Source organism: Hemitrygon akajei, chromosome 27, assembly GCF_048418815.1.
Source record: "Hemitrygon akajei chromosome 27, sHemAka1.3, whole genome shotgun sequence".
Classification (NCBI taxonomy): domain Eukaryota; kingdom Metazoa; phylum Chordata; class Chondrichthyes; order Myliobatiformes; family Dasyatidae; genus Hemitrygon; species Hemitrygon akajei.
In genome coordinates, this window is record NC_133150.1 from 13,836,336 (window position 1) to 14,989,768 (window position 1,153,433).

At 41.9% G+C, this 1,153,433-nt stretch overlaps 3 protein-coding genes across 9 annotated transcripts; 2 read left to right on the forward strand and 1 right to left on the reverse strand.

Moving 5' to 3' along the window:
* Positions 1–219,982: 219,982 nt before the first annotated feature.
* Positions 219,983–899,328, reverse strand: LOC140717136 (neuron navigator 1-like). Of its 7 annotated transcripts, none has more exons than XM_073030393.1 (35): positions 899,312–899,328; positions 844,691–844,791; positions 697,586–697,694; positions 680,333–680,472; positions 648,986–649,955; positions 621,701–621,807; positions 542,174–542,276; positions 530,971–531,357; positions 404,352–404,490; positions 403,451–403,486; positions 382,923–383,217; positions 359,808–360,510; positions 346,814–347,248; positions 336,834–336,875; positions 330,920–331,044; positions 325,128–325,313; positions 315,984–316,036; positions 313,338–313,361; positions 312,940–313,017; positions 309,017–309,100; positions 307,380–307,491; positions 305,728–305,849; positions 289,101–289,279; positions 287,721–287,874; positions 284,850–285,018; positions 282,004–282,101; positions 278,002–278,097; positions 270,362–270,530; positions 264,421–264,656; positions 257,567–257,721; positions 251,457–251,528; positions 249,698–249,894; positions 247,647–247,765; positions 238,454–238,651; positions 219,983–232,145 (listed from the first exon to the last, which is right to left on the reverse strand). In XM_073030393.1, exons 3-35 carry the CDS (start codon positions 697,594–697,596, stop codon positions 232,050–232,052), a joined length of 6,090 nt encoding a protein of 2,029 aa, XP_072886494.1. In that variant the 5' UTR covers positions 697,597–697,694; positions 844,691–844,791; positions 899,312–899,328; the 3' UTR covers positions 219,983–232,049. The 7 variants fall into 7 exon arrangements, with proteins under 7 accessions (XP_072886494.1, XP_072886493.1, XP_072886495.1 ...); XM_073030392.1 differs by lacking the exon at positions 899,312–899,328 and adding an exon at positions 864,495–864,833; XM_073030394.1 differs by lacking the exons at positions 844,691–844,791; positions 899,312–899,328 and adding an exon at positions 864,495–864,833.
* Positions 899,329–922,260: 22,932 nt separating this feature from the next.
* Positions 922,261–947,708, forward strand: LOC140717135 (cysteine and glycine-rich protein 1-like). Its single transcript, XM_073030391.1, has 6 exons — positions 922,261–922,372; positions 934,964–935,076; positions 941,522–941,690; positions 943,923–944,052; positions 944,790–944,883; positions 946,501–947,708. Exons 2-6 carry the CDS (start codon positions 934,965–934,967, stop codon positions 946,575–946,577), a joined length of 582 nt encoding a protein of 193 aa, XP_072886492.1. The 5' UTR covers positions 922,261–922,372; position 934,964; the 3' UTR covers positions 946,578–947,708.
* A 164,142-nt stretch (positions 947,709–1,111,850) lies between these two features.
* LOC140717137 (pleckstrin homology-like domain family A member 2) lies at positions 1,111,851–1,118,861 on the forward strand. Its single transcript, XM_073030399.1, has 2 exons — positions 1,111,851–1,112,420; positions 1,118,426–1,118,861. Exon 1 carries the CDS (start codon positions 1,112,019–1,112,021, stop codon positions 1,112,403–1,112,405), a length of 387 nt encoding a protein of 128 aa, XP_072886500.1. The 5' UTR covers positions 1,111,851–1,112,018; the 3' UTR covers positions 1,112,406–1,112,420; positions 1,118,426–1,118,861.
* The last annotated feature ends 34,572 nt before the right edge of the window (positions 1,118,862–1,153,433 follow it).

The window sequence follows — 1,153,433 nt, forward strand, 5'->3', positions numbered from 1 at the left end:
AACAGTGGTGGAGGCGGATACGATAGGGTCTTTTAAGAGGCTTTTAGATAGGTACATGGAGCTTAGAAAAATAGAGGGCTATGGGTAAGCCTAGTAATTTCTAAGGTAGGGACGTGTTCGGCACAACTTTGTGGGCCGAAGGGCCTGTATTGTGCTGTGGGTTTTCTATGTTTCTATGAATCAATCCAGACTAATAAGAAATATACTTGAAATGACAATTGTTCACAATGTAATCAACAGGTCGAGAGAGTGGAGCTGTCCCAGTGTAAGAGCTTTTCCTCTTTAAAAGCTCTCGCTCACAGGTTTATGTCATTGTCGGATATGATGGTCAACAACTATAATTAACAGCATTTTTCTGTGCAGCTGACAGAAAACTTGAAACTCCTGTATAATTATTTGTGAGCATGGATGTCCTGAACTCCCTTGCAGCTAATTGTCAGTCTCATTACAGCACTTCCCCAGCATTGGTCTCCTAGTGGAGTGACACTTCCCAACAGCCTTGGACTCCTAGTAGAGTCCAGTGGAGTGACACTTCCCAACAGCACCACAGGCAATTTGTATGCTTAACCTGGCATCAGGTTCAACAAGTACAAGATCAACAAATTATTTCAGTGGAGAGGAACGGCTCTCAGGGAGAGAGATCTGTTTCATCTATGTCTGTTAATTTAAATAAACAATACATTTTGTTTTTCTTTCATATTTTAACAGTTTAAAATTCCTGAAATAACATGGGTAACTGTTTTAATATATTTTGAATGACTGCATGTATTTCTGATCATTATGAAAATTCAGGGGTTTTCATTCTTTGAACTGACCTGAGCAACTCTACCTCGACAACGAAACACTACAGACAACTTCATTATCTCGGAATTGTCTTCAATTTTTTTGTGCAAACGTCCTCTGTTTGCACCATCATTTTATTCTTCCCTGTATGGCATAATTCTAAGTAATAACTGTATAAATTATGTATAATTAATACTCTGTGTGCTATCTGTACCTATGTGCCTGTAATGCTGCTGCAAATAAGATTATTTTCCATTATCCTGTATTTCACGGTACTTATGCACATGACAATAAAATTAACTTGACATGAGGGTTTGGACAATTTTTTTGATTAGGGTTCGGGATTTTTCTGGCATTGATATTAAGATGACCCTGAACCATAGCATATTTTGCAGTCAGGACGTTATCACTGAAAAGTACTTTATGTGATGTTACTCCAAAAGGACAGACATTGATCGGGCCACAGATTAACCCACTGAGTTACTGGACACAAAACACCTAAGTATGCAGCACACACTAAATGCTGGAGGAACTCAGCAGGCCAGGTAACATCTATCGAAAAAATACAGTCAACGTTTCGGGCCAAGAGCCTTTGGCAGGACTGGAGAAAATCAAGCTGAGGAGTAGATTTAAAAGGTGGGGGGGGGGGGTGGAGAAACACAAGGTGATAGGTGAAGCTGGGAGGGGGAGGAATAAAGTAAAGAGCTGGGAAGTTGGTGGAAGAGACTCAGGGCTGGAGAAGGGGGAGTCTCATAGGAGAGGACAGGAGAACATGGAAGAAAGAAAAGGAAGGGAAGAGCACCAGAGGGAGGCGATGGGCAGACAAGGAGATAAAAGAGGGAAAGGGGGATGGGGAATGGTGATGGGGGGCAGTATGTGGTCTAATTTTGAAAATATCTGCATTATTTTGTGTTGGAGATAATTCCAGTCATATCAATTGTGAAAGTGAACGGGCACATCTGGGTGTGATCCTCGTTAACACGTCTGGCCTTTAACAGCAACAACACCTTGTGAAAAACAGACAAACGCTACGGGAATGGCAAAAATGGTGTGCCACAAGGAGTGGAAAGGAACTAAACAACAACAATGCATCAGAGGGGGACAGGTGTGATGCACCATCAATAACTCGCTCTGAGACGTGAAGGTGAGATATCGGCTTTTATTGACTGGAAGAAAGAACAAGCAGTAGTTGACCACCATACTACATCCTGGAGACTGAGGGCCGGGCTCAGGCCTCAATCGCCTTTATACCGGGGTCTGTGGGAGGAGCCACAGGAGCAGTCAGCAGGGGGCGTGTCCAGACAGGTATATGTAGTTCACCACATTCACCCCCCCCCCTTTGTTTTAAAAGAGAGTCCCCATGGGGTGAAGTTTCTTACAAGTATGTTTACAGGTTAAGTCTATCAGGTGGTCGAATCTGTCGCTGCGATCTACGTAGCACCGGCTGTGATTGCACGGGTGCCGGTGTTGATTGCACCGGAGACGGTGGTTGTGCTGGTTCCGGCCTAACTGGAGGTGTCAGCCCACTAGGCGTCAGTGATCCCTCATGCGTGTGCAAGGCGCCTGGTATATGCGCGTGCGAGACGCCCGGTATAGGAGTGTCATGAGGAATCTGTGTAGGGCTCGGTGTGCGCGGTGTCACCTCGGGTACAGGGTTCATAGTTACCGTGGAGTGTTCGGGGTAGTGGTCTGCTGCTCCTGCGGGCGCCAGGTCGCGGACGGAGACCGTGTCCTCCCGCCCATCAGGTAAGACCACGTAGGCATACTGGGGGTTCGCATGTAGAAGGTGAACCCTCTCGACCAGCGGGGAGTATTTATTGCTCCTCACATGTTTCCGGGGCAGCACTGGCCCTGGGGATGTCAGCCAAGCTGGTAGGGTGGTCCCAGTGACAGACTTCCTGGGAAAAGAGAATAGGCGCTCGTGAGGGGTGGCATTGGTGGACGTATATAACAGGGAGCTGATAGAGTGGAGTGCCTCAGGGAGGACCTCCTGCCATCAAGAGACCGGCAACCCTTTTGACTTAAGGGCTAAAAGTGTGGCCTTCCACACTGTGGCATTCTCCCTCTCCACCTGTCCATTTCCCCGGGGATTATAACTCGTGGTCCGACTAGTAGCAATGCCCCTAGCCAGCAGGTACTGGCGCAGCTCGTCACTCATAAAAGAGGACCCTCTGTCACTGTGGATATAGCAGGGATATATCGAACAGAGTGAAGAGCTGGCACAGGGCTTTTATGACGGATGTGGCAGTGGTGTTGGGGCAGGGGATGGCAAAGGGGAACCGGAACCGCGAGTACTCGTTGATAATGTTGAGAAAGTAGACATTGCGGTCGGTGGAGGGAAGGGGGCCCTTAAAGTCAACTCTCAGTCGCTCAAAGGGGCGGGTGGCCTTGATAAGTTGCGCCTTTTTAGGACAGTAGAAGTGCGGTTTGCACTCAGCGCAGACTTGGCAGTCCCTGGTCATCGTCCTGATGTCCTCAAGGGAGTACGGCAGGTTCCAGGCTTTCACGAAATGGTAAAATCGGGTGACCCCCGGGTGGCAGAGATGTGCATGGAGGGCATATAGCTGGTCGAGCTGTGCGCTGGCACACGCTCCCCGGGATAGGGCATCAGGGGGCTCATTGGGCCTTCCAGGCCGGTACAGGATATCATAGTTGTAGGTGGAGAGTTCTATTCTCCACCGCAAAATTTTATCATTTTTGATTTTGCCCCGCTGTTGGTTGCTGAACATGAACGCAACTGAGCGCTGGTCGGTCAGCAAGGTGAACCTTTTGCCGGCGAGATAGTGCCTCCAGTGCCTAATAGCTTCCACTATGGCCTGGGCTTCTTTCTCCACCGCGGAGTGCCGAATTTCAGAGCCTTGAAGGGTACGAGAAAAGAATGCTACTGGCCTGCCTTCCTGATTGAGGGTAGCGGCAAGCGCGAAATCGGAGGCGTCACTCTCTACTTGGAAGGGAATGGTCTCATCCACCACATGCATCGTTGCTTTGGCAATGTCCCCTTTAATGCAGCTGAAGGCCGCGCAGGCCTCGGCAGAGAGGGGAAATGCGGTGGACTTGACCAGGGGGCGGGCCTTGTCTGAGTAATGAGAGACCCATTGGGCGTAATAGGAAAAAAAACCCAGGCACCGTCTGGGAGTGGTGGGAAGAGAGAGTTCTAACAGGGGGCACATACGGTCGGGATCAGGGCCAATGACCCCGTTTTCCACGACATACCCAAGGATAGCGAGTCGGGTGGTTCCGAACACACACTTGTCCCTTTTATAAGTAAGGTTCAGGGCTTTGGCCACTTGGAAAAATCATTGGAGGTTGGCGTTGTGTCCGGCCAGTCGTGACCACAGATGGTGATGTTATCCGGATAGGGAAATGTGGCCTTCAGTTGGCACTGGTCCACCATCTGGTCCATTTCCCTCTGGAAAACCGAGACACCATTTGTGACACCGAATGGGACGCGCAGGAAGTGATGGAGCCTGCCGCCCGCCTCGAAGGCGGTGTAGGGGCAGTCCTCTGGGTGGATGGGGAGCTGGTGATAAGCGGATTTCAGATCTATGGTCGAGTACACCTTGTACTGAGCTATCTGGTTGACCATATCCGCGATGCGGGGTAGGGGGTACGCGTCAAGCTGCATGAACCTATTGATGGTTTGACTATAGTCCACAACCATCCTATTTTTCTGCCCGGTCCGAACAACAACCACCTGGGCCCTCCAAGGGCTTGTGCTTGGCTCAATGATCCCCTCCCTGAGCAGCCGCTGCACCTCTGACTGAATGAAGGCCCTGTCCCCCGCGCTGTACCTCCTGCTTTTAGTTGCCACAGGTTTACAGTCGGGGGTCAGGTTGGCGAACAGCGATGGGGGAGGGATCTTGAGGGTGGAGAGGCTGCAAGTGGTGTCAGTAGCGCAGCTGTCAGCATGGTGCTGGGTCGGTGTGTGTGTGTGGTCAGTAGCGGGGTATATGGCGAAGTCCGACAAAACTGAGGATTCCTGACAGTGAGTGGTGGGAGGGGCCCGTCATATGCCATAGTCACACTTTCGAGGTGGCTCTGGAAGTCCGGCCCCAATAGCACAGGTGCGCACAGTCGAGGCATGACCAGTAGCGCAAAGTTCCGATATTCTGTGCCCTGCACCACCAATGTCGCTACACAACCCACCCGGATGTCTGTGGAATACGACCCAGAAGCCAAGGTGATCCTGTGACTTACCGGCCGTGTCACGAGTCCACAGCGTTGCACTGTGTCCGGGTCAATAAAACTCAGTGCTGCCCGTGTCAAACAGGCAGCTAGTCCTGTGCCCCTCCACCAGGATGTCCATCATTGACCTTGCGAGCTGGTGTGGGGCGCTTTGGTCGAGGGTTACGGTGGCCAGAGTTGAACCGCCGTCTTGGTGCCCGGTAAGCACTGGTGGGTAGGGGGCGGGGTATGTTGGCACCGACAAAGATGGCCGCCCCCATCCGGGCATGCAAGATGGCGACCCCCATGCCTCACATGCAGCGCCGTCTGACCCCGCTCGTGCTTTAGACTTACAGACCTTGGCGAAATGGCCCTTCTTCCCGCAGCTGGAGCAGGTCGCTTCTCGGGCCGGGCAGTGTTTTCGGGGGTGCTTTTCGAGTCTGCAGAAGTAACACTGCATGGACTTGCAACTGGCAGCAGCTGTGGTCGGGTTCAGGGAGTTCGTGGATTCGCGACTGGCAGCGGCGTTGGCGAATTCGCTCACGGGAACCGGCGGCGGGGTCTGAGGTGTCCACAGAACCGGCGGGGGATCGCGCGGCTGGACAGCATCAGCGTTGTGCAGAGCAGCCTCCAGCGTGTTGGCCGTCTCGATCGTCGAGCGTAAGGTAAGATCAGCATTTTCCAGCAGCCGCTGGAACATACACTGACTTGATTCCTGTAACAAAGGCGTCTCGTACTAGCAGTTCCGCATGCTGTTCCGCCGTGGGAGTTTTGCAGTCGCAAGTTCGCACGAGTGTCTGTAGGGCTCGGAGAAACTCAACGCTCGACTCTGCAGGCTGCTGTCGTCGCGTAGCTAAACGATGTCTTGCATAGAAGGTGTTCACCAGCCGCAGGTACTGTCTTTTGAGGGCGTCCAGTGCCCCTTCGTAGGTTGGCAGGCCTCTGATAAGTGAGTAAACTTTCGGGGTGACCCTCGAGAGGAGAATTCAGTGCATAACAGCGGGTTCAGTTGCACTAACCTCCTCCAAGTATGACTGGAAGCATGCAAGCCAGAGTTCAAAGGCAAGAGCTGCTTCAGGGTCTTGGGGGTCCAAATCCAATCTTTCCGGACGTAAAACGGTTTCCATGTTTTAAAACTTCCAGTCAATAAAATTGATGCACCATCAATAACTCTCTGAGACGTGAAGGCGAGATATCGGCTTTTATTGACTGGAAGAAAGAACAAGCAGTAGTTGACCACCATACTACACCCTGGAGAATGAGGGCCGGGCTCAGGCCTCAATCGCCTTTATACCGGGGTCTGTGGGAGGAGCCACAGGAGCAGTCATCAGGGGGCGTGTCCAGACAGGTATATGTAGTTCACCACAAGGTGACACCTCAGTCACTGGAATTTGCTATTTGCTTAAGGTGGGTTTACTGGCACCTTAAAACCAGTCACGGAAGGAAAACTCTGATCTCAAACCTTCCACTATCATTCATTGAGTTCAATATTGACTGTGTTGTTTAACATGGCGGCAACCGCCAACTGCAACATCCTGCAGACAGCTCATGAAAGTTCTTCTTCTGCTGAACTGTGATCAACTGCAGCCTGTGCTTTGCACTTTGATGATGGACTTCTGTGCTGACAGAGCGACCTGATGCTTTCGCCGTCTCCTGTGGTGTTGGGCGAGGTTCGGAACAGAGTGTGCAGAACAGGCTCCTAAAGGCGGGACACAAACCTCCGGTCGACTCCAGTACCCTTTCCCAATTAAGTCGCCAAAACGGACACGGACAAGAGCAGAAGGGGAGCAGGTGCACGGCGTTGTCCGCCGGCGTTTGACTGGTTCTCCTCGCGCAGCTGCCAGAAGAAGGAGCAGGAGCCTTGGGCACCATGCCACGAGGTTCAATCGCACTCGTGGCTGTGGGACTCCTTTATGGGGGAGCTCTGCCGTTTGATGTTTAATGTCTTCAGCACTGAATGCACTTTGTGGCTGTGGACTCATTTTCAGCAGTTCATGTTCCATGTGTTTCTGGTTACTCCTCTTTTGCTATTTGCATGATTTGATTGTGGTGTTTCGGCACAGAATTGTCTGTGTGACTGAACCCTACGGTCATTGATACAGCAATAAACTGAATTGACTCAGTAGTTATCACCCCCGGACTGCTTTGGGGACTCTGCAGTTTGACGTTTAATAGTCTGTGTGTTTTATCTGCTCACTTTTTGCTGGTTCAATGGGTCAGTTTAATATCAGAATGTATACAATATACAACCTGAAATCCTTAATAATTTGTTCTTTTTTTCATGCATTTGATATTCTTAAGCAGGTTTCTTGGTGTTTCTTTGTTTCACGGTTATCTGTGGGAGCATGAATGAATCTCGGGTGGGGTACTGTATGCACACTTTGATAGTACATGTACTTTGAAACTGACTACTCCTGTGACACCAGTAGTGTCAAACTGTATCAGCCTCTGCCGTTCCGTTGGATTCATCACCGGCATGCAGAGGGGGAGCCTGCTACATGGGTACAGCCTGCTACACGGGTACAGCCTGCTCTCCATATCGTACTGCCCTGGCTTGTGTACCAAGTGGACAGCTGGAACACAACACCCATGGTTGACCCCGACAAACAGAGAGCCTCAAATCTCTCTAGCTCGGAAAACTGCTTACATGTATAGTTCATGCAGGATAATTCTTTTCAAAATATCATTCTTTACGATAACTCAACTTCCAGTTGCAGCCAATTTGTGTGTATTAAGCTTTAGTTCATTCTCAATAATCTGCTGAAAAGATTACAGGAGTCAGAATTTTATATAACCTGCTTAGCCTGAATTATTCAATCCAGTTTTCTGCTCAGCCAATGTAGATGCTGGATGGTTAAATTCGAGAGACATCCATGCCACAATTCCACTTCATTTTTGAGTGCAGTATCAGGCCCTTCTCCAAAATCCAGGAATGCAGGACACCAGTCAAACGCACGGCTTTATCCCAGAATGCATTGAGCCTTTGTGCTTTCTGACAACGTCACTAAACTCTAGACAAAGTACACTGCAGATGCTGTGGTCAAATCAAGACGTACAAAAACGTCCTGACGAAGGGTCTCGACCCGAAACGTTGACTGTTTCTTTCAATGGATACTGCCTGACCTGCTGAGTCACTAAACTCTGTTGTTTATCTCAAGCTATCAGTAGGGCCAAGTAAGTTTTCTCCTGCAGTAAACTACTCATTTCAAATGGTTTCAGAATATCAACGATATCCAAAAGCTATTAAAATGCCTCGCCCTTACAACAGAAGGCAAAAATCTGTTCCCCTCTCTTTATGTCTTCTGTCAAGGCAGACAGGGGTTTTCTGGGAACAAGCGAATCTCATGCTTTTTGCCACTGAAGACTCACCACCCATCTCCAGGATATGGAGATATAGCAGAACTGGCCCTCTGCATCTGGCCCAAGTGACTCCAGGCAACAGGCTAAGTCTAGGATTATCCAATCTGTTTCTCAGCAATCTTATTATTGGTGCCATTACTTAAACTCAACTATTTGTATACAATGAATTTGATAAAATCATCTAATAGATTATCATTAACCTTCAGAAATAAATGCAGAGTTGCCATATCAAGGCTCAAATTTTATCTAAAGTTTGAAAACATTTCATGGTCAATTGCAAAGCCTTCACTTCCTTAATGTTCTAATTTTAATATTCCAAACACCTCAAGTGCAAGATACTTTGCTATTTCAAACCTTGGAGAATGCAGAAACAGTACAATTTACAACTGGCTGATTGGTACCAAAGCTCTAACTTTGAGCTTCTGGAGGTCAGTCTAATTTGCAGAGGTTCAGAGAGCTCTCAGCTCAGATTGGGTTTGACAGTGAAAGCTTGTCAGAGAATGAGAGGGTAGGAAATTGATTACCGGCAGTCATTAAGTACTCTGAAAAGTTAAGCAGTCTTGGCCTCTCAGTAGGTAAGTGACCAAATTGAGGGCAACAATTGCATTAACCTTTAAAAAGTCTGGAAATGTTTCAAAGGGCGATTTCATCCTTCAAAGAGCTTTTTGGGGTAAAAGTAATAGACAAAATTCATTATCTGGCAAAATAAATGTAAGTTTAGAAAATAAGTTCTGTAAACAGAAGGGAGCTTCAGAGCACAGAAAAAAAATCATACCACAGCTTTTAAAAATCACTGCTTATGCATCATCTGGCATATGATAAACAAGTTTATGCATACTTCACACAGGATCTAAAGGCCTTTGAAATTAAACCATGTCCCGCCAGTTGCTGAGAGTTCAAAGAAACAAGGGTTTAGAAAAGCTGGAGATATTTCTTTTGGGTCAGTGATTGTTAATAGATGACATAACATAGAAGTTTTCAAAATGTTTGAGAAGTGTTGATAAAACAGTTCATGAAAAAATATCACTCCTGTGAAGGAGTTAATCATCAAAAATGACAGATTCAACATCAATAACAAGGATTCTTGAGTTTCAGGAAATATCTGTCTGAAAAATAATGTAGATGTAGTTTTCATTAATCATCTTAAAAAGTTTAGTAGATGCCATTTGTTTTTGAAACATGCATGGTTTTAGACAAAAACGGGAAAGCAGAATTAACAGTTTAGACAACTGCAACATGCCAAATGATTTCCTTCTGTACAATGAGTTTGTGTGAATCCACAGCAATTCCTAGTATGGGAAGTGTGTTTGCCACTCCAGTGCGAACTCTGTTTGCTAGATGCTGCATGAACCGCCTGCAATTAGATTTCATTAACACAATCCATTTTTCTCCTGATTTCTCCCTCTTTGCTGTCAGCACCATTTCTGCCTCAAGTATCTAGGTTGCTGTGCCACCTCAAAATAAAACGAGACTGATAAATTATCAGGTACACTGATGCATCGTCTGCTTCTTTCATGGCTCAGGACCAAGCCATCTGGATAGGTGTCTTCATGATGTTCAAGTTCAAGGAAATTTTCATTCAAGTGGGTACATATATACCACCAAGCAAAACAATGTTCCTCACATCACAGTACATATAACTCACACAAGGCACGAAGGTAATATTACCACAAGTAAATTTACAAATAATAAAGCTGTGTCGCATCCTAAAAGTCCTTGCCCTAATACTATGGTACCTCCTACCTGATGTTAGGGTGTTAAAGAGATGATTAGACAGATGGGAGGGCCCACTGACTAAGGACCCTGCATATGCAGTGCTCCTGATAAATATCTTGCATGTTTGGAAGAGAGACAATGAGTGGTCAGATCCTCTCAGTGGTCCCCACAATCCTTTTTAGGATCTTGCAGTCAGATGCCTTGAAATTCCCTTATTAGATGCTGATACAGCCGGTCACAACTCTCTTAATGTTGCTTCTGTAAAAACTGGTTAGAATGGAGGGGGGAGTGTAGTGGAGGGGGTGGGAGCCTCACCTGCCTCAATCTCCTGAGGAAGTGGAGATGCTGCTGTACTTTCTTGGCTAAAGAGGTGCTGTTGAGGGACCAGGTAAGTTCATCCTTTATGTGCACTCCCAGAAGATTGGTGCTCCTTAACTCTCTCCGTTTATGCAGTGTGGAGTGATCAACCTCCACCTTCCTAAAGTCTACAAACATCTTTTAGTGTTGTCCACATTGAGACACACGCTGTTGTGATGAGGCCAACCACTGTCATCAGTGAACACGACGATTCGGTTTGAGCTGGATCTGGCAGCACAGTCATGTGTCAGCAGCGTGAATAGCAGTGGCCAAGCTCCCAGCCCTGGGGGTCAGTCGTGCTCGGCGTGATGGAGCTAGAAATGTCACTGCCAAAACAGGCTTATTATGGTTTTTCCGTCAAGAAGTCCAAGATCCATTTGCACATAGAGGTGTTGAGATCCAACGAGGACAATTTACCCACCAGTATCTGCGGGATGACCGTATTCAACGCTGAGCTGACGTCGATGAATTGCATCCTGGCTGTGTCTTCAGGGGACAGTTGCATGTGTAACACTCACCCAACAGGCTGGTATATGTCTAGGGGAAAAGGAGATCCAGCCACACACCAACCCCACCTCCCGTACATGCAGGTGCTGTGAGAATCAAGTTTATGCCTCGCGCCCGCACACAGTATCAAATTCACACCAGATACCGTTATGAAATACACTTTAAAGAGTTTACTAAAACTAAAAGAGTACTAGGCAATACAATATATATCAAAGGAAAGAAAAAAAAGGCGCCAACTTATCAAAGTTCAGTCAGTTTAGTGCACATCGTTGGAGCTCAACCCTCGAACCATTCGACCCCTCGTCGCTTGCCTCCGACCTCCACGTCTTCGCACCTGGGACCACCCCCGGTGGTCAACCAAGCAGTGCAGCGCACGTCCACCTTCCTCGGCGTCTTCCTCTCGACTCTCCTCAAAAGACCGCGAAACCCCCCCCCCCAAGTTCCCAGCCTCACAAGACAAAATAACATTCCCCATTGGTTAACAAATGAATACAATCCCCATATCAGCAAGTCTAAAGCTAAACAACTGCGAGAGACACTTATCAGACAAAGAAGCATCCCTACTCTTAACAAACCAAAGAAGCCATTTTGAGTATCATACACAGGACATTGTACATTCTCCCCCCACCAGCAAATGTCATGCCCTCATGGCATTACTAGAGTTCCCCAAAGCTTCTTGCAACACACAAAACCCAACCCAGGTGCAGAAAGCAGCGACATAACTACCCAGAGCAGTAGAAATCACACTCGGTTCTCCTGGCACCACATATGTCAACCACTCCGGGAGGCGCCTACTTCTCTGAGATCTCCGTACCCGTTCTGCCCCACTGGGTTCCCTCTTCACCTGCGAACCCACTGTCTCGGACACCCCAGGTCTTCCTGACAGACCCTCACCCCCTTCCTCACGGGGGTCCTCCCTCACCTGAGATCTCTCCGGCTCACGCTCGGGCTCCACCCTCTCTCCCACCAATGTTGGCTGCCTCTCCATCTGACCCCCAAGACCTTTCCTCCTCTCACCCAACTCAGTATGGGAAGGGCCAGGAGCCTTCTCTTCTGGTACTGGAGCGCCAGCGAATGGGAACAGGGGCCACTCATCTGAGTCGTCATCTTCCGGGTTAGGGACCCGTCCCCGCTCTTCAGCAGCGGGCTCTTCCCTTTCTCCGCGCCCTCGCAGAGTCCTTGTACTAGGCGCAACCTCCCACTCTGGCTCTTTATCCACCTGCACCGCTTGACCCAGGGGCAGCAGGTGATTCCGATGGAGCACCTTGATAGGCCCTTTCCCATCCTCAGGTTTCACCCAGTAAACTGGCAGGTTCGGCATCTGGCTCTCTATTACATAGGGGCTGGCCGCCCATCGATCTGCCAACTTGTGCTTACCAGGGAGTCCCAAATTCCGTAAAAGGACCCAGTCGCCCGGCAATAATTGGACAAACTTCACCTTTCGGTCATATCTCCTCTTATTCCTCTGATTTTGTTTGGTAGCCGCCGCCTCAGCCAACTCGTACGCCCGCTGTAGCTCCCTCTTCATGTCGGACACCTACTTTAGATAGGGCTTCCCGGGTAATTCACCCACTTCCACCCCAAAACACAAGTCAATGGGCAACCTCGCTTCCCGCCCAAACATCAGATAATAGGGCGAGTACCCTGTAGCATCATTGCGAGTACAATTGTAACAGTGAATCAATTGTCCAATATGATGACTCCACTTACTTTTCTGCCCAATCTCCAGCGTCCCGAGCATATCCAACAGGGTCCTGTTGAACCTCTCTGGCTGAGGATCTCCCTGTGGGTGATAAGGGGTAGTCCTGGATTTCTCAACCCCAAGCATAGTCAGTAATTCATGGATAAGGAGGCTCTCAAAGTCCCGCCCCTGATCACTATGGATTCGCCTGGGAAGTCCGTAATGAACAAAATACTTCTCGCATAACACCTTCGCCACTGTCGTCGCCTTCTGATCCTTAGTGGGAAATGCCTGAGCATAGCGAGTGTAATGATTGGTGATGACTAAGACATTCGCGGTGTTGCTGGTGTCAGGTTCAATCAACAGGAAATCCATACATACCAGGTCCAGAGGTCCCGCACTCTGCAAGTGCGACAGTGGAGCCGCCAACGCGGGCAGGGTCTTCCTCCGGATGCAACGACTGCAGCCCCTACAGTATTCTTCGACTTCCCCCCTCATCCGGGGCCAGTAGAACCGGTCTTTGAGTAATCCATGGGTCCTTTCCACCCCCAAGTGTCCAGAATCATCATGTAAGGCCTGGAGTACAGTCTGCCGATACTCCTCCGGCAGGACCAGTTGCCAACGGCGGGGTTGGTCCGGAGGCACCGTTACCTGGTACAAGACTTGGTTCTTTAATTTTAACCGAGACCACTCCTTCAATAACAGAGGCACGAATGGGTGCTTCGCCTTCTCAGCCAACGCCCCATCCCCCCTCTCGACCGCTCTCCACACAGTGCCAATGCCGGGGTCATTTTGCTGAGCAGCTGCCACTTCCCCCGGACTCAGTTCCGGCAACTGTTTAGTCCGCAGTGCGGTCAGGCCACAGTAAGCCAGGGGTATGGCGTCGTCAAAAACCCCCAAATGGTCCACGGCTCGTTCCAGCCTCCCTCTTCCCTCGGCCTTCACGGTGATAGCAAACTGACACATCGCCTTCACTCCAGGGGCAGGGACACTCTCCCACTCCTCGTCCTTCTCCTGTTCCCCCGGCTCCCGACGTGACAAAGCATCCGCATCGACATTTGTGCTTCCGGGGCGGTACCTCAGGCTGAAATCATATACCGACAAGGCCGCCAGCCACCGATGTCCTGTGGCATCCAGCTTCACCGAAGTCAAAATATAAGTGAGAGGATTGTTATCCGTTCTCACCTCAAACTTGGCTCCGTACAGGTAATCGCCCAGCTTGTCCACCACCACCCACTTCAGCGCCAGGAACTCCAACTTGTGAGTGGGATAGTTTCTCTCAGATGGCGACAAGCTTCAGCTGACAAAGGCTACCAGTCTCAATGCTTTGCCATGCTCCTGGTACAGAACAGCCCCGAGACCCTCTCGACTGGCATCCGTGTGCAGCACATATGGCTTCTGGGGATCGGCAAAAGCCAACACCGGGGCCTGGGTCAGTGCCCTTTTCAAAGATCGGAACGCCTCTTCACATCGATCATCCCATCTCGAGCCAAAAGGTTCCGCCGGGTTCCAGTATCCTCCAGTGTCTTGCCTCCGGTCCCCCTTCCTTTTCTTTCCCACCGGGGGATAGCCACACAACAGCTGAGTCAACGGGTGACACACTTTGGCGTATCCTTTCACGAATCGGCGGTAATACCCACAGAACCCCAAAAATGAGCGCAGAGTGCCCACTTTCTGGGGTCTCAGCCAGGTGGTCACAGCCTCTATCTTGGTTGGATCAGTAGTCACTCCCTCTTGCGAAATGATATGGCCAACGTAGCTAACCGACGACTTGCAGAACTGGCATTTGTCCAGGGAAAGCTTCAACCCTTCTTCATTAAGCCAGCCCAACACCTTCAACAGCCTCTCCTCATGTTCCTCCAAAGTCGATCCAAACACTATCAAATCGTCCAGGTACACCAGCACCTCCAACAGATTCATATCCTCCACAGTTCTCTCCATGAGCCTCTGGAAGGTGGCTGGGGCCCCCGATATGCCTTGGGGCATTCGTTCGAACTGAAAGAACCTCAGCGGGCAGATAAAGGCTGTCTTCTCTTTATCGCCCGCACTCATCGGGATCTGGTAATCCCCACTTCTTAAGTCCTGCACACTGAACCATTTCGCTCCGCTCAGGTAGGCCAATGCATCCTCGACCCTCGGGACAGTATATTGATCAGGGACAGTTCACCGATTCAAAGTCCTGTAGTCAACACACATGCGCACCCTCCCATTCTTCTTCCGTGCCACCACTATTGGGGACGCATAAGGACTTCGAGACTCAGCTATGATTCTGGCCTCCTTCAACTTGCACAAGTGCTGCCGCACGTCCTCAACATCTGCCGGAGCCAGCCGCCGGGATCTCTCTCGGAACGGGGTGTCCTCCGTCACCCGGATGGTGTGGCGAGTGCTTTTGGAGCAGCCAACATCAAACTCGCCCTGAGAAAAAACAGCTTCCATCTTCAGCATCTTCTCCACTAGCCTGTGTTTCCACTCCGGCGACACAGGGGAATCCCCGAAGTTAAAGGCTTCAGCGGTCAGCTCTCTTCGATGCTCCAATCCCTCCCCGTTAGGGGTCCTCACTGGTGCGCTAGACATTACCGTCACCGGGAATAGATGTGCCAGCGGCATTCCCCTTTTAAAAGTGATTTCTCTTGCCGTGGTGTTCCTGACACTTATAGCTATACGCCTCGCATGTACCACCCCTGGTCTCTGCACTTCGGGCCTCACCAGCGCCCCCGCCGGAAACCGTGTCTCCCCTTCAAGATCGTCCGGGGCGTCTACTAACAGGGCTTCGTCCATCGGCACTCCTGGGAATCTGGGGGTCCCCATCACAAATGCTACCTCCCCTGGTCGGATCGCCTTGGGCCTCACCTGTGTACACCACACCGTCCCTCGTTTACACTCCGGGTCCAGCCCTTGGGAGGCAACCCCTTCTTTGAACACCGCTCAAAACACAGGATGCACCGAGAGGGTCTCCAGAAAGTCTTCCCCCCCCTTTCTCCTTACAAGCTCCCAGGAGCCGTCGCACCACAGGAGAGTTAGTCCCCACCAGGAGGGCAGCACCACCGGTTTCCACCGGGTCAGGACACACCAACACCAACGTCTCAATAGCTTCAGACACTCCCACATCGCCCTCCGAGAACTCCAATCTCACCGATAGGTACCTATCATACAGGTAGTCACCCTTGCTCACACCCCAAATCTGCAGGGCGACAAATGGGGTTACGGGCAAGTGCTTTAGATATTTGTTGTAGAACAACTGGTACAATAAGGTCACCTGCGATCCCGTATCCAGAACGGCTTTTGCGTAAACTCCCTCTATCCGTAGAGACACACTGGCATGGGGTCCTACCAGCCCATCTGGAATAGAGGCGTGGGCACCCGGTGGTCCCCTGGCTGATCTCTGGGAATGTGTTCCTCCAGAGGCTCCAGTCCGTTCCCTCACTGAGCCTCTCCTAAGTTTCCCGACACCTCCCCCTTCTTAGTCGCAGGGGGGCTTGTCCTCCACGGAACTCCTGGTCTCTCACAATCCCACCTAAAGTGTCCCTCCTCTCCACAGCTATAGCACACCCTCGGCCGCCCACAGTCCCGCCTGAAATGCCCCTCTTTCCCACAGTTAAAGCACACGCTGCCTGCCGCCCCTCCTCTCCCAGGACGGCTCCCGCTCCCAACCCACTGCACTGGTCGCACCTGAGAGTGGGTTCCTCCCCTGTCCTTCCCCTCCAGAGGGGGGTCCCTACTCCCCTGGGGGTTGTCAGTCCTCCACCCAGCCACCACTTCCTGTATCGCTGAGGATCGCTCCCGTAGGCCCGCGCCCCTTTTCCGCCCCAACGCTCTCTCTTCCTCCTGCACCTCTCTAATCAGTGGCCCGAATGATGGAGGAGGGCCTTTCCTATAAGTCTGCTGGATAGTCCACGCCACCTTGTCCTCCTCCAGAGAGCCACTGAATATCTGACTCATCCTCACGCTAGCCACGTCAGGCGCCTTCACTACCCCCCGGCGCCGCAACCCCGTAAGCATTCCCTCCATCCGAAATATGTACTCGGAGAGCTTTTCCCCTCTGCATTGTTCCAGGCGTTGGAACTAAAAGTAGCCAGGGTTCCCCTGACAACCCAAATGCTCCCTCCAAAACTTCTATGCGTTCCTCCACTGAGGCCTCAGTGTTCAACTCCCGGACTGTTTTGGCTGCCGAACCCCTCAAACTTCCCACCAATCGCTGCCTCTTCTCCTCCTCCGAGCCTGGCCACTCCTCTAACATCAAAGACGTATGCTCAATCCAGGTCTCATAGTCCACCTCTCCGTCTGGAGTAGGCTTGGCTCCAGAGAACACCCCCAGCTTCAGCCGTGGCCTCTCGGCCACTCCCACCAGGGAATTAAGTGCGGCTGCCAGCTCCAAGGCTTCCCCCCTACCTGGGGAGCGGGGCCTAGTCACGACGACTCCCTCCTTCCTCCTCCCTTTGCTAGTGCCTGCCACCTCTCTGGGGTTTTCCTCTAGCTCTAGCTCCTCCTCCGGTGTCTCCTCAGCCTCATCCTCGGAGAGGGTGTGGAGCACCACGGCCCCGCCTCCCCAGGAACACTGACCGTCGCCGGCAGTTCCAACGTCATGACGTCAGCACTCGTACGAACCAACACCCAGCTAGACTCCACCTCTTTACCACACCGTCTAGCTACCAATTCTACCTGCCCAATACCTTTTACCAAACTTAAGCCCCGCACTAATGCGTCTCCCGAAACTCGAAAATCCACTCCGCTCACTACACAGGCATACTGCACCGGTACATTTTCCAATTCACTCCAGCTAACAATCTTATCTCTGTCCATCTCCGCTCTGCTGCCTGCGCGATTCCACAGCCCATGACAATCCAATCCCGGATGAGCCCCCACAAATGTATCACTTAACCAACAGGCTGGTATATGTCTAGGGGAAAAGGAGATCCAGCCTAACACCAACTCCACCTCCCGTACACACAGGTGCTGTGAGAATCAAGTTTATGCCTCGCACCCGCACACAGTATAAAATTCACACCAGATACCGTTATGAAATGCACTTTAAAGAGTTTACTAAAACTAAAAGAGTACTAGGCAATACAATATATATGAAAGGAAAGAAAAAAAACAAAAGGCGCCAACTTATCAAAGTTCAGTCAGTTTAGTGCACATTGTTGGAGCTCAACCCTCGAACCATTCGACCCCTCGTCGCTTGCCTCCGACCTCCACGTCTTCGCACCTGGGACCACCCCTGGTGGTCAACCAAGCAGTGCAGCGCACGTCCACCTTCCTCAGCGTCTTCCTCTCGACTCTCCTCAAAAGGCCGCGAAACCCCCCCCCCCAAGTTCCCAGCCTCACAAGACAAAATAACATTCCCCATTGGTTAACAAATGAATACAATCCCCAGATCAGCAAGTTTAAAGCTAAACAACTACGAGAGAAACATTTATCAGACAAAGAAGAATTCCTACTCTTAACAAACCAAAGAAGCCATTTTGAGTAACATACACAGGACATTGTACACATGCTTTTTGCTGGCAACGTTAGCCCTGCTTTTTATACTTTGCTGCCTTGTTTGAACCACTGCATTTCAAATTATGCACACAGTTACTGCAATAAGAAAATTGCAATCAGATAGCAGAACCTTTGGACCAACAGCTATAATAATCCCATGTATTTATATTCTCCACACATTCACATTGACTCCTGTAACCTCCAATTAATCCACAAAGCAGCAAGTACTTGGGATGTGGAAGGAAACTCACACAGCCACAGGGAGATCATGCAAACTCCTCTCTGACAGTGCTGAAGATCAGGATTGAACCTTGGTCACTGCACCGTGAGGCGAGAGTGCTACTGGCTGCACTACTGAACCTTGGTCACTGCACCGTGAGGCAAGAGTGCTACTGGCTACACCACTGAACCTTGGTCACTACACCGTGAGGCGAGAGCGCTACTGGCTGCACTACTGAACCTTGGTCACTACACCGTGAGGCGAGAGTGCTACTGGCTGCACTACTGAACCTTGGCCACTACACCGTGAGGCGAGAGTGCTACTGGCTACACCACTGAACCTTGGTCACTGCACCGTGAGGCGAGAGTGCTACTGGCTGCACTACTGAACCTTGGTCACTACACCGTGAGGCAAGAGTGCTACTGGCTGCACTACTGAACCTTGGTCACTGCACTGAGGCAAGAGTGCTACTGGCTGCACTACTGAACCTTGGCCACTGCACCGTGAGGCGAGAGTGCTACTGGCTGCACCACTGAACCTTGGTCACTGCACCATGAGGCGAGAGTGCTACTGGCTGCACTACTGAACCTTGGCCACTGCACCGTGAGGCGAGAGTGCTACTGGCTGCACCACTGAACCTTGGTCACTGCACCGTGAGGCAAGGGTGCTACTGGCTGCACCACTGAACCTTGGCCACTGCACCGTGAGGCGAGAGTGCTACTGGCTGCACCACTGAACCTTGGTCACTGCACCGTGAGGCGAGAGTGCTACTGGCTGCACCACTGAACCTTGGTCACTGCACCGTGAGGCGAGAGTGCTACTGGCTGCACCACTGAACCTTGGCCACTGCACCGTGAGGCGAGAGTGCTACTGGCTGCACCACTTAACCTTGGTCACTGCACCGTGAGGCGAGAGTGCTACTGGCTGCACTACTGAACCTTGGTCACTGCACCGTGAGGCGAGAGTGCTACTGGCTGCACTACTGAACCTTGGTCACTGCACCATGAGGCGAGAGTGCTACTGGCTGCACCACTGAACCTTGGTCACTGCACCGTGAGGCGAGAGTGCTACTGGCTGCACTACTGAACCTTGGTCACTGCACCGTGAGGCGAGAGTGCTACTGGCTGCAATACTGAACCTTGGTCACTGCACCGTGAGGCAAGGTTGCTACTGGCTGCACTACTGAACCTTGGTCACTGCACCATGAGGCGAGAGTGCTACTGGCTGCACTACTGAACCTTGGTCACTACACCGTGAGGCGAGAGTGCTACTGGCTGCACTACTGAACCTTGGTCACTGCACCGTGAGGCAAGAGTGCTACTGGCTACACCACTGAACCTTGGTCACTACACCGTGAGGCGAGAGTGCTAATGGCTGCACTACTGAACCTTGGTCACTACACCATGAGGCAAGAGTGCTACTGGCTGCACTACTGAACCTTGGCCACTGCACCGTGAGTCGAGAGTGCTACTGGCTGCACCACTGATCCTTGGTCACTGCACCATGAGGCGAGAGTGCTACTGGCTGCACTACTGAACCTTGGTCACTACACCGTGAGGCAAGAGTGCTACTGGCTGCACTACTGAACCTTGGCCACTGCACCGTGAGGCGAGAGTGCTACTGGCTGCACTACTGAACCTTGGTCACTGTACTGAGGCAAGAGTGCTACTGGCTGCACCACTGAACCTTGGTCACTGCACCGTGAGGCGAGAGTGCTACTGGCTGCACTACTGAACCTTGGTCACTGCACCGTGAGGCGAGAGTGCTACTGGCTGCACTACTGAACCTTGGTCACTGCACCGTGAGGCCAGAGTGCTACTGGCTGCACTACTGAACCTTGGTCACCTCACTGTGAGGCCAGAGTGCTACTGGCTGCACTACTGAACCTTGGTCACTACACCGTGAGGCGAGAGCGCTACTGGCTGCACTACTGAACCTTGGTCACTGCACCGTGAGGCGAGAGTGCTACTGGCTGCACTACTGAACCTTGGTCACTACACCGTGAGGCGAGAGTGCTACTGGCTGCACTACTGAACGTTGGTCACTGCACCGTGAGGCGAGAGTGCTACTGGCTGCACTACTGAACCTTGGTCACTGCACCGTGAGGCGAGAGTGCTACTGGCTGCACTACTGAACCTTGGTCACTACACCGTGAGGCAAGAGTGCTACTGGCTGCACTACTGAACCTTGGTCACTGCACCATGAGGCGAGAGTGCTACTGGCTGCACCACTGAACCTTGGTCACTGCACCGTGAGGCGAGAGTGCTACTGGCTGCACTACTGAACCTTGGTCACTGCACCATGAGGCGAGAGTGCTACTGGCTACACTACTGAACCTTGGTCACTGCACTGAGGCAAGAGTGCTACTGGCTGCACTACTGAGCCTTGGTCACTGCACCGTGAGGCGAGAGTGCTACTGGCTGCACTACTGAACCTTGGTCACTGCACCGTGAGGCGAGAGTGCTACTGACTGCACTACTGAACCTTGGTCACTGCACCGTGAGGCAAGGTTGCTACTGGCTGCACTACTGAACCTTGGTCACTACACCGTGAGGCTAGAGCGCTACTGGCTGCACTACTGAACCTTGGCCACTGCACCGTGAGGCAAGGTTGCTACTGGCTGCACTACTGAACCTTGGTCACTACACCGTGAGGCGAGAGCGCTACTGGCTGCACTACTGAACCTTGGTCACTACACCGTGAGGCGAGAGCGCTACTGGCTGCACTACTGAACCTTGGTCACTGCACCGTGAGGCAAGGGTGCTACTGGCTGCACTACTGAACCTTGGTCACTGCACCGTGAGGCAAGGTTGCTACTGGCTGCACTACTGAACCTTGGTCACTGCACCGTGAGGCAAGGGTGCTACTGGCTGCACTACTGAACCTTGGTCACTGCACCGTGAGGCAAGGTTGCTACTGTCTGCACTACTGAACCTTGGTCACTACACCGTGAGGCGAGAGCGCTACTGGCTGCACTACTGAACCTTGGTCACTGCACCGTGAGGCAAGAGTGCTACTGGCTACACCACTGAACCTTGGTCACTACACCGTGAGGCGAGAGTGCTACTGGCTGCACTACTGAACCTTGGTCACTACACCGTGAGCCAAGAGTGCTACTGGCTGCACTACTGAACCTTGGCCACTGCACCGTGAGGCGAGAGTGCTACTGGCTGCACTACTGAACCTTGGTCACTGCACTGAGGCAAGAGTGCTACTGGCTGCACCACTGAACCTTGGTCACTGCACCGTGAGGCAAGAGTGCTACTGGCTGCACTACTGAACCTTGGTCACTGCACCGTGAGGCGAGAGTGCTACTGGCTGCACTACTGAACCTTGGTCACTGCACCGTGAGGCCAGAGTGCTACTGGCTGCACTACTGAACCTTGGTCACTGCACTGTGAGGCCAGAGTGCTACTGGCTGCACTACTGAACCTTGGTCACTACACCGTGAGGCGAGAGCGCTACTGGCTGCACTACTGAACCTTGGTCACTGCACCGTGAGGCGAGAGTGCTACTGGCTGCACTACTGAACCTTGGTCACTGCACCGTGAGGCGAGAGTGCTACTGGCTGCACTACTGAACCTTGGTCACTGCACCGTGAGGCGAGAGTGCTACTGGCTGCACTACTGAACCTTGGTCACTGCACCGTGAGGCGAGAGTGCTACTGGCTGCACTACTGAACCTTGGTCACTACACCGTGAGGCAAGAGTGCTACTGGCTGCACTACTGAACCTTGGTCACTGCACCATGAGGCGAGAGTGCTACTGGCTGCACCACTGAACCTTGGTCACTGCACCGTGAGGCGAGAGTGCTACTGGCTGCACTACTGAACCTTGGTCACTGCACCATGAGGCGAGAGTGCTACTGGCTACACTACTGAACCTTGGTCACTGCACTGAGGCAAGAGTGCTACTGGCTGCACTACTGAGCCTTGGTCACTGCACCGTGAGGCGAGAGTGCTACTGGCTGCACTACTGAACCTTGGTCACTGCACCGTGAGGCGAGAGTGCTACTGACTGCACTACTGAACCTTGGTCACTGCACCGTGAGGCAAGGTTGCTACTGGCTGCACTACTGAATCTTGGTCACTACACCGTGAGGCTAGAGCGCTACTGGCTGCACTACTGAACCGTGGCCACTGCACCGTGAGGCAAGGTTGCTACTGGCTGCACTACTGAACCTTGGTCACTACACCGTGAGGCGAGAGCGCTACTGGCTGCACTACTGAACCTTGGTCACTACACCGTGAGGCGAGAGCGCTACTGGCTGCACTACTGAACCTTGGTCACTGCACCGTGAGGCAAGGGTGCTACTGGCTGCACTACTGAACCTTGGTCACTGCACCGTGAGGCAAGGTTGCTACTGGCTGCACTACTGAACCTTGGTCACTGCACCGTGAAGCAAGGGTGCTACTGGCTGCACTACTGAACCTTGGTCACTGCACCGTGAGGCAAGGTTGCTACTGTCTGCACTACTGAACCTTGGTCACTACACCGTGAGGCGAGAGCGCTACTGGCTGCACTACTGAACCTTGGTCACTGCACCGTGAGGCAAGAGTGCTACTGGCTACACCACTGAACCTTGGTCACTACACCGTGAGGCGAGAGTGCTACTGGCTGCACTACTGAACCTTGGTCACTACACCGTGAGGCAAGAGTGCTACTGGCTGCACTACCGAACCTTGGTCACTACACCGTGAGGCGAGAGTGCTACTGGCTGCACCACTGAACCTTGGTCACTGCACCATGAGGCGAGAGTGCTACTGGCTGCACTACTGAACCTTGGCCACTACACCGTGAGGCGAGAGTGCTACTGGCTGCACTACTGAACCTTGGCCACTGCACCATGAGGCGAGAGTGCTACTGGCTGCACTACTGAACCTTGGCCAATACACCGTGAGGCAAGAGTGCTACTGGCTGCACTACTGAACCTTGGCCACTGCACCGTGAGGCGAGAGCGCTACTGGCTGCACTACTGAACCTTGGTCACTGCACCGTGAGGCGAGAGCGCTACTGGCTGCACTACTGAACCTTGGTCACTGCACTGAGGCAAGAGTGCTACTGGCTGCACTACTGAACCTTGGTCACTGCACCGTGAGGCGAGAGTGCTACTGGCTGCACTACTGAACCTTGGCCACTACACCGTGAGGCAAGAGTGCTACTGGCTGCACTACTGAACCTTGGCCACTGCACCGTGAGGCGAGAGTGCTACTGGCTGAACTACTGAACCTTGGTCACTACACCATGAGGCGAGAGTGCTACTGGCTGCACTACTGAACCTTGGTCACTGCACTGAGGCAAGAGTGCTACTGGCTGCACTACTGAACCTTGGTCACTGCACCGTGAGGCGAGAGTGCTACTGGCTGCACTACTGAACCTTGGTCACTGCACTGAGGCAAGAGTGCTACTGGCTGCACTACTGAACCTTGGTCACTGCACCGTGAGGCGAGAGTGCTACTGGCTGCGCCACTGAACCTTGTTCACTGCACCGTGAGGCGAGAGTGCTACTGGCTGCACTACTGAACCTTGGTCACTGCACTGAGGCAAGAGTGCTACTGGCTGCACTACTGAACCTTGGTCACTGCACCGTGAGGCGAGAGTGCTACTGGCTGCGCCACTGAACCTTGTTCACTGCACCGTGAGGCGAGAGTGCTACTGGCTGCACCACTGAACCTTGGTCACTGCACTGAGGCAAGAGTGCTACTGGCTGCACCACTGAACCTTGGTCACTGCACCGTGAGGCGAGAGTGCTACTGGCTGCACTACTGAACCTTGGTCACTACACCGTGAGGCGAGAGTGCTACTGGCTGCACTACTGAACCTTGGTCACTGCACCGTGAGGCGAGAGTGCTACTGGCTGCACTACTGAACCTTGGTCACTGCACCGTGAGGCAAGGGTGCTACTGGCTGCACTACTGAACCTTGGTCACTGCACCGTGAGGCGAGAGTGCTACTGGCTGCACTACTGAACCTTGGTCACTGCACCGTGAGGCAAGGGTGCTACTGGCTGCACTACTGAACCTTGGTCACTGCACCGTGAGGCGAGAGTGCTACTGGCTGCACTACTGAACCTTGGCCACTGCACCGTGAGGCGAGAGTGCTACTGGCTGCACTACTGAACCTTGGTCACTACACCGTGAGGCAAGGTTGCTACTGGCTGCACCACTGAACCTTGGTCACTGCACCGTGAGGCGAGAGTGCTACTGGCTGCACTACTGAACCTTGGTCACTGCACCGTGAGGCAAGGTTGCTACTGGCTGCACCACTGAACCTTGGTCACTGCACTGAGGCAAGAGTGATACTGGCTGCACTACTGAACCTTGGTCACTGCACCGTGAGGCAAGGTTGCTACTGGCTGCACTACTGAACCTTGGTCACTGCACCGTGAGGCGAGAGTGCTACTGGCTGCACCACTGAACCTTGGCCACTGCACCATGAGGCGAAAGTGCTACTGGCTGCACTACTGAACCTTGGTCACTGCACCGTGAGGCGAGAGTGCTACTGGCTGCACTAATGAACCTTGGTCACTGCACCGTGAGGCAAGGTTGCTACTGGCTGCACTACTGAACCTTGGTCACTACACCGTGAGGCGAGAGAGCTACTGGCTGCACTACTGAACCTTGGTCACTGCACCGTGAGGCAAGGGTGCTACTGGCTGCACTACTGAACCTTGGTCACTGCACCGTGAGGCAAGAGTGCTACTGGCTGCACCACTGAACCTTTGCCACTGCACCATGAGGCGAGAGTGCTACTGGCTGCACTACTGAACCTTGGTCACTGCACCGTGAGGCAAGGTTGCTACTGGCTGCACTACTGAACCTTGGTCACTACACCGTGAGGCAAGAGTGCTACTGTCTCCACTAGTGAACCTTGGTCACTACACCGTGAGGCAAGAGTGCTACTGGCTGCACTACTGAACCTTGGTCACTACACCGTGAGGCGAGAGTGCTACTGGCTGCACTACTGAACCTTGGTCACTGCACCGTGAGGCAAGAGTGCTACTGGCTGCACTACTGAACCTTGGTCACTGCACCGTGAGGCGAGAGTGCTACTGGTTGCACTACTGAACCTTGGTCACTGCACCGTGAGGCAAGAGTGCTACTGGCTGCACTACTGAACCTTGGTCACTGCACCGTGAGGCGAGAGTGCTACTGGCTGCACTACTGAACCTTGGTCACTACACCGTGAGGCAAGGTTGCTACTGGCTGCACCACTGAACCTTGGTCACTGCACCGTGAGGCGAGAGCGCTACTGGCTGCACTACTGAACCTTGGTCACTGCACCATGAGGCAAGAGTGCTACTGGCTGCAACACTGAACCTTGGTCACTGCACCGTGAGGCAAGAGTGCTACTGGCTGCACTACTGAACCTTGGTCACTGCACCGTGAGGCGAGAGCGCTACTGGCTGCACTACTGAACCTTGGTCACTGCACCATGAGGCAAGAGTGCTACTGGCTGCACCACTGAACCTTGGTCACTGCACCGTGAGGCAAGAGTGCTACTGGCTGCACCACTGAACCTTGGTCACTGCACCGTGAGGCAAGGGTGCTATTGGCTGCACTACTGAACCTTGGTCACTGCACTGAGGCAAGAGTGCTACTGGCTGCACCACTGAACCTTGGTCACTGCACCGTGAGGCGAGACTGCTACTGGCTGCACTACTGAACCTTGGTCACTACACCGTGAGGCAAGGTTGCTACTGGCTGCACTACCGAACCTTGGTCACTGCACCATGAGGCGAGAGTGCTACTGGCTGCACCACTGAACCTTGGTCACTGCACGGTGGGGCAAGAGTGCTACTGGCTGCACCACTGAACCTTGTTCACTGCACCGTGAGGCGAGAGTGCTACTGGCTGCACCACTGAACCTTGGTCACTGCACCGTGAGGCAAGGGTGCTACTGGCTGCACTACTGAACCTTGGTCACTGCACCTTGAGGCAAGAGTGCTAGTGGCTGCACTACTGAACCTTGGTCACTGCACCGTGAGGCGAGAGTGCTACTGGCTGCACTACTGAACCTTGGTCACTGCACCGTGAGGCGAGAGTGCTACTGGCTGCACTACTGAATCTTGGTCACTGCACTGAGGCAAGAGTGCTACTGGCTGCACCACTGAACCTTGGTCACTGCACTGAGGCAAGAGTGCTACTGGCTGCACCACTGAACCTTGGTCACTACACCGTGAGGCGAGAGTGCTACTGGCTGCACCACTGAACCTTGGTCACTGCACCGTGAGGCGAGAGTGCTACTGGCTGCACCACTGAACCTTGGTCACTGCACCGTGAAGCAAGAGTGCTACTGGCTGCACTACTGAACCTTGGTCACTGCACTGAGGCAAGAGTGCTACTGGCTGCACTACTGAACCTTGGTCACTGCACTGAGGCAAGAGTGCTACTGGCTGCACCACTGAACCTTGGCCACTGCACCGTGAGGCAAGAGTGCTACTGGCTACACTACTGAACCTTGGTCACTGCACAGAGGCAAGAGTGCTACTGGCTGCACTACTGAACCTTGGACACTGCACCGTGAGGCGAGAGTGCTACTGGCTGCACTACTGAACCTTGGTCACTACACCGTGAGGCAAGAGTGCTACTGGCTACACTACTGAACCTTGGTCACTGCACCGTGAGGCGAGAGTGCTACTGGCTACACTACTGAACCTTGGTCACTGCACCGTGAGGCAAGAGTGCTACTGGCTACACTACTGAACCTTGGTCACTGCACTGAGGCAAGAGTGCTACTGGCTGCACTACTGAACCTTGGTCACTGCACTGAGGCGAGAGTGCTACTGGCTGCACTACTGAACCTTGGTCACTGCACCGTGAGGCGAGAGTGCTACTGGCTGCACTACTGAACCTTGGTCACTACACCGTGAGGCGAGAGCGCTACAGGTTGCACTACTGAACCTTGGTCACTGCACCGTGAGGCGAGAGTGCTACTGGCTGCACTACTGAACCTTGGTCACTGCACCGTGAGGCAAGGTTGCTACTGGCTGCACTACTGAACCTTGGCCACTGCACCGTGAGGCAAGAGTGCTACTGGCTGCACTACTGAACCTTGGTCACTGCACCGTGAGGCAAGGGTGCTACTGGCTGCACTACTGAACCTTGGTCACTGCACTGAGGCAAGAGTGCTACTGGCTGCACTACTGAACCTTGGCCACTGCACCGTGAGGCAAGGGTGCTACTGGCTGCACTACTGAACCTTGGCCACTGCACCGTGAGGCGAGAGTGCTACTGGCTGCACTACTGAACCTTGGTCACTACACCGTGAGCAAAGAGTGCTACTGGCTGCACCACTGAACCTTGGTCACTGCACCGTGAGGCGAGAGTGCTACTGGCTGCACTACTGAACCTTGGTCACTGCACTGAGGCAAGAGTGCTCCTGGCTGCACCACTGAACCTTGGTCACTGCACCGTGAGGCAAGGATGCTACTGGCTGCACTACTGAACCTTGGTCACTGCACTGAGGCAAGAGTGCTACTGGCTGCACTACTGAACCTTGGTCACTGCACCGTGAGGCAAGGTTGCTTCTGGCTGCACTACTGAACCTTGGTGAGTACACCGTGAGGCGAGAGCGCTGCTGGCTGCACCACTGAACCTTGGTCACTGCACCGTGAGGCAAATGTGCTACTGGCTGCACCACTGAACCTTGGTCACTGCACTGTGAGGCAAGAGTGCTACTGGCTGCACTACTGAACCTTGGTCACTACACCGTGAGGCAAGAGTGCTACTGGCTGCACCACTGAACCTTGGTCACTGCACCGTGAGGCGAGAGTGCTACTGGCTGCACCACTGAACCTTGGTCACTACACCGTGAGGCAAGAGTGCTACTGGCTACACCACTGAACCTTGGTCACTACACCGTGAGGCGAGAGTGCTACTGGCTGCACTACTGAACCTTGGTCACTACACCGTGAGGCAAGAGTGCTACTGGCTGCACTACTGAACCTTGGCCACTGCACCGTGAGGCAAGAGTGCTACTGGCTGCACTACTGAACCTTGGTTACTACACCGTGAGGCAAGAGTGCTACAGGCTGCACTACTGAACCTTGGCCACTGCACCGTGAGGCAAGGGTGCTACTGGCTGCACCACTGAACCTTGGTCACTGCACCGTGAGGCAAGAGTGCTACTGGCTGCACTACTGAACCTTGGTCACTACACCGTGAGGCAAGAGTGCTACTGGCTGCACTACTGAACCTTGGTCACTGCACTGTGAGGCGAGAGTGCTACTGGCTGCACTACTGAACCTTGGTCACTACACCGTGAGGCAAGAGTGCTACTGGCTGCACTACTGAACCTTGGCCACTGCACCGTGAGGCGAGAGTGCTACTGGCTGCACTACTGAACCTTGGTCACTGCACTGAGGCAAGAGTGCTACTGGCTGCACCACTGAACCTTGGTCACTGCACCGTGAGGCGAGAGTGCTACTGGCTGCACCACTGAACCTTGGTCACTGCACCGTGAGGCAATAGTGCTACTGGCTGCACCACTGAACCTTGGTCACTGCACTGAGGCAAGAGTGCTACTGGCTGCACCACTGAACCTTGGTCACTGCACCGTGAGGCGAGAGTGCTACTGGCTGCACTACTGAACCTTGGTCACTACACCGTGAGGCGAGAGTGCTACTGGCTGCACCACTGAACCTTGGTCACTGCACCGTGAGGCGAGAGTGCTACTGGCTGCACTACTGAACCTTGGTCACTGCACCGTGAGGCGAGAGTGCTACTGGCTGCACTACTGAACCTTGGTCACTGCACCGTGAGGCGAGAGCGCTACTGGCTGCACTACTGAACCTTAGTCACTGCACCGTGAGGCGAGAGTGCTACTGGCTGCACTACTGAACCTTGGTCACTGCACCGTGAGGCGAGAGTGCTACTGGCTGCACTACTGAACCTTGGTCACTGCACCGTGAGGCGAGGGTGCTACTGGCTGCACTACTGAACCTTAGTCACTGCACCGTGAGGCGAGAGTGCTACTGGCTGCACTACTGAACCTTGGTCACTGCACCGTGAGGCGAGAGTGCTACTGGCTGCACTACTGAACCTTGGTCACTGCACCATGAGGCGAGAGTGCTACTGGCTGCACTACTGAACCTTGGTCACTGCACCGTGAGGCAAGAATGCTACTGGCTGCACTACTGAACCTTGGTCACTGCACCGTGAGGCGAGAGTGCTACTGGCTGCACCACTGAACCTTGGTCACTGCACCGTGAGGCAAGAGTGCTACTGGCTGCACCACTGAACCTTGGTCACTGCACCGTGAGGCAAGGGTGCTACTGGCTGCACCACTGAACCTTGGTCACTGCACCGTGAGGCAAGGGTGCTACTGGCTGCACCACTGAACCTTGGTCACTGCACCGTGAGGCAAGAGTGCTACTGGCTGCACCACTGAACCTTGTTCACTGCACCATGAGGCAAGAGTGCTACTGGCTGCACCACTGAATCTTGGTCACTGCACTGAGGCAAGAGTGCTACTGGCTGCACCACTGAACCTTGGTCACTGCAACGTGAGGCAAGAGTGCTACTGCCTGCACCACTGAACCTTGGTCACTGCACCGTGAGGCAAGAGTGCTACTGGCTGCACCACTGAAACTTGGTCACTGCACTGAGGCAAGAGTGCTACTGGCTGCACCACTGAATCTTGGTCACTGCACCGTGAGGCGAGAGCGCTACTGGCTGCACTACTGAACCTTGGTCACTGCACCGTGAGGCAAGAGTGCTACTGGCTGCACCACTGAATCTTGGTCACTGCACCGTGAGGCGAGAGTGCTACTGGCTGCACTACTGAACCTTGGTCACTGCACCGTGAGGCGAGAGCGCTACTGGCTGCACCACTGAACCTTGGTCACTGCACCGTGAGGCAAGAGTGCTACTGGCTGCACCACTGAATCTTGGTCACTGCACCGTGAGGCGAGAGCGCTACTGGCTGCACTACTGAACCTTGGTCACTGCACCGTGAGGCGAGAGTGCTACTGGCTGCACCACTGAATCTTGGTCACTGCACTGTGAGGCGAGAGTGCTACTGGCTGCACTACTGAACCTTGGTCACTGCACTGAGGCAAGAGTGCTACTGGCTGCACTACTGAACCTTGGCCACTGCACCGTGAGGCGAGAGTGCTACTGGCTGCACTACTGAACCTTGGTCACTGCACTGAGGCAAGAGTGCTACTGGCTGCACCACTGAACCTTGGTCACTGCACCGTGAGGCGAGAGTGCTACTGGCTGCACTACTTAACCTTGGTCACTGCACCGTGAGGCAATAGTGCTACTGGCTGCACCACTGAACCTTGGTCACTGCACTGAGGCAAGAGTGCTACTGGCTGCACCACTGAACCTTGGTCACTGCACCGTGAGGCGAGAGTGCTACTGGCTGCACTACTGAACCTTGGTCACTACACCGTGAGGCGAGAGTGCTACTGGCTGCACCACTGAACCTTGGTCACTGCACCGTGAGGCGAGAGTGCTACTGGCTGCACTACTGAACCTTGGTCACTGCACCGTGAGGCGAGAGTGCTACTGGCTGCACTACTGAACCTTGGTCACTGCACCGTGAGGCGAGAGCGCTACTGGCTGCACTACTGAACCTTAGTCACTGCACCGTGAGGCGAGAGTGCTACTGGCTGCACTACTGAACCTTGGTCACTGCACCGTGAGGCGAGAGTGCTACTGGCTGCACTACTGAACCTTGGTCACTGCACCGTGAGGCGAGAGTGCTACTGGCTGCACTACTGAACCTTAGTCACTGCACCGTGAGGCGAGAGTGCTACTGGCTGCACTACTGAACCTTGGTCACTGCACCGTGAGGCGAGAGTGCTACTGGCTGCACTACTGAACCTTGGTCACTGCACCATGAGGCGAGAGTGCTACTGGCTGCACTACTGAACCTTGGTCACTGCACCGTGAGGCAAGAGTGCTACTGGCTGCACTACTGAACCTTGGTCACTGCACCGTGAGGCAAGAGTGCTACTGGCTGCACTACTGAACCTTGGTCACTGCACCGTGAGGCAAGAGTGCTACTGGCTGCACTACTGAACCTTGGTCACTGCACCGTGAGGCAAGAGTGCTACTGGCTGCACCACTGAACCTTGGTCACTGCACCGTGAGGCAAGGGTGCTACTGGCTGCACCACTGAACCTTGGTCACTGCACCGTGAGGCAAGAGTGCTACTGGCTGCACCACTGAACCTTATTCACTGCACCATGAGGCAAGAGTGCTACTGGCTGCACCACTGAATCTTGGTCACTGCACTGAGGCAAGAGTGCTACTGGCTGCACCACTGAACCTTGGTCACTGCAACGTGAGGCAAGAGTGCTACTGGCTGCACCACTGAACCTTGGTCACTGCACCGTGAGGCAAGAGTGCTACTGGCTGCACCACTGAAACTTGGTCACTGCACTGAGGCAAGAGTGCTACTGGCTGCACCACTGAACCTTGGTCACTGCACCGTGAGGCAAGAGTGCTACTGGCTGCACCACTGAACCTTGGTCACTGCACCGTGAGGCAAGAGTGCTACTGGCTGCACCACTGAACCTTGGTCACTGCACCGTGAGGCAAGAGTGCTACTGGCTGCACCACTGAATCTTGGTCACTGCACCGTGAGGCGAGAGCGCTACTGGCTGCACTACTGAACCTTGGTCACTGCACCGTGAGGCAAGAGTGCTACTGGCTGCACCACTGAATCTTGGTCACTGCACCGTGAGGCGAGAGCGCTACTGGCTGCACTACTGAACCTTGGTCACTGCACCGTGAGGCGAGAGCGCTACTGGCTGCACCACTGAACCTTGGTCACTGCACCGTGAGGCAAGAGTGCTACTGGCTGCACCACTGAATCTTGGTCACTGCACCGTGAGGCGAGAGCGCTACTGGCTGCACTACTGAACCTTGGTCACTGCACCGTGAGGCGAGAGTGCTACTGGCTGCACCACTGAATCTTTGTCACTGCACTGTGAGGCGAGAGTGCTACTGGCTGCACTACTGAACCTTGGTCACTGCACTGAGGCAAGAGTGCTACTGGCTGCACTACTGAACCTTGGCCACTGCACCGTGAGGCGAGAGTGCTACTGGCTGCACTACTGAACCTTGGTCACTGCACCATGAGGCGAGAGTGCTACTGGCTGCACTACTGAATCTTGGTCACTGCACCGTGAGGCAAGAGTGCTACTGGCTGCACCACTGAATCTTGGTCACTGCACTGTGAGGCGAGAGCGCTACTGGCTGCACCACTGAACCTTGGTCACTACACCGTGAGGCGAGAGTGCGACTGGCTGCACTACTGAACCTTGGTCACTGCACTGAGGCAAGAGTGCTACTGGCTGCACTACTGAACCTTGGCCACTGCACCGTGAGGCGAGAGTGCTACTGGCTGCACTACTGAACCTTGGTCACTGCACCGTGAGGCGAGAGTGCTACTGGCTGCACCACTGAATCTTGGTCACTGCACTGTGAGGCGAGAGTGCTACTGGCTGCACTACTGAACCTTGGTCACTGCACTGAGGCAAGAGTGCTACTGGCTGCACTACTGAACCTTGGCCACTGCACCGTGAGGCGAGAGTGCTACTGGCTGCACTACTGAACCTTGGTCACTGCACTGAGGCAAGAGTGCTACTGGCTGCACCACTGAACCTTGGTCACTGCACCGTGAGGCGAGAGTGCTACTGGCTGCACTACTTAACCTTGGTCACTGCACCGTGAGGCAATAGTGCTACTGGCTGCACCACTGAACCTTGGTCACTGCACTGAGGCAAGAGTGCTACTGGCTGCACCACTGAACCTTGGTCACTGCACCGTGAGGCAATAGTGCTACTGGCTGCACCACTGAACCTTGGTCACTGCACTGAGGCAAGAGTGCTACTGGCTGCACTACTTAACCTTGGTCACTGCACCGTGAGGCAATAGTGCTACTGGCTGCACCACTGAACCTTGGTCACTGCACTGAGGCAAGAGTGCTACTGGCTGCACTACTGAACCTTGGTCACTGCACCGTGAGGCGAGAGTGCTACTGGCTGCACTACTGAACCTTGGTCACTACACCGTGAGGCGAGAGTGCTACTGGCTGCACCACTGAACCTTGGTCACTGCACCGTGAGGCGAGAGTGCTACTGGCTGCACTACTGAACCTTGGTCACTGCACCGTGAGGCGAGAGTGCTACTGGCTGCACTACTGAACCTTGGTCACTGCACCGTGAGGCGAGAGCGCTACTGGCTGCACTACTGAACCTTAGTCACTGCACCGTGAGGCGAGAGTGCTACTGGCTGCACTACTGAACCTTGGTCACTGCACCGTGAGGCGAGAGTGCGACTGGCTGCACTACTGAACCTTAGTCACTGCACCGTGAGGCGAGAGTGCTACTGGCTGCACTACTGAACCTTGGTCACTGCACCATGAGGCGAGAGTGCTACTGGCTGCACTACTGAACCTTGGTCACTGCACCGTGAGGCGAGAGTGATAGTGGCTGCACTACTGAACCTTGGTCACTGCACCGTGAGGCGAGAGCGCTACTGGCTGCACTACTGAACCTTAGTCACTGCACCGTGAGGCGAGAGTGCTACTGGCTGCACTACTGAACCTTGGTCACTGCACCGTGAGGCGAGAGTGCTACTGGCTGCACTACTGAACCTTGGTCACTGCACCGTGAGGCGAGAGTGCTACTGGCTGCACTACTGAACCTTAGTCACTGCACCGTGAGGCGAGAGTGCTACTGGCTGCACTACTGAACCTTGGTCACTGCACCGTGAGGCGAGAGTGCTACTGGCTGCACTACTGAACCTTGGTCACTGCACCATGAGGCGAGAGTGCTACTGGCTGCACTACTGAACCTTGGTCACTGCACCGTGAGGCAAGAGTGCTACTGGCTGCACTACTGAACCTTGGTCACTGCACCGTGAGGCAAGAGTGCTACTGGCTGCACCACTGAACCTTGGTCACTGCACCGTGAGGCAAGAGTGCTACTGGCTGCACCACTGAACCTTGGTCACTGCACCGTGAGGCAAGGGTGCTACTGGCTGCACCACTGAACCTTGGTCACTGCACCGTGAGGCAAGGGTGCTACTGGCTGCACCACTGAACCTTGGTCACTGCACCGTGAGGCAAGAGTGCTACTGGCTGCACCACTGAACCTTGTTCACTGCACCATGAGGCAAGAGTGCTACTGGCTGCACCACTGAATCTTGGTCACTGCACTGAGGCAAGAGTGCTACTGGCTGCACCACTGAACCTTGGTCACTGCAACGTGAGGCAAGAGTGCTACTGGCTGCACCACTGAACCTTGGTCACTGCACCGTGAGGCAAGAGTGCTACTGGCTGCACCACTGAAACTTGGTCACTGCACTGAGGCAAGAGTGCTACTGGCTGCACCACTGAACCTTGGTCACTGCACCGTGAGGCAAGAGTGCTACTGGCTGCACCACTGAACCTTGGTCACTGCACCGTGAGGCAAGAGTGCTACTGGCTGCACCACTGAACCTTGGTCACTGCACCGTGAGGCAAGAGTGCTACTGGCTGCACCACTGAATCTTGGTCACTGCACCGTGAGGCGAGAGCGCTACTGGCTGCACTACTGAACCTTGGTCACTGCACCGTGAGGCAAGAGTGCTACTGGCTGCACCACTGAATCTTGGTCACTGCACCGTGAGGCGAGAGCGCTACTGGCTGCACTACTGAACCTTGGTCACTGCACCGTGAGGCGAGAGCGCTACTGGCTGCACCACTGAACCTTGGTCACTGCACCGTGAGGCAAGAGTGCTACTGGCTGCACCACTGAATCTTGGTCACTGCACCGTGAGGCGAGAGCGCTACTGGCTGCACTACTGAACCTTGGTCACTGCACCGTGAGGCGAGAGTGCTACTGGCTGCACCACTGAATCTTGGTCACTGCACTGTGAGGCGAGAGTGCTACTGGCTGCACTACTGAATCTTGGTCACTGCACTGAGGCAAGAGTGCTACTGGCTGCACTACTGAACCTTGGCCACTGCACCGTGAGGCGAGAGTGCTACTGGCTGCACTACTGAACCTTGGTCACTGCACTGAGGCAAGAGTGCTACTGGCTGCACTACTGAACCTTGGCCACTGCACCGTGAGGCGAGAGTGCTACTGGCTGCACTACTGAACCTTGGTCACTACACCGTGAGGCGAGAGTGCTACTGGCTGCACCACTGAACCTTGGTCACTGCACCGTGAGGCGAGAGTGCTACTGGCTGCACTACTGAACCTTGGTCACTGCACTGAGGCAAGAGTGCTACTGGCTGCACTACTGAACCTTGGCCACTGCACCGTGAGGCGAGAGTGCTACTGGCTGCACTACTGAACCTTGGTCACTGCACCGTGAGGCGAGAGTGCTACTGGCTGCACCACTGAACCTTGGTCACTGCACCGTGAGGCGAGAGTGCTACTGGCTGCACTACTGAACCTTGGTCACTGCACCGTGAGGCGAGAGTGCTACTGGCTGCACTACTGAACCTTGGTCACTGCACCGTGAGGCGAGAGCGCTACTGGCTGCACTACTGAACCTTAGTCACTGCACCGTGAGGCGAGAGTGCTACTGGCTGCACTACTGAACCTTGGTCACTGCACCGTGAGGCGAGAGTGCTACTGGCTGCACTACTGAACCTTGGTCACTGCACCGTGAGGCGAGAGTGCGACTGGCTGCACTACTGAACCTTAGTCACTGCACCGTGAGGCGAGAGTGCTACTGGCTGCACTACTGAACCTTGGTCACTGCACCGTGAGGCGAGAGTGCTACTGGCTGCACTACTGAACCTTGGTCACTGCACCATGAGGCGAGAGTGCTACTGGCTGCACTACTGAACCTTGGTCACTGCACCGTGAGGCAAGAGTGCTACTGGCTGCACTACTGAACCTTGGTCACTGCACCGTGAGGCAAGAGTGCTACTGGCTGCACCACTGAACCTTGGTCACTGCACCGTGAGGCAAGAGTGCTACTGGCTGCACCACTGAACCTTGGTCACTGCACCGTGAGGCAAGGGTGCTACTGGCTGCACCACTGAACCTTGGTCACTGCACCGTGAGGCAAGGGTGCTACTGGCTGCACCACTGAACCTTGGTCACTGCACCGTGAGGCAAGAGTGCTACTGGCTGCACCACTGAACCTTGTTCACTGCACCATGAGGCAAGAGTGCTACTGGCTGCACCACTGAATCTTGGTCACTGCACTGAGGCAAGAGTGCTACTGGCTGCACCACTGAACCTTGGTCACTGCACCGTGAGGCAAGAGTGCTACTGGCTGCACCACTGAACCTTGGTCACTGCACCGTGAGGCAAGAGTGCTACTGGCTGCACCACTGAATCTTGGTCACTGCACTGAGGCAAGAGTGCTACTGGCTGCACCACTGAACCTTGGTCACTGCACCGTGAGGCAAGAGTGCTACTGGCTGCACCACTGAACCTTGGTCACTGCACCGTGAGGCAAGAGTGCTACTGGCTGCACCACTGCACCTTGGTCACTGCACCGTGAGGCAAGAGTGCTACTGGCTGCACCACTGAATCTTGGTCACTGCACCGTGAGGCGAGAGCGCTACTGGCTGCACTACTGAACCTTGGTCACTGCACCGTGAGGCAAGAGTGCTACTGGCTGCACCACTGAATCTTGGTCACTGCACCGTGAGGCGAGAGCGCTACTGGCTGCACTACTGAACCTTGGTCACTGCACCGTGAGGCGAGAGCGCTACTGGCTGCACCACTGAACCTTGGTCACTGCACCGTGAGGCAAGAGTGGTACTGGCTGCACCACTGAATCTTGGTCACTGCACCGTGAGGCGACAGCGCTACTGGCTGCACTACTGAACCTTGGTCACTGCACCGTGAGGCGAGAGTGCTACTGGCTGCACCACTGAATCTTGGTCACTGCACTGTGAGGCGAGAGTGCTACTGGCTGCACTACTGAACCTTGGTCACTGCACTGAGGCAAGAGTGCTACTGGCTGCACCACTGAACCTTGGTCACTGCACTGAGGCAAGAGTGCTACTGGCTGCACTACTGAACCTTGGTCACTGCACCGTGAGGCGAGAGTGCTACTGGCTGCACCACTGAACCTTGGTCACTACACCGTGAGGCGAGAGTGCTACTGGCTGCACCACTGAACCTTGGTCACTGCACCGTGAGGCGAGAGTGCTACTGGCTGCACCACTGAACCTTGGTCACTGCACCGTGAGGCAAGAGTGCTACTGGCTGTACCACTGAACCTTGGTCACTGCACCATGAGGCGAGAGTGCTACTGGCTGCACCACTGAACCTTGGTCACTGCACCGTGAGGCGAGAGTGCTACTGGCTGCACTACTGAACCTTGGTCACTGCACCGTGAGGCAAGAGTGCTACTGGCTGCACCAACTGAACCTTTGTCACTGCACTGAGGCAAGAGTGCTACTGGCTGCACCAACTGAACCTTGGTCACTGCACTGAGGCGAGAGTGCTACTGGCTGCACTACTGAACCTTGGTCACTGCACCGTGAGGCAAGGGTGCTACTGGCTGCACTACTGATCCTTGGTCACTGCAACGTGAGGCAAGAGTGCTACTGGCTGCACCACTGAACCTTTGCCACTGCACCGTGAGGCGAGAGTGCTACTGGCTGCACTACTGAACCTTGGTCACTGCACCGTGAGGCAAGGGTGCTACTGGCTGCACTACTGAACCTTGGTCACTGCACCGTGAGGCAAGGGTGCTACTGGCTGCACTACTGAACCTTGGTCACTGCACCGTGAGGCGAGAGTGCTACTGGCTGCACTACTGAACCTTGGTCACTACACCGTGAGGCGAGAGCGCTACTGGCTGCACTACTGAACCTTGGTCACTGCACCGTGAGGCAAGAGTGCTACTGGCTACACCACTGAACCTTGGTCGCTACACCGTGAGGCGAGAGTGCTACTGGCTACACTACTGAACCTTGGTCACTGCACCGTGAGGCAAGGTTGCTACTGGCTGCACTACTGAACCTTGGTCACTACACCGTGAGGCAAGAGTGCTACTGGCTGCACTACTGAACCTTGGTCACTACACCGTGAGGCAAGAGTGCTACTGGCTGCACCACTGAACCTTGGTCACTGCACTGAGGCAAGAGTGCTACTGGCTGCACTACTGAACCTTGGTCACTGCACCGTGAGGCGAGAGTGCTACTGGCTGCACCACTGAACCTTGGTCACTGCACCGTGAGGCAAGGTTGCTACTGGCTGCACTACTGAACCTTGGTCACTGCACCATGAGGCGAGAGTGCTACTGGCTGCACTACTGAACCTTGGTCACTGCACCATGAGGCAAGGGTGCTACTGGCTGCACTACTGAACCTTGGTCACTGCACCGTGAGGCGAGAGTGCTACTGGCTGCACCACTGAACCTTGGTCACTGCACCGTGAGGCGAGAGTGCTACTGGCTACACTACTGAACCTTGGTCACTGCACCGTGAGGCGAGAGCGCTACTGGCTGCACTACTGAACCTTGGTCACTGCACTGAGGCAAGAGTGCTACTGGCTGCACTACTGAACCTTGGTCACTGCACCGTGAGGCGAGAGTGCTACTGGCTGCACTACTGAACCTTGGTCTCTGCACCGTGAGGCGAGAGTGCTACTGGCTGCACTACTGAACCTTGGTCACTGCACCGTGAGGCGAGAGTGCTACTGGCTGCACCACTGAACCTTGGTCACTGCACCGTGAGGCGAGAGTGCTACTGGCTGCACTACTGAACCTTGGTCACTACACCGTGAGGCAAGAGTGCTACTGGCTGCACTACTGAACCTTGGTCACTGCACCGTGAGGCGAGAGCGCTACTGGCTGCACTACTGAACCTTGGTCACTGCACTGAGGCAAGAGTGCTACTGGCTGCACTACTGAACCTTGGTCACTGCACCGTGAGGCTTGAGTGCTACTGGCTGCACTACTGAACCTTGGTCACTGCACCGTGAGGCGAGAGTGCTACTGGCTGCACTACTGAACCTTGGTCACTGCACCGTGATGCGAGAGTGCTACTGGCTGCACTACTGAACCTTGGTCACTGCACCGTGAGGCGAGAGTGCTACTGGCTGCACTACTGAACCTTGGTCACTGCACCGTGAGGCGAGAGTGCTACTGGCTGCACCACTGATCCTTGGTCACTGCACCGTGAGGCAAGAGTGCTACTGGCTGCACCACTGAACCTTGGTCACTGCACCGTGAGGCGAGAGTGCTACTGGCTGCACTACTGAACCTTGGTCACTACACCGTGAGGCAAGAGTGCTACTGGCTGCACTACCGAACCTTGGTCACTGCACCATGAGGCGAGAGTGCTACTGGCTGCACCACTGAACCTTGGTCACTGCACCGTGGGGCAAGAGTGCTACTGGCTGCACCACTGAACCTTGTTCACTGCACCGTGAGGCGAGAGTGCTACTGGCTGCACCACTGAACCTTGGTCACTGCACCGTGAGGCAAGGGTGCTACTGGCTGCACTACTGAACCTTGGTCACTGCACAGTGAGGCAAGAGTGCTACTGGCTGCACCACTGAACCTTGGTCACTACACCGTGAGGCGAGAGTGCTACTGGCTGCACCACTGAACCTTGGTCACTGCACCGTGAGGCAAGAGTGCTACTGGCTGCACCAACTGAACCTTTGTCACTGCACTGAGGCAAGAGTGCTACTGGCTGCACCAACTGAACCTTGGTCACTGCACCGTGAGGCAAGGGTGCTACTGGCTGCACTACTGATCCTTGGTCACTGCAACGTGAGGCAAGAGTGCTACTGGCTGCACCACTGAACCTTTGCCACTGCACCGTGAGGCGAGAGTGCTACTGGCTGCACTACTGAACCTTGGTCACTGCACCGTGAGGCAAGGGTGCTACTGGCTGCACTACTGAACCTTGGTCACTGCACCGTGAGGCAAGGGTGCTACTGGCTGCACTACTGAACCTTGGTCACTGCACCGTGAGGCGAGAGTGCTACTGGCTGCACTACTGAACCTTGGTCACTACACCGTGAGGCGAGAGCGCTACTGGCTGCACTACTGAACCTTGGTCACTGCACCGTGAGGCAAGAGTGCTACTGGCTACACCACTGAACCTTGGTCGCTACACCGTGAGGCGAGAGTGCTACTGGCTACACTACTGAACCTTGGTCACTGCACCGTGAGGCAAGGTTGCTACTGGCTGCACTACTGAACCTTGGTCACTACACCGTGAGGCAAGAGTGCTACTGGCTGCACTACTGAACCTTGGTCACTACACCGTGAGGCAAGAGTGCTACTGGCTGCACTACTGAACCTTGGTCACTACACCGTGAGGCGAGAGTGCTACTGGCTGCACTTCTGAACCTTGGTCACTGCACCGTGAGGCGAGAGTGCTACTGGCTGCACTACTGAACCTTGGTCACTACACCGTGAGGCAAGAGTGCTACTGGCTGCACTACTGAACCTTGGTCACTGCACTGAGGCAAGAGTGCTACTGGCTGCACTACTGAACCTTGGTCACTGCACCGTGAGGCGAGAGTGCTACTGGCTGCACCACTGAACCTTGGTCACTGCACCGTGAGGCAAGGTTGCTACTGGCTGCACTACTGAACCTTGGTCACTGCACCATGAGGCGAGAGTGCTACTGGCTGCACTACTGAACCTTGGTCACTGCACCATGAGGCAAGGGTGCTACTGGCTGCACTACTGAACCTTGGTCACTGCACCGTGAGGCGAGAGTGCTACTGGCTGCACCACTGAACCTTGGTCACTGCACCGTGAGGCGAGAGTGCTACTGGCTACACTACTGAACCTTGGTCACTGCACCGTGAGGCGAGAGCGCTACTGGCTGCACTACTGAACCTTGGTCACTGCACTGAGGCAAGAGTGCTACTGGCTGCACTACTGAACCTTGGTCACTGCACCGTGAGGCGAGAGTGCTACTGGCTGCACTACTGAACCTTGGTCTCTGCACCGTGAGGCGAGAGTGCTACTGGCTGCACTACTGAACCTTGGTCACTGCACCGTGAGGCGAGAGTGCTACTGGCTGCACCACTGAACCTTGGTCACTGCACCGTGAGGCGAGAGTGCTACTGGCTGCACTACTGAACCTTGGTCACTACACCGTGAGGCAAGAGTGCTACTGGCTGCACTACTGAACCTTGGTCACTGCACCGTGAGGCGAGAGCGCTACTGGCTGCACTACTGAACCTTGGTCACTGCACTGAGGCAAGAGTGCTACTGGCTGCACTACTGAACCTTGGTCACTGCACCGTGAGGCGAGAGTGCTACTGGCTGCACTACTGAACCTTGGTCACTGCACCGTGAGGCGAGAGTGCTACTGGCTGCACTACTGAACCTTGGTCACTGCACCGTGAGGCGAGAGTGCTACTGGCTGCACTACTGAACCTTGGTCACTGCACCGTGAGGCGAGAGTGCTACTGGCTGCACCACTGATCCTTGGTCACTGCACCGTGAGGCAAGAGTGCTACTGGCTGCACCACTGAACCTTGGTCACTGCACCGTGAGGCGAGAGTGCTACTGGCTGCACTACTGAACCTTGGTCACTACACCGTGAGGCAAGAGTGCTACTGGCTGCACTACCGAACCTTGGTCACTGCACCGTGAGGCGAGAGTGCTACTGGCTGCACCACTGAACCTTGGTCACTGCACCGTGGGGCAAGAGTGCTACTGGCTGCACCACTGAACCTTGTTCACTGCACCGTGAGGCGAGAGTGCTACTGGCTGCACCACTGAACCTTGGTCACTGCACCGTGAGGCAAGGGTGCTACTGGCTGCACTACTGAACCTTGGTCACTGCACCGTGAGGCAAGAGTGCTACTGGCTGCACTACTGAACCTTGGTCACTGCACAGTGAGGCAAGAGTGCTACTGGCTGCACCACTGAACCTTGGTCACTACACCGTGAGGCGAGAGTGCTACTGGCTGCACCACTGAACCTTGGTCACTGCACCGTGAGGCAAGGGTGCTACTGGCTGCACTACTGAACCTTGGTCACTGCACCGTGAGGCAAGGTTGCTACTGGCTGCACTACTGAACCTTGGTCACTGCACCGTGAGGCAAGGTTGCTACTGGCTGCACTACTGAACCTTGGTCACTGCACCGTGAGGCAAGGGTGCTACTGGCTGCACTACTGAACCTTGGTCACTGCACCGTGAGGCAAGGTTGCTACTGGCTGCACTACTGAACCTTGGTCACTACACCGTGAGGCGAGAGTGCTACTGGCTGCACTACTGAACCTTGGTCACTGCACCGTGAGGCAAGGGTGCTACTGGCTGCACTACTGAACCTTGGTCACTACACCGTGAGGCAAGAGTGCTACTGGCTACACTACTGAACCTTGGTCACTGCACTGAGGCAAGAGTGCTACTGGCTGCACCACTGAACCTTGGTCACTACACCGTGAGGCGAGAGTGCTACTGGCTGCACTACTGAACCTTGGTCACTGCACTGAGGCAAGAGTGCTACTGGCTGCACCACTGAACCTTGGTCACTACACCGTGAGGCGAGAGTGCTACTGGCTGCACTACTGAACCTTGGTCACTGCACCGTGAGGCAAGGTTGCTCCTGGCTGCACTACTGAACCTTGGTCACTACACCGTGAGGCGAGAGCGCTACTGGTTGCACTACTGAACCTTGGTCACTGCACCGTGAGGCAAGGTTGCTACTGGCTGCCCTACTGAACCTTGGTCACTGCACCGTTAGGCGAGAGTGCTACTGGCTGCACTACTGAACCTTGGCCACTGCACCGTGAGGCAAGAGTGCTACTGGCTGCACTACTGAACCTTGGTCACTGCACCGTGAGGCAAGGTTGCTACTGGCTGCCCTACTGAACCTTGGTCACTGCACCGTGAGGCAAGAGTGCTACTGGCTGCACTACTGAACCTTGGTCACTGCACCGTGAGGCAAGAGTGCTACTGGCTGCACTACTGAACCTTGGTCACTACACCGTGAGGCGAGAGCGCTACTGGTTGCACTACTGAACCTTGGTCACTGCACCGTGAGGCAAGGTTGCTACTGGCTGCACTACTGAACCTTGGTCACTACACCGTGAGGCGAGAGCGCTACTGGTTGCACTACTGAACCTTGGTCACTGCACCGTGAGGCAAGGTTGCTACTGGCTGCCCTACTGAACCTTGGCCACTGCACCGTGAGGCAAGAGTGCTACTGGCTGCACTACTGAACCTTGGTCACTGCACCGTGAGGCGGGAGTGCTACTGGCTGCACTACTGAACCTTGGTCACTGCACCGTGAGGCAAGGTTGCTCCTGGCTGCACTACTGAACCTTGGTCACTACACCGTGAGGCGAGAGCGCTACTGGTTGCACTACTGAACCTTGGTCACTGCACCGTGAGGCAAGGTTGCTACTGGCTGCCCTACTGAACCTTGGCCACTGCACCGTGAGGCAAGAGTGCTACTGGCTGCACTACTGAACCTTGGTCACTGCACCGTGAGGCGAGAGTGCTACTGGCTGCACTACTGAACCTTGGTCACTGCACCGTGAGGCAAGGGTGCTACTGGCTGCACTACTGAACCTTGGTCACTGCACTGAGGCAAGAGTGCTACTGGCTGCACTACTGTACCTTGGCCACTGCACCGTGAGGCAAGGGTGCTACTGGCTGCACTACTGAACCTTGGCCACTGCACCGTGAGGCAAGAGTGCTACTGGCTGCACTACTGAACCTTGGTCACTGCACCGTGAGGCAAGGGTGCTACTGGCTGCACTACTGAACCTTGGCCACTGCACCGTGAGGCAAGAGTGCTACTGGCTGCACTACTGAACCTTGGTCACTGCACCGTGAGGCAAGGGTGCTACTGGCTGCACTACTGAACCTTGGTCACTGCACTGAGGCAAGAGTGCTACTGGCTGCACTACTGAACCTTGGCCACTGCACCGTGAGGCAAGAGTGCTACTGGCTGCACTACTGAACCTTGGTCACTGCACCGTGAGGCAAGGGTGCTACTGGCTGCACTACTGAACCTTGGTCACTGCACTGAGGCAAGAGTGCTACTGGCTGCACTACTGAACCTTGGTCACTGCACCGTGAGGCAAGGTTGCTTCTGGCTGCACTACTGAACCTTGGTCACTACACCGTGAGGCGAGAGCGCTACTGGCTGCACCACTGAACCTTGGTCACTGCACCGTGAGGCAAATGTGCTACTGGCTGCACCACTGAACCTTGGTCACTGCACTGAGGCAAGAGTGCTACTGGCTGCACTACTGAACCTTGGTCACTACACCGTGAGGCGAGAGTGCTACTGGCTGCACTACTGAACCTTGGTCACTACACCATGAGGCGAGAGTGCTACTGGCTGCACTACTGAACCTTGGTCACTGCACCGTGAGGCAAGAGTGCTACTGGCTGCACTACCGAACCTTGGTCACTGCACCGTGAGGCAAGGATGCTACTGGCTGCACCACTGAACCTTGGTCACTACACCGTGAGGCAAGAGTGCTACTGGCTGCACCACTGAACCTTGGTCACTACACCGTGAGGCGAGAGTGCTACTGGCTGCACCACTGAACCTTGGTCACTGCACCGTGAGGCAAGACTGCTACTGGCTACACCACTGAACCTTGGTCACTACACCGTGAGGCGAGAGTGCTACTGGCTGCACTACTGAACCTTGGTCACTGCACCGTGAGGCGAGAGTGCTACTGGCTACACCACTGAACCTTGGTCACTGCACCGTGAGGCAAGGGTGCTACTGGCTGCACTACTGAACCTTGGTCACTACACCGTGAGGCAAGAGTGCTACTGGTTGCACTACTGAACCTTGGCCACTGCACCGTGAGGCAAGAGTGCTACTGGCTGCACTACTGAACCTTGGCCACTGCACCGTGAGGCAAGAGTGCTACTGGCTGCACTACTGAACCTTGGTCACTGCACCGTGAGGCGAGAGTGCTACTGGCTGCACTACTGAACCTTGGTCACTGCACCGTCAGGCGAGAGTGCTACTGGCTGCACCACTGAACCTTGGTCACTACACCGTGAGGCGAGAGTGCTACTTGCTGCACTACTGAACCTTGGTCACTACACCGTGAGGCAAGAGTGCTACTGGCTGCACTACTGAACCTTGGCCACTGCACCGTGAGGCGAGAGTGCTACTGGCTGCACTACTTAACCTTGGTCACTGCACTGAGGCAAGAGTGCTACTGGCTGCACCACTGAACCTTGGTCACTACACCGTGAGGCGAGAGTGCTACTGGCTGCACTACTGAACCTTGGTCACTGCACCGTGAGGCGAGAGTGCTACTGGCTGCACCACTGAACCTTGGTCACTGCACCGTGAGGCAAGAGTGCTACTGGCTGCACCACTGAACCTTGGTCACTGCACCGTGAGGCGAGAGTGCTACTGGCTGCACTACTGAACCTTGGTCACTGCACCGTGAGGCGAGAGTGCTACTGGCTGCACTACTGAACCTTGGTCACTGCACCGTGAGGCGAGAGTGCTACTGGCTGCACCACTGAACCTTGGTCACTACACCGTGAGGTGAGAGTGCTACTGGCTGCACTACTGAACCTTGGTCACTGCACCGTGAGGCGAGAGTGCTACTGGCTGCACTACTGAACCTTGGTAACTGCACCGTGAGGCGAGAGTGCTACTGGCTGCACTACTGAACCTTGGTCACTACACCGTGAGGCAAGGTTGCTACTGGCTGCACTACTGAACCTTGGTCACTGCACCGTGAGGCGAGAGTGCTACTGGCTGCACCACTGAACCTTGGTCACTGCACCGTGAGGCGAGAGTGCTACTGGCTACACCACTGAACCTTGGTCACTGCACCGTGAGGCAAGGGTGCTACTGGCTGCACTACTGAACCTTGGTCACTACACCGTGAGGCAAGAGTGCTACTGGCTGCACTACTGAACCTTGGCCACTGCACCGTGAGGCAAGAGTGCTACTGGCTGCACTACTGAACCTTGGCCACTGCACCGTGAGGCAAGAGTGCTACTGGCTGCACTACTGAACCTTGGTCACTGCACCGTGAGGCGAGAGTGCTACTGGCTGCACTACTGAACCTTGGTCACTGCACCGTGAGGCGAGAGTGCTACTGGCTGCACCACTGAACCTTGGTCACTACACCGTGAGGCGAGAGTGCTACTGGCTGCACTACTGAACCTTGGTCACTACACCGTGAGGCAAGAGTGCTACTGGCTGCACTACTGAACCTTGGCCACTGCACCGTGAGGCGAGAGTGCTACTGGCTGCACTACTTAACCTTGGTCACTGCACTGAGGCAAGAGTGCTACTGGCTGCACCACTGAACCTTGGTCACTGCACCGTGAGGCGAGAGTGCTACTGGCTGCACTACTGAACCTTGGTCACTGCACCGTGAGGCGAGAGTGCTACTGGCTGCACCACTGAACCTTGGTCACTGCACCGTGAGGCGAGAGCGCTACTGGCTGCACTACTGAACCTTGGTCACTGCACCGTGAGGCAAGAGTGCTACTGGCTGCACCACTGAACCTTGGTCACTGCACCGTGAGGCGAGAGTGCTACTGGCTGCACCACTGAACCTTGGTCACTGCACCGTGAGGCAAGAGTGCTACTGGCTGCACCACTGAACCTTGGTCACTGCACCGTGAGGCGAGAGTGCTACTGGCTGCACTACTGAACCTTGGTCACTGCACCGTGAGGCGAGAGTGCTACTGGCTGCACTACTGAACCTTGGTCACTGCACCGTGAGGCGAGAGTGCTACTGGCTGCACCACTGAACCTTGGTCACTGCACCGTGAGGCGAGAGTGCTACTGGCTGCACCACTGAACCTTGGTCACTACACCGTGAGGTGAGAGTGCTACTGGCTGCACTACTGAACCTTGGTCACTGCACCGTGAGGCGAGAGTGCTACTGGCTGCACCACTGAACCTTGGTCACTGCACCGTGAGGCGAGAGTGCTACTGGCTGCACTACTGAACCTTGGTCACTGCACCGTGAGGCAAGAGTGCTACTGGCTGCACTACTGAACCTTGGTCACTACACCGTGAGGCAAGGTTGCTACTGGCTGCACTACTGAACCTTGGTCACTGCACCGTGAGGCGAGAGTGCTACTGGCTGCACTACTGAACCTTGGTCACTGCACCGTGAGGCGAGAGTGCTACTGGCTGCACTACTGAACCTTGGTCACTACACCGTGAGGCAAGGTTGCTACTGGCTGCACTACTGAACCTTGGTCACTGCACCATGAGGCGAGAGTGCTACTGGCTGCACCACTGAACCTTGGTCACTGCACTGAGGCAAGAGTGCTACTGGCTGCACCACTGAACCTTGGTCACTGCACCGTGAGGCGAGAGTGCTACTGGCTGCACTACTGAACCTTGGTCACTGCACCATGAGGCGAGAGTGCTACTGGCTGCACCACTGAATCTTGGTCACTGCACCGTGAGGCGAGAGTGCTACTGGCTGCACTACTGAACCTTGGTCACTACACCGTCAGGCAAGGTTGCTACTGGCTGCACCACTGAACCTTGGTCACTGCACCGTGAGGCGAGAGTGCTACTGGCTGCACCACTGAACCTTGGTCACTGCACCGTGAGGCGAGAGTGCTACTTGCTGCACCACTGAACCTTGGTCACTACACCGTGAGGCGAGAGTGCTACTGGCTGCACTACTGAACCTTGGTCACTACACCGTGAGGCAAGAGTGCTACTGGCTGCACCACTGAACCTTGGTCACTGCACCGTGAGGCGAGAGTGCTACTGGCTGCACTACTGAACCTTGGTCACTGCACCGTGAGGCAAGAGTGGTACTGGCTGCACTACTGAACCTTGGTCACTGCACCGTGAGGCGAGAGTGCTACTGGCTGCACCACTGAACCTTGGTCACTGCACTGTGAGGCAAGAGTGCTACTGGCTGCACCACTGAACCTTGGTCACTGCACCGTGAGGCAAGGGTGCTACTGGCTGCACCACTGAACCTTGGTCACTGCACCGTGAGGGAAGAGTGCTACTGGCTGCACTACTGAACCTTGGTCACTGCACCGTGAGGCGAGACTGCTACTGGCTGCACCACTGAACCTTGGTCACTACACCGTGAGGCGAGAGTGCTACTGGCTGCACCACTGAACCTTGGTCACTACACCGTGAGGCGAGAGTGCTACTGGCTGCACCACTGAACCTTGGTCACTACACCGTGAGGCGAGAGTGCTACTGGCTGCACCACTGAAGCTTGGTCACTACACCGTGAGGCGAGAGTGCTACTGGCTGCACTACTGAACCTTGGTCACTGCACCGTGAGGCGAGAGTGCTACTGGCTGCACCACTGAACCTTGGTCACTGCACCGTGAGGTGAGAGTGCTACTGGCTGCACCACTGAACCTTGGTCACTGCACCGTGAGGTGAGAGTGCTACTGGCTGCACCACTGAACCTTGGTCACTGCACCGTGAGGCAAGGGTGCTACTGGCTGCACTACTGAACCTTGGCCACTGCACCGTGAGGCGAGAGTGCTACTGGCTGCACTACTGAACCTTGGTCACTGCACCGTGAGGCGAGAGTGCTACTGGCTGCACTACTGAACCTTGGTCACTACACCGTGAGGCAAGAGTGCTACTGGCTGCACCACTGAACCTTGGTCACTGCACCGTGAGGCAAGAGTGCTACTGGCTGCACCACTGAACCTTGGTCACTGCACCGTGAGGCGAGAGTGCTACTGGCTGCACCACTGAACCTTGGTCACTGCTCCGTGAGGCAAGAGTGCTACTGGCTGCACCACCGAACCTTGGTCACTGCACCGTGAGGCAAGAGTGCTACTGGCTGCACCACTGAACCTTGGTCACTGCACCGTGAGGTGAGAGTGCTACTGGCTGCACTACTGAACCTTGGTCACTGCACTGAGGCAAGGGTGCTACTGGCTGCACCACTGAACCTTGGTCACTGCATCGTGAGGCGAGAGTGCTACTGGCTGCACCACTGAACCTTGGCCACTGCACCGTGAGGCGAGAGTGCTACTGGCTGCACCACTGAACCTTGGTCACTGCACTGAGGCAAGGGTGCTACTGGCTGCACTACTGAACCTTGGTCACTGCACTGAGGCAAGAGTGCTACTGGCTGCACCACTGAACCTTGGTCACTGCACCGTGAGGTGAGAGTGCTACTGGCTGCACCACTGAACCTTGGTCACTGCACCATGAGGCGAGAGTGCTACTGGCTGCACCACTGAACCTTGGTCACTGCACCATGAGGCGAGAGTGCTACTGGCTACACCACTGAACCTTGGTCACTGCACTGAGGCAAGGGTGCTACTGGCTGCACTACTGAACCTTGGTCACTGCACTGAGGCAAGAGTGCTACTGGCTGCACTACTGAACCTTGGTCACTGCACCGTGAGGCAAGGTTGCTACTGGCTGCACCACTGAACCTTGGCCACTGCACCGTGAGGCAAGAGTGCTACTGGCTGCACCACTGAACCTTGGCCACTGCACCGTGAGGCGAGAGTGCTACTGGCTGCACCACTGAACCTTGGCCACTGCACCGTGAGGCAAGAGTGCTACTGGCTGCACTACTGAACCTTGGTCACTGCACTGAGGCAAGAGTGCTACTGGCTGCACTACTGAACCTTGGCCACTGCACCGTGAGGCGAGAGTGCTACTGGCTGCACCACTGAACCTTGGTCACTGCACCGTGAGGCAAGGGTGCTACTGGCTGCACTACTGAACCTTGGTCACTGCACTGAGGCAAGAGTGCTACTGGCTGCACTACTGAACCTTGGCCACTGCACCGTGAGGCAAGAGTGCTACTGGCTGCACTACTGAACCTTGGTCACTGCACCGTGAGGCAAGGGTGCTACTGGCTGCACTACTGAACCTTGGTCACTGCACTGAGGCAAGATTGCTACTGGCTGCACTACTGAACCTTGGTCACTGCACCGTGAGGCAAGGTTGCTTCTGGCTGCACTACTGAACCTTGGTCACTACACCGTGAGGCGAGAGCGCTACTGGCTGCACCACTGAACCTTGGTCACTGCACCGTGAGGCAAATGTGCTACTGGCTGCACCACTGAACCTTGGTCACTGCACTGAGGCAAGAGCGCTACTGGCTGCACTACTGAACCTTGGTCACTACACCGTGAGGCGAGAGTGCTACTGGCTGCACTACTGAACCTTGGTCACTACACCATGAGGCGAGAGTGCTACTGGCTGCAGTACTGAACCTTGGTCACTGCACTGTGAGGCGAGAGCGCTACTGGCTGCACTACCGAACCTTGGTCACTGCACCGTGAGGCAAGGATGCTACTGGCTGCACCACTGAACCTTGGTCACTACACCGTGAGGCAAGAGTGCTACTGGCTGCACTACTGAACCTTGGTCACTGCACCGTGAGGCGAGAGTGCTACTGGCTGCACCACTGAACCTTGGTCACTACACCGTGAGGCAAGAGTGCTACTGGCTGCACCACTGAACCTTGGTCACTACACCGTGAGGCGAGAGTGCTACTGGCTGCACTACTGAACCTTGGTCACTGCACCGTGAGGCGAGAGTGCTACTGGCTGCACCACTGAACCTTGGTCACTGCACCGTGAGGCAAGAGTGCTACTGGCTACACCACTGAACCTTGGTCACTACACCGTGAGGCAAGAGTGCTACTGGCTGCACTACTGAACCTTGGTCACTGCACCGTGAGGCGAGAGTGCTACTGGCTGCACTACTGAACCTTGGTCACTGCACCTTGAGGCGAGAGTGCTACTGGCTACACCACTGAACCTTGGTCACTGCACCGTGAGGCAAGGGTGCTACTGGCTGCACTACTGAACCTTGGCCACTGCACCGTGAGGCAAGAGTGCTACTGGCTGCACTACTGAACCTTGGTCACTGCACCGTGAGGCAAGAGTGCTACTGGCTGCACTACCGAACCTTGGTCACTGCACCGTGAGGCAAGAGTGCTACTGGCTGCACTACTGAACCTTGGTCACTACACCGTGAGGCGAGAGTGCTACTGGCTGCACTACTGAACCTTGGTCACTACACCATGAGGCGAGAGTGCTACTGGCTGCACTACTGAACCTTGGTCACTGCACTGTGAGGCAAGAGTGCTACTGGCTGCACCACTGAACCTTGGTCACTACACCGTGAGGCGAGAGTGCTACTGGCTGCACTACTGAACCTTGGTCACTACACCATGAGGCGAGAGTGCTACTGGCTGCACTACTGAACCTTGGTCACTACACCATGAGGCGAGAGTGCTACTGGCTGCACTACTGAACCTTGGTCACTGCACTGTGAGGCAAGAGCGCTACTGGCTGCACTACCGAACCTTGGTCACTGCACCGTGAGGCAAGGGTGCTACTGGCTGCACTACTGAACCTTGGTCACTACACCGTGAGGCGAGAGTGCTACTGGCTGCACTACTGAACCTTGGTCACTGCACCGTGAGGCGAGAGTGCTACTGGCTGCACCACTGAACCTTGGTCACTACACCGTGAGGCAAGAGTGCTACTGGCTGCACCACTGAACCTTGGTCACTACACCGTGAGGCGAGAGTGCTACTGGCTGCACTACTGAACCTTGGTCACTGCACCGTGAGGCGAGAGTGCTACTGGCTGCACCACTGAACCTTGGTCACTGCACCATGAGGCGAGAGTGCTACTGGCTACACCACTGAACCTTGGTCACTACACCGTGAGGCAAGAGTGCTACTGGCTACACCACTGAACCTTGGTCACTACACCGTGAGGCGAGAGTGCTACTGGCTGCACTACTGAACCTTGGTCACTGCACCGTGAGGCGAGAGTGCTACTGGCTACACCACTGAACCTTGGTCACTGCACCGTGAGGCAAGGGTGCTACTGGCTGCACTACTGAACCTTGGTCACTACACCGTGAGGCAAGAGTGCTACTGGCTGCACTACTGAACCTTGGCCACTGCACCGTGAGGCAAGAGTGCTACTGGCTGCACTACTGAACCTTGGCCACTGCACCTTGAGGCGAGAGTGCTACTGGCTACACCACTGAACCTTGGTCACTGCACCATGAGGCAAGAGTGCTACTGGCTGCACTACTGAACCTTGGTCACTGCACCGTGAGGCGAGAGTGCTACTGGCTGCACTACTAAACCTTGGTCACTGCACCGTGAGGCGAGAGTGCTACTGGCTGCACCACTGAACCTTGGTCACTACACCGTGAGGCGAGAGTGCTACTGGCTGCACTACTGAACCTTGGTCACTACACCGTGAGGCAAGAGTGCTACTGGCTGCACTACTGAACCTTGGCCACTGCACCGTGAGGCGAGAGTGCTACTGGCTGCACTACTGAACCTTGGCCACTGCACCGTGAGGCGAGAGTGCTACTGGCTGCACTACTGAACCTTGGCCACTGCACCGTGAGGCGAGAGTGCTACTGGCTGCACTACTTAACCTTGGTCACTGCACTGAGGCAAGAGTGCTACTGGCTGCACCACTGAACCTTGGTCACTGCACCGTGAGGCGAGAGTGCTACTGGCTGCACTACTGAACCTTGGTCACTGCACCGTGAGGCAAGAGTGCTACTGGCTGCACCACTGAACCTTGGTCACTGCACTGAGGCAAGAGTGCTACTGGCTGCACCACTGAACCTTGGTCACTGCACCGTGAGGCGAGAGTGCTACTGGCTGCACTACTGAACCTTGGTCACTGCACCGTGAGGCGAGAGTGCTACTGGCTGCACCACTGAACCTTGGTCACTGCACCGTGAGGCAAGAGTGCTACTGGCTGCACCACTGAACCTTGGTCACTGCACCGTGAGGCGAGAGTGCTACTGGCTGCACTACTGAACCTTGGTCACTGCACCGTGAGGCGAGAGTGCTACTGGCTGCACTACTGAACCTTGGTCACTGCACCGTGAGGCGAGAGTGCTACTGGCTGCACCACTGAACCTTGGTCACTGCACCGTGAGGCGAGAATGCTACTGGCTGCACCACTGAACCTTGGTCACTACACCGTGAGGTGAGAGTGCTACTGGCTGCACTACTGAACCTTGGTCACTGCACCGTGAGGCGAGAGTGCTACTGGCTGCACTACTGAACCTTGGTCACTGCACCGTGAGGCGAGAGTGCTACTGGCTGCACTACTGAACCTTGGTCACTACACCGTGAGGCAAGGTTGCTACTGGCTGCACTACTGAACCTTGGTCACTGGACCGTGAGGCGAGAGTGCTACTGGCTGCACTACTGAACCTTGGTCACTGCACCGTGAGGCGAGAGTGCTACTGGCTGCACTACTGAACCTTGGTCACTACACCGTGAGGCAAGGTTGCTACTGGCTGCACTACTGAACCTTGGTCACTGCACCATGAGGCGAGAGTGCTACTGGCTGCACCACTGAACCTTGGTCACTGCACTGAGGCAAGAGTGCTACTGGCTGCACCACTGAACCTTGGTCACTGCACCGTGAGGCGAGAGTGCTACTGGCTGCACTACTGAACCTTGGTCACTGCACCATGAGGCGAGAGTGCTACTGGCTACACCACTGAACCTTGGTCACTACACCGTGAGGCGAGAGTGCTACTGGCTGCACCACTGAATCTTGGTCACTGCACCGTGAGGCGAGAGTGCTACTGGCTGCACTACTGAACCTTGGTCACTACACCGTGAGGCAAGGGTGCTACTGGCTGCACTACTGAACCTTGGTCACTGCACTGAGGCAAGAGTGCTACTGGCTGCACTACTGAACCTTGGTCACTGCACCGTGAGGCAAGGTTGCTACTGGCTGCACCACTGAACCTTGGTCACTGCACCGTGAGGCGAGAGTGCTACTGGCTGCACCACTGAACCTTGGTCACTGCACCGTGAGGCGAGAGTGCTACTTGCTGCACCACTGAACCTTGGTCACTACACCGTGAGGCGAGAGTGCTACTGGCTGCACTACTGAACCTTGGTCACTACACCGTGAGGCAAGGTTGCTACTGGCTGCACCACTGAACCTTGGTCACTGCACTGTGAGGCAAGAGTGCTACTGGCTGCACCACTGAACCTTGGTCACTGCACCGTGAGGCAAGGGTGCTACTGGCTGCACCACTGAACCTTGGTCACTGCACCGTGAGGGAAGAGTGCTACTGGCTGCACTACTGAACCTTGGTCACTACACCGTGAGGCAAGAGTGCTACTGGCTGCACCACTGAACCTTGGTCACTACACCGTGAGGCGAGAGTGCTACTGGCTGCACCACTGAACCTTGGTCACTACACCGTGAGGCGAGAGTGCTACTGGCTGCACCACTGAACCTTGGTCACTGCACCGTGAGGCGAGAGTGCTACTGGCTGCACCACTGAACCTTGGTCACTGCACCGTGAGGCAAGAGTGCTACTGGCTGCACCACTGAACCTTGGTCACTGCACCGTGAGGTGAGAGTGCTACTGGCTGCACCACTGAACCTTGGTCACTGCACCGTGAGGTGAGAGTGCTACTGGCTGCACCACTGAACCTTGGTCACTGCACCGTGAGGCAAGGTTGCTACTGGCTGCACTACTGAACCTTGGCCACTGCACCGTGAGGCGAGAGTGCTACTGGCTGCACTACTGAACCTTGGTCACTGCACCGTGAGGCGAGAGTGCTACTGGCTGCACTACTGAACCTTGGTCACTACACCGTGAGGCAAGAGTGCTACTGGCTGCACCACTGAACCTTGGTCACTGCACCGTGAGGCAAGAGTGCTACTGGCTGCACCACTGAACCTTGGTCACTGCACCGTGAGGCGAGAGTGCTACTGGCTGCACCACTGAACCTTGGTCACTGCACCGTGAGGCAAGAGTGCTACTGGCTGCACCACTGAACCTTGGTCACTGCACCGTGAGGCAAGAGTGCTACTGGCTGCACCACTGAACCTTGGTCACTGCACCGTGAGGTGAGAGTGCTACTGGCTGCACTACTGAACCTTGGTCACTGCACTGAGGCAAGGGTGCTACTGGCTGCACCACTGAACCTTGGCCACTGCACAGTGAGGCGAGAGTGCTACTGGCTGCACCACTGAACCTTGGTCACTGCACTGAGGCAAGGGTGCTACTGGCTGCACTACTGAACCTTGGTCACTGCACTGAGGCAAGAGTGCTACTGGCTGCACCACTGAACCTTGGTCACTGCACCGTGAGGTGAGAGTGCTACTGGCTGCACTACTGAACCTTGGTCACTGCACTGAGGCAAGGGTGCTACTGGCTGCACCACTGAACCTTGGTCACTGCACCGTGAGGCGAGAGTGCTACTGGCTGCACTACTGAACATTGGTCACTGCACCGTGAGGCGAGAGTGCTACTGGCTGCACTACTGAACCTTGGTCACTGCACCGTGAGGCAAGGTTGCTACTGGCTGCACTACCGAACCTTGGTCACTGCACCGTGAGGCAAGAGTGCTACTGGCTGCACCACTGAACCTTGGCCACTGCACCGTGAGGCGAGAGTGCTACTGGCTGCACCACTGAACCTTGGTCACTGCACTGAGGCAAGGGTGCTACTGGCTGCACTACTGAACCTTGGTCACTGCACTGAGGCAAGAGTGCTACTGGCTGCACCACTGAACCTTGGTCACTGCACCGTGAGGTGAGAGTGCTACTGGCTGCACCACTGAACCTTGGTCACTGCACCATGAGGCGAGAGTGCTACTGGCTGCACCACTGAACCTTGGTCACTGCACTGAGGCAAGAGTGCTACTGTCTGCACCACTGAACCTTGGTCACTGCACCATGAGGCGAGAGTGCTACTGGCTACACCACTGAACCTTGGTCACTGCACTGAGGCAAGGGTGCTACTGGCTGCACTACTGAACCTTGGTCACTGCACTGAGGCAAGAGTGCTACTGGCTGCACTACTGAACCTTGGTCACTGCACCGTGAGGCAAGAGTGCTACTGGCTGCACCACTGAACCTTGGCCACTGCACCGTGAGGCGAGAGTGCTACTGGCTGCACCACTGAACCTTGGTCACTGCACCGTGAGGCAAGAGTGCTACTGGCTGCACTACTGAACCTTGGTCACTACACCGTGAGGCAAGAGTGCTACTGGCTGCACTACTGAACCTTGGTCACTGCACTGAGGCAAGAGTGCTACTGGCTGCACTACTGAACCTTGGCCACTGAACCGTGAGGCGAGAGTGCTACTGGCTGCACCACTGAACCTTGGTCACTGCACCGTGAGGCAAGGGTGCTACTGGCTGCACTACTGAACCTTGGTCACTGCACTGAGGCAAGAGTGCTACTGGCTGCACTACTGAACCTTGGCCACTGCACCGTGAGGCAAGAGTGCTACTGGCTGCACTACTGAACCTTGGTCACTGCACCGTGAGGCAAGGGTGCTACTGGCTGCACTACTGAACCTTGGTCACTGCACTGAGGCAAGAGTGCTACTGGCTGCACTACTGAACCTTGGTCACTGCACCGTGAGGCAAGGTTGCTTCTGGCTGCACTACTGAACCTTGGTCACTACACCGTGAGGCGAGAGCGCTACTGGCTGCACCACTGAACCTTGGTCACTGCACCGTGAGGCAAATGTGCTACTGGCTGCACCACTGAACCTTGGTCACTGCACTGAGGCAAGAGTGCTACTGGCTGCACTACTGAACCTTGGTCACTACACCGTGAGGCGAGAGTGCTACTGGCTGCACTACTGAACCTTGGTCACTACACCATGAGGCGAGAGTGCTACTGGCTGCACTACTGAACCTTGGTCACTACACCGTGAGGCGAGAGCGCTACTGGCTGCACTACCGAACCTTGGTCACTGCACCGTGAGGCAAGGTTGCTACTGGCTGCACTACTGAACCTTGGTCACTACACCGTGAGGCAAGAGTGCTACTGGCTGCACCACTGAACCTTGGTCACTACACCGTGAGGCGAGAGTGCTACTGGCTGCACCACTGAACCTTGGTCACTGCACCGTGAGGCGAGAGTGCTACTGGCTGCACCACTGAACCTTGGTCACTGCACCGTGAGGCAAGAGTGCTACTGGATACACCACTGAACCTTGGTCACTACACCGTGAGGCAAGAGTGCTACTGGCTACACCACTGAACCTTGGTCACTACACCGTGAGGCGAGAGTGCTACTGGCTGCACTACTGAACCTTGGTCACTGCACCGTGAGGCGAGAGTGCTACTGGCTACACCACTGAACCTTGGTCACTGCACCGTGAGGCAAGGGTGCTACTGGCTGCACTACTGAACCTTGGTCACTACACCGTGAGGCAAGAGTGCTACTGGCTGCACTACTGAACCTTGGCCACTGCACCGTGAGGCAAGAGTGCTACTGGCTGCACTACTGAACCTTGGCCACTGCACCGTGAGGCAAGAGTGCTACTGGCTGCACTACTGAACCTTGGTCACTGCACCGTGAGGCGAGAGTGCTACTGGCTGCACTACTGAACCTTGGTCACTGCACCGTGAGGCGAGAGTGCTACTGGCTGCACCACTGAACCTTGGTCACTACACCGTGAGGCGAGAGTGCTACTGGCTGCACTACTGAACCTTGGTCACTACACCGTGAGGCAAGAGTGCTACTGGCTGCACTACTGAACCTTGGCCACTGCACCGTGAGGCGAGAGTGCTACTGGCTGCACTACTTAACCTTGGTCACTGCACCGTGAGGCAAGGGTGCTACTGGCTGCACCACTGAACCTTGGTCACTGCACCGTGAGGCAAGAGTGCAACTGGCTGCACCACTGAACCTTGGTCACTGCACTGAGGCAAGGTTTCTACTGGCTGCACTACTGAACCTTGGTCACTGCACCGTGAGGCGAGAGTGCTACTGGCTGCACTACTGAACCTTGGTCACTGCACTGAGGCAAGAGTGCTACTGGCTGCACCACTGAACCTTGGTCACTGCACCATGAGGCGAGAGTGCTACTGGCTGCACCACTGAACCTTGGTCACTGCACTGAGGCAAGAGTGCTACTGGCTGCACTACTGAACCTTGGCCACTGCACCGTGAGGCAAGAGTGCTACTGGCTGCACTACTGAACCTTGGTCACTGCACCGTGAGGCAAGGGTGCTACTGGCTGCACTACTGAACCTTGGTCACTACACCGTGAGGCGAGAGTTCTACTGGCTGCACTACTGAACCTTGGTCACTACACCATGAGGCGAGAGTGCTACTGGCTGCACTACTGAACCTTGGTCACTACAACGTGAGGCGAGAGCGCTACTGGCAGCACTACCGAACCTTGGTCACTGCACCGTGAGGCAAGGTTGCTACTGGCTGCACCACTGAACCTTGGTCACTGCACTGAGGCAAGAGTGCTACTGGCTGCACTACTGAACCTTGGTCACTACACCGTGAGGCGAGAGTGCTACTGGCTGCACTACTGAACCTTGGTCACTACACCATGAGGCGAGAGTGCTACTGGCTGCACTACTGAACCTTGGTCACTACACCGTGAGGCGAGAGCGCTACTGGCTGCACTACCGAACCTTGGTCACTGCACCGTGAGGCAAGGTTGCTACTGGCTGCACTACTGAACCTTGGTCACTACACCGTGAGGCAAGAGTGCTACTGGCTGCACCACTGAACCTTGGTCACTACACCGTGAGGCGAGAGTGCTACTGGCTGCACCACTGAACCTTGGTCACTGCACCGTGAGGCGAGAGTGCTACTGGCTGCACCACTGAACCTTGGTCACTGCACCGTGAGGCAAGAGTGCTACTGGATACACCACTGAACCTTGGTCACTACACCGTGAGGCAAGAGTGCTACTGGCTACACCACTGAACCTTGGTCACTACACCGTGAGGCGAGAGTGCTACTGGCTGCACTACTGAACCTTGGTCACTGCACCGTGAGGCGAGAGTGCTACTGGCTACACCACTGAACCTTGGTCACTGCACCGTGAGGCAAGGGTGCTACTGGCTGCACTACTGAACCTTGGTCACTACACCGTGAGGCAAGAGTGCTACTGGCTGCACTACTGAACCTTGGCCACTGCACCGTGAGGCAAGAGTGCTACTGGCTGCACTACTGAACCTTGGCCACTGCACCGTGAGGCAAGAGTGCTACTGGCTGCACTACTGAACCTTGGTCACTGCACCGTGAGGCGAGAGTGCTACTGGCTGCACTACTGAACCTTGGTCACTGCACCGTGAGGCGAGAGTGCTACTGGCTGCACCACTGAACCTTGGTCACTACACCGTGAGGCGAGAGTGCTACTGGCTGCACTACTGAACCTTGGTCACTACACCGTGAGGCAAGAGTGCTACTGGCTGCACTACTGAACCTTGGCCACTGCACCGTGAGGCGAGAGTGCTACTGGCTGCACTACTTAACCTTGGTCACTGCACCGTGAGGCAAGGGTGCTACTGGCTGCACCACTGAACCTTGGTCACTGCACCGTGAGGCAAGAGTGCTACTGGCTGCACCACTGAACCTTGGTCACTGCACTGAGGCAAGGTTTCTACTGGCTGCACTACTGAACCTTGGTCACTGCACCGTGAGGCGAGAGTGCTACTGGCTGCACTACTGAACCTTGGTCACTGCACTGAGGCAAGAGTGCTACTGGCTGCACCACTGAACCTTGGTCACTGCACCATGAGGCGAGAGTGCTACTGGCTGCACCACTGAACCTTGGTCACTGCACTGAGGCAAGAGTGCTACTGGCTGCACCACTGAACCTTGGTCACTGCACCGTGAGGCGAGAGTGCTACTGGCTGCACTACTGAACCTTGGTCACTGCACCGTGAGGCGAGAGTGCTACTGGCTGCACCACTGAACCTTGGTCACTGCACCGTGAGGCAAGAGTGCTACTGGCTGCACCACTGAACCTTGGTCACTGCACCGTGAGGCGAGAGTGCAACTGGCTGCACTACTGAACCTTGGTCACTGCACCGTGAGGCGAGAGTGCTACTGGCTGCACTACTGAACCTTGGTCACTACACCGTGAGGCAAGGTTGCTACTGGCTGCACTACTGAACCTTGGTCACTGCACCGTGAGGCGAGAGTGCTACTGGCTGCACTACTGAACCTTGGTCACTACACCGTGAGGCAAGGTTGCTACTGGCTGCACTACTGAACCTTGGTCACTGCACCGTGAGGCGAGAGTGCAACTGGCTGCACTACTGAACCTTGGTCACTGCACCGTGAGGCGAGAGTGCTACTGGCTGCACTACTGAACCTTGGTCACTACACCGTGAGGCAAGGTTGCTACTGGCTGCACTACTGAACCTTGGTCACTGCACCGTGAGGCGAGAGTGCTACTGGCTGCAACACTGAACCTTGGTCACTGCACCGTGAGGCGAGAATGCTACTGGCTGCACTACTGAACCTTGGTCACTGCACCGTGAGGCAAGAGTGCTACTGGCTACACTACTGAACCTTGGTCACTGCACCGTGAGGCGAGAGTGCAACTGGCTGCACTACTGAACCTTGGTCACTGCACCGTGAGGCGAGAGTGCTACTGGCTGCACCACTGAACCTTGGTCACTACACCGTGAGGCAAGGTTGCTACTGGCTGCACTACTGAACCTTGGTCACTGCACCATGAGGCGAGAGTGCTACTGGCTGCACCACTGAATCTTGGTCACTGCACTGAGGCAAGAGTGCTACTGGCTGCACTACTGAACCTTGGTCACTGCACCGTGAGGCGAGAGTGCTACTGGCTGCACTACTGAACCTTGGTCACTGCACCATGAGGCGAGAGTGCTACTGGCTACACCACTGAACCTTGGTCACTACACCGTGAGGTGAGAGTGCTACTGGCTGCACCACTGAATCTTGGTCACTGCACCGTGAGGCGAGAGTGCTACTGGCTGCACTACTGAACCTTGGTCACTACACCGTGAGGCAAGGGTGCTACTGGCTGCACTACTGAACCTTGGTCACTGCACTGAGGCAAGAGTGCTACTGGCTGCACTACTGAACCTTGGTCACTGCACCGTGAGGCAAGGTTGCTACTGGCTGCACCACTGAAACTTGGTCACTGCACCGTGAGGCGAGATTGCTACTGGCTGCACCACTGAACCTTGGTCACTGCACCGTGAGGCGAGAGTGCTACTTGCTGCACCACTGAACCTTGGTCACTACACCGTGAGGCGAGAGTGCTACTGGCTGCACTACTGAACCTTGGTCACTACACCGTGAGGCAAGGTTGCTACTGGCTGCACCACTGAACCTTGGTCACTGCACTGTGAGGCAAGAGTGCTACTGGCTGCACCACTGAACCTTGGTCACTGCACCGTGAGGCAAGGGTGCTACTGGCTGCACCACTGAACCTTGGTCACTGCACCGTGAGGGAAGAGTGCTACTGGCTGCACTACTGAACCTTGGTCACTACACCGTGAGGCGAGAGTGCTACTGGCTGCACCACTGAACCTTGGTCACTACACCGTGAGGCGAGAGTGCTACTGGCTGCACCACTGAACCTTGGTCACTACACCGTGAGGCGAGAGTGCTACTGGCTGCACTACTGAACCTTGGTCACTGCACCGTGAGGTGAGAGTGCTACTGGCTGCACCACTGAACCTTGGTCACTGCACCATGAGGCGAGAGTGCTACTGGCTGCACCACTGAACCTTGGTCACTGCACTGAGGCAAGAGTGCTACTGTCTGCACCACTGAACCTTGGTCACTGCACCATGAGGCGAGAGTGCTACTGGCTACACCACTGAACCTTGGTCACTGCACTGAGGCAAGGGTGCTACTGGCTGCACTACTGAACCTTGGTCACTGCACTGAGGCAAGAGTGCTACTGGCTGCACTACTGAACCTTGGTCACTGCACCGTGAGGCAAGGTTGCTACTGGCTGCACCACTGAACCTTGGCCACTGCACCGTGAGGCAAGAGTGCTACTGGCTGCACCACTGAACCTTGGCCACTGCACCGTGAGGCGAGAGTGCTACTGGCTGCACCACTGAACCTTGGCCACTGCACCGTGAGGCAAGAGTGCTACTGGCTGCACTACTGAACCTTGGTCACTGCACTGAGGCAAGAGTGCTACTGGCTGCACTACTGAACCTTGGCCACTGAACCGTGAGGCGAGAGTGCTACTGGCTGCACCACTGAACCTTGGTCACTGCACCGTGAGGCAAGGGTGCTACTGGCTGCACTACTGAACCTTGGTCACTGCACTGAGGCAAGAGTGCTACTGGCTGCACTACTGAACCTTGGCCACTGCACCGTGAGGCAAGAGTGCTACTGGCTGCACTACTGAACCTTGGTCACTGCACCGTGAGGCAAGGGTGCTACTGGCTGCACTACTGAACCTTGGTCACTGCACTGAGGCAAGAGTGCTACTGGCTGCACTACTGAACCTTGGTCACTGCACCGTGAGGCAAGGTTGCTTCTGGCTGCACTACTGAACCTTGGTCACTACACCGTGAGGCGAGAGCGCTACTGGCTGCACCACTGAACCTTGGTCACTGCACCGTGAGGCAAATGTGCTACTGGCTGCACCACTGAACCTTGGTCACTGCACTGAGGCAAGAGTGCTACTGGCTGCACTACTGAACCTTGGTCACTACACCGTGAGGCGAGAGTGCTACTGGCTGCACTACTGAACCTTGGTCACTACACCATGAGGCGAGAGTGCTACTGGCTGCACTACTGAACCTTGGTCACTACAACGTGAGGCGAGAGCGCTACTGGCAGCACTACCGAACCTTGGTCACTGCACCGTGAGGCAAGGTTGCTACTGGCTGCACCACTGAACCTTGGTCACTGCACTGAGGCAAGAGTGCTACTGGCTGCACTACTGAACCTTGGTCACTACACCGTGAGGCGAGAGTGCTACTGGCTGCACTACTGAACCTTGGTCACTACACCATGAGGCAAGGTTGCTACTGGCTGCACTACTGAACCTTGGTCACTACACCGTGAGGCAAGAGTGCTACTGGCTGCACCACTGAACCTTGGTCACTACACCGTGAGGCGAGAGTGCTACTGGCTGCACCACTGAACCTTGGTCACTGCACCGTGAGGCGAGAGTGCTACTGGCTGCACCACTGAACCTTGGTCACTGCACCGTGAGGCGAGAGTGCTACTGGATACACCACTGAACCTTGGTCACTACACCGTGAGGCAAGAGTGCTACTGGCTACACCACTGAACCTTGGTCACTACACCGTGAGGCGAGAGTGCTACTGGCTGCACTACTGAACCTTGGTCACTGCACCGTGAGGCGAGAGTGCTACTGGCTACACCACTGAACCTTGGTCACTGCACCGTGAGGCAAGGGTGCTACTGGCTGCACTACTGAACCTTGGTCACTACACCGTGAGGCAAGAGTGCTACTGGCTGCACTACTGAACCTTGGCCACTGCACCGTGAGGCAAGAGTGCTACTGGCTGCACTACTGAACCTTGGCCACTGCACCGTGAGGCAAGAGTGCTACTGGCTGCACTACTGAACCTTGGTCACTGCACCGTGAGGCGAGAGTGCTACTGGCTGCACTACTGAACCTTGGTCACTGCACCGTGAGGCGAGAGTGCTACTGGCTGCACCACTGAACCTTGGTCACTACACCGTGAGGCGAGAGTGCTACTGGCTGCACTACTGAACCTTGGTCACTACACCGTGAGGCAAGAGTGCTACTGGCTGCACTACTGAACCTTGGCCACTGCACCGTGAGGCGAGAGTGCTACTGGCTGCACTACTTAACCTTGGTCACTGCACCGTGAGGCAAGGGTGCTACTGGCTGCACCACTGAACCTTGGTCACTGCACCGTGAGGCAAGAGTGCTACTGGCTGCACCACTGAACCTTGGTCACTGCACTGAGGCAAGGTTTCTACTGGCTGCACTACTGAACCTTGGTCACTGCACCGTGAGGCGAGAGTGCTACTGGCTGCACTACTGAACCTTGGTCACTGCACTGAGGCAAGAGTGCTACTGGCTGCACCACTGAACCTTGGTCACTGCACCATGAGGTGAGAGTGCTACTGGCTGCACCACTGAACCTTGGTCACTGCACTGAGGCAAGAGTGCTACTGGCTGCACTACTGAACCTTGGCCACTGCACCGTGAGGCAAGAGTGCTACTGGCTGCACTACTGAACCTTGGTCACTGCACCGTGAGGCAAGGGTGCTACTGGCTGCACTACTGAACCTTGGTCACTACACCGTGAGGCGAGAGTTCTACTGGCTGCACTACTGAACCTTGGTCACTACACCATGAGGCGAGAGTGCTACTGGCTGCACTACTGAACCTTGGTCACTACAACGTGAGGCGAGAGCGCTACTGGCAGCACTACCGAACCTTGGTCACTGCACCGTGAGGCAAGGTTGCTACTGGCTGCACCACTGAACCTTGGTCACTGCACTGAGGCAAGAGTGCTACTGGCTGCACTACTGAACCTTGGTCACTACACCGTGAGGCGAGAGTGCTACTGGCTGCACTACTGAACCTTGGTCACTACACCATGAGGCGAGAGTGCTACTGGCTGCACTACTGAACCTTGGTCACTACACCGTGAGGCGAGAGCGCTACTGGCTGCACTACCGAACCTTGGTCACTGCACCGTGAGGCAAGGTTGCTACTGGCTGCACTACTGAACCTTGGTCACTACACCGTGAGGCAAGAGTGCTACTGGCTGCACCACTGAACCTTGGTCACTACACCGTGAGGCGAGAGTGCTACTGGCTGCACCACTGAACCTTGGTCACTGCACCGTGAGGCGAGAGTGCTACTGGCTGCACCACTGAACCTTGGTCACTGCACCGTGAGGCAAGAGTGCTACTGAATACACCACTGAACCTTGGTCACTACACCGTGAGGCAAGAGTGCTACTGGCTACTCCACTGAACCTTGGTCACTACACCGTGAGGCGAGAGTGCTACTGGCTGCACTACTGAACCTTGGTCACTGCACCGTGAGGCGAGAGTGCTACTGGCTACACCACTGAACCTTGGTCACTGCACCGTGAGGCAAGGGTGCTACTGGCTGCACTACTGAACCTTGGTCACTACACCGTGAGGCAAGAGTGCTACTGGCTGCACTACTGAACCTTGGCCACTGCACCGTGAGGCAAGAGTGCTACTGGCTGCACTACTGAACCTTGGCCACTGCACCGTGAGGCAAGAGTGCTACTGGCTGCACTACTGAACCTTGGTCACTGCACCGTGAGGCGAGAGTGCTACTGGCTGCACTACTGAACCTTGGTCACTGCACCGTGAGGCGAGAGTGCTACTGGCTGCACCACTGAACCTTGGTCACTACACCGTGAGGCGAGAGTGCTACTGGCTGCACTACTGAACCTTGGTCACTACACCGTGAGGCAAGAGTGCTACTGGCTGCACTACTGAACCTTGGCCACTGCACCGTGAGGCGAGAGTGCTACTGGCTGCACTACTTAACCTTGGTCACTGCACCGTGAGGCAAGGGTGCTACTGGCTGCACCACTGAACCTTGGTCACTGCACCGTGAGGCAAGAGTGCTACTGGCTGCACCACTGAACCTTGGTCACTGCACTGAGGCAAGGTTTCTACTGGCTGCACTACTGAACCTTGGTCACTGCACCGTGAGGCGAGAGTGCTACTGGCTGCACTACTGAACCTTGGTCACTGCACTGAGGCAAGAGTGCTACTGGCTGCACCACTGAACCTTGGTCACTGCACCATGAGGCGAGAGTGCTACTGGCTGCACCACTGAACCTTGGTCACTGCACTGAGGCAAGAGTGCTACTGGCTGCACCACTGAACCTTGGTCACTGCACCGTGAGGCGAGAGTGCTATTGGCTGCACTACTGAACCTTGGTCACTGCACCGTGAGGCGAGAGTGCTACTGGCTGCACCACTGAACCTTGGTCACTGCACCGTGAGGCAAGAGTGCTACTGGCTGCACCACTGAACCTTGGTCACTGCACCGTGAGGCGAGAGTGCAACTGGCTGCACTACTGAACCTTGGTCACTGCACCGTGAGGCGAGAGTGCTACTGGCTGCACTACTGAACCTTGGTCACTACACCGTGAGGCAAGGTTGCTACTGGCTGCACTACTGAACCTTGGTCACTGCACCGTGAGGCGAGAGTGCTACTGGCTGCACTACTGAACCTTGGTCACTACACCGTGAGGCAAGGTTGCTACTGGCTGCACTACTGAACCTTGGTCACTGCACCGTGAGGCGAGAGTGCAACTGGCTGCACTACTGAACCTTGGTCACTGCACCGTGAGGCGAGAGTGCTACTGGCTGCACTACTGAACCTTGGTCACTACACCGTGAGGCAAGGTTGCTACTGGTTGCACTACTGAACCTTGGTCACTGCACCGTGAGGCGAGAGTGCTACTGGCTGCAACACTGAACCTTGGTCACTGCACCGTGAGGCGAGAATGCTACTGGCTGCACTACTGAACCTTGGTCACTACACCGTGAGGCAAGGTTGCTACTGGCTGCACTACTGAACCTTGGTCACTGCACCATGAGGCGAGAGTGCTACTGGCTGCACCACTGAATCTTGGTCACTGCACTGAGGCAAGAGTGCTACTGGCTGCACCACTGAACCTTGGTCACTGCACCGTGAGGCGAGAGTGCTACTGGCTGCACTACTGAACCTTGGTCACTGCACCATGAGGCGAGAGTGCTACTGGCTACACCACTGAACCTTGGTCACTACACCGTGAGGTGAGAGTGCTACTGGCTGCACCACTGAATCTTGGTCACTGCACCGTGAGGCGAGAGTGCTACTGGCTGCACTACTGAACCTTGGTCACTACACCGTGAGGCAAGGGTGCTACTGGCTGCACTACTGAACCTTGGTCACTGCACTGAGGCAAGAGTGCTACTGGCTGCACTACTGAACCTTGGTCACTGCACCGTGAGGCAAGGTTGCTACTCGCTGCACCACTGAAACTTGGTCACTGCACCGTGAGGCGAGATTGCTACTGGCTGCACCACTGAACCTTGGTCACTGCACCGTGAGGCGAGAGTGCTACTTGCTGCACCACTGAACCTTGGTCACTACACCGTGAGGCGAGAGTGCTACTGGCTGCACTACTGAACCTTGGTCACTACACCGTGAGGCAAGGTTGCTACTGGCTGCACCACTGAACCTTGGTCACTGCACTGTGAGGCAAGAGTGCTACTGGCTGCACCACTGAACCTTGGTCACTGCACCGTGAGGCAAGGGTGCTACTGGCTGCACCACTGAACCTTGGTCACTGCACCGTGAGGGAAGAGTGCTACTGGCTGCACTACTGAACCTTGGTCACTACACCGTGAGGCGAGAGTGCTACTGGCTGCACCACTGAACCTTGGTCACTACACCGTGAGGCGAGAGTGCTACTGGCTGCACCACTGAACCTTGGTCACTACACCGTGAGGCGAGAGTGCTACTGGCTGCACCACTGAACCTTGGTCACTACACCGTGAGGCGAGAGTGCTACTGGCTGCACCACTGAACCTTGGTCACTACACCGTGAGGCAAGAGTGCTACTGGCTGCACCACTGAACCTTGGTCACTACACCGTGAGGCGAGAGTGCTACTGGCTGCACCACTGAACCTTGGTCACTGCACCGTGAGGCGAGAGTGCTACTGGCTGCACCACTGAAGCTTGGTCACTACACCGTGAGGCGAGAGTGCTACTGGCTGCACCACTGAACCTTGGTCACTGCACCGTGAGGCGAGAGTGCTACTGGCTGCACCACTGAACCTTGGTCACTGCACCGTGAGGCAAGAGTGCTACTGGCTGCACCACTGAACCTTGGTCACTGCACCGTGAGGTGAGAGTGCTACTGGCTGCACCACTGAACCTTGGTCACTGCACCGTGAGGCGAGAGTGCTACTGGCTGCACTACTGAACCTTGGTCACTGCACCGTGAGGCAAGGGTGCTACTGGCTGCACTACTGAACCTTGGTCACTGCACCGTGAGGCGAGAGTGCTACTGGCTGCACCACTGAACCTTGGTCACTGCACCGTGAGGCAAGGGTGCTACTGGCTGCACTACTGAACCTTGGCCACTGCACCGTGAGGCGAGAGTGCTACTGGCTGCACTACTGAACCTTGGTCACTGCACCGTGAGGCGAGAGTGCTACTGGCTGCACTACTGAACCTTGGTCACTACACCGTGAGGCAAGAGTGCTACTGGCTGCACCACTGAACCTTGGTCACTGCACCGTGAGGCAAGAGTGCTACTGGCTGCACCACTGAACCTTGGTCACTGCACCGTGAGGCGAGAGTGCTACTGGCTGCACCACTGAACCTTGGTCACCGCACCGTGAGGCAAGAGTGCTACTGGCTGCACCACTGAACCTTGGTCACTGCACCGTGAGGCAAGAGTGCTACTGGCTGCACCACTGAACCTTGGTCACTGCACCGTGAGGTGAGAGTGCTACTGGCTGCACTACTGAACCTTGGTCACTGCACTGAGGCAAGAGTGCTACTGGCTGCACTACTGAACCTTGGTCACTGCACTGAGGCAAGGGTGCTACTGGCTGCACCACTTAACCTTGGTCACTGCACTGAGGCAAGAGTGCTACTGGCTGCACCACTGAACCTTGGTCACTGCACCGTGAGGTGAGAGTGCTACTGGCTGCACCACTGAACCTTGGTCACTGCACCATGAGGCGAGAGTGCTACTGGCTGCACCACTGAACCTTGGTCACTGCACTGAGGCAAGAGTGCTACTGGCTGCACCACTGAACCTTGGTCACTGCACCATGAGGCGAGAGTGCTACTGGCTACACCACTGAACCTTGGTCACTGCACTGAGGCAAGGGTGCTACTGGCTGCACTACTGAACCTTGGTCACTGCACTGAGGCAAGAGTGCTACTGGCTGCACTACTGAACCTTGGTCTCTGCACCGTGAGGCAAGGTTGCTACTGGCTGCACCACTGAACCTTGGCCACTGCACCGTGAGGCAAGAGTGCTACTGGCTGCACCACTGAACCTTGGCCACTGCACCGTGAGGCGAGAGTGCTACTGGCTGCACCACTGAACCTTGGCCACTGCACCGTGAGGCAAGAGTGCTACTGGCTGCACTACTGAACCTTGGTCACTGCACTGAGGCAAGAGTGCTACTGGCTGCACTACTGAACCTTGGCCACTGCACCGTGAGGCGAGAGTGCTACTGGCTGCACCACTGAACCTTGGTCACTGCACCGTGAGGCAAGGGTGCTACTGGCTGCACTACTGAACCTTGGTCACTGCACTGAGGCAAGAGTGCTACTGGCTGCACTACTGAACCTTGGCCACTGCACCGTGAGGCAAGAGTGCTACTGGCTGCACTACCGAACCTTGGTCACTGAACCGTGAGGCAAGAGTGCTACTGGCTGCACTACTGAACCTTGGTCACTGCACTGAGGCTAGAGTGCTACTGGCTGCACTACTGAACCTTGGCCACTGCACCGTGAGGCGAGAGTGCTACTGGCTGCACTACTGAACCTTGGTCACTGCACTGAGGCAAGAGTGCTACTGGCTGCACTTCCGAACCTTGGTCACTGCACCGTGAGGCAAGAGTGCTACTGGCTGCACTACTGAACCTTGGTCACTGCACTGAGGCAAGAGTGGTACTGGCTGCACTACTGAACCTTGGTCACTGCACTGAGGCGAGAGTGCTACTGGCTGCACTACTGAACCTTGGTCACTACACCGTGAGGCGAGAGTGCTACTGGCTGCACTACTGAACCTTGGCCACTGCACCGTGAGGCAAGAGTGCTACTGGCTGCACTACTGAACCTTGGTCACTGCACCGTGAGGCAAGAGTGCTACTGTCTGCACCACTGAACCTTGGTCACTGCACCGTGAGGCGAGAGTGCTACTGGCTGCACTACTGAACCTTGGTCACTGCACCGTGAGGCAAGAGTGCTACTGGCTGCACTACTGAACCTTGGTCACTGCACCGTGAGGCAAGAGTGCTACTGGCTGCACTACTGAACCTTGGTCACTGCACCGTGAGGCGAGAGTGCTACTGGCTGCACCACTGAACCTTGGTCACTGCACTGTGAGGCAAGGGTGCTACTGGCTGCACTACTGAACTTCCCCCCTACACCAGAAAATTATTGTGGATACTGCGGATTGTATCATCATCTGGAGTCATTGCAAGGAAAGACCAGGTTCCCTTGGCTGAGAAGCACAGACTTCAATAATGTTCTGTAGGACAGAGGACTCTTCACCCACAGGGAGATGGAGGTTCGATACTCACTACTGGAAAGGATGACCAGTGCTTTAAATAATCATCACATTTAGAAGCATGGTTGCCTCATTTGATACAATCTGCATGACAACAAACCAAAACCTGGAAATGGTATTAAATTACCTCACAAGATACCTCATAACACCATCAACTCTACCTAGCAGAGGACAATTTCAAGAAGGAAGCATCCATCACGGACCCTCATCACCTAGGACACCTAGGAACCTCAGCGATTCAGAAACAGCTTCTTCCTCTCCACCTTCAGATTTCTTAATGGTCTATAAGGTTATATAACCACATTTTCCTTTTTGTTACACTATTTATTGTAATTTATGGTATTTTTCATGTCTTTGGACTGCCACAAAACAAATTTAACATCATAAAACAGTGACAACAAACCTGTCTCTGATTCACTTTTTTCGAGCGATGGGCCAAGTGGAATATTCCTGTATTGTAAATTTACATGATCCTGTCACAAGTCAGAGGCTGTGGGAACACAATGAAATCATCCTCCAGCAAAGAGCCAATTTTTTATTGTTGCGTCTCATCAAAACACCATAATACTTTCTAGCCTCATAATAAAATAGCTTTGGAATGTCCATCGTATGAAAACCAATTCTGTGCAGCCCATAAATTGCTCATGAACGGGTCCAATTGGGGCAGTAATTTTAGGAAAGGCAACACTACGCGATTCATTTACAAAACAATCTTACATCATTTGATTTTCTTCTACCTATTGTTCACTTCAGATTACATCACAATTAATTTGTTAGCTCTAATCTAGCAACTGGAAGTGTAACAGATCTTATGAGCCCCTGATTCAAAGCACTCACTCCTAAAACTATCATTAGATCACAACTGCAAGTGAACCGAAATTCTGCTAATACACTAATATTAAAACCAAATTACTTTCCAGCTGTCACTACCTGACTTAAAGAAGCTGAAACATCTCATTATCCATTGCTATCAGTTCCATTTTCTGTTTAAGTTCCTGTGCACAGTGGAGAACTTAATTTTTCAAGATCGGAATTTTAACAGCACAATTACAGCTTCAGGAAGCACTAAAATCAGTTTAAAAAGAGGAAATAAAATGCAGCTCCACTTTAATGATTACATTTAGTAGATTCAGGATGTATGATATAAAAACAATTTAGCACGGAACATCAATAAAAGATTATCTGCTGGTTTTACTTCTGCAGGATTTTACATTTCAATCCGCCTTTACGTTAATGCTCCTCATTCTGCAACATAATTCCTATTAACATAGATCGTCACTAATGTAAACACAAGTTCAATTTCTGGAACATTGGCTTATTTTATTAAAACTATAAGACCAGGAGTTATTGGTACAGAATGCATTCACAGCAACCAAAAATGCTGCACAGATGAAATGATACTAACTTAAAGAAAAGCTGATCTGTGTACATTGCTGCGTGCTCCACTCTCTGTTTACTGCAGGGATTGCTGCCTCCACATTTCACTTGTCGTTCGTCCCTCCCCATGAGCCTCCCTCCTGCAACATATCCCTGGAAGTGACAGAAATACTACACCTGCCCATTCACCTCTATTCAGGCCCCAAGCAGCCCTTCCCGGCGAGGCAACACTTCACCTGCACATCTGCTGGGGTTGGCTATTGTATCCGGTGCTCCCAATGTGGTCTCCTCTACTTCAGTGAGGGCCGACATAAATCGGGGGACGGCTTGGTCGAGCACCTCCGCTCCGTTCGTCAAAAGTGGATTTTCCAGGTGGCCATCCGTTTTGATTCCTCTCCCCATTCCAACATGTCAGTCCGTGGCCAACTCTTTTGCCACTCAGGGTGGAGGAGCAACACCTCATATTCTGTTTAGGTAGCCTCCAAACTGATGGCATGAACATCGATTTGTCCTTCAGGTGTTTTTTTTTTCTTCCCTTTCCCTCTTCTTCTATTCTCTACTCTGGCTTCTTATCCCTTCTCAATCACCTTCCATTTTGTGCCCCTCCTTTGATCCACTCACCTTTCCTACAGATTCCTTCTTCTCCAGCCCTTTATCTTTCCCAGCCATTGGTTTCACCTATCCCCGTCTTGCTAGTTCTCCTTCCCCTACCCCACCTTTTTTATTCTGGAATCTTCCCCCTTCCTTTCCAGTCCTGAGGAATGGCCTCATTGACTATTTATTCATTTTTATTGACGCTGCCTAACTGGCTGCATTCCTCCAGCATTTTGTGTGTGTTGCTCTGGATTTCCAGCATCTGTAGAATCTCTTTGATTATAATTTGCTGTGTGCCTTAATGGCTGTCAGAAAATGTGTTTCATTTTTCAGCAGGATTTTCATCTCACTGGCGTTGTATTTCTGATGATAAACTGTTCCAAACGACATCAATGCTGTTGCAACCAGCATAGTGTACTTTCAGTGAAATTTAAAAACTCATCGGTAAGAAAAATAACTGGTTTATCACAAAACAATACTTAAACTTCACTCTGTTCTCACTGACATTTGTGACCTCCTATGATTTATAGACAATATAGACAATAGACAGTAGGTGCAGGAGTAGGCCATTTGGCTCTTCTTGCCAGCTCCGCCATTCACTGTGATCATGGCTGATCATACACAATCAGTACCCCGTTCCTGCCCTCTCCCCATATCCCTTGACCCCGATATCTATAAGAGCTCTATCTAACTCTCTCTTGAATGCATCCAGAGACTTGACCTCTACTGCCTTATGGGGCAGAGCATTCCACATATCCACCACTCTCTGGATGAAAAAGTTTTTCCGCATCTCTGTACTAAATGGCCTACCACTTATTCTTAAACTGTGGCCTCTAGTTCTGGACTCACCCATCAGTGGGAACATGCTTCCTGCCCAGTCGCTCCAATCTTTCAACATCTGACAGTCCCGCCATTCTGGGAATTAACCTTGTGAACCTACGCTGCACTCCCTCAATAGCAAGAATGTCCTTCCTCAAATTTGGAGACCAGAACTGCACACAATACTCCAGGTGGGGTCTCACCAGGGCCCTGTATGGCTGCAGAAGGACCTCTTTACTCCTATACTCAATTCCTCTTGTTATAAAAGCAGCATGCCATTAGCTTTCTTCACTGCCTGCTGTACCTGCATGCTTGCTTTCATTGACTGATGTACAAGAACACCTAGATCTCGTTGTACTTCCACTTTTCCTAACTTGACTCCATTTAGATAGTAATCTGCCTTCCTGTTCTTACCACCAAAGTGGATAACCTCACATTTATCTACATTAAACTGCATCTGCCATACATTTGCCCACTCACCCAACCTGTCCAAGTCACCCTGCATTCTCATAACATCCTCCTGACATTTCACACTGCCACCCAGCTTTGTGTCATCAGCAAATTTGCTAATGTTACTTTTAATCCCTTCATCTAAATCATTAATGTACATTGTAAACAGCTGCGGTCCCAGCACCGAACCTTGCAGTACCCCACTGATCACAGCCTGCCATTCCGAAAAGGACCTGTTAATCGCTACTGTTTGTTTCCTGTCAGCCAGCCAATTTTCAATCCATGTCAGTACTCTTCCCCCAATACCATGTGCCCTAATTTTGCCCACTAATCTCCTATGTGGGACTTTATCAAAAGCTTTCTGAAAGTCCCAGTACACTACATCCACTGGCTCTCCCTTGCCCATTTTCATAGCTACATCCTCAAAAAATTCCAGAACATTAGTCAAGCATGATTTTCCCTTCATAAATCCATGCTGACTCAGACTGATCCTTCTACTGCTATCCAAATGTGTCGTAATTTCCTCTTTTATAATTGACTCCAGCATCTTTCCCACCACTGACGTCAGGCTATAATTCCCTGTTTTCTCTCTCCCTCCTTTCTTGAAAAGTGGGACAACATTAGCCACCCTCCAATCAGCAGGAACTGCTCCTGAATCTATAGAACATTGGAAAATGATTATCAATGCATCCACGATTTCTAGAGCCACCTCTTTAAGTACCCTGGGATGCAGACCATCAGGTCCTGGGGACTTATCAGCCTTCAGACTCAACAGTCCATCCAACACCGTTTCTTGCCTAATATAAATTTCCTTCAGTTCATCCTTTACCCTAGTTCCTTTAACCACTATTACATCTGGGAGATTGTTTGTGTCTTCCCTAGTGAAGACAGATCCAAAGTACCTGTTCAACTCGTCTGCCATTTCCTTGTTCCCCATAATAAATTCACCCGTTTCTGTCTTCAATGGCCCAATTTTGGTCTTAACTATTTTTTTGCTATTCACATACCTAAAGAAGCTTTTACTATCCTCCTTAATATTCTTGGCTAGTTTACCTTCGTACCTCATTTTTTCTTGGCGTATTGCCTTTTTTGTTATTTTCTGTTGCTCTTTAAAAGTTTCCCAGTCCTCCGGTTTCCTGCTCATCTTTGCTATGTTATACTTCTCTTTTATTTTTATACTGCCCTTTACTTCCCTCGTCAGCCACGGCCACCCCTTACTCCCCTTAGGATCTTTCTTCCTCTTTGGAATGAACCGATCCTGCACCTTCTGCATTATTCCCAGAAATACCTGCCATTGTTGTTCCACTGTCTTCCCTGCTAGGGTACCCTTCTCCTTCTCAAATTGTAGGTTAAAACATATCATATTATGGTCACTACCTCTTAATGGTTCCTTTACCTCGAGGTCCCTGATCAAATCCGGTTCATTGAACAACACTAAATCTAGAATTGCCTTCTCCCTGGTAGGCTCCAGTACAAGCTGTTCTAAGAATCCATCTCGGAAGCACTCCACAAACTCCCTTTCTTGGGGTCCAGTACCATTCTGATTCTCCCAGTCTACCAGCATGTTGAAATCCCCCATGACAACTGTATCATTACCTTTGCGACATGCCAATTTTAACTCTTCATTCAACTTACCCCCTACATCCAGACTGCTGTTTGGGGGCCTGTAGATAACTCCCAGTAGGGTCTTTCTACCCTTAGAATTTCTCAGTTCTATCCATACTGCCTCTACATCCCCTGATTCTATGTCCCCCTCACAAGGGACTGAATATCATTCCTGACCAACAGAGCCACCCCACCCCCTCTGCCAGTCAGTCTGTCCTCTCAATAAGATGTATATCCTTGAATATTCATTTCCTAGGCCCTGTCTGCTTGAAGCCATGTCTCAGTTATTCCCACAACATCGTACTTGCCAATTTCCAACTCAGCCTCAAACTCATCTACTTTATTCCTTATACTTCGTGCATTCACATGTAATACTTTTAATTCATTACTCCCCTCTCTTTTCATATCAATTCCTATTTCACTTGGCCATACTGTATGATCTCTTCTTGAGCTTTCTACTCCATTGATTCTGTTGTCCTTTTTAACTTTTCTTATTTTCACTTTCCCTTTAACTCCATCCTTATATTTCCAGTTCATCCCCTCCCCCCCACTACTTAGTTTATACACATCCGTGTTGCAGTGGCAAACCTGTCTGCCAGAATGCTGGTCTCCCGCCTATTAAGGTGCAACCCGTCCCTTTTGTACAATTCATCCCTACCCCAAAACAGATCCCAGTGGTCCAAGAATATAAATCCTTGCTTCCTGCACCAGTTCCTCAGCCAAACATTCAGATCCATTATCTCCCTGTTCCTGCCCTCTCCAGCATGAGGAACTGGAAGCAAACCAGAGATAACCACCCTGGAAGTCCTGCTTTTCAGCCTTCTTCCGAGTTCTCTGAAGTCCCGCTGCAGAATGTCCTTCCTCTTCTTCCCGATGTCATTTGTGCCGACATGCACTACCACTTCCGGCTGTTCACCTTCACCCTTGAGGATTCCCTGCAATCTGTCTGTGATGTCCTGGATCCTAGCACCAAGGAGGCAACATACCATCCTTAAACCTCGCCTGTTGCCGCAGAAACCTCTTTCCATACCTCTCACTATGGAGTCCCCTACTACCACGGCTCTTCCTGATGTCTGACTCCTCGGCTCTGCTTCTGCACCAATTTTCGACTCGCAGACCTGTCTGCCTCTCAGACTGGCAGTATCTTCTGTCCTGACAGTTTCCAAGAGGGTGAACCTGTTTACGAGAGGTACATTCCCCGGGGTCTCCTGTATTTCAAGCATCCTTTCCTTCCTCATCGTCGCCCCCTTTCTCTCTTCCGGTATCCTCGGTGTAACAACCTCACCGTAGGTCCCGTCCAGAAAACCCTCATTTTCACCGATAAACCTGAGGTCATCCAGTTCTTTCTTCAGTGCTGCAACATGCTCCTTCAGAAGCTGAATCTGGACACACTTTCCACAGCTGTAGCAGCCGGGGGCACCATCAGTGTCCCTGACCTCCCACATCATGCACGTAGCACACTGAATCAGCTTAGCGGTCATGTCTTCACCCTCTGCAATTGTGCCTGGCGTAGTCTCCTCACCAAAGACTCTCGAGCCAAAGACTAGAACTTTTCACACCAGGCATTTCCCTCGACCAGGCCTCTTCCCGACAGCCTTGACAGCTTTGCTCATACAGGGCAGGAGTTTTTTATGCACCCCACATTCCTCCTCTTTTCTGTAATCACATCATAATATAGGAGCAGAATTTGGCCTTTTGCCCCATTGAGCCTACTCTGCAATTACATCATGGCTGATCCAATTTTCCTCTCAGCCCCAATCTCCTGACTTCTCTCCATATCCCTTCATGCCCTGACCAATCAAAAATCTATCAACCTCTGCCTTAAAGACTTGACCTGCACAGATTTGCCTCTCTCTGGATAAAAAAAAAACAATCCTGCTCAGCTCCATTCTAAAAAGATGCCCCATATTTTGAAGCTGTGTCCACTGCTCTTTGACTCTCCCACCGTAGGAAACATCCTCTCCACATCCACTCTATCCAGGACTTTCATCATTCGATACTTTTCAATGAGGTCACCCCTCATTCTTCTGAATTCTAATGAATTCAGGCCCAGAACCTTCAATCAAGCCATTCTCAAGAGGTTTTGAGAACCTCCTTTGAACTCTCTCCAGTTTCAGCACATCCTTTCGAAGATAAGGGGCCAAAACCTGCTCACAATACTCCAAGTGAGGCCTCACCAGTGCTTTCCAAAGTTTCGAAAGGTAAATTGCAGGTAGTTTGGGAAAATCAGCTTGGTGCTAGATCTCAAGAGAGGGAATTGTTTGAATGCATACGAGATGGCTTTAAAGAGCAGCTCATTGTTTAGCCCACTATGGGATCAGCTTTCCTGGATTGAGTGTTGTGTAATGACCCAGAATTGATTATAGAGCTTAAGGTAAAGGAACCCTTAAGATAGAATTCACCCTGCAATTTAAGAAGGAGAAGTTAAAGTCAGATGTATCAGTATTACCGAGGAATGAAGGGGGAGTTGGCCAAAATCAATCAGAAAATAAACACCGGTAGAGATGACAGCAGAGCAGCAATGGCTGAAATTTCTGGGAGTGATTTGAAAGGTGCAGGATATTTACATCCCAATAAAGTAGAAGTATTCGAAAGGTAAGATGACACAACCCTGGCTGACAAGAAAAGCCAAAGAGAGGGCATACAATGGAGCAAAAATTAGTGGGAAATTAGAGGATTAAGAAATTTTTAAAAACCAACAGAGGGCAACTAAAACAGTCATAAAGAAGGAAAATATGGAATAAGAAGGTAAGCTGGACAATAATATTAAAGAGAAGACCAGAAGTTTCTTCAGATACATAGACTGTAAAAGAGAGACGACAATAGATATCGAATTGCTGGAAAATTATGCTGGAGAGATAGTAATGGCGGACAAGGAAATGGCAGATGAAATGAAAAAGTACTTTCCTCCAGTCTTCACAGTGGAAGACTCTACAAATATGCCAGAAATTTGGCAATATGTCAGGGAGCAGAAAGGTGTGAAGTTGCCATTACTAGAGAGAAGGTTTTTGAGATGCTGTAAGTTCTGAATGTAGATAAGTCATCTGTATGAGTTGTTATACACCAGGGGGTTCTGAAAGAGGCGACTGAAGGGATTGTGGAGGGATTAGTAGTGATCTTTCAAGAATCAATTGATTCCGGCATGGTTCTGGAAGAATGGAGAATTACACTCCACTCTTCAAGAAGGGAGAGAGGCAGAAGAAAGGAAGTCGTAGGCCTGCAAGTCTGACATCAGTGGTTGGGAAGATGTTGGATACAATTGTTAAGGATGTGGCTTTGGAGTACTTGAAGACACATGGTAAAATAGGCTATAGTTAGCTTGGTTTCCTTAAGGGAAAATCTCACCTGACAAATCTGTTGGTTTTCTTTAAAGAAATAACAAGCAAGATAGATAAAGGAGAATTGTGTACATGGATTTTCAGAATGTCATTACAGGAGTGATACTAACATGGAGAAAGCATTGGCTGATAGGCAGGAGGCAAAGTCTAGTAATAATGGGAGTCTATTCTGGTTAGCTGCCCGTGAATAGTAGTGTTCCATAGTGGTCTGTGTCCGGACCACTTCTTTTTATGTTCTATGTCAATGAGTTGGATGACAGAATTGATGGCTTTGTAGCCAAGTTTGAGGATGATATGAAGATAGGTGGAGGGGCTGATAGTTTTGAGGAAGTAGAGAGGCTACAGAAGGACTTAGACAGATTAGGAGAATGAGCAAAGAAATGGCAGATGGAATACAGTGTTGGGAAGTGTATGGTTATGCACTTTGTTAGAAGAAATAAAAGTGTAGACTATTTTCTAAGTGGAGAGAAAATTCAAAAATCTGAGGTGCAAAGGTACTCGTGCAGGATAAATGGTTAAATGCAGGCTGAATCTATGGTGAGGAAGCCAAATACAATATTAACATTCATTTCAAGAGCACTAGAATATAAAAGCAAGGATGTAATGTTGAGACTTTATAAAGCACTGGAGAGGCCTCACTTGGAACATTGAGTAGTTTTGAGCCCCTTATCAAAGACAAAATGTGCTGACTTTGGATGGGGTTCAAAGGTGGTTCACGAAAATGATTCTGGGATTGAAAGGCTTGTCATATGAGGAGTGTTTGATGGTTCTGGGACTCTGCTCACTGGAATTCAGAAGCATAAGCCATGTACCACATGGCTTCCAGATACATTTTCAAGCTTCTTGATTTGAACCCTCTGAGGACCTCAGGTAGTCACATTCAATTGACTGCTTCTCCCATTGCTTCTCCCACTACATTCTATGCACCACGCTTTCCAGCATGAGGAGGTACCTGATGTCCCTATCCCAGTCACCTCCACAACTGTGGGATACTCTCTCTGCCACCCGTCATGGACCTGTCTGCTACTCTAACCGCTTCTGGATTACGCTTTCAGTCACTGATTCGTTGACTTTCTCACATCCCGGAAGGATTGGAAGGTCTCCTGACTACAGACCACAGAACCTGCTGTCCCCAATGCTGGTAGATCCAGACATCTCCGGACTGTAAACCTTGCTGCTGACCTCAGCGACTTGAACGATCCAGAACAGATTCAAAATCCGGACTCTACCGCTATCAGTGCAGGTTCCAACGACCTCGAACATCTCCAAAGTGCCAAAAGAGCAACTTCCAGCTCTGACTCCAGCCTTGACCTGCAGCCTGGGTCTTCATACACTGCTGCTGGAACCCCTGTCTACCTCTCCCCCACCACTATTCTGCGACCCTATCTCTCTGAAATCCCACCACCAGCTCTTGGATCCTTGGATATTCCATATTCCTCTCATCCCACCATCTCACAAACACCCCAAACCTCCTTTCTCCTCAGATACGACAAGCTCTCTTCCCCCTCTCTGATCCCAGCTCATATCCATGGCAACATGAGTGAATCTGCAGATGCTGGAAATAAATAAAAACACAAAATGCCGGCAGAACTCAGCAGGCCAGACAGCATCTATGGGAGGAGGTAGTGACAACATTTTGGGCCCAAACCTTTCATCAGGACTACTGGTCCTTACTCTTAATAATTTCTCCTCTGGCTCCTCCCACTTCCTTCAAACCAAAGGTCTAGCCATGGCCACTCGCATGGGTCCCAGCTATGCCTGCCTTTTTGTCGGCTACGTGGAACAGTCAAATTTACCAGGTCAATTTCCGACACCTCCCTCTCCTTCCTCGATCTCACTGTCTCTCTCTGGAAACAGCTTTTCTATTGATGTCTATTATAAGCTCATGGGCTCTCACAGCTACCTGGACTATACCTCCTCCCAACCTGTTACTCGCAGAAGTGCCATCCCCTTCTCTCAATTCCTTTGTCTCCACTACAACTGTTCTCAGGATGAGGCTTTTCATTCCAGAGCAACGGAGATGTCCTCCTTTTTCAAAGAAAGGGGTTTCCCTTCCTCCACCATCTACGCTGACCTCAAATGCATCTCTTCCATTTCACGCACATCTGTTCTTACCCCATCCTGCTGCGATCCTACCAGAGGTCAGTTCCTCTTGTCCTCACCTACACCCCACCAGCCTCTGCGTCCAGCACACAATTCTCTAGAACTTCTGCCATCTCCAATGGGATCCCACCACCAAGCACATCTTTCCCTTCCATCCCCTCCCCCACACTTTCTGCTCTCTGGAGGGATCGCTCCTTACACAACTCCCTTGTCCTTCCATCTCTCCCCACTAATCTCCCTCCTGGCACTTATCCTTGTAAGTGGAACAAGTGCTACACCTACCCCTACACCTCTTCCCTCACTACCATTCAGAGCCCCAAACAGTCCTTCCAGGTGAGGTGACATTTAACCTGAGAGTCTGTTGGGATCATATGCTGTGTCCGGTGCTCCTGGTGTGGCCTCCTGTATACTGGTAAGATCCAACATAGATTGGGACATCACTTCGCCAAGCACTCCATCCACCGTAAGATGTGGGATCTCCCAGTGGCCACCCATTTTCACTTCCCATTCCACTTCCCATTCCCATTCCGATATATCAGTCCATGGTCCCCTTTCCCTTCACAATGAGGCCTCTCTCAGGCTGGAGGAACAACACCTTATATCCATCTGGGTAGCCTCCAACCTGCTCGTATGAACACTGATTTCTCGAACTTCTGGAAATGACCTCCTCCCCACCACAACCATTCCCCTTCCCATTTTCCCTCTCTCTCCTTGCCAGCACATTGCCTCCCCTTTTCATTCTTTCATGGCCTGTTGTCCCCTTCTATCAGACTCTCTCTTTTCCAGCCCTGTATCTCTTTCAACAATCAAGTTCCCACTTCTTTACTTCACCCCTCCCCCCCAGTTTCACCTATCACCTCGTGTTCCTCTCTCCCTTACCCCAACCCCAACCCACCTTTTAAATCTACTGCTCATCTTTTTTTTTCTCCAGTCCTGCCGAAGGGTCTTGGCCTGAAAGGCCGACTATACTTTTTCCATAGATGCTGCCTGGCCTGCTGAGTTCCTGCAGCATTGTGTGTGTGTGTTGCTTGAATAAGGGATGCCCTCATTGAAACCTATCAAATGCTGAAAAGCCTTGATAGGGTGAATGTGGAGAGGATGTTTGCTAAGGTGGTGGATTTTAAGACCAGAGGACACAGCTGCAAAGCAGAGGGATGTCCTTTTAGAATGGAGATGAGGAAGAATTTCTTTAGCCAGAGAGTAATGAATCTGTGGAATTCATTGCCACAGGCAGCAGTGGAAGCCAAGTTATCAGTTACATGCAAGGCAGAGGTTAACAGATACTAGATTAGTTAGGGCATGAAAGGAAATGGGGAGAAGGCATGAAAGGATTAGGACAGAGAGGGAAAATGGATCTGCCATGATGAAATGGCAGAGCAGACTCAATGTGTGGAAGGGTTTAATTCTGCTCCTATATCTTGTGATTTTATGGTCTAACCAAGGGTCTAGCATTGCAAGTTTTAAAGTGTAGGGCACAGAGACCTGAGACAAGGCTAAGGTCAGCAAATTTTCAGGCACCATCAAGGTTTATGGGGATCATGAACAGAATAAATGTAAATATAAGTGTACCTGTAAGAAATGAGTGCATGTGGTATCATTTTGAAATACTTATGCCCAACATTATCAATTACCAAATACTGCCAATTACTTGGAAGTTGATGTGCTCAATAAAGGATGCTCCATTGATTGCATTCTTTCTTTATGGATACCGCATGTTGAACAAAAGATCTTCCTGTGAAGCAGTTTATCAAAAGTTAGAAGAAAGCTCAAGAAAAATCATACAATGCAGATACCTGGACTATGCTAAAGCAACATGGGAGTGAATGACAATGGGACATCTGCAGAGAACAAAGAGTATAGCTTCAGAGAAATGAAGGAATCTGCACCCCCCCCCCCCCCCCCACGATACTGAATACATGGATTCATTATTACCTCTTCAGTTACCAAGGACTGGGCCTTTTTGATCTCATCATGTTTGGCAGGTAAAGGAAGTGTTGTTTCATGACGCAAGATACTAGGACAGAATATATCAGTTACAGAACATCTGCTGTAGTTCAGAAACAGACCTACAGAGAGTTACTTTGAAGCCACAACTGCTGAACAGGATATGAATCAGGCATGTATGAAGCTTACCTCAACAAGTCCTCCACTGGAATACTGATATCACAGAGTCATACATCAAGGAAACACATTATATTTGCATCAATAATCAAGCATTCTTTTTTTTGTTAAAATTCTCTTATCTTCCCATCAACACACCCAACCCATAGTCGCCTGCCTTTGGCCTACAGTAAGCGATGTCTATCAATATCTTTAGCTTGTACAAAGAAAGTTGGAGCAGTTGGGGGGAAACACTCAACACCCAAGGTCAGGATCCAGAGTTCTGAGAAAGCAGCATTAGCCAGTGCACCACTATCGAAATGCTACTTCAGAAATATCATGTGCAGTTTCTGCCAAAGTGCTCAGTGAATATTGAGATCAAGAAATTAAACTACATGATTCACTGTAAGTTCTTGTCTATGTAAATAGTAAGTGGTTTGTGTGGAAGGGGAACAGTGTAGTACATAAAATACATTTGCGAGCTGAGTGCATCATGTAAAAGCAACCAATTCATTGATGCATCGTCATTGAGGGCTACTTCCTTCAATAAAGGATGTTCTGTTGACTATTCTCCCTTGTTATTTACTTATGCAGGCAGCAACTCAAACAGCCCAAAGGACATGACAGGGCACGAAGATGGATGAGGGCAAAGATCGGATCAGTCATGATTTTATTGGAAGGTGGAGCAGGCTGCTCCACTTGGTCATTTACACCTGCTCCCATTTGCACTCTTACATTTACTTAACCCATTTGTCCACTGACTTTCTGGTTTGTAATCAAAATGCTCAGTGATTTCATTTTTTACCCTTAAGCAACTTATGTTTTGACAGAATGAGGAATCTGTCCAATTCTCCTCAAATCTCCTGCACTTACTGTGTCAGGTAACAGCCTAATCTATAAATTATCCACATTGACCTCAAAAAGTCATCTGGTTAATACGAGTAAAATGCTCAGAGTGTGTGACTCATCCCAGCAATAGTTGTCTGGCAAATCTAAGCACATTAATTAAAAATATATATATTCAACTAATCTTTTGAAAGCTTAATTCTCAAAATGTTCAAGTTGGTGTAACTAATAGTGACAAATAACCTATTTCGTCAATCATGTGTGGCATTCTAATAACCCCACTGTGTCAAGACAGTAAGAACTTCTATAGAATCTGAGGGATTACAGTACAGAGGCCATTCACCTATCATGTCTGTGCTAGCCCTCTACAAGAATAACTCGATAGCTCCACACATTGATCTTACAAATTCTTCTTGCCGTATCATTATTCTCTTGTTAATGCAACGATAGAACCTTATCCTTAGCACATCTTCAGGTAGTGCAATCCAGTTTCCAGACACACACTGCTCTTCATACTGTTCCCTTTATTGAAATGTGACCTCTAGTTCTCTACCCTCCACTAAAGAGAACCGTTTGTCACAATCCACTTTGTTCAGACCTCTCATCATTTGTTATACTTCTACTGAATTTCCTTTCATCTTCTCTTATCTACAGGAAGCACTCCCAGTTATTATAATCTATTCTTAAAATTATAGATTCTCATTCCATTCTTTCAAATGCCTTCATCTCTTTTTTATAATGTGACAACCAGAACCATACACAGTACTCTAGTTCATATTAGACCAGGGCTTAATATAATTATGCATAAATTCTTTGTGCTTATTCTCTTTGCATCTCCGAATAACACCCAAAACTGTAGCCCTGGCAGATGAATAAGGTGATGAATCTCATCAAACTGCTTATATTCTGCTGAAGAATGTTTCAGATCTTCTCCCCGCTTCAGGATATGCAATATTTGACAGCATCCGCAACTTCAAAGATTGTGGATTGACTCATGTGGGTCTGAAATATCACAGATTACTGAGGGCCAGGGAAGGAGGCACTGGAGCTGGTGTGGGAGAGAGCTGGAGGACTGTCCCCTCCCATTATTGCTGCTCTCCAGTGTTCGCTCATTGGAAGATGAGATGGATTGTGTTTGTCTGCAACGGTACTAGCGTGTGATGACGACTGCTGCACCATTGATCTACAGACCATGATGTTCTGGGACTTGGGCTATAGATTTTTTCTGACTGCATGTTTTCCTTCTAACCATACATTATGTGTTATATGTGCTTGTGCTGTTGGGACTGCGTTTTACACCTTGGCCCTAGAAGAACACTTTTGTTCAGCTATATCCATGTGTCTGGTTGAATGACAATTAAACTTGAACTTGAAGTCATTGCTCACCTTCCCCCCAATCTAAAAAACGGTCCGCTGTGACCCAGTTGTTGTCTGTTACTTAATTTCACACCCATGCTGTTAATGTCCCTTTTACACCAACAGCTTGCAATGCAATACAATATGCAATACCCAATGTTAATTATGTGTTTGGTTATAGCCTTCTTGCAAATTACTTTAAAATGACTAACTGATTTCAGATATTATCTGGAAGATTATATTCAAAAGAGCATAATTTGTGAATCATTATACAGAATTGTTTTCTAGTGGATTCAATTGGCCACTTATGAATCTGTCATTAAATTAGAAGATGCTTGTTAACATTTCCTTGAATTTGCAAATTTTTACTATTATTTAAATACAAATAAACAAACTACAAATGATTAAATCAAATGCAACGTAAGTGAAAGTCATTCGAAATCTTTTTGTTTATATCACGTCCCTGAAGAAGGGCAATCACTGTGGCTGTTGATAGAAAATCGGGGTGTACTTCAGAAACAACACTTCATGTAGGAATCATCACAGCTGCAGATTTGTTTTCTCTCTGCCTTTAGCAGTTAGTTACATAGGCACACAGTGGTGTTAGGGATCTTGAGTGAAAACAAAGATAAATCATTTGCTTGAAACCTCCAGCTGAAAATGCACAGTCATCCTCCTCCAACTAGACATTAAATGATCCACCCACGTTCATGATTAGACAAACTAAAACTGAAGAGCTTTGATCACATTCTTTAGTTGTGGAATCAATGAGATCTGTGTGTGCTTGTCTTCTGTGGCTCTGCACCAATTTTATTATGTGCCGTAGCCTTAACAAGTCGGTGAGAATGAAAAAGAGGCCTTCTATGCTTGCCCAGATGCAACACTGTTGAACATCCTCAAGAAGGATAAAAGAGTTCTCTTGGGGGACTTCAATGTCAGCTGTCAGCGTCAGTAAGGACTTTAACATTACATCTAAAAACTGGGAGGACATTGCACACAATAGATTCAGCTGGCAGAAATCTGTTCAAGAGGGAGCTGTGCTACATGAGAACGACCTCCACTGTGCCACACAGAACATGTGGCAGCTGTGAAAGGAGAGACTGAAAAGCCAAGGGCTGAACCACTAACCACAGGCACCACTTACTCTTGTCCACTCTGCACCAGAATATGTAGGTCGGCCTCTGATCAGGCTATTACTGCAAGGTTGGCACTGCGTGTGTAGACATGCCATCTCTTTGTATGATATTCCACACTTCTCTCTAATCCAACACTTGATCTCTCTGAGAACAAGAAAGAATAACAACTCAGTATTTCTCTCTGCTGATACTACCAGTAAATCTGAGTGTTTCCAGCATTTTCCATTTCTCTTTCATATTCACATTGCCACTGCTTTTCACTTTGCAATTAATGAAGAGACTAATGGAAGAATGTCATATCATGAGGTTTTACACAGTAACTAGATTGGTAATGGTTTAAAACACCTCATAAAAAGAAGTTGTTCTAAGAGTGGACTACCGCCTATGTTTTTGGTATTCTAAATTACATTACAAGAATTTAATACAAACATACAAAATATTTTCTTCAAGCAAATGCATATTTAATACAACAATTCTAAAAGACAATTTAAATGCATAAACCATGGCCTTTATCCATCAAAATACATTCAATATGAGCAAATTTCAGCTCGATTATGATCAGTGGTATTAACAAATGTAAGAAAAACTATTTATAATGCCACTAAAGAAGAAATGGGATTAAAATGATGGCATTTGTACAGCCAAGTGCTAGTGCTTTGCTTTTATCGATTGATTCTGATCCCCAAATAGATGAAACCATTTTTGTGCATCACTCACGATAAAGAGGATTGAGCACACAGAGCAAAACATCCTCCCATATAAAATATTACTCTACTTTTCAATTTCTATTTCCAACGTACTAAAGATTGTTCTGTAAATAGAATAAAAAAACCAGGATTGATAGGCGTCCATGTCTAGTGCCTGTCTGAAATCCAATCTCTGCAAAGCAAAACAATAATTTGTACAAGTGACATCTATTGACAAACTTAATATCTCCATCTACGCTAATAATCAATATACAGTTTGGTTAAAATCTGTGGGAAAAGTTGGTAGATAAAATAAGAATACTGCACTGTCTTCTCCAGTGATGTTTAAGTATTTGATGTTCCAAAGTGCCAAAGTGCCAAAGCACTTTGGACTCATACTGGCAGACTCAAAGACAATAACTCTGGCACACTTTAATTACCATTAAAAACCATGGTCCAGTTTGGAAAGACCTAGGTTTATCTAGAGAATATTAATTTTAAAAGAAAAACTTTGCAGACAGCCTGGTTGACATCAACCTGAGGTTGATGTATAGAATTATGGATAACAGAGCTCATTTATAAACAGTTCATGAGCAATTTTAAGTAACTTGTTTTCTTTCTACTACAGTAACTGGGTTTAAATGCAACATCTTAAATCCTGATAATTGCAGAATTTTCCAAGCGATTCATGTGTAGCTCCACAATTTTGCTTAAAATGTCCTAAATGCAGAGGTATTTGAACAGACCAAAGCCATTACAAGTCACTTTCCCTGGTTGGAAGAACATGATATGGCTTCATTTCAGTGGATCCCCACAGGAGGGACCAGATGAACACACCAGGAATCGCGATTGTCAGAAACTTGGCAGCAAGAGACTTCAAATAAGTTTTGCTTGAAATAAATCTTCTTCCCTAAATTGGATTTTTCCCCTCTCTCCCCAGTGGCAAAAAGTGCACTTTTAAAGTTAAATTTCTTGGAAATAGTCTGGTGCTGTAATAACAATATGCACAACAGGAAGAACTCAGCTATGAACTCCAGGCTCTGCCAAGTCCGTTGACTCTAATAAGGGCAGCAAAGTTCTAATGCTTCCTTGCATTAGTTTACTTCAGGTCAAGGTGACGCCAGCCAATGATTCCTCTCGTGACAACTTCCAGATAGTCAATCAGTTCAACTTTTCTACATCTTCTACTTGTTCTTTTTATCTTTTTATCTTAATTTTGTTTTTGAAACTGTTGGAGTTTGTGACTTACAGTCTGTAGTTTGATCAAATGAGCTAGCACCCTGCTGTCCCTGAGAAAACTCCAGGAGAGTAACAGGAGTATGAGCTACCATGAGAAGACCAGAGATGAGAAGAGGAGCCATGATTGAGTATGTTTCTAGCTGATCAAAGCATCGAGGAAGATTGAAACATCAAGGCCAATGTTCTCAAGAGTGACCAGTTCTCAGAGAGGGCGCTCAAGGGGCAGCTGGTTCGAGGCGCTGCCCTCAGAGGGGACACTGGTTCGAGTCGTTGTTCTTGGATGGGCCGCTCAAGCTCAAAGAGCAAATTCCATGGTATCCACAATCTCCTTCTTTGGCTTTGTTACATCTAATGGCAACCTACAAACTGACCCCAATACTCCCACAGTAGCCTGGGGTACATCTCATCCGGTCCCAGAGACTTATCCAACTTGATGCTTTCCAAAAGCTCCAGCTCATCCTCTTTCTGAATGTCTCAAGCTTTTCAATCCACTGTAAGTCATCCCTACAATCACCAAGATCCTTTTCCGTAGTGAAAGCAAAGTATTCATTAAGTACCTCAGCCATCTCCCCTGGTTCCATACACACTTTCCCACTGTCACACTTGATTGGTCCTATTTTCTCATGTCTTATCCTTTTGCTCTTCACATACTTGTAGAATGCCTTGGGGTTTCCTTAATCCTGTCTGCCAAGGCCCTCTTATGGCCCCTTCTGGTTTCTTTCTTAAGCTCCTTCCTGCTAGCCTTATAATGTTCATTACTTAGTTTTTTGAACTTTTTGTAAGCTTTTCTTTTCTTCTTGACTAGATTTTCAACAGCCTTTGTACACCATGGTTCCTGTACCCTACCATCCTTTCCCTGTCTCATTGGAATGTACCTATGCAGAATGCCACACAAATATCCCCTGAACATTTGCCACATTTCTTCTGTACATTTCCCTGACAACATCTGTTCCCAATTTATGCTTCCAAGTTCCTGTCTGATAGCTTCATATTTCCCCTTACTCCAATTAAATGTTTCTCTAACTTGCCTGTTCCTATCCCTCTCCAATGCTATGGTAAAGCAGATAGAATTGTGATCACCATCTCCAAAATTCTCTCCCACTGAGAGATCTGACACCTGACCAGGTTCATTTCCCAATACCAAATCGAGTACAGCCTCTCCTCTTGTAGGTTTATCTACATATTGTGTCAAGAAACCTTCCTGAACACACCTAACAAACTCCACCCCATCTAAACCCTTCGCACTAGGACAATGCCAATCAATATTTGGGAAATTAATATCTCCTACCATGACAATGCTGTTATTTTTATACCTTTCCAGAATCTGTCTCCCTATCTGCTCCTCTATGTCCCTGTTACTACTGGGTGGTCTATAAAAAACACCCAGTAGAGTTATTGACCTCTTCCTGTTTCCAGCTTCCACCCATAGAGATTCAGTAGACAATCCCTCTATGATTTCCTCCTTTTCTGCAGCTGTGACACTATCTCTGATCAACAGTGCCACGCCCCCACCTCTTTTGCCTCCCTCCCTGTCCTTTCTGAAACATCTATTGCCTGGCACTTGAAGTAACCATTCCTGCCCTTGAACCATCCATGTCTCTGTAATGGCCACAACATCATAGCTCCAAGTACTGATCCATGCTCTAAGCTCAACCGCCTTGTTCATAATACTCCTCGCATTAAAATAGACACATCTCAAACCATCGGTCTGAGCGCATCCCTTCTCTATCAACTGCCTATCCTCCCTCTCATACTGTCTCTAAGCTTTCTCTATTTGTGAGCCAGCAGCCTCTTCCTCCGATTCTTCAGTTTGGTTCCCACCCCCCAACAATAGTTTAAACTCTCCCCAGTGGCCTTAGCAAACCTCCCTGCCAGGATAGTGGTCCCTCTGAGATTCAAGAACAATCTATCCTTTTTGTATAGGTCACGCCTGCCCCAAAAAGGGTCCCAATGATCCAGAAATCTGAATCCCTGCCCCTTGCTCCAATCCCTCAGCCACGCATTTATCCTGCACTTCATTCTATTCCTATTCTCACTGTCGCGTGGCACAGGCAGTAATCCCGAGGTTACTACCTTTGCAGTCCTGCTTCTCAACTTCCTTCCTAACTCCCTGTAGTCTGTTTTCAGGATCTCCTCCATTTTCCTACCTATGTCGTTGGTATCAATATGTACCACGACCTCTGGCTGTTCACCTTTCCATTTCAGAATATCATGGGCGTGATCAGAAACATCCCAGATCCTGGCACCTGGGAGGCAAACTACCATCCGAGTTTCTTTCCTGCGTCCACAGAATGGCCTGTCTGACCCCCTGACTATAGTGTCCCCTATCACTCCTGCCTTCTTCCTTCCCCTACCCTTCTGAGCCACAGGGCTAGAATCTGTGCCAGAGGTGCAGCTACTTTTGCTTCCCTGATGTAGGCCGGTCCCCCCAACAGTACTCAAAAAGGAGTACTTATTGTTAAGGGGTACAGCCACAGGGGTACTCTCTAGTATCTGCCTCTTGCCCTTCCCTCTCCTGACTGTTACCCACTTATCTGTCTCCCAAGGCCCCTGTGTGACAACTTGCCTATAGCTCCTCTCTATCACTTCCTCGCTTCCCCTGACCATCGAGCTGCATTTCCAGTTCCCTAACTCGGTCTCTAAGGAGCTGCAATTCGACTCATCTGGTGCAGATGTGGCCTTCCGAGAGGCTGGGAGTCTCCTGGACTTCCCACATCCGACACCAAGTACAGAACACCGGCCTCTCAGACATACTTGCTGTTTCTATTCTTCACAGATAACCTACTGGCCTTGACCCGTTATCACTGAAGCCCTGTTGAACCAAAGCCCTCCTACTCTGTCTGCCTCTACTCCATCGCCCACTCCTACGATGTCCGCTCTGTAAACTTTGCGTCAGTCTAACTCGCTGATGTCCAAGCACTTGCACAGTTGTCCCTCAACAGTTGGCTAATTCAGGACAACAAGACCAGGTGGGAAGGCAGGGATGGGCACTTCTCCCTGGTCAGTGGGCCTGGCTCTCAATTAGAGATCTCCCCATCCAGATTGAATCTAGAAATCTGGCCCCTCATTACAATGGTCCATTTGAAATCCTGCAATGTACCAACACATTTATCTATCGTCTCCAACTCCCGAACACCGTGTGGAATCATCTCACATTCCACATACACCCCCTCAAGCCCTTGAGTGCCAGCCCCTTGGCTCCAGTCCCCATATCCTCATCCACCTCCCTGAATTGTTGAGGAACAATCCACCTACACAGTGAGCTGACATTTGGACACTGCCATTGTTGAAGGTAAGAGGAAGTACCTGGTGGATGGGCAGGGACAAGGCCCAGCAGAAAGAAGCTGGATTTCTTCACATTACATTCTGGACCCTCCCTTGATGGAGAACTTTTACCAGCACCATTCTGATTGCCTGGGCCATTAGGAGCTGGACATAGGAGGCAGGGTCCTGTCATTGTCTCGGCTGAACAGCAGCAGGCATCCAAGCCTCAGTGCTCCAATTCCCCAGATTATGGTTAGCTGTCATTGTTCCTTTAAGACTCAAGACTGCCAGTTATTACCTGCCACGTTCCTTCATGGGAACCCTGTACTCATGCAGAGCACTCAGTGCTCAATCATAAGAGTTCTATTTCTAGTACACTCAGACCCCACTTCAAGCTGAGGATGCAGTCCTTGGAGGTGGAACACTATGTAAATCAGTGCTCTGGAGGGTCATAATAATGTTACATAAATGGACAGGTGTGTCTGATAAAAAAAACACAAAGCCGAGATATATGATGTATTATTTTATATATACACAGTTATTCGTGGAGTAACAAACCCGCAAATAAGCCTAACCTGTACATCAGTGGAGCAGCAACACATGGCAGCAGCAGTGGAGGGAAGCGAGTGGTGGTTACTTCTTAGAGGAGGGACCAGACTGTGGCTCTTCCTCTAACCTTGACTTCTTCTTCAAGTAGGTGTCAAGGTTTGACTGCCTTTTTTCAAGTTTCCTTTCATGAAGCAGTTCTCGGCAGCAGGAAATCATATCGAGGATACTTCTCTTTGGCTTGTTGCTTCAGTCCCCGTCAGGGTCATTATCGATGAGCTGGTCCATCACTTGTGTGATCATGGTGATGCTCGTGCTGAGGAATTTTGTGGTGTGGTTTCTTGCTCATGTTTCTTCTTCTCCGTCTATGTCCTCAGATTCATCCAGGATACATTGCTCTGAAGCTCTTTGTTATTAAGGCTCCCCGAGCTGCTTCACCAGAAATGTGTATGCTATGGAAGTTACGACGCTGTTTAAATCTACCAAACCAACCTCTGCGGCTGTGAATGTTACCGACCTTCTTCTTCATCTTCTTCTTCTTGAATATGATTGAAGATGCTTCTTGCCTTTTCCACTATTATCAGCTGGCTTAGGGACATGTTTCATTCTGTTTGGTCATCCACCCATATATTTAGTCTGTTTTCCATTTTTTCAAATGTCTCCTTGAACGAGACAGCTGTGTTGATGATAACTTTGATGTCATTGTTGCAGGAGCTTTTATCATGTCTGCGTTTTTTAATAATTGTTCCGATCATCAACATAGCCAATTTCAAAGAGGCGCCAGCATCAATCTCACGCTCATCAGCTTCCAAATGCTGTTTCATTTGCCGTTTTACATCCATGCTAATGCTTTTCCTAGACTTCTTAGATGTACTACCCTCACTGGAAATTGAAATCCATTTTCCAGACGTTATGGGTGAAAAAAATTGAATAAATTGGTAAGGGAGCAAGAACGTTTCACACGCAGGGGAGGCAGAGCGTGAACTGATACGATTGGCTGTGAGTGGCTCAGAGCGTAAGTAAAGCACTCTCATTGGTTGATTGAATGTTTACTGTAATGGTGGCTGCTCTTCAGAAGTTTTGTGTTGTTTAGAATGAATTTTTGTCATTTTTTAAAAATTTCAATAATGAATTGAATAACCATGTTGTAACGAATCAGTACTATGCAGGGTCTGACTGGACTACTGTTTGTGATTTCGCCTTTGGATTTCATTCATGTTGTCCTGTTTATTTCAAGTCTGACTCTGAGTTAATACTAGACCTTACTCTGCACCTGGGTTCACCACCATCCATAGCTCTCTCATTACAATAATGCTTCTTATCTTTGGGACGTATCGATCTTGCGCCTCCTGATTTGTCCCCAGAAATTCCAGCCAGTGCTGTTCTGCCGCTATTGCTGATGGTGTCCCCTTCCAATCAGCTTTGGCCAGCTCCTCTCTCATGCCTCTATAATTTCCTTCACTCCACTCTAACACTGAAACACCTGACTTTATCTTCTCCCTCTCAAACTGCAGGGTGAATTCTATCTTATTATGATCACTGCCTCCTAAGGGGTCTTTTACCTTAAGCTCCCTAATCACATTAGATGTATTATACACAATACCCACTCCAAAATTGCCTTTCCTCAACCAGAAGCTGCTCTAAAAATCCATCTCATGGGCATGCTACAGATTTTCTCTCTTGGGATCCAGCACCTGATTTTCTCAATCTACCTGCATATTGAAATCCCTCATGACTATTGTAACATCGTCCTTTGTCTCTACCTCCTATTGTAACTTACATTCAACATCCTAGCCACTGTTCAGAGGCCTGTATATAACTCCCATCAGGGTCCTTTTAACCTTACAGTTTCTTCATTCTACCCACTACCTACCTCCCTGTTGTTTTGAAACAAATCTAACACCTTCAGTCCTGTATTCATTACCCCTTTCGATTTTGCCATGTTACACTTCAACTCATCCCACTGACTGCAATTTTGCCCTATCGTCTGCATATCCTTCCTCACAGTTTCACTACACAATGCACTGTCTTGTATACCAATTGCCCCATCTTCACCCCTCTCACTCCCATTCCCAACCCCCCCCTCCCCAAATTAGTTTAATCCTTCCCCAGCAGCTCAAGCAAACCTGCCTGCAAGGATATTGGTCCTCTTCAGGCTCAGGTGTAACCTGCCCTTTTTGTACAGGTCATATCTTCCCCAAAAGAGATTGTAGTGATTCAGATATCCGAAACCCTGTCCCTTGCACCAGTTCCTCAGCAATGCATTCATTTGTACTATCATCCTATTCCTAGCACGTGGTATCAGGAGTAATCCAGAGATTACTATTTAGAGGTCCTGTTCTTCAGTCTCTTCCAAAACTCCATATACTCAATGCGAGGGACCTCTTCCAACTTGCTACCGATGTCATTGGTACCCAAGTGCATCACAACATCTAGCTCTTCCCCTTCCCATTTGAGAATATTCTGCAGCCGCTCCGAGCCATCCTGGATCTTAGCACTTCGAGTCTCCTCCAATGTCACTATCACTCTTTACTCTCCCCTGCTGAGCCTCAGAGCCAGCCACAGTGCCACTGGCCTGGCTGCTGCTGTTGTGCCTGGTAGGTTATTCCCCCCCCCCAACAGTATCAAAAGGGGACATACTTGTTGTGGAGGGCAATGTCCACAAGGGAACCTTGCACCAACTGCTTACTCCCCTTACTTCTTCTGGTGGTCAACCATTGACCAACTATCTGAAGTCTTCACTCTGGGTATGACCACCTCAGTAAAAGTCTCACTCCTGAGGCTTTCAGCCTTTCGGATGTTCCCGAGTACATCCAGTTCCTGCCCCAGTCCTTTGATCTCATCAATCAGGAGCTGCAGTTGGATGCAGATGTAGTCATCAGGGAGACCATCAGGTACCCAGAAACCCCACATCTCACAGGAGGAGCATTCTACTGCCTTAAGTACCACCCTGCTTGCGCGTGTTACACCTCTAGCTTCTCAAGCTTAAGTTCTAGCCAGTGCCCATTCTCGCCTAAGCTAGTTGATCCAAAGTCTGAGCACTTAATGCTGGCCCTCTCCCACAATGGCTGCACTGCTTACACCTCACTTCTTTTTATTGGCTCCTGCTGAGTGCATAAGAGTTTCTTACGATTGCAGCCCACTGAAAAGTTATGAAGGGCCCCAAGCCCTTTTTAAATCTTGCATTGCCTTACCGTGATTGACTTCTCATGATGATTGCAGCCCGCCGAAAGGTTCTGAAAGGCTGCCAGCTTGTTTTAAACCTCATGCTACCTTACCATCAAATGATTTCTTGCGATGATTCCAGCCCACTGAAGTGCTCCAAAAGGCCCCAAGCTCTTTTAAAACTTTGCACTGCCTCACTAACAAATGACCTCGCGATGATTGCAGCCCAAAAATTTTTTCCAAAAGACCCCAAAATTCCAAAATTATTTAACTCCATAGCCCAGTTACTGATCACTGAAGCATAGCACTGATTCCTTCTTGGCAACAAGGAAAAAAGATTCATTTACGCTTCATGAAGGGTCTCAATTCATTATGAAGAGTCTCAACCCAAAATGTTGACTGCTTATTTCTTTCCATAGATGCTATCTGATCTGCTGAGTTCTTCCAGCATTTTGTATGTGTTTCTAGATTTCCATTTTCTGCAGAATCCCATGTGTTCATTATTTACTCTTATTTTTGGTTTCTCACCTTTAATCATTATCAGTAAGTTTTCTCCTTCAGCATGAACTGTTTGGTTCCACAATAACTTTGAATTTTTTTAGAATTTGAATTTTATTTCTTATATCCATCTCCATTGCTCCTGTAATCTATGATCAACTCCTTTGTTTTTCGACACTGAGGGAGAGGTTGCTTTCTTGGCACCATTGGGTCAGGGCGTTGATTTCTCCTCCGTAGGTTATCTTATCATTGTTGGAAATGAAGTCTATCAATGTCGTGTCATCTACAAATTTAATCAGCAGATTGGAGCTGTACATACCAACACAGAAATGGATGTATGGGGAGTAGAGGAGGGGACTCAGGACACAGCCCTGAGGGGCTCCTGTGGTGAGAGTTAGAGGGACAGAGGTGAGGGTCCTTACCACCTGCCAGCGATCCAACAGAAAAGTCCAAGATCCAGCTGCACAAGGTGGGATGCAGGCCAAGGTCTCTGAGCTTCTTGTCAAACCTAGGGGAATTATGGTGTTGATTGCTGAACTGTAGTCCCAGAACAGCATTCTCACATAAGCATCCCTCCCTCTTCTCCAGATGAGTGAGGACGGTGTGTAGTGCTGAGGCTATGGCATGTTCTGTTGATCGGCTGTGTCGGTAGGTGAATTGTAGGGGGTCCAGTGTGGGTGGTAGCAAGCTGCAGATGTAGTCCTTGACCAGCCTCTCAAAGCATTTGATTATGACTGAGGTGAGTGTGATAGGAAGCCAATCTTTACACATGATACCTTGGTTTTCTTTGGCACAGGGACAATGGTGGATGTTTTGAAGCAAGTGGGCACTACACACTGGGAGAGGGAGGGATTAAAAATGTCTGTGGACAGACCAGCCAGCAGTGCTGTGTGCACTTTGAGTACTTGCCCTAGGAAGTCATCCAGCCCCACAGCCTTGCACCTGTTGGTGCATTGGAATGACCTATTTACCTCAGCCTCAGAGACGACCAAGGTGCAGGCTGCATCAACGGCTCTCCTCGGGGGTTCAGTGTTAACGACTTTGAAATGATTTAGCTCGTCTGGGACAGAGGCGGCAATATTGGGGGCATCTCGCTGTTTCCTTTTGAAGTCTGAGATGGTGTGCAGACCTTGCCATACGCTGTGTATGTCACTGGTGCAGATTAGTCTCTGGATTTTGATGTGTTATCTTAACAAATCTCTTCTGGAAATCTCATTATAATCGAAACGTATTTTCATAGCAGTTGTTAAATTTCCAGCAATTGTTAATTTGCTGGAGCTCAAAGCTTCCAGTATCACAATAACTTATTACATTATATGATGAGAAAAAAAGTCCAGTATTTGCAAAGTATTTGACTTCATAGCATGTGCAAATCTTTTCAGAATCTGAGTAAAGAGAATGAATGGTTGAATTGCACTGACTGAATCTACAGACCACAACACCCACATTCAAAAGTCATGCACGAACTCTTAATCCAACAAATGACAGATGATATTTGCCAGGTTATTTATTTTTGACAGTGGTAATTGTGGGAATAATCTTGGACAACAAAAGACAACCTTTTTAAATTATGCCTAGAATTTGAAGTAATGTCTAAAACCAGGTCATTATTTGTTACATCTAGTGATAAAGCACAATCCTATCTTATACAAAAAAAAATGAAGCTAGATAAAAATGTTCAAAACAGCATTTTTGTGACATGCTATCAGGACACATCCAGTTGTCATGGTGTGTTAAGGCAGGAGGAGCAACACCTCATTCTGTCTGGGCAGCCTCCAACCTGATGACATGAACATTGATTTCTCTAACTTCCAGTAATTGATCCAGTCTCCCACTTCTTTCTCTTTCCAATCCCCATTCTAGTTCCCGTCTCACCTCTTCTCTTCTCACCTGCCTATCACCTCCCTCTGACGCCCCTCCTCCTTTCTCCCATGGTGTACTGTCCTTTCCTGTCAGATTCCTCCTTCTTCTTCAGCCCTTTCCTTCTTTCAGCAATCACCTCTAAGCTTCCTTCTTCATTCCTCCCCTCTTCTACCCACCCTCTCCTTCACCTGGCTTCACCTATCACCTGCCAGACTGTACACCTTCCCCTTCCCCAACTTCTCGTTCTGGGTTCCTCTCTCTCACTTTCCAGTGCGGATGAAGGAGTTGGCCAGCAGCACCAACCGTTTATTCCTGTCCATATATGCTGACTGCCCTGTTGAGCTCCCCCTCCCCCAGCATTTTGTGTGAAGTAGGAGACACTTCTAAAATCATCAGACCTTAAAGGCACAGAGCCCAGCACAAACAGCAACAAACACTAAGGCAAGGAAAAGAACAAGATTCCAATGTGTTGGTGAAAGACCGTTGTGTATCATGCAAAGAAACACAGAAAGCTTGTGGTCAAGACAGATGAGGAGGAGCACCAGACCTACCAACGTTAATCAAGAAGAGTCATGCAGGAGGTGATGAGAGTTTTACTCTGCAATTAAAGCAACCTTGCATGCTAATCCCATTCTGTCACCCCACATTCCCATTGACTCCCCCAGATTCTAATGCTCAGCTGCACACCAGGAGCAATTTACAGCAGCTAAACTGTCAACCTGTACATCTTTGGGCTGAACAAGGCCATGGGGGTGGGGGCATCTGTGGTAACTGGTGACCTTGGAAAGAAACCTATGCCGGTAAAAGGAGAACATGAAAACTCTACATAGAGAACGCAGGTCACCAGAACTGCATTAGCTGCATCGCAATGCTATCCCTATATTCAGATTTTCTGCTTCACAGTAGAACAAAACATTTTTAAAGCTCTCCAAGGTTTTATCATGTTAAAGCTCTTCTTTTTATAATTTTTGAAAGCTTGGATATTTTTAACACTATCTAAAAGGAGGGGACAATGACATAACCAATAATGAAAATTAGGATGCATATTCAGACACAGAGAACATAATCCATGTTATTACTCCATTAAACAAATACATTTCAGGAGGCAAAACTAATAGATTTAATTAGTACATGTCAAAGAAACAATTATCCATTATCTCTCACTTTCTGTTTTACCTCATTATCCAAATCACAAAAGTGAAATTATATAACTTTTATCACAAAAAAAAGTAGATGATAGTAAATGCCATCTTACACATCGCTAACAAGAGCAAATTGGGCAAACTATATATAAAGTGGCCTTTATAATCATCCATTTTCTTCCTGCAAATAAAAGTTAACATTATCCCACAGACACCTCTGGGAACAGCTTCCCTTCCAGTTCTCATTAGCCGCTACCTTGAAACATGCTCTGATAACAACTCTCTCTCACCTCTCAAGGTCCTGTTAATGGTCAACTACTCAATCTATTCCACATTAATTATCTCTCGCCTTCAAATTGGATAGGTCTCTAACACAAGCTGGCACAAAGATGCTAATTAATTTACACCTCTCTGTGCCAGAATGAATGCAGATCTTGTACTTCAGGCAGGGTCCAGAATACATTCAATGTTTTGGTACTGTTAATAACACCCAACCAATGCCTTTGAGAAAACCAAAAGCAAGGCTGCACGTTTGATAAGCTCATTTCATCAACAAGTATAATGATTTAATTGTAAGATATGCCATTTTTAAATGCCCCTGGTATTTTATAATTCAATTTGAATCAAAGTTGCAAAATTTATGATAAATAAAAATTAAAATCAAGAGATTTTTGGGAGAGAAACAGGGCTACCTTCTCCCAGCCCTCAAATGCTCACTTCTCCCCTCCCACTCCAACATCAAACTCACTCACTTCTTCCACAATCCACCAAGGTGGGCAGCCATCAGCAACGGAAAGGCCTTTATACAGCACGTTGCCTGATGCAACGATAATTAATCTGGCAGTGACAGTGACACAGGGGCATTTTCATGGTGGCTGATCACTGCCATGGACATGAATGCAGAAATAACATGGACCACCGGCTGTGTTTCTAATTCACCACTTTAGCCAGTTTGAGCCATTGATTTTATAAAGCGTCATGCTAAGATCCAATCCCACCCCCCCCCCCCCCCCCAGCAGTGATCACAGGCAATTCTCTGAAAAAGGAGATCTCCCTCCATTCTCCTTTATATGCAACTTAAAGATAGTTCAATTGTCACTTAGTTCATTGCTGTTAGTCTGGAACAACTGTGAGCAAATTGGCAGTTTTGATTGCAGCCGAGTGGCACAGCAAATAGTGATGTACCCTCAAGCTCCAGGAACCTGGTTTCAATAGTGATCACTGTGGGGGGATAGTATGTTCTCCCTGTGGCTGTGTGGGTTTCCTGTGGGTATTCCTGTCCCCTCCCTCATCCCACGACTTGCTAATTGATAGATTAATTGCTTCCTGAAGGATACCCCTGTTGTAGGATAAAAGTGGGGTATAGGAAGACAATTTGGATAATGTCGGTGAAATCTGTGGAATTCTTTACCGCAGACAGCTGTGGAGGCCAAGTCTTTGTGCATATTTAAAGCAGAGGTTGATAGATTCTTGATTGGTCAGGGCACGAAGGGATATGGGAAAAAGGCAAAAGACTGGCTGAGAGGAAAGATGGATCAGCCATGATGGGCCAAATGGCCTAATTACACTCTTGTTTCTCCTGTGAAGAGCTGATTTCAAACCAGTGAGCTAAATACCCTCCTTCCATATGGTAAGAATTTGCCTATAAAGAAGTCTTGATGACATAAAATTGAATATTAAACAAGTTATTTTGGTTATGTGCACTCACTGGCCACTTTATTGGACACCTCCTATACCTAATAAAGTGGCCACTGAGTGTATATTTGTGACCTTCTGTTACTGTAGTCCATTGGCTTCGAGGTTTGACGTGTTGTGCATTCAGAGATGCCATTCAGCACAGCACGGTGGAAATGCAAGGTTATTAGAGTTACTGCCACCTTCCTGTCAGCTGGAACCAGTCTGGTCATTCTCCTCTGACCTCTCTCATTAACAATGCATTTTCACCCACACCAGATGTTTTTTTTTTTGTTTTTTGCACTATTCTCTGCAAACTCTAGAGACTGTTGTCTGTGAAAATCCCAAGGAGATAAGCAGTTTCTGAGATACTCCAGCCACCCTGTTAGGCACCACAGTTAGAGTCTCTTAGATCACATTTCTTGCTCATTCTGAACTATTGAATGTTTTGACCATGTCTGCATGCTTTTATGCATTGAGTTGCTGACAGGTGACTGGCTGATAAAATATTTGCATTAACAAGCAGGTGAACAGGTGTACCTAATCAAATGGCCACTGTGTATATAAGTTTGAATTGAAAGATTCTGTGCTATCCTAACGTTACCCATTGAATAAATTGGTTCATCAATGGAAATACTAATAATCAATTCTAATGTTACCACATACCTTGATCAGATCAGTTTACCTTCAATGATACAATATTTGAGGATATGGAGATGAAATTGGAATATACAGTACTCTTTATTTGTATATGACAAAGTAGAAGGAAACCATTTGGCCCACAAAGCCCAATGCCACCTCACAGCTATCTCAGCAGTCCTCCTGAAACTCATTCTCCCTCACATGTCCATCAACTCCCCTTTACTTCTCTTTTCCATTCATCCACAGTGAAGAGTAAATTACTTACCAATGGATCTACCAGCACATCTGGGGATGTGCAAAAAAGCCAGGGGAAACCTGGTGGAAGCCTACCTAGTCTTAGGAAGAACATGCAAATCTCACCTGTGCTACAATGAAGGTCAGGGCCCTGGAGTTGTAAGGTAATAGAACTAACTGGTGTGGCCCCATTTCTTGATTGCTAATGAAATCAAATCAGTCAATAAAATTATAATAATGACCTTTTCTGTTAAATACTTTATTTCAAAGTTCAAAGTAAATTTTATTATCATAGAACATATGTATCAACATATACAACCTTGAGCTTCATGTTCTTGTGGGCATACTCAACAAATCTATAGAATAATAATTATAACAAAATCAATGAAAGGCCATCCAACTTAAACACTCAGAGTGCAGAAGCCAACAAACTGTGCAAATGCAAAAAGAAGAATTAATAAATTGAAAGTGAATCCATTTGTTGTGGGAACACCTAAATGATAGGGCAAGTGAAGTTGAGAGAAGTTATCCCCTTTGGTTCAAAAGCCTTATGGCTGAGGGGTAGTACCTGTTCCTGAACCTGGTGGTGTGAGTCCTGAGGCTCCTGAATTTTCTTCCTGATGGCAGTAGTGAGATGAGAGCATGTTCTGGGTAGAGGGTGTCCCTTATGATGAATGTTGCTTTCCTGCCATAGTGTTTCATATAAATATGCTCAATGGTTGGGAGGGTTTTACCTATGATGGACAGGGTCATATCTACTACTTCCTGTAGGATTTTCCATTCAAGGGCATTGATATTTCCATACCAGGCTGTGATGCAGCTGGTCATTACACTCTTCACTACACATCCATAGAAGTTAGTCAAAGATTCAGCTGTCATGCTGAATCTCCGCCGACTCCTAAGGAAGTAGAGGTGCTGCCATGCTTTCTTTGTAATTGCACTTACCTGCTGGGCCCAGGAAAGGTCCACCAAAATAATAATACTGTACCTAGAATTTTAAAGTTGCGAATTCTGCCCACCTCTGATCCTCCAATGAAGACTGGCTCATGGACCTCTGGTTTCCTTCTCCTGAAGTCAATAATTAGTCTTGCTGACATTGTGGAGGTTATTGTTATGACACCACTCAACCAGACTTTCAATCTCCCTCCTGCAGAATATGGTGATTTATCACCACCTTTGATTCAGCCTACAAGAGTAGTGTCATCAGCAAACCCGAATTTGGCATTCGAGCTGTGTTAGCTCCAGTCATAAGTGGAAAGTGAACTAATTGAAAATAGAAAATCTACGGATAGAAAATGCTATTATATAAACATTCTAAATCTTCCTGATTATTTGCTATCTTAGAAGTAAAGCATGACTTTTACCAGCTCATCACAGTAAAAGTGACAACAAGCTGATGCAAAATAAAGAATATTGTTGAATTAATCAGGCAGCTACTTCCTCAACATTAGAGAAAAACAAGACACAATTGTAGGTTTCAATGGTTTGTGAATAAAGACTAACAGAAAATGTTTAATTTTGATTAAAATTAATTTATCAAATGCTTTGAATTCTAAAGCATTCAGCAGTTCCTCTTTTTTGAAAAGATTTTTTTTGCTATGATGGGCAGACTAATTATTCTTCTATCTTTACATAGACACTTGATTCATCTCCCAGGAGAATACAAAAGCTACAGTGATGTTTTCTGATTTCTTGCAGTTCAACACTTGATCGCTACTTGTCACCTCCCCCACAACCCTGCAACCGAAATCAAAGTAGCTCTTTAGGCAATAGGTTCTGAGGAAAAGCTTTCTGTCAACTTCCTTACTTCAAAGAACTGGCACTTACTTACAAATGTTACTTAAAAGAAATCAGGAAGGATTTCCCAAAGAATAAATTATCCAGTTCAGCCATAAATCCAAAACTTGCTGGGGTAGAATCTTGTAGTAGAGATATGAATTAGTGCATAAGATAGACTGTAGTATTAGAATTGGGCCATTTGGTCCATTGAGTGCTGATTTGAAATCTCCCCTCCTTCTTCTTCTAAACTCCAGAGAATGCAGGTGCAGAGCCATTAAGCACTGCTCACACGTTAACCCTTTAATTCCTAGTAGCTGTAGCTTGCATTTTGAAATTTAATTCTATGGATATCACATGGAGACCAAATGATCCGAATTAGAACATAAATGCCCATGTGCAAACCATTGTGTGGTTGGTGCAAATGGTTGAGGGGAATTTCCAGCAATGATTGTTTACAGATGCTTTTAACTACATCCCATCTCCATAGTAGCATCTCCACAAGGATCTGCTACAATTTCTCAGCGTAACTATCAATAAACATAGAGATTCCCAGGGAGAAGTGTAGGTCCTGAATGTACAGACCATTCTCCACTAATGAATTTCCAACTGCACTCCCTACGGGATTCTCCATGACGGAGAAGGAATTTACTTACATTCCCCAGAACTGATTCTGAGGAAGCTGCTCTTGGTGTTTTTGCCAGATTGTTACATTTGTTTTAATTATGTATGTTCGCTTAATATTTTAATTAGTTAAAAGTCTTTGGAAATACCAAAGATGTTTCTTACGTATTTTAAAAAGTTTTATATATTTTTATGATTTTCTTATTTCATTTCTGATGGTATTCAAATGTTTGTGAATATCGAAGATGCAGAAGTAGACAAAAAAAGCAGATTTTATGGTTGGTAGCAGAAGGGCAGTTTTTTTTTATTGAGCAAAACTTTGACCACTTACGTTTTCATGCTGTGCAGTTCCAAGCCCTGCTTCCCCATAGAATCTTTCCACATGGCTCCTTGAATTGGTAGGTCAGAGAATATAACTTGGGCAAATGGGAATCAAGGTGACAAGAGTGGACGACAGAATCCATTCGGAAAAATCCAGAACATTGTGTATTTAAGAACGTGAGTTAAAAAAAACACTACTTTAAAAAGTTTTTATTTAGAGATACAGCATGGTAACAAGCCCTTCAGGCCCAAGGAGACTACCCTCTCCACTGCACCCCTGTAATTCTTCCACCCAAACTCCTAATAGGCAGCAGTAGGACTTGCACCCAGGTCTCTGGGACTGTAATACTTTTACGCTAATCACTACACAATCCTCCTCTCCCACTTCTGCTAATTCCAATTATCTATTTATTTCATTCCCATCTGTCCCTAGCCAGATTCAACTGAAGGATATTAATATCTTTTGCCTTTTAGAGTCCAGACAGAGTAAAGTTGCTGGTCTAGTCATCCAGGGGATCAGAATCTACCCAAAGCACCTGGGGAATTTAATTTCATGTTTTTAAATAAATCCAGAATAAAAATTTGGTATTGGTAATGGTGATTATAATACCACCGGATCTCTTTAAGACAAATTGTGTATACTATTTCCCATTAACTAAAGAAATTCTCCATTCTTACCCAATCAGACCAGAGGCTCCCTAATATTTTTGGGTTACCTCCTCCTTGGCTCCAAGACCACATGCCCAACACCCTACTTCCCCTTTCTGGCCATTACATTAAAACTATAAAGAATTTTGATTTACAGCGCATGGTGAATGAAAATAGGAACTGTAAATTCAAAGCAGTGACAAATAATTGCAAAATTTAAACATCTGTGTAAAGCTATAAATAAAATTATTTCTTTACTTAATTAGAGTAATAGCAAGTTCTATCAGCAATTTTCGAACATGCATTATTTGTCCGACTATTCGTTCTTTCATTGCTTTTTCGCCATTCAATGAGATGGACAGGCTTGATAGAGTGATATCAGCTTCTCGACATCAGGCTGAATGTCACTAAGGAGCCTCAGATCCCCACCCTCAGTAATTTGCAATCTGTTTCATTTCTTTGAAAGAAGTTGGGTGACTGCCCTGAAAATGCATTCCACTAAGTAGGATGTTGGAAAGGCAATGTAAGAACATCTTGACACTTTTCCAGAGTGCAGGATTACGTTCAGAGTTTTCTTTCTGTCTTGATATGAGTTTTGGAACCTCAGCTTCAGCCCATAGTCATTTAGTAGCAAGATCAGTTCTTCCTGTTAATTCCTCATTATAAATGTTCACAAATGGATTTAGTACCCAATCTGGAAGTTGGATCAAGAGAAGATCTTGAAATCTCTCTGACATGTTTTTATGCAGCTCACTCAGGTGGGCTCAGTATTCTTGAAGATCATCATCTGGTATTCTTTCATTTCCAATTTAGGGGTGCTCAGAAAATGGAAAAGGTCACCACAGCCAATGTTGTACTTCAATTGGATTAACTCGGACAGAAATGTGGAGACGATTGATTTGACTTTGATAAGACTCACATCATTTCCTAGCAATTGAAAACTGATTTAATTAATCTTTGCAAATGATTCTGACAAATAAGCAATGTCATGCCTAATACTCTTGAGTTGATTACTGACTGAAGGATTCGACTCTTCAGAGAACTTTTTCATAGTTTTAAAGGTGCATAAAAGCATCTCAGGCAGTTTCTTTTTGACAGCCTTCTGACTTCTGTTTGCAACAGCAAGCATTCAAACTTTTTATCATTCTCAATACAAAGCTCTGGAAATAGTTCAGAAATGAGTTAATGGGACTTGATCTTCTTTACTGTTGTGATAACAGTATTTAATTATTTGTGAGTCAATCATTTAGGGTTTTTTTGTAACAAGATATTTTCTGTGGATTGCACAGTGATTGGTAAATATGTTGGTACAGTTTCTTTCATGAAATTAATAAACTATGTTTTTTTGTGAGCAGTTTGTCTTCAGACTGACTCTGCGGCAAAGCACTTCACTATCTCCAGGAACAGCCTAGAAGACGTGTGCCCTCGGGACTAGAAGGTTGGAAGTCAGGGAGTCCCATGGTTGACCTGGTTCCTCGCCAGTTTGCCCAACTGATGCATTATGGCAGTCTGAAATATCAAGACTGGAACGACGAGACAACAGGCAGTGTGTTTGCCAATCACGGACTGCCATAGGGAGGTAGGTCCTTCTACTCAAGTGATCCCTCTCTCTCTCTCCTCTCCCTCTCTCTTCTTTTTGATGTGGAGAGACAGCCTGATGGTCCTTGAGTTGGGAATCTTGGAGAAGCGTATCATTGGAACAGCGAGTCGCTGGTCTCCGCTCTTGCTGTCGCAGAAGTGACCTGTCTCCCTCAATGGAGAGGGAGTCGGTCTAAGATATTGACGTGCTGGTATGTGGACTGTAGTTTTGATAGACTCTAAATCAAGGTCTCATTAGGGGGGAGGGAGTTCAACTGTTGCTTGCACGATGGCAGGGAGGTGTGGAGTGGTTGATGTTTCTGCTGGTGCAAGTGGGGGCCAATGATTTTGCTGCTGCTTGTGCAAAGGGAGTGGGGGGGTGTCTTTGGGGGCTTTGATATTTCCATAATTCATTCTATGGGGCTCTTGATTCTTGGATGTCCGTGAAGAGCAAGAATTTCAGGTTGCATACAGTACACATTCTCTAATTTTAAAACAAACCTTTGAACCCCGAGGTAGTGTGCTGTCATTGATACGGTGTCTTCTGTTGCAAAAGCAAAACTGTTGGTGAGCGTAATGTTCTTTCCTTTGAAAAACTGCTCAATAACCTGAAATATTTACTCCTGCTTTGTATCTATTTCTAGTCTCCTGTTAAATATGAACTCTTATACCATGCTTTCATCTTTAATGAAGTGAACATAACCAGGGTGCAAAGATTTGTTGCCTGGCAAGTTAGCTCAACCAAATGCAGAGCAAATTCTCTTGCACAATGAGTCTTTGGCATTTTCAAGACATTTCATCTATTCGTCTTTGAAAAGAGTTGCTTTATTTAATTGGTTTTGTGACGTTTGCTGAACTGTACTTAGAACCTCCCTTACTGCTGACAAAATCATTTCTTCTCTAATTGTAGCAATGAACAATGAAATGTTATATGAAGCATGAAAACTATACTGTCTACGTTTCTTTTTCATTTGGTCTGCTTATGGATTAACGAGAACTGCCAATCACCTATTGTTTAAGTCCAACCTCAAGCGCTGTGATCGATAAAGGGGTAAGTTATGATATCATAATAGCTCAGGCAAAACCTGATTCTTTGCATGAAGGTGCATAATGTGGGGCAACAGTATTTCAGTTGGGCTGTGGGCTAGAGAGATGTGGACAAGACCATATGAAAAGGCAGATTCTAAACTTTGCTCCATTGAACATCACTCCCTAATTCACAGTGACTGCATCACTGTGTGATTAGAGTGTGGGAATCATACTAGCTAACACTGTACAACAGTAGTGAACAGCAATAATGTGCAGGCCAGGCCTGGAAATAACACAATTTCTTTAGTCCCGATTTCTCATGATATGACTGTGAAGAAGTGTCACATTGCTTTTCAACAACTCTAATGCCCTTCCAGCAAAGTGTAAGAGTAGAGTGGGTTAGCAAGTGATGAGGTGATTAATGGTCATTGTAATCAATATGAGGCACTGAGGATCAAATGACTATAATGAATAATTCATTTCTTAAATTCAGCTTGTAATCCCTCAGCTCCCCCCTCTTGCTACTGAGAAACAGCACCACCACCCCCTTTAGCTTTATTGCCCCCTTAGTAACTCCCTCAAGGGGCAATATTGCCCACTTTGGGAATCACTCAGTTGGATATGACTCCTGGCTCCAGATTGACTGGCAAGTGCCATTAAAATGGCTTTGCAAACCACACACTTCAAAGCACATTTAGTGATCAATAATGAATGTTTCCCTTGCCCATTATATTTCATGTCCCAAGAATTAATTTTAAAATGCACTGCATTCTAACTACTTAATGGGAATGAGTTTATGTCTGAGTTTTATGTTGGATTTATGGACCCCCACTTTGGAACCGAAAATGGAATTACCTCCCCTACGTCTACATTACCAAACCCCTTTATATACTTGGGTCAAAATAGAGCAGTGGGCAACCTCTCTGGGGTAACCTCTGAACATAGGTTAATTGACCGGTCATCTCATTTTTACCTGTAGGACCCAATTGCCGACAAATTGTTATTTTACTTAGAATAATAGCTATTTTTCAAAGAATTAACTATTTCGTTGAACGTAAAGCACTTTCTTCATTTAGCCCCCAATGTAAAGATGTTAAAATTAACATCTTTAACTTAAAGATGTTAAACACCCCAATGATAAAGTTATTTTAGTTGCATAGCTCAACAGACAGTATGAGGAGTTAAGATCACTTCCCTTTCTACCATCCAGGGACCCATATTGTCCATCTAAATCAGGAGTTTCTATCCTGTGGTCAACAGATCCCTTGATGGTATTGGCTCATGGCATAAAAAAGATTGGGAACCCTTGATCAAAATGAAGCTTCATTTCTTCCAATACTGCATTCAGTGGTCATAATGTGGTCTCCTCTACACTGGAAAAGCAAACAGAGATTTGGAGGCACCTGCGTTCAGTCCAAAAAAGTGACACATTTTTCATAAAAATAGTTTTTCATAACAATTTTTAAATGATCACGTCCCAAAGTATTTACCCTGCTCATTCTGTGCATGCACCTGTGGCTTCACTGTGCCCTGTGAGGGGGGTTTGACACATCACTTTCATCTATTTGTAACTGACAGGTGTTGCATTTACAGTGACACAGTGGGCATTGCTGCTGCCTCACATTTCCAGTGTCCTGGTGTCATGTCTAGTCCGCCCTTAGTGATGTCTGTGTGGAGTTTGCATGCTCTTTTGCAATTGCCTGACATTCCTTCAGGTTCTTCAGTTCTCTCTCACATCCTGGTTGGAAGGTCAGTTACCAGCCATAAAGCATAAAGCAACAGAATCAGAGGGATTTGAAAGGCTTGTGAAGATATATTCTCTCTCTCCCTCCCCCTCTCTCTCCCTCTCTCTCTCTCTCTCTCTCTCTCTCTCTCTCTCTCTCTCTCCTCTCTCCTCTCTCCTCTCTCCTCTCTCCTCTCTCCTCTCTCTCCTCTCTCCTCTCTTCAATTCCCTTTGATAAACACAGGAAAGTCTGCAGATGCTGGAAATCCAAAGCAACACACCCAAGATGCTGAATAACTCAGCAAGTCAGCCAGCATCTATGGAAATTAATAACAGTCGATGTTTTGGGCCAAGACCCTTCTTCAGGATGCCCACCACATGCCCATAAACTCTGATGCCTATCACATGTCCATCAGCTTCCTCTCTCAGGGAAATCAGTGGAGGATCAGACTGTCTGACACCCTATACAATCTGGCATAGTCTCAATGGGCCAAATGGCCTCATTCACTGTCACGAGCCAGGTGAGAAAGCATGGGGACTTGTGGAGGTTTGGGATGGTTCATGCGAATAGCAAAGCAGGGAGCTGCTTGGGGCTCAATGAGTTAAAGAATTTGCAGCAGCACGTAAGGGGGGGAAGTGAGCAATGTTCTGCAAAGCCTTTGTAACTGTGTGGAATGTCATTCAGGGAGCTGGCATGTGCCTTGCAGATGGTGTGTTGCAACTGCGACAGATGCCATATATCAACCACTACAAACGGGATGATTCAGAGGCAAAGATATGTAGGGTGACAATGACCTTCATGTCTACAGACAAAGCAGTCCAAGTACAGTAGTCTGCCTGGATCTCTGCCTGTAAAAGGTGGCTGGCTGATCACTGTCATCACTGTCTTGGAAGATCTCGGCCTCTCCACAAACTTTTCCGCATAAAGATGCGGTGGCTGTAGTGCTCCTGAATGACTCTATCACTTCAGCCCTCCTCCTTTCCTTTTGGCCTGCTCTCTGAGTCCTTTCCTCAAGCTCTTGGCTATTGCAGAGCTACAGTGGGACATTCTTAATGCATCCATTTTTAGACCATCAGACCATAAAACCATTAGACAAAGGAGCAGAAGGTGGCCATTTGGCCCATCAAGTCTGCTCCGCCATTTCATCATGAGCTGATCCAATCTCCCCTTTAGTCCCATTCCCCCGCCTTCTCACCATAACCTTTGATGCCCTGGCTACTCAGATACCTATCAATCTCTGCCTTAAATACAGCCAATGACCCAGCCTCCACTGCCGCCCGTGGCAACAAATTCCACAGATACACCACCCTCTGGCTAAATTTTTTTTTTCGCATCTCCGTTCTGAATGGGCGCCTTGCAATCCTCAATCACGTCCTCTCATACTAGACTTCCCCACCATGGGAAGCAACTTTGCCACATCCACTCTGTCCATGCCTTTCAACATTCAAAATGTTTTCTAGGGAATTAAAAGACAAAGTTTCATCTTAGCAGAAGAAAAGCTCCATAATGTGGCTGTAAAGGGCAGTCTGGCCAAACCCAATAATTTTGCCCCAAATCACTCTTCAACAAACCCTCAGGTAGTTAATTGTCCAGTGAAATAAAGTAATCACAGGGTTTTATTTTGCCACAGTGTGCATTAATTGTATCTATGTAGATTAATTTGCTAAACCCATGGTACATAACTTCACCTTTGCAAATACAGTATATTTCATATGTACGTACATGATGCTCAGAGAAGTTTTGACTGAAAATTTCAATAGGAAATCTACAATTCACAATCAATTTTATTCAGTGAGCACATGGCACATAGCACATCTAAAACATGCATTGTGTGATCGAAATTTCAAGTCACGTTGCTTTTTCAGCCAGGTCTGTTGGAAAAGCCATTGCCATTGTTGACTCTCTCCCTGCAAAGCAGTAGAAAGCTTGTCATTAACAACTCTAAAAGAACCCAGTATGAGCACTTGCACACAAAATCAAAGAATGTTATTGTATGTACAGAATGTTTAAGCCCAAAGCCTGTTTAAGACCATAATGCTTGCCAGTAAACATGACAGGCAGGGGATAGAAAGATGGGATAATTTAATTTGGCATCATTGTCAGCATGGACATCTGGGCCAAATGGCCTGTCCTGTGCTGTGCATTTATTTTGTTTCTATAAAATAGTCATGTTATCAAACAATTTTAACATTACAGCACATTAAAAGTATTAGGGCAAATGAGTGAAAAGTTGATCAAAGTGGTGGGTTGTAAGGAGTACTTTGCAGCAGGAAAGAATGAAGGTGACACACACTACTCAGATGTAATAGAGCACTGAATTTGCAAATGGTGGGATCAAAGCTATATTATCCGGGAAGAGTAATGACGGCAGCTTTGAAAGAGAAGGAGACAGCATCCAGGGAGAGATCTTTCAAAGCTAAACACTTGGGACAGATAATCAGATATGAAAGGAGTTAATTGGCAATTACATTGTGAACTTGAGAGACCTAACAAGTCATTGTAATTTTGAAACTTTGCAAGACTAAAATTGAAGAAGAGTTTAGTGTGTAGGTGGGTCAAACTCCTTAAAAAGCCAGACATTATCTTTGAAAAGGTAAGTAGGATAGCCACTGAGGCGGAACGCATGAAAAAATTCATTCGGCTCATTTTGCACACTGCAAAAGCACAGGGATGGTACGGGCAATTGCATCCTCTCTCATAGACTCCTGGTCAATGAGGAACGAAGAGTGACTTGAGCAGTAAAGCCATGTGGACCTGAAGAGCAGGACCCCTGTGAGACAGATTTCAAAAGGTGGGAGTCTTGTTATTTGATGCCAGGGAAATTACCCAACCTGGATTTTTTTCCATTCAAAGCACTCCATTGTTATAATCAGAATACAACAAAACATCTTACACAAGTTTGCAAAATTCGGCTGTATAGAGGAAATATTTAGAGCTGTAGTCAGTATCTGTCTTGCATGAAGGGTGATATGCAGTAATGTAGAGCAAACCAAGACAGGTCCTTAAGTAGAAGTAAACAAAGACAAGGTAGAGTGCACACTAAACAATATTTATATAATGCATGACAACCAAGGAATACACTGCAGGGAGATGAAAACAAACTTTCAGATGAATGATTGGAGTGTTGTAGAAGATATCGATTTTGCTGCAGATTGCTCAGTCATAATCCATTTGGCATTTAACCATCTCAGCCAGTCTGGGCTGAATATCTCCGAGACCTGGAGACCTAATGAAAAACAGGACATAGCAGGATTAGAAATATTGAGCATCAGAGTCTGAATAAAGTACCTGTCTTAAGCTATATAGTGTCACTGACTAAATCAAAATAAATAAGCCACTGGAAGAACTCAGTGGGTTGAGCAGCATGTGGTGAATGTTTCTGGTCAAGAACCTGCATCAGGATGGAGAGTGTAGAGCAGGGGCTCCAAGTCTGGGGTCCATGGACCTCTTGGTTAATAGTAGGGGGCAATGGCATAAAAAAGGCTGAGAACCCATGGTGGAGAGGGAAGATAACCAGTATGTAGAGAGGTAGTGGTGAAGCAAAGATTGGTAGGCAAGCAGTGAAATGAGATGGGAGGGGGAAATTTGGGCAAATGGAGCCAGGTGGGGGAGGGTGGGGGTGACTCAACATAATTGGAGTTAGGCAAGTTGCAGTAAGAATGCTCATCACTATGGTAACAGTGTGGGGGTGCAGAACATAAGCAAAACTCATCTGAGAGATGGTAGCTTAGCAGAAGAACAAGCCCAAGATGTCAGACTGGCCATATCCTCCATTCCAAGAGAGATAAATAAAAGGAAGGAGGAAGAAAGGAGATTTAAAAAGAAACAAGCTGAGCTAATATTGTAGATGGATGGCTAATACAGACCAGGAAGTCAAGTTACCAAAAGTTGTGGAATTCAATACCTCAAGAAGGCTCTATCAAAAGGAGAATAAGATTCTGTTCCTAAAGTTTGTATTGAACCTCACTGTGACAGTGCAGATGGTGACAGACTAACATGTCAGACTGGGAATGGGACTGGGAATTAAAGTGGAAGTAATGGGAAGCTCAGGGTTAACCAGTAGACCAAGCACAAGTTTTCCACAAAGCAATCACATTTTCCTCCGTCGCTATTGTGTTTGGTCCGATGATGAGACTTCTGTACAGGTGCCTCAGAAAAGTCTTTCTTCTTTTTGAAACATTGTTACTGAGCCCTCAATCATATCTCATCCATTTCCCACACCTCTGGATCTCACTTCTTTTTCCTCCAAGACAGATCAAGGCTAGATTTCTCCTGGTCCTACCTCACCAGTCTCTGAACTCAACAGGTCACTCCGTGTAGTTTCTGCCACCTTGAAAGAGATCCCACATTCTTTTGTTTAGGTTCTTCTGCCGATGTTCTCACCCTCTAATTGCTCTCATTCACTTATCCCCATGGTCTCTCCAGCTTTACTCTGTCAGACACATCCCCCACCATCACTCTCTTCAGCTTTTGTTTCACTTTGGGTGAAGGATCTCCGATCTGAGACATTGACTTTGTTTTCTTTCTCAAAGATGCAGCCCGACCAGCTGGGTATTGTGCTTTCGTTGACCTTCGGTGTACTCTGCAGAGTACATGAAATGCAGAGACATGTTCAATGATGGCAACAATGCACACGCTATACTTCAGGTCAATTCGGAGTTGATATGTTTCTTTGATGCTCCTGGTGCAATGCTTCATGCTAGAATGCACATTCTAATCCACATTTGGGGACATTGCACAAGCTGCTGGTTCACCGAGTGCTAGAATCAGAAAGGACCCCAAAGAATCTGTCTGCAGACTAGCAGGCCACTCAGGAGATGGAAGTGGGTTGAAGGCTCACAAGGTGACTGTGAAGGCAATGTTAATCCATCCTAAATCAAATTTGGGAACCTGACTAGGAAGGTAATGAATGTAAGGCATCCTCCTTAACTCAGGCTGTTTTCCTCTCTATACAGTTGCTGCCTGGTATGCTGTGATAAACCTCAAGCTCTAAGTTTTTCCAGCTTACCTCTGGTTGTCTCTCTGCCTCCTCACTTGTTTGGTCCATACTGAAATGGCATTTTTAATATAAGAAGTTTCATATGGCAGTTGGCTTCATCTGTTTAAAGCAAAATAAAACAAACTTTAAAGGGAGTCATAGAAGCTTCATCTGCAAAGGAAATTATGGAAGTTGTCCCTGGGGTGGCAGTTTTGCCTGATGAATGAGATTGAGGCGATGTGAGCAACACACACCAAATGCTGGAGGAGCTCAGCAGGCCAGGCAGCATCTGTGGAAAAGAGTACAGTCGACGTCTCGGCCCGAAATGTGTTGCTTGGATTTCCAGTATCTGCAGATTTTCTCGTGCTTGAGGTTAAGGAGATGGCCTTCCTTCTCCAGTGTTAGAAGGATGAGAGGCCAACTCACTGAAACTTTTAGAATTCTTACAGTGCCCAACAAGCCAGAAGCAGGGAGGATGTTTCCCAGGCTAAGGAGGTGGAGGGAGGTCCAAGTCTCAGGATAAGCAGATATTTCTTTCAGTTGAGTGTGGCAAATCTTTGAAATTCTATCCTCTTTGTGGACATTGGAGGCTCAGTCATTAAGTTCTTACACAAAGGAAAATAACATATTCCTGGATACTAAGGGAATTTTAGGAAATGGGGAGAATTCATGAACCTGCTGAGAAAGATCTGCCATGATTTTGATGAATCTCAGAGCAGGGTTGATGAAACGTATGACCTACTCCCTGCCCTAACTCTTTTTACTAATACTTTTATATGAATTTGTCTGGACAGCCTCTCATCACATATTCTCACCCTTCAGCTGTGATGTTATCGTCCTTAACCTTTTGGTGAATAAACAACACTTCGTAGTACAGTTTCTTCCAAACATCTCCTGTCTTAATATTCTATGACAATATAATCAATAAATTGTAATAAATAATAAATTATAATGGGTGAGCCAAATTAATGCAAATGACTTGAACTATTCTGGAGCAGCTACTTTAACAAAGTCAGAGCTCAATATTGCTGCGTGTCTTGAGAACTTCTCTCAATTAAAACACATCAAAAGATGTCAAGAAAGCAATTACCCTAATAGTTTTTTCAAGAAGAAAAGAAGCCAAGAACTAGACATCTCCAGCATAGTAACAAGTTTACTGCTGGTATATACGTAAGTGTATTATGTATTATTCCAGAATTATATTATATTGGATTAGTTTAGAATGGTGTTATGTCTCAAACGACAGCTTTAAGAAGAGCTTGAAAAACCCATTAAACTATGACATTATTATTTTTAACTGAGGGGTATTAGAAACACACAATGATATAATCAAGAAACAAGGTAAATATAGAATAGATCGCTCAATCCACCCAACACTTTATTAAGGAAGTTTGTTCTATGTAACAATATACGTTGTGAGTTGTGTGTGACTATATCTACTGTATTTTGCACCTCGGTCCCAGAGGAATGCTGTTTTGTTTAGCTGTATACAAGTGCTTGTTTGGATGACAATTGAACTTGAACTTGGTCTAGAACTTCTATGGCCAGAATTTCCTCATTCTGATAAGGAAGTACCTCTGGTTTTGAATCTAGTTTTGCAGGGGAAATTCAGACAAAAATTAACCAGAACCAAAAACCGGCATTAAAGAAATGGGAATCAGTATTAACAATTAAAAATAAGGTATAACGTGATAGAGAAACATCTCACTAGTTTGATTCTCTCATTTTTATTGCCATCATGAATATCTGAGCTACCTTTAATGAATGTATAATTTAACCCCACTAAACAAAACAGGTTCAAAAATGGATTTATGGGACATTTTATGATGTAACTAGTACAATACAACAGAAAGTATTCAATGGCGTAGAAAAAACTGTGGAGATCTCAGAAAAGAGCATCATGTTAAAGCCATTATAATACTCTAAAAGTAGTGACCTTGAGATCAAGCATAGCATAGACTTGGGCCCCATAACCATCTTTCCATAAACATTATAAATGCAGGGAACTCAATTTCTTTGATCTTTGTAAGTTTTGAGTAGTTTCTATAGCTGTGACTTGAAAACTTTGAACATTAACCAGTACATTTATACAAATAATTTATGTAGATGAGTGAGCAAGTCAGCTTTTCCATGTAAGACAGCTCACACATTTGGAATAATGTATTTTGGGCCCCAAATATAAAGAAAGATGTACCGGGCCTGGAAAGGATCCAGAGGAGGTTCACAAGAATGATCTCAAAAATTAAAGGCTTAATGTATGAAGAACATTTCATGGCTCTGGGCCTGCACTTATTGGAGTTTAGATAGGTGAGGGCATTGAAACCTATCAAATAATGTAATGTCTGTATGGAGTGGATGTGCAGAGGATACTACCATCATTGAGAAAGTCTAGGATCAGAGAGCACAGCTTCAGAATAAAATAAATTTCTCTATAGAACTGAAATGAGGAGGAATGTATTCAGAAATGACCCTTCAGAACTGAGATGAGGTAGTGAGTCTGTCAAATTTGTTGCCACAGAGGGTGTAGAGGCTAAGTGTTTGTGTGTATTTAAAGCAAATATTAATAGGTTCTTGATTGGAAAGAGGATTAACTGCAATTATGAAGGAAGTACAGTGACACCTCTACTTCCTTAGAATTTTGTGAAGATTTGGCATGACATCTAAAACTTTGACAAGCCTATGGATGTGTAGTGGAGAGAATATTGACTGGCTACATCACAGCCTGGGATGGAAACACTGATACCCTTGAATGGAAAATCATACAAAAATTAGTGGATACAGCCCAGTCCATCACTGGTAAAGCCTTCTGCACTATTGAGCACATCTACACAAAATGTTGTTGCAGAAACGCAGCATCCATCTTCAGGGATCCCACCACCCAGGAAATGTTCCCTTTTCACGGCTGAGATCCAGAAGGTGGCCTAGGAGCCTTAGGACTCACACCACCAGATTCAGGAACAAATGTTATCCCTCAGCCATAAGGGGATAACTTTACTCTCCCCATCATTGAAATGTTCCCACAACTTATGTGTCTGTTCATCTTATTTTCTCATATTTATTGTTTTTATTATTATTATTATTATTATTATTTCTTGTTTCTGTATTTGAAGTTTGTTGTTTTTTTTCACATTGGATGAATGCCCAAGCTGGTGTGGTCTTTCATTGATTCTATTATGGTTATTATTTTATTATGGATTTATTGAGTATGCATCCTAGAAAATGAACCTCAGGGTTGTATATAGTGGCACATACTGTATGTATATTGATAATAAATTTACTTTGAACTTTGAGGATACTTCTAGATAGATAATTAAGAGGAACAATGGAATTCTGGAAATCCTAGCAGCAAAGACATTATTGAGTCATCACAAGTCTAACTTTTGGATGACTGTATTGAACACAAATTAATTCATGCATTTGAGAATGGCAAGAATAGATCGATTCACAGGGATAAGAAAAGTGGACTAATCACAACTCCATTTCCAAAGTTCGGGCAGGGGGAGCTCACCGACCTTGGATGGCAACCCGCCTAGGAGGAGGAAAACTCTGATTTCAAACCTCCGCTGCCTTGCGGCCATACCCACCCATGGAAAAGACTGGGAGTAAACCTTGAGGAAGAAATCTGGAGCCGGGGTCCCTAAGGAAGTTTGATGTTGTTTACAACCTCACTCTGGCAACCTCTGCAATGACACTGGTGCCAGGCTGTATTGGCGCTTGCCCTTCCCTTGGACTACATCAGTGACGAGGAGAGGGGGATCCCAGTGCATGGGCAACAGCTAATTCTTCAAATCTTCCCACCCAGGCTTGCGCCCTGGAGAGGACACAGTCCAGCAGAGGCACAAACCCGTGATCCCCTGGGATCGACGGCTGCCTACTATAATTCCAGAGTTAATATTTGAGCTCAATAACCATTCATCTTCCCTTTGTGGGGAGAGGCTATTGACCCTCTTTATCTTGACCTGCTGTGTTAGTTCAGCATTTTCTGCTTTTGTTTCTGATTTCCAACATCCACATTTTTTGCCTTTGTATGAACATTTTTGGAACTGCACTAATCCAAAATGGTGGAGAACAGGCCTGCATCTTCCTGATCTGAGTCATCTAAATTGTGATGGGTCTTTCGTGAATCAGGGGAGTCACCTACACCAGAATGCTATTCTCCTACCCACCATGTGATGCATATGGTCAGATTGCATCACTCAGCATGACACATCCCGCTTTTACTCTCATTTGCATTCCCTCTTTTTAGTTAATCTATTTTCTCTTTCAGCGTTTCACATCTCTTCTGTTTTGTTCTTTCTTTCCACTGTCCTTTTCCCCTATCATCTTGTTTGACACTCTATTAGGTAAATTGTACCTTGTGTGCCGATGAACAGTAGGTTCTCAAGATGCTGGATAAGAATTTCGAGAGAATAAAATGAAATTAATGTAGGCTTGGTGTAAATTAGTGCTTGATTGACAATGTGGATTAATAAGGTCAAATAGCTTATTTCCAATCTATATAACTATGTCTTTCATTCTACAAGGCCTGTTACATCCTTCAACAATTGTCAGTTCAAACCCAGGGTCATTAGCATAAACATTAGCTCTATTTCTTTCTCTCTCTCTACTGATTTTCTGGCATATTTCCTTTCATCAAAAGATTGAAATGGTGATCTTTCTCGACAATTGCACAATATTGAACTCCACCTTCAACTCCTCAGCCAATGAAGTCCCTGCCTTCATCCCATGAGATCCAGTCAATGTTCAGGCATGGATTGATTAGAGGCAAATGGCAGGCGATGACTACCTCTAATAAGAGAGAGTCTAGTCAACCTGACAATCACTGATTATTCATCACCAGTGTCTGGGGAGATCACTATTGATCAGCAGTGCAGCTGGATCCACCACATTAATGTTTGTGCCTGTAAAAATAGGTCAGAGAGTTGGAAACCTGCTGTGACTGACCCACCTCCTTGAACCACCGTCTACAAAGTACGAACAGTGATACTGTCCAATTGCTTGGATGAGTGCAGTTCCAACAATTCACATGAAGCTTGAGATTGTCCACAGCAAAGCAACCCTCTTCATTCACACTTCATCAACCATCCTAAACATTAGTTCTCTCTTTTGCAGAGTAATTATAGTATTATTGCATTGATAAAGTGTATGTATTTACTCTCCCAATCTTCCACAACCTCCTGAACCTATGATCTTCTCCACAAAGAAGGACAAAGGCAGAAGAAATCATGGAACGCCACTACTACTAGTTGCCCTCTCATACACCTGTCTCACTTGCAAATATATCTCTAGTTCTTTGTCATAATTGAGTCTAAACATTGGAGCTCCCTACCCAACATCACTGTGGGGGTAGGTTTAGAGTAGTTCAAAGAGGCAGAATGCAATGAAGACTTTACAGTAAATCCCACAACATATAGCTGTTGTGTCTTAATTCTTAATTATTTTACTTGAATTATAAATAACTTGAGTATTTGTCTTTGCTGGAATATAATTTCTGAAAGAGTCAGGATTACCATTTTCTATAGGAGGAATAAGAAAATGTTAGACAGCCGAGCTCATGATTAGTGCACCTATTGTGGAGTTTATACTGTAGATGCTCCCATGGCATGCTAGTCTAATTTATTACGAACATAAAGCCATAGCGGAATCTGTCATCTTAAAGAAACTGCCTCTCAGCAGGATATAAAGAAAAGAGATTGCTCTGAACTGTGCAGTATTAAATACATCAATGTAACCAACAAAAAAAAGTCATTAAAATTTAGCATCCACATTAATCAGAATCCTGAGATTATGCTGAAATTCCATTCATCTAACATACAATGAAGATTAACTTTGTAATTATCAAAATAGTCTGCCGCTACTTGTTTTTTTTTCAAGTTTTAAAGCCCATGTTTATAAGCTTCAGAAAATATTTAATTTGGGATGCATTTACAATTCAGTGGCTATTTTATTAATTTCAATAAAACATAATGGAAAACCAGACTTTCAAACTATTGCTTGAATTATTTGATACATTTACAGATTGTAATTGAAGTTTAAGTGGAGTGGGCATTGTTGGAGTGTACAGTGTTAGAGTGGTCAGGCTTTAGCTCAGCAGGTTTGGACAAGAACTGGTGCAGGCTAGAACATAAGTTTGAGAAGTTTGAGACATAATAAGTGTAGGCAGGATGGTAGACAGACAATAAAAAGTTTCTCCTGAGAGAAGTGGGATTTCAGGACATCTATCGATCTCCCTGCTGACTATATCTGTAGAAAGTACACCCAACTTCAATTCTTGACTGACAGGGTCAATGAACTGGAGCTGGAGTTGTATCCACTCTGGACTACCCGATATGTTGAAAACTTCATAGGTAAGATTTTTACCGAGGTGATCAGATCCAGAGTGCAAGCTTCATATAGTAGATGGGTGACCACCAAGAGAAGTAATGGGAGTAAGCAGTCAGTGCAGGGTTCCCTGTGGTCATTCTGCTCACTAACAAGTACAGTATATCCTTTTAAATACTGTTGGTGGAGGCAATCTGTCAGGGCAGAGCAGCAGCAGCCAGGCCAGTGGCTCTGTGGCCAGCTCTAAGGCTCAGCAGGGAAGGGTAGTTAGGCAGAGCTGCAGTCACTGGAGAGTCAATAGTTAGGAGGAAGGACAGCAAATCCTGTGGCTGTAAAATAGAAGCCAGGATAGTGTGTTACCTCCCAGGTGCTAGGCTCCAGGATGTCTCGGAGTAGGTGCAGAAGCTTTTCAAGAGGGTAAGCAAGCAGCCAGAGGTTGTGGTGCACATTGGCACCAAATGGCATAGGTAGAGAGGGGGAAGAGATCCTGTACAGTGACAACTGGGAGTTCGAGAAGAGCCCAAAGAGAAGAACCTCCAAGGTAGTGATCTCTAGATTACTCCCAGTACCTCAGTACTATGATTGCACATTGCACATTTAGATGGCGACATAATGTAAAGATTTTTACTCCTCATGTATGTGAGAATGTAAGAAATGTGAGAATGTGAGTATGTGAGAAGGATGTAAGAAATAAAGACAGACAGGCAGACAGACATACTTTATTGATCCTGAGGGAAATTGGGTTTCGTTACAGTCGCACCAACCAAGAATAGTGTAGAAGTCAATTCAATTCACTACCAGACAGGGCAGTCATAGGATGATAGTACAGATGAATGAGAGGCTGAGGAATTGGTGCAAGGGGGCAGAGTTTCAGATTTCTGGATTATTTAGTTCTCTTCTGGGGTAGGTATGACTTGTATAAAAAGAACGGGTTACACCTGAACCCAAGGGAGACCAATATCTTTATGGGCAGATTTGCTAGAGCTGTTGGAGAGGGTTTAAACTAAATTGTCAGGGTGATGGAAACCTGATTGGTGGGGCTGAGGATGGGGTAGTTGGTATACAAGTCGATGCAGTGTAAAAGAAGCTGTGAGGAAGGACAGGCAGACGATAGAGCGAAATAGCAGCCAAACAGTGTTCTATCTGAATGCATGCAGTATACGGAACATGGTAGATGATCCTGTAACGCAGTTAGACTGGCGGGTATGACATTGTGGCCATCACTGAGTCACGGCTAAAAGAAAACCATAGTTGGGAGCTTAGTGTCGATTGTATCAGGACAGGCAGGTTGGCAGAGGGGGTGGTGTGGCTCTATTGGTAAAAATGTAATCAAATCCTTAGAAAGAGGTGACATCAGACCAGAAGATGCAGAATCCTTGTGGGTAATATTAAGAAACTACAAGGGCACAAAGGCCCTGGCGGCCGCGATACACGGGCCTTTGAGCAGGAGCCGGGATGTGGAATGTGAATTTCAATGGGTAATAGAAAACGCAAGTCAGAAGGATAATGTTACCATAGTCATGGGGGATTTCACTATGCAGGTAGACTAGGAAAGTCAGGTAGATGCTTAATCCCAGGAGAGGGAATTAGAAAAATGCCTACAGTATGGCTTTTTAGAGCATCTTTTGATTGAATCCACTAGTGGAAAGGCAATTCTGGATTAGGTGTTGTATAATGAACCAAGTTTGATTAGGTAGCTTAAGGTAAAGTAACCCTTAGCAGATAGTGATCATAATATGACAGAATTTGCCATGCAGTCTGAGAGGAAGAAGATAAAGTCAGATTTATCAGTATTACAGTGGAGTGAAGGGAATTACAGAGGCATGAGAGAGGAGCTGGCCAAAGATGATTGGAAGGGGACTCCAACGGGGATGATGGCAGAACACAAACGGCTGGGGTTTCTGGTGGCAATTCGGAAGGTGCATAAGAGATACATCACAAAGATGAAGAAGTATACTAATTGGAGGATGGGGCAACCATGGCTGACAAGGGAAGTCAAAGACAGCATAAAAGCAAAAGCAAGGACATATAATGTTGCAAAAAAATAGCGGAAAGTTAGAGAATTGGGAAGCTTTTAAAAGCCAACAGAAAGCATCTATAAAGCCATAAGGAGAGAAAAGATGAAAATACGAAGGTAAACTAGCCAATAATGTAAAAGAAGATGCCAAAATTCTTTTCAGATATATAAAGAGTAACAAAGAGGGGAAAATGAACTGGAGAGTCAGTAATGGAGGACAAAGAAACAGCGGATGAACTTAATATGTATTTTGTGTCAGTCTTCACTATAGAAGATGTTAGCAGCATGCCAGAAATTCGAGAGCGTCAGGGGCGGAAATGACTGTTGTTGCTATTACTGAGGAGAAAGTGCTAGCAGAGCTGAGAAGTCTGAAAGTAGATAAGTCATCTGGACCAGATGGACTACACATCAAGGTTCTGAAAAGGTAGCTGAAGTGGAGGCATTGCTAATGATCTTTCTAGAATCATTAGATTCTGGAATTGTTCTGGAGGATTGGACAATTGCAAATGTCACTCCCTCTTAAAGAGGGAGGGAGAATGAAGTAAAGAAATGTAATGCTCTGGTTAATATTCCTACTGCTATGCTGTGAGGTAGTTTATATTAGCAGTTTTCAATAAAAGCAGTGTGCCATGCTGAAAAGTGTGTTTTTGTTTCAGCTAAGGTAAGGACACACGTTGTCCAACTGAGGAATGTGAGTCAGCCAATCAGGATTGTGGGAAAGAGTTTTCCAAAGGACTGTAGTCTGGTTCGGGGGCTTTTGACAGGAGCTACAGAGCGAGACAGAAGGAAGATGCCACAGAATGCTGTTGCATGAAGGTCTTTGTGCAGATGAATGGCTCCAAGGAGAAAGGGCCAATACGCCTGAGAGATAACCAGTTTGTTCGAGTTGGACTCTGAGGGAAGTTCGGAGTGTGCTTTCATGCAGACTATAGGTCCAGCACGTGAGTAAAAGATGACCCCAGTATGAGCTCCAATGGTCTTGTGCACAGTGGACTGGTTTAACTTTAATACGCCTTTTATTTTCTTTGTCCTATTAATTGTTTGATAAAGCTGAAATGTGTCAGTATACTTTACAATTTTATGCAGTATACAATCTGCTTTTTCTGGCTGACTGACAATTCTGTATGGGCAGCATTTACACAGCATTCACTCATATCGAAGTTATTTAATCAGAACATCATGATGTTCCTGGAGGAACACAACAGGCCAGGCAGCATCTATGGAAAAAAGTACAGTCGATGTTTCATCCCCAAAGGTTGACTGTACTTTTTTCCATAGATACTGCCTGGCTTGCTGAGATCCTCCAGCATTTTGTGTGTGTTGCTTGGATTTCCAGCATCTGCAGATTTTCTCTTGTTTGTGATCAAGATGTTCCTATTTGGTTGAACCCCATATCATACAGACCCTAAACAGATATTGTTTTGAAACAATCTTTTGAAAGGAGGCCCTCTCACCGCTGAGTCCCATGGCTGTTAGCGGAGCTAGCTGAAGTGCCAAGTTTGTACAGGATCTCAGTGAAAGGGTTACAGAAATTATAATCGTAGGCTAATTTCTAAACTGGAAGTCATTGTGCAGGATACCCTAAAGAGTAGCTTGCAAGTTGATCTGGTGGTAAAGAAGGCAGGTACAATGTTAGCACTCATTTTGAGAGTACTTGAATATAAGAGCAAGGATGTAATGCTGTGACTTTATATGGTATTGATCAGATCAGAGTACTGTGAGCAGTTTTGAGTCTCTTATCTCAGAAAAAGATGTTCTGCCATTGGAAAGTGTCCAAAGGAGGTTCACTAGAATGATTCCAGGAATAAACGGGTTAACTTATGAGGAGCCTTTGATGGCTCTGGGCCTGGAGTTTAGAAGAATGAGATGGAATCGCATTGAAGCATATTGAATATTGATGGGTCTCGATAAGAGTAGATGTGGAGAAGATGCTCCCTACAGTGAGTAAGTCTAGGACCAGAGAGCACAGGCCTGGAATAGAGGGACGTCTATTTAGGAAAAAGATGAGAAGAAATTTCTTTAGTCATAGGGAGGTGAATCTCTAAAATTCATTGCTGTGAAGATCAAGTCATTGAGTATACTTAAAGCAGAGACTTGATTATTCAGGCCATCAGAAATTATGGGGAGAAGATAGGAGAATGGGGTTGAGAGGGATAATGAATCAGCCATGATGGAATGTTGGAGCAGACTTAATGGGCTGAGCGGCCTATTTCTGCTCCTATGATTTAGGGTCTTGTAACCTACTTTTCATTAAGCACATAGTTTCTAGAAACTGGGCGTTTGGTGCCCTCTTCTGAATTAAATATGTAAATGCAGTTTAGATATCAGACAAACTATTGCAACCTACACCAAACTTGTGAGTGTGATTTATTGGGCTAACTTTAGGATGAAGCAGTGAAAACCAAAACCCCAATTTATTTTTGTTTATTTATGGGTTGTGAAAACCAGTAAAATTCTTCATTGTCCATGGTTAGTTGTCATAAAGTCCTATTTCCCAGTCCATACCCGAACACTCCTCGGTGATGCCAAACATTCCTTAAATGCTGTGAGAGTACCTACCTTCACCACCCTCCGCAGCATTATGATCCAGTTTGCAACCACCCTCCAGTTGAATAAAATCTTCCTCAAATCCCCTCTATACCTCTTACTCCTCACCTTAAATCTGTTCTCTTTGATCTCGGGCACCTCTGTCATGGGGAAGGTTTATTACAATCTACCACATCTAAATCTCTTATTTTGTTATCAATTTATCAGGTACATCCTCTGCTCCAAGGAAAATAAACAGATATTGCAGTCTTCCTTTAGAACTGAAGCATTCAAAACTCAGGCATCGATGGAGTGCATCTCAACTGCACATCTCCTGTGCCGTTATGTCCTTACTATATTGTGGCAACTAGAGCCATACACAATATTTCAGCTGTAGCCTAGCCATCGTTTTCTGAAGTTGTACCAATTCCTCCCTGCGCTCATATTCTAAGCCCCGGCTAATGAAGACAAACATTCTGCATGCTTTCTTCACCACCCCATCTACCTGTGCTGCTAACTTGTGCACTAATGTTGCATTGTTTCCTCACTTCTCTTTAAAATCTACCATCCATGGAATATGTCATGAAGTCAAAGAGTCAGGGAGCAACACAACATGGATACCGACCCTTTGGCCAACAAATCCATGCAGACCATATTGTCTATCCAGCTAATCCAAATTTCCTGTGTTTTGGCCCAAATCCCTTCTGGTCTCTTTCCTCCATGTACCTATCCAGGTGCTTCTTGACTGGTACTATTGTAGCTGCCCCTGGCAGCTCATTCCATCTACTCACCAGACTCTGCATGAAAAAGCTACACCTCCGTTCCATTTGAAATCCACCCACTTTACCTAAGTCCATGATAATTATCAACACTTCTCTAAGATCATCCTCATTCTCCCAAATTCCATTGAATAAAGACCTAGCCTGGTCAACCCCTCCCTATAGCTCAGGACCTCTGGGTCCAAGCAAGATCGTCAGAAATCTTCTCTGCACTCTTTATAGCAGGTTGACCAAAACTGTACACAGTACTCCAATTGCAGCCTCGTCAATGACTTCTACAACTGCAACATAATGTCCATCCTAGTATTCAGTCAGTACTCTGACTGATGAAGGCCAGCATGCTAAACAGCATTTTTGACAAATGTTGTCCACCTGTGACACCACTTTCAACGAACTATGTACTTGTACTCCTACAGGAGGTCCCTCCGCTCCATTACACACCTTATGCCAACCTTTCACACCCTGTGTTGGTTTGATTTTCCAAAGGTCTGACCTCACACATAACTGTATTGAAATCCATTTGCCACTCCTCAGCCCATTTCCCTAAACGATCAACATTCCCCTGTAATCTATGATTATCTTCTTCACTATCAGCAACACGTCCTAATCTCCTGTCATCTGCAGACTTGCTGATCGTATCTTGTGCAGTGACATCCAAAACAGTTATAGAAATAATAAATAACAGGTGACTCAAAACTGCTTTCTGCACCATACTACTGGTCAAGTGCTATCTTTATTTGACCCTCTTCTCTCTTTTCAGGCATAAATTTCACCTGCCATTGTCCTGACCACTTACCAGAAGTTCAGTGCTATTCTGTGGTCTAAGATTACCCACTGTCAATTTTGTGTCATCTGTCTTTATCAAGGTAGTGATGAACTTCTTGAAAGTCTGTGGTTTAGATGCTAGAAGTAAATTTGGGGAGGGAATTCCACCATTGTTCCATGATAATGAGGAAATATAGATATACTTCCAAGTCAAAATGACTTTAGATGCTCATGCACTTCTCCCTTTGTCTATCTAAATGGAAGAGATCTCACGCTTGGAAGGTGCTTTAGGAGTAACCTTTCTGTGTAACTTAGACCATAAGACAGAGGAGAAAAATTAGGCTATTCAGCCTATTGAGTCTGCTCTGCCATTCCATCATGGGTGATCGCAGATCCCTCTCAGCCCTATACACCTGCTTTCTCACTTTATCCTTTGATGCCCCAATCAGTTAGGAAATGATCAACTTCCACCTTAAATACACATACGGGCTTGGCCTCCACCGCAGTCTGTGACAGAGCATTCCACAGACTTGCTACTCTCTGGATAAAAAACTTGCATGCCTTGTGCATATACAGCGACAGAAGACAATACAATGTCTAAAGTGGAAGTATGGGTAAAGTGCCAATCAAGTAGGCAGCTTATCTTTTGTGATTTTTGAATGCTTTGGGGATGGTGCCCAGAGGATTAAGTCTTCAGTGTTTTTATAATGAGTGTTGCTATGCTTACATCAATAAAAAAAAGTGATGGAAATATATAGGAAATTATATATTTCTCTCACGTGGAGAGAAATGCAAACATCAAATTAATGGAGTCATAGGAACATGGAAACAAACCCTTTGGCCTAACTCACCCATGCTGACTGTGTTGCCCAATAAGCGAGTCCCATATGCCTATGCTTGGACCATAGCCCTTTAAACCTCTCCTCTCCATGTACCTATCTAGATGGTTTTCAGTTTGCCACTAATGTACCTGCCTCAACCAATATGCTGTATCTGGCAGTTCATATCAAATACAGAACATCCTTAGTGTGAAGAAATTGTCCCAGATGTCCCTTTCAAATCTCTTACCTCTGATGTTAAAACTATGCCCTTATGCTTTTTGTAACTCCTCTCTGGGGCAAAAAAGACTGTGCTTACACCCTGTTCATGACCTTATAGAACTCTATCAGGTTATCCCTCAATATCTTATGTTTCAGGAAGTAAAGTCCTTGTCTACAAAACTCCTACTTATAACTTAGGAGAGTCCAGGTAGATCTTTTCTGTACTTTTTAGTTTAATAAGAACTTCCTTATAACTAAGTGACTAAAACGGTAAACAATACTCCAAGTGAAGCCTAGATCAACATTTTATATAACTGCAACATGGTTTTCCAATTGCTATATTCAATGTCCCAATTGATGAAGGAAAACATGTCTGATGCCTTCTGCACCATACGATATCGCTGGGATGCCACTTTCAACAAACTATGACTAACAGTCCTAGATACCACTGTTCCATAACTCTACCATTCACTGCACAACTCCTACCCTGGTTTAATCACCCAACATGCAAAACTTCTCATTTATCTAGATTGATAGACATTTACCAATTTTTAGCCTACCTGTCCAGCTGATCAAGATAAAGTTTTCATGACATACAGACCTGACATGACTTGACACAGCAATGACCACCTGAGCACCAAACTTTGGGTTAATTCAAGCCTGAATAGCATAGCATTTGGAAGAAGGGCACCACACAACCCAGTTTCTAGTTTTCCATCTGGCACCTTCCTGTCCTCAGCAGCTAATTGCACAAGATCACAACCTCCTGGGCACGACTGTGGCCCCAGCAAATGGTTGCACCTGATAAAACAAAAGGAGCAATTCTGCAGTCATCCCAGTCATCAATTTCAGCAAGTGGCTTGAAGAGGGCAAATAAGCTTTTAGTCTAATCAGTAATGGATCTTTCCCCAGTTGAATAGATTTGCAGATGAGCACGACATTGACATCTGACTTTCGTGCGTCAATTAAATTTCGAATAATTGTAATGACATTGCAATCATTCTGGAGAGATCCATATTCCTGACACCTGCCAATCATTTTACCGTAATGATTATGCAAAGAAACACAAGAGCCTTTATCCAGGATTGGTATTTGAGCTGACAATCTTAACTACCATGCTAATTTGTTCCATTTAATCAGTTCCCCCACATTGCATAATTTCCAGAAATAAATAGTATTTACAGAAAAATATTGTGTTTCTCTTTGTATGACAGTGCCCTGCAAGTTTTGTCAAGTAGTTATAAATGAAATGTGAAATCTGGAAGAGATCAATCCAGTGACAAGAGCATAAAGTGTATCTTGCCTATTTAGTAAATAAGTCAATATAGTTTATATTTGCCTATGTTAGATACTCTGGATTTTATGCTGGTGTCCTCGGTAAAATAATTCACATCAATCATTTCCAATTGATTCTGAAATTTCCATAAAACACCCATTAAAATCTGGCTAATATTTACATGTCAGGAAGATCTTAGCCTGCAGGATTTTGATGGCCACGGTACCAGGGTGGACACAATACTTCACCAAAAGCAAAGATTAACTGTCTGCAGTGATTCAGAATACTCAATTCAGTTAGCAAAGGCACAATTGACTAAACGTCTTCCTTTCCTCCTCTACGATTTAATTAAATTCAAGTGTCCTATTTAATTGGCAATCTTTAAATGGAGTTGTTAGAAATAAAGTTTTCATGCATTTTCTTTCAGTGCATCTTGGGAATGATAAACTCAATTTTTGCTAATGTGAGCCATGGCCAACAGAAATCATTGTGAACTGTGAGCTCTCAACTATCCCTTCCCTGTCACAGCCTGCTTTTCTTAAAGTATGGTTCTAATAATGTAAGGCAACACTCCTTGATTTGTGTATGGCATCTGAAGAATTTATAATGCATCCTAGTGATGTACCTGCCAAAATTGTATTTCATCCCTTCACATTCTAGACACAAATCTGATCACCAGCCTCGTAGGGTTGTACAATAAATGTGGATGCCGAGGTGTTTGATCTTTAGCAAAATTTATCTGAGGGAGAGAATTTAAAAATATGCAAGTTACAAAATTGTACAAAGATGGTAAAGCAAATTACTTCAGCATAAATCAGCATAGCAGAATAAGACAGTTGGGTACTCAGTGTGATAGGAGAAACAAATCTTGTACATATATCACTAAAAGCCCTGACATAAAAGATGATTCAGACTCAATGGTTGATCATCTTCTAGATTCCTCTGGCATATTTTCTTGATTTATGCCTTGCTACAGCAATATGTACTACAATGCTATTAAGCAAACTACAAATAAATCATCAATTGACAAGGAAAATAACAGAGACTAAAACCTTGAGTGCTCAATTGCATCATGGGATTGCATTTGGGCTTGGTTAGCAAGTGAGACGAAATGCTGTGCTAATGTGGAGTACATTCAGTTAAAACATGTCTGAAAATATGGATATATGTACCTCTATTATCTACTCAGAGGTTGTTTCACCACAGCAATTCCTATAGTTTAATTATTACGGGATCTCTATAGTGTCCAAGATGGTTGGTGCACACAGTGAAGAGTACTTTCTTGGTAAAGGAAATTCTGTAAGTCCTGAGCACAAGCTCCAGAAGGGCGTTTAAGTTGATCAACAGCAGATTCAAGTTTTTAATCTGCTTCAGCAACCAACAACAATTAACTGAACAGGAATAATCAAATCATTGCTTTGAATTACTGACATTACTTGACATCATGAGCTAATTTGACCATTTGCATTCTGATCAAATACATTGTGGCTGAAGAGGACGTTTGAGAAAGGACAGTCGGTATTCATTACTAATACCTCCTCAGCACCCTAATCAATGTTTATTCTGGGGATGAAGCCAAGAAATGCAACAAATGCTGCTGTAGATAAAAATAACAAGAAGGAAAGGGATTGGAAGAGGTTTGCCATGATTTGGTGCATGCTTCAGATAGTAAGGTAGCTCTTTCACCTTTCCCAGTCCCTCTGGCAGCTATGGAGGCTTTCTAGGGGACAAGGGTACATATCCCTTGCTGATATGTTGTCTGTCTTGCATGAGGAAGTAGCATAAACTAAATCCCTCCCAGATAACAGCACGCTGGCTCCTCATGGGGACTGATGTCATGGAGTCGTGGGCACCATGGTGGTAATGCTGTTTGCCTGGCCATCTCGTGGTTGCAAAGACACAGGTCCAGTTCTGAGCTTGGAGGCTGCACAAGTGGGATGTGCATGTTCTCCTCGTTACAGTGTGGTTTTCTGCTGGGTATTTTTATTTCCTTCCACGCTCCCCAAAGTCACGCTGCTGAATAAATTTAATACCGTAACCGTTGTGTATTTAATATTTCAGTAACATATGGGTAATATTGTAAATATATTGTTTGATTAAGCGTTCTTTGTTGTTTATGGGTATAAAGTACATGAATGGCATAAGTCATGACACCACCACGTCATAAGTGTGCTCCTCGCTAAAGCAAATATGAAGTACACACTTTTATCCCTGGCTCTCCAGTGTTTATCTTTCGATCAGTTTTGGAGTTATGAAACAAAACAGTGGCGGCAAATAAGTTTTAAAATAAATCCGACATGACTACCTACCTGCTGAAGCGCAGCGAGACGTTGGAATTTTTTTTAAGAAGTGCACGCAATATTTTTTCTTCGGAAATGAAGAGAGACACTCAAGTTAAAAAAAGGCTGAAAACTGACAAAATACTTCGATTCATAAACTGTGAGTACTGGGTGAAAATAATCATAATTTTTTTTTAAAAAGCAGAAATGGCTACATTGGAAAGGCATATGCATTCGATTGCATAAGAGATAACTGGATATTGTATACTTAGTGAATTGAGAAGTATTTCAAAGGATATGAAATAGCCAATGAGAAATAGGTGCCAATATTATTGAGTGCTATAGGTGGAAAGGCATACAGGTCACCTAGAAACTTGATTGCTCCAATCAAACCAGCCGACAGGAGCTTTGCTGATATCTGAAAGTAATGCAGGAACACTTAGAACTGAAACAATTGTTGAGGTTTCATAAACTGAATCAAAATGGGGGTGGGTCCATTTCAGTGTACAGGGCTGAACTGAGGTGATTTTCTGAGCAATTGTTTGGTTTGTGGAATTTTAAAGGAGATTAATTTGCCGGTTGAGTTGGTGGTGAGAAGGCAATTGCAATATTAGCATTTATTTCCAGAGGATGAGAATATAAAAGCAAGGAAATAATGCTGAGGATGTATAAAGTGCTGGTGAGGTCTCACTTAGAGAATTGTGAGCAGCTTTGGGTCCCTTATCTTAGAAAGAATGTGCTGACACTGGAGAGGGTTCAAAGAATATTCACAAAAATGATTCCAGGATTTACTGGCTTGACATATAAAAAGCATTTGATGGCTCTGGGCCTGTATTCACTAGAATTCAGAAGAATGAGGGGTGATCTAATTGAAACTATCGAACGCAGAAAGGTCTCGATAGAGTGATGTGGAGAGGATGTTTCCTATGGTAGGACAAAAGGCCTCTGAGGAGGGATGACCTTTTAGAACGGAGATGAGGTGGAATTTATTTATCTAAAGAATTGTGAATCTGCAGAATTTGTTGTCACGGGAATCTGTGGAGGCCAAGTCTTTACATACGTTTAAGACAGGGGATGATAGATTCTGGATTGGTCAGGGCATGAAGAGATATGGGGAGAAGGCTGGAGAATGGGGCCAAGAGGGAAAATACACCAGCCACGATGAAATGTTGGAGCAGACTCGATGGGCCAAATGGCTTAATTCTGATCTTATACCTTAATAGTCTTATGGGCTAAAGAAAACATTCAAAAATGTCTCCTAACTGAAGCATGAGTCAAAGGATATCTTGGCAAAACCTTCTGTCAGAAAGCACTTCAGCAAAGTGGGTTTAGCTGAGGCCTACCTATATATGGAGATGAAAGAAGAATCCAAAGGGTTTCTCACCATAAGCACTCACAAAGGGCTTTTCTTTTACTGTAATAGACATGTCTGGAGTACTCTTACAGAAAGCTGTGGACCAGGTGCTGCAAGGCTGTCCAGGTCCTCGATGTTGCCTGGATGACATCATTGTTACCACTAATAATGACAAGAAACATCTCCAAAATCTTAAGACAGTGTTAAAAATTGTAGAAGATTATGAGCTTGGAGCATGACACAAGTGTGAATTCTTTAAATCAAGCATCACTTACTGTGGTCGCACCATCGATGCATAAGGATTGCACAAGTGTGCTGAGAAAATTCTGGCAATGGTTTTGTCCCAAGGCAAAAGGATGTGTCACAGTTGTGGTCCTTTTTAGTGTTTGTCAGTTATTATAACAGGTCCCTGATAAAACCTGGCTACTGTACTCATTACGGCAGTTAGGGAAGAAATGGCAATGGACAGTGCAGTGTAAGCTGACTTTCTAAAAGGTAAAGGAAATGGTGATATCAGACTGTGCTCACATGTTATGATCCACGTAATCGAGTGAAGCTTGCCTGTGATGCCTTGCCTTATGGTACAGGTGAGTGATGGAAGTGAATACCCCATAGCATTTGCATCAAGTTCTCTTACTGCTACAGACAGAAATTACGCACAGAGTGACAGAGGGACCTTGAGTTTGGTTTGGGGTGTAAAATGGTTCAACTAGTGCTTACATGGGTGAGAGTTTACCCTCATTACTGATCATCAACCACTAGTGTCCATTTTCAATCCACAGAAGGGAGGGCCACTGACACCAGCAGCACGAATGCAGAGATGAGCTCCATTTCTTGGAGGACGCAAGTGCAAGATCGCACTCAAGAGGACAACTAATCAGGAAATACTGATGGATTGTCTTGTTTACCCTTGGAAAAGGAGATACCCAAAAAAAATTTACAATAGAGGACGTCAAAATTCTCCCTATTATGGCAGAGATAATCAAAAGGAAAACCAGAAAATACCCCACACTCTCAGGTCTATGTGGCAACTGAAAATGGCTAGAATGTGTCACAGAAATCCCAGTTCCCCCATTTTTACCAGCGCTGGGATGAACTTGCCCTTGAAGTCAGTTGCCTTATGTGAGGATGTGGGGATGCTTGTCCCATCCAGTTGAGAGCTAAAGTGTTGGAGGAGCTACAAGCTAGTTATCTAGGAGTGGGCAAAATGAAGGTGTTAGCTCGAAGCTTTGTCTAGTGGCCTGGGATGGATTAGCAGATTGAGCAGCTGTTCGGGATGCCATCACGTCCAGAAGATGCCAAGAGCAGTGCCTCTCCATCCCTGGATGGCCTGCGTTGCTCTGGCAGAGGATTCAATTTTGGATTTTGCCGGACCATGCATGGGCACAAATTTCTTGGTAGTAGTGGATGCACCTACAAAGTGGCCAGAAGTGTTCCCCATTACCCTCCATCCACTAGAGCCTCACATACTTTTGATGTGCTGAGAAGTCTCTTTTCAAGGACTAGTGTTCCACAAAGTGTAGTCACTGATAATGGACCACAGTCTGTTGTGGAAATTTCAATAATTCCTGAATAATACATACCACCCAGCTACAAATGGCTTGGTGGAACTCTTTGTCCCGTGTTCAAAGAATGTACTACAGGTTTCCCCCTCTATCTGAAGGTAGAGCGTTCCTATGACATCTTTTGTAAGCCGAAATGTCATAAAGTGAAGAAGCAATTTCCATTAATTTATATGGGAAAAATTTTTGAGCATTCCCAGACCCAAAAGATAACTCACCAAATCATACCAAATAACAAATAAAACCTAAAATAACACTAACATGTAGTAAAAGCAGGAATGATATGATAAATATACAGCCTATATAAAGTAGAAATAATGTATGTACAGTGTAGTTTCACTTATCAAAATCAGGAAGACAGCGAGCCAAAATTGATTTGGAGATAAAAATAGGCACGTACACACATGCGCACACAACTGCCCGCACAAGGCTTCATGGTCATGGTAGTCTTTCTTGGGGTAAACACATGTATAAAGCAGGTATCTTTTTTTTGTAAAAGTGAAAATCCTCTTTGGTTAGCGAAAATGGGTACTAATGTAGGTCTTTCTGATGCACCATCAATAACTCTCGGATACGTGAGGCGAGATATAGGCTTTTATTGGCTGGAAGAAAGAGCAAGCAGCAATTGACCACCACACTACATCCTGGAGACTGTGGCCGGGGCTGTGTCTCCAATCGCCTTTATACCGGGGTCCATGGGAGGAGCCATGGACCCTCTTGGGGGCCACCTGTATAAGCAATATCAGAAGAACACATTACACTGTCATGGAATTAGAAACGGCCCAATTTCCTCCTTGTATATCACAATGCAGCACACTCCACAACCAATAACTCATCAGCTACACTGTTCCTGGGTTGTCCCTTGAGATCACGCTTGGATATTCTCAAAACTAATCCCAGAAGGAGTATGCACGACAAGCAGCTGACAAAAATTGAGGGCTCTTCAAACAAGAAGGTTCGATGTTTCACTCCTGGGCAAGCAGTCCTGGTGAGGGATTACAGAGGTGATCAAATGTAGGTATTTGGAAAGAACTGGACCCCTCTCCTGCACAGTGGAAATTGCGTCTGATGTTATCTGGAGACGACGCATTGATTAGTTGAAGACAGCAGTCAATTGTTGGAGAAGAAAAGAGTCCAGAGCTGTCAGAACCACTTCCTGCAGTCCCAGAGTCAACTCCTACAACCACCATGCAGCACCAAGAAGGCCCCAGGACCTGATACTGTTTCATAGCCACGAGTGTCACCTGCCAAGCAGAGTGACACCACTCTGGCCTCGGTTAAGAAAGATGTTAAAGTTTAAAGTGCATTTATCATCAAAGAGTGTATACGTTATACAACCTTGAGATTCATCTCCTTACGGGCAGCCACAAAGCAAAGACAACCAATGGAACCCAGAGAAAAAGAACACCGTCAAACACCCAACGTGCAGAGAGAACAAAAACAAACCGTGCAAACAAGGAAAGGAAGAAAACAGCCTGCAGAACAGAAGGGAGTCCATAGACATGAAGCACGAAGCAGCTGGAGGAGGCCGCAGCCTCAGCATCATCTCAATGCAGAGCCGAGTGAACGAAGCAGAGCAGTGAGCAGGGATGGCCGGGTCCGCCCTGCCTTATCCCACAAGAGTGAGAAATCCTCCACAGTGTTTAAATCTGTAGGCCTGAATGGGACAATTTAAAATGTACTGTTCCGTGATGTCCATATAATAGCTGTATTATATAGTATACGGTATACATGCAGGAATGGAACAACAGCATAATTCATTGGAACAAAATGAAGAAGTAGTTTGGACCACCAGGTGGTGAAATCCAATAGACTGCTATAGGTTTGGTCAGAATTGCGAACATGAGGTAATTTTAGTTTGCAGGCCAAACTCGTAACATGTTGAGGGTTCAAGAGTTAAGCTACCAATTAAATGGAGAAGTAACTGTTGGATGTGTGACCTGTTTTGAGAGTGAAGCAAGTGAAATTCATGCTTCAAAATCATGGCCAAGAGCCTACAGGTCTATATAAACAATTACTATTATACAGATATATGTTATGTACCCCTAGGGTTCATTTTTTCTGTGGTCTGTCACTTTAAAACGCCGAAAGAACTGAGACTGACTTTTGCTCTTTTGGATTTCTACTGACTACAGTGTGTTTGGATTTATGCAAGGACACTGCCTGCTTCTGAGTTGCTGTGGTGAAGAGAGGTGGAGTTATTTGATGGACAATTGATGTTACGGTTACTTTGCAGCTTGTTTTAAATATACGAGGACACACAGAAAGACACAGTTAGAGTCAAGATGGATTCGGCCAACGAAAGACACCAGTGAGTCGGTCACTGGTTTAAACTTTCAGTAACCCAAAAGGGGTGAGCCAAGATCGATCCAGAGTATTGATAAATGACTCTCACAAGTTTCTGCTACTAGAACAAGTTTGCAGGAAGAGAAGAGAGGAGAGGAAGGTTTGGAACAGAAGAAACCTAGTGACAAAGAGATCACTGTTAGGACTCTCTCTCTAAATAGCCCGTAAGGGCGAGTTTGTTTCCATTCGGCTATGGAAGTGTGATTGCCACTTAGTTAATCCACAGGCATGGGTTCTCTGGTGAGGGGAAACCTTTGCGAATACCACGTGTGTATTTACCCTTTGTCTGGATGTGGTAATTCACTGAAGAAAGGCACCCCTGTGGCAAATCACTGTTGGAGTTATTTTGTATGTTGTGGAACAGGATAAGTGGCTATCACGTTGTGTGTGATTGGGGTAACCTTGTGGAATCTAGCAGTGTGTCGACCCTCGCCTGGGTGGTGGTTCCCAGGAAGATGGTCCCCTTTTAGTGATAAGCTACTGTTGATGATAATCCATACGTGGACTTTTGTTTGACTATCCTGTGGCCACCACTTTGGGATGTCCCGTAGCTGAATTCGGATGTGGTACCACTTGTGTTGAAAGGATATTTGTTGAAGATCACTGTCGGTGATCCTTCGTGTGTGGAGTGGAACAACTTCAGAGATAAAACCTACTGCTATTGTTATTTTGTATTGCTGTCATGGAATCTGTGGAATATCAACGTAATTACTTTCTCACAACATACGCCTTTGGATTACAAATCTCTCTCTCACCAACAACAGCAACCTCATGCATTGAACTGAACTTTTTCACATACCATCATAAGACTGTATCATTTACCACCTAAGCTTGAATAAGTTTGGGAAACATAAACTCACACCTATATATGCCTAACACTCTTAATCCTTGGTTTATCTGGTTTTAAGTTTACTATTATTGGTAGATACTAACAAAATAGTGTTTGTTAACAGAAGACTCAGACTCCAGGTGTGTTCCATTTCTGCTGGTCCTTTTATCCCGTTACAGGGTACGTAACATATAAGAGTAATTAACTTGCAATTGAAAGGAAATTAATGAGCATCAGTCTCATTTTCAGGTTGGGGTGGGGAAGAACTGAAGGTTGATAAATTGGTGTGAAGGTGCTTTCATGATTGAAACATCAGACTTCCTGAGCTAGACCCTGCTCAGGCCCACCTATTTAAGAAGGTCTTATTACTTGTGAAGCCCTGCTTTAGCCTGGGCAGTTCCCTGGCCTTGCATCCATCATGGAAAATCAGTGAAGTACCATCCAGCTATAGGCCACTGCAGATATCTGGACCGATAGTTGAGTATATGGAGGGCCAAGGGCAACCACAGATTTTTGCATTTGTATGACAAGTCCCTAATTTTTTCCAACAATTATGTATAAGAATTGCATTAGCCAATGCACTTAATTTCTATACCAGAAAATTATACTTTCATTCATCCACTAAAGTTAAAAACATACCTTGAAATTATAACCATATAACCATATAACAATCACAGCACGGAAAACAGGCCATTTCGGCCCTCCTAGTCCGTGCCGAACTCTTAATCTCACCTAGTCCCACTTACCCGCACTCAGCCCATAACCCTCCACTCCTTTCCTGTCCATATACCTATCCAATTTTACCTTAAATGACACAACTGAACTGGCCTCTACTACTTCTACAGGAAGCTCATTCCACACAGCTATCACTCTCTGAGTAAAGAAATACCCCCTCGTGTTTCCCTTAAACTTTTGCCCCCTAACTCTCAAATCATGTCCTCTCGTTTGAATCTCCCCTACTCTCAATGGAAACAGCCTATTCACGTCAACTCTATCTATCCCTCTCAACATTTTAAATACCTCGATCAAATCCCCCCTCAACCTTCTACGCTCTAATGAATAGAGACCTAACTTGTTCAACCTTTCTCTGTAACTTAAGTGCTGAAACCCAGGTAACATCCTAGTAAATCGTCTCTGCACTCTCTCTAATTTATTGATATCTTTCCTATAATTCGGTGACCAGAACTGTACACAATATTCCAAATTTGGCCTTACCAATGCCTTGTACAATTTTAACATTACATCCCAACTTCTGTACTCAATGCTCTGATTTATAAAGGCCAGCGTTCCAAAAGCCTTCTTCACCACCCTATCTACATGAGACTCCACCTTCAGGGAACTATGCACTGTTATTCCTAGATCTCTCTGTTCCACTGCATTCCTCAATGCCCTACCATTTACCCTGTATGTTCTATTTGGATTATTCCTGCCAAAATGTAGAACCTCACACTTCTCAGCATTAAACTCCATCTGCCAACGTTCAGCCCATTCTTCTAACTGGCATAAATCTCCCTGCAAGCTTTGAAAACCCACCTCATTATCCACAACCCCTCCTACCTTATATCACCCTTGAAAACAGCTACATTCACTATGTGACTGGTGTGCAATTGTAGAAAAATTTCAGATTAAGCAACTCTCTCTAACAATGCCTTGGCACAAAAAAAACATTTTCCTAGGCATTCCAGTTAATTATCTCAAGCTATGTAAAATATGTGTAAAATACAATATTGTGCTATAGTAAATAAGGAGAAGCAATTTATTTTTATCTCTTTCCCGATTCTGATGAAAGGTCCTCAACTTGAATTTTAGCTGTTTCACTTTCTATAGAGGTTGCCTCACCTCCTGAGTGTGCCCGCATTTTCTGTCTTCATTATATTTTTTTCTATTGAAGTGCAACCTTTAAATTATTTTTTTTGTTTGATGTCATGATTATAGGTGAATTGAACATTCCAGGACGAATGCTCAGCATTTTTGCTGCAGTGCTGGGGTTTAATATATAAGTAAGAGCCATTCAAAGAGATGGTGGCTGGATTGTCAGTGGTGTCCGCACAGCGTAAGGTCACTTACATAGAACAGAATCAGCCTCACAGTGCACTGAAGACATGAAATGGGGTAACATGTTTAATAATAGCAATAATGTACATAACATACTTCAGGCTAATTGAGGTCTGTCAGATCAGTCTGAAAAACTCTCCCCAATACTTAACACATCTACAAGAAGTGCTGCCACAAGAAAGCAGCATCCATCATCAAGGAATTCCCACCATCCTGACCATGCTCTCTACTCACTGCTACCATCAGGAACGAGGCACAGGAGCCTTAGGTCTCAAACCACCAGATTCGGGAATAGTTATTCTCCTTAGACCATCAAGGTCCTGAGCCACCATGAATTAACTTTACTCTCCTCAATTGTGAACTGATTCTACAACATATGGACACACTTCCAAGGACTCTGCAATTCTTATTCTCAGTAATATTTACATATTTATATTTTTGTGCAGTTTGTCTTCTTTTACACATGGGTTGTGTAAAAATGATTAATTTTCATTGTTTCTATTGTATTTCTTTGTTTTCCACTGAATGCCTCTAATGTGTAGACCTCTGTTAGTCTCGATAGACCATGGATTTGCACCTTGGAAAGTTTCCAGGGCAAGCCTGGAAAGGTCAGCAGTTGTCCAAGCTGCAAGTCTCCCCTCTCCACGCCTCCAAGGGCATTAGGACCCATACAGCTTGGCACCGGAGTCGTCGCAGAGCAATGTGTGGTTAAGTGCCTTGCTCAAGGACACAAACAGCCTCAGCCAAGGCTCGAACTAGCGACCTTCAGATAACTAGATGAACTCCTTAACCACTTGGCCATGTGCCAACACATGCTTCTAATAAAATGAATTTCAAGGTTGATGTATGCGTACTTTGATAATGAAGTTGCTTTGAACTCTGAAGTTAACACCTTTTCTCTTTCCACAGATGCCACCTGACCAGCTGAGTGTTTTTGACATTTTCTGTTTCCATAATAAATTCTCCTAATAAGGTGAGGCCTAAACAGCAGTGATAGGTTTTTCTATGTTTGATGTCAAAAATCATTGCTTCAGACAATTCAAAAAATCAGACCTATGAAAAACAGTGAAAGTTTGAGAGATCAGTGCCAGGTGAGGTTAATGAGGAAAGCTGGATAAATGGAGTTGGCTTTAGCCGTGACTTAATGAATCAATGAACAGTGCCTGTATTGCCCTTAAATTAAATGCAATGCTTTGTGAAAAAAATGAGAAGTAATCAGTCCAGGCAAATATAAATGTAATACAGACTAATCATAAAACAACAAGGTGGTGGGCTGCTGTGTGTGAGTGATAAACTAATGGACCTGATTGTTTTCTCCACTTTGAGATTTTTATTTGACTCATCAGATCTCATGTGCACTATTATCTCCAAGTGTATGATTGGCTTGAAACTAGAACTGATTGGGGACAGAGGACTCCGAATTTTTTCTTGTTCAACTTTTCCAGCCCGTTCATTATACAAGCTGCTTACAATTTCCAGACACATTGGATTAAATGCTTTTATAATAACTTGAACTTGGAAGAAGTATGTTTGAGTACATGTTTAAGCTTTCTGGTGGGAGGAGGTGATGTTTCAAGTTCAAGTTCAATTGTCATTTAACCATTCATATTTATATTGCTAAACAAAACAGCGACCTCTGGGGACAAGGGAAAACATAGTCACACACAACACATAGCACATAGAGTTATAATAGCACATTCAATCGCAAAAATAAGATTAGCACAAGTCCCTGGGTGGCATGGCCTGAAGACTGCTGAAGCACTGGATGTTGTTGTAGAGCCACGCTCCTGCAAGAACAAGTCTGCAACAGCTCTTGTCTCGTGCTGGTTCAGCAGACAAAGTTTGTCTCACTCTGGATCAGCCGCAAGCAATCCGTCTTGTCTTCCACAGAGCTAACACTGGAGAGCAGCACCAACCAGGCTTTTGGCGTCGATCATGAATAACCTTATCCTCCAAGTACAATGGTCTCACCAAACTGGAAGCATCATTACTGGGTCCCCAGCCACCTTTAGAGTTGAGATCACTAAAGATAATGGTCCCCTCTTTCCCGAATCTCCTTCTTACATCCCACTTCCTTGCAATCACATAATCCTTTCTGAATTACAAGCTCCTTTCCCGCCCACACTCAACAAAACTCTACCTTTTACCATTTTTTTTGTTTCAGACAACTAAAGCGGTCATTCAGCCAGCTGGTGGTGCTGGAGAAACAAAGAGAGGATGAAGATGAAGGATTCATCTTAATTAGCACTTCCAATAGCCAGCCCATCCACTGAAGCTAGATGCAGTATAATTCAGAGGTTAGCTTAGAGCCTGTAGTTACAATATTTAAAAGACATTTAGACAGCTACCTGGATAGGAAAGGTTCAGAGGGATATGGGATAAATGGAGGCAAATGGAACCAGCTCAGGTAGGCATCTAGGTCCGCATGGATAAGTTGGGCAGAGCTACCTGTTTCTATGCAGAATACAGTAAATCCATGACTCTACGATTCAAGGGTACAGATCTGTACTGGGTGGAATATTGGGCATAAGAGGGCTGGAGGTGGGGCGCGAGGAAAGGGTAGTGTAAGTTGAACAACTTGAACAAGGTCTCAAGTTCTCCTGCAGGGGGCTTGGTTAAGAGCTTAGAGAAATAGGCTGTGGCAGGATTCAGCAGAGCAGGGCCAGTCAGCGTGTGGATTCCAGTAACTGGACATGAGCATCAGGAATCTAATTAAGAAGTGCATTTTGCTCCAGGTGGGAGAATCACAGCTTACTCAGGTTAAGAGTTATTTTGATCAGATTTATTGCAGAAGCTTTTCACCTGTTGCATTGCTATATACACAGAGGGAAAGGATGCACATCAGATTTATGAGTTTGAGAATTTTAGTGTCATGACTCCTCTGGGATACTGGGCACTGATCTGTGCGTCACACTACGTACGATCATACCTGAGATGGACACTGACAGGGTGGAGTTCCTGGTGGCTCAGGGAGACAAACATTTCACCTTCAATCACAGGCCAGTCTTTAATCCTCATAAAGGTCCAATATCCCTCTAACAAAATAAAATCACATATGGTCTCCCCACCCAGAATAAAAATCTGTAGTTGTTTCTTTGTACATAACAGTGGATGATAGACTGAGTAATAACTCACAACAATCAACCCAAACAAACGCTTATGCTTAAAATTCACAATCACCATGATCTTTTCAGCCTTTGCTACTGGAGTCCCTGCCCTGTTCTGAGAATACCATCGTGGTCTGCTTTACCTTATCTCCAGGATGCTCTCAGTGACAATAATCTTGCTCCCTGAAGTTCAGACGAGTGAGTTTTGGTGAGCCTCTCTGTCCTTGCTCCTCCGCTCTCTCCCAGCAGCCCGTTCTGCTCGGACTTCCTCCTGCACATTCTCCCAGTGTATTCCAGAGGGGATCTGTGCCAATGTCCGGGGAACAGCCTTTTCATACAGATAAGCAGCTGGAATGTTCTCTCTGTGAACTTTATCAAGTTTCATGAACTTTAGGAAGCAACAAAAAATGAGTAAACAAAAGTCAATTCTTAATTACCAGAGGGCATAGTTTTAAGGTGAAAAGGGAATGATTAAAGGAGACACGCAAGGAGAAATTTGTTTATACACAGAGTCACGGTGCCGACAAGGGTGGTGGAAACAGATACAATAGCAGCAATTCAGAGGCATTTAGACACACATGAGCATGAAGAAAATGAAGGATATAATCTACTTCGCTTGATAAATGCTGCTTTACTTTTAAATAGTTTCCATTTATTTTGGCATGATTCTCAATGTGGAAGCTGTGGGATTAAGTTCAAAGTTCAAAGTAAAGTTATCAAAGTACATATACATCACCACATACATTCCTGAGACTCATTTTCCTGCGGGCAAACTCAGAAAATCTGTAGAATAGTAACTATAACAGGATCAAAGAAAGATCAATCAGAGTGCAGAAGACAACAAGCTGAGCAAATGCGAATATAAATAAATAGCAATAAATCATGAGAACATGAGATAGAGTCCTTAAAGTGAGATCATTGGTTGGTGGAACAACTCAATGGATGGGCAAATGAATGTAGTTATCTCCTTTTGTCCAAGAGTCTGATGATTAAGGGGTAGTAACTGTTCTTGTACCCGGTAGAGCGAGTCCTAAGCTCTTGTACCTTTTACCTAACGGCAGCAGCAAGAAGAGAGCATGGCCTGGGTGGTGGTAATCTCTGATGGATGCTGCTTTCCTACAACAGCATTTCATGTAGATATGCTCAATGCTTGGGAGATCTTTACCTGTGGTGTATTGGGCTGAATCTACTACCTTTGTAGGATTTTCCATACAAAGTCATTGGTGTTTCCATAATAGGCCATGATTCAGCCAGTCAATATACACTCCACTACACATCTAAAGAAGTTCGTCAAAGTTTTAGATATCATACTAAATCCTATGGAAGTAGAAGCACTGAAGTGCTTTCTTCACAATTCCACTTACATGATGAGTCCAGGACAGATCCTCTAAAATAGTGACACCCAGGAATTTAAAGTTGCTTACTTTCTCCATCTCTGATCCTCTGATGAGGACTGACTCGTGGACCTCTGGTTTCCCTCTTCTGAAGTCTACAGTCAGTTCCTTGGTCTTGCTGACATTGAGTGGGAGATTGTTGTTACGATACCACTCAGGAACTGTTCCTGTCTTGGACCGTTCTATCTTCTATGCCCACCACATTCCCCTCCTAATTATCTTGCTATCAACCTCTGAGTCTTCAGGAAGACCACAATATTCAATCAGCTTGACAGTTTCTACAGAAACAAAGTAGATGGCATGCTTTTCACTTGAGTATTGAACATAGAATATACAGTAGGACAGTACAAGAAGTTGATGACTTTTGGATTGGGTACCTGTTTGAACATGTGTAGCCTATTGAAGAGGAGTCTTTAAACTAGTTCAACCAAGAGCTTCCTCATCGATATGCCAACCAGCGTGGTTTGCACCATTGTGTATACACCATGTTGGAATGATGTAGCTAAACATTCTTTGCACTAAGATGCTATTCTTGAGGAATATAATAACTCCACAGGCTCATCTTTACCCCAGTGAGGTGGCATAGGGATGAAGGCAGCCACAATATCAAAACAAAGGTTCTACTGATTAATGTCAGAACCCTCACTAATGTTATGATAAATCACATCATTTGCAGAGTTCCTGAGCTACCGATCAGCTGAAATTGTAAAGTATTACTACAGAATGTTCACTTAAGAAAGGAGAAGAAATGGATTAATTTATGTAATCTGTGGAAATAAAGGTTGTCTGTTTCAATCCAAAGCGGAGGAGATCTCAGTAACGCACACAAAATGCTGGAGGAACTCAGAAGGCCAGGTAGCATCTATGGAAAAGAGTACAGTCGACGTTTCGGGCTGAGACCCTTCAGCAGGACTGAAGAAAAAAGACGAGGAATCAGACTAATCGTGGGGGAGGGGGAGAAACAAAAGGTGATAGGTCAAACCTGTAAGGGGGGGGGGCAAAGCAGATTTTCTCGTGTTTGTGTAGATTTCATCTGGGTTGGCATACAGACTCCTATGTTGAATTTAATATGCAAGCTCATCAAAGTTTAAGTTAATCTTCATAGTAAATGTGCTAATGCATTAAAGACTTTCAGGGTCATCACAATGTATTTCAAGTTTCTGCCTAGAACACTGACCAAACAGAGCATGGGACTCACATTCCTCCAGGTCAGATAAATGCAGACCAGTTTCAAAAGGCGATTTCTGATTGAACTGAAATGTGGTGCTTCTGTCCATACTATATAGTGTGTTCTGAATGAGATGGGTGTACCCATAATATAGAGTTAAGTGGGGAACATCATATATACACTTACAATAATCTGGAATCCAACAATGTTTTCAATAAATCCAGACTACAAGCATGACTCCCATCCTTATAGCTGCAGGTTCTGCTTTAGCTGCTCCCTCCCTCCACGCACCACTCTTTGAATTCTTCTCTTGTTCCAGTAACTACCCTCTGTTCCATGATGTATTCTACATCCCCTTGTTTTTACCTTATCCTAAACATTCCACTCGCACTCCCATTCTCTTACGGTCTTTGTGCCCGCTCAAATTTCACCTTCATTTATTTCTTTCAGATCTGACAAAATGCCAAAAATCTGCAAGATTAGAAAAAAAGACAGAGAATGCAGGAAGCACCCAATTGTTCAGGCAGCAATTGCGAAATGGGAGAAAGGGTTAATGTTTCATCTTGAAGACCCTTCATCAGAACTGGGAAGGGGGGGATCTGATCAATACCAACAAAGATGTTCAACCTGAAATAATTACAGTATTTCTCCATCCACAGGTGCTGCCCGACTTGCTGAGCAATATCAACGGTTTCTGCTAACATTTCACATTTCCAGCAATTGTTTTCCATCGAGACCTGAAACGTAATTTATCTCTCTCTTGATAAATACCGCTTTACCCAGAGATAGTTTTCAGCATTTTCTGCTTTAACTATTGACAGGATTCAACAAATCTGTTGTCGCTTTCAGGAGAAAAGTTTTCCACATATCATTTTCTAACCAGGGAATATTAGCTTATGTTCATTCAAGGGATGTGGGCTTCACAGGCTGAGCCAGCGCTTACCTGTCCCTCCTTACTTGCCCTGTCGACAGTGAAAAATATATTTCCCAGTCAGGATGACGTTTAGATTGGAGGGAACTTCCACATTGTGGTGTTCCCATGTAGCTCTTGTCCTTCTAGCTGGTAGAGGTTATGGATTTAGAATGTGCTGTTCAAGAAGTCTTGGTGAGTCGCTGTAGTGTGTCCTATAGATGGTACAGACTGTTGCTGCTGTGCTTCAGTAGTGGAGTAAGTGATTCGTTGTGGAATGGCTGCGTGTCGTGTGGGCTGCTTTCCCCGTATGTGTCAAGGTCCTTGAGTGTAGAAGCTGTACTCGTCCAGGAAGATGGAGTCAATTCCATTGGATTCATGACCTGTGGGTGATGGAAGAGCTTTGAGGAATAGGGATGTGAGTAGCTTTGTATGTCTCCCCTCTCACTGTGAAATGGAGACACCCCTTTTTCCCTTATTAGGGAGAGAGAGAGAGCCTGTGGTATGTTGAACACCAGGTGAATGAGTAGTCTTTGGGGAACTGCAAGTCTGTGTCTTTATCGATGCTTTGCTGCACGATTGAGTGCTCGGCGGGGGGGGGGTGCAAATGCTTTTTTGCTGGTGGGGAGGGGGTGGGTCATTGCTTTGCTGCTGCTTATGTGTGGAAGGAGGAATTGTGGGGGGTGCTTTGGGGTTCTAACATTTATCTGTCATTCATTCTTTGGGGCACTCCTCTGTTTTTGTGGATGTTTGCAAAGAAAAAGGATTTCAGGATGTGCATTTCTCTGGCATTAAATGTACCTATTGAGTTGTATGCTACACAACTCCTAGCCTCTGACTTCTCTTGTTGCCATATAGTTTATATGGCTGCAACTCAGTTTCTGGTCAATGGTAACCACCAGGATATTGAGGGTGGAAATTGAGTGATGGTAGTGGCATTGAATGTCAGGGACTGTTGGACTTTCTCTTCTTCACTGCAGATGAAGGATGGTCACTGATGAAGCGGTTGATAATAGGCCTAAGACATAACCCTGAGGAACTCCTGCAGATCTGCACTGAGATGATTAATCTCCAAACACCACAACCATCTTCCTTTGTCCCTGGTACAATTCTAGCCAGTAGATGGTTTTTACCAATTCTCACTGATTCTAGTTTAAGCAGGGCTCCTCAACCAAGTGTTGCCTTGTTGTTAGGGGCAGTAACTATCACCTCACCTTTAGCATTTGTTTGTTTGGTCCGTGTCTTTAACAAGGCTCTAATGAGGTCAGGGGCTGAGTGACTTTCGTGACTGAACTTCTGTGAGTAGATTGTTGCTAAGAACTATAGGCTGTCTCTTCTGTCTCTTTGCTGATGGTCCAGAATAGACTAATGATAATTGGTCCGGAGGATGTGGTCTGCTTCTTGTGGCCAAGACGTAACTGGATCAGGGTCTACATTGCTGGGTAGATGTAGGTGTTGCAGATATACTGGAGCAGCTAATTAATCAATTAACAGCAAAAAGTGTATGCTTGTTCTCTAGTTCATTCTCTGTCATTCATGTTCCCCATGAGATTCTTCTTCAAAGGACACCTTCAGTTCTACAATCTAGGTTAGGTAGCACAGCACAACATTCACATAATCAGGCAGGATTTGAAAGCACTAAGCTTTATTCAGATAGAGACAGACTGAGACACAAGAGACAGGGTGATATGATGGTGCAGGGGGCAACACAGTAGCTTAGTGATTAGCGCTACACTTTACAGCACCAGTTGTAAGAATGGGGTTTGATTCCTGCTGCTGCCCAGAAGGAGTCTGTACGTTCTCCCTGTGACCATGTGTGTTTCCTCTGGGTGCTCTGGTTTCCTCCCACATTCCAAAGATGTACGGTTAGGGTTAGTGAATTGTAGGTATGCTACATTGGTCCCAGAACCGTGGTCCAGCACAATCCTCATTGACTTCCTTTGAGGCAAAGTGGTACATTTCACTGTATATTTTGATGCACTATGTACTGTATGTGACAAATAAAGCAAATCTCACTCTTCACACTGATCCTGATTACATCAACACTGCAGCCAATCTTTGCAAAATTTTACTCATACTTGAAAGTACTAACAATAAATATTGGTAATGACTGTATATATATTACTACGAAAACAGCAAAAAGCTAAATAAAATACGACAGGTCAAGCAGAGTCCAGGGAATATGTTAATGCATCATGATTACAAATCATTAGTGTAAGAAATTCTAGAGGCAGTAGGGAATGGGACAAAGAAAGAATGGAAGGGAAAGCCCATGGCAAGATGAAAATATGGAGATGATACTAAAACAGAACATAATAAAAAGCAAGTGGTAGTGGGGCAACTAAAGCAACAAAAGATGGTCTTGGGCAGCTATGAATATGAAAGCTTTGCAACAAAATGTGGGAGAACAAGAAATCAATTTTCCTTTCTGCAATTGTGCTTCCCATTGAGGAGAGTTGCCAGTAGGTACAATGAAATCATAGCAGTGAAAGTAAGTCAGTGCTTCATCTGGAAGTAATATTTATTGACTCATAGTTATGAAATTGTAGAGCACCGAAGCTGGCCCTTCAACCCATCACCCCAATACTGACCTTTTCAAATATCTACACTAATCCTATTTGATCAGATTAGGCCCCTTCCTTCTAAGCCTTGTCTATTTAAGTATCATTCAAAATGCTTCTTAATTATATGAACTGTAACCGATTCTACTGCTACTCCAGCAGTGAGACCAGAAATCAGCCACCTTTTGTGTGAAAACCCTTTTAGATCCCCTTTAAAATTCCTTCCTTTCACCTTAAAACTATCTCCTCTTGTTTTTGATACTTATATCTTGTGAAAAAGATACTGACTACTTATCCTTTCTATCCTGCTTTTATATAGCTGTCTGGTTATCCCTCAGCATTCTACCCTCAGTGGAAAACATAACCAGCCTTTCCAATCTCTCCCCATAACTGAAGTCCTCCAGTCTATGCAACATGAATTTATCTACATTCTATCCCATGCAACCTCATTGTTGCTAGAGTATGCACACTACTTTAAGCTCGGTCTAACCAGTACTTTATAAAAGCTACAATCTAATGTCCCAAATCTTACATTCTATGCTGCAAACTATGAAAGTAAGCGTGGTGTATGCCTTCTTTATCAATCATTTGTTTGGGAATGAGACATTAAGAAGACAGCAGGTATATGAGAAGCAGTAGGAACTTCTCATCTGTTGTATTCATAAATATTTTAACATACTGTACACATGCTGAGCTCTTGAAATTGAACATTATTGACCATCATGGAACTGAGCTTCAGAAGAGATCTCCAACATACTTCTGTTAAGTTCTACAATTGCATTTAATTTTTCAGTTGGAACGTTAGCCTAAGAAATTCCTGTGGAAAAGGAGAAGATGGTAGGAGTGATTAGGCAACAGACACAGAATCTGTCTGGCTAATATTTTTTTCTATATCACATTTTCAATCAACCTTGTAATTTATTTCGGGATAAATTATTTAATTATTTATAACTCACGAAATGACGGTAATTTTTAGCCCATCAAAATACATAAATCCAAGTGAGATATATGGAATCTAAGGCAAGGTTACCCCCCACCTACCAAACACCAAAAACATCGACTTCTAAGAATAAAAGTGCTTTCTTGCCACAGAACTGCATGACCTAGCAAGTGTTGAAAATTATGCTCACATAATCATAGTCACACACCAAACTGATCATTAGAATTAATCACTTGATTTTGGCTGAATTGCTTTTCTAAAGTGGTCACTTCATATGAAATGAAAATCTGTGATGGTTAATTCTAGTGACTAACTAGAATAGATTCCCAATTCTTTTTTTCCATGGATAAAACAAAGAGAGCAAGGCATTAAATTGCATCTGAATAACTTTGATTCAGTACAATGTTCAGTATTTTTCATGATTTGTGCCTGATGACAATGCAATGGGCACCTCTAATTTATGACATTGCTTCAAAGGCCATGAAGTGAAATTGGATTCAACTGGCAGAGTATAAAGTGCTTCTGTCATGAAAACAATAAATGATTGTTCTATGTGCCAGTTCACATGAATGATATAACTTTACGCTTTGCTTATAATTTCATTTTGAAATTACTTCGTCTGAAATTGGAAGCCAAAGGAGCAAAATAATGTTGCAAAAATTGGCCTAAACAACAACTGCTGTCAGAGCAGTGCTGCACAATGGAAAAGATTTGAACCATGTATCATCAATATTTAATAAAAGATATCATTGAGCATTAATGTACAAACAGCTCTCGCTAACCTATTGCCTTGGCTGATCATTTTTATAGCACCGAAGTAACATTAAGCTTCACTTGCATGTGTATTTATTTGACTTTCAGGTTTATAAATCTTTTATCCTTTCCTTGAACTGCAGCAGTTAAATTAATATGAATGGCTGCTCCAGAGGATGAGAATTTGCAAAAGGATTGGGAGCTCATTCTCTGCTGAAAAATACCAAGATGACAGGCGTCTTCCCCCTGCCGTCCAATCATACTCATAACATCGCTTATACTCACATAGTGATGATGGTGTTGGACCAGGAATCCAAAGGTTTGCTCTAAATGTGAGTTCAAATGCCACTGTGCCAGTTTATGTATTGGAATGACTATGGAATAAATTGCTTGATTCAGTGACAGAAATGCTATTATATGGTCATTGAAGTGCAGATGGAAATTTTGATCCATTGAATACTTCCCTGTCATATTTTTTTTAATCCTTATCGGTACACTAATTGCCATTATATAAGAAAATACTTATTTTAGTCAGTCTGTACTGATTGCAATTCCAAACAGCAAAGCGATTGACAGATGCCATTGAAGTTGTCTGACAAAGTTCTACAAAAAATATCATGGTCTAATATCATAAGCAAGAGAGATTCTGCAGATGCTGGAAATCCAAGCAAAACACACACAAAATGCTGGAGGAACTCAGCAGGCCAGGCTATAAATGCTGCCTGGCCTGTTGAGCTCCTCCAGCTTTTTGTGTGTGTTTCATGGTCTAAAATATTGGTTTACCCACTAAAACATTCCAAGTTTTCCCCTACCTTGAGCTCTGGATGAACAAAGATGACCTAGGAGATCTGTAATCTGCTGAGGGCTAGACCTGGCTGGTACATTTTTAATCTCTCCCTCTGCAGTTCCCTCCTGCTTCAAAACACCTACCATTGTCCCTGTACCAAAGAAAACCAAGGTAGCATGCCTGAACGATTGGCGTCCTGTTACACTCACCTCAATCATAAGCAAATGCTTTGAGAGGCTGGACTCAAAGCTACCATCCCCTACAATTCACGTACCGACACAATCGATCAACAGACAATGACATAGCCATGGCAGTACACACCATCCTCACTCACCTGGAGAAGAGGGGTGCATACATTAGAATGCTGTTCTTGGACTACAGTTCAGCATTCAATCCCCCAGGCTTGACAAGATGCTCGGAGACCTCAGCCTGCACCCCACCTTGTGCACCTGTGTCCTGGACTTACTGTCAGATTACCAGCAGGTGGTAAGTAGGGGCACCCTCACCTATGCCCCTTTGACCCTCAACACAGGAGCCCCCCAGGGCTGTGTCCTGAATCCCTTCCTCTACTCCCTATACACCCACGACTGTGTTGCCACGCATAGCCCAGCGCATCTGTGGATGTGAACTTCCCTCTATTTACAAGAGCAGGTGTGTAAAAAGGCCCCGGAGAATCATCTGTGATTCCAGCCACGCCAACCACAAACTGTTTCACCTGCTACCGCCTGGCAATTGGCACCACAGTATTAAGGCCAGGAGCAACAGGCTCTGGGACAGCTTCTTTCACCAGGCCATTGGACTTATCAATTGAGCTGACTGCATATCTGACCATACATTGTATATGACTGTACGTGCATGTATACTAAACAATTATATATACAATCTTAATGTTTGGGCAACATCCTCCCACATTTCCCTAACTTATTGCTTGTACATAGCAACAGACACACAATATAAGGATTTTCACTCCCTTGGGGGTACAGCACAGGCCTGTACTGTGCTGTATTGTTCTTTAAATAAAATATTTATTATGATAATTACTGTTATTATTTATTAGTTAGGACTGGTGAATCAGAGTCATCCCAGGTCCAACTCCAGTAGGCCATTGTGAACACAGAGTCAGTTTTAAACTGGAATGACAGATGGATGTGAGGTAGCTGTGCAGGGCTTACACAGTATAACTTCCTACATGCGACATCACTCCTGGAGGAGCTCGTGCTTTGTTAGGGAGAACTATGACACACCCACACGAGCACCCACATCTCCCAATGACCCTGTAATTTCAGGCTATCATCTGGGCATCCTTCAAAAGGGTGAATCTATGAAAGGTGCCTGGTTCAGATGGAATAGCTGGCTGAGCACCTACGACCTTTGTAGGCCAACTGGCTGGAGTACTTACAGACGTACTCTAACTCTGAGGTCCTCTCCTGCTTCAGAAAAGCACCTATTGTACCAATGTCCAAGAAGAGAAGCGTATCCAGCTTAAATGACTATCTACGATATCACAACCATAACTACTTCAGAGGTTGGTTGCTGTGCAAACCAACTCTTACCTCAGAGATGACCTCTTTTCGCTCCAACAGCAGATGTGATTTCTCTGGCTCATCACTCTGGACCGCCTGGACAACAGGAGCTTGTGCGTTAGGCTGCTGCTCATCGACTACGTTTGACATGCAACACAAACATCCCATCTAAACTCGCTGCCAAGTTTCAAAACCTGGACCTCTCTGCCTCCCAGTTTCCTCGTCAGCGAACTTCAATCGGTGAGGATTGGTAGTAAGTTTGCAGGCAAGACTACTGTTTGTTGGACAAATCACAGGTGGCCCAGTAGTGAGCTAGGACACCGGGCCCCCTGCTCAACGTCAACAAAGCTGAAGAAATGGCTTCAGGAAAGGGAAGTAGGGTGAGAGGCTGAGAGAGTCAGAAATTTAAATTCACGTCACAGATGACCTGTTCCGGATTCAGAATGTTGATGCAACTACAAGGAAAGCTCTCCAGCCTCTTTACTTCCTGAGGAATTTAAAGAGGATCGACTTGTCACCGAACACTCTAACGAACTTGCACAAATGCACTGTTGAAAGTATACCGTCTGGTTGGATCATGGTCAGATACGACAGTCTGAATGCACAGCAATGTGAGAGATTGGTGAACTCCACCCAATACATAAAGATCACATCCCTACCTATCATCAGTCATATCAACAGGAGGTGATATATATCATTAAAGATTCCCACTATCTTGGCTAAGCGACCATTGGGCAGGAAGTGCAGAATTCTGAAGTCCCCCACCACCAACTTCAGGAACAGCTACTTCCCTTCAGCTCTTTGGTTTTTGAACCAACCAGAAAAATCTTAATCATAAGAGTTTAGCAATACCTGGACAACCATTTTGATCACTTTGCATTAAAAAGGACCAGTTTATTTTATTGGTTTTAACTCTTGTTTTAAATGTTTGTATAATTTATGTTTAATTTATGTTTTTCTGAGTTTTTTTTACTGTGTATGCTGCATATATTTTACTGCATACCTGCGATGTTGCTGCGTTTTTCATCGCACATGAGGATTTACGTATTTGTCAATATGATAATAAACTCAACTTTGAATCTCAGCTAAAACATCAACAATCACACACAAAGCTACAGGTCAGGGGCTGTGGGATGTGGTGGAGTGGGGCATTTACTTTCATAACTTTGCCTGAAGTTCGAGATTTCCTTACACAATAGCATAGTCCAGGCGTCCTGCACAACAGTGGACATCTGTGATCCACATCCCCATGATTGGCATGTTTGAGCCCACATCACAAAAAAAATAAAGTCTTTATACTTAATTTATTAAATCTGAATGTATTTAAATATATCCTGGGGTCTTTAACTGCCTTTTTAAACTCACTCCTTAAAATCTTAAGAAATAATTCTGTGTTTAATTTTTATTCATTTTTGAGCATTTATGAATGTCAGCATACTTCCCTGGTCACATATACCTCTCAGCGGAAATTTGGTTCAATAAAGATAACCATGGCATGTTACCCAGTAGTGATCAAGACATCAGGTTTAGAAAAAACCAACAGATCTGTGAACAGTTCATCACAATCACCTAGGGACAAAATTCAGAGATATCCACATACTAGTCAATTAGCTGTCTGATGAAGTCTTTGCCACAGATTCATACCTTTTAGAAATATTGCAGATCAATAATAATGCCACCCTGGTGCTGCTACCCACAATCCACAAGCTCAAGGCTTGGCCTTTCAACCTCTCCAATGTCACACGCAAGCCGAATATACAACCATAAGACATAGGGGCAGAATTAGACCAATTGGCCCATCAAATCTCTCGCATTTGATCATGACTGATTCATTTTCCATCTCAATCCCTATTCCGACTTCTTCCTTAACCTTTGTTGGCTTTACTAGTCAAGAGCCTATCAACTTCCACTTTAAATATACCCAATGGCCTGGCCTCCACAACTATCTGTGACAATGAATTCCTCAGATTCTCCACCCTCTGGTTGAAGAAACATCTCCTCATCTCTGTTCTAAAGGGAACTCCCTCTATTCTGAGGCTGTGTCCTCTGGTTCAAGACCTGTCTACTATTTGAAGCATCCTCTGTACATCCACTCTACCGAGGCCTTTCAATATTTGTTAGGCTCCCATGAGATAGAACTTAGAACGGAACAGCTCAGGACTAGGCCCTTCAGCCCACAATGTTCTGCTGAACCAATTAAATTAGTACTCAAATAACTAACTAAACTAATCTCTTCTGCTTACACAATACAGGGGCAGCACAGTAGTGTAGTGGTTAGCCGTAACACTTTACAGTACCAGTGGCCAAGGTTCAACTCCCGCTGCTGACTATAAGGAGCTTGTATGGTCTCACCGTGACCACAGACCAAAGACATACCAGTTGGTAGGTTAATTGGGTTAAATCGAGGGCTGCTGGGCGGCACAGTCTGAAGGGCCAGAAGGGCCTAATCTGTGTTGTACCCTAATAAAAAACAATGAATAATGTCTGTACCCTTTCATTGTCCTCACATAGTCTACACGGATTTTAGTAAAGTGATTGACAAGGTCCCTCATGGGAGACTCATCTAGAAGATTAAGATGCTTGGGATTCATAGTGAGTTGGCTGATTATATTCAGAATTGGCTTGCCTTTAGAAGATAAAGGGTAGTGGTTGAAGGAACTGGAGGTCTATGATTAGTGGGGTTCCACAGGAATCTGTACTATTTATAATATATGTAAATGACCTGGATGATAATGCAGATTGGTGGGTTAATAAGTCTGCAGATGATATGAAGACCGGTGGTGTTGTGGATAGGTTAGAAGACTGACAAAGGATACAGTGTGTTTGATATCCACTATTTCAGATATGGGAGGAGAAATGGCAGATAGAGATGCACCTTGATAGGTTAAATATGAAGAGGGAGTACACTGTTAAGGACAAGACCCAGGTTGACAGGATGGTTAAGAAAGCTTATGACATGCTTTCCTTTATTAATTGAGGCATTGAGTTCAAAAGTCAGGGAGCTATTTTGCAGCTTTATAAAACTCTAGCTTGGTGGCACCTGGAGTAGTGCATCAGTTCTGGTCTCCCCATTATAGGGAGGATGTCAAGTCTTTGGTGAAGGTGCAGAAGAGGTTTACCAGGACATTGCCTTTAATTAAAGGGCATGTGCTATAATGAGAGGTTGGACAAACTTGGGTTGGTCTCTATGTAGTGGTGGAAATTGAGCGGAGATCTGATAGAGCTTTATAACATTATGAGAGGTATAGATAGAGTCACCAGACAGTATCTTTTTCCCAGGGGTAAATATGGCTAATACCTGAGGGCAGCATTTAAGGATGAGGGGGAGTAATTTTAAAGGAGACTTGAGGGGCAAGATTTTTTCCACAGGAATAGTGGATGTCTGGGGTGGTGGTAGAGGCAAAATCATAAGGAACTTTTAAGAGACATTTAGATGGGAACATGAATGTGAGGACAATGAAAGGGTACAGACATTATTCATTGTTTTTTATTAGGGTACAACACAGATTAGGCCCTTCTGACCATTCAGACTGTGCCGCCCAGCAGCCCTCGATTTAACCCAATTAACCTACCAACCGATTTGTCCACCCTGATTTGCCTCAAGACAGCAAACCCCCTCCTCTGTAATTTGTACAGAGTACAAATTAGTCCTCTGTATAGGGTCCATGGCCTTACCTATAGCTATCTTAAAACTTAAGGAGCAGTTGTCACTGCTTCCTAACTTCTCACCCACTGAAAGGTCAGTCATCTGGCCAGGCCTTTCACCAGTTCCAGTACAGCCCCTCCTCTTCTTGGACTATTTACACATTGAGTTAAGAAACCCTCCTGGTTGCATCTAACAAATTCTGCCCCATCTAAACCTCTTGCACTAAGAAGGTCACAGTTTACATTAGGGAAGCTGAAACCTCCCTTGACAAAAAACCAATTGTTTTAACACCTTTTCTAATCTGCCTGCTTATCTGTTCCTCAATGTCCCAGTAGCTACTAGGAGATCTGTTGTACAATCCCATCAGAGTGCATGGACCCTTCCTATTTTTGAGCTTTTCCCATATCGACTCAGAGAATGAGCCCTCCATTATGGCTTTCTGAGTGCGGCTGTGACGTTATCCCTGAACAGTAGTGTCTTCCCCATCCGCTCTATCTTTTCCGAAACATCGAAACCCTGGGATATTAATCACTCATACCTATCCCTCTCTCAGCAAAGTCTCTGTAATGGCCACTATGTCATAGTTCCATAAAACACAGAAAATCTACAGCACATTTCAGGCCCTTCGGCCCACAATGTTGTGCTGGCCATGTAACCTACTCCAGAAGCTGCCTAGAATTTCCTTACCCATAGCCCTCTATTTTCCTAAGCTCCGTGTACCTATCTAAGAGCCTCTTAAAAGACCCTATTTTATCCGCCTCCACTACCTTCGCTGGCAGTGTATTCCACGCACCCTGATAATTTCACCTCTGACACCCCCCCCCCCTTGTACCTACTTCCAAGCTCCTTAAAATCATGCCCTCTCATGTTAACCATTTCAGCCCTGGGAAAAAGCTTCTGGCTATCCACATGATTAATGCCTCTCATCATCTTATACACCTTTCTCAGGTCACCTCCCATACTCTGTCACTCCAAGGAGAAAAGGCCAAGTTCACTCAACCTATTCTCATAAGGCATGCTCTCCAATCCAGGCAACATCCTTGTAAATATCCTGTGCACTCTCTCTATAGTATCAACATCCTTCCTGTAATGAGGTGACCAGAACTGTACACAGTACCCCAGGCGGGGTCTGACCAGGGTTTTATATAGCTGTAACATTACCTCATGGCTCTTGAACTCAATCCCACAGTTAATGAAGCCCAAAGCACCATACACCTTCTTAACCACACAGTCAACCTGAGCAGCAGCTTTGAGTGTCCTATGGACACAGACCCCAAGATCTCACTGATCCATGCTCTAAGTTCATCACCTTTACCCATAATACTCATAGAATTAAAGTACATGCAATTCAAACTATCTGTCTGCCCCATCATATCTATCACTTTGCTCCTGTCTATTTTTACCCCTCCTGACATCTGCCTTCCTCTCCATCCCTCCCCTCTCTGGCCTGCTTCTCTGGTTCCCATTCCCTTGTCCAACTCGTTTAAACCCTCCTGAATAGCATAAACAAATCTCCTGGCCTGAATATTGATTACCCTCCAGTGTAAACCGACCCTCACTTATAAATCACTTCTGCCCCAGAAAGGGTCCAATGATCCAAGAATCTGAACCCCTACTCCCTCTTCCATTTATCTATCTGTACTATAATCCTATTCCTGCCCTGACCAACACAAAGCACTAGGAGTAATCCAGAGATACTACCTCGGAGGTCCTGATTCCGAACTCCCTATACTCACTGCACAGGACTCCCTCTCCCTTTTCTATCTATGTCATTGGTGTCTGATCACCCTCCCTCCTGAGAATCTTCTGCAGCTACTCTGAGACATCCTAGACACTAGCACCTAGGAGGCAACACACCATCCTGGTGCCTCTTTCACCGTCACAGAACCTCCTGTCCATCCCCCTGACTATTGAGTCTCCCATCACAATCGCTCTGCCTGAGCCTTGGAGCCGGCCACAGTGGCCCTGACCTACCTGGCTCTGCGGCTGGGCCTGGATAGGTCATTGTTACCAACGGTAACGTTTTAGAAACGAACCAGATTACACCTGGAGTCTGGTTTTGATGTTGAAACCACTATCTTTATTAGTAACTACTTATAATGTGGTAACTTAAACCAAGATAAACAGAAGTTAACAGTGTTATGTGTATATATGTGTAAATATAACTCTCAAACTATATTGAGCTTGAGGGGGGGGGATGGGGGAACAAGGCTTAGAGTTTTGAGATGGTAAAGTAGGAAAGTCCAGTAATCCATGAAATAAATGATGGGAGAGAGATATTTGTAATCCAGGTTGTAACAGAGAGAAAAGGTAAGTACGGAGTATTCCACAGGTTCCACGCTGGAAACGAGTTAACAGTCACCGTAGATCTTGTCCGTCATATCGTTAGAAATCCTCATACAAATTATCACCAAAAGTGACCTGGCACAGGGATATCATCTTCTAGTGGTTACCACACCACATACCCAGGCAAGGGCTACACAACTGGTCCCACAAGATATCCTGAAATCCACTCCTATGGATTATACGGAGTGACAGACACCCATACTGGAGCAAACTTGCCCCAGCAGTTCGTAGTTCCAAGTCTTGCGAAGACTGCGAGAGTAGCTGTTCGTTCTCTCTCTCTCTCTCTCTCTCTCTCTCTCTCGCTCTCTCTCAATCCGCACAGACTGCAAGAGCCTGTGACTAATGTCATTGTCCCACCTCACTTAGGCGCTCTTAAAGCAACAGTCCACAGTAAACAAAACCTGCGGGTTTGTAACTGTTACCCCTCCCAGCTGTATCCAAAGGGGTATACTTGTTGCCACAGGGGAACACGTGCTTACCCCTTCTCCTAGTGGTCACTTCTCTATTACCTGAAGCCTGCGCTCTGGGTGTGATCACCACTCATTCTTCTAAACTCTAGTATGTTCAGGCCCAGAACTATAAAACTTTTTTAATGTCAAAATAAACTTTATCCATAATAAAAAAAAATTTCCAAGAGAAATCCATGCAATGCCTTTGCTTTTCATTCTTACACTCACAGACAATTCATTAAGTGGTGTTCTTAAAATGAATAGCCTGTTGCCACTCATATGACCCCCTGGAGTAATACACTACTACTACAACAAAAACAATTTTTATTTATTTATTTATTAAATTTTAGAAATTACAAGGAATAAATGTGATAATAAAATAGTAAGAAAAATAATGTTGACCCTTCCCCCTCCCCTTAACCCTCCCCCCCCCTTAACCCTTATCTAAAGAAAGGAAAAAAAAGAAAGAAGAGAGATTGCCTGGATATCGGAGGACCCCCACATGCTCCATGGAGTTCAAAATAATTTTGATATTTATTTTTACTTTCCCCAATTACTATGATTTTATCTTCAAAGGACCTGTGTATTTAATCCTATCTTTTGTAAGTATGGGAGCCAAATTTTCAAAAATATATCATATTCATTTCTTAGATTATACGTAATTTTTTCAAATGGAATACAACTATGTATTTCATTATTCCAATGATCCATAGTTAAATATAAATCAGATTTCCAACTAACTGCGATAACTTTTTTGGCTACTGCCAATGCAATTTTTATAAATTTTTTCTGATACTTGTTCAATTTAAGTTTCGGTATTGTACCTTCAATGTCTCCTAATAAAAATAATAATGGACTATGTGGGAGTTGTACTCCAATAATCTGTTCCAATAAAAATCTTAAATTTATCCAAAATGGTTGAATTTTAAAACAGGACCAGGTAGAAAGTAAAAAAGTACCAATTTCTTGACTACATCGAAAACATTGGTTAGACATATTTAAATTAAATCTATTTATTTTCTGTGGTGTTATATATAATTGATGTAAAAAATTATATTGTATTAATCTAAGTCGAACATTTATTGTATTTCTCATACTATCAAAACATAATCTTGACCAATTTTTCCCATCAATTTTAACATTCAGATCAGATTCCCATTTTTGTCTTGATTTATGAATTCCTAACTTAATTGTTTGCTTTTGAATCAAATTATACATACAAGATATAATTTTTTTAATTTTTCCTTTCTGAATTAATATTTCTACTTCACTAGGTTTTGGCATCAACATTGTTTGTCCCAGCTTTTCTTGTAAATAGGCTTTTAATTGAAAATAACAGAAAAGAGTATTATTTGATATTTTATATTTATTTTTTAATTGATTAAACGACATCAATATACCTCCTTCAAAACAATCACCTATATATTTAATCCCCTTTTGGAACCAATTATGTAAAAGTTTATTATCCATTGTAAAAGGAATAAGCCTATTTTGAATTAAAGTTCTTTTTGCTAATAAAGATTTCTTTATCTCATCATCCATATTTACCTTATTCCATAAATCAATCAAGTGTCTTAATATAGGAGATTCTTTTTTTTCCCGTATCCATTTGGATTCCCATTTATATATAAAATCCTCTGGTATATTTTCTCCTATCTTATCTAATTCTATTTTAATCCATGCCGATTTTTCTTCATCAAAAAAAGACACAATAAATCTAAGTTGATTTGCTTTATAATAATTCTTAAAATTTGGAAGTTGTAACCCCCCCTAAATCAAATTTACATGTCAATTTTTCCAATGATATTCTTGACATCTTACCTTTCCAAAGAAATTTCCTTACATATTTATTCAGTTCTTGAAAAAACTTCTGAGGTAATTGTATTGGTAAAGTTTGAAATAAATATTGCAATCTAGGAAATATATTCATTTTTACAGCATTAACTCTACCTATTAATGTTATTGGTAACATCATCCATTTATCAAGATCCTCTTTTATTTTTTTTAATAATGGCAAATAGTTTTGTTTATATAAATTTTTAACATAGTTATCAACTCTAATACCTAAATATTTTATCCCATTCATTGACCATCGAAATTGAGTTGCTAATCGACATTGATTATAATTTCCTTTGGTGAGGGGCAAAATTTCATTTTTATCCCAGTTTACTTTATAACCTGATACTTTCCCATATTCTTCCAATCTAAAGGATAATCTTTGCAAGGATTGCAATGGGTTTGTTAAATAAATCAAAACATCATCAGCAAATAAATTAATCTTATATTCTTCTTGATTAACTCTAAAGCCCCCAATATCTGAATCTGTTCTAATTAGTTCTGCTTCTACTACTACAATTGAGAACTTCCTCACCCACCCTGGCCCCTCCTGTCCAATAGCAGAAACCCAGACTGAGATCCCTTGCAGTGACTGCCCCAGGCCTCAGTCAGTCTCTCAGCATAGACAGAAACCTGAAACGTGTCAGCCAGCAGCGAGCTTGCAGACCAACACATTTCCGGATACCCTAGGGTGTGTTTCACCCCTAGATCCATCAAGCACTCCTCGCACCCTTTCATTCCTGGGATCATTCTCTAAACTTCCTCTGGACCCTCGTCAACGCCAAGATGTACTTTCTTACATATGGGACCTATTACTGCTCACAGCATTCCAATTACGGTCTAAGTTACATGCCCAACTTTATTTTTTTTTACAAAATCTGACAGAAATACGCAGCTTTTGTTTCTTAGCATGTGAGACTAGCCCTGAAACAGTCTGAGGCCAAAGCAGAAACGAGGTGGTAATCTGATAAAGCCGAACAACAAAAAGCTATTGCGTGCTAAACATCAGACGCAGTTGTGGCTGGCCCATAGTCAACGGAACGGTCCCCTCACACGCAGAGGTGAATGGCGATGGACAATTAAACAGCTGCTGAGAGAAACCGCCATGAGTATTCTGGTTCTAAATGAATACACAACCCAGGAAAGAGGTGGAAGTGATCACAACCCCTTCAAACAGATCAGTGGATAATACAACCCTGCCTCCTCCTGAGCCCTCCATCACCAAAGACACCTCACCAGACAACTTGATTCAGATGAGCTCCAAAAGATGCTAAAAACTCTGTAGCTGGACAACAGTCCACTGGTGATGACTGCCTACAAACTAGATTTACCTGAAAGTGAGCAGTACGATTATTTATAAACCTGCATCTATCCTAACATTCGCCCTGGATGATGTTCATAACCAAAAGCAGTATTGCAGTCTTTTTGCAATCACTAGCAAAGCTTTAGAAAATGTTGTCAGTTATGCAAAGGAATGGCCGATCCATTTCAAACACAGTGAGATTCAGTTCCTGCAGGACAACTTAGTTCCAGATTTTGTTGTAAAGCAGTCGAAAATGGAGGCAGTAATGAAGACTAGGCTTCAATTTCATACTAATGACTGCTGCATTCAATTCTGTGCGCGTTTCCTCGGGAAATGAAGCGGTGTGATCATACCCAGGAAGGTCAGGACACTGTTCAGGCTCAGGTTGATCAGTGGCAGACCCCAAGCGCAAAGCAACGCCCATCAGTAACAGAGTGAAGTGTAATCACCACGCTGTGTTGTCAGCCACATTATCAGCTCATCGCAATCAGCACCCAGGCATCCCGTACGGGACCATGCACGTCAAACATAGCTCCGTTCAAACACAGCTCCGACATAGCTGTGTGTCAAAGATTGGCCATTTCGTGGTGATTGTTTCCCTAAACCTTCCAAGCATCTACAAGGTACCAATCAAGTGTCTGGCTGAATTTATTCAAGAGCAATCCTTACTGCAGCTTATAAAGAAACTGCAATGAATTACAACAGTAAAACCCAGGTATGGATCCGTGCCAAAGCTGAACCTCCGTAAAGACCAACATGCAGGACATAAGCCAGACTTTTTAGCTAAATGTTTCATAAACACTTCACCGTGTGGATGTTAGCAAGCACAGGAAGACAGCTCATTCCCACCTTGTCATGGGCTGCACACCTTGGCATTTTGACCATACTGTGTAAATAGATATGTTGTCTTAAGTACTGTGGGAGATCAAAAAATGAAAGGAACGGAGCTTATTGGAAAAAAAAAACACAATATTGAAAACTAAAAATTTAAAGTGAATAAATACAAAAGAAAAAAATCAGTTTATAAGGCCACCTTTACTTTCTGTTCATCTTACACATCATCTTCACATACTGTATACCAGTTTCTTCTCTTATCTCTCTACAATATTAGGAAGACATGTTCCTTGACTTAAAAAAAATTTTTTTTTTGCCTTTTAATTCATTTATTGTTGCTGTGGAATGGTTTTAAAAAGAAACAATAATAGAGGAGGAATGACCAGAGCCCCACCTATGTCTGGAGAATGTAGCGATACTAATGATAGCAGCACACACTCAGCTGCTGCCAGTCAGAGGGCTACTCTGGAAAACGGACTGAATCATGGTCTGGACTGTCTATATAGGTCGCACTGAAAGTGCACAAAAGAAATGAATTAGAAGCCAGTCACCAACAAGAACAATTCCATGGAAGTAAGTGAGTTTCCCGACATGGGAGATGTGTTCACAACGGGGGGAGATTGACAAGAAGCCAACGCAGTATTGTAGAGCTAGACAACATGGATACACGTCCAACAGCTGCCAAGTCTGTGCCAACTATCTAGCACTCCTCTCCATCAAGTTCACGTTCAGTTTATTGTCATTCAACCGTACACATGCATACCGTCAAATAAAACAACATTCCTTGGGACCAAGATGCACAACACAGTACACACCAAATTCCTCAGCATGTTGTTATGTGCCTTCAAATGTCAGAAGCCCACGATCAGAATAGAATCATGACCTAAAGACTTCCCATAATAAATGTCTGTGATCCTGAGAATTTTACACCAAAGGTGCTATCAGATAATAAATGCAAAACCTTTTTCTTGGATGATAAGAAGGAAAATGTTCCAAGGCCTTGGCCAGGAGTGAAGAATATCATCCGATACACTACCTGGAACCATGCTTTGCTGAACGCCATCCTGTAAGCGGAAGGGATCAGCTCTCAGAGAGTAGTAAATAGAGTGGCGGTGTGACACAGGACACCTTCACCAGGCCAGCCACGAAATGACAACAGAGAAGAGATCACAATGTGCCATTTGGCCGCGAGGTGATTGAATAATTAAATCTCCTGCTGTCTAACTGTACCTCGGTTTACTCGGACCATAAACAGAGAAGTAATAACAGTGTCATTTTATGTGTCACCGTCCATGAATATTAATTCGTAAACAAACTGAAAGATGATTTACAAGGCATTGAGCTGGAAGAATCTTTTGTTGTGGTTTTAACTGACTGGACTAGCCATGCTGTTGGCATTCAAGCTCCTATTGATGTAAGTAGCTGCAGGCAGCATAATGAAATGCCACCAGAGTTGTATCCTTTTCACAAGCAGTTCATCTGTTCAATGTCACACGGCTCTAGTTATTTATTATCTAATCAAGCAGAGACAAGCAGTTATGTGAACCAAATTCCAGGCTTGTTACTTTAATATCATGACTTTAAAAGGTTTGAGATCACAAATTAATTTAGTTCTTTTTGAATGGTCCCTGCATTCCTCCCGGTGCCTCTCCTGCGTGCCAGTATAATTGACGCCCCGGTACGTTTAAAGTGAAATGTTTAGCACTGGGACTCACAACAACTCTACAAAGTCCTGCTCACGGGATATTTCAGTTTCTTTCAAATAAAACCAGTCAACATATTCCAATACTTTTGCTGCAAACCTCGTGAATAATCAAGCATTCTTCTCTGTGATTGATTGCGCTATGAACAGGAGCTGCTGTTCTCCAAAGCTCATCTGATTTATTTTGCAGCTCAAGATGACCTGTTTAATTTCACCTCCCCATTTGGAAAGGAATATAAACAGATGTCCCATTACCCAAGAGCAGATTTTGAAAATGCCTTACAAAACTGCAACAGAATATGCATTTCCAAGAGTTTATTTCTTTACATCGTAAGTTAAATTACTTTCAGAGGACTTGACCATTTTGTTTTTAAATGGCATTACCATCGAATTATTTTATCTCCTGGTTCTGAGGCATCTTGAAATTATTTTACAGACACAAAGTGCACTACAAACTTACACTTTGCTTGTTATTTCAAGAACATGAAGGGGGTAGCAATTTTTTTTTTGACCAAAGTCACCTCCACATTTATAATATATTATAGATGAAGTTTGACCTGTTAAGTATAAGCCAGTTTTGACTCGCTAAGTATATGGCCCAATTTCCAACATATGGACTTCCTTTGTCAACACTGAGCATCCTTAGGAGGCAAAGGAAAACGAGGAATCCTTCATTGTCTCACAATAGACACCAGTGCCGAAACTATCAGAATTTAGGAGTTTGGCTCCCTCTAGTGCATGTGTGCAAAATTACACCTATTCTACCGGCAGGAAAACACTGGCTTTTAAGTAAAACATAATTTGAAATGAAAAGAACATAAAAATAATTTATTGATGAGAAATTGTTAATTATAATGTTATTGATACTGAAGAAACAGAAACAGGAGGCGATTATTAAGTTCTGTTTGCTTGTTCCACCATTCATTGAGATCATAACTGCCCTTTCACCTCACCCCCAGTTTGTTGCATTAAACCCATTGCGTCCTTAACAACTAGAACACTATTGATCTCTGTCTTAAATATGCTGCGTGACTGAGCTTCCACATATCCACTGGGTCAGAAGTTCCACAGACCCACCAGCTTTTGGGTAAAAAAAATTCTTCTCCTCTGACCTGTGATCGTGAATCTGGCTCTGAACACATTTACTCCGGGAAGTATCAACTCTATATCAGATGCGGGAAATCTAAAATTAAAACAGAAAATACTGGGGACACTCAGTAGGTCAGACAGCATTTGTGGAAAGAAAGAAAACAGGGCTAATGTTCCTATATGTATATATAAATAAGTTGTCTTAAGAATTGTGGGAGTGTAGAAAAAGAAAGGAAGGGAATTTGCTCCATAAAGAAAATAGGAAGCAAGAAAAGTCAAAGTGAATAAATATAAAAAGGTAAATATATTTGAAAGGCTGTCTTTACCCCAGACATCCCACCTCTCCCAGAAGTTCCAGGAGTCTCCCACATATTGATAGCTGCTCCCCGATGCCTGCAAATTATATACAATATCCTGGAAATCATTGAGCATAACCTGCCATTCCAGTGTGTAAGCACACAGGCAAGCTATTCAGGAGAATGTTTCCTGATTCAAAAATAGCAAAAAAAACTATGCCAGCTCAAATCTGCCAAGTAAGCCTCATCACAGTACAAGGAAAGTTAGCGAAAGAAATAGAAAAGCTATTTGCTATTAGCATTTAGCTATTAGCATTGAGACTGACAACAAGATATTTCACAAGGAAAAAAATATATGTGTATGTGTGTGTGTGTGTGTGTGTAAATAGTTTCAATATGTGATCAAATAAAATGTTGTGTTCTTTCATAATCAAATGCCCTGTGTACATACACCTTTGGAGGTCGACTGGGGTGGAGGGGGGAAGGGGTTGCTGGGGGTAGGGGTGATGGTGCTACCTCCCTGAAGTGAGTTTTTGCAGAGCGGGATGTCTGTTACCCTCAGCTGATTTTATACAATCTTCTTACATCGCTATTGCTTTCTTTGATTCTGTTGAAAGTCTCTCTACAATATTAACAAAAATGTTCCTTGGCATTTGCCTTGACTTTTAATCTCCATTTCTACTGAGGAGTGGTTTTTGAAAGAAAATATAATGGAGATTAAAGGAGGAATCGATGGAGCCTCATCTACCAGCTGGGAAATGCAACATTACTAATGATATCAACACACCCTCAACTGCTGCCAATCAGAATGGTATTTTGGAAAATGGATTGACTCCCCATTCCTCGTCTAGAGCTTGCTCTGAAGGCTGATGTTTCAGGTGCAAAATTCCACATCACGTAATGAAAAGCTATAATAATTGAGTATGTTTCAATAAAATCACCTGTAATTCGTTTAAACTCAACAGAGCTCAGGTCTGAATTGTTCTCATGTGACCATCTCTTATTCTTGGAATTAATCTGCTGAACCTTTGCTGTGCTCCATCTGTCGGAATTATTTCCTCCCTTAAGCATAGAGACCAGTCCTGTTCCAGACCCAATCCCCCTTAGGCCTCTAATTGGAGCAGAGGAAATTTACCAGGATGCTGCCAGGTCTAGAAGGTGTGTCTTACAAAGACAGGTTGAGCGAGCTAGGGATTTACTAGTTGGAGTGAGGGAGGATGAGAGGTGACTTTGTAAAGATGTACCTTTATGAGGCATAGTTGGAGTGTATAGCCAGAGACTGTTTTCCAGGGGCGACAATGGGTAATATAAGGGGGCATAATTTTAAGGTGATTGGGGGAAGTATAGGGGACGTATCACAGGTAAGTGCGTGGAGTGCTCTGCCAGGGGTGATGGTAGAGGCAGATACATCAGGGGCATTTGGGAAACTCTTTGACATGTATGAAGAAGAAAGAAAAATGGGAGGTTATGTAAGAGGGAAGGGACATCAAGCAGTAGTAAATCAAGGCAGCCACACCTGCTGTGTTGTCTAGAAGACATTTCGCCACTCATGCACGAGGCTTCTTCAGTTCTGATCCATGGTGGGTAGTTTTCTGACTTACCTGCTCTGTGAGTTGTTTAAAGGTATAGCAATCACATGAGGGTCGTTAGAGGTAACGAGAGGCTTTAAACTAATGTGGAAGGGGGATGGGAACAAGTGCAGAGAGACAGAGGGGTTTAAAATGAGGGTAGAAGCAAAAGGTAGTAAGGTGAAAAGTAAAAGTGGCAGGCAGGCAAATCCAGGGCAAAAAGGAAAAAGAGCCACTTTTCAACGTAATTGTGTAAGGGCTAAGAGTGTTGAAAAAGCAAGCCTGAAGGCTTTGTGTGTCAATGCGAGGAGCAATCGTAACAAGGTGGATGAATTGAATGTGCAGATAGTTACTAATGAATATGATATAGTTGGGATCACAGAGACATGGCTCCAGGGTGACCAAGGATGGGAGCTCAACATCCAGGGATGTTCAATATTCAGGAGGGATAGACAGGAAAGAAAAGGAGGTGGGGTAGCATTGCTGGTTAGAGAGGAGATTAACGCAATAGAAAGGAAGGACATTAGCCTGGACAATGTGGAATCGATATGGGTAGAGCTGCATAACACTAAGGGGCAGAAAACGCTGGTGGGAGTTGTGTACAGGCCACCTAACAGTAGTAGTGAGGCTGGGGATGGCATTAAACAGGAAATTAGAAATGCGTGCAATAAAGGAACAGTAGTTATAATGGGTGACTTCAATCTACATATAGATTGGGTGAACCAAATTGGTAAGGGTGCTGAGGAAGAGGATTTCTTGGAATGTATGCGGGATGGTTTTCTGAACCAACATGTCGAGGAACCAACTAGAGAGCAGGCCATTCTAGATTGGGTATTGAGCAATGAAGAAGGGTTAGTTAGCAATCTTGTCGTGCGAGGCCCCTTGGGTAAGAGTGACCATAATATAGTGGAATTCTTCATTAAGATGGAGAGTGACATAGTTAATTCAGAAACAAAGGTTCTGAACTTAAAGAAGGGTAACTTTGCAGGTATGAGACGTGAATTAGCTAAGATAGACTGGCAAATGATACAAAGGGTTGACGGTGGATATGCAATGGCAAGCATTTAAAGATCGCATGGATGAACTACAACAATTGTTCATCCCAGTTTGGCAAAAGAATAAACCAGGGAAGGTAGTGCACCCGTGGCTGACAAGGAAAATTAGGGATAGTATCAAGTCCAAAGAAGAAACATATAAATTAGCAAAAAAAAGCAGCACACCTGAGGACTGGGAGAAATTCAGAGACCAGCAGAGGAGGACAAAGGGCTTAAATAGGAAAGGGGAAAAAGATTATGAGAGAAAGCTGGCAGGGAACATAAAAACTGACTGCAAAAGCCTTTATAGATAAGTGAAAATAAAAAGATTGGTCAAGACAAATGTAGGTCCTTTACAGTCAGATACAGGTGAATTTATCATAGGGAACAAAGACATGGCAGACCAATTGAATAACTACTTTGGTTCTGTCTTCACTAAGGAGGACATAAATAATCTTCCGGAAATAATAAGCGACCGAGGGTCTAGTGAGATGGAGGAACTGAGGGAAATACATGTTAGTAGGGAAGTGGCGTTAGGTAAATTGAAGGGATTAAAGGCAGATAAATCCCCAGGGCCAGATGGTCTGCATCCCAGAGTGCTTAAGGAAGTAGCCCAAGAAATAGTGGATGCATTAGTGACAATTTTTCAAAACTCCTTAGATTCTGGATTAGTTCCTGAGGATTGGAGGGTGGCTAATGTTAACCCCACTTTTTAAAAAAGGAGGGAGAGAGAAACCGGGGTATTATAGACCGGTTAGTCTGATATTGGTGGTGGGGAAAATGCTAGAGTCGGTTATCAAAGATGTGATAACAGCACGTTTGGAAAGAGGTGAAATCATCGGACATAGTCAGCATGGATTTGTGAAAGGAAAATCATGTCTGACGAATCTTATAGAATTTTTTGAAGATGTAACTAGTTGAGTGGATAGGGGAGAGCCAGTGGATGTGGTATATTTAGATTTTCAAAAGGCTTTTGACAAGGTCCCACACAGGAGATTAGTGTGCAAACTTAAAGCACACGGTATTGGGGGTATGGTATTGATGTGGATAGAGAATTGGTTGGCAGACAGGAAGCAAAGAGTGGGACCTTTTCAGAATGGCAGGCAGTGACTAGTGGGGTACCGCAAGGCTCAGTGCTGGGACCCCAGTTGTTTACAATATATATTAATGATTTAGACGAGGGAATTAAATGCAGCATCTCCAAGTTTGTGGATGACACGAAGCTGGGCGGCGGTGTTAGCTGTGAGGAGGATGCTAAGAGGATGCAGGGTGACTTGGATAGGTTAGGTGAGTGGGCAAATTCATGGCAGATGCAATTTAATGTGGATAAATGTGAGGTTATCCACTTTGGTTGCAAGAACAGGAAAACAGATTATTATCTGAACAGTGGCCGATTAGGAAAAGGGGAGGTGCAACGGGACCTGGGTGTCATTGTACACCAGTTATTGAAGGTGGGCATACAGGTACAGCAGGCGGTGAAAAAGGCAAATGGTATGTTGGCATTCATAGCAAAAGGATTTGAGTACAGGAGCAGGGAGGTTCTATTGCAGTTGTACAAGGCCTTGGTGAGACCGCACCTAGAATATTGTGTGCAGTTTTAGTCCCCTAATCTGAGGAAAGACATTCTTGCCATAGAGGGAGTACAAAGAAGGTTCACCAGATTGATTCCTGGGATGGCAGGACTTTCATATGAAGAAAGACTGGATCGACTAGGCTTATACTCACTGGAATTTAGAAGATTGAGGGGGGATCTTATTGAAACGTATAAAATTCTAAAAGGTTTGGACAGGCTAGATGCAGGAAGATTGTTTCTGATGTTGGGGAAGTCCAGAATGAGGGGTCACAGTTTAAGGATAAAGGGGAAGCCTTTTAGGACCGAGATGAGGAAAAACTTCTTCACACAGAGAGTGGTGAATCTGTGGAATTCTCTGCCACAGGGAACAGTTGAGGCCGGTTCATTGGCTATATTTAAGAGGAAGTTAGATATGGCCCTTGTGGCTAAAGGGATCGGGGGGTATGGAGAGAAAGCAGGTACAGGGTTCTGAGTTGGATGATCAGCCATGATCATACTAAATAGATAGATAGATAGATAGATAGATAGATAGATAGATAGATAGATAGATACTTTATTCATCCCCATGGGGAAATTCAACTTTTTTTCCAATGTCCCATACACGTGTTGTAGCAAAACTAATAACATACAATACTTAACTCAGTAAAAAATATGATATGCATCTAAATCACTATCTCAAAAAGCATTAATAATAGCTTTTAAAAAGTTCTTAAGTCCTGGCGGTTGAATTGTAAAGCCTAATGGCATTGGGGAGTATTGACCTCTTCATCCTGTCTGAGGAGCATTGCATCGATAGTAACCTGTCGCTGAAACTGCTTCTCTGTCTCTGGATGGTGCTATGTAGAGGATGTTCAGAGTTATCCATAATTGACCGTAGCCTACTCAGCGCCCTTCGCTCAGCTACCGATGTTAAACTCTCCAGTACTTTGCCCACGACAGAGCCCGCCTTCCTTACCAGCTTATTAAGACGTGAGGCATCCCTCTTCTTAATGCTTCCTGGCGGTGCAGGCTCGAAGAGCCGAAGGACCAAGTCCTGCACCTATTTTCTATGTTTCTATGAGAGAGTCATTAGTCTTTTCCATACATGAATGGAGGTGTCAACTGTTGTGGAGAGGCTGGGGTAGAGACATTTGGACTGTATTGTAAGTAATTGATCAGTGGTGTCGTACCTCAACCCTCTGTTCAGGGATGGGTTTTCCAGTTTGATGAAGATAGCTTCTTTAACCCCTCTTTCAAGCCACCTGTTCTCCCTGTCCAAAATGTGCAAATTGTTGTGATCAAAGGAGTGTCCCTTGTCCCTTAGGTGTAGATATACAGCCGAGGCTTGACTTGAAATGTTAGCCCTTCTATGTTGGGCCAACCGTTTGTGAAGTGGTTGTTTTGTCTCACCAGTATACAGACCTGTGCAGTATATGCACTGGATAGCCTATACAATATTGGTCTGCTTATGTTTGGGTGTAGAGATCCTTAGGGTGGGCGAGTTTGTGTCAGAGTATGTTTGGAAAACACAGGGATTTGGTGTTTGTTGAAAACCCATCTGAGTTTCACTGAAACTCCAGCTACATATGGGATGACTATGCTTTCCCATCTGCTTTGCTCCTTACCCCTGTCTGCTGGTCTGATGTCCCTGCTGTCTTGATGAAGATCCTGTCAGGGTATCCGCAAGCTTTCAAGACTTCTCTCAAATACTTGTGCCCTTATCTTTAGCTGTAATGTTGGTGGGCACATTCTCAGTGCGGTGATGTAATGTTCTGATAACTCCCAACTTATGTTCTAACGGGTGATGAGAGTCAAACTGTAGATACTGATCTGGTGGGCTGGTTTCTTGTAAACTTTGATATCTAGGTGTCCATCTTCTTTGACAAGTACTGCACAGTCTAAAAAGGCCAGAGATATACAATGAATTGGATGACAGAGAACCTTCATAGGGAAGGGATAGATTGATCTCAGAGTAAGTTTAAAGGTCAGTACAACATTGTGGGTCAATGGGCCTATATTCTGCTGTAATGTTCTATGTTTAACAGGTCTCGTATTCAAATCCTCTTGCAAACAAGTCTAAGATATCGTTTACCGTCTTAATTACCTGTTGATTGTGCCTGTTAACATCCAGTCATCTGCTCATGGGGAAGACAAGGAATTCTCTGCACATCATCTCTCGATTTCTCACAATTGAAAATTACCCCACCGACTTCAATCATTTGTCACGGTCCCGATTGTTAATCTCCTAATTGCCCCTATTCTCGTTTGATTATGCTTTGATTCCAATCATTAATTTCCCATTTACTGCTAATTCCCTTAATGACAGCACACCTGGTCTCCATCAAGAACTGCAGTATAAGAACTCTGGGGTCACAACCACTGGTTGCCAATTTGTTGGTCTATTCCCATGTGATAACTTCATTTCCTGACCACTTAGAACCGTTAGTTCTGATGAAGGGTCTGAAACGTCGTCACTACCTCCTCCCATAGATGCTGTCTGGCCTGCTGAGTCCTGCCAGCATTTTGTGTTTTTAGTTCTAAGTTCAGCTCCAGTTTCAAGATATTCCATGAAAACCTCGTCTCCATGTTGAGATTCCTCCTGTTTGCTGTTCAACGTTCACATCTGCGCCCACATCCCCAACTCAGTCTCTGTGCCTGTGTCCTGCACTTGTGTTCTCCTCATTCGCTCTGTGCAACGGAACAAACTGGCCATAATGAACCCAGCGGACACAAATCCTCTGCAACAAGCCCTCGCCAGCCAGGGCTCCCGACTGGGCCTGCACGATCAGCTGCTCCGGGATGTCACAGAGAACCTCCGTTCCCTGTCAGTGAACAGAAAAAAGGTCAATGAACAGGTCGAGCCAGTATCTACTCATCTTACCCCGTTGACTCCGGGAACTCTGTCTGACCAACCCAGACAGCCTGTTGTGGCGACGCCCGATGTGTCGACAACACAACCGCTAAGAGAGCAGCACATACCTGAACCAGAACCCTACGCTGGGGATCCGGGGAAGTGCCGGGCTTTTCTGCTGCAATGCTCCTTGGTGTTTGATCATCCACGAACGCTTATCAAAGATAGCTTACATCATGGGGTTGTTGCGAGGAACTGCCTTAACATAGGCCACCGCGATTTGGGATAATCAGCCAGAGACCTGCTCTTCATTCCCCACCTTTATCTCAGAAATGAGGAAGATTTTTGACCATCCCATCCACAGTAAAGATGCCGCTAAGCCTCCATCAGGGCCCATGCAGTGCTGCCGAATACTTTGTGCAGTTCCAGACGCTAGCGGCGGACTCGGGGTGGAATGATGAGGCACTCCAAGGCGTGTGTGACATGATAAAGGATGAGTTGGTGGCTAGGGATGACACTAACAGCCTGGATTCATTGATCTCCCCAGCCACCAGGCTGGACAACCGACTCCGAGAACATCAGAGAGAGAGGACTGGTCGTCCTACAGCTTTGGTCACCCCACGGCACGCTTTACCATCTACCCCCAGCCCGAACCTCTCTCCTCCTCCCGTTCCTAGAATAGCTTCCGGTCAGGCCATTTCCACCACCTGGCAGAGGAACCAATGCAGCTGTGACGGAGCCGTCTTCCTCCCACAGAGCGACTCCGGAGATTCAGAGCCGGGGATTGTCTCTATTGCGGTCAGTCTGGCCACTTTCGTGCTACCTGTTCCCTTCGGCCAAAAGGGAGGGCTCACCAGTAGAAGGGGGATCCTGGTGAGTCAGACAACATTCCCTTCTGTCCCCCAAACCTGGATGCAGATCCAAGCTGCTTTAAGTTACAACCAACAGTCCCTGTCCTTGTCTGCCTTGGTGGACTCCGGTGCTGAGGGAAATCTGTTGGATGAAGACATAGCGTCCCAGGCCGGAATTCCTCAGGGTCCGTTGAGTACCCCTCTGGAAGCCCAGGCACTGGACGGAAGACCTCTGGCCCCAGTCACTCACTGCACTCCACCACTGTCTTAGATCCTCTCTGGGAACCATTGGGAACAGGTACAATTTAACCTAATTTCCTCTCCTCAAGCTCCTATAGTTCTTGGGTCCCCCTGGTTAAGCCGTCATAATCCTTACATTGACTGGTCCACCAGGAAGATGGCCAACTGGAGTCCGTTTTGTCACTCCGCTTGTCTACAGTCGGCCCTTTCCCCTGTAAGAACCACCACAACCTCATCTGCCGTTGAACCCCCCAGCTTGTCCAGGGTTCCAGCGGAGTACCGCAACCTGGGACAAGTGTTTAGTAAGCACCCGGCCCTTTCCGTCTCCACTCCAACCATATGATTGTGCTATTGACCTTCTCCCCAGAGCTCCTCTACCCACCAGTCGGCTGTATAACCTGTCCCGGCCAGAGAGGGAAGCAATGGAGGGTTACATCAGTGAATCTCTCACAGGGGATATTATCCGACCCTCATCCTCCCTGGTGGGCACAGGGTTCTTCTTTGTGGGGAAGAAGGATGGTTCACTACATTCCTGCATCGACTACCAAGGTCTAAATCATATAACCATAAAGAACAAGTATCCACTGCCCCTCATAAACTCCGCTTCTGAACCACTTCATGGAGCCACCATCTTCTCCAAGTTGGACCTACAAAGCGCCTACCATCTGGTCAGAATAAGGGAGGGAGACGAGTGGAAAATGGCATTCAATACCCCTCTAGGCCTCTTCAAATACCTGGTCATGCCATTCGGCCTCACCGGTGCCCCCACCGTCTTCCAAGCCCTGATTACCGATGTCCTAAGAGACTTTATTAACCATTTTGTGTTTGTTTATCTGGCTGACATCCTAATGTTCTCCAGCAGTTTCCAGGAATACTCCCATCACGTCCGTCAGGTTCTACAGAGGCTTTGGGAGAACAAATTATTCATTAAAGCTGAGAAGTGTGAGTTCCCTGTCTCCTCAGTCAGCTTCGTAGGGGACATCATGGAGAGCGGGCGAGTGAGAGCAGATTCTGGAAAGATCCGGGCGGTGGGGGAGTGGCCAAAACCCACCACACTCAAGCAGCTCCAATGACTTCTGGGGTTCGCAAACTTCTATCACCAGTTCATCAAGGATTATAGTCGGGTGGCGGTGCCCCTTAGCCAACTCACCTCACCTACGACCCCTTTTCATTGGGACTCCGAAGCTGACTCAGCCTTCTCAGAGCTGAAGAGGCGTTTCACATCCACTCCCATCCTGGTCCAACCTGACCCCTCTTGTCAATTCGTTGTGGGGGTCGACATCCCCGACTCTGGGATGGGAGCGGTCCTCTCCCAGCGTTCAGGTCCTGATCAGAAACTTCATCCCTGTGCCTTCTTTTCTCGTCGGCTGTCCCCCACCGAACGAAATTATGACGTAGGGAACTGGGAGATATTGGCGGTCACAATTGCTTTGGAGGAGTGGAGGAACTGGCTGGTGGGAGCGGAACATCTGTTTATCATCTGGACCGAACACAAGAACCTCGTATACATCCAAACCGCCAAACGCCCGAATTCCCGCCAGTCCCGTTGGGCATTATTTTTTGGCCGGTTCAGGTTCACACGCACCTATCAACCGGGGTCCAAGTACAGGAAGCCCGATGCTCTCTCCCATCAATACATTTCCGAGGAGGGCCTTCCCAACCCCGAGCCCATCCTTCTGCCATCCTGTGTGGTGGCTGCCCTCACCTGGGAGATCAAGACCATAGTCAAAGAGGCCCAATGGACTCAACCTGACCCAGGCATCGGACCCTCCAATCGCCTTTCTGTGCCCAATTCCATTCGATCTCAGGTTCTCCAGTGGGGCACACGTCTCCTCTCATCTGCCATCCTGGGATCGATTGGATGCTGTCCCTTCTGAAGAGGCACTTCTGGTGGCCCTCCATGGACGCTGACACCCGTTCCTTTGTCTCTGCCTGTTCTGTTTGTGCCCATGGAAAAGCCTCCCACCAACCACCTGCTGGGTTGCTTTGTCCCCTACCTGTCCCTAGCCACACTTGGTCTCACATTGTGCTGGATTTCAATACTGGACTACCCCCTTCACATGGGAACACTGCCGTACTCACCGCGGCGGACGGCTTCTCCAAAGCTGTGCACTTCGTAGCCCTTCCCAAACGCCCTACAGCTCAGGAAACAGCCGACATCCTCATCTATCATGTCTTCTGCCTTCACGGGATTCCTTCAGACATTATCCCTGACTGGGGTCCCCAATTCGTCTCCCAAGTCTGGGGATCTTTTTGTCAAGCCCTTGGTGCCTCAGTAATTCTGTCACCCGGGTTTCATCAGCAGACAAACGGGCAACACAGCGAGCTAACCAGGATCTGGAAGCAGTACTGTGCTGCATAATGGCCAACAACTCGTCTGCCTGGAGCAACCACTCGCTTGGGTAGAGTACGCCCACAACTCCCTGGTTACCACCACCACCAGAAGGTCTCCCTTTGAATGCTCCCTTGGTTACCAACTCCCTCTGTTCTCCGCTCATGAAGATGACATTGCTGTGCCTTCTGTTCAGGCTCATCTCCACCGGTGCTGCAAGATCTGGAAAGACACACACGCGGCCCTGCTCCGCTCAACCGATGCAACCGGAGGATTGCCAATCACCATCAGATTCCTGCACCTGATTATTGACCTGGGCAGAAGGTTTGGTTCTTTTCTAAAGACATCCCCCTCAATAATGAGCCCAAGAAACTCGCCCCTCGCTTCCTGGGACCTTTCGAGATTAAGAGTATTATCAACCCCATAGCGGTCTGACTCAAACTGCCTAGATCTATGCACATCCATCCTATACTCCATGTTTTCCGATTGAAACCGGTATCTGTCAGCCCTTTGTGCCCTCCAGCCAAACCCCCTCCTCCTGCCCAGATCATTGACGACCACCCAGCATACACCGTTCAGCGATTATTGGATGTGCACCGCCGAGGCAGGGGCCTCCAGTACCTGGTCGATCGGGAAGGATACGGTCCAGAGGAACGTTCCTGGATTCCCTGCTCCTTCATCTTGGACCATGATTTCCATCGGGACTGTCCCGATAAGGCTGGTGGATCGCCTGGAGGTTCCCATTGGGGGGGGGGGGGGTTCTATCACGGTCCCGATTGTTAATCCCTTATCTTGCCCCTAATCTCCTTTGATTATGCCTTGAATCCAATCGTTTATTTCCCATTTACTGATAATTCGCTTGATGACAGCACAGTTGGTCTCCATCAGGAACTGCAGTATAAGAACCCCAGGGTCACAACCACTGGTTACCAGTTCGTTGGCCAATTCCCACATGATAACTTCATTTCCTGACCGCTTAGAAACGTTAGTTCTAAGTTCAGCTCCAGTTTCAAGATATTCCATGAAAACCCCATCTCCGTGTCAAGATTCCTCCTGTTTGCTGTTCAACGTTCATGTCTGCGCAGGCATCCCCAACTCTCTCTGTAAAAAAAACCTGCCTCTAACATCCTCCTACACTTTCCTCTCAACCCCTTAAATTTATGCCTCCTTGTATTAGCTGTTTCTGTCCTGGCTGTCCACTCGATCTGTGCCTCTTATCATCTTAGGCCTTTTCACACAAAAAATTATTTCAGACATCTATCATTTCATTATTTGCCTGAATGTTTAGATATTTGCAAAATAACTCAGCTTGCAACTTTGCCTCATCCATCTCACTGTATCTTTAATCTTTTTCAAAATAAATATTCTGATCACCAATTCCAGCGCTCTGCGCAGAATGCAAGGTATGATTGGGCTGTGACTGGTATGTTTACCAAGGTTAGGTGTACTCATTGAAGTACAGGGATCAGGTAATAGGAAAGCTTTAAATGCATCCCCAGCGACTCACAACTTGAACAGATTTTAATGCAGCATTTGTTAAAACAGGCTCAAGAAAAATAAATCACACCATTTCAAGGATATTGCTGGCAAATTAATTTCAGTGAAAAAGCATTGAATAACTCCTTTAAGTAATTGGTTTGAAAGCCTTCATTTGTATGCATCATGAGGTATTCTGCTCATGCGAATGTAAACCTAATTTAGAATACATTGCTTGAGTGTTTGCATATTGAAGGATTTTGTGATGCATATAACACATTTAGAGTCAGTCAGAACGTAAGAAGGGAAGCAGCAAAAATTTCTAGGGCAGGTATATAGTTTATGAACATTGCAGCTCTTCCTCTTGAGATTGTGCTTATTAAGGTGCGTTTAGAAAAGAGGCATGTTTGACAGGTTAAATGAAAAATAATAGGACAGAAAGCAAATACCAGTCCAAAAACATAGACTCACATGCCAATCTTCTCTGGAACTATGAAATTTACCGCAATAGTTATGCTTAGGTGCAGAAACAGTTGTTGTATAGGTGCTGTCAGTCATTGAAGGGAGTCGAGTGATGTCTGTTGGGAATTTAGAGTCGATAAGCAGAACAACACTAAATTTGGAGAAGAGATGTTCCACAGCACACAGAGCAGAAATGATGCACTCCAAGAAAGAGCTGACTGACTTACTTTCTGTAAAGGGCAAAGAAGGAAACAAAGAAAATGGCAGGTAGCCATGAAGTCTTCTCTCTGGATTTCCACAGTGAGGGGTTTGCTGCATAAGCTAAAAGGTTGCTCTCAGAATGAAGTAATCAGTGAGTTAGTTTTAGCGCAAGGCAGAATATGCTCATGTCATGGACCAAGACTGGGTTGAAATGGAAAGTTATTTAGACACCCAGTTAGTATGTGGTTCCCAGGTGTCAAGGATGTCTCGGAACAGGTTCACAGCATCCTAAAGGATGAAGGTGAAAAGCTGGAAGTTGTGGTACATATTGGTGCCAACAGCATAGGTAGGAAAATGGATGAGGTACTAAGGAGAGAATAAAGGGAGCTAGGTAAAAATCTGAGGAGCAGAAACCCAAGGGCAATGATCTCTGCTTACCACCTGTGCCATGCACCAGTGATTGTACGAATAGGAAGATCTGACAGATGAATGTGTGGCTGACAAATTAGTGCAGGGGGCAGAGTTTCAGAGTTCTGGATCACTGGGATCTCTTTGGGAAAGGTATGACCTGCACAAAGAGGATGGGTTACACCTGAACTCAAGGGGGACCAATATCTTTGTTTAACAGGATTGCTAGAGCTGTTACAGAGAGTTTAAATGAATTTGGCAGGGGCAGTGGAACCATAGTGATAGGGCTGAGGATGGGGCAGTTGGTATACAAGTAGATGCTGTGTGTGGTGAGACTTTGAGAAAGGACAGGACAAAATTGAAGTCAGTGGGATAGGTTGAATACTGCTGTGTCTTTAAACTAAATAGCAGAGGGTGAAGGTGTCATATTTGAATGCACGCAGTATAGGGAATAAGATAGGTGATCATGCAGCACAGTTAGAGATTGGATGGTGTGACATTGTGGGCATCACTGAGTCATGGCTGAAAGAAAATCATAGGTGGGAGCTTAACTATCCAAGGATACACATTGTATTGAAAGGACAGGCAGATTGACAAAGGGTGGTTCTGGTGGTAAATATGAACTCAAATCCTTTGGAATCGGAAGATGTAAAATCCTTGTGAGTAGAAGGTAAAAAGATCCTGATGTGAGTGATATACAGGCCAGTGAACAGTAGCCAGAATATGGGGTATAAATTATGATGGGAGATAGAAAAGGCATGTAAAAAGAGCATGGTTATGATGGTCATGGGAAATATTCATATGCAGGTAGATTGGGAAAATTAGGTTTGTGCTGGATCCCAAGAGAAGGAATTTTAGAGCAGCTTGTCATTGCGCTAACCAGGAAAAAGGCAGTTCTAGATTGGGTGTTGTATAATGAATCAGATTTATTAGAACTTAAGGTAAAGAACCGTTAATACACAGGGATAGTAATATGATAGAATTCTCTTTGCGGTTTGAGAGGGGAAGCTAAAATTAGATGTATCAGTATTAGAGTGGAGTGAAGAGAATTACAGAGGCACGAGAATGGAACTGGTCAGAGTTGATTGGAAGGGGACACTAGCAGGGGTGATGGCAGAGCAGCAATGGCTGGAGATTTTGGCGGCAATTCGGATGGCACAGCATAGGTACGTCCCAAAGAAGTAAAAGGCATTCTGAAGAGAAGGTGAGGCAACTGTGGCTGACAAAGGAAGTCAAAGACAGCATAAAAGCAAAAGAGATGGCATGTAATATAGTAAACCTTCGTGAGATGTTAGAGGATTGAGAAGCTTTTAAAAACCAACAGAAGGCAACTAAAAAAGCAATAAGGAGAGAAAAGATAAATATGATGGTGAGCTATCCAATAATATAAAAAAAGGATATAAATTTTTATCAGATGTATAAGGAACAAAAGTGAGGCAAGGGTGGATATTGGACTGCTGGAAAATGATGCTAAAGAGGTAGTAATGCAGGACAGAGGAATGGCAGACACTCTCAATAAGTATTTTGCATCATTCTACTCTGTGGAAGAACCAGCAGTATGCCAGAAATTCAGCAGTGTAGTTGTTATTATTAAGGAGAAGGTGTTTAGGCAGCTGAAAGGTCTGAAGGTAATTAAGTCATCTGGATCAGAAGGATTCCACCCCAGGATTCTGAAAGTGGCACCTGAACAGATTGAGGAGCCATTAATAGTGATATTTCAAGAGTCAGCAGATTCTGGGGTAGTTCCAGAGGATTTCTTTGGAGTTCCCTAGAGTTTCTTAACTCTACCTAAAAGGACAATAGTTCAATAGGTTAGGACTTTATTCCCTAGAGCAAAGGAGAATGAAGGGTGATTTGACAGAGGTATACAAAATTATGACAGGTTTAGATAGGCTAAATGCAAGCAGGCTTTTTCCACTGAGGCTGGCTAAGACTAGAACAAGAGGTCATGGGATAAGGGTGAGAAGTGAAATGCTTAAGGGGAACATGACAGGGAACTTCTTCACTCTGGTGAGAGTGTGGAATGAGCTGCTTGTGCAGGTGGTGGATAAGGGTTTGATTTCAACACAGGAGAAATTTGGATGGGAGGGATGTGGAGGATTATAGTCTGGGAACAGGTCGACGAAACTAGGCAGATTAATGTTTTGGCTTGGACTAGATGGGCTGAAGGGCATGTTTTTGTGCTGTGATGTTCTATGACTTTATGACTGAAAAATTGCTTTAAGGGAGGGAGGCAAAAAAACAGGAAAATATGGGCCAGTTAGTCTGATTTCAGTGGTTAGTTAGATGTTGGCATCCATTACTGGGATGAGTTTTCAGGGTACCTGGAAGCACCTGATAAAATAGGCCAAGATCAGCATGGTTTCCTTCAGGGGAAATCTTGTCTGACAAATCTATTGGAATTCTTTGAGGAAATAACAAAGATAGACAGAGGAGGGTTAGTGGAAGTTCTTACGTTGGCTCTTCAGATGGCCTTTAACAAGTTGCCACACATGAAGCTGATAAACAAGATAAGAGCCCATGCTATTACAGGAATAATACTAGCATGGAAAAAGGTTGACTGACTGGCAGGAGGCAAAAAGTAGCAACGTAAGGGACCTTGAAGGCGGAGCTGAGTGACAATGGCATTAAACAGCGGCTCTTTTGCTTGCATCTTCAGAAACAGCTTTATTTCTACCTTGCTATCTCTTTCTTTTTCCTTTCAAGGTTCCTTTGAAGACCCCAACCTGGAGTTCGGTTCTTTGCGGGAATGGGACCCGCTCTCAGGGCCTCACGAGAAGCAGCTTTTCGATATGCCAAAGACGCTGCCTAGAAGACTAGTGTGCCTTCAGGGTGCCGGATTTTCGTGGCACTGGAGACGGGCTGATCCAAGGAAGGATGGTGCCGCCGACAGATGCGTCACAGGAGAATAAGGAAGACCGGAAGCAGCAGGCTTGCTGTTGGCCATGTGAGCAAAGGCACAGAGCTCAGAGAAAGCAACACAACAGACTTTTAACACCATAAATCAGCGAGTTGTTTTGTTATGTCTCCCCTCTCGCTGTGAAACGGGGGCACCTCCTTTTTCCTTATTAGGGAGAGAGAATTACCGGGTGAACGAGTAGTCTTTGAGGTACTGCAAGTCTGTGTCTTTATTGATGCTCTGCTGTACACTTGAGTGGTCGGTGATGGACGCCCGATGCTTTTTTGCTGGTGGGGGGGGATCGTTGCCTTTCTGCTGCTTATGCATGGAGGGGAGAGCTGGGGGGGGGGCTTTGGGGTTCTAACATTTATTCCTCATTCATTCCTTGAAGCTCTCCTCTGTTTTTGTGGACGTTTGAGAAGAAAAGGTCTAGATGGGTTAGAGTTTGTAAAATGTGTTCAGGAAAGTTTTCTGAATCAATATATAGAGGTACCGACTAGAGAGGATGCAATATTAGATCTCCTGTTAGGAAACGAGTTAGGACAGGTGACGGAAGTCTGTGTAGGGGAACACTTTGGTTCCAGTGATCATTACACCATTAGTTTCAACTTGATCATGGATAAAGATAGACCTGGTCCTTGGGTTGAGGTTCTAAACTGGAAAAAGGCCAAATTTGAAGAAATGAGAAAGGATCTAAAAAGCATGGATTGGGACAGGTAGTTCTCAAGGATGTCATTGGTAAGTGGGAGGCCTTCAAAGGAGAGATTTTGAGAATGCAGAGTTTGTATGTTCCTGTCAGGATTAAAGGCAAAGTGAATCTGTCATGGTTCAGATCGGTTCCCCTTTAAACTTAGTTAGGTTGCGATCCAGACCATTGACTTCTTGTTCCCTTCTAATTCCGTTTCACATGTCCCTTGAGCTTGGCAATCAAGGTAATCTACCCTCGACCCGAACCAGCAGCTTATAAGCCCCTGGCTTTAGCCGTTCGGGGCGAAAGTGTTAAGAAGCCTTCGCAAGTTGCCGTCGCTACGATAAGCCAGAGTGATCCAGCCCACATCAAAGTACCAGCAATTCGCCCTCCTGCGCCAGAGTGTAGTCCAGGCTCCTCAGCGAAGGGAAAAGGAAGCAGAGCCTATTGAACAGAGGCAGTCCCCAAGTAATGAATGGCTTCCAATGCCGTTGCTTGCGCGAAGAGGTTGTGCCCCAGATTCTGCTGCAAGGAGTGACTCGAGATCACCAGGAAACATAAGCTATTCACCAGCGTTCTTCACTAAACTGGAAAATACTTCCCCAATGGTGAAGTCAAAGAAACAGGAGATATTTCGTAAGCTGAATTCCTCTGGCGGCGGGGAGTCTAACATTGCTAATGCTCAACCTGGGACTGAGATATTTAACCTTCCTGTGGTTACCACATCAGGTGTGGTTTCATACAAGACAGGCAGAGTCCTGACTCAATGTTTATGCCCCTTGTCCGTGTCTACCCCTCGAAGAGTCCCGGCTTGGGTCTGAGTTGAAGGGGGAGTTCTGGCTCGATGTCATGCCCCTTGTCCGTGTCTACCCCTCGAAGAGTCCCGTCTCGGTGTCTGAGTGGAAGGCGGAGTCCTGACTCAATGTTTATGCCCCTTGTCCGTGTCTACCCCTCGAAGAGTCCCGGCTTGGGTCTGAGTTGAAGGGGGAGTTCTGGCTCGATGTCATGCCCAGTGTCCGTGTCTACCCCTCGAAGAGTCCCGGCTCGGTGCCTGATATGAAGGAGGAGTCCTGCTTCAAGATTCCTTGTCCTGTGTTTTGGTGTCCATGTTTCTGGCTGCAGCGATCCATGGTGTCCTAGTGTCTGGTGGCGGTGAATCAAGGTCCTAGTCTCTTAGTCCAAGGGCCGCGACGATCCATGTTCCCACTGTCCAAGTCCAAGGTCCACGGCTGTCCATGTTCCCCCTGTCCAAGTCATGGCCGCGGTGATCCCAGTTCCCTGTTTCCAAGTCCCAGGTCCGCAGCAATCCAAGTCCCTAGTCCCCTAGTTCGAGGTTCGTGTTCCTCTTTATCATCCTTGATTTCCCGATTTTCTGTGTAGTGAGTAATAAACGCTATTTTATTGAACCTAAGAAAGACGTGTTTGTGTCCTGCTTGTGGGTCCTCTCTCCCAACACCTTTGTCCCCACCTCGTGACAGAATAAGAGTAAGGAACCTTGGTTCTCTAGGGATATTGGAACTCTGATAAAGAAGAAGAGAGAGATGTATGACATGTATAGGAAACAGGGAGCAAATAAGGTACTTGAGGAGTATAAAAAGTACAAAAAAATACTTAAGAAAGAAATCAGGAGGGCTAAAAGAAGACATGAGGTAGCTTTGTCAGTCAAGGCGAAGGATAATCCAAAGAGCTTCTACAGGTATATTAAGAGCAAAAGGATAGTAAGGGATAAAATTGGTCCTCTTGAAGATCAGAGTGGTTGGTTATGTATGGCACTAAAAGAAATGGGGGAGATCTTAAATAGTATTTTTGTGTCTAAGGAAACTGGCATGGAGTCAATGGAAATAAGGCAAACAAGTAGTGAGATCATGGAACCTATACAAATTGAAGAGGAGGAGGTGCTTGCTATCTTGAGGCAAATCAGAGTAAATAAATCCCCAGGACCTGACAGGGTATTCCCTCGGACCTTGAAGAAGACTAGTGTTGAAATTGCAGGGGCCCTGGCAGATATATTTAAAATGTCGGTATCTACGAGTGAGGTGCCAGAGGATTGGAGGATAGCTCATGTTGTTCCATTGTTTAAAAAAGGCTCTAAAAGTAATCCAGGAAGTTTGATGTCGGTAGTAGGTAAATTATTGGAAGGAGTACTAAGAGATAGGATCTACAAGTATTTGGATAGACAGGGACTTATTAGGGAGAATCAACACGGCTTTGTGCGTGGTAGGTCATGTTTAACCAATCTATTAGAGATTTTTGAGGAGGTTACCAGGAAAGTGGATGAAGGGAAGGCAGTGGATGTTGTCTACATGGACTTCAGTAAGGCCTTTGACAAGGTCCCGCATGGGAGGTTAGTTAGGAAGATTCAGTCGCTAGGTATACATGGTGAGGTAGTAAATTGGATTAGACATTGGCTCAATGGGAGAAGCCAGAGAGTGATAGTGGAGGAATGCTTCTCTGAGTGGAGGCCTGTGACTAGTGGTGTGTCACAGGGATCAGTGCTGGGTCCATTGTTATTTGTCAACTATATCAATGATCTGGATGATAATGTGGTAAATTGGATCAGCAAATTTGCTGATGATACAAAGATTGGAGGTGTAGTGGACAGTGAGGAAGGTTTTCAAAGCTTGCAGTGGGATTTGGACCAGCTGGAAAAATGGGCTGAAAAGTGGCAGATAAAGTTTAATACAGACAAGTATGAGGTATTGCACTTTGGAAGGAAAAATCAAGGTAGAACATACAAGGCAAATGGTAGGGCACTGAGGAATGCAATAGAACAGAGGGATCTGGGAATACAGATACAAAATTCCCTGAAAGTGGCATCACAGGTAGATAAGGTAGTAAAGAGAGCTTTTGGTACATTGGCCTTTGTAAATCAAAGTACTGAGTATAAGAGTTGGAATGTTGTGGTGAGGTTCTATAAGGCATTGGTGAGGCCAAATTTAGAGTATTGTGTGCAGTTTTGGTCACCGAATTACAGGAAGGAAGGTTTACAAGACATTGCTGGGACTTGAGAAACTGAGTTACCAGAGAAAGGTTGAATAGGTTAGGACTTTATTCCCTGGAGCGTAGAAGAATGAGGGGAGACTTGATAGAGGTATATAAAATTATGACGGGTATAGATAGAGTGAATGCAAGCAGGCTTTTTTCACTGAGGCCAGGGGAGAAAAAAACCAGAGGTCATGGGTTAAAGGTGAAGGGGGAAAAGTTTAAAGAGAACATTAGGGGGGCTTCTTCACACAGAGAGTGGTGGGAGGGTGGAATGAGCTGCCAGATGAAGTGGTAAATGCGGGCTCACTTTTAACATTTAAGAAAAACTTGGGCAGGTACATGGATGAGAGGTGTATGGAGGGATATGGGCCAGCTGCAGGTCAGTGGGACTAGGCAGAAAAATGGTTCAGCACAGCCAAGAAGGGCCAAAAGGCCTGTTTCTGTGCTGTAATGTTCTATGGTTCTATAAAGAATTTCAGGATTTATGTATATCGTATACATTTCTCTGACATTAAATATAGCTATTGACCGATTTACTTGATGGCTGCTGGTGACTAGTGGTTTTCCAAAGGAGTCCATGTTGAGTCTGTTTCTTTTCATGTTATATGTCAGTGATTTGGATGATGGAATTAATGGTTTTGTAGCAAAATTTGCAGATGATACAAAGTCAGGTGGAGGAGCAGATAGTTTTGAGGAACAAAGAGCCAGCAGAAGGACTTAGACTGGTGAAAGTGGCAGCTGGAATGCAGTGTATGGAAGTGTATAGTCATGAACTTTGGTAGAAGGAATAAATGTGTAGACTGATTTCTAAACAGGGAGAAAATTCAAAAATCAGAGGCGCAAAGGAAGTAGATATGGAGTGGATGTTTCCTGTAGTGAGGTGTCTAGGATCAAAGGGATAAAGATGAGGAGGAATTTCTTTAGACAAAGTGTGATGAATCTGTGGAATTCATTGCCACAGACTGCTGTGGAGGCCAAGTCATTGGGTATATTTAAAGCAGAGTTTGATAGCTTCTTGATTAGTAAGTTCAGGAGAATGGGGTTGAGCAAGATAAAAAAATCAGCCATGATGAAATGGCAGTGCAGATTTGATGGGCCAGTGGCCTAATTCTGCTCCAATGTTCTATAGTCTTATGGTCTATTCATAGATTCATGGAGGCTAACAAGCTCAGCCTATCCAATCCCTCCTTATTATGAAATGTCCTTTAATCCAGGCAATATCCAGGTGAATCTTCTCTGTACTTGCTCACGAACAACTACATACCTTCTATTGTGGTGACACCATTCCAAGTGTGGCCTAAACAATGTTTAATAAAACTACACATACAAAACGCAGGAGGAACTCAGCATCTATGGAAAAGAATAAGCAGTCAATGTTTTGGGAGGAGTTTATCACTTTTTTATAGTCACTGATGTTAGAAGGCAAACATCCCATATACCTTCCTCATCATCAGCAAGTGATGCTTCTCGTCGCTGTCACAAGACTCCGTTGCATACTTTTAATGTGGAATGCTGCAAGTCCGCTTCACTGATTTATTGGCAGACAGCAGGGGTGGATGGTGGAGAAGCTGTGTGGCCTTGGTTGAAGGAAGGATTAGCCCCCAAGCTGCGGCGTTGCCGATTTACTGCCACCCAGGAGAGAGCCATTAGAGTCGACGTGCTCCACCGGAAGCGGTGTGCATGGCGTCCAGCCTGGGGTCCGTGCTGTGCCACAGTGCTCACTTGCCTCGAGACAGGTCATATTGTGTTCGACTGCGGCCTGTTGCAACATTCATGGACTCAGGGCCTTCGACTATATCTATTCGTGTGACTGTATTTTACTGATGTCACTGAACAACAACAATTCTGATCCTGAATATTTTTGAGTGCATCTTATGGATTTTGGGGTGCCGATCATGAAAATCATCGTGAAATTTCCATATCACACACCAGTTTTTTTGAAATCACCCACATTTTTTATTTCAATTCTCTAATTAAAGTCAATTGAAATGTTGCCCACAATGTAAGCTGAAAGTTTTCTATCATGTCCAGGTATGCCTGGGCATGCTTAGGCAATGCGGATGCTGCTTGGCAGGACAGGTTTTAGAAAGGCTGTAAATTTCCATGAAGGATTTTGATATTTGAGACAGATGTTTCCCAGAATAACTGAGGCCAAGACTAAGGAAGGTATTTTTGCTGGTTTGCAAATCCAACAGGTCATCAATGACAGACAAATCTGTTTGGACCGGAGAAAATCACATGGAAGGCATTCAAGGATGTTGTTGAAAATTTTCTTGGCTCTATAGAGCACCAACCTCCATGCAGCTGATTGACAACACGAAGCGCAACATGACACTAAAGATTCATTCCTGCATTCCCGTTCAGACTTCTTCCCTGCAAATATTGGCATCGTCAGTGATGAGCACGGTGAAAGGTTTCACCAGGACATTGCGGTCATGGAGAAACAGTACCAGGACAACTGGAATCTCTCAATGCTGGCTGATTATTGTTGGGCACTTAAGTGAGAAGCCACAGACACTGAGTACAAATGAAAATCATCTACAAAACATTTTAGCTTAGTTCAACTATTGCAATGCATCAGCGCCATTATGCATTAAATACATTGTGTTCAATAGAAGTTCATTTCTTTTTTCTCCAAATTCCTATGTGAAATAAGTAGTTTTAAATTAATTATAATTGTGTTCAGCTTCAAGTGGTCTATGATAAACAAAGGAAGCAACACTTTCTATCTTACATGTGCTTGTTATCCGATATGTGCTATATGTACTTCATGCTGCGTTTGCATTTTAGATTGATGCCTCATTTGGCTGTATTCATGGGTTTTCATTTATGGTTGAATGACAAATAAACTTGAACTTCAACTTGAACTTTCTACCCGTATTACCAGATTCAGTGAACTATGGACTTGATCTCCAATGTTGTCCCTCTGTTCATTTGCATTTCCTAGCAATCTGCATTTACTCTACACATTATACCATTATTGACTTCCCAAAATGCAAAACCTCAAACTTGCCTGAATTAAATTGCATCAGTGAACAAAGTGCCCAATTTTCGATCTCTTCTATCCCTACGATACACCAGTGGTCTCAGGCTTTCAATTAGAAAAGCACCCTTCCACACTAACTTCTGCCTCCTAGTATCAAACCAGTTTTGAAACTAATTACCTTAACCTTCTGGACCAGCTTGCGATGGGAACCTGTCTTACTAAGGTTCACATAGGCAATGTCTACCACATTAATTTCATCATTCTTCTTGGCTACCTCCTCAAACAACTTAATCAAGTTAGTAATACAGATTTCCCCTGCACAAAGCATGGTGATAGGTGGGTTATTTTCCCCTTTTGGCTATCACCTCCTTGTATCTAATGCCATCTACTATTTCTCCGACTGGCCATGGTTGGGCAGCCATTTTGTTTAATTTTTCTGCCAGGTAGGACTGAACAAACGTTGCAGTTCATCGTGCTTTGGCTTCCACCCACAGCCCAAAATGTGTGTGGCACGATAGAATGACTGACCAGTGCAAGTTGTCTCTAGTGTGTAGAAGGTAGTTGGGGGTAATGTGGGGAAAATAAAATAAAGTGCAAAGTAAATAGCTGTGTGGTGAGCACAGTCTGGATGGGCTAAATTGCCTGTTTACATTCTGCAGCTCTATACGACAATGAATATGAAGGCACCTCTCCAGGTACCTCATACAGGAATACTGCAAATAAATCCCCTTATAATCACACCAAGCTTCTAAACCAGAGCCTCTGTACCTCCCTCAGCACCTCAAACCTCAACGAGGAGTATTCATAACAAGGTGAATGAATTGAATGTGCAGATAGTTATTAATGAATATGATATAGTTGGGATCACAGAGACATGGCTCCAGGGTGACCAAGGATGGGAGCTCAACATCCAGGGATATTCAATATTCAGGAGGGATAGACAGGAAAGAAAAGGAGGTGGGGTAGCATTGCTGGTTAGAGAGGAGATTAACGCAACAGAAAGGAAGGACATTAGCCTGGAGGATGTGGAATCGATATGGGTAGAGCTGCATAACACTAAGGGGCAGAAAATGCTGGTGGGAGTTGTGTACAGGCCACCTAACAGTAGTAGTGAGGTTGGGGATGGCATTAAACAGGAAATTAGAAATGCGTGCAAAAAAGGAACAGTAGTTATAATGGGTGACTTCAATCTACATATAGATTGGGTGAACCAAATTGGTAAGGGTGCTGAGGAAGAGGGTTTCGGAATGTATGCAGGATGGTTTTCTGAACCAACATGTCGAGGAACCAACTAGAGAGCAGGCCATTCTAGATTGGGTATTGAGCAATGAGGAAGGGTTAGTTAGTAATCTTGTCGTGTGAGGCCCCTTGGGTAAGAGTGACCATAATATGGTGGAATTTTTCATTAAGATGGAGAGTGACATAGTTAATTCAGAAACAAAGGTTCTGAACTTAAAGAAGAGTAACTTTGAAGGTATGAGACGTGAATTAGCTAAGATAGACTGGCAAATGATACTTAAAGGGTTGACGGTGGATATGCAATGGCAAGCATTTAAAGATCGCTTGGATGAACTACAACAATTGTTCATCCCAGTTTGGCAAAAGAATAAACCAGGGAAGGTAGTGCACCCATGGCTGACAAGGGAAATTAGGGACAGTATCAAGTCCAAAGAAGAAACATATAAATTAGCAAAAAAAAGCAGCACACCTGAGGACTGGGAGAAATTCAGAGACCATCAGATGAAGACAAAGGGCTTAATTAGGAAAAGGAAAAAAGATTATGAGAGAAAGCTGGCAGGGAACATAAAAACTGACTGTAAAAGCTTTTATAGATATGTGAAAAGAAAAAGATTGGTCAAGACAAATGTAGGTCCCTTACAGTCAGAAACAGGTGAATTGATCATAGGGAACAAAGACATGGCAGACCAATTGAATAACTACTTTGGTTCTGTCTTCACTAAGGAGGACATAAATAATCTTCCGGAAATAGTAAGGGACCGAGGGTCTAGTGAGATGGAGGAACTGAGGGAAATACATGTTAGTAGGGAAGTGGTGTTAGGTAAATTGAAGGGATTAAAGGCAGATAAATCCCCAGGGCCAGATGGTCTGCATCCCAGAGTGCTTAAGGAAGTAGCCCAAGAAATAGTGGATGCATTAGTGATAATTTTTCAAAACTCCTTAGATTCTGGATTAATTCCTGAGGATTGGAGGATGGCTAATGTAACCCCACTTTTTAAAAAAGGAGGGAGAGAAAAACCGGGGAATTATAGACCGGTTAGTCTGACATCGTTAGGTGGGGAAAATGCTAGAGTCGGTTATCAAAGATGTGATAACAGCACATTTGGAAAGAGGTGAAATCATCGGACAAAGTCAGCATGGATTTGTGAAAGGAAAATCATGTCTGATGATTCTTATAGAATTTTTTGAGGATGTAACTAGTTGAGTGGATAGGGGAGAGCCAGTGGATGAGGTATATTTAGATTTTCAAAAGGCTTTTGACAAGGTCCCACACAGGAGATTAGTGTGCAAACTTAAAGCACACGGTATTGGGGGTATGGTATTGATGTGGATAGAGAATTGGTTGGCAGACAGGAAGCAAAGAGTGGGAGTAAACGGGACCTTTTCAGAAAGACAGGCAGTGACTAGTGGGGTACCAAAAGGCTCAGTGCTGGAACCCCAGTTGTTTACAATATATATTAATGATTTAGACGAGGGAATTAAATGCAGCATCTCCAAGTTTGCGGACGACACGAAGCTGGGCGGCGGTGTTAGCTGTGAGGAGGATGCTAAGAGGATGCAGGGTGACTTGGATAGGTTAGGTGAGTGGGCAAATTCATGGCAGATGCAATTTAATGTGGATAAATGTGAGGTTATCCACTTTGGTTGCAAGAACAGGAAAACAGCTTATTATCTGAACGGTGGCCGATTAGGAAAAGGGGAGGTGCAACGAGACCTGGGTGTCATTGTATACCAGTCATTGAAGTTGGGCATGCAGGTACAGCAGGCGGTGAAAAAGGCAAATGGTATGTTGGCATTCATAGCAAAAGGATTTGAGTACAGGAGCAGGGAGGTTCTATTGCAGTTGTACAAGGCCTTGGTGAGACCGCATCTAGAGTATTGTGTGCAGTTTTGGTCCCCTAATCTGAGGAAAGACATTCTTGCCATAGAGGGAGTACAAAGAAGGTTCACCAGATTGATTCCTGGGATGGCAGGACTTTCATATGAAGAAAGACTGGATCGACTAGGCTTATACTCACTGGAATTTAGAAGATTGAGGGGGGATCTTATTGAAATGTATAAAATTCTAAAGGGATTGGACAGGCTAGATGCAGGAAGATTGTTTCCGATGTTGGGGAAGTCCAGAACAAGGGGTCACAGTTTAAGGATAAAGGGGAAGCCTTTTAGGACCGAGATGAGGAAAAACTTCTTCACATAAAGAGTGGTGAATCTGTGGAATTCTCTGCCACAGGAAACAGTTGAGGCTGGTTCATTGGCTATATTTAAGAGGAAGTTAGATATGGCCCTTGTGGCTCAAGGGATCAGGGGGTATGGAGAGAAAGCAGGTACAGGGTTCTGAGTTGGATGATCAGCCATGATCATACTGAATGGCGGTGCAGGTTCAAAGGGCCAAATGGCCTACTCCTGCACCTATTTTCTATGTTTCTATGTTTAACTCCCTCATGAGATCAAGAGATCTCTGTCTTGCTGACAGTCAACACAGGCTCAACTCAAGTATGCGTGCTTAGCCCACTGCCCTACCCTTTCTACACTGATGACTGAGTGGCTAGGCATAGCTCAAAGACCATTTATAAATTTGCAGGTGACACCACTGCTGTTGATAATACCCCAGATGGCCATGAGGCGACACACAGGGGTGAACTAGATCAGCTGCTTCAGCGCTGTCTCAACAGCAACTTCACACTCAGTGTGAGCAAGACCAAGGAATGGATTGTGCACTTCAGAAAGGGGAAGTTAGGAGGATGCACACCCATTCTCATCAAGGGGTCAGCAGTGGAAAACCTGAGCAGCTTTGAGCTCTTGGTCATCAACATCTCAGAGTATCTATCATGGGCCCAACACAAAGACCTCATGCCAGCAACTTTACTTCATTAGGAGTTTAAGGAGATTTGGCATGTCACCAAAATGTCATGCAGGTTTCTATAAATGCGTGTTGGAAAGCATTCCGACTGGTTGCCTCAGACCGGGAATGAAGGCTCAAATGCACAGCATCACAAGAGGCTGAAGATCCTCCCCGCCGTTGAGGTTGTCTTCAAGAGCCAGTGCTCAAGAAGGTGATAACCATCATTAAGGACTCTCACCATCTGTGACATTCCCATCAGGAAGTATTGGAGCCTGAAGGCATACACACAATGATTCAGGAACAGCTTCCTCCTCTCAATCATCAGATTTCTGAATGGTCCATGAATCCATGAACAATAACTCACTATTCCATTGTTTTCACTATTTATTTTACATGAGCTTTAATTGTCACATGTACATTGAAACACACAGTGAAGTACAGTATGTTGTTTGCATCAGCAACCAATATAATCCGATGATTTGTTGGAGGTTACCACGCTTCTGGCGTTAACATAGCACGCCCACAACTTACTAGCCCTAACCATATGTCCTTGCAATGTGGGAAGAAACTGGAGCACTCAGGGAAACACACACAGTGAAGGGGAGAATGTACAAACTCATTACAGGAATTGAACCCTGACCCTACACTGGCATTGTAAAGTGTTGCACTAACCACAACACTACTATGCCACCCTGGCATTTCATAATTTATAGTAACTTTATACCTTCATAGTGTACTGGTTCTGCAAAATAACAAATATCATGTCCAATAAGATAGTGATAATAAACCTGATTGTGATTCTGAATGTCCATTTGAGGATGGCCTGCTCTCTCATTGGTTCTTTAAAATATTGGCAAGTATTGGTCCAGAAACTATTTTGCCACAAGTACTAGGAAATTTATCCACGGCATTGTTGGAAATGTGGTTTGCCAATCCATGCATTGATTTAACATTCTTTGTCGCATCTGCATTATTTTGCAGAATTTTGTTTATCTGTCACCCTTGATTTCACTGCATTCTTTTGCATAATTTCCCCTTTCTATCTCTGGTTTCCTCTTCTTCCTTTGTGTGTTTCTGTCCTACAGCCATTCATGACAAAACTCACAAACATGTCAAATTAATTGATTATTGTCAACCCAGTCTGAAATGTCTCTTTAACTGTGCCTCTTCCTGCTGCTCATCGTATCTCTCCTACTACCCCTCTGAACTGATCACCACGTAGCTGGTGGAAATGATTGATTTCCTATGGTGGTGAAGCTGTACGAAGTACAGTGGACCATTACAACTTTGAACATATTGTCAGAATTTCACAACGCTTTTTCATGGTGTTCCAGATAGTTGAACCTTTGTTTTCACTTTGCCAGCAGTCTACTCCATTTCAAAGATTCAAACATTCATATATGATAAATCTGTCAAAAATGAATGGACAACATGAATTTAAAAAAATGCCAATTTGGTACAAAAATAGTGATCAAAGGGAGCATGCTCTGCTAGAGCCAGACTGTGTGGTGACACCCTTGGGTGCATTTGCTGTTAATGTAAATGGTGTATTTCACTGTATGCTTTGATGTATATATGATAAATAAATTTGAATACATTTGTATTTTAAAATGAAATTCAAAATTCAAAAGAAACTGCATTTTTTACGATAGCGCTACCGAAGATGTGCAACAACTTACTTGTGGTTCAAAAGCAAAGGAATTCAATGAAGAACATTATTAATAACACTTTTCTGAAAGTAAATTGAGGTAAACAATCACCGCAAACAATGAAAAAGCGAGCAGAATTCAAGCCCTACACATCTCCTTTAAATTTTAAGACCCGTTCTAGACATTGAGGACTATGCCCTCTAGTATTTGGTATTTCCATCCTGGGAAAAGACTAATTAATACTGCTGCCCTTCTGAAATTCATCTGTTCTCTAGTCTTCTGGGACCTCACCTGTAACCTCTATAATCTACTCCCTTGACTCTTTCAGTATCCTGAAATTGATCCTATCTGGCCCAAGGAACTTATGCAGATTCATGTTTTCAAGACACCCAACACATCCTTCTTAATATTAACATGCCCTACAGAACCTACATCACAATGCCCTTCTCCTTGGTAAGTACTCATATTTAGGTTCTCACCAATTTCCCCTGGCTCTACTCATGAGTTCATTCATTTGTCTGTGAATGGATATACCCTTTCTCTAGCTAACCCCTTGCTCCTAATGTACATGTAAAATTTCCAAGGATTTCCCTTTAATCTGATTTATCAAGCACATTTTCCAGGCCCTTTTAGTCCAAAATTTCTTGTTTCCTGATTCATTTATATCCCACAAGGACTTTGATTTCAGTTTCCTAAAAATTATGAATGTCTCTGTTTTTGTTTTGACAAAATTTACAACTTCTCTTGCCGTACAATATTCCCAAACCTTGCCATCATTATCTGTCATTCTCACTGGAACATACTGGTGCTGAACATTAACCACCCAGCCTTCAGCTGTAGATTTACCTCCAAACAGATGCTCCCAATCCCCATTTCCTGCCACGTGGTATTGTAATTAGACTTCCTCTACTTTAGCACTTCGTCTGAGGACCGGTTTTATCCATAACTATCTTAACATTTATGGAATTAGGTTCACTCTTCCCATAATACTCTCCCATTTAACTTTGATAATCTGGCCAGGTTCTTTGCTCAGTGCAAGGTCTATGATGGTCCATTCCATGGTATCTAGACATGGTTTCTTGAAACCTTCCTAGGTGCCCCTGGGAGCTTTATGACAGGCAAACAGACACCTGCACTGGGAAGTTAAGGAGTACACAAGCCTGATGGCATTGCACATTACTAAACTAGCCTTTCACACTCAGTAATGTTCCTTTCAAAGGTTCAGAACAGGGGAATGAGGTTGAGGATCATTAAGTTAGATCATGAAGGGGAACAGGCAAGAGATGCAATGTTGTGAGTGGAAGTGATAGACAACCCGTAGAGGTTTCAGAGAGAGTGCTCACTGGCAGAAGTCACAGTGGCTAAAAATTCACGGTTAGGAGGTGGCGGCAAGCTTAGTGATCAAGAATTAGAACTGATGGTTCAGGTATAGGGGTCTGGTTTAATTTAAGATGACAGTTGTGAGTATCCATTGGTTGGCAGGGTTTGGAGTGTGGATCAGTTTTTATCAGAAGACAGCTTTGACAAGAGCTTGTGGAAGGGAACTGAAGCAGCAGTGGGGGTAGGAGCAAAGTTCAAAGTAAATTGATTATCAAAGTATAGATATGTTACCATGTACTACCTTGAGGTTCATTTACAGGAAAAATGAATTAAAATAGAATGTATGGAAATCTACAAAAACAAAAAGTGGCAAACAACCAATGTGCAAAAGAAGACAAACTGCAAATGAAAAATAATACCAAGAACACAAGTTGTGAAGAGTCCTTGAAAGTGAGTCTCTAGCTTATAGCACCAGCTCAGAGTAGTGTTGACTGAAGTTATCCACAACGGTTCAGGAACTTGATGGTTGTAGGGTAATAATTGGTCCTGATTTTGGTAGTGTGGGACCTAAGGTCGATGGTAAAAGAGCATGACCTATATGAAGAAGGGCTTTGATAATGGATGCTGTATTCTTGTTGTAGTGTTCCAAGTAAATGTATTCAAATGTGGGGAGCTGTCATTGGGAAATCAATTTCTCACCTTAAGGAGTGCCTGCAAGTCCAGGTTTCTGGACACCAGATTGGATCTTGTTCAAACATCCTAAGCAGGGTATTACAGAAGGGTAGATCTTAGATGGTGCAGGTATTGTGAAGGTCTATTGTGCAGGTAGTTCTGGACACACATTGAAGATTGAACACCATATAATGTTCAGATTGCCACTACACAGGTCCGGATTTCTCCACTTATTAAATGCCTGGAGAATCTGGAACTAAAATCATAGATAGTACATCATATTATCCCCAATTTTCCTTTATGCTTCACTTATTATGTAAACAGATGGGACCAAGAAATGAACTTCCCAGCCAGATCTCCTGGAATCCTCAGGTGGGTTCTCCAAAGTGATCACTCCTGCCGATGATATTTTAAAGGCTACAGGTTGGTAAGAAGAAGCAATGAACATAAGACTTGATTAAAACTATAATTCAGGCATGATGAAAAAGCACAGATTTTTGTCTGCTGACGTGTTTTCCAGTTTCAGGATTTCTCACTTTGTTTGGAATTAAGACCAAAGCTCAAATCTAAAATGATCTGCTAAATCTCCCGTCTGTTCAGGAGCTTTCACTGCGGTATGTTGAACAAAATCCCAATCACTCAGCTATGAACTGTACTTTTGTTTCAGGAATAAAATGAAACTAAGAAGAGAAAAATATTAATCAAGATTGGTATGTGAGTCTGTTTTAACTACTGCTAGGGCGCTATCTTATTGAAATGAAGGCCAAATGTCTTCAACTGACAGGTTTATAAACAAGAAAAACAACATGCACTTTAATATTCTAGAATATCCCAAGGCACTTTAGAGGAATAATATCAATGTTTGAATCGATGGGAATTAGAATTACAATATGAATGACAATTGTTTTTAAATGGTTTATTGTTGTGTGAAGTCCCATCAAAATTGTCCCTCTGCTATATTTGCCATTCAGTATTTATTTTTACAAGAGCTGCAAATCTAAATTATTTGAAGATTCATCAAGCAATTTTTTCTAAGAATAAAACTTTTCCACTTTCATGGTTCTGCAGTCTTCTGGATAAAACCATATTTTCTTTTTTGCATACAGAAGGAAATTAATCATTCCAGGGTTTATTAAAAGTTTTAAATGTGGTTTTTTTGCCACAACACCCTCTTGTATCAATAATGTTCTTCCTTTATCCAGTCTGTTAGATGTTACAGCTTTCCATCTTGGCATTTGCATATATTTTATTCTGCTCCACCAAAGCAAATACAGTAAATGGATGAATCTATATTTGCACATTGAATGGAGCCGTGGCCTTCAATCTCAATCATGCAAGGTCAGTTCTATTTCAAACAACATCCTGGGATTATCTACAATAGAATTTTTATGTGTTTGGCCATTTTTTGCAAAATACTCGTTGGCGTATAATATACCACAATTTATCTCACCTCACCAGGCATTGGAGTATTTCCAGGCTTGGTTGCAAATTCTACTACCACAGCACATTACTCATGTCCAAATACGTCAGGTGCACCATCCTCGAGCATGTTCATAGTGCAATCATGTTACTTCACTCTGTATCAGCCTTGGCGGCTGGATCTCACTGAGAGGAGATGGCCCCAGCACCTACATCAGAATCATCCGCCTCTACCATGAAAGCTCTGGAGGGGTTTGGATGGTGGAGAACTGGAGAGGTGGTGAAGCGTCTCTTGAGCTCCTCAAAAGTGTGCTCCATGACATCAGGCCAGGTTATCCATGAGGGAGGCAATTTGGTGAGGGAGGTGAGAGGAGAGGAAATTTAACCATAGTTCCTGATGAAGTGGTGGTAGAAGTTGGAGAAGCCCGAGAAATTCGATAGTTGTTTGAGGGAGTGCAGTCAGGGCCATTCAATGACAGTGCACACTATCTCTGGGTTTATGGTTATGCATTGGGGTGAAAGGATGTAACCCAGGAAGGAAATGATTGGGGTGTGGATCTCGTATTTTTCCAACTCGCAGTACAGTTGGTTTTCAAGGAGACACTGAAGAACTGATCAGACATGACAAATGCATTCTTGGGGGTCTTTGGAGAAGATGAGGATGTCATCGAGCTAAACGAATGCTCAGAGGATCTCGTTGATCACTTTCAAGAACTCCTCATCTTCATCTCACATTCTCGATATTTATTGCTTATTTATCATTACTAATTTTTTCTCTTTTGTATTTGCACGTTTTGTTGTCAATTTCACATTAGGTGCCTGTCCATCCTGTTGGATGCAGACTTTCATCGATTCTATTATCGTTCTGGGATTTACTGAGTATGCCCACAAGAAAATGAACCTCAGGGTTGTACTTGGAGAGATATTTGTACTTTAATAATAGATTTACTTCGGACCTTGAACTTTGAAGACTTGGAAAATGGGTAGACTGTTGGAAAGTCCGAAGGGTATCATCAAGTATTCATATTGGCCGGTGGGTGTTATGAATGCTGTCTTCTACTGAACCCCTGGTAGATGTGGATCAGGTTGTGCACACTCCATAGATCCAGTTTGGTGAAAATGATTGCCCTGTGGAGTGTTTCAAATGCACTACCTATCAAGAGCAGAGGGTAGAGGTTCCTTATGGTGCTTTTGTTGAGTCCATGTGAAGACCCCATTTTCCTTCATTGAACCATCCCCATTTTCCAGGATGGTTCAATGAAGCTGTGTTGTAGTGTTTCGGTGATGTAATTCATGGCTTGATTTTCAAGAGGGGAGAAGAGGATTAAATGACCTTGGGGAGGGGTGGTGCCAGGAAGTTGATTGTGCAGTTGTGTGTTCTGTGAGGTGGCAGGGTCCTGGTCTCCCTTTTACTGAAAGCACTGGCTAAGTCATGGCATTCCTGTGGGAGTTTCCTCCGTTTCCACACATTTATGGTGTGAGGTCAGCTGAGGGTGCAGGCAGGTGAGTGTGACCCCAACTGGGCAGCAAACCAAATCACCAGGCAAAATGAGGGTTATTAGTGCCAAGCCAAGGCGAACCCAAGTGGAGAAGCATGAGACTTGCTGTGCTCTCCAATACTTGCACAGACTGTGTGCACACTCTGACCATCCCAGATCCCAAGGGATGTCCATCAATGGCAGTGATACAGAAAGGGTGAGAGTTAGGCTCGACAGGAAGTCCAAGCAATAGACACCGAGTCCAGTCCAGAAAGTTACCTGCTGCGCCAGAATCCACCAGGGCCTCCTGTGTGCCTAGAGTCATCAGTGTGGAGGACAGAGCGAGTGAGTCAGTCTATAGTGCCGGAACAAGAGGCCGGGGGGGAGGCTTACCAGATAAAAAGTCCTCATGGTGTCATTTTCCCAGATAGAGTGGGCATTTGATGGGTGGGTGATTAGCACAAGTTATTCCTCCACTGATGCTCACGTTCTTTGGGAGGGGTGTGGTTAAGGAAGCTCTCCCTAACTGTTAGAGCTCTGGAGGCATTGCTGATAAGAGTCCTGTGGCCTGAAATGGTCCTGGGAATTGAACTGGGGCTCTGGCTGATGATCTAGAAAGGTCATTCCATAAGGCACTTGTCAACTCGGAGGGCCAGAGTGATGGAGCTTTCGAGGTCGGTGGGCATTCCCCAGGTAATCCGTTCACTTTTCAAGTGCTCTAAGAGGTTGTGATGGTGATGGTCCTGAAGGGCTTCTGAATTCCTCCTGCACTCCATCGCAAGATTCCTGAATTTCACGATGCAATTCAGCCATCGAGCGTGAGCCTTGCTGCAGGTGAAGTATCTGATCCACTGCCCCCTATCCATTTCCTGGGTGGTTAAAAACCCCAGCGTATTTCAGTGGTGAATTCCTCATAATTATTGCAAATGGTGGTTTTTGTTGCCCCAGTGAATGGCGGCCCAGGCCAGAGTTCACCCGGTCATGAGAGAGATGTCAGAAGCAAGACTGGCTCAGAGATGGCTGGAGCTCGAAGTGTAAGGTGCACTAGGACAAGAAGTTGGGGACCTGTTGAAGTACTCAGGAACTGGAATCCTGGGCCTGACTGGCACGGTGTTGCTGCATCAAGTTGGTTGAGAATGGTGAGCAGATGGTCAGTGGTTTCCTGCCGCTTCGAGAATGTGTGCTCCTGTCGATGGACAACCGCCTTTAAATGAGTATACTCAGCAGGTCAATCATTGGTTCACTCTTCCTGTCAGTAAATGTAGAGGTGGCTTGACCTAAACCAAGAGCAGTGGAGATGATTCAGCAGTGAGCGATAACTTTAGAGACAAATTGCCAAGAAATGAACCACGAGGAGCCACAAATCAAGAAAGGACAGATACTTAACAAGACAAGGCAACAAGGTAGATGAAGGCTAGGAGCAACTGGATGAGGCTGGGTTTTTTAGTGATTGAACAGAGAACTGCGGCTGCAAACTGGGTTTTTATAGGCTGCAGGTGATGAGTTGGAAATGAGTGGCAGGTGATTTCATGATAAAAGTATATCTGAAAACGTTTGAAATGGTCAAGGGTTTGTAGAATGTTTGAGAGATACAGAATACAAACAGGCCATTTGTCACTCTGAGTCCATGCTGATCATTAACCACCGATTTACACTCATCCTATGTAAAACCCTTTTTTATTCTCCTACTTTGTCATCAAATCTCCTTTGTATCTATTACATCAATGCATTTACAGTTTATAGTGGCCATTTAGTCTGGTCAACTGCCCATGTCTCCCTTTGATTCTGTCATAGTTGGCCCTCCTACAAAATCCTACCTTGGCACCTCACTGTGGCACAGGAGTGACACTGGTCGAACATCAGCGAAGTGCGGCAGAGATTCATTCTCTGGCAGGTCTAACCTAGCCGTGAGGGTGATGTTCCATCGGTACACTACTAGATCAGATCCAGTAGTAGGATCGTGGCTGGCTAAGTCAAGGAGGTATGCATGCCTTTGCTACTTTGTAGGTTATGCCTCTTCAGGCAAAGGCTGCACCCAACGGGGACGCCGGCAGCAGGGCGTCTGATGGTGTCTGTGGCAGATGAGTCCAAAAGGGTCAATGGTACAGCCACCTTGGTGGCACGCGGAGGAACCAGAGTGCTGGTCAACAGATGGCATCACCAGACTAGTTAGTTGTCACTCTGGGGCAGCTTCCTTATCCGCTAAGTCTGTTACACTCCTGTGTACCACTTAGCATCAGATTTGGAAGCCCAGAGAAACTGTATGGTGGGGGCACGACACCGTCAGCCTTATTACTGTGCAAGGCCTGTTGGAGTAGAGTTTCTGGATGGTTGTGGCCCATAAACGTGACTGCAGAGACTAAACTCTCAGTACAGTCAACATCGAAATCGATGGACAGCCGAAGAAGAAGAAGAAGTTGGCCTTTCACTTCCATTACCAATGCCTGAGCTCTAGTGGGCCAAAGCTCACTCCCCAGGGGAGGCTGCTGGAGGTTCCAACCCACGAGAGGCTGCTTCTCAGCGGATGAAGTTCCCACAGAAAAACTGAGTTCAAACAGTTGCTCTCACCGATGCTGATGGAGGATGTTTTTGAAATTCTGGGACATATGTGATTATCGATGTGGACACCAGCTTATATTGGTCTCCTTCAGTTTTTCTGTGTTTTCATCCTTGTTGCCAATTGGCAGGAGGGCGATATGTTACTTTTTTGGGTGAGGGTGGGGGTTGGGTGTTGATGTTATTGTCACGGTTTTTTGCATGCGAGGAGCTTGGGGGTTAGGGGTTTGCTGTTTTAACTGCCTTGGGGTGGGCGATCTGTTAGTTTTGCACAAGGGTGGGGGGGGCTGTCTGGGGTTTGCGAGTTCTGTTTCTTTTTCTTTTTCATGTGGGAAGGGGTCCTCAATGCATTCCATGTTTTTTCTGTATTTTATGGCTGTCTGGAGAAGACAGATCTCAGAATTTCATCCTGCGTACAGACTTCGATAATAAAATGAACCTTTGGTTTACATCATGGTCACAGTGTTTGCATCCCTTCAGGAAGGTAAGCTCTCTGACCCTGATGTAATCCGATTATCACAGCCATCTGAGGGATGGGAAAGCCAAACATCGTTGCCGATTCATGGCCTGTTCTGCAGATTGATCAGTCCAGCAGGCTGCAAAAGGTTCATGTGCCTGCAGGGGAAGCATGGAATGGGAGTATTAGTATAAGGCTTCAAGAGCGTTGGTCTAGTGCATAATAAAATTAATCATGCTTTAAAGTTCCTCCTAACTAAAATAAAATACCAACTCTTTGTTCCTACATAAAGACTCTTTAGATTTTTAAAATGTTTATGCAATGTGCTTTGCAGCGTTTGCTTCTGGAAGCATTACAACAAAGATTAAGGATAGGTTTGTCTGCAAATTGATTTAAAAGACCAAAAATGGACTGGGATAGAAGATTTTGTATGTATACTTCTATGCCACGTTTTGCCAAAAAAATGAGTAAAATGTTACCATTATTTTCTGGGTTTCAAAACACATACCATTCGATAGAGCTTAAAGAATCAAGTTACTGCTTCAAAGCAAATGGCAGATATTCCTTCTCACAAAAACATTACACGCAGGTTTGAAGTCTCAATAATCGAAAACAAAATAATGGGTAACTCCAAAGGGTAGAGTTTATATAGGATGGGAAAAATGATCACAGCTTAATTTCCTTTTCACAGCAGTGCAGGGAAAGATGATTGCCTTTTGATCATATTTTCTCAAGTTAGAAATCTCAAGGAGAGTCAAAGTAAAAAGCAAATGGTTGAAATTTCTGATTCAGAACATCTGTAGTATCAAGTACATGTGGTAATATTTGATTAAAAGCTGCAGCCTATGCTACAAGGGTATCACAATTACATCCAACAAACCTCAGTGCATATTGCCTGAATCACATACTGTTAATAAAAACCCTTTTTTTTAAAGTTTGAGTGGATTAACTACACTGCTTCACAGGGATGTGAGTTGAACTTCCTGAAGGTGACTGATGCTATTTTTGTTTCATTTAATAAATCCACTTTCATTCAAATGGAAGCTTGTCTACGAGATAAATTGAAGCTCAACAGCCTTACAACATTTTTTTGGCATGCAACTGCGAACTGGGTCTGCAACGTTGGAATTGACCTTCCTATTACTGTGTAATCATTACTGGGAGGTCATTGTACGCCTCTTAGAAAATAAATAATTATGGAGCACTTAGAACTATTATGATTTTCCAAATCATTGGACAAGCAGAAAGATCTCTTTATAGATGCCAGGATAAATCTGCGGATTCCATAGAGCCACTGTTTATTTTTTGTAACAGGCTGCACAGAAAGTGCACGTTCAGCACAGTCGTGCCCTTGGCCTTCAATAAATAGTATGTTCAGAATGGATTTTTTCACTGAACAAATTTCAGGATTCACAAGGCTCGGCACAATAGTGGCCTGACTGCCCTCAATGGAAGGGGAGGGGGATATTTTTCCCCTAATCAACAGGATCTGTTTACAGTTCAGCTGCATTCAGAAGGTTCTTGCTGTTCGTTTCTCCCACACAAGCCTGGGTTTTCTGCTTGGATGGAGCTCTGAGCAGATGCGTGCACTTTGCATCTGCCCAGTGAGAAGCGGGGCAACCTCATTTTAATACTGACCATGCGCTCCTCTCATTATCGATTGTGCATTTGGCACTGGGCTGTGTGCAGGCTGCTACATTGCCGATGTGCTGTTCTGCTTGGGAAGAATCATTGCTTCGTGCTGTGTCAACTACACTTTCAAATTTCCAAAAACTTCTTCAGCTGAACCTTACAACTTTTCATTCTGCTAAAAATATTTCAGCTGAGATTCAAGTACAAAAATTAATGGCGCGTAACCTTAATAGTTCATCCTCTCCAAAATACTTCAGTTAAACACACAAACAAATTCATTCACTAAATACAGGCATTGCAGGTGAAGATTATATATATTGTCATCTTTAAATGGCCTATGAAGTAATTGGTTTCCTTTCACAGGACACTTCTGATGGAGTAATCATGTATCTAGTTTCCTGCATTAGCCATGCCAGTGAAAGATGGCAAATTACATTCACTGAAGGACATTTGGTGGTTTCAGCATCGTTTTATGAGCTTTTAGTTAATATCCAGCTGTGTTAAATTACTTCAGCTTAAGTTCTCCAGCTGCCATGTTAGGATTTGAACTCTTGTCTGTGGAAAAATAGATTAGAATTCTTTTCCAGAGCAAGACAACATATCTTAAATTTAAAACATAATTTGACTGCTATAAAATCAAACTGGTTGCATATCCTACTTGTTTAAATGATCCAAGCTATTCATTTCAAACTTACCTCGGCCGCAAGGGAAATATTACACCAGCTCTACAGACAACTGAAGGCTAACAAAAAAGTTCCAGTGTGTCTTAGAAAGTGAATAGCAGTGTGAACGAATGCTTCATGTCAAGCCATCCATGACTCATATACCCAAAGGCTCTCCAAGAACAGATAAAAGCTTATCCTGCAGAGAAAGGCAGCTTCTGTCTACTGGAATAAGAATTTCAAACTCTCTCTTAGTAAAGACTCTGCCTTCACACAGGTATCTTTGACTTTATTCCACAGCAAAACAATAGCTTGCCCAGTCTCACTGTTATCCAGGTCCAACAAGAGATTGAAAAAGCCACATACCAACGAAAAAACAAGGTGCAGAGAGCATTCCTACCATTATCCTAAAACTTGGAGGAGAAAAATATTTGATACAATACAATGCCCATCGGAAGAGGAGGACATTCCTGGGGACATCAGAATTGGCACAACCATGACCAAATGAAAGCAAGGAGACAAGTCTAACTGCAATCATTCCTGTTGTCCGCCACAGGCCAAGACATTGCAAAGAACCTTCTTAGCTATGTCCTCCCCGTGACCAAAAAAAAGACACCTCCCTAATCACAGTATGAGTACTGTCCATCAGGAGGGACTCTACATAAAACCTTCACTGCCATGTAGCTCCAAGAAAAATATTGGAAGTAGTTTCAATTGCTGTATGTGTTCTTTATCCATTTTTACAAAAGGTTGACTATTAACCAGGATACAATATAAAGAATTATCTTCAAATGTAGCTGTCTTCACAAATTGGGCTTCAATCTACTGTACATCTTCTCCAAGAAGACCTGCAAACAGTAATATTAACCACAAAGGCATCCACAGACCCATTCTCACTGCATAGTGGGATCAAGTAAAGCAATGACATTATTCCAATACTCTACTCTTCTCAGTCTATTCCACCACACTGTTGTAGCCCGAATCAAGAAGATTCTTACTGGGGTAGAACTAATCTACAAGAGGAATAGAAAACTCTTCAATCGACACCTTCCCTACCCCAAAAACAAGGCCCCTCCAACTTCAGTTACTATGTGTGTGCATATATTTTTATATAATTATATACACACACACACACTTACACACAATATATATGACACCTGGAAGAGCCACCAGTTTTGAGTTCAAAGAATTAATTGTGCTCATTCACTGAAGCATGCTAGAGAATGGCCCCACACCAAGCGTTAACCAAAGGTCCTCTGTCAGTCTGGCCAGACAGCAGAGCACCATCCACGCAACAGAAGTCCATAGTGCATGCCAGGAAAAGCAGATCATAATGAAATACTGGAAAACTTGGAAACAAATTCATATCACCAGACGGATCATCCAGTAAAGGTTAAGCGTTGATAACAAAATTTACCACCAGTGCACCCAAGGCTATTTGAAGAAGAAAGAGTTCATAGCTCAAGCCCAGCATTAACATCACACTCTGTGATTCTTCATCTCCTACGCACTTTGGAAACCCAAGGGACAACCAGTGGACATCTCAAAGCATTAGAATGTTATCACCAACGTTGCCTCTGCGAAGTCTTCTAATTCTATTGACAGGATAAGTTAACCAATATCACCATGCTCTCCCAGAACAACATCTCCAACAAGACGTAATGACACTCAGCTATTTCCTTTTGGGGGGCTACATTGTCCGTGTGCCTAACATTCAATTCTTGAGACAGGAATTCTGTTTTAAAAATTGAATAACACGGTCTCACTTCTCCATCTAGCCATTTATCTGATTCAGTAGATTTTTTTTTTGTGTTTTCTCTTCTTCCCTTCATCTTCTCCTGAGGGTTTTGAACAGGGTTGAGAATCACCTGCTTCAATTCTGTTGTTTGAGCATTACCTGATAAAGCCAATATTGTATCTACAAGTCCTGCCACTGGTGGGACAGGAGGTAGCTCAGGGGCCAGGCAGGGGATGTGCTCCTTTCCCTTTTTCAGAACACTTCCACATACTTCTAAAACAAGGGTTGAGGATTTGGACCGATCTGATTTTCTTGTGGTGTTTTACTGTGTGGGCAACCTGTCAGTTTTTGTGTGTGTGAGAGGGGTGGGGGTCTTGGTGCTATTGTCGCTGTTATTTTCTGCAAGCCAGGGTGTTGGGGATTTGATGTTATTGTGGCTGTCTTTTCTCTGTGGGGGAGGGGGATAGGGTTTCAAATCTATTGTCGCTGCTTTTTTTCTGGAGGGTAGGGGTGGGGATTTGATATTATTGTCGCTTTTTTTCTCTGTGGGGGGGTAGTTTTGGGGTTTGAGAGTTTTGTTCCTTTTCTTTCAAGGAACCCATGTTTTTTTCTGTATTTCATGGCTTTCTGGAGAAGACGGATATCAGAGCTGTATTGTACATGCACTCTTTGACAATAAAATGAGCCTCTGAACCCTTGAAAGGTTCTTAATGTTCTCTTGGCTGCTCCTTCTCAATTTCTGCATTTTGATCACCCTCAGGATAGAAATTTTCATGAGCCAATGTGGATGTTATATCTTTTCTAAGGGGACTCTGGGAATATGTTCAAATCATTTCCTCTGATCTCTTCCTTGATGCCATTCCTACAAAATTGGATGGCAACACACCAGAATGTGCAGGGCCTATTTAGTTGATTGGTTATGCCCTTTGACAATGCAGCTTCTGTCGATGCAACTCCTGTGTGGTTGGATACATCAGAAACTGATGTACCCTGGTAAACTGTCTTACCCTGGTACATACATACATCTCAATTTGGTCCTCTGGATGCAGTGTATCTGAGTCGCCTCGCTCTCCACCATAGAGTTATGCTAACCCATTCACAAAGTACTCACACAGTTGACTCCTCAAGGTATTCTGTGTCCTTCTTTTCACATCAAACAGAACATCGAAAATTCCAGCGCAGGAACAGAAGATGTTCCATGATGTTGTGTCAGATTAATTAAACAAGTAATTAAGTGCCTGACTAATTTAGTCCCTTCAGCGTCCACAAGTGCATATCACTCCACTTGCTGCATGTTCATGTTGCCTAGTTTCTGTTGTCCCCAGTATCCATTCTTGCTGGTGTTTAACTCCTACAGTGCTCAGTTTGCCATTGACATCACCAGTGATCTAGGAGAGTCTGACTCAAAGTCTGATTTTGTGTCCATGAGTCGATCCCTCTTTGTTTGTGTGATCGCTACATCCTCATGTAGGTGATGGTGATGTACTTGCGGTTTCTTGGTATAACTGCATGCAGTGTTAGGAATGTAAGGGACCAGTAACAGACATGGAGAGCTCAAACATTCAAATGGATGTCTCTGTTTACTTCACTGCCTCTATCTGCTCTGTTCATGTGCACGTACATTATACAATTGTCACACTTTCACAAGGACCACTCGGGTTACTACGTTAGCATTGAAAATCTTCCTCTTTGTACCGACATATGAGTGTACTCATCAGGATCAGGAAAGGAACACTTGGCCCCTGGAGCCTGCTCTCCAAGTAATATGATCATAATTGATCTGATGTTAATTCCCCATTCTGACAGCTCCCAGTGACCCTTCAATCTTGCTGATCGAGATTCTATCTCTGCTTCAAGATTCTACTTCCACCACTTTCGTGGAAAAGGTTTCCAAAGATTCACAACATTCTGAAAGGAAACAAAAATCTCTTATTTCTGTCTTAAGTAGGCCAACCTCTGGTTACACATATCCCCACCAACTCTGGGATCTACAAGTTCTGCCACTGGTGGGACAGGAGGTAGCTAAGGAGCCAGGCAGGGGATGGCTCATACAACTGGTGATGTGCTCCTTTCCCCTTTTCAATACACTTCCACATACTTCTAAAGCAAGGGTTGAGGATTTGGACCGATCTGATTTTCTTGTGATTACAACTCTGCATCTGCCCTGCCAAGGTCTCTCAAGACCTTATAAAAATATTGGTATCAACCCACCTGCCCCGTTAAATTAGGAATCACAGGCACAGATGCATCAATGTGCCATAGAGACTCTGGATCTTACATGGGCCAGGAAAGTACGAATTTCCTTTCTTGGACTTACACCTGCAAATGTTGCCTTTCATACACACTCCCAACACCCCTCCCCCAGAAACAGCTAGAAAAAATCTTTTCCAAAGGCACATACAGAAATAAATGTAGCTCTTGACTGCTTTACCGAACTTCCACTCAAACAAGAGCAAGAATTTGCTCTCGCAGTCACAGAGAATTAGCAACTAGCTATTTTTAATAAGCAAAATCTCCTTCCTTACATTTCATTACGTCTATCAGATCCAAATTATTGCTAAATCCCACTGGCAGTAATCACACTGCAAAGCAAAAGAATGATATGGGTTTGATGTGAAAGAATGAAAAAAAATCCATCTGGTTGCTAAGCAACAAACGGTATGACCAATGGAAAATTGCTGCAAATCTGGATGAGCAGTTTAAGGTTTTGCAGTCTGAAAAAACATTCACAATATATTTTAGTTCCGATTCCTATTCCCGTTATGGCATACCGGTCCATGGTCTCCTGTTATGGCATGATGAGGCCACTATTAGGGCAGAGGGACAACACCTTATATTCTGTCTGGATAGCCTCCAACCTGATGGCATAAATATTGACTTCTCCTTCCAGTAAAAAATAATTTCCCTCCCTTTTCCCTCTTCTTCCATTACTCTCCCTGGACTCTTAACTTCTTCTCACCTGCCTATCATCTCCTCCCGGGATGTTCTTCCTCCTTTCCTTCCTCCTATGGTCCACTCTCTTCTCCTATCAGATTCCTTGCTCTCCAGTCCTTGACATTTCCCACCTGCCTGGCTTCACCTATCACTTTCCAGCTTTCCTCCTTCTCCTCTGCCCTTCATTTTGTTCTGGCATCTTCCCCCTTCCTTTCCAGTCCTGGAGAAGAGTCTCAGACCAAAACGTTGATTGTTTATTCATTTCCATGGATGCTGCCTGACCTGCTGAGTTACTCCAGCATGTTGTGTGTGTTGCTTTGGATTTCCAGCATCTGCAGATTCTCTCGGTCAGTGAAGTATTATTTAAATACTCTAAATAACAAGACTACAGCTCTAAACATTCAGCAACCCTTCAAGCTAAACTTGGTTGCAGATACTTGTCTAAGCTGAATGCCCAAAGTGGCAGGACAATAGAGACACTAAACGTACACACAGCAGCAATTACCTGATTAAACAGTGCACATGATCCTTCACTGCAGCACAGTACACCCCGTACTGTTTTACCGTTTCCACTGCCCCTATCGCCTACCTAGTCCACGGCGACCTGAGAGGGAAAGAGAGCACCTGGTTACAGCGCATTAAATTTAACCCTACCAGCACCATGATGTCAGCAGCTAAACTGAAGCTAGTGGGAGAGGCTGCAATGCTTCTTAAATGGCCCATTCCCAACCTCCATAGGGGAGTGTGGCTTTTGATGAGCCTGTAAGTTAAGACACTTACTGGAACTGGGATGCATAATTACATACAAGAATTCCTACTGGTGAAGGCAAAAGCAATAGAGGCATGTAGATCTGACACCTGAAACAATTTTCTTGTGCATACAATTAAGGAATTTTTGAAGCCACCAAATATATTGATCTCTGAAGAAAACCGGATGATAATGAATTCAGAAAAAAACATTGAACTGAGTCTCATATTTCCTTACAACATTGAAGAAGTTTATTTGGCAAAATGAGTATATCCTTTCGGAGCTTTTCCATTAGTGCCATTCTCCTGAAGTCTGATTTCTCTCATGTTCATCAACACCATTTTGACCCTTTGACCACCCGCCAACATTAGAGGCAATTCACGGCAGGAGGTAACCTACCAGCATATTGTGAGGATGCAGGCGCAACTGCAGCACAAATGGGAATGTCCATGGAGCCACAGAATGTATGTGCAAACTACGAGAACCCCAGCCAATGGAGCGGCGCTAATTACTGCAGTAGGGGGATACCTAATTCAGCAAGCCCGACACTATCCACCAACTCCAACTATCGTCCTTACCTGGACTAGATGTTGGAGGCAGAGTTAAGTGGCTCTTCCACTTCAGTAGCGGACAACAAAGAATACCTAGGTGTCAGGTGCCAGAGTGCTGAGGCCCCACCCTTGGAATGCCCTCATCACCCTTGACAGGAAGCAAGACTCATGGTGAAACCTTGACTATGATTAGAGCTATGGAAATCAAAACAAGTCATCTGTATCATCTCAGGTACCACCATTCAAATAAATGGAAGCATTGGTCTACGCCAGAGTGGATAATGCATTATTGTAGAGATGTAGCGGTGTGGAATCTCAACATGATAGGGCACTGGAATTGGACTCCATGGGGATATCGAGTGGCAGAGCTAAGAGACTGATGTGCCAGCATTTTTAGCTCAACTCATCCAGGGCCAACGTGATATATATCCAGGACATGGTCAATGTTGGGCCTCACCCACTGTAAGCTAAGGGCATGGAATTTCCTCAGATTTAAAGTCCTGGGCAAGAAATACAAGATGGACATGAAGAAATGCTTTTTTTCATTCAGATCAATGTTATAGTCTGGAATTGGTTTCCTATAATTTGCTTATTAGGAAGTAGAATCTATCAGTTAGTACTGAAGAGAAATGGATAGACATGAGAGAGAATTATTTACAGGACTGTGGGCAAGGACAGATGGGATTGCTGTTCTTAGACATGATGGAGCAAATGGTTTCCTTATTTGCCATAGGAATTCTGTGCTTCAGTACAGACTCAAAATTCATAGAAAAATGCACACTTTGAATTTCTGTGTGATTTGCCTGCCGGAAAATTGGAGAAACTTCAGAAAAATGAAATCAACAGCAAAAAGAAACTACTAAAGCAACTTTTCTGGGGTTCCACTACCCACCAGACAAAATCACCACAAAACATTAGGATAAATGCATGGACAAATGGAGGGTTGCCTCAAATTAAAATAATTTATACTTTCAAAAGCAGCACATCCATTGCTGCCCCTTCAATCTCAGGAAAACCTACTTCATTGTCACAAACGCCGTGTTAGCTACTGGGAGCTAGATGTTGATAGGAACTTGTTTTTGGTGGGATAGTTGGGTTTAGGAGGGAGGTAGTAGATTGACAGTGGCTCTCGTATACTCTAATTTACTGATTTACATTGCATGCCCACAAGAAAATTAATCTCAAGGTAGTATAAGGTAGCATATACAAATCCTTCAAGATGGCACAAGCAAACAATGTGACCAATGGCGACATCCTGCAGATGGTTTACAAATCTGCTTCTTTCACTTCTTTTTCTTCCTTAAAATATGATTCTACCAATAAGCTGCAAACAATTAGAAACTGTGATTTACATTTTAATGGTGTGTTTTTTGGGCCAATTAAGTGATCTGGTGCTTTGCTCTCTCCAGGGCAGTTCTGTGTGGTTTGGCGTGGAGTGTGCAGCCTGGAGGCCTGGAGAACAGGCCATGATTGACTCCATTGCTTCTTTCTGATGGAGGCGTTAAGCAAGGCTGAAGTCGATGAGGATGAGAGCAGAGGACGGGTGAGTGTTCAGCACTGTCTGCGTGTGCTTGACCGGTCTTCCTCTTCCTCTCGCTAGCTGCTGTCAGAGGAAAGTGCAGGAGTCTTGGAATCCACATTGTAAGGATTAATCGCTGAGGCTGTGGACTCATTTGGAGGACTTTGAGGCCCATGTTGCATGTGTTTCTGGATTCTGGTCACTCCTCTTTTGCTGTTTTTGAGCAGCTTGATCAGGGTGGTCGATATGAACTGATGCGCTTCGGTGAACAATGGTCCTGTGGCCTACGTCAGCTAGTGGTGCAGCGCTGAACTGGACTAAGCTGACTACTCCTGGGTTTGATGTTTGATTTTCTATGTGTTGTCCACTCGCTTTTTAACATTTGCGCTATTTGTTCTTTTTTCACCTGTTGGATGTTCGAAGTTTTCTTGAATGGGTTCCATGGTGTTTCTTTGTTTTGTCGCTGCCTGCTGGAGGATGAAGCTCGAGTTGTATTCTGTATACATACTTGGATAATCAATGAACTTCAAATCTTTTAATATGTACGTTGATAATAATTTGAGTTTGAATTTTGGTCTATGAGCTTCCACTGTGTTCATTTGTCAGCAGTGTAGTGCTGCTGACCTAAAGGAGAAAGACCTTCAATTGCAAATGAAAGAAAACTAATGTAATGTTCTAGGCAGCACTGTAGGCATCTGTTGAAATCACAGTACCTGTATCACAGGCACTGCTTGAATGCGAGATATTGTTCCACGGAATTCATCCTCATTTCATTCCTTTCATGCTGGGGAACTGGGACAGCATTCCAGATCTTTTTCTCAAACAAATTTACCCTTGAGGTCAAGCTTGAAGAGTATGTATCTGAATCCCAAGAAGATCATATTATCACATGGGGGAGTATTGAAAAACAAAGCAAGAACATGCTCAACAATATGAAGGAAAGGTCACATTTAAATGCTCTTTATGAAGACTGACATTTTGGCCTGATATTAACTAAAAGTCATATCCAATTTATGCAACTGAAATCTGGAAACAATTGCTGACATTTTTCTCCAGCTTTTGAACCAGGATAGAATATTAGGTTGAACAAGTTAGGTCTTTATTCTTTGGAGCATAGAAGGTTGAGGGGGGACTTGATAGAGGTATTTAAAATTATGAAGGGGATAGATAAAGTTGACGTGGATAGGCTTTTTCCATCGAGAGTAGGGGAGATTCAAACAAGAGGACATGAGTTGAGAGTTAAGGGGCAAAAGTTTAGGGGTAACACAAGGGGGAACTTCTTTACTCAGAGAGTGGTAGCTGCGTGGAATGAGCTTCCAGCAGAAGTGGTAGAGGCAGGTTCAGTATTGTCATTTAAAAAGAAATTGGATAGGTATATGGACAGGAAAGGAATGGAGGGTTACGGGCTGAGTGCAGGTCGGTGGGACTAGGTGAGGGTAAGCGTTCGGCATGGACTAGAAGGGCCGAGATGGCCTGTTTCCGTGCTGTAATTGTTATATGGTTATTAGCATTTTACCTTCACATCTGAAGCAGTGAATGTGCTGAAGACTCCTGCAAAGTGATCTCAATTCCAACATTGAAAGACAATCTGACAATACAACTTTGAAGATTTTGAATCTTCACAGAATCAGAATGTTGAAAGACTATTTCCCACTTTAATTCAGCCTTATCATACAGTACTGGGATCTGCAAATGATCTTTCTCCCCATGGAAAACAAAATAGAGGTTACTTTTGTTACAGTGAATGTCTGACAGGATATAAGTGGCAGAAGGATTGTGTCACACTCCTAAATTCAGAGCGGACACTAATTCAATGACCTCACCAGGTCAGGAGAAGTGACTATACTTGAAAACTTACTGATCTTCACCCTCAACCCTTCACTTTACAGGAAGGTCGAGAACAGTGGAACTTTGGCGTTTCAGGGAAGAGCAGAATTGCTGAAAAACAATAGAAAACATGCAAAATCTAGTGTAGGTTTATGTCACAGGATAATGATTTGTTCTTTCACAAGTATTTTGGTAACTTTGCCATTCAAATGAAATTAAGTACCGAGCATGTGCAGTATTTCCATTCGCAAAGTAAATTCAGTGCCGGAAGTCTTTGGTACTATACTCTTGTTTTGCCTTCAGTGCTAAGCCTCAAGTAATCCATGGGCACATCTACAGTATAATCTAAAAAACATGTTAAAGATGGTTCTTAATACACTTTCAATATATGTTCAACAAACATTCCACTTTGGCCAAGAGTGCTATGAAATGAGATATATTCACTCAAGTTAAATGTAGGGGCCAGCTATTTGAAATTCAATTTTGGATTAGTGGGAGAAAGCAGAGAGTGATGGTAGATGGTTGTGTCTCAGATTAGAGGCCTGTGACTGGTGATGTGCTACAGGGATCAGTGCAGGGTTCTCTGTTCTTTCATCTTTTTTAATCTATATTAATCTTTTAGATGATAATGTGGTAAACTAGATCAGCAAATTTATCGATGACACCAGGATTGGGGACATAAAGGACAGTGAGGAAGGCTATCAAAGCTTACAAAATAATCTAGACTCGCTGGGAAAATGGGTTGTAAAATGGAAGATGGAACTTAATGTGAGGTGTGTTACACTTTGAGAGGACAAACCAGGGCAAGACATACAGTGAATGGTAGGGCACTATGGTGGAAAAAAGGTACCTGGAATATAGATTCATAAATCTTTGAAAGTGGCATCACAGGTAGATAAGGTCATTAAGAGAGCTATTGGAACATTGACCTTTGTAAATCAGGGCACTCAGTACCGGTGTTGTGATGTTACACTGAAATTATTTAAGATATGGTGAGACTGAATTTAGAGCATTGTGTGCAGTTCCTGATCACCTACCTGCAGGAAAGTTATTCACATGTTTGAAAGAGTGCAGAGACAATTTACACTGATGTTTCCAGGATTTGAAGACCTGAGTTACAGGAAAGGTTGAATAGGGTAAGAATTTATTCCCTGGAGTGCAGGAGATTGAGGGGAGATCTTACAGGGGCACGTATACAAAATTATGAGGGGTATAGATAGGGTGAAAGCATGCAGGCTATTTTCCCTCACGTTGGGTGAGATTAGAACTAGAAGTCATAGGTTTGGAGCAATGGTTCCCAACCATTTTGGGGTTACCCTCTCCTTGGCTCCCAGACCACATCCCCAATGCCCCCTCTCCCTTTTCAGCAATAACATAAAAACTATAAAGAATTTTGATTTACAATACACTGTGAAATAAAATAGGAACTGCAAATTCAAAGCAGTGACAAATTATTTTAAATATCATTCAAATCTATTTAAAGTTACAAATGTAATTATTTCTTTATTTAATTGCAGTAAAAACAATTTTTATCAATTTTGGAGCATTCATTATTAGTCTAACTATTCACTGTTTCAGTGTTTTTTCACCTTCCAAAGAAATGGATGGCCTTGGAGTACTGATATCAGTTTCTCAGTATCAGGCTGAACGTTACTCAGAAGGAGTCTCAGATCCCCACGGTCAGTAATTTGCAGTCTGTTCCTTTGCTTTGAAAGAAGTTGAGTGACTGCACTGAAACTGTGATCCACTAAATAAGATGTTGGAAAAGCAATAAAGAACATTTTGACTTCTTTTCCACAGTGCAGGATTACATTCAGAGATTTCTTTCTATCTTGATATGAGTTTTTTAACCTCGGCTTCACCTCAAAGTCATTTTGTAGCGAGATCAGTTCTACCTCCATCCTTCCTGTTAATTCCTCATTACAAGTGTTCAGGAAAGGATTTACTACCCAATCTGGAATCTGGATCAAAAGAAAATCCCGAAATCTCTCTGACATGTTTTTATGCAGCTCACCCAGGTGGACACAATCTACTTGAAGATCATCATCTGGTATTCTTTCATTTCCAACTCAGGGAGGCTTAGAAATTGGAAAAGGTCATGAAGGCCAAGGTTACACTTAAATAGGGTTAACTTTAACAGAAATGTGGAGGCGACCGATTTGACTTTGATAAGATTCACACAATTTCTTTGCAATTGAAGATTGATTTCATGAAACTTTGCAAATAATTCTGACAAATAAGCAATGTCATGTCTAATATTCTTAAGTTGATTACTCAACTCAACTCCCATCCAGTTTAAGATGGCGCTGGTGAAGCCTGGTGACTACTTACAGGCGGCAAACAAAGTGATGAATACAACTATGAGAACATTTACAGGTGCTGGAAATCCAAAGCAACACACACAGAATGTGTGAAGGAACCCGGCAGGCCAAGCAGCATCTATGGAAAAGAGTAAAGAGTCGACATTTCAGGCTGACGTCCTTCATCAGGACTGGAAAGAAAGAGAAGTCAGCGTAAGGTGATGGAGGGAGGGGAAAAAGAAGTCAAAGCTATTTGGTGATAGGTGAAGCCGGGAGAGGGAAAGGGGTGAAGTAAAGAGCTGGAAAGGTGATTGATGAGAGATAAAGTGCTAGAGAAGGGGAAATCTGATAGGAGAGGGTAGAAATCCATGGAAGGAGAAGGGGAGGAGCACCAGAGGGAAGCAATGGGCAGATAAGGAGATAAGGTGAGAGAAGGAAACAGGAATGAGGAATAGTGAAGGAAAGGAGGGGAGGTGATTACCGGAAGGTCGAGAAACCCGTGTTCATGTCAGCTGCTTGGAGGCTACCCAGACAGAATATAAGGTGCTGCTCCACCAATCTGAGTGTGACCTCATCATGGCAGTAGAGGAGACCATGGACTGATATGTCAGAATGGGGTAACACAAGCTCTTGAAATGGTTAAGAATCGAGAGCTTGGGACTTAATTTTATTTACTGGTGTGATAAGAATATTTAATGATTTGTGCAACAAGGTTTTCAGCAACAAGATGTCTGTGAATTACACAGTGAATACATCCAGGATTTTTGGTCAGTGGCTTGTGCATTCCATAAAGGCAAATTTGAATAACCCAAATGGACATATGGTGCTGGCTGGGGGTATGAGTTCATGGAGGGTGCTTGCCTCAAACAGCTTTCTGTGTCTACTGATGTAACTGATATCTAATAAAATTATATCTCCGGTAAATCTGCTTTGCATCCCCATTCTAAGTCAATTGATTTGACTTTCCACTGTACCTTTGAAGTTTCTGCTTTACTTTCATACGTACTGATGTCTGCAGACTATCTTGTTGCCTGATATGAAGCTCGATGCTCAAGGATATTTCAGAATATTTGCTTAGAGATTTTCTTCATGTGCTTCTGGTATCTAAAACCTTTGCAAGGACAAACCATGCTATTTTAAGAAGTATTGCTTGGCTCTCTTGATATACCCTGAGGCTTCATGGAACTAAGCCTTATTTAGTTAGTCTGTTCATGAATTTCCAGTGCTGCAGACTGTTTAATTATGTTTAGTTCTTAGATAACTTTGAATATTTTACTTGGGCATTCTGATATCAACCAATAATTTTCAAGTAACAATTAAAAATATTCCAGAAGCCTTCTACTTTATGCTGAGATTTCTAATCTGTGGTGTAGCAGGACAGAGATAAAAATTACTTTCAAGGCTAAAAGGAATAAAGATTTCCGCCTGTGGTCAATGAGCCTTGTTAGAAAGTCGTTTAGCACTAAAATTTATGACTGCTGTTTAGGAAAGAATGTTACAATGAAAAATGTTTTGGGACATGAATAGAAATGCTTCTCTCTTTTATCTACAGGGCCCTGTTAAATAACTATAGCCTGCACAAAAATGGGGAGTTTTTCAAGGTTATATTTAAGGGCTCTGCAAGCAGATTCCTTGAAGTGGCCAATGGGAAAACTCAGCCTTACTCGCTGTGTTGAGAAGCAACAGATTCAGTTCAGAACTCTCAACATTAACATTATATACCAGCAGGAACTCTGCAATATAGGAGATCTTTAAAGTGCCATATGTTGGATTTGCAATCTGCTGCACCTTTTTGAAGAGCTTTCCAATGTTAATATGCTGTTTTGAGTCGTTTCATTCAAGCTGTAGCAAGAGGGAAAAGAAAGCAAATGCAACAGTCATCTTTGTCATTCACAAACTATTACTCTTTCTGCTGATCTTATAGTTGAATTCTGACTATTCCTGTAATAACAGTTTTCAATACAAATGCAGGGGGAATGACATTAGTGGCTCACTCTTAAATGAACAAGCACTCTCAGATAATAATATGGTAAAGAGAAGGAGGCATGCTCTTGACAAAAGGGCACAAGGCAGGTACCCAGACCTGGGGTCTAAAAGCAGCAGCAGGAACTGACATGAAATGTGACTTACCAAAGCTGGGAATAGAGGAGAAATTTCACAATGTTGTTCTTTAATCAAGGGGAGTGTTCTAACTCATCTGACTCTCCACTTCACCTTTGAAATAAGCACACCCACATGCTACTGGGACCCCAGTACAATTTCAACGCAGCACTGCTTCTGAACAGCTCGCGTAGCTCTAAGTGCATAGCTGCAAAAACCGAACGAGAACAGTCAGGTATTGACAACTCTTTCACCTGAACATTCTCCTTTGGCAGGATAAGGTCACCCGATGTTTCCTCCAGGTATTAGGGATAGCCAAACCAGAAGTGATTTTGGAGTTTGGATGCCAAGGGCAAAGATGTGCAATTTCTTAGCCGGCCATTTCCCATTTCACTTCCATTCTTAGCAATGATTTGCGAGATGCAGTGTATGTTTACTGACCACACCACTTAGAAGCACCATGCAGCTATCATTTTTTTTTGCTTTACCTTTCATCTTTATTTTTGTGAAGTCCCAGAGGAAATTTTCCACCCAGCCCTAAACAGAAAGAGAAGGAGCACCCTATAGATGAGAAGGGTACCACATCAGTGCCCCTGACACCACCACACAACTCAGCTACTGACACCGTGAAGATTGATGGTGCTAGGTTACACGGAGAGACATCTGGCACTAGCAGGCAGCAACCATGCCAAAGAGTCAGCAGAACCACTGTGCCAGTATCCTGCAGAGGGAAGTTTCACATCAGCTCTGCTTCAGAGGAGTTGGATGAGGACCAAGATGGTGGGGTGGGGGAACAGAGTCAGGAAGAATACTGCCAGTATATGCCGGAGGACTAGACAGCAGTCTTCCCATGTCCTCAGCTCTCCACCCCAGAGAGTTAGATCTCCTGAACATTAGAGGCTGATAGTTTATTGGGGATGTGGAGAGATACAAGTTAGGCAGAACAAGCAGGAAAGCAGAGTTGAAACAATAGTTAAGCCAGCCGTGACCTTATTAACAAGGCTCTTTGGCTGTGCTCTGCTCCAGTTTCTTTTGGCTGCGACAGTCCAATTCAACAATCAAAACTGGCAACCATTGATGGAGAGCAGCCATCTCTCATATTACACTGGGAGCGCTGTGTGGATATAATAGGGCCAGCAAACCTGGTTGGAAAATTGCCATTACAGTGGCTGAAAGATGAATAATTAATATGACTGATTTTAATATACACTTACTTAATTAGATCTTTTTCACATTCATTCTAGTTTAAGCACTTCAAGAAAAAGTGGAAATGGAATGACTTGAGATTTTGGAAAGGTGATACACTTCAGAGGACAATGCATCATGTCTAAACATGACGTTCTATTGAATGCAAGAGTAGGGAGATTGTTTAGTGTCTGGATGGTCCTGGCAGTCCTCTGGTGATGAGAAAAGCAATGCCTGCATTAAGTGTTCCTAGTTTATGTGTACTACTGGATTAGATAGAAACTATAGGGTGTTGAGAAAGGAAGTGTTGAGAGTATTACTGAATTTCCTACTATCAACATCCCAGCATTCTCAGGATCAATTGAATCATCCCAACAAAACTCTGCAGCCGCTTGCAGGTCTAAGTCTGGGTTTTCACCATCTTATCCTCCCAAAGGTATGCAATCATCTTCAAGGCTAAATCAGGTGATACAACATGCATCAACTGCTTGTGCAACTGCAGTTCCAACAACATTTAAGAAGTTCAACACTGTCCACTCCCAAGTAGTTGACTTCACTGGCATTAATCTGCATTAACCTTCACTGCCTTCCTCATAACGTGTACCAGCTGTAAAATGTATGCATACTTATCTGAATCACTCTCATAGCACCTGCCGAATACACGATTTTGTATCTTTGCTTCATTCTTTAGTTGTTATCAGGTCTGTTGAAGTTAGGTCTATTGGGGTTAGTGTAATTGTACTTCAGCAAAAAAAGAGCCTAGTTACTGTGCCTGCTTCTAGAATTCATTCATTACTTCAGTAGAATAATTCCAAAGCAAATTACCATGCACTGACACCACATAGCACAGTGTTTTAACCAGAAGTGAATTCCTACACAATGATATCCACAAAACTTATTCTTTCTGAATTCAATGGAAGTAAAAATATTTTGCGTGAATATTGAGTGTTAGCTTAGTTAATTGCTGGCAGCATTGTTGAATTCCCTGCCTTGAAACACTTCAGCATTTTCAAGACTTTTATCATTGTTATTAGTAATGTCTTCATAAGACATTAACTATCAAGTGTTTTTGTACTATTGCTAACTGCATTAATACTTAGATGCTAAATATGCAGATCAGCAAAAAGCATTTACACATGCAGTAATGTATCATTACACTGTGTGCCCCTATTGATCTCCACACTGACCACACATTAGCTTCTGCTATATAAACAAGACAATCTGTACTCATGACCCATTAGACATTAACAAAAATAACTGACAAATATGTAGCATCACTTTAATGGACAGAAAGTTAGACAGATGATAATTCTGTTGCCGTAGAAACATGCTTCAGGTTGGTATTGAGCCAAGAGCACAGGCAACTGATCGGTTACTCTGGCAATAAAGAATAGAATCCATTAGTTTCTTTGAAAGACTACAGACACTTTAAATGATTGCTGTCGCTGACATTGCGTATTTACATTGTATACATTATAATGTACAAAATATAAAGCGAGTTTACAAAGAACTGCTTTGCAAAACTTGTTCATAAAAAGTAACTGAGAACAGAGCACCTAGGCAAACATAATAACATGCTAACATGGGGGTCTATGACTTCACAGTTTAGTAAACATTTTAATGTTAATGCTTTTAAATCCTAACAATCCAACTTTATGGCATATAAACAAGACTATTCAGCAATCTGTATTGGCTGTTTTCATTAGTAAGGGTATAAAAAGACATATGTACAAGAATCAATGCATGATCTTGAACAGATGCAATTGAGAAACATATTTAATTCCTACTTATGGTTTCAAATGTTTAAAATTTAGTGACCACTTCTAAATTTGGTATTTGTTCCACAAGGCCTGGTTCAACCATTATACAACTTCCATGTCAGAAAGAAGACTATTCTTTAATCACTTTAATAGATAAAATGACAACACTTATGAATTTTTAAATGGGATGTGAAATTGCAATTGTCTAACATAAATACGTTTATTGATTATTTTTAGTCAATTTTAAATATTTTAAGTTTTTAATAATTTTAAGGCTGAGGAAATACAGCAGAACTTGCATAGAAACTGAATACTCTTTCTGCTAATGCTTCAATGTCCAATGAAATTGGCTGGTTTAAGCTTATTTATTTACGTGGGTCTTTAATTTTCCTGGCCAATACTTCCAATCAACAAATGGATATATAACCATGTGATAACATTCTGACTTTAAATCATCCCATCAAAATTGCCATTCCATCTATCAATACATTGAAACCAAAGGGCAATGCCTCTACTGATTAATTCACTGTTTTTGATGTTTGGTAAAAAGATTTAAGAGTTTGCCAAAGAGGTGATTTATCAGAAAGTCTAATAAAACAGGTAGTCAATAATCTTTAGGAAGCTAACTTTTTAAAAAGCCAATAGAAATTGTTGCACAGTCCCTTACAATAAATCACTGCTTCTGCTTAGCACATTAATCCACACACAATATTGGAAATACCCATCAGAAGCACATCATCACAGAGGCTTGGCTGAAAGTGGTACCAAACTCTATACTTACAGAAAAAACCTTTTCAAATATATCCTACAACTCGAAAAACATGACACGAGAGAAACCAGTAAAAAATTCTAAACTGTAAAAAGCAGTTTCTTTTTAATTACTTAACCAGTAACTGTGCAAATACCCTGATAATAAAGTCAGGGTAACTGTTCACCTCTACATTTGTATAAAGAACCATTTTGAATTATAAAAGTAAAACCAAGAGAAATTAAAGCCAAACTTCATTAATAACATTTCTAGTTACATTGAATAACATTAAAAAAATTAAATAGTAAAATATTAAGATGACATGACATATTATCATGCTTAACAGATAGTTACCGTTTATATGGTTTCGGCTTTCTTTAAATTTTTGCGCTATTGTACTCTTATACGTAACCAGAAAAGGAACACCTGCTGGTCCACAACTGCTCACATGTGAAGTATTTATAGTGCATCAAGCAAGTGCACTCCTTAAATATCACAGATACTTTCTGGATGTTGGAAGTTACAAAATAAGAAAAAAAAGTGAAAGTACTCGCCAGAACTCTACTCTAACAATTGCCACAGACATAATTGGTTGATTTTCATTTACATGATGTGATTAGAATTAAAATGTAGCATTTTGAGAAAGAGAGGAAAAACAATGTTTCCAATTACCTGAAATGTAAGTAAAACATTTACAATAGTTTAGGGTAAATCTAGACTGTTGTTAATGAGTTTTTCCATTGCATATTTACACAGTTGACCAGGATGATTTTTTTGGTTGCTGCAGTATATATTTACATGAAGGAACAAGCACCAAATATACGTTCGTATAATTAAAAAGTGTGGCACAATGGTGAACATTTAATCTGCACTTTTTTTTTGCTTTTGTAAGTAGCTTAAAGTTCATTTGGAAAATGACATCATAAATTGGTTCAGATATGTTTCACCTTAATAGTTCAAAGCTAACTTTTGGAATGCATTCAAAATTAAAAAAAACCTTCAATAAGTTAATTATTAGCAAACCTGCATCTGATTCCTTAGGTTTATGTTGGAAAGTTATACTTTATTAATGTCTCACTAAAAGTTTTAAATGTGGCTCTGTAGGCTCAACCAAAGAAAACAAATTTAAAAATAAGAGAAGTAATACCATTGTCCAAATTGATCATCCAATAGTCTTTTTTACAACATTTATCTAGGTGGAAACCCAATTTCTAACACTAGTGATGCTTCATAATAGATAATTTAAAAGTGGGATATGAAGTTCCTGTTACTGACTAGTTCAAACGTATTGCATATACAAGAATGTAAAACTAATACACAGGCCACAGTAAAGCTAGACCAGTCACAGAAGGTCAATTGAGATTTATAAAGAGAACTGGCATTTTCATGGCCATTTTCTAGCTGGAGGAATCAGAAAAATGGCAATCATGTTAAAGATCTTACTGAATGCTGGACCAGGCAGGGGGACTGGGGAAAATGAACTGTTCCATCTTGAATGTGTTCTTATATAATTCGATAACACTTCCACAGCCATCTGGATGCTTCAATTAATAGCCAGAAAATTACCACAGCTCTCTCATTTGGTGGGGTTGGTAGTGAATACTTTAGAATGCAAAACCCTAACTGCAAAACCCAACTGGTAATATCAGAAGTAAAATATATTGGGTTTACTTTTAAAACTCAAGCTAATCACGATATATTAAAGCTAATCACATTAAAGACACAGATAACTTACACACAATCCAATTCACATTGTGCTGTGGAAGAAGACTCAGTTGCTGTTACACACCCTTAACTGGTGTACTGAATGAGTGCTGTGTTTTGCATTCATGCTAGTCTGGGATCATGTGAAATACTGTAAACTAAGGGAAAGAAAAAGACCGATAAAATTCATGTCATTTACTGTGGTAAAACATAGGGCATGAAGGACTTTTTCTACTTTAACCATTGTATAGTGACATTGAAGGTTCCCATAACATGGTGGAATATTCCAGATGTCATTGACGTCTGGGCCTTCCTCACCCAGTGACTGTTCTCAGAGATTTGAGTCATGTACTGTGTGTGGTCCTGCAACGTGGAGATGTGCAGACTCACTGATCAGGGAAGGTTATTAACCATGATATGGAGCATAACCCAGAGACACAGCAATAATATAACAGATATACACAGCAGTGAAGACTTGGGCCTGCTGTGGGACTTGCTCCTTGCTTTAACATGTACTATAAGTAAATGTTTTATGCAATGCATCATTAATGCAATTTCTGTAGGCAAGGCAGAAATGTAAGCCTTTCTAGGGATGCAACAGGACTGGGAATGCCTGATTCAATTTTCTAATGGGCTAGAAGTGGCTGCCACTGCTTTAAACCATATCTAAAATGGTTATAATGTATAATTTGTGCAAAGGGGTCTTATTTCTAAGCATTGATGTTCCGATATGAGATTGCTGACGCCTTAATCATCCATCTGTGCAAATTTAAGTAAAAGTTGGGATAAAAATTCAGTAGGCTATATAACCCTTTAAAATTAATTAAAGGAGCAACAACAATCTCTCAAATCAAATCCCATAATTCACAAAACTTTGTAAGTGAGAATACTCAAATCCCCAGAACCTACTCAACTGTAATCGCTTGGCTTTCACGTGAGCGACAGATGGATAGCAACAGAAGGTCTCCTACCCCAACTCCAAAGACTTATACTTAAGCTCTGGAATTAAAGGAATAGATGACCTCCAATATGGTTGATTTAAGGATTGTAGAATTCTGTTGCACTTTGCCTTTCTAGAAGTGAACTATTAAGCTAGTGCTGCATGAATTTATCACATTGCTGCCCAAGGTAATGATAACCAACAACATAATAAACAACAATCACATTTTACATCTACATTCTCCATTCCTTGTCCTATTACAAGGAATCTAAAAATTATTGTCTGGACTCCCTTTACAATAAAATCATTGACTCCCTTTATGACAAAATTACTGACTGGACTCCCTCATGTGACAAGGAGACGTATCTTAGATAACAATGAGCATAGCAGAACGTAATCAGAAACCATTTCAATTATTTTCTAGCATGTATCTGGTAGCTGAGCGAAGGGCGCTGAGTAGGCTACGGTCAATTATGGATAACTCTGAACATCCTCTACATAGCACCATCCAGAGACAGAGAAGCAGTTTCAGCGACAGGTTACTATCGATACAATGCTCCTCAGACAGGATGAAGAGGTCAATACTCCCCAATGCCATTAGGCTTTACAATTCTACCGCCAGGACTTAAGAACTTTTTAAAAGCTATTATTAATGCTTTTTGAGATAGTGATTTAGATGCATATCATATTTTTTACTGAGTTAAGTATTGTATGTAATTAGTTTTGCTACAACAAGTGTATGGGACATTGGAAAAAAAGTTGAATTTCCCCATGGGGATGAATAAAGTATCTATCTATCTATGCTAGCTGGAGATTTGGGTTTGCAGTTCACAGCAGATTTCAATCTTTGTCTTATTTACACAATTTTAGTTCTCTGTGCTTAGTCAAGGAGTCCCTACTGCCCATCATGACCATGTTGACCATCAAGAACCCATCTATACAAATCCTGTTTACCAGCATGTGGTCTATAGGCTTCTAAGGTTCATGATTCCAATGTTCATCCAAATATTGTGGGAGCACCTGGTTCTACGATCTCCTCAGGCAATGCGATCCAGATTGGAACCACTGTCAGGGTGAAAACAAAATCTACAGATTGCCTCCAACCTTCTCATTCCTTACTTTAAACACACATCCTCTCATGAAAGTAAAGGACTGTAAACAAAAGATGCTGGGAATATACTGCAGTTCGGGCAACTCTTGAGGTTCAGAGGAAACAGAACCATTTAGCAAAAAGGCAGATAACATCCTTCATGCATATATGAAATAACACTGATAAAAAATCTTGACTTAGGCCAGCGTCTGTAATAAACTTGCAGTTTAATTTTTTAAACCATACGTTGATAACCTATGGTTTGTGCTAATTCTCATTTGAATATCCCAGAAATAAAATATAAAAATAAGATGTTTGATCTCAGCATTTTTTATCATACCTAATTCAATTTAGTCTGTATTAGAGTAAACCTCTTGGAGCATGTCAATTACATTACAAGAAATTACAATTGTTGATTTTCTCCTGCCTTACCTCCAAATTTGTATTTTGTTTAAATAATTGTCCCTGACAGTGCTCCAGACTTATTCTTTGTATTTGGTCAGGTGTACTTGCAGAACAGTATTGTGCCTCAGTTAAATTTCCAGCAGGTACACAAAAATGCTGCATAAAGAGATCTACATTTTTCTATTTCCCTCTGATGACAAGCTGCTTGCAATTTGATAAACTTTCCCCATTGGGTGAACCTAAATAAAAATGACAAACGAGACTGGATTGCAACTTGTTTAGAGACCTGGCATCGAACCACCTAGAATGCATCACCGATAAAATTTCATTCACTGTTATTTAAATTCAAAGGAGTTGAACTTGTTTAAAAGAAAAGATTTTTTTAGCAATAAAATTAAACTGGCAGAGGGTGGTTAAACTATCAAAAGCATAAAATTGAGGGAATGCACATCAGGTCAGCCAACATTTGCTGAGACATAAATAATGTTAATGCTTCAAGTCTTTTATTGTTCTCACTTGAAACACTAACTCTATTTTCTGATCTGATGAGACATCCTAGCAGCTTCTGTTTTTATTTCAGATGTCCACCATCTACAGATTTTGTTTTCAATTCAACAAAAGATTGAATATATCTGTTTTTGATCATATGTATTCATTGGTTTTGGATATTTGAATGATTTAAGAACAACTTTAATATTTTCAATGTTACTTGATCCTGCCTGATGAGCATCGCTGTAAATACAGAACATACTTGAACACAAAATATTAATGCATTATTCATCTAATAGGTTACTAGATCTGGCAAAAGTTTGAGACTAATAATTTAGGATATATTGCTTTATGGTTGCATTTGTCCTTAACTTCATTTTTCATATTCAGATAGAAAGGCTTAGAACTTGTGTTTTAACTATTCTGATTCTGAAGTTGTAGTTTCAGCATCAACGAGCCATTTTAAGACAATGAAGCAAACCTTAAGACACTAAATAGTATCTATTATATTCTAATATCCAGTTCTTTACAGAAATTTGCACCATTCTACTGCTGCAGCAAAAATAACTTAAATAGATGGTTTCCCCTCACTAGACACATTGAAAAAAGCATTTTTGGAATAAAGATGTTACATTTGGATTTTACTGCCAACCGCCTATGTGTATTTTAAAAATACACAAACACTCCTATTATTTGCTTAAACTGCAAGTATTTCACACATGCTAGCCAGTCTGCTTGAAGCTTGACCAAATGGTAATGGAATGTCATGGAATGTTACTGAGAACCAATGAGATCTAAAGCAATCAATAAAAATAAACTACACTCACACAAGAGGGGAGCCAAAATTAAACCCATGAAATATGTGTCCTAGTTTTTAAAGGACTGTCCTCTGAGCTGTCTATGTATTTGTGAGGCCCATTTCTCGAAGTGACAGTACCAGGTTAAATTTCAGTGCTCCGTTCATTTCTGTTAGGCAAAGGAAGCTAGATTAACGACTTCCCATCCTACGGGGGATGTAAGTTCCAGCTCTATAAAGGGGAGCATAATGTTGAAATATAAAAGCACATGCAACTTATGAAAAATGATCTAATAAGGTTAGAATAATAATTACCTGTGAGGGTAAATATTAAAACAAAATGGTGAAGCAGCTACACCTTTAGGAATATCTATTATACTCAATTTGAATCCCACTTAATTTCTCATCAGAGAATATTTCATCTTTGTTACACTGGGCTTTGTTTTAAGTGGTTGAGCCAAAGAGCGGGAATAACCTGATACTGTTGATATCTGAAAAAAAAATTTAAAAATCTGAAAAAAACCAAAAAGCATGCAAAAGCCTATAGCCTGCAAAGTCATCCTTGTCAATGATGTTAAAAGCATTACACAACTACTCTAACATGTTCTACTCTTGCTTCTGAAATGTAAACCGTGGAAGTGGATGGAATTAAGTTTGGGGACAGAGAACCAAGTGCTGACACTATTACTGACCAGGGATGAATTTCAAGGCACAGAAATCTGATGTGTTAATTTTTATTTTCTGACATTGTTTAAGATGGGTATACTGCAAACTGCTAATACCACTAACAAAGCTGTACTTTATAATAGGATTTTTGTTATTTTTTTAAATATTTAAACTACGCATCAGTAGCAAGTAGTCAGGCATTTTGCCAAAGAAATCCTTAAGTAATATTTGGGCGCATTGGTTTATTTCCATGTCACTTGTTCATTCATTGGGTTTGCCAATTAGAAGGCAATTTTCTGCTGAACCATTAGAAGTTTTATGAATTAGACTTATCAAACTTTGATATCAAATAAGCATTTATCAAAGTTAATTTTACATTAGTCTGGTATGTAACTGCTGGCATAAAGTTCCATTATCTTTGTCAGAAATGGGCTACGTAAATCCCAAGAAATGAAATAGTAAAATGCTGCCCACCCCATGGAAAGGTGTAACTCATTGTTTTTGTTTAATTATCTTTTCTTGAAGTCCTAGTTGTCTATATATTTAAACTAGAGAAATCCATCTCAGCTATGCTTCTCTAAGTAATCCAATACATTATGTCTGAAGAAATTTTTACTTTGAGGCATTATTGCACAGATGAAGATGGGTGAGTAAATAATAGCTGGAAATAAAACCTGAGAAACCTTCCAGTTATTAGTTTCAGACCAGCTGCAGCCCGAGTTGAAACTCTCCTTTGAGTATGTAGCTGACACTTGGTGATCCCAACCCACAGTACCTTTGAAGCAAATAATGGGAATTACTCTTAATGCAGTCCAATAATATTGGTACACATTGCTTGGAACAAAGATTATTCAAAGCACACTGCAAACAATAATTTGTATGGAAAATGGTCAGCAGTCCATGTTAGTTTATGTTAAATCTTGTGCTTTTGGTTACAGAACCCTTTAAGTACTATATTTTAGCAAATGAGACTAACATATTGTGACTTTTTTGAAGTGAGTTCCAATTTGAATACAATGATAAAATATTGCAGGGATGAAGACCTTTGATAAAGGATAAAACACATCCTGCTGAGTTGTCACATAATTCTAAACAAGACCTCAAGGATATACATTGACGCTGATTTGCAATGGTGTAACAGAGTCATTTTGTATAGAAAATATATAGTACTTTTCATCTAATTTAATACAACTGGAAACAAGAATTTTTTAAAAATTCTGCTGCACAGGCAACTGATAGTTATGCATAATAACTGTAGCCTAGATATTACGGAAAGTTAGTCACTAGAATTTCTTATTACAGTGACATCATGACTGGAAATCACAGCAGTAGGGACAGGGGGCAGCACTTCCCTATTCCTATCAACATAATAGAAAAACAGTTCATTGTAAAATTCTCTAGACCGTGGAGCTGGAGTTTGTTATTTTCTTCCTAGAAAGGACTAATTTAGCTCAAAGCTGAACTATCATCACACTTTGGAAGTGTGAAATTTTCAACAATCATTTGTATTAATGAAGCCTGTCTCCAATAACTGCACTAAGTATACTTAAAAATTTAAAAGCCAGTAATTTGTCGCAGTATGAAAGGTTCATGAATCCATCTGCTGAACAATATAGGACAATGCAAAGAATATTCCTATTTTCCTGCAAGGTACAGTATGCAAAGGCCGATTATTTACCATCTTGCTGAAGAACATGTAATATTATACTATCAAAAAAAATCTTTGTCAATGTACTACTTCTAAATAGCAGCCTTGGACATTATTTTAACTTGTCACATTAACTTGGATTTCTAGTTTCTAAATTGCATCATTTACTTTAAAAATATAAAATTTTGCTTGTATTTTATACATTGTTATTGTATTAGTAATTGTATAAAGCAACTCTTTAACAACTGTTGTCGTAAAATTCTTCCAAATGGGATTTGGGGTCACAAGGAGGCGATTATTAAGAAAGATGGGTGAAAAACTTGCTCATAGAGAAAGCTTTAGGGCAATACATTACCGATGCTTAAGTAAAAGAAAAAAAGCCATCACAAAATTCCTCGAGTATCATGAAATATAGAAATTTTAGGAATTCATCTCTGGTTTGTAGCCGCTGTGCTGTATTATAGCAGTCATAGATTCTACGTGCTTCTGAAATTTTGTTTAGTTATTCAATGAAGCCGAACTGCCAAAGCAGAGTAGAATGCACAGCAGTTACCATATATTATATATAGTGTAAACCACTAGAGATCAATTTTGAGGTGAATATTTTTTGAATAATTCTTAGACCTCTCATTGTAAATGGGTGCCCCTGTTAACTTACCTTTGGTCAGAATAAACTTATATATGTTATGTATATAGCGTATATGTAGAGAACAGATCTGAAAATACTGACAGTTTTCCAACTGGCAGGATTTTTCTGAGTAGAACATTAAATTGTGAAATTAAATGTTTTAAGTAAGGTACCTCAGATTATGATTTTAGTTTTCATGTATTCAAGTCATAGCATTAGAATTTATATATCAACAGTGCTTTGGAACTACTCTACTTAAAAATTAACCACCTTGAGCAATATCCACAGTGGATGGTAGAATATTTACAAGAATGAGGCAAAATGACGTACTGTAGAATCGAATTTCCTTAGTCATGTTGACATCCTTGAACTGCACAGTTAAGAATTTATTGCATTTAGATTATGAGGTGTATTATTAGATCATTTTTTGTACCTATTTAATGCACTACAGTTTAAAATGTTTGGCCCTGATGCTATATTTTTGTTGGAAGTATAGTGAAACATATGACTTACTTTTATATGCAGATATCCCAAATGATAAACGTTCATGAACAGCTTCAACTCTTTGGTGAAGGAGCAGTCACAACTAAGTTAGATTGACTGCTGACCTTGAAGGAAACTGCATACTGATTCTCCGGAGTAAAAGTTATACATAAGTGTCAAAGAAAAATTTAAGTATTTTTAGTAATAAAAGTAATTTATAGTCTCTGGTTGGGTGAGACTGGAATGAGAGGCTAGGGCGAAAGTTGAAAATTTTGATGGGAACCTGAGCGGGAACTTCTTCACTCAGCGTGGAACGAGTTGCCAGAGGAAGTGGTGGCTGTGGTTTTGATTTCAGCATTTAAGAGAACATTTGAGGTAAGTGCACGGATACAAGGGCTGTGGTCCAGATGCAAGTTGATGGGAGTAGGCAGAATAACGGTTGGGCATGGACTAAATGGGGGCAAAGGGTCTGGTTCTGTGTTTCAGTGCTCTATGATTCCATTTAAATAATTTGATTAAGAGCAACAACTGTGTTCAAGAATATAAAGTACAAGAGCTTGGAAGTTATCGGTGCTTTAGTTACGTCATTAAAGTTTACAATTAACCAGTGCAAAAAATATTTGTAGAGGTGAAAGATGAATCAAAAACTAAATGTTACAGTGATAAGATTGGAGGTGGGGAAGGGAGGGGCCACAGTCACAGACAATATAAGCAGTGCCTATTTTGTGTTTCTCAGATTATGGGTACTCTGGTACATAACAAAGTACCAGAATATCTATTGAGACACAAGGTATATGCCCCAAAACAGATAATACTTAGCAGGGCTAAAAATTCAGATTGTTGTAAATTTTAGCTGCTAGTTACAAGTTTGTTCTATTAGGTGATTTCTGGAAAAGTTAGTTTAGCTTCTTGTTAAAGACGAGGAAATCTGCAGATGCTGGAAATTCAAGCAACCCACACAAAATGCTGGTGGGACGCAGCAGGCCAGGCAGCATCTATAGGGAGAAGCGCTGTCGACATTTTGGGCCGAGACCCTTCGTCAGGACTAATTCCTTAGTCTGCCTGGCCTGCTGCATTCCATCAGCATTTTGTGTGTGTTGCTTTAGCTTCTTGTTAATAGTTTCAGTGCAGGGGATCTTATGAAACTATTTAACTTAAGTTGAGATGTTGAAGAAGGGAAAATAATTTGTTCCTGAGGTTAAGAATTTTGTTTCTATAATGTACGTTCACCCCCTCCCTCAGCTGCCCTTGATCAAAAAGCCTTTTTATGTTTGAAGAAGTAAAAGAAAAACAAGTACTTAAAGGGTTCCTGTAATACATATTATTGATTAATGAAAGCAGAAGTCATAAAACATATCAGTTTTAAATTCAGGATACAAAAATCTTTCAATTACAATGTGCACCATTTTAGCACTTGGGAAGTAATAAACTCCTGTTTTAGTGGTTTCACTATGATTCACATTTCAGCTGTGCTTTTGTGCACACAAATTGTGCGGACTAATGAGGTTTTAAACACTATTAACTGCAAAGTTTGGTGGAGAAGTCCTCCAGTCAGCACCAGTGTGACATCTGAGATGATAGCAGTAGTGGAACAGCGATGGCTCCTATAATTATTTGAGTTGTAAATTCGGAGTTAACCTTAATAAAGCTTACTAAAATATTATTTGTTTCTGCTTAAATGATTGCCATGCACTTTTGAAGATTGAATTATAAGGTACAAACACAGCATTAAAAGTCCATAGAGTTAGATGGTATTTTTCCTTCCAGATGGCTAGGCGATATGATTTACAATAAATGATCACAGTTAACTTACATAAGATTTTGGGCCTACAATTTTACCCATCAATTAATTTAGCCCCCTACCTAACTATGTCTATCACAGAATATACATCTGTTTCAGGACTACAATATTCAAAATGTAGTAATGACATGATTAAAAACAAGATGGCTCCCATATTCCTTGCTTTGCTTTCCTTCAATGTGTTGATTGCAAAGATGATTCCAAAACATTGTCTCCTTCACAACTTTGGGTGTAATTGGCTGCCTCCTGAAGCCTCAGTAGCATATTCATCTGTCAATACACAAGAGAAGAAACATTTAACATCGAATTATTGTACGTTTGACTGTGCTAATTGGAGCAAGGTAACAGTTCGTATTATATCTTTGATATTGGTTTTGCTAGAATAGTCTGTTAAATAAAATATTTGCAGAAAATTTTTAAGGGCAGATGAGTTTGTGTGAGGGAGCCAAACAAGTTACCATACTCAGGGAACAGAGTTATCTAAGATTTTAACAGTTTTACAGAACCAGATCTGTTACATTAATCACTGAAGTGAGAGAGGGTTCTTTGTGATTATCCCTAAGTTGCCCCTAGATTTGTCGCAGTTAAGCATGGACGTAGGAGATAGGGAAGTAATGAGTGTAGTTGGCCCGCCAGTGGCAGGAAATTCCAGGTCTTCCTGTATAAACTGGCTCTCTAGATTTAAAATAACCAAAATGACTTTAAAAGTTACATAAAGCCTGTTAATATTTGTATAGCCATTCAACAGTCTTTTTCTATGCATATACTTAAAAAAGAAATTAAACATCAGTAAATGACCCCTCATCAATAAACGAGGTGAGCCTTTGGTGTCCTTGCACAGAAAAATAGAGCCGAATTGGAAGTGCTTCCACAAATGATCACAAGCAGACATAATTAGGAGAAGCTTGGCAGGGAGCTTAAATTGACCTAAAGGTCTGGGCAGTTTTCTGGGTGGGGAGCACTTCTAGTGCAAAGCTTGGAAGCGAATTCTGCTACTCTAATGTTAGATGTAATTTGTAACTGATTTTCAACCATCCATTAAACTGGTTTGGCAAATTCCCGCTGAACAACACTGGAACTGCTAGACTAAACAAAAAGAAACCTCTGCCTATAAAATTCAATGCTTTTAGAATTTGTAGTTTTTGAAATGATGAGCAATTATTAGTATAATTTAGAGCATCATGTCTCCCTGAAACAAATATATTGTAAATGGCAAGTAATTATGAAGACATTGTAGAATTTTTTCCTGTGACATTAATAAGGAATAAAGAACAGCATCCCAATAATGGGATGAGGTCTCACAGCTCATTCAACTTCAGTCACCATACTGTGATCACCAATAATAACAATTAAGCAAATTTCTCTGGGGTTCTTTAAAAAGAACAAATTAGTTCCGGTGACTGATATATAACTTGGATCTACAAGGACCGCAACAGCAATTATTTATTCTTGCAACATAAGAGACCTTTATAAAAGAATGAACATTAATTAACTGGAGGATCTCAATATTGCCTCTTGTTTTGAGCTTCACTAGGTTTTCATGTGTAATAACAGCACAGTTGTTCAAAACTGACAGTGACTCTAGCATTCAGTATGTGAAACAAGCTTTAGTGAACAGAATCAAATAATCACACATTTGAGCATTACCATATCAAGTAGTTAAAGCTGCAGTAATTTCAAGGCCTGGATGCCTCTTCAGTTAACTAAACAATTTGAAATTGTTACATACGACAGCCAGAGTCATGATACAGAGAGAGGCCGTGTATGGATTTTGTATGGAAATGTTAGTGGAACAGCTAAACTGTCAGTAACTCCACCATTATCATATAAAGGCAAAATTCCCAAAGTTGTAATCAGTGTTTTGCCATTACACTACATTACTGGAGTATTCATTGAGTTCAGTGTGGTAAGGTGAAGTTGCAGTGATTTCTCACAAACAGCCTGCAATCACTGGAGCCTGGTGCACTGAGTATGTCACTGTTAACCTCACTGGAAAAAATGATTGCAGTGGCCTTTGGTTAAGTATTGGCTCAGTTTATTTACTTTCAAATTGTTTTTATATGTCTTAAGGTCTATTTTAACTTAATACTTCAGTGTTTTTAATAAGTTAAGATATCCTTTTGAAATCTTGAAGCATGCGTGTATTTGAAGTATACTACTGTGCAAAAAGTCTTTTTATGTGGTTTCAGATGGTATGGCCTCCACAGAGCCCTGACCTCAGCATCACTGAGGCTGTCTGGGATTACCTGGAGAGACAGAAGCAAGCAAGACAGCCAAAGTCTGCAGAACTGTGGTAACTTCTCCAACCTACCAGCCAGTTTTCTTATAAAACTGCATGACAGTGTACCTAAGAGAATTAATGCAGTTTTAAAGGGTCACACCAAATATTGATCTGATGTCCCTCTCCATCTGAAATGGGAGCAGCTGAGCATCAGACTGGAAGTCCCTACAAAGGATTGTGAGAACGACTGAGAGAATCATAGGGGTCTCCCTACCATCGATCCGGGACATTTATCAGGAATGCTGAGTACACAGGGCCCTTAGTTTTATCAAGAATCCCACCCATCCATCCAGCATCCTCTCTGGCTTTCTACTATCAGGCAGGAGACTTCGATGCATAAAGATAAGAATGGTCAGGATGGGAAACAGTTTTTTCCATTAGGCTTTTAGGCTTCTGAACTCCCTGCCACATTGCATTTGAAATTTCACTGGTTAATCTGGTTTGTACTTTACAATATTTAATTCATGCACTTTACTTTGTTTACTTATATGTAATTCATCTGTAGATTTTATCAATACTTTCCTAAGTTATTGTACATCCTGGTTTGGAGAAATATTTCGTTTGATCGTATACATGCATTTTGTTAAATGACAATAAAGTTGACTTTAGTTTTTTTTTACTGTATACTGCTCTTTATAGTAACTTATTTTGATATTTAGAAACTTATTATTTTTGAAAGCATCTTTGCTTTATAGTTCTTTACATGTGCCTAAGACTTTTGTGCAGTACATTTGACCATTTTGAGGACTATTGGGATCATGAGTCAGCCAGCTGTCAATGTCTTTTCCCCACTTTACATAAGAGGAATTTGTGCTGATGACCCTCAAACTCCACCATGTGATTAAATTACAGAGCTGTGCAGAGCTTCCCAGGAGAGACTCAGAAAGGGTAGTGGTCTGGATTTCTTCAGGAAGGTTTAGAATTTATTGCAAGTCAGCCCCGAGGACTGGGTACTCATTGCAGACCGTGTTCTGTGTCAAGGATAAATAAGAGCCTCTTATATTATAGTGAATGCCAAACTTATTAGATACAAACTATTGCAGAGACCCTGGCAGAGGTATTAAAATAAATTTAACCATGGGTGCAATGCCAGAGAATTGGACGACAACTAATAGTGTTTCATTGTTCTAGAAAGGCTCTAAAAGTAAACCAAGAAATTATAGGTTAGGGAGCCTGACGTGAGTAGTGGATAAATTACTGGAAGGCATTCTAAAAGGCAGGATATAAGTAGCTGGATAAACAGGATGTGATTATGGATAGCCAACACAGCTTAATGGCATGGTAGGTCATGTCTAACCGATCATATAGAGCTTTTTGAGGAGGTTAGTAGGAAAGCTGATGAAGGAAAGTCAGTAGATGTTGACTACATGGACTTTAGCAAAGCCTTAGTCAAAGTTCTCATGGGGGGCTGGTCAAGAAGGTCCAATTACTTGGCGCTCAGATTGAGGTAGGAAATTGGATGCAATATTGGTTTTGCGGGAGAAGCTAGAGAGTTGTAGATAGTTGACACTCTGACTGGAGGCCTCTAACCGGTGGTGTGCCTCAGGAATTGGTGCTGGGTTCATTACCATTCTTCATCTACATCAATGATCTGGATCCTAATGTGGTAAACTGTATCAATAAGTTTGCAGACGACGCCAAGATTGGGCAGTGAGGAAGATTATCAAAGACTGTAGTGGTCTCTGGAAAAAATGGCACTTAATGATAGGACACTGAGGACAGCAGTAAAACAAAGAGATCAAGAATACAGATCCATACTTTCTTGAATGTGATGTCATGGGTAAATAAGGTCATAGAGAGAGTTTTTTTGGCACAATGGCTTTCATAAATGAGAGTACTCTGAGCACAGGAGTTGGAATGTTACATTGACATTGTATAAGATGTTGGTAAGGCCAAATTTGGAGTACTGAGTGCAGTTCTGGTCACCTACCTATAGGAAAGATATCAATAAGATTGAAAGAGTACAGTGAAATTTTACAAATTTGTTGCTGAGACTTGAAGACCTGAGTTATCAGGAAAGATTGAATAGATTTGGACTTTTTCTTTCCTCTGGAGCGCAAGGAGATTTGATAGAGGTATACAAAATTATGAGGCTTATAGATAGGGTAAATGCAAGCAGGCTTTTTCCACTGATGTTTTGTAAGACTAGGTTAAGTGTGAAAGGTGAAATATTTAAGGGGAACCTGAGGGAGATCTTCTTCACTCAGAGGGCTTTGTGAGTGTGGAACGAGCTACTAGCAGAAGTGGAGTGTGCAAGTTCAGCTGCAACATTTAAGAGAAGTTTGGATACGTACATAGATGGGGATGGCCATTGTCCAGGTGCAGGTTTATGGAATTAGGCAGAATAATAGTTCAGCATGCACTAGATGGGCTGAGGGGCCTGTTCTGTGCTGAGGTGCTCAATGGCTCTTTTCTATATTGTTACCTTACAGAACTGTAACTGAAGAGGTATATTATAGACACAAACAAGCAAACTGTTTCTCTTGAAAGTCATTTTAAGGATTAAAACAAGAATTACCATCTTGGGGATATGCAGTTAATACTCGATGCAACCCATTGTAATCTCATTTCTTGTCTATTAAAGGAACAATTCCCAGTTCAATCACATAGAATAGAATGTCTGTTATTGCTCCCCAAACAATACACATAAATGTCACGACGTGCGCTGGCAATATCGGAACCCAAACGTGGAGGTAAGAAAAACTCTGATGTACATAAATATCAAGACTATATGCATATTGAGAAATCACCATAATTCTAAAAATATTCAGAGGAATTTGTAGGTTGTGGGAGTTCAGCTGACAAGTCATTCACAAATCATTACTCTTGCTCTCATAACTCACCTCTGGATGCTATTTATTCTAAGTTATTCCCTTTCTGACCCCTATGTAGGCTGATGTCATCCTTCTGGTATTTTGTACCCCGCTCTTTCAAACCAGCTGTCATCACCCGTCTGCTCAAAAAAGATTGCCAATCCTTGCAAAATAATGGCCCAGCTACAACCTCCCTTTTCTCTCTAGTGTGAATGTGCTGTGTACTCCTAATTTTAACTTGACCTTACCAGAGTTAATACTGAATCAACGTGTGGAAGTCCAATTTTTAAATCATAGACTATGAGATAGATAGGGAGGTGAAAGGTGGGACACAGTCAGGCACTGAAAATCCAATTGCCGCTGATTACACTGTAACATGAAGGAGAGTGTGGGGAAGGATATTCTGGGTAGATGCTCTTCTAGCAAGGAATTCAGATGGTGGAGAGGGTAATGCTAGAACTTAAGATCAGAGAAGTCCAAACTGCGGAACGCAACACACACAAAATGCCGGGGAAACTCAACAAGTCAGGCAACATCTCTGGAGGGGAATAAGAAGTTTCAGGCTGAGATCCATTATTAAGCACTTTTCAAGGGGAAAAATTGTAATCCTCTACAAGGTAGCCTTTATCTGGCAGTTTCCTTCGTCATAGCTCAATTAAACTTGTTGTTACCATTGCATGCCCATTCCAATATGTTCATTAGAACCCTGTAGCTTTGTTTTGGGTTTTTCCAGGTATCTGATAAAGTTAGAACTAGATTAATTTCCAGCTTATAAGTGGTTCTTCAAACAATTTTTGCAAACAATCAGGTATAGAAGGTGAACATTTTTCTGTATTCTTGACCTAGTTCAGCAAGTTGGACACTTTCTCTAAATAGTCCTGAGCAGATGCTGATCAGGCAATTCAGTGTGAAACTCACCCAGATGCTGGAAATCTGAAATAAAAGCAGAAAATACTGCAAACTCATCAGATCAAACAGCTGTAGAAATGGGAAACAATGTTGACATATTAGGCCAAAGATAATTCATTAGTCTCGATGGGTTAAATCTGAACTCAGGGTGAAACTCATCTTCAGCCTGATTCAGTAAATGTTGCCTTTCCATAGCTGTTACCTGACCTGCTGAGTGTTTCCAGCATTTGTTGTTCATAATTGATATTCAAGTGTAATTGATAGGTAATGATATATTGCTGAAAGTGCTGCATTTCAAATGAAATGAAAAATTGAGATGTAATCAACCAATTTTGTTTCTGTAGAGGAACCTTATAAATTTTAAGGAATTATTCAAAGAACATAAGTTCTTTCAGTTAAAATATGGATTCTTCTTGATCAATTCCTATTTATATTTTATTAATTCACCAGCAAAAGTAGTCACAAGTATAAAGTGCTATTTCAATATTTGATATCCATGCTTACTTTCCTGTTGAAGTTCGTAAAATTCCAAATCTCAGCGCCAATAATTAATAAAGCAAAGCTGATATGCTTACAAGTGGATCGGATTCAATTGAAGCAGGGGCTGTCTCTTTGATCTTCCTCTCATCTGCGGGAGGTCCTGTAACATGTGATCCTATACTTGGAGGAGGCAAATGGAAGATCTTGGAGCGGTCCTGCGAAGCATTTGACCAAGGTAGAGTATCCTGCACCCACTTAGCAGGGTCTTCCCACACAGCTTTCCTTCCATAGGTCTAAGATAACATTGGGAAAAAAAGGCATTGTAATTATTGTATCCAATTGCTCAGGAGATGTTCTGAAAACATAGGGAATTCAAAGATGTTTTTCTAAGACCAATTCTACTTTTCGTTTTGATTCAGGAGAAAATATCTACGTATTATGTTCCTTTTCTGAAGCAGAGGTTTATTTAAATTCTGTTGAATGCATGTAATTTTTCTCTCCAGCTGTAAGCTTAGATCTCACTGAGTGAAATGTCAGAGTCTGATTGATCTGATTCGGTGAAGTGTCTGATAGGAGAACAGCTTGTTTAACATAATTTCAAAGTTTTTTTCGCTGCCATGTTTTAATTGCCCACAGCTTTAGTTTTCTATTCCCTATTTCAGTCCATAATAACCTATTGTTAAGTAAAGATGATCATTTGTTATTTGTAAAGCATGTACATCCTTAAGGTGACATTAATTCTGAGTCTCAACAAAGAATGTGTCTAAAGTGAAACATTTACTGGCTTAAAGCAGTGCGGAGGAGGTTCACCAGATTGATTCCACAGATGAAGGGGTTAGACTATGAGGACAGCTTGAGTCGCCTGGGACTGTACACACTGAAATTTAGATGAATGAGAGGAGATCTTATAGAAACATATAAAATCATGAAAGGGATAGATAAGATAGAGGCAGGAAGGTTGTTTCCACTGGTAAATGAGACTAGAACTAGGCGACATAGCCTCAAGATTCAAGGAGTAGATTTAGGACGGAGATGAGGAGGAACTGCTTTTCCCAGAGAGTGGTGAATCTATGGAATTCTCTGCCCAATGAAGCAGTGGAGGTTACCTCAGTAAATACATTTAAGACAAGGTTGGATCGATTTTTGCGTGGTTGGGGAATTAAGGGTTATGGAGGAAAGGCAGGTAGGTGGAGATGAGTCCATGGTCAGATCAGCCATGATCTTATTGAATGGTAGAGCAGGTTTGATGGTCCAGATGACCTACTCTTGCTCCTATTTCTTCTGTTCTTCTATTAGTTCAATTTGTCACACAGGGTTGGGAATGAGTTATGGTAAACCTAAGTCATAAAATAGTCATGGCATATTTACTCAGAATCAGAGAAAATATGATCAAGGGTGAATTAGTCATTGGAACCAGTGCAAATACAGATATGATTGTGAGACCAGTAGAATAAAAACGTGAATTACGATTTTGTACATGCAGTTTCATTCATCAATCCTGCACTGTCCTGACAAAGCCTAAATCAGTCATGTTGAAGTTGGAGAGCCAGGCTGAAATATTGCAGTCTTTGGCTGAAGCAATGTCAATGAGATGGTAGAGGGCTAATTCAGAATGTATAGAGATTTGCTTTTATCCTGTCACAGACACCCACAAAAGCATGTCTGTGACATTCTGTGACATTCAAGATCTATGTAATCAGATTACAGTTTTAATCATGTCAATAATTATGATCTAAGTAGCAATATATTGGTAGCAGAAGAAATATTAGCTAGCATGGCTAAAAAACTGTTTAAAGTAAAATATCAATAGAAAACATATTTAAACAGAATGGATAAGAATAAAAAATCAACCAACAGCATCAAAAATGTAAGTGCTTAACTTTCATATGAAATATGACCATTCTATAAAAGCAAAGATGATTTTTAGGATATGATTTATTATTCATGGTGGGCTGAATTCAGAAACAGACAACCATCATTATTGCATTATACTTTTAAATAACCTTGTTCTTCTTCAAGAACTAGCAGTTAAGATGGTCTGGTTTCTCACTCCTCACTGATATCTTGCATGAAGGGCATTGCCCATTATCGAACTGATCCACAAAGAACTGCAGCAGACTTTTGCTAGCAGCATCTATGTTCTCAGGGTGGGCTTTAGTGCATAATTAGCCAGGAGTATCTCATCAGGTCTTTACTCTACCGTGCCATCCAGAACATGCAGCCACATCTTGCAGGATGTGGGAAGGCAGGGAGACCTCCAGAGTCCCTGACAACTACACCTGCAAGAAGTGCATCCAGCTGCAGCTTCTAACAATCTGCGTTTAGGAGTTGGAGCTGGAACTGGATGAACTCCGGATCATTTCGGCAGGCTGAGGGAGTGATAGATAGGACATATGGAGAGGTGGTTACACCCAAGGTGCAGGAGACAGGAGACTTGGTAACAGTTAGGAAGGGGAAGGGGGTTAAGGAGATGGTGCAGAGTACCCCTGTGGCCACCCCCCCTCAACAATATCACTTTGGATACTGTAGGTGGGTTTGATCTAACAGAGGAAAGCCACAGTGGTCAGGTCTTTGGCACTGAATCTGGCTCTGTCACTCAGAAGGGAAGGGAAGAGAAGAGGCACGTTGTGGAGATAAGGATTCATTAATTAGGGGAATGGACAGGAGTTTCTGTGGGGGAGAACAAGATTTCTGGATGATATGTTGCCTCCTGGGTGCCAGGGTCCGGGATATCTCGGATCGAGTCCATAGCATTCTTAAGAGGGAAGGTGAACAGCCAGAAGACACGGTCCATGTAGGTACCAATGACTTGGGTAGGATGACTGACAAGGTTCTGCATTGGGAGTTCAGGGAATTACGTGCTAAGTCAAAGGACAGGACCACCAGGGTCATGATCTCAGGATTGCTACCCACGCCACCTGCTAGAGAAGCCAGAACTAGTAAGATTATACAGTTTAAAATGTGGCTAAGCAGATGGTTTAGGAGGCAAGACATAAGATTTTTGGATCATTGGGCTCTGTTCCAGGGAAGGTGAGACATGTACAGAAGGGATGGTTTGCACCTGAATTGGAGACTAATATCCTAGAGGGAAGACTTGATAATGCTGAACAGAGGGGTTTAACTAGAACTGCAGGGGGATGGGAACCAGAGTGCCAGAACAGTTAGTGGAGAGATTGTGAAGGCAGATATTGTTAAGACCTCACACAAAATTAGGAATCAAAAGGTTGAGTGACTAGTGTCCTGAGCTGAATATATTTCAATGCAAGAAGTATTGTAGGAAAGGCAGCTAATAGTGCTGAAGGTGAGGTAGCTGGTTTACACACAGAGGCAATGTGTAATGAGGAGAGGCTGTTGACAGGGCAAAATTGCAGTCAACAGGATGAGTTGCAACGTAAAAGGTGGACAAAATTGAGAAGGGTGAATACAGGTGTTAAATTTGAAAGTGTGCAGTATAAGGAATAAGGTAGATAAACTTGCAGCACAGCTACAGACTGGCATGTATGATGTTGTAGGCATCACCAAATCATGACTGAAAGATAATAGCTGGGAACTTAATGTCGAAGGATACACATTGTATTGAACAGACAGGCAGGAAGGCAGATGTTGGTAAAAAATGATATCAAATCATTAGAAAGAGGTGACATATAGTCAGAAGTGTTGAATCATTGTGGATGGAGCTAAGGAACTGCAAGGGTAAAAAAGACCCTGATGGGAGTTGTATACAGACTCCCACACAATAGTAAGGATGACCTACAAATTAAAACAGGAGATAGAAAATGCTTGCCAAAAGGGGAATGTTGCTATAGTCATGGGGGATTTTAATTTGCAGGCAGACTGGGAAAATTAGGTTGATGCTAGATTCCAAGAGGGGAATTTCTAGAATGCCTATGAGCAGCTTTTTAGAGCAGCTCATGTTTGAGCACAGTAGGGGATCAGCTATTCCGGATTTGGTGTGGTGCAATGAACCGGAATTGATTAGAGAGCTTAATGTAAAAGAACCCTTAGAGGCAAGTGATCGTAATATGATCGAATTCACCCTGAAATTTGAGAAGGAAAAGCTAAATTTAGATGTATCAGTGTTACAGCGGAGTAAAGGGAATTACAGGAACATGAGAGAGGAGTTGGCCAGAATTGATTGGAAAAGAACACTGGCAGGGATAATGGTAGAACAGCAGTGGCTGGATTTTCTGGGAGCAACTCGGAAGGCACAGAATATATACATTTCAAAGAGGAAGAAGTATTCTAAAGGCAAGATGACACAACCGTAGTTAACAAGAGAAGTCAAAACCAGTATGTACAGAAGCCAAAGAGGGGGTCTGTAATAGAGCAAAAATTAGTGGGAAGTTAGAGGATTGGGAGTTCGTAAAAACCAACAGAAGGCAACTAAAAAAGTCATTATGAAGGTAAAGACGGAATATAAAAGTAAGCTAGCCAGTAATATTCAAAAGAATACCAAAAGTTTCTTCAGATACATGAAATGTTAAAGAGAGGCAAGAGTGGATATCGGACCACTGAAAAGCAATGCTGGACAGGTAGTAATGGGGGACAATGAAATGGCAGATGAACTGGATAGGTATTTTTGCAGGAGGCAAAGAGTGGAATAAAGGGAGCCTTTTCTGACTGGCTGCCGGTGACTAGTAGTGTTCCACAGCGGCCTGTGTTGGAACCAATTCTTTTTATGTACTATGTCAATGATTTGGATGATGGAATTGATGGCTTTGTTGTAAAGTTGGCAGACAATGTGAAGATTAGTGGAGGGGTAGGTAGTTTTAGGAAAGTAGAGGGGCTACAGAAGGGCTTAGATAGATTAAGAGAATGGGCAAATAAGTGACAGATGGAATGCAGTGTTGGGAAGTGTATGGTCATGCATTTTGGTAGGAGGAATGAAAGGGTTAACTGTTTCCTAATTGGAGAGAAAATACAAAAAACTGAGGCACGAGGGGACTTGGGAGTCATTGTACAGGATTCTCTAAAGGTTGAGTCTGTGGAGAGGAGGTAAATGCAATGTTAACATTCAGTTCAAGAGGACTAGAATATAAAAGCAATGATGTCATGTTGAGGCTTTATAAAGCACTGGTGAGGCCTCACTTGGAGTATTGTGAGAAGTTTTGGGCTCCCTATCTTAAAAAGGATATGCTGAAACTGGAGATGGTTCAAAGGAGGCTCATGAAAATGATTCCAGGATTAAATGGCTTTTCATTTGAAGAGCTTTTGACGGTTCTGGGCCTGCATTCACTAGAATTCAGAAGAGTGAGGGGTGACCTATCGAATGGTGAAAGGTCTTTATAGAGTGGATGTGGAGAGGACATTTCCTATGATGGGAGTGTCTAAGACCAGAGGCCATGGCCTCAGAATTAAGGGATGTCCTTTTAGAATGGAGATGAGGAGGAATTTCTTTAGCCAGAGAGTGGTGAATCTGTGGAATTTGTTGTCATAGGCAGCTGCAGAGGCCAAGTCTTTATATATAGTTAAGGCAGACGATGATAGATTCCATGTTCCAAACCATCACTGGTAATACTCCCCAGCTCTTCCTTCACAATATTGACGATTGCATCAGTACTGCTCCATGCACCCATGCTGAGCATGTTAATTTCATCAACTTTGCCTCCAACTTCCACCCTGCCCTTAAATTCCTTCAGTCTATTCCTGACACCTCCCTCACATTTCTCGATTTCTGGAAACAAACTGTCTACCAACATCTTTTATAGACTTACCGATTTCGATGACTATCTTGACTATACCACTTCCTACCCTGTCTCCTGTAATGCTATTCCCTTTTCTCCATCCTTTTGTCTATGCCCAATCTGTTCCCAGAATGAGACTTAGCTCTCCAGAACATCAGAGATGTCCTCCTTCTTCAAAGAATGGGGATTCCCTTCCTCTACTATTGACGCTGCCCTCACCCACAGCTCCTTCACTTGCTGGACACCTCCGCTCACCCCATCTTCGCTCCACCTCAAGGAATAGAGTTCTTCTTGTCTTAACCTACCACCCCATGAGCATCCAGATCCAAGGCATCATTCTCCACCACTTCCGGCATCTCCAAAGGGACCCAATCTGTACCTCCCCCTCCGCTTTCCACATGATTGTTCCGTCCGTGATTCCCATATCCGTTCGTCCCTCCCCACTAATTTCCTGACACTTATCCCTGTAAGTAACCAAAGAACTACACCTGTCCATTCACCTTTAAAGAGGGCCCCAAACAGTCCTTCCAGGTGTGGCAACATATCACCTACAAATCTGTTGGGGTCATCAATTGTATCCGGTGTTCCCCAAACAGCCTCCTCTACACTGGTGAGACCCATTGTAAATATTAGGGGACTGCTTTGTCAAGCACCTCCACTCCATCCACCAAAAGCAGAATTTTCCATTCACCAATTTTTTAAATTCCTATTCCCATTCTCATTCTGACATGTTGGTCCATGACCTCTTCTTGTGCTACAATGAGAGCACCCACAGGGTAGAGGAGCAACACCTTATATACAGTCTGGGTAGCCTCCAACCTGATGGTATAAACATCAATTTTTCCTTCTGCTAATTTTTTTTCCCTCCACCTACCCTCTTCTTGTATTCCTCACTCTGACCTCTTCCCTCTCTTCACCTGCCTATCACCTCCACCTGGTGCCCTTCCTTCTTCCTTTTCTCCCATGGTCCACTCTCCTCTCTGATCAGATTCCTTTTTTCCAGCCCTTTATTTTTCCTACCCTCCTGTCTTCACCTATCATCTTCCAGCTATCCTCCTCCTCTCCCCCCACCTTTTAATCTTACATCTGCCCCTTTCATTTTCAGTCCTGATGAAGGGTCTTGACCTGAAACATGGATCGTTTATTCATTTCCATGGATGCTGCCTGACCTGCTGTGTTCCTCCAGCATTTAGTGCATGTTGCTTTGGATTTTCAGCATCTGCAGAACTTCTTGTGTTCATAGTGGTGCTATCTCAGTTGTATAGCACTGAACACAACTCAATCACTACACAACTGAACACTACCAAAACTCAATCTACAATTACACAAGAATACTAATTACCTAACCACAATATTCAAGTATGGTTGCACACATAATACTGCAGAACATCAGCAGTCAACAGCATCTTCAAAAAAAAAGGTAGAACAAATGTAAACAGGAGAAAAAGAACTTTTGAAACTGCAGAAACAAGGGTTGGATTTACAAGACACAACAGTAGAGTAGTGGCTAGTGCAATGCTATTACTGCTCAGGGCATCAGTTTGGAGTTCAATTCTGGTGTCCTCTATAGGAAAGTTTGTATGTTCATCCTGTGTGTGTGTGTGTGGGTTTCCTCCAGATGCTCTGGTTTCCTCCAACAGTCCAAAAACATACTGGTTGGTAGGTTAAGTTAGTCATTGTAAATTGTCCTTTGATTAGGCTAGGGTTGAATTGGTGGGTTGCTGGGCAGCAGAGCTCAGTGGGCCAGAAGGGCCTTTTGTGTGCTGTATCTCTAAATAAATAAAAAATAAATATATAATAATATAAACTATGAGACAGTAGGAACCATCTGTCCACATGTCATGGATTAGGGTTCTCATCCACAGATAATTAATCAAAACTTAACAATTCATCCTCTGCCCCACTGAGTGTCCCAGCCTTATCTCCAGCACCAATGATGACTGGACCTTCCGTTGATCAAAAAAATCAACAAGCCTTCTCCATTTCTTCATCTTTTATTTTTCCTTTTAAGATGCTCCTTCGACCAAGCATCTGTCTTTACTGCTCCTTTGGTGAAAATGTTGTCTGATAAAGTTCCCATGAGAAGTATCTTAGTATACTAAAAGAACTGTAAATATACATGTTTTATTTTAAGATCATTTTGAAGACTCTGCTGTATCAGGCTATCTTCTTAAAAAAATGAATTCATTATGTATGTAATCAAATTCAATATTTCTTTCCTGAACTGATCCTGATATTATAAATCTGGAAACGGAATCATATCTGTAAATGTTTTATAGAAAAAACAGTCAACTTTATATAATTAAGATTTACGTGAGTTCCCTCTATGGATTATTGCTCTGTGTCAAGCTATGGCAGTAGTGCCAGCAAAATTGACAGGAAGGCCTTTTAAAATACAGCCCTCTTCATAAGATTTCTTAAGGTTCCTGACTCATTTTTGGACAACATGTGTGAAATGGAACAACCTGCAGTCTGACTTGCAATGTGATAATTCATTTTGTCATATTTATGCAATTAAAGCAGCTGAACTTTAGTCAACTGAAAGATATATTTGCCCAAAATATTGAAACCAGCACAACCAAAGCAACTAACAATGGTCTAGAAATTCATTAGAACAAAATACACGTGACCATTTGGCCCATAGAGACTGCTCTGCTATTTAGGGAAATAAATATTTTTATTTCAGTCTTATAATTACTGATTCTCTTAATAGGCAGAAATGTTTGATATCTGAATGAACTCAGTGAGCCTCCACGGCCCACTGAGGCGGAAAATGCCACCCTCTGAATGAAGATATTTCTTCTCATCCCAATCCTAAATGGTCTGTTCCTTGTTCATGAACAGTGTTCCCTTATCATAGATTCTTCATTCAAGGGAAGCAACCTCTCTGCATCCTGCCTGACAATATTCTTTGATATCTAGGGTTCTCAGGGCTTGCCTTCATCAGCTTTCACACATACAGAAACACATTGGCTCTGAGCTCTCACCATTTTGCTTTTAAAAGACTTATTTGTCAGATGTATATTTACATCACCAGCAAGTGCTCACAACCTACTTTTGCCAGTCTCTGTCTTATTGAAATTAACCTTTTCCCCAATTCAGGCCTTTAATTTTCAAATTATCCTTGCCCCTTCCCACAACTATCTTGAAAGTAATAGAGTTATAGTTATTCTCTCAAATCTACTAAACACAACCCCCCCCCCCCCACTTCATTGCCTAAGATAAGTCCAATTTCCTTCGTCCCTTCTCTGGCTGGGCTCTTAAGATCCCGACTCAATAATCTCTCTAGAAGAGGAAAATAAGCTTAATGGTGTAATACATTACATGCTAATTTTGTAACAGCACAAAAGCAAACAATTACACAATGTTAGCTGGAATGATTAGTAAATTTGATTTCATCAAACAAAATGCTCTATTATTTTGTAAATTGAAATATTTATTTGCACGGTATTTTTGTTATCATTTGATGTTTCTGTCTTAAATAATTGTGAAGTATTTTGTTTCAGCTATTTTGGGGGACAGAATGTAATTAATATGGCAGAAACTTTCACCTTAATTAAAGAAAATGACTGCAATTTCAGTTATCATTAATAAATATAATCACCTTAACACCATCATTGACTCCTTCCTGAAGATAAGGGAGAATAGAGTAATTCCACAGGTCAATAAACCATTCTCTAAATTCAGCCACATTGACAGGAGAAGATAGGAAAAAGCAAGGACCTGGAAGAGAGTAAATAAAACAGAAGACAATAAATAAAATACAGTATTAACATTCCATACTGGCTACAATGTACAGTACCTTAAAGTCCTACTGCTTTGAAACTTAATAACATAAAACAAACTGGGAAGGGGAACTACACCTATTGGTTGAACAGCTGTTTGTTCCTTCAGCTCTATTTGCTGTGCCACTCATCATTTCCCAGATGATTCACAGCCATCAAATTTGGTAAGCTCACACCTCTTTTCAACAAAGCTTGACCAAAGAGGGTTTCTGAACAATTATTATCACACCTTCAGCAATTTCATTAATACTCCATGGCAGCAGTAGGAAAACAGCAACAAAGCTTTAAGTACGTGAATGTCATTGAGTTTTTCTAAAAACAGCGACGCACTTTTAATCTGCATTCTTATGTCAGATTTAACTGAATTGGACTAGAAGCTAAGCACTGATGTTATCAGATGTTTAATATAATTAGGGAACTAAATACTCAGAAAGATGAAAGAAAAAGAACAGCCGTGAAAAACTAGAGTTTAGAGTTTTCTCATAATGACATGTTTACTAGAACCTATACTCTCTCTCTGTCTATCATTCTGATACTGAGCTCAGATTCTGAATTGAACAGCTAGATTTGTTTCAGAAGTGAAATCCATAAAAAAACACAAAGTCAAGTAAAATGGAAGATAAATGATCAGGCCTTTTTCTGTATTCCACTTTATTAATAGTCAATAAAACCTCTATTAATGCCAATAAACCTGCAGCACTTCAGCTCAAATCCATTTTACTTGGGCTCAGCTTTCTTTCCCATCCTTCTCATACACATATTTTTACTTTCCCAAAAACCATTGTTTTAAAAAGCATTTTAAGCAAATTTTGATCATTTATTTGGAAATGAATTCAATGGAAAACTTATTTGGTCAATTTTTGAAGTTCAATGTATTTATGGATTTGTTATAAACAAACTTCAATTTAGTAAAATAAGACAAGAGTAGTAAAGCTTTTACGACTGCTTCCTGCTTCTATTTGATGTAGAGGTAACTCACAAATAACTTTCAAAGAGATACATTCTTATGATTAGTTATATTCCTTCAAGGACAGCAGCACTTCCACAGTAAGTTGGGCAAGACCAGCAGATTTCCTTCAAAATTGTCCTGTGACCTGACATACAAATAATCACTGTTGTTGCAATCTGAAAAGTTCTGGAGCAGCACACGTTGTGGAAATACTGCACACTTGCCACTTTGGGTTTCAGCATCAACACTTTCACAGACAGCCAGAGCTGGATTACACATTATACTTTTCACCAATGCCCACGTCTTAAAGAATGAAGCAACACATTTGCTTACAAAAGCTAGGGAAACAAATCTCTATCACAAATGGCTTGGACACTGACTCATTTTAATTTTTTAAAGACTGGTATTAATCATTTTATCATCAGATAATGATTTTCAGATAAGGGATTTTGAACAAAGACAGGGAAAGGGACTGAGTACCTTCAGCTATGGTCTGGTTGAATGTTGATACAGGTTTGAAGGGCTGTATTACCTCCTCCTTTCCCTACAAGTCCCCTGTCCTACCTCACCCTCTTCATAGCATTGAACTCTTTAGGACACTGCTAAAACCAGTTTTGCAGGAGCAAATTAAAATTTAGTTGATGCAACCAGTTTTCTGGTATAATAACAGTCAACTGTATATTGCTTTTTGCACATATTTGACACTATAAGAAGAAATATTGTTATGGTTCATCATTGTAAGTGTTTCTCAAAGCTCTAATTGGAATTCACTACAGTAATTCAAAGTTCCCATAACAGGATGAACATTAACTGATTGCTGTGAATTTATTATATCAAATGCATTTACATGATAATAACTGGCATTAAATTAATGCCATATATCAAACACCTTCCAATGCCAAGAATGTAACAAGCACCTACCGATAAGGAAGTCAGATGTACTGTGCATTTCTAGAAACGTGTGCAGATGATACCACAACTTGGGCACCCAGTTAAGAATATTGAGGATTTCATTATTATTTGCATTTGCGACATTCTCTGATTCAATCAACTTTCTCTGTAAGTAGCGACTAAGGAATCCATTAGCGGGTTCTGCATTGTTAGAAAACGGCACCAACCTGGTGATCAAAATTGCAAATTATTATTCCATCATTTCTACTGTCAATTATAGAAAACACTGTGGAGAACAGTAATAGTATTTACAAATAATTTTTTTTACATTTATGGAAGAGCTCACTCCTGTTCTGATTCTCTGCAGTTATATCAACACGAAGAAATCTAATTGCCCCACAGACACATCACAAATATACTTTTGGTGTAGAGTCAAACAGTTATTAGCCCAGTTATCTTTCCATTTAATTTTCTTGAATTATCGCCTTAAGTATTTTGAATAACTTTGGATAGAATAGTATTGTTCATTGCTTTAAGTTTAAACTTGCATATCTCACCATCTGTTTGGATGATTATACTTGAAAATTCTGGGTGATTTGCAAACATTGCACTAAAAGGATTTCCAATCTGAAAAACCGTGTCTCAATTTGAAGGATGCGGCTGCCTGGATTGTTAGGATAGGTCCAAATGAGGAGAGGACACTAGATGGATCTACCAGCCACAGAGTCATAGCACCAACATATGGCTCTACTTGTATAGCACATTTGTAAAGAATCTGTCTTCCTTTAATCAATTCTCTCTGGACCAAATGGGAATCTTTGCAAATGTCAACAATCCCCTGTGGACCTGGTCATCTACTCAAGGAAAAGTCCGTAGATTTTTCAGGCATGTGTTCTGTTCAAATTCATAGTGTTAAGCACTGTATTATATTTTAAATTAACCATTTATTTTCAGATTAGGAAAAGGCATGTTCAAACATTCATAGTTTGGTTCTTATGATATTGAGTTAATTGTAGGATGCTGTACAGTACTTTGAAATTCAGTGGCCCTGAATTTGCTGCCAGCATCCACCGGTATTAAAGGAAGATCTGACAACAGCTTCTGGAATCTACACATTTAATGGAAATCCATATGCTGCTGTCACCTCATCATGTATTCTTTCACAGGCTGGATTGCTACTGCCTTTGATAATGGATTTTGTTCAGAAATTAATGGAATATTGCAAAACTGGAGCACTCTGTTCACTTGCAGTGAATTTAGAAAAAAAGCTGCATTAGCTGTGAATGAGTTATTAATAGGAGAAAAATTCTGCTGATTAACTTCTGAGACACTGAAAAATTAATTTGATAAATGTGGAGTCTCATTTTCTCAGGACAATTAATGTTATAGATTTTCCATCAGAAAAATACATCTTCTTTCCTCTCTCCCTGAATTCTATGCTATTTATCTTTTGGTTTTCTCTTACTTTCTGCTTTGTGACTTGTGCATTTTAGTTTGTATGATTAAATCCGATTTGTTCAAAGCTTAACAGTCACTATTCCATGCAATAGGTTGCTTTCAGAGGAACCACACTGAGGAAGATGCTGAATGTGGAGGAATCTCTGCTGACTATCTGGGCATTTGTTTTGTTAAGACAGGCGAAAGCTCCCACTCAGAGGAAAAAAATGGAACCATTTTGTTTATTCACTGAAAATGAGCATGTACCCAAGAAAATTAAATCAACGTTGCACAGAGTGATGGTATATTTACATCATATTTTTATTTCTAAACATATTAACCTGAATTTTACCTGAAACTGAGGTGAAGACCATGGTTTGGTGTTGATTTGATAGGCTGGTTGGTGGTTCCAATTACATATGGGCTACATCATAAGAAGATTTAAAAATAGTTAAAATCAAAGATAACACCAGGACAATATCCAAGCTGATGTATCAACTAGCTAATATCAGAACTGTGATTAACTTTTGCAATGACATTTTTTTGCAGTTGTATACATAGTTTCATTTTCAAATAATAATTTAACAACAACACTTGTCAGAAGTGTGTATATAACACTCATTAAAATTACTTACCGTTAATGAGGTATTTGGTGCAAGATGGCTAGTTACTATAGCTAAATTGAACACACACAAATCAAAGTCACAATTTGAAATAATCTATAGTGCAAAAATAAGTTTTCTATCAAAGGCAAGGTGTTATTTTCCCTTAGAAATGTGCTGATTGAATGAACCTCAACCACCACTGGTGCACATCTGGATGTTGCTGACAGATGTGGAGATACTTGAGTTGCAATTACACTTTATTAAACAATCTGATTAAAATTGTGTGGAGGTCAAACATAGGGCATTTCTGCTGTTAGGTTAAAAGTACATTCGACTTAATGTGACTGGTTGGTACTGATGATGGACAGAAAGAATCAGGAACGTGCACAGAATGTCAGATTAGCTTAATAATTTTAGGTTGCATGTATTGCTAAGGATGTACTTACCCAAATAATGGAGTAAAGATTCACTAAACTGCTTCCAGAACTAACGGGTTTTCCTTATGAGGAAATATAAATTAGACCAGGCTTACGTTCACTGTCTCAGAACATAAGGGAGGGCTTAAGACCACAAGACATTTGAGCAGAATTAGGCCATTCAGCCCATCAAGTTTGCCCCACCATTTGATCACGTCTGATCTATTCCCTTCTCAACCCCATTCTCTTCCCTTTTCTCCATAATGTTTCATGTTCTGACTTATCAAGAACATAACAGCCTCCAACTTAAATACACCCAGTGACTTGGCCTCCACAGTTGCCTCTGGCAAAGAATTCCACAGATTCATCACTCTCTGGCTAAAGGAATTCCTTCTCAACTCTGTTCCAAATGGACGTCCCTCTATTCTGAGGTTGTGCCTTCCTATTGAGGTTCACAATTCTTCAAGTGAAGCCTCTCCAGTGCCTTATAAAGCCTCAGCACGACACCTTTGTAATCATTCTGGAGGACTGAAACATTGCAACTTCAAGAAGGGAGAGGGGCAGAAGAAAGAAAATGATAGGCCAGTTAGCCTGACTTCAGTGGCTGGGAAGATGTTGGTTTCGACTGTTAAGGATATGGTTTCAGGGTACTTGGAGGCATTTGATAAAATGCCTGAAGTCAGCATGGTTTCCTTAAAGGAAAATCTTGCTGGACTAATCTGTCCTTCCTGACGGTTTCACATCACACTGCCTCTGCATGTGTACCAACTGGCCCATCCTCAGCCCTATCACTCCAGTTCCCATGCCAAATTAGTTTAAACCCTCACTAACAGTTCTAGCAAGACCTGTTCTAGGATTGAGATGAGTAGATTTTCCTTTATTTGTGAAGAACAATAACGAGGTGGCCTACAGGGATGAAGTCATGTCTCTGTGACACAGTGGTGTCAAGAAAACAATGTCTCTCTCAGTATTGCAAAAACAAAGGAGCTGGTTGTGGATTACAGGAGGAATGGAGACGGGCTAACCCCTATTGACATCAATGGATCCGGGGTTGAAAGGGTGAACAGCTTTAAGTTCCTCGGCATCCACATCACCGAGGACCTCACGTGGTCTGTACACACCAGCTGTGTGGTGAAAAAGGCACAACAGCGCCTCTTTCACCTCAGACAGTTGAGGAAGTTTGGTATGGGCACCCAAATCCTAAGAACTTTCTACAGGGGCACAATTGAGAGCGTCCTGACTGGCTGCATCACTGCCTGGTATGGGAACTGTAGAGAGTGTTGCAGACAGCCCAGAGCATCTGAGTTGTGAGCTTCCCATGATTCAGGACATTTACAAATACAGATGTGTAAAAAGGGCCCATTGCATCACTGGGGGCCCGAGTCACCCCAATCACAACCTATTCCAGCTGCTACCATCGGGAAATGGTACCACAGCATAAAAGCCAGGAGCAACAGGCTCCGGGACAGCTTCTTCCACCAGGCTATCAGACTGATTAACTCACGCTGATTTGAGTGTTTTCTATGTTACACTGACTGTTCTATTTGTGATAAATTATTTAAATTACAATGATTGCACTCTGCACATTTAGATGGAGATGTAACATAAAGATTTTAACTCCTCATGTATGTGAAGGATGTAAGAAATAAAGTCAAATCTATTCAATCTTTGTTCATTTCTACTTCAGAACTCTCTGGAGGCTCATTTGTTGAGTTTATTCATAGCAGATTTCCAACTATCAAAGTAATCACGGGAGACAGTCCTGGGGTAATAGGTCCATGGTCAGTGAGCCCTGAGATTGGAGACCCGAGTTCAGTCAGCAAGTCCTGAGGTCAGAGACCCATGATTGGCGAGTTCTGGGGTCAAAGCCCAGAAGTCTGCAAAGCTCGAGATCTGGGGTCTGATGTCGGCAAGTCCAGAGGTTAGTCTGGGACTATGGACTGGAGGTCAGACGCCTGGAGGCAGTCTGTCCTGGGGTTGTGGGTGCGGGTGCAGAGGGTGGGGGTTTGCGGTGGAAATGGGTTTGTTTTCAAGTTGTTGCTTTTTGTACGTTGGCTGTGTGTTGTTCTCTGAACATTGTGGACATACTATGTTGTCGCTAGAATGTGTGGTGACACAGGCGGGCTGCCCCCAGCACGTCCTCAGATTGTGCCGGTTGTTAACGCAAATGAAGCATTTCACTGCATGTTTCAATGTACATGCAATTAACAAATGAATCTAGACCTAAATATGTGCAGGCAAATGACACTGGGTAGGAGATCAGCCATGATCTTAATGCTTGGTGGAGCAGACTCAGAATGGGTGGCCTATTCCTATTCCTACCTCTTATGTTCTTATGTAAAGCAGAGTTTAACAAAGTCACATTTGCTTCAATAATAAAGCCGGCTTTCTCCAATTATAACGCTGACTGGATATAAGGACAAGAATTGCTTGCTTAGATACTGATGTTCATCTTCTTTTCATGTACATATTTTGTTCAGCTTCCCCGCAAAAAAAAATCATAGAATTGGGCAAAGACAGACTATACTTAGTGTTATGGTATTTTGCTTGTAAATTCGTGTGTTAAGGTTGCTTTGTTCCAATCAGGACCTGAGCGCATGAATCATTGCTGCTGTGTTACTGATGTGCTGTATTTGCACTTAAGGAATTTTCTCAGGGCAGCCAAAGAGGCGTGGGGAAGGGTAAGATAAGGGAGGACACTGTGCTCATTTCCCCATACAATAAACTAGCTTGTTTAAGTCTCTACTGCAAATGGTTCCCAGCTGCTGTCTGGTGGGATTTCTTCAAAGGCCCAGGAAAAGCAGCTTATAGGACACAAGAAATCATAAGATAACAAAATGCTGTGACCAATGAAGGGAACTATAGTAAATTATATTGTCTACTGAACAATGGACCTGCAACAACGTTTTGGGCAAGAGATTGATGTGATGACGTAGATCCTATAATTGCTACCTTGCTCCCAAATGCTGACGTTCAGTTAACAATGAAGAGTGTAGATTTTCCATAACATTTCCAATTTCTGCTGGCAGTGGATGAAACAGGCATTGTGAGGTCTATGATATCAATGGACGTGCAGCCGATGACAGGCAAACATTAGCTGCACTGACATTTGCTTCCTTAACAATCACTACTCAAACTGGAAATAATTGCTAAAATAATCTAACATTTGTAGATAGCCTTATATGTGTGATGTGTGGAATGTGTGCAAATGAGTCCAATTTCTAGCCAATTCTATTGTGTTGCTGGACAGCATGATTATCCAGCTGAGAATAATGAAAAAGAACTGGTATGTATATGTTATTCTCATTCCTACCATTAGGGAGGAGGTACAGGACCATGAACATTTTAGAAATAGCTTCTTCCCCTCTAAACAGTCCATGAACACTACCTCACTATTCTTCTTTATGCCACAAAAGAACAAATATCAGTGATTCTTATAATAAACCTGATTATGTCATTGTACAATAATGTCATTTGTCTTTCAAAATGTACTAACCTCATTTATAGACATCTCTAAACCATTTAATGTATTCTGCTAGTGTTTAAGTCCTCTCGCATGACTTACTGTATAAGACCAATAAAATAATAAACTTGGTGAGTATATACTATATGTCAAATTGGTCATTCAATACAATTCCTATTTAGTATCAGTCAATGGGGAGAAAATGGTTAAATAATTCTTAATTGCTGCATATTCAATATTATTCAACATATTTTATTTGAAGCAGAAATGAATAGCAATCTAATCCATGTGTAAAAGAGAACTGTCTTCGGACACAGTGAAACAGAGACAGACTATATAAAGAAATTGGATCTGTGCATTTGTGTGAAAATGCCAGACGGTGACATAATTACAAAGATCCAAAGTGAATATGATTGCAGTATTCAGGTTTTCGTTGACATAAATAATACTCCAGTTTATTCAAACTGTAATATTTAATCTTGTAGATCCCAGTAAAATTTATGAATCTGCAAATCTAATAAATTACTGTTTGTAGACATGATTAGGAAGCCTAGGGAGAAAAATTGGTTTCACAACTTTCAGTCATGTTTTCTCTTCCTAGAGTTTTTAATGCCTTTCTTTATTGTGTGGATAAGTGGCAGTAAAGTTGTTACAGAAAATAAATAGAATACTACAAAGCAACAAGTTCAATTTGATTAAAAGTGGGAATTAGATTGTCGTTACACTTCTGTCTGTAGCTATAACATCTTATTGAAAACTTCAAGCCCCCTGGTTTGCACCAAGTAAACCTGCCATACATGAAGCAAACAGATTTCCCAGATTTGCTAGGAAATAGTTGGAAGCTTTTAGACCTCATGAAGAGTCCAATAGTAGAGAGCAGCTGTCCAAGGATCAGCGATCAGCTATTAGTGAAAATTGTCTTGTGGTATTATTTCATCCACCTGCAGCGAGGATTGTTTCTGCTGAAAACAAAACAGTCTGTGGCTGCTACAATCTGTAACAGCTAAAGGAATACTGCAAGAACTCAGTGGGTCAAGCAGCATCTCTAAAGGCCAAAGAATTAATTCTTACACACCTAGACTTTAATTTCCTCCACTTTCAGTCTTTATCTCTTTACGATGTTTCCTGGTTTAATTTTAAAATAAGTTCAACTTAAAAGCACAATCATAAAATTAACAATATTGACTTTGAATGTGAGCTGTGAGAACCATTACTTTTATGATTCAAGTAACTACCACTAATTTATATTCCATCTGCACTGACAGTCTGTATCATATTAACATCCTATGCTCTAACAATCTGTGATATCAACAGAAATATGTCAAAATCAGATTTTAACATACCAATATTAATCAATTTTATTATTTCAAAATATGAAACCAACCTGAATTGAAATTAATGCCTAATATTTTATTAAAAAATCATGCTTTACTTGTTAAGATTACCTTTTGCAAATTGAGACCACTCTCTCTCTAGAGAAGACCAAAAGAGCCCTCACGTTAAAGGATTACTATGATACATCCACTACTCCTAAGCGAATGTATTCAGATACAACTGCTTTTAAAAACATGCATCAGTCATCCTGTTTTATAAGCAGTGCACATGATAACTACTAGAGATTAGACAGTTTTAATATTCTCTATAGCTTTTTAAACTACTGTAGTTGCACAATTTTTTAGGGTATCTACCTTTACAGTGGGGTTATAATATGTGCTGATTTCTGGTCCCCAAAAGCTATATTTTCTTTTGCTCTATTGACTGTATCACGCATGTTACTTCTGCTCACATTTTAACTCAACCATTTTCATTCTCATGGGTTGGCTTAGAATAAAATTGAATCTAATGCATTGGAAAAAATGCTATATCATACGTTTTGTGTAGTTTTAAGAGTACATCGTGACCACTGGCACCAGCAGTGAATATAATTAGCTTTGCAACCAGCATTCATTCAAATAGTGGTAAAAATAAGTATAATTACCATTTATGATACTTGCATGTAAGGGCACCATTGACAAGTTCACTTAGAGAGCCAGGTTCACTGAGGTCATCAAGTATTATTACCAATGGTACATTCCCTGTGCTAGTTTCTCTGTCAATTTGATTGGCGAGGTTGGAAAGATATAGCTGCAAATCCTATAAGGGAAATGTATAAACACAATCAATTTTATACTGCGAGGATCAAAAAAATTACAAAAGTACTGTTATGTAATGTTGCTTAGCTTGTAAGACATGTAGAGCCTATTAGAACTAATGTGCTAAATTTGTAAACACAAAGTACACTGCAGAGGCTGTGGTCAAATCAAGACGTACAAACAAAGCTGGATTAACTCAGCAGGTCGGGCAGCATCCATTGAAATGAGCAGTCATCGTTTCGGGCTGAGACCCTTCGTCAGGATGAAGGGCCTGATAAAGGGTCTTGGCCCAAAATGTTGACTGTTCATTTCAATGGATGGTGCTTAAATTTGTGACTTCTATATACAGTTGATTCTGAATAATTGGGACACATCAGAACCAGTGTATTTTGGCCCAATTAAGTGGATGCCCCCAATTAACCGAAGTTTCATGGAAATACTTTAAAGATATAAAAAAGACAAGCTACTATTTAACTAACAAAATAAGTATTTAAATACGGAACAAATGAGAGCACTATTACAGTGCTATAAAACTACATATTAGTTCCTATTAGTTATCGTTGGAGGAATTCATCCAGTGTACACTGCCGTGTTCTTTTGATTGACTACATGAACAAAATCTGTAACAGACACCTAGTTCAGAAAATACAGTCTTCATGCAAAACTTTCAATGATTGCATCCTCCAAATCTTCATTATTTTGTGTGTGGCATTCAAGATGACTGTTGATACCTTCAAATTATTTTGTAGTTCTTAACTTCTTGAAATCATTTTATTTACACTTCTGGCTGTTTCTGGCATTTCCACGCCTGAAACCATAGTGAGCAAGACTGTTCTGAATTGTCTTACTGCTTATTTGCACCAACTATTGCTGACAAAAATCAATGCTTTTTGAACACGAGCACATGCAACGGACACGATTTAAAAACTGTTCGCTTTCAGCAGTATAGTGGGTAACAGCCACATAAGCGCACACTAGTTAGAAACTGTTCGGCATCAATCTCCTTTCCAATTAAGCAGCATAGTGCTTCAAATAAACAAAGGGAATTCTGGTTATGTTATGGATTAATTTTTGTTCTTTAAGAGTTGTGCCAAATAAATGGTTGCTCTGATTACCCAATTAATCGGAATCCACTGTATACAGTAAGCAGTGAAGGTTCATGGGGCTTGAGGTGGCTGAATACTAAGCAAACCATCATTTCACTTTAAACCAGATCCCTTAGCTTACATTTTAACTGAGCTGGTAATTCACTGGAATAACAGTTAGGTTTTACATTTCCATAACAATATTCAAATGAAGCTATTTCAATATAAGTGTTTTCAAATCACTGCACAATAGGTTCCACTTTCCATAAAATAACACTGAAAGTATTATTAAATTTGGGAAAATCTCTCTGCACTATCTTTGTATTCCACAGAGGCTTCCTCTTAACACATTAATTTCTGTTTTATTCACTCGCGTGCTCTTCCAGTTTTTCAAAGTTCACTAATGCAATTCTGAATGATTCATGATAGGGAGGTTCAGATTTCAATCATTCCCTTGGTGTAAAAATACTTACCACGAATTCGTCACTGTATTTATTTTACGGATATTAATCTTTGTCTTACTTGTCTTGCCTAGTTAATGCTACCAAACTCTTTAATAACTTTAACAATCTCCATTAAGTCATGGAAAGAAAATAATTTCTTCCGGTTTTTGGCATACATGAATGTTTGCAACTTGGAGTTTGACTAATCCTATTAAATGTAATTGGGAGTGAACTAGCATTGCCAAACGTTACATAACTGGTTTCCAATTTTTTCACTTCACAGTTACGTTTTCATATAGTGACTGGAGATTCTGGAACAAAATCAATCCTGTGAATTTAGCATCATGCCACAATTACCCAGTTACTGTGTTTTTTCTGTTTGCATCGTTATATCAATCAAGTTAAACTGATTTATTTGTAAACTGCACAGAAATTCATTGATCCCAAAATTTAAACACAAACTTATTTCAAAAGAATATAAATCCTATATAGTTAATATTCTCCAAATTAATTCTGTGAGAGATTATTATGTGGCAAAAATGTCTAGATTCACTTGTAGCTAACTCCACCAAGAGGGAGTATAATAAAAAGAACTAAAATCATCTGTAAAACCTTCCTTATGTGGCTCTTATTGAACAACTAAGATTGATTTTCAACCATTAAGCAAATAAACCGTTACCCATCAAAGGGCCAATAATTCAAAACATACCTATAACACAGAATAGATTAGTTAATTTCGTAAATCAAAAAATCCAATCTCATGGAGACAATAAGCTCTCGGATTTATTAAGGGTTAGTGTCCCATTGTTGGGGGGGGGGCTGTGGTGATTATTAGTAAAGGGTAGCTAGCAACTACATTTATTTGCTCTGGACCTTAGCTCTAAAAGTCCTATTGATATCTTGGGAGCTGATGATTTAGCGCTACTATCCCCTTTGAAGAAACCATGGAGACAAGTGGGAGCAAGGCAATGTCCTTGTGTCTGCCTGTAACAATGTCCTTGACTGTTGCAAGGAAAACAATCTTCCCATCAAATCATTATTCTGAGCTTCTGGGCCCCAGCAGCTGGTAGATACTCAAGTGCTCTCTTTGTTCAACTGACAGCAATTCTAGTTGTCCCCGTCTACGAGGGCTCCTACTCATTACAGTAAAAGAAAGATGGATATCCAGGTGCATTTACCTGGTGAAAAGAAAATACTGGTCCATCATTTTGGCAAATTAGGATCTTTCATTTCCTTTGCCTTATTTCTTATACTGCCTCACTGCCTCAGCTACATTGGATGTTGACAATGGACCACAGAACTTTGAAAATATAGCTGCCAAATTAGCTCACAGGATTTTAAAAAAACTGAATGTAGAAGCTTGCTGTTTGAGATCAGATAGACCTTTGACTCTACTGTAGATCGATTGAACAGGCACACAAAGAAAAATAAATCTTGGTTCAAGCTCTTTGCATCTTCATATATGTATATACAGTGGATTCCGGTTAATTGGTCCATTGGTTAATCGGGGCAGCTGCGTATTTGGGATAAATCATAACAAATATTAATCGAGAAAATTGGCCGGATTCCCTTCATTTTTCTGAGACACTATACTACTTAACTGGGACAGGAGAATGTTTCCGAACAGTTTCTCACTAGCGTCAATCATATGAAATTGTGTGGCAGTTAGAATGCCTGCTCGGCCATTGGATGTTACTGTTGATCTCATCCACCCAGTCCACTGGAGCTGACATCATAGACTTGGACACTCGGGTATCGGGCCCACTGGCTCCCCTCAGCTGGTTTAGCTCGCCTGCCAAAGGGGTGTGGCTGCTGTTGCGTGCAAACAGCTACTTGGAGCCACAGGTGAGAGCTGAGTGTCTGGTGGGGACCAAAGGCAAGTGACAGCATACACTGAATGAATTCATTCCTCCATTGATAACTATTAAGAAATAATACATAGTTTTATAGTGCTGTAAAAGCATTGTTAGTGTTCTAATTTGTCCTGTATTTCATATAAGTACATAATTTGTTATTCAGTTAACTGGAGTTTGTCTTTTCATATCTTAATAATTTTTTCCATGAAACTTCAGCTAATTGGGTGTGTGTGTGTGTGTGTGTGTGTGTGTGTGTGTGTGTGTGTGTGTGTGTGTGTGTGTGTGTGTGTGTGTGTGTGTGTGTGTGTGTGTGTGTGTGTGTGTGTGTGTGTATACGCACATGTATGCGTGCACACACACACACACTGGATTCTAGTTGACTGAGACACATTGGGCCCAATTAAGCAGCTCCCCTAGTTAGCCAAAGTTTCAAGGACATAGTTAAAAAGCATAAAAAAGACAAACTACCATTTAACTGAGTAACCAATTATGCATTTAAATGAAATGCAAAACAAATTAGGACACTACTAATACTACTATGCACTATAAAACTACATATTAGTTCCTAATATTTACGATAGAGGAGTTCATCCGGTGTACGCTGCCATGTTCTTTTGATTAACTATAAATTTGACTGGGCATCTTTATACAAGTTGCCATGGTACTTACAAAGCCATCCCATGCCCTCATCTTGGCCTCTCTGACCACATGTCCATGATGTTAATGCGAGCATACCAACCACTGTTGGAAGTGGGGAAACTATCCAAGAAGACCTTCACTGCATGGCCTAAAGAGACAATCTCTATGCTTCAGGATTGGTTTGAACGGACCAACTGGCAGTTGTTTAAGGGGGCCACCACAAGCGGAGTAGACACAGACCTTGAGGAATATGCCTCGACTGTCACAGACTCCATCACTAAGTGTGCTTTTGACATTGGTACCTCCACAATGATCATCTCACAGCCCAACTGGAAGCTTGGCTAAACAGAGGTGTGCTCCTTACTAAAATCCCGGGATGCTGCCTTCAAATCCAGTGACTGAACAACTTTCAGAGTTGCTAGGAGAAACTTCATCTTAGGCATCAAGATAGGTAAAGACCACCTTCGTAAAATAAATTCAAGAACACCTTTCTGATAACGATCCCTGGCGTATGTGGCTGGGCATCAAAGGCATTACTGACTAATCAAGGTAAAACAGTGTCGACTGTACCAGTGACGCCTCCCTCCCCAATGCTCTGAACCATTTTAACGCACACTTTGAAGCATGCAACACAACGCCGGCCACAAAAGCCATGCCCCTTCCAGCTGAGCAGCCACTGTCTGGAACAGCAGCAGACGTGAGGAATCTGCAGAGAGTCAACACCAGGAAAGCGGCTGGGCCAGACACGGTCCCAGACTGAGTACTCAGGGACTGTGCTCACCAGCTCACTGACATCTTCACGGACATTATTAGCACTTCACTCACCCAGGCTGCTGTCTCCACATGATTCAAATCAGCCACCATCTTCCCTGAACTCTAGTCTATACCTTCAGAACTAAATGACTACCACCTGTTGGCACAGATGCCAATCATCATGAAGTGCTTTGAACAGTTGATTATAGCACATATCAAAAACTCCATTCCTGCCATGTTGGACACTCACAGTATGTCTAAAAACAGAACCGCTCTGTGACAAATGCCTCTATCATTCACTTGACCCTAGCACACCTAGAAAACAAGACACATGTCAGAATGCTTTTTCTGGATTTCAGTTCAGCATTCAACACTATTGTCCTGCACACCTTGGTGAACAAACTCCTACTGTTTGGTCTAAATACACCACTGTGCAATGGGGTGTTGGACCACCTAGCCACAGACACCTGAATGATCATGTCGTCAAATTCACTGATACATTACAATGGTGAGGCTCAACACTCACAACAATGAGATGGCCTACAGAGAGGAGGTGGAAGAGCTCGAGGCCTGGTGCAAATACCCTCTTCTTTAATGTCAACAAGACGAGAGAGATGGTTATCGACTTCAGAACTCACACCACTCGCATGCACAAACTGCAAGCAGTTTCAAACTCCTGGGAGTGCACATCACAGACAAGCTCCCCTTTCTGAGGAGGCAGAAGAGAGCTCGATTATGCACATCCATCCTCAAGTCATTCTATAGATGCACAGCAGAGAGCATCCTAACATGTTGCGTCACTGCATGATAAGAAAACTGCTCTGCAGCGGACAGGAAGGCTCTATAAGGAGTAATTAAAACTGCCCAATGAATCTCCAGCACCAGCCTACCTGCTGTCATGGGCATCTATATAGAAAAGTGCTGGACAAGGGCCGGTAACATCATGAAGGATCCCACACACCACCCTGCTCATGGACTGTTTATCCCACTCCCATCAGGGAAGAGGCTATGTAGCATCCACACCAGGATCACTACACTCAAAAACAGTAACTTTCCCCAAATAGTAAGGCTGATCAAAACCTCTAGCCACTAACTTCACCACTACTTTATTATTTTCTGTCAGTCATCTTATGGACACCTAAACTACATACAATATATAAGCTAACTTATGTATTTATATTACCATGTGTTGCTATTATTATTGTGTTCTTTATCTCATTGTGTTTTTTTGTGCTGAATTGGATCCAGAGTAACAATTATTTTGTTCTCCTTAACACTTGTGTACAGGAAATAACATTAAACAATCTTGGATCTAGAAGTGAACAAAACCAGTTCAGTCACCTACTGCCTTCATACAATGTGTTTGAGATTGCATCCTCCAAATCTGCATTTTTGTCATAACTCTTGAGATGATTGTCAACATCTTCAACTTCTTCGTAGGTCCTAATTTGCTGAAGTAGTGAAATCGTTTTATTTTCATTCCTGGCCATTCCTGGCTTCTCCAAACCTGAATGCTTGAAACCGGCACGAGCAAAACTGATCTGAATTGTCTTATTGCTTGTTTCGCGCCAACTATCAGTGACAAAATTCACTGCTTTTTGAACACAAACACACACAGATAATGTTATTTAAAAACTGCTTGCTTGAAGCATGGTGTAGTGTCTAAAGTTCAGACGTGCATGTGACTGCCGCTAGTTAGAAATTGTTTGGCAACACCCTCTTGTCAAAATAAACTAAGGGAATCCCATCTATTCTCTCAATTAGTTTTTGTTCTTTAAGAGTTATCCCAAATAAGCGACTTCTCAATTAACCAATGATCTAATTAAATAAAATCCACTCCGTGTGTGTGTGTGTAAATGCATTACAAAGGAAATGTAATAAATCATTCAAAATTACATATTGAAAAATAACATCTAAAAATTACCTTGCATGAATGTGTATCCATGTTAAATGTTACAATGATTTCATCTGTAACCTCTCGTCCTGACCTCTGAACCAAGTACTCAGCCAAACGAATGGACAAATAGGACTTGCCAGTCCCGCTGGGGCCTGACAAAATGAGCCTTCGGTGTTTGAGCAGTAGACTGAGGTAATGCTGCATCATTGGCTTAGGAATGAGAGTTTCGAAAACCAAGCTGTCCACACTTTTCTCCTTCAATCCTGTAACAAAGGACATTGGTTAATTCTCCAATTACACTGGTCATTACTAACAGTCAATGCACAAGGAAAATTTGGGAATCAAATTCCATCTGTCAGTAAAATTAAGATTTCCTAATAAACCTTAAAAGTCTAATGAGACAGATCTGTCCATCTTCTCCCCTCACTTCCACACGGTAGGCTTATTCAGAAAGTCAGAAGGCATGGGATCCAGGGAAGTTTGGCCAGGTGGATTCAGAATTGGCTTCCCAGTAGAAAGCAGAGGGTCGTGGTGGAGGAAGTACATTCGGATTGGAGGGTTGGGACTAATGGTGTCCCACAAGGATCGGTTCTGGGACCTCTACTTTTCGTGATTTTTATTAACGACCTGATGTGAGGGTAGAAGGATGGGTTGGCACGTTTGCAGATGACACAAAGGATGGTGGTGTTGTGGATAGTGTAGAGGATTGTCGAAGATTGCAGAGAGACATTGATAGGATGCAGAAGTGGGCTGAGAATTGGCAGATGGAGTTCAACCTGGAGAAGTGTGAGGTGGTACACTTTGGAAGGACAAACTCCAAGGCAGAGTACAAAGTAAATGGCAGGATAATTGGTAGTGTGGAGGAGCAGAGGGATCTGGGGGTACATGTCCACAGATCCCTGAAAGTTGCCTCACAGGTAGATATGGTAGTTAAGAAAGCTTATGAGGTGTTAGCTTTCATAAGTCAAGGGATAGAGTTTAAGAGTTGTGGGGTAATGATACAGCTCTATAAAACTCTGGTTAGGCCACACTTGGAGTACTGTGTCCAGTTCTGGTCACCTCACTATAGGAAGGATGTGGAAGCATTGGAAAGGGTACAGAGGAGATTTACCAGGATGCTGCCTGGTTTAGAGAGTATGCATTATGATCAGAGATTAAGGGAGCTAGGGCTTTACTGTTTGGAGAGAAGGAGGATGAAAGGAAACATGATAGAGGTATACAAGATATTAAGAGGAATAGATAGAGTGGACACCCAGCGCCTCTTCCCCAGGGCACCACTGCTCAATACAAGAGGACATGGCTTTAAGGTAAGGGGAGTGAAGTTCAAGGGGGATATTAGAAGAAGGTTTTTTACTCACGAGAGTAGTTGGTGTGTGGAATGCACTGCCTGAGTCAGTGGTGGAGTTAGATACACTAGTGAAATTTAAGAGACTACTAGATAGGTATATGGAGGAATTTAAAGTGGGGGGTTATATGGGAGGCAGGGTTTAAGGGTTAGCACAACATTGTGGGCCAAAGGGCTTGTACTGTGCTGTACTATTCTATGTTCAATGTTATTTGGATTCACCTATCACCTGCCAGCTCTTGCTCTGTCCGCTCCTCCAAATTTTATACTGGCTTCACCCCTTCTTCACTTTCCAGCCCTGAGAAAGGGTTGCAACACAAAACATTGATAGTCCATTGCTGCTATACCTGCTAGTTCCTCTATCATTTTGCGTGTTGTCACATGTGTAATACAAGTTTGAAATTGTGCAGTAATCAGTGAACATCCCTACTTCTGGCACCACAGTGGAAGGAAGGTGTTTGAAAGTGATTGGATTTAACATGCCAAGGAATTCCTGCACTTGTACTGGAGAAAACACAACCAGCTTCCAACAACTATGTCTATGGATTTCAGTTTTTACTTCAACTCTTTATGGAAACATAGTCTTATTACGAAGGATCCTGATCCACACTTCTCACCACCTTCGACATAAGGAAAACAAATCTGTGCAGTCTGTTCCTGGCAGAATCCAAATCTGGTGAGTAATTTGCACTTGACAGCCAAGGTCAACAATACTTTTCAAGGGTTTGCTGTTGTTTGGCAGGACATTATTGGAATAGTAATGGCCCAGATGGGATTTGTCTTGTTTTCTGTGGTCTGGAGAGCACTGTGTAACTTTCCTCTTTGTTAGATGAATGAGAATGCTATTAATGTACTGGAACAGATGGACTACAAACATTGCTGTACATTCAGCATTATACCTGAAATGCAAATAAAATGAACAGCCTTTCCTGTATTCTCTGTGTTGTCCTGCCGACCACTCTGTCTGTGACTTCTTGCTTTGCTCATCAGTCTCAGCCCTATGCCCTATGCTTCTCCTTCAGCTGTATCACCTGTCCCTTCACCTTCTCTCTCACCATTAACCAAGGACCTCAACAGGTCTTCCATGTGAAGGAGATGTTTCCTTGCACATCTTCCACCCTGTTCTACTGCATTCATTGGTCATGATCTGGCCTCCTAGACACCGGTGAAACCAAGTGTAGACTAAATGATCCTTTAGCAGTTCTGCCCCTAGCAGCCATCTCAGCTTCTGGCTGTGTGCATTTTCAACTCTTCTTCCTACTCTCACATTGGCGCACTTGTCTTGCTACAAAGCAGCCAAATGCAAATCTGAAGAATGAAATCTTATATTCCACATAGATAGCTTATGAAATCCATTTATCAAATAAATGAACACTGTGTTTTCCAATTTCAGATAATCCACAGCTCCAGTGTTCTCACCCCCTCCCACACTTCCAGTCCACCTAGTTTTATTCTCCTTCTGTTCACCTTTCTGCCTATCATTCCCTCCTTATCTGGTTTCATCTACCACTAACAGTGTCTAATCCCCCCCCCACCACCATACTATAATGTACTGGTAATCTTTCCTGATCCCACACAATCCAGATGCAGAGTTTTTACCCAAAACCAGCACCTCGCACCTTTTGTCTTCACAGATACTGCCTGACCCAAACAGTTCTTCCAGCATTCTGTTATTTTGATCCAGTTTTAGCACTTGCTGTCTCTTTTGTCTTTGGACATTTTCTATCTCCATTCTCATCAATTTAAAGCACTCTATTCATTAAAAATGAACTTTGTGTGATCAGGCAATGAGTCAAATTAAACATCCTCACTAACGTACTTGTGTACATTGTTAGGGATTATTTCACCAGGTCTCAGCTTAATACATACCACCTTCTCTGTATTTTCCTTAAAACATAGCCTTCACACATCAAGAGCAAGAAAATGACTAGGGAAGGAAGGGTCACTGAAGGATAAAAGAGGGAATGCTTGGAGACACAGAGCGGGGCAAGGTATTACTTCAGCACTTTGCCCCGGTATTCACAAGGAAGAGTATACAGGAGAGTGAGATCGTGGAGCATGGTAAAGTGCTGAGTCATTCTGAGATAAAGAAGGAGGTGCTGCTGGGTCTGTTGAGGAACCTTAATGTGGATATGTCCCCTAATCTGATGGGTTCTCTGCAGGTTCTTGAGAGAGGCAAGAGATGACTTTGTTAGGGCCTTGACCAAGATCATAATAATAATAACAATAATAAGTACTTTATTGATCCTGAGTGGGAAATTGTTTCAGCAGCAACAATTAAAAACACACTTAGCAATAATAATAAATAATAGTAGTAGTAATATTAACTAATAATAATTAAGTATAGAATGTAGACAATAATAATAATAATAATAATAATGCTCGAGCCACAGGTAGGGTTCCAGAGAACTGGTGAGTAGCTAATGTTGCTCTCTTATGCAAAAAGGAAAATAGGGACAATGCTGGAAATTATAGACCAGTAAGTCTCATATCAGTGACAGAGAAGCTATTGGAGAACATTCTTTGGATAGGATTCATGAGCATGTAGAAAAGCATGGTCTAATTAGGGGCGGTTAGTCTGGCTTTGTGTGAAGCAGATCAGGTCTTACTAATTTAATTGAATTTTTTGAGCAGGTGACAAAGCTGATCAATAAAATTAGAGCAGTGTATGTTAGTGTAATGCCCTGGTTAAGATAGTATTTCTATTGCTATGCTGTGAGGTATCTTTATTTTAGCAGTTCTCTGCAAGCAGTGTTTGTCCTGTGAGTAAGATAAAGTCCTGTCAGCTGAAGATAAAGAGCCACTTGCCCATTGGGATGCTATGGAAGATTTGAGAGAACCAGGTGGGATCAGATATCTGAAGGACAGTAGTCTGGTTTGGGGCCTTTGGTGAGGAGGAGCAGAGGAGAACACCAGGGGAGACACTTGGAGGATCCCACCCAAAGGGAAGACAGGTGGTTTCAGGGAGGAAGTGCAATACTTCCGAGTTAGCCAGTTTGTTTGTGATGCTCTTCAAGGGAAATTCGTCCTGGGAACTCAGCAGGGTGAGTAAAGTTTAACACTCAACTACTACAGAAACGAGCTCCAATGTAAATGTGCACATTTTTTTCTGCTAACTGTTTGTTAAAGTTGAAATATTGGTAAATATACTTATTTGTAATTATATGCCGGTGTACGACCTGTTATTTCCTGGCAGATGATAACTTTGCATGGGGCAGTATTTACACAGCATTCACCGCAATTAATGTTTCCTCGCCGGAACATTCCAACTTTCCTGATTGGTTCAACCTAACATGTACGATTATTGGATACATAAAGGTGGCTTTCTCGCTGGCAACCAGAGTAGCTAACAAGCCGAATATGTTAGGAGCCCGGTGAGAGGGTTACATTAGTAAGCCATTCAATAAAGTCCCTCATGGTAACTCATCCAAAGGATTAAAATGCATGAAATCCATGGTGCTTTGGCAGTATCTATTCAGAATTTGCTTGCCCATGAAAGATAGAGGATAGTAGTTCAACAGTCTTATTCTGGTTGGAGATCTGTGACTTGTGGTGCTCTGCAGAGATTGGTATTGGGACCTCTGCTGTTTGTGATATGTATAAATGACTTGGATGAGTATGTGGATCATGTACTTTAGAACATCAAATATAAAGGGAAGGTACAGTTAGAAGTGCAGAGGGATTTTGGAGCCCGAGTCCATAGGTTCCAAAAATTGGCCGCACAAGTTGATAGTGTGGCAAAGAAGGTATAAGACATTAGTCGAGGCATTGTGTTCAAAAGGCAGGAAGAGGCAGGTATGTAGCAGATTGAAAACTATGGTTTAGACTGCATATGGAGTGTTGCAGTCAATTCTAGTCACACCATTAGAGGAAGAATGTGGAAGTTAAGGAGAGAATTCAGAAGTTTACCAGAACTCTGCTTGGATTGGAGAGCTTGCGGTATAAGGAGAAGTTGGACAAATGAGGGTTGTTTTGTCTGGAGCGCCAGAGGCGGGGGGGGGGGAGATCTGATAGAAATTCATAAAATTATGAGTTATAGATAGACAACTGGTGTCCCCCCCCCCCCCCCAGGGTTAAAATATTTAAACAACAACACACATAAAATGCTGGTAGAACACAGCAGGCCAGGCAGCATCTATAGGAGAAGTACTGTTGACATTTCGGGCCGAGACCCTTACCCCCCAGCGTTAAAATATTTAATACTAGAGGGTGTGCATTTAAAGAAGAGAAAGGGAAATTTGAAGAGATGTGTAAAGCAGGTTTTTTGTTTACACAGAGAGTGGGGGTCAGGAATGCACTACCATTGGAATGATGGAGACAGATACAATAGAGGCATTTAAGAGTCTCTTAAAGGGCACATGAATATGCAGGGAATGGAGCTATGTTAATCACGTGCTGACATAAGGGATTAGTGTCATTAGTTTAATTAGATTGACACAACATCATGGGCCAAAGGGCCTATTTCTGTTCTGCACTGCTTTATGTCCTACGTTCATTATAATAGACATTTTATTTCACACCAAGAAACTAACAGTGAATTAAGAATCATAAAATTTTTATGAACCAATTATTAAAAGCAATGGGTAAATGCTTGGAGATTCCTTATAATTTTTTTTCACTAACCTTTCAAAGTTACAGCAAAGCTGGTGGCTTCCTTCCCCATGTATCTGTACGGCAGTAGCTCTGGTGGATCAGTTCCAAACACACGTTTCACACGATCAATGGCATAACTGTAGATGGCATCTGTACTCAACCCCAGACAAGAAACTGGGTCCACTTTCGTAATGTAGTCCTATTGGACGGGTGTAAACATAAGACCAGAAGACATAGAAGCAGAATTAGGCCTTTTGGCCATTGAGTCTACTCCGCCACTCAATCTTGGCTGAATGCCAGTCTCCCGCCCTCTCCCTGTATCCCTTAAACCCCTTACTTTGCAAAATTTGACTGATTTTACTGAATATTTTGCTTATCTTACCTAAATTTCTATGGTCATCTGTTTTCTTCCTGATTGTAATTATATAAAATGAAAAACCAATACTGTGCCCCAGTTTAGTTTTTAAAAGTAAAATTAGTGCACTTTTACTTGTTTCTATATTTTCTACTTGAGTATCTCCCTGATTTTTGTAAAGCAAGTTCAAGCAGAAGGAGAAAGGAGAAGAGAAAAACTGGAGAGTATGTGCATGGATAGTTGAACTTGGAATCTTTTCCTACAAAGGAAATGCAATAAGAAAATTATTCCTCTTTAAAAAAAACACCAAATAAAGTTCAGATGAATTGCAGGCAACACAGTTCAGTAATGATACCGAGACCTTAAAGAAGGTGTAGTGTATTGACAGCGAGTAGGATGACACGGTGGGACACATCTGTTACATGAAGAGAATAGAAAACGATCGTGCCCTTTGGAATACAGAAGTTAAAAGGAGATTTGGTGAAGATATTGAAGATCATCAAGCGTATCTGTGATGTAGGAGTGGCAAAACTGAGTGTCCCCGAGTATGAAAATCAGAAACCTGATTAAAAGTACTGGCAAGACAACAATGGATCACATAAATTACTTCTTGTTTTTACAATTTGCCTTTTATTCACATGGAATATACTGTTTAGATGATGATGGAACATACAATCTGTAATATCGAAAAGAAAGAAATTACAGGGCTGAAGGGTAAAACAAGAATCTGGGATTAATTGGACCTGCTATAGGTGACATGAGACAACTGGCCTAGGTTCTTATCACATTATTGTGTATGTCTGTGACTTTAGTCTTTAGCAGATCAGGTTTGCAAACTACAAACCCCATTTCCAGAAAAGTTGGGATATTTTCCAAAATGCAATAAAAACAAAAATCTGTGATATGTTAATTCACGTGAACCTTTATTTAACTGACAAAAGTACAAAGAAAAGATTTTCAATAGTTTTACTGACCAACTTAATTGTATTTTGTAAATATACACAAATTTAGAATTTGATGGCTGCAACACACTCAACAAATGTTGGGACAGAGGCATGTTTACCATTGTGTTACATCACCCTTCCTTTTAATAACACTTTTTAATCATTTTGGAACTGAGGATACTAATTGTAGTAGATTTGCAATTAGAAATTTTGTCCATTCTTGCTTGATATAAGACTTCAGCTGCTTAACAGTCCGTGGTCTCCGTTGTCTGATTCTCCTCTTCATGATGTGCCATACATTTTCAATAGGAGATAGATCTGGACTGGCAGCAGGCCAGTCAAGCACACGCACTCTGTGTCTACAAAGCCACGCTGTTGTAGCCCGTGCAGAATGTGGTCTGGCATTGTCCTGCTGAAATAAGCATGGACGTCCCGAGAAGAGACATCGCCTCGATGGCAACATATGTCTCTCTAAAATCCTAATATATGCCTCAGAGTCAATGGTACCTTCACATACATGCAACTCACCCATACCGTGGGCACTGATGCACCCCCATGCCATCATAGATGCTGGCTTTTGCACCTTTTGCTGATAACAATCAGGATGGTCGTTTTCATCTTCGGCTTGGAGAACTCGACGCCTGTTTTTTCCGAAAACTAGCTGAAATGTGGACTCATTTGACCACAGCACACAGTTCCACAGTCTTTCGGTCCATCTGAGATGAGCTCAGGCCTAGAGAACTCGCCGGCGTTTCTGCATAGAGTTGATGTATGGCTTCCTCCTTGCGTAATACGGTTTCAAGTTGCATTTCTGGATGCAGTGACGGACTGTGTTAAGTGACAATGGTTTTCTGAAGTACTCCCAAGCCCAGGTGGCTATAATTGTCACAGTAGCATGACGGTTTCTTAGGCAGTGCCGCCTGAGGGCTCGAAGATCACGCGCATTCAACAGTGGTTTCCGACCTTGCCCTTTACGCACTGAGATGTCTCTGAATTCTCTGAATCTTTTCACAATATTATGTACTGTAGATGTTGAAAGACCTAAATTCTCTGCAATCTTGTGTTGGGAAATGTTCCTTTTGAACTGACTAACAATTCTCTCATGAATTTTGGCACAAAGGGGTGAGCCACGACCCATCCTTGCTTGCAAAGACTGAGCCTTTGATGGACGCTACTTTTATACCCAGTCATGATACCTCATCTGCTACCAATTAGCCTACTTAATGTGGAGACTTCCAAACCGGTGTTACTTGAATATTCTGTGCTATTTTCAATCTTATTTTAATTCTGTCCCAACTTTTGTTGAGTGTGTTGCAGCCATCAAATTCTAAATTTGTGTATATTTACAAAATACAATTAAGTTAGTCAGTAAAACTATTGAAAATCTTTTCTTAGAGCAAACACGAGGAAATCTGCAGATGCTGGAAATTCAAACAACAACACACACAAAATGCTGGTAGAACACAGCAGGCTAGGCAGCATGCTGTGTTCTACCAGCATTTTGTGTGTGTTGTTGTTTGAAAATCTTTTCTTTGTACTTTTGTCAGTTAAATAAGGGTTCATGTGAATTAACATATCACAGATTTTTGTTTTTATTGCATTTTGGAAAATATCCCAACTTTTCTGGAAATGGGGTTTGTATATGAGAATAGGATAAAACAAAAAATAATTCCAAGCAAGGCTCTAAAAATAACCCAGAAATGAAATTCAGCATTGTAATGCACATTATTAATTGTATGTTGCAAGTTTCTACAATTTCTGAAGCATAACAACGTGTTGACACTTGTTTTTAAAGTGCTGTGAAGTTGAACTTCAACACTAACAACATTTTTTAATGAGGAGAGACAAAGTTCTGAATGTTACTCATTGTCTATCAACAGAAAGACGACCACTAGTTCAAAAAATCAGATCACAAACACTCTATAAACTTATGCAGCTGTATTACAACTTCACACAAATATTGGGAATTCCACACATTTTATACAATTGGTGCCCTGGAAACATAGTGCACTGCATCCTTTGTGGTGGCTTGACACATAAGTCCACAAAGAAAGGAGGGAGTCAGTTAATATGACAGTGACTTTTCACAGTGGTTTGCTCTAAGAAAATTTTGTCATTCATACCTACACAACACACTCCAACCCCTTATATATACCCCTTTTAAAAATTCTCAACCTTGTTTTCAAATCTCTCGCTGAGCTCATGTCTCATGTAGGGCAGTGTCCTGGTGTCATGTATTATTTTTAATGCTCCGCTGAAGTATTTCAGAGCTATTTTGTATATGTAAACAGCACTGAATAAATATAAGATGCTGTTGTCAATGGTGGATCATTCTCACTATTTAGAAAAGCATTCTTGTGGCCGACAGACCTCTCTTCCTATCAACGATGCAAGAGGTTAGTGGGGAACACGGACCAGAGTCAAATCTTTCAGTAGATTTCGTATTATGCTACTGAGAAGTGCAAAAGTTCAACTTAAATAACATCATGACTAGGTCATGGCTAGACTGAACTCCTGCCTCAGCAAGGACCTGGACTCATTGTAATTTGCTTATCGCCACAATAGGTCAACTCTAGATGCAATCTCAATGCCTCTCCGCATGGCTTTAGACCACCTGGACAACACAAACACCTATGTCAGGATGCTGATCATTGACTATAGGTCAGCATTAAGTACCATCATTCTCACAATCCTGATTGAGAAGATGCAGAACCTGGGACTCTGCACCTCCCTCTGCAATTGGATTCTAGACTTCCTAACCGGAAGACCACAGTCTGTGTGGATTGGTGATAACATATCCTCATCACTGACAACCAACACTGGCGCACCTCAGGGGTGTGTGCTTAGCCCACTGCTCTACTCTCTGTGTACAAATGACCGTGTGGCTAGGCATAGCTCAAATACCATCTATAAATTTGCTGATAATACAATCATTATTGGTAGACTCTCAGGTGGTGACGAGAGGACATAAAGGAGTGAGATATGCCAACTAGTGGAGTGGTGCTGCAGCAACAACCTGGCATTTAACGTCAGTAAGACTAAAGAGCTGATTGTGGACTTCAGGAAGGGTAAGATGAAGGAACACATACCAATCCTCATAGAGGGATCAGAAGTGGAGAGAGTGAGCAGTTTTAAGTTCCTGGGTGTCAAGATCTCTGAGGATCTAACCTGGTCCCAACATATCGATGTAGTTATAAAGAAGGCAAGACAGCAGCTATACTTTATTAGGAGTTTGAAGAGATTCGGTGTGTCAACAAATACAATCAAAAACTTCTATAGTTGTACCATGGACAACATTCTGACAGGCTGCATCACTGTCTGGTATGGAGGGGCTACTGCACAGGACTGAAAGAAGCTGCAGAAGGTTGTAAATCTAGTCAGCTCCATCTTGGGCACTAGCCTACAAAGCACCCAGAACATCTTCAGGGAGCGGTGACACAGAAAGACAGCGTCCATTATTAAAGACCTCCAGCACCCAGGACATGCCCTTTTCTCACTGTTACCATCAGATAGGAGATACAGAAGCCTGAAGGCACACACTCAGCAATTCAGGAACAGCTTCTTCCTCTCTGCCGTCCAATTCTGAATGGACATTAAATCTTTGGGCACTACCTCACTTTTCTTAATATACAGTATTTCTGTTTTTGCACATTTTTAAACATTATTCAATATACATATAATGTAATTGATTTACTTTTTGTTATTATTATTTTTTAATTTTATTTAATTTTTTTCCTGTTCTAGATTATGTGTTGCATTGAACTGCCACTGCTAAGTTAACAAATTTCACGTCACATGCTGGTGATAATAAACCTGATTCGGATACCTGTGCATTGGCTAATTCCAGTACGTAAAACAGTCGATAATGTTAAAAAACAGTCAAAAGCTTTTAAAATGTGTCCCACGCCTTGAGAAATGTAACAGTTTTGAGAATGGATGCAATCAATGGAAAGGTGCAGAACGATTCACTTGATCTCATTATGTGCCAAGTTGGTGGGAAAGGCCAGATTTTTTGAACATTTACCAAGAAATCAGTACACAGACTACTGCATACAATGAAACCAGATATTTCCAGAGAACAATTATTTGCCGTGCTATTTTGATTAATTTTTTGAAATTTAGGCTCATCAGATACATTTCAGAGAATCCTTGGTTAACCTACAGAATGCTATTGGGAATAAAGTTTCATTTTGTTCTTGATAATGGTCTTCAATATTATTATCATTAATGCTAAGGTGACTCGGTCCTCTGAGATTACCAGGTACCACTGTATTTTAAATACGGCTATAAAGTTATCATTTGCCCTGCTTCCAATCAGTGGGAAGAGGATTCAATGAACTTGACCAATTCAGGTATTTCTACCATTCCTTTCTGTAGTATAGGATGCTTTTAACATATTATTCACATTTCTGAATGCAAAACAAACCCATAAATCCTACCTCATAATTTTTTGCTCTCCTTTTGTACTGCTTATTTTAAAAAATATATATTTCTTATTGTGATTTATATTTTTTATTATGTATAGTACTATTGTACAAACAACAAATTTCAAGACATATGCCACTGATCCCTTCCGACCCAGGTGACTTCCAATGTTAAGTAACATTCTTCCTCTTTATATTCATAAATTCATTTTCTTTTAATATCATCTTCACAAAGTTACTTCCTTTGTGAAGGTGGTTGTAAGCTATTAATTCAGTACTTTGCTTCTATATGAAGATATTTCCTTGGGTCTTTGTTAAGCACCACCAGATAATCCTTTACTATATTCATGATATTTTGCTTATAAAGTTTATTGCCTCCTCTCCTGCCCTAACTTTTAAATTCCTTTCTATAAATAACATAAACTCCTGTGTCTTATTATGATACATGTCACACTACCTTTAAACAGCAGGTTAGAATACGATACTTTAACTTTTCCCATCATAGGAAAACATCCATTTTCAAACTCCTCATAGAATGTTTTGCATTGCTTTGCTATTGCTTACACCGTAATTGCCACATCCAATTTATCTATGATGCATCCTACTTCAAATCATTGGAATTATCTTCTTTGGTCTTCCCATAATTATTATAAGTCAAGTTCTGAAGAGCTCAATAATAGGATGGTGATCACACAGAACTTGCCCAAATTAATTCATAAAAACAGAATTTAAATTGCTGAATTGGACTCAGGTTGATTGAGAGATATTTTTCAGTCTACACATTCTATACTTAGCATTATGCTATTCTGAAATTATACTCAGTTACTAAATGTTCCCATTGTTACTACCATTCATTTCTTTTATGCCATTGAATATTGCTCTCAATTTTTTTCCCATGTCTTCTCCTTTGTGTTAGGAGCTTACACTCAAGCCAAACAGATCTAGTCCTGGAAATACCTTTTAGTTTATAACAGCCCCTTTAACCATTACCCCTTCCTCTTTCCTCTTCCCTGTTTGGTAACCATTTTGGCCCTTGAATCAACCATGTCTTTATTGGTGCTGCTATCAAAATCACACAAGGAAGGGTAAACTGCAGCTTGTGGACTTTATCACTGATAAGATAACTGAACTACAAGGCAGTGTAAATGGAATACTAATTCATAATGTTAGAATCTATCGGCTTGCTTTCAAGAGTTTTCCATGAGCGAAAAACTCTAAAAACTACGCTGCTCAATTATCACAGAACTTGGAAGTTCATTTGTGCAAAAATCAGTGGCGTGCATTAGCAAAGGAAAACACAGGAGAAAATGTCTTTTTAATCACCTTCGCAAAATAAACAATCAATGTTTCAGGTCAAGATGTTGACCATTTATTTTCGCCCCACAGATGCTGCCTGACTTGCTTAGTTCCTCCAACACTTTGTGTGTGCTGCCCTGAAGTTTTAAGGAAGGGTTTTTCAAATAGGGGTCTCCTAGGTCGAATTTCTCCATTGCATGTGACCAGCAACTGAATTAGAAACTCAAGTCTTCAGGTATTTTGGGTGCTGGTGACATTATGTTCACTAATGATAATAATTAATTTCAGTTGAAATTAGAATAAGATTAAGTTTTTACATACCTTCTGAGGCCTAACCAGTGGTCATTTAAAGGGTTTCAGGTAAAAATAACTTATTTTTAGAATCAGTAGGGGGCATTCTTTTCTTGCCAATGTCCAGTACAATACAGTAGAGTGAAGCTAGTTGAGGTTTGTTTCCCTCCAATAATATCTCTTTTCAAAATAACCTGTGAGCCAGCTTGGCTTGTAAACTGGTCAGTTCTTAAAAAAGTTATTGCTAGTGACTGTGTCAGGAAATTTGATAATTACCTGCATAACATTGGTCTAATGTACATAAACCTTCTACCCAGTATGCTCATTTCAGAACATAACCTGTAATCATATGAAGCATACCTTAAATAGCTGGCAGATAACTCCATCTAAAGTAGTCCAGTCAGTTGTTCCACTTACTTTAGTGGAACCAATGAAAAACTCTTGCTGTTTTGTGGTCTGTTTGGAAATAAACAAATATGTTGAGTTTCATATCTGTAAACTTCCTGCAATTTTTAAACACATTTTCTGACAAATGTATTTGTTTAGCAACTGGAAATTAAATATGCAAAGAAAAAAGGTGGATCTACTTCAGAGTTCTAACTCATGAAGTTCACAACAGCTGCAAAAATATAAATTGAAACTCATGATCATTTATGCAAAAGATGTTTTTAGAATCAGGGAAAAGGAAGAAAAGGAAGGTTGTGGGATTGCTCATTCATCTCTGAGATAAGTAAATCTTTCTTTATACAGAGAGCTGTGGAGAGTTGTAGATGGTCACCCACTAAGTACATTCAAGGTTCAGAATCAGAGACTTTCCAATACTTGAGAAAGCAAATTGGAAAATGATGCACGAGTGAGTTATCAAACACTGGATGAGACTTGGAGAGACAAGATAAGGTATTTTCTCAACATGCCTAAATATAAGTTTGCATAGATACAAGTTCCTCAGCATTACAATGAGAAGTTACGCTAAGAGACATGCACATAGAGCGGTAATGTTGTTATGGTGCTTTCCATATTATACAGGGAATTGCTATTAAAAAAAACTACAAATGAACCATGGATATTGTTCATTCTACCAGCATGGCAGAGGCTAAGAAATTCCCTCCATCTCAAACAAACAGGGTTAAAATGGTTTACACAGGGACCCAAAGCTCACATTGTAGTACAATGTAATACATTTAGAACCATGCAAAATAGACAGGTGTTGCACTTGAGAAGTATGCACTCATGTAAGTCAAGGGATGACCTTGAAATGGGTTTAGAAGAAGACAACTATATTTGCATGAGAGGTGGAGTAACAGTCATGGATGGTCATGTTGCTGGGGTAAATAAATAGACTTGGGCATGATACTGGGTAGAGATCAAATGAAGTATGTAGCAGTAAGGTTGTATTGGTAAAAGGAGTGGGTGCAGTTGGCAGATGGGAAAAAAATTAAAAGTAAAAGTTTTATCCTGATGGAAGACCAGATGTTGGACTCGAGTACAACAGAACAAGTAAGGCTAGTCCCATTTAAATAATGACAAATCATACCTTAATTATCCTATTAACAACTACTTCTATGTATATGAACTACTTCAGTCATGCTAAACACTGCTCATTATACATGTTTGACATTATTGCGCAGAGCTGATAATCTCTGAGAATTCTACTGTAAACTCTACATTGGTGTGACCTGATGTGGACTGGGGGCTTGCTTTGTTGAGCACCTCAGCTCCATCCATAACATGCAGGATTTCCCAGTGGCCAATCATTTCAATTTCTATCCCAATTCACTTTCTGACTTGCTGGTCCATGGCCTTCTCTTCTGCCACAATTAGGCCACCCTCTAGGTAGGAGAAGCAACACCATGTATTCTGTCATGGCATGAACATCTATTTCTACAACTTCCAATAATCTTTCCTACCCCTCCCCCTTCCCTCTTCTTTATCTTCCTACTCTTGCCTCTTACCTTTTCTCTTCAGCTGCCCACCAACTCCTCCAAGTGCCCCTTCTCCTTCGCTTTCTTCTATGATCCATCTCTCCACTCCTATCAGATTCATTGTTCCCCTGCCCTTTGCCTTTCCCACCTATCAACTCCCAGATTCTTACTTCACCCTCCTCTCACCTGGCTTTACCTATCATCTGCTAGCTTGTCCTTCTCTCCTTCCCCTCACATTCTAATTCTGTCTTCTTCCCCTTTCTTTTCCAGTTCTGAAGAAGGGCCCTGGCCCAAGACATCAACTGCTTATTCACTTCCATACATGTTGTCTGAACTGCTGTGCTCCAGCAACATTTTGTGTGAATCTCTGAGAATTTGCAAGTTCTGCCAACCAGAAACATCAAGCAAATTCATGGCTTTCATTTGAAACATCTGCCAAACTCTGCGTTGCCCTACTTAAATCAAAAAAGGTTAGGTCAATTGTTTGTGCAAAAGCATCCTACCAAACTGGTAGACCCTCTAGCTAATCATAATGTCTTCAGCTGACATTAACCAGTTTGATTTTGTCATCAATTTTCAGGGAGTTCTTCAATAGTTCATATTAGTATCATTCTTATACAATAATCACATGTAATGAGGTACATAAGGAGACTGACGAAGACAAGAGTGTAAATGTTATCTATAGGGACTTCAGTAAATCAGTTGCATAATAGGCTGGTCCTCAAGATGAAGTCACATGGATTCCAATGTGAGTTTGCTAATTGAATCCAAAATTAGGGTGGTGATAGGAGGCAGAGGGTGTTGGTGTAAGGGCACTTTTTTTGATTCAGTCTATGATCAATAATGTACTAAAAGGATCTATTTTGGGAACTTTATTGTTGGTGATATAAATTAACAATCCGTATTTGAAAGTAAGAAATGCTATTATTAACTGTATGGCTGACATGAAAATGAATGGTGTCGATAATGAAGAAGATTGTTCACATCTACAGCATGGTAGAGATCAGATAGAAAGTTGTGTGGAGGATCTAATCCTGACTGGTGTGAAGTGATGCGCTTTTGGAGATCAAATAGAGGTAGAACATACGCAGCAAATGGCCAGAGGTTAAGGAATGTTGATGAACTGAGATATGTTTGCCTTCGCAGTTTGGCGCATAGGGAGCTATAGGCATTGGCGTAAAGGGAGGTAATTGTGGTAACTTTACTAAACACTGGATAGTCCACACATAGTCCTGTGTACAGTGTTGGTTGCCACACTATAGAATGTGATTCAACTAGAGAGTGCAGAATGCTGCCTGGACTGGAGGACTTCAGTTACGTGGAGAAACTGGATAGATAGGATTAGTTTTCCCTGGAGGGAAAGAGGCTGAGAGATGATCTGGTGGAGATATATAAAATTATTAGCAGCATAGGTAGGGTCAATAGATAATTCTTCTCCACGCAGTAGAGGCTATCAAAAGAGGTGTGAGGAGAGAGGAAGAAGTCTTAAAGGGAATGTGAGAGGAAAGTTTATTTAAAAAGAGTGGTTGATAAGTGGAATATGCTGCCAGAGGAGGTGGTGGGATCAAGTAAAATCACTATGCTTAAGAATCATTTAAATAGGCAAGGCATAGAAGTTATGAACCTAATGCAAGCAAATAGTTTTAATGTGAGCAAAAAGATCAACATGGGCCTGACAGGCCAAATGGCTTGAAGTAAAACTTGACTGAAACGAAGTTAAATACTTGTGATTGGCTGGGGAGAAAAAAAGAGCACTTTTTGCTCAATTAAATTGTCTAATTTTAACTGTGGCTGGAACTATGGAAGGGTACATCCCAACTTTTCTTTACAATGAGAAAGAAGGAACTGTGCAAGGCCGAAGGGTTTGGCTGCATAGGTATGTGACTCATTGAAACAGATAAACAAAAAGAAAACAGAGAACTTTGACATTAATTGCAAGGGGCTGAAACACAAAGGGAGGGAAGTGTTGCTTCGGTTGTATTATTCTCTGGTCAGACACTGTCTGAAGTATTATTTTGATTTTGGCAATGCTCCTCATATGAGGATATTTAAAAAGAAAATTCATCAGAAATATGAGGGCTTTCAAAGTACTAAAATCTGCAGACAGGTTGTTTAAACTTGGAATCCATTTCCTCTCCCTCTATGAGGCTCTGCTTAATCTTTGCCAGTAGGACTCACATCCCTTAGTGCAGCCAGCAAACAAAGCTCCTCCAATTGACCAATTGAGATCTATTGGCATCTCCATGCATCTTAGTGTTCAGCTGGCCTCACTGGCAGAACCACAGTCTGAAACAGAGGAACCATTCTTCTATCTCTAGTCCGCAGTATTATCCCTTTACAGAAAAATGTTTGTGGATAACGGAGAATACAAGATTTTGCCTTGTACTCATGAATGTTCAACACTGAACCCAAATTATCTTCATATTAATATCTAACTTACTTCATTACAAATCTGCTCTTCAGTCAGCAGGACTACAATTAGAACATTTCGTTCTTCCTTCGAGGAACAGCTGGTCACCCCATCCATTGGAGATGTATCTGAATTAGAAAAAGAGGAAAACAATGTAACAAGCCTGAACAGGTCCAAAGCTTCATCAAAATTTTCTCATAAATAATTCTCCATCTTGTTTATATATAGGAATAAGAAAATATTCTTTCTACAGAAGTAGCCACTAAAATCAAAACAATTTATTAAAGTTGGCTTAAAATGTTCACAACCAAATATCATCAACTGAATTATAAACTGCACCACTAATTAAAATAGTATAGTGTCTGCTGTGCTGTTTCTAATTTGAAATTGAAAATTGATTTAGTTTTCAAGTGTTAACGCTATTATGCACACAAAAGCCAACACAGAGTGTGGTGCAGTTCCTTAGGGATAATGAGACAATGGCAGATCATTTCTCTCCCATTTCAAATGCAGCCAAATGATCTAAAGTATTTATTCTTGCTTTGAAATGAAAAGAAAATGTCTGTCTTTTCTATTTTAGTACGAATAGAGAAATTATACATTTCACCCCCACAGTAACTAAATTTAGTCTGATTTCTTCTGCACACAGGCACACATTACTGCTGTCATTGATTCCAATACTCAACACCAGGAAAGACAGAGCTGTTTTGTTTTGCTCTGGTATTCTTTCCATGTATTTAATGTTCAAATTATTGTATTCCAAGAAAAATAAGAGTACAACTTACAAGAAAAACAGCAGCAACTATATCAAACCACTAATTTATAGAGTTCTTGGTAAAAGGTATTTGTCATGCCACTAAAAACATGAGGTTTCATTGATGGCGCCTGTTGCAGTGAAAAACACCAAATCTAAGTACTGATTAAGTGCAAATTTCCACCAGAAGTGTTTAGAGCATACATCAAAATAACTATTACATCAATTTATTGGCATGAATTGAACACATAATTATACCTCTAAGATAGATTTAGAATGATACACTGAGAGAAATAAATCTGATAAATCTGTGTAAGTGTTTTTCTCTCACCAGGAATAACTCTACCCAATCTCATTCTGTTACACGGTTCTTATATCTTTGTATTAGGCATGCTAGGAACTCCGCTGAATTGCAAAAATCAAGGTTCAATCCAACTCTTTTTTGATACATAAAACAAAAATAAAAGCCTACAATTCTGCAGCATTAGCATTTACAGCAAGGTTAGTTTTTTGTATTTGAAATAAAAATAAATTAGGCAATATTCTTATAAAATTAAGAATGTTTCCGCTGCATTCTTTACACTTTCAATTGCTGACCCCTCAATAAGGAACAAATTCACTTCTGAATGGACTGACAGCAAAGCAACATGCATAAAGGAACTCAGTCCTAGAAACACATATTTGTCTTTATTGCATAAAGCACTGCCCAGTAATAACACGAAGGTGGCAATTAAGAGGAAAGAACTGGAGGTTTTAATACAGATGGCTAAATCTTTGATCCATCCATTCAATTATGACGAGAATCAAGTGGGTTTTATTATGGATGTGCACCTCAGGTTGTTTCACTGCGTTGAACCTTACCTCATCACACTGCCTGGAATCATCAGCCATGGTATCCTCCCCTCTCCCACCCCACCACCCGTACTTACCTGTCTGACTCTGGCAAGTCTACCCCAAGTAGCCAGCAGTACATTCAGACCAGAAATACCAAAAAACAAACCTTTGTTCAGAAGCATTTAAAATTAAAGGAACACATCTGCATCAGGCATCCCGCACTTTATGGGTACGTGTTTCAAAAGACGCCTCTCAGCAACATTGTTCCTTAGACTCGTGCAAAGGCATGCTTGTTCTGGAGGGTGACCTACAACAGCTGTACCTTTAATAAAATGACCTAATTTTTTGGATGTTTCTCCAAAGGGACATGATACCGGGAAATATGTTGTCCCTTGCTTGCCTGATGTGGAAATTGAGTAATTAGTTCAAGGCTGATTCACTGAAGGAAGTGCCTTACTGAATTTCCTGAGTGGCACAATTCAATCCAAAAATAGTCATAATTGTGAGTTCCACTTTGAAAGTCAGTGACCCTCCATCAAGCCTCATCGATAAACCCGCACTACGAGACTAAGTTTCTAGGTCAAAAGTCTCGTCGAGAGATAACAAATGAGAGGATTTCACAATTTCAACCCTAGTTATTTTGTAATGGCTTATACAAATGGAATTCCTCCTTATTCTTGCTCAAATCATTACAAATACACACTTGACAAAATGCATTCTGCTTGTACAAGGGGAGATTTTTCTCAGTTCATAGATAGGGCAGCAGAAACATCTGGGCGTTGATAGTACAAAAATTAGTTGCATTGAAGTACAAGGATTTATAGGAGTTCACACCAACTTCTTCCTCTAAATTAAACAGCAGTTCGAATTTGTTGCTTTACAGTGTGTTCTCCCAACCGAGTCAATGTTGCAATACCTAGTGTGTCCAGGTGATTTAATGAAAGCTACCCTTCTACACCTCGTTGAACGGAGACAAAAGATACTAGGCAACTATTAAGAGAATCCCCACGAACAGGTATTTATGACACTTACAGTAAATGTGAAGTCAAGTGATTGCGCCTTTAAACTTTAATGTTCAATCATGCAGGTATCACTGTCTGATGGTGGGGGTATTGATTAATTATGAGAAAGTCCCATGAAAGACTAACTAAAAATAGAGGCTGACTGGAATCTAAGCAATAGTCCAGTCAATCAAACGTCCATTATAGAATTCATATATATTTCTAATTTGTATAATATAATTGAAAGACACAGATCTGAGAATAGTATGAGTTGTATTTAAGATTACCTTGGTCAACAGAATCTGTAAGACTGAGACTGAACGAATGAGCTAAGGAGAGCCCTAATGATCGCCGAGGAGAGGACGTGGCAGAAGATAATGTTGCAGCCTGTGGAGCTCCCGTGCCTGTATCTGCTTTAAGACGGTCATTTTCCAGTTTCAATGCTTCAATTTCCACCTACAAAGACAACATGATTCAGTAGAAATGTCCACCTAGGGTTTGCTGGGAAAGTAAAGGCAAAGTTTCCAAACCATGACAAAACCAGGAAACTTACAAAATCAAGAATTTTCTGATATTATTTTTATATAACAGTGATTTAAATATTTAAATTAAAATTGTTTGTTTACAACCAAGCAAATAACTGACTAAATGTGGCCTTTTATTTCTAATGCTGTTAGAATGTAAATCCTTTTCTGAGGATTTTGTGATGAATGATACACGAATGAAAAATTTCAACAAATGCTGAGAAGGTAACTAGGTTGGAATATTGAATTTGCTAGGTGCATGTGAACCTGCAGCTTCCCCGTTGAATCTGCTTCCTATTCAATCCATTGAAAATCATATTATACGTATTTAAAAACTGTTAAACTCTGCATGATTACCCCCAAGCGTTAGAAACGAAAATCTGCATCATTCAGTAATTCTGCTCACGCTATGTAATTTTATTACACAATTAACACAATTTCAAATGAGTAATATTTCACTTATACAGCAAATAATTTCCTTGAAAATTTGGTTCAGATAATGAAACAGTAAAAACACATAAATTTGCAATCCACAGCTCCCGCACACCTTATAAAATAAAGAGCCAATAAAGATAACGCTGTGGTTTCACATTATTGACCCAGGTTAAATAGATTTCATCAGAATGTTAATTGGCCGCAGTAAAGTTCACATAAATATATTTCAACTCCTTTGCTATTTGACTTTAAAATAAGAAACACTGCAACACTTTGCATTGGTGTAATAATTTACATATGTGAATGGATATAACTTTGTGAGATTAATTCTCTATTTCATAAGTCATGAAACCATCTGGGCTGTCAGGTGCAGTTAGAGAGGTGTCTCTTCACAGGAGGGAGGGAAGGACTTGCCTCCAGTGACGGTTTAGAAGAGCTAATGTGTAGCAACAAGCAGGATGCTGGAGGAACTCAGCAAGTCAGGCAGCATCTACAAAGGAAAATGGGCAGTTGATATTTTGGGTTATGACCCTACAGCTGAATCCATGTGAAAGGTCTCAAATCGAAGTCTCTTATGTCTCCAAGAATGACATGTGTTTGGTCAACCATTCCCTCAGCTGAGAGGTTAAAGTGAGTCTGGAAGTATCTAATTAATATGACAACAATTAAAGCTGCTATTTCATTTTATATCCCATATATCAGCAATGAGCTTACTGAGAGCAGAGTCTCAACCCAAAGTGTTGGCAATTCCTTTTACCTCCCCCCCGCCACCCCCAAGATGCCTCTCAACCTGCTGAGATCCTCTAGTGATTTGCTTTTCTCTTGCTCCAGATTTATGCACCTGCAGTCTCTTGTATCTTTACTGAAAGCAGAACATGTCCAAAAGGTGAAGTGGCTGAACTTAACCCAATAAATACTCACTGAATCCTTCAGGATACTGAAGGTGGGAGACAATTTGACATCACAAAAACAGGTGCTTCAGCCCACTGTCATTGCCAGCTGTTGTATCTATCTGCACTAACACTATTTACCAACTTATATGTTTTGGTGATTCAAATACTTTCCTGGGTGTTTCTTAAATATCATGAGGAAATCTGCTTCCATCACCACTTCAGGCAGTGAATTACAAACTTCTATGACAAAATATTCCCTTCAGATCCCTTTTAAAATTTCCCACTCACATCTTAACCCATGCCCTCTCATGTTAGACACATGCACCATGGGAAAAAATTTATTATCAAACGTATCTAAGCCTTATCTCCAACATGATACACCTGCCTTCGATCCCAAGGGTTCTAACTTTCTGGACCAACGTGTCATGAGTGAACTTGATGTCATGTTGGGAGAAAAAGAGTAGTTTGCAAGAGAGTTAATTTACTCAGAAAAAGGCCCAAGTCATGTGTACTTCTTTAAAATTTCATATTTTCTCATTCTTAGAGTCTGTGAATCCAGCAATCATTCTGGCACATTTGCTAACATGTTTACACCACAGTGACCACCATCATTGATTACATCGTGTCACCATCTGCTGCACATGCAAATAATGATTGCTGATAAACATTAAAACTTTTAATTGCTTGCCAGGGGAATTCCTAATAGTGAGAATTGGAGTCATGTGAGACTGCAGTTCATTATAATCTACAAAATTATTTTGTCTGGTTATCTAACAATGGCTTAAAAAAATCAGTCAACTTTCAGCACATTGGGTTCTTTCAATTGTATGAATAAGGTCAAACACGCAGTCAAAGACAAATAAGAGAATGCATGTTACATATGTTTGAAAATGTGAAACAAAACTGATGATATTAATAAAGCAATGTGGACTTTAACCAACTAAGGAAGGCTTAGATATTCACAGATGCTTAGTGTAGAAAGTCTCAGCATGTCTCTAAGTCCTGCCAAAGGCATGCGAGTGCTTAACTTCTCAAGTTGAGATACAGCAATTGTCAGATTGGCAGGCCAGTCAGGAAGTAATTAATGAATCAAATATTGGTAGCTTTGTCTTCAAAATGAGAGAATCAACGATACTAACAAATGCTAGCAACTCCCACACAAGCGTGTTCATTAATGTTGCAACCCACAATAATTTTAAAGAGTACTTTAACCTCTTTAAAAAGAAATTCACGAGGTAAGCATTTACCGAGAAGTAAACTCCTTATTTTTGTCCAAATATATTCACGTTTACAATATACAACATACCTGCATGTTGTGCATGGCTTCTCGCAATTGCTCTAGCTGGTGAGCTGAACTAAGAGCTTCTAGGCGAATATCTGTTAGCTTTCGTTCCTTCTCCCACAGCTCACTTCGTAGGATTGACACCTCCTTCAAGTCAGTTTCATTGGATTCAAAGGCCCTAGGTTTAAGAGAAATATTTATTATTTTCTGTAGAGCAAGACTGAATTCAGATACATCAGCTTTTACTCATTAGTACATTGGATGTTATCAAGTTTGTAATCATTGCTGAATACAGCAATAGCCTAAATAGCATCCTTAATACAGAAAGACCTTTAATGTACAGAAATTAAAGGTTTGTCACTAAGTTTAGACAATAATATTTTAAGACATAATGACCAAAGGCATGAAAAACGAGGTTGCATATTATGCTCTTCCCACCTCCCAAATGCCAGGCCATTCTCCCTTTCCCCAGCACACAAAATGCTGCCATGATTACTTCTTCCCCACTACTCCAGAAGAGGCATGAACACAGCTAATGTCAGTAAGTGTACTAACGCCCCTGAGCGATGGTGCCCTGGCGGAGATGACTGAGAACTTCAAGTTCTCTGGAGAAAATAACACCAATAACTTGACTTGGTCCAGCCATGTAGATGGTATTGCCAAAAGGGCACATCAACATCTCTATTTCCTCAGAAGGCCAAGGAAATATAAAATGTTTCCAATAATACATCAAATTTTACAGAAAGAGTATAGAAAGCATCCTATCCAGATGCATCACAGCTTGATGTGGCAAGTGTTCTGCTCATGACTGCCCAAGAAATTGCAGAGTTGTGAACACAGCCCAGTCTATCATAAAAACCACCCTCCTCTCCACTAACTCTATCTACACTTCCTGGTCTTGAGAAAAAAAAAACAACAAAATGCAGAAATTACCCATCCTGGTCATTCTCTTCAGAAGATACTAAACCTTGAGAATATGTGCCACTAGGGTCAAGGACAGTATCTGCCCCACTGTTATAAGGCTCTTAAGTAGATGTCTTATACACTTTATGAACTTGATCTCTCATGGTCCTTGCATTCTTTTTGTCCACCCGCACTGTAACACAATATTCTGCATTCTTTTCTTGTTTTTCATCTTTGCATGAACTGATTTGTCTGGATGGTGCACAAACAATGCTTTTCACTGTATCTTGGTATATGTGACAATAATAAACTAATTACCAATCAACAAGATAGTCCATCATGCTCAACGTTGTCCCATTTCAGTTTACCAATATGTTTCATGGTTCACTTTATTTTCTATATATCAAAAGTAATGTGCTAAAACCGTATCAGGTGCTACAAAAAAGGAAAACCTTTGTCTTCATAATTCCGAATGCCTACATTAATAAAATTTGTATTTACTTTGTGGATGAATGTGATGGTTTCATGGAGGGAGATGATGATTCTGCATCGTCATGTTGCACTTTGGGTGATGATGGAACAGAAGAGTCCGGTGTTGCTATCTCTTCAATGTCAGAATATGAGGATGCTGATTTGGGTGCCTTTTTGAGGGTAAAGGCTTGCTTAAATGAGCTTCTCAGCTGAAAAGAGAATAGATTTTGACAGCATAGTACAACTTAACAAAATATGCAAAACTGACAGCTTGGAAAGCAATGGGCTTCATATCTACATATGCACCGTCTGTTCACAGGAAAGAAAAGCAAAGAAAAATTATGCAAGTTTGAGAAAAGTTCAATTTTCAAAGCATGAAACATACTTCATTGAATGCCTCAATATAAAGGGACAAAATGTTTTCTTTCACCCCTAAAAAATACCATTCATTACTTGTCACTTTTCTTCTGTGTCAGAGTCTTCTTTTAGTCAGGAGGTATATTACTCTGGGACCTCCACAATGACTTGCTGTATGTGAAACTAGCTGTTTACTTCAACTTGTCTTTAATAAGAAATTCCTCTCAGGTATTCTAACAAAATTCATTCAATGGAAACTACAGGCTAACAACAGATGTACTTCAATTTTAAACTTACTCTGGGAATTGAAATCCAATACCATATCATTGCAGATGTCAACCTAACTTGGAATTTCATTTGGCTTCTTTAACTAAAAAATGTCCCGTTTCTTCTGAGTTCCTAGTCTTCAAGTATAAAACAAACATTGCAATTTACAATATCCAAATTTTCAACTGGGATTTTGGTCTATATTTTTAAATTGACTAATTGAAAATTACAAAGAAAAAGCTTCAAGGGAAAAGAAAAGTTTATCACTTAGGTGACATCAGAGAGGATAAATATCAAGATAAAAATTGTAGAACATTTGCAATTAGCTATAAACCATTCAAAAATAATAATGTCAGCAAGGTCAGTAGCAATTTTACAAGTACAAATAAGAGATATGTGATGGTTTTTAGGGCTGTCATGATATTGACTTTGGGAATATGTTGAGGTTCAATATAGAATATTCCTTTAATAAACTTCAACTTGTTTTTTTCTCTTTTTGCAGATGGCATTAAAATTAAATCTGCCTGAAATTTTCCCAACCAACTCTGTCAAAAAATTTCAGCCAAAACATGTATTTTTTTCTACATTCCATATTTGTCATATGCATTGAATGGGGTAAGTACACACAACAATAGAAACAACAAATTACAACTGGCAGGTTAGACAAGAAAGGGGACATTCAACTCAAACTGCGTCTTGAAGATTTGCTCAGCTTAAAGTGATCTTTGAGTTTCATATTTACAGTACAAGATGAATTGTGTGAATAACCACATCAATGTACTTAAAACTGCATTACAATGTCAAAATTCAAATTAAGAAGTAACAGATTTTATCTCAATGAATGATTTTACAATTACTGCTTTAGGGATGTAATGAGTGGATACATCTGCCCCACAACTGAACAGATGGCCAGGATACTCATTTCTGGGAGGACTAAAATGTTGAAGAATGGGTTTGTGAAAGTATGTGCCAAACTTGCAGCGCAATTGAGAAGGGAGGTCAAGAAATAGAGTATTTAGGCATTTCAGTGGCAGGAAACCTCCATACCTCAACACAACTCATGCCAATGCACTGAACCTGCTGTCTGTTTCTTCTGCTACTGGAAATGCCTACATTTACACAGATTCCCCTGCAACAAAATGGCCAACTTGGATTGCATGCAGGGTCAAACCCGACACCACATCCAAGACCTCATTAATTGGGTTGATAGAACTGTAGATTAGCAGGCAAAGGGAAGATGAAGTGCTGAAATTAAAACTATTTCACTGCTTTATCCTTAACTATTTATGTCTTATAATGTTTTAATTAATAATTTTAGTTCATTTAAAAAATATTCATTTCAATTTTAAAAGGGTTTCAACGTCTTTGAATATCACAAAGATAATGAAAAACCTACAGGAATACCTGCAGCTTTTATAGCTGGAAAAGCCGGGGACAGAACTTTCTTATGTTGATGATAGGCTTACCTCAAGATACTCAGGCCAGATCACTGGAGTCCTGGATGAAGAGAATCACTGAGATCTCTATTTTGCATCTGAACTAGAAAAATACATGGTGTGGGGGGAGAGATTGGGGATTGGATGGGGTAATGTCCCGGATAGTGATTCTAACCCAAGGACCTGGTCAGTGGGCAAACACGAGGAAATCTGCAGATGCTGGAAATTCAAACAACACACACAAAATGCTGGTGGAACACGGAGGCCAGGCAGCATCTATAGGGAGAAGCGCTGTTGACGTTTCGGGCCAAGACCCCAAAATGTCGACAGCGCTTCTCCCTATAGATGCTGCCTGGCCTGCTGTGTTCCACCAGCATTTTGTGTGTGTTACCCGGTCAGTGGGTTTCAATTCAGTAATTCACATTACTTTTTAAATGAGGGGTGATAAATCCCAGCAGAATTTTCCTATATTCTACTGAGTCTTTAAAAACAATGCAAAGATTATAAAACTTATCTTTTGAATCTCAGTTCAATGCAGTGACCACTTCTTGCTATTCTCAAGGAACCTCACTCCTAATTGCTTACCTAAGCCCACATCCAGGATCTTAACCACATCTCAGCCAATGCCTCATCTCTCAGTGCAATGTTCATTAGCAATAAACTTAATTATTCACTGAAATTTAACACTGTCATCTCATCACTATTTGCCTTGTTTCTAAGAACCTAATTTTTCAGGAGTTTTTCTAAGCAGCTAATACATTATAAATCCATTTTTGGAAATTTCAGCTGCTCATCTGGTTCGCTTGGCCGTTTTCCTCACAATTAGTAGTAATCTTATTCCAGTCAATCTGTCCTACTTCTCCGTCTCAATATCTTCAATTACTTACTTAAATTATGCCAAAAAAGGACATAATCTGTCCTGGTCATCAGTAAATTCCACATTCTTACATCCCTTGCATAAAGAAGTTTCATCTATATTATATCTGTCTTTCATCATGAGGGGATATCCATTTCTCCTCAATAACTTAAGATTGCTCTATCTACTCTGTCACAGACTTTCAAATTAACTATCACAATTAAATAATCAAACTTCGTAATCACACCAGCAAATGGACTATTTAAACCATGCTAAGATATTTATGGATCCTGTGTTTTACATTGGATAGCAACTGAAAATGTGCCTTGCCATTGAGGTGCGCCTTGATCCAAAGGAGGAAATGCATAAAATCTTTGTCTCCAGTTTTGGTAGCAAGTCAATGGAGGGCATAAGCATGGGCCAGTTTTGTCAGTGGATAGCACCAGCTCAGGATAGCCAGCAACTAGGCTGGGCTTCTTCAGAAGATAATGCCTTGTTGGAGGGTATGAAATTACTGTGGTTCAGAAGGAAGCTATCATTTTGCAGAACAATTAATTCTTTCCTATTCCTCCTCACTTTGAATTTGAAAAACTGCTCATCTTTCTCTCTCAACTATTAATTGATTTCTTGTGAGAGCATCGACTTGTTCTACTTCCCTCAGCTCCATCATCAATCGCCTCTTAAAGATCCCTCAACTCCCTTCTTTTTGTCATCACTTGAAAGCTGTGACCCCATATCCTTGAACCATACACGAATGTTCCACTTGTCTAATGGGTGAAAGGTGAAATGGTTAAGGGGAACACACCTTCGCTCAGAGGGTGGTGGCAATGTGGAATGAGCTGCAGCAGGAGTGGTGGATGTGGGTCTGATTTCAAAGCTTGAGAGAAGTTTGGATAAGTACGTCGATGGGAAGGGTATTGAGGATTACGGTCCAGGTGCAGGTCGATGGTACAGGGAGAACAATAGTTTGGCATGGACTAGATGGGCCAAAGGGCCTGTTTATCTGCATTAGTAACATGATTTTCTATGATCTTTTACATTTCTATCAAATCTCCTCAAACTCTTCCTTTATCCAATAAGAAAAAATATTCTCTATTTTAATCTTGAAGTGAAAACCATTGTAATAAATCCTTTCTGAACCCCTTCTAGGACCTTTACGTCTTTCAGCAATGCAATGAACACTGTTACGAATGTGCCACAACTCTGAGGGGCCGAAGGGTACAAAGTAGCCCCCTCCTTCTTGAGAATCGCAAGATCGCTATTAATTCGGGTCTGGGACCCAGGAAATGAGAGAGAATCCACAAGGTTTTGGAATGTGTCCTGGCCTCAGCGGATACAAAGCCACTGATAACGGCCATTGTCCCTTGGAGACGGAATTGTGTATTGAGTACTGTACTATTCATTGAAGCCCTCAGGGGATGACCAGAGTGGGCTGGTTGAGGGATTGCATCATCCCAACCTGATTGACATCTGAGACCCCGTGTGTAAGGATAAAACAGGGTCTGGGGAACAACCCCTTTAGACATACCAGGAGAAATGTAGGAGACTGGTGGGGGGCTTGTGTGTGTGTCCATCCTTGCCTGGATGACAAGTCCTCCATGGAACGGCCTCGCTAAAGGACGAATACGGATCAAGATTGGTTAAAGGAAAGCCGGCAAGTTTCTGTTCTCAAAATCTCTCTCTCTCTCCAACAATTGCAAACCCAGCGGTCCCCAAAGGCTGAAGCCTGAATGAACTGAGTGACTTTTATATTTCCATCGGACAATACATTTATCCCCTAGACAACGATAGAGCTCATTTCTTATTGATTATTATTATACCCGCACTTTTAGATTTAGTATTGACGACGTATATTATCTGTATGTTTGCATTGATATTATTTTTGTGTATCTTTACTAATAAATACTGTTAAAAATAGCACCATCAGACTTCAACGGACCTCTCTATCTTTGCTGGTACGTGACCCAGTTACGGGGTTCGTAACAAAGTGGGGTCTCGTCTCGAGATTTGATACCAAATTGGAGGGCCAGTGAATTGGGCTTTACGTCCAAACTTGGATCTGGTTGCGCGGGTAATCAGACGGGAAACCAGCAAAGATGGACGTGGATGAATTTATAGAAAACCCGACTCTGGAGGCGCTAGAGGCAGCCACAAAGTCGGAATTGATAACTATTGCGAAAGGACTAAACCTCGCAGAGGTGAGGTTGTCGATGAAAAAGCGGGAGGTGCGGAGGGCCATAACTCAGTATTATATTGTGAAGAATGTGTTTTCTGCTGAGGTATTGGAAAATATCCCTGAAAAGGTACCAGCCAGTGGGACGGCTCAGTTAGAGTTGGAGAAATTAAGGTTGGAACATGAAATTAAGTTAAAGCAGCTGAAAAGGAAAAAGAGCAGGACACAGCTGAGAAACAAAGGGAGCATGAAATTCAGTTAAAACAGCTGGAAGCAGCTGAAAAAGAGGAGAGAGCCGAAAAGGAGAAAGAGAGGGCCGAGAAAGAGAGGGAAAGAACTGAGAACCAAAGGGAGGTGGAGAAACAGAAGCAACATGACTTGGACATGGAGAAGTTAAGGCAAGAGCGAAGAGCTCAAGGGTCAGACTGAGAGGAGCGGTTTAATGTTAGTCGGGAATTGAAGTTAGTACCTCCGTTCGAGGAGACGGATGTTGATAGTTATTTCTTGCATTTTGAAAAGGTGGCAGTGAATCAGAAGTGGCCCAAAGAGCAGTGGGTGGCGTTGTTACAAAGTGTGTTAAAAGGGAAGGCACAACGGGCATATGCGGCGTTGTCCATGGAGGAGTCGGAGAATTATGAGAAAGTAAAGGAGGCCATTCTTCGGACCTACGAATTGGTACCTGAGGCCTATAGACAAAAGTTCAGAAATTTAAAGAAAGGGTGGAATCAGACGTATGCAGAGTTTGCCTATGAGAAGGGTGTGCTCTTAGATCGCTGGTGTGCAGCAGAAATAGTGGAAGAAGATTTTTGGCGTCTCAGGGAGTTAATTCTGATTGAGGAATTTAAAGGTTGTGTTTCGGATGATATCCGGATGTATTTGAATGAGAAGCCGAATAAGTCCATCTCTGAATTTGCTAGGTTCGCAGATGAATATGCCCTAACCCACAAGACAAAGTTTTCCTCAAATAAAAGTTACCAGAGAGACCGTGAGAACAGTAGAGAAAGCCCGCTGACTGAGGCAGAGATCCCGCCGGGAGCTAGTGGTAAAATTGAGGAGGAGAGGCAAGACGGCAGGAGAGGTCCTGGCTTGACCTGTTTTAATTGTGGAAAGGTGGGTCATATTGCATCTAAGTGCCTTGCATCTAAGGAAGGAGACAGGAAAATGGAAAACAGCAGTCCCTATAGGATGTGCTGTGGTGATCAGTAAATCGACGAGAGAGCCCCAGGTAGACAGAGTACAAGAAGGGTCTGAGAAATGTATTTCAGAAGGAACCGTGTCTGTGAGAGAGGAAGACACACCAGTTCCAGTGCGGATCTGGAGAGACATGGGAGCTGAGCTGTCATTGATTAGCAGTAAGGTACTGGATTTTGGTCGCAAGACTGGAGAGGTAGCTTTGAGAGGCATAGGAAAAGGGACAGAAGCGGTGCCCTTACATAGGATCATTATAAATTGTGAGCTGGTATCTGGACCAGTTGAAATAGGGGTGCCATCAGAATTCCCGAGAACTGATGTGGATGTCCTTCTTGGTAACGATTTAGCCGGTGGTAAGGTTTGGTCAGCAATGAAGCTGCCGAGCCAGCCTGTAAGTGTTGAGGTCCCGTCCCTAGGTTCCAAGATCTATCCCGCATGCACGACCACTCGCAGCATGTCGAGAAAGGCAGCTGAGAAAGAGACCAGTTTAAATCCGGCCAGTATCGATTTGGCCGAGACGTTTTTACCGACCCTGTACCAAGAGGGGTTAGAGGGTGGTAAAATGGAGAATAGGAAAGTGCAAAAGAGTAAGGGAGAGGAGGTAGACCTTCCCTTAGCCAGGAGGAAAATTATAGAGGCACAAAGTAAAGATGAGAAACAGATAAGGCTGTTAAAAGGTCCAGAGTTGGACATGGATGATCTGTCTGGTTTGGCAGAACTGTTTGAAGAAGTTGAAAATTCTAAAGGTGTTCCCGATAATGAAATGAGGGCAGTCCTAGATGAAAAGGATGCCATTACCTTGAAGAAGTCTGCTGGGTTGGCAGATGAGGTTGTTTCAGCCCGCAGGGTTGAGTTTACTCCGGAAGGGAGTTGCCCAGAGAGTAGCTGGGAGGATCAGGGGAATTTAGAATTTGAAAAGGGTACAGGTATTGAAAGCCTGGAAGAGGCAGATGTCCCGTTTGAGTGTGTTCAAGATGTGGATGCACGTGGTACTGAACCTAGTAATGGAGCTCAGAAAAAGTCTGAGGTATTTGATTCAGTTGAAAAGGAATGCAGTCCTTGTGGGTCAGATGGACTTGGTTCAGTGAAGAAAGGGTTAACCTTGGTAATAGTGGGAAGTGAGAATTCCCAGTTGTTTGTGCTCGAAGGTGTGTTAAAAGTTAGTGAGGAGATAAAAGGTGGTGAGGTGAATATTATTATTGAAGGAAAAGGGAAAAGTGTAGTTCCTAACTTGAATGAAGAAAATTTAAAGTCTGGATGGATGTCAGAAGCAGCAACCAGGCTACAGGGACAATGGCTTGGTAACATGGTGCCTGCGAATCAATTACAGGTTGATTTGGAATGTAAAGGTGCCCCACACGCTATTGTTATTCAAGAGTGTGCTGTGACGAGGCAGAATTCGAAATGTGGTTTGAACAAAGGGAGATTGCTTGCAGAGTTTAAACTGAAAACTAATAGCATGAAGGGTCCTGAAGAGAAAACTAGCAACTTGCTTAAAATTAAGGAATTGTGTGGAAATTCAGAAAATTGTCTAAGTTTGGAACACATTGTTGATAAAATAACTCCTATGAAGGGAGCATGCGAAAGCCTATTCCACACTAGTATACAAGTTAACCACATGGGCGTTAACTGGAAAAGGGGCGAGGGTTGACAGGATGCCATTTTAAATAACAGGATCCGGTTTTACGGGATTTCGACAAAGCATGCGAATAATAAAGACAACCCCCATGGAAGATTGACTGTTAAGTTTGAAAGTAACATAAAGATTAGTAGTTGCATGAACTTTTGTAGTATACATGTAAGCTAAGATCACAACTCTTTAGTTTTTGTTTGCTGAAGGAAAGGAATAAAAATAGGTGGTTATCAAATTGGAGTCTGATGCTACCAGAATTTATTAAGGTACAAGATGTTAAGATATTAAAGGAAGTGACAATGTAATCGCTAACTGTCTAGATGCTGAGTGGAATGTATAACTGTATTACTCTGTAGTGGAAAAAAACTCTCTTGTATTGTGTTAGATTCTGAACTCCTGTAAGACTCTGTATTAATTCATTTTTACCGATGGTAAAACGCTTTGAAGAAAGGGGGTGTTACGAATGTGCCACCACACTGAGGGGCCGAAGGGTACAAAGTAGCCCCCTCCTTCTTGAGAATCGCAAGATCGCTATTAATTCGGGTCTGGGACCCAGGAAGTGAGAGAGAATCCACAAGGTTTTGGAATGTGTCCTGGCCTCAGCGGAAACAAAGCCACTGATAACGGCCAATGTCCCTTGGATACGGAATTGTGTATTGAGTACTGTACTATACATTGAAGCCCTCAGGGGATGACCAGAGTGGGCTGGTTGAGGGATTGCATCATCCCAACCTGATTGACATCTGAGACCCCGTGAGTAAGGATAAAAGAGGGTCTGGGGAACAACCCCTTTAGACATACCAGGAGAAACGTAGGAGACCGGTGGGGGGCTTGTGTGTGTGTCCATCCTTGCCTGGATGACAAGTCCTCCACGGAACGACCTCGCTAAAGGACGAATACGGATTAAGATTGGATAAAGGAAAGCAGGCAAGTTTCTGTTCTCAAAATCTCTCTCTCTCTCCAACAATTGCAAACCCAGCGGTCCCCAAAGGCTGAAGCCTGAATGAACTGAGTGACTTTTATATTTCCATCGGACAATACATTTATCCCCTAGACAACGGTAGAGCTTATTTCTTCTTATTATTACACCTGCACTTTTAGATTTAGTATTGACGACGTATATTATCTGTATGTTTGCATTGATATTATTTTTGTGTATCTTTACTAATAAATACTGTTAAAAATAGTACCATCAGACTTCAACGGACCTCTCTATCTTTGCTGGTAAGTGACCCAGTTATGGGGTTCGTAACAACACAAATGAATGGATTACTCCAATTACACTGTAGCCAGCATTTTTATGAAGTTTCAGCATAGTATCCACTTTACTAACTGCTCTTTTGGAATGTCCAGTCACTTTCAAAGATTTAAGCATGTATAAACGTTGGTCCTTAGTCCCAGGGCACTGCTGAGTATTATGAGACGTATTCAAGATTCTTCCCTTGTTCTTTCTGCTCATATCATTTGACTTTTTTTGATATTAAATTCCATCTGCCTCTTCTCTGTCCTTCTACCAGATCATATGTCTATCAAAATCCTCACACCTCCATACAACTCATTCATATACTTTAAGAAGAATATAGTAACCTTCAAGGAACACCGCTATCCATTATTTTTTGACTATCGCCCTATCTTTAAAAGAAACTGTTCAGTATGACTTTCTGCTTTCTGTTTCAAAAACACGTTTTAAATATTTTAAGACTCACAGTTCCTATCTGTTTACTTCTCTGTAGAAGATGTTTGAATTCTCTTTTATGTTTGCTGTTTATTTTCTCAAACTCTGTTTTTCCTCTTCCAGTTTATATTGGACTTTCCAAAAATCACCTCTTTTCATTTATGTTATCATCTCGATTCTTTTTTACTTTCTGTTTCTTTGGCTATTTAAGGACCTATGGCTTTACTGATACGACCTTCCTTCACGAGTATGTACTTCTGACTATAGCTGGACCATTTTCTCCATAAAGACTGCTCATTGCTATACAGGCCAAGTGTCTGACATCAATTCCCACACATAGCACCCATGATAATATTAAGTTCAATAGTTTTACACACATACATACATTTGCACAGTGCCTACAGAAAGAAGAAACTGGAGGTCCATTGGTCAATCCTCCTTGGGGATCGGAGGGTGAGAGGATCAGTAACTTCAAATGCCTTGGCATTACCATATCAGAGAATCTATCCTGGGATCAGCACACGTGCCAACACAAAGCTTCTCTACTTTCTTAGAATTTGCATAGATTTAGCATGTCATCTAAAAACTTAAAGACAAAATTCTATAGATGAATGGTAGAGTGTGTTCGACTGCAATGTTCATGGCCAGGGACTTGGACTAGATTTTCTTTTGTGATTCTATTTTACTGATATCTTATACATGCTATGTGTGCTTTGTGCTGGGTATGACTGTTGGTACTGTGTTCTGCACCTTGGCCTTGGAGTAACACTGTCTCGTTTGGCTGTATTCATGTATGATTGAATGACAAACTTGAAATTGAACTTCAGAATATCCTGATTGTATCATGGCCTGGTATGGAAACGCCAATGCCCAGGAATGGAAAAGTATACAAAACATGTTGGATACAACGCAGTCCGTCATGGGAAAAGCCGTCCCCATGATTGAGCACATTTACAAGCAGCATCCGTCATCAAGGACCCTATCATCCAGGCCATGCTCTCTTCTCACAACTACCATCAGGGAGGAGGTACAGGGGAGTTCCGTTCCACACTATCAGCTGTTATTATCCTTCAACCATCAGGCTCCCCAACCAGCGAATCACCTCAATGCTGAACTCAGCATTCAAGGTCTCATTTTCAAGGTCTGTACAACTCAATACTATTTATTCACTTTTTAAAATTTAATATTGCACAATTTGTCCTCTTTTGCATGTTTGGATGTTCGTCAGTCATTGCTAAGTATAGTTTTCCATAAATTCTAATGTATTTCTTTATTTTGCTGTGAATGCCTGCAAACAATGAATCTCAAGGTAGAGTCTGGCACCATATGATAAATTTACTTTGAATTTTTAAGTGGCAGAACTAGTTTCCTCTCTTTCTCCACTTTTCATAATTGTCCTTTCTTATCAGCCTTGTGTGCATTTGATGCCATTCACTGTAATACTGTAGAGCTATAGGGAGGTATTGGTTCCATATCAAGTGATTTTTGTGCATTTCTAACATATAGACAAAATCAATTTATGGATGCCTGTAAAAATGGAGACCATTTATTATCTGGGGGTGGCCAATATTACAGGTTTGTCTACCAGTCTTCAAATCCAATTTGCCCAGGCTAGATCTATTCGTATCTCAGTGTTCTCACCCCACGTTCAAATATTGTGTTTGACTATTCTATATCCTTTTTAAATAGCTACAGAAGACACTTCAGAAACTTCTCTCTGCAGCTTGTATTTTCATTCTTCTAATCTATGGAAGAATAGTGGAAGCCACAGTGTATCAATTCCTGCACTAGTCTGCAATTTCATTGGAAACCTGTTTCTCTGCATCTTTCCCACTGTGTAACAGGCTACAAAGTACTCCCTGTTTCATAATGTTCCTAGACATCTTCTCACACCTCCACTGGAATCTTCTTCTTTATTAATACTGCACATCCCAATCTACTCACCTTCTTCCTTCATTATCATTCCAGAACACCTTTTACCCAGGATAACATATGCTTAGAAATTGGATTTAATATCCATATTCATCCATACTTTGTGCATTCATGTAAGAGCCTCTTAAATACTTCTATTATGTTGCCTTCACTACCACTCCGGGCAGCATATTCACCAATAACTCTGTGTACAGAAACGTCCCCTGCACATCTCTATTGCCGTTATCCCCTTCTCACCTTGAAAGAATACTCCTAAGTATTAAACTTTCAACCCTGGGAAGACTACACCAGCAACGTACTTTATCCACATCTCTCATAATCTTATAAAGTTTTATCTGGCCTCCCCTTAGCCTCCACCCTGTTAAAGGATCTCTTTCTTAAACCCTCTTCTAATTCCTTACAATCTGCCCCTAGGACTCCTTATCCATGCAATTGGTATCAATGTAATTAATTCCCTTTTCTGCATGGGCAGAATATTCCCACCCTCTCAGTTACGCCCTTTACCCTGGTATCTGGAAGGCCAGAAGAGGGGGACTGATGGAAATTTTTCAAGACATCTGTCTGACACCACCATGACTACTGCGTTTCTACACTTCACTGATCACCCTATGTAGGCCTTATCCCATGGTTCCAGACAGAGTACTCTATTTTAGCTCCCTAAGGGACAGACTGCAGGGCACCTGGTGAGGACTGTGATGGGGAGGTCCATAAAAAAAGGCTTTTGGCCATGCACAAACAAGCCTTTGATGCAAAGGCACGACTGGAAAAAAGTATGGGTGCCCTGTCAGGGAGCATCGAGGAGCTCTGACCCAACCTTGAACAAGGCTTTCCATGGTGCTTGGAGCCCACATCTAGGTCACCTTCAATATTTCAAATCATCATGAGGTGCCAGTAGTTGAAAGCCATCCAGACTTTGGTTATTAAAGATTATGACATTCTGGCCAGTGATTTTAGGATGACTGAATTCCTAGGTTAGCAGCAAGTAAAGTGAATCCCTCACTTGCCAAACAGCCTGACAAATTTTCATAATCAGGATTTATTTCCAAATCTCAGTTTGAGCAGCTTGCTGAATAGATTGCGTTACTATCCAATGGCTCCAGCGTGGTGCCTGGCTGCTGCTGGTGGCTTTTACCTCCATCTGCAACACACTGCAGGAATTTTCTCATAAAAATCTAGCTTTTGGCAGTTTTAAGCTTTACCAACCTCACCAACCCTACCACTCATATCATGTCTTCTTGACTTGATCACTCTTCCACTGTTTATCGCTTTCACATATACCTCTCCCGCCTCTGTAATATTTCAAAATTTGACATTTTTTGCATAAAATTTACTCATCTTCAGTTATATTCAGGAAAAATGTTATGGGAGACACCCCATAATGTATTTTTTAATCACTTTTAATGAAAATGTGCAGGTTACAGTGACCATTTACGTAAAATAATTCGCTAATTTTAGTAATGCATTGAGAGTTTTGAAATTCAAACATTATGTAGTCATTACTATCTCATACTTCATAGTACAATCATTCGTATTTTCATCATTTACCTGTTCATTTGGTCTTAATCTAGCAACCTTTGTAACTGTGTACTCAATCAGATTGCAAGTACTGCTTTGGAAGTTCTAGAAAGTTGCAAGTCCAAAAAGCACTTGACAGAAAAGGAATCTAGTTCAAATGTAATCAGTAAAAGTTTCAAAATCAAATACTCATGACAGCCCTATTTATGAAATTATCTTAACCAGCAAACAGAGGGCAACAGATAGTTCGTCAGTGAAATATTCAATTCATTCAATTTACATTGATAACAACGAGTGAATTTTGTTCATATACATTGTTCGTATCTACCCTGAAATCACTTGTTGCGAAGTACCATCACTTGAGATTTATTTTTGATATTTCAAAATGCAGAGTTAAATCAGTAATTTACAATCCCAACAAGTGACACTGGATAGTATAATAAAATTTTATAAAACAAAAGTTACAAGGCACAGACTACAATGAAACAACCAAACACAAATATCAAGAGTTAATAAATCATGAGGTCATGCATCACTGCTGAACTGCAAAAGTGGGGAAGAGTACTTTAAGGGTCTCAATGGGGCTGATGAATTCGGATGTCAGTGGATGACACTCATCCATATTGGATGCATAAATATGATTTCCTCACATGGTTTACATATTGAGAGCACTTACCTCATAAACCTGAAAAAAAGTTTAGTGTCAGCATGGGAGGAAAGACAAAGCAATACTTGTTACCTTTCCAGGTATTTTAGAAATTCAGCTATAGTTTTTTGGATAATGAAATAAATGTAAAATCAATTGAAAAATGCTTAATCATTTATAATAGCTTTTTTTCTGAAGAGTATCAATCATATTCAATAGCTCTTATTTCTGAAGAGTATCCATCACATTCTTTCTTAATATGCAGTGGTCAAATGGTACACTTTCTAAGTGGCAACTTTGCATGACTGAAGCACTTGATTCAGAAATTTAACTCTGGTTTCAGACAGATTATTGCAGTGATCAGTTCCTCTTTGATTCCAGTTCCCTACAGACACCTTTGAGCATACTGTATGAACTCGGGGTTTCGGTTGCTGCTAAACCTCTGAGGATGTTTTCAGAGCTACATTGCCACCTGGGCTGCTCCTGCACACCATGGTTTGTTTCACATTGCTAATATCTACTGTTCTTTACTCTTAGATGGTTCTGATGCAAGTTTTGTTTCTGTTTTCCCAGTGCCATGTGATTATACTTTATATAGTATGAGACAGTATTATAACTTCTGTCATATTAATCTATGAAATAAAATATGATCCAAATCAGTTATGGATGCTACAAACTAAAATGTAAATTAATGACATTTTATTCTGGGCAATTACTGTTGTATTTTGTCATTTTACATTACAGAAGCAATGGTGTTATTTTTGGGAAATCACGGCATGTCCACTGTAACATCAAGAAACAGATATAACATATAACTGCAAAGGGATATCAGTTTTCTTACTGTAGTGCTACATAATAATCACAGTAAAGCATCGGCAACACAGCTTGGTGCGGTAACTGCTCTGCCCAAGACAACATCAAATTGCAGAGTTGTGGACATATCTCTGTCCATTATGAAAACAAGCCTCCCTTCTCTGACTGTCTACACTTCCTGCTGGCCTGGGAAAGCAGCCAATCTAATCAAAGATCTCTCCTGCCATGGTCATTCTCTCTTTTCCCACAATCCCCTCTCCACTGGAAAAAAGCTTGAATATACCTACAGCAGTTTTTAAGACTCTTGAATGAACTCTTGCACCTTTTCATTTACCTGCCCAATATTTTCTCTCTAATGGTAACTATCACTGCATTCTGTTATTGGCTTCCCTTTTATACTACCTTCATCTACTTATGTTTTGGAATGATCTGCATGGATGGAACACAAACAAATTGTTTCATTGTGTCGTGGTACATGAGACAACAATAAACCAATTACCACATGAATATTTGGACTATACATAAATAACGTATTCCAATCCCATTCATAACAGATTTGTTCTAGAACTATTTAAGATTCTAGCTTTGTAGCAGGCAGTTGTCTTTAATAAATATAGTTACAAAATTTGTTTCTTCACATTATCAGATTGACTGATTTAAAGAGTATTTATTCCTAATCTTCTTATACTAATCAATACATTTTATACTAAAACACCCATATTTAATCAGAATTATAGCTTTTAAGCAATAGCCACAAAATACTTGAATTAGAAAAAGCTCCTACATGCTTAAAAGGCAGAAGAAAGGTATGTAAAGGATCTTTAAAAAAGCAATTGAAATAAATACATGTTCAACAGAATGATGAGAGTAAATGGCAAGGTTAATAAAGCACTCATGAAACATTAACCAAAGAAATTTAAAGCAAGCACAGATAAAATAATAGCTTTTAGATAACATTTTGCTTAAAGTGATTAGTTCAGTAATTTGGAATTCTGATGAGAGTATTGCCAATATCTTTGTGATGTCAGAGTTTTGTTTCCACATCATGGGTTCAAAATCAGTAGTCAGAATACAAGAAGGTTTCAGATTGAAAGGCTTCATTATACATGCTTTATTATGTAGCATTAATATACTTAATTTAAAGATAATGAATTATTAGCAAGCACTGTTTGATGATTAGCAGATCAGGGAGCTACTTTTAAATTTTGCACCAACATTCCCATTAGTTTTGAAACTTAAGTTACTGACACTAACATACAAGAATCCTCCTCTAAACCTTTCGACCAGTAACGTAGCAATGCCTGAAGAAATCAGATCCAGTCCTCCAAAAACATAAAAATGAAACAGAATAAATGAGAGATCAATGCAGAGACAATATGCTTCAGAAAGCTACATGCAGAGCACAAGTTAAAGGAAGATACAGTAGTTTAAGGTGTTGGCTGAAACACAAAATGTCAAGGATACGCAGGAATGATCATGAAACTGACAGCCTCCATCGAGGAGAGCAAGTAAGACTATAATCCTGAGATTTTTCGATCATACTTCAGGTTTTACGTGAAGGACATTGAAAATATAATTTCTTTCCTAAAGGTCGTTTATAGTGGAAGAATTAAAGTGATCTTCCAATGAGATGTCAGAGCAGTTAAAAAGTATATTGGTTGTAGAATCTGAGTGTTGCAGCAATTGTGGCCCTACCCCCCATCTAAATGTACTCTGAGTGCAATTGTTTACTGGGGAGTGTGATTGGTAGGTTCTCTCTTCATTAACCCTTCTGTAGCTGTTACATTCTGAAAAATATGTAACCTATTTCCAACACAATTGTTTCCACTGCAATATGATTTACGTTTGTTGCTTTGTTGGTCTTAATGGTGGAAACTTATAACCTGGTTCTACAGAACTAAAAATGGACAAAGGAATTGTACACACATTTGTTTCAAATGTAGGTGAAAATACATAAAGATGCAATTACAACATAAAACAAAGAGTTTTACAGCAATATCACATTCAATTTGACATTTTTGTTTGACTGTGATAGATCTATTTTAAATCCTGATAGTTAAAATTAATTGTCTGCAGCGAAACGAAAGTGTATCATTGAAGGTATCACGGGAAAAGTGCTGTTTTATCACATTTGACTATCATCAAGCTGAAAACATAACCTACCCAGCTTTTCTTTTTCTTCTTTTTGGCATCAGCATCCTTACCACTCCCGATGCTAGAATGACTTGTAATGCTATTGAGACTGGAGATACTGTCTGATGAATTCTGCCTCTTTATACGTAATTCTGTTAAATAATACAATACAATTTCACTATAATATTCAGCCACTAGATGATACAACAGATTCTTACTATGATAAAGTTCTAATATTTCTCATTTATGCATAATTGTATGGTAAACTTTGGTAAGTTCAGCAAAGTAGTATAAATCACTATATTTCAAAACACCCCTACCTTGATATTAGCACGCACACAATTAAACAGACAGAGACAAGCAGGTAGGAAGAAAATCGTTAAATGCATTGTAAAGGTGTGTGCAACAACAATCACCTTTATGAATGGCAGACATGTGAACATTTGTGCACGCACTAATGGAACAAAAAGAAACATATAATGGAAAACATGGTTCTTACATTAAGATTGGGAACTGCTCTCCCTTTGTCAAAGAGCAATACCAAGGTTATAATCATGTAGGTGCAACTTTTACAAAATCACCATTGTTACTCTGAGTAATGGAAATTGAAATCCAAACAGCAGCAGGAAAAAGGTGATTTCATACTTTCAAGAATAATCATCATCTTTCCATTTTGAGGTTAAAAATCTTTGACAGATTGTAATCTCTAAACTTGGCATGTAAAATATCTAGAAAATTCTGAGGAAATATACTGTGCATATTGGAGCTTACAAGATACGTGTGTGGTATCTTGCAATGTCTCTTGTAAATGCCATAATAGGTGTGAACTTCCCACTGATTTACGGTCAATGTTCAGCTCCATTTCTCATACTGGTCCCATTTTAAAATGCTGGTACTGTTCTTACACCTAGTGAATTCCAACCACTTGCCTGAAAATGATAATTCTGCTCTCTTCTGCCTTTCAAGATGCTTGTTACTGAAAGCTGTTGGTTTCTTTGTTTCAGTTGCACTTCAGATTATTGAATAATTCTATGTTCTAAAACGGGACCAGGTTTTCAATTTGTTTATAATTAGGCTAGAAATTTGTCTTCATTCATGCACTGAACACATGGTTACAGAATACATTGTTCTTCAGTATTCAGGATGACGCTGCTGATTTACAGTGACGTTTTATGGTAACTTCACTCACCCCAACACAGAACTGATTCCACAGCCTATGGAATCACTGTCAAAGACTCTACAACTCATGTTCTCAATATTTGTTACCTATCTATTATTTTCTTCTTATTTTCACAAAATTTGTCATCTTTTTGCACATTGGTTGCATGTCTTTGTGTGTAGTTTTCATTGATTCTGTTGTGTTTCTTTGTATCTACTGTGAATGCCCCCCAAAAAATGAATTTCAGTGTTGAATATGGTGTGTGTGTGTGTGTATATATATATGTACTTCAACAATAAATTTACTTTGATCTTTGCTCTGAAACCTATTTGTTCTGGATATCAGGTAAATTGTTCAATCGTCACACAGTCAACAGAGTAGTCTACTGTAAATAATCCACATATGAGTACGGGATGGATGAAACTAAAGAAATTTGAGTGTTCAAAGAACATTTGGCTAGTCATTGTTCAAAAGCTTCAGAACATCCATGATGCTGTTTTTAAATTAAAAGAAGAGGAGTTACCTTTGGGTGTTAAATCAGGATTGTTCAAGGCTCCCTGTATGACAGCTTGTGCTTCTGCATTCTTTTTGTGCAACATGTCAATGGTTTCTTTCAGGTCAAATAACTCTGAGTCCTGTTTTAAGACAAAAAGTTTAAGCTCCAAACTTAATCTTTAGCAAAATATATTACTCTCAGCACCCCTGAAAACAGTATGAAAAGAACTACTCTAATAAAAGACCTAAAGTATAATACTTGTAAAAACAACCAATCTGAATAATGTGACAATAACACAATTACTGTAAGAGAATGCAAATATAATATTCACAGGAACATTTTTCCTGTGAATGTGTTTCCTCCCACATCCCAATGACCTGTGGTTGTTTGGTTAATTGGGCTGTGGTCAGTTTGGACTCAGTGGGTCAAAGAGCCTATTCCCATAAGGTACAGGAACAGAATTAGGCCATCAAGTTTGCACCATCATTTAACCATGGTCGATTTTGTTCTTTAACCCCATTCTCCAGCCTTCACTCTGTAACCCTTAGCTGCTGTACCAGTCAGGAACCAACCAATTTCTCCCTTAAATACACCCAATGACTTAGTCTCCAGCAAACTCTTTTTCTTCCCTCCACACGGATTTCACAAATTTACCATCCACTGGTAAAGAAACTTCCTGTGCTGTACATCTCCATAAAGGTAAACATTTTTTTTGTATTATTCAAAGGATTATCCTTTGGTTAAAGAAAATTAATACCTCATTCCATCAATGGAATGGGTTTGTATCAACTAAAACAAACTGTTGTGTACATGGTAACAGATTAATAGAGGCACATTTTGGGTTTTCGGTTGGACCCTGAACAGTAAACTGTCAAGCAAACTTTATTTATTTAAACATCTTATTGATTTCAAAACTAAAATGATTATCCTAGATGATAGTAATCACTTTGTATTATTTCTTCATATTCTAGAGGCAAGGGAAAGAGCTAATTTTAATCCTTGATTACTTTTCTGCAAGTTTAAATTTACAAGCTGGTTTTGTGACATCTCTCATTTCTGTCTAATACTGGGGATTAATACAGAAGCACAGGAATATTGGTCAGTAGATTAGAGCACATTCACCTATGTTAGGTTTGTATTCTGAAATCACACTGGAGATAGGAAACTTGCTGGTTGTCATTTTACTGAAGACGTTCACTTACTTCCTTCTCAAAAAAAAAACTGCACTTCCGAATGGAGTTTTCTCTCTTCATACTATTAGAATACTGCTTCTCTATCATTAAAGCAATCTTCGCACAGTTTCCAGAATATTATCGTTATTGTATTGAATCTTCCGCATTTTTCACCCTGATAAAGCAGCAGCTCCTGTTGGCTGCCATCTGCCAAGATGATGGAACAGATGGCAATTTTCCATTGACTTTTCTTTTTCTCCCTTCCTCAGTTCTCTCCTACACATGATTAGTTATTGACTGTGATCAGAACGTACCTTAGTCATGTAGAACTTGACAATATGTGACAACTGAATGATTTGGTGTAGGATTTAGTTAGACTGAACTCAATGCTCTCTTATTGTTACCTTAATAATTAGTGCCCTAGACATAGAATTTATTGAGATCTGTTCTACAATTAGATTTTAGAATCGTTGACATGTGGCTCTTACTGACCTTTTGTTCTGCTGTCATGGCAAGGCTCTGCAGACGAGATGTCATATTGGTCAAACTCTGCTCAAATGCTGCCACAAGATGAGCCTGAAAATTAGGACAGAAACCATTAAGTGACATAACAACTTTATTTTTACTTTGTCTATTTTTAAGGCTGGTTCACCAAAGTACAGGAACATTTACACAACAATACATGTTCTTATTATAGCAGTATTCAGTTCAGCTCAAATTAATAATTTTTCTTGAAAGATGAGCTAAAATAGTTTTGTACATTTTTTTGACCAAGGTCATCTTGATGAATTGCTTTTTATCACTGTTTTTAAATGTATATGCATTATGGTTAATAAAGTTGCCTTCAATTTCTGGTTAGTAAGAGATAAACAAACAGCAGGCTAAGAAACTAATAACTATCCTGTTAATAACAACTGCGGCTCATATTAAAGGAACTGAATAATTATTATATTGTAAAGGTGCTTAATGGTAAAGTTAATTTGATGAACAAAGACAGTATGAAGTGTAGGTCAGCAGCTCACAGGTTTGATTATTGGTCTGCATTAATTTTGCTTAGTATGGCTGAGGCAGAATCTTTTGCTAAATGGTTTCAACTGCCCAGGGACATTCAGTGGAATGTCACCAAAGGTGCTTAATTTTAGCATTGAAGCGACTGCGCCTCATGTAAGAACAGGAGTGGCTGGGGTTTGACTGGCCCCCACGATGCAAGAACACAAGGTGGGCGACACTCCCTTGATATAAACACGAGAGATTCTGCAGGTGCTGGAAATCCAGAGGAACACATACAAAATGCTGAAGGAACTGAAGGCAGCAGCTATGTAAATGAATAAACAGTCGACATTTTGGGCCAAGGCCCTTCTTCAGAATTGGAAAGGAAAAGGGGAAGATGCCAGAATAAAAAGGTGGGGGGAGGGGAAGGTGAACAAATTAGAAGGTGATAGGTGAAGCCAGATGGGTGGGAAGGGTAAAGGGCTAGAGAAGGATGTATTTGATAGGAGAGGAGAATGGACCATGAGAGACAGGGAAAAAGGTGGGGCACCAGGGGGAGGCGATAGGCAGATGAGGAGAATAGATTTGCCAGTCGTGGGATTTTGGTGGTGCCAGACTAGCAGACTCTGGACTATCAGATGCTGTTCTATTTATGCTTTCTTTTCTCTTTTCTTATTCTCTTTTTCTTTCAATGTTACACTCCAGAATAACAGTTTTTCCAGTGGCTATAGGAAGTTCCAAGGAAGCGCACAAGAAGAGGCTAGATAAATTTAAAGTGCTTCAGACACAAGAGACTTAGATGCTGGAATCCGAAGGAAAAAAAAAGAGCAACTGCAGGGACTTGGATTAAGAGCTGGGCTGGGCATCTGAAGAGGGAAATAGATGGTTGATGTTTCAAGCTACTACAGGACCAGCTGACTTTAACGGGAGGATGGGAACCAGACCCTGGTGAGGAACTCAGAGAGTGGTACAGGGCTGGGCAAATATAAAGGAGCACGGCAGACAACCTTGTGAGCTAGATGCCAACCCAACGGGATTTCCAAGTAGTTGGAGTGTTGATTACAGGGGTCTACTGTAGGACATTATTTGTTGACTTGAAGAAGTTTGCAAGCTTCGTGGCTGGAGGCTGGTCATTAATTTATTTAGTGCCCTAGCAAGCATTAAAATTTAACAAAAAGTTATTTTCATTTTATTGTGTGAACTACCTTCAGTTGTAGGTCATATATTAAGATACATGATAAAGGAATCAAATGAGGAAGGGTTAATGCTTTTTCATGAATAGCTATAAGGCCTTGCTTTTCCACTCTTCAGGCATTGAAGCATTGAGACTGTAAGCATCAAGCATGCACAAGGTCAAAACTTGGATATCAATCTGCATCCCGTGTCTGTATATAATGCATCTGATAATTTAACTCACTTTTAATCACAACGTACTTGAATCATATCCTTTTCCTGCTGGCTTTACATTGTCACGTGATTGCCGTAGGTATTACTTTGCCTTTGTGCACTCACCCCATTGGAGAATCCTGAATGATGCCTGTGGCCAGTTTTGTTAATAGTGGCACTTAGTCAGCTAGTGCATGGCTTGCAGCACACTGTTCTCTCGGTCTAAAGGCATTACTCTGGCAACATCAGCATTAAAGTGCTTCACTAATCTCAATACTATGTAAAATAAGGCCATTTGGCCCATCTAGTCTATACCAGCTCTCAACAGAGCCACCTCATCAGTCCCAGTGACAAAATGCCCCACCACATATTCTCTCCCAAACCCATCAGACCCTCCTTTGATAGATAGATAGATAGATACTTTATTCATCCCCATGGGGAAATTCAAGTTTTTTTTCCAAAGTCCCATACACTTGTTGTAGCAAAACTAATTACATACAATACTTAACTCAGTAAAAAATATGATATGCATCTAAATCACTATCTCAAAAAGCATTAATAATAGCTTTTAAAAAGTTCTTAAGTCCTGGCGGTTGAATTGTAAAGCCTAATGGCATTGGGGAGTATTGACCTCTTCATCCTGTCTGAGGAGCATTGCATCAATAGTAACCTGTCGCTGAAACTGCTCCTCTGTCTCTGGATGGTGCTATGTAGAGGATGTTCAGAGTTATCCATAATTGACCGTAGCCTACTCAGCGCCCTTTGCTCAGCTACCGATGTTAAACTCTCCAGTACTTTGCCCACGACAGAGCCCGCCTTCCTTACCAACTTATTAAGACGTGAGGCATCCCTCTTCTTAATGCTTCCTCCCCAACACGCCACCACAAAGAAGAGGGCGCTCTCCACAACTGACCTATAGAACATCTTCAGCATCTCACTACAGACATTGAATGACGCCAACCTTCTAAGGAAGTACAGTCGACTCTTTGATTCATTTATCTGCATTAAAGGATAATTTACAGTAACCCATTAACCTATTGGCACATCATTGGGATGTAGGATGAAGCAGAAGCCTTGACAAAGATATCAAAGGGGAACCAGTCAAATGCCACACACAGACGCCAGTCAAGGTTTGAATGCGGGTCTCTGAGGCAGTGATGCAACAGTGTTAAGCACTCTGCTCCCATGCAACACACTCACAGAAGGTGTTGTTCAAAAGTGACCCTAAACGATGTGCCCTGCCTTAGAGACATGAAGCACTGCAATATGAAAATAGGCCCTTTGGCCCATCTAGACCTTCCCAAACTGTTATTCCAGCTTGTCACATTGATCTGCACCTGGACCCACAGTACTCCAAAATTATCCTGTCCACGTACTTCTCTTTAATGTAGAAAGCCAACTTGCTTCCACCACTTCACAGTTCCAGCAACTCACTCCATACTCGCATCACCCTCTGACTGAAAAAGTTCCTCCTCAGGTTCCCCTTAAATACTTCACCTTTCCCTATGACCTCTAGTTTTAGTTTCACCCAACCTAAGTGGGAAAAGACTGCTTGCATTTACCTTATCTACAGCCCTCATAATTTTGTACTTTCTCTCCCAGATAGGTAGAACTGATTCCATGCTGCTGCGTTGGATCCAAGAAATTAATTAATAGTGCGTCCTCACTAACTTCAACAGGAAAAAAAAATCATCAAAAAAAGTTCATCTGGTCATTACCACATTCCTATTTGCGGGAGATTCTTGTGCCAGAATTGGCTGCTGGTTTTCTCAAATTACTGAGATAAATGCAGATCAAAAAAACTCCATTCCATGTGAAGCACTTTGGCTGCCTTGAGAGAGAAAAATGTACTATGTATGTGCAAGTCTAATTTTAAATCTTCAAAGGCCAGCTACTACTCAGAATATTCATTGCAGGACCCTATTTCAAGAGCTTAGTCAGTATGATGCTACTTATGACAGAAAACTAAAAGCAGATGGATAGAAGAAGGTGTTGTTTTATGCCTAACACCATGATGGAAGTAAAAAGCAAAAACCTACATTTGTAGACAGTTGTGATGTAAGTGCAGAAACCTTGTCATGTGAAGATTCAAGTTCTCTACGTAGTTTCCTAATATGCTGTAACAAAGAATTCATTATTAATGCCACTTATTTACAGGGCTATAAATACAACATACCATGCAAGACTCTAAATGCAAGTTACCCTCTATTCACACGCACAAACAGAGCAGAAATTTATAAGTCTACTGATTTTATTACTGTCAGTGTTACAAATCTAAAATAACCTGTAGTTTACATTGTCTTGGTACACCATATGATAAGTAGAAATGTATTAATTCTAGTGTAAACACACATTAAATCAATCATTTTAATTAACCAAGTGAATATATGTCACCTCTCCACATTAAACAAAGCAATAAATATTCAATTACTCATACCTCTCCTTGGACCTTGTCTTCACTCTGCAAAAAGTAACAAAAAGAAATCAATCCTATAAATTAACACAAAATGCAGACATCTAATTGTGGAGGACTCCTTCCTAAATTGGTGTGGAAAATCAAGGATAAACTGAAAGAGAGTACTCAAGTCATTTTTTTATTTTCTAAGCCTATGATCACTCAATGTACATTGCAAATGTAGTTAACATCCTTCATGTCCACACATGAAATACTCCATGAAGACAGCATAAGTTGATTTACTTTACCACTCTATGAAAGGCACCCCTCCTTTAGACTTATTGTCATTCTCTCTTTTCTTCTGAAGTTCAAGCTTAATTGTCATTCAACCATACATGAATACAGGCAAACAAAACAGTGTTACTACGGGGACAACGTTGCAAAACACAGTACCTACAATCACACACAGCGCAAGGCACATACAGCACATATACTGTAAGACATCAAAAGCACATATATCAGTAAAAACACAGTCACATTAAGAGATATAGTCCAAGACCCTAAGTCCATAACTGTTGCAGCAGTCTACAGTTGAACACTATCCAGCTTGTCTTCTGCTGAGTGAACACTGGGGGGCAGCACCACCTCCAGTGGAGTGCACTGACTCTGACGCCTCTCTCCTGGGTGGCTATAAACAGGTGATAACAGGGCTTGAGGCCTAATCCTCACGATGACCAAAATCACGCAAATCCCCTGCTGCCCGCCCATAAACCAGTGGATCAGACTTGCAGCATTCTACATTGACACTGTCCAGCACGGTCCTGCGATCACAAGAAAAGCTAATAAGACAATCACTCGCTGTTAGACTGCGCACTGACTCCTCCAGCACCTCTCTGAAGCAGGCAGAAGCACAATTCGCACCAAGTTCCAGCTCCTTCAGTTTCTCCGCCAACGAGCAACTCGCTGATGGAGTAGATCTGTAGTACTTTTAAGTTCTTAATGTCCAGCTGGGTCTTTTGATCATAAAAAATATGTTTATAAAAGAAAATAACACTTCTGGTTGACCCTGTAGAAGCTGCAGCCATCTTATTGGAAATCTATGCTGATAATTTTTGCACAGTAATTCATTGGCATAATAAAGCCAAGGACAAGAACTCAAATCTGTTCTTGCTCGGACTATGTCAAGTATATGGAACTAAAGATTACCATTTTTAAACCAATTCAAGGCATCACAGAATGCATTCAAACAGAATCAAAAACTTAGTTACTTCAGGGTAAAAAGATTTAGTTATTTTTCTTCCTCCAGATTTACCAACGTTTCATTTCCTAGAATTAAAAATAAACATCCTTTTCATACAATTAATATATTGCAAAAAAGGAGTTCATCATTTTGTGGTTTAGTAAATTCTTCATTGCTGGTAGGAAGGTAGCCTGCAGTATGGCAAAGTGAATGGTGTCTGCTCTGTGAATTGCTGGACTACTCTGCCTTACTACTGGAAGTCACAATTGCAGAGAGCAGCAATGTAGTCTGGAATATTCTACACCTCCGAATCTCAGATAATTGGCTCAGAATAAAACTATTCTGCCTAGTATTACTGTTTGTTCCTTCATGAAGAATTTCTACATCAGTTGCATTGTCCCCCACCCACTGCCTCAGTTTTCTTGATTTATCTCCTTATTTGAGAGGAAATATAATGCAAATGTGATGGTTATCCTTCAGACAGTCGCAGTTAAGGGGAGATTTGCTGGAGATGCTCATAATTATGAGTTCTTGTGCTGGATAAGTTAGGAAGTGTAAAGTTGCCTCTAGAGACACAACTAGAGTGTAAAATTTATGAACTACCTGGAAGGAGGGGTGTGGATAATGAAACCAAATTCAAGAATAACTCAAAAAACTATTGCAAATATACTTCAAGAGGAGAAAATTAGTGAGTTTTAGGAATACCTTTACTAGTTTGGAGACTGAGTATTGCTCCTGAAAATCATCTTAGTGGCCATAACGCAGTGTGACTGAAACTTAACTAAATCAGCTAATTTATATGTAATTAACCTCTATTTCCCCTGCTTTTAATTGGAGAGGTTGCTGTAGTTTCTCTTGCCTCTGCTCTTTAAATAGGTTTTGCTTTCTGCGTATTTTTTTCTACTCATTTCTGTGATCCAATTCTGGCTGACGCAGTGTTGTCAACAGCTGCCATGTCTGGGATATCTTTGCAAGTTTTAGAACGGACACAGTGAATGGAATGGCCTCCTGTGTTGTATGAACCCTAATAACTTTAATCATTAATATCTAAGTATGTTACTTATATCCTCAGAGAGGAAACTCATCCAAGAAATCTAAGTGATGTTTGCACTGGTAAGTATTGTTGCTGAAATCTTGTCGGTACATTAAGTAATTGATCTGGCTTTAGATAGAAGGCAGAACGATTAAGAATATGGATTTTGTGGAGAATAACAAACCTTCCATGAAATAACTCTACTCTTCAGCACTTCCATTGTACATTAAATAGGATATCGATTAGGAAGAACACTAAACATAAAAGTGCAATCTATTCTCAAAATCACATTAACAAAATATCATCTGACACATGCCACTGTAATATAAATCCATCAATATATTCAAAGCCTGAAATTTAAAACTACCATTAAAATATGATCCTCAAAGTTTATAAAAATGAAAATGCGGCTTACCATGGAATGAACCGATGATGTGGTGGATGCAAGTGAAAGCACCGAGCCATGAACTGTAAAACAGTTTTTCAAATTAAAGTAAGCAATTTTCTGATTATTACATTATAATGCATTTATGCTCTCAAAACATAAACATCTGCCAATAAATTAATTCCTGATTTCTGCATCAGTGTCAATCACTGTACATTGCTCTTCTCGGAGAACTGTAAGGGGAGTTGTGCCACATTACCCTGTGCATTGAACACTCCTTGCACTGTTTGATCTTACTATTGCTGCACTCATCTACAAAATCTGCAAGATAAGCACTTACCTACGCTCATTCCGTCGGTATTGCTCCCCCAACAGCACACCAACCATCACACCCCCACCCCCCACATGGATCTGAATCCCAGCCTCTACAGGATCATTACATGGAATGCTCACCTCACCAGGTAAGAGTGCCTGGTCTTTTCTTCCTGATTCTCCAAGGAAGAAAGTCGGTTCCCCTACCCGTCATAATCACAGACCTAAAGGAGCCTTCATCCAGTCTCCTGTGTACAGCCTCAGGGGAGTGATGGGGCTGCATATCTTTTGGCAGAAAACCAAAATCAAAATGACAATATGCACCTTTCTAGTACATCCTTTAGCAAGTCCTGGAATTAGTTGCCATGGCTGTTTTAGGTGCTGCTGTTCTCTGAGTAATACTCAGATGCCTCCTCACTTCAAGTAATTACCTGTACTGGATCTCTTACATCTATCTACCTGACCAGGAAGAAGTACACCCTATTTAAAATCCTAGTTGAATATTGGCACCACATACGTCAGGGTACTTTCTCCAGTGCAGTAAGATATAAGTTTACTGGTGTGACAGTAACTCATCACCAGAACTTCTATCAAAATCAGTCCTGGAAAGTTCTGCTGAAACACGTTACCAATTTCCACTGCCCTTTGTGTTGATCCCAGCTTGAATCAAGTCATTTCTAGCATTCATCCTTTTGCTAGACTTTCTCAGCATCTTCCCAATCAAATCTTGTTATTATCCTCAAAAGGTAACTTTCCACCTTCTAAACTCAACAAATACCCATCAGGTTTATACAATATGCACTGAAAAATTCAGTGTTTTCAGTCTAGTTTCAACCTGGTGAGCCCACATTAGTCCCTTTACAAAGTCAACACATATTTTCTAAGCTTCAGAGCCCAAAACAGAGCCTGACACTCACCATATATAGAACAAGAACTTCAATTTCAGTAATAAATAACTCATTCCATGATACAAATTCCAAATCAACTTCATATTTGTCTTTTAACAACATCATTTGGGGTCCAATATCCATCACTGCATTACTGTGTTTGTTGATAGCAGACCCATCACTTCTACGTTACTGAAGGGAAGGGAAGGTGACTACACGTTTAATTGCCACGGACCTTCTATTTATGCAGTCTCTCAGAGTAACAATGACCTGTTTCTGTTTTGTTTTTGTCAGTTCTTAGGTGGTTAATGAGGTCGCTGTGAGGTACCCAGACACTTCCACAGACGGGGCATAATCGGCCGGTATTTGGTAAAGTGGGTCGCCCCGTTCCGCTGCTTACACAAGGCTTCTGACATCATCAGACCTGAGGTACTCATCACCAAAATAAATATTCCCCATCTCTGCTTTGAGCAGTCCTAGGCTAGACTTCTCCAGGGGTCTGTGTGGATGTTGCATTGCTTTAAGGCAGGTAGAAGCATATTCTTGAATCCTTTTTCTATATCTGCCTACTAATCTTTCACCTCCCATCATGACAATTTGGAATAGAGTACCTGGTTTGAATACCAGATGTCAGGTATGTGAATGGCATAATCTGCCTGAACTGAGTGTAAAGAGAAAAATTAAATATCAGGTTTTTAGATTCTAAATTCTAAATTAGTATGCTATAATGTGATATATATATAGCAGGAGTATGGGAACCAGAGTGCCAGAGCAGATAGTGGAAAATTTGGGAAGACAGATGTTGCTCAGATTTCACGCATTGTCAGGAAGCAAAAGGTTGAGCATGCTGTTCTGATGTTACGAGTTGCGTATATTTCGGTGCAAGAAGTATGGTACGCAGATGAGCTCAGGGCATGGACCAACATATGGAATAATGATATTGTATCCATTAAATGAGACTTAATTGCAGGAAAGGCAGGACTGACAGCTCAATACTCCGGGGCTCTGTTGTTTTAGAGATGATAAGAGTGGGAGGGATTAAAGGGGGAGGCAGCAGCATTACTAGTCAGGGGAAATGTCATGGCAGTGCTCAGTCAGGACAGACTGGAAAACTTGTCTAGTGAGGCTTCGCTATGGAATAAGGTAATAAGAAAGGCATGACCACATTAATGGGATTATATTATAGACCACGCAGCAACCTTCAGGATTTAGAGGAACAAATTTGTACAGCGATTGCAGACTGCTGCAAGAAACGCAAGGTTGTGATGGTAGATGATCTTAATTTTCCACAAATTGACTGGGACTCCCAATACTGTAAGATGACTGTATGGTATAGAGTTCATCAAATGTGTTAAAGAAAAGTTTCCTTTATCGGTACATAGAAATATTTGTTTGAATGAGGGAATGAGACAGAGCAGGTGACAAAAGATTGTGTAGAACACTTTGGATCTAGTGATCATAATGCCATTAGTTTCAAGGTAATATCAGAAAAGGATAGGTCTGGTCCTCAGGATGAGATTCTAAGGCCAATTCTGATGGTACCAAAAATGATCCAGCAAGTGTGGATTGAGACAGCTTATGGCAAAGGTGCACTTGTTAAGTGGGAGGACTTCAAAAGTGAAATGTCGAGAGTACAAGGCTTGTATGTGCCTGTCAGAATAAAAGGTAAGGATAACAGGTTTAGGAAACCTTGGTTTTTGAGATATTGGGACGCTGGTTAAGAAAAACCAGGAGATGCACAGCAGGTGTAGGCAGGTAGGAACAAATGAGATACTTGAGGAGTATAAGAAATGCAAGAGAACACTTATGAAAGAAATCAGAAGAAGGCATGAGGATGCTCTAACAAACAAGGTAAAGGGAGAATCTGAAGGACTTCTACTGATACGTTAAGAGCAAAAGGATTGCAAGGGACAATGTTAATCCTCTGTTAGATCAGTATCGTAACCTATGCGTGGAGCCAAGAGAGGTGAGAGAGATCTTAAATGGACTTTTTGCTAGATGGACACAGAGTTTACAGAAGTGAGGCAAAGCAGCAGCGAGACCATGGACCCTAAACAGATTACAGAGGAGGAGGTGTTTGCTGTCTTGATGCAAATCACGGTGGGTAAACCCCCAGGTTTGACAAGGTATTCCTTTGGAGCCTGTGGGAGACAAGTGCAGAAACTGCAGTGGTCAAATCAAAGATATTTAAATCAGCCTTAGCAGCAGGTGAGGAACCAAAGGATTGGAAGAGACCTAATATTGTTCTGCTGTTTAGAAAAGGCTCAAAGAATCAACTAGAAAATTATAGGTCAGTGAGCTGGGCATCAGTAGTGGGGAAGTGACTGGAAGGTATTCTATGGGACTGGATATAAGAGTATGTTGATAGACAGGGATTGATTAGGGACAGTCAGCATGGCTTTGTGCATGCTAGGTTGTGTCTAATCAATCTTGTAGAGTTTTTTGAGCATGTTGCTAGGAAAATTGATGGAAGGAAGGCAGTGGATGTCATCTACATGGACTTCAGCAAGTTATTTGTCAAGGTCCTGGATGGGAGATTGGTTACAAAGGTTCAGTCACTTTACACTCAAGATAAGTTAGACATTGACTTTGCCAGAGAAGCAATAGAGTGGTAGTAGATGGTTGCATCTCTAAATGGAAGTCTGTGGATTAGTGGAGTGCCACAGAGATTGGTGTTGGGTTCTTTGTTGTTTGTCATCTATATAAACAATCTGTATGATAATGTGGTTAACTAAATCAGCAAATTTGTGGATGACACAAAGCTTGGGCGGGAAGTGGACAGCAAGGAAGACTATGAAAGCTTGTAGCGGGATTTGGACTAATGGGCTGAAAAATAGCAGATGGAATTTAATGCTGACAAGTATGAGAGGAGCAACCAGGTTAGGTCTTTCACAGTGAAAGATAGGGCATTGAGGAGTATGGTAGAACAAAGAGATCTGTGAATACAGGTCCATAATTCTTGAAAGTGGTGGTGTAGGTAGAAAGGGTCATAAAGAAAGCATTTGGCACATGAACCTTCACAAATCACAAAGGTACTGAGTACAGGAGACAGAATGTTATGTTGAAGTTGGAAAGCTGTCGATGAGGCCCAATTTGGAGTATTGTGTGCAGTTTTGGTCACCTACCTACAGGAAAGACATAAGTAAGAATACAGAGGAAACTTATAGTGCTCGGACTGGAGGACCTGTGTAATAAGGAAAGATTGAAAAGGTTAAAACTTTACTCCCTAGAACACAGAAGATTGAGGGGAGATTTGATAGAAGCATACTAAGTTATGAAGGGTATAGATAGGGTAAATGCAAGCAGGCTTTTTCCACTGACGTTGGGTGGGACTACAACTAGAAGTCATGTGTTAAGGGTGAAAGGTGAAATGTTTAAGGGGAACATGAGGGGAAACATCTTCACTCAGAGGGTGGTAAGACTGTGGAAAGAGCTGCCAGCACAAGTGGTGGATGCAATTTTGGTTTCAATGTTTAAGAGAAGTTTGGATAGGTACATGGATGGGAGGGTATGGAGGGCAGGTTGATGGGACCTGGCAGTTTAAATGTTTCAGCATGGACCAGATAGGCCAAAGGACCAGTTCCTGGGCTGTAGTTTCTGTGCATACCTATCAGAATGATACTCACCTTCCACTATCATAAAATATACAGGACTTAATTTCTGTTAGAAAATTTATGACTTATTGAAGCAATATGGACATTAAGGGTGATATAGTGAAATATAAGGAGAGCTATTAAGTTTTTATAAAATGTTTTAGTTTGATGTATTGCAATATCTTTTGTATTCTATTGATGTATTATATCTTTTAGACACAGTATGCCGCTGGCATTTTAAATGTAATCATCAGCAACAATTCACTTGGTAGCAATCTTGTGTCTGAGTTAAAATGTTGTTGGTCTAAGTTCCCCTTCAAGTGGTCTGAACTCAGGGGTGACGTTGACACTCCAGTTCAGCACTGAGGGAGTTCTGCACGTTCAGATGTGCAGACTTTCAGATCAGACTTCTTTTTGATTAAGGTGCTGCGTGTGTCTGCGTCATAAAATATTTTGTAATAGTACTCTGAAGAAGGGAAACTTTCTATGCTGCCCTCATAATGTTACAACACTTATTCAACATCCCTAAAATAATCAGGCAAACATTAAGTGATGAACACAGGAATCCCTCCTCTTCCCTGCACATTATCACAGTGGTGTAATGGGAGTTTGTTGTGCATGAATCAGTTGCTGCTTCTCTTACACTTTAGCAGAGACTGTACTTCAAAAATACTTCACTGGCTGTAAAGTGCATTGTGATGTCCCAATAGGAACTTGAAAAGTACAACATACATGAAGTGATTCTCACATTTATTGCTTATGGTTTGGTGGTCTGTGCTGAACAATAGTTGAGCTGATAGTCAGCCACATTTGAAGTCTTGGGGGTTCTTAGCAGATGGCAAACAGCTTAATGTCTGCATGTCTTGGTTGCAATTCCTTTTAGCCCTTCCTATATTCATTCATGCACACCACCAGCTGTATTCTTACCTTTGTTATCTTTTTTTTGGGGGGTATACAACTATTTTGATCACTTCATCAATAACTGAAATCTAACGCAAATACAATCAAGTCCAAGGGTACAGATAACAATGAAAGAAACATCTGTGCCCAGCTTTCATACAATGTAAATAGAGGCAGCATTGTTATCTTAAACCATATGACAAGACTAGGAAAGCTTTGAAAAAGCACGTAAAGCTTGATTACAAAGGGAAACATGAACCTGTATGCTAGACATAAAACAAAGGAGAATTTTCAAAGCATTCTAACAGACATCAGCTAAAGGTCAACAACTGGGGGTTAATTCCACAAGACTTCCCAAACTTAAGAAGAAGGGAGCAAGCACTGGGAACATTTAATGAGAAATCTCTTTCCTTAGCATAGACAGTATATTAAAAAATATAACATGCTAGCAAGTCAACAAATTTAGGAAAGTGTAGTAATCATGTGAATCTGATAGAAACTCCTGATCTTTAGGATTTGTAAGAAGCATGTTTGGAAACCCAGCTTCATAATAACTGCACTAGGGAAAAGTTACATACAACCATGAAGCAATGAATGCTTATTTTTAGCCTCAAGCAGCAGGACTTGTCTTTGCTAATGTGAGCTTTGAAGTTTAACAGTGCTAAAGGACCACCACTGACTTTTCCATCTGTTCTTAATAAATACTACAGAATTCCACAAGGAAGGGGGAAGAGAAATACCTGTGAAAGACTACTTTAAATGTCGGGTAAAGTAGTATTTCCCAAAATGTTAATTGTGGCCTCAAGGTAGCTAATCTCAGCGTTATCTGACTTGGGTGCTGAGGTGATTATTTTTCCACTGGGAATCAGAGGTTTGTGTATTATAATAAGGCCTGAAAGGAAAAGCATATAAATGGGAAGTAAATGCAAAAATTAACAGGCAATGCATATATTCCTCTGTTATCTGATCAGAAAGCCTCAATGGGATGGAACCAGTATCCCATTAGAGAAATGAAACATAACAGCAATGTGGCACAAGGAAAAGTAATCTGATTGTAAAAGAAAATCAGATCAACTTTGATTTTAATGTGATTTTATACAAAAGGTCACATAATTAAGAGACTGAAACATGGTATTGAAGGAGATGCCAAGCCACACAGATCCTCGCTTGCTCTTTTTTATTTAAAACTGCATATTGTTTTAATGTGTGAAAATAGAAGTTATTCCCAAGCGTATTGTTCAAATTACGTTGACCCTGGAACGCCGTAAGCTTTGTCTGTTGGTGCTGCTAACCCTTTGTGTCTTTGCTGTCATAGCTACTTGAATAAAGTGGATGCCTCTGCCAGAACTGGAGGGGCTACAGCACTTTGATGGGGATGTCTGCTAACTGGCCAGCTAGGTGATCGGCATCAGAGTCAACTAACTGAATGCTTCATGGCTGCAGTGTACTTGTGCACTGAAGGGCCTGTTTCTGTTCTGTAGTGTTCTGGAGTAGGGTTGACTATCACCCAGGATACAGCCTTAACAAATCCGTTTCCAAGGTAGCTAGTATCCTTCCTGCAGCTAACCCCTTTGAGGCTGGGTGCTGTGGAAGAAAAAACAACCTCCCCACAATTGCATGAGGGAGGAATCAGGGGTGTAGGCAGCTGACAAATATTCTACAGGGAGAACTTAATTTTATCGTCTTGACTTGATAAGACATCAGTGTGAATGCTATCCCTTCATATGTTTATTAGCATATCAAGAATGGAACAGAAGTTTGGCATAAACAGGTCCTCACCAAATTTCTGCCTCTATTCATCTTGGATCTCTTTTGATAACAGTGTGTTCTACCATTCATGAAATACAGCAGTGTGATCTCGGAACAGCCCTTTAGAAGTTGATACAGAGCCAGACATGCAGCACACAAACAGACCCTTCCGCCCACTAACCCCATTCTAGACATCAACCATCATGAACTATAATCCTATTTTATTCCATTCTTCTTTGCAAAGATATAGCACATTTTAGTTTTATTTTTGTTTAACAAATATAGAATTTGTGCTTTCCTGTGAATAATTATTTATTTGTTTTCTCATTAAAATACACTTTCTACTTTTTATTATCAAGATCATAAGGAAACTCCTACAGGACTAGTGAACTTCTTCATCATATGAACGTCATGCAAGAGATGTCATCAAACTCTCTCTGCTGTGACAAGGCATTTTGCTAGCAAAATAATGGATTTATTCACTGGGGATAAAGCACTCATAATATCGGTCAAAGTGGAGATGTGAAAAAAGAACATGGTTTCCAGGCTAGTTTAAATGCCAATGTTTACTTCCTGAACATGATATTTCTATAAAATTATTGCGCTTGCTCTTTGAAACATTAGTTGATTGTGTAATGATGGCTATAACATATGGCAGAATTGCTAATTGCAACCAAGCTAAAGTATCGGTTCAAGGATTTACAAATGGTAGAAAATGATTAATATTAGTCAGGAAGATTTCACAGATAATAATACATTGAATTTATGTTCACAATATTCATGAGCTCTAAACTGCTTTGAGATATTCTGAGCTCATGTAAGTCATTTAACGGGTACTTTGGTTCCTGCCTTTTGTTAGGTTTGATTGGGTGTAACGGCTAGATAATGTTGGATATGCCCTACAAGGCTTTCAAAGTAATGGCTCACAATCTGCAATCAGCACCACACAGATGCTGCTTGCTGAACTTGAATAAAACTAATCACAAAAGTTTAGCACACTGAGTGTGTGAAGTTATCCTATTACAACACGCTTTCCAGTCCGGCTTTATCATTTGGGTCTCTGTGACATTTGGAAACTGAAGTCACGATCAGCCTGAAAAGCCAATCAGACTAGTAAATTAGGATTCAATAACTGGGATTATGAATAACTTCATAATTATTTTACAGAAATTGGGAAAATACATGGCTTGCATCAAAAGCTGAATGATATTTTTTTACTAAAAATATCACTTGAAGAAATAATAGAATCTTTATGATGGAATGGAATTTCTGACACCACATAAAATTATTTTTTTGGGACAGAGAGCTTGTTCTTCAGTATTTATGAAGCAGTGCACCATTAAAAACTCAATGCATCATTAAAACTTAGTTATAACATTCAATAAGCCAATATTTTAAATTGATTTTGCAATCTAAATAGTGCTTATTATACTGAAGTGTACATCAATTTACTGCATCTCTGTTACCAGCACTATAAAAAAGCACAACAATCTCCCCTATGGTAACACTGGTTATAAATTCTAGACTTAAGCGTTTGAGTGTATACACGGGGAAGCCTGAAGTGGAGGACAAGTTTCCACAGAAACACCAGTTAGTGCTACCAGCTTTGCTACCATTACAGCCACACACGCTAGGACAAAATTTATAGAAGATGTTACAATCTTCTGCACATCGAGTAACTTAAAAAAATTATTCGCCTAACACCGACTGAAGCTGAGAACATTCCATCTTACCGTCATCCACAGGATCCCTGAATGAACCTGAACGGATCATCCCTTTTGGTCTTTCGGCCAAGGAAATCGTGCTTCCCATCTGCAGACTTCCATACAAGTCGAACGAGGAATCATGGGTCGGAATGCTATTGGAACGCATCATTTTTGGAGTGGGGCTGCTGAGCTGAGATACCACCGTAGGGCTTGCTGTTAATGAAACAGTATACATATTCAGCTAAGCTGCAAATTGCAGAATAAAATAGAAATAAGTCTGCATGTGCTATCTAGTATGAGAAGACATACACAGGAAGAAAAACAACCAGCAATTAAGTGTCTTTCTGCTACCTGTATTCATCTAATTATGCTGCATACACAAACTGTGACATGTTGCTACCGAATCTCTGGAGTACTGGAGAGTTGGTAATGTTGTTCTGTTGTTCAAGAAAAGTTCCAACAAGAAGTTGGGAAATTATACGCCACTGAGCCTGACATCAGTTGTGGGTAAATTTATTAGGTCAACATATTTAAGCATTTAGATAGACAGGACTTTTTGAGGGATAGTCAACATGGCTTTGTGCATATCCAACCAATCTTATACAGATTTCAAGGAGGTTGCCAAGAAGATCAGTAAAGGAAAGACAGTGGACGCCAACTGGATTCAACGGTGGCTTTGTAGGAGAAGTCAGAGTGTGGTAGTAGATGGTTTTCTCTCCGACAGGTGCCCTGTGCCACAGGGATTGATTTGGGTCCAGTGTTGTTTATCATCCATATTAGTGATTTTGATTATAGTGTGATAAACTGGATTAACAAATTTGAGGATGAAACCAAGATTGGTGGTCATAGTGGACCGTGAGGAAGGCTATCAAAGCTTGCAGCATGATTTCGATCAAGCTGGAAAAATGGGATGAAAAATAACGGATGGAATTTAATACAGACAAATGTCAGGTGTTGCACTTTGAAAGAACAAATCCGAGTAAGACTTATATACAGTATTAAGGCACAGAGGACTGCAGAAAAAAATGGGGGCCTCAAGATAAAGATTCATTATTCCTTAAAAGTGGCATCACAAATAGGAAGGGTCATAGGGAAGTTTTTGGCATATTGTCATTGAGTACAGGAGCTAGAATGCTATGTTGGAGTCATAATCCCTGGAACGTAGGTGAATGAGGGGTGATCTTATTTGAGGGGCACAGAATTATACGGAGTATAGACAGGGTGAATGCATGCAGGCTTTTGTTATCCTCAGGCTGGATGGCACTAGAGGTCATGGGTTAGGGGTGAAAGCTGAAATTCTCAAGGGGAATCTGAGGGGAGCACCTCCACGCAGAAGATGGTGCGAGTGTGGAATGAGCTACCGGCAGAAGTGGTAGATGTGAGTACAATTGGAATATTTAAGAGAAGTTTGGATGGGTACATGGATGAAAGAGGTATGGAGGGCTATGGTCTCAGTGCAGCTAGATAAGACTAGGCAGAAGGCCAGGCTGGCATAGACTAAATTGGCCAAAGGGCCTGTTTCTGTGCTATAAGTGATGACTCTATATCTGAGTGCAACATTTCAACAATGTGGTTCATAAGTGACACAAATTCTCAATAAAATTAATTTCATATCTGTTTCTTCATACAAGGTTGAAGTAAATTATGCAGATGCGAGGTTTCTGCCATGTTGTTATTTCTGTGTTTTGATTAATCACAGATGCCTAACCAGTCTATTGCAATTACTTAAGTAGTCCTGAAGGCATTTTGAAAATAAAGGAAAATTGCAGGTGTTTCAATGACCCATAATGAAAATGTATGCATTCTGAAAAATAAATAGAATTAATTAATGTTCAAAAGTGAAATAAATAAGATTATTTTCATAATCTTGACTATGCTTCATTGAGTGGACTTCTGTGTTTAACATACTAATCACAGCAATTAAATACAATTTATGAAAAAAATAGCTTGCTCTGGAAATATTTTTTGCCATTTTTGCACTAACAATGTCATTCAACCGTAAGAGTTAGAAATAATGAACAGGTGCTAGCTACAATTTAGACTTGTTCTATTTCCCAGTGTGCAGCTGTTAATTGGCATTTACTTTGAGAATGTCATATCACTTGCATAATTGCCATTTGTTTACAGCAAAGTCCACAAAAAAGAGTCTTTTGTCATATTTCATGGTCAATAACAAGTCTTCTGGTCTAAATTAGCTGTTAGTTTTAGAATCACCTCATTAAGGTGCCAGCTAAACAAACTTTAGGCCTACAAAGGAAGATACTGATTTCATATATTCTATCTGGATGATTGACTTCATAGAAATTTGTTTTAAATTGGAGGAAATTCCAGGTCAGGTAATTACGAAGTTGCACACAGGTCAGAATTATTAAGTTCACACACTGAAATGTTATGACAAGGATTAGTAATAACTAGGATTTTTCAGTATGTGCTAGGCAAGTGCAGATCTCTTGAGGCCAACCTTACGAATACGGCTGATGACATCTTCGCAAGAGAGATATTGGGTCTTCTCAACACGGTGCAGGAATCCTGTCATATTGGAGGAGGTGGGAACGGATGGGGACAGATGTATATAAAACATATACTATCTACAGAAATATAAGCACAACCCCATTGCAGCATGGAGCTTCAGAGTTCAATTCCGGCGCCCTCTGGAAGCAAGTTTCTACGTTCCTTCCCATGTGCGAGTGGGTTTCCTCCGAGTGCTCTGGTTTCCTCCCATGGTCCAGAGATGTACTAGTTAGTAGGTTAGCTGGTCATCATAAATTGTTCCATGATTAGCTAGTGTTAAATCGGTGGGATGGTGGGTAGTGAGGATTGAAGAGCCAGAAGGCCCTGGTCTGCACAGTATCTCTAAATAAATAAATTGACAGCTGACTAAGAAATTCCCTGACTGTCAAACTGTCAAAAATTATTAAAAATTAAGAATAGTAAAATTTACATAAACTTAAAAACATAAAGATTAAAATATTTAAAAGAACATAAACAACTTTATAACTGGAAATAAACTGATAGGGTGCTTGGCCTTAACATCTGTTCCTCTCCATTCAAGTATCGAAAGCTTAGTTCACATACAGATTGTCCAGATATGGAATTGACTGGAAAATGGGAGGCAGCAAGAATCCACAGAATTGATATGAACATGGCGAATAGAGGAGAGGGCTATGGGCCAAGTACTGGGCAATGGGATAAATACAAAAGGTGCTCACTGGCCAGTCTGACCTCCATCCATGCTAATTGATTCCCCAACTCTTTTAAGATTCTGTGAATATAATTCTAAAACTGATGTTACGTACTCGTGACACGTGACAGTGGTACCCTTGTCACGTGACTGGGGTTGAAGCTATACTGGACTTGAGGTAATGGTCTTGTGATGGTGGAGTGACGTCATTTTCCCGCCAGTAGAGATCATGTGACAGGTTTTTTTTTACAGGGTATAAAAGGAAGACCCCACCTTGTGGGGAGGGGCAGTTCGTGGCTGGATTTGCCATGTTGACTTCATGCCACTGCGTGATTTAATGTGATGACGCAGTTTAGTTGAAAGATGAAGTTTTATCTAATGCCTAAAGTTTAAAAGGTCATTGCCAGCAGTTTCTTTACAATACTGCTAGTTAAGAATTAGTGGAGAGTGAAGATAAGAGTTCGGGAGTTAAAGATCGAGGAGAATCGAATTTCAACGGTGAAACAGGTTCGACCTTATTTGATCCTCATTCTGAAGGATTTCGTTGACTGTTCTCGTGTTAATCTCTGCAGGATAGCAGAAGATTGAGGACAGTGTGATAAAGGAAAGGTCAGTGCCTTTAAGCCGTTACGTTTCATAAAATTCTTCGTGGGAAGAGTTCGACGCCGGGGATCGAAGGAAAACGACGTGGAAGAGAATTTAAATCGCCTTTAAAAGTCTCTCCTTTTAAATGGACTGAGCATTTTGAACTTTTGGCAATATCGCTTTAAAGAACTGTTTTTGCAACATCGCTTTAAGAACTGTTAAGCTGCCGCACAGCAGCTGTTTTCCGGTTACGTTAGTGTTTGTTTACTTTTGGGGGGTTTGTTTTCAGTGTTTAATAAACGTGTTATTTGTTATAAAAACCCTTGCCTAACTCACATATATTTATTGTTGCCTGAATACGTAACACTGATACCAAATTGGAAGGTGGATTAGAACATGGAACAGTAGAAGACAAGTGCAGCTTAATACATAAAGCCAATAATGAACAAGTATATTCTTGTGATTGGGAATTAACGTTCTGCATAAATAAATGAACTAAAACATTTCAGCACCAAGTAAACACAGTCACAATCCTCTGAAAATATCTGTAAATTAGATAGAGGCTCAAAATAATTTTAAGTTGCAGAATGTTCTCACAATGGCTCATAAAGGAATAATGGAGACTGAAAGCAAGAAATGTGATCATAATTTTTTCAGCCTCAATTACTCCCTGTGGTAGTGTGCCCTACCTTCTAATCTCTCTCTAGATAGAGGGTTTTCTCTTGAATTCTGTTCTGCAGTACATAGTATCTTATTTTTATCACCTGTTGTTTTAGTTGCACTAAATGGAAAACTCTATCCCTTTGAACATCTTAAACATCTCTCTATTAGCTCACTCAGTCTTAATTCGTTGAGAGAAATAATGCTCCAGCCTGCCCTGTCATGTATAGTTTCACATTTTTTTTGGTATCTTTCCAGAAATAATTATGTTTGCACTCTTTTTACATTTAAAAAATAAAATTATGTACTTCAAGAGAAGTTCAAATGCATTTCTTTAAAATAATGGATTTGTATACAGTTGTCCCCCCCTTTAAAAAGGTCAAACATTCCTATGAAACCTTTCTTAAGCCAAAATGGCGTAATGTGAAAAAACATTAATTTATATGGGAAAAATTTTTGTGAAAGCGGAAATCCTCTTTGTAATGCAGAAACAGGTGACTAATGTAGGTCCTTTGTAAAAGCGAAGTGGCGTAAGGTGAACATTTGTAAAGGGGGGGACATCTGTACATTGCAGTAATCCTCTTTTGCAATCAATGACACCTTTCCATCTTCCAATTTGATAACAATTTCAGAATCATATCTCCATTTCTCATCCATATCATTATGTAAACACTGAACAACTACAGTTAGTCTTCTGGACTCCTACGCCCCACCATTTATCACTCAGAGTATTGTGTGTTCACCTTTACTCTAACCATTCAGGTCAGCAGACATCAGGAGAACCATGAAATGGGCACAACATATATCAGAAAAAGGCAACATCTACAGTCCCTCTTATCTATTACAGTATATATACCAGGACTATCGATGAAAGAAAGGTCAGAAATCATTTATGCATCCGCTATTAAAATATCAAAGTCTATCAAAATCTGGCTACTCTTGACAAATTAACAGTGATGGATTTTATTTGCTGCAGGCATAAATAGCTTACACTTACACGGATAACTCTAAATGTATGTCTAATCTGTAATTCAAAGTAACTTCAAGCTTTAAGGAGAGGGTAGAGGAATGCAGCATGATTGGGTTTACCATTCATATATACATACACTCAACTGATGAAAATGTTTACATGACCATTCTTCATATCGTCAACAGATCTCTTCACATTATAAAGCATTCTTTACAATGTGGAAACTAACTTCAAACTATTCAATGAAACATTTATTTTGTGTGTACTTTACACCAAAGCACCCAAAAATAAAATTTGTCATTTTAATACATATTATACTCAGAAGCTGCAAGACAAAATACTATTTCTCAATAAAATTAAATCGATAAAATGCAACTGGAAATATATTGTTCATAATTTAGTTGATAATAAAACATCACTAACCTAAATTTGACAATGGGACGGAAGAAGGAGAGGAAAGTAACTGGCTATCTGCGTCCACAGAGCTGGCAGTAGGACGTGTGTGAAGCCATTCCTTCGTGTCTTCTTGCTGTGAGCTTGTTCCATATCTGTAAATGAAGTGAAGCCAGATGCATATAAATTATCATTGACTTGGCTAATGGAGGAATCAGGTTAATAATGAGGGAGGTAATGGAGTAAAAATACAAATTAATATTTTATGCTATGGATAGTTTATGTTGCTTGCTGGTGTTAGCTCTATAACTTATTCAAGCTAAGTTTTAGCGCTGAAAATATTTAGTATTTATTGGTATATAGCACTGAGATCGTGATTATATTACAAGTAAAATATGGGATTGAAGAGAAAGTGCATTTCTACAGAGGCCGTGCTTTAGCTGTTTGCCAACTGTTCTGCACAGGTTTCTGAACACTTCCACTTGAATTTGATTGACTGCTTCTGTAACTAAAGAGGATTAAGTGCATTTAAACGAGGGAAGTAGCAAACAGTCAATCTATTTCTCATCTTTTAGAGTTGGAACAAGGAGAAAACTTTATCAGCCAAAGAAACCAAGTCTGCTTTAAAATAAGCATACAGACTAAAACACAAGACATTCATTGTTGAAGTTTGATCTGGGCTAAAACGTGTTTCCATCATGACTGTCATGCGAACTAGTTTGTGTATTTGCTTGTGCTTGGGAAAAATTTTCGTCCATGTGCTGAACCCAAGATAAAAATCTAGTCTTTAAGTGAAATATAACACTTTTGACTACAAGGGCCAGTTGAAGCTCGGATAGTTGTGTTAGCTTAAACTCACAATAAATTGATATATTCAAAATAAAAATAATGTTAAGGAACCTTTTATCTGGTTTTCTGCCAACATGTTGAAAGTACAGCATAGGTTAGAACTCTCTTGCCTAGCACCTCTGAAGCTTGACTGGTGCCAGATCACAACAAATACTAAACCAGATTAAAATTGACCCCACCCTCGAGCAGAACTGTTCTTTTTAATTATAAATATTACTCAAGTTACATGAGGGTTCTGAGATCTGTCCGTAACCCAACATTTCCATAAACTGGGAACACTGTCAACTGAGATTGAAAAGGTGGGTTAATCTCTACCTAATTAACCTACAGATAGTACTGTCTTTAGTACAGAAATGAACTAAAATGTGCATTAACCTACAGGAAAATAAACCGCAGCAGGCTCCAAAATGGTTAAACTTGCTAACAAGTTGCTTAAGGTTTTATAAAATAAGATAGTTATCCAGAAAAGATCTAGGTTGTGCACTGCTATTATGTAAACTCTATTCAAGCACAATGGCATGGATTAAATGAGCTGCTATAAATCACAAATATTCTGACAGTTTTAGATTTAAAAATAGGATCTGGGGCAAAGAAGACAAAAATACTCATCAGCTTTGTTCAAAGAGGAAAAATTAGACTATACTGGGTAACAATATTCCAGCTGGCTCTGGGATATTTAGCTCAGGGTTAAATTAAAAAAAAATCAGACATGCATCTAATTGAAGCAAAAACAGCTATTACTTTATCTTAGAATAAAGTGGTCATTTAAACTAAATGCCAATTGGGAAGGAAAATGAAAACTGGCAACGCAATTCATTAAGAAAGTTCTGCAAAATGAATAAATGTTTGTGTAGGTCCATTAGATTACAAGTGCAGATTAGTAAAGCCATGAAATAAAAGCATTGCAAGCTTTAAAAGTAGGATTTAAGGAATTAAAATGTGAAAAATCATTGTTGTCTCAAGCTGAAGGAGACAGCAGAATATTACACAGTTTTGGTCCTTCCTGAAGAAAGGATATCAAAAGCTCAGAATCTATGTGGCAATCAGCAGGATACCAGTAAAGAAGCAGTCAAAGGGGACTTGGAGTTGCCAGAACTATTTGGAAGCGCCATTAAGTACTTAAGAGTTAAACAGAAAAACAGAAATGTTTTGAATTACAAAATTTCATTATTGGGAAGAGACCGCTTCCTTGATGGGGGTTATGGTCGTGTGGGGACATTCATTTGAAATTTTTATTAAGAGGATCTAGGTTGGCAGAAATTTATTTGTTCAAAGTTGTTACAGCAGGGAATATTTTGCTCTTGGGAATAGCTGATATTATGAAAACTTTACCTTCAGAAGAAATATTGTGTGCATAAGCAAAAGAAGGAACAAGGTCATGGGGACAGAATGGTTTTGGGTTTAGATCGGAGTGGAAAAAAGTCAGTACAGGAATGTTGAGTTATCCGCCCTCCTCTTGGGCTGCAAACCTCAATGCTTGTAAGGTCCTTAAACTGACATTAAAAGGTTAATTTTTAACTGTTATTGATTCTATCTCAGTTACACATTAAAAAGATTTCTTTCATAACAGTAATACATTTTTTCAATGGGCTCCTGATATTACTTAATTTAAAACAATCACTCATGTCAGGTTTTAAATATATCATTTAAACATCCCCATATATAGCAGAGCTTTTTAAATGAAACTTTGGGAGTGAATTTTAATTGAAGGCATTCAGTTAAATGTACATGCAGAATGTAATCAAAGGTATCCAGTTAAATGTACATGCAAAGTATAATTGAAGGTATCCAGTTAAATGTACATGCAGAGTGAGCAACCATAAATTTGTTCCAGTCCCTCCATGTGCACAAACACACAAGAAAGTCACTGGGCATGCACCATCACCTCAACTGGCATATAGCCTATGATTTATTGTATATGAGCAATGTGATCTTACATCATACATACACAGAAGCAACACAGCCCGGTGCTGTAGGAAAGCTTAAGCAGAGATGAAACATGACCTTTATTAACTTTTCCCACCAAGGCTTAAGACTACCTCGATTTATCTTGAAGCAGGATGCAAGTTCATCTTCTCCCAACTTGTGATTCCCTCAGTGGCCCCAAACCCTAGACACAAAGAGTTTTCACACTCTCCCTCTTTCTCTTCTCCATCATCCCATTGGGTTTATGTTTGAACTTTTCACCTTCTCTAATCTTCAAGATACTCTTTAAGATCCTCCCCATGACCTCTCTCGTTCTGACCTCTCAATTTGCATCACTACTATTTCCTACAAATTTACTGAATCGTCTTCCATGTTCTTTCTGATCTTCTCCCATTGGCCATCATCCCTCAATAAATTATGATCCTCTTTCTCCACCCCATCAACTATAACATTCTTCCTTAATGTTTCTCTTCCTCTCCCCATTGTCACTGTCAAATCCAACACCCTGGACTTCATTTCATTCCTCAGGCCTTAGTGCCACCCACAAATAAATCTCCATCTCAGTATTCCCTTCCCGGTGTCAACATCACTAAAGCTCTATCCTGGGCCCAACATATTGATACAATTAAAAGAAGACATGACAGCAGCTATTTTTCATTAAGAGTTTGAAGAGATTAGGTTTATCACTGAAGACTTTCCATTGTTTCTCTGTAAGGTCAGATGCATTATGTTGATCTGATTATCTCCCAAGATCTACTGAAACTTACTTAGGAATGAAATCTATCATGTCAATTGAAATGATAGTGACAGTCAACAATACTCCAAAAAAAAACACCCAAAATTCTTCCTGCTATATTGTCAAGGCATTGTTAGATTTCTATCTGCTATGTGATCATAGCAAATTTAAAAAAATCAAAATCAGAGATTGACTGGAGGAATGACGAGTCTGCAAGGTTTCTTTGGAATACTCTGCAAATCTGACGTCCTTAAGCGGAGTGGGCCACTCACACGGTCAGAGGCCTTCACAGCACACCTGAGGCTGCTTCAGGGTTAATTCAAGGGGATCAGTTTGGGAAGCTACCAGCAGGTAGGGTCTGATGCTGGAGAGTCAGCTCCAAACAGATGCCCTTCACATCAACTCAAATCAACATAATGCATCTGACCACACAGATAAAAAATACCATTTGTTAATGAGGTAGTCATAAACACAACATTATTTTAATGGTTTGCATAAACTGACAATTCTATTTTATGAATGGAACTCTCACTTATTTCCAGTCAGAGATACAGGTGCCCCCCCCCCCCCCCCTTTACACAGGTAGACTGTTCCTGTGAAACTCTTCTTAAGCCGAAATGGCATAAAGCGAAGAGCCATTAATTTATATGGGCAAAATTTTTGTAAAGGCGAAAATCCTCTTTGTAATGTGAAAACAGGTCACTAAGAAGCGAAGTGGCGTAAAGCGGGGGACACCCGTATTTATAAGCAGGTTTTAGTATACACAGAGAGTGAAAGAGTCTGCAAGAGAGAGAGAGAAAGAAAGAGAGAATGAGCGAGAAAGAGAGAGAGAGAGATAATTTCTAACATGGTGGAGTTAATATAATTCTTGACATTCATTGATTATAATTTTAAGAACCTTTTCATTAATTTTCTCTCTTGTTGTAAAACAAAATCAAGGATGACAGTCACCCCAAGACTGTTTACCTAAGAGCCTTCATAAGGAATACTGCTTATAGTTCAGCATGAAACAACTGATTTATTTCTATGTCAAAAGATGGGGCCTGCCGGTGTGGTCAATAGCTGAGAACATCCAATATAGTTGGAATAGAGAGCTCAGGTTCAGCTCCTGCTTGTGGTCCCCATCGGGCTGCACTTCCTATCTCTGGATGAGGAAGACCAGCTGTGTTGACCTACCACGCCTAGGAGATGCGCAGACTCCAAGAGACAAGTAGGCATCTTGCAGTCTGTCCTGAGCCATGCTACAGAACATCCTGACACTCACTGGTGGTTAAAATATTGTAGATGCCTCTGACAGAAACATTCAAACACTATTCAAATAGATGCAACTAATTAAAAAAAATCAGAAACAACTAAATGTAATTAAAACACATTAAATTACTAAGAGGTAATTAAAAATATATATTGACATAAAGCAAAGTGACTTGAAGACTTCTTTCAAATGAAAGGGAGTACTGTTTCAATGCCAGCCAGACTTGGCATGAAGTTGAGGGGCCAGCTGCAAACTACTTCTGCATCCTGCTTTAATGAGTCACTGCTCAACTGCTGAGCTCAGGGAGAACTGTTTGTGCAGGATGTCCAAATGCTCTGGCTCAAACAATGCCAGAGGGTGTACTTGGACTTTTCTACCCCAGAATGCTCAGTCAGTGAGTATTCTCAAAACTGGCATAATGATTTTTCAGCAAAAGGGGATTGGGGATGGAATTTGAAATGAAAGGTCAGCTGTGATCTTTCCCCGTGGATTGTAAATGGAAGTAAGGTTTTCACTGGTGACTTCACAAAACCAGGATATGAGAGGACTAAAGTCTGTGGCATGGTTTTGGCTAGGACTAGATGGGCCGAAGGGCCTGCTTCTGAGCTGTACTTCTCTGTGACTCTCTGGTTAGTTGTGCTGCTGCCACACAGTGCCAGTGATCCAGGTCCTGATCGGCAGCATTGTCCGTGTGGAGTCTGGATTTTCTCCAGGTCCTTTGGTTTTCACATTCCCCGAGGATGTGCAGGTTGACAGGTTAGTTGTACCACTATAGATTGCCTCTGCTGTGCAGATGAGTGGTAGAATCTGGGGGAGGCTAATGGGAAGGTGGGGGGGCATAGATTGGGATCAGTCTTGTATTAGTGCAAGTGGGTGATTGATAGTCAATGTGTTTTTTGTGCTTGCTGTATGACGATTCCCTCAAAAAGTGTCACATCTGTCATTTAATTTGTTTACATAATCATATGGATTCTTTATATTTTGTTTATTGATGTGAGGTGATAGAATGATGGCATGTGAAATAATGGACCACCAATAACCCATGGTCAAGATGGTTAAGGGGATGAGAGTCTCAGCTTAATTCCTTTATATTGCAGCTTTGTACTTTATTTTCTGAAGACTGTCTGGAATGTAGAATTTGACATCAAAAGATCAATCAAGCTACATCGTAAGGTTGTTACCTGAATCCTTTTTTCGGTAGAGTATTTCTGTCACGTTGTGCACTATAAAATAAACAGGGAACACTGATACAACATCATACACAACAACAGACAAAACAACACAAATATGGAATTACTAATAAACCATGCAAAGGAATAAAAAAAACAGATGCATTTAATTTGATGAGAGTAATTTCAATGGATGATGAGGCTTGGCTTAAACTTACACTCACACCAAAATTGCTCCAGCTTTTGTATCATTGGTGCTATTGCTTGTTCCTTTGGTTTCCTGATTGAGTGATTGTCCTGAGCCACAGGTTTAGACATTAATACTACCCTCAGTATTATTCTTGAACCAGCTGTTTGAACAGGCTTTAAACCAAGACCAGAATGACTTTATTTTGCTTTCCTCTCTCCTGCTGGAAAACTTTTTTTCATCGAGATCGTTTTTGTTATGAAACACTGCAGGCAAAATCTGCATCCATCAGACAATTGAAGCATCTGTACTTCATAACTCATATTTGATTGAATTTGAATGATCTTATATTTTATAAACTTCTCAAACACTGAATTAAAACTATTTGGATTCTTTTGCAGAAAACATATGTATTCTGTTTAAAAAAATAGAGTAATTTCAAAATAACATCAAAGAACTGTTGGATCACGTTCCTGGATATTTATTGTCTTGATGCTTCAAATTCAATCCTGTATTTTTGTACAAAAATTGTTTCACAAAAGAATGCATTGTTTAAGAAATCTGAACTTGTATGGTATTGGCAACAAAGAATATTCATAATTTATTCCACTCTCAGCAGTTAGTGGTTTCTTGTGAAAAACACCAACAAAACAACTACTGTGTATTATGCTTAAGAACACATGACAATTTCAATCACTAAATGAATGCCAGTAACAATAAAATATATTGTTATACTATCCAGCATCATGTTAAACATCAAATATATTTCGTCATTTTTCTGTTCCAACTACTCAGCTCAGTGTACTTTAATGAAAACACAATATGAAGTTATGATTGAGAAACCAGGCTTAGAAACCTCTGACAAAGTAAAATTGATTGATTTCTTGTTCAAAATTTTCACAAAATCTAATTTTAACAACTAATTATTTACATTGCCCTGACCATAAAAGAATGCTCTATTGCATTTAAATTAGGAACAGGACGAATGAATGCTCAACGGAGATGCAAGCAGTTAGTAGGGCCACCTGAAAGCATGGCAGCAGAACAGAATTAGATGGGACGGGGAAGCAGAAGGAAAGATGCACCAGGATGCCATCAAAATTGGGATGAAGGGAACTCAATTGCTAAGATACCTAAAATCAAGAAAACATTAAGGAAGCAACATTTATAAGACTCCCCTACACCACTACAAGCCTACAAAATATTCCACGACATATCAATTTATAAAAGAATCTTAAGAAAATAGCAAGCTTTTGGAAGAATTTTGTAAATTGGGAACCACTCAGTTGCTACAAAATATTGTGAACTTAGTGCAGGGTACTGAGAATGAATTTCTACCCCTCTCTCCTTGAATTTCTTGAGCTTTTCAGAACCAAACCATTACAGCAAGCCTTTGATCATCTGCCTGATCTCTCTCTTCCTGGCACAAAATAAATACCTCAATTAATCAGGAACTTGAGAGAGAGTGATCAAAAAAAAGTTTCAACCATGCTTATTCTTTCCCTTCTTGTGTGAAGTTTAAAAGTTGCACATTTCTAAGATCTTTTAACTTTGAGGAGTAAGCATGGACTTTTACAGCACTTCAAAAGGATTGTCCTTTACCCAACACTCCTTTATTTGGATTTCAACCAGGCTTTGGGGTGTTATTTCCTGAATTAAAAATGCAAAATCTGGTTTACAACAAAATATAGATTGCAGAAGTAAAACAATAACTGACAACATTGCCATGCACACTGGCAGCATTAATTTACTAGATGCGACCATTTTTGTTATCTAGATTACTTACCAACAACTTGATGTGCAAGCATAATTAGAAACTCTTCTTTTCCATCCTAAGCTATCAATGGAAAGATTTCAGAAATTTTCAACTTTTCCTTTCCAACATTTTGTAGTGTATAACTACAGTTACTAAAAATATGCTGAGCTAGTTGAAATGTTGTCTCTGTAACAGGGACTAACAAAAAAAAAACTATGGTTAAAGTAGATCATTCCCTAAGAGAATATCTTTTCAAGGACTTTGCAACATTAAATCAGGGAAAGTACAATTTAATTTACAGTACCCAAATGCAAAATATTGTTGATGCTGGAAATCTGGAATAAAACAAATTCTGTTGGAATCACTCAACAGGCAGGAAACATTTGTGGAGAGAGGAAAAGGCTTACTGGTAGTGGTCTTTGACTTTTCAAAAATAATGAAAAATCCACAAATTGTTTCTCATTCCACAGAGATTGCCTGACTTGCCAAGTGATGACATTTTCTCTTTTTAATTAATGCACTTCTGTAGGCATCAGAAACATACTCCAGTTGCCACCATGACGCACAAACTTCTTTCCATTAAGTGAAGCCAATACGGTATCTGAGTTGTGAACTGCTCTCGCCCCCCTCCAAGTGACTAGAAATCTTGAACAGCCTCTGCAGGCAACAAAAAGCAGTATCCCCAAATGAACAGGTGTTGAAGTCCACATAGATTTTGGGATGCAACTACAAAAAGTGAACCATAAAGAGCAATAGCCACAGAACTCACTGAGCCAATGTGAGATACAACAGGTCTTGAACTGGTTTCATACAACGCGTGAGTCAGACAGACACGTGAGTCACTCCATCCGCAACACTGCATCACTCGGGAGCTAACACCTGAAGGAGGTTTCTAAATAGACAGAATGTGATTTTAAATTTAAACTGTAGTTCAAGGCTCCAGTTTATCTAATCTCACACGCAGCTGATTATTGTGCTCTGCAGCAGTAATGAACACTCTCCTACACCACCCTCTAAATGCATCAACTAGTTACAGGGTAGTTGATGATTAATTTCTACAGACTCCTCCGGGGTATGGTGCCTTCTAATGTCCGTTAACGTTTATGAGGTCTAAAGGCAGTAACATGCCAGCTGCTGAAAGTCATGTTGCCTGGGTTTAAGGCCTCTGCAGAAGCTGACAGCTTCCAGACATGCGTACAGTAGTTGCCTTTCCCACTGATCAGTGACCAAAATACACTGTTCGAAGAATGGATGGTGCTGGAAGTGGAGGTGTTGGTGAACGCACTGCAAGTGTCTCGGTGATACGTTTAACCTGGCTACACAGCTGGTGGTTTCTGCAGCCTTTCGGATACAGGCGAAAGGCCTGCAGCAGCATGAAGTGTGTGAGCAGAAGAATGATACCCATTAAGTGATCACTGATGGATGAGCGACAGAGGTGAGGTGCTCTGAGACCTCTGATACAGCAGTTGCATATGGCAGTTTAAAATCCATCAAAAGTGCAAGGCTCAGAGTAAACATACTATCCAAGTACATATTCAGCCCTGAGATCTGGTTTTCTTGCAGGCTTGCTCAGTAAATCCAAGGAACAGAACAGGATCAATGAAAGACATCACCCAATGTGCAAAAGACAACAGACTGCAAATACAAAAGAAAAAAATACTGATAAATAAGTAAGCAATAAATATCAAAAACATGAGATGAAGAGTCCTTGAAGGTGAGTGGATAGGTTGTGGGAAGAGCTCTGTGTTGGGGCGAGTGAAGTTGAGAGAGGTTATCCCCAGTGTTTCAAAAGCCTGATGGTTGAGAGGTAATAATGGTTCCAGAATACTACTCTCAGACTGCAGACTAACAACAAAAGAACAAAATGAGGCAATGGAACCTCAGACCAGTTAGCCTGCCATCAACAGTAGGAGAAATGTTGGAACAAATTATTAAGGAGATGAGCACAAATTACCTATAATTTTATATTCTTTCTTTATAGTTTAGAGATACAGCATGGTAAGATGCCCTTCCGGTGCATCGAGCCCATCCATTTAAATACGTCTATTTGGCCAATTATCCTACATACATGCACGTCTTTGGAATGAGGGAGGGCACTGGAGAACCTGGAGGAGAAACATGCCGTCATGGAGAGAACATACACACCACTGGAACTGAAGCCGGTTTGATGGTGCTGTTACACTAATGACTACACTACTGTGATGCTGTTAAAGATGAAAGTTGTGAAAGAAAATGTTACTTGATGAATCAACAACAAGCAAAATGCTGGAGGAACCTAGTGGGACAAGTAGTGTCTGTGTAGGGATATCGACAGTTGATGCTTTAGGTCAAGAAACTTCGACGTGAAACATGTGAGGGCAGACAGCCAGTATAAAGAGATGAGGGAAATGGGTGGAGCTGGCAAATTATTTTTGGGCAGAGATGATAGGCAGATGGAGGAGGGAAGCATGAACATAGTAACAGAGGTTGGGAGGAGATAGGTGGAAGCTGCAAAGGACTACTGATGATGGAATCTGATAGGAGGGTAAGGTGGAGCATGGAACCAAACAGGGAGGTGAGGTGGCAGATGGACTTCTTATGTCCCTTTTACATTTTATCTTTCTACCAATTTTTATCAGCAAAATTAGCAACCATGTCTTTGGCTGTGAAAAGGAAGTAAGAAGTTGATGAAATAAATGGGCAAAGATCTGGCAGTAGTTTATATAAACTGTAACAATGTTGATCCCAGCGGCAAACTGCTTATTAAACACCTCCAACCGGAGAAAGATTCAGTTATGCCTGCCGTCTATTTCATGTTGTCCAGCAAATATCTATACACAACAATGTGTTACTGCCAACACCTACGTTGTGTATTAATGTCTGATGCAGCACCTTATCGAATGCATTCTGGAAATCTACGTAATCATGTAGAATAATGCACCAGCTCCTTGTTATCCACAACACATGTCACTCCTTCAAAGAATTCCAATAAATTCATCAAACAGTTTTTCCCTTCCACAAACCCATGCTGGCTTTGTCTATTACCCTCAGATTTACTAAGCAACCTACTATCATATCTTTGAAATAGCTACTTTTATTCCCAGTACCAGATGTTCAGCTAAGTGGCCTGTAATTTCCTGCCATCTCCGTTTTTGAATAAAGAAGTCACATTTGCTCTTTTGCATTCTAATGGATTTCGCCCTGAGTCTATGAAATTTGGAAAATTAAATCTGTTACATTAACAATCTTATTTGTCACTTTCTGGGGTGAGGTCCATTAGGACTGGGAAACAGGTCAGTCCACAGATCCAACTATTTCTGCATTACCACTTCCCTGGTAACTGTGATTTTCCTGAATTCCACAGTCCCTTCCATTTCCTGATCTACAGCTACTTTCACTGTATGCTGAGTGATGTAAAGCTCCTATTTAATATTATTCATTTTTTACCAGTCTCAATTTCTACAGAACACCCTGTTTGTCAGCTATTTTATTTTTTATACTAGAACTTTTTCTATCTGTTTAATATCCCTGGCTCACTTTATCTCACACCATTATCTTTCATTCCTTTATTGTACATTTGATTGTGTTGTTCCTTATGTTCCATCTAATCCAGAGAAGTGTGAGGTGGTACATTTTGGAAGGACAAACTCCAAGGCAGAGTACAAAATAAATGGCAGGATACTTGGTAGTGTGGAGGAGCAGAGGGATCTGGGGGTATATGTCCACAGATCCCTGAAATTTGCCTCACAGGTAGATAGGGTAGTTAAGAAAGCTTATGGAGTGTTAGCTTTCATAAGTCGAGGGATAGAGTTTAAGAGACGCGATGTAATAATGCAGCTCTATAAAACTCTGGTTAGGCCACACTTGGAGTACTGTATCCAGTTCTGGTCGCCTCACTATAGGAAGGATGTGGAAGCATTGGAAAGGGTACAGAGGAGATTTACCAGGATGCTGCCTGGTTTAGAGAGTATGCATTATGATCAGAGATTAAGGGAGCTAGGGCTTTATTCGTTGGAGAGAAGGAGGATGAGAGGAGACATGATGGAGGTATACAAGATATTAAGAGGAATAGATAAAGTGGACAACCAGTGCCTCTTCCTCAGGGCACCACTGCTCAATACAAGAGGACATGGCTTTAAGGTAAGGGGTGGGAAGTTCAAGGGGGATATTAGAGGAAGGTTTTTCACTCAGAGTGATTGGTGAGTGGAATGCACTGCCTGAGTCAGTGGTGGAGGGAGATACACTAGTGAAATTTAAGAGACCACTAGACAGGTACATGGAGGAATTTAAGGTGGGGGGTTAATTGGGAGGCAGGGTTTAAGGGTCGGCACAACATTGTGGGCCAAAGGGCCTGTACTGTGATGTACTATTCTAATCCTCTTAGCTACCACCCACACTTGTGTGATTATACAAGCTTTTTTTAGTTTGAAACTATATTTATTTTTTAAGTTAACAAAAGATGGTGGGTCCTCCCCTTGGGATCTTACCTTCTCATTGGAGCATCTTTGCTCTTTGTGTTGTGAATGACTGATCCCTTAAGCTCATTTGCCAGTTTATTTCAACAAGTTCCCTTTTATGCCCTCGATTAAATGTAATGTGCTAGTGATGGGATACAATATTAGAAGAAGCACAGATAGGATAAGTAGAAAATTTTTCCCTTAATAAACCAAAGACGTAAGGCACAGAATCAGAATTGGGGCACTCAGCCGATCAATTTTGTTCTGCCATAAGTCATGGCTGATTTACTTTCCTTCTCAACCCCATTCTCCTGGATTCTCCCTGAAACCTTTGATACCCTTACTCATCAAGAACCTATCAACCTCTATTTCAAATATATCCAATGTCTTGATCTCCACAGCCGTCTGTGGCATAAGACCAACGATGTTAGTATATCCTACCCCTAACTGAGGTGACCACAACTAGAATGCATGGAAGGTTAATCAAACTGGATGTGTAATTCAATTATATCAGGATCACTATGGAGTGCTTTTTGATCAAAGTTCTCAGTAAATTTATTATCAAAGTATATATATTTCACCATATATAACCCTGAGTTTGCTGCCTTGTTAAGTCCAAGAACCATAATAGAACCAATGAAAGGCCACAACGAACAGGACGGACAAACAACCAATGTGAAAAATACAACAAACAGTGCAAATACAAAAGTGAAAAAAATAATGATAAGCAATAAAGATTGAGATCATGAGATGAGGAGTCCTTCAAAGTGTGCCCATAGGTTGTAGGAATATTTCAATAATGGGGCGAGAGAAGCTGAGGGAAGTTAACCCCACTGGTTCAAGGGCCTGATGGTTGAAGGGTAATAACTGTTCCTGAACCTGGTGGTGTGGGTTCTGAAGCTCCTGTACCTTCTTCCTAACGGCAGCAGTGAGGACAGAGCATGGTCTGGGTCGTGGGGGTCCTTGATGATGGAAGCTACTTTCCTGTAACAGCGCTCCATGTAGATATGCTCAATGGTGGGGAGGGCTTTACCTGTGATAGACAGGGTCGTATCCACTACTTTTTGTAGGGGATTTTCTGTTCAAAAGCATTGGTGTTTCCATTCCAGGCTGTGATGCAGCTGGTCACTATAATCTCTACCACACAGCTATAGAAGTCTATTAATGTTTTAGATGCCATGCCAAATCTTCACAGACTTCTAAGGAAGTAGAGGCACTGCCCTGTTTTCTTCGTAATTGAACTTAAGTTCTGGGTCAGGACAAAATTTAAAGTTGCTGACCCTTTCCACCTCTAATCCCCCAATGAGGAGAGGCTCAGGGATCTTCGCTTTCCTCCTCCTCAGGTCAACAGTCAGCTCCTTGGTCTTGTTGACAATGATGGTGTGGCACCACTCAGCCAGATTTTCAATCTCCCTCCTATATGCTGATTCGTCACCACCTTTGATACGGTCAAAGACAGTGGTGTCATCAACAAAATTAAATATAGCAGTGAAGTTGTACTTAGCCGTATAGCCGTAAGTGTAGAGCCAGTCTTGTTGCATGATTTCAGGTTTAGTGTATATTCTGCAGCCGATTTCAAAACGTGCTATTCTAAGAAACTATCATGAAAATACACTATATTTGTCTTACCCAATGTGGTCATTGTCAGTCAGAAGGCAACTTAAAATATGTCAGAATCGTATCTGCAACTTCATGACGAGTTTCCATTATTTCTTCCTATATACTCTGTCTCACGATGTGGTTATTATAGATGGCCTGGGCACAACTCCCACAGGAGATGCTCTGTTTTTCTCATCTTCACACAATCTACTTCTACATTCCACTTTCAGGTTAGTTTAAGTTCAGTAGGCCTGTCAGAAACTATTACCACCATAATGCATCTCCCCTTTAAGAAGTACAGACTAGCTTTAAGCAGGGCAGGCTGACCTTAAATGCCGCTTGATATTCAGTATCTTGAGTTTATTTACTGTATGGCAAGCAGGACTTAAAACAATTCGTGTTCTGCCTGTACTGAGTTGAATGGTTTTGGGCTAATTACAGGTTACAATGAATCATGGCCCATATTCTGGGTGTATTTAATTTATCTCCCAACCTTTCTTAAATGGCCAAATCTCTATTTTTGAAATACTAAGCCATGTTGGCAGATCAGCATTTACTAAGGTTTCAGAAAATCTTTACAGACAAAAACTGCACAGCTCAGTTACAACGATATTCTCCAGTCAGTTTTAAATATCTTTATGTGCTTAGAAGTGTGAAAGCATGATTGTCACAGGTACATTTAGAATAATAGCTTTATGTTCCCACCAGTAAATTTTGAGTTTTTGAAAATATTGTGACTGAATCCTTAAAAAAAACATTAAAATCCTTCAGAATGAAAAAAGTAAAGTATATCCCTGCTTCAAATATGATTTATGTTAACGTTGAAGAAAGAAACCGAGCAGTTTGTTTGTATTAAGTACTTCTGATTGCAATGAACATTAAGATTACACAGTAGAAGTCTGTAAGTACTTAATAGTCCTTTTACAAATATTTTCTACTTTTAAATATACATCTGTGCTTGTATTTTAATCCCTATTCACTGTTTGGTGAACGCTCTGCTAGTTTTTATGTCAAAGAAATGAGTCAACATCAAGACAATTATATGGCATGAGCAGGGTGAGATTGGCAGATGGGTTTTTTAAACAATGCAAGCATGTATACTTTTAACTTGAGTTCACCATTTCCAATTAGCTACATTATATGTAATGAACAAGAGATGTTGTTATGCCTGTTATTAGTTGTTTTGTTCTCGATCTTTAATTCCCAAAACCAGTTTGTCTTCAGTTGAATTTTCCACTGAATACGCAGTATGATTTTATTTAAAAGGCGTCACAGTAAACAAATAACACAAACCTATTACTGAATCCTTTTGCAAGAATAAGACATCCCTTTGTTAATGAGCCATAAATATATGAGTAGTTGCCATTACACAAGAAGCCTTTTCACAGATTTGTGTAGTTTGCTCTCATCAATCTAATTAATTCCTAGTTCTGTAAATAACTTTCCTGTGCAATAAAGACACTTCAGGTAAGTTAATAATAAAGTGGTGTTGTTTGGATTGCAAAAAATTATAAATGGTTCTCAAACTTTATCTCAAGCTATAAGTAGCAACCAAAGCTGCTTGTGCTGCTGGCACTTAACAAATCAGACACTATTGCCATCAGGTGATTTAGGAATCTGGGATCCATTGAGTACAGATGATATAAAGAATGTAGACACTGTAATTGAGAACAAAGATCAATTAATTAAATTATTTAAATATATTTTCACTTCATTAGCAATGTTCAGAATCAACTGGAGAAATCAGAGGTTATAAATTATCGACAAATGTGCATATAATTACAAAACTTCTCAAATACCTGACCTAACTACTCCACAAACATTGTCATAATATAGAGGAGGCAACATTATATCATAGATGATTATTAATTGCCAGCAAAAATGATTTTGTGCTGCATGAGGTGAAGCTAAATCTGTTAAAGAGGAACTTCAATTAACATCATTCGTCCAAAATCTTGCACCTTTTTCACCTCCAATCCCATCACATAAAAGTGATAATAAATGAGTCATTTACCTTTCCATCTGTGAGAATCTAGAACCTCCAGTCCATGTGAGTGTGCTATGATCTTCTTCCCTTGAAAGCATGCCACTACTGGAGAATGAACTTGGAACACTCAAAGGAAGATCCAGAGATTCCATGCTGGTGTGGAGGCTACTTAGCTTAGGGTACATTAGGGTTTCCTTATTGTTTGGGAAATTGCTACCTAGACCAAGCCCTTGACTAAAAGTACTGGAATTTACATTAAGGACGGGGGCAGGACTTGGGGTTAAACATGGAGCTAAGCTGATTGTACTTGTCTGCACATCGGGGAGTTTTGTTAAAGGCTCATTGGCAATGCTGCTACTAGCAGATGCATGTCCTGAGGTGGCAGAGTCCAAGCTGTTGGAATTGATTTTGTCGATGTTGGCCATTGTAGGTGGCTTGCTGATTCCTTTTGAGCTTATCATCCTGGAATAAAAGAAACAAAAAACAAGTAACTATTTTATACCAGTGCAATATTTGGGGGGGGGGGGGGGGGAAATCACAACTAAATCCAAGGAAATGTAAAATAAAGCAGGACACTTTATTTAAATTATAGAAAATAATCAATAATCAGATAGAAATATCTGGCACTTGAAAAAACATGTAAAAAAATACAAAACGAGGTCTAGTACCCTAGTTGCTTGTTAGCTTGAGTGGATTATCATCTTGAAAAGGCATTCCACGTGGGCTTCTGCGTTATTGTTATTGATGAGAAAAAATCTATCTTCATGGTTCAAGACAAAATATTAAAGATAAGGTAGTTTTCCTATTGAGTTTTGAAACAAAGATACAACAATTTTTCCCAAATAGTACCCCATTAACTCAGCTAATCTATTACACACATACTCACACACATAAGAAATTCTGCCGATGCTGGAAATCCAGAGTAACACACACAAAATGCTGGGATATTCAGCAGGTCAGGCAGCATACATGGAGAGGAATAAAAAGTTGACGTTTCGGACCAAGACTCTTCATTGGGAGATTTTATCTCCATAGATGCTGCCTGACCCACTGAGTATCTCAGCATTTTATGTGTACTGCCCTGAGTACATTGTAATATCAAAGTGACAATATAAAAGCTGTAAAACTCATGACAGAGGCTAAGCTATTTCCATTTGACAGTCTCAGACCATTATGGCTTTGCGCTAGCTGTAAGATCAGGGTTCGATTCCAACCTGTGCCTGTAAGGAGTTCTCCCCATGACCACACATATTTCCTCCAGGTGCTCTGGTTTCCTCCCACATTCCAAAGATGTATAGTTAGGGTAAGTAAGTTGTTGGCATGCTATGTTGGCGCCAAGAGTGTGGTGAGATTTGTGGGTTGCCACAGCACAGACAGACAGACAGACATACATACTTTATTGATCCCAAGAGATCAATCTGCGCTAATTTGATATGACACAAATAACACATTTCACTGTATGGTTCAATGTATATGTAACAAATAAAGTTAATCTTTGTCTTTATTTTTACATCAGATTGTATGATAACTAATGTATTAAGTAATCAGATATCAAATGGCCTCTGCAAGCTATCAACACTTACCAATAACCTCTTTAATGTTAGGAGGAAACATAACATTAAAAATACCCACATCCTGAGATGATTTGTTTTCAATTTAATATAAGCCACTATTGGAACCTAACTAAAACTGACATATATCATGCATAAGAACTATAAATCACACTTCAGGGGAAATAATAGCCAGTAAATCCCACTACAGAATACAACATCTTGTGTGTCACAATAGAATTTCAGCTAAACAATCATGTTCTGTGTCAGTATGCAGTAAATTTCCATCTATTCAAACTCAATGCTCTATGTACGAAGTTCATATGAATTGAAGCTGCTGTATCCATGTTGTGATGTTGATAGATACACATCTTGAAAATTGTATCACATGCATGTGCTTTTGGTCAGCCAGATGTAATGCAGGATTACTGCAAGCCTCTGAGACAGAAAATGGTCTTTGCTTGGCCTTGGGTCGGTTCTTGCCTGGGTTGCTGTTAAGAAACTGATGATGCATCATTTTTCTCATATTTCTTCAAGCACTTATTTCATCTTTACTGACAGATTTATCACCAATTTACCTCTTGCCCTTCCCTGTAGGACTTCTCCAGTGCCTGAGACCTCTTCCCACCCTTTTCCAACGATCATCTCGATGCCTCAATTGCCTCTCTGATCTCCTCTCCAACTTCCTCCATAAACAGTTCCTTAATCTCTTCCTATCTCCTCTCCAACCTCCCAAATCTTCCAATCTCCTCCTCCTAACCAATCTGTTATGCCATTGGTGATTCTTTCTCCATCTGTCCCATGCCATTTGATTCTGAAACTCCCTCCCCTTGATCCTCTCCCCATGACTCTCTCTATGATCTTCACGTGTTGGGGTGGGAGAATATGGAGAGAAATAAGCCATTGTATATGCAAATCTGGTGTCAATTCATAAGACACACAGTTCATGGATGGTATACAGTCAATTGAAAATCACTGCAAAGGTTATTTGTCTTTATTCTTTTCAGAACAAACCTTGCAATTCAAGTGACTGTATCCCAATCTACTGACACATTTTGCTCAATAGAATATTTTCAACTTCAAGGTCTCAGACCAAGGAGGTGGTTAACCTTCCTAAACCCAACCAATGCAGTACCTCTTTGACTAATGGAAATTGAAGTTATCTAGCTCAGTCAGATAATTTCTATAATTCCAATTAGCTTTAAGTAATGGCAAACTTAGCCAGCAAAGTGTTACTAGACTGTTCTGATACAAAACTTTATTCATACAGACTTAGCAAAGCACAAATTAACGAATAATTCTCCATCCGAAAGCAGGTTAGAATTGGGTTCAGAGCTCTGAGTTATTGTGGGATTAATCCAGCAGGGTTCTTTTGATCCACGTTGGAACAGCATGTTGAGTAAAAACAGCTGTGATGTACCCTGATGCCTGTCACAGTAGAAACTTACAAACTATGACCAAAAGATATAAGCAAGGAGTGAAGGCTTTTAGAGAAGGAGGGAGACAAAGAAACAATGAAACAGAAACAATCACAACCTCAGAATTAATAAGGGTTATAAATTCAGCATTGCATGTAAAGTTGCTTGTAACTTTTTGCCCGTTAGTAGGTCAGTCTCTCTTGACTAATAAAAATCGATTAGTCCACATTAAGTATTCTACAGCAGCCAGTTTTAAACAAACCTTAGAAAGACTGTATAAATAATATTAAATTATTTTAATCATTCCGTGCTCAGATGGACATCTGCTGAGAATTGCTGCAGTTCATGGATGGCATGTAATTTAAAGTCACTGCTATGGTGATTTGCCTTGGTTCTGTTCAGAACAAACTGTGCAATTCAAATGACAACTGCCTGATCTACTGGCACAGCACACCATCCTGATATAATGAGGGGAAAAAAAAACAAATCATACTGGTTTTGACAGAACCTAGATGATTCTGAACTGTGGGAAGGCCACCGAGTGTGTTTAGTCTGCAAGGATATGTGAAGCATATGCCTGTTTTAAAAAATGCAATTCTGAACATTTTTGTCTTGCATATTTATTTATCTATTCTTAGCCAAACATATTTATAATTGATCCCACATTAATTGAATAATAACAATGATACCAAAAAAAATTGATTGATGATGAGAACAGAATAATGCATCAAATGATTGTAAGTATGCCTAATGTTAATTTTCTTCAAACATTCTTGTCGACGCATGGGCATCCGTTCCCCACTTTGCATGTTCGTCCAGCTGGAATGAAGACCGAGGGAATGAATATTTAATAAAAAATGGTCTAACACAATTTGCAATCTGTGAGGAACATTCTGCTCCAGACCTTGAGCCCTGTCACAGGTATAACCATATAACCATATAACAATCACAGCACGGAAACAGGCCATTCCGGCCCTCCTAGTCCGTACCGAACTCTTAATCTCACCTAGTCCCACCTACCCGCACTCAGCCCATAACCCTCCACTCCTTTCCTGTCCATATACCTATCCAATTTTACCTTAAATGACACAACTGAACTGGCCTCTACTACTTCTACAGGAAGCTCATTCCACACAGCTATCACTCTCTGAGTAAAGAAATACCCCCTCGTGTTTCCCTTAAACTTTTGCCCCCTAACTCTCAAATCATGTCCTCTCGTTTGAATCTCCCCTACTCTCAATGGAAACAGCCTATTCACGTCAACTCCATCTATCCCTCTCAAAATTGTAAATACCTCGATCAAATCCCCCCTCAACCTTCTACGCTCCAATGAATAGAGACCTAACTTGTTCAACCTTTCTCTGTAACTTAAGTGCTGAAACCCAGGTAACATCCTAGTAAATCGTCTCTGCACTCTCTCTAATTTATTGATATCTTTCCTATAATTCGGTGACCAGAACTGTACACAATAGTCAAGAAGCTGAAAATTCAACAGGTAATGTGAAGGTGCCTGCCTTTGGTATCAGGGCAAAATTTGATTGACCGTGACAGCAAGGGATATCAAAGTCAACGGGAATCAATAAGAAGCTTTTCACTGGCTGAAGTCAGACTCTATAGAAAGTTAGTTGGCAATCATGCCGGCCCCAGTACATTCATACAGGCGTTCTTCAGCATGATGACGAACCATCACATCTACAGGGATGAAGTGCTTTGAGAGGTTTGTTATGGCTAGAATCAACTCATGTCATAGCATGGGCCTGGACACACTGCAATTTGCCTTTCAGCATAATAGGTGTACAGCGGATGTGATCTCATTGGCTCTTCATGCGGCATATTGGATCATCTGGGGAGTACTAATACTTCTGTCAGGCTGCTGTTTACTCACCACAGTTCAATGTTTAATACAATCATTCCTACGGGTCTAATCGAGAAAACCTGGGCCTTTGCACCTCCCTCTGTAACTGGATCCTCGACTTGCTCACTGGAAGATCACAGTCTGTGTGGATCAGAAATAACATCTCCACCTCATTGACAATCAACACTAACGCACCTCAAAGATCTGTGCTTAGCCCCCCTGCTCCTCTCTCTCAACACCAATGACTTTCTGGCTATGCACAGCTCAAATGCCATCTATAAATTTGCTGATGGCACAGCTGTAGTTGGCAGAACTTCAGATGGTGACGAGAAGGCATACAGGTTCGAGGTATATCAGATTGTTGAGTGGTGTCACAGCAACAACCTTGTACTCAATGTCAGTAACACCAAAGAGTTGATTGTAGACTTCAGAAAGGGTAAGTTAAGGGATCACATACTAGTCCTCATAGAAAGATCAGATGTGGAGAGAGTGAGCAATTTCATGTTCCGACATGTCATATATCTCTAAGAATCTAGCCTAGGCCCAACATATCAATACCGCTATAAAGAAGGCATGATAGTGGCTAAATTTCTTTCGGAATTTGAAGAGGTATGTCATCAAAAATACTTGCAGGTTTCTACAGATGTACCATGGAGAGCTTTCTAATGAGCTGCATCAACATCTAGTGCATGAAGGTTAATGCACAGGATTGAGATACGCTGATCTCAGTAAGCTCCATCATGAGCACTAGCCACCACCGCACCCAGGACATCTTCAAGGCACAATGCCTCAAAAAGGTGGCATCCATCATTAAGGACACCCATCACTGAGCACATCCCCTCTTTTCATTGCTACCCTCAGGGAGGAGATATAGGAGCCTGAAGGCACACACTCAACGATACAGAAACAGCTTCTTCCCCTCTAGTATCAGATTACTGAATGGACATTGAACCCATGAACACAATCTCACTACTATTTTTCTTATTATTGTTTACACACACACTTACTCTAATGCACAGTTTTTATTATTATGTATTGCAGTGTACTGCGGCCACATAACAACAAACGTCATGCTGGTGATGTTAAACCTGATTCTGGATTCTAAGCTGAACCATTATCATCAATGATGTTCCATCATTATGTCAAAAATGTGCTTAGTTCATAAATGATGCAGAATATCCAACTCCACTTGCACTTGCTCAGCTCTGTGTTCATGTGTAGGAAAGTCTGGACACCATTCAGACATAAGATGAGTGTTAAAAATGCTGGTGCTGCACACATTCCAGGCAATGAATACCATCCAATGAAACAGAGTCTGATATCACCAACTTTAAACATTCAACAGCTTGACCATTGCCAAGTGTCCCAATACCACCTACTTGGTGGTTGTGAGGAAGTGCAGAATCTGAGTCAGATTTATTATCACATACTTGTGTAAACAATGTAAAATTTGTTCTTTTGTGGCAGCAGTACAAAGACATAAAATAAATAATAAATAGTGCAAAACAGACTAACAAGGTATTCATGGACCTTTCAGAAATCTGACAACAGAGGGAAAGATTCTGGTTTTGAGCTGCAGTGTGTGGGTCTACAGGCTCCTGCACCTCCTTTCCAATGGATTTCTACTTCTTGAGGTTTTTGAAGATGTCTTCGATGGTGCAGAGGAGTCTGCCTGCGACGGAGCTGGCACAACTTCTTGCGACCCTGTGCTTTGGAGTCTTAATACCAGGGTGTGAACCAGTGAGTCAAATGCTCTCAATCATACATCTACAAAAAAAAAACTGGTGACATTTGAACATTCTCAAATTCCAAACAAAGCAGAGTCACTGGTGTGCCATCCTTATGATTGTATCAATGCGTTGGGCACAGGACAGATCATCCAGGATACTGAAGAGGCTCAGGAACCCACCCTTTCCACCACTGACACATTGATGAGGAGTGGCGTATGTTCTTCTGACTTCCCCTTCCTGAAGACCACAATCAAGTGCTGACACTGTAAGGATGTTATTGTGACTCCACTCAATCAGCTCACGTTACTCATTCCTCTTCACCTCCTCATTGCCATCTGACATTCTACCAATGAGGTGGTGACACTGGGAATTTTGGAGATGGCATTTGAGTTCTGCTTAGCTGCGCAGTCATGCATGTAGAGAGAACAGACCAGTGGACTAAGCATGATTTCTTGAGGTGTGCTGGTGTTGATAGTCAGCGAGAAGGAGATGTCATTACCGATCTGCACTGACGGTGGTCTCCCAAAGTTGAGGATGAAGCAGCAGAGGGATCTATCAGGATCTGATCTTGAGATGGAGAAGAGGAAAGGTCTCAACATTCCTGCGGAGGGACAGTGTCATACACACTTCCAACACTTTACTTGTATTGAGAAACTGGATGAAGGGCAGGAATACATTTTCTTGATGAAGTATTTGTCCCTATCTGCGAAAAGGACAGCTCAAAGAGTTTTGTCATGAATAGATTGGATTGTAATGGAATTAGAGCTTAGGTGAAGTAACTGAGTGGCGAAGGACAGATATCCTAAAAAGACTGCAAGGGGACAAATAAGCTGCATGAGCCTCAATGATTGATACAGAACCCAAGAAAGGGATACATTCGTACATTTAGAATTCACTTTGGAATCAATGTGAATTGGTGGTCATACCAATGCACTATAGGATAATCTAAATTAGAATTTTTCTTTAAAGCCAAGTTTATCCTTTTTAACCCCTTTTTTTTCTTCAAAATTATAATTCTACTGTTGGGCTGGATTTATTTGAATAGAGGTTAATTTAATAAAATTACCTGACATCATAAAATGCAATCTTCTCAATTTTCACACTCATAACATGTGTATCCTTCATTGAAAGTTAATCTAAAATGCACTTTTGGAAATGATTCACTTACAACTGCAAAGGATTATGAGTTCATTCTGAAGTAATCACCAGACCAATAGAGAAGGCAGAGTTACTGTTCTGCAATGAAATTTCGAAACGTACTTGATGAGGTATTGGTTAAAAAAAAAAGTCTCCAACATTAAATCTATGGGATTAAATGACTGGTAGCTCATTCAAAGTAAAATTGGTGAAGTAACAGGAAACAGAAAAGAGGGAACAGTCCTGCCAAAGGGTCTCAGCCCAAAATGTCGACTGTAATTTTTTTCCACAGATGCTGCCTGGCCTGCTGAGTTCCTCCAGCATTCTGTGTGTGTTGAACAGAAAACAATAGTTTTTTTTAGACTAGAAAGAGGCTGTTCAGAATTGTTCCTCATTAAATGGTACCATGTTAACAAAGTGAGCAATCATATACCTAAAATGTACATACACAAATTCTTGAAGGTATTAGGACAAGTTAAGAATGTTTTTTTTTAGGCAGACACTAAAATGGGCTAGGCATAAAAGGATATGGCTGTAAATGGGATTAGTGTAGAAGGCCAATGTGGATGTGATGGGGCAAAGAGCTCCTTTTGTACTGTACTAATCTGTAGCTCGAAAGCAGAGTTCAAAATCCTGGTGCAGTATCTGTCTAATTCTAGGCACTGCGTGCCAAAATCTGATCAAAATCAAAATGAGATGAGGAAGTGGAGAATTTCTAAATTACCATGGATAACAAATATCTAAGACTGAGAAATAAGAATACACTTTGTCGGGCAGGGCAGATTTAAAAATTAGGAACAACAGAGGACACAAACATCTCCATGGCATCCAGTGGCAAACAAAATCGTTCAACAAAGCCTTGCATTCTTGTTTTGCCATTTGAGCAGTTAAACCTGCCAAAATCTACAAGTGTCATTAAATTTCTCTGCACTTCAAAGTCATTTGAAATCTATTACAATAAGACCATAATACACAGGACCAGAATATGCCATTTTGACAATTAAGTCTGCTCAAGGTTGATCAATTTCCTTCTCAACCCTATTCTTTTTCTGTCTTCTCCTCATAACCTTTCATGCCCTGACTAATCAAGAATCGATCAACTCAGCCTTAAATACACACAATGACCTAGCCTCCACAGCTGCCTTTGGCAATGAATTCCACAGATTCACCACTCTCTAGCTAAAGAAATTCCTCCTTATCTCCAGTCTAAATGGACATCCCTCTATTCTGAGGTTGTACCCTCTGATCATAGACTCCCGCACTATAGTAAAGATCCTCTACAATGCAGTCTATCAAGGCATTTCAACATTCAATAGGTTTCAATGAGATCCCCCCTCATTCTTCTAAATTCCAGTGAATACCAGAGCCATCAAATGCTCCTCTTATGTTAAGCTTTTTATTCTTTGAATTATTTTCATGAACCTTTGAACCCTCTCCAATGTCAGCACATCCTTTCTCAGATATGGGACCCAAAACTGCTCATAAAACTCCAAGTGAGGCCTCGCCAGTGCTTTGTAAAGCCTCAGCATGCCATTCTTGTTTTTATATTCTAGTCCACTCAAAATGAATGCTAACATTGCATTTGCCTTCCTCACCACCGACTCAACCTGTATGGTAGCCTTCAGGGAATCCTACATGAGGACTCCCAAGTCCCTATGCACTTCAGATTGTTGAATTTTCTTCTGGTTTAGGAAATAAGACAACACTTTCTTCTACCAAAGTGCATGACCACACACTTCCCAGCATTGTATTTCATCTGCCACTACTTTGCCCATTCTTCCAGTCTGTGTAAGTCCTTCTGCAGACTCCCTGCTTCCTCAACACAACCTGCTCCTCCACCTCCACAAAGCCATCAATTTCCTTATCCACATCACTGACATATAATGTAAAAAAAATCAGATCCAACACTGACGCCTGACTAGTGCAGAATACCACTAATCAGCTAATCACAAAAGCCTCCCTTTATTCCCACTCTTTGCCTCCTGCCAATCAGCCAATACTCTATCCATGATAGTATCTTTCTTGCAATATCATGTGCTCTTACTTTGCTAATCAGCTTCAAGTGGTGCACCTTGTTAAAGACCTTCTGAAAATCAAATTATCCAACATCCTCCAATTTTCTTTTGTCTATCCTGTTCGATTATTCCTCAAAGAATTCCAACAGATTTGTCAGGCAAGATTTTCCTTAGGGAAACTATGCTGACTTTTGCCTATTTTATCACGTACCACCAAATGCGCTGAAACCTCATTCTTGACAATCGACTCCAACCACTGAAGTCAGGCTAACTGCACTACAATTTCCTTTCTTCTGCCTTCTTCGCTTCTTGAAGAGTGGAGTGACTTTTGTAATTTTCCAGTCATCTAGAAGCATGCTAGAATTTATTGATTCTTGATACATCATCCGCAATCTCTTCAGGCACCTCTTTCAGAACCCTGGTGTGTAATCCAAATGGTTCAGGTGCTTATCTACCTTCAGACCTATCAGCTTCCCAGACAGACAGACAGACATACTTTAAGCATCTTCCCAAGTATCTTCTCTTTATTAATAGCAACTACACTGACTTCTGCCCCATGACACTCTCAAGCTTCTGGTATACTGCTAGCATCTTCCATGATGAAGATGGTTTTAAAATACTTAATCAGCTCATCGACCATTTCTTTGTCTCCCATTATTATCTCTCCAACATGATGTTCCAGTGGTCCGATATTTACTCTCACCTTTCTTTTACTCTTTGCATATCTGAAAATACCTTTGGTATCCTCTTTGACATTATTGGCTACCTTACCTTCATATTTCATCTTTGCCCTCATTATAGCCTTTTGTGTGCCTTCTGTTGGTTTTTAAAAGTTCCCCAATCTTCTAACTTCCCACTAACTTTTGCTATATTATATTCCCGCTCTTGTTTCTATGTTGGTTTTGACTTCCCTTGTCAGCTACAGTTGCCTCATCCTCCCTTTAGAATGCTTATTCTTCATTGCTATGGATCTATCCTGCACCTTCCAAACCACAGCTACTGCTGCTCTGCCATCATCCCTGCTAATGTCCCCTTCCAGTCAACTTTTGCAACTCCTCACTCATGCCTCTGTAATCCCCTTTCTCCACTATAATACTGATACATCTGACTTTAGCTTCTCCTTCTCAAACTGCAGGCTGAATTCAATTATATTATGATCACTACCTCCTAAGGGTTCCTTTACCTTAAGCTTGCTAGTCAAATCTGGTTCATCACACAACACCCAATTCAGAATACTGTAGCTAATCCCCCAATGGGCTCAACCACAATTTGTTCTAAAAAGCCATCTCACTGGAATTCTACAAATTCTCTCTCTTGGTGTCCAAAATCAGCACCAAAGTGATTTTCGCAATCTACCTGCATATTGAAATTCCTCATGGCTATTGTAACATTGCCATTTTAACATATATATTCTATCTCCAGGTGTAATTTGTAGACCACATCCTAGCTAATGTTCTGAGGCCTCTATATAACTCCCATCAGGATCTTTTTTACCCTTGCAGTTTCTCAACTCTACTTACAAGGACACTCTACATCTTCTGATCTTATGTCATCTCTTTCTAAGTATTTGACTGCAATTTTTTTTTACCTCTACCTACCTGCCTGTCCTTTCGATAAAATGTGTATCCTTGGATGTTAAGCTTTGAGCTATTGATATTCTTTCAGCCACAACTCAGTGATGCCCACAATGTCATAACTGCCAATCTGTAACTGCTCTACAAGGCCATCTACCTTATTCTGTATACTGCGTGCATTCAATTATAACACATTTAGTCTTGTATTTTTCACTCTTTTTGATTTTGTCCCCCCTGCCACACTGCAACTCATCCCACTGAAAGCAATTTTGCCCCATCATTTGCCTGTCTATAACAGTCTCATTACACACTGCCTCTACTTGTATAGAACTCCTCCATCCTCAGCCTTACCACTCAGTTTCCCACCCCCTGTCAAATTAGTTCGAACCCTCCCAACAGTTCTAGTGAACCTCTGGGCAAAGCACTGGTTCCTCCCAGGTTCTGGTGTAATCCGTTCCTTTCGTACAGGTCCTAACTTCCCCAGGAGAGATCTAGAAATCTGAAACCCTACCTCCTGCACCAGTTCCTCAGCCACGCATTCATCTGCCAAATCACTCTATTCCTACCCTCACTGGCATGTAACACAGGCAGCAATCCAGAGATTACTACCCCGCAGGTCCTGCTTTTCAGCTTTCCACCTAGCTCCCTAAAATCTCTTTACAGGACCTCCTCCCTTCAATAAAGCTTCAGTAATTCTACATCCTTCTAATTTTAGTAGCGTTGGATGAGCAGACTTTCTGAGGAATTGAACGTTAATTCTAACAATATGGAAACACAGGCACATTTCAGTTTTTTTACATATTATACGGTGGTGCAATAAATTATCCAGTAAACTCGGTGAGGAGGAGAAATAGGAAATATACAAGCACTCAGGACCATGGCTCCAGCTACAAAACCACCCACTCTGGTGTTCTGATCCCCTACCTGAGGCCTGGTTGCATATAGCACAGACCCCAGACCCAGCCGCTCTCTGGAACTCCAACTTTTGGCCATATACACAATCATACGCATTTCTGAACAACTGGACACTGCATTACTAGTGCACTACTTCAATTATTAAAGATTAAAACAAGAACGATCTTAACGATTAAAATATTTAACTGAATAGCTATTTACGAAATGCAAATTCTCTAATACAAAGTTCACTTGCCACTGATTCTTTTAATTTAAATGAATGCAGTTGCTGTCCCTGTGGCTGGTCTAAAACTGGGGCCAATTCAGCAGGCAAGTTTTACGAGAAAGTGCTGCAAAGCATTTCCAGTGAAGGACTATCTGTCAATTAGTATAACGTGGCCCACTGCCAGTGATCAGGGAGAAATATCTATTAGCCATATGGAAGTGAGAGGACAACACAGGTGTCTTCAATGATAAAAGCAAGCACCATTAAAAAGAGAACAGAATCATGTCATCCTCAATAAAATCTGCATTTAAGTTCCAACCTAAAAATGCTTGAAGCTAGATTATGATGGATACAAGAAAACTAAACTTTAATAAAGGAGAAACAACACAGGTGTCTTCGATGACAAAGACAGACATTAAAATAACAGGATTGTTTTGGCCTCAATCCAATTGGAAATGAAATTCCATACTGTTAAAACACAAAATAAAATATGATTCATGGCCACTGCACTTTAGCTTTACTATATTAACAATAAAAAATGATTGCATATTAAAATGCAATGAATGAAGTACATGATTAAAACCTGTTGGACATGTACCACCTGAAAGTTCATGCAACTCACCTCTGTGCTGTTGGAGATGACATCTCTGAGAACTTGGAACTTTGCTGTCGCATTCCTTGCAGTTTATTTTGACTTTCCGGGACTGCCGTGGGCTTTGCAGAACTTGCTGCAGTTGTACATTCAGTATCTGAAGCCACTGCTTTTGCCTTGGCCTTCTCTTTCTCTCGATCCGTTTGATTTACCGGACCTGAACTTGTACGCCCCAAACCAATTTTTGAGGGTTCTTTCAGACGTGACACGGGGATGCCTCCTTGCTTGCTACTGATGAGGCTTGGGTCAATGTTGCTACTGACAGGTCTATTTACACCTGCTCTGCCAGTGACGCTCACAGAACTTGACTTGGCTGGACGGGGCAGGCTTCGGTACTGCACTGCTGTCCTTGCACCTGACGACATGAAACCATCATTGTTTTGGGATACGTCAAGGCTGGTTTTCCTGGAGTTGGTTGGCTTAACAGGAATGCCTGTGGACTTGTGAGTTTTCCCCGCAGGTGCAGAGCTTCCACCACCTGTCATTACCGTTGCGGTGCCCGTCGTAGGTTTCTTATAGCCAAAGGAACCTCCAGTGGAGGGCCTGGAGATTCCTGATGGAGGTTTTCGTGCTTCTCCAACTCTGTCCCTACTAGCATCAGATGAAGATCTTTGCAAGCTTGTTCCTTTGAGAGCCAACTTTCCTTTGTCTTGGACCTTAGTATCAATTTTACCTGCAAGCACAAAGAAGAATGAAGTCAGGAAATTGTGGCAAAATGATGTTTGTGAACACTACTTTCTAACAGGATTGGATGAATCTCGTTTAAATTAATCCAGATAATCTAGTAATCAGGTCATCAGGAAGTAAAGGAACAGAAACATAGCTGCCACCTGAGCATCATCTCCTTGCAGCTACCATTGAGCAGGAGGTACAGTTGCTTGAAGTTCCACATGACTAAGTTCAAGAGCAGCTACTTCCCTTCAACTACTTGGTTCTTGAACCAACCTGCACAACCCTAATCACTATCTCAGTAAAGCAACACTATGATAGCTTTGACCACCTTGGTTGTCTTTGTTTTTTTGTCCTAATTGTGTTCTTGCCTGTATAATTTAGATCTTGTTGTCAATGTTGCATCTCTGATGCTACAAGATGCTGCTGCAAGCTAAATTTTCCATTGTACCTGTGCATACAAGCACTTGTGCTTATGACCATAAACTTAATTTTGACTTTTGACTTAGCAACCCTTTCTCATTTGGGGTGGGGGGGGGGGGGAAGGTGTAGTTAGAATCAGTCAAACAGTAGCTTCTATCTAGAATTTCTTGTGAGCTTGTAGGCCTTCACTTCATTAACACAAGGCACTCAAGATAAACAAGTAGGTTGTGGATTCAGCTCAGTATGTGTTGGCACCAGGGCTGTATGAATATGTGGTGGGGTGACAGTGCTTCACAGGGGAAGGTGGTCCACAAAGGATAGTGAGAGAGAACAACGTTTCAGCACATTACCATGGCAGGATAAGGTCTGGGTTCAAAGATCTGTGGGATATTGAATGATGGAACAGGCTTGAAGGGTCTTGTGCTGCTATATTTTTCACTAAACACCAACTCTATCTTACTTCTTGGTACTTTGTAATCTCGAAGTTTGTACCTCTTTTCTTTTATTGCCCATTGTGCATATGCCACTGCACTGTTATGATGCATCAACACACCAAACAGGTCTTCTCTGCAGGCACATTCTTCTTCAATAAGCAGCAGCATGTATTTTCTGGGCATATCCACTGTCAGCATCAGAATAACTGGCAACATGTTGGTCCCTGATGCAATTATCCACCAAAGTCATAAGGTAGGCTTGTTCTACTGTGACTCATAACTTTCACTTTTACACCCAGAGGGTAAACCAATTTATTTCTCCATGGGCAGATGGTAATAATGTGGGAAAAGTCAGGACTGCTGCCATTAAACTGGAAACTGGCAGCAACTTTCGGATTTCTGTGCTGGTCGAGCTTAGAGCAGGGATCATAATATTATTGTCGACAATCCAGTCTAAGCCTCCACTGTTTGAGAATTCAATAGACTAAAGAGGAATTCCTCAAATACTTCTGAATGGAGGTGTCTGGAAATTATATCCATTTATACACATTTTAATATGTAATTTGAAAAGTAATTCCTTTGCACCTTTTAAGATTGTATTAGCAATCCATTCTAACTCAATAAAAAATCAATTGGAAGTTGGTCTGAGTATTACCAGGCAAGATTCACCTCACCAGCTCTGATATTTCTCCACTGTCAGGTACACATCAAATGAGATCATTCAGATTGCAAGACTAATTTCTGTGTTTAATAGCAGAAATTAGCTGACAAAACTGTTGACCTCTGTCCTGGGTTTGAACCTCATAGTAAAACAGGAGCATGCAAGAAATATTGGTCATGACGTGAATTAACTGGGGATATTAGCCCTTTGTTGACCATCACTCCCTGTTCCTCACTCCTGCTTGCTCCGTAAGTGAGTTTATACATTGTAAGCTACATTATAATTATTGTCAAGCAACTTTTATACATTAATAGCATATTCAAATAAAAGGTAAAGCTATTATTTGTGTTGTAAATCTCCAACATAAAGAAATTTAAAATGCACCCATCTTAGTTATTTTAATATTCTAACTAGTTCATTTGTGATGTTTTTGTTTCAACTTTAATCATATTGTGTTAATTCAGAGAGGAATTCTTATAGAAACATATAAAGTTATGAAAGGGATAGATAAGATAGAGGCAGGAAAGTTGTTTACACTGGTAGGTGAGACTAAGACTAGGGGACATAGCCTCAAGATTCGGGGGAGTAGATTCAGGATGGAGATGAGAGGAACTGCTTTCCCAGAGAGTGGTGAATCGATGGTAGCAGTGGAGGCTACCTCAGAAAATATATTTAAGACAAGGTTGAATAAATTTTTGCATAGTAGGGGAATTAAGGGTTATGGGGAAAAGACAGGTAGGTGGAGATGAGTCCATGGCCAGATCATTTAGGATCTTATTGAATGGCAGAGCAGGCTTGACAGGATAGAGGGCCTACTCCTGCTCCTATTTCTTATGTTCTTATGTTCATTCAAACCTTTAACTATGTACGAATGTTATATGTTTATTAAAACATTTTGCTTCATGTGAAGACTCTTTAATGTAACTACTGTGGAGGATCTCTCTGAACTGACAGATGAGAGCAAAAGATGTTCTCACTACAGAGATTACTTGTTCGTTGTAGGGGACTTTCTTGGAAGTCAGTGGTGAGTAACTTTGCCTCAACTCTCACTAAAAGTTCAGGACCAATATTTGCTTTCTTCCCCCCATCATTCACAGCTCATAATTATCTTAACTGTGTTTTGTTCCCCGCAGGAACCAAAGTCCTTTAGCTTTGAAGGCCCTGAGAAAATTTACCTCTCAGAGCCTAAAGGAGCAAATCTTATGTCCTAGTTTGAGCAAAGTACCCATGAAAGTGATTTTTTTAATAACATGCCTTGAAGTAATCAGTCACTTTAAAGTATGCATTATGAGATTAAATCATTTTATATAATTAGTGATGGCTGGATTTAGGAAAAAAATCTATTTAATTGAGAGTTGTTTTTTAATGAGTGTGAAATACATTTTTGATTATTTTTACATCCACTAATTGGGAATATTTAGCATCTGATATGCCTGACCAAGACTTGAGATGTGACAATCTGGTCTGCTGTGTTCACTTTTGAAGAGCAACACACACTGCGTTGCAGACCAGGCACAACATGCTTCCAAATTCTAAGGCAGATTTAAGTTATTTAGCTTCAAGCTTTGAAAGATTCTGTACAAGAAAGAGTCCAGGAAGCCTTTAGAACAGAGTTCAACTAATGATGTGAACTGGTTATAGCAGGTGCACAGTATTGCGTGCGTTTTTATTCAGGCAGAATCAGAATCATCTGTAATATCAATGACATACATTACGTTCTGAAAGTCGTCACTTTGCAGTGTGATACATAACATACAGAATGGAAAGAACACTTATCAGTCTGATTTAGATCTACATACAGAATTTATAATTTCTTTGTTATACAAATATTGTTTTACAAAACAGAGATTTTAAAATTAAAGGAGCATTATCAGTGTGCATCTATGCCCTTCCGAGAGAGTGCACATATCCATCTGTGACAAAAATAAATCATTCATGATTGTTGCTCTTTCATAGTCTTCTGGGTAAAGACAAATGGTGCTCAGTGTCCTTAAGCTACAGTACCAGATTTGACCCTGACCTGAAATGTCACATCCGATTTCAACAGAGCCAGGAGTTGTGCCCAGTAATCTTGGGCTGGCGAAGGGAAAGTCACTCTGTGGCTTGACTCCTGATTGATTTCCAGAGCCCCTGCTGCAAGTAAGATTGCTGCTAGATTAGATGTAATTTTAAAGCCTCTTTGGCCTAATAACCTTTGGACGTTCACTGACTTGGCTCACATGTTAAAGAGGGGTGGCCACTTCGGTGGGATCAAGGAATACCGAAAAACAATGCAATGAACAAATCTGGAAAAAGAGGAAAACCTAGAGATAATACGAGACCTTGATTTTTGAATGAAATTCTATACAAACAAATTCTACACAGCTTAACTGGAATATTGCAGCAGAGATGTTTATCAGAAAATGATCCAGCCATTAATGTCAACATGATAGAATCATAAAGTTGCACAGCACCAAAATAGTCACCTCATCTGACCATGATACAATCTATGTAAATTCCAACTTCCTGTATATGACCCCTTTCCTATCTATGTACCTGTCCAGATCCTTTTTAAATACCGTGACTGTACCTGACTGCAGTACCACCCTCTGTGTGAAAGACTTGGCCCTCAGATCTCCTGTAATTATTTCTTCTCTCGCCTCAAACCTATGTCCTCTAGCTTTAGACTCCTCTACCCCTGGAAAAAAACTATAACATATGACGAACAACTTAGTATCAAACTGTGGTACACTTGTCACAGTTTTTAAAAACAATCCTTCACCATTACCCTCTGTCACCTCTCAGCGAGCCAATTCTGCATCCTGTTTCTCAAAAGCCTTGCTGAAGTCCATGTGTACTGCTTTGTCTTCACCAAGTTGCTAGAAAACCTCCCGAAAGCACTGAATTGGATTTCTGAAGCAGGAACAATAGCATGCTGACTTTCCCAATCAGTCTGTGTCTCTCCAAATGATTATAAATCCCACCCCAAAGCAAGATGCCCAACAGTTTCCCAATTGCTGCTGTAAGGCTTTCTGGACTGTAGATTCCTGCCTTGTCCCCAACACCCAATTGTTTATAGGAACAACATGAGCTCCTCTCCATTTTTCCAGTACCACATCCAGGGCTATAAATTATGTGTAAATCACTGTCAGAGTCCCAGAAATCTCTTCCCTTGCTTTCTGTAACATGCTGAGATAGATTCTATCAGGCCCTGTGGTCTTGTTCATCTTAATATGCGTCAAAATCTCAGTGCTTTGGCTTCATCTCCTCATCGCTTTCCTGGTGATATACTAATGCAAAGTATTCAACTAGAATACCACAAATATCTTCTGATGCTATCATTCCAAAATAAATGGAAGGATTCTTGCGTTTTGTAAAATACGATCCAAATCATGAGATGGTAAAGACTTATCCTCCGTGTTAAACATGATTAGTAAATCTGGGACTCGCATTCATGCATTGTCAGAGTAAGAAATCCCCGATGGAAAGCTTCACGTGATAAAGTAGCATTTGCACGCTGTCCAAGAGTCAGTTCTACTGCAATTGAGCATCAGAATAAAGTATAAACAGTAGCAGCTGTGCATTATACATGTTTGGCACATGGTCGGGGACTATTTCCCTGTCCACTAGTGACCTAAAAATGGAAATTTTGATTCCACACATTTCACTGTGATGGTAACAGAAGGTTAGCCTTTATATGGTTTTCTAACTTGAAAAAATGTGCTTTCAGTTATTACTTCATAAATTGCAGTGTGCAAATAATTCTCCCGCCCCCCCCCACCCCCACACACACACATTTCTCATCTCTTGGAACCATATGTTCTATTTCTAATGGCCTCATGGATTTAATTCCTGCTTATTCCACTGCTATCTACGTGGCTAAAACATTATGAGTTAATCAAACTTTCAATCAGCTGTTCTAGGATTAGCGTGCAGCTGTTGCACTGATCCAGGATCTGATTGTGGGATGCACCAAGGCCAGCCTTACAATATTACGCAGCCCCATTTCTTCTCAGGGAAAGTGAAATAATGGGTCAATAGTGCACATGTCTGTGTTGTCAATGTCTCCCCTTTCAGCGCTTGTTAATGATTCCGACCAAAACCATCAGTGCTTAGCTTTATAAATAGCAGCAAATCCATATATGCTGTTTAAAAAATGTCTGTCAGCTCTTTCCACTGCTGGAGGTCATTCGCCCTGAGATTCCCCCAATAACCTTGGGGTAATCACCTCTTCAATCTGAAACCTGACCATCTCTGCATTTTGCAGCTTTCATATTGCTTTGTATTTCTACTAACTATACTCATTTCATTGCTCTTATGCACTGTTCATGCTTTCTCTTTGTAATTAACCCCATCATCCTCTGAACCAGATGATTTCATTTGTACTCATCCCCAGAGCAGCACCGAAGTCATTTTGTCCTGGTCATCTCTCCCTACACTCTCTGCGGCTCTTCATCTCACTCCTGGCTCCGAACCGGAAATACTACTTCAGTTTCTCTTTCTGCCGCCTGCTGCGTGACTTGCTGAGCATTCTCAACATCATCTGTTCTCATTTCCGAGTTCCAGCATCTGCATTTTTGTTTTAAATTTTCACTCTGAGGTCTCAAGTGGGAAAGGATCACCAGATGACAGCAAGCAACATCTCCATTAAGAAACACCCGAGATATTCTGGGGAAGGATCATTCAGATGGTATTGAGAATGTTAAGGCCACTTATTTTACTTATTTAGAGATACAGTATGGCATTATCTAGCAACCTGCCTATTTAGCCCTAGCCAAATCACAGGACAATTTACAATGACCAATTAATCAACTAATCCCAAAGTTCAAAGTAAAATTTATAATCAGAGCACATACATGTTAGTACATACAACCCTGATATTCTTTTACCTTCAGGCATGCTTAGCAACTCCACAGAACAATAACTGTAGACAGGATCAAAGTACAACAAGTTGTGCAAATGCAAACATAAATAAATGGTACTAAATAAGAGCATGAAATAACAAGGTAAAGAGTCCTTAAACCAAAGGTTGTGGGGCCTGAGGCACTTGTACTGGTACGTCTTTGAAGAGTGGGAGGTAACCAGAAACCGGAAGAAACCCACATCGTTCACGGGGAGAACACGCAAACTCCTCACGGATGGTGAACTCCGGAACGCTCCAAGCTGTAATAACATTGCACTGACCACTATACTACCGTGACTGCTGCCGTGCGTCAGGAACACCCACCAAACTCATCTGCACCTCCTACCTCACTGACCGAAGAATCGCAGTTCCCACATCAGTCACCTCAGAGCCCACTAAACCTGACTGGATACTGAAGAACGACAAAATTCAAATGGAAAGGAAGACTGAATGACACTCAAAGCTTTTAGAACTGCCCAAGCCGGCAGCAAAGTCTTGCAGACTGTCAAAGCTTTCAACAGTCCTCTGGGAGCCTGGCTTCCTCAGTAACCTCTCAGCCACATTCAAACCATGTCATTGGAGTCCATGATGTTTTCAGCAGCAGGTCTGCAGTTCCACTTCGGGACCCACTATTGGTGGGAATGGAGACTACAGGTGACTAAAGCCAATCATGGCAGTCTGCAGAACGGTGCAGATGAGGCTCTCTAGAGTTGCAATCTGGTTCACACATTTAAGAATTTAGGGACAGAACTGGAGAACCATTTTATTTAACTAAAATGGTTCTCTTAGCTACAATTTAACCAACTGCTTCAAACTTAGATATGTAGGACAAAGAACTATTTATAGAACTAGAAATTATACAGCTTTATTCAGTGTTCATTCAAAGGAGGCGTCAGCTTCATTACTGAAAGTAGAATTCTCCTGTTTAGGAATACAATTAACACAAATTTAAAATGTTTCATTAGGCTTACACATTGATAAGTGAATGAGAATGACAAACATTCCCTTCCATGGAAATGATTTATACTTCCCGATGAGTCCAATCAGATTAAACAAGGCTGAAAAATCAAATTTATGACATTGAATTGAATTGACACAGTGGATAGAAACTGACCGTGATGGCAAATGCACTGAGCCTTTCCTTTTGAATTATGCAGGGCATTAAAGCTAATTCATGAGCACTGGAAGTTCAACACATTCTCAATAACAATCAGAGGTCAAAATTAGGTGCACATTGACATTGCCTTCAACAGTCAGTAAAAACAAATATTCATATCCTTAAGTTATTTATCACAACTTAATACTGGGCATAGATCCACTGCTCAGTAAATTCAATTTTTATATCAGCGATCTGTTTTTTTTTCCCAGAAGGAGCACCTGCTTTGAAAGATATAAAAATGAGAAAGTAAAGCAAATGTGAAATATATTTTGGTTGATCTACAAGAGTTTAATCTAACCTGGCATTCCATTTGAATGCCAAACAGATAGATAATAAATCTGGTGTATTTTAATCAGCTTGAATGGATTTTTCGGTTTATAAGCTCTTCTTGGGCTTCCAGCTGGTACAGGTATCGATTATAACCAATGTTTCGATGACAAACTCTGCCATCTTCATCAGGGATGATGCCTTGGCATGTCTAGTCCAGTGGTATTTATACCCCCCTTAGTCCGTCCCTCATGGGTGGATGAGAACTAACCAATCAGGTTTCTGTTCTCCCATCTTGTTCACAATCGAATTCCAGTTCTTATTCGGACTGAGCCTTCGTCTTTGTTAAAATTCTTTTCAAAGGTTTTCTTTACCAGGCGGTCCTAAAAGCCATTGGCATGGCACAGTAGGTTTGTGCCGTCAAAGTCAATCCTATTGCCATTGGAAATGCAATGTTCTGCTACTGATGATTTCTCTGAGAAACCCAAATGGAAATGCCTCCTGTGCTCTGGGATGTGGGCTTCCACTGGGGACCTGTCTGGCCGATATACGCTGCTCCACATTCACAGGGAATCCTGTAAATGCCAGCCAACCTGAGTCCCAGTTGAAGTCAGCGCTTTAAATGAAGCCTCACTGAGGACTAATAAATAAGCTACAGCCAGACCCTACTCTCCATTGTCTCTAAAGTAAAAGTTAAGTATTGGGATTACTAAATCTGTGGTCTTGACTCCCTATGGTAAACTCTTCCCCTTATCCGCTGACACTGCCCCTTCTCTTGACAATTGTCCAAATTGGAACTAGACCATTCACAGCCTTAATTGAGTTTCAGACCACATATCAGTTGGCACCTCTGCCTCCTTCCATGCAGCAGCATCTTTGCTTCTGTCACTCATTGTGGAAATCCTCATTAGTCAAGATTCAAGATTCAAGGACATTTATTATCAAAGAATGTGTAAATTCCACAGCCTTGGGACTTGCATGCTCACAGGTAGCTACAAAGCAAGAAACCCAAAATAGCCCAATTAAAGAAAAAATTCAAATAAAAAGACCAACACTCAATGTGCAAGAAAAAGAAAAAAATACATATCATGCAAACCAATTGAAGCGAACAACAACAATTCAAACTAAATCTGAGTCCTTAGGTCTGAACCCTGAGCAACCAGGAGCAGGCCCAAAGCCTCGCTTATCAGTTAATCATATTAGCAGGCACAGAGCAAAGCAGTCGGGGCAGTTTTTATAGCCTCAGCACCATGGAGGTGACCATCATGAAGATTGAACAAAATCGGCTTTCATCCCCACCGACACCTTGTCTTTTCAGTCTATCTGGGCTGGCATTTAAATTGACCCCACAACAGAACAGTAAAAGGCTCTGGTGGCCTGGAGGTTGCGGAAACAGCGTATCATACCTCGCACTAGGACCCAGACACTGCTGCTGCGAAAGGCTTTGGGCCTAGATCACGCCACCCAGTGACTCACCCCAGGCCCAGATTCTGTCGCCCAGCCCGAAGCCTCTCCCAAGCTCTTCAGATCAGCTCATTGCCCAGAGTAATCCAACTTGCAAACAGGCCAGTTGAATGATCATTGGAACTTCTCTGCCCGAGCTCTGAATTCACCCTTTGGAGCCCAGAACGATCCAACCTTACTCCCGGCCAGCTGTACAGGCATCAGAACTCCAACTGCAAAGCCTCTGCAGCACACCATCTCAGATCATCCCCCGAACTTGCCTCACCATCCCTCACCCCCTTCACTGTTTGCCGCGATAATTTAACACAATTTACCACAGAAAAGGTATTTTTAGTGATGTTTTTAGACCGATTTCTTATCTTTTTGACTACCAGAAGCTGTCACACACATTCAGTAGCATCATCTCGACTGGAAGATTGCAGATTGCTGATCGAGAGGTCAATTAAGTTGGTTGTCTGGACTCTCAAGCTACATTTAACCATCATCCTATGCTTACAGACCTAAAATGTACAACCACTGTGCAATGCCTCAGTTATGAAGTCTCTTTCTTCATATCTCTGCAAGCTAGTTCAGATTTATGTCTACCAATTGTGTTTCTTGCACATCCCAAATGCAATCACTCCATCATTGCTGTCTTGGCTTCAGCTACAAGGTCGGAAGTTGACGAAATCCCCATTATTACAGTTGCTCCCTCTTCTCTCCTTTAAGTCACAATTTAAAAACTGGCCTTTGACCAAGGACTTGGTCATCTTCCTTAGTACTGTATTTCTTTGTAGCTCAGCTTCAATTCTTTTTAACTTCTGTTTTTAACACCTTGACAAAGATGGTAAATAAATGAAAGTCATCACTGTATAGTGATTTACCAAAAAGGAAACATAATCCTTTAACTTCCTGCTAGCATTTACAACTAACAATACTTTTATAACTACATTTTTTATTTGACGTTGCAATGTTATTTCAATATTAGTGACAGTGGTTCGGTTGATTTGGTTGATAGTGATTTCACATGGCTAAAATAAATATATTATTTGCCTAACCATGGAAGAGCAAAAGTACTTACTTAAAAGATTAATTTGGTACCTTCCTATGGTGAAAAATTTGCCCTTAATGTTAATCTTGCTGCCGAAACAGATGAAGTCACGTGAATATGTAAATGATCATGACTATATATCTTCATAAGCTTCTTTGCAAATATAGACATGTGTTAAGTATATAGAGGAATAAAGAAAACACATGCCCAGCAGGGAAACGTATTTGAAAAGAGCTCAGATTAAAGACTAATGGTGCTACAGGCCTATCTTTGACCCACACTTTCTTCAAGCTTACTTCCTATGGGGAATGTTAATTTGTGACTTCACAGCTATATGTGAGAAGCTAAGTAAGTGATATTTGACTTTATGATTAATTCTGGACTAATATTTTACTTAGGCTCCAGTGGAATCATTCAAAATATTGCCTTAGATTGCAAGTTCAGTACTACATAACTGAACCTTGTACAGGTTACATGGTGATAATCGATATCTCCTGGTAAATTACAAGGCAATGATCCAATCAAATTCTATAAATGAGATAATGAACTGTGAAAATGAAGCAAGCTCCTTCTAAGATCCAAATTTACATTTGTTCTGCAGAATGACAGAATTGCTTTTCTAAATTTATCTTGCAATATGCAAGATTTGTTGTTCACCATTGTGCATTTACCGACTGGTCGTGACACCTGACTACCAGGAACAGCAGGGTAGTAATGTCATGAGATGGCAAGAGCACAGACAGAATAATGAGATATAAGCCTGAAGATGAGAAAACCTTACATCACAATCTCATGGCCAAGCCATCGCAGTGATTGACCCCAAGACAGCTATCAGCAGGCATGACAGTACATTAAAAATGTGTCTGGCAAACCCCTAGTTTTGGAAAGATAGGTACACTTTGGTGTGATCCCAATTCCACAATATCCACACTACTAGAATAAGAAGAAAATGATGAAAATAATTCTAACAAAAAGGAGAACTGAAAATAACAGACATCCCACATACGTGAGTTGAATTGGATTAATGTACAGTCATTGGAACTGGAGTACAATGTGCAACCACAACAATACTGTGTTAACACAAACAACTAAGCATGACTTCAACCTTTCACGGGGCGCCTGGCCGTACAGAGGTAGCAAGCTGCACAAGTTGTGAATGCAAAGGAAAAACACTTCTAAAGTGAGGTTACAAAAGAGCTGAAAGGTAATTTGACCAAGTTGGAATGGCTTTATGGGGCTCGGACAAAGTAAAGTATCAGTGAAAGCCAAAAACCAAACTCAAGGGTAGAATTTGCCCCTCGACTGCTCTGAATATAGCTAACCTATTTCATAGAAAATTGACAAAATGGCACGAATCACAAACAAGGGAAAATCTGCAGATGCTGGAATCCAAGCAACACACACAAAATGCGGGAGGAATACAGCAGGCCAGGCAGCATGTATGGAAAAGAGAAAACAGTCAACATTTCAGGCTGGGACACTTCATCAGGACCGGAGAAAAAGGATGAGATGTCAGAATAAGAAGATGGGAGGTTGGGAGGAGGAAGAAGTACAAGTTAGTAGGTGATTGGTGAAACTGGGAAGCAGGGGGGTGAAATTAAGAGCTGAGAAGTTGACTGGTGAAAGGGATAAAGGGCTGGAGAAGGGGGGATTTGATAGGAGAGGATAAAAAGCCATGGAAGAAAGGGATGGGGGGAGGAGCACCAGGAGGCGACAGGCAGGTAAGGTGGTAAAGTGAGAGAGGGAAATGGGAATGGGGAAAACTGAAGGAGAATTGGGGGCAATTACTGAAAGCTCGATAAATCAATGTTCATGCCGTCAGATTGGAGGCCACCCAGATGAAATATAAGGTGTTGCTGCTCCAATCTGAGTGTGGCCTCATCACAGCAGTAGAGGAGGGCACAGTCTGATGCCGGAATGGGACTGGGAAGCAGAATTAAAATAGGTGGCCACCAGGAGATCCGGCTTTTTCTGGTGGATAGAGTGCAGGTGCTTGGCGAAACAAACTCCAAATCTACGTCGGGTCTCACCGGTATTACAGAAGCCCACACCATGAGTACCGGGTACAGTAGATGACCCCAACAGACTGACGGGTGAAAATGTTTAGCATTTTCAAACATAAGTGACATCTAGAGCAATTCATGTTTCCATTCTGCTTCACATTAAAATTTAGACTCAAAATTAAGCCTTCTTCTGGATCAAATATCAAATCAATACAGTCTGAGTCTCCTTGCGAGCTCTTTATATAACTTTTTTTTTAAGCATAGGCTCCACTGATACCTTTTAAATTTTAGGATATACACACGCGGGGTGATTGATAAGTTCGTGGCCTACAGTATTCTCATCTCCTTTTATGTTAGGCCACAAACTTATCAATCACAGTGAGAGAGAGTGTGTGTGTGTGTGTGTGTGTGTGTGTGTGTGTGTGTGTGTGTGTGTGTGTGTGTGTGTGTGTGTGTGTGTGTGTGTGTGTGTGTGTGTGTACAATATACTTAATTAAATGCACAACAATGAAACCAGCAAACAATTTAGTGTACTGTTTAAATGAGTTTCAGTGATTTAATATTAAGCTACAAACATGTGCTATACCAGATAACTTTAATAAAATACTTATTTTGCATGTTCTGTATTTGCAGCTGTACTAATAAAAAAAGAATTAAATAACAACTCTGAAATCTCCTGATGATTTAGAGGAAAAGAAAATCATCTTTGCATTCTAAAACTCTGCCCAATTACACTGATTTATGGACTATTGTGCAATTGTGTTTGTGTGGAAAGCTGGGGGTCCAAATTCTCCTTTAAAACAAAAAGTTTTACACAAAACTTATATAGCAAGGAATAGGATTTCTATTCCATCGTACATAATCCTCACACTGTCAGCTTGCAAGAAATTTCACAAGGTGAGGATAAAAAAAGGTCTCCCTGATGTCAAGCAACTACCTAGAAGATGACACTGCATTATCCTCAGCAGCCGATGACCATCAGGTTAGTCAATGCCATGAACATCTTCAGCACAGACAGTTGTTAGAGAATACAGTTCTCTTTCAATAATTCCAGAAAGCTACCCAAGAGAATTAAAATCCTAAAAGATAGCCACAATTTTGAAGCCTCAAATATTCGGAGATTACTGCTCATCAATGCGAAGTGCTCCCAACATCTCTGGTTTTCTACATTATTTCCAAGTCATTCACAAACAACATGCATTTTGAAATATATATGCAATAAAGTATTGTAATATAGTTTATTAGCTTTGTTACTTGCCGAAGAGTTGCACTTCAGACCATAAGATATAGGAGCAGAATTAGGCCATTCAGCCCATCGAGTCTGTTCAGTCATTCCATCATGGCCGATCCCACTCAACCCCTTACACCTGCCTTCTCACCTCTGATGCCCTGACCAATCAGGAAGAGATGAACTTCCGCCTTAAATATACGCATGGACTTGGCCTCCACCACAGTCTGTGGCAGAGCATTCCAGATTCACTACTCTCTGGCTAAAAAAAAATCCTCCTTACCTCTGTTCTAAAGGGTCACCCTTCAATTCTGGATCCTAGTTCCAGATACTCCCACTTTAGGAAACATCCTTTCCACATCCACCCTATCTAGTCCTTTCAACATATGGTAAGTTTCAATGAGATTCCCCCCGCATTTTTCTAAATTCCAGTGAGTACAGGCCCAAATCTGCCAAATGCTCTTCATATGTTAACCCCTTTATTCCCAGCATCATCCTTGTGAGCATCGTCTGGACTCTCTCAATGACAACACATCATTTCTGAGATATGGGGCCCAAAACTGTTAACCACACTCTAAGTGTTTATAACGCCCAGCATTTCTTCAACACGGAACAATGGTATTACATTCCTGATTGCACCACCAGTGCAATTCAAGGGTTTGGTCACATTTGAGAAAGATTAACAGGCCTTGACTTGGAGGAAACAATTTTGCAGCATGGAATTCAAAATGAAATTAGCAAAATAATTTGATGAGAATGTTGACATCCAGAAGGATTAAATTTCATTCAGCACAGTTTCTGTTGGATGAGAGGAGGAAAAATACATTGGTGAGAAATCTGAGGCATGTCTTGGGGCATAAAAGCAGCATGTGTGGATCCCAGGGGATATGTGATGCATCACCATCTGTGAGCCAGCTTCAGTCAAAAAGAGATCACTGCGATATTTTCCAATATTATTAAGGGCTGTAAATGGTTTGTTTCCACTTCAGTGTCTCAATTCTAAAGGGAAATTCACACAACAGCCATTGTCGCTCTGTTGATAGGTTCCAAGACAGTTGTATTGAGTGAAGTGAGCAGGTCAGTGATGTTAGAGCCCAGAGTAATTGTTGTGGGTTCAAACATCAGCAGTCATGAAGAAGAACACTGTATGGATCTCCCCTGACAGGATAGGTGATGAGGGAAGGGTAACCAGGAGGGAAAACTGAGCAGTTCAGGCTAACATCTCTTAGAGTTTAAAGGAATGAGAGGCAATCTCAATGAAATATATAAAATACTTAAATTTGAGTATACAATAGAAGATAAGAACAGGCCTTTCAGCCCACAATGTTGTGCCAAACTAATTAAATTAGAAACTAAATGCCCAACGCAACTAAACCTTTCCGACTACACAATCTCCATATCTTTCCATTGTCTGCAGATTCATTTGCCTACCTTAAGAGCCTCTTAGACAGCTCTATCAAAGATTCAAAGCACACTTATCATCAAAGAATGTATAAATTATACACCTTGAAATTTGTCTGCTTACAGGCAGCCACAAAGCAAGAAACCACATGACCCAAGTATAAAAAAGACCAAAAGACCACAGAGAGGGAGAGAGAAACAAAACACAAATGCCATGTGAACAATAAAAGCTAGCCTACTGCATTCCAATCAGACTGAGTCCCAGATCTACTCCTGGAGCAGCCTGAGTAGGCCCAAGCCTTGGTGTCCAGCTCATCACACCAGCAGGGCAGAAACACACAGCAGCCAGATCAATTCACAGCCTTGGTATAGTGGAGAAAGGAATGAAAATTCACAGGAGAATGAGCAAAATCAACTTGATCCTCGCCTCTGTTCCCGGCACTCATGTTTCCAGTCTATCTGTGCTGCCGTTTAAATTGTCGAAGCACCGGCTAGAGCCAGACTCCAGGACCCAAGCCGCCCAGCCTGGGACCCTTTTCGATCTCACAAAATAGGCTCAGTGCACGTAGCAATCCAACCTCACGGCCGGGTCAGGTGCTCGGGCATCAAAACTCTTCCAAATCAAATCACACACTCCATCTCCGGCAGCGATGCAATCTCTGTCTGAGACATTGGCTCAGGCACGATGCACCTTGTAACGTCCCAGCACGGCTCATCTCCTGAACTAGCCTCGCCTCCGCCTGCCTCCTCACCACAATTTGCTTCACCGTTTCGATCCCGATTCCTATTCCTATACCACTGCATCATCACATACCCGCCTTCCTTCTCTCCTGTCACCCCAGATAAACTAACTTCCAATCTCTGTGACCTCGCAGTATATTCCAAAAGGCCAGCGAGCTACCAGCAGCTGCCTCACCGAACAATAAAAAATAGCATAAAATGGAGCAAGAGTTGCCAGTTTGAACTTTTAACCTTTCTACCCAGCTCAGTTTTTCAAAATCATGGCTCATTTTCTACCATGGTTGCAATATTACCGTACCCCTTACGTTCATATGTGGCTTGAATGTACTTGGTGACTTAGTGCATACAAATCCCTGGCATTCAAAACCTTAGTCCCAATAATCAACACCTCAAAATGGTGAACTTAAATAAATATATTTTGACTGGATAGGATAAGCTCAAACAACTCAAGTACTGGCAGTACCAGTTCCGTTTCTGACTCTATCTTTAAGTCGAATTTGTATGTAAGTTGGAACAGGGACATCCGGTATTATGTAGCGTCAGTTAGTCAAATGTTTGTCTTAGTATACAGTATATATTTTACCTTTCTATGCATATAAAACACTTAAGAAACATACGTATTTCAATAATCAAACCACTGCATTGCTTAGCAATAATTGTAGCTTTCATTGGGGCAGGGCCTTTCACATGCTCCATTATTCTCACTTTATCCTTTACCTGTATCCTTTGAAGTTGTTCCGATCGTTGACCGACTGTAGCCTAAAGATTTTCTAATGACCGATGGCATTTCACCTCTATCTAATCGCTTTATTATTTCCACTTTATTTTCAATCGCGATCATTCTCCGTCAACGGAACAGAAAACTGCGGATTTTATGTTCTATCGCTGAGCTGCAGTGAACCATCTGATTGACCTATCAGAGTTCTCTTTAGGAACTAGTTGACTTGATCAGTATTTCTGATCTAGCTATTGTTCATGATCGCACTTAATAAAAAAAACTTCCAGAAATGTTACACTAAGTAATACACTGTTTTGATGCTATTGCAACTTATCTATTTTTGCTAAGAAGCATGGAATATCCACATTTATTTTCAGAATTGGAAGAAGCACTGGAACTTTTTAAAACTTGGATATTAATTCTATTCCTCGCCCTTGTGATTCAGCCATTGAATAATATTTAACAGTTCCTCCGATCATTCCAAAAAATAACAATTTTTGTAGGGGAAGGCATTTCCGCTGGTTCTAGCTTTTGTTTTATTTACTGAAGTCCAGATGTGATTATATTCATGAATTTAGATATGAACTCTGTGTTATAAACAGATATTAGTCATAGTACTAAATGTTGATTTGTATCCATGAACGAAATCTCTGTACTAACACATGATCTGAATTTGTGAAGTCCCGAAAAGTTCTCCACAAGGCAAAGATCCATTTATAGAGCACCCTTCACACTTGAAAACATCTCTTAATTGCTACTGAAAGGTACACCCAGGAGCCCCCAAGCATATGCTTGCATAGTAAGCATACAATTAAATGTCAAAAACCATAGAGATCAAAATATATAAGAAACCTGAGGTTAAAATTAACCCTTCTGATAACAGTTTCAGTGGATGATGTGCACTTGGTGAGTGTGTGACTTAAGGCACTAATGAGATTAAAATTCCATTCAGAACATTTCTGCTTATCAAAATCTTCGCTGACATATCACAGCATTTGCACATTCTGACCAAACTTTCATTTGTTAAGAATGTCAATATGCCTTGTTTCCCTTTGAAGTTCTCCTTGATCACTGTCATTCAAGAGACATCACCTCTCCAGCCTATCCCCTCCCTGCTTCCCCTCCCCCACCCCTTGAACTTTCCTCTGATTGTTTTTTCACCTGGCACATTCCACCCTCTCCCCACGTTCTTTATAGGACCCCTGCCCCCTCCTTCTTTAGTCCTGACGAAGGGTCTTGGCCCGAAACGTTGACTGCTCCTTTCAATGGATGCTGCCCAACTTGCTGAGTTCATCCAGCTTTTTTGTATATCTTGATCACTTCCCTTGTTACTTCCACAGTTGATAAGCAATGTTCTGTTGTGTGTGTGTGTGTGTGTGTGTATACAGTATACTTGCTGGGTGTATTTAAGGGAGAGCTTGATAGGTTCTTGATTGGACATGGCATCAAAAGTTATAGGGGGAAGGCCGGGGAGTGGAAAAAAGGATCAGCCATAATTGAATGGCAGAGCAGACTCGATTCTGCTCCTATGTCTTATGGTATTAATAATGGGCGTCACCTTTCTGAGGCACTGCTTCCTGAAGATGCCTTGGATACTGCCGAGTACCCAAGATGAAGCTGACTAATTTTAATGTTAAGCATATTTCACAATCATACATAATCACATTTCCTTTTCCAGTTTCTGTTGCGGATGGTATTGACAATGTGGAGTTTGCGATGATTTATCCACAGCTTTTAGAACTGGCTTATTTATACTGTTTTTATTGAAGAAATAATTCGGTGCACACATTTTTCTCACTGGGAAAAACCACTGCACAGCACAATATTCATTATAAGTTAGAGGGAACATTGCTGCTAAGCTTGTTACCAACCCAATTAATTACCACATTTCAGGAGGCCAATTCTCATCCCCTGTACACAAGCAACCACTGAAGTTAGCATTCTAACTCATTTACAAAACAACCTGCAGTACCTTTATTTACGATCGTGGGTTAGTTTGTGTGCTGTTGATACAGAACTCTCTCCATTGCCTCTACTGATCCAGCACTTCCATCAGCACATCACACAAAAGACAAAATGGTCTCCAGTTTAATAATGGCAAAGCAAAAGGCTTTTCACTTCCTGCTAGGGCTTCTGGTTCTCTGACTCTGTCACAGAACACAGAATATTACAGCATAGTACACGTCCTTTGGCTCACGGTGTTGTCCTGACCTTTTAGCATACATCTAACCTTTCCCACCTCCAATGCAAGTCTCCATTTTTCTATCATCCATATCAACCACACCTCTCAGCAGCTCTTTGATGTTAAGATCAGTTCTAAAGATCCCTGACCTGAAAAGTTGGCTCTGTTTCCTAATATAGTTTATTTAGTTCATGTATCTTTCACTATCTACGAGGTCACTGAACTTACCGAGTCTATGCTGGTTATTTAAGCATCTTTGGCGCTTTCTGTATTTGTTTTATATTTCCAGCATCCACTTTGCTTTTATGTTTAGTTCAGCACAATGCCAGTGTAAGTTTTGATTCTGGCTTTTCCACTCTGCAATTAGTTCACCTCAAATATTGCCTTTCTTCCATAGCGTTGCAACTCTGATCCCCACAAAGATAGAAGTATTAATCCATGGTTTTACTAAGAACAACCCATTATCTCTGAGGTGGCAGTAAAAAATTTAGAAGTCTTCTTCAATCAGCTGGATTGATATGGGTTTCATTACATAGGATATCAAACTTTTCCTGCATTTGCCAGATTCCAAGGTTACTAATGATAATTATGAAGTAGTATGCCGAGTAACCTACTTGGCTACTGTTATATGTCCGCCATGGGGTGTCCAGGGTGGGGTAGCACCTCTGGTGATGGACTTGCTGTGCTCCACCCAGGGGCAGCTTGTCACCCTTTGGTCTCCACCGCCACCCAGCTCTCACCCGTGGCTCCAAGTTACCGTTTGCCTGCAACAGTGGCCACACTCTGGTACAGTGCTTTGATAAGCGAGCTTAACAAGGCGGGGGTAGGCATACGAAGCCAGTTCCGGAGGACTGGGTGGATGAGATCAGCTACAAGATGCAACAGCCAAGAAGTTGGTGCTGCAACGCTATGTGGAGAGCAAAGGGCCTGACAAGGCACAGAAGTTGTCATGGCTACCCACTACAGCCGAGGACGTCTTGAGACGTGACTGTTTTTCATGCATTGGACCAAGATTTTGAGGCTGAGAGAGTGGAATTGCCCCAGTGTAATGGCTTTTTCAAAATAAAACTTCTCCTGCCGAGGTTACGTCAATGTTGGAAACAATGAACGATCAACATATGTTCACTATATTGGTGCATGATGGGAGAATCAAATGGGCTGGGGGGGGGGGGGGCGGGGGGATTGGTTTATACTGTATGGCTCCATCTCAGGAACCTGCCAACAATCTGCTGTTAGTGTTGTGCCCTGCTGGGCACAGATATCATTAAAAGGTACAATAATCAGTGTGAGAGAATGAGATTAATTCTTGATAAACTAAGGTTTTATGTTGTAGAGAAGGTCACTGGCCCCAATTTCAGATGATTCTTGCTGTGTGCCTCAGAATTGAACACTTTCTCTTGTATTCACTTTACCTCAGTTTTATTTCTTTATTCTATTTGTATAATTTTTGCTTGCTGGACCTGTTCTGCAGACTCACGTTACACAGAAGCATAATCTGATTCCAGATCCCATTCAGAATCCCAACATTTGGTCTTACCCTGTCCGAGGTATTCTCTGTGATCTGCCCATTCCTGTCCCTCCTTCTCTACTATTAAAACTAGCCTGTTTTCTTTCTTTGCCAGTTGTGATAAAGGGTCTCATACCTTACACACTGACAGTTTTTTGTTCTACAGATGCTGACTGATCTGCAGGGTGTTTACAGCGTTTTGTTTTTACTTCAGCAGTCTAGCTAATTTGCTGAACTATTCAGTAGTCTTGGAAATTGGATGCAGCTCTGTATTAGAATCATTAAGTGAATCCCAGATAAATCTATCTAAATTTACAATAATCTAGATTTCATGTCACTTAACAATAAGATAAAGCATTTATTCTAATTCTTAACTTGATCAAGTCAGCTGCAGTGGCATCAGAACTGTATCAAATGAGAGAAAAACAGATTAAAGGAAACAAGAACCTTTAACCTATACTGTCACCTTCAAGTCCCTGGAGGAATAAATTATTTATGAGCAATGGCTAATGTTGCTTCTTGGGCAAAAATATGACCATTTCTTCTCCACAAGATACTCCAAACCACATTAGAGGAACAATCATCTATACTTGCTTAGTCCTGATTGAGGATGACATTTTGGCTAGCACTGAAGAGAATGGTTGTTTTTCAAAATGTAGTCAGCCACTGCTATATGAATAGCTGAATCAAGATCTAGCCCCATATTTTATCTAAATAAGAGACCCCGAGACAAAGGTTCAATCGGTCAATGGCGTGTGAGCCTTGACTGAGTGATAGACTTGCTGACTCAGAATGAGAATGCTAGGCTTGAGCCAAACAGAGATCTTAAGATGACTTTAAAATGGGTGAGAGGAAATGTGGCAACCGATACACAGCTTTTCTTGGCTAGAACATAGCAGTCCCAAGGGATCTAGTCAGATTGTGAGAAGATAGTTACAAAGGAAAGAAATTAAACCCAGGAACATCTTGGTGGTGCAATGAGAGCACTCTGTTAGTCACACTTAACTCACAAAGTTATGATTAGCATTCTGTTTTATATGAGTAGCTATAAATTTGAAAACATGCAAATTAAAATGAGCATAATAAGTTGAGCAATGTCATACAATGAATGGCTAATAAAAAATTGTAGTCATTGTCATTCAGTGATATACCAGACTACATCAAAATCTAAAGTTAAACAATCCTGAGAAATGAAGCATTTTAATGCATTAAGATCTTTTTGGACATGCTTTGAAGAGTTTGTTTCCAATTGACGTTGAAGTCAGATCATAATTCATCCTAGCACTGGCATCATGCCCCTATTGTGTTGCACACTTGATGACATCTTCAGTACAAATGGAATAAGTTTCTAACTCTCTGATGGAAATTTGATCAAGAGCTTCTGATCTATGATCTGCATTGTTATGATTGATGGTAAAAACAAGTAGCGTAGCAAACCAATGGCAAGGCAGGTAGAATGTGTGACTCAAAGGTACCCAGCTAGGCACTGACAGACTCTCAACTTTAATATATAGATGCTGCCCTTTTGCCCAAAGACCACTGAGAAAGACTGCAGCACCTCTGTACTCTGGAGCTTGGCAAAGATATGGTGAAAATGGCCCTGGTGCTCCCATTGCTCTTGGTGACAATGGCCCAATTACAGCACAGAACATTATCTGGCTGCTGAATAGCATTACAGGGGTAAGGGAATAATCGCATCAAGAATCTAGTGTGAGCTTGCTGTACTGAAACTACTCTGTCCTCCCTCAGCTCCCTAGATTTGCTGGCCTCCACAATGGCCATGAAGACCCCAACGTGGCCTCCGTAGACAGTACACTTCAAAGGTCAGGCAACTATCAAAAAACGTAGAAGTGCTGAGTCCTTCAGGTAGCTCCCATTTGTAAATGTGCAGGTCGTGATACAATGGTTTCAAATAGGAAAATTACTCAGTGTCACCATATTTGGTTTTTGCTAACCCTTCATTTGATATTAGGGCAAAATATAAATCACATTTAAACTGCTGTAAGTTGGTGAAATTCAGCTCCTAGGATGAATAATTGGTTTTTTTTAAAGCTGATTTCCTAGGAGAAAAGTCAGGAAGCAATGAGTAAGCAAAGGTAGTCACACACTGTTCGTCTGGGAATAAATGGAGATTACAGTGAAACAATTTCAACGTGGAGCCACGTCATTTTAAAGGTCACAGTGAACAGAACAGGAAACCAGAAATGCAGGGGAAACTTAACCATAAAATTATCTGGAGTTTTGGCTAGCGGTGGCCTTACACATCCACTCAAAATATATTTGTGTAAAACAAGCATTGCCATTCCTGACACTTACCAGCTGGCTTCAGAGAGCCTGTTCCTGAACTGGTCATTGGGGAAGTTACCCCCACTGGTGCTGCACTCTTTTTCAGTGAACTGGATTGCACTGTAGTTTGTGGTTTCTTTACTTCTCCTTTGGTAGATTCGTCAGCTGATTCACTGCGAATGCGTCTCCACTTGGTGTTTTGATCCATCTTGATATTGCTGGCATCGTAGACACCCTCGGACTTCTTCTGGCCTTTGCCTTCAGAGCCACTGCACCAGGTCAGACCACTCTCAACCATAGAACGCTTCTCTGCGTCCGTCCGCAACTGCAAAGCGAATTATACACATCAGGTGACTAAATGGTCTCAGATGAAGATCCAAACATTGACAGTAGTCAAATGATATTACAAAAAGGAAATCAAACCTCTAAAAATTAATATGCAGGCAGGAATGTGGCATCTAATTTATCATGCTACTTTATCTGGCTACTGAGTTCAAGACTTATGGAGTTCAATCCAGAAAAGTGTGAAGTTGATGCACATTGGAAGGTCGAACTTGAAACAGTACAAGGTTAATGGCAGGATTCATAGCAATGTGGAGGAACAGAGAGATCTTGGGGTCCGAGTCGATTAATCCCTTAAAGTCACTGTGGAAGTTGATAGGGTGATTAAATGAGTGCATTGTATCCTGACGTATATCAGTTAGGAAAATGAGTTCATGACTTGCGAGGTAATGTTGAAGCTCTACAAAACCCTGGTTAGACCACACTTGGAGTATTGTGATCAGTTCTGATTGCCTCATTATAGGAAATATGTGGATGCTTCAGAGAGGGTGCAGATGAGACTTGCCAGGGTGCTGCCTGGATTATAGAACGTGCCTTATGAGGAAAAGTTGGGCGTGCCAGAGCTTTGTTATTTGGAGCACACGAGTGTGAGAGGCAACTTGATAGAGGAGTGGTGTGTAAGACGACAAGAGTTTAGCTAGTGTAGACAGCCAGCCCCTTCTTCCCAGGGCGCCAATAGCTGATACCAGAGGACATCCTTTTAAGACGATTGAAGTAAAGTTTAGTGGAAATGTCAGAGGTAACTATAGACCAGTGAGAATCATGTCAGTTGTAGGAAAATTATTGGAGAAAAATCTTAGGGATAGGATATATGAGCATTTGGAAACCCATGACCTAATTAGAGAAAGCCAGCACGGCAGGGCATGTCTTACCAACGACTGAGTTTTTTTTGGCAAGATGACAAGAGAGATTGATGACAGTAGGGCAGTGAGTGGATGGTGTCCACACAGATTCTAGGAAGGTATTTGACAAGGTCCTCCATGGGAGGCAAATCCAAAAGATTAAGACATATGGGGTCTATGGGGAATTGGCTGTTTGGATTCAGAACTGGCTGGCGCATAGAAGATAGAGGGTAGTGTTTGAAGGGTCTTATTTGAGCTGGAGTTCTGTAATTGGTGGTGTTCCGCAGGCATTTGTGCTGGACCTCTGCTGTTTGTAATGTATATAAATGATCTGGATGAAAATATACATGGGTGGGTTAGTAAATTTGAGGATCATACCAAGGTTGGTGGAGTTGTGGATAGTGTGGAAGATTGGGAAAGAATACAGCACATTATAGATCAGTTGCAGATATGGGCAGAGAAGTGACAAATGGAGTTGACCCCAAATAAATGTGAGTGCTGCACCTCGGTCAGACAAAGGCAAGCAGAGAGTATGTGGGTAAGGGCAAGATCCTTTACAGTATTGCTGAGGAAAGAGATCTTGGGATCCAAGTTAACAGGTCCTTGAAAGTGGCTAAAAGGTCAAAAAGGTGGATTAAGAAAGGTTATGGAATATTTGCTTATATTTTGTCGAGGCATTGCAATTCAAAAATCAGGAGGTTACATTGCAACTTTATAAAACTATGGTTTGGCTACATCTAGTGTACTGCATAAAGTTGTGGCTGCCCCACTACAGGAGGATGTTGGGGCTTTGGAGAAGGTTTACCTGGGTGCTGCCAGGTTTAGAAGGCATGTGCTTTCACAAAAGGCTGGATAAACTTCTGTTGTTTTCTCTGGAGCACCGGAGGCCAAGGAGAGATCTGATAGAGGTTTACAAACTTTTGAGAGGCACAGAAAGCGTGGACAGAGAGTATCTGTTGAAATGTCAAATACTAGAGGGCAGGCATTGAAGGTGAATGGGGGTAGGTTCAAGGGGGATGTGAGGGGTAAATTTTTAACTCAGAGAGTCATGATTGTCTGGAATGTGCTGCCTACTATGGAGGCAAATATATTAGAGGCTTTTAAGAGACATTTGGATATGCACATGGAACGTAAGGAAGATGGAGGGTTATGGACATTGTGCAGGTAGGAGGGATTAGTGTTTGAGTGTTTCTGATTTGCTTTTTAGTTGGTTTGGCACAATGCTATCGGCCAAATGGCCTGTTTCTCTGTGTACTGTTTTCTGTTCTAGGTAAGCATCTTACAGAGAGAGTGGTAGGTGCCTAGAATGCACTGGCTGAGTTGGTGGTGGTTACTGATAAGGGAATGTAAGAGAGTTTTAGATAGAAATATAGCTGAATGAGATATGGGGATATGGGCTCTTCAGGTGGGAAGGGTTGGACTGATCTTAGAGTGATCTGGAACTCTACAAGACGTCCCGGTAAGTCCAGCTACGATCTATGGAAGGCTATCTTAAGAGTGACGAAGCAGTTAGGGACAAAATCAGATCTGCTTGCAGGCCAATACTTCCTACAAGGTGAAACCCACCAGGTTGAACGGCTTCACTTCCAGGTGAGTTCCATGGCTTGGAAAGAGAAATAAAACTACACCTGTGCAAATTCATACTGCATCTGGCAACCTGTGATCTCTGTCCAAGAAGCCAACATCAAGGCATCCTTCAAGAGGGTGGGTTCTCGCAAAGCCATTAGGGCCTGATGGTGTACCTGGTAGGGCACTGAAAACCTGTGACATCCAACTGGCAGGAGTGTTCAAGGACACCTTCAATCTATCAATGCTGCAGTTAGAGGTTCCACCTGATCCAAAGGGTATCAATCAAACCAGTACCCAAGAAGGGTAGCATGAGCTGCCTCAATGACTACCACACACTTATACTCACATCTGCCATGAGGAAGTGCTTTGAGAGGTCCCTCATGGCCGGAATTAACTCCTGGCTAAACAAAGACCTGGCCCCATACAATTTGCCTACAACCATAACAGGTCTACAGCAGATGCAATCTCACTGGCTCGCCACTTGGCTTTGGATCACCAGGACACCAATAGCTATGTCAAGCTGCTGTTTATTGATTACAGCTTAGCATTCAAAACCATCATCCCCTTGTACTAATCAACAAGCTTCAAAATCAGGCCTCTGCAAATCGATCCTTGACTTTCTCATCAAGGGACCAGTCAATGCGGATCAGAAATAACATCTCCTCGCTGACAACCAGAGCACCTTAGGTGCTTAGCTTGCTGCACTCTCTCTACACCCATGAACGTACGCTAAGCACAGCTCAAATGCCCTCTATAAATTTGCTGATGACACAACTGTTGTTAGCAGAATTTCAGATGGTTCCGAGGAGGCTACAGGAGTGGCATGGATCAGCTGATTGAATAGTGTCACAACAACTTTGCATTCGCCATCTGTAAGACTGATTGTGGACTTCAGGAAGGGGAAGTCGAGGGAACACACACCAGTCCTCATTGAGGGGTCAGCAGTGAAAGGGGTGGGCAGTATCAAGTTCCTGGGTGTAAGCATCACTGAAGATCTATCCTGGACTCAATATTCTGATGCAATCACAAAGAAGGCTCGCCATTGGCTATATTTCATTTGGAGTTTGAAATTTGTTTTGTTACCGAAGACTCTCAACAAATGTCTACAGATGAAGAGCATTCTAACTGGTTGTATCTGGTATGGAGAGGCCACTGCACAGGATTGGAAAAGCTGCAGAAGATTCCAAACTCAGCCAACGCCGGCACAGGCACCAGCCTCCCCAGCATCAAGGTTATATCTTCAAAAGTTGAAAGATATATATCTTACTTAAAATAAGAAAAAAAGTTTTTTTCTCATTGTAATTTATTGTACTATTTATATATAACATTGTACTGCTGCTCCAAAACAACAAATTTCACAACCTATGTCAGTGATAATAAAGCTGATTCTGATTAGCTCAGAAGTTTAGCAGAACATCATGTGCCAAAGAGCCTGTACTATATATCGTTATGTTCTGTGATTATAACCGTTCCAACATGTAGTATTGAGCCCAGTCACAGTTGCTTGAAATAAACCATCGTCATTATGGAATGTCAGCTCTTTCCTTCATCCATGAGAATCCAGTCAATTGTCTGAGGTGCATTTACAATCTGCTCACTGAGACTACTTTTCATTTACCAAAAAAAGAAATGCAAATGGAATCAATACCAGGCGTATAATAAACCTTTACTATGTGCATTGTGCTTCTTTTGAATGTGCCATTGTAACTTCTATCACTCAAAGTATTACATTTTTGAGCTTTCACATGGAATTACAAATTTAATGCTGTTTGTATGGATCTGGGACAAATTTATTCCAATGGCTTTATGCTCTTTGGAAATTACATAATAACCAGTTAAATCTGTTTACTCAAATGTCAGTAAACGTTCTGCTTCATCATATTTATAACTGGATCCCAGAAGGCAGGAGAATATATGTCAATCTTCTCCGAACAAAATCGTGGATCTTTCAAAAGCAAATGTGCTTCTTTCATCCATGACCAAGGATTTTTTAATAACTGCATGGACAGTTGGTTTTAATACTCCAAAAGCAAATGAAACTGGGCAAATATTAACAGATGATAAAAATATCTTTTTGCAGCGTGGTACTAAAATGTTGTCATTTTGACATATCTGCCAAAAAATGAAAATTATATTGGTTTAAAATGTAGTGTGGAGTGTTAAAAGATCACACCATGGATATCAAGGGAGATAAAAAAATTAAAATAACAAAGCTCATTTCTATTAAGAAAGAGACAATAATCTTTTAATTGCAATGACTAACCACTTTGATGGATGAAGGGAGTAAGACTGTCTGTGATTCTCTTTCCATGGGAAATGAAGCAGACAATTAACATTTATAACATTTATAATGCATTGACTCAAGTCTGATAATATTTTCCATAAATATGGAATGACCTGTTACATTCAATGATATTATGCAATAAGAATTTACAAGCAATCATGAAAATGTGGTAAGTTACAAAAAGGAACATCAGAAAGCTTCCAAAACCCACAAATACTGATTAACTTTGTAGTGCTCCATTAAACTCAGATTAACATTGCTGAAGATTCAGCAGGGTGCTTAATAATATTTTAGAACATTATTGGTCTTGGCAGATATCAATATTGCAAACCAGTATTCTGCGGAAAATTTGAAAACATCGCTTCAAAGCACAGATAAACTAGATTTCATCTGGAGAAAATATATTAAATTTCACAGTGGAAGAAATTGTATTTTATTTATCATAGAAAATAAAATTTATTGAAGAAAATGTTATGTCTAAAATACATGATTCAGAAAACATCAGGGATAAAATAATAAGGACCATTCTTGCCCCACTATACATTTTAGTTAGTAAAATACGTAAATGTGTAGCTTAAACAATTTTGAGGTACATACAAGTTATATGCATATGCACAATTTGCCTTAATCGCCCCTTACCTTTGGCCACTGTCCAAATGAATTACTATATTCAGATCCGATCATCCCTATTGCTCAAACATGACCTGAGGTGCAAATTACTCTCACTATACAATCAGATTTAAGGGTGTAGTAATAAACACTCAGTTTAATATCATCTCTAAAAATAAAAAATACAATTATCCTCAGAGACCTGTCTTTATTTTTTTTCTCCATGAATGCATCTTTAAGGCAAAAACTGAAGCCATATTAAGAAATAAATGCTTTGATTATTGTAGATCCTAAATAAAATTTGCCATGTCTGTACAAATGCTCAGCAATGAGCTAAGATTTGATTTTGGGACACCTTCATGGTTCATCACTTCACTGGGCTCCAATTACTTCTCTGCTTTGCTTTCATTTTGATTTTGATGGTGCTCTAATGATATTGGAGGAAACATGCAGAACTGGACATGGTTAAAATAAAAGCAATGTTGGGGACAGTTATGTGTTTAAAATCAAGTTCTATTCAAAGGAGGGAACTCTAGTTAGGCAAGCGAGAGGCTATTGAAGGCATTACAGCAATGCAGTATGATGGACTGGGCAGGAGAAAGTACTTCCTTCAACTCTTTCACCGCTTGACTACTTCACTGCTTGGCAAAGTCTTTTGTATACCTCTTGGATTACACAAATTTCCTTTATTTTAATAAGCTAACCATTAAAAATTACTTGAACTGCATATTGAATTAGGAAATCTGTCAATCATAAAATAAGTAAAAGCTCATACATAAAACATTGGACAGTCTCTGCAAAAGGTCTACAGCACATTTGCTTTCCTTATTTCTTCCTCTTGTGTTCGGCTAGAACAAAATTTATAAATTGAGACTTAAGCTTTGAAAGCATCAAAGTGACAGCATCTATCCCAAGGATTTTGAGAGCAGATAGTAATGATATAGTCGAAGGTCTGGGCATAGTACAGGGTTGATGGAAATTACCAGGCTTTGGTTTGCCATATTTGCATTAAGATACATTATCATTGGAGAGAAGAAAACAGGAGCAAGTTGTGCAGCTCCTCAAGTCTGCCTGTCATTCAGTATGATCGTGGTTTACCTCCACCAAACTTCTGTCCCGTTCCACAAAGGCAGTGGCATAAGAGCAGGGTGGAAGCTATCCTCGAGCCTGGTGGTACATGCACTCAGGCTTTTGTATCCTGTGTCTGACGGGAAGAGGAGAAGGGAGAATACCCAGTGTGGGTGGGCTCTTTGCTTATGCTGGCAGTGAGAAATATAGACTGAGTCCATGGAGGGGAGGCTGCAGGCTGCAAGGTGCTGAGCTGTGTCTACAACTCTCTGCAGTTTAAGGTCACATGCAGAGCAGCTGCCACACTAAGCCACCGGGCATCCAGATCAGACGTTTTCTCTGGTGCATTGATAACAGTTAACATGGGTTGACGGGGGATGCCATATTTCTTTAGCCTCCTGAGGAAGCAGAGGCACTGGTGAATTTTCATCTCTGTGACGTTTACATGGTTGGGACAGGAGAAGATATTGGTCATGTTCACTGCTAGGAGCTTGAAACTCTCAACCTAATCACCTTTGGAAACAGGAGCACGTGCACTGCTCCCCTTCCTGACTGAATGGCCAGCTTTTTTGTTCTGCTGACATTGACGGAAAGGTTGCTGTTTTGTCAACAAGTTGCTATGCTCTCCGACTCGTCGTTACTTGAGATACAGCACACTATGGTGGAATAATCTGCAACCTGCAAACGGAGTTACAGCAGACTCTGGCTACGCAGTCAAGAGTGTACAGAAAGTAGAGAGGAGGGCTGAGATCGCAACTTTCTGGAGCACCAATATTTAGAACAGTCATGGTGGAGCTGTTGCTGCCTCTCCTAATTGATTGTGGGCTGTTGGTCAAGAAGCATTAATTCCCAGGGTCCAGAGATTGGTGATGAGTTTGCTTGGAATTATAGTGCTAGGCGTGGGGCAGTAGTCAGTAAACAAAAGTCTAACATAGGTGTCTTTACTATCCAATTGCTCCAGAGATGAGAAGAGGGCCAGCGAGATGGTGCTTGTAATAGACCTAGAGTTGATGCGTGCCATGACCAGTCTTCCAAAGCAAAGCGAATGGGCGGTAGTTAATTAGGCACATTATCTTTGCTTTCTCAGGTATCGAGATGATAGTGGTCTTCTTAAAAAGGTGGGGACCCCAGATTGAAGCAGGAAGATGTTAAAATTTTCTGGAAATACTCCCGCCAGCTGATCTGCAGAGAATTAAGGAAATAGCCAGAGGTACCATCAGGGTCAAATGCTTTCTTCTGTTTCACTCTCTGGAAGACAAATCTTACATCCACAAAAGTGACTGAAGGTTCAGGTGCACTGGAGGTCAGAACCCATTGAGACCATTGAAATCCAAGCAGCTGTGCCACTTGGTCTTGAACAATATTTACTTTGGACAGTATCGCCAGTGCCAGGTTTAGTCCTTTCAGTTCTGCTGTTAAACTTAACATGGTAATGGAAGTGAGACCAGAAAGATTCCACTGTGACTTCAAGAGGTCTCTGTGGTAAGATAGGAACGGAGTGCACCTACCCACCCTGTGTCACAGGATTACAACAGATGGAAAAGAGGTGATACTCAACAAAACCAGAGCCCATCAATTAGACAGAGCAATGGCATCACTCGTCCATTTTTAAAAAATGTTATTAACGGACTGGTCACTGGTCCATTTTTAAATTTTTATTAATGCAACGGCAGGATTGAAGGCAGTCATGAACTCGAGAAAAGAGACCAGACAGCTTTTTCAGATTTTTGAATTAAAGCATTTTTCTAAAGTATGGACACACTCTATCTCAAGGAAGGATGAAAGAAAGAGACTTGAGGCCAGGCACAATAATTACTTTGCTCACAGTGACCCACATGAATCAACACCATGGGGTTCTTCCCCTTTTGTTGTAGACTGCCCATTGAACCCATCTGCAACTAAGCAGGTTCTCAGCACGCACTGCCTAGCAACGTGATTTCCAGCCCTCCTCAAAACCAGGCTGAATATTAATGGGATATGGATTATATTTTATGAGGCCATAAGAAGTATAAACAAAAATTGGTAAAAGTACAATTTTAAAGTAACTTTGTGACCTGAAAATGGGCTGAAATTTGAAAGCACTGGTTGCCTGAGTTCAGGAAACAGAACAAAACCCAATCCACAATCAACATCTGAACCTTCTGAATCTCTGCTCTTACTCCTACCTCCCAATTAAATTGCTATCATTAAGAAGGTCACCTTCGTACTGGTAATAGCAGGTCAAGCACTGTACTCAGCTTCTGAGATCAGATTCTGCTCACTCCCACATCTTTTTGGACAATATCCATCATTAAAATCATGCAGGACATTTCATAATTTCAATCCTATTGCGAAGAACCACCAAAACAGCAAATCCAATCACCACAGCCAGGAATGTAATTGATAAGTGAAATGTAATTTAAAAGCTAAGATCCTTCCATCAAATTAACTCATAATTTAATACATAACATAAAGATAGTGAATACATGAAAGTCAACTACAGGAGAATCCAGTTATGTGTTAAATATTTCATTAAGTCTAATTCAAATCTCTAAGTAAAATAATTACGAAGTGTACACATTGGGAAATCCTATGAAATTTATCTTAATTTAGAGGCTTACTTAAAAAATTATCACAATATCTTTATAGTAAACATTACCAATACTGTATTTTCATCACGCTCATAAGCAGAAAGAGGTGATAACCCTTTTGAAACCAATTATTTGACATTAATTTTATAATCAAGTTGCTTCCAACTACTTAATGGGGTTGAATGAAAGAACTGATTGGACACAGTTTCATGTATTGGACATAATATACACATTTGAATACCTAGCAGCGTTGTAAACTCAATAAGATCCATCATGGTCACAACCTACTCCACGACTGAGGATATCTTTAAGGGCAGCATCTATCAGTGAGTACCCTCACCATTTGGGACTTGCCCTATTCTTGTTATATCATCAGAGAAGAGGTATAGGAGCATGAAAACCAATACTCAATGATTCAGAAATGGCTTTCTGAACAAGCCACAAACTCATGGACCCTACCTCGCTCACCCCTCATGGACCCCTGCACATCATATTTATTTTTGTAATTTATTGGAGTTTTATGTATTTGAAAAGTAAATACTGCTCCTAAATAACAAACTTCATGTCATACATCAGTGATAAAGTGATAATAACCTTGATTCTATGCAGGCTGGACTCAAAACTAAACAAAGAATGAAAATAGTTTAAACCCCACGGATGCTGAAAATCTGAAATAAAGACGTAAGTGCTAGAAATATGCAGTCCAGGCAGCATTGGTAGAAATAGAGACAGAATTAACATTTAAGTTTGAGGACCATTTGTCAGAGATGACAGGGGTTTTTAGAGATATCTGATCATTTGCAGAGATATGCCTATGGATTTAGGGTGTTGGACCACATCCAGTCAAATGCACTAGCTAAAATAAAAGGGTTTAAAACATGAACGATCTTGCTCAAGCATATTTACGTACAGCCAGCAAGAGTACAATAGAGCAGGTAGAGATTAATAATCTTTTACGGTACTAAGACTGAAAGTAGCAAAAATATCAGGTAATGTCATTCAAGAATGAACTAGATGCCTGAACATATATTAGGTTTACGGCAGCCAAACTTGGGTAAATGCAATAAAATCCAGGCTAGAGAATGCGTTTGGTCACCCCGAGACACTGAACAGAGATTGCATCTCCAGAAAGAGATAAAACATTATGGAAATGTTGCTACTCTTGCTTAATCCAAAATGATCTTGCATCACTCACAGTTTATGACTAAAAGGAAAACTTGATCTTCAAAAATGACTCTAACCTTTGTTCCCAGATAATCATAGAATGATTGAACTTTTGCAGTATAGAAAGAGGTTATTCAGACCATTCAGTCTGTGCTAGCTCTTGATAGTGCAATCTTCCCAGATCTTGTCTCATCTTCTGTGCTAGTTCCCTAAAAACTTAAATTCCCTAATCTTTTAAACATTTATCTTCTTGCACTTTAAATACCCCCAGGCTTCCAAAACCTTCTGAGGTACAGAATTCCAGAAATCTACTAGATTTTCAAGAAACAAATTTGCTATACAACTCTATTTGAATGACTACCCCTAATGTCATAATTCTGTCTCCTTGTTCAAGATTCTCCCCTTGCTGGGAAAATAAGTCAGATTTCTTGATGTCAATATGTCATGACTCTTCAGAATCTTCATGTGTCCATTAGATCACTCCTAAGTCTCCTGAACTCCAAACAATATAGCTTTAACTTCTGTAGCTGTTTATGACAGAATACTCCTTGCATTCTGGGAATTAGAATGGTAAATCTCTTTTGAACTGCCTCCAGTGCCAGTATATCCTTCCTTAACTATGGGGTGAAAACAGCGCTCCTGGGAGTGACCTCACTGGCACACTGCACAATTGTAATAATACTTTCTGGCTTCTAAACATCAATTTTATTGCATTAAATGCCAAAATGTCATTATCTTTCTTATCATTTGCTGTACCTTCCAGCTCACTTTCTTGTTCGAAGAAAACCATCAACACCCATGGTCCCAACACAATAGAGCACTGTTATATTAAGATAAGGGATGCCTACCAATCCATGCCCCGCCCGCATTTCAGTAAATCTAATCACTTGGCTGCCGTTCTCCTACCTGCATACAGTCAGAGGCTAAAGAGCAAAGCTTCTGCAATTTGGACAAAAAAAAAGAGGTGGTCAAGGGAGACAGAGGAGTGGCTTTGAGCCGGTGAACTGGGCTGTGTTCAAGGGCTCATCTGTGGATCTGAATGAATACACCATGGTTGCCATAGACTTTATAAAACAGTTTCAGACAAGAGTGTCCCCATCAATTCATTCAGAGTCTTCCCCAGTTACAAGTCCTGGACGAACCACGAGGTCTGCAATCTGCTGAAAGCCAGATCAGAGGAATGAGTATGATCTCCGGAAAAACATCTCACAGAAGTGACAATTCCGGACTAAACTTGAATTAACTTACAATGCTTGACATTCGTGGCAGGGCTAGAATACTATCAGTATTTATAAAGTAAAATTAAGCGACATAGGTGACAATAGGGTTTCTTCTCCAAATGAACGCAATGCCTTCTATGCTCACTTTGACAGTCAAAATATGGAGGAACCATCACAAACTCAAACAGCCCCCAATGATCCGATGACTTCGGTCTCTGAGGCAGATGTACAAATAGCCTTCGGCTGGGTGAACCCACAAAAGCATCTGGCCCAGATAGGATACCTGGCCAAATACTAAAGATCTGTGCTGATCCACTGGCTGGAGTGTTCACTGAGATCCTTAACCTCTCGCTTTGGCAGTCTGAGGTACCCACCAGCTTCAAGCAGACTTCACTTATACTAGTGCCGAAGAAGAATGTGGTAAACTGCCTAAATGATGACTATCCAGTAGCACTTACATCCACTGTAATGAAGTGTTTTGGAAGGTTGGTGATGAACCATATCACCTCCTGCCTGAGAAGTAACTTGGATCTACTCCAATTTGCCTACCCGAGCAACAGGTCCACAGCAGATGCCATCTCAATGAATCTTCACTCAACCCTGGAACATCTGAATACCAAAGATGCATACATCAGGAGGCTCTTCATTGACTACAACTCAGCAGCCAATACAATTATCCACTCAAAACTAATCAATAAGCTTCAAGACCTTGGCCTCAACATCTCCTTGAGCAACTGCATCTTCGATTTTCTCAGATCAGATTGGCAACAACATCTCCTCCATAGCCTCCATTAACAAAGGTGCACCACAAGGCTGTGTGCTCAGCACCCTGCTCAATGAGCTTTCCACTGGTGAGTGTGTGGCTAAGCACAGCTCCAGTGCCATATTCAAGTTTGATGATTTCAGCACTTTTGTTAGCCGAATCAGCGTATAGGAGGGAGATTGAAAATCGGACTGAGCGGTGCCACAACAACAACCTGTTACTCAATGTCAGCAAGACCAAGGAGTTGATTAACTTCAGGAGGAGGAAACCAAAGGTCCAATGGCCAGTCCTCATCAGAGGATCAGCAACTTCAAACTCCTTGGTGTTATCATTGCAGAGGACTTGTCCTAGGCCAAGCACGCAAGTGTAATTCTGAAGAAAGCATTGTAGCATGGTAGCACTTCTACTTCCTTAGGAGCTTGCAAAGATTTGGCAATCTAAGACTTCTACTGAAGGGTAATGTAGAATATATTGAGTGGCTACGTCACAGCCAGGTATGGAAATATCAATGCCCTTGAATGGAGAATCCTATGATAAGTAGTGGATATGGATCTGTCCATCATGGGTAAAACCCTCCCAACCATTGAGTATATCTACACAAAGCATATTGTAGGAAAGCAGCATCCATCATCAGCTACTCCTACCACCAGAGTCATGCTCTCATTTTGCTGCTCCCATCAAGCAAGAAGAAGGTACAAGAGACTCAGGACTCATGGCACCAGGTTCAGGAATAATTATTATTCCTCAGACATTAGGCTCCTGAACCAAAGGGGATAACTTCACTCAACTAATGGTTATTATTCTATTACAGATTTATTAAGTGCGCCCACAAGAAAATGAATCGCAGGGTTGTGTATGGTGTCATATATGTACTTTGATAATAAATTTACTTTGAACTTTGATTCATGCATAGGAACAAATAAATCCCTCTGTATTTTTCTCATCTAAAATCTTTTTCTGTTTGGATAACAGTCTTCCTTTAGCTTTCTCTAGCCAAAGTGTACAAGCATACACTTTCCCACATTGAACTCTATCTGTCTCCTGTTCAATTTATCTGCATCCTGTTACATCGTCCAAATATCCTCTATCCAACTCTCACCCCTCCAGCCCTTCTTTTGAAGTTATTTTCTTTTCTCTACCTAGCTCCATCTGCTTATCACCCATATACTCTACACACTCAATGTTGGCTCCGGCAACATTGAGAAGACACTTAATGACAAATCACAGCCACGTTAAAGTGCTAGTTATTTTAAACAACTATTGGAATCTCAAAACAAACAGATTAAAACTTTTGAAAATAAAGTCACAATCAGTAAAAAGATTCAGGAGGCAAGTTATCTAGTAGCTTTAAGACCAGTTCACTTGAGAATGTTTAAAAGATTGTGTGAAAATGCAGACAAAGAGCTCAGCAATCTCCTGCTACAGACAGAAATCCAGTGGCTTAGCACAGGAAGAGTTCGCAACAGGGTGCTTCAGCTGAAAGGTAAATTGCAGGAATACTTTCAGGAAAACAGAAGGCCAGATTTTGCTGAATGCTTTGAAGAATGGCTGCAAAAACTAGCCTACTTAACAGACATTTTTCATCATATGAACCAGTTGAATAAGTCTTTGCAAGACCCTAGAGAAAATACTTTGACTTCATCTGACAAGATTCTTAGAAACCATCTTTGGAAAAACCATGCTGCAAAAAGGAAACCTTGAAATGTTTCCAATGCTGTTTGGGCTTGAGAGTGAGGGAGGATATCAGAAAGTTTCGAGTCTTATTGAAAACCACCTGGAAGAACTGCAGAACAAAATTGAAGTATTTTTCCTCCCTTTCAACACAAGTGTATGACTGGGTGAGGGACCCTTTCTCAGAACCTTCTGCGCAGCCTGACAACTTGACTTTGAGAGAAGAGGAAGGATTTTGTGAGCTGCACTCTGATCATGCACTCAAGATGAGATTTACTGATCTGCCCCCGGACAAGTTTTGGATTTCTGTGAAAGAAGAATACCCTGTCATTCATAGGAAAGCAAATAACATTTTGCTGCAGTTTTCAAACTGTGTTTGAGCACGTGTGAGCAAGCTTTTTCTTGTTTAGCAAGCATCAAGAGCAAGGATAGAAATCGTGTTATTTCAGTTGAAGGTATTGCAAGTTTGACCAGAATTGAGAAATTTATTATGTTTGCCTTAGGAGTTTTTAAAATTGATGAAAGGGAAAGAAAGAGTAATTTCAAGAAAAGTCAGCTAAACTTGACTATCTTTTTTTTTCAAGAGAGGTTGGCAAAGAATTCATTCTCTACTCAAAAGAGCACTGACAATTATTTTTGGACTACAAACTTAGTAATCACACTCACGTACCATGAGCTCTAGATATACAGGCAGTCCCCGGGTTACGTACGAGTTCCGTTCCTGAGCCTGTCTTTAAGTTGGATTTGTACGAGAGTCGGAACAAGTACATCCAGTATTATTTAGCGTCAGTAAGTCAAACGTTTGTCTTAGTATATAGTATATATTTTATCTTTCTATGCATATAAACACTTAAGAAACGTATGTATTCCAAAAATTAAACCACTGCGTTGCTTAGTAATAATTGTAGCTTTCATGGGGGCAGGGCCTTTCACATGCTCCGTTATTCTCACTTTATCCGTTATCCTTTAAAATTGTTCCGATCGTTGACCGACTGTAGCCTAATAATTTTCCAAAGACTGATGGCGTTTCACCTCTTTCCAAACGCTTTATTATTTCCACTTTATTTTCAATCGCGATTACTTCCCGTCAATGGAACAGAAACACTGCGGGCGGTGGGTCCTGAGCTCCGCCGGCTCCCGAGGCCCGCTGGATCCTAAGGACCACCGCACTGAATTCCCCGGGTCCGAAAGTCCATTGCACTGAGACAGGTTAAATGGGACAAGTGGGGGCTGTGCTGGGTTTGGGTATTTGATCCTCCACAATATTCCGTGTGAGAATTTAAACTGGAGGTGGCAGTGTTTTTTTTATGAGATCAAGTTGCGAGCTCGACATCTGGCACGGATGGTACGGGAGTCACTGGATCGACATCAACCCGGCACAGGAGCAGTCTCTCACTGGATCAAACTCGAGAACCTCCGTTCTCCAGCCCAGCGCTGATCTGACTGAGCCACCAGCTGACTGGAACGTGGGGGGGGGGGGGGGTCAGGGTGAATCTTACTAAGAAAAATTTAAGCCAAATACACAGTTAAACACTCAACACAGTGTCAACCACAACGACTTAAAATGGCGGACAGCGTTCTCCTTCCTCAGTTCGTAAGTAGAGTTGTCAGTAAGTTGGACATTCGTAACTTAGTGACCACCTGTATGTTTTTATGCCCGGGCTCCCTGAGGCCTGAAAATTATTTTAAGAGTTCCTCCAGGGCAAAACAGTTAAGAAAGGTTGGTCTAGAGTCTTCATATCCTACTTATAGTGAATAACAAAACAGGCATGATACTCCAGTTATGGTCTAAAATAATCAGTCCCAAGATGTACTTAAAAGGCATTTTGAAAGTTATTTGATAAAATGGGCCTGACATTTATATACATACATTTTGTGCAGAGTTGTTGTGTGCCAAGACTGATGCTAATCAATTGAGATTAACAGGTTAATAGCACTTTATGAGTAAACTGTTGATGGCTGTCGCATGTGAAGGCTGTGGCAATTAAACAAGTAACAAGGGATCAATTACAATGACTGATACTCAGAATTTGTGACAAGAATGGATGCTGTTATCCCAGGCTCCATAAGAGTGCTTTGTAAAACTTTTAATACCATTGTTTGCCAGATATTGCTCCTATCAATTCTCTTTTAATAGGCAAGAAATTCTATGACCAGAACTGAAAAGGCACATAAAAATGATTTTATGCATTATTTTCTCATAGAACATGACCTGGTGTATGAAGTCAACAAGTTAGATTGTAACTTTTGCAAATCAGAGGATTAGTAGGCGCTAGAGACTGCAACTTACCTAAGAATTGGAGTCAAACAGCCAACAACTGCATCTCCGTGCAATCACCACAATGACAGGCTGTACTTCTCATTGATGGCTACTGAAGAACACTGAGCAGGTAAGGGGCCTGCTTAACAATATTCACTGAGAGGATATAAATCTCATTTATTTTTTAGATATTAGGACCTAATTTATATAAGTAAGATACTACATTGTTAAGTGGTAGCCAAAGAACGTCTGAAAAATGGTGCAAGCTATGTTTGGATCAGTTATCCTGCGATACAGGGTATTAATCACTGAATTTAGGCATCATTACTGAATGTTTTATTCAAGGTACTGGGCATAACCAGGTCCTTGTGCAATTCCTCTGGGATTTTAGATTCTGAAGTATAAGCTGTGCACCTTAATTAATAACATTAGGGCATTATGTAAATAAAGAGCAATATGAAGCCCTCCTGCTATCCTGCTAGCTACTAGGCACATCCAGATCTACTCCTCCACACTAGGGATGCTTCCCTGAGATGATACAGAATTGACAGCTAGTTTTTTACATTCCTCAGTTTCTCCTATAATCATCTGAATACCCAAAACATTCTTGAATATCATCACTAAGGCACCTTAAAGCTTGTTTTACTTAATTTAATCCTTCAACTGAAGCAGCTAATGCAAATCATTCAGCCAGACTCTTCAATGGCATTACACTAATCATATGAACGGCAAAGGTGAAGGCCACAAATTTAGTTACTGGAATCATCCTTTTATTTGGTGGAGGTTGATCCCATTGCGTCTGTTTTAATAGGAAATAATTTCTATGCTCATACAAGAAGTATTGGTGAATACACTTATGCAATTTAACTTAAAGGTTCTGGCCACTTTCTTTGTTTTTAAATATCTACTTCCTGCATCTCACAGGAATGATCTTAATGACAGGTTTCATATCAATTATCAATTAAGTCCATTGTCCAAAAAGTTTAAAAGAGTTCAAAGAAAGTGGATCACAAACACAAGAAAATCTGCAGATCCTTCTGTTTATACTGACATCACCTCTCTCAACCCACAAGGCTGGATTTCCAATCTTCCCTTCTTTTATAGATGTGAATCTAATTACCTGGCTATATATCCAATGTGGCATAACAAATGATCCTTACCTCCCTCAAACATCTTAAAAAGATTTAAAAGTGACATTATTAAAAAAATATTCAAAGTAGGTATTGGTTCAAATTCAGAATCAGACCAACAGGTTTATTTTCACTGACGTATCTTGAAGCTTATTGTTTTGTGGCAGCAGTACAGTGCAAGACATGAGAAATAACTGTGAATTACAATTAAAAAGAAATAAACAGTGAAAAATGCTGTTCTGATATATAAACGATTTTAAACTTTCAGAGAAACTGTCTTTTTCTATCTTTGACACTGGCGATTACAACAGTCATTATGAAGGAGCAAAAACCCTGATCTAAGAATATGCACCCCCTTTATTTTTGTCTCTGACTTGCTTTTCACGCCAAGACCCTTTCATCCGGACCGGGAAGAAAGAGAGCCGGTGCCAGGATAAAGGGGAAGATCGGTAGGTGGGGGAGGGGGAAAGTGGGAATGATGTGAGAAGCTGGGAGATGATTTGTGGAAGAGACAAGATGGAATCTGACAGCAGGGACATAGCATAAAGGGAAGGAGGCAGGAACCAGAGGGACGAAGATATTGTTGATAGGTGGGAAACAGAAGGGATGAAGGGGCCAAAGGCATTAGGGAAAACAAAAGAGGGCAGCGGTTACCAGAAGTAAAAAAAATCAATACTGATGTCAAGATGACCAAGCTGTGTTATGAGGTGTTGTTCCTCTAATCTATTTCTAACCACAGCTTCTCAGAAAAGGACGTCACGGGCAGGCATGTTAGTGTGGGAATGGAAAGTAGTATTAAAGTGGTTGGTCACCAGGAGATCCTGGATGTTATAGAGCAAAGGTGCTTGAAGAAGTGATCCTCCAATCTGTGTCGGGCAGCACTGGAAGACTGCTGTAAGACTGTCAAAATGTTAATTGACCTGCGATTGTCTCCACCACACTGGTCTTCAAGAGAAGTGACAAGACACAGAGATCAACTTATCTCTGCCACTGGTACTGTTGTAAAGAAAGTAGACAGTTGCATACTCACCTTCCCTTTCCTTCTACTATGGTGGATATACTGATTTGTATTGCATGCATGGTGACTCACACTAATAGCAGGCTTGCCAATCATCTATCAGTGCTGAATAAATAACCAATAGAGCGGTGGTGCGTATCAAACCACATGTCTGCACGTATCCAGCTTCCTTAACTTCCTTTGTAATAACTTGTGTGACATATTTCACTCATGGCACTTCAATCAAGACTCAACAAAGTGCTCTATCATGTATTACTGACTATCCACACAGGCAGGATTGTAGGTAAAGATATTTAACCTACTACAATAACAAGATTTAACTGCAAAAACCTCAATGAATTCTACACTTTAATAGTTATTACTGCATTTGTACTTACTAATTGTAAACAATAAAATAACACTGGGTCAATGAACATCAGGATAATATCAATTTATATTTAAAATAGTCATATTTATATATGTTCATTTTTATAAATTCATTATTTGAGCAAGATTCAAATTGGCATTTGGCAAATATAGTTTCTATTTTTACTTCTTATTTGTATGCATCTTCCAAATGATTTAAGTGTTTCACAAATGAGAATCTTGATTTACAAATGAGGACAATATCCACATTATCACTTGTTTTATATTTTGGAAGAAATTTCTGGCATTTGTTACTTGCAACACAGTTTCCAACTCACTCCCTTCCTTCCTCAGCAAGAATGTAACTGTAAGTAATAGTGTTCTTTGATGCTTTATATAAATAAAAGCTAAGCAGCTTGAATGTTAATTTGTACAACTGACAGATACATTCCATCTCACAAAACATATTTACTGAAAAATATAATCAACCACAACCGTGGTTGATACTTTTTCAATGAAAATTCAATCTTAATGGAATATCTATGACTATCTGTGAGCTTCATGAAGTCTCCATGTTCCTTCTAAGTCCTCAGTGGAGCTGATGAACTCATAGATCAATGAACCTGACGTGTGCAGTGGCGTCCAGTGCATACCTGGCTGCTGCGTACACACGCACGTGGGTCACTCATGAAGAAACATGGTTTCACAGTACTTGTGAGCATATCTAACAATGTTCCAGCTTATGCAGTACGGTAGAAAAAAGTAAGTTTGCAAGCTGCCTCTTTCAGCAGCACGATGGCTTCTCCTCTTAGCCATCCCTCTCCCACATTGACACACCTTGAGGAGCTCACACTCATATCCAAGAAACACACCTCCAACTCCACATTGGCCTGACTCCCCAGGCCTACTTGTTGCCACCTCTACCAACAGCCTATGTGTCAACCCCCACTCATAATTTTATCACCTATTTCAACCACTTAGCCATCTTCAACCATACTCTAGGGTTACCAAACTAATGACCAGACCTCTGGTCATCCCACACCACCTCCCCCTAGCAACCAAATTACACCTCAGACTAAATGATCCTCTGTGATAATCTGCTGGCCCAAATATCTATTTATGTTGCACTCTCACTCTCTTAAACCTCTCAATTTTTCTTCTGCAGGAACACATCCACTTTGATCATGAGCCACATTGACACATTTTTAGTTTGATCAAAGTCGGTATCACACATGCCTATCCTAGCACCAAACTAATCTTCTTGAAGCAAAACTCATGTTGCTACCTGCTCCATTTATGCATCCTGAATCGAACCATTCAATACCTTGGCTGACAAGCCCATTTACAACATCTTTTTACAATAAATCCACTCAGAACTTTGCTTAAAATTCAAGCCAAACACCTTCTGCTATACAACAGCTTAACAGGACTACTCTGACCTCCATTTTTCTGTTGCGGTTTATTTCGTAATTTCAGTTGCTTCACTACAGAGTTCTACAACTTCAAATTAACAACAAAGTTCTGGATTTTTTTTATGCCTCCTGCATTTTTCCTCTGTTAACCGATTAACCTTTTACTTCTAGTGGCAAAATATTCAACTTTAAATCAACACAACTTAGCAGAAGTTATAGTTCAGTATTAATGTCTAGTTCACCACTGGAAGTGCTGAACCTGAAAACAAACAGCTTCCCAGATATACTTACTTCTCTTTTGGTGTTAACAGCTTGCACATTCATTTTCTGCAATACAGATAGTGAGTGTCAATCGTAGAAGATAAGTTTAATCAATTCCAAATTGGAACAGTTGTTTTAAATATCCATGCACTTATATATTTCAGAAATCCCTATGCATAACTGCTCCAGCTGACAGATGCCTTTCGAATAGATTTCTAATTGCAGATGAGCAGTTAGAAACAAAGATAATCTTTACTATATATGTATTTCAAAAGTTAGCATTAACACAGCTGTACTACTACACAAATTCCACTCTGCTTTTTGCTGTAACACACCCGATTATTGATGGCTGTTTGGCTGCCTTCCATGCAGTACATTATGAGCTGAAGAACTGGGAGTGGGGATGGGGGGGGGGGGGGGCGGAGGTTGGCGGGTGGCGAGTGGTGGTTATATCATTTGTAGAAAACTGTTGCCTCCTGCACTGGCTTCGTATTTGGATGTAATATTAATCATGCCCCTTTGCCACTGCCTGTGTCCAAATAACAATGTGTTACAACACACTTCTTGGCTTGTGCCCAAGTAGCATGTTAATACAAGAGGGCATTATAGAACAACTGTAATACAAGAAATGGAAAAAAATCTGTATGAATAAAGGCATAGGTACTTGTTTCTGTGCTGTAAAACTGCTCAGGAAAAGCGCAGAATTTGTGCTAATCAAAAAGCACAACGAAGAGCAGCTCTCTGCTTCATAGGCACAACTACACTAACAGCACTCTGAAAAACAGTAAACATCAATCTGCTCAAAAAGGTAAAGAGAAGATATAAGAATGAACTTGGCCTCAGAATAACAAAGATTAATGTACGTTTGCCAGAGGGAGAGATGACCAAATCAGCTTGCAAGCAGAAGATTGTAGCACAATTTTGCTCTTACCCCTATGCCGGAATTTCTTCTGGAAGCAACAGGCGTGGTTGGATAGGAGTTGAGAGATGAACTGGCATTTAAATCTTCAGAGCTCAGGTTGTCAGAGGTGTCACTGAGGCCACTGCTAACGGAGCTACTTTCATCCCAACTGCAAGAGAGAAATGAAAATAAAGTTAAGAAGCTTAATGAAAAGTAAACACACTACCCTTGAATAGCATGGTCCTGGCACTTACAGTGCAATATAAAGCACTCTGTTCCAAGTTTCTCAGAGAATCTGAAAAACTGACAGAGATTAATCAAATTTTTCTTTTGACAGGGAGGATTTCACTTTCTCAAAGATGTTGAAAGTAAGTACAGATGACAGAAGATCATCTTTCCATACAGATTTTCAAATCTGGCAGCAACATTAGATAACTAATATTCAATATATTCCAGTAATGCTGAGAAAATGTCAATGAGATCCGACAATTGCAATATACTAAACCAGGCCTGATGAATCAATTCATATATTTGTTATCAGAAACTACCATTCCAGTGTGCTCAGTAATTCTGAAGAATGCCAAGAAAACATGAGTTAAATTACTGGGAGGTTGGTGCAAAGTCTATGTTTTTGATAACCGGTCTTTATATCTGTGGATCTAATTTAGACAAAATCCCCATTCCCACCCATTTTGATTTTTGCGTAATTTCTGGTATTAAATTATTTCCCACATCTTGTTTTCACAGAGTTCTTACTTGACAACTTCTCCAATTCTTAGCACAACAAGATATAAATTACTGTTGATGCTGTCACACATGATCTTACTAAACATTTATAAAAATCCCTTTTTAACTATTTTAATGGTAGTATCAGTCTATTTGATCTATATGGGTAAGTACTTCTAATAAAAGCTGACTTAATCCAAGCATATTAAATATTCATTTACAATAACATCAAGAAAACTCTCCATGTGTTCTGGATTCTTATATTTTCACAAAAAATGAATTGTCAAGCAATGGTTTTGATCCATATAAGTAGAAATAATTTACTAAAAGTTAAGTAGTGGAGACTGTTCGCATGCTGATAGATATGGAAGCCAGTTCTTTATGTTTAGAGTAGTTTTAATGTCAATTCAAACCCATTTAAATTGACACCAATTGGGAAATCGCAGCAAAAATATGGAAATAGGTCTTTTGATTGAGGATTTTGTCCAGTATAATTACCTGCTGACAGGATGTCACTGCAGTGTAACAGATAAGAGTGTTTTTAGAGTGAGTAGGAAAAGCAGAGAAGAGAGGAGTCATTTGAAGGGGAGAACTGAACCGTGTACTTGCATTCTTTCACAGATGGAAAGGATAACAGGCACCTATATGGAGGATGCTTGCCAAAGTTAAAAAGGTAAAACTAAAGTTGGGAGAAATTTGGCAGCCTGTCAGACTTATCCATATCAAAATGGAGATCTGTCAGCTCTGAAGTGTTACCTAGAGAGATGGAAAAATATCACTCATCTTAGTAGAGGAGGTGCTTTATAGCTGGCATGACATCTCATGAGAGCTAACAAAGAAATGATGATCAGCATTTGGCCAGCAGTTGCCAATTTAGAAAAAGCAAAGAGTGATTTCACTAACAGTCATGATAATTCATTTTATTTGCTTTTCTTAAGTAGTCTATCAGGGGCTAACGTATATGCCATACAAACTAATTTGCCAAGCTTTGATCTGTTACCAGGAAGTGTTAACTGAGTCAATTACACAAAGTGTAGCCCGACCACACTACCAAAACAATCTATTCTTATATTTTCATGCGTAATCATATTTACATATCAATGCACAATATTATAAATTATACATATTTATTAAGTGGCAGTAAATTAAATAAAATTAATGCACACAAGCATCATAAATTAAAATATTAGATAACAAATGCTTAATGAAAAATGTTCATCAGAACAAAATAATGAAAACACACTGGACTAAGCTCTCTAGGTGTAATTTCAATAAATATACAATTGTATCAGTCCAGGTCCTGCAAGAACCGATTCCAACTGTGGACAGAAAGGTTACAAAAGCCTTGGATTATCTTACATAGAATGTGGCATATTGTTACATTTAGTTTCTCCCTTTCAGTTGTTGATCCTCGGATATTATGTCATAGGAACAAAGGACATATGAGTAGGCCTTTTGGCCTCTTGAGCCTACTCCATCTTTCAATAACATTACAGTTGATACAACCTTGGCGTTAACACCACTCTCTGCTTTTCTTTCCATTCCCCTTGACTACACAAGACACTGTGCAAAAGTACATCAAAGCCTCTCTTCTTTTCCACACCATACCCTCCTAATAGAGACCAATGTATTGGCCTCTCCAATACTTGTACCTGCATGGTAATTGTTTAGTATTTCATACACTATCCCTCAGATCCACTTGTACCATGGCATTCTACAGTCTCACTTTGCTTAAATAATAATTTGCATTCCCATTCTTCTCTCCAAGGTGAATAACCTCACATCTTCTGACATGATACTTCATCTGCCAAACTCTCGTTCACCTCACTTTTTTATTCTGTCAGCTTTTATGTCATTGATACAGCAAACTAACCTACTTCTCTCTACAAATCTAACTCATCAGCAAATTCACAGCTATGGGACACCTGCTTCCTTCATTGCAGTCAATCGTTATTATAAATAATTGAGGCCCCAGTACTGATGCTTGTGGCACCACATTAGTTACTGGCTCCCACTCGAATAGCAATCTACAGTATTTATCCCAACCCTCTGTTAGACACACACCTATTGTGCTAATACTACTTTTTTTTTTAACTTTGTGCTCTTTTAAGCACTATTTTTTTGAGTGGCACCTTATTAAATGTTTTCTGGAAAATCCAACTACACTGCAACTAACGCTTCCTCTCTGTCCACCGTGTTTATTACATTCTCAAACAACTCTAGTAAGTTTGTCAAACACAATTTCTCTTTTAAAAATAATGTTGACTCTGTTTGAATATCTTATGATTTTCAAAAGGTCTTGCTGTCTCCTTCTTAAAAATGCTTTCCAGCAATTTTCTAATGACAGACATGAAGTTAACTTGATCATAGTTTCCTGTTTTTTCTTTCCTTCCATTTACTGTTTTCTAATCCTCTGGGATCTTTTTAGAATCAAGACAATGTAGGTAAATTATAACTAATGCACCTATGATCTCTATGATTATAAGACCCTGGAATGTAGATCACCCAGTCTGGCAATTTTGTTAGCTTATAACCCCACTGGCTAGCTTAGCACTTTTAAAATATTTGTGACAGAAATTATTTTTCTTTTCTTCCTACAGTCTCGATTATATATTGAGATATTTTTCCTATGTCTTTAACATGAAAATTATAATTACTTAAGGTCTCAGCCATTTCTCCACTTCTCGTTATCCCAGTCTCATTCTCTAAGGGGCCAACCTTTACTCGAGTTAGTCTCTTCATTCCTACAGCATATAACTGCAGTAATTCTTATTGTTTTATCTTTATGTTATTTTGTTTACTCTTATTTTCTGCCTTCTACCTCTTCATCATTATTTTAGTCAAATATCAATGCCAATTAATACTTTAATATGAAGCAAATATCCCTGGTGAAACACATGCATTTTTAAAGTGACATGGACTATCCCATCAGCCATTTCTCCCATTATACATGCTGAAACTTCCAAAATTTCGTAAGGGCTTTTTGTATGATGTATGGAAATTAACTCATTAAATTCACATGTATAAGGTAGACCATATTGAATGTAGCCATCATATCCATCAAATGAATTTAACATGATGCACTTTGAATATTTTGTATCAATTAACATTGAAGGGAAGAGTGTTTTGATTCTGCACGTCATGTAGTTAACTTCACTTACCAGAAGTACATGCCAAAAATGCAGACGCATTAGATCAAGCAGCTAAGGAATCATTCAAGTGCATGCCAAGTTTTTCACAAGATCCTTTTATTGGAAAATTTTGAAAAAGATCCGAATTGTTAGATCTTTAAAGAGCTATTTGATTTAATTTCTCTCTATTTAATCCTATTTTCAGTTGTTTCTGCAGTTCAGTATTTAAGGTTCAGGTCTCATTCCAGAGAGTTGAGTACACAAGTCTATATTTCACTCCAATCCACTATTGCAGGGAAATACGCTTACACGGATGAGACCTTAAACCAAGGTCCTATCTGGTCTCTCATGCGGACAAAATGACTTAATTCATTACGCTGCATATGAGTAATTGTGTTAGGTTTGATGTCTTATGCAATATTCATCTCCTGAATGTGTTTACATGTAATAGTAGCAGAGACTCTCACAATATTTGAAAAGGATGAAGACAAACAAATCACTGAAGCTTATAAGGCTACGGACCGAAAGGATGATAAATGGAATTAGAATGGACACGGTGGGTCTGAGGTTCCATGCCTGTGCTGTATGATTCTTTGAAATCAGGCACTTCTACAATGTAGAAGACCTTCACCGCACAAAACCTAACAACTGGATTCTTCCTAGTACAATAATGAGAAAAGGAAGATCATAGTAAATTTCAATGCCTGCTGCTGCCTACAAAAACCAGGTGATTGAATAATTTGCTCTTTCTTTTCCTTCTTTTTTAATCCAGCCTTACTTAACTTTTATTTTTCTCCAGTTCACCCTTTTCCTTCCCTGGTATTTTATCTTATGCATTTTATTTAATGCACTTTATGGTGCTGAATTGCTTGGTAACATTTATTTAGTTGTACAACTTAATCCTGAGAAGTTAAGGCAGCTCATTCTCATTCTTTAAATCCCATTGATTCAGTAAGCCTAGTTGCTCACTATATTTCCTAATGCCCTGTTGCCCTCGCAAGGGAAAAGCCTCTTTGAGCTTCTGGAGCAAGGTAATGTCTCACTGTGGTGAACTACATATACCTGTCTGGACACGCCCCCCCCCCCCCCCCCCCGCTGACTGCTCCTGTGGCTCCTCCCACAGACCCCTGTATAAAGGCAATTGGAGGCACTGCTCCTCCCTCAGTCTCCAGGATGTTGTGTGATGGTCTCTTGCTGCTGATAGTGCTCTCTTCCAGCTAATAAAAGCCTATCTCTCGCCTCACGTCTCCGAGAGTTATTGATGGTGCATCACTCACTAATAGGGCACATTACTAGATGCTCTGCTTCTACTCAAGAGGAGACCAGCTGTCTAGCTGCTGGCATAATTTAAATTATGTACAACTGAATGTTCCAATTAAATGAATACAAAATATTATGCAATCAATTTATAATTGCTATTAGAGTGCATCATATGGATGATCTTTTCAGAGTAGTACTAAAGTAGTTTCTGATCAAATGTGTATCAAATTTATCCCAATAATCTTTTGAATCTTTATTTAAAAATCATTAAGTACAAAATAAATATAATTGGCAGCAACTTAATCCATGGTTGGTGGCATAAAATACATTATTCAGCTTCCAAAATTTAGTTTAATTGAATTCTGAAGCAGACTACAATGCACTGATTGTGGATACATGTTCAGCTAATCATAAACACAAAATAGTCCCAAGATAGTGTTGAATACAGTACTGACTCCTATTGGCACTCCCTACTTTGAGGTACTTTGAGCAACGTTAGATTATCACATTTGCAGTTATAGAAAATAATTTAGATAGAGTAGGTGATGTTGTTAGGACAAGACTGCAATATAGTAACAGACACACACTGCACACAGTTTCTGAAACTTGATTCCATTGGGCGCAACTTTCAGAAGTGAAGTTCAACACATTGAATCTAATACTCTATGCTTTCATCCATCCCGGAACAGAATTTTCACCTTGCAAGTTAATTGAGAATGAGATGAGCAGCAGAAGAACAATAATTATAGGAACGTTCCAAGATGCTTTTCTTATAGAATTACTTTTCTCCCCAACCAAAGGAAGACCCATCCAGTTGACTTTTAAAAATGCTCACACAGATCTTGGTACATTTTTATCCTTTCTAATCAATGTTTTTTTCATTGTTGTTGAACAAAGCATACTCGCAATTACTCTCTTATCAGCTGCCAGAAATGGTGACCAGTCTAACAGGTAGAGTAAGATTCTGCACTGGTTCGAGTCTGAGATTAGCGAGACATAATTATATCATGTTACATGTAACTGCTATTGGCTTACACTGTTCAATAGTATTATTTTGGATGTAATATGGGTATGCAACCTGATCCTGAGTTTCTCCAGATGCTGCTCTGAAGTCACCTATGTGGAGATGTTGAGGGTTGCCTGCAGGTAAATCCTTCTGGCTGGCACATCCATGAAAGAAAAGCTGATTCTGGAAACACGCTAAGCACTCTCCACTCTTGCATGGTGCACACAACAATGGCATGCCATCATTCAGTTTGATAATGACTTCTGTTTTATTTATCTTTTATTGATCTTTATAATTTTAAAGAAAAGGGGAACTGTTAAAAAGTGTATTCGTTGAGATGCTGTTTTCTTATCTTAAGGGTAAACGGCTATTCAAAGAGAGGGAGAAATCAGTGCAGTCATATTCTGGGGTGGCAGAATTAGATTGATCTGCTGCTGTGTAAGTCAATATGCTGGATTTGGTGAGGAGGCATAGTAGCAACTATGCAAGACAAGATTTTTCCTTTTCTTTTTTCCTGATTTCATTCATTGTTAAAAGAGCCAGTAAGTGTGGTCATTAGAGAGTTAAATTCCTCCTGTGTGATGTGGGAATCAGGGAGCAGTCAAGTGACACTGATGCCAGAGGCCAAAGGCAGAAAACTGGGTCTAGCTAAGAGCAATATTTTGATTTGCATGGACAAGTTGTCCAGAGGGCCTTTTCCTGTGTCTTAGGAGTTTCAAGGAGGTGGTCACACCAAGGATTAAGTGGGTGGCTGCTAGGAGGAACAGACAGGTAGTGTAGGATTCTCTTTGAGTACAGAGATTTACTAGAATGTTACCTGGGTTTCAGCACCTAAGTTACAGGGAAAGGTTGAACAAGTTAGGTCTTTATTCTTTGGAGCATAGAAGGTTGAGGGGGAACTTGATAGAGGTATATAAAATTATGAGGGGGATAGATAGAGTTGACGTGGATAGGCTTTTTCCATTGAGAGTAGGGGAGATTCAAACAAGAGGACATGAGTTGAGAGTTAGTGGGCAAAAGTTTCAGGGAACATGAGGGGGAATTTCTTTACTCAGAGAGTGGTAGCTGTGTGGAACGAGCTTCCGATTGAAGTGGTAGAGGCAGGTTCGGTATTGTCATTTAAAGTAAAATTGGATAGGTATGTGGATAGGAAAGGAATGGAAGGCTGAGTGCGGGCCAGTGGGACTAGCTGAGAGTAAGCGTTTGGCATGGACTAGAAGGCATGGATAGAAACATTACTGTTTCCATGCTGTAATTGTTATATGGTTATATGAGAAACATAAAGAAGGCATAAAAGAACGTAAACAAGGAATTTGGAAGGCTAAAAGGGACCATGAAATGTTACTTGAGGACATAAATAAATAGGATGCCAAAGCATTTGTCATATATATTAAAAACAAGAGCATAAAAAGGGAGCGGGTTGCACCACTCGGGATAAAGAATGTAATTTGTGCTTGTAGTCAGCAGAAGTGGGCAAGGTACTAATGGCATTGGTACTCACCAAGAAGGACACGGGTAGTGAGGAGTAAGGTCTGGGAAGAATATGCTGATACTGCAGGGCGTATTGATGTTATGGAGGAGGAGTTAGTTTCTTGCTTGATCATTAAGGTGGATATCCCCGGGGCCTGATGTGATCTATTCAAGGTTATTGAGAAAGACAAGAGAGGAGATTGCTGGGGCCTTGACAAAGATCTTGGTATCTGTTTAACCAGAGGCAAGGTCCCAGTGGAATGGAGAATGACCAAAGTTGTTCTGCTGTTAAAGGGACACAGCAAGACTTTATAGGCAACTGAGCCTAGCATTAGTGGCAGGAAATTACTGGAGAAGATAGAAACTTGCAACATAGCTTTGAGTGAGGGAGGTCATATCCTACATACTCGATTAAGTTTCTCAAGGAAATGATGAAGATGATTGATGAGAGAAGGTCAGTTAATTGTCCAGGGCATGGAATTCAGTAAAGTTTATGACAATGTATGCAGACCCAGAAGGCACAGGAGATCCATGGAGATTTGACAGACTGAATCTAACTTTGGCATGGCCATAGAATACAGAGGGTAGTGGTAGAAGGATATATTTCCAATTGAAAGTCAGTGACCAGTGGTCTGCAAAAAACAGTGCTGAGACTTCTGTAGCTTGTGACATAGATACTTGATTTCGGTAAAAACATATTTAGGTTGACTGGTAAGTTTGTAGTCAACTCAACTTGTTGGAGTAGTGGACAGTGAGGAAGGTTGTCAAAGGATTCACAAGAACAGAGACCACTGGAAATATGGGTAAAGAAATAGCAACAAATTCAAAATGCTAGAGAAACTCAGCAAGTCAAACAGTATCTATGAAGTGAACAAAAGGTTTATGTTTTAGGCTAAGACCCTTCATCAGAAATGGAATAAAAGAGGGCAGAGGCCAGAATACGAGTGTGTGAGGAAGGGAAAGTGTATAAACTGGAGGTGATAGGTAAAACCAGGTGAAGGGGAAGGTGAATGGGTCGTAGGGCGAGGAAGAAGTAAGAAGCCAGGGAGTGGAAGAGGTAAAGAGCGGGAGAAGATTTGTAATAGGAGAGGACAGTGGACCATGGAAAAAAGGGCAAGAGCAGAGGATCCTATATAAAGATATAAAGGAATATAAAGAAATAACTGATATATTTAAATCTAGACAAGTATGAGGCGTTGTAATTTGGAAGGCCAAATGCAAGAGATAAGTAAGGAGCCAGCTGTGGACTACAGGATGAATGGAGACAGGCTCATCCCTACTGACATCAATGGATCTGGAGTTGAGAAGGTGAACAGGTTTAAGTTCCTTGGTATACACATCACCGAGGACCTCACTTTGTCTGTACATACCGGCTGTTTGGTGAAGAAATCACAAAAGTACCTCTTTCACCTCAGACAGTTGAAGAAGTTTGGCATGAGTCCCCAAATCTGAAGGACTTTCTATAGGGGCACAATTGAGAGCATCCTGACTGGCTGTATCACTGCCTGATATGGGAGCTGTACTTCCCTCAATCGCAGGTCTCTATAGAGAGTGTGGATAGCCCAGCGCATCTGTGGATGTGAACTTCCCACTGTTGCAGACATTTACAGCAACAGGTGCATAAAAAGGGCCCAAAGGATCATTGGGGACCTGAGTCACCCCAACCACAAACAGTTCCAGCTGCTACCATCTGGGAAACGATACTGCAGCCTTAAAGCCAGGGCCAACAGGCTCTGGGACAGCTTCTTCCACCAGGCCATCTGATTAATTCACACTGATATAAATTGTATTTCTAAGCTATATTAACTGTTCTGTTGTGTATCTTACTGTACATACTATTTATTACAAATTACTATAATTTACACATTGCACATTCTGATGGAAATGTAATGTAAAGATTTTTACTCTTCATATATGTGAAGGATGCAATAATAAAGGTAATTCAATACAGAAAATGGCAGGACTATTGACATATAGAGATATCTTGGAGTGCAAATGCAAAGCTCATTGAAAGTGGCAATTGAAGATAGTGCATGGCTTATGTGACCTCAGTCAAGGTATAAATGTCAGGAACACACATAAAATGTTGAAGGAACTCAACAGACCAAGCAGCATCTATGGAATAAAGATTATTTGACATTTTGGGCCAAGATCCTTCGGCAGGACTGGAGTAAAAAAGATGAGGAGTAGATTTAGAAGGTTGGGGAGGGGAGAGAGAAACACGAGGTGATAGGTGAAACAGGGAGGGGGAGAGATGAAGTAAAGTGCTGGGGAGTTGATTGGTAAAAGAGATACAAGGCTGGAGAAGGAGGAGTCCAGTAGGAGAGAACCGAAGGTCATTGAAGAAAGAAAAGTGGGGAGTAGCACCAGAGGGAGGTAATGGGGAGGCACGGATATAAGGTGAGAGAGGGAAAAGGAGATGGGGAATGGTGAAAGGTGGGGGGGGGGGGGGGGTCATTACCAGAAGTTTGAGAATCAATGTTATTGCCATCAGGTTGGAGACTACACTGACAGAATATAAGCTGTTGTTCCCCCAACCTCAGTATGACCTCATTGCGACAGTAGACGAGGCCATGGATTGACATATCGGAGTGGGAAAGCATAGTAGAATTAAAATGGGTGATCACTGGGAAATCTCGCTTTTTCTGGAGGATGGAGAGTAGGTGCTTGGCGAAACGGTCTCTCAATCTACGTCAGGTCCCATCGCCAGAAGGGACTTCCTCTTCTCCAGCCCTGTATCTCTATCAAAAATTAACTTCCCAGCTCTTTATTTCATCCCAGTTTCACCTATCACCCTGTGTTTCTCTCTCCCCTCCCCATTTTTAAAAATTTACTGCTCATCTTTTTCTCTCCAGTCCTACTGAAGGGTCTCGGCCCAAAATGCTGCCTGGCCTGCTGAGTTCCTCCAGCATTTTGTGTGTGTTGCTTGAACTTCATGCACCTGTAGATTTTCTCATTTGTGATAAATGTAAGAAAGCCATGTTGCAATTATACACAACTTCAGTAATGTGGAGAGTTCTGTGAATTTCTGGTCACCTTGCAACAGGAAAGATGTGGAGCCTTTAAGAGGACGCAACGGTGTTTCACCAGGATGCTGTTGCCTGGTGGAGGGACTATTAGCTATACGGAGAGTTTACACAAACTTGGATTGTTTTCTTGGAGCATTAGAGACTGAGGAACAACCTAATAATAATAATAATAATAAATACTTTATTGATCCCAAGTGGGAAATTCATTCATTACAACAGCAACATTTAAAACCACACTTGGCAGTGTGCAGACTTAACTAATAATAAAGTACAGAATAATAATGTATACACAATGAAAATTTACCAATGTGTAATAACGTTCAAAATAATGTACAAAATAATAAAACAGAGGCTATCGTACTATGATGTGTGTTCTCCTGTTGCACGGAGATGAACTGTTATATATACTTATTGAATTTGATAGGAAAGATTTTCAGTAATGATTCTTGTGACAGTGGAGTTGAATGAGTCTGTTTGAAAGGGTGCTCCACTGCTTATTCAGTGGGAGCTGGTTGTGGATTACAGGAGGAATGGAGACGGGCTAACCCCTATTGACATCAATGGATCTGGAGTTCAGAGGGTAAACATCTTTAAGTTCCTTGGCATCCACATCACTGAGGACCTCACATGGTCTGTACATACCAGGTGTGTTGTGAAGAAGGCACAACAGTGCCTCTTTCACCTCAGACGGCTGAGGAAGTTTGGTATTGGCCCCCAAATCCTAAGAACTTTCTACAGGGGCACAATTGAGAACATCCTGACTGGCTGCATCACTGCCTGGTATGGGAACTGTATCTCCCTTAATTGCAGGACTCTGCCGAGAGTGGTGCAGACAGCTCAGCGCATCTGTAGTTGTGAACTTCCCATGATTCAGGACATTTACAAAGACAGGTGTGTAAAAAGGGCCTGTAGGATCATTGGGGACCCGAATCACCCTAACCACAAACTATTCCAGCTGCAACCATGCAGGAAACGATACCCCTGCATAAAAGCCAGGAGCAACAGTCTCCGGAACAGCTTCTTCCACCAGGCCATCAGACTGATTAACTCACGCTGATTTGAGTGTATTTCCATGTTACATTGACTGTTCTGTTTATTATAAATTACTATGATTGCACATTGCACATTTAGACAGAGACGTAATGTAAAGATTTTTACTCTTCATGTATGTGAAAGTTGTAAGAAATAAAGTCAATTCAATTCATGGGGATAATGTGCCAGATTGTCCATTATGGACAACGGTTTGTTTAGCAACCTCCTCTCCAGCACTAACTCAAGAGAGTCCAGACTGTAGCCAAGGACAGATCCAGCCTTTTTGATGAGTTTAGTCATTAAGAAGAATAGATAGTCAGAGCCTTTTTCCGAGAATGGAAATAATCAAATACTCGAAGGCACAGGTTTAAGGTGAGTGAAGGAAAGTTTGAAGGAGGCTTAGGAGGCAAATTTTCTGTACACAGAGTGATAAGTGCCTGAACTGCACTGCTGGCAGAAGTGGATTAAGGTGGATACATGATCAGGTAAGGAGTGGAGAGATACATAGCAATACAGGCAGATGTACAGTTTAAATTGGCATCATGGTTGGCATGTTCACTGTAGGTCAAAGGACATGCTCCAGAGTTGTACATTATACTATTTTGTTTTTGCACGATTCATCCCAGTCGTCTTCTAAAAGAGACTACATAATAGCATTCCTGTAAGAGGTCATTACTTTGACCTGTTTTAAAGTACTTTTAAAGTAAATCTTCTATTCAGAACAGAAAACGGCTGCATTTAATCGTATATCACAAAAAAACTCTCAGAGCAATGTGTCATGGAATCAATTCCAGCAATCCAACCCCTGATCTGCCAAGAAACTCCTCCGTTATTTCCCCAGTCCGTGAACCCTTGGTAAACACCCAGCTTCTCAGTTCTGCAACCCTGTGAAATGCAGTAAAAGATTTTATTCAGTTCCTGAGATAAAATTTGCTGGATATTCGGTTTCCCCATTCAAGGGCCACCCCTTAACTACACCCTATTACTAAACAGGCAAAAGTACCTTCAACCAATTACAGAAACATTTTTTAAACAAATAAAAGTTCCACCGCATTTACTGTATGTTATCATTAAAAGAGAATTCCTTAGTTCAATTCTACAGAAATGAATATAGTTGATAAAAATAACAGGCCATTCTATCTTATTTTATATGATGCATTGTCTATCTACTGTAATTACACTGACAAGTTAGATTCAAAGGAGCAGATGCCCTTGGCAACAACCTCATCATGTGACACTGCAGCATTGGACTGCCACATTTCAGTGGCAGCTGTCTACTGTATGGAACATATATTTTTACAGGACATCTGATAATGATGCTGCTTTTAACTCTCTCTCAGTTAACAAAACTTGTCAAAATCCTCTCCAGGTCAATATCTGAGTAAGTCAGACATACCCAGATGAAAACAGGATTCAGTAGTTTCATAAAATCAGTACCGGTACTTAATTTTGCTTGAATGACATCCATTGTATTTGCATGTATTCCAATTACTGAGCAAAAATTCACACCACAGTTAAGAAGTTTTATCAATTTTATCTTGCTTTTAGTGACAGCTAAGTTTATTAAAATAAGTTGATCTGTATGTGCAAGAAGATGATTATAATTACTAAATAAAAGGCACTAAATTAGATTCTATAATAACCGAGTAAAATGCAGCATATGTCAGGAATGTTAAATACATTTATATCATTAGCACAGGTGTTCAAATCATTTTTTTCATTTTGTTGAAAGTAATCTGAACATTTAAAGGTATCATGGATACAATACTGTTAGGAATATATTCTGCCTGCTTAAAAATTATTTTAGTTTCTTCCTAAATTCCTATTGTCTGATGTTAATTGCAAATATGTGATGTCCACTCATGAAGTAATTTTAGTACAGACAATGAAGTGGAAAGGTGAGAGAGACACAAGGTGGGGGGTTATATGGGAGGCAGGATTTGAGGGTCAGCACAACATTGTGGGCCGAAGGGCCTGTAATGTGCTGTACTATTCTATGTTCTATAAGCAACATATCACACAATGGAGAAGTTGACTGTAGAGAACTGCTGGCTGGTTTTAGTAGAACTATTCACCACCTACTTCTTTCTCTTCTAGGATGCCCTAAGACTATAATGCACTTGATGTCATATATATGAACATTTTTCTGTGTATGGTAGATGTTCTAGGAAAAGCCTGGGATGAAAAAGTGTTAAGCAGTTCAAGAAATGAAGTATTCAATGATAAGTAATAGCAAATTGACAAAAAGATCAGATCATCTGAAAGGACATTCAACTACCAGAATCAGAATCAGGTTTATTATCACCGGCTTGTGACATGAAATTTGTTAACTTAGCAGCAACAGTTCAATCATTCCAATACATAATATAGAAAAAAATTAAGATAATAATAAATAAATCAATCAATTATAGTGTACACATATTGAATAGATTAAAAATCGTGCAAAAACAGAAATATGTATATTTTAAAAAATTGAGGTAGTATCCAAGCGTTTAATGTCCATTTAGGAATCAGATGGCAGAGAGGAAGAAGCTGTTCCTGAATCGCTGAGTGTGTGCCTTCAGACTTCTGTACCTCCTACCTGATGGTAACAGTGAGAAAAGGGCATGCCCTGGGTGCCGGAGGTCCTTAATAATGGACACTGCCTTCCTGAGACACCGCTCCCTGAAGATGTCCTGGGTACTGGCAATATCTGCCATGCTTGCTATCCAATGATGTACACATGAAAGGATTCATTAGGCCATCTACAACACACTCCGTACCACTTGCTGATCAGCAACTGGAAAGTCTGCTCTCACTTCCGTCATTTATGTCATTTATGTTATTTCCGACATTTTGCAGGTGATTGACATGAAAACCCCTGCAAGATCTGGCGAGATGGCTCCTGTGAATAACAGTGGTGTCCTGCAGACAAGTCAAAAAAGCTACATCTTCACCTTCTTCTTTTAGATATATTCTGTGTGCTATTGGAGCCTGTAATTTACATTTTGGTAGTGTGTTTTTGGGCCAACTGAGCAAGCTGGCATCTTTGCTATCACCGAGGGAATACAACATGGTGGAGAACAAGGTTGAGAATGGAGTGTGTGGCCTAATGGCGGAGTGAGAACCCATAACCTGCACCACTTCTTGTCAATCTCACGGATCAAAGCATCGAGCAAGATTGAAGTCGACGAGGAAGAGAATGGAAGAGCGGGTGTTCAGCACTGTCTGCCTGCATTTGGTCCCCCTCTCACTCTTGCTCACTGCTGGCCGGAGGAAGGAGCAGGGATCTTGGGTTTTGGGCAAGGTTTGATCGGAACAGATTGTGGATTGATCTCATTTTTACAGGACCCTTCATTTCATGCTATACGTGTATCTGGTTTCTGGTTACTCATTTTATTATTGATATTGTACACAACTTTGATTGGGGCAGACTGGCTCTGTGGCCTGCAGTCAACAGATGACGCACTGCTAAATTGAACTGATCTAAACTAAACTGAACGTTCCCAGATTGTTTCAAGGACTCTGTGGTTTGATGTTTACTATTCAGTGTATCACTCGCTCGTTTTTTATTGTTTGTGTGATTTGTTCTTTTTTTTTTGCACACTGGGTGCTTGATGTTTTCGCTGACCAGGTTCCATGGTTTTACTTTGTTTCGTGGCTGACTTAGGAAGACAAATCTCAGGGTTCTATACTGCATAGATATTTTGATAATAAATGTACTTCGAGTTTTTGAAATGTTGGTCAGTTCCACCCCATTTTTGGAATAGAACATAGTCACCCCACCTCAAAATAAGGATTCAGCTATGGAACACTAAAGGGGAATCCATATTAATTAACTTAAATGAGCCAAGAAACTAAATTAACTAATTAAAAGCTTGAATTCTGCCTTCATTCATTGTTCACCCAAATTAATCTTTTACTTTGTTGGCTGATATGTTGGGCAAATAATTATATAAGCAAAATTCACTAAATTCAGTGCCTCCCCACCACCACTGCCGTCTCAGTTATGGTCAACACCAAAGTTACAGTCTTACTCTCGCCAGTTTTGTAAAACCCCAGCTGCACCGTGGATTGTTGAATGGTGTGCAGAGCAGGAAATTCTACATCTGAGCTGCTAGCCTGGTTGATGAGACAGGTAATCCTGTCTTATGTACACCATGTTTAACTCAGCTATCAAGTTTTTAAGGGAAGATAATGTTTGGGCTCTAACATTCAACTCGAGACCTTGTTGCTTTGGGCTCATACTCTCTGCCTTGATATCCAAGCCGCTTTGACTCTCTGTAAGGAAGCGGCCACTGTGATTATTGAGGGCCAAGCACTGAAGGTAAACCTTGAGTCGTGCCCTTAGGGCAACCATTATCAGCTGTTTTATTGATTATCTCTCTCCATCAGAAATTCAGAAGTTGAAATGGTCATTGATATTTGCACAATGTTTGGTGCCATCTGTCACTCTTTAAATAATGAATACTGTAATACCATTTTAATAATCATGCCAGCAAACTGCACAATCCTATAAAAATTCAGGCATTGACAGAAGATTAAATCTTAGATTAAAAAGAGGGAAGATAGATAGCCATTGTGTGATGACAACAGATAGACTTTCTAAAGAACAAAGTCTTCATAGTAGTTGACTTTTCCTGTTACTTCATGTGCAGAGAAACCACTGATAATCTGGAGCAGAGGGCACAGATCTGCCTGTGACCTGCCGACCCATGCAGTGAGTTAGCAGGTTCTCACACTTTTTGCTGGATAAGTGCTCCATAGTTTGCAAAGTGGTGGAAATGCAACCATTCAGACAATACTATCTCTTAATGTTTTTGGAAGATTTCTTTCATTGTACCAACACACAATGATGGGGCAGTTGCTGATAAACTGCTGGAGTAAACTGGCACAAAGATTTAATAGCAGTGCGAGAACAGTTCTGTCGGAATTATAACTCCATCAGATCTTCCACTGCTAATGTGAGCTGACTTAAACTCTGCTTACAGCTACAACCAAACAAGGGTCAGTTAATGGGAGAGGGGCATCTATTGGAAAATCTAACCTGTTTGATGCTCCTTATCTTGGGAATAGACACCTATAGAAATCCTCAATGGAGTTCTGCCTTCATATCTCTAGCAAAAAATAAGTTTCTGCCTGTTTACATTATATTAGATTTGTTCTGTTTTTTAACATAAGTATCCTCAAGGCATGTGATTTTATCCACCATCCAGGCCATGCCCTCTTCTCCCTATTATTCAGCAGGAGGTACAGAAGCCTTAGGGCCCACCAGGATCAGGAACTGTTATTACCTTACAACCATCAGGCTCCTGAACCAGTCTGGATAACTTCATTCACCACTACTTGGAACTGATTCTACGACCTACAAATCCACTTTCAAGCATCTTTTCCACTCAAGCTCTCCAGTACTTTTTAAATTATTTGCACAGTTTGTCCCCTTTTGTACTTTAGTTATCTGTCAATCGTGGTCTACTTTTACAGAGATTTTCAAAATTTCTATTGGAGTTGTTCTGTTCCCTATAAATGTCTGCAAGAAGACTAATCTCAAGGTGGTCTATGGTATCGTACAGCGTACGTACTTCGGTAATAAATTTTCAATGAAAATTTATGTATTGCATGCAGACGGATGAAGGGCAGAAACTGACACCATAATGTGAACATATTAGCCTTTATAAGTAATTACTTTAATGGCTTGGAAGGGAAAAAAATCTTTTACAGTGCATTAATTAGAAATCGGTATTCAGAACTGACAGACTCTCTGCAAGTACAGCACCCTACATCAGAATTCCTGCATGAAACATTCGATTTTTTTGTAAATAAATGAGCCGATGCAACAGAAAAGTCACAATTTTTCAGTTTTGCACGCTAATGGCAAAATTAAATGTTTATTCCTATAGTTCTTTTAAAAGGATATCTCACTGCTTGAAATTAGAGAGCATTTGCTAATAAAGAACGCAGTTGTACAATGTCAATATGCTAGTTTATTTGTAAATAAACCCAATTTTCAAGACAAGACATGCCTTTGAAGCAAAATTCAGGTTTACAGCCTGGATTCCATACCATTCTTTATCCATTCATTCTTGCCTGAAGCTGGAAACTGGTGCATTTATAATTGAATAAAATATGACCAAAATCATTATGAAATCAGACATCAATAGAAATGTTCTCCACCTGGGCACCATGTAGCTTTAGATTTTAACTGACCAGAATTCTTCAGGATGTTGAAAGTAGCCTGGATACTTTGGTCATTGACGAAGAAAAGAAACTCATCATTCACCTTGCAGCTGCCACGTAATCTCTGCAGGGCTTCAGTCCTTTAGAGTGGCACCCAACCTAGCACATGTGTGTGTTTGTGAGCAGGAATCCTCACTGAGAAATGTGAAAACTAAATCAGAAAATACAAGGCTTGAAATAGAAGGCTAAATATAGAGAGAAACCAAAGGCTGAGAATGCAAGGAATGTTAGTATTTTATTTTATTTAGAGATACAGCATGGTAACAAGGCCTTCTAATCCAATGAACATGTGTCACCAATTACATCCATGTGACCAATTAACTTACTAACCCATCCGTCTTTGGAATGTGGGAAGAAACTGGAGCACCTGGAAGAAACCCACACAGTCATAATGAAAATATACAAGCTCCTTACAGACAGAGGCACAATTGAACCCTGGTTGCTGGCACTGTATAGCGTTACACAAGCCCGTGCTACCATGCTGCCCATAAGAAACAGAGACAAAAGGTAGACAGAGGTTATAAAGACAAAGCCTTCAACAGTCCACACAACAATGGCAGGAACACTGAATTCCTAAATTTGCGTATTCTCCCCCCTCTCGGCCCCGTTCTCCCTGCTCCTGATCTAATCAGATCATCCAACACCCACACCCACCAGCACCCATCACATTGGTTCTTTGATCTCCATCCATTCCCCACTGTTCCCAATTGTCCATTCCACCTGCTCCCTTTCCTATCAGATTCCATCATCTGCAGCCTTTTGTTGCTTTCAACTATCACTTCCCAGCCCCTGTAGCTATTTCCACTCTTCCCTCCCTCACCTACCTATCACCTTTCTCACCTGGATCCACCTATTGCTTTCCTGCTCCTGCCCCATCTCTTTATACCAGCTATCCCCCCCTATCTTTAGTCCAAATGAAGGGTCTCGACCCAAAGTGTTGAAGGGCCATTTCCCTCCGACATGCTGAGTTCCTCCAGCATCTTGTCTGCCAGCCTCTCTTTCTGAACTGCACACTTGAAAGATAAATGCTTAAAGGCTCAGAGATATTTCTACAGTTCCTGTCACTTCTCAAATCAGTCATTAGAAAGTCACTTTGGCCAGAATGTGCCAGTCCAAATTACTCCTTCCTTTTTATTGCAGGAATACTTAAGTGATAAAATACGCAACTTCATAACGTTACATTAGTTACAGAGATGAGTCTGAGATACCCTGCAACGACATGTCAGATGACATCCAGAGTTTTACACTTAATTGTGCATGTGCTTATATCACATGTAACGTATTTATAACTGGAAAGGCAGCACAGTGGTTAGTCTAACACCATTACAGCACCGTCAACCTGGGTTCGCTTTCGCTGCTATCTGTAAGTTATCCCAGTGACCACATGGGTTTTCTCCGGGCCTTCCAGTTTCCAACTACATACCAAAGGCACATGTGTAGTAGGTTAATTAGTCACAAGGGTGTAATTGGTCAGTGTAGATTCATTGGGAGTAAGGGCTTGTTACTGTTCTGTATCTCTAAATAAATAAAAATATATATTGTGACAAGTGAGACACCACAATTTAAGGGGGCTATGAAAATAACAGCATCTAAGTATTTTCTGACATCACATGATATCAGAAGTGTAAGTGTACTTGGGCTAATGGAATGTTACTATAAGACACATTCTCCCAATTTTTCGCAATGGACCCAAGTGTCAATATTAGGATATAAACAGCTCTTAAAACACAAAACAAGGCATGGTATAAGACAACCAAAAAGTAAGCAAAAATGATTTACTTGAAACAAATCCAAGACTGAAAAAAAATCATAGCAGCATAGAAATTCACAGCAGAGAAAGAAAAGCAATTCTGTTCATGATAGGTAAATAGAGCTGTTAAACTGTCTATTTTGCAGCCTACAGGATGTGACACATCAAGTGTGTCTCGGACAGGCTGCAATTAGTTTTATGATATTTATCATGTTTGATAATATTTTGTATAATACCTTGGCATCAAGAATATTATTTTAAATCTTAAAATACATAAAAGATAAATAATATAAATAGCTATCGTCTAACCCTTAAATCTGTGTATGCAAATTGATGACCTGACAGAGTTCGGGGCACCTAACACTAATTATTCATAATATAGTTAACTGATATGGAATAAAGGTTACAAATGCTCTGTGCTTTAATATGGACCACCACCAATGTGCGAGCAACTGCAGACAAAGCAATATGGTTATCATCTCAAAAAGACATCTTGGGACTTCTTTAATCAAACTTTCCAGGCTTATGTGTCAAATTGCAGAAGGGAGAAAAGAGGGAGGAATACGTGAAAATAACATTTCCAAATGTTCTGAACAGGAAATTGACGAAATCTATCCAAATTTGAGAACATGCAAATATATATTTCCCAAGATTATATTTAACATCTAGAAAATCTATCACTGCTTGTTCTGGGGCCTCCACTGTGGCAGTTCTTGCACACAAATATTAGGATTAAAACTGACATGTTGCATTCTCCAGGATATCAATGTTTTGAGAGTAATCATAATTTCTCCTGTGCCTCAATGGTTTGCAGATGCCTTCATGAAATGGTTCACAGTTATATGAACAGTCACATTTTACTTAACGTGATGTGAATTAGTATAGCCACAGCCTTATCACATAGAAAGTGCAAACTTCCCTGACCTTGCAAATAGATAAACCCTTTGTAAAAAGTGGCTCAACTTAAGAATTACCTCAATTTATGTATGTACCATTGGGTTAGCACATTCAGAAATTGATCTCGTCCTCAAATTAATGCATTTTATAAAATATATAAGGAGACTCCCTTTGTATATCAAAGAGCAAAGAAACATACTGTTTTCATAAATAACAAGTTAGAATTTTGTTACACCTACATCCCAAGAGATGTATTCACAATAATTTTCCTTTTCTAATTATCCCACTTTTTTTTCCTTGAACAGCATAGCCCCTAATACCTTACTTGTAGTGTCTCTGTAAAAATTACAAAACAACTGCTGAATGGATTTCTGGCCTTGTTCCCAAAATTTTCCACATGAACTTGCCTTCCACAATGAGCCACAATATGCAGCGAGTAATTGAAAGCCAAGTAGTTTAAGGAAAGAAACAGAATTGTTCAGCTAATATTAAATGGACCTTCTATTACATGATGGGCACTGAGATAATACTGATTTCCAGTAGAATTTCCATTACTCCAGGTTTGATCAACATTATGTGCATATGAATATAGTTAAAAGGCAGAATGAGTAGCATTTTTACACCCTCACATTGTGGGATGGATGTAAGATTTAAATAAATTCTAACGTATAGTTAGGGACACAGGTGAAGGGGAGTGGTACAAAGCTTAATTTTAAAGGTAGACGTATACTGTACGGAGGGTTAATTCTACAAAGGGGATTGAGGAATCCATCGTCCCCAGAAGTGCTTAATCAAACAAGTCATCGCAGTTTTTTGTAGGTATTTCCCTGTGTAGAGTCATCCTTCTGTGATCATTTTTGTAAGATAGAATTCACTGCTCCAGTTTAATCATTAACTGCAGTGGTGAAATTTGTACAGTGATAACATTTCTGATGTGCTCGTTGCTATACAACCACACACTATTGAACAAGGATGCCTTTGTTAAATATTATACCATTCCGAATGCCCTCAAAACTGTACAAGTTCTGCTCATAATTTTAAAACAAGGCCCAAAGCACTCATTTAAGACAATGGATTTGAACACCTGACTACTCACTCCACCTCTCACCAGCCTCAAAGGCAAGCCTAATCACCTCTTCTTAACAATACATTCAGCTCTTTCCCCGTCTGCTCGTTTTCTCTGGTGGCATTGTAGATTTTCTTCCTCATGGTCTATTCAGGTACAAAATCTGTACTGTTGATCATTAGAAATGGGATTCTATTACTATGTCCTTTCACATTTTCATACCATAGACTTTCTGTATCATTATGATTAAGTAAGCCTTCCAAAATTGTAAGCCAATCAAAGTTATGCAGTTTAACTGAAAAAGAAACCTTAAATAAGAGCTATCATTTAATTATCAAAATGCATCAAAGTAATATACACTAAATAATTGCTACTCCGGGTCAGATGCAATGCAAAAAAATACACAATAAGATAAAGAACACAATAGTTATAAGTACATAAGGTAGCTAACATATATAGATTAATTGTATGACCATAAGGTGATGTTAGGCACAGTAGTATCTGTACATAAGGGGCTCTGACAGGATTTGATAAAGTAGTAGTGGGGATGTGTGTGTGGAGGGGTAGGTTAGTGGTGGAGGTGTTGATCAGCCTTACTGCTTGGGAATTCTAACTGTTTTTGCGCCTCATGGTCCTGGTGTGGATGCTATGTAGCCTCCTCCCAGATGGGAGTGGGACCAACAGTTCATGAGCAGGGTGAGTGAGATCCTTCGGCATGTTACAAGCCTCCTTCCAGCACCTTTCTGTGTATGTGTCCTTGATGGTGAGGAGGTTGTATCAGTGATGCATTGGGCAGTTGTAGAGCCCTCCTGTCGGCTACAGTGCAGTTTCCGTACGATGCAGTATGTTAGGATGCTCCCTACTGCACATCTATAGAAGGGCATGAGTATAACTATGCCTAGTCCCACTCTCTTCAGCCTCCTCAAACAGCAGAGGCATTGGTGAGCCTTCCTGATTGTGTAGACTATGTTCTGAGACCATGAGAGTTTATGTGAGATGTGCACTCCAAAGAATTTGAAACTGCTTGCAGTTTCCACTGCTCTGTCACCAATGTAAAGAGCAGTGTGAGTAGTTCAAGTTCTCCTGAAGTCGGTAACCATCGTCTCGTTGTCATTGAGGAAGAGGTTTTTTGCTTGGTTTAACGTCATAGGATGCAGCATGGTAACAGGTCTTCAGAACCAATTGGTCCATGCTGCCCACAACATCCTCCCTACCAGTCCCAATTGCCTGCATTTGACCCAAACCCTCCCAATCCAATCCCTCCATGTACCTATCCAAATGCCTCTTAAATGTTGCAATTGTACCTGCCTTAAACATTTCCTCTGACAGTGCATTGCAGGTACTCACTGCTCTCTTTGTAAAGAAGGTACCTCTCAGGACTCTGCTAATCTCTCTCTCCTTATCTTGTATCAGTGTCTTTAAGTTCTAGACTCAGAAATCTCTGAGAAAACACTAACTGTCCATCTTATCCAGACACCTCATGACTATCTAAAATTTCTTTAAAGTGCAAAATACATCTTACACTTATATGAATTGAAATATATTTGCCATTCATCAGCCCAAATCCTTAACTGATCTAAATCTCTTTGCAATTCATTGTAACCTGCTTTACTATCAACAAAATCCCTTAAATTAGTATAATCAGCAAACTTGCTAACTCATTTCCAAATTATTTACATAAATAATGAGTAACGGAGGTTCCAACACTGACCCCTGGGAATTCCATTAGTCACAGGTGTCCAGTTGGAGAATCAACCCTCAACTGTCATCTTCTGCTATCCCTCCTTGAGCTAATGCTGAATCCACATCATTAGCTCCCCTTGAATTCCATATGACCTCTCCTTGCAGATCAGCTGCCATGCTGGACTTGTGAAAGTCACCACCAATGTTCATGTAGACAACTTCCATTGCCCTACTTTCATCTATCCATTCAGTTACTCCTTGAAAATGCTAGAAAGGATTTATCAAACACGACTTCCCACTCACTAAACCATGTTGACTCTTCCCAATCAGTCCTTGTCAAGATCGTGGTGGATCTTGTCCCTCAGAACTCCCTTCAGGAAATTACCCAAAACTGACGTCAGGTTCACCAGCCTGTAGTTCACTGGCCTCTGCTTGCATTCTTGCCTGTATAATGGAACAATATTAGCCATTCTCCAGTCTTCTGAAACTTCACAAGTGGCAAATGATGAAGCAACTACCTCTTCAAAGGCCTCCAAAATTTCTTTTCTTGGCCTACCATAAGGTTCATAGATGATGTAAGTCCTGAGGCTCTTGTACCTTCTTCCTGATGGCACTAGCAAGAAGAGAGCATGTCCTGGGTAGTGGGGGTCCCTGATGATGGATGCTACTTTCCTGCGATAATGTTTCAAGTAGATATGCTCAATGGTGGGGAGCGCTTAACCCGAGATGGACTGGGCCATATCCACCATCTTTTGTAGGATTCTCTGTGCAAGGGTATTGGTGTTTCCATATAAAGCTCTGATGCAGCCAGTCAATATACTCTCCACTACACAACTTGTTGAAGTTTTAGATGCCATGCTGAATCTTTGCAAATTCCTAAGGAAGTAGAGGCGCTGCCATGCTTTCTTTGTATTTGCAGTTATCTGCTGGGCCCAGGACAGGCCCTCCAAAATAGTAACACCGAGGAATTTAAAGTTGCTGATCCTCTCCATCTCTGATCCTCCACAGATGATTGGTTCATGGACCTCTGGTTTCCTTCTCCTGTGGTCAATAATCAGCTCTTTAGTCTTGCTGACATTGAGTAAGGGGTTGGTGTTGTGGCACCGCTCTGCCTGATTCTCAATCTCCCTTATATATGCTGAATCATCAGTACTTTTGATTTGGCTTTCAACAGTGGTGTCATCAGCAAACTTGAATATAGCATTGGAATTGCTTAGCCACACAGTCTAAGCATAAAGTGAGCAGAGCAGACATCTTTATGGTGCACCTGTGCTGCCAATCCGAACTCTCTAGATATTTCACGATTCAGAGAACTGCTGTGGACCTTTGCGCCGGTAGGCAAACTGGAGCAGATCCAAGTTGCTTCTCAGGCAGGAGTTGATGTGCTTCGTCAGCAACCTCTCAAAATGCTTAATCATCATGGATGTAAGTGCTACTGAACGACAGTCGTTGAGGCACGGTCTTCTTTGGTACTGGAATAAGTGAACCCTGCTCGAAGTAGGTGGGTACCTCAGACTGCCCAACTGAGAGGTTAAGGATCTCAGTGAACACTCCAGCCAGCTGATCAGCACAGGTTTTTAGTACTTAGCCATGTACCCTGTCTGGGCTGGATGATTTTAGTGGGTTCCCCATCCTGAAGACTGCTCACAGGGTCTGCACAGGCTGTGAGATGGTTCCTCCACGTTTTGCCAGTCAAAGTGAGCATAGAAGGCATTATGCTTATCTGGAAGCAAAGCCCAGTTGCTGCCCATGTCAACTGATTTAATTTTATAAGAGTTGATAGTATTCAAACCATCACAAATGCTGAATATTCTTCTTTCTTTGGATAATAAAATACAAGTGAGTACATTTTCACTTTCCTTACCTTACTGCTAAATCCTGGAAATCAGACAAGTTTTCTTTATTATATATTAATCCACAAGATATTAGCTCTATTGGCCAGTCTCCTTTACAAGTCTCCTTTTATTTGTGTTTGGATTCTGCCTGACAATTTTATCAGTGGACTTAATATATATTGACTGGCCTCAGACTACAACAGCCAAGTTGATATGCTTCCTGCACTAATTTCCTCCCAGTTATGTTTATGGGGAGATTTCACAAAAGAGATCCCATAAAGCTAAGGAAGTACCAGTTGTAATGAATAAACAAACTGCTATCCATAGACAAAAATTAACTACATGACATAGATTGTAAATCAAACCATGCATGTGCACAGAGATGCATTGTGTTTTATAAAAGGGCTTGTTTAGATGACTTGATACTGAGTCCTATCTGGAGAAAAGCCAGATGTCCACAGAATAGAGTAATACATCTAGCCTGTTTAATTCATTCCAGTTCTTTTGTGTGCTTTTATCAAATCGTGTTCATAGACCTTGATTTTAATCTGATACATCGAATAGTTTAAATTTCACATAAAATTTTTCAATGTGGAAAAAATAGTCAATGAAATCCCAAAAATAGTGAGAAACCTGGCCCATTGCACTCAGAGAACATACTACATTACAGCACAGTATATGCCCTTCAGCCCATGATGTTGTGTCAAACTTTTAACCTATTCTACAATGAATTTAACCCTTCCCACCTACATAGCCCACCATTCTGCTGTCAACCAAGTTCAAGTTTATTGTCATTCAGCCGTATACATATATACCACAAAACAAAACAACACTCCTCCGGACCAAGGTGCACGACACAGTACATGTAACTCGCACCCAACACAGAGTAATATTACCACTAGTAAATTAACAAAAAAATAAGGTGCATCTGCGACACAAGTTTAAAAGTAACGGTATAATGCTACTGGTGCTTCATGCCTGATGAGACCTGGGTAGGAGGATGTTTAGTAGTCTTACAGCCTGGGAGAAGAAGCTGTTTCCCATCCTAACAATCTTGACCTAATGCTATGGTACCTCCGGCCATGTGCCTGGGAGATTCTTAAATGTCCCTAATGTATCTACCACCACCAGCACTCCTGGTATTGTGTTCCATGCACTTGTCACTCTCTTTGTGAAATACCTACCTCTGACATCCCCCATATATACTTCAATCACCTTAAAATTATGCCCCATCATATTAGCCAATTTTGCCCTGAGAAAAAGCCTCTGGTTATCCACTTGATCCATGCCTCTTCTCATCTTGTACACCTATAACAAGTCATTTCTCATCCTTCTTCGCTCTGAAGAGAAATGCCTAGCTCATTTGAACTTTTCTCTTAAGACATGTTCTCTAATCCAGGCAGCATCCCGGAAAATCTCCTGTGCAGCCTCTCTAGAGCTTCCATGTGCTTCTTATAGTGAGGTGACCCAAAATGAACATAATATTCCAGATGTGGTCTTACCAGGGGCAGTAACATAACCTTGCGGCTCTTGAAATTATTTTAGGCTAATCAATATAACTGGTGAGTTTACATTCAAACTCAATCATATGTTACCAAACAGTAGAGATAGAAGAAGTCACTTCTGTTTTTAGACTATCACTAGAACCATAGACCATTAGAGCACAGAAACAGGCCTTTTGGCCCTTCTTGGCTGTGCCGAACCATTTTTCTGCCTAGTCCACTAAATGCAAGTCCAAGTGTAACATAACAGCTAATGAACATTTTTATCCAACATTCATATTGCTCTAATATACATAATGAGTAATTTAGAAAGAACGATATTCATGGCCAGATATAACAGTCTAGAGACACAAGGGACTGCAGGCACTGGAATCTGGAGCAACAAACAATCTTCTGGAGGATATAGCAGTTTGTTATCTTAGTATTTACTCCACCTCTGTAAACTGTTTTCTAATCTTCCTTATTAAATGTGATCAAAAATTGCATCTGCATTCTGGTGTGCCCACATTATTCAAAATATCCACCGGCTCTTTCTCATTCATACTAGCTTTAGACATTTGGTGTAAAATTCTGAATACTACAGCGGGTGAAGAGGTGAAGAGGAAAATATAACCCACTTCTAGGAATTGGCATATGGAATTCATTAAGTCGATAGTCAAGCTGATCAGCTATGAAGAACTGAAACATGCCATTTGTATGTGACGTAACTGTACGTAGACATTATTTTCCTTTTCAGTGGATGTACTGATTTCAGTTGCATGGAGTAAATTACCATGACACTGTGCTTGGTTCAAGCAGCCTGAGAAAAAATATTATTGCTTTGGAAGGAATGATTCAAGGAATGGGTGAACAGAGTTGGAGAGGGAACTGAAAAATCAGTACACATAAAAGCAAAACTATCAAACACCAAACTCGATGGGAAGTGAGCAGCTAAGTCTAGTTTCATTTGACCAATGCTGAAGTGCTTAGTTCATATTCATTTGCAGATTGCACGTCAATAAAACAACTTGGTGAAGCTACATGCTCTTCTGGATGATTCAAGGATTCAAGATTGTTCAAAACACAACTGTAAAGGACAACGAAATAATTGTTTCTCCGGATCCAATTCAGCATTAAAAACATACTACACATAAAGAACACAATAACAAAAGACAATACAAACACAATTATAAATGCAATGTACAAGTAACTGTTATATACATAGACTGATTGTATGTATGTAAGGTGACAGTGGGTAATGTGGAAGTGGTGGTGGTTGGGAGAGAGGGTGGTTTAATGGGTGGAGGTGTTGACCAGCCTGACAGCTTGGGGGAAGTAACCGTTCTCGAACCTAGTAGCCTCTTCCTCTCTTCCCCAATGGAGTGGGACAAAAAGTCCATAAGCAGGATGGGTAGGATCCTTCATGATGTTGCTGGTCTTTTTTTTTGGCACCTTTCTGTATATACAGTATGCCTTTGATGGCATGTAGGCTGGTGCTGGAGACACCTTGGGCAGTTTTAATTACCCACTGCAGAGCTCTCCTGTCTGCCGCAGGGAAATTTCCATACCACGCGGCGATGCAGCTTTTAAGGATGCTCTCCACTGCACATTGATAAAAGGTTCTAACGACTGGTGTGCACAGACCAGCTCTCTTCTGCCCCTTCAGAAAGTAGAGGTGTTGAAAGTCAAAATGTGTAGGGTATATTCAGAAAAATATTGCAGTCTACATAATTAATTTCTTTCCTGCTCTATTATTCATTGTTTGATTATCTTAAATAAATCTTTAAGCAGAATCTATTATTTTCTGTCCCTTTCCACTAACTTTGAAATCAATTCTGCAATATTCCAGAACATTCCCTTTATTATGAGATCACATGATATCTGGTTACTTCTGAGGTTTTAACAAGGTAATATTTGATCAATACTCATTCACCTCTGCCTGTAAATCTACTTCACTCTTGTTACACTGGATCTCAAAATACATTTCACCTTCACTCATGGTACCCCTTCCATTTCCTTTTCCATCAAACCTGAAATAACTAGTTCTATCCATATTATGATTACCAGTGTCCCACTACCAGCTTTACAAGACCAGGCACCTGAACCTCCTCCGCTTCTTTTTAAATTACAGTTTTGGTGTTGTTGCAATGTTAAATTGATTTGGTTTTGTTGCCATCATTTTGATTCTGCTTTTTTTTGGTGATTTATTTATATTTGGTTGTGAACTTCTTTACTACTACAGCAAATCCTTTCAAATGCTGTGAGATATTGATTGGGTTCTGCCAAAATTTTGCATCATATCTTTGTAACGTCCCAAAAAATATCCAAGGTAAAATTTGAAGAGCAAATCCCCCTAGGGAGTCCCAATAATTTCAATCCATGAGAAGAAAGAAGAAAAATAAATAAATTCAAATACTTCCTGAGTATGACTAAACCTAGTACTTCACCTCAAATTAGCAAAACCAGGAACTTGGGAAGTCCCTAGTTCCCCTTCAGACCTGGCAAAGACTGAACTCTCTTCACAAGGGCACTTGCTATCCCCTGCTTTGATGACAGAAACTGCAATAATGGGACATATGTTCAAGCTGTGTGCTATTATATGTTAATGAAGGGCAGCGAACTCTCACGGATCCATTTGGGTATCATTTATATATTTTTTTTTAAAACTGCCTACAAGCCACAATTCTGGTTACTTCATTTAATTCCAATGCATTACCTTTAATAATAATATCCAATATTTCCTCAGTTTTTTATGGACATACCACAATTTCCATACATCAGTGCCAAACAGTATGTTGGATGCCTTCCTGGGCATGAGAACGCTACATGAATTAGCTCTTATCACTGTCATTATATACGTGTGGAGATGGACCTGCTATGTAAGAGTTGCTCTAAAGATAAGCATTATTTGTTAAATAATGAACTTACAATGAGAGCAAACACAATACAATGTACAATATATCAGGGCAGTAGCCGAAGTAGGAGATAATGCAAGAGAGGCTACAACTGGGCTGTAAAGAGATGAGCCAGATTGCGGCTCACTCTCCTTGGAATATGGACTAAATTAAGATTCTTCCATTGATGATATCCAGGGATTAAATTTTCTCTCTTCTTCCTTTCATAAAGGATTTCTGAGGTAGGATGCACTTAAGAGTGCAGCTTTCTTCAGAGTAACGTGGATCATAGACTGGATTATCTGGATTATCTCTTCCAGAAACAATCTGGATCCTGCCACTTACAGGATTCTTGCTGCAGATTACTTGTTTCTGGAGGAAATGAGCCAGCATCTATAGGATGAAAAAAATCATTGACATTTTAGATCAAAACCCTGTATCAGGGCCAGATGTTGCTCCAGACATTGCTTCAACTTCCAGCATCTGTAGTCTCCTGTGTCTCCTGGGTCATTTCCACCTTGACCTTTGTGGTATCCCATCAAAATTGCTGTGGTCAGGTAAGCTTCATTTGGAGGTAACATTAAAACATAGAAAACCTACAGCATAATACAGGTCCTTCAGCCCACAAAGTTGTGCCAAACATTTCCTTACCTTAGAACTACCTAGGCTTACCCATAGCCCTCTATTTTTCTAAGCTCCATGTAGCCATCCAAGAGTCTCTTAAAAGACCCTATCGTTTCCGCCTCCACCACCGCTGCTGGCAGCCCATTCCACGCACTCACCACTCTCTGCATAAAAAACTTACCCCTGACATCTCCTCTATACCTACTTCCAAGCACCTTAAAACTATGCCCTCTTGTGCTAGCCATTTCAGCCCTGGGAAAAAGCCTGACTATCCACATGTTCAATGCCTCTCATTATCTTGTACACCTCTATCAGGTCATCTCTCATCCTCCGTACCCTTGATTTGATGACATCCTCCACATGAACATGGTGCTGTTCCAATATTAGGAGCTCTAGATTGATGCAGCAATCTCCATGAGATTCACCAGTTTTGCCACGTTGCTGGTGACAATTTCATTCAGGATTGCTTGGGAGTCATTGGTAATCACCTACTCCCCACATCCCTTTAAATCCAACAATGCTAATGAATAATAACTTCCACCAAACATTGCTCATATAAACATCAGAGACTTTCTTCCAGATTGCAATGACATTACCAGCAGCTTTCATGAGTTGCACGACCTCTAGCATTTCCTTGTCGGTAGCCAACCTTGACATACGATGCTTCGACTATCTGATCAAGTGTATGCTAAAGGTAGGAAACCAGACGAACACCACTTCCACAGGGATACAAGGAGCAAGGCTATCAACGTTCTGTGGGTGGTCCAGGACATGGTCAAGAACTAAAAGTGCCTTAAATTCAAAGTCACTTTCCTTGTAGTACAGCCTGACAACTGGAAAAAAAATATGTGCACGGCAGATTTATTCAAACCTTATTATTTGTCTTCAAGCAGGCACAATTTATAAATTCCCTACATTGTTCTCAGAGTTTTGACAAGCAAGAGTTTCAGCACAAAATCTCCCAAAGTGTTAGGCCTGAGGAAGTGTGATTGGCAGCCTTAAAGCTATACGCATTCCTTTCTTTGCTCTCCTGCATCTGCAACAGGATGTAGATGCTCCTGGCTATGTCTGTGATCATGAGTGGTGTTACAGACCTGGAGTGGCATGGTAGGGTCATCATCTACAAACATTACCATCTTCTCCAGCAAGCTTCTGGTCAAGTTCACTGTGCAGTACTAACCAAACAGGTGGTCTTGTAGAAGGTTTTATTTCTCTACCCTCCCCAAAATTCTTTATGTGCTTAACAAAGCTAAGTTGAAATCTTGTCCAACAGCCCACTTCAACACTTAGGTTTCAACATCCAAATCTTAGCAATTTGGAAACATTACCTATGCTAACAATTGGTGGCCTATTTTCGGGCATTATATGTTCAAATATTGTAGAAAAATAATGCAACAACACGAACCACTTGTAAATAAAGGAAAATACATTACTGGATTTGCACTGGTTGAACAACAATGACTTACTGTCCTCATTGGCCAATTGTCAAATTTTATATTGCACTTTCCTTGGTTAATTACCAATTTCCATATAGCATTCCCTCTAGCTCACGGAATGTACATAAGTTTGCTTGCAATCAGTAAGCAGTCTGGACCAAACTGGTTACTTCTGGTGAGCTTTGCTGTTCGTTTTTCAGCAGATTTCTAAAAAAATACTTTACCACTGAACCAAGAATATTAAAAGGAATCATAATGCTGCGGGTAATACCAGTGCTCTTGTGTCAAGATTTTTCTTTGATGTTGATGCATAAATCCTTTAGGAACGTTGCAGTATTGCAAGTATTTTTTTTTGTGATTTAAACTGTTGGAACACATCTAATGAGAAAGATCAAATACCAAATCTCTGCAGAATATTTTACACGTTTAGCAGCACAAACTTTGATGATACTTTAAAAAAAAGGTAAACAATAGGGAGAAGGGATCTCAGGAGGGGTCACAGTAGGAAAGTGGTAACCAAGCTGAAAGAAACCTTGAAAACATGAATTCAAAACAGAGTGAAAACACGAAAGATTCTGTAAACATAGGAAGAAGGGTACTCAAGGCAGCAGATGTTTCCCCAGTGTTATGGATAAAGGACCACAGCAAAAATACTAATCTAGTTCACCTGCCCTCACATTATCAATGAATAAACCATCTACAGTATTTACCTATGCACACTGAAACATGAAGTTTCTGTTAAAGTTATCAGGCATGACCAGAAAAATAATTATTGATACACTTCAGAAAGATTTACTAATATTATACATATGTAACGTTCTGAGACAGGTTTCACTGCTAATGTAATGGTTGTTCTATAGCAGCAGTGTGAGGGTTATGACTAGAGATAACGAGGGCTTTGGAATGTGCGCTGTCCAATGACGGGAGTGTTTTTATTTCTTTTTGTGTGCCTGAGAGCGAGATGTTCAAGGTCTTTTGTTTGGCGGAAGATGAAGAGAGAAGGTGCCAGAATGGAGAGGTCGTAGACTGCAGGACGGAGTGGACTTGGAAAGGGGCCGTGAGTCGAAGATGCCCGGGGGAAATTGATGAAGGACTCATGGATGGGAAACTGTGTGCTCCAACGTGCATGTTAGACTGTTTCATTACAATAGGCCCTTTTCTTTTTGTTTTTCTTTACTAACCCTCTGGTCAAATTAAGAATTAGAAAGCTAAATCATTTATTTGTATATGGTGTACTGTTTGTTATTTTGTGGTACTGATTTGTAACAGGAACACATCATGCAGCATCCACACAAAGAGGTTTTGCATCTCAGATTTCACACGTTTGGCGAGGCCAGAGATTGTCTTCTAGACTAACGCCGACGGCCAAATCCGAGGGTTAAACATACAATATTATAGAGTGGGCAATTACGCACCAGATACGTACAGTATGTAGACAATTACAAGGATTATCCATTCTATTTCAGGTGAAACTTGGAAACAATTAATTTACAAAATGAAAGGTCATCAACCTGAATTGTTAACTCTAGTCTTCTGTCCACATAAATTACCTGACCTGCTGAAAGCTTCTAGAATATTTTGTTTTTATTTTAGATTTCTAGCATCTCTGATTTATGGATTTACATATATTTTTGAATGATTCATTTAAATGAAAAAGTATGCACTATAAATTTACAAGATATAGCAATGGTTATAGGCTAAATGCTATTGTGACAAAATAAAAACTTAATTCCACAAATAAGTTAGAAGAGATAATAAAAGCAGAATGTTTAGAAAAAATATTAAATTTATCACCCCTGTGATCATCTACACATGACTCCAAATAGCTAATGAAGTGACTTATCAAGCCACAAGAGATGTATATAGTCCAACTATGAATGTGGCTATACTAGAGTTATTTTTATGGAATATTGAAGTTTCAGTGGAATAATATATTGGGAACAATGACCATATTTCCATAAGTCTTAGGATAATTGTGGATAAGGTTACAACCGGTCCTCAGGTGAAAGTACTAAGTTGGAGGAAAGATATTTACAACTGGATGAGGTAGAAACTGGAGAAAGTAGGTTGGGCACAGCTGCTTGTGAGTAAGTCCACATCTGATATGTGATGGACTCTTAAAGACCAGATGACCAGGGTTCAGGACAGCATGTTCATGAAAGAATGCGAGATAAGGATGGCCAAGTTTGGGAACCTTAGATGACAAGAAATATTGTAAGTTTAGTCAAAAAAGAAAAGAAGCACATGTCAGGTTTACTAAGCTGAAATCAGACAGAGTCTTTGCGTAATACAAAGGAAGCATGAAAGAACTTAAACAATAAATTAGGATGGTTAAAGCTGGCAATGTCATGTCATTGGCAAGAACGGGAATTCCAAGGCTATTAGGAGCAAGATTACAGCTGGGGAAAGAGGAAGGACAAAGGAAGGAATTTAAGCATGGAATTTAAGCAGGTGATTCCATAATGAGTACTTTGCATTGATATTTGCCAAGGAGAAGGTGAGATCAAGAATGGATATGTTGATATGGAAAAGGAGGAGGTATTAGGTGTCCTAAAAAATAATGACGAGGACTAGATCCAAGGTTGGGGGTACTGAAGGATGCAAAGAAGGAGATTGCTGGAGCCTTGATATTTCTTTGTATCTTCTTTGGCCATGAGAAAAATGTCAGAAGACTGGAGAAAACTCAGTGATGTTTCTTTATTTAAGAAGTGCAACAGGAACAGACTGGTGAGTCTCATATTAGTGGTACGAAAATAACTGAAGAAGGTACTTGGGTCAGGATTCACTTGTATTTGGAACAACATGGAGTTCTTAGTCTACATGGCTTTGTGCAGGGGTGGACTTGTCTCACAAATTTGATCAAGGTTTTTGTTTGTGGAAATTACAGGATGATTGATGAGGGTAGGGCAGTGAATATTATTTATATAGACTTTAGTGAAGCATTTGACAAGGCCCTCCAGGTAGGCAGGTCCAGAAGATTAAGTCACATGGGATCCAGGGTGAGTTGGTAAACTAGATCCAAAATTGTCCTGGTCATAGAAGGCAGAGGTAGTGGTAGAGAGGTGGTTGTTCTGACTGGAACCCTGTGACTAGTGGTGTTCTGCAAGGATCGATGCTGGGATCTTTATCATTTGTAACATATATTAATAATTTGGATGACAATGTAAGCAATCAGAAAGTTCGTAGATGACAAAAATATTTGTGGAGTAGTGGATAGTGAATAAGGTTGTCAGAGGATTCAGTGGGATATAGATCAGCTGGAAATTTAGGTGGAGGAATAACAGATAGGAGATACTGTAAGTGTGACATGATGCATTTTGGGAGTCACATACAAGAGCGAAGTAAACAGTAAAACACGGGGCCCTAAGGAGCCAATGTAGAGAGATCTTGGAGTGCAGGTACTCCCTGAAAGTGGCAACAGAACTGGGTTTTGTGGTAAAGAAGACATAAGGCATGTTTGCCTTCAGCAGTCAGGCACTGAGTATAAAAGTGGGAATGGCCAATATTATGCGCTGTTCTGGATGCCTCAGTATGGGATAAATGTGGAGGTTTTACAGAGGATGTATAAACTTTCTGTTTTCTCTGATGCTTCAGAGGCTGAGGAGTAACCTAATAAATGTACAATAAACTATAAAAAGCAGTGATCACAGGATAGTCAGACACTTTTTCTCCTGTGTGGAAATGTCCAGGGTCTTAGGTTTAAGGTAAGAGAGGAAAGCAGAAAAGAGATCTACAAGGTGATTTGTTTTTTTTTTTACAGAGAGGTGCCTGGAAAACACTACCAGACTAAGTGGTAGAATCAGATGCAACAGCAACATTCAAAAGAACCTAAAGAAGAAATGAACAGGCAGGGAAAGAAGGATCTGGACCATATTGTAGGCAGATGGGATTAATAGATGGTGCAGACATAGTGGCCAAAGGGCCTATTCCTGAGTTATAATGCATAATGTTCTATAAAATAACAGCCGCTATCTACATTCTAAATGGGTCTCTCTGCTGTACCACATAATCATGTGTTAGTGCGTGAGTGAGTATAGGCATACCTGTGTCCCACAAACACAAGCCTGGTTTGTTATACTTGTCTATAACACATCATGGTACGCTTCAGAGTCTGTGATATATATTTGCCAGCTGACATATAAAAACTTCACTCAACTGTCCTTCAACTGGTCATGAGGTATTTACATCATTTCCCACAGGGAATGCCCAAGTCATTGACAACTTAAGTATTATTCAACCTTGACAAGCATAGATCATAAATTAGCTTCAGACCTCAAGAACGCTCTTGAGCAATGCCAGTTATGACTAACTGGAGTACAACTGCATTGTATCAAAATCACCCAGTTTCAAGAACGGCTGACAACCTTCAGTCCTTTTATGATCGTGCTGGAGATTTATTTTTACTTATTTTAAGAATATTAAATTTAATCAGTTGAAGGAAGATATGTTTTCTGGCCTGAAAGCATTCAGTGGGAATCCAATGTAAAAGCAGCCTCAGGATTATTTCTTACTTATTATCTCAAATAACATTTAGATATTTCTTAGCTTGTGTGTTTTCAATCATACCTTTCTAATTTCTTTCTGTTTGGAGCTGCAGTTATAGTGGCAACATCTGCCACACCTGAATCCTGTCACGTGGTGAGGAGAAAACCAAGAAAGCTCCTTCCCTGAAACTACTGATGTAAGATTTGACATATGGCTGAGCCACAAGCTCTTGGCTTCGCTGGTCTCCAAAGCCGCAGAAAACTCTGGTCTGCAAATTCCTCCAGGCAGTTACTTTGGTGCTAAAAGAGCACCGCAGATGATTCAAGTGTATGCAAATCACACAACGTGTGGAAAGTTGGGGAGATTAGTATTGTTGGAGTTTCATTCTGTAATGACACATCAAAATTGGCATCATCACTTTGCCTGACTGGTGTGTTGCAAATTCTCAGCATGTAGAATATTGGGTGTGAGCTTTGCAGCCAGCTCTTAAAAAGATTCAGCAAAACAGAGGCAGCATGATTCCAGTGTCAGTATAGATGGGATGGATGCAACAAACTTGGGAAAAGTTGTACAAGGCATTGGTAAGGCCAAATTTGGAATATTGTGTACAGTTCTGGTCACCGAATTATAGGAAAGATATCAATAAATTAGAGAGAGTGCAGAGACGATTTACTAGGATGTTACCTGGGTTTCAGCACTTAAGTTACAGAGAAAGGTTGAACAAGTTAGGTCTCTATTCATTGGAGCGTAGAAGGTTGAGGGGGGATTTGATCGAGGTATTTAAAATTTTGAGAGGGATAGATAGAGTTGACGTGAATAGGCTGTTTCCATTGAGAGTAGAGGAGATTCAAACGAGGGGACATGATTTGAGAGTTAGGGGGCAAAAGTTTAAGGGAAACATGAGGGGATATTTCTTTACTCAGAGAGTGATAGCTGTGTGGAATGAGCTTCCTGTAGAAGTAGTAGAGGCCAGTTCAGTTGTGTCATTTAAGGTAAAATTGGATAGGTATATGGACAGGAAAGGAGTGGAGGGTTATGGGCTGAGTGCGGGTAGGTGGGACTAGGTGAGATTAGGAGTTCGGCATGGACTAGGAGGGCCGGAATGGCCTGTTTCCGTGCTGTGATTGTTATATGATTATATGGTTAAAAGGGTTAAGAATGGGCTGCTGAGCAACATAGTTTTGCTGGCGAGTTACAGTACCTGCAAGGAGACATCTGAGTGCACTTGTGGAAATGTCAAATACCCGAGGGCATAGGTTTAATATGAGAGGCAGAAAACTTACAGAGAGAGTGGTAGGAGCACATTGCCAGGGGAGGTGCTGAAAATACAGGGAAAAGCAATTTTAAGAGCCATTTAGACAGATATGTGAACCAGCAGGGAATGGAAACAGATATGGCCAATGCTGCAGACAGATTGGCATCATGGTCAATGGAGACATGTTAGACAGAAAGGCCTATTCCTGTGCTACATTATCCTCTGTTCTATGTATGAACAGCCACTAAAAGAACACTACCAATGTTTATAAGGACCCTGCTGGTGCTCGCATGGGGAACTGCTTTATTTTCTGCAAAACCTGTCCCAAACAATTTACTGCCATAATGGAACAAAAACTCTTGTTTCTTCCCTGGTATACATACAACCCTCATTTTTGATTATCCTGTGAGTGAAAGAAACATTTTGGGTTGTCAGTGACAGTACTTCTGACTGAATAAACAATTTTATGCTCTATTGAATGAAATAAGGTAACATAAAATACCTTGCATTTTCCTATATATGCAAATTATTTCTTTTATACGTTGATCAGCCCAGTTGTAATTTTGATAAAAACCAAACTATCCCTCACAAATCACTAATGCATGAAAAGCTGTAATTATCCTGTATATCTCAGATGACTGCAAAACAGTCACAGCAACGTATTGATGCAGCCAGTTTAAAAGATTTCATCATCATGGATTTGGTGGCACGATCATAATCAGTCTTGCTAAATGGCTATCTTGATAGCGTGTAGTTTGTAACTTACCTAACTTTGTGTCAGTTCTGGTAGCAATTAGGAGCTGCAGGAGAAAGACTTCCTAAAGTGCAATTCCCAACCTAAGCAACATTTGCAGGCAGAGTGAACGTGCTCACAATGGTAATAGTCTGCTTCTATTAATATTGCTTCAGGTTTTGTTTTGACAAAAATAGATGCCTCAGCAGTATCACAAAGACACTGCAATATATGAATTTTAATAAGGAAAAGAAATCAAACACAGAAATTTACACTGCACTAAATATAAATAGAATCTTTAAGCTTCACATCCAGACATCCTTTTCACACCTTTTTGTAGATCTGACAAAGATAAAAATACTGGATATGGAAATTTACAGTCATTACAACTTGGAAATGGTTCATCTGATCCAATCCCTACTTTCGACCTAACAGTGAAAGGATAATTTGTATTCACATTATTCTGTTAATAAAAAGGATGAGGCAATCAAAATCTTACATGTTACAGCCCGATAAATTCCAATATACTCCTCTGGAGTGGCATTGCAGAGGGGTGCCAGTGAACACTCCGATTATAAGTCACAAATTTGCTGCAAATTTAAGACCATAAGATATCGAAGCAGAATTAGACCATTCGGCCCATCGAGTCTGCTCTTCCATCTCATCATGGCTGATCCAATTTTCCTCTCAGCTCCCATCTCCTGCCTTCTCCCCGTATCCCTTCATGACCTGATCAATTAAGAATCCATCAACCTCTGCCTTAAATGTACATAAAGACTTGGCCTCCAAAGCTGCCTGCACAAGGACTCTGAAGTCCTTTTGCATCTCTGATTTTTGTATTTTCTCTCCATTTAGAAAATAGTCAACCCTTTCCTTTCCTCTACCAAAGTGCATGACCATACATTTCCCGACTCTGAGTTCCATCTGCCATTTCTTTGCCCATTCTCCTAATCTGTCTCAGTCCTTCTGTAGCCTCTCTCCTTCCTCAAAAATACCTGCCCCTCCAGCTATCTTCAAACTTTGCAACTAAGCCATCAATTCCATCATCCAAAAGAATGACATAAAATGAAAAAAGAATTGTTCTCAACATAGACCCTATCACAGTCAAAAGGCTCCCTTCATTCCCACTCTTTGCCTCCTGATAATCCGCCATTGCATTACCCATACTAGAATCTTTCTTGTAGCTAGTTAAGTAGCCTCATGTGTGGCATCTTGTCAAAGGCCTTCTGAAAATCCAAGTAAACAACATTAACCCATCCTGCTTGTTGCTTCTTTAAATTTAAAATCAATGGAACCAGATTCTGGTTATGTTTCTATTGTATAATGCACTGAGCAGACGTGACTTGAGTGAAAGTTCTTGGCATATACTTCCATCATCGGCAAATACCCATCTTTAGCCCTTATAAATTAATCCATTCCTGTGATCTTCATAGCTCCATACCTATATGTCAATTCCTCAACTTCACTTGGGGTACAGAATATTTGTTTTACTTCCCTTGTGTACCTAAATTCAATTTTTGGGAAAAAAAAATCTTGTATATAGTGGTGCCTGCATCCTTAGCATAATGAGCAACTAACTTGTTCATCATTACATGTTGTCTGCTCATCACATTAATCAAGTAACAATCTGCTCAGTAGATTTGGAGGCTCAGAAGGAAGACAGCTTTCCTTTGACAGCTGGAACTTTGTGTCCCCAAGAAGTACAATCGGTAAGGTTCACAAATTGCAATAAATGACTTACACAACAAACATGGAAAAATCTTACGGGTGCTGTTCCGTGATTTATCAGCAGTGATTGCTGAACTTACTAAATGAATTAAACTCCAAAAAGGTTCTTAACAGTATTGTGAGCAGTACATATTATGGTTTTTAAGTCTCATATTTGAACTGTAACACATCAGTGCAGCTCTTCCTCACCTGCCAGTCCAGACCATGTCCTCAGGCAGCTTAAGTAAAAATTACTCCCACAATCTTCTGCAAGCATACTTGTCTTCACTGAGCCATGGCTGACTGGACGGACACTCTTCCAGTTCCTGTAGCCTGCTCCAGTATACCTTCAGTATTTATAGCAGTTATTATGTCTTAGGAATACTCGTTAGACTCTAAAGAACAATGGGATGTGCTGCGATTATGAAAAATGTCCAGTATCTCTTTCTTCTTAAAGACTGCCAGCAATTAGATGTCTCAGATTTCACGCTTTCTGCATTAGCTTGGTACTAACTTGAGAATTTCCATCAATTTGATTCAGATGATGTTTGTAATAAGATAATTACGTGGGACATCAAAACCAATACAGTACTGTATTAAAAGGATTATTCTAGGAAAAAGTTAGTCCGGGTGGTCTCTTGAAAAGGTGTGATTTTAACAAGGCTATGGCAGGTATAGATAATAATTACCTCTGTATTCACAGTACAGAAAGAGATTAACTCACTTGGCATCTCTTTCACGGTAAGGATCACAGCTTAATTGGTGTCATTGAAGAAACCTTGAGAAGCAGCTGCAGTGATTTGGTAGGTGGTACACACTGATGAACCAATGGTGGAAAGAGAGAACGTTAAAGATATTTAATGTGGAGTAAATCAAGAAGACTGCGTCTTGGGGAATGAAGCTGCACTCTTCTTGACAAATAGTGAGGTTAATATCATACTTACTTACCATGACACATGAGGCCATTTGCCCCACTGTGTCCATGCTGGTTCCCAGCAGATTAATTCCATGTGTCCTCTCCTTACTTCCCTATTGCAATATATCTGTGTGCACGCACATGCCAAGCACACACCGCCCCCCCCCCCCCATTTGATTCTTCCCACCCACTACAGGGGAACTTACAAAGGACAACTAACCACCCTTAAGAATCTGGGACATGGGAGTAAATCGAACATCTTGTGGTAACCTAGATGATCATAGGGAGAAGGTGCAGACTCTGTGGAGCAGCACGTAAGATTACGATTCAGCCCAGGTCCCTGGATAGGGACTTTGGAGAAAAAAGAGCAGAATCATTTCCCCCACAGAATTTTAGGCTTATTGAGATTGAAATTACAGACGAAGCCACATCTTGTTAATGTTATTCATTTCGCCACAGTAGATGACTCTGCTGTTCAATCTCATCCCTTCCGTAATCACTTCATCATTTAGGAGTCTTCCCAGCTGGAGGAAGTGGGAAGCTCACCATACTATGAACTACTTCAGAGCTGAGCCAGATGCCCCAAGCATTCAAGACAGACAGCCGGCAGAAATAAGGCTAGAGATAGATACAAATGGGTTACATTTCTTACAGTTGCGCTGATTTTTTTGAAAGAAAGTGCAACTTATTTTAAATTAGTGAGTGTATATTCTGAAAAATAATCATAATTAAATGAGGTAAATATAATTGAGCAGATAAATTCTATCACATTTAAAATAAAAGTGCTCAGGAAATCAAAGTTGTTTGTATTTAATGTTACCATTTTGCCTTTCTCATTACAATGTGAACACACTGCTATAACACAGCTGCACAGTGGATCTTTGTGGTAAGACCGCCGTGAAGCAATTTTGACAAAATATTCCTTTTATTTGAGTCTCTGTGCTTTTTTAAGCAGCAGTGATAAATTCAATCAGAAACTAGAGGGGCGAGCTAATGTTACTTACAAATAAAAATCCATGCTGTTTGTGGTGCTGATGTTCAAAAACATGACCTGTTTGCCTGTAACAAACACCCCCAAAAAATCTGTGAATGTTATAAACGTTCACAAAACAGCTAATAACACTGGATACAACAAAGGTAATCCTCCAAGAGGGCCACAACCACATCATAGGGTTTGGCAGCTTACGTGCCCCAATGACCTGGAGAGCTACGTTGGCTGGAGTCAGGGCTTTGTGCTTTGGCTCTTGGCAGTCATCCATGCCAAACAGATCAAAACAGTAGAGGCCAGACTAAGAGTGGCTCACCAGGTTTGGAGGTTCAGCTCGGGGCTAACAAGGGGTAAAACAAAATGGTTACGTTAACAGCAATGAAGAATCTTTCTACATCTGAGTGAGACGGTATTCCTGAGTCTCCACCCGAGACCTGCGTGACTGACAGCAGTGAAAACCGAGAGGAAGCTACTGACATGATGAAGGAAGGCCTGAGCACCACCAGAGATGGAGGACCTTCATTGCTGCCCAAAACGCCAGTGGCATAATGGGCAGTAAGCACAACAAAGGTAATGGGATGAGACAGCCTCCTGCCTGGAGTACTCATAACGTAAGCTTTACAACTCAATAACCTCCTCCAATACAGTCACAGCACTGGCATTTTGCTGACACTATGGGAAGTTACCCAGGTCTATCTTTTACACATACAAGTCAACCCCATCAGCTTCTCTCTGCCCTATGAGTCTACTTTTAATCATCAGTACCGAGATAGGTGGAATTACCTCAGGGTAGGGACCTAGGGCTATCCATCCTCAACAGCTCCATTGATAGTCTACTTCCATCCTAATGTTAGAAATGAGGGTGTGTGTTGCTACTGTACAAGATTCAATTTCATTCGCAGCTCCTACGCAAGTGAAGCTTGCCTGCATGCAAATAGACCTAAACATTCAGGCACAGCTGATTGGTGGAAGGTAACATTCTTGCTACAGAAATGGCAGGCAATGCTCACCTCCAAAAGCAATGATCCAGCTGCCTACTCTTGACATTCAATGGCATATTGCCAAGCCCGCCCGTCACACCATGAACACCTTAGCAACCAGAACTGAACAGAAGCTCACCTGGTTCAGTCACACTCATGATGAGGGCAGGCTGGATGTTCAAAGTTCACAGTAAATTTATCATCAAAGTACATATATGTCACCATATACAACTCTGAGATTCATTTTCTTGCAGGCATACACCGGATTTTCAAGAAACACTATAGAATCAATGAAAAGCCGCACCCAACAGGACAAGAATAAACCAATGAACAAAAGACAAGCAAACTGCAAATACAACATTTGAAACTAAATAAATAAATAAGCAGTAAATATTGAGAACATGAGATGATTAGTCTTTGAAAGAGAGTGGAAATAGTTCAATGATGAGGCGAGTGAAGCTCAGTTAAGTTATCCGCACTGGTTCAGGAGCTTGAGTATTGAGGGGTAATAATTGTTCCTGAGCCTGGTTGTGTGGGTCCTGAGGCTCCTGTACTTTCTTCCTGACTGGATGTTGGGTATCCTGTGGTGATGATTCACTGCCTCATTCCCCAAGTATTTCCCATCACCTAGAAATTGCAAGTTGGGGGGAGGGGGTGGTGTAATAAGGAAATACTCTTCACTTGTTTGGATGAATGCAGCTGTAACAACTGTCAAAAAGCTTAACACCATCCAGGATAAGGAAACCTGTATGATTGGTATGTTTGTACATAACCCTACACACTTACTCGCTTCACCAAAAGTGTGCAGTGTGTAGCATGCGCAAAATATACACAGCAGGTCCTTTAGTTAGCTCTAATCGCATTTCCAGAATCCACAAGCCCTACCATCATGAATGGCAAAAACAGCAGGCACCTGGGAACATAAACACTGCTCATTCCTCTCCAAACTGCACACCATCCTTCATCATTGTCAGGTCTAAATCCTGACACTTCCTTCTTAACACTACTCTGGGAACACCATCACTGGAAGCACTGCAGTGGTTCAATCAGGTGACCCACCAGCATTCTTGGCAAGAGCAATTAGCAATTAGGTGCAGATAATGGACTGCTTTCAAACAATGCTTTTGCCGACAGCATCCTCCAAAAACCTTCATTTTGCTTGTGACATTCAAGGTGATTGCCCATACCTTCAAACTCTTCATACTTCCTAAATTCTTGAAATCGTTTCATTTTCACTGCCGGCCATTTCTGGCATCTCCAAACCTGAATACTTGAAACCGCAGTAAACAAAACCATTCTGAATTATCTTACTGCTTATTTCTGGCCAATTATCAGTGACAAAAATCATTGCTTTTTGAGCAGAAATACACTTAACTGACACTATTTAAAAACTGTTCACTCTAAGCGTGGTGTAGGGACTAACAGCCACACAAGTGCAAGTAACTGACAGTAGTTAGAAATTGTTCGGCATCTGTCTTCTGTCCCAATTAAGTGGCATAGTGTTGAAAAGAAACAAAAGGAATCCTGGCTACTTCTCAATTAGTTTTTGTTCTTTTAGAGTTGCTCCAAATAAGTGGTTGCCCCGATTAAATAATAACCCAATTAACCGGAATCCACTGTATTATACAACCGACATAATTCAAACTCATTATTTAAAATAAAACTTAAAAGTAAGTTTTATGTATGGTTTGACACTTCTCACAATTTTGCTCCTTATTCTTAACCAAGTTATAATCCACTAACCTGATGCAGAATTGTCAATTGAGAACATTGAAACAACAAAGCAACTGCATCCTGTTTACTAACATAAAAAAAGAGGTCAAAGTATGTCATAAAACAACTGTAAAACAGGTAGTAGCTATCAAACATTCTTAGATAGTCATATGGATGATAGAAAAATCAAAGACTATGTGGGAGGGAAGGGTTAGATTAATCTTAACATAGGTTAAAAGGTCAGCACATCGTGGGCTAAAGGGCCTGTTCTGTTCTATGTTCTATACTCAAACAGACTTTGCAAAACATCTTTTGTACGCTTGAAATCAGATTGACATGACAATTTGATGCCCAAAATTTCAAATGTTTGTTCATTCCATAGATGCTGCCTGACCTGCTAAGTTCTTCCAGCATATTGTGTACGTTAATTTGATAATTATTCTGTGTTCAGAAGCATTTCTTCTGTAATAAAACTTGGCAACCCAATTAAATTCTCAGCTTGACGTTGCACCAGAGAAGGAACAATGAAAAATATGTGAATATAATGGAATTCTAACAGAGTAGATTTGCTGAGAAATATTGGCTTACAACAGCAACCTCTCCCAAAGCATGTGTGTATGTATGTAAGTATGTATGTGCCTCTTCCAGCTGCTATATGCACTCTACTGGCTCATTATTGTGAGTCAAGTAGTGGGTGATTTCACTGTCTAGACATCTATTCACAAAGATGGGGGAAAGTGAAGGTGGTAGAAACAAGATGGATGTTGGCTGAAGACACAAGAAAGTGCAGATCCTGCTATCTGGAGCAAAATAAAAACAAACTGCTGGAGGATCTCAGTGAGTCAGACAGCATCTCTGGAGGCAACTATCCAGTTGATATTTTGAGTTGAGATGCTTGTTGGGTGTTTGTTTTCATGCATTCAATCAGAAAGTTCCTTTCCATCCTTTACATATGTGAAACCCTGTGTGATTTTCCTCTTTTGACTGTAATCATACCTGACTCTTTTTGTTTTTTCTTGACATAAGGCCACGAGTTTATCCCAGTAACTTTAATTTTTCGCAGGTTGACACTTGCCTTGGTATTAATGAAGACATCTGTTCTTGTCTGGATTTCAAGGTGTCAACAATCCATTTAACTTCCTTTTTTAATGTTTTACTATCAATTTTTTCCTCAAAAGGACCTTCCTAGCAATGTCCTCATTGATCTTCAAGTCAAGTCAAGTCAAGTCAAGTCAAGTCAACTTTTATTGTCATTTTGACCATAACTGCTGGTACAGTGCAGGGTAAAAATGAGACAATGTTTTTCAGGACCATGGTGTTACATGACACAATACAAAAAACTAGACTGAACTACGTAAAAAAAACAACACAGAGAAAGCTACACTAGACCACAGACCTACACTGGACTGCATAAAGTGCACAAAAACAGTGCAGGCATTACAATAAATAATAAACAGGACAGTAGGGCAAGGTGTCAATCCAGGCTTCGGGTATTGAGGAGTCTGATAGCTTGGGGGAAGAAACTGTTTAGTCTGGTCATGAGAGCCGGAATGCTTCAGAGCCTTTTCCCAGACGGCAGGAGGGAGAAGAGATTGTATGAGGGGTGCATGGGGTCCTTCATAATGCTGCTTCCTTTGCAGATGCAGCATGTAGTGTAAATGTCCGTGATGGCAGGAAGAGAGACCCCGATAATCTTCTCAGCTGACCTCACTATCCGCTGCAGGGTCTTGTGATCCGAGATGGTGCAATTTCCGAACCAGGCAGTGATGCAGCTGCTCAGGATGCTCTCAATACAACCCCTGTAGAATGTGATGAGGATGGGGGGTGGGAGATGGATTTTCCTCAGCCTTCGCAAAAAGTAGAGATGCTGCTGGGCTTTCTTTGCTATGGAGCTGGTGTTGAGGGACCAGGTGAGATTCTCTGTCAGGTGAACACCAAGAAATTTGGTGCTCTTTACGATCTCTACCGAGGAGCCGTCGATGTTCAGCAGGGAGTGGGGGGCGCTCCATGCCCTCCTGAAGTCAACAACCATCTCTTCTGTTTTGTTCACATTCAGAGACAGGTTGTTGGCTCTGCACCAGTCCGTTAGCCACTGCACCTCCTCTCTGTAAGCTGACTCGTCGTTCTTGCTGATGAGACCTACCACGGTCGTGTCATCGGTGAACTTGATGATATGGTTCGAGCTGTGTGTTGCAGCACAGTCGTGGGTCACCAGAGTGAACTGCAGTGGACTGAGCACACGGCCTTGGGGGGGCCCCCATGCTCAGTGTGATGGTGTTGGAGATGCTGCTCCCGATCCAGACTGACTGAGGTCTCCCAGTCAGGAAGTCTAGGATCCAGTTGCAGAGGGTGGTGTTCAGGCCCAGTAGGCTCAGCTTTCCAATCAGTTTCTGAGGGATGATTGTGTTGAATGCTGAACTAAAGTCTATGAACAGCATCCGAACATATGTGTCTATTTTGTCCAGGTGGGTTAGGGCCAGGTGGAGGGTGCTGGCAATGGTGTCATCTATTGAGCGGTTGGGACGGTACGCAGGGTCTTGATATGCCTCATGACGAGCCTCTCGAAACACTTCATGCTGATGAATGTAAGTGCAATGGGACGGTAGTCACTCAGGCAGGACACTGAAGACTTCTTTGGCACGGGGACAATGGTGGCGCTGCTCAGGGAGATGTTGAAGATGTCAGTGAGAACATCTGCTAGCTGGTCTGCACATCCTCTGAGCACTCTTCCAGGGATGTTGTCTGGTCCAGCAGCCTTCCGTGGGTTGACCCTGCACAGGATTCTTCTCACGTCGGCCACGGAGAGACACAGCACCTGGTCATTTGTAGGAGGGGTGGGCTTCCTCGCCGCCACGGCATTTTCCACCTCAAAACGGACGTAGAAGTTATTCAGCGCATTTGGGAGGGAGGCATCACCTGCACAGTCAGGTGACGTTGTCTTGTAATTGGCGATGTCCTGGATGCCCTTCCACATGTGCCGCGTGTTGCCGCTGTCCTGGAAGTGGCTGTGGATTTGCTGGGCATGTGCACGCTTTGCCTCTCTGATGGCTCGGGACAGTTTGGCCCTTGCTGTTGTTAGGGTTGCCTTGTCGTCTGCTCTGAAGGCGGAGTCGCGGGTCCTCAGCAGCGCACACACCTCCGCGGTCATCCATGGCTTCTGGTTGGCACGTATAGTGATGGTCTTGGACAGAGTAACATCATCAATGCACTTGCTGATGTAGCTGGTCACTGATGCTGTGTACTCCTCTAAGTTGGTAGAGTCGCCATCGGTTGCAGCCTCCCTGAACATGTGCCAGTCAGTGTGCTTAAAGCAGTCTTGAAGAGCAGAGATGGCTCCTGCTGGCCAGGTATTCACCTGCTTCTGAACTGGTCTGGAGCGCCTGATGAGCGGTCTGTATGCTGGGATTAGCATAACAGATGTGGTCTGAGTATCTTTACATCTTGTCCACCAGCTTTTCCATCTCCTGCATAAATTGTTCTCCTCATCATCTGCCCTTCAATTTATATCTTTGCCCTCCCCACAAATCTTTATCTCCATCCACCCTCCAATTTTGCAATCCCCTCTCCACCAACATGTCAACCTTTCCAACCAATCCACCACCACCTTACCTCCAGCCTGCAAAATGAACTCTTCACAGGCATCACTGCTAAGAGACCCCAGATGATAGGTCTTTGTTCACATTTGTACACAAGGCTCTGCATGACAATCTGAGCATCATACATGGCCAAATATCAGAGCAAGCTGAGTTTTGCTCATGATAATTTTACTCATGCTTATCCTTCGTACACAGGCATCAAAAGGACTAAGTCTTAATCTTACTGATATATTCAGGCTGGTAAATCAATCAGTACTCACCACGTATATAGAATCCACAAACTCAGAGATGCCTGGGCACTTATGCTGCGAAAACACAAGTAACTGTAGATATCGCAATCTGGGCCAACAACCAATGTGCTGGAAAAATACTGAGTTGAATGTACAGCATCCGTGTGAGAAAAGGAACTGTTGACATTTTCGGTCAAAACACTGCATCCAGACACAGGGGAACTGCTCTCAGATCTTGCATCCGTTAGCTTCAATGTCAATTTTATAGTTTAAAGACTGAAAAAAAAACTAGTTTCATTTTTCTTTCAGTAATTTGCTGTAACCACTCTAATTCTAATAGGATTTAATTATTCAAAAGCTCTTAAAAAATCTAAAAACAGAATCAGGAAAATAAAAGTTATATTCTCTCTTTTTAATTGTTTTGATTGTCTATCACTTTTTAATAGTTCTTGCATGCCAGAGACATTCTGAAGGCCTGACAGCTCTCACACTTTTGTGGCAGAAGCTTGCTGATCTAGTCATGTGACCAGATCACATGGTCTCTAAGGGATCAAATCTGAAATGCTCTTGATACCTTAACTGCAGGTAAACAAGCAACCTGTGCACCAGGTAGAAAAATCTTACGTAAAATGCTAGCTTTGTTAGCTGTAAAACAAGTAATGTCTCACTGCCAAGGAAAAAGTCTGTGCCACCCCCCACAGTTAATCCAGTTGACTGAAATTGTTTTCAGAATCAGGTTTATTATCACGGGCATGTGTCATGAAATTTGTTAACTTAGCAGTAGCAGTATAATACAACATATAATATAGATGAAAATAAATATATAAATAAGGAAGCACTGTTTTCAATCCAAAAATTTTAAACTCCACCTGAATCGGAAGAGATTTACTTCGCTCAATTAAATTTTTGGTCTTTAATGTCTGCATCATGTAGTGCTAATTTAGGAAAGAGTTCATCTGTCACCCTTTGATTTTTAGTTTTTATCCTAGATAAAATTTTGTTCAAAAGACCCCCTACTATTTCATCATCCCATATGCAACTGCTCAGCTTTGAAGCTTCGCACCATAAATGTCGATGAATTGCGGCTAATGAAGTCAAGGCTGTAGTTAGTTAGAAAACAGACACCAAGGAAACAAAACCAGACTGTTTATCCCTTCCTTTAACGTTTGTGCTAAAATTAAACAGACCCATCTCTTCCATAAGCAAGTTCACAGCACCTTGTTACAGCTACACAAATCCACTAGGCACACCATTCATTATGTTAACTCATGCATCTTTCCACATAAACTTCTCTTTGAAAGTGGTATGCTACTGAGGTTGAAATCCACATGAAATAATTTCATAAAACTATCTTTTTTTGCCGGGTGATAACACAAACCAAATTCAGGGTCAGTAGTACTATCAGATTCAGGATACTTTAAATCACTTAAATCCCAAGCTTAATATGTTCAGTAGCAGACAGTATTAACTTTTAATCATTTGTGTTCACCTCTGCCCACATATCCCCTTCAAAGCCTAAGCCTCCGACAGAAAAGGATTCAGAGGAAGCCTGCAATTCCTCATATGCTTGGTTTCCGGTTTTGTACATGCTACTGGTGGGGAATGTTTTAGACAAAAGTCTGAGGGTAAGGAACACAGGAAGTTCACACTCTGCAGCAGACTTGTTAAAAGGAAAATTGTTGCTTTCATGTCAGGAAGACCATGAGCCAGTTTGTATCATTTATTGTTTGTCCGCATTTTACATCTCCATCCTAAAAAGTATGTACTCCTCTCATTGGAGCTTATTTTTGCTTATACTTTTTCTCTCTGTCACTTCAAAAGTGTGTTGTCAATTCTTATCATGTTCGCCTGATGAAATCAGTCTTGAATTTGATTTTACTTACTTGAACCAATGTTGGTGTATTCTGCTTGTACAGCTTAGTTTCAAAAGCTCAGACTTTTCCCGCAAGATTTACCACTGCGTTTATCATTATTTTGGAAAATGCAGTGCAAGTTTAAAGGCAGTTCTAGAACGCCAGTGGTAAAGTGGCATAATTAGCAACTGCCAACCATATCAAAATTCACTTGTCACTGAGCCTCAATCTCAGTAACTGGGTGTGCTTGACAAGACGCTGTCCAGTAATCTGTGCCTGAGTCAGGCCAAGAAGCTGGGAGAGGCGTTGGAGCCCCCATGACAAAATGGTCCACGTTTGCCTGCAATGATGCCCAAGAAGAATTACGTCACCATTTCTACTCTAAGTGTAAGTCGTCTGTCACCAGACCAAGTTATGATTTGAAGTGACTGATCCAACTTACCCAAAAATCATTGCGAATTTGATTTCCTCCAGGTTAAAGCAATCTTTAATCAGTAACGCTAAGAAATATTAAAGGTTATTTTTATTTGTCACAGGCACATCAAAACATACAGTGAAATGCATCATTGTGCATCAAACCATGTCAGCAAGGATTGTATTGGGATCAGCCCATATGTGGCGCCACAATTCTGGCGCCCATATACCATGCTCACAACTCACTAAGCCTAACCATGTGTCCTTTGGGACATGGGAGGATACCTGAGCACCCAGTTGATATATAAACCCAAACCATCCCTTCTGAAAATTCCTAAATAACTTCCTCTTACATTTATGAATAAACATGAATGTTCAGTTCCCTATATGAATAAAGAAATAACACTAACAGTCCACTAATCTTCTGGTACCTATCTATTTTCAAATGATGGTTATCCTTCAATGAGCCAATATTTTCAAGTGATGCAAATATCTACAAACATTTCATTTCTCTGTTATACCAGAAGAATGGGAATCAAGGTTTCCCTTGCTTCTCTTGAAGTTCTTTCAGTCACTGCAGGGGATTGATAGTCAAGTTCCTGAACATACAAGAGCAAAGGCCATGGGCTTGCAAGCAGTAGCTTTGCTCCAGATTGCTCAGGGTAGAACCATTGAAAGCACTCTTTACTTGACAAGCAGTTCTGTACTGTGTGATTCAGGAATTTAGCAGAGGCCCAAAGAGGAAACCAGATTCTCTAATATTCTGTGTAATTAGTTTGGTTGGCAAAGGCAGAAAACTACTTAAGATGCAATTATAATCACAGTGCAGCTCCAGAGTCAGGTCCCCATTTGACTTTGGAGAGAAACACAGACTTCAAGGAGGATACAATTTCACAATGAGTGCATTTTCAGCCAAAATACAACACCAGAGGATATCAAACCAAATTTAAAAAAAAAATCACAGGAGGCTCTGGCATTTTGTAAAGCAGCCTTGAGTTAAACCTTTTGAGAACAGAGATGCATCTGGAAGTGTTTTAAAACATTTGAAATCTAAAAACTGAGAACAGTGGTCTGCACACACAGGAGATCCAAACAAGCATGATATAAATTTTTTTGTAGCTCTGTATCCAAGTTGCCTTCGATCTGTGTTCTTTAAAACATGAGATGAACAAAAGAAAGATGTTTGAGTTCCTTAGTTTATTTTAAACTTTCTATACATATAAACTACATTAGGGGAATTCCAACCAATCAAACCCCCCTTCCCAAATTAGGTGGCTGGACTTCCAACCACTTATGTTTTTAATGAAGACAGAATGGGTAGGTTGAAGGGGCAGCAATATTCTCACAGGAGGTGGGTTAGTTATTTTTTAAAAATGAAGTAACTTCTGCCCTTTGAATTATCTTTCATTTAGATGTTTTTATTAAACCCAACCAGTTTCCTGGAAGGCATGGATCATGGATAAGTTACAAATCATTAACAGGTCCACCCAAAGCACATAATGAAACACCACAAACCTTCTAAACATTACCTGACCTTGCTAATTGCCCCGTCATTGCTCACGGCTCTTTCTCCAGTCCCAGATCCCTGCTCTTGGTCCACATTACTCAACCCTGCCATCCCCTCTCCTCTTGAATCCATCTCCAAGTTTTCCCTCAATCCTGAACTCTTGTCTGACCTCCAGATCCTACACTATTTATTGCAGAAACAATTCTGCTAAGATGCACAATTCAAGCGTCCATTGGAAGCCTAGAGAGGAATCCAGACTCTGACGTCCTCTCCTTCCTCTGTGGTATCCGGACACAGTCCAAAGCTAAAACCTACACACTGAAGTGCTTGCCAGTATCAATCCAGGAAGGAAGCAGCCAATAGAAGATAATCGGGTCCTGCCATTAAGCTCAGCAGGACCAGGGACCACAAAATTGTATGTTCCAAAATCTGCTCCAACTGTGTCTCCAAGACAAGACTGGGACCATTAATGTTGCATGAATTAACTCAGTTTTGATGTTACGAACCCTCATGTGGCTTATGACTGACCGATTTGCTCCTAGTCTCTCAATAAATTACATTTTTTCTCTGTTTTAAGAGGATGAGCCATCACAACATGGAGCAGCAAAAGCTTTCACCAATTGAGCAGAGCACAGGGATTGAACCTTCTTCTTTCCCTTTATCATACCAGATGTTGATGGGTCAGTTAATTTTAAACAAAGTAGCTGAAAGATGACAAATTTAATTTTTTTTTCCAACACATAAAGTTCAGTTTATTAGGCAATATAAATGTATTCTTGCAATGCAGTAAGCTAGCACGACGAGACTAAAATTTTTAACAATGTTTATTTGAAAATATCATTAAAGGGAATGAAAAGATCTGTATCTTCTCTCAATAAATGGAACAGTAGTTAAGGATCAAAATTGGTGCAGGAAATTTATGGAATCAGTCAGAAATACTTCATAAATGCAGAAGCAAAACTGCTTGAGATTTAATGCAGTGGTCAGGCACCACAGATGCAATATCATTCTTAAAAGAGATGAAATGGGTAGTGGAATTGGACCACAAGACAGACTGCAGATGGTCACAATCAATGGTTATTAGTTGCAGATTTTTTGACATAAAATAAGTAGATACAAACTTCTTTTCAAACAGCATAAATGGATACATGTATCCGCAAAATCTGAATACATACGCTGCATTTAAAATTTTGGATCCCAATAACCAGGCAAAGGAATATCAGTATAGTTTATTTTGCATGCCACATCCCAGTAAATTGAGTAAATGCTAATGCAAATTTCATGATGTAAAATAGAGCAATGGTGAAAATCAGGAAAAAGTAATGAGCTGGAAGTTAAAACTTGAACCCATCACTGAAATAAAAGCAAGAATGGTTTAAATCATATTGAGACTTCCCCATTCACGGGAAGTATTACAGCTAATGAATTACAATTGAAGTGCATTACTTTGTAATGTACAAAGTATCAGTGCCTATTTGTGCTCAGCAAGCTCCCTAAAAATGTAATGTGTTAATGATCAGGACATTGTTGTTAATGACACTGATTAGTCAAGGTACAAAGTGGGTCAAAGCCTGTAGCCCTTCCTACCGCTATTGGATATTTTAGTACATAAAGTGTATCATTATTGTTCCAATAATTAAACAATAGGAATTGTAATGCTCATTTTCGAAGAACAACTCTGTCTTTGAAGAATAACTCAATAACTTTTGTTCTTTTAAGTGAAATTTTGTGAGTTATTGTTCTTATACTTTCGTATAAAATGTTAATGTTTTAATCTTTCAATTACATTTTCTAATCTACTGTGCACCATTTCTATTTGTTATGCAAATCCTATTATTGAGATATAATACATCTATCAAAAGTACAATATCACCTTGCAGATTCCTTGTAAATGTCCCTATAATAAGAAAATTTCATCTGTGATACAACTGATTTTCTAAACATCCAAAGCATAACTAAAGATGAACTTGCAAAAAAAATCAGTTTTCTGCTGTCAAATCAGTCACATGGTACCTTGATTTTTAAAAATTATATTAATTTAATCAATAAAGTTGTCAGTAGACTTCAAAACACAAATCTGTTGCTATCTTTTTCTAAATCTACAAATTAAAAGCTGCATTTCATGAGTATCCTCCACACTAGTTTATAATGATAGCGTAAAATAATTGCAGCTCTGAATAAAACAACTGACTTGAGATTCGCGATGTAGAAAGATGTACAATTAATTTTAACACCTTTATACAACTCCTCCTGGTTTATGATGGTGCTGGTGAATCTCAGTGATTTCAGGCTGGTGGCCAATGAAACAAGGAAAACAACTAAATACTTTGTGAATCACTCTGGTTTTGATAAACAATCATCACAAACAATAGCCTACAACTTCCCTTTGGACTTGGAGTGAATTTGATGCGGCAGACCCGAGGCGAGGCAGTGGGCCCATTGCTGAGAACGAGGAAAACCTGAGGTAAAATGGATTTAAGCACCGGGCCGATTTGTAAAAGTCAGTTACAGGCCAAATCAAGGCGGCAGAGTCTAGGCCCCAGAGCGTATCGAATCGACTGCACTCAATGTTCTGACGACAATTTAGGCACCGGGCAGAATTGGTAAGGTCGGGTAGAAGCTGGTTCAAGGCAGGGGGATTCAGGCCCCAGAACATATCAAAGCGAAAAAACCCAACGTCTATATGACGATTTAGGCACCAGGCCAGATTGAAAAGGTCAAGGTATCATGGCCCGAGGAGAGGGCCGGGCTGGTTCAGCTCACAGTTCTGCTCTGCACTGAACTAAAGTCTGTGGACGGACTCTCTTTGTGGACTTCAGTCCAGAACGTTATTTGCCTGTATTTATTATTTGCATGATTTGTTTTTTTCCTGCATTATGGGTACTTGACAGTCTTTTATGTTAAGTGGGCTCTTCTAGACTTCTTTGTTTTGTGGCTGCCTGTTCAGAGATGAATCTCAAGGTCGTATAATGTATACATATTTTGATAATAAATGTACTTTTTACGAGTGACTAGCCTTCAGAAGTGTCTTACTGGCTTTATTGTGTTTTAGTAGAGGCTGAGTCAAGGAAAGTACTGAATCACTGATTCTGCAGAACTAGGCTGTTCAGCAAAGTGATAAACAGATTCGAAAAATAGATATGGAATAGTTGAATAATGTTTTTACTCATATTCTACCAAATCTTCATGGCTTTCCCTCTCATATGAATATATCCTTTCTCAAGAGAACAAATTTGTACACTGTGTTCCAGGTATGATCTCCATAACTACAGCAAGACCTCCCACTACTTTAGTGAGAACAAGCAGCAACATCATCATTTTCCATCTGAAGACGAAGCATTAATTCATTTGGACAGTGAAAAATCTGGACTCCCTTCTGATGCTTGGTTGGGTATGATGCCCCCCCCCCCCCCCCGTTCAGGCATAACAAGCTAATTTAATCGCAACAGCTTTTCGCCCACCTTGGCACCAATGGAAGAGTCTCAAGGATGTCACTGCAGCACCCTCCTGTTATATCTATAAAATGCTTCTTGGTAATATATTAATTGCCACATGCACGTAAGTTAATGACACGAGCTTCACCACCATCTTTGAATTATTGCATAATTTGTGCATTAGAAAGAGGAAAATGCATCCAGCATTAGAAGAGGAAAAAAAATAGAACTTTGAAAAGTTGATAGCATTGCAGTTATTGTTTTTGTTCTGGAAATAAACTCCAGTCCCCTCTCTACCAACAATTTGAGACTGAAAGAGACTGCTCACTGTTATGTTGCTGAAACTGAACCAGAGATAAGCTTCTGACTTGATTCCATCAACGTGAATCACCTTCAGATATTACAACAAATTACAATATTTAGTATTTAAACAGTTTCCAAATTTTGCAATTAACGGAAGAGCTTAATTATAAAAGTTATTCTGGTCTCTTACCATGATTGAAAAACATCAACTATGCAGAGCCATTTGTTAAGTCCAGATACTCATGACTTGGGAGTTTATACATTAACGAGTGAGTGGGCATGAGTAGATTCTACTGTTATAAAGTTGTCATAAAGTTAGGTCTTATCTACCTCAGCCTACTTACATTTTAACTAAAAGTAACATTTCCATTGTATTTTTGAATTTGACTGCACTGCCTAACAGAGTTCTAGAATTAGATTCAAATGTGGCTTTCTAAAAGGATTTGGGCAAGTCCACAAAGGATAAACAAAACTGCAGAGCTAAAGGGAAACTCCAGAAAACATGACAAACTGGTTTACTTTTACACAAGACTGATGAAAACTTGATAGGCTCCCTCAAGGCTCTAAGAATTCTATAATCCTGTCACATATTGTTTGATTTGAAATTAGCTTTAGCAAGGTGAAGTCCTGATTTCAATGGATGCATTTTGGAGTTGAATGTGCTTGTTCTTTTGCGGAGAAAATATTTGATATCTGGTTTTACATTGTTTAGATTGTTACTTCCACTTCCATTATAAAGAAAAACTCTGACCAATGAAACATAATGCATCAATCCAACTCCCTGATGAGTTTCTGCTTTCAGCTATCAAGAGTGAAAGTGCGACACTTCTCCAGAGGGAACGAGGATAAAGAAACAATTCAGAGTCGATTACTTCAAGTCATCGGTTCAATGTCCAGCAATGGTTTGGTAAATCAGACTGTTTATCCCATTTTCACCAGGACAGCATAATGAATAGAACAGGAAGAAGAGAATGTAAAATATGGAAATATGCTTATTTACACACTGAAGTAAATACACAGAGCAAGCTGTAATGCTAAAAATGAGTGATACTGCTCTACCAACTATATAAACCAATAGGTAATGGTGTAAGTAAATGGACAATTTCAAAATAAATTTAAATTAAGTATTCTCATACTTAACACTATCTTACTGTATACAATTTAATAAAAAGCCAATTCACTTTTGAATATTTATTTCTACATAAATCTGCCCAAGATTTTCACTTCAGGATCAAGAGGATAAAGATACATCACAACACCATCTCAAAAAGGATGCCTTTCCATACTCAGAACTCCTACAATACTTGCATTATAACTGTTCTGTCAGCTCTGCTCGGGCAGCTTTTTAAATATAATTTAGAGTTCAAAGACTGTTGAGATTGTTAAAGCTGTGTTTTATTCCCACCAACACCAATTCCAAGAAATTTTCATAATATTAACTTCAAATGAATCAAAAACATGTGCATAAACATATTTTCCTTAAAAAATGCAAAGAATTAAATGTTGCTCTTGGCAGAAGTGCTATAATGTTCTCAAAAAGTAAAAAAAAAAAATAGAATTTCACACTTCTGTGAATCAGATCAAAAATTTAGACATTTTGCATCAGAAATTGTTAAATTAACATGATTATCAGTTCTTTAGCCGGGTAATGATAGAGAATGGAGTTTGGATGATATGTCCAATGTAGTACATTGCAACAACAGATGAGATGTGGTAGAGATCAGCACTGGTATTCTAGGCTGACCTTGAGGTAGGAAAGCTAGGTCACACTGTCACCATGACCTTTGCATGCAGAGCAGTCACCGATAGGTTTAAGGTCACAGAAGGCCACAGATCTAAGTGGGGCAACAAATGCAGTTGGTTTTTGAACAAGATTTTTTCCATCGGATGGCAGGCTGGAGATATGGCTCTACCAAAGGAGGCAAAAGGCGCTCCTTCCTTCTGCTAGCCTGCAGGTCACCTTTGGGCAGGGAGCAGCACCTGATTAGCCCCCCGATCAGGGTCATGTGAAGCCATGGGAGCAAGTGGTGGAGGGTTATGTGAGTAGCTGGTGCATATCACAAGTCCTGGTTATGTGACCACTGACACCAGGCAGACAATCTCTGAAGAGTACTGATAATGACTGGGGTCACTCGTCTTGTAAAGGCGTTGCCCAGGAGAAGGCAATGGCAAAATTTACCAAGGATAATCATGGTCATGATCACTTACGTCATACAACATGGAGTGTAACGAATGAATGAACAAACAAATGGATCAATGAAAGCTGGTTGTTCAGTGAGTAAGTAAGACTGTCACTATGCAGGCCAGGAACAATGAAACTCTCACTGCAGTTGAACATTGGGCATTGCACCAAAGCTGCTGGAGTTGTATGGGGGTGGTTCAATGAAAATCTTGTCAAATACCCCACCAGGTACTAATACTAAAAAGTACTACAGTTGTACTCTGGCTTACCCTGGTTCTCAACAGTATTGCTTTGGAGATCACTGCAGGATGCTCCAGGCTGTGTGTTCAAAATAGCCAACTTAATGTAGCCTGTTTCAATATAGAGACCCAGAATATATCTGCAGCAAGAGGAAGGAGGATGGAGGTTGTACAGGAGCTATTACAGGGAGAGTCAGGGTTGGCAACTATGGTGGGAAAGAGTCGAGCTGAACTCTACATCCTAAAGATGCAGATGCACAAAGATGTAGAACATCTTCTCTCAAACAGTAGTCAGCTTTACAGAAGAGAAGCTGAAAAGAACATGCACAGACCTTTCAAGAGATTGGGAGGAGGACAAGCACTTCAGTGTTCTCCCCATGAATCTGAAGCAGGCCAGAGATAATAATGTAACTGACACTTTAGAAATGACCAGTGAGTGAATGTTTGGCTTCACATTTAATGGAGATGCAGAAAACTAAAATAATACCCTAAGTTCATTAAGAAGCTGAGTTCTAACATCATTTGATGTTATTGTAATTGCTATTGTAACAGGCTATGATGCCTATGCAAATATAAAGACTGGGCAGAGAACTTCCATGATACTAGCCCATACATTAGTGTAGAATAAGAATCATGTCTACAAAATGATGTCTTTCCTGAATATAGGTTGTAAACACTGCCTAGACGATCACAGGCTTCAATCCATCCAGTTCACCTTCACAGTATGTCGTTTCAGAAATGCTACTTGTATGGTCAAGACCCTGGACACTCCCTTCTGAGAGTAGATTAAGGAGTTGGAAGTCCATATGACCAAAATGAATAACTGCTTCTTCTCCACCATTATCAGACTACTGAGCCAATCAGCTCTTTCACATCCCCCTCTCAATGTGCTGACACATTCTAAAACTCTTAATTCTACCTCTCTCAGTTATTCCATTATTGCCACTTCGCATTTCATCTTGTGCTGCACCAGACTGCATTACAATTTTTGCACCATTCTGTTGTTCTGCGCTCATTGTCGTATCTATTGTTGTCATATAGAAAGTTTACACTGAAGGCATCACACAAGGCAAGATACTTTACTGCACGTAGGTGTGTAACATAACAAATGTACAGTATGTGAATCAGAATCTATAAACACACAACATTTTTAAGGTGCCAGGTGAATGTGTGCACAGAGCAGATGAACGCAAAAAGTTAGCTTGAACAAATTGCTACTTGGGCTGCCAGCGTCTTGCCTGAGAAGTGATGAGAGCTGTTGGAAGTTGGGGGGGAGGAGCTTCACAGGCTATGCTCATGTTCAAGGCTCAGCTGCTGGAACATTTACAGCTTGCAAGCTTTGGAGTGGACTATCTGGCTGAAACAGTTTGAATACTGCATTCACGAATAAGGAGGATACAATATCAGGTAGAAAAGTTTTAATTTCGGTGGGGACATCTGACCAAAATTACCACAAGAAAGCCTCCCTGTGAACCTCACACCTGACCAATCACAATCCACCTAAGTGCACCCCGTCACATTATTTTCCTGTTCCTGTGCAACATTAACTTACAGCAAGTCGCCTGTCTCCCTGCACTTGTCTCTTGCGGGTAGCATTTCAATGTTCTTCCCACTGAAAACTGTCCTGGTCTCTGGTGACAAGCATTGGCTGGGTTGATCAACTATTCCAACCATTTCCCACTTGCTTCGAGTAACACTTCATAACTAGTTAGAAGCTGAGCTGAATGGGCGAGGAGCATTGAACTCCACATTCAATGTAACACAGTACAACCCCACCAATAATCTACTTGCTGATATCTGGTATGGAATTTAGCAAAGCCATGGCACTCTAGAAAAAATAATCTAAGTTACAGGAATATTCTTCGCTATGGGACTATCAAAAGTGGTCAGCATTATCTCTTTAAAGCAGGGGTTCCCAACCTGGGGTCCATGGGATTATAAAGGTTGGGAATTCCTGCTGTAAAGGGAAATCATTATGATCAAAATTTTTGAAGAGTTAACAAAATGAACAAATCCAATGATCCCTGATGGTTACAGGTAAAGAATACAAGAATTAACCAGGGCAGCAAAATTATGGGACATCTTTATAAAATGTTAGTTACTGAAGCACTGTGTCCTGTCCTGTTCACCATACTGCAGGGAGGACATGACCAAACTGGAGAAGATGCAGAGGAGATTCAGCAGGAAGTTACCTGAGATTGGAGAATTTCAATTTTGAGGAGAGACTGGATAAGCCGGGTTTTCTTTCTCTGGAATACTGGAAGCTAAGGGAGTATCTAGTGGAGGCATAAATAATTATGAGGGACATGGATATGGCAGATAGCAGAGATTTTTCCCATAAAGCTAAAGAGTAGAGCTTTAAGCAGAGTTAAAGGTTTAGAGGGAATTTGAGGAAGAAGTTTTTTTTTACTCAAAAGATGGATGGAATCTGAAATACACTATCTGAGTGGGTGGAACCAGGTAATCCCACAATAGTTAATAAATATATAGATATGTACTTGAAATGCCAAGCCATTGAAGGTAATGGACCAAGTACTAATACTAGTAAATGTTGATTAGTGTAGATGGATAGCTGACTGTTGTTATGGTCACATTGGGTCAAAGGGCCTAACTCTGTGCTGTATGACTTTATGATACAAGCCATTCTGCAGCCGATTTTTCCTAAATGTGTGTCAAAGTACTAAACTCTTGGAGTAACATGAAGGTGACTGCCCCTGACATAACAGTACATTTTGATGAAGTCTGAGCTCCACAAAGACAGAAAAGACAACCTAACAGGTGGAATAAAGACTCGATGCAAATGACGATAGTTGTGATTATTGGAGGTCAATCATCCCAGCCCAAGGACATTGCAGCTACAGTTCTTCAGCTGATAATCAATTATCTTTCTTCCACAGCAAGATCAGATATTGATATTTTGTGCTGATGCCAACACTTCAGCAAATGAACCAGATATATAATGTGACCCAGGCTATGTTCGGCTAGTTACAGGCTGATAATTAGCAAGTTATAGGTACATTAATACCGCAGAGTAGCTGAACAATGAGCATCTCCCACCACCCCTTGACATTCAATGACACAATCATTGCCAAATCCACCACCAACAACTCAAGTGGATCAGTCACGCATACACCATGGAACAAGAGTGGGTCAAAGGCCTTAAGAGTGGGACTTGCTCCTGATGCCATCTTTTCAATGTCTGCAAAACACGAGTCAGGTATATAAAGGACTAATCTCCACTTGCCTGAATGAATGCCCCTCCTAAAACAGGTCAACACTGCCCTGGACAAAGGAAGCCATTTCACTGTTGCCCCATAACCTAAACTAAACGTACTCCTTCCATTACTGATGCACCGTAGTTGCTGTGTGTGTGAGCTACAAACTCCTGTGGATTTACTCATCTAGGCCAAACTATCAGAAACAAGAGAAAAACTGCAGATACTGGAAATCCAAATCAACATACACTAAATACTGGAGGAACTCAGCAGGCCAGGCAGCATCTATGGAAAAGAGTATAGTCGACGTTTCAAGCCGAGAAAAGTATCGGCCCGAAACGTCGACTGTACTCTTTTTCATAATGCTGCCTGGCTTGCTGAGCTCCTCCAGCATTTTGTGTGTGGTGTTGCTAGGTCAATCTATCAATACCTTCCAAACCCCTGACATCTAACACAAAGAAGGAAAAGGCAACTGGAACACTGCATCACCCCAAACTCCCTTCCACATCACCCTGGGTTGGAACTATATGGCTACTCCTTCATTGCCACTATGTCTGCACACTGGGATTCCCTACACAATAGTGCTGTGGGAGTGTATTTATGTGAAGTACTGCATTAATTGAAAGTGACGGTTCACCACCACCTTCTCCATGGTAATTCAGGAAGGCTATTAAATGCAGACCTTGACAGTGGTGCTGAGAGCAGTAAATGAGTAACTGCAAAACATGTCTGCTTTGCACTAAGAGAACTGACAAAAGCTGGTAGGGCAAGAGGTTACACTAGCCGGTCGCTTCAACCAGAGCTGGGGAAAAGCGAGCAGGCTGCATTTGCTTTTCCTAAATGCAATCCATTATCTCTATCAGGCAGTTTGTGCATGAGGATATTGGACAGGGACAGGTTCAAGCTAAGCAGTCACTTCCTCTGCTCCTCACGGTGTGATTAGTCTTCAAATTGTCATGAAACTTGACTCTGACCTACTTCATGAAAGGAGAGGAGAAAACTGGTCTGGAAAAGCACGGAGCGTTACGGACACAGACCCATATCCCCAAGATCACACCGGCACTAATCACCCTGAGAGTGTGAAGCAATCACAAGAATTGAACTGCACAAGGAAACACCTTTCACGAACAAAGTATATCACAACTCTTAAAACTGATGAAGGTTTTCACACAATCACCTCAGCATAGCTAACAGAAGATTGACTTCACTGAATTTTGCAGATTTTATTGTGGAAAGCCTGCGTGCTTGTGGACGGTGTGCCAACATTTAATCATCTATTACCATATTAAGTTGCAGAGAACTGCTCAGTACAATGCACAGAGAACACGTTATAATGAGTGGATTCAACAGCTTTCAATGAGGGAAACCTTGAAGCACTCTGGGCCAAGTCACAGCAGAGCAAGTGCTATAGTTTTAAAACAAAGCTCAGACAGAACAGTCAAGGTTACCTTACCTTACCTGGAACTAAAATTCATTGTCCGGCCCATCTTCACATAGGGAAATTGTATCATTTTATCAATCAGCTCTCTATATTCTCTTCAGCTCAAATTGCATATTACTTTCCTCAAGTAAGCACAGAGTCAGGCTTGATCAGATCCATTCAACTGGTTTACAATCAGAAAATGAGCCACATGGGGAAGTGCAACATGAGCTGCCCCCAGTCACTCCCTTTGATAGCTTTCAGCTGCAGTAACAGACCCAGATTCAAGGCAGCAAACTGACCAGTAAATTTTCAGTCTACCCTTGCGTAAAAATACAATGACTGACAAGGTATTCGACTTCCGATTTTTTTTTTGTCTAGTCAGTAAACCTGGATCTTCTGCTTCGAATGAATGAGTTAAACAAAACAACACCATCGGCCAGTGAATTGATACTAATGTCTGCCTGAGACATCTGTGTTAACTGAACCACTGTGGTGTCTTGTGGGAGTCCCGTCTCACCCCTGACCAGCACACTAATGTTTTTCTAGAGCCCTTTTACTTCAACTGAAACAAAGTTAGCCTTTGTAACTGGAACATGTTGCATCTTCATGAGCCAAAAACAGTGACATTAAAGACGAGGAAAGCACTTTATCTAAACGGTTACAGAACTAATATTCAAAGCAAAACACTACAAGTGTCTATTTCAAAATAGAGAACAAACTTGTTTTTATTATTTGACTAACTGATTTTTTACGAACTTGTTTGAAGTCACTTGGAAACAGTTTTCCGCAGTGACTTCCTCATTTGACCTCATATCCATAAACAAAACTGCCAACTCTTCTGTGTTACGCTATCTCTTTACATTCTTGTCACTTGCTTGCATTTCTACAGGATATTTTTAAGATCATTCACACCTTTACTTCTACATGAAGTTTTGACAGAAAAATACAACCACTTTGTGTGATATGACAACTACCAAATGACTGGAATGACGAAAAAAATAATCCAGAAACAAATTAAAAAATGGAGAGGAAAGTGTGATTATATACCAAAGGGAATATATTCTTGAAAGCTGTAAAAACTAACAACAAAATAGAGATGTATAATGGAAACAAAGAATGAACAGGGACAAACTCACAATGATAAGCACATTTCAATCAGCACAATCAAATAAGATAATGGCTAACTTTGCTTTTGCCAAATTTGTTGTTTTTCATTCAATCAAAAACTTCAAACATTTCCACCATACATTTTTGAACAGAACTGAAACATCACCAAGTCGAAGTTTAATTGGAACTAGCCGTGCTAAAAATGGTGAAATGACGGTCAGAAGTAAGAATTACATATGTAAGTTTCTCAGATGGTTCCCTTTTCCTGAACAATATGGTTAAAATAAGCTACATTAATATTTTGTCTTATAGTTATGTTGCTTCAATGTTTTCAGAGAAATGGGAAGTTTTAGCTTTGAAAAAAAAATTCCTATGAAGGGCACGTAAAATTTAAAATGTTGGACCTGATTAGAAAAATTATGATGAACAAGCATCTCCAACTTCCCACCTATAGTTATAACTGAAGAGTATCAAAGATACTTCCTAAGAACAAATCCCATAAGATTGCGTAAGTTAGAGTAGTAACTACAACGTTATCAATGAATATGGCACAAAACTTTTCAAAAATTAGATCAACAAGTATCAGTCTCTCAGCAATCATTTAGAAGGAATTTATTCACTCAAAAGGTAAAGATCCTTCAGAATATTCCACCCAAAAGTGCTGTGGAGTTTCAATCATTGAGTATATTGAAAACAGAAATTGGTAGACTCCAGATATTAAGGGAAGCAAAGGATAAGGGTTAATGTAAGAAGTGGCACTGAGGTAAAATGTTCTTAATGAAAGGCAAAACTGACACAAGGGCTGATTAAATGCTATTCCATGTATACCAAGTTGGTGAAAGCATATATTTCTTTCCTGAATGATGGCAGCACAGGACCAAGATTGAAAAAGTCAATCAGACCTTGTAGGGAAAAGCAAACTGAGAATCACTATTGGAGGTAAGTTTAATAGTGGGAATAATTTTAAAAACCCTCTTGATGATCTGCCATTAATAATTAATTAGAGCTCAATATTAGATGTCAGAAAAGTAGAAGTGATTCAGTCTTTGTGAAAAGGTCAGTTGAGGACTATCAATACAATCTAATTTTCTCTTGCAAGAAGATTATGAAACAAAATTGGTTAATCTGTTATCTTTACAAATAAGTTCAAGGATGACATAAACAATATCAAATACCCCAATATATCAAGAGTGCTTACATCACTGTTATATAAATGACCTAAGTCTAATTCTCGGCGAAGAATTTTTTTTTCCAAGAGGTTACTGCTTAATGCCTGGATTGACATTTTTTTTCATACGAAGACTTTTAACGTGAACTTCAACCTGAATGCAAACGCAGTGAAGTACGTATATAGTTAAACTCTATAATATACATGATTATCAATGTAGCAAATGAAATTATTTCTGGAAACAATTTCAGATGGGGCTTTCCTGTCCAGCATTCCCTGCTGCTTACGGGTGAGTTGTAGACCAACAGAATACTTAATAAATTTTAAATTTGAAGAAAGCGTTAAAAAGCAAATGTAATGATGCATTACAATGGCACTGCTGAACAGTGAAAACTATTCAGCACTTTATATATAAACTCACTTGTTTTTCAGAGTCAATTAAAGACACTTCTGTGACTGATATACCTCTGTGTTCAACGTAAGGGAATCTACTCTCCAAATTTTAATTCTAATGCCACCAAGGCTTCTTTTGTTTCATCACTGGGGAATCGTACCATTGTGAGCCAACTGGCCAGAACGCACAAGAACATGACTGCAGCTGTTCACTCACAAATGTAACCAGAATAAAGCCTTAACTATTTGAGAGCTATGACAGTATACTGTATGCTGTTGGTACACAGTGGAAGAGTGCTCTATCATGTGTGACTTTAGTGACCAATTTTCCAATTAAAATAAGACATTTATATAGCACCTTTCACAACCCATTTAGAACATCTCAAAGTGCAGACAGTGAAGTACTGTTTGTGCATTTTTAATGCAATGAATTTTAACAATTGTTCCTATACAGGATAATCAGCAGCCAGTTTGGAGACACCCAAGAGCAGGAATGGGTTATTTTAATCATGCTCTAAATATTGACACCAGGAGTAAACTAATCACCAAAACTGTACTCATATTAAATCTTAACAGTGTGTTGATTCCCTTGGTTTCAGTGGTAGCAGCTTAAGCTTAATTATAATCAGGCAGTATTGGGTCTAAGAAGATCTCATTAAAGAAATGAAAAACAATTTACATGTTTGTGGCGCAGTGGTTAAATTATTGGATTCGTAACAATCCAGAACTTTGTAGTTGTGAACTTCTCATGATTGAAGACATTTACAAGGACAGGTGTGTAAAAGGGGCCCGTAGGATCATTGGGGACCCAAGCCATCCCAGCCACAACCTATTCCAGTTGCTACCATCCAGGAAGCAGTACCGTAGCATAAAAGCCAGGACCAACAGGTTCTTCCACCAGGCCTTCAGACTGATGAACTCATGCTAATTTGAGTGTACTCTATATTACATTAACTGTTCTATTTATTATAAGTTATTATAATTGCACATTGCACATTTAGATGGAGACATACAAGAGATGTTTACTCCTTATGTATGTGAAGGATGTAAGAAATAAAGTCAATTCAATTCAAATCCCCAATGGTAGTCAATTATCTGGAATTTTAGAAAAGAATAAAGTAATAATGCTCCCAGGAGCAGAGGACTATCATCAAAATCCTACTGCTCTCAGTGGAGGGAAACCACCATCCCTGCCTGACCAAGAGTTCAGGTGACTCCAAACCCACCAATGCGATTGGCTCTTAATGGCCTTTCAAACCCTTCAGTCCAAATTCATTATCAAGCATCAAGATCTGGCTGCTGTACTTCCCTTTATAACCCTGCGACGCTTTAAGAGCGGGGGGTTCTGTACCTCCGTTCTATCAGCTATCTACCATCAAGATTCTGAATGGTCCACGAATCTATCTCACTATTTTTCTCTCTTTTTGCACAATTGTTTATATCGTTCTTATTGCAATTTATTCAAGTATTGCACTGTACTACTGATGCAAAACAAGGAACTTCACAGCACACGTTGGTGATAATAAACCTGATTCTGATTCTCATATGAAGGCCTCCAATTGGTGAGGATTGGTAATAACATCTCCTTGCTGTTCATCAATACAGATGCACGTCAAGACTGTGTGCTTAAGCTGACTGCTCTATTTTTTTTAATACGCATATGGCTAAAGGCTGATTTATACCTCTGCGTCGCATCTGCACCATAGGTATTGCGTACCCTACACCATAGGGTGATGTGCACCTCTCCTGAAAAGTTACTCATGTGTCGCTACGACGCAGACCGCAACAACTGTGATCGGACTGCTTGGTAGCATCGCATTTCCGGTTGCTTCTTCTCCGCCATGTCTGTAGGCTGTGCGTACACTGATACAAAAACAGATGAACCAAATCATGAAATCTACCTGCCGGCAAGCGAAAATGTTTGAAATGCATTTCCTCGTCCGTGTCTCTCACGAAGAAACTCAACACAGTGGCATAGAAGCCCCACCGCCAACTAGCGTTTTGGCGCACACCGACGCATGCTCGCTACGGCAGAAGTGAAAATCAGGGTTACGGCGTAGGCTGCGGCGTAGCCCGTATGCACAAGTATAAATCAGCCTTTTAAGCTCCAATGCCTTTGTCAAATTGGACAAATCACAGGTGGCAATGAGTGAGTTTACCCCTGTGAGATAGGGTACCTAGCTGAACACCAACTACTCGCTCAATGTCAACAAAGCTAAAAAGCTGATTGTTGACTTCAGGATAAGAAAGGAAAGTGAACAAGCACCAGTCTACAATGAGGGATTAGTGGTGGACAGAGTCAACAGCTAAAGATAAAGCTCTAGATAAGCTTTGTTTGTCACATATTTTTACGTACAGTGAAATGCATTGTTTTGCGTCAAATAGCATGCACACAATTTACTAACCCTAACCCGTACACCTTTGAAAAGTGGTAAGAATCTGGGTGAAACTGTTGTGTATGTAATATTTCATTAATATTTGGTTGATCTTATACATATATTGGTTAATTAAGCATTTTTGTTCAGTTAAATAATTCATTACAGGCCATATGTGAAAATACGTGATTTGTATACGTTATCACGCTACCACACGGTATGTGCACACCTCGCTTAAAGTAAATACAAAGTAAGACTCACATTTCAGACTCCCGTGTCTTCCCTTGAATTAATTTAATGTTTTTAAGTTACAAAGCATAACAGAACCCACACAATCACAGGACACTGTACAATCCCCTTACACACAGTGAGGGGAATTGAATCACAATTGGTGATCGCTGGTGCTGTAAAGCGACAGCACTAACCGCTATGCTACCGTACTTTCAATTCCTGGGCACTAACGTATTATATTAGCTATCCTGAGCCCAGCATCTGAGCCATATCATCTTTTCACATCTACTATAGGGCAGGAAGTACAGATGCCTGAAGTTCCACACCACCCGGTTAAAGAAAAGTTATTTCCCTTCAACCATTCGGTTCTTAACCAACTGGCAAAATCTAGTCACTACAGTTTAGCAACACTAAGACCACTTTGACTACTTGGCATTAAAATGGACTTTTTTCTTCAAATTGTGTTCTTTTTCATAAAAAATGTATAATTTATGTTTTTTTTCTTGTGAATGCTGTTTATGCGCTTAGGGTGCTGCTGAAAGTAAGTTTTTCTTTGCACCTGTGCACCCATGACAATAAAGTCAACTTTGAATACAGGTCAAGTGCAATTGTGGATGACCAATACAAATTTTAAAAGTCCTTTCAGTAATGTTACAATGTTACTTCTACCATAAGTGAACTATTATTTTCATGCCATTGCAAAGGAGCAGTATTCAAAGTGTTAATTCCAATTGTAATTGCCTACATACTAACAGGTCCAAAAATGAGTTCTGTTTGGAATAGTCTGTATTTACATGCACTAACATTTGGATGACTTCTTCACCAAGCAGTTTGTTAAAGACTTCTTGTTTCCTAAATAACACAGAAGAAATATTTAGTTTTCCCATGCATCATTTTCAGTTGTCTTTTTTATATATGTCAAATGCAAACAATATGAACTCTTTTCTAAGAAATCAATTACTTATTTTTGGATAAACAAGTACAATTAATACTCAGTAAAATTTCGAAGTCACACTTATATGTTAACAAAAAAGGTATATAAAAAATAAATATTGTATTTCTACTGATTGAACAAATTTTCTACCAAATTTGCAATCATATCTACTTGGTTATGGATAAAAGTATTGATATAAGATGTGAACAGGAACATTTGGTTATATTTTTAAACTGATTATAACTATCTCGTTATGTCGACGCCATGTCGATATACACTACCTGCCCACCTCATTGTACAAAAAAGCAACTGAACAACACTGGGTCTTTGCCTGTAATCTGAAGAAACCAATGCACATAACCAAAAGACAGCCACAAACATCGGCAAAGTATCAAAAAGACAAGCTACAGCATCTTTTGTATATGTTTTACAGTGAATCTTAAAAATCTAGCTTTCATATCCAACCATTTATAAAATTATCTGCACTAATCTCAACTGCTGTGTGTAGAACACAATATTTTTATCACATTAATGATGCAGAATCCATTGTTGCCTTACAGCAATCTAATATGACATATATCATTGTTAAGGAGATCTGCTTTCTTTAAAAAACCACTATGACTAGACAAAGCAAACCCTGCTTGGCCAGCAAAGGTAAAATATTCCTTACTTCTTTAGCTAATGTCAAGAAAAATCAGAAAGGTCTAAATGTGAATTAATATCTTGCAGCACTAATAACATTTGTTTCTATTTGTCATTAGTTAAAAAAACGTAAACTATATTCTATGACAAATATCAACGCATGCTGACCTCACTTGCTTTCAGCAGTCGACTTTATCATGCAACTCTCAGATATGCTTTCTTTATGAGAAGTGAGAAGACCCTTGTGTGTCGTGTAACATTTCTATCACAATAACATTCCACATACATGATAAGCTGAAATAATTAAATGCAAGTAATGTTGATATTTATACTACTGTGTAAAATTATGGTCTTTATAAAAGGGATTAATAATATTTTTTTAATATTCAAGCACGGAGAAATTCAAAAGTACCTTGCCTTCTTAATACATTAGCTGTTTTCCTTGAGACATCCACAGAGGAATATATTGCACACATTAAAAAGACAGTGCAGACATTATGCGAACACAAAAGGGACACCGTACTTTTAATTAGATTGTGAAAGTCGATTGAAATCTCGGTGTGACAGGCCTTTTGAGGATAGGATATAAAGAACAGCATCAAAAAGCGAGAATTTAAGAATATACAGTAAATGATTGGACAAAGATACACCATCTCCTTTTACCCATTCTGTACTCTAAATTGTGTAGCTTTCAAATCAATGCAAAATGTTCCAAGCAAGTAATTTCCAATTCCTCTCCAACAATAAATATTACAAAATAAATTAAAAATGTTTTAGGTAATTACTTTCCAGTTGATCACTCAAATATTATTTTGTATTTTACCTTTTATCTCTTCTCTTGAACTCTACATGAAGATGAAACAGAAGAACTGGCTTGGACCTGACTACCTGGAGGTAGTACTTCCCTTGGGATTATTTAACAATGGCCTCTGCTCAATCACCACCCAGTACCTGGGTTATTTCACACTTCTCAAATACCAGCTGCCAAAAGAAAGCCTTTCATTTAATTTATTTCCAGATCTGGGCTGAGGCAACTGTTCAAAATTTCTGGAAAGAACAGGGAAATTAAAGGAGGTGGACTCTGCCTGGGTGAGAATAATTAATAGGCAAAGAATGGGTGGGATGCCTGATATCACATCTCCACTTTGACCACGTAACCCAAATTTCATTCACCCAATGTCAGGAGAACTAAGCCTGATTTCTACTTTTCACAATGAGCTCAACTGATGCTAGTAGTGCAAGCTGGCTCCCTAAAACAATAAACTGAGCTCCAGAGGGAAAATATCACACTGCCCAGTGAGTCTGCTGTTGTGTTGTGCAAAGGAAGGGGGACTTGGGCATTGGCAGAAGACCACTGCACTGCCTCACACCATGTCTTCATACAGCAATCAGAAATAGATACACTCTTCCCAGATGGGATAGAGAATGAAAAATTGAGTACTCTGGGACAATCTTTGCTGTTCATTTCAGTGCCTAAACCATTCAATCTGGAGAAGTGAAACAGGCGATTACTGCACACAATCCAGCCTTTTCCCTGGAATTCTAGGCTTTCCCCACAAATGACAGTCTTTATTACACTATTCCTTTTTATGGACCGTTCACATCAATAATCTTTACACCAGATTGCTTCCTCTCCTAATTAATCTATGTTCCATTGATCGTCCACTTGTCCCACTGATTTTCAGCTCCACTTTCAAATCTTCTTCCAGTCCCACTCCACTATTTTATATTTTGTTTTGCAACATCTCCACCTAATTTTTCCTGATGGATTTCCATTGATAAGGTCACTCCTATGGCATTTACAAGCTCCCTTGGGGTTGAAAGAGAAAAGAAATCAGCCAGGATTGAACAGCAGAGCACACTCAATGGGCCAAATGCTCTAAGTCTGCTCCTATGTTTTATAGCATATATCTCAAACTCAAGGCCCGCGGGCCAAATCCGGCCCGCGGTAGAATTATCTTTGGCCCGCGAGATAATATCTAATTACTATTAAAGCTGGCCCCAGTAATTGAAGCACCTATGGCGTATCATATGGCTAATGCTGAGTTTATTCAGGTACCAGGTTTTCAGGGTTTTTAGTGTTTATTCGGCAGTCTTGCTCGGCAGTCTTCTTCATAAGAAACGGAATTTGTAAAGTGAAACACTTTGTAGTTATAGCAGAGACTGAGACACATGAGAGCAGGCTGAAAAAACGGAGGCAACGAAAGCTGCGTTCGCACGCGTCCGACTGATCCGGCCCGCATGAAGCTGCATTTTGCTCAATCCGGCCCTTGACCTAAAATGAGTTTGACACCCCTGTTTTATAGGGTTTTTTTCTTTGATCAGCTGTTCTCCTTTATGCCACCAAACAGAAATCGCCATCTCAAAGAAAAGAGATTTTACAGATGCTGGAAATCCAGAGCTGCACCTTCTGGCAAGATGTCGGTGCATGCAGATGCAGCAGCCTCTCAAGGCCAAGCAAAGTTGCATTTTTCCTGGTTAAGTGTGTTTTTTTTTACCGTAAGACTATACTGGACTCCAGTAACTACCAGTACAGCAGGTCTACCGCATCAATGAGCTGCTCATTGTTCGGAGTAGGTGGCTGGGGTGTCTTAGGAGCCAGCCGGTGGGCCACAGGAGGAGAGACGGATCAGCGGGCCACGGGAGGAGAGACGGGGCACTGGGCCACGGGAGGAGAGACGGGGCACTGGGCCACGGGAGGAGAGACGGGTCAGCGGGTCACGGGAGGAGAGACAGGCCATTGGGCCACGGGAAGGGAGATGAGCCGGTGGGCCACAGTAGGGGAGATGAGCCAGTGGGCCAAGGGAGGAGAGACAGGTCAGTGGGCCACAGGAGGACAGATGGGCCTGTGGGCCACAGGGCCAATTCCATTGGATCAATGGAATTACAGGCTGCATGGCCAGAAACCATCAATTTGCAGGACTTATTGCTCAGGGTCTTGAGTTAAAATGTGTTTTTTTGTGTGACTACATTCTTTTATTTCTTCTTCACTATTTTGATTATAGAGTGTATGATTTTATATTGTTTTGAACCCAGAGGCATGCTGTCTTGTTTGGCTGTATCCATGTATGGTTGAATGATAATTAAACTTAATTTGATTTGATTTTGAACACTCAAAAAACACTGGAGAAATTCAGCCAGTCAAGCAGCATCTATGGAAATGAATAAACAGTGGATGTTTCAAGCTGAGACCTATCTTCAGGACTGGACAAAGGGTCTCAGCCTGAAATATTGACTGTTTATTCATTTAAATCGATGTTGCCTGACCTGCTGAATCACAATCTCAAATCCATATTATGCTTATTTTGAGGTTTTCTAAAACTCTTGAGGATTGGGTTGCTGGACACAAGACTGCAGCTAGTGGGTTTGGCAGAACTTCATGCTAGACCATCAGGTTGCAGGTAAGGCAAACTGATGGAAGAAAGAGCACAAGATGTGTGAGTTTTGTAATGAGGAAGGGCAGAGTTGAAAATAGAGCCAAAGTGCTAAACAGGTATTTCACTGATATATATGAGAAGTAAAAGTCATGGTGTAACGTAAAATCCGTGGTAAAAGGCTTCCAGCTCTCCCCTGAAGAATGCAATCTGAATGCACTCACTTAAGGTCTGGGTATTTTCACTGTCAAGGAAATCGCAAGAGTGCCAACACTTAAAAGCCTTTCCACATTGATAGGATAAATTATTGTACTCCTGACCTCTGAGATGTTGTACACAAGATGGTTTTTGCAGAAGCATCAATGCATTTTTGAGTTCAAAGGGTTGGAATGAGCTTGCATTATTATCTGCTGTTACACTTAACTCTTGCAATTGCACAGGTCCTAAAAACACAACAGCCATGCCACCGTAGGTACCCAATGGAGGAAGCAATCTGTGACTGAACGCACAGTATTGCATCGGTAAAGGTGGAATGCAGCAGGCCAGGCAGCATCTATAGGAAGAAGTACAGTCGACGTTTCGGGCCGAGACCCTTCGTCAGGACTAACTGAAAGAAGATATAGTAAGAGATTTGAAAGTGGGAGGGGGAGGGGGAGATCCGAAATGATAGGAGAAGACCGGAGGGGGAGGGGTGAAGCTAAGAGCTGGGAAGTTGATTGGCGAAAGGGATACAGATCTGGAGAAGGGAGAGGATCATGGGATGGGAGGCCTGGGGAGAAAGAAAGGGTGAGGGGAAGCACTAGAGGAAGATGGAGAGCAGGCAAGGAGTGATTGTGAGAGGGACAGAGAGAGAGGAAAAAGAAAAAAGGGAATAAATGAATGAATGAATAAATAAGGGATGGGGTAAGAAGGGGGGCATTAACAGAAGTTAGAAAAATCAATGTTCATGCCATCATCCCTCCCCCTCCTGCCTTCTCCTATCATTTCGGATTTCCCCCTCCCCCTCCCACTTTCAAATCTCTTACTATCTCTTCTTTCAGTTAGTCCTGACGAAGGGTCTCGACCCGAAACGTCGACAGTGCTTCTCCCTATAGATGCTGCCTGGCCTGCTGCGTTCCACCAGCATTTTGTGTGTGTTGCTTGAATTTCCAGCATCTGCAGATTTGCTCGTGTACTGGTAAAGGTATTGGTTTACTATTGTCCTATGTACCACAATACAGTGAAAAGCTTGTCTCGCATATCGTTCATACAGATCAATTCATTATATAGGGCACTGAGGTAGATCAAGATAAAACAATACCAAATAAAGTGTACAAGCTACAGAGAAAGTGCAATGCAGGTAAACGAAATACTACAAGATCAAGTAGAGTTAGACTATGAGGTTGTGCATCCATTTGTACAAGAAGTTCATTCAAGAGTCGTTCAGGGTAGGAGCTGTCCTTGTGCTTGGTGATGTGCTTTCAGAGTTTTGTATCGTCTGCTGAATGGGAGAGGGAGAAGAGAGAATGTCCGGGGTGAGTGGAGTCAATATGTTGACAGCTTTACAGAGATTTTACTGAATATGCTACCTTAGCTGAACAGAGGAGCGCATTCAGTAACAGACTAAGACGCACATTCCGTAACAGACTAAGGCAACTGCACTGCTCCGAAGAGTGTTACATGAGATCATTCTTACTCTTGGACATTAGGCTCCGAAATGAGTGAACCTAAAGCCAGGGAAGTGATGACTTCCTCCTGTTAGACTGTTTGAGATAACTTATTTTATATTCTTTCTTAACTCTCCTCTAATATTTGTATATCTGTGTACTTGTAAGCTCCTGTGACACTGTAATTTCCTTTGGGATCAATGAAGTATCTATCTATAGACAGAGTTCACCGAAGGGAGACGAGGATCCTTGAAGTGTTGAACTGTGTCCACAATTCTATAGTTTCCTGCAGTCGCATGCAGAGCAGTTGATATACTGAGCCATCCAGATAAGATGCTTTCTAGAGTGCATTAATAAAAATCGGTAAGGGTCAACATGAACATGCGCGCCGGTGAGGGGCAGAGAAAAATAAAGCCCCTTCTCCTACCACCTTAAAGGCCTTCCAACAGCTCCTATTTGATGATCAAAGATTTTTAGAAGCAAGTCAAAAAGAAAACAAAGTAAGTTATCCTTATAACTTACTTTGTTATAAGGATAAGTTTTTAAGATATCCTTTTTAAGGATAAGTTATCCTTATCTTTGTTTACCTTATCCACTGGCCATAAAACAGCACCACTGGTCCAACAGCCTACCAGTGATAAGGCTTAAAATCTATTGCATATGGATGGTGGTATAAAAAAAACCTCAGTTCTTCTCTCAGGTAAACAAGGGATGGCCCTAGAAAGCCCACAGCCAGTGTTCCAGCACAAAGTTTATCCTGAGAATAAGAAGCACTTAGTTTTCATCAGGACTTCTAGAGGGCTAGATTGAGGAGCAGATTTTCCTTCTGTTGGTCTTTTGGGTTGGGGGAGTCACCGTGGTGTCAATGGGAGAATTATACATTTTGATAGCTCAGATTTACATCAGGGCATCAAGTGTAAAACAAACATCCAAAGGAAACCCATCATTTCAAACCAAAACAATCAACACATTGAATTAGAAAAGTATTTATTGCAAGAAGAAAATGGCACTTGGAAATGCATATGATTTTATTATTACAAGAATTATCTTATAGCTATATCTACTTTAAATTGCATAATTAACTTAATTTCCCTACTTTTATATCTTTATGCTCGCCTGTAGTTAGATCTACATTATTTTTATTTTATTCAATACAGAGAGACTCGCCAATGTGCTTACTGTTAATTTTTCCTGAAGCCAACATTTTATCTGACAGAAAAGTAAACTATAAATACAATTCGCATAATGGCCTGACACTGTTCCGTAATGTTAAGTATAATGCTCTCCTCTTCCTTGTGCTGCAACTGTGTCACAACCAGTCAGTAAACACACCTGATAACTTCTTTGAGAAGATGCTGACTTATTTTTTGACCACTGAATCAAAATACAACTCTGGTGGGCATTTTAAACTACCTTATGCAAAATTACAGACAAGTTTGCAACTGTGTGGCTTATGTTAAAAGTAGGGGCCAACAAGGTAAATAACTGAGTTGCTCTTTAGAAGTATGCAATAACTCATTCAACAGTTGAAAACAAAAATGTTGCGATGTTTGTTTACAAAGGCTTAACTTTGACTGTTTTTATTAGTCTCTAATTAACGAACATGAGCTGTCAGAAGGCCTTTAAGGTATTTGGGAAAGCGGCTTAATTGCTAAACTCATCTGTGGAAGCAGGAGGGCACTCAGTATACTTATTTTTTTTGCATCCAAGTATTATCATGTGAATAGGATCACATATCCTTTGCATTGCATACTGGTTATAAACCTCAGCACCCAATATTTAAAGTCTGATTTAAATTAATACCTTTTAACAATGTTTAAAGATAAGAACACCCAAGGTATCCTCCCTTCAACAATGCAAGACTCATTGCAAAATGAATGGTTTATGGAGGAGAAATCTTGCATTACAGAACATATTCTAGCTCTCTTCACCAGTAGATCAACAGAAAAATGGAATTTAAAAAGTCACCTTCTTTATTTAATTGGAGTAAAGAAAAAGGCAGCTACCAGGACAATAAAACAACATCAACATCTTTGAATCACTTACACATTATCAGTTAGCACGGGAAAGCCAGGGTGTGGATTATAAAAGAAGAGAAGTTCCCTTACTGCTGTAGATAGTTTGATTTTTAATCTAGAACCTTTGTGCATTTCTATGATCTAGTCATGGCGAATTGGATTCAAGACATGAAAACTAAAAAAAATGCATTGTTGATTTTCATTAACCACCAAAACTAAAATCTCCAAGAATGTCTCAATACACAAATCCCAAAACCCATTAAATATACCAAGATAAAGTCACCATTGTAAATTGAGTTTATATTGCACTTGATGGTTGAATCTATCCAAATAGAACTTGTTAACTGGTGTTACAGGATTGTGCAGAGTAGATTTAATGACCCTCAAATGGGCAGGAAAGATTTATTCATTCGAGTCAACTCTCTATGGATAATTAAAACTTTAATCCAGAGGTATAAACTTACTATCTAACGACTTCACAATTAAGTGTCCGATAAATCCACATCACAGAAAATGGGAAAATAATATACTTTAGGTTTTCCTTGCACAGATGTTAATACTTAATTTAGAAGTATATAAGGAGCATGGACCAACTATTCAATGAAAGTAAGGATCTGGTATAATACTATACTGAACTATTTTAATTGCTTACAGCTCATGTGTACATGCAAGTCTAGAGGGTAAAATTATTAACAAGCAGATGTAAACCAATTTTGAAAAGGTTTTAATGTGGTTCGTGCTTTTGAGCAAAGTAGCATGCACCAACAATATGTGAATGGAGTGAAACTTTGGCTTGATCCAAGTCACATAAATCAAGAACACCATAAATATTTTGCTTATGCACACTCACTTTTTATGCCTTTATTAAAATAAACTCATTTAAGTAAAGTACTAACATTCAAACAAACCAATCTGCTTTTAAAAATGTCCAAGCAAAAATAAAAAAATATATGATTGGTGAGATTTTTCCATTTGACACATTAGAAAAAATAATCTTTATAATTTCACATTAATGGAAGAAAAGAACTTTAAAACATGTATATCTTCAGCCAACTGCTCTCAATCAAATAACAACCAGTGGTATAGGACAGTTAGCAGTATTTGATGAACAAGATACAATGATCAAAAGTCCTTTACATTTATGGACAGAATACTGTAACTGATTTTTGCCTCCTAAATTGTTTCAAACCTTAGCAAGGGGAAAGATCGACCGAAAATGATATATACTAAAAACCACGAACAGAAAACCGTACACAGTCAAGTATCATTGCACAGGAGTTGTCATGAAGATGACAGGGGAGTGGGGTCAGGCGGAGATGGGGAAACAGAAAATTGCCAGAGCAAACCCATCAAGTAATGAAGCATCAGCTCAGCATGCAACTTGGAGATCAGGGCTTACAGGTGGAGGTGCGTGCATGGATGAAGTACAGATTTCACATTCTTAAGGTGATATTCAGTAGGGGAAGGTAGGGAAGGGCATAATTTTAGGTACTGTAGTATTTCATGAACTTGCTGGCCTCCCAGTTGGGTACTGACTATGTTGTCCCAGAAGTATTCAACAACACACATCCCCATACTCTTCTGCAATGCTGCATGGGGAATAATATAATTTCTCACACAAGCTGAGATGTCTTGATGCAAAGCCTTTTCAGGATGTGTGGGTGACTCAAGAATGGAGGTACCGTGTCAAATTTTCCAGTGGGTCCAAAATGACCAGGTAACGGTCATTGACACACTTCAGCCAAGCATTCACCTGAGAAAAAAACTTCCATCCATCCAGAAATGTGAGATTATTTAGGATCATTTGGGCAAAAAGAGAATAGACACTAAGTCAAGGTGTAAAAAGATAACTTATTTTAAAATCTCAAATTATTCAATGGGAGAATTCTTTGCCTCTCAAGGATATAATGAAGACTTTTCGGAAACACAACTCCACAAACTAATACTTGCAATATTTTGTTTTCCTTAGAAAAACTATGTTATACCTCAACGAATGCTACAGACATAATCCTTCATACATTCCTTAGAAAAACTATGTTATACCTCAACGAATGCTACAGACATAATCCTTCATACATATCATATTATAATTTCCATTTTTTAGTGTTTTTTTGCAACTAGTACAGGATATTCAGAAATAACAAGACATTCAAATTCTTCTAATTAATTGATAGACATCTTGTAATTAAGAAAACTCAAACAAGTAAACTGTCAGGTTTATAAAGGTATTCTTCTTTGGAAAAAGAGACATGAAAAATCATTCAGTATGCCAAGATGAAATGAGGTAGGAATTGTATATGAATCTAATCACACAATCTATATGTTTTGACAGGTTTGCTCATTCCCACTAAGCACATCCTGGCAATGTATTTTCATAAATGTAATTTCTCTCTTCATCTCCAGCCTGTAAATGATTGCATGTACAACTACACTGTAACTTACCTTCCTGATTTATACACCATTTTATGAATACATTTTAAGGTTAATGATCTGGTTATCATTCTTCCATGTTTATAGTACAGATGTAATCTTAAGAATCCCATAAATAATTTGTAATACAAATTTTAAAATGGAATCTTAAATGAAAATATATTGAAAACTTGTTCAAACACAAAGAATGGAAATTAATGACACAAACACTAGGGATTCTGCAGATGCTGCAAATCCAGAACAACACACACAAAATGCTGGAGGAACTCAGCAGGTCAGGCCGTTACTATGGAAGTGAACACACAGTCAATGTTTCGAACCAAGACCGTTCTTAGTTTGCTCTTTCAGAACCCACAGAACCCAGTTCTGAAATAAGTTAATGCGATTTTTGGTACTTTAAAAAAAACAACAAACACAGGTTTCTAAAACAAATTTTAAATGTTTCTCCAGTCATATGTAAGAAGGTTTCAATGAATGGTGATGCTCCTAGCTCATTATCCCACACTTCAAATCACACTGAGTATTCGTACCTAAGTCATATGCTCTTGACTTTTCCCTATACAAGGTTTAAATCCAGCCTCTCACAAATTTCAGATCACTAACCTTCTCAATGCTTAACAGTTATCTTCTCAAAATCTTTCTGAACATCCATGGTTCTACGTATGCACTACAATATCCTCCCCCTTCTTAAATAGGTCTGTCAAGGCAGAATTCTCCTTATAGAGATGTAAATTAGCTAATTTCTTGCATCAAGATCTTTAGTGACCTCATGTCAAATTAAAGATTCCAAAATGTTCTCTATCAATGATATTCAATTAACTGGCCTATAATTACCTGTGTTTTTCCCTTTGCCTGATTTGAACATTATTTCATTGAGCCTTACCAATCCTCCAACTTACCTTATCCTTATAATAAAACTCTGAAAGACAAGCCCCAATTACAATTTGCAGCAGCAGCGTGGCATCTGGTGACCAATAGGGACCACATGGAAACGGAGTCCATGACTCTGAAGCACTAATCAATTTGAATATTTTAAGATATACCAGCCTGAAGCTGGCAAGAAAGCTCCACTGGCTGGTCATAGGAAACAGTGTGGTAGAGAGAGTGGGTCGAAAAGCTTACTCTCATAGTCCCAGATCACATAGTACACAATCAAGAGCTTTCAACAATACTTCTACTTTTTGAGCGACAGAAGAGAGCGGGACTATCCACATCAATACTTGTGTCCTTCTGTATATATATAGCACTGTACAAATGTCTCAGGCATATATATATAGATAGACACACACACAATACCGCCATAATTTTATGTATTGTACTGTACCGTTGCCACAAAAATACCTAATTTCATGATATTTGTGAGTGATAATAAACCTGATTCTAATATGGGTCTCTATTGTAGACTGAGAGTGGGAAGGGAACAGGGAGAGTGGAATCGTGTTTGAGAAATGGGGAAGGGAGGGAGGAGGGAGTGGGAAGCACTGGAGAGACAATCTGTAATGATCAACAAAACCAAATGTCTGGAATCAAATAATATTGCCTGGTGTACTGGTGTCACCCCCCCTCCCACCCCTGGCACACCTTCTCTGCCACCTGCCCCACACCCCTTCCCGCAGCGCTCCACACTCACCATTCCCAACATTGTTTACTCCTACCAAACTTGCTCTCCACTCCTCATGGACAAATACTCTCTGCGCAAGTACTGTGTGAAAGACTCAGTCATCCCAGCTCTATATACGCCTAAGCCTTTTGCACGGTACTGCAGCATTCTAACATGCTGTATCACTGCATGGTAGGGAAACTACACTGTGGTGGACAGGAAGGTTCTACAACAGGCAGTCAAAACTGCCCAATGCTCAGCACCAGCCTGCCTGCCATCAAGAACATAGATACAGAAAGATGCCAGAAAAGGGCCAGTAACATTATGAAAGATCCCACCCACCCTGCTCATGGACTGTTTGTCCCACTCCCATCAGGAAAGAGCCTCCATGGCATCCACATTAGGACCACCAGACTCACAAACAGTTACTTTCTCCAAGCAGTAAGGCTGATCAACACTTCCACCCCTCCACACACCCCCCACCACACTATTTTATCATTTCCTGTCAGTCACCTTATGTGCCAACACACCTGCGCCTAGTGTCACTTCACGAACATACAATCATTGTATGCACATAAGCTATCATGTATTTACATTCATCATAGTTTTCAAATTATTGTTATTTGTGTTGCATCCGATTTAGAGTAACAATTATTTTGTTCTCCTTTGCACTTGTGTACTGAACTACATTAAGCAATTTTGCAACTTGGGTAGAGTCTTGAGGTGTTTGCAGCTGAGGAAGGTTGAGGAAAACCTGCTGTAGTGAAGGAATGTTATGGCCCAGCATTTTCAATTTCAATTGTTTTCTAATAAACTGGAATAATTTTCTTATGTGTGTTTTCTGTGGCCCAGCTACAATATGTTAAGAGTTTATTATACTTGGGCTTATTCAAGAGTCCACCTGAAGAATTGAAGAATCTTGAAGACTTCACCCTGAAGAATTCAGTTTGCTTCCTTTCTGCTGTGAAACACCCAAGGCCACAAAAAGCACATTAAAGTGTGTCTTGCTATTTTGATTCTAGGATACTCATGGCATTCATAAGTGTTTGTACCCTAAGTGCAAACAATTTTTCATTATAAATACTCCAAGTCCCTTCTAAGTAGCACAACAGTTTGACTTTGAAGTATATAATTAGTCCTTCATGAATTCTGAGTCAACTTCTGGAACTCTCAGCAGCACAATGGGAGAACTTCAGCAGAACTCATGAAATGCATTTTTAAATTAAATTTAATTCTGGACAACTTTCTGGCATTTTGCTTGAATACATTTAACTCCAGCTCAGATTATTTGTTGTATTGCTGGTTATGTAAGTGTACATTTAATTTAATAGAATGCCACAATTTCCCCCACGTGATGTGTTTCTGCTTTCCAATCTGAGAGAAGTCCCATATTACTGTTATAATTGGACAGTAGCAGCAACACCTACTCCAAAACCAGCTAAAGTTATCTCCCTCAGGTTCTGTAAAAAACACTTTAAACACTGGTTTTCTGCCAAAGTAGTCACAAATATAGTCAGCAAGAGCTGTAGCATATATCCATGGGTTGCAATTTTATGAGACCAAAGTGCCAAACATTTCTTATTCATAAGTCTTTTAAGTGCAACTATTGCTTCCATTATACTGCAGTGCTGTTGAGTCATTTACACTGAGAGCAGTCTGTTCGACTGATGGCAAAAATAAAGGAAATGCACGGATTTTGATAAATCTTTACCTTCTCCACCACCCCCCCCCCCCCCAACTCTCTGCTTTCTGTATGGATCATTCCCTGCGTGATTCCCATGTCCATTTGTCTCTCCCCACAAATCTCGCTTCCGGCACTTACCCCTGCAAGCAGTCAAAATGTGACACCTGCCCATTCACCTCCTCGCTCTACCTCCACTCAAGGTCCCAAACAGTCCTTGCAGGTGAGGCAACACTTCAGCTGCAAATCTGTTGGGTTCGTCTACTGTATCTGGTGCTCCCAATGCAGCCTCCTCTACATTAGTGATATCTGACGTAGACTGCTTTGTCAAGAGCCTTCACTCCATCCACAAAAAAACAGGATTTCCTGGTGGCCAAACATTTTACTTCTAATCCCCATTCCGATACGTTGGTCCATAACATACTCTACTGCCATGATGAGGCCACCCTAAGGATGAAGGAGCAACACCTTATATTCCATCTGAATAACCTCCAACCTCATGGCATGAACATTGATTTCTCTGACTTGCAGTAATTTTTCCCCTCCTTTCCTTCAATTCCCCACTCTGGCCTCTCTCTTACCTCTTCTCTGCTCCACACCTTACCTATCACCTCCCCTTTGTACCCCTCCTCCTTCCCTTTCATCCATGGTTCACTTTCCTCTATCAGATTCCTTTTTCTCCATACCTTTTCCACTGATCACCTCCCAGCCTCTCACTTCAGACCCCCTCCACTACCCACCAGGCTTCAACTATCACCTACCAGCTTGCTCTCCTTCCCCTACCCCCACCTTCGTATTCTGGCTTCTTCCCCCTTCCTTTCCAGTCCAAAACATCAACTGTTTATACATTTCCAAAGATACTGCCTGACTTGCTGAGTTACCCCAGCATTGTGTGTGAGCTGCTCTGGATTTCCAGTATCTGCAGAATCTCTCGTGTTTGTGCCCAGATTTTGATTATGTTTCTGTCCTCTTTCCCAGTCATTTGGCTCCGTCCTCACTTCATCAGCCAGTTAAAAAGCTTGTGGTCTGTGGTCCACTTGACTGCATATGATTATTAAGAACCAGCTGCATCCTTTCAGCAGCACTGTTGCAAAATTGCTTACGTCTTGTTATGTTTTGCCCAATAAAGCATGCCCATGAACTAATGAAGCTCATCAACGGATGGGAATGTGGCTTTACCCATTCTGAATTACTGTATAAGGTCAATAGACAGCAGCAAGTTATTATTTCATTGAAGATTTTTAAACCCCTAAAAAGTAGATGACAACACGGTCTCATTGAAACTTCATTTCAAAAACCTACATCACAGAGTTTAATAATTACTGGAGAATAAGCATTTTTTTTTAATTCACGAGGAAATCTGCAGATGCTGGAAATTCAAACAACACACACAAAATACTGCTGTGTTCCACCAGTATTTTGTGTGTGTTATTTTTTAATTCACTTCTTGTTTGTGGTTTTCATTGGCAAGGTAAGAATTTATTGGGAATTTTATTGCCTTTAAAAAGATATTGGAAATCTACCTTCTTGAATAACTGCACTCCTTTAAAAGAAAGACACCATTATTTTTCAAGAATGCAAAGGAAAGACATGACATTACACTTTTCGGACTGTACAGGTAAAATGCACCAGTGTTAGTGGTAGGGAATACTTAGGGTAGTGGATGGAGTATCATTCAGTTAGGGTGCTATATCTTGGAGTATCCTTGGAACTGCACTCTTCCAGGGATATGGATGGTATTCTGTCAAAGCCCTGACTTGTTCTTTACAGGCAACACGAGTGAACCTGCAGACGCTGGAAATAAATAAAAACACAAAAATGCTGGCAGAACTCAGCAGGCCAGACAGCATCTATGGGAGCAGGTAGTGACGACGTTTCAGGCCGAAACCCTTCATCATGTTCTTTACAGATTGGGTTTAGGCCACTGGGCTGCTCTGGTGGCTGATCCAGATCAAGAATTTTTTTTAGTCACTAAAAAGTGACCTTCAGTATGTGGGGAACTCAGAGGTCGTAAGACTGAACATTAAGGGTGTGGTAAACTATGTACACCTGTCTGGACACGACCCTCTGCTGACTGCTCCTGTGGCTCCTCCCACAGACCCCTGTGTAAAGGTGATTGGAGGCACTGCTCCCCCCTCAGTCTCCGAGATGCTGTGCTCCGTTTTACTGCTAATAAAAGCCTATCGTTCGCCTCTCGTTTCCGAGAGTTATTGATGGTGCATCAAAGGGAAGGAGGACTCTTCCTTGTTGGAGATGACCAATGGTTGGCACTTCTGTAATGCAGAATTCACCTACCAGACTATGTCTGAATGCTGTTGATGTTCTGCAGTGTGCTGCACAAACAGATTAACTATCTGAAACAACTAAACACTGTGCAGACTTTCCAATCATCTTTACTTCTGCCATTTTACACAGATTAATGCCTTTTGATAGCATTGTTACATCTTCCATCACTTTGCAGATGACTGTGAGTAGATTGAAGGGATATAAAGCACTAAAGAAAACATGAACAGGGAAAGACCACTCAAACCCTCATGCCTGTTGTTGTCATTCAGTATCATTATGGCCAATCCACCCTAGAGCTTATCTCCTTACCCCCTTCTTTATATATACTAACGATCAAATCTCTGGAACTCTCTAAGGTAAAGAATTCTAAAGCTTCAACACTCTCCATGAGTGAAAGTTCTATTCAGCTCCATTTTAAATGACTGCCTCCTAAATTGTAACTATGCCCCCTCCTATTCCCTCAAGCACCTTAAATGCTTCAATAAGATCACCCATTCATCTTCTAAACTCCCGAGAATATAAATCTAATCTCTTTAGCTAATTGTGATGCAAACCTTCGCATCACATTAATTAACCAAGTGAATCCCTTTCGGTTTGTCTCCAATGTTATTTTACCCAACAATGCAGTATTTTCACTTTTTTATTATGGTGTCTTCCCCCTTACTTCTTAGTCCTCAAAAACAGCCTTGGTCCAAACATCAACTGTCCATCATTTCCACAGCTGCTTCCTGACCTGCTGGTTTCCTCCAGCATTTTGTGTGTGTTGCTTTGGATCTCCAGCATCTACAGACTTTCTCATAGTTAGCACTTTCACCAGTTTGCGGGTCAACATTTCATACGTTGTGAGATCATTAAATATCTTACATTTCTAATGGGGGGTCTGACTCTTTGAGAAGACAATTCAAACTGGCATGGTGTTTTTATGGAAGCCTGGTGAGCCTCCTTCCTTTCTTCCTCTCCTCCCAACCATCCTGGCCTCCTAGCTTGCACTTCATTAGCCACTGCTACATTCTTGCTGGAACTCTTCCTAACTCTCTCTGCTACATGTTATCCATAATATGATTTAGTGTTTTCTGGTTGACGTGGGAAGTGCGTGTTTAGGGGATGAGATTTTACTTTGGTCGCGTTATGGCAAAGTGTCAGTAGCTGTATTGAATAGAGTCTGGTCCCATCAGGTGCCAATAAATATGTGACTAATTTCTCAGTTTTTTTTAAGGTAGGAACAAACTTGCTATTAGTGCTAATGCAATATTTAGGCACAGCAGAAATCGTGTGAAATCTAATTTCTTAAAAAGTAAATAACATGGTTTGTTTCTGATCCCCTGCATCGACATGTCTAAAGAAACCTACGGAGAAGCTTATACAGAATAAATGAACATAATGAACATTTGGAGCGCGCCTTGGGACCACAGATTTGTACACTAAGATCAGTGGATTCACAAAGGCAAAAGACTTCATCTTTGTCACTTACTTATGGTGGTTAAGTTACCAATAAAGTCAACTCCTTGTCACCAGATTAAAGTCAGATCTCAATTACTCAATGGGTGTTTCATGTAAGATAATTCTGAAGTAATCTGTACTATTAAAATAATTAAAAATAATTTTGCTCTTGAACTTCATTTGTAACTCAACACTGACAGGAAACTTAATTCTTGAAGATGTTCCTGAGTAAGGCATAGAATGCTTACTTATTACGTGTACATTTTATATAAATATAATTTGGGCCAGATTTTAGGAGAATACAGACTTGCTCCTGCCCATTATATTTTTCAGAAGATTAGTGAGAGCGGAAGCTGGTAATGATGCAGTAAGGTCAAGAGGCTATTTGCAATGTTTGTCAGTGATAGGGCAATAAATCTCTTTGATCTGTTTAAAGACAAATAACCAGAGGAAATACTGTGAGGCAAGTGAAATAGAATACAGTTCATTATTTCAATGAAAAGTAGACACAGAAAGATTAAGAGAGGCAAAGGGAATCTGGACTGAAACTAATCAAGTAACTAACTGACCTAGTCATACTCATAGAGAAAAATTATATAAGCAATGTCCCAAATTCTTCCATTACATTCCATGGGAGTGCCCGATTCTACCAGCAATCAGATCTTTATAGAACGTAGTTAAACAGCAGATATAAGACTAAAGTCTGAGGGTCAAACTGTTGATGTGAGATGTTCTAGCCATTCTGGTTGCTGTGGCATTTGCATTTCAATAATTTAATAAATCTGGAATACCAGGTATAGCTAACCACAAAATAGTGACTGTCAATGATATACACTTTCATTCACTAATGAAGGCTGGTGGAATAGTGGATTGTGTGGGAGGTAGTTGCAGGTTACAGCAGGACATTGATAAGATTCAGAGCTGGGCTAAGAAGTTTGCAAGTGCACATCAAACTGGAAAATGTTTAGTGATTCTAAAAGGACGATAGTCAGGAGGCAGGTGCTCCGGGTAAATTTGGCTGTAGGGATTCAGTACTAGCTTGCCCGCAGATGGCACAGCGTGGTCATGGATGAAGAATATTCTACCAGGAGGTAAATAACCAGTGGCGTTGGGAAAGGATCTGTTCTAGAACCCCTGCTCATTGTGATTTTTATAAATGACTTGGATGAGGAAATGGAAGGGTAGGTTAGTAAGTGTGCAATTGACATGAAGGTTGGTAGTGTTGTGAATAGTAGATTACATCTAGTGATTGACAGAATGCGGAGCTGGGCTGAGAGTAACTGACTGAGTTTAATCCAGAAAAGTGTGAAGTGATATGATTTCAATAGGCCAGGCAGCATCTAGGAAAAGAGTACAATCGACTATACTCTTTTGTGTGTGTTGCTCGGATTTCCAGCATCTGCAGATTTTCTCTTGTAAGTGATACATTTTGGAGGTTTGAACTTGAAGGTGGAATACAGGTTGAATGGCAGGACTGTTAGCAGTTTGGAAGAACAGAGGGATCTTATGCTCCATGTCCTTCAAAGTCACCGTGCAAGTTGATAGGGAGGTTAAGAAGGTATATGGTATGTCGTGCTTCATTAGTCAGGGGTCTGAGTTCAAGAGCCCTGAAGCAATGTTGCAACTCTATAAAACTTTAATAATACCACACTAGGAGTATTGTGTTCATTTCTGGTTGCATCATTATAGGATGGAAGTAGAATCTTTCAAGAGGGTACAGAGGAGATTTACCCAAATGCTACCTTGACTAGAGAGCATGTCTTATGAAGATAGGCTGAGCGAGCTAAGGCTTTTCTCTTTGGAGCGAAGTAGGATGAGAGCTGACTTATAGAAGTGTACAAGATACTAAGAACCATAGATTAAGAGGGAAGAAATGGTTAATATAAGGGGGCATAATTTTAAGATGGTTGGAGTATAGGGGGATGTCAGAAGTAAGTTCTTTACACAGAGAGAGGTGGGTGTAGAGACCATGCTGCCAGAGGTGGTGTTAGAGGCAGATACAATAGGGAGATTTTACAAACTCTTAGATAGGCACATTGAATACATAAAAATGGAGCTATTTTGGAGGGAAGGGTTAAATTAACCTTTGAGAAGGTTGAAAGGTTAGTATCGTGGGCCAAAGGACCCGTAGTGGGCTGTCATGTTCTACATTCTATGTAATGTCTCACAAGTTAAAAAACTGCTTTTCATACCTTGTCTATTCTATATGTGACTCCATTTCTGTGCTGATTTAATGTGGACAATAAATTCTGGTTCAGCTAGCAATACCCAGTGAAGAAGTAAAAGTCATGGCAGTACTCTAGTATCTACTGGGGGGGAGGACGATCCAGTTTCCCATCACATCTCATGGCATCAGATCAAAGATGGACAAGGAAACATCTTGTGAATTACCATCCGAGCTCCCTCACCATTTTCCAGTGTAGTACAGAGCAGGATCACCACACGTCCTCTGCATCAGGACATTTTGAGGACCAGCTGCCAACTTGGTAACAGTGACATTGACTTAAATGGCTAAAAGAGAGCTGCCAGACTGAGCCAGCAGAAACTGAGGATCAAAAAGAGGGAAAATTTTTCATCCTCAATGACTGTTATTTTTTTTGTAGATGCAGCTGCCAACAACATTACTGGTAAAGGGTGTTCACTGCTCTTGCGCAACAAAATCCAAGCTTTGCAACGATTCCTCCAACAAACAGGTGCAGCTAAATGGGATAGGTATGGAAATGATCTGACAGTGCAAATGGCAACATTGACAAAGAGCAATTAAATCACCATAGGAAGTGAAACAACAAATAGAAAGGGGAGGCAAACATTATCAGCCTCCACAATAATTGCATCAGGGCAAAGTATGGCTGAAGTACCTCACAGATCTTCTGCTGAATACCAGGAAAGAATATCAACCTCAGTTTACCCCCGAATTGTTACAGTCATCAAAAGCAGTTCTCGGCCACTTCAATCTACCCGTGACTTGGAAGTATATAGTTGATCGTTTATCACTGTTGGATTGAATTCCTGGAACTTTGTCCCACATAGTAATATAGAAGGTGCTGTCTCCATTAGAGCTGCAAGCTATTGTTCTGCAGCTCATGGCACAATATGTTTTAACAGAAACAATACTTCAAACATCATTTTGTTTTACTGGATTGACATTTTAAAATTACTTTACAACTGAACAATTTATTCAAATGCACTGCCCATATATTTGAATAAAGATTTGATGTCTGGTGATAGATTCTGATTACCAACATTAAAATGTCATGAATATGCAGCAGTACAAATTAATCTGCATTACTATTAACCTTCTTTACAAAAATCTTCCAAAGGGCTTTCCTGAATAAAATGTCGGTACCTTCAGAAGAAATTAAACACGAATTTAGCATCGTTTATTCTCCTGTTAATCAGCCTTACATCTCTTCTCATTTTCTGAAAAATCTGTTCAGAGGTTAAATTAAACATTCTGGAAACACTAAATATAGGAATAACAGATTACTAACAATCCATAATGCATAAGATCATCTGCTTCACCTTTAATGTACTTTCAATGCATGAAAAGACTTGAATTACTTCAACACAAAAAGGGGGAAATGAAGTTAAAAAAATGTAACCATGCAGAAACAGTCTTTAACTCCAAACTATTCATATGACTATCAGATGACAGACTGCACACAGTGCTCTTAAAGTATGTTATTTTTAATATAGCCAACAGGCATGCCATCAAATTTTCAAATAAATAACATTTTGCCCTGAACAAAGCCCTACTGTATTTATATCCACGTTCTGCACACCATTACATGAAGCATACTCCTGCTTACTTTTCATCTATCAGATGTAAAGTTTAATAGAGGGCTCATCTGCCCCCTCAGGTGGGGGGGGGGAACAGACCCTATGTCACTATTAAATGCTATGGACAAAAATTCCCCTATGTCTTGGTGAATCACATGCCGACCTTCAATCACGGATGTTTCCATCGCAGACAGCGGTTCCCAAGATTACTCTGGAATGTGACCCTGGAACCATAAATCCACCTGCAGACTAATCCTTGTAGGTCAATACCTGCTGTTGGAGGATCTTTCCCTTTCCTTTTTCCTCTTGCCCTTTCCAGCGATAAGGGTAAAGTGGTGCCACTACTCAATGGAACATACAGTACCACTGAGGCTTCCTGATCCTCCCTCTATCCATGAAATACAATTTCAGAGCGTCTCTGCAGTGATATTTCAGGCCATCGCAGGATCTCTGACCTGGGCGAGCAGAGGGTAGAGGATTTGTCTGAAGAAACAAGAATTTGGGCTATGCACACATATTGTACTTGGTGCAATGGGATTTACTACCATTTTGCTGACTGTTGGTAATAATTTCAGTGAGGATAAAGTAGTGGCATCAAGTCCATCTATCTTGAATTTGATGGTCTCTCTTTGGGTGACGGATGTTACAAGGTACCATCAATGGTTTTTCTAGAATTTAAATTTATCCACAGACTAACATCACTAAAGCAAGTAACACCAACATTTAAAGTTGCAGTTCACAGGTCCATCAGTTAGCATTAATTGCTTAAAAACTGAGACAACTTTATTGGTGATTAAATGCTTTAGAACATCATCAATAAAGGTGTTAAATAAAAGTAAGTTTTTGCTTTCTCATACATCAGTTTTCAGACAACAAAGAATGGAAATGCAAATCCTTGCAAATGCATTACAGATCATGGAAATCTGCTTAAACAAAATATGCTACAAAAGTGCATCACTATTTTTTGCTGCAATATGGAAAATTTGGAATATTCTGGTCTGATCTGAGATACATTAATGTAAATCTTTCCCTTTTGGATCTTTCAAAATGAGCAACAAGAATGGACATTGTCCTGCATTCACTGAGTATTCATCGGTTTAATTTAACTTAGAGACTTGGATGGTACAAGGGCAGGAATTGCAACTTCAAGTGCCAGGATCTTTCAGAAAGGACAGGGAGGGAGTCAAAAGAGGCGGGGGTGTGGCACTGTTATTTAGGGATAGTGTCACGGCTGCAGAAAAGGAGGAAGTCATGGAGGGGTTGTCTATGGAGTCTCTGTGGGTGGAAGTTAGGAATAGGCAGGGGTCAATAACTCTACTGGGTGTTTTTTAAGTAACAGGGACATCGAGGAGTAGATAGGGAGACATATTCTGCAAAGGTGTAATAACAAGAGGGTTGTTGTGGTGGGAGATTATAATTTCCTAAATATTGATTGGCATCTCCCTAGAGTGAGAGATTTAGATGGGGTGGAGTTTGTTAGGTGTGTTCAGGAAGGTTTCTTGACACAATACTGTATGTAGGTAAGCCTACAAAAGGAGAGGCTGTACTCAATCTGGTACTGGGAAATGAACCTGGTCAGGTGTCAGATCTCTCAGTGGGAGAGCATTTTGGAGAGAGTGATCACAAATCTATCTCCTTTACCATAGAATTGGAGAGGGATAGAAATAGACAAGTAAGGGAAACTTTTAATTGGAGAAAGGGGAAATATGAGGCTATCAGGCAGGAACTTGGAAGCAAAATTGGAAACAGATGTTCTCACAGAAATGTATGGAAGAAATGTGGGAAATTTTCATGGGATACTTGCTTGGGGATCTGCACAAGTACGTTCCAATGAGACGGAAAGGATGGTAGGGTACAGGACCTGTGGTGTACAAAGGCTGTTGTAAATCTGTCAAGAAGAAAAGAAGAGCTCACGAAAGGTTCAAAATACTAGGTAATGATGCAGATCTAGAAGATTATAAGACTAGCAGGAAGGAGCGTAAGAATGAAATTAGGAGAGCCAGAAGGGGCCTTCTTGGCAGACAGGATTAAGGAAAACCCCAAGGTATTCTACAAGTATGTGAAGAGCAAGAGGATAAGATGTGAGATAATAGGACCAATCAAGTGTGGCAATTGTAGGGATGACTTGCAGCAGACTGAAAAGCTTGAGCATGTAGATATTAAGAAAGAGGATGTGCTGGAGCTTTTGGCAAGCATTAAGTTGGATAAGTCACCGGGACCAAACGGGATGTAACCCAGGCTACTGTCGGAAGTGAAGGAGGTGATGATCTTTGCATCATCAATGGAGACTGGAGGATTGGAGGGTTGCGGACATTGTTCCCTTATTCAAGAAAGGGGGGTAGAGATAGCCCAGGAAATTATAGGCCAGTGAGTCTTACTTCAGTGGTTGGTAAGTTGATGGAGAAGATCCTGAGAGGCAGGATTTATGAACATTTGGAGAGACATAATATGATTAGTAATAGACAGCATGGCTTTGTCAAAGGGAGGCCGTGTCTTATGAGCCTGATTGAATTTTTTGAGGATGTGACAAAACACATTGATGAAGGTAGAGTTGTAGATGTAGTGTATGTGGATTTCAGCAAGGCACTTGATAAGGTACCCTATGCAAGGCTCATTGAGAAAGCAAGGAGGTATGGGATCCACGGGGACATTGCTTTGTGGATCCAGAACTGGCTTGTCCACAGAAGGTAAAGAGTGGTTGTAGATGGGTCATATTCTGCATGGAGGTCAGTGACCAGTGGTGTGCTTCAGGGATCTGTTCTGGAACCCCCACTCTTCGTGATTTTTATAAATGACCTGGATGAGGAAGTGGAGGGATAGGTTAGTAAAATTTGCTGATGACACAAAGGTTGGGGGTGTTGTGGATAGTCTGTCAGAGGGCTGTCAGAGGTTACAGTGGGACATTAATAGGATGCAAAACTGGGCTGATAAGTGGCAGATGGAATTCAACCCAGATAAGTGTGAGGTGGTTCATTTTGGTAGGTCAAATATGATGGCAGAATATAACATTAATGGTAAGACTCTTGGCAGTGTGGAGGATCAGAGTCTGAGTCCATTGGACATGCAAAGCTGCTGCACAGGTTGACTCTGTGGTTAAGAAGGCATACAGTGCATTGGCCTTCATCAATCGTGGAATTGAATTTAGAAGCCGAGAGGTAATGTTGCAGCTATATAGGACCCTGGTCAGACCCCACTTGGAGTACTGTGCTCAATTCTGGTCGTCTCACTACATGAAGGAAACTATAGAAAGGGTGCAGAGGAGATTTACAAGAATGTTGCCTGGATTGGAGAGCATGTCTTATGAGAATATGTTGAGTGAACTCGGCCTTTTCTCCTTGGAGCGACGGAGGATGAGAGGTGACCTGATAGAGGTGTACAAGATAATGAGAGGCATTGATCGTGTGGATAATCAAGGACTTTTTCCCAGGGCTGAAATAGCTAACATGAGAGGGCACAGTTTTAAGGTGCTTGGAAGTAGATACAGGGGAGATGTCCAGAGTAAGATTTTTTTACGCAGAGAGTGGTGAGTGCGTGGAATGGGCTGCCAGCGACAGTGATGGAGGCAGAAACAACAGGCTCTTTTAAGAGACTCCTGGATGGGTACATGGAGCTTAGAAAAATAGAGGGGTATGGGTAAGCCTAGGTAGTTCTAAGGAAAAGACGTGTTCAACACAGCTTTGTGGGCCGAAAGGTCTGTATTGTGCTGTAGGTTTTCCATGTTTCTATGTTTCTAAAACAGGCACCTTTAGCAACAAGCACAAGAGGCACTGACAGTCCCCAAGTTCGACAGGGTTCTATTTCTGAGAAATGATCGTAACCCACATTTTTTTGCAATTTGCAAGTGAACACTAAGCATATGGGAGAGGACCACAGGCACAGCTATGGTGGAAGAGTGAACAGGCACGGGAAGTGGAGTCTCCAGCCAGTCTCACTGACTGTGCTCTCAACTCTGCTCTGTTCAACTTCACCCATGATTGTTGTGGCTTTTTCCTATGTTTGGGAATACAAATGTACAGCATTCATAACCCAAGGAGGGCCTGTACTGCCCAATGGAAAGATCAGAGGTGTCACTTTTTATCAACCTCAGCAGCTTTCCAGTATCAAAGATAGTAAACTGATTCTCTGGTTCATGATGAGATAATCACTCACTTTTTTGTTGTCTCTGGATGGTGAATAGGCAGATATGTTACCTGGGAAGGAACCAGGTGTACATAGATTGAGTAACATCACTATTATGTGCCACGGCACTCCTTTGCTTACCTTGTATACGATCCTAGTGCTCTCACTGAAAAAGCTGATAATGATGATTCTGTATCTGAACTTCATCTCTTTGGGAAACCAAATGCAACTTAGTGTGCTGTTTCTCAACAGCAATTGAAATATATTTTATGTAGAGATGATACTGGTGTCAAAATTGGGAGGAGCATAGGTACCTTAGGGCATCAAAGCAGCAAAATACTGCAGATGATGCAAACCTAACAAAAAAGACAAAGGTACTGGAAATATTCAGCAGGTCAGTCAGCAACTATGGATGAAAACTCTAGCCTTTTTATGTTCTCTTCACAACTGCTTCCTGACACGCTGAGTACTGAGAGTTTTCCATTTTTTACCTCAGAGGATGTTGGGATGGAAGAGATTGCAGAGGTGAGAAGATTGAGTTAATGGAGATATAGAAAAGCAAAGATGAAAACTAAACTCAACAGCTGTTCTAACCATAAGCCACTGTAGAAAAAATGAAGCGCACAGGCTTGATGAATGAATAGATGTATTCAAATATTAAACTAAATAGTGAGATAATGCTGGGACCTTATGGTTGTGGCCTCACATAGAGTATGGTGCGCAGATCTGGTCCCCACTGCACAAAAGGAAAATTACAGTGTAGAAAAGGCACAAAAAAAGGCAACCAGAGCACATTTAGAAGAAAGATCTGGATTATGGTAAACTTTTACAAAAGGTGGACAGTTCACACAGAAACGAGAAGGGTGGAGGCTGCTTTTAGGGTCCCACAGGGACAAGTGAAAGACCAGCTGCTTTCTCTTATCCTCAACAGCAGACCTTGAGAGCATGGTCTAAGCTTGACAGGGGATAAATTAGAAACTTCATTTGAGTAAGTGAGAGTTAAATCAATGGAACAGGGTGACCCTGGAAGCAGATAGTATTGATTCATCCAAATGCAAATTACATTTCTTTCAGAAAATAATATTTTGGGTTAATTGTATGTGTAATTTGAGACATGACATATGGCAAATGTATCAGGCTTGTGAGGAACAGGTGACATTGGAACTACAGTTTCCAAAGCTTTCTATCACTGGGGATTTTTCTTACATTGTGTCTTTGTCTTTTGTGGACCAACTGATAAAGATTGATTATCATTATCATCTTATTATTTAATTTCCAAGAAAATATAAGACAAATAAAATGGTCGATAGTTTATGCTTATGTTGTATCTACCAACAATACCATGGACGCAGGTTGTTCATCAATGGGTATAAATTTTCATTTAAATTCTGCCTGATAGCCAAATGAATCACAAAAAGAGCTCGAGCAATAATTTATTTCAATTTAATCCACTGCACCACCTCTGTCTTGCTTTTCTATTCTAAAATTCATGTAGAATTATGTGTTATGTTAATTAAATCAAATTTCTTTGAATAACTGTACAAATTTATGTACCTTCTCAAAAGTCACACAAGGATGATTATTCTGATAATGGGATCTGTAAAACTGACTTCACATTTTATATGTCAAGGATTGGACAGCTTTCTACTTCAGGAAGTGTAAGATGAAGGAGCACATACCAATCCTCAGAGGGGGATCAGAAGTGGAGAGAGTGAGCAGCTTCAAGTTCCTGGGTGTCAAGATCTCTGAGGACCTAACCTGGCCCCAACATATCAACGTAGTTATAAGAAGGCAAGACAGCCGCTACACTTCATTAGGAGATTGAAGAGATTTAGAATGTCAACAAATACACTCAAAAATTTCTATAGTTGTACCATGGAGAGGATTCTGACACTGTCTGGTATGGAGGGGCTACTGCACAGGACCGAAAGAAGCTGCAGAAGGTTGTAAATCTAGTCAGCTCCAACCTGGGCACGAACCTACAAAGTACCAAGGACATCTTTAGGAAGAGGTGCCTCAGAAAGGCAGCGTTCATTATTAAGAACCTCCAGCACACAGGGCATGCCCTTTTCCCACTGTTACCATCACATAGGAGGTACAGAAGCCTGAAGGCACACACTCAGCGATTCAGGAACACCTTCTTCCCCTCTGCCATCAGATTCCTAAAGGACATTGAAGCTTTGGATGCTACCTCACTTTTTTTAATGTACAGTATCTCTGTTTTTGCACATTTTTAATCTATTCAATATACATAATTGATTTACTTGTTTATTTATTATTATGTTTTATTTATTACTATTTTTTCTGTCTCTGCTAGATTATATATTGCATTGAACTGCTGCTGTTAAGTTAACAAATTTCACGTCACACATTGGTGATAATAAACCTGATTTTGATTCTGAACTTAATGCTACATTTCAGAAATTCATAGAGTTATACAGCATGGTAAAAAACCACTCTTGTACCAATTGCAATATATATAAAATCAAGCAGGCAGAAAGAGAAAATATCAAACTAATTGAGCTGTTGCTTGTCATTCAGTAGCTTGGCTCAATTGATTATGAATAATGCTTCTAAAACTTCCGAGGCAGTGAAGGTATTCACACTATAAAATAAACTGCAAATGAAATCTCAGTAAACTAGCATTAAGCATGTCAGACAAGAGTGAATTCCAACAAATCACTGTGTTTGAAAGATTTAAGACACTACCCATTGGTGTCTATGAGACTGTCAAAAAAATGCTTTTAAACTAATAAAAAAACTTTTGAAGAATTTTTTCAACATTTTAAGTGAAGTTTGAATAGGTACATGGGTGGGAGAGCTTTGGAGGGCTATGGTACGGACGTAGATCAATGGCTCTAAGCAGTTTAAATGGTTTGGCATGGAAAAGATGGGCCAAAGAGCCTGTTTCTGGGCTGTAATTTTTTTACGACTCTAAGTCTACAGTAGCTACACCTGCGGACCACAAACATTTTAAGAGTGATATAATGCAGATGATTTTATGGTTATTACAGCTGCAGCTTAGAAATCAGACAGCATGGTTAAAATCACTGCAAGTTCATTTTCAAACAGTTACCCTGAAATTATCTGCAACTTTCATAATTCATTTAATAATAAATGTTTCATTCCATTATCTGTTCAGTATATTTTCCACATTAACAATGAAACAAAAATTTTGATGATATGAAAACAGCATGTGAGTAAATGCTAAATAATCAATTATCATTTACGACACTACCTTGAATTAAGAATCAAAGAAAAAAGTAGAGAAAAAAATTATGATGACACAGTGATAACAAATGCAATACATTACATGCAGAGAGTTCACAGACATTTATGAATATTTACCATTTTTACTGGAGCACATGCAATCATGGGCAAGCATTTAAATTTCCTAATGCAAAAGGTGATCTTACTATCCATTTTGTACTTTACGTAAAACATTCCAGTTGACTTTGAACAAATGCATTTCATCCTACTATTACTGTAATTTATTCCAAATCATTGCAATAGTTTACTTGTATGCCTGTGAATTTATTGCGCAGATGTACAGCAATTGGTACAGCTGTCTGATATTGCTACGATTAATCCTGACCTCAGATGCTATCTATGCAGGTCTTACTTACATTCTCTGTCACCACCTGGGTTTCCTCTCAGAGCTCTTGTTCTTCCCACACCCAAAAACATGCTGGTAGTTTAACTGGCTACTGCAAATTATCTCTTGGTGTGGATTAATTGTCAAAAGAATAAAAGGGGAGTTTCATCAGCATATGAAAGAAACTAGTTTGCAGGGGCACAATTGAATAAGAAGATGAGAATGAAACAAATGGGTCTAATCAGCTGAGGGCTGGCACTGACTCAATGGGTCAAATATGTATTATGTGCTAACTTCACTTTTAGCTAAGCAATTTATAAGGCTTTCAACCCAAAGCAATGAACTACCATACATTTTTTTTCCCTCCATGTGAAATACAGATCTAAATCAGAAAAAATGTTCACCTTTCATTAATCAAAATATCAGAATCAGATTTAATATCACTGGCATATGTCATGAAATATGTTAACTTTGCAGTAGCTGTACAATGCAATACAGTAGTCAAATAACAAATATGTATACATATTTACAGTAATTTGTAATTTTTCCATTGTCATTCAAAAAACCTCCCCATTTTACACTTGATTTTGTGTTTTTTAGGCTGCAAGCAAGAAAATCTTACTAAGGTATAGGCTTTGCTTGCTGTTCCATTTGAAAGCTGCCCTTGAATTCTTGAGCTCGGTCATATTACTTGTGTCAATCATTGTAACAATCTAAACATGATTCCCAGAGTGTTCATTAAGTCAAATATGTAGTTCCATGTGAGTTCTCTATTTTATTCTGCGAAAGTCCCCCCCCCCCCACTGAGCTTCAATCTGACAAATCATTGTATGACTATTTTTAAGGAGTTTTCTTTTTATTTCTATTCCTTATTGTTCGTTACAGTTCAGAATGATAATTGCATTGAAACTAATCTGAATCATGAACAATAGTTTCATGGTTAAAAGTTCTAAAACAATTCATGAGATATGAGGAGTCTGCATGATAACCAATAAACAGGACTTCACATCAGACTTAGTAAGGATTTTAATTTTCTCCCATAATGTTATTTTTTGTTTATAACAATTTGAAGTGGTTTCCAATGAATTGAACTAGTTAAACCTCAAAGTATTTGGAGAATAAAAAAAACAACATACAGGGTATATGACTTAAAGCAGTCTCTTAATTGCTACATTAATTTTAATGTTCAATCTCATCTGAAATTTTCTGTTTCTTTGAATTATTATCCAACAGTTAAGCATACATAGATTTGTAAATATAGTTAGACATTAAATATATTGTGAAGGACAAAATGAGTCGCAAACCACGCACTGAAAAATAGATGTAAATATTATCTGATACCAAACAGTTGCTTAAGATACATTTATAATAATTAATAATATACCGCAGTGTATCACCGACTTAAAAGATTGTGATAATGAAAAGAATAAACTAAATAAGGGTAAATTCTGACTCATTAATAATTTAGTACTCAGTTGAATTTATATTTATCTTAAATATTTCATTCCACTTCGGTCACAAAATTGAGAATGAACTAGCTCAGACAGGACATCTAGATCAGCATCAATTTGGGCCAAAGGACCTGTTTCCATGCTGTGTAACTCTACTACTCTATAAGTAATAATAATGGAGCAATCCATCAAGTCCATTCAACCTCCAGTATGAAAAATACAAAAACTAGTTACAAAAACTAACAAGTTCCCCATAATTGAATGCCAAATAAACTCATTAAAATGTGAATAGCTGATTTATGTTTAATGCCGCTTGTAACATTGGTTAAATGATTCAGAATATACCTGGAAAAGTGTTATAAAAGGTGAATTACCCAAGTCATCCATGGCTATGTTTTGCTTGCAGAGTACCAGTGATGAAATCACACAACGTTACAGTCTGCAAATAGTTTCCTCAAGCATCCTATGGTTACGTTGTTGAAATGAAGCTGCTTTCATAGGAAATGGAAGTGACTTGAAGCGAGTTTTAGCCCAACTTTCAGGATGTCTGTTACTATATAAGTGGCTTACATCATCTCTTCATGTGACCTTTTCCTTTCCTGTGCCTGACAAAGTATTGCATTGCTGATTCTTCATCTCCTTTCAACTAGAACCCACTGTACATTTATAATTCATTTAAGCATTTATTTCTAACACAACAAAATGTGCAAAATTAATACATTTTAATTAAGTTTATGTCACAACAGATAGTAAATGCTAGAAGTCATCTTGTAAAAAACTTGTAATTCACAGTTTTTCCATGCTTCTTACGATGAGCGGGACTGCCTCAACACTTCCCACTTTGTTTCTATATTTCCTAATGAACATTAACCAGTGGAAATGCTGCTTCCAGCTTACTGGTATTAAAATGCTAAGAACATAATGACTGAAATGGTTATGTGCTACAACACCGATAGGATTCAAAGCTGGGTTGAGAAGTGGCAGATGGAGTTCAATCTGGAAATGTGTGAAGTGATGCACTTTGGAAGGTCAAAATTAAAGGCAGAGTGCAGGATTAATGGCAGCATTCCTAGTGGGTGTGGAGATACAGAGGGATTTTAGGATTCATGACCAAAGATCCCTTAATGTTTCCATGCAAGTTGACAGGGTGGTTAAGGAGGGGTTCATTAGATAGGTTATTGAGTTCAAGGCAACGAAGCAGCTCTATAAAACTTACAGACACTTGGAGTATTGTGTGCATTTATTGTTGCCTCATTATGGGTCGGATGTGAAAGCTTTATAGAAAGTGCAGAGGAGATTTACCAAGATTCTACCTGGATTAGACATCAATTCTTATGAGGAAAGGTTGAGCAAGCTAGGTCTTTTCCCTAGAGTGAAGGAAGATGAGAGATAACCAGATAAAGGTGTATAAGATGATAGGAGAAAGAAACTAGAGTGGACAACTAGAAACATTTTCCAAGTATGGCAATGAATAACTTGAGAGGGCATAATTTAAAGGTGATTAGAGAGAAGGATGGGTGATGTCAAAAGTAGTTGATTTTGTTTTTACACAGAGTGGCAAGTTCACAGAATGAAGATGTAGATGAATTAGGGTGATTTAAGAGGCCCTTACACAGCCACATGGATGAAAGGAAAATGAAGGGTTTTGTGGAAAGGGAGGGTGAGATTGATGTTGGAGTTGGTTAAATGGTTGGCACAACATCGTGTGCCAAGTGACTTGTACTGTGGTGTACCATTCTATGTTCTATGCTTAAATCATTTTACCTGCGAATTACCAGCATCTGTAAGTTTGCCAATGACACAGCTATTGATGCAGAAATTCAAATGGTGATGAGAAGGTGTACAAGAATGAGATAGATCAGCTAGTTGTGTGGTATCACAATAGCATCTCAATGTCAGTAAGACCAAGGAATTGATTGTAGACTTCAGGAAGTGGAAGTCGAGGGAACACACAGCACTCCTCATCTAGAGATCGGCTGTGAAAGGGTAAACACTTTCAAGTTCATGAATGTCGACCTTTCTGAAGACCTATCCTCATCCCAACATTTTGATGCAATTACAAGGAAGAGATGACAGCAGCTATATTTCATTAGGAGTTTGACGAGATGCCTCAAACAGGCAGTATCCTTCAGTAAGGACCCCATCACCCAGAACATGCTCTCTCTTCATTGCTGTAGGAGCCTGAAGAAACACATTCAATATTTCTACCCCTCTACCATCAGATTTCTGACTGGACAAAGAACCAATGTACACTACATCACTATCAATTTTTTTTCTTTTTTTGCTCTCTTTTTGCACTGCTTATTTACACAAATTTCACGACATATATAAGAGATGTCAAGCCTGGATTCTGACCCTGATCATATTCCAGTTCACGGAAGCATGCCGTGTGTAAATTGTCAGGCTTCTGCACTGCAGCAGTGACATTGGAGATGCACTCCTATAGGTTTTCGCAAAGAAGACTGCGTCAGACAAACCGCAGCACATTTTACTGAACTATCAATACCTGAACACAATGGGCGCTAAAAACCCTTTACGTAATTATGTCATCACTTCAGACCAGCCTCTTAAAGTGAAACCCCAACAATGTCGGTGGTTATGAATTATGCACGTTTCCACCAATTATGTCAACCTTATACTCCATAAAGCATTCTGGGACATTGTAAAGTGGATGCAAACAGCAACAGACCAATGAAATTCTTTCTTTCTTGCACAACAATAAAGTCCATGATGCTCTGCAGGATTTTTTTTTGGCAAAAGCCATAAACAGTGAGAAAGCCTGCATTAAACTCGCTCAAATTCCAAAAACATAGCAGTAGTCTAAAATCAAGCGGCTCTTACATGAATGAAATATTAACATACAAAATAAAAATCAACGAGATGCAAAGTATTCAGGATCTTTTAGGTTTCATACAACTTATTTAAAATTTTCATAAACTGCTAAGAGGAATTCTAACTTTCAAAATTCAAAGTAAATTTATTATGAAATTATGTATATAACGCCATATACTACTCTGACATTCATTTTCTTGCAGGCAATCACAGAAGGCCGAAGAATCAATGAAAGCTTCGCACGAAGGCTGACAACAATGCATATGTAAAAACAAAATAAATAAATAATAGAGAACAAACACGAGGAAATCTGCAGATGCTGGAAATTCAAACAACACACACAAAATGCTGCTGGAACACAGCAGACCAGGCAGCATCTATAGGGAGAAGCACTGTCAACATTTTGGGCCGAGACCCTTCGTCAGGACTAACTGAAAGGAAAGATAGTAAGAGATTTGAAAGTAGTGGGGGGAGGGGGAAATGCGAAATGATAGGAGAAGACCGGAGGGGGTGGGATGAAGCTAAGAGCTGGAAAGGTGATTGGCGAAAGTGATACAGAGCTGGAGAAGGGAAAGGATCATGGGACGGGAGGCCTTGGGAGAAAGAAAGGGGGAGGGGAGCACCAGAGGGAGATGGAGAACAGGCAGAGTGATGGGCAGAAAGAGAGAAAAAAACAAACAACTAAATATATCAGGGATGGGGTAAGAAGGGGAGGAGGGGCATTAATGGAAGTTAGAGAAGTCAATGTTCATGCCATCAGGTTGGAGGCTACCCAGCCAGTATATAAGGTGTTGTTCCTCCAACCTGAGTGTGGCTTCATCTTGACAGTAGAAGAGGCCATGGATAGACATATCAGAATGGGAATGGGACGTGGAATTAAAATGTGTGGCCACTTCAGTTGTAGAGTTGTTGAATGTGAGTCGATAGGTTGTGGAATCAGTTTGGCATGGAGGTGAGCGAAGTTATCCACACTGGCTCAGGAGCCTGGTGGTTGAAGGGAAATAACTTGTTCTACTGTCACAACTAGGGCCATATATTCATTTAAAATAGACTGACAGCTTTAGCACTCCAGTTGGAGTTTGCAATTGATAGAAAATCTCATTGCTGAAGCCTGCTGCCAAAAATAATTATATACCACCCAAAAGTCTTTCTGACTTGAAATGTTAGTTTCAGTTCCTCTGAGTGAAAAATAGAGACTCTCACAGTGTAAGGGGCAGCTCAAAGCACGACAAAATGTTTGCTATCCTACATGAATCATTATCCAAGGTGAATTCTTTCATGTGTTTGCTCAATGCTTTGTTTCAATGAGTTTATCAAACATTTTGTTTAATCTATATCCTGTGCTAAGCAGAACTGACGTGGGTACATATTGTCTGCTGCTCATCTCTGGCACTAATTAACAGTTCAAAGGAGCTACCCAGAAGTTTTGTAGCAACCACTGACAAGTTGCAAGGTGTTTATCAGTGCATCCTGGACCTCAATGTCTGCACATGGCAGTGCTGAAGGCTGGAGATACTGAACACCTAATTTGCTCCTGGATCCAGACATCCTGTAACTGATCAAGTTGAACTTCAGATACACTTCCCTCTCTCCATTCCACATCACCCCCATCCCGTCCACAATACTCCACTAGCTTTACGTCAGCTGGAGGTGGCAAATCTAATGCAATGGATTCATTTGAATTTGGTCACCAACTATCATTAAATGATTTAAACATTGTTTTTGGTTATATTCCTTCTTTCAATATGCTTTTGATAGCAGCAATTTAATGTTTTGAAATAAAATAGTATTCAAATAAATTTGAATTTGTAAATGAAAAAAAAAGATATAGTAGAGACGGCCCTTCAGCCCAATGAAACTGTACTATCAACCATGCATTGCACTAATCCTATGGTACTCCCATTCTTTTATTCTATAACATTCTCAGTCAAACATCTGCCATAAAATGTGAGGAATCTGCAATATTTTTTATCAACAGTATTACTTCCATTAGGGAGAGAATAGCTACAAATACTGGTAACCTCTACAACCAACCTTGTAAAGAGAAGGCAACTATGTCAAAATGTACAAGTATTTCTGATTCAGAACTCTATATAAGATTGTAACAAAGAGTAAACTTGTTGTCTCGACCCTGTCCCTACCATACCTTTTAAGGACTCTTTTGTGTTTTCAAATCGGTTAGAAAAATCATTAATATTTCCCTTGAAACTGGAGTTCTTCTAGATGCCATCAAAACTGCAATGCACATTTTAATGGACTTTTAAAACAATCTATTTACAAACTTCAACAACATTCAGAATGACACTGCTAGGTATTTAACCAGAACCAGGTTGAGGGAGCATGTCACTTACGTGCTAGCTACTCTGCATTGGTTTGCTCTCTCTTTTAGAACTGATTTCAAATTTCTCTTACTTGTTTTTAAAGCTCTAAATAGTCTGGGACTGGATTACGTCAAGGAATCCCTTTCAGTTTATAACCTGCTCGAGCTCTGGAATCCCTTTCGGTTTATAACCAGATCGAGCTCTGGAATGAATCCCTTTCGGTTTATAACCTGCTCGAGCTCTGGAATGAATCCCTTTCGGTTTATAACCTGCTCGAGCTCTGGAATCCCTTTCGGTTTATAACCAGATCGAGCTCTGGAATGAATCCCTTTCGGTTTATAACCAGATCGAGCTCTGGAATGAATCCCTTTCGGTTTATAACCTGCTCGAGCTCTGGAATCCCTTTCGGTTTATAACCTGCTCGAGCTCTGCAATCCCTTTCGGATTATAACCTGCTCGAGCTCTGCAATCCCTTTCGGTTTATAACCTGCTCGAGCTCTGCAATCCCTTTCGGTTTATAACCTGCTCGAGCTCTGGAATCCCTTTCGGTTTATAACCTGCTCGAGCTCTGGAATCCCTTTCGGTTTATAACCTGCTCGAGCTCTGGAATCCCTTTCGGTTTATAACCTGCTCGAGCTCTGCAATCCCTTTCGGTTTATAACCTGCTCGAGCTCTGGAATCCCTTTCGGTTTACAACCAGATCGAGCTCTGGAATGAATCCCTTTCGGTTTATAACCTGCTCGAGCTCTGGAATCCCTTTCAGTTTATAACCTGCTCGAGCTCTGGAATCCCTTTCGGTTTATAACCTGATCGAGCTCTAGAATGAATCCCTTTCGGTTTATAACCTGCTCAAGCTCTGGAATGAATCCCTTTCGGTTTATAACCCTGCTCGAACTCTCAGCTCTTCTGCTAGACTCTTAAATTTAAACAATCTCGCAAAAGATAATTGGCAGGTCAGCTTTTTTGAATTATATTCCTAAGCTGTGGAACTCAAAGAATGCTGACTTAGTTAACATTTTTAGATGCCAACTCAAAACATATTAATTTAACTTTGATTTTAATCAACACTTTTAGTCTTTTATTCTCATGCTTATTATTATTGGGGTTTTTTTATATATTTGTACTTTTATCCTATTGTAAACCCTTTGAACTATATCATCTGTATGAAAAGTGCTCTTCAAGTAAAGTTATTGATATTATTATTATTTTCCACTCCCTCTTCTCAGATTCTAACATCAAACACTGGGAATAATTTAAAGTGGCCAGTGAAGCTGCATTGTAGGAGGAACTTGAAGAACCCCATGCAAATACAGAGAGAATATGCAACTTCATGCAAACACCCAAACTCAGGACTGATCCCATGTCTCCGGGTCAGTGAGGCAGCAGCTCTACCACCTGCTCCCTGAAGAAATTCCAATTCTTCTGAAGCTCCCTGATTTTCAGAAGCAGAATCAGGGTGACTGGATGGTGCTGAGCAGTAGGCCTCCAGGTACAATGTTTGAAGGACTGGTCACCTATTCTACTTGCAGGGCAGGCTTAAACTGAGAACCAAGGTTGTTGGCGGTCATCCAGCTGATAAATGGCTGTAGGCTTTTTGCTAGTGAACAAGCATAGCTGACAGGTTGGACTGAATAGTATCTGGCCCAACAGCCTGGACAGGAATTTGGGCACCACTTGTCATATCTGCCAACAGTGATGAGCAGATGAGGCATGTACTTTAGTGAAATTTTCACAACCAAACATAAGCACCTGCCGGCTGTCAAAGGATAGCAGTTAGGTTAACAGTCAAGGTGTTCAGACTAATGGCGTGGCTTGCTGTGGGGATTGGGATATTGTGGCCATGACAGAAGCACAGAAACACGGCTGAGAGAAGAGCAGGACTGGCAGCTCACCATTCCAGGATACCAATGCTTTAGGCATGACAGAGGAAGAAGCAAGAGTGAAGGGGTGTTGCCTATTCGATGAGGGAGGACATCCTTTGAGAGGATATTCTTGAAGGATCCAGCTGCACTCAACTGGGTGACTCTATTTAAAGTCAAAGGAACAGTTGGCAAGTAGGAAGCTTTTAAAGAGTCGCATCAAGAGACCACCAACATGTTCCTGTTAGGGTGGAGGGTAAACATATCCAGTTCAGGGAATCCCTACTTACACAGAGGAACTTACATGGGAAGATGCAATACTGGACCTCCCCTTAGGGAATGACCAAGTAGCTTAAGTAAGCAGTATTCTAGGTGAAAACTATGTTAAGTTCAGCTCTGATAGGTTTTAACTGCGAAAAGAAACAAACTGTTTTTATGAATTAACTTTTTTTCCATGGTTAGTCATCAACACAATTCATATCTTCTAACTTACACCTTTTCCAGTTAGCATGTCAAGCTTCAGGTAGTTTCAGTAACAAGGATACTTCATTTTTAACTGGAACTAGAATTTATCCTTACTGTACTTATCAGAGGAATATTTTAGAGAATCGACCCTGCATGCTCACTGGATTCACGCATTTGCCTTGATGTTAACTCAGTGGCTAGACCTCTCACTCTCTATTCATCAGGGCTGCAAAAGGAAAGGGTCATCAAGCAGAACTTATGTTAACAGAAAGCATACTGACAGTGGCAATTGCCCCAAAAGGACAATGTGGATGAAACTAAGCCTATTGCCAGGCATGAGTGGAAAGCTCTGTTAAACAAGGCGCTAAATGAATTTTAAATCTCTGAGAAAGCTAAGGGTTCTATTTATCAAGACAAGATCATTGCAATTTTAAAATCACAAACAAACTTATTGAATGAAGAGATCTTTCAACAGTACAGGGATCACAAATGATTTGACCATAACAATTAAGAAGCAGGAAATTATAAAAAGTTATGCTTTGCCAATGAGGTGCAATACCTAGAGGACATTACTGGACACATTGATATGTTGATAGGAAATCTATAAAATGTAGTAAGTACACATGTTACACACAACTTATTAAAGATTAACGATGTTATGAAGTGGGAATCTAAAGCACAGCGATATTTTCAGATTGGCTAGATATAGCTAACTGTTCCCTGGTGATCACTGACCTTTGTTGTTCCCCTTTATTAATAAATGAGAAGTATCTGATCAGAGAGCCTATATCCAAAATATACATTGTTATTTTGGAGATTGTTCCAAATTGTGAGAACGAATATAATGGAACAGATGATTAGCATGGAACAACGGAACTATGCTACAGGTATGGTTCAAAGTAGATAAATTATAATAAATAAAATAATTGAGATGAAGTAATGGAAAAATCATTAATTATTAATTTTAATGAGTCTGAAGCAAAAATTGGTTCTATTACAATGAAAATATTGAAATGCTTTTTGCAAAATATATGTAAGTGTTCACTATTCCATATGCATTAAACTGACTTAATGATGCTGGTTAATTACAATAATGCTAAATAAAATCATATGGTGGAAATTGGCTTAGAACAACTGCTCTTTATGTCAAACCAAAAGAACAAGAGGATAAGCGAATATTCAAATTCAATTTCCTCATCACTAAGGTTTTTAGAACTGGTGACTCAGGTGGAAAATCCTGAAAAAAAATAGTGCCTTTATGTTTAACAGATGAATGTAAAGAAACCAAACTATTTATAATTGCTACAGCAGAGCTGGCATTCGACTGCCATTTGAGGAAGGGTGTTGCTCTCAATCTCGTTAGGTTTGTACTGATTCAAGACACAAAACTATATTAGCAATTCTAGTGTCCTAACAGTGCCAATACTGGCAGCACATCCCTCCCCCCCCCATACACACTCTGAACCTGAACTCTCATATATAAAAAAACAGCAGCTTGTATCCTAAATGAGATCAAGTCTCATTCAACTTTTATTCATGTGCTTTGAGTGTTAGAACCTGGGCTTCTCAAGTTAAAAGTATTTATTTGGTTAAAAACCTTTGCCTCTTCTAGCCCTACAACCCTTGATTTGAGTTCATTGCCAACTCTTGATCTTCACTATTCTGCCACTGGTCACCCATTGACCCAATGCTTCCCAGTCACTCTGCCTTCATACAATCATAGCATCGTTGAGTTGCACTGCTAAGAATCAGGATATTTCACCCACTCATCTATGCTATCTGCGATGTCTATGCACTTTCAAGCCATCTGCCTGCAATAGGCCCATAATCCTTCTATTCCTTTCCTTTGAAGTATTCTCTAAAATTTTATTCCTTGACAAAATCTTTGATCAGCAGACCCAATATTAGTGGGTCAATCAAATCTTAATTTATAACACTAACGTAAATTGTTTTTGGTTATTTTCCAAAGTTACATATTCATACTATCCTGACTTAACATTCACGCATACACAGAGCCCAATTTTGTGAAACAACATTAACGTCTTTAGAAACTAATGCAAGATAAATGAAGCCAGCATCTTGGCAATTTTAAACTGAGCACGCTCATTTCACATTGTTACTTCTCTAACAAAGGGTAAGTCATGCAAGAATGAATGTTCTGCTTTTCAGTCAATAACAGCTAATGGAAATTTAAGTCAGTCTGAGGATGTGTGACACTAGACCACTGAACTCCAGAACAAATACTGCATTGTTCATTTAACCTTGCTATTTTTACTGCCCACATAATCTGGGCCAATAACAATCTTTACCTTAAAATCATTCATCTTTAAGGCCCTAGAGACCAAATCTTAGAAATAGATGTTTTGAACATAAGTAGATTAGGTTGCATTGCCATTTAAAAATTGTTTCAATAAATATACAAAGCATTATTATTTGAGAGTGCTTGCCAAATTCATCTCAGGATATGAGTAAAAGAGGAAACTATATTTTGTCAGATTGTTCTCAACCTCACATCCCTGTACTTTGCCCTTGGCCACACATAGCTTCCCTGCTTTGCGGTTCCGTCTGACATGACGACCTAACCGTGGAGCAGAATGAGCTGCAAATGACCAGACCCCAGGATCCTAAGACCCTGCCGGCAGAACATCCTCATGACCTTTAGCAGCTCACAGCCCTGAAAGACCTTTGAATTAAATGTCTCAGATCAGCTGATGATCAGAAAAGTCAGTTGAACTAGATTTAAAAGTGATAAAATCATTCAAGTTAATTTTCTAGAAGTTAAATAAAATAAAGAGCAATTAAATTTTGGTCCGATGAAGCTGATTTAAATGAATGGGGTTGTATTACATCGCTCAGCTTAAGATGCCAGAGGTGAAGTGCATTTGGCCCGAGTTTCATTGTTGAGTCTAGCGGTACTGTGGGAGGTCTGATCACTAGCTCACCTCCAACTTAAATGTTGCATTGCACAAAGACAGTACATGGAAGTCTACTACAATCTGCTTTACAGTTCTCAACGGAACCATCAGTCACAAGCATGATTCAAACCAATGATTTTAAAGTTAATAACAAGCCAGATTTGAACAAATGAATGGAGAATATTCTTCTGCTTCCTGTAACATACAATTTTGCATACATTCCTTTTCTCATAGTTGCTTCTTCAGTATGATCAGCTGATATTTCATCCCAAGCCAATAGTATTAAACTTTCATAAGATTCCAACAACCACCTTTAGTGAAAAGCCTTTCCACTGAAGTGTGTGGGGATGTATTGCTAGTCTGCCTATTTGATGAAGAGATTTGTTCTGTTTTACAGATATTGCTGGAAATTATCAAAAACCGCATAAACAATTTATTATATTTTGAAAAAGTCTTTATTTTTAAAATCTTAATCTCATTTTTAGAACAGTTACAAGTGTAACAATCATGAAGTAACAGCTTTATTTCATAAAATGTAAAACTGCTCTGACAGTAACAACTTGAAGAGTATAGAGCGCGCCTCTTGGTCATTGTCCTGTGAAAACTAATTGCCCACATGCTATTTCCAGTGATTGCCCTCTTGCTGTGTAATTGCAGTTAATTATGACACTGATGTCACTGAACTGAACTAAAATAATGCCATCGATCACAGCTGCAGCCAAAAAGAGCAATAGCATGGAAATGTCCTGCAGGACTGGGTGGGAATTAGTTCAATTTAAAATTCCCCGAATGCTACTGATATAGAAGGCTCTTTTGCAATTACAAGTAAAACTATAAGCATGTGCTACTGCTGTGACAGGCACTTATTTTTGATGAAGCAGCGGGATTAGTCACATACAAGAAAAAGATCTAAACTGGGCCATTCATTCTCCCACTGACAGCTGGCACATGCCCCATCTTGCTCCATGGTTTACCAACTGACTACAGAAAGTCTTTCTGGCACTGCACTGCCCTGCGGAGTTGCATTTTCTTTCCCTTCCTAGATAATGAATCACACTAACCTTGCCTAAGTTTGGGAGCAAATCAGTATTAAAAAAAAACGTTTTGACGCAACTTACACAAATTCCGATATACAGTATAACATTTTAGTAGGCATCTTAATTCACGAAGTCTGTGTCTGAATTGTTGTCTTACAGAACTTGTCGGTGCACATAAAGAACTAAAATATTCTCTTCAACAAATGAAATTCAAAGCTTTTCCTGGCATCCTGTTAAACTGTTGATTTGTTGCGAGAAATAATATGAAACAATAAATAAAAATTATTACAGAGGTCAAATCAATCCTTCTAGGACAGTCTGCTGAAGTTTCAATCTCAAACTATAACCCAGTTTGTTTTGCCTGTCTTTGCCTATCTTGTTGATTGTTGCTGACATTTTCTAATTTAACTCAGATTTTTAGTATCTGCAGAACAGAACTAGTTTGTATTGTGCTTCAGGATATCACTTAAATCAATTTATAGAGTCAAACCGCATAGAAATAGGCCCTGTGGACCAGCAAGTCTGCAAACACCATCAAATAATGAACTAAAATGAGTAACATATATCTTCAATGAGCTTTTGAAGGTATAATCAAAGTTCCTTACAGGCAGCCACAAGACAAAGAAACCCAAAAGCACCCATGAGAAAAAAGACTGTCAAATGCCCAATGTGCAGAAAGAAAAAAAAACAAATCATGCAAACAATACAAGTAAGCTAATCCACGAACCCTGGAGGACCTGTGGCAGGCCAAATCATCAGCCTCAGTTCAGCTCAGAGTTGAGTAAACATCACAGAACAGCAAACAGAACTGGCCTGACCCTAGTCTCTGGTCCCGACACCCGGCCTTTTCAATCCATCTGGCCTGGCGTCATATTAAAACTCAGCATAATGGTGCAAAGGAGGCTCACCAAAGCAACTACAGATGCTGAAATCTGGCACAACAAACAGGAAATCAGCAGGTCAAACAGCATCTGCGGAAGGACAAAAATCTTTTCCTTTAGAATCCTGATCAAAGACTCCTGGTGCAGGGTTTGACAGTTTCTTTTCTTTCACACAAGCTGCTCATCCCTCTGAGGTCCTCCAGCAGATTGGTGGAGGAACTAGGACTGTTTTCTCTGGAGAGTAAGAGGATGAGGGGCAACTTGGTAGAAAGGTACAGACAGGATAGATAGGTTAGAAATGCTGCACACTTCAGGATAGAGGTTTAATGTCAAAAGGGCACAATTTATAGGAGGTGAGCAAAGCAAGCTTTGTTCTTACACAGAGAGTGGTAAGTGCCTGGAATATACCGTCAGGGGAGGTGGTAGAAGCCAATATGTGAGCAATATCTAGGAGGCATTTACATACATACATAAATAGATGGGGAATGGAGGAATACAGACCATATACAGGCAGATGGGATTAGATTGGTCTCATGGTTGGCACAGAAATGATGGGCCTGATCTCATGCTGATGTTCCATGTTCTAAAGCAACAAGCTGAAAATATGTGTGGTTTTATGAAGACAGGCTGCACATGCTCTGCTTGTGTCTGCCGCAGTTTACTGAAGTGTGAGGTAATCTAAGTGAAACATGTCGATGCAGCATAGGCTTACCAGAGAGAAAGAAGAGAAGATGTTTCCTTTTTTTGGGGAAATCTAGAGCCAAGGATTACTGTTTAAAAAACAAGTGGTTTCTTATGTTCATCCAACAAGGCAGATGTAACCCCTGACAGAACTTTTTTTATATCAGAAAGATACACTTCCCGCAATTAAGGATTCCTAAAATACTGTACTGAAATCTTGGACAGGATTATATACTCAATGTTGCAATACTAAGTTCCATGACCATGCTTTTGAACCACAAAACATATTTTGGTAATGATTTCCTGTCTTTGTCTGGAATAGTAAAAATCAATTCCCAACATAACAGAAACACACCGTGAAAATGCAAAATAGGCAAAATACGATATCAATATAATAACTTTTCATCCATTTTTTCAATGACATATTCATAGTAAGTGGGGTTGTAGTGTTGTATATTTGATCAAATCTGTTGACTCTACGTGATCCAGCAGTAGTAGGGGAGGAGGGTCATTGCTTTGCTGCTGAAAAGGGGGAGGGGGAAGTTGGGGATGGCTTTGGGGTTCTAACATTTAACTGTCATTCATTCTTTGGGCACTCCTCTGTTTTCACAGATGTTTGTGAAGATAAAGAATTTCAGGATGTATATTGTATACATTTCTCTGACATTAAATGTAGCTATTGAAACCTATTACTGTATAAGACAGGATAAAAATGTTCATCAGAGGAAAATAAGGGGCTATTTCCAATATTTCTCAAAGTGAACATGTTTGCAGTTATCTTTAATTTATAGACCAAAAGTACACAGCACACCTCATAAAACAGCACACTCATATTTGCTCCAGAATAAAAATAAAGACCAGGTTCCTTCTGTTTCACATGAGATTAGCATCTTTAAAATTGAGCTGACTTTGTATTCCTTGCAACATTTAAGCTGTAATATAAAAACTATTGTTGTTGATTGCCAATACTTTGAAGACATTATTTTTATGGAAATCAATTTATGCTGCATGTGCAACTCTGTATTTCTGAAGATGACACAGATTTTGCAATGAACAGCAGAGATACACAAATTATTTATTGACAGGAAAACATAAATTGCTTTTAAAAGGAATCTAATTTGGTGACAGATTTTCACAGCTGCAGTAAAGCTCCAATAATCTATTATTATTGTGAAATTCTGATGGTCCTGCATCTGGCTCACTCGTGAGTCCAGAAGGTGAACCAGGGTTCAGAAGGCAAGTGAAGTCTGCAGATACAACTGGGGCTCTGGAGTGTGGTTCAAGCCAGAGTCCTGTCACTGGGCCAGCAGAGTGACTGGATTCAGAGACAAGAATGTTTGTGTATTTCCCACTCCCTTTTAACACATATATTTTAATACATATAATTAAGGCAGAGGTTAATAAGGCTCCTAACTGGTCAGAGCATGAAGGGATACAAGGAGAAGGTAGAAGATTGGGGTTGAAGGGAAAAAGGGATCAACCATGAAGAAATGGACTAAATGGCCTAATTCTGCTCCTATATTATATGGTCTTATGATTTAAACTATGAGTTGACAAAACTTTATTATATCTCTTTGTAATATGTAAATAAATTTTATGCAATTTGTAAAGAAAGTCAATAAAAATGTATTTGTGTATTAAAAAGAGTAACATACAACATCCAGAAAAACTTCTGACCCAGCTTAACCACGGGTCCATGCTGGATTATGCAGATATGGTCTTTGTTTAAAATTCACATGCATAAACAAAGGCCCCACTGTAACAAACATGTTTATCTCGTGCAAAACAGAATAAACTTGATCAGCATTATTAGATTGCACAAACCAGCCTGCTCACTAATTAACATTTCTCTCAACTAGTGAATAGTATTAATAGTTTGGAAGAAATAACAAAGCACTATTCAGTCATTCAGCAATTATGACTAGCTTGATTAATTTAAGGACTGCAATTACGTTCCATTATATTCACACACAACTCATATTGTCCTGGGATACCCAGTGAGTATTCAGTTTTCTTTGGCCATCAATATCCCGTCATCAGATGAATTCAAAGAAGTCTTTAATAAACCCAATGAACTTTTCTGTAGTCATTAAAAGTCATCATTGTACTGAAAACCACTTCCTTTAGTACCCTATGATAAAAAAAACCAAGATCAGCTAATTCGATCATCCTGATTAAGGACTTTGGCTTCTCAAACAATTGCTGTGGCATACCAATGATGCACCAGCACATTGGCAATTGCAACACTTCATTTCCTATTGACTTCAAAAAAATGGAGCTCTTACAAAGCAACACTTTGTATGTGTTTTCAGAGATCGTTATCCTTTATTCTGAATCCGTGTAAAAGATGCAATAGCATTCTTACACTAACCGCATTTGAAACCTAAATCTATTTTTCATCTAATTCCATAAAACATGTTGTTTGTTTCTTTGCTTTCTGGTATCCAGTATTTCTCCATTTTAAAGTTTTCAACATTAGCAAGTAGCTGCTGGATGGAAACCATCAACAATAATACAAGACAAAGTGGCACTGCAGTAACTTTACACTGTGGCATTATACACAAGAGGGTTGGAAGTGGAAATTCCTCTTTAGTAGTGATTCTTAGCATGTTCAGCAGTAGAATGAACTAGATATTTAATAGGCTGCCCTAAGATGGTGCATCTCCATTCTAACTTATCATTTCTCTGTGCTAGGACTATCATACAAGCCTAACATGGCTTTATAGAGCCACGCACGTATAAAGCAGAATGCATGCCAGTTAATCATGCTACTTATCCAGACATTTTATAAAAATATTATAGATGTATGCTTATCATGTCAATTTGTATATCCTGGCAGAAAGATCAATGGCCATCAATGCTTAAATACTGTCAATTAAGTCAAGACAGAACCAGCTCTGCCTTGCCCATGAAAGTATTGGCACCTGAGCAAGCTCCACTTCTTGGTCTCATCAATTGTCAAGTTAGTCAAAAGCTTTAAATGTTCCTCAATAAATTTGTCACTTAAAAAAATGCACATTTTAACAAATTCGAAAGAAGTCAATGGAGCAACCACTGTGACAGCATGTGTACATATTTTACTGACGGGCATCTTCCACACACATTTACATATATTAAATAAACAGCAGCCATGTCAATCATTTACAACGAACGCAGAAGTGGATCTACTTCTGTCTCTTTTGCAGGAGGTTGGACACAACAGGCAACTGCTGCAACAAGTTAAGTGGGGGGCCCTTCCAAACTCAGCAGCTTAGCGGTTTGGAGAAGATTCAGTCTGTAATTATGGGTTCTGCTGCCATCTAGCCAGTCACTGGTGAATCGGTGACACGATCATCCCTCTCTACAACTTGGCTCTCCTCATTCGACAAATCTCCTGTCTGTAACACTCACATGCTTCCAATGAGGCCCTCCTGCCTGCTCTCTCCTCTCTCATTTCAGATTCATGAGCCATCCCAGGAGTTATGGATTTCCAAACAGGGCGAAGGAATGCATTCATTGAGTCTGGAATTGTCATCTCCATCCATTAAAGGGAGAGTTGGAATGGTGCCTCAGTTCAGTCCATTACAGTCTTTCGCAGAGCTCAGCAGTGAGCTCACCAAATTCAGATAGCAAGCACTTCTACTGCTTCCTGGTTTTCTTTCAGATATCCAATATCCACAGCACATGTCTGTGCTATTTCCTGCTTCTTTCATTTACACCTTCTCCACACCAACCTTTTTTTAACCTGCTCTACTCTTTTGTTCTTTCACTTTGACTTTCATCTCATTTTTGCTTTTGATCTCCTGCGTTCAATCCCTTTGTAGAATTCCACTAAAAGCATATTGATGGCCATCTCACGAACAGAGCAAGTGATACTATCAGAGCTGTCTAAAAGCTTGCATTAAACATCAAGGAGCATGACAGAATCCAGCTCCAGACATAACTTTTATGGAAGAATTCCAGAGTGGAATCCGGTTACAGGCTTAATCTAATCACATCCGTGGAGCAGTAGATCATGGTGAGGACTCAGCTGCCAATGCAGCACAACTTGAAGCTATTCAGTATCTTGAGCTGCAGTGGAATCTCACTCCTCTGCTATCCAGAACAAGCTTCTGACAGAAGCCTCTGAGTTATTGCATTCACTTAGATGACCAAATGTTGCTGGCAACAGTGGTTTTTACTGTCCATCCCTAATTGTTCTAAGACAAGGGGACATTTAAAGAACCTATGGCATACAGTATGCTTCCTATAGTCAGAAAGTCTAGGGCCAGAGGACACAACCTCAAAACATAAGGACATTTATTTAGAACAGAGATAAGGAAGAATTTATTTAGCCAGAGGATGGTGAACCTTGCCACAGATGGCTGAGGAGGCCAAGCCACTGGGTATAGTCAAAGCGGAGGTTGATAGGTTCTTGATTAATAAGGCTGTCAAAAGGCTATAAGGCAGCAGGGGAATGGGTTTGTGAGGGATTATAAATCAACCCAGACAGAATGGTGGAACAGTCTTGATGGGCCAACTGGCCTAATTCTGCTGCTATGTCTTACAGTCTTATGGACATTGCTGGTCAAAAGTCAAATGTAGTCCAGATGGGGCAATTCCTGCTCTGGAAGGCATGAATGAGCCAGAATGCTGTGCGAGTTGCCTTCTGACAGATTGAAGCAGGACCACCTGAAGCCTTGGCTCAGGCATGTGCCAGATGGTTGAGAGCATGAACCTCCTGCCCTCTCTTAAGATGAAACAGTCAGGCTCCCGTCGCTACCACTCCTGCCAGGCTGCCCATTAGACGGTCAATCCAGTCCGCATGGAGAAAGAGCATCCCATCCCAAATTGCTCTGCTGGAAAAAATACACATTCTGTCCCGATATCATATTTGCCCAACTCTTCTAATTCTATTTTGAGAAGTCTGTAAGACTATGTTCATAGAGTGGTGCAAACTCCATGAGAAGTACTACATAAACTTTGATGTAAAATAAAGTACCAGAATTTTTAGCGGCCATGGAGGGTATTGTCGAATGAGTGTTGGTGAGCAACTGTGGTGATTCTCGCAGATAGTAGCTATTGCTGCTACTATTTGTTGGTGGGAGATGGAGTGAATGGTTGTGCATGGGGTGCCATCCACAACTTGTATAAATCATCTATTAAATATAATAGTTAAACATTATGTTTGCACTTTTCTGTCATGAGGAATGGAAAAGTGAATAGACTGTTAGCACAGAGCACCCCTGTGGTCATTCCTCTCAATAATAAGCATACCGCTTTGGATACTGTTGTTGGGATGTCTTCCCAGGGGAATGCCATGGAGACTGGGCTACCAGCACTGAGCATAGGTCCATAGTGCAGAAGGGAAAGAGGGAGTAGAGGGGAGCGGTTGTGATAGGGGATTCAGTAGTCCGGGAAACAGACAGGAGATTCTCTGGACATGAATGGGATACCCAAATGGTATGTTGCCTCCCATGTGCCAGGGTCAGGGACATCTTGGATAGTATCCACAACAGTTTGGAGATGGAGGGAGGGCAGCCAGATGTCTTGGTACATGTTGGTACCAATGGCATACAAGGAAAAGCTGAAAAGTGAATTTAGAAAGCTAGGTAGAAAGCTGAGAAGCAGGACCTCCAAGGTAGGAACTTCCAGATTGTTAACTGTGCCATGCATCAGTGAAGGTAGTTTTGTTAGAGCTGTTGGGGAGGGTTTAAGCTAATTTGACAGGGGTGTGGAAACCAGAGGGACTCAGAATAGGAAGAATGGTAAAAAAGCAAAGGCAGCATGCAGTCAGACTGTCAGGTAGATGATTGGATAGAAGTGCAGCTAGCAGGGTGAGTATCTGTGCATTAGGGATGCAGAATCAAAAAGGGTAGCAAATACAGAACTCAAAACGTGTTATATCTCAATGCACGGAGTATACGAAATAAGGTGGATGATCCTGTTGCACTATTACAGATTTTCAGGCAATATGTTGTTGCCATCACTGAATCGTGACTGAAGGATGGTTGTAGTTGGGAGCTGAATGTCGAAAGTTGCATGTTGTATTGGAAAGTCAGGAAGCTTGGCAGAGGGGTGGCACGGCTCTGCTGGTAAAGAATGGCATCGAATCACTAGAAAGGTGTGATATAGGATTGGAAGATATTGAATCCTTGTGGGTTGAGTTAAGAAACTACAAGGGTAAAAGGACACTGGTGGCAGTTATATTCAGGCCTCCAAACAGTAGCTAGAATGTGGACCACAGATTACAACAGGAAATAATAAAGGCATATCAAAAGGGCAATGTTGTGATAGTCATGGGAGATTTCAACATGCAGGGCGATTGGGAAAATCAGGTTGGAAATGGATCTCAAGAGAGTGAGTTTGTTGAATGCATACAAAATAGCGTTTTAGAGCAGTTTGTCGTTGAGCCTATTAGGGGATCAGCTATACTGGATAGGGTGTTAAGTAATGAACTGGTGGTGATTTGGGAGCTTAAGGTAAAAGAACCCTGTGGAGATAATGATCACAATATGATTCAGTTCAATTTGAAATTTGATAAGGAGAAAGTAGAGTCTGATGTAGCAGTATTTCCATGGAGTAAAGGAAATTACAGTGGTATGAGAGAGAAGCTGGCCAAAGTAAATTGCAAGGAGATACTGGCAGGGATGACAGCAGAGCAGTAATGGTGTGAGTTTCTGGGGAAAATGAACAAGGTGCAGGACAGATGTGCTCCAAAAACAAAGAAATACTCAAATGGCAAAATAGTTCAACCGTGGCTGTCAAAGGAAGTCAAAGCTAATGTATAAGCAAAATAGAGGGCATGCAACAAAGCAAAAATCAGTGGGAAGACAGAGGATTAGGAAGCTTTTAAAACCTTACAGAGAGTAACTAAAGGAATCATTAGGAGGGAAAAGATGAAATATGAAAACAGGCTAGCGAACAATATCTAACAGGCTAAGTCAAGGTGGATAGTAAACACTTTTTAAGTATGTAAAAAAAAGCCAGATGAGAGTGAATATAGAACCACTGGAAAACAAGGCTGGAGAAATACTAACGGGGGCCAAAGAGATGGTAAATGAACTAAATTGAGTATTTTGCACCTGTCATCAATGTGGAAGACACTAGCAGTGTGCCAAATGTTGAAGGGTGTGAGGCAAGAAAAGTGAGTGCAGTTATTATTTCAAGGGAGAAGGTGCTCAAAAAGCTGAAAGAACTAAGGTTACGTAAGTCACCCGGACCAGATGAACTGCACCCTAGGGTTCTGGAAGAGGTAGCGGTGGAGATTATGGAGGTATTAGTAATGATCTTTCAAAAATCATTGGACTCTGCCATGGTGCCAGAGGACCAGAACACTGTAAATGTCACTCCACTCTTTAAGAAAGGAGGAAGGCAGCAGAAAGGAAATTATAGACCAGTTAGCCTGACCTCAGCAGTTGTGAGGGCTTAGAAAGAGTCAATTGTTAAGGATGAGGTTATGTCGTACTTGGTGACACAGGACAAGAAAAGGACAAAGTCAGCATGATTCCCTTAAGGGAAATTCTTGCCTGACAAACCTGTTGGAATTCTTTGAGGAGATTACACATAGGATAGATAAAGGGGTTGCAGCAGATATTGTATATTTGGACTTTCAGAAGGTGTTTGACAAGGTGCCACACATGAGGCTTCTTACCAAGTTAAGAGCCCATGGTCTTACAGTAAAGTTACTAACATGGTCGGTAACATAGCTGATTGGTAGGAGGCAGCGAATGGGAATAAAAAGATCCTTTTTTGGTTGGCTACCAGTGACTAGTGGTGTTCTGCAGGGATCGGTGTTGGGACCACTTATTTTTATGCTGTATAAAAATGATTTAGATAATGGAATAGATGGCTTTGTTGTCAAGTTTGCAGATGATACAAAGATTGGTGGAGGGATAGTTAGTGCTGAGAAACAGTAGGCTGCAAGAACTTAGATTAGGTGAAAGGGTAAGTAAGTGGCAAATGAAATACAATGCATGGTCATGCACTTTGGTAGTAGAAATAAATGTGCAGACTATTTTCTAAATGGAGAAAATCCAAAAATCTGAGATGCAAAAGGATTTGGGAGTCCTTCTGCAAACACACTAAAGGTTAACTTGCAGGTAGAGAAAGGCAAATGTAATGTTAGCATTCATTTGAAGAGGTCTAGAATACAAGAGCAGGGATATGATGCTGAAGCATTTATAAGGCATTGGTAGGGCCTCACCTTAAATACTGTGAACAGGTTTGGGCTCCTCATCTAAGAAAAGATGAGCTGGCAGAGGAGGGATGATTCCAGGAATGAAATGGTTATTATAAGAGGATCATTTGATAGCTCTGGGTCTGTATTCGCTGAAATCTGGAAGGATGAGGGGGGATTTCATTGAAACCTTTTGAATGTTGAAAGGCTTAGACAGAGTAGATGTGAAAAGGATGTTTCCCATGGTGGGGGAATCTAGGACAAGTGGGCACAGCCTCAGGATAGAAGGGTGACCATTTAAAACGGATACAGAGAAATTTCTTTAGCCAGAGGGTGGTAAATTTGTGGTATTTATTGCCACAGGTAACTGGGGTGGTCAGGTCATTCAGTGTAAAGGCAGTGCTTGATACGTTCTTGATTGGATGCAACATCAAAGGGTATGGCTGGGGAGGGGGGTTGAGGAGGGGAGAAAGGATCAACCATGATTAAATGGCAGAGCAGACTGTATAGGCCTATGGCCTAATTCTGCTCCGATGTCTTATGGTCTAAGTAAATCACAAGTTTTGCAAGTGTATTCAAATGCCAATTATTGAGCAGATCTTGTGATTTTATCTCAATCACCACACAAAGTTAGAATCCCATTTTGGCCATTACCAGTTGAGAAGCCCCCTGTCTCAAGTAGTTTATTGGTTATAGGCACTTTTGAGCTATCATTTATATACAAATATTTAATAATTTACTGACCAATGATTAGTTGAAGCTTATGAGCAATATATTCTAAATCAATTAGACAGCATTCTAATTTGTACTTTAAAATATATGACTGATTAAAATAATCCCTAAAGTAAATTAAAGCTGTGTTAAGAAACAGGACTAGCACATTCAAATGTAGTCAATCTAGTACAAATTAAATTAAGGATACCAAAGTCACTGATGATGGGATGCCTCACATTTCAATGGTATGACAGCAAATAAGTAACATGTAAAAAAATGATTGCTTCAGTATCCAGAAAATGTTCAGTCTAAATTTTCCAATATATCCTCTTAGCCAAAAAAAATACATCTGATGACATGTTCTCTGTTACAAGAGGATTTTCTGCCCATCAGCTCCTTATCTAAAAATTACTCCCTAAATTAAATTCCAAATTGAAAACACTCTTTACATTATATTGCTGAACAAAAACTATTAACGGGAACAGTTCAACTAGGCAATGAGTTACTTATGTCATTGCAGATTTATTTTGGAACTGAAATAGATGGTAATTAATGGAAGTAATATGGAGAAATAATTGACCCAGGGGATTTAGGTTTATTTTTAAACTTATCAAAACTGACATTTGTGACATCAAGATGGTATCACTTCAAGCTACAGTCTCACACCCTTGTCTCGGTCACACTCCCAGGCATTAAAACCCCCCTCCCCTGACACTCCCTGCCACCTCCCCATCCACATCTCCACACCTCCTCGGTTTCTTTGCTTTAACCCTGTTGAATTTCTCACCTTACCTGTAAATTTAAAGTGAAACATTCCCAGAGCGAATTGGGGCTGCGGATCAACACCGAGGAAATTATATTAATAAAGGAAGAAATAAACAACTCTTTAATGAAAAATATCACATTAAAAGAATAATCCAAAGACTAAACATCAGTGACTATTGCAACCTGTGGATGGCACCCCCATCCAGAACCATACACTGAATCTTCCACCACAAACAGTAGTAGCAATATCTACCATTTACGAGATACACCACAGCTGCTCACCAAATCCCTTTTGACAGCACCCTCCAAACCCACAAACACTACCAGTGAGAAGGGTAAGAACAGCAGAAGCATGGGAGTGCCACCATCCAAAAGTTCCTCTCCAAGCAACACAACCATACCGACTTGGAAATCTATTGTCATTCCTTTACTGGGTCAAGATCTAGGAACTCACACCCTAATAACATTGTGGGTATGATACTCACATCTCTCAAGGGCTGTAGTGGTTGAAGAAGGGAGGGAGGGAGAGAGAGAGAGAGAGAGAGGGGAGAGAGGGGAGGGGGAGAGAGAGAGGGGGAGAGAAGAGAGAGTGAGAGAGAGAGAGAGAGAGAGAGAGAGAGAGAGAGAGAGAGAGAGAGAGAGAGAGAGAGAGAGAGAGAGAGAGAGAGAACGAACAATACAGGCCCTTCGGCCCACAAAGCTGTGCCGAACATGACCCTACCTTAGAACTACCTAGGCTTTACCCAAAATAGCCCTCTATTTTTCTAAGCTCCATGTACCCATCCTGGAGTCTCTTAAAAGACTCTATCGTTTCCGCCTCCACTGCCACCACTGGCAGCCCGTTCCATGCACTCACCACACTCTGCATAAAAAAAACTTACCCCTGACATCTCCTGTGTACCTACTTCCAAGCACCTTAAAACTGTGCCCTCTTGTGCTAGCCATTTCAGCCCAGGGGAAAAGCCTCTGACTATCCACACAATCAATGCCTCTCATTATCTTGTACACCTCTATCAAGTCACATTTTATCCTCCATCAAATGTCCTTGGAAGAGTGGGAATGAGTCACCCTCTTGAACCACAGTAGCAGTACAACCATACACTTGTTCTAACATCTCTCAGCTCAAACCACAGAGCAGATGATTCACCCAACAACCACCTTGGACTAACGATATCAGTTGGACAAATATTGGTTAATAGATAGTTCAGTGTTTGAGTTATCCCATTGAAATCAGTCAGGACTCCAAGCTCATCTCACAAGAAACTTAGTGCTTAAAGACTTTAAGAGGTTTCTAACCCATTTGCCTCAAACAGATGCACAGACTGGTCCAAAGAATGATATTTAATCTAGTCCCAAGGAATGTAACTAAAGAAAAGGTATACTGTTTTGTAGAGAACTGGGGCAGGACAGCTATGACAGATTGATAAATGTTGTTCTATTTTGTCATACATTCTAGCCATAAGCCATCTTTTCCGAAGTAAAGCATCTTTGCTGACTTACATTGGATCAACTTGCTGTGACTGTCTTTCATGCCTGTGACCCAAATGTGATTCAATTACTCACTCACACTGCCACTGCAACGTCCTCAGCCAGTATATGCTCAAAAATAACCCATTAGCCATCTAATGCAGGGACAACTAGAATGCCACTCCTTAGACCGGGGGCACTCAAGCAGGACTGTAGTTTTCTCAAGTGCTGACTCAGCTCAGAACAGGTCAGCTCTGGGGCTTTATGTTGGTGTCAAAAGCAAAGCACCTGTTCCACCATGAGGTGGCTTTTGAAGAAAGTGAAGTATCTGCACCTTTCATTGAACAGCTTCGGAACAAATCCAAAACCAGGTTCTATTTGTTCACTGCCAAGGGATTCACAAATGTCCGAGACGGCCAACCAAATGCTGGCTCAGCCAGCAAAGCCCACGTGCCTTTAATGAATAAAATTAAAAGTTGAAACACAGTTACTCCTTTTTTAGTGATTCTACAATTAACCTGTTAATATATGTGCAATTACCACATTGAGATCATTTCTTGCCACCTTTCAAGAATAGTTCACTGAAGTTATTTCTTCAGTACACCTACGTGCAATCTCTTCCGGAAATCATACTGTCGCATTCACAACAGGTCTATTTGCCTCGAGATTACTAAGCAACATTTCAAAGGTCCACAGGGTCATTTATTATCAAAGTATACAACTCTGAAATTCCTCTTCTTCAGGTAGCCATGAAATGAAGAAAGAAAAGATTTGTTACTAATTTGGTTTGATGTATTAAGAAGTGTAAACGTTTCAATAAAGCTTATTTTCAAAATAAAGATCAATTCTGTGTTTATTTAAGGCTGCCATGATACACATTGTGACTGCATCACTGAGTTATGTCACAGAACACTGGATCAAGATGGCTCCCTCCAGATACAGTAGTACCTTTCCAAACCATGTGGCAGATTGAAGGAAAGGGATTACCCTCAGGGAAGGAGAAAACAACAAAACAACATGAGGCTAAGTCAACTTGTGTCTCTCCTATAAATCTTCTAACAGCTGCCTTTCTATCAGCTGGCTCCCCTGTGATTTAAGAACATCTGGCACAGCAGGGGAATAGAGAGGGCTTCATTTTCAAGGGAGGGGAAGAAGATGAGAGCTTAAATTTCAATTACTGAATATAATCAAGCTGCCAATTCTGATCTTCCTGCATATTAACACCAGTCTGGGGCAAAAGTTTAGAAGTGAGTTTTTATTTTTGCCTTCTTCTTATGGATAGGGGAATCAAGGGATATGGGGACAAGGCAGGAACCTGGTATTGATAAGGAATTGATCAGCCATGATCTCAAAATGGCGGTGCAGGCTCGAAGGGCCGAATGGTCTACTTCTGCATCTATTGTCTATTGTCTATTAACTTTTTCCTTTGACACAAATTATTCTTAGAGAATAAAATATTAAATTGATCAATCCAACTAGCGAGCCTGAATGCATATACAAGCAAAAAGAGAATTGCTGTTATTTGTGTTGGTGAGACAATGATGCAATAGATCTGAAACAATCATTTTCTCTTTTCCTAAGTCATCATCTTGTTGGATGAGCATATTCATTGGTTACAATCCACGGTTGGGTTTTTTTTTGAGGTCCAGTGGCAGAGTTGTGCCTTGTGATAATTATCATAGAACTGGCATGAAGACCCTGAAAGAACTGACTGTCCCCAGTACTTAGTATGAAATTTGGCCACCCACATCATCCCCCTGCATTGCTCAAGGCTATGCTGCCAATCAGGAAAATATACTCAACTTTCTGAGCACATGGATAACCAGTACAAACCTCTAACACTTTAACATTGTAATAAAAATGTGTACATAATTACTGTGTGCTTTCGCTTGTTACATAGCTAAACATCCTCTCCAAATTTGGAGGGAGATGGTTCTATTATATCTTTCAAAGGCTGAAAAGATTTCAAATGAGCAAATAAAATAAAATTTATCTAGGCTAGCAGGAAGCAGGGAAGCACTACCTGGTGAAAACAAGAACAAGGGGATGTATTTTCAGGCCAGACACGATAAAATGAAGCAAGAATCTTCACAGAATACAAATATCACTGCTCTTGACTAATTGTTTCTGAACTCAACAGGCAGTTAAAGAGTCAACAATGTTTTTGGTTCTGGAGTCACGAAGAGGCCTGATTGGATAAAGAGGCAGAATTCCTTCCTTGAAGAACAGCAAGGACCCAGATGGAAGTTACATCAATCTGTCAGTTTTATGACTACTCTTAAGATTAGCAGTTGAGAAGAAACTCAAATTTAATCAATTACTTAAATCTGCATTTTCCAACATCCAAGTTTAAACCTTTGGTTACCACACAGTAACTTAACACCACCTTGCCTCTGAAGCCAGCCAGTGGTGTATTGGCATCCACACCCAACTTCAAGATCAGTGGTCTAGGGTTCAAATCCGGCTGGCTCCTTTAACACTTACCCTCCATGCTGGGTTGAGTGTAGAGCCAGCAACTCGGCCTCGTTAAAAAATAAAACAGACAAAAATGCTGAAGAAACGTCAAGGTTGCTGCCCGATGTGCCACAAGGTGCGGAAAGGAATAACAACAGCTTTGCCTCTAAATCTTTTGGGAATGGTTGGTCAATTGGGCATAAAGGGCACTTGAATAAATACACAGAACAGAGTTTATCTCAGGCAGAAGGAAATGATAAATGAATAGTTAAATACTTCTACTTGATAGAACACTGTAACAATTTAAATTCAATGATTAAAATATCACCACCAATAATTGGTTTAGGCCATTAGTTCTTCTTTATCTAGCAGTACTCTCAATTTTAATTCACCGTATATAAGCCTGAAATTCAAGAGCACCCCAAACAGTGTGCACAAGATGTGTGGAACAGGATGCCAGTGATCACAGGCCCTCTACTAAAAGTCAGCTTGCCCTTCAGCTGGTGCGCTTGGTGCTCATTCCTCCAGTTTGCTGCAAGGAGCGTTTGCAAAGGGACATCATCACCATGTCAAGCCCTGAAGCAATTTCCACTCAGGGTCACAAGCATGACATCTACCAGCAAGTGCACAGTTGAACTAGCAGAATGACACAAAACCACCCAGATAATGTTATTATCACATTTTTGTCTGGAACAAAAAGATCTGTTTTCAGTTACATCGTGTTAAAAAGAACAGTGAGAAGGAAATGAATTTCAACATAGTTGCTTACTTAAAAGTGCAATTCACCAAATTAAATTTTCTTGATTCTAAACTGATCACACTGCCTATGTTGGATTCTGAAAAGTTGAAAATTAACTCTAGTTCTCTCTCTACAAACGCTATCTGACTTACTGAGTATTTCAGCATCCATGGTATTTCTAGTTCTTTTTGCTATCAGCCAATCACTGCTAGACACTGAGCAATTTAAACATGACTTCTAAAATTAGGACCCAAATGGCACACACATCACTTTCATGCAATTTAGCAATCAGTATAATTTTAACATGTGGTAAGCATTTACTAAAAATAATGCAGGAAGAATTTGAAAAACAGTTTAAAGTTGATCCCATTTGGGAAGCTACGAGAATGAAATTCCAACTTACCCAGTTGTAATGTCGTCATCATTCATCGTCTTCCCCAGCAGGTCACTGTCACTCATATAGCCAGACATGTCTGCACTGATGGACTTCAGGTCCACATCATCAGTATCCAAAGAATCCAAGTCTAAGCGTGAGATGTTACATGACTTACTGGAGCTCCGCATGGGCATGGTGTGTGAGTAATGGGAGGAGTCTCCGCGAACGAACCAGCCAGAATTCCCTCCAGGCTGGCAGCCACTGCCTACAGAAGGTGCATCTCCTGCCTGGAGACGGGGGCTCGCTTGGCCGTAGCGCCAGGACAATGGTGAAGACCGGTTGGATGAACTCGTGCCGCGGCTTCTGGAATTTACTTCAGCAGTCAGGTCACTGTCAAAGGCTGAATCTAAAGAACTGCAAGGAAAGGAAAGAAAGTGAGGATTGAAGGAAGGTGCAGTGTTAAGAAACGCTAACACTGACTGGGAGCAGAAACAGAGAAAGCCCCGTTAAGGCTTCCAGCTGTGGTTTATGCACTAACATGTCAACCATGTGATGTGTTTTATTAGTTGGAGTTATTTGATATGACAAAATAGAGAATTTCCCACCCGTGAAGAAAACAAAACAATCTAACCACAGCTGCCTACTTTCTACAAAACAAGTCTCAACCATTGACAAGTAATACAGTACCAATGTAGATAATGGGGTGAAGTGTGATATAAGAGACCCCCTGTATATGGAAAATCTTTCACCTACTTGTCCAATATTAAGTGAGGACTCCACAGGGTTCGGCTCCCTAGATGATTTTTTGGACTGTTCCCTATTTTTTTCTCAAAATATTGAGTATAGCAAAATTTTAGTTTCAATTTGATATGATTATAGAAAAGTTAAGTGTAGTGTTAAAAAGAAATGCTAGCACTAATTTTAGTTATATTTAAAAGCTGGAACGCCATGAACTGTTTATTCAAATAATGTGATATGAAGCCATATTCAGCTACCATAGATATGATAATGGCTTACCAATATGAAGATCCTAGCAGTAATTTTGAGTGCTGATTGTCATCACTCTGTGTTTGCTGGTAATTAGGTCTTTAGCTTCAGTGATTTTATTTTTACCATTAATGGTAATTCAAGCCAATTCACTGAAATTCTGCATAACTTCCCACACTTATTCCTGAAAATGAGCCTTTTAAGAATGTTCTTCAATTTTAAATTCATTAGATTAACAGAATTAAAGTAGTTATTTCCACAAAACCTAAGGGTCCTTAATACTGTCAATCCGCACTGTGACAAAATTGTACTGTTCCAAACAAAAACATATAATTCCTTTGCTCCTATGAGAACATTAACGAGAGAAAATACCATTGAAATAATGACAACATTGATTATTTAGACAGAGGGTTGAGAAATTAAATCAAATAGCATGTTTTTTTTTTCAAGAACTATGTGAATAGAAGTTAATTTAACCTGGAGTATATCATGTTCGAGGCTGTTTCCAGGTCAAACCATGACAGTCAGTAGATGAGGCCAATTTATTTCACTTTTGAGTCACCTTTGCAAACCTGACATGATTTGTACACTCCTGCTACTCTTAACATTACTTCAATGTAACACTGCATTTGGGGTACTGCAAAGAAACTCAGAATACATTGTTCTAGGCTCCTATGGCCGGTCACTCCCAAGGACCCAATCTTTAAAAAAACAGCTTGAAACAGGGAAGCGACCTAGTAAGTTAAATGGCCTCCTACAGTATTGTGCAAAGTCTTAGGCACATATATATAACTAGGGTGCCTAAGACTTTAGCGCAAAGCTATGATTTTATATATTGCACTGTACTACTGCTGCAAAAAAAAACAATTTTCATGACATAGGTGAGTGATGATAAATCTGATTCTGATTAAGGGGTCTAATGTGGACTGGAAGTGGGAAAGTGGCAGGGAGAGGGGAAACATGGTTGGGAAAAGGGGTAGGGAGAAGGGACAAAATATGGAGGACCAGAGAGACATTCTATAATGATAAATAAACCAATTGTTTGGAATCAGATGACCTTGCCTAGTGTCTCAGAGCCGGGTGTGTCTGCACCCACACCACCCCCTTGCCCCTGGCACTCTGCACTCCTTCGTTGCCTCTTGTCCCACACCACTCCCGTGGTGATCCACCCTTGCCACTCCCAACATCCTTTGCTCCTGCCAGATTTACAAGCTCGCTCTCTGCTCCACGTTGACATATACAGCACTGTGCAAAAGTCAGGCATCTCGTATTCTCCCTCAGTATGCTCCACAGAACAGCAATCTATCTTCTCTTTTTTGTCACCATCCTCCATATTTACATGTTTGCCTTTGATTCCATTCTTTACCCTCAACACTCAACTTCGTCATCTGACCACATTCCAAAACATCACACACAATCTCCATGAACGTCTCCCCAAAATGCTAACCTTGGACTTTGTGATTCACACCCCAAATTTGATGTCCAATCTCCCTGATTCCTCCGTCTAAAATTCCCAAACCAGATTCCCCAATCCACCCTCCAGAACAGTAAGCCCAGATTCCATGATCTCTTTGTAGAACGCCAAGCCTGGCCTCCCCAAACTCTTTACGAAACACCAAGCCCAGACTCCATAACTCATTCTCTAAAATACCATGCTGAGATTTCATAGCTCCTTTCCTAAAGGACCACCTTAATCGCCACAATTTCTTTATCAAAATGTATCCTAGATCCCCAATCACAATGTCTTCAGGACAGGCCTTCTGGGTCTCTGCATGCCATCTTTCCTAATCCCAACCCTCAAAACCAAACATAACATCCCCAATCTCCACTTTGCAAAATATGACAGCCTCCACGTTCCCAGTTTATCTACCCACATGAAGGACTCAGAAGACTCTTCCTCTCATCTTAAGTGATCTGTTATATCAATCAATTAATGCCTACCACCTGACCAAATGAACTTCTGAAACACGTTCAGGTCAGCAGCTCAGAACTATTTCCCTGATACATGGCTTACTCCCTTTTCCTGAGATATGCAGTCTGTCTCAGCAAATGTATGCAATGTTCTAAACTCATCAATAGTATGGGGTACCACAAACGAGCAAGGGCACTTCTAACCTTCAAATGAACAGAAGACCCTTATTGTGCTGGAGCACTTTTTTAACTCTGCCTGACCATTCAGTTCATGCTTGTCATGTATAGCTACTGCCGCAACACTTCCACATCAATAGGTGGTCAGGGTGTTATCATATCCCAAGAGGTAAGTCACATCAGTCCCCACACTACAGCAACTGACTAATTGGTTCTTTTGTTTATCATTGAACTAAGTAGTACCATAATTCATCCTTATCCCCCGATGCAGTTTCTTTATTGTCTGCACACTGCTGGGGGTGGGCCTTACAGGACAATATATATGAATATTTGTGGCCAATCCTATGTGCATGGCCTTGCCTCCTCCCCACCCTTTGGCTCAACTGCTATGATAATGAGATCTTGTCTTTCTCGCTGACAGAGTATACACTCCCCGTAGATCTTTAGATCCCTCTGCATTACCTGGATCTCTCACTCTCTCCCAATGGCACAATTCTAATTGTAATTAACTTTTAGTACATAATTATAGTGATGACATCAATCTTTAGATGTCTTCTACATGCCTGGAAAGTCTTATATAATATAAAGAAAATAATACCTTGAGTTGGGTCACTAGTATGAAAGCCACAATATCAGCAGAGTTCAAGGTCTTGATGCATTTGGGACCTTCTCAAGTACAAAACAACTCAGTATAAAAACTGATGTCGAAAAGTAGAAATAAACCCCCAGGGAACTAATGTGACTTCGAGACGTCCTCATAAGGATTGTCCGAATACAGGGAGACAAAATGGATTTAAAAGATGGTAAACAACTCGACTAGTCCTGGTCCTCTGAGCCTATTCAGCACCTCCTGAACTACCAAGAATCCATCAACAGGAGGGCAGAAACTTTCTGCTTGGACAATGAGGAGTGCAGCAGATTGACAGGAGTGCCATTCAGAAGGTAAGTAAATGGATTCCTAACCCAAAGCCTAATGATCTGACAGTGAAAGCCTGCAAAAATGGCCCTGCTGGTAGTCATTGAACGATACGCCTAATCCAATTCAGACATTAAGGTACTGCCTTTCAAAACCATCTGAAGGAAATATCTAGCTTCCCGGTGAAACACTGCAAAATTAATCTGGCTCAGTGCTTACCAAAATACTAGATTCAGTGCATGTCTTACATTACACAGAGTTATGACTTGGTTTAGCCTCACATTCCTGAAAGTGCTCTAGTGATCTTCTTAGCTCCTCTCTTCCCCAGGCAGAGACAGTTGGTCATGAAATACATAACAGCTGACTGCAGAGTTGACATTGGTCAGCAACAAATACTATTCAAATAGTTTACAGTCTGTTCAATTCACCACTAAAAGTGAGTAAACTCTGCCCAGCCCCTTGACCATAGCGGCATAGGCACATACCTAACCTGATCTAACTATGACTGCACTGGTTGGAGTGAATGGCTTCATCTCAACCATCATCCTTAGTTTCTTTTTGTTACAGAATTCAGACTGTATTTCACTCTACCATCTTGCCCACTGCTATCAAGCATCCAAACCATTCACCTCTTCCCCATCACATTATTGCTTCCCTGTCCTCAAACCCTTCATTTTCCTTCCTGTTATTATCCTTTTAGCTTTACTTTCATTTGCACAAAACATACCATTCCATTGTTTTGTGCTTGTTACTGTATTTATTGCTGAGACCAGAGCAGCACATGACACTCCAGGTGCGGTCTCATTGCATATTTTCTGAAGACTGGGTCATCAGTAAAGGGTAAACTAATTCAGCAGTATCACCAAACTCTTTTGCAGCTGTTGCTTTGCACTGTAACATTTACAGCCAGAGAGGCCTCCACTTTCTTTTGTGTGATATGATAGTATTTGGTGTCTGGACACCACAAGGCAATCGCAGTGACAGTGGCCAGCATACAACACAGGGCTGACATCACCCAAGTGCTATTTAACCATGATTGACAGCTGCTTTGCACATGGCCGTGCTTTCCAACCACAGAATTAAAGCTACTTCCTTAAAAGTGCTCACCCCCACCTAGGCTGTTCTGGACAGCCTGAGAAGGCCAATGTTATCTTCTCATCCTCAGGCTCCACTCCATGCCTATGTCATCACTCCCCTCAATTGCTGATCTATGCCTAACAATTCTGTCTCAGTACACCTGACATTTTATTTCTGCAATATCCTCTCTGAACTTCTGCTCTACACTCTGATGACATCTTCACTCTGCACTCAGTCACCTCAGCACCCGTCTGCATGATCATCTTCCCAGCCACTCAGACCACTCCAATCCACAGAAAACTCTCTCAGCATTCCCAGAATCCGTTCCCTACTCCCTCTAACCTTTCCCATACTCCCCACACATGCCAACGATTTCCCACCCAGTGTTCAAGCTTCAACCACCTGATCTTCTCAGCCAATCATCTCCTCACACTGTGCCACACTTAGTTCCCTACCAATCACTTCTCAGCAGTGGAAGAAAGGGTTTAACATGAGGTTGCATGCACATGGCCTTTTGTACAACAGTCAACCCTTTGTGTTTACATCAAACCAGGGCCAGCACTTGCCAACATGAATGCAAATCAGGTTTATCATCACTGACATCACTGTTGTGAAATTTGTCCGTTTGTAGCAGCAGTACAGGGCAAGAAAGAAAAATGTTACAAAAATAAATACTACAAAAGAATAATAATGGACTAATCAGAAATCTGATGGTGGAGGAAGTGAAACTGTTCCTAAAACACTGAGTGTAGTTCTTTTGCCTCTTTACCTCCAACCTGATGGTATTAACAAAAAGAGGGCACGTCCTGGATGGTGAAGGTTCTCAAAGATTGATGACATCTTCTTGAGGCAGTACCTCTTGAAGTTATCTTCGACGGCAGGGAGGTTTGTGCCTGTGATAGAATTGACTGATTTTATAACCCTCTGCAACCTCTTTCGATCCTGTGCATTGGAGCCTCCACACCAGGCTGTGATGCACCCAGTCCGAACGCTCTCCACTGTACATCTGTAGAAATCTGCAAGTCTCTGGTGATGTACCACATCTCCTCTAACTCCAACTCACCAGGTCACTAGTAGGCCCTCTCCACAATTGCATCAATGTGTTGGACCCAACATAGATCCTTCGAGGTGTTGATGCCCAGGAGTTTGAAGATGTTCACCCTTTCCACTGGTGACCCCTCAATGAGAACCTGTGGGTTTCCCTGACATCCCCTTCCAATCAATTCCCAGATCTTTCTGACATTGAGTGTGAGGTTGTTGCGACAACACTTTATCAGTTGATCTATCTCACTCCTGTACACCTTCCTGTTGCCATCTGAGATCCAGCTGTCGTTGATAATTTGTACATGGCATTTGAACTGTTACTAGCTACACAGTCATGAGTGTCGAGAGAGTAGAGCAGTGGACTAAGCACACATTCTTGCGTTGAGTTGACTGTCGGAGGGGATGAAATGTTATTATCAATCTGCACTAACTGGTCTCTCAATGAGGAAGTCAAGGGTACAGTTGCAGAGGGAGGTACATAGGTCCAGATTTAGAAACTTGATGAGTGATACCGAAGAGAAGATGATATTGAATGCCAAACCCAAGTTTTTTTTCTGTTGTCCAAGTGCTCCAAAGCTAAGTGGAGAGTCACTGAGTTTGTGTCCATTGTAGAACTGCTGTGGCAGTAGGTGAATTGCGGGGGTGGGGGGGGGGGGCCTTGCTCAGGCAGGTGTTAATTCTAGCCATGACCAACCTATTAAAGCACTTCATCATGGTAGATGTGAGTGCTGCCAGGTGATAGTCACCGAGGCAGCTCACCCTGCTCTTCTTGGGCACTGGTATATTTGCTGCCCTTTTGAAGCAGGTGGGAAACCCAGACCACAGTAATGAGAGGTTGAAGACGCTTTTGAATACTCCAGCCAGCTGGCTGACGCAGGTTTTCAGTGCACTGCCAGATACACCATAGGGGCCTAAAGCCTTATGTGGGTTCACCTTCATGAAGGATGTTCTGACATCGCCCTCCAAGACAGGGAGAAGAGGGTTGGGAATTCACACAGGTTTAGTGTTGATCTCTCTTTTAAACTGTGAGTAAAAAGCATTGAGCTTATCAGGGACTGATTCATCACAACCATTTATCCTGTTAGATTTCATTGTATAGGAAGCAATAGCATGCAAAGCCTGCCACACCTGCATCTGATTCTATCTCCAACTTCATACCGAGTTGACCTTTCGCTCTCGCAGTGGAATTCCTGGACTTCTTGATAGGCTCTGGATCACAGGTCTTGAATGCCACAGATCTCGCCCTCAGCCGAATGCAAATATGGTTCACGCAGGGCTTCTGGTTTTGGAAAACTCGGTATGATCTCAAAGGCACACACTCAACCACGCAGATCTTGATGAAGTCGGTGATGAACCCCTGAATGTAGTCCAGTCCGCTGATTCAAAGCAATCCTAAAAGCACTCTTCTGCCTCCCTTGACCATAGTGGTCCTCACTACTGTTGCTGAGGTCCTCAGTCTGCCCGTATGTCAAGAGTAAAGTACAGCCCGGTGAGCGGCCTTGCTAAAGTGAGGGACACAGGAAGTGGTCTTAATGGACACGTAACAGTAATCGAGTGTGTTGGCTCCTCTGGTTCTGCAGATGACATGTTGGTGGTAGGTTATCAGAGTCTTCTTCAAACTGGCCTGATTGAAGTCCCCCATGATGACTGAGAAGATATCAGGATGCACTGTCTCATAGTTATTAATCACAATGTTCAGCTCCTCCAATGCCAACTTGACGTTTGGCAGGGGCAGAATGTACACCACTACCATGACGATGACAGAGAATTCCCTCAGCAGATAGAATAGACATCACGTGACAGCCAGATGTTCCAGGTCAAGGGAGTCAGACTGCCATGGTGAGTTATTCATGAAGCAAACACCGCCATTGATGGCTAGTATCCAGTTTTTCCAATTCCAGTTTATAACAAAATGCAAGCAAAACTGAGGAATACTTTTCCTTCCTGTATTACTTCAAATATTATTTTGACACAAATAGAATTTCTCAATCACCTTTGGAATTCGTTTATCCATAAGTAGAGACCAACCTGATCACAATTATCTTCAATGTCAGAATATGAAGTTTCTCACTATTTAAAAAAAAACAGCTTTTGTAGTTGGTTTACAATAAGCAGAATACAAGCAACATTGCCCTGTTTCAAAGGAAGTAAACTAAAAATCAAAGGAGAAAAAAAATCTTTCCACAGATGCTGCATGACTGCTTCAAGCACTTTCTACTTTTGTGAAAGTAGTTGGCAGATGCAGTCAACTATTAAGCATCTGGCACACACTCTGCTCCCTTGATTTGCCTGTGAGCCTCAGTCAGGGCTCTAGCGGCTCTCTGCAATAATTTCACCTGCAAATTCCATCTCTTCCCAACGGAGTTATGAGCCCTGCTCTCAGAATGCTGAACTTCTGAAGTCTAATATGATCTAGATATTGCATCAGAGCCTTTGGTCTTCCTCAGTGTGCAGCAGGCAGACATTACTAGAAAACATGAAAAGGTCTGCAGATGCTGGAATCAAAAGCAATACACGGAAAGTGCTGGAGGAACTCAGCAGGTCAGGCAGCGTCTACGGAACTGAATAGATTGTCGTTTCAGGCTGAGACTCCTCTTCAAGGAGGAGAACTGTACTGGTGCACACGTACTACAGCTCTTTATATAAAGTACTACAATGTCATTGTTTTTCTATAGATGCACTACATTGAAGAGTATTCTAAATGTTTGAATCACAACCTGATATGGGAACACCAACGCCCAGGAATGGAAAGGGCTACAGGAAGTGGTGCATACAACCCAGTCCATCACAGGCAAAGCCCTCCCCATCGTTTAGTCCATTTGCATAGAGTGCCGCCATGAGAGCATGCATCAGCAAAGCCCCCTTGCCATCCGGGCAATGCATTCTTCCTGCTGCTCCTACCGGTGCAGGAGGGAAAGAAGCCGTGGGTTTCACACCACCAGTTTCAGGATCAGCTATTTCCCTACAACTATCAGGCACCCGAAGCGGGGTGAATAACGTCATTCACCACTACTCTGAACTATGACCTACGGACTTACATTCAAGGACTCTTTAGAATTCATGTTCTCAGCATATTTTTTATTTATACAGTTTGTCTTTTGCACAATTGCTCTTTGTCAGACTTTGTTTACACATCATTGTTTCAAAAAATTCTACTGTATTTCATTTTTTCCTGTAAATGCCTGCAAAAAATGAATCTCCAGGTAGTAAGTGATAATGTATAAGTCCTTTAGATTTGCTTTTGACTTTTTCTGTGCAAGAGTGAATGAAGTTAAACATAAATGTCACCAGGAACGTCTGTCTGTCAGGAAGGTTGGGATTAGCTTAAGATGTTAAACCCTGGAAGTAGGACTGGGAGTACTTACCTACTCTCACTGTAGCTCCACAAGCTGGCTTCATAATAATTCCTGCACTACAAAATGGACCCTATCCTTCATTCACCCAATGTATCCCTGCCTTGAACCACTAAGGCTGATGCAACATGTTCCACTTGCTACACCTGTGAACCAATTTGCTGAGAAAACAAAAATCACCAATTTTTAACATGGTGCCTCTCACATTTGGGTACACTCTTATCCAGTTCAAAGCGACTATAGTCAAAATATAACATGTTAAAATATCCCGGAATCTATTAGTAATCTGAACTAATATTTTTTAAATTATTTTAATGAAAATTTGGAAATGCAAATTGCAATGTGCTGCATTAAATCTGACTATTCAGTAATTTGAATAAATGAATGTTAAATAACACAAATCCATTTTTGCCTCTACTATTGTCCTCACTTTCTGTCATGCAGGTATTGACTTCATGCTGATCAGAAGTTGCTCTATTTCAACAGCCCATATTACTTACCATATTAGTTTACAGTCTCCTCTTAACGATTAACTTATTAGTCTGATATTATCAATCAATGAATAATGAAAAATTAACTGATTATTCAGAAACTACTGATGAATGACCAAATAATTTCCAAATAATCAGTTAATATTTTAAAGAACAGGCAGATTATTCCTAAAGCTTCCTAAAGTTCCATCTCTAATAAGCCAGACACCGACCATCTCTGCACAGGGCAAATCCAATGCCTCCACCACTGACAAACAGTTGCAGCAGTGTGCACAACTTACAAGATGCACTGCAAGAACACACAGCAGTTCCTAAGGCAGCACCTTCCAGACCCGCGACCACTACCATCTAGAGGGACGAGAACAGCAGATACCTGGGAACACCATCATTTAGAAGACCCCTCCAAGTCACTCACCATCCTGACTTGGAAACATATTGCCGTTCCGTCATTGTCGCTGGTTCAAAATCATGGAACTCCCTCCCTAACAACACTGTGGGTGTACCTACATCTCAGGGACTGCAGCGGTTCAAGAAGGCAGCTCATCACCACCTTCTCAAAGGCAGTTAGGGATGGGCAATAAATGCTGGCTTAGCTGGCAAGGCCCACATCCCGTAAATGAATTTTTAAAAAGACAGAAGCAGAACATCTCCTACATGGATATGTATTACAACACAAACACAATTCACATCCATTTGAAAATATTCAACATGCATAGTTGTAAAAAATACCATTTGAGAAAAAAAAGAAGGAAGTACTGGATGTTGCATGAAGCCCAGAGCATTTGTCAGTGTATGACCGTAGGACACTGAAACTACACAGATTGCAAATGGCTTAATAATTGTCATGCACATGAAGAGATTTACTTGAGTACTGGGGAATTTTAACCTATTCAATCTCAGTCAGAATCAGGTAAGATAATTAATTTATGATCATGATTACATCTGTACACGACATGATATTAGGATAAGAACAAACCACAGCCATGCTGTAGTCATCATTAAGCAGAAAGCAAAATAAAGCAGGTCGATGCTTCTCTCATCAAATAAATGTTGCTCCCCAAGTGGAATTTTTGAAGAATACAGAGCTATGCACGAGTTGGTGGTTGAAATGTCTGAAGGAAAGCGCATCATTACATTATGTTTCTGGCAAAAACTTAGCTGGAACCATCTGGTCATAGACTACCAATTTATACGTTTTTTTCAACCTTGATGAGAATGCTGCAAATAGGAAAAACTATTTTATTCTGATTACCAAAAATCAATTTATTCAGTACCTATGGGTTATCTGTGATCCCCTTAAACTCGACATCGTGTCTTCCAAGTTTTGCCGAAGATCTACAATATTCTGAACTGTCCTTTTTCGCTGTGTCTCTGGATCTATGAATCAGAAGGATAAAATTAATCATTAAATTAATTTATTCATTTTCAGCATTATTTATATAACTGCTAACATACATGTCTTCTTAACTATTTTCAAGTGCCATTTGATAAAGCTGTTATCTAAGAAAGCAATACAATCTTTCAAAAGCTGGTCCCAAATAAATGAATCAGACAACTTTCTCTCTTGAACACCAAAAAACTGCTAGAATTAAGAGGCAAAACTAAAATAAATGCAAGTTAGTAACACCAAAAGCAAATATAAATTTGAATATTACTCATGCTGTCACATTAAATTCAAGATACTTTGTGAATCCAATAAATCCTATTGAAAACAAAATAGATTGTGAGTTCTTAGCTTATTCATTGCTAACCAAATTAAGCTTTATAATGAATCCAATAGTTATTTGATTCTGCTTTTTAAAGTTCACAAGAAAGAACACACTGTAAATGTGGGAATGAAACGCCAGGCTTGTAGCCAAAGGACCATTCCTCGCCAGATGGTTAGAAAGCATGAAGCCAAAGGCTCCCTGCCATATCAATTCAGTTGTGTCAGCTGAATAAGTTTGGGCAGTTACCAGCCTGGGACACTGCATGAAGCTCAAGAGAAGAAAAAACTGACATCATCTCACCTCACTTTAATCCATCCCCCACTGCAATGCTGCAAGCAGTTATGTTAAAGCCTACAGCCAACATGATCCCTGGAGAAGAGTGTGTGATATACAGGGCAATCAAATGTTGAGAATCAATGGTGGAACAACACAAAAAAAAAAGCTTCTGCACACATGATAATAATTAAATATTGTGCTTCAAGGTTAAACACAAAATATCACGAAAAGACCTCGGTTTAATTTTGTTCAAAATGCCATAGGCAGATATATGTTCAGATACACCAAATACAAAGAATATATGGCTTTGCGACACAGATTCATCACTTTTGCTGGCAACAGCTCCAATGATATCGAGGCCGTGTCTTGAAAAGTGTGATGGGTGAAATTCAAAGAAGATTTTTAGCCAGAGTTGCCCATTAAGAGGACAGTGCTTTCTATTTACCAACATTAATTAGCGTTGGTATTAGATGGTCAATGCATTTGCCATTTGCTTTAAATGCTATTCCTGAGACTGTGCGTTTTATACTTAGATAATGAGTGACAGAATATGGATGAATATCCCAGATGACTATGTCAAAAGGTAGTTTTAAAATAAATGCAATTTGTCAATTTTATTTCCAAATTTAAGAGAATATAGTCTTTTGGATGTAACATTGGACAATCCTCATCCTAGCATATTTCAGTGTATAAACTGCTATTAAAACTTTTATTTTCATGCTAATTAAAATGAAGGAATATGTGGAAGATGATCCATTGGTAATGAGCATTTATTACGGGTAAGTAAGCTACAAATAAGTAAGCTAAATATATCTATTTTCTCTAAAGCACTGAAAAAGGATTAACCTAACCTTGACTCCAAAAGGTCACATATTGCTGCATCAATCTATATTTTCTAGTTCCCTGCCAGCCTTTGTAATGACCATGAGCTCAATAATTTGATTTTTGTAACAACTCATGCTGATCTTAATGCAGCTATGATGTTGTGTTCCTGTAGTACATGGATTTTCCAGTCTGTGCACACACTGCGTGGAAGGTGGGGCTCGCAGTTGGAAAGCATCAGAATGAAAAAAAATCATAGTGATAGGGAGAATGTTGATATTGGAAAATCTAACAACACTTTCATCTGTTCTTTCACAATTTGTTTCTGTCACTGGCTCAGCTATCATCTATTGCTCTTTGCTAATTACCCATGGCTTGAGGGACTATTGAGCAGATAAGAATCAACTGCATTTGTGCGGATGTGGAGTCACGTGAAGACCCGAGCAGGTAACAATGGCAGATTTCTTGCCCTTAAGGACATAAGTGGACCAGATGGGCTTTAATGACAATCTAGTATTGCTATCACCACATTTTCTTATACTAGCATGTTAATTTCCCATTAGTGGGATTCAAAACCAAGTCTCCTGATCAGTAGTTCAGATAATTGTTACCCTGGAAAGAAAGAGAATGTCTCAAGACAGAACCTTCATTTAACCTGAAATATTTACTATGGTTTTTGCTTTTCACAGATACCTCTTGAGCTGCTGAGTGTTACTACACTACAAAAGTTAAGAAAGGATAGTCGTTTAAAGAAAGGATGAAACACAAAATACATGGATGTTTTCAGTGTAGACTAACTTGATTGAGCTGGGGTAAGGATTGTTGAGAGCAGAAGGGAAATGGAGAGAAGATTGGTTTAATCAAGATGCTAAGGCTATAAATACACAGCAGATTTGACGGACCAGATGCTTTTCTCTGCTCATTAATTTTGCATTTTCTGATTACCTTACGTTAAGTAGTTCTCTAAACAACATAAAAAACAATATAGCAATCCTACACCACAGCAATATGGTAATCTTATATTACTCTCATTCTTGACACAGAGTCATACTAGCTGGGAACGTATATTGAAAACTAAACTGGGGGTGTTTGGCTTTCTATTCATACTAGATATAAAAGTAATGGATAGCTGAAAACAATTTGGAGAAATGTGTTTCCAGCATGATACCACTTCACAGGAGCCAACATTTGGACATGTTGTCCATTTTGGACATGTTTGTCCAAATTGACTTGTCCAAGGTGACTTTGAGTTTCCAGTCACCTATCATTTTAACTTTCCATCTCACTTCCTCTGTTCCTTTGACCCTCCATATTGTTCCAACTGAATCCAGTGGAAGCTCAAGGAACACTACCAGGCCATATCTGCATTCCACCCTCAGGCTTAATGGTGAATTCAAAGTTTCAGATCATTAGCCTTTTCTGTTCGTATCAATACTGTCCAGTTCTGATGCAAATCCACCTATAACTCAGTTCTCCACAAGCTCCAAAATCTGGGCCTTTGCAACTCCCTTTTCAACAGTATCATTGCCATCCTCACTGGGAGACCACAGTCTGTGAGGATCAGAAATAACCATAACATCTCCTCCTCACTGACAATTAACATTGGCACACCTCAAAGAATGATGCTTAGCCTATTGCTCTATTCTCTCTATACCTATGATTGTGTGCTAGGCACAGCTCAAATGCCATATAAAAATTTACAGATGCCAAAACAATTGTTGGCAGAACTTCAGATGATAACAAGGAAGAATACAGGAGAGAGCTAGATCAGCTAGTTGAGTGGTTTTGCAGCAACAATCTTGCACTCAACTTCAATAAGACCAAGGAATTGATTGTAAACTTTAGAAGGAAGAAGTCAAGGAAAGGGTGAGCAGATTCAAATTCCTGGGTGTCAACATCTCTGAGAAACTATCCTAGCCCCAATATATTGATGCAATTACAAACAAGGCATGACAGCGGCTATATTTCATTTGGAGTTTGAGGAGAATTGGTATGTCACCGAAGATATTCGCACTTTTCTACAGATTCTGATTGTGAACATTAATTCAATTTCTTCTCTCCACAGATGCTGCCTGCTCTACTGTCTACTTTCAGTATATCATTTTGTTTCAGATTTCTAACTGCATGGTTCTACATTTCACACTCCCAGTATGCTGTGCTTTTTCACCCTCTCTCTTGTTCTCATTTCTCTAATAGCTGAACAACTCAAGAAGTATTGCAAATCATGAACAATTTTGGTCTCATCCAAAGGATAGACATTATCCTCTCTGCATTTCAATCCTCTTTTTTCTCTGCAAAGCACGTTTTCTCATTTTCCAATTCTAAAGAAGGATCATTGACAATAATAAGTAACTTGCTTTTTTTCGCTGTAAATGTCTCCTAAATTGCTAAATATCTCCAGCATTTTCTGCTTTAATTCTAGCATCAGCAGTTCTGTCTTGATTTTCAATTGCTTCAAGAGGATTCTGCCCTCAAAGCAAACATCCTCTGGTAATACAACATAGATGGAAATAATAGTACAAATTTTCTTCAAATCCCAACCATCAAATTGCAGTTACATAGTGCCTTTAAAATAGGAAATATTTAAGTCCACCACAAGAGAGTAGCAAGTCAAAAGACATCAATCCAAACAAGAAAAGTGGTATAATAATGGCACCAACACTTGGATCAAGAGCAAGGAGGAGGGGAAAGAGACAGTATTTTACAGGCAGAGTTGTGTTTATGGACACTTCAAGATGAAATAACTAGTAAAAAAAGTAAGAGAGAACAAATGCACAATTCTACAATGTTATATGGCTAGAGATCAGAAAAATCCAAAGTGAGCAAAACCTTGGGCAAGATTTGAAAATGAAAAAGAAGTTTTAAAACTTATGACACTGTTAGACCAGGAGCCAACATAGGTCAGCTAGCAAAAGTGTGATGGATGAATAGGAGTTTTCATTGAGTTTAGCAAAGGTGAAAGAAGTAAGTTCAGCTGAAGTGGGCTGGCACAGTCAGTAACAAATTAATTGATATGATCTGATCAGAAGAAAAGCTGAGGTAGTAATAGGAACAAATGATATAGCTGAGATGGAAGTAGAAGGTTTTTGCATTGGAGAGATCATGAGAGCAAAAGCTCAGCTCAATCTGAATAGGATACTGAGATCATGAACAGTTAACTTAAAACAGATTGGACGATTGTCATGCTAGCTCCAACTGTTCAAAGTTCAAAGTAAATTTATTATCAAAGTACATATAAGTCACTATATACAATCCTGAGATACATTTTCTCACGAACATACTCAATAAATCCATAATAAAATAGCAATCATAACAGCACCAAATTTCTTGGTGTTCACCTGGCGGAGGATCTCACCTGGTCCCTCAACACCAGCTCCATAGCAAAGAAAGCCCAGCAGCGTCTCTACTTTCTGCGAAGGCTGAGGAAAGTCCATCTCCCACCCCCCCAACCTCATCACATTCTACAGGGGTTGTATTGAGAGCATCCTGTGCAGCTGCATCACTGCCTGGTTCGGAAATTGCACCATCTCGGATCGTAAGACCCTTCAGCGGAAAGTGAGGTCAGCTGAAGATCACTCTTCCTGCCATTACAGACATTTACACCACACGCTGCTTCCGCAAAGCAAACAGCATTATGAAGGACCCCACGCACCCCTCATACAAACTCTTCTCCCTCCTGCCATCTGGGAGAAGGCATCGAAGCATTTGGGCTCTCACAACCAGACTATGTAACAGTTTCTTCCCCCAAGCCATCAGACTCCTCAATACCCAGAGTCTGGACTGACACCAACTTACTGTACTCTACTGTGCCTATTGTCTTGTTTATTATTTATTGTAATGCCTGCACTGTTTTGTGCACTTTATGCAGTCCGGGGTAGGTCTGTAGTCTAGTGTAGGTTTTTGTGTTGTTTTACGTAGTTCAGTGTAGTTTTTGTATTGTTTCATGTAGCACCATGGTCCTGAAATACGTTGTCTCATTTTTACTGTGTACTGTACTAGCAGTTATGGTCGAAATGACAATAAAAAGTGACTTGAGTTGACTTGAGAATCAGTGAAATACCTTTTGTTCAAGTGCACAGAAGTCAACAAACTGTGCAAATACAAAAAGCAAGAAATAATAATAAATATCAAAAACATGAGATGAAGAGTCCTTGAAGGTGCGTTGATAGATTATGGGACTATTTCAATGATGGGGCATGCGACGTTGAAACAAGTGATCCCCTTTGGTTCAAGAGCCTGATATTTGAGGGGCAATAATTGTTTCTGAACCTGGTGATGCGAGGCTCCTGTACCGTCTTGATGACAGCAGTGAGAAGAGAATATGTCCTGGGTGGTGGGGGTCCCTGATGATAAATGCAGCTTTCCTGTAACACTGTGTCACGTAGATGCTCTCAACGGTGGGGAGGGCTTTACCCATGATGGGCTGGGCCGTGTCCACCAATTTTTGTCTTGGATTTTCGCTGAAGGGCATTGGCGTTTCCATACCAGGCTGTGTTGCAGCTTGTCAATATACTTGTTTGTACATCTACAGAAGTTTGCCAAAGTTTTAAATGCCTTACCAAACCTTTGCAAACTCCTAAGGATGTAGAGGTGCTGCTGGTTTGTCTTTGTAATTCAGCTTACATGCTGGGCACAGGAGTTCTGTCAAACATGAGTTCTTTTTGAAAGTTAGCTCAAACTAAATTTTGAGGATTTAAACTCATGGAGACCTGTATTTTCAGAATTACACTGAATGTGTCAAATAAATGTTGTAGCATCTCCAGATATTATTACAGGATCAACAATGGCGCTGTGACAAAATTGACCAATAGAAATTCTATTGCTAATACCACATCCTCACCTTCTTTATTTAGTACCTCTTTAGCCTTAAGGAGATCATTGGAGATAACCGGCAGTCAAAATTTTAAACATAAAATGTATGAGAAAAACAAAGGCTAATTTGTTTGACCAGTAGGAAAACTATTCAAATGACAAACCAGGTCAGGGGATAAAAACAGCCGTTTGGATAAGTATGACAAGTAAAGATGAGTCATTACAAACTTGGTCAGAAGAAACTTCAATGATAAACTTCACGAGGTTTTGAAGAGGTAGCAAGTGTCGATAACAGCAACACAACTTGTAATGTACATAGATTTCTAATTAGCGTTTGGTTAAATGCCAGCCATGAGATTTATGAGCAAAACTGAAACCCAATAAATAAACCATCAAAAGCAACATGGACTGGCCTTCTGACATGAAAAAGGGCTGTGGTAAAGTACATAAATATTTCTCATAATGAACAGTGTACCTCTGGGTTCATTAGCTGAATCATGGCGATTCCGTATAAATATTCATTTTGAGGCTACAGGGCAATATCAAATTCTGCAGATGACACAAAACTTGGGAAATATTCATAGATATCCTGAGGACACAGACTGACTAATGGAATGTGTGAACACATAATACATAAAATTCAATGCCAAAAATGAGAAATAATGCATTTTCTTTGGAAGAATAAGAGGCGTTACTAGGTCAAGAGTACAATTTTGCTGGCCATACAAGAACTATCATTAATGTTGAATGTGTGAACCAAATTTCTGAAAACAGCTGAATATGTCAACAAAACTTTGGTTTTATAATCAGAGCTTTTATAATCCAAAGACCAAAATAAAATAAGTTCTAAACCAGGGGTTCTCAACCCTGGGGTCCGCAGATGCCTTGCTCAGTGGTATTGGCCCATAGCATAGGAAGATTGGAAACCCCTTTTCTAAACATAGTCTACTTGCATATAAAGCATGGTGCCCAAAAGAAAAACCTACTTAAGGCCAAGGTTTTCAAATTCAATGGTCAGGGCAAGTACAGGCGGAGGCCACAATGGCAAATACTCCATTGTGTTTTAAGTCACACAACTTATTACAAATAGAGCTTCTTCTTTAGTCTGGGCCATAGATGTACATATTTCATCTATTCCAGAACAAATTTGTTTTGACCATCCTGAAAAAGATCAAAAATAGTTTTATGTCTTTTGTCTCAACTGCTTCAGAGGAGAGAAGCGCAATCATTAACCCTCAACCATCAGGCTCTTAAACCAATGGATATAACTTCACTCAACTTCACTTGCCCTATCATCAAACTGTTCCCACGACCTATGGACTCACTTCCAAGAACACTTCAACTCATGTTCTCGGTAATTATTGCTTATTTATTTATTATTATTATTTCTTTTTTTCTTTGTATTTGTACAGTTTGTTGTTTTTTGAACACTGGTTATTTGTCTGCCGGTGGGTGTGGTCTTGGATTTACTGAGTATGCCTGCAAGAAAACAAATTTCAGAGTTGTATATAGTGACATACAGTATTTGCACTATGATAATAAATTTATGCTGAACAGTAATGGGCACATTACAACTACCACCTTTATATTTCACTGAGTCTGATTTACACCCGCCATGGTTTCTGGTGAGAAAGCACCAGATACTTCATGAGCACCATAAGCTTCGTCAAGCGGAGGAAAGTTCATGCAAGGTTCAAGAGCTTCGTCAAGCTCTGCTGAATCGTCAACAAAAACGGTAGAAGCTGGAATCTAAAACAAAAGTAGAAAAAAACCTCGGTGAAGGATGTGAGTGACATTCTTAACCCAAAGTTAATCCCACCATACATAAGTTATTCACTATATGTTTTTGAGTCTTCAGAAGGACAGGATTCAGCTAACTATTTTTCAGCTGAAAGATAGTTGCTGCCAATGCAAAACCTTTAAATTTGCAGCTCACAGGTCAACAGATCTTTGCAATTTAGTTTCATGGCACATCACAGTGGAACCTGGACTCTTGATCTGTTTTGGTTAATCAAAGAAACAATAAAGATGCCACAGAATAGTCACAGAGTTGTACAGCATGGAAACAGGCCCTTCGGCCCAAGCTGACACAACTGCCCACATGGGCTGGCTCCAATCCCTCTAAACCTATCTAGAGAGGGGCTTTAGGTTAGGATTAGAGCACCAGAGGGAAGGTAAGGGATAAGGTGGGAGAGGGAAATGGGAATGGGGAATGCCTCCAACTTGATGGCATGAACATTGATTTCTCAAACTTCTGGTAATGCCTCCCCTTCACCATTTCCCATTCCCCTCTCTCATCTTATCTCCTCATCTGCCTATCACCTCCCACTGGCGCCCCTACCCCTTTTCTTTCTTCCATGGCCTCCTGTCCTCTCCTATCTGATTCCCCCTTCTCCAAGGCTGTATCTCTTTCACAAATCAATTCCCCAACTCTTTACTTCACCCCTTCCCCACCCCCTCCCGTTTTCACCTAACACCTTGTGGTTCTTTCTCCCTTCCCACAAATTTCTTACTCTGACTCCTTATCTTTGTTTCTCCAATCCCGATAAAGGGTCTTGGCCCAAAACATCGACTATACTCTTTTCTATAGATGCTGACTGGCCTGCTGTGTTCCTCCGGCATTTTGTGTGTGTTGCCTGGATTTCCAGCATGTGCAGATTTTCTCTTGTTTATGAAATGCACCGGAGGATGCACGGGATTGAGCCCACAATGTCGCCACACGTTGTGGCACCACAAAGCATGATGTCCACAATGCTGCGCAGAACAAGACTGAACACAACAAGCAACTTTCCTCTTTTCCACCCACACACATACACAGTCCTTTAACACCAGGACAAGCCTCCAGCAGACACAGACTTCAGCTTGTACACACTGAGCTTCAACCTCCCCGGTGGACTCTCAGAGATTTAAAGACTTGGCTCTGGCTAACGGGCTCAAATTCCAGACTTCCAGTTCACCCTAGAGCCTTAACTCTCGTCATCGATTCCAGGGCATGCCAGTCACTGAACACAATTCCTCGAGCTCCAGGCATGCCAATGGCAGGACACCAAACACTAGGTCTCATATTCAATTCTCACTGACTGCCTTTCTCAACGTAGGGAGACCAACCTCTAAGGATCCCTTCCATTGAAGTTAGGCTCACTGACCTCAAATTCCCTGGAACGTCCTTGCAGCCATTCTTAAATAAAGACACAATATTTGCCATGTTCTAATTTCTTCGTAATTGCAAACTGGCAGATTATTATTCATGTCTTGCTTGACCATTTTTAAATTTTCAACAGTACAGCCTTGGGGTGCCATGTATCCCATTAAAACTGCTGTCATCAGATAAATCATCTGATTGCTTCAAGCATTATGTGGAAATAGTATCTCCATAATATGCAAAGGAGTTGAACTTGGATTACTGTAAAAGGTGATTTCATCATGCTACAGGCAAACTTACTGTTCAAAGGGCAAGGCTCCAGATGTCTCAACATCAGGACTGTGTTATTGGATCCCTCATGTAATTCACCTCATCTCCCAAGGGATAGCTTGGCAAAAGTTTTCCAAACAAGCTCTTTCCAACGTTAAATTTAATCTTGTCAAACATTAGTTACTTTTCTATCAAGATCACAAAAATGTAGATTAGAAAATTGTTGCTGCAGTGTTGGTGGTCTCTCTCTATATTTAGTGTTTTCTTCAAAATGTTCCTGACATGAATGCACAATCAATCTGTTGGTCTTAATTTTTTTAATGAAAAATCCTTCTTTTGAAAGCAAAGTGATATTAGAATTTCAACTGGAATGGTCTACTGTTCAGGACAAAACATCCATTTACAATTCAAACCATTATAAAATTGAGATTATGATTGTAATTTTATGGGACATGTGAGTGAAGCTTATGTGGTATTCTATACCTTCCATGTGCCCTGGTATTAGATGACATCAACAATGGTCTTTAAAACAACTCCAACTAGCTCTACAATATAGTAGCTGTTTGCAAATCTATGACATGTTGCCTCCCTTCATTCCCTGCCAATTGGCATGATGTTGCTGAAGTCATACATTTGGGGCTCACAGAGGGCACTATAATAAGGTCATTGCCACAATATGGTTCCTGTCTCCCACTGCAGTATCAGGTGGCTAACGAAAGCTTCACTGACTACGGTGGCATGGCCACAGAAGAAGACTGAAAGGCATTCAACAAAAACAGGTGGGCAAGCCCAACACTAACCTGGCACAGAACTTTGCCTGGAGCTCCCTCTCAAATCACGGCCAAAACTTCTTGCACACTACACTTGTGCACCCAACAATAAATATTCTTTGGAAGCAAACCCTGAAGGTTCCATTACACAAGCAGCAATACCCCGACACTGGAAAGACCCAATATGTATCAAATCCCCATTACTGTTACAAATTCTGTGGATTAGAGGGCTACAGGGTGTCAAGGTAACCCGACATGTTAACCAAAGGCTATGTTACTTGGTGCCCAGGTTCAGGGAATCTCATCTGACCTGCGGAGGAATTTGGACTGGTAGCGGAAAGATACAGTTGTCATGGTTCATGAAGGTACAAGTAATGCAAAAAGAACAAGGAAAAAAGTTCTACCGAGGGATATGACCAGCTAGCGATGAAATTAAAATGCAGAACCAAATTGGTAATAATCTCTGGATTGTTACCGAAGCCATGTGCAAATTGGCATAGGGTTAATAAGATCAGAGAGTTAATTGCATGGCTCAAAGATTCGTGTGCTAGAAGTGGGTTAGAATTTGAGAGGCATTGACACCAATATTGGGAAAGGAAGGAGCCGTTCCAATCGGATGGGCTCAACCTGAACCATGCTGGGACCAGGGTCCTGGTGAATCGCATAACTAGGGCTATGGATAAAGTATTAAACTAAATAGTAGGGGGTTGGGTTGAACAGCCTGGAAAAGTATGGATAAAGTAAAAGGGAAGGCAAGATCACTGAGTTCTCCAGAACAAAGAAAGTTTAGAAAGGGATAAGAAATTTAACTTCACGCAACATGGAGACAGAATTAAAACGAAGGGTGGTGAATACATGGCTGAAGGCACTACATGGAAGACCATAAGACATAGGAGTTGAATTAGGCCATTCAGCCCATCAAGTCTGTTCCACCATTCCATCAAGGTTGATCCTGGATCCCACTCAACCCCATACACCTGTCTTCCCGCTGTATCCTTTGATGCCCTGACCGATTAGGAAATTATCAACTCCTGCCTTAAATACATCCACAGACAGCCTCCACCACAGTCTACGGTGGAGCATTCCACAGATTCCCCGCTCTCTGGCTTAAAAAAAAATTATTCCTTACCTCTTTTCTAAAAGGTCACCCCTCTATTTTGACGCTACATCCTCCAGGTCTGGATACCCCCACCATCTTATCTATTCCTTTCAACATTCAGTAGGTTTCAATGAAACCCCCCCCCCCAACTTAAATTCCAGTGAGTACAGGCCCAAAGCTGCCAAACACTCCTCATATGTTAGCCCTTTCATTCCTGGAATCATCCTTGTGGACATCCTCTGGACTCTCTCCAATGATAACATATCCTTTCTGAGATATGGGGCCCAAAACTGTTGACAATACTCCAAGTACAGCCTGACTAGCTTCTTATAAAACCTCAGCATTTTCTCGTTGCTTTTATATTCTATCCCCCTTGAGACAAATGCCAACATTACATTTGCCTTCTTTACTATAGACTCAACCTGTAAATTAACCTTCTGGGAGTCTTGCATGAGGACTCCCAAAGCAGGAAGTGAGGGGCTTGACAGAGAGCTTGAAGATGACTCATACTTGAACTCAGTTCTCAGTACTTGGGCTTGGGCTTGGGCATGCTCAGGGAGATATCCCTCAGACTGCACAACAGTAAAGCAAGCAGTCCTATTTAAACCAAGTTAGGCTGAAGACACTGGATCCATGAGAATTAACTTCAGACGGGGCTCATAAAGAGCACTGAAGATTGTGATGAAGTGTAAAGTTTATTTTTCAGTATTTGCGCATTGCATTTCATTGTATGTTTTGAAGTATGTGACAAATTTGTTTCTCTCCCTCTGACAAAATAGTGCTTTGCGATGGGATTTCTAGCCATCCCTGTTCTCTATTAATAAATATTCTCCTTAAAGTAAAAAAAAACTCAGCCATTTTTCACCTTATACATATTCTAAAAATTTTCAAATTCACACCTCATAGTTGTTCTCACTATTTAGCTTTTCTCTTCTGTCTAGAACAAAATAATCTTAATATTTCAATTACTGAAGAATGTTAAATCAATGCTATTTACATTATCATCTTTACAATCTGAAAGTAGCACAGAAGTCTCCAGTCACCTAATATGAATACATGCAGGATACGAAATAAGGTAGATGAGCAGACAGAAACTGACAAGTATGACACTCTGGGCATCACTGAGTCATGGTTGAAAGATCGCATCTAGGAACTAAGCATCCCAGGATACGTACCCTATCAAAAAGACAGGCCGGTAGTCAGAGGGAGTGGGGAGACTCTGTTGGAAAAAAGAATTAAATCGTATCCTTAGAAAGAAGTGGCATAGGATCTGAAGAGGAAGATGAAGGCAGCAGGATAATGGGGTTGAGAGGGGTCATAAATCAGCTATGATGGAATGTGAAGAAGACTTGATGGGAAGAATGGCCTAATTCTGGTCCTTTACTTATAGTCTTGTTGTGCAGACTCCACCATTCATTCATGGCTGGCTTATATCCCTCTCAAATCCATTCTCCTGCCTTCTTCCTGTAACCATTAACACATTTACTAATTATGAACCTATCATTTTCAAACTCTCACTGCTACAGTCAGAAGTTCCCACCTGCTTCAAACGTGCAACAGTTGTACCAGTGCACAAGAAGAATAGAGTGAGATGGCTTACTGGCTATTGTCCAGTAGCACTCACATCTACAGTGATGAAATGTTTTTAGAGGTTGTTCATGGCTAGAATCAGTTCCTGCCTCAGTAAGGACCTGGACCCATTACAATTTGCCTATCACCACATTAGGTCTACGGCAGACAAAATCTTAATGGCTCTTCACATGGCCTTAGATCACCAGGACAATACAAGCACCTACGACAGGATGCTCTTCGTTGACTATTACTCAGCATTTAACACCATCCTCCCTCAGTCCTGATCAACAAGCCACAGAACTGGGGCCTCTGTACCTCCTTCTGCAAATGGATCCTCGATTTTCTAACTGGGAGATGACGATCCGTGCGGATTGGCAATAATATCTCCTCCTCGCTGACTATCAACACTGGCACACCTCAGGGATATGTGCTTAGCCCACTACTATACTCTGTCAACACCCAAGACTGTGCAGCTAGATGTAGTTCAAATACCATCTATAAATTTGCTGATGATACAACCATTGTTGGCAGAATCTCAGGTGGAGCTGAGAGAGCATACAGGAGTGAGATATACCAGCTAGTTGAGTGGTGTCACAGCAACAATCTTGCACTCAACATCAGCAAGACCAAAAAGTGATTGTGGACTTCAGGAAGGGTAAGATGAGGAAATGTGAACCAATCCTCATGGAGGGATCAGAAGTGGAGAGAGTGAGCAAGTTCAAGTTCCCGGGTGTCAAGATCTCTGAGGATCTAACCTGGTCCTAACATAAAGATGCAACTATAAAGAATGCAAGACAGCAGCTTTATTTCATTCAGGGGTTGAGGAGATCTAGTCAACTAAAACGTTCAAAAACTTCTACAGATGTACTGTGGAGAGCATTCTGACAGGCTGCGTCACTGTCTGGTATGGGGGGGGGAAGTGCTGGCTACTGCACAAGATCAAAAGAAGCTACAGAAAGTTGTAAAATTAATCAGCTCCATCTTGGGTGCTGGCCTCTGTAGCATCCAAGACATCTTCAAAGAGCAGTGCCTCAGGAAGGTGGCATCCATTATTAAGGACCCCCATCATGCAGGACATGCCCTCTTCTCATTGTTACCATCAGGAAGGAGGAACAGAAGCCTGAAGACACACACTCAGCGATTCAGGAACAGCTTCTTCCCCTCTTCCATCCAATTCCAAAATGGACATTGAACCCATGAATACTACATCACTTTTTTTGTTGTTTTTATATTATTTCTGTTTTTGCACTATTTTTAATTTTACTATTTAATATACATATATATATATTTAATATATTATCATGCATTGCTGCTAAGTTAGCAAATTTCATGACATATGCCAGTGCTATTAACCTGATTCTGAATCAACTTCTGCTTTAACTATACCCAATGGCTTGACCTTCACAGATTTATCACCTTCTATTCTGAGGCTGTGTCCTCTGGTCCTAGACCCTCCTATTATTGAAAGTGTCCATTCCATGTCTAATCTATACATACAATTCAATATTTGATAGGTCTCAACAAAATCCCTCATTATTCCTCTAAACCCAGTGAGTACAAGCACAGGGATGTCAAACACTCCTCATACATTAGCCTTTTCATACCGAAAATCATCTTATAAAACTCAGCAGCCTCTCCAATCCCAACACAACCTTCCTTAGGTATGGGGTACAAAACTGCTCACAATAATCCAATTGCGGTCTGACAATTCCTAAATACTCAGCATTAAATCCTTGCTTTTATATACAAATCCTCTCAAAAAGAATGATAATATTGCATTTGCCTTCCTTACCACTGACTCAACCTGCAAGCTAACTTTTAGGAAATCCTGCACAAGGACTCCCAAGTCTCTTTGCACCTATGGTTTTTTAATTTCTTCCATTTAGAAAATAGTTTAGGCCTTTATTCCTTCTACCAAAGTGCATGACCATACACTTCCCGACACTATATCCCATCTGTAACTTCTTGGCTCATTCTCCCAAACTGTCTAAGTCTACCTGCAGACTCCCTGCTTCCTCAACATTACTTGCCCCTCCACTCACCTTCATATTGTCTGCAAACTTGGCCACAAAGCCATTATTCAAATCACAGACATATAACAAAAAAAGAACTGGTCCCAACACTGACCCCTGTGGAACACTAATCATCTGCTGCCAACCAGAAAAGGATCCCTTTATTCCTACTCTTTGTCTCCAACCAGTCGGCCAAAATTCTATCCATAATAGTATCTTTCCCATAACATCATAGATCCTTATTTGTTCAGCAGTCTCGTGTGCAGCACTTTGTCAAAGGCCTTGACAAAGCAAACTACATCCACTGACTCTCCTTGGTCGAACTTGGCTGTTAATTTCCTCAAAGAATTGCAACAGATTTGTCAGGCAAGATTTCAGGAAACCATGCTGACTTTGGTCTATTTTATCGTGCCTCTAAGTACCCCAAAACCAAATCCTCAATTAATGAACTCCAACATCTTCCAAACTACTGAAGTCAGGCTAAAAGGCCTATAATTTCTGCCTCTCTCCCTTCTTAAAGAGTGGAGCGACATTTGAAATTTTACAGTCCACTGGAACCATTACAGAATCTAGTGGTTCCATTAAAATCACCACTAATTCTTCCAAAACTCTTCAGCTACCTGTTTCAGAACACAGGGGTATAGTCCATCTGGTCCAGGTGACTTATCTACCTTCAGACCTTTCAGCTTCCCAAGCACATTCTCCTGAGTAATAGCAACAATACTAACACTCACCTCTCCCCACTGACACACTCAAATTTCTGACATATTACTAGTGTCTTCCATAGTGAAGGCAAACACAAAATATTTAAGTTTGTCCATTTTTTCTCCCCCATTACTACCTCTTCAGCATCTTTCTCAAGCAGTCCAATATTCACTCTCACCCCTTTTTTACTCGTTACATATCTGAAAAATACATTTTGTACCCTCTTTGATATTGTTGGCGAGCTGACCTTCATATTTTATCTTTTCTTTCCGTATGGCTTTTTTATTTGCCATTTGTTGTTGATTTTTAAAAACTTCCCACTAGTTTTTGCTATATTTTTCTATTATGATGTCTTCAACAGCCATGGTTGCTTCATCTTCCCTTCAGAATACTTCACCTTTGGCATGGATCTATCCTGCGCCTTCCGAATAGCCCCATCAAACTCCAGCTATTGTTGTTCTGCTGTCATCCCTGCTAACGACCCTTTCCAATCCACTCTGGCCAGTTAATATGGGCTGCCGTAACGACTATCACCCGTTAGCACTCACATCGACAATGATGAAATGCTTTGAGAGGTTGGTTATGACTGGACTGAACTCCTGCCTCAGCAAGGACCTGGACCCATTGCAATTTGCCTATCATCACAACAGGTCAACAGCAGATGCAATCTCCATGGATCTTCACATAGCTGTAGACCACCTAGACAACACAAACACCTACGTCAGAAAGCTGCTCATCGACTATAGCTCAGTATTTAATACCATCATTCCCACAATCCTGATTGAGAAGTTGCAGAACCTGGGCCTCTGTATCTCCCTCTGCAATTGGATCCCTGACTTCCTAACCGGACGACTACAGTCTGTGCAGATTGGTGAAAACATATCCTCTTCGCTGATGATCAACACTGGCGCACCTCAGGGGTGTGTGCTCACTGCTCTACTCTCTGTATACACGATTGTGTGGCTAGGCACAGTTCAAATACTATCTTCAAATTTGCTGATGATACAACCATTGTTGGTAGAATCTCAGGTGGTGACAAGAGGGTGTACAGGAGTGAGATATGCTAACAGGTGGAATGGTGCCACAGCAACAACCTGCACTCAACGTCAGTAAGACGAAAGAGCTGATTGTGGACTTCAGGAAGGGTAAGACGAGGGAACACATACCAATCCTCATAGAGGGATCAGAAGTGGAGTGAGTACGCAGTTTCAAGTTCCTGGGTGTTGAGATCTCTGAGGATCTAACCTGATCCCAATACATTGATGTAGTCATAAAGAAGGCAAGACAGCAGCTATACTTTATTAGGAGCTTGAAGCAATTTGGCATGTCAACAAATACACTCAAAAACTTCTATATTTGTACCGTGGAGAGCATTCTGACAGGCTGCATGACTGTCTGGTATGGAGAGGCTACAGCATAGGACCAAAAGAAGCTGCAGAAGGTTGTAAATCTAGTCAGCTCCATCTTGGGCACTAGCCTACAATGTACCCAGGACATCTTTCGGGAGTGATGTCTCAGAAAGGCAGTGTTCATTATTAAAGAACTCCAGCACCCAGGGCATGTCCTTTTCTCACTGTTACCACCAGACAGGAGATACAGAAGCCTGAAGGCACACACTCAGTGATTCAGGAACAGCTTCTTCCCCTCTGCCAACCGATTCTGAATGGACTTTGAAGCTTTGGACACTACCTCACTTTTTAAATATACGGTATTTCTGTTTTTGCACATTTTTTAAATAATCTATTCAATATACGTAATTGATTTACTTGCTCATTTATTATTATGTTTTATTTATTTTCTCTCTCTCTCTGCTAGATTATGTATTGCATTGAACTGCTGCTGCTAAGTTAACAAATTTCATGTCAAATTTCTGATTCTGATTCTTCTCTCATGTCTCTGTAATTTGCTTTATTCCGCTGTAACACTGTTACATCTGACTTTATCTTCTCCCTCTCAACTGCAAGGTGAATTCTATCATATTATGAACACTGTCTCCTAAATGCTCCTTTACCTTAAGCTCCCAAGTAATATCTGGCTCATACACAATACCCAATTGAGAACTGCTTTACCCATGGTGGACTCAACAAAAAGCTGCACGAAGATGGCTTAGATGCACTAATTCTGCTCCTATGTATTTTGGTTTTAACAATCTGTTCCTAAGTTACAAGGCTTAATAAGGTGGAAGTTCCAAATTTTGCTATTCATTCTCAGGAAGACAGCATTTATCTTCCTCCCCCCCCCCCCCCCACCACTATAGGAGAGTTCTTGCTTCTGCCTGCCAGGCAGCCAAACCAGAGCATCGCTGCCCACATTCAGGGAGAGCATCTGCAGCTGTACAATCTTGGCCATGCCACAAGGTTATGGCATTCATATTCCATGAGAGCCAGCAGCCTTCTGGCATGCTCCAGTGCCTAGGTTAAGACTGCAGAAGAGGTGTAGAACAGGCACCAATAGAATATGCAAGAGTGACTACATACAAAATTCAGATAGTATAATCGCTTCCTTTACAAATTCAGTTCTGTTGTGAACTAAAGTTCTTTAGTACTGCACGATAAAGCTGAGACAAGAACAGTGTCAAAAGACAAGTGGGAGTATTAGAAAATGGTGTCTTTCATCTTAATTTCCCAAACTGCATCACTTTGCACCTGTACGAGATAATTCCAACTGCCATTATCTTGCCCACTTTCCGATCTGATCCATATCCCATTCCAACCATAGATAAACTTCTTTACTGTCCACTAGACTACCAATCGTTGTGTCATCTTCAAATTTACTGATTATACAACTTAACCAAATCATTAGTGTATATGACAAACAACAAAGGACTCAATGCTAATCCCAGTAATACACCTCTGGTCACAGGCCTCCAATCTTAAAAAAAGTGTTTTCGAGAAAATACCATGCATACCCGAATCCAAAGCCGCGGGTGAAGGCTAGATCTGTGCTGAGGGCTAGATCTGTGTAATTCAAGTCTGGTAATCCAGCATTATACATGAAGGCTAGGTCCAATTTACAGAGGGCAATCTCAGGAGCAGAAGAACGATTCCGATTGAGGTCAGATGCAGTATCAGATGCATGCTAACTCTTACAAGTTTTGCAGGCCATTACTTCCTACAAAGTGAAACCTAACCTAGCAAATGGCAGTGATGCTTCACTCCCAGATAAGCTCAACTCCGTTTTTGCTCACTTTGAAAGGGAGAATAAAACTACAGCTATAAGGACCTCTGGTGACTCTGTGATCTCGGTCTTGGAGGCCAATGACAGAACGTCTTTCAAAAGGGGAAACCCTCACAAGGAGATAGTGAACCTGGTAAAGCTCTGAAAACCTGTGCCAACCAACTGGCAGGTGATTTCAAAGACATTTTTATATTCCCCTTCCTACAGTTAGAAGTTCCTACCTGCTTCAAAATGGCAACAATTGTAGCAGTGCCCATGAAGCACAGGGTGAACTTCCTTGACAACTATTACCCAGCAGCATTCACATCTACGGTGATGAAGTGCTTTGAGAGGTTGGTTATGACTAGATTCAACTCCTGCCTAAGCAAGGCCCTGGACCCACTGCAATTTCCCTATCGCCATAATAGGACTACAATGGAAACGATCTCATTGGCTCTTCACATGGCCTTGGATCACCTGGGCAATACCAATATTTATCTCAGACTGCTGTTTATTGACTATAGCTCAGCGTTTAATGCAATTATTCCTACAGTTCTGCTCAAAAAACTCCAAAACCTGGGTCTCTGTACCTCACTCTGTAACCAAATCCTTAACTTCCTCACCAGAAGATCACAGTAATCGCGGATTGTAAAAAACATTCTCACCTCTCTAATAATCAACACTGGTGCACCTCAAGAATGTGTGCTTAGCCCACTGCTCTACTCTCTCTACATGCACGGCTGTGTGGTTAGGTACAGCTTAAATGCCATCTATAAATTTGCTGTCGACACAACGACTGCTGGCAGAATTTCAGATGGTGATGAGATGGTGAGGAGTGAGGAGTGAACTTGCAGGAGTGAGACAGATCAGCTGGTTGAGAGATGTTGCAGCAATAACCATGCTACTCAACATCAGTAACACCAAAGAATTGGTTGTACACTTCAGAGAGAGTAAGATGAGGGAACACACACCTACCCCCATGCAGGGATCAGTCGTGGAAAGAGTGAGCAATTTCAAGTTCCTGGGTGTCAACATCTCTGACAATCCATCGTGGGCTCAACACATAAATCCAGTTACAAAGGTGACACAATTGCAGCTGTAGCTTGAGATTTGGTGTATCATGGAAGACACTAGCAATTTTTTTACAGATATACAGTGAAGAGCATTCGAACTTGCTGCATCACTGACTGATATGGGCAGGGGGGGGGCTGCACAGGGTCAAAATAAGCTGCAGAAACTTGTAAACTCAGCTCCATTGTGCCTCCCCACATCCAGGACATCTTCAAGGAGCTATGCCTCGAAAAGACAGCATCCATCATTAAGAACCCCTATCACCCAGGACATGCCTTCTTCTCATTGCTACCATCAGGAAGGAGGTACAGAAGGCGCACATTCAACGATTCAGGAACAGCTTCTTCTCCTCTACTGTATTTCTGGAGAGACATTAAATGCATGAACACTACTTCACTTTTTTTTTGTGTAACTACTTATTTAACTTTTAATATGTATACATCTTACTGTAATTTAGTTATTATTTATGTATTGCATAATAAATAATTTGGGTAAATAATTTATTATGTGTTGCATAGTAAGCAGATTTCATGACACATGCCAGTGATAATAAACCTGACTGTGATTCACTACCGTCCTCTGCCTCCTACCACCAAAACAATTTGGTATCTGAATGCCAAATTTAGATTAGATTAGAGCTGGATTCCAAAGTGTTCTTACCTTGCAGTTCAGCCTACTATGCAGGACTTTAACAAAAGCCTGCTGGAGTTGATGGAGGCAACATTTACCACCCTGCCCTTATCATGATTAGATCTTCAAACGACAAAAATCTCAACCATTTTCACAGGAAGTTGGCAACATTTCCAGACACTAAAAATCCTCACAACCACTCTATGAACCAAGGACCAAAACCAACAATGCCCGAAGGCCTGATCCTTGACTCTCCAATACTAGCAGAAACTCCAGTCTCATCAGCCCCTTGTAGGTTGAAACTATTGCCAGCCTTGGGCCTTGTGCAGTCAGACCCAGGATCAGAATGGTCTTTGGCAAACTATGCACCAATTACAGGGCACGCCTGGATTTGTCTGATCTTACATCTTGTGGTGAACTACATATACCTGTCTGGACACGCCCCTCTGCTGACTGCTCCTGTGGCTCCTCCCACAGCCCCCTGTATAAAGGCGGTTGGAGGCACTGCTCCCCCCTCAGTCTCCAGGATGTTGTGTGGTCGTTTCTTGCAGCTAATAAAAGCCTATCTTTTGCCTCCTGTCTCCGAGAGTTATTGATGGTGCATCACATCTATACAGCTTTTTCCAATCTTTCTAAAATTCTTTTAAATGTCACAGCAGACGTTAAGTAGTTTGTCTAACACCTCAAATTCTTACGTATTTTTGTTTATTTTTGTTAACTCTTAACAACCATCACTGTGCATTCTTTACTTGTTAAGCATTTGTAATTAGTGCTTTTAAGCACTTCTGAATGTCTCGGATTGAATCAAAGCAGCCTGCATTATTGTTTCCAACAACGTCAGGGTGTTTCCTTCTTTTGGATGGTGGAGCTTGCTTTAGTTTCAACCACATGATCCTATGGAAGGCTCTTTCACCATGCAGAACTTGTTTCTTGGGGCCTTCACAGCAACTTCCTGGAGGGGCCACTGGGCCCCCAGCATCAAGTGCAGGTGGGCCGATGTTGATTCTTAATTGCTGCCTGATATAACTGAATGGCTTTACTGGGTCACTTTAAAGGGTAGTTAAAAATCAGCCGCATCGCTGAGTGTCTGGAATCACAATAAAGACCAGATGGGACAAAGACAGTATGTTTCATTCCCAGGAGACATAAATGGACCAGATGGTTTTTCAGAACAATTTCATAGTTTCAGGGATATAATTACAAATTCTTGCTTTTTAACTGCGAAAATTATTTTGTTGATCAATTGTAATTTCCGCAACTGCTCTGATAAGAATGGAACTGAAACAGTTACGGCTGCTCTCCTATTTACCCACAATATCACATTCAGGTAAGAGAAATGTTCCCTTCACACAATGGGCGGCTAAGGCTTTGTGACTCTTGTCGTCTTCCCACTCCTTCGAGCAGCTTGTCCTTCTCTGATTCTCCTTTGCTCATTCTCCCAGTCATGCTCTATTTCAGGGGATTGTCTGCTAATGCACCGTGTCTGAGAACAACTGGTGTGTGCAGAAGCACTGGAATCAGCAAAGCTTCCTTCACCACTTGCTACAGCACTCGCTGAGGGCTTCTGCAACCAGAAATAACCAGAGGAAACGGCAAACACAGCTTTACTAATCCCCTTCAATAACACAGGTGATAAGAGCTGCAATTCTTTTGCAATCTGAACTAACAAAAGCAACCGCCAAAGAAAATTGTTGCAGCCAGAATGATGATTATTTCTCTGGGATAGAGGAGTCCACACAAGTGTCATTGGTTTAGGATGAGAAGAGAAAGATTTAAAAAGGACTTGAGGGACAAAATTTTCACACAGTGGATGGCAGGTATATGGAAGAAACTGCCCGAGAAGTGGCTGAAGTAGGTACAATTTAAGAAGCACTTGGATAGGTACATGGCAGGGAAGCGCTTAGAGGGACATGGGCCAAACACAGAAAATTAGGGTTAGCTGGCTGGGCACTGTGACCTGTGTGGACTGGTTGGCCCTTAAGGCCTGTTGGCCCTAGAATAAATTCAGTATGCCAGTGGTATTCTGCTGCAGTAGCACATCCACTTCAAGTTTCAACGTGTTGTGTGTTCACAGATGCACTTCTGCACACCACTGTTGTAACGCCTGGTTACTTGACTTACAGTCGCCTTTCTGTCACTTTGAACCTGTCTGGTCATTCTCCCCTGACCTCTCCCATTAACAAGACATTTTCGCCCACAGAGCTGCCACTCACTCAATGATGTTTCTGTTTCTTGCAATGTTCTCCGTAAATTCTAGAGACTATTGTGCTTGAAAATCCCAAGTGATCAATAGTTTATGAGATACTCAAACCATCCCATCTGGTAGCAACAATCATTCCACGGTCAAAGTCACTTAGATCACATTTCTTCCCCATTCTGATATTTGGTCTGAATAACAACTGAATCTTTTGACTATGTCTGCAAGCTTTTATGCATTAGGTTTCTGCCATATGATTGCCTGATTAGGTATTTGCATTGATGAGCAGGTGTACGGGTGTATCTAATAAAGTTGCCACTGAGTGTAAATTAACTCAGCACCATATTCATGATAATAGTTTTAAAATATCGTGCTGCTTACAAAGTTAAGAGTGTTTTCACAAGTCGATTTTTAATGAAGTACAAAACAACATCAGAATTTTTATATTCTCAAAGACAGCATTTGGCATGGATAGTAATATTTCAAATTTTTTGACAGTGATTTGAAATAATCAGTAATCTCATGGAAAACTTGACTAATGAATATATAACCCATACTGAGATCTTTTAACATATCAAGATAAGAATAAATGAAGTTCATTTCGAAGCTTCTTCATCAGTAGATTTCAGCTCAAAAGGAGACATTTCTGGATCACAGGAACTAATGGGATCAAGTAAGAATGTGTCATTGGGGACATTTGTAAAAAATAATCATAGCAACATATAATTTTGATTAGCTATGAAAGAGAACTTGGAGTAAGTAAGAGTAAGGAAAATTGGAGTTAAAAATTAGTAAGCAAGACTGCACTGATCATTGGGTGACCTTTAAAGGAAAGTTGCTTTAGATATAATCGAGGTTACTCCTCAACTCGATACAGAACCCAGAACTATGGATAACAGGAAATAACTACCCAAAAACTAGACATGCTTATGCAAACTTATAATATGTAAATTATTAATTGATCAAATTTTTCACATATTAAGCTGCATTAATCATCACGTCAAGGTCAATACTCAATGACTTGAGAAACTGACTAGGGCACTCCTGCAATGATTTACCTACCCTAGCATAACTGACAGTTTTCCAAACATCTAGGGAACTTCTAGTTAGACTTGCATCCTTCATTACCAACAGACAAAAATATCGCAACAAATTGCTCAAGCACCAATTAATCTCCACTGTCATGTCAACGATGTCAGTCGAGCTTCCCAGTTGCATTCGTACATTAGATTTAGATTAATGTATCACACGTACATACAGTGAACTGCGTTGTTTGTGCTAAGAACCAACATACCCGCGGATGAGCAGGGGGCAGCCCACAAACGTCGCCATACAATACAGTGCCATGCCCACGATGTTCAGCAGAACAACACAAGCAACAACAGAACGCAGCAAGAGAACCCCAGTAAAACAAGCCCATCGATCCACTCTCCCATCTGTCATACACACACACACGGGTACACACAAAGGCCTCCAACCCCAAGGACAGGCCACCTCTGGACTTCCGGGCCTTGGCCTCAGACTCAGTAGCATCGCATTAAACTAATTACTTCATTGAAGGCAACCACTTCTTTTTTAAAAAATCACTTCAAATTTATATAGGGTGATTTCGTCTCTATGATCAGCTTGACCCTTCAAAGAGGGTTGGGGAATCTCTCAGAGCATGGAAAGTGGTGAACTTGGGAAAGGTAGCCCCTTTCATTTCCATGGCAATGCTTTCTGTTGCTTTACTGTGCCAAGGAGAGTGCTTTTTTAATGCTGCCTCATTCTCAAATAGTCAGTGAGCCAATGACACGTCAACCACAAGATCCGCATAAAGGTCCCAAGAGAAACCATGCAGGTCAACTTTAGCACGTGGAACTGCTGGGTTTTTTTTAGCACTTGGTTAAATTTTCTGAAGGAACAGCAAAGGTTAGCTTTATTTTGTCACACGTATATCGAAATTACCGTGAAATGTGCTATTTGCGCCAAAAGCCAAATCAGTCCAAATATATCCTGGGAGCAGCCTGCCCGTGCCAGCACGCTTCTGACACCAACATATCAATCTAACAACTTAGTAACTCTAATGCGTATGTACATCTCTGAAATGTGGAAGGAAACCGGAGCAACTGAAGGAAACCCATGCAGTCAGAGGAAGATTGCACAAACTCCTTGTGGATAGGGGTGGGAATCGAACCCTGATAGCGATTGCTGGCACCGTGAAGTATTATGCTACCCAGCTGCCCTAGTGTTTGCTAGCGCTGTACCTTGGCAAATAAAAAGAGGGTAAAGTCCCACTTCTTGGAAAAAGAATTAAGGTGATGTAGAAAACGTGGGCATATAATCAAAGAGCAAGTGATAGAAATAAAAAGAAAAGGAGCAAGAGAGAGCATGAAAGTAGATAATAGCAAAATGAGAAGGTGTTAAGTATGAACATATCATAAGAGGAGGTGTGAGGACAACCAGGGTCGAAAACTAAAGTCTATGCTGGAAAACAAAGAGACTGGCAGAATTTCTAAGGCAACGATACTGTTAAGATCAAAGTAGGAATGATGGCAGCTAAGATACTAATAGAACAGACATTGGTAAAGAGGTCTCAGCAAAGTTGAATCAACATCATTTCAACATCACATCTTTGAATCACATCAACAAAGATGCAAATATAAATCCAACAAATACAGGTTGTTTAACTTGGTGGCGGAGAGGCTACTAGAAATGGCAATGCATTACAATATTAATAGTTACTTGCAAATCAATAGATGAAAGTCAAACTAGATTTATTCAAGGGAAAGCAGTAAGATTTTTAATATTTAACAAAGAGAGATAATGAAAATAAAATCATTAACTACAAGCAGTAACCCAGCAGCCCTGTTAAAACTGAAGATAATTGGCATTAATATAAAAATACACCAACGGTTGGAGTGATACCTCTCACAAAGGAAGATGATTGTGGTAGTCAGAAATCAATCATCTCAGCCTGGGGAAATCTCCACAGGAGTTCCTCACAACAATGTCCTACATCTAGCCAGCCCCAATGCTTCATCAATACATCAATAACTTTCTTTCCATCACAAAACCAGAGATGGGGATGTTCACTAATTATTGTACAATATTCAATGTGCAAAAGAAGCCTACTGCACCCGACTACAGCAAGACCATTTAGAGCAGTGAACGTTGAGAGGAGAATTGATATGAGTGTTCAAGAATAAAGGGAAAATGTGCATAATAAGAATGTTGTTGTTGGCAAAATGATGACTACTAGACCTCAGTGATTTAAGGTGACTGGTAAAGGAAACATAAGGTCACATAAGAAGAAAACTATTTCACACAGTACGTAACTATGGGATCAAGTTCACTACCTGAAAGAGTGGGGAAGGAATATTCAATTATGACTTTCAAAAGAAATTAAATATGCACTTCAGGGGGAAAATACTGAACATCAATTAGAAAAGAGGTAAGGAATAGGACTAACTAAATTTCTCTCAAGAAAGCTTAATGGGCCAAATTCCTCCTGTGTTGTATTGATTTTAACGTTCTAATGCATATTATTCTTTCTATTAAAGTGTAAGGAATTACTGGAATTTAATGTTTTACAGAATTATTACCCCCACTCCCCAATTTTCCATACGTTTTTTTCAAAAAGCCATTGATCCACTTAAGATTAAATATTAAAAACAATTAAATTTAGTAAGTAGCATGTGATCATGCCAGGGATTTTCTGAGGAGATATTGTAGAGCACTACAATTGAATAAACTCACGTGAGTTGAAAATGCAGGTCAATGCTACATGATTAAAACAATTACAACATTTTAGAGTATTTCAATGGCATACATTGTTGTCAAATGTTGCATTTATTAATCATCAAATGCAATAATATAATCACTGTCTATAATTGAGTTTACTAGTCACAAGAATGTGCATCAGAGCTCCAGAAAAAGACAGAAATTAAGTTAATTCATTTCATTCTAAAAATATGTTATGCTCCATCTGAAATGTATATTAAATATTCGTCCTTATGAACAATACAGAATTATCTATTAAGTTCAGTCTGGATCAGAAACATGTTCACTGCTTTGTCAGCTGTATTCTGTTTTCCATCTGCAAGCAGAATATAGCTATGAGAAGATGTTCAATTTTACACGCAAGATCATTTCTGAATTTTTGCCTCAATTGATTGTAAAATGTTATAATGCGTCAGTTGATGTTTTTGCATGACAGTTGATTCAATTTAACAATACATTTTCCATGAGAATAAAATTATGTACAGAATAAAATTACTGTTGCCTTTGAGTACAAATATACTGTACATTCAATTTTATTTGTAGACATTTACTAAATATTTCCATTAGAAATAAAAAAAAAGTAGGAGTCTTATTTCTCACCAGAGGTGAGGGGGGTGAAAGAATGAATTCAAACTCCTGCTGGTATTTTGTATGTTTCAATAACTGCCATCTGGTTTAATGACATTCTAGAAGTGTGAGAGTATAGGCTGTTGTTTCAGAGTTAACAAAAGTTGTAAACTAAGAACTTTCTAATGAAGAGGTGCAGAATTATAAACATACTCATTATTAATAGGTAGCTGCACAATGCGTGAAAAGTAATCTTATCGCATTGTTGAAATATAGTCACAGAGACATACAGCAAGAAAACAGACCCTTTGGCCCACTGAGTCCATGCTAGCCATTAGCCACCTATCCCACACTAGGGCCAACTTACAGTGGACAATTAGCCTAACAACCCACATGACATGCAAGGTAGCTGCACACATGGTGGAAACTAGCCCAAGCAGTCACAGGTAGAATGTACAAACTCCACACCAACAGGATTGGATCCAGTCTCTGACATTCTGAAGTAGGGGTTTGACTAGCTGCTCTGTCATGCTGCCCAACTTTATTTAAATAATTTTTAGCATACCAAATGTCTAAAGATAATGTAACTAGTTATTATTCCAAATTAGTATATTTCACAAAAATAAGACTCTGTTTACAAGATACAATACATAACTAACAAAAAGGCAGAAAGAGCATGGGATAATTGTCCCAAATACAGATTTTCTGCAGCAATTTGATAAAGTCACATGTTAGCAAAATGATAGTCCATGGAATAAAAAGATTAGCACTGGTATAGGCAATGAAAGGGCAGAATACAAAGTCATTGCTGTAAAGACGAAAGGAAATTATACAGTGCTGGCACAACAACTTTTTGATGTATATTAATGACCTAGTTAAGAACATGAATGAAAAATGTAAGTATTTCGAAGTGGGATAGAGGAAGATTTTTCTCACAGGCCATCCTAATTCCAAATACAAAATTAGCCGCAGCTTCGATAGACTAAGGCCCTTCAGCCCAACTAGTCCATGCTGACCATAATTCACATCTAAGCTAATTCCACTGGCCCCTATTTGGCTCTGAAACCGATGTGCTGAATAACTTAAGCTAAAAATAAAACTGTAGCAATATGAGGAAAGAGATGAACTGGATTTCCTTACAAAGAGCTAATACAAATTCAATGGGCGTTGTGGACTGAATTCAGTGATAGCAAGGTTTTTCAATTCTATATGGATTTTATACAATGCCTTTCACAATATCATTACTCTCAAAGTACTCTAGCACAAACAAAGAACCTTTGAAGTATAGCCGGCATTGCAAAATAGGAAATTAGTATTTCATTCCAATTCTTTTTCTGTTTGAAAGGTTTTGTTTCCATGTCTTCCACCAAAATGAGGAAATTCGCCTGAATTGGAATTAGAAAAAGTATCATATTAATGTAATTTAGTAATTATGCAGATATGAAGACCAAACAGATGTATAAAAAATTAAGCTCTTCTCATCCCTGAAAGATAAAAACTTAACATTTTAATAAGCATTTCTCTACCTTATAATCATATAAATTACAATGTTATTCCTTTGTTATCAATATATTTCTGTATTTATTGCCCCATTCTCTCACTAAGTATACTGAATGAATACAATATGCATGACAACCAATTGGCAAGAAAGAATGCATAAATGCATTCTTCCTTATCTCTGGGATGTCCCTAAGCTTTTTTCAATCAATGAAGAGATTTTGTGGTCACTGCTACCAACAGGTAACAGATCACTTAATTTACAAATACCAAAGTCCCCGAAACAGCTGACTAATACCAACTTTCTTTTAGCAACATTGGTGGAAGGGACAATTTTGACAAGTCAGTGGGAGAATAAGCTTTTCCCTATACAAAATAGCCTCACAAAATCTGAGAGGCTAGACAGAAACTCATTTCAGTGACTCATCTTGAAAATAGTACCTTTCCCACAGGGCTATGTTAAATTGCGTTTGCATGTCCAGTAGTAAACCCACAATCATCTGAGTCAGAGAGAAAGAGCACTGGTATAAAGTCACAGCTGCTATTTGAGTCATATTCCTCTCTACCTCACGCCTTTCCTTATATACAATCAAGCAGAGAAATTCACCTTTGGTCACTAGTGCTGAGAATAACCTCTGGTACTTATTCACTTTGCAGCTTTTGTTCTTTGACTTCAAAGGTTGTATAGAAGGTAAATAGAAAAGGCCACATACATTCAGAACTGGCAACCAAAGATGAATTCTTTTCTTTGCATTTTCCTCAGCCAAGAATAAGAAGCTATTACATACAGGATTGTTCACTTTAACAACTGCTGCTCAATACATTGGTCCTTGAGTAAGTGTTCAAGGAAAGGGTGGGAAAACATTCAAATTACTGGCTTCTCACTACCACCACTCCACATAGGACTGGATTGGTAAAAGCCCTGGAAAGGTTTTGGATTATCCATTCATTCGCTGTTCTAGAACCCACATTGTATGCTCTAGAGTTTACAAAGAAAGCAAGACAGAAAGAGTTGCATACAAAATAAAAATCAGTATTGGGTAATAAAAGAGAGAAGAAATGCATTTTAACATTATTTCCACCCTATTATCCCACTGTATTAGACAATTTATATAGAGGCTTGACCATATCAGAAAAAAATGCATCGTAGAGCCAGTTTAAATGAGGCATTTACTTTAGGAAAATTATGGTTTACACTGGAGCCTCTCCACATGTTCTACAACAGGAGAAATATGCTTCCATCCTTAACTCAGACATTTTGCAAACAATTGACCACCAAGCCATTGGTAATGTTGCTTTTTATCAGAGGAAACTGAAGTACGCCAATAAGAATTCTTCACCTCACCATTTTGTATAAAATGCTTGGCATGTGATTAGTGGTTTGCCCATCTGTTGAAATCAAGACTGTACTTAGCTTGATCAAGCTGATTTTTTTTAACCAGAGTTGATATTTCCTTTTCTCCTTTCCTGTGCTGGGACACACAAGCCTGCTCAACTGCCAAATCTGCACTCTGGCCAAGGTGACATTGCACCTGTACCTTTCAGCTCTTAGAAATACACAAGATTAGTTTCAAATATCGTTATTTTTAAATGACATTTAAGTGCATTAACTATAATAAAGCCCTCAGAAAATTTTACGGAGTTAAGTTTTCAGTAATACACTTTACCATATTTGGAGGCAATCATCATATTTGAAGACAGTTCAAATTATCTATTAGTTAGGAACATCACAATTATGACATTCTGTAAATATTCATAAGTCAGAATCATGTTTTGTTTTCCAAGCCTCACTAAATCACTTTGACTTTCTTTTAGCATAATTTCAATTTTAATTGCACCCAGTATTTCAAGCTACTTAATAGCCACTGGGTTGAACCTTGATAAGCATGATTAATGTCTGGATAATGCAATATCCATTGTGAATACAATCTATTACAAGGATCCCACAGTTTAGTGAGATGTAAAACACTGCAGTCCTTTGAACAGTGGTCATGCTGCAATAGCACACCATCATTTCTCAAAGGATTACAATTCTTTTAATGGGAGGTCCAATTTCACCCATGCGCATGACAATTAAGTTAATACAGCAAAAATGGAAATGACAGTGTCATACATTAAATTAAACATCAAAGCTTTGAAGTCCTTTGCTAAAATTGTAAATCAATACTAAAGAGACATCTTAGCTGTCACATGAACATGTCTCAAACTATATTGTCCACCTATATTCACAAAAAGCATGAGACGAGACTTACATAGTAATTAACCTGTAATCATTTGGTAGCAATTTGCAAAGTAAATGACAATGACATCATAAAGATTTTATTAAATGGATCCCATTTAAATTTCAATCTGTTGCTTGCAAATGGACTCCAAAAACTCCAGATCCTCTATCACTCCTAATCATTTTTTAGTCAAACATCATTTTTCAAAATATTCAAATGAAATATAAATTTATTTTTGAATCTATCACCTCAACCTAACTTTCACATGAAGACAATAATGGTTACATTTATAAATGGAGAAATTGTACCTTTTTAACATAGTAATTAACCATATAACAATTACAGCATGGCAACAGGCCATCTCGGTCCTTCTAGTCCATGCCAAACGCTTACTCTCACCTAGTCCCACCAACCTGCACTCAGCCCATAACCCTCTATTCCTTTCCTGTCCATATACCTATCCAATTTTACTTTAAAATAATTAAAGTAAATGTTTAAATAATTTAGAATGTAATTAATTTTCAATTAGAAAATAAGAAATACAAGCTCCCCAACAGTGCTGTACTCTGATTGCCACATTAAAATAATACAAGAACAGTTTATCTCAAGAAAACTTCAAGGAATTTTTTAATATAAATGTTTATATGTGCATTTATCTAACTCAGTTTTATGTTATTATATGTTAATAGTTGCTTGTGGTTAAATGTTGAAACAGGATATAAAAAAGTAATATTTCTGTTTCTGATATTTTTAAGTCAGAGTGAGTACTGAAGTAGTACTGATTTGCATCCTTTCAAGTGCATGTATCTATTGAGAGCAATGTGGAAATCATCGTTAACTATAAGACATGAAACTTTCTTTTCAAATACGATTGTTGAGATGCAGAACATGCAAAATGTGGCTCGATTGAATAAAAAGTATGCATCACCATTGAACAGAAACGCATTAGACTAACTTCAATCATATGTACAACTAATCAAAAATTACCTTAGAAATAACTGAACTATTTAAAGAAGATTGTTGTAAAAAAAAATCCAATTTTTTAAAACAGTACTGTATAACAAATTAGGCAGAGCAGCTATTTGTAGCTTCACAAAGATTTTGTTCTCATTTTAAAACAGAATCTCCGCCTACAACTTAAAACAAAAATCAGGATTATAAAGAAGAAAGCAACAAAAATCCATCCAGTGGAAAATAATTTTTAATTATCAGATATTTCAATATTTGCAGATGGCACATAGATGGCTGAGGCACAATTAAAATGCATTATATGGCTGCAAATACAGCAACCTGCCCACCAGTGCCTCACTGCACTGCATCAGTAATTAAAAATGACAATTTTAAGTGAGTCAAGGAATGCTATTAATACAACAATGGCCTAATTATAGACATCTTTCTCTACACTAATTACAATGACAGATCATAAAAGAGCAGGTTTTAACTCTTTATGCAGAGAGAAAAGTCACAACTGCTGTGTAAACTGAGAACAAATAAAACTGGATGTAAAATGTGAATGAGTTTATTTCTACTATTTAATGGACATGCTTTTAGCATAACAAGCATAAAACTCACCCAGCATTTGACTAAATAAAAGCTGTTCTAGGTCACCCAGCACTGTGACAACCAGCTCAGGATCCACCTTTAAATAAGCTTTTTCCTCCGGTTGCTGGGTCTTGCTTGTTGCTGGAGTCTGCTTTTTAATATTCTTTGCTTTGCTGGACAAAATTTCATCATCAGATTTGCTCCCATCCCCTGTGCTGCTGGTGTCAGTTGGCTTATTAAGTGGTTTTACTTCAGCCCAGGGTCCTCTTGGGATCCGACTTGGGATCCCGCGGACTGCAGAAGGTGCTGCGAGAGGTTTATTCACACTTGGTGTTATTTTGCACTGAAGTAGCGAGTGCTCAGATTTTGAGAGAGACTTAGACATTGGTGCCTCTTTAGGCTTCAGCCCTCCCTTGCCGAGTGTTTGAGCTGGCTTTGACATGTCGTCGCACCACTTAGGCTCATACAGCTGCATCTTTTTTTCTGCATCAGTCAGGAAGGAAAGATTAGTGAGAGATTTTTGCTTCCTCAAATTAGTTCCCCCTTTAAACACCTTCAGCTCGGTGGTTCTTTGCATTGTTGAAGGTTTACCCTTCCTTGCATGCTGCACTCCCTTGCCATCTGGCTGCCGCTTGTAATTCTTCACATCTTCCTGGGTCTCATCACACATCTCGGTTTCGCAACATTTGACATTTGCACCAAGCATCTTGCTTGAATGTAACCATTCGTCCGTATCCAAACGCCAGAATAACAGGCAGGTTTCTTGCTTTCCAGTCCCAGTCTTCAATCCAGATATCCCTCTCTGAAGCAGCAGTTCCTGGGCTGTGCAGCTCTCCTCACACAGCTTGCTTGTAGCAGCATCAGATGATCAGCTCCCGCTGGCAGATTGATCACCAGAGGAATGTCATCACCAAACGCCCTCCCCTGCTTCCAAGATGCTCTGTGCTAGGAAAGAAAAGGCTATTCCATCATTCCCAGCAAAAGGGGGAAATCAGAGAGAGCAGCTTCCTCCTTGTCCAATTGCGCTCTCAAGAATTTTTTTTCTCTCTCTCTCACAGCTCAAAAGCAGGCTTCAGTTCAAACAGCTGTTGTGGTAACAGCTTCCATTCCGGCATTAAATCTGCTCAATTAGCAAGGCAGGAAATACTGAGCGTGAGAAGGCAGGGGAATGGGCTGGACTCAGCCCTCCTCAATATGCAGCCCACATCCCTAGTGTATCCCAGCTTGCTCCACTGCAGTGGCTGCTCCTTGCTGCCATGGCAGCAGACATCTCGGTGAAAATTAGAACGAGCAAAAAACATGACAGAAAATAAAACATCCATCAGAAGGCAGAATGCTAAAGTGGCAAGTTATATTATCTCTTTTTTTTTTCCAGCGCATCCTGTTCCTATAGTAAAGCCCGAAGTGATGTTACTATATAATTATTAATTTTACAAAGTGCATTTGAGGATGGAAGGCACCATACCATACCTGCAAAAGGGTGAATGGAGATTTTTTTTCCCAAATGCGCTTTCACATTATTAAAAAAAAAATTGAGTGGCAAATTATCTAATAATAATGAAGAAATATTTTTTGCAGATGCATAAAAATTTTAAATCATGATATTTTAGAAATATAAAATCGGATCAAAGAACTGCTATACCCCATTGCAAACAGAGGTGTAACCATTTTACTGTCTCAGAGGATAACGGCACATAAAGCATACAGATCACTGATGCTTAGTAACGTAATTAGGGAGCAAGTGCAGAAAACAATAGCTCTGTATGTCGTATGAGTACGAACATTATAATTCCTGTCTTCCAACAGGAAATGGCAGTCCCTCTCAGGACATATTTAAATCAATTTTTTTTTCGGAGCTCTCAATTTTTATTTGCATCCATTTACTCACACTCTGCATCAAATTACAAATGACTCAGCTGCACAGAGATTGCTGAATAACAATATTGAAAATGAAAAGCAGTTAACATTCAGGACAAATCTGATTTTCATCTTAAATAGTAAGCACTCCAGTAATGGAAGACCAAAAAAAGAATCAAAGGTTCCGATACTGGTGGACTAAACTAATTACAAAAAATCCAAAAACCAAAAAATTATTTTCAGTAGTTTATTATTTTTACTCTATGTGAAATGAATTTACCTAAAAGTACCCACAGGGATTACTTCAGCATATCCCCTCAAATTGTCCTCAATTAGTGTGAGCCACCCATATTGTAACAAGCCTTGAATGATTGTCAAAGAGCATTACAGCACAGAAACAGGCCTTTCCGTCAATCTAGTTGGTACTGAGCTGTTATTCTGCCTAATTCCATTGACCCACATGTGGACAATAACCCTCCATACCCCTCCCATCCATGTACTTATCCAAACTTCTCTTAAATGTTGAGATTCAATCCCCATCCACCACTTCCACTGGCAGCTTGTTCCACAATCACAAAGAGGGTGATGACTGCAAGCAACTCCTCTCAGGTTTCCCTTAAATATTTCAATTTCACTCTTAACCTATGGCCTCTAGTTCTAGTCTTACACAAACAGTGGTAAAAAAAAAACCTGCTTGCATTTACCCTGTCTATACCCCTTCTAATTTTATATGCCTCTATCAATCTCCCCTCATTCTCCTACACCACTGGGAATAAAGTCCTAAACTAATCAACCTTTCCCTATAATTCAGGTCCTTGAGCCCCTCCAACACCATTCTAAATTGTATCTGTTCTCTTTCAATCTTATTCATATCTATCCTGTAGTTAGGTGAGCAGAACTATACACAATACTCCAAATTTGGCCTCAACAATGTCTTCAGCATAATATCCCATAAGCAAAACTCACAAAAAGCAGGAGGAACTCAGCAAGTCAGGCAGCATCTATAGAAAAGAGTAACAGTCAACATTTTGGGTCAAGACATTTCTTCAGTTCTGAAGGGGACGGGGAGAGATGCCTGAATTAAAAGGTGGGGGAGGCACCAGAGTCTGGCTGGGTGGGAAAGGTCAAGGGCTAGAGAAGAAAGAATCTGACAGGAGGGGGGAGTAGGAAATAGGAGCCAGGTGAGGAGGAGGGGACCCGAGATGGGGGAGTTGGGGAAGAAATATGCTGGAGAGAAGAAGTAAAAGGTCAGACTGGGCAATGGAGGGGGGCAGTTTTTCTTCACTGGATGGAGAAATTAATATTCATACCATCAGATTGGAGGGTACCCAGATGGATTATAAGATGTTGCTCCTCCACCCTGAGAGTGGTCTCATCTTGACACAAGAGGAGGCCATGGACTGACACATTGGAATGGGAATGGGAATTAAAATATGTGGCCACTGAAGAGTCCCTCTTGCGGTAGATGGTGCAGGCATGTTCAACAAAGCAGTCGCCCAATCTACGACGGGTCTCACCAATGTAGAGGAGGCTGCATTGAAAGCACTGGACACAGTAGAGGACTCCAGCATATTCCATAAGTCCTTAAGACATAGGAGCAGAATAAGGCCATTTGGCCAATTGAGTCTGGTCTGCCATTTCATCATGGCTGATCCATTTTTCCCTCAGCCCCAGTCTCCTGCCTCCCCCGCCCCATATCCCTTCAAACCCTGACCAATCAAGAATCTATCATCCTCTGCCTTAAATACACATAAATACTTGGCCTCCACGGCTGCCTGTAGCAACAAATTCCACAGATTCACTGCTCTCTGGCAAAAGAAATTTCTCCTCATCTCGGTTCTAAAAGGACACCCCTCTATTCTGAAGCTGTCTCCTCTGGTCTTAGACTCTCCCACAACAGGAAACACCCACTGTACATCCATTCTCTCAAGGCATTTCTCTATTCGATAGGTTTCAATTAGGTCAAGCTTCATTCTTATGAATTCCAGTAAATACAGGCCCAGAGCCATCAAAAACTCTTCATATGACAAGCCATTCAATCCTGGAATCATTTTCGTGAACCTCCTTTGAACCATTTCCAGTTTCAGCACATCCTTTCATAAAGTTTCAAAATTACATCCTTTCTTTTATATTCTGGTCCTTTTGAAATGATTGTCTTCCTCACCACAGACTCAACCTGCAAATTAACCTTTAGGGAATCTGCACAAGGACACCCAAGTCCTTTTGCACCTCAGTGTTTTTTTTCTGCATTTCCTCTTCATTTAGAAAATAGACAATCTTTTTATTTCTTCTACCAAGGTGCATGACCACATACTTCCCAACACAGTATGCCATCTGCCACATCTTTGCCCATTCATCTAATCTGCGTCCTTCTGTAGCATCTATACTGCCTCAAAACTATCTGTTCTTTCATCTATCTCCATATTGTCTGCAAAATTTGCAACAAAGCCATCAATTCCATCACCCAAATCATTGACATATAACATAAAAAGAACCTGAACCAAAACAAAACTGTGGAAAAACCACAAGTCACAGGCAGCCAACCAGAAAATGTTCCCTTTATTCCCACTCTTTGCCTCCTGCCAATCAGCCACTGCTTTATCCATGCCAGAATCTTTCCGGTAATACCACGGGCTCATAGTTTGTTAAGCAGCCTCACGTGTGGTATCTTGTCTAAAGCCTTCGGAAAATCCAAGTACACGACATCATTGATTTTCTCTTGACTATCCTGCTTGTTATTTATTCAAAGAATTCTAGCAGATTTGTCAGGCAAGATTTTCCCTCAAGGAAACCATGCTGACTACCGTCTATTTCATCATGTGCCTTCAAGTACCCTGAGACTTCATCCATAACAATCGACTCCAACATCTTCCCAAGCACTGAGGTCAGACTAATTGGCCTATAATTTCCTTTCTTCTGCCTCTCTCCCTTCTTGAATAATGGAGTGACATTTGCAATTTTCCAGTCTTCCAGAACCATTCCAGAATCTAGTGATTCTTTAAAGATCATTATGAATGCTTCCACAGTCTCTTCAGCCATCTCTTTCAGAACCCTGGGGTGTACATCATCTGGTTCAGGTGACTTATCTAACTTCAGACTTTTCAATTGCCCAAGAACCTTCTCTCTAGTAATGGTAACGTCACACAATTCATGACCGCTGACACCTGGAACTTAAATCATACAGCTAGTGTCTTCCACAGTGAAGACTGATGCAAAATACTTATCTGGTTCATCTGCCATTTCCTTGTCCCCCATTTCTACCTCTCCATCATTGTTTTCCAGTGGTCCGATATTGACTCTCGCCTCTCTATTACTCTTCATGTTTCTTCTGAAGAAACTTTTGGCATCCTCTTGAATATTATTGGTTAACTTACTTGCATATTCCATTTTTACCTTCTTAATTACTTTTTTAGTTGCCTTCTGTTGGTTTTTAAAAGCTTCTTAATCCTCTAATGTCCCTCCAGTTTTTGTTCTATTATAAGCTTTTATGTTGGTTTTGACTTCTCTTGTTAGCCACAGTTCTGTCATCTTGCCTTCAGAGTATTTCTTCCCTTTTGGTTTGTATATATCCTGTGCCTTCCAAATTGCTTACAGAAATTGCTGTTCTACCATCATCCCTGCCGGTGTTCTTTTCCAATTAATTCTGGCCAACTCCTCACTCATGCCTCTGTAATTCCCTTTATTCAGCTGTAGTAATGATACATCTGACTTTAGCTTCTCCTTTTAAAATTTCAAGGTGAATTCAATCATATTATGATTACTTTCCCCTAAGGGCTCCTTTACCTTAAGCACTCTAATCAACCCCCTTCATTGCATAAAACCCAATGCAGAATAGCTGGTCCCCTAGACCACATCCTTACTACTGTTTGGAGGTCTGTACACAACTCCCATCAGGGTCCTTTCATCCTTGCATTCCTTTAGCTGTATCCACAATGATTCAAGATCTTCCAATCCTCAGTCACCTCTTTCTAAAGATATGATTTCATTTTTTACCAGCAGAACAACACCACTCCCTCTGCCTTTGTGCTTGTCTGTTCGATATGATGTGTATCCGTGGACATTAAGCTCCCAGCTATAATTTTTCTTTCAGCCATGATTCAGTGATGCCTACAACATCATACGTGCCAACCTGTAACTGTGCTACATTAATCTAATTATTCGGAATCCTGCACACCTTCAGTCCAGTATTCACCCTTCTCGATTTTGTCTGCCATTTACATTCAACTCATCCTGTTGACTCCAATTTTGTTCTGTCATCAGCCTCTCCTTACTACACATTGCCTCTGTTTGTAAACCAACTACCTCACCAAGGGAATCATGGAGGAAGCAATCCCTGCAGAAAGCAAAGGGGCGGGGGTGGGAAGGTGAAGATATGTTTAGTGGTAGGGTCCCTTTTGAGATGATGGAAGTTGCAGAGGATAATGTGTAGGATGCAATAGCTGATGGGGTGTTCGATAAGGGCAAGAGGGACTCTCTATCACTATTATGACAGCGGGAAGATGGGGTGAATGCAGATGTACAAGAAATGGAGGCGATGTCATTGAGGACAACATCCCATAATGTAATAATGCTTGATGCAGCATTAACTAAAAATGGACCAGACTTAGCTGGAACACTGCATTGACCTTATTTCAGACATTAGTACCCACATATCCCTCTCCATACTATTTATTTTGCCACAAGCCCAGATCTCACCTTCCAACATCTACCCTCCTTACAGATTAGTGGGGTAGTTTTAAAGGCAATGGGATGATCCAACACATGGCCAAAATGTGTGATTCACCATTTAATTAGTCCCACCACCCCTTTGGAGAGCAACCTAAACCTGAATCAAACCTCTGTTCTTGAAACTCTGGCCTGGTAACATCTCCAATTTACCACCCATGTCTGAGCCCAACCATTAATCTCCATACACCTTGTTCAATGAGAGATCTTCCACAGAAGTCAAAACCAAAATGTTTGTAACTTCTCACTCAAGGCCAGATCCTCCCCTACCACATTTTCCCCAAGCATCCCCCATTCCTGTATTCCACTTCTCATGATCTCCTTTTTAACCACTACTCATGATCCATGAAGGGAAGGACAATTTTGTGCTCATTTCTGTGCCTTAGCATTGATTGGAAAGTTCAGCTCCAAATTCTGCAACCAGATTTTTGTTGCAGTGATTCTTTTAACCTAACATGTCTGACATCAAGAATAATTAGGATGATCCCGATGAAGGGTCTTATCCCAAAACATCGACTGTTTATTCATTTCCATAGATGCCTCCAGGCCTCCTGAGTTCTTCCAGCATTTTGTGTGTTTTGCCTTGGATTTCCAGCATCTGCAGATTTTCGCAGTTTATTCTAATCCTGTTTCTCCTTCTTTATCTTCACAGTAAACTATGTAAATTCAAAAACATAAACTAACACTTGACTGCTTTGACCTTGGAGTTCAAAGTCAAAGACACTTTCAGCTTCCTGATCCCAGGGATGCTCCTCGGTGCTAATGCTGATCTCTAAAATATCTGTTTGCTTTTCAATGCTTCATCAGGGCGATGACCCAACTGCATACTCAAGAAGAGAAGACGTCATCTACTTTCTTTCAGTTCACAGTTGTGGCCATTTGCCTGCAGTGCAGGCTTCACCAAAGATATGATCAGTGCTGATAAAATGTCACTCTTTATAAAGACCTTCCTGGAACCTCCTGCTGTAACCCTGTACCTTTATTGCATCCCTTGCACGTGAATTTGAAGACTGTACTTAATGTTCATTATCATCCTTTCTTGGTCTATAAACCACCTCCAATCCCCTCCTTCCTCTTCAACCAGCCCCCTCCCCCAATCATTGCATCATCCATTCATTAGGCAACACACTCCCCTTTACCTGGAAAAGTTTTTGTGCTATAACTCCTTCAAGCGCTGACTGGTGACACTGCAACTTCAAGAATAAATACTACATAATCTTGTAGCAGACCAAACAATGGAGACACAAGAAACTACAGATGCTGGAATTTGGAGCAAAAAAAACAAGCAGCTGAAGGACCTTAGTGGGTCAGATAATATCTATGGAAGGAAATGGATAGTCAACACTTTAGGTGAGAAACCTGTATCAGTCCAGATTAAAGATGTCAACCTAAAACATTGACTGTCCATTTCCTTCCACAGTTGCTGCCTGACCCTCTGAGTTCCTCCAGGCAGTTGTTTTTAGACAAACAAAATATTGTGCTCCAAAATAAACATAGCAAACACTACAGAGGAAAACGTGACAATACAGCTTAACTGTATCAACCTTTATGGGGACTTTCACAGGAGTCAGGGTGAGCCACAATGCTGTTTCAATGCCAGTGAAATATAGCAAAGCAAATTCTAGGGCAATGTGTTTATCTGTGGAAGGTTTGTTCTATTGTCCACACGCTTTTGATCTCAGGTTCACTGATGGAGCTTCAACAAAACTGCCACACAATTTAACAATCCTTCCTGTCATGAAGGGATTTCTGGCCCTATGTCTTCTGTACTCTGTAAAAAGTCATTGCCAATCTTGTAGCCCAAATGGATAGGAGCAAAACTTCGAGAAAATATTCATGACTTCAATATCAGATGTTTTTCTGTCCTTGTGAAAACTTCTTACATTTTCTAAATCCAGCAATTGAAATTTGATGGAAAGTAGTTTGGCGTTAATGAAACCTTGATCTTGTCAGATAAAGGAGATTAAAACTGAGTTAAATATATTTGGCCTATACAACTTTTATACAACCGTTTAATAATTAAAATACTTGTGCTTAAGATGTACAGCTATCACAGTGAACTAGATATCAGCCTTTTTAATCACTGATATTTTGCTTTAAATGCATCATACCATATATTTTAAAATCATACCCAGAACACTAAATTCAGAGCAGCTGGTGCAACTACAAAATGTGATCACTTCAAACAGACCCTAAACTCTTACTTGATTGGAGGTACAAGAAAGCCACCAACTTGTCAAATTAACATGCTTGGATGTTATTCTTGATTAACATTTGGATTTTAAATCCCACACATTGAAAGTGACCAGAGCAGCATTTCTACACATAAGAAACGTTGCAAAGGTATGTCCATTTCTGTTGCGTAATGATGCTAAATAACTAATTAACGCCTTTATGTTGAATAGGCTAGATTAGAGCAATGCACTTTTTACTGGCCTTTTAAAGCAATCTATTAACAAACCAACTCATTCAGAAAGCCGCAGCTAGACCTTTAACTAAGACGAGATTGAGGGAGCATATCACTCCCACTCTAACTACTGTGCAGTGGCATCTTGTGTCTTATTAGAATTGATTTTAAAGTTCTCTGACTTGATCTTAAAGCTCTCAATGGTTTGCAGTACATCACAGAACTATTTTGCTTTACAATCCTCTTCAAGCTCCAAGGTCTTCTTCTGCCAGTGTCTTAAAAAAATTAATCAACGTCCCTCAAAAGAAAATTGGCAGGTTAGCTTTTATAACTATGGTCAAAAACTGTGGACCTCAATACCCAAAACAAGGGATGCAGACTCGGTTTACACTTTTAAATACCAGTGCTAAGCCTATGTATTTAACCTTGCCTTTAACTAACATCATTTTGGCCTTTATTTAAAGTTTTCACTTTATCCCATTGTAAAACATTTTGAACCACATAATTTGCATGAAATACACTATATGTAAGTTATTATTATCATCAAATTAAGTTGCTTCTAGTCACGAGAAACTGTAGACACTGGATTTGTAGCAGCAAACTATCTGCTGGAGTAACTTTGTAGGTCCAGGACCATATGAAGTTGCTGTTCAACCATGTGCCCTGGCATTAGGATGATATACAGCACTGGGACAATTGTGGTGTTTCTAGGAGACAGGTTTCATCCCAAACTTTTCCAAGCTCATCCCTTCTCAACAGCATTAAAAGTAAAAACAAATTAAATTCCTGAATATGCCTTCTACTGTAATTTGATGGATCAATATATTAAAAGCAAGCCATATTGGCTCATTGTCTAAACACTACTATGGCTGGAAAATATGAAAAACTATTACATTTCTACCACAAATGTGATCTATGGATAGAAAACAGTCTGCATAAAATGTAGACATTCGGTCTTTTCCTGAGTAATCAGCCTAACTCACAATTTATCCTGTCTGTGATATCCTCAACTGAGTCATCTGTTTTCCCCTCAATGATCTCTTTTTGTCCTCAGCCAGAATCTCTCCAGATATTTCAATCACTCAGGGGAAACTGGGAGCAATTAAGTTCATACACTCAGCCCGATCTTTTTTTCATCCTATATTCAGTATTTATCTCCTTCTCACTATCCTGCAGATTTAGATGAAGACAATATTTTAAGAAATTTGTTTCACCTTCTTCATATTATTAATTTGGTATTCTTTCTGATTATAGAAAAGGTTTTTTTTTAATATAAATTCGGAGATTTCCAGGTTTTAGTGTCTGGTCCTTTATGCCTGTTTTGGGTTTTGGCTGAAAAATGCAAAACTAATTGCTCTGTCCTGTTTCCCCTTCAGTGCCACATGCAATGCATTTGCCTTTGTCAGACTCAAATGGGTATCAATTCTTCACTTAGGAGATACAACAGTGCCTGCCTCAACAACAGCCCACAGCAAGGCCTTCATTCTCTTCGAATTCAAATACCGTTTGTAATAAATACACTCATTCCTCGCTTGTATGGTGGCAATTTTAAATTAAGAATGATGCAGCCTCTCCAACCAAGGAAATTATCTTTCCAGTCTTTCCAATTGGACTACCATGGTCGCATAGCAGCTAACGTGGCAGTTATTACGACTTGGGGTGTTGGGGTTCAGAGTTCAATTCAGCTGCTGCCTGTAAGGAGCTTGCACTTCCTCCCGTGAAACACATGGGTTCCTCCGGGTCTGCTGATTTCCTCCCACATTCCAAAGATATACCGGTCAGGAAGTTAATTGATCATTGTAAACTGTCCTGTAATTAGGCTAGGGTTTAATAGGTGGGTTGTTGGGCGGTGTGGCTCATTGGGCCGAAAGGCCCTGTTCTGTGCTGTATCTCTAAATAGAAATAAAATCTGGGTATCTGTCAATATTTTAAAACACCTCAACATTTCTTAAGTACTTAAATCTAGAACTCAAATCTCTTTTCTTTGTGTCCCATTCTTTCTCCAGAAAACACATGGATCAGATATAATATTACACTTAATTTTCAGCCAGGCCACACTACCACTCTTCAAGATGTTTTAATGAAGGCAGGAACATATTTGTTCTCCAAGCAAGTGCACAGGCAAATGCGGCATGCAGAAGAAAAAAGCATTTTGTTCTTTGATGTGTTGGAAAGGGAAGAGAAACATTGCTCAGCGCTCCACACACCACTACCATACATCACTGTGTACAGCTCTGGTTATTCAATTACAGGAAAATATCATTAAACTGAAAAAAAACTGCTGAGAAGAATTATGAGGAAGCTGCAAGGAGTCAAGGGGTCTGAGTGATAGGGAGAGATTGGAAAGGATAGGACTTTATTCCTTGGAGTGTAGCAGCCTGAAGGCTGACCTTAAAGAAGTAAATAAAATCATGAGCGACATATATATATAAGAATTTACAAAACCTTTTTCCCAGTGAAAGGGAACTAAGAACTAGAGGTTCAAGGTGACTGGTATTGGATTAGGGTCTACATTGTTTCCTCGTTTCCTTGCAGTTCAACATTCTTAATGCTTGTTTTTATGAGAAAAAGTTAAAAGAGACCCAAGGGTAGTGTGTCTAAACCATAAGATACTGGAGCAGAATTAGGCCATCTAGCCCATCGAGTCTGTTCTGCCACTCAGTCATAGCAGATTTATTTTCCCTCTCAACCCCATTCTCCTGCCTTCTTGTAACTTTTGATACCCTTATTAATCTAAAGCCTATTAATGTTCTGGCCTCCACAGTCAGCACTGGCAATATGGAATAAGCTGTTTGAGAAAGTGTTTGAGCTAGGTACAATAACAATATTCAAAAGATATTTGGCCAAACTTGGACAAATGGGATTAGCCTGGTGTGCACCATGGTTGTCCTGGATAAATTGGTCCAACAGGCCTGTTTCTATCTCTGTACTCTACGACTCTCAGACAGAAGTTTTTGAAGCCTAGTATTGTAGATGGTAACTATCAAGTACCTCACTGTACTAATCTCATTTCCCAGCACTTGATCTATAACCTTTTATACTTGACAATTCAAGTGTTTGTCAAAATACACTTTAAAACCTCTGTGAGTATTCTACCTCTTTCCTGGGAAATGCATTACAGATTGTAAAGACTCTCTGGACGAAAATAAAAATTTCTCCGATCCCCTCTAACTCCATTACTATTCATCATAATCATATAAGTCCTATTTTTTGATATTTCTGTTATGGGGAAAAATTTTGCTTTCCATCCTAGCTATGCTTCTCACAATTTTGTACACCTCTGTCAAGTCCCCCAGCTCCTCTGCTCCCAGGAAAACAAACTCCGCCTCTGATCGTTTCTGATAATTGAAACAATTGCTGACTGAGAACGCCTTCTCGCTGGTGCTGGCTGGGTAATTCAGAACTGGAGGAAGCATACTGGCTGAAAGCTCCAAAGGTTCCACTTCACTGATCACTGTTTGTGCAATCAACCACAATTAACATTCATATAAATCACAATTTTCTACCTGTCACCACTTGATTATGAACATTACAGTTCTACTAAAGGTGAAAATTTAAACTACAAGGATCTTTACAGCAAGCTCTTTATATATCCAAGTAACATTAACCTGGAAATTTATCCTCAGTTATCACATCAGCACTTTGTACTCTCCCTCTGAGGTGCATTCCACCTATGTAACTATACAGTCCGTTTAACACTTACCAACCAAGGGCGAAGTTTGTAAGCGACAGTGTATAAATAAATGACATGGATTTTACCGTAAGTGGAGGAATAGTAATCCCCATTCACCTTGCTGTGCACAGAGCTTCTGTACCTTAAGAGCAGAGCCTTGCTCCAATCTGGGATTTGGCCCATTGTGTCCACCTTTAAATAGGACACAAGGCAGTGAGTTTGTGAGTAGTGAGATTTCTACAACTAATTAGACCAGAATCTTCTCAATCAATATCCAACGGCAAAATTTGATGCCAGAAATGGGTGGGTTTGGCTTGATTGGGAGATTTTGCAGAATCTGTTCCAGGAAGCAGAGTTCCATCTGGTCTCACTGCAGGTGGCACTGAAGGGTATGTAATGCAGGATATGGGCATGGGGTCAGATCGATTGTTAATAGTAACTCTTGGGAAAAACAGCAGGGGAATGGGAATCAGAAAGACTGGATCCAAAAGATAATTGGTGACAATAATCTACACAGGCAGAAGGATTATTTGCTCCCAATCTAACTGATAAACTATGAAATCCTCCCCTCCCAAAACCCTATGAAGTGTTGACATCCCCACTACCTTGGTAGCAAGTCTGATACTAGTACAAGTTGAGCATCCCTTACCCCAAAATCCGAACTCTGAAAACCTCTGAAATCTGAAATTGTAATGAGTGCTGACATAACGTCACAAATGGGACATTTCACAAGGCTCTGGGAAGGTTCCCTGGGCAGGTCTGACAGGTCTGTCATCGCATATGGAATGAACAGAAGTTAACGAAACACTGCATTAAGTGAAAAATGAAGATCTCAAGCGTGTATTGAACGAGTGGATTCATCCACGTCGTAGTGAACTTATGCTGCGTAACGGATCAAACAAGCAAAGATCTATCAGAACAAACTGAAAATTGAAGGTAATTTTGAATATTCAGCTGGTTGCAGTAAGAAAACGTAAGAAAAGGCACGGCGCTACATTTTTAAACATTTGTGGTGATAAAGCATCTGGTGATTATGAAGCAGCACAGTAATTCATTGATGAGTTAGCCAAGATTGTCACTGATGAAAATCTAACACCAGAACAAGTATACAATGCTGATTGTTTTTACACCTTATATAAAAAGAATTACAATACAAATACCATGTACTGAAAACTTTTCATCAAAATACAGCATTGTAGGTGGAGACTACCATTGCTTGTTTATTCAACAACTAATTCAGGTATTCTCCCATTACTCTACACACATTCTATTTTCATTATATTGATAGTATGTAATCATTTTAACTATTATATAAGATAGTACATAAATTCAGAGCTGGAAATAATGGAGATCCATTCCAAAATCCAAAAGATCTGAAACCTGAAACACTTCTGATCGTACTCAGCCCGTAGTAGTTCAATTACTCAGTCGAGTCCTCCTGCCTAATGCTAGGTCCTCCGGTAGCCGTACAGGCCAATCTGAGATCCACATATTCTGGTGCAGTGTAGGCAAGACTAAGTAGTGGCTCTGGTTAGTGGTTCAAGGAGCAAGATTCCTCACTACAGGAAGGATGGGAATACTACAGGAAGAGTGCAGAGGAGATTTGCAAGGATGTTGCCTGGATTGGAGAGTGTGCCTTATGAAAACAGGTTGAATGAACTTGACCTTTTCTCCACAGAGTGACAGAGGATGAGAGGTGACTTGATAGAGTTGTATAAGATAATGAGAGACGTTGATTGTGCGGATAGTCAGAGGTTTTTTTTCCTGGGGCTGAAATGGCTAACACGAAGGGGCATAATTTTAAGGTGCTTGGAAGGAGGTACAGAGGGGATGTCTGGGGTAAGTTTTTCACACAGTGAGTGGTGAGTGCATGGAATGCACTGTCGGCAACGATGATGGAGGCGGATACAATAGGCTCTTTTAAGATAGGTACATGGATCTTAGAAAAATAGAGGGCTATGCGGTGGGGAAATACTACTCAATTTCTACAGTAGATTACATGGTCGGCACAACAATGTGGGCCGAAGGGCCTCTAATGTTTTGCAGGGATGTCTAAGTTCTATGTTCTAAGATAGCACCAAGGACCAACATGATTAATGGTGATGTTCTGCATACAGTTCATGAAAATACTTATTCTTCTCCTTCTTTGCAATATACTGCAACTACTAATCTGTGTTTGATTGTTGTCTGTAACTTACATTTTGATCATGTGTTTTTGGGCCAACTGAGCAACCTGACACTTATGTTGTCTCTGAGGGAATTCAGCATGGCTGAGAACAAAGTATGTGGCCTAATGGCAGAGTGCGATCTATTACTTCCCAATCTCACCAATCAAAGCATCGAGCAGGAGTGAAATCAATGAGGATGAGAGTGGAAGGTGAGCGGATGTTCAGGTCCACCTGCGCTGGATCGGTCTCCCTCTCACTCTGGCTCGTTTCTGCCGGAGGAAGGTGCAGGAGTCTTAGATCTTAGGCAATGCTTGATCAGTGTGGTTTTGTGGATTGGACTTGTTTTTAGAGGACCCTGCAGTTCATGTTATCTGTTTCTGGCTGAACCTTTTTTTTAATTGCTATTTTGATTGGGCACTTCGACGCAGACTAGCTCTGTGGCTTGCACTGAATTGAACTACACTGAACACTCCTAGACTGCTTCCAGGACAATCATTTTTTGCCGTTTGTGCGATTTGTTCTTTTTTTTGTGTGTTGGATGTTTAACGTTTTCTTTGAATGGGTTCCATGGTGTTTCTTTGGTTCATGGCAGGCAGTGGGAAGATAAATCTCACAGCTGTACACTGCATACATACTATGATAATAAATGTGCTTTGAATCTTCTGCTGTTTGGTTTTTTTCGTCTCTCCTTTCGAAGCTGGCTTTCTCTCTCAGATCACTACATGCTGTCTCCCATGATTACTATCCTTCATATCCAGAGCAACCACCACCACAATCTCTCCCACCCACTCTGCTTGAGACTCAAATGCCTATTTCGCCCTACTGTCTGCGCTGCTGTATCTTTCTGTTACAAGGTTTTCGGACCGAGTGGAAGCCAGTATGTACATTAACTACTATCTCTGCAGAGGTCATGCCGCTGCTGTAAGAATGGGGCCAACAGTAAGTCAGTGGATGATTTGCACTATAATGATAGTCACTACTCTCAGACTTGATTTTTTTATCATTACAAAATCGATCTCTTAATATTGGTAATAATCTGTTTCAAAACATTTTAAACTTAGCTGTGGGAAATAGTAACTATAAATAGAGCTTATACAGCACAGGAAACAGGCCATTTGTCCCAATTGGCTGATGCTGATCAAGCTGCCTAACTGATCTTTCCCAATTGCTTGCAGTTGGCCCATAACCCTTTAAACCTTTCGTATTCAGGTACCCGTCCAAATTTCTTTTAAATGTCATAAGCGTATCCACCTTCTACCACATCTCACCAATAAGGAGTTTGGTTTTTTTTCTCCCCTTTCTGACTTGTTCACTTAACACATGCAATCGATATTTTAGTATTGTCACGTGCATCATACTTAGATCATCAAACCTCAAGCTTTTTCTATCTTCTTTAAATACAATAATTTTCTTTCATAACATGTAACTAGTCACATCCTCAGTGATCCTTAGTCACTCTGATGCAACCAATAATTATGACATAAAATTTTGTTTTTCCATTGCTAAATGTTTCAAGATAATTATAATGAATGAAAGTAATAACAATGCTAGAAGGTACAGCAACAAGAATTTAAAAACTAAATACTTCACAATGTTAAGGCACGATCTGAAAGTTACTGTTTCAGGTCTCAAGTCATTCACAGCTACGCTGTGCAGGAGCCTGTATGGAAGGCCAAACAATACTAAAGCTGCTGGTGAATCAAATGCAGATTTAGCAAATGTATGAACTGCTGAACACGTTTGACTGAATGTAAGTTGTGACCTTAAAGGAAATTGGTGCCAAGTTATCTCCTTTAAAAAAAAAGTACTCTGAACACAACTGCAAGGTATTTGTTGCTAGACTTTTTTTTGATCAAATTAAAATTGAACACAGGCTGATTTCTGATCCCAACAAGTTTTCCTTGTAATCATTCTCTTTCAAGACTGGAGCATAGTGCTCGATTTGTGCTGACATCCTTGAATTTTGACCCAAACAATGATACTCTTGTGCTCAGGCTGTCAGCCACAAACACAAACATTTCACTGACGAGGAGTGAGCTTTTTTCCCAAAGGACACAAAACATTGCACTGTTGCTATCAATAGGCTTAAAATGAAGTACTTCTTCTGATGTGTGTCAAAAGTTTTCTATATATTCTATTCTTTTTTAACTATCTCATTCGAGAAACACATTAGCTAGCTTTCTACACTTCCAGCTCATACTCAAATGCCAATAAAACATCCAAAGTAGGAGAATAGTTACTTTGAAGATGGGTATCACTTTCTGTAACGTTATTCTGCCTAATTAAAATTAATTACTACACACAAAACTAATACTGCTCACTTCTGTGTACTGAGTGGAAAGAGTAAGCAATTTCAATTCCCTGGGTGTCAATATCTTTGAGGATCAATCCTGCTTCCAACATATAACTGGGTTGTCATGATGGGAGATTTTAATTTCCCCAATATTGATTGGCATCTCTCTATAGCAAGGGGTTTAGATGGGGTGGAGTTTGTTAGGTGTGTTCAAGAAGGTTTCCTTACATAGTAAGTATGTCGTAGATAAGCCTACAAGAAGAGAGGCTGTACTTGATCTGGTATTGGGAAATGAAACTGGTCAGGTGTCAGATCTCTCAATGGGAGACAGTGATCACAATTCTATCTCCTTTACCATAGCATTGGAGAGGGATAGGAACAGACAAGTCAGTAAAACGTTTAATTGGAGTAAGAGGAAATATGAAGCTATCAGGCAGAACTTGGAAGCATAACGAGTGAATCTGCAGATGCTGGAAATAAATAAAAACACAAAATGCTGGCAGAACTCAGCAGGCCAGACAGCATCTATGGGAAGAGGTAGTGACGATGTTTCAGGCCAAAACCCTTCATCAGGACTCATCAGGAGTCCTGATGAAGGGATTTGGCCCAAAACATCATCACTACCTCTTCCCATAGATGCTGTCTGGCCTGCTGAGTTCTGCCAGCATTTTGTGTTTTTATTGGAAGCATAAACTGGGAGCAGATGTTCAGAGGGAAATGAATGGCAGAAAAGGGGCAGATGTTCAGGGGATATTTGCATGACATTCTGCATAGGTACATTCCAATGAGACTGGGAAAGGATGGTAGGGTACAGGAACCATGGGGTACAAAGTCAAGAAGAAAAGAGCTTACAAAAGGTTCAAAAAAATAGGTAATGATAAAGATCTAGAAAATTATAAGGCTAGCAGGAAGGAGCTTAAGAATGAAATTATGAGAGCCAGAAGGGATCATCAGAGGGCCTTGGGGAGCAGGATTAAGGAAAACCCCAAGGCATTCTACAAGTATATGAAGATCAAGAGGATAAGACGTGAGAGAATAGGACTGATCAAGTGTGACAGTAGGAAAGTGTGTATGGAACCGGAGAAGGTAGCAGGGGTAATTAATAAGTACTTTGTTTCAGTATTCACTATGGAAAAGGACCTTGGTGATTGTAGGGATGACTTACAGCAAACTGAAAAGCTTGAACATATAGACATTAAGAAAGAGGATGTGCTGGAGATTTTGGAAAGCATCAAGTTGGATGAGTCACCGGGACAGGATGAGATGTACCCCAGGCTACTGTGGGATGCAAGGGAGGACGTTCCTGAGCCTCTGGTGATGATCTTTGCATCATCAATGGGGACAGGAGAGGTTCCAGAGGATTGGAGGGTTGCAGATGTTGTTCCCTGATTTAAGAAAGGGAGTAGAGGTAGCCCAGGAAATTATGGACCAATGAGTCTTACTTTAGTGTTTGGTAAGTTGATGGAGAAGATCCTGACAGGCAGGAGTTATGAACATTTGGAGAGGTATAATATGATTAAGAATAGTCAGCATGGTTTGTCAAAGGCAGGTCATGCCTTACGAGCCTGATTGAATTTTTTGAGGATGTGACTAAACACACTGATGAAGGTAGAGCAGTAGATGTAGTGTATATGGATTTCAGCAAGGCATTTGATAAGGTACCTTACGCAAGGCTTATTGAGAAAGTAAGGAGGCATGGGATCCAAGGGGACTTTGCTTTGTGGATCCAGAATTAGCTTGTCCACAGAAGACAAAGAGTGATTGTAGACGGGTCATATTCTGCATGGAGGTCGGTCACCAGTGGGGTGCCTCAGGGATTTGTTCTGGGACCTCTTCTCTTTGTGATGTTTATAAATGACCTGGATGAGGAAGTGGAGGGATGTGTTAGTAAATTTGCTGATGACACAAAAGTTGGGGTTGTTGTGGATAGTGTGGAGGGCTATCAAAGTTTACATTGCAACATTGATAGGATGCAAAACTAGACAAACTAGACTGAGAAGTGGCAGATTGAGTTCAAACCAGATAAGTATGAGGTAGTTCATATGAGTAGGTCAAATATGATGGCAGAATATAGCATTAATGGTAAGACTCTTGGCAGTGTGGAGGATCAGAGGGATCTTGGGGTCTGAGTCCTTAGGACACTCAAAATTGCTGCGCAGGTTGACTGTGTGATTAAGAAGGCTTATGGTGTGTTGGCCTTCATCAACCGTGGGGTTGAGTTCAAAAGCTGTGAGGTAATGTTACATCTATATAAGACCCTAGTTAAACCCCACTTGGAGTACTGTGCTCAGTTCTGGTTGCCTTGCTTCAGGAAGGATGTGGAAACCATAGAAAGGGTGCAGAAGAGATTTACAAGGATGTTGCCTTGATTGGGGAGCATGCCTTATGAGAATAGGTTGAGTGAATTTGGCCTTTGGAGTGACGGAGGATGAGAAGTGACCTGACAGAGGTGCATAAGATGATGAAAGGTATTGATCGTGTGGTTAGTCAGAGGCTTTTTCCCAGGGCTGAAATAGCTAACATGAGAGGGCACAGTTTTAAGGTGCTTGGAAGTAGTTACAGAGGAAATGTCAGGGGTAGGCTTTTGATGCAGAGAATGGTGAGTGTGAGCAATGGGTTGCCGGCGATGGTGGCGGAGGCGGATACAATAGGGTCTTTTAAGGACTCTTGGATAGGTACATAGAGCTTAGAAAAATAGAGGGCTAAGAGTTTACCCTAGATAATTTCTAAAGTAAATACATGTTCAGTACCGTGTTGCGGGCTGAAGGGCCTGTATTGTGCTGTCGGTTTTCTATGTTTCTATATCAATGCAGCTACAAAGAAGGCACAACAGTGGCTATCCTTCATTTGGAGTTTGAGGAGATTGACATGTCACCAAAGACACTTGTAAATTTCTACAGATGTGCTATGAAGAGCAATCTAACCAGCTGTATCACCATCTGGTATGGGGGTGGAGGACTTCTGCACAGGATTGAAATAAGCTGCAGAGAGATGTAAAATTAGTCAGCTCCATCATGACTATTAGTCTCTGTGGTGTTCAGGACACCCTCACGGAGCATTGCCTCATAAAGGCAGCATCCCTACCACCCAGAACATGCCCTCTTCTTACTGTTACCATCAGGAAGGAGGTACAGAAAAGGCCTGAAGGCACACACTCAACAATTCAGGAACAGCTTTTTCTCCTCTACCATCCAATTTCTGAATGAACGTTGAACCTATGAACACTACCTCACTATTTTTATTTTTAATTTCTGCCTGACTTATTTAAGTCATCCACAAAAGCTATTTGGAGTCAGGTGTTCCAACCAATGAGGTGAGATTGGAGGTGTGGGTTGTAGAAGTGCCCTGTCCGTATAAAAAAGATACACAAGTCAGGTTACTGACCGAGCCTGCTCTTCTCAAGAAAGATCTGTTTAAGTGCACCATGCCTCAATCAAAACAACTTTCAGAAGACCTTAGAAGAAGAATTGTAGAGATCCATGAAGCTGAAAAAGGCAACAAAAGCATCTCTAGAGACCAGAGTGTTCATCAGTCCACAGTAAGAGAAAGTGTCTCCAAACGGAGGAAATTCACCTCTGTTGCTACTCTCCCTCAGAGTGGGCATCTTGCAAAGAACACACCAAGAGCACAATGTGCAATACTGAAGCAGGTGAAAAAGGACCCCAGGGTAACCGCAAATGATCCGCAGGTATCTCTCAAACTTGCTTAAGTCTCTGTTCATGAGTCCATTATAAGAAAAACACTGAAGAAGAATGGTTTCATGGAAGGACACCATGGAGGAAACCATTGCTTTCCAAATAAAAACGTTGTTGCACACCTCAAGTTTGCAAAAGACCACCTGGATGTCCTACAATACTTCTGTTCTGTGGACAGCAGAGGCAAAAGTTGGACTTTTTGGCAGAAATGCATACCACTATGTTTGAAGGAAAAGGGGTATTGCACACCAACACCGAAACTTCATCCCAACTGTGAAGCATGATAGAAGGAACATCATGGTTTTGAGCTACTTTGCTGCCTCAGGACAGTTTGCAATTTTTGGGGCAACAATGAATTCAAAATTGTATCAAGACATTTTACACGAGAATGTCAGGGTAGGGGGTCCGGCACCTGGAGTTTCGTAGAAGTTGGATAATGCAACAAGACAATGATCCAAAACACAAGACTCAATCAACAACAAAATGGTTTAAAAATAAGAAAATTCATGTTTTGGATTGGCCAAGTCAAGTCAAAGACTTGAACCCAATTGAGATGCTGTGGTAGGACCTGAAGAGGGCTGGTTATGCAAGGTATCCCAGAATCATTGATGAACTGAAACAGGTTTGTATGGAGCAATGCTCTAAAATTTCCCCTCGCAATTGTGCAAGTCTGATCAGCAACTACAGGAAACATTTGATGGAGGTTATTCCTGCTAAAGGAAATTCTACCAGTTATTGAATACAAGGGTTCAAATACTTTTTTCAGCCTGGACAGTGAATGATTAAACAACGTGTTCAATAAAGACATGAAAAGTGCAATTATTTGTGTGTTAATAGTTCAGGCAGATTGCATTTGTCTTATTAATGTGACTTAGATGAAAATCAGACCACATTTTATGAGTAATTAATTAATGCCTATAAAATGTATTCACCTCCTCCACCCTTTGGAAGCTTTCATGTTTTATTGTTTCATAACATTGAATCACAATGGATTCAATTTGGCTTTTTTTGACACTGATCAACAGAAAAAGACTCCTTCCTGTCAAAGTGTAAATAGTTCACTCAAGGTAATTAAATTAATTACAAATATAAAACTCAAAATAACTGACAATAAATATTCACCCCCTTTAATATAACACATCAAATCATCACTGGAGCAGCCAATTGGTTTTAGAAGTCAGATAATTAGTTAAGGTATCCTAGCTATATATAAACCTGTTTGCAGTCAAGGTGTTTCAATTGATTGTAGTAAAAATACACCTGTAACTGGAAGATCTAATTGCTGGTGAGTCAGAGTCCCGGCAAAAATGACAGCATGAAGCCAAAACAACACTCCAAACAACTCTGCGAAAAGGTTATTGACAAGCACAAGTCAGCAAATGGATACAAGAAGATCTCCAAGTCACTGAATATCCCTTGGAGTATAGTTAAATTAATCATCAAGAAATGGAAAGAAAAATGGCACAGCTGTAAATCTGCATAGAGCAGGCCGTCCTCAAAAACTGAGTGGCTGTGGGGGAACTAGAGAGGGAGGCCACCAAGAGACGTATAACAACTCTGGAGGAGTTACACACTTCAGTAGCTGAGATGAGAGAGACTGCACATACAACTGTTGCCCAGGTGCTTCACCAGCCGCAGCAATATGGGAGAGTGGCAAAGAGAAAGCCACTGTTGAAAAGTACTCAGATGGAATCTCAGCTAGAGTTTGCCAGAAGGCACGTGGAAGACTCTGACTGTGGCAGAAGGTCCTGTGGTCTGATGAAACCAAGATTGAGCTTTTTGGCCATCAGAAAATAAACATTATGTTTGTTGCAAGCTAAACACTGCACATAATCAAAACACACTATCCCTACTGTGAAGCCCGGTGGTGGCTGCATCATGTTGTGGGAGGCTTCACCACAGCAGGCCGTGGAAGGCTTGTGAAGGCAGAAGGTAAAATGAATGCAGAAAAATATAGGGACATCCTGGAGGAATATCTGATGCACTCTGCAAGGGAACTTCAACTTGGGAAAAGATTTGTTTCCCAGCAAGGCAATGACCTCAAACATAAAGCCAAAGATACACAGGAATGGCTTAAAACCAGCAAAGTTAATGTCCTGGTGTACTAGGTCAGAGTCCAGACCGCAATCCATTTGAGAATTTGTGGCTGGACTTAAAAAAGGCAGTTCACTCACAATCCCCGTGCAATCTGACAGTGTTTGAGCAGTTTTGGAGAGAAAAATGGGGAAAAATTGTAGTGTCCAGGTGTGCAAAGCTCACAGCAACATATCCACACAGACTCAAGGTTGAAGATACGAGGTTGCATTGGCAAGTAAGGTGAAAATAAATCCAAAGGGTTTCTACAGTTATATTAATAGCAAAAGGATAGTGAGGGATAAAATTTGTCCCTTAGAGAATCAGAGTGGACAGCTATGTGTGGAGCCAAAAGAGATGGGGGAGATTTTGAACAATTTCTTTTCTTCGGTATTCACTAAGGAGAAGGATATTGAATTTTGTAAGGTAAGGGCAACAAGTAGGGAAGTTATGGAAACTATGACGATTAAAGAGGAGGAAGTACTGGCGCTTTTAAGGAATATAAAAGTGGATAAATCTCAGGGTCCTGACAGGATATTCCCTAGGACATTGAGGGAAGTTAGTGTAGAAATAGCAGGGACTCTGACAGAAATATTTTAAATGTCATTAGAAACGGGGATGGTGCCGGAAGATTGGCATATTGCTCATGTTGTTCCATTGTTTATAAAGGGTTCTAAGAGTAAACCTAGCAATTATAGGCCTGTAAGTTTGACGTCAGTGGTGGGTAAATTAATGGAAAGTATTCTTAGAGATGGTATATATAATTACCTGGATAGACAGGGTCTGATTAGGAACAGTCAACATGGATTTGTGCGTGGAAGGTCATGTTTGACAAATCTTATTGAATTTTTTGAAGAGGTTACTAGGAAAGTTGACAAGAGTAAAGCAGTGGATGTTGTCTTTATGGACTTCAGTAAGGCCTTTGAGAAGGTTCCACACAGAAGGTTAGTTAGGAAGTTTCAGTCTTTAGGTGTAAATATTGAAGTAGAAAAATGGATTCAACAGTGGCTGGATGGGAGATTCCAGAGAGTAGTGGTGGATAACTGTTTGTCAGGTTGGAGGCCGGTGACTAGTGGTGTGCCTCAGAGATCTGTACTGGGTCCAATGTTGTTTGTCATATACATTAATGATCTGGATGATGGGGTGGTAAATTGGATTAATAAGTATGCAGATGATACTAAGATAGGTGGTGTTGTGGATAATGAAGTTGGTTTTCAAAGCTTGCAGAGAGATTTAAGCCAGTTAGAAGAGTGGGCTGAAAGATGGCAGATGGAGTTTAATGCTGATAAGTGTGAGGCACTACATTTTGGTAGGAATAATCAAAATAGGACATACATGGTAAATGGTAGGGCATTGAAGAATGCAGTGGAACAGAGTGATCTAGGAATAATGGTGCATAGTTCCCTGAAGGTGGAATCTCATGTGTATAGGGTGGTGAAGAAAGCTTTTGGTATGCTGGCCTTTATAAATCAGAGCATTGAGTATAGGAGTTGGGATGTAATGTTAAAATTGTACAAGGCATTGGTGAGGCCAAATTTGGAGTATTGTGTACAGTTCTGGTCACCAAATTATAGGAAAGATGTCAACAAAATAGAGAGAGTACAGAGGAGATTTACTAGAATGTTACCTGGGTTTCAGCACCTCAGTTACAGAGAAAGGTTGAACAAGTTAGGTCTTTATTCTTTGGAGTGTAGGAGGTTGAGGGGGGACTTGATAGAGGTATTTAAAATTATGAGGGGGATAGATAGAGCTGACATTGATAGGCTTTTTCCATTGAGAGGAGGGGAGATTCAAACAAGAGGAAGGACATGAGTTGAGAGTTAGGGGGCAAAAGTTTAGGGGGTAACATGAGGGGGAATTTCTTTACTCAGAGAGTGGTAGCTATGTGGAACGAGCTTCCAGTAGAAGTGGTAGAGGGAGGTCCGATATTGTCATGTAAAGTAAAATTGGATAGGTATATGGACAGGAAAGGAATGGAGGATTATAAGCTGAGTGCACGTCGGTGGGACTAGGTGAAAGTAAGCATTCAGCATGGACTAGAAGGGCCGAAGTGGCCTGTTTCCATGCTGTAATTGTTATATGGTTAGATGGTAATTGGTGCCAAAGCTGCTTCTACTAAGTACTGACTAGAAGGGGTGAATACTTATACAATCAATTACTTTGTGTTTTATAATTTGTAATTAATTTAGATCACTTTGTAGAGATGTGTTTACACTTTGACATGAAAGACTCTTTCTCTGTTGATCAGTGTCAAAAAAGCCCAAATTAAATCAACTGTGATTCAATGTTGTAAAACAATAAAACATGAAAGCTTCCAAAACTCTAATATTACATACTGCATTGTACTACTACTGCAAAGACAACAAATTTCATGACATATGCCAGTGATATGGTCTTATGGTTTATGGAATAGAAACTCTTAAATAAGCATTGCATTTTATTTTTAGTGTGATGCACAGATTTCAGCCCAGTAAAGGATAGTTACATTCATGTAAATTTTGATCCAATGCAAGATTCCTTTAGCTAACAAATAAATGATTAAATGTCCTAAATCAAAGGAATCAGTCATGCCAGTTTCACTGCTATTATTCTTACATTTCATGCTGGTAGCAAGCTAGTGAACAATAACAAGGTGGATAGAAAAAGCTTTTTCATGCATATAAAAATAAAAGAAAGATGAGAGAGGATATAGGACCGCTGGGAAATGAGGTTGGAGAAATAATAACGGAGGTGGCTGATGAACTAAATGAGTAATTTTGCATCAGTCTTCACTGTGGAAGACACTAGCAGTGTGCCACGTGTTGAAGGATGTGAGGAAAGTGAAGTGAGTGCAGTTACTATTCCAAGGGAGAAGGAGCTCAAAATGCTATAAGAGTTAAAGGTACACAAGTCACCCGGACCAGATGAATTGCACCCTAGGGTTCTGAATGAGGTAGTGGTAGAGATTGTGGAGGCAATAATAGTGATCTGTCAAGAATCATTGAACTCTGGCAGGATTCCGGAGGACTGGAAAATTGTAAATGTCACTCCATTCTTTAAGAAAGGAGGGAGGCAGCAAAAAGGAAATTATAGACCAGTTAGCCTGACCTCAGTGGTTGGGAAGATGTTGGAATCAATTGTCAAGGATGAGGTTATGGAGAACTTGGTGACACGGGATATGATAGGACAAAGTCATTATGTTTCCTGAAGGGAAAGTCTTCCCTGATGAACCTGTTGGAATTCTTTGAGGAGATTACAAGTAGGATAGATAAAGGGGATGCAGTGGATGTTGTATATTTGGATTTTCAGAAGGTCTTTGATAAAGTGCCACACATGAAGCTGCTTAACCAAGTTCAGAGCCCATGGTATTACAGGAAAGTTACTGGTACAGTTAGAGCATTGGCTGTGCATGGTCATGCACTTTAGCAGAAGAAATAAATGTGCAGACTATTTCCTAAATGCAGAGAAAATCCAAAAATCTGAGATGCAAAAGGATTTTGGAGTCCTTGTGCAGAACGCCCTAAGAGTTAACTTGCAGGTTGAGGCAGTGGTGACGAGGTCAAATGCACTGTTAGCATTCATTTCAGGAAGTTTAGAATATAAGAGCAGGGATGTGATGCTGAGGCTTTATAAGCCACTGGCAAAGCTTCACCTCGAGCATTATGAACAGTTTTGGGCTCCTTGTCTAAGAAAAGATATGCTGGTGTTAGAGAGACTCACAAGGATGATTCCAGGAATGAAAGAGTTATTATACGAGGAATGTTCGATTGCTCAGGGTCTGCACTCACTGGAATTTAAAAGGATGAGGAGGGATCTCGATGAAGTCTTTTGAACGTTGAAAGGCCTAGACAGAGTAGATGTGGAAAGGATGTTTCCCATGGTGGGAGAGTCTAGGACAAGAAGTTTCAGCCTCAAGATAGAGGGGCATCCATTCAAAACAGGGATGTGGAGAAATTTCTTTAGCCAGAGGGTGGTGAATTTGTAGAAGTTGTTACCACAGACAGCTGTGGAGGCCAGGTCACTGGGTGTATTTAAGGTGGAAATCGATAGGCTCTTGATAGGCCACAGCATCAAAGGTTATGTGGAGAAGACCAGAGAGGGGGGCTGAGGAGGGGAAAAAAGAAAGATCAGCCATGATTGAATAGTTAAGCAGACTCGATGGGCCAAATGGTGTAATTCTGCTCCTATGTCTTATAATCTTATGGTCTTAAATTAAAACTGATTCTGATTCTATGTACAGTGGCTTCTGGTTAATTGGGGCACATCAGGACCAGTACATTTTGACCCAATTAGCTGAAATTTCATGAAAATAGTTAAATGGTAATTTGTCATTTTCTTATAGGTTTTTAACTGAGTAACAAATTATGTATCTAAATGAAATACAGAACAAATTAGAACACTAACAATACTACTACAGTACAATAAAATTGTAGTTCCTAATAGTTATCGACAGAGGAATTCATCCAGAGTTCACTGCCGTGTTCTTTTGATTGTGAACAAGATCGCTCATTGACGACGGTTTACCTCGGTGTTTAGTTCAGCGTTCTCTTACACCTGAGCGAGAACACTACAGTCTTCATACAATGCTTTTGACAGTTGCATCCTCCTAATCTTCATTTTCATTGTAACATTCAAGGTGATTGCCGATACCTTCAACTTCTTCTAAGTTCCTAACTTGCTGAAGTGATGAAATCGTTTAATTTTCACTCAGGACTATTTCTGGCACATCTAAGCCTGAATGCTTGAAACTGCAGTGAGCAAAAGAGTTTCAAATTGTCTTATTGCTTATTTCTTGCCAACTATCAGTGAGAAAAAATCACTGCTTTTTGAACACAAAACAAATGCAACGGAAACTATTTCAAAATTGTTCTAAGCATGGTTTAATGTTTAGTGGCCATACAATTCATGCACATGAATGATGCTAGTTAGAAACTTCTGCAATAGTCCCCTGTCCTAATTAAGTAGCATAGTGACCCAAATAAACAAAGGAATTTTGGCTATTAGTTTCTGTTCTTTAACAGTAGTCCCCAATAAGTGGATCCCAATTAACTAATGACCCAATTATCTGGAAACCACTGCATTAGGAAACCTTAAATCTATCCTCGACAGTAAAAATCAATGCAAACATTCAAAACTAATCCTTCATGTTGTCAGCCATCATTCACTTTGCTTAATTCTGCAAAATATTCCTCCGTACTGTCTGGTTAGCTTTGGAGTCCCTTTTTAAAAATATCTGGCATTAAAACATTCCATTAATTTTGTTTCTCCTCATCTTGTGGTGTCCCAACTGGAGACGGAAGGAACTGCCAGGAATAGACTACCACAGTTTAAACATTCCTCGGAGCGACAGAGGATCAGAGGCGACCTGATAGAAGAGGTGTATAAGATGATGAGAGGCATTGATCATGTGTATAGTCAGAGGCTTTTTCCCAGGGCTGAAACGGCTGCCACAAGCGGACACAGGTTCAAGGTGCTGGGGAGTAGGTACAGAGGAGATGTCAGGGGTAAGTTTCTTACACAGAGAGCGGTGAGTGCATGGAATGGGCTGCCAGCATCGTTGGTAGAGGCGGATGTGATAGAGACTTTTAAGAGACTTTTGGATAGGTACATGGAGCTTAGAAAAATAGAGCACTATAGGTAAGCCTAGTAATTTCTAAGTTAGGGACATGTTCGGCACAGCTTTGTGGGCTGAAGGACCTGTATTGTGCTGTAGGTTTTCTATGTTTCTATGTAACCTATGCCAAACATTTGCTTTATTTCAGAAATGGGGAAATCTTTCATCAGTTTCTGAGAGTTAAATAGTGAGAATTTGTGAAAATTGTAATGTTACAATATAGAAAAATGAAAATCTCATATTGTGAGCTCACAGTAAACATCACACCTTAAAAAATCAGTTCTTCATTCCTGACTATATGATGAAAAATTTGAACAGGACATTTCATAAGTTAATTAAAGTTTACCTCTTACAGCTATTTTGGTGTTTCCTGGCAGAACACATAATGGCTTAGTAAAGCTATTTAGAGTTCAGTTTCCTATTATACATCATAATTTTGTAATTATGATGCATAATAGGAAAGAGCAAAATTAGACCATGCATTCTGGCTGAAGGAATAGAAATATTCCTTTTGGTGCAACAATAAGCAAAGGTGAAAACTGACAGTAAATTCCCATTACTTTTTGGATAGAGTGTGTCAATTAATCTTATACAGTATAACTTAAAAGTCAAGGATTCTTTCACTGATATCTGACCACAGTAGCATTTGGTAACATATTTAGGTACATCTGTAGAGGCATAGGTATAGTTGACTTTTGAATTGAGTTGCTGCATTAGCATTGAAAGTGTAGAATAAAGGTAGCTGGTATAAAGAGAGGAGAGGGAGGGATGCTGCAGGAACTTACTGATGATGGATGAAACTCGATGAGGATGGGATGGCGGTGCAGGAAGGGGTTGATTAGGCGGATGAAACTGAGTGGCAGATGGATAGTTCCAGACACGGACTAATACGAACCAAATGAGGAAGCAATAATGGGCAGGGGGAAGAAGGGCAGAATGATCACGTGGTGGTTTCTTCATTGATTTACATTGTGCTACTGCTCAGCAGAATATGAATACTTGAAGATGATTATCCCAATCACTGAAAATAAAACATTTCCAAAGAGTCCACAGACATGTTAACATTCCATAAGTCATATTGAAGTATTCTGTCACTCCCTGACCTGTATTTGCACTGCTTGGCGAGTCACTTTCGACTGACTGATAGGCCAGTACATATAAAACTCCCAGTCACAGTACGCGTATGCAATAGTTAAAGTCATACATGCCAAAAGAAGTAACGGTAATTAGATCAGATGGCATTTGAGACGGATTGCCATTGTAACCACAAACTACAACCACAAGTTCTGGGTATTCTCCACGGCAGTGGCTGCGGTGAAATGTATCAGCATTAAGCCATCTGTAAAGTTTCACCATAGATGTTAAGGTTTTAAGCATGTCAGTGTCAGTCAGGGTCACTGTAATCCTCAGTGCTGCACTGGGATTATATGCACCATCAGCTGCTACAGAAAGTTTCAAGTAACTGATTCATATATAGATCAGCATTGCCAATAATTCCATCTCTATTTATAACTACATGACAATTGAAGGTTGCTTTCTTCAGCTTTTTGTCTGGTGCTATCCTTTCATGGTCACTGTTTAGATCCTCTGGGTGCTTATCGAATGCTGTAAACATAGGAGAAACCTTCTGGGTCAAAGGCAGAGATAGCAGGTTGCTCCATCAGACCTGCAAGTTCCATCAGGCTGCAGAATCAGTAGAATCATAGAACACCAGCACAGAAACAGCCCCTTTGGCCCAGCTGATATGTGCTGAACCATTAATCTGTCTAGTCCCACTGACCATAGCTATCCATACCCCTCCCATCCATGTATATATACAAATTCCTCTTACGAACATTGAAATCAAACCCACATCCACCAGTTGTGCTGGCAAATTCATTCCACTCTCTCACAACCCTCTGAGTGAAGAAGATCCCCCTTGTTTTCCCCTTAAATATTTCACCTTAGAGGTCACCATGACCTCTAATTGCAGTCTCACCCAACTTTAGTGGAAGGAGCCTGCTTCCATTTACCCGATCCATACTTTTCATAGTATTGTATACTATCAAATCTCCCCTCCATTTTCTATGTTCAAGGGAATAAAGTCCTAACCTACTCAATCCTTCCTTATAACTCAGGTCCTCAAATGATTCTATATGTGGGCTTTGCATATATGCAGATGACAAGTCGAACATGGTATGACTGATGTTCTGAGATGCATATATTTCAATGCAGGGAGAATTGTAGGAAAGGCAGATGAACTTAGGGCATGGATCAGTACATAGAATTATGTCATTGTAGCCAATAATGAGACTTGGTTGCTGGAGGGGCAGGACTGGTAGCTCAGTATTCTGGGGTTTAAGTTGTTTTAAACGTGTTAGAGCTGGGGAGATTAAAGGGGAAGGTGTAGTCTGGGAAAATGTCATGGCAGTGTTCAGTCAAGACAAACTGGAGAGCTTGTCTATTGAGGCTTTATGGGTAGAACTGAGGAATAAGAAAGGTACGGCCACGTTAATGGGGCTATATTATAGACCACCCAACAGTCTGCGGGATTTAGAGAAGCAAATTTGTAGAGAGATCGCAGACTGTTGCAAGAAACATCAGGATGTGAAAGTAGGTGATTTTAACTTTCTGCATACTGTATGGACACCCATACTGTAAAAAAGATGGATGGGAAAGAGCTTGTTAGATGTGTTCAGGAAGGTTTCCTTAATCAGTATATTTAAGTCACAACTAGAGAGAGTCTGATACTAGATCGCCTATTAGGGAATGAGACAGGGCAGATGACAGAAGTTTGTGCAGAAGACTTTGCATCTAGTGATCATAATGCTATTAGTTTCAGGGTAATCATGGAAAAGGATAGGTCTCAGGTTGAAATTGTAGATGGCCAATATTGATGGTATAAGAAAGGATCTGACAAATGTATATTGACACAAGTTGTTTTCTGGCAAAGGTATATTTGGTAGGAGAAAGGCCTTCAAGAGTGAAATTTTGAGATATTGAGGCCCTGGTTAAGTAAAAGAAGGAGGTGCATTATTGCTCTTTGTTGTTCCGGTAACCTGTCACATTTAAGCTTGATATCTACTACATAATGCATTAAAATAATATAACCAAAAGACATTCTCATCCTGAGTGACCTCTTCTCAAATAAAGCAAAATCTGTTTATTGCATACTTTAAACCTGTGCATATCCACATCGAGTTTCCATGGGCTGATGAAAAGAGCCAATGATTACAATGTAGAACAATTACAGTAGAGTTCTCACCAATTACGACTGGTTGCCTAAGAGAAAGAAACTGCTCTGGGGCTTCTGCTGCTGCAATCTTGGTGATGGGTGTTGTGTATTTAGTATTTCAGTAATTGTAAATAAATTGTTTGTTAAAGCAATATGTGTTTGCTTACATAATTCATTATGGGTTATATGTAAAAGTACATTAATAGCATACGTCATTGTGCCACCACATCATAAGTGAGTGCCTCACTAAAGTAAAATTTTCCTGGGTTCCTGTGTTTTTCTTTCAAATGGTTTCTGGCAGTACAAAACATAACATTGTGATGAGAAAATTTTAAATCTAACCTGAGATGCCTACCCACTTGTTGAAGAGCAGCAAGATTTTCAAGTTTTTTAACAAAATGCACAATGGAAATGGAAAAGGAAATTCACAATGGGAAAGAGATGGCCGAGTAAAAAAAAAAGCAGAAAACAGATGAAATTCATGAACAGAGAGTACTGGGCTCATGTGTTTTTCTTTCAATTAGCTTTATGTTTTGGAGTTACAAAACATAACAGTGGGAATTTCAGAAGGATGGGGAGAGTTTCATTTAAGCCTGAAAACAGTGCTTCCTCAGAATTGAAGTTAAGTTCTGAATGCAATGTGGAAGAAAGTCTGAGGTTATTCAGAGAAAATTGTCCAACATGAAATTAAAAATGAGGAATAAAGACAGATTATGACCATTTAGAATGATAATTATCATTGACATGATGCATCCCATTCTCATATCATTAATTCAATATGCCACCAGACCCAAAAAAAACATGCATTTAGTGTGCAATTCAGCACTGCGTAAATCTCAGCACTGTTTAGTGTTTCCACTCCAATAAAAGTCACTTTTATGGTTTAGTAACTATACTTAGATAAAAAAGAACATAAATAAAGGTATGAGTTATATTTTAGGATTCAGAGATAATCTGGTATGTGGTGTACTGCCAATGCATTACCTCAGAACTGGATAAATATCAAAATGTCTCAATGTGATTTACATCTTCCATCTTTGCTCCCTAATGACTGGATACAGATGTTGTTCATGTGGCCACATATCAAAAAATTCCAGGTTCTGTTTCTGGGATGACTTGAATGAAAGTTGGGAACAGTTTGACTGAGAGCATAATCAGACTGCAGCTGTGATATCCTTCATGAATGAACAGCTGTCTCACACACACACATTTAGCATCAGATATGAATAGAAAGTAAACACAGTGAGTAACAAAAGTGCTAATGATTTCTGTGGAGCCAAGATTCACCAACTTCAAGAGAAAATATTAATTTGGTCCAGAATAGTATTAAGAAGCAATAAATGCTCTCACAGGATTACTAATCTTAGTCTTTTCTCAAAGTAATACAACTGTAACAATAACTAAAACTTAGAGAAACATTTATTTGTGATAGTTGTGAGCAATAGGGCTTCTCCTTTGAACAACATTAGAGGAAGAAAGACTGCAAAAGTCTACTGAAGGTAATGTGTAATTTATCCCTTCAATGACCACTCAAGTTGAAGACCGTGTACTCAAGCGCAGATTTCACATGATCTGCATTCAACATGAACTCATCACTTCCTTACAGAATTTGTGGTACAATCATGCAGTGGCACAAATTGATGCTGTGTGAGAAGGCATAATCAGATTCAGTGTCAGGGGCTTTCAATAAAACTGAACTAAATGAGGAACCAAATTAGCTGAAAACAATGTTTATTGAAAATGTTGGTAGATTAGTCAGATTGGAAATAAAACACATCTATGGGTTTGTCACCATTAAAACTCTCCCTGAAAACTCAGTGGTTTCATATTTCACAGTTAGTGGCAACAGTTTACATTGAGATCTGCTGTGAACACTAAGATTTATATCAAAGATGCAATCTGTATGTTCAGTGTAAAATGATAACTTATTTCATCCCAAGAGGTACCTGAAACCGTAGTCGAGAACAAAGGCCAATCTATCCATCAAATTTTGGTCCCTATAACAAGAATTATTTGGTTCGAGGATGCAACTAGCAGACTATTTAACAACAGCTTATTAAAGGATGATGAAGCATTTTGCTGTCAGTTAAATTTTATTCAGTAATAAATAATGTAGTTCATAAAAATTATCTTTCAGGATCAATTGGTAATCAGTATCTGTAAGGCACATTTCGACTAAAAGGTCTCCTAAAATGTGTAAATAGAAAATTCCAAGCTTCGTTCGGTGTGACCACACGCTATGTGCAGGGCTATTCAAAAAATGTGCAGCATGCCCAGGTGCCACTCTGGGGTTTTCAATGGTGTGTATCAAAGTGTCATTTGTACTCTCTCTGTATCATTGGTCAGCTTCTCATAATTTGGTGAGACTTTCTATGCAGGTCCAAAGCTTTGGGAACCCAATTCAGTTACATTCTTCCTGAGTACTGGGCCCATGCATTTGTCCTTCAGCTATCCAACTTCAACCCCAACAGTGAACCTGACTCTCCACGAAGCTCCCCACCCAATGATCTGATAACCTCCAATCAACCCAAGGTCCTGTCTAATATCCAACAAACCCCAGAGTGAATACATAACCATGGACCTTTGCCCCCTCTATTGTTAATCACCCCTGCTCTCTGACTGACAACCACATCCTCTGACTGAAAACCCTGAATCCCTGACTGGCAAATACAACCCTAAATCAACTACTGACCCACTTTTGACTCCCGGCACCTGAAACACAATCCCACCACACAATGCTGCCTCACCTAAACATCCCTCCATTTCATTATGCTCTAAGATTGTGAAAGTGTTTCAAGATTTGAACTGCGCTGATAATTAGCTTCACTCAGTCAACAGTCCACGAGACCCGAATTGGACATGCCTGGTTTCCTTTGTCTGCGCCACCAGACCATAGACCTGTCACAACGTATTAATGGTTCTTTCCAGACCCTGATCAATTTATGTAATGTAAAATAGGAGGCTTCCACCTCAACTTATTAGTGACTCTGTTCCAAAGAATAGAGTCATGGAGAAGTACAGCACAGAAACAACCCCTTCGGCCCATCTCGTCCATGCCAGAATCATTTAAAATGCCTACTCCCAACAACCTATGCAGGACCATAGCCTTCCATATCCCTACTATCCATGTACCTATCCAAACTTCTCTTAAACATTGAAATTGAGCTTGCATGGACCACTTGTGCTGGCAGCTCATTCCACACTCTCACAACCCTCTGAGGGAAGAAGTTTCCCCCAACATTCCTCTTAAACTTCCATGACCTCTAGTTGTCTTCCCACCCAACCTCAGTGGAAAAAGTCTGCTTATATTTACCCTAACTATACCCCTCATAACTTTCTATACCTCTATCAAATCTCCCCTCAATCTTCAATGTTCTAAACAACCTTTTCAATCTTCCCTTATAACTCAGTTCCTCCAGGCCTGGTATCATTCTTGTAAATTTTCTCTGTACTCTTTCAATCTTGTTTACATCTTTCCTGTACGTAGGTGACCAAAACTGCACACAATAGGCCTCACCAACGTCTTATATAACTTCAACATAACATCCCATCTTCTGTACTCAGTATTTATGAAGCCCAGTGTGACAAGTGTTTTCTTTATGACCCTATCTACCTGTAACACCATTTTCAATGAATTATGTGCCTATATTTCCAGATCCCATTGTTCTACATGTTAACAAATTTCATGTCACATGCCGGTGATAATAAACCTGATTCTGATTCCTCAGTGCCTTACCATCCACTGTGTAAAACCTATCCTGATTGGTCCTACCGAAATGCAAAACCTTGCCCGTGTCTGTATTAAATTTCATCTTCTATTTTCAGCCCATTTGCCTGCTGATGCAGATCCCTCTATAAGCCATGTTAGGCTTCCTCATCACCAAATTTGCTGACCCATTTAGTCACATTATCACCCAGATCATTGATACAGACGACAAACAATAAAGGACCCAGCCTCAATCCCTACAGCACACCACTAGTCACAGGCCTCCAGTCGGAGGGGCAACCCTCTATACCACTCTCTGGCTTCTCCCTCAAAGCCAATATCTAACCCAATTTACTACATCTTGAATGCCGAGCGACTGAACCTGCTTGACCAGCCTCCTATGCGGGGCCTTGTCAAATACCTTAATAAGGTCCATGTAGAAAACATCCACTGCCTTGCCTTCATCCACTTTCCTAGTAACTTTTTCAAAAAACTCTAAGATTTGTTAGTCATGAGCTACCATGCACGAAGTCATGCTGACTATCCTTAATTAGTCCATGTCCATCCAAATACTTACATATCCAGTCCCTCAGAATATCTCCCAGCAACTTTTCCACAACTGATGTCAGGCGCACCAGCCTATAATTTCTTGATTTCTGTTTAGAGCCTTTTTTAAACAGCAGAACAACATTGGCTATCTTCCAATTCTCTCCTCTCTACAGGTGTATGGGGTTGAGTAGAATCTGGGATTAGCCATGATGGAATGTTGCAGCAGGCTCGATGGGCTGAATGGCCTAATTCTGCTCCCATATCTTATGGTCTTATGGTCTGTCACTAAGGATGTTTTAAATATCTCTACTAGTGCCCCGGCTAGGTTTGCTAGAGCTGTTGGGGAGGGTTTAAACTAGTTCGGCAGTGGGGCGGGAATCAGAATGTGAGTGCAGAGATTAGGATACAAGGACAAAGGCATGATGCTATGTGTTCTGAGTTGGTGAGGAAGGACAGGCAGGGGACAAAACATAAATGTAGCCAGTTAGAGGGGTTGAAATGTGTCTATTTCAATGCTAGGAGTATTAGGAATAAAGGGAATGAACTTAGATCATGGATCAGTGCGTGCAACTACGATGTTGTGGCCGTTACTGAAACTTGGCAGGAGGAAGGTCAGGATTGGATGATGCACGTCCTGGGGTTCAGGTGTTTTAAAAGGAATAGGATGGGAGGTAGAAAGCGGGGGGGGGGGGGGAGTAGAATTACCGGTCAGGGATAGTATCACGGCTATAGAAAGGGAGGACGCTGCAGAGGAAGTGTCCACGGAGTCAGTCTGGGTGGAAGTCAGAAATAGGAAGGGATCAATCACTATGCTGGGAGTAGTCTATTGGCCCCCAAATAGCCCTCGGGACACCGAGGAGCAGATAAGCAGGCAGATTTTAGAATGGTGCAGGAAATACAGGGTTGTAGTTATGGGTGATTTCAACTTCTCTCATATTAACTGCCATTTCCCGACTGCAAGGGGGATGATGAGGCTGAATTTGTCAGGTGTGTTCAAGAAGGATTCCTGACACAGTATGTGGACTGGCCAATGAGGGAAGAGGCCATACTGGATCCAGTTCTGGGTAATGAACCAGGTCAGCCGGCAGACCTCTTAGTGGGGAAGCATTTTGGTGAGAGTGACCACAACTCCCTTAGCTTCAGCATAGCTATGGAAAAAGGACAAAAACAGACAAAATGGGAAAGTGCTTAACTGGGGAAGGGCTAACTATGAAGGGATGAGGCAGGAATTAGCAAGAATAAATTGGAAACAGATGTTCAAGGGTGAAAGCACAGAAGTAAAATGGAGGAAGTTTAGGGACCACATGTGCTGGGTTCAGGATAGGTTTGTCCCACTGAGACAAGGAAAAAATGGTAGGAAAAGGGAACCATGGCTGACGAAACGTGAGGCAACTCGTCAAGAGGAAGAAGGAAGCATATGTTAAATATAAGAAGAAGGAAGCAGGAGGGGCTCATGAGAAATATAGGGTAGCCAGGAAGGGGCTTAAGAAAGGGTTTAGGAGAGCTCAAAGGGGGCATGAGAAGGCCTTGGCATGTATGATTAAGGAGAACCCCAAAAGACATTCTATGCACATGTGAAGAACAGAAGGATGACAAGAATGGTGGGGCCGCTAAAGGATAAAGAAGGCAACATGTGCCTGGAGGCAGAGGAGATTGGGGAGGTCCTAAATGAATACTTTGCTTCAGTATTCACAAGTGAAAAGGACCTTGATCAGGGTGAGGTCGAAATAGAACAGGCCTGTGTGCTGGACAATGTGGAGATTAAGGAAGAAGTGTTGGATCTATTGGAAAGAATTCTTAAGGATAGGATCTACGAGCATTTGGAGAAGTACAGTCTACTCAAGGAAAGTCAACATGGCTTTGTGAAGGGAAGGTCGTGGCTCACGAGCCTAGGTGAGTTTTTTGAAGAGGTAACGAAAGAAATTGATGAGGGTAGGGCAGTAGATGTGGTCTACATGGATTTTAGCAAGGCATTTGGCAAGATCCCCCACGAGAGACTCATCCAGAAAGTCATGAGGCATGGGATCAGTGGAACCTTGGCTGTTTGGAAAAAAAAATTGCTTTACAGGAAGAAAGCAGAGGGTAGTAGTGGAAAGAAAGTATTCTGCCTGGAGTTCGGTAACTAGTGGAGTGCCGCAAGGATCTGTCCTGGGACCACTGCTGTTTGTGATTTTTATAAATCACCTGGATGAACAGGCGGAAGGATGGGTGAGTAAGTTTGTGGATGACACGAAGATTGGAGGAGTTGTGGATGGAGCTGCAGGGTGTCGAAGGTTACAAGAGGATATAGACAGGATGCAGAATTGGGCAGAAAAGTGGCAGATGGAGTTCAATCCGGATTAAGTGTGAGGTGATGCATTTTGGTAGGACAAAACTGAGTACAGGGTTGATGGTCGGTTGCTTAAGAGTGTGGATGAACAGAGGGACCTTGGGGTTCAAATCCATACATCCCTCAAGGTCGCTGCACAGGTTAATAGATAGTTAAGGAGGCCTATGGGATGCTAGGCTTCATTAATAGGGGGATTGAGTTCAAGAGTAGAAAGGTCATGTTGCAACTCTACAAATCTCTGGTGAGAACACACTTAAGAGTATTGTGTTCAGTTCTGGTCACCTCATTATAGGAAGGGTGTGGAAGCTATGGAGAGGATGCAGTGGAGATTTACCAGGATGTTGCCTGAATTGGAAAACAAGTCTTATGAGGCAAGGTTAGCAGAGCTGGACTTCTCTCTTTGGAGCATAGAAGGATGAGAGGGGACTTGATAGAGGTCTACAAAATTGTGAGAGGCATAGATAGGGTGGATAGTCAGTACCTGTTTCCTAGGGCACGAATAGCAAACACCAGAGGGCATTGTACAAAGTTAAGGGAGGGAAGATTAGGGGAGAGATCATGGGTAAGTTTTTTTACACAGAGTGTTGTGGGTGCCTGGAATGACTTGCCAGGGATGGTGGTGGAGGCTAAAACATTAGGGGTATTTAAGAGCCACTTGGACAGACAGAAAAATAGAGGGTCACAGGGTAGTGTGGGTTTAGTACTTTTTTTAAGGAATATATGGGTCGGCACAACATCGAGGGCCGAAGGGCCTGTACTGTGCTGTAGTATTCTTTGTCTAGTGTCTAGTGTCAATTTCTGCACTTGCCTCCTGTTGGGTCCCTTTGTCAGGCCGTGGGGATTTATCCACCTTGATTTGCCTCAGGGTAGCAAACACAACCTCCTTTGTAATCTCTACAAGGGTCCATGAATTTGATGCTGCTTTCCCTTATTTCTACAGTACATCCGTCTCAGATTCGATTCTTCTGAGTAAATACAGATGCAAAGAATGACTAATCACGGATTGAATAAAGTTATTCATTATCTCTAATTGCTCTAAGTAAACAATAGTAGAACTTCACAGCAATTATTTTCACAACCACATGGCTTGTTAGTTCAGAGTTCCACCAGATGCAACACAATTCCACCAAGTCACATCTTCCCACCCAACCTCTCTCTGCTTTCTGGTGGACTCCCTAATTTGTCTCCTCCCCCTCCAGCCTCCAGGAATCAAAACATCCCTTCCAGATGAGGCAGAGAATCACATACACCTCCTTCAACCTGGTCAATTGCACTTGGTGTTCTTCTACATCAGTGAGCCCAAACACAGGCATGGCACAGCTCTGCTGAGCCTCCATCATCTGTCTGCAATGGCAATGATGAGCTCCCACTCCAACTCTCCGCCCCATTTCGACACCTCATTTTACATTACCTCCACTGCATCCTCTTCTACAAATTTCATCTATATACTAAGGGGAAATTTACAATGGTCAGTAAACCTACCTACACATCTTTGAGAGGTGGGAAGAAATGAAAACATCCACAGGAGCTCATGGTCATGGAGAGATCCAGCAAACTCCACACAGACAGCATCTGAGGATCAAACCTGAGTCCCGAAAGTTAAAGGAAAACAGCACTGATTGCTCTGTCACCATATCCTACCTTCCTTGATCTATTCCAAATTAATTCAAATTATATTAACATCATACAGCAAAATGCAGAATGCCTTTACTATGAAGATGGACATAATGTCCCCAAAATTATTCGTGATCATTATTAATAATAATGTCAATTATAGATGCATCTGCAACATAGAGGCTCCACATACCCTCAGCATGGTTGTCTCAGCCCCAGCCTTAAGCCCAGTCTGCCAGATATGGCCATCGGGACTCGGTCAGCTGAGCCTGTGATAATATTTCTGCGGTATTTAGTTGTGAACACTGATCTGCTGACTTCTATATAGTTGCTACCTTCAGAACTACTTCCAAACATTCTTCAACACGGTATTCAATAATCATCAGCTGAAGGATAACTATAATGAAAGGTGGTTTCCTTGCCAATAATTGACTATTACCTTCAAAGCTTATTATTATATATTTGCACCATCTATTTATAGTAATTTATGGCAATTTGTATACAATCCACTGTATACAGTTCACCACAAAGATATTCCATGGTTGTTAAAGGAGGGGTCTCTAACGTTGGCTGAAAGGTATAAGCGAGGCCATGTTGAATTCGTACCTGACTAGTTTTAAGATCAGCATTCCTAATTTTCGCACCGTCCAGATGTCAGTGAAGAGGTGCTCACTTGAACTTGCGTCGCACTCAAACTAAGTGCCTGGGTCATTGCTAGAAGTTTGTCATGTTTTGGCCTGATAGTTTACATCCCAACCCCCATTTCAGAGACCTGCAAGCTCTGGGTTTGGTGATATATAGAGACTAGACAGGGCAATAGTTTCATACTTCCCTTCCTTAAGCAAATAATTGAGCCAGCTGTCTTTTTACAACAAACCAGTACGTTCATGACCACCATTATTGATTCCAGCTTTACTTAATTAACTGGATTTAAACACTCCAGATGTTGTGGTGAGATCTGAACTCATGTCTCAGCATTATTTATTCATCATCTGAATTACTGGTCCAGCCATATGTCAGTCATGATGTTACTGCTTAGGCAATAGGATTTCCTCTTCAGTACCGTGGGTTAAGACAATGTTCTGCTGGTAGTTCTGCGCTTCCTCTCTCTCCCCCTCTCGCTCTCTCTCTCTCCCTCTCTTTCCCTCTCTCTCTCTCAGTAACTTCATATTTTGTAAATTACAGGTTTATGCTATTAATCATCTGAACTTAAATTCCTGAGTAAAGAAAATGCTTACTCTATTCGAAAGCAATCATGTGGACTTCTCAAAAGCCAATAACAAGATGGTGTATGAAATTTGAGGTCAATTACCTATCCTTGGAACTGTGGAGTGTAACTAGATTCCCCATTTATTCTTCATCACAATATTTAATCTGTTGCACAGATTACTGTCGTGTATAGCAAATTTCACAGATGCTACATCTTCTTGCTCTGTCCTACTCATTGGCAGTGGTCATTACCCTTGAGGAAATGTGTGCATGTTCCCTCTCTCTCTCACTCTTACGAACAAATGGGTGCAAGATTTCAGTGCTGTGGATTTCCATTTTCCTAAAATGGCTACTAGTTGCTCCTCAAGCAGGAGCCAATGTGCTCCATCACCAACCTCTCAAAGCACTTCATCACAGTGAACGTATGTGCTACTGAACAATAAACAATGAGGCATGTTACTACACTCTACTTGGGCGCTGGTACAATTGAAGCCTGCTTGAAGCAGGTGGGTACCTCAGACAGCCAAAGCAACAGGTTAAATATATCAGTGAACACTGATGCCATTTGAATAGCACAGGTCCTCAGTACTTGGCCAGGCACCACATCTGGGCCAGATGCTTTTCACGTGTTCATCCTCCCAAAGGATGCTCTATTGTCAGCATCAGAAACTGAAATCACAGGGTTACTGAGAGCTGTAGGAGCCTGTGAAGGTGCCTCCATGCTTTGCTGGTCAAAGTAAACATAAAGGCATTGATCCACAGCAATTTGCCTGCACTCACAACAGGTCAACAGCAGATGCCATTTCACTGGCTCCTCACTCAACCCTGGAACAACTGCAAACTGAAGGGTCATACATCAGAATACTCTTCGTTGACTGCAGCTCTGCATTTAACACCATCACTCAAGGCCTACACCTCAATAACTCCTTGTGCAACCGGCTCCGTAACTTCCTCAGCTGCAGACCCCAGTCAGTTCGGATTGGCAACAACATCTCCTCCACAATCATCGTCAGCTGTATGCTTAGCCCCTTGCTCTACTCGCTTTATACTTATGACTGTGAGGCTAAGAGCTCCAAAGCTAAATTTACTGCAGATTTGCTGACAACACCACTGATATGGGCTGAATCAAAGGTGGTGATGAATCAACATATAAGGAGGGATATTTTAAAATCTGGTTGCATGGTGCCAGCAAAACCAAAGAACCGATTATGGAGTACAGGAGAAGGAAGCCAGAGTCCATGAGCCAGTCCTTGTCAGGGGATCAGAGGTGGAGAGAGTCAGCAACTTTAAATTCCTCGGCATTATCTTCTCAGAGGATCTGTTCTAGATCTAGCCCGTAAGTGCCATTACAAAGAAAGTACAGCAGTGCCTCTACTTTCCTAGATGTTTGCACAAATTCAGCATGTCATCTAAAACCTTGTCAGACTTCTATAAATGTGTGGTGCAGAGTTTACTCACTCATCACAGCCTGGTATGAGAACACTAATGCCCTTGAAAAGAAAAACCTACAGTACAAAAAGTAGTGGATACAGCCCAGCCCATAACAGGTAAAGCCCACCTGACCATTGACCGGACTTACCAGCAGCGCTGTTGCAGGAAAGCATCATCTATCATCCAGAACCCCATGCTCTCTTCTCACTGTTGCAATCAGGAAGCAGTTAACAGAGCCTCAAGTCCCACACCACCAGGTTCAAGAATAGTTATTACCCCTCAACCATCAGGCTCTTGAAATAGAGGGGATATCTTTACTCACCGCAACCATGAACTGTCCATAATGTGTGCACCCACGTTTATGCACTCACAACTCATGTTCTCAATATTTATTACTTACTGTTTTTCTTTTTTTTTTGTATTTGCACAGTTTGTTGTCTTTTGCACATTGGCTGTTTGTCTATCTCTGTCATGCATAATCTTTCATTTATTTTATTGTGTTTCTTCATATTTACTGTGTTATTAGGGCAGATGTTTATTTGGGACAATCCTGAGGTTTCTAGCAGTTTCTATCTAACGTCAGTCATGTGCACTTGTGTGGCTGTTAGATATCACACTGTGCTTAGATTGAACATTTTTTAAATAGCATCAGTTGCGTGTGTTTGTGGTCAAAAAAACAGTAATCTTTGACACAAATAGTTGGTGAGAAATAAGCCGTAAGACAATTCAGAACTGTTTTGCTCACTGCAGTTTTAAGCATTCGGACTTGAAAATGCCAGAAACAGCCGGGAATGAAAATGAAACTATTTTATTACTTCAACAAATTAGGAACAATGAAGAATTTGAAAGCAACGACAACCATCTTGAATGTTACAAAGGGAATGACAATTTGGAGGATGCAATCATCGAAATCATCATATGAAGGCAGTCCATTATCTGCACTAGGTGTTTGCACTGATTTTGTTCATTTACGAACACAGCAGTGTATACTGGATGAATTCCTCCATCGATAGCAATTAGGAAATAATACACAATTTTATAGTACTGTAGTAGTACTGGTAATGTTCGAATTCATTCTGTATTTCATCTAAATACATAATTCATGGCTGAATTAAACAGCAGTTAGTCTATTTTATACTATTTAAACTATTTCCATGAAATGTTGGCAAATTTTGGCAATCACTTAATTTGGCCAAAATGTACCGGTATTTACGTGTCACAATTAATTGGAATCAATTGTATTGAAATTTATTTTAAGATGCATTCAAACAATGAATTATTTATTAAATTAAGGACATATAAGATATAGTAGAATACAGTCACACAAAAATATATAGTCCAAATCCGAGTCCATGAATGTTGCAGCAGTCTGCTGTTAAATACAATCTAGCTTGTCTTCTGCCAAGCGAATACTGGGGAGCAGTACCAACTCCAGCCTGGACACTGTGCCACACTGCCTATGGCACTCTGGTAGAGTGCCCGACTCTGACGTCGCCCCTGGGCATCTGCAAATAGGTGACACCGCAGACTGAGGCCATGCAACACCCCTACCATTTGCCAATAGACTGACAATCTGGAGTTGCAGCACTGCACACCACCAACGTCCAACAGGGTCTTGCAATCACAAGAACAGAATCTAAGATGATCACTCATTGTTAGACTACACACCTCCTTCATGTACAGATGTCTCTCTGTCACAGGCAGCATCATGATCCGCACCAAATCCAGCTCCTTTAGTTTCTCCATCAATGAGCAACTCACTAATGGGGTAGACCGACAGTAGTTCTTAATGTCCAGCAGGGTCTTGCAATTATAAAAAATACATTTGAAAAAGACAATAACACCTTTGGTTGACCCCATAGAAGCCGCTGTGTTAGAGCACACCACCATCTTACCAAAAAATACAACCATTTGTTCTTTGACATCCAATTAAATAATCATTGCTGAATCCCAGCCCATTGACCAGAAATTTAATTGGACAACGCATATATACATACTGGGCTAAAAAACCAAATCAAAGGACGAGTATCCTGAGGATTTGTGTAATAACATCTTGTGGTGCGTAGTGCATTTTCAAACATTCCCAACATCTTTGAACCAGTTACAAGGCATAAATCAGGACTGGTTTGGATGAGCCTAACTCTAATAACAGTGGAGATGCTCAACATCATTCAGGACATTGCAACAAACCCACTTGATCAGCAACCCACCCAGAGAAACCATTCACCCCACCTACTTTGCACAATGGACTTCTCCTGCAGCATCTGTCAATCCCATGGCCTCTACCATCTGCCATCTGATACGCTGAGGGCAACAGGAACATAGGAACACCACCAGTAACACTCTTCTCTAATTCACACATCACCTTTGGCATGTAAAAATAATGCCCTTCCTTCACAGGCGCTCTGTCCAATTTCCCAACAGTGTTGTGGGAAAATTGCAATGCTAGACTTTGAGGAGATAACAGCTCAGGCTCACCACTATCTTCTCAAGGGCATTAAGTGTTGGCCTTGCAGGCAATGCCCACTACCTGAAAAAATGTACCCATTTAAAGGGTCAAGTTCAGCATGCACTTGCAATGAACATGAAATTTCTGCAATGGTGCGTTGATTAATACTGGCAGGACATAAACTGCAGTGTCCTTAGAAGCACTGATGTACAGAGTGAGCTGGGGATACAAGTTCACAGATCCCTAAAAGTGGCAACAAAGGAAGATCAAGTAGTGTAGAAGGTGTTTAGTTTCCTTGCCTTCATAAACAGACGTTCACTGCATAAGAGTTGGAACATCAGGTAGCTAAACGAGACATTGGTTATGCCACATTCAGTATAATGCATGCAATTCTGGTCACCTCACAACAGAAGAGATGTGGTAGTGCTAGAAAGAGTGCAGAAGAGATTCACAAGGATGTTACCTGGAATGGGCTTTAGTTACATAGAGAGGTCGGATAGGCCAGGGTTGTTCTCACTGGGTGCAGAAGGCTGAGGGGTGGCCTTACAGAGGTTTATAAAATTATGAGGTGCATAGATAACATTGTCAGTTCAAGTCTTTTCTTACAATAGAGGATGTGAGTGTAAAAGAGCAGATCTGATGTGCAAGTTTTTTTACCACACTAAGGGGGTAGGTATATGGAACAAGCTGCAAGAGGTGGTGGTAACAGGTATAATCAAGGCATTTAAAAAAGCAAGTGGACAAGTACATGCATAGGAAAGTGGGAGAGGGTAAATGTCAAATGCAGGAAATTGGGGTTACAGTAGATTGGTGCCTTGTTCAGCATGAATGAGTGAGGCCAAAGGGCCATTAATTGAACTGTACTTTTGCTATAAGTAACAAAAAAAAATCAGGGGAACCATACAACTTCCCTACTGTTCTAATCAAAATGTTGTTAATGGGGCTGATATGTATGCCTGCAAGTATTCATAAGGTTGCTTAATCTTAAGAGTAACACTGGAATTAGGCATTGCCCTGTTTAGATATTCATTGGGTTATTCTCAAGACAGTCAACCCAACACCATGTTTAAAATCCTAATGTATTCCGATGAAACTTACATTTCGAGGTATCAGGCAACCATTCCTAAAAATGCTGTGCAATTCTTGCTACATTTTTTAAAAGAAAAATACTCAAAATCTTGTTTCAATGTCCTGATTGAAAACAGATTTATTGTTCAGCAAAATATAAGTGCTTGAACGAAAACAGAAAAAAATACAGCAAAAAACCCATAATTTGATCATGGATTGCTGATCATGCTTGGGTAGAAATTCTTTTGCCCAGTGTACACTGTTCTAAATATTAATCCAGCTGAGTCTAATCCAATTCATTATAACTGCTTTGAACACGCTATTATTACCTCTGAAACTGGAATGTGACGCAATCCCATCAAAAACTATTACCAACTTCATCAAAAGAAAACACTATTAATTCATAGAAAATTAATTCCTAATAAGCCAGAGTAAATAATATTACAGATGCCCGCATCTGTGTGAACACTATTGTGCTCCTAAGCATATACTGTATAATAGACAAGTATGGCAGAAAAAAAGTTTCACAGAGAACAAGTTATAGTTTTCTTTGCCTAGAAAAAGATGGTGAACATTTGATAAGAAATATACTTCAAATGATTGTACTTCAACAAGCCACCACAATATAGAAAGAGAATTTTAAAACAAAGTATTCAGCATATTTGCATACAGGAGTTTGCATACGAATGTTTGTTTTACGCCACTTCGCTTTTACAAAAGACCTACATTAGTAACCTGTTTTCACATTAGAAAGAGGATTTTCGCTTTTATGGAAATTTTTCCCATATAAATGAATGGTTCTTCGCTTTACACCATTTTGGCTTAAGAAAGGTTTCATAGGAACGCTCTACCTTTGTAAAATGGGGGACACCTGTATTTAATATTTAAGGGAAAATTGTACGAAAATTACATTACCAATATCTTCAGAAGTTTTTCTTTGTTTCCAGTTGCTTTCCCCTGTATTGGGATAGGATGTAGACTCTTTTCCTTCTATAGTATTGCTTTCTCTCTTTGTTTCTCCTCTGAAACATGAAAAGATACAATGATTTGATGTAAAAATTATATTTTCATGAGTAAAACTGAGATCAAACTAACCAAACTTCAAAGAATACCTTCTAAAGCTTCTTTCTGTTGGGATGAGATCATCACACTACAGTTTTCTTTTTTTTTCAAAATATCAATGCCATCATTTCTATATTTACAGCCATTTATTATGGTATTTCTGAATGGCATACATTTCATTAACAGAGGTCAATTTACAGTCTTCTTCATGCATGAAGTGTTAGTTGTCAGAAACAAACATCAGAAGTTCAGAGAAAATACGAAGATGGTATTCATTCCCAAATTCTGACTCATTGTGCACATAATTCTAATCAATCTTTCACTTTTATCACAGTATCTAAACAGATGTACCGACAATCTAAATGATTCTGACAAAGTTAATCTAACTGCACATCTTTCTCGAATCATCTACAGTCTTTGATTCTACAGTCCAAGGGCATGGATAGTAGAAATACAGCCTCAGAGCTCTGCCAGTCTAGTTCAATCCTAACTTCTGTAGTTGTCAGTATGGAGTTTTCAGTTTCTTGTTGTGATTGCCAGGATATTTCAGGTTCCTCTACATCCCAAAGACATGCAGGTCAATAAGTTAATTGGACATATCAAATATGAGAGTGGTGGAACCTGGGGGAATTGATAGGACTAAGGGGAGAGAAAAATAGGATTAATGCAAGCTGGTGCGTAATGGTCAGTGAGGTCAATAGGCCTGTTTCTGGACTGTATGACTAAGAGAGTTGTTCAACCTCCTGCAGCTTTTCCTGATCACATGATTCTCCATTATTATCCACCCTGGTGAGGCTGCACTCAACAGGCACTATTCTTACCTGAAAACCACCTGCATTAGCTTCTCTTAGTCTTCTTGATTTCATATTAAATTAGGCTTATCCTTGGATAACTCCCCTTTCTCATTTACTGCCTGCTGAGTGTTTCCAGTAGTTTAAGTTTTTACAGCAGGTTCAGTCAACCAGTTAACCAAATATTTCCCAAATGTCTGTATGCTATTTCACATATGGCCTAATTCCACTATTTTTTTTCCCATAAATGACAAAGTTTCAAGCATTCTTACGACGAAAGTGACAAAAATTTTCTTTGCAGCAGGAACATGAAACTTTATTCACCACCAAAAAATATTTCAGTAACATTAATGATAACATTATTCACCTAAAAGACACAGAGCCAGCCTTCTGAAGCATGTTGACAGTGCCCAATTCTGCTTCGGCAGCTTGGACTCTCCAAATTTAAATACTGCTTGACTAATGCCCAGTAATTTAATGAACTGAAATTATGTCCAAATAACTACTGGCAAAACCAGTTATCTTCCTCACTCCCCAGCAAAAATCCTGTTCTTTAATAACATAGTCTTTCTCACCAGAAACTTTGAAATCAAACCATGCAATTTGCAATATCTGAGCTTGGAATTACCTTTCTCCACCTCTTTAACATTATTTGACACTGCTCCTACTTCAGTGCACCTGCTGCTGAAAGCCTCAAATATACCCTTCTCACCTCAAAGGAAATAGAGAATCATCCACTTAATGCAAAAAGTCCTTGCCAGATGTGTTGGATTTGGTGAGGGACTGTCTTTCAGTATGGAACTCAGTGGGTAGCTCAAATGAAATACACAGCTATCAGGCAGGTCTAGAGAGAGGTTCCAGTTGACATCATTTGTCCCTCCTGCTATCCGAACAACCAGAGGTATGTGAAGCAGACAGCAACAACGTACAGCACTCTCTCTGGGCAGAATTGTTGGACGACACCTGACCAATGCAACAAAGTGGAAACTCAGCTCCAGGATGCTCCATCAAGTTCCAAGTTGCCCTGTAACTGTCACTGTATATCCATTTCCAACATAGTCAGCATTTAAAGCTGGAATGAGCCACAAAGGGGATAGACAGCCTTTGCCCAAGAGTCTTCTGACTGTCCAGCTTGATGACTGAAAGAACATGGACACAAGGAGTGCCGTTGATCAGGAAAGTGCATGTATCTGTGCTTCCAAATACTGGTCTTTAGAATCAGAATCAGGCTTAACATCGTTGGCAAATGGTTGTGAAATTTGTTGTTTTGCCGTAGCAATACATAATAATAAAAAATATAAATTACAGTCAAAATTAAATTAAGTAGTGCAAAAAGAGAGCAAAGTAAAGGTGAGGTAGTGTTCCTGGGTCCATTCAGAGATCTGATGGTGGAGGGGACGAAGCTGTTGCTGAAACACTGAGAATGTTCTGGAAGTAGTCTCACAATAACTGCTGATTCAGGGAATGAACACAGGACATCTGTAGTTTCTAAAGAGCTCCCATCTGATGTGATGTCTCATACAAATGCAGTCTGTCTCTTAGGATGATAATATCTCTGGCAATGATTACTGCTGGTCTCTGCTCAAGGAGAAGGAGTACCTTCTGCCCAACATCCATCGCATCCCTTACTACCAAATGCAGCTCGACATAAATCCGCTTACAATGATGCAAATACTAAAGATAAAAATTAGCTTTATTTGTCACATGGACATCTAAACACACAGTGAAATGCGTCACTCATGTCGAGGATGTGCTGAAGGCAGCTCACAAGTGTGCTGTGCTTCCAGCACCCACATAACCTGCCTACAGCTTTCTAACCCTAAACTGCACGTCTTTGTGGGAGGAAACCGAAGCACTCCGAGGAAACCCAGTCATGGGGAGAACATATAAGTTCCTTGCAGGCAGCAGCAGGAATTAAAGATGGCACACTTAGAGACGACACCTGTGAAAAGTTGCACCAACCACTACACTTCAAAGCCACCCCAGAGTAAACTGAAAGTAAAACTGCTCTTCACCTCTACAGCATGGTGTGGAAGCTGCCTGGGGCTTCTGGCTGCTGTTGGTGACACTACAATGGAAACCATTGGCTTCCATTTCTCTTGAAGCTGGTGGACATCAAAGGTTCTGATAGGACCTACCTTCCCAGTCTGAAACATTGCACTCATCCTCAGTCACCTAAACGTTCAGCCCTTATCCCCCTGTTCCAGGTCACGATGGAAGCTGAGTGACAGTGCTTCTGAAGCACGTATGATCGGCAACAAAGAAAGTCTGCCCTGTACTCAGTGTATATCCAGACTCTCGCGCAACTTGTAAAATCAAAAAAAAAATTGAAAAAAAAACTAAACAGTCCAGGCAGCATCTGAGGATTGTGAAAGGAGTAAATACTTCAGCTTGATGACCTTTCATCAGTATCTCTTTTAGCATCTCTGGTGTTCTGATATTGTGCCAGGGTCTTCTGTCCCATGGAATGAAGACAGTTCTGCTCCAAATCAGTTCTGAATTATTTAATGTTCCCTTAAAAATGCATGGTTACAGGAATTGCGCTGTGTTAGGAAATGTTTTCTTTCACATCAACCACACTGCTTTAATTACCTATTTCAAGGAGTGGCCCGTGCATTGGCATCACTTGTGCGTACTCTAAGTGCATCTTGCATTGACAAGTTATGCGCATGGAAGCAGCTGATCGAAGATTGATTATGTGCCATCAGGTAGCAATTATATTTCACACTCAGTCAATTGTGTAACACATTAAAAAGTTCCAGATTATTAATCTCTAGGGCAGTCATTTTTGCTGTGTTTTTCGTCATGTTTACTTTAGTAAGTTACTGAACACTTATTGCTGATAATGTGTGGACTCAGCACAAACTGGGCTTCAAATTATGGATATAAAATTTTGACTGATTCTGTCAAGCACACATTAAAACAACACAGCCTAAGAGATCAGTGGTAAACCATGTTGACGTAAAGGCTGCAGAATTTTAATGCGAACTCAAATGGTTTTTTACCCATTTTGCCTGTTCAAGTGAATACAGCAGTGTAAGGGAGCTCATTTAAAAACAACAGTGCATTCACCTTTGCAGCTGTTTCATATTAACACAAAAGTCAAATTTAACAGAATTTACCCATAATTAACAAGCACAGCTCCTTTAAGACTAATAAAAGTTAGCATTTTAAGTGCTAACTTTTATTTAGCATAAGTTTTATTTAAAAAGTTATTAAAGAGACTATATAAATAGCTAACACTATAGGGGTTGAGTCAAATGCAGGGTATTGTGAACAGCAATGGCCAGGCTAAAACCCTTTTGTCAGTTGGTACAAGTCAAAAAATAGGAACTTCTGCGATTGCTATTTTTATCGCATATACAAGCAAGTACACCACCAGTAACTCCAATCCCAAGCAAATGGCAACATGGGCACCTATTCTTCAGTAAGTGAAATGATGAGTGTCAAGGCCATAGCTGTGCTGGAAAAATCAACATCACATTTTAATAACAAATCAAATGTTTGCATTTGCAAATTTGTTGCTCAGTTCTACTCCCCATGGCTGGGTTCAGGACACTGACTACAGGCCCGATTTATCTTGCAGCGGAGAGTTTTTGGCAGGGGAGGTGATGGATTTGGGTATTGCCAGTCCTCATAGGGTGGTTTGGTACTCATACTTATAGGGGTGGGCGACTGGAATGGGATTGTATTGTCAATAGAGAAAATTGCAAGGAGGCATGATTTACAATTAGATGTAGGTAAGAGAAAAGCATCAGGACATTTTGATACTGGTGTTGTAAAGTGTCAAAGACACCAGATAGATCACACTTCTTTCAATTGCTAAGGGTTAATATGACTGGGCATGGATACAAGGCTTAATACAATTGATTTGGACAGAAAACATTATGGAATCCTTTCCTGAAGTAAATAATTGATGCCACACTAACATTAATGTTTAATAGCTTGGATAGATAACTGAGATAAACTAGAATAAAATCATTTGGAAATAGGTAAACACAAGGGCACAGACACATTCAAACTGGAATTAAATGTCAGAAGACCAGTTTCTATTATGCATTTTTATAGAATACTTCTTTGTAATAATAATTCCTTTATTAGTTTCAGTCAAATTCCAATCCAATTCCAGTAAACTGATAAGGACTGTTTATTTGGTCTTCTATGGGTGTTATTCTTATTTTAAAAAATTGTTTTATTTTGCATATATTCAATGTGTTGATTTAAAATTTGTCAGACCATTTAACAGAAATCTCCTCACTAGAACGCTGTGATTTCTTGGCCAAACAAACTGTTTAGGATTGTGGATCTTCCGCGATCGTGCTTTTTATTTTAATCCAGTGATGCAAGAGTCAGGCAGTAGCTTGGCTGCTTTGATTTAAATCAGTAACTGCAAAACCTTATGACTTTCTTCCCATTTTTGCCACATAATAGTCTGGATCCATTAAGATACTGATGTTAATAAAAAATAGCAGCTTAAAATATTGGCAATTCAAAATATTAATAAGATACTATAAGCACACACTGGTGATATTTCACCAAATTGATTGATACAGAAATCTTGACAAGGCCATTGTTTGAACATGAAGTTCTCTGAATCATTTTTGAATTTAGCTTATGCTAATAACATTGTTTTTATTTCACTATTTGAGTCCGACGGTTGTTATCATTTTCTCCTTTATTATGCTACTTACACAAAAGCTGTAATAGCCTTTTTCAAAGGAGACCAGTGAAAATGGAATATGGGGTGGTTTTATCCCAACAAAAAGGTCTTTCAGTTTAGCCTGTTAACCAGATAAAATTCAGGAAAGTCATGCTGGGAGGAGATCTTTCAGCACCAGCTGGGGTTATAGATTCAAGCTATTCCGGGAAGTTCCAAAGTATATGTAACCAGTATGTGCAGGCAGAGCATTAATATTTAAGTGAAGGTAATCAGCCCTGTGGTGAATTTCAGCTTGGATAGGTTTGCCAGCTGGGTGCCTTTATGCTGGCACAGATGAGTCCTTCATTATGGGTTCCCTTAAAATTGCTCTGCCACTGATCTCTTTGGACTTTGACTGAGTTAACATTTCTGCGTGCGTCAACATTAATATATTGGACTCCTGGCGATGCTCTTCTGCAAGGTTGCCATACTTATTGAAGTCCACTTGTAAAATATAAATGCGATCTAATGATTCTTCAGAACTAAGTTACGCTCCAAATATCACCATCGATATATTTGTGAGCGCAAATTAAGAAATGGCAGCACATGGATAAAGATTTCAAACAAACGGCAAAAATTGTTGAAATTCTTCTCATCACTTATGAGAAAAAAGGGCTAGAAAATGTACTGTCCTTGAAAAGGCAATTAAAGTGGAGTTTTGAGGTTCCTGTGACATTTTTGTGAAAGATCTCCAATTAAGATTTAGTTTGTGAATAAGGCCAAAGGTGTAGAGTACAAGGCCTGTTCTATTATGCACGAAATCCTTTTGCATATACAACCACAGAGCAAGTTAACTGAGCAGTAATTTGCCAGCAAAGTAGTGAGGATCAGATGGATGAAGACCAGAGATTTGCGAAAATGATTGTGAGGTGGGCAGGAGGGCAAGAGGGAGGATCACCATGAAAGCAATTGGGACTGATAGCCCACCTCCTATCAGTGAGATAAGTGTAGCTGGGGAGGTGGGGGAGGTCAGTCAGTGTAAGCAGAAGGGAGGTGATGATCTGGAGTCAGGGGTAAACTACTTAGAAACACAGCTCAGGGTTGGCACAGCAGTGTAGCAGTTAGCATAAAGTTATTACTGCACATACAACTCTGATTCAATTCTGCCAGTCTGAAAAGAGCTTTTCCATTTTCTCCGTGACCGTGTGGGTTTCTCCTGAGTGCTGGGGTTTCTTCCTACATTCCAAAGACAAAATGGATGCTAGGTTAATTGGTCACATAGGTGTAAATGGACGACGGGGGCTCGTTGGGCTGGAAGGGTCAATTACTGTGTAGTATCTCTAAGTAAATAAAATGGAGGTGGAGCAAAAAAATGGGGTAGGTTACACAGCAACAGTGAGGGTGGAAATAATGTGGACATGATTAATACCGGAAAAGGGAAGAAGCATCCATCTGGGAAATGAAAATCATGGACTCCCAGCAGCAGCCAAAGTAAACCCATCCCCTAGTACTGTACCATTTTAACCAATGGCTTCGATACTCAAGCAAAGCCTGCTTCAGGTGCAATGCTCCTGTTGCTTGCTGCCTTCCTTCAAGGAGAACAACTTTGCTCAAGTAACACCAACATTTCTATTGCACATCACACATGCCTGATGGTTCTCTGTCCAAGCGTTGCACAGAGTGTGTGTTAACAAAATCCTTGCAAAGGAATAGAACCACATCATGAACTCTGATCAATAGCTAAAATCAGGTCTATTTTGGTAGCTTTCTATCACAGAGCAGAGAAATACACTCTTCTACATGGAAGGCACTTCTACACTGCAAGGTGCTAAGATCTGGAATGCACTATATGAACAGATGACAGAAGGAGATTCAAAAACTTTCAAAAGAGATTTGGATGAAGGGGAAAAATATACTTGAAAGGGTTAAGAAGAAAGGCAGGTGAGTGGGACTCCTGGTTACTTCCATCATGGAGCTCTAACAAACAGAATTGCTCAACAATCCCCTCTGTGTAACTTTGAGAGTCTATGCATTCAGCAGGATGTTTCAACTTCATCTTTTCTCCTCTTTTCATTCCTTGGAATGAACATATACTGGGAGAAGGCAAGAGAATGGGGATGAGCAGGATAATAAATCACCCATAATTAAATAGTGGAACAGACTCAATGACTTCTCCATCTTATTGTCTTATAACATCATGTACTCCACCAAGAAAAACACATTTCACTTAACTTTAAATCAAAGAGTTCTTTCAGTGGCGTCAAGCGAGTCTACAATGCCCATGGGCCAGAAAGTTACATCCAGGCTTTTTAACTTTGGCCTTGTCAGAATAAAAACCACTTGCGAGATTCTCCTCAGGCTTTGCCACATCCTGTTATGCTTCATGTTCTGTTAACTATTTTCCCAACAAAAATAGAACGCACCTTCAAGTCTTCAAAAGCTTTGAAAAGACCTCATTTCCTATTACGTTTTTTTTAAATTACTGGGTGTTTTTTTTTTGCTCCTGAACAGCTGCTTATAAGGGAAGGATACAAAGAAGAAAGGAAGCATCCAATCTCAATATTTTTAGCCTAAAAATGAAGCAGAAAAGTAATGACTGAGGAGGGCCATAAGATTCATTTAGTGCTCAAAACTGAAACATTCAATTAAATTCACAACTGTGGTAATGTTTCAATTGATGTTATGGGCTAACAACCACTTTCCCCACACAGCCACTTCCTGACTTGGATGTTGCCATTTTGTGCACACAGTGAGTAGAGACTAGATCTTCCATGTTTACGCCAGGACACGATTGTGCTGAGTAAGATGTTCATTACACAATGGCATTAGCTAAAGGCTAAGGTTATGTTTCCTCACACTCTCTCAGTTGCTTCAGTGTGGATACTAAAACAATAAATAATAACGTGGGGCTACGGAACCAAACCAAACCCGGAAGACAGAACGTGACAAAATCTGCTTCTGCGCTGCAAGCAGCTGAGGGCAAATCTCTCCACTTCTGAGTCCTGTGGGAAGAGGAGAGGTTTTATATTCACTGCATTGTTTATTAAATATTTTATACTTTTAGGCAAACCACATTTATATTGTAGTACCTTCTTAAGTATTTCAATTGTTATGTTCCATTTGTATCCTCAATGGTACCAAGGAAGAAAATGTAAAAAAAAATCAACAAAAAACCAACAAAATTGATTAAATGGCCGTATATTTCAAATCGAGTGGTGCCGGAATTTGAAGGGGAACTTACATATTTTAAGTCCTGTGCTCATTGTCCTTAGTGATAAAGATTTAGAACTCCCAAACAAGAGAGAATCTGCAGATGCTGCAAATCCAAGCAACACCCATGAAATGCTGGAGGAACTCAGCAGGCCAGGCAGCATCTACGGAAAAAAGTACAGTCGACATTTCGGGCCGGGATTTAGAACTGACAGGCGCTAAGGCCAATGAGGTACTGTGATACATGCTTAATTCTGTAGCCACGGAGACATTCCCTGAAAACAATTTGAGCACATCAGAAATGAGGTCCGCACTTTCCACTACAGTTAGAGAGCACAATCCCAGAAAGGGCGCGGTAAACTTCACATGCCTGGTGGCATACTGTCTGTTAGAAGCAAATTAAATTGACCTCACATTTTTTTAGCATCAACTCATTTCAAGATACAATGGCCAAGAACACTGCTTTGGCTGGGAATCCGCAACTTGCCGGAAGAGGTGGGAACGACCATGCTATTGCTGGCAATAAATCCTCTCCAAGCCCTAAAGGATGCATTTTTATGTCGAGTCACCTCATGCTCACTTACTACTTAGGGAAAACCCACGGGAGTACGGGATTAGTGCTAAATGTTTGTAAGTCACTCTCTCACATCAAAGGGGAAGGAAACCCACAGCTCACTTGCACATGTGCCATAAATAGGATTACAATTACACTGAGGTTGCTGTACTTATAAAAACTGTCCCAAGCAATGCGTCACACTGAACAGGAATGCACTGAACAGGAATGGTTTACTTCAAGTTTTTATTTAGAAACGGAATCAAGGCTATAACTTTCCATTGCATTAATTGATTAGTAAGAACACTTGTAACGAACTACTAATGGAAAAATAAACTCAGGGATCAAAACTGGTTTGCTTAATTTTATTTTCAAGACGATAGACGGCAGTGAAATATGCTGGGTGATGGGATTGCCGTAAAAGCTACCATGGACATGATGGGTCAAATAGCCTCCATCTAAGCCACAAGCAAACGTGGAAATATGGATTTTTTGGGCAAGAAAAAATATTCTTCTTTAGGCTTGTGCTTTGCATGGTTTCTAACATACCAAGATGTAAGCACATCTGTATCATTAAAATGTGGCAATATTCATTTCCACCACCAGGGGGAATAAACCAAGGAAAAGGATTGCTGTCTCACATCTGTTTAAGCAAGTGATAAAGAATGCAACAAAAAGGATAGGACTTAAAAATCGAGTAACACTGCCACATGGAAAATAAAAGAAAACTTAAGGAAACACTGTTCACCTTACTTTGGATTTAGAAGAAAGAGAATATTTGTGGAAAGATGCTGCTATTGCAATTGCATTGGAATTATTTGGCCAGGGACAAAGTAGTTCTGAACCGCAGATTTTCCACATTGGTTGGTCAAAAGGCTGCCAGAGCTTGGAGATTTTGCTGTGTTGACAAACTGACTCATTGCTTGATGTTTTAACATTGAATTGGCTGAGGTCTGGTATCTATCATAGGCAGGGATCTCAGGAAGTAGTTGAGGATTATTTCACTGTCACTTCTATTTAAAGAAATAAATCAGCCTTGCCTTGCATAAATGTTAACTCTACTGCATAGAAAATAGAGGATAAAGGTAGTTTGGCCTGGGGAGGAGAGCAGGGAGCTCGAAATTCTGAAGAATTCCACAGATAAGGGAAATCTGGCAGGCAAACGCAGATCAAGGGAGCATAGTCTTCAAATTAAAGCCAGACCATTCATGGTTGAAATCAGGAATCACCTCCTCACACACAAAAATCTGTAAAGTTCTTTAGAAAGGCTAGGAATGCTGACCTAAGCTACATCCACACTAGACCGAATAATTTTGAAAATGCCGGTTTCGTGTAAAAATGATAGGCGTCCACACTATGCGTTTTTAAAAGTATCTCTGTCTACATTGAAACGGAGATTTCAGCGAATCTCCTCCTACTGCGCATGCGCAGGACACATCTACTGAAAACAAGCAACCTGTTTGGTGTTGAATCTCAGTGTGAAAGTGCGCATTTGTGTAGTTACAGACTAGAAAAACTTAAAACGATGAACAGCTGTTGGCTCTCGCGCAGGAGAACTTAAAAGTTAAAAAAAACAAATACTGGAGCGTACGGAGGCATCCGACAGGGAGTTCACGGACAGTATGACCCAGCTGACGACCAACATTGAAAAACTGACTAACTCTGTTGCATTAATAAAGCACCTTGTTAAATGTATAAGACATGTCTGCATCAGTGTTACCTTATATTTCCATACAATGTTACATTAGGCTGTTACACATCTACTGTCAGAGAAGTACTTGCATAAATAGGTAAACCACCTTCATACAAGCAAGGACAGAAAACAGGGCAAAGTGAGTATACTTATTTATTCGGTAAGTTATGGGTCAAAGTACTTGGTGAGTACATTTCTAACTCTTCAGGCATCAGTCTCGTGGCTCTCTGTTCTGAAATTGTTAGGTTGCGTTCAAGAAAACGATGAAATAGCGCACTGCCGTCTGACAGCGTTTTCAGAGGTCTCCGGTTACCCCGTCCACACTGATCCGCCCGAGCAGTGTTTTTAAAAATACCCACCCTGGAAAGCATTTCTGAAAAGCTCCGGTTTCGGGGGTCGAAAACGCAGTTTTAGTGCGGACGGAGGGTAAAGACGAAGAGAAAAAGCTTCGGTCACAGATTTATCCGGTGTAGTGTGGATGTAGCCTTAATTGCACCTTTCACAACAGACAAGTAGATTTTTGTTCATGAACCATCCTCTTACTGTTGCTTCAGCACCCCCACCATTCATGAATGTAGTGTTTGATCAAATCTGCTAGGTGTGAAAAGGTTGAGCTCTGTCTATAACATGTACTGCTTACCAGTTCATAATGCAGTTTCAACAGATCAACACCTATTTTCAAATTACTCCCTGCGCTGCTCATAACAAATAATTTTTTACCTGCTTACACAAGGAAACATGATATGGATTATCAGACATAAGGTTGCAATATTGCCAAGCCATTAGTTTATAAATGATTTTGCAATAATTTATAAGCAAATTTGTCAAAGACATCGATATCCTACAATGCTCCTGTTCTAATAATCAGATCTGTTTGTAAACAAGAGACACAAGAGATCGCAGATGCTATAATCAGGAGTAACAAAACGATTTACTGGAGGAACTCAAGAAGGTCCAGCAGCATCTGTGGAGATAAAAGGCACTGTCCATCAAGCCTGAGTTTAGAGAAGGAAGATAGCCAATATAAGGAGAAGAAGGGGGAGGGACGGTGAGACAAGGACCGGGAGGTGATTGGAGGGTCGAAGATAGTTAGAGAATGATGGGCAGACGGAGCCTGGTGGGTGGGTGGGGTGTGATGGAGCTGGGAGACAGACACAGATGGATGAAAGTTAGATCATTCATTATGTGCTGAGTCATATGATTTGGACGATCATGGTCTTGCATGACTATGATTGTTCTTGGCACATATTTCAAAAGAAGTGGTTTAACATTACCTTCTTCTGGGCAGTGACTTTACAAGACGAGTAACCCCAGCCTTCATTAACACTTTTCAGAGATTGGCTGCCTGGCGTCAGTGGTCACGTGACCAGGATTTGTGAAAAGCACCAGCTGCTCCCATGACTTCATGTGACCCTGATTTGGGGGGAGGGGAGGGGGTGCTAAGCCGGTGCTACCCCTTACCCAAGGGTGACCTGCAGGCTAGCTGAGGGAAGGAGCACCTTACACCTCCTTTACTAGTGATGTACTGCATCTCCAGCCCGCCTCCCATATGATAGGTAGAGGTAGGCAGAAAAACAGACAGTAGGAGCCAGGGGAGGGAGGATGTGGGAAAGGTGGAGACTGCTGCTGTAACCTATTTGCAAGCTCTCCCAATTGCCACAGTGGCACATGATCTGAGATGACGAATGTCTTTTTTTTGTCTTCCCAAGAATAATGTGATGGCTGTACAAATGGAGATAAAAAGTGACAGATGCTGGAAATCTGACATAAAAACAGAAAAATGCTGAAATCACTTCTTGGAAGAAAAGTAAGTTAACATTTTAGGTTGACGGCCTTTCATCAAAACTGACAAAGTGAGGGCAGGGTTGAATGGGTCAAAGTTCAATACAAGGTGGCAATGAGAAAATGGGTTAATTGTGGGGGGGCAATTAGAGAGAGGGAATCTGAACACGGGAGCATAAAAGCTATGAAGTAAGGGCAGTTAAAAAGTGAGAACATAAAGGAGTATAAACATTACAAATGAAAAGTTGTAGGGTGTGCTTGTGAGAATGGAGAACTGAGCCAATATCAGAAATGGACTGGGCTAGCTAGTCCAGACACAGACAGAGTGAATTAGTTGAATTGTAGAATTTGATACAAGTCCAGAAGCTGCAATGCATCTGGAGTTACTGTTCTGTAAGTTTGTGTTGGGTCTTGTGACAACAGTGAAAGAAGCTACAGACAGATGAGCAAAGGGATGGGAATTAAAATGGCAGACAACAGGAAGCTCAGGGTTTCCCCCTGAAGTCACTCAATCTGTGCTTCGGTTTCTGCAATGTAGACGAGTGCAGTACATTAAACTGGAAGAAGTGCAAGTGAATCATTGCTTCAATTGGAAGGAATGCATGAATCCCTGGGTGGTGGGAAGGGAGGCAATAAAAGGGCAGATGTTGCGTCTCCTGAGGTTACTTTGGAAAATGCCACGAGAGAGGGAGGGATTAGTGGAGACAGAAGTATGGACCAGCGTATTGAGAAGGTCACGCTCTATTAAACACGCTGAAAAAGGAGGGGAAGTGGAAACGTACGTGAAAATCCAGTCAACTGCTCACCTTTATGAATTTTATTTTTTCTTTCTTTTTACAATATTTTTATTCAGAAGAAAAAAACAAGATTTACAGAGTGAAACACATAGATACATCTCAACAAAACTTGTGTACATTCATATATTGTGATAAAATTGATCAAAATGGTATAGCATAACACATAAAGGTATACCACTCTGTAATCAAAAATTTAAAGATAAGTCATACATCATAAAATAAATTCTTTATATAAAAAAAGTCAACCCCCTACCAACTACCAAAGAAAAAAGCTGATGGATGATAATGGATAATTAGAAAAAAAACATATTCACTTAAGAAGAGAAGATAAAAATATACATAAAAGTCTGTGCATTGTTAAACTTTATAAATTGGAAAAGTAATTTAGGAAAGGTCCCCAGATATCATAAAAAGATTGTTTTGAATTTAAGACTGAGCAGTGTATCTTTTCTAAATTTAAATAAGACATAATATCGCATAGCCATTGAAGATGTGTAGGAGGGGTAGACTCCTTCCATTTAAGCAAGATTGCTCTTCTTGCTAGAAGAGAGGTAAAAACTAAAACCTGTAGGTTAGGAGTATTTAAAGTTATATCTTCATTTGCAATAATACCAAACAAGGCAGTCAGGGGGTTTGGGTCAAATTGGACACTAAAAAGTTGTGAGAAGGTATGAAATACTTCCTGCCAAAACTTTTCAATTTTAGGGCAAAACCAAAACATATGAATTAAAGAGGCATCAGCAGAGTTGCATTTATTACAAAGTGCAGAAACATTCGGGTAAAAACTGGACAGCTTCTGTTTAGAAATGTAAGCTCTATGAACCACTTTAAATTGTAGAAGAGAATGACGAGCACAAAAAGATGATTTATTAACCCGTTTAAGAAGTTTATTCCATCTATCATCAGAAATCTGACAATTTAGGTCATCCTCCCAAGCTTTTTTTATTTTTTAATTGACTAGAATACATACTTTAATAGATTTTCAATGTTTTGATAATACACGTGACCACCAGGTACAGATTACATTCAATCTTAGTTGTCGCTGGTCGGCTGCATTTAGTGGGTGACAAGCAATGTCCATGGCAGAATTTGGCGTACACCAAGCCCACCTCCTCCATCATGGTTCTGTCTGGCCACGATGGGATAATATCAATCTAATACATATGGCAATAGCAAACTTGGTCGTTACGATTGGTAACTGATTTATTATTGTCACATGTACCAAAATACAGTGAAGAGCTTTTGTTTGTATGCCATCCAGGCAAATTGTTCCCTATATAAGTAACTGAGGAAAAAAACAAGAATGTAGAACACAGTACTACAAGAATGCAGAATATTCTGTTACAGACATTGTAGTATTGCATCATTAACCTAGTTTAATAGACAACCCGAGATGATTCACAGAAACATACATTAAACATTATGACTTCAAGTGAAAGGAAATATCAGCAGAGAACAGGTTTTAAGGAACTGAGGTCAAGATGTTACACAGAATGCCTGACAATGGTGCAAAAAGTAATGGGCGGAAATATACAAAGTACTCAAAGTTTTACAAGTTAAAAGAAGGGATGGATTAGGCTTATTAGGCTGCTCAATAAAATGAAATCCATCATGCTTCTCCATTCACACACAAGAGAAAATCTGCAGATGCTGGAAATCCAAGCAACACACACAAAATGCTGGAGGAACTCAGCAGGCCAGGCACTTCATCCTGATGAACGATCTCAGCCCAAAACAGCGACTGTACTTTTTTCCATAGATGTTGCCTGGCCTGCTGAGTTCCTCCGGCATTTTGTGTGTGTGTGTGTGTTGCTTGCTTCTCCACTGTTGCTTTGCGATCCGCTACCGATGCTCACAACTACAATCAGTGTCTTTAAAATGGAAATGCACAGTTGTCTGTGAAATGTAAATTTACAGCTGTTCTTAAAGCGTATCTATTAAATAACATAGCATTACCTTACGAGGTCTGCTTTCACAAAGAATGCAAACAGTTTAAGTGATTACTTAGAGTGACTCTGAATAGGTGTTTATCATTACAGAGGTGGGGGCACAAATAGGGTGTCCAAGAAAGATGAACACATTCAAGGATTTTGTAGGAAAACAGAAGACTGAAAATGAAGTGCTCATTTTCAAGGAGATTGCTTTAAGAAATATCTTGGTTTCACAGGCGAATGTGGGGAGGTTTCACAGATCCTCTGAAGGATCCTCTGAAGCCTATTTATAATATCAGCTGGTATGAATCCAGAAGGCCAGGTCAGGAGTCCAGCGCTTCAGTGAGATGAGAGATGGCCTCATTCATTTTTGAAGATGAGAAGCAGCATGTGATGGGAGTGAACTCATAGAATGGTCTCAGATCAAAGCAGTGTATGTGCTCCTTGTACTTATGACTAAATTCTCCTCGGGCATCCAGCCAGGTACAAGAACCAATTTTAACCGACATTTCAATGACAAACTTTGGCATCTTCATAGAGATGATCCCTGGGAATGTCTAATCCAGTGGTATATATACACCCCCTCATCCGTTCCTCCTGATTGGGTAGTCCTCATCCAATCAGGTTTCCACCAACCCACCTTGTTTGCGATTGAATTCCAGTTCTTACTTAGGTGAGACCTTTGTCTTTGCTAAAATTCTTTTCTTCTAGTTTTATTTCAATGGCTTCCTTCACCAGGAGGTCCCAAAAGCCATTGGTGCGGCACAGTTGCTTTGTGCCGCGAAAGTCAATCCTATGACCATTGCAAAATGCAATGTTCTGCGACTGCCGATTTCTCTGGGTAACTCAAACAATTACACCTCCTGTGCTCCTTGATACGGGTTTCCACCGAGCGGCCCAAATGACCAACATACACTGCTCCTGAAGAAAAACCTGATTAGTACCATCCACAAACCTGTAAGGAAGCTCAACTCACAGCGTATGAAGGTCAAAGATGACTGGGACTCAGGATGGCTAGCATTTACAGGATTCCCTGACTTTCAATTTTGAATTGAACTCATTAATTCTCGTATCTGGTAAAATTTAGATTCTGCCAAAAAATGTGTGGATTAATCAATATGGAAGAAAGTTATTCAATACCATTCTTCTGTGTAATCAATATGAATATTTTGCCAAGCAAAGCAGGTCTTGCAAAATGTCCTTCATTTCCTCATTGTACTGGTGCCAGAGTTAGAATATCTGTCCTGTGCTTTAATTAGGAAACAATCTCACTTCATCTCCATGGACTCTGATCTCATTCAGTTTCTCACCCAGTATGCTGCATCACTTGTTAACAACACCATTGGTTAAAATAGGAGAAAAGGAATGTTGTTAAATCTCTCTTTCCAAGTTCTGACAAAGGTCTCAGAAGTGCTAGCTGTCTCTCTTTCTAATAAAGTAAGTCACCAAAATTAAATTTTTAAAAATTATTAAATAACGGAAGTGAAAAATCAGATCTAACCAAATACAGCAATTTTTAATCACATACAAAGTGGCACAGTAGCGTAATGGTTTGCACAATGCTTTACAGTACCAGCGACCTGGGTTCAATTCCCACCGCTGTCTGTAAGGAGTCTGTACGTTCTCCCCGGACGTTGCTGAGTGGCCGGGCTCAAGAAGGGCCTATTCCGCGCTGTATCTCAATAAACAGATAGTCACATGTATTTACAACCGAAGACTTCATTCCCTTTCTGTGTATATACTATGACTATGATGTTACATCTAGCTATTAAATAATCAATCAAATAAATTGCTTAAAAATCAAAATTGGGCTGATAAACAAATCTGTTCCAATCAATAGTTTACAAATTACACCAGTTAGGCTTGATACAGGATTACAGCTGAAATGTAAAGCAATAACTAAGTAGTTGTCATTAGCCAACATACAATATTTAATGAAGTGGCTATTACAAGTATCATCAGGATTTACAACAACGTGTTCACAATTTTGCAACTAAGTGCTAAAGACAAGTCTGAAGAATTTGCGATCATTTTCTGGCAGCAGAACAGAGCAGGTCCATTTTATATCCCTTCACAGGTCCCTGCCAGCATAGAAGCAGTCTATGGTTAATTCGATTAATTTGACATTAGTTCAAAAAATAGCTAAGAACATTGAATGCATTGAAGATTATGGGACTACATAATTTCCAGGTTTTGATTTTATGTACTACATTGTGGAACAGGCTGCATCCTGAGTCATGTTCTAGCAGTATAGTTACAATATTGTCACTTATTCCACAATGTGAAAAAATTGCCTGGGAGATGAAGAATCCCGGCCCAAAACACCAGCTGTTCCTTCCTCTCCCACAGACCTGCACAGCTCCTCCAGATCTTGTGTTGGTTCCTCTGGATTTACAGCATCTGCACAATCTCTGGTGTTCAAGGCAAGTTCAATTCCTGCCCCAACAATCTCCTCACGATTAGCAGTCATGCAAAGAATTGTTAAAAGTGCTATTAAATGGTACGTATTCACTAAAAACCGGAACTAAAAACTTCACCAGATACACTTGGCTTCAGTCCAAACAACTAAATTCAGGAGGTAACTGCGCTTTCTTCAAGGCAATGCATAAGCCAGTGTGGCATCAAGACATCCTGATAAAACTGAAATCAATAGACATCAAATGGAACAAGCTCCTATGACTAGAGAGCACAGGGAAAATGACAGGTTGTCAGAGACCAATTACCTCAGCCATATGTCACTGCAGTAAGAGTCTTGGACTTAACAGTCTTCAGCTACTTGTTTAATAACTCATTAAACATCTGATGATGGTGCAAACTTTATGTCCATTGGCAAGTCCTTATTAAACAGCACACAGCAAACTCTGGACAACATTCAAGTTTCCACTGATAATCATCTGCACCATATTCAAGTCAGGCAATGAACATCAATCACCAGAGTTTGACCTTTTACCTTGGGACATTCAAAAACATTATTATTACTGAAGCCCCATCATCCTGTCAGTCACCACTGAGTAGAAATTTAACTGGACTAGCATCCTGCGGCGAGTTCCTCACCCTCTGATTATGGAGCCTTTCTGTCATCTACAGGATACAAGTCACAACTGTGATTGACCACTCTGCAATGGAGTGGATTAGTACAACTCCAACAATGTTCACAGGACTGCATTCAAACCAACATCTTGTCACCATACTGCTTTGCAAGTTGTTTTGTCCAAGGACAATTGTTTGAACCTTCCTGGTCTTGGTCCACCATCTGGAACTGTAGCCCATTGTATCTACTCTCTTCCATTCATCTGGCCAAATGCAAAGGATACAAGTTTGGTGATGGGTTTCTGCAATGGCCAAGCCTCAGGCAGGAGAGTGCTAATCAACTGCTGTTTCATTTAGTAGGACTGTTTGCATCCGGGGGTGCTAGAAAGAAAAGACGTATAAAGACACCTCTTGCGGTTGTATGGAAAAGTGCCTTTCCAGTTGAGGTAATACTTCACCTGTGAGGCTGTCAGGGTCATCTATTATATCCACTGCTCCCAGTGCAGCCTCCTCCACATCAGTGAGAACCTAAGTAGACTGGGGATCACTTCATCAATCACTGCAAAAGGCAAGATCGCCTGGTGGCTGCTCATTTCAAACTGAACTTCCCATTCCAACATGTCTGTGAATGGCCTGTTCTGCTGCCACAGTTAGGCTACACTCAGTTTAGAGGAGCAACATCTCATATTCCTGTTTGGATGAGCATTAATTCTCTCTTTTTCCACCCCCCATTGTGGTTAACCTCTCTCCCTTTCTCTTCTCACTTACCCATCATCTCCGTCTGGCACCCATCCTCATTCCCATTATTGACGGTCAACTAGCCTCTCCTATTAGATTTCATCTTCTTCAGCCCTTTACCTCTTCCATCAATCATCCCCTAGCTTCTTATTTCATCCCTCTGCCCCACCCACCCACCTTCCCCCTCACCTATCATCTGCCAGCTTGTACTTCTTCCACTATCCCTCACCTTCTTATTCTGGCTTCTGTCCCCTTCCTTTTCAGCACTGAGGAATGGCCTCAGCCCAAAACAACGACTGTTCATTCCCCTCCATAGGTGCCACCTGACTTGCTGAGCTCTTCCAGCATTTTGTGTGTGATGCTCAAGATTTCCAACATTTGTAAAATCTCTTATGTCTGTGTGTATGAAAGGCAATGGTTGGTGGGACCGGAAGAGTAGATCAGACAGCCACAAAGCAAACCGCCGAACGGGGAAGAGAGGGAAGGGTGCACTCGGTACTATTTTCTCATGAAGTTATTCATTTAATCTTTTTCCAATATGCTGCAATTCTACTACATCCATTGTTCACAATATGATCTCCCCTACACTGAGAAAGTACATACAGTTTAGGGGACTGCTTTGCAGTTGGATCCTCGACTTCTTAACTGGAAGACCACAATCTGTGCAGATTGGTGATAATACCTCCTCCTCACTGACGATCAACACTGGCGCATCTCAGGGGTGTGTGCTTAGCCCAGTGCTCTACTCCCTCTATACCCATGACTATGTGGCTAGGCATAGCTCAAATACCATCTATACATTTGCTGATGATTCAACCATTGTTGGTAGAATCTCAAATGGAGATGAGGGTGCATACAGGAGCAAAATATACCAGTTAGCTGAGTGATATCCCAGCAACAACCTTTCACTCATTGTCAATAAGACAAAAGAGCTAATTGTGGACTTCAGGAAGGGTAAGGTGAAGGAACATGAACCAAACCTAACACAGGGTTCAGAAGCAGAGAGAATGAACAATTTCCAGTTCCTTGGTGTCAAGATCTCTGAGAATCTAACCTGGTCCCAATATATCAATACAGCTATAAAGAAGGCAAGATGGTGGCTATATTTCGTTAGGAGTTTGAAAAGATTTGGATTGTTACCTGAAACACTAAAAATTTCTATAGATGTACCATGGAGAGCATTCTGACAGGCTGTGTCATTGTCTGGTATGAGGGGCTACTACGCAGGATCAAAAGAAACTACAGAAAGTAGTAAAATTAGTCAGCTTCACTTTGGGTACCAGCCTCCATTGTATCAAAGACACCTGCAAGGAGCAGTGCCTCAGAAAGGCAACATCCATTATTAAGGACCCCTATCACCCAGGCCATGCCATCTTCTCATTGTTACCACCAGGAAAGAGGTACAGAAGTCTGAAGACACATACTCATCAATTCAAGAACAGTTTCTTCCCCTCTGCCATCCGATTCTTAAATGGACATTGAATCCATGAACACTACCTCACATTTGTTTCTTTTTTTAAATATATTATTTCTGTTTTGCATTATTTTAATCTATTGTATATATATACTTACTGTAATTGATTTACTAAGTTATTTGTTTATTGTACTGTTGCTGCTGAGTTAACAAATTTCACAACACATGTGGTGATATTAAACCTGATTCTGATTCTAATGACTCAGAGTTCCCTGTTGTTTTCTGCTTTAATTTTCCATCCACTACCACTGCAATCTGTCTGTTATTGATCTCCTGCATTTTAACATCAAAGCTGAATCGAAGCTTGGGGAACAGACCTGTGGACTCAATATTGAATTCCACAACTCGTTCTGTTTGCATCAGAACTGACCGTTTCTGCTGGAAACAAATCAACTGTGATGGTTAGGTTAGCTATCCTCTTCCCATTAGCATAGACTGACCTAACGGACGGACACGCACACACGCACACACACACACAAAATGCTGGAGGAGCTCAGCAAGCCAGACTGCATCTATAGGAAACAGTATAGTTCAGTCCTGAAGAAAAGTCTTGGCCCAAAATGTCGGCTGTTTACTCGTCTCCTTAGACGCTGCCTGGCCTGCTGAATGTTTCCACTTTTTTGTGTATGTTGCTTTGGATTTCCAGCATCTGCAATTTTTCTCATGTTTGAAATGGACTTATACTGCAGGCAAGCACTTTAAATCTTGTTCCTGTTCCTTTGACTGTATTCTCACTAATATCCTCATTTATTAACTTTTGTTCAGTATCTATTCCCTGTAACTGCCCTATTAACCCATCAACCAGATGATATCTACAACATACATTTGTAACAACCCTGCTTTCTTTATCCTAATACCCCATACCTTTTCTGCAACTTTAGACAAATTTGCTTTTTCTTTCCCCATTTCTGATGAGGGTCTTCACTCTGAAATGCTAACTCTCTTTTACTTCCCACAGGTGCTGGCGACCTGCAGAATGTTTCCAGCATTTGGCACGTTTAAATAAGATAAATGAACTATAGAATGTTTCTTAAGTGAACTATAGAGACAAAGGAAGAAGGATCAGAAAATTAAATATTCCTGGCTATGGTGTAGGAGCCATGCATCTATCTTCTATCTGCACTGTATTCTGTGTTGCACATTTACTGTGTGTGTTATGGTAATGAGTCACACGAGTGGGAATGTGGTAAAAGCGAAGGGAATAAGTTACATATCCATGCTTTGTCCTGTGTAGTTTGGAGCTGGGGACTGACGGATGTCATATCTGTTGACCACTTAGTTACAGTTAATTATGGTTAAGTTTCATCGCCCCAAAAGCATATCAAACAAGGATAACAAATCCTTGGGGGTCGCCAGCAGTAGCAAGTCATTTGTTAGAATTGGCTGCTACACCCTGGCATTGAGAAAAGACAGAGAAGGGTGAAAAGGAAATTGAGGAATGGGATGATATAAAGGAGGGGTCAAAGAATAAATCCATTTGGTTGGAATGAAGGAATGCGAGAATTCTACCGACTCTGGAAATAACCGGTGCAAATAGTGGGAAGGAGACAGGAGATAATTACATAAAGAAATATATAAAGATAATAATGGGGGACTTCATTTGTCATAAAATATTGAGCAGAAAGAACGAAAATGGAGAGAATTTCCAGAAATGAGAACAGAACATTTCTATTAAAATATTTTCAACCTTTTAAGTTCCAATTCTTGTTACAAATGAAGTGTTTCAGTGAGGGACACTGAGTGTTTTGTAGTTATAATATAATGACTTTCAGAATAGTTATGGAAAAGACAGGGAATGTTCCAGAATAAAAAAAACACTAAACTGAAAAAGTGTGAATTTCAGTGAAGTGAGAAAGGATCTGGCCCAAGTGTGTTTTGCCTTCTATGCATGCTGAACAAGGAATGGAACAATGGAAGGCCTTCAAAAGAAGAGGTGACTGAGGTTCAAAGTAGATACATAAGGGGGAAATGGAAAGTTAGTTAAAACTAAAGGTCCTTGGACTGACAAGAAATCTAAATAAGACTCATATGCACAGCATACGCAAAATAATGGAAAACTGTGGGATAAGTTGAAGAAAATACCAAAGGGACCTGAAAATTAGAATGAGGGTTAAAGAGAGGACTTTATTAGCTGATAACATCAAAGGAAAACCAGAAATCTGTTATTAACATTTAAATAGCAAGAGTACTAAATAGAAGGGTAAAAGCAATTAGAGATCAGGAGCTGTAGCTGAGGCACTAAAAGAGCCTTTCACCATGAGGAGAGGTATGTTTTAAGCAGGATAATTAGAGGTTGTAGTCAAATAGTGCATTTAAAAATAATGAAGTACTCAGGACAGAACAGTTCCCAAGTGAGGAGGGATGCATCGTGGATGGCTGAACAAACTGAAAGTGAAAATTGTGGAGGCCCTGGTCAAAACTTTCCAACCATCATTAGATGGTACTGAGTAGCTGAAAGGTTGCAAGCATTGTTCTCGGTGCAAAAAAAAAGAGTAGGCATTGTCCTGGGAACAGGCCAAAAGAGCTGGGATTGTTTTCCATAGAAGTGGAGATTATCTACAGGTGTTCAAAATCATAAAGACTTTCTTAATTATAAAGAAACTGTTCCTAATAGCAGAAATCTCATTAATCTGTTTTAGTACGCTTTTCCAGAAGTCAAACATTATTTAAACTTTTAAAATGAGATAACATTAACTGATTATTTTAATGAACAATTATTAATTAAAAGATGAACATGAGCACGGATTGTGAAAAATAATTCATGTTTCACTATCTTGATTGCTAACTTTGATGAAATAATAGAAAAAGTTTATGAGAATAGCAGTACAGCAGGTGATAGTTTCAAGGATCTTTCAAAGGTGCTTAACAAAGAACCACAGAGTCAACTTGTCAGCAAAAATTAATTCACTAAAATGAGTGTACAAAAGCAGAGAGGTGTGATGAATGGCTGTTGATCGCCATAGAAGGGTGGCGCACAGTACAGTTTTCCCAGGCGTTGACATTAGTATGGCTGGACTCATTGTTATTATTTATTAATGAGTTTGGCTTGGGATATTCAGGGATATCTTTCAAAATTTAGAATGTGATAAAGCTCAGGAATGTTGTAAACCATGAGGAGGATGTCAACAGCAGAACATGGAGAGACTGATAAGCTGGGCAGAAATAAGGCAAATGAAATATAACTGAGAAATGAACAGAATCATTCTAGTCATCAGATTAACGGTGGAACTTTAATGATGATGTGAAGTGTGTTGAAGATGAATATGAGGTAAGGGTCAGGTACAAGTTAAAACACTGCTGAAACATACGGAATTCCTCAGCTTTCCCAGAAGAGGAATGTATTACGGAAACAAAGAAACTGTGCTAGTCTTCAGTTCTCAGTTGAAGATCATCACATCAGTTTTGAATATCACAATTTATGAAGAATATCAGAAGAGTAGGTAGAGTTATTAAAAGACTTATTAGATTGCTCTTCTCAATGAAAGAATTTTCCAGAGGATAAACTGGAAAAACTATGTTGCTCTCTTCAGAAACAAAAGTTAAGGGATGTTCAAACTTATGAAATCATTTGATAAATATGAAAATACTGCTTCTAGTGGTAATAGGACTAGCAGCAGGGACAGTCCCAGAGCTGCCAAGCGATACTATTTACAGCTCAAGCATCCTAGGTTCAATCCTATCCTCTGTCACTGACTATGTTCTCCCTGTGACTGGCTTTCCTCCAGGTGCTCTGGCATCCATTCACACTCCGAAAGTGAGCAGGCTTGTGGGTCAGTTGACAATGGTGAATTATCTCTAACCTGTAGGGGGGTATCTGTGGGAGGGGTGGAGTAGGGTGTGATGATGAAAGTAAAACGGGTTAGGCTGGGATTGATTTTCTTGATGGTCAACACAGACTAGTTGGATTGAGGAGGCCAGTTTCCATGCTTTACCTCTCTATGACTGGCATTTGGGCCAAGATCAGAGCACTTTCTTTTAAACAAAGTAATTTTTGTGATGTGAAATTGGATGGTTAGTTGGTGAAGCAGATTCAATAACAATTTACAAAGTGGAACAAGATAATTGCCTGAGTCAAAAGTATGTCCTGGGCCTGAGGGAAAAGAGCAGAGAATCCTGGGTATCAATATCTCTGAGGATCTATTCTGGGCTCAACATATCGATGCAGTTACAAAGAAGGCATGACAGCAGCTATATTTCATGAGGAGTTTGAGGAGGTTTGGTATGTCACCAAAGACACTTGCAAATTTTTACAGATGCACTGTGGGGAGCAATCTAACTGGCTGCATCAACATCTGATATGAAGGGTGGTGGTAGGGAGGAGGCTACTGCACAGGATCAAAACAAGCTGCAGAGAGTTGGAACTCCATTGCGGGCACTAGCTTCCATAGTATCGAGGACATCTTCAAGGAGCGATACCTCATAAAGGCGAAATTCATCATTAAGAACCCCCATCACCCAGTTCATGCACTCTTCTCATTGCTACCATCAGGGAGGAGGTACAGGAGCCTGAAGGCACACACTCAGTGATTGAGGAACAGCTTCTTCCCTTTGGCCACTAGATTTCTGAATGGATGATGAACCCATGAACACTACCTCAAAACTTTTTCCCCCCTTTTTGTATTATTTATTTAATTAAACTTCATAAATAAATAAATATTTACTTACTATAATTTAGCGTTTTTCTTATGTATTCCAATGTACTGCTACCACAAATCAACAATTTTCATGACAAATACCAGTGATATTAAACCTGATTCTGATTGTCTAAGTGAGTCGCTTTATCAAGTAACAGGCCAGCCACAAAGTGCCAAATGGCTGCTGTTTTTTATGCATTCCATGAGTACCTGTCAGAAGAAATACTCAAATCATTGCCAGCGCATGAACTCTCCATAGTAGCCCCTGAGCAACAACCTTCATACCATTCAGCTGAAAATAGTTCTTGTACTTATCATGCTTTTACCTTTATTCTCTACCACAGTTTTAGATGAGCAAATCCTCCAACCTGATGGCATGAACACTGACTTCTCTAACTTCCGTTAATGCTCCCCTCCCCTTCTAACCCCATCCCTGATATATTTAGTTTTTTCTCCCCTCTTTTTTTTCTTTTTCTCTATGCCCATCACTCTGCCTGCTCTCCATCTCCCTCTGGTGCTCCCCTCCTCCTTTCTTTCTCCCTAGGCCTCCCATCTCATGATCCTTTCCCTTCTCTAGCTCTGTATCCCTTTTGCCAATCACCTTTCTGTCTCTCAGCTTCACCCCACTCCCTCTGGTGTTCTCCTATCATTTTGCATTTTCCCCTCCCCCTCCTACTTTCAAACCTCTTACTATCTGTCCTTTCAGTTCGTTCTGATGAAGGGTCTCGGCCCGAAACCTCGACAGTGCTTCTTCCTATAGATGCTGCCTCCCCTGCTGTGTTCCACCAGCATTTTGTGTGTGTTGCTTCTATATGATCTTACTATTTTGGCACGTAACTGTGGAACACTATGGACGAACCCAAGAAAATGTCCTATCCAGCTACTTCCTTGTTTTTTCCTTGATATTTATTAACAATTAATCATTTACATAAAGGTAGATTAGGTTTGCCCCATTAGTTGTCATTGATCAAAATGTCAAATCTGGTTTTCTCTCCATAGATGCTGCTTGACCTGCTGGCACTGAGCTTTCAAATTCCTCGCATTTGGAATTCATTGCTTCTTAAACTTCTCACAAGCTGCGTCAATTACATTACACCATTCAGTGACTGAGTTAGACCGGTAGCAGGGGGAACAACATATCAATATTCTGAGCTACAACACTGCAGGATATGGGAGATTTCCCATTGTCAGCTCCTTACCTCACCTGTGCTTTTTCGGGAGTTGACAATTGGAAGTCATATCCCATTATGCTCAGTCATTGTGAACTTCCTTTACTTGGACAATCTCTCAAATTTAAGGATGCATGTATTTGTTTAACCTTGGCAAACCAGCTAGAACCCGGAGCTGACAGAAGCAAAATCTTAGTCCAATGCTGAGAAGACCCATTACGATTAGGGACCAGGCTCTGCTGCATAGACTCAGTGCACAGAATATGGAATTCCCACTTGCTGTAGGAATCCAAATACCTCAGAGCTTACACAATTTTTAAAGCTCTTCAGTAATATCAAAAGAACACCGGAACAGGCAGCAGTTTCCGAAGTGTGAACTCAGCACAATTCACTGCAACTTTTAGTCTAACATAGGAAAAAGAAAAGCAACAAAAGTAAATAAAAGAGCAATTATCCTGACTAAAAGTTCATTTCTCTGTTTTTTTTTTCAAATATATTGGTTCATTTTGCACCCTAACAACACATCAGTGAGGTGAATTAGGCTAAGGCTTTGCAGAGTGCACAGAATAACAGTCAGCATAACAGTGAAGCATCACAGTTTTAATTTGTAATGTACAAAAACTGAAAAGTCGCTAAATGAGTAAGCTGTAACCTTGCTCAATTGAATAAGCATTGCTAATTGTGAATTCTTACTTACTTGTACATGAAGGGGGCTACCGTTGCTGTGTTGGGATGGCTGTTCTGTGTTGGAGATGGAAGCTTGATGACGTTGCTATTGATGGACATTTTCAGACCACCTGTACAAGTGTGCTTTGGAGAACTCACGGAGGAGACAGACAGCTCTGAAAAATCTTCATTGTCATCTAAGAGCAAATTGGAGAAACTATAGGACTTCCAGCTAACATCAGATTTCCGCTGCCTTTGACTGGAACTGCTTTTAGGTTTCTCTGTATCTGTTGCACTTCCACAACTCGACAGCTGTAATAGATTATCATTTGAAATACTGAATCTGGATTTACACTTTCCCCTGGGAGGAAGAGTTGCAACGCCCTTCTGCACATCATTCAAAACCTTGTTCCTTGCATGATTAAATCCAGCAATTCGAGAGGCTTTTGTGGAAGCCACTTTTCCCCTGGAGTTGATTCCACTACTGTCACTCTTCTCTTCCTTTTGACCTCTGTCTGACATTTTTGATGCTGCCTTCTGCATGTTCTGAGTTTTATTCAAAGTTTGAACAGTTCCCTTCCGTGGCAGCCGTGGACTATTATATGCAGATTCTCCACTGTCTGCTTCAGTATTACCTAGTTCAGGATTCCCAAGTTCCACTGAATTATCCTGCCCCTTGTTGTTCAAAAAGGCTTCAATTCTGCCCTCTGCAGTATTTCTAGAAGTTTTACTGTGATATTTCAGTTCCTCCACTGATTTATTTGCATTAGATAAGCCTTTTTCATATCCTGGGCTAGCAGCCTTATCCAGATCACTTATTGAAGAAGAAACGGCGAGATTTAGCTGCCTGGCGGTCTGTTTGGAGGACACCTCCAAGGTTTGTTTTCTACTTGGCGGTAGGTTTCTGGATTGAGACGTGGTTGAAGTATGGTGATGCCTTGTTGAATTCAACTGCACATTCCCATTCATGACAGGCAGCTGAGTTATATTGTCAGACAGATCTGAAAGAGATGGAAGATACAATCTACGTTTAATCATTGTTTCTGATTTAAACAAGCAAATAAAATCAAAGTAATGGAATATAAATGCCTCTAGAAAATATTGCAGTAAAAGGAATATTGCCAGCAAATCATGTTTGGATTTGCTGGCAATATTTCAAATATGCTTAACTACTAAATAAAATAAATTTTAAAATAAACATCTTTTAAAGAAGTTTAGATCAATTATTATTTAGAGACACAAAGTGGTAACAGGCCCTTCTAACCCAATGAGCCCACACGGCCCAATTACACCCATGTGACCGATTAACCTAGCAACCCACACGTCTCAAATGTGGGAGGAAACTGGAGCACCAGGAAGAAACCCATGCGGTAATGGAGAGAATTTACGATCTCTTTACAGACTGCAGTGGGAATTGAACCCGGGTCACTGTCACTGTAAACTGTTACACTAACCACTAGACTACCATGCTGCCCCAAACAGATATAATGGAAAAATAATTAAGGCGGATTGAAAAGTCTAATTTTTACACTACAATTACACAGCACCTCAAATGGCTTGCTACCCTTCCTTAAAAAAACATCTGGAATTATTCATGCTACAGCTGCTTTCTTCTGGATGTCACGGAAGATTTTCTCCAGTTATGCTAAATGAGACCAACCTGTAATATGATATTTCCAATTCGACAAAATATCTCAATTTATGCAATTTTAGCTGAGTACATTATTAATGTTCAGCAATTTTAAGATTATAATTCTAAATTATAAGTATATATCTCTACATCAAAAATCACCAAAACTGAAACTCACATTTAATAACACAGAACTGCAATATGCCAAAAGTTTATTATCACCATTTTACATAGAGAATTTCTTTCTCACATTTCTTTCTGGTAAGTGTGCTCATAAAATCTACCCAAACTAGTGAATGACAATTGGAAAAAATTCAGCATTCTGAAGTTAATGGGAATAAAGCCACAATATCTATCCAATCTGACATCTCAGTTTCCATTCTTGACTCATTGCTTTTCTTGGCATAATATCTACATGATCCAATAATTCAGTAAATGTTACGTCCCACCCAGTATTCAAGCAGCACATTCACCCTTCAGTACCACTCCCAATGAGAAATTTTCATGAATACATTTTAAATTTTTAACCATCTGCTTACCAGAAGTCTTAAAAATGTCTTTGCCAGTTGGTTAACTAGTTTCAGTTGTTGGTAGCTCAAAAACATTGTATTCTTAAATAAATACTGCAACAACATGACTTTAATACTATAATAATATCAAGCTGATAATCATTATCTGAAACATGATTGTATATAAAAACAAAATTAAAATTTGATTTTATTTTTACAGCTGATCTGATTTGCTCTTCTCTCGTTGTTTTCCAAGCGATGTCTGCAAATGAATTACTGTCATTCTAGATCACTGATTGCTAACTATTGTATGGCTTCATGTAAGTGCAACATCTTAAGAGTTTATCTTCTTTTGTAGATCTTTTCCTTTTTGGAATTGGGAACTTTAAAGCTTTATTAAGTGCCTGATAAGTAGCATTCCTATCATATTTTCCCTATTTCAAATGTCTAAGTTCTAAAAGCTGTGTTTGTTAAATCATGCAAGCAGAGGTTGATAGTTACAAAATTAATAGTATTTATTTATTTTTTTATTTTGAGATACAGCACAGTAACTGGCCCTTCCGGCTCAACGAGTCTGTGCTACCCAGTTATACCCAAGTGAGCAATTAACCTACTAACCAGTAAGTACCTCTTTGGGATGTGGGAGGAGACCCACACGGTCACGGGGAGAATGCACACACAGCAACTGAACCTGGGTTGTTGCACAGTGAAGTGATGCGCTACCTCCATGCCAACAAAAGAAAGTGGACACACTTCAAAGGTATTGTCCACTGGTCGCAAACTGCTTCTGGTAGTAAGAGGGCAGTTGCCTGAAGAAACGGCTGAAGTAGGTGCTTGGACAGTATGGGGATCAAACTCACAACTTCGGTGTTACTAACACCAGGCTCTGACCGGCTAGCTAACCGTCCTGCAAGAGGATATACATACCTTGTAGACAATGCAGCAATTATGATGGTTATGAAGGTCCCAATCACACAATATATCAGGCATGAAAATAAGTGTCTATTGATTGGTACAACTAAAGTTATTTTAATAGCCAAACTGCTCACACACTTTAGCTGCAAATTTAACTGGATACCAAATTAGAAAAAAAGCTTCATTGTGCACAGTGGTATGCATAGCATCAGTCTGCATTGAAAGCTAACTTAATGCCAATCCAGCCTTTAGCAGATAACGTCTCCAGCCTATGCCTGCAGCCTTGCACAGTATAATCAATAGGAACTGCCTGTATGAACTATTTAAATGGATCATTAATCAACTACAGGCTGGCTTGTGATATGCTTCTATATTTGCTCCTTTTTGAGGTAGGTTCAAGTTACACAAACTTAGAGATGAAATACATTTTGTAGCACGTTTTGCTGATTCAAAACCTCTGCAGAGATGAGATGCTCAGTGGCATTAGTGCACTTATGCAAATTTTCTTTGGAATAAGCTGAGGGCCACACATTAAGACAAATTGGTATCAGTCAAGTAAGTCTAATGGGAAAAACAGGATAATAAGCACAGCAGGTACAGTGGTCTGAAATGCATTTATTTTAATGTAAGGAGTATAATGGGTAAAGCTGATAAGCTTAGCTTCTATAACAGATAAAAATATTGTGGTTTCATGCACTAAACCAGGAGAATTAACACATGGAGCTACAATATTTTAGCTATTACAGAAACTTAATTGATGGAAGGGGTAGACTTGGTAAAGTTCCAGGATAAAGACATTATAGGTGTGGGAGAGAGAGATGCAAAGCAGATGATGGATTTGCCATTATTTTGAGAGAATGCCACAGCTGCACTACGAGAGAACATCTTGCGAGGCCACAGTGGAAGAAAGAAAGGTGCAACTTCGTTGTAACCCACAGTTGTTTTCATGTCTGCACTGTATGCTATTGCAAAACAACAAATTTCCCAAAATACTGTTTTTCAGTGATAATAAAACTGATTCTGATTTTATCATATGTTGGGTTTATACTGGACAGTTCCTCATAGCCAGTGAAAGCAATGGGACCAGATATGCAGGCATATAATAGAAATATACAAAAACAAAATGATTATTGAAATAATTTTAACTTTCCTAATATCAGCTGGGACTTCCTTGGTATCAGATTCTTAAAATACAGCAGGATTTGTTAGGAGCACCCAGCAGGATTTCTTGAAACAATAAGTAGACAGTCCAACAAAGGAGGGGGCCATACTGAAACTTGATTCAGGGAATGAGCCTGGCCAGATGAAAGTTTCAGTAGGGGACAATTTTAGGAACACTAATTATAACACCATTAATATAATTTAATATAGTCAAGGATAAACAAGTCCTAATGTGAACCTTGTTGTCATCGTTGTAGTGCAGAGGCGGTGTGTGGTCCAACAAATAGTGCAAATGACGAAGGGTCTCGGCCCGAAACTTTGACTGTTCCCATTTCCACGGATACTGCCTGACCTGCTGAGTTCCTCCAGCGTATTGTGCGTGTTGCTTTGACCACAGCATCTGCAGAGTATTTTGTGTAAATGATTTTCTTGGAAGTTTTACTGTGATCGCAACACCCTGTTAGACATTGGTAAAGTAGAATATTGCAAGTCCAGTTCACTGGTTCCTTGGAAATGGGTGTGAGAAAGAGCAGAGACGTCTGGGGATGGGCAGGAATCCGTATTGAATTGAGGGCTGGCCTCACCCATCGGTGTTGCCCTCCAGTGTTTGCTTGGTGTTGGCCAGTGGAAGGCAAGCTGGACCAGGACAACATCCACCATCAGTCTTCAGGCCAGGCCACTCGGTGGCTTGGACCATAGCTATTTTTTTATCTTTTCTTTTGCTTTTCTTCTATTATGTATACTATATGTGCTATGTGTTGTCGGTACTGTGTTTTACACCTTGGTCCCAGAGCAATGCTGTTTCGTTTGGCTGTATTCATGTACGGTTGAATGGCAAGTAAAATTGAACTTTAAAGTGCTGAACTGGGGGAAGAATAATTACAATGGTATTAGGCAGGAACTGGAGATCCGCCTTAAAGTAGAATGAGAGAATGGTAGAATAGGGGCAACAGTATGGAGATAGATTCACATCCGACATCTGACAATGCCCTTTTAGTATTTGACATGCCCATCCTAGGAAGAGACTCTGCCTATCTACCCTATCAATTCTTCTCATAATTTAGTACAATTCACTCAGGTCACTCACCAGTCTCTATTGCTCAATATCCTGCGATAAATCCCATCAGGCTCTGAAGACTTATCCACCTTAATGACCTTTGTCAATTAAAACTCAGTAAAATTTGTAAAATAGGACCTCTCTCACACAAAGCCATGTTGACTATCTCCAGAAAGTTCATGCTTTTCCAAATCTGTGTAAATTCTTTCCCTTAGATTTTTTTTTTGCAGAAAATTCTAATGAAGGGAAAGAACTTAAAACAAGAAATTTGGAGCAGATAAATAGCCCACAAAAAGTCCTTGGCTACTTGAGGGAAGCAAAGGAGAAGATTGTTGCAGTGTCTTGACAAGAGATTTTTGTATCTTCGTCAGCCACAGGCAATGTGCCAGAAGAATGTAAAATAGCCCACGTTATCAGTTTGTTTAAGAAGGCCAACAGGGACAAATCAGGGAATTACAGACTGAAAAAGTATTGCAGAAGATTCCTAGGGATGGGATTTGCTTGCACTTGCATGTATTTATTACAGACAATGAGCACGGCCCTGAAGGTCATGTCTCACAAATTTGATTTGAGTCTTTTGAGGAAATAATTAAGATGACTGATGAGGCTAGGGCAGGGAATGTTATCAAAATGGACTTTTTAAAAAAAAGCATTTGACAAGTTCCCTCAAGGTAAGCTGATCCAGAAGAATAAGGCACATGTGAAGGGCTGAGACTTGGTTTGAGGGAATTCAAAACTGGTATTAAAAGTCGAAGTGCATCAGCTTAGGGATGTTTTCGTGATTGCAGGTCTATGACCAGAGGTGTTTGTAAGGATAAGTGTTGGAACCTCTATTCTTTTTAGTATATATTAATGATTTGGACAAGAATGTTGGCAGTCTGATTAGTAAATTAGCTAAAAAAATGAAAATTTCTAGTGTTGTGGATAGTAAAGAAGGTTGTGATAAAATACAAACGAGGAAATCTGCAGATGCTGGAAATTCAAGCAACACACACAAAATGTTGGTGGAGGGCAGCAGGCCAGGCAGCATCTACAGGAAAAAGTACAGTTGACGTTTCGGGCCAAGGACCTTCGTCAGGACTAACTGAAAGAAAAGATAGTAAGAGATTTGAAAATGGGAGGGGGAGGGGGATATCCGAAATGATAGGAGAAGACAGCAGGAGAAGGGATAAAGCTAAGAGCTGGAAAGTAGATTGGCAAAAAGGATACAAAGCTGGAGCAAGGAGAGGATCATGGGGCAGGAGGCCTAGGGAGAAAGAAAGGGGAAAGGGAACAGCAGAGGAAGATGGAGAACAGGCAAAGAGTGGTTGTGAGAGGGATAGAGAGAGAAATAAAGGAGAGAGAGAAAAAAGGGGGGAATAATAAATAAATGAGGGATGGGATAAGAATGGAGGAGGGGCATTAACAGAAATTAGAGAAATCGGAGAAAGCAGGATCTCCCAGTGGTCAGACATTTTAATTCCACATCCCATTCCCATTCTGATATGTCTATCCATGGCCTCCTCCACTGTCAAGATGAAGCTACACTCAGGTCGGAGGAACAACACCTGATACGCCATCTGGGTAGCCTCCAACCTGATGGCATGAATATTGATTTCACTAACTTCCGTTAATGCCCCTCCTCCCCTTCTTACCCCATCCCTTCTCTCTCTCATTCTCTCCCCCCCCCCTTTTTCTCTCTCTGCACCCTCACAATCACTCCTTGCCTGCTCTCCATCTCCCTCTGGTGCTCCCCTCCCCCTTTCTTTCTCCCTAGGCCTCCTGTCCCATGATCCTTTCCCCTCTCCAGCTCTGTATCCCTTTTGCCAATCACCTTTCGAGCAATTGAAGAAGTTGAGGAAGGCTCATTGGTAAGGCAGATGAGTATAAAATTTGTAAAGCCATGTCACAGCTGTGTAGAACTTTGATTAGGCCACATATAGAGTATTATGTACAATTCTGGTCACCACACTCCAAGTAGTGTGTGAAGACTTTGGAGATGGTGCAGGAGAGATTTATTCCATAAGATCATAAGACATAGGAGTAGAATTATGTCATTTTGCCCATCAATTCCATCATGACTGATTTATTATCCCTTTCAACCACATTCTCTTGCTTTCTCCCCGTGACTATGACACACTCACAAACCAAGAGCCTATCAACTTTTGACTTGACCTCCACAGCCATTTGTGGCAAAGAATTTCACAGATTCACCACCCTCTGGATAAAGGTATTCCTCTTCATCTCTGCTCTAGAGGGATGTCCTTGTATTCTGAGACTGGGCCTTCTGGAAATAGACACTGCCACTATAGGATCATCATCAGCACATCCACCGATCTAAGTGCTTCAATATTCAATAGGTGTCAAGGGATTTCCCCCTCATTTGTCTAAACTAATCCTAAACGTGGCTGGATTGGAGAGTATTAGCTATGAGGAAAAAATGGATCATCTTGGGTCGTTTGCTCTGGAGCATCAGAAACTGAAGGTTGATTTGATAGAAGTAGGTAGAATAGTGAAAGCCATAAACAGGATAGAGAATCAGTCTTTTTCCCTAGGGTGTAGATGTCAAATACTAGGGGGCGTAGCTTTATGGTGAGAAGGGAAAAACTGAAAGGAGTTTTCTGATAGAAGTTTTTGCTTACAGTGTGGTAGGTGGCTGAAATGCACTGGCAGGGCAGTTGGCGGAAGCAGAGATGCAATCACAACATCTCAGAGGCATTTAGACAAACACAGGGAGTACAGGGGAAGAGAGCACATGTAGACAGATGAGATTAGTTTAGAATGGCAGCACGGTCAAGAGAAGTCGAAGGTACTTGGTCCTATGCTGTTCTGTATTGTATTGTTCTAAGTCAAAGGAGGGGAAAGGAGAGGAAAGGAACGAATAGGAGAGATGCTCTTAGCATGATGTCTCGTCTGCCTAGAATGCTCAGACAAAACTGTGAGCCAAATTTCAGCAGAACACATTCACTCTTCCTTTCAAAAATCATTCAGTATCAGGTTTATTATCACTGGCATTTGCTATTTTGAGGCAGCAGTACAGTGTAATAAGATACACTAAAAATTACAGTAAGAAATATATATAAAAATCATTTCAACTATGCTGACAAACTTAAAAATCACTTTTTTGAAAAATGTGAACAAAAAAAATTTCAGAGAAAAACATGGAAGCATTTAAGTAAACTCATTAATTTGTAAAAGGTTTAGATTAAATGCTCAGTTAATTTCCTCACAGCCATTCTCTCTGTTGAAAGGTGGGAGAAGTACTCCCTCTTTGTAACACAGAGTAGAATATTCAAGGGTATTCCCACTGGAATTGGTAGCAAACTGTGATCCTCGCTGTCTTTCAGGGCCAGAACATATTTGTGAAAAGTTTCATAGACATCAAACTTCGTATTAGGACTTCCACATTCATGGAGAAACATCAGCAGTTAATTGAGAACCCAACAGTTCTACAATATTTCCAGGGTGGAGTACCAGGCATCAGGTCTTTGGTAAGGATGTTCTCAACTTGCTATACATGCAATTGGAACATCTATGCAGGTTATTGACCATTTGCCAAAGGTGACCCTGCAAATTACATTTTAATTAACTCGATCTTCCCTACCTGTAGCCAGAAAATCCTCTAATCTCACTGTTGTTTGAGGAAGGACACGAAGGCTTCTGGTTCAAAGACAATTATCTACATTTTGTTCTCTTTTCAGAGACCACTGTGTGAAGGCAGCATACAGAATTACTAGGATTATTAATTTTATATTGTGTCAGTGCCACTGACTGCTTAGGGCTCTGTTTCCCTTCCAATCTTCTTCAGCTGCTTCACTCATCCTTCCATCATGCAGTCAGAAGTGGGGATGCCTTCTGATGACTGCAGCATGATTAAGTACATTCACTACTACTCAATACACAAGGAAACCTGGAGTGAAGGCATCTCCAATAACCCTGAAGCAAGTCAGCACGTTGCGGCAAGATGCAATGCACTTGATTGGTGACCCATAAAGCACCTAGACTTTCACCTGCTCCACTACGACTGCATCACTACAAAATCCACAGCAATTTCTCATCAATGCCACTCTATTAGCTCATCCCAAACCAGAGGCTTCAGCCACCAGACAGAACAAGGGCAATAAACACATGGAAACAATGCAATCTGCATACTCCCCTCCTATTCACACACTTTTCTAACATGTTGAAAGGTTACTGTTCTTTCAATGTTATTAGACTGAAGTTCTGAAATCCCTACTCACCAACACTATAAAAGTTCTTACACCTTCAAGATAGCAACACAATATTGCCTTCTTGTGGGCAATTACAGATGAACAATAAATATGAGCCATAAGATGGGTCAAGGTGACACTGGGCTACAGCCTCTGTGAAGGTTGCAGCTCAGACGTTAGGCTTAGGTTTCGTTCAGGATTTGGGGACAGCGAGGGGAGTTAGATTATGGTTTTGGGACAGGGATGCTGGATAAGACAGACCAGACACTAACTCTCTGTTCCACATTCAAAGGTCAATGATGTGGATGTGATTTACAAAAATCACAAAGAGCAGGGGTCCTAGAACAGATCACTCTGGAATGCCACAAGTCACCAACCACCAGGTAAAATACGCTTCAATTATCACCACCCTCTGCCTTCTGTGAGCAAGCTAATTCTGAATATAGGCAGCTAAATTTACCTGGATCCCTGCCTTCTAAACTTTCAGAATGAACATACTATGGGAAACCTTGTCGAATACCTTACAAAAATCCGTATGCACCACATCCACCACTCTTCCTTCATCAGTTTGTTTAGTCACTTCTTCAAAAACGTCAATCAAGCTTGCATGGCATGACCTGCCCCTCACAAAGCCATGATGACTAATTGTAATCAAAATACGGTTCTCCAAACGTTCATGAATCTTAACTGTAAAAATCTTCTCCAATATTTTGCCCACTGCTGATGTAGTCCTCACTGCACGATAACTCCCAGGATTATCCCTATAACCTTTCCTAAACAAAGGAATAACATTTGCTACTCTCCAATCTTCTAGTACAATTCCTGTGACCAGTGAGAATGCAAAGACAATTGCCAAAGGTGCAGCAAACTCATCCCTCACTTCCTGAAATAACCAGAGTTACATTCTGTTTAACCTTGGGCACTTACCTATCCTAACATTTTTCAAAAGTTCCAGCACATCCTCTTTCTTAACATTGACACGGTCAAGCATATCATCCTGTTTTACACTGTCCTCACAAATGGCCGGGTCTTTCTTGCTGATGAATACTGAAGCAAAGTATCCATTAAGAACCTCCCCTACCTCTCTGATTCCAGAAACATTTCCTCTTTTATCCCTGATTAGTCCTACCTTCACTCTAGTCACCTATCTGCTCTTCAAAAATGTACAGAACACCTTTGTATTTTCGTTAACCCTACTCGCCAAAGCCTTCAAATGCCCCCTTCTAGATGTCCTAAGTCCATTCTTCAACTTCATCTTGGCTACCTTGAAACTCTCTAAAGCCTTGTCTGATCCTTGTTTCCTGAACCTTAACCAAGCTTCTTTCTTCCTCTTGACTAAATGTTTCACATCTCTTTTCAACCATGGTTCCTGCACGCCACCATCCTTTCCTTGCCTCAAATGGAACATAGCTACTCAGAATGCTCCCTGAACAACCTCCTCACTTTCGCTGAGCAAACAGAGTCACATAAAAGTGCAGCACAGAAAAGGCCCTTTGGCCAATGCTGAGTCATTTAAACTCCCACTCCAATCTGCCTGCACCAGGATCACAGACGTCCATATCCCTACCATCCATGTACCTATCCAAACTTCCCTTAAATGTTGAAATTGAGCTCGCATGCACCACTTGCGCAGGCAGCTCATTCCATACTCTCACAACTCTCTAAGTGAAGAAGCTTCCCTTCATGTTCTCCTTAAACTTTTCACATCTCACCTTTAACCCTTAACCCGTGACCTCTAGTTATAGGAACACAACCTGTTCCCAAATTACGCTCCTAAGTATTCTGTGAACACAACCCACAAATATTTAGTGGGTTCTGGGTTCCAACTACTTCCATTTGGTGTAGACCAAATCTTCTATCTGTAAGTCACCTTGGCCTCTGGCTCTAGACATCTCAGCCATAGTCTTATCTTCACACTCTACTCCTCCCATCTTTCTCTATCTATTGTGGTTTCCTTTTCCGCTCTTTGTCTGCCACCAACCATCACTCATCATCTACAGCATATATGTCAAACTCAAGGCCCGCGGGCCAAATCCGGCCCATGGTGGAATTATCTTTGGCCCGCGAGATAATATCTAATTACTATTAAAGCTGGCCCCAGTAATCGAAGCGCCTATGGCATATGATATGGCTAATGCTGAGTTTATTCAGGTACCAGGTTTTCAGGGTTTTTAGTGTTTATTCGGCAGTCTTGCTCGGCAGTCTTCTTCATAAGAAACGGAATTTGTAAAGTGAAACACTTTGTAGTTATAGCAGAGACTGAGACACATGAGAGCAGGCTGAAAAAACGGAGGCAACGAAAGCTGCGTTCGCACGCGTCCGACTGATCCGGCCCGCATGAAGCTGCATTTTGCTCAATCCGGCCCGTGACCTAAAATGAGTTTGACACCCCTGGTCTACAGCCTCCAAACTCCAGTCCTGCCTGGCACTACCTGCTTGTCGTTTCACCTTCCTTCTCATTCCATCATTCGCCTTATAATCTTCTCTTGCCACTCCACTCCTCCTCTTTATATCAGCCAGCTCGCCTCTCCATTCTCAGACCTGATGCAATACCAGTAATGACTGAAACTCCCAAACTCCCAGAGCATTACCTAGGATATATGTAAATTACTTGTCAGTGGTTAAAAGTAAATGGGTCACACATCCAATGTTCAGGCCTTATAACTCTTGGAGCCTAAATTTAGCAAGTAATAAACTTAACCAAAAATACTGATATTGTGTGTAGTAAAATATTAATTATGAAAAATGTTTTACAATATACAACCTGAGTGCAAAAGATTGGAAAACTCTGAAAGAACAAGCAATAAAAGGATTAAAGAATTCTCATGAAGGGGAGAACTCATTAATAATCTGTGTGTAGTGTGCAATATGGTTCTGCATTCCCTAATGGTTGCTGACCTCATAATTCATCACTTTATATTATTAGCATAGACCATTTATTATAAATATAAAGTATTTTCCAAAAATCTAGCTTAGAAAATGCAAATTCACTTTGGACAATTGACAAAGGTATATGTAATGGAATAAAATAATTGTTTTCAACTATATAAAATGATTACTGTTGGATTATCTATTACCTAATGCTCAAATTAACTTTTTTTGTGTGTTCATTTGCAACAGATCTCATTGTTCAGTCAAAGCTGGCAAATAAAATTTTTCAAGGTCAACTGTCATTTGTTAAATGGCACACAAGTGGTAATGCTGTAGATTTCATATCCCAGCTTTTTGCTCATTAACAGAATTGATTTGGCTGTTTCCCTTGCCAAGAACGAGAAGTCCTTGCAGAAAAATGTATAAAGACTTGTTCCCTTCCCCAAATTCTCCCTTTTTGTAATTTTAAAACACAATCATTGGTATCAAATATTACCAAGTACAGTCACAGAACACTACTAAATGCAAAGTATTCTGTGGTAGTAACTGGACCCAGACTCGACCAACTCTTACACTACCCTTCACATTTGTTTTCTATTCAATTTATTTTATTCAATTATTCACAGCTTATTATTCACTGTTGTACTTTCCACATAGTTTTATTTTCCCTCTGGGTATTTCCACTTGGTGTAAAATTCAATGCCATTTACTTTTATTAATACAAAAGCAAAACAACTTCAGAAGCTTTCAATCAGAAGGAAAAATAAGAAAATAATGGATATATGCTGCAGCTTAGGCAATATCTGTGGGGCAAAATTAATATTTCAGATCAATAACCTTTCATCCAGAGAGCATCTGTTTAGAAAGAAACAGTGTCAATGATCTTCCATCAGTTCCATTACGCTAAGTAAAAGAGCACCAGTTCACACGAGTTAAATAGGAACACTAACATAAAAGCAAGCAGTTGAATTCACATGACAAACATGACAGTTCACACCAAAAAGAATCTTGATATGACCTACTTCTATTTCCAAAGTGCTTGGATATCTTTCACAAGTCATGGTTGTGAACTGTTCAGATAACGGGTTGTGTACTATAGCATATTTATACTGGGACAATTATAGAACACTGGGATGGGAATCTGATACTGACTGGTCTCTTCGAGTGTACTCTCTGCTTGTGGATAGAAACCAAGTTATTATATCTCTTCCTGAAAGGCAGGAGAGGAATGCCTGTTCACATTTCTCACATCAAATGAAAATCAAAGTGTTGATGTGTACATTTAATTCTTCCTCTTCATCTGTGACACCTCGAAGATTAGTTTAGTCAGGAATAATCTCTAATCTTCCATTTTTCTTTATCAATTTGTCTCTTTGATTAGGATGGCAAATGTTATTCCTTTGTGCCAGAAAGGTAAAAGGGAAAATGATTTTGGTTGTGTAGATTCAGAACTGGCTTGCCCACAGAAGGCAGAGGTGGTAGTAAATGGAACACATTCGGCCTAGAGGTCTGTGGCTAGCGGTGTTCTGCAGGGATCTGTTCTGGGCCTCCCGCTCCTTGTGATTTTCATGGATGAATGAGTATGACTGTGGAAGGGTGGTTTAGTGAGTCTGTAAATGTCATAAAGATTGGTGGTGCTCTGGATTATGTAGAAGGTTGTCATAGGTTACAACAGCATATTAATAGGATGCAGAGCTGGGCTGAGAAATGGCAGATGGAGTGCAATCCAGAGAAATGAGAAATGATATATTATGGAAGGTTGAGTACAAAGTTAATATCAGGATTCTTAGCAGTGTGGAGGAACAGAGGGATCTTGAGGTCCTCAAAGCTGCCAGAGTTGAAATGTCTAATACCAGAGGGTATGCATTTAAGGTGAGAGGGGATAATATAAGAGGAGATGTGAGGCAAGTTTTTTTTTTACACAAAGTGTAGTGGGTGCCTGGGACGCAGATCATTAGGGACTTTTAAGAGATGTTTAGACAGCTGCATAAATGTGAGTAAAATAGAAGGATATGAACATTAGGTAGGTATGAAGGATTAATTTAGTTGTCCATTTGATTACTAATTTTTTTTGATTTGTCACAACGTTGTGGGAAGAAGAGCCTGTTGCTGGGATGTACTGCTCTATAAGACCATATGACAGAGGAGCAGAATTTGGCCACTTGATCCATTGAGTAAGCTCCGCCATTCCATCATGGCTGATTTATTATCCCTCTCAACTCTACTCTCCTGTCTTCTCTTCGTAATCTTTGACGCTTCGACTAACCAAGAACTTCAGCATTACTCAATGACTTGGCCTCCACAGCGACCTGTGGCAATGAATTCCACAGATTCATCACACTCTGGTTAAAGAAATTCCTTTTCATCTCTGTTGGAAATGAACATCTGTCTATCCTGAGGCTGTGCCCTCTGATCCTTGGCCCACCCACTGTAGGAAACATCCTCTCCATGTCCACTGTATATTCAACATGTTTCAATGAGATCCCCCTCTTTCTTCTAATCCCCAGTGGATACTGGCCCAGAGTTATTACATGTTAACCCTTTCATTCACAGAATCATTCTCAAGAACATCCTCTGGACCCTCTCCTATGCCAGCACATCCTTTCTTAAATATGGGGCACAACACTGCTCACCATACTCCAGATTCAGTCTGACCTTATAAATCCCCAGTATTACATTCTTGCTCTTATATTCTAGTCCTTACAAACTGAATGCTAACATTGCCTGCAAGTTAAACTTTAGGGAATACTTCAAAAAGACACTCAAGTCTCTTTGCACCTTTGAGTTTTGAATTTTCTTCCCATCTATCCTTTCTGCCAAAGTACATGATTAACTTAAGATTATGAGAGGCATAAAAAAGTCAATAGACAGTATCTTTTTCCTAGGGTTGACTAAAGCCAGAGTGTAATTTTAAAGGAGACGTGAGAGGCAAGTAGCCTCATATGCAACATCTTGTCAAGGGCCTCCTGGAAAAAAAACACATAAAAACATCTGCTGATTCTGCTTTTGTCTATCCTGCCTGTTACCCTGTTTTTCCTCAACAAATTCCTTTAGATTTGTCAGGCAAGATTTCTCCTTAAGGAATTTATGCTCACTTGTGCTACTCCAAGTACCTCGAAGGACCTTGACAAGTGCCTTACTAAAATCCACGTAGAAAATAACCACAGGTCTACATTCATCAATCATCCTCATCACCTCGTCAAAAAACTCCATCGAGTTAACAAAACACAACTTGCCCTGCAGAAAGCTACACTGGCTCTCCCTGTTTCGGCCATGGTTTACAATATGCTCATAAATCTTATCCCAAAGAATTCTCTCCAGTAATTTCTCTATCACTGATGTGAATCTCACCGATCTTTAGTTTCCAGAATTATTGCTGGTTCCCTTCATGAACAAACATTAGCTATTCACCAACCTTCTGAGATCTCACCTATGGGTAGTGAGGATATGACAACGCAGGTCAAGGCCCCAGCAATCTCTTACCTGGCCTGTCTCAAAAACCATCAGAGTCTGGGGACTTATACATCTTAATGCTCTCTAAGACACCCGTACCAAATTCTCTTTTACTTTGAAATGCCCTAGCATATTAATACTCTCAGCATTGATCTCCCAATCCTCCACATTCTTCTTTTGTGTAAGTACCGATGTAAAGTACTCCGGAAGGACCTCACCCACATCCTTCACATCCAAGCAAATGTTCCCCCCTTATCCTTGAGTAGTCCCTTCATTATCCTATTTCTCTTGATGTATGTATAGAATGCCTTGGGATTCTCTTTAATCCTACTTGCCCGGGACTTTTCATGGCCCCTCCTGGCTTTCTTAATTCCCTTATTGATTTCTTTTCTGGTTCCTTTATAATCCTTCAGGGCTCTGTTTGATTTTAGCTTTTTAAGTTTTACAGTACATACTTTTCCTTTTTCTTCTTGACTAAACTCATCACCTTCCTCAACATCCAAGGTTCTCTTGCATTTCCATCCCTGTTCTTCCTTCTGACTGGAACATGCCTGTCCTGTCCTCTGTGTAAATGGTCTTTAAACACGTCTATAGGACTTCTCCAAAAACACCTGTTCTCAATTAACTCTCCTTAGTTCCCTCCTGATGCTCTTAATTTGCCCTGCTCCAGTTTAATACTCTCTCACAAGGTTCATACTTATCCTTATCTATGGGTATCTTAAAACTTCAGGAGTTGCTCACTGCTCACCCACTGAAAGTTTGGTCACTTGGCCAGGCTCAATATCCAACACCAGATCTGGTAAGCCCCTCCTCTTGTTGGACTATCTACATATTGATTTAAGAAACCCTCTGGGGTGCATCTAACAAATTCTGCCCCATCTAAACCACTTGCACTAAGAAGATCCCAGTTCATATTAGGGTAGTTCAAAGTACATTTATTATCAAAGCATGGATAATATATACAGTTTTGAGATTCAGCTCCTTACAGGCAGCCACAAAACTAAGAAACCCAATAGAATCCATTTTTTAAAAAGTGACCATCAACCACCCAATGTGCAGAAATAAAAACAAATTGTGCAAACAATAAAAGTAAGCAAATAACATTCAGAACTGAAGCTCACAAAAGTAAGTCCACAGCCACAAAGCCAATCATCCTTACAGCCAATTCAGGAGCCCATTAGCTGCAGGCCACAGTGTCAGTTCAGTGCAGAGAATAGTAAACCTCACAGAAGAGTGAGCTGAACAAGCCTGAACCTCGTCTCCGGCCCCAACACATGGACCTTTTCAATTTGACCCAGTGCTTAAATCGTCCAAATCTTGGGATGTTCATTGCTCTCGGACACGGACCCTGCCACTTCAATACACTCTCGCACCAGGGACCCATTGCCCTGATTTGGCCTGTAGCTTAAGTCAGTCAAACCTCAGGTCTTTCCTCGGTCTCGGGCCCAGGCCCAGGCTCCGTTACCTCAAATCTACCTCTTTTCAGTTCTGCCTCACTGAATCGCCTCCAAGTCCACTCAAACAATGGCCAAACATTGGCTCATTCCCCACTCTCAGGCCCAGGACCATCACCTCGATTTGGCCTGCATACATCACACCACAACCATCCAGCACCTTCGAGACTTCAGGACACACTGTAAAAATGCCAGGCGGTTCAAAAGCTCAAATCCAAAAGGAAAGTTACAGGCTATTGATTACAGTGATCGTATCTGAGAAAAGGTTTGTTCAATGGAGTAATTTATAGATTTGTTTGTGGTGTTTTCTACCAGCAGGTTGTCCACCAAACACCACCTAAACTAGAAGGTTAAAGTCCCCATGACAACAACGCTATTGTTTTTACACCTTTCTTTAATCTGTCTGCACATCTGTGCAAGACCTCTTCCCTGGTTCTATTGTATTTATGTCATTAGTGCTGATGTGCACCACAGCTTCAGGCTGCTCACCTTCCCACTTCAGAATATCCTGTAGCTGCTCCGAGACATCCAGGAACTAGCACAACATCTTGGCATCTCTTTCTCAGCCACAGAATCTCCTATCCATTCCCCTCACCATCAAGTCTCCCATCATTATCACTCCCCCTAACTTTATCCTTCCCTCTTGAATGGTATCCAAAGGGATATACTTGTTGCTGAAGGAAATGGCCATAGGGGAAACCGGTACTGACTGCTTACTCTCTCTACTTCTCCTGATGGTAACCCAAGGTTCAACTCTGGGTTTGACCACCTCAGTAGAATGTTTCATCTATAAAGTTTTCAGCCTGCTGATGGTCCTGAGTACATTCATCTACAGCTCCAATTCCTTGACCTTGTCATTTAGGAGCTGAATTTGAGTGTACTTCCTGCATATATAGTCATCAGGGAGATTGTCAGGTGCTCTGGAATCTCACACCTCACAGGAGGAACATTCCACTGCGTTAGCCATCCTGCTTACACTGAACTATGGACTAAGGATTTATAGACCTTACGAAAGCTTACATGTTCTCATCTATGCCTTTCTTTGAAACATCTCTCTTTGTACTAACCTCACCTGGTCCCACTGAAGCCTTTTCAGCCAAAGCCTGACCATTCTAACATGGCCCATTCCAAAAATGTCTGCTCCTACAATGGCCACTCCACTTCCATCTGCCTTCTGAACACTAAGGCTGTCTACAAGAAGGCAGATGGAAGTGGACAAGAAGGGTCAGAGCCATCTCTATTTCCTGAGGAGACTGAGGTCCTTTAACATCTGCCGGACGATGCTGAGCATGTTCAACGAGTCTGTGGTGGCCAGTGCTATCATGTTTGCTGTTGTGTGCTGGGGCAGTAGGGTGAGGGTAGCAGACACCAACAGAAACAACAAGCTCATTTGTAAGGCCAGTGATGTTGTGGGGGTGGAACTGGACTCTCTGACAGTGGTGTCTGAAAAGAGGATGCTGTCCAAGTTGCATGCCATCTTGGACAATGTCTCCCATCCACTCCATAATGTACTGGTTAAGTACAGGAGTACATTCAGCCAGAGACCCATTCCACCGAGATATAACACTGAGCGTCATAGGAAGTCATTCCTACCTGTGGCCATCAAACTTTACAACTCCTCCCTCGGAGTGTTAGACACCTGAGCCAATAGGCTGGTCCTGGACTTATTTCCACTTGGCATGATTAACTTATTATTATTTAATTATTTATGGTTTTATATTGCTATATTTCTTCACTATTCTTGGTTGGTGTGGATGTAACAAAACCCGATTTCCTGCGGGATCAATAAAGCATGTCTGTCTGTCTTTTTATTGGCTGAACAAAAACTCACTCCCGATCTCTCTCACTCATTACTTCAAATTATGACTCACTTTTGACGAGACGTTCTTTTCAAATGTCTCCTACCCTGCAACAATGCCGATCTCCCACTTGCTAATGCAAAGAATGGTTCACTCCCAATGAGACCTAATGACAATACAGAGAGCCTGTCTGCTCAGCCCGTTGCTGTCACCACCAGTTCTCAAACTTTATCCACACTAACAGGATTAACTTCCATAAGGTGATATAAGAGTAGACAGGATGGACAGTCAGCACTTTTGCCCCAAGGCAGTGATAGCTAATAAGAGAGGACGTGCTCTAAATGTGATTGATTGGAGGGAAGTATCTGTGGGGATGTCAAGGGCGGGTTTTATTACACAGAGTGGTAAGTGCATGGAACGCACTGTGGTAGTTAGTAATAAAGGGACATCAAAGATTTTCTTAGCGAGGCACAAGAAAGAAAAATGGAGGGCTATGTGGGAGTAGGTTAAAGGTATGGCACAGCATCGTGAGATGAAGGGCCAGTACTGTTCTATGGAATTGAATTAAAGAACTTGAGAAGGTTATCCGTCTGCATCTTTTGTCCATTGATGTAGCTAAATTACTCCTACTTACGAGCCAGGATATTAAGTAAGAGATTATAAGTTGCCAAAGCTCTCGAGTATTACCAGTATATTGTAATTTTAGCATTTACATAATCTGTTGACCCTTTCTTTAGGTCCTTTGTACAGAAGCTATTAACTGTTTTATTTTAAAAGTATTTTAAAAAATCACAGTATTAGTGATGTGAACCTTACAAAATCAGTATCATTAAGTTTATTAATAGTCATTATTGTGCATAGTTAACAACACTAATATAGTTACTCTTGGTGTTTAAGTAGCTTTATTATTGAAAAACTTGGACAGTCATGGGAAACAGCAGGTTCCTCAACCTGCTGTAATCCAAGCATTACAACTAAGCCTTAGAATTCAAGAAATAGCTTAACATTAAGAAAAAAAAACTTTATAGTGCAAATGGGAGAGTGATGAGGTAATACTTGCCATAATTTCTGATTTTATATGTTATTTCAATTTTATATGGTATTCCAATTCTTCAAACCAGTTGCTCAATAAATGTGCAGAAGCTTGTGGCTTAGCTAGAAATATCCTTTTGCATAAAAGATAATTTTCCTGAAAAAGAGTCTGACTCTAGAATTGGCAAACTTTTCAATACACTATAGTCATACTTATTTACTGAAGGCTGTGGAAAAATGGAAGTCAGCTATTCAGAGCATATTTCTGTCTGTGTGAAGTGGGCGGAGTGTAACATCAGTAATCAACCAGAGGAAACGGTCTGTTGCTTCTTTAGTGTTCAGAATGCACATCAGCTTGAGAGCTCAAACTCCTCTGGAGTTTACAACACTTAACTAAGCTTTTATGATTTTTGCTATCTAGGAAGTCTCGACTAAAAAACTTTTTTTTCAAAACTATAAGGGAAAGGAAAGTACAGCCATTGTAAAATGGGCAGTTGGTGTTACATAGAATGGAAACACTGAAGTTTGATGTTGATATCTAGACATTAGAAATTCTGTACATTTGTTTTGTATTTTGCATCACAAACTTTCAATATACTCAGTGCAGCTTGTTCAGTTCTAACCAAATTCCTAACAGCTGCTCACTAGCTCAGTCCAATTAAATTACATGAAGTATAAGGTAAAGTAGATTGCAAGATAGTTCATAAAGTTTGAACTAGCAAAATCTTCTAAGTAACGTTATATTTATCCGACAAACAACCTGCAGGAGGAATTCATGCAGCATTTGTGGGAGGAAAGGAACTGGTGATGTTTCAGGTCAAAACCCAAACATTGCCAATTCCTTTCCTCCCACAGATGCTGCACGACCCACAGAGTTCCTGCAGCAGATTGTTGTTGCTCCAGATTCCAGCATCTGCAGTCCCTTACATCAACACTATACTCATAATTGATACCGATTGATGATATGTTTGAAACAAACAGAAATCTTACATCTGCCAGTAAACACCATCTTACTGCCAGGTAATAAGGGGAGTCTTTGACAAACAAGAGAAAATCTGCAGATGCTGGAAATCCAAAGCAACACAAACAAAATGCAGGAGGAACTCAGCAGGCCGGGTAGCATCTATGGAAAATAGTACAGTCGACGTTTCAGGCCAAGACCCTTCAGCAGGACTGGAGAAAAAAAAATGAGGGGTAGAGTTAAAAGGTGGGGGGAGGGGAGGGAGAAACACAAGGTGATAGGTGAAACTGGGAGGGGGGAAAGGTGAAGTAAAGAGCTGGAAAGTTGACTGGTGAAAGAGATACAGGGCTAGAGAAGGGGGAGTCTGATAGAAGAGGACAGAAGGCCATGGAAAGAAGAACAGGGGAGAGGAGCACCAGAAGGAGTCAACGGCAGGCAAGGAGGTAAGGTGAGTGAGGGAAAAAGGGATGGGGAATGGCGAAGGCGCATTACCAGAAGTTCGAGAAATCAATGTTTGTGTTTGCACTTCTAGTTCCCACAGATATTACTCTTCTTTTCAACATAAGACTTTAAAAAACAATGCAGTTGAAATGTCCAATATACTGTACTTGACCTTATTTAAATGCAGAGAGAAGATATGTACTTAAAATATTAAAATAAATAGAGAAAGCTGTTAGAAAATAAATTTAGATCACCTCCCTCCCCTTTCTTGATCTTTCTGTCTCCATCTCTGGAGACGGCCTATCTACTGATATCTACTATAAGCCTACAGACTCTCACAGCTACCTGGACTATTCCTCTTCCCACCCTGTCTCTTGCAAAAAGGCTATCCCCTTCTCACAATTCCTCCGTCTCCACCGCATCTGCTCTCACGACGAGGCTTTTCACTCCAGGACGAAGGAGATGTCTTCCTTTTTTAAACAAAGGGGATTCCCTTCGTCCACCATCAACTCTGCTCTCAAACGCATCTCTCCCATTTCCCGCACATCTTCCCTCACCCCATCCACCTGCCACCCCACTCGGGATAGGGTTCCCCTTGTCCTTAACTACCACCCCACCAGCCTCCAGGTCCAACGTATAATTCTCCGTAACTTCCGCCACCTCCAACGGGATCCCACTACCAAACACATTTTTCCCTCCCCCACCTTTCTGCTTTTCGCAGGGATCGCTCCCTACGCGACTCCCTAGTCCACTCGTGTCCCCCCCATCCCTTCCCACCGATCTCCCTCCTGGCACTTATCCTTGTAAGCAGAACAAGTGCTACACCTGCCCTTACACTTTCTCCCTCACCACCATTCAGGGCCCCAGACAGTCCTTCCTGGTGAGACGACACTTCACCTGTGAGTCGGCTGGTGTGGTATACTGCGTCCAGTGCTCCCGGTGTGGCCTTTTATATATTGGTGAGACCCGACGCAGACTGGAAGACCGTTTCGCTGAACACCTACGCTCGGTCCGCCAGAAAAAGCAGGATCTCCCAGTGCCCACACATTTTAATTCCACGTCCCATTCCCATTCTGATATGTCTATCCATGGCCTCCTCTATTGTCAAAATGAATCCAAACTCAGATTGGAGGAACAACACCTTATATACCGGCTGGGTAGCCGCAAACCTGATATCATGAACATTGACTTCTCTAACTTCCGTTAATGCCCCTCCTCCCCTTCTTACCCCATCCCTGACATATTTAGTTGTTTGCCTGTTCTCCATCTCCCTCTGGTGCTCCCCTCCCCCTCCTTTCTTTCTCCTGAGGCCTCCCGTCCCATGATCCTTTCCCTTCTCCAGCTCTGTATCACTTTCACCAATCACCTTTCCAGCTCTTAGCTTCATCCCACCCCCTTCCGGTCTTCTCCTATCATCTCGCATTTCCCCCTCCCCCCACTACTTTCAAATCTCTTACTACCTTTCCTTTTGGTTAGTCCTGACGAAGGGTCTCGGCCCAAAACGTCGACAGCACTTCTCCCTATAGATGCTGCCTGGTCTCCTGTGTTCCACCAGCATTTTGTGTGTGTTGTTGTTTGAATTTCCAGCATCTGCAGATTTCCTTGTGTTAGATCTTTGTAATTCATTCCCATAATTTTTACATTTCATCTCTTTGGCTTTGTTGCTAATAAGTCTACATGTAGACAACACAAAAGTCATTAAGATTCCACAAACTAATTTTGAGGACTTAGTACTACAATTATAATTTCCATTCATTGCAGCAGTTTTAGGAACTTAGGAGTAACAGATTTTCTTGTCTGAAAATGGAATCAGTTAATGCTTGTAAACATAGCCTTAAGACAAATTACAGATGGCTTAAATATTTATACTTATGAGTGGCAAAATTAAACTTTTTAGCAGAAGTTAATATGAAAGTGGTGATGCCAACTGTAACTATATGATCTATGTTTCAATATTCTCAAAAACGCAAATTCACCTAATTTAGTCTGATTAATGAAACATTCCTTACAACTTAAGTAATACTAACTTTCCCAATTAAATGAGAAATTGACAGGATTAAAGTCAGTTAAAACTGTATACACAGTGGAAACTATGAATGAGATATGAAGATGGCAGTACATTGGTAGGTAGCCAGCAAAAGTCAATCCCTGAACAGTGATATCTTCAGGAGGACATCACAGACAAGGCTAAATGGAAAGCTCAGCTGCTAAGGAGAGCTGTGAGCAAACAGCGGCCAGCAAACTTTACACCATCTTAGGCAAATGTTTTCAACAACAGCAAATGTGACAGAATGCCCTGTCCATGCAGAGATTCAGCATGTCACCTAACACTTTGAAAATCTTCTTCAAATGCACAGTGGAGAGTGCTCTAAATGGCTGCATCATAGCCCAGTCCGGAAAACCAATGCCCAAGAACAAAAAAGTCTACAGAAAGTGGTAGATATAGCCCAGACCATCAAAAGAAAAGCCCTCCCAACCATTGAGTGCTGGAGTGCTGTCACAAAATAGCAGCATCCATCATCAAGGACCCCCCACCATTCAAATCATGCTCTCCTCTTGTCAGGAAGAGGTACAGAAGCCGTAAGTACCACAGCACCAGGTTCAGTTACAGTTATCCTACAACCATCAGGCTCCTGAACTGATGTGGATAGCTTCTCTCACAACATCTCTGAACTATTCCCACAACCTACAGACTAATTTTCAAGTATTCCTCAACTCATGAGTCTACAATTCATATTCTCAGTATCGCTTAATTTTTATCTGCACTATTTGTCTTTCTTTCCACATTGGTTGTTTGCCTTTGTTTATACAGTTTTTCATGAATTCTATTGTATTTCTTTATTTTCCTATAAATACCTGCAGGAAAATGAATCTCAAGATTGTATATGACATACCTGCACTCTGATAATAAATTTGACTTTTTGAGATTTGCCACCCCATGCTCAGCATGGAGCTGACAAACTGAACGTAAAGCTTTGCCCTGGACAATGGAAAACTCCTAAGGACAAGATCAAATAAATAGATGCAACTAACAGCCCAGTAAACTGTTCATCAGATATTCTTTTCAGTTAAGTTATGTTCAGATTTTAATTTTCTCGTTTCTAATTTAGTAGCCAGGCTGAGACAATCTAATATCACAATAGGGTAACAATTCATTCAGTTCTTGATTCCTCCCTTACTGAATGAATCATTCACTAGCAGCAGATGTCAGCTATTGAGAAATGAACAGTATTAACATCTACTTTAGGACACAAAGATCCAAGTGCATAATATACTCATCATCTCAGCAGAGTTTGACAGATGTGAAACCTGGATGGTCTATGGACAACATCACAAGAGTCTGCATCTTCTCTGAAACCAATGTCAGCAACAATGAAGCAATGATTCTCACACACCAGCTCTACTGGACTGAGGACAGTGCACAACTGTCAGATCCTCATCTTTCCAAGGAAGCCCTTTACCACCAGCTCAGAAAGGTCAGAGATTCCACGGAGATCAGAAGAAGCAGTTCTGGTGAAGCATTCTTGACGAAACGGGGTGGGCATTACTAATTAGGCAAAGCAAACTATCAATGCAGAAGGGTTGTGGCCCAAAACATTGACACTTTATTTCTTCCCACAGATGCAGCCTAACCTACTGAGATCTTCAGGCATTTTGTGAGTGCAACTCTGGAATTCCAGCACCTTGTGTTTATCAATCAGCTTAATGATATAGCATCTTTCCTTTACAGTGGTCCTGCTCCAATTTGAAACTCATTACTCTAAAGCTGAAGGCAATGACAGAAGGAAGGAAAGAGAAACAATCAGATGATAGCAACCGTAGACTACAACAAAATGCCTGCAACTTCTGCGTAACACCCAGCTCAGCAAGTCAGGCAGCATCTACGGAGGAAATAAGCAGTTAAAGTTGTGGGCCAAAAGATCTCAGGCCAAAACGTCAGCTGTTTATTCCCCTCCATAGATGTTGCCTGACTTGCTGAATTCCTCCAGCAATTTGTGTGTGTTGCTCAAGATTTCCAGCATCTATATAATCTCCCATGTTTAGTATATCCTGTGTGCATGTTTGTTGTTGTACAATTAGACTCCTGAGTTACATCAAGACCCTACAAGCACCTGTGGAGGAGATCTACCTCAAATTGAGGGATTGCCTACCTGTACCTCTAAGCTCAACCTACATACTCTGTCAACTGGAGCACAAGGCTACATTTTCAGCTGCTGTTGCTAAAATTGAGATACTTGTAAAGATTTTAAAAAGTAATTACCTTTACACGCAACAGGGAAGGAAATTAGGCACAGTGGGAGTAAGCTGCAATTCAACTTGTGATTCACGCTGGCAGCGAAGAATAATTTCAAAGACAGTGGCCTGAACCTCCAGTAATCCCCAGTGTAATCATTTATTTCCCCAAGACATAGAACCACAGAACTGTACAGGAACCAGAAACAGGTCCCTCAGCAACCCCCCACCCCCACATCCATGTGAATCATTTTGCCATTCTAATCTGATTGACCTCATTTGGACCATATCTTTCTGAGGCTTGTCTATCCGTGCATTCTGTAAGCAATGATTGTATCTGATTCCCACCACCTCCTCTGAGAGTGCGTTCCAGATTTGAACCACACCCTAGCTAAAAAGACATCCCCTCAGACATCCTTTTAAACTCCTTCACATCTCCAATCCATGTCCTCTTTTTCTTGATACCACTAACATGGGTAAAAGATTCTGACTAACTACTCCATCTACACCTCTATACCTCTGTTAGATCACCTCTCAGCCCACTTCACTCCAGGAAAATAAACCCAAACTATCAAATCTTTCCCATAACTAAAGCAATTTGCAAGAGATCTTATCCAATCCTGAGGGTGCATCAACTGTCGTGCATCTAACGCATCCCCCTTCTCAATATTGCCTTCTCTGAACTCATTACTATCCAAGTTGTATCGGCTCCACCCATACACCCTTCCTCCACACATTTATAACACCTTTGGTTCCGAAGGAGACCCACTCTCTTCCTGGCTATCCTCGTTCTCCTGATATACACAGAATGTCTTGGAATATTCTTTGATCTCACTTGCCAAAGATATTTTATGGAGCCTTTTTGTCCTCTTAAATTCTTTCTCAACTTTTTATCCATACACACTCTATAAGCCTCGCATAACTTGCACCATCCCCATTGTTCATACCTGCCATATATTTTTTACCTCTTATTAAACCTTCAATATCCTTTGTTATTTAAAGTTTCCTAATCTTGCTACATTTGCTTTCATATTTACCAAGAAATATAGGCCCTGAACTATTAATACCCCTCTCTTAAGAAATCATCTACTTGTCAGCTGTCATTTTACCTTCAAGCATCTCCTTCCTATACCCATTTACCACGTCCTCTCTTACACCATTGAAATCTGGCTTTGGAGTTTCAAGATTTCATCTTATTTTAATAAGGTGCACTATCTGAAGGAGGCACCTGGCCTTGCAAGGTGCCTATTTAGCATGAACTTCATGGATTCTAATAAATGGAGGTAAGATTAGGATAGCAAGACTTACTAATCAACCTACCAATTCTCATGGCTATCTTGACTATAGCTCCTCCCTCTACTGTAAAAATGCTATTCCCTTTTCTTAGTTCCTTCGTCTCTGCCGCATGTTTCCAGGTTGTGGCTTTCTGTTCCATGACATCTTTCTTCAAAGAACGGGATTCCCTCCCTCCACCATTGATGCTGTCCTCACCCACATCTCCTCTGTTTCCCAAACATCTGAACTCACCCCAACTTCCTGCCATCTTGAAAGGGATAGAGTCCCTCTTGTCCTTACCTACCACCCCATGAGCCTCCACATCCAACACAACATCCTCTGCAACTTCTGCCATCTTCAAAGGGATCCTACCACCAAACATATCTTTACCTTCTGCCCTCTCTGTGCCTTCCACAGGGATTGCTCCCTCCACAGTTCCTTTGTCCATTCAGCTCTCCCCACTAATCTCCCTCCTGGCACTTACCCCAGCAAGCAGCCTGCCCATTCTGCTACACCTGCCCATTCGCTTCCTCCCTCACCTCCATTCAGGGTCCCAAATAGTCCTTGCAGGTGAGGCAACACTTCAGTTACGAATCTGGTGGGGGTCATCTATTGAGTACGGTGCTCACAATGCAGCCTCCTCTACATTGGTGAGATCTGTCATAAATGGGGAGACCACTTCATCAAGCACCTGTGCTTAATCCTCAAAAGTGGAACTTCACAATGGCCAAGCATTTAAATTCCCCCTTCCTTTCCAGTCCTGAAGAAGGGTCTTGGCCCAAAACATTGACTGTTTATTCATTACCACAGATGCTGCCTGACCTGCTGAGTTCCTCCAGCATTTTGTGTTTAACTTAATCAGCTTATTTCCTTTCTTTGATTCCTTAAATGAAGAACTGTGAGAATTCAGGAAATTATAGTCCTATTAATGTGACATCTGTTATGGGGAATGAAAGAGCCTTAATGAAGGATAGAATGACTTAAAACTAAGAGAATGTGAGTTAATTAGAAAAAGCCAACATGAATTTGTAAAAGGGTGGGTATGTTTACCAAGCTTACACTCATTTTTGAGAAAGCTACTAAAGTGAACACAGAAATGCCCATTAATATAGTTTATGAAGCCTTCCACAAAATACTGGAAGTTCTGGTAAAAGGGATGAGTAGCTGAAGCTCACAGAAGTGAAGACAAATCTGCCATGTGCAGATTCATGATTTACTGCACCTAGTCACGGCTTTTATAATCTATTAGGGAGTTCACCAATGACCCTAAAGATAAATAGCAAAAGTAAAACAAAATTCAGGAAACAATAGCCAGAACAAAGAATACCTATAGCAAAATTATGAATACTTGAAAAAAGTTATTATAACTTAAATGAAAAATCAAGAAAATGGTAAAATTGTGCACTCACATAGCATTTTTCTCAGCTTCTCAATATTCTAAAGTCGATGAATCAATTAGAATGTAGGAAACACAATAGTAATTCATGTATAATGGGGGTTCCACCAGCACCAGCACTATAAAGTCCAGATCTACATTTGTGATGTTGGTTCAGTAATGACAACCTGGGTAACTTCCCTGTTCTTCAGGAGTGCCACAGTGCCCTTTATTATCAATCTGGAGATAAAATGGGACCCAGGTCTACACTGTGTTCAAACGATACCACTTTGAAGTGGGTAACACTCCTCTGAACAGCACTGGAGTATCAGCTTAAAATTTTTATGTTTACTTTGTTAGTAAAACATGATTACTGACTGACTGAGATATAAGAGTACATACAAACAAGCAAGTTGCAACAAGAAACATTTAAGAGTAAAATCAGAGCAGAAATAAGACTAGAAAAACTACTATATTTAAATAACATTACCCACACATGCCATTTCCTAATACTTCCTTGATGACTTTCCTATATACAAATTTACTGGGGGAGAAAAAGCCTTAAGTTTGATCGTTTCCATAATTACTTTTGGCACATTGCAATTTAAGTTTGTGTTTGAAGGGAAAATGGCTAATGGCAAACATCTGGTCTTGATGCAAGAACACTGTTATGTCATGCTAGGCAATAGTCAGTTCCAAGCGATTTTCCAAATAACAATGGTGATTTACATGTGGTTTTGAAAAGTTTTTAGTATTGTGAGAATAACATGTTGTTAACACTATAAAATATATTTTGATCAGATCAAGACTTGTGCACTAACCTTTTACATCTGGTACCATTTGAAGAAATATCATAAGCATCTCTTACTGTTAACGCTACAAAAAAAGCTTGAAAAATCAAGTATAATTAAAGCTGTCTCTTTTTGATTGGCAGCCATTTTGACTTTGTGTTAGTATAAACTGCAATAGATGGTTTAATTTGCCCATTTTACATCTTTCCCAAATTGGATTTCCATTGCCTTCTATGGAAATAAAAATCAGGAAAGTTATTAAAGGGCAATGGTATCACTATTTCACAAAATCGCAATTAAGACTCAGATATAAACCATTCATAAGTAAATACTAATATTCAATAGCATATTTGTTAAAAATTTTGGCTAGCTCTCCCTGTCTGCATATTTTTGCTGTAAGATACAATCCTATGACTGTTTACTCTTAACTATGCAAATTGTTCATATTTGATTTCGATAATGTTAATTATGATTTTTGAGAATACTGTTGTGCCTTTTAATATTTATCTACCAATACTTTAGGTTAATGGGTATTTGCAATGTCCTGAATACTGGCAACATTATTAAGAGTTACAATACTGCTTACGTATGCCATAATTTTCTGATAACCTTATGGAAAATATGCCTGTTGCAACATTATTTTGTACCAATGGGACAACTTCTGTAAATGGAACTAGCCCATGAAGCATTGTGGTCAGCATGGGGTGATTTAGACCCAATAACTTATTTACAGTACATTTTCCAAAACTCTATGATTCCATGACAATAACAAGACAAACAAAAATTTCTCATCTAACTTTACCAAAGGAAGATAAGTATTGAAATAATAAAAACATCAGAAAACCAGAATAAGAATTGTAGTATATGCCTTGGGCATGCAATTCAATATTTGCAAGCATGTGAATTGAATGAAGCAGCTGTAGATATGAAACCTCTGACATCCTTTTCAATTCAATTCATCCGCATTTGAGCTACATTCAGCCTCAAAAGGATATAGAATAAACGTACCATTACTGCCAATCTATAAAACTTCACCTTTGCACAGGAAAACTAAATTTGGATCAAGCACTTACATCCTTCATAGCTTACAGAGGTGCACTGCAAACCTATTCATGACCACGAATTTTCTTCAGGCCATATATCTAACTCAAATTAATTTCATCTACAAATAGATCTCATTAATCACTGCATTCAAATTTTGACAATACATTGAAATCAAGAGTGTTTTATTAAAGTTCCCTTACCTCAAATTTTAATATAAATTTTTTGTGTATAACTTAATATCTTAATAATAATCTGGTGATCTATTATTATAAGAGTAATTAACAGCACTTGGGACAATAGGTCAAAAAGGTGAACTCATTTACACTGTCTTCAAGTGCAGTCAATGTGGAAGCTTTGCAGCTTTAAGTAAAGGTTCCACACTCACATTTTGTGATAAAAGAAACCTTATTATTTCATCATGTTTTCCTAATCACAGAAGGCCTGACAGAAAATTGGAAATTGATAACTACAACTCCATTCAGTTTATGTATTTATGTATGTGTGTCCTTAATGATATAAAAGGGAAGTTAAAAAGCTGTTTCTAACTTCCATTGCCCATAAGATGCAGCCCGCACTGAACCACTTTGGCTGGAGAAGAGCTTGTTGCACTACTTTGCTGCAGCTATTTACTTTTAAATAGTTACTTTTGCCACAAAAATAATATTTTCATCAAGCAGCTACATGTTTAGCTTTAGTATTAAATCAATGAAATAATTAAATAATAGCTAACAACATGAAATAACCCAAAATAAAGAAAGTTACAAATTCACAGACTGAACACATAGAGCAATAAGTCCTTTTGAACAACTGTGCAAAATCACCTTTTAAGATGGCACACCCTGTTTAATACATCTCCAGGGCTCAGGTGCTCTCCCTTTATACTTTGAAATTTGCTCTCCATTACTTTTCTCTGTTAAATTCATAATGACTATATTGTTTGATTAAACATATTTTTAGTGGAACAGCAATTTCATGTATTACAATACAAAATCTTCAACAGCATCTTGGATACAAGACAAGAAATAAAAATCTATGCAAGCAACAAATTATATCAAATTTGTGTCCCTATAAATAACCCCGTTACTACCAATTTAAACGAGACTGGACCAACGAACTTTGTTGCTTGATACTTGAGGTAATTTTGGGACTCTTCAAACTCAGTTAACTTTTAAAATGTTACTGCTTACCTTTCTGACTCCCCGATTTGCACGGCAACGCGTTGTACTTATTCAAACAGCTAACAGTTTGACCTTGTCGGTTCATAGTTGTCAGAGACTTGGAATTGCTGCTGATTGCTGTAGCTGCCCTTGTAGTGGGGCCAGGAATCCTGAAGAAAAAAACATTCTGGCTTGAGTGTAAATATGAAGCAGATTCATAGGAGAGAACATGCTTTGCGCTGTAGTAACAAGACGTTCTGGGTTTAACCACAAATGGAAGCACGACCAAAATCAGCAAAGTGAAAAAAAACATCAAATTATGCTGATCCACGTATCAAGACTAAAAGCTAAAGAAATTACCTCACTGCTCTTTAGAAACATGATATGTCTGCAGGATTACAAATCATGTTTTATTTCAGATTAAGGGATAAAGTTCAGTGGTCATCTTAATGTTAACTACCAGTACTAAAATACAATTACTAAGAGGGATATATGGGGAGTAGGAATGGGAGGATGCCCAAGCTAACTTTAATATTTAGCATAAGTCATCTGTTCTTGAATCACAAGCAGAACATACCACTGCTGAGCACAGATTCCTAATCCTATGATTGGGCAGTAGCTCTAAACAAAATTTTAGAAATTATGGCTCAAATTCATACCCACAATCTGCAACTTCCTCTTCTGGTCTGTTCACCAGAGCTTATCAAAGATTGCCCATTTAACTACTTCAAAGCAAAGCTTAGTTTATACCAGGGCAATGAACAAATCTAATGAGAGTTACATCTAATAAAATTTCTACAATATCAATTTCCCCCTTTTTTTGGGAGTACCAGGTCAAGTGAGAGAGTGGAGACACGAGACACTGCAGATGCTGGAATCGGGAGCAACGATCTGCTGGAAGAAATCTGCAGGTCGAGCAGCATCACAGGAGGAAATGAACTGTCAGAGTTTTGGGTCAAACCCCTGGATCAGGGCGACTTAACTTGTATTGCTCCTTCCCTTGCAGAGCACTTTAGAATGGGAGATGACCCGCTTCCAGCCCAGTTCTTTTGATTCTGAGGAGGCTGATGAGACCGGTATTGGACTAAAAGATATGGCACTTTGCAGATGGGTATTTTAAAGGGGGTGCGCTCTTTCCTCTGTTTATGCTGAGTCACTTTTGGAAAGAGGCTTTGAGAGTAACCATTTTCTCTGTCAACTTCATCATTTCTTGCTGAGAAAATAGCTGTGTTGTGCTTCTGGTTTTGGGTCTGTAAACAGTGTGGCCTGTTCACTGGAGTTGACTGGGTGTAACCGGACCATCAGTGTTGGGTACACTTGCCTGGGAGAGAATGCTGATGGTGGATCACCTTTTCTGATGGTGGATTTGAAGCACAGTTAAGTCCTGATTCTGACTTGCTTACTGTTACACGCATCAGGATGCACTGAAATTCCTTGCTCACATGGAATTCACAGAATAAACAGTAAACAGTGTGCATAATACTTTAAATACTATCATAAATTCAAAGAGGAGCATAAAACAGCATAGTGGTGCAAATATTGTCATGTAATCTGAAACAGTGCAAAACAGAATGCTGAAATGACAATAATGGAATAGACGAATGAGGCAGAGAATGTGGCATTAGCAGTAGAAAATGAATGTGGAAGAGGAGACTGGTTAAGAGGGCAGAGTGCAGTAGGGAAGAAGCTATTCTTCCCTCTAAGACAGAGCTGATAATAACCCTCTAGTGCTTCGAGGTGCCTGCTGCATGTAGCCTGTGATTCAGAACCCTAGCGAAGAGCAAGCATAACCATTGCTTGGTAGACCACGAGCCTTACCTTGGGATTCAAACATATTTGCCTCAAATTACTCAAAGCTGTGCCAGTGCACCAAAGAGAAAGAAGAAAGAGCTTCGTCTATGGTTCCCAAAATATAGCCCAGGGTTTCATCAAGAATCTTTATTGTTGGTAAAGATTATGTATAGTTTTTCATAAATTTTATTGTATTCTTTATTTTCCTTTAAATGCTGTCAAGAAAATGACTCCCAAGGTAGTATATGGCAACAAGCACGTACTTTGATAATAAATCTTATTTTTATTTGTTCATTGGAGAGAAGTTGGTTCAGGACCTGTGATTTGTAAATGTTAAGCACAAGGGTCACATTCTAACATTATAGCAGAGGTTTATATATTTTTTGTCTTACAGATTAATTCCACTCCAGCAGCGAGCTTTGAAAATAAGGTACAACACTGCAGTGAATAAAACTGAGAAAACGAGGGTGACATCTATCGCTGGACTTCAACTTGCACTGAGAGTCAGAGTTGTACAGCCCAGAAATAGCCCATAATGTCCTGGATGATCTTTTACCCATCTACATGAATCCCCATTTAACCTATTGGCCCACTTTAGGGCTGTATTTTTCTATATCTTGCCTATTTAAGTGCTGTGCTAAATGCCCCTCTTGATTCCTCTACCAAGTTCCAGATGATATCAACCACTCCCTCTGTGAAAACAATTTAATCCTAGAATTACCAACAACTCTTCTACCTCTCACCTTAAACCCATGCCTTTTGGTTCTTCGTACCGTTTCAAAGTAGAAATGATTTTGACCATCTAACAATGCCTCTCAGAATCTTAAACAGATTGCCCATCAGCCTCATTTGCTCCAAGCAGAACAAGCCCAACCTACCTAGCTCTTCCGACAACAAAGGTCCTTCAACCTAGACAACACCTGAGGGAATCTCCTCTATGCTCTCTTCAGCAAACCGCATCCTTCCTTCCATTAGTGTGGTGACCAGAATTGCACACAATTCTCCAAGATCAGCCTGAGATCACGTCTGTTGGATTATTACGGAGTATTAGACGGTAAGAATACGATTTAAATCGCTGGCTATTGCCAGCAATTCATTCCCAATAAATTGCACGTATTCCCCATAAGTAACAGGAAATGTTGAAATGAGGTGCAGGTTCTAAAAGTCCCAACTTTCTGGTGGCGATCTGCCAGATTTCCCAGCAATGTTCCACACTGAGTCCAGAAGCACAGCATGAACCAGCCGAATTCCATGCCAGTTATGTTATGCCCCGATGTCACATTACACACACTATAAACTGCCTTTGAATATAGAATACTACAATGAAGTACAGATCCTTTGGCCCACGACGTTGTGCCAAGCTTATAACTTCTTCTAAGGTCAATCTAACCTTTCCCTTCTACATAGCACTCCATTTTTCTATCATCCATGTGCCAATCTAAAGTGTTTACTAAATGTCCCTAACGTACTTGCCTCCAACACCACCCCTGGCAGCATGTTCCACGCACCCACTACTTGCCGTGCAACAAAGCTTACTTCTGACATTGCCCTATACTTTCCTCCAATCACCTTGAAATTATGTCCCCAGTTATGGGCTGGGTGAGATTGGTGCCGAGAAGTAAAAATTAAAATGAGTGAATCATCAAACACAAGTGTGGTTATGATTATGGGATGAAGGCAGGTAAATGGGGCTGGGGGAAAAAATAAATTAGCCATGATCAAATGGCAAAGCAGACTTGATGGGCTGAATGGCCTACTTCTGTTCCTATGCTCAATGGTTTTATTTTCCAAGATCATAATAAATAACCTCTTCCAACTTAAGGGCAAAAGTCCCTTCATTTTATATTTCTACAGGCTAATTGTAAAGACTGAATTTGAGGCTTCCTGCCACAAAGTACAAACAGAAAGGTCTTAAGAAATCTTAGTCATCTACCAATTGCCAGCTGTTTGATTTGTTTTGTATCATCAACTTACTTCTATAGCTTTACATTATTGCTCTGCAATTTTAACATTAATTTGTGCTGTTTCTCTGTGCCCTTAGATCTGTAAAATTGCCCTTTTGCTTATTTTTGGTGTTTTCTGCACTAACCCCACTCTCTGAGTTACCAGAACTTATTCAGATGTTCTAAATAAAGTCAAACACACCAAATCAGAGTCAACATAAATCAAATCCACACTGGGAATTGTTTCTGAAGAAAGAAACATCTTTGGTGTTAACTTGGACACAAAATCAAATTTACACACTTGCCTTTAGTTTCTCATTAAAGCCACTATACAGTCTTACTGCATTTAGAGCACTACCTAAACCAATAAAGGTTTAGTTATCCATGTTAGTATGCAAACATATGGGTTGAGTTAATAGAAAAAAAGAGTTCTTCAATGATTTTCTCATATAAGGACTATCCAACGATTAAAAGGTGATTTGTTTGAAGTTTTCAGTGCATTAAAGGGAATTGCGCCTAGAGAAGTACTCCTGCTGGCTGGGGAGTTTCAGACTAGAGGGGAGCAGTCTGAAAATTGGAGCCAGATCTTTCAGGGCTAAATTCACAAATAACTTGCACATGCAGAGTTCTGGCAGTTTAGTACACTGCTCATGAATGGCAATTGGTGTTAATTTCAAATCTGATATCAATAGATTATTGCCAACCAAAGACTTGAAAGTATATTGCGGAATGAAATATACATGGAATTAGGTCACATTATCTTATTAAATGATGGAAGGGGCTTGAGAGATTCAAAGACAAACATACATGTTCTCATAAAGTATTATACTTTATTTTATTGTTTCATGGTTACTGACAGTAAAATAATACTCTTTAAGGATGAATAAACTAATAATGATCTCTTATCACAAATAGCTTTTTTCCTTCAGTGGAATAAATGAAGGCAGATACAAAATAGTTTACAGAAAAAATTTAGTTGAAAGTTTAAAACTTCTAGATAATGATTGCACATTGTGGATAACCAAAGCCCAAATGTAGAATCAAATGCAGAAAGTAAGACAATAACCTTCACATCTTCCTGGAGCCCAGTGTTTCAATAAATGATTATGCTGATTAAAGTGGAGAGAATGGATTGCAACAGCAACAGCAAGAGGGTTGGAAAGTATTGGTGAAATTGAGAAAAACTGGATTCATTGATTCACAGGACATCAGAGCTGTAGGAAAGATGAAGAACTCCACTGCCATCCCACCTACTAAATATGGGTAAATAATGGCAATTATTGAAGTAATTAAATGAAGTAAATGGGCTGGACAATCCAGCCTAATAGTTTCAATAACATGGACAAGGAGCAACATTCAAAATCTTCAAACAAGAGGTTCTACAGATGCTGGAAATCCGGAGCAACACAGACAAGATGCTGAAGGAATTCAGCAGGTCAGACAGCACCTATGGAACTGAATAAACAGTCAATGTTTTGGGTTTTGAGCCCCTTCACTGGCAGTGTTTCAGAGAAGCACTGGGAGTTGCTCTTCCAGCAAACACTTTCTTTCAGGTGCTTCAACTGCTTGTTCTGTTCTTTCTATTAATTCATATCTGTCAAGGGATTCAGAGCATCAACGCTTTGACACAGGCAGTGCTCAGTGCTTGGCAACACATCAATGCAACAGAAATGTCAAGGGAAATGCAAAAATGAAACCTGAACTTTTTCTGAGTTCTAGTGGGCAGTTTGCAATTTTTGACTGTTCTGACATATTTGATTTTGGAGAGGTGGAAGTGTCTCCAATTATTCTGCAATATGATGACAAGTAATTTCCTCACCACCAAGACTCAGAAAACATCTTTACTCGTGAAAAAGGATCTAGTGCTTTCCCAGCATATATGACGAATAAACTCTTCTTGGGCTTCCAGCCGGGTACAGCTGTTGATTATAACTGACGTTTCTGTGACAAATTCTGCCATTTTCACGAAGATGGGGGAGTTTGTCATTGAAATGTCGGTTATAATTGATACCTGTACCCAGCTGGAAGCCCAAGAAGAGTTTATTCCTCCTTCTTCATTTCCTTCAACAGACTATTCAATCTGTTTTTCCAAGACTAGTTCACATTCACTCTTACACATGCTGACCTACAGTGGATCTTCACCCTCATTTTCAGAATTCCCACTTTCTCGGTCATCTCCTTCAGTCCAGTGCTACTCTAATTCTGACCATTGAGGATGACATAACTGTTGCATCATTGATGGCAGTGATTTTAGTAGCTTAACTCTTAAGCACTAGAAATCCCTTCCAAAAAACAGCTCTGCCTTTCTGCTCAAGAACCTAAAAGTTAACTCCTGTGACCAGGCCTCTGCTATAATCTTGATTGAGAATGCTCCCATAAAATACCTTAGCATGATTTTGATGGTAAGATATGATTAAAAGTAAGAAACATTTGTTGTTCTTGAGGTTAACCTGATTCTGTTTTCAATTGTAAATACAGAACTGATGTGGTGCTGCCTCTTACATATTTATAGTACAGTGCCAAAAGCTCGGATACATATAAATAGCTATGGTGCCTAAACTTTGTACTGTACTGTATTTGTCAACATGAAGTGGAGAGTGAATTTGTAATGGCAAGGAGGGGTGTGGGACAAGTGGCAGAGAAGGAGTGCTGAAACAACAAATTTGTTGTTTTTGTGGCAGCAATATAGTGCAATACATGAAATTACGTCAATACTGTGCAAAACTCTTGGGCACGCCAGCCATATACTTATGTATATGTGCCCAAGTCTTTTGCACAGAACCGTAAACATACTTTTCAACACAGAGTACAAAATGGTTTTACTGTTCATGTTTCGTTGTAGCTATTACTTGCTCCAATGAAAAATACTCTGTTGATAGCTCTACCTCTGTAAATAGCCTTAACACATGAAAGAGCTATTAGACATTACAATTTCAATCGCTTGAATGAAAATACACAAAATCCTTTCCAAAAAGCCTTTTTTTCATTACAGTCTTTTCCGTGTCTGCCAAAATTTGTTTCTCCAGACCTCAGTCTTTTGGAGCTATTGCAACTGTTAAAACTACACTTCCCAGCTGTAATTTCCACAAGCCAGGCGGCATTAGTGACTGTGTATTCAAGCTCTTTAAAGGACAAATTCAGCTTAGGTTTTTGTTCTGCCTGTTAAGAATACTAATATGAAAATATGAAGGAGTAGAACATTTAGTACCTTGAGTCCACCTCTAAACCAAGCAAAAACATAGCAGATCTGACCATAACAATAGCTTGAAATTCCTCCCTACCCCATTAACTCCTGACCCACCCCCAAACCTTTCTTATCAAGATTTATCAGTCTCTGGTTTAAAAACACTCAACAAACTTTGCTTCTACCATGCTTTGAGGAAGAACATTTGAAAGACTCACAACTCTGTAAGGGAAAAGAAATTCTCTTCATCCTTGTCTTAATGGATGACCTCTTTCTAAATAGTCACCCCTAGTACTTTGTTCTCCCAGAAAAGGAAGATTCCTCTCTAAATCTACTGATCAAACCCTTCATGCTTTTATCTGTTGCAATCAAATCCCTTCCCACTCTTCAAAACTCCAGCTGATACAAGAACTGTCAGCCCAACATTTTCTCATAAGACATCAGATATTAGTCTGGTATGCCTTATCTGGACTACTTCTGAAAATAACTCCAAACTGAGTATTGTTAAATGTAGAGACTTTATGATTTTAACTGCACTAAAAGTACATGCATTTATATAATATGTTTTTCATCACCAAATGACCCAAATGCCAAAGAATTCATTTCAATACCCAATTGCCCAATCACTCTCTTTCATCAAAAGACAACAGCAGATGGTAGAATTGGTCTCCAAACTATTGTCACATCACTATTGTGGTTTTTAGACCCACAATCTATTGACTCACAGGAAATGATGCCTCTGTTAGAGTAAACCACCAAAGATTTGTTCCCAGTCATAGGAATGAATGTGTTTCAATGTCAAAACCTCGAAGGCAAATTATCTTAATGCAATTAAATTGGCAGTGTAGCTCTGAAGTGTTGCTAAAATATGCTGCACTCCACTGCATTCCTGCAATGGTACAAGGCTTTTGAAAATTCAACCAAAATAGTTCAGAGTTCAGCAAAGGAATCTCAGAAAAGCTCATGGTGCTGTTTCTTAAATCTATGCTATTTGGCTATTTAAGGCTATTCCTCTTTTTCACCATGTAATAGCCTGTCAGCTTTTGGACACATTACAGAGAATTAAATCCTGCAGGTCTGACAGTAACATAATGGAGTTTTACCAATTCCCCACATCCAATCATCCAACACAGCATGTAAATTAGTCAGTGTTCACATAAAATTTAAAGGCCCTTCTTTCTGCTCAGAGATTGTGAAATGTAATTATGTATTTCTTTCACAGTTTCTTCTTACATTTCCCAGAAAGTTCTGAACAATGCCTTGTTGTTTTAACTAACTTCTCTAAGCAAATGTGGGGCCACTCCCTGGATTGTAGTGTGGATTTTTTTTTCCCACTGAGAAGCATAATGAACATGATTCTTCACCATGCAATGATTCAAAGAGAAATGCAGAGATCAGTACCAATTATGTGTACTGTCTTTTTCAACCTTTTGGAACACATCTGGAATACGACACAAAACCTTTGGAAGAATCAGAGCAAACCCATGATAGGCAGAAAAGGAATCCATCCATGGGTGCTTTGAAGAGAGAGACTGATCAATAAACAATTAACAACTGAAAAGAAGAATGCAATTTGATAAGTTCAAGCCAGGTAAGTGGGAGATGGTTCGTTTTGGTAGGTCAAATATGATGACAGAATATAGTATTAACAGTAAGACTCTTGGCAGTGTGGAGGATCAGAGGGATCTTGGGGTCCGAATCCATTGGACACTCAAAGATGCTGCGGAGGTTGACTCTGTGGTTAAAAAAGCATTCGGCGCAATGGCCTTCATCAATCGAGGGATTGAGTTTCGGAGCCAAGAGGCAATGTTGCAGCTATATAGGACCTCAGTCAGACCCCACTTGGGAGTACTGTGCTCAGTTCTGGTCGCCCCACTCTAGGAAGGATGTGGAAACCATAGAAATGGTGCAGAAGAGATTTACAAGGATGTTGCCTGGATTGGGTTCACTCATAGGTTGAGTGAACTCGGCCTTTTCTCCTTGGAGCAACGGAGGGTGAGAGGTGACCTGATAGAAGTGTGTAAGATGATAAGAGGCATTGATCATGTGGATAGTCAGAGGCTTTTTCCAGGGATGAAATGGCTAGCACGAGAGGGCACGGCTTTAAGGTGCTTGGAAGCAGGTACAGAAGAGATGTCAGAAGTAAGTTTTTTTATGCAGAGAGTGGTGAGTGCATGGAATGGGCTGCCGGCAACAGTAGTGGAGGCGGATACAATAGGGTCTTTTAAGCGACTCCTGGACAGGTACATGGAGCTCAGAAAAATAGAGGGCAATGGGTAACCTTAGGTAATTTCTAAGGTAAGGACGCGTTTGGGACAGCTTTGTGGCCAAAGGGCCTATATTATGCTGCAGGTTTTCTATGTTTTTAAGTGAAGAGTTCCTGAATTTATCACACATTCTTCTCTTCAACAAATGTTACTGATCATCCTGTACAATGACTAGCTCAGAACTCAAACCTGCAAGGTAAAAACAGAACTGAGCATTCATCATCTTCCTCGCTGCCATCAGATGAACTAATCCATGAACACTACCTTACTTTTTATTTGCTCGTTTTGTGTACTGTATTGCATTGTACTGCTGCAGCAAAACAACAAATTTCACAACATATGCCAATGATATGAAACCTGATTCTGATATGATTCTGAACATTTTTCCGAAAGCACTTGTTAATGGTTAGGTATTTTGATCTACAGTCACAAGGTGCTAAGTGGCAGATTCAGAAAGCGTACAACCAAGGCTTTATATAAAATTCTACAACATATTGATAAGCCTTTATATTTAACAATATGAACAATTGTAATATACAACATTTTGTATTATAAACATCATAACAAAAGTTACAAGTGATCCATATTAGTGTTATTAGTTTTTATTTTTTGCAAAATAAAACAATAGCCTATCTGCCATCAGCCAGTGAAGTAGGTGGTAAGTTACCATTCATGGTAACATCGTGGTCAGCACAACGCTCTACCCTACCAGTGGTCCAGGTTCAATTCCCGCGCCCACCTGTACCTTTCTCCCTATGACTGCATGGGGTTCCTCCGGGTGCTCTGGTTTCGTCCCACCAGTCTACAGACATACTGACTGGCAGTTTAATTAGTCCTTGTAAATTGTCCCGTGACTAGGCTAGGATTAAACTGGGGGATTGCCGGTTGGCATGGCTCAAAGGGATGGAAGGCCTCTTCCTCACTGTATCTCAATAAAAAAAAGGTATGTGACTGTTCTGATGTATGAGGGAGCGAGCTTGATAACACTAGATAACAAAATGCTTCATCGGGATTGATTGTTGCACATATTTTAAGAACAGAATCAGCTAGATTTATTCTCCATACAGCAACATGTTAACAGGAAGCTGAAGACGAGGAAAGTGTTGAATAGACCACATCAAAAGTGACTTGTCACGCAAGTTACTAATATGTGTATTTACTAAGAACCGACAACGAAGTGAATTAATTTGCTGACATTATTACTCCTGAGCTGATGGATGGGAATTTAATAACATTCAAATAAAAGGAACTGAGTGTGTTTTGACCAACTTTTCCCTACCCATTAGCTAGACTGATACCACAATGCATGGTGACTTTTTGATGCCCCAACACATGCAGACTGATGAATTGAGAAGATGAAAGGGTGACGTCATCGTGCACTGACAGCTGCTGATTCCTCCTTTCAGGGGAAATGGACTCTAACTTTAAAATGCAACAGGAACAAGGTAGACACAATTAATACTATGCTCAGCAGTCATTTTGAATCCAATGCCATAGGGGATTCTTAAGAAAATGACAAGCCCTAACCCTTGGCGACACGCGCACATAATTATGTCACTCTTCTTCCCTTGACATGCACTTTAATGAGATACAACAGCTTTCAATGGAGTGGGTACCACTTACCTCCTTAGCAGCCATCCATCTATTTCTCCCGGCCTTTGAAACAGTAGTGAATTACCAAAAGTAAATCAGTCACGGCTACTATTGAGATGAATAAATCAGAGATAGTGTTTCAATGTTATAGGTTCATTTCTCCAGCTTGCATCCCTCTTGAAGTGTGGCTCCCTCACTACACAGCAAAGCTGAGTGAATTTATAGCAATGAACATTGCCAAACCACGGGCAGCAAGTATTTCATCACTCATGAAAGCTGGGCCTGGGAAGAACTTGCTTGGTAGCTGCGCACAACATATAGAAATAAAGGGGCCTGCCAAGACCAAAATTTTCAATGACATGCAAAGACTGAGGTAGAATAAACTGAACTCCGGCATATAATGAGTACCGTGACCACAAATGGCACTAGCACTTCAGCCTGATGCGCGTTCATTTCTCAGCAGACACTACTGAGCTCTCTTCCTAGCCTGGCAAGGGGTCATTAACGGATCATGAGGCTTATGAACAAGCACAAGTCAGTAAGCAAGCAACTGTGGGAAAGGAATCCGCACAAATGGCTTTATGAGCAGTACAATTACTCATAAAATATTCTATGGCATATCTGACACTTTGTGTTGTGTTCTATGGTACAGTCAAATAATTCTTGCCAATCCACTCATGGTCTAGTTCAGGGGTAGGCAACCTATGGCCCGCCGGCCAAATCTAGCCCGCCAGCAAATATTGGGATACTATGCTTATCCGGCCCACGAGCGATTTTTCCTTATTCTGAGTGTTTCACACGACCACACTGATGGACATGCATGGCGTCTTGTTACACTGGACCCAGGTTCTGTTTTGTTCCAAACCAAACACTGGTATATACGAATGACGGTAAGGCAGACTACCTTATTAATATGTATTAGACACTCTCCGTGCACTCGCAGGTTTTCAGATGGGATTGTTAAATTTGTAAACAGAAACAGCGTCACTGTGTTTTAACAAGAAATCCACGCTAAATATCCAGATATTTTCATGTGCTACGATACTTGTTGAATAACTCGCGTTTCAAAATAAAATCAAAGGAAAAAATTCCAATGGGAATGAATGTAAAATGCAGGAAGGTAGACACTAAGTGCCGAAATTCCCAAGGACGCTAGATTATTTCTTCATCAAGCAAGCTGGGAAACCAGTTTGTCTCATTTGCCTAGAAAATGAAGGAAATACCCGTGCCAGCTACAAGGTCTCAAAATGTATTGCAGAAAAGATGAAGCCTTTTACAGATGGAGAGTTTGTCAAAGAACATTTACTGGCAGTGGTGGATATTGTCTGTCCTGAAAAGAAATTTTTCTTTGCATCTATCAGTCTGTCAGCAAGAACAATCACATGGCGAGTTGAAGAAATGTCAGCAGATGTTAAAAAATGTGGGAGTACCAGCTTCGAAAAGGAAATTGTGCACATTTTCCCACTCTTCAAAAAAGTAAAGCACAAGATCCAAACGTTTTTGTGAATATGGTCCAAGAACTGAGAAAAGTTTTCATCTCGTGTTGCTGATTTTCACTTGCATGCAAATGAGTTCAAGCTGTTTGCCACTCCATTTGATGTGGAAGTGGACACTGCATCAGAAATTTTTCATATGGAATTGATTGAGATGCAGTGTAACGACATATTGAGATCAAAATTTCATTCTGAAGATGTGTCAGTGCTTGACTTCTATAGAAAATATATTCATCCAAGTGGAAAGTATCCTAACTTAGTGGACCATGCAAAAAAGATGGCATAATTGTTTGGCAGCACTTATCTGTGTGAGCAATTATTTTCAAAAATAAAGCACACCAAGAACCATTTGAGAACAAGATTGACTGATGCCCATCTGGATAGTGTCTTGCTCTTGGCATCAACAAGTCTGACACCCAATATTGAGAAGCTTTCAAGCAACAAACAGCATCAAGTTTCGCATTGATTTATCGACTGTTTACATTAAAATTTGCTTTTTTATTATACTTAATTTACGACCTTAATTTAATGCATCATGTTCATACGCTTTATGTTTAAAGATTCTTTGTGTCCTTTTAATAGATTCAAAAGATGCCCTGATTGAAACAAATTGCAAATAAACTGAGTTCTTTGATTACTAATTGGCATCCTTGGTTAAGCACAAATGATTTTCGAGCTTGCGTTATTCATTAATTTGAGGCAAAAAAACATAACTAGATGTATTTAAATGGATAATTCCCATATTTCAAGTTTTTATGGCATTTATCTGGCCCACTGTCGGCTCATTAATATGCAATCCAGCTCACAGAGGCAAAAAGGTTGCCGACCCCTGGTCTAGTTGTTCATTTGTCGGAACCATGTTCTTCAGAAGTATTGAACTAAATTTTATTCATTCAAGCAGCGATACTCTGCTGAGTGTTCCCTTGTCATTTAAAATTTGGTAATATATTTAACAATTTTGTAGATTAATTGGGCAGGGAACCATTTAAATAGCATGCAGTATATTGGAAGAAAAATAAATAAGCATGAATTATTTAGTGCAGGATTTTCCTGTTGGGAAGGAGATTCTGAACTAAGCTACTACAGATCATGTAACTTGATCTTCATGCCTTATGGTCCAGTTCAACAACTCTAAGAAGGTAAGTCAATTTAGGGTTCAACTGTCTTTGGTAAATAATGCAATATTATTTCTTCTGAATATTATTAAATATATTCCCTACTTGGGATTTACAGAGGTCATTGTTGTTCAGTAGACCATAGGCCTGGTGAATTCTTGTTCTTCAAGCTCTCTCCTAATCAATTGTCTTCAGGATGTTCTGGAAAACTGGGGATGGTATATTAATCCGAGATTGTCTTTGCTGAGAAATGGGTCCTGAGCAGCAGATGGTTGTTCATAATTTCCATTTCCCTGTCATTGACTTTTATTGTTGTCAAAAAATGGTAGAGGATATTATGATGAGAGGCACTGTTTGTGTGGATAGTCAGAGGCTTTTCCCAGGGCTGAAATCGTTGCCACAAGAGGACACAGTTTTAAGGTGCTGGGGAGTAGGTACAGAGGAGATGTCAGGGGTAAGTTTTTTACTCAGAGTGTGGTGAGTGCATGGAATGGGCTGCCGGTGACGGTGGTGGAGGTGGATACGATAGGATCTTTTAAGAGACTTTTAGATAGGTACATGGAGCTTAGTAAAATTGAGAGCTATAGGTAAGCCTAGTAATTTCTAAGGCAGGGACATGTTCTGCACTTTCTAGGCTGAAGGGCCTGTATTGTGCTGTAGGTTTTCTATGTTCTATTAGTGGAAAATGTTAGACCCACTGTCCCTGGAACTTCAGTGAATGAGTTGATAACGATCTAGATCTTAAATTTAATACCTGCTCCTCATTCCCAACTGATCTCTATGCTTTAGGAGTACTTTGAGCACCTTTCTCCCGAATCCACCGTTGCCATCAGAATCCATAATGCCATTTCACAACCCTGAGGCTTTATTCTTCATAATTATGGCATAATCCAACCAACCAAAGGTTCCAGTTCCTTCCAGTACATCATTCCCTATCTTCCCCATTCTGTTCTTTTTTACCATTACTTCTACCCCATGATGCACACAATCCTTTGGGTCTTGAACATAACGGAAGATTACAGTGGGGTCCTCATGCACAAAGGAGTACTTCAGCAGAGGAAACATGCATTAGCCCATAATGTACTATCAATATACAAATCAGCTGAGGCTTGACAAAAAAACTAAGACAATTTGTGAAGATACATTCTTAGATATTAAGTTATTTCCTCTTCTTAATCATCCTTTTCTGATAAATGGGATTGTATCTCTTAATCTATTCTTGTATCACTATTAATAATAAAACTATGCAAGGTTTCAGAAGCTTACCATGCTAAAGGTTATAATCAAAGCTCTACAGCATCATTTCCTTACAATCAAAATCCTACTTCAGTCTTCTGTGGCATAACTCAGCAGAGAATTATTATCAATCAGTATCCATTTGTGGATTTCGTGCAGTGAAGCATTGTTTAGAAACTCCACTGGTTGAACACCGGAGTTTTAAAACATCGCTTTGTGGTCAACTGGCATAGATTCAGCTCAGTGCCATGGGATAATTGGCACAACTGCACCACAAGGTATCAGTTCTCCAGCCCCTGAAAGGCCACATTCACATGCCAGCTATGGGTGTAACAGCTGCCACAGTGAGAAGCAGGAGGTGTTGGGGACGTGGGTGATTGGAATGAAATGCAAAGGAACGTACAGCCCCACTCTGCCATAATTAGGCCACACTTCTTTCAAGTATCATTGGTCAAAGTCAAAGTCAAAATAAAATTTATTATCTAAGTATATATATTTAACCATATATTACCTTAAGATTCATTTTCTTAAAGGCATTTACAAAAAAAATTGATACAGTAGAATTTATGAAAACCCAGGCATATGCTGAAGGTAGTTGAGGAATCCTGAATTTTACGTAAATTCATGAAGTTTGATTGACTCCAGAAAGGAAGCAGTGCGTATGCTCCTGTCCCCCTTCCCGTTTCCCTCTCTCACCACATCTCCTTACCTATCCGTTACCTGTTTCTGATCCTCCTTCCCCCTTCCTTTTCTTCCATGGTCTTCGACCTTTTCCTATCAGATTCCCCCTCCTCCAGCCCTTTATCTCTTTCACCAACCAGCTTCCCAGCTCTCTACTTCACCCTCTCTCTCTCCTGGTTTCACCTATCAGTCTACCACCTTATACTACTGCCTCCCCTCCCCCCACTTTCTCACTCTAATTTCTCATCTTTTTTTTCCAGTTCTGATGAAGGATCTCAACCCAAAATGTCGACTGTTTACTCTTTTCCACAGATACTGCCTGGCTTGCTGAGTTCCTCCAGCATTTTGTGTGTGTTGCTTGGATCTCCAGCATCTGCAGATTTTCTGCCCTTAATGATTTGATTTGTATGAACAGGATGCAAGACAGGCTTTTCACTGTATCTTGGCACATATCACAATAATAAACCGATTCCAATTCTAATCTCTGTGGTAACTATAATTTGTGTGTGCTCTAATTGTTCCTCCAGCACTCACTAATCTGCCTGATGTTTAAATATAACTCTTGGACTGCATTTCCTAATAATATTTTACACATTGCTTTGCTGTGCCTGCTCTCTTTTTAAAAACATTGCAAACTATCCAGAGAGGGGTCGAAAACTCTCATTGCCTCATGATAGACCACCAAGAGATGAGGAGGACTAGCAGTGGAGAGGCAGGCTGAGGAAGAAGAACATTGTGACTTTGCTAAGATACATCCTGACAAATGCTGACACGGCAAAAGCAAAAGGCAGACAGGGGCATGTCACATGAGCAGAAAGAATTATATATTCACCCAGTCCATTGAAGGGTCTTGACCTGAAATGTTAATTGTCCATTTCCTTCAACACGTGCTACCTGACATGCTGAGCTCCTCCAACATTGTGTGAATTGCATTTCGCTGGTGCAATTTAATTCACTTAGTGCAAGAAGTCAAGGGTGAATCTCTTTTTCACAATGCTTAGCAAATATTCACATGCTGCTATGCTTTCATTATTCTTAAAAACAAGAGTATGATTCTCGTGAGTAATTGTGGATATAAGCGAGTATACAGGACTGACAACCCAGCATATGACCCCCTGTTTAATAGCTGTTAAAAGTTGGACTGCTGTATGGACTTGTAACTGAGCTAACTCAAGCTGACACCGGGTGCTCCGGCCTCACACTACATGCATCCCAAAGTGACTGCCACCTTTACGTGTCTACATTGCACATCTTTCACTCATGTGTACAATTCCGATCTATAAACAAGCAGAGGAAGAAAGGGAATATTCAAATCCTCAAATATCCAAATGCCTTGTCCACAAAGGAACTTAAGGAAATGTGTTAACCATGAACACAGCTTACTCTTTACAGCATAAGAAAGGTACCAGCCAAACTGTACCAATGAATGCACTGCAATTCCTTGACAATTATCCACTGTGCACTTCGTAGTCAACGTACTAAACTGCCAGCACTCTTGAAAAAACTATTTATCAATGTCCTCACACTTTGAAGATCCACATATATTTAGACAGAAGTATGGAACTTAAAGGAATATACATCAGCACAATTGACTGCTCTCTTGGTTTGCTTATAGAGTCATAGAGTATTAGAAAATTATAGCACAGAAACAGGCCCTTTGGACCATCTAGTCCATGCTGAACCAGTCAAACTGCCTACTCCCATCGACATGGGAGCATAGCCCTCCATATTCCTGCTATCCATATACATATCCAAACTTCTCTTGAATGTCAAAATCGAGCTTGCATGCATCACTTGTGCTGCCAGCTCGTTCCACACTCTCACAACCCTCTCAGTGAAAAAGCTTCCCCCGTTTTCCCCTTAAACTTATACTTGTGTACTTAGAAACTGAAAGACAATTTTTCATTCATTAATATTACAAAAATTTATTACCACCACAAAAAGGCAAAATATAACGATGAATATCAAAGTGGCATTTACCTGGACTGCATGGCTTTGTGTTGTTGAGAGAGGAAATATCAGTCAAAGTTTCGTACCAGGTCACTGAATATTGGGTTGACAATATCCATTAATGTCCAATTGTCAAAACCTAGAAATAATGGAATCACACATTATACTCATACGTAAGTTCAAATTTAATTCAACCCAAGCTTTCTGATATGATAAGATCCCCCAGTCATTCTGACTTTTTAAAGGAAATAAGGACAATTCTAGACCTACAATTTGAAAACACATGACAAACGGCAAATGCTTGTTAACATTAGCTGAAACATTACCTCATATTCTGAAGACCATTAGCTCATGCCATTGATGGAACATAAACAAGAAATCTAGCACATCCAGTCACCCGAGCGGAAAAATGTCTCTCACCTACAGATAATTGACAAAAGTCTTGTTTGCATGAAAATCTGCTAATAACAGACACTTCTGTTGCAATATTGAATGGCAAAGGACCATGAATAGACAGAGAAAAATGAAAGCAACCAACATACTGTATAAATTAAGACGTACAAAAAAGCTGGATGAACTCAGCAGGTCGGGCAGCATCCGTTGAAAGAAGCAGTCAACGTTTCGGGTCGAGACCCTTCATCAGGACTAAAGAAGGAGGGGGCAGGGGCCCTATAAAGAAGGTGGGGGGAAGGTGGATCAAGTGGGAAGGAAAGATCAAGGGGTGGGGGAGGGGAAGCAGGGAGGAGATAGGCAGAAGAGGTGAAGAAGGAATCTAAGGGGAAATCAATATGGGTAGAAACATAGAAAATAGGTGCAGGGGTAGGCCATTCGGCCCTTTGAGCCTGCACCACCATTCAGTATGATCATGGCTGATCATCCAACTCAGAACCCTGTACCTGCTTTCTCTCCATACCCCCTGATCCCTTTAGCCACAAGGGCCATATCTAACTTCCTCTTAAATATAGCCAATGAATCGGCCTCAACTGTTTCCTGTGGCAGAGAATTCCACAGATTCACCACTATCTGTGTGAAGAAGTTTTTCCTCATCTCGGTCCTAAAAGGCTTCCCCTTTATCCTTAAACTGTGACCCCTTGTTCTGGACTTCCCCAACATCGGAAACAATCTTCCTGCACCTAGCCTGTCCAATCCCTTTAGAATTTTATACGTTTCAATAAGATCCCCCCTTAATCTTCTAAATTCCAGTGAGTATAAGCCTAGTCGATCCAGTCTTTCATCATATGAAAGTCCTGCCATCCCAGGAATCAACCTGGTGAACCTTCTCTGTACTCCTTCTATGGCAAGAATGTCTTTCCTCAGATTAGGGGACCAAAACTGCACACAATATTCTAGGTGCAGTCTCACCAAGGCCTTGTACAACTGCAGTAGAATCTCCCTGCTCCTGTACTCAAATCCTTTTGCTATGAATGCCAACATACCATTTGCCTTCTTCACGGCCTGCTGTACCTGTATGCCCACCTTCAATGACTGGTGTACAATGACACCCAGGTCTCGTTGCACCTCCCCTTTTCCTAATTGGCCACCATTCAGATAATAATCTGTTTTCCTGTTCTTGCAACCAAAGTGGATAACCTCATATTTATCCACATTAAATTGCATCTGCCATGAATTTGCCCACTCACCTAACCTATCCAAGTCACCCTGCATCCTCTTAGCATCCTCCTCACAGCTAACACCACCGCCCAGCTTCGTGTCATCCGCAAACTTGGAGATGCTGCATTTAATTCCCTCGTCTAAATCATTAATATATATTGTAAACAACTGGGGTCCCAGCACTGAGCCTTGCGGTACCCCACTAGTCACTGCCTGCCGTTCTGAAAAGGTCCCGTTTACTCCCACTCTTTGCTTCCTGTCTGCCGACCAATTCTCTATCCATATCAATACCATACCCCCAATACCATGTGCTTTAAGTTTGCACACTGATTTCCTGTGTTGGACCTTGTCAAAAGCCTTTTGAAAATCTAAATATACCACTTCCACTGGCTCTCCCCTCACTCTACTAGTAGTAGTAGAAGGTGGCAGAGTCATGAGAGGTGATAGGCAGCTAGAAGAGGAGACAGAGTGAAGGTGGGATGGGGGAAGGGAGAGGGAGGGAATTACCCGAAGTTGGAGAATTTGGGTCCTAGCGCTCGTCTTATTCCTCTACTACCCCCTATCCTCCCCGCGACTCCCAACCCTCCCTCCATCCCTCATCTCCCCTCCATTCCTCTGATCCCTCATCCTCCCCTCAGCCCGCTCTCCCTGAACATCCCAAACCCCCCCTCTTGAGACCTCCCACTCTTTACCCTCCTCTGACCCCAGCCCCAACCTTGCCATGTCTTCACTATCCCCTCTGACCTTCCCCTCTCTGAAGCAGAGCGTTCTGTGCTTAGCAAGGGCCTCACTTTTGTCCCCCTCAGTCCACACCTCAGTGAGTTCCGTGCGCGGCATGACGCTGAACTCTTCTTCTGTCGCTTACGTCTCCGAGCCTACTACTTTAACAAGCATTCCCCTCCCCCTATTGATGACACCTTCTCCCGTCTTCAACCCTCCTCTTCCTCCTGGACACCCCCACCAGGCCTTCTACCTGCACTCGATCTTTTCATCTCCAACTGTCGCCGAGACATCAACCATCTCAACTTCACCATTACTCTCTCCTGTTCCAACCTCATTCCCTCTGAACGCACTGCCCTCCACTTTCTCCGCACTAAACCTAACCTCACCATCAAACCCGCAGACAAAGGTGGTGTCGTAGTACTCTGGCAGACAGACCTCTACCTCACTGAGGCCAAACGACAGCTCTCTGACACCTCCTCCTACTTACCCCTGGAACAGGACCCAACCAAAAAAATCAAACCATTGTCTCCCATACCATCACTGCCCTTATCAACTCCAGAGACCTTCCATCCACAGCCAAAAAACTCATAATTGCCACACCCCGCACTGCTCGCTTTTACCTCCTCCCCAAGATCCATAAGCCTGACTGTCCTGGTAGGCCTATAGTTTCAGCCTGCTCCTGTCCCACTGAACTTGTATCTGCCTACCTCAACTCCATTTTGTCACCCGTAGTTCAGTCCCTCCCTACCTACATCCGGGATAAATCCCATGCCCTCTACCTCTTCAATAGCTTCCAGTTCCCCGGTCCCGACCACTTCATTTTCACCATGGATGTCCAATCCTTATACACTTCAATTCCCCATCAAGAAGGCCTCAAAGCCCTCCGCTACTTTCTGGACAATAGACCTCACCAGTTCCCCAACACCACCACACTCTTCCGGTTAGTGGAACTGATACTCACAATTAATAACTTCTCTTTCGGCTCTTCCCACTTTCTTCAGACCAAGGGTGTAGCTGTGGGCACTCGCATGGGCCCCAGCTATGCCTGCCTCTTCGTGGGTTATGTGGAACAGTCTATGCTCCAAATCTATACTGGTACTGCTCCCCAACTTATCCTTCGAAACATTGACGACTACATTGGTGCTGCTTCCTGCACCCATGCTGAGCTCGTCAATTTCATCGACTTTGCCTCTAACTTTCACCCAGCCCTTAAATTCACTTGGTCCATCTCAGACACTTCTCTCCCCTTTCTCGATCTCTCGTTCTCCTTCTCTGGAGATAGACTGTCCACTGACATCTTCTATAAACCCACTGACACCCATAACTACCTTGATTATACCTCTTCCCACCCTGCCAAATGCAAAAATTCTATTCCCTATTCCCAGTTCCTCCGCCTCCGCCGCATCTACTCCAAGGATTAGGCTTTCCGTCCAGGACATCTCAAATGTCCACTTTCTTTAAGAATCGTGGTTTCTCTTCTGCCATCATCAATGATGCTCTCACCCGCATCTCCTCCATTTCGGCCCTCACCCCATCCTCCCGTCACCACAACAGGGACCGTGTTCCCCTTGTCCTCACCTATCACCTCACCAGCCTCCGGATCCAGCATATTATCCTCCGCAACTTCCGCCACCTTCAACAGGACCCCACCACTAAGGACATCTTTCCCTCTCTACCCCTCTCTGCTTTTCGCAGGGATCATTCCCTCCGCAACTGCCTGGTCCACACGTCCCTCCCCACAGATCTCCCACCTGGCACTTATCCCTGCAAGCGTAAGTGCTACATCTGTCCCTACACCTCCTCTCTTACCACCATTCAGGGACCCAAACAGTCCTTCCAGGTGAGGCAACACTTCAGTTGTGTGTCTGTTGGGGTAATCTATTGCATCCGGTGCTCCCGGTGCGGCCTCCTCTACATCAGTGAGATCCGACGCAGATTGGGGGACTGCTTCATCGAGCACCTACGCTCCATCCGCCACAACAGACAGGATCTCCTGGTTGCCACCCACTTCAACTCTCCTTCACATTCCCATTCGGATATGTCGATACATGGCCTCCTCTACTGCCATGATGAGGCCAAACTTCGGTTGGAGGAACAACATCTCATATACCGTCTGGGTAGTCTCCAGCCCCTTGGTATGAACATCGAATTCTCCAGCTTCCGGTAATTCCCTCCCTCTCCCTTCCCCCATCCCACCTTCACTCTGTCTCCTCTTCTAGCTGCCTATCACCTCTCATGACTCTGCCTTCTTCTACTACCCATAGTGCTTTCCCCTTAGATTCCTTCTTCACCTCTCCTGCCTATCCCCTCCCTGCTTCCCCTCCCCCACCCCTTGATCTTTCTTCTGATTGGTTTTCCACCCTCCCCCTACCTTCTTTATAGGGCCCCTGCCCCCTTCTTCTTTAGTCCTGATGAAGGGTCTCAACCTGAAACGTTGACTGCTTCTTTCAATGGATGCTGCCCGACCTGCTGAGTTCCTCCAGCTTTTCTGTACGTCTTGATTTGACCGCAGCATCTGGAGTGTACTTTGTGTATACTGTATAAATTAGAGTTATAGGTTTATAGGCGAATGACTAAGTAACATCGAAATGATCTCCAAGATGAGAGGCTGCTGGAAGTAGCCCCACTCTGTGGCATCTTCACCAAGAATAAGCAAAGATGGGTAGTTAATACTGACAACCTAACACCACACGGTGCTGTATGTCCTCACAGAAACGTATCTGGCTTGGCGCTCACTAAAAACTTGGAACAGAAGTTTCCCGTGATCGTTAGTAGTAGTGTGGTCACTTGAGTCAAGCATGATGTTTTCCCAATCAGTTGCTGGGTCTTCAGGTGGTTGTAGAAGCCAATCCAGGATCCACATATTTTGGTGTAGTGGGCTTCCAGAACCTCACACTAATGCCTCCTGCATTACTTGTTAATTACCACAAGACTTAATCTGTGATGTTAGGGTGGATTCCCTTATTGGAGAATGCCTGTGTGTGACTTTGTTTAAACTGGGGGCGGGGTGATGCATGAGCGGCCACCATGCAGTCCTGACAGATTGGAGTCAGGGTCCAGTGGTATCCTGGAGACACTTCACTACTGTTGTGATATGTCATCACCTTCCGTCATCTCCACTGTTGAGGTCTTGTGATTTGTTGTCACCTCCCTCCATCTCCAATACTGAGATCCTTAATAGAAATGAATTATCACTTTGTCTTTCCGATTAAAAAAAACTGTTCCCTCCCCTCTTCTACTCCCTACTCTGACCTATTACCTCTTCTCACCTGCCTATCCCCTCCCCCTGGGTTTCCTCCTCTGTTCCTTTCTCCAATGGTTCACTCTCCTCTCCTATCACATTCCTTTCTCTCCAGCCCTTTACCTGTCCACTTGACTCCACCTTTCACTTTCTAGCTGGACTCCTTCCACTCCTCCCACCATTTTATTCTGGCATCTTCTCCTTTCCTTTCCTGTCGTGAAGAAAGGCCGTGGCCCGAAACATCGACTGTTTATTCATTTCTATTGCTGCTGCCAGACCTGCCGAGTTTCTCCAGCATTTTGTGCGTGTTGCTTTAGGCTTCCATCATCTGCAGAATTTCTCGTGTTTATTATTTTTTTACTCTGCAATTTTCTTTCCAATTTACACCTGGAAACATATCACTTTTCCCTCAACAGCACACACAAAATGCTGGAGGAACTCAGCAGGCCAGGCAACATCTATGGAAAAGAGTGCAGCATTTTGTGTGTGTTGCTTAGATTTCCAGCATCTGCAGATTTTCAATTTTCCTTCATCACCTTTCAATCTAAATCTTGGAACTTCTTTCCCTACAGCTTAGTCGTGGAATTTTCACCTGTTCCCTGAAAAACAAACATTGTCTTCATGATGGTAAAGTTTGTGTCTTATTAGTTTAAAATCTATCCTATCATCCTTAATTTAAAAAAATAATTCAAATGTTCTCCCAACATTGGGTGCAAAATCCATTAACCACTTTCACACGTCTCTGCAACTGACAAATCAAAGAGAAACTACATAAGTTTTAACAGCTGTTAACTCTGTACATAAGACAGTTATGTACTCTTATACAATTAAAATGGAAAATACTGGAAATATTCAATATTTTCCTGCATTTTTTTAATTTCAGATTTATTCATTTTCTCTTAAATTTTGAATGAAGTACCATTTTGATAGCAACAAAATAAAATCCAAGGAGCCTTTCAAACAAAGGAATGCAGAAATGTCAAATAAGGAGCAAGATTGAAACACTGAGATAATTATCTTATAAAGAACAGACAATGGACATTCTGCAGACATCCCACAAAGCCAGTGAAACTTTAGAACCAAATTGTTAATAAAGATGCAATATTGCAATATCTCCCCAAACTCTACTCAATGTACCCTACAAAAACACCCCAAAAGGCTTCTTGCCAGTCTATTTTTAATGAAATCAAAAAATCATTCAGTACAGGAACAGACCTTCAGCCCACTTGTCCAGTAAATATTAATCTAGACCAATCCTATTTGCCAGCCTACCATGGTCAGTAACCTGATTCATGTACTTGTTCTAACGTTCTGATGCTAATGAGATTACCTGCCTGCACCATCTTCTCAGCACATCCAAATCGGACCTCAACAACCTCTAAGTGAAAAAGGTGCTCAAATCTCCTCTAAAGTCTTTACCCAGCATATTAAATCAAAGCCTTCAGGTCTCAGGCACCTGTTCCATGGGGAAGAGTTTCTTGCTGTCTACCCTATCCATGCATCGTAATTTTGTACACCTCCGTCAGGTGCCCATTCATCCTCCTCTGTTCCAAGGAAAACAAACCCAGCCTATCCAGTCTCTCCTCATAACTGAAACATTCCATTCCACGCAACATTTTCATGATTATCTTCAACAATTTGTCCAGTATTATCACATTCTTCAAGATGACCAAAACAAAACACAATAATCCAACTCTGGTCTAATAAAGTTTAGCAAATTATACAATGATCTCCCTGCTCTTTTCCCAGGCTTCCACTTCAGAGATTTCCATCCTTTTGTTCCTCAATACTCTCAAGGACCCATTAGCAGCAACAGCACAATTATTGTATACACTGGTACTCCACAAGGTTGCTTCCTCAGCCTCTTGCTCTACTCCCCGTACACTCATGTCAGATTGTGCAGATGAGACCATTGTAGTGGGCCATATCTCATATAACAATGAGTCAAACTACAGGAAGGAGAGTCATTGCTTAGTAAGCTCGGTGTCATACAACAACTTTTCTCTCGATGCCAGTAACACAAAAGAGAAGCACACTGAATTACAGGAAGGGTGGCGGTGCAAGCCTTTCTTTTTTCTCCTGTCCTCCATTGGGTAGAACATACCAAAGACCAAGCTCAAGGACAGCTCCTACCCTGCTATTATACACAAGTCTATTAAATTGTTTCCTACTATGATAAGTTGGACTCTTGGCCTAACAATTTACCTTGTTATGATTTTGCACCTTATTGTTTACCTGCACTGCATATTTTCTGTAGCAGTTGCATTTTATTCTGTATTTTGTTATTGTTTTATTTTGTTCTATCTCAATGCAGTGGCCAAGTGGTTAAGGCATTGGTCTAGTGACCTGAAGGTCGCTAGTTCGAGCCTCAGCTAAGGCAGCGTGTTGTGTCCTTGAGCAATGCACTTAACCACACATTGCTCAGTGACGACACTGGCGCCAAGCTGTATCAGCCCTTGCCCTTCCCTTGGACAACATCGGTGGCGTGGAGAGGGGAGACCTGCAGCAATGGCAACTGCTGGTCTTCCATACAACCCTCCCCAGGCCTGCGCCCTGGAAACTTTCCAAGGAGCAAATCCATGGTCTATCGAGACTAACGGAAGCCTATACATCTCAATGCACTGTGCAATGACCTGATTTGTATGAAGAGTATGCTAGACAATCTTTTCACTGTATCCCAGGACATGTGACAAAAATAAACTAATTCCAATGTTCCATTTTTGACATGAAGGTCACAGGTCAGTTTACAGTATGCAGACCAAACTTGTGCACATGTTCAGAGTCTGAACTCTATGTCAACATTAACCGCATCACTGGTGTGAACAAGATGATGGATCTTGTACAAGACCTGCCCTTACTCACAACACTTTCCAACATCAAGTTTTACAACCGGACCCTGGGAAACATGGATCACCCACCAGATATCAAAAAACACTATTTAACAAAGTCAGTTTTCATTGTGAAAATTTCACCCCTTCCTCCAGTGCTCAGCTAGTACAATATGGCGCAGCCATAGTGTTAAAAAGCAAAGACTTCAATACTTCCAACCAGGACCAATTGCTGATCCACGGAGCAGCTGTGATTCCTCCTGTACGTTAAAGAGTCATACTGCAAAGCACCGCAAAGCCAACAAGTTTCTCCTCAAAATTCTCCAAATCAATTAGCAGGATATGTCACTGCTCTCGTCAAGACCACAGCCGGCTTGGAGGCTCTGATCGCATACACAGCCCCAGTGGAATACATTGTTCATATGCCTGATACAAACACCCAGGGCAAGCATTTTATCTCAAGTTCTTTCACTAGGCAAGAGATTTCCAGAACAGCAAAAGTATACTAATAATGTCAAAATCCCTCTGAAGAGAGATAACATCTCCAGCAACTCAAAGCAATCCCTTGTCCACAACTGCTCAAAATGGAGACAGACCAACAGAGATCTTGAGTTGCTAAAATGGGAACACACAATAGAAGGAAGCCATAGCAACTCAGCCCATCTACTTGCCCTAATAACCTCCATATATGGCAGAGTCATTCATTCTTTAAAAGAATTCATCAGCCATCTGAGAAACCAAGAAAGTGGAGTGAAAGCAAGTTATCCCCTGTGGAACTACCTCGAGTGGGGCAGGAGATTTGCCAAGCAGAACAGACAGTGGAGTATTGTTCACTAGATTGAGACGGCAACTACGTTACTAGTGCAAAAAGGATCCCTGGAGGTGTATACCAAAAGGACCTGTCAACGAGTTGCCAATCTGGCCTATTCAAGCAATACTTAACATAAACCATATTTCTGCCTGATTACCCTGTATGTTTTACAGCTGTCATGCAGCCTAAGTAAATAATGCTCATTAGCATCCTTATCAGATTGGTTTGGATTTGAATCCTTTGCAGAAGAATTAGACTGACACGTCAAAATATTTGAACACAGTATATTCTGGACTGCAGATGAGCCAAATAGCAAACAAATTAGTTATATTAAGTACCATTGCTTATGTGTTCTTACCCATTGCCAGCAGAAGGCAGATATAGTGTGAAGGCCCTCTCCAGGTTGTAAATGCCCAATTTATGGTTATCTGTTATTACAAGTAGGCTCCAATGAATATTAATTAATCCAAACAACAGCCTGCCAGATGAAAAGAAATTATTTACATGCTACTTCTTGCAGTAATCATATACTGTACTATTCTCTTTTTAGAACACAGACTGACTTCTTCATCATGGGAGGCCACTAAGTGACTTGGCTTGGAAACTGACAATGCAAAAATAATCGATAATTATGCAATAATGCTCCATTAAACAATGCAACTGCAAGGCCATCAAAACCAGTCACTGAGTATGGAGCAATCCAATCCATTTCTGTACCATTGCAACTCTACGGGAAAGACAATAAATACATCTTCTTGGTATCTGGCCCTCATTGAAACCCTTACGAGGAGACAAGGAAGGTATTAAATGGGCCTACTCTCGTATTAACATATTATTAAAGACATATCCCTGCCACTTAATACACTGATCAGGACATGCCTGGTTCGTCATTGAATATTCTAGCTAATTGTATATCCAGCATCTTCTTACATTATAACAAATTATGTGTATTTTGAGTGCCTGGAGTTTTGCACTCAAACACCATGGACCTGCCACTAGTTTTGGAATAATCAAACAGGTTCTGTCAGTTGAGATGGGCTCCTATTGTTAATATGTAGCTCTGCAAAGCTGCGCATCTACAGTCAAGTTGTTTAAGTTGGTAATTATGACCAGAACCTGTATATTGTGGCTTATTATAAGCTGTGTTTTAAAAGAATCTGTGTGTCAGGGATAGGAGAGGAGAAATAAACTTTCAGAAGACTTGCTTGCATTAAATAAAAACCCTTTTTTTCATCTTCAGTATCACAGTCACAACACCATTCATTACAATGCTGTGGAGGTATTCTTACACTAATCGGGTCTTTTTATTTATCTTCTTACAGACAAAATCAACTCATGGATGCCTGTAAAAACAGAACCTGTTTATTAGCTGGGATGGGCAGCAGAGGAACTGGAACTCAGTGTCCTTCTGGGTTGCCAGTGGGAAGGGTAGGGGAACATGAAGGAAAAGGTAATCCATCCTTAAGCAAGTTCTATCCTTAAATGTCAATAAACAACTGTGTGGATAGAAAATTTATACATATGATACAATTTGTACATTCTGTTTCTAAAATATGACATTAAATTAAAGTTTTGCTTTTAAAGTTTAATTCCAGCCAGTGGAATATGGTTACTTATAAAATACATCAGGAGTGGACGTACAGCTTAAATACAAACCAGCATAAAACCTACGGGATCCCCTATGTAGGTGGATGATGAGGTATCTATTCCTTTCAGAAAGGAATAATCCAGAGATGCCAAAAAAGAATTAGGAAACTTCAAGCAAGACCCTTAGAGCAGGAGGGTAGTCACTTCATCATCCAAGAGATTTCCTCCATAAAGTGACATTCTTTTCTGAGCAATCCATTCAAGTATCTTCATGCATGTGTTACAATGATACATTGTTTACTTGAATAGCATCCTAGTCAGATGAAAATTATAAAATGGAACACTCTGATGAACTTCTAGATAAAAACATATGTTGTGTACCACTGAACCTTACAAAGGACTGTGGTCTACAGTTTTACTCCAGTCTTTTGTTGTATTTTAAAGTTCAAAGTAAAATTTATTATCAGAGTATATATATGTCACCACATACAACCCTGAGGCTCTTTTTCCTGCGGGCATCCTCATCCAATCTATAGAATAGCAACGGTAAACAGGATCAATGAACAACAAACTGTGCAAATGCAAATTTAAATAAATAGCAATAAATAAGAGCATGAAATAAGAAGATACAGAGTCCTCAAAGTGAGACCATCTGTCCAGAAAGAGAGTGAGTGTAGTTGTCCTCTTTTGTTCAAAAGCCTGGTGATTGAGAGGTTGTAACTGGTTTTGAACCTAGTGGTGCGAGTCCTGAGGCACCTGTACCTTCACCTGATGGCAACAGTGAAGAATGAGCATGGCCTGGGCACTGAGGATCTTTGATGATGGATACTGCTTTTCTACGACAGCCTTTCATGAAGATATACTCAGTGCTTGGGAGGGCCAAATCCACTACTTTTTGTAGGATTTGCTACTCAAAGCCATTGGTGTTTCTATACCAGGCTGTAATGCAGCCAGTCCGTACACTTTCCACCACACATCTAGAGAAGAATGTACAAACACGAGGAAATCTGCAGATGCTGGAAATACAAACAACACACACAAAATGCTGGTGGAACGCAGCAGGCCACGCAGCATCTATAGGGAGAAGCATTGTCGACGTTTCCGGCCAAGACCCTAACGAAGGGTCTTGGCCCGAAACGTCGACAGTGCTTCTCCTTATAGATGCTGCCTGGCCTGCTGTGTTCCACCAGCATTTTGTGTGTCTAGAAGAATGTCACGGTTTTTGACGACGTGCCAAATCTCCACAGAAGAAGCAGAGGTGCTGGCATGCCTTCATTGTATCTAATGGGTCTAGGACGTCTGAGACAGTGATACCCAGGAATTTAAAGTTACTGGCCCACTCTACCTCTGCTCCTCTGTTGAGTATTGTCACAGGGTCCTCTGGTTTCCTTCACCTGATGTCTACAATCAGTTCTTTAGTCTTGGTGACATTGAGTGAGAGGTTGTTGATAAGACACCACTCAGCAAAGTTTTCAATCTCCCTCCTGTATGCTGATTCATCACCAGCCACGCAGTGGTGTCATCAGCAAACTTGAATATGGCATTGAAACTGTACTTAGCCACACAATTATATCCACTTCCTTGGCATCTCTAAACTAAGGGGTGTATAACCAATCTTTCAAACGGCCCACCTTTCCCAGAGAACTTTTATTATCAAAGGGTCATGTTGTCATCAGTGAAAGCCTTAAGGAGAACCATTGTTATGCAGAATTATAAGGCCCATTTTCTTGTACGCTTGAGTGAATTAGCCAATGATGATATGAAGCTTAGTTCACAAACACGGCCAACAAAGATCTGTGTGCTGCAGCTCGATCTTAGAAGTTCATGTACATTCAGCACGTCATCTAAAAGTATGATGCACAGGGGAGAATATCCTGACCAGATGCATCACAGCCAGGGGTGTAAACACCAGTGGCAAGAACAGAAAAGCCTACAAAAAGTAGTGGATACAGCCCAGTCCTTCACAGTAAAGATCCTCCCCACCATTAATTACATCCACAAGAAAACAGCATCCATCATAAAGAAGTCCCACCATCCAGGCCATGCTCTCTTCTTGCTGCTGCCTTCGGGAAGGAGGTACAGGGGCCTGAGGTCCCATGCCACCAAGTTCAGGAGCAGTTACTACCCTTTAACCATCAGGCTCCTGAACCAGGATGGCTAACTTTACTCACCTCAACACTGAACTGATTCCACAGCCTATGTATTCATTTTCAAGAACTCTACAACTCACGTTCCCAGCATTATTTATATATTTATGTGTGTATTAATTATTAGTTCCTTCTCTATATTTCCACAGTTTGTCTTCTTTTGTACATTGGCAGTTTGTCGGTCTTTCTTTTGTGTTTTCTTTTTGTGTAGTTTTTCATTGATTCTATCACATTTCTTTGCTTTACTGTGAATGCTCGCAAGAAAATGAATCTCAGCGTGGTATACGGTGACATATATGTACTTTCCGGCTGTGACCCTTTGGCAGGACTTTCTTAGATGGGGGTTTTAAGCTGCATCCTGTATCAGTCTGAGAAATGTAAAGGGACAATGACACAGCTAGACTTGACTGTACTAGGCTGTGCTGAGATTGAGTCAGTTATGGACCTTTGGTTAAGAACAAAGCTTGTATGCCATCATAAAGCAGAAAAAAGGAGATAAACTTCTGCAGGCAATTAATTTTGATATCTAACATAGACTAGCCATTTTAAACCTCATAGGAGCCTTTGCTTCCAACTGAGAGGTACAGTAGTGTAGCCTTCTCAAACTTAGTGTGTAGCAGTATGAAAACTTAGCAGACTTATTATAACATGAATAATACCAAACACTATTATGAAATGTACTGTGACCCCAAAAGAATGTTGAATCATTTATCTGTTTAACTGATACAGGATACAGTTTAAAAACTTCATCTAAGGAAGTCCTACGGAAGAGTCTCAGCCCGAAACATCGACTGTACTTTTTTACACAGATGTTGTTGCCTGGCCGGCTGAGTTCATCATTGAAACCACGAACACTAAGTCACTACATTTTTATTTCTGATGTTTGCACTGCTTATTTAATTATTTGATATACATATATATACTGACTGTAATTCAGTTTTTCTATATGATCATATATTGTACTGCTGTTGCAATGTTAACAACTTTCACGACGTAAGCCGGTGACATTAAACCTGATTCTGATCTGGATACTGAAGGATATGGCCATTGAGGGAAGGCAAATGGTAAATAAGGAATGCAAACAATTGTGACTCATCTTGGTGCACTGGTCATTGCTTTAAAATTGTTGGTTATTTTGTTTCAGCATAATAGATTTACCTTAGAAAGATGAACTTATCTTACAAAGATTTCAAAAGAGTCATTCTCTTAGCGAAGTTTCAAGTAAATATAAATGAAAAGGAACAGAAACCCAAGCAACACACACAAAATGCTGGAGGAACTCAGCAGGCCAGGCAGCATCTATAGAAAAGAGTACAGTCAACATTTCAGTCTTGATGAAGGGTCTCAGCCCAAAACATCAACTGTACTCTTTTCCATAAATGCTGCCTGGCCTGCTGAGTTCCTCCAGCATTGTGTGTGTGTGTGTGTGTGTGTGTGGGTGGGGGGGGGGGGGGCTTGGATTTCCAGCACCTGAAGATTTTGTCTTGTTTGTAGAGGAATAGAAATCAATTGGATTCCTTCCACTGATGGTACATAACACAAAAAAACCTAATGTTGCCGGATTTAAAACTATGTCAAAGTATGAATGCTGTGTTGCTGGGCATGTCTATATGTCATTCTTCATGCAACACTAAACATAGCTCTTTTATTCACTATCGGAAAATAACAGCAACACTGTTGATCTGTTCTGGGTTATTCCTACTGGAATATTGAACAAAGAAGTGTCTAATTGGACACATAGAATAGCTCCAGAAGCCTAGTGTGGATCACAGCTTCCTTTCCATCCTCAAACAAGACATGCCGAAATAGGGTTGAGGATGGGGACTCTGCATCATAGAAGATTCCAATAAGTGAACATTAAATAATATTTCTGTTAATGCAGTTAGACCAGTTCCAAATAATAAATACAGAGTGGATGCCAACTATAAAGGTAAAGAAACTTACAAAATTGGCTCAACAATCCTAAAATAGTCCAAATCTTTTACTCATCTACAAACAACATGAACATTATTTTAATTACATTATTTTTTTTAAATGAAAGTATATGATATACGATGCAGATGTGGACTTGTACGTGGACTTCCTTAGTTAAAAAAATTGGTTATTCAATTGTCATCTAACTTAAAGTAAAAAACAACTAATTTACCAGTGTCATCCCAAAATTAAGTCCAAATTTCAAAATGGCGCAATACAAACAAGATCGGCTATACTTCAAATTCTCTTTTGTTTTTATCCCCATTGGCAAATAGAAAACAATTGAACATAAGGGTCTTGGCAGTCCATTGCTTGTGTATTTTGAAGCATCTTCAACACACTGGGAATTCTGTCATCTTCAAACCAAATCTCTTATTGAAAGGTTATTAGCACAGCCTGCGGAAGGTTCCTATAGCAGTGTTGTATTTTGGCTGAGGTCTCAGGAAAAAGCAGCCAAGGCAACTTAAGCAGAAAGATGCTTAAACCAACTATGAACCAAATTTTAAGTTATTTTTCTGCTAAGCAGATTGCCTAGTGCTGAAAATAGAAATTCAAGATAATGAAACAAGGATATTCTAACTGAATTTTTACTTGATAACTGAAATGAGCAGCATGAAGATTCAGATATTTATATCATTAGTAGAATGATGGTATTAATGTCATGAGATGAACATGGTCATATTCTAGATAGAGATTTAATTCAAAACTCTTTATGAGATAGAAAAATAAGGTAAGTGGTGATTTAAGACATGTTTTAGGATATAAAAATACTGTCAAGTGTGTTTGCTCAGGCTTAATAATGATAAATTTCCAATTTGTAACTCAAATACTGAAAAAAATGTTGATAATGAACAGCTCAGAATAAGACGGAATCTGCAAGAAAGCATAATGTGAAATTCAGGGACAAATTCAATAAAGAGCAAAAATTTTTAGAAAATAGGAAAGAATGGAGTCAGTGTAGAAAAGTCAGCTAATTTGAAAGTTGCCAATTTGTAATTATCTGCTAATTTGAATAGAAATTACAGAAAACTACTTGCTTGAATGAATTGATTAAAATTGCTTAAATATAGCAGTTTATAATTTAAAATTGCTAAGTTTCAAGTTCTGGATAATTTGTATTTTTTCCAAAAGGATTACATTTTCAGGTCAGAGATTGCACTGAAAACTACAGAGATAAAGGTAATTAATTAGCACCTTTCATGAACTAAGGTTGTCACAGATTTGAAGATATCATTCAAGCACAGTCAATGCTAACTCTGTTTCTCTCATAGATATTGCCTTACATGCTGAGTGGTTCCAACCTTTTCTGTTTTGAATTATAAGTAGGAAATATTAAATCATAACAGGATAATAGCTGAAAGTTGATATAACATGGAACACAAAACAAGTACAGCACCGGAACAGGCCCTTCTGCCCACAATGTTGTGTCAAACCAATTAAGTTAGTAATCAAATTGCCAACTAAACTAATCTCTTCTGCCTACACAATGTACAATTCTTCCATTTCACTTATATCTTCGTGCCTATCTAAACATCTCTTAAAAGTCTCTAATGTATCTAGCTCAAACACCATTCCAGGTGCCCACTCCTCTGTGCCAAAAACTTGCCCCTCACATCGCCTTTGAAATTACCCCCTCTTACCTTAAATCTATGAACTATGGTATCAGACATTTAGCCATGTGAAAAAGATACTGTCTGTCTACTCTATCTCTGCTTCTCATAATCTTATAAACCTCTACCAGATCTCCCCTCAGCCTCTGCTGCTCCAGAGAAAACAACCCAAATTTGTCCAACATCTCTTTTTAGCATATGGCCTCTAATCCAGGCAGCATCCCATTAAAACTTTCCTGCACCCTCTCCAAAGCCTCAACATCCTCCCTACAATGGGGGCGATCGGAACTGCATGCAATACTCCAGATTCAATCTATCTAGTGCTTTATAAAGCTGCAGCATAACTTCCTGACTTTTGAACGCAATGCTCTGACCAATGAGGCAAGCATGCAATATTTTCCTTCTTAACCACCCTATAAGCCTACATAGACACTTTCAGGGAGCTATAAACATACCTGAAGATCCTTCTGCTCATCAACACTGTTAAGGCTCTTGCCCTTAATAGTATAGTGTCTCTTTGCATTGACTTACCAAGATGCAACACTTCAGTGTAACTCGTTGTATCTGACCGGGGTCAACTCCAAGGTTAAAGTTCAAAGTGAATAGTTAAATTTCACCAACTACCATAAAGTCACAATTCACAGCACTATTGCTACATCAGACAAAATTATGACTGCAAATTTTGAGAGCATCAAGCTCTAGAGCTGTGGGATGAGCTTGAAGATGGTAGCACAGCAAACAATGAAATGCAGAAAAGTGATGATTGAAAGACTCTATGGATTTGAAATGTCTCGATAGCATTCTAAAATGAAATCAATACACATAGTTGTGCATTGCAGTCAAAGAAGCCAACGTTTGAAATTGAAGTACTGTAGCGGTGTGCTACACGCAGCGCTGAAATAACGACACGTAGTCGGTGAGCTGCAGTTGCAAAAAAGGTTTATTCAAACTTCGCGACCTCGCTTTAAAGCCTTCCTGATCCCGCCCTCCATGGGTGGGAATGCTGTAGGGGGCGCGTATTCACAGTCCCGTCCCGCGCGCGGGCTTTTCCCCTTGCTGGTGAAGCAGGCTTGGCGCCCTCTTTGGGACCGGCCTCAATGCCGGCGCGCGCCGCTTTGTGAGCCGGTTCGAGTGCGCTGGGAAGTGGATCGCCACATAACCCCCCCCCCCCCCGAACCAGCGATACACCCCCCAATGTCCACAGTCTGGGTCGGACTCTGTTTGGGAGGTCTGCCTCTGCACCGCGGTGCCTGAATCTCGACCGGCTGCGCCAAGTCCACATGGGCCAGTTTGAGTCGGTCCACTGTGAAAACCTCCTCTTTACCCCCAATGTCCAGCACGAATGTGGACCCATTGTTTCTGATCACCGGAAACAGCCCCTCGTAGGGCCGCTGTAGCGGTGCCAGAACCGATGGGAAATCCGCCAGGACTCTGGTGAAGTCGTTGTCGGACAGTGTGATGGAGTCTAGGTGTGGGGCTGGCAACTGGGCTTCACCCAGGGAGAACGTTTGAAAAGTCTCGGCGTGGACTAGTCTCTTCCTTGGCAGGTCGACCAGTAGGCTGTGAGCTCGCAAAAAATCCGCTCCCAGGAGCAGTTGGGCTACGGCAGCTAGTGTGAAGTCCCACGTGAACCGGCTGGAGCTGAACTGTAGCCGCACCGTACGGGTGCCGTAGGTCCTTACTGTGCTGCCGTTCGCAGCCCTCAAGGTGGGACCCGGTTCTCTGTTGTGGGTGTCATAACTCGTCGGAGGTAAGATGCTGATCTCAGCTCCAGTGTCAACCAAAAAGCGGTTCCCGACTGCTTGTCCCAGACATACAGAAGGCTATCCCGATGGCCAGCCGCCGTAGCCATCAGCGGCGGCTGGCCTTGGCATTTCCCGGGAACTTGCAGGGCGGGCTACAGCAGCGGGCTTCTGCGCCCCACCGCTGGTGGTAGAAGCACCATTGTTCGTTGGTCTCCTCACCCCTGCCTCTGGGGTTAGTGGGCTCTGCGGCCGGGCCTGGTCTGGTTTGCTGCTGGGAGCGTGGCCTGGTGATCTGTGTGACGGACGCCCCACTCTCCTTCTTGGCTTCCCACAGCATGTCCGCCCGGGCCGCCACCTTCTGGGGGTCGCTGAAATCCATGTCAGACAGCAGCAGGTGTATGTCCTCGGGCAGCTGCTCCAGGAATGCCTGTTCAAACATGAGGCAGGGCTTGTGACCTCCGGCCAGGGACAGCATCTCATTCATCAAAGCCGACGGTGGCCTGTCTCCCAAACCATCCAGATGCAGTAAGCGGGCAGCTCACTCGCGCCATGAGAGTCCGAAAGTCCTTATGAGCAAGGCTTTGAATTCTGTGTATTTGCCGTCCGCTGGGGGCGATTGTATGAACTCCTCAACCTGGGCGGCTGTCTCCTGGTCGAGGGAGCTCACCACGTAGTAGTAACGTGTGGCATCCGAGGTTATCTGCCGAATGTGGAATTGGGCCTCTGCTTGCTGGAACCATAGGTGAGGTTGCAGCGTCCAGAAGCTTGGCAGTTTTAACAAAACTGCACGAACAGGTGCGGCATCGTTCATCTCCGATCCAAATATCGTTTGGGCCGTCGGGGTCACCAATTGTAGTGGTGTGCTACACGCAGTGCTGAAATAACGACACGTAGTCGGTGAGCTGCAGTTGCAAAAAAGGTTTATTCAAACTTCGCGGCCTCGCTTTAAAGCCTTCCTGTTCCCCGGGCGGGAATGCTGTAGAATGCGTATTCACAGTCCCGTCCCGTGCGCGGGCTTTTCCCCTTGCTGGTGACGGAGGCTTGGCGCCCTCTTTGGGACCGGCCTCAATGCTGGTGCGCGCCACTTTGTGAGCCGGTTCGAGTGCGCTGGGAAGTGGGTCTCCACAGTACCACATGAAGCCTCAACCATATATCACCACATAATTCAAGCAACAGATTCTCAAAGAATCACAGAAATAGATGAAATAACCTATTGCATCTATTTGCAATAATCAATAGATGGAATAATAGATGCAGTCACTTGGAGCTGGTATATTATTCAATAAAATCATGGACAATCTGATTTCAGTTTCAATTTCACCATTCTTCCTGATCACCATTATCCTTGATTCCTTTAAAGCCAAAAGAAGTAACTCAGCCATGATTGTGCTTAATGACTCAGTTTTCACAGCTCTTTGAGTGAGGAAATGCCAAAGATTCAAAGCCTTTTGAGAGAGGAAATTCCGGCTTAACTCATTGCTTGAAGATATGCACCTAGTAGATCCCATAACAAGAAACATCCTCAGCTTCTATCCTGTTTAGCTCCCATCAGCACTGCATGTATTAACAAGACCAGCTCTCATTCGTCCGAGCTCCAGTTTCCTGAAGTTCAGTCTTCTTAACCTTTCCTCATATAACTACACTTTTATGTGAGGCATCAGTCAAGTGACCTTACTCCAAGCCAACTTTATCCTTTCCTACATAAACAAACATAAACTTTGTGAATTAGCTGAATAGTTACGTATAAGTAACAAAAATACGAGACAAATCCATTCAAAAGGCATACAACCAAACAAGATCAATATTCAAAGTTTTTTCAATGAACAGCCATCACATCCTAATGTACGTTGGAGAGTATACAAAAAGAGGCCACCTAATGACAGCTGTACTGAGAAGATCATTCAAGTAGAATTAACAGATAAATTAGTTTGTTACTGACACAAAGTGCCACACAGACAAACCTGTCTACCATACTATTCATACGAATCATTACAACAGTGCATTGAGGTCGCATAAGCTAAAACAGTAACAGAGTTCAGATAAAGTGTTAGAGAGAAAATGCAGTGTAGGTAAGCAGTTAGGATGTGAGTTCAAAATGAGGTAAATTGTGAGGTCAAGAGTCATTTAATAAGATGTAGGAGCAGAATAAGGCCATTTGGCCCATTGAGTCTGCTCCCCCACTCCATTATGGCTGATATATTAGCCCTTTCAACCTCATTCACCTGCCTTCTCCCTGTAACCAGTGACAACCTTAATAAGTAAGAACCTGTCATTGTCCACTTTAAATATGCTCAATGATGTGGCCTCCGCAGCTGTCTGTGGCAATGAGTTCCACAAATTCATTACCCTCTGGCTCAAGAAATTTCTCCTAATCTCTGATCCAAATAGACATTCCTCTGTTCTGAAGTTGGGCCCTCTACGTAGTCCTGAAATCCCCCGTTAGAGGAAACATCCTCTCCACATTCACTTTGTCTAGGCATTTCAATGTTCAATAGGTTTCAATGAGATCCCCTCTCCCGTTCTTCTAAACTTCAGTGACTACAGCCACAGAACTTTCAAACGCTCCTCATACATTAACCGTTTCATTCCCAGAATCCTTACCATGAACCCCTTCTGGACTCTCTGCAGTGTCAACACATCTTTTCTTGGATAAGGGGCCCAAAACTGCTTACATTACTCCAAATATAGTCTGACCAATGCCTTATAAAACCTCAACATCACATCCTTGCTCTTATATTCTTTTTGAAATTAATGCAAACTGTGTATTTCCTTAACACTGACTCAACCTGCAAGTTAACCTTTAGGAAACCATGCATGAGTTCCTTTGCACCTCTGTTTTATGAATTTTCCCTGTTCAGAAATTTGTCTACGTCTTTCTTCCTTCTCCCAAAATGCATGGCCATGCACCTCCCAATACTGTATTCCACCTGCCTCTTCTTTGCCCATTCTCCCAATATGTCCAAGTCCTTCTACAGACTCCCTGCTTCCTCAACACAACTTGTCCCTCCCCCTATTATCGTATCATCTGCAAATCTGGCCACAAAGCCATCAATTCTGTCATTCAAATCATTTACATATAATGTAAAAAGAAGTGAACACCAGCAGCCAACCAGAAAAGGCTCCCTATATTCCCCCTCCTTGCTTCCTGCCTGGTAACCAATCTTCTATCCATGCTAGTACCTTTCCTGTAATATCATGGGCTCTTAACTTGTTAAGCAGCCTCATGTGTGGCACCTTGTCAAAGGCCTTCTGAAACATCATTGACTCTCCTTTATCTATCCTGCCTGTTATTTCCTCAAGGAATTCCAACAGGTTTGTCAGACAAGATTTCTCCTTAAGGAAACCATGCTGACTTTGGTCTATTTTATCACGTTCCTCCAGGTACTCCAAAAATGTTATCCTTAATAATGAACTTCAACATCTTCCCACTGAAGTCAGGCTAACTGGCCTATTATTTTCTTCTGCCTCCCTCACTTCTTAAAGAGTGAAGTATAATTGCAGTTTTCCAGTCCTCTGGAACCATTCCAGAATCTAAAGATTCTTGAAAGATCATTACTAAATCATGTACAATCTCTTCCGCTACCTCTTTCAGAACCCTGGAGTGTAGGTCATCTGGTCCAGGTGACTTATGGAACTTTAAACTGCTCAGCTTCCCAAGCACCTTTTCATCGGAAGTAGTACTACACTCACTTCTGCCCCATGATAGTCTTCTGGCATACTGCTAATGTCTTCCACAGTGATGACTAATGCAAAATACATATTGGATCCATCTGCCAATTCTTTGTCCCCCATTACTAACTCTCTAGTGCTATTTTCCAATGGTCCAATATCCACTCTTGCCTCTCTTTTACTTTTTGATATTATTTGCTAGCCTCCCTTCATATTTCATCTTTTCTCTCATGACTTTTTAGTTGCCTTCTGTTAGTTTTTAAAGGCTTCCCAATCCTCTAACTTCCTAGTAGCTTTTGCTGTACTATATGCCCTCTCTTTTGCCGTTGGCCTTGTCCGCCATGCTTGCCCCATCCTCCCTTTAGAATATGTCTTTATCTTCGAGATATGTCTATCCTGTACCTTCTGAATTGCTCCCTAAAAGTCCAGCCTTAGCTGTTCTGCCATCATCCCTGTTACTATCCTTTTCATAACAACTTTGGCCAGCTTCTCTCTCAGGCAGCTGTAATTCCCTTTACTCTACTGTAATACTGACACATCTGATTTTATCTTCTCCCACTCAAACTGCAGGGGGAATTATATTATGATCACCACCCCCTAAGGGTTCCTTTACTTTAAGTTTATTACACAACAGATTTGTTTACAAATTTGTTTCTATTTTCCCTGCTGTGAACCTGGATCTTTTTCTTCTTTTTGCATTTTCCAAAAGAAATAACTTGATTGTATTGGAGCAAATAGGTAAGTTTTTCCACAACATCAATTCTAATACAGGACACGCTGCCCTAAGCAGTCATACCTTGATTACCTGGTGAAAATCATAAATAAGTTTAAAATGATCACATAAGCTTATCCATTCTACTGAGATCTGGTTTACACTATTGCAGCTTTGCATGCAGTGTTGGCTTTGAGAGCTGAAACAAGAGATAATTACTGAGCAAAGTTTAATTTCTATGAGCAGCTCTGATAACAAATCTCCTATCCTGGTATCTCACCTCTAATATCTGAACATATAGATTGGAGTAAGAAGTGGCTACTGATTCCTGAGCATAAATCACCATTTAATCTAACTCCTCAAATATATTTAATGACTTCACCTCCACTGTGCTTGTAGATTCCCCACTCTTCGGGTGAAGAAATATCTTCTCATTTCTGACCTAAATAGTCACCAATCAGGAACAATCTTCCTGAATCTAATCTGTCCAGTCCAGTCAGTATTTTATAGTTTTAATGAGGTCTCCGCTACTGAATTCAGACTAATCCGTCTAGAATTCTCTGTTTTCTCTCCCTCCATTTTTTAAAGTTACCTTTCAATCTCGAGAACTGATGCAGAGCTCCGCTTTAACATTATCAGCAAGGCCAGTATTTATTGCCCATCTGCAATTGCTCCCAAGGAGACAGATTATAATTGCTGATGAGTCTTAGATTCCACAAAATGAAGCATGCATCAGTTGCTACGGACTGAAGGCCAGCTAATGTAACCCCACTGTTTAAAAACTGGAGGGGGAAAATAGAATAGAGCCAATGAACTATAAACTGATAGCTTGACATCACTAGTGCAGAAATGCTTCAGTTCATTATCACAGATGTAATAGTAGAGTATTTGGTAAACACTGACAGGATTTACAAAACATGAGTTTACAGAAAATCGTGCTTGACAAATATACTATAATTTTGAGGAGGTAACTAGCTGATAATCTTATGAACAGTGTTATATATCCAGGTTTACCTATGGTAATCATAATCAATACCCAACATGCATTCTAAGATAGTTCATAATTATTTTGCTTCTTCATGTTCAGATTTCTGATGTATTTTAACATCTGTCTTTTTCACCACCAGTGGGTTTTGTTTAATTATTGAAATGTTTCCATTTGAACAGAAGAATGCTGAGAACATTTTAAACTCACTCCTACACGTTAGCTCATAAAATTGTTGTGTGTGTGTATGACAGAGAGAGAATGTGAATGTGAGAGTGGAAGAGAGAGTGAGACAGAGTAGAAAGTGAGAGTGAGAGAATGTGAGTGAGAGAGTGTGAATGAGAGAGGGTGCAAGTGAGAGAGAATGAGAGAGAGTGCGTGAATAAGAGAGAGAGAGATTGTCATTGCTCTCGTTCAAATTTACAAAACATTCATTTTTTTGTTGTGAAGCATCACCAATTGACTTGAAATCTTATGGATATTTCCACAAATTTTGAAGCGGTCTCCAATCACAAGGGAGCTAAAGCTGGAAAATGAATAGTGGGTGAGATAATAGCTTCGGGAATTGGGCTTATCCTGGAATACTTCCTCTTGAATCTGAGACATAAACCCAGCAGTAAAATTAAATATCTGTCATTCTTCAGAAGAAACATATAAACAGGATCAATAATCAGAGAGAGGAAGGGAAAACATAAATCAAATAGAAGAGACTTGCATTCTTCTTAGTAAAAGTCAGGTGAATACCAGATAGGATAGCTAAGAAAAAAATCTACTTCACATGTAAGATGACATGGGAACAACAGGAAGACTATTCAGACATTGCCAGACAGCTAAGGATAAAAGGGAGGAGCATTAAAGCCGTGAGAATTATACAGACAAGCAAGAACACTGTAAGGTAGAAAAAACTATTCACCTTTCTAAATAAAACAGCTGAATTCAAACTGGCATTGCTCAATTTTACAATCATAAGGTGAAGAGTAATATTTAAAGTAAATCTCACCTTATCCAAAAAAATACAGTAAAATATGCTCCCCTGTCTGTTAAAGATGTTCACTTTTCCCCCTGTAGTTCATTTGATTCTTACTAGTTCTTTTTTTAGGAAGTATGAGGTTGTTCTGTCACTCTTACTAAACCTTCTGGATTTAACTTGAAATTGTTTGTTTCAGTCTTTTCTTTCCTATCTGGACAGGAAACCAAGGGCTTAGCCTTAGACTTCCTTCCAGTTTTTTTCTGACCACAGATTGGTCAGTGAAGCGAATGACTGACCCAGATGTTTCCCCACTACAGACCCAAAGTCTTTGCTGCAATGCTTCCTGCTGAGTTCTGAGAAAGAATGCCAACAGAATCATTACTTCATTTACTGTCCAGGCAGGTGAGTACATATTATTGTAACCCATTGTTGTGCAACAAGAACACAACCCAAACAGAATAAATAAGATTTGCCAGTTTTTTTCAACTGGGCATTCAGTTTCTCAGGCCTAAAGATGAATGAAATACAATTTCACAAACTGGTTCATACAACCACGGCTAGTTCTGACCTTTAATGTCTTGTGACAGAATTTGACTTTCTTTGCAACACACACAAAACGCTGAGGGAATTCAGCAGGCCAGGCAGTATCTTTGGAAAAGAGTGCAGCCGACATTTCAGGCCAAGACCCTTTGGCAGGACTGTCTTTATTTATGTTAGAACAAATTATCCCAAATTCCACCTGTGATCAAACAGCGAAGCGTGATAAGCATTTAAAAAAATCGCACGCTAATCTTAATCAAGGATACAGGTTATAGATAGGTGACTTGATGATGTTATAATTCTTTTCGACACAGGAGCCAAACCTTCCCTTATTCCATCAATCTTTTCAAAATATTCTTCTATCCTCTCCTCCCTCCTGTATTTATTTATCTTCTCCTTCAGTACTCTCTCTCTACTGCCCATTACGCCACTCACGTTTAGAGCAGTGACGAAGGTCCTCAATCCCAGACTGTATTCAGGGCTTTCTTCATTGTGCCAGTAGCTCAGTTTTCACTACAAATCCCAGAGGAGACTCCGGAATACACCACACTCTGATGTAGAAGGATTCTTCATTGCTGTTTCTGTAACAGTTTTGTTCTACCAGTCAGGGTTATTAGCCCTGAGCTGACCCCCTGAACCTGGAGGGCCAGTGGACCACTTTCAGTCTGGCCTCTACCCTTTGACCCGTTTGGCATGGGAGACCCTACCAAAAACCAAAGCATAAAGCCCTGACTCCCAGCCAACGTAGCTCTCCGGGTCATTGAGGCTCGCAAGCCTCCCAGCCACAGCAAAGTTGTGGTCCTCTTGGAGACTCCTTTAATTCACTTCTGTGTAATTACCTGCATTGCTCCTTGTGGGGCCAGGGTCCAAATTTCTCTTTCTCTTAAGTCCCATTTATTTACTTATTTGTAAAGTCTGTTAATTTTACTAATTTCTTTAACCATACTTCATCTTATTTAACCTGCTCAGGTCGTCAGATTCTCTGAAGACTTTGTACCTATTGCCAGAAGCAATATCTTCTTCCATTACAGTGGCAAAAAATGTCAGCGGGAAACGTTCATACTAGACAGACTCAGTAAAAAGATCAATGTTGAATACTAAGAAAATGTAGTTAGCTCAGTCAAGATGTCAGTTGTCAGATGTACCTTATTCGTTGCACTCTTTCCTCTGAATCAGAAAACTGTATGTTTGAGAACCACTCAGAAACCGACGTAACAAAATCTTTGTTGACACCCCAGTGAATTACAAACAGAGTGTTATCTATTATGTTACACACAAAATCAAAACCTAGACACAAGAGGGACTGCAGATGCTGGAAATGTAGAGCAATATGCTGGAGGAGCTCAGCAGGTCAGGCAGCATCTATGGAAATGATTAACAAGTCCACGTGTCGAGCGGAGACCCTTCATCAGGACAGGGTCTCAGGTCAAAATCTATGTGCTCTCATGAGAGGATCTGCCTCAAAGAATAGTAAGAAGACTATCCCAAAGGGCATGCTTTTGGTGGTGTCTTCTTTTGGACGAAGTGTTAATCAAAGGGCTCCCTGCTCTCCAGCTGAAGTAAATGATTCTGTACCACCATTTTGAAGGAGCCTGTCAATATTTATTCTTTACTTCATATCCCCAAAACAGATTATCTGGTCCTCACTACCTGGCTGTCGAGCATTGCAAAACATGAACTACCCGCAGTTCCTCCTTCATGGAAATGATTACAGCTAATGAAGTACTTCTGAAGTGTAGTAATCTGCCTTTTTATATCCTGAGGTCATGAAAGATGCAATGTAAATGCTCCTTTAAAAAAAATTAAATTCCATATTAGCAGTTAGAATTGAGCATGCTTACACTGGCTGTCAATTTCTGCTGATGGATACTCCCCTTCGTAAGAGACTGAGACAGCAGACTCCTTGTAGCATTATTAAGACAAATGAAGTGATCGTGTGTTTTGCTGAAAATTTCATATCTTTGAGTCTGAGTCAGTAGGTCTAATCCACAGTTACACCATATCACAGAAACCATAGTGCTCTGGGTCAGCATGTAATTCAGGCAATTTACAAGGTCTGGACTATGTGGCACCATTAAGGGATGATGATTGCATAATATAGAAATATAACAAGATCCATGGTTCAGAAGTTCTCTGTTCTAGCCAGATGCACTCACTTAGAAAAAGAAAATTGAAGCATGTACAGTATAATTCAAGTAAAGTGGAAAAATGGAAAGAAAGATTTCTTAACATATCACATGAAGAAATTGAATTAGTAGAACATTCCTGATTTGAGTACTCAATCCCAACCTGATTCATTGGAATTATATGTTCGTAACAAAATATATCCCCTTTAACGGTGTACCGTGTGTACTGTGTTTGTTATTCTCCATGTGTCTGAAGAGAGACTTTGACAAACTGCCGTCAATGTCAAACACGTTAGCAATTTTCACCCATAATTTTCCATAAACAATGGAATATCAGCTTCTTCAGAAAGAGATCTTTTTTCACCTTAATTAATCCGTAATTGTTAAATGTTTCCTTCTGCAATACTTATTCTTTTCTGTGTAGTGTTCCTTAATAACCCATCAAATTGACTTCTACATTAATTATAAACATTGGGAAGTATTTTACCACAGCTGCCTTTTTCCCATTTCAGTATATTTCTGTAGTGCACTATTTTAACAGTAAATACCATAAAACATTTTATTTAGAATATTACTTCGGTTCAAAAATTTGATACTACTGGCCTCAATGGGGCTGAATCTTGAAAGTGGGTTTCAGCATGCAATTGTTATTAGAATTTTTGAACCACCTGATCTAAGTGCAGTGGGCTCTGAGGCTACAACCACACTAGACCGGATAATTTTGAAAACGCCAGTTTCACGTAAAAACGACAGGCGTCCACACTATGCGTTTTTGAAAATATCTCTATCCACACTGAAACAGAGATTCAGCGAATCTCCTCCTACTGGGCATGCGCAGGACACATCTACCGAAAACAAGTGTCACGTTTGGGGTCGAATCTCGCCGTAAAAGTGCGTGTTTGTGTAGTTACAGACTAGAAAAACTTAAAACGACGGACAGCTGTTGGTTCTCACGCAGGAGAACTTAAAAGTAAAAAAAACAAATACTGGAGCGTATGTCAGCAACCGACAGGGAGTTCACGGACAGATTGTCCCGGCTGACGACGAACTTTGATAAACTGACTAACTCTGTTGTATTAATAAAGCCCCTTGTTAAATGTATAAATCATGTCTGCATCAGTGTTATCTTGTATTTCCATACAATGTTACATTAGGCTGTTACACATCTATTGTCAGAGAAGTCCTTGGTAAACCACCTTCATACGAGCAAGGACAGAAAACAGGGCAAAGTAAGTATACTTATTTATTCAGTAAGTTATGGGTCAAAGTACTTGGTGAGTACATTTCTAACTCTTCTGGCTTCAGTCTCGTTGCCGTCTGTTCTGAAATTGTTAGGTTACATTCAAGAAAACGATGAAATGGCGCGCTGCCGTCTGACAGTGTTTTCAGATTTCTCCGGTTACCCCGTCCACACTGATCTGCCCAAGCAGCGTTTTCAAAAATACCCACCCTGGAAAGTGTTTCTGAAAAGCTCCAGTTTCGCGGGACAAAAACGCCGTTTTAGTGTGGACGGAGGGTAAAAGTGAAGAGAAAAAGCTTCGGTTACGGATTTATCTGGTGTAGTGTGGACGTAGCCTTAGCTTTGCAAGTAATGAATGTACATGAAAGCAAATGTATCTATTAATTTGCACTCCACAAGACAGTACAAACAACAAAGCGCTAACTGGTCACCCTGTAGCTAACAGCATTCAATGAGGAAACATGATGATTGGGACTTCAACAGAACTATCTGCACTTAGCTTTAGAACCAGCCAAGCTACATAAATGTGTCAATGCAAAGTTATTTTACTATAAAGTGTAAGACTAAGTATTTCCTACCTCAGAAATAGCTTTAGAGCCTAGAGTCACAACTTACTATCAAAACAGTTCATGTCACATACATTTATTGTAACAGGTCAGTAGGAGTTGGAAGGAATTGCAGCGAATCTACACTTGGTGCCCAGCATCACCAGGTACTTTGATATCATTCCTATTTCTATATTAGTTAACTTCTATCTTTTGTTCTTTTATTTGACTTTTAAAGTTGTTCTCCTTCCTCTCACAGGAAGCTAATAAAACCTTTCACCGGAATGGAGCCAATGTAAATTGTCTGAAAAGTAAAACACCTGGCTTTATTTTTTTTTAAATGGCAATGTAAGGACACTTCTGGAAAATAAAATCACAATGTAAACAACATACTAAAAACAATTATAAGACAACATAAACAGTCACTGCCAGAAAGGTACTCCCTAACAAGAAAAAACTAAAACTGGAAAAGAACTTGGTTCAAGATGATAGAGAGATTAGTCAACACGAAAACTGTACACACACACACACACTGCAGCATATTTTCTCCTTGTACAGGAAGCCATGAAGTGCATTTCAGAATAAACAAATAATGATTAATGCTATCTGGTCTGGATTTTAACCAAACACACATGCACACGCAATGTTTCAGAGTTCTCTGACTCCGGATATCGATGAAACTACCCCTCCACAGAACATGCAAATGTTAATGATAGATTCTCACCTTTGGGCATTTGTTACATCGAGAATCACTGACCTTGTGGGTCCTCATCATCAAGATTGAGCACCAGAGAATAAAAGGGACTTGCAGCATGAATAGAGACAGTGCAAGTGAAAGTTGTTTTTCAGTCTGGAAGGAACACATTGGAGAGCCAAGTGTATCAGCACCATGAATTTGCTTAAAATGTATTCATAATTTGACATTAGGGGCAGATGACTCAGTTCTGATGTAGAAAACAGCGCATTTCACTATATGTTTCCTTGTACGTGTGACAAATAAAGCTAACTTTTAATCTTATAGTTGTCACACTTTACGAAGTATGTTACCGCACTGAAAAGAGTTCAGATGAGATTCACTAAGGTGTTGCTAGGATTAGGTGACTTTAGGTAGAGGGAGAGATTGAATAAAAATTGGGCTTTTTTCTCCAGGAGCAAGGAGGCTGGGTGGAGGAGGGGTGGTGCGTGGGCATCCTGATGAAGTAGAGAAGATTATGAGATGCACACGAAAGCGAGATAGTCAAAATCCTTTTCACATGGTAGGGGGGATGAAGGAAAACAATAGGGGAAGAAATTTAAGATGAGAGCTAGGAGACTTAAAGGTAAGTTTCTAAGAGATAAATTTTTAAATAAAAAGTGGTTGATATCTGGAACACACTATCAAAGCAGGTAGTGGAATCAGATATTATTACTAATTTTAAGAGGCATTTGAACACAAATAAGCAATGCATAAAAAGATCTGGTGGTAATGCAAGCAAATGGGACTAGTGTAAATGGTAAAAGGGCCAGCATGGACATGATGGGCCAACAAGCCTATTTCTGAGCAGTACAACTCTATTACTTCCAGGAGGTCAGTAACAGTCTTAAAAGGAGTATAGAAAGTTAGCAAGTAAAACGGTCATATAGATGACAGGGAATATTTAGTGCTGGGACATACTGTATCTAACATATTGGCTTTAAGAATGAAAAGAGGCACTATTAACTGGTGGGCACAATTCTGCAAGACATGCAAGAACAGAGAAGTCTGCAGGATAATGACAAAGCTCTTTAAATGCACACAGCTTTCTGAGCAATATAAACAGAGGGACAAAGTATGAGAACACAGATGTCATGATGAATCTTTATAAATTATAAACGCTGATTTAACCAAAACCAGAATATTGTATCCAGTTCCCGTAGCCACACTTGAGAAAAGACGTGAAGGATTTGAAAAGAGTGAGGAAGGGATTTGCCAAAATGATTCCAAGGTTGAGGGATTTTGGTGACGTGGACAGATTGAAGAGTTTGGGGTTTGTCCTCTTTAGAAAAGAGGAGGTTTCAATTACAGAGCTTGATTAAAAAGGAACTTGCTTATTTTTCTTTAACTTTATGTTTATGCCTTTGATTTGTTTTTGGTGGTTTAAGCTATTTTGAGCTACTCTGAATAAACCGACACTTTATTAAATAATTACTTTTTAATTATTTAAAGCACTAAACCCAAATTAAGGATAATTGGAACCAAGTGCAGCATATGAACAAAAGCACACATGGGAATAGGACATGGGATGAACGCAGGCAGGAGATCAGATCAAGCACGAGCCAGCCCAGTGATCTCCTTTCACGCCCAAACAATTTTTAAGACCCAGTAGAGAAAGCAGAAATTAGTTTTAATCTGTATGTATAGATAGGCACCATAAGAAAGATGCAACCAATGTACTGTAAACATGCTGTTTTAAAGTCCACCGTTAACAAGGAGCTGAAAAATTCAAAGTAAATTTATTGACATAGTACACATGATCACATATACAACCTTGAGATTTGCTTTTTAGCGGGCACACACAGTAAATCTAAGAGCCATAACAGAATCAATGAAACACTGCACCCAACAGGGCAGACAAACAACAAATGTGCAAATACAAAAGTGAAATAATAATAATAAATAAACGAATCAGCAATAAATATCGAGAACATGAGATGAAGAGTCCTTGAAAGTGAGTCCATAGGTTGTGTGAACAGTTCAGTGATGGGGTAAGTGAAGAGAAATGAAGTTAACCCCTTGTTCAGAAGCCTGTTAGTTGAGGGTTAATATCACCAGTGTGGGTCTTGTACCTTCTTTTTAATGGCAGTAGCGAGAAGAGAGCTTGATCTGGGTGGTGGGGGTCCCTGATGATGGATGCTGCTTTCCTGCGACAGCGCACCTTGTAAATATGCCCAATGGAGGGGAGGGCTTTACCCGTTATGGACTTTTCAGTTGAGAAAATTGGTGTTTCCATACCAGGCTGTGATGCAGTTATTCAATATACTATCACCATACATTGATAGAGGCATGGCAAAGTATTAGACTTCATGCTGAATGTCATTAGAGGCCCAGGACAGGACATATGAAATGATAACACCGAGGAATTCAAAGTTGCTGATCCTCTCCACATTTGATTCCCCCAATCAGGACTGGTTCACGGACCTCTAACCTTTCATTTCCTCCTCCTGAAGTAAACAATCAGCTCCTTGGACTTACCTGACATTGAGAGAGATTTTGCTGCTGTGACACCAATCAGCCAGATTTTCAATCTCCCTCCTATATTCTGATTCAGTCTTTGACAATGGTGTTGTCGGCAAACATAAATAAGGCATTGGAGTTGTGCTTAGCCACGCAGTCGTAAGTGCAAAGTGAATAGAGCAGGGAGCTAAGCGCACAAACTTGTGATGCACCTGAGCTGAAGGAGATTATGATGGAGATATTGTTGCGAATCTGAACTGACTTGAGTCTATAAGTGAGAAAATTGAAGATCCAATTGCACTAGAAGGTATTCAGACCAAGGTCTTGAAGCTTATTGATTGGTTTTGAGAGGACGATCGTAATGAATGCCAAACTTAAGTCGATATAGAGCATCTTGATATATGCACCTTTGCTGTCCTGATGTTCCATGGTTGAGTGAAGAGCCAATGTAATGGCATCTGCTGAGGACCTAGTGTGCTGGTAAGCAAACTGGAGCAGATCCAAATCGCTTCTCGGTAGGAGTTAATATGTTTCATCACCAACCTCTCAAAGCACTTCATCACAGTAGACGTAAGTGCTACTGAATGATAGCCCATTAGCCACAGATTTTGTAACTACCAAGTGTAATTTTGTCATTTCTGAAATGTACAGTGCTTTTCATTAAATTGTGATGAATTACAGGTTCTCTAAAGATACGTATTTCTAATGTAAACTGAGGAGTGCAGATCTTCTATGTACCATTGCTATTACTTTCATTGCCAATTCTGGAGTGAAAAGCAAGTGTAAAACAAAATTTGCAATTGCCCATTATCACAGTTCCTATCTCATGTTAGCAGCAAAAGACTTTAGCAAGAGTTCAGATGAATGGGAGAAAAATAAACAATTAATTAATCGAGTCATCCAACCATTTAATTATTTATTTAATAAGTTGTCGTTAACAAGCCGGAATTTATTGCCCATCCGCAACTGCCATTGAGAAGGTGATGGTGAGGTGTCTTCTTGATAATTACAGTTCTTTTGGTGAAGGCACTGCCCCAGTGTTGTTTGGGGATGGAATTCCAGAATCTAAACATAATAATGATCTCTTAACAGTGGTAAATTCCCAAGTTTGGATCTATTGCTTCTTTGAGGGATGCATGTATTGAATTGTGTTTCCGTTCACCCGCTGCCTTTGACTTCTAGATGGCAGGTACCACAAGTTTCAACTGTCGTGGTACCCGATGCAAAGAACAGCCAACTTTTCAGAAATGGTGCACACAGCAGCCACCGTGCGCTCTACGCTAAATGTGTGGCAGAGTGAACAAGTTCTCAGTCACGTAGCTACTTTGTCCTGGATTCTGAATACCTTCAGTGTGGCTGGAAGTAGAGTTACCCAACCAAATACAGAGTATTCCATCACACTCTGACATTGACCTTGCAGATGGGGGAGAGGTGGCTGGATGTGAGTCATTCACCATATGATACCCACCATCTAAGCTCGTCTCATACTTAAGGCTGATTCTATTCTGTTACTTGCTTCATGATGGATATGAGGATATTAATGGAGAGGAGGGAAGCAGAGCAGCTGGGGGAAACCCACGCATTCCACGGGTGAGGATGTACAAAGACTCCTTACAGAACAGAGCCGGAATTGAACTCTGAACTCCAAAATGCCCCAAGCTATATTAGCATCACGATAACTGCTATGTTACCACGACGTCCAACACTGTTATCATATGAACATTGCCTGCCACCTAGACCATCTCTGAACGCTGTCTAGGTCTGTCAGCATGCAAGCCAATGCTTCTTCATTTGCTGAGGAGCTGTGAATGGAATTGAGCATTGCACCAGTAATAATTATTTGACATTGTGATGGAAAGAAGGTCAGTGATGAAGCACTTATGAATGTGTGGCCTTGATCATGGCTCTGAGAACCTCCTGCACTGACGACCTAAGGTGAGATGATTGGCCTCCCAAAGCCATAGACAGCTTCTTTCATCAAAATCAGTATCAGAATTCAGGAGTCCAGAGAACTAGGTTCTGAACCTTATTGACTAGCACTGAGGGGATGAAGGTTTTGAACACCAAGCTGTAATCAGTAAACAGCAGTCTGACATAGGTAGTCCAAGGATGACTGGAAAGTCAATGAAATTGAATGAACTGTAGACATTTTGTGGTGGTAGGCAAAATTGTACCAGGACCTGATCCTTGCTTAGGCAGGAGTTAATTCTGGCCTTGAACAGGTTTCAAAGTAATTCCAGTTTAAGATGGCGTTGGTGAAGCACAGTGACTACTTATTGGCGGCAAACAAAACAAAGAATACAACAAAATACGAAATAACACTTTTTCTGGTAAATGATCACTGCAAGTTATGGAGAGGTGAGCAGAGGCGAGGTGGAGTCAAGGCAGAGGCGAAGGGAGCAAGTGAGAGACAGAGGCAAGGTGAGCGAAGGTGAGGCCCGTCCACCAAAACCAAGAGGTAGGAAAGACTGATGTTTGATCAATCTGAGTGCCAGGCCACTTTGGAAAGGTTGGGTATGGGCCAAAACATGAAGGCAAGGTCCAGGCCCAAAGCATATCAAAGCGCAACTGGAAGGGCCTACGTCCTCGAGGAAGGAGCAACCCAACGTCTGGACAATTTAAAAGCTGGGCCAGATTGAAAAGCCAGGGTGTCAGGATCAGAGGCAACGGTCGGGCCTATTCAGCTCGCTGCTCCACGGCGTTTACTCGACTGCGCTGAACTGAGGCTGTGGCCTGCTCTGGCTGCAGTGATGCCTGGTTTCATGTCCGTGGACACACTTCTATTCTAAATCAAAGTTGCATACAGTTTAGTTTGCATGATTTGTTTCCCCCCACCTCCCCCCCCCCCCCGCAGCTTTACCATTTTGAAACCTTCTTATGTAGGCCTTTCTGTCCTGAGCTTTGGGCCTCTGGCTTGACTGTAACTGTAGATGAAGGGATGTGCCAGGAGGTTAAACATTGCTTTGGGATCCACTGCTAATGGCACACAGTGCCTCATGAATACCTAGTTTTGAACTGTCAGATCTGTTCTGAATCTAGCCACTTACCATGATTATAGTGCTCCAAAAACACAATAAGGGGTACTCGCTGTGCAAAGTAGATGGAGAGATTAAACAGGATGCTAATTCAAGGACATAAATGAGTAGTAGTCAAGGAAATTTAAACACATCAGCCAGGAGACAGAAGGCCAGCAGAGCAATCCTGATACTTCTTAAAATTAAAACTTGCAGCTTTTCCATTCATGCCAAAATCTTAGTGGAAATGTGTTATTTAAGCATAATGTATACCAATGGAAACTGAGAGGATTTATTCCCAAATGTCTTCCAAATGTTCCCATTATCGCCTTCCTTGTTTATCAGATTCCCTTTATGTTCCTGCTTATCACACTGCGGCAGCTGCCTCCCGCCTCACCCTCTCCATCCCCACCCCCACCTCCTGGCTCCATTCTTTTTTTCTGTCTGCCTCCAGTTATCAAGAATCCGAATTAGACCCTCCCCCCTCCTCTTCCTAACTCGATATGCCTGTCGCCCTTCAACGTTCAATTCTGAAACAACGGCTCAGCTGGTAGAGATGCTGTCCACTGCTGAAATGTCCTGGTTCCATCCGACATCGACTTCCTCCATCCACCGATCAGTCTGGCTTCCATCTCACCATTCCCCCTCTCCTTTGTACACCAGCTGCTTCCCCTCTGCACATTCAGGGCTGAGACAGAATTTCATCCAGAAATGTCACTTCCTTTCCCTCCACAGATGCTGCTTGACCCACTGAATTCCTCCAGCAGATTGTTTGTTGGCGTACTTAGATTGCCTTCTAAGTTTGAAGCAATTGCTTATTGCTAATCAATGCAATATTGATATTTCTCAATAAAATTATCAAAGCAAGTTGAAGTCCTTGCAAAGTGTTAGGCCAAGTAATGCATTAAAGCCTTACTCCTGACTCCAGTGGACACTTTCCAGTTCGCTTATCACTTGAACCGATCCACTGACAATGCAATAAGCTTCTGCCCCCCCCCCCACTCTGCTCTGTCCCACCTGGAAAATGGGGTTCATATGCCAGCCTGCTCTTTATAGACTTCATTTCGGCATTTAACACTATCATATCCCAGAAATTGTCCTCTCTGGGTCTCAACGCGTCCCTCTGCAAACGGAAAGGCCACAGTCAGTCTGTGTGAGCAGCAACGTCTCACGTCCCCCTACACTGAGCACTGGCGTAGTGGCGTAGTCCCCAGGGCTGTGTGCTCAGCCTGCTGCTCATGACTGTGTCGCAGGATCCAACTCAAACCGTGTCATCAAGTTTATGGATGATACCACAGTGGCTCGTCTCATCAACACCAAGGAGTCAGAGTGCAGGGAGGAGGTGGAGCGGCTTGAGAAGAGCAACCTAAGCCTGAATGTGGAGAAGACCAAGGAAATCATTGTGGACTTCAGGAAGGTGCCGGCGTGCCATCCCCTCTGCCAATACATGGCTCCTCTGTAGAGAGAGTTAAGAGCACCAAATTCCTGGGAGTTCACATAACACCTGGTTCCTTAATATCAGTTCCCTGATCAAGAAGGCACAGTAGTGCCTCCACTTCCTAAGGAGATTGAGGCAAGTGAGGCTCCCCCACCTCCCCCAGCCCACCTTAGCTGAATTTTATAGGAGCATCCTTCATCTCCATCTGGTAGGGAAGCAGCCAAGCATCAGACTAGAAGACCCTACAAAGGATTGTGAGAACGACTGAGACGGTCATAGGGGTCTCCCTACCATCCATCAGGGACATTTATCAGGAACACTGCATATGCGGGGTCCTTAGTATTATCAAGGACCTCCCCCATCCATCCAGCATCCTCTCTGACTTTCTACCATCAGGCAGGAGACTTCGATGCACAAAGACAAGAACGGTCAGGACGGGAAACAGTTTCTTCCCTCAGGCCATTAGGCTTCTGAACTCCCTGCTACATCGCATTCGAAGCGTCACTGTTTAATCTGTTCTGTACCTTACAATATTTAACATATGCACTTTACTTACTTTATTTATACATAATTCATTTGTAGATTTTCTGCTTAATTTCCTAAGTTATTGTGTGTTATGTGTACTATGTACTGTGCTTTACACCCTGGTTTGGAGAAACGTCTCATTTGACAGTAAATATGTATACAGTTAAATGGGGTAAGTTTTTTTACTCAGAGAGTGGTGAGTGCGTGGAATGGGCTGGGGGCAATGGTGGTGGAGGCAGATATGATAGGGTCTTTTAAGAGGCTTTTAGATAGGTACATGGAGCTTAGTAAAATAGAGGGCTGTAGGTAAACCTAGTAATTTCTGAGGTAGGGACATGGTCGGCACAACTTTGTGGGCTGAAGAGCCTGTATTGTGCTGTAGGATTTTTATGTTTCTATGACAATAAACTTGACTAGACAAATGATACAGATATTAGACTGTATTTAACTACATGGGTTAATTCAAGACCACCATTGCAATTTGTCATTGTTGTACTGTATTGGGAATTACATGTTCAGCTTTAAGAACGGCAACAAGCAAATTAAACTTCAAAAAGCCTATTTATAAGCCAAGGTATTCCATGACAGTACCACATGTAGTCATAATCTTATGATACTCTGAAAAGGCTTCAGCAATATTAAAATGCACGCTTATCTAAAAATAACTCCCATCAAACATTTGAGAATCCGTCTTTATTTTAAACTACGAATTTCATACAGTGAAAAAAGAGAAAATGTTTATGAAAATAGTGAATGAACTATAAAAGCACAAAAAATACAATAATCCCCACTTTACTGAAAACTACAGTTTTGCTGGAAAATGGTAAGATTTGTGAATGGTAGATCAATGCTGTCGAGCCATGGATTTATCAGGCACAGAATGTTCAATCTTTGCAATTTTTTTTCCAGCAACCACCATGATTTAAATCTGCAACATTAAGCACAGATGTGGAATGAAATTTATTAGGGAAAATGAACTTGGTAGGCTGGGATCCAAAAATATCAAGATCCCTCTCTTTTTTTAATTAAAAAAAAACAGGATTGTCAACATACCCTGAGCAAGCATATGCAAGCCTAAATATAAGCCCCGTGGAGCTTTGACCAAAATGGGAGCAAACAAAGACAAAAAAGGAAGACATACAAAAGTAGGTCTAGGGATATGTTTCTGCGGTCCCAATGAAAATATTGTGCTTGAAAGGCAACCACAGCAAACCAACCTTCTGTTTATATAGTTGGTTCAGTTTGACCCAGAATTACTCCATTTCACTTCAGAAGGCCAAAACCAAACCACCAAAATCATTAACATGATCAACAGTGCAAACGAAAACCCGGCTTCGCTCCAATTGCTTGTTCAGTGTGAGCTCAAATTTCTCACTGCATGGGCACCTTTTCATAAATTCTTAACTAACCCTGCACAACTAAATTCAATAAAGTTCTTGTTGGTTTACATTTCTGACTTCATGCTTAGCCCTAAAGCGAATTCAGAATTCTCCTGATGCTGTTCCATTAATTCAGTCTTTCATGGTTAATATTAAATTATCCGTATTTGGTGACATTTGTGAAAATTTGTTACACCATACAAACATAAGAAAGCAGGGCAACCGTATGAACACATTTGTGAAGATTTTCATAATTCCTTGTATATAACAAAATAATGAAGGTATTTTTAAAAATTGTGTTCATGACTCCCATATAAACTTCAGTGAAGTTTTGCAAATGTATTTTTCAGGTCACTATCTATCATGATTAGATTAATTACAATTACCAACCTATTTTGTGTAAAGGGTACACAAATCTCATTATCATCCACCACCATCATCTTCCTTTCTCTCATCTTACCCATGCAGGAAGATCCTTCTTTCTTCAGATATTACTATAATAAATATAAGCTAAAGCTGCTTTCTACAGTAGGGTTTCAACTGACATTTTTAGTAAATTATACCCAATTAAGTTGGCTGACCTTTCAAAGTTCAGATTCACAAGTCATTATACTAAACCTGTTAGCAATAAAACAGTTCACTCAACAATACAAGCAATACTTAACGGAGGAATAAATAACTCTATTTCCTGAATTTCTGGACCAGAGTTGAAATAGATGATGATTCTTGTCCAATACAATTATAATTTATATGCAAAGCTACAAGTAAGAGTGAGCCACATGTTTGCTCCATATCTGCTAGGCACAGGCAAAGAATCATAAAGCAAATCAGTACAGAAACAGAACCTGCAGCCCGTCCCATTCACGTTTATCACGCTGCCCATCTCAGTTAGTCCTATTTGTCCATTTTTGGCCCTGTCTCTCCAAACCCTTTCTATTCATGTGTCTATCTAAACTCTTTTAAATTTTGTTATTGTACCAGCCCCAACCACTTTCCTTGGCAGTTCGCAACCATATATATATATATATTCATCACCCTCTGCAAGAAGAAGGTGTGCCTCATGGTCTATAAGAGATAGGAGCAGAATTTAATGATTCAGTCCATCGAGTCTGCTCCACTATTCCATCATGGCTCATTTATTATCCCTCTTATCCCCATTCTTCTGCCTCCCCGTAACCATTGACATCCTTACTAATGAGGAACTTATCAATCTCCATTTTAAATATACCCAGCGACTTGTCCTCCACATCTCTTTGTGGCAATGAATTTCACAGATTCACCACCCTCTGAAAGCCTATGCCTTTAGAAAATAAGTCTATGGACCAAATCTGAGATGTCCTTGACCCTGACACCTGGGAGGCAACATATCAGCCAGGTGTCTCTTTCATGTCCACAGAACCTCCTGTCTGCTCCTCTAACTATGGAAGCCCCTATTTAATTTAGAGATACAGCACAGTAAAAGGCCCTTTTGGCCCAACAATTCCATACTGTCCAATTACACCCATGTGACAAATAAATCTAATAACCCGTACATCTTTGCAACGCGGGCGGAAATCCATGTAGTCACAGGGAGAGTGTACGAACTCCTAATAGACAGTGGCAGGAATTGAACCCGGTCACCAGCGTTGTAAATCACTGCGCTAACCACTATGCTACTGTGCCACTATCAGTCCTGCACTCCTGCACCCCATTCCCCTCTAAGCACAGAGCCAGACTCAGTACCAGAGAACTGGTCAGTGTGCCTTTCCTCTGGTAGGTCGTTTCCCTGCCACGTATCCAAAACTTATTGATTATTGTAATTGGTTTTATGTTAATATAGGAAAGATTTTAAAGTATATTATCCTTAGTTTCTGATACCCTTTCCCTGGGAAAAAGGTTGTATATTTCAGAGAATTTGATTATACAGGTGTCCCCCGCTTTACGAATGTTCGCTTTTAGTCACTTCGCTTTTACAAAAGACCTACATTAGTAACCTGTTTTCGCATTACAAAGAGGATTTTCGCTTTGATTAAAAATTTTCCCATATAAATTAATGGTACTTCACTTTACGCCATTTTGACTTAAGAGAAGTTTCACAGGAACGCTCTACCTTTTTAGAGGGTGGGGGGGGACACCTGTATCAAAAGACTAAATTCTTCACCTACACACATTACAAGAAAGATTTAATTGTGTGATTATTTAACAATTGATATGCTGTAGGATTAACAGTACTGTTAGCAGAGCTGCTGATGTACTGTTCCAACGTCTTAGCTTCAACGCTGACCTCTGTGTGACGTTTGCATATATTCCTTGTATGCCACATCCTAAATAAAAATGGATTGGCATGTTACTTAGCCTCTGAAAAATTGCCCTTAGTGCGTACTTAAGTGGTAAAATCTGTGGCGAGTTGATAGGAGAATAAAACAGGTACAGTGTGGGGATGGTGAAAACTGATTCTAGTTGGTAGTGTAGGCTTGTTTCTGAATTACATTCATCTTGTTCTGGGCCACCAAATTAAAATAGTTCGAAGCAGTTCCATTACTGAAGTCAGAAAAACCCAGTAAAGATTGAATAAGCAAACCTACAGTTATATGGTGCTTGTATAGTAGCAAAGATCTCCCAAAGTGCTTCACACTCAATTAATTAGTGCGAAGTGTGCTTGAAAATGTAGTGGCTGATTTTTTTCACATTGTGAAGTTCCATAATAACAAACTGAATAAAACAAATATGTTGAGACAGGGGAAGGAAGTAGTTGAGATGAAAATGAGCAGAGAGCACAACTGGGGCACATAACAAAAAGTGCCATTAAACTAGCAGAAGTGCTGACCACTTTAACAAATGTACAGAGGGATAAAGAATCAGAATCAGGTTTGAAATCGCCGGAATATGTTGTGAAATTGGTTAACTTAGCAGCAGCAGTACAGTGCAATACAGTGTATAGAAAAAAATTAAATAGGCATATATACATGTTCTGTATATTAACTAGTTAAATTAACAATAGGTTGTTGTAGCTGGGGGTGGTAATGGGGGCAAGCTCCCACTACCTATTAAATGCTCCCAATGGCATGCACCTCGAATAGCCTCTGACAACCAAGTCCAGCTCTTGGCCTACACGTGTGGTTTAGCTACTAAGCCCAGCGGAACCGTTTTCACTGACAGGAGAAGGGTCAAAGGCGGGTTACTGGTACCTTAAAACCAGTCACTTTGGGCGGATGGGACTCGTTAGCCGTGGTTAACAGCTCATCTATAAGGAAAAGTCTGATCTCACCTCTGCTGCCTTGCAGCTATACAGACTCACGGGGAAGGCGTCAGGAGTAAACCCAGAGCTGGAGTCCCTAATGCAGTCCTACATTGAGTTCAATGGTGACTGGCAACTCCTGCAACGCTGACACTGCCCTTCTGTGGCACAGCACCCTGAAGCTGTCTCGGATACCAGGGGAGGGCTAGTACCCAGGATGGAGCTCCTAATTTTACAACTTTCTGCAGCTTCTTTCAGTCCTGTGCAGTTGCTGAGCCCCTCCCCTCCCCCCCCCCCCGCACCAGACAGTGCCACATCCGCCCAGACTGCTCTCCACAGTACATTTGTAGAGGTTTTCAAGTGTTTTAGGTAAGAAAGCAAATCTCCTCGAACTCCTAATGAAATAGAGCCACTGTCTTGCCTTCTTTATAGCTGTGTCGATATGTTGGGATAAAGTTAGATCCTCAGAGATATTGACACCCAGTAACTTGAAATTGCTCACTCTCTCCACTCCTGATCTTTCCTTTAGGATTGGTTCGTGTTCCCTCGTCCTCCCCTTTCTGATGCCCACAATCCACTTTTTGGTCTTACTGACAATGGGCACAAGATCATGATCACCTCAATAAATTATTAAACTAACAGCTTGAAAGCTCGCAGTACTGGAGACTGAAAAAAATGCAGTTTAGCGTTGTCAACAGTAATACAACAAGGAAAGAGATAATGGACCAGCACAGCAATGAATAATTTTATGGTCTCCCAGTTAAAGGGAATAGACGTGTGCCTTCAGGTTTCATAAACTAAAGACAAAGATTCTGCAGGAGCTGGAAATCCAGAGTAACGCATACAAAGTGCTGGAGGAACTTAGCAGGTCAGGCAACATCTATGGCAAACAAAAAACAGTTGACATTTCAGGCCAAGAACATTCATCAGGACTGGAGTCAGCTAAAGTGATTGTGCTCCTTCTTAACTGAAGTCTGCTCATCATAACTAACATACAAATGAAAGCAAGCTAAGCCATAAAGACCCTGTCAGTCTACCCCGTTTCTTTCAGACATTGTTCAATCTCTCTATCTGGATGTTGATGAAAGGCCATTGGAGAATGGAATGAACTATGAAATGGAGGAACTATGAAATGAACATCAAGATAACAGACGATAAATTCCACTTTATTTTCAATCATGATCGTGATTACTTTGGTGAACAGAAACACTGCGGATTCAGAGCTTCGTCGCTGGGTCCTAATGTCCACCGCATTGAGACAGGTTAAATAAGGTCCAGGGTTCTGCTGGGTCCTAAGGTCCACCGCATTGAGACAGGTTGAATAAGACACTTGAGTATCCGCATTTTTTGGTATCTGCAAGGGGTCCCGGAACCAATCCCTTGCGGATGAGGAGGGCCGATTGTACCATTAATTTATATGGGAAGAATTTTTGAGCATTCCCAGACCCAAAAAAATAACCTACCAAATCATACCAAATAACACATAAAACCTAAAATAACACGGACATATAGTAAAAGCAGGAATGATATGATAAATATACAGCCTAATAAAGTAGAAATATTGTATGTACAGTGTAGTTTCACTTATCAGAATGGGGAAGATGGCGAGCCAAAATCGATTTGGAGAAAAAAAAATCGGCACGTACACGCATGCGCACACAACAACTGCCCGCACAAGGCTTCACGGTCATGGTAGTCTTTCTCGGAGTAAACACACGTATAAAGCGGGCGTCTTTTTTTCGTAAAAGCGAAAATCCTTTTAGGTTAGTGAAAACAGGTACTAATGTAGGTCTTTCGTAACAGCGAGCTGTTGTAAAGCGAACGTTCGAAAAACGGGAGGCCACCTGCATTAGAGATACAGCATGGTAAAGGGGCCCTCTGACCCAACGAGCCCACGCCACCCTACTATGTAACCAATTAACTTCGGAATGTGGGAGGGAGCCAGAGTACCCAGAGGAAACCCATGTGGTCAAGGGAAAACATACAAACTCCTTGCCGTTAGCAGTGGAATTGGACCTGGCTTACTGGTGCTGTAATAGTGTTATACTAACCACTACACTACTGTGCTGGTATGCTACCATGACCCACTCCTCCTCTCCGGTCCTCCATGGATGACCGCGAAGGTGCGTGCACTGCTGAGGACCTGTGACTCCGACTTCAGAGCAGGCGACAAGGCAGCTCTAACAACAGCAAGGGCCGAACTGTCCCGGGCCATCAGAGGGGCAAAGGCACCATTTGGGAAAAGGCACCGAAGCATTCGGGCTCTCACGACCAGACTATGTAACAGTTTCTTTCCCCAAGCTATCAGACTCCTCAATACCCAGAGCCTAGACTGACACTTTACTGCCCTATTGTCTTGTTTATTATTTATTGTAATGCCTGCACTGCTTTGTGCACTTTATGCAGTCCTGGGTAGGTCTGTAGTCTAGTGTAGCTTTCTCTGTGTTGTTTTTTACGTAGTTCAGTCTAGTTTTTGTACCGTGTGATGTAACACCATGGTCCTGATAAACATTGTCTCATTTTTACTGTGTACTGTACCAGCAGTTATGGTCGAAATGACAATAAGAAGTGACTTAACTTGACTTGACTCTCACCTCTTCATACAGGCTTGGCCTCCATTCTCTTTCAAACCAGACGAAGAGTCTGGACCGAAATGCTGATTGACAATTTTCTTCCACTGATTCTGCCTTAACTGCTGAATTCCTCCAACATTTTATTTGGTGCTCTGGATTCCAGCATCTGCTGCCTCTTGTGCTTCTAAAGATCAGTCATATTGTCACTGATAACCTGAGATGCTAAATCACCCATTCTTGATCCTACATCTTCAATAGTTATCCCTGCAGTGACTGAAGCATGGCTGACGGAAGGACGATTTCAACTGCGAAGACAGGATCTCAAGCAGTCCTAAGTTTAAGAGGACCCAGCTCCATCTGTTTGCCACGGCCTTCCAACATCCTGCTCTGGCTGGATGAGAGCAAACAAGAGCACAAGCAGAAGGACAGACATTGAAGCAGTAATGCCGTCAAACAGTTCATGCCATCAGTAACTTCCCAGGGCATTTCCACTCAGCTGCTGAAGAAAAGCCAAAATGGGTGAATGCTGGGTGTCCAAATTAGCACCCAGAACTGGGCACTGTCATGGGTTGCATCCCAAGGGATAGCAAAAGAGGTGACCCCCATTCAATTTTGGAAAGGACGGGCACTGTGCAAAGCCATGTACCAACTCTGCACCCTGAATAATTCCCGACCTGGGTATCGTACAGAAATGAGGCCAAACAGAACAGAGAAGACTTTTGTTATGAAAAACAGATCTCTTATCATCAGACCAAAAAAGATAAAAAGTTAACTCAAAACCAAACCATTGCATTCACTCAAAATTAAAAATAAAACACAAAAAAACATGGAATACTTGACACGTAGTGCTGATGCACAGACAGAAACATGGTGAATTTTTCTGTTGGTGTACTGACGAAACATCATCTGCCTGAAATTTTAACTGGCTCCCCTCTAATCTAATGCTGCCTGACAACTGGATATGACTCACAGTTGCCCATTTCAGTGAAAGAATTGATTTGATATTGATTTTTGGATTACAGAGTTTTATTAAAGTAAATCAGGAAAAAAAACAATTTCCACTTATTAATAGGGTAGTAATTCATTCTCAGTAGCTTGCCTAAATGCAATAGATCATACAGGCTCAGAAACGTATTCCAGTTGTGAAATTCCATTTTTCAATTAATGGAGAATAATTTTAAAAGTAGACAACAAAATAAAACAGCTACTAAAAACGTATGCTCTTTTCTGCTTACAGATAATCTACACCAGTGAGTAGATTATTTATTGGATTCGGGTGCCGGTTTATGCATTACCAACTAGAATTACTGGGAAGTAAAATCCCTGATGGATCTGCAAAGAAAGTGGCAAATATTTAAATAGAAATTATAACATATTTGAAGGGAGAAACTTTTTTTTAAATCATCAAAATTATAATAAGCAAGAGAGAATCTGCAGATGCTGTAAGTCCAAAGCAACATACACAAAGTGCTCGAGGATCTCAGCAGGCCAGGCTGCGTCTGTGGAAAAGAATACAGTTGATGTTTTGGGCCAAGCCCCTTCATCAGGACCAGAGTTAAAGATGAGGAGTCAGAGTAAGAAAGTGGGGAGAAGAGAGGATAAACCACAAGGTGATCGGTGAAACCAGGAGAGGAAGGGTGAAGTAAAGAGCTGGGAAGTTGATTAGTGAAAAAGATACAGGGCTGGAGAAGGGGAAATCTGATAGGAGGGGGCAGAAGGACATGGAAGAACGAAAAGAGGCAGGAGCACCAGAGGGAGGTGTTAGACAGGTATGAAGATAAGGTGAGAGAGGGAAATGGGAATGGGGAATAGTGAAGGAGGTGGAGGGGTGAGCCGTTACCCGAAGTTCGAGATTGACATTCATGCCATCAGGCTGGAGGCTACCCAGATGGAATACAAGATGTTGTTCCTCCAACCTGAGTGTGGCCTCATCATGACAGTAGAGGAGGCCATGGATAGACATATCAGAATGGGAAATGGAATTGAAATGGGTGGCCACTGGGAGATCCCACGTTTTCTGGTGGACGGAGCGTAGGTGCTCGGTGAAGCGGTCTCCCAATCTGCGTCAGGTCTCACCGATATACAGGAGGCCACACCGGGAGCACTAGATACAGTAGATGACCCAAGAGACCCACAGGTGAATTGTCGCCTCACCTGGAAGGACTATTTGGGGCCCTGAATGGTAGTGAGGGAGGAGGTGTAGCGGCAGGTGTAGCACTTGTTCCACTTGCAAGGATAAGTGCCAGGAGGGAGATCAGTGGGAGGGACGAAAGGACAAGGGACTTGCGTAGGGAACAATCCCTACAGAAAGCAGAAAGCTGGGGGGGGGGGGGTGGAGTAAGAGGGGAGGGGAGGATGTGCTTCGTGGTGGGATCCTGTTGGAAATGGCAGAAGTTATGTGCTGGACATGGAGGCTGGTAGGGTGGTAGTTAAGGACAAGAAGAACCCTGCCCCTGGTGGGGTGAGGGCCGATGTGCACAAAATGGAAGTGATGCAGTTTAGGGCCGCGTTGATGGCGGAGGAAGGGAAACCCCTTTCTTTGAAGGAAGAGGATATCTCCTTAGTAAATTATAATAAACTTCAGTTTATTATAACATGGTGCAATTCCTGAATGCAATATATTCAATCTAATGTATACATTTTAGTTGTATGACTGTTGGGGTTAATTTGTGTCGGGGTTAATTTGTGTCGGGGTTAATTTGTGTCGGGGTTAATTAGTGTTGGGGTTAATTCGAGACTGCCATTACAGGTCAGGAGTGGCTCACGTAACACACATAATGTTAGGAGGCTGGAATGCGAGGGAGGGGGAGCGAAACTGGGGACCCCGCTACATCGAAACTACTAGTGTCACGCGATTCAGTAAACAAAAGAAACAGGTAACTCGTGAGCATATGGCTGCAGGCCAATAAGATGGACACAAGTGCCCGATATTACCTAATATGTAACGGGGGGTTGTGCTGGGGGAAAAAGGGGTATAAATAAGAGCAGATTGTAAGGGGAAGTCAGAACGCCTTCTCCAGCGACTCCGTCGATTCGCTGTACCAGTTACGAATTCTGCAATAAAGCCACGTTTTGTAATATTCCGGTGTAAGTTGTCTCTCTTCCTAAACGAACACAGGGCAGAATTTCAAGCCCAACATTTGGTGACCCCGACGTGGGGAGGGAGAGACAACACAGGCTGGCGGGTCCGACGGCAGACAACTTGCGGCCGCAAGCTCGACTAAGGTCAGGAAGTGCCTGTTATATCAAAGACTTCCACTAGGTAGTTAAATCACTGAGTTAGATCTTGTCTGCTGACGGATCCTCACCAACCCCAAATTACCCTGGGAGAGATCATTCCCGGTGCAGAATCGTGACTGGTAAGTACTAATTCTTAATCTGTTTTTAGGAAGATTCTCCGCCCGTGGAAAAGTCTTCTGAGTGAGGGTACCCGCCGCCCACGATGGGCATAAAAGTCTCAGGAGTGAGGAGAATTAAGTTGCGGACACCGTAGTACACAGGGATAATGACGGCGCCTACCTTAGACTGGTTGTTAAGAGGAGAAATCTCCCACGCGAAGGTCAGGTTTTGAAAGGCGACCGTCCCACATTTGATCCTCTCTGTGTACTAGGGAGCCATGGAGCACTTCAATTTCGAGTTACCAAAACTCAGACATTGGTGTGTTGAGTAACAGAGTATATGAGAGTTTTTAGAAATATGGTAAAATTGATAACTGTGCGAGTTCAATAAACTAACAGTGAGCAGCCGCAGGGGTCGGACACCATCAAGGTAGGAGTGGAAGTGTTCCTCCGAGGCCCGGGGAAGCTCACCTGGAACGGAAAACGGTGGCATGGTCCATACCCTGTCGCCGAGGTCTCCAACAGGGCATTAAAAGGTAAGAAGTGAGGAGGAGAAAGTGTTCCGTGGTACACCTTAGTGCACGGGGATTTTGACTGCGCCTACCTTAGACCGGTTGTTAAGAGGAGAAATCTCCCACGCGAAGGTCAGGTTTTGAAAGGCGACTGTCCCACATTTTGATCCTCTCTGTGCACTGGGGAGCCATGGAACACTTCAACTTTAAGTTACCAAAACTCAGACACCTGCGTGTTGAACAACCTGGTGTCCCGTGGTGGCGACTGAGCCTAAACCACGGCACTAATCTTACATCGCAGCTATTGTTAGATAATGCCATTATGGACCCCAACAATGTACTTAAGGTACTAGACCAGGCACCCCATCAGAAAGACCACCTTCTAAGTGAGGTTCGACGCACCCTTGTAGACCCCGTTCACATGGCTAAAATTTTGGATAACCTGGCAGTGAATCCCCGAGCATTTGCCAGAACAGTGATAAAATTAGGTAATCCGCCCCCTGCCTGGGAGGGAATAAAGCAGGCCCCGCCACACAAATGGAAGACGGAGCTCACAATGAGTCTGACCCCAAAGTGGGAGTCACGGGATTGGCCTGAGAAGGGATCAATGCAATCAAACTTTCCGCGTGGCATTGGACCTTTAACAACCGTGCCCCTATCGGGCACCGCCCATCCGGCAAGTACAACCGCGGAACTGGGGTTTGTGGCAGTCCATCTCACGTATCCCCCTGATTCAGACTTCACCCAAAAGGAGTCCGCGACTGTGGCCCCCGCCACTGTCGCTGCAAATAGACCACGCACTGGAGAGGTGCTCCAGAGCGTCAGGCACTCGATCTCCCATAACAATACAGTAAAGGAAGGTGAAAAGAAATTACACATGTTAGAAAAAGCCTTCAGGCGTGGAGAGACAAAGGATGGTTCCCAGCCGATGACCAACCATTTCTGATCCTCTCCTTGCTGGCTGAATTTCAACTTCGTGTCCTCAATGATATGGAAAACAGACGAGGGGAGGCAAAACGAAAGTTTTTTGGGAAATCCAAGTCCGTAGCCAAATTAGAGGATGAGGATGTATATCTCAAGGAATTCCTGTCCCGGTTCCAGGCGCATGCGGACAAACCGCCGGGGAACTCCGTGCTCCCGCGCCCCACACCAAGGGAGTCAGCCACGTGTCCAGACCCCGAGACTGACCCCGCAGACCCAGAGTGGATCATAGACCACCAGCCTCTTTACCCACCATTTCCCTCCGGATGGTCTAACGCCGCTCATGCCCCGCATCACAATATCCCAGTAACGGCCCCTCCACCATATGCAGAGCCCCCCAGCCACCCAAAGCAGATCTAGCACCATCAGTCCCGTCAGCCCCACAGGAGAATGTCCAAGCTCCTATGATGGAAATAAAAGGTGATATTATTGACGTAGAGGACCCCATCCGAGAACATATGCTCACCCTGCTAACGCAGCACAGCAACTAAACGAACTCACTGCCCTGACAGAGGAGGAGGCGAGGGCACACAAAGCCCATGCCGCCCTCCCGAAGGTAGGGGAGGACTGGCCGGACTGGTGCCTGCCCTCCGAACCTCCCCACTCAGTCATTCCAGCATGCCGCCCTCACGATTCTAGGTGGCAAGAGAGACCCTGAGCTGCGGCGACAGACCGAGCCTCCTGAGGAGGACTCGGTAGTAATCACAGGGTCTGGACTGCGAGCCACACTGGTAAAAGGCAGCCCGTCCATAGGTCAGGCTAACGAACCCGACCCCTTGGAGGACGGGGATAGCACGCCGGGGGATGGTGTCTCCTGGCGGGGTCTACAGGGTCCCCTATTGGCCACACAGGGAGGGGGGGGGGGTAAAGTATGTCCCCTGGGCCCGTACTGATCTGGACACGTTAATAAAAAAGCTGCCGCCACTAGCATTTGGTGACCGAGATCCCACAACCAGCCTCAGCCCAGCTGGCCGAGGTCTACGGCCTCCTGCGCGCCTTAGAGCTTAGTGAGGGTTTGCGAGTCAATATTTACACCGACTCTAACTACGCGTGGGGGGCTGTGCATATAGAGGGAGCAGCTTGGATCCGGCGGGGTTTCAGGACCGCGGCTGGTACCCCGGTGAAGCATGAGAGACCTCTCCGCAGGTTGTTAAGGGCAGTCCGCTTGCCGACTCAGGTCGCAGTGATAAAGGTGGCAGGCCACAGCTCCTCAAACACCCCCGAGGCTAGAGGTAATGATGCAGCCGACAGGGCGGCGAAAGCCGCAATTCAAATGCCCACCCTGAGGTCAGGGAGGGACACCTCAGACTGTGAACCTCCTGGCTCACCCCGCCCGCTGGCCCAGCCGGAATCCCGAGGTTTACAGGTCGCTCCGTTGCTCCAAGCGGATGCTCTGCTCCACCTTGCTGAGTTACAGGGGGCAGCATCGGAAGCAGAGCGTCAGGGGTGGATTAACAAGGGAGCTGCTCGACAACACTTCACTATGGGAGATACGGACCACCATATATGGCGGTCCGAGGGAGGGGAGTAGCACCCAGGGCATTACTACCGTCACTATTTAAGGAGATCCATGGGCCCACCCACATAGGGATAGCCAAGGTAATAAAACTTATAAAGAATCACTGGTGGGCTCAAAAATTGAAGGAGCACATGGAAAATTTGAGAGCTGAATGTAAAATCTGTAATGAACACAATGCCCGGAAACCACTGCCCCATCCGATGCTCAAATTCCCCAACCCCACGGGACCATGGCAGGAAATTTGTATGGATTTCACGGACATGGGAGCAAGATTAAGGACCCCCAAGAACGACCGATACCTGTTAGTTGTAGTGGACCGATTCTCGAGATGGGTAGAAGCTTTCCCCACGAGGGCGGAGGATGGTGAGACGGTGGTCAACATCCTTACCCAGGAACTGATTCCCCGATACGGTGTCCCCACTAAAGTCTGTACAGACAATGGCACCCACTTTAAAAACGAACACTTGGCCAGAGTAGAGGGTGTTCCAGGGATAACCCATCGGTTCGGCAGTGTCTACCACCCAGAAAGCCAGGGCCTAGTGGAAAGAGCAAATCGAACCATAAAAGACAAAATTGCAAAGGTAATGGCAGGCACCCAGCTCACTTGGGTGGAGTCTCTCCCCCTGGCTCTGATGTCCATGCGGCAAGAAAAGAATGGGGAAACCTTTCTAACACCACACGAGATACTGACAGGGCGCTCCATGCCCGGACCGCGCACATCACCACGGTGGGAGGAAAACTGGGAGACAATGAATCAGGACATGACCCAATACATGAGAGTCCTGGGCCAGATGGTGAGGCTCATAGCTAAGCAAGTCAGGAATGCCCACCCTGAGGACGCACCCCCCGAGCTGCCGCTAAAAATAGGAGATGAGGTCTACCTGCGGCAGCCAGGGCGCTCCTCCTGGAGCGAGCAGCGATGGCATGGCCCGTACCCTGTTACAGAAATTTCAAACAATACACTCAAGGTAGGAAGGGAGGGGGACAATAACTGGCACCATTTCTCGCACTGCTCTAGGACAAAGAAAGGAAGACCGATTGATCCCGATTCCGACATAGAGGAGGAGGAAGCCGAGGAAGATGACGCCATGGAAAACCCTGATATGGGTAGGAGTAATGCTCCTAGGTAAGGCGCCGATGGCCGAAGCGGGAAGGGGAGGAGATGCGTGCGGAGCGAATATCATCCTTAATGCGGACCCTCATACAGGTAGGACATTCCAGTTCGACCTGTGCGATGTGATCAACTGTTGGGGCGACAAGAAAGCCTGGACTGGGTATAATGTCTACATGTGTCCATTCACCTTGGGATACCCGAACCCAGGGGTAAAGGAGTGTAGCGCATGGATAAATGTATGGTGGTGGACAGGCCCAGACCAGTCCTGGCTGGATAAGAGGCCAAACAATCGAGGGTCCTCCAAACCCTACTATGAGTTTAAGAGGAAGGTGAGCCTTTACAGGGGCTCTGTTTGGGGAAGAAAGCAGGGAGTTAATCCTGACACTCAAGGAAGAAATACACAACCCTTTTAGTATGAAGGGATGGTCGTCACAGACCTGCTCCACTCATCGCGGGTCAAAGAACAGGGGGCAGGGGGCGTGCTCTACCTGATCATAAGGGCGGACGTGACAGGCCGAGACCCATGGGGAATTATCCGGATCAATCTGGGAACCCACACAGACCCAGGATTGGGTCCCACAGCCAGCCCTGTTCTGGTAAAGAGTTCGGACACGAATAAGATAACTCCCCGGGAGTATATTGCAATTGAGACAGGGTACGTGGAAGCAAACGCCTGGGTTGACCGAGTGGTCCAATACACCACCCAGGCAGCGATAGGGGACTGCTGGGTATGTGCTACGGGGAAACCCACACTCCTCATGAGTCCCAGCCCCTTCGAGGAAGGAAATGACACCTTCCGTTGCGCCCTCGAACTCATGTCTCTAACCAACCCCTCTGCCGGGTGTAAGTCCTGGGAAACCTATTTCCCCATGGCCCCGGCCAATGTGACCCCACCAGCCTTTAGGGTGGACCCGATCAGGAACATCACTTGCGTTACTAACCTGTCCCCGTCGGATCAGCCCTACAGAGTGGGCAACCTACCTGACAGTGCGTGTTCTACCTGGATCAGTCTTACTGGCACCGAAAACGCCACCATGCTGACTGTCAGCAGAGCGGACCTCTGGTGGTACTGTGGGAAACGGGTCCTATATAATTGGCTACCTGTAAACTGGGAGGGGACCTGCACCCTGATCACTCTAAATGTACCTCTTTTCATTGCGGCAAAGAATCCAGGGGACTACACCCTCAACCCAATCCCTGATGAAATCGGGAGGTGGTATAGGAACAAGAGGGCGCTCACTGAAAGGGGGGAAAGGAACCCCGATGGGATATGGATCGATGCTATCGGTCAGGCTAGAAACATCCCGGACGAATATAAACTGGCAGACGAGGTAGCTGCAGGCTTTGAGAGCTTTCCACTTTTTTCAGCCATATTCCCAATCACGACCAATAAAAATGTCAACCGGATCAACCTGATCCACTATAACGTTCAGAGGCTGGCTAATCTAACCAGGGACATCGCGGAAGCTGTCCACGAGCAGCTATCACAGACGTCCCTAATGACCCTGCAGAACAGAATTGCCATAGATATGATCTTAGCAGAGAAGGGCGGAGTGTGCGCCCTGTTTGGTGACATGTGCTGTATGACCATAGCGAACAATACAGGCCCGGACGGATCACTAACCAAGGGCTTGACTAAATTGCGATCCCTGGCCAATGAGCTAAAGCAACAATCAGGAGTCAATAACCCAGTGCTGAATTGGTTGAAACGTACGTTTGGGGAATGGGGGGTCCTACTGGGACAGTCGGCTCTAGGACTGTCTATTTAAATTGCTATCTTTATCACGTGTGGTTGTTGTTGCATACCCTGTATTAGGACCCTAGTCATCCGGACTATAGATCGAGCCTTGACTGGAAAGAATGGACCTCCACCGGCGTACCAGGCACCCTTGTTCCCGGTGGAAGGGGAGGACACGGCCCTCCCGGAAAGCGGATGCGCTATGGGAGGACACGGACTGAAATGGACCATGGCAAGGGGGGGATTGTGAATTTGTTATTGAATAAGTTTTCTGAAATGTTGCATGCTACTTGTAAAAATTGCGGATGTTTAGGGAACCCCTACCCATATTTTGTGACCCTAGGTCGGACAAATCAGGATAAGCAAATAGGGAGGACACGCCAAAGAGTGCCGGGGGACGCTCACCTCTCTGCCTGATCCCGGCAGCCGCGGAAAAGATTGTAAGGGATGTGGGGATGTGGCCTCTGGGAGGCCAAGGGAGGGAGTGTTGGGGTTAATTTGTGTCGGGGTTAATTTGTGTCGGGGTTAATTTGTGTCGGGGTTAATTAGTGTTGGGGTTAATTCGAGACTGCCATTACAGGTCAGGAGTGGCTCACGTAACACACATAATGTTAGGAGGCTGGAATGCGAGGGAGGGGGAGCGAAACTGGGGACCCCGCTACATCGAAACTACTAGTGTCACGCGATTCAGTAAACAAAAGAAACAGGTAACTCGTGAGCATATGGCTGCAGGCCAATAAGATGGACACAAGTGCCCGATATTACCTAATATGTAACGGGGGGTTGTGCTGGGGGAAAAAGGGGTATAAATAAGAGCAGATTGTAAGGGGAAGTCAGAACGCCTTCTCCAGCGACTCCGTCGATTCGCTGTACCAGTTACGAATTCTGCAATAAAGCCACGTTTTGTAATATTCCGGTGTAAGTTGTCTCTCTTCCTAAACGAACACAGGGCAGAATTTCAAGCCCAACAATGACTTACACATTATAGCAATGAGAAAAACATATTATATTGTCACAGACTTCAAACCTTTATTTTCATTCCACCTTTATGCTATCACTTACAGTTCACATGTGTGTTAAGGCTTTGTTCCAGTTCTAATCCAAATGTTATATATCAACAATTTCGATAAATTTGCAGATTGTGAACCATGAAGGTAGTAAAAACAAACTTCACCTCAGAAGGAGCAAAATGGAATTGGTTTTATTCCAGATAAGCTGATTAACATTTTGAAAGGCACTATAAATACTGATGTTAAAGCATTTGAAAGTCCCTCCCAATAAAGCATTCCATTTGTTATCGAGACTTAAAACATTTACAAAGCAGAAAAAAGGACACAATTATGATTTTCAGGTGGTGCGTGTAAAGAAACATCCATTGTATTTGTCTTTCTGCTTCTTTCATTCAAGACATTAATTTTGCTTCACATTTCCTCCAAAGCAAATGCCTGAAGTTGAAAAATAAATTCACTCTTCTTGAAATGTTCTAATCATTGGCTTCAGATGTTATTTACATCCCATTATTATCAAAAGATAGTGAATTACTTTTATCTGATTCTGTAGCTTCTAGCAGTAATAATTCATTCAGCATGAATTTCTAGAGCAGAAATTTACTATTTTATAGTTTGTGAATGATGCTTTAAATGACATTTTATTTATAAACAGATAGATAGTCAGGATTTATGTGAATTCATTTTGTTTTAGAAACAAAAATAACTAGATTAGCTACATAAACACAAGAGATTTTGCAGATGCTGGAAATCCAGAACAACACATACAAAATGCTGGAGGAACTCAAGTGGTCAGGCAGGATCTATGGAGAGGAATAAGCAGTTGATGTTTCAGGCCTTCATCAAAAACCAGATTAGCTTCCTTGAGGGATCTCCAGTGCTGCATCCTGAAGGTCTACTTGAGGCGACGCTGCTGCCCATGCGAGCTATGTAAATGAAATGCCCTTCAACGAGGTTTGTTTCGCAAAGCAGAAACAGATTTTGTCCTGGTGAATTTGAGGGCCTGCAACTGAGGAACGTGAATGAAGTCCAAAGTAAGTGTCACACTCATTCATCTAGACTTCCACACTGCATATTAAGTGGACATGATAATTAATTTCCCTATCCAACACATTTTGATCCGTATTTTGTTGCTAATAATTCCAGCCAAAAACACAACATAATTACATCTTTACATAAACTCTTACAGCTTCGTGATGAAGAATTTTGAGCTCTACATCACAGGGATAATGAGAAGCAATACTGAAAGGAAAGAGTACTGTCTGGTACGTAAATACATCAATACAGAATAATTGAAAGAAATGCTAAGTCAATGTCCTTTCTACTAAAGCATTTAACGCCCTTCCTATTTACTGTCAACACTCCTCATTATATCATTCACATAGAGCAAATCTTTCCTCAACCTCCTCTTTTTTTTTAATCGAAAACAACCTAACACTATCCAATTACAATTATAGTCCTGCTGAAGGGTCTCGGCCTGAAACGTCGACTGCACTCTTTTTCCACAGATGCTGCCTGGCCTGCTGAGTTCCTCCAGCACTTTGTGTGTTCTGCACATACTATCCAAGCTGGGACTGGCACCGGTGCAGCTAGTGTGGGTGCTACCTCACAGTGATCCAGATTCAATCCTGACCTCAGCTGTTGTCTGCGTGGAGCTTGCACGCTCTCCCGCTGCCACATAGGTTTCCCCAGGGTAGTTTCCTCCCATATCCAAAGACATGCAAACCAGTAGGCTAATTGGTCGCTGTAGATTGCCCCTACTTTGTAGATAAGTTGTAGAATTTGGAGCGGAGTTGATGTGAATGAGGGAGAATCAAATGGGTTAGCATGGGATTACTATGAAAATGGGTTCCCGATGGTCATCTTGGAATCAGTAGGCTGAAGTGCCTGTTTTTGCTCTGTATCTCTATACAACACTATGGCTCTATGACTTAACTTATGCTCTACTAAATCTCCCCATTTTCTGAACAACCTCTTGTGTTTCAGAATCAGGTTTATTATCACCGGCATGTGTTGTGAAATTTGTTAACTTAGCAGCAGCAGTTCAATGCAATACATAATCTAGCAGAGAAAAAAATAATAATAAGTAAATCAATTACAGCATACATATATTGAATAGATTAAAAATCATGCAAAAAACAGAAATAATATGTATTTTTAAATGAGGTAGCGTTCAGGGGTTCAATGTCCATTTAGGAATCGGATGACAGAGGGGAACAAGCTGTTCCTGAATCACTGAGTGTGTGCCTTCAGGCTTCTGTACCTCCTACCTGAAGGTAAAAGTGAGAAAAGGACATGCCCTGGGTGCTGGAGGTCCTTAATAATGGACACTGCCTTTCTGAGACACTGCTCCCTGAAGATGTCCTGGGTACTTTGTAGGCTAGTACCCAAGATGGAGCCGAATAAACTTACAACCCTCTGCAGCATCTTTCGGTCCTGTACAGTAGCCACCCCCCCCCCCCCCCACCCCAATACCGACAGTGATGCAGCCTGTCAGAATGCTCTCCACGGTACATCTACAGAAGTTTTTGAGTGTATTTGTTGACATACCAAATTTCTTCAAACTCCTAAAGTAGTATAACTGTATCAATATGTTGGAACCCAGTTTGGTCCTCAGAGATCTTGACACCCAGGAACTTGAAACTGCTCACTCTCTCCACTTCTGATCCCTCTGTGAAGATTGGTATGTGTTCCTTCATCTTACCCTTCCTGAAGTCCACAATCAGCTCTTCCGTCTTACTGACATTGAGTGCCAGGTTGTTGCTGCAACACCACTCCACTAGTTGGCATATCTCGCTCTTGTACATTCTCGCTTCCATCTGAGATTCTACCAACAATGGTTGTATCATCAGCAAATCTATAGATGGTATTTGAGCTATGCCTAGCCACACAGTCATGGGTATACAGAGAGTAGAGCAGTGGGCTAAGCACACACCCCTGAGGAGCGCCAGTGTTGATTGTCAGCGAGGAGGAGATGTTATCACCAATCCGCATAGACTGTGGTCTTCCAGTTAGGAAGTCAAGGATCCAATTGCAGAGGGAGGTACAGAGGCCCAGGTTCTGAAACTTCTTATTCAGGATTCTGGAAATGATGGTATTAAATGCTGAACTATAGTCGATGAACAGCATCCTGACATAAGTGTTGGTGTTAAGGGTGTAATACACCTTTAAATCCTCAGACACGTTATCAGATATTCTCAGTTGAGATGACCAGAGTTGTAGATGACACTCTTAGCACCAACTTAATTGCTGTTTCATACAGTTCTAGAATGACCTTATTGGCATACGTGACTTCTCAAATATCATATCCATTTTGGCTTTGGAGATCAATAGATCTGAACTCCAACATCCGTCCATGCCTCCGCATTTATCAATATCCAATTATCTATTGTGCATTCTCACTCTCCTTACATGTAACACTTCATACTGTTACAGTGTGGGTCAGATTCAGTACTTTTCTCCACACCTAATCAGCCTAGAAGGTTGATTTCCTACTGTCCACTGCTTTCTTTCTCTTTACCAACTGTATATCGAATGTTTGAACTTTTCTGCATTTCTTATTTATGATTCCGACATTTAAGATGTATAAGCCCACTGCAAATGGCCTGTCAGTCACTAATACATCCATCAATCATGACCTTTGTTTCCTGCACTGAGCTAGTCTGGATCCAACTTGTCTTTTTCCCTAGGACTCCAAGACTTTTCTAATGCCAGTCACTCACGGCTTTTCTGAAATCCATGTGCACTACATTAAACATGGATTTTATTAAAAGCACTACACTCTTCAACCCTCTAAATAATCTTCTAGTCAGGCAGGACCTTCCGTAAGTAATTACTTGCTGATTGTTCTTGATTAACGTGTGGCTTTATGAATGACGGTATACGTGTTGTCCCTTTGAACTTTCTTCAATAATTTAACCACCACTAATGCTGGACTGATTGCCATGCAGTCAGTTGATGTACAACTCTCCCCCTTTTTACACCACTACCCTGTAGTAGCTGTCTTCCAGTACTCTGACTACAAACCGTAGACAGGGAGGATCGAAGATGATGTCCAAAAACTTCACTATTTCTATCTTTGTTTCCCTACACATCCTAGGATAAATTTCATACAGGTGTTTTGATCTTTCTACTTTGAATTATTATAAATCCCTTGATCCTTCTTTTCTCACTTCATTTCTCCAAATATTTTGCACTCTTCCTCAACTATGTCTGTCGCTTGCCCTCTTAAGGATAGGGACAGAGTATCATGAAGAACTTCTGTCCAGATTTTGAGCAGCACACATCGGTTATTTTTTCGGGCTTTAACTGTACATGGCCTTTCTAAATCTTTGAGTTTTCCTTTGTTTCTATTTGCTATCTTTATGCTTTCCCAATTCCCTTATTTATTTGATGCTTGTGTTTCTAATATCCCTCTGTTTCTTGTAGTACTGAAATGCTCCACGGCTGACATAAACATCCTGTCTCTTTGGTGTTGTCATCAAGAGATACCAAGGTTTGTGTTCCAGCCTCTCTTTTTTAAAATTTCACCATCTGATCATCAAATACCTCTTGTTCTTACAAACCTACCTTCCAAAAACTGGTACAGACTACCTGTCAGCCATGTATAAATACTGTAGCTGACTTCCTTATACTTTCTGACTTTTACTGCCGACTTGACTTGCCCTTTTTCTCAACATTGTTACATCTAACTGAATTGTAATTACTACGATCAAAATGCGGAGCCACTGGTGCTCCTTCCAGCTGTGCAGCCTCACTCTCTAAAACTGCTACTGTTGGCTTGCTACGTGCTGACAAAGGACATTCCCAACGGATTTTAAGAATTCTGTGATTTCTATACATTCTTCAGTGACTGGATCCCATTATTTTACTGCTCAGTCTTCTCAGAGATTTGTCTGTTTGTTGCCCATAGCATGGCAAGTTTTCACTGCTCCAGCCCCAGACGCCATGCCTCAAACTCCCAAAATGCAAGGCAACAGAATCACCTCTCTATGGCTCCCAGCCTCTTTGGGAAGGATGCTCTCAGAAACAACTTGTTCTGTAATCGCACAGTGATAAAACTTTAACGTGATTTATGAATCTGATAAATAATTTTTGCCATGAATGGCTGCATGTCAATTGATCAGCGATGGTGGGACTGGTTTTATAGGCCACATGGCCCATTGCTCCTCCTGTTTTGTGTTTGTTTGATGATACATCCTACTCACGTGCACTCATCTAGATAATGACGCTTGGCCAGAAGATAGAATGCGGCTATCTTCTAAACTTTGTATGTAGGTGAAGCAACATTATTGATAGATTTTTATTTTTTAAAAACTGCATTGGATTCTACTTCCACAATTGGGATCTGAGGGCATGTGTACTGGGTTTCATGCCAAACTGTGACTACAGCAATGTCACAGACAGGAACATTTTCCTTTGAACACCTTACAGGACCTTTCACAGACAGTACCATTGTTGTAAGGGAAAGAATAGTGGAGCCTAATGAAGGCCATACTGGAGGCCAGGGAAGTTGGTCTTCTAGGCTCTTGCCAGTTGTGCTGGTGAAACTATGAACAAGCCCTGCTTGTGGCACAGGATTTAACCCTTTTGAATTAATGACCAGATGGGATAGGTGACTACCACAGGATGTGATCTTGGGAGGACTGGAGAGCTCCAATGGTAAGGACTGGATTATCCAGTTTATACAGGAGTTGGCCATTTGCATGATCTAAAAGCGGAGTTCATTGATAGAGAGCGTGGGACTGGCAGCACGAGAATACCCAAGTGGAGGGGAACCTGCCAGAAGTGGAAGGTAAGGTAATGGTCAATGCTGCACCAGCAAAACTGGGACAACGACCCAGATGGACGAGACCATTTATTGTAATACTGACTGGAGAAATGTGTGCCCTAATGGAAACTGAGGAATGACCAACATGGAAACACTGGTCCCACCTGAAAAGATACCTTGGGCAGCAGTGATTTAATTATGCAAACTTATTTCCACAGGAGCAGTAAACATATATATCTCTCTCTCACTCTCACTCTCTCTCCCCCTCTCCCTCTCCCTCTCGTAAAAAGCAGACTGTAACCTGAAGGAATGACCGGCTGTGGGGTGTACCAGTTGTATGCCGCTCGACATGGGGGGGGGGGGCCTGATAGCATGCATTGCTGTGAAAAAATACATCTGGGAACTGCACAGCACTCGGGGGACTTCAGTGGGGAGCAAGCTTGCGCGAGAGGGGGATCCCACGTTTATATCTGTCACGACGAGGCTCGGCACTAATGAACCACTCACACTGAAGTGTGGCAAAGCAGCCTGGATGAATGAGCGACAGGCCTGCTCGGTTCGAGAATCCGTCAGTGCAGGATCCCGTTACCACAAGAGCACCACGTCATAGTGAGAGTCAGAGGGACACTGCGGGTATAGCGTTAGTATTGGGAGACACGAGCAAATGTATCCATTTTATGGCTCCCTAATTTCTGCGGGGACAGTAACATTGACAAGTTACTTATAATGAGTTTAGGACAGAGAGGTGGAGAAGTAAAAGGGGCTTTATAGAGTTGTTAGGAGCAGGATATCCAGTGGGGGTCTCTGCTGTCAATACTTCAGATATCACTGAAATAAATACACAAATCAGTCCGCTCCAGCGGAACTTCAAGCGGATTATCAAACAAAATTATGGTGACTTGGGAAAAGCTAGTAGAATAGGGAAGCAAGAGGCAGAAGTACGGTTTGAAACTAGCTATTGCAGCCATTAGATGATCTAACTAATGAGCTTATTGATAGCGTGAACAATGACACCAAAGCCATGATAAAAATGCAGCCTATACGACATACGCTGCCCGGCTTTTGCCTGCAGTCGGTGCACACATTCTGCGGTCAGAAGGACCACAGAATCCCGGACTGGATATCAGGCAACCAGCTGAAAGAAAGTGGCACGTGAACCACATTTGAGATCTCACTTTGACTAATCGTGTCCTAGGAGGCTGGAGATATGAGTCCACTGCAAATTCAACAGTCCTGCACACCCCCACATGGGGACAATCAGATGAGAGTGCACAATGTCAGAAAATACCATGAGGAAAGTTGGATATCTCTAAGCAACTGCCATCTGCATAACTGAGTTACACAAGACCAAGAGGGGAGTGAACTTGATGCAATGTCACCAAAGGGGGAGTCACTGCACATGTCCAGAGGCGGTTGTACAAAGGTCAAGGACACTTAAATCAGAACGCTGTTCCCAGATTTCACTTCGGCATTCAACACTATTGACCCACAGGCCTTGGTGAACGAACTCCTACTCCTTGGTCCAAATGCACCACTGTGCAACTGGGTGTTGGACCTCAAACTGTCAGGAGATACAGCCACTCCTCCATGACCATCATCCTCAGTACTGGCATCCCCTGTGCTGTGTGCTGAGCCTATTGCTGTGCACTCTGCTCACACGTGACCACACAGCCAAACAGCCGAGCAATCACATCAACTTCACCGATGAGACAGCCTACAGAAAGGAGGTGGAAGAGCTCGACGCCAGTCAAATAACCTCTTCCTCAATGTCAACGAGACAAAGGAGATGGTTATCAACTCTTCAAGAGAACTCACACCACTCTCACCTCCCTTTACATAGATAGCGCAGCAGTGGAAACTGGAATCGGTTTCAAACTCCTGGGAGTGCACATCACTGAACACTTGACACACAGTCAAGGAAGCTCACCCATGCCCTGCTTAATGACTGTTTGTCCCACTCCCATAAGGGAGGAGGCTACAGTACCTACAGCCACACCAGGACCACCAGTCTCAAGAACAGTCAGAGCAACACCTCCAGCCACTAACTCCACCACTTCTTTATTGTGTGCGGTCTTTTAAAGTTATTTTTATTACGTTCTTTATATTTTGTGTTGTTTTTCGTGCTGCATCAGATCCGGAGTAACAATTATTTGTTACCCTTACAATTGTGTACAGGAAATTACACTAAACGATCTTGTGTCTTGGAGAAGCCTGACGGAATGTGGTTTTGCTACGTATGGTAACTGTTCCCTGTTCATATTGCCAACTAGAAACAAAACCTTTCTGAAGTATACTTCTGTGAACAACATCTTCTACATCACAACATCAGCAAGGGCATATTATGAGGGGAAGTTGCAACTGAATCTGACTGGCTATAATGTGGTGATCAGAGACATCTCAACCAAATTAATGATTGCTGGGCAGAACTTGCCTAAGCCAGCTGCTGAAAGGATACCGGAGCAAGAGCTTACCGTTTAGAGTAGTAACACAGAAGAAGAATTGCACAAGCAGACAGCCAAAGAACCACCACTCATTCCAGACTCTACTGCTGACTGGGAAAAGATCATCTGAGAGGATAAGGAAGTCTTTAAGAAATAGGGTGCTTTGTCAAAAAGGATAATGGATCAGGGCAATGGAGCTGAGGTGGCTCCAGTGATCCCTCCTTTAGGGACAGCATGTGGAATTGGGTTTTGAATACACAAATCCACCCCTGGATTTGACTTATCCCTCATTTTGTCATTGTTGTAGAGCTGATTGTTTAATGACTGTTATTTTAGTGTGTGGCAGATAAGGCATTGGCATTAAGGGAATTCCTACTTATTAGGCCAAACAAGGGTACTGTAGGGATCTAATTTTTAGGCCTTATCGGCCACCTTAAGGCCAAGGGCCTAGAGCAGAGGCTGTTGTAGAGGAAAGAACAATGAGTAACAAGTAAATAGGGATGTGGATTGTATTATTGTGGTAACGGAACCGCAGACAAAGCCTAGAAGTAGGGTCATGGAAAACAGCAGTAATGACTCCAAGATTAAGGAGCTTCATTAATCATATTATAGCATGCTCCCATTGCTGTAATAGAAAATTGGATTTACTGTTAGACTTGTGGACAATCATTTTACTCTGTAATCAGGACCTAGTCCATTTCTTAATTAAGTCTTCCTGTACTATTCTGTTATAAAAAATGTAGTTTTACTTGTAATCTCATCAACTGAGAATATAAAGGCTGCACCAAATTTATGCTTAAGTAGATCAGCTTTGACTGGTCTGGTGCGCACCAGTTTTTAATAAATCATTTGTTATTTCGAACACTAACTCCGTGTGATCTTTCAGTTTGCTTCTACACCATGTATACATAAGATTTCCAAATGCATCTATAACTGTTTCTACCTGTTCAGAACTCACATGTATGATAAGATAGTACTACTACTTTGATGAACTCTGTCACTGCAGATGTCATTGATATCACCATATGATCAGTGGTGAGGTGTTCAAGAATTAGGATGTTTTGGGGAGCAAAATCAAAACATTTGACCAAACAAATGCTGTAATTATGCTGCATAACAGGACAATAAGTTGCATATTTTCTGGATAAAATTACTTTACTTAAGTAAAGTTTCCCTCTTTCAAATAACAAAACACAAGATGTTTTGGATTACTTGAGTCAAATTTATTAAAGGGCTCCTCTTGGAATTCTCAAATGTTCAAACAGGATTTATCCAAAAATGTAAAAAATCTGTTTTCATGTTATTGACAATTACTTTCCTTCAACGAAGTTCTCAGCTGCACAAGAAATGTCCTGAATCAAAAGAAGTATGGCCTGGCTCTCAGACCATATTTCCTTTCGTTAAGATCTTTAAACAATGTACAATTGGACAATGGCTTCCCATTGATCCTTTAATGATTATGCTTCTAATCACCCAATCAATCCAAATACTAAAAAAAATCTATCTGACGAGTCCAACACTATTATACAACATAACTTTGAACAACACTGCCAGTAAGTGGTATACTAACCAAAATTTGGGCTTTGATACTGTATTTGTGAACAGCATCTTACAGTAATGTAGCAATAATGGAATAAAGGACTGTATGGGTGATTCATCTGCCATTTGTCCATAAGCCACAGCTGTTTTACTAGTACATGAGCCAGGGTCATGTACAAATGGAGTCTGTATCATTGCCAGAGATGCAGTGAATGATTTGAAGAGGAGTCGATGGGGAAAAGTTTTGATGCCCGTCCAATGAACTCGGGCGTGAGGTTGGATCGCTCCAAGCTCCGAGCCGATTTGGTGAGATTGCAAATGGCTTCAGGCTGCGCAGCCCAAGCATATCATGGCACCCGGGTCTGGGTTCTAGAGCAAGGCACTGCCCTGTGCTTGGACAATTTAAATGCCAGTGCACATAGACTGGAAGCCGGAATGTTGGGAACAGAGGCAAGGGTTGGGCTGATTTCAATCACTCTCCCACAAGTGTCCGTTCCTTCCTCCACAGTGCCAGGGCTGTGAACTGATGCAGCTGCTGTGATGAACTGGGGACCAAGGGTTGGACCTACTCGGGCTGCTCCAGGAGCGATCTGGGACTCTGTCTGGTTCGGAATGCTGCTGGCTTGCTTCCACTGTTTGCTAGATTCATGCTTTTTCCCTCTTTCTCTTTCTCTGTCCAGTGGCTTTTGGTCTTGCTTTTTTTTTAAAACTGGGTTATTTGGGCTTCTCGCTTTGTGGCTGCCTGTAAGCAGACAAATCTCAATGTATATAATTTATACATTCTTTGGTAATAAATGCACTTTGATTCTTGAAACTTTGAAAATGGTTAAGAATTAACTTCATAAAACCAACAAGGAATGCACCTTAATCACACGAGTTTGAAAGTTCTCTGCTATCATCTCAAGCAAATATAAGATTAAAATAGAACGTGAAATATTACGGAAAAAAACTAAATACCGTAGATTCCGGACTACAGAGCGCACCTGATTAAAAGCCGCTGGCTCTAATTTTAGAAAGAAAATCAATTTTTTACTTGTACAGGCCGCACCGGATTTTAGGCCGCACCGGATTTTCGGCCGCAGGTGTCCCACGTTGTAATATGAGATATTTACACAGAAAGATATTACACATGAGGATTTTTTAACTTTTAATTAAATCCATATGGTAACATAAACAAATACATATTGCAAATGCTTTTTTTCGAACCGTGCCTGTAACACGGCTACTTTTAAATATACGTTGCGTATACTTTTTTACTGAACAACATTCCAATATCTCCTAACAACTGGTAAAAAATATATATACTGCAGCCTACCAGGAAAAGTTATTGATCGCCTTTAACTTAAAAGCAGCGTTTTCGCTCCGCCGCTCCCCCCCGCCGTCCCGTTTATCGCATTTTTCCCACAAGACGCAGCGAAACCGGGTGTGACGTCATAGCATCCCGCGATGTAGTACAGAAAACAAATATAGTTAAAACTCTTCTAACTTTAACTAGAAAATGAATTACTAAGCGAAAATATTATAAACTAAATAACTGCCATGAAGGCAGCACAATGCTTTTCTTCGAGTGTTTTCCATGTTGATGAGGGTGAGTACAAATGACTGATTTACAATAATTTAATTGTGAAAGTGCGCTTGATTTATCGTACAATTTCATTGGACCTCTGTGAACTACTCATCAATTTTATTGGTCTACTGTTACGAGGCAAAATGTTTTTGGCGGCATGAAAAAAAATCATGTATTAGCCGCTCCGTATTAAAGGCCACAGAGTTCAAAGCTGTTCAAAATGTGGGAAAAAAGTAGCGGCTTAAAATCCGGAATCTACGGTAGTCAGTGGAAGAGAAAATGATTGAAATGGAATCATCCATATAATGCATTATTGTTCTACAGCTTTTATTCAATCATTCATGTCACTTGACCATAAAACTAAATATGTCATGCGAACTGCATTGACTAGACTCAACAATGAATATCAATAACGGATTAGTTTGTAAGCACTCCTTTTATAAACAATAAACAATTAGCTTGAATTAACTACAGAAATTGGCACTGAACAATTAGTTTCCATTTCATTAAAATGTGACATAGCATCAATAACATAGATCAGCATATAATATTAATGAGAGTCCTGCAAGGAACAGACTCTACCGGTAACAAAATAAAAGAGGAGTACGTAAGAATTTCTTAGTGTTCATCAGTGATCCTTCACTGTCATCACTGAACAAATGAAGAATAAATCCACATTTGTAATAAGATTCACTAGTCCACAAACGTTTGCATTAAAATAAATGTATATAGATTCCAGATGTTCTCTATAAATCAGTAGAATAAAAATCTGGTATCCAACAAAACTAAAACAACTTGAAGATGCATTGGACACATTAACTCAAGGAGGGCATTCTGCCTACTCCTGACAGTTACTCAGTTGTAAATTGTTCAATGAACCAACTTGGAGAACCCATGTAAAAATTATATTCTCTTCTTTCTATGAAAAGACAGAACCAGATTCCACAAGCATGCTGACAACATCCATCTCTATCCTGACAATGTGCTAGTTTTAATCCTTCCCCAATAACACCAAAGGCCAAGAGTCAAATTTGTTATCTTTAATCTTCAAGCACAAACTCCCATACCAAATCAGGACTCTGTCAAGTCATGGAGCACACAAAGCCACATTGGGCTCTGTACGACCCCAGGCTAAACCTCTAATTCAACAGTAGTAGTAATAATAATAATAACATTCAGATTCAAAATCAGTTTATTATCAGTGGCTTATGTCGTGAAAATTGTTAATTTAGCAGCAGCAGTTCAATGCAATACGGAATCTGGAGAAAAAAATAATAATAACAAATAAATAAGTAAATCAATTACAGTATAGAGTATGTATATTGAATGGATTAAAAATTGTGAAAAAAACAAAAATAATATATACTAGACAACTGGGTGACCTGTTGGGGTAGCTTTTGAAAGAAAGGTAGTGCAGTCTGATGTGACCAGAATGAACATTAAATTTCCCTGAATGCTGGTTGGCGCTCTCCTAAATGGATGTGATACAGTCACCACTGTCCTTTGACTGCAGCAAAGGGTTTGATGGGTGTTTTGAAGTACTTCATTACAGTAAGATTTAATTATCTCTTATTGATGGGCCGCAGTTTAATCTGTCCCAGTCCTGCACATTTTGATGGTGATTAGCAGAACGTGACCGCTCGAGACAGAGCTGCCCGGCCCTTTCGTTGCAGTTGGTGTCGCTGCTGTGAGCATCACGAGGCGCCGCTGAGGCTGATCGTGCACATGCGTCGTGGTGTCACGTCGCGGTTTCCATGAAAGCTGGAATCGGGTGTGAAAAGTGGGGCCTGTTGTCAAGTGAGCAATTTTATACGAATATAACCCTGACCTTTGCATGCATTCTGTAAGTTTGCGCATTTTAAGTCCATTTAGTTAAAAAAAAAAGTGCCGCTGTAATGGCTGTAATGCACCGTTTGGTCTAATTGGAGGGCACAAACAGATAAACAGAATGAGAATTTTAGTAACGTATAGATAGATTAAAAAATGTGAGGTAGTGTTCAAGGGTTCAATGTCCATTTAGGAATCGGATGGCAGCGGGGAAGAAGCTGTTCCTGAATTGCTGAGTGTGTGCCTTCAGGCTTCTGTACCTCCTACCTGATGGTAACAGTGAGAAAATGGCATGCCCTGGGTGCTGGAGGTCCTTAATAATGGACGCTGCATTTCTGAGACACCGCTCCTTAAAGATATCCTGGGTACTTTGTAGGCTAGTGTCCAAGATGGAGCCGACTAAATTTACATCCCTCTGCAGCTTCTTTCTGTCCTGTGCAGTAGCCCCTCCCATACCAGACAGTGAGGCAGCCTCTCAGAATGCTCTCCACAGTACATCTATAAAAGTTTTTGAGTAATAATAATAATAAAATTCTTCATTGATGCTGAGTGGGAAATTCTTTTGTTACAGCAACAACATTAAAAAAAAACACTTAGCAATGTACAGACTTAATTAATAAAGTACAGAATAATAATATACACAATAATAATTTACCAATGTGCAATAATAATGTACGAAATAATAAAACAGAGACTATTGTGCTATCAACACACACAAAATGCTGGTGGAACGCAGCAGGCTAGGCAGCATCTATAGGGAGAAGCACTGTCGACGTTTCGGGCCTGACGAAGGGTCTCGGCCCGAAATGTCGACAGTCCTTCTCCCTGTAGATGCTGCCTGGTCTGCTGTGTTCCACCAGCATTTTGTGTGTGCTGTTTGAATTTCAAGCATCTGCAGATTTCCTCATGTTTACTGTTGTGCTATGATGTGTGTTCTCCTGTCGTACAGAGATGAACTGTTGATAATACATTTGGAATGAAACAGAATATGACTTTAATAGTATTGTTTTATGAATAAGATTGGTTTAGACTTAGAAGATGTGGGCAAAAAAAAAAAAACAGGAATTACAGGATTGGGTAATTGTCTTCAGTCCTATTGGATTTACTGGACGAAAATGGGGTCCAGGTTTGAACCTGTAGAACAACCAGGAGGAGGAGGGGAAGGTGAATTGGGAAATCCTAACAAGACATACCATATGGACCATGAGGGGCACATTTTCAAGTTATACTTGGTCCAATCGATACCATAGATTGCGAGCTGCTCAGACAGGTGCCCCATAAGTGCAATAATGAAGACCTAACCTGATGGGCAGTTAATGTGCTGTGTTCCCTACCACCTGCATGGCAGACAAGCACATGAACAAATATCACAGACGCAAAGCCCAGATGTGTATTTATGCCACTTTGCATGTCTGTGAGTCAGCATATCTAGTACATCGAGGACCCAGAGGCAAAGCCACTAGCTTTGCAATCCATGTAGTTCCCAACTTCAGTGAATGGAAGTTCAAACACTATGCTACACAATATAATTTCAAGGCCACTCCATTTACTACAGCCTCCGCTTCACTCAGTGGTGTAACGTTAAAGACAAGTGTTATATTCTGTAACTCCAAAACATAAAACTGATTGGAAGAAAAACAAGGGAGCCAGGAGATAACTTGGGTATTTTGTTTTTACTTTAGCGAGACATGGTGGCATGATAACGTATGCCATACACTTACTTTTACATACGACCCATAATGAATCATTTAAACAATAATTATGCTTAATCAAACAATATATTTGCCATATTACTCAAATATTACTGAAATATTAAATATGAGGGGTGATTGATGTTTGTGGCCTAAGGTAGAAGGAGTCATTTTTAGAAAACCTAGCTCATTTATTTTTCAACATGGTCTCCTCCTAGTCCAGCGATCGTGGAGCATATAGATCCCTTCTTTGTACAAGTCAGCGTCTTGGATCTGCAGAAGTGGTCCACAGCATGGGGTGATTGATAAATTCATGGCTTAACATAGAAGAAAATGAGTTATTAACCTCAAACTTTCTGCATTTTCACTCAAAGAGTTGAACTGCACGTGCATGTAACGAGAGCTGTATAACCCATGTACTTCTACCTTAGGCTATGAACTTATCAATCACCCCTGCTGTGGACCACCTGGAGGACCAAGACACTCTCGTTACATGCATGTGCAGTTCAACTCTTTGAGTGATGATGCAGAAAGTTTGAAGTTAATAACTCATCTCCTTCTACCTTAGGTCACAAACTTATCAATCACCCCTGCTGTGGACCACTTCTACAAAGAAGGGATCCGTATGCTCCATGACTACTGGACTAAGTGTGTAAATGTAGGAGTGGACTACGCTGAAAAATAAATATGTTAGTTTTTCTAAAATTGACTCCTTCTACCTTAGGCCACAAACTTATCAATCACTCCCTCATACACAAGCTTCATGTTTATGAACATAATTTTGATATATCAAGAGTTTAAATCCTGATATACTACTGACAATTCTCCAGCAAGGTCTGTGTGTTCAACAAACTCTTCCATTTTTCAATGCACAGATATATTAAAACATTGTCTTGGGGCACATTGCTACTTGGAAACAACAACAACTTGCAATTTTGTAACAGCTTCAGGCACTTCACAGGAGTGTTATATTAAAAAAGGGCTGACACAGTATCCTTCAGGAGCTGGTAGGAGAAATTGGTCAACCTGACTAAATTGAAAACTAGTGTGAGTCTGTGACCTCTCAGCTTCAAAGAGAATACTAATTCTTGAATATTCTAACTCAGCCTGAGGAGATAGCTGGAGTGGGGAATGGAACTTATGGTTAGGATACATGAGTCTGTGTTTGAAGATCAAATAGAAATGCTTAATGTACAAGCGCTAAAATTAGCACATGGCCTCTGAGATGGCATCAACATTTATGTGAAATCGGAGCCTGTCCACCAATAAGAATAGAGCAGCACCATTTTGTTTGCATTCACACAGATGCGGTGTGGATGATTGGTGACTGTCCAGTAAAACATCAAATCTAGAAACTTTAAAATCCATTTCAACAATGCTGGATTAACTGAATCCACTGAATTAACTGGATTAACTGTAGCATGAGCTACATAAAATTATGGGATGGGCATTGGTAGTCATGGTAATTGAAGAAAAGCTCATGTCAGGGCCAAATGTGAGTCAAAGTTGAGAAGAACCCAATTCAGCCTCAGAAAACTGCTGGAAGAGGATGGAATGGATGACTGGGGATCAAAGACTGTCACTGGGAATAAATACAATCACTTCAACCTCGGCACTATTTTGAAGAAGGAATGTCCTGATGAATCCTTGTGAGATGTCTGATGCCCACATGTGAAAAATTTTTGCAGCCAGTGGAGATGTCAAGTGAAATTGATGGGGAGTTAGATCTGGGTGTCATCTGCCAAATGTGTCCCCAACACACTGCATCCAGAAGTCTAGGGCAGCATGCCTATGATAAACAGGAAGGTGCCAAAGACAAACACTGGGTACCATTAATGAAAATCACTGAAGTGGTGTCCAGATTTGTGCTGAATTTCACCTCATATGTCTATGAGTCAGCATGCCTATTACATGTTTATCCCAGCAGCAAATAGAGTAAGAATGAGAATGTAAGCCATGATTATTCTGTGGCAAATATGTGATATAAAAGAATGGAACACAGGAAGGTTCTGAGCGAGATAACCAGACAGAGATATCGGAAGAGGGTGGTAAAATCAATGGTGTGAATGACTGAAATCATCTGGAGAAGAACAAGGATAATGATTTCCAACAATTGTGCTAATTTCTAGTTTATGGGGGGGGGGGGCTGTTTGATAAGTTTATGGCCCAAGGTAGAAGGAGTCAATTTTAGAAAACCTAGCATATTTATCTTTCAACATGGTCCCCTCCTACATTTACACACTTAATCCAGCGGCCGTGGTGCATACGGACCTTGGACCTCCAGAAAGTGTCCACAGCAGGAGTGATTGATAAGTTTGTGACCTGAGGTAGAAGGAGATGAGTTACACAGCTCTCGTTACATGCACATGCAGGTCAACTCTTTGAGTGATTATGCAGAAAGTTTGAAGTTAATAACTCATCGGGGTAATTGATAAGTTCATGGCCTAAGGTAGAAGGAGATGAGTTATTAACTTCAAACATTCTGCATAATCATTCAAAGAGTTGACCTGCATGTGCATGTAACGAGAGCTGTACAACTCATCTCCTTCCACCTTAGGCCACAAACTTATCAATCACCCATCTGTGGACACTTTCTGGAGGTCCAAGGTCTGCATGCTCCACGGCCGCTGGACTAAGTGTGTAAATGTAGGAGGGGACTACGTTGAAAAATAAATGTGCTCGGCTTTCTAAAATTGACCCCTTCTATCTTAAGCCACAAACTTATTAATCACCCCTCGTATATGAGGACTAGGTAAACGCAGTGGAGGAGTAGAAAATTAATGGTTGTAGAAATAAGAAGTGACATACTCGTTGTCACAGTAGCGAGCTTCAATTTTGGAGCAGGCCCAAAAACAGATGGGTCAGGTGTGAGGTTCCCAGGGAGAGTAGTGATGACAACAGATCTGAAGGCCCCAAGAACTGCAAGTATGATTTGCTACGAGCAACTTGGTAGAAAGAACACCAAGAAAAAATTGGAGCTTCTGAACAAAAAGAATCTGGAATGAGTTTGACAAAAGATGCTGAGAAAAGCTGAGCAAGAAAATACACAAATTCAAATAAAGAAAAAGAATGACAGCCAAATGCACAGTGAAATCAAATAACTATAAAACATCTGTTATCAAATTCTTCACATGACATAACCACTGGGAACAATTTCTATTCTGAAGAAGAAGAGCACTTTCATTTGCGAGACAAGATGTGCTGAACATAAGTGTAGCCTGTGCAGTTCACTTCACAATGTTAAACAAAACATGCTGTTGGAAAATTTCCAATGCTTATTGCTTTTAAGAAAATAATTGCCCTAATAAATTCTATCTACATTACTAATTCTGGACAATATATTGCTGGTATTTTTATCTGCTGGTCCCGGTCTAATATTTTTTTTTATATAATTGCAAAGTAATTCCTTAAGGTTGTCATAGCTGGGGATGTTGGAGACATGCTCCCACTAACTATTAAAATGCTCCCAATGGCGTGCATGTCAGCTTGCCTCTGACAAACTGCTCCAGTTCCTGGCCGTCACGTGTGGCTTAGCTACTAAGCCCGACAGAACCGTTTTTTACTGACGGGAGAAAGGGCAAAGCCGGGTTACTGGAGCCTTAAAGCCAGTTGCTTCTGACAGATGGGACTCATCAACCATGGTTGCCAGCTCACTGGGAAAAGGAAAACTTTGATCTTAAACCTCTGCTGGCTTGCGGCTATAGCCACTCATAGGGGAGGCTACGAGTATAAACCCACAAGGAAAAATCCAGAGCTGGAGCCCCTAAGGCAGTCCTGTATTAGGTTCAACACTGACTGGCAACTCCTGTGATACCACTGGTGCCAAACTATATCAGTTTCTGCCATTCCTTTGGACTTACCAGCTGTGTGGAGAGGGGGAGCGTGCTGCATGGGCAACAGCTTGCTCTCCAAATCACACTGCCCTGGCTTGCATATCATGTAAACAGTTAGGAGGCAATAGCCATGGTTGACTCTAACAATCGGAGGGCCTTATAAATTGCAAAATGGCATTCTTTTACTATAGTGCAACATATAATAAGCTGCAAAATCAGAGAATTATAATTACCATAGTTAATGTTCTTCCAGAAAAGCTTACCATCAGTAAAAAGTACATACAATGAGAAATTATCCCTTCATCTCCTCAAGCTCATCCTTCCTTCCAATTAAATAAAACAACAACTACAATTCTAATTCTATTTCTCCATGGTCTGGTTACCATTAACTCCTGCCTCACCAAGGACCTGGACCCACTGAAACTGCCTATCGCACAACAGGTTTACAGTGGACATGAAATTATTGGCTCTTCAAGTGGCCTTGGATCATCTGGACAATACAAATACCTATGTCCGGATGGTATTTATTGACTACAGCTCAACACTTAACACAATCATTCCTAGGGTTCTGATCAAAAAGCTCCAGAACCTGGGCCTCTGTACCCCCCTCCACAACTGGATCCTCATCTTCCTAACCAGTAGACCACAATCTGTGCAGATCAAAAACAACATCTCCACCTTGCTGACAATAAACACCGGTGTACTTCAGAGATGTGTGCTTAGCCCACTGCTCTACTCTCTCTATACCCATGACTGTGTGGCTAGGTACAGATCAAATACCATCTATAAATTTGCTGGCAATACAACCACTTTCGGCAGAATTTTGGTAACAAGAAGGCATACAGGAGTAAGATAAATCAGCTAATTGAGTGGTGTCGCAGAAATAACTTCGCACTCAAAGTCAGTAAGACTAAAGAACTGATTGTAGACTTCAGAAAGAATAAGAAAAGGGAACGCACACCAGTCCTCATAGAGGAATCAGAAGCGGAAAGAATCAGCAATTTCAAGTTCCTGGGTGTCAATATCTCAGAGAACAACATACCATTGCAGCTACAAAGAAGACACAACAGTAGCTATACTTTATTAGGAGTTTAAGAAGATTTGGTATGTTACCAAAAACACTTGAAAATTTCTACAGTTATACCATAGAGAGCATTCTAACTGGCTGCATCACCGCCTAATATGGCGGGTGGGGGTGGGTGGAGGGCTACTGCACAGGATCAAAGTAAGCTGCAGAGAGTTGTAAACTTAGCTCCATCATGAGCACTAGCCTCTTCAAGGAGCGACGCCTCAAAAATGTGGCATCCATTGTTAAGGACCCCATCACCTAAGTCAGGGGTGTCAAACTCATTTTAGGTCACAGGCCGGATTGAGCAAAATGCAGCTTCATGCGGGCCGGATCAGTCGGACACGTGCAAACGCAGCTTTCGTTGCCTCCATTTTTTCAGCCTGCTCTCATGTGTCTCAGTCTCTGCTATAAGTACAAAGTGTTTCACTTTACAGATTCCGTTTCTTATGAAGAAGACTGCTGAGCAAGACTGCCGAATAAACACTAAAAACTCTGAAAACCTGGTACCTGAATAAACTCAGCATTAGCCATATCATACGCCATAGGCGCTTCAATTACTGGGGCCAGCTTTAATAGTAATTAGATATTATCTCGCAGGCCAAAGATAATTCCACCGCGGGCCTTGAGTTTGACATATATGACCTAAGTCATGCCTTGTTCTTATTGTTACCATCAGGAAGGAGGTGTAGAAGCCTGAAGGCACACACTCAGCAATTCAGGAACAGCTCTTCCCCTTTGCCATCCAATTTCTGAATAGACATTGAACCCTTGAACACTTTCTCACTATTTTTTATTTCAATTTTTACACTACTTGTTTAATTTAACTGTTATATATATTTACTGCAATTCACAGTTTTTTCCAGCAGCATTGTACTGCTGCTGGAAAATCAAAAAAATTCATGGCATATGCCAGTGATATTAGACCTGATTCTGATTCTGTTGTCATCAGAAATCTATCTAGTGCAGTTTTCAATGTTTAATTGACTTTGCATCAACAGCTTTTGAGGGGAGAGTAGCATGATCCAATTAGCCTTATAATCTGACACAAAATGTAGCATTAAATCACCAGAATATACAAAAGCTACTATTATCTTGAGTATCTAATTTACTTAATTCCTTAATCATCTACAGGATTAGGTAAGGAAACTCATCAATTCAACCATTTTGATTCATTGCTCTGGTGAATCTTCTCTGACCCTTGCTCATTAAACTGTATGCATCCATTGGCAGGACCGTGTCACCAACCTGGAAGTCCTTGAAAGAACAGAGAGCACACGCATAGAAGCAATGATCCTACAAGCCCAGCTTCGCTGGACAGGGTATGTTATACGCATGGATGATTCCAGAGTACCCAAACGATTCCTATATGGAAAGCTGTCTCAAGGAAGAGGAGACAGGTAGTGACCTCGTAAGAGGTTCAAGGACTGTGCAAAAGCCAACCTTGCACATGCTGACTTTGCACTTAAACAGCTTGAATGGACTGTTCAGGACCAGACTGGATGGTGTGCCCTGGTAAGACACGCCTCCAACAACTTTGAGAATCAAGAACTTCGAGGAACTTCAAGAACTTTGAAGAAAGAGAAACAGAATAAAGGGTGTAAAGGTAGTAAGGTAGAAGGGCTGTACTTCAATGCAAGAATCATCAGGAACAAAGGTGATGAACTGACAGCTTGGATACATACTTGGAATTATGATGTAGTGGCCATTACAGAGACTTGTTTGGCACCAGGGCAGGAATGGATTCTCAATATTCCTGGATTTCAGTGCTTTAAAAGGGATAGAGAGGGGGGAAAAAGGGGAGGAGGGGTGGCATTACTGGTCAGGGATACTATTACAGCTACAGAAAGGGTGGGTAATGTAGCAGGATCCTCTTTTGAGTCAGTATGGGTGGAAGTCAGGAACAGGAAGGGAGCAGTTACTCTATTGGGGGTATTCTATAGGCCCCCTGATAGCAGCAGAGATACCGAAGAGCAGATTAGGAGGCAGATTTTGGAAAGGTGCAAAAATAACAGGGTTGTTATCATGGGTGACTTTAACTTCCCTAATATCGATTGGCACCTGATGAGTTCCAATGGTTTAGATGGGGCAGAGTTTGTTAAGTGTGTCCAGGATGGATTCCTGTCACAGTATGTTGACAGGCCGACTAAGGGGAATGCCATACTAGATCTAGTATTAGGTAACGAACCGGGTCAGGTCACAGATTTGTCAGTGAGTTAACATCTGGGGGACAGTGATCACCGCTCCCTGGCCTTTAACATTATCATGGAAAAGGACAGAATCAGAGAGGACAGGAAAATTTTTAATTGGGGAAGGGCAAATTATGAGGCTATAAGGCTAGAACTTGCAGATGTGAATTGGGATGATGTTTTTGCAGGGAAATGTACTATGGACATGTGGTCGATGTTTAGGGATCTCTTGCAGGATGTTAGGGATAAATTTGTCCCCGGTGAGGAAAATAAAACAATGGTAGGGTGAAGGAATCATGGGTGACAAGTGAGTTGGAGAATCTAGTCAGGTGGAAGAAGGCAGCTTACGTAAGGTTTAGGAAGCAAGGATCAGATGGGTCTATTGAGGAATATAGGGTAGCAAGAAAGGAGCTTAAGAAGGGGCTGAGGAGAGCAAGAATGGGGCATGAGAAGGCCTTGGCAAGTAGGGTAAAGGAAAACCCCAAGGCATTCTTCAATTATGTGAAGAACAAAAGGTTGACAGGAGTAAAGATAAGACCGATTAGAGATAAAGGTGGGAAGATGTGCGTGGAGGCTGTGGAAGTGAGCGAGGTCCTCAATGAATACTTCTCTTCGGTATTCACCAATGAGAGGGAACTTGATGATGGTGAGGACAATATGAGTGAGGTTATTGTTCTGGAACATTTTGAAATTAAGGGAGAAGAGGTGTTGGAGTTGTTGAAATACATTAGGATGGATAAGTCCCCGGGGCCTAATGGAATATTCCCCAGGCTGCTCCACAAGGCGAGGGAAGAGATTGCTGAGCCTCTGGCTAGGATCTTTATGTCTTTATGTCCTCATTGTCCATGGGAATGGTACCGGAGGATTGGAGGGAGGTGACTGTTGTCCTCTTTTTCAAAAAAGGTAGTAGGGATAGTCTGGGTAATTATAGACCAGTGAGCCTTAACATCTGTGGTGGGAAAGCTGTTGGAAAAGATTCTTAGAGATAGAATCTATGGGCATTTAGAGAATCATGGTCTGATCAGGGACAGTCAGCATGGCTTTGTGAAGGGCAGATCGTGCCTAACAAGCCTGATAGAGTTCTTTGAGGAGGTGACCAGGCGTATAGATGAGGGTAGTGCAGTGAATGTGATCTACATGGATTTTAGTAAGGCATTTGACAAGGTACCACACGGTAGGCTTATTCAGAAAGTCAGAAGGCATGGGATCCAGGGAAGTTTGGCCAGGTGGATTCAGAACTGGCTTGCTTGCAAAAAGCAGAGGGTCGTGGTGGAGGGAGTACATTTGGACTGGAGGGTTGTAACTAGTGGTGTCCCACAAGGACTGTTTCTGGGACCTCTACTTTTCGTGATTTTTATTAACGACATGGATGTGGGGGTGGAAGGGTGGGTTGGCGACACAAAGGTTGGTGGTGTTGTGGATAGTGTAGAGGATTGTCAAAGATTGCAGAGAGACATTGATAGGATGCAGAAGTGGGCTGAGAAGTGGCAGATGGAGTTGCCTCACAGGTAGATAGGGTAGTTAAGAAAGCTTATGGAATGTTAGCTTTCATAAGTCGAGGGACAGAGTTTAAGAGTCGCGGGGTAATGATGCAGCTCTATAAAACTCTGGTTAGGCCACACTTGGAGTATTGTGTCCAGTTCTGGTCGCCTCACTATAGGAAGGATGTGGAAGCATTGGAAAGGGTACAGAGGAGATTTACCAGGATGCTGCCTGGTTTAGAGAGTATGGATTATGATCAGAGATCAGAGCTAGGGCTTTACTCTCTGGAGAGAAGGAGAATAAAAGGAGACATGGTAGAGGTATACAAGATATTAAGAGGAATAGACAGAGTGAACAGCCAGCACCTCTTCCCCAGGGCACCATTGCTCAATATAAGAGGACATGGCTTTAAGGTAAGGGGAGGAAAGTTTAAGGGGGTTATCAGAGTAAGGTTTTTTACTCAGAGAGTGGTTGGTGCACACTGCCTGAGTCAGTGGTGGAGGCAGATACACTAGTGAAATTTAAGAGACTACTAGACAGGTATATGGAGGAATTTAAGGTAGAGGGTTATACGGGAGGCAGGGTTTAAGGTCAGCATAACATTGTGGGCCAAATGGCCTGTACTGTGCTGTATTGTTCTTTGTTAATCATCACTGTAAAGATCTAGTTGCTGCTCGAGAGAGGAGAAAACTTGTCAGATCAGTTGCTCCAACGACGGCCGAACGGGTTACCTGTCCTCACTTTATAGCACTCACACCTTTCTAGAATCGGACTGCAGAGCCACCTCAGAGCGCACAATTGATCAGCTGCACAGCCAAACATTATCATGGGAAACGACCGACAACCAACACACTTCCTGAACTGTATGCAGAGACCTAAATGAGATACAGAGATTTAAATAACTGTAACCGTATTAAATGAAAGCAGATTCCAAACAGGAAATTGTGCACATCACAAGAGCAAGCCTTATAAACTGAGCTTACTAAACTTCTAAGGAGCGTAAAAACTAGACCTAGCACAATGCAAACAGGCAACTCATCTTCACATCTGGTGTGTTTCACAGACACTATACTTTTACAACTAAAGGCTGAGCACTAACAGAGGCTGCAAGCAAATCTCTACAATAATTGGGCATAATTAAAGGGACACCTAACAATTCTCAGAATTCCCAACTATGCGTGTCCTATTATATTTGATTCCCTCTTATTTAAAGGGGCTTCAGAAAAGTCTTTCTGCCATTAGATAGTTTGAATGGAATCACAAATCAAAGTGCGAGTGTACCTCCAAAAGAAAGAGCACCATGTGGAAAGTCTTGATAAATATGAGAGCACCCAATCAAAATGCCCTCATACTTCAACTAAACCAGAATAAGGATTACTAATGGACATGCAAAATCTCAAACTAGGCAGCTCCTGGTAAAGAGAGTGGCCTTTGTTTGCAACAGAGCAAATACGTAAAAGAGTTACTTAGAAGACCAAGTACAATACCAGAGGTCCGGTTAAGATATCAGGAAAGCAATCTCATCTGCAAAATAGCACTTCCGGATCAAACCTGAATCACTGACGGACACTCGACAGCTGTGGCAGGGCTTGAATGCTATCACCCCCTACAAAATGAAACCAAATAACAACAAGGCTTCACTCACAGATGAGGTAAACGCCTCCTAATGCTTGTTTTGACTGTCAAAACATAGGGGAACCTTCATAAGCTCTCATGGTCCCCGATGAGCCTGTGATTTCAGTTTCTGAGGCCAACGTGACAGCATCCTTCAGGGGCTGAACCCAAGGAAGGTACCCGACCCAGATGGGGTACCCAGCTGAGTACTAAACTCCTGTGCTGATCAACTGGCTGGAGAGTTCACTGACAGCTTCAGCCTGCAGCTTCGGCAGTCTTAAACAGCCATTTGCTTCAAGTAGGCTTCTATTATACTGGTGCTTAAGTAAAACGTGGTGACCTGCCTCACTACCATCCAGTAGCACTCACATCCACTGTGATGAAGTGCTTTAAGAGGATGGTGATGAAACATAGCAACTCTTGCCTGAGAAATTACTTAGATCCACTCCAATTTGCTTACTGTCACAAAAGGTCCACGGCAAATTCCATTTTGTTGGCTGTTCACTCAACTCTGGAACTCTAGGCAGTGAAGCTCCGTACATCAAGATGCTCTTCATCAACCACAGTTCAGCACTCAATACCATCTCCTCAAAACTAAACAATAAGCTTCCAGACCTTAGCCTCAGTCCCTCCTTGTGCAATTGGATCTTTGATTTTCCCACTTGCAGACTGCAGTCAATTTGGATTGACAACAACACCTCCTCCACAAACTCTATCAGACCAGGTGCAGCACAAGAGTGTGTGCTTAGCCCCCTGCTCTACTCACTTTATACTTATGACTGTGAGCTCCATTGCTATATATGAGTTTGCAGATTGCACCACTGTTGTTGGTCAAATCAGAAGTGTTGACGAATCAGCATGTAACTCTCGCCTCGGCTAGCGGTTTAATATAGGGGGTGATAGCCCTTGGCCCGGCCAAACTTAAGAAATCTCGTTTGGGTGGATGCTGTGTGATGTGTCCCCGTTACAAATCAGTACCCCGAAATAACAAACAGTACACAATATGCGATTAAACGATTAAGCTTTATAGTTCTTACTTAGCCTATATGGTTAGTAAAGAAACGAAAAAAAGAGAAAAAGGGCCCAATCTTATTAAACAGTTTGTTGCGCAACGCTGGAGCTCACGGATAAGCGATCGTCCACCATCAACCTCCTCCAGTCGTCGCTGCCCTTTGGACCCTCACTCCAAGTCCACCCCATCCAGCGGTCTACTGACTCTCTCCATTCGCGTCTTCTCTCCTCATCTCTCCCCGGCAAAAGACCGCGAAAATCTCTCTTCCAGCTCACAAGGAAGAACAACAGCATTCCAAACCCTGTTATCACTCGTCATAACCCAAACAATGCTGCTACAGAGAAACCATTACATTATCAGTAAAACCTTACAGCACGTTACATGCATATAGGAGGGAGACTGAAAATCTGGCTGAGTGGTGCCTCAACAACTTTTCACTCAATGTCAGCAAGACCAAGCAACTGATCATTGTCTTCAGGAAGAGGCAACCAGTCGTCCATGAGCCAGTTCTCATCAGAAGGTCAAAGGGGCAGCAACTTTACATTCCTCAGTGTTATCACCAGAGGACTGCCTTGGGTCTAGCACTTAAGAGCCATCAGAAGGAAAGCACAGCAGTGCCTCTACTGCTTCAGGACTTCGCAAAAATTTGGCGTGACATCTAAACCTTTGACAAACTTCTAGAGATGTGTGGTGGAGAGTACTGGTTGCATTATGGCCTGGTAAAGAAACACCAATGCCCTTGAACAGAAATTCCTACAAAAAGTTCTGGATACGATTCAGCACACCATAGGTAAAACCTTCCCCGCCACAGAGCACATCTACAAGGCATGATGTCACAGGAAACGAGCATCCACCATCCAGTCCATGCTCTCTTCTCGCTGCTGCTATCAGCAAGAATGTACAGGAGCCTCAGGACCCACCGCACCAGGATCAGCCCTCAATCATCAGACTCTTGAACCAGGCAGGATGACTTCATTTACCCCATCACTGCACTGTTCCCACAACGTGGACTCACTTTCAAGGACTCTTCATTTCATGTTCTCTACATTCATTCATTCATTTATTTGTTTGTTTGTTTGTTTGTACTTGCATAATTTGTTGTCCTTTGTCCACCGGTTGTTTATCTTCCCTTTTGGATGTGTTCTTTCATTGATTCTATTGTGTTTATTGTATGCTCGCAAGGAATTGAATCTCACAGTTGTATACGGTGACATAAATTACTTTGATAATTAATTTACTTTGAACTTCGAAGAGTTAGAACAGTTCCTTTTGGGTTCAATCCATGCATTGAAATCTGAGAGAAGCAGTGGAATTGGACATGTTTAAAGGATTTTCCTGTAGACCAGAAATCCTGGATAATAACAGAACATTGAAAGCCATCATATCAATAAATGTATCAATATACCGCAAAACTATTCTGAAGCAGACCGGGGTATGTACTAGGAATACCGCAATACTTTTTTTAATGCAGAGTAAAGTGGTAATAGGCACATGTACAGTAGGAAGCCTCCATGTTACGAGATTGAGTTGCCAGCATAAACAGCTGGGTCCATTTACCTATCATGGTTACAAGCCTAAGGCATCCAGCAGCCGTCATGGATATCACCTGGATTGAGTCACTCAGCTTGAGGGACTGCATGTCATGCATGTTTGAGAGAATTAAAGCATTCTGCAGTGATGAAATCCAGGAGCCAATCAACCTTTGGGGAAAATTGATTAGATGGACTTAGGAGGCACCACGAAGTCTGTAGTTTTCAGGCTATGCCAGAGCATTGTTTCAAGCTTTAATAGGTTATTGTGCTGCACAAGAAACTGTTGGCACCATTTCATTGTCTAAAAGGTAAGAGAAGGCATATTTTGGGCTGAGAGTATCGTGAATATAGAAGTCACTCGTCATAGGTGCAGGGATTGGGATATATGTTTCTCTTCTTTTATACGTTGGTTGTCAGTCTTTGTAGTTTTTAAAAATTTATTCTTTTGTCTTTCTTTAACTGTGAATACCTGCAAGAAAATAAATCTTGAGGGAGTATATGGTGACACATTACTTTGAACTTTGAATAGATTGCAACCCACTGGCATTTGACAACAGCACACTTAAAAGGGGAGTATAAAGTTTAGACCATATAAAATGATAAAAAGAGAAATATCCAGTCTAACAGGGTGAAATCTAGAAATTAAGCTGATGAGTACAAAAGCTACCAGCAAAATAAATGTCAAGTGACACAAGTCAAAAGCTGTGCTGAAATTGTATGGTGCTGAATAGAAAAAGTGACATGGGGTTGGCACACATTAATAACGTCAGTGAAAGGAACTTTTTAGAAAATTAGTGGCTTTTTCTTTAAAGGTATGCATTTGCTGGATGCCTGTTAGAATTGTACACTTGTTTTCTTCGCTGCAGGGTAGCAAGTATAACAAACACTGCAGGAGAAAGGCGGTGATATTTTTGGGTAGAAATATCTGCGGAGGCCATTGCACAGTGGAATGGCAGAGTACAGAATCAAACGAGCCAAGAATTCCAGATGCCACAAGAATTGCGAGGATCTCATAAATAATGTTACACCAGGCTGGGACTGAACACAGTACAAAGTAGCCAAGATGCATCTAACGAGGTGAAAGCAGTAATGGCTAAACAGCAGGCACTGGAAACAACCCAGAGAGGAAATGTCAAATCAACGACTTCAATTTTACAAAGGGACAATGGGGAAGTGAAAACAATTCTGTGTTCATGGAAGCCAATAGAGAAGACAAGTTCTGGAAGCTGGAGTAAACACAAATGGCTGAAAAAACTCAGTGAGCAAAGCAGCATCCATGGAGTCAAAGGAGTAGTCAAAGTTTCAGGTTGAGAGCCTGGACTAGAGTCTCTACCCAAAACACAGAAGAGACAAGACAGGATGAGCACAAAATAATGAAGATGTTTAGTATTAACTAGGAGTGATAGTTTTAGGGGTAGAGTGGAAACAGCATATTCGTAAAATCTGTACGCAGTATGAGAAAAGCAGTATGAAGCTGATTGGAAAGGTGATCCTTTAAAATTAGCAATCGTGGGAGTATATACTGTGGAGATTTTAAGCTCAACTTCTTGTAGTTTACGGAATGAGAAAATAAGTAGATTAATAAGTGTATTAATATAGTTGCTGTCTGGTGCAAGTTTGTTCTTTTTAAGGGAGGAAAGCAATACTATAATCGAGTGTGAATGTTAAAGAGCAATTGATCATTTGACATTTTATTCACTTATGTACTAAATACTGTGGTAGTTGAGTACTGATCACCTTTAGTAAAGGATATTCTATTGGTAGCTCTATCTTTGTGATTTGCCTGACTGAGCAGCAACACAAAAGAACCGATGGACATTATGAAGCATCAAGTAAACTCACCGAACACTTGCACTACCATTCCCTACAGCAATACAACTCCAAAGTCAAAAGCAATTCCCAAACTGCAGCTCAATCCTGTGAAAATCTGCCTTCAGGTGTGTTTCTGACTAGCAAAATGGAATTATTGGATGGACAAAGATGAGGATTGACAAAAGCTGCCAGTCATGGTCCAGGAACATTGTCTAATGCAAGCACCCAATTTTTCATCACATCAACCCTCAAACTGGATTTTATCAGCAAAAGCACACCTGTTTAGAGCAGAACATTCCATAATTTGTAATGGTTTTGGGGAACCTTAGTGCAGCAGGACCTCGTTTTATTTTAATGTAACATTCAATAGCAGTAGAAGAGTAAAATTTACTTTGATGAGGAAATGAGGAGCACCAGATTTAGGAAATTGTGAGGGTACAAACAGATCTGAACCAGCTACTGACAGTAGCATATTTTACAGTGGATGTTGTCCAATGAAGCAAACCCAGATGAGGCTCAAATTGATTTTGCTGATAAGGAGGAAATCAATAAAAACACAAGGAATGATGTCACTAAGCATCAGCACACTGCAAATCATCTTCATGAATGACAGCATCAGTAGATTTTTTCCCTGCTCATCATATTTGATGAAATAATTTTTTAAAAAACTCTCCAAGATTTCCTTATTTGTTGGAGACTTAAAACTTGCTAAGAAATGCTCAAAGGTAAATTGTTTTTTTTGTTTGGCATGCTTGTTCCTAGAATTGCTCACTCTTTTCACTACTGGTGGAACAATTGATGATAGCATGTAATATAACAGAAACAAACAATAAAGACATTGTTTAATAATTTATTATGATAATGCTTACATGCTGCCTCCTGTAAAGAAACTTTTTAATATGGTTATCTTCAACAAAAACTGCATGCACAAAGAGAAAATTAGGAATCTAAAATTCAAATTATGTATGTAATCCATAACTAATTTGCATAACATTGCAGAAGACAAGAAGGTTTTTCAAAGCACCAAATGATAGGTATTTTATCAAATGATTGGCATTTCTGAAATTGGTGCAATACTGGCAGCAAAAGTTTTATTTTGAGGAAAATCCACTGAAGGGTGCAACATGTGCATTTATTCACGGTCATCTTCCATTTAAAATTAACTAAATGTGATTCCTACATATTTTTCCTGCACTACTGTTCAATAAAGTTCAGCTATAGATTCAGTAAGCCCGTTCAGTTGACAACACGATCATGAACTGGAATGTACGAATCAACTTTTGAGATTTGATCCTCTCATTTGTGCTGAGTTTGTTGATTTTAGCAGCAGTTTAGACCAGAAAGGGAAAATATCCAGCGCTTTTACCCTGATTCTGATTCATAAGCTGAGCTGAAGAAATTTCAAAGACTCAAGTAAGTTTATTATCAAAGTACATAATGTCACCATATACCACCCTGAGATTCAATCTTTGTGAGCATACTCAATAAATCCCTACTAGAACAATAACCATAACAGATTCAATGAAAGACCACATCAACTTGAGTATTCAAACAGTCTGCCAAAGACAACAGACTGCAATACAAGAAAAAAATAATGATATTAATTAAATAAGCAATAAATATTGACTCCTAGAAAGTGAGTCCATAGGCTATGGAAACATTTCAGTGATGGGGCAAGTGAAGTTCTTCCCTTTGGTGCAAGACCCTGATGGTTGAGGGGTTATAACTGTTCCTGAACCTGGTGGTGCAAATCCTGCGGGTCTTGTACCTTCTTCCTGATGGTAGCAGTGAGAAGAGGGCATGGCCTCAGTGGTGGGAGTTCCTGATGATGGATGCTGCTTTGCTTTGACAATGCTCCATGCCAATGTGCTCAATGGTGGGGAGGGCTTTACCCATAATGGTCTGGGCCGTGTCTACTACTTTATGTGGAATTTTTTGTTCAAGGGCATTGGTCTTTCCATACCAGGCTGTGATGTAGTCAGTCAATATACTCTCCACTACACATCTGTACAAGTTCATCAAAGTTATAGTTGTCATGCTGAATCTTCACAAACTCCTAAAGAATTAGAGATGCTTCCATACTTGCTTTGTAATTGTGCTTATATGCCGGGCTTGGACAGGTCCTACAAAATGATAACTCCGAGGAATTTAAAGTTGTTAACCCTCTTCACCTCTGATCCTCTGACAAGGACTGGCTGATGGACTCTAGTTTCCTCCTCCTGAAGTCAATATTCAATTTCTTGGACTTGCTGACATTGAGTCCAAGGAGTTGATTATTGAGCAAGAGGTTGCTGTTGGAACACCACTCAGCCAGATTTTCAATCTCCCTCCTATATGCTGATTTGTCATCTTTGATTCAGCCTACAACAATGGTGTCATCAGCAAACCTGAATATATCATTGGAGCTGTGCTTAGCCACACAGTCGTAAGTGTAAACCCATTAGAGCAGGGGGCTAAGCACACAGTCTTGTAGTACACCTGTGCTGATGGAGAATGTGGAGGAGATGTTGTTGCCAATCTGAACTGTCCGGGGTCTGTAGGTGAGGAAATTGAGGATCCAGTTGCACAGAGAGGTATTGAGCTGATTGATTAGTTTTAAGGGGATTATGGCTTTGAATGTCCAGCTGCATTTGATAAAGAACATCCTGATGTATGTGTCTTGCTGTCCAGATGTTCCAGAGTTGAGTGAAGAGCCAAGGAAATGGTATCTGCTGTGGATCTATTGTGAACAAGCCAGGGTGGATCCAAGTCACTTCTCAAGCATGTTTCATCAACAAACTCTCAAAGCTCTTGATCACTATGGATGTAAGTGCTACTGGACAACAGTCATTGAGGCAAGTTACCACATATACAGGTAGAAGGACAGCCAAGTCATCATTTTAACAAATGCTTTCTGGGCATGGAACAGTAGGTACTCCTTATAATGGTGGTCCAGTGTTTTGGGACCTCTGTTGCTACAGGTTATTTGCTAATGGCAACTGGGCCTGGTTGAAGATCCCAACTATCACTTGAAATGTGTTGGGATGGATTGCTTCTTGTTTGGAGACAGCATCGTGCAGTAGCTCTAATATTGTTTATAGTGGGCCATTGGTGGTACGTAAACTCTGGTGAGGATCACGGTTGAGAACTCCCTAGCTAAATAGAACTGAAGGCATTTGCTCATTATCCGTTAAGGTTGGGGGAACACGCATTCAAAAAAAACCATCACATCAGAGTGCCACTGAGAGTTAATCACGAATCATTCACCACCACATTCTGCCGTTTCCGAATCAGCAGTTTGGTCCATCCTGTGAAGTGACAGGCCTTCGATTCTGACCACCACATCGAGCGTGCTGGGAGAAGGCCATGTCTTGGTCAAACAGAACACAACAATCTCTCATTTCCTTCCAATAAAGCAATCTTGCCCTCAGGTCCTCAATTTTGTTCACTAGTGACTGCACATTTGCCAACAAGATGCTGGGTAGAGGGGGCCTCATTTCTCTGTGTTTCAGCCTGTCTTTGAGTCACCCCACCCCACCTTACTTCCGCTATGGCAATGATCCTTCATCCGCTTAAATGTGACAAACCTGCTTGCTTGAGAGTTAAGTCTGCCAAACCCTTCAGAAGATCTGCAGTTCATTTAGTCGATTTAAAAGTACACTAATTAAAAGGAAATTATATGCTGCAGATCACAGTGGGAGTAATTCAAACGAGGTATATTTTGAAGTGTTGAACGTAAACCGCAGAACATCCCGATGGTTCACCCGTAGTACCATCTTGCAAAAGTTATTATGCATATGGACACTGAGTGTTTATTCTCAGCTGTGAGGTCCCAGGTGCTGAACCAGCCTGCCAATCGTTTGGAATTTAAAGATTTCATACAGCAGCTGGCATCAGCAAAACAGCCAATGAACTCAATGCTTAGTAATTAGATAGTCCCACAATTTTCTCCTAACATCTGATGTATTAAAATTTTAAACTTCAATTACAGATAAGAATCGTTTGTCTAGATATTGGATTAGAAAAGAATTCCATTTGCTTTTCTGCACACAAATATTTTGTTAAAGTATTAAACTGTTTGCACCCATACCTAGAAATCTTTCCTGGGGTTGGAGGACTGGGTGGGTGATATGGAGAAACAGAGCTTGCTTTGTTGCTTGTTGTGTTCTCTGCCATTCTGTCGAGCTTTGTGGGCATGCTATGTTGGTGCAGGAATACAGAATGTAGCAACACTTGAGGGCAGCCCTCCTCCGCTCGTGTTGTTTGCCAACACAAATGATGCATTTACTGTGTTACGATGTCCATCTGATAAAGAAAAGTGTGGATAAAGCTAAGGAAAAAACAAAAGATACAAAGGAGAAAAGTAAGAGTGGAGTGAAGAAAAGTCAAGTGCAAAAGAGTAAACGATGACAAGACTTTAAAAGCACAATGAGTGTAAGGGCACTTTATTTGAATGCCTGTAGTATTCTAAACAAGGTCATTGAACTTGTGGCACAAATCGGTACAAACAGGTGTGATTTAGTGGCCATTACAGAGACATGGTTGCAGGGTGGAGAGGAAAGGGAAGTAAATATCCAAGGATAGGCAGGTAGGTGAGGTAGCACTCTTAATTAAAGATGAGATCAGGGCAATAGTGAGAGATGATATAAGATCTAAGAAGCAGAATGTTGAATCCATCTGGGTAGTAATTAGGAATAGTAAAGGGAAAAAAAAGATCACTGGTGGGAGTTGTCTATCAGCCACCGAAAAATGACGTTACAGTAACACAGGCAATAAACAGAGAAATAGCTGAGGCATGTAAGAATGGAACAGCAGTAATCATGGGGGACTTCAACTTCCACATAGATTGGGTGAATCAAGTTGGTCGAGGCAGTCTTGAGGAGGACTTCATAGAATGCATCTGTGATGGCTTTCTTGAACAGCATGTTTCTGAACCTACAAGGGAACATGCTTTATTAGATCCAGTCCTGTACGATGAGACAGGTAAAATTAGTGATCTTGTAGTTAGGGATCCTCTTGGAAAGAGTGATCACAGTATGACTGAATTTCTGATACAAACGGAAGGTGCAATAGTGCAATATAAAACCAGTGTATTAGTGCTAAACAATGGAGGCTACAATGGGATGAGGGAGGATTTAGCTAGTGTAGATTGGGATCACAAGCTATAAGGAGGGACAATTGAGAAACGGTGGACGACTTTCAAAGAGACTTTTCACAGTGGTCAACATAAGCATATTCTAGTTAAAAGCAAGGACAGTAAGGGTGGGGAGAGCCAGCCTTGGATAACTAAGGAGATAAAAGAAGGCAGCAAACTAGAAGCTTGTGCATAAAAAGTCACCAAGAGTAGTGGAAACTGGAAGATCGGGAAAACTTTAAAAAGCAAGAAAGTATCACCAGACAAGCAATAAAGAAAGGGAAGCTGGATTATAAAAATAAACTCGCAAAAAAATATAAAAACAGATAGTAAATGTTTTTATCATTATATAAAGTGGAAAAGGGTGGCTAAAGTGAGTATCAGTCCCTCGGAGGATGAGAAGGGAGAATTGATATTGGGTAATGAGGAAATGACCGAGGCTTTGAATGACTATTTTGTGTTGGTCTTCACAGTGGACGACACATCTAACATGCCAAAGAGAGATGTTATGGATGCGATGGGAGGTGAGGACCTCAGTACAATAGCTATCACTAAAGAGGTAGTGCTGAGCAAACTTGTGGGCCTACAGATAGATAAGTTCTCTGGTCCTGATGGAATGCTTCCCAGGGTACTGAAAGAAATGGCAGAATTATAGTAGAGGCTTTGCTGGTGATTTACCAAAATTCTCTGGACTCTGGGCAGGTCCCGGTGGATTGGAAGACTGCAAATGTCACGCCACTGTTCAAAAAAGGATGTAGGCATAAGGTAGGTAACTACAGGTTTGACATCTGTAGTCGGGAAAATGCTTGAAGCCATCATTAAAGAAGAAATAGCAAGGCATCTGGAAAGAAATGGATCCATCAAGCAGATGCAGCATGAATTCAGCAAAGGCAGGTCCTGTTTGATAATCTTACTGGAGTTCTTTTGAGGATATAACAAGTGCAGTGGATAGAGGGGAACAGCCAGATGTCATTGACTTGGGTTTCCAGAAGACAGTCGAGAAGGTGCCACATAAAATACTTATCCATGAGATAAACATGCATAGAGTTGGGGGTGATGTATTAGCATGGATAGTAGATTGGTTAATAAATAGAAAGCAGAGAGTTGGGATAAATGGGTGTAACTCTGGTTGGTAATCAGTGATGAGAGGTGTGCCGCAGGGGTTGGTGCTGGGCCCACAACTGTTCACGATATACATTAACAATCTGGAAGATGGGGCCAAGTGTAGTGTATCCAAGTTTCTGGATGATACTAAATGGTGTGGAAAGGCAAATTGTGCAGAAGATACAGAGAGATATAGGTAGGTTGAGTGAGTGGGCAAGGGTCTGGCAGATGGATTACAACGTTGGTAAATGCGAGGTCATCCACTTTGGAAAGAAAAATGGAAGAACAGCTTTTTATTTCAATGATTAAAAAATGCAGCATGCTGCTGTGCAGAAGGACCTGCGAATGCTTGTGCATGAATCACAAAAGGTTGGTTTGCAGGTGTAGCAGGCTATCAAGAAGGAAAATGGAATGCTGGCCTCCATTGCTAGAGGGATTGAATTTAGGAGAAGGGACATTATGCTGCAATTGTGCAGAGTACTAGTGAGGCCGTACCTGGAGTACTGCTTGCAATTCTGGTCTCCTTACTTGAATAATGGTATACTGGCTTTGGAGGTGGTACAGAAGAGGTTCACCAGGTTGATTCCAGAGATGAGGAGGTTAGACTATGAGGACGAATTATAAAATTATAAAAGGGGATAGATAAGATAGAGGCAGGAAAGTTGTTTCCACTGGTAGAACTAGGGGACATAGGCTCAGGATTCGGGGGAGTAGATTTGGGACGGAGGTGAGGAGGAACTGCTTTCCTAGAGAGTGGTGAATCTGTGGGATTCTCTGCCCAATGAAGCAGTGGAGGCTACCTTAAGACAAGCTTACTTGCTTAAGACAAGCTTAAGACAATATACTTAAGACAAGCTTGGATAGATTTTTGCATAGTAGGGGAATTAAAGGTTATGTGGAAAAGGAAGGTAGGTGGAGATGAGACCATGGCCAATCAGCAATGATCTATTGAATGGTGGGGCAGGCTCGATGGGCCAGATGGGCTACTCCTGCTCCTATTTCTTATGTTCTTAAATGAAGTTAATCTGAGCCCGAGTCTGAATGTGAGAGTGAAATCTTGCACACTGGGAACTCTTAACCAGGTATTCTAAATTGCAATTCACTTCAGTGCTAGTTTGGATTAATTGTATCTTGTAGTTATGACCTTCATTGTTCATTTACTGGAAAGTAGGGTGTGGCATATCATACAGAACTATATGGGAAGCATACTTGAAATAAGAGGCCATCGCTGGGACATCAACTGTACATTCATGAACTCCGTTCATTAATGTTGTTGTGCTCCTCCTTTGTACACAGGCATCACTGAGATGTCTGCATCATGGAGTGCAGAAACAACACTGTGATCAAGATCTCTGATACCTCCATTCCTCTCAGAAACAGTTGAGGCACCGGACGCAGTCGGGAGTACGGAGCCCATCAGGAGGGAAGTGCTCCATTTTCCCCACCGACCTCAGTCTTCACCGCACCCTCTCATCTCATATTCGTCCTGGGTCTCTTAACACCCCCAGTGCCACATGGCATGTACTCTTTAATTGAGCTGAGCGCACCCCAGTGGTCAGTGGGTGAATGACACAGTCGCTCGAAGCTCTGCAGACAAACACACAGGTCATCATTCAGTGCTTCTATGTGGGAGGAAGCTTTGACAGCATTCTCCTCAAGCAAGGATGGCTGAAAACCATTTGTTTTCTAGTGACCTCAATTAGGCACAAGCAAAGTGCAGTACACCACATGCCTCTAATCCAATTTCCAGGCTAAGTTGCTTTACCACTGCTGGTTATTCTGTCATATTTCATTCTTCTTTGAAAGAAATGAACAATGTATTTTTCATAAATCTAAGTTGCACACAGGTTGAAAAGCTACTGTAAATCTAAAATAATCATAAAAATCTAAATAGATAATTAAATTAAAATCCAGTGCTATTGCTTTGACAGAACACATCAGTCTAATGTGGTCTGTGAATAAGGCCATCTGCTGTGCATATGGATTTCTGAGCACTATAACGAATCGTCGAGAGGGGAAAAGTCATAAATTCTCACAGAAATATTGTCGTGATTTCTATCCAATCAATCACCCGCATACAATACTGTCAACATTCCTGTATCTCCCATGTGACAACCTAAATCCCTTACATCTGCTGGACAAAGACAATATGGTCTTTCAAATGGGAGAATGAAAAGCAAGAACTATGCTCTTAGATTTGTAACTATTTTCTTTACACAATTGCCTTTTGTCAAAAACTTTTAGAAGCATTAATTTTTTCATTGGTCGAGCCTTTCTTCAGTCGAGCATCAGATGGCAGCATTCATGACTCAGAATCAAGATCTTCCAGGAACAATCCCACTCCAAAGACTTGAGCATAATCATCCATTCCAGCATTTCTATGCGTTTCCAAGGAGATACAATCTTTGAGGCAAGGCCTTAAATTGAGTTCCTGCCAATTCCCTCAATGATGCAAAAGATCCCATGGCCCATTTTCTGACAAGAGCATGGGAATTATCCCTGGTATAATTCAACATCATAAATGATTGCACTTATAAACTGTTGCAGGCCAGGCAGCATCTATGGAAAAGTGTACAGTCGACATTTCGGACTGAGACCCTTTGGCAGGACTGCACTGGACAGTCTTAAGCTGACAGAGAAAAGGTCAGGAAAGGCCAAACCTCACAACAGCACCAAGTTCATGGTCTAAGAAAAAATGATTTCCTCAACCTCCATCTCCTGTATGCTTGTGAATCTTGAAGGACCTACAGTAGACAACTCAGAACACTGGGAAAATATTAATGACCTCTAAATATTCTGCAGGACAGGTAGGATGTCTGTGCCCCCTCCCAGGCCAACACCCCCAGCAACAAGGCTGTAATCATGCCACCTGAACAGGGGCCACACCTGCCCCTACACCTCCTCCCTCACCATTCAGGGCCCCAAACAGTCCTTCCAGGTGAGGCGACACTTCACCTGTGAGCCTGTTGGGGTCATCTACTCTATCCGGTGCTCCCGGTGTGGCCTCCTGTATAATCGGTGAGATACGACACAGATTGAGAGAACGCTTCGCTAGAAAAAGCAGAACCTCCTGGCGGCCACCCACTTCAGTTCAACTTCCCATTCCCATTCTGACATGTCAGTCCATGGCCTCCTCTACTGCTGCGATGAGGCCACAGTCAGGTTGGAGGAGCAACACCTTCTATTCCGTCTGGGTAGCATCCAAACTGGCGGCATGAACATCAATTTCTCAAACTTCCAGTAATTGCTGTCCCCTTTACCATTCCCATTTCCCTCTCTCACCTCTTCTCCTTACCTGGCTATCACCTCCCTCTGGTGCTCCTCCCCCTTCTCTTTCTCCCATGGTGTTCTACCCTCCCCTATCAGATTTCCCTCTCTCCACCTCTTTACTTCACCTCTCCCCCTCTCCCGGTTTCACCTATCACCTACAACCTCCCCCCCCCCCCCCCCCCGCCGTCTTCTTACTCTAACTTCTCATCTTTTTCCCGTCCTGATGAAGGGTCTCGTCCCAAAGCAACGACTAGTTGCTATTTTTTCCCCCATAGGTGCTGCCTGGCCTGCTGAGTTCCTCCACAGCATTTTGTGCGTGTAGCTTAAAGTTCCAGCATCCGCAGATTTTCTTAGCTTCGGGTTAAAACAAACTTTGCTGGGCCAGCTGCACCACCTACTTGGCAGCGGATCCCAAATCAAGCACACTTCCCTGAGCTTCAGAAGGAAATGAGTGACTGTGAAGGGTTGGGAAGAGTCAGTCACTGGAGTTACCTACAGAGGTAGGCAAGACACTGAAGGATCTGCTAAAGTGGTGTGGGTGAGGAATTGAGGACCGGGACACACATCAGCTACAATAACCCTGAATGGTAGGGCAGGCTTGATGGGCTGATTGGTCCTAATGCCCAAAAAGGACATTGAACCATGAACACTACCTCACTTTCTTTTTAATATATATTACTTTTGTTTTTGCACTATTTTTAATCTATTTAATATACGTAGAAATATTTCCTGTAATTGATTTACTTTTTCTTTCTTTCTGTATTATGATGTATTGCATTGTACTGCTGCTGATAAGTTAACAAATTTCACGTCACATGCCAGTGATAATAAACCTGATTCTGACTCTCTTGCTTCTATTCCTTGTGATGTTTTCAGGTTAAGGAAAGTTCCTCCAAGCGATCCTCCTTTCTGCCCCATCCATGACAGTCTGCAGACCGCACACAGAACAATTCAACTACTTCAGAACCACAGAATTAGAGTGCAAGCCAATGAATCTCGAGCTCCTGGGACTGAAGTAGAGAAAAAGATCTCTCAGCAATCATTTCAGTAACTATCAGGAAATTGCTTTGGCTCTTCTGACAGTTAACATGAATTCGTGCTTCCCCCAACCCAACTTAAACATGGTTCCTATAGATTGTGAAGCAGGGCAGAGCACGTGGAGATAGATGAGAGCTCAAGTACCTATGTGTAAGTATCACCAACAGACTATTCTGGTCCAACCACATAGATGATAGGGCTAACAGAGCACACCAGCACCTCTAATTCCTCTGCAGGCTGAGAAACTTCAGCATGTACCCCTTGACTCTCACCAATGATTACAGATGCATCAGAGAAAGCATTCGATTTAGACTCAGCCGTCTCCTTCGCAGGCATAAATATCCCATCGTGAGGATACCTTCAAAAGGCAGTGCCTCAAGAAAGTCGTATCTATCATCAAGGACCCTTACAGAGGGGGAGATGGGGCTGGTGAGGGAGAGGAGAGACTGTGACCTACTGGGAGAGGAGAGACTGTGGTGCGATGGGGGTGGAGAAAGATAGTGAGGGAGAGGAGAGACAATGAGTTGTTGGGAGAAGAGAAACTGTGGAGAGGGGAGATGGGGAGTAGGAACAGTGAGGGAGAAAGGAGGTAGAAGAAAGTGATGAGGTGAAGAGAAAAAGCAGAGAGGAGGGCTAGTTAAAGGAGGAAGGTGGTTATGAAGGAAGGAGACTGAAGAAGAATTTGCAGGGAAGAATGTATGCGTGTACGTGTGCTAGCTGTCTGTCTGAATCGGTGTGGTCAGTCTGTCTCTGTGCTGGAACACTGCTCTGCCTTACTGATATCACAGTTCTCTTCAACAAAAATTCATTTCATCCCCCACATTCCTGTTTTCTGAGTCTAGGATTCACAGTCCTGTTCCTGCCCACACAATGTCTGTAGGATTTCTTTCAGAGGGCCTGTTCACATTCCTAATTAAATCCTAAACTTCCAGTCAAGTTAGTGCCGAGATGTGGTCTGTGAGAACATGACTCAGATTTACTTGTTTTTTTAAGTTCGTAGGGATGGTTTTGGGGACAGTCAGGGGAGTTAGAGGTCGGGTTAGGGTTTAGGGACAGGGGTGTGGGGGAGTTAGAGATTGGCCTGTAGTCTAGACCTCCACTCTAAGCTCTGCATTTTGAAGCCAGTGCCGAGGATGGGTGATGAAGGACATCTGGCCTCTAGGCATACACTCTGTGCATGAAGGCCAGTGATGAGCACATTGAGCAAAGAAATCCAGTGTCTAGGTTTTCACTCCACACGCGAAAGCCAGTGTCATGGACAACGGCCACCCCTGGATGTCGGGCTGACAAGCACTGTGGATGAGAACAAGCATGGACAAGGGCTGGTGGTCACCTGTTTAGCTAGTGTGCCCCCCGGTCGGTTGGTCCCGGGACCGAATATCTACGCAAGCTGGGGATACGAGAGCCAGTGACCTCCTAGGGCTCCAAGACCAGAATTCAAGGCCTGGTGTTTGGGGTTTCTTCACTGGCTAGTCCTGGGGTAGATACTGAAGATCGAAACCCAAAGGTCAATCAGAAATCCAGAAGTTAAGGTCGATGGCTGAAGGCCTGGGTCTACGAGTTTGGAGGCCACTGGGAAAGTCAGAGGCCCATCGTCCACGACTCTGCTGAAGGCCTGGCAGCCGGTCTTGGGGTTGGAGGTCTGCCTGAGTAGGAAGAATGGGGTTTGTTTTGTTGAGGCTGTTTTGTTTCTCATTGTGTTCGGTGTTGTTCTGCCGAACATTCTGGACATGCTATGGTGGTGTTGGAATGTTTGGTGATGCCTGGGGAGCTGTCCCCAACAGATCCCCAGGTTGTACTGACTGTAAACATGAATGATACCTTTCACTGACCTTAAATAAACAAACACAAATCTAATTGGTATTCTCTCCTACAAGTTATGGTGAAAAAAGCTTAGTTACCCAATATATAGCAACATTATTAATCCAATTTCATGGTAACTATGTCATTGAAACCATTGACATGGGATGGGTCACCAACAGTAGGTCTGAAGTCTTATAGGAAAATATAACTTGGGTCTTGAACAAGCAGTAAGCCATTCCTTTAGGTCCCGAACTGAAATATTGTAAGAACACATTCTTTAAGAGATACTGGAATATAGTTAATGTAGAGCTCATGTGCTCATTTATTTGATACTTAAACACATGTTTAAAAAGTTCACTAAAGCAGACAACGTTTTGTGTTAAATGAACACAATAATTTACCTGCTGATATTCTCATCTGTGCAAGTCTGCATCATGAACGTGTGCTTGAGCACCCTCTCGTGGCAGTCAATGAGTATAGAATTAGACGAGCATTGCCTACATTTCAGGAAACCTTCACTCCATTGCTCATATTTAGCCAGCAAGAAGGGATTTAATTACATAGATTCATTATTATAAACTAGTGAACAGAATTCCCATGATTGTCTGATCTACACATTTTCAGGCAAACACATCCAATGTTTTTGAAATTAACTAAACACCAATTTGTGACTAAATTCTTGAGAAAATAAAATGGCTTTCATGCTGAAAGCTGTCCAGGGAAGATAATGGTTTGTACCGCTCCCAATTTCACACTCATTCTGTTCTCCATTTCTTGTACATCTTTCAACTTAGAGAACTACATTTGTCACTCATGACGTCGTCTCAGACAATCCTTCATAACGGAGGAGGACTTGCTTCCACTCTGGGTTTCTGGGCGGCTAATGCGGCCAGTCTGGTAAGTTTAGACACTCTACAGATGGAGGCAGATGGTGAGAGACAGGGCAAGCAGGCGGGTAGTTTATGAGGTCTCGCACCCGTTACCGCCATTCGAACAGGGCTCCAGATGCATGGCTCCGAGGCTCTCAATGCCAATCTGAATGCTCTTTCTCCACTTTGAGTGGTCAGGAACTAGTTTTCTCAGATCGCTAGGATGCTGCACTTCCACAACAAAATGTTGAGCAAATCTTACAATCTTTAATCTACAATATGGTGGAGCTCATTAAGTTCAGGAATTTGGTACAAATAGCCTGGTCTGTCCAATATAGTTAAATGAGAGTAAGAGCAGTTTCCGTGATGGAAGTGTTGCACTGAGAGAAGATGCTTACATTGGTTTAGTTATCCTTCCAGCAAACTTGGTGGATTTTACAGACACTCGTGGTATACATCCAGTACCTCAAGGTGCCTGCTGTACATAATCTCATCATAATGTGCCATGTCGTATGATGTGGACAATTATGGTCTTCCATCTATCTTTAATCCGACTGTTGCCTGCGGGGATGACTGTTGTTTTTATTCTTTTTTCTCCCCATGACCATGTTTGGTCTTGACTAATTTTTCTACAGTAGTGGTTTGCCATTGCCTTCTTCTGGGATACATAGTCTACATCTCAGAGAATGTGCAGGAAGGCAGGAGTCACTGCTGCCCTCTTGACCTTGACTTTTGAGCTTGGTCTGGGGTCTTGGTCTTGAAATGCACTTTTTCCAGGATGAGCCAAAGGTTGCACTGGCACATCGGTGGCGAATGGCATTGCTGAACTTGCCTTCATTTGAGGTCGCTCCCAACATATCTGATGTGGTCCAGCTTTACCAAGACTTTGCACTGAACCCTAACATCAGTGGACAATGTAGGGGCACAGGTTCACAGCTCAGAGCAAAACTACTGAACACTACCTTACAACTTTGGGGCAAAGTAAATATTAATACAAAGCATTAAAAGACATACAGTCGGCCCTCCTTATCTGCGAGGGATTGGTTCCGGGACCTTCCGCGGATACCAAAAAACACGGATGCTCAAGTCCCTTATATAAAATGGCGTAGTATTTGCATATAACCTATGCACATCCTCCTGTATACTTTAAATCATCTCTAGATTACTTATAATACCTAATACAATGTAAATACTATACAAATAGTTGTTATACCATAATGTTTAGGGAATATTGACAAGAAAAACAAACTGTACATGTTCCTCTTGCTCACAACACAAGCAGTGAATGAATGAGACGCGAGGCGAACAATAATCAAACGAGTAAAACTTTTAATCATCTCTAGATTACAGAATTTATAACACCTAATACAATGGAAATGCTATGTAAATAGTTGTTACACTGTAATGTTTAGGGAATATTGACAAGAAAAATACACTGTACATGTTCCTCTCGTTCACAACACAAGCAGTGAATGAACGAGACACCGATTCTCCCGTGATCTTTACGTTCTTGAGGCTGTAGCGCTTTACATAGCCAGCCAGCCATCCCTTATTAGCCTTAAACTCTTTTCTCTCACTCTCATCAACCCTGTCACAGTAGTGCTCATAGAGACTAAGAGCTTTTTCACGTATAATTTGGCCATCGACAGGGATATGCTTCTGTGACATGTCCTCTAGCCACACACTTAATGTTTTCTCAGTCTTCGCAAGCACTTTACACAAACCAGAGAGACCATTTTTGCCATCGTAGGGGCAGCACCAACACTTGCATGAATTTCAGCTTCTTTCTGCTTTATTGTGTGAATGCTCGATTCGTTCTTACCGACCTTACGGCCCACTTCGGAAAGCGACATGCCACTTTTCAAAAGATCTAATGTTTCTACTTTCTCGGCGAGAGATAGCACTTTATGCTCCCTCTTAGCCTTTGAGGAATTGCTTTGACCACCTAATTGCTTTTTAGGAGCCATTTTTTCACAGGAACAAAGTAGCGAATGAACGAGATGCAAGGCGAACAATGCTCGAGCAACAAGTGCTGGAAAAGCACTTCCGGGTTTTCTTGATTCGTGGTTGGCTGAATTCACGCATGCGGAACTTATGGATGAGAAGGGCCAACTGTATTTTAACTGCTTCATTGTAAAATACCAAAATCAATGAATTAATCTATGATTATCTTTATCTATGATTTTGAGTCAAAAATCTTTTATATAAACAGTAAGAATGTTAATGGATTCCTTGCTTTAGAAAACAATTGAATAGTTTGCAAAAGTGAGTTCTGGGAAAATATAGTTTAAGTTCTACTTTACAATGGGAAAGTAAAATGTGCAGGTTATGATAGGCAAGGCACAGAGGAAGCAAGTCTAAAAGTGTAAAACATCTTGAGTGGTAATGTTAAGTGGGTGATTGCAGCTAGTTTTACACTCAACCCAGTTTTCTTTTCCATGTGATTAGCTTTCTCCATAATCAGAATGTGTGAACAGATTCCTAGTTTGCTACCATCTGTTTGCTGCTACATTTCAAACCTTCGTCAGCCCGTGTCTGCATGTTCCCCATCTTTAACCCCATAGACACAGAATCACTCCAGACACTCTCTTATTGACTTGTATCATTGAGCAGAAAAACAGACCTTTCAAACCTTACCATGTTTATGATGATCATTGTACTTATCCGTACAAGTCAAATTCACCCTTAGCAGATGTAGTTTTTTAAAAAATATTCAAAGTTCCAAGTTCAAAGCAAATTTATTATCAAACTACATACACACTCTGTAGCCACTTTATTAGGTACACCTGTACACCTGGTTAATGTGAATATCTAAACAGTCAATTATGTGGCAGCAACTCAGTATATAAAAGCATGCAGACATGGTCAAGAAGTGTAGTTGTTGTTTAGGCCAACATCAGAATAGGGAAGAAATGTGATCTAAGTGACTTTGACCGTGAAATGATTTTTCATGGTGGTTTTAATATTTCAGAAACTGCTGATCTCCGGGACTTTAACGCACAAGTCTCTGGAGTTTACAGAGAACGGTGCGAGAAACAAAAACACCCAGTGAATTCACAGAAAATGCCAGAGGAACTCAGCAGCTCAGGCAGCGTCGATGGAAAAAAGTAAGCAGTCGACGTCTCGAGACCCCTTTGCCTGAAACATTGACTGTTTACTCTCTTCCATAGATGCTGCCTGGCCCGCTGAGTTCATCCAGCATTCTGTGCGTGTAGCTTGGACTTTTTCATCTTTGTGGTATTACATCCGGTGAATGGCAGTTTCAAGGCAACAAATATTTTGTTCATGAGAGAGGTCAGAGGGGAATGGCCAAGCTGACAGAAAGGCGACAGTAACTCAAATACCACGTGCACACCAATGGTGTTGTTCAGGAGGTCATCTCAGATGGTGGATGGGCTACAACAGCAGAAGACCACAGACATACACTCAGTGGCCACTGTATTAGGTACAGGAGGTACCCAATAAAGTGACCATTGAGTGCATGTTGCCATATAGACCTTGAGATTCATTGTCTTGCAGGCAATTATAGGAAAAGAGAAATACAATAGAATTAACAACAAGCTACATAAGCAAAGACTGACAAATAAATGATGTGCAAAAGCAGATCAACTGTGCAAATTTTTTTTTTTAAAAGAGCTGTAAGACTCCTGGAAAGTGAGTCTGTGGGTCATAGAATCTGTTCAGAGTAGTGGTAATCGAAGTTATCCGTCGCAGTTCGGAAGCCTGATAACTGATCCTGTACTTGATGCTGTGTACCTCCTGCCCAATGGTAGCAGTGAGAAGAGCATAAGGCTTGGATGCTTTCTTGTGGAAATGCACTATTTAAATGTACAGAATGGTGGGGAGGGCTTTGCCTATAATATGCCCAGCAGTCTCCTCAACTTTCTGTAGTCTTACAAGACTATCTATCATACTTACTCAGTCTTGAAGCCAACTGGCCTCTCTACTCCCTCAGCCTCATACACATAGGTGAAATCTCAACCTGGTATAAACACAACAGACCCAGACTAAAATAATCTGCCAACACTTGCCCACACTTTCACATTCACTCATTCAAAGTCTTCGCTCTACTCTTTGTTGCTATTGCTATTTATTAAGGATTTACCCCAAACAGCCCAGCAAATTAGCCCCATTTCACACACTCTTCCCTTTACACAATGCACTTGGAACTTAACAATCCTTCACCAGAGCTCAGCCAAGAATCAACTTCACCAACTCACTCCTCTGAAATGCATTCATTTTCTTCTTCCTCTAAGCGTTATTCTTCACAACCCTCCTAATCCCACCTGATTTAATCATGGCGCTTAGTCCCCTGTGCCATTCTAGAGGCAAATGACTAGTGGATAAAAAGCTCCTGAAAAAAGTTATTATTTTTTAAATTCAGCCTACACTCAGTGACCACTTAATAGGTTCCTCCTTATTTCCAAAATCAAAAAAATTTGACAAGTTCTTTCAAATTTCCCACAAACCAGCACTCATTCAATTTACTAGGTTTTGTGTTCCAATTGCATTTGCTTCAGATTCAGTAAATATAATTAAAGGAAACAGTAAAGAAGAATCTTAATCCTCCAGGTAAGTTGGATGGAGGATTGTCAACTGGTGGCCAATTAAAGTAAGTATTATGTGTTACATTTCATGAAGCCAGACCAGGGTAGAACTTGTACAGCGAATAGTCAGACCTTGGAGAGTACTGTGGAACAGAGGCACCTAGGATTACACATATATAGTTCAATAAAAGCAGTGTCACAGGTTGACAGCGTGGTGAAAAAGGCATTTGATACACTGGCCTCCATCAGTCAGGGCAATGAGTGGAGGAGCTGACACATTATGTTGCAGTTCTACAAGACGCTGGTGAGACCACATTTAGAGTACGTGTATCAGGTTGCCCCTGATAGAGGAAAGAAAGCATAAAACTGCAAACAGCACAAAGGTTTACAAGGACACTGCCGGGATTCAAGAGCCTAAGCAACAGGGACAATCTGGACAGGCTAGGGCTTCATCGCTTGGAACTTAGGAGTTAGAGGGATGACCTTAGAGAGGTGTATAAAATCATGAGAGGTACAGATGGCAGGTCACAGGGTCTTTTTCACAAGGAAAGAGCAACAAAAACTAGAGGGCATAATTTTAAGGAGAGAGTTCAATGATTGAAGTGCAAAAACTCCAGTTTTACAATTCCAAGAATGTGTAATGATGAAAGGAATCAGAAAACCTCCAAATGAAAGCATTTTTGGTGATCTTTGATAAAAGTAGAGTTTCAAAATTGTTCCCTTTGTAACTGATACAATTTTGGAAATTACCACTGTTCATCTCTTTTATGGAACTAAATGGCAATATATGCTATTTACTAAATTAATTACTTCAGTTTCCAGGGAAAACTAGCTAATAAAATATTGTGACCTCTTTTAAAGCAATTTAGATGCTGAATGACACATTTAGGCACATTGTGCTATTTATTTGCAGCAGGCAAAAGAAGACTCTCCACTGGATAGTTCAGCAAAACTCAAGGCCTAAAATCTTACATACAACGGAATAACATTTAAACTCGGAAAAATCTTTGCAGTAAAAACAAAGATGATCTAGGGTCCCGCGTGGGGGAAGAAAGGAGATGCTCAGAGGTGGAACTTGATGACCAGAAGTATGATCTAGATTTGCAAAAGGGATCACTGGACCATGTACAGAGGGGTTAAGTCAGGTCAAGAGGTTGAATACAGAGTATAAGGGAGGGCCAACTATCAAGAATAATTGAGGGGGTTGTAAGGGTGTGGGAGTAAAGGGAGCTGTAAAAGCATTGTTGGCAGAGAGTTCTACTAGAGCCACTAGAGACTGATTGCCAGGCCCCACAAGCTTGACGATGATTTGCTTCTTCATGAGTGACAAATGGACAAAAGACACAGAAGGTGGTGTCTGACATATGGCATAGAAAGCCATTCCGTCTGACTCCATGTATTAGTGTATTAGCTGTCCAACAGCGTCCGAGGAAAATCAAGAGCATTTATTTCTATTTTTACTTCTTTATTTAGAGTTACAGCACGGTAATAGGTCCTCTGGCCAATTTCACCCACATGACCTATTAACCTGCCAACTCGTGCATCTTTGGAACGTGGGAGGAAACTGGAGCACCCAGAGGAAACCCACGTGGTCACGAGAAGGATTCACATGATCCTGACAGACAGCGGCGGGATTTGACCTCCAGTCACTGGTGCTGTAATGCAGTACGCTACTGGGCCACCATCATTGCGAAGTTTTACCGCTGATCACACTCACTGAATTGTGTAGGCTGGAAAAACTTAGGAAGCTGGACAACATATTTTCCCAGCAATTTTACACTTTAAGATAGTGCTGATCAGATAATAATGAATTCAAAATGTAACATGTTAGTGTAGCTATTAGCATGCATGGCTGCTGTATATTTTTCCAAAGAAATAAAAATACAGTGATAAACCAGGGAATGGAAATATTAAATAAGCAAACACAGCCAGCAAAAAGAATGCTAAAGAACCTCTAGCTTTATGTTGCATCTTACATTCACCAATCTGTACAAGCAGTTTATTAAGTGTTACAAAAATCAGCATTTATGGGATAGGATCAATTACCATACTACGTACTCATTTCCACTGCTTTTGTAAACATTAACCATTTTTCTTGTGTGCTTCTCTCACCCTGCTTTTATCATTGTAGCTAGAATACTGGATACATTCACCGCTTACGTTAAAACACGGTTTAAGAATTCAATCAAAAATAATTGTAAAATTAAGCTTGTGTACATCAAAGGAGTGCTGGAATACAACCTTATGACACCACCGAGTCAAGGTTTAATCAGTACCTTAAACAACTGTGCAATTGGAAAAGCCTCAGGAAGCTCATTCTATTCCCATATCCAAACGCTGTTGCTATGGAAACACAGGTCTTCAAAAAGATGTTTGCCATTGGGCCCAATAGCTACCTCAATTTCTGATTAATCTCAGCCATTTGATGAACCTGCTAGCCATTAGCTTCTTTTCCAATTAGATGGAAACCATGCTAATTGCTTTTTCAAACTATTTATATGCCCTCCCTTGATAACTCGTTTCACAAGTTATCTATTCGCGTGCTGAAGCTCAAAACCGATAGGCCCGAAATTTATACAATCTAATGCAGGGAACCCAGTGGCCACAGGCCGATGAGAGGCTGACCCTCAGACTCACCACTATGGTGAGCTGTTAAGCATTACTGTGATGTCCAGGCCAGTTTGTCCAACTAGGGAGGTGAACCTGTTTCACTTGCTTCATTGGTTAGTGACACAGAATCAGAATTCAGTTTAGTATGTTGTGAAACTTGTTATTTTGCAGCAGCATACAATGCAATACATTTAAAAAATTACTACAAGTAACAATACGAAAAATTTTAAAGAAGCAATAAGTGCTAAAGGGGAGCATGAAGAGCAAATTAGTGAGGTAGTGTTCATGGACCATTCAGAAATCTGATGGCAGAAGGGAAGAAGCTGTTCTAAAACACTGAGTGTGTGTCTTCAGGATCCTGTATCTCCTCCCTGATGGTAGTACTGAGAAGAGTACTGGATGATGAAGATCCTTAATGATGGATGCCAGTTTCTTGATGGTGGACGGCACAGTGAGTTGGGTCAAAACAATCCCACCTCAAAGTGAAGGAAAATCAATCGAAGGAGCAAATTGCCACTGCTGAGCTATCTCCTGAAAGAGATCCAACTCCTGGCTTCACAAGAACATCCTCCAAATTGTCTCTTTGCTCATTCGTATTTGCTGCTGCTGAAACTATCAACCCCTCAATCCTGATTTCATCAATAAAAAGAACATTAGATAGAGAGAATGCACAGAGCCATCTGCCCAGGGTTGGGGAAATCAAGAACAAGAAGGCATAGGTTTAGGGTGAGGGGGGAGAGATTTAATGGGTACCTGAGGGAAAACTTCATTTCTCTGAGTGTGGTCCGTATATGAAATGAGCTGCCAGGGGAAATGTTTGAGGCAGGTACATCAGCTGCATTTAAAAGACATTTGGACTGGTACACGGATTGCAAGCAACACAAGCACAAACTGCTGGAGGAACTCAGCAGACCAGGCAGCATCTATGGAAAAAAAGTACAGTTGACATTTCAGGCCGAGACCCTTCCGTGGACTGGGAAGGTTTGGGGGGATTTGGGTCAAATGGGACTAGATTAGGTGGGAATTTTTGTCCTAATCTTTGACTGTTTGGGGGAAAGGCCTTGCTTCTGTGCTGTGTGAGTCACTGTCTCGGTGACTTTATGATTCACCACTCAATGAACAAAAAGAAAACACTTTCTCACCTCATTCCTGAGTGGTAGGCCTTACTGCAAAATTGTGATTCCAAGTACTGGATACACGATTTAGGGGAGAAAAATTGCCCCAAGAATTTTGCCGACTTCAATATCACTTCTCATCCTTCTAAACTCTAAACAATATCAGCCTAATCAGAAAACTATCCATATTCTCCATAACGTAGGGGCAGCCCTACTGTAACCACACTCCAGGCACGGTCTCATCAGGGCCCTGTATATATTCATCAAGTGAAATCATTCTAGTATCTAGACTAACATGCCATTTACCAACACAACTGCAAGTTGTATCTACAGGTAACCTTTCAATAGTTTGTGTACAAAGGACACCTTGATCCCTTTGAACACCAACACCTTTCAATCTTCTAGTGTTTTAAGCAAAACATACAAAATGCTGGAGGAACTCAGCAAGGCAGGTAGAGGACCTCAGCCCAAAATATCTACTGTTTATTTTCCTCAGTAAATGCTGCCTAACTTGCTGAATTGCTCCATCATTTTCTGCGCACTCCCTCGGTATTTCCAGCAGCTGCAAAATCTTCTGTCTCTGGGGAATGGTGAAGGAGAAGAGGCAGGGAGGAGAGCGGCAATTACCGTAAGTTCAAGAAATTGACGTTCGTTGCATCAGGCTGGAGGCTACCCAGGCGGAATATAAGGTGCTGCTCCTCCAGCCTGCGTGTGGCCTCATTGCGGCAGTAGAGAAGGCCACAGACTGACATGTGAGAATGGGAATTAGGAGTAGAATTGAAGTGGCTGGCCACCAGGAGATCCCACCTTTCTGGCAGATGGAGCGTAGGCGAAGCTGTCTCACAATCTACGTCAGGTCTCATTGACATACAGGAGACCACATCGGGATCGCTGGAGACAGACTCACAGGTGATGCGTTGCCGCACCTGGCAGGATTGTTTTGGAGCCCTGAATGAGGGAGGAGATGCTGGGCCAGGTGTGGCACTTGTTCCGCTTGCAAGGATAAGTACCAGGAGGGAGATCACTGGGGAGGGGCAGGTGAACAAGGGAGTGGTGTAGGGAGCAATCCCTGCAGAAAGCGGGGGAGGGTGGGAGGAGATGTGTTTGGTGGTAGGATCCTGCTAGAGATGGAAGAAGTTACTGAGAATTATATGCTGGATGGGGAGGTTAGTGGGGTGTTAGCTGAGGAAAAGAGGAACCCTCTCCCTGGTGTAGCAGTGGGACGAAGGGGTGAGGGTGAAAAGGAAGAGAAGCAGTTGAGGGCAGCGTTGATGGTGGAGGAAGGGAAGCCCCTTTCTTTGAAGGAGGACGACATCTTAGTTGTTCTGGAATGAAAAGCCTCACCCTGAGAGCCAATGCTGCGGAGACTGAGAGAAGTAACAAGTGACAGATTGGGAAGATGTATAGTCCAGATAGCTGTGAGAGTCAGTGGGGTCATGAAAGGTATCAGTAGATAGACTGTCTGCAGACATGGAAGCGGAGAGAGGGAGTAAGGGGAGAGAGGTGTCAGAAATTGACCGAGTAAATTTGAGGGCAGTGAGTGGTGGAAGTTGGAAGCAAGGTTGATGAAATTGACGAGCTCAGCGTGGGTGCAGGAAGTAGCACCAATGTCGTGCAGGAAGAGTTGGGAGCAATGCTCCTGAAGGGTTGGAATGTCGACTGGTCCACGTAGCTGACAACAATACAGGCAAAGACAGGATCCATGCGAGGGCACGTGGCTACACCTTGGACTTGAAGGAAGTGGCAGAAGTCAAAGGAGGAAGATCACTGAAATTACGGAGAGCACGTGAAGTGTCGTGGACATAGGTAGGAAGGGACTAAACCAAGAGGGATAAAACAGAGTCGAGGAACCCAGACACAAGACCAGTCAGGCAGGAACAGGCAGAAACAGTGGGTCTACTTGGACAGTCACATTTGTGGATCTTGGGTAGGAGGTAGAAACAGGAGGAGCAGGTAGGGGAAATAAGAGGTTGCCAGCTGAGGATGGGAGATCCCCAGAGTTAATAAGGTCGATGATGGTGGGAGTGACAATGGCCTGGTACACCTCAGTGGGGTCCTGTTCAAGGGATAAGTAAGAGGTGGTGTTGGAAAGTTGCAATCTGCCCTCGGCAAGGTAGAAACCAGTCCACCAGACTACTACAACACCCCCTCTTATCTGCATGTTTGATAGTAAGGTTGGGATTAGTGCGAAGTGGGTGGAGAGCAGCACACTCAGAAATAGTGAGTTCAGAATTCGAGAGAGAAGTGTTAAAGTCAAGATGGTTGATGTCTCGTTGCATTTAGATCCAGAGTGGGGTGCCCAGCTTTGTATCATCAGCAGGTTTAGAAATAGACAATTACTCTCCCCAGCCCAATCAGTACAAGAAGGTTTGAAGAGGTGGGTCCACAATACCAATTTCAAACTGAAAGTGATCTTCATCCTCTACTCTCCATTATCTATGTACCAATCTCAGTCCACACCAGCATGATACCACCCCCATTCTCATGCAACCCCCTAAATTTACTTAATAAACACATATATGGTACTTTATCATAGAACGTAGAAAACTAGAGGAACAGACCAATTGCACCCCCCCCCCCCAGTGCATTCCAGCCACCTACAACTTGTGTAAAAAAACTTGTCTCATATCTCCATTAAACTTGGCTCTCTCAACTTCGACTATACTCTCAACAATTTGACATTTCCCATTTCCACCTGGGAAGAAGGTTTGGACTATCTACCCTTTCTATGCCATTTATCCCTTTATTCTGAATGTCCAAATGTGCCATATCCAATAGAAAATGCAGTTCATAATTCCTAGTACACAGTGAGACCAACTGGAGCAGGAATCCAGTTTTAATTCATGTTTTATACACAAGAGATTCTGAAGATGCTGGAAGTCCAGAATAACACATACAAAATAAAACAGCAGATCAGGTAGTATCTATAGAGAGGAATAAAGGGTTGATGTTTCGGGGCAAAATTGTTCATGAAAGGTCTTGGCCCAAAATGCTTACTCTTTAATCCTCCAGCATTTTGTGTGTGTTACTTGATTTCATGTTTATAAAGTTAGTCCATTTACAACCCTATTTATGTTTTAAACCCCACTTGCCAAAAACTTAGGCTGTGTCTAATTTTACTGGTCACTACAGCGCCTTCAGCAACACTGCAAGCAACACCCAACACGTGTTTAATTCAACACACAAAATGCTGGAGGGACACAGCAGGTCAGGCAGCATCTATGGAGGCAAATGGACAGGTGACGTTTCAGATTGAAATGGACAGTTGACTTTTTTCTAGTGTTTTGTGTCTTGCTCCACGTTCCAACATCTGCCGTCGCTTCAGTCTTTGCGTATTTGAACCAGCTGGCAGCAAGGTACAAAGATGGCTGCTTGCTAGCAACTACCACACTCAAAAGTTTTCATCAGGCATACAGGTGCCTCACTTAACTGACCATTCAAAAGGACACAATTGGTAGTGTACAGCAGGGGTCACCAAACTTTTATGCCCCGTGGACCGGTTTAATATTGACAATATTCTTGTGGACCGGCCGACGGGGGGGGGGTTGTTAATCACAACTGGAATATAGGTTATAAGTCAACTATAAGTCACTTATGAGTGGCTAATACACTCAATTTCATTTCTAAAAGGGTTTATCTAACGAATTTAATATTAAACATGCGGCACATATTTTCCTTGTATGAATATAGTGATGAGTCAATTATAAGTCAATAGCATCATAACATTTTAAGTAACATTTGGATATTAAACACAGCACATATTTTCCTCATATGAACATAAAAAACCATTGCAACATACCAATATCGCTGAATCAGTGGAAGCCCTGGGCTTGTTTCCCTGCAGCAAGATGGTCCCATCAAGGGGTGATGGGAGACAGCAATACTCGAAGGGGGTTCCTTATGTCCAGTCTATTCCGCAATTTTGTTTTTGTTGCATTCACTGCAGAAAAGCCCGCTTTGCAGAGATATGATGTTGGGAAATGGAAGCAACGTTTTCAGTGTTTTCGTGGCTTTATCAGGATATTCAGCCTTGACTTTGATCCAGAATGCCGGCAGGGATGTTATGTCAAACGTACTTTTCAGCCCACTGTCATTTGCAAGCTCGAGGAGTTGATCTTCGTCCCGCGCTGACATGGGTGATTCACCGGGGACATTCACAAATGGGTCACGGACCCATTCCTTTGCACGTCTTGGGTCATTTGCGGTTGGTAAGTAACGCTCGAATTCTGCCAACAGCGAAGATTGGTGATCGCGCACCAGCTGTGAGAAGGACGGTGCAGCCTCAGTCTCTCCCAAAATCCCAGTTAATGTTGGGAACATGTCAAATATGCCCTTGTCCACCTGCCGTCCCCACAGTTCCAGTTTGGCTTTGAAAGCAGACACTTTATCTGTCAACTTGAAGACAGTTGTCATTCTCCCCTGAAGTGTCAAACTGAGTTCACTGAAGATGTCACACAGATAAGCGAGTTTTGCTATCCACTCCTCGTCACTGAAGTGTGCTGCCAGTGGTGGCTTTTTTCCTGAAAGAAATCTCTGTAGCGACTCTCTTAACTCAAAAACCCTGGCCGGGGCTCTCCCCCCTCGATAGCCACCTGACTTCAGTGTGTAAGAGAAGGTGTTTGTGCTCTGCATCCATTTCCTCACAAAGCTGCTCAAACTGACGTGAGTTAAGGGCTTTTGCTTTGATGTGATTGATAACTTCAACGACGTCACTCAATACGCTATTAAAATCAGGTGACATTTTCCGGCTAGCCAGCATTTCCCTGTGTATGACGCAATGTGTAGACTGGCATTCAGGAGCAACCTCTTTGACTCGGGTAGTGAAACCAGACAGCCGCCCAGTCATAGCTGCAGCCCCGTCTGTGCATATTCCAACACAGAATGACCAGTCCAGTTTGCCTGACATGTAGTCATTCAAACACTTGAAACTGTTTTAAAACTTTTTTTTTTAAACCAGGAGTACACAGGGTGTGAATGCGGCAAATTAGCCTGAAGTAACAGGGACCTCACAGTGCATAGGCATGTGATACAGAGAGTACACAGTCAGACAGGATTGCTAGGTATACTCTCCTGCTGACATTTCTCCGTAATATTGTGTTCCCTTCAACGTCTGATCTTCATCTTCTGGTCCTTCATTGCTAACTGTAGGGAGATTTCCTCATGCTCTACATCCTAAATATTTCTGAGTTAGCAGATTAATTGGCCAGTTTAAGTTGGCTCTAGTGTTTATGGGAGAAAAGTTTATTCAACATTAAACAAGTCAGGAGATCTGGAACACTTTGATACACAATTACTCGACAATATTTATAGCTCTGTTATTAAGTGTGTATACTGATGTCATTTGTACTTCACTGTTCTTAGCAAAAGTGGAATACTGTTATGCATTCCTAAGCATGAACACTGCGTTCAAAGTGTATCCATTTGTGTTCATATTATGATCTTATCTGGCAAGAGAACCATGCGACAGGTCTGTAGTTCAACAATGGCACAATATACAGAACATTCAGTTTGCCACTTCAAAAACTCAGCATGTATTCAGTGGCCACTTATTAGGTGCACAGGTACCTGGTCGTTAATGCAAATACCTAATCAGCCAATCGTGTGGCAACTCAACGCATGCAGTCAAGGTCAAGAGGTTCGGTTCTTGTCCAGACCAGACATCAGAATGGGGCAGAAATGTGATACAAGTGACTCACCATGGAATGATTGTTGGCGCCAGACACGGTGATTTGAGAATCTCAGAAACTGCTGATCTTTTCGGGATTTTCATGCACCACCATCGGTAGAATTTACACAGAACAGTGTGCTGAAGGAAAAACATCCAGTGAGCAGCAGTTCTGTGTTCAGGAAAGACGTCAGAGGAGAAAGTTCAGACTGGTTCAAACTGACAGGAAGGAGACAGTAACTCAAATAACCACTCGTTAGAACACTGGTGTGCAGAAGAGCATCTCCGAATGTACAGGATGTTGGACCTTGAAGTGGACGGGCTACAGCAGCAGAAACCATGAACATGCACTCAGTGGCCACTTTGTTAGGTACAGGAGGTACCTAATAAAATGGCCGCTGAGTGCATATAGCTTAAATGTGCTGCCTTTCCAATAAACCATTACCGTATCTCGTAAACCATTATCTCTTTGGATACAAATGCAGCATCTGATTGCATCTGTGAAGGCACAACACCCAATAATGATCAAATAATAATTCAACACTGTGCTACTGCAACAGGCTCAAATATCATCAGCAGGATCAACAGATTCAGTTAAGAATTAACATTAACATCCATAGTTGGACTTTGCATTTCAAAATAGAAAGGGCATATTTGCACTATGGGACTGTATTTTCCTTAGCTTTATTCAGGAAGGCAATATTTTATTTAGCTTTTTTTTATCATGTTAGCCTTGCATATGGCTACAGCAATCTGCATAATGCTGCTTTTTAAATGAATCCTTGTTTTTTTCATTTCCTCTCCTGGAATGATTGCACCTGCCTCACAGTCTTACATTTTGAAATGTTCGTTCCAAAAGGGTAATTTAGTGAGACACCGCCCTCTGTTGCTGAAGCCTAGTAGTGCATCAGAAATCTAAATCCATTTCCAAATATGTATATCTTTTAATGCAAAACAGCACTGAAAATTGACATTGAATGCAGATACACAATATTGTAGTTTATACGCATTGCATCGGGCTCTTGAAAAATTAACTCCAATGGCTTTTGTAGCACTAAATTTCTGATGCTAAATACAGTGTACATGCAATACTAAATCTTGCATTCAGTGCAAACAGACGTTTCTCCTATTGACTGAATAAACCCTTCAACGACTGAAGAAAAAGTCTATATAGTGCAATTCAAAGCTTTCCAGATGTCAATTTATTGGGTTGAATAATATTGTGGATTTATGGATTTTTATAAGAAATGATTCATTCCATTGTATCTCTCCCAATACAATTTGTGGATTTTGCTGAGGAAGTGAAAGAAATTGAACATTTACATAATACTCAACTACTTATATAAAGTGGTAACTACTGATGAGAGACAGTAAGTGTGGGATTAAATTAAAAAGCTGTTGCACGTCAACTTGATTGATTCATGTATACCTCTTCAGTCCAGGACATGCCAAGAAATAGGTACTGTCAATATGTTCCATTACCAGAATCAAGAGTGGAGCAGTGATTTGCTGAGTTTCCCGATGTTACTAAGGGGAAGCCATTTCTCCCATCAGACTTGCAGGCATAGAGTCTTCACTCATTTGGTTAGGATTCCCAAACTTGAGATCATGTTAAAAATGGTCTGGAAACATTTCAGTGCTGAGGCAGAGAGCCAAACCTAATGGAAGGAATTTAAATAACTGGTTCTGGGAGAGATGGGCATGGATACAAAAGGGTCCAAAACATTCAAAGACTTGAGACGAAAGAGAGGTTGAAGGTAGGACCAAAAGCAAAGGGTCAACAATCGTTTTATTGAGGAGATGAGGCAAATCTCGAGAGGGGCTTAGTACAAAAGAGAGAACACTGATAAATCAAATAATGTGGCAGCCCAGAAGGGACAGTGAGTGGCCTGTTGTTTAGTGGGAATAGGATCAGGTGAGTATGATGCGAATGTCATTTTCAAGGTGAATTCATAGATGATATATGGAGAGAATAGAGGAAAATATTATGAACCAAGGGCTAAAACAAGATTATGTTTAGCCTGCCAAGCTTGGGTGAGAAAACTGAGGAAGTTAAACTAATAGTTTCAATCTGAGTGACAAACAGCCTTGTTGCTGAAGTGGATGAGGAAGGGGAATGGTTTAATTAGATAGCCCTCTGTAAAAAAAAAGCCAAGGATTATTGTTACATTATAAGATGATTCTGGAATACTGAGCAGAGGGAAGAAGGACACAATTACACTTCACACCCGAGCCAAATACGTGATGAGAACGCAACCTGGTTGTATCTACAGTGTAAGGCTGCATCCCGCTGACAATGAATTCGGAATGAAGGAGTATATTGGGAAAGAAAGGATATAGAGTTGGCCCTCCTTATTCGCGGTTTCAACCAACTGCAGATCATGAAAACCCAGAAGTTCTCTCTCCAGCACTCCTTATTTGAGCACGTACAGACTATTTTTTCTTGTCATTATTCCCTAAACAATACAGTATAACAACTATTTACATAGCACTTACATTGTATTAGGTACTGTAAGTCATCTAGAGATGATTTAAAAGTACAGGCAGTCCCCGGGTTATGAACGAGTTCCATTCCTGAGTCTGTCTTTAAGTCGATTTGAAGTCGGAACAGGTACATCCGGTATTATGTAGCGTCAGTTAGTCAAACGTTTGTCTTTGTATATAGTACACATTTTACCTTTCTAGGCATATAAAACACTTAAGAAACGCATGTATTTCAATAATTAAACCACTGCGTTACTTAGTAATAATTGTAGCTTTCATCGGGGCAGGTCCTTTCACATGCTCCATTAAAATTGTTCCGATCTTTGACTGACTGTAGCCTAATGCTTTTCCAATGACCGATGGCGTTTCACCTCTTTCCAATCGCTTTGTTATTTCCACTTTATTTTCAATTGTGATCGTGATTAGTTTCGTGAACAGAAACACTGTGGATTCAGAGCTGTGCCGGGTCCTAATGTCCACTGCACTGAGACAGGTTAAATAAGGTTCAGGGTTCTGCTGGGTCCTAAAGATCACCTCACTGATCAGCTAAATAAGGAACTTGAGCATCAGCGTTTTTGGTATCTGCGGGGTGTCCCGGAACCAATCCCCCGCAATAAGGAGGGCTGACTGTACAGTGAATTTTAGTTAATTGGGGCAGCCACTTATTTGGGACAAATTTTAACGAACAAGAACAACCAGGATTCCCTTCACTTATTTGGGACACTGCATCACTTAATTGTGACAGGAGGCTGTTACTGAACAGTTTTCTAACTAGCATCAGTCTCATGCACTTGTGTGGCTGTTAAGACAGCACACCGCGCTTAACGTTTTTTTAAAATAGCATCAGTTGCGTATGTTTGAATTCAAAAAGCAGGATTTTTGTCACTGATGGTTGGCAAGAAATAAGCAGCAAATCCATTTGGAACTGGTTTGCTCTCTGCAGATTCAAGCATTCGGGCTTGGAAATGCCAGAAACAGCCGGGAGTGAAAATGAAATGATTTCACTACTTCATCAAATTAGAAACTATGAAGAATTTAAAGGTATCAACAATCACCTTGAACTTTAGAATGAAAATGATGATACGGAGGACGTGATCGTTGGAAGCTCTGTGTGAAGCAATCCATTAATCTGCAGTAGGAGTCTGCACTGATTTTGTTCAATTACAGTCAATGAAAAGAACACGGCAACAACTATTAGGAACTATTACACACAGTTTTATAGTACTGTGGTTGTATTGTTAGGGGTCTAATTTGTTCTGTATTTCATTTAAATGCATTAGTTAAATGGTAGTTTGTCTTTTTATATACATTTTTAACTACTTCCATGAAATTTCGGCTAATTGGGTCAAAATGTACCGGTCCCGATGTGTCCCAATTAAATGGAATCCACTGCGTTTGAATATTAACAACAAGAGATGAGGAAGTCGCTGGCTTGAAAGAAGAAAGAAAGATTAGCATTATTTGTACCTCAAAACCTACAGTGAAATGTGTCACTCACATCAAATCAAATCGTCGAGGGTTGTGCTGAGCAGCCTGCAAGTGTGGCCGCGCCTCTGACACGGACACAGCACGGCCACAACTCACTGACCCTAACTGTTAGTCTTTTTAACGTGGGAAGAAACTGGAGCACCCTGAGGAAGGCCCGCTGGCTGATGGGGAGAATGTGCCAACTCCTTACAGACAGCGGCAGGAATCAAACCCTGATCTTCCAGCAGGTGCTCAAAGTAGGAAAAGGGAGAAGCAATTACTGATATGATGAACAAACTCTGTATCACTGGATCTGGTTTTCTAGAGTTGCACAGAATTTGATCCTGGGGACTCAATAAATTCTATTTGTTACATTCTTTATTGACAAATGAAAGGAAAGAAATACTGTCCCAGCACATTCTAATGTACTAACACCGTTCTTAAGTGGCAATAGAACAAGCCAGAGAAGTAAAATCAATGGTAATTACTGTTCAGGTAATGACAGGCAACTCCACCACACAATCATCAATGACTGAGGAAAATCTGCTTCCAAGATCAGCGGACTCTGCTCCCACAATGCATTGCATTTTAAATATCTCAAATGTATTACATTTGTAGTTTATAGATAATTAGTACTCATCTTTTGCTGCATTCATTGTACCATTCAAAACACTCTCTTGCAATGTGTCCTTAAATAATGCATGTGAGAAGCTGTACACAGGGCGCAGCCAGTGTTCGATTGGAAGTTGGAGAGTAGTCACTCCCTACAGAGTCTTCATGCTGGAATGAGAGATTGAGTCACCTGGGATGGTACTCGCTGGAATTCAGAAGAATGAGAGAAGATTCTATAGGAACATAAAAAATTATAAAGGGGATAGATGAGATAGAGGCACGAAAGTTATTTCTACTGGCAGGTGAGACTAGAACTAGAGGACAAAGCCTCAAGATTCGGGGGAATAGATTTAGGACAGGGATGAGGAGGAATGGTGAATCTGTGGAATTCTCTGCCCAATGAAGCAGTGGAGGCTACTTCAGTAAATATATTTAAGACGAGCTTGGATAGTTTTTTTCATAGTAGGGGAATTAAGAGTTATGGGAAAAAAGCAGGTAGGTAGAGACGAGTCCATGGCCAGATCCGCCATGATTTTATTGAATGGGCTCGATGGGCCAGATGGCCTACTCCTGCTACTCTTTCTTATGATGCATTGAGCTTCTCTATGTCCTTCAGCACATACTTCTTGCACCTAAGCTTTCGTTTGCGGCCATCTCCTTAAAACAAGTTTCAGCAAACTAAAGTTTGCATTTCTCCGAGTTAATGAGCTTTCAACTGCAGCCAAAACCAGACCTAGTGCAAAGACAAACAATTAGACATAGAAGGTAAATGGTCGAAGGAAAAAGCAAATGCATAAGATGACACCGAGGGGGAAAAAAATTTCCACCTAACTAACTGACAAAAAAAACTCTTTTTAAAAATGACCCCTGGTTGTGACACATTGTGTAGCAATGAGGCCAGCAGATCTAATGCTAAATCAGGACATGCAGAACCTCATCAAGTAGGGATACTTGGTGTTTGATTCCTGCACTTCCATCCACAGCTCAACACAGGCACACCAAACTTGACCTATGTCATGAGGACTATAGGAGGTACATTTCTCCTTGACTAAAGACTTGTACATTACAACCCCCATAGATCCAATGATGAAATGGAAGGTGGCCCCAATGACTTCCACTGCACAGGCACAGAATAGGATGCCACCTCTGCACCATGTAGAGCATCACCAAAAGCAGCTAACACCGATGACTCGAGTGCCTGCCACCATCATTGCCCCCATGTACTCCAGCCCATTCCTGCCACACACCCAGCTCCTCCAAATTGGACTCCTGCCACTTTTAGTCACAGTACTGTTAGTATTAAAGTGATCCTGGCCATCAGCTTTCAATGTGCAGGGCATCCCCCCCATTCAGAGTTGGGAAAGGCAGGGGGTGGGTGGTCACACCTAAAGGAACACAATAACATAGAAAGGGACAAGGAGTTGTGCTGATTGGATTCTGATCAACCTCCTGAGGACCAATGAAATTCCAAGCCACAAAACACTCATGAGGTCAGGTCAGAAGAACAATAAAAGTATTACTATACATCGCTAAATTGCATTTACTTCTTCAGTAGTCCTTTGGGATTGAGAACGAACTTTCTCTTGCTTTCTGGGATCTGAGACGGCTAATGAGGCCAATGTGAGATCCACAGACCCTTCCACTGATAGATCTTGCATGAAGTGACCGATATGATGAGATGGGTAACTGATGTAATTTGCTGCATAACAGTAAACTGCTGTTGATTTGAACCAACAAGATGCGGAATGATCAGCTATTACAGCACAATCCTCATTTTCTTCCCCCTCTGGATATCCAGAAACGTCGATAATCCAGGACTGGTTCAGCCAGAGTAGGTATTCACTTCTCCTTCCTACACACAGAAATTCTTCCTAGACTGAAGGCAGAGCCAATACACACTACAAAATAGTGCTGAAAAGAGACTCATGACCTCAGCTAAGTGATAATGGTAAAGAGTGTCACCAAGCACCATGAAACAATCCAATTTTAAATGTGATTACGTACCTACAATCAGGTATTTTTATAAAGTGCCTCATCATCATCCCAAACAGCAATGCAAACAATAAGTTATTCCTCAAGTGTTCAGTAAGTAAACACAATAATCTACTTAAAAGGGAACTTAATGAAAGACCAGGTAACCTCTTTTTAAAGTTTTATAAATAAGGGGGAATGAAATGTTGGCAGGATACTGAAGAAATTCTACTCTTTGATTCACAGCAACGAAGAGACAAGTCATTGCTTAAAAACATCCTTCTTTCAGATGAAAAACTGATAATTTAGTACATCCAAGGTTGTGCACTTCAGACTAAAAAGTCTATGAAACGGAGACACGAAAACTAAAAGTTAATCAAAATAAGAATTAGAGAATTATGAACATAATTAAATTAAGTTTTTAAATACGGCACGATAGCAAAAACAGGAATGAGTCAAACGTCAAAGATAAACTTATGATCAAAGTAGATATACGATACCTTATACTATCATTTCCTTGCAGGCATTTATAGGAAAATAAAGAAATACACTGTAATCTATGATGAACAAAACATAAACAAATACCGACAAACAACCAATGTGCAAAACTCTTTAAATGTCACTCCACTATTTAAGAAGGGAGGAAGGCAGAAAAAAATAGGAAATTATAGGCCAGTTAGCCTGATTGCAGTGTTTCAGGAGATGTTGGAGTCCATTATTAAGGATGAAGTTCTGGGGTACTTGGCACGGGATAAAATAGGCCAAAGTCAGCGTGGTTTCCTGACAGGGAAATATTCCCCGACAGATTTGTTGTAATTTTTTCTTTGAAAAAAATAACAGGCAGGATAGATGGAGAGCCAGTGGATGTTGTAAACTTGGATTTTCAGAAGGACTTTGACAAGGTGCTAAACATAAGGCTGCTTAACAAGATAGCACCCATTATATGACAAGAAAGATACTATCCTGGATAGAAGATCTGTGGAATGGCAAGAGGCAAAGAGTGGGAATAAAAGGGGCTTTTTCTGTTTGTGACCATTGACTAGTAGTGTTCCATAGGAGTTGGTGCTGAGCCCGGTGGTGAGGGACCCAAGGTTTCTGTACCTCCTGCTCAGTGGTAATAGTGAGAAGAGATCATGGCCTGGGTGGTGGGGATCCATGATGATGGATGCTGCTTTCTTGTGGCAGAACTCTGGGTAAAAATGCTCAATGGTGGGGGGAGCTCTGCCTGTGATGCGCCATCTTCTATGCACTGGTGTTTCCATGCCATGAGTGGAAATGCTAACGGGATCAGTACTGGCACTAGATGCAGAGAAGTGAACTAGTGATAGTGCCACTCTGCAGGAAATATGGCATGAACCCCTAAAATCCCAGTGGTCTTTCAAAATAGGGCACAAGTGCTGCCTGTCCCCAGCAATGGGTCACAATCCTCGTGCCAGCCAGCAAGCAGCCCTGAAACTCACATCTCAGCACTGCTCACTCCAGCTCATTTTACACTCTCGCCCACTTTCTGACCCAAAAGCAATTCACTGTTGTGGGAATACCAGAAAGAAGGAACAGAGTACATGCCAAATTCCTGACACAGCAGCATGCAGTCTTAGTCAATGTCCTTTTTTTTGTAACAATATAGGGGGCATAAGTGCCTGTGAGTAAGAACCAGACAAGTATAATATAACATACGCTTTACAGGGTAGCAACAAGCCTAAGTATCATATATGTGAAATTCCTTGCCGCAAACTGTAGTAGAAACACAATTCAAATTGTTTACTAAGTAAATATTACTCCAAAAACATCAAAGAGATTAGATTGTCAAATTTCTCTATTTTCCTCTGAAATAAAGTACATTTCAGAGAAAGACAAGAAGATTAGACAAAGGAGAGAAAAGCACTACTGGCTTTATGTAGCAATAATCTTTCTACGTGTCAAACATCTTAAAACAGATAAGAAAGTGAAGATTTTAACTAAGTTCCTTTATCCCGCCATCTTTTGTGATCTGACCATGATTGCCATCATAACAAACAAAGCATTTACTTTAATAAAGAGATTATTTCCAGCAAATAAACAGTCACGAAATTCTGGAGTGCAAAAGAAATGACCATTGCAAAACGCAAATGGAAAGCATCCAAGTGCAGTAAGGTTTGTGGAGACCCAGGAGTGCCCATCGGGAGTAAGCTGATCAGATTCTGCCATTGTACTAGGGCAATTGAAAACACTTATTAGATTCGAAAATTATTCAGTAAAAAGCACATGCCAAGGAATTATAGCTCAAGAAGCAATTACCAAAATCTGCACAGCAAATTTAGAGAAATGGATATACACACAACTAAATCCCAAAACCACATATGAAACATAATATCCAGCTTGTCAAGCATTAAAGCAGAAGCACTGGAAAGGATTCAAGGAGACTGGATTTTAGATTAGTGAACTGTATGACAAGCAAATGGTGCGAATCCCTAAGTCTTCGTGTAGCTAACTGTCAGAGGACACCAGCAAAATCATACACTAAAGTAAAAACTTCCAAGATGCCAGTTACCATCAGAATTTGCACTAACAAAATGACAGAACCAATCTGTCAGAAATAAAGTAACAAATCAGGACATTCTTACTTAAATGATGCTCTAAAACTATTCATCATATAAACGGCCACTTTACTGATACATAAATGTGTGAGGATATGTTCACGTAATGGCCACACAGCAAGTTTGTTTCCTTGCTAACTGTGTACATGATGCAAATGCCAAAATGTGATACATTACATTTTCCCGGTTTCCAACAAAATTCACTTGCAGAACTTTGAGGTCAGCAACCGGAATAAACTATCTTTCTGGCAAGATGGAGTGAAACTGTCTCATTTGAAATAAGACCGTCAATTCTCCTTTCTTCATCTGTGTATAACTTCCTGGGTTTTTGGTCAGTGTACACGATGCATGTCTGATAGGAGCTATCTGTGAAATCTAATCACTGCTCTGGTCCACAGTGTGAAGCATCACAAGCTAGTTTCAATACATGGCTGTAAAGTACCAAAACAACCACTGCTGAGAACTCCCATGAATAGATTACAGGATATTTGCTGAGCCATACTCCAGCAGCTATGTCCATCTTTCTTTAATGGATGATGTAGTGGAGGCACTGTGCCAACACAAGGTAGGAACCAGGCATTGTACACAATCATGCCCAAAGCAATGTGAGCTCAGCAATATTTCCATATTTCCTGGCTTTAATGATGGTCTCAATTTTCTCTTTTATTGGCTGTAGCCCATTTTTATATACTTGCAGACATACCCAAATTACTTACTTATGGAAGAAAGCACATTTGTTGAAACTTGACGTATCATTATACTGTAGCAGACGCCTGTTCAAACTTAATTGTTTTATAGTTAAATTGAATACATTTGTCCAATCCACCCTCAGCTCCTTCAACCTTCCTCTTCCTTAGAAGGTTGGTCTGTTAATGTAATTAGCAACTTTTCCCTTGGCCACATGTTTCAATGCTCAGGATCTCATCAAAGTACCTTCTTAACTATAAAATGCTTCTGCAGTGGCACCTACCCAAACTTCCCTAATCTCTTCTCTACTGGATCAGTCTGTGGCTGTGCCAATGTTCAAACCGTGTATCAATCATCGATCTAATTCTGAAATCACTTTTTACTTCAGAATCACCGCCCGCGGCATATATAGTGATCAAACGCTCATTGCCCATCAATCTCCTGTTGTGTAAACCTTTCTTCTGTGGTATGCTGCTGTAATTACTTCCCATCCAGTGGGATTTTGCTTAACTGCCACTATTCTGGTTCACTGCATTCTGTCTAGCCTTGCGTAGATAGGGAGGCTGTCTGCCCTCACTTAGAACAATTAATGCATTTCGCAAATCTAAATCAATAGGTTTGAGCAAGTGGTTCCCATGGCAACAACAGCAAGGTTTTCCACCAAAGCAATTTCTCATAAGGCCTGAACTCGATGCTACAATCATCGCCTCCTTTCCTGTGGTGGGGTCCACTCGCTTCACCTACACCAATGTGCTGTGCTAACTGAAGCTGCTTTTGCATCTTGGAGGCCATTTTCCTAGATGTGAAAATCCTGCTTGCTCAATCGAATGTTACATCTTGGACATTTGGTAACTTAAACTGGGTATTTCCAAGAGTCAAAGATCTCCCTGCCTGTGTTCACCCAAAAAATAACACACTTGAGATTGGTTTTTCAGAATGACTAAGTAGTTGCTATTTATTTTCCTGAAATACATTCCAAACCTGCAACGTTCCCGAAATTTCCAATACAGCAGCAAAATCAGGCTGTTCTTTTATGTACAATTTTTTTATTCAAAATGCTACAATCTTATCACAATCTTCAGTCCACACCTCAACTCACCTCAATTGATGGTGCACATCAGCTTCTGCGCCATCCTATCCGCAATGCCTTTGTGTGCCTCCAAACATCCAACAAAATGCACACAGTACACAGAAGACACAAATAGTTCAATGCAACTTATGACCTCTTTATACTAGGATTCCTTACAGACATCTTCTCTGGAATTTCTACAAATATTACTACAGCCCAAAGGAGCAGTCATAGGCCACAATCCTTAACGAGCATCAGCTTTAAAGCAAAAATTAAAGTTCATAATTATTATAATGTAGTCTTTTTGTTTTGGTAACAGAGACCCAAAGGTTTTATGAGTATGACAAAGACACATTAGAAGATAAAGAAAAATGTGTCAAGCCTGTACAGGCTCCTCACAGCTACTCCTGCCACTCGTTCCTAACTCATGACCTGCAGCCTATTTAATCCCAGCTCTCATCCACAGTCCTTGTTCGCTCATTCACCCAACTGGACTTGCTCCTGACCTTTAGTTACCTTATTCCCTGTTGGGTTTAGTATCTGTTCTCTTTGTTTTGTTGCCCCTTGTGGTTTGTTATTTTGTAGACTATACTTAAGGTTATCGCTCACAGCAAGCTTGTCTCTGCCGCTTTGATTTTGGGTCAAGCCTCCTCAACGTTTTCTGACACAAGCAAAGTTGAGATGGAACAGACTACAAGCATCAGAAGGGGAAGCAACAAACAATCTGTTGGAGGAACTCAGCAAGTTGAGCAACATCTATGGGAGGAAATGTATTGTCAATATTTTGGGTTGAAACTCTGCATCAGGTCTGATGATTTTGGTATTTCCAAAGGAAAGTAAACCTCTGAAGATCTGGGATGTTTAGTAGCTGAACACATATTCTATTATGTTTGAAATGATTTGTGGCCAAATCTATTTTTGATCAGAGCACAAAAAGTGACATTAATTAAGTACATGACATCAGTAATCTAATTTCAATGACGCATTGATGCATAGTTAAAACTTGTTTATGACATTACTAGTAAGATGGTAAAAGGTAGTGCTCAAGACTAAAGTGCTTTGCCTTTTCCAGAGATAGAGTGTATATTGTAAATCCACATAGTCAATTTAATAGTCGATGGGGTGGCACGGTAGTATTTATGGCTTTACAGTGCAAGCGAACAACAGGGTGAGGATTCCCAAACGTGTCTGTAAGGAGTTTGCACATTCTCCCTATGACTGTGTGGGTTTTCTCTGGGTGCTCCAGTTTCTACCCACATTCGAAAGTATGGCTTAGAGTTAGTAAGTTGTGGGCATGTTATGCTGGTGGTGGAAGCGTGTTGATACATGCACACGGCCTGCCACAATCCTTGGACTGTTGTTTATTGTTCTGATACATATGTAATGAATAAAGCTAATTTATCTTCCCATCTATCTCAATGAAGTAAAAAAAAAATCCATTGGCAGAATTATTATGAAAATGATAGAAGATGGCACAGCTGACTGAAGCAGATTACTTTCTGCAGTTAATGAACAAGAACAAAGACTGTCAAAGCAAAATACTGTAGATGCTGGAAGTCTAAAATAAAAAGGAAATGCTGGATATATGCCTCAGTTACTGAGAAGAGAGACTTGGTCAAACGGAAGGAAGTGGAATTCACTCCCAGGGTTATTCAGTGAGGGAGTAAATGATTTAAGATTTGACTGGATAAATCAATAAAATTGAAAAAAGACAAGTACTTGTAAAGAATTGAGTTGAATTAACTTTATTACTTACTTCCTTCACATACATGATTAAAAATGTTTACGTAACGTCTCCGTTTAAATGTGCAATGTCCAATTTCTCGTAATTTGCAATAAATAGTATGTACAACAGGACAGTCAACATAAGCATAGAAATACAATTGTATCAGCGTGTTAATCAGTCTGATGGCCTGGTGGAAGAAGCTGTCCCAGAGCCTGTTCGTCTTGGCTTTTATGCTGCAGTACCGTTTCCCGGATGGTAGCAGCTGGAACAGTTTGTGGTTGGAGTGGATCGGGTCCCCAATGATCCTTCAGGCCCTTTTTACACACCTGTCTCTATAGATGTCTTGAATGGTGGGAATTTCACATCTACATATGTGCTAGGCTGTCCGCACCACTCTCTGCAGAGTCCTGTGACTGAGGGAAGTACAGTTCTCATACCAGGCAGTGATGCAGCCAGTCAGGATGCTCTCAATTGTGCCCCTGTAGAAAGTTCTTAGGATTTGGGGACCCATACCAAACTCCTTCAACCGTCTGAGGTGAAAGAGGCGCTGTTGTGCTTTTTTCACCACACAGCTGGTATGTACAGACCACGTGAGATCCTCAGTGATGTGTATATTGAGGAACTTGAAGTTGTTTACCCTCCCAATCCCAGATCCATGTCTCCATACTTCCTGTCGTCAACAACCAGCTCCTTGGTTTTTGTGACTTTGAGGGAGAGGTTGTTTTCTTGACACCACTGTGTCAGGGTGATGACATACTCTGTAGGCTGCCTCATTATTATTTGAGATAAAGCCAATCAATGTAGTATCATCAGCAAATTTAATTAGCAGATTGGAACTGTGGGTGGCACCTGTGTTGAGGGTCAGAGGGAGTCCACTCTTACCAGCTGCCAATGATCTGACAGTAAGTCCAGGATCCAGCTGCACAAGGCAGGGTGAAGACCGAGGAATCTGAGCTTCTTGTTGAGCCTGAAGGGAACTATGGTGTTGAATGCCAAATTGTAGTCCAAGAACAGCATTCTCACATAAGTTTCCCTCTTCTCCAGATGTGTAAGGATGGTGTGTAGTGCTGTGGCTATTGCGTCATCTGTCGATCATTTGTGTCGGTAGGTGAATTGTAGGGGGTCCAGTGTGGGTGGTAGCATGCTGCAGATGTCGCAAGGCAAGTTGGGAAGGATAAACATTAACACAAATTGATTAGAGCTAAGTAGTCATATAATATACTATGGATTTTAATGTATAACGAGGTCTCCAAACAATTTTCCATTCATTAGACTTAGCAGGGATGCAGAATTAAGTTACAGTGCATGAAGTACTGTATACTTAGAGCAGGTTGCTCAGGCTTTGTATTTGGTAGATGACTTTTATATTGGGGAAGATCACAGGTCAAACTGTTGCCAGTACTTCCAGACACTTGACAATCCAGAGCCAGCAGTCATTCACCATAATAAATAATGGCTCCTTTGTTTTTATCCTTTTACCCTACTTTTTTCTAATTAAGTGCTTGAATCTGTTTGCATTATTCTTTCAGGCTATGGCATACACAATCTTACTTCAATTTTACCAATAAACTTAAATATTTGCCTTTCAATCAGTGGCCTTTTTGCTGCCACAAACAGTTTTTCTTCCACCTCATCTACCGTCTGGGTAGCCTCCAGCCTGGTGGTATGAACATTGAATTCTCCAATTTCCGGTAATTCCCTCCCCCTCCCCCTCTCCCAGGTCCCTCTCTGCCTCTCTCCCCTTTCAACTTTCTGCTCCTTTATCTCTACAGTTCTTTCATGCTTATCCCCTCCCCCCTTTATCCTTCCTCTGATTTGTTTTCCACCTGACGCCTCTAGGCCCTACCCTCTCCCCTATCTCTATTACTGGGCTTCGGCCCTCTCTTCCCCCCCCATTCCTGATGAACGGTCTCAGCCCGAAACGTTGGCTCACGGATGGTGCCTGACCTGCTGAGTTCTTCCAGCGTTGTGTATGTATTCTTTGATCCACAGCATCTGCAGTTGTATTTTCAGTTTCTCTTCTTTAGCTTTAATTCCCCATCCCACTCCCACTCTGGCCAATTGGTCTGTGGACTCCGCTGTTGTTGTGAAGAGAACCACCTTCCATCTGGGCACACTGAAGTCTACTTCAATATTAAATTATACAACTTAATATAACCCGCTTTCTCTGCCTGTATCTGTGATGTGGCTCATGTTGTTTAATTATGTTCTCCTTTTTCTTTTCTTCCCCCTCTATTGGTGGAGGTCATGTCCAGCCAAACCATTTGAGCATGTCTTCCTCTTCTGCATCTGACAACTCCTACATTCTTTCACTTATGCATCCTTTACATCCTCCTTCCTTTACAGCGCCAACAATTGCTAGTCGGAGTTTAATTCCCGCTGCTGTCTGTAAAGAGTGTAACACTTACCCAACAGGCTGGTATATGTCATGGGGAAAAGGAGATCCAGCCACACACCAACCCCACCTCCCGTACACACAGGTGCTGTGAGAATCGAGTTTATGCCTCGCGCGCACACACAGTATCAAACCCACAACAAATACCGTTATGAAATACACTTTAAAGAGTTTACTAAAATTAAAAGAGTATTAGGCAATACAATATATATGCAAGGAAAAAAAACAAAAGGTGCCAACTTATCAAAGTTCAGTCAGTTTAGTGCACATCGTTGGAGCTCAACCATTGAACCATCCGACCCCTCGTCGCTTGCCTCTGACCTCCATGTCTTCGCACCTAGGACCCCGCGGTGGTCTTCCGAGCAGTGCAGCGCACGTCCACCTTCCTCGGCGTCTTCCTCCCAACTCCCCACCAAAAGCCCGCGAAAACCCCTTCCCCACGTGCTCAGCCTCACAAGACAAAATAACATTCCCCATTGGTTAACAAATGAATACAATTACCATATCAGCAAGTATAAAGCAAAACAACTGCGAGAGAAACACTTATCAGACAAAGAAGCATTCCTACTCTTAACAAACCAAAAAAAACCATTTTGAGTAACATACACAGGACATTGTACAAGAGTTTGTACATTCTCCCTGTGACCTTATGGGTTTCCTCCCACAATGCAAAGACGCACGGTTAGGATGAGCGAGTTGTGGGCATGCTATGTTGGCACCAGAAGTGTGGCAACACTTGTTGGCTGCCCCTGGCACTATCCTCAGACTGTGTTGGTCACTGACACAAATGATGCATTTCAGTATGTTTCAATGTACACGCAACAGATAAAGCTAATCTTTAATCTTTCTTTAAAATTTTTATCTAAGTTGCTTTGTTCATGTTCGTACATTCTGCTCACATTCACTCACTGACCATTTATCGGATACAAGGGCCTGCAGATTGCAGAAATCTGGAGCAACACACACAATGCTGGAGGAACTCAGAGGGTCATACATCATGAATGGAGAGAAATGAGCAGTTGCTCTTTTGGGTTGAGACCTTCATCAGAACTCAATGAATAAGAGAACCACAAACGGGGCTTAACCTGATTAGCATTTCCAGTATTTTCTGTTTTAATTTTAAAATTCCATCACCTGCAGTTCCAGGTTTCATTTTTCTTTCTAATTCATTGAATATCTCCGCATAGCTCAGTTATTTAGGTTTGATCCTGACCTTAACCAGGCCTTCATGGAGTGATGTTTCCATAATATAACAGTGATCTTGTTGGTGTCCTTCTGGTTCTCTGGTTTAATTCAAAAGACAAAAACAGGTTAACACGGCTGGGGGGTTGGTGGTGGCAAGAGAATATAAGGAACTAATGTATGTGTGAAATGGGGAAATAACTCCCAGTGGCTAGCCACTTTAATTCAACTTCCTATTTCCATTCAAACACGTCTCACTGTCTTCTATGCCACAATAAGGCCAAACTCATAGTCAATCTAGGTAGCTGCTGACCCAATGTCATAAACATCAATTTCTTCAATTTTCAATATTTTCCTCCTTCCTCCCTCTTTTTATTCCCCTTTTCCATTCAGGATATTCTCTTGCCGTTTCTCTTCTCCCTACCTGCCCATTACCTCCCTCTGGTTCCCCTCTTCCTTCCCTTTCTCTGTGGTCTACTGTCCTCTCCTGTTAGAATCCTTCTTCAGCCCTTTACTTCTTCCATCCATCATCTCTCACCTTCCCCCACAAATGGTCTCACATCATCTGCCAGCTTGTACCCCTTCACCCTTCCACCTTCCTATTCTGGCTTCTGCCCCCTTCCTTTTCAGTTCCAATGACGTATCTTGTCCCAACACCTTGACCCTTTATTCTCCTCCATAAATGCTGCTTGACCTGCTGAGCTGGTCCAGCATTTTGTGACCATTGTTGAAAGGGTTTGCTGGAATGGCACTGACAGCAACACAGATTTCATCTATCAAGTAGCTACCTCATCAGTCAAAATTTAAGAAAAATGTGAGATACGTACAGATACGGTTTCAGTCTGTCATTCAAGATGCTGGCGTCTCCTGTCTACAGCCCGTCCACAGACAGGTGTTGGAGTGAGTACGCTCGACCAGAGGCTCTCAAGCTGGAGTCAGTGCTGCTCTCCATTATTTGCTTGGCAGAAGATAAACTGTACTGTGTACAATTGTAGATTGCTGCAACATTCATGGACTCAGGGTCTTGGACTACTTTTTTTTGTGTGATGGCACTTAACTGACAACTTCTGTGTGTTTTCTATCACATGTGCCTTTTGTTGTGTATGACTGTTGATACTGTGCTTTGCACCTCGGCCGAAGAGTAACGCTGTTTTGTTTGGCTATATTCATGTATGGTTGAATGAGAACTAAATTTGAACTCAAGTCCTGGACTGCTCATCTACTCCCTGTCGTCTGCTCTGCAGTTCTTCAGCTGACTCTCCGTTTCCTTGCCTTCATCCCATGCAACAAACATGTGTTAATGATTTCAGTTTTCAGTGATGTACTAAATAACTTTATGCTTGTAGAACAAGAATGAGAAAAAACAATCAAATATTGACAGCAAACAAGGAGAATTGACAAGAATATAAAAACAATCAAGGCTATATAGAAAAACCTTGCCAAATTAAAATTCTTAAGGAATTTTAAGGAATGGTTCTGCAGACACATAAATAACAAAAGGAAAACAAAACATGACTGAGCTGAGACAAATAAATGAGAAACAAAGCAGGCTGAGTAAATACTGATGGCAAATAATCAAAAATTAAAATTACTCTGCCTGCATTTTTACCAGGGTAATAACATTAATGGAGGTACTGGCTGGAGAAGAAACCAATAAAGATATACAGTTATCCAGGGATAAGTGATATACTAAACATAATTTGATCTAGGATAAAGCTTCTGAATCACATAAACCTCTCACCCCAATGCTGAGTGCCCACCATCAATATCATTAAACAGAAACTCAATTGGACATGTCACGTAAATCCAATTTCCACAAGGTCAGTGGCTGAGATTCTTGTGGAAGTGACTCATCTACTCACATCTGAAGGATTTCTACAATCTGAAGGGCACATAGCTCGGAATATTCCCCATCCAGAGCATCAACTTGAGTTATCTCAATAGTATCCAGAACAAATCAGCTTTTTCAATCAGTACCCCATCCAACACCTTCCTCCTTGGTGCAACTTGCACCAAATACCATCCACAAAATGTACTGAAATTACTTTCCTGGTCAATTCCAACTACACTGCGCAAATCAGCAAAAAGAAGAACACGAGCAGCTGTTACAATGGGAACACTGCTATCAGAAGGTGTCTCTTCAAATCAATCACTACCCTGATCTGGAAAATTACTGTCAGTTCTACATGCTCTCCATGTTGAAATCTTGGAGTTCACCATCCAACAGCAGAATGGTAATACCCTTACTAAAAGAACTGAGGCTTTTCAAGATGGCTGGCTCCAATGCACCTTATCAAAGATAATTACGGATTGTCAATAAATGCTGATCTTACTAGCAATACCATCCTCGGTAAAATGAATTAAGTAAACAACAACAGGCTTTATTGTGTGCGAGGAGGGAAGGGGGTGTGGGAGGTTGGTAGGAGATTATAATTAATACAATGGAAAGCAAAGAAAGTATAGGAATTATTAACAATCTAAATAATGAGGCCACCATTGGCAATTAAACTGTTTTTAAATAAGATCTTAACTTATACATTTTTGGGAGATAAATTGACCCCTAACTTTCCTTTACACAGGTGTTTGGGATGCAAAGAAACAATAAAGTGGAGTTTCAAAGTCAAAATGAGCACACATGTAATCCAAGAAATAGAACAAAAACAATGAGGGAGAAAGAAATAATCGTTTATGGTGAAAATGTTGGTTGAATTTAGGTTAGAGAAGAATCAAGAAGCAGAGCATTGATGGAGACCTGATGGTTGTGGTCTGTATGATGCATTTACAGTGTATCCATGTTTTGATTTAAATATGTTGAAGACCAACTTCATACATCATTGCCCATATCCCCAGTTTAATTATTGGTAAGGCTGAGGAATTGTGATTTCTCCGGCAGTAAACAGAATGCAAATTCCATCTTACATAATTACATTTCAACCAAATACATACATACTTTAGCAAATTATGTTACCCAAATATTATAACTTACAAAATGTTAAACAGCTCAATTATCAATTAAACAAGAAATGAAGTATTGTAGCAGTGTGCTACACTCAGCGCTGCAATAACGACACGGAGTCGGTGAGCTGCAGTTACAAAAGAGGTTTATTCAAACTTCACGGCCTCGCTTTAAAGCCTTCCTGATCCCGCCCTCCCCAGGTAGGAATGCTGTAGGGGGAGCATATTCACAGTCCCGTCCCGCGCGCAGACTTCTCCCCTTGCTGGTGAAGCAGGCTTGGTGCCCTCTTTGGGACCGGCCTTGATGCCGGCGCGCGCCGCTTTGTGAGCCAGTTCGAGTGCGCTGGGAAGTGGGTCGCCACAGTATAGGAATATCATGGATGCCAGAGAAATGAATGTAATAAGTCATGAGGTCTTGGGTCATATGCCTATTACTAAGGAGGTACTTGCAGCCTGGGCAAGTCATGGCCTAGACACCCTGCTCGCTTAAGGAAGCTGAAGCGTCTTCCATAGCCTCTCCTTCCCAGGTGTAGTGTTTGCTGCAGGACCACTGTTCGGCTTGCCACTCACATATGGCCTCTCCTACACCACTGTGCCCATAGCAAAGCCTTCACGTGGCGTCCTTGTTCTTACTGAGTTTGCTATGTCATGGGGCAACCAAGTGTCCAGTGGTTATAACTGGGTGGGCAGGCTGGGCTCATCAGCCTTGGCTGGAAACCAGCCTAGGAGAAGGACAATTACGATTCCAAACCCGGGCGGATGGGACTCGTTCGCCTTGCCAGGCAGTCTGTCCAGGAGAAGGAAAACTCTGATACTCAATCTACAGCCTTGTGGTCTCCGCAGTCGTCGCAGCTCACCGTGCCATTGTGCAACATCTCCCAGCCTAAAGAGTAGAATCAGTCCGTGCGCACTGAACCTCACTATAAACCCACACAGAACAGGTGGGAAGAAAAGTCCTTCAGTCAGGCACATTTTCCCTCTTGATCTTCACGAGCAAAGTACCAGCCATCATCATTTGCAGCCTTGAAGTGGTTAAGGTGAGGAACGCTACTGGCCTGACAAAGTGCACCCCTGGATTTTATAAAAGTCCAGGGAAGAAATCATGGAGGCCCTTGTAGAGATATTTGATTTGGTGTTAGCCACTGGTGAAGTTCCACATAATTAGAGAATGGCTAATCCTGTTCTACTGTTAGAAGGCTCACAAAGGCAACCCACTGAACTACAGACCAGTTACCCTGACTTTGTTTGTAGGGAAGTTACTATAAGGAATTCTGCAGGACAAGATCTACCACCATTTGGATAGTCAAGGACTGATCAGGAATAATCAGCACAGTTTTGTTCAAGGAAGGTCACATTTGACTAATTTTCTGGAGTTTCTTGAAGAGATAACTTAAGGAGTAGATTAAAGTAGGGCAGTGGATATTGTCTATATGGATTTTAGTGAGGCCTTTGACAAGGTCATGCATTAGGAAGATTGTGTTGCATGGGATTCAGGAGGAGTTAGCGAGGTGGATTCAGAATTGGCTCAGTGATAGGAAGCAGAGGACAATGATGACTAAAGGTTAATTCTCGGACTGGGGGCCTGCAACTAGTGGGGTGCCCCAGGAGTCAGTGTTGGGACCTCTGATATTCATAACATACATAAATGATTTAGATGTGAATGTACGTAGCACAATTAGCAAGTATTATGATACTAAATTATGATACTTGTTGATATAAAGCAGGTTACAATGAATTATAAATTAGTTAGAGTGATGTGCTGAAGAATGGCAAATGGATTTCAACTTAGATAAGTGTGAGGTGATGCCATCGTAGACTTCATAGAAGCTCATAAAATCATGAGGGGTACAGGTAAGGCGGACAGTCCTCGGGGTTGGGCAGAGGTACCTAAGGGAACAGATTTTAAAATGACCCAAGATTTAACTTCTTTTTACACAGAGGGTAATGAGCATCTGGAATGAGCTGCCTGAGCCAGTCTTCGAAACAGGTACAATTGCAGCATTTAAGAAGAATTTGGACACATACATGGAGAGGAAAGGTTTGGTGGATTTTAGACTGATTGGGGGCAACTGGGATGAGCAGGGAGGATACATGGCCCAGTGGGACTGAAGGGCTTGCCTCTGGGTTTTTTTTATTACTTTCTGACTCTGTAACTGATTAGGACCAGGCAAGGCCTTTTGACCCATTCAACTAGATTGACTACTTAGTTGCAGTCTGGTTCTGACCACTAGTACTGTCTGTGTACAGTACTCCCCGTGACTGCACGTTTTTCCTCTGGGTTGTCCAGTTTACTTCTATGTCCCAAAAATGTGCAGGATGGTAAGTTACATGATGCTTTGAATTGCCCTTAGGGTGCAGATGAGTGGTGGGATTTAGTGGGGTTTAATGGTGACAGTAGAATAAAGTAGGTTTTCTCAATAGGCTGAAGGACCTGTTTCCAAGCAATAATTCTTCATGATTCTACACATCCAACATTGAGAAACAAAACTCGAGTGTTTGTTGTGAATGGTACTAATATTAATGCATTATATTGCATATGGCAGATTAACATCTCAACCAGCAAAGAAAAGATTAAATCCAACAACTCAATGTTGAAGTCAAAATGGAGGCAATTCGTGTTATCAAAATGAAGTGGTATCAATCAACAGGAGGGAAAGTAGATGGAGCTACATGCTGGCAAAATGACACCGAGCTTTTTCCAGGCTACAAGGATAATTACGATCCAAGATCCTAAGATCCCAACACATTCCAGGCCAAAGATGCTCTTCAAAGAAAAAGAAAGCATCAAAGTGATATAGAAGGAATAACTCCAAGACTCTCCTGAGCTTTGCCAACTTAGGATGATGCGCTATCAAACCATCCCTCAGTGCTCAAGGAGAATTGATTGCCCTCCTCAGAAAACTATGATGCAACAACATGCAAACTAAAAAATAACAAGACTGTGGGATCGATGGAAGTATCGGATGAAGGCAATAAGGTACAGAAACTCCACAATTCCTCTATTTAAATCTGCTACACTAAGAAGATCCCAGTTGATTTGAGAAATGCTGTTGTAGTTGCAATCTTTAAGAAAGGAGACAAATCGGAGTGTTGCAACTGTCAAGACTTTGGCTTTTTCTCCACAGCATAAAAATCTTGACCCGCACTGTCTCAAACTGATTACCTCCCCTTGCAAAGGAGATCCTGTTTCAGAAAATCTCACACACGAAAAAAACATGATAGTCCTTGCTCACAAAATCTTGGAACAGTATCAGAAACCTAAAAAATGACAGGACCTGTATGTAGTATTCAATAATTTGACTGGCTTCTCCAAATAGGAAGCCCTGATGAAAGTTCTAGCCAGGCTTAGCTATCCTCCAATATTTGTTAAAGCTTAAAGATTTCTCGACAGTCTAATAAGTGCCACTGTTCTCTGTAATGGAACGGAGAGGCACACATTTTTCATCCAAACTTGAATTAAGGAAAAATATGTTTTTCTTCCATCCCAATGGTCATTCATACTGTAACGGGGTTTTTTTCTTTTTCTTTGTTACTGTGTATGTAATCAAAATGGCGTCTTTGTTTTGTTAAACGTAGGAATGCTGGCGCCTGTGTTAATAGTAGGAATGCTAGCGTCTTTGTTATGATAAGTGCTGGAAGCTTGTTTGGGACTGTAAACTGATTGTTGGCGGGGATTTTGGGGAGTCGGGGCGATGGAGTGAGAGAGAGAGGACGGGATGCTGGAAGCTGGGCGACGGTCCCCGGCCCAAGGTTTTCGGTGATGAGAGGAGACGGAGACAGAGGAGTGTGGAGCGACTGGTCGACCACCGTGGGGGTCCCAGGAGGCGGGTCGAGGAAGTCGGAGGGGATCGAATGGTGGCCAGAAGACTTCAGTAATTGAGCTCCAACGGTTGTGCACGAAGTGGTTTGGACTTTGATAAGTTTGGCGCCTTTTCTTTTTTTTTCTCTTATTCATATATACTGTATCGTTAGTAATCGCTTAGTTATAGTAATCTTTATAAATTGTACTCATTTAATCGCATAAGGTGTACTGTCTGTTTTTTGAGCGAGGCGGGGACATCACACAGCATCCACACCAGCTGATTACCCAGTTTGGCGGGGCCGAAGGCTGCTCCCCCTAGACTAGAACGAGTTTGAGCGATGCCTGAGGCGACCCAGGGGTTACAATACTAAATACAAAGTTACTTTTTAAATTATTTTGCATGAGAATTGGAATCTCCAGGGCATAATTTTCAGTAAGCTTCCCTATTGCAATACATGTCCTCATTATACCCAGCACTCCCTACTTACCATATGAAACCCCATTGGTATATTGAATGCAACTCTTTGAAATACTGCAAACCATCAGATTCAGGTTTAATATCACTGGCATATGTCATGAAATGTGTTAATTTGGCAGAAGCAGTACAATGATTATTACAGGAAAAAATGGAATTACTCTAATTATATATACACATGTATCTTAAATAGTTAAGTTGTTAAAACCATATATACATTTTCACCATACTGTAGTAATCCCAAGTGCCCCCAACTCAATGATACATATGAATAAAAATCAGGAGAAATCTCAACCCAAGACTGGGTTTAAAGACAAAAAAATAATTACCGAATGTGTTGTTGAAAGGCAATACACATAGATTCTTTGAGATATATGATTAGTTCCCCTGACTAGCTAAGCCACCTTGGGCTATAACAAATTGTATACCACTCTCAACACAGAGGAATACCAACTCTCAAAATTTGCTCTCAGCCTTTGAATACGAAATTTCATTTGACAAAATATATTCCAGGACATATCTCTTCTGGTGACTCATGCAATGTGTGCATCACCGAGACAATGTTACCATTATGTAACCAAAATAATCAGCAGTGAATGTCTTCGTTTCTCATCAGACCACTATTTAATGCCTGTTAGGCAACACTGTACTACCAAGTACTCACGAATGGCTCTTGATCTTGTACCGAAAAGGTTCAATAAACTAGTTAAATTTTAGATGCTTTGGTGACCAGATACTAGATAGAAGTCTGGCTCTTTATATCCTTTGCTAAACTTTATTTTATGTGTTAGGAACTGTTTTTTAGCCATGACAGTAACATGGGGAGGTAAAACCTGTGCATAAAACCAGGAAACAGAACAGAAATTAGTGTGGAAAATAACAGACCACAATGACATATTAGAATGTGAAACCAGGGAAACTTTCACAAGTAAATGTTAATCCAACTTGGAGCGTGTGATACAACAGCAGTTGCTGAAAGATGGACGCAGACAGACAAAAGTAAAAAACTCAATATGCCAGGTAAACAAAGGAAAGGGTGTGGGAAATGGTGTAGAGGAAAAGCACTGGCTCTGTGATCAGGGACAAGATCACCAGAAATGAGAGAGGGCATCAAAAAAAATGCAATAGAAATCAGTCCTCAGTTGCATTCACTCTTCCCTCTAAGCTGCACAGGTGCATGGTACACGGTAACTGAAATGCTCCCATGCACGTAGCCTTTGTTGCTGCACAGATGGAGTTTTCTTTTATATTTTTATTAAAGTGTCGTGCAACGATCAGACAGTGTAAAAATTTCCTGCTCAGAGCAATGATCGGTGTAAAAATTTCCTGCTCAGAGCAATGATCAGACCACACAGCTGTAAAAAATAATCAGCGGGAACATCGGTTGCATTTCCTTAACACAGTCAGTGGTTAACCTACTTTTCTGCTTCGGAAATATGCTACAATTGACTTCAATTCCATTGCCATTATATTGCACATTGACTAATTTCTAACCCCAAGGGGAAAAAAAAACACCTTTCTAAATCACAAGAAAAAGAAAAACCCTAAGAAAGCTGCAAAAAGCAGTTGCCTTAAGAAGGCAGCGTCCATCATTAAAGACCCTCAGCGTGCAGGGCATGCCATCTTCTCATTACTACCATCAGGGAGGAGGTACAGGAGCCCAAAGCCCCACACTTGGTGTTTTAGGAACAGCTTCTTTCCCTCCGCCAGCAGGTTTCTGAATGGTCCATGAACACCTGCTATCTCTCTTTTATAATTTGGTTTTGTAACATACAGTGTTTTTTTTTTGCCTTACACTATTACTGCTGCCACAAAACAATAAAAAAATGTCATTGTGATAATAAACCTGATTCTGATTCTCACATTTAAGAACTGCTGTGCAAATCATTAATAAGCCTCTGGTCTCGTTGAAACTATTGGAAATTCGCAGTTCAAGACTGTTTATTGTCATTCTTCTGTACGTGAGTGTAAAGGAGAATGGAATGATTGTTACTCCCAATCCAAGTCAGCATAAAAAAAACAGAATAAGCATAAGAAACACAATAAATATAAATATAAAAGCAATCCTATAAAACACATATAAATAACTGTTGAGTGGAGCCATATATATATATATATATATAAGATTAACTTATGTGCAAAGACTGATTGTACATAAAGTAATGCTAGGTATAGGAGTATCTGAACACAAGGTGATTCTGACAGGAAATGATAAAGTGACAAAGTGTGGAAGAAAATTATGAAGTTAAGATTAATTTTGAATTAAACGTCGTTGTCAAGCTTGACTAGCTAGGTATCGCTCCAGATCTGGGCGGTGAGGGTGACGGGAGAAGAGGTAGACGCTGCCTTGCTTGTGTGAGCTAACAACAGCCAGACGTAGATCATGCCAGCAGTGAGGGATTGTTAATCTTTTTCCAGGATTGTCTAGCAAGTAGCAAATGGAGGAACTAACTGTAGACATGTATATCTAAATTTAGTACATTGTGCAGGAATATTAGTAGACTTGTTGATACCTAACAAGTGCTTTGGAAATCGCTGACCAAGTATGTTTAGCTGTTGGCTATTGCCCAAATTTACTGTATAAATCTAAGATGTAACCAAATGTTGTCGGAATCATAAGACAACGACTCCCCCATGAGTACATAATAAAAGGGTTAACCGTATACAGAGGTCTGTGTCTTTATTTCAGTTCGATAACAGCGTAAAGTCTCTCAATAGTGATTGGCAACGAAATTCTTTTATGTAAATCAGAGTAAATTCTTCTACACAAAGTGACTCTTGCCAAGAGGAACTCCTCTAGGTAGTAGCAAACACAGAAGGATTAATTGCTAAGACAGGACAAAAATAAATATATTTTAAGCTCCACAGAGATCGGGTTAAGAATGTGAGAATGACTGTAAATTTCTATGCATGTCCAGAACCATCATCTTGAGCCATACATTTTAGAACCAACAAGGGGCAGGCTGCACAAAATATGACAGAAAGAGTTTAATAAGCTTGCTTCCCATACGTATCTCATTGCAACCATAAGCTCCATGCGCCAATCAAAAGATTCAAAGGTTCATTTTTCTTGTCAAACTATGTGTGTACAATACAAATCTGATATTTGTCTTCTCCAGATGGCCATGAAATACAGAAAGACCATGGAGTTGATGAAAGGCATCAACTCCTCCCCCTGCATGATAAAAAAGAAATAAAAATTTGCAGACCCTAAAGTCCCCCAAACACTCCCCTGCAGTAGAAAACAGCGACAATGGAATGAAATCTCCACCTACATTGCAAAAAAAAAGCATCAATAACAATTCCTAATCCCCTATGAAGAGGAGAAATATATTACTTACTGCAATACACACAGTGTGCTGGAGCAGCTCAGCAGGTCAGACAGCATTTATGGACGGGAATAAACAGTCGGTGTTTCAAGTGCAGACCCTTCATCAGGCCCTTCCCATCCATAAATATAACTCGGAGTCCTGCCATGTGCAGAAGTTCGCTGATGACACGGCCATAGTGGGGTGTGTCAGGAATGGACAGGAGGAGGAGTATAGGAAACTGATACAGGACTTTGTGATATGGTGCAACTCAAACTACCTGCGTCTCAATGTCACCAAGACCAAGGAGATGGTGGTGGACTTTAGGAGATCTAGGACTCACATGGAGCCAGTGATCATTAATGGAGAGTGTGTGGAGCAGGTTAAGACCTACAAGTATCTGGGAGTACAGTTGGACGAGAAGCTAGACTGGACTGCCAACACAGATGCCTTGTGCAGGAAGGCACAGAGTCGACTGTACTTCCTTAGAAGGTTGGCGTCATTCAATGTCCGCAGTGAGATGCTGAAGATGTTCTATAGGTCAGTTGTTGAGAGCGCCCTCTTCTTTGTGGTGGCGTGTTGGGGAGGAAGCATTAAGAAGAAGGACGCCTCACGTCTTAATAAGCTGATAAGGAAGGCGGGCTCTGTCGTGGGCAAAGTACTGGAGAGTTTAACATCGGTAGCTGAGCGAAGGGCGCTGAGTAGGCTACGGTCAATTATGGAAAACCCTGAACATCCTCTACATAGCACCATCCAGAGACAGAGAAGCAGTTTCAGCGACAGGTTACTGTCGATGCAATGCTCCTCAGACAGGATGAAGAGGTCAATACTCCCCAATGCCATTAGGCTTTACAATTCAACTGCCAGGACTTAAGAACTTTTTAAAGCTATTATTAATGCTTTTTGAGCTAGTGATTTAGATGCATATCATATTATTACTGAGTTAAGTATTGTATTGTATGTAATGAGTTTTTGCTACAACAAGTGTATGGGACATTGGAAAAAAATGCTGAATTTCCCCATGGGGATGAATAAAGTATCTATCTATCTATCTATCTATCTATCTAAATACTGCCTGACCTGCTGAGCTCCTCCAGCACATCTCGTGTATGGCTCTAGATTTCCAGAATCTGCAGTACTGCCTGTGTCGAATATACGGCACATTTACTACCCAGATTCTATAATCAGGCTAAACCTTCTTCAGTGCAATAATAAACTACAATCCATGGTAAACTAGGCAAATCTGAAATGACAAACAGTTACCTATACTGCCAGCTGATTCTTTAGAATAGCTCATGATAAAGAATAACATACAATTAAAACATTAAAGAATTACAGAAGTAAGAATTCAACCTGAGAGAAAAGTTAACACAGATTCTGACAACTGAGAGAGAGAGAGAGAGAGGGGCAATGAAGGTGATAAAACTGACAGGGAGGATAACAAGTAATACAAGGAGAAATTCTCAAGGATATTTCAATCCAATATATTTATACCTCTGCAACTGTGTAAAAAAGTAGCAGGTCAGGACCAAGGTGGGTTCCTTAATAATAGATTAGTGATTCAGCAAATTAAAACAAATATAGAATGAGAAACCCACAGAGCAGCTTGTTTCCAGAGCAGAGTTTCAAATGAAGAGGCTGAGGGCACTGTAGGTGTCCAGACACAATCTCCCAAATTCCTCTTCATCTACAAAATTTATTTCTGACTGGAAAACAGAACACCTCTCTGACATAACAGAAGTGGCAACACTAGCCAAGAAATAAAAGTCCAGCTGGCCTGATGTTGCAAAATTATTGGAGGAGAGAATTTAGAACGAAATGATTCAACTTCCAATTCCTTAGAAAGTGCCTGTTGTAATTTCTAAAAACAAAATGTCCTGTCTGACAGAGCAGATTGACTATTTAGAAATTTGGCTGATGTAGTGGACAATGTAGTCTACAGATATAGTAGCTGACGTAGTCTACAGATATAACTAATATGGATTAATATTACAAATATCACCTGAGAGTTGCTAATTATGATGTTAGTAACACTGTAATCAGACTGGATAGAGGCATTAAACCAAAGATAATTGATGGCAAATAGATTTCAATGTAAGCAAATACGTAAACCAAATGTTTTTAATCTGAGAAGGTAGAACACAATATATCCTAAACAATAAAAAGTTAGGAGGTTCACAGAATCAGATCTGTGAGCATTAAAGTGACTGCAGATTCAGAACATAATGATATAAAACTCTGAATTTTGTATGTGAGGGACTGCAAAACTGGATGGCTCAAGTTATATTACTTGTCTATAAAAATCTATAGTTCTGAAAGCAGTTTTGGACACTCAGGAAGAATTTACTAGCCTTGTGGAGAATAAAAGTTAGGATTGCCATTACAGCTGTAACAAAAGGGTTAAATTATGCCAAGAAAAGATGCAGGCCTGTAGTCACTATCATTTTTTGATGTTAAGAGGGTAATGCTCAAAGTTTCAGGAAGCTAAGGAAAATCAAACTGGTAAAAAAAATTATTTTTATTCACATGATTGAATAATTTTTATTCAATGAAAGCCAAAGATTACAGGTTGGAATTGAGAAGCCTGACAATTGAGAAGTACATCCATGCATCAAGTTCTGGAAATAGAAAATGAAGCAAGATCAATTGACACTTTTATATCTGAGATTTTTATGTTTTGATCATCAAAGGGAAATGAATCAAAATACTCCCGTGCCAAAGCCGCATTGCAAATACACAGGATCTTTTCTGTTATTCACTTCGAACAAGAACAGCAGAAGCAGTGCAGAGTAAAGCCTCAATCAGTTTCAGGCTATAATTATTGAAATAAGACCCATTAAAACATTCAAAACTGCTTAATTATCTACTTTTTTTTTAAACCTTGGAATCAGACAATGTTCGAAATATACCTAAACCCTCATCCTAATATATAGATATCAGGTGAACTGCCTCACAGAACTTAATCCTTATTGCTGGCCATCACAAATACAGCAATTTTATCTGCGTAGAACACACACACACACACACACACACACACACACACACACACACACACACACACACACACACACACACACACACACACACACACACACACACACACACACACACACACACACACACACACACACACACACACACACACACACACACACACACACAGTGCTGGAGGAACTAAGCAGGTCAGGCAACACCAATGGAAATGAATAAACAGTCGACGTTTTGGGCCCAGACCCTTATTCAGGACTGGAAGTTGACAGAATAAGAAGGTGGGGGAAGGGGAATGAGGATAGTTAGAAGGTGACAGGTGAGGCCAGGTGGGTGGGAAAGAAAAAGGAGTGAGGAGTAAGAAACCCAATAGGAGAGGAATGTGGAGGGTAGGAGGAGGGACCCAGGGAGAGGTGATAGGCAGGTGAGAAGAGTTGAGGGGCTAGAGTGGGGAACAGAAAAAGGGGGAAGGGGGAGTAAATATCTTTTACTGAAATTTGAATGGTAAACAAGAAACAGGAGCTAGCTGTAAAATTATTCCAGATTTCAATACTTCAGTCAAAAATTAAAACCTACTTCATGAGAGACTGCAAATGAATACTGTTCCTTTCGGGACCTATTATCATAAATAATGACAATAATTAGACAATGTTTAAAGTGGCAGAACACTATTGGGACATTGTTCATGTGCTATAATGCCAGCCTTTGAATCCCAAGATACAATCAGAAACAGCATTTAAGCTATTAAATCTGGGGAGTGTCCGAATTCAAAAGTTTTAAATGACCAAGTGGATCCTTAAAATGAATGATGGTTTCTTTGAAAGGTTTACACCACGTAATTTAATAACTTAGTTTTTGGCAACTTATATCTGAAATTCCTGCTTGGACAAGTAACGGAATGTTCAGTAATTATCATTTTGCTCCAGCCATGTTGCACAAATTGTGCAGGTAAAGGAATGTTGGATGAAATTAAAATGAAATAGACTCTTTTGCTTTGTCAAATGTCTTCTTCAGTTCGTTAGTTAAGCCTGTTACCCCTACTGGGGCAAAGGCAACAGCAGCTTGCCAGAGTCCTCTGTCGTGGGCTAATCAGAATTAGGATTAATATCACTGGCACGTGTTTCGTGAGATTGGTTGTTTTGTGGTGGAAGTACATTGCATTTCATAGTAATAAAGAACTATAAATTACAATGAGAACTATATTTTTGAAAAATTAAATACAGTGGAAAAAGCGAGCAGAAAATATTGAAGTCATGTACACGGTTTCATTGTCTATTCAGAACTCTGATGGCAAAAGGGAAGAAAGCAGCTGCTCCTAAAGTACAGTGAGCATCTTCAGGCTCCTGGGCCTCCTTCTTGACGGTAGAAAAGAGGACAAGTCCTGCATGATGGGGGTCTTTAATGATGGACGCCACCTGTTAAAGATGTCCTCGATGCTGGGGAGGGTAGTGTCCTTGATGGCACTGGTGGAGTTCACTGCTTTCAGCAACTTTTGTCGATCCTGTTTAGCAGCCCCTCTCCATACCCGATGGTGATGCAACCAGTTAGAATGCCCTCTATGGTACATCTGTAGAAGTTTGCATGAGCCTTTGGCCATACCAAGTCTCCTCAAACCGCAGGCGTAGCCTCTTTTCTTGGTGTCAGCGTCAAGGTTGTGTCGCCAGGTGTTCATTGGCTGGCCTCCCTTCTGCTTTCCCTGGATTCCACATCAGTGCTTGGCTCACACAGCTGGTGTTCGATCCACTCCCATCTTCTTTTACTTAATTCTTCTTCCGCTACCAGCTGGTGTGTCCTTTGCCATGGATCAGTGTTGCTGCCCTCCAAGTCAGCCCCACAGAGAAGAGCAACCTGGAGTTGAACAGCCTGGTCTTAGTGCACCGTGACGGATCCTTGACCAGATGTCCCGGAGCCGGATGAAGGGTGCACGAGCTTTGCTGAATCAGTGCCACCCTGCCTGTCAGTGATACTGCCCAGGTAGGTGAAGGCTTCTACCGCCTCAAGTTCACTTCCCTCGAGAGTGACTGAGTTGATACAGGTTGAGTTGATCTTAAGGACTTCAATTTCATCTTTGTGGATATTAAGACCCATTCGCACTGATGTGGTTGCCAGGTCCATTGTTTTTTCCTGCATTTTCTTGTGGGTATGGGGCAGGAGAGCAACGTCATACAACGTAGAGATCTACAGCACATTACAGGCCCTTTGGCCCACAATGTTGTGCTGACCATGTAACCTACTCCAGAAATTGCATAGCTCTCTATTTTTCTAAGCTCCATGTTACCTATCTAAGAGGCTTTTAAAAGACCCTATTGTATCCACTTCCACCACTGCCATCGGTAGTACATTCCACACACCCGCCACTCTCTGTGTGAAAAACTTACCCCTGACATCTCCTCAGTACCTATTTCTAAGCACCTTAAATCTACGTCCCCTCATGTTAGCCATTTCAGCCCCGGGGAAAAAGCATCTGGCTATCCACACAATCAATGCCCATCATCATCTTATACACCTCTATCAGGTCGCCTCTTATCCTCCGTTGCTCCAAGGAGAAAAGGCCAAGTTCACTCAACCTATTCTCATAAGGCATGCTCCCCAATCCAGGCAACATCCTTGTAAATCTCCTTTGTACCCTTTCTATAGATTCCATGTCACCTTGTAGTGAGGTGACCAGAACTGAGTTGATAATTGCACATTGTTCAGTTTCTATATCATCAGCAAAGTCCACATTGTCCGATTGTATCCATAGGGTCCACTGGATCCCATTCCATTCCTACACTGGAGATGTGATCCAGTCGATGACCAGAAAGAACAGGAAAGGGACATCAGGCACCCTTATCTGACCCCTTCCTTCACCTAAAAGCCACTGGTGAGCTGTCTGCTATGGCTGACCCTGCAGCATATTCCCTTGTACAAATTCTTGATCAGTCTGACCATAATGCTCGCTAATCCAAAATATGCAGGATCCTCCACAGGGTCTCTCTGCCTACTTTGTCAAATGCTTTTTCAATAATCGATGAAAAAAGAATTTGCTGAAGGATCTTCCATCATATTCCTACCTTGTCAATGATGAAATGTTTCGAGGTGCCATTCGGCAAGTTAGACACCACGAGACATCCAGCTGATAAGTGTTTTCTGGCTGATCCAGCCAAATTTCCAGTCAATAGTGTTTCAAGGTTGTTGATGGTAGTGGAATTAGCACTGGAAATGCTATTAAATATCAACAGGATTGGTGGTTAGTATCGCCCCACTTATTGAGGGAAAATATTGCTTTCCTCTTACCAGCTCAGCCCTGAATGTTATTTTCCTGTATGCAAGCATGGGCTACATTTTCAGAACCACAAATAGAAACTGAACAATGTGCAATGATCAATTAATGTACATCCTCGCAATAGGTAGAGCTCTATCCCCTAGTTTTCAGTATTAGCATCAAATTCTCTTGGTACAGCTTGTTCGCTCCAAAGCAAAGCTCCACTTTTCTTTCATCTTGTCTAAGGAAACTACCAATGTGCTATTTTTTTCACCATTTCTCCATTTAGCCAAAACAGGACTGCTTTGAGTGAAAATCAAAAGGAGCTGCAGATGCTGAACATCTGAAATAGAAAACACCAGATATACTTTGTTCCAGAATGATAAATCTCATTCTGAGAGCAGATGCAGCGGAGTTGGAAGAATTGAGAGAAGGAGATGGCATTTTTACAAGTAGCAGTGTGGGACAAGATATAGTCCAGGTAGCTGTGAGAGTCCGTTGGTTTACAATAGACATCGGTGCTCTGAAGATAGAGACAGAGAGATCAGGAAAGGCAAGAGGGGTGTTGGAAATGGACCAGGTGAATTTGAGGGCAGAGTGGAAGTTGGATCGAGAAAGGGAAGGGAACTGTCATTGGAGATGTCCTCCTTTTTCAAAGAAAAGGGCTTCCCTTCCTCTACCATTAGTGCTGCCCTCAACCACATCTCTTCCATTTCACATACGTCTGCTCTTATTCCATCCTCTTGCCATGCTACCAGGGATAGGGTTCCTCTTGTCCTCACCTACCACCCCACCAGCCTCTGCATCCAGCATATAATTCTCCAAAACCTCTGCCACCTCCAACTGGAGCCCACCACCAAACACATCTTTCCCTCCGCCCACCCCAACTTCCCGCTTTTCCACAGGGGTTGTTCCGTACGTGACTCCCTTGACCATTCGTCCCTCCCCACTGATCTCCCTCCTGGCACATATCCTTACAAGCAGAGCAAGTGCTACACTTGCCCCTACACTTCCTCCCTCACTACCATTCAGAGCCCTACATAGGTGAGGCAGTACTTCACCTATGAGTCTGGTGGGGTCATATACTGTGTTCGGTGCTCCTGGTGTGGCCTCTTGTATATCGGTGAGATCCGAAGTAGATTGGGAGACTACTTCACCGAGCATCTACACTCCGCCTGCGAGATCAAGCAGGATCTCCCAGTGGCCACCCATTTTAATTCCACTTCCCATTCCCATTCCGATATGTTCATCCATGGCCTCCGTCACTGTCGGGATAAGGCTACACTTAGGTTGGAGGAACAACACCTTGTATTTTGTTTCGGTGGCCTCCAACCTGATTGCATGAACATTGATTTCTCCAACATCCAGTAATGCCTCCTCCTCATCACCATTTCCTATCCCCGTGGCCCTCTCACATGTTATCTCCTTGCCCACCCATCATCTCCCTCTGGTGCTCCTCCCCCCTCCCTTTTTCCTTCTTCCATGGCCTTCTGTCTCTTCCACCAATCAACTTCCTAGCTCTTTGCTTCATCCTCCCCCCTCCAAGTTTCACCTATTGCCTGATGCTTCTCTCTCCCCTCCCCCCCCCCACCCCCCACCTTTCAAATCTACTCCTCATCTGTTTCTCTCCAGTCCTGCTGAAGGGTTTCGGCCCGAAACGTCAACTTTTTTCCATAGATGCTGCCTGGCCTGCTGAGTTCCTCCAGCATTTTGTGTGTGCTGCTTGGATTTCCAGCATCTGCAGTTTGTATTTTTCTCCAATCTATTGCTGGGCAATAGCAGATAAACCAGATGTTGCCAGTATGGGAGGACTGCACTGTTGCTAGTCCTTGGTATTCATTAACTTCGCGGTGTCTCAAAATAAATCAGGGCAATCGAAGAAACCCCATACCCTGCTAATCTGATAGGGAAAATCACTAAACTTAACTTGCATTATTCTTCATGCAAAATTTGTACACTCCAATAAGAGTATGAAAGCAAATTAAGTACATATGGCAAATGTTTTATTTGTGAATTACATAGACCAGACAAAGAAAAGTTACTTCCATGTGTTGGCTGATGGTGCACTGCAATAAAAATGAAAATCTTTATAGTGAATACTCCATAAGGTTGCACTGACAGAAGGTTTGAATTGTTGATGCTACAGTGAAATTAATCTAACTTTTGGAAGCACATTTGTCCTACAAAAGTACTATGTAGGTTCAAAGTAACTATTTTTCTCAGAGCATTAATATCATTTCAGATATAATCATTGAACTTACCTAAATAATTAACACAAAATGCTGGTCACCTGAAATCAAATTGATTCACCTACAGTTAGATGTTTTAACTTGAATCAAAGTGTATGTGTGTAAGAACCGAAGGTAATCTTTATCAGTGAAACCTGTGAACCAAGATCCTTTCGCTCACGAAATGGGAGCTCACAAGTACAAAAAGACTGCCGGTCTTGGAAAATTTAAAACTGGAATATCCACCTCCTCAAGTCATTAAATAGAACTGAACACACACCATACAGAATAGTCCCCAAATGTTGTAAGAGTTTCCCCTAAGGGGATCTTGTACTGCTGTATTTCAAATTCAGATCAAATTTGGCTCCAGAGTTATATACTACTTTGGTTGTGCATTTAGAAAACCACTTGGCAACAACTCCCCATAGAACTAACTTCTTTGATAAAGATGCAGTTATCCTTCTTAAACTCAAGTGCTTGAGCCCTTCATTATCCTTACAATTCTGTAAAGTGGCAGAGATTTCTTTATTAGATGCATTTTGAAATACAAGTTTTGATTAAGAAAGACCCCTTTATAAAAAAAAAACCTGCTCAATCATGGAGACAAATTGTCTGCCAAAAATGGAAAACCAATAATTTTAAATATAGCATCTCTAAGTCTACAGTTTTAGATACTTACATGGCTGAAGTCTTTATTGTGATAGCAAATCATTTCTGGTTTTACAAATAGCTCACATTAAAAGGTCAAAACAAAATGAGCATTTAAAAGTCAATTAATTCGACTTACGGAGTTCATTTATACTCTATTTGCAATTGTTCAAATTAGTTACACATAGGTTACTTACTATTGGAAAGCTGATGACTACCAAGTTCCATTTCAATTTATCCTCCAATTTCATCCATGAAAATTTGCTGCATATTTTCACTGAAGATAGTCCTCATAAGACTGGAAAAAAGTCAAGTTCAAAGATGATCAGTCTCATGTTTTTAATCTCTACTAAATATTTATCCCACTTCATTTGCATTTTGGCACCAGTCAGCTTTTACATTTTCACTATGAGGACTGCTGTGCAGCTGCAGTTTACAATAGAGGTCTTATGGCATTTCAAGAATACTAATCTCTTCAGTGACTGTGTCTCATTGCACATCAGTGGTGTGCATTTAGGAAGATCTCATTAATTACTGCAGCAGTTGCAAAGGAAACACCCTCATCGAATTAAGCAACAAAGCTCCTTTCACAAATCGTCTGGAACCACCGAGTTAAACTCTGGCCCGGCAACCATAGTCTGCTTAAATGAAGCAAAAACAGAAGTTTCTCTATCAATATTCTGGATTCACCATTGATAACCTAATTGAGGAAACAATTTTACTGCCACAGAGCTCAAAGCAGATTTGTGCTTTTTGAATGTTTTCTGTCATTAAAATTCTCTATAAAATATCTGGGTTTTAGTCTCACTAAAAAAATTAATTATGAGGTTTTGTAAACCAAGGCTGACTTATGCTATGAATCATTGTAATAACAAAATTCTTATAAAACTACATATCAGTACCCAAATGGAGTAAATTAAACAAAACAAAACATCCTCTGAAGACTGCTATCTGGAAACACGTACCTTTTACAAGATGTACTTCTAGTCACACTTGGAATTAACTATGATTTAATGAGAACCTACTTTCAAAAGATGAATTTTAACTCCAAAGCTGCTCATTGTGACTGGTTCAACTGCATAGGCAGCTGGAGCCTAGATACAATGAGGCTGCAGGAAAGCAAAAGAGGCTCGTGCGAGGGCCTCATGACAACAGCAACGTCAAAAAGAAGAAAAAGATTCAGTAATAAATTAGTAAGAAATTACTGACCTGACAAAGACACAAAATTTGGCAGCCATTCAAAAATTTCCGCTGAATTAGCTCTCATTTTGTATCAATGCTAATATTTCTAATTGGGGTAAATAGGTTGAGTGGGGTGAAGGAGGCAATCGGAAGAAAAAATATGAAATAATAAAAATGACCTATAAACTAGAAGAAATACAAAACCAGGCCTTAGCACAAGCATTTTATTTTAGAGCTAAAACAAATGCACAAGACAAGTAAAGTATACACAGTTTTAACATCTCCGTTAGAGATAATTTCATATTAAGGATGATAAATGATTACAAATGAATGAAATTATTCATAATATCTATTCTAAACAAACCTGAACTACTGCAATTTAATACATACTTCGGTAAAGATAAAATCTAAGCAGTGAAACAAAAATTAAACTTGATGAACATGAAATATATAATTTCCAATTTTGAAAAATCAATGCACTAACTTCAATCTGCTGCTGAAAACTTGAAACTATAATTACATTTTACCATAATTAACATTTTTATTTTAGAGTAAACTACCTACACTTAGGTTTTGGTTAAGCAAAGTACAAAAGAGAAAAATTGCAGAGATAAAGATTGTATATCTTTAGACAACATGTTTGATTTTCGCTCCGGTTAATAGAAATAAATCATTATTTACACCATTGCTAAATTATCTGTGTGATTTTCTACACAGTACTTTTCACAACCCTCATGAAAAGTCCCCTCTTATGTAAAAGTCTACAACATTTTTACACTTATGATATCAGCTCAAGATAATTAGTTGATTGTCAACAGATACAAATACCATTGTTCCTGCTCTCAACAACAGAGACTCAATTAATTTGGCTGGACTCTCACTGACCAAAGATGTTAATGATCCCAAGTGAGTTGTCATTTAAATAGAAGTTCCATGAAATGAATACTTCTACTCCCTGAGTACAGGCAGAGACTGAAGACTGCAGCACCAGCAGTGAGGACCAAGAAGTATGGACAAGGGAAGCACAGGAGCACCTACAGGACTGCTTTGAATCGGTGGACTGGACTGTATTCAGTGATTCATCTTTGAACCTGGATGAGTATGCTGCAGTTGCTACCGACTTCATTAAAACCTGAATTGATGAGTGCGTGCCTACAAAGACTTACTGTAGTTTCCCAAACCAAAAGCCGTGGATAAACCAGGAGGTTTATTGTCTACTGAAGGCTAGATCTGTGGGATTCAAGTCTGGCAACCCAGGCCTGTACCAGAAAATCAGGTATGATTTACGGAGGGCTAGTTCAAGGGTGAAGAGACAATTTTGAATGAGGTTGGAGGCGATATTGGATGCACGGCAACTCTGGCAGGGTCTGCAAGACATTACTTCCTACAAATTGAAACCCAGTATCATGAATGGCAGTGACGCTTCACTACCAGATGAACTCAACACCTTCTATACACGCTTTGAAAGGGAGAACACAACTACAGCAGTGAAGATCCCTCCTGCACCTGATGACCCTGTGATCTCCGTCTCAGAGGCCGATGCAGGGTGGAAGGTCCCGATGGAGTACCTGATAAGGTTCTGAAAACCGGTGCCAACCAACTAGTGTGAGTTTCAAGGACACTTTCAACCTCTCACTGCTACAGGCAGAAGTTTCCACTTGTTTCAAAAAGGCAACAATTATACTAGTACCTAAGAAGAATAATCTGGGCTACCTTAATAACTAATGCCTGGTAGCACTCACATTGACAGTGAAGAAATTCTTTTTGAGGTTGGTCATGACTAGACTGAACTCCTGCCTCAACAAGGACATGGACCTACTGCAATTTGCCTATCGCCACTATAGGTCAATGGCAGATGCAATCTCAATGGCTTTCCACATGGCTTTAGACCACCTGGACAACACAAACACCTACGTCAGGATGCTGCTCACCAACTACAGCTCAGCATTGGATACCATCGTTCCCACAATCCTGATTGAGAAGTTGCAGAACCTGGGCCTCTGTACCTCCCTCTGCAATTGGATCCTCGACTTCCTAACTGGAAGACCACAATCTATGTGGATTGGTGATAGCATATCCTCCTTGCTGATGATCAACACTGGCGCACCTCAGTGTTTAGTGTGTTTAGCCCACTGATCTGCTCTATGTATACACATAACTGTGTGGCTAAGCATAGCTCAAATACCATCTATAAATTTGCTGACAATACAACCATTGTTGGTAGAATCTTAGGTGGTGATAAGGGGGCGTACAGGAGTGAGATATGCCAACTAGTGGAGTGGTGCTGCAGCAACAACCTGGCACTCAACATCAGTCAGACGAAAGAGCTGATTGTGGACTTCAGGAAGGGTAAGACGAAGGAACACATACCAATCCTCATAGAGGGATCAGGGGTGCAGAGAGTGAGCAGTTCCTGGGTGTCAAGATCTCCGAGGATCTAACCTGGTCCCAACATATTGATGTTATAAAGAAGGCAAGACAGCAGCTATACTTCATTAGGAGTTTAGAGATTTGGCATGTCAACAAATACACTCAAAAACCGTAGAGAGCATTCTGAAGGGCTGCATCACTGTCTGGTGTGAAGGGACTACTGCACAGGACCAAAAGAAGCTGTAGAAGGTTGTAGATCTAGTCAGCTCCATCTTGGGTACTAACCTACAAAGTACCCAGGACATCTTCAGGGAGCGGTGTCTCAGAAAGGCAGCATCGATTATCAAGGACCTCCAGCACTCAGGGTATGCCCTTTTCTCACTGTTACCATCAGGTAGGAGGTACAGAAACCTGAAGGCACACACTCAGTGATTCAGGAACAGCTTCTTCCCCTCTGCCATCCGATTCCTAAATGGACATTGAATTTTGGACACTTGCTCACTTTTTTAAAAAAATATACAGTATTGCTGTTTTTGTACTCTTTTTAAAATCTATTCAATATATGCAATTGATTTACTTGCTTATTTATTATTATTTTTATTTTATTTATTATTAATTTTTTCTCTCTGCTAGATTATGTATTGTATTGAACTGCTGCTGCTAAGTTAACAAATTTCACATCACATGCAGGTGATAATAAACCTGATTCTGATTCTGATACACTACTGTGTCAGTACACTTAAATTTGTTCACAACTGACATAATTGGAATTTAAAAAGCCATGGAAATATTTCAATGATTTGAATACCAAATTAAGTTGTTTCTGTTGAAACTATTTCTTCTCATTTATTATTAGACAATTTTAATCAAAAAAGGTCTTACCAATTTAAAATAAGTGATAATCTTCTATTGATCTGTTACACAAGGACTCTTATAGTAACTAAATATTGGCCTTTCACAAGTACGTGAATTCTATGACAATAAAAGTTGTTCTGCTGAGCAAAGCTACCTGAAAAAGCAAAAGCCCTTTATCTTGCAAAATTTATTTAAGCTCTGAACTCACGGTATACTTCTCATTGTTGTTAAAAATATTAGCAGAAATAACAGCATAATCAACCAAAGCAATACACACAAAATGCTGGAGAAACTCAGGAGGTCAGGTAGCATCCATGGAAATGATAAACCGTCGACATTTTGGGCCAAGACCCTTCTTCAAGACTGGAAGGGAAGGAGAAGCTGCAGAGCCTGAAAGGTGTTGTGGATGTAGGTGGGAAGGGACTGAATTATGATGGATGGTTTATCACCCATTCACTGAACGATGCAGGCTGTTCATTCTCTTTCCTCTAACACTGACACTGACAGTGAAGGGACTTCTCTGAGTTATCTGGATGCAAAAGAGGATCTACAAATAACCCAGAGGCAATTAGGCAGAAATAGACAATAAAATTAATTAACTTTATAGTCGATTAATGCTGATGTCAGCACAGCTCCCAAAAGCAAGCTGTGAAATGCCATCAGTAAGCTATGAGGAACTGACTAACCTTCACGTGTGATGCTTATACAAAGAACTACCAGCAGCAGATTGTGCTTTTTATAGTTCTGAACAAAAGTCGGTAAACAGGCGCTAAAGGAGATTCTCTGCAGTTGCCAAATATTTCCGCTAGACTTATATGTTGATGACTGATTTTGGGGTTATCAATAACCTTATTATGATGAGCAAAGGAACAAAGACAAAGGTGTCTTATCACTTAAGTGACTCCAGAAAAGATTGGACTTGACGCTGCGATCTAGTCCTAGTCAGCTGATGCATGAACATCAGTTTTCCTTGCATGAAAATGCAGGTTTTTAGGTGCAGGAGCAGGACACTTCTCAACACCCTCCTCCAAGACACATTCTGACACAGAGGAAGATTATAGTTGTTCTGACTGTAACCTCAACACTATATTCCTATCTATGCCAGCAACCCTTCACCTTCCTCTGTGAACATCAAAGTTATCAAAGTGCCAAAGAAGTTAACACCGAGTAAAAACATTGGAGGACAGGAAGTGGTCAACAGAATTTAATCCAGAGAAGAGCAATGTAATACATTTGGGAAAAAACAAACAAATGATAGGAAATTAAGAAGCATACAGGAATAAAGAGGCCCTGGAGCATGTAGTCACAGATCCCTGAAGACTTAGGCAGTAAAGAATTGTGCCCTGGACCAAGCCACTGATAACAAGGGTAGAAGGATCATGCAACTATGTTGAACACAACTAAGCATCAAGCATCACATACATTTCCGGTCAGTATACTACAGGGTACCACAAGATATCACCGGTGACACTACTCGGCATTGCAGTCAAGATTTATCACAACTGATAATGCTGGAAACACTCAGCAGATCAGGTGGCATCTGTGAATAGTGAGAAGTTTAACATTTCACATCTGAGGTCCTTCAGCAGAACAGTTTTTGTCTGGTAAATGTCTTAGATCTGAAACTTTAACTCTGCCATTCATTATGCTGATGACATTTCAGCAGCTGAGGATTTCCCGCAGTTTCTGTTTGTATCTCAAATTTTCAGAATCTGCAGATTTTTTTTATTTTCAAGATCTATAAGAATGTTACTTTATGAACCACCATTCCACCTGAGATTTCTCAGCGTGAAATGATCACTAATTGATTTAACCCAGAGAAGACAAGCTGCCGGAGAAGACAATGAAGGCAGATGCAATTGGAATGCTTAAAAGTCACTTGGACAGGTACATGGATAGAAAAGGCATGGAGGAATACAGAGATGAAGAGGAATTTCTTTGGCCAGAGGGTGGTGAATTTGTGAGAATTCATTGTTACTGATGGCTGCAGTGGCCAAGGCATTGGGTATATTTGTAGCGGAAGTTGCTAGGGTCTTGATTAGTCGGGGTGTTAAAGGTTATAGAGAGAAGGCACAGGAGAATGGGGTGGGGGGGCAATAAATCAGCCATGATAGGATGGCGGAATTGACTCAGTCAGCCAGATGGCCTAGTTCTGCTCCCATGTCTTATGTTCTTATGATCTAACATAAACAAATAAAAATAGCGTAGACAAGACTCACAGTCCACACAGGCATGTGTGCCAGAAGGGCCCATTTCTGTGGCCCTATAATTCTATGATAAAATAGTGTTCGTGACTGTTTCCTGCTTAAATCACATCCATTGGAAGGCTGGTGTGAATTATTTGTGCAATTTTAGTATGATTCTTCAAACAAGGATGCACAAAATAATTTTACTCCCTGTACGGTTTTAAGCACGTCCATCACTATGGTTCTGGGAGAGCACTGCATTGACCTAGGAGGTATCAAATAAGTTAAAAGCACATCCTCTCCCAAACCGGAAAACTCTCCCTATCCCCTCCAATCTCACAGATCTTTCTCTCATGTTGATACCTCTGCTAACCATGCCACCCTATCCTGTGGCTAGCCTTGCTCCTTAATTCTCCCACTTCAACCACAATACCAGCCTCACCGACTCCTCTGCCCAATACTTTCTCCCACAAAACTACTATCGGCTTCCCTCATTTCATCACCAACCACAAACTCCCGTTTTTCTCAAACGTAGGCATGACCTCATCATTCCAGGTGCAGATCACAAGAAGAGAAGAAAAAGGCAAAGGGCTAGCTCCTTCTCTCCTGCTCTGTCATTCACTTACAAGGGGTTCAGTCTCAGTCTCACTTCCACTCTCCCCAAACCCTTAATTCCCTCCTCCATGCAAAGAAATCTATCTTTCTTTTGAATGAACCGCACGATGCGATTTGAGAATTCAAAAGCTTCCTTGGCCTCTCAATGAAGAACTTTCTCCTCAACTCAGCCCTATTTGGTCATTCCCTTATTGTGAAAATGCGGCTGCTCCTACATTCCTTGGTAAGGGGAAACTCCTCTCCGCATGCAGCCTGTTCAAACACTTAAATATTGTTGTAAATTTCAAAGAGATTTCCTCTCATTCTTCTGAACACTTGAGAATGTAATCTCAAACTACTCACTCTCTTCCCCTGTCAACACCTCTGCCTTTCCTGGAAATGATTAGCGAATCTTCACTCTCTTCCTCTAGGACAAAAACAAATTCAATCTAAGGAAAAGATCTGCTTGAGATGACCAGTCCCCCCCTCACTACCATAAAAGTGCTAAGTGATTCACCCACTTTCTATGAACAAGAGTGCAACAGCACCAATGCTGGCTGGTGTACTGAGCGCAGGAGAGGAGGATCAGACCACATGTCTGTAAAAAAAAAGCACACAATACCCACAAACATGCATAATGAATGTAGATAAATTGCTGGAGGAACTCAGCAGGCCAGGCAACACTCATTGAAAATAGCAAACAGTTAATGTTTTGGGCTGAGACCCTTCATCAGGACTCAGGGTCTCAGCCTGAAACGTTGACTGCTTACTCTTTTCCGCAGATGCTACCCGACCTGCTGAGTTCCTCCGGTATTTTGTCGGTGTTGCTTTCATTTCCAGCATTTTCTTGTTTGTAAAGAATGCAGATGGTGTTCACAAAATAGTAACCAATCATCTTCTCTCTTCCAGAAAAATTCCCTCCCATTAAGTTAAATGCAGAGATTTACAGACCTTCAATAAGCTCTACAAAAAGTGCCATTAAGTTAAGTGTAGTGGTTTACAGATCAATAATGAATTCTACAAAAAGATCTGACATGCTTATTCCATCCAGAGTCAGTGTCAAATAACTTCCAAGTAAATTACAATATTTCTGTATACTATGATCTCCAACTAAGTTACTATTTGGCAAAAAGCTACTGCCACAGATTTGACTGTCCCTTTAACCAGAATGGGAAACAATCAAAAGAGTTTCAGACACTTAATCTACTTCAATCAGAGATCCCTCTGAGTGTTATAGTTTTTTTTAAATGAAGAAAACAATGCAACAAGTCACTAACTGCAATTTTGAAAAGACATTGAGTATGTGATGGTAGGTCAAATTTCTGTAATAGTCACTTATTTTGCTTTAGAACCACCCCCAATCTGCCCCCAACCACTGGGCACCTAGAGTTTTGTTTTCCATAATCCAGCAATTCATTCCCCAAATTAAGTCATGATTGAAGAGAAGTGTGAAGTGACTCACTTTGGAAGGTTGTATTTGAAGACAGAATACAGGGTCAATGGAAAGATACTTAGCAGTCTGGAGGTTTAAGATAGCACTGGTGATGCCCAGAGACTACTTATTGGCAGCAAAATACAAAACAAATAAGACTACTGAACACCTTATTAGTAATCTTTAATCTTGATCACCAACAATGTAGAGGCAAGCAGAGGTGGAGTTAGGCAAGCCGGGGCAGAGAGAGCAGCGAGGAAAGTCCCGATATCTGGTTGATTTAAGTGCTGGGCCGTACTGGGAAGGTCAAGTACGGACCAAATTGTGGCAGCAGGGTCCAGGCCCCAGAGCCGTCCAAGAGCGAGGAACGGCCCAATGGTGATACGATTTAAGCGCTGAGCAAGAGGGAAAAGGTCAGGGTGGGACCAAAGGCGAAGGACGGGGCAGTTCTGCTTGCTGCTTCGCAACGTTTACTCGGCTCTACACCAAACAGAAGTCGTGGCCTGCTTCAGCTGCAGCGGTAACTGACTGTGTGTCTTTTGTAAAACTTCAGTTCTGAATGCCATTTGCTTACTTTTATTGATTGTACGGTTTGTATTTCTTCCTCTTTGCACATTGGGTGGTTGACTCTTTTTTTCCCCCAAAGTGGGTCCTTCTGGTGTTTCTTTGTTTTGTAGCTACTTGTAAGGAGATGAATCTCAAGGCTCTATAGCATATACATACTTTAATAATAAATCTTTTGACCTCTGAACAGTTGGGGTGAACATCCACAGAACCCTCAAAGTTCTCATGAAAGTCAGTAGGGTGATTAAAAAGGCACACGGTTTATTGGCATTCCTTAGTCGGGGGATTAAATCCAAGAGCCACAAGGCAATGCTGCAGCTCTATAAAACCTTGGTTAGAACACACTTGGAATATTGTGTTCAGTTCTGGTTCTCTCATTATAGAACACATATAGAAGCTTTAGAGAAAGTGTAGAGGAGATTTACCAGGAAGCCGACTACATTAAAGTGCATGTCTTATGAGGGTAGGTTGGGCAAGCTAGGGCTTTTCTCTTTGGAGTGACAGAGGATGAGAGGTGATTTGATAGGGGTACACAAGATGATAAGAGGCATAGATTGAGTTTTTAGCCAGAGACTTTTTCCCCAGGTGGAAATGGCTAATACTGGGGGTCATAATTTTAAGGTAATTGTACGGGATGTCAGAGGTAATATCTATCTATATCTCTCCCTCTCCCCCTCTCTCTCGGAGTGGTGAGTGCATGGGACGAACTGCCAGGGGAGGTGGTATTGGCGATGCTGATTCTGACTGATACATCAGGGGAATTTCAGAAACTCCTAGGCAGGCACATAAATGATAGAAAAATGGAGGGCTACATAGGAGGGAAAGGTTAGATCGATCTTAAAGTAGGTTAAAAGGTCAACGCAACACCACAGGTCAAAGGGCCTGTACTGTGCTTCTAGCGTTCTGTGTTTTATTATTGAGATACAGCATGCAATAAGCCCTTGCGGCCCTTCGAGCTGCACACCCAGCAATCCCCCGATTTAATCCTAGCCTGATTAGGGGACAATTTACGATGACCAATTGACCTACTAACTGGTATGGCTTTGGACTGTGGGAGGAGACCAATGTCGTCAAGGGGAGAAGGTACATACTTCTTACAGGAAGCGGCAGGAATAAACCAGGTCACTGATACTGTAAAGCATTGTGCTAACCACTACGCTACCATGACACCTTATGTTCTAGATTGCTGAGACTTTCCAGTCTTAAAAGCACCATTTCTCTCCTTTCTGCATCTATCTGATCCATCTCATCCTATACCTACACTTGTATCCATCACTGTCTTCCCGGGACCTTCAGGCATACAGACAAATTTCACATGTCACCAGATTTGTACATCTATATGAAAATAAAAGGATCATTGGATGATAATAGTCTGATGACACACCCGCAACTGGAAATGCAATCTAACTTGGTCATGTACATCGCATCAAAAATGTTCTTAATTCTCTTCATTTTATTTCATTTTTTCCTCCTTGAGAGTCTGAGCCCTAATCTATCTCCATGAATAACTTTGATCATCAAATTTCCATATCCGTTATTTCTCAGTAGATGGACCTCTTGCTTCATGCATCTGAATGCTCTCAGTATGAGTCCCACTCCAGAGTCTGAAACTAAACAAAATTCTAGGCTGAAGTTCCTGTGTTGAATGGTAGGACGTTCTACGTTTCAAATGTGGAGTTAAGACAAGGGCCCGCCCACTTCAGTAGAAGCAAAAGGTCCCATGACACTATTCCAAAGAGCACAGAGGTATCTCTGGTGTTCCAGTCCAATAATTGGCCATTAATCAATATTACTAAACAGAATGGAGTCAACAATATATTATTCAGATGTTATCACAACACTTTTTACACTACTTTTTCATTAAGAACTTAGGTAGGTCATGAATGTGATATATAAATACAAGTCCTGGTCTTTGTTCAACTGATAAAGGATGAATAAATACTGGTAAAGAGAGCAAGAGAAAATTAGTATATGCCAGCAAGACATAAAGATACTAGGCTCTCCTACAACCACATAAATAGAGCAATAAAAATAAACTTGGGCTTGTGGCAGATGCAAGAGAAACTATAAAGAGGATTAAAGAAATTACTTAAGCATTGAACAAATTTTGAATCTATTACAAAGCACAATATATGTAGAAATAATTCAGAAAACGTGTAGCTTGAGTTGCTCTCCATTCTTGGCAATCCATTTGCAAACGTTTCATCACCATTTGAGGAGAGTTCAGCAGTGCACTGTTCATTTGTGTTAGGAAATATGATGAAATCTGTTACTGATTTGGTCATGAACACTGATAATGTCTCCTCGTATGATGAAGAAACATTTGCAAATGGATTGCCAAATTTGGAAAACAACTCAACCCCACTACAATATATGTCCCAGAAATACCCGGGAACAAAGGATGTAATGACTAGGAGGTTTAAGATTAATTTGCATCAGTAAATGGAAAGTTATTGAGAAATTAAAAGACCAGCAACACAAAATTATAAAATAGATGGCAAAAGATGCATCCATGAAGCACCTCTAACATTCACTGCAGTTTGAAACTGTCTTAATAGGCTGAAAATCACAAATACAACCATAAAGAGAGCACTGAAACAGGGAAGTACAGGCCAGTTGACAGTTAACATCAGTTGTGAGGAAAAATGATGAAATCTGTTACCTGACTTGATAAACAGACATTCAGAAAGGCATAATTTGATTCAATAATTTCTGAAAGGGAAATCATGTAATTACAGATCTTATGATTACGTCAAGCACCTTTGCTCCATCTGCCATACCAATCAAGATCTCCCAAAGGCCAGCCATTTTAATTCAACTTCCCATTCCCACACAATCACATCTGCTGATGGCTTCCCTCACTGTCGAGTTGAGACTAGATGTAAATTACAGGTTCAGTATCCTAAATCCCACTTCGGAAGTCTCCAACCTTTCAGTCCTTCCTTATCTTCTTCATGGTCCTAGTCGTCCCCGACACCTTCTCTTACCCCTCCCCATCATCCAAAATATTCCTTCCATTGGACCCCTCCCACCTTTTTCTTTTTATTCTATTGTCCATTGTTCTCTCCTATCAGATTCCATCTTCAGCCTATCACACCTCCTCACCTGCATTCGCTCATCAGCTCTTCCACCTCTTCTCTTCCCGTTTTATACTGACCATCACCCTTTTTTACTTTCCAGTCCTGATGAAAGAATCAACCTGGAATAGATTTGCTCATTTCCCTCCATAGATACTGCCTGACCAGCTTCTTCCTGTGTTGCTCCAGATTTCTAGCATCTGCAGTCTCTTGTCTCTTTAATTATTGACTTTGTTAGTTCAAAGTAGAGAGCAAGGAGACATAATACATGTGGATTTTAGAAAGATTCAATAATACATCAGGCAAGATGTTACAGAAAACAAACATGGCTTATGGATCTATGTATTAGGTAGTGCACTGGTTAAAGGACTGGAAGTAGGAATAAAGGAGTTGGCATGAGTATATAGTCTGTAGAGTACATAGTATATAGCCAGGGAGAGCCAGTCTCATTGAAACATAAAAAATGTAAAAAGGGTTCGAAGGATAGATAGATGTTGAAAAGCTATTTGATGAAGATTAAGAGCTTCAAACTAAAGGACAAGTCTCAGACTAAGAGTTTCAGTAGGGAAGAAATTTTGTTACACTGAGGGTCATGGCCTCTTACCAGAGGGCTCAGTTATTTAAAGCTGATATCTGTAGGTTTTACAGTCAGGGAATTGATGGAGTGTGGAGATCAGATGGTAAAGTGAACTTGATCCATTATGGTATTATTGGATGGCACAAGTTTAAGGAGTTATACAGATACTGGTATTATGTGTCCAATCTTACAAGAGCTAATCTGCTAATCCCACATGAGAGTAATGCAACTGATCAATAATTACCTTACTATATTTCAACCAAGTGGTGTTAATCCCTCTGGAATTGGGAATCTGGAAGCTTCTACATCCGGAGTGACAACATCATAGACTATGCTAATGGCAGCTCTCATTGAAAACAATGGAAAACATGAAATATTCTCATTTTAGCCTGCTACAGCTGAGAACCAAAACTGCATCTATGATGTGTACAGTCAGGAATGAAGTTTGAACGATCCATCGCTGCTTTAAACCAACGGAAATAGACGGGACTGCCACCAGCACAGTCACTCGCGAAAGAGGGGTCGACATGTTGGTCCAATGGTGCATTGTAAAGAACAAGGTTTTTGACTCCCAGTACCAACCATCTTGCTGGCAAATGTACAGTGCCTGGTAAACAAAACTGACAATCTCAGAGCCGCGGTGCCAGATCAGAGGGACGTTAGGAACACACGCGTCCTCTGTTTTACAGAATCTTGGTTACCCCCTTCCTTGCCAGATGCAGCGATGGGTTCACAATTCATCATCAGGATAGGTCAGTCAAATCTCTCAAAAGTTGAGTTGGAGGTCTTTGCCTCATGATCAACTCCTCGTGGTGCACTAATGTGCCAGTGACGTCCTAATATAGCTCATTTGACCTGGCATATCTTGCAATTAAGTGCCAGCTATTTTACCTGCCACGGGAGATCTCATCGATCTTTTTGGTAGTGTTGTCCATTGCACCTCAGGCTAATGTCAAACAGGCTCTACATGAACTGAGCAATGTAACCAACAGGTGTGAAACAGCATTCCCCATCATGCTGGGGGATTTTAACCAGGCCAGCTGGATAAAGTCACTAAATAATTATCAACAAATCACTTGTAGTACGGCAGGGAATAACACACTGCATCACTGCTACACTAAGATCAAGAGTGCCTACTGTGCTGTCCACACCCACACTTCTGTAAGTCTGATCACCTGGCTGCACCTCTACTCCCTGAGTATCAGCAGAGACTGAAAATTGCAGCACCAGTAGTGAGGACCAAGAACGTATGGACCAGGGAGCACTTACAGGACTGCTTTGAATCAATGGACTGGACTGTTTTCAGGGAGTCATCTTCGAGTCAGGATGGGTACACACAGTTGTCACCGATTTCATTAAAACCTGTGTGGATGAGTGTGTGCCTACAAAATCTTACTGTACATTCCCAAGCCAAAGGCCTCCGATGAACCAGAAGGCTCGTAATCTGCTGAGGGCTAGATCTGTGGCAAGTCTGGCAATACAGGTCTGTATAGGAAAACCAGGTATGACTTGCAGAGGGTGATTTCAAGGGCCAAGAAACAATTTCGGGAGAGGCTGGAGGCGACATCGGATGCACGTCATCTCTCGCAGGGATTGCATGTCATTACTTCCTATAGAGAAATATCCAACGTCATGAATGGCAGCAATGCTTCATTACCAGACGAGTCAATGCCTTTTATGCTCACTTTGAAAGGGAGAAGAGAACCACAGCTACGAGGATCCCTGCAGCATTCGATGATCCTGTGATCTCTGTCTTGGGAGTCTGACGTCAGGCTGTTTTTCAAGAGGGTGAACCCTCGCAAGGAAGGAGGGCCTGGAGTACCTGGTAAGGCTCTGAAAACCTGTACGAACCAACTGGCGGGAGTATTCAAAGACATTTTCAATCTCTCACTGCTACAGTCAGAAGTTCTCACCTGCCTCACTGACTATTGTCCAGTAGCACTCACATTAACAGTGATTAAGTGCTTTGAGAAATTGGTCATGGCTAGAATCAACACCAGTCTCAGGATGGACCTGGACCCACAGCAATTTGCTTATCATCACAATAGGTCTGCAGTAGATGTGATCTCAATGGCTCTCCACCTTGAATCACCTGGACAATGCAATCAGGATGCTGCTTATTGACTGTAACTCAGCATTTCACACCGTCATTCCCACAGTCCTGCTCAAAAAGCTACCTGGGCCTATGTACCTCACTCTGCAACTGGATCCTTGACTTCCTAACTGGAAGACCACAATCTGTGCAGATTGGAAATAACATCTCCACCTCGCTGACTATTAACACTGGTGCTCCACAAGGATATGTGCTTAGCCCACTGCCTGACTCTCTCTACACCCATGGTTGTATGGCTAGGCATAGCTCAAACAGCATCTACAAATTTGCTGATGATACAACCAGATGTTGACGAAACAGCGAACATAATGAGACAGCCCAGTTAGTTGAGTGATGTCAAAGCAACAATCTTGCACGCAATATCATCAAGACCAAAGAGCTGATTGTGGACTTCAGGAAGGATAAAATGAGGGAACACAAACCAATCCTCAGAGGGATCAGAAGTGGAGAGAGTGAGCAATTTCAAGTTCCTGCATGTCAATATCTCTGAGGACCTAATCTGGATGCAGCATACTGATGCAGCTATAAAGAAGGCTAGACAGTGGCTATATTTCATTAGCAATTTGAGGAGATTTAGTTCGTCAAATAGCATAGTTCAAAACTTCCACAGATGTACCGTGAAGAGCATTCTCACCGGCTGCATCACTGTCTGGTACGCCAGGGTGGGGGGGCGGGGGTGCTACTGCACAGGACTGAAATAAGTTGCAGAAACTTGTAAAATTAATCAGCTCTACCATGGGTATCAGCCTCCGAAGTATGCAAGAGACCTTCGTACAGGAGTGCTGCCTTAGGAAGGTGGCATCCATCATTTAAGATCCCTACCACCCAGGACATGCCCTCTTCTCATTGTTACCATCAGGAAGAAGGTACAGAAGCCTCAACACACACAATCAGTGATTCAGGAACAGCTTCTTCCCCTCTGTCATCCAATTTCTAAATGGACATTGAACCCATGAACACTACCTCACTACTTATTTTAACTTAACTGCTTAATGTGCATATATGTACTTAATGTAACTCAGTTTTTCTTTCTATATTTATCATGTATTTCATTGCACTGCTGCTATAAAGTTAACAAATCGCTTGACTTCTGCCGGTGATAATAAATCTGATTCTGATCATGATCCCCACCAAAAAATACATACCCGAGTACTAATTTAAGCTATTATGTGTTCGTAAAGCATGTCATAAATCGTTTTGATCGAAATATAGCTACCTCACAAATAAAATAGGGGGAAATAATTCTAAGCTGTGGCAAATAAGGCTTATACGTAAACATTTTCTAACAAATGTATTAAAAGTAAATAAGCTAAAGAGGTAATAATCTGGGTTGTGCTCACATTAATGCATTTTATCTCTGCTACGTGTGAAAAGAGAAATTTCAGTCAAGCACTAAGCATTCACTATCATCACATGGCAAGATTCCAAGGCCAATGACTTCTACTTAGTGAATTCAGAAGCTTTTTCGACATGTCACATGATTACTCATAAGTACATGGTCGGCCATGGTCACTTAAAATAGTTTATGAGAAAGGGTTTTAGGAAGCATTAATATCAAACAAATTAGAGGAACTGTATCTATACATTTCCTGATAATAGCTTGTATTGTTTTACAACTGCCTTTAGCCAACCTTTTATGTGGTCCAGGTTAAGGCTCCACTTATGTAATCCATACGATGCACTACAAACCCTAAATCCCAAGTCAATGTCTCAGATACTCTGTGCCAAGGTTTGTAAAAATATAGATGAAAATGAGTTTCTCAGCAGATATAGGACAGGGACGAGAAAGTCAAGTGCAAAAACATCCACAGACAGATGTCCTGGCCTCATCTGCCAGTTTAAGGCAAGCATAAACTGATTTCCTGGGAGGGTCAATGATCATGTGCCAGAACGAATTGATGCTGCCAGCTGGCAGGTTGATCATGTGGACAAAACCTCAGCTGGGTTGTCGAGGATACATAAAGGAAGACCACGAGGTTTCCTGTTGGAGCCTGGAACTCATGTCCTCATTTCACTTGATGGAAAACCCTCCAGGGACCCAAATTAAATTTTAACTGGGTTCTCAGGAACATAGTCGAAGAACCATTTGTAAACATCTGAAAACTCCAGCCCCTACCTAGCCAGCTAACCACTGTAAAAACTTATTCTGGCAGTCAGGAGGGATAAGATGTTAAATCCCAAGTACTACTTTAGCCAATATTTAACTTGGCCTTGGTGAGGAGACTGAATGAAGTTCTATCCATAGTCAAGTCAGGTAGCTGAAGCTGAATCCATGGCCAGATAGTCAATGACCTTTTTGAATGGTGGAACAGGCTTGATGGGCCAGACGGCCTTTTTTTGCTCCTATTTCTTATGTTCTTTTTCATATTGCAGCATTAATTCTGGACCGGATATTGATCCTGCATTCTGCTACAAAGTGTAAGCAGATCCATTCTGTTCTTGTTCTAATATATGCCCAACAGTACATGGATGTTCTTTCTGTACATTTTTAACTCAGGAAGACAAATAAACCTTGTTCATTTTGGAATGATTTACATTTTTTAAAGCTTAGGGAATTCTTGTATACCCCTGGAATTCTATTTTTATGACCTTAAAAGGTCTCAGATTCTCCAGAATTGGCATTCTGAGATCTGCTGAAAAAATATCGATTCTCAACAAATCCATGAGTCAATCTGACTTCCAAAGATGAAAATCAGGATTGACTCTACTATTGCCATGTTAGTGGCACATGGCAATGAGGCAGAGATCCACTCCTGAGGTAATCAGACTTTCTGCAGTAAACGTGCTGTGATTTTCTTGGATACTCAGCAGCAGTAAAAGCTTCTTAGCAGCTTTAAGAATTCACACATTTGGGTGTTGAAGAATGGACCAGGAAATATTACCAAGCAGCCCATGAGAAAGCGAAAGCAAAGAAGGAACAAAGTATGTAAAGAGTTAGAAAATGTCAATCAAAAGACAAGGTTGTGTAGTGGGCATCAGAATGGAACAGCGGTACCTGATAGGCTTTTTAAGGAGCTGGCAGACAGGAGAGCACACTTTATATTGGTGAATTTCCAATGATTGGCTGACTTCCAAGTTAAATAATTTCATGTTTTACCAGATTTCTTAGAGCATTATAAGATCACAGTAATATTCCAAGATACACATCTTGACAATGACCTGAACCCCTTTCTCAAACAATTCTCCCTGACCAAGGAGATATAAAATCAATTCTCTATGTTATGAGTCAGTTTCAAGAGCTAGCATATTCAATCTTGATTTCTTAAAATACTCCCTTTCATTATGGAAAGGTATACAACCCGACCTACCAACTACAAAGCCAGGACAAGGAATAAAATATTAACAAATGTAGAGATAGATTTGCGTTGACTGCCCTTAGAATGGAAAATACAATAAAACCGAAGATCCTTACTTCATCAGAAATTGGTTTTACAGTTGCCCAAGGGAGTAAAACAAATTGACCATTTATTAAGCATACAGTTTAAAGTAAACGAACTGGTTTTGAATTATTATTTTGCAATGTTTAAAATAAAATCATACTATTGATTGCTGTTGTCACTTGAGATTTAAGTTTGTCGCATCAACTGGCTATATTAAATCCTTTCTGCTGTCTGCCATTCAATCCCATAGAGATCCATCAACAAACAAGTGTTCTTGTAGTAACTTGCGCCAGTCACTGTTCTTTACGTGCAAGCCAAGATTAGGAGCATTGAACCACTGAGCACAGGGGCTTAGTGTAATCAAGTCCCATTCTGTCCACACCCCTCAATGGGAAGTTATGGCAGAGCCAATTGTGGCATCATTTAAAATCAAAACACCCTAGCTGAAATCAGTTAATCAGTGCATACCAGGCACCCAACCTACTACACTGACCTGTATAATTCAGCTCGAGCAATTTAATGCAACAGCCGCTTCTGATGTGCAACCTGACAAAAAACTAAACCAAAAAAAAATTTCAAATTGCTACTTCCATTTAATAGTTAAAAATGATTTGAAAAACATAATGCGTTTCCACCTGGATTATGCATTGTTCTATTGTATCATGACATCTCTATCATAGAATACAGAATGTCTGCAGCACATATGCAACTTAGCCATTAGCTTCTATATTCAAACATGCAAAAGACACACATTAAAAAAACACAACCACAAACCACAAAATACAAGTTTTGTCCACTTATTTACCAGACAAGAGTAAAAGCAGTTTCAAACACAAAGAGCTTCTTTACTGTCATTTTACATTGCAGTCCTAAGGATGTCTACACAAAAATGTCCTCAATTATAAAACCCAACAGAAACAAAACAAAGTTATTTCCAGCTGCAAGTAATAAATCTTGCAGTATTTGCATACACATTTTATATAGGAGATTAAATTTTAAAATAGCTGCAATAAAAGTAACAAACTGGAGTACATTCAGCACCAATTATAGAAGAAGGTCCACAAAAGAATGAATGGACACCTTGCAATTAAAATTAATTTGTAAAGTTGGGGTCCACGTTGTGCAGTCCCATTAGGATCATAGCTTTTCAGGCTCTGAGTAACATATTTAGATTTATCTTGCGTGCTCTCTTTTGACGTGATTGTAGTTCGATGCTTCTTTGAGAAGAATGCAAAGAAATACACTTCAGTTTGTCGATGTTCACGTTGCAAATGACTACAAACATTATCAACAAAGATGGGGATCAATACAATTTTAATGATCCAAAAAGGGAAACAGCGCAGTAGAATGGGTTTGCAAACATACACACGGCTGGAACTGAGGAGAGTTTAGAACAGGTTTGTCAATGTTTTGCCTTATTTACATGGCAGTTTCATTAGTGGTATCGTTTATTTATTCAGAGGACTGTAGGGGAAAGCAGCCTTAAAGTTTCCGATGGAGAGCAACACATTTGCGGTTGGATCGGTCGTGGCTGTACACTGACCCCCCGTCTCTACCACTGCGAGGGCGCTGTTTACACAGACCCCTTCCATTGTGTGACTGCACACAAACACCGCACTGATTTTAATATGTCGCAATTTTCTTTCTTTTATTCCGCTTCCCCAGTATTACCTTTTAAATTAACAATGCTGCCACAAAATTCCTGTCCGAGTCCTCGCCGCCGTTGGTGGTCGTAAGGCAGACCTCAGTACAATCAGTACCCCACGGGCACGGTAATCTCTCCTTACGTTTGTCTTTAAAAGACTCAACAGCCCCACGTACACATTTGGTCGCGTCGGAACCAGCGGTCGGTTGTTCGGCGCTATAAAGCCTTTACCTTGCAGCAGTAACTGGGTTCCGCCTCCTTCCCGGAGCTCGCACCGCCCCCGCGCTTTCTGTCTCCCTCTCGACCAGCCGCCAGATCCACTTGTGGAAGACAATGAAACCAGAAGCTTCAGATTCGGGACGAGCTGCGTATTTGGGGGGGGGGGGGGGGGGGGGGGGGGGGGGGGGGGGGGGGGGGCTCTCTGCGAATGTGGCGGTTTAAAGATCTAGCAGCTACTTCATTGTCCGTCTTTTACCGAGGAAAATTGCGATTATGTTTTATGTTTTGATCAAAATGCTCCGTCTTTCAAACACTGCTGGTCTGCGATTGTTCAATGTTTTGATCAAAATGTGACTTGTAATAGTCATGGCCCGGCCTCGAAGTTTGGACTGGGTGGCAGCACGGATTGTATTGGAGAGGTCTGACTTTTATATTACTGTGTGTTGGGGGGGGGGGGGGGGGAGGGAGAGAAAAGTTCTGCCTGACTCTATCCGAAAACTGGGGGAGTGTGGACAGAGGAGTTATTTATCTCAATTTTAGATTCAGGAGATACTCTTGTTGGACTCTTATTACATTATCACTCAGCCCAGAGAGGGAACATCCCTGAGGGATTTTCAAATTGGTTAGCTAATGATATTCCAGCGTCAGACCAGGTCCTGTGATTACTTTTGTGTTTATGCCAACGCAAGGCCACTGAGCTGAGTTCATAACTGACAATACAACAATATTTCTTCAAAGAGTTTGGCTGGAGTATGAACTGGTATTCATTATAAATGAAACTCAACATTCCTGGTTACTAATTTTGATAATATTACTTATTTTGAGATTGGGCCTCTTGATTCTACATAGAACAACAGTACAGCCCAGGAAAAATCTCCTTGGCCTACAGTGTTGTGCCAAACTAATTAAATTAGCAATCAAATACCCTACTAAACTAATCATTTCTGCTTACACAATGTTCATATCCTTAAACTTCCTGCACATTCATGGGCCTCTGCACAAAGAACATCTATGGTACTGACCTCCACCATAACCCCCAGGGCATTCCAGGCACCCACCACTCTCTGTGTAAAAACAAAAGTGCCCCAGACTTCTCCTTTGAACTTGTCCCACCCACCTTAAATGCATACCTTCTGGTATTAAGTATTTCAAAACTAGGAATGAAATACTGGTATTTGCAGAATCTTTTTTTTCCTGACCCTTGAACCCAAATTCCTTGACTAATAAACGACAAGCATTACATAGGCCTTCTTTACCACACTACCAACCTATGTAGTCAGTTCTAGAGGCTCCAGCCAGTAGAAACATCACCTCTGCGTTACACCCCATCAACCTGCAAGGAAGTTGCATGTATTTATGAGATTATGGTTCATCTGAAGATACTACAGACCCAGTCTGTCTGGTGCCTCCTCAAAGGAGAATTCCGCTCCCCATTCCCATTCTGAAATGTTGGCCCATGGCCACCATTGCTGCCACAATGAGGGCATTCTCAGGATGGAGAAGCAATATCTCATAGTCTGTCTGGGTATCCTCCTGCCTAATGGCATGAACATTGATTTCTCCAACTTCTGGTCATTTCTACTCCCTCCCCTTATTTTCTATTCCCCATTCTGGCTCCCCTCTTAACTCTTCTCTTCACCTGCCTATCACCTCCTTCTGGTGCCCACCCTCTTTTCATTTCTCTCACGGTCCACTCTCCTATCAGATTCCTTGTTCTTCAGCCCTTTACCTTTTCCTCCTATCACCTGGCTTCTCACTTCACCCCTCCCGCCCCATTCACCTACCTTCCCACTCACATGGCTTCACCTATCACCATCTAGCTTGTACTGTTTCCCACCCTCCTGCTCCTTATTCTGGCCCATTCCTCCTTCCTTTCCAGTCCTGATGAAGGGTCTTAGCCTGAAGCATAGACTCTTTATTCCATTCCATAGATGCTGCCTGACCAGCTGAGTTCCTCCAGCACGTTGTGTGTATTATCCTCTTAAGTGGCAATCTTCCAAAGCTTTTCTCAAAGTCCAAATACAAGACATCCATTGATTTCCCCCTTATTTATTTTCAAGTTACAGTATCAGAAAACAGGATTTCCTCTTCATGAATCCATTTTGGCCCAACTTAATTTTATTACTTACTGCCCATTATGCCACTGATGTTTAGGGCAGCAAAGAAGGTCCTCCATCTCTGGCGGTGTGCAGGGCTTCCTTTATCATGTCAATAGCTTCCTCTTGGTTTTCACTATTGTCATTCATGCAAATGGAGACTCAGGAATACTGTTGCACTCTTTGTAGAAGGGTTCTTTATTTTGTTTTACCAGAGTTATTAGCCCTGAGCTGAACCCCCAGCTTGGAGGGCCAGTGGGCCACTTTCAGTCTGGGCTCTACCCTTTGAGCTGTTTGGAATGGGTGATCCAAAGCATAAAGCCGTGACTCCAGCCAACATAGCTCTCCGAGTTATTGAGGCACGCAAGCCTCCAAACCCAACGACAAGTTTGTGGTCCAATGTAATGTAAATTACATTGCCATTTTTAAAATAATATTCTGCATTTTCCTTGCCCCTGATAGAATGTTGCCTGTTCCTACCCATTTTATCTCCCATTTCCATAACAAGTTATGTTGTATTTGCTGCCTTCCATATTTCAGAACAGATGGAACTTTGAGAGTTAACAACAGTGTGCCATTATCTTTAGAATCACCTCCTTCGAACCCTTAGAATACAGGAATATCAGATTTATTGGTCCTCAGTGCCATTAATTTTGCCAGTTTTGTTTTATTAATGCCCTGAAAGGATATGTAAAGGAAAGTAAATCAGAGATTATATATGGTGCCCAAGTGCATTCCAGAGATTCTCCAAGCACCAGTGAGTTTTTTAGTAACTGATTCAAAACCAGTGCTCTTGACCTTTGTTGTATGATTGTGCATTTCAGATTAGGAATGGTCACAGAGAATGAAGCGGAGCACCTCTGCAAATTCCATTGATCATTTTAGTCTTTCTATCAGATTTAAAGATTCAGTTTCTGTGTGACCATCAAGTGTTTTGAGATATTGGAGCATTATTACTTCTGATGGTATCTGTTAGATTATCGAGAAAGAAGAAAAAACATCAAAGAGTTCTATATAATTCATAGAATGAGTGGTGATGATTCAGAAAGCAGTGTATTTGCATCTTCCAAAAAACTTGCATATGCACTGCTGAAGTTCAGTAGACTATGTGCCAGTGGATATGAAGATGTGAGCTATCATAACACTTCATGAATTCTTATGGTCGTTACCGTGATTTCCTGTCAGGCATGGAAAAATTTGCTTAAGTTCTGCACCATTTACAAAATAATCACTTCTCTGGATGGATCATAACATTTACTTTTAAAATGAATTAAAATGTTCCATGATCTGCTTTCTGAGTGGAAATTCCCTTTGTTTTTAGTGGGTCAAAGTCCAAGAACTTCTTACAAAACAACCTGTGGAATGCATTATTCTTCTATATACTGCTTGGGACAGGCAATTGATGCCAGCTCTTAGCAATAACAAATACCATCCAAGTACAAAGAAAGACATCCTAACAGGTCATCCTCAACATCTGCTGAGCTTGTAATAGGTATTTATAAGAATAATTTTAATAGTAATTTTAAGACTCTGGTCCAGAGAATCATACAGTCCGAAGCAGGTCCATCAATTTGCTAAGTCTGATGAACAGCATCAGAGGTCAGAATTGAACCAGGATCACAGCAACTGTGAGGCAGCAGCTCTATTAGATGAGGCACAGTGCCATGAAGAGGAAGGTGGGCAAGGAGGAAAGGGCTCATAGCTTTAGTTACGATTGCCAATTTTGTTTTTGGCAGCACCTTTGTTGGAACAAATTTAGTTCAGCTTCTCCATTAACAAAAGGCACTTGGGATCGAGGATGTGTTGAAAAACTCGATCTAAATTGGCTTGGTGATAGTGGTGGATGGACTTCTTTATGACTGGAAATGCAATACAGCAGTGATTGGTGCCAGGCCCAATGAGATTGTTGGTGGTCTGACGGATAAATTTGTAGATGTCACAAAAATTAGTAGAGTGGTTGATAGTGAAAAAAGTTGTCTTAAGGATCTTGAAGTTTGATGCAGGCACATAGAATTTAATCCAGAAAAATATGAGTTAATGCACTTTTTTGGATTAAATTCTATCAGTCACCATCCAACTTTCCAGCTGATCCTTGTCCCGCTATACCCTTAGGCAACCATTTCTTCCTTCAAATCTAACCACTGAAAAGTCACATTCTAATGGGGCATATGAATTAAGTGACAGGAGGCTTCGGAGCATGAAAGTACGAAAGGTGTTTGGGGTGAAAGTGGTCACACAAGTGGACAGGCTTATATAGAAGCTGCTTGGTATGCCTGCCTTCATTGGCTATTGTCTATAATGGAATGGAGGTACATTGCATGGATGTATGGTGCTGGTCACCACACTACAAAGAAGATGTGGTAGTAATGGAGAGTGTGCAGAAGAGATTCACAAGAATGTTGCCTTGAATGAAGGGCTGAAGTTATGGAGACAAATTAGGTAGGCTGGTTTATTCTTGTTGGATCATAGGAAGCTGAGATAGTTTCATAAACTGATATAGTTTCATGAACTGATAGAGTTCCATAAAATTTTGGGGGGCATCTATGATGGGGTTCATCAGTCATGGTTGGCACCTCTTCCAGGAGAAAGAAAACTCTCATCTCAAAGTTTTGCTGCCCTGTGGCTAAACTCACTCATAGGGAAACTGTATCGGTCTCTGCTGTTCCTTTGGGTTCATCAGATGCGCGGAGAGGGGGAGCTTGCTACGTGGGCAACAGCTCGTTCTTCGGATTGCAATGCCCTGGCTGGTGTATCTAGACAGCTAGAATGCAACATCCACGGTCAACCTTGACCAACCGAGGCCTCTCTATAGGATAGACAGAGCAGGGGAGTCTAGAACTAGATGACACAGGCTTAAGGTGACGGGGAGAAAATTAAAGGCTACCTGAGAGGAAAGCTCTGCGTACAAAGAGTGGTAGTTATCTGGAAGAAGCCTCCAAGAGGAGGTAGTAGAGGCAGATACAATTACAACATTTAAAAGACATTTGGATAAGTCCAATAACTAGTTAGAAATAGCATAAAATGATACACGGTCCATGTCAAGCAAATGGGATTAGCCTACTCAGGCGTTATATTTAGTATGGATGAGGTGAGTCATAAGGGTCAGATTCTGTACTGTTCAAGTATATGATTCTACAGTCCTATAAGTTTATATTTTTGCTCACCAGTTAGTCTGAAAGTCAACAATGATCAAGCATACAACTCAATGTCATCAGAGGATTTAAAGTTATATTGCAATGGCTATGTTATCTATTCTTCAAAGAGCTGAATAGAAAGTAGATATACGAAGGCTGCCCTCAGATTCATTGACAACTGGCTGGGCATCTTGTTGGCAGCTGTAAGGGTTAGCCAGTAGATCACAGTCCCCGCTATTGAAGGCTGCAGTGGACATTATGCATGTGTGGCAGGAGGAAGCCACTGAAGTCAGAAGCAAGGGTGAGGAACCACTCCTACTGAGCTTCAGCAGACACATGCTGTAGGTGGTTAAATTAAGTTGATAGGCTACAAGGAAATAGGAGGGGTAATGGGACTGAGGCCATTTCTCTCCTTGGAAACAGTGCAGCTAGAGGACCAGATGTTTCTCTAGACACCACTCCCATTCCTCACTGCCTTTATGTTCACTTTAACTGATCACTTCTCCCCCAATCTTCTTAGAGAGACATCCATCAATTCCTGCTCAATGCACCTCCTCACACCTTCTTCAGTCCAGCAGCATTGATACTCAACTTCAATGCTATGCATGGAGCTTACTATTCTAATATGAAATTAAATGCCATAATGCATTTGGAAAAGTGATTGCTCAATAAATAGTTTAGAAATTAGTTAAATCATTCCAAGCCTGACAAAAACAGCTCTGGAGTATCCCACAAAATTTGCAATATGTCATATAACTTAAAGTTTCCTGACCTAGTAAAATGTTGATAACTCACTTCCCAGCCATTCATAAATCTAGATGTTTCAGCACCTGAATTAGCAGTTAATGCTTGTCATGCACTCTTCTACTTGTTAGGGCCCTGGATCCCATGTTGTCTTCCAGCTCACCTGGAATCCTGTTCCTAGACTCCCCTGTAAATCAGTTGGGTTTCTGTGGCCCTATTCTCTTCTTACCCACTGGAGCCGTAGTTCCTTTGCACCTTCTGTCTCACCAAAGCCCCACTTCTCCTGCTTCCATCCAAGTCATTAGGGGCCTGTTGCCTGCAATCCCTTCCACTCACCAAGCCCCAGTTCCTTTGACAAGGTGCTACATATCAGGCTGCTTAACAAGGTATAAGATCATAAGCATTACATGAAGGATATTATAATGGATGGAAGATTGGCCGGCTGGCAGGAATAAAGGGGGGCTATTCTGGTTGACTGCTGGTGTTTTGCAGAGGTCAGTATTGGGGCCACTTCTTTTCACTTTATATGTCAATGATTTAGATGATGGAATTGTTGGCTTAGTGCACAAGTTTTCAGATGGTACCAAGAATGGTAGAAGGGCAGGTAGTGCTAAGGAAGCACGGAGTCTGCAGAAGGACTTAGAACGATTGCAAGAATGGGAAAAGAAATGGCAGATGGAATATAGAGTAGGGAAGTGTGTGGTCATGCACTTTAGTAGAAGGAATAAAGGCCTAGATTATTTTCTAAATGGGGGAAAAATTAAAAAAATTAGAGGTGAAAAGGAACTTGTGAGTCCTTGTGCAGGATTCCCTAAAGGTTAAGCTGCAGGTTGAGTCATTGGTATGGAAGGCAAATGAAATGTTAGCATTCATTTTGAAAGGAATAGAATATAAGAACAAGGATGTAATGCTGAGGCTTTATAAGGCATTGATCAGACCACACGGAGTACTGTGAGCAATATTGGGCTCCTACCTAAGAGAGGATGTGTTGGCATTGCAGAGGAGATTCACCAGAATGATTCTGAGAATGAAAGGGTTAACATGTGAAGAGCGTTTGACGGCTCTGGGCCGACTCTTGCTGAAGTTTAGAAGAATGAGGGAAAGACTCTCATTGAAACCTATCTCATTGAAGTGGATGTGGTGAGATTGTTTCCTATAGTGGGTGAGTCCAGGACCAGAGGGCACAGCCTCGGGATAGAGTGAGTCCATTTAGAAGAGATGAGGAGGAACTTCTTCAGCAAGTGTCTGGTGGATCTGTGGAGGCCAGGTCTTTGAGTATATTTAAAGTGGAGGTTGATCGTTTCTTGACTAGTCAGGGTGTTAAAGGTTACGGGGAGATGGCAAGTGACTTGGGTTGAGAATTATAATATATCAGCCATGATGGAACGGCAGAGCAGACTCAATTTGCCAAATTGCCTTATTTGCTCCCATGTCTTAGAGTCTTTTGGTCTTATGGTTCCAACACTTCCTTCCACTCACTGAGGCTTCTGTTCTAATGCTCCCTTCCTCCCACCAAGGCCTTTGTTCCAATGCTCCTTTCTGCTCACTGAGGCCCTGGTTCGAATGCTGTCTTCCACTCACTGGGACCTCATTTCCCATGCTCTCCTTAAGCTGACCAGGATCTCTTTTCCTGTACACCATTTAAACTTACTGGGTTCTCTGCAAAATGTATAATACTGTGTATAACTTCTGAAAACAAAGTGACTCAAAGATTGTGTTGGGGATTAATGGGGAATAACGTCCAATATCTGGAAAATTTGCTCAACGTGTACCACCAAAATCTTGGATGTGTCAGATTATTGAAGTCTTACAGTACCACATAAATCACGCAGCTTCCTTGGAGTGTGCATAGTCACCTGACGTCATATTAATTCTGCAGGAGCTTTGGAAATTTCTTCTCTTCCTTATAGATGTACAGGGATCACCAAAAGTAGCAGGCATATAAGAACTACATTTGTTCATCTGAGCGCCACACTCGCACAGCAGTTAGCATGACGCTATTACAACTTGGGGCATTCTGGAGTTAGGAGCTCTTTTCTAGCGCTGTTCTGAAATGAATCTGTACATCCTCCATGTGGGATACATGGATGTTCCCCAGGTGTTCCAATTTCCTCCCACAGTCCAGGTATCGGGTAGGTTAAATGGCTTTATAAATCATTATCATCATCACTATGTGCTGTGTTGTATGACGGAGGAAATCATAGTCTCAAGACCGTGATTATTTTTGGCAAATTTTTCTATAGTAGTGGTTTGCCATTGCCTTCTCCTGGACAGTGTCTTTACAGGACGAGTGACCCCAGCCTTCATCAATTCTCTTCAGAGACTGTCTGCCTGGTGACTGTGGCCGCATAACCAGGACTTGTGATTTGCAACAGCTGTTCATACGACCATCCACCGCCTGCTCCCATGGCTTCATGTGACACTGATCGGGGGCTAAGTAGGTGCTACGCCTTGGCTAAGGGTGACCTGCAGGCTGGCGGAGGGAGGGAGCACTTTATGCCTCCTTTGGGAGAGACACTACCCAGGAATGGTAAACAGTCTTGTGATTAGGTTAGGGTTAAACTGGTTTGTCCGGTGATGCTGGGATGGCATGGCTCGAAGGGCCAGAAGGGCTTATTCTGTGCTATATCACTAAGTGAATAGAGATTTCCTCCCTACTCAACAAATGCCTTTACCCTCACTCAGGGCTCTCCTCTTTCCACCTGAACATGAGATGCAATATATACCAGGGAAAGTCAAAGCACAGGTGTTAGCTCTGCTAACATCGCTGAAGTGACCCTGGGGATACCTTGTAGCAAGGACATAGCACAAAGTTACATAATGCAGCCCTATTGCTCACTGATCTTTTTAGTAATGAATAATGGTCATCTCCCCACATACAGGAAATGTTAAATGCCCACATCTTAAAGCTTGGACAAGAACTTCCCCGTCCTGTTGAGCTGGAAGACAAGTATGGCCCCTCTTTAAAGACTGGAACATCACACTACATAAGCGAACCAATGCAGGGACTCTCACTTTGATAGATGTGGTAAATCAGATGATTGGGATTTCATGCTGCACTGAGCTCATGACCAAGAAAAAAAAAGCCAAGAAAGGATTGTCTGTGATAAATCAGAAGCGGGGGAGTGACAGGATCCAACAAGCTCTGTTCAGCTGGAAATAGGTAGGTGGGTTGAGTACCTTGGGGGCTCCTTAACAACAGGATATTTCTGGAGCAACAGCAAATAATACATGAGGCATTCTCGTCACTCTATGGAGAGACTGGAGGAGCCTGTTTCATGCACAAGGCAACATTCTCATGAGGTCATGAAAGGTAAGGTCTTTCATTCACTTGCTCTGATATAATTGAATGGAAAAACAAATTGATCTTCTGCAAGAAACAATGAATATGAGAATTATACAATTGCATACATCTCTCCCCGTGGTCCTACAGACTATGAATGCCCCTTCTGAATGCAAGATCCAAACTGCATCCAGTCTTGTGAGATGATCTAAAGTAAATGTGGTTAATATCTGTTGTGGCCAAGTAACAGCACTACAGATATCAGTTCAAAATTTAATTAACCTTTACTTTAGTTGGATGAGATTTGGCCTGATATAGACTGGCCTGATATAGACTGGCCTGATATAGACTGTGAACTTTGATTGAGAAACTTAAGCTTCATGTTTTTCAATAAGCTTTTAAGTAGTCAAAAATAGCATTAAAATCAAATCTTAGTGCTGTGAAATCATTTATAAAGACAGATTATTTACACATCCCCCTTCTCTGTAGATTACAATTTAACATCTTAATTTCACAGACGTCTCTAGACTGGAGGAAACAGCCAGTACTACCACCTTGTTCTTCACCAGTTTATTTTTTCTAGTCCTTTCCATGATGTTTCACTGTGGATGCTGATTTGCTGATGATACAACCCATTGTTGGTAGAATCTCAGATGGAGATGAGAGGGTGTACAGGAGTGAGATATATCAGATAGTTGAGAGGTGACACAGCAACAGCCTTGCTCTCAACATAGTAAGACAAAAGGACTGATTGTGGACCTCAGGAATGGTAAGATGAAGGAACACATACCAATCCTCATAGAGGGATCAGAAGTGGAGAGAGTGAGCAGTTTCAAGTTCCTGGGTGTCAAGATCTCTGACGACCTAACCAGGTCCCAACATATTGATGCTGCTATAAGGAAGGTAAGACAGCGGCTATACTTCATTAGGAGTTTGAAGAGATTTGGTATGTCAACAAAAACACTCTCAAACTTCTACAGATATACCGTGGAAAGCATTCTAACAGATTGCATCACTGTCTGGTATGCAGGGGGGGATACTGCAGAGGACTGAAAGAAGCTGCAGAGGGTCGTAAATTTAGATGGCTCCATCTTGAGTACTCGCTTACAAAGTACCCAGGGAGACACTTCAGGGAGCAGTGTCTCAGAAAAGCAGCGTCCATTATTAAGGACTCCTAGCACACAAGGCATGCCCTTTCTCATTGTTACCATCAGGTAGTAGGTACAGAAGCCTGAAGGCACACACTCAGTGATTCAGGAACAGCTTCTTCCCCTCTGCTGTTCAATTCCGAAATGGACATTGAACCTGTGAACACTACCTCACTTTTTTAATATATGTTATTTCTGTTTTTGCACGATTTTTAATCTGTTCAATATGCATATACTGTAATTGATATACTTATTTATTTATTTTTCTTCTATATTATGTATCACGTTGAACTGCTGTTGTTAAGTTAACAAATTCCACAACACATGCTGGTGGTAATAAATCTGATTCTGATTCTGATAAGATCAGAACCTCTGCTTGAACATGGGTGTTCTAGTCTTAAATTGACTTCCCCCTTATGAAAGAGGGGCCATTCACTCACCTTTCCTTATCTCATTTGTACAGTTCCATCAAGCGTCCTCTCGTCATTTTAAACCCTAAGAAGTATAAGCCCAATTGATCCAATATCTTTTCATAACTCGGACTTTTACATCCAAGATATTAGACCAGTACACGGTCACTCCACTCCCTCTACAACAAGGTTATTCTGAAGGATAAGGAGACTGAAACTGCACATAATATCCAAGGTGTCATTACACCAAGCCCTAAAGAACTTGCAATAGGACCTTTCACTCTCTTTACTAAGACAGCCAACATACTACTTGCCTTGAGAACCACCTGCTCCACTTGTGTGTTTACTTTCCTAGACTGGTATACAAGGATATCCAAATCTTGCTGCATCTTCCCATTCCTAATCTAGCGGCATTCAGATAATAATCTACTGTCTGTTTTTAACATCAAAGGGAATAACCTCACATTATACTGCAACAGTCATGCAATTGCTTACCGTCCAAGTAACTCATAAGACTCTGTATTTTCTCAGTCACATTCTCACCCAGATACGAAGAGAGAGGCCAATTTGCCTCAAGTGCAGTTTCATTAAATGTTTAGTATCAGAAGCATCTCTGGAAGTAAAGGCGCCTATTGTCTGACTATTGTTTATTGACCACAGCTCTGCCTTTGGTACTGTAATACCAGGCAAACTCATCACCAAATTCTGGACCCTGGGATGACTCCCTCTGCCACTGGATCCTTGACTTCCTGACCAACAGACCACAATCAGTAATAATAGGCAGCAACACCTAGTCCACGGTTATTCTGAAAAATGGTGTTCCACAAGGTTGCATCCTCAGCTAACAAAGGCCTCTGACTCTGTCTGACCTCACAATCTACCTCGTTGTAATCTTGCACTATCTTCTTTACCGCTCTACACCTTCTCTGTAGCTGTTGCACTTTATTCTGAGTTCTTATTGATTTACCCTTTTCTACCTCAATGCACTGTATAATGATTTGATGTGTATGAACATCAGACTTTTCAACTGTATCTCAGTAGACGTGACAATAATAATCCAATTCCAATTCTAATTCCAAAAAAGAACAGGCAGGGCCAGAGTTACTCTTGCATTAATGAATATGAGATGTCCCTGTGTGGTCCATGCTCTGGGACAGTGAGAGTCACTTCATATCCAAATCGGAGCACAGTCAGCTCTACACTTCCTTATTCCATTGAATTAAAGCACCAGGTCAAAGGCAGAGTATAAAGAAAAGTGCTTTGAAGGAAAGGAGAAGTAAATAATGAGATGGCATGAGTGCTTTGTTCGGCCATTGCTTTTGTACTATAGATGTCACTCTGACTTCTGCTATCATTGTGAAGTTGGAGTATCAATTATGTTATAAGAAAGAATTATTAGATTTGCGATCGATTTTAGGAAGGAGCAAATCTATTAAAAATTTAAATTGGGTTGAGATTTCTTGGGGAGGTTTTGACAACGTCCGTGAAGTTTGATGGCTTAGTGTTTTTCTTCAGCGTTACCGTTACTTAACTACTTCCAATTTGGAGTTCGGATGACGAATGCACATGTTGACTTGCGTTTGTGCCATTCAGCAACTTGCACGGTTGTGCTTAGCCAAGAACAGCTCAGCACTGCAGAGGCTGTCATGGATGATGTCGATCCTCATGCGATGGTGATTTGACAATGACCGCGTCTAAGTGAGGACAAAAGTAACATGTGATGTATATTTATGCACTTCTGCTAGCTGGCATGCCGTATCAGTGAACTGTAAGATATGTATACTAAGCAGATCATGATATTTGCCATCCGTGTTACAGCAATTTTATACCAGTGCTGATAACTTATGTTTTTGCCAGTGCTCTTGTGTTTCTTTGATCTTGCATGACTAAACTTAATTCAGCTGCATGAAGAGATCCACCAAGCAAACTACTTGAAGAGATCAGCAACTAATTGAACATTGGTACTGGTTTGACTTTTTTATTTCTGATTGTTGTATAATTATGCCATTGTTTGGTACTTTCTGCTGATGTTATACGCTGAAGAAGTCAGTGGGGGTGTGATGTGGCAAGAACGTTTCCCTGACTTGAAAGGTTGTGTGCAAACAAGCTGCTGCCAGTCTACAGTCTAAACTGCCAGGCCTTCCCTTGGAACTAAGAAAATCTGGAAGTATAAGCAGAGACACAAGTGACTTCAGATGTTAAAATCTGGGCAGAAAACAAATTGCTGGAGGAACTCGAAGGATCAAGCAGCGTCTCCGAGGAAAAGACTTCAGTTTGAGTTCCTGTATCAGGACTGAGAGTGTGCCTGGATCAGTACGAGAGGGAAGGTTGAGACAGGGGCTGGTACGTGACAGATGCAACCAAGTGAGGTTGCAGCTGAAGCCATTTGGGAAGCAATGGGGAAAGGGAAGGTAGGCAAGAGGAAATCAACGGCTGTGTGGAACCAGGGGGAGAAGGGTGGTGAACCAAGGGGAGGAGGGTGATGGGAGTTCGAGAAGTGGAAAAGTGAACAAAGGGAGAGGAAATTTAGCTGGGCCAGTGGGAGTCTAAAAGGAATGTGGTAGCTGAAAGTGGGAAATTCGTTGCTCATACCACTGGGTTGTATACTCCTCAGATGGAATATGAAGTGCTGTTCTTCACTTTTGTGTTTGGCCTCAACAGACAGTTCAGAGCGAGAATGGGAAGAGGAGTTGAAATGCTATGCCACCTGAAGCTCAAGATGACCATTGTGGACAGTGTACAATTTCTCTAGTCTTCTACAACGGAAAACCCCATTTTGAGCAGGTACAGTGGAACTGGGAAAACTGAGAAAAACAGGTGCCAACCTTACAGGGAGAAGGTGTTATTGAGGTAGCTTTGGTTGGTAGTTTAAAAGTAAATATCAGTGGCTACTTTGACACCTGACATGGAGACAGAGATCCAGGAAAGGAAGAGAAGTGACAATGGTCTAGGTAAATTTGCGGTCAAATTAGAAGTTAGTAGCAAAGGTGATGACTTTGATGACTTCTGGATATGTGCAGAAAGCAGCAACTATTGATGTAGCAAAGAAAGAGGTAGATAGGGGAGCCAAAGAGGTTTTGAAACAATGACCTTCATTGAGCCAGGCATAGCTGTGGATGCCCATGGCTACACCACTGACTTATAGAAAGTGGGTGGAATCAAATGTTGAGCATGAGGACATTCTGCTGGGCAGATGAGGATTCTAGTGGAGTGGAACTGACTGGGTCTTTGCTTCAGCAAGAAGCAGAAGCCCTACAACCTCTCTAATAGGGGATGGAAGAATATAAAGACTGGATTTCCAAGGTGAAAATCAGGTGTATGGAGCCAAAGCTTTCATACTGAAGGCAGACATGAGAAGTGTCCTGGATGTCAGTGGAAAGGGACTAAACAAAGGGAAATAGGATAGAGTTGAAGTGTGAAGAGCTAAGTTTGGTGGGACAACAGCCGGCAAAAATTAGTAGATCTACCAAATGAGTCCTGGTTGTGCATCTTGGGTAAGAGATAGAAGCGAACAGTGTGAGGTGGGGGCACGATTAGATTGGAGGCTGCAGAGGGGCTATTTCCTGATGTGTTGAGACCTGTAATGTTCCATGAAACAATGGCCCAGTATTTGTTGATGGTATCATTGCCAAGAGGAGATACGAGGAAGTGTCTGAGAGCTGCTGTCTGGCCTCTGCAAGTTAGAGGTCAGTGTGCCAGGCCACAATGGCACCACACTTGTCTGAGAGATTTGATGATTTGGTTGGCACTGGTGCAAAGTGGGTGTTGAGCTGCCCATTCTGAGGTGGTGTGTTGGCAATGATGAGGGAGGTGGTGAAGTCAAGGCATTTGATATTGTATTGGCAACTGGAAATGAATAGGTGAAGAAATGGGAAAAGGCCAGAGGGCTATCCAAGAGGAAGAAGAGTATTGAAGACATGAGAATTGTCACTGGGGTGGGGTTGTAGGTGAGGGGTTGGTGGTTTCCTTGCAAAAGGAATACGTAGGCACGGAGGAAGAGGCCATCGAAGAAGCACTCACTGAGAACCTGTTGAGATGTGGACTCAGGCCAGGCCATTCAATGTCAGATGCAGGGAGATCTGAGGGGGGAAGGCGAAGACCTGGTATAGGCTCGAACTGGAGTAAGCTGAGCTGTCAGAAGAGGATAATGGGAGAAAGAGCTGGAGGGTGTATCAGAGTGAGGAGAAGGGAGGTTACACAGAGTAAGCAGAAGTCAGACAGAGCAGGGCAAGAAAGGAAGGACATGAGGAAAGAAAAGGAGAAACAAAAGGAAGATGAGGAATTGCAGTAACAATCTAAACAACCACTTTCTGCCTGGATGATATACGTAGAATTATTCAGTTCAACATAAGAAACCATAACTTAAACACACTAAGGAATAGTTTCACATTTTCACTTTTCCTTTGTTATCGGTCATCTTCAGGACCACTAAACAAAACTAAAAACACCACAAATTAACACTTTCTGAATAATTCATGAACCAAATCATGCCTCAATGCATGGAATTTTAAATGATCACCCTTTCATTTCTGTCTTCTGTTGGTCTTCTGTGGGGGTTCCTATGATTGTCCCAGTGCTTCTGTACAGAGCAAGTCAATGGCTACTACACGGCTAGAGAAAGATTCACTTTTAAAGACAGCAAGCTAAATTGACATGACTGAAGTCTGGGCTTCCACTGCAGCAATGAAAGATTAGGTAGCTTCTGATTGTGCGCCTTACTAAACCTACCGAATGTTGCAAAGTAATTGGTTCACTCAGTATGAAAGGAGTTTGACAAAACAGTGGTAAATAATAATTACTTTTTACTCATAGTTGTTATTTGCAAAGGCTGATTGGCAGATTTTCTGGGAAACAGTTTAATCTGCAAATCAAAAATCTGCAAATGGTGGAAAACTGAAGCAAAAGCAGAAAATTTTGGGAAAAAAGTCTTAAGCAGGTCACTGAGCTTCTGTGGGAAAAGAAAGAGACAGGGTTTTGATTGTGCAACCCTTTATCAGAATTGTCGAAGAGAGAGAGAGAGCAATGCAAAAAGGGATGCTTCTCTCTTTCCCAGTTCTGATGAACAGTTGCAGACTTAAAATATTGATTGTGTCTTTTTCCACAGGTGCTGCCTGGCTAGCTGAGTTTTACCAGCATGCTTGTGTTTTTGTTTTAAGCCATACACTCGGTGGCCAGTTCATTAGGTACACCTGTACACTTGTATATTAACACAAATATCTAACCAGCCAATCAAGTGGTAGCAACTCAACACATAAAAGCACACAGACACAGGTTCAGTTGTTGTTCAGACCGAGTATCAGATATGTGATCGAAGTGACTGTGATCATGGACTCATTGTTTCTGCCAGACAGGGTGGTTTGAGTTTCAGAATCTCCTGATCTCTTGGGATTTCCATGCACAACAGTCTCTAGAGTTTACAGAGAATGGTTCAAAAAACAAACAAAAAAAAAACCCTTCCAGTGAGCAGCAGTTCTGTGGGAAAAAACGCCTTCTAATGACAGAGGTCAGATGAGAATAGCCAGAATGGTTGAAGGTGTCAGGAGGCAACAGCAACTCAAACAATCACACTTTACAACAGCGGCATACAGAAGAGCATCTCCAGATGCAAAACACATCGAACCTTGTAGTGGATGGGCTACAACAGCAGAAGACCACGAATATACACTCAGTGGTCACTTTATAGGTAAAAGTGGACACTGAGTGTATAAATGCTCCTTACACTTGCCTGGTAGCGTTTGTGCTTCCTGAATGCAGCAGATGGTTGCAGCTGTGTGAGAAAAGAATACTCAGTATGAGGGAGGTGCTGATGACCTGAACCAAATATTTCCATTGAGGTTTGATGTTATAAATCACGTAGAAGAAGAAGAACAATATCCTTAACTCCTGGCGGGGTCATCGGGTCGCCGTCATGACAAGCATTTTGGTCCGATCTTTTTGGTGATTGCTCATCATCATGTGGCAGATCTGTAACATTCTCCAGTTTTTTTTTACAAGGTCAAGTTGCTAGCTCGACACTCAACTCAGCACGGATGGAAAGCGTGCAAGGGAGCCGGCTGGATTCGAACTTAGGACCATTCGCCCCGGAGTCCAACGCTGATGCCACTACGCCATCAGTGGCCATAAGTCATGTACTTTACATAAAATTACAATTTAGTGAACGTAGAGTAATGCTGGAAATACTTTTGAGAATGAATGGATAGAATTAAGATTATGGGCAACTATGCTTAAGTGGAGACCATGGTTAGGGAAAAAGGAGGACACCTTGAAAGCACTGGTGTAGAAGGCGTCATCATAGTGTCTTCCAGTAAGGTGATAGCATGCCTGGTCACAGTTCTCTGGATCCAATAAATGGTGCAGATGTTTGTCTTAAATGTCCTTCTTGTGGTCACTGGACCTTGTTGGATATTGTTGGCGTGGAATGCAGTGAGTCCGGTTCATTGGTTCGTTAATTCCTTCAGCAGAGGAGCTGTGTGGCACCGGTTTGTTGCACAGACCAGGCACACGTCATGGTGTACCCTCCTGCAGCCACCTAGGCGAGGAGACGGCAGAGGCAGTGACGGAGAGAACAGAGACTTGTTGGGCATGCTGAAGTCCAAGCTGGGTTGGGGCTGGCCCATGCTGCCCTCCAGTGTTCACTCCCTGTAAATCAAGCTGACTTGCCTTTGTCCATGGCTGACACGATACAAGATGAAAAACTGCTGCATGCTTGTTCTTTGAGAAACTTGGCTCCAGGCCAACATTCTATGCACCACCAGGCCATAGCATTCATGGAGTTGTGCTAATATTATTTTGTGACTGTACTCTCAACCTCTCACTGCTACAGGTGGATGTTCCCACTTGCTTCAAAAAGGCAACAATTATACCAGTGCCTAAGAAGAATAATGTGAGCTGCCTTAATGACTATCACTCACATCGACAGTGATGAAATGCTTTGAAAGGTTGATCATGACTAGACTGAACTCCTGCCTCAGCAAGGACCTGGACCCATTGCAATTTGCCTATTGTTACAATAGGTCCACGGCAGATAAAATATCAATGGCTCTCCACACGGCTTTAGACCACCTGAACAACACAAACACCTATGTCAGGTTACTGTTCACCAACTATAGCTCAGCATTTAATACCATCATCCCCACAATCCTGATTGAGAAGTTGCAGAACCTGTGTCTCTGTACCTCCCTCTGCAACTGGGTACTCGACTTCTTAATTGGAAGTCCACAATCTGTGCGGATTGGTGATAACATATCCTCCACGCTGATGATCAATACTGGCACTCCTCAGGGGCGTATGCTAAGCCCACTGCTCTGCTCTCTGTATACACATGACTATGTGGCTAGGCATAGCTCAAATACCATCTATACATTTGCTGATGATACAACCATTGTTGATAGAATCTCAGGTGGTGATGAGAGGGCGTACGGGAGTGAGGACTTCAGGAAGGGTAAAACAAAAGAACACATACCAATCCTCATAGAGGGATCAGAAGTGGAGAGAGTGAGCAGTTTCAAGTTCCTGGGTGTCAAGATCTCTGAGGATCTAACCTGGTCCCAACATATTGATGTAGTTATAAAGAAGGCAAGACAATGGCTATACTTCATTAGGAGTCTGAAGAGATTTGGCATGTCAACAAATACACTCAAAAACTTCTATGGATGTACTGTGACAGGCTGCATTACTGTCTGGTATGGAGGGGCTACTGCACAGGACCAAAAAAAAGCTGCAGGGTGTTGTAGATCTAGTCACCTCCATCTTGGGTACTAGCCTACAAAGTACCTAGGACATCTTCAGGGAGCAGTGTCTCAGAACAGTAGTGTCCATTATTAAGGACTTCAGCACCCAGGGCATGCCCTTTTCTCACTGTTACATCAGAAACCTGAAGGCACACTCTTAGCGATTCAGGAACAGCTTCTTCTCCTCTGCCATCCAATTCCTAAATGGACATTGAACCCTTGCACACTACCTCATATTTTTAATATACAGTATTTCTGTTTTTGCACTTTTTTAATCTATTCAATATACCTATACTGTAATTGATTTACTTAACTATTATTATTATTATTTTTTCCTCCTCTATTACATTGGACTGCTGCTGCTAAGTTAACAAATTTCACATCACATGCCAGTGTTAATATAAACCTGAATCTGATTCTGATATCATAACTATAGGTGCTGGGTGCTTTGTGTGACTGTATTTACAGTGTGTTGCACCTTATCTGAAGAGGAACTAAGTTTTGTTTAGCTATGGTGTATGGTTGAATGACAATTAAACTTCAACTTGAACTTGAATCAATGAACTAATGGAACTTGAACTGAAGCCAGAGAAACAGGGAGAATACAATGACAAACAAGCAATCAGATAGCTACATCTTTAATCCATACTCCCTTAATCTTCCCAGTGCCCAGCTTATGCTATTATCTCTCTTCTTATAGATACAATATGGAACTAGGCCCTTTGTTCCACCAAATACAAACTGACCGTCAGCATTAGCCTTACATTCATCCAAATTTTTATTCTCCTCACATTCTAATCAACTCCCTCCAGAATCTATCAATCACTTACACAATTTACAGAATCCAATATATCTTCCAACACACACATCTCTGGCTGTGAGGAGAAACTGGAGGGTCCAGAGGAAACAGTGAGAGCGTGCAAAACTCCATTCAGACTGTAGTTGAGGTGAGAATGAAAGCCAGTAGTTTCACTGCTCCCACCACTGTGAGGCACACTGATTCTGTGGAATGTACAGATGGTGAACATGGAAAATCAGTCATCAAGAAAGCACTGCCAATTCAATCTCAGTAATTCAGCTCTTGCTATTAACTTAGCGTGCACAGAGAACCTGACACTAAATGGACTTTGCAGTGGTCAGTGTCAGATCCTGTTGAAGTCCCAAAGATGGGAGTGATTGACTCATAGCCCCAGCAACCCCGGTTTAATCTGGACCTCTGGTGCTCCCTGTACAGAGTCTGCACCTTCTCCCCGTAACCTCACAGGGCTCTCTCTCCTGGGTGCCTCCTACAGTCAAAAGGTATGTGAGTTGGTGAATTGGCCATTGTAAATTGTAAAAGTAAGTAATAGAATCTGGGCTGAGTTCAAAGCACTGCAGGAAGAACAAAATAGGTTTAGTGCTAAAGGATACATGAAGCTCAGCATGGGCCAATGGACTGTATGAATTGCGGTAAGTAACTCTGCCTCCAAAAGTGACCTTCACCATCAACAGCAACCCCAAGAACATTTACAGTATTTAAAGTGATATACTGTGAAAACAGAAACAGCTGATCATATTCCTCAGATCAGGCAGCAAAAGGAATGGGGTTATCATTTAAGGCTGATGACTTTTATCAATGTCAGATTCAGTGTGATGTTTTCTACTGATTTATTGCACACTCTTACAGTGTTTAGCCTCTGTGCCGGCAGCTCTTAAAGGGGTATAGCTTACTCTGGTTCTTCCAACCATGGGACATTGCTACCAGATGAACCGCTGGATGGATTCTGCAGAGGTGACAAGGAGATAGAAGACACTCTCATTTTATAGTGGGGCCATGGAGCTCCGTACAGCACATCTGTTCTGAAGGACCTAAAGGAAGACGATAATGAGGATGCTCTCTTGATAAGAGTGAGGTTACAGTCAGATCATCCCTGATCATATACAGTATGTGATGACCTTTTCCATCTCCCAGTCTCTAGGTTCGATTAAATGTACAATATGGATGCAGATAGTGAAGTTAAGTGTGCTGTCAGGTCTACCTGACCAAATGAGAAGAAGCATAGTGGAGTCCACTATCATACCTCAGCAGTACATTATGTTGAGACAGGGGGTCATGAACTTCACTCTGGTGGCCATGAACACTTCTTTGCAAAAACTCAGTAACAATATCGTACATACTCGGCAACCAAGACTCCACAGCTTTCCTGGGCTGAGATGTCCAACGATTCACTATCCTTCACCCAGCATTGCCAACCCTTTCTTTTGAGGTGGTGTGTCTTGGTTCTGGTCAGCCCAAACGGAGAAACATTATTCCTATATCTACTGGGACAACTCGTTTGAACACTTTGTATGAATTCAGTCCTATTTGTCTAGACATGGAAAAGCATAGACCCATACTTCTAATTCCCTGCTCAGCTGGCAGATCATTAACATAGGATTCGGTCTGGTAAATCTTATCATAAGTAAATTCTTTCTTAGAAGGGACAACAGTCCTGAACAGAATATTCTAGATGACTTCAGACTAGGAAGTTTTCGAGGAGCATTTTTAAATCCATTTATTGCAGACTCAACGAAAGTGCAAAAGAGAAGAATCCCTTGGGAATGTCACATTTCCACAATCACTTTCATTTAGTGGGATTTAGCTCCCTTGCTGAATCACTCACTGGCATGTGGTTCTGGTAATAGTTCCCATGGAGGAACAAATGAAGGCATCAACAAGTCTTCCTAGTCTTTTGCAATCTCAATATGTTCCAGCTGGAGGCCAGGTCTCCATTAAAAGTAATGAGTTTTGATGTTTTGTATTAGTTAGTTTTTGCTTGTCATTAACAAGTATAACAACTCTTGCACATCCTCATTTAGGGGAAATTATATCCTTCTTTGTTCAGATAAGTGACATTGGTATGGCAGCTGCTGGCATTGCTGCAGATCATGGCATAACCTCTTGGGAGGTTATCACTGGAGTGCCATCACCGAGACTCTCTTCATATTAAAGTGTTGGAGAAAGCAGTCCCTGTTCAATTTACACATGTGATTGATCAGTCTATCGAGAGATGTGGATACTAAACAGTCAGGTTACCCAAAGGGAACAAAAGTATTCCATTAAATAACAAAGAAAGGAAGGAAGTAACACAATGAATTCCAGTTGAATTGAAAGTGTTCCATGTAGCTTGTAGGTCTCACCTTTAAGCTCCAACTTACGTTACTAAGGGGGTAATGGACAATGTATGAATACTGTGCAACAGGCACTGGATAAATGTCAGGCACTTCAACATAAATAGTTGACATACGTGTCAAGTGAAATTGGCAAAGATCCGATTTCAGCAATATGACAACTAACATTATCTATATTTTTGTTCAATTTTCACTTTTAAAAGTCACTTATTGATCAGTGAGTTTGAAAATATTGCTGGAGACAAGATCAGTGTGTTGCACTAATGTGCTTCATTTGGAGTAGTTTTAGTCAGGGAAAAAAAAGGTGCTAATGCAAGCAAAATATCCCACCAAAGATCATGAACCAGCTTTCCCAGTGGATGCTAAGACACCAAGATAAGTTAACAAAATTGCTTTACCCAGAGTTAAGCCAATTTTCAAACTGTGTGACACTTGTTTTTGGCATGGTGCATATAAATTTCCACATAACCGATTCTGAACAGAAATTAGCTGGCAATCAAGAGCATATCTGCATAATCAGTCATGTACTATGAACATTTTGTGAATCAAAGAGGTGTTGATTTATATTTGAAAGTTTCCCAGGACTTCTGTCTGTAACCTTCAACACTTCACTCATTCAGGCTACTGTCTCAACATGCTCCAAATCAGCCACCATCATCCCTGTCCCAAACAACCACTGCCCAGTAGCAATCACGCCAATCACCATGAAGTACTTTGAATGGGCTGGTTTTGGTAGACAGCAAAAACAGCATTCCTGCCACTCCGTACATTTACTGACAGAATCACTCTGTGACGGTTGCTGCAGCATCTCTCATGCACTGAGCAGATTGGCTCCCCTTTGTAGTGCAGTTTGTATATCATGCACTGAAACAGCATATAGGGATGCTCTCTGGGACTCAACAGGCCAGCCAGTATCGATGGAGAAGAGTAAACAGTTGATGTTTTGGGCCGAGACCCTTCATTAGGACTGAAGAGGAGGGGGAGAAATCAGAATAAGAAGGTGGTGGAGAGGGGAGGAAGGAGCACAAGGTGGTAGGCGGTAGGTGAAACCAAGAGGGCAGGAGGGGTGAAGTGAAGAGCTGGTCGGAGAGCACAGAAGATCATGGAAGAAAAGGAAGGGGGAAGAGTGCCAGAGGGAGATGCTGGGTAGATAAGAGGAGAAGGTGTGAGAGGAGAACGAGAATGGTGAAGTGGGGGGGGGGGCTAATACCAGAGGATCAAGAAATCTATGTTCATATGATCAGGTTGGAGCTATCCAGATAGAATATAAGGTGTTGCTCCTCCAGCCTGTCTGTGGCCTCATCATGGCAGTAGCAGGAGGCCGTGGACCAACATATCAGAATGGGAATGGGAAGTAGAGTTGAAATGGATGGCCACTGGGAGATCCTGCTTTTTGTGGTAGCCAGAGCAATGGTGTTCGATCAAGTGGTCTCTCAGTCTCTGCCAGGTCTCACCAATACACAGGAGGGCACGCCAGGAGCACCAGATACAGTAGATGACCTCAACAGATTCACTGGTGAAGGTACATCACAGGTACATTGCAATGTTCTTGGTGGTGGGATCCCATTGGAGATAGCGGAAAATACGGAGAATTATGTGCTGGGTACAGAGGTTTGTGGGGTGGGAGGTGAGGACGAGGAACCCTATCCTGGAAGGGTGGTGGCTGGATAGGGTGAGGGCAGATATGTGTGAAATGGAAGAGATGCAGGTGAAGGCAGTGTTGATGGTAGAGGAAGGGAAGCCACTTCCTCTGAAAATGGAGGACATTTCAGTTGTTCTGGAATGAAAAACCTCATCTTGAGAGCAGATGCAGCAGCGACGGAGATATTGAGAAAAGAGTGGGAAGAGGTATTGTCCAGATAGCTGCAAGAGTCAGTAGGTTTATAAAAAAAATCAGTTGATAGACTGTCTCCGAAGATGGAGACAGAGAGATCCAGAAGGTGAAGAGAGGCGTCGGAACTGGAACAAGGAAATCTGAAAGTAGGGTGGAAGTTGGTGGCAAAGTTGATGAAATTGACAAGCTCAGGATGGGTGCAGGAAACAGTACCAATGCAGCTGTCAACGTAGCATAGGGAGAGCACTGCTGTCCACTCTGTCCACGCTAATCCCAACCTCACCATCAAACCCGCAGATGGGGGGGGGGGGAGGATGGATACTGTAGTAGTCTGGCAGACTGACTTCAATCTTGCTGAGGCCAGACAGCAACTCTCAGACACACCCTCTCACTTGTCTCCTGAACAGGACCCCGCTAAGTAACGTCAGGCCATGGTCTCCCGCACCATCACTGAAATCATTGACTCTGCAGAACCCCCATCCACTGCCACCAACATCATGGTTCACCTACCCGGCACCTCCCGTTTCTACCTGCTACCCAAGATCTGCAAACCTGACTGCCCAGGTCACCCTATTGTTCCTGCCCCACTGGACTTGTGTCTGCATACTTCGACTCTGTTTTATCCCCCTTGGTTCAGTCCCTTCCTACCTACATCTGCGACACTTCACATACTCTCGATCTTTTCAATGACATTAAGTTCCCTGGCCCTGATGGTCTCATTTTCTCACTGGACTTCTATCCCCATCAGGAGGGTCTTAAAGCTCTCTGCTTCCTCCTAGACAACAGACCCAACCAGTTCCCCTTCACCATCACTCTTCTCCAGCTGGTGGAACTGGTCCTCACTCTCAACAATTTCTCCTTCAGCTCCTCCCACTTTTTTTAAACGCAAGGTGTAGTTATGGGCACTTGCATGGGCTCCAGCTCTGCCTGCCCTTTCATCGGCTACATGGAACAGTCCTTGTTCCAAGCCTACACTGGCATCACTCTGCAACTCTTCCTATGCTACACTGATGACTGCATTGGTGCTGCTTTCTTCCTCCCCTCCCCTACCTTCTCATTCTGACTTTCCCCTTCCTTTCCAGTTCTGATGAAGGGTCTCAGCCCAAAGTGTTGACTGTTTACTCTTTTCCATATATGCCTCCTGGCCTGTCGAGTTCCTCCAGCATTTTATGCGTGTATCTTGGATTTCCAGCGTCTGCAGATTTTCTCATGTTCAAAAATGCTCTCTACTGTGTATTTCTGCAAGCACGCGAGTAGTGATGTGCATAGTCCAGTTCTCTTCAGCCTCCTCAGAAAGCGTAGGCACTGGAGAGCTTTCTTGATTGCGAAGGATGTGTTCTGGGATCAGGAGAGGTTGTGTGAGATGTGCAATCCCAAGAGTCTGACATCCAGTTGCTCAGAGAGACCGAGGAGTGGGAGTTTGCTCACCAAGGTCTGTGGGACGTGATGCTGATTGCAGAGATGAAATCCAGAAACGGCATTCTGACATAAGTGTCTTGATATGGCAGATGCTATGCACCAACATGGATACCCGCCATGCCACACCGCCTCCAGCATCTCCACATTGGGTGGCTGCAACAGGCAGTGTACATCTGTGTGGCATTCAGCATTCAGAAACGAACAGATCCATACAGAATTCCACTTGGTGGCAGTATTGTTGAAGACTTTGCATTTCACAAAATGACCTTGTTTACACAGCTCCCTGCGTTTCATCCTCAGGCCGTACATAACAATCTGAGCTCATCCACATCGTAAGATAACGTCCCAATATGGGGCTGCAGACAGCATCCTTCAGTTACGTGGGTCAAATAACCTCAAAAGGAACTGAATTTCATAAACAACCCATATGCTTTACTAGGGTTTGCAACAAAAGAAGACTTTCTACATTGTTTTGTTTCCAGATTTGGTGAAGTTGCTTAATTTTTAAAAACAGGAATAAGGATCATGAGATGGAATTACTCGTGTTTGGTCCCTGATCAGCATCAAACAGCCTTTGTATGTGTTGTATATAATTACTATATGCAACCAGCACAGAATAGATTGAGGCTTCAGTGTAAAGTAACGACTCCAGAAATTATTCTGACCTGGGAAGAATTAAATGGCACAGTATAGTGAAGGATAAATATAGAAGAGAGGTCCTGAATTCATGGAGAGTCAGTTAGTCTTCCCAAATATAATAGGGAGAGATAACTTCTGTGGTCAACATTAAGACTCAGGTCCTGAGGAAATAACTTAGTATTGGTTGAAAAATATCACATGCATCATTAGTCAGTAAAAGCATTTTTTACGCTGCCTTATGCCAACAATTGTATGAATAGGCTTATTGTTAAATGTACAATATACACATCATTCACATGTCTGCAATCAATATCCTTCATAATAATCCTACACTGCATCCTCACACACTTATACCTCACTTGCACTGTGCCTCACGCTCACATCCTACAGCTTGTGCACACTCTTCGATGTTCAACGATGACGGGCACATTACCCAAACGCAATGGATAATAGCAACTTACACACTTTGCTCATCCTTGCAAAATAAGGTGATAAGTTACCCAGGGAGCAACAGTGAACTGGCAGAAAACAGACAGGGCAGGCTTTCAGTCATGGAAGAGACTTTGCTGCTTGTGGCCATCTGCAATTCAACAGACTTCCACCAGCCTTTCTGCACAGCAGAAGAGCACCACAACAGGCTGAAGCAGAAATGCGAATGGACAATGAGACTTGACAATGCTTCCATTCAAATCTGCATGCTTGGATTTTAGAAATGTAGTCTGATTATGGGTTGGCTTTTATTTTGCACTTTATGTTGACCAAGTGAATGCTGTTGAAGGTCAACAAACAAAAGGGAAATGTGGGACAGATTGTGAATGGGGAATTTGGATCGTGATTTTTTTTTTGTAGTGTTGGAGTAGAAATTCTTAAAGTGTTATTTTTGGTTACTCTGGCCAGAAATGGACTGTCCTCTTTATTGCCTTTATTCATGTTCTTCCTCCTCCTGGCCATATTTGACTGCTGCACATTTGGTGGCATGGGCTGAGTTGCCATGATAACCAGGCTCAGAGTTACGTGAGCCTGAACACACAGTCTGCTGAGCATCACAGGGTTCTTCCACAGTGCTGCAGTGAATGGAATCACAGTTCCAGCTTGGCACTGATCTTCTCTATCACACAATCTAAGCTTTCATGGCACTCCCTGCATCATTATTGACCTTTGGCACAATGCGGTCAAGCAGGTACTAGTAACCACCCTTCAGCTTATTGGGGTGCCTGGAAATCTAGACTACTGAGGAATGAAGGCATAACAATTGCTGCCATAATGACCACTGACTTGCATGGTGCACTAAGGAGACACAACAGATTGACATTGAGGGGATGGAATCTGTTCATGGCATCTCTCTGAGTTAAAACACACTACCTGCAAAATTCCATGCAGTCGATGGTGCCCTGGGGCGAGCCTTTCAATCACACAGCCATGTGCTCATTTGTTCCTCCATGCTGAGATAAGAGAAGGAAATTTGGTGATGGTTCCCTTTGAACTTAGAACATCTGTGGCTTACTTTAACAGTTAAGGCAAATACATGCAACTCCAGGAGGTAGGAGAATCTGAAAGTTTAAGTCCTTGTGAATGCTGTCACTTTGACATGAATAAGGATGTAATGACATGCATTGGTCAGACCACACGGAGTACAGTGAGCAGTTTTCTGCCCCTTATCTAAGAAGAGATATGCTGGCATTGGGGAGGGACCAGAGAATGATCCCAGAAATGAAGGGGTTAATGTACGAGGTGCTGGATGGCTCTGTGCCCGTACTTGCTGAAGTTTAGAAGAATGAGGAAGGATCTCATTGAAACCTAATGAATATCGAAAAGCCTAGATAGAGTGGACCTGGAAAGGGTGCCTCTGATAGTGGGAGAGTCCAGGTCAAGAGGGCACAGCCTCAGAATAGAAGGATATCCATGAAGAACAGAAATGAGGAGGAATTTCTGTAGTTGGGGTCCTTTTAGTGATTTAGACAGGGTGATCTTGTGAGAATGATAATAAAAGGCCATAACTATTCTTTGAGATTAAAATTTGAGTTGTAACATTTGCCTAAAATTCCAAAGATCACATTTTATTAAATAATGTGCATCCTTAATGGTGAAAAGTCCATCATAGTTTGTCAAAGTATACAGCTATAATGAATTCAATGGCTTGTTATTTTAGCAAGCATTCCCCTGAACTGCCTTCTACCTCCATCTGATAACTAAGCTGTAGGAAAAAATATCTGACAACCTTGAGATACATTCTATGAAATATTAAAAAAAATTATAGTGTGCATCTCCTTTCTGTCATTGAATCATAGGAAGAAATTTTATACCTAAAACCAGGCTGGTTTGTGCCAGGAGTTCAAAAGGAATTATAACTTTTCACAGCGCCAAACATCATCTCCACAAACCTGCCTACTGTTGGTTTTAAAACAGGTAGGACATAGGCAGGAGATTAAATAATCCTAGAAGACAGATAGAGCATTTAAATTTTAATAAGGCTTTGTATTCAGATTTTTGCATCGGCCTTTATGTGAAGAGAGAAGAGTTCTGCTACAGGGACACATTTTGCAGAGTGTGTGAACTGTGAGGAACTGGAGCACCTCCTTCTAATCCTCCAATCTAAGCTACCTCCTTCTCATTTCCCTGGGTGGAGGTAGTACCTTATCTCCTTCTTCTTCCATGGGTGAAAGTAGTACCTTATTTGACCTATCTAATCTACTCCCAAATGCCAAACACACTCCAAGTTCGTATCTCCACTATTTTGGCAACTGAGCACCTTACCAAACTAGACCACAATGTGCCATCACTGTACTTGCCTGTCCTGACAGCAGCATCCCTGGATTGTTCATACAAACTGGTATACTACACCAAAAGTCTAATGGTGGAATGAAAGCAGGCAGAGCAGCCTATTTCATTCTTGTAGTCCTCAATTCGTTTAAGGATTTATAGTGGTCTACCAACATGGGAAGCTAGTTCCTTCTCCATGTACTGAGTAGCTGAAGGTTTGGATGAAAAAGAGAAGTGAAGGAATAAAGAAAATGTAAATGGTTTATATATCCAGCCCCCTCCCCCACCATTCAGTCCAGACTGTCTATGAAGAAATAATTTTAATGTAATTTCAGTAAGCTTAATGAATGAGATGTGGGAATCCTTGGAAAGTTTAGCATTTAATGTCTTTTCCTACATTCCTCTTAAGAAGTTGGTTGTGGTGACAACTAAGTGGCTTTCTAAGCTATTTCAGAAGGTAGTAAAGCATCAGCTATTTTCAGAACAGACCAGTTAAAACAGCACATTTCCATCCTTGAAAAAATAATAAATGAACTAGATGGGATTTTAAAGAACTAGGTATCATTTTTTATTACTGGGTACATATTCCTTATTTGACTTTAGTTTAAATAACTGAATTCGAATTTCTCAGATTTCAGATCCTGTACTCTGAATCTAGGTTCTCAATTACAAATCAGGTAAAAATATCACCTTGTTTTATCACATATATCATTGTGGAGGGTGAATCACCACTATACTATACATTAAAGATCAGCGCAAGGCTCTTGTAGCCTCAGATCTATACTTGAATATCCCAACAGCAAATGGGGAAAGTAGCGGATAGACATAATTATTGATGTACCGACAGCAGAAGAAGAACAAACGGTGTTTTCCTGAGAGAGGAGAGCAGGTTTCCTCCTCTGAGAACTATTGCCATTCGCTAAGGATGGTACTTTAACAATCATAATGATCAGTGGAGTACTGAATACTGTATTGTTGTCAAACACGAGGAAATCTGCAGATGCTGGAAATTCAAGCAACACACACAAAATGCTGGTGGAACACAGCAGGTCAGGCAGCATCTATAGGGAGAAGCACTGTCGACGTTTCGGGCCGAGACACTTCGTCGTCCTGACAAAGGGTCTCGGCCCGAAACATCAATAGCGCTTTTCCCTATAGATGCTGCCTGACCTGCTGCATTCCACCAGCGTTTTGTGTGTGTTGACTGTATTGTTGTGATATCTTGCAAATCAATCTGCACATGATGCTTCTCAGACATAATTGTACATTTGAGGATCAGTGTAACTTGAGGATTAACATAATTTGCCTGTGTGAACTCATAGAATCAGAGAGTCATAGAAAAGTACAGCATGGAAACAGGACCTTTGGCCCATCTAGTCCATGCTGAACCATTTAAAATGCCTACTCCCATTGACCATAGCCCTTCATTTCCCTTCCATCCATATACCTATCCAAAGTTCTTTTGAACATTGAAATCAAGCTTGCATGCATCATTTGTGCTGGCTCATTACACACTCTCGTGACCCTCTGAGTGAAGAAATTTCCCCTCATGATCCCCTTAAACTTTTTACCTTTCACGCTTAACCCATGAGCTCTAGTTGTAGTCCCACCCAACCTCAATGGAAATAACCTGCTTGCATTAACCTTGTCTGTACTCCTCATAATCTTCTATACCTCTATCAAATCTCCCTCAATCTTCTATCATCCAAGCAACAAAATCCTAACCTATTCGATCTTCCCTTATAGCTCAGGTACTCCATTCCCAGCAACATCCTTGTAAATTTTCTCTGTACTCTTTCAACCTTATTTACATCTTTTCCATAGGTAGGTGACCAAAACTGGACACAATACTCCAAATTAGGCCTCACCAATGTCTTATGCAACTTCAACATAACATCCCATCTCCTGTACTCAGTACTTTGATTTATGAAGGCCAAAGTGCCAGAAGATTCCTTTATGACCCTATCTACCTGTGATACCACTTTCAATGAATTATGGATCTATATTCCCAGATCCCTTTGTTCTACATCACTCTTCAGTGCCCTACCGTTCACTATGTAAGACCTATCCTGATTGGTCCTACTAAAGTGAAACCCCTCACACTTGTCTGCATTAAATTCCAACTGCCATTTTTCAACCCGTTATTCCAGCTGATCCAGATTGCGCTGCTCTGATAGCCTTCCTTGCCATCCACTACTTCCCCAATCTTGGTATCATCTTTAAATTTTCTATCCATTTAACCACATTATCATCCAGACCATTGACATAGATGACAAATGTACAATGTACTGCGTATGTTAATCAAAATGGCTTTTTTGTTTTGTTAGGAGTAGAAATGCTTCTTTGTCATGATAAGTACTTTCTCTTGCAGTTTGTTTAGCTTTAGAATTGCTGGTAACGGGGATTGTATTCATTTGGTAACCAATGGGGGAATGTTATTTTGTCTTGTGGGTCTGGGAGCTGGGTGGAGCTGGGTTTCGCGGTCTTTTCGGGGAGTCGGGAAGAAGACGCTGAAGAAGGTGGATGTGTGCTGCACTGCTCGGTCGACCACCAGTGTGGTCCCAGGTGAAAGGACGTGGAGGTCAGAGGAAGCGACGAGGGGTCGAATGGTTCGATGGTTGAGCTCCAACAATGTGCACTAAACTGACTGAACTTTGATAAGTTTGGCACCTTTTACTTTCTTTTCTTTTCCTTCATTATACTGTATTGTTAGTACTCATTTAGTTTTATTAAAATCTTCAAAGTATATTCCATAATGGTATCTGGTGTGAGTTTGATATTGTGTGTGTGACGCGGCATAAACTTGATTCCCACAGCACCTGCGTATACGGGAGGCGGGGTTGGTGAGTGGCTGGACATTTTTCCCCTAGACATTTACCAGCCTGTTGGGCAAGTGTTACACAAACAACAATGGACCCAGCACCGATCCCTGCGGCACTCCACTAGTCACTGGCTCCCCGTCAGAGAGGCAACCATCTACAACCACTCTCTGGTTTTTCCCACAAAGCCAATGTCTAATCCAATTTACTACCTCATACTGAATGCCAAGTGACCAACCTCCCACGAAGGACCTTGTCAAATGCCTTGCCAAAATCCATGTTCTGTAGATAACATGCCTTGACTTCAGTTAGTATTTGCAATACTGAGTTCTGTTTGGTTCTACATGCATGTGAAGGGATTTGGTCATAACTGCCATGCTGGAAAGTGTGAATTTCAAATTCTGTACACGTTGAACACCTTGATATACTGTAGAACCAAATGACTTAGGCCTGCTTACCAATCCAAATCAGCTACCCCTAACCAAGAAAGGAAGTGCATTGGTCACTCTGTAACACAGTATGGAATCAAGATCTAACCGGATTTCCCAGAATTCTGCTGAGGAATCATTCACAGAACCTATTGTAGATCAAACTTACTATGGGAGGACAGTGCCATTCATTTGAACAGGGATTGTCCCATAGATTAGATTTGAGAAATGCAAGAAAAGTAAATGAGTTGCTTACATTTTTACTTCGATGTTTTTAATTATTTTAGTGTTTTAATACATTTTAATGAATTTATTTTCTAAGTAATCTTTTATCTTCTTTAAATATTTACATTTATTTTAACAAAAATGTAAGTGCTTTTGAGCATGAAAGATATTTAAAAATTGTTAAATACTTTTAAAGTCTTAGAATAAAAGCAATGCTGATTCATGAGGCTCAGTTTGCACTTTACCTCATCAGATACCCTGTTAGTTCGGAGGGTGATTCACATTCCACATCCATATCATGTGTATGTGAATGGCTGGTATAACAAGATATGTCCATCAAAATCTGGATCATTGGGCACTTTCTTCTGACATCTGAATCTTCATCCCAATCTGTGTACCGGGAATTGAATGGAATTGACTTTATTACTTACATCCTTCATATACATCAGGAGTAAAAATCTTTATGCTACGTCTATCTAAGTGTGCAATGTGCAATTTATAGTAATTTGTAATAAATAGTATGTAGAACAGGACAGTCAATATAACATAGAAATATAATTGTATCAGCGTGAATTAATCAGTCTGATGGCCTGGTGGAAGAAGCTGTTCCAGAGCCTGTTGGGCCTGGCTTTTATGCTGTGGTACCATTTCCTGGATGGTAGCAGCTGGAACAGTTTGTGGTTGGGGTGATTCGGGTCCCCAATGATCCTTCACCTGTCTTTGTAAATGTCCTGAATAGTGGAAAGTTCACATCTACAGATGCGCTGGGCTGTCCGCACCACTCTCTGCAGAGTCCTGCGATTGAGGGAGGTACAGTTCCCATACCAGGCAGTGATGCAGCCAGTCAGGATGCTCTCAATTGCTTACACTAGCACTGTTTAACATTCTGATAAGCTTACACCTGCATATTCATTGCAACTCCAAGTCATTTGTGCTACTATCTCTCAATTTGTACATCATTTTCACACTATCCCTTAACGAGCATACCGTGAGCAGGTGGCTCTGAAATCAAATGATGTTGCATCTTCCCCTGGTTTGCCACGTAATCCGACCAGGTGGCAGCATTGAACAGGGAAACAGGACAAGGGTAAGATTGTGATGCAGAGTCAATAAAAAGATGGACAAAAATGCCCTTCAAACATAAATTTTCTAAGTCAGAAGGGATTGAATGTCGAAGGTGAGCAGGGTCTTAAGATGAATTAGCAGTGAGCATAATATAATCTACAGTGACTTGAGTCTCCATCAGGTACTGGCCCATTAAAGGCCAGCAGGGTCTCCCAGTGATATTGAGACAAGTGTACCTGTCTTACTCCAAACAGATCCTACTGTCTCCAATTTTTCATCATATTGTCCAGCAAGGCAGATCAAAGTGTAGCATGAATGGTGTTATTCTCTCATTTTGCATGACTTTTTTATATTCCTTATAGTAACTTAAGGTATTTTGTATGAATTACACTGTACTACTGCCACAAAACAACAAACTTCATGAAGTTTCTCAGTGATAATGGACCTGATTCTGGTGTGTGATCTGTTTAGATAAGGGGGTTGCCATGGTTGATAAACTGACATTGTGTGCAGCGTGTAAGATATGGGTGCAGGATTTCCAATAGCACTGGATCTGCGTGGATGGGGCGACAGGAATCAATGCTGGGTAGGAGTCCTGACAGGTGGAGTTGTTTTCAGGTGAGTTATGGGGACACATTGAATTATGCAATGTCTGCACCGTGTGCTGAGTGTGCGTGCACTCACATTGACCATTTAGAACATAGAACATGGACTGTACAACACAGAAACTTGCCCTTTAACCCCACAATGTTCTGCTGATCTAATTAAGCTATCGACGCCTAGTTACACTAATCTCTTCGTCTTGCACATGGTCCATAGCTGTCCATTCTCTCCATAGTCACGTGCCTATTGAAGAACCTTTTAAATCCCTCTATTGTCTCTGCCTCCACTAGTACCACTGGAAGCAGATTTTAGGCACCTGCCACTCTCTGTACAATAAGAGCAAATCTCCTTTGAATATTCCCCCTCTCATTTTAAATGTATACTTTCTAGTATTAGACATTTCAAACCTTGGAGAAAGAGACCAGCTGTCTACTCCGTTGAGGCCTCATAATTTTATAAACTTCTATTTGTGTGTGGTCATTGAACTGCTTCCATCTCTCATAAAAGCTCTTGGGGCTTCTCTGTTGGCTAGGTATCTATCCTGATGAAAGTTCTTTTAAGTAAATGTCAATATGATCTGAATTTGTTATTGTAACTAAGGTCAATTTGCCTTATTTAACCATTGTATGTGCTTAAACATAAACTGGGTGATAAACTACATGATAGAGAGTTAAACGGAAGGGTTAAATGTATTTATGGTCCTCCTTATAACTGATTTGAGAAAGTATCCCAGTCTAATAAATAGAGTTATATTAAATAAGAGAAGTTCAACAAGCTATTCAATTATTCTTCATTCTCCATACAGGTTTTCCTACTATACACTCATTTTCCTTTATTATGATACTTTTGACAATAAGAACTAATCTCCCTAGATTCCTCATTCGTTAAGTAGTTCAATGCACAAAATGGGTGTAATTTTCATGTTTGCAAAAACGTGTGCAGCTGATGATAACAATGAAAACTGGCTCCAATAAACTCCCAGAATGAGCTGTAAAGACTGGATTGTGCAGACTTTTGATTGTTCACCCCACAACATGAGAGCAGATGTAGAACAATAATCGGTTCAGCAAAATGTCAACACGTTCCCATCTCTGTCCAAAGGCAGCATTAACAGGAGACTAAGAACATCTCACTTACCCGGTGTCACAGTGTCCTAAAGAAGCACGAGGAAAACAGGAGAATAATGCTGTTATGTTGCTCCCCTCTGCAAAAAATATTAACTCATTGTATTAAAATTGGAGAAATTACAGTTTTACATGCTGCTGAATTCATTGCACTCCCTGGTCAACTGTAAGTTAAAATAACAGATTGTTGACAAAATGAGCATTCAAATTCTTCTCATACTGGGGAATTCAAAGAAATACAGATATGAGAGCTGTACCTCATGAGGCAGATAGAGTTCACACAACTCAATCGGCAGTGTTGCTACATTTGTGAAACATTTGAATTCTAGACTTGCATGGCTTTTGTATATAAAACTTATTCCTTTTATGTTGTCTCGGTTTGTGTTAAACCAGTCCACACTGGTTTCTTTCTGCGTGAATTTCTTGTTTTGCTCTTCAGTATGGTGTGATATTTATCCAACTTGTGCAGTTTATATCTCACAGACTCTTTAAGATTGACATATACATTAACCATACAGCACACATAATAGAAACGTTCACTAAATATTTACAATAATCAGTCATATGCATTGGGACTCATAAACAAATGAATGCATTTCATTTAATACAAGCTTGTGCTCCAAGAATAGGTGCCTGTTGTGTTTATGCTGGTGATCACAGTAGTGCCCTTCGTAACCTTTACCCTTATAAGTTGAAAAGGTAGTTTAACATTTTTCATTTATAAACTGTTAATTTGGTATTTCAGCTATCCTGCTGTTCTGTGAATTCCAATCAAAGCTGTGGTTTTTTTTTGCCTACTATTAGTGTGCAATGGAAAATGCACTGTCCTTTGGCTTTAACACAGCTATGAATCATAAATGAAGCATATGAAAATTCCCCTTATTGAATGTTCAAAGTTTTCCACTGACTCAGTGTAAATGTCAGAGAGTTACGCTGTTTGATTCTCACCGTTTTTCAGAGGAATGCAGAATCCTAATGGATTATGATCTGAACTCATTTCTACCTTCCCAAACAGACTGATGTAGAAACACATCAGTAAAGAAACTGGCTGCATGTTAGCTCTATCTTGAATTAGCTTTCCTGGAGATGTATGGGTATAGGATATTCTTCCAAAATGTATTCAATACCGTCAAATTTCTTTCTTTGTAACGATGCCAGAAAGCATAAATTATCGTCAATATGAGGGGGCAACATTTTAAGGTGTTTGGAGGAAAGTATAGGGGAGATGTCAGCAGTAAGTCTTTGAGAGTGGTGGGTGCATGGAACACCCTGCCGGGGGTGATGGTAGTGGCAGAAACATTAGGGGCATTTAAAAGACGTTCAGATAGGCACATAGCTGATAGAAAAATGGATGGCTATGTCGGAGGGAAGGGCGAGATTGATCTTAGATCTGGGTAAAATATCTTCACAATATTGTGGGCCAAAGGACCTGTACTGTCCTGTAATGTTCTATGTTTTATTACTGTATTCATAGTTCACAAGGATAATTAATTTTGCTGCACTATTACTGATATTCAAATACCATAAATATGCAGTATTGTTTTCCTTGCATTTTAAGTTATGATCCTACTGTCCTCATATTGATTTTTGATTTAATTATATGATATAGAACATAGAAATCTACAGCGCATTACAGGCCCTTCAGCCCACAATGTTGTCCCGACCATGTAACTTACTCTATAAACTGCCAAGCGCATAGCCCTCTATTTTTCTAAGCTCCAGATATCTTTCTGAGGCTCTTAAAAGACCCTATCTTATCAGTAATTTTTCTTTTTTTGCCAGCAACCGTGGTAGAGGTTGTTAAATCATTAAATTTAAATTGATAATCATTTAAATAACAATTGATATACTTTCAGTGACTTTAAATGTTTAAGCATATCATTGGTAGTATTTCATACGGACTACGCAGGATATTGTTTTAGCCAAATAACAGTTGCTTTATTTTGGATGGGAAGTCACAAAGAATAGTGACAAAACTGACCGGCAATAGAAATCATCATGTTGTGTTATAATTGCCTTCTATTGCAACCTGCACAAATGGGTGCATCCTTAGTTTGTGACACAGTTTTGCTATTAGAAAGGATCACGTTTCACGAACATTGTAGATGATTAGTAATACATCATCCCCATGTGTGTGCCAATGTTCCACTTCCAAGCCACTTGAATACAGAATAACAGATTGCAGTGTTTGTTTGCTGACCCCATCCATCATCATGTGCAGGTTATGCTTTGGGGTTAACACAGGCTTATTACTATGATCTACAAAGAGAATCATAAATTATTAATATTTGACATAATAAAACAAAGATGCTTGGCCCAAACTCCCTGTAACAGTTCAATGAAAGGATAATCCACTTAGTCCCATTTTATGACCTTCTCTCAACTTTATCATCTCTTTTTGCAATTATTTACATACTTTCAAATTAGCTGGCAGATGCCAAACACCGTTTTCAATAGGATTTTCCAGACTGTGTTTTTGCCTTATAATGAGCATGACTGGTTGAAGATGAGGCCGGATTCAGTCTGTCAGAGCTCTCTGCGTCCACCATCACTTCAGCTGCTTCAGGCTGCCATGGAAACAGTGCATCTTTCACATGAAAGTGAAGATGCAAGGAATTCATATCTGATGTTTCTCCATTTGGCTTTCAGTATTACTAGTGAAAGGATCATCACTAGAAATTTTGGAGGATTGCTGGAAGGTAATCACACTGAAATTTTTCCATGGTGATTGCCTTCCAGAGTTATTGTGAGACAGGGCCTTGTAGTTATAACAGAATTCTCTCCCTGCCTCTGTAAGGCAGTATTTATCTGCACAAGGCATTGGCTTTGGTTGAAACCTTTGGTGGTAGTGTCCCTTTTTTTTGAGTTGCTCAGCTCTTAAATGGGATTCAGAAGGCTAATAGTTTTACATAATCACAACATAAACCTCTTTACAGTGGCAGCCCACCCACCCCTTCCCACTTCTTGTAGCCATGGGATAATACGTCACACAGGGTATGGGTTCTATTACCAGAGACCAGCTCAATGGATCACTCACCAATTCACTATTTTAGGGTACTTTTATGAAAATGCTTGGATGCAGCGTCATCTGAATGAAATAATTGCATGTCTTTTGGACTTTTGTGTCTTGAGCTTCATGATCCAATCTTAACTGCAGGTGTGAGGTGTGAAGGTGGGGTATTCAACAATACAAGTCAGGCCTGAGCTGGATGATTCTACTTCCTGGACCTCCCCAACGTGAATAAGCCCCAAATGTTTCCTCGTGTACTCTGTGGGAACTAGCACCCAGGTCGCTGACTGCTCTTTAGAAGCTCAGAAGAAGGAGAAAACTCCTGTAAACAAAGTAGAATTGAAAGGCTGGAAGAGAGATGACTGGGAGATGGTGGTGAATGCAAAGGGTTAATGGGGGACTCTGGGAATTGAAAAGTGGATGGAGCAACAATTATGGAGAGGTGAAATTGTTTGAGTGAGTGCTATGGAAACCACAGCTCTAAACATTGTGGTTTTCAGTAGAATGTTCTAGCTGACACCGAACATGGCATTGGATTCTGATGTTTTATTGCAAGGTTCTATCAGAAGTCAGGAAAGAGGCACAAAACTTGTTGCTTCATGATAATTTTACTAAGCAGTAATTGAACAAAGACAGCTGAAAATGGACGGTAACAGAAGCAGATGCTAGAAGCAGAATGCAGAGCAAAGACAAAAAGATAAAGAGACTAAGATGGCACTGCCGCGTGTCGCACTCTTTATACTACATAGTTAAGAAAAATTCCATTCAAATGTGCAGATAAGAGTCAACCAATAAGAAATTCCAATTCAAATAATGCCACGAGAAGCTTCCAGAACTTTTCTGAATTTTTTCAAAGTAATCTCTAGGGGACACACTGAACAACTGCATATACATTCTCTGGCCATTAGGAAACATGTTACATACATACAGTATAAAATACAAGCAGACAGTTAGTTGTTAAATTGCAAAGAAAATAACAAGATCAATTCACAATTTATAGGGGAAGCACTGAAACAAACTTCTTTTCCTACATTTGTCACAGTACATTATAATTAGATCTTTCATCCTTAAAAAATATTTCCATATGGAAAAATAACTGCTCAGTATCTTTCAACAGGTGTCACAATGTCAACATCACAAAGCCTCCTGGCGTGTGCATATTAAAAGTCTTTGATATTAAATTGGAAGCATTCCAGTCTTGTGATTGATGGGTCTAATCACCTAAAGTTCTTTTAAATGTAGAAAGTAGGTTACAAAGTCTCACTGCATTTTTAGTTTGTGGAAGACAATTGATTACAGGACAAAGAATCAGGTTGTAATTTCATTTAAAAGTAATCAAGAGAAGAGTTTATGAAACTATCATGGATTATCAAAAGACTGTCTAATTAAAGTGGATCTCTGTAGAGTAAGGCTGAAGTAGTTAGAGGAAATTTCTTATCAAGGAAGGTAGTTGAACTCATAGCCAACAAAGGGTTAGGTGTCAGGAAAAGGACTAAAAATGGAGAAATAAAAACAGAACATGCTGGAAACTCTCAGCAGTTTAATGGGCATGTGCAAGACGAGTTTTGTTCTATTAAATACCTTGAATGGGCTGCTAAGGACGGTAGTGGAAGCAGGTATGACAATAGCATTAATAAGCCTTTTAGATAGGCACATGGATATGCAGGGAACATAGGGATATAGATCACATATCAGCATAAGGGACTAGTTTAGTTTGTCATCATGGTCACCAAAGACATAGACTGAAGAGCCTATTCCTGAGCTATACCGTTCTTTATTCTATGTTCTATTGGTGAAACGGGAACATCCTGAATGTTTGAGCTCATTGGACTAGATGTTTCAAGCCCTTTGATAGGCAGGTCCTACCTCAGGTCATAGCCTAGAGACCTTGAGGTGGGGCTTGGTGGGTGGCAGATGCTTCCCAGGGTCATCAAGTGGGCACCCCTTTCTTCGATGTTTCATCAGTTTAAGCCCACTACATCTCCAGAGGGCCCAACAGTGTGACCCAGCATCGTAGGAAAACCCCCTTCCACATCTGGTCACCAATGGGCCATTTTAGATCCAGCTGTGGTCACTCTTCTTCATCCGTAACCAATGGCTGCTTCACTCAGCTACTCCGAGTGTTCTTTTATAGCTTGCTGCTGGCCCTGGCCTCGGAGTCCCAATCCTTTCAGCAATCTGTCCATGGACGTAGTCACCAATTCTCTGCAGCCAACCTCTACAGGTAAAAATCTACACCTTTCATTCATGCTGCTTAGCATCTGTGGCCAGCTCAGCGTATCTTACATGTTTCCCTTCATGCGCCTTGCAGACTGCATCTTCCCAGGGCACTGTGAGCTCTGAGATTACTATATCCTTCAGACTGCTGGACCGCAAAACCAAACATGGTCTGAGGGTGGTAGTGCCTATCTCCAGGGGAAATATTAGCCTTTTGTCAAGGTTGACAGCCCTGTTGCGGCTCTAGTATGTCTGACACCAACCGTGTCACTGAGGGTGGCACTGACTGTCCTTGCCGGACACAGGGGTGATGGTTCTTCCAGTCATATGGAGCTTAGAGTTGTTATTCAGTCTTTGCTTCTTCACATTGGATGCCAAACAGCTGAGGACCTGGTCATGCCTCGATGTGTATCTTCCTCGAGTGAGGCTTACTTTGCAAGACGAGAGAATGTGCTTGAGGCTTGCTCTTCTTCCACAGACTGGACAAGCTGGATCTTTACCAAGCCACTGGTTTGGATTTTTGGGAGTGTGAGAACATCATAAACATCTCTTATTTGGAAGCTAATCTTTCTTCCTTCCTTTCCCCGCAAGTCCTTCCAGCTGAATTTTTTTTTCTCAATGTTTTCCCACCTTGTCCGCTGTCTCTGATTAGCCTGAGACACTGCCCTTGCATACCTCATCTGCTCCTCCTGTCGCTGTACTTCCTTTACTACCATGGCTCACCTTTGCTTTTGTGTTCTCGCCTTTGCCAAATGGGCTGATTTAACCCTGTGTGCTTTGTTTTAAACATTTTGTGCTAGGTGCAAGGAATAGGCTGCCAGGGATATGCTTAAAACAGGTATGACAGCAATGCTTAAGAAACATTCACATTACTTTACTTTATTGTCACCAAACAATTGATACTAGAGCGTACAATCATCACAGTGATATTTGATTCTGCGCTTCGTGCTCCCTGGAGTACAAATCAAAGTAAATATAATAAAAATTTAAATTATAAATCATATTTAGAAAATAGAAAAGGGAAAGTAAGGTAGTGCAAGTCAGGTCTGAGATTTTTTGAACGTATGGCCCAGATCCGGGTCAGGATCTGTTCAGCAGTCTTATCACAGTTGGAAAGAAGCTGTTCCCAAATCTGGCCATACGTATCTTCAAGCTCCTGAAATTCTCCCGGAGGGAAGAGGGACAGAAAGTGTGTTGGCTGGGTGGGTCGTGTCCTTGATTATCCTGGCAGCACTGCTCCGACAGTGTGCGGTGTAACATGAGTCCAAGGATGGAAGATTGGTTTGTAATGTTTACATTGTAGTTGTAAATTATAGAAATAAATAGAAATGAGCCCATTGGGTATAGATTAACCCAAAGATTGGGAGTTTAATTCTCACTTTTAAAGGATCAATTGAAGAAGGATAAGAAGCCAAAGGGATGGCCTATAGGGAGACCAGGAATTTTGAATTTTGGAAGAAAGGGTCTGCTCTGATGTATAAAGATCTCCAGTCAAATAAACAAGAACTGAGCCTAAATCCATGAAGAAATTCTCAATATTACATTGTGCTCAATATTCTTTGAAGTACAAACTTCAAGGTTGTGAACAGCTGAGCATCACTTTGAATCAGCAGTGGATTGGATCCTACCTGCTGCTGAATAGTCTTCTAACATGGTTTGCTGGAGGATTAAGATGTGATTTGGCAATGCTGGCATCAAACTGGCAACACATAATAATCTGCTTACTCTGTGTACTTCCAACAGGCATTTACATTGTTTGTGCTAATACCATTCCCAACATGGGGGCTGCCGTTACTTGATTTAGAACCGTGTGCCAGTTGGGTGCACGTTGGCATCAATTACCAACCATGGCACGCAGGCAACTGACACTAAGCAGCCAACTTCTGTTTCTAGTGAAAATGTAAGATCATGAGGAGGCCATTTGCAAAACATTGCACGTGAGAAAACACACACAAAATGCTTGAGGAACTCGGGTAACATCTATGGAAAGGAATAAACAGTCGACGTTTCGGGCTGAGACCCTTCTTCAGGACATGAGAAAAGCTTGTGATGGGTGATAATAAGAAATTAGAGGCTTTGAAGAGATGTTTAGACAGGCTCATGGATGTAAGGAAAATGGAGGGATATGGACATGGTGTAGGTAGGAGGGATTAATGTTTGGGTGTTTTTGATTTGCTTTTTAGCTGGTTCATCACAATATTGTGGGGTGAATAACCTGTTCCTGCACTGTATTCTTCCATGTTCTACAGCTGCTGCTACACCTTCTTCATAATTGCATCAGTATGTTGGGCCCAGAATAGTTCTTCAGAGATGTCGACATCCATGAACTCCTTGCCCTTCGGATTTTGTAGAGCAGATTTAACCAGTTCCCCTCCCCCTTTCTTGATCTCCCTGTCTCCATCCCTGGAGACAATTTGTTTACTGATATTTTTTATAAACCTACTCCCTCTCACAGTAATCTTGACTTCCCACCCTGTCACTTGTAAAAATGCCATTCCCTTTTCTCAGTTCCTTCATCTCTGCCACATCTGTTCTCAGAATGAGGCTTTCCATTCCAGAATATCTTCAAAGAATGGGGTTTCCCTTTCTCCACCATTGATACTGCCCTCACCCACATCTCCTCCATTTCCGAAACATCAACCCTCATCCCAACGTCATGCCACTTTACCAAGGACAGAGTTTCTCGTATCCTTCCTACCACCCCTTAGCCTCTGCATCCAGCACATCATTCTGTGCAACTTCCACCGTCTTCAATGGGACTTGGGATTCTACCACTAAACACATCTTTACCTACACCGCCCACTCTCTGCTTTCCGTGGGGATTGCTCTCTCTGTGACTCCCTTGTCCATTCATCTTTCTCCACTGATTTCCCTCCTGATAATTAACCACGCAAGCAGCAAAAGTGCTACACCTGCCCATTCACCTCTTCCCTTACCTCCATACAGGGCCCCAAATAGTCCTTCCAGGTGAGGAAACGTTCACCTGCAAATCTTTTGGGGTCATCTACTGTATCTGGTGGTGCAGTGACATCAGCGCCGGACTCCAGAACGGAGGTTCCCGGATTTGAATCCAGTCGGGCCATTCCCAAGTATGCTTTCCATCTGTGCCAGGTTGAGTGTTGAGTTCGCAACTCGACCTCGTAAAATAAAGAAAAATACTGCAAAATGTCTGTGTGAGGGGTGGTGCGCCACACAGTCTTTCATTCCGCGCCTTGTAAGGCATGAGAATGCCTGATGCTGGCCTCTCAGGCCTGATTCGATGTCATCATCATCACTGTATCTGGTGCTCCCGGCATGGCCTCCTCTACATTGGTAAAAGCCAACGTAGATTGGGGAACCATTTTGTCAAGTATCTTCACTCACCTGCATCAAACAGGATTTCCCAGTGGCCAACCATTTTAATCCCATTCTGACATGTCGGTCCATGGCCTCCTCTACTGCCGCAAGGAGGCAGCTCTCAGTTTGGAGGAACAACACCTCTTACTCCGTCTGGTTAGCCTGACAGCTTGAACGTCAATTTCTCTAATCGTTGGTAATTTTCCCCCTCCCCCTTCTCTCCTTTTCCATTCCCCATTCTGGCTTCCTTCTTACCTCCTCACCTGTCTGTCACTTTCCTCCTCCTTCCCTTTCTCCCATGGTTCACTCTCCTCTCCTGACAGATTGCTTCTCTTCAACCTTTATCTTTTCCACATAGCTTGCGCACTTCATCCTCCCAGCCACCTTCCCCCTCACCTGGCTTCACCTATCATCTTCTAGCTTGTATTCCTTACCCTCCCTCTACCTTCTTCCCCCTTATTTTCCAGTCCTAATTAAGGATATCAGGCTGAAATATTGACTCTATGCCTTTCCATAGACGCTGCCTGACCTGCTGAGCATTTTAGTCATGTTACTCTGGGTCTCCAACATCTGCAGAATCTTTTGTATTTATTAATTCCTCTTTCCCATTTGGAAACTATGTAGAATTCCCAAAATTTTTATTGTGTTTATTATTTTGGACATAGTGATCTCCAACTTTGTGCTTTCCTTTAATGAGGTGCTGTTATGGTAAGAAGTAACTAAAGGAGACCATGTGATCCATCAGAGTCGCTATCCCATTTAAAGGACCACAGGTTGGTCCTCTGTCTTTTCCTCATTCCCATCCAACCCAGTTCCCCACTGAACACAGGATATAACAGCTCACAGAAGCAAAATTATTCAAAAATATATGAGCCCATAATTTGCTGCCAAAATAGCAAGACTATCACCACGATAAGCCTAACAAGGAAGAGATTCAGATTGACAAGCAATTGCACCCCTTTGTGTCTGGTTTTGTGGAACTGGTGGCAGTCTCCAGGTGAGTTTCATGCAATTCCCTGAATAGTAGGTTGATTGTTACTAAAAATTAAGGCTGTCATATGTAAGAACAGAGAAACCTATTTCCTTATAACCCTTACAGAAGTGCATGCTTTGTCACATTTTTATCTTCACTGCCTGGTTAATGAAATCTCTTAATGAGAAACTTTGGTTAATTCGTTCTTCTGGAGCATACGAAAATGTATGTTCTTGATTCCATGTAAAGTTGGGTGTGGCTGTGAATTTCAATTTGTTTTTTCCTTTTAATTCAATGTTATCTGCAAATCTGATCACTTTTGGTTCATGTTCAAAGTCCTGGTTGCTGACATAAATTGGGAACAGTTGTGGTTCCTTGGAAAAGCACACACCCTTCATCTGGATTTTATTAAAGTTCACTGCTTATTACCCTTGGGTTAATGCCTTTGCACTAAAAACCCATGCCTTTGAAAGTAAATTGTGATACTTTCAAAAGCTTTTTGGAACATAAGGTACATGATATCATGTGGTTTATCAAGGGTCAACATTGTCTTCGGAGGACGGCAAAAGTCATTCTGTAGTTTAACAAAGGCTTTAAGAATAAACAGGGAAATTATAGGCTGGTGAGCCTGACAGCAATATTAGGAAAGTTATTGGAAAGTATTCTAAGTGGCTGTATATATGTGTATTTGGATAGACAGGGACTGATTAGGGATAGTCAACAGGGCTTTGTGCGTGATAAATTATGTCTGACCAATCTTATAGAGTTTTTTGAGGAAGTTGCCAGGAAAGTTGATGAAGGAAACACAGTGAATGTTGTCCATGTGGACTTTAGCAAGGCCTGTCCTTTGACAAGATCCTGAAAGGTTGGTCAGGAAGGTTTCAGGATGAGGTAGTAAATTGGATTAGACATTGGCGTCACGGGAGAAGCTGGACAGTGACAGTAGATGGTTGCCCCTCTGAATGGAGGCTTGTGAATATTGGTGTGCCGCAGGTTTCAGTGCTGGGTCTGTTGTTTGTCATCTATATCAATCATCTGGATGATAATGTAGTAAAGGTGGTAAGCAAATTTGCAGGTTAAACCATGATTGGGAATGTAATAGAGAGCACAGAATGCAATCAAAACTTGCAGTGGGATCTGGACCAGGTGAAAAAATGGCAGGTGGAACTTAATGCAGACAAGTATGAGATGTTGCATTTCGCAAGGACAAAGCAGGGTAAGGCAGTGAGGAGTGTGATAGAGTGATCTGGGAATATAGCTTCATAATTTCTTGAAAGTGGCATCACAGGTAGATAGGGTCATTAAGAGAGCTTTTGACCATCAGAAATTAAAGAGAATACAGTAGTTGGGATGTTGTATCGGACGTTGGTGAGGCGTAAGTTGGAGTACTGTGTACAGTACTGTTGTGTTTTCTATCTATAGAAAAGGTAGCAATAAGATTTACAGAGTGCAGAGAAAATTTACAATTGCTGGGACTTGAGGATCTGAGTTTGAGGAAAAGGTTGACAAGAATAGGTCTTTATTCCCCAGAACATAGAAGTTTGAGGGGACATTTAATAGAGGTACACAAATTATGAAAGGTATAGGTAGGGTGAATGCAAGCAGCCTTTTTTTCCATTGAGGTTGGGTGAGTCTAGAACTAGAGATCATGGGTTAAAGGTGAAAGGTGTACTGTTTAATATGAGGGGCAACTTATTCACTCCAAAGGTGGTGAGAGTGTGGAATGAGCTGCCAGCAGATTCAATTTCAACATTTTGAGGAAAATTTGGATAGGTAGATGATGGGAAGGCTATGGTCCTGGTGCAGGCAAATGGAACTAGGTAGATTAATAGTTTGGCATTGTCTGAAGGGCCTGTTTCTGTACTGCAGTGTTTTATCACTTTCTGACTATTGTTTACAAAGCAAAAGTACAATTATTTAGTTATTTTTATTTTCTATTACATATTGCATTAAAGCCGTCCTCTCTACAGCCGTATATGTAAATGTAAACTAGGGGCTGAAAGGGAGAAGGAGAGAAAAAAGGAAAGTTATGTCTTTTAGTAAATTATGTTAACTCTTTAAATTGTGGTAGAGACACCACCTGACAGTTCTTCTAACGCCCGGCACAATGGATGCGTGGAGGGTGATAAGGTGATAACCTAGTGTTCTACAATCCAATCACCAGGAAAGCAAGATATAAACAGAAATAAATGTCACTGTTGCATTCTTACAATAATGCCTTCAGCATTGTGATTATAAATCACTAATTTCAGAGATGCTGTTGAAAGCTGAAGTTGTGAAGGATCATGTAACCTCATTGACAAATATGCCTTTATAACTTGTTTGAATCAAGTAAAAAGGTCAGGCTTCCAAGGTTATTACATTGATTGATTCTTCATGTGTAAAGTCTATAATGTTGACCTTTACAACGATATATTTAATATGTTCCACATTTGAAATAATACGGGCAATGCATAAAATGAAATAATTTATTTTTAATCTATAAAGGTAAACCAATTTTCATTACCCATGGTTAAAAAAGCATTTGTTTTGCTTTTCAGTACAAATTTTTCATAATGTTCTAGGAAAAATTAACTTTTCTTAATCAAGAAAGCAAAAACCAAATTCCTTCATAAATCTTGTCAAGATAGAATGAAAACAGGAAAGGAGGGGAACAATTATTGTCATTTTGTATGATATGCAATGTAAGATTTAAAATCCAGAAGGTTGTAAATTGGAAAAAGAAAGGTTTGAAGGCAGGTAGATTCTGGGAAGGGATGTGGCGTGTGTGCTGGTATCCTTGCTGGGTTGGGACTGGCCCCTCTCATCGGTGCTGTTCTCCAGTGTTTGCTCGGTGGAACACAAACTGGATCGCATTTGTCCATAGCTGCATTAGCATTTGATGAGGAACTGCTGCGTGCTTGTTCTTGCAGAAACATGGGTCCAGGCCAACAGCCCATGTGCCATCAATCTACAGGCCAGGACCCTCAGGGACCTGGGCTAATATTATTTTTAGTAACTATATGTGCTATTGTAAGTACACATATTTGTGGTGTTGTGTGCTGTGTGTGACCATATGTACTGTAATTTGCATCTTGGTCCTGGAGGAATGCTGTTTTGTTTAGCTGTATACAAGTGTATTCAAGCTGTATACAAGATCCTGCCACCCAAGCACCCCCATCCCATGTTGCAACTGCTCCAGAGTCAGCAGTCACCACCGATCGTGCCTTCACTCCTGAGGACTCTTCTTTCCTCCTGATCTTTGCAAGCCAAGAACCAGCCATCATCATCACCATCTCACAGATGTATGGTTGAATGACAACTAAATTTAAGCTTAACTTAGAAAAAAAAGCTGTGAAATTATTCTTGATTTCAAAGCAGTGGAAATGTAAGGAGAGGGGCTATGAATAAGAAACACCAAAAGGAAAACATTCTTTAAAGAACTGTGTACGTCAGAATTGACATAAAGGGAAATTGCAAGGTATAGTGCAATAATTAGATTTTGAGCTCAAACAAGATAATGGCTATTTCTATATTTAAAAATGGGGAAGACATCTAGAAAGAGCCTGCTTAATTTTGTAAGTTTATTTTTATTAGGAGGACAAAGGGCTTGTAATCACACATTGCCAATGGATAAGATAGCAGTGTTTAGACTGGAAAATGCTTCTAATTTTCTTGGTAGCAGCTGAATAAAGAAGCGCTGTTGGTTATGGTATAAAGAACCGCTAAAAAACATTTGGCTTGAACAGGCCCAAGCAGAAACAGAAAACAGAAATCAGTTTTGATAAATAGAACATATCCTGACCTGCGGCACTGAGTTATTTTGTCATTAGAAGGAAACTCCACTGGGTTTTTAAAGGTATGCACAATCCTCAACAAAAAGCCTTTTCCAAACAACATCCAAATACAATTAAACAATGGAATTTAGACAAAAAAAAAACCACATTGTATTTTCCAATCTTGCCAATTTACTTGCAAACATTTTGTCACCATGTGAGGAGACATAATCAATGCACTGTTGACCGAGATATGTCCTCTGAATGCGTGGTCTTCGTATACTTTTTAAATCAACCGTTTATGAGCCGATCTGGCCAAAATTCCAGACTACAACACATGAAGTTCACAACAGAGCCAATCAGCAATGTGATTTCCTCCCTACATCACAACTGAGTTTCTGAAATGACGACCAAATGGCTGATTGAAAAGTATATAATCCCAGCATTCAGAGGACTCACCACAAAGGAAATGCTTGCAAGTAAGTTGCCAAGATCGGAGAACAACTCAACCCAACCATCAAACACCCAAGCTACACATCTTCCGAATTATTGCAGGTAGACCCATTGTCTCAGCTTGCTCCTGCCCCACCATTTCTGCATACCTCAACACTATTATTCAAACCCTTCCCACCTATGTTCATGACACTTCCCACGCTTTGCATTTTTTCAATGATTTTAAGTTCCCTGGCCCCCACCGCCTTATTTTCACCATGGATGTCCAGTCCCTATATACCTCCATCCCCCACCAGGAAGGTCTCAAAGGTCTCCGCTTCTTTTTGGATTCCAGACCTTACCAGTTCCCCTCTACAACCACTCTCCCCTGTCTAGCGGAATTAGTCCTTACTCTCAATAATTTCTCCTTTGGCTCATCCCACTTCCTCCAAACCAGAGGTGTAGCCGTGGGCACCTGCATGGGTCTCAGCTATGCCTGCCTTTTTGTTGGCTTTGTGGAACAGTCCATGTTCCAAGCCTATATGGGTATCTGCCCCACCCCCCAACTTTTCCTTCGCTACATTGACGACTGCATTGGCGCTGTCTCCTGCATGCATGCTGAGCTCGTTGACTTCATTAGCTTTGCCTCCAACTTTCACCCTGCCCTCAAATTTACCTGGTCCATTTCCGACACCTCCCTCCCTTTCTTGATCTTTCTGTCTCCATCTCTGGAGACGGCTTATCTACTGATATCTACTATAAGCCTACAGACTCTCACAGCTACCTGGACTATTCCTCTTCCCATCCTGTCTCTTGCAAAAATGCTAACCCCTTCTCACAATTCCTCCGGCTCCGCCGCATCTGCTCTCAGGATGAGGCTTTTCATTCCAGGACGAAGGAGATGTCTTCCTTTTTTAAACAAAGGGGCTTCCCTTTCTCCACCATCAACTCTGCTCTCAAACGCATTTCTCCCATTTCCCGCACAGCTGCTGTCAGCCCATCCGCCCACGACACCACTCGGGATAGGGTTCCCCTTGTCCTCACCTACCATCCCACCAGCCTCCGGGTCCAATGTATAATTCTCCGTAACTTCTGCCACCTCCAACGGGATCCCACTACCAAGCACATCCTTTCCTCCCCCCCTCTTTCTGCTTTCCGCAGGGATCGCTCCCTATACAACTCCCTTGTCCATTCATCCCCACCATCCCTTCCCACCGATCTCCCTCCTGGCACTTATCCTTGTAAGCTGAACAAGTGCTACATCTGCCCTTACACTTCCTCCCTCACCACCATTCAGGGCCCCAGACAGTCCTTCCAGGTGAGGCAACACTTCACCTGTGAGTTGGCTGATGTGGTATACTGCGTCCGGTGCTCCCGGTGTGGCCTTCTATTTATTGGTGAGACCTGACGCAGACTGGGAGACCATTTCGCTGAACACCTACGCTCGGTCCGCCTAAGGAAGCAGGATCTCCCAGAGGCCACACATTTTAATTCCACGTCCCATTCCCATTCTGATATGTCTATCCATGGCCTCCTCTACTGTCAAGATGAAGCCACGCTCAGGTTGGAGGAACAACACCTTATATTCCATCTGGGTGGCCTCCAACCAGATGGCATGAACATTAATTTCTCTAACTTCCATTAATGCCCCTTCTCCCCTTCTTACCCCATCCCTTATTTATTTATTTATTTATTTATTATCTCCCCCCCCCCCCCCCGTTCCTCTCACAATCACTCCTTGCCTGTTCTCCATCTCCCTCTAGTGCTCCCCTCCCCCTTTCTTTCCCCCTAGGCTTCCCGTCCCATGATCCTTTCCCTTCTCTAGCTCTGTATCCCTTTTGCCAATCACCTTTCCAGCTCTCAGCTTCACCCCACCCCCTCCGGTCTTCTCCTATCACTTTGCATTTTCCCCTCCCCCTCCCACTTTCAAATCTTTTACTATCTTTTCTTTCAGTTAGTTCTGATGAAGGGTCTCGGCCCGAAACGTTGACAGTGCTTCTCCTTATAGATGCTGCCTGGCCTGCTGTGTTCCACCAGCATTTTGTGTGTGTTGCTTTAATTTCCAGCATCTGCAGATTTCCTCGTGTTTGCGTTCTGAATTATTTCGAACATTGTATTTTACTTGTAGACCATGATGTCAAGGTATTGTTTTTGGAATTCTCCTGGCAGGTTACAGTGTTTGTGAGCACTACCACAGAGTTTCACTCTGCATACGATCTGAGACATTGTATGCAGTGGGATGAGCTTCACAAACTTTTGACATTCATAGTTTGTTCCTCTGCTTGCAGAGGGTGAGAGTAGGGTGAAGTGAGGGGAGTGAAGGGGAGTGAAGGTCATCAATGGCCTCTGGTGGTCCAACCATGTAGATGCCAAGGTCAAGAAAGTTCACCAATGCCTCTACTGCTTCAGAAGGCTAAAGAAATCTGGCAAGTGACCATCAACCTTCACTCGTTTTTATTGATGTACCAAAGAAAACATTCTGTCCAGATGCATCACAGTTTGGTATGGTAATTGTTCTCACCCTGACCATAAGAAATGATAGAGAGCTGTGGACAAACCTCAGCACATCATGCTAACGCCTCCCCTCCGTGCACTCTGTCTATACATCTTACTGGCTCATTCCCCATCCAGGACCTTCTCTCTATCTCCTGCTTCCAACAGGCAGAAGATACAAAAACCCTAACAGCAGTACCACCAGGCTCAAGGACTGCTTCCACCCTACAGTTATAAGAGTTCTGAATTGCCCCCATCACACAATGAAATGAACTCCTGACCTCACTATCTACCTCATGATCTTGCACTTTATTGTTTATCTGCACTGCACACTCTCATATCTGTTCCACTTCATTCTGAATTCTGTTGCTGTTTTACCTTGTTCTACCTCAGTGCTCTGTGTAATGATCTGTTCTGTATGAACAGTATGCAAGACATACAAGTTTTTCACGGCACATCAGCTTAGTGACAATAATAAACTAATTCCAATTCCACTCTCAGGGATAGGGTGGGCCATTATTGGGGATAAACAAAGACAAAGTGTGTTGTCTATTCAGCATGGAGCAGTGGGAACTGGTCAGGGGATCCAGTTATTACTGGAGAAACAGAATAAATGTTAAAGGAAACACAAGTGTAACCCTTTGCAATACAGAAACAAATCAGTATGATATAATAGCCGCTATGGGGATGTGATTGCAAGGACTGGGAATTAAATACTCCAGAATATTTAACTTTTTGAAAAGATGAGCAAAATGGAGCAGGAGGAGTAGGATCTCTGATAATAACTATGGAGATAAAAGCAGTAGAATTTATCTTTGCCTGGAAAATATAGTTGTAGAATCATTTTGGATGGAGAATTTGCAAATCACAGAAAACAGTAGTGGGAGCTGATTGTGAGTGTCTTACGGGTTGAGAAAAAGTTATTTTATTGGGATATAGGAAAGTACCATTTTAACCATGAAGGAGTTTGAAAATAAGAACAAATAGTTTAATTTGAATTCATGAGAGACTAGGAGTCAAAGTCAAGAAGGATGGAATGCTTGCTGGCTAGAATTTTCTACCAGTTAAATACACAAAATGAAGGACAGAAGGCTTCCTGTTGGAATATTGGAGAGCTCCAAAGGAGAGTGCCCATTCTGAAGTGAATGGTCCTTTTGCACGGGGTTGGAAGCTTAATTCAGGATTAGACAGGGGTTCGAGATTTCAAATAGCCCTATGGCCAGGAAGCAGAACAGAATCAGTAATAAATGTAGTTTATGGTAATGCTAAAATACCTAAATTTATGGTTTTTGTATGTCTTTACTGAAGACACAGAAAACTTCCCAAAAATAGTTGAGAACTATAAGTCAAGAGTGAATAAGGAGCAGTAGGAGAGTTACATGGTAAAACAGTAGAGAAATTAATATGCCAGAAAGGCATATTAACCTGCTGGGCTTGATTATCTGAATTTCAAGGTTCTGAAAGAAGTAGCTATCAATTTGTCATCTTCCAAAATTCCAGACTCTAGAAAAGTTCCCACTCGAAAGTAGTAAATATACAGTAATCCCACTATTTAAGAAGAGATAAGAAAAAATATGAGGAACTACAATTTGATTAGCCAGGCAGCAGTAGCCGGGAAAATGTTGGAAAATAATAAAATAATTGGATAGAGTCAACAAGGAAATAATTTTTACACACTTAGTACTTTCATACAGCAATGCATGAACCATGAAGTATATAAAAGCTTTTTGAGACTTAACAGAGCGAATGCAAGAGTAATATTCCATTGGCTTGGGTACCTGAAACCAGGAGTCACAATTCCAAATACGGTTAAGCCAATCAGGACAGAAGTGAGAAGTTATTTTCTCTCAGAAGGTAGTGACTCTTTGGAAATCAAAACCAAAGGTTCAATTATTGAGTAGATTGCAAACACCCCAAAGATTGGTAGGTTGTGGAATGTTAACGGATTCAAGGAATCAGAGGAAGTAGCACTGACGTGAAGGATCAGCTGTAAACCTATTGAATAGTAGGTCAAAGTATAAAGAGCCAAAAGTCATATTCCTGATTCAACCACTTACATTCTTGAAAACAGGTGAGATTGTTGGAATCTCTAGTCCTGGTGATTTGGAAAACTTGACTTACGGCAAATTTCACTTTATGTTGAGTAAACTACAGTCAGGAGCTCAGAGAAGGGAAAGTTAAAATTCTTCAGCAGACGTACAGTCATAGAGTCATAGAACAATAGAGAAACAGGCTGAACCTTTAATTTGCCTACTCCCATTGACCTGCACCCAGACCATAGTCCTCCATACCCCTCCCATCCATGTACTTACCCAAATTTCTCTTAAATATTGAAATCAACCCTGCATCCACCACTTGCACTGACACCGCACTCGCAACAACCTCGGAGTGAAGAAGTTCCCCTCATGTTCTCCTTAAACATTTCGCCTTTCACCCTTAATCCATGACTTCTAGTTGTAGTCCCACCCAACCTCTGTGGAAAAAGCCTGCTTGCATTTACTCTACGTATTCTCTCGTAGTTTTGTATACCTCTATCAAATCTTCTACGTTCCAGGGTATAAAGTCCTAACCTCTTCAACCTTTTCCTCTAACTCTGGTCCTCAAGTCCCGGCAACATCCTTGTAAATTTTCTCTGCACTCTTTCAATCTTATTTACATCTTTCCTGTAGGAAAGTGACCAAAACTGGAAGCATATACTATATTTGTATTTTTTTCACCATCATCAGGTCTTTCAGATTCAGAAGTTCTTTTCCTCTGCATGCATTTCACCCAGTTTTTCCATTTCTTGAAAACTGGGTGGAATAAAGTCAACAGAAAGGCAATTAGCATTGAGTCATAGAGGTTTTTAAGAAAAAAAGCCATTGCATCCATTTAATTTAGTCAGACATGCTTAATGCAAACTTAGTCAATGCAAATAAATGACTTCATCTGTACATTGATTTCATAGACATAAAGCAGACGGAGCAAATGAAAAATGTTCACAAACTTTGATTTCACATTACATTTTTACCACAAAAAATAACTAAATCTGCTTGCATCATACTGCAAATGGAAATGAATTTTAAGATCACAGTAAAGACATATTTGAGTTTTCGTTCAATGCCTAAAATTCAAATGACCCAACTGGATTCCTAATCAGCTCCTTGTAGTTTCCAATAATATGCTCAATGAATGGAATACAATAACTTTGCTACTGAGAGTAATTTAATGGACCATTTGTGTTAGAAAATAAGATTAATTTGTTGGCAGAGATCTATGGGTAAGAGTAGACAATCTTGACCTTTTCAGATGGAGCACAGTAATTTTTATTTATTTCAAAGTTGCAGGATAATGCTGGCTGGAAGTAAATGAACATAGTAACCTTTCTGTGTGCTTTGAAGCTATGTATTACTGATTCCAGATGCTAAATAATAATTGTCTGTTGTGATATATTAACTGCCAGTTCCAAGATTCACAAATAAGTATTAAAACTTCAACTTAGATATTAAATCTTTCGGTTGGCTAAGTAACCATATTCCAAAGTTCAAAGTTCAAATTTATTCTTAAAGTATGTATACCATATACAACCTTGAGTTTCATCTTCCTGAAGGCTCTCACAAAACTAAGAAACACAATAGAATTCACGATAAACCATAAAAAAGACTGCTTTCATCTTGTAATCAGCAGCAGCTTGCATAAAATAGGTTTTTAATAGGAAAATTACTTCTGAAAGCAAAAATGATCAAGGAGTGATAAAGAAAATCCAGGGACACTGTTTGAGAAAAATGTGGGTTTAAAAATGATAGCAAGTGAAGGGTGAGACGGCGGGGAGGGGGTGTGGCTGTGGGGGAGGTGTTACAGATATTCAGCATAATGAAAGCACAAGTACCAATAGCTGGGTGAAAGACAGTAGTGAAAACTCAAGGCCAAGGCCAAAGATCTGAGCATTTGGAGTGAAGGAGGGAAGAGTATAGGTCTAGAGGAGGTTAAAATGTTGCCAATTTAACCATGAAGGAGTTTGAAAATAAGAAAAAATATTTTAATTTGAATTGATGAGAGACTAGGAGCCAAAATCAGGAAGGATGGAATGCTTGATGGCTAGAATTTTTATACCGGTTAAATACTCAAAATGAAGGACAGAAGGCTTCCTGTTGGAATATTGGAGAGCTCCAAAGGAGAGTGCCCATTCTGAAGAGAATGGTACTTGTGCACAGGGTTGGAAGCTTAATTCAGGATTAGTCAGGGGTTCAAGATTTCAAACAGCCGTATGGCCAGGAAGCAGAACAGAATCAGTAATAAATGCAGTTTATGGTAATGCTAAAATACCTGGTGTTCTTCTCCCCACTATTTCATTTGCAGCTCACTCAATATTCAAAGGCAAATTTGGAATCTGAGAGTTCAGAGGCAGTAGTAGCAAATGTGAAAATAGTTCCATATTCGCAGATACTGACATGGCAACTCAACATATAGATAATGGGTTTCTGTCTGCTAATCTCAAATATCAGAATCAGGTTTAATATCACTGGCATATGTCATGAAATTTGTTAACAGTGGGAGCAGTACAGTGAAATATTACATAAATAATAAAAAAATAAATACAGTAAATATACTTACTGTAATATTAATATCAGATAGTTAAAGTAAGTAATGCAAAAACAACAAATTGAAAAACGTAGTGAGGGTAGTGTTCACGGGTTCAATGTCCATTTAGGAATCGGATGGCAGAGGGGAAGAAGCTGATCCTGAATTGCTGAGTGTGTGCCTTCAGGCTTCTGTATCTCCTTCCTGATGGTAACAATGAGAAGAGGGCATTTCCTGGGGTTGTTGGGGGTCTTTGATGATGGAAACTGCTTTTCTGAGGCACTGCTCCTCGAAGCTGTCTTGGGTATTATGGAGGCTAGTTCCCATGATGGAGCTGACTAATTTTACAACTCTCTGCAGCTTGCTACAATCCTGTGTCGTAGCCCACCACACCCTCGCGCACGCCCCATACCAGATGGTGATGCAGCAGGTCAGAATGCTCTCCACGATACATCTGATAAGCTTTTGAGTGTTTTAGGTGATATACCAAATCTCCTCAAACTATTTATGAAATACAGCCACTGTCTCGCCTTCCTTATAGCTGCACCAATATGTTGGGACCAGGTTAGATCCACAGAGATCTTGACACCCAGGAACTCAGAATTCCTCACTCTCTCCACTTCTGTTTCCTCAATGAGGACAGGTGTGTGTTTGCTCGTCTTACCCTTTCTGAAGTCCACAATCAGCTCTTCGGTCTTACTGACATTGAACTGCGACACCACTCAGCCAGTTGGTATACCTCATTCCTGTATACCCTCTCGTCACCAAATTTATAGATGCCATTTGAGTGCACCTTGCCACACATTCATGGGTATAGAGAAATGAGAACAGTGGGCTAAGCACACATCCCTGAGATGCCCCAGCGTTGATTGTCAACGAGCTGGAGATGTTATTACCAATCCACACAGATTGTGGTCTTCCAGTTAGGGAGTTGAAGATCCAGTTGCAGAGGGAGGTAGAGAAGCCCAGGTCCTCTAGCTTTTCGATCAGGACTGTAGGAATGATGGTGTTAAAACACTGTGCTAGAGTCAATAAACAGCATCCTGACGTAGCTATTTGTCTGATTTCACAGCTGAAATCATGTTCACAAACCCAGAAGGACAGTTTTAGAAAGGAAAAGAATACTAAATAACAGGCAGCAGTTGGGCAGAAAGGGAAATTCAATCTGATAGTGTTGAAGATATCTGCAGAAGGCAAGACTATCGGTTACACGTACAACACGCCGGAGGAACTCAGCAGGTCAGGCAGCATCTGTGGAAATGAGCAGTCAACATTTCGGGCCGAGACCCTTCGTCAGGAGTGTTGCTTTGACCACAGCATCTGCAGTGTACTTTGTGTTTAAGAATCTCAGTTAGCACTGAGGCTCAGAAGAGGATTTGAAAGATCAGTTGTAGTAAGGAAATGGGTAAAAGGAGCAGTTACTGAATATGATGAAAGAGTTAAACTCAATGATCTTCTACCAGGGCACTGAACATGTGGGGCTAGAGATGAAGATGAGGGTGGGTGTGAGTTGGGGGGAAAGAGGATGCTGAGGAGTATATGTTCATATACAAGGAGGGGATCCTAGGGAGAAATTTGGTTTGAGGCAAGAAGCAGAATTTATTTTTATCATGGTGAACTGGGAGTTCAGGAATCTTGTGCCTCTCTTTGGAGCTGAGGATGGAGAAGGAAGAGAACTGAAAGAAAATGGTGAATCCAGGGGAATTAAACTCAGCACTAGTGTGACAGGGAATAGCAGGACACTTAGTGCAAAGGGTGGATGAGGAATGGTAGAAGACCACCTTGGAGCAGTGGTGAATGAATGCAAGAACTTTAAAGGTTATGTAGCTGGCCTGGAAAAGGCTGATGTGCAGAAAGAATGTGTAGAAGAGTGCCCAATTAATCTACCCTGTCTTGAAACAGTAAACTAAGGGGAAAAGTATATTTTGTGCATAAACTATTCCTCATGGATAACAACTTGAACAAGAAGCAATCACCTAATAAATGGTAACAAGACAATACCTTATGTTCTTCAGAGACAATGGAAAATGGCAATTTTTCATTGTAAATTTAAATACTTGTAATTAACAAATACGAATAAAGAAGTTACCTTAAATGCAAAAGTTCAATTTGCAGTATGTTTGAAAAGAGACGAGAAAACAAGACATGTTTTGGCATTAAAAGTTCAGACAGTTTGATAACGTCATCCTTAGTGCTGTGTGCAAAGGGGCAAGGCGTAGTCTTTGGCCGCGGTTCCGCCTTAAATTCAGCGCCGTTCCCGCTGTACGAGGAGGGTTCGGGACGCACTGAGACTAGCAGGTAAACTTTGTTGTTTATTGCAGATGCATCGGAACTAATTCAGGTGCAAATGGCAGGTGCTTTGAGGTTGGCTTGCGATCGATGTTCTTTGTCGGCGTCTCGGGGGAACGTTTCAGAAACTTTTTTAGGTGTGAGGGATATGAGTTCTGAGCTAAAATCGCGTACAAATCGGTTGGTAGTCTGGCTGCTGTAGGGAGCAGCTGTCAGCTTTTGGTCTGCTTTCTATATTAGGTAAAACTTTGGATGTGGCGAATATGATCACTTTCTGCGAAGTTGTATTTCCCTGGGGAAGAGTAATGCGACTTTTGAATAATAAGACGTTGACAGGAAGCTGAACGGTAGTGTTGCATTGACACCCCTAAAGCCATGTGCGGTGGTAGGGGCTGTTCCGATGAATCGGAGCTTAAACCGGTCTCGGTCCACTGTCACTGACAACATGATGAACCTTCTATTATAGACCGGGTTAACTTGATTGAATTGCATATTCAGAACTTTAGAAACCGCCTTGCTTTAATAATCACTTGTAACTAGCCCAAGAACGAAAAAAAAAGCCTGGATCCAACTTCGTTTTCAACAAGTACTATAAAGACATGGAAAGCGAGAGCTCCCGGGGGATTAGAGACTTTCAAAAGAACTCAACATGGGCTAACTATTACAAAGGACACTCCTAGAGAGTAGGGAGGAGAGAATGTGGGGAACACTGAAATATTTTGGAGATGGGCAAAAGTGAAGTAGTGAAAGGGTGGAGCTGCTCTTGGACCGAAGTAATCTTGCGGAGGCAGAGCTTAACTTGGGTACTAAGAGTTCTGTGCACTTTTGTTTACGAGAGGATCTTTCCCATGTTGGGGGAAAAAAAGGGAGAAATTGGATAGAAGTAGATGAAAAAGAGACTTTTAGACTGCTGGCAGCTGTTTATTTTGTGTGGGGGAAAAAGTCAGTTGGTTTAGATTAGTTTACATCAGTGGTTTTAAAGACAATTAAAGCTGGAGAGAGCAGAGGCTTTGGCTACAAACTTGCAATGCTCCCTGAATTTGGGAGAAGTGCCAGAAGACTGGAGAATTGCTTATTTTACAGTGTATCCTATTCCAAAAAGGGAGAGAGATTGGGAGATAAATTAGTAATGACTAGACAGTTTGTCATCCGATAATAGTGAGGAACTTCGGTGATTATAATTCAAGACAAACTTAACTCTTGTGTGCAGGAGTTACTGATGTTCTTTCATCAAAAGCAGATTCAGTGGAGGGTTGGAAAAAATGCAACTGATTTGTTAAGGAATTTGGTGCCAGACTTGCAATTACTCTGGACCATTGGATACCATTTCTAGGACCCAATAAACTTCTAATTTGCTTTTATAATAATGCCTGTCATATGATTTTGTAGACTCTTCCATTGAGGGCAAGCGGGTTGAAAGTGAAGTTAGGGCTTGCTAATTGGAAAGGGAGCCTGCAAACAGGACCTTCTGAGCCAGAGGCAGAACAATCAGGATTTTTTTTTGGACCATTGGATTGTGAATGATCAGAATTTATCTGTGGAATAATTGATATGTATGTGGATTTCCAGAAGGCACTTGCAAATGTTCCACAAAACTATCTACTGGCATGATTCAAAGCCCATGTAATTAGGACTAAGTAGGAAAAAGTAGAGAGTAGTGATTGATGGTGGTTTCAATGTCTTCTGTTGGGTATTTTATTCGGACATAGCTTTTTGATTCTAATGAATTGTACTTTGTTATGGAGCAGAAAGTGTATGATTTCTGGTGTAAGGATTGTGCCAGAGCTTGCCTATGCCAGGGGAACAGTCGTGGACCAGACCTTGTGAGAACATGACAAAATGGCATCCTAGGCCAAAGGCATGTAATATGTTTTTTTAAAAAAAGGCAAGAATGTGTTGCAAGCCTTTTTATATAGCTGGATGGAACACAATTAAAGGGTTGTACAATTGTGGGTGCACCAGTTTAGGAGAAAAAATGAAATGCTGTAGAATGTGGAGTGTGGTTTGCCAGAATGTCAGGGAAAAGGAATGATGAACATTTTGGAGAGACCAGTATAGTAGATTGTTTTCCTTTTCGGTTATGAACTTGTACAGCACTAACACAGGCCCTGTGGCTCTCTGAATAATAGCCAGTTTACACGTATTATAGAACATTACAGCACAGTACAGGCCCTTTGGCCCACAGTGTTATGCCAACTCTTTGCCCTACTCTAAGATCAATCTAACTCTTCTCTTGCATAACCCTCCACTTTTCTATCATTGATGTTCCCATCTGACATTCTTAAATGCCCTTAATTTAGCTGCCTCTACTACCACCTAATACTTGCCTTTGACCCCCACCCCCAATACTTTCATCCAATCACCTTTAAATATGCCTACTTTTATTAGCCAAGTCCACCCTGGAAATTCTACTATTGGTCTTCTCAAATACTGTAGCACTCAATCTTACACTAGACACAATTTATAGAGGTCGGTTAACCTACCAACCTCTGTCTTTTGGGTGTGTAAGGAAACTGGAACATCTGCCGGAAACCCATGCAATTACTGAACTTACCAACTATGTGGATTGTACAGGTGGTCAGGACTGAACCAGACTGCTGAAACTGCAAGGCGATAGCTTTTCTAGCCACACCACTATTATCCAGAGGAAGTTAAAAAGTGATGCAAGGGAGATGTCCAAAGTCATGAATTGTTTGCCCTTAGCTAGCAGTAATTACCCTGAACTGGATTTGTTTGTTTACAATCATGATGATTCATGATTTAAATATCTCCATTTTAAAAATGGAGCTTCCTACCCAGAGTCCAGTCTGTATAGGGTAATGGCCTTTTCATTATTTACTAACTGAAACCTATGGTGCAACTAGGACCTCTTGCCAGTTAAGATAGCAAATTTTCAAAGTACATTTATTATCAAAGTATGTATGCAGAATACTACTCTGACGTGTCCTCCTGCAGGCAGCCACAAACCATCGAATCTGTTTAAGGAAAACCCAATGTGCAAAAAAGGAACAAATTGTGCAAAAATCAAGCAAGTAACACACGGCATATTAAACATTAAACCACAGAGTCCACAAAATGGTCCATGTGTGACAGGCAGTGGGTCAGTTCATTTTGGTGCTGTGTTGTTGACTGCAGGCCACAGTCACAGAGATGGTTCCGTGCCAAAGTGCCTTGATCAAATTGCGTAACCAGAAACACATGGAACATGAATCGCAGAGCACTCCCCAAATAAAGACCCAGACAGCAGTTAGCACGGAGGACGTTAGACATCAGGCCGCAGAGTCCTTCCCCAAAAACAGAATCCCACAGCCGCTATCTGTGATTGAGCCTTGCAGTATGGGGCCCAAGTCTCCTGCCCCTTCCTCCGGCAGTAGCGAGATGATGATTAGGCAGAAGATGTTGAACACCCGCTCGCCTTCTTCTCTTGTCCTCGTCAATTTCAATCTTGCTGGACGCTTCAAAGGGCGAGGTGTAAAGGAGTGACCATACCATGTTGTAACCCAATCCCCACTAATCTCTCCTGCTAGGGCAAAGTGTTATTCCGGACATCAGTCTGGTGATCTTTCACAGCATGTTCTTCCTTGAATAGGGAGACCAGTCCTAACTCAGATGTACCATTTGCAATTGTGGCAGTACTCCTTTCTAATTGGAATTAATTTGTCTTCATTCTTCTGCTCAAATTCTCAGCAATATATGCTGACTGAACCTGGATGTCATCTTGCAGTGATTGGCATTCAGAAGGACACTGGTCCCTACGTGTACCAGTGTTTTCATCCTCACCATTTTTCACTAATAGCCTATCTGTTTTCTAGAATAGGGTTGAAATCTTCCATTAAGGTAGATTTGAATTATTCTACTCCTCCTCTGGGACCCACACAGCCTGATTTATCATTACATGAGGAAATCTGAAGATGCTGGAAATTCAGGCAACACACACAAAATGCTGGTGGAACGCAGCAGGCCAGGCAGCATCTATAGGGAGAAGTACAGTCGACGTTTCGGGCTGAGACGGTTCTTCAGGACTAACAGTCCTTAGTCCTGATGAAGGGTCTCAGCCCGAAACGTCAGTTGCTCCCCATGGATCAGCCTTTCTGACAGCAGCCCTGACCTGATTTCTGGTACTGAACCTACTGTGCTGTGGCAGGACACTGTACCTCACTTGATGAATGTGCTGAGATCAGAGACATTTCAATGGTGAGAGTGAGTGGAATTTCTCCTTGCAATCTTGGCCAAGCCTCTCTGTTGCTTCACTCAGCTGGCTGTTCGTTCCACTATCTCTATGGATCCAACGCAGTAATATTTTGGGGAAGAGGTGCATTCCTATCGTATCTGAAATTTCAAGACTGGAGTATAATGAACATGCTATTATCTTTTGAGATAAGTGATGCTCATTTACCTCTGTATTTTTTTTTTACTGTGGATAAATCATAAGCTTTGCCCTGCTGCCATTTGCCACCTGTTGCCCCGGCTGCTGCTGTTCTCTTCCTTTCCATATTTCCCCGATAAAATAAAGTGTGGCCCATAATGGTGGGCTAGAAAGTGTGGGTGTGGAAAATCCCAGCTCACAAATAGAATTCTGTTCTTGTTTAATGTATTTTGTTTTGGCTAAGTCAATCGCAAAAAGAATGCACATGTTTTCCAAGCTTCTGGAGCTGCTTACATGAATCAAGTGGTTTTGATTTATGTTGACTTTTTAGAATAGGCGTCATTTTTTTCTCGTTTTTGAAATGGGGGCACATGTAGTGATGAACTGATGATTTGTGGGCATGGATTTTAATTTATTTTTTCTTCGTCCTTGATGGTGACATGTTGTTTAGGCTGGCGTGCAAGAACAGAGCATCTATCATTCTGACAAAATATAAAATTCTAAATGTACATCGCCAGAACCCAGGATTTTGTCCCACGGGCTCTCAAAACTTTGGAATGGTGTTTATTGTACCACTAAATTGCTTCATTATCAAAAACATTTTTGGGGTTAGAAAGAAATGCAGTTGGAAGGCGTTTGTATGATTGTGTAATTGAGTGGGATGAAGTGTTTTTAGTGTGCATGAAGATGCCCAATTTCCAAAAGACACCAAGTATCTGACTACCACAAACAAATGTGGTGACCTGTGAATTAAAATGACTAATATGTCTTTAAAACTACTTTTATTCAAAGAATTTGTGATGTAATTCCCAGTACAAGTCATTTCATTCTATTAACATGACATCATTATTTAGAAGTAAGCTTGTGGATGAGCAAGTCCTTTTATGTCGAGTTATCTTTTTAATGCAGACCCTGACTACTTCCTTATGAGGCTGACTCATCTGGTTTCTTATTTAGTGCATTAGTTAAATGTTGGTTAAAGATCAACAGATGTGGTTGCTATCTAACAGCACCTACACTGTCTCACTTGATGCTTTAAAATGATGCATTATAAAGTGTACATTTTTTACATTAGTTGGATTTGATGCAATTTTTAAAATTAAAAGATTAACCCCTGGTAGAAATATCTGTAGTGTGCAAAATGTTGGATTTCTTCCTTACTGAAGATAGACTCTTGTTGGTTCTTGCAATTTCTCCTGTGATTTTTAAAGTACATTTACCTTCAAGGTATACATGTAGTATACAACCCTGAAATTCCTCTCCCCCACAGACAATCATGAAGCAAAGAAGAACCATGGAACCAACCCTTTCAAAGAAAAATATCAAACTCACCCATGTGTTTTTAAAAAAAAAAAATCATGCAAATAGCAACAAAAAACAAGCAAATATAGAACACAAAATCAAAAGGCACATGTCATTTGTGTTCATTCTCCTTTTCAGGGCAGAATGGTAACATAGTGGTTAGCACAATGTTTTACAGTACAGGCAACCCGGGTTCAACTACCGCCATTGCCTGTAAGGAGTTTGCACGTTCTCTCCGTGACCACATGAGTTTCCTCCAGCTGCTGCGATGTCTTCCCACAATGCAAAGACCTACTGGTTGGTAGGTTAATTGGTCATTGTAAATTGACCTGTGATTAGGCAAGGATTAAATGGAGGTTTGCAGATCGATGAGGTTCAAAGGACCTATTAACCATATAACCATTACAGCACGGAAACAGGCCATCTCGGCCCTTCTAGTCTGTGCCGATTGTTTACTCTCACCTAGTCCCACCGACCCGCACTCAGCCCATAACCCTCCATTCCTTTATAGTTTGATGCTAATATACATACTGCACTGTACCTCAATTTTTTAAAACTGGTAATCATCTGCAGGATGTCGTGAATCCCCCAAAAAATTTTCCAAAAGTGAGAGCACACTAAGATGTCTCTGAAAATTTATGAACCATTTGTACAAAATCACTCTTGGTCCTTTGAGGGCGCTGTTGAATTTATACTCTTGCGTCTGTGTGATAGATCACGGTTGCTGAAAATCAGAAAATCCTGATTTCTGATTGAGATGACACTCCCACTTGTGTTAATAGCTGCAATATCTGGGAAGTGTTGCTTACAGCATCACCTGCTAAAGTCACTTAGCTCACATGAGAACAGAAATGACACTTAAATCTGTTTATTTCAATATTACACCACATTGGGAAATGAAACCAATGTTGCTTAGCTTTCATATGCATCGATGCTCAGTCCACCAATTTGATAAATGAGTGCTTGTAAGAATTTATCTTTTGGGTGATTTTGTTATTTATGAGTTCTGTAATTTTTGGGTGAATTTGAAACAACTTCTCCCCACCTATACCTATCCTAAGTATATCAACAGAGTAGATGAAGGGAAATATTTTGGTGGGTTAATTTTTTTTTTCCTGACTATTCTAAAGGCAGGTAAAAGTACTTGTTTACAGAGATGATAAAATGGGAGTGTGCGGGGATGAAGGATCAGTATTAACATGTCTAGACGCAATTTGCCTAGAATGTGGTACTGTATAACTAGTAGTCAGACAACATTGTTCCACTTTGAAACAAAGTGCAAAGAACAAGAATACAGAGGAAATCTAAAATCTATCCTAATTATTGAAGTAATGTTCTCTTTTTTGACACCTTTCTATTTTGAACTGAGTGAAAGATTTTTCATAAATCTTCAGATCACTTTCTGCTTTTACTTTTAAGACTGAGATTCCTGTGGTAAATCCTTGTCTGCTCATAGGTGAGGCAGCTGGCAAAGAATCAAATCTTGTATAAAGGAGCAGCATGTATTGTCATTTTTAATGTCTCTTGACTGGCTTTACACTAAATAGCATCAAACTATAAATTATTAACTACACACCCTCAATGAGGAGATACTGTCCTTTTGAGCCTACAGTCAGTGCATTGTGGGGAAATCTGGTAATTTTGCCTGGTAACAATACAAAACTTTGTGTGCCAATAAGTCAAGGGAAAAGAGCCATTGTTTCATTTGTGCAGGTTCTTGAATAGTGGTATACTCTAACAGTTTAGTATTTCCTGAATTTTTAAAAAACAAATTAATTAACTTTAACATAGTTTTCCATTTTGAACCTGTAGCATTTTCCAAGGTACTTGATGACTTTATTTGATCATTTATCATATTGGATGGTGATGGTGGGGTCCTCGAACACTAAATGCTTGACTTTTATTTCTAGATAATGCAAATATCCTGGAGCAATGTTTTGACCTTTCAAATTACCAATTCCTTTCCTGTCACAGATGCTGTTTGACCCACTGAGATCCTCCAGCAGTTTGTTTATTGCACAAAAGCTATCCTGTTGTCCCTATTCCAATTCTCTCAGATTTGGAGTTTTATTTGCTGGGTTTAGAAGCCCAGGCTGAACTGCATTTTAGTATTCAATGCCATGGATTAAATTGGCCAAAGCTTCAGGTCATGGATTGGAGCTAATGGGGAGTTTAAAGAAGAATGTTGGTCCATAAAACTTGTTGCTTTGGGGGTATTAGAGCCAACAGCAAGTACAACACTTCTGGATTGTGGATCATAAAGCACTTTTGAAATTCAGTATTAGATATACTAAAATTGCTTTTGTGTACACACTATCGGCTCCCGATGTCAGCAGCTTTCAACTTGCTTACATACTGTTGCCAAACAGAATCTTAAAAAGTGCTCACCAGTTTCTGGGTCCATTCTGTCTTTGTAGTTTCTTTGTCTGTGTCATTTTTGTTCCTTTCCTATTAACCTTCGATGTACTGAGGGTCTTGGGGCTTATGCAGTAGATGTTGTTGAAGAGGCAGAGGAAATTTACAAAATTCCAAAGGGATTTTTTTTCTGTCTCTATCTTGGCACAAACTCCAGCTTGTAGCTGGTTAGATTAACTGTCCTCCCTTAGTACAGGAGGTTCTATGAGCCTGCACATTGTACTGTGAGCCTGTTGGTATGAGACTGGAAGGGAGGCTCTGGAAAAAGGCTCTAAAGCATTCGGGCTCTCACGACCAGAGTTTCTTCCCCCAAGCTATCAGACTCCTCAATACCCAGAGCCTGGACTGACACCTTGCCCTACTGTCCTGTTTATTATTTATTGTAATGCCTGCACTGTTTTTGTGCACTTTACGCAGTCCAGTGTAGGTCTGCAGTCTAGTGTAGCTTTCTCCGTTTTTTTTAAATGTAATTCAGTCTAGTTTTTGTACTGTATCACGTAACACCATGGTCCTGAAGAACGTTGTCTCATTTTTAACTATGTACTGTACCAGCAGTTATGGTCGAAATGACTTGACTTGAGATCACGCTAGGCCTGAAGTGAAATTTGCACATCTGTTAAGAATAAAGTAGATCATGTAGCATTTTTTATCACAACACATAATTTACAGGTAAAAGGGGTTAATTTTATCTGGCATTCAATCACTGTTAGGTGTTCTATCTGTAGCATGTTGTGCATTTAATAGTTCAGTAATTTTGTAAAATATGTTTGATTAAGCATTTGTTGCTTAATTGTATATAAAAATGCATTAACTGCATATGTCATTACGCTACCATGTGATGTGCACAACTTGCTTAAGGTAAAACACAAAGTTTGACTCGCATTTCAAACTTGTGGGTCTTCCTTTGAATCAGTTTAATATTTTGGAGTTGGACAGCATAGTTCCATAAATTAATCAAAGTAGCATAGCAGTTAGCAGAATGCTATTACAGTGCTGGGCGTCGGAGTTCCATTTCAATGCCATCCACAAGGAGTTTGTGCGTTCCTCCTTGGAACATGTGGGTTTCCTCCCATCTTTCAAAGATGTACCAGTTAGGAGGTTAATTGGACATTGTACATTGTCCTGTGATGAGGCTGGGGTTAAGTAAGTGAGTTACTGGGTGGTGCAGTTTGTTGGGCTGGAAGGGCCTATTTTATGCTGTATCTCTAAATAAAGAAAACCTTTAAAAATCTCTTTGTGTCAAATGCATTTTGTTTTGCACAGACTGCTGGACACATCCTCTTCATGAAATGTGAAATTGTTTGACCAACTTATTGGAGTTCATTGAATTAATATGCCCTGTAGGAAAAAGGAACCAGTGGATGTACGAGACTTGTATATTCAGAATGCATTGCCCGTGGTCTGTTATCAGGAATGTCTTGTTTTGGATCTTGTGCATGAGTGAAGCTTTGGGCCTGTGGCATAGTTTGTGCACAGAAAACAGATTTTCAAATATAACATGCATAGGATCTGTTCTGGCATGCTGAAGATAAATTTGTTTGAACTTTGGGACTTCTGTACAATTTCTTGCAATTGTTGACACAAGGAAATGTGGATACAAGCTTTGCAACTTCTGTGTCATTAAGATTTCTTTAATCAAGGGAGCTCTGTGCTTGTTCAGCCTCGCAAGAAAATTGCACAATAGAGATACATAGATGATATTCTAAGTCTTGTGAAAATAACTCTTCAAATAGATCAAAGCTCAATTGGCAATGATTGTTGAAGCTGAGATCATGCTCCTGGTGCTTGACAACGCAAGCTGATGCTCTAACAAAGAACAGCAGCTAAAAGCACTCGTGCCATTGCCATCGGCACAACATCAAAGCCTGGTTTCCTTTTGGACTATTGGTTAGTGCGATATTTTATGTGGGATGATTGATTGCAATTTAGTCATTTGTTTTCATGAGAAATTCAGAATGAAAAATTTTAAGCCAACACCGGTCAGTTGTTGTGAGAGCAATACCGGTCAGCTCATCATTAATTTTTCCATCTCATCTGGTTGTATCAGTGCTTGAATTCATTGGTGCATAGTTGGCCAGGGTTTCGTAGTAGCTGTTTTGACCCTAATCCAACCTGTTTGCGTTTTGGGTATTCTATAAAACTGGAAGTTGAATCTCTGCCACATCCCTCATATAACCTGTGCATGACAGCACGTATTTGAATTTCCATTAGGTTAGAGCATTTCCATGTTCTGAAAATGCTTTACAATGTGTCGATGGTTTCTGTGCATTCTGCTTTGTTCTGTTTCTAATTTAGAAACCCATTAATTGTCATTGTCCAGTTCTGACAAAATTAGACATCCTAGATGAGAACTGCTGCGCAGTGGTGATGCTGGTATCTGTGATCTCAACACCAGTGACCTGGGTTCAATCCTGACTACCAGACCTGCGTGTATGGAGCTTCCATGTTTTTCATGTGGCTGTGTGGGTTTCTTCTTTCATCCTGAAGGCTTGCTGTTTGGTAGTTTAATAATTGATTTCTAAACTAGAAGCAGAGGTAAGTTGAAGAGCGTGTGAGAGCTAACAAGTTTAGGGGGTAGGGAATGAAAATATGATAAATAAAAATATCATGAAATTGGGATTGACAGGAGGGCTGATTCCAAAATTGTCATTTAAGATCCAGAGGATCATCTGTAATGGTTAAAGTTGGCTTGCCTGGAGTTGCACTTGAGAACCTGAATACTTTCCTCTAAGACTTGTCCTTTTAGATCAAAAGTATTTGTGTTAAAGGCATGAAAATACTTTGCCTGAGGCACAAATCGCTCTGCCTTGTTGACATGCAATGTGGACAAGACAGAACAACAAGTCATTGTTCTACAAAATAGATTAACCAGTTCTGAAAAGCACAGAATTCATCACAAGTAGAGTTAAAATCTTGATTTTTTAAAAAAATATATATATATGTTGAAGCTTGGCACATCAGTAAAATCACTAACTATTCTGGGGGGAAATATTGTTCATGTTGGTTTCATCATGACTTGTACTATCTACCTTGCATAATTCTTCACATTAGCGATTTGCAGGTCAGTTATAGTTGACTTCAGTTTTATCCCTGCTGATATTTAGTGGAATAACAAGGTAGATAACAATTTAAGTCCCTATCGCACAGGTGTCCATTTTTTAAAAACTTTGGATGCAAAATCTTTGCTTTGATAATCCCAATATCTTCTAACTGTAATAAGCTATGAAATTAAATATGCAATTGTCTGGAAAACAAACTAATTGGGACCATCCCTAACTTAAGGACACTGTATAAAATGGTTAATTTATGTTGTGAAATGAACTTAAATTTTTAAGCATCCATTCACCAACACGAACTATAGTTTTGATACCAGACAAAGCATCATTGCTAAGAAATCCCAGCAAACCCTCCTGCATCTCATGCTTGAACTTGACCAAAAAGCCAGACATTGGTAGCAAAACTGGGAATGTGCTCATTGTTAATGTAAATCATCCAACAAATTGAGCTGGGGATGTCCATCAGTGGTTAAATAGAATGGATTTTTAAATTGTTTACAATGCTCTGTCATTAACATATGCAAATAGTAACCAGTTTTTCTGTTTGAAGAAATTGACTTTGCAATCTAATTGTTAATGCTGTGCATGTGGGGCTAATACCAAAGCATAGGACTATTTTTTAAAAAAATCTGCTTAACTTGGCCAGACCAGAAAGGAAATGCTCATTCTTGTAGGTGACAGTTCTTTTGAGTTAAAGTTACTTGTTTTTAACCTTGATCTCTATTCTTAATATTTGCTTGGATGTCAATTTACCCATTTTCTTTCATGATTGTTGCTTTTTCTCGTTCCCTATCTGGTGGTAGTTAATGGAGTGAACCGAGAATCTGTTTGGTATTCTCGTATGCCTGAATGAACACAGCCAACCGGTAGCCGCACCCACAGTAATTTGCGTTACAGCATTTTTGCGCTGGAAGCTGGTTGGGAAAGGGATTTTAACAAATGGGGCATTACACAATATACTCCTTGCATTGAGTTCTGAGCCAGCTAGAATTTTCTGCTTCTGAATGACTGTATCATAGCCAAATCTGATTTTCATGTGTGCCCAAAATCAACATACTTTTGTTCTGCAAAAAGATATCGTCAGCTTATCATTCTCTTTCCTCAACAGTAATGTATTTGCATGCATTATGTCATAGATCATTTACCTCTATGCCAGCCAATGTTGTTTATGCATTGCTGAATGATGCATTACTGAATCATGGTGGGCTTTTTCAAAATGGATTTATTAAAAGAGGTAGTGAAGCAGTTATTTTCCAAGGAATAATTGTGCAACAAGAAAATAACTTCCAAATTTCAGTTCTTCTCATAAATAACCAAAATATTCAGGAAGACGTGCTCTGGATCATTGAATGTTTCACTCTCCATAGATGCTGTTTGAACAATTGACAATTGCAAGAACTGTTTTATTTCAGTTTTCCCATATTTGCATTATTTTGAAGCAGTGTCTGTTTTTTTTTGTAGAATGCCGAACTTTGGTGGTGGAAACAAGTGTGGCGTTTGCCAGAAAACTGTATACTTTGCCGAGGAAGTGCAATGTGATGGGAAGTTCTTCCACAAGTCGTGCTTCCGCTGTAGTAAGTAGTTAGCGAAATTTCACTTTATCTGTACGCCTAGTTAAGTGATAACAGTTAACCTTGCAAAACAAAGATTTTCTATTTTCCTACAGAATTAAAATTGGGGGTAGTAATTAAACTACTCATAAAACATAGATCAGTATAGGACAGCAGTAGGCCCGTTGGCCCACAGTGTTTATATGGAACATGATGCCAGATTAAACGAAGTCTCTTCTGCCTGCACATGATCTGTATCCCTCTGTTCTCTGCATATTCATGTCTCAAAGGCTCTCAGATGCCACAATTGTATACGTTGCCACCAATATCCCAACGGCCCATATTAAGCACATAGCACTGTTTCCTAAGAAAACTTGTCCTATACACCTGTTAAATGTCACCACTTTTCACCTTAAATGCATGTGCTATTCAGTTTGTATTTGTAAAATTGTCCACTTTTGTAAAGAATCCCAGTGATTTATCATTTCCAAGTTCTTTTGACTATTTGCAGGTAATAGAGAATTCTGCAAGATTCTAATTACATTTTAATTAGTAGTTTAATGCATTAAGCAGCTTTTGCATGTCAATATTTTTCTGCTGCTTTCTTAAAAGCCACTATCCTATTGATTAGTAATATCCAAAACGACTTCAGCTGGAAGAAATGGAAGTGCTTCTCTGTAGTGCCTCTCCCTCAAAGCCAGAATTTTTTTGGAAGTTAGTGTTATCTTCTGTTTGGAGATATTAATTTTACTTCTTGGGTTATGTGCAAAATTTCTACTCTGTCCTAAGTAGGAGAACGTTGATCATTTGAATTAACCTGTGAAGAATTCTGTCCCATGTGAATACACTTTTAGTCATCTTTAATCTGCTTTGTCAGTAATGTGAAGAAAATGCCATACCTTTGACAAGTCAAACTATAATTGGCGTAACAGAAAATTAATATCGGAGTAACAGGTAGTCGTTACCATTTGACCTTGAGTCCAAATCTCATTTTCAATTTGAGTAACTTGAAGAAACCATTGTTTCAACCCACTGTCTCCTCTATTTGGCAGAATTCAGTTTACTTACAGTGAGATGCCAAAATGTTATTTGCCAAAGCATTCTAGTCTACTGATGTTATGAGCTGCTCCTGTTTACATTACATCATTGAAACCAACTAGCTGAGGAATATGTATTCATTTCCTGTATTTGTCCCAGTGTTGGGAAGGAACTGGTTGTCTGTATTGCAAAATAATGTCACGAAGTAAATCCTGATGAACACTTTAAATATTCATGCAAAACTTGGATCGTTAGTCTGTGAATGTCACAGATCCTTAAATGTTCCTTTACCTCCATTCTCTCTGTATGCAAGGTAAACTTGTAACTGGAATATTGAATGGTTAGATTTTACTAATTAAATATTCAGTTTTTGTACACATAGAGATGTTGAAATAGTGGAGATTTTAATTCCCTTTCCCCTTTCTTCAATAAGCCCTTGGTAAGCTATACAATTTCTTATGACAGCTCTTTATCAGACACTAATTTGCATCAATTGAGGCTACATCCACACTACGCCGGATAAATCCATAACTGAAGCTTTTTCTCTTCGTTTTTACCCTCCGTCCACACTAAAATGGCGTTTTCGTCTCCTGAAACTGGAGCTTTTCAAAAATGCTTTCCAAATTGGATATTTTTGAAAACGCTGCTCAGGCAGATCAGTGTGGACGGGGTAACCGGAGACTTTTGAAAACGCTATCAGACGGCAGCACGCTATTTCATTGTTTTCTAACCTAACAATTTCAGAATAGACGGCAATGAGACTGAAGCCAGAAGAGTTAGAAATGTACTCACCAAATACTTTGACCCATAACTTACTGAATAAATAAGTATACTGTACTCACTTTGCCCTGTTTTCTGTCCTTGCTCGTATGAAGGTGGTTTACCTATTCATGCAAGTACTTCTCTGACAATAGATGTATAGCAGCCTAGTGTAACATTGTATGGAAATATAACACTGATGCAGACATGTTTTATACATTTAACAAGGTGCTTTATTAATGCAACAGAGTTGGACAGTTTTTCAATGTTCGTCGTCAGCCGGGTCAATCTGTCCGTGAACTCCGTCGGTTGCCACTGTACGCTCCAGTATTTGTTTTTTAGTTTGAGTAAGTTCTGCGCGAGAGCCAACAGCTGTCCATTGTTTAAGTTTTTCTAGTCAGTAACTACACAAACGCGCACTTTTATGGCGAGATTCAACACCAAACATATTGCTTGTTTTCGGTAGATGTGTCCTGCGCAGGAGGAGGAGATCCGCAGAAATCTCCATTTCAGTGTGGATAGAGGTATTTTCAAAAACGCATAGTGTGGACGCCTATCGTTTTTACGCGAAACCGACGTTTTCAAAATTATCCGGTCTAGTGTGGATGTAGCCTAACTGTACCTTGTGTAGGGACTCCATTAAAGTTGTGAAGAGGGGAAGGAATAGTAAGCTGATTTGGGTTGGGAGAGGGGGAGGAAATACTTTTAAAACTTGGAACAAGTACAACAGTTGAAAGTGCTTGTACACAGTTTTATTGCTTACAAACAATTAATAACTTTTGAGCCTCCGGGTCCGATGGTTTTTTTTTATTTGTCTGGGATTGCTAAAAACTGAATGCATACATTGCATCATGCTATATTTACAAGTCAAAGCCCAGTCTGTTAAGTCAGGTCTTTTAAAATCATATTATTGATTTTCTTTTTGCTTTACATTTTTTTTTTAATCAACAGTTTTGATTTGTTTTGAGTATCCCATCCAAATCCATGAGGTGGGTGGGACCATTGCACATTTCCCACAGTTCAGTTTCCATTGATAGACCAGACAAGTGATTCTTATTTAATCTAATAACTGACTGCTAATTACTTGATATTTTATTAGAAGAAATTGCTTTTGAAAACATCTTTGAATCTCATCTTCTGGCCTATCAGTGTTTACTAATTGGTCAATTATGAATTTCCAATGTTGTGATATTAATCTTTAGTAGATGCAGTTTAGTAGATGGGACTCTGGCGCTGGTCTAGGAGACTTTCCAGACTACTGGATGTTCTATTAATTCTGCAACTCGATTCACTTTTAGACAAAACATACTAGTATGATTTTTCCAGTAAGCTTTGTGAGTTTGAAGTGAGCCTAGGACAAAATGCTGAACCACTGGAATTTCTAAATGCAGGATTGTGGATTAAGAGTTTTGTTGTACTAATCTCAGTCCTCTGGGGTGCAATAAAATGCTTGCCACATTAACTAGTCTGGCATTGGCTGTTAATTACAAATATCCTGTATTTAAATTGATTTGGCAAAATTTGTTCCCATATACTTGCTTTTGGCACCCAAACCAATCCTAAACAGCTGGGAAGGATTGTATTTTTGAGCACCATAATATTGTGGTGATTTGATTGAAATATTTGGAATTCAAATTGTACTTGTGATCCTGTGTGGTTGTGGCTATTTATCCAAACTTTTTATTTGTACATCTCCTTGGTGAGAATGGGTGTTGTCCTCACTGATACAAATGTATTTAGATCCTATTTCCAGATCACAGTTGGCCTAGTATAGAATTGGGTGCATTTGAAGCCTAGAGAGTTGACTGCTGTAAGAATTTTTTTATAAAAAATGTCTGTTTCTAAGGTCAGATTCTGTTGAAACAAACCTAGCAGATTAAATATTAGGACACCTAGCAATTAAATATATTTTTCTTTCCTGGATATCCAGTTGCTGGGAAGTCTTCCAATTGGTGATTATTTTTTTTTTCAGTTTTAGTCTTCATGTAAAGCATGCCAACATAAAATGCCTAAGACTAACCATAATTGGTAAAAACGTAGTCTGCCTGACTGCCTTGTATGGGTTGAAAGGTAGGCCAAGACATTGGAATGTTTCAGGGAACAAAGACTGCCTGGGTTAAATATTTTAGATTTTTCACATAAGCAGCTTATTAAAAGCAGTGAATTTGGAAGGCAGTCCAGCTCAACTAATCTATATCCAAATATTTGTTCATCCTATCCTTTAACCAGCTAAGTGATTGGACATGTTATTATGTGATGTAACAGATATCACCTATTAATTAATTTTCCCTGAAATATTTTTTTAATTATCTCAATTGAAATTGCCTCATGAAGAGGAATGGAAAGCTTAATTGTATGGAAACTTGTGACATTAGATCTTTTGATTTATTTTGAGATAAAATGTTATATAATTTGTGGAGAAAACCAAACTACATTATCTGTAGAAAAGTGTTTAATGATTTGCAAGTATGGAATTCTCAAGCATAATTCACATCAATGGAAGTGAATTTCTTAAAACTGGTGATTTATTATTTCTGCCATAGTTGCTATTTTAGCAGCTGAATGAAATAGTGAATGTTGACTAATTATTAATGTTAAATAAACTATTTCAAGTACGAGAACATAGTTTTAGGAATGGAGAGTATCTGAATACCGGTTTAACAAGGGATTGTCTCTAACAATACAAAACTTGGAACTTCCTGAAGTTTCTATTATTTTGGCAACTGCAGTATACAGTTAAAGCAAAAAAGTAGTAAGGTCTAAACAAAAGTTCATACAAAAAAATGCAGGTGTTAATGTTGTCAGAAGAGGAATAAGCTTGAACTGCAGCTCAGCAAGTCAGACAGCATCAATGAAGGGAAATGGACAGTCTTGCGAGATATTGAATATACATTTCCCTTTGTGGGTATATTGCCTGACTCTCGAGTTGCTAAAGTTTCCTGCATCTGTGGTTTCATGTCTCCTGATTGTCTAGGACTTTTTAGTCTTTAGTATTACCAGCGTAAAAATATTTTGCACTTTTCACCTAAAAAGGAAGATGCCTTGTGCTTATAACAAAGATGTTTATCACTAGCAGGGGGTTATAGCTGAACATATCAGATTCTACACTGGTGAAAGAGCTGGAAGGAAGGGTTTGCACGATGCTGATACGATGTATAGTTGGTGCCAAAATTCTAGCCCTCTGCCAGATCTGTTTTGGAGTGTACTCCATGGATCCTTGACCTCGACATGTTTCATGGACTTGAACTCGTCGTGGTTCATGTTTACAAAAAAATTCTGTCATCTATTTGCAACTTGTCACAAAATTCTAAAGACAAATCTCTGGAAATTTTTTTATGATAAAGCCTTTGGGGCCCTTAAATTACCATTCATAACTAAAATTGTTTATACTGCAGCTGTAATTTAGAATTTTTTAATGTGATAAAGCTGCAACATAGAAATTTAAAATATTCTCTTCTGGATACTCAATCCCATAAATATCCTGCACTTGCACTGCCAACCCAAGATTGAAATGCACTCAAGTGTAACCTTTCGAATTTCGCATTTGTTACTGGGATACGTTACATAGTATTAATATAAAGCCATATACCCCATAAGTTGGTTTCCATAGTAATGGAAATACTCCATTCATACAAATATAAAATCAGAATTGGGTTGAATATCATTGGCACATGTTGTGAAATTTGATCGCTGTACGGCAGCAGTACAATGAAATGCTTGATGGATAAATTAAAGAAAAACCGAATTACACTAAGTGTATATACATGTCTGTTAAATAATTGATTTAAAATGAGTAGTGCAACAAAAACAAATTTTAAAAAAAGCAGTGGAGTAGTGTTCATGGGTTCAACGTCCATTTAGAAATCGGATGACACAGAGGAAGAAACAGTTCATGAATCGCTGAGTGTGAGCATTCGGGCTCCTGTACCACCACCTTGATGGTAGCAATGAGAAGAGGGCATGCCCTGATGTTCTGGGTGGTGGTGGGGGGGGGGGGGGATTGGGTCCTTAATGATGGATGCCAACTTCCTAAGGGACCACACCTTGAAGATGTCTTGGGTACTATGGAAGCTAGTACCCATGACAAAGCTGGTTGGCTAATCTTACAAGTTTCTGCAACTAATCTTGATCTTGTACAGAAGCACTACCCCCCCCCCCCCACCCCCCAAATACTAGCTGGTGATACAGCCAGTCAGACTACTCTATGGTATATTTGTACAAGTTTTTGAGTGTTTTAGTTGACAAACTCTAATGAAGTATAGCTGCTGTCTTGCCGTCTTTATAGCTGCATCAATATATTGTGACCAGGTTAGTTCCTCAGTGATATTGACAGCCAGGAACCTGAAATTGCTCACTCTCTCCACTTCTGATCCCTCTGAGAATTGGTTTGTGTTCCCTCATCTTGCCCTTTCTGAAGTGAGTGAATAACCACTTTAAGAGGGGAGAGAATGGGTGGCAGCTTGGAATATTTAAGTGATCATTTCAACTGTAAATTGGTATTGTGTGGGAGGAGGGGATAATGTATAATTAAATCCGGACACCTTTCTAATTAAAGTAGTGGCATATCAGAAGTGCTGGATGTGCAAGCAGTTCTTTGCCCTTACTTGCTTTTGGGTTATATTGCAGGAAGTGCTGAAAGATTCCATCTGACAATCTCTTATTTGTTTCCCAGTGGCCTGTAAAAAGAACCTAGACAGCACTACACTTGCTGTGCATGGAAACGAAATCTACTGCAAATCGTGTTATGGGAAAAAGTATGGACCTAAAGGTTATGGCTACGGCCAGGGTGCCGGTGTTCTGAGCACGGATACCGGATCAAGGGTTGGAATAAAACCCGCGCAGTAAGTTTGTTCAGTGATTTTGAGTTGCTTAGTAATACACTACATGCTTCAGTGTTTTCAACCTGAACAAGTATTTGGAAGAATTACATCTGTCTTACTCCAGTTTTTCTAGGTAACCTGCTCCTTACCACAATAGACTGCTTAAAATTTTTTCCATTGTGCCTTCATTGTAGAAGATATTCTTGTTTGTTAAAATTTCATCCTAGAACTCCAGTATTTCTAAAATGGTGTTGGTCTTGTAAATTGATGCTGAACCTAAAGTGTATCCTCCCTCTGGTATAGAGAACAAAGTCCATGTACAATTCACGCTGGTTCAAAGAATTCCACAACCTCAGCTTGACTTTCTCACTTTACATTCCCATTAAGACTTGCCTGCTTGCTCTACTTATGTTACATGAATCATCTGCACATGCACACCCAACTGCACACCTATATTTACTTTTCCCTAATCCAGTCTTTCCTTCAGCTTTCCACTTCAAATCTCCTTGCCGACTTGTGTTCTATACAGAGCTGTTAAATCTTTGTGCTGAACTGATAAATCGAATGGATGCCCAGTTGATCTACAGAATAAATTCCTGGGATGGGAAGATTGACTGAAAGGAGAATTAATCCATTGCTTGCTGGGGTGTGGAAAAATAAGGGGTAAACTCAAAGCATGTATGCGGTAATTCTTTACGCAGAGGGATGTGGTAAATTCAAGGCTGAAATGGTGAAGCTTTGGAATCCCAAGCATTAAGGAAGCTGGTTGACTGAATGCTGAAATGCATTTTAGATTAGAATCAGCTATTATTGTATTGAGTGTAAAGACAAGTTCATGGGGTTGCACAAACAATCCCTGTTCCTATTTGGATGGACAGGACAAGTTCAGTGGCTTTTAAATGCTGTCATTTAAAGTTCCCATGTGACCTCGCATTCTGCATTGGCCTAGATTGTGCTCAATCCATTCAGTTAGGTTGTATTTTTATTTAATTTTTGTAGGAAACCGCTCCAATTCATCACTTTGGTGGCTTTGAGCAGTCTCTATAACTTGTGCCTGATCCTGGGATTTGGCTTCCAACTGACCCTGACTGAATCTTGATAGCTTGCCACTTTCATACACTGCTCTTGCATATATCTCTGTTAATTGGGGAAATTTAAAAGTGATCAAAAATATTTGAAAATTGAAAACCTTTTAAGTTTTTCAAATGGAGGAGAGGAAGAAAGCTTTTCTTTTCCAGAAGTCTGTGACTCCATTGAAGTTGAAGTGTTTGATCTGCATATGGCAGCCAGTCATGGTGTAAAGATGAATGAATGGGTGGGTAGGGTATGGTGTCTCAGCTCCTGACACTGGATACCTTGCTGAATGCTCAGCTTGTGGAAAGGAAGCTTTCTTAACACTATAGTGTAATAAGAGATGGAATAGTTTCATGAGTATTAATGAGTTAACATCATTATATCACAATCAAATGACTGTAGAGAAGAAGCTTCTTTACCTTGTGCAGTTCTAGAGGAGTGATCCTTCTCACCTTGTTAAATTGGGCATTTAATTATTTGCTGCAGAAAGAATCTTCCATTTGCTTCCCATTTCATGCATTGGGTACTACAGACATACACTCAGTGGCCACTTTATTAGGTTCTGCTACTGTAACCCATCCACTTCAAGGTTCAATGTGTTCAGAGGTGCTCTCTTCTGTACTCCACTGTTCTATGTGTGGTTATTGTTACTGTCAGCTTGAACTGTACTGGGCATTCTCAGTACTGAGTCTTCTCAGCCCACAGAACTGCTTGCTGCATGTTTAATTTTGTATTTCATTCTCTAAACTCTGGAGACTATGCAAAAATCCCAAGGGATCAGCAGTTTCTGAACTACTCAAACAGCCCCACCTGGCGCCGACAATCGTACCATGGTCAAAGTCACATCTCTTCGTATTGTGCTGTTTGGTCTGAACAACAGCTGAACCTCTTGACTATGTCTGTATGCAATGCTGTTATGCATTGTGTTGCTGCCAAATGATTGGCTGATTAAATATTTGCATAAGGAGCAAGTGTACTTGATAAAGTGGCCACTGAGCATATATTAAAGTTTATCTGGATTAATTAAGTTATAAATGGGAAAACTAGGTCACAATTCCCCAAGAGTCAGGGTATGAAACTTTGATGCTTATCTGGATAGGTGTTTGGTAAATGGGAAGACAAATTATTGGCAGATTGGCTTCAGTTAATGCTTGTTGTTGACGCCTGTTCTGTTTTCAGACCCCAGGCTCATTGCCCAACGACCAATGTCAATGAATCAAAGTTTGCCCAGAAATTTGGCAGTTCAGAAAAGTGCCATCGGTGTGGACAATCAGTTTACGCTGCGGAGAAAGTTATTGGAGCTGGCCAGGTAATTAAATTTTCTGCACACTTTAAATTTTTAAACTAGCCATACTTGTTGAAAATAAATTTGTTTAATCAAAAAGTGCAAATTGACAAAAATAAAACTACTTTAATTTTAACTATTTGATATGAGTATCAGCTTAAAAATTCAAAGGGCAGTTTAACGCAGAACATCGCTAAATAATAGTAATCTATTTTGAAGTATACAGCAAAAACTGCCTAACTAGAGCGGATTTGTGTCTGAACATGTCATTTGGCTCTGATACAATTCCATCTCTTTAAAAAATGAGGGAGGTAATTATAGGTTTTCCTTCCAGCTGAAACTAATCTGGAGGAAACAAGAGACTGCAGATGCTCGTAGCTGTAGGTCACGCTGCATCCATGGAATGAAGTAGACAGTGTTTTGGGTTGAGTTCAGAAGAAGGATTCTAGCAGGGAAAAGTTGACTCTTTGCTTCCACAGATACTGCCTGATATGAGCTTACTCTTTAAGCGGTCAGGAACATTTATCCAAAAGTATTGAATAAATCTGATGTATAATATTGAGCAAATCTCAGATTTGTGGTCAATAAGGTTTATGATATGAGACAGTGTTAATTCTGATTTCCCCCCCTTTTCCCAGATAGCATTTTCATTGTCAATGGAAAGATATGTACTGATTCCATAATACTAGCATACATGCTGTACCTACATTTTATTGTAATTTTTTTCAACTACTGTTACACCTTGTCTTTCTCTATTTTAGTCCTGGCATAAGGCTTGCTTCCGCTGTGTTAGTTGTGGGAAAGGCCTGGAGTCCACAACATTGGCTGATAAGGATGGGGAGATCTATTGCAAAGGTTTGCTTTGTTTTTAATTGCTGTCTTTCACATGACGTGCTGTGATCTTACATTTCAGAAATGCAGACAATAGCAATTAACTGTTTGTCACTTTTAACCCTAAATGTATTTGTATGATGGTGGAAATTTTCATCCACCCATTTGGTCTGCCTAAATAATTTTAAAAACGTCTGCATGAACTGTTACCATCAACTAACTGAAATTCTGTATTTTGTCTCTTGTTCAAATCATTGCAGAAGGCTGTGAATGTGAGGCCCAATCACTAAACCCTGTGGTACCCCATTAGTTTATTGTTGTCATACTAAAATTTGTTTGTGCTGTCTGCCGGTATTCTATACATTCCTTCCAGTATACTGTGCGTGAATTTTTTACATCTTTTCTGTGACTTCTTCTGAAGTTTTCTGACAGTCCAAGTACATCTGTGCTGGTTTTCACTTGTCTATTCTGCCAGTTAATCCTGAAAACTGAAGGACTGTCAAAACTGTATTTCCCAGAAGAGCTGCAGTAGAAGGCAGCACATCACAAACTCCATGGAAAGCAGAGGAGCACAACACAGATGCTGTATTTTCCAGTGTGATTTCTTTAGTCAGTTTTTGAAGTATACTTTCAAAAACTGTGAAACATACTTTCACAGCAAGTCCACTTAGTATGTGCTGGAATAGAGAGTTCGTACAAACTAATTCTAATAGCATGGAGGATTGTCAAGTAGCTGACAGCACTTTGGGGGAAAAGTCAACAGCTAACAAGTGACCTGATGAGATGATAAAGCCTTGAGGGGAAAGATACCTGGGCTTAATTGGCTTGTTGGTCCCGGACCACTGCTTTCCCTTTGGTAAGATTGGCAAAACAGGGAGAAATCATTGGAGTTGGTTCATCTAATGATGCCGGTACTGAGATACAGTAAGAAGGTTGTCTTGCATACTGTTCACACTGATCAAGTCGGTACGTTGACGTAGAACGAGGTCAAATGCTGAGTGAATGCAGAAGGAAAGTGCAGCAGCTACAGAGAAAGACTGGTGCAGGATCAGAAGGTAGATTGATTGAGAGCCAGTTAATGTTATTGTATGAGGGAACCGTTCAGTGGTGTCAAGGCAGTGGAATGGAAATTGTCCTTGATCCTGGTGGCTCCTGCATTTGGGCTTCAGTATCTTCTGCCTGAAGGAAGGGGGAAGGGAGAGGAGAACGTCCTGGGTGCGTAGGGTCTTCGATTATACTGGCTGATTTTTCTGATGCAGCAAGAAGTATAGATAGTCCATGGAGGGGAGGCTGGTTTCTGAGTTGTGCTGAACTGCGTCCATAACTCCACAGTTTCTTGTTGTGCAGAGCTGTTGCCATGCCAAGCTCTGATGCATCCAGATAGGATGCTTTCTATGGCGACCATGCAGGGCAGGGAAGAATCTGTAGGAGGAGAGCTCTCAATAAGTGGTCACATTCTTAAAAATACGGGAAACATTATTTCATGAGCCTGTTCCCCTTTTAAGTAAATGTATTCGATTAATTCTTTCTTGCTTCTAGAATCACTTAATTTCAATCTTTTTGTATTGGTGTAGAATTGTTTTCATGTACGTTACAAATTCCCACTCACCAAAGCTGAATTTTTTTTTTATGTTCTTCTAGGCTGTTACGGTAAGAATTTTGGACCTAAGGGATTTGGCTATGGTCAAGGAGCTGGTGCACTTGTCAACACCCAGTAAAAGGGCCTTGTGCTGAACCTGGAAGCTATGTGAACACGAGGAGGCCCTGCCTACAGTATTTGCTGAATTCTGGATATTGCTGTAGCAGTAGCAGTAGTAATACAAATTACAGCATTGTGTATATATAAACAACAGGAATGTTTCTCACTTTTTTTTGCGTTGCTTGGCACAGGTTACTACATGTACCATGTTATTGTGTTGTTTCCAAAGTAAGTGCTTTCAGATTAAATATACTAACGTGAAAACCAGAATCAATAATGACTCCCGTCCAAAATCTAATTTTAGTGCTTTGAATCTGCTTATGACTAATTACACACTTCGTGTTAGCATGAACTTGGCAGCTGCATTTCTCAACACTACAATATTTATTCACCTCTGTGTTCTTTTTCCCTTGTATGCATGCATCTGTAGAATTGCATATTTGCGCTGCAGTGTAGATGAGCTATCCATTTTTTTTTTAAGTTCTTAGTTGCTAGAATTGCTTAGCCAGGTGTCAGTTCGATTCAGATGTGATGTCTCTAATCTGGTTTATTAGCTACAGTTAATTCAGGTGTTTGATCTGGCTGTTTGTTTCGCTAAATCTTCAAAGTTTCACATGATAAAATTGGTGACCATCGAGCACCTGAAGTTTACTCCAATTTAGTCCACTGTTGACTTTTTTCACATTTCGGGTGACTTTAAAGTTGTAGTGGCAAGTAAATAAGAGAAACACTTCTGATTTTCAATAACCTAAGCTTGGACTGCAAACATGCCTAACAAGTTTATCAGCTCTACTTTTGAGGAAATCTGCTTTCTTTTTAAAAAAAGAGGTATCGATGCATGGAGTTAAATCTGTGATTCATCCTACCATTAATTTGGTATAAATGTTGCTCTGATAAATAAATGGTAGATTTTTGGGTTGGAGCAATGCAACACATGATGATTCCCAAATGTTGGCTTGGTATTAGCTTGCTTTCTGTAGTATATACAAAAAAAGCGAGGACTATATATCATGTTTTTTTTTAAGTACAACTTGTTTTGCTAATTTGATTACCTGTTGGGTTTTTGGACCACTTTCTAAACTTTCTTTTCCATGTTACATGAAAGCAGTGTCTTGCATTTCAATAAAGGCCACCTGGTTCTCCTGCAGAATGAGTTTGCTTTCTTTTCCAGAACACGTTTAGAACTTGATCCTCTTTGGATTGTGCAGCTTTTCGTAAATCGGCTTGAACATTTCCTGGCTGTAGATGGTGGTTCCTTTTTTTTTTTTTTGCAACTTCCAGCATTTAACTATTTCAGCTGGATTCGTCCAACAGGCAGTTATTGATGCCACCATATTTTGTCACTGGACTGTACTTGATCCAGTAACTAAGCTTGATCATCTTTGGAGTCTTCAGCATTACTAGGGAGATTGGCCCTTTATTAATAGCTTAGTATTTTGTTCCCATCCTAGTGCTAATGCCAGGAGTTGCCTGTGTTTGTACAGCACTAATGTTTGCCTAAGTAGAGTTCAGTAGGGCAATATAAACTTTCTCATGTTGGGAACCCTCAAGTGATAATTGATACTCTTAGTGCTCACTTCATCACTCAATGGGGGAATGAATGCTAAGAGCCCTTGTAGTCGATAGAGACGTGTTACCTAGTGCTGTGCTTCAATTCTGGTGATGAATTGACTGGACAGTCTGCTGTTGGGTTGAAGTAAGGCGTGCAGCAAAACAGAACATAGTAGCTGGAAACTTTTTTTCCACTTTGAGTATGATTGGCTCATTCCTCAAACCTTTCCCTATCTGTTCACTTATCTAAATGCCTTGAGTCTTGTCATTGTATCCACCTCTACCACTTTAGTAGCACATTCCACAAATCCATTGCGTTTTTAAAAAAAGATTGTCACTTGATCCCATTAACCTTTTTCCTCCCCACCCCACTGCAAACCACACCTCAAATCTATACCCTGTAGTGTTATGGTCTTTCTGCCCAAGGTCGGAGAGTCTGTTCATACGATTACACCTGATTTCATAAACCTCTGAGCCCCAGAGGAAATATATACCCAATGTCTTGCAGATTTGTAACATGGCAAATCTTGTACTCATTGCCCTGACTAAAGAAGAGAAGCATACCAAATGCCCTCTTTACCACTCTGCCTGTGTTGCCACTTTTGGAGGACTGCTACTTCTACTAGGTCTATCTTCTACACTATCTGTGGCCCTGTCATTTACTAGGGAAGTTCCATCCAGCTTTAACTCGCCAAAAAGTAACACTCGACACTTGTACACATTAAGTTATTTGCTGTTCTTTGGCCCACTTCCCCGGTCAATTTACATCATCCTGTAATCCCCGGTAATGTTTGTATCCAGTATACCTCTAACGCTAGTGTTGTCTACAAATTTACAAACAATGCCGTCACATTCACATCCAAATCATCAATAAAAATGACTTGTCTGGTCCCAGCAATACTCCCTATGCCACACTATTAGTCCCAGGCCTCCAGTCAGAAAAACAACCCTCCATTTCCATGCTCTGGCTCCTATCACCCAGACAACTTTGTATCCAGTTGTCCAGATCACCTTGGATCCATGTAATCTAACCTTCTGGACCACCTTACTATTTAGGACCTTGTCAAAGGCTTTAGTAAAGGGAATCTAGACAACAGCTGTCCTGTCTGTGCCATTCCTCATGGTCAACTCTTCCAAAAAAACTGAACCAAATCATGTACAACAGGAGGTGATAAGAAGTTAGTAGGACCACAGGTCTGCCACTCCTCGGTAATTCCCAATCACCCCAGCCAGCTAATGCCAGTCCTCCTAGGAAGCCTATGACTGTACACATGAGGACAATTCATTGCTGGGCTTGTAAGACCTTAATGTATTTTATTTCCAGCACAATTACTCGTTGCAAGTGAGAGGATATGGACAGGGATTCACATCAAGATTCCTGTGCACAGCTTAAGCAGATGAAGACAAGGAGGGCACATACCTGTGTGCGTTCCATCTGTGAGGTGGAGGGTAACAAAACACCAGCATAGTCACTCACCCTACCAGCTATCTCTAAACAGGACATCAATGTACAGCCCTAGCTTGTCCAACCATGCAAGATAAGAACATCTAAGGTGCCACGGTGGTGGTGTGGGTAATGTGATGCTGTTACAGTTTGGCGTGTTCTGTATGCATCCTGTCTGTGAAGTAGATGGGTGTTCTCCAGTTTCCTCACACACAGTTCAGAAACAGATCTGTAGGATAATTGATTATTGTAAATTGACCCATGGTTAGGTTAAGGTTTGTCATGGCTACTGGGCTCAGGTGGCTGGAAGGGTCAATTTTGCACGGTATCGCTAAATAAATAAATGCAGCCATTCCAAGTATGAGTTTGTGTTTTCCTTGACATACATAGGGAAATAATGCTGTACTGTTAACAGTACTCCAGCAGTTACTTCGGCTGTGTCATTATGCTAATGATACAACATCCCTCTTGTATTCGGGAGGGGAAGTCAGAAGAACACGTGCCAGTCCTCATTGTGGGGTCAGCAATAGAAGTACTGGGCAGTTTCAAGTTACAGGGCATCAACATCTCTGAAGATCTATCCTGGGTCCAACGTTCTGATGCAATTACAAAGAAGGCTCACCAGCAGCTATACTTCATCAGGAGTCGGAAGAGATTTGGTATGTTATCAAAGATGTACATTCTGATTGGTTGCATTAGTGTATGGAATGGAAGCATCAGTGCACAGGATCGGGAAAAAATTGCAGAGGATTGTAGACTCAGCCATCGCTGCCACGGTTACTAACCTGCCCACCTTCAACACCTTCTTTGAAAGGCAATGTCATTATGAAGGACCTTCACCATCCAGGAATGCTTTCTTTTCATTGCTATCATCAGGGAGGAGGTACAGGAGCATGTTCAGTTTCTGTTTTTTAGGAAACACAATGTTGTGCTGACCCTCAAACCCTGCCTCCCATATAACCCCCCTCCTTAAATTCCTCCATATACCTGTCTAGTAGTCTCTTAAACTTGACTAGTGTATCTGCCTCCACCACTGACTCAGGCAGTGCATTCCACGCACCAACCACTCTCTGAGTGAAAAACCTTCCTCTAATATCCCCCTTGAACATCCCTCCCCTTACCTTGAAGCCATGTCCTCTTGTACTGAGCAGTGGTGCCCTGGGGAAGAGGTGCTGGCTGTCCACTCTGTCTATTCCTCTTAATATCTTGTACACCTCTATCATGTCTCCTCTCATCCTCCTTCTCTCCAGAGAGTAAAGCCTTAATCTCCCTTAATCTCTGATCATAATCCATACTCTCTAAACCAGGCAGCATCCTGGTAAATCTCTGTACCCTTTCCAATGCTTCCACATCCTTCCTACACATTTCCTTACATTTTCTTATATTTTCTTACACATACCATCAGATTTCTGAATAGCCCAAGAACACTACCATACTATTTTGTTCTCATAATGCACTATTTGCTATATATTTGAATATATTGTAACTTGTATGATATTTCATACATTGCACTGTGCTTCTGCCACAAAGCAACAAATTTCATGGCATAGGTCAATGATGATAATCCTCATTCTGCTTCAATTCGAGCAATAAATGATAACATCTTGTTCATTTTGCAAGTTACTTGCTGCACATTTGTATTAGCCTTTTGTAAATCGTGCACCAGGACACATGGATCTCCCTGTGTCTCAGAAAACTGCAATCATTGAGATGTTATGCCCGCAGCCCCCTCCTTTGCGAGAATCGCAAGAGCACTGGACATGGGACATGGGACATGGACAGTGGACCCAGGACATGGGAGAGAGACATGCCGGATACCTCGTTTCCTGGAGATGCAAAATAACGCGACATTGGCCATTGTTTCTTGGAGACACCTTTGTGGATTGCGATCCTATACTACGTGACAGCCTTCTGGGCAAAGTGGGCTGGGTGACGGGAGAGATTGCATCACCCACCAACCTGATTGACATCTTCAACCCTGCAAGTCAGGATAAAAGAGGGGCTGTAGGAACAGCCCCCTCAGACGCACCAGAAGACACGCTAGCGATCCCGTAATAGCGGGAAGCCATTTGAAGAAAGCCACGTGCGTTCGGTTCCCTTGCCTGGGAGCCGGTGGCTGATACCACAGAAACGATTTTCTTGACCTAACAATGGGGAACCAACTCCCCCAACTCAACGGATTGGCCTCATCAACGACCCGGGCAAGTTTCCTTTCTCACAAATCTCTCTCTCTCCAACAAGTGAAAACCCAGCGGTCCCCAAAGGCTGAAGCCTGCATGAAATGAGTGACTTTTATATTTCCATCGGACAATCTATTATCCCCTAGACAAACGATAGAGCCATTTCTTATTGATGATTATTACTATACCCGCTCTTTTAGATTGAGTATTGACGACGTATATTATCTGAATGTTTGTATTAATCTTATTTTTGTGCCTCTTGATAAATAAAGACCTTTAAAAATAGTACCATCAGACTTCAACGGACCTCTCTATCTTTGCTGGTAAGTGACCCAGTTACGGGGTTCGTAACAGAGATAACAACATTCCTTTTGATGTGTTCTGCCAAAAATGAACACTTTTATACTTTCGCCAATTACCAGATCTTTGCTCACTTACTTTGCCCATTACCCTTTGTGGTTTCTTCATAAATTACTTTTCTACCCATCTTGGCACCAGCAATCATATTTGGGTGTTTTTATATAAGTCATGCAATGAATTGTTAAAAGCTGTGGTGCCAGTAGTGATGTTCATCTCACACCATTTGTTATATTTTGCCAACCAGAGGAAGAAAAGAAACACTAAAACGGATCCTGTTTCCTATTAGCCGATTTCTATTTACACCAATTCACCATGCAATTTTATTTTCCACAATAACCTTTGATGTGGTGCTGTATTAAGTGCCAGAAGTCTTAGTACATCCATATGTTTAGTCTTCAAAAGAACTCTTAACTGATTAATCAAATGGTGTAATTTTTACAAAACCATTGACTTGGTGGGTTTCTAATTCTCTTGCTTCTAACATTTTCCCCATTCACAACAGGCTCATGTTTTCCATCACTTTTTGAATAAAAATCCCACCCAACATATCTAAATGTAATGACTTCCGGACTAGCAGTTATCAATGGAAATGAGATAGTTGCAATTGTTGTTTCAGTGAGCAGTGCAGAATATGCAGGTAAAAGATACAAGAGTGATGTTTCGGGCTGAGACATTGACTGTTTACTATTTCCGTAGATGCTACCTGGCCTGCTGAGTTCCTCCAGCATTTTGTGTGTGATACAAGAGAACTAGGGGAATGTGGCTTTGATGGTAGAGATAGTAATAGCATCTCCAGAGATAAGGTGGTGAGGTTGCTAAAATCAGCTAGTGTGTATGTTTGTATAAGGTTCCCTGTACTTTCAGTGACCTATTCAAAGAAGCTTCGTTAAGCCATACAGAAGCAAGTCTATGGAAAGTCTGCAGAAAAGCCACGTACCACTGAGAAATTCATGGTGGCTTTTAGGATTATATTGGGTGCAACTCCATGTATCCAGGATCCTCCATACATTAACTCAGGAAAGAACAGAGGGCTGAAAATTTTCTTTAAGTAAGATCCTCAATTTTCCATTGTGTATTAATTTCTTTTGAAATTGGACTTGTTGGTTCACAAAACCTTGGACATAGATGATCAAATTTCCAGACACACATTTCTTCGATGTTAAGAAATGCATTGTGCCTTAAAACTGGATTTCACCTGCATTTCCATGAACACAAAAAGATTCTGCAGATGTTGGAAATGCATAGCAGCACAAAAAAAAAATGGTGAAGGTACTCAACCGATCTGGCAGCATCTATGGAGATGAATAAACAGTTAACATTTCAGGCCGAAACCCTTCATCAGGATCAGTTTTCCTCAACATTGTGTGTGTCTTCAACACTGCAGTGGTTTTAGCAAAAGGAGTCTGTGTCAAATTGAGTCACACACTTGGCTGAAAAAACTTGAAACAATATTAGGTTGGTTTACTCCCACAATCTATCCAGACTCAACTGAAAGCAGCTGCCAGCATTTTACACTGCTAGCAATCACTGGATCATGATTAAATGCACTCTCCCCACAGGAGAAAGACAGATTGAATGCAAATCATCACTGAGGGACACACCATGGGAGAGGACTGAGTTTCAGAAAGGGGGATGGTAGTGGGAGGGTAGATTAGTTCTGGTTCATGAAATATAAGTTGCAGTGGAGCTCCCTTTACTGGGAAAAGAAGAGGAGATAAGGTTAGCTGAATGACGGTTGATTCAATGACTTCAAATGCTCCTTTCAATGCATCTTCCTGCCCAATTAAGATCAATTTGAGAGATAAGTATGTTGTTAAGCATATGCCACTTAGTTGCTGAGAAGACAGTGCTGACTCATTATCATCGATGTTGTACAGCAGTTCAAAAATTTCTGGATTTTGGCCTGTATTTGAAATGAAGAGAGGAATTGATGCAAATATATTTTGTGCACATGTCAGCCATCATCAGGAATGCCAAATTTTGTAGCAAGTCATTGAACTTCTGGAATTAAGGATTTATTCATAGTTTGTTGTAGTCATGATGCACCATCAATAACTCTCTCTGAGATGTAAAGGCGAGATATCGGCTTTTATTGACTGGAAGAAGAACAAGCAGTAGTTGACCACCATACTACATCCTGGAGACAGAGAGGCCAGGCTCAGGCCTCAATCGCCTTTATACCGGGGTCTGTGGGAGGAGCCACAGGAGCAGTCAGCAGGGGGCGTGTCCAGAAAGGTATATGTAGTTCACCACAAGTCAGTACAGACGGATGTCTGCACCACATACAGGTATGTGCAGTCAATTGCTATTGATATGTTATTGTCACATGTACAGTGACAACTTTGTATACTGTTTATAATGATCAAATTATAGCAGAGCTAGAATAAGATAAATCAATACCAATGCTGAATAAAGTGTAAAATAAACCAAAAGGTGGCAGTGCAGGTAAATGATAAAGTACAAGATCAGAACAATGTAGATTGGGAGGTCAATAGTCCATCTTATGGTGCAAGAGGTATGTTCAAGAGTCTGGTAACAGTGGCATAGAAGCTGTCCTTGAGTCTGGTGGTATGTACTGCTACATAGCGTTAAGCATTGTAGTGCGGAGAGGTCATGGGTTTGTGTGTGGTTTAACAATTCCTTGTGGAGATAATTCCTCAGTGAAGGCTTCCTTTTACCTATTAGCATCCTTTTAGGTTTTGCTGGGGTGAGGGGAGAGCTTATCTTCACCCATGTCACATAATAGTCTTCCTCATTCTTTTGTACCTCTTCAGGATATAACTGGGTCTGTATCTTCTGATACCAGCTGCTACACTCTGTTGACTGTGTTTAGCATAACACAATGAAGTTTTTATGCCTGCTTAGTATCCCGCAGGTATCCTTGAGTCGTTCAGGTGACAGAATTCTGATTTTAGAAGAAATATTGCATTCTCCATGACACTTCTGGCATTTACATGTCTCTCCTGTCCACTCTCAACTGATATGGGACACTTGTGAGTTGGAGTGAGGGGAGAGCGTTTGACTGAAACTGTATTTCAGAACTTTGAACTCCAACGTTTCAGAATCAGGTTTATTATCACCGAATGTTGTGAAATATATTGTTTGCGGCAGCAGTACATAAAAAGTACAATCAATTTTGCTAGGTTCATGTGTTGGTTCGTTGTCCATTCAGGGCGAGGGGAAGAAGCTGTTCCTAAAATGCTGAGTTTGTCTTCAGGCTCTTGTATCTACTTCCTGATAGAAATGAGAAGAGGGCATGTCCTGGGTGGTGGGGTGCCCGTGATGGAGCTGGCTGAGTTTACAATCCTCTGCAGCTTTTTCTGATCCTGTGCAGTGGCCCCTCCATACCAGATGGTGATGCAACCAGTTAGAATGCTCTCCATTGTACATCGGTAGAAATTTGCTAGAGTCTTTGGTGACGTACCGAACCTCCTTAAACTCGTAATGAAATGTCGCCGCTGGTGTGTCCTCTTCATAATTGCAAAAACATGTTGGGCCAAGGATTGACCTTCAGAGATCTTGACACTCAGGATCTTGGAACTGCTCACTCTTTCCACTGCTGACACCTCGATGTGGGCTCCTTTGACTTCCCCTTCCTGAAGTCCACAATCAATGACTTGATCTTACTGATGTTGAGCGCCAGGTTGTTGTTACAACACCACACAGCCAGCCAATCCATCTCATTCCTGAATGCTTTCTCTTCACCGTCTGATATTCTGCCAACAACAGTTGTGTCATCTGTGAACTTATGGATGGTATTTGAGCTGTGCCAAGCCATATGGTCATGAGTAGAGCGGTAGGCATCCTCAAGGTGCGCTAGTATTGATTGTCACCAAGAACGAGATGTTATTTCCAATCCTCACTAAAATAACATCTACTCTTCACTTTGATATTGTGGGCAGAATATGTAGTCACTTGGTGTCTGACTGATGCCTGGAAGAGGTCTGGCATGCTAAGATGAATCACACTTGAAGTATCTTTTCCAATTTAGCTATTCCTGTGAATTGGTTGCTAGCATGATCTATTCTGAATAAAATCAGAATTTGAACTGTTAATACCTGAAGCAAAACAGGCGCGTCATTATCCAATTTTTAATCTTTGGTGTTGTGAAGCATGAATAGTAAAGATCCCTCTGCAGTGTGTTACAACAGTTCTTACAATTTTCACAACAGGATGGAAATTGGAAGAAAACTTCATAAATTCACTTATGTTCAAATATTTGACAACTAAAACACTTGAACACACATAAAATGCTGAAGGAACTCAGCAGGCCAGGCAGCTTCTATGGAAAAGAGTATTGTCAATGTTTCAGGCAAAAATACTGAGGGGTTTTGGCCCGAAACATCAACTGTACTCTTTTCCCAAGATGCTGCCTGGCCTGCTGAGTTCCCCCAGAATTTTGTGTGTGTTGCTTGGATTTCCAGCATCTGCAGATTTTCTCTTGTGTGTGAAAGCACTTGTAATCCTATTTCATACAATATACTAAACAATTTAATTATGATGTGCAGTAATCAGTGCTTTAAAAATAATTAAATTAATAAGTTACACTTTAAAAATGACACAACTGTGACTAGAATCGTACCAACATTATACCTACTTCCCAAGTAGGTTTAATTTTTGATTAAGAACTTTATTTGCAGAACTTCATTTACAGAATACATGAACAATCAAGTTATCCTGAATATAAATCTTGATTAATTTTCTTAATAGCACTACATGCATTGGTCTAGTGCTGCAAAGAGGAATCATAAGCCATTATCTTGCCCTGATAATCATAATTGAATCATTAAGTCATTTCCATCCATCAATGTTTCCTCCTGATTACAATTTCTCATTGTGTTACTGTAACAACGTATTATCGGAGCACAGCTCAGCTCATTTAAAAAAATCTCAATATTTCACGCTTATGGGTCTGCCTCGATGGAAAAGAAATAAGGTAACTTCCCAAACCAAGCCTCAGACCACATCAAGTTTAATCAGCAAAGGTATAATTATTCTAAATGGACCTGCATTAGATGAGTTCAAAATGAAGAAAGCATAGGCTAGAGTTGCCATGTCTCACTTCCTGTGCAGTTCTCTATTGCGTTTCATAACAGGAAGTCAGTGACCTATACTCTTCTGTTAAGATGATTAACATCCAGAATTCTTACCATTAAACACAATCCAAATTCATGACCGTTCTACAGTGTCAATGAGCCTAAAATGTTAAGTTCAGCTTTTTCAAAAAAAAACTTACTAAGGTCTCTTACAATAGTCACAAGAAGAGGATAAAATGAATTTGACTTGTGTTTAATGTCAGAAATTTCAGTCAATAATGATTTTAACAGAACACAAAAGACATCAGCTTTTTCTGCTGTACTGGTTGACAGACGTGTGTAATTGTAAAACTAAGTGAAAGCCAGAGAAACTACATACCAGAAGCACGTTTATCATACACTTGGAAGAAGCTCTCATGTGTTGTTTGTGCCCTGTGTTCACTTTTTCTATTTCAATAGGGCAATTGCACTTAAAGGAAAACAAAAGACTTTACAAATTTTGGACTCTCTAGGTCATGGTAGTTATTATTCATATTTTCCCTCAGTCACATTTTGTTAGTGTAACTGCCTCATAATATACACTCTGTTGGTTCTCCAGTACTTCCTCAAGGAACTCAATCAGCATCTATACATTCTTTCCTTTCAGACAGGATTAGAAATGCAAGCCTAAGGTTCTGGACCCATTCTGGACTGTTACCAGCTATTCTTGTTCCTCCTGAATATGGTGGTTTCAGTGTCAATTATTTTGATCTGTTTCTTCATCTGAATATAAATAGAATACATTGGATCATCAGAAACCCATGTGGACTAAAAATTATGTAGGAGTGAAAATGGGCCGTGGACACGAGATTCTGCGGATGCTGGACATCCAGAGTAACTCAAACAAAATGCTGGAGGAACTCACCTGTCAGCATCAATGGAAATGAATAAAGAGCTGGCATCTTGGCCCGAGATCCTTGATCAGGACATAAGCCTCTTGTCAGCATTTATCACCCCCTCAAACAAATTAATTATATTTGCCTATCTGCTTCCCATATACCTGGTGGTTGGCAGCTTGCAAATCAGCCATTGAATAAGTGGCAAGACAGAGTCGACAGGGATAATCTGTGCATCCAATATACGTGTTCAAAGTGTCCTGCTGGTACTTTGGAGGATTTAGATATCAGAGGCTAGTCTTTCAGCATCAAAATAATTAGGATGGAACACACAGTAGCTCACAGGACTTTGTCATTCCATTTCAAAATTCAATTGACTTTCTAAATAGTGAATGAGCACAGAGAGTATGAAATCTTGTGACAGAGATCTGCACAAAGGACTGCTTCAGATTTGCCAAACAGGAGGCCTTTTCAAGGGTATATTGAAGGAAACCGAAATGATCACTTCTGTGTATAAGCAGAGCAGTCTGCAGCTGGTTTGAACAGTATTTAGCTGCAGAACCTCTTGAGGATCTCAGAAAAAGACTGAAAGGGCACCCATGGACTCTGTGAAATCTATTGCAATTCACCAAAACAGCAAGCCATTTTATGGCAGGATGTCTGCACTAGAAATTGCACAGGAGGGATTCGCTCCCCACCTCGGCAATTACCAAGGTACTGGTTGCCAGCGATGAGCAGTACACCAGCCAATGGCAGCATGTGTTTGACTAGAGTTGGGTGATTGACTTGCTATGTCTACCTGATGTTGATGTGGGTTGGTACTATCCAATGACTTGTGACCGAAGATCAGGTTCTATGAATTTGATTGCGGTTATGGTGGACTTTCTGTCAACAAACTGGCTGCTCGTGATCGTTTGATCAAATTTCACTCCAACGTTTATAGATCTCATGACACCAATAAGAATAATGCATGGGCTTATAAGGTCGTTAGGCAGCTTGACAAGATTGATTTAGAATGTACCCACTAATGGAGAATCATGAATTAGGGGACATAGGGGATCAATTATTTAGCACTAAAGTGGGTGTAATTTTTTCTCTCACAGATGTTGGTGAGTCTCCAGAGTTCTCTGCTCCTGATACATTTCAAAATATTAGACGTATTTATGGTGAAGTTGAATTAAAATTTGAAACATTGAGGAATCAAAAGCTGTAAACTTGAGGAGACTTACGGCCAGCATAGATCAGCCATGATCATATTGAATAGCAGGGCATGCTTGAGGGGCCTGGTTGCCTGTCTCTGCTCCTATTCTCTGGTGTACTAACTAGCAAAGTTAGGGAATGAAAGATTTCAGTTATAGTGTTAGACTAGAAAGCTACAGGGCATTGTCTTTGGATAAAGTAAGTTAAGAGGGGGTTAAGTCAGCATGATCACAGCTAGTGTAATTACAGGCAATCAGAGGTAGTTTAAGGACTAGGGAGGACAAATTTATTTTTAGCCAAGAAGGTGGAGGGGGCTGGGGAGTTAAGGTGCGAGAGAAAGGTATTTTATGTCGGAGATTTTATAATCCAGAATTCATGCATGCAAGGGCGCTGGAAACAGATTTAGTGCCTTCAAAATGGAGTTGTGCAGGAACTGAACAGGGAGAATAATTTTGCCGGCAACAGGGAAAGTGCTGAGGGTCGTTTTATTCAGAATGAAATTTGTCCTCTATCCATGCAAAGCCATGTAACCGTGATTTATGAAATGGGCCGTGCTCAAGTGCCTTGTCCTCAGCAGGTACAGTTAAATTGATAATACACGTCAGATTGGACAGTCCCCTTCTGTCATGTACTTATTTAGTATTTACTTTGAGATAAAGTGTGGAACAGGCAAGCTGCACCACCCAGCAAACCAACTATTTAACCCTAGCCTAATTACAGGACAATTTACAATGAACAATAAGCATGCTGACCGGTACATCACTGGACCGTGGGAGGAAACCAAAGCACCTGGAGGAAACCCATGTGCTCATGGGAAGGGTGTACAAACTTCTCACAGATGGTGCCAGAATTGAACTCTGAACTCAAACATCCTGAGCTGTAATAGTATCCCGTAAACCAAGGGAGAAGCTGAAGTCGGATGTATCCGTATTACAGTGAATAAAGGGAATTACACAGGCTTGAAAGAGGAGTCAGAAAGCTGATTGGAAGGGGATGCTAACAGGGATGATGCCAGAACAGCAATGGCTGGAGTTTCTTCAATAAATTCGGTAGGCACAGGATAGATCCATCCCAGAGAAAGAGTATTCTAAAGGCAGGATGGTAACTGTTGCTGACAATGGATGTCAAATCCAACACACAAGCAAAAGAGAAGGCATATAACAGAGGAAAAATTAGTGGGAAGTTCGAGAATTGGGAAGCCCTTAAAAACCAACAGAAGGCTATTAAAATGTCATAAGGAGAGAAAACATGAAATTTGAAGGTAACACACACAAAATGCTGGAGGATCTCAGCAAGTCAGGCAACATCTATGGAAAAAAGTACAGTTGAAGTTTTCAGGACTGGAGAAAAAAGATGAGTAGATTTTAAAGGTGCGGGGAGGGGGGAAGTAAAGAGCTGGGAAGTTGACTGGTGAAAGAGATACAGGGCTGGAGAAGTGGGAATCCGATAGAAGAGGACATATGGCCATGGAAGAAAGAAAGGTGGGGAGGAGCACCAGAGGAAGGCAATAAGGTGAAAGAGGGGAAAGGGAATGGGGAATGGTGAAGGAGTTGGGGGGGGGGGGGGCCGGTAGGGAACCATTACCAGAAGTTTGAGATATTGATGTTCATGCATTCAAGATGGAGGCTACCCAGCTGGAATATAATCCTGAGTGTTACCTTATCATGACAGTAGAGGAGGCCATGGATTGACATATCGTAATAGGAATAGCCAGTGGAATTGGAATGGGTGGCCACTGGGAGATCCTGCTTCTTCTGGTGGATGGAGCGTAGATGCTTGGTGAAGTGGTCTCCCAATCTACATCAGGTCTCACTGATATATAAGAGGCTACACCAGGAGCACCAAACGCAGTAAATGACCCCAACAGACTCACAGGTGAAGTGTCAGCTCAACTGGAAGGACTGTCTGCGGCCCTGAATGGTTGAGAGGGAGGAGCTGTAGAGGCAGGTGTAGCACTTGTTTGGCTTGCAAGAATAAGTGCCAGGAAGGAGATCAGTGGGGAGAGATGAATGGACAAGGGAGTTGTGTAGGGAGCGATCCCTGCAGAAAGCAGAAATTTGGGGGGGAGGGGGGAGAGAAAGAAATGCTTGGTGGTGGGATCCTGCTGGAGATGGCGGAGGTTATGGAGAATTGGGAGATCGCTTTGCCGAGCACCATTCCCATTCTGATATGTCAATCCATGGCCTCCTCTACTGTCATGGTGAGGCCACACTCAGGGTGGAGGAACAGCAGCTTATATTCTCTCTGGATAGCCTCCAACATGATGGCATGGACATTGATTTTTCAAACTTCTGGTAGTGACCACCCTCCCACTCTTTCACCATTCCCCATCCCCTTTTCTTTCTTTCTTCCATGAACTTCTGCACTCTCCTATTAGATAACCCCTTCTCCAGCCCTGTTTCTATTTCATCAATCAACTTCCAGCTCTTTACTTCATCCCTCCCCCTCCCTGTTTCACCTATCACCTTGTGTTTCGCTCTCCCCTCCCCCCATCTTTTAAATCTACTCCTCCGCTATCTTTTCCAGTCCTGCCAAAGGGTCTTGGCCTGAAACGTCAACTGTACTTTTTCCCATAGATGCTGCCTGGCCTGCTGTGTTCATCCAGCATTCTGTGTGTGTTGCTTGGTTTCCACCATCTGCAGTTTCTCTCTTGTTTCAAATTTGAAGGTAAGCTAGCCAATAATATCAAAGAGAATACCAAAAGATTTCTCAGATAAAGAGTAAAAGAGAGCTGAGAGTAGATATCAGACCGTTGGAGAATGATGCTAGAGAGGTAATAATGGGGGTCAAGGAAATATGAGGATGGACTGAAAAAGTATTTTGCATCCATCTTCACAGAGGAAGACACTAGCCATATGCTGGAAGTTTGAGAGTGTTGGGGGCTGAAATGAGTACAATTGCTATTACTGGAGAGAAGGTGCTTGGGAAGCTGAAAGGTCTGAATCAGAATCAGAATCAGACTTTAATTGCCAAGTACCTATGCACATACAAGGAATTTACTTCCGGCAGATGTTGTCTCTCTGCTCATAACAATAATAATGATAAATATAAATGAAAATATAGATTATACATACAGGTAGTGCAATCCAAGTAGATAAGTCACTTTGATCAGATGAACTACACCTCATGTAGACATTAGAAATGATCTTTCAAGAATCATTAGATTCTGGCATGGTTCCAGAGGGAGGCAGAGGAAGGAAATTGCAGTCCAGTTAGCCTGACCTTAATGGTTTGGAAGATGGTTGTTAAGGATGAGGTTTCTGGGTACTTACAGAGATATGATAAAATATTCCAAAGTCAACATGGTTTCTTTAAGGGAAAGGCTTGCTTAACAAAACTCTTAGAATTCTTTGAGGAAATAACAAGCAGGATAGATGAAGGAGAATCAATGGATGTTGAGTACTTGGATTTTCAGAAGGTACTTGACAGGGTGTCGAACACGAGGCTGCTTAACAAGTTAAGAGCACATGGTATTACAGGAAAGGTATTACAGGATAGAGGATTGCCTGATTGGCAGGAGGCAAAGCGTGGGAATAATGGGAACTTTATCTGGCTGGCTGCCAGTGAATAGTGGTGTTCTGCAGGTTTTGATGTTGGGGCCGTTTCTTTATACGTTAAATGTCAGTGATTTGCATGATGGAATTGATAGTTTTGTGGCTAGTTGTGTGGCTGATATGAAGATAGGTGGAGGAGTAGGTTGTGTTGGAGAAGCTGGGAGGCTGCAGAAAGACAGTTTAGCAGAAAATGGGCAAAGAATTGGCAGATGGAATACAGTGTTGGAATGTTTACAGTAATCCACTTTGGGAGAAGGAACAAAAATGTAGACTATTTTCTAAGCAAGCAGAAATCTGAGGTGTAAAAGGACTTGACAGACCTTGTACAGGATTCTCTGAAGGGTAACTTGCAGGTTGAGTCAGTGGTAAGGAAGGCAAATGCAATGTTAGTGTTCATTTTGAGAGGACTAGAATATAAAAGCAAGGATTTTATAAGGCACTGGTGAGTCCTCACTTGGAGTGTTGTGAGCGGTTTTAGGCCCCTTGTCTAAGAAGGGATGTGCTGATGTTGGAGAGGGCTCAGAGGAGGTTAACGAGAATTATCCTGGGAATGAAAGAGTTATTGTATGAGGAGCATTTGATAGCTCTGGGCCTGTACTCACTGGTACTTAGAAGAATGAGGAGGGATCTCATTGAAACCTATTGATGGTTGAAAGGCCTAGATTTATTTGATGTGGAGAGGATATTTCCTATAGTTGGGGAACCTAGGGCTAGAGGGCACAGCCTCAGAACAGAGGGACGTCCATGTAGAATGGAGTTGGGATGGAATTTCTATAGCCAGTGGATGGGGAATCTGTATGGAGGTCATGTCATTGGGTATATTTAAGGTGGAGGTTGATATGTTCTTGATTAGTCAGGACGTGAAAGGTTACGGGGAGAATGGGGTTGAGAGGGAAAATGGGTCAGCCATGATGAGATGTGGAGCAAACTTGATAGGCTGAATGGCCAGATTCTGCTCATGTCTCTTATGGTTTTATGGTTACACTACCATGCACCTGGCCAAGTGGTTAAGGCATTCGTCTAGTTAACTGAAGGTCGCTAGTTCGAGCCTTGGCTGAGGCCGCGTGTGTGTCCTTGAGCAAGGCACTTAACCACACATTGCTCTGCGACGACACCGGTGCCAAGCTGTATGGGTCCTAATGCCCTTCCCTTGGACAACATCGGTGGTGTGGAGAGGGGAGACTTGCAGCTTGGGCAACTGCCAGTCTTCCATTAAAAAAAACCCTTGCCTAGGCTTGCCAAGGCCTTGCAAACCCTTGCAAACTTTCCAAGGTGCAAGTCCATAGTCTATCGTGACTAACGGAGGCCTACACACAGTACACCATGCACCCCACAATAAGGTTTTTCCTGGCAGCTTGTTCATCTAACTGAACGGGAAACTGGTGCATTTATTATTTGGCTAGTATATTTTATTCTTTGTATCACAGATGGTGGATTGAATAAATGCGATGAATTATCAGAGGTAAATGTTTTGACAGCAATTTGAGCTGACTGGATGGTCAGTATCTTTGGGAAGTTTCACTTCACCATCACTGTTTGCATTTTCTGCCAGAATTGATGGGACATGTAATAGATCTGTTGATACGAGAGTAGGCGGTAGCAGTGCTATGCTAATTACTGAAATGTTTTCCACAGTTCACACCAGAGCAATGAGTCGTCTCCACCTTCATTGTGTTGCTAAGGTAGTGGAGCTGATTGGAAAAGCTGTTTACATTTTAGAAGCTGCACAATCAATCACAGAACAAATCAACAGTAAACGCTAAGGCTTTTGCTTTTGTTAAAATAAAATTTTTCAGCTGTTTTGAACCCGAAGTTGTCTACTGATACAGCTTTGCTGAATCCATTCTCTGACAGAACTCAGCAGAATTCATACACTCACCTCAAAATGTGTACAAGGGATGTGACCTGAACAATTGGCTGGGTACCCCATAGGAAATATTTGTATATGGCATTCATTGAGAACACTGGTTTGTGTCTATAAGTTCCAGTGATTTAGGCCTGTACGCCAAGGTGACAGTCTAATGCAGTGCTACAGTGTCAGGAAAACTGTCCCTTGTTTTTTTCCATGTTACTTTTAGCTCTTTTCACCAAACATGAAAATTTCACAGCACTTTTTGAAAAACTCCACTGCTAAATGGATATATTGGCACATACCTGAGTTTCCAAAAGAAAACACGTACCAAGACTACAGCAACACACACAAAACTCTGGAGGAACTCCGCAGGTCAGGCAGCATCTATGGAAAAGAGTTTGCAGTCGACGTTTCGGGCTGAGACCCTTCTTTAGGAGTCCTGACGAATGGTCTTGTCCCAAAATGTCGACTGTATTCTTTTCCATAGATGCTGCCTGGCCTGCTGAGTTCCTCCAGCATTTTGTGTGTGTTGCTTTAAATCCCAGCATCAGCAGATTTTCTCACGTTTGTGCTAAGACTACAGTCTGATTGACAACTTGTATGTAAAAAAAAACCCAAAGCAGAATAGAAGGAACATTGAGATCATTATCTAATTTAGAAAATAAAACAACTTTCTTGAAATTTTCAGATATTGGGCATCCAACAGACATGAGGCAAAGAGACAAAGAAATTTGCTTATCAGGATCAACCGTCTTCAGTTGGTATATCATTTTAAATGATGCTCTGGAGAGGAACGAACCTTTATGCTTTGCATTCATTCTGATATATCTATACAACAACACACAACCCCTTTATATTCTTCCTAAGATTTGGTGCAAAAAAAATGTAGTATCTCAAACTGTGATTAAGGCCCTGTCATGTTGAAGCACAATACACCACCCTTCAAATCTCAGGTACCTTGAATTAAATAGCATCAGTCTTTGAGTACTCTTTCACCTCTGTAACTGATTTTGCTGTCTTCGACGACTCAGCAAAATCCCTTTGCTACTTCACTTCCTAGTTTTCTTCTTCCATCAAAGAAAGTCATTTGTTTTGAAATGAGAACAGATTGCAGATGGCTTCGTGACCAGGTTTGTGGATGGTACGAAGATAGGTGGGGGGGAGGCGCGTTGCAGAAGCAGGGTGTCTGCAGAGGGACTTGGACAAATTGGGAGAATGGGCAAGGAAGTGGCAGATGGGATAAAATGTTTGGAAGTGTATGCTTATACACTTTGTTTGAATGAAGGATTAAAGGTTAGTCTATTTTCTAAATGGGGTGTAAATTCAGAAATCCAAGGACATGGGAGATCTTGTGTAGGATTCCCTAAAGGTTAAAATGCAGGTTGAGTTGGTGGTAAAGAAGACAAACACAATGTTAGCATTTATTTCAAGAGGACTAGAATATAAAAGCAAGGATATAATGGTGAGGTTTTGTAAGTCATTGGTCAGACCACACTAGGAGTATTATGAGTGGTTTTGGGTCCCTTATCTAAGAAAAGATGTACTGGCATTGGAGAGGGTACAGAGGAGTTCATGAGAATGATAGCTCTGGGCCTGTACTCGCTACAGTTTAGAATAAGAGGAATATCATTGAAACCTCTTCAATGCTGAAAGACCTGGACAGAGTGGATATGGAAAGGACATTTTCTATTTCCTATAGTGGGGAAGTCGAGGATCAAAGGGCACAGCCTCAGAATAGAGGGACATCCCTTTAGAACAAAGATGAGGAATTTTGTGAGCAAGGGGGTGGTGAATCTGTCAGATTTGCTGCAATGGATGCCTGTGGAGGCCAGGCCATTGGGTATATTTAACGCAGAGTTTGATAAGCTCTTGATTAGTAAGGGCACAAAAGGTTACAAGAAGAGGGCAAGAGAATGGGGTTGAGAGGGATAATAAGTAAGCCATGAGGAGAAGATGGAGAAGACTTAGTGGGCCGAATGGCCTAATTCTGCTCCTATGGCTCATGGTATTTTACTGGAATCTGGAACAACAATGCAAATGTTGGAAGAATTCAGAGGATCAAGCAGTATCTGTGGAAGGAAGAAGTGTATGTTGACTTCAGATTGGGGCCCTGCAACAGGACCAAGAAGGAGAAAAACAGTTTGAGGGGATATTGTTGGGATAGAGACTGGTAGGTGTTAGGTGTAACCAGCATTGGAGGGGATGCTGCAAACCAGTGAATGGCATCCTTTCCTGCCTCGGGAACCAGTGAACGGCATCCTTTCCTGCCTCGGGGACCAGTGAACGGCATCCTTTCCTGCCTCGGGGACCAGTGAACGGCATCCTTTCCTGCCTCGGGGACCAGTGAACGGCATCCTTTCCTGCCTCGGGGACCAGTGAACGGCATCCTTTCCTGCCTCGGGGACCAGTGAACGGCATCCTTTCCTGCCTCGGGGACCAGTGAACGGCATCCTTTCCTGCCTCGGGGACCAGTGAACGGCATCCTTTCCTGCCTCGGGGACCAGTGAACGGCATCCTTTCCTGCCTCGGGGACCAGTGAACGGCATCCTTTCCTGCCTCGGGGACCAGTGAACGGCATCCTTTCCTGCCTCGGGGACCAGTGAACGGCATCCTTTCCTGCCTCGGGGACCAGTGAACGGCATCCTTTCCTGCCTCGGGGACCAGTGAACGGCATCCTTTCCTGCCTCGGGGACCAGTGAACGGCATCCTTTCCTGCCTCGGGGACCAGTGAACGGCATCCTTTCCTGCCTCGGGGACCAGTGAACGGCATCCTTTCCTGCCTCGGGGACCAGTGAACGGCATCCTTTCCTGCCTCGGGGACCAGTGAACGGCATCCTTTCCTGCCTCGGGGACCAGTGAACGGCATCCTTTCCTGCCTCGGGGACCAGTGAACGGCATCCTTTCCTGCCTCGGGGACCAGTGAACGGCATCCTTTCCTGCCATAGGAACTGTATGAAAGGAACTTCAAACTAAGATTGAAAACGTACAGAGGAAATTTACAAGGATGATACTGAGACTCGGTGACTCTAGCTGTAGGGAAAGATTGGATAGGTTAGAATTTTATTTCCTGTAGCATATCAGAATAAGGGGAGTTTTGACAGTGGTGTACAAAATTATGAGGGGTATAGATACGGCATCAATGCAAGCAGACTTTTTCCATTAAGGTTGGGTGAGACTAACTCTAGAGGACATAGGTTAAGTGTGAAAGGTAAAATATTTAAGGGGAATCTGAGGAGGAATTTCTTCACTCAGGGTGTGGTGAGAGTGTGGAAGAAGCTGCTAGCAGAAGTGGTGGATGTGGGTTTGATTCCAACATTTAAGAGAAATTTGGATACGTACGTGGATGAGAAGTGTATGGAGGGCTACAGTCCATGGTCGGTCAATAGGTCTAGGCAGAGAAACAGTTTGGCATAGATAGAGTGGTAAGAATGCCCGTTCCTGTGCTGTAGTGCTCTATGACTCTGTTTCTGCATGTGTATATAAATAAATGTGCAGAATGCTTTCACCCCGTCTGAGAAAAACAAGTCAGGGTAAAAGAAACTGCATGCTTTGATGTAGTTCATTCAGTCTGGATTCCTTCGTACCAAGAATGAAAATGAGAATTAAATGACTGAAACAGTAACACCAGCTCAAAATATGCAGATGAAAGAGTTATGACAACTTGCATGATAATGTAAGTGCCTTGCCAGATTCTTTAAAAGAGAAGCAATCACAGCTGAGAAGCAGACAGATAACTGAGCACGTGGAACTGCACAGAAGTTTATTTCTGCTTTGAGATGTGCGGAAATAAAGACCAAATCTTCAGAAATGAGGGCTTGATTTCAAACCCAGAATTTTTCAAAAAAAAGGAGAGGTGAAACACAGAAATAAAACGTAGACAAAAAAAAAATCTTGCAATCTACACATTAAATTTGCATTAGGATTTCATTTAATGTGTGGATGCTCATATCAATTGCCCGTAAGTGCAGCTGTTTAATTGTAATTAAACTTTACAAATTAACAATTTTAACATTTTTTAGGTTTTTTACCAAAGTAGTAGTCAAATTCAATAATGATTAGAAACGGAGAAACATAGAGAACATACAGCACAATGCTAGCCCTTCAGCCCACAAAGCTGTGCCGAACATGTCCTTACCTTAGAACTACCTAGGCTTAACCATAGCCCTCTATTTTTCTAAGCTCCATATAACTATCCAAGAGAATCTTAAAAAAAGCCTATCATTTCCTCCTCCATCTCCGCTGCTGGCAGCCCATTCCACGCACTCACCACTCTCTGCATAAAAAACAACTTACCCCTGACATCTCCTCTGTACCTTCTTCCAAGCACCTTAAAACTGTGCCCTCTTGTGCTAGCCATTTCAGCCCTGGAAAAAGCCTCTGACTATCCACACAATCAATGCCTCTCATCATCTTATACATCTCTATCAGGTCACCTCTCATCCTCCGACGCTCCAAGGAGAAAAGGCCGAGTTCACTCAACCTATTCTCATAAGACATGCTCCCCAATCCAGGCAACATCCTTGTAAATCTCCTCTGCACCTTTTCTATGGTATCCACATCCTTCCTGTAGTGAGGTGACCAGAACTGAGCACAGTACTCCAAGTGGGGTCTGACCAGTGTCCTATATAGCTGCAGCATTACCTCCTGGCTCTTAAACTCAATCCCATGGTTGATGAAGGCCAATGCACTGTATGCCTTCTTAACCACAGAGTCAACCTGTGTAGCAGCTTTGAGTGTCCTATGGATTCAGACCTCAATATCCCTCTGATCCCCCACACTGCCAAGAGTCTTACCATTAATGCTATATCCTGCCATCATATATGAACCACCTCACACTTATCTGGGTTGAACTCCATCTGCCACCTCTCAACCCAGTCTTGCATCCTATTAATGTCCCGTTGTAACCTCTGACAGCCCTCCACACTATCCACAACACTCCGAAAGTTTGTGTCATCAAAGGTTAATAAAATAATTAAGTCATCAAAACCTCTGACCTCCTCAGTTAGGGTTGTCCGAAGACTGCAGAGTTTTAAGTTAAATCTCCACCTATTATTCAGTTAAAGAATTAATGTTCTATCATTTATTGCAGAAACGTTACAGAAACTAACATACAAAATAGGAAGCAGCAAGTTAACTTCAGTTGACAGAAGACCCAACGACTGAGTAAGAATCAGATTATTGATATTACACTTCCTCATAAACAGCAAATGAAAGCATTCATCTTCAAATGATTGTATAAATGGGAAAAACAAAACTTTTATCGACGATTCATAAACTGAGGGACATACAGTTCATTATAGAAACAGGTCCTGAGACCCACTGTCTGTAAACACTGACTTATACTGAACCTACATTTAAACTTTTTTTTAGTTTCCCCATATCCTTATCAACTCTTTCCAGGATATACCACTTGTATATGTACAAGGTGATTTGCAGAGACCAACTTATCTACTAACGCACGCATTTTTGAGATTGGGAGGAAAATCAAGCTTCAAAGGAAATCCCCATTGTCGTGGGGAGAATATGCAAATCCTGCACACCCAGCATCAAGGTCAGGAATGAACCACAAGATTGTGATTTAACAAAGATGAAGATAGACCCAAGGAACAGAAGCGATGGACATTTATGGATATTATAGAAGAGAAAAGCAAAATTTTAGAAATACTAAATGAGAACAGTATTTTTTTTTCTCTTCTTATACATATACTTTTTTATGTTGCGGGGGGGCTGGGAGGCTGTGGATCGGTTACTGCGGGATTCACGTGTGTAATCATGGCGGTTGCCATGACCCGTACAGTAGAGGGGGGTAATGTTGTGTCTTTTTTCCACAACATTAGTAGGGGGGTATTTTTTTTTCCTTTATATTTTAATTTTTTTCTATCTTTTTGCCTGGATGATTGGTGGGGACACACATAGCAACATGGAGATTTTTATAAAGATTTCCCAGGATACCATGAAAGTGGAAAGATTAGGTATTATTATAGATTGGAGTAATATAATAAAAAAAAGACTAATCTACTAATTTTTTTAAGTTTTAATGTTAATGGGCTTAATGGGCCAGTAAAAAGAAAAAGAATTTTAACATATATTAAAAAAAATGAGAACTCTGTGGAGCATGTGGGGATCTTCCAACATCCAGGCATTCCCTTTTTTTTCTTTCTTTCTTATTTTTTTAATAGGGATGTTAGAGGGGAGGGGGGGCTGGGTAACACTTTTTTTTCATGCACATTTATTCTGTAACTATTTGAAAACAATAAAAAAAAAGTTTAAAAAAAAAGATTGTGATTTAACGACTTGTCCAGATTCTTGGTCTGGATGTAAGGAGATCTTTGTTTTGATCTTCTATGTTGATTCAATTGACAGAAATGTGACGGTTGACACTTACTTTCATCATTTCCTTCCTGTTAAACCTGCTCTGGTCATAAATTGCCATATTACTTTCACAGCTGGTAAAATCCTGGCCTTTAAATCTGAACTTGCAGAGAAGTCTGTCAAAGAACTTGAATGCCTCCCTCTGCAAAGTGCAGGGTATTCCCTGGATGGCACGGGGCTCTCTAATGCTGGACAGCAAACATGTTTTAGTTGACTCTTTAAATGGAAGTATTGATTATTTAAAAACTGAAACATGCTTTCACTTACATTTACAATAAGTTACTGAATGTATTTCTTCTTCCTGTGATTAATGAGAAGATTAAATATTTAAACAGTTGACTCCAAGTCTGGCTCCCTGTGATAACTGAAGGAGCTTCAATCAATTTCACTATTTTTGCAGGGGCTGTGGAGACAAGTTACAGACGCAAATGTATATATTAATAATCATGGGGGCGGGGAGTAGGACAGAGCTGCCGGGCTGTTCTTGACACTATTTGATGCCCAAGTTTAGGCGGAGAACCAGGACAATTCTATAGATCGGAGGTCTGGATGTTAGAAATGAATCAACAAGCAAAGTGATCCAGCTTCCCCATTAGATTGCTATTGTTCTGAAATTTTGCAGCTTTTCAAACACAATTGCTAAAACCATTTTCGAAGCGCTCCAGAGTATCCAGTTTCCTGATCTAATATTTCCTGATTCCTGACCGTTTTTTTTTCCACTTCCGACCCAATGTTTGTGCAGGACATCCTGATTAAGCTTGAAAGCGGGTTTCAGATGAATTGTCACCCAAGGAGTTATAAACAGTCACAACGCAATGCAGGAGACAGACCACAGAATAAGTCAACATGATGTCTGCACCAGATGCCATTTGAGTTATAGCTGTACTAACCAAACCACTGGTTTAAAAACAATAAAATGACAATTATATTCTCAATTATTACAGAACAGCAGTGAAATAACCCTTAAACCATCAGCATAATGTAATTATCCAAGACCAGCTGTCATAATTTTGAAGCTATTTCTTTCATTCCTGATAATGAAACACTTACTAAACCAAAATTACAACACATAAATCATGGAATTGGATTAACTATTATTGTGCATGACCATTATACCTGTGTTACTCAAATGGATAAAACAATAACTGAATAGAGGTGTCAACAAACCTTTTCACTCTCTATCCCCTTTAACAGCTGCATTATTTCATCACATCCATATGCAATCAGTGGAATAAAAAAAATCACCAAAATACACTTCTGTCTCGCTCTGGAAAGTCGTTCTCAGATGCCTTGCTGCAGGAAGCAGTGCGATTTTGTTGCCATGGTGCTTGTTGTGGCTTAGTGTTGCTATGCTTCTGATGATGGCTAATGGATGTCTGAGGACAAGGCTGCAGGTACCATTTACTCAAAATCTTTAAATAAGCTCTTATTCCGTAAAAGCTAACTTTTACAAGAAGAGATGCAGGACTATAGCTCATAATTGGAATAAAATGTTGCCCAAGTCTGGCAGATTTACACCTTTTATATAATAGACATCTAGCATGGTGGCCTGACTACTAATTCCTTGTGTTAAAGTGTAGAGAGTCGTTGTCAAAAATAATTGCTCTAATTTCCTGTCATTACTTTCATGGTCAGTGGTGTGCCCATCTCACCTACCACAAATAAGCCTACCTACATAAACTGAAGTGACTTTTATGAATGGTTAATGATGTTCACTCAGACAGTTGAGCAGGAAATACCAACACCTCATTGGCATAAAATGGGTAGACAGATTTTGTGTGGGTGAATTCTTCAGTGAGAAGTGTAGAACTACACATGGGTGATGAAGCTCTGTTGATATTTATCATTTGATCTGTTATATTTCTTTCCAACAGAAGACTATAAGACATAGGAGTAGAATTAGGACATTTGGCCCGTTGAGTCTGCTCTGCCATCATGGCTGAATTATTATCCCTCTTAACCCCATTCTCTTGTCTTCTCCCCATAACCTTTGATCCCCTTGCTAATCAAGAATCTTTTACTCTCCATTTGAAATACACCCAATGACTCAGACTCTACTGCTGTCTGTGGCAATGAATTCCATAGATTCACCACCCTCTTGCAAATTCCTCCTCATCTCTGTTCTACAGGGACGTCCTTGTGTTTTGAGGCTGTAACCTCTGGTAGTAGACTTCCCCTGCTATAGGAAGCATCCCCTCATGTCCAGTCTATGCCTTTCAGTATTTGATAGGCTTCAATGAGATCCCCCTCATTCTTCTAAACTCCAACAAGTGCGGGCCCGGAGCCATCAAATGCTTCTCATATATTAACCCTTACATCTCTACAACCATTCTTGTGAACCTTCTCTCAACCCACTCCGACAGATGCCACATAACCTATCAAGTCTTTGCTAGCTCTGAGCACTACAAATCTCATTCCTTCTCTGATTTCCTTGTAATTTACTCTCCTACATTCCCATTAACTCCTCTGACTCTCCTGCAGCCCATCTATCCAATGGGTATTTTACAACAGCCAATTACTCTCAAATCCCAGAAACTTGGAAGGAAACTGCAACGACACAGGAAACCAACAAGGCCACAAGGAAAATGTGCAGGCACCACTCAGACAGCACTCAAGGACAAAAGTGAACTCACATTACTGGAGCTGGGACAGCAGTGTTAGAAGCTGTGCTGGAAAATTAAAGTGTTTTAAAAGTTTTACTAATGATCTTATTTATGCAAAGCTTTGCATCAGTCTGAAATCAGGTCTCAAAACCATTTTTTTTTACATGTTTAATTCCTTTGTCATTCAAAGGCCTAGATGTCTAAGACACAGAAGATGGATTTTCAAAAATTCACTAAGTCCTTGCACTGAAATTCCAAGAATGAGAATGGTACTTCAAGGCTTTCCTCCATTTTCAAACCATAACGTTGTCCTTACCGAGATATGAAAAGGTTCACCCCTCAGACTTGGGAAAGATTTTCCAAAGAGAACAACTTGGCACATATCAAATGTTGCCTCCATTCTAATCCTTTGGCCAGGGATATGCTTGAAGATTGGAGATGGAATGCACTGTGAGAAAATGAGTCACCTATTTTGGTAAGAAGAGTGAAAAAGCTGCAAAATATTTAAAATAATGCAAAAATGCAGAATACTGCTATCAGAGAAATCTTTGTGCCCTCAACAGGGAATGCAGGAAAATAGCACATAATTGGAAGGCAAATATTTGTTGGCCTCATTGCAAGAGGAATGGTGTACAAAAATGGGTTGTCTTGGTATAGTGGCATGGATAGCGTAACACTTTATATTATCAGTGACCTGCCGCTGTCTTTAACGAGTTTGCATGTCCCCTGTGACTGCGTGGGTTTCCTCCTGGTGGTCCGGTTTCCTCCCACAGTCCAAAGGTGTACCAGTTGTAAATTGTGAATAGGCCAGGGTTAAATCAGGGTTTGCTGAGCAGTGTGGTTCCAAAGGCCTATTCCGCGATGTATCTCGACAAACAAACAGATAAATAAATAATTCCACAGGGGCTGGTGAAACCTCAAAAATAATAAAAATCAAGTTTGGTCTCCTTGTTTAAGGAAACATATAGTTCCATTGGAAGTATAGATAAAGTTCAAAAGATTAATTACTAGCTTAATCATTGGATGAACTCATTATCTTATGAGGAACTGCTGAGTACACTTGGACTATAGTCTCTGAAGGTTAGAAGAATAGGAGATGACATGAGTTTAGAAGAACAATGATCTTATTGAAACAAAATTCTTCAAACAAAAAGGTTTGACAAGATAGATGCTTTGCTAAGTGGCAGTGGCTAGAACTAGAGGGTATAGTAAGAAGGATATCTTTATAAGATGGAGATGAGGGACAATTCCTTCTTTCAGAGGATTGTGGCCTTTTAGAGATTCCAACTTCAGGGAATTGTGGCACAGGGCCATTCTCTATTTTTGAGGCTGACATGTATTTTTCTGTGAGACAAGGCAACAAAGTAGTGAGATGAACAGCCACATCAGAAATGCCCTTTGTGAATGTCAGAGGGAGTGTCTTTGAATTGGAAGGCACTGCTCCTCAGGTTTAGAATATTAGCCCATGCATCCTCTTCTGTCCTCAACATTCTCTTTCCACTTATGAAGCTATTTTGCTCACTTTCTCATCTCAATTGTCATCTGCCCAAGAATAATTACCATTTGCAACATACACAAAATGCTGGAGGAACTCAGCAGGCCAGGCAGCATCTGTGCAAATGAATAAACAGTTGATGTTTTGGGCCAAGACCCTTCTTCCCAGCCTTGACCAAGTTTTTACCCTTACATCATGAAAACTTTTCATACTCCTCATTCAATTCCAAAACTCAACAGCGAGACACAAATATATTGAATGTATATGCACTTAACGTTTTATGAATAACATTTATAGCAATACTGAGTATGAAGACCTGGTCATGTATGGGGATTAGAGGAGTCACTAGCTTTGTTGGGATGGGGTGGTGGTTGAGGTTTTAACTAAAGACAAACTCTAGAAATAAATTTAGCTGCATCCCTCTCTTTTCATATTTTTTATTGCTAACTTGTTCTTACTTGTCAAATATAGCACAGAAGGATTAATTTGGAGAGGACTAATGGAAGTCTGATATTATACGGAAGGTTACAGTGGAGACGATGAGGGGAATACCTTTCAAGTTAGTCCAGCAGAAACATGTTTGTAGCAGTGCATCTTTCAGTATTAAAGGGTGTCTTGCATTCCCATGAATTAGACATGCATGGCTGGAACTAACTACCCTGAGGATGGTCATTGACCAGGTCATTTTTACTCAGGGGAAGAGCAGACCCACTCAATAAAATGTTAAAAAGTACTGCAGATGATGGACATTTGAACTAGTTTTGTAAATATTTGGAAGGTCAAGAAGTATCTGTACAGAGGGGAAAAATACAATGACCTTTCACCTGAAGTCTGGTTACTGTTTTAAGGTGGGAAACACTGCAGCTAATTTGCCCAAAGCAAATTTCTCAAAACAGCATCATACAGAAACCAGATGACCTTTGTTTGTGATCTTAATTGAGTTAAAATAGTAGTCACCAAGCCTGGGGGTATATCATTCTTACTGCCTTCCTCAAAATGGGATTAATTTATGAGCTCTTGAGAGAACATCCAGCATTTAAAGTTAAATGTTGCAAGCAGGAGAGCGGACACCTCTATCTGTACTGTTCAACAGTATTAACCAAGTTTCTGGAATGAATCTTGAACCTAAAATCTTTTACTGATGGCAAGCAAGCCATTAACTAAGACTCGGCTAACAGCCATCATTCAGTATTTACCCAACATGTATATGTGCATAAAGAAATATACAGTAACAACAGCCAAAGTAGCAAGATCAAACAACAGGAAAACAGCAGAGGCTGGAAATCCAAGCAACACGCACAACATGCTAGAGGAACTCAGCAGGCCAGGCAACAACTATGGAAAAAAAGTACAGACAACGTTTCATGCCAAGACCCTTTGACAGGACTGGAGGAAAAAAAAGATGAGCAGTAGATTTAAAAGGTGAGGGGAGGAGAGACAAAAACAAAGTAGCAAGATTATCAGTGCTTTCTGTTCTCTCTGATCATATCTGGCTTGACTTGTCTATAATACAATCATGTACTGGAATCAGGTGATTGTCTAAACAATCATCAATTCAGTTGGAATAGGGTTTTTAGAATCTAAATGTGATCGAGAATTTCTTAAATGATGCATAATGGTACTAAAAGTCATCTACGTTCTTAAATGAGTCTGACAGGATACTTTCAAAGCAGTTTATTCATTTTTTAATCATTCTAATAGACACAAATGTATTCCCATTTTAATGATGCTCAAAATCTTTGTATAGAAGAGATAATTAGTTTCAAAACTAGTATGCCATTGAATGTATCAAAGGGACCACAACTTTTTTAAATCAATATTTCAACCGCAATAAAGAAATAGCTAGCTGAAATGAAGTTGCTCAAAATATTGAACTTATCTACTTAAGTTAGAGGTCATTAGATTCACGTTTTTGAATGGCTTGAGCTTATTCAGATGATCTTTACATAAGGGATAGTCTTCCCTTTTGCTTGAAGAAAATGGTTGCCAGCGAAGGTAGAGAATTTAGAAAAAATTTTCTCATGTACACCTTTCTTACTCCTTTGCCTCAAATGGTGGAAATGATTTTCAGAGTTTTAAAGGGTATCCTGGTCCAATATAAGGTTGTGGAACATATATTGCTCCAAAGAAGTGAAAACAGGAGTTGAAGCAATCTATTCAGTTGCTCTCGTACTTCTAATAAATAAGAACAAGGAAAATTTTGTTCATTGGGAATAGATGTCCTGGGAAAGGTCAAGTTGTTTCCCCCACAGACTCACTCCATCCCACTCTCCTAATTATCCATTGCTCACTAATGAATCATTTATCAAACATAATAACATTCAGTGACAAGAAAATGATAAGTGTAAAGTTCTTTTCCTGAAGATCATTGACACTGACCAAGTTTTGAGTTACCAGTTCACAAATATCCTTTTATTTTGGCTACAACTTGAAGAGAAGTGTAAGTGAACAAAGCAGTTATTTGGGAGGGTGGCAACTTTCAACTGTTGATTCCAAAAAGGGGTCAAACAAGATAGCATAGCAGTTTTAACAAACTTTGGTCAAGCTCAAAATAAATATTGATAGACAATTGGTCAAGCCTTGATAAAATGTTCCAGAAAGCAAAGTGTTTCAAAATCCTCTTAGTAGTGCCCTACAAATAAATCAAAATAAAAATCAATGTACCCTTGAGATTCTCAGCAATTATTTACTTGATGCTAAGCAACACACACACAATGCTGGAGGAACTCAGCAGGCCAGGCAGTATCTAAGGAATAGAGCAAACAGTTGATGTTTCAGGACGAGACCCTTCATCAGGACGGGAGAAAGAGATGAGAAGTCAGATTAAGAAGGTTCAGGGAGGGGACGAAGAAGTACAAGATTGAAGGTGATGGATGCGACTGGGAGGGGAGGAGGGGGTGAAGTTAAAAGCTGGGAAGGTAATTGGGGAAAGAGTTGAAGGACTGGAGGAGGGGGGTATCTGATAGGAGAGGGTAGAAGACCATGGAGCACCAGAGGGAGGTGATGGACAGGTAACGAGGTAAGGTGAGAGAGGGAAACAGCAATGAGGAACAGTGAAGGGGTGGGGGGCAATTACCGGAAGTTTGAGAAATCAATGTTCATGCCATCAGGTTGGACGCTACCCAGATGAAATTTAAGGTGTTGCTCCTGAGTGTGGCCTCATCGTGGTGGTAGAGGAGGCTATGGACTGACACGTTGGAAAGGAAATGGGAAGTAAAATTGAAATGGGTGGCTACCAAGAGATCCCGCTTCTTCTGGTAGGCCGAGTGTAGGTGTTCGGATGAAGCGATCACCCAATCTACATCGGGTCTCATCGATATACAGGAGGCCACACCAGGATCACCAGATACAGTAGATGACTCCCAACAAAGTCACAGGTGAGGTGTCGCCTCACCTGGAAGGAATAGGGAGTCATCCCTGCGGAAAGCAGAAGGTCAGGGGGTGGGAGGAAAGGTGCCATCTCCAACGGGAACCCACCACCAAGCACATCGTTCCCTCTCCCCCACTTTCTGCATGAATCACTCCCTTGTCCACTCTCCTTCCCCACTGATCTCCCTCCTGATACTTATCCTTGCAAGTGGAACAAGTGCCACACCTGCCACTACTCCTCCTCCCTCACTACCATTCAGGCCTCAAATGGTCTTTCCTGGTGAGAAGTGACACTTCACCTGTCAGTCTGTCAGGGTACTGTATCCAGTGGTCCCAGCGTGGTCTACTGTATATCGGTGAGACCCGATGTAGATTGCCCTACCCCACCTCCTTCACCATTCCCTATTCTTGTTTCCCTCTCTCACCTTATCTCCCTACTTGACCATGACCTCCCTCCTCCTCCTCTTTCTTCCATGGTCTTCTACCTTCTTCTATCAGATTCCCCACCTTTTAACTTTCACAAATCAACTTTCCAGCTCTTTACTTCACCCCCTCCCTCTCTCCTGGTTTCACCTAACACCTACCGTTCTTCCGTTCCACTCCCCACCCTCTTACTTGTGCTCCAGCCTAATTCTTTTGATGCTGAATGACTAGCCTGTGATATCTAAGGCCTCCAAAGTAACATTTATATTGGATGCAAAGATTATCCCCATCGACTCTATCTTGCCACTTATTCCATAGCTGATCTGCATGCTGTCAACCACTAGGAATATGGGAAGATGATAGGTAAATATGGTTGTTTTTATTTGCGTGAATGAAAGTTAAATGCCTCAAGGAGTTTATGTCCTGATAAAGGGTCTCAACCAGAAATGTCAGCTTTTTATTCCTCTCCATTAATGCTGTCTGACCTACTGAGTTCCTCCAGCATTTTGTGTGTGTTGCTTTGGATTTCCAGCATCTGCAGATTTTCTTGTGTTTTGATTTACGTGACCCTGTTGAGCTGGTTACTTTTTAAAATGAAATGTTAGGCATCAAAATGGCTTCCAGCATCTTTGCTAACACAATATTACTGCTACCTCACAGAGTCAGATTCAAAAGCCTAGGATTAATCCTGACCCTATTTACGCATTCCCCTTGGGATTGTGTGAGGCTCTGCCGGGTGGTTCCAATGCTGTGATTGTGATCTAAGTGGCAAAATAATCAAACTGAATGAGCAACTGAGAGAGAACTTGTGTGAGGGATACAAGGGAAATGCGAAGGTAATGAGATAGTTGGAAGCTGAAAATGATATGCTCAATTTCTCTTTCTGCATCACAATAATAAGCAATAGGAACTAGCCGACAATTTAACTGTTGAGCACTCTTTAACAAAATCCAGGTAGTTCTCCTGAATGCTTTAAATTCTTCAACAAAGTGGTGTTTTATACTAAACAGGGGAGAAGCAAGTATGCTTCCTTGGCAATTGCTAAAGCATTCATCCAAATTTGTCTCCAAAGCAGAGTTAGTGAAAGGCTGGTGAAATAGATGTGCTTGAGCAAAATTTGGCAAGGCAGAGAGAGTGTGACGATGAGGTTGAAGTTTGTATTCTTAAAGTTAAGACCAAGCTGTCTAAATATTTGGTAAATATCCGAGTGATGGCGGAAAATAAAAAAACATATTCAGTGTGGGAGGGTGGGCCAGGGAAGGTTTCAGAGATGGGATGGTGGAGAGATTTTGTACACAAGTAAATGAAGTTACTTTCAGCAGGTAACAGTCTGGATTTGGGAGCCTGTATGATATAAAAAGAGGTGAGGGATAACAATGGTATTCCTCAAAGAACTGGGAAAGAATTAGCGTAGGACAGAGTAAGGAGGAAAAGAAAAATAATCAGAGCTCAGTTGGTTCAAGGATGTTCAAATGCACTGAATAGAGTACAGTCGGCTCTCCTTATCCGCGGATTCAACCAACCGCGGATCAGGATAGAAAAAAAACTGGTTCTCTCTCCAGCACTCGTTGTTTCAGCATTGTCTCGTTCGGTCGCTACTTGTGTTGTGAGCGAGAGGAAGGATTTTAAGGCTAGTAAGGGATGGCTGGCTAGCTACGTAAAGGGCTACAGCCACAAGAAATTAAAGATCACAGGAGAATCGGCATCGGCTGATGCCGAGGCGGCATCAACGTTCCCAGAAGAGCTACGATGGTTGCGTCTGTACTGAACATGTACAGACTTTTTTTTTCTTGTCATTAATCCCTAAACAGTACAGTATAACAACTATTTACATAGCATTTACATTGTATTAGGTATTATAAGTAATCTAGACATGATTTAAAGTATACGGGAGGATGTGCGTAGGTTATATGCAAATACTTCGCCATTTTATACACGGGACTTCAGCATCCGCGGGGGGTCCCAGAACCAAACCCCCGCGGATACGGAGGGCTGACTGTAATCAGAATCGGGTTTATTATCACCGGCATGTGACGTGAAATTTGTTAACTTAGCAGCAGCAGTTCAATGCAATACATAATCTAGAAGAAGGCAAAAAATAAAATAATAATAAATAAATATCAATTACAGTATACATATATTGACTAGATTAAAAATTGTGCAAAACCAGAAATAATATATACTTAAAAAGTGAGGTAGTGTTCACAGGCTCGATGTCCATTTAGGAATCGGATAGCAGAGGGGAAGAAGCTGTTCCTGAATTGCTGAGTGTGTGCCCTCAGGCTTCTGTACCTCCTACCTGATGGTAACAATGAGAAGAGAGCATGCCTTGTGCGCTGGAGGTCCTTAATAATGGACACTGCCTTTCTGAGACTCCCCTCCTTGAAGATGCCCTGGGTACTTTGTAGGTTAGTAACCAAGATGGAGCTGACTAAATTTACAGCCCTCTGCAGCTTCTTTCAGTCCTATGTGGTAGCCCCAACCCCATACCAGACAGTGATGCAGCCTGTCAGAATGCTCTCCACGGTACATCTATAGAAGTTTTTGAATGTATTTGTTGACATGCCAAATCTCTTCAGACTCCTAATGAAGTATATACTGAAGCTGGAAAGCATGCAGGGCTATTATACAACGGTTTGTGGAATGTTGTGTAAGCAAGAGATTTCTTGCAAATTAATATTGTAGTTTCAGTAAGGTTTACATAAATAAATTTAAGCCCATCTGTTTCACATCACCTTGATGGCCCCTGACTTTTAAAGTTAATCACTCCTGAATATTAACTAATACAAAGTAAAGCTCTTAAATTATTTTGTGGTAATAATTCTCATCTCATCACAAGCATTTGATCAGGTTGGACTGAAGGATAGAGATCTAATACTCAGAGTCTATAGCCTCCATGCACCTGATGTATATTTCCTGGGGAATTTATAACTTGGCTGCTCTTTAAATTGGAGGGCTTGTGAAAAGCAGTTTCATAATTTCCAGTAAGCAGGATGTTAAATTACTTCACTGCGGCAGCTCGTCATAATGTTGGAGAATGAGAGATGGAATCTCTGGCAATGAGGAAAACAGCTGCTGCACTGCAAAGTGGAGAGTGTAAGAGTATTATCTCGGTAATGAGTAAAAGAACAACACACACACAATGCTGGAGGAACTCAGCAGGCCAGGCAGCATCTATGGAAAAAAGTACAGTTGACATTTTGGGCCCGTGCTGCCCAGCCTGCTGAGTTCCTTCAGCATTTTGTGTGTGTTGCTTGGATTTCCAGCATCAGCAGATTTTCTCTTGTTAATGAGTAAGAGAGGATTGTTCTGCCCTGACATACCCAAAGTAATTGAATCTGAAAAAATAGGTGAGTACCATTTCAGCAACTGGCTAAAATGGCTGCCCTGTCGTCAGATTATGGTGACAGAGCAGGACTTTAGAGATCACGTGGTGCTTAAGGCAAGTTGTCATAACTGTGAAAGTGGCAAACCATTTATGATGATTTGCCACATTTGAAGCCTAGAGTGGTTGCCCTGGATGCCCCCTCCCTCAGCTCCACTTAGTCCAACCAACACCACCCCCACTGGTAGCACCAGAATGCACCTGTTCCTCCAAGTGCAGAGGCCAATGGCGTGGTCTGTCAGGTGCTAGGCTCTGAGGTGTGTCAGGAAGAGGGTACTCCCCAAACATTCCTGATAAACTTTGATAATCAACAAGCAATCAGCAACATCAAAAATCTAGCAAGATTTGGAAAAATTATTTATTACAGTTTACATTTACACAATTAAATACAGTATAGAGTGGACTTAACTAAAAATGCATAAAAACAAAAATGCAATTAAAATCTTAAAGTAAACAAAATGGTGTCTGCATTATCTGGTGTGTGTTACATCTCTTACTCACTTGGCTGACTTGGTGAGTGAATTCTGCATTAATAATGCCATATATTTATCATTATTTCCTAGTAAAGTTTTGTTTTTCTCCTGTGATGGCAGTAGGTTTACTGAGCACAAAACCTTATTGGATGTTGTTGTAAAAATGATACCTCTTACAACAATGATTTGTGAGGCACAGAGAGATCTGTATTTACTGACAGGTACCTGTATTATTTAAACTAGAAAGTGTCTGAATTCCCGGGCAAAGGAGCTTACACTGGCCAGGTGTTCCTCGCTGTCCTGATTCCCTTGCCACGTGTCTCACACAGGGTTGCTTACGCTTGTATCTGCGATGGTTATTCTTCAAAGTTACCACTGCCAGCACACACAAAGCATCCACTTTTATATCCATTCCTTATCAATTCAAATATTGCATTCCAGTGTCATTGGCCACAGGTCATGTGTCTGACCTTTAACACCTTGTTACTGGCTCTGGTCCAAGTCAGCATCCATTCATTGCCTTCTTCCCATCAAGTGATGGTCGATGATTTCTGGCTCTTCGCTCTCAATCAGCGACGGGCTCGAATCACTCCAGGCAGGCAACAACTCCCAACGTTCACAAACCTGCATGTTATATCCAAATGAAGAACAGCTCACAAATAGCTTCTTATTTGGAAATTATCTCCAGTCCTGCAGATCACCTGAAGTATCATTGTGTCTTCTTTAAAACATTGATCAAGCCCAGCATGTTAAGCTCACAAAATAGAGAATAGAGTGTCTTCACAAAATGGCAGCCTCCATTCCCAAGCACATGGCAAGAACAGTAACAGTTAGTTTGTCTGCTTCCACTGTCCTCAATTCATTTGAATTTACTGATTTGTAGATTGTTGTTCTTTCTGGCCAGCAATATAAATAGCCGTGAGTTCTCTTACTAAAGGGAGATTATACTGTAACTCCGCCACTTCACAGACTAGTTCACTTCCTTGTTTATTCTCCATGGCATGTTTATTTGCCAATATCCACTATTTAAGCAGTGGATCCTCACTCCCTACCGGGGAGAAGATACTTCTAGCTAACAAAATAGCTTAAAAGACAGTTCATTTATTGTCAGTGACTCATGCTTAAATTCATACAACACTCTTAAAATATATTTAAAACTCAGAGGATTTCTATCTTAATCATTTCCAGATCACAAACCATTTCTAAAATAGAAAGCATTTCCTAAACATAAAGCATTTCTTAAACATAAACCATTCCTAAATTGCAAAGGATAAAGCACAAAGGATTTCCAAAAAACAGGTACAGTTCCTATAAGCTAAGAGGACATAGCATGATGCAAGTAAACAAGTCGTCCATTGCAGAAATTGAAGTTGGAAGAATAGATTCTACTTCACCCCACGTTTCTTCCACGTTTCTTCTTGATTTTTCTTATCCCACTCCTACTAAGCGTGAACTGCTCTATACATGTATACCCCTTTTCTCCCACTTGGGTAACCACACACACACACACACACACACACACACACACACACACACACACACACACACACACACACACACACACACACACACACACACACACACACACACACACACACACACACACACACGAAATTTCCTCTCACCTCCTTAACAAAAAGCATTTTTTGGAGCCATAGATTTCAATCAATGCTGTGAAGCTAATTTGCTTAAGCTCATAAAACCATTCCAACCATAAACACATCAGTTATTGATATGCAAAATGATATTTCCATCTGTTCTGCAAGCTTCCTTTGAACTAAGCAACTTAAGAGTCACCTTGCCTGTTTGAAATAACCCATTTTCTTATCCTGCATCCCAAGCAGTATTAAAGCATCTTACTTCTCACAGATAGAGGGTCTCCACTTGTTTGCAAAGCTATATTTTTAACTTCAAGCTGATTACATTGGACAACAAAAATCATGCTTCCTGAATATTCTTGGGTGTATCTTATGGATTTCGGGCTGCTGGTCATGAAAATCACCATGAATTTTCCCTATCACATACTATTTTTTGGAATCACATTTATTTGTTATTTGTCATAATTCAAGTCCGCTTAAATGTAAGCGGAAGCATTTTCTATCTTGTCCAGGCATACCTGGGTGTGCTTTGGATTTCAGCGTGACCCGCAACGATGGCATCTTTTTATTGATTCTTCAGTTTTAAGGTTGGGCTGCTACACAATGACGATGTCCACCCTTCAATACCAATTGGCTGTGCAGTACACATGAAAGAAGATGACCCAAATTTGGGTCTTGTTGAAACACATACAGTACAGCAGCTACAACGGCAGCATCTGAGGTAATCTGAAAGTAAGAGTGCTGCTACTAGGAATGCAGCTTGGATGCACCAAGTACTGTTGTTTCATTTGCAACCAGGACTGGCGTGCTAAGGAATCTCATTACATTAAAAAGAATTGGCCACTCCATAAGCAGTTGGTTCCAGGGAAGAAATATATGGCACATAAGCCACTCATTGACCCAACAAACATATTTTTGCCTCTTCTTCACGTAAAATGGGGCTTATGAAAAACTTTGTGAATGCAATGAACGAGGAAGGTAACAGATTTTGATATTTGAGACAGATGTTTCCCAGAATAACTGGTGCCAAGATTAAGGAAGGCAGTTTTGATGGCCAAAAAAATCAAACAGGTCATCAATGGCAGGCAATTCAAAGAACTCCAGTGGGACCAGAGAAAATCGCATGGAAGGCATCCAAGGATGTTGTTGAAAATTCCCTTGGCAACTACAGAGCACCAAACTATGTGCAGATGGTTGAAAGCATGCTTCAAGCATACAGAACCATAAAGAGCACCATGTCACTAAAACTTCATTCTCTGCACTTCCATTTAGACGTCTTCCCTGCAAATCTTGGTGCTATCAGTGATGAACATGGTGAAAGGTTTCACCAGGACATTGCAGTCATGGAGAAATGGTATCTGGGCAACTGGAATCCATCAATGCTAGCTGATTGTTGTTGGACATTTAGGTGAGAAACCTCAGACATTGAGTACAAAAACAAAAAAAAATCAACAAAACATTTTTAGCTCAGTTGAACTATTGAAAAACATCAGTACTACTTTGCAAATAAACATGATATATCCAATAAAAATCAGTTTCTTGTTTCTCCAAATTGCTACATGGTATAAGCAGTCTGGAATTATATTTCTGTTCAGCTTCAAATAGAACAGCAAAGAAAATTTCTGAAGAAGCGATATGTTTGAAAAAAATTGCTTTCAAGTGTCATTGCTTTCCATTTACATTTTCGGAACTGAAGACTGACTTCCATTTATGACCTGAAACTGAGCAAGCTGTGGGTTGGATGTTTACTCACATCTGCTTTTGATCTTACTTGTGGCAGCTGCTATGTGTTTAGAAAGCAAGCTTAGAAAACATGAGAAAGAGGCCTACTGGGCTAGGACAGTAAACATCCATCAGATTTCTGCACCTCTTACCTTCACTCGATAGTCCTTCAGGCCCATTGTGATCAGCACACTTCTGGGATATTCCGGACATTAGAAAATATTTGCTGGGATTGCAGATCTGTGGTACTGATTACCCTATGCATGGAGTTTTCTGGATTTAATTGAAACCTCTGGTAATCTGTGAGATGTTTTTTGGACTTTAAGGACCCTTAGGTGAATTCTAGAAGATGGGTCCCACTGTGCATTTGTCTTGTACTCTTAGATTCACAGGGAAAAGGCTCTCAGGCTAATGTTGTCCTTACAAGGAGCTTACTACAGGCTGGGTCTTAAAATGGAAAGCAAATGCAATGGATATCCCTAAGTAGTGAATTTTGAAATTTGTCCCTGGTCAAAGACAGAAAAGGCACTCTATATTACATCAGTGTGGACTAGTCTGCATTCCAGAATTCAATTCCTCCGTAATCAATCCAGCTGAGTTTTGACAGTAACTTTAAAAGTGTCGTCTCTCTGATACAAAATGCAGAGGGGAATGATTTTACAGCAATTGGAATTATACATTTTTGCATAATTGTTCCTACATTCTCTACATTTCTTAGCTATACTGAAGGATAACAGATAATTTTACTCAGAGCATAATTATATTGGCATAATTTAAATGAAATCTCAGTCATGAATTCCTTTAAATGATTGAACATATTTGGTCAAAAATATCCTAATTTCTCAGGACCCATATGTTTTAAGTTGGCTGTAATCTGTGCTTGATATGTATTTACTGTCAGAAACCAAGAAATGAGTTTTCCCCCATTATTTCCAGTAAAATGTTTAATTAACAAGTTCGAGTTTAATTGTCATTCAATCGTGCACATGTATACAGCTAAACAAAACATTGTTCCTCTTGAACCAAGGTACAAAACACAACACATGCAGTCACACACAGCAGATACAGTTACGATAGCACATACAGTCACAAAAAGTAATATTTGCACAGGTCCCTGAGTGGCAAGGTGTGAAGATTTATGGTACATGGGATATTGTCCTGGAACCACATTTCCGCAAGACCAAGCATGGAGCAGTTCCTCATCTCACGCTGGATCAGCTGCAGTCGAACACAATCCAGGTTGTCTTTCACAGAACAGACACTGGAGAGCAGCAAAGATGGTAGGGCCAGCCCCTATTCCTGCACGAATTCCAGCACGGCCGCTGCACCTCTGTTCTCTCCCAAATTGCCTCTGGCAGCTTCTGTGGTGGATGGGTCTAACAGGCACAACAGGAATTATCATGAGTGGAAACTAAGCTCTGCAGGTTTTAAGGAGAAGGGTGGAGCAGAAAGCAGATTGGGAATAAGGGGATCCTATTCTGGCTGGCTGCTGGTTACCAGTGGAGTTCCACAGGGGTTGGTGTTGGGACCGCTGCTTATTACGATGTATGTTAATGATTTGGACTACGGTATTAATGGATTTGTGGCTAAATTTGCTGATGATACAAAGATAGGTGGAGGAGCGGGTAGTGTTGAGGAAACAGAGAGCCTGCAGAGAGATTTAGTTAGTTTAGGGGAAAGGGGAGAAAAGTAGTAAATGAAATACAATGTTGGAAATTGCATAATCATGTACTTTAGTGGTAGAAATAAATGGACAGACTATTATTTAGATGGGGAGAGAATTCAAAATTCAGAGATGCAAAGGGACTTGGGAGTCCTTGTGCAGGATACCCTTAAGGTTAACCTCCAGTTTGAGTCGGTTGTGAAGAAGGTGAATGCAATGTTGGCGTTCACTTCTAGAGGTATAGAATATAGGAACAAGGATGTGATGTTGAGGCTCTATAAGGCACTCGTGAGACCACACTTGGAGTATTGTGTGCAGTTTTGGGCTCCTTATTTTAGAAAGAACATATTGACACTGGAGAGGGTTCAGAGAAGGTTCATGAGAATGATTCCAGGAATGAAAGGGTTACTGTATGAGGAACATCTTGCAGCTCTTGGGCTGTATTCCCTGGAGTTCAGGAGAATGAGGGCAGATCTCATAGAAACATTCTAAATGCTAAAAGGCCTGAACAGATTAAATATGGCAAAGTTATTTATCATGGTAGGGGAGTCTAGGACAAGAGGCCATGACTTCAGGATTGAAGGACGTCCATTTAGAACAGAAATGCAGAGAAATTGCTTTAGTCAGAGGATGGTAGATCTGTGAAATTTGTTGCCATGAGCAGCTGTGGAGGCCAAGTCATTGGGTGCATTTAAGTCAGAGATAGATAGGTTCTTGATTAGCCAGGGTATCAAAGCATATGGGGAAAAGGCAGGGGAGTGGGGATGACTGGAAGAATTGGAACAGCCCATGATTGAATGGCAGAGCAGACTTGATGGACTGAATGGCCTACTTCTGCTCCTATATCTTATGGTCTTATGGTATTGTGTCAATTAAGTGAAAATGTGTTTTATCTAGCTGTTGCTGGTGCTGTTGTTAATGTTGTGGTAATTCTAGCATAGTGGTAGTAGTCTTTTTTCAAAAAAGTGTGTACTTTATACATCAAAATATACATCAATACTTTCAGGATACATTACTATTTTCATTATCAATCCCCAAGCAATTCAATATGTTCAATTAAACCAGTGCTGACGAAGAGCTGGGTGAGCTACCTTAACAACTATTGTCCAGCAGCACTCAAATCCATGTTGATGAAGCGTTTTGAGATGTTGATTATGGCTAGAATCAACTCCTGACTCAGCAAGGAGCTGGACCCGTTGCAATTTGCCTATCAGCACAATAGATCTATGGCAGACGTGATCTCATTGGTTCTCCATGTGGTCTTGGATCAGCTGCACAGTACAAACACCTATGTCAGCATGATGTTTGTTGACTGCAGCTCTACATTTAATGCCGTCATTCCTACAGTTCTGATTGAAAAGTTACTGAACCTGGGCCTCCGTACCTCCCTCTGCAATTGGATCCTTGGCTTTCTAACCAAAAGAATGCAACCTGTGTGGATTGAAAATGACATCTCCACCACGATGTCAAATAACACTGGTGCACCTCATCAATGTGTACTTAGTCCACTGCTCTAATCTCTCCACACCCAAGACTGTGTGGCTAGGCATAGCTCAAATGCCATCTATAAATTTGTTGATGATACCAGCTTGTAGAGTGGTGTCACAGCAACAACTTTGAACTCAATGCCAGCAAGACCAAAGAACTGATTGTGGACTTCAGAAAGGGTAAGACGAGGGAACACAACCAGTCCTCATAGAGGGATCAGGAGTGGAGAGAGCGAGCAATTTCAAGTTCCTGAGTGTCAATATTTCTGAGGATCTATCCTAGACACAACATATTGGTGCAGATATAAGAAAGGCAAGACAGTCGCTGTTTCATGAGGAGTTTGAGGAGATTTGGTATATCACCAAAACCATCTGCAAATTCCTACAGTTGTACTGTGGAGAGCATTCTAACTGGCTGCATCACTGTCTGGTATGATGGGGGGAGGGCTACTGCTCAAGATCGAGGTAAGCTGCAGAGGGCTATAAAATTACTCAGCTCCATCATGAGCGCTAGCCTCCATAGTATCCATCGCTTCAAGGAATGGTGCTTCAAAACGGTGGCATCATTACTGAGGACCCTTATCACCTCGAACCTGCCCTCTTCTTGTTGCTACCATCAGGAAGGAAATACAGCAGCCTGAATGCACACACTGAATGATACAGGGAGAAGTTCTTCCCCTCTGCCATCTAATTTCTGAATGGACATTGAACCTATGAACACCTCCGCACTAATTTTGCTTTTTTTTGCACTATTTACTTAATTTGACTATTATATATACACACTTACTTTAATTCACAGTCTTTTCTCTATTATTAAGTATTGCATTGTGCTGCTACTGCAAAAGATAACAAATTTCACGACATGTGCTGGTGATATTAAATCTGATTCTGACATACAAAGTGTGGAAGTCACTAATATTTCATTCCCAAACTTCCCTTCAGTGAGACATTTTGAGAGGCTGTTACATGAGGGACGTTCAGTAGCAGCAAAAATCTGACTGGTCTTTCACCCCAAGGTGGCCACTTGTCAAGATGCTAACTCACAACTCATTGTTTGTTTACACATTGCTAGCAACTCAACAACAGCCACCTCGACACTCAACCCTCACTACTGCAAGTCTCTTCTCTAGGAGGAGGTAGCTCATAAATGGCATCAAGTCACAAGCTAACTTGTGTCAGCAATGCCCAACTCCCAACCACCTCCATCGATAGCACGTTGTCCTTTATTGGATTCTTACGGACTCCCTAACGATGTACAAATATCAATCCCATATTAGAAGCATCTTGTCAGTCTTTGCTCTGAATCAACAGACACCACCACACAGACAGAATTTTAGATATTACTGGTTTTCTTGCAGGCTTAAATATTTCTAAAATATACATAAACTGCTCATATATTTGTTTGTGAATGTGCCATATACAAATGATGTTTCACTTCTGTTTCTGTCAATAAATCATGAAAAGATAAATATTTTTTAGTAGTAAAGTTCAGACCATGAAATGTAATTCACATACTTCTCCTAAAATGGGTATATGAATTCTATCCCATGATTGGGTTAACTGCACTTGAATAATCCTGCTTAAAGATCCAACCACAGAAGCACAAAAGGCCCGGTCATTGAAAACTGCCTTAAATGGAAACAGTTTAAACAGTAGCGTGTTACACAATGAAATGTGCTGAGTAATTGGGGCTTCTGCTATTCAAAGAAATATTTGGGGCATTGCTTCTGGATGAGAGGAGTCTGGACAAACTGAATACCTCAGGATGTAAATAAAACTTTCCACTGAACAGTGTTTGAAGGAGAAGGGATAGAGTGGTAAGGAGAAACCCTATAAAGTTAGAGAAAACTGTGTGTGATAGGGCAGAGTAGAAAAATGGTACTGCTAACTAGAGACTGTCAGCAAGGAAAAGAACATACCAGTGCACAATATTATTCTCCATTTTGAAAACGAACAGAGTAAGATGGCAAAAAGACAGCAGCGAATGTTCTTTATCTGAATTATTTGGAACAAGAAACTCCAGTAATCCAGCATATTCAGTATTTGGAGGGTGTGGGACTGGTGGATTTTTCAGAGATTGGATGTCATCTATTATTCCCCCGTAATTCTAGTTACTTTTTTATGATCTCACAAAGTATTATAATAAATTCTCCACTGAACTGGGTAAATTTCAGGGGATTGCAGGAACCAGGGATCTGATAAGCCTTGGGGTGGCATTGCCCCGGTGAGTCTTCAGGCTGTGGTGAGACTCAGGAGAGTGTCCTGGGTGGGGTATGGGAGCAGACAAATTTTGGAGGGGATAACTTGGGGATAACGAACCTTCAGGATTTCTGATTGGTTACATATCATATCTCGCTCTATACATTTTCAGTCAGACCAAAGGAATCTGGCATGTCCCTGTCAACCCTCACCAATTTTTACTGACACACCATAGAAAGCATCATGGCTCGGTATGACAACCGCTCTGCCCGAGCCCGCAGGAAACTGCAAGGAGTTGTAGACACAGCACAGCACATCACAGAAGCCAGCCTCCCCTCCATGAACTCTGTCTGCACTTCATTGCCTCAGTAAAGCAGCCGGCAACCTACCGACCTGAACGTTCTCTCTCCTCCCCTTTCCCAACGAGCTACAAAATACTACTGAATAGACTTCTTGGGTGATGAGATGGACTCCTGACCTCACAATCTACCTTGATGTGGCCTTGCACCTTATTGTCAGCCTGCCCCGCACATTCTCTATAACTCTAACATTTTATTCTGCATTTTAGCTTTTTCCTTGCACCACCATGATGTACTGATGTAATTAAACAATCTCTATGGATAGCAGGCAAAACGAAGTTTTTCACTGCACCCCAGTACACCGTTTGTGTGTGGCAATAATAAACTAGATTTCTCAACTTCTTTTTGTGATTATTTTTGTGCTCAGCTCCCTTCATAGCTTTCCCCCCTCAATATTCCATAACAGGTGCCAGATTGTTTAAAACTGTATTTCAACTAACAATGAACAACATCTAAACGTTCTGAAAAGATGCCAGGCCAGTCTGGTACCACCAAGGTCTTGAATGGGTGGGATTATTGGAGCTGTACTCTATCATGTTATGAATAATTCAGGAAAAGAACCTTTGGGTTTGTCATTTTACTGACTATAATTTTGCTCAATTCTTCCAGGTCTCCAAACTCCTTGTTAAGATGAAAATAAGTTTGTAGCTATAGACCAATGACCTAATTAACTGTTCTCTACTCAGTGCCTTAGACCAGGGGTTCCCAACTTTTTTTATGGCATGGACCCTTACCATTAACCAAGAGGTCCGTGGACCTCAGAATGGGAAACTTCTGCCTACGGCAACTTAAAATTCTGTCAAAGGACAGTAAGAGCTCCCTCATTCCACTTTCCTTTCAGCCTTATCTCCTATATTTGTACTTCTGTGCCCACTGCTCCAAGTTAAACTGTGTGTTTGCATTTATAAACTGAACTGTTCTGGTGGGGAGTCTGATGAAAAGTCATTGATGTGAAGTGTTAACTTAGTTTCTCTCTCCACAGATGCTGCCTGGCCTGCTTAGTATTTTCTGTTTTAATTTCAGATTTCCAGCATCTGCAGCTTTTTAACTTTGTTGTTCAGGTGAGGATATTGTACATGAATCATGAACCTAGTTCGCTCAGGTCTTATCCTGTTATGTTCTTCAGACACTGACTGGCCTGTTGCACATTTCCACTATTTTCTGTGTATCATTCACTTTTTATATACTTATGTAATATTTATTTATATTTGTGACACTTCATCTCAGCTTCAACGTTTTGCTTCCATAAAGAATTTCTCTGTTTCTTTCTGATGCAGAGGCCATTCGGCCCTCCTAGTCTATTCCCACACATAGATTACCCCACTAATTCTCCCTGTAACCTTGTCTCTCCACGTTCCCATCAGTTTGACAGGAAGGCTGTACAACAGGCAGTCAAAACTGCCCAAAGCATCACCAGCACCAGTCTACCCACCACCAAGGACACTGCGGGGAAAAGGCCAGCAGTGTCATGAGGATCCCACCCACCCTGCTCACGGATTGTTTGTCCCACTCCCATCAGGGAGGAGACTAATTAGCACCCACACCAGGACCACTAGGCTCAAAAACAGTTACTTCCCCCCAAGCCATCAAGCTGATAAACACCTCCACCCATTAACCCACCCCACCACCACTTCATCCATATCAGCCACATCTCTCCACAGTCCCTCAGCACCCTTTATCCCCCCCCCCACACTGCCACTCCACACCTCGTACCTGCTCTGACACAGTCACTGTCTACTGTGCTTTCAAATGCCCTGATGCTGCTGAGAAGAGTTTGTCTTGCCAAGAGTAACATTGTCACTTTATCACTTCCTGTCAGAGTTATTTAATGTTCAGATATTCCTGAACGTCGTGTCACTTTGTGTACTTCCAATCAGTTTCTAAATGTAACTTATTCTGATATGTCCACACTCAAACAGTTACTTGCATATTGTGTTTTATAAGATTGCTTGTATATATTTGTATGTATTGATTTTTTTTTTTGGTTTCTCTATGTGTATTATTTTATTCATGCTGCATCATATCCGGAGTGACAATCGCTCTGTTCTCCTTTACTGAAGAATGATGATCAATCTCGATCCTGAATTTTATCTCGCACATACACGTGGAGCAATTGGCCTTCAACCTGCATGCCTCTGGGTCACCATGGAAACCGGGTCACATTGGGTGGGGGGGCCACATGGCAACAAGGAGGCCGAGATGAAAGCATGGTCACTGAAGGTGTGAGGGGGGCAGCAGTTCCCACCCCCCCGTGTAACATCTCCAGCACCAGTCTAACCATGGCTGGCTTTTGGATGCTGTCCTGAATGTGTCACAGGATTTGGATTCCACATAGTTAATAAGACAACAAGTCCAAATGTTCATATTCAACACGACAGAGCAAAGCTAAGTACGCTGTGACACAATGCTGTCTGTTGCCTTCCCACATGTGCTTTAAGTTGTGCCTGGCTAAAACTATTATCAACAGTGACAAAGTCTAAACTTAGAGCAATCGTCACATACCTCTCTTTGCTTCACAGAACAAAATTCACTTGCTGCTTTGGGAACCAAAATGGCACACATGAAGCCAAATGTATTACCAAATTAAGTAAATCTGGCACAGAAGTGACATTCTGTGGATGCTAGAAATCCGAAGGAAAACAAAAAGTTGCTGAGAATATTCCACCGGTTCAGCAACAACTGAGAAGAGGCAAACAGGATCGAGGTTTCTGACCAATAAACCTGAAGGTTCATTCATATTAACATATTAACAAATGAGCTTAAAAATTACACAAGACCTGAGATGTACTGAAGCTGCACAGCTTGGGGCCGTGTGTCAGTTTTGTGTGGGGCTCCCAGCAATCACACTGTATCCCACGTGAGGCAGTGGGTGTTTTTTTGGATAGAACAGGCTGTACACTCTGGAAGTTTCACACGGTCCTGTTGTCTGGGAGTTGAAACCAAAGAGGACGTTAGTCCATCGGTGGGTTCTGGATGGGGGATCTGGGATTACTGGGTGGAATTACTGAGGAGGGAGCCAGAGAAAGGTGGGGATCACCGGGAGTTATGGGGAACGGACGGGAAGATGTTTGGGGTGATAGGTGAAGTTGGAAGGGTAACAAAGTTTAAAGTAAATTTATTTTCAAAGTACATATACAGTCTGTTACCATATACTATCTTGAGATACATTTACTTGCAGGGATTTACATGGGAAAATAATATAATATAATAGAATTTACGAAAAACTATACATGGACAGAGACTGACAAAAGTGCGAAATGCCAATATGAAAAAGAGACAAATTGTCCAACCAAAAAAAAAATTGAGAACATGAGTTGTAGAGTCTTTGAAAGTGAGTCTGTAGACTGTGGAATCAGATCAGAGTGGTGGTGATTGAAGTTATCCATGCCGGTTCAGGAGCCTGATGGTTGCAGGATAATTACGGTCAGCACAGAGGAGTAACAATTAGTGCAATTGCTTTATGGTGTCTGTGATCACTGATCGAGATCCGATTCCTGAGGCTGTCTATCAGGAGTTTGTACATCCTCCCCGTGGGTTTCCTCTGGGTGCTCTAATTTCCTCCCACGTTCCAAACAGGTATGGTTAGGGTTAGTGAGTTGTGGGCATGCTGTGTTGGCGCTGGAAGTGTGGCTGCCCCAGCACTGTGCTCTGACTGTTGGCACAAACTGACTCATTTCAGTGTACGTTCAATGTTTCGATGTACACGTGGCAAATAAAGCTAATCTTCAAAAACTTTAACCATTCATGAAGCTGGTGATGTGAGACCTCAGGCTTCTGTACCTCCTGCCCAACAGAAGTAGCAAGAGGAGGGCACGACCTGGGAATCTTCAAAGTTCAAAGTAAATTTATTATCAAAGTACATACATGTCACCATATACAACCTTGAGGTTCATTTTCTTAATTTCATTTTCGAAGTAAAATCGAATAAATGATAAACCGCACCCAACAGGACAGACAAACAACTGAGAAGATGTGCAAACACAAAAAGAAATAAGGATAATAATTTAAAAAGCGTTGTAGAATTCATAGATACACTAAAACAAAAGGTTGGTACATACAAAGCCAGACTAAAAAGATGCATGAAATGCAGCAGTCGAAGTAAACAGAATTATCAGTTCAGGAACAATGAAAAAGATTTGTACAGGACATTGAAACTAAGTTTGCTGCAGCAGAATGTTACCAACCCTAGCACAGTATTACCAACAAACACAGAGATAATGAACTTTTGGTCTAATACATTGTCTCAATAGTAACATCTGCAACTGGCATCATTCCAAATTCACTACATAATAGCAATAAACAATCAGACCTACACTGCAATATTTAACGTAAATTTCCAGAAAGCCACAATACTAAACACCACTACAGTAGTCCGAGGGTTCCTAGCAATTAAGAAATGATGTTTCTTGGCTATGCTCATACCTCAGATTTTTGCAGCTTCAGCTGAGAAAAAAAACAACAATAATAATAAATAGATAAGTAATAAATATTGAGAACAGAAGGTGAAGAGTCCTTGGAAGGGAGTCAGCCTGTGGTCTGAATGGCGAGGTCCTTGAAGATGGATGCTGCTTTCCTGTGGCAGTGCTCCATGTAAATGTACTCAGTTGAGTGGAGGGCTTTGCCTGTAATGGACTGGACAGTGTCCATCACTTCTGGAAATACCTTCCATACCAGGCCACGATGCAGCCAGTTGGGAAAATGTTCCACAATAGGGTTTTAGAAAGTTGAGTGTATCGGTCAGGAAGAGGGTAAAAGGATTTGACTGCAGATTGGATCAGTCAGTGACCTGAGGATATTGGCATCAACTGGAGGTGGTGGAGGTACAATCTCCAAGAACTACACTTGAAGCCTGTCTTTTGAAGAAAACATGGAAACCATGGAATCCCGGTCAGAGCCCAGGTAAAGTCAATTGCCCTTAAACAAATGCTGAAGTTGACCTCAATCCTTGGTGCAATGCCTCTTGAGTACAGGAGTCCAGTATAATTGCACACACAGACAGTTGGAGCAAAGATTCAAATGTGTGCGGTCATTGTCTCATGAGATCCAGGTTTTGGCATAATTCTCTTGTGAAGTGCCTGAACGTCTCAAGATTACTGTATTGAATTCATGGTCGCAGTTGCCCCAGGTAATGTTCTTGCTTTAATTTTAAAATTACCTGGTGGAGAAGGGAAATAGAATTGATTGGATGTGCCGAGAGAAGTTGGATATGTGCCTGGTAGACAGAATGGAAGGCGCCAGAATAATTAGAGCTCTGCCTCCTGTTTTCAAGGCCTTAAGTGCACTGAAAATAATAACAAATATTTGAATGTTGAAGGATTTTATTGTGAAATGCAATTATTTATTTTCTTAAGCAGTGCTCCTTTTAAAAAAAGAGAAAACTGCTTTGATCCTGTTCCAGAATTCTCAAGAAATGAGCACAGTTGTAGCAGGAAAAAACCCCTGCTGACACATTGCACAAAGCTGAAGTTATGGATGTCACAAGTTGGCCCTGCTTTGTTGTGATTGAGAATGACCATGTTTGTATATTCTGTGGAAGCCTGATTCTGTTGTCGCTGTAAGCCTTTCCAGTCAGCAGTTTACAGAATCAAATCCCACAGTGAGGCTCCGATAGCACTATCCCTTCCTCCTGAGCAAGTCCAAAGTTTAAAAGCTCAAAGTAAATTTTATTATCAAAGTATGTATATGTCACCAGTTACAACCCTGAGATCAACTTTCTTGTGGGCCTTCTCAACAAATCTATAGAATCTATAAGGTTGTAACAGTCCACCACTATAATCCATCCAAATTATAATTATGTGGAGTTGCCTGTTAAGATTCTTAGCTGCTTGACATAACAGTTTCAGATTCCTCTGGTTACTTCCAGTCAAGATGATGTTAGTAAACAATGATTCCTTGGGTGACGTCTTCCAGATATTCAATTATTTCAGTTTTCTACGTCTTCTACTTGCTCTTTCTATCTTCATTTTGTTTTTGAAACGATTGGAGCCTGTGATTTACAGTCTGTAGTTCGATCGAGTGGGCCCGCACCCTGCTGTCCCTGAGAAAACTCCGGGTGAGAAACGCGAACTCGAGGAGAAGCTCAGAGGCAAGACGAGGGGCTGCGATCGACTACATTTCTTGTTGATCAAAACACCAAGGAAAGTTGAAACGCTGAGGCAGGCGTGGAGGAGAGCGAGCGGTTCTCGGAGAGGCTGTTGGGTTTGAGTCGTGGCCCTCAGAGGGGCCTCTGAAATTCCGGGATTTATGGATTGGACTATAGTTCATACTGACCTCTCACAGTTCGATGTTTTTCTCCATGTTCTTGCCTACTCTTTCTTGTTGCCAATTGGTGGGCTGGGGATCTGGGGTTTGATGTTCTTGCTGTTTGTTCCTCCATGTGGGGGATCTGTTAATTTTTGTGTGAGGGAAGGGGTTGGGGGGGTGGGGTTTGGGGTTTGCAAGTTTTTGTTGTTTCTTCTTTTCATGCAGGGGGAGGATTGGTGTATTTCTTTCAACCACTACCATGGTTTTCTTTGTATATTATGGTTATGTGGAGAAGACAAATCTCTAACTATGTATTCTGCTCACATACTTTGATAATAAAATGAACCTTTCAACCTTTGAGATTCAAATTTATATATCACATGAATAGCTCTGTCTTAGGCGTATATATAGCTAGGGTGCCTAAGACTTTTGCACAGTACTGTCTCTCCAGTTACCAAATAACACTTAATACTACTTAGTTAATACAAAACTAAGTACTTGTATTTTTGCTTTCCAAACACCTTCCTGTTTTAACCACTATACAGTACTGTTCAAAGGTCTTTGGCACCCTAGTTATATATATGTGCCTAAGACTTTTGCATCATCCTGTACATCAAAACATAAAATAAAATGTGTCACTTGCACTGACAACCAACACACCTTGGGATGTGCTGGGGGTAGGTGGCAAGTGTCACCACACATTCTGCTACCAACATAGCATACCCGCGGTGCTTAGCAAAAATAGAACAACAGCAAATCAAGCCCTTTCCTCCCTTCCCGCTTCTCCCTCCCACACGCCTACACATGTGGACAATTCCCCAATGCCAGAACAGGCCTCAGTCTCCAGGCTTTGGCCATCGTTTTTCTCCATTCGTGTTACATTTCCTTGGCACTTCCGCTCCTCCCAGTTTTAGGCTGCATGTTTTAGGACACAAAGGAAAGCTCTAAGTGCTGGAAATCTGAAATAAATTAACAAAATACAAGGGAAGCCCAGGAGCATCTGTGGGAATCGAAGCAGTCAAAGTTTCAGGCCCGGAACCCTTTCTCTGAGCCTGGATCATGGGTTGTGGACCTGAAACTTAACTGCTTCTCCTTCCATGATTAATACAGAAGAAGTGGACATGCAACATATTAGATTTCACTTTTAGAAAAGTGAGAACTTGTTTTCAGCAAGACGGTTTACATATTGGGATAGAGGAAGTTCGAGCTTGTGATGTGTTTTCAGAAGGTGGCGAGGGTTATAGAGTCAGGCAGAAATAGGGCCTTTGTCCTTGCTGGCACTGTGCCTATGTATATTAATTCCATTACATCTGCATCATAAGAGAAAAATTATAAACACGAGAACGTCTGCAGATGTTGGAATCCAGGGCAACATGCACAAAAATGCTGGAGGAACTCAGCAGGCCAGGCAGCATCAATGGAAAAGAGTAAACAGTCAATGTTTCAGGCTGAGATCCTTCTTCAGGACTGGAAAGGAAGGGGGAATATGATAGAATAAGAAGGTTGGGGGAAGGAGGGAGGATAGCTTGAAGGTAATCGGTGAAGTCAGGTGGGAAGGAAAGGTAAAGGACTGGGGAGGACATTGCAGAGAATGACGTGTTGGACGTGGTAGGTCAGGACAAGATGAACTTTATCACTGTTAGGGTGGCAGGAAAACGGGGTGAGCGTGGATGCCATTTTTACAGGAGGCAAAGTGGGAAGAAGTATAGTCAAGATACCTGTGGGAATCGATAAGTTTATAAGAAGTTTTGGATGACAGTTTGTCTCCAGAGATGGAGACAGAAAGATCGAGAAAGGGGAGGGAGGTGTCAGAAATGGACCAGGTGAATTTAAGGGCAGGGTGGAAATCTGAGGCAAAGTGGATGAAATTGACGAGCTCAGTATGTATTCGTCAATGTAGCAGGGGAAGAGTTGTAGACCATTAGCAGGGAAGGCTTGGAACATGGACTGTTCCACATAGCCAATGAAAATGAGGGTGTTTAGCCCATCAAGTGTGCTCTATAATTTAATCATGGCTGATTTATTTTCCCTCTCAATCCCATTCTCCTGGCTTCTCCTCATAACCTTTGATTTCCTTACTAATCAAAAACCTATCAACTTCGGCTCTAAATGTACCCAATGACTTGACTTCCAGAGCTGTCCATGGCAATGAATTCTACAGATTCACCACCCTCTGGCGAAAGGAATTCCTCCTCATCTCTGTTCTAAAGTGACATCCTTCTATTCTGACTTAATTTTCCCAATCTCCCTGCATAATGAAATCTGCCAAGACGATCCTAAAATTGCCCCTTTCACATGGTAGGTGTGTCTCTCTGGGCTTCCCCTGGCCGAAGTCCGCAGTCTTGCAGACGTTGAGCGCAAGGGTGTTGCTGCGGCATCACCTCACTGATCTGTCTCACTCCTGTGCACCTCCTATCAACGGTAGTGCTGTCTTCTGTGAATTTATAGGTGCCACACAGATATGGATGTAGGGGAAGCAGTGCAGCGGGCTCGGCCTGCATCTCTGAGATGTGAATGTGTTGTATGTCAGCGATGAGGAGATGTTACCTCCGATCTGCACTGACTGTGGTCTCCCGATGAGGAAGTCAAGGATCCAGTGGCTGAGGGAGGTACAGAGGCCCAGGTTGTTGATAGGATGATGGAGCGGAGTGGCAAGCTGTAAGCAAGCAATGTCCTGACATGCGTTTTGTGGTTTTCTGGGTACACCAAAGCCGACCGGAGAGCCGACGAGATTGTGACCGCTGCAGACCTGCGCAGCAGCAGGTCCACGTTTTTGCTCAGGCAGCAGATAATTCTTATCGTAAGATACCTCTTAAGATACTTCATTATGGTAGATGCAAGTGCTATTTGGCAATAGTTGTTGAGACAGCTCACCTTGCTCCTATTGGACACTGGCATGATCGTTCCTCTTCTGAAGCAAGTGGAACCTCAGTCTACAGCAGCAAGACGTTAAAAGGTATCAAAGGTAATGGGGAGAAGGCAGGAGAATAGGGTTCGGAGGGATAATAAATCAGCCATCTTTGTACAGCGGAGCAGACCTCGATAGGCTGAATGGGCTAATTGTGTTGCTGTGTCTTGTGGTTTAGCCTCATGAGAGTTTAGCGGTGGAAATGGCGAGCCAATTTAAGTTCCTGGGTGTCAGCATCCTGGAGGATCTATATCGTGGGCCAGCTCACTGATGCAATCATGGAGATGGCACGCCAATGGCTCTACTTCATCAGGAGTTTGATGAAAATTGGTGTGTCACCAAAGACTCCTGCAAATTTCTAGAGATGTGCAGTGGGACTGGTTGCATCGGGGACTGGTGTGGAGGCTCCAGTGCACAGGATTGCAAGGGCCAGTTCCAGCATGGGCACAATCCTCCCACCATCAGGGATAAAGAGGCCTTCATTATTAAAACCCTCACAATCTGAGACATGTCCTCTTCTCAGTGCTACCATCAGGGAGAAGGAACAAGAACCTGAAGACCCACGCTCAATGATTCAGCAGCAGCTTCTTTCCCTCCACCATCAGATACCTGAATGGTCCTCGAACACTCTCTCATTCTTCTTTTGGTTTGCACTACCTACTTGTCTTGAAATTTTTAGCAACTTGCTGCCACAAAGCAACAAATCTCACATTATGTAAATTGGCCTTAATAAACATTCTTCTGATTCTGAAAATTATCACATCGCATTTTTCAGAGTTAAATTCCATCTGCCAATGCTCTGCCCAACTTTTCATCTGATCTTAAACAACATTTGTTATCCATGGTAATCTAAAGTATTAATTATTATCACACACATCAAAGGTCCCAACACCAAACCCTGTTTGTATTCTACTGGTCACAGACTAAACATCCTTCCACTATTATGCTCAGCCTCCTACTATCAAGAAAGTTTTGGATCTAAAAGATGCCCTGTTTACAGTATGTATGGGTGGTCAGAATATTCAATCCTCTCTCTACTGTATAGATGCGAAATCAGCGGCAAGTAAACAATAAATTCACATTTCTTTAAAATAGTGCACCACCCCCACCTAGTGGTGAAAAATATTATGACAGGACAAAACCAAGACATTGTGACAGCTCTCCCTCCTCCCTCTAATCATGCAATATGGAAATCAAATTCTCCTTGATATTGTCCAAGAATGCATATTTTAAAAGCCTCAATTTCCAATGTGAATTTTACCCTTCGTGAAATGTCAAATTCAAGAGAAACCGGCTTTCTCTCCGCTGCGATTCTGAAACAGCGCCATCTGCTGTCCGTGTAGCCTCAGCTCCAGTGGGGGAGAGATTCAGCCGAAAGCAGGCCAGCTGTAATCAAACCAGTAACGTCACTCATCTCTTCCTTGTTAAAGATAATATCAACGAATGATGCAGAATTTTAAACGTACTGCATGCAAATGTTGAGTTATTTCCATTCCCAGCCTTAAAATACAGAAGAAAAATATTTTCATCAGAGAAAATGAGAATGGTTTTGATTGCAATATTTCTCAGTAGTTGCATTATGAATATGTGAATGTGCTCTTCAAACGGGAGACTGATGGCAAAATGTCTTTTGTTAATTTATACATAGTTCCATGGTATGTATCAGAACTAAGGTTTTATCCTCGTTTAATTGTCATTCAACCATACCCATGTATATGGCTCTGGTGTCCTCCGGGGCTAAGGTGAAAAACACAGCGCAAGTGGTCACACACAGCACCCAGACATATAATTATGATAGCCCACACAGTCACAAAGTAATATTAGCACAAGCCTCTGGTGGCCTGGCCTGAAAATGCTTCCTTGCCATCAATGATGAATCTTAAGTTTGAGGGCTCACAATAAAGAGAGGGAAAGCCAAATTCTGAGCTTTAGAATATCTGAAGCCACTTTCACAGCACCTCACCGCCTTCTCTCTATCCACAAAAGGGAGTATTTCCCAGTGGCCCACCATTTTAATACCACTTCCCATTTCCACTCTGACATGTTGGCCCATGGCCTCCTCTACTGGCACGATGAAACCACTCTCAGGCTGGAGGAGCAAAACCTCATATTCCATCTGGGTGATCTCCAAGATGATGGCATAGGCATTGGTTTTTCTAACCTGGTAATTTCTTCTCCCTTTCCCCTCTCTTTTTATTTCCATTCCCTATTCTGGCTCCCTTTTACCCCTTCTCTTTACCGGCCTATCACATTCCTCTGGTGTCCCTCCTCCTTCCCTTCTCTCCAATCAGATTTATTCTTCTTCAGCCCTTTACCTTTTTCATCTATCGCCTCTCAGCTTTTCACTTTGTTCCCCCTCTTCCCATTCAGTTCCCTTCTCCCTCACTTGGCTTCATCTATCATCTTCCAGCTTGTTCTCCTTCCCTTCTTCTCACCTTCTTATCCTGCTTCTTTCCCCTTCCTTACCAGTCCTGAGGAAGGACCTTGACCCAAAACACGACCGTTTGTTCCTCTCCCTAGATGGTGCCTGACCTGCAGAGTTACTTTAGCATCTTATGTCAATTAGAAGCTGCTGTAAGTTTGTCAAAATGCCCCAACGTGATTTCCTTCAGCAATTTTAGCCAAAGAGCTAACGAAGAGAAAAGTCCATCAGCTTCTTATTGATTTCAAACCTTGAGAATGGCAGGCCAAGGAGAAGTTGGTGCATGTCCCAGTAATGCAAGAGATCCAGCAGCTAGAACTGAAGCAAACCTGAAGATCAGAGGTCAAGCCCTGTGGCAGAGGGAACTACTAAAAGTTCAGGCTTAGTAATGTGAATCCATACTGCTTTGTAGAACACTTATCCAAGGCAGAATTAGAATGGGACAATTTTTTCCTTAAAGTTTAGACTGCTGGGGGGTGGGGGGGGGGTTGCAGTCAGCAGCCACACAGACTTACAAATAGCATAGATATCATGAGCCTTGTAGGCCTCTGCTCCATGCCGTGGAACTTTGGACTACTACCTTTCTCAAGCACCAATATGTACTAATAGTTGCCTTAACAAGAGTGATTAGCCCCTGTGCTAGTTAATCCTGTCAAGTTCATTGTGACTGGCACAAAAGTTTTCCACTTTCTATGATTATTTAATACGGACCACCATTGTACTTCTGCATAATACTTTTTCTCTCAATAATGTGCAGGATTTGGAGTAAAACGTTGTGCAGTCAGGGTGAACATACGTATATATGGGATGGTACGTGGGGACAAGGGGAACCCTATCCCTGGTGGGACAGCAGGAGGATGGGGTGAGACAGATGTGCGTGAAATGCCCTCAGCCCATTCTCCTGCCACCCCACCAGGGACAGGGTTCCTCTAGTCCTCACCTACCACTCCACCAGCCTCTCCAGCACGTAATTCTTTGTAAATCCCATTACCTCCAACGGGATCCTGCCACCAAGCATATCCTTCCCTCTCCCCACTTCCTGCTTCCCAAAGAAATCACTCCCTACGCGACTCCCTTATCCATTCATCCCTCCTGGCACTTATCCTTGAAATGGAACAAGTGCCACACCTGCCCTTACTCCTCCTCCTACTGTTCAAGGCCCTAAACAGTCCTTCTAGGTGAGGCAACACTTCACCTGTGAGTCTGTTGGGATCACACACTGTGTTCGATGCTCCTGGTGTGGCCTCCTGTATATTGGAGAGACCCGGCGGAGATTGGGAGACCGCTTTGCTGAGCATCAACGCTCCATTCACCAGTAAAAGCAGAATCTCCCAGTGGCCACCCATTTTAATTCCACTTCCCATTCCCATTCTGATATGTCAATCCATGGCCTCCTCTACTGCCGCAATGAGGACAGACTCAGATTGGAGGAGCAACTCCTTATATTCTGTCTGGGTAGCCTCCAACCTGATGCTATGAACATCAATTTCTCAAATTTCTTGCAATTGACCCTCCCTTCACCACTCCCCATTCCTCTTTCCCTCTCTCACCTTATCTCCTTTCCTGCCCGTCACCTCCCTCTGGTGCTCTTCCTCCTTCCCTTTCTTCCATGGTCTTCTACCCTCTCCTATCAGATTACCCCTTCTCCAGCCCTGTATCATTTTCACCAATCAGCTTCCCAGCCCCTTACTTCACCACTTCCCCTCTGCCGGTTTCATTTATCACCTACCACCTTGTATTTCTTCCTCCCCTCCCGCCACCTTCTTATTCTAACTTTTTTTTTCCAGTCCTCACGAAGGGTCTCAGCCCAAAACGTTGACTGTTTACTCTATTCCATTGATGCTGCCTCACCTGCTGAGTTCCTCCAGTATCTTGTGTGCTTTGTTTGAATTCCCAGCATTTGCAGATTTTCTTGGCTGAGTAACTCCCCCTGCAGTTTCATTTTTTCTTCAGTTTTCTATCATCTTGTGCACATCTTTGAAACTATGCCTCTCTTCTCCTTGTAACGTCCTTCCAAGACAGAACTGAAAGAAAGAACACACACACGAAATGCTGGTGGAACGCAGCAGCAGGCCAGGCAGCATCTATAGGGAGAAACATCGACAGTGCTTCTCCCTATAGCCGCTGCCTGGCCTGATGCGTTCCACCAGCATTTTGTGCGCGTTGCCTGAATTTCCAGCATCTGCAGATTTCCGCGTGTTTACTGAAAGAAAGAATCTGCTTTGGAAGTCCGGAGGTGGCCAGGGAAATGATGTGGGCTGACTTACGTAGGTTCCCTGCACCAGGGATGTTGACCTGAAGGAGGCAACTGATATTGGTTCACTTGTCCTTCCAGTAAGTCTGGAATGTTCTTGGAGATCGCATTTGTTTTGTTTTCTTCAGTGCTTTGCAATCCCTGCGCTGGTAGTCTAGGTATTAGAGAAATGTAATAGAGCCAGGGCCACTGCTGCACTGTAGAGCTCTGAGGCCTGCATGATCTTAACACTTCACTACATGTTTGTGGCACCATTCAACTAGATTTTCAATTTCCCTCCTACGTGCCAATTCGTCATCACCAGCACTGAGCACGTTTACAGGACGCCCGGCCCCGAGAAAGCAGCATCCATCATCAAAGGCCCCTGCTGTCCAGGTCACGCTCTCTTCTCACTTCAACCATCAGGCAGGAGATACAGGATCCCACACTACCAGGTTCCGGATCAGTTATTACGCTACAACCATCAGGCAGGAGATACAGGATCCCACACTACCAGGTTCCGGATCAGTTATTACGCTACAACCATCAGGCAGCAGATACAGGATCCCACACTACCAGGTTCCGGATCAGTTATTACACTACAACCATCAGGCAGGAGATACAGGATCCCAAACTACCAGGTTCCGGATCAGTTATTACGCTACAACCATCAGGCAGCAGATACAGGATCCCACACTACCAGGTTCCGGATCAGTTATTACGCTACAACCATCAGGCAGGAGATACAGGATCCCACACTACCAGGTTCCGGATCAGTTATTACGCTACAACCATCAGGCAGCAGATACAGGATCCCACACTACCAGGTTCCGGATCAGTTATTACGCTACAACCATCAGGCAGCAGATACAGGATCCCACACTACCAGGTTCCGGATCAGTTATTACGCTACAACCATCAGGCAGCAGATACAGGATCCCACACTACCAGGTTCCGGATCAGTTATTACGCTACAACCATCAGGCAGCAGATACAGGATCCCACACTACCAGGTTCCGGATCAGTTATTACGCTACAACCATCAGGCAGCAGATACAGGATCCCACACTACCAGGTTCCGGATCAGTTATTACGCTACAACCATCAGGCAGGAGATACAGGATCCCACACTACCAGGTTCCGGATCAGTTATTACACTACAACCATCAGGCAGCAGATACAGGATCCCACACTACCAGGTTCCGGATCAGTTATTACGCTACAACCATCAGGCAGCAGATACAGGATCCCACACTACCAGGTTCCGGATCAGTTATTACGCTACAACCATCAGGCAGCAAATACAGGATCCCACACTACCAGGTTCCGGATCAGTTATTACGCTACAACCATCAGGCAGCAGATACAGGATCCCACACTACCAGGTTCCGGATCAGTTATTACACTACAACCATCAGGCAGGAGATACAGGATCCCACACTACCAGGTTCCGGATCAGTTATTACACTACAACCATCAGGCAGGAGATACAGGATCCCACACTACCAGGTTCCGGATCAGTTATTACACTACAACCATCAGGCAGGAGATACAGGATCCCACACTACCAGGTTCCGGATCAGTTATTACGCTACAACCATCAGGCCCCTGAACCAGTGCGGATAATTCCACTCACAGCCCTGAACTGATTCCACAACTTACAGGCTCGCTTTCAAGGACTCTGCAAGTTCAAAGTTCAAAGTGAATTTATCATCAAAGTACATATTTGTCACCATATACACACCTGAGAGTCATTTTCTTGCGAGCACTCACAGTAAATACAAAGTAGCACAGTTGCAGTGGGAGGTACAGAGGCCCAGGTTCTGGAGCATTCTAATCTGAACTGTCAGGATGATGGTGTTAAATGCTGAACTATAGTCAATAAACAGCATCCTGAAATAAGAATCTGTACTGTCCAGGTGGTCCAAGGCCATGAGGAGAACCACTGAGACTGCGTCTGCCACTGACCTATTGTGGTGATAGGCAAGTTGCGGTGGGTCCAGCTCCTTACTGAGACGAGAGTTCATTCATGTTCGCGTTCTCAGTATTATTTATTTTGTATTTGCACAATTTATCTTCTCTTATACTTTGGTTGTTCGTCAGCCTTTGCTTTTGCATAGGTTTTGATCCATTCTAAGGTATTTCCTTTTTTCCTATAAATACCTGCAAGAAAATGAATCTTACGGTTGTTTATCGTAACATGTGTGCACTTTGAAAATAAGTTTGCTTTGAACTTTCAAATCCAGAGGTAGTGACTGACTAGCCGTCAGATGAGCAGATAAGGGATTCATATCGTGTCTCACTGTTGAAGTATGTTAAGCACTGTGGGGGTGTTTTTCTGTGTAGGCTTATCCCTAGATCATTCCAGAAAGATTAGCCCTTCTGTTTCACATCTAAGAGCAAGTGTAAGACATACTAGATGTTAGTAACTGCTAATCAACTCTCAGTTACTGAATGTGAACCTTCGTAAGTGTGGAGTGCCACTGCTTTGAGATTTAGTTGTCGTATTAGGGGAAAGTAATGCAGTTTCACGTACCTTTGCTGTTACTTTTTCCAGCTCATTATCTCTCATTCTGTAAGTGGTTTTGCATTGAATTTGTCCGGTCGTTTTTCACTCTCTGTCACTGTGCTGATGGTTTCCCAATCCTTCAGTAGTTAGCCAAGGATATAGATTACCTTGATAACCAGGGCTCAGATGTCTTCTTTCCCTCACTGAGATATTATCAAGTAGCACACCCAGCAATTTCTCACGCAAAGATTTAAAACCTGAAGAGTGACACCATTAGAGGCTTTGCTCAACTGCGGTTAAAGATTTTTCTAAAGATAAACAGATATGACTTTTGACACGAGGGACAAAAGAGGCCAAATGGTGTGAAACAGAAGTAAACATGTTTACTCGTGACATGAAATGATCTGAGGGTCAGCAATGCGTAAAATTCTATTAAGCTGTTTGGGACATTTTATCACAAACAAGAGAAAATCTGCCGATGCTGGAAATGCAAGAAACACACACACACACACACAAAATGCCGGAGGAACTCAGTAGGCCAGGCAGCATAATCTATGGCAAAGGGAACGATCAATGTTTCGGGCTGAGACCTTTCAGCAGGACCTGCTCTTCCAGAAAACATGTGGTGATGATGTCAGAGAAGCTTGAAATTCTCTTTCAGCCCTTGGATAAAACCACATTTTTAACATGGGTTCACGTGAAGAAAATAAGGATCGAGGCAGAGGATCTGCCATGAACATCTTGTACGATGAGCAAGTTCCTTGGGGCATCCTGCTTGCTCCAGCTCTGTGCTATTTCCTGACGAGACTACAGTGGCGCTATGCCATTATGCTGATAAACACGTCTGCTTCACAGGAGCTCAATGCCTGCATGTTCCTTGAGATTATAATTGTCTTTAAATTGTTTGGGAGATGTTAAACCACTGTGCATCTAATTCTTTTTTTTTGTCAAGGCGGTCTTTGACGTTTTATTTTGGTTTCATTAAGGAAACCTCTCTGCTGAGGTATGTGAACTAGAAACACAGAAGTGCGGAAGCTGCAGTTAGTTAATGATTCACCAGCATCAGGTTTAATATACAAAATACTGGAGGAACTCAGCAGGCCGGGCATCAACTGTGGAAAAGAGTAAATAGCCAGTGTGCTTGGCCGAGTCTCTTTATCAGGACCGGGAACAAAAAGATGAAAAGTTAGAGCAAGAAGGTGGGGAAGGGAGGAAGACGGTGGTAGGTGACAGGTGAGGGGGAGGGGTGAAGTAATGATCTGGGAAGCTGATAAGTGAGACAGATAAAGTGCTGGAGAAGGGGGAATCTGATAGGAGAGGACAGAAGACCACGGAATCAAGGGAAGGGGAAGGAGCCCAGAGAGAGGTGATGGGCAGGTAAGGGGATGAGTTGAAAGAGGGAAACGGGAATGGAAATGGTGAAGGTGGGGAGCAATTACAATAAATTTGTGAACTTGATATTCAAGAAACCACTTAACTATCTGGCACATCTTCCTCCTGTATGCCCGCTTACCTCCATCTGTGATTCTACCAACAATGGTTGCATCATGGACAAATCTGTAGATGGCATTTGAGCTATGCATTGCCACATAGTCATGGGTACAGAGAGTAGGGCATTCAGCTCAGCACACATTCTAGAGGTGCTCCAGTGTTGATTGTCAGTGAGGAGGAAAGATATTATTACCAATCCACACAGTTCGTGGCCTTCCAGATAGGAAGTCAAGGATCTGGTTGCAAAGAGAGGTACAATCTATCCTCGCTATATGCGGGGGATACATTCCCCGCAGTCGACGCATAATGTGAATAACTATTTAAATGGAGAAAACAAGGATGCATTCCAGAAGGCTTCCTAAATATGTTTTATCTGTAATTTATTCACATTTTCATACCAATACGACACAAAAGCAGTACCACAAGGCAACATTCGTATTATATTTCATCAATTTGAGGTAATACTCAATGTAGTAAATCATAGAAAGTTAACATACTAGGGTGTACAGTACTCACCAACAGTGGCAGGTGTGTTCGCTCCGGGAGATGAGTAGTTGTTGTGGTGTTGGGCAGCTTTACATGGAACTACAGATCTCTGGTGAGACCGCACTTATAGAATATTGTGTTCAGTTCTGGTCACCTCATTATAGGAAGGATGTGGAAGCTATGGAGAGGGTGGAGAGGAGATTTACCAGGATGTTGCCTGGTTTGGAGAACAAGTCATATGAGGCAAGGTTAGCAGAGCTGGGACTTTTCTCTTTGGACCGTAGATGAATGAGAGGGGACTTGATAGAGGTCTACAAGATTATGAGAGGCATAGACAGGGTGAATAGTCAGTACCTGTTTCCCAGGGCACCAATAGCAAACACCAGAGGGCATGTGTACAAAATTAAGGGAGGGAAGTTTAGGGGAGACATCAGGAGTAAGTTTTTTACACAGAGGGTTGGGAGTGCCTGGAATGACTTGCCAGGGATAGTGGTGGAGGCTAAAACATTAGGGGTATTTAAGAGCCTCTTGGACAGGCACATGGATGAAAGAAAAATGGAGGGTTATGGGGTAATGTGGGTTTAGTACTTTTTTTTAAGGATTATATGGGTGGGCACAACATGGAGAGCTGAAGGGCCTGTACTGTGCCCCAGTGTTCTATGGCTCTATGGATGAGGTGGATGGTTGTGGGTTGTCAGGATCATCAAGCACAACAATGGGTGAAGGAAGACTCACAGAACTGCCAGCAGCAGGAGATGACACCGGTTTGAAGAAAATGGTGAGGGTTGTTCGCTTGGCAGCATTTTGTTTTTTAGCATAAATTTGCTTGTAGGGAAGAAGGATTGACTGCAGGGAATGACTGAAATGCTGACTCCGTTCTAAACTTGGGTCCACATCCATCGCCATTTGTGCCAAGTGTTTCCCAGCCTTAATGGATGGAAATTACAATGGACATTTACAAAATAGAGAAGATAACAGCATCTGTTAATCATAAGCTGGAACAATTTGATTCATACTGGGAAAATGGTTTAACTACATAATGCCTCATAGGCCTGATTTTATTCTCACAAATCAATGATTCTGTTGTAAAAAAAAGATCACTCCCTACTCGTACATAGTTCTTTCCTTTTGCTTGTTTTTTCTTTCCACTCTTTTCTATAAGTGTATACCCCAGATAAATACAATGTGGAGATTTTGTGATATATATGATTATATGATGTATATGTACAATGTCTGAAATACATCTCATGGAAATGTTTGTTTGATGATGAACTTCAATAAAAAAAATTACAAAAAAATTTTTTGCCAGTTGCTTCACTGTAAAATCCTTCATCTGCAACCGGACACTTTCTTCTTTATTGTTGTTATCACCTTCAGCAAACCAATCTTCAAAGATTTGACCAGTGACCCATGCTTTCTTGTTAGCTTGGCTGATGGCCCAGGACTTGACATAGGATGCTTAAGAGGCATAGCTAAATATTTCAAGCGCAAAATCAGTGCATCGTAGGTAAAAAGTTTAAGAGCGCAAGTTTGCACATCCACACATCGCCAAAACCAATGCGAGACTGTTGGGAGTGAGACTGTGAGGCATGTGCATGTGAAGCGGTGCTTCTCATCCCAACAGCCTCGCATAACTGTGAGTTTTGGATGCATATAAGAAGAAGTTGGTAGAAATAGGTTCGACGCACAACTGTAAATCTGCATTGTCTGAAGACGCATATAACGAGGATAGGGTATACAGAAGCCCAGGTTCTGTAACTTTTTGATCAGGACTGCAGAAATGATGGTGTTACACACTAAGCTATAGTTCATGAACAGCATTCTGACAAAGGTGCTTGTATTGAAGCGTGCAAATGATATTTTTTCAAAGTCTTAATGGTGCGAGATTAATTGTGCTTTAGATGAGGCCTTGAATCTTGCAGCAGCAGACACTTGGGGTTGGGGTGTGGGAAACAAGCATTAATTGACCTCCCACATACAACTAATGAAACAATTGGTTCATCCTTTTGACAGGGTTTGTCTTCCTAGTTCAGCCAGGAGCATCACTTAGCCAGCAATCACGTTTTTTTGGGTCAAGTGGCATCGATGGAGGCAAAAGGTGAATATTGATTAACACTCACTAGACTCACTGGTTCTTCCTGTGTTCAGTTTCTTGTTTCACATTCCATCGCCTGCATTCTTCCTTGTCCTCGACCAGTTTTGTTTCCCTGCTCTGGGTGGGCATGCTGTGCCGCTGATTTAAAGTGGTGTGAGTTGATCGCATTCTCTTTGTCTTGTTGACATTGAGGTTGGGGTTTGTTAGTCTCGCACTAGGTCTCAAGCTCTTCCATAGATCCTGGCATTGTACCTGATGACTGGAAAATTGCAAATGTTACTCCACTATTTAAGAAGGATGGGAGACAGCAGAAAGGAAACTATAGACCTGTTAGCCTGACGTCAGTGATTGGGAAGTTGTTGGAATTGATTGTGAGGGATGAGAGTATGGAATACCTGGAAGCACATGACAAGATAGGCCAAAGCAAGCATATTTTCCAGAAAGGAAAATCCTGCCTGTCTAACCTACTGCAATTTTTTTGAGGAAATTACAAGCAGGGTAGACAAAGAAGATGCAGTAGATGTGGTGTACTTGGATTTTCAGAAGGCCTTTGACAAGGTGCTACAGATGAGGCTGCTTAGCAAGATAAGAGCCCATGGAATTACAGGTGAGTTACCAGCACGGGTGGAGTATTGGCTAATCGGCAGAAAACAGAGAGAGGGAATAAAATGATCCTATTCTGGCTGGCTGCCAGTTACCAGTGGAGTTCCACAGGGGTCGGTGTTGGTACCACCGCTTTTTACAATGTATGTCAATGATTTGGACTATGGGATTAATGGATTTGTGGCTAAATTTGCTGATGATACAAAGATAGGTGAAGGAGTGGGTAGTGTTGAGTGAACAGTGAGCCTGCAGAGAGACTTGGATAGTTTAGGGGAATGGGCAAAGAAGTGGCAAATGAAATACAATGTTGTAAAGTGCATGGTCATGCACTTTGGTGGAAGAAATAAACGGGCAGACTATTATTTAGATGGAGAGAGAATTCAAAATGCAGAGATACAAAGAGACTTGGGAGTCCTTGTGCAGGATACCCTACAGGTTAACCTCCAGGTTGAGTCAGTGGTGAAGAAGGCGAATGCAATGTTGGCATTCATTTCTAGAGGTACAGAATAGATAGATAGATAGATAGATACTTTATTCATCCCCATGGGGAAATTCAACATTTTTTCCAATGTCCCATACACTTATTGTAGCAAAACTAATTACATACAATACTTAACTCAGTAAAAATATGATATGCATCTAAAATCACCCTCTCAAAAAGCATTAATAATAGCTTTTAAAAAGTTCTGAAGTAGTTTACTTAAATACATTGAATCCTAACCCCGGCACTTTAACATATCTTACTCCTGGCGGTTGAATTGTAAAGCCGAATGGCATTGGGGAGTATTGATCTCTTCATCCTGTCTGAGGAGCATTGCATCGATAGCAACCTGTCGCTGAAACTGCTTCTCTGTCTCTGGATGGTGCTATGTAGAGGATGTTCAGGGTTTTCCATAATTGACCGTAGCCTACTCAGCGCCCTTCGCTCTGCTACCGATGTTACACTCTCCAGTACTTTGCCCACGACAGAGCCCGCCGTCCCTCTTCTTAATGCTGCCTCCCCAACACGCCACCACAAAGAAGAGGGCACTCTCCACAACTGACCTATAGAACATCTTCAGCATCTCACTACAGACATTGAATGACGCCAACCTTCTAAGGAAGTACAGTCGACTCTGTGCCTTCCTGCACAAGGCATCTGTGTTGGCAGTCCAGTCTAGCTTCTCGTCTAACTATACTCCCAGATACTTGTAGGTCTTAACCTGCTCCACACATTCTCCATTAATGATCACTGGCTCCATATTATATAAGAGCATATAAGAGCAGGGATGTGATGTTGAGGCTCTATAAGGCATTTGTGAGACCACACTTGGAGTATTGTGTGCAGTTTTGGGCTCCTTGTTTTAGAAGGGATATACTGACATTGGAAAGGTTTCAGAGAAGATTCACAGGAATCATTCCAAGAATGAAAGGGTTACTGTATGAAGAACATCACAATATGATTGAATTCACTTTAAAATCTGAGAAGCAAAAAAATAAAATCCAATGTGTTGGTATTTCAGTGGAATAAAGGAAATTACAATGGCATGAGAGGGGAACTGGCCAAAGTTGACTGGAAAGGGACACTAGCAGGAAGGACAGCAGAGCAGCAATGGCTGGAGTTACTGCGAAAAATGAGGGAAGTGCAAGACAGGTATATTCCAAATAAGATGAAATTTTCAAATGGAAAAAGGACACTACTGTGGCTGACAGATGAAGTCAGAGCCAAAGTAAAAACAAAAGAGAGGGCATACAAGGAAGCCAAAGCTAGTGGGAAGATAGAGGACAGGGAAGCGTTAAAATCTTGCAGAAGAATATTAAGAAAGTGATTAGGAAGGAAAAGATGAATTATGAAAGGAAGCTGATGATTAATATCAAAGGAGATACTAAAAGCTTTTTTAAGTATATAAAGGGTAAAAGAGAGTTGAGGGTAGATAGAGAACCAATAGAAAATGACACTGGAGATATAGTAATGAGAGACACAGAAATTTAGAGGAACTGAATGCATATTTTGCAACAGTCGTCACAGTGAAAGACATCTACAGTATACTGAACATTCAAGGGTTTCAGGAAGTGAAGTTTGTGCAGTGAAAATAACGACTGAGAAGGTGCTCAGGAAGCTTAATGGTCTGAGGATGGATAAATCTCCTGGACCTGATGGAATGCACCCTCAGGTTCTGAAGGAAGTAGCTGGAGAGATTGTGGAGGCATTAACAATGATCTTTCAAGAATTGATAGATTCTGGAATTGTACCGGATGAAGGATGGGAAGCAGCAGAAAGGAAAGTACAGCCCTGTTAGCCTGACATCAGTGGCTGGGAAGTTGTTGGAATCGATTGTTAGGGATGAGATTATGGAATACCTGGAGGCATGTGACAAGATAGACCAAAGGTTTCCTGAAAGGAAAATCCTGCCTGACAAACCTACTGCAATTCTTTGAGGAAATTACAAGCAGGGTAGACAAAGGAGATGTAGTAGATGTGGTGTACTTGGATTTTCAGAAGGCCTTTGACAAGGTGCCGCACATGAGGCTGCTTAGCAGAATAAGAGCTCGTGGAATTACAGGGAAGTTACTAGCATGGGTGGAACATTGGCTGATCAGCAGAAAGCAGAGAGTGGGAATAAAGGGATCCTATTCTGGCTGGCTGCCAGTTACCAGTGGAGTTCCAAAGGGGTTGGTATTGGTACCACTGCTTTTGATCATGTATGTCAATGATTTGGACTATGGGATTAATGGATTTGTGGCTAAATTTGCTGATGATACAAAGATAAGTGGAGGAGCGGGTAGTGTTGAAGAAACAATGAACTTGCAGAGAGACTTAGATAGTTTAGGGGAATGGGCAAAGAAGTGGAAAATGAAATACAACTTTGGAAAGTATATGATCATGCATTTTGGTGGAAGAAATAAATTCTATTATTAGAATTCTATTATGGCAGACTATTATTTAGATGGGGACAGAATTCAAAGTGCAGAGATACAAAGAGACTTGGGAGTCCTTGTGCAGGATACCCTAAAGGTTAACCTCCAGGTTGAGTTGGTGGTGAAGAAGGCGAATGAAATTTTGGCATTCATTTCTAGAGGTATAGAATATATGAGCAGGGATGTGATGTTGAGGCTCTATAAGGCACTTATGAGACCACACTTGGAGTATTGTGTGCAGTTTTGGGCTCCTTATTTTAGAAAGGATATACTGACATTGGAGAAGGTTCAGAGCAGATTCACGAGAATGATTCCAGGAATAAAAAGATTACTGTATGAGGAACGTCTGGCAGCTCTTGGGATGTATTCCCTGGAGTTTAGAAGAATGAGGGGGGATCTCATAGAAACATTCCAAGTGTAAAAAGGCTTGAACAGATTAGATATGGCAAAGTTATTTCCCATGGTAGGGGAGTCTAGGACAAGAGGGCACAGCTTCAGTGCTGAAGGACGCCCATTTAGAAAAGAGATGTGGAGAAATTGCTTTAGTCAGAGGGTGGTAGATCTGTGGAATTTGTTGCCATGAGCAGCTGTAGAGGCCAAGTCATTGGGTGCTTTTAAGGCAGAGATAGATAGGATCTTGATTAGCTAGGGCATCAAAGCGTATGGGGAAGAATTTGATCAGCCCATGACTGAATGGTGGAACAGACTTGGTGGGCAGAATGGCCTACTGCTGCTCCTATATCTTATGGTCTTATATCCTCTCTGTAGGCTGCCTTATCATTGTTGGTGGTGAGCTCCATCACAGCTGTGTCACTGGAAAACTTGACAATGTGATTACTTGGGTGTTCTGCAGTGTAGTCACGAGTAAGGACAGTGTACACCAATGAGTTCAGCACCCGGATGAGCTCAGTGAGAATGATGGTGCCCATGTTGAGGATGATGGTCCTCAGGGTGAGGTTCAATTTTGATGGTATCAGAAAGGATTTGCTAAATGTGGTTATTTCTGGCAAAGGTGAGCTTAGTAAGTGGGAGGCCTTCATAAGTGAAATTTTGAAGGTGCAGAGTTTGTACGTTCCTATCAGGATAAAAGAGAAGACTAACACATTATCTTGATTTTTGAGAGATACTGAGGCCTTTGTTAAGAAGAAGAAAGAGGTGCATAGCAGCTATAGGCAGGAAGGAACAAATGAGGTACTTGAGGAGTATAAGAAATGCCAGAGAACACTTAAGGAAATCAGCAGGGCTGAAGGAAGGCAAGAGGTTTCTCATGGTGAGGGAGAATCCCAAGGGCTTCCTTTCTGAAACCATCAAAATTGGCCTTTTCCAATTTGGAACCTCAACCTGAGGACCATCATCCTCAACATGGGCACCATTATTCTCACTGAGCTCATCCGGGCACCGAACCCATTGGTGTACACTGTGCTTACTCATGACTACATGGCCAAATGTCCGAGTAATCACATCGTCAAGTTTTCCAGTGACACAGCCGTGATGGGGCTCACCACCGACAATAATGAGGCAGCCTACAGAGAGGATATGGAAGAGCTTGAGACCCAGTGCTAGGTTAACAAACTCCAACCTCAATGTCAACAAGACAAAGAGAATGCGATCAACTCACACCACTTTAAATCAGCGGCACAGCATGCCCACCAAGAGCAGGGAAACGAAACTGGTCGAGGACAAGGAAGAATGCAGGCGATGGAATGTGAAACAAGAAACTGAACACAGGAAGAACCAGTGAGTCTAGTGAGTGTTAACCAACATTCACCTTTTGCCTCCACAGATGCCACTTGACCCAAAAAAATGTGATTGCTGGCTAAGTGATGCTCCTGGCTGAACTAGGAAGACAAACCCTGTCAAAAGGATGAACCAATTGTTTCATCAATTGTATGTAGGAGGTCAATAAATGCTTGTTTCCCACACCCCAACCCCAAGTGTCTGCTGCTGCAAAAATTCAAGGCCTCATCTAAAGCACAATTAATCTCGCACCATTAAGACTTTGAAAAAATATCCTTTGCACACTTCAATACAAACATTTTTGTCAGAATGCTGTTCATGAACTACAGCTCAGTGTTTAACACCATCATTCCTACACACACAAAATGCTGAAGGAACTCTGCAGGCCAGGCAGCATCTATGGAAAAGAGTACTGTCGATGTTTTGGGATGAGACCCTGAGCAGGACCCATCATTTTGTGTGTTTCTTGGATTTCCAGCATCGGCAGATTTTCTCCTGTTTGTGATATTATTCATCTGGTCTGCAAACTTCTTTGAACTAAGCAACTTAGACAGTTTTGAAACAAGCCCAATTAAATAACCTATTTTCTTATGGTGCACATCTTGAGCAGTAAGAAAGGCTGGTAGTCTACTCCATAGACAGAGCTTGGTTGCAAAGCTGTGTTGTTAACTTCAAGTTGATTAACAGTCAGGTGAATAATTTGGCATAGACTAGATGGGCCGCAAGGGCTGTTTTTATACTGTAGTGTTCTATGACCTTTACAGGTAAGGAGATAACAATTGTGTTATACCATATTTGTAGAAATTAGGTCAATTGTATTTCTTATTTTACTGTTCTAAAAGCGAGAGGTGAAACTTCAATCGGATGTCTAAAGATTTTATAAAATAAAATATTACTTATAGATAGTAAAATTGGATAATATGAAATAAAGTATAATCAATTGTTAAGAAAATTATACTTTAAATGTTTCACTTTCCAATGATGTCATAAAGAAATATCTAGAAATCGGTGTCCATCACTTTTTGGTTCTCAGAGACAGAACTGAGCAGAAGTCATAGGCTCATATATATAGCTGGAGTGCCTGAGACCTCTACACAGTATTATATTTGTCAATGTGGAGCAGAGGGTGAGTTTGTAAATCTGGTGGGAGCAAAGGATGTTAGGAATGGTGAGAGGGCATGCTGCAGGAGGGTTGTGCCAGGGGTAGTGGGTGGCACGGTTGCAGGTATACCCAGCCCTGAGACACCAGGCAAGGTCATTTGATTCCAAATAATTGGTTTATTGATTATTATAGAATGTCCCTCTGGAGTTCCCCGCTCCCTCTTCTCACCCTTCTTCTTTTCCCAACTATGATTCCACTCTCCCTGCCACCTTTTCACTCTCGGTCCACAATAGAGACCCATATCAGAATCAGGCTTATCATCACTCACTCACTCACTCACTCACATGTCATGAAATTACTACAGTGCTGTGCAATGTATGGATTAAGAACCATATTTTCAATAAAATTTTGCGAAGAAAAATGAAATATTCTGCACTGATATTTATCATGTAAATGAGTTGTCACTATTGGAACTTTAATCCATAGCTCACTGACCATCGGGAGTCCAGTGCATCAGATACACTTCTCATGACAGCTACAGAAATGGACACGAGGGAAGTGTCCACTGGAGACAAGCTGTTCCCCCATTGTGATAAACTGGCCTGATCTGCTCCTGTGGCCCCAGGCCACTGTGAGTTGCAAGTTGATCACAGCATGCAGAACACAAATGATTGTGAATTAAAAAACTGCATGTGATGGGAGATCCAGTGAATTATGTAGTATAACGTTGTCCGTAGAAACATGAGGATAGGAGATGCTGTGTGCAGACAGTGCTGATCCTATCATTCCCCTTGCATTTCTAGACATTATGTAATGAGTACCGTAGATGTCGGATTATAAGCCGCTACTTTTTTCCCATGCTTTGAACAGCATTGAACATAGCGGCTTATAATAAGGTGCGGCTAATAGAAGGTTTTTTCCCATGCCGCCAAAACATTTTGCCTCGTAACAGTAGACCAATAAAATTGATGAGTAGTTCACAGAGGTCCAATGAAATTGTACGATAAATCAAGCGCACTTCACAAATTATTGTAAATCAGCCATTTGTACTCACCCTCATCAACATGGAAAACACTCAAAGAAAAGCATATGATGCAGCTTTTAAGTTAAAGGCAATCAATCTGGCGGTTGAACAAGGAAATCGAGCTGCTGCGCGTAATCTTGGCATACATGAATCGATGGTGAGACGGTGGAGATTTAATTTGGGACTGCCGCCTCAGGTCAGGAATGGCTCACGTGATATTAGACAGCAGTACAAGGGAGGGAGGGAGCGAAACTGAGGATTCCGCTGCACCGAAACTGCTAGCGATTCAGTAAACAAAAAAACAGTAAAACTCGTGTGTGAATGGTATCGGGCCAATAAGGACACAAGTGTCCGATGTTACCAAATACCGGTAGGTATAACAAAGTTTAGCCTTACCAAATATGTGTAGCGAGGGTTTGGTTTGGGGGAAAAAGGAGTATAAATAAGAGCAGAATGTAAGGGGAAGGCAAAACGCGTTCTGCAATAAAGCCACGCTGCACTGTAATCCGGTGTTGGTTGTCTCTCTTCCAAAACGAACACAGGGCAGAATTTGAAGCCCAACACGTGTAATATCTTTCTGTGTAAATATCTCATATTACAAGCGGCCGAAAATCCGGTGCGCCGAAAATCCGGTCCGCCGGAAATCCAGTGCGCCGAAAATCCGGTCCGCCGGAAATTTGGTGCGGCCTAAAATCCGGTGCGGCCTGTACATTTAAAAAATTGATTTTATTTCTAAAATTAGAGCCAGCGGCTTTTAATCAGGTGCGCTCTGTAGTCCGGAATCTACGGTACTTAGATATTTTGTGAAGGATGTAGTTTGCCCACAGAAGTTGTAATTTCTGCTTCAATCGATGCTAGAGGAAACATGCACTGCATGATTTATGACAACATTGGCTTGGTGACTGATGTCAGCAAACATCAGCCATGCTATGTGAATCGTTCACAGTATTGTCAATACAATGCGTGTTAAGAGAATCCTAGGGAATTAAAGAGTGAAGAAAAGGCACCACATTAACTGTACAGAACAAATATTGAGTCATAGAGAAATATATGAGAACATAGAGAAATATAGCATGGACACAGGCCCTTTGGCCCATTGAGTCTATGTGTCTAAACCACACATTCACACTAACGACAAGGTACCACACGGTAGGCTTATTCAGAAAGTCAGAAGGCATGAGATCCAGGGAAGTTTGGCCAGGTGGATTCAGAATTGGCTTGCCTGCAGAAAGCAGAGGGTCATGGTGGACAGAGTACATTCGGATTGGAGAGCTGTGACTAGTGGTGTCCCACAAGGATCGGTTCTGGGACCTCTACTTCTCGTGATTTTTATTAACAACCTGGATGTGGGGGTAGAAGGGTGGGTTGGCAAGTTTGCAGATGACACAAAGGTTGGTGGTGTTGTGGATAGTGTTGAGGATTGTCGAAGATTGCAGAGAGACATTGATAGGATGCAGAAGTGGGCTGAGAAGTGGCAGATGGAGTTCAACCCAGAGAAGTGTGAGGTGGTAAAATTTGGAAGGACAAACTCCAAGGCAAAGTACAAAGTAAATGGCAGGATACTTGGGAGTGTGGAGGAGCAGAGGTATCTGGGTGTACATGTCCATAGATCCCTGAAAGTTGCCTCACAGGTAGATAGGGTAGTTAACAAAGCTTACGGGGTGTTAGCTTTCATAAGTCGAGGGATAGAGTTTAAGAGTCGCGGGGTAATGATGCAGCTCTATAAAACTCTGGTTAGGCCACACTTGGAGTACTGTGTCCAGTTCTGGTCGCCTCAATATAGGAATGATGTGGAAGCATTGGAAAGGGTATGGAGGAGATTTACCAGGATGCTGCCTGGTTTAGAGAGTATGCATTATGATCAGAGATTAAGGGAGCTAGGGCTTTACTCTCTGGAGAGAAGGAGGATGAGAGGAGACATGATAGAGGTATACAAGATATTAAGAGGAATAGATAGAGTGGACAGCCAGCGCCTCTTCCCCAGGGCACCACTGCTCAGTACAAGAGAACATGGCTTTAAGGTAAGGGGAGGGAAGTTCAAGGGGGATATTAGAGGAAGGTTTTTCACTCAGAGAGTGGTTGGTGCGTGGAATGCACTGCCTGAGTCAATGGTGGAGGCAGATACACTAGTGAAATTTAAGAGACTACTAGACAGGTATATGGAGGAATTTAAGGTGGGTGGGGGGTTATACGGGAGGCAGGGTTTAAGGGTCGGCACAACATTGTGGGCTGAAGAGCCTGTACTGTGCTGTATTGTTCTTTGTTCTTTAATCACACGTAAATCCCTTTATTGTCAGTCTCTGCACATTATCATTAATTCCCTTGCAGATTCTACCCTTAGGGGAAATCTACAGTGGCTAATTCACCTACCAACCCGCATGCCTTTGGTGTGGGAGGGGCTGGAGCACCCAGGGAAAACCCATGCAGTCATAGGGAGAACATGCAGTCGCATCACACACCACACCCAGGGTCAGCATTGAGCCCGGGGGCTCTGATGACTCTAACTTTGCTACAGGTCTTCTCTATATCTGTAATTTCCAAACACTTCTTTGTTCCTTTTAATTTTACCAAAAAGGTTAGCTCTTTGACCATACTAATTAGCCATTATAAACTATTTAATCAAGCGGTGCAGTGAATTGAGGGGCTGGTGTCTCAGAGAAGTGGGTCTTAGAGGAGTGACTGGGCTGGATAAGTGGGTTGCGGGCTATGGGAATTGCTGCAACCACACCTCTTGCGATTGGCATGTCTGTGCCCTCGCACCTTGCTGTCTGCCCGCACTGTAATTGTAACACATTATTCTGCATTCTGTCATTGTACTGTTGTAAAGATTTGCCCCGTACGCATGGGATGCAAGACAAGTGTTCCGCTGAACCTCGGTACACGTGAGAATAATAAACCGATTTACCAATTTATTTACTGGGTGATCCGTGAGTTAGACAGGATGATTATGGCTGGGACCTTGGCTACCCAGTCAGACAGTGACAGTAAAAAGGAGGCATCTGATTTCTTCCTCCTTCCCGTCCCCCAACCTTTTTATTCTGGCATTTCCCCCCACTTCCTTTCCAGACCTGAAGAAGGGTCTCAGCCCGAAACATCAACTGCTTGTTCATTTCCATAGATGCTGCTTGACCTGCTGAGTTCCTCTGGTGTTTTGTGGGTGTTGCTCTGGATTTCCAACACCTGCAGAACTTCTTCTGTAACTGATTTAATAGTACCTCTTACCATTACACCACTGACCATCAATATGCAGAACTTGGATGAAATGGATTGTTTGGCTCAAATGGCCGGCAGCCCAGGCGAAGAGAGAAACTGTTTGGGATTCCAGATTTCCAGAGGAAATCATGTCCATTCTGCTGCAGGAGAAGAATTTGGATAGCTTATTGAAAAGTACTGATGGCAATGTCATAGAGTCATAGAATCACACAGTATGGAAGTAGAAGCTTCAGTCCACTGAGTCCACACTGACCATCAAGCACCTGGTTATACAAATCCTACACTTATCTCATTTCATTCTCTCCACGCGCCCATCATCTCCTCTCAGTTTCCATCACTCCCCTGCACACTCAGAGACATTTAGAGTGTCCATTTCCTCTGGCAACCCAAGTTTTTTTTCCCCGTCATGAGAAGGAATAGGAGCACTGGTGAAAACCCATGCAGTCATAGACAGCACTGGAGGTCAGGATTGAATCCAGGTTGTTTGATCTGAGAGGCAGTGACTCTACTGGATACACCACAGTGTTGTGCGCAAACACCACTTTGATAAGCCGGCCAGGAAGTTTCCCGGCAAATATAAAACACGCAGAGGTTGCACAAACATAGTTTGAAAGATCACGTGGGGTGCCAGAACACTCCAGCAATCTGTTACCTAATTGATCACTAGGCTGCTATGTCTCTGAAGCGGCTGTAACTCATCAGAGCGTTAAATGATGATTCTTCTGCGTGTGCCTGGTATAGCCTGTCTTTCCAGGGAGTGCAGAATGGTGCTGCTCACACTGAGAAAATACAGTTTGAAATCAGGTAACCTAGCAATATGCTGCTTAAAGGATTCTTCAAAGAAAGAAACTACCAGTTAATGCCAGCAAATACTTGGGAAGATTGTGTTCAGTTCTGATTGCCTCGTTATGGGAAGGGTGTGGAAGCTTTAGAGAAGGTGCAGAGGAGATTTACCAGGATGCTGCCTGGATTAGACAGCATGTTTTATGAGGAAAGATTGAGTGAGCTCGGGCTTTTTCTCTTCAGAGGGAAGGAGGATGATAGGTAATTTGATAAAAGTTTATAAGATGGTAAGAGGCATAGATAGAGTGGACAGCCAGTGCCTTTTCCCCAGGGCAGAAATGGCTAATATGAGAGGGCATAATTTTAAGGTGATTGGAGGGAATTATAGGGTGGTGGTGGTAGAGTTAGTTTGTTTACACAGAGAGCAGTGTGTGAATGGAATATACTGCCTGGGGCAGTGGTAAAGGCAGATATAGTAGGGACATTTAAGAGACCCTTAGGCATGTGGATGAATGAAAGATGGACGGCTTTGTGGGAGAGAAAGATTAATTGATCTTGGAGTGAGTTACGAGGTCGGCGCAAGATTTGGGGGACCAAAGGGCATGTACTGTTCTGTGTTCTAAGAGACTATCCCTGCACAGGAACTTTAGGCAAGGTAGATGGAAGGGAAATACGGAGACATATAGTTGAAGTTTCTGAATGATATGCATAATTTTATTTGGAATGTTTATTTTCTAAAGGTTTCTGCTTTAGCCAAGAGAAGAAGCACATGATACGATGGTCATCAACAGAGGATGGCAAAGTAGGGGTCAGCAGTGGCAAGCCCTGGATTTAGTGGGGTTACTGGATAGGCACAGGATTTGGTTTACCGGAGGTACAATCCAATCCATTCATCACAGGTAACCTCATCATAAAATGACACGTCCAGTTGCTTCCTCTTTTCTCGTGCTCCTTCTCCTCCCACCCTACCTCATTTCCTCCTAGTCGGTCATTGGTCACAGATCACCTGATGGAATAAACTGAGTCCTTATGGTGAAGAAACACATCAAAGTGTAGATCACCACAAATCTTGACATCCACTGTGACAAGTATTGAATGGTTATTCGGGGCCTGCCCAGTACAGCGATCACAATGTGTTTCTTACGACAGTATAGCTTACACTGTCTGACCTTTGGCAACGTGTCTATGGGTTGGACACTGGAGTCAGAGCGATGTCATCAGTGAATGATCTCATCCATCAGTCATCGGAAATAATGCTTGCTTCGTCATGGTGGCTTAAACACAGGCGTCATGGGGTCATGGGGGGGTGGTAGAATGAAAACATCATGGTACCAGTATATTGGCTGTTGAGTTACCTTCTACGTTTAGGCTCACACAGGCTGGACACTGTTGGATGGAACTCTCTCACGGTGCCTGAATCGTGGTACAGATGGAGCTGATAATGCCTGGAACCCAGGGTAAAGCAGCAAACGGAGTGAAGCCACAAGCTTAATCCATCTGCTGCTCTCTGGCTAAGGTGTATAAAATGTAATCAGCTTCCTTCAGATTGAGAGCTTCAGTGATTAACCTTTTTCAATTGACAAAGGAAAACTACAAGGTGTTATAAACCTGAAAGAATCCTGATTTACATAAACTCATGACCAGGATGATCTTGGTAGCTACTGGAAATATGACCTAATCGTGTCCTTGGATTGTCAATGTCCCTTGACAAGGTTCAGATAGAATCTCCTCCTCAAAATCCTGGCATCTGCAGCCTGTGGCTTCCTCCAACACACTCACGTCTCCTTGTACATTGTCTGTCCGTACTCCTAGTGTGCCGAATGGATTGCCCATGAAGGTTTAATCTCACAGCAAATTGCTTCAGCAACAGAGGCCAGATACTTGATGAATCAATCCAACATCCAGCAGAGATGGTTTTAAATAGAGTTGGATGGACTGGCGGTGTAGTGGGAAGATGATAATTCCGGATACTGGGTATACTTTGATGGGCAATTAAGAGGGGCACTAACTGAAGCATTCAAGATTCAAAAACTTTATTGTCATTCCAACCATACACCAGCTCTGCAGGGCAGAATGAGACAGCGTTTCCCAGGGGCAAGTGCAATCATAACATAATAAACGCAACAATAAATAGTGAAACACAACAATAAATAGTGAAACACAACAGCCACATGTCGGTTAAAATCAAGTTATAAGTGTCCAGTGCAAGTTAAAAGTGTCCAAAGCAGAGTCAGGTAGAGCAGCTATTTAGCAGTCTGACTGCCTGTGGGAGGAAGCTGTTTAGTAGCCTTGTGGTTTTTGTTATGATGCTCCTGTCACGTTTGCCTGATGGCAGAGGAACAAACAGTTTATGGAGAGGGTGTGAGGGGTCTTTAGTGATGTACCGTGTCTTCTGGAGGCATCGACTCTGAAAGAGATCTTGGACAGAAGGTAGGGAGGCCCCAATAACCTTCTCTGCTCCCCTAACCACCCTCTGCAAGGCTTTTTTGTCGGCAGCACTGCAGCTGGAGTACCAGGTTGTGATGCAAGAAGTCAGCGCACTCTCAACCACGCCTCTGTAGAATGTGGTTAAGATGTTAGTGGGGAGTGAAGATTGTTTAAGTTTCCTCAGAAAGTGCAATCTCTGCTGGGCCCGTTTCACAATCCCAGTAGTATTTCTGGACCAGGTGAGATTGTCTAAGATCTGCACCCCAAGGAACTTGATGTTTTCCACTCTGTCCACTGTGGAGCCGCTGATGCTGAGGGGTGTGTGCTCAGGCTGAGACCGTCTGAAATCGACGATCATCTCCTTGGTTTTGGTGACATTAAGCATCAAGTTGTTGTCACTGCACCAGCTCTCTAGGTGTTTGACCTCCTCCCTGTACATTGTTTCATCATTTTGCTGATGAGCCCCACCACTGTGGTATCATCAGCAAATTTAATGATCAGGTTCCCCTTGAATCTGGCTGCACAGTCACGTGTTAGCAGTGTAAACAGCAGTGGGCTGAGCACACAGCCTTGTGGGGATCCAGTGCTCAGTGTGATGGAGTCAGAGCTTGACTGTACCATCAGATCTGTGTTGAACAATGCTTGGCACTCCTTTCCGCCTGCAATGTTTCTCGTGCAGAATTCACATCCCTTCTTGCTGCAACCCCTTCAGTGTAGTTCAACCTGTGCCAAAAATCTGTTGCTGGCATTGGGCACAATATTGACATTGGAAACAATGTAAAAGCAGATTTAGCTCAACATTTTTTCCATACACAGAAAAAAAAACGCTGTGACTTTTCTTTTCTCATATTCTAGATTTTCAATTCTTTCAAGTCTTCTTCACAGTAAGTGCTGGTGCTTGCCTTGTGTCACCTAATTACAGGGTGGAGAATAAAATTGCAATGGTGCGATGTTACATCTTGCCTGCCTTGATGTGCACTCGTATCCCACTCTGCCTGCACATATTAGGATTGTTTCTTCTGTTTTCAGTCACAAATAACTTGGCCACTGCTGTGGGAGACTGCAATGTACATTGAGTTATCGGGCTGAAGCTTTTATGTACGATAGCTCTGGAATCAATTTTTTTTTCCACTAGAAACAAACGCATGGTCAAAATGTGTCATGGCAAACTTCACCCCTCCTAGAGTATGATGCAGTCACACTAGGAAGTCACTGGCAGTCAGTAATGATGTCAATCAGTCTGCTCTGCAGGACTAATGTCACTGCTACAATACCGTGTCACATTTATGCTCATAATGAATAGCAGCCATTGATGCAGGGGCAGAGTTTTACCAAGGCCAGGACTAGTTTCAGAAACTAAGGAAGAGGAACACGAGGAGTCCTTGCTTTTGCATTCCATGAAATCATGGCTCATCAGATCTGGCTTTTCTACATGTTCCTTATAACTCTTAACTCCTCCTCAGATAAAGATTCTGTCATCTTGGCCTTGGATACACTGAGCTTCCATGTCTTTGTAGGGTACAACATTTCAAAGACTTATGACTCACTAAGAAAAGAAACTCCACCCTAAGTAGGAGACTCTTAACTAACTAATGAATCACTCTGACCTAGCTGTAGATATCTCCATTTATGGAAGCACCCTTTCAGCATTAACCCTATCAAACCCACCCAATCTTATGTTTTTATTTGTCCACATTTTCAAGTGCAGTGTCATTTGTAATCCAGTAACATTTCATTGCAATTATACAATGTCAAGCCGAGGAGTGGCAGTGGGGACAAGCTCCCACTACCTAAAAATGCACCTCAAGTAGCTTCTGACAACCAAATCCAACTCCTGGCCTTCTCGTGTGGCTTAGCCTCTAAGCCCAGTGGAACTGTTTCTACTGATAGGAGAAAGGGCAAAGGCAGGTCCTGGCGCCTTAAAACCAGTGCTTCAGGTAAATGGAGCTCATCAGCCTGGGAAGGCAGTCCATCTAAGAGAGGGAAAACTCTGATTTCAAACCTGCGCTGCCCTGCGGCCATACCCACTCATGGGAAAGGCTTCGGGAGTAAACCCTGAGGACAAATCTGGAGCTGGAGTCCCTGAGGCAGTCTGACGTTGTCTTCAACCTCGTTTTGGAAACTCCTGCGACGACACTGGTGCCAAGCTGTATCGGCTCTTGCCCTTCCCTAGGACAACATCGGTGGCATGGAGAGGGGAGACTTGCAGCATGGGCAACTGCTGGTCTTCCATACAACCTTGTCCAGACCTGCGCCCTGGAAACCATTCCAGCCGCAGATCCATGGTCTCATGAGACTAACGGATGCTACCACACAATGCAATTTCAGAAGTTTCAAGTTATTTCTCTGATGCACCATCAATAACTCACTCTGAGACGTAAGAAGCGAGATATCGGCTTTTATTGACTGGAAGAATGAACAACACTACATCCTGGAGAATGAGGCCAGGCTCAGGCCTCAATTGCCTTTATACAGGGGTCTGTGGGAGGAGCCACAGGAGCAGTCCAGACAGGTATATGTAGTTCACCACATTCACCCCCCTTTGTTTTAAAAAGAGTCCCCAGGTGGCAAACTGTCTTACAAGTATATTTACAGGTTAAGTCTATCAAGTGGTAGAATCTGTCGCTGCGATCTACGTAGCTCTGGCTGTGATTGCACAGGTGCCGGAGGTGGTGATTGCACAGGAGACGGAGGTTGTGCTGGTTCTGGCCTAACTGGAGGTGTCAGGGATCCCTCATGTGTGTGCGAGGCGCCCAGAATATACACGTACGAGATGCCTGGTACATGAGCGTCCTGAGGAGTCTGTGTGGGGCACGGTGTGCGCAGTGTCACCTCGGGTACAGGGTTCATAGTTACCGTGGAGTGTACGGGGTAGTGGTCTGCTGCTCCTGCGGGCGCCAGGTCGCGGACAGAGACCGTGTCCTCCCGTCCATCAGGCAAGACCACGTAGGCATACTGGGGGTTAGCATGCAAAAGGTGAACCCTCTCGACCAGCATGGAGTATTTATTACTCCTCACATGTTTCCGGAGCAGCACTGGCCCCGGGGATGTCAGCCAAACTGGTAGGGTGGTCCCAGTGACAGACTTCCTGGGAAAAGAGAATAGGCGTTCGTGAGGGGTGGCATTGGTGGACGTACATAACAGGGAGCGGATAGAGTGGAGTGCCTCGGGGAGGACCTCCTGCCATTGAGAGACCGGCAACCCTTTTGACTTAAGGGCTAAAAGTGTGGCCTTCCACACTGTGGCATTCTCCCTCTCCACCTGTCCATTCCCCCGGGGATTGTAACTCGTGGTTCGACTAGTAGCAATGCCCCTAGCTAGCAGGTACTGGCGCAGCTCGTCACTCATAAAGGAGGACCCTCTATCACTGTGGATATAGCAGGGATATTCGAACAGAGTGAAGAGCTGGCGCAGGACTTTTATGACGGACGTGGTAGTGGTGTCGGGGCAGGGAATGGCAAAGGGGAATCGCGAGTACTCGTCAATAATATTGAGAAAATAGACATTGTGGTTGGTGGAGGGAAGGGGGCCCTTAAAGTCAACACTCAGTCGCTCAAAAGGGCGGGTGGCCTTGACAAGTTGCGCCGTGTCAGGACGGTAGAAGTGCGGTTTGCACTCAGCGCAGATTTGGCAGTCCCTGGTCATCGTCCTGATGTCCTCCAGGGAGTACAGCAGGTTCCGAGCTTTAACAAAATGGTAAAATCGGGTGACCCCCGTATGGCAAAGATGTGCATGAAGGGCATACAGCTGGTCGAGCTGTGCGCTAGCACACGCTCCCCGGGATAGGGCATCAGGGGGCTCATTGAGTCTGCCAGGCCGGTACAGGATATCATAATTGTAGGTGGAGAGTTCTATTCTCCACCGCAAAATTTTATCATTTTTGATTTTGCCCCGCTATTGGTTGCTGAACATGAACGCAACCGAGCGCTGGTCAATCAGCAAGGTGAACCTTTTGCCGGTGAGATGGTGCCTCCAGTGCCTAATAGCTTCCACTATGGCCTGGGCTTCTTTCTCCACCGCGGAGTGCCGAATTTCAGGGCCTTGAAGGGTACGAGAGAAGAATGTTACTGGCCTGCCTGCCTGATTGAGGGTAGCAGCCAGCGTGAAGTCAGAGGCGTCACTCTCTACTTGGAAGGGAATGGTCTCGCCCACCGCATGCATCGTTGCTTTGACAATGTCCCCTTTAATGCAGCTGAAGGCCGCGCAGGCCTCGGCAGAGAGGGGAAAAGTGCTAGAATTGACCAGGGGGCGGGCCTTGTCTGCGTAATGAGGGACCCATTGGGCATAATAGGAAAAAAAACCCAGGCACCGTCTGAGGGCTCTGAGAGTGGTGGGAAGAGGGAGTTCTAACAGGGGGTGCATACGGTCGGGGTCAGGGCCAATGACCCCGTTTTCCACGAGATACCCAAGGATAGCGAGTCGGGTGGTTCTGGACACACACTTGTCCCTGTTATAAGTAAGGTTCCAAGCCTCGGCCACTTGGAAAAATCATTGGAGGTTGGCGTCGTGATCCGACCAGTCGCGACCACAGATGGTGATGTTATCCAGATAGGGAAATGTGGCCTTCAGGTTGTACTGGTCCACCATCCGGTCCATCTCCCTCTGGAAGACTGAGACACCATTGGTGACACCGAAGGGGACGCACAGGAAGTGATAGAGCCTGCCGCCCGCCTCGAAGGCGGTGTAGGGGCGGTCCTCTGGGCGGATGGGGAGCTGGTGATAAGCGGATTTCAGATCTATTGTCGAGTACACCTTGTACTGAGCTATCTGGTTGACCATATCCGCGATGCGGGGTAGGGGGTACGCGTCAAGCTGCGTGAACCTATTGATGGTCTGACTATAGTCCACAACCATCCTATTTTTCTGCCCAGTCCGAACAACAACCACCTGGGACCGCCAAGGGCTTGTGCTTGGCTCGATGATCCCCTCCCCGAGCAGCCGCTGCACCTCTGACTGAATGAAGGCCCTGTCCCCTGCGCTGTACCTCCTGCTTTTAGTCGCCACCGGTTTACAGTTGGGGGTCAGGTTGGCGAACAGCGGTGGGGGAGGGATCTTGAGGGTGGAGAGGCTGCAAGTAGTGTCAGTAGCACAGCTATCGGCATGGTGTGGTTCGGTGTGTATGTGTGTGCGATAACGGGGTATATGGCGAAGTCCCACAAAACTGAGGATTCCTGACAGTGAGTGGTGGGAGGGGCCCGTCATATGCCATAGTCACACTTTCGAGGTGGCTCTGGAAGTCCAGCCCCAATAGCACAGGTGCGCACAGTCGAGGCATGACCAGTAGCGCAAAGTTCCGATATTCTGTGCCCTGCACCATCAATGTCGCTACACAACCCACCCGGATGTCTGTGGAATGCGACCCAAGGTGATCCTGTGACTTACCGGCCGTGTCACGAGTCCACAGCGTTGCACTGTGTCCGGGTCAATAAAACTCTCAGTGCTGCCCGTGTCAAACAGGCAGCTAGTCCTGTGCCCCTCCACCAGGATCTCCATCATTGACCTTGCGAGCTGGTGCGGAGCGCTTTGGTCGAAGGTTACGGTGGCCAGAGTTGAAATGCCGTCTTGGTGCCCGGTAAACACCGGCGTTGGGGGTGGGGCTCGGTGACACCGGCAAAGATGGCCGCCCACATCCGGGCACGCAAGATGGTGGCCCCCACGTCTCACACGGGTAGGTAGGGGCGGGGCATGGAGACGCAGGCAAAGATGGCCGCCCACATCCGGGCATGCAAGATGGCGGCCCCCACGTCTCACACGGGTAGGTAGGGGCGGGGCATGGTGACGCCGGCAAAGATGGCCGCCCACATCCGGACATGGAAGATGGCGGCCCCCACGTCTCAAACGCAGCGCTGCTCGACCCTGCGCGCGGTTTAGACTTACAGGCTCTGGCAAAATGACCCGGTTTTCCGCAGCTGGAGCAGGTCGCTTCTCGAGCTGGGCAACGGTTTCGAGGATGTTTCTCAAGCCCACAGAAATAACACAGCTTTCGCTTGGTCGGGTTCGGGGAGTGCGCGGAACCGCGACTGGCAGCAGCGTTGGCGAATTTGCTCGCAGGAACCGGTGGTGGCGGAGTCGGAGGTGTCCACGGAACCGGCGGGGAATCGCGTGGCTGGACAGCGTCAGCTTTGTGCAGAGCAGCCTCCAGCATGTCGGCCATCTCGATCGCCGAGCGTAAAGTAAGCTCAGCATTTTCCAGCAGCCGCTGGCGCACATACACTGACCTAATTCCGGTCACAAAGGCGTCTCGTACCAAGAGTTCCGCATGCTGTTCCGCCGTGAGCGTTTTGCAGTCACAAGTCTGCACAAGTGCCTGTAGAGCTCGGAGAAATTCGGCGGACGACTCCGCAGGGCGCTGTCTGCGCGTGGCCAAGCGATGTCTGGCATAGACGGCGTTCACCGGCCGCAGGTACTGTCTTTTGAGGGCATCAAGCGCCCCTTCGTAGGTCGAGAGGTCCCTGATGAATGAATAAACTTTTGGGGCGACTCTCGAGAGGAGAATTCTGTGCCTAACAGCGGGGTCAGTTGCACGAACCTCCTCCAAGTATGATTGGAAGCATGCAAGCCAGAGTTCAAAGGCAAGAGCTGCTTCAGGGTCTTGGGGGTCCAAATCCAATTTTTCCGGACGTAAAACGGTTTCCATGTTTTAACTTCCAGTCAATAAAATTGATGCACCATCAATAACTCACTCTGAGACGTAAGAAGCGAGATATCGGCTTTTATTGACTGGAAAAGTGAACAACACTACATCCTGGAGAATGAGGCCGGGCTCAGGCCTCAATCGCCTTTATACCGGTGTCTGTGGGAGGAGCCACAGGAGCAGTCAGCAGGGGGCGTGTCCAGACAGGTATATGTAGTTCACCACATTCTCAAAATCTTGCCTTAGTCTGCGTGAACTCCAATGATCTTAGTGATATACAGTTGGTTTGATGGAAAAGTCAATGTGCAGTTCCCCCACTTTGTCATTCACAATCCCATGGACCGCTTGATGTTCCAGCAATTTGTGTTACAGATACACTCAGTGGCCGCCTTATTAGGTACACCTGCACATTAATGTAAATATCTAATCAGCCAATCACACGGTGTCAACTCAATGCATAAAAACATGCAGACATGGTCAAGAGGTTCTATTGTTGTTCAGACCAGACAGCAGATTGGGGAAGAAACGTGACCCAAGTGACTTTGACCATGGAATGATTGTCGGTGCCAGATGGGGTGAATTGAGCATCTCAGAAGCTGCTGAGCTCCTGGGATTTCTACACACAACCATCTCTAGGATTTACAGAGAATGGTGAATAAAGAAAAAGCATCTGGTGAGTGGCATTTCTGAGGGTGAAAACTCCTTGTTAATGTGAAAAGCCAGAACTGGCTCAAGCTGACAGGAAGGCGACAGTAATTCAAATAACCACTTGCTACAATAGCGACGTGCAGAAGAGAACCTCTGGAAGCGTAATATGTTGAACCTTGAAGTGGATGGGTTACAGGAGCAGAAGATACACTCATACACTCAGTGGCCACCTTATTAGGTACAAGAGGTATGTAATAAAGTGGCTACTGAGTACATAATGTAATATTCGATAAACTTCTATAGATGTGCGGTCGTGAGTATACTGACTTATTGCATTATGGCCTGGTATGGAACCACTAATGCCCTTCAACAGAAAAGCCTACAAAATGTAATGGATACAGTCCTGCCAAAGGGTTTTGGCCTGAAATGTCGACTATACTTTTTTCCATAGATGCAGCCTGGCCTACTGAGTTCCTCCAGACTTTTGAGTGTGTTGCTCGGATTTCCAGCATCTGCAGATCTTCTCTTGTTTGGATATATATAGCCCAGTCCGTCACAGGCAATATCTTCCACACCATTGAGACATCTACAAGGAATGCTGTCACAGGAAAGTGGCATCCATCATATAGGACCCCCACCATACAGGTCATGCTCTCTTCTCACTGGTGCAATCAAGAAGGAGGTACAGGAGCCTCGGCAACCACACCATCAGGTTCAGGAACAGTTATTACCCCTCAACCATCAGGCGTTTGAACAAAAGGGGATAATTTCACTCAATGTCACTCACCCCCAACACTAAATGGTTCCCAAAACCTGTGGCCTCACTTTCAAGGACTCTTCATTGCTCATTCTTGATATTTACTGCTTATTTATTTATTATTATTATGTTACTTGTTTTTCTCTCCTGTATTTGCACAGTTGTATATTGCACATTTTTTTGTCCGTCTTGTGTGCTGGTTTTCAATGATTCTGTTGTGTTTCTTTGTGCTTATTGTAAATGCCCGCAAGAAAATGAATCTCAGGCTTGTATATGATGTCATATATGTACTTTGATGATAAATTATATTGACTTTTTGAGCTTTGGATATTAACGGAAAGTTTAAAAGTCAAAGTTATAGGTTTGGCTTCTGAACTAGTCCGCTGTAATTTCAAGCTATGTATATTAATACTTAGGCCCAGCTTCCTCTGACTGCATGTACATTTGTGATAAAAGCAATAAGAAATACTCCACTATTTTTTGGCAAGATCACTTTTTCTCAGGAGGGAATTTTCTTCCGTATCTGAAGTAAATCAGAATTGAAGCACTTAAAATAATTTCAAGTGAATAAAAGTGGTGAGTCATGATTGTTAAAACCTCTTATTTCTCGAGAACATTAAATGAAAGAAATAATAGCTCATTCATTTACACTGCAGTTGGAGAGGGTGTTGCAGAAGAAGAGACTCTCTTGGATAAGACGATCAATGGCAAATGGAATCTCCTGGAGATCAGCCTTGTGCATCACCTTTTCATTCCACATATAACGAACTTGCATTTAAAATAGAGGCAATCAAATGAATATTTACAAGGTTCTCCTTTACGAAATGCTTGGTTCATATCATATTAACTCTTCACTGCACCAGTGAGCTTTAGGATTTATAGATCACATTTATCAAGAAGCCACAGTGATCATGAAGAAAGTGAATCTGCAAAACAAAGCAAATGAAATGAGTGGGAAGGATAATTGCATTTGCAGATTGCTTAAAAGGATGCAAATAAATCAGGAAAGGTTGTGAAATAGATGATCAACCATGCTGGGGAAGAACATCGTACAGATGAGCCCAAAGATACAAAATCCAAAAATGAATAGTCTTAGATTCAGCAGAGGAAATGAAAAATGTCAAAGCAAGGATGTACTACTGTTATGAAAGCCACTAGACTAGTAAGGAGAGTCCCACATTCCAGAAATATCGATGCTGTGATTTAACCTATTAATATACTGTAACATTGGATTGTGGAAGTATTCATTTACAACTGATTTATGAAGGTAATTTGTATTTAGATTAGATTTTATAGATATTGACCATATATTATGTTAAATAATACATTTAAGTTTATACGCGATCATTTAGATGTAGAAGTTACTGGTATAATGTACACATATGGAAGCATTGATGGGCTTAGAGTCACACTTTTCATAATTAGAAACTGTAGGGATCTCTCAGGGCAGTGTCTTAGACTCAGTCATTTTCAGCTGTTTCATTCATGTCCTTCCTTTCATAGAGCATAGAGCAAAACAGCTCACATGTAGGCCTTTTGGCCCATCTAGTCTGAACGAACTATTATTCTGCCCCATTCACCTACACTGGACCATAACCCTCCATACCCCTCCCATCTGTGTACTTAGCCAAATTTCTCCTAAATGCTGAAATCAGAGCAGAGGTTGTCCATTGCTGATTACGTAATGGACAATTCCATTTGCATGTACTCAGCAGATGAGGCAGCTCAAGTCTGCCAGCAGCCAGACATGCACAACGTTCGGATGCTTGCAGACAAGTGGCAAAAAACTGTCATGTATAATCACATTCCTTTGACATTTATCACACCGTACCCCCCCCCCCCCACCAACAGGGGTGATCATTGACCAAAACCTCGACTAGACAAGCCACAGCAGGCCTGAGATTGGGTATTTTGTGGTGAGTAACTCAACCTCTTGCAGTCCAGAGTTTTTAACAATCCCCAAGACACAAATGCAGGGCATAATAGAATTCCCTCTATTTGTCTGGATGAATGCATTTCCAAAAACCCTCAAGAGGCTCTTCATCATCCAGCTGCTGAACCCACTACCCAGACTGACATTCTGTCCACCGTCAGTGCACAGGAGCTGCCGAGTTTTCTACAGGCATATTCCATTGCATTCACTCTCCTCGCCTACGTTACAACACCTCAGAAATCCACAATTTCCACCAGCAAGAAGAACATGGGTAGTGGGCAGATAGGAATACAGGCAACTGTACCACACTGACTTGGAAATATGTCGCCCTTCCCTTCACCATTGCTCGAACAGCACCTCTGGGAATACCTTCGGCAGGAGGACTGCCGAGTTTCAAGATGGCAGCTCACCAGTGGAATCTAATGATTCCTAATAAATTCTGACCTTAGAAACAACTGTGAAAAATGAATTAAAAAATTTTAAAAATTAATTAGGTCTTGTGAATGCTTAGTGGGAAGATTTATCATTAGAACCTTTACTGAAAAGTTCATTTGTTCTCAAGTTTAGGTTTATCTCTCAGTGACTCTGAGTTTTTCTATACATTCCAAGACAGAAGGGAATGGAGATATATGTGTTTAGTGCAGGAAAATGGTGGTGTGGTAAACAGTCACCCATTATTTTGCTGAATCGTAGGCAGGCAAAGTCATAACATGCAGATTCTACAAACTCATACCTTGCAGATGAACTGATTTGCTTCCAACAATCACACCTCTTTTCTCCTTTCTTCAAATACACCTTGAAATTGTTGAAACTTAATCATGAAAGTAATGACGTTCATTGATACAGTTGTTTAAGAATAACTCTTCCTTCAATTAAATATAGGGGTGAGATAGCCTTAAATATGTAACTTAGATATTCAGAAGTGAATTAATTATAAATCACATATTGGTTTATAAAATAACATGGAATGTAGCATTGTAAAAAGCACAGGTGCATTTTTGGTAAACCCCAAGTACAACACAGGACAAATGTTGGTGAAAATTGGCTGAACATACAAATTAGAATACATTCTTTAAAATCTTGTGTTGATAAAAGCAAAACTTCCTTTGCTACAGCTCTATTATGTTTCCCATTTTTAAAATAAGGCTTAATTAAGCAGTCATGAATTGAATTGAATTTACTTTATTACTTAAATCCTTCATACACATGTGGAGTAAAAATCTTTACGTTACGTCTCTGACTAAATGTGCGATGTGCAATTTATAGTAAGTTAGAATAAATAGTATGTACAACAGGATAGTCAATATAACTTAGCTCAGTTACATAAAGAAAGTGCAGAATTCATGTATATGTGAACAGGACGGTAACTTCAAAACACAGCTCTGTGATTCCCTTGCCCATTCGTCCCTCTCTATTAATCCAACCTCCAATCAAAATCAATTTCTCTTTTTGATAATTTTTCCCCTCTCCCAACCCCTCTTCATCTATTCTCCACTCTGGCTTCATACCTCTGCTCACCTACTTATCACCTCCCCCGGGACCCCTCCTCCTTCCTTTCCTTCTGTCATCCTCTCTCCTATCAGATTCCTTTCCTCCCCAGCCCTTTAACTATTCAACCCACCTGGCTTCACCAAACACCTTCTGGCTATTCTCCTTCCCCTCCTCCCACCTTTTGATCCTGGCCCCTCCTTTCCAGTGCTGAAGAAGGGTCTCGGCCCAAAACGTCAACCTTTATTCATTTCTATGGATGCTGCCTGCTTTCCTGAGTTCCTCCAGCATTTTGTGTGTGTTGCAGCAACTTCCATGTTATTCATGAGTGATATGGATATGTTTTCAATATCTGTCATCTGTAATTAATGTGGGTAGATATTCATCTTTGATCACAAGTGCTTAATGCATGAATGAGTATAAGCTGTGAATTGTACTCACCTGACGCACTGAAATCAATGGATCTGAATGTGTGGGATCACAAAGGTGGGTAATGTGTGCTGACATGTTTAAAATATTCTTTGTTTTGTTTACAGCAATCTGAACAGGGGGTAAATAAGAAGTGTTAACTCCTCATCCAATGACTACAGATAAATTCAACACATTTTCTGAGCTTCTTTATTTTATTGTTAATAGGTGGTAAAGTTGTAGAATTGTACAGCATTGAAGGAGGTAAATTAACCCTATGTAGTCACTTGAAGAGTTATCTTGCTCTTTTTCAACGGAGCGAAAATTTCAAATATTTAGCTAACCCTCTTTTGAGAATTACTATTTTACAATCATCACAGCTTTATTGGCCAACAATTCACTGTGTAAAATAAAAACACGTAACTCTCATTTCACCTACTGGTTTCTTTGAAAACTGTGCTAAATCTGTGACCTCTGGGGATCAATAGATGAGCCTACATCTTGTTGTGATGCTCGATAGACTCAAACCTGTTCAGTCCCAGAATGGGGAGCCACGTGGAAAGACAAGGTCTGAGAGCTTGTTGCCTGAAGAAACAAATCATCCAATCAGGAGTTCAGTTACATTCCACGTTATATAGGAGCATAACAAATAAAAGCGGTTGTAGGCTACTCGATTCTTCGTGTCTGCTCCACCATTCAGTCATGTTATGGCTGATCCTTTACTTCAAAAGTATTTTATTGCTTCAACCTCATATACTGTACCTTGATTTCATTAATATCTGAAAACCTATAATTCACTGTGTTAAATATACCAGTGATCGTGCCTCTATGGCTATCTTGTGTAGAAATCTCCAAAGACTGGACTGGTCAAAGAACACTGAGGCTGTCTACAAGAAGGGTCACAGCCGTCTCTACTTCCTGAGGAGACTGAGGTCCTTCAACATCTGCCGGACGATGCCTAGGATGTTCTACGAGGCTGTGGTAGCCAGTGCTGTCATGTTTGCCGTTGTGTGCTGGGGCAGCAGGCTGAGGGTAGCACACACCAGCAGAATCAACAAACTCATTCGTAAGGCCAGTGATGTTGTGGGGGTGGAACTGGACTCTCTGACAGCGGTGTCTGAAAAGAGGATGCTGTCCAAGTTGCGTGCCATCTTGGACAATGACTCCCATCCACTCCATAATGTACTGGTTAAGTACAGGAGTATGTTCAGCCAGAGACTCATTCCACCGAGATGTAACACTGAGCGTCATAGGAAGTCATTCCTGCCTGTGGCCATCAAACTTTACAACTCCTCCCTTGGAGTGTCAGACACCCTGAGCCAATAGGCTGGTCCTGAACTTATTTCCACTTGGCATAATTTACTTATTATTATTATTTAATTATTTGTGTTTTTATATTGCTATATCTCTACACTATTCTTGGTTGGCGCGACTGTAACGAAACCCAATTTCCCTCGGGATCAATAAAGTATGTCTGTCTGTCTTATTATCTTCTAAGTGCAGAAATTTCTCCTTGGGTTTTTCCTCAGTGATTGACTCTTAATTGAGAGACTGGCTTCTGGTTCGATAAATCTCAACCAGTTGAAACATGCACGTATCATTGATATCTTTAAGCCCCTTAAGAGTTCTTTGTGTCTCAGTAAGATCACCTTCCAACCATTGAAACCAGAGAAGCCCATTGTGCTTAACCCACTTCTTTTTTTCCAACAAATTGCAAATGGGTTGGGACAGTAGTGCTGCGGTTCATGCATTAGTTTACAGCATAAAATCAGGGTTCAATTCCCACTGCTGTCTGTAAGGAGTTTGTACGTTCTCCCCGTGAATGTGTGGGTTTCCTCCGCGTGCTCCAGTTTCCACCCACATTCCAAAGAAGTTACGGTTAGGGTCAGTGAGTTGTGGGCATGCTATGTTGGCGCAGGGAGAGTAGCAACACTCATGGGATGGCTAGCACGATCCTCGCTGATTTGATTTGATGCAAACATGAATCTTTTATGTGTTCTTTCAATTGCAGGTAAATGCTTTCTTCTATTATTTAATCAATCAAACTGCTTCAGGATTTCCTTAAATGTCACCATGAGCTTTTGCACTCTATAAAAAAAGACTGGTGATTTGGACTGGATTGATTATCTAGGGATCTGAATTAATAACAAGGCAGATGAAAGTTCAAACTTCATCACAGCATCTGAGAATTTTAATTCATTTTAATTAAATATGACTAAATAAAAAGAAAATTAATTTTAGCAATTTTGATCATGAAACCACCAAGTTATTTTGAAATCTTTTCTGGTTTGCAAAGGTCTTTGAGGAAAGGAGATCTTCATGATTTAAAGTGCCTCTATTGGGTCCCCTGAGGCTGTGAATAAATGTGATTTTAAATATTAAATGGTTACATTCATTAAAAAATATGCACTTGATTTACATATGTTCTATTCATTGACTCCTAATTTTGTCCCTGATTATCATTTTGGAAGGTGTTTTCAACATCAGAAGTAAACTAATCCCCTCTTATGAACAACCAAGGATATCCAAATTGGCCGATATATCTATTTTAGCCCTGATTAGTTTTGCATCTTCGTTTCTAACATCTTCTAACATCTTCGTTTGCTGAGCCTGTTGCAGCTTCTTCAATCTTGATAAAGACCGATGTGAAGACACATTTGGCCATGCCCTCTTCCTCCATGAGTAGGTCACTGTTTTGATCCCTGTTCAGCTCCAACTCTCCTCTTAGAACTTATGTATTGTTTACACATTTTGTAAAGATTGTTGGATCCTCCTTTATATTGGTTGCTAGAACATATCATGCCATTTCTTTGTACCTCTAATATATCTTTCAATCTCTTCCCCTAAGTTTTCTATAATAAATCTATCATGAGTTTTCCTTCCACTTTTACTCTCTGGCTCTTTGATCATCTAGGGGACTCTGACATTAATATCTGTACCTTATGTCCCTAAACTATCTGAACTATTTTCTCCTGAATGCCCATCCTTTGTTCAATTATGGTTTTGCTTGCGAATACAATTTATCTGGACCAGACCTGTGTCTTATCTGTTTAGAACTGGTTCACCAATTGATTTCTTTTATCCTAAAGCGATCCAACCATAAGGTGGTGCTGTGATTGCTTCTCACTAAATGTCTCCCATAGGTACTGGCTCTAGCTGGCCTGCTGACTCTATTTTACCTTGTCCAAAAAATCAAGATTCAAAGCACATTTATTATCAAGGAATGTATAAATCATACACCCTGAGGTTTGTCTGCTTACGGGCAGCCACAAAGCATGAAATCCGAATAACCCAATTTACAAAAAAGGCCAAAAGCCGTTGTGCAGAGAAAGCGAGAGGGAAAAAAAGGCACAAATCATGCAAACAGTGGAAGCAAGCCAACAGAATTCTGAGCCAGAATGAGTCCCAGATCCACTCCTGGAGTACCAGAGTAGGCCCAATCACACCAGCGGGGGAGAAAAGCAGAGCAGCCAGATCAGTTCACAGCCTTGGCGCTGCAGTGAAAGGAATGTGGGAGTGAGTGAAATTAACCTGACCCTCGCCTCCATTCCCGACACTTGGGCTTCCAGTCTACCTGTGCTGGCATTTACATTTTCCAAGTTCTGGGTAGGGCCTTGCTCTAGGACCCAGACCCTGATGCCACAATAGGCTTGGGCCTCCCAGCCCAAAGCCATCCTCAATCTCACCAAATTGGCACGGCGCTGGAGCGATCCAACCACACACCCGTGTTAAATGGACGGGCCCGGTTCTCTTGTTAGCTGCAGCGCGTAACTTTTAAGGGGAACAGGCCAAATTTACCTTCTTTTTACTTCTCGTCAAAAAAATAAAATTAAAATATTAAACCTTCAATATCTCACTTAATGATGATCAAGACATTTTTCAGTATGATACTCCGGCATTTGCAACCTCTTGTGTCTCCAAATTCTATCAGTCTGTCTGGTGGCAGAGGCAGCTGTTCTCCCTCTTTAATCAAGTCCTGGCATTAGATTTACCGGGACCACCTGCAAGCCCACGTTTCCATGTTTGTTGTTGCTCAAACTCTACCCTGTTCACTTCTGCCTCTCAGTAAGAAATGGCAGCATGCATGCAGCAGGAGAAGAGAATTCTTTGGCCATCCAATGAGATTGTGCATCATCTACCTCTTCATCGTGGCATTCTCTCCTTTCCTTGATTTTAAAAATTGTACCAATTACTGTCTTGTGTACTCAATCTGCTTAATATTCATCTCTCTCTTGGTGGGGATTCCAAAGATTCAACAGCTCTGGGTGAAGAGGTCTCTTCTTGTCTCTGTCCTGAGTATTAAGAAACAGTGGTAATATTAGTTCCACATCTGTTATACAAAGCCTCAAAGAATTGCATATATTTCAGAAAGATTCTGTCTCATTATTTTAAGCTCAAGAGAATTCTGAGCCAATCTACCTAACATCTCCGCATATGGCAAACCTGCTTGCAATAAATTATTTGTTGAACCTTTCCTGTAAAGCTTTTCATGCAACAATATCCTTCTTTAGGTAGTCAAACCATTTTTTTTTATTTCAAAAGTATTCTTTATTCATTATATACCTTGATCTGCACACAATATTCTAAGTGTGGTCTCACCACTGCCCTATTTAATTGGAACAAACCATCTCCACTGTATTCAAATTCTGTTACAGTAAAGGCTAACATACCATTTGCCTTCCAATTATTTGTTGTAACTATATAATACCATCCAGTAATTCTTGTATAAGGACGCACACATCACTCCGAACATCAACACCTTTTAGTCTCTCACCATTTGGAAATTATTGTTCTTTTCCACTTCAAAGTTCCAATTAAGTTTGTTATCGAAGTACGTATATGTCACCATTGAGATTTATCTTCTTGCAGGCATTTACAAGAAAGTAAAGAAATACAATGGAACTTATGAAAATCTATACATAATGAAGACTGATGACCAATGTGCAAAAGAAGGCAAATAATAAAACGTAAATAAACGACACTGAGATCATGAGTTGCAGGGTCCTTGAAAGTGAATCTGCAGGTTGTGGAATCAGTTCAGCTTTGAGGTGGAGTTATCCCCCATGCTGGTTCAGGAGCCTGATGTTGTTAAGGTAATAACTGTTCTTGAACCTGATCATGTGGGACCTATGGATTCTGTAAGTCCTGTCCAATGGTTGTAGTGAAAAGAGAGCAGAGGCTGGATGCTGGAGCCACTTGCTGATGGATGTTGCTTTCTTGTGGCAGTGCTCCTTGGAAATGTACTCAGTAATGGGGAGGGCTTAGCCTGTGATGGACTGGGCCGTATCCACCACCTTCTGTAGACTCTTCCATTCCTGGGCACTGGGCACTGGGCACAATCAGACAAGATAATCACTTACTTTGCATCTAGAGAACTTTGCCAAACTTTAGATGACATAGAACATAGAACAATACGGCACAGTATAGGCACTTAGGCCCACAATGTTGTGCTGACCCTTAAACCCTGCTTCCCATATAACCCCCCCCCACCTTAAATTCCTCCATATACCTGTCTAGTAGTCTCTTAAATTTCACTAGTGTATCTGCCTCCACCACTGACTCAGGCAGTGCATTCCACACACCAACCACTCTCTGAGTAAAAAACCTTCCTCTAATATCCCCCTTGAACTTTACATCCCTTACCTTAAAGCCGTGTCTTCTTGTACTGAGCAGTGGTGCCCTGGGGAAGAGGCACTGGCTGTCCACTCTATCTGTTCCTCTTAATATCTTGTACACCTCTATCATGTCTCCTCTCGTCCTCCTTCTCTCCAGACAGTAAAGCCCTAGCTCCCTTAATCTCTGATCATAATGCATACTCTCTAAACCAGGCAGCATCCTGGTAAATCTCATCTGTACCCTTTCCAATGCTTCCACATCATTCCTATAGTGAGGCGACCAGAACTGGGCACAGTACTCCAAGTGTGGCCTAACCAGAGTTTTATAGAGCTGCATCATTACCCCGCGACTCTTAAACTCTATCCCTCGACTTATGAAAGCTAACACTCCATAAGCTTTCTTAACTACCTTATCTACCTGTGAGGCAACTTTCAGGGATCTGTGGGCATGTACCCTAGATCCCTCTGCTCCTCCACACTCCCAAGTATCCTGCCATTTACTTTGTACTCTGTCTTGGAGTTTGTCCTTTCAAAGTGTACCATCTCGCACTTCATCAGGACTGATGAAGGGTCTCGGCCCAAAACGTCGACAGTACTTCTCCCTATAGATGCTGCCTGACCTGTTGCATTTCACCAGCATTTTGTGTGTGTTGTTTGAATTTCCAGCATCTGCAGATTTCCTTGTGTTCACCTCACACTTCTCTGGGTTTAACTCTATCTGCCACTTCTCAGCCCACTTCTGCAATGTATCAATGTCTCTTTGCAATCTTCGACAATCCTCAACACTATCCACAACACCATCAACCTTTGTGTCATCTGCAAACTTGCCAACCCACCCTTCTACCCCCACATCCAGGTCGTTAATAAAAATCACGAAAAGAAGAGGTCTCAGAACAGATCCCTTTAGGACACCACTAGTCACAACCCTTCAATCTGAATGTACTCCGTCCACCACGACCCTCTGCTTTCTGCAGGCGAGCCAATTCTGAATCCACCTGGCCAAACTTCCCTGGATCCCACGCCTTCTGACTTTCTGAATAAGCCTACCATGTGGTACTTTGTCAAATGCCTTACTAAAATCCATGTAGATCACATCCACTGCACTACTCTCATCTATATGCCTGGTCACCTGCTCAAAGAACTCTATCAGGCTTGTTAGACACGATCTGCCCTTCACAAAGCCAGGCTGACTGTCCCTGATCAGACCATGATTCTCTAAATGCCCATAGATTCTATCTCTAAGAATCTTTTCCAACAGCTTTCCCACCACAGACATAAGGCTCACTGGTCTATAATTACCTGGACTATCCCTACTACCTTTTTTGAACAAGGGGACAACATTCTCCTCCCTCCAATCCTCCGGTACCATTCCCGTGGTTGAGGACATAAAGATCCTAGCCAGAGGCTCAGCAATCTCTTCCCTTGCCTCGTGGAGCAGCTTGGGGAATATTCTGTCAGGCCTCGGGGACTTATCTGTCCTAATGTATTTTAACAACTCCAACACCTCTTCTCCCTTAATATCAACATGCTCCAGAACATCAACCTCACTCATATTGTCCTCACCGTCATCAAGTTCCCTCTCATTGGTGAATACTGAAGAGATGTATTCATTGAGGACCTCGCTCACTTCCACAGCCTCCAGGCACATCTTCCTATCTTTATCTCTAATCGGTCCTACCTTGACTCATGTCATCCTTTTGTTCTTCACATAATTGAAGAATGCCTTAGGGTTTTCCTTTACCCTACTCACCAAGGCCTTCTCATGCCCCCTTCTTGCTCTCCTCAGCCCCTTCTTAAGCTCCATTCTTGCTACCCTATATTCCTCAATAGACCCATCTGATCCTTGCTTCCTAAACCTCATGTATGCTGCCTTCTTCCACCTGACTAGATTTTCCACCTCACTTGTCACCCATGGTTCCTTCACCCTACCATTCTTTATCTTCCTCACCGGGACAAATTTATCCCTAAAATCCTGCAAGAGATCCATAAATATTGACCACATGTCCATAGTACATTTCCCTGCAAAAACATTATCCCAATTCACACCCGCAAGTTCTCGCCTTATAGCCTCATAATTTGCCCTTCCCCATTTAAAAATTTTCCTGTCCTCGCTGATTCTATCCTTTTCCATGATAATGTTAAAGGCCAGGGAGCGGTGATCACTGTCCCCCAGATGCTCACCCACTGAGAGATCTGTGACCTGACCTGGTTTGTTACCTAATACTAGATCTAGTATGGCATTCCCCCTAGTCGGCCTGTCAACATACTGTGACAGGAATCTGTCCTGGACACACTTAACAAACTCTGCCCCATCTAAACCCTTGGAACTAATCAGGTGCCAATCAATATTAGGGAAGTTAAAGTCACCCATGATAACAACCCTTTTATTTTTGCACCTTTCCAAAATCTGCCTCCCAATCTACTTCTCGGTATCTCTGCTGCTACCAGGGGGCCTAGAGAATACCCCCAGTAGAGTAACTGCTCTCTTCCTGTTCCTGACTTCCACCCATACTGACTCAAAAGAGGATCCTACTACATTACCCACCCTTTCTGTAGCTGTAATAGTATCCCTGACCAGTAATGCCACCCTCCTCCCCCTTTTCCCCCCTCTCTGTCCCTTTTAAAGCACTGAAATCCAGGAATATTGAGAATCCATTTCTGCCCTGCTGCCAGCCAAGTCTCTGTAATGGCCACTACATCATAATTCCATGTATGTATCCAAGCTCTCAGTTCATCACCTTTGTTCCTGATGCTTCTTGCATTGAAGTACATGCACTTTAACCCTTCTACCTTATTACCTTTACACCATTTATTCTGCTTCTCTTTCCTCAAAGCCTCTTTGTATGTTAGATTTGGCTTTACTCCATGCACTAGTAGCTCTCGCATGACCTTTATCCTCCTCCACCTCACTATCTGCTCTAACACTCTGGTTCCCCTCTCCCTGCAAATCTAGTTTAAAATCCCCAGAGCAGCACTAGCAAACCTTCCCGCAAGTATGTTAGTCCCCCTCCAGTTCAGCTGCAACCCGTCCCATCGGAACAGGTCCCACCTTCCCTGGAACAGGGCCCAATTGTCCAGAAACATGAAGCCCTCCCTCCTGCACCAACTCATTAGCCATGTATTTAGCTGCATTATCTTCCTATTTCTAGCCTCACTGACATGTGGCACGGGTAGCAATCCTGAGATTGTAACCCTGGAGGTCCTGTCCTTCAACTTTGCACCTAACTCCCTAATTTCTCTTTGCAGGACTTCCTGCTTCTTCCTATCCACGTCATTGGTCCCTACATGGACCACGACATCTGGCTGCTCACCCTCCCTCTTGAGAATACTGAGAACTTGATCCGAGATATCGCGGACCCTGGCACCAGGGAGGCAACAGACCATCCGGGATTCTCAATCTCTTCCACAGAAACTCTTATCTGTCCCCCTAACTATCGAATCCCCTATCACTACTGCTCTCCTCTTTTCCCTCCTTCCCTTCTGAGCTGAGGGTCCAGTCTCGGTGCCAGAGACGCAACCACTGCAACTTGTCCCTGGTAGGTCGTCCCCACCAACAGTATCCAAAACGGTATACTTGTTATTGATGGGAACGCCCACAGGGGTGCTCTGCTCATTCTGTCTATTCCCCTTCCCACTCCTGACAGTCACCCAGCTACCTGTCTCCTGACTTTTAGGGGTGACTATCTCCCTGAAATTCCTGTCTATTTCTGCCTCTGCCTCACGAATGATCCAAAGTTCATCCAGCTCCAGCTCCAGTTCCCTAACTCGGTTTGTCAGGAGCTGCAGCGGGATGCACCTTTTACAGGGGCAGTCATCAGGGACAATTGAGCTCACCCTGACTTCCCACATACTGCAAACGGAGCACTCGACTGCCCTAACAGCTGCCTCCATTACCTACTCCTAAGCTAATTAGATTAATTAAAGGAGTTTACCTGGCCTTACCTCACTGGCAGCAAGCTCGTCCTCAGCCTCTTGAGCCAAAGCCCTCCTACTCTGTCTCCCACTACTACGTCGCCCGCTCCTTCTCAATCTGCTCGCTTTTTAAACTCTCCCACTGCCTCACGGGCTGACTTTCACGCGCTTGTGCAGTCGTGCCTCGTTCAAACTGCCGAAGAAATGACCGCCCCCTTCTCAATCTGCTCGCTTTTTAAACTCTCCCGCTGCTTCAAATGATGAAACTACGTAGACTTCTACAAAAGCAAAGGCATTGTTGTGATTTATTTGTGTAGGCACTGATGTGCTGGTCCCAGTATAGATCCTCTGATACGGTTCCAGACCTCCTCCACCTCCATTCCCTTAATGAGGACTGGTTAAAGGGCCTCTGGCTTGTTCCTCCTGTAGTCAACAATTAGCCCTTTGTTATGTCAGCATTCAACCTGATTTTCATTCTTCCTTTCCAGTGTTGGTTATTCCATACGATTTATAAGGCCTAAGATTAGAATGAGGCCATTCGGTCTGCTCCACATTTCATCACAGCTGCTTTACTTTCCTCTCAAACCCATTCTCCTGCCTCCTCCCCACAGCCTTTCGTGCCCTGACTAATCAAGAACCTCCATCTTACATCCACCCAATGACCTGGCCTCTACAGCCGCCTGTGGCAATGTATTACCTCCCTCTGGCTAAAGAAATATCTCCTCATCTCTCTTCTAAATGGACATCCCTCCATTCTGAGGCTGTGCCCTCTGGTCCTAGATTCTCCCACCATAGGAAATATTCTCTCCACATCCACTCTATCTAGGCCTTTCAATATACAATAAGCTTCAATGAAGTACCCCCTCATTCTTCTCAATTCCAATGAGTACAGGCCGAAAGCCATCAATCAAATTTATGGAGCTATTTACTGGCGATAGTTCTGCTTTAACCCCTCTCCCTGTACTACTTCATTGCAGTTTATGAGAAATCCATGCCGTGCCCATCAACGGTCTGTGGCTTCAGCTGAATCAGAACCAGGCTGTTCCTGATCTTTGCCAAAGACCGTGACTAAGAGCAGGAAATGTAATCATCATTTATATAGTTAGTAAGCTGCAAGTGTTTATGTCATTGCATTTCCCAGAAGGGACTAAAATTCATCTTTCAATGATGCACAAGATTGCTCAATTTCATGGACATTTTTTATTAAATCAAGGCAAGAACTACGTAAGTAGTTTGTGTAGCAAAATGAGAGTTTCCTCTTCATGTGATTTTCTAAAGCATAACGATGTTTTAACTGCTTTAGCAAAATATAACAAAATGTAATTTTGCATAACTGATCTTTCTTAAGTGCTCTTGATGATTATAAACACAGTTTTTAATAAGTAAATGACCATATTAAGGAGAAATCTTTTGACTAATTGATGGTCTGAACTTCAATAAATTTATTTTGTTAAGGTATTATGAAGTAATAGTACTCCATAATACATTACTTTATAATTGAAGCAGAGTCCAGGCAGAGTCGTCAGGAAAGTCCCGATGTCTGGTTGATTTAAGAGCCAGGCTGAATTGGAAATGTCCAGGTATGGGCTGAAACATGGTGGTGCGGTCCAGGCCGCAGAGCTGTCCGAGGGTGAGGAATGACCCAATGTTTGGATAATTTAAGTGCTAGGCCAGATTGAAAAGGCCAGGGTATCAGGACCGGAGGCGAGGCGAGGGCTGGGTCTGTTTGCTGATCCATGGCGTTTAGTCAGCTCTACGCCGAAATGCATTGCCGGCTGCTGTGATATGTGATATTTACTCAGCTTTGTGACGAACTGTGGCTGGTGCTGCAGTGATGTCTGTCCTAAAACTCCAGCTCCTAAAATAGTTGCTTACTTCTATTGTTCGCACTTTTTCTCTCCCTGTGCATTGGGTGTTGGATGGTCTCTTATCACATGGGTTCTTCTCAGGTTTCTTTGTTTTGTGGCTGCCTGTAAGGAGACGAATACATACTTTGGTAATAAATGTACTTGAACTTTGAACTAACCACCAAAACTATTATGGAAGTGCAAACACGAGGAAATCTGCAGATGCTGGAAATTCAAACAACAACACACACAAAATGCTGGTAGAACACAGCAGGCTGACGAAGGGTCTCGGCCCGAAACGTCGACATCGCTTCTCCCTGTAGATGCTGCCTAGCCTGCTGTGTTCTTGTGGTGAACTACATATACCTGTCTGGACACGCCCCCTGCTGACTGCTCCTGTGGCTCCTCCCACAGACCCCCTGCTGACTGCTCCTGTGGCTCCTCCCACAGACCCCCTGCTGACTGCTCCTGTGGCTCCTCCCACAGACCCCCTGCTGACTGCTCCTGTGGCTCCTCCCACAGACCCCCTGCTGACTGCTCCTGTGGCTCCTCCCACAGACCCTGCTGACTGCTCCTGTGGCTCCTCCCACAGACCCCTGCTGACTGCTCCTGTGGCTCCTCCCACAGACCCCTGCTGACTGCTCCTGTGGCTCCTCCCACAGACCCCTGCTGACTGCTCCTGTGGCTCCTCCCACAGACCCCTGCTGACTGCTCCCGTGGCTCCTCCCACAGACCCCCTGCTGACTGCTCCTGTGACTCCTCCCACAGACCCCCTGCTGACTGCTCCTGTGGCTCCTCCCACAGACCCCTGCTGACTGCTCCTGTGACTCCTCCCACAGACCCCTGCTGACTGCTCCTGTGGCTCCTCCCACAGACCCCCTGCTGACTGCTCCTGTGGCTCCTCCCACAGACCCCCTGCTGACTGCTCCTGTGGCTCCTCCCACAGACCCCCTGCTGACTGCTCCTGTGGCTCCTCCCACAGACCCCCTGCTGACTGCTCCTGTGGCTCCTCCCACAGACCCCCTGCTGACTGCTCCTGTGGCTCCTCCCACAGACCCCTGCTGACTGCTCCTGTGGCTCCTCCCACAGACCCCTGCTGACTGCTCCTGTGGCTCCTCCCACAGACCCCCTGCTGACTGCTCCTGTGGCTCCTCCCACAGACCCCCTGCTGACTGCTCCTGTGGCTCCTCCCACAGACCCTGCTGACTGCTCCTGTGGCCCCTCCCACAGACCCCCTGCTGACTGCTCCTGTGGCTCCTCCCACAGACCCCCTGCTGACTGCTCCTGTGGCTCCTCCCACAGACCCCCCCTGCTGACTGCTCCTGTGGCTCCTCCCACAGACCCCTGCTGACAGCTCCAGTGGCTCCTCCCACAGACCCCTGCTGACTGCTCCTGTGGCTCCTCCCACAGACCCCCGCTGACAGCTCCTGTGACTCCTCCCACAGACCCCCTGCTGACTGCTCCTGTGGCTCCTCCCACAGACCCCTGCTGACTGCTCCTGTGGCTCCTCCCACAGACCCCTGCTGACTGCTCCTGTGGCTCCTCCCACAGACCCCCTGCTGACTGCTCCTGTGGCCCCTCCCACAGACCCCTGCTGACTGCTCCTGTGGCTCCTCCCACAGACCCCTGTATAAAGGTGATGGAGGTCTGAGCCCGGCCTCTCAGTCTCCAGGATGTAGTATGGTGGTCACTCACTGCTCGTTCCTTCTTCCAGTCAATAAAAGCCGATACCTCGTTTTTACGTCTCAGAGTGAGTTATTGATGGTGCTTCAGTTCTACCAGCATTTTATGGAAGTGCAATACTGTCAGGCTTTTTAAGATTTACTGAATGATTTAGTCATTATTGGAACTGGTTTCCTTTTGCTATGTTGATGTGTAGGAAACTATTTCTTCATTTCCCCATCTCCGCTCAAGAAGACAGCTCATCACCACCTTCTCAATGTCAGTTAGGGATGGTCAATTAAGCCCTGGTACAGCCTGTAAGGCTCACACTCTGTGAATGAATAACATTTCCACACACTAATTGCTTGATAATACCTTTAAAGGGACCACATTTCCTGGTTACATTAACGTGAGTGCATTGTTCAACATTCACAGTAACTCTCTGTCATGGGACTTTACAAGCTAATGGTGTGAGAATATTTCTTCTCAGCTAGGTGTGAAAGCTGAACTACACACATGATCATCTTTTAATAGCATGTAGTTCAGAATCAGGTTTATTATTACTGTACTGACATACTGGTGAGGAGGGTGGCTAGACACCCTGCAGGATGAAAATCAAGACCTGTCGAAGGGCAGATGAACCCTCTCGCAGGGTCAACGGCCATCTAGCAAACACGTGCCGTGAAGCGCAGAAAGGGCATCCCCTGCATCGAAGCTTGGTCTGGCCATTCACTGCAACAGAACTTCCCCCGTCCGTCTTGGACCCCACCACTTATCTGGATCTGGGTCTGGGAGGGGATGTCGAGACGGTGGGTCTGGACCTGGGCAACACCCTACTCACCTAAAATCCACTCATGCACACGCTGTTCCTTTCTGAGGAGTGGGGTTTCTCAAACCCCACTAACTGACTGAAAGGAACCATCATCATCCTATGGGATGGATAGCCAGAGGGAGACTGAATGTTGTGAAATTCGTCATTTTGTGGCATCAGTACAATGCAATACATAAAACAGACTATCAATTACAACAGGGTAGATAAAATTAAGTAAGTTGTACAAAAAGAGGACAAAACTATGAGGTCGTGTTCATGGGTTAATTGACCATTCAGAAATCCGACAGTGGAGGGGAAATGGCTGGGTGTTTGGGCTCCTGTTCCTTATAATCAGAATCGGGTTTATTATCACCGGAATATGTTGTAGAATTTGTTGTCTTTGCAGTGGCAGTGCAATGCAATATGTAATAATATGAAAGATATGAGTGACAGTCAGTATATGTGTGTCAAAATGGCTGTTGTGATGTGTCTAGTGTCATGGGTAGTGCCTGTCCCTCTGACTTGCAGCTTCCACTGCTGGCTTGTGAAAAGGAGAACTGAAGGTGCAAGTCTCTCCCTGCCAGTCCACAGCCTTTCCAACAGCAAAGCCTCATGTAGTGTCCCCTCGCTGGCGACACACGGAAACTGAACTCCTTTCGGACTCAGGCTGAATTACAGAGGACGGGGTGGAGGTCCGGCCCTCACACACGTAGCACACAGGCCCACCGGTGTGTGGACACACCCTGGTGCTTGTGAACCAGATCGCCGGCAATGGGTAAATAGCCCCTCTGCCTTGTGGGCAGCTCCGGGAGAGTTGAAGGCTACAGGAGTAAGCCCAGACAGCAATTCCTGAGTGGAGCCCTTAAGATGGCTGGACGCTGCTGAACATCCTACCGACCGCTCCTGCAGCTAAGCTGGTGCCAAATGTATTGCTTCATAAGCTTTCCTTTGGACTATACCGGTGAGGGTGAGAGTGGGATCTTGGTGACTGGGCACCTCAGGATCTCCATACCTTCCACCCAGGCTTGTGATGATCATCATCACCCATTGTCCTTAAAATTAAATAAGTGGTGCAAAAATAGAAATGTTAAAAGTTGTGAGCTAGTGTTTATGGGTTTAATATCCATTTAGAAATCGGATGGCAGAGGGGAAGAAGCTGTTCCTGGATCATTGAGTGTGTGCCTTCAGGCCTCTGTACCTCCTTTCTGATGGTCGCAATGAGAAGAGGCCACGTCCTGGGTGAAAGGGGTCTTTAATGACAGACATCGCCTTTTTGAGGCACTGCTCCTTGAAGATGTCCTGGACACCATGGAGGCTAGTGCCCATGATGGAGCTGACTAATTTTAAAATTTTCTGCAGCTTACTTTGATCCTGTGCAGTGCCTCACCTTCCATATACCAGTTAGAATACTCTCCATGGTATAACTGTAGGAATTTGCAAGTGTCTTTGGTGACATTCAAAATCTCCTCAAATTCCAATGAAATATAGCCACTGTCATCCCTTCATTGTAGTTACATTTTGGGTTCAGGTTAGATCCTCAGAGATATTGACACCATGGAACCTGAAGTTGATCACTTCTGATCCCTCTCCTTACCGTTTTTGAAGTCCACAATCAGTTCTCTGGTCTTACTGACATTGAGTGGAAGGTCGTTGCTGCAACGCCACTCAACTAGCTGATATGTCTTGCTCCTGCACACCCTCTCATCACCATCTGAAATTCTGCCAACAATGGTTGTATCGTCTTTGAATTTAGAGACTGTATTTGAGCTGTGCTTAGCCACACATTCATGGGTGTACAAAGAGACATTTCTTTTTTCCCGGTTTTAGTACTTTTGTTAGACATTGTAAGATAGATGTGTTCGCAGGCAGGTAAGAGAAACCTAATAAAATACCTAACTAAGGTTTAAGAATGGAGACATATAGTGCAAAGGTAGGGAAAATGACGGAGCAAAAGTTCGGAACAGCTAAACAGTCGCCATCTTGCTGGAAGTCCCCGGGTGTACAAAGAGTAGAGCAATGGGCCTCTAAGGTGCACCGGTGTTGATCGTCAGGAGAGTCACTATCTGTACAGATAGTGCTCTTCTGGTTTGGAAGTCAAGGATCATGTTGCAGAGGGCCAGGTTTTGGAGTTTTTCAATCAGAACTGTAGGAATGATTGTGTTAAATGCTGAGCTGAAGTAAATAAATAGCATCCTGACACAGGTATTTGTCATCCCATTTCTACCTCCTACCCAAGACCCACAAACCTGACTGTCCAGGTAGACCCATTGTTTCCGCCTGCTCCTGCCCAACTGAACGTGTCTGCATACCTCGGCTCTGTTTTATCCCCCCTGACTTCACACGCTCTTGATCTTTTCAATGATTTCAAGTTCCCTGGCCCTGATCAGCTCATTTTCACTATCAATGTCTAGTCTCTATACATTTCTATCCCCATCAAGAGGACCTTAAATCTCTCAGCTTCTTTTTGGGCAACAGGCCCAACTAGTTTCCCTCCAGCACCACTCTCCTCCATCTGACAGAATTGGTCCTCACCCTAAAGAAACTCTCCTTCAGTTCCTCCCACTTCCCTCAAACCAGAGGTGGGCACTTTGGCTGACTTTTTGTCAGGTACCTGGAACAGTCCATGTTTCAAGCCGACACTGGCATTGCAGCCAACTCGTCCTCTGCTATATTGATGACCGCATTGGTGCAACTTCCTGCCCTCATGCTGATCTCATCAATTTCATCCACCTTGCCCTCAGGTTTACTTGGTCCATTCCTAACACCTCTCTCCACTTTCGCAATCTTTCTGCCTCATTCTCTGGAGACGGTCTATTTACAGATATCTTTTATAAACCCACTGTCTCTCACAGCAATCTGGACTCTACCTCTTTCCACCCTGTCACTTGTAAAAATGCCATTCCATTTCCTCAGGTCCTCTGTTTCCACTGTGTCTGCTCTCAGGTTGAGGCCTTGCATTCCAGAACTACTGAGATGTCCCCCTTCAAGGAATGGTGTTTCCCTTCCTCCATATCAACACTGCCTTCACCCACATCTCTTCCATTCCATGCACATCTGCCCTTACTCCATCCTCCCACAGCTACACCAGGGATAAGGTTTCTCTTGACCTCACCTACCACCCCACAAGCCTCTGCGTCCAGCATATAATTTTCCATAGCTCCTGCCATTTCCAAAGTGATCACACCACCAAGCACATATTTCCCGCTTTCCTTCCCCCACAATTTCTGTTTTACACGACTCTCTTGTCCACTCGTCCCTCTCCACTGATCTCCCTCCCGGTACTTACCCTTGCAAGCAGAACAAGTACCACACCTGCCCCTACACCTCTTCCTTCACTACTATTCAGGGCTTCAAACTGTCCTATAGGTCAGGCGACACTTCACCTATAAATATGTTGGGGTCATCTACTGCAGTGGTCCCCAACCACCGGGCCGCGGACTGGTACTGGGCTGCAAAGCATGTATTACCGGGCCGCGAGGAAACAATATGATTTGGCAGTATGAAACCATATGAGTCAGCTGCACCTTTCCTCATTCTCTGTCACGCCCACTGTTGAACTTGAACGTACACAGGTCATTACCCACGCAAGGTCATCAGTCAGTCACTAACCTACAACTACTCTATGAGTAAAAAACGTCGCTTGAGAGTTTCTTTGGAAGAGGTGGTAGGCCTAACGATGATGATAACGCAGAGACAGCTGAGACCGAGACTGCAAAAAAAAAGAAAGCTTCCTTCAACAGAAAATACGATGAGTCGTACATAAAGTATGGCTTTAATGCGACCGGTGACTCACACGCTCCAAGCCCCCTGTGCGTGATATGTGGAGACAAGCTGTCTAAAGAGGCAGTGAATCCCTCAAAACTGCTTCGGCACCTTGAGTCCAAGAACCCTTCACTTAAAGACAAACCGTTAAGTTTTTTAAGTGGAGAAAACGTGAGCAAGTGCTGAGAGCCACCACCTCCACAAACGCTGCTGCTCTGAGCGCATCGTACTTAGCGGCTAGCCGTATCGCTAAGGCTAAGAAGCCTTTCACTGTTGGTGAAGAATTGATTCTGCCTGCTGGCAGGGACATGTGCCGTGAACTGTTGGGAGAAGCTGCAGCTAACAAGATGGCACAGGTTTCTCTTTCAGCTACCACAGTTTCGAGGAGAATCAAGGACATAGTGGAGGACATCGAAGCACAGCTGTTAGAACTGCTTAACGATTCACCATGGTATGCTATCCAGGTCTACGAGTCTACCGATGTCGACAACAAGGCAATATTGTTGGTTTATCTGCGATATGTATTTCAAGATGATGTGCACGAGGATATGTATTCAAGCATTACTTCCCAACTGCAAATCCCAAGACGTGCAAAGGAATGGGTCCGTGACCCATTTGTGACTGTCCCCAGTGAATCATCCATGTCAGCGCGGGAAGAAGATCAACTCCTTGAGCTTGCAAATGATGGTGGGCTAAAAAGTATGTTTGACATAACATCTCTGCCGGTATTCTGGTTCAAAGTCAAGGCTGAATATCCTGGTAAAGCCACGAAAGCACTGAAAACGTTGCTTCCATTTCCAACATCATATCTCGGCAAAGCGGGGTTTTCTGCAGTGAATGCAACAAAAACAAAATTGCGGAATAGACTGGACATAAGGAACCCCCTTCGAGTATCGCTGTCTGCCATCATCCCTCGATGGGACTGTCTTGTTGCAGGGAAGCAAGCCCAGGGCTCCCACTGATTCAGCGATATTGGTGTGTTGCAATGGTTTTTTATGTTCATACAAGAAAACTATGTGCTGTGTTTAATATCCAAACGTTACTTAAAATGTTTTGACGCTGTTGACTTATAAGTGACTTATAATTGACTTATTCATGCATATTCATGTGAGGAAAATATGCACTGTGTGTTTCATATTAAATTCGTTAGATAAACCCTTTCAGAAACAAAATTGAGTGTATTAGCCACTTATAAGTGACTTATAGTTGACTTATCACCTATATTCCGGTCGTGATTAACACCCCCCCCCCCCGCCCCCACCCGTTGGCCAGTCCGCAAAAATATTGTCAATATTAAACCGGTCCATGGTGCAAAAAAGGTTGGTGACCCCTGATCAACTGTATCCAGTGCTCCCAGTCACCAAGGCAGCTCACCCTGCTCTTCCTAGAACTGGCATAATTGTTGCCCTTTTGAAGCAGGTGGTAACTTCTGACAGTAGCAATGAGAGATTGAAAATGTCTTTGATACCCCCACCACTTAGTTGGCATGGGCTTTCCGAACCCGACCAGGTACTCCATCGAGGCCTGTGCCTTGCAAGGGTTCACTTTCTTGACGCCAGCCTCTGAGTCAGAGGCTGCTGGGTCACTGGGAACTGCAGGGATCCTTGTAGCTGTAGTCTTATCATGCATAAAAGGCGTTAAAACTCCTCTGGGAGTGAAACATCACTGCTATTCATGATGCTAGATTTTGCTTTGTAGGATGTAATGGCCTGCAAACCCTGCCAGAGTTGACGTGCATCCTATTCTGCCTCCATGATGGTAGCTGTTGTGACTGTCAACATAAACCACCAGAGAGACGTGCAGCTGGGAGTACAGAAGTCTTTGTTCAGCACACATAAGGTGACAGCATTTGGAGTCACTCTTGAGAGAGGCTCCCTGCCCAAACAGGACCTTGCATTTTTATATGCTGAAGATCAAAGGTAACAGCAGGACAATTTCTATAGTTACAACGCATTCACAATGCTTCATTTGAGTTACATATGGTTTTCAAACACCTAGATCTTCACACCATCACGCCCAAAATGAGTGCTAATCATCACTGTTTCTGAGCTGCATTCATGCATATGCAGCCATCTCAGGTCAATGGGGTGTTTTCTGCTTTGCAATCAATCCCAGTCTGCAGTTCCAGGAAGACCAATGTTTCTCTGCTGCATCTGAGATCAAACCAAGCCTAAATATCATTCAAACCATACATAGATACAGCTGAACGAGACAGTGTTCCTCTGGGGCCAAGGTGCAAAACATTCAAAAATAGTGAGTAACATAATTCAAAATAGCAATCAGAGTAGTATATTCACTTGAAAAAAAGACATATTTATGGTCCAAGACCCTGTATAACAATGTCCAACAATTGATGGTACAGTTTCCCGGTAGTGTAGTGACACATGCAGTTCCACTGGTTGAACATTAGAGGGCAGCACTGACAGGAGAGACCAGGCCATAGCCATGCTGTAAATGCTTCCATGTCTCTTACCTGATCTGCGGCAGCAGGCAGGCCCGAGGCTTGAGGTCTAGTCCTTGCTACAAGCAAGGCTACACAGCTCCCATGTCATCTGTGCTTCTACCAGACAAGGGTAACAGGCCTGTGGCAACATACATTATCACTGTCATTTTAAATTCAATCTACAATACACATTCAGATCTGAAGACTGGTTGCTATTGAAATTAATACTTTCTATATTCTATAACTCCAGAATAAGCCCTAACAGTAGCACTGAGAAGAAGACATGTCCTATGTAATGGGGGTCTTTAATGTTGGATGGTAACTTTTTTGAGCCACCACCATTTGAAGATGTCCTTGAAACTGGATGGCTAGTGCCCATGATGGAGCTGGTTGATCTGCAGATTTTCCGATCACGTGCAGTGCAGTTTTGTGCTAAATTATACAAAACTTCAGTTTAATCCCAGTGGTACTCATTACGGCTCCCAGCTAATGACCTATTCACTCTGGCTTTTAGTTTCCATTCTTCCTTTACCTGGATTCTGCTTGAGGTGAGAAACAGTTATGAACAAAGGGTTTGTTTTGCTGAATGCAGATGTTGTTAGATTAATTCTGTGCATGCTCAATAATAACAAAATAGATTATTCATGTTTGAAAGCATTAAAGTACTGTACAAGTTTGGAGCCTTATCAGAAGAATACTGGATAGGAGTTCGAGTCCTAGTGTTCAGTGATCAACAGGAAGGTGGTCCTGTGTTTGATGCAGAGGATCAAGGCCCGAGGGGCCATCAGATGTTTGCAAGTCGTGGTCCATTGGCTGGAGCCCGATTCTCCTGGGGAGGTCAAAGGATTAAAGTCTGCAAGTCCATGACCAAGTCCGCTGGAGGCTGGAGGCCAAAGATGGCCTGTCCTATGGTTGGAGATCTATGTATTTGTGTGGGTGAGTGGGTGGAAGGGAGGAATGGGTCTTGTTTTGTTGCTAGCTATGTTCTGTGTTGTTCTGCCGAGCATTGTGGGCAAGCTGTGCTGGTGCTGAAATGTGTGGCGACCCTTGTGGGCTGCCCCAAGCACGTCCTCAGGTGTGCTGGCTTTAATGCAAACAGTATGTTTCATTGTATGCTTCAACGTGCATGTGAGAAATAAATTTTAATCTTGAATCTTGATACATTACTAGAGTATGGAAATGAGACGAGACGTCAAGAGATATTTCTTACTACATTTAGTCACAGAACAAACTGCCACCTTGTGCAATTAGTGCTAATTTGCTGCACTTCTGAAAATGATTGTTATTTTCACAAGTGGAACATAAGTGTAATTGTTTCCGGACGGAACGTACCACTCCAGACAGTCAGTTGGGGAGTTCACCTTGCACATCTGATGCATATTCTGAGGCAGGCCCACATTATATAAACAGACTACTGGAGGAACTCAGTGGGTCAGGCAGCACCTGTGGAGGCAGAGGGATAATCAATCTTTGGGGTCAAGACCCTGCATCAGGACTGAGAGTGGGGAAGGGAGATTATAAAATGGTGAGGGAGAGGACTGAGACAGGAGCTGATCAGAGGTAGGTGGTTACACCATGAGTATAGAAGGACGATACAGCATTGCTGTCTTTTGTGTCTACACATTAAACAATGTTAACCCTACATACAACTTTTTGATGCCAGGGAAATCAGAGAACATTCTTCTGAGGTTGGGCAGCTGCTGGTCACTTCTACATAACCACACACTGGTAAACTTATTCTGTTCAATAACAGTTGTCTTTGGGCTTCCCCACTATATTGTCAACCAAACCCTCACACAAACCTGACTCCCTGGAGAGTGCAGATGATGGAATTTGGAACAAAGGAGAATACAGACTGCTGGAGGAATTGAAAGGTCAAGGAGCATCAGTGGGGGCAAAGATCTGGTCAACATTTTGAGTCAAGACCTTGATGCAAGATCTTTACCCAAAACATTGACCACCCCTCTGCCTTGGGAGATACTACTTGACCTGCAGAATTAACTGACAATCTGGCAGTGTGCTTATCTTTCAGATGAGTATGTTTGATATTGTAGGTTCATGTAGAGCTAAATCTTGTGCTTGCTGGCGAGTATCACAGGTGCACCTTAACCCAGTGTTGTACTCTTTCTACACTCACGACTGTGTGACAATGCATTGCAAAAACACCATCGATAAACTTGCAGATGACACCACTGTTAGTAAAATCTCAGACGGTACAGGAGTGAGATATTTTGGCTGGCTGAATGTTTTTTGCATCATCAATCACATACTCAAAGTCAGCAAGACCAAGAAATTGATTGTGGACGTCAGGAAGATGAATTTCGGAAAACACGCAGCAGCCCATATTGAGGGATCAGTGCTGGAAAATGTGAATAGCTTTAAGTTCCTGGCTGTTGACATCTCAGTGGACCTATTCTGTGCCTGACACATTGATGCATTCATGAAGAAGGCACATGTAGTGCATTTAATATTTCAGTAATATTTGATTAATATTGCAAATATATTGTTTGAGTTAGCATTCTTTATTTACATAATTTATATGTGAGGAGTACGTGAATCGTATATGTCATTTCGACAGCATGTCGTGTGTGAGCACCTCACTAAAGAAAAACAAAGTAGACAAATTGTGTCCTGCCTCCTGTGCTTTTCCTTTCATTAGTTTCTGGAGTTACAGAACGTGACTGTTGTGGTGACGAGAAAGTTTTAAAACTGAACGAATTGAGCAGGAAATGAAAAGCGAGTGTCAGTGTTGCTGAGTGTCATGGGTGGAAAAGCAAACAGTTTGCTTAGAAGTTTAACTGCTCCACCCAAACCAGCTGAAATGAGCTTTGCTAATATTGTAAATGTAACATTCAGAACCTAGATTATTGTTGATTGCAGTATGCTTTAAGTATCATAAGCATAATTGAAAAGAAGGGGAGACCGTTTCAGCTTATCTGGCTGAATGAAAAAATTGCCAGTTCAGTGATGTGCTTAACGATGCACAGAGAGATTGTTTAGTTTGTGGAATCTTACAAGAAAGCATTCCACAATGGCCCAACTCACAATTAAAACACTGGCTGATATCGCAGTATCAATGGAAACAGCAGCCAGAAGCACAACTGAGTTGCAGTCAGGAATGAAAATGAGCATGAACAAAATTGCATTGTCTGTATCGAAACCTGCCTGGATAAATAAATTGTATTATCGTTAAGGCAGGGGCTTACATACACCAGACAAACGCAAGCTTAATGGTGAAACTTGTAAAAAATGCAACAAAACAGGACACATACAAAGGCCATAACAAAAGTAAAGTACAAAAATGAGTTTGAACGGCATTTCAAACATACTGAACTGAGGGCTGCAGATATCCAATCAAACACTTATACTGAAGGAATGATAACTCCTGTGGACATGACATTTATAACAGTGAAATACAACAACCAGGAAGCCACATAGGGTTTGCATATGGTAAAAACAGGAGGGCCAGCATTGTGGGGCCGTGATTGCTAAGACAACTACAAGGTGGTTGGAGATACATCCACCATTTTTATGCTACATCTCTGTAATAGAGTCAAGTGAAAGTGAATTAAGAAAGGTACTGGATGATTACAGAGTAGTGTTCAAGGATGATATTGGAAAACTCAAACGTTTCGATGGAAAAGAGTGTTAAATGATAATGGCACACCAAAGCCCATCTGGACCTTATACCATCCATGATAAAGTAGTCAGTGAAATGGATTGCATAGGGGCAGAAGGAATTTTTTCCAAGGTTGAGTGTATCTCAGGGATAACACCAGTGGTCCCAGTAGTCAAGAAGGATGGATTTGTCGGGATCTGTGGTGATTTTAAGGTCACCATCAGCCTAGTACTGAAAGCAGATCACTGCCCTCTGCCCTAGATAGAGGATATCTTTGCAAACCTTTCTGACTGAGGCCCGATGGAAATGGTAGAAGAGTTCAAAGTGTTTCTCACCGTAAGTATTGACAAAAGGGCTCTATCGCTATATAGATTTTATGGAGTAGCATCTGCACCTGCATTCAGATAACAGACCCCTGCCAAATCTGGCTACTGTGCTCCACTCCTTGAACTTATTACTACAGATGAGAAAGGAATGGCAGTGGACTAAGCACTGTGAAATGGCTTTTCATAGGACAAAAGAAATGGTGAGACCAGCCACTGTACTCCAACATTATGATCCACATTGTCTAGTGCAGCTTGCCTGTGATGCCTCACCTTATGTTATACGTACAACCATGTCAATTGTTATGAGTGATGGATGAGAATTCCCCATTCCCTTTGCATCACGTTGCCTTACTACTGCAGAGAAGAATTACACACGGATTGACAGAGAGACCTTGAGTCTGGTTTGGGCTGTGAAACTTTTCAGCCAGTACTTACTTGTATAGGGGAGAGTTTACCCTGCTGACTGATCAATCAATACTGTCCATTTTCAATCCACAGGAGGGAGTTCCATTAGCAGCAGAAGCATGAATACAGAGATAGACTCTGTCTCTTGGACGGCACAATTACAAGATCGAATTCAAGAGGACGATTCATGGAAATGCTTTTCTATTGTTCCATTTACCCTGGGAAAAGGAAATACCTGAAAAATTCAATGCCAATCGAAAGTCTCACGATTTCTGAATGGTCCATGAACACTACGTCATTATTCCGTTTTCTGATACTATTTATAATTTTATTGTAATTTATGGTAGTCTTACATCTTTGCATTGTGCTACTGCTGCAAAACAACAAATTTCATGGTATATTAGCCAGTGATAATAAACTTGATTCCATCCATTGTGTTCATCCCTGTGCAATTTTCGAAGGAATTGAGAGGACAAAGTTATATCTGCTTTTCATTTAAAATGCATTAGCTTCTAAATTTATAAAAGGAACAGAGTAAAGATTACATGTAATTACAGTTTAATGATTCAAGGACTGAATCAATTAAACCATCTGCACAGAAACACAGCATTAGAGACTCTGTAAAGTAGATCTAAAATGTAACTTCAAATGGCGTGACATAAATCCCCCCCCAAAAATATTTCAAATACTCACTGAAGGGAACTTTGAGTGCTGTCCTGCTTTATGTATGTAAGGCATCTGCTAATGTCGTGGAAGGCAGGATGCATTATAATGCACTGAATGTGAGGGTAGTGGGAGGTGAGAAATGGACATTGCTGTGTGCTGAGAGCTCACGTTCCTCCTACATTACATCATGACACGTCAAAATTACCTAAGTGGATGTAAATTGCTTGAGGATGTCCTGAGGTCAGGGTAAGTGCAGCATAAATGGGAGTCTTTCTTCTCTATTTCTCATTGTAAGGAATGCAGATGCTGTGATGGTTAACAGCAGAGAGGAGATACAGTCTGTTGGTGAATAATGAATTGGTTTTGTGGTTAATACAAATATAGTGAGATCAGTTATTCACAGATGGCCTAGGCAAATTGCAATTGTCCAGGTTGTTTCTTCCTGTTGCCGTTCAGCACTCCGTTGGCAAGGCCATTTTCAAGCTCCTGCATTGTAGGCTAACCCTGAACATCGGATCACATGGGATTCAGGGCCAATTGGCCTAGTGGAAGGAGACACTGGATAGTGGAGCAAACACGAGGAAATCTGCAGATGCTGGAAATTCAAACAACAACACACACAAAATGCTGGTAGAACACAGCAGGCCAGGCAGCATCTATAGGGAGAAACACTGTCGACGTTTCGGGCCAAGACCCTTCGTCAGGACCATTTGAAGATGTCCTGACGAAGGGTCTCGCCTCGTCCAGGGATGTGTTACAAGGATTGGTGCTGTGTACACTGCAGTTTGTTATCTATATTAATGATTTGGATGGCATGACGTGATGTTAACATGACGTGATTCATAAGTTTGCAGATAACACCCAAAATCTGGTGAAGAGTGTTATCCAAAATTACAACATGATTTATATGAACTAGGCAAGTGGTCCTGGAAATTAAAGATCGAATTTAACTCAGACGCGTTGCATTTTGGAAATTAAGCCAAGCAAGACTTAACGCAGTAATTGATCAAGCTCTGCAAAGAACTGTAGAACAGAGAGACCAGTTCCTGGAAGTGATGACACAGTAGACGGGGTAGTGAACAACGCAGGCACACAGGGTCTTGTTGATCAGTGCTTTGAGTACAGGAGTCATGTTGCAACTGTACAAGTTGTTGGTGAAACAAGTTTTGGAATATTATGTACCGCTCTGGTCTCCTAGGTATAGAACAATTTCATTAAGCTGAAAGAGTTCAGGAAAGTTTCCTAAAGATGTCACTAGGACTGAAGGGCTGAATTATAAGAGCAGAATTAGGCCATTCAGCCCATTGAGTCTGCTCCACCATTCCAACATGGCCGGTTTATTATTGCTCTCAGCCCCATTCTCCTGCTTCTCCCTGTAACCTTTGACACCCTGACTAACCTAGAACTTGGCAATATCCACTTTAAATATACCCAATGACTGGACTCCACAGCCACCTGTGACAATGAATTCTACAGATTCACTACCCTTTGGCTAAAGAATTACTTTTCATCTCTGTTCTCAAAGTTTCTCTATTTGGAGGCTGTGGCCTCTTTCAACATTTGATGGGTTTCATTCTTTTATTCTTTCTAAATTCCAGCGATTACAGTCCCAGATCTATGAAACACTCCTCATACATTAACCCTTTCAATCCTGGAAAAATTCACCTCTAGATCCTCTCCAATGTCGGCACACCCATTCTTAGTTAAGGGGCCCAAAACTGCTCACGCTACTCCAAGTGCGGTTTGACCAATGCCTTATAAAACCACAGCATTATATTCTTGCTAATATATTTCAGTCCTCTTGAAATTATTCCGAGTATTGCATTCCCCTTCCTTGCCAGTGAGGATGCAAGTTAATATTTCCGGTCAGCCTGCAAGTTAGTATTTTGGAAATACTGCATAAGGACTCCCAAGTTGCTTTGCACCTCTGATTTTTGAGTTTTCTCCCTGTTTAGAAATTAGTCTATGCCTTTATTTCTTCTATGAAAATGCATGATCATACACTTCCCTACACTATATTCCAGCTGCCACTTCTTAGCCCATTCTCCCACTCTGTCTATGTCCCTCTCCAGATTCACTGCTTCCTCAGCACTACCTTCTTCTTCACCTATCTTTGTATTGTTCACAAACTTGGTCACAAAACCGTCAAGTCTGTCAGCCAGACCATTGACGTAGAGCTTGAAAAGAAATGGTTCCAACACTGACCCCTGTGGCATACCACTAATCACCCGCAGCCAGCCAGAAAAAGTCCCCTTTATTCCCACTCTTTGCCTCCTGCCAAAGTCAGCCGATTTTCTCTCCATGCTAGTATCTTTCCTGTAATACAACGGGCTCTTATCTTGTGACTACTTCCACAGAGCATTGCAGGATGAAGGGCAAAGTTATGTCAGATCATGAGGGGCACAGATAAGATGGATGATGACAGACTTTTTCCCAGTTTTAGGGATCTGTCTGGAGTTGTAAACTCAACAGGTTCTGAAGATGCTGATAATCTTGAGCACACACAAACACACACAATGTGCCGGAGAACCTCAGCAGGTCAGGCAGCATCTATGGAGAGAAAGTCAATCTACATTTTGGTCCAAGCCCTTTCATCAGTGCCAGAAAGGGAGGACTGAAAAGGCCGATAAGAAAGTGGGAGAGCTGAAGGAGTAAATGTCGGAAAGAGATAGATGAAACCAAGTGAGGAGGAAGATGGGTGTGTGGAGAAGTGGGGGGTGAAGCAGGGAGATGATAGGGCTGAAGAAGAATGGAATCTTATAGAAGAGGACAGTAGACCATGGAAGAAAAGGAAGGAGGAGGGGCAACAGATGGGTAAGTAAGAAGAAGAGAAGGGTTGAGAGGGGAATCAGAATGGAGAATGGAAAAAGAAAGAATGGAGGGGTGGAGGCAATAAATTGCCAGAAGTTAGTGAAATCGATATCATGCTATCAGGTGGAGGCTACCAAGACAGAATATGAAGTGTTGCTCCTCCAATCTGAGTGTGGCCTCATTGTGGCAGTAGAGACCATTGGCAGACATGTTGGAATCGGAATGGGAAGCTGAAATGGGTGGCCACAGGGAAATCCTACCGTTTGTGGCAGACAGAGTGACAGTACTCAAGGTATGAAATTATGGATCACATAATTATGGATTAACTGAAATGAGAACTAGTTTTCGGGAAATACAACCTGTACACAATTCAACTTCCAACTTTCAAGACTAATCAATAAGCTTCAAGACCTTGGCCTCAATACCTCCTTGCAATTGGCTCCTTGATTTCCTCACTCGTAGACCCAATCAGTTTGGATTGGCAACAAAATCTCCTCCACAGTCTCCATGAGCACAGGTTCACGATAAGTCTGTGTGCTTAGCCCTCTGCTCTACTTGCATTACACATATGACTGTGTGGTGAAGCACAGCTCCAATGCCATTTTCAAGTTTGCTGACAACAACACTGTTATAGGCCAAATCAAAGCGGGCGATGAATTAGCATATAGGAGGGAGATTGAAAATCTGGCTGAGTGGTGCCACAACAACAACCTCTTAGTGTCAGGAAGACCAAGGAGCTGATTATTGACTTCAGGAGAGGGAAACCAGAGGTTCATGAGCCAGTCTTCATGGGAGGATCAGAGGTGGAGAGGGTCAGCAGTTTTAAATTTCTTGGCGTTACCATTTCAGAGGACCTGTCCGGCCCATCACGCCATTGCAATTATGAACAAAGCACAGCAGCACCTCTGCTTCCATTAGTGGTTTGTGAAGACTTGACATGACATCTAAAACTTTGAAAACATTTCTATAGGTGTGTGGTGGAGAGTATATCGACAGGCTGCATCACAGCCTCATATGGAAACACTTAAATGGAAAATCCTGTAAAGAGAAGTGGATACTACTCAATCCATCATGGTTAAAGCCCTTCCCACCACTGAGCACATCTACATGGAGCGCTGTTGCAGGAAAGCAGCGTCCATCGTCTGGGACCTCCATAACCCAGGCCATGCTGCTGTCAGTAGGACTCACGTCACCAAGTTCAGGAACAGTTATTACCCCTCAACCATCAGGCTTTTGAACCAAAGGGGATAATGTCACTCAACTTCACTTGCCTCATCTCGGAATTGTTCCCCCAACCTATCGGCTCACTTTCAAGGATTCGTCAACTCATGTTCTTGATATTTATTGCTTGTTTTTATTGTTATTATTCTATTTTTTCATTCTCTTTATATTTGTACAGATTGGTTGTCTTAGGCACACTGGTTGTCTGGCCTTTTGCTGTGGTCTTTATTGTAATTAGATTTATTAAGTACACCTGCAAGACAATAAATCTCAGGGTTGTATATGGTGACGTATATGTACTTTGATGATAAATTTACTTTGCACTTTGATACATTGATGGTAATTATTCAGAGGCTTTTTCAAGTTGGCCGGGGTGGAAATCTCCCGTAATTATAGAGAAGGCATCAGGGTGCGCATTTCTGTGCCTGCCGATTACGTTGCTCAGCTCCTCCAGAACCTGCCTGAGGTGCAATGTACAACACTATCGGGATGATGATGGAAAACTACCTCGGCCGATGCATCTGACTGCCAGACATTCCAGGTGCGGTGAACATTACTGACACAGAACCATCATGTTTGTAGGCCAAGATGAGCTCATTGGAAAGGATTCTTCACCTCCTCTGACTTTAAAAGACTCAGCTGTCCTTCCTTTACAGAGAATGTTGAAGCCATCAAACTGCAGTGCTGTGTCCAAAATGGTGGGGGTGAGCCATGTTTCCGTGATGCAAAGCATGAAGAGCCCTTGGTGTCCCTCTGAACCCCTGGCAGTGATTTCCAGGCACCTACCACTCTACCCTACACATCTTCTTTGAACTCTCCCCCTTTCATCTTCAGTGTATGTTCTGAAGCACACAGGAAGGCAGAGATCACTACTAACTGACATATCATAAATATGGTAAACAGTCTGAGATTTGAACACTTCCCCAAATGACCAAATACTATGCTGACACATTGGGGATATGATGCATTTCATTACTGATGACTAACTTTGCTGAGAAATGGCTTCCTTGATGTTTTATTTGGTCTGCAGTCCCAGGGATTTATTGTTTATAGATAGCATTGTATAGCAAACACACATTGTTTGTAGATGTTTAGCAAAAAGCCCAATCCCTTTTATGCATGTTTGAACAAATCAGTGATGACCTAGGACTTGGCAACTCAACATGTGCAAATGTAAGTGCTATCTGTATACTTCAGCACAGAGACCGAAGTTAGACTGACTTTAGTGTTGGAATAAGGCAGATATAAAATGAACATTTTTTAAATTTATCTTGTCGACTTGTCAAGAAAGAAAAGAAGATTAACTGTATTCTAATATGAAGCTTGCTAGTGCATTGTTGCATGGGACAGGATTAAGAAAAGGGTTGGAGTAATGGCTAACCCTTTCTTAACCAAAGTTTATACTGTGATTTGCTCTGTGATTGTCCCACTGCTTAGGATTTTGCTTGCATGTCATCCTGTAGCAGGTGCAGAACGATGAAGATTTTGTGAGGGTAGCAAGTTCATTCACAAGATCATCTAAATTCACAGAGAGGAAAAGTCCAATAATATCAGCACTACCTCCCTGATCAACATCACCAACATCAGCTGGCTGTGGTTGGTTAGCTGCCATTGTTCAAATGTCTGCCACAAGAGTCCCAAAACATGCACAACAATGCCTCTAATTTTGTGGAGGCTAAAGAATTTTGGCATGTCCCCATCAGCCATCCCATCACGATTTTATTGACGCACTGTGGCGACCCACTTCCCAGCGCACTCGAACCGGCTCACAAAGCGGCGCGCGCCGGCATTGAGGCCGGTCCCAAAGAGGGCGCCAAGCCTGCTTCACCAACAAGGGGAAAAGCCTGCGCGCGGGACGGGACTGTGAATACGCGCCCCCTACAGCATCCCCGCCTGGGGAGGGTGGGAACAGGAAGGCTTTAAAGCGAGGCCGTAAAGTTTGAATAAACCTCTTTCGCAACTGCAGCTCACCGACTCCGTGTTGTTATTTCAGCGCTGTGTGTAGCACACCGCTACAATTGGTGACCCCGACAGCCCAAACGATATTTGGACCGGAGATGAATGACACCGCATCTGTTCGTGCAGTTTCGTTAAAACTGCCAAGCTTCTGGACGCTGCGACCTCACCTATGGTTCCAGCAAGCAGAAGCCCAATTCCACATTCGGCAGATAACCTCGGATGCCACATGTTACTACTACGTGGTGAGCTCCCTCGACCAGGAGACAGCCGCCCAGGTTGAGGAGTTCATACAATTGCCCCCAGCGGACGGCAAATACACAGAATTCAAAGCCTTGCTCATAAGGACTTTCGGACTCACACGGCGCGAGCGAGCTGCCCGCTTACTGCACCTGGATGGTTTGGGGGACAGGCCACCGTCGGCTTTGATGAACGAGATGCTGTCCCTGGCCAGAGGTCACAAGCCCTGCCTCATGTTTGAGCAGGCATTCCTGGAGCAGCTGCTCGAGGACATATGCCTGCTGCTGTCCGATGCGGATTTCAGCAACCCCCGGAAGGTGGCGGCCTGGGCGGACTTGCTGTGGAAAGCCAAGAAGGAGAGTGGGGCGTCCGTCGCACAGATCACCAGGCCACGCTCCCAGCAGCAAACCAGACCAGGCCCGGCCGCAGAGCCCGCTAACCCCAGAGGCAGGGGTGAGGAGACCAAAGAACAATGGTGCTTCTACCACCAGTGGTGGGGCGCAGAAGCCCGCCGCTGTAGCCCGCCCTGCAAGTTCCTGGGCCAGCCACCGCTGATGGCTATGGCGGCTGGACATCGGGATAGCCTCCTGTATGTCTGGGACAACACCAGAGCCGAGATCAGCGTCTTACCTCTGACAAGTTACGACACCCGCAACGGAGAACCGGGTCCCACCCTGAGGGCCGCGAACGGCAGCACAGTAAGGACCTACGGCACCCATACGGTGCAGCTGTAGTTCGGCTCCAGCCGGTTCACGTGGGACTTCACACTGGCCGCCATAGCCCAATTGCTCCTGGGCGCGGATTTTTTACGAGCTCACAGCCTATTGGTCAACCTGCCAAGGAAGAGACTGGTCCACGCCAAGACTTTTCAAATGTTCTCCCTGGGTGAAGCCCAGTTGCCAGCCCCACACCTAGACTCCATCACGCTGTCCGACAACGACTTCACCAGAGTCCTGGCAGATTTCCCATCGGTTCTGGCACTGCAGTTCACGGCAGCCATGCCCAGACACGGCGTACAGCACCACATCCTGACACAAGGACCACCCCTCCACGCCCGTGCTCGAAGACTTCCCCTGGACAAGCTCCGGCTGGTGAAGGAGGAGTTCAAGAGGATGGAGGAATTGGGGATCATACGGCGGTCCGACAGCCCATGGGCCTCCCCGCTGCACATGGTGCCCAAAGCAACAGGGGGCTGGAGACCGTGCGGTGACTACCGCAGGCTGAACGAGGCTACAACACTGGACCGCTACCCTGTGCCGCACATTCAGGACTTTGTAGCAAACCTGCACGGCTCACAGATCTTCTCCAAGGTAGACCTCGTCCGGGGATACCATCAAATCCTGATGTATCCGGACGACATCCCCAAAACGGCATTTATCACCCCTTTCGGCCTTTTTGAGTTCCTCCGCATGCCATTCGGCCTGAAGAATGCCACACAGACGTTCCAGCGGTTCATGGACGCAGTGGGACGCGACCTGGACTTGGCTTGCATCTATTTGGATGACATCCTCATAGCCAGCAGCCATCGTCAGGAGCATCTGTCCCACCTCCGTCAACTCTACGCCCGACTGAGTGAATACGGCCTGACAATCAACCCGGCCAAATGCCAGTTCGGGCTCGACACCATCGACTTCCTGGGCTACAGGATTACTAAAGACGGGGCAACCCCTCTGCCCGCCAAGGTAGACACGGTCCGCCATTTCCCCTGACCCAACACAATCAAAGGCCTTCAGGAATTCATGGGTATGGTGAATTTCTACCACCGCTTCCTCCCTTCAGCTGCCCGAATCATGTGCCCCCTGTTCGCCCTGCTGTCGGGTCCGGGCAAGGACATTACCTGGGACGAGGAGTCCGCCGCCGCTTTCATTAAAACCAAAGAAGCCTTGGCAAACGCCACGATGCTAGTGCACCCCAGAATGGACGTTCCTACCGCCCTCACAGTGGACGCATTTAACACGGCAGTCTGTGGATTGCTGGTACAACTCATCGAGGGTAGCTGGCAACCCCTGGCGTTTTTCAGCAAACACCTACGACCACCCGAGCTCAAATACAGTGCTTTCGACCAGGAACTGTTGGCGCTATACCTGGCGATCCGGCATTTCAGGTACTTCTTAGAAGGTAGGCCCTTCACCACATTCATGGACCACAAACTGCTTACCTTTGCGTTCACGAAAGCATCCAACTCCTGGTCGTCCCACCAGCAGCGACATCTGTCCTACATCTCTGAATACACGACGGATGTCCGGCATGTCTCGGGAAAGGACAATGTTGTGGCAGACGCCCTCTCCCGCCCTAACATCCAAGCCCTGTACCAGGGGGTAGACTATGAAGCACTGGTGGAGGCGCAGCAGGCAGACGAGGAGATCCCTAGTTACAGGACTGCAGTCTCCGGTTTGTGGCTCCAGGACCTCCCCGTAGGCCCAAGTGAGAGGACCCTACTCTGTGATGTCACCACTGGCCAACCCCGCCCCGTCGTCCTGGCAGCCTGGCGGCGACATGTTTTCAACTCCATTCACAACTTAGCACACCCCTCCATCAGGACAACTGTCCAGATGGTAGCCAACAGGTTCATTTGGCACGGACTCCGCAAGCAGGTCAGTGAATGGGCCAGAACGTGCATGCACTGCCAAACAGCCAAGGTGCAGCGGCACACCAAAGCTCTGCCGCAGCAGTTCCACCCCACCCACCGGCGTTTCGACCACATTCATGTGGATATCGTGGGCCCCCTGCCAGTGTTGCGAGGAGCGCGGCACCTCCTGACTATCGTGGACCGGTTCACAAGATGGCCAGAGGCGATCCCGCTCACCGACACCACCTCCAAATATTGCGCCTGGGCACTGATTGTCACCTGGGTATCTCGCTTTGGTGTACCAGCCCATATTACAGAGGCGCCCAGTTCACCTCCAGCCTGTGGTCAGTTATGGCCAGCCTTTTGGGGACACAGCTGCACCACACAACTGTCTACCACCCACAGTCGAACAGACTAGTGGAGCGTTTCCACCGTCACCTGAAGTCGGCTCTCATGGCCTGCCTGAGAGGACCTAACTGGGTGGACGAGCTACCCTGGGTCCTGCTCGGAATCCGCACGGCACCCAAAGAGGATCTTCACACCTCGTCAGCCGAGTTGGTGTATGGCGCGCCCCTGGCCGTCCCAGGAGAGTTCATACCAGCCCCAAGGGGCAAGAGGAAGAACCCGCAGCAGTCCTGGGCAGACTACGCGAGAGGCTCGGTAGCCTGGCCCCCATACCCACTTCACAGCATGGACAGAGCCCGACCTGTGTACCCAAAGACCTGCAAAACTGTAAGTTCGTTTTTGTACGACGGGGCGGACATCGGGCACCACTACAGCGGCCCTACGAGGGGCCGTTTACAGTGATCAGAAACAACGGGTCCACATTCGTGCTGGACATTGGGGGGAAAGAGGAGGTTTTCACGGTGGACCGACGGCGCAGCTGATCGAGATTCAGGCACCGTGGCGCAGAGGCAGACCTCCCAAACAGAGACCAACCCAGACTGTGGACATTGGGGGGTGTATCGCCGGTTCTGGGGGTGGGGGGGGGTGGGGTTATGTGGCGACCCACTTCCCAGCGCACTCGAACCGGCTCACAAAGCGGCGCGCGCCGGCATTGAGGCCGGTCCCAAAGAGGGCGCCAAGCCTGCTTCACCAGCAAGGGGAAAAGCCCGCGCGCGGGACAGGACTGTGAATACGCGCCCCCTACAGCATTCCCGCCCGGGGAGGGCGGGATCAGGAAGGCTTTAAAGCGAGGCCGCGAAGTTTGAAGAAACCTCATTTGCAACTGCAGCTCACCGACTCTGTGTCGTTATTTCAGCGCTGTGTGTAGCACACCGCTACAGCACTATAGAAAGCAATCTGACTGGATGCATAACAGCTTGGTCTGGCAACTGCTATGCACATGACAAAACTGAAGAAAATTGTGGACACAGCTCAACATATCAAGAAAACCAGCCTTCCCTCCATGGACTCTGTGTATACTTCTCCCTGCCTCAGTAATGCAGTGGCATAATCAAAGAAACACACACAAAGTACTGGAGTAACTCAGCAGGCTAGACAGCATCTGTGAAAAAGAGTAAACAGTCAATGTTTCGACCCAAATCCCTTCATCATGACTGGGGAAAAAAAATGACAAATGATTTACTTCTCATCTTTTTTCCTAGTTGTGATGAAGGCTCTTGGCCAAAATGCTGTTTACCCTTTTCCATAGATGCTGCCTGGCCTGCTGAGTTATAAAATAAATAAGTAAATCAATTACAGCAAGTGTGTGTTGCTTGGATTTCCAACATCTGCAGTCTTATTCATGTCTGGCGTAATCAAAGATCCCACCCACCCCAGACAATCTGTCTTCTCCCTCTCCCATCGAGCAGGAGATATGAAGGCCCGAAAGCACTTACGTACCAGCAGACTCATGGACGGTTTCTAACCCATTGTTATCACACTCTTGTACGATAAGATGGACTCTTGACATCACAATTTACCTCGTTATGATCTTGCACTATATCATTTACTTGCACCGCACTTTTTCAGCAGCTTCTACACTTTATGCTGCATTGTTATTGTTTTAATTTATTCCAGCTCAATTCACTGTGTAATGATTTGATCTGTATGAACGGTATGTGGTACAGGAAAATAATAAACCAATACCAATATGAATATCAATGCATTCTACTTCGAGCTCTGTCACAATAAGAAATTGACAAAGCCCCAGAGGAAATGTTCCAAGAATATTCTCAATAACCCCTTTAAAGAATATAACACTGTCATCAATGTATAGGAGCTCTGGCCCATAATTGCTGAGCCTCTCCGATCTCACTGTCTCTGACTCAGGAGATGGTCTATCTACTGATTTCTTTTCTAAACCCACTGATTCTCATAGCTACCTCGACTAAACCTCTTCCCACCCTGTCACTTGTAAAAATCCCATCCCCTTCTCTCACTTCCTATGTCTCTGCTGCATCTGTTCTCAAAATGAGACTTTTCATTCCAGAACTGATGAGATGTCCTCCTTCTTCAAGGAAAGGGGCTTTCCTTCCTCCAGCAGCAATGCTGCCCTCAAGCCACATCCCTTCCATTTCACAAATGTCTGCCCTGACCCTATTCTCCCGCCGCCACACCAGGAATTGGATTTCTCTTGTCCTCACTAGCCTCTGCGTCCAGCTCATAATTCTCTGTAACTTCCAGATCTCCAATGAGGTCCCACCACCAAGCACATCTTTCCATCACCCCCACTTTCTGCTTTCTGGAGGGTTCACTCCATATGCGATTCCCTTGTCCACTCGTCCCTCCCCACTGACCTCCCTCCTGGTACTTATCCTTGCAAGTGGAACAAATGCCACACCTGCCCCTACACCACCTCCCTCACTACCACTCAGGGCTCCAAACAGTTCTTCCAGGTGAGGTGACACATCACCTATGAGTCTGTTGGGGTCATCTACTGTACCTGGTGCACCTGGTATGGCTTCCTATATATCGGTGAGGCTTGACGTAGATTGGGACACCACTTTGCCGTGCACCCATGTTCTATTTGCTAGAAAATGCGGGACCTCCCAGTGGCCACACATTTCAGATCTACTTCCCATTCCCGGTCTGACATGTCAGTACTGTCGTGATGAGGTCACACTCGGGTTGGAGGAGCAACACCTTATAGTCTGTCTGGGTAGCCTCCAACCTGATGGCAAGAACATCGAGTTCTCAAAGTTTTGGTAATAGACCCCTACACCTTCACCATTCCCCATTCCTGTTTCTCTTTCTCACCTTATCTGCCTATCACCTCCCTCTGGTGCTCCTCCTCCTTCCATTTCTCCCGTGATCTTCCACCCTCTCCTATCAGATTCCCCCTCCTCCAGCCCTTTATTTCTTTCACCAATCTAATTCCCAGCGCTTTCCTTCACTCGTCCCCCTCTCCTGGGTTCACCTATCATCTACCACCTTGTACTTCTTCCTCCCCTCACGTCACATTCTTACTCTGACCTCTCATCCTTTTTTCCAGTCCTGAATGATCTTGGCCTGAAATGTCGACTGTTTACTCTTTTCCATAGATGCTGCCTGGCCTGCTGAGCTCCTCCAGCATTTTGTGTGCTGCTAGAAATGGAGAACTTTTTTCTGTGTTTTAAGGGCAAAGAGATTGTTTGCTTATTTTCAGTACATTTTAAAATAACCTCGTTATGGTTGACCTGGAAAAATAATTATTATTCTATTTGTTGGTTAACTGGTCAAATGGACAGGAGGGCACCTCCACAATAAATGCTTGATAATACATCTTTAACGGTTGTGAACTTCCAGCTAATTCTGAAGAAAGGAAGAGCTGCAAGGTGTATAATTGAATGTATTCCAAGATATAGTTGCCTGGGAAACTCAGCAGAAGGGAATTGATTTTTCACAGGAAACCACCACTAATTCCTTTTGAATTGTTGCTGCTGGCAAGTGGCACTTACTGTAACCTCTTTCTAGCCTTGAACAGCAAGTTTGCCTGCACCTTGTTTGGTTAGGTTGGCTAGGCTTTGATAAGAACACAAAAAAATAGAAGCAGGAGTAGCAGTTTGACTCTCAGGCCTACCTTACCGTTCAAAGTGATCAGGCATAATCTACTCCAGGCCTCAGCTCCTTTTCTATGGGATTTCTACATTTCCCTCAATTCTCTGATCTTTCCTACTTGCCTTGTGGTATGTTTAATTTCTATTTCCTATTCCGTATTTCCTCTTTCTCTGTTATGCACACAAAATACTGGAGGAACTCAGCAGGTCAAGCAGCATCTATGGGGAGGAATAAAAGGTGATGCTTTGGGCTGGGGGTGGAAGCCTGGGAAATGAAGGAGATGCGGGTGAGGATAGAACCAATGACAGAGGAAGTAAAACCCTGTTCTTTAAAGAAGGAGGACATCAGTGATGTTCTGGAAAAGGAAAGCCTCTTCATGGGAACAGATCCGGTGGAGATGGAGGAAATGAGAAAAGGGAATGGCATTTTTACAAGTGACAGGTGGGAAGAAGACATGGTTAAGATAGCTAGTAGCTATATAAAAGATACTGGTAGACAGTCTGTGTCCAGAGGCGATGATAGAGCAAAAAAGAAAGGGGAGAAGAGGTCAGAAACTCAGCAAGTGAATTCAAGGGCAGGGTTGATAATGGAGGCAGAGTTGATGAAATTGACGAGCTTAACATGGGTGCATGAAGCAGCACCAATGCAGTCATCAGTGTAATGCAAAAAGAGTTGGGGAACGTTACCCGTGAAGGCTCGGAACATTGACTGCCCCATGTAGTCAATGAAAAGACAGGCATAGCTGGGGCCCATGTGGGTGCCCATGGCTACACCTTGGCTTTGGAGAAAGTGGGAGGAGCCAAGAGAAAAATTGTTGAGTGTGAAGACCAGATCTGGCTGTGAAGGAAGGTAGTGATGGAGGGGAACTGGCCAGGTTCGTATTCCAGCAAGAAGTGGAGAGAGTTCAGGCCTTCTTGAAAGGAAATAGTAATGTATAGGACTGAACACTCAGAGTGAAACTGAGGCAATCAGGGCCAGGGAACTGAAAATTGTTGAATTGATCCGGCGTTCGGACTGCTTCTTGTTACGTTATATGTCAATAAGTTGAAGGATGGAATTGATGGATTTGTGGCCAAGTTTGTGGATAATATGAGGACATGTGGATAGGCAGGTAATTTTGAGGAAGTAGAGGAGGTTTAGAGGAACTATAGAAATGCTTGGAAGTAGGTACAGAGGAGCCGTCAGGGGTAAGTTTTTTTAAAATGCAGAGAGTGGTGATTGCGTGGAATGGGCTGCCAGCGACGGCGGAGGAAGCAGATACAATAGAGTTTTTTAAGAGACTCCTGGATAGGTAGATGGAGCTTAGAAAAATAGAGGGCTATGGCTGACCTTAGGTAATTTCTAAAGTAAGTACATTCTCGGCACAGCATTGTGGGCCAAAGGGCCTGTATTGTGCTGTAGGTTTTCTGTTTCAATGATCGAGAGTATTCACCTTCTCTGGTTCTTTTCTTCTAACCTTTAGTAATTAAAAAGAATCTGTTTTAAGTTGTAAGATTAACTAACAGCATGCATCTTGTGGCATACAATGCAGCCAAATATCCCAATGTCACAAGACTTGCCTGTATAATAACTCAGACCAACGTAGAGCTAATTGCTGAATAGCTATTCTTAAACTGAACTGCAGTGGCTGGTCTTCAATGGTCTTCTGTCCTTTCCTATCAGATTTCCCCTTTTCCAGCCCTTTATCTCTTTCACCAATTTCCTAGCTCTTTACTTCACCCGTCCTCCTTTCCCGATTTCACCTAATACCTGCCACCTTGTACTTCTTCTTCCCCTTCCCCACCTTCTTACTCTGACTTCTCCCCTTCCTTTCCAGTCCTGATGAAGGGTCTCAGCCTGAAACATCGACCGTTTATTCTTTTGCATAGATGCTGCCTCCCCTGCTGACTTCCTCCACCATTTTGTCTGTGTTGCTTTGGATTTCCAGCATCTACAGATTTTCTCCTGTTTGTATAAAGGCAATACTGAATTCAAATTCAAAGTAATTTATTATCCAACAATGCAAGCTTGGGATTAATTTTCTCGCAGGCACCCACAGGAAAACAAAGAATCCATGTAAAAAAGTCACACATACCAAATACCCACAAACATCCAATGAGCAAAACTGTGCCAATAATAAAAAAGAAACCAAATAGTACTGAGATCATGAGCAGCAGCGTCCCAGAAAATGAGTCCACAGGCAAGTGAAACTGTCCACGCTGGTCCAGGAGACTGATGACAGTGAGAAGAGAGGGAGACAGGTTAAATACAGGCAGACGGGACGCGCTCAGTTGTGGGATCTTAGCTGGCACAGAGTAGTAGGGCTGAACACCATTTTGTTTTGTGCCCTTGGGACCCAGTGCTTTAATCAGTCCTGAAGTCTGCCCCAGGGCTCTCACTTCCAGCTGAACTACATTCACGTCAAGGTGCCATTCTTGCATTCCTCAGAGTCCAGTCCGCTGATTGACGGATGATGCATTCATATCTTAGGGTTGTTCATAAAGAAATTCCCACATTGGTGGGATAGCGGTGGAAGCTTTCAGAATGCCAATGGGGCAGGAGAGAAACACCCAATGTAAAATGTGCACCCAACTCCTGTCCATAATGTCAGAGTGCCAGGCATTTTAACACCAGAGCAGAAGAAAACAGAAGCAGGAGTAGGCGACTCACTTCCTCAAGTTTGCCCGACCAGTCAATATTGCCTTGGTTGATCTGCCCCAGATTTCATCTTTTCTCCCTGCTGGTTCCCCTTAACTTTACAAAAATGCTTCCTCTTTAATGAATCCTAATGATCCAGATTCCATAACCCTCTGGGGTAGATAATTCCAGAGATAAACCACACTCTGTGATAAACTCCTTCGTACTGCACTTTTAAATGACCACTTCCTAACCTTGTGACTTTGTTGCCTCATTTGAGATTCTTTCACTCCTGGAAACACTTGGACATTTTCTGACAGGAGCTTATTGGTATCAATAAGTTCACCTATCATTCTTCTAAACTCCAAAGACTGATTTATTTTCATACCATTTGCCTTCCTAACTACTTGCTCCATCAGCCTGCTTTCTTCTTGCAATCCATGTACAGGAACACTTCAATCCCTCCGTACTCCACTTATCGACAAGGATCTGCCTTTTTGTTCCTGCAACTGAAGTGCATGACCTCACTCTCTCTCAAACTAAGTTTTTGTTAAGTTTTCGCCCACTCACTTAACTATCTGTATCCTGTTTCCATTGTCCAAATATCCTCATCACAACATAGCCTCCCACCGAAATTCATGTGATTGGCACATTGCCAGCCAAACGGAAATAATGTGATCACATATCAAGGGCAGCAAACATTGCTCAACGAGTTGGGATGCACAAACAGGAGCAATGTTGAATATGAGTGTTCTGCGCACTGCATCCAAAATGCTTTCTGCTGAAGTGAAAAGAATAAATTTCAGAGAAGGAGGATATACAATTAGTTAAATTCAGGCCCTGGAAAATAGAGGCCTCACTAGTTCTTGACCGTTTGAATTAGTGGGTCCTTTTCAGACTGGAAGGAGGTAACTAGTGGAATATCACAGGGATTTTTTTTTGGCTCAGAATTGATCACCATTTATGTTAATGATCTGGGGGAAGCAGCAATGCATAAGTTTTCCAAATTGGCTAATGATGTGAAATTAGGTGGAAGGGCGTGATAAAGCTACTGAGTTTCTACAATGGTAGATTGAGCAACTGGGCAAAAAACTGCCAAATGAAGTTTAATGTAGGTAAGTTGAGTTCATTCATTTTTGAATGAGAAGTTATATTATACAAATTACAGGAAGGATATTAATAAGGTTGAATGAGTGCAGAGAAGGTTTACAAGGATGTTGCCGGGACTTGAGAAACTGAGTTACAGAGAAAGGTTGAATAGGTTAGGACTTTATTCCCTGGAGCATAGAAGAATGAGGGAAGACTTGATAAAGGTATATAAAATTATGATGGGTACAGAGTGAATGCAAACAGGCTTTTTCCTCTGAGGCTAGGGGGAAAAAAAATCAGGACATGGGTTAACGGTGAAGAGGGAAAAGTTTAAAGGGAACATTAGGGGGGACTTCTTCACAGAGGGAGTGGTGGGAGTGTGGAATGAGCTGCCAGATGAAGTGGTAAATGTGGGCTCACTTTTAACATTTAAGAAAAACCTGGACAGGTACATGGATGAGAGGTGTATGGAGGGATATGGGCCAGGTGCAGGTCAGTGGGACTAGGCAGAAAAATGGTTCGGCACAGCCAAGAAGGGCCAAAAGGCCTGTTTCTGTACTGTAATGCTCTATGGTTCTATGGCAAAAGGCAGATTGCTAATAGAAAAATACTGCACGAGGGAAATACAGAGGGATGCAGGTATTCTAGCGCATGAATCACAAAAAAGACATGAGGCAGGTCAAACAAGTGGTTATGAAGGCACGACTTTAGTCTTCATTGCAAAGGAAATGGAATTTAAAGAACTTGGATGGTTTGTTGCAATTCTACAGGGTCCACAGGAGCAAATTTGCTGCAAGCAAGAGGCCCTGGATATGTACACTGCACTGTGAACGTCCGGTGCCAGAGACAAAGTCTACATGCACATCTTGCAGGAAGAAAACTGGCTCGTGGCTGTCATCAGAGGTTGTCATGGGCGAATAGCTGAACTTGAGCTGACAGGTGGGCACATCGTCAGGTGACATTTGGATCATATATGCTGGAGAGCTGTTGGGGGACCCAAGTAGGGCACAGAAGCATCCTCTACTGATGAAGCCAGTGTCCCAGCAGCTGAACCAATGGACGCTTCATCGTGAGGAGAGGACGTTCACAGTCCGCTGCCCTTGACATCAGCTAACCATGAGGGCCCAGGGAGGGAAACTGCCCCCTGCAGCAGTTCAAAAGGGTGCCCTGGGCATTTGACTGCTATCAAGCGGTATAGGCATTTCATAATTTTTCTCAGTTTTCCTCACTTAATCCCTCGCTACGGGGTGCCCATCTATAGGGGGACGGATAGCGGGCTGAAACGCATCGATAGCGTAGATGAAGTCTTTACTCTCCAGGATTGAAATCTCAAATACACTGCCAGGGAAGGGAGCAGAAACAGATGTGGTAGCTATGTTTAAGAAGCACATGAACAGGCAAAGAGGGATTTAGATCATGTGCAGGTGGACAGTTTTAGTTTAATTTGGCACCACAGTCAACACAGACCTCATGAACCAAAGGTCCCGACCTCTACGGTACCATTACAGGCCCTGTGTTCTACTTTCTAAGTATTTAAAGGAGCTCGATAAATATTTGACAGATCAAGAAATAGAGGGGTATGGAGAAATGACACAGAAGAAGAGGTGAGGCCAAAATAAAACAGCCATAATGATTTTGAATGCTTTAGGAACTGAGGTAGGGCAGAAGGCCTACCCCTGCTCCTGTTTACTAGTGGGATTGTGTTCCTTCCAGACAATCAACCAGCCTTTTAAGGCTACAGCTGTCAAGGTTCGAAAGTAAGGAATTTCTTTCCTAAACTTGGAGGTAGGTACAGAGGAGATATGGTGCTTGGAAGTAGGTACAGAGGAGATGTCAGGGGTAAGTTTTTTACGCACAGAGTGGTGAGTGTGTGGAATGGGCTGCCAGCAGTGGTGGTGGAGGTGGAAACAACAGGGTCTTTTAAGAGACTCCTGGATAGGTACACGGACCTTAGAGAAATAGAGGGCTATGGGTAAAGCCTAGGTAGTTCTAAGGTAGGGACATGTTCGGCACAGCTTTGTGGGCTGAAGGGCCTGTATTGTGCTGTAGGGTTTCTATGTTTCGATGTTAAACATCTTTACCTCTCTGTTGCCCTGTGTTACTTCATGGTGCACAGTAAAGCTCATTAATTTGAACAAGGCCAGGCAGCGTCTATGGAAAAAAGTTAACCGTCAATGTTTTGGACCGAAACCCTTTATCAGGACTGGGGGGAAAAGAGATTAGAAGTCAGAGTAGGAAGGTGGGGGGAGGGGAGGAAGATGCACAAGGTGGGAGGTGATAGATGAAACCAGGAGAGGGGGAGGGGTGACGTAAAGAGCTGGGGAGTCGATTGGCGAAAGAGATAAAGGGTTGGAGAAGGGGGAATTTGATAGGAAAGGACAGAAGGACATGGAAGAAAGGGAAGGGGAGGAGCACCAGAGGGAGGTGATGGGCAAGTAAGGAGATAAGGTGAGCGAGGGAAATGGGAATGGGGAATGGTGAAGGAGAAGGGGAGGGGGCAATTAACAGAAGTTTGAGCAATTGATCTTCATGCCATCAGATTGGAGGCTACCCAGGCGGAATATAAGGTGCTGCTCCTCCAGCCTGAGTATGGCCTCATTGCGGCAGTAGAGAAGGCCAGACTGACATGTGAGAATGGACAACAGGAAGCACTGTTTGGGCCCTGAATGGTAGTGAGGGATGAGGTGTAGGGGTAGGCGTGGCACTTGTTCTGCTTGCGAGGGTAAATGCCAGGAGGGAGATCAGTGGGGAGGACGAATGGACCAGGGAGTTACGAAAGCAGTGAGTGGGGAGAAGAGAAAGAGGTGCTTTGTGGAGGAATCCCGCCGGAGATGGCAGAAATGAGATTCCAGGTGAGGCGACATTTCATCTGTGGGTCTGTTGGGGTCATCTACTGTATCCATTGCAACCGGTGTGGCCTCCTGTACATCGGTGAGACCCAACGTAGACTGGGAGACCGCTTCGCCGCGAACCTGCACTCTGTACGCCAGAAAAAGTGAGATCTCCAAGTGGCCACCCACTTCAATTCTACTTCCCATTCCCATTTCGACACATCCGTCCTTGGCCTCCTCTACTACCACAATGTGGCCACACTCAGTTTGGAGGAGCAACGCCTGGGTAACCTCTGACCTGATGGCATGAAGATCAATTTCTCAAACTTCCAGTAATTGCCCCCCCACTTCCCCTTCACCATTCCCCATTCACGTTTCCCTCTATCACTTACCTCCTGATTTGCCCATCACCTCCCTCCGATGCTCCCCACCATCTTCCCTTTCTTCCATGGCCTGCTGTCCTCTCCTATCAGATTCTCCCTTGTCCAGCCCTTTATCTCTTTCACCAGTCGACCTCCCAGCTTTTTATTTCACCCCTTTCTCTACCCCGGCTTCACCTATCACCTACAACCTTGCACTACGTCCTCCCCCACCCCTCAAGCCACCCTCTTACTTTGACTTCTAATCTCTGTTTTCCAGTCCTGATAAAAGGTCTCAGCCTGAAACATCGACTGTTTACTATCTTCCACAGACGCTGCCTGGCCTGCTGAGTTCCTCCAGCATTTTGTGCGTTCAGTATTACTTTGATTTCCAGCACCTGCAGATTTTCTTTTGTTCGTAATTTGAACAAGGTTTCGGTCAATCATCTCCCATGACTAAGTGTTAACTTACTATTTTCCTGCAAATGGTGTTTGCTGAATTATATACTGTCCATTAAATTGCAAGCATCAGATAGCAGGAAATTTTTGTTACTTGAGTTTCAGAGAGGTAAAAGATCAATAAGGGTAATAAAACTGAATAAATAAAAATAATTTGTAATATTCCTTGTGCACTAGTTGGCCTCAAGCACTCCATGTGACTATTATTATGAGTTTTGACAATGTGTATTTCAGCAGGTTTTCTTGATCGTGGGAAACATCATAATTAAACCAAAACCTGTTATTACACAACATCCTGATTTGAACACATGGATACACACCTTTGCGCCTTCAGTGAGGTTTGAAATAACAAAATTACGTATTTTGTTCACAGTATATTGTCTTCCTTTCAATTATACCTCCCAGGTACAATAGACTGTCAGCTTAATTCTGGAAATGTACATTTCACTAAGTCTGTGTATTTTCCCCTGAAGCAAAACAATCTATGACAGAACTATGTGCTTAGTATGTTAATTGCATCCTTGTTTACAATCTTGTTTTGTTCTCAGTTTAAGCAGTCAAGGAAAAGGAAGTTGGGATCAGGTGTGAATTTGATTTGAGCCTGTCAGCTATTGTGTGACTCAGGTCAGGTGCTAGTGTATCTCCAGAATGTGATCAACCGGGCAGGATGTACATTAGCAGTTTCCCACATAAAAATTAGTATGCAAGTGCCATAGTTTGTGGATAATGTTTAATCCAGGCTGCAAGATATATTTTACCCCTATTCCTCGACCTTTCCATAACTATTCAGACAAGGACAATAAAGTCTGATAACAAAACAAGTAGTTTTGAGTTCTGATGAAGGGTCTCAGCCGGAAGCATCAACTACTTACTCTTTTCCATAGATGCTGCCTGGCCTCCTGAGTTCCTCCAGCTCTTGTGTGCATTGCTTTGGATTTCCAGCATCTGCAGATTTTCTTGTGTTTGTAGCACTTAGATATCACCTTCTCATATTTTATGGGGAGATACAGTACATCAGAACCCTGTAAACTAACAACTCTCTTGTCAGGTAATTTGTTTTTACTTGTGGATAGAAATTAGCCCGCCTATCAAATATTCTGATCTCCCGTAAAAGTCCTGGCCCCAGACAACATACCCGACCAATTTCTGAAGTTCTGTACAGACCAACAAGCTGGTGTGTCTGAGGTTCCAACATGTCTCAAAGAGGCATCTATTGTATCAGTGCCCTAGCAGAACACAGTGATCTGCCTCAATTAGTACTGTCTAGTAGCACTTACATCCTCTGGAATGACATGCTTCAAAAGGTTGCTTTCGGCAGCAATCAAACCTTGCCTCAGAGATGGCCTGGTCCCCTTCAATTTACAAACATGAGAACATCTGCAGATACTGGAAATCCAAAGCAACACACACAAAATGCTGAAGGAACTCAGCAGGCCAGGCAGCGTCTATGAAAAGGAGTAAACAATCAATGTTTCAGGCCGAGACCCTTCTTGACTTCAAATTCCTTTCTCAATAACTAACATATTTTGTACCTACCGGTATGTCTATACTGTCTATTATCCCTAATTGGCTATCAATAAGAATGAACAGAGATGGCAACAAAGCATTCCAAAATATTGATCATTTCTTCTTCTTGGACACATATGTTTATTTGACTTCAATCAGTCTTTAAATGCCCCTTTGTTATTGTGTGTTTGTTGCCTCCTTCCCTGCTGCCCTCTTACGGTTTACATATCCGTACCTTCACCCCTTCCAGATCTGATAGCTAAAACTAAGCAGTGGCTATCAGTAGTTACTCTGTACACAGGGGCACCAGCAAGATAAATTTATCTTAGGTTCACAGACAACAGTTCACCTTCCACGACAGTACATTTTAGAATAATCTGACAAGACTGTTAGTCTCGTTGATCAATTTATCGGAGGGCTGGGGCTGGTATCTATTGGAATGGCTGCCAGAAGCACCCCTCCCAGACTGTCTTTTTTGATCACTGGCCCTACTACAGAAAGAGCCCAACTCACTTGAGTCCATTCCACACCAGGCTGGGTGGCTGCCTTCAGACGCTGTGTGCACTTCTTTCTCTTTCTCAGTCTGCCTTGCCATCGACGTTCTGGAGCTTGATGTCGTAACTCGGATCACTTCCCATCTATTTTCCCAATACCTTTCAATTCTGATCTATGTAACTAAACATCTACCACCCAGGTCCAGCCATCAATACGAAGTACCATTACCACTCATGGCTTGCTGACACGCTGTCATTGTGCCCTCCACATTTGCGTTCCCGTTCCTTTTACTTTGCAGGTCCACCTCAATCAGGAGGCTGATGGTCATTATTAATTTCCTAAAATGAGATTGTTAATGGGCTGACTCACTTCGTCTGCCTCTTCCCTTTGGTTCTCTATGGTCAGCAATGGTGAATATTCATTTGCATTTTATCTGACACATGCTGGACTCCAAGCACGTTCGACAGTTGCCTTCTAGGAGGCCGGAATGATCTGAGTCCTGGCTAGTCATTTCATTTTATGGCACAAACTGTATCAACTTTGTATCTACTTTGCAAAGATTTTCCTGAAGAACTAAAGCCCTAAAACTCAATCATATGTTGACAATACCCTTATGGAACATTTTTGTTAAGGAAAGCAATGTTCAGTGGTTCAAAGGTTCATTTATTCTCAAAGTTTACAACTCTGAAACTCTTTTTCTCCAGATAGCCATGAAAGCAAGAAAGAAAAGAATGGTAGCACGATCATCAACCCCCAAATCCCCCTCCCCCACACACAAGAAACGAGAAAGATCAGGTGAAACACTCTAGAGTATAAAAAACTCTATGGTTGATAAAAACTCTATAGTTCAAGTCCATATTCAAAATGCAGAAAACCTGGGTTATATTCTATGGCAGCAGAGTGAGCCCACCAGCGATCAAAAGGCAGGCAGCAGGCGCTCACCTTCCACATTCGCCTTGATGTTTCGATCCCCCTCGATGCTTTAATAGGCAAATGGAGTTGACCATCAGCTTGCGGCCTTCTAGACACGAGGTTCACACACGCTCTCTCAAACACCCAAATGATCTCCAAACTGCAAATCACAGGCTCCAATAGCTCCAGAATCACATTCAAGATGAAAAACAAACATAGAAGACATACAAAGGTGAAATATATTGTTTCATGATCTGTTGAGAAGATGTCGACCAGAGGAGCGTTTTACACAGACACCACCTTGATCGGCAGTTAATACTTCAGATCACTGCCCTAGAGTTCCAAACTCTCTCCAACAACATAAATATCAAATTCTTAATTTGAGTACTGCATATACAAATCACCAATTTCCCAAATGCTAATTTCTTCCTAAAAGTAGGAATCTCATATCTGGAATAGAGGCACTCATATTTTTATCATGTTAACCTGGATTTCACATGGCCAGTGTGGAATCCAGATCTCTCTATCCAATAACAATTTCCAAAGGAAATAGGTAAATTCAAAACACAGATTAGGCAAAGCAAAAACCCATGCTTGCATTTTCTTCCTTCTGAAGCTTCATAAATGAACTGGAAAAATAGTCGGAACAAACATTTAATAAGCACATTCCAAGGAACAAAAAACAAAGAAAAAGAAGAAAACAAAAAAAGAAAACAAAGCCCCCCCCCCACACACACACACTCACATAAATTCTTAAATAGACTGCCTTTTAAGACAAAACATCCTGTAAATGCATTTCACATCCTCCTGAAATAATCCAATACGGATTTAATAAATACCTGGCAGACTTTGCACTCACTCACTCATTCATACATTCTCTCTCCTTCCCTCTCTCTCTCCCTCTCTGTCAACTCACTTGTGGTCACACCTTACACAACAGCCTTTGAACTCATACCATTCATGTTTTAGTTACTTTCTCTCAAAGACTAAATATTCAGCAAAACATCTTAAAACCCCTATTGACAACCACCTGTCAGAATCTTAGACCTTAAGACTTTGAAACAAAGAATGCTGGAAATTATTGGTCATGGACATGCAAGCATTCAACTATCCTCACATCAACCTAAATTCTAACCTCTTCTGAGCTTTCTCAAATTCAAATCTCTGATCTATCGAATTCTGATTATATGGCCTGTTTATAACCCTCACAAGGCAGCAGTACCTGGTAAGGCTCTGAAAACCTGAGCCAACCAACTGGCGGGAGTATTCAAAGACATTTTCAATCTTTCACTGCTACAGTCAAAAGTACTCAACTGCTTCAAAATGGCAACAATTATACCAGTGTCCAAGAAGAGCACTGTGAGCTGTGTCAACGGTTATCATCCAATAGTGCTCACATCTACGGTGAAGAAATGCTTCAAGAGGTTGGCCATAGCTAGAATTAACTCCTGCCTCAACATGGACTTGGACCCACTGCAGTTTGCCTATCGCCACAATAGGTCTACAGCAGATGCGATCTCAATGACTCTCCACATAGCCTTGGATCACCTGGACAATGCAAATACCCATGTCAGGATGCTGTTTATTGACAATAGCTCAGCATATAACACCATCTTTCTTACAATCCTGATTGAAAAGCTACAGAATCTTGGCCTCTTTACCTCCCTCTGCAACTGGATTCTTGATTTCCTAACCAGAAAACCACAATCTGTGCAGATTGGAAATAACATCTCCGCCTTGCTGACAATAATACTGGCACTCCACAGGGATGTGTGCTTAGCCCACTGCTCTACTCTCTCTACACCCATGACTGTGTGGCTAGGCGTAGCTCAAAAAGCATCTATAAATTTGCTGACGATACAACCATTGTTGGCAGAATTTCAGATGGTGATGAAAGGGCGTACAGGAGTGAGATATTCCAGTTAGTTGAGTGGTGTTGCAGCAACAATTTTGCACTCAATGTCAGCAAGACTGAAGAACTGATTGTGGATTTCAGGAAGGGTAAGATGAGGGATCAGAAATGGAGAAAGAGTGAGCAATTTCAAGTTCCTGGGCGTCAATATCCCTGAGGATCTAACCTGGACATTTTGATGCAGCTATGAAGAAGGCAAGACAGTGACTATACTTCATTTAGAGTTTGAGGAGATTTGGTTTGTCAACTAAAATACTCAAAAACCTCTACAAATGTACTGTGGAGAGCATTCTGACTGGCTGCATCACCGCCTGGTATTGGGGGGGGGGGGAGTTACAACACAAGATTGAAGTAAGTTGCAGAAACTTGTAAAAGTAGTCAGTTCCATTATGGGTACTAGCCTCCAGGACCTCTTCAAAGAGTGGTGCCATAGGAAGGTGGCATTCATCATTAAGGACCCCCACCACCCAGGACATGCCCTCTTCACACTGTTATTGTCAGGAAGGAGGTACAGAAGCCTAAGGTACACACTTCATAATTCAGCAACAGCTTCTTCCCCTCTGCCTTCTGATTTCTAGATGGACATTGAGCCATTTAGAGCTATGAACACAACCGCACTACTTTTTTTTTGCTGTTATGTTGCACTAATTCTAACTTAACTTTTTAATAGACATATACATAATGTATTTCTTTTTTCTCTATATATATTATCATGTATTTCATTATACAGTCAACAAAGTTCACGACACATGCCAGTGATATTAAATCTGATTCTAATTCTGATGATCTTACTGTCTTGGGCAATGAGTCGTACTTTAGAAAAAACACATCCTTCTAGGTCCATCCTTTAGTCCTGAACCATGCTTCCACTTGTGTCTGGGATATGTAAGTGTGGGTTTATATAGTTCTACTCTAATCGAGTTTATTTTGACTCGTTTGCAATGTTATTTGTGATCAGACCATACCGCTGGGATCCCTTGATATAATCCAGATACACCATCCTGGCTCCAGTCCAATTTCATCATGTGGTCATGCTTTCAGTTCTGTGAATCTTACGTGTTTGCTGACACTGGCACTGACTTGTCCATGTAATCCATCCTGTCCCAGAATCCATAACAGGACCTGCATTACTAAGTTCATCTATCTCCAGGACAGAGCCTTCAATGACTGGGCACACTCTGAATTCTTCTGGATAGCGCACTCAATCTATCTCAAGGACCTGAACTCACTTTCTTCTGCCCTAATTGCTCCCCCCCAATGCCTGTAAGATAAATAGTCTCTCCTGTTGTGGGCAAGGGTAGGTCTGTTATGGATACTGAAGCTCCTCTGTCCACTAACATTGCTGACCCCCTATTAAAGCTCTTGTGTACTGTACATCTGTGGATAACCAGTGACTGGCAATGGGGGCTGCCGACAGCTGTTTGTCTGACTTGAATGCTGTTTTTACTACCGTAGTTATATAGTCTAGTCAGCGGTAAACGTGGTTAGAGAGGATTCAGGTGTGGTGTCTGCCTGTATTGGTGAGTGACTGTCACACTTTCTTTCTTGTGAAGTTGCCTCTGGCCATGGCCTGAGAGGCCCCAGCATCTTATTCTTCTATATCTGTTCTGGCATTCCTTTGTGAAGTGTCCCAGTTGCTGACACACAAAGCAAGTTCTTTGTGACCTTGCAGTAGGTAGATCCACTAGAGCCACATTACGACCTCTCCTACCCCTCTTTTAGTCTATTTCCCTGGACCATTAAACTATTGTGGAGTAGATGATTTCCACAGTTATCCCGAAGTATAACCCTCCTGGTGAGCTGAGCTCAGACCTTCCTTCAACATTTTCAAGAAGACTGGGACTTCACACCTAGGATTGCCCAGGCCTGAGTATTCCTCATAGGCTTGGTATCTTCACTCTGCAGAGTCCATGGCAGGTTCATCACCCTTCTGAATATCTGACAATATCATTCCCCAGTCACTTTCACTTCCTCCCAGTCTCTTCCTCACTTCTTCATTAAAGTTCAGACACCTCTCCATATTATCGGCATTCCCATTAGTTGCCCATCCTGCACCCCGGGATCATACTGTCCCGCATATTTCTTGGGTGTTTAGCTTTAACCAAAATGTGTATGTCTTTGGGGCGCATCTGGTGGACTTTGATCATTTCTTCTAACTTATGCCAAAATTCTGCACACAACTCAAAGTGAGTGCAATTCAGATAGAGTGCTCTGCTTTTTCCCTGGGGTGAAGGGCCTGTGGATGGTGCTGATGAGTGTGAGAGGCTGGCTGAAATCATCAGGGTTTTGAGCCTGCTGTTGTATGGTCTCAATAGGTGTCATTCCGACAGGATATAACCTCTCTTGGGCTCTTCCCCACTTGTCAACCTCCCAGTCCAGCAAATCCCAGTTTCCCTCATCACTTACCTCAGCTCTCATTCCCATGGCTGCCACTCACCTGCTGGGCCCTATCTCAATGATCTCTCAGATTGCTCAGATCCCTGACTAATTAATTCTTGTACTGTTCCAACTGTTCTACCTGCTTCTCACCTGTGTGTGCACGTCCCTCTCTGTAAAAGTTCGAGCTGTTCCAACAATCTGTGCAGCTCTGCTTGAACATTGTCTCATTGTTCTCTGTATTCATCTTTTTTCTCCCATGGTTCTGTTATTTGTACACTGTGTGAGTCTTGGCACTTGGTTCTCTCTTGCAAATATACATATTAGTGCAGAAAATATTTCTGCACTATTATCACTCTGGGCCTTGATTCTAACACACACTTACAAACGATTTGCTGTTATATGGTACATGTACTGTTTCATGTCTTGAACAGTATCTTTCAGATTAGCCAAGTGTTCACAGTAACCATGCTACACTTACGTCGTTGCCCACAATATGAGGATGCTTGCACCACTCTGGTGTCCCAAACAGTCAGTGACCACCTTTCACAACTGGCGGCCCTGTCTCAATAAGCTACCCCGCGTTGTCTGGCAACTGGTCTGTAACTCAAAACATGCGCGCGCGCGCACACACACACACACGCACGCACGCACGCACGCACGCACACACATGCACGCACGTACGCACGCATGCACTCACACACACCCACACCCCTACACTTTCACATCTACTTCTCCAGCTCCTCACCAAGTTCTTTGATACTTCACAACCCCATGGTCATTGGCCTCAGCAGATCTAAGCATGGTGTACCATGATCAGAAATGTTCTCCCTCCTTAGGCTGGCCATGTAATTGGATCACGAACGTACCCTGGGCAAACCCCCAAATGTTGTGACTGTGACTGAAGTCAATAGAAAGATACTGAAGTTATGGATATGAACATTTTTATTCAGTACAACAGATATGGAGACCTTCTAGGGAGAGTCCCACAAACTCACAGTGCATCGCATTCTTATACTCTTAAGATCAAAGGTAATTTAATACAATGTCACTTGTTACAATGATACTGTTTACTTCAATACTTTGAGTTGGCAATGCTTCCTTTGAATTGCATATCTACAGTGGGAGGACTTCTGAATGTTCAAATACTTTTGATAGGACAAATAATTTACAAACTTCCTTGAACCTGTTTACAATGGTGCTAAAATCTCAAACCCTGGATTGTCACAGGCCAATTAACATAACCCTATTGTCTTAATGTTTGCCTGCTGCATATGCAAACATCTCATGGCACCAATTTGCAAACCACATCTCTTAGGTTATGTCCACACTAGACCAGATAATCTTAAAAATGTGGGTTTCACGTAAAAACGATAGGCACCCACACCAGGCGTTTTTGAAAATACCTCTGTCTACATTAAAATGGGTATTTGGGCAAATCTCCTCCTACTGGGCATGCGCAGGACACATCTACAGTAAACAAGCGACATGTTTGGTGTCGAATCTCGCCGTGAAAGACTTGGCGCGCGTTTGTCCAGTTACAGACTGGAAAAACTTAAAAGGAAATTGCCAAACGACGGACAGCTGTTGGTTCTCGCACAGGAGGACTTAAAACTGAAAAAACAAATTCTGGAGCATATGGAGGCAATCTGCAGGGGGTTTACGGACAGTATGACCCGGCTGATGATGAACATTGAAAAACTGACTAACTCTGTTGCAGAGGGATTTGCAATGATAAGGAATATGATGGCTCCCCCACTTTTTACCGCCACAATACCAGCCTCACAGCCACTACAATAGCTACACATACGGACACACAGACCCCCAGGTGGCCCCACCAACATCTTCCCCACTCCCACAGAGGGGTCACCCTGGAAACATTTCCTACAGCCATAGTCTCTTCACCGATGAAAGGGACGACAGCTACAACTAAATGCAATAAGGCTTGTTACTGGGCAAAAGTGAAATTTGCTGTTATCTCACTTGTTTGCCTTTACTTTTGCCATGTCTTTCTGTATTATTTTGCCGTATTTAACATGTGCAATAAAACGAGTTACCAGGCAAAAGTGATTTTATTTTTACCTGAGTAGAAGTGAAACTTACAATTTTCCTTTTTTAACATTTTCATGTCTATGCCAAACATAAGCTACTACTTAAAAATGACATTTTGGAAGTAGTGACAATTGCATCTATTGAATGCTTACACAAGCAATACATTAATAAAGCACCTTGTTAAATGTATAAAACATGTCTTCATCAGTGTTATCTTGTATTTCCATACAATGTTATATTAGGCTGTTACACATCTTTTGTCAGAGAAGTACTTGCAGAAATAGGTAAACCACCTTCATACAAGCAAGGACAGAAAACAGGGCAAAGTGAGTATACTTATTTATTCAGTAAGTTATGGGTCAAAGTATTTGGTGAGTACATTTCTAACTCTTCTGGCTTCAGTCTTGTTGCCGTCTGTTCTGGAATTGTTAGGTTGTGTGGTGGGTTGAAATTCTCTGTCATACTGCAAAGCTGCAGTAACATTCTGCTTAGGGACAGTCTCCTGAAGCCATCTGCCATTGTTGTTGTGGTGCTTTCAAGAAAACTATGAAATGCCACGCTGCCGCCACTATCTGTTCTGGCATGTCATGACAGTGTTTTTAAAAAGCTTCAGTTACCCCGTACACACTACACCGCCCAATTGGCATTTTCCAGTTTACACACTCTGGAGAGCATTTTAGAAAAGCTCCGTTTTCGTGGGAGGAAAATGCCGTTTCAGTGTGGACGGAGGGTCAAAACGAAGAAAAAGAGCTTTGGTTACGGATTTATCCGGTCTAGTGTGGACGTAGACTTAGTCTGTGCTACACAGACAATACAGTATATTTGCAAAGGCGAGCTTTTACCTTAAGTTTACTGCTTGCAATTTACAATTTCCATTAAGAAGTGAAGCAGGTTCTTGTTTGAATTAATTTCTGCTATATTCACATAACTGCTTCCTACCAGTTGTGGGAAGACTTAAATATACTTCAATGATATTAGATATTTCCACCCCTTGACTCAACTGCTGTTGAAACCTTATCCATGATCTTGTGAACTCCAGGCCTGCCCATCTAGGCTGTGTTTAGGTCCCTAACATTCAATAAACTGGTATAATTGGCTTTAAGTCAACTTCTGCTCAACAATCAATGTGACTCATTTAATACTTGTTAAAATTCCAGCTTTTACTACCTCAGTAGTCACTTCCAACCATCCAAGACCTTTTGTGTTCTTTACTGTCAGACATTCCTCTCATACCCTATTCTACTTGTCACACTGCTGGCAACAATTTGGGCCCAACTTTGTAATTAAACCAAACGGCCTTTCCAATTTTCACAATAATTTTAAGTTCAGCCTGAATATCTATCTTTCTTGTTGCCAAACTAGTATTTCATTTACTTGTGCAAATAAACACCATAAGTTACATTATCCCTTGAAGATACCATGAGTTGATACACTAATAATATTGTTGCATCTGAATATATTGTTGAAAATGAACTCACCACCATGAATACCTGAAAATATATTAGTATTAGAAAGGATTTTTATTGGATGCAATAATGAAAAGTAATTAACAATGTTATATTGTCTTTTATTTTCAATATTGGTTATTTCCTGAACATCCTAAAACTTTTGGATTAATTTTCTAAATTAAACACTTTTTGGTTCCAAGGTCTTTTGGGCCAGGTTATTTACATAGAACAGCAAGGAATGTCAGGAAATATAAAACATTACTGAAAGTCAGCCAACATGCAAAACACATTCATTAATCATATCTGTAGTTTCGGTACCAATAATGGAGTGGGATAGGGTGTAACAACATTAAAGTTTCTGGCTTTTGTTACAGAGGCGCAAACTCCTGGAGAAGGTGCAGAATGACATGATTTTCCCCCAACATTTAGTTGATGTCACTGAGATTAAACCATAAGAGGAGCAGAAGTAGGCCATTCAGCCCATTGAGTCTGCTCTGCCATTCAATCATGGGCTGATCCAATTCTTCCAGTCTCTTGATTTTACCACATAGCTTTTGATGATAAGACCCTAAGAATTGATTTACCTGGAAACACCAAGCTTATTGATCTCCATCTCTTTTACGCTGCCCACATCCATCCCTACCTCACCTGAGATCCCTATCAACTTTTCCATTGTTTTCCTTGTTAATTACCAGAGCTCATACTGGAGGAACTCAACAGGTCAGGCAGCCTCTAGGGTCAGATAGATCAGCTGGTTGAGTGGTGTCGCAACAACCTTGTACACAATGTCTGTAAGACCAAGGAATTGACTGTGCACTTCAGTGACGGGAAGTTGAGGGAATTCACACCAGTCTTCGTTGAGGGATCGACGGTGGAAAGGATGAGCTGTTTCAAGTTCCTGGGTGTCAAAATCTCTGAAGATCTGGACTGGGTCCAACATATTGGTGCAATTACAAAGGAGTCATGTCAGCAGCTATACTTCATTTGGATTTTAAGGTGATTTGGTATGTCACTAAAGAATCTAGCAAATTTCTGCAGATGTACTGTGAAGAGCATTCTAACTAGTTACATCACCATCTGGAGGGGCCACTGCATAGGACTGGGGGGGGTGGGGAAATGCAGACTGTTGCAGACTCAGCCGGCTGAATCATGGACACTAGCTGCCCTCACATCAAGGACATCTTCAAAAAGTGATGCCTCAAAAAGGCAGCATCCATCATTATGGACCCCCATCAGCCAGGCTATGCCCTTTCCTCATTGCTACCATCAGGGAAGAGATACAGGAGCCTGAAGACACGCACTCAACATGTCAAGAACAGTTTTTTCCCCCTCTGCCATCAGAATTCCAAATGGACAACAAACCAACCCTTGAACACTACCTCACTATTCTTTGCTCTCATGCTTAGTTTATTATTATGTCATTACAATAAGCATATGTATTATTCATTGTAATTCACACATTTTACATTGCATTGCTGCAGCGAAACAACACCTTTTGTGACATACTATTGTCAGTGATATTAAACATGATTCTGAACCTGCAGGGAAATAAATATTCGACATTTCAGGCCAAGACCATGTGTGTTGCTCCAGATTTCCTGTATCTGCAGTCTCTCGTGTCTCCCTGTGAATAATAAGTGGCTTACATTTCACTAGACTAACTTGTTACACCCGGTTCCTGCCTCTCCCATCATCCTTGTCTTTAAAATGTTCATGAGCTCCCTTTAACAAATATTGGGACAGATTCTGCTGCAATTACAATCAGGACTACATGTTTATAATTCTGCACTTTAATCATACAGTCTTTCTACTTTTCAGTACAATTTTGAGATCAGCCTTAATGTCTATCTTTTTCTCAGCTAAACTAGAATTTCTTCTCTTTGATTTCGGAGGATGAAAGGACTGGAAAACAGCCAATAGTGTTCTTCTGTTAAGTAGGCTAGTAGAAACAAACCAAGAAATTATACACCAGTGAGTCTTACATGAGTAATAGAGAAATTGTTGGAGAACATTCTTAGGGACAGGATCTACGCACATCTGGAAAAACATGAACTTATTATGGATCATTAGCACAGCCTTGTGTGTGGGAGATCATGTCTTACAAACTTGACTCAGTATTTTGCAGAGGTGACAAAGCTGATTGATGTGGGTCAGATAATGGATGCTGTACACATGGACTTTAGTAAAATCTTCAACGAGGTCCCTCTTGGAAGGTCGTTCCAAATATTAAGGCACATAGGATCCATACAGATTTTGTAGATTGGATTCAGAACCGACTTGGCCATTGAGGGCAAAGGATAGTGGTGGAGGGATGTTGTTCTGACTGGAGGTCTTTGACCATTAGTGTTACACAAGGATCAGTCCTGGGACATCTGTAAATTGTGAACTACTTGGATGAAAATGTAGGTGACTTGGTTAGTGTTGTATGAATGAAGTCACCAGAGAGAAGGACTGGTAGACATGGATGAAGCAGTCTCTTTATTGGACAAACTAAGATACAGCAGACATCAGTTGGAGACACTTTTGGAGGAAAAACATATGCTTGACCCACCACTACACAACATTTTATGTGCTAAAGATTAAAGGAAATTCAGGACAATTCAAACAAATCTATATCTACACTGCTTCCTTTGAACTACATGTAACAGTTTCGAATGCCTGGATCTTCCCACTATCCCACCCAATATAATTATAATTGTTGATTACTGATGTAGCCATGTGTGTGCATGATTGGATTAATACACATATAAACAATCAGTTAAGTACCTGTTTCCTGGTCTGTTGGGTCTGTGTTTTACTGTTCTGAGCTCTTTTTTAAATTTAATATTCAATGCATATTCAGATCTGAAGGTTGGTTGCTAAAGTCAATGTTCTAACCACAAAAATACCCTTAAAGAGTCTCCATCTGATGCCAGTTAGTAAATTCGCAGACAGCATAAAAATTGGTAGCATTATGGATAGTGAGTGAGGTTGTCGAAGTTGGAAAAGTGGGCAATGGCTTATGGAGTTTAATTTGAACAAATGTGAGGCATTGCACTTTGGGAAGTCAAATGTAAGAGGAAAGCAGATAATAACTGGAGCATTGGTGAACAGATGGAACTTTGGATACAAATCCAGAGCCCTCTGAAAGTGGCAACACAAGTACACTGTAGATAGGATGATAAAAAGAGGTGAAATGCATACTTGCCTTCTTTCACCAGTCAGCATATTGACTATAGAGAAGCCATTTAGCAGATGTATAAACCTTTGGTTAGGCTGTATTTGAAGTATTGTGTGTAGTTCTGGTCAGTGTATTACAGATAACACTGGAGGGCACAGCTGTAAGGTGGGGGAGGTGACATTTATATGATATCTTATTGAAAATTATCAAACATTGAACAGCCTAGATAGGTAGACATGGAGGTGTTTTCTATAGTGGGTAAGACTAGGACCAGAGGTCACAACTTCAGATTACAAGAACATCCCTTTAGAGCAGAGATGAGGAGGAATTTCTTTAGCCAGAGGTGGTGAATCTGTGGAATTCATTGCCATAGATGTTGTGGAGGCCAAGTTATTGGGTATATTTAAAGCAAAAGTTGATAGTTTCTTGATTAAGTGTGTCAAAGTTTACGGGAAGAAGGCAGGAGAATGGGATTGAGGAAAATAATAAACCAGCCATGATGGAATGGTGGAGCAGACTTGGCGGGTTGTATGAACTGATTTTGCTCCTATGTCTGATGGTCTTATGGTCTATAAGACAATGGAGCAGAATTCTCAGTCATTCCAAGGACCAAGCTTTTTTTTTTAACACCCAGAATGGTTGATGCCTAACATGTACTGCCAGAGCAAAAGGTGAGAACAGATACAGTAGTAACATTTAAGAGACATTTAGCCAGGTGCATGAACAGGTAGGGAATGGACAGATACAGATATGTTGGGCAGGTGGGATTAGTTAAAATCTGCATGGTCAGCACATACATTGTGGGCCAAGTATCCTGTTTGGGCTGTTCTGTTCAATGTTCGATCTTCTTGCCTTGGTACCAACGTCATATGATCATGCCATTAAGTACCAAAGGATTCCTAGCTATACTTAAGGTATCTTTAATATAGAAAAGTATTCCAAATTACTTGGTAAGCATGCTATGAAACAAAATTTCAAGGCAAATAACAAAAAAATTGATTAAGCTTGATCCTTAACATACTTAAAAAGATGGAGAATTTAAGGAAGATCTTCTACAGCTTATAGCTTAGTCAACAGAAAGTACATGTCAGGAAAGATTAGGTAATGCATCCTGGGACATCAGATATTAAATGGATATACAGCATAGAGTTAATGGAAGGCACCTGAAGTGTATAGATGTACTGAGACCACGGATAAAAATCCAGAGCTTCATGAAAAGGTTGACATAGCTGGACCGGAGAGTGAAGAATGCATTTTGTGTACTTGCCTTCATAGGATGTGGCACTGACTACAGGATTAGGGATATCATGTTGGAGATGCGCCTATTGGCCAGGCTACACTTGGGCTACAGGAACGATGTCCTCACATAAAGAAAGAGTGCTAAAGTGATTCACCAGGATATTGCCTGGAATGGAGGGCTTTTCCTGTAAGGAGAGATTGGATAGGCAAAGTTTGTTCTCAATGGAACGCTGCAGGCTGAGGTGTGAGTAATGAAGTCTATTAAGATCTGGCTGGAGGGTGTTGACTCTGTTTCATTTTCAGTTTTAGAATCTTTTTATTGATACATAATCCTCTGCAGCTATAAAATGATACAAAACTTCAACAAGTTGATATATATACAACTAATAAAGCTGGAAAAAAACTTATCAAAAAAGGATAATATATGATAAAGAAAAAATATTTTTTATAAAGAAGAAGAGAAACCCATCTTACTAAAAATAAGAAACCCCACTAACTACAAGAGAAAGAAAAAGAAAAAAAGGAAAATAAGAAAGAAAGAAGAAAAAAATCCATTAGGAATCAACTTCCGGAGCAATATGTCTTACCATCATCTATATATATAAAGAAGAATCATCAACCGCCAATTCAGGTTTATATAAAATGAAATTGGAAGGAAACCATATAAAATAATTCAAATTAAATGATAATATTTGGCAAAAGAGCCCCATCTTCTCTCAAAATCAAATCGAGGATCAAAAGTTCTACTTCTAATTTTTTCCAAACTAAGACATGACATTACTTGAGAAAACCATTGAATTAATGTAGGGACAGAGGTATCTTTCTATTTTAATAAAATAGCCCTTCTTGCCAACAATGTAACAAATGCAATTGCATGTTGGTCTGAAGATGAAATATCCTGAATATGATGCGGAACTATTCCAAATAGAACAGTCAATGTATTAGGTTGTAAATTAATTTTCAGAGCTTTAGAAATTGTAGAAAATAAAGATTTCCAAAAAGATTTCAATGAAGGACATGACCAGAACATTTGTGACAAAGTGCCTACTTCAGTTTTACACCTATCACAGTAATTGTCTATGTTAGGAAATATTTTGGATAGTCCCTCCTTTGTTAAATAATAACGGTGAATAATTTTAAATTCAATTAAACAGTGATTGGCACATATTGAAGAAGAATTGACCATTTTCAGAACTCGCAACCAATTTTCGTTAACAAAGATCATATTAAGATCTCTCTCCCAATCTTGTTTAATCTTTAGTGAGAGGTTATCTTTTTGTAGTAAAAATAAATTTTGAATTCTACCAATGGATCCTCTTACTAAAGGATTCATATTCAAACTAGTATCCAACAAATCAGATTCTTGCATATATGGAAACTTAGATAAGTATTTTTGTAAAAAATGTCTAACCTAAAAATATTGCAAAAAGTGTGTAAGACAGAGAGAATATTTGCTAATTAACTCTTCAAAAGTCATCAATCGGCCATCACAAAATAAATCTGCAAAAAAACAGATCCCCTTATTTCTCCATAAGAGAAAAATGGGATCAGTTATTGAAAGTTTAAATAAAAAATTTCGATATAAAGAGCTAGACAATTTAAATTGTTTAAAATTTTAAAAATTGTGTAACTGAAACCAAATCCGTAAGGACTATTTAATAACAGGGTAGAGATTTAAATTTGGAAGTTTAGAGAGTTGTAAAGGTAATGGAGCTCCTAATAATGAGGTTAAATGAAATTGTTTGATAGCTTTTAATTCCAAATCAATCCAAACTGGTATTTGCCTCTTGTCGAGCCAATGTAGCCAAAAACATAATTGTTGAATATTAACAGCCCAATAATATAGTCTTAAATTAGGAAGTGTAAGTCCACTGTCTTTTTTAGATTTGTTTAAATTATACTTATTAATTCTTGGTCTTATATTGTTCCAAATAAAGGATGAAATAATTTGATCAATTTGATCAAAAATTTTTTTAGTTAAATAGGTATATTTTGAAAAATATATAAAAATCTAGGTAAAGACTCGGTTCTTCAGCACCAATTCCAGCACACAGACTGGAGTGTGTTTGCTGCCCACGTCACCACAGACTCTCAGATTGACATTGAATTATATACCAACTCTGTCCTTGAGCACATCAACAAGTGTGTAGATGGAGTGTCATCACAGAAACAAACAAAAGTTTTCCCCAATCAGAAACCATGGATGAACTATGCATTACTAAGCTATCAGCTGTAGGATGAGCCTCCTGCTCAAAGCTAGAGATTCAGCCTTCAGGTCTGGAGACCGGGGGGGCTTACAGCTCAGCCAGGACCAACCTGAGGAGGGGAATCTCTCAGGCTAAACATACTTAGAAACAGAGGATTGAGGAACACTTCATCTACACAGACCCCTGGCGCATTTGACACGGTCATTACAGACTTCAAACCTCCTAGCACTGTGCCCCGTTCCAGCTCTGCTTCCCTCCCTGATGAACTCAATTACTTCTACGCTCGCTTTGACCGAGAGAACAAGGAGGTCACTCTCACCCTGAACACCGGCGTGCCTCAAGGCTGTGTGCTGAGCCCTCTTCTGTACTCCCTTTTCACCTATGACTGCGTTCCTGTACATGGTTCTAACTCCATCATCAAGTTCGCCTGATGGTTGGTTGGCCTGATCAGAGGGGATGACGAGTTGGCCTACAGGGACAAGGTCCAGCACCTGGCTGCGTGGTGTGCTGACAACAACCTGGCCCTTAACACCCAGAAGACCAAGGAATTCATTGTGGACTTCAGGCACGCTAGGAGCCACACTCACGTCCCCATCTACATCAATGGAGCTGTAGTGGAGTGTGTATCAAGCTTCAAGTTCCTTGATGTCCACATTTCCAAGGATCTCACCTGGTCCCTGAACTCCTCCATCCTGATCAAAAAGGTGCAACAGCGCCTTTATTTCCTGTGGAGCATCAAGAAAGCTCATCTTTGTCCCAGGATACTGGCGAACTTTTACCACTGTACTGTTGAGAGCACACTCACCAACTGCATCTCAGTGTGGTATGGCAATTGTCCTGTATCGGACCGCAAAGCACTCCAGCGTGTGGTGAAAACTGCCCAGCGGATTATCGGCACCCAATTGCCCACCATTGAGAACATCTACCATAAACATCTAACATCAGACTTCCAATATAACTCGGAGTCCTGCCATGTGCAGAAGTTTGCTGATGACACAGCCATAGTGGGGTGTGTCAGGAATGGACAGGAGGAGGAGTATAGGAAACTGATATAGGACTTTGTGATATGGTGCAACTCAAACTACCTGCGTCTCAATATCACCAAGACCAAGGAGATGGTGGTGGACTTTAGGAGATCTAGGCCTCATATGGAGCCAGTGATCATTAATGGAGAATGTGTGGAGCAGGTTAAGACCTACAAGTATCTGGGAGTACAGTTAGACGAGAAGCTAGACTGGACTGCCAACACAGATGCCTTGTGCAGGAAGGCACAGAGTCGACTGTACTTCCTAAGAAGGTTGGCGTCATTCAATGTCTGTAGTGAGATGCTGAAGATGTTCTATAGGTCAGTTGTGGAGAGCGCCCACTGCTTTGTGGTGGCATGTTGGGGAGGAAGCATTAAGAAGAGGGACGCCTCATGTCTTAATAAGCTGGTAAGGAAGGCGGGCTCTGTTGTGGGCAAAGTACTGGAGAGTTTAACATCGGTAGCTGAGCGAAGGGCGCTGAGTAGGCTACGGTCAATTATGGATAACTCTGAACATCCTCTACATAGCACCATCCAGAGACAGAGAAGCAGTTTCAGCGACAGGTTACTATCGATGCAATGCTCCTCAGACAGGATGAAGAGGTCAATACTCCCGAATGCCATTAGGCGTTACAATTCTACCGCCAGGACTTAAGAACTTTTTAAAAGCTATTATTAATGCTTTTTGAGATAGTGATTTAGATGCATATCATATTTTTTTTTACTGAGTTAAGTATTGTATGTAATTAGTTTTGCTACAACAAGTGTATGGGACATTGGAAAAAAAGTTGAATTTCCCCATGGGGATGAATAAAGTATCTATCTATCTAAACGGTGCCTGGACAGGGCAAAAAGCCCTACCCATGGACTTTTTACTCTCCTCCCATCCAGTAGGCGCTACAGGAGCCTCCACTCCCGCACCAACAGTTCCCTGAGACTGTGACCCTGCTGAACCTCACATCACAGCGCTAAGCAGTATTGCACCCACATTGTACTGTCTCGGTACTTTTATGTTTGTTTAGCTGTAGCACTTACTTTTTATTCACTGTTATTTTGTAAATAACACTATTCTTTGCATTTCTGGTTAGATGCTAACTGCATTTCATTTGGCTTTGTATCTGTTATCGGCACAATGACAATAAAGTTGAATCTAATCTAATCTAATCTTGTTGTGATTTATAAAATTATTAAAGGATAGATAAGGCAGATTAGTCAGAATCTTTTCTCCTACCATGAAGGAATCAAAAAAAATGAGTGTATAGGCTTAAGGGTAAAAGGGGAGAAATTTCAAGGGCACCTGAGGGATAGCTTTTCACAAGAGAATGGAGGTTATCTAATATGAGCTTCCAGAAGGTGGAATATTAGAATATTATCATATTATATATTAGAATATTTAAAAGACATTTGAACAGCTACTTGGACAGGAAATAAGTCTAGGGATTTGGATCTAATTTAGGCAAATAAGATTAATATGGATAGTCAGCAGAGTTGAGTAGGGCCAAAGGTCCTGTATCTGTGCTGTACAACTCTGACTCGTCGAGGAAGCAGAGAGCTGGGATGAAGCACAAGTTATGTTAGGGATAACAGAGTTTTTGATTAGTTCAGGTTTATGCAGGTGCATGGCAGCAAGATGGGTAAGAGTGGATTGCAAATGTTGGCTTTCACCTGCATCTGCCATTCATTAGATTTGGAATGTTGTTTAGAGTTGACATTTTCCGTCTGCTAAGTTCTTGTTGATGTAAATTCATCATGCATGGCAAAAGATACTGGACATTTTGTAAACCAATTAGATTAAGGGATTTTGACATTAATTGTGCAATGTTTATGCTGTTTTAGAGCAATAAATCAGATTAAATGCTTACCATATGCCAGGATGCAGTGAAATTCCTTGTTTGCGCTAAGCTCTGAGTAACCAGTATACATGGGAATGATAAAAACAACAATAAATGTAACAATGGATGCAGATCTGCTGAATGGTCTACATCAGAATCATACAGCCCAGCAACAAGCCCTTCAGCACACCAAAATCTGCACTGACCATCAAGTATCCACTTATGTTAATTTGTTAACTCAACACGGACTATAATTTTTATTTTTACCATATTCCCATTAACTTCTCCCTCTGCCCCACCCCCTTCCACACATACACACGCACACTTTCTATCACTTATCTACACATTAGGGGCAATTTACAACAGCCAATGAACCTGCTAACCTGCATTTCTTTGGGAGTGGAAGGAGACTGTAATGTATGGATCCATTTCTTTTAGAGCAATGACCCCACCCTTAGCACTACGTATTGACCTGTTGTCTGTGAATGTACATCGATCTGTTGCCTACGCATGCGCATTGTTCTCTCTCACGCTGCAATGTGAATACACCAGTTAAAGACATCTCCTGCATGCGTGCTTTTATTTAATCAATACGTAGTTGGACAGGCACAGCAAAATGGCATTGGGTATGAACTTGAGTGTCAGAAAATAACATGAACTACACCGACAGTTACGGGATGAAACACTGAAACTTAAACAGCACAATGGCTATCACGGATGCTAACAAAGGGACACACAAGTAACTGCCTGCATAGTACACAGTGAAAGATGCAACGAGCAAAGTTAAAGTGCAAATGACATGGCGACGTCTTCAGTCGGGAAAGTTGATGAATTTGATAGTGCCAATGAAGGCGGGGAGTCGTATATCGAGAGGGTGGAATTGTGATGTGAACAACATGGAGGAAAAAAGAAAGCCCCCATGCTTCTCAGCTTAATGGGTCCTAGAACATAAGCCTCTTATGCAATTTAGTAACCCCTAAAAAGCCAGCAAGCAAGATGCTCAATGAAATTGTAACAATTTTACAAAATCACTTGAGCACTACACCACTGGTAATAGCTGAGAGTTTTAGGTTTTACAAAAGGAACGAGTCGAAGGATGAAAGCATTTCTGAATGCACTGCAGTACGGCGCAAACTTTTCCAGTACTGTGTCTTCAGAGATGCACTTTCTGATGCATAAATGGACAGGCTTGTATGTGGCATGTATAGTCAAAGCACTCAGAAGAGGCTACTGTCAGAAAGAGACCTGACCTTAGAATGGGCACTGACCATTGCAATATTGTCAGAGACTGCAGCAGAACTACAGAAAAGGAGGTTCGAATGTGAAATGCCCAAAATGTCCCTAAATTCTGCAAAAAGTCAAAAATGTTTCCAATGTGGCAAATCCTCCCATGATGCAAATGACTGTTGGTTCTAAGAAAAAGTTGGCAGGAAGTGTCACATAGAAATAGTGCACAAGGCAGACAAAAAGCATAGCTGAGTGAAAAGTCTCAAACACAAAACTAAGCAAATGCATAAATTGACTGAACGCAAAACAGAATCAGACAGCATAGAGTCGGACAAAGGTGAACTGTCATGACTAGAATTGCAGATTGCAATATGAATCACACTAAATATGTCTGGTGTAAAACTGAAAATGGAGCTGGATACAGAGTCAGCTTTGTCTAAAATTTCACAGGCTGACTGCAACAGATGCTTTCTAAGCTACTATCAGAGAAGACTACTCCGTGATACTAAAGGCCTACACAGGTGAGAATGTGTCTCTCAAAGGCAAACTGGAAGTAAATGTGATGTATGCGGGCCAAACACAGCAGTTAGAGCTTTATTTGTTGAAAAGTGAAGGGTCAGCACTGTTTAGACGTAAATGGTTGAGGAAAAAAACCAACTAGACTGACACTCAATCAAATCTCTCAATTGGCATCACCAGGCAATGGCAGACCAAATGGTAATACTGACCAGAGACTGGCACAGCTACTTAACCCTGATGAGAAGACATTTGAGAAAGGGATTGGTAAACTCAAAGGCATGAAGGCTAGAATTTAATTTAATGAAGCAGTAACACCAAGATTCCACAAAACACATTCAGTGCATTACGCACTATGTCCTAAAGTGGATGCTGAACTTCAGAGCTTGGAGGCATCTGCAATTCTCTCCAAGGTTGAGTGGAGCGATTGATCTCCATGCCCATTGTCCTGGTGATCAAGAAAGGGAAGGCCAGAGCCGTTTGCATATGTGGAGATTTCAAGCTGAGCATCAACCCGGTGCTGTGTACTGTGTAGTATCCCCTGCCATGAATAGAAGACATTTTTGCATTTTGGCACGCCGGGAGAGGTTTTCAAAGATTGATTTGTCACAAGCCTATCTGAAAATGGAGATTGAGGAGTCAAGCAGGAAGTTCCTCACAATCAACACTCACAAGGGACAGTTCCAGTGTAATCATCTCGTCTTTGGCGTTGCATCAGCTCCAGCAATTTGGAAAAGAGCAATGTATCAAGTGCTTAGGATATCCCAGCAACACAAGGTTATTTCAATGACATCATTGTGACTGGCAAGAATGATGAAGAGCACCTCCAGAACCTTGGTAAAGCGCTTACCAGGCTGAGTGAGTGTGGTCTGTGCACAAGGAGAGAGAAATGTGAGTCTTTCAAGAATGAAATCTCATGTTGTGGACATGTCATTGACAAGCACGGCTTACATAAGTCACAAGAGAAGATTGAAGCAGTGTTACAGGCACCCAAATCAGAAAATGTGTCACAACTCAGATCATACTACTACTACCGATGTTTCCAAATATGCACCCATTGAAATCACTGTTGCAGACAGGAGAAAAGTGGGAATGGTCAGAAAGATATGAAAGAGCATTCAAGGAAACAAAGAGATTAATAACATCCGATGAACTACTCACCCATTGTGACCCATCTCTGCCCATCAAACTGTCCTTTTGCCATTGGGGCCGGTTTGTCACACACTATGAAAGATGGATCTGAACATGACTGCATTTGTGTCAAGAACACTGACGAGCGCAGAACGCAACTACACGCAAATAAACGGAGAGGCCTTTAGTCTAGTATGGGGAATAAAGAAGTTCCACCACTTCCTCTACGGACAAAGGTTTATGCTAGTGACAGATCCCCTTGAGTCTATCTTCAATCCCAGGAAGGGAATCACAGTGATGTCTGTCATCAGGTTACAATGTTGGGCATTGTTCCTAGAAGCCAGCTCTTATGACATAAGAGTTCAAAAGTACCAGACAACACAGGAACACTGATGGCTTGTCACGTCTTCCACTATTGGCAATTGAAGAAGAAAAGTCTTCATACTGTGATCAGCAAAAGTGTTCCAGAGAGCATTGGTGGACCAGTTGCCGATAACAAATTCTGCAATACAAAGGGAAACAAGGAATGAGCCAACATTGTCAAAACTCTATGACAACACCATGCAAGGATGGCCATCTCATGGTAGCCCTATGTTTCCAGAGTTCTCAGTGAGACAAGACCAATATCGGTATGTCAAAGGATGCTGACGTGTGGAGCTCGTGTTGTGGTTCCCTCTAAACTGTGCACCAGCGTGTTAGAGAATCTGCATGAAGAACACTTGGGTACATCAAGATGAACAGTCTTGCCCAGAGCTATGTGTGGTGGCCTGGAATAGATAAACAGATTGAAGACCTGACCAAAATGTAACACAGGCAACCGAGAACGTTGTCTTAGATACGACACCTGTCAAACCTGATGCCACTTCACAGGTCCAGAGGCGCTGTCCTGAAAGAAATAGAGCGCCACCCAAAAGACTGAATCTGTAGAACTGTGACGCCAGTTATGGACTGTTATTGTGAAAACACATTTATCTGGAATATGGGTTTATGAAAGGGAAATTGAATGTTTTGTACATATACAGTTTTATGTTGCATTATTCTAAAGGGGGAGGAAGTGTAATGTATGGATCCATCTCTCTTAGAGCAATGCCCTCCCCTTAGCACTACATTGTGATATGTTGTCTATGCATGTGCATCATTCCCTCTCTCTCTCTCTCTCTCTCTCTGCATTGCAAATACACCAGTTAAAGCCATCTCCCACATGAGTGCTTTTATTTAATCGATATGTAGTTGCACAGACACAACGGAATCCACACAGGCAAGGGAGAATGAACAAAAGTATTCAGACACTGCTCTGGACTACCTAGATAACAATAAAACATACGGCAGGTTGATTATTGATTAAATGTGTTCAACAACATTATCCGCTTGGTATTAATCAACAAGCTTCAAAACCTGGGCCTCTGAGCCACTCTCTGTGACTTCCTCATTGGGAGACTCGAGTCAGAGCGGATCGCTGACAATCAGCATGAGCGCACAACAAGAATGCCTGCTTAACCCTACCCCTGTTCTCTCGAGATTCACCACTGTGTGGCTTAGCACAGTCCAACCACCACCTGTAAGTTTGTAGATGACAATAGTGTGGTTATTAAAAAATCAGAAGATGATGAGGTGTATAAGAGTGACACATGTCAGCTGGTTGAGTGGCGTCACAATAATAAACTTCACTCTCAACGTTAGCAAGACCAATGGATTGATTGTGGATTTCAGGAAGCGGAAAACGGGGGAATACACACCTGTCTTCATTGTGGGGTCAGTGATGGAAACATGAAGCAGCTTGAATATTTCAGAGGATCTATCCTGAGCACAACACATGAAGAAGGCATGCCAGTGGCTCTATTTCATTAGGAGTTAGAGGAGATTCAGCAGGTCACCAAAAAAAAAGCCTTATGGAATGCTTGGTTTTATTAGCCGAGGCATTGAGTTCAAAAATCAAGAGGTTATGTGTATAAAACTCTGATTCGGCCACATCTGGAGTATTGTATACAGTTCTAGTCGCCCCACTATAGGAAGAATGTTGTGGCTTTGGAGAGGTGAAGAAGAGGTTCACTTGTTATCATGAGAGGCTGGAAAAACTTTGGGTTGATTTCTCTGGAGCACCGGAGGCTGAGGGGAGATCTGATCGAGGTTTATAAGATTATGAGAGGCATAAGCAGAGTGGACTGGGAGTATCTGTTTCACAGGGCTGAAATGTCTAATACCAGAGGGCATGCATTGAAGTTTAGAAATGGTAGGTTCAAAGGGAATGTGAGGGGTAAGTTTTTTTTTACTCAGAGAGTCATGGATACCTGGGATGCACTGCCTGCTATGGTGGTAGAAGCAAATACATCAGAGGCTTTTGAGACATGTTCAGATAGGCACATGGATGTGAGGAAGATGGAGGGATATGGACATTGTGTAGGTAGGATGGATTAGTGTTTGGATGTTTTTGATTTGCTTTTCAGCTGGTTCAGCACAACATTGCGGGCTGAAGGGCCTGTTCCTGTGCTGTACTGTTCTATGTTCCGTGCTCTTGCAGATTTTTACAGATGTATAGTGGACGGCATTCTGGCTGGTTGCTTCAAAACCTGGTATGAAGGCTCCAATGTACAGGATCACAAGAGGCTGCAGAGAGCTGTAGCTTCAGCCAACTTCATCACAGGCACTAGTCTCCCATCCTCAAGGCCATCTTCAAGAGGCAATGCTTCGAGGAGGTGGCATCCATCAGTAAGGAGCTCAGTATTGGGGACGTGCCCTTGTCTTCTTATACCCTCAGGGCGGAGGTCAGGAGCTTGAAGATCCACTCTCAACATTTTAGGAACAACTTCAGATTTCTCAATGGTCCAATGACCCAGGAACATAGCCTCACTATTCCATTGTTTTGCAATCTTTATTTTATGGTTTATAGTAATTTTATGCATTTGCACTGTACTGTTGCACATAACAGCAAATTTCACCATATATGTCAATGATAATAAACCTAATTCTGATTCAGGAAGGATAGAGGTCAAGACGGATCCTGAGTCTCTTGTGTTGTGAGGCAGCAGCTCTCCCTACCTGTGCCACTGTGATTCCCATGAGTAAGTTGAAAATGAGTGGATCCAGTACCAAATCAGGTATAGAAGTGTTAGAACTCACCTCAAATCTTGTTGACCACCTTGGGGTTCATGGACAGCAGAACTAAGGCAGATAGACGTATCTGGAGGCTACTGAGGAGGTGGTCTGATCCTGTTGGTTGAGGGCTGATGCACTGTTGCTCCACCTAGTGGAATGTTCCTGTGTTACCACCGGGACTGCTTTTGAAAACAAAAGCACTTAATTAGCGTCCGCTTTAGATGCGCATTCTGTTATTGTAAAATTAGATTGTAAAAAGACAACGTATAAGTAAGAATTCTTTTGAACAATACAACAATTAAGTGGCATGATTAAATAATAGGCAGGAATATGTATTTAGAATTGTGTTTAAAATTCTCAGATTTATACTGTGATGAAAGAATCACAGAGTTATATTGAGGGAAACAGGCCTTTCAGCTCACATGGACTCTACCTTTCTGAGCTAACCCTTTTGTACTTGCTTTCTTTTAGCCTATATCCCTGTGAAGTATTCCTATCTCTGCAGCTGTCCAAATTTCTTTAAAGCTTTGTCATTGTACCTGGCACTACCACTTCCTTAGGGAAGCTTTCTCCATATCCCTACTGCATTCTGCATGAAAACCTCTCACGTCCCCTTTACATCTTTTCTTTATAATATTGAACCTATTCCTTCTAGTTTTAGACTCCAGTGCCTCAGAAAAAAAAAGACTGTGACAATCCATGTTATCTATGCCCTTTGTGACTTTATAAACTTTTATAAAGCCACACCTCTCCTTGGCTCTGGAGAAAACTCATAATCTATTCATGTTTCCCTATTAGCTCAAGCCCTCCAGTCCTGACAACATCCTTGTGAACATTTCCATCACTCTCCCTGGCTTATCCACATCCTTCCTATGGTATGGCAAACGGAACTCCTGCGGTCTCACCAATGTCTTGCACAGCTGTAGCATGACATTCCAATTCTTGTACTCAGTGCCCCGCTGATGAAAGCAGGTCTCCCTCATCACTTTGTCTGGATATGTCATGACTTCCAGGAACTAAGTATTTATATGCCCCTCGGGTTCTCCACCAGGCCGGTCATTCACTCTGCATGCTTAACTTCCCAAAGTACATCTCTTTAAGCTCACCTGAGTTAAATTCCATCTGGTATTCCTGGGCCTATTTTCCTAGTTGAAATAGATCCAGATAAACTTCTTCATTGCCCGTTCCATCAGATACATCAGAAGGGTCGCAGGGTACTTACTGCACGACTGGTTATTATCAGCGGCTTCTTAAATGCAATTAGCGATGAACAATAAATGTTCATTAAACACACCTGGCATCAGCAGAGCATGCCCACAACTCAGTAACCCTAACCGTACGTCTTTGGAATGTGAGAAGTAACGGGAACACGCAGCAGAAACCTACGCGGTCACAGTGAGAATGTACAAACTCCGTACAAACAGCGGTGGGAGCCAAAGCCTGATCAGTGGTCACTGGTGCTAAAGCTATGCTACCGTTCCACCTGTTCTATGAGAATGCTGATACACTGTTATCACACAATTGCAAATATTAAGAATAAAATACATATTAAAAATATTGGTGACCACATACCCCACCAAAGTATTATTAAAATGCCTTTTACCCAACAATCCAAAGCAGAAAATAATTGCAGATGTTAATCTGAATTGACAACAGAAAATACTTGTAGTAGTCTGCCTCTGTCAGTGGAGTTAAAGGTTGAATCTGCAGGGTCATTGGTCTGAAACACTAAATCGTTCCCCCCACCCCCAGCTACCAACGATTTCCAACTTTTTTTTCCCCTTTTTATTGTTTTAATGGGATGAAAGTAATGACCAGAATCATTGTGACGTTGTTCTGGCCAAGGGTCTTCAGCCTTCAATGCTGATTTCGTTTCTTAAAAAAGCAAGTTATTTGAAACAAAAGCCTCTCCCTAACCCTGGGCAATAAATAAGATCCAGGGCTGTACAGGTGATGAGGAAAAAACACCAGATGCGCTGAAGTCTGAAGGAAGGCCAGAATAAACGACCTTAAAACAAGGACAATTGCAGAATCAGGTAGCGGAAGAAAGACAAAGCCCATACGATCACCGTTCAATCTCATGAGGGCAATACGCGGTGCTTTCTTCACTAGTTTCAGAGGTGGGAGAAAACGGGGAGAACGGTGAATCGGCTGGACGAATAACCCTACCTGCTGACGAACTGGGGTAAAGTCTGAGCACATAAGGGTCTGTATTAAATAAAGTGCAGGGTGCTCACAGGACCGTGGGCAAGGTGTCAAAATTAAACAAATGTTAAAAGCATTGGGTTGCAGCACGTTCCTACATTTCGGAGTGCGGCTTGCATCAACTAGAATGAGCGGCAATGGCATTATTTGTAAGAACACGGTAACTCTCAGGAACAGAGCACATGGTGCCCGGGAAGAATTGCACACGAGCGTGGCTCGCCTGCATTATTTCTCTAGATTAAGGAGAAGGAATATTTATGCATTTTCAGATGCGGCGGGGGCTTTGGTGATTCGCTGACGTTGGAGACTAAAAGTAGGGGCTTTCCCATCGCTTGGGCGAGTAATAGCCCCAAATCTTCCCTGACCACAGACAGACAGTCCTGCCGCTACATCCACCCCCAACCTCTCCCGGACTGCGAGTGGCCCGAATGACTAGCTGCTGCGTAGGACCGAGCCTTTGATCTGGGACACGTCAGCGGAGGGTTGGGCGAAGAAACGCTGAATTGAAATAAAAAGCCAACTGGGCATGTTACAACAGATCCTGAGCAGCACGCTAGCGCAGACTGGAGGAGCGAAAAGAGAGAGGGACAGAGAGAGAGAGAGAGAGAGATGAACTAGAAGGATCCTCCATCCCAAGTTCCTAGACAATATTTGCAGTAAAGGAGAATCAGAGTACGGCGAAAATGAACGGTCAGAACGTTCTGAAGGAGGGGCAGCTGGAGAAGAGGAGCGACGGCTTATTGCAGCTTTGGAAAAGGAAAAACTGCCTGTTGACGGACGAGGGGCTGTGCATCCACGATCCGAAGGCAAGCCGGTCAAAATGCAAGGTGCTCGCCTTTGAAAACATGAAGACGGTGGACTGCGTGGAGAGGAAAGGCAGATACATCTATTTCACCATCGTGATGGCAGATAACAAGGAAATTGACTTCAGGTGCCTGGAAGACTCGACGTGGAACGCCGAGATCACACTGGGCATGGTGCAGTTTAAGAACCGCCAGGCGATTCAGTCTGTGAAATCCCGACAGCTGGCTCACATCTGCACGCCAACTGCAATCAGCACCATGTCCTGATCCAAAGACACCAGGGTGAGTTGGTGGTCAGCAGAATGCTTCTTTGTCGCATCACCGCCGCCTTCTCCCACTGAAGGCTGCGTGTTGTTTACCAGTAAGTGGCAAATGAATGAATCCATTTCAAATGGATCAACAGGCGATTGACACGCGGAGTAGTCACTGATAACTTAACAAAGGCATTGTTTCCCTCGCCATTCCTGTCACCGAACAGGTAATTCTCCTAGGACATGCATACAATGTCCAACGGCTCACAGTTGTGTCAGCTTATTGCACCAATACGAAAGTTTAGCCCAGCAAGCAAATGCTAAGAAATATCGCGGTGCCTTCTTATGGCCTGGTTATAGGTTTAGGAAGATGGGGGTGTGATTTCTGAACAATTTCATCCCGACATTCCGATACAAATTATTTTAGTCGATGTTTGGAAACGATTTTAATTGCAATAATTGTACTTTTGTAGAAAACTGCATGTTTGGGCATTTGCACCCTCCCACCAGCAGACAGCAATAAATGCCACCGGATGCAATTCTGAAGTCCCAGCGCACAAAAGAAAGTTTTCTGAACATCAGCCAAGGCACTTGAATAGGCTATTTGTATAAAAGGTGCCGCCACCCAATCACTGTGAATGTTAATAAAAGTAAATTTTATCTTGATACCTAATTGTGAATCCAGTAGCTTAGCATCATTTTGTTAGAAAGGATTAAACTACAACCTAGGAAGCAGATGGGAACTACCTTTTGGATGTAAGTGGCTCCTCATAAATTCAAATATTTACTCAATATGTACAGAACCACCGTATTTAAATAATACTGTTAAATTAATTTAAAGCTAACACTAAACTTTTATACTAGTGTATATACTTATACATTCCACAGGGGCTGTGGTAAAAATTCACATCTCAATGTTGAAATCAACATTGTAAAAATACGTTTCAATTGATAGGAAAGCAGATATTATAACTTCCCACACATTCTGGACCTTTTGACTCCGTTAACTTAGATAATCTAACTTGCAGTAGTTCCTACATCTTCCCTAGTCCATTCTCATGCGCTCAGTAACGCTGCTGTAGTAATTAAGCACAGTAACAATTTGTTTTGATTGAAACCAATTAACAATCTGTGCTGTTAGATTGCGAAAGGTTCCTGTAACAAAAGATCAGGAAAGAAATCCGGGAATTATGCTCCATTAAGAAGTTCAAACATTGATGTTATGAGGACGAATTTAAATATGCATGTCACTGGTAATAATAGACCTAATGTGTTGATGAGGAAGTAGAAGATTTACAAGTTTAAAACTAGGAAGAGTCAATTGGTAATTGAATATAAACAACAGGTTAGAACTTTCAATATCATGGTAAAAATTTACATCTCATCTGTCTGCACTGTTTTCTCCATTATGGCATCAGTCATTCAGTGTCTCATCCAAGTGGCTTTTCTTGATATGTGAGCTGATGGAATAGCTCTATTTACAATTGATTTGAAGCTCTAACCATCAGGGTGGTTAGCTAGATGGCAGCTTTATTCTGAAGTTAGCTGTTTTAGGCCTGTGCATTGTATGCTGAAGATGCAGTAGGTGTCTTTATTTAAAAAAAAAACACTTTTGAACTCTTCAGTTGTGTTGTGAGCAGCATAGCAAATATCTTTACTCATTTTTATATTCACTAAGGAAGGCAAAAGGAAAACCGACTTCCTGTGTCCAAAAAATTTACAAGGGGAAATCTTAAAAGTTGAACACTGAAGAAAACTGAAGATGGAAACAAATGATTCCATCAAAAATTCTAAGTCAACAGTTATACAATATTTGTGTCTTTAAGATTATGAGACAACACAATTTTAATTCAGCACTAACGGGTTTCTTTGTGTAAATTGTGAATTGAGTACATACCCTTTGTTACATTCAGAAATATTGTCTCAAGCCCCTCCCTAGTATTCGAATACTATTGATGTTGTGTCATAATAGCATGGTAATATTATAATTTTAAAGTAATTGAAGTAAACTTGTAGAATCTTTATCAGGTAAAATGATTGTCTATAAAGTTAAGGTGCACAGGAATCTGAAGAGAATTAACCATGATAATAAATGGTTTGCTCTGGTGGCGGAATGAAGTATTTGAAAGTGGCTGAAGGTGGAAATTGACACTGTTGGCTTTAAGATTGTATTTTCAAGTACGAGTCACATTAGAATTTCATGAGGAGTGCAGAATGACTTAAAGAAAATGTGGCATTATTTGTCATGGGGCACAGGGTTCTTTGCAGTTTGCTGATGTTCTAAACCATAAGTATTCAGGCAAAACAAATTAATTCAAAGCAGGGAGCAGAATATTATTATACAATGGGGATTAACTTGCCACGTCTGAGACTTGGACAAAGTTCAAAGTATGCTTAGTAAGTAAAGTATGTATACTATATACAACCTTGAGATTTATCTCTTTATAGGCAGCCACAAAGCAAACAGACCCAATGGAACCCATTTAAAAGAAGACTGTCAAACAGCCAGTGTGCAGGAAACAAAAACAAATCGTGCAAATGACAAAAGCAAGCACAGAACTGAAGTTCACGACAGCGAGTCCACAGCCGTGAAGCCTGTGATCACTGATTCCATGAGTCTGCAGGCCACTGCCTCAGTTTAGCGCAGAGACCAGCAAAGCTTAGCAGGCAGTGAGCTGAACTGATTGGCCCTGACACCCTGAACCTTTCAATCTGGCCTGGTGCTTAAATCATCCAAACCTCATGCCATTCCTCGCTCTTGGACCTAAAAATTGGTGTTCCAGATGTGAGGGATCTTTACAGGCAGTTGGACCTCCATGGTGAATGTTAATGCTCACTAAGGAGAATGATTTTACTGCTGAGGAATGAAAAATATTCCACTTTGGGCATCCAGTGTTCACATCAAGTATATTTAAGCCAAATCTCTGTAACCTGTGCACATTGTTTAACTCCTGATGACAGCAAACCACACAAAATGCTGGAGGAACTCAGCAGGCCAGGCAACATCTGTGGAAAAAAGTTGACGTTTCAGGCCGAGACCCTTCACTAGTCCTGATGAATTTTCTGAAGATTAAACATCGACTATACTCTTTTCCATAGATGCTGCCTGGCCTGCTGAGTTCCTTCAACATTTTATGTGTGTTGCTTGGACTTCCAGCATCTGCAGATTTTCTTTTTAGCCCATATCCTGCCACCTCCATTCGTCCCTCTTCAATTATTTGAACATTTAGTCTTGTTCAAATAAATTGTGACCATTTAAAATCTCAATTTATGAGTAATTTTTAATATGACAGTGTTGAACAGGGGGCATGGATTTTTTTTCAATTCACTATCATTTTAAAAATTAACATTATAAATTGAAAATTTTGTAAGGAAACAAGTTATCACTTGACACATCTTATCTCATTTGAAATTTTCAGTAGATAAACATATCATTAATTATGTTTGATTTTTACATACTTCTTGGGTTATCCAGGATGTCAAATATTGAAAGCTGAAATTTCGAATGGCATCTTTTTAGGATTTTAAGTGAAGTAGATCTTAATTTGATTTCCAGCATACAGTTAATGAAATTTTCATGTTACCTGATGTAACTTGTATTATACTAAACCTCCTGTAGTTGTTTTACAAGGCAGAATAATACTCTTACATGAACATCATTAACATTGGTTCCAGATCAATGGAACTGTTAATTTTTTTTTACAGTTGTCACCATTAAGTTACATTTTCACCGTTTTATTAAAAGGCAGGAATGACTGGAATGACTGTTTCATACATTCATGTGATATTCTGTGATTTATAATAATATTTTACAGTTTATTACCAAAGGGGATATTAATTAGTTATAAACTATTTCTGTGATAGCTTATTAAAATATTGCACAGTGAATATATGAACACTAAGGATTTATCTCCAAAAAACTGGTCATTCATTTTTGGATAAATAGGTTATTGAGGACCTTACTTTGAACTTTGTGCAAACAGAAGTTCCAAATAAATCATTAGAAGATTAAAATCAATCTTGTGATTATGTTGCAATTTGAGATAAAACATGCAATAGACCAGTCTGGGTCATTTGAGTCCTTTAAACATTAAATGATCCATTGATAGCACCATTCAGATTCAAAGGTACTGCAGTATCAACACCACATCAGAAGGCTGGTGTTTGAACTCCCCTCAAGAAACTACGGTAAATGCCACTGTCTTTCTTTTTTTAAGGGCTTTGAATATTTCAAAAATGGAATGATGGATTAGGGAAATATAGTAGACTGATCACAACAAATATTTCTGAGGTTGATGAAACTCTGGTTGCTAATGTTACTGATGACTAAATGGCAGTTTGGTGGTAGAGGAAGTGAAGAGATTACATTCTTAGTAGTAAAGTATAGCAATATCATTGACTATCTTTGACACACACCATTTAAAAATACAATCAAGATTACTGATTTTCTTTCATAATGGCTTGCCTATCATATATCTGATATAACCAGAATATAATGTATCTTAGAAAGTACTATACTATTATATTTGACATATAGGTATTACAAATTTAAGTTAATGTTTGAGTGAATATATTTCAATAATTTTTTAATTTATCTTTAATTCTGTTATATTTTTAAACTCATGAGTAGAACATTAGATTGCTATACAAACTTGGAGAAAAGTATGCCTATGATTTGTTATTCTTTATAAGTGATTTATTACTATTTTCTAACCTTGCAAACAGTAATGAAGGTAGAATAGCTTACCTGCAACTGATTACGCATGCACTTTGAAAAAAGTTCTGAACGTGCATTACTATTTTCATGTGGTGGAATGTTTAAATATAGGTCAAGCAATTTGTTTACTTAGAGAATTCTACACTATTGGGAATCATTGAGAATGTGTAGTCTTGCTGGTTTTCCAGAGAGGGGACTGAGGAGAAAATGCACCTGTGCTCTGAGAGGTAATGTCATTGAAACACATGGAACAGCCAGATTATTGGTTGGCCTATTATGTGGGAGGTGGTGGAGAGGCAAAAATCAAGTTGGAAGGCTGTGAATCTTTCTTTTCTGTACCTCTGTGGGATATGGATGCACTATATTGAAGTTAACAGGTGGATAAGAGGAATTGAGGCCAAGGATCAAGCCATGTTCTTACTGAATGCTGGACAACCACAGAAAATATATGGTCTGCTACTGTTTTTGTTCTGATGACATTGTAAGTCTGATTAATTGATTTACTTTCACTACTGGCTGAATTTGACGCTGCCAGTGTGCCAAAAATACATGAAATCACGATCGGACATAACCTAGCCCATCTGTGGAAAAACCTGGGATTCCCTAACTGGCCTCATAGCCACTTCAGAATCAATAAAAGCAGATTGGAAGTAGGTTATCCTCAGTCCTGCGGGACTGACTAGAAAGAAGCATGAATTCATCACTGACTTGCAAGGACACATTGCAGCTTTGGTCCTAAATGTGGTGGTCTAACTTTCAAAAATAAGTAACTTTGTATTTGTTGAATTGTGCTTGAATATGCACTGATTATTTTTAGAATCAACCCTATTTTTGGAGCTAGGTGGTTTCAGCAGTTGCAACTGAGCAGAATACAGTTATTTTCTATTAGTAAGGGCAACGGAGTTCAAGTTTGCCATTGCCTGTTGTGGAGTGACTTCCTGTAAATACTATCATTTGTTGGTTTTGGGCAAGGATCTGGCAGCAAAGCGCAAGTAGCATGCTACAAATTAAAACTGGCTTGCACATTAATGATATCTCACCCGGGCGAATTATTGAGAGATACATTCTGCACATGGGAATATTTCTGAAATGATTCATTGCCACACGAGGGATTGATATGAAAGATATAAGCGGTGAAGAGAAAATATTAAATCTGGCTGTCTGAGAGAGTGGCTTGTGATACTTTCTCATGGCTACACAGAGCTTTATTTTTGGATTTTCAAAACTATTAGTTTAACATTTTAAATGCCTTACCTCATTATTTCTTGTGTTAAAGTCTTGTTTGCTGTCTAACATCTAATGTCATTCTTTGCCTCTAGGTATTAACAATATGCAAAAGAAATGAACAATACTTCACCTGCAACCAAACAATACTGAATGGACAGGATTAATTGTGTCTGCTGCCATCAACAAGAATATACATCAGTTCAACCAAATGACAATCATGAATCAAAATAGATGTATTTTCATGAAAAGGACTATAATAATTTAGAAACAGATTCATTATTCACAAAATGCTTCTAAGTCTTAATTTTTTATTTATTAAATGACCAATATTCACTGTAGTGATGACTTCATTAAAGTCATGCATAATACATTGTAAATTACTCTGCCGACTTTATTTATTTAGATATATTGTCTTTCCAATGCTTCACATTGTGATTTTACTCTGCCAAAAGGGAAATCTTGCAATCTGTATGACAGTTTTTTTTTGTCTGAAACGCTGTAAATAAAAACAGATGACTACGTACTGAACCTCTTTTGTATTTAATAGCAAAGTTACCATTAAATAACAAAATGTCTTTAAAAAGAAGGGGATGGCCCAATGTGAATATTACAGGGAAGCAGAGACAAGATAGAACAAAAGTAATAGCTGGATGCATTTGAGTTTGATTATTGAAACATTAAAGAGTACAGAAAATTACTAGCTTTTTATAATAGACAGTAATTCCTTAGTTATAAGAAGTAAAAACCTATGGAAATTATAGGCCAGTGTATAATTGCTTTCTCCTCACCCAAGTCTTACTGTGCCTGTTTGAAATTCACTCGACCTGAACTCTTCTGAGCTGATTTCCAGTTCTATCCGATTGTCCCAGAAGAAGCTATACATGATTTTCTGCACCTGCATCAGCACAATATTGGGCAGGAATAGCCACATGTCTAAGAATGTGATACAACTATATGTTTTGGAATTGGGTAGTAGCCTATTCTGCAATTAAGAGGAATTGTGGGAAATCTGCCAATCACTATGCCTTACCTCCTTCAATTTCTCATCCACACATCACTCACTATCATCACCAAAGTATGATGTCAATCTCTACATGAAGGTTGGTGGCACTTTGTTCTCCTTCAGCATCTCTTGGTTCCTTGGCTGCTTTACATTCAAAGGCCTACACCACCCTTAAAAAGAATTCAATTCTATGATTTGGTAAAACAGTAATTCTAACATTAGATTCTGATCTTAAGTAATAGATCAAGATGTCTGAATAGGCAATCTACCATCCATCAACTTTCTTAACTCTGAGCACATCTTCTAGCCCAGATCCTAAATTATTACCAGTCCAGTGGACTGTGAACAACTTTTTACTGAGAGGGACTTAATGGGAAATAGATCATATCATATTAGATTGATACAGGGTGGGCTGTTTCCCTTAATATTTTCATGACTTAGTTTGTATGAGGACTTTGATCTGAACCAGGAAAAACAAATAGTGGACTGGGTTTTGAAGTTAGCAGAGAGACCAAAGAATGGAAGATGGCCAACTAGGGGTTTGCTCAGTGGTGAATCCAAGGGAACCTTTTGGGAATTGGAAGCTCTGTATGGCAATAGACCTTACTCCTGTGATCATGAGTTGTTCCTGGCTACTGTTAGTGTCTGGAATTTCAATCATTGTAATGCAGCTCGAAGCAGACAATTCTGGGGCTGCTGGAGTTCTTCCCAATGATGCGGAGCAAACCCTTATGATTATTGCAAGCCCTATTCAAAAAGGAGGGAGAGAGGAAAAAGGAAACTACAGACTGGTTGGCCTCACTTATGTAGTAAGGAAAATGCAGGAGGTTAATATGGAAAATATCACTGGGATTAGATCAAGTCAACATGGATTTTGGAAAGGAAATCATGTTTGACAAACCCATTGGGAGTTTATTTGAGGCTGTAATTGCTACAATAGGTAAGGGCAAACCGGTGGACGTAATACATCAGATTTTCAGAAAGAAAGTACCACAATAAAGGTTGACGTGTAACATTAACACACGTTCTGATTGAAGCATATTGGCATGAATTGAAAACTGGTTGACAGACAAGAACCAGAGTGAAGTAAATGAGTTTGTCCTACAGTAAGCCATCAGACAGTAACTAGGGAGGCACCAAAGAGATTAGTGCTTGGATCTCAACAATATCAGCGTCCCTACTTTAATCTATCATCCCTGTGACCACTGACATCCACTGGATCACAGCTGACAACACTTCACCTTAACTTCCTCATTCTTGCGTTCAAGTCTGCAGGTCTTCACCTCTGCCCCAACTTCCAGCCTTGCAACCCAAGTAAATCTATTACTTTCCTGCAACCTGGCCTTGTACATGTTCCCACTTCCGTCATCCCATTATTGGGGAGCCTCTATCATCCAGGCTTAAACTCTGGAATTTCTACCCTAATCCTCTCTCCCTAAGAACTCTTGCATAAACGTATCTCTTTGGCTAAGTATTCGATCACCAGGCCTGATGTTTTTGTTTGGCTCAGTATTATTTTCTGAATTGGCCCTTTTGAAGCATCTTACAGTGTTTCATAAAATGTCCAGTGCAGGCTGTTACTCAGAAAATTGTTAATTGTGCAAATGAGCAACAATAGCAAATTTAAACAAAAAGACCTCCCAAATCAGCTGACCCATCTGTTGAGTCTATGTCTTGAAGTAATGTTACTAATAAGGCAGATAAAGTACAATTTCACACAAAAGAACTGGGTGTATTGTATCAATTTTTGGTGGCTATAAAAGGAATAGGTGGTTTTGCAAGCAACAAGGAGGACACAGAGCAAGGAAATGGATATACATAGATTACGCGACCCAGCAAGAAGCTGGCAGTTGGAGTATAATGTGGGAAAATGAGAGTTTGAACACTTTTGTAGGTAGAACAAAAACAGAATATATAAGGTTATGGGAAGCATGAGTAGGGTAGATAATCAAAATCTTTTTGCCAATGTAGGGCCATCAAAACAGCATGCTTCAGGTGAGAGGAAGGAATTCTGAATGGTAAGTTTTTAAGACAAGGAGTGGTTCATGTCCAGAGTGTGCTGTGGGAGGAGATGGAGGAATCAGATACAATATACATTTAATAGACATTTAGATGGATACTAAAATGAGCAAATTGCAGAAGAATACAGCTCCAATATGGGCAAATAAGATTATTGTAGATGGGCAAAAAGATCAGCATAGATAACGCAGGCTGGAAGCACTATTTCTGTGCTGCATAACTCTTAAGTCTAGGCTACTTTTTAATACTTTTTTTTGGCATAGACCACTTAACTTCATTTCGTATTCCCTACGTATTGACAGTAATTGCATAGGATCACATGCCTTTTGCATACTTAGACTACCTTGTACTGTAAGTATCCACCTGAAGAGGAGGAACTGAGGCTAATGCAGGATTTCAATAATGGCCGCAAAAAGTTACAGTATTCCATTAACAATAGTCTCCTACCTGCCTCTTCATGACCTTCCTATTCCAAGCCCAGCCTCTTCATTGTTGTTTCCAAGTTTGCCCAAGTATTCAAATCAGATTCCTCAACTGGAACTGGTTTATTATTGTCACATACAATAGGATATGGGAAAAGCTTTTGTTTCCATACCATCCAAACAGATTGTTCCCTACTTAAGTACATCAAAGAAAAAAAACATAACAGAATGTAGAATATAGAGTTATTGGTGGAAATTGTTGTGCCAGGCACTGTTCTGCCACTACTCCATCAGTCAGTAAAATTGTAAAATGTGTGTTGCCTGGATCTGTCTGGTCTGTGCCACAGTTTTGTGCCATTTGAAATTTGTACAGATCTCCAGCATAACAGATTTTTGGCAGTTTTTTTCCTTCATTTTCAAATTCTTGAAATTGATATGCACATGACTTTGGGAAGAGAAATCTGGCATCGAGAATTTCTACTAAAAACAACTTGGGAAGTGCTTCTTTTCTATTCTGAAATTTGTGTGTCATTTCTGCCTCTACCTTGAGGAGGGTTACTACTCAGGAGCTTTAGGTCCCTCACCACCAGGTTCAGGAAGATTTGTTACCCTACATCCATCAGGCTCCTGAACCATTCACTCACCTCAATGTGGTCTGACTCCACAACCTATAGACTCACTTTCAAGGACTCTACAACTCATGCTCTCAGTATTATTTATTTACTTTTTTACTTGCGTGATCTGTTTTCTTTTGTACACTGGTTGTTTGTCAGTCTTTGTTATTTCTAGTTTTTCATAAATTCTATTGTATTTCTTTATTTTCCTGTAAATGCCTGCAAGAAAATGAATTTCAAGGTATTTAATGGTGACATATATGTATCTTGATAAGAAATTTAATTTGAATTTTGAACTTTGATTTACTTTGAACTGCTCAGGTAGGAAGAGAGATTGGAAACCTGTTTCAGAAACAGTATTTCTAATATTCTGGAGAAGCAGGAAAGGTGATGGAGGAACTCAGTGGGTCAGGCAGTATTGATGGAAGGAAATAGACTCATTTCCTCCAGCACCTTCTGTGTTGCTCCAGATTCCAGCATCTGCAGTCTCTTGTGACTCCACTTTTGTACGCTACTGGAGACGTCACGGTATTGGACCTGCATTCTGTCACTAAATGGACTGTTGTGATAGAATGCCTTATCATTACAGTACTTAACTTAGAGTACAATGTGCAGAAAGACCATGATCAGTTTACAATATACCTGTGCCGGGAAAGATTAAATAAGTAGCTGGGGCTTTTCCTGCCTGTTCAGATTCGAGTTATTAGAATTAAAAGGGATGGGACGGGCAAATGTGGAAGTAACATTTCAAATCATATTGCTATTTGCTTTGCATAAGTGTTACTTGTGTAGACCGTGTGTATGCTTTGCGATTATTTTTATTATCCTGCATGCCTGGAGGTGAAAGTCATTTCCAGCTTTTTTGTTTTTCCACATCATCAGAATGTATTCTGACCTTGTGCCACTTCACTGAGGGTAGGAGTGGAAATGGTCGACACAGCACTGACCTTCTCGGTGTTATATTTCTAAGCTCACTTTGTAGCGCTTGGCTTGAGAGACTGGAAAGAATGCTTGCACAATCTGTTCTACTGATGGAGCTGTCTGGGGTAAATTTTAAGGATTAGCTGAAGTAGGAACCTGTTTATTTTTTGAATGTTTAGGAAGGTTCCTTTTTCCCTTTTCATTAAAATATTTAATAGATATCACGTTAGTATGACCTGATTGGCTAAGGGCTTTCCATGAATGAACAGCTACTGCAGGAATTTTTGGAGAAACATTCCCTACCCACATTAGCAACTACTCCTCCTGGGCAATTTGCCTGGTTAAGCAACAAATGTTCTAGAAATACTTCTCACCCTGTCCCTCATGACCTTATATGGAGTCACAGAGTGATACAACATGGGAAAAGCCTCTTCAGCCCTTTCAGGCTCTGCCAACCATCAGGTGGCCCCATTTTTACTAACCCCGTTTTATTTTCCCCTCCCTTCCGTTGACTCTTTCACAAATTCTACCATGCATCTATGGTATATACTGGAGTAAATTCATTGTTGCCGTTTGGGCTAATTATTTGCACATCTTTGGGATGTGGGAGGAAACCTGAGCATCGCGAGGAAACCCGCATGAGGAACATAGAACAGATTGGCGTCGGAACAGGTTCTTCAACTCAAAATCTTTGCGCTGCCTATGATGCCAAATTAAACTGATCCCATATGTCTGCACACGGACGACACCCCTCCATTCACTGCCTGTTCCTGTGCCTGATCATTGTCCCTTAAACGTTGTTACTGAACACTCAGTGGCCACTTTATTAGGTACACCTGTACACCTGCTTGTTAATGCAAATATCAACTCAGTCAATCAAGTGGCAGCAATTCAATGCAATAAAACATGGTCAAGAGAATCAGTTGCTGTACAGACCAAGCATCGGAATGGGGGAAGGAAGTGGCTCTGACCATGGAGTGATTGTTGATGCTAGACAAAGTGGGTCGACTGTTGATCTACTGGACCTTCACACACAGCTGTCTCTTCTAGGTAGTTCATTTTACAGACAACGGTGCAAAAAAACATTTTAAAAAAACCTGTGAGCAGCAGTTCTGTGGGTGAAAATGCATTGTTAATGAGGAGAAGGGCCAGACTGATTCAAGTTGCCAGGTAGGTGACAGTAACTCACATAATTATGCTTTTCAACAGTGCTATGCTGAACGCGCAACATATCAAACCTTGAAGTGGTTGGGCTAGAGTGGCAGAAGACCACGGACAGACATTTCATGACCACTTTGTTAGGTATAGGAGGTAACTAATAAAGTAGCTGCTGAATGTAATTGCCTCTACCACCTTCTCTAATGGTGCATTGCAGGCACTTATCACTCTCTGTGTATAAAGTTGCCTTTTAAATTTTTCCCACTCTCACGGGCACCTTAAAGCAATGGCTTCTAGTGTTTGACATTTGCATCCTTGGAGAAAGACCCTGAATATCTACCCTATCTATGCCTTTCATAATTTTATATATTTCTCTCAGGTAACCCTTCAGTTTCTAATGCGCCAGAGAAAATAATCCAACCTCTTCTCATAGCTAATATTTTCTGCTGCAGGTTACATCCTTGCGACTGCCCTGTGCACCTTCTCCAAGCCTCCACATGCCCTCCTAGAATACTCATAATCACAACTGCACAGATATTGCATACTTGCTTGTTTAATGCCCTGATTGATGAAAGCAAGTATTACCCTATTCTTTATCACCCTATCCACATGTATTGACACTTTCCAGGCGCCCTGAGATCGTTCTGGACATCAGTGCTCATAAGGACACTGCTACTGACTGAATTCTTCCTCTTACATTTGACCTCCCAAAATGCAACATCTCATGCTTACCCACATTCAAATCTAGTCTCTGGGAGAAAGTGCAAATTTGATGCTGACTGCAGCAGAAGCCAGAATTGAACCCAGGTACCTGAGCTGTGCTGATGAAGCCAGCCAATTCTGCTTTATAAAAAAATCATAATTTTTATCACACCTTACTCGGTGTTTATGAACCATTTCATATATAGTTTATTTTCTGCCTTTTTATTACTTTGGCTGTTCCTGTCCCTTCCTGAAAAAGCATGTACTTCGCTGCTTTTTCTTACAACTCAAATGTTTTGCTGCACTTGAACAAGTAGGTAGTCATCTTGGGTTCATCATCTCCAGTGTTATGTTTTGTAACTCCAAAATATAAAACTAATTGAAAGGATAAACGGAGCTGGGAATATATGTCTTAGTTTAATTTTACTTTAAGTGAGGTGCCCACATATGGTTTGGTGGCGTAATAACATATGTGATTTATGTTCCTTTACATATAACACACAATGACTTATACAAACAACAAAGAATGCTTAATCGAACAATATATATACAATACTACTTAAATATTACTGAAATATTAAATACACAACAAATGACATCCAAGTTACAACTCTAAAATTTATAGAACAGCGGCTACCCTATTCAAATATTGCACATGCCCTTGTTATATAATAAAATGATAAAATAAAAAATAGCATGAAGAATTAAAGCTGAAATTTAAAAAAAGAGCTCTGGAGTCAAAGTAAGGCAGCTGCCCCATTTAAACCCAAATATTGCACATCCACATATTGCTCTTAGAGATTTTCCATTGTGCCTATGGACTATGGGTAAGTGGGGGGGGGGAGGGGTGACATTGTTCAGTTGCATGACTACTCTGGGGAAGAAGCTGTTTTTCAGTCTGGATATCCGTGCAGAGATGTTTCTGTCTCTCCTGACATATGTTAGGAGCTTGAACAGGTGAATACTGCGGTGGGATGAGTCCATCACAATGTTGCAAGCCTGCCGCAGAAAACCATGAGTTGTAGGTGGTTTCCATATCTGGTAATTGAGTCTCAGTGACTTTCTGTGCATTCCTGATTACTTGTTGAAGTGCTTTCTGGTCAATCTTGTTGCATCTCATGTATTGTACTGTCATACTGTAGGTCAGTATGTTTTCAAAGACCCATCAGTAAAAGTTTACCAGCATCTTGTGAAAATGATCAGAATTGGGTTTATTATTACTGACATAAGTCATGAAATTTGTTGGTTTTGTCTCAGCAGTACAGAGCAGCCATAGCAAATTGCTATAAGAATTAGAATTTAAGTCTTGCATTCATCTCAGAATGTGAGGGAGCAAAAATCTTTGCATTATGACTCCATTGTAATGTACAGACATGTAAATTTAAAAGTCAAATAGCTTATAGAAAGAAGCCTGTTGGTCCTAACTTTAATGCTATGGTAGCGTTTGCCTAATGGAAGCAGCTGGAACAGTTTATGGTTGGGGTGACTGGTGTCCCTGATGATCTTCCAGTCCTTCTTTCTGCACATGCTGCTATAAATGTCCTCAGTGGAGGGAAGTTCATGTCCACAGATGCGCTGGGTAATCCATACCACTCTCTACAGTGCCCAGCGATCGAGGTTGGTGCAGTTCCTGTACTAGGCAGTGATACAGCCAGTCAGGATGCTCTCAGTGAGGCCCCCTGTAGAAGGTCTTGAGGATTTGGGGGCCCATGCCAAACTTCTTCACTTGCCTGAGGTGGAAGAGACGCTGTTGTGCTTTGTTTGCCATGAAGCCAGTGTGCACAGTACATATGAGATCAACAGTGATGTGTATACCAATGAACTTGAAACTACTCAACCTCTCAATTGCAGACCCATTTATGTTGATTGGGCTGTGCCTGTATCCTTTCCTCCTGTAATCCACAATCAGCTCATTTATGTTTTGGACATTGAGGGAGAGGTTGTTATCCTGGCACCACTGTGTCAGCGTGTCAACCCCTCCTCTCTAGGCTGTCTCATTACCACTAGAAATAAGGCTGATCAAAGTCGTGTCATTGGCGAATTTGATCAGCAGATTAGAGCTGTGTGTGACAGTACATGGGTGTAAAGGGTGTAGAGAAGGGGACATAGAACACAACCCTGGGGGGCACCTGTGTTGAGGGTCAGAGGGGCAGAGGTAATGGAGTCCTTCCTTACCACCTGTTTGAGATCCAATTTGACGTCCTGCTGAAGGGTTTCAGCCCGAAACATCAACTGTACTTTTTTCCATAGATCCTGCCTGACCTGCTGAGTTCCTCCAGCATTTTGTGTGTGTTGAGTGCGAGCCTACATTTTTCTGTTCCTCTTCTATGATGGTAGAATGAGGAGAGGCCATGTCCTGGATGATGGTCGTCTCTAGTGATGGATGCTGCCTTCCTGAAGCACTGCCCTTTGAAGATGTCCTCAATGCTAAGGGTAATAAATTTAATTGAAGGATTAATAATGGCCAGGGGTCTGGTAGCAACCCTATTCTTCACCGAAATCATTCCCCCTCTGGGCAGATTTGCTTACCATCTCATCTAAATGATGATCTTTAAACAGATTGTACTGAAGTGTCAGTTTAGATTTTATACACTTGTCTCTGGAATGGAATTCTGAGGTAAAAGATCTATTCCTGAGCCACAGACGACACACTTCCATGTGCACAGTTGATGCTATGCCTCTTGTCAAACTGTGTACCTCTGCTCATCCTGACATCATTGCAACTCCAAAACATAAAACTAATTGAAAAGAAACATTGCACATTAGATAGTTGGATGTTGTATACTGAGGAAATTGAGTAGTATTTTAAAGCAAATGAAATAGAAAATGTGAAGGAAGTATCAGTTTTGCTAAGTGCATTGGGTAGAAGAGCATACAGTTTACGTAGAAGTTTAACTGCTCCAACCAAACCAGCCGAAATGAGCTTTATTGATACCATAAATATAATGCAGGATAATTGAGAACTGAAACCATTTTGATTGCAATGATTCATAAGTGGAATCAAAAGAAAGAGGAGTCCTCTTCAGCATATTTGGCTGAATTGGAGAGGTTGTCTGAGATTGTCAGCTCAGTGATAGGCTTATTGACCTAAGAGTTTGTTTAGTTCATGGAATTTTACAAGAAATCATTCAAAAATGGCTTCTAACTGAAGAACAACTGATATTTAAAAGAGCAATTGAAATAGTTGTATCAATGGAAACAGCAGCCAGAGATGCAATTGAGTCGCAGTCATGAATGGAAGTGATTGTGAACAAAATTGCAATATCTAAACAGAAACCTGCCTGGCCAAACACTCTGTGTTAACATTATGGCAGCGGCTCACAAACACCAGACCAATGCAGGCTTAATGGCGAAGCTTGCAGAAAATGCAACATAATAAGACACATATAAAGAGCAAATTGTGCAAAGAAAAAAAACATGGACTGCATAGGGAAGAGAAAAAGTTAAAAAGTCAAGGTGCAATTTTAAATAGAGCACAAATCTGCATACATTTGATGAAAAATCTGATAATGATGAGAGTATCACAAGACTGCGTAGCCTTGAGATTTACAATGTGAAAACTACCAATAGACAAGCAATATGGTTTACACCAGAAGTGAATGGCAAATTCATGACAATGGAATTGGACACTGGCTCGGCAGTTTCAGTCATTCCACAAAATGAGTTTGAGTGGCATTTCAAAGATACTGAACTGAAGCCTGCAGATATTCAACTAAGAACTTATAATGAAGAAGAAATAACTCCTTTGGGGATGGCATTTGTAATGGTGAAATAAAGCAAACCACAAGCCACATTGGGCATGTTCTGTGGTTAAAAGCATGAGGACCTGCATTGTGGGATCATGATTGGCTGAGACTACAACTTAATTGGAGATCCATCCACCATTTGCATGCCACATCCCCTGCAAGAGAGTTAACTGAAAATGAATAAAGAAAGGTACTGGATGATGCCACGTAAGTGTCCAAAGATGGCACTGGAAAACTCAAACATATCAAGTGTAAAATAGTGTTAAATGAAAATGCCACACCCAAGTTTTGTAAAGCTCATTCAGTTTCTTATACCATCTATGATAATGTAACCAGTGAGTTAGGTCACCTGGAGGCTGAAGGAATTCTTTCCAAGTTTGAGTGGAGCCCATGGGCAACACCAGTCATGCAACGTCTGTCAGGGTCTGTGGTGACCATCAACTCAACATTGTAAGTAGATTAATACCCTTTGCCCAGGATAGAGGACATCTTTGCAAACTTTTCTGAAGGGAAACACTTCAGCAAAGTGGACTTAGCTGAGGCCAACCTACAGATGGATATAGAAGAAGAGTCCGAAGTGTTTTTCACCATAAACTCTCACAAAGGGCTTTATTGCTATAATAGGCTTATTTTTGGAGTAGCGTCTGTGTCTGCGCCCTAGGAGAAAGCTTTGGGCCAAGTGCTGCAAGGCTGCCAAGCTGCTCATTATTACCTGGATGACATAATTGTTACCGATAAGGATGATATGGAACATCTCCAAAATCTCAAAACAGTGTTAAGTAAATTAGAAGATTATGCACTCAGAGCACTACAGAACAAGTATGAATTCTTTGAACCTAGCATCACTTACTTGAGGACACACTATTGATGCACAAGGATAACACTGGTGTGCTGAGAAATTTCAAGTAGTACAATAGTTGATGCCCCAGGGCCAAAGGATGAGTCACAGTTACAGTCCTTTTGAGGATTTGTCAATTACTATAACAGGTTCCTGCCAAATTCATCTACTGTGCTCTATCCCTTGAACTCATTGCTATAGATTGAGAAGAAATGGCATGGTACAAAGCAGTTTGAGGTGGTTTTCCAAAAGATAATGGAAATGGTGATGTTAGACACTACATATACATTATGATGCACATTGTCCAGTGAAGTTTGCCTTATGGTGTAAGCACTGTGATGTCATATGTTATGAATGATGGAAGCAAGCACCCCATAGACTTTACATCAAGTTCCCTTCCTGCTGCAGAGAAAAATTATGCACAGACTGACAGAGTGGCTTTGAGCCTGGTATGAGGTGTAAAACTTTTTAACCAGTACTTGTATGGGAGAGATTTTACCGTCATTACTGGTCATCAATCACTAGTGTCCATTTTTAATCCACAGAAGGGCGTTCCACAAACAGCAACAGCATGAATGCAGAGACGGGCTGTTCTGGGAGAACACAATTACAAGATCAAATTCAAGTGGACAATGTATGATAGAAATGCTGATGGATTGTCCTGTTTAACCTTGGAAAAGGAAACTCCTGAAAAACTTACCATAGAGGACACTCCTCAGGATCTCAGAAGGAATATGAAGGACAAACAGCGGAGACAAATTGAAAGCTCCTCAAACAAGGAGCTAGACTAGACTAGCAGTCCTGGTGAAGGACGACACAGGTGATCAAAGTGGGTACTTAGAAAAATTAAGAACAGAACTGGTCCACTCTTCTACATAGTGGAGATTGTGCCTGGTGTCATCTGGAGATGACACATACTGTGGATCAGTTGAGGAGAGCAGAGTCAATCATTTGAGAAGAAGGTGTCCAAAGCTGTCAGAACCACTTCCTACAGTCCCAGAGTCAACTCCTGCAACCACCATGAATGAGGCCCCAGAAACTGAGATTGTTTCACAGCCACATGTTACCTGCTAAGCAAAGTAATCCCCTTGTCAGGAAAGACGTTATCCCAGAAGAGTAAGGAAGCCTCCACGGTGATTAAATCTTGAGGCCTGAATAGAACAATTTAAAACATACTCGGCTGTGAATATCTATACTATAGATGATCTCTACTGTACATTGAGTTGGAGTTTATACCTAAGCAGTGAGGAGTGTTGCGTATTTAATATTTCAGTAATATTTGAATAATAATGTAAACATACTGTTTCATTAAGCATTTTTATTTGTTTATGTAATTCATTATGGCTTATATGTATAAGTATGAGAATTATATCACCATGTCATATTTGCATGTCTGGCTTAAAGTAAATACGAAACTAAAACACCCATTCCCAGTGCCATGTTTCTTTTCAGTGAGTTTTATGTTTTGGAGTTATAAAACATAACATTGTTGTAAATAACTCAGAAGTAATTTTAAATTTATTCATTGTGTTATAAAAAAAGAATTGCCAGTATTCTGTTTGGAGTAGCTCTGCAATTTTGTTGTCTTGAGCAATGACAATAAAGCTCTAAATAAATTACAATGCTATTTTTCCACAACTTGGCTGCTGCACTTTCTACATTAAATAGTGACAGCACTTTGTTGTTTAAAGACACTTTGGGTTGTATTGAAGTTGTGAATGGCATTGGAAATAACATTTGTAGGAGGAGCACGTGCTCAAATTCTTCTGAAAGCAGTGAAGCTTACTTGTGAGTGAAGTCCTCATGAGCTGTATGTTTTTCACAATGCTTATCACTGATAGATAACTGCAATACCACCATTGCAAGGTCACAGTGAGCATATGTTATTATCAAAGAATGCATTTCAGGATTGCTTCCGGCAACTTTCGCTGCTTTTGCATTTCCAAATCAGCATCATTGTTGGGACTCGACATTCTGATGAGGGGCACAGATTTTTAACCAGTAGCATAGCCTGTGGATTCCTCATTGAGAATAACTTCCTTGTCATTTGAATAAGTAAGAGAAGGCAATGAAGCTTTAGAGTGCATGTGCTGATTGTGCCATGTTGCTACTTAATCACTGGGATTTTCTGATCAACTTGTTGGTATCTTTGATGTCTGATGTGCAGAGTTAATTTACCACTTCCAGAGAAAACAAATCTTGGAGACTTTCTAAAAATCATACCTGTCTTTTTTATTATTAGGTTCTTTCTGGCACTGTATTAGTCTACATAATATTGTTAACCTGCTGCTTTGCTATGCACAACACATCTGGCTGCTTCAACAACTTCCATGTGAGTCTTTGCAAATAACGTAGCCTCAGAACAGTTGCTAATTGGCTCTCTCTTGTGGAATCAGAAGATCACTGTTGCCATTTGACAGTACTGGTGCCAGAATTTTGGTGTACTGCTATCCCGAGATACAGCAGAATGCATTCATGTTTCTGGCATGTCACTGCTTCTGGGAACATGCCTGGTTTCAAAGTTTAGCAGATGCTTTAAAACTTCAAACCACAAAAGACAACCTCGTTCTGTGCCTTATACTTCAAAAACAGTAGACTAAGAATTAATGCCAGATGACTGCTGCTGGGACTTTAAGGCATTCATTGAAATTGCTACATGCTCCAGTGAATTTTCCTGCTAAACTCCAATGCATCATATGCAGGATGTCCCTTCAGAACAGAGATGAGGAGAAATCTCTTCTGCCAGAGGGTGGTCAAACTGGGGAATTCATTGCCGTAGATGACTGTGGAGGCCAAGTCATTGAGAATATTAAAAGCAGAGGTTGATAGGTACTTAATTATTAAAGGCCTCACAGTTTATAAGGAAAAGACAGGATAGGTTTCAGAAGGATAATAAATTGGCCATGATTGAATGGTAGAGTGGGTTCGATGGGCTGAATGGCCTAATTCTGCTCCTACGTCTTTTGTTCTTGTGGTCTTATAATCTGTAAGATCATTCCTTGTATTATTGGTGGAAGGGATACGAAACTGTGGACAGAGTAAAAATGTAATTGGCAAAAATACGAAAATTGACATGTGAAAAGCATTTCTTATTGCACTATGTGCTCGGCATTGCAGTGGATTTAGTGGAAGGCAGGTTCAATTGTAGTTTCAGTGCGAGAGTGCCTATTGCTTATAAATTCATAATGCAACATCCTTGTAAGATAGTAGGATGGATACCAATGAAGAAAAACTTATCCATTTATTGCAACGTGGTTCCCTAATCTGTGTTTGGTCACTCCAGTTCAGCAGAATCATCACTAACACTGAATGCAATAGACTAGAAACTTTTAAAATTATTGATTGCAATCCATCCATACTGGGAGCTTTGTTCTTTGAATTCAACTTCTATTTTTTTTCATGTATACATACACCCTGTCTTAAATCCACTACAATTGTATTGCAGATAAACTTAGATAGATTGTTCAGGACCCATATGGTGGGAAAGTGTGACGCAAAGGAGAAGCATGTTGCCTTCTGCAGTTGTATGAGAAAGTCCTGTAAGAAGGAAAGTGGTTGGGGGGAGATGAAAAAATAGGTCAGGGAGTTGTGAAAAATAACGGTCCATTCAGAATGGTGATTGGAATGTGTCATTTTGTTGAAAGGGATGGAAATTCTCTTTTTATTGAATTGACTAACATTTTTTTAACTTCACATTTCCTTTCAACTTCACATTTGTTCTTTGACTTTCAGATGGTGTCTTTGCTTTTCTTATCATGCATTTGCATTCTTCCTTATCCTTCACATCTGCACTGTTTACATACTACATACTTCTTCCTGAACTCTTAGTTGTTCCCTTTGCTCACATTCAACCACGGGATCTCATGAGTCCAATTTTTTCCCCTTTTCATGGAATTGTTGCTCCACATTATTTGCCAATATTGTCAAATCATTGTCGTTACTTTTGACAGTGACAAGCATCTGTTTCATATTCCATGGAAATAATGGTCCTAATGAAAGGAAAATTCTGCTACAGAGATATGGCTAACACAGAGCATATTCTTACAATGGTGTGATGGATGAAGATACCGTGAAAGTTGACAAATGCAGAGGATTTTCATCTGTGGGGAAGACCTAAAGACAAAATAAATGAACAGAAGTAGGAATTTCTGTTCCTCGTCTGCTCGTCAATAATATTCTGATTGATCTCTTATCTCAGCACCACTTTCCGTATCGTTTGATTCTCTTAATATCTAATGTTTTACCTGGATATACTCAGTACCTGAGCCTCCACAGACTTTTCGGGTGGAGAATTTCAAAGATTCACTACCCTAAGAAACATTGGAGTGTGACAGAGATATCAAAAGTCGACAGGTAAATGGTGCCAATACTCGTTCATCAAAGAATAAAGAATGAGAATAAATTGTAGCTCATAGTGGTTCTCCTGCTAATACATCAGTCAAAATGCTTCAGGAAAAATCAGGTTGAATCATATGTGAAAGAGACAGTAATTTTGAAGTTTACAAGAGTCTTCCCATGAAGAAACTGCACATGAAATCAATGCAGCATGAACTGAAGCAGGGTTAATGGCTGTGAATCCAAGTGCACTCAATTTCCTGACTGTTACGTGAAGGAAAAAAGAACTAGTCAAGGATCACTAACTAAATGGGACAGCATGGTAGTGTAATGCTATTACAGTGCTAGTGACCCTGGTTCAATTCTCGTTGTCTGTAAGGAGTTTGTATGTACTATCCCCTCTAGCTGGTCTGGTTTCCTTCCACATTCCAAAGATAAACGGGTTAGTAGGTTAATGGGTCACACGCACTTAATTGGGTCCATGACTTGTTGGGCCAGAGGGCCTGTTACTGTTCTGTATACCTACATAAAGAATAAAAAGAAAAAGAAATCGGCTATGCTTTAATGTTATATAAGAATTTGATCTACACATGCAAGTGTAAACCTTTAAAATTCAAAGTTCAAAATAAATTTATTATCAAAGTACATATATGTCACAATATACAAATGTTTGTATAACCCTGAGATTCATTTTCTTGTGGCATACTCAATAAGTTCAATGACCATATTAGAACCAATGAATGGCTGGTTCAGCTGGGCATACAACCAGTGTGCAAAAGACAACAAACTGAAAATAGAAAAAGAAATAATAATAATAATAATAATAATAATAATAATAATAAATAGATACATAGATAAATAAATAGACAATAAATATTGAGAACATGAGATAAAGAGTCCTTGTAAGTGAGTCCATAGGTTGTGGGAATATTTCAGTGATGGGGCAAGTGAAGTTGAGTGAAGTTATCCTCTTTGGTTCAAGAGCCAAAGAGGGCTGAGGGGTTGTAACTGTTCCTGACCCTGGTAGTGTGACTGTTGAGGCTCCTGTACCTTTTCCTGATGGCAGCAATGAGAAGTGAGCATGAATTGGGTGGTGAAGGTCCTTGATGATGATGCAGCTTTCCTGCAACAGCGCTCCATGTAGATGTACTCAGTGGTCGAGAGGCTTTATCAATGATGGTCTGAGCATTTTTTTGAGGGATTTTCCATTCAAGGGCATTTGTGATCCATATGAAGCTGTGATGCAGCCTGTCAGTATACCTGCTGCACACATCTGCATACATTTGTCAAAGTTTTAGATGTCATGCTGAAATTTCACAAACTCCTAAGGAAGTGAAGGCACTGTTGTGCTTTTTTAAAATAATTGTACTTATGTGCTTAGGAACTTAGGAAGGTTAATGGCACCTATCGGCGACTCCTTTGGTTACATCTTCAGAAACAGCTCTATTTCCATCTTTAGTATCTCTATTTTTCCCTTTCAGGGTTCTTTTGAAGACCCTGACCTGAAACTACACGCTGACTCTGTTTCTTTGCAGGAATGACCCCTGCTCTAGGCATTCCATAACTAGCCGTTGTTCGGCATGCCAAAGGCTTGGCCTAAGATTCCGGCCCGAATTTGGAAGCCTAGGATCTCGGGGCTCTGGAGACGGGCGGATCGAGGGTCGGTGTCACCACAGGAGACCCGTGTGTCGTCGGAGGAGCCAGGATATGTGCTGTGTGCCTGGAGACCTAGGATCTTTGCGATCTTCAGGCACAGAGCTCGCAACGCAAGAGACGCAACGGACTTATAACATCGTAAACCAGCGAGTTGATTGTTATGTTCCCTCGCTCGCTGGGAAAATGGAGACGTCTCTTTCTCCCATATTAGAGAGAGAGAGAGAACATACGGTACGTCGAACACCAGGTGAAATGCGAAGTCTTTGGGTAACTGCAACTCTGTGTCTTTGCTATAACTTTGCTGACGCTTGAGTGCTCGGTGGTGATGCCGAAGCTTGCTTTTTTTTGCTGGGGGGTGGGGGGGTGGCTTTTTGCTCGCTGCTGCTTACCCGTGGGAGGGGGGAGCTGGGGGGAGGAATTTGTGGGTCTAACACTTAACTGTCATTCTTTCTCTGTTTTCATGGATGGTTGCGAAGAAAAAGCACTTCAGGATGTATATTGTATACACTTCCCTGACATTAAATCGTACCTTTGAACCTTTGATGTGACGGGCTCAGGCCAGTCCGCTGAAATGCTAACACTGAGGTATTAAAAGCTGCTGACTCTCTACCTCTGATCCACTGATGAGGATTGGCTGATGGACCTCTGGTTTCCTCTTCCTGAAGTCAATATTCAGCAACTTGGCCTCGCTGACATTGAGTACGACGTTGTTGTGGTGGCATCTCTCATCCAGATTTTCAATCTCCCTCCTATACGCTGATTTGTCACTACCTTTGATTTAGCCTATGATGGTGTTGTTGTGAGAAAACGAACATGGCATTGGAGCTGTGCTTAGCCACACAGTCATAAGTGTAAAGTGAGTAGAGCGGGGGGCTAAGCATACAGCCTTGTGATGCACCTGTGCTGATGGAGATGGTGGAGGAGATGTTTTTGCCAATCCAAACTATCAGGGATCTGCAAGTGAAAGAATTGAGATATCCAGTTGCACAAGGAGGTACTGAGGCCCAGGTTTTGAAGCTTATTGAGACAGCTGAGCAGCAGTCAATAAGGAACGTCTAGATGTATGCATCGTTTCTGCCCAGGTGTTCCAAGGTTGAGTGAGGACACAATGATATGGCATCTGCTGTGGACCTGTTGTGCCTGTAGGCAAATTGGAGCAGTCCAAGTTGCCTCGGAGGTAGGAGTTGATATGCATCGCCACCTGCCTTCCTAAACACTTCATCATCGTGGATGTATGTAAGTGCTACTGGACGATAGTCATTGAGGCAGGGTACCACATTCTTCTTAGGCACTGGTATAAGTGAAGTCTGCCTGAAGCAGGTGAGTACCTCAGACTGCTGTGGTGAACATTTAAAGATGGCAGTGAACACTCCAGCCAGTTGGTCAGCACAGGTCTTTGGTTCTTGGCCAGGTACCCCGTCTGTGCTGGATGCTTTCTATGGGTCGCACCATCCTGAAGAATGCTTGCTTGACAGCCTCATGGACTGAAGTCACAGGACCATCGGGGACTGTGGGAGTTTGTGATGGTTCTTCAATGTCTTGATGGTGAAAGCGAGCAAAGAAGGCATTGAGCTCATCTGGAAGTGGAGCCCTGTTGTCACCTATGTCACTTGATTTCACTTTATAAGAGGTGACAACATTCAAGCCTTGGCACAACTGTTGAGCGTCCTTCATTGATTCAAGTTCAGTCCGGAGTTGCCACTTGGCCTGTGAGATGGCTTTCTGGAGATCGTATCTGAAGCTCTTGTAAGGTTCTTGCTTGCCAGACTTGAATGCCTCTGATCTGGCCATTAGCAGATTGTAGGCCTCGTGGTTCATCCAGGGCTTCTGGCTGGGGAAGGCGCTGAACGATTTTGTGGTGACACGCTTCTCTACAACTGTATTGATACAGTACATTACCTAAAGATGCAAGAGACTACAGAAGCTCTAATCAGGAACAAGAAACACGCTGCTGAAGGAATTCAGTGGGTTGTGTAGCATCTGCAGGGAGAGGGAACAGTTGACATTTTGGATTGAAACCCTACACTTAAAGTGGGGAGGTAATGTAGCCAGAATAAAGAGGAAAGGGAGAGGGGAGAGACAAGGGCCAGTAGATGATTGGTGGACCAAGGAAGGCTGAGGGATGATGGGCAGAAGGAGTAACATGAAGGAAGAGTAGAGTTGGGAGGCAGAGGCAGTTGGAGGAAGACAAAGGAAATTAAGGGTCAGATGGATCCAGGTGGTAGAGGGTTGGGTGAAGTTGGAGACTGAAACTTGAGGGTGATAAGCAGGGACATGAAGGGACCATTAAGAGAGAGATAAAGGGCAGACAGAACCAGATGTAGGGAATCTAGGGGTAAAAGTGTGTGCATAGTAGGTGGATGGAACCAGGAGAGGAGGGGAGGTGAAAATGCCTGAATGAGGGCTGAGAAGGGAGTAATGGTAAATGGATCAAAAATGAGAGGATCAGAAGATGTTCAGGAGAGACAGAGAGAGAGTGAAATAGGGTGAGAGAGAGAGAGAGGGAGAGATAGATAGATAGATAGATAGATAGATAGATAGATAGATAGATAGATAGATAGATAGATAGATAGATGGAGAGAGAGCTAGGGGAACACAAGAGGCAAGGGTTGCCTGAAACTGGAAAATTCATTGTTCATACCACAAGGTATAAATTACCCAGGTGGATTACAAAGTCATATTCTTCTATTTTGCATTGGACCTCATCCTATCAGTGGAGAAGGTGAGGATGAGCAGGTCAGTGCACGAATAGGAAGGGACTTGAAACGGCATGCAGCCAGAAGCTCGGAACAACCGTTGTGGACAATCTGCTGTCGCCCCCTAACCCAGTTGCCTTGTCTGTGCTTGATCTTGCCGATGTGGAGAAGGCCACATCAAGGGTACCAAGTGCAGCACATGGAATTGGAGGAGGTGCACATGAATTTTCATTTCACCTTGGTTAGGCTCCTGCATGATGAAGAAGAATGATGCACAGGAGACAAATGTTATACCTCTGTGGTTGTTGGGGTAAGTTCCATGGGATGGGCTGAGTAGTGATGAGCTGACTATGGAATCGAGGACTATTGTAGGCTGAAAGGGATGGGGAAGGAAAGATGTGGGCAGTGTTAGGAATGATTAAGCTGGCAGAAATGATAAAGTAAATTCAAAGTAAGTTTATTATCAAAGCACATATCTATTACCATATGCAACCTTGAGATTCATTTTCTCAATTAGTCCATAATAGATGTGGAAGTTATTAGGGTGAAATTTGAGAACACTATCTCCATTCTATTGCTTTTGCATAGAACCAGCATAGACTTGATGGACTGAGTGGCCTCTTTCTGTTTCACACATGCACTGCTAGTGCCTCTAAAAAGTTCACCTACAACACCTTAGTTGCAAATGTCATGGCCTGGACCAGATTATCTCTTGGTTTCAAAAACACCAGAATAAAGTCTTGGACTGTTTTCAGTTATTCTCTTCAATCATGGTTAATGAATTATATTGAGCATAATCCCTTTGGCCTATTTCTAATTTTGTCTGCATCCACATACTCCAAGGGGAGTGAAGATTTATGGTGTATTGAAAGAAGTTCTGATGGTCCACAAATTAGAATGTCCAGGATCTTTTCTCTGTTTTCCTTTTACTTTGTGCTAAATTTGTTTTCAGAAATTTTTCAAGTGTGCAGCAGATTCAGAAATTTTCCACCCCACCCCAGTGTGGAAGACTGCCAGTGGTTGATGACATTAACCAGATCCATGCAGAAGGTAGATGTTCCATTGTATGAGCGTCTAATCCAAAATCTATATTTGTTTTCAGTGTCCGCACTTCACCTCAGCTGAACGTAGCAACTTCACACTCTTGCAGCAGAAACTGGATCCATTTAAATAAATCTAGGAAAAACAATACAGGCTGAAAGCTGTTTCCTTCAAAATCTTGCATTTGCCATATTTGTTGTTAGCAGATATAAATATAACCTTGGCAGAATCTCAACTTTGGTGAACTGTATATTTCTCATTCCTGATTGCTAGTCAGTTTGAAAGCTTTATCCTGTCGCATTTGTCAAATTTAGGATGGAATCATGTCTGCCGTAAAGTTTTCACAATATTAGAAGTGTTCCCACATTGGGTACTGTGATAAACATGTATTAGTTCAGAGGCAGTTTATTGAAAATGGGAAAAGCTTGTGGGAATCAAGTGACAGTAATCAACACTGACATCCCATAAGCCTGCATTGAACCCAGCTGCATTCTTAGTGGAATGAATCACATGCTTGATATGAACTGTTTCCTGTTGCTAAATGGAAAGCATTTTAGAAGTATAATTAAGAGACTCGCTTAGGATTCCAACAAAGATTATGAGATGTAGGACTGGAGCCTTTGGTTTACTGAAACTCATGAGGCAGATTGCAGTGCCTTTTCATGACACAAGTTATTGACAGTTTAATTATTTGTCATTCCTCCTTCGTCTCAGTCACAGCTGAAATATTATTCCTTTCGTTAACTGATCCAGACTTGTTTTCCATAAACTGAGTGAAACTTTCTCCAGGTTCACTGACAACTCTAGCAGAGCAAACTTTGGAAATGAAATCGTCAGAGCCTAATCCTGGAGTGGTGGCAAGTCAAGCTCCAACCCAAGGGACTGCCAAGCACAGATATTCCTGAAATAAGAAACAGCAATGTTTCCAAATCCAGGAGAAATAATGTAGAAAATTACTGTGCTCATAAATTTCATAGTTGCCCTGCAGACTCTTTGAACTTTATTTGAGAAACACATTTCGAGAGTTATTTTAAGATTTGGCTCTGAACAATTGCAAAACTTGAAGCCTTTGAGCCAAGTAAACTGGTAGACCATGTCATAAAACATGGAGAAAGACAGAATAAATGGAGTATGCTGCTAAACAGGTTAATATGACTTGAAGGCTGATTGCTCCTCACCACAAAAGTGTATGCTTAGATGGTAAAGTGAAACATAGTTGAAACGTAATATAGTGTTGTAATTATGGTAGAAATCACAAAATATATATTTTCTTCGTTATTTTAAAAGGATTGCATTCTGAAGACTTAACAAACATTGCTTGTTGTACCCAAATGAAAACACAAAATACAGGCAGGTCTGGCAGCATTTGAGGAATGAGTCTGGGTCTCCATTCTGGGCCTGGTTGATAGCAATGCGGTAGATCAGGCCGACAGCTGGTTTCTATGGGTAGCTTCTGCACTGTAGAAGTGCAGAAATGCTGGAAACCAGATACAAGACCCTACATGATCCTGTGAACGTCTGGACTTACCGTTGAAGCAAGGAGTGATCAATAACGTACCCAGCTGTGAGGCTCCTCAGCCTTGGCCCATTCATCTGAAGGAGGACACTAGCCTTCATTAAATAAAAGTAAGATCAGTTAAGTCTTTTGTTTATTCCTGTAAATTTTACTGTATGTTAATGTTTTAATTAACATCAGCTTAATGCATTTTAAAATAAATTAATTGTTTTGATTTTTAAACAAAATGTAGTACAACTTTGATCAAACGTACGTATTGGAGAACAACTTAGCTTAAAAGTGGTCTACATTATAATGGAAACCAACATTTACTATGAGGGTTAATATGGGTTGTAGAATAAGCCAGCGGCACCTTGAGTGCTAGCCTCTGCACTATCATGGACATTTTCAAAAGGCAGCATTCCTCATTAAGGGCCCTCACCACCCAGGACATGCTCTTTTCTCATAACCACCATCAAGGAGACAGTTCAGGAGCTTGAAGACACAGAGACAATGTCTTAGGAACAGCTTCATCCACTCTGCCATCAGATTTCTGAACAGTTCATGAAACCATGAACAATAACTCACAATATGGCTCTTTCTGCATTATCTATTTTTTAACTATTCTCATTGTAACTTATAGGAATTTCTACGTATTACTCTGCACTGCTTCTGCAAAACAACAAATTTCATGATGTGTCCGTGATAATAAATCTGATTCTGAGTCTACTACTTTCTAACTGGGGCACATAGTAACCATTGTAAATACAAACCCATGACATAACATGCTGTATTATAGAGACTGCACTGTTATCACTTCAGGTTTCTCTTTCCACGGATGCTGTCTGACCTGCTGAGGTTTCCCAGTATTTTCTGTTTTTATTTCAGTTTTCCAGCATCTGCATTCTTTGATTTTCATCAACCATCCTCATACATTTTATTCTGGCATTGAACAGCACTGAAGTTGACTCAAGTACTTTTTTATATACTGATCTATTAATCACTCATTTGATGAATCCTTTTTCATCACAGAGACGATCATAAGATAATCCTCCCACTGTTGATGTTTTCGGCACTACGTTGATATAGATTAGTAAATTGATTTACTAATCAATAAATTATCATTATTATTGTTATGAGCAGAGAGACAACATCTGCCGGAAGTAAATTCCTTGTATGTGCATAGGTACTTGGCGATTAAAGTCTGATTCTGATTCTGATTCTGATTCTGATTACTGTCACATATACTGAAATATAGTGAATACCTTGTCTCGAATACTGTTCATATCTGGAGTAATAATTATTTTGTTCTCCTTTACACTTGTGTACTGGAAATTACATTAAACAATCTTGAATCTTTACCAAGGCAGCAAGAAATGTAGGCGGGTTCGATGGAGGGGTGGCTGGTTTTCGTGATGTGCTGCACTGTGTCCACAGCTCTCTGCAGCTTTGTGCGGTCATGGGCAGAGCAGTTCTGATGCCACACGGTGATGCATCCAGGTGGAATGCTTTCTATATTGCATCAACAAAATTTGCTGAGGGTTGACATGAACGTGCCAAATTTCTTTAGCATCACGAGGAAGTAGTGGAGCTGGTGAGTTTTCTTGGTAGTGGCAACAACATGGTTGGATCAGGACAGACTACTGGCAATGTTCACTCCCAGAAACTCGAAGCTGTCAACCTCCTTGACCTTGTCACTGTTGATGTAGGCAAGAGCATGTCTAATGCTCCCCTTCCTGTTGACAGTGGCCAGCTCTTTTGTTTTGTTAACATTGAGGGAAAGGTTGCAGCCATGACATCAGGTCGCAAGGTTATTTCCTTCCCGTTTCTCTGACTCATTAGTATTTGAGTTACAGCCTGCTACGGAAGTGTCATCTGCAATCTTGTAAATTAAGTTAGGGCAGTGTCTGGCCATGCAGTCAGGGGTGTATAGAGAATAGAGTAGGGCATCTGAGGGCTCCAGTGTTCAGGATAATCATGGTAGAGGTCTTGCTGCCTATCTTAACTTATTGTGGTCTGTTGACCAGGAAGTCAAGGATCGAACTGCAAAGGGAGGTGCCAAGTCCCAAGTCTAGGAGTTTAGAGATAAGTTTGCTTGGAATTAAAGAACTGAGGGTTGAGCTGTAACTAATAAACAATAGTCTAACATATTTTACTGTCTAGATGCTCCAGAGATGAGCGTAGGGCCAGGGAACTGGCCTTCTCTGTAGACCTGTTTTCGTGGTAGGCAAGTTGCATTGAGTCTGCTGTTTGCGAGGCTGGAGTTAGGGCGTTTGTTCTCTTTGGTACACAGTCCTCAGCACATTTGCTGATGAAATCTGTAATGGCTGTGACATACTCATCTAGACTGACTGCTGAGTCGTTGTACATCGACCAGTCCAGAAAATCAAAGCAATTGCATAAAAACTCGTCTATTTCCTCAGACTAGCACTGTGTGACATTTGTGCTGGATCTCCATGCTTCAGCTTCTGTTTGTATGGAGGGATTGGGAGCACAGTCTGGTGGGCAGATTTACCAAAGTGTGGGCAGGGATGGTTGTGTAGTATGGTTAATGTTGTTTGGGCCCCAGGTGGAGCAGGAGTTATGATTTTTTAAACTCCAAAACATAAAACTAATCAAAAGAAAAACACAAGAGCCCAGGATAACTTGTCTATTTTAATTTTACTTTAATGAGGTGTACAGAAATGACGTGATGGCCTAATGATGTATGTCATTCACGTACTTTTACATATAACCGGTAATGAACTATGTAAACAAAGAATACTTAATCAAGTGATATATTTGAAATGTTACTCAAATAATACTGAAATATTAAATACACTACACTCCTTCCTGCTTAGCTATAAACTCCAACTCAATGTAGAATGCATTTCAACTCAAATATGTAATGCATTACTCTCTTGTCATCCATATATACAGTAGATATACACAGTATATGACGTAATCCAACTACTATATAGACATTGACAACATAGTAAATTTTGAATTGTCCTATTCAGGCCTAAAGATTTCTTACTCTTGTGGGATAATGTCTTTCCTAACAAAGGGGAGTCACTGTGCTTGGCAGGTGAGACTCGTGGCTGTGAAACAATCTCAGGTCAGGGGCTTCCTCTATGGTGGTTGTAGGAGTTAATTCAACGACTGCAGAAAGTTGTTATGGAAACCACTATGGAAACATTTCTTCTCTAACAATTGACTCTGCTCTCCTCAACCAATCGATGTGTTATCTCCAGATGACATCATACACAATTTCCATTGTGTAGGAGAGTGGTCCAGTTCGGTCCTTAATCTTTCCAAGTACCCACTTCTGATCATCTCAGTGGTTCTTCACTAGGACTGCTTGTCCAGAAGTGAATCATTAAACCTCTTAATTTGAAAAGCCCTCAATTTGTCTCAACTTTTTGTCCTGCATACTCCTTCTGAGACTGTCTGAGGAGATCCAAGAGTGATCTTAACGGATGGTCCAGGAAGAGCATAGATGGAGAGTTGTTGGTTATGGTGTGTGCTGCATTGTGATATTCAAGGAGGAAGTTGGTGAGCTTCTGATTCAGTGTCACTGTATGATGTTATGCTGCATTGCTCACAGTGTATTCTTTAGACTCTGGACAAACACATATGCCAAGCCATTTGTAGCTGGGTGGTTCAGTGCAGATGTAATATGTCTTATTCCATCCATTTTCAGGAATGACTGAAACTGTTCTGCAACAAGCTGTGGTCAATGATCATTGACTAAGTGTTCTGAAACAACAGTCCTTGAGAAGAGGCTTCTCAATGCACCGACAGTGTGTGATGCTGTAGTGGAGGCAATTGGGAACACTTCTGGCCACTTTGTACCTACATCAGCTGCTACCAAGAAATTTGTACCCATGAACTGTCCAACAAAATCCACATGAATCATCTGCCAGGACAAAGCAGGCTATTCCCAGGGATGAAGAGGCACTGCTCTTGTCATCTTCTGTATGTGTTGGCATTCTGAACGGAGCATGGCAAGTTGTTTGACCTGCTGATCTGTCCCCAGTCAATAGCAGATTCTTGAGCCAACTCTTTCAATTTGACCATGCCTGGATGACTGGCATGTAGCTTCTCCAACACTTTAGCTTTCAGCTTGATAGGTACAACAACTCTGATAAGGCAACCCCTGTCAAGGGCAAGTTCAACCGGGCACCGGTAAAAATGTGGGAACTGGAACTCCTGCTGTATGTTCCAGCCACTTTGGGCTGCGATGTAGAGTTGAAACAGTATGGGGTCTTTTCTGATTTCCCTTTCGATCATCTGAGCCATAACAAGGAGACTTTTGAGTTGCATTAGGGAGAATACGTGAAGAGGAGTGTCCTCATATGTAATTTTCGTTCAGGTATTTCCATTTCCAAAGGTAAATGGGACAATCCATCAGCATTTCCATGTTTAGTTGTTCTCTTGAATTCCATCTTGTAATTGTGGCCTCCAAGAAACAGAGCTCTTCTCTGCATTTGCACTGTTGCTGTTGGCGGAACATTGTTCTGTGGATTAAAAGTGGACACTAGGGGCTGATGATCAATAATGAGGATAAAGTCTTTCCCATTCAATTATAGGTCAAAATACTTTACACTCCAAACTAGACGCAAGGCCTTTCTGTCAATTTTTCTCTGCAGTGGTAAGGGAACTTGATACAAATTCTATGGGGGATCCACTTCCATCACTCATAATATGTTACATTACTGCACTTATATCAAGAAGTGAGGTTACACAGGCAAGCTTCATTGAACGATGTGGATCATAATGTGTGAGTATAGTGTCTAACATCACCATTTCCTTTGTCTTTTGGAAAACCACCTCACACTGCTTTATCCATTGCCATTTCTTCCTGATCTGCAGTAATGAGTTCAAGGGTTGGAACACAGTAGCCAGGTTTGGCAGGAACCTGTTATATTGATTAAAAAATCCCAAAGTGGGTCACAACTGTGATATGCCCATTTGCCCTGGGGAATCCACTACTGCTTGAGTTTTCTAAACACACTTGGGTGAACTTTGTGCATCAATGGTGTGATCACAGTAAGTGATACTTGGTTTAAAGAATTCACACTTGTTGTGTCATGCTCCAAGCCCGTGATCTTCTCATCTTCACTGCCTTGAGATTTTGGAGATGTTTCTTGTCATCCTTACTGTTAACAATGATGTCTTCTAGGAAGCATTGAGTGCCTGGCCAGCTTTGCAGCACCTTGCCCTTAGCTTTCTGCCAGAGTGCAGGTGCAGATGCTGCTCGAAAATAATTAGCCCATCATAGCAATAAAGCCCTCTGTGTGTGTTTATAGTAAAAAACACGCTGGAATCTTCTTTCACACCTATCTGTAGGTAGGCCTCAGCTAAGTCCACTTTGCTGAAGGGTTTCCCTCCAGAGATGTTTGCAAAGATATCCTCTATTCTGTGCAAAGGTTATTGATCTACTTTCTGTATTATGTTCATGGTGACATTAAAATCACCACAGATCCTGACAGACTCATTCCTCTTGGCTACTGACACCACCAGCACTGACCATGAGCTCCACTCAACCATGGAAAGAATACTTTCAGCCTGCATGGGAGCCAGCTCAGTGGCTACTTTTCACAGGTGGTATAAGGAACTGGACGGGCTTGGTAAAACTTGGCTATGACATTTTCATTTAACACTATTTTACCCTTGATAAGTTCGAGGTTTCCAATGCCATCCTTGAACACTGCTGTGGCATCATCCAGTACCTTTCTCAATTTGCTTTCAGTTGACTACTGTAGGGGCTGTGGAATGCAACTTATGGATGGATCTCCAATCAAGTTGCATTGGTCTCAGCGAATCACAGCTCCACAGTGCTGACCCTCCTATTTTTACACATGCAAGCCCTAAATAACTTGTTGCTTTTCGCATTTCACTGTTATGAATGTCATTCCCATAAGAGTTACTTTAGTCCAGGGTAAATTCTTAGTTGGTTACCTGCAGGCTTCAGTTCAGTATATTTGAAATGCCATTGAAACTGATTTTGTGGAGTGACTGAAACAAGTGTCCAATTCCAGTTTCATTAATTTGCTGTTCACTTCTAGTCCACTTCATATTGCTTGTGTCTTGTTAGTTTTCACATTGTAAATCTCAAGGCTACCAAGTGCTGTGCCACTCTCATCAGATTTTTCAACAACAGCATGCAGATAGGTGCTCTTTTTGAAACTGCAACTTGACTTTCTGTCTTTTTCTCTTCCTTGTGTAGTCCATTTATTTTGGTCTACCTGAGATGCTCTTTGAATGTGTTGTACTTTGTTGCATTTTCTGCAAGTTTCACCTTTAAATCTGCATTGGCCTGGTATATGAGAACCCCTGCCACACTGGTAACACACATTATTCAGTCAAGAAGGTTTCTGTTTAGACATTGCAATTTTGTTCATGCTCACTTAAATTGAATTGACTTTATTACTTACATCCTTTATATACTGAGGAGTAAAAATCTTTATGTTATGTCTCCGTTCAAATGTGCAATGTGCAATTATAGTAATTTATGATAAATATTATGTACAACAGGATAGTCAATATAACATAGAAATGAATTTGTGTCAGCATGAATTAATCAGTCTGATGGCCTGGTGGAAGAAGCTGTCCTGGAGCCTGTTGGTCCTGGCTTTTATGCTGCGGAACTGTTTCCTGGGTGGTAGCAGCTGGAACAGTTTGTGGTTGGGGCAACTCGGGCCCCTATGATCCTTTGGGCCCTTTTTATGCATCTCACTTCGTAAATGTCCTGAAAAGTGGGAAGTTCACATCTATAGATGCATTGGGCTGTCCACACCACTCTCTACAGAGTCCTGTGATTGAGGGAAGGACAGTTCCCATACCAGGCAGTGATGCAGCCAGCCAGGATGCTTTCAATTGTGCCCCTGTAGAAAGTTCTTAGAATTTGGAGGGCTATACCAAACTTCCTCAACCACCTGAGGTGAAAGAGGCGCTATTGTGCCCTTTTCACCACACAGCCGGTGTGTACAGACCATGTGAAATACTTGGTGATGTTTATGCCAAGGAGCTTAAAGCTGTTCACTCTCTCAAACCCGGATCAACTGACGTCTGTAGGGGTTAGCCTGTTTCTATTCCTCCTGTAGTCCACAACCAGCTCCTTTGTTTTTGTGATGGTGATGGAGAAGTTGTTTTCTTGACTCCACTGTGTCAGGGTGATGACTTCCTCTTTGTAGGCTGTCTCATTATTATTTGAGATTAGGTCAATCAGTGTAGTGTCTTCAGCAAATTTAATTTGCAGATTGGAGCTGTGGGTGGTGACACAGTTATGGGTATACAGAGAGTAAAGAAGGAGACTTTGTTCCTTTCATTATATTGAGCAACGTACATTCAGACTGCTCTATTGTAAATTTGAGATATTTTTACTGTAACTATAAGACCATAAGAAAAAGGAGCAGAAGTAGGCCATTCGGCCCATCGAGTCTGCTCCACCATTCATTCATGGGCTGTTCCAATTCTTCCAGTCATCCCCACTCCCCTGCCTTCTCCCCATTCCCTTTGATGCCCTGGCTAATCAAGAACCTATCTATCTCTGCCTTAAATGCACCCAATGACGGCCTCCACAGCTGCTCATGGCAACAAATTCCACAGATTTACCACCCTCTGACTAAAGTAATTTCTCAGCATGTCTGTTCTAAATGGACGTCCTTCAATCCTGGAGTCATGCCCTCTTGTTCTAGACTCCCCTACCATGGCAAATAACTTTGCCATATCTAATCTTTCAGGCCTTTTAACATTTGGAACGTTTCTATGAGATCCCCCCTCATACTTCTGAACTCCAGGGAATACAGTCCGAGAGCTGCCAGATGTTCCTCATACAGTAACCCTTTCATTCTTGGAATGATTCCTGTGAATCTTCTCTGAACCCTCTCCAATGTCAGTATATCCTTTCTAAAATAAGGAGCCCAAAACTGCACACAATACTCCAAGTGTGGTTTCACGAGTGCCTTGTAGAGCCTCTGCATCACGTCTCTGCTCTTATATTCTGTACCTCTAGAAATGAATGCCAACATTGCGTTCACCTTCTTCACCAGCAACTCAACCTGGAGGTTAACCTTTAGGGTATCCTGCACAAGGACTCCCAAGTCTCTTTGTATCTCTGCACTTTGAATTCTCTCCCCATCTAAATAATAGTCTGCTCGTTTATTTCTTCCATAAAGCTGTGGAGGCCCAATCATTGATGGTTTTTAAGGAGGAGATTGACAGGTATCTGATTAGTCAGGGTATCAAGGGATATGGGAAAAAAGCCAGAAATTTGAACTAGACGGGAGAATAGTTTAGCTCATGGTGGAGTGGCGAAGCAGACTTGATGGGCCGAATGGCCCACTTCTGCTCCTTTGTCTTGTGATCTTGTGATCTTGTGAAAGTGCATGATCATATACTTTCCAACGTTGTATTTCATTTGCCACTTTTTTGCCATTCCCCTAAACTACCTAAATCTCTCTACAGGTTCATTGTTTCTTCAACACTACCCGCTCCTCCACTTATCTTTGTATCATCAGCAAATTCAGCCACAAATCCATTAATCCCATAGTCTAAATCATTGACATACATGATCAAAAGCAGTGGTACCAATACCAACCCCTTTGGAACTCCACTGGTAACTGGCAGCCAGCCAGAATAGGATCCCTTTATTCCCACTCTCTGCTTTCTGCTGATCAGCCAATGTTCCACCCATGCTAGTAACTTCCCTGTAATTCCACGAGCTCTTATTCTGCTAAGCAGCCTCATGTGTGGCACCTAGTCAAAGGCCTTCTGAAAATCCAAGTACACCACATCTACTGCATCTCCTTTGTCTACCCTGCTTGTAATTTCCTCAAAGAATTGCAGTAGGTTTGTCAGGCAGGATTTTCCTTTCAGGAAACCTTTGGCCTATCTTGTCACATGCCTCCAGGTATTCCATAATCTCATCCCTAACAATCGATTCCAACAACTTCCCAGCCACTGATGTCAGGCTAACAGGGCTGTACTTTCCTTTCTGCTGCTTCCCATCCTTCATCCGGTACAATTCCAGAATCTATCAATTCTTGAAAGATCATTGTTAATGCCTCCACAATCTCTCCAGCTACTTCCTTCAGAACCTGAGGGTGCATTCCATCAGGTCCAGGAGATTTATCCACCCTCAGACCATTAAGCTTCCTGAGCACCTTCGCAGTTGTTATTTTCACTGCACAAACTTCACTTCCCTGAAACCCTTGAATGTTCAGTATACTGTAGATGTCTTTCACTGTGACGACTGTTGCAAAATATGCATTCAGTTCCTCTAAATCTCTGTGTCTCTCATTACTATATCTCCAGCGTCATTTTCTATTGGTTCTCTATCTACCCTCAACTCTCTTTTACCCTTTATATACTTACAAAAGCTTTTAGTATCTTCTTTGATATTAATCACCAGCTTCCTTTCATAATTCATCTTTTCCTTCCTAATCACTTTATTAATTTTCTTCTGCAAGATTTTAAAGCTTCCCAGTCCTCTATCTTCCCACTAGTTTTGGCTTCCTTGTATGCCCTCTCTTTTGTTTTTACTTTGGCTCTGACTTCACCTGTTAGCCACAGTAGTGTCCTTTTTCCTTTTGAAAATTTCTTCTTATTTGGAATATATCTGTCTTGCACTTTCCACATTTTTCACAGAAACTCCAGCCATAGCTGCTCTGCTGTCCTTCCTGCAAATGTCCCTTTCCAGTCAACTTTGGCCAGTTCCTCTCTCATGCCATTGTAATTTCCTTTATTCCACTGAAATACCGACACATTGGATTTTATTTTTATCCTTCTCAAATTTCAAAGTGAACTCAATCATATTGTGATCACTGTTCCCTAAGGGTTCCTTAATCTTAAACTCTCTTATCACCTCCAGATCATTGCACAACACCCAATCCAGCACAGCTGATGCCCTAGTGGGCTGAACAATAAGCTTTTCTAAAAAACCATCCCTTAGACATTCTACAAATTCTCTCTGTTGAAGTCCAGTACTGACCTGGTTATCCAAATCCACTTTCATGTTAAAATCCCCAACGATTATCATGACATTGCCGTTCTGTCAGGCCTTTTCTATCTCCTGCTGTAATTTGTAATCCACATCCCGGCTGCTGTTTGGAGGCCTGTATACAACTGATATTAGGATCCTTTTACCCTTGCCATTTCTTAACTCAACTGCTAGAGACTCCACCTTCCGATCCTATCTCATCCCTTTCTAATGATTTAATATTATTTCTTATACACAGGGCCACACCACCCCCTCTGCCTACTAACCCATCTTTACAATACAATGTATATCCTTGGACGTTCAGCTCCCAATGGCAGCCATCCTTTAGCCAAGTTTCAGAGATGGCCACAGCATCATACCTGCCAATCTATAGCTGAATTTCAAGATCGTCCATTTTATTTCTTTTGCTGCATGCACTCAAATATTACACTTTCAGTTCAGTATTTGTTGCTTTCTGTTTGAACTGCACCATCCCTCTGTTGCCCTGTAAATCATCCCACTGGCTGCAATTATGACTCATCTCCTGCCTGTCCTTTCTATCATCTCTGTTGCACGCTGTTTTCCCCTTCCTCAGCCCTATCACTCCAGTTCCCATCACCCGGCCAAATTAGTTTAAACCCTCCCTAACAGCTCTACTAAACCTGCCTGCTGGGATATTGGACCCCTTTGGATTCATGTGTAACCTGTCCTTTTCGTATAGGTTGTACTTCCCCCAGAAGAGGCCCCAGTGATCCAGAACCCAAAGCCCTGCCCCCTACATCAGTCTCTCAGCCTCGCATTATTATGCCTGATCATGCTATTCTTGTGCTTGTTAGCACGGGGCATAGGCAGCAATCCTGAGATTACTGCCCTGAAGGTCCTGCTTTTCAGCTTCCTGCCCAACTCCCTGAATTCTCTCTTTAGGACCTCCTCCCTTTTTCTACCTATGTCATTGGTACCAACATGTACCAGGACTTCTGGCTGTTCACCCTGTCCCCTCAGAATACTCTGCACTCGATCTGAGACATCCTGTACCCTGGCGCTTGAGAGGCATCACACCATGCGGATATCTCTATCAGGCTGACAGAACCTCCTGTCTGTTCCCCTCGCTATGGAATCCCCTGTGACTACTGCATTCCTCATCTCCTTCTTTCCCTTCTGTACCATGGAACCAGGCTCAGTGCCAGAGACCCGATCACCGTGGTCGTCTTCTGTCTGGTCACCCCCTCCTCAACAGCATCCAAAACAAGATAACAATTACTGATAGGGATGGCTACAGGGGAGCTCTCTACTATCTGAGCTCTTCCCTTCCCTTCCCTGACCGTCACCCACTTATCTAACCCCTGCAGCCTTGGGGTGACCAACTCCCTGTAGCTCCTATCCATCTCCCGCTCACTTTCCCTAATAAGCCGCAGCTCCAGATCCCTAACACGGTCTCTCAGGAGCTGCATCTTGGTGCACCTGGTGCAGATGTGGCCTTTAGGGAGACTGAAAGATTCCCAGGATGCCCAGATCTGACACCCAGAGCAAAGTACTAACCCTACAGACATGCTCTCTGTATGTCTGAGAGAGCATTTCCATATGCAAATGAGGAAACTGTTGTGTCACTGATAGTTTGACAATATTGTTATATTCCTGGATGATGATATAGCATTGCTAGACAATGGGGACTGTGGATGAACTGCAGAACATAAAAAATCTGGGATGTGTTCCCAGGAAACATCTATGCTTCTAAAAGCATTAATATATAATGTTCAGATCAAAGGCCAAAGGCTAGAACTTCTTTTGTATGGCAAAAAAACATTGCTTTATCAAGTAGCATACGTTCATAAATTGGATCTGTGCTCTCCTTGTGTGTCTTGTTTACATGCAAAGAAGTGTATCCAGCGGCTGGGAATGCACATGGAAACAAGCCTCAATTGGAGAGCTGAGGTCTGCCTCTTAGTCAGCAAGAGACCAACCTGATTTGACCTGTAGTTGGCAAATTTATAAGTGTTATTCATTTGACAGGTAAACCCTCATGAATTTAGCTGGGCATTTACTTGCACTATATCTGTTATCATACTCCCCCACCCGTCACCAATATCACTTTTGCCTGAATTATCCCTCCTATCCATGACTAAGTTTGGATCCTGGCCTTTTCACATTCCTCGAAACTTGATCCTAACTGATAATATGAACCACACTACCTGAGTACATATCTAGCTCTGATCTTTCTTCCCTCAATTCCGTTTCTTCTAATATTGATCCATCCTTCAAAGGATCTTCTAATGTTGCCCTTGGTATCCACCGCTCCTCTCTCTATCGACCATTGAGTTACATTCACATATGCTCTTCTCTTTCGGTATTCTCAGCATGTCTTATACCCAATGAACAATCGAATAATGCTGCAATAGACATCACACAATATTGGTGAGTGCTGGCCTCTGCTAGGTGGCCTCATTCTTTAGTGATGAGGGAAACAATGTGCTCTCTGGTCACTGTTCAATA

Excerpts from the sequence above, each read along its gene's own strand:
- LOC140717136 (XM_073030393.1), bottom strand. Across the intron at positions 621,808-648,985 it reads GTAGCCCCCTTCATGTACAA|AGGAGAAACAAAGAGAGAAA; the intron begins GTAAGTAAGAAT and ends TTCATGTTTCAG. Across the intron at positions 251,529-257,566 it reads ACATGCAAGTATCATAAATG|CCCATATGTAATTGGAACCA; the intron begins GTAATTATACTT and ends CTTATGATGTAG.
- LOC140717135 (XM_073030391.1), top strand. The coding sequence starts at position 934,965 with ATGCCGAACTTTGGTGGTGGAAACAAGTGTGGCGTTTGCCAGAAAACT. Across the intron at positions 935,077-941,521 it reads CAAGTCGTGCTTCCGCTGTA|TGGCCTGTAAAAAGAACCTA; the intron begins GTAAGTAGTTAG and ends TTTGTTTCCCAG. Across the intron at positions 941,691-943,922 it reads GTTGGAATAAAACCCGCGCA|ACCCCAGGCTCATTGCCCAA; the intron begins GTAAGTTTGTTC and ends TTCTGTTTTCAG.
- LOC140717137 (XM_073030399.1), top strand. The coding sequence starts at position 1,112,019 with ATGAACGGTCAGAACGTTCTGAAGGAGGGGCAGCTGGAGAAGAGGAGC.